Source organism: Pristis pectinata, chromosome 7, assembly GCF_009764475.1.
Source record: "Pristis pectinata isolate sPriPec2 chromosome 7, sPriPec2.1.pri, whole genome shotgun sequence".
Taxonomy (NCBI): Eukaryota; Metazoa; Chordata; class Chondrichthyes; order Rhinopristiformes; family Pristidae; genus Pristis; species Pristis pectinata.
In genome coordinates, this window is record NC_067411.1 from 29,844,246 (window position 1) to 30,997,678 (window position 1,153,433).

General features: G+C 41.3%; 1 protein-coding gene across 2 annotated transcripts; it reads right to left on the minus strand.

The window, feature by feature from the left end:
- Positions 1 to 425,304: 425,304 nt before the first annotated feature.
- On the minus strand, positions 425,305 to 932,242 carry adgrl3.1 (adhesion G protein-coupled receptor L3.1). Of its 2 annotated transcripts, XM_052019288.1 has the most exons (24): positions 931,648 to 932,242; positions 820,130 to 820,228; positions 758,839 to 759,008; positions 698,333 to 698,546; positions 636,132 to 636,241; positions 588,827 to 589,624; positions 537,131 to 537,421; positions 536,003 to 536,106; positions 533,655 to 533,840; positions 523,720 to 523,758; positions 512,096 to 512,279; positions 507,940 to 508,062; positions 505,064 to 505,269; positions 502,106 to 502,279; positions 489,632 to 489,841; positions 484,796 to 485,016; positions 482,096 to 482,162; positions 481,257 to 481,348; positions 467,479 to 467,505; positions 465,872 to 466,040; positions 459,399 to 459,524; positions 455,016 to 455,112; positions 431,180 to 431,308; positions 425,305 to 427,536 (listed from the first exon to the last, which is right to left on the minus strand). In XM_052019288.1, the coding sequence occupies exons 3-24, from the start codon at positions 758,966 to 758,968 to the stop codon at positions 426,734 to 426,736; spliced, it is 4,500 nt and encodes a 1,499-aa protein (XP_051875248.1). In that variant the 5' UTR covers positions 758,969 to 759,008; positions 820,130 to 820,228; positions 931,648 to 932,242; the 3' UTR covers positions 425,305 to 426,733. The 2 variants fall into 2 exon arrangements, with proteins under 2 accessions (XP_051875248.1, XP_051875246.1); XM_052019286.1 differs by lacking the exons at positions 431,180 to 431,308; positions 467,479 to 467,505; positions 523,720 to 523,758.
- Positions 932,243 to 1,153,433: the final 221,191 nt, after the last annotated feature.

The following is a 1,153,433-nucleotide window of genomic DNA, read 5'->3' on the forward strand; positions in this document are numbered from 1 at the left end:
ATGTACCGAGATACAGTGAAAAACTTTAGTCTGCATGCCATCCAGACAGATCATTCCATACATAAGTACATTGAGGTAGTTCAAAATGAAAAAAAAACAGAATGCAGAATACAGTGTTACAGTTACAGAGAACGTGCAGTGCAGGTAGACAATAAGGTGCAAAGGCCATGATGAGGTAGACTGAGAGATCAAGAGTTCATCTTTATCTTACAAGAGGTCCATTCAAGAGTCTTATAGCAGCGAAATAGAAGTTATCCTTGAGTCGAGTGGTACCGACTTCTGGAAAGCCTCTTTGGATGCAAATCCAATCTTGAGTTCATCATTAACACAGCAAATGCTGGAAATGCTCAGGATTTGTTTGGACAGGTCTGGAGTTATCCTTCAGTACACACTACCCAAGGTCTCCTGCATGGTCATAGTGACATATACTCCACACAGTTTCTACAGCAGTCAGGTTTGAACCTGCAGTAGGAAGAAGGCACAGTGCATGAACTCTGCATATGTGATTCTGGGGAGATTGAACTGTGCACTCACGGAGGGAGTGTCCTCCTCTGAAGGGTTGTTACAATCTTCACAGACCACACCCAGTAGGACTCCTAGCAATGCTGTCCGTGGTTCTTATAAAGACATGAATAAAATGGCTAAACCAAGAACGTTTGATGGGATCATTACACATATGATCATACTTCACTTACTCTGATGTCAAATCAACATGATTGAGTTCTGTATGACATTTGAATGCTTGCTATTTAATTTTCTCTTTACCTCTGCTGGCAAACAGGCCAAGGCTTAGCTGGTGCCCTTTTCCTTTACTGCAGCTGACAATTAGAAAATAGCTAACGAGTCTCCTCCAGTTCTCTTGTCATTCAGTGCTCTCTTCTCTTGTCAGGAGTAGGCTGGGAGAGGGGTGGAAGGGATGGCGAACGATGGCAGAGAGTAACAACATCCAATGAGCAGAGGTTAACCATGAGGAAGAGGCAGCACATTGCATAAAGATGATGATAAGTGCCCTTAGACAAATATGGATCACAATCCATCCACTTCCCTTTTGCTTCTCCCCATCTTCCATCTAGGCACATTGCCCTTCTGGACTCAATATCAAATTCAACAATTTTAAGTAACTTGATTTCTCTTTTTATATCAGAACCGGCCAGTTCTGCTTTAGACTATCCATCTGTGATAATAACTCAGTTTCTCTCTCTCCACTGCCTTGTTTGCTGGGCATTTCCTACAGCCCTAACATCCCTTGTTCTGGTTTCTCTCTCTACTTTCCCTTATTAACCTATCCAGTAAATGACTTCATCAACATCTGATTCCCTGGCAATCTTGGCCTCACTCTATCAGTATATTCACTTTGTTCCATTCACTGCTCCCTCACACTCCCTGCAATTTAAAACTATTTTTTCTCACTTTCCCAGTTCTGACAAAGGATCTTCAACCTGAAACATTAACTCTGTTTTTCTCTCTCCACAGATGCTGCCTGACCTGCCGAGTGTTTCCAACATTTTCCATTTTTATTTCCGATTACTCCCGGGTACACTTTAAAAGGAATCTTCCGAGTCACCGTTCACCTGAACTAAATCACTACTTCCCAAGACTATTCCCTGTAAGCGTAGCATCAAAGGCCCTCATGTTCAAGATCCAACAATGTGTACGATGTCTGACTCAGGCACTGCATTACAGGGTGTCCATTGTGCACTGCACACTGCTGGTTACATTGCCTGAAGATGCAATCAGGAGCATTGTAATATGTCACACACAACAATACTAACAATGTCATTGCTACCTGAGTCTGTAAGGATAGCATTTTCAAGCAGGATTTAACCATCTCTTCCTTACCTGAGAGACCGGGAGATGCAGCCTCCCAGTACTGCTTTCTCTACTATAATTTCCTCCCAACATGACACTTAGAAACCTGTGCTTAAATAAAGCACAACTCTGCAAAAACTAACTTCTTTTCTGCACAAGTATCCTGTAGGTGTGAGAAGGGAAGAACCTGAAGCACTACGGTGATTTACATGTCCTTGAACGACGGTCACAATTGAATGTATGTAACAGAACATATACTGTATTCTCACCAAGGCTATCTCCTTCCAGACCAAACATCTTCACCCTGCTGCATATTCCAAAAATAACTGATACTGAAATCCATAAAATAAAAGGTTTACTCAACATAAAATTCTAATAAGCAAAGTCAACCAAAACTTTCTAATTCAACATTGATAATTAAAAATAATTACAGTGCTCGGCTTCACTGACAGACTTCCATGTGGTTTTGCCCATTTTCCCTACTTCTCTGCATAGCTCCAGATATGTCTTCAGCTAGGTTGGGGGAAACCTGATCTTGTAATGGATAAGACAGCAAATGGCTATGAAGTTTAATCTGAATATCACTGGACCTCGATGCCTGTTTGGATACTGCTGTCTGGGCATATGTGGCAACAGTCTGTGCTACTTATCAGCACAAAGGAAGGATGTGGAGGCTTTGGAGAGGCTGCAGAAGAGGTTCACCAGGATGTTGCATGGATTGAAGTGTATTAGCTTTAAGGAGAGGTTGGAGAAGCTTGAAGCACTGGAGACTGAGGGGCCAGTATATGAAAGAATGAGAGTCTTTTTCCGGGGGTGGAAAATGTCAAATACTAGAGGGCATAGGTTAAAATGAGAGGTGGAAGTTTAAAGATGTGTGAGGCAGGTTTTTCACACAGAGAGTGGAAGGTACCTGGAACATACTGCTGGAGTGATGAGGTTGGGGCAGTTACAATAGCTATATTGTAGAGGGCTCCCTGAATCACTGGAAAAAGGATTACAACACTAATGCTGGCCACACCAATGGGCTCATGGAATTTCTTCCTGGATTCTTCCCAGACCCTTGGTGACTCATTCACTGGTTTTATGATGTCCCCCATCCCATTAGCATTGTACCCCAGTGTATAGGGCAAACCTGTCCTCAGAATGATGAGGTCAGTGTCCATGAACCCAAGACTCACTTCATTGCCAGCTGAGGGTACATTTCACATCAGACACGTAAAATCATTTCCATCAGTGGCATTCTCTGAAGATTGGATGTCCTTTAAGAGCTGTGTCCACAACTTCAATTCGCACAGGATCAGTTTCACAGGTAGGAGGCATCACTTCACTAACAACTACTGGCCTTCGGGAAAACAATGGGCTTCAAAATCCACATGCATTTCTTTGCAAAAGGAACAGAATTGAACCCAAGCACCCCCAGCCCTCGTCTAGGCAAATGTGTGTTACCTGCCCACTGGCAGTTTAAGGCATATACCTACGGACAGAAAAATTCTCGCCCTGCTTTATATGAGAAAAACCATTACTGCATGCTTCATTTTCTCTGAATAATGGCTCATCATCCTTAATTTCAAAAGATACTTTTGCAAATGTGGCAGCCTGCTGAGACTGTGCATCTCTTTCCACAGGAACATTTCCCCCATTGTGCCTCTGTACAACCTGCAGCTTCTGCCTATGTGTGGGCAAGAGAAGTGCAACCAATCTTGTGATTACTGAAAGCAAATGCTCTGCCATTTCTTCTGGTCTATTTCACTAAGTCCTTAATTATGGGATTTGGGAAATACAGCTGGCAGCATATGCATTGCTTTACAATTTTCTGGTAAATCATTCCAAATTATATTTTTATCTTGGTGTGCATATCATAATTTACCCTGCTGTAGAAACAGTGTGTATTTTCAATTACTAAGGTAGACCCAACTATAGTCAGAATGAACAATAAATACAGTCATGGAGGCAGAAGGACGGTTAACATTTCAGGTTGAGACCCTGCATCAGGACCGAGATGGCAGAGGGAGGATGGCCGGTACATAGAAGTGAGAGGGAGGGTAGAGACAAGGGTCGGTAGATGATAAGTGGAACCAGGTAAGGGAGGAATGATAAGCAGATGGAGCCAGGTGGGGGAAGCAATAGGAAAGGTGAACCAAGGGAGAAGAAACCCAGGTGGATAGGTGTGTGGGCAGATGGGAACAAGTGAGGGACAGTGCTGAGTCTGGGTAAAGATAGGTGGGGGAGAGATGGAAAAGGTGAACAAAGGGAGAGAGACCTTGGGTGGACCAGTGGGAGTGGGTTACCTGAAACTGGAGAATTCAATGTTCATACCATTGAGCTGTGTGCTCCCCAAGCAGGATATGAGGTGCTGTTCTTCTAGTCTGTGTTTGGCTTCATTGTCAGTGGAAAAGGCTGAGGACAGACAGGTCAGTGTGGGAATGGGGAAGAGCATTGAAATGACATGCAAGTGGACTCTTAAGATGGTCGTTTCAGACAGAGCGCAGGTGCTCTGCAAAGAGGTCACCTAGTCTACGCTTGGTCTTGCCAATGTAGAGTAGGCCACATCAGGAGCACCAAATGCAGTAGATCAGGTTGAAGGAGGGCATCTCTGCCTCATCTGGAAGGGCCGTTTAGGTCCCTGGATGATGGTGAGGGAGGAGGTGAAGCGACATGTATTGTACCTCCTATGGTTGTAGGGTAAAGTGCCAGGGGATGGGGAGGTGTGGATGGGGGGGATGAGTGGACCAGCGAGTCACAGAGAGAGAAGTGTCCATGCAGAAAGCAGAAGGAGGTGGGGAGCAGAAGATGTGACTGGCCGTGGGATCCCACTGGAGCTGATGGAAGTGGCGAAGGATGATACATTGGATGTGGAGACTTGTGGGGTGAAAGGTGAGGATAAGAGGAACTCTGTCTCTGTTCTGTCTGAAATGGGGTGGTGGAGGTGAGAGCAGATGTGCAGGAAATGGATGAAGTGTGTGTGAGGGCTCGGTCAACTACACCGGGTGGTTGGGGGGGGGGGGGCGGTTACAGCCACGTTTCCTGAACAAAGAGGACTTATCAGAAGTTTTCCCACACACCCAGTCCCAGTTCTATCCTTCACATCAAAGGGCCATCATTTGCACCTAACTCTCAGCTTCAGAGACATCTTCATTGTCCAGTTATATGGATTAGAGGGTTATTAGCTATGAGAAGAGGTTGGACAAACTTGAGTTGTTTCCTCTGGAGCGTTGGAGACTGAGGGGAGACCTGGTAGAAGTTTATAAAATTATGAGAGGCATAGATAGTGTAACCAGGCAGAATTGTTTTCCCAGCATAGAAATGTCAAGTATTAGGAGACATGCATTTGAGGTGAAAGGGGGAAAATTTAAAGGAGACGTACGGAACAAGGTTTTCATATAGAGAGTGGTAAATGCCTGGAATGGGCTGCCAGGGGTGATGGTGGAAGCAGATACGATAATAGCATTTAAAAGGCTGTTAGATAGACATGTGAATATCCAGGGAATGGAGGGATATGGATCATAACAGGCGGAAGAGATTTAGTTAAATTTGGCATTATTTTCGGCATAGATAACGTGAGCTGAAGGGCCTGTTCCTGTGCTGTACTGTTCTATGTTCTATGGAAACATCAGTTACATGCACAGAGTCAAAGGTGCCTCAATAAAACAGTGACTGGGTGTGTTGGAGCCATTTTGCAGTCATGCTTAGTTTGTCAGTGAGCTACTCACAAACCCCACGTCACTCATTCAAGCTTGTTAAAATTCTGTACAACATACAGCAGTGTGGCCATCTATTACTTGTTCCGAGCTTTGATCGCTGATTATCTGTCTTTAATCATAAGGGTAGTAGAACCTAGAATATAGAACACTACAGCACAGTACAGGCCCTTCAGCCCACAATGTTGTGCCAACATCTTATCCTGCTCTAAAATCTATCTAACCCTTCCCTCCCACATCGTTCTCCATTTCTCTATCATTCATGTGTCTATCTAAGAGTGTCTTAAATGTCCCTAATGTATCTGCCCCCACAACCTCTGCAGGCAGTGCGTTCCATGCACCCACCACTCTCTGTGTAAAAAATTTACCCCTGACATCCCCTTTACATCTTCCTCCAATCACCTTAAAATTATGTCCCCTCGTGTTAGCCATTGTCACCCTGGGAAAAAGTCTCTGACTGTCCATTCGATCTATGCCTCTTATCATCTTGTACATCTCTATCAAGACACCTCTCATCCTCCTTCTCTCCAAAGAGAAAAGCCCTTGCTCACTCAACTTTCCCTCATAAGACATGTTCTCCAATCCAGGCAACATCCTGGTAAATCTCCTCTGCACCCTCTCTAAAGCTTCCACATCCTTCCTATAATGAGGCGACCAGAACTGAACACAATACTCCAAGAGTGGCCTAACCAGAGTTCTTTAGAGCTGCAACATCACCTCACGGTTCTTGAACTCAGTACCCTGACTAATGAAGGCCAACACTCCATACGCCTTCTTAACAACCCTATCAACCTACATGGTAACTTTGAGGGACCTATGGACCTAGATCCCATGATCCCTCTGTTCTTCTGCACTGTTAAGAGTCCTGCCATTAACCTTGTATTCTGCCATTGAATTCGATCTCTCGAAGTGCATCACCTCACACTTATCTGGCTTGAACTCCATCTGCCACTTCTCAGCCCAGGTCTGCATTCTATCAATATCCTGTTGTAATCCACAGCAACCTTCTACAATATCCACTGCACCGCCAACCTTTGTATCATCGGCAAACTTACTAACCCACCCTTCCACATTCTCATCTAAGTCAATTATAAAAATCACTTATAGCTGACCCGCTGTGAGTTCAGGAGGTGACACCATACCTACATGTGAGTGACAAGTGAAGACATCAGACTTGTCCTTTGGATGACAGCATCCCTTTTGATAATCATTTTGACAATATTTCATCTTACGTTTTACATCTTTTCTGCTCTTCTTAATCTAGAATTTCAGTTTGCATATTACAGATGGTTTTCATAAATGAGTTTTAATTCCCTTAAGTCTCGATGACGTTTTCCTTTGGTTAAGGCATTGACACTGCATCTAGCATAACAAATGTAAGCCTATGTGTGGATTTTATTCACAACTGTATCTCTCCTGTGTTTCCTCACATCTTCAAATATTCTCAGCATCAAAGCATGAAACTTTCTTCTAAGCTCTAACTCTCAAATAAAGATATCAAGCCACAGAACAAGCAATCAAATAGATGTAATGTAGAAAGACAGAAGGCACTATGCTTCATTTATTCAGTGCAAAATTTGCAAATTCTGTGATTTGCAATTACGAAGCAAAACAATTAATTTGCAATAAACTCTTTTATATTCATACATCTCTGTTTAATCCTTATTAATAAATCTAATTGGCATGATCTTTTTTTTCATTCCAAAGTTCTACACTGACAGATTAAACAGCAATTGATTTGAATAACTGTCAGACAGATTCAGAAGTACCTGCCAGTCATAGACATGACTGAATATATCACATCGTGCATTCCTCTTTGTGGTTTGGTTCATCCTTCAACCCTCGGAGACAGCCGAATGAGAAACCTTTCAATATTTGTGCAGAATTATCTGAGGCAGAAATTCTGAATACAAATAGTTTTTAAATTCCTTAGCTAGTGATTTCTGCTTCTGCGTGCTCCCAATGCATAAACTCAGGGTTCCCAGCACCACTCCAAATCCTCCTGCTACATGTTGAAGTGGTCAAGGGCCAGGGATTCCCAGGAGTCAGTGCAGATGCAGCATTTCTTCAATGAGGCTTTGAGAATGTCCTTGAATCTTTTCCTCTGTCCATCAGATAATCTCTTACCGTGACATACCTTGGAACAGAGTACACTTAATGTAATCCTCTTCAAGTGTTCTTCATTGAGAAGAATGGAGAAAAACAGTTTTTGTCCAGTCTAATTTGGCACAGGCTGCTCGAGTGAACTCCCCATTTTAGTACTAGGGAACTGTTGTAATTTTTATAGATGCACCATAGAAATCATCCTAATCAGATGCATCACAACTCAGTACAGCAACTGTCCTGCCCAAGACCGGAGGAAATTTCAGAGAGTTGTGAACACAGCCCAGTCCATCACAAAAATCAGCCTCCCCTCCATTGACTCAATCTACATTTCCCACTGCCTCAGGAAAGCAGCCAATTTAGTCAAAGACCCCTCCTACCCCCATCATTCTCTCTTCTCCCCACTTCCATCATGCAGAAGGTACAAAACCTTGAAAACACACACACCAGACTCCAAAATAGCTTCTACCCTGCTGTTATAAGACTCTCGAACAGACCTCTTGTATGATAAAGATGAACTCCTGATCTCACAATCTACTTCATCGTTGCCCTTGCGCCTTATTTTTCTACCTGTACTGTACTTCTTCTGTAACTATAATACTATATTCTGCATTTTATTATTGTTTTTCCTTTTGTGCTACTTCGATATACCTACTGTATGTGAGGAATAATCTGTCTGAATAGCATGCAAAGTTTTTCACTGTGTCTCGGGACATGTGATGATAATAAACCAATTCCCAGTTAACAATAGACCCCAGAAGGAATTCAACATCACAGGCCATCAGCAAAGCAAGTTCAGGATGTCCATATTTGTGCACCAACACTCAAACAAGGAAAGACCACCAGTTCTGTGTGGAGTGGCCAATATTTCCTTGCTTTCTTCATGTCTTTTGCCTGGCGAGGTCACGGTAACAGAATATTCATGACCTATCTTTAAGATGTCAGACTGCAACCCACTGAGAACACAAGCTACTTCAACTCTAGCTTCTTGTGCATCCTTCATTCCTTTCAGTCCTGATGCAGGGTCATGACCTGAAATGTTGAAAATTTCTCTCCCCCCCAGAGATGCTGCTCCACCCACTGAGTTCCTCCAGCAGTTTGTTTTATACTCCACTCCTTTCATCCCCTCTCTGGAGGGTCTTTCTTCAGGCATCCATGTCTGATGCTCTAGAATTCCCTCACCAAAATTCTCCAAATCTTTGTCTTCCTTTAAATCTATCCTTAGCTCCTCACTCTTTCAACAAGCTTCAACTCACCAATCTTAATAGCAACCTTCTTGACCCATTGTCAATTTTCTCTAACTGCATTGGGCTATTTTGTTATGTTAAAATGTTATACTTATTGCATTGATAGTCCAGTGTTGCTGCACTGGTTAGACATCTTCTGGATTCCCTGTCCCCTGGATGGTTCAGATCTAAAGTGGGTCCTTATCAATAGCTGGCTGGCAGTGTCTGAATTCACATGTCCTTCAGGGTCAATCTGTCAGTCAAGCTATGTCAGATCAGTGCAAGTGGAAATAGTTATAATAATCTGCATTATTTCTGGTTGATTATCCCTTATCAGAAAGTCCAGGGGGAAATCTTAGCCCCTTGACAATCACAAGGAATGCATGCCAGTGTCTCTATTTCCTTAAAAAGTTATAGATGTTCGACATGTCACCGAACAGTCTAACAAACTTCTACAGATGTACTGTTCGGAGTATCCTGCTGGTTACTTTATGGACTGGTACGGCAATTTGAATGCACAGGGACATAAGAAACTGCAGAGTGTAGTGGACTCAGCCCAATACATCATGGGCGCATCCCTCCCCACCACTGGTAGTATCAACAGGAGGTGCTGGCTCAAGAAGGCAACATCTAGCATCAAAGTTCCTCACCATCCGGACCATGCCATCTTCTTGCAGCTACCATCGGGCAGGAGGTACACAAGCCTGAAGTCCCACGCCACCAGGTTCAAGAACGTCTACTTGCCTTCACTCATTCGGTTCTTGAACCAACCTGCACAACACTAATCACTACCTCAGTATAGCAACACTGTGACCACTGTGCATTACAATGGACTTTGTATTTTTTTTTATTCTCCTTGTGTCCTTTCTTGTATAATTCAGTATAATTTATGTTTAACTTATGCTTTTTTTGCGGATGTTCTGCTAAGTGTCTGTGATGTTGCTGCAAGTTTTCATTGCACCTGTGCATACTGTACATGTACTAGTGCATATCTTCCAGCTATTGCTGAAGTTGCTCATTCTAGGGCTTGGACATTGCCTGTAGTGTCATGGGTTGACTCACTAAGGAGGCCAACATCACTGCTACTTAGGTTTGCATGAGCTTTATCCTGGTCCTTTACTTGCTTTAATTAGCTCATAAAAGAAGCAAAAAGAATAAGACTTGAGGCCCCAGCAGAGCTCTGACAGGAACTTAAGAAAGATGCAGACTGCTGATGCTCATAGAATATATGCAGGAATGCGACAAGTCACAGACATGATATGGTTCATTTCTTGCACTGCAGTGTATTCAGAGGAAATGGGCACAGCTATCAAACCTTGCCTGGAACATTTGACTGAAGTCCAGTCATTTAACGTGACAGAAATCTTGCATGACTTAGTCCTCTGCAAGTAAGTTTATGTCAAATTGTCTAAATGTTTACATGAGGTGATTGTACTTTTGGACATAAAACCATTTTGGACAAATAGCAAAGATAATATTCTAAACTAAAGCTACCTCAATAAGTGGAAGTCGTGAGGCAACTCAAGAGATTTTAGGCTGGAATGAACTATGAGTTGATGTCCAGTTCAGGTACAGCTAACAGAAAGTTATGGACTTTGGCCCTCTATTGCAAAATGATTGAATTATAAGAAAGCCTTGTAGTCGTTTTATAGCACTTTGATGAGATTGCTCCTAGAAACTTGACCAGTTCACTTAAGTGAAGATGCACTGGTTTTGGAGGTGGTGTTGTCCAATCAAAAGAGATGGAATAGAATCCAATATTATTTGCAGGAAATTAGGAAAATGAGTTGGGAAGATTCTGTATGTTATTGACAGAATCGATGCTGAGAGGCTGGAGATGATGGAAGCACTGGGCCTAACCATCAGATTGGCAACTTGGGACTGAGATAAGGAAGTAGGTAAGTAGGTTTTTATTCGGCAAATGGTAAATCTTTAGAGTTCTTAACCTCAAAGATCTGTGAATGCTCAGTCATTGAGTAATTCAAGTTTGATGATCAATACATCTTTGAACACCAAGGAAGTAGATGGGAAAGTAGACAAGAGATGCATGAGTAGCCGTGATCTTACTGACTGGTGGAACAGGCTGAAGGACATAATGGCTCGCTTTAACACCTATTCCTTTCTTATTTCTTTAAGGTTTTGACATGATATGAGTGCTTGAGCTGGTCACAGGAGGAATAAAATAAACCCACAACAGGGGGTTAAACTGGGTTTTACCTGAAAACAGGTGCAGATATCCCATTAAACTGTGCTTGTTTTATTCTATTACAGGCAGCATGGTAAATCTGTGTTGCCTGCTGTTTGACATGCTTGCAGTGTGCAGTACAGATTGTTTATTGGTTCCATATACCAGCAGGAGGCCGATATCCAGGGGGGCGAATATACTACTTACAGACAGCCTCTACTTCATGACGGGGAGATACAATGTAGTGAGAATCCTTTGTAAAGTTAATTTGTTTTGTAAAAGACTGAGCAGCTAAACCTGTAACTGATCATCAACCAAACTGCTGGAGGAACTCAGTGGGTCAAGCAGCATTGGTGGGGGGAAAGGAATTGTCGACGTTTCGGGTCGAAACCCCCCACAGATGTTGTTCCAGGTTCCAGCATCTGCAGTCTCTTGTGTCTCTGTGAAAAGGATCAGCCTTGTTTTACAAACATGTACCTGAGCCTTTGGTAAAAGAAGTGGAAAGGAGAGATGTTCTATATCCACAGGGGTGGGGTCAGTGGGGAGAGTAGGGTGTGGTGACTAGAATGATACTGTCAAATTCAGATGCAGTGCAGGAAAATTCTTAGGGTCTCACTCAGGTGACCATGGTGCATCATCCAGCACCTTATCCTATCATCTACATCTCCACCCTCATCCACTGCACACATCATTGTTCCCGGATACTCCTGACCAGCAACCACCCTAGATTTGTTCCTAACCCTACCGTTACATAGGGGATGAGAGACAGCAATTTCAAAGGAGATGTATGGAGCAAGTTTTTTTTACACAGAGACTGGTGGGTGCCTGGAATGCACTGCCGGGGTGGGAGTGGAGGCAAATATGATAGAGGCATTTAAGATGTTCTTTGATAGGCACATGGATGTGCAGAGAATGGGCCGATATGGACCTTGTGTAGGCAGAAGGGATTAGTTTAGTTAGGCATTTAATCATGAGTTTAATTAGTTCAGCCCAACATCGTGAGCCAAAGGGCCTGTTCCTGTGCCATACTGCTCTATGTTACATAGAATAGTACAGCACAGGAAAAGCCCCTTCGGCTCACTAGGTCGTGCCGAAATAATTAAGCTAATGGTACCTAATTAAACTGATCCCTTCTGCCTGCACAATGTCCATATCCTTCCATTCCTTGCAGGTTCGTGTGCCGATATAATAATTTTGTAAACTTCTATCAGGTCTTCCCTCAGCCTCTGCTGCTCCAAAGAAAACAACCCAAGTTTGTCCAAACTCTCCTTATAGCACATGCCCTCTACTCCAGGCAGCATCCTGAATTAGGAACCCTTCTTCTGAACCCTCTCCAAAGCCTCCACATCCTTCATGTAATGGGGCGACCAGAAATGAATGCAATACTCCAGTTGTAGTCTAACCAGAGTTTTATAAAGCTGCAACATAACATTCGTTGCCTGGTTCACCCAGAACACTGGCCCATTACTCAGTGAGGTAGGTATTCAGATTTGGGTGGTGTGCTCTAGGCTGCATAACCTGACCAGAAGGAGGAAACCCATCAGGTGGGAGGCAGAAGACCAGGAGCCTGAACAATGACGTTCAGAGCCTTCATCAATACCTGGAAGGCAGCTCCAGGTGTTTGACAGAAGCAGCACCTGCACGGTGAAAGCTGTAACATCAGTCATCACTCTGGGAGGTGGGGTTCACAGGGTAGATGCAACAATCCATTCCCCAGAGGAAGGGATGGTCTCTAAGCGCTACCCAAGGACCTGTGCTATTGATGCTGTACTTCTCCTCAATGGTCGATACCAAGCCTGGATAAGCTGGGTCACAGTCTTTTTACAGGATAGGTGAGTCTAAAACTAGAGGGCATCGGTTTCAGGGAATCTGAGGGGCTAGTTTTTCACACAGAGGATGGAGGGTATATGGAACAAGTTGCCAGAGGAAGTGGTAGAGGCAACTGCAATAGCAGAATTAAAAAAAACATATAGACAGGTACATTGAATAGGGAAGGTTGAGAGGAATATGGGCCAAACTGGGGAAATAGGACTAGCTCAGGCAGGCAGCTTGGTTGGCATGGACAAGTTGGGCCCATAGTCTATTTCTGTACTGTATAGCTCTATGGCTCTATAACTCTGTGACTCTGTATCAAAAATCAAGTTAAGAAAAGCAATAAACTTTTCCAACTGGTATAAAGGGAAAGAACAAAATGATAAAAAAACATATTTGTTTTAATTCTGAATTCCAGAAGGAGCTAAAAAATGGCCTTAAGGGATTTAACTTTAAAGGAAAGCAAACTTTCATCTTTCTTTCTCTACTTTACAGCTACATTAAGGATTATACAAAACAAGTGCTTCCTCCGTCCTGTGTCATCTGACTTGTGTGGAATATGAATGTGTTAATTTTGAAGATCAGCAGGCAATACTTCAGGAGATTGATTTTATAAATCTGGGACTCGGAGCTCAGTTCCCACTGGAGTATGGGAATCTTCCCTGAACAGATACAATGGGCACATGGCTTCCTTCTGTGCTGGAATTGGCATGGCACTGTGAGTAATTTCTCGCCATTTGTCTATATTTACATAGAGCCTTTGTTTAAGAATAGTGTTCAATAAACGTAAATCTTAATGCAAAAATCTTATTGGATTAGCAGGACCACCCAAAAAGAAACAGTGACTTGGATTCATAAACTAATTTATAAGTGAGGTGTAATCTTATTAACACAGTTCAGGAAATTAATTCTGAGACATTTAAGCTGTTCTATTGTTGTAACAAAATATGTTGGAGATTGCAATGTTGTGAGACCCTAACAATTAACAGTGCTGTCATTAAAATCATATAAATGTTAAAGTAATGCACTTCAGAGGATGTTACCATGGTCACAGTTAAACCAAGTGACATTTCATTGCTACTTAGCTACAGCATACTGAGGGAAAGAAAATTGTCCTAAAGATTTCACCGGAGATATTTGACCAATGGACTGACTACTCTCCATTCGATGACTGTGAAATCGTGTTTGATAACATAAATCAGTTAATTACTTTGAATTATTTCATGCACACAACATCCAAGCTGTGAAAAAATTCTCAGGATATATGTTGTTAGTCACATCGCAAATTGATTGATAAAGCAGCTTCAGAGAATAAAGGGATTATGTTCCTCAGTCATTCTTCTTATGAAGTATTTAATGCAAAAACACAAAAGGAAATCGTGGATTAAAGAGAAATGGAGATGATCAAATGGTTGGACAAGCCAAAGCAAATCCTCCTTTACTGGTAATGACCAGACACAAGCTGACAGCAATGCACAGCAACTGGTGGCACAGAGGCACAAGTCCAGAGACCTGGTTTTGATCCTCACCCCCAGTGCTGTCTGTGTGGAGTTTACATGTTCTCCCTGTGACCATATGGGTTTCCCATGGGTGCTCTGGTTTTCTCCCACATCCAAAAACATGTGGGTTGATAGGTTAATTGGCCACTGTAAATTGCCCCCAAATGTGTAGGTGAGGAGTAGAATCTGGAAGTAAAATGAGATTAGTATAAATAGGCAGTTGATGCTCGATGCGGATTCAGCGGACTAAAGGACCTGTTTCCATGGTGTTTGATTGGCAGTTTTAAGATGTTGGTCTCTGCAGGATACATGCCCAAATATCCCTAAGGTGAACGAACAAAGTGTGAATGCATTCTGATTCTTTGTTAAATAAAAATAGAACGTGCTGGAAATCCTGAGCAGGTCAGGCAGAACACCATGAAGAGAGAAACAGAATTAATGTTTGGAACAGATTCCAGTTTAGTTTTGCTTGTCCCTCTGCTCTGTATCTGGGATTTCTTACTTCAGTGGCTTATGTGCACAGAGGTAGATTTTATTTCCAAGCTACCTTTTCTAAGTAGCAGAGGAGTTTGGTGCACCCGGATACGGGCAACCCCAGAGATTTCTGGTCCCAACTGCCAAGGAAGCAAAACAAAAAGACAACCACTCACAACTGAGACACGAGACTGCAGATGCTGGAATCTGGAGCAAAAAACAAGATGCTGGAGGAACTCAGTGGGTCAGGGTAGCCCTTGCTTCACCCCTTCCCCCCACCCCCATCTTTTTATATCCCCTCTCTTTTTCAATCCAGATGCAGGGTCTCAACGCAAAATATTGACTGTCCATTTTCCTCCATAAAATGCTGCATGACCCACTGAGTTCCTCCAGCATCTCGTCTGTTGCCACTCATAACCTGTCTGAATCCTCCACTGTGTTAAAGTTATATTGCTGTCTGGTGGCATTTTGTTATCCACTGTGACAATGCTAAAAATCCTAAACTGACAAAATGTACTGCTCCAGAGCAGTGACAACACTTGCATCTATCCAACAGGGTGGAAAATTTCCCAGGTACATCCTGTTCATAGGGAGCAGGACAGGTCCAATCTAGCCCATCAGTCCACACTCAGTCATCAGCAGTGTAGGAGAAGCTGTCATGGACAGTACTCTTTACTGGCACTTCATCACCAATAACTTGCTCACCAATGGCCAGTTTGGGTTTGCTCAGGACCATTTGGCTCCAGACCTCATCACAGCCTTGGGCCTATAATGGAACAAAGAGCTACATTCCATCAGTGAATTCCAAGGTTGCATTTGACTGGGTGCATCATCAAGCAACCGTGGTAAAACTGAAGTCAGTGGGTATCAAAGGGAGAACACTTCAATGGCTGGAGTCATTCTGTGCCTAGAAAATGCCTTTTGTGTCAAGAAAGGTGGGTGGGTGGGAATGCTTCTTTGTGACAAGAATGAGTAGAGGGCACAGAGAGAAGGACAAGGTTGACGATGAGCAGGATTCTGATGAAGGTGAAAATGATGATGAGAAGATTAAATAGAATCACCAAAGAGACAGGTGACTTAAGTTAAATGGAGAGACTGGAGAGGATGGGGGTATTTTTCTTCGAGCAGAGAGGAGATGCAACAGAGGTATTCAAAATTATGAAGATCTAAACAAAGGAATAAAAAAAACTTTTCCTGTTGACAGAAAGTCTAGAATCCAAGGACATAGGTCTGTTATCGACAATAGAGGCAGGAAAAGCTCTTAACGCCCTGCAAGTAGTCACATTCATAGAATATAGAACAGTACAGCACAGGAACAGGCCCATCAGCCCACAATATTGTGCCGAATTAATTAAGCTAATGACACCTAATCACTTCTGTCTGCAGATAGTCCATATCACTCCATTTTCTGCATATTCACATGCCTACCTCTTAAATTCCTCTTTCATATCTGCTTCCACCACCACCCCTTGCAGTGCATTGCAGGTACCCACCACTCTGTATGTAAAAAACTTGCCCTGCACATCTCCATTGAACTTGCCCCCTTTTACCTTAAATGCATGCCTTCTAGTATTAGACATGTCAATTCCAGGAAAAAGATACCAGCTGTCTACTCTATCTATGCCTCTCATAATTTTATAAATTTCTATCAGGTCTCCCCTCAGCCTCCACCTCTCCAGAGAAAACAACCATGGTTTGTCCAACTTCTCCTTATAGCGCATGCCCTCTAATTCAGGCAGCATCCTGGTAAATCTCTTCTGAACCCTCATTCTGCATTTCACTGGCTGATAGGATGGTGAAAGTGGACTCAATCATCACTTCTAGAAGGGAACAGGATAGATACTGGAGGGAGAAAGAAAATATGGGGGTTTAAGCATAGAACTGGAGGCTGGTATTGAAGGAAGTGCACAGATAGATAATGGTGAATTGACGGACTAGATGACCTCTTTGCAACAGTAATGATTCTGATTCTAACCAACATCATCAAAACAAATTATGTTGACTCAATGACTCATTTGGCTTTTGCCAAACTAACTGCCAAATTTGTCAAAAAAAACATTCATGACTAAAATTTTAAACTAACTCCTTGGCTGTGAAAACATTTTGAAATATCCAGAGGATATGAAATATGCTAAATAAAGGCAAATCTATTTCTCATTTTTTTTCTAATACCATACCCCATTCACTTCAAACTCACCACCATTCAGAAATTGCGCTATAAATCAGAGGTGACTTGAATTTGATGTATAAAAATTGTGCCTCTGTTTGAATATATACTGATAAAGAAAATGAAATAAATGGTCCATAGTGAAATTCTTATGAGGGTTTCTCTCATTAGAAAGACGTGTTTTTCATTGCTGATAACTGTAGCCTAAAATTTCAATATGTTGAATGCAAACTTTGCCTGTGGGTGTTTTAGTTAAATAAACAAAAAGGAGCAGATTGTACAAAATACAGCAAATGAATGATCCTGTTCAATGTTATTAATGCACTTCCTTCAAAGTCTGTTTTCTAGTGGTTTGTTCTTCAAGTGATGTACAGTATCTGAGGTTGCATTTCTGTCAAATAATACTATCAACAACCATAGAACTCACTCAAAAGCAAATGTTCATGGTCAATGAGCACAGTAATCATGCTTTAATGTACTTTAACCGTGGATAGTTTGCAATGTTACAAGGATGAACCATGAATCCCTTGTAGCAAGCAAATTAGTACAGACAAGATAAATAGCCACAGTCTTTTCCCCATGTTTAGGGAGTCCAAAACTGGAGGGTATAGGTTTAAAGAGAGAGGAGCAAGAGTTAAAAGGGAGTTGAGGGGCAGGTTCTTCACACAGAGGGTGGTGGATATTTGGATCAAGCTGCCAGAGGAAGTGACAAAGGCAGGTACAATTATGACATTTAAAAGACATTTGGACAGGTACATGAATAGGAAAGATTTAGAGTAATATAGGCTACATGCAGGCAAATGGGATTAGCTTGGATAGACATCTTGGTCGTCATGGACAAGTTGAGCCGAAGGGCCTATTTTCCCTGTTGTATAGTGCTATGCTCGATAACTCTAAATTGCACTGATCCTTTCAAACCAAGGTGATAGAAAATTGATGCAGAAGTAGTGAAGATCTCAATAACTTAAACTGCCTCTATCGTGTACCAAAAAACAGTGTGCATTCATTGTGAAATGAAGAAGAATGCAATGCTGAATTGGTTGGATTAAATATATATTCAATCTTAAAGGTTTTTACTGTCTGTCTTTGAGAACAAAGGACTGGTACCACATTGATTCAAGAATAAGTTATTCCATATATGCCTGGAAGGGGTGGCTTCAATGGTTATTGTGCAAGTTGATTCTTTTAAATTTATTAATTTATGGGATCTGGACATTATTGGAATTGCCAACATCTATTGTCCCCGAACAATGTCACTGACTTGGTAGATCTGGGATCATACATAGTCTAGACTGACTAAGAATGGCAGAGTTCTTTCTCTGAAGGATGTTAGTGATCTTATATCAATTAATGTAAAGAACTAAAATGTTAATTTGTTAGCATTGTGAAGTTCCAAGTATAGTTCAAATTCAAAATCGAGTTTATGGTCATATGCACAAGTACGTATATGCACAGGTCCAATGAAAAATTTACTTGCAGCAGCATCACAGGCACATAGCATCAGATCTGACATCCATCATCATGAAGTGCTTTGAGAGGCTGGTCATGGCACGCATTAACTCCAGCCTCCCAGACAACCTTGACCCACTGCAATTTGCCTATTGCAGAAACAGGTCTACAGCAGACGCCATCTCCCTGGCCCTACGGTCAGCTCTGGAGCATCTCAACAGTAAAGACACCTGTGTTAGACTGTTGGTTATTGACTACAGTTCTGCCTTCAATACAATAATCCCAAGCAAACTTGTCACCAAACTCCGAGACCTAGGACTCAACACCTCCCTCTGTAACTGGATCCTTGACTGTCTAACCAACAAACTGCAATCAGTGAGGATAGGCAGCAATACCTTCGGCACAACTATTGGCAACACTGGTGCCCCACAAGGCTGTGTCCTCAGCCCTCTACTCTACTCCCTATACACTCATGACTGTGTGGCCAGATTCTGCTCTAACTCCATCTACAAGTTTGCAGGTTATACCATCGTTGCAGGCCGTATCTCAAACAGCGATGCGTCGGAGTACAGGAAGGAGCTAGAGAGCTTAGTGGAATGGTGTCATGACAACAACCTTTCCCTCAATGTCAACAAAACAAAAGATCTGGTCATTGTCTTCAGGAAAGGGGGCAATGTACATGCACCTGTCTACATCAATGGTGCTGAGGTTGAGAGGGTTGAAAGCTTCAAGTTCCTGGGAGTGAACATCACCAACAGCCTGTCCTGGTCAAATCACATAGATGCCACGGTCAAGAAAGCTCACCAGTGCCTCTACTTCCTCAGGAGGCTAAAGAAATTCAGTTTGTCCCCTTTGACTCTCACCAACTTTTATTGGTACACCATAGAAAGCATCCTATCTGGATGTATCACGGCTTGGTACGGCAACTGCTCTGCCCAGGACCGCAAGAAATTGCACAGAGTTGTGGACACAACCCATCGCATCACAGACACCAGCTTCCCCTCCTTGGACTCTGTCTTTACCTCTCGCTGTCTTGGTGAAGCAGCCAGCATAATCAAAGACCTCACCCACCTGGGTCATTCTCTCTTTTCTCCTCTTCCATCAGGTAGAAGAGACAAGAGCCTGAGGGCACGTACCACCAGACTTAAGGGCAGCTTCTACCCCACTGTGATAAGACTATCCAACGGTTCCCTTACGATGAGGTGGACTATGACTTCACGATCTACCTTGTTGTGACCTTGTACCTTATTGCACTGCACTTTCCCTGTAGCTGTGACACTTTACTCTGTACTGTTGTTGTTTTTGCCTGTACTACATTAATGCACTCTATACTAACTCAATGTAACTACACCGTGTAATGAATTGACCTGTACAATCGGTATGCAAGGCAAGTTTTTTACTGTACCTCGGTACAAGTGACAATAGTAAACCAATACCAATAGCAAATAACATAAATTAAATATAAATTATACAAAATTATACAAGAAAGAACACAATTAAAATAAAAAAGCAACAAAAAGAAGATTCTTTGAGCTTGAAGATGAGCGTACCATCACTGGTTGGGTTTGTTTCTGTGTATTTGTGAGTTCCTGCTCAGACTGGCTTGTACATTGAACTGTAGGTAAGTCAGGATAATCCACTTTGTGATAAACAGCAGATGGGGTGTTGTGGGAAGATTCACACTGTTTGTGTTTCTGCTCTGCTTCATTTGTTCTCCTCTCACTGTAAGGGTGAGGGTTCACCAGGTTGATCAATCATAACTAGGGTCCACTCTACACTCTTGAATAATGTTGTAACACTCCAAATGCGAAGTGAAGGAGATGGTAATAGATACTTCTGGCCACCCTGAGATACATTTCCCTCTTTCAATTTGGTGTGGAAGATTTTATTTAATAATCACTTATTTGACTTTTTGATGACATTGTCTGCCCATCCTATCCACACACATCAATGTTGTTTTGAATGTCTCCTAATGTGAGAACCTTATTGGGAACTTACCATCTTATCACTATTGGTTTCCCCAGACATCCCAAGTGAAAGCTGTTGATCTTTATAGTATCACAGCAATACACCATTCAGCTTTCACAAGATAATTCAGAGTCAACAAGAAATAGCTTTGAAGACCTTCAGTTTTGTCTGTTGACATTTGTGTGTGGAGCTGTCGGCCACAGCAGTTTTCACGGTTCCGGTGTTGAGCTCATTGACATGAATTGCATGTAATTGTGTACTATTGATGTGGTGAATCTGTCCACTGCCTGGAGAGGTTTGGCCTTTCACTATGGTGGTTGTGTTGCATCAGTGCATGTTGACGCATTTGTTCTACTAGCTTGATGTTGATTTTCAGTCTGGTTAAGCCTCCACCTGTTACCATTAATAACTGCAGGCTGCACCATTGATCACCGGTGTCAGTTAACTGTTGACTAGAGTGGTTGGTGGTGCCTGGCTCCCTGAGGAAAGACTTCCTTCTGGTGGATCAGGCAGTGAAGCAAATCTGCTCATTGCAAAGGAAGACAGTGAAAACTGGGTGGGAGGAGTAAGATGTCAGTTCAGGTGCTCCAGGTCCTGAGGGCATCAGCCACATTCAGGCATCTTCCAAGACATTTCGATTCCTGTCCCAGAAACAAATCCAGATTCTTCAGTTTGTTAGCAGATAAATTACTGCCTGTCAATCCTACAAAATACTGTTCTGCCAGGGCATCTTAAAATTTTTAAAAATGTGTCAGATACAAAGTGTAAGTCAGGTCATGGATGAGAGAGGATAGATGACCTCAGAATGCTGGACAATTGAACAAGAGAGGTTGGCCAGGAGAGCAAAGGAATAATCTCGAATTAATAAAGGGTTTTTGCAGCAGTTCATGGAGTTGGGTAAAGTTACAGAGGTAGAAATTTGTGGTCAAATTGATCATGTGGATACGAGTTCTGAAATTATGACAGTAAAGCCGAGAACAGAATAATTCAGTTTCACAATGCCTCCAGGAAGAGGGAAAAAGGTTGGAGACCAGAATATATGTTGGGATCAAAAACAACAGCTTTGTTCTTCACCATGTTTTATCAGAGGATATTTCTAGTCAGCCAGTCCTGGATCTCAGACAAGCTTTCTGTAATCTGAGAGGCAATGGATTGGTTAAGAGAGCTAGAAGTGAGGTAAGGTTAAAGGTCGTCAGTGCATGATGCCCTGTTTTTGAATGATATCGCCAAAGGGTTTCATATTTGGCAAACAGGATAAGTGTCAGGAAATTCCATCTTCTTGCTGTTACCATCAGGCAGGAGTTACAGAAGCCCGAAGTCTGACACCACCAGGTTCAAGAACAGCTATTTTCCTACAACCATCGGGTTCCTGATCTGACCTGCACAACCCTAATCGTACTTCAGCAACAGAACACTATGGATCACCTCTTGCACCACCATGGACTTGACTGTTTTTTTTTGCATGCATGTCTTGTTTGGCACTGTCTTTTTCTTCACTGCCTTGTATAATTTATGTTCTTTGTGTTGTCTGTACCTACGTGCCTGTGATGCTACAGCAAGCAGGTTTTTCATTGTACCTGTACCTCACTGTACTTGTGCACATGACAATAAACAAGAATTGATCAGCACTTGTCACATCACTCTTTGCAGACTAATGCAGATTAAAACAGCTGCAGCAACCATGATCAGATCCAGAACTCTTCCAACAGGCACAAGTAAACAACCAGCAACTATCATATTGACAATGCTTCTAGTGGACATCAGTTGGGGTGGTCTCTCCTCCAGCTGAATGTATGTCAAGATGCAGTAGCTTAAGACAGGAAGGTTCATTTTTGGCAGGACCGTCTCAAGTCAGTGTTGTAAGCTGCATTTTCTTTGGCAAACATTCACTGGGTGTGTGCTAACAGCTTCACCCGTTTCGCACGATTCACCTCACAAACTGAGGCAAACTTGATGTTTATTGCTTTGGTCAAAAATGAACTCACCCATGGAAGAAAATTCTCATCAGAGTTTCTTGTTTAGGCATGAAATAATGGTATACTTAAAACGATGTCATCAAATTTAACATTCATTACACTGATAGCATAAAGGCAGGTCACGATATCCCTGTGGGATTCACTTTAATAAGTTTAATTTATCTTTAAACTAATGTTCCCAGTTTTATAGCAAAACTGCAAGAAAAATCTGAGGACACTTTCTTCTAGTTTTTGTTCTCTGTCCCATGAAATGTCCCATCAGAAATTGCTCTCTTAAGATTTGACGAGTCATTAATTTAAGGAACATCTTGCATTTTTTTTAGTAATAATACAAGCCAAGGAGATTAGACATGGTTACTGTGAAAAGCATGTTCCTCATCAAAGGTCTGCAGCACCAACAGAAGTATCAATAATTAAGATGCAACATAATCATTGTGTTCTAATTCAGTAAGCTCTTCACCTTTCATATCAGGTTAATCAGAATGCTTATTCAGATGTAGCCTAATAAGACTGAGGCACAAGCAGATGTCAAATGATATGGAAGCTAACATGTAGCTTTATTTGGTGCAACTATGAGTTACACAACTATGCCATTGCTGTCTGACTAACTGTGACGATAGAGATTTCAAGGAAATGAAAGTCATCTGGATAGGCTGTTATAAGATCAATGAATAATTTAACTGCTCATAATGTTCTGCTTCAGTCAAGCAAACTGCATTAATATTTGAGTGGAGAAAATGCTGTCTTAAGTAGATCCACAATTTCATTTTGATGAACTCATCTACTCGTCTTTTACATGATTTCTATATAATTTAACAAGTAATACAACACACAGTGCAGCTAAACAGAAAAAAAAAGCACTGCAGCTTTTATTTTGTATGTTATTCTGGAATTCTGGAAGAAATTTAGAACCAAGATAAATAAATATAATCTTTGTAGGTAGTAGGGAATAACCTTCCCTCCTCCACACTCTCCTCTGAAGATATGTAAAGCAAATGCATAAATTGCAGTGCACACATTATGTGGAATAACTGTGTATCAAAGGGGGATAATTTGCCAGGAAGATCTAGGTTTTGTAATGATAACAGAAACCAAACTGCAGACAGGAGAATGATATAACATTAAAATCCTGTGATAATGTGGAGAAGAATTTCTGCTTTGGATGCACTTAGCCAACCAAATGCAAATTGCACTTGAATTTGCACTAAACTGATGGTAGAATTTGCCACTCAAATTCTTAGAACACAGACATAAAATTCTCCCTGAAGCAACAGAATCAGAATTGGGTTCATTATCAATGACTTACAGTATATGCCAATGAAATTTGTTGTTTTGTGGCAGCAGTACAGTGCAAGGATATAAAACTACTATCAGTTACAAAATAAATAAATAGTGCAAAGAAAAGGAATAATGATATAGTGTTCATGGGTTCATGGACCATTCAGAAATCTAATGGCAGAGAGGAAGACGCTGTTCCTAAATCACTGGGTGGATCTTCAAGCTCCTCTACTTGCTCCCCAATGGTGGTAATGAGAAGAAGGCATGTCCCAGATTGAGGGTCCTTAGTGATGGATGTCGCCTTCTTGAGGCATCATCTCTTGAAGATGTCCTTGATTGTGGGGAGAGTTGTGCCTGTGATGGAGCTGGCTGAGTCTACAATCCCCTACAGCCTCTTTTGATCCTGCACCTTGGAGCCTCAATACTAGGTGGTGATAAAACCAGTCAGAATGCTCTCCACCATAGATCTGTGGAAATTTGCATGAGTCTTTGGTGACATACCAAATCTCCTCAAACTCCAAACGAAGTAGAGTCGTTGGCGTGTCTTCTTTGTGATTGCATCAATGAGCATTAGCATAAACTCATAATAGAATGTAATTGTTTTCTTTTTTTGCATTGAAGAATATTCCTTGATGTGCTTAAGACTGAAAATTTGGTGCAGTTTAATAACGCAGTAGAAGATTATTTTCTCCACAAAAAATAATTTATTTTTAATTAGGGTGCCTACTCCTCCATCTGAAAGTAATCTGATTTGAAGTCACTGAAAATTACTTGTAAAGCAATTCAGAATCATGGATTAGTTTTATTAAAGCATAATATTTAATTTCTTAGTATATTGAATATTTTTTTAACATGAGTTTGCAGCTGAAATGTTCAATTTGTTGAGTCTTAAATCTCAAAAATCTGTGACTGGGATAAAGGGAGAAAAACGTATCATCTTTGCTATTCTTGTTTCAGACTTTTGTGAGGCACACTGGGTTCCAGTGCAATACTTTTCTTTAAGCCAAGGTTAAATATCAAGGAAGCTTGATTTACAATGGACATGCCTTGCATTAAAGCTCTCATCATCTTCTGCATTGGCTTAGCCAATTGTAGCTAAAATGACTAGCTTGAGATTGGGAAATTATATGGTGCATTATATGTGGCCCAAAGACTCCACAAATAAGGCCCCATATTCGATTGCACACAATGCACAAAATGTTGTGTGCATTAGAATTGGGAATCTTTGGTCTTTACATACAAATCAAATGGTAAGTCTAAATTCATAGATTCACAGAGTCATACAGCATGGAAACAGGTCCTTCAGCCCAACTCCTCCATGCCAACCAAAATACCTATCTAAGCTAGTCCTATTTCCCAGTGTTTAGCCCATATCCCTCTAAACTTTTTCTACTCACGTACCTGTCCAAATGTCTTTTAAATGTTGTAATTGTACTTGCCTCAACCACTTTCTCTGGTAGCTCATTTTACATACGCACCACCCTCTGCGCAAAGAAGTTGCCCCTCAGGTCCCTTTTAAATCTTTCCTCTCTCACCTTCAACCTATGCCCGCCAATTTTTGGTTGCCTTTCCCTGGGGGGAGAAAAACATGTGCATTCACCATAACTATGTCCCTCATGATTTTATACATCTCTATAAGGTCACCCCTCAGTCTCGTACATTCCAAGGAATAAAGTCCTATCCTACCCAACCTCTCCCTATGACTCAGGCTCTCGAGTCCTGGCAACGTTCTTGCAACAGTCCTGCACAAGCTAGATAAGATTGAAGCTTAGCAAGGTGATTCTTAGATGTGTTGATAATATAAAGGATGCGAATTTTGGTAACTAAAGTATGCACTGAAATGAGCAATAATATGGAGATGAAGAGAAGTGGTAGGCATTGATGTAGGAGTGAAAGTTTTCTTCAGGGTCTAGTACCCAGGATCTGGCCAGAGGTGGAATCATAGGTTATCAGGATTCATGTTTATCAGATCATATTAAACTCATGTATCTTGCAATATGGTAAATGAAATCAGTAATGTACACTGCAAAAATAATTACAAAACTGCACCTTGTGTCTTTGAAAACTTTTGAATATTGCCTCTGTGGGTCTGTTAACTGCATTAAGAAGAGCAATTATCCTCTTCCCCTTTGTCTGTTTACCAGTTCCAGAAGTTAAATGGAGATTAAATCAGAGAGCAGAAGAAACATTGAAAGCCATTGACAATATACGTAAGGGAGAGTGTTGGATATTCTGTAGCATAACACTTAGTAACCCGATTAAGGAATGCTGCCTTTCTCACCTCTGGTGATCTATATTCTCAGCTGTTATCCCTTTAGTCAGAACATTATATTAGCTCACTGCTTTAACTCCTTCATACCCTCAATTTAATTTGATTTTTTTATCCCTACTGCAGTTTAAGGAGGAAGGTATGTATGGCCTGAATGGGTCATTGAGAGGGTGATCATACCATGGACGGTCCAAGTGAAAAATGGAGAAACAAGAGACCGCAGATGCTGAAATAAACTGCTGGAAGAACTCAATGGGTCAGGCAGCATCTGTGGAGGCAAAAGAGATGTGACAATGTTTTGGGTCAAGAGCCTATGTCAGGACTTGGCGGGGGGGGGGGGGGAGGGGGAAGAAGAGAAAAGATGGCCAGTGTATAGAAGTGTGGGAGAGGGGTAGGAGAGGCACAAGTAGGGGACAGGTGGTACCAGATGGGGAGGGGAATGATGGGCAGATGGAGCCGGGAGGGGGAGGGATGGAAAAGATGAACAAAGGGAGAGAGAACCTGCGTGGATTTGTGGGAGTGGGGAAGGAACACAGAAGGTGTGGGTCTGAGTGAGAATAGGCAGGCTGAGTGGCCGTTGATAGGCGGAACGAACTATGGGCGGACTGAATAAACAATAGGTGGGGTACGTAGGCCAAAGGACTACTGAGGTGTCAGTGAAGCACTGAATGGGCCATGTGGGTCTGTGTGAACAATAAGCAGGCTGCGCGAAAAATGTGACAACAAGCAATGTGCTGGAGGAACTCAGTGGGTCAAGCAGCATCTGTGGGAGGAAAGGAGTTGTCAACATTTTGGCCCCTGATGCAGGGTTTCAACATGAAACATTGACAATTCCTTCCCCACCCACAGATGCCACTGAGTTCCTCCAGCAGATTGTTTGTTGCTCCAGATTCCAGTGTCTGCAGTCCCTTGTGTCTTCTGAGTGAAGAATGGATGGTTTGAGTGAACCATGGATAGACTAAGTGAACAATCAGATGGCTGAGTGAGCCATGGATGGATTGGGCAGGTTCATAGTTGGCTGAGTGGGCCATTGGCAATCTGTGCTGACAATGGGTGAGTTGAGTGGTCAACGGGTGGGCTGGGTCGTCCAATTAGCATCCAAGACCAACCAGGTTTCAACCTTTAAGGTAGGTGGAGTAGGTTCCACCAAAGTAGTGGTAAGAAACAAGCAGAGTAGCAGTCCAACCTTAAAACGTGTGCACTGATGGAGGTGGAATGTCATTAAATGCAATTAGAGAAATGGTAAACCATTAATAATAGGTATCGGTGTACAAGAGCAGCATGAGTCAGCCCATACCGTCTGACAGTTCACAATTCATACAGGAGCCATAAGAGACTGTAGGTGCTGGAGTCTGGAGTAACACACAAAATGCTGGAGGAACTCAGCGGGTCGAGCGGCATCTGTCCTTCCTCCACCCACTTCATCTGCCCATCACCCACAAAGTCCTTCCAGTAGGTCCCCTCCCCCACTGTTTCCATCGACCCTCCCCACCTCCCTCACTTGATTTCATGCTCCACCCTCCTCTCCTATCAGATTCCATCATCTGCAGTCTTTTGTCGCCTCCACCTATAACCTGCCACCTTCCGTCGCTATTTCCACTCTGCCCTCCTCCATCTGTTTATCACCCATCTTCATCTGGATCCACCTATCACTTGCCAGCTCTTGCTCCACCCCTTCCCTTTTCCTTTTTATGCTGGCTGTCTCCCCTCTGTCTTTCGGTCCAAATGAAGGGTCTTGAACCGAAACATCAACTGTCCATTTCCCTCCACAGATGCTGCCTGACCCACTGAGTTGCCTGTTGCTCACACTTCATACAGAATTGTTTCTTTGCCACAGACATCAGATTATTTACATAATTATAAGAGTAAACAACATTAAACATAATCATTCTTGCCTCAAAGTGTAGCTTATCCTGTTACTGATAAAATGAAAGTAAAAGGTGGCGATTGACATGTGTAGATCAGGATGCAACCCCTCCAACCACAGCTGCAGGAGACATAGTAAGATAAGATAAGATAAGATATCTTTATTAGTCACATGTACATCAAAACACACAGTGAAATACATCTTTTGCATGGAGTGTCCTGGGGGCAGCCCGCAAGTGTCGCCACTCTTCCGGCGCCAACATAGCATGCCCACAACTTCCTAACCCGTATGTCTTTGGAATGTGGGAGGAAACCGGAGCACCGGGAGGAAACCCACACAGACACAGGGAGAATGTACAAACTCCTTACAGACAGCGGCAGGAATTGAACCTGGGTCGCTGGCGCTGTAAAGCATTATGCTAACTGCTACACTACTGTGCCTGCCCATGATGAGTAAGTTGTCTCATCAAGATTGACAGGAAATCAAGTTCCCTTGAGGAATTACATACCTGCTAATAAATTTCCCTAAGTCTGCAATGCAAATTCATGTCAGTGAAAGTAAACTATAACTACCATGCATTGATGAATGTAAAAAAACCTACAGATGCTAAAAATCAGAAATAAAAACAGAAAACGCTGGAAAAATTCTGCAGGTCAGGCAGCACCTGTGGAAGAAGAATCAATTCTGACGAAGGGTCGCAGAGCTGGAATGTTAACTCTGTTTCTCTTTCTGCAGATGTTGCCTGACCTGCTGAGTGTTACCTGCATTTTCTGTTTTTATACCATGCATAAAGTTTGTTTCAGAGAAAGGTTACAAGAAGAATGAGTCTAGTTCAGAGATGCTTTAAGTCATTAGGTTTTTAAACAAATTTTTCTCCTCCCAACTCACTGACTCCTGCTGGACTGCAGTTGATATCCTTGTGCACTTTGCAGAAGTGGTGATTCTCTGGCACTGGGCTTACAATGACAAGAAACAACAGAAGCCACCACTGCCTAGATTTTGGATACCCTCCATGTCTGGTTTGCTAAACACGTGCTACAGATGGCACTGATACCAAATTGAAAATCTACAAAATATTGGTAATTTGGGGCAACTCCTATTTAAGAAGTCATTTCTGTGGTGTAGAGAAGTGTTGAAACCCAACCTGTGCACTTCACAAACACTGGTGGGCTTGAGGCTGCATTGCCAATCGCATGGTGATTCATGCCTCTGTCATGGCGATGTGGTCAAATTCACTGAACAAAATGGAGATGGAAGAGGTTCCTGGGCTAAGGGGAGGGATAAAGGCCCATGGATATCCCAAGGGCAACACCATCTCCAAACATAGACCCAATTATGACCCATAGCACAGATGGTCCTGAGACTCTGTGATTAATAGTGGCACCAGATCACAAATCAAGGGACTCAGTGTGTCAGGCAACATCTGTGGAGGGAAATGGACAGTTAATGTTTAGGGTTTGGATCTTTCATCTGGACTGGTCCAGATGCAGGGTCTCAACTCAAAACGTTGACTGTCCATTTCCTCCCACAGATGCTGCTCAACCCGCTGAGTTCCTTCAGCACCTTGTTTCTTGCTCCAGGTTCCAGCATCTGCAGTCTCCTGTGTCTCGACAAATCAAGGGATATGTGAACTACAAATACCAATTCACGGCAGTCTCAATCTGCAACAAGATTTGCCAGCAACCAACTTCTCTGTGAGTATAAATAAATATAAAATTATAATAGAAAAATTACCAGAGATGATTTTTAATACATAAAAGCGATACATCTGTGAAATAGTTTCTTCAGCATTATGATCCCTAATTACAAAGGATATAAGTCATAACTTTTTGATAACTTTTTTTCTGATAAGTAATAGAAACTGCATATGTGGTTGATGTCATCATGTATGTGAAACACAATAGGGACATGACATCACCATTAGGGTCAGTCATAGAGTCATACAGCATGGAAACAGGCCCTTCAGCCCAACTTGTCCATACTGACCAAGATTCCCATCTAGGTTAGTCCCATTTGCCTGCTTTTGGTCCATATCCCTTTAAAGCTTTCTTATCTATATACCTGTCCAAGTGCCTTTTAAATGTTGTTAATGTACCTGCCTCAACCACTTCCTCTGGCAGCTCATTCCATATACTGACCATTCTCTGGGCAAAGAAGTTACCCCTCAGGTTCCTATTAAATCCCCTTAAACCTATGCCCTCCAGTTCTTGATTCCCCAACCCTGAGAAAAAGACTGTCCGCATTCACCTTATCTATGCCCCTCATAAATTTATACACCTCCATAAGATCACCCCTCATTCTCCTACGCTCCAATGAATAAAGTCCCAACCTGAAGTGGGACAGACTCTGCAAAACAGGCTCAAAAAGCATCGAGTTTTGCCTCACTTCAACTGAAGTCACATCAATTGGGAAATCAGACTATGCACTTCCCTTCACAATTCCTTTCCTCCCACCTATGCCGCTCGACCAGCTGAGTTCCTCCAGCAGATTGTTTGTTGCTCAAAACCAAACCCTATGTACTGAAAATATTGATTTTATTTTCTAATCAAGTTTCCAGGTTCACATCTATGCTGATTCTGTGTTTGCCCATAATATAGCAGCAAATAATAACCAGGAGTGAGACTTTCCTCTCCTGAGGTTAGGTCTACTGGAGTTGATAATGGACCTTTCTGCCATGCTTACTGAGATCAGCAAATTCATCAAAGACAAAGATGTCAGTCTCAGAACTTGGAATTTGAACATCTGCTTGACAAGTTTTATTTACAAAATGAGCCATCAAGGAAACTCTTGTCACTTTATTTCTGAACCTTTCATCAATAAACCCTTTAGCAGTTAACTTGCCTTTCCCATCAACATCAACTGACCAGCTGTGTATTTGTTCCATTTCTTTTTTTCTGTCCATCTGAACATTGTTGTGGACCCTTGGAGTATGTTCAGGACCAGCATAACAAAACTGGAGTCTGGGGGGAAAGATGACCTTGGTAACTGGCCTGAATTTAGAAACTAGAGAAAAATTACTGGCCTTGAGGGAATAACTGTCAATGTCAACCTCTAGTGTGAGTTTTATAATATACAGGGCAAAATGATAGGAATATCAAACCTTCTCAATTAAAGAAGAGACATAAGAGACTGCAGATGCTGGAAATCTGGAGCAACACAAACTCTCCCCCCTCTCTCACCTGCCTATTGTCCCCCTCACCTGGATCCACCTATCACCCACTAGCTCTTACTCCACCCCTTCCTCCACCTTTTTTATACTGGCTATCTCCCCTCTTCCTTTCCAGTCCAAATGAAGGGTCTCGACCCGAAATGTCGCCTGTCGATTTCCCTCCATTGATGCTGCCTGAACTGCTGAGTTCCTCCAGCTTTTTGTGCGTTGCTTCCAAATTAAAGGACTGGTGGAGAAATGAATAGGCGTTTTAAGTTTCTTTGCTTGGACTTTTACAGCATATGATCATGGTGATTTAACAGCCTACTTATAGATGCTCATGAGTTTTAAATTTGGGCTTATCAGGATTAAATTTTGCATGAATCTAGTTAGCAAACATTCAACTGGGTGCAATTATACTGAATGTGGACTAGAACATCTTAAGTTCCAGAGAGTTGTCAGATGGAATTTAAATCCTTCAAAAGAAGGTGGATGATCAGTCAGGCAAAATGGTAAAACTTTATAAGTCTTAAACTCAGCCTAAACCTGGTTCCAAGATATCTGCCTGTGTAGTTAACAGAAGCAGTGGTTTTAAAGGTGGCACAGTCAGAGTTAATCCTGATCACCAGTGCTAATGGTGTGGAGTTTGCCCGTTCTCCCTGACACCACATGGGTTATCTCTGAGTGCTCCAGTTTCGAGCTGCTATGTTAGTTGGCTGCTGTAATTTGCTCCTAGTGTGTAAATGAGGGGTGGAATCTGAGGGGAGTTGATGGGAATGAGGGGACAATAAAATGGGGACACAAGAGACTGCAGATGCTGGAATCTAGAGCAAAAAGAAACAAACTGCTGGAGGAACTCAGTGGGTCAGGCAACATCTATGGAGGCAGAGGGATGGTTGACGTTTCAGGTCGAGAGCCTGCATCAGTACTGAGGATTAGAATGGGATTAATGAAAATAGGACCTTGATGGTCAACACGGATTTGATCGGCCAAAGGGCCTGCTTCCATTTACTCCGGCAATGGCTGAACTGGTGTTTTATAAAGGTCCATCATGACTTCATTACCTGCTGCCCTTTCAGCTGTCATTAAGGTGGATTATGCATAGCTGAGGCCTTCCCTCACACTGATCTCTGTATCACTCCACGTTCTGCCAACCTGAAAACAACTTGCAAACATGAACATTGAGTCCCCCAACGTCTGGTAGTCGGCTCCCTCTCTGTTCCTTTTCTCTCTCCTCCTGATCTACTCAATTCCTCCTCCACCCAACCCCATCACCCTATTTCTTTCCCCTCCTCCACCCACTCCACCTGCCCGTCACCCACACACTCCTCCCACTGGATTCCCTGCCCCCACTGTTCCCAACTGTCCTCCCCTTCTGGGCTACCTCCAGAACACAAAAGATGCATTCACTGTGTGTTTTGATGTATATGTGACTAATAAAGCTATCTTATCTTATCTCACTTGGCTCCATGCTCCATCTTCCTTTCCTATCAGATTCCATCATCTGCAGCCCTTTGTTACCTCCACCTATCACCTCACAGCCTCGCTTTTCCCTCCCCCATCTGCCCATCACCCATCTTCACCTGGATCCACTACCAACTGCCAGCTCTTGCCCCACCCCGTCCCCTCACCTCTTTATACTGTCCATCTACTTCCTACTCTCTCAGTCCAGGTGAAGGGTCTGAACCCGAAATGTCAACTGTCCATCTCCCTCCACAGATGCTGCCTGACCCATTGAGTTCCTCCAGCAGTTGCTCTTTATTCCTCCTTTGTTTTCTATCCTTTAGCAAGTTCTCTTTCCCTGCTGGTATTTTTACCTCCAAACCTGACAAGACATACTTCATATCTTACCAAATGCTTTGGAAAATCCAGATATACTGTACCTACTGGTTTCCTGTAATCCTCAAAAAGTTCTGTTAAATATGTCAAACACTATTTTCCTTTCACAAAGCTATGTTGACTCTGCTTAATCCTCTTGTAATTCTCAGATGGATTGTTTACACATTCTGAAAGAAGTATTATAGAATTTTATTGTCAGCTGATGTCAGGCTGACTGGTTATTTCTCCCCCTCCTTCCTTAAAGAGTAGTGTTACATTCCTCACCTTCCAGTCTGCAAAGCAAGGTCACCAAGTCCTCCAGGGAGCAGGTCTTATTCCATCTGAATCAACATCCTGAACCTCCTGGGCTCTTAGCGAGCAGATAAGGTGAAGTAACTTGGCCTCTGTCTGTAGACCCTGGGTACGGCCCCCTGTGAAAGCCCTTCTGTAAATCCCTTCCCTCCTGTGAAGCTGCAGATCAGTGAACAGCAGTCCGCCACTGCTGCAGCTCCTCCTCTTCTGGTGCTGTAGTTGGTGTTCACAGCCCCATCTGAAGTCCAAAGTAACTCCCACATTGATCTCGTAGACCAGCGCTCTGAAGTGCAGAGCAGAAGTTTGATTCTCCTCTCTGTAGATGAAATTTCAAAATGGTTCAAGTACCCTCACAGCATAATGAACAAGCTGATCAGAAAGTAGCTGTGAATTCTGGCTACTTACTGCCATTCCTCCCTGTCAAAGATTCAACTCCCTCAACTAACCCTGTACTTGTTCCATGCTTCTACTGGTGAGCTCTCAGAAGATTGGAAAATCTACAGAACTTTCAGAACTCATACCCAGAGGTCATGCATTTAAGATGATTGGAGGAAAGTTTAAAGGAGATGTGCACTACAGGTTTTTCTTTTACACAGAGAATGGTGAGTGCCTGGAACGGGCTGCCGAGGTGGTGGTGGTGGAAGCAGATGCAAGAGTGGCTTTAAGAGGCTTTTAAATGTGCAGGTAATGAAGGGATATGGATCATGTGCAGGCAGAATAGATTTGGCATCGTAATCAGCACAGACATCGTGGCCTGAAAGACCTGTTTCTCTGGTGTGCTGTTCTATGTTCTATGTTCTCTGTCAGCCTCACTGTAATTGACTGACCAATGCATTGCTATGGACAACGCCATCTCCTAAGGAGATGTGTTGAAGGTTATGCAGTGTAATACAGAAGCTGGATGGTTTGAATTGGCTTCACAGCACATCTAGGTTTTTCCCACCATCTGTACCCAGTCCCATGCACTTACTATGATAAAATCCTTCACCCTTACACTGAAATTCTCAACCCCACCCCCCCATCACACATAGTATTCAAAAGTATTTTATTGCAATATTGTACAGAATTCCAGTACTGTAAGCAGCCTTGTAAATATTCAGCAGGTAAATAAAATGATGAAACAGTAACAGTCAAAGCTGGCAGTGAACTTGACAATGATCTTCCTTCCATCAGAAGTAGGAATGTTGCTGACATTTGCACATTGTTCAAATCTATTCAGCGAACATAGCAGCCCATGCTTGCAATCAGCAACTCCAAGGCAACATTCAGGCACAGAAGTGGCAGGTATTGGCCATCTTCAACAAGAGAGACACAAGAGACTGCAGATACTGGAATCTGGAGCATAAAATAAACTGCTGGATGAACTCAGTGGGTCAGGCAGCATCTGTGGGGGGAGATGGGCAGTCAATGTTTCGGGTCGAATCCATTCATCCAGACCCTAAGTCTAACCTGCCGCACTTGACTTTGAGACACTGAACTGTATGTGCAAATGCAGAGAAAGCTAAAATTGCTGTGTTCTATTCTGAATCTATGTCAATGCATGGAGTCATGTGCAGAGATGGAGCAAGCACAGCTGCCTACAAGATAGTTTCGACAACAAGCTCCCCAGTACAATGTTGGAAAGCAGGAGATCTCCTAGCTGTTTTGGCTGAGGCTCCACACAGTTTCTCTGCAGAATGGTAATCCTGCACCCAGAAGTTATTAATCCTCCCCAGTCCTGGTTTATAAAGGCCTTAACATCACTCATTTTAGCTAACTGCCTGCAAAAGTTTCACTGCCAACCACTGAAGCATAATGAGTGGAATTCCTGATGGAAATCATTCTTACAAACCTTGCCAAGACCTATATTTTCACTGTTAATGCGACCAGGTCAATTTTCATCTTTTCATTTTGCCATCAGCATCCCAGCTTAGAACCTTATGTTCCGTTATAAGAACATTTTCACTTCCTTCTATCAAAAAAAATTCCCATTAAATTTTTCATAAAACTGCTCAAATATCACAATGTTCAGTCCAATTGGTCACATAAATAAGTTTTGGCTCAGTTGTCCCAATAAAAATATTTATGGCCTCAATAGTCTAATAAAATATTTATGAACCAGTTAGTTAAATAGTTATAGTCGGTGCTACATATTCTTAGGTCCTTTTTATGGAACAAAAATCTAATCTTCAACATTGCATTTCTGATTCTTCAATTAAAATTAATAATTACTTTGACAGCAAGTCATTGATCATCTGGAAGAGGAAGACACATTGTATTGTTTTCAGATTCTGATAGGATCTGTTCGAAACATTAACGTGTGCAACAGAGTTGGAACATTGTGACTCATTCTCAATGAAGAAACAACAAGATGTTGGAGAAACTCAGCAGATCAGGCAGCATCTGTGGTGAAAAGCAGGCAGTCAGCATTTCGGGTCTGGTCTCTTCTTCAGGACTGAAGATAGGAAAAGGGGAAGCCCAATATATAAGGGTGGGGGGTAAAACAGAGCAGTGATAGGTGGACAAAAGAGGGGAAGCAGGGTGGGCACAAGGTGGTGATAGGTAGATGCAGGTAAGAGATAGTGATAGGCAGATGTGGGGGAGGAGGGGAGAGCAGATCCACCGGGGATGGGTCATTCACAATGTCAGTGTTGTGTTATATATTCTTATTAACTTGCTGTGTTTAAAATTGATTGTGTTTTCACTATTTTGGGGGTTGATAGTATCTCAAATCGAGAGAACTAATATAACAGTCACAGGCCAACAAGTGTGTAACGTATGATAATAGCAGCCAGAACAAGGGAGCACTCAGCAACATTTCTGTCTTGATTTTTCCAGTTACAGGATCCCATTGTCTGCACACATAAAGGAATGAGAGTATCACCACAGCAACAAGAACCATGGAGTCATTGTCATACAGAAACAGACCCTTCAGCCCACCACATCCATGCTGATCTTCTTGCCCATCTACACTAATCTCATTTGCCTGCATTAGGACCGTATCCTTCTATGCCTTGCTTATTAATTTTTTTTTTAATTTAAATTAAATTTATATAAATGCATTCAGGCACAGTTGGTATGCAAAAATAAGAAGAGCATTTCTTTGTTCAATTCCCTGGGAACTATCATATTTCTGAAGCAGAACTACCTCCCAGACACTTCTCATTTCAGAATGCTGAGTTGAGGAACATCAGCAGCAGAAAATATAGCCTTGTGCCACCTGAGAGGAGCCTGGTGTTTCAGGTGCAAAATTGCTAAAATGAAAGCCATATGACCACCTGGTGTGTGATGACTGAAATGCTCAAGATACCATTCAGGTGGAACGACAGATCTGGAGTACCATACCTCAGTATTCACCGGCTAATCTATCCCAAATGATAATGGTGCGCTTCATTGCACATGACATTACACAGCAGGAAGCACATAAATTCATGACTATCTCTGGATGAGGAGAACGTAGAGGAGGGGGAAGAGAGTGAAGCTGGTGTTAGCGAGTCAGGAGTTTTGGAATTATGTGGATATAGCAAGCATTATTTCAAATTAAAAGCAGTCTTTGAGAAAAATCTGTCCTAATGTAAATTGAAAACAGTAATCAGTTTGAAATTAAAAGGACAACTTTGTAAATAAACAGAGCAGTCTACAGAGGACGGGCCACTCAATGGATGTGGTTTGTAAACTTATATAATCATGAGACATTCTTTTTTTGCATCAGCCAACTGTTTCCCCAGTGTTTGCAGCCTATAACTAGCATCAAATTGGTAAATATCTGGTTCACAAACAGGCAAGCAGTCAAAAAACACTGATGATTGGACAACCGAGTAACAATGTTTGTGTTGTTTGCATATCATCATATGCCGAATGAGTCACCGTGAACGGACACCCACTGTGTGTGTATCCTGCTCGTTATGAGTCCAAGTTTGGTCCAATCACGTTTTGATATCAATGTGTTTGAACATGTCAATTTCTTTTTCTGAAACCAGTCTGCAAAATCTGCAATGGATTGCAATGTTTTATTCTCTTATTTACTCTGATTTTGTATCTTCAAGCATGTTTTAATTCTATAAAGCTCCGAAGACATGGATATTTTTTAGACACCCTCACTTCACATAATGACAGTGAAGCATTTTTCACAAACAATGTCTGAAGATTCCTAGCCTAAACTGAAGGCCCATCAAACACATTATCCATCAACAGCTTGGATTTGCTATTAAATGTTCAACAAAGACAATGGCATCAGCTTGAATATCTCTGCCTCTTTATCAGAGGATAGATCAGTGACCAATATCAATTACAAGCCCACAGAGTCCCATAGATCCATAACTATGTCAATGGTACTTCTCCCCACCCTATTTCTTCTCCTGATTCTTCCGTCTCCATGATATGTGCTCTGATGACAAGACTTTTCATACATGTCCTAAGAGATACCTTTCTTTTTCCTTAATCATGGCTTCCCCTCCACCTTGGCTGATCGACTCTTTGACCACATTGTATGTATTTGTGTTCAGAAGTGGGAATGTTTATTGATGATTATGCAATGTTCTGTTCCATTTTTAAATCCTCAGATAATGAAGTAGTCCATATTTGCATGCAGTATGACTTGCTCAATATTGAGGCAAGGGTAGATTAAATGGCAAATTAAACCCTTGCCATGAGATGACCACATCAATCAAGAGGGAGTCAAATACTTTCTCATTATGTTCAATGGTATTATCATCTTTGAAATTTTACCAGTGGATCACGATAGATTGGAAATTTAACTTTGCTGCTCCTATAGTATGATGTAACATTCTCCACTTGTTTGGAGGAATACAACTGCAAAATTACTCAAGAAGTTCAACATAAACAAACAGCTGATTGTCAGCCCTCAGTTGTTCACTCCATTCATCATCTGCAAAATATGGACACAACGTGTACTGTTTACAAGTTGCACTACATCAACTTGCAAAGTCTTTTTCAATTCCATTATCTACATTGGTAAATTAGTTTATTATTGTCACATGTACCGAGGTACAGTGAAAAACTTTCTTTTGCATGCCATCCATGCAGATCATTCCATTCATAAGTACATCGAGGTAGTACAAGGGAAAAGCAATAACAGAACGCAGTATATAGTGTTACAGTTACAGAGAAACTGCAGTGTAGGCAGATAATTAGGTGCAAGGCCACGACGAGGTAGATAGTGAGGTCAAGAGTCTATCTTAACGTACAAGAGGTCCATTCAATAGTCTAATAACAGCGGGATAGAAGCTATCCTTGAACCTGGTGGTAAACCATAAAAGGACAAGAGTAGCAAACTCTTGTAAGTTCTGCCACTTCCAAGTCACAAACCATCCAACTTGTAAGTGTACTGGACATTCCTTCATTGTTGTTGGAACAAAGTCCTAAACCCCTTGATGAAACAGCACCGGACTGCAACAGTTCAAAAAGGGGACTCAACATGCCCTTCTCAAGGGCAGTTAAGGATGAGAAATAAACATTGGTCTCACCAACAACCCACATCCTGTTAATAAGGAAATAGGAAATAGAATACTTTCTGGCACGATTATCTATGTACACTATAAGGCAATTGCAGTGATGCCTAACCAAATACAGGTGAACACAGACTTGTGCAGGATTTAATAACAACTATGAACAATTTGTTAAAATAAATATTCTCTGAGCCTGGGCAGTTAATTCTTTGTTGCGGCTTATTTATTACAAGGGTTGATCAATGGATGATTAAGGTGCAGAGTCAAATCTATTAACAAATTGAGGAGGGAATTTAATCGCTTAAGCCAAGATCTCTAAGTATTTACAACTCTGTCAAGCTATTAGTGTGATAGATAGGTCTCCTGTCCTCCCTCTGAGCCACCTCGAGAAAGATTATTTCATTAAGCAATCAATAGAAGACCCACAGCAAAATGATTAGTTAGGTAGCTTCAATTAGAAAGCTAGGTCCTCACTTGCAAATCTCATGCAGAGATTCTTGAAAATGTTCAAGAGCTTCATGTCAACTTTACATTGTGGCCATTTGAGAAGCCAACTGAGATTGCCTTGGTTTATTTTCTGTAGAAATTTTAGAGAGACATTGAAAGAAATATACATTATTAGCTGAATTCAAATACATGCCCAACTGTGTGTTATCTTACATGTTGTTACAACTCAATAAATCTGAAGGGCACGTGGATTAAGATTAACACTATGCTTTATTTATGACTGTAGCAGTAGCAGGCTGTTCTCCCAATGTACTCTGATTATTTATGAAAGCTCTCCAATTAGTCCCACTCAACAGCTCTTTCATGAATATATATCCAATTCCATTTTGTAAGTTACTATTGAATCTAATTCCATAATCTGTATAGGCATAATAGATCATAGTAACTTGCTGCATTAAAAGATTTTCCTCATCGAATCCCTGGCTCCTTTATTATTTATCCTAACTCTGCAACCTTGTCAGTGGAAACACTTTATTTCTTCCATCATCTTTCTCCATAGTGCTGACTTCTACTGAATCTTTCCTTCACTTTCTCTGCTGTAAGAAAACCAGTTCAAGCTTATCTAGTCCCTCCACACAAATCAAGTCAATCATTGCTGATAATATTATGGTGAATCTCCTTCGCACCTTCTCCAAGACATTGACATCTTTTCTAAATTGTGATTTCCAGATTTGAGCACATTATTCCTGATGAGCAGTTCTCTTACTTTTGTAAATTTTGCTTGGCTCATGCTGTGATACAATTTCTTAAAATGTTTTGAAGCAGGACAACTTAGTCCCTGGATTGGGAGCCTTAAACACATGGTACTGTGTCTGCATTGTTCCAGTTCTAAAATTCAATTCCACTGAAGTCATAGAGAAGTTGCTATAATATGTACTTAGCTCTATCAGTTGGAGGAGGAATGAATATGTTCAACACTAGCTCCTAGAACCAAATCTATGGGTTAGAATCCCTAAATCACACAGGTTACATAATCTCTCACAATTGCTGTATTGATACAATTGTCCTTTCCTACAAAGCAAAACAGCAGATCATAATAAATCTTCACCTTGCTACACGCATGTTAGCCCTGAAAGATAATTATCCCTCCAAAGATACACATATGGAAAGCTGTTATAACTTTTACTTCTTCCAGGTAGTCATCACTTCCTCAGAGCTACACTGCTGCTAACCTTGGGGTCTGTGATTCTGGGATCTTACTGAAAATTCCAAATCCATACCAGCAATGGATGGTCTTCATGATGTTAAAAATTCTATTTTTTGGAATGAAGACCATCACATCCTTCATATTATTAAAACTCAAGTGTATTTGAAGTCCATTTGGTTTAGGATCTGTTTAGCACAAATAGCATTGAAAGGCACATTGGTTTTCCTAAACATACAGACAGGTCAAAGGTATGAAACCTAGCAACTGAAATATGCTTATTCTTGAATTGGTAATCTGTCCAATTTGTCATGAGTACAAATTTTCAGGGACTTCAGGGTCAAAATTAATAATGGGGTTAGGGAGTACGTCCTGTTGGACATTCTGCACAATGGAAAAAGGGATTCAGTCATGACTCATACAGATACATTAAGTTGTCACACGTTCTGTTGCTGCTTTTAATATCTTGGTAAATGAAATCACAAAATTAAAAAGAAACTATCGTAATCAAGGTATTTGTACGTGTTCATCTGGGTGAGGAAAAGCAATATTCTCCAAACTTCCAGCAAAGCAAGAAGTGTCGCATGGAATAACAGTGTACTGTATATATTTATCTGAAACCTTTCAAAATGTATTCAAAATGAATTTCCAGCAAAATTATTTTGCCAAGATAATTTAAACATTGTTATTACACACAAAGGAACCAAAATTTATAGTTTCTGAGGAAAAATAATCAACTTAGATGATTAAAATTAGCAAAATTACACCAATCTCAACATTCTACACTTCCTTCACAATGCCAAGTACTCAATACTCAATTACAAATACTCAAGTACTTGCATTACACAAGACATCAAACAAGTCAATGGAAAATGCCACCCAGTTGGAAGGAGATGTGTTGAATCAATGGACCGGTGCATATTATTCCTTCCTCTCAGTTTTGCAATTCAAGTTTCCAGCATTCACTTATCAGGGACCTGGTGCATAGGTTTTCACAGGCTTTTAACATCAAACTCCCATCTTCATATCTGTGAGGCCATCTTCTCTGTGAGACATTAAATTATGACTGTACCTTGCCTGTCTATTCTGGTCAAACAATCCCATGCATTTTCGAACAGCAGAGAAATTTTCCCAGCTTTCAGGCCAATGTTTGGATGAGAACATCATTAGAAACAGATAAGTTTTTCATTTATCTCCTTGTTGCTTGTAGGGCTTTGCAGTTTGCAGATTGGCTGTGACACTTCCCGTGGTGCAAGAGTGACTATGGTTCTAAATGCAATTCCTTTGATATACTTCAGGGCACCCTACAATGATAAGTGGTGCAATATAAATGCAACTTTTTTTGTTAAAATACTTGTTTTAAGGGAAGATTGTACCAATAGTTCTACAGGCAAACCAAGCATGATCTGGAGATAGAAAGAAGCATGAAGATATCAGACAATATTTGGGATTAGGATCTAACTGGTAAATTAACTGCCCCTTTAAATATGTCTGCATACATATCCATAGTTAGAAAATAAGTCAATTAAAGAAAGAACATGATTACTACCTTTTTGGCAAACTAGTTCAAATGCAGTATCAAAATTTGGTCCTTGGTACCAACACATACAAAATGCTGGAGGAAATCAGCAGGTCAGGCAGCATCAATGGAGGGAAATGGACAGTCGACGTTTTGGGCCGAGGCCTTTCATCAGGACTGGAAAGAAAGAGGGCAGAAGCCAGAATAAAAAGGTGGGGGGAGGGGGAGGAGCACAAGCTGGCAGGTGATAGGTGAATCCGGGTGAGGGGGGAAGGTAGGTAGGTGGGGGACATGGGGAGTGGGAATGATGTGAGAAGCTGGGAGGTGATAGGTGGAAGAGACAAAGGGCTGAGCAAGATGGAATCTGATAGGAGAGGACAGTAGACCATGGAATAAAGGGAAGGACGTGAGGAACCAGAGGGAGGAAGGTGTGGGTGATGGGCAGGTCATGAGGGCGGGAGAGGGGAAAGAGAAGGGGTAAAGGGGCCAAAGGGATAAGGGAAAGTCAAAGGGGGGGAGGGGAGGGGAGGGGAGGGGAGGGGAGGGGAGGGGAGGGGAGGGGGGAAATGGGGGAAATGGGGGAGTGGTTACAGGAAGTTAGAGAAATCGATGTTGATATCGTCAGGTTGGAGACTGCCAAGACTGAATATGAGGTGCTGTTCCTCTAATTTGCTTCTCAGCAGAGGATGTCATGGACAGATATGTCACTGTGGGAATGGGAAGTGGAATTAAAATGGCTGGCCACCAGGAGATCCTGGCTGTTCTAGTGGAAGGAGCAAAGGTGCTCGATGAAGTGATCCCCCAATCTGCGTTCGGTATCACCGATGTAGAGAAGGCCACACCGGGAGCACCAGATTCAATAAATGACACTAATGGATTCACATGTGAAACGCAGCGTCACTTGGAAGGCCCTGTTTAGGGCCCTGAATGGTGGTGAGGGAGGAGGTGTAGAGGCAGGTGTAACACTTAGGACAGTTGCAGGGATAAGTGCCTGGAAGGGGATTGGTGCAGAGGGATGAGTGGATAAAGGAGTGGTAGAGAGAGTGATCCCTGTGGAAAATGGAGAGGGGAGGAGAGGGGAAGCTGTGCCTGGTGGTGGGATCCTGCCAATTTGTTTGGTAGACTGAAGAAGCAGATTATTTCTTCTCTGGTCAGGATGGTGGAGGATGGCCCCATTCCAGTTCTGTGGGTTCAGAGATGGCTGATAAGGCCACTGTGGGACCAACAAACTCTCTTACATTTGGAGCAGAAGGCGCTGGACAGTGCAAGTGGGTAGATTGAAGTGGTGCACGTCTCCCGATGCTTATGTTGGGTTTCTGTGTGTTCCATGGTCCTAAATATCCGTTTTGAAAGAATGAATTACTGTGAGGAATGAAATTTCATAGTGTGGTTTAACACAATTTGATGACATGTCATTGAGATGAAACATTTCTCTGTGTTTCTTTCCACAGGCGCGGCCCAATCCACTGATTATTTCCAACATTTTTTCAGTTTTGTTTGACTGTCTAATACTAACACAATCACAAGGAAGGCGCGCCAGCATCTTTACTTTCTTAGAAGGCTCAGGAGGTTCGGCTTGTCACTGAACACTCTAACAAACTTCTACAGTTGCAGTTTTGAGAATATCTTGACTGGTTACATCATGGTCTGGTACATCAATTCAAATGTGCAAGAACGTAAGATGCTGCAGAGAGCAGTGGACTCAACCCAATACATCACAGGCACATTACCCCCCCCCCCCCCCCCCACCATTGGTAGTATCTACAGGAGGCGCTGTCTCAACAAGATCCCCACCATCTGGGCTATGCCATCTTCTCACAGCTACCACCAGGCAGGAGGTAGAGAAGCCTGAAGTCCTACACCACCAGGTTCAGGAACAGCTACTTCCCTTCAACCATTCAGTTCTTGAACCAACCTGCACAACACTAATCACTACCTCACTGTAGGAACATCATGACAACTTTGCACTACAATGGACTTTGTACTTTTTTGTTCTAATGGCGTCCTTTCCTGTATAATTTTGTATAGCTTATGTTTAATTTATGTTTTTCTTTTGAATGTTGTGTCTTTAATGCTGTGCCTGTGATGCCACTGCAAGCAAGTTTTTCATAACACCTATGCATACATGTACTTGCACAAACTCAACTTTGACTAATCCTTGTATATCTGGTCATTCACCAAATAAGATGATCTGCTTGAAATAAGGAGCATTAAAGTTTATTTTACACAAAAGCAAACATTGAAAACCTCCCAGCTAATGTCCTGTTATCACAATCTACAATATTCACAAGGAGATGCAGAGAATGTTTCACCTACATCTGCAACCAAGTCACTCAGGCAGAGCAACAGGAAGGTTTATTCTGGCAGAAACAGAATGTAAAGAACTGCAGTTAGACCCAACCCAAACAGCAACGGTTGCCAACAGATCATTTCAATTTAGCTGAATCATATTGCAAATTGTTCAGCTAATGAGTTATAAAAGCAGTACTTAGATTCAAAACCAAAGGATAATCTGCCTGATGGGTTCCTATGAGGGATAATTATTTATCTGATTTCAAAGTCATTGTGGTTTAATTTGATAAATCTAAAGACAGGCTTCATGCTGGCCCTTCACACAGTGTAGTGGTTAGCTTTACATCATGCCTAAGCAGTCCTGGTAGGATGACACTGAGAACTCCTTCTACTGAAGCTTGGTCTTTATATTTCAGGAAGAACTGTGCTGCCTTTCCAACAGGTGTCCATCTTACCTGTTCAAAAGTGCAGAATAAAATAACAACCATCAGGGGCAGTGCTAAGGGAGTCGGGGACGGAGGAATGGGGTGGATACCCGAATTCTCTCGAAAGGCAGGGGAAAAGAAACAGCCCTCTGGAATTGCAATCAATTCCATTTACAAACTGGACAAAAATAAAAATCAGAAACTCTCCCCAGTCCTGAATGACTGCAGGTAGAAATGCAATAGCATGATTCTCGTGTGAGGATGGAGTTGGACTCACTTGATAGGGATTCTTCTCATTACCAACTCAAAACAAGGACGTTGCTATTGTTTATTACTTCAGATGCACTTTACTTTAAACTTGCTGCAGCCAGGTGCAAGAGTCAAGAATTATTTTCTCATAAAATTGAAACAACCAACACGGCATAATTGAAAATAAGCCTGGAATGGAGCAATATTGAGCTTGTTTCTGGAGCCCTGAGTTCAATATTGACAAAGAACACTCATTAAGGTTTAGATACAAGAGCAAAATGACCACACAGGTTAAAATCGACTCCAGAGATCTTCCATGCTGTTATGGATCTGAAGTACAAGCATTCATTCCTCATTGTCTCAGTAATCAAGAGGATATATTGATTGTCACAGCAACTGAGGAATAGACTTGAAAGTGCTGGAATTTCTTCAGAGGCTCCATGAGTCTTACGTCAATTTGAAGCAAACAAGAAGATTTACCTGTGAAAGGAGGTTGTCTATCCCTGCCTGAGGAATAGATGGCACTCTGCCAGAGAGAAGATAGCAACCAGAGGAAACACTGACACCCCACAAGATATCAGAGAGCACCGGTCTTTCCAGCCCAGAGGTTTCTCCATGGTAACAAGCTCAACGATGGCCACTGGCCTTTGAGCGTGTGTGAGCCCAAACCAAGAGAGGAGCAGACAGGAGCCTGCGTCATGTCCAACAGGAGGTGATGAGAGAGAACATCAGACCCCGATGGTCTATCGACACTGCAGCAGATGCTGCCAGTCCCCAGCAATGGCCCACACTCACCACGCCCCACATCTCAGGCCTGAGCAGCAGCACCATTCACCACAACCCATCCAACACCAGCCCCTATAGGTAGCCTCTCCACTCTAAACTCTGAGGTGATTCATTGTTGTCTGAGCACCAACAGAGCACAGGGAGTCCAAGAAAGAGGATAATGAAATTTTGCCCTTTCTCCTGAGATACAATGAGGAAAGGGGAAAGAAGTTATGCTTCAGTTCTGGGACAGCATTGTTCAGGTCCTATTGAGAATTCCATTTTGGGCTATCGAACCCCATGGAAGATATACTGAAGGGAGGGGCAATGGAATTTTCCCAATAGGATAACTATAGTTATCATAAAAAGCAGGAGTAGGCTAATTGCCCCCTCGAGCCTTTTCTGCCATTTAACAAAACCACACCAAATCCAATCCTGGCCTCAATACCACATTACCTCTCCCTCCCCAGTTACAAAGGAATTCTAAGTTGCCTTTTCTTCCAAATTTGATAGATCCTGAGTGAGCAAAAGATGGTGATGGATATCCTTTACATACAGCTTTTCTCACTCACTGCAATCTACCATTGGCAAGACTTATAAAGCACTACTGCAAATGTCCTATACTGCAGGTCTACCATCCAAACCTTCAATCTGAATTTCAGAAAAAAAACCCTGCAAGTACTGGAAATCTAAAATAAAAACAGAAAATGCTGGAAACAGGTCAGGCAGCATCTGTGGAAAGCGAAACAGGTCCACAAAGGACTTCAGGACTCAGTGTCAAATTCTCTGATTTTTGTTAACTCATTCTTTCTTTCTGTCTGTAGCAGTACCCATTATTGGTGCCTGTCATTGCTTTGGCTCAGATTTCCTCTTTCTATGTGTTTTGTCCAGTCTGGTGGATACGTTCCACACTCTTGCTATCAGCAACAAAATATACAGATAAAAAAAGCATGATCTACCCTTAACTATTGCTTATTTGCTGCATTGCCATTTGGTCTCACCCTATCAACGATATTTTCCCTCTGTTCTATTCATCCCTCCCCCACCTTCTCTGCCATTGAAAGCAAACTTGTTTTCTCTCTTTCCCAGTTCTGATGAAGTACCTTGGACCTGAAATATTCTGTTTCTCTTTTCGCAGATGCTGCCTGACCTGCCGAGTGTTTTCAGCATTTTCTGTTTTTATTACCCTTTAACATATTTTCCTAGTCCACTTTAGATCCAACTATGTTCTGATACCATCAAGGTTCCCTTTATTTGAACATAGAATCCATAGCTCCAGACTCAAGTTTCTCACCTTCAAACTCAGTTTAAAATTCTACTTTGCTTTGATCATTCTTTTTGAGAGGATCCTTTACTATCTTGCCTCAATGCACAATACCAGGTGTAAAATAGCCTGCTCCCTGGAAGGTTTCTTAACATTTTGCTCCAAGAAACCATCTCAAATACACTCTATTCTTAGAGGTATTCTTGTAAATTGTTCTAATTATGATAATTAAACTACCCATGACTAAAGCAGTATCTTTGTCACAAGACCCCATAATTTCTCGATCTATACTTGTCTAAGTAACCAAAATGGTAGTGGATGTTGTCTATTTGGACTTTAGCAAGGCCTTCAACAAGATCCTGCATGGTAGGCTGGTCTGGAAGGTTGGGTCCCATGGAATCCAGTGTCAGCTAGTTAGGTGGATTCAAAATTGGCTTGGAGGTAGGAAGCAGAGGGTGGTGGTTGAAGGTTGTTTCTTGGAATGGAGGCTGGTGACTAGTGGTGCGCCACAGGGATCAGTGTTCAGACCCTTCTTATTCGTTATTTATATAAATGATTTGGATGTGAATGCACAAGGCTTGATCATTAAGTTTGTGGATGACACAAAATTAGGAAGTGTAGTTGATAGTGAAGAAGGTTATTGTCGATTACAGGGGGACCTTGATCAGTTAGGGAAGTGGGCTGAAGAGCGGAAAATGGATTTCAATACAAGTAAGTGTGGGGTGATGCACTTTGGAAAGTCAAACAGGCGTAGGACTTCCACTATAAATGGCAGGGCACTAGGGAGTGTAATGGAACAGAGGGACCTAGGAGTACAAGTGCATAGTTTGTTGAAAGCAGCATCACAGGTAGACAGGGTGGTGAAAAAAGCTTTACCACGCTGGCCTTCATCAGTCAGGGCATCGATATGGGAGTTGGGACATTATGTTGTAGTTGTATAAGTCGTTGGTGAGGCCACGCTTGGAGTACTGTGTACAGTTTTGGTCACCTTGTTATAGCAAAGATGTGTTTAAACTGACAAGAGTGCAGAGAAGATTTACGAGGATGTTGCTAGGACTAGAGGGCCTGAGTTATAGAGAGAGATTGTCCAGGCTAGGTCTTTATTCCTGAGAACGGAACATAGGAGAATGAGGGGTGACTTTATAGAGATTTATAAAATCATGAGGGGTATAGATAAGGTAGTAGTCTTTCCCCCAGGATAGGCGAGTTCAAAAGTAGGAGACATAGATTTAGGGTGAGAGGGGAAAGATTTAAAATGGAGCTGAGGGACAACTTTTTCATGCAGATGGTGGTGAGTATACGGAATGAACTGCCAGAGGAAGCGGGTGAGGCAGGGACAATAGTATAATTTAAGAAGCACTTGGATAGGTACGTGCAGGGGTGGGGCTTAGAGGGATATGGGCCAAATGCAGGAAATTGGGACTAGATGGGTGGGCACCATAGTCGGCATGGACTGGTTGGGCCGAAGGGCCTGTATTGCTCTATGACTCTATGTCTGGTAATTTCTTGACTTCTTCAAAGCATTGAAAGATTGCCTATGGAGAATTTGTTTTAGTACAGGAAATAACAAAAAAGGGACCATAGTCATTGGGTCATACAGCTTCGAAACAAGCCTTTGGCCCAACTCGTCCATGTCGACTGAGATGTCTATCCACACTAATCCCATATTCCTGTCTTTGGCCTCTATCCCTCTATTCCTTTCTGATCCATGCACCTGTCCCAATGTCTTTTTAAACCTGCTTCTACCGCTTCTTCTGGCAACTCATTCCATATATTTATCACCCTCTGTATGAGAAACTTGCCTCGCAGATCTCCTTTAAGTTTTTCCCTTCTCACCTTAAACCGACTTCTTCTAGATTTAGACACTTCTACCCTTGGAAAAAGACTGTAACTATCTACCCTGTCTATGCCCCTGAAAATTTTACAAACCTCCATAAGGTCACTCCTCCACTCCAGCGAGAACAATCCCAGCCTATTCAGTCTCTCCTTGTAACTAAAGCCTTCCATTCTGGCATTGTCCTGGTGAATCTCTTCTGCACTCTTTTGAGCGCAAGCGCATCCTTTCTCATTGTGTGCTAACCAGAACAGCATACAAGATTCCAAGTGTCGTCTAACCAAGGTCTTGCACAGCTGCAACATGATATCCCTACTCTGATACTCAGTACCCTTGCCTATGAAGGCAAACAAGCTAGGTGCCTTCTTCACCGTTATCAGGGAGCTATAAACTTGCACCTTAAGGTCGTTGGCAGGCATGGTAGTGTAGTGGTTAGCATAATGCTTTACAGTGCCAGTGACCCGGGTTCAAATCCAGCTGCTGTCTGTAAGGAGCTTGTACGTTCTCCCCGTGTCTGCGTGGGTTTCCTCTGGGTGTCCGGTTTCCTCCCACATTCAAAAGACGTACAGGTTAAGAAGTTGTGGTCATGCTATGTTGGTACTGGAAGCGTGTCGACACTTGCGGGCTGCCCTGAGATCACTAGGCAAAATGATGTATTTCACTGTGTGTTTCAATGTACATGTGACTAATAAAGATATCTTATCTTATCTCCTTCTGCACATCAACGCTTCTAAGCTCCCTGCCATTTACTGTGCATGTCCTGCCAGTATTCGATGACCTAAAATGGATTACCTGACACTTGTCTGGATTAAATTCCATCTGCAACTGCTCCAGCCAACTTTCCAGCTGATATATGTCCCTGCATTGGAAACCATCTACAACTCCAGCAGCCAGAGCAGTGGCGGGAGGAACCAGCAGCTTTAAAAAAAATTGTTTCTGATTGGCAAAAGTGTGTGGCAACTCAGCCAATAAAAAGAAGGTAGGGTCAGGTGGAGCAGCCATTTTGGAGTGGCCATTGTGAGAGTGGGTCAGTGTAGGAGTGGGCAGCTGAGGCTTAGGCTAGAGAGGCTTCACTGAGGAGACACAGGTGAGGAGCAGGTAAGAATCAGGTAAGGTTTTTACTTTCTTGTTAATCTGCAACCTTTGACAGTGTTGATGAAATGGCAGTCAGGGCAGTGGGATGCTCCTCGCGCAAGAAGTGGGATGTCAGGGAACCTCACGGTCTCCCTGATGACTACCTCTGTGGGAAGTGCACCCAGCTGCAGCTCCTGACAGACTGGGTCAAGGAACTGGAGCTGGAGCTGGATGTTCGCAGGATCATCCGGGATTCTGAGAACATCATACTGTAGATGAGAGTTTTAGTGAGGTGGTCACACCTCAGGTGCAGGCTACAGATAGATGGGTGACCACCAGGAGAAGTAAAGGGAGTAGGCAGACAGAGCAGGGCTCCCCTGTGGCCATTCCCCTCAGTAATGGGAATACCCCTTTGGATTCTGTAGGAGGGGATAACCTTTCAGATACCAGCAGCAGTAGCCGGGTCAGTGGCACCGTGCCCAGCTCTGAGACAATGAAGGGAAGAGTGAAGTCAGGCAGAGCAATAGTGATAGGGAACTCAATAGTAAGGGGTGCAGACAGGCGCTTCTGTGGACACAATCAAGACTCCAGGATGGTGTGTTGCCTCCCTGGTGCCAGGATCAAGGATGTCTTGCAGCGGATGCAGGACATTCTGAGAGGGGTGGGTGAGCAGCCAGAGGTCGTGGTCCATATAGGTACCAATGGTGCAGAAGAAGTTTATCAGAATGCTTCCTGGATTAGAGGGTATGAGCTATGAGGGCAGGTTGGACAAACTTGGGTTGTTCTCCTTAGAGCCTCGGGAGGCTGAGGAGAGACCTGAGAAAGGTTTTTAAAATTATGAGAGATACAGATAGGGTAGACAGTCAGAATCTGTTCCCCACGGTAGAAATGTCAAACACCAGAGGACATGCTTTTAAGGTTAGAGGGGGGAAGTTTAAAGGTGATGTGAGGGGCCTTTAATGGGTTACCAGTGGTAGCAGTGGAATCAGGCAGTTTGGTGGAGTTTAAGAGGCTTTCAGATAGACACATGAATATGAAAAGAACGGAGGAATATGGATGATAAACAGGACGAGGACATTTAGTATAAATCGGCATCAAGAACGTCACAACATTGTGGGCCGAATGGCCTGTCCAGTGCTGTACTGTTCTCTGTTAACTCCACCAATTTTCGTGTTATCAGCAAACTTACTTATCAGATCACAAATATTCTCATCCAGGTCTATTTTGTACATGCAACAAAGGTTCCAGTACTGATCTAAGGTATACCAATCTATTTAGAACTGGGGTATTCAGTAGAAAGATGAGGAAACACCTGTTCACAGAACGGTTACAAATCCAAAACCATTTGCTCAAAACAACACCGAAGTGATGACAGTTCAAAGTGAAGTAGATTTTTGTTCCAATAATGATATCAAGTGAAAGGGACGGTGTTTCAAATCAACCTTGGTATAATTGAATGATAGATCTCATGTAAGGGGCTTAATGGTCTATTCTTGCTCTTAAACCTTTTACATAGTTATAAATAAAGAGGCTCTCCCTATTAATTTCCCATTTAGTATCATGGTAATTTCAAATGAGAGTAAAGACAGTATTGGTAAACAAAGCAAGCCTTAGCTTCCAGCTGGAAAAGCACAGATGTGGAGGTTTAAAATGATTCTTTAAAGATGAAGGACATATCCTTGCGTTCTTCAAGGTGACAGAAGAAAGACAGCAGTTCTCTGTGCTCACTAATGCTATCAGAAACACTCAGATCAGGAACAGCGTAGGCTTGATATGGTAGAAAAGATAACTGATTTTTATTAAATAATACAACCTGATTTATTGACTTATCTCTAATTTTTCTACCAATGTGTATTATTTCTCATTTTATTAAACTGAATTTCAGTTATCATGTGAACATGCATTCCTCTAGCCAGTTTATATCTTGTAGTTAATGTTTTCCTTATAGTTACTGCATTTCTACATTTTATATTATCTATTGTACCAAACTATACTCTGTGCCCATAAGCCCAAGTTCTTATAGTGAATCAAAGCAGTAGTCCCACACCTGAAGACTGCAGAACCCAATAATGTACCTCCTTCAGGTCTGAAAATCAGTCATTCACAAACTTCTCTTTGTTGGTGAATATTGGATCCATGCTGCTACTGCCCCTTTCAATACATGCATTTAAATTTTGATAACAGAGCTATTTTGTCTTCACCAAACACTCTTTTAATGTCAAATGGATATTTTAAAAAATGCAGATGCTGGAAATCTGAAATAAAAACAGAAAATGCTGGAAACACTCAGCAAATCAGGCAGCATCTGTGGAGAGAGAAACAGACCTCATGTTTCAGGCCAAAGACATTTCATCAGAATTGGGAAGAAGAGACAATGAGCTAGTGTTAAGTTGCAAGAAGTGATCCATCCCTCCCCAACTCTCTCCTTCCCTATTCTGATGAAGGGTCTTAGACCTGAAATGTTTACTCTTTTCCTCTTTCCACAAATACTGCCTGATCTACTGAGTGTTTCCAGCACATTCTTTTCTTTTTCTTTTTTAACATCCACATAAAAACCTTTTGCACTTATGGAATACAGAATGCAATCCCTAGTCCTAAATGTAAAAGGTCACTTTGTCCAAGCACCTCTCCCTCCAGACCTTAAAAATACTTATTTTAACCAATTACAATGATGCTTTTGACCTTCATATTTACAAACGAAGTCCCCTGTGTTATGGGGGGTGGGGGAGGCATTGGGGGGTGGGGGTGGGGGTGGGGTGGATTTGCGTTCCTAGGAAATGGACCATATCAGGACTTTCGGTAATGCAAAGCCACGCCAGCTGTGCATGCATCAAGAAACACGAGCTGAAAAAAAGTGTTCTGATTTATCTTTTCGCACACTTTCTTTGAGAGCAAATTTTGTTCCATCTATAAAATTTTTGGGTAGTGATTTGTGAATTCTGTCAGGGTGCATTTTCGTTACCCAAACAGCCATAATACAGGAGTTGCCTGCATATATAAGATCAGGGTTTGGGTTAGGGTTAGAAGTGATTGAATACATTAATGCTCAAACATACATATTAATGGCATTTGTATATTTTAAAGAAAGAATCCAGAAATAAAAAACAATTTCTTGAAACTAGTGGCTTGACTTTTATTTAGAACATCCTGAATTATTGGAGGTTTAGAGAATCAATATCAGTTTTGATATTAGTTATCTCAGTGTTGTAAAGCCCCCTGTACACTCACTGAACGTAGATTTCAGGATTCTAATTGTGATTTCCACATGTCTATGCAGAATAATCTGATGTTGAAAGGGGAACTATCTGCTTCTGTTGAAATTTTACTCACCACTTACCAAATTAGTTCAAGGATTCAACTATTTCCACTGTTTTTTTTGTTAAGGACATTTGATTCTGTCCAGACCAAGGAATTTGGGAATCCAAAAACCATGTCAAACTGGCAACATGTTTCTATGTCAAAGTAAAACCTAATCTTTAGCACCTCGACAGATGTACTTCGACAGTGATAATTGTAGCTGCATTACGTTTTGAAAAACCCAGTTGAGTAGTGGTGAATTAATTAACATCATCAGACCATAGGTAATAAAAGTAGGGCATTGGGCCCCTTGCACCTACCCTGCCATTCAGTAAGATCACAGGCTGATCCAATTTTCCTCGTCCACCCTCCTATAATCCTTGATTTATTTACTGATTAAAAATCTATCTATATCAGCCTTGAGTATCTTCAAGAATTCAGTCTCCACAGATTTATGGGGCAAGGAATTTCAAGGAGTCACATCCCTTTGAGAAAAGAAATTCGCCCTCATCTTGGTCTTAAATTGGTGCCCTCTTACATGAGCTCTCTGATCCAGGCTCTAATATCCAGCATTTAGCCTGTCAAGCCCCCTAAGAATATTTTATGATTCCATAAGAGTGTTCAACCCAATCTGTCCAATCGTTCCTCATAAGATAATGCTTCCATATTTGCGATCATCCTTGTGAATCTTCTCTGAACAGTCCCAATAATAATATATATTTCCATTAATAAAGACATCAAAACTGTTTGACATCAAAAGACATCAAAACTCTCGGTGTGGCCCCACTAATGCAATGCACAGCTGTAGTGGGACCTCCCTACTTTTATACTCAACCTTCTCGAAATAAAAGCGAACATTCTTTAACTTTCCCAATTGCCTGCTTCGCCTGTGTTAGCTTTTTCAAGTCTAAGGACTTCCAAATCCCTTAATGCCGCAGCTTTCTGAAGCCTTTCTCAATTTAAATGTTAGTCTGATTCTTCTTTCCAGAGTGAACTTCCCATTTTCCAATATTATACTCCAATTGCCAACATTTTGCCCAGTCCCTACACCATCAATATCTTGCTGTAAACTCTCTGTATCCCTTTCAAAGGATGCCTTGCATCATTTTCCTTCCTTCCTCTAAACCATTAATAAATGTTGTAAACAGCTGTAGACCCAAAACTGATCCCTGAAGCTCCCCAGAGGTTAGAGTTTGCCAACCTGAAGATGAACACTTTATTCACACTTGCTCTTTCCCACAAGTAAGCAAACCTCTACCATGCCAATAATTATTTCTAATACAATGAGCTCTTATCTTATAAAGTAACCTGTTGTGTGGAAACTTATCAAATGCCAATCTGCATGAAAATTCCTCAAAGAACTAAAATAAATTTGTCAGATATGATTTCTTCTTCATGGAGATTCATCTGGCCAGATTCTGGTCTGCTTACGTGTCGGCCATTTGACTACTTGCAGTTGCTCTGCCATTCAATAATTGACTCCAACATTTTCCCAATAACAGACGTTAGGTTAACCAGACTATCATTACCTGCTTTTAGCTTCCTGACATTTTTTTAATAACAGTATCACATTCGGAATTTTCCACTTCTCCATAATAGAGTCATAGAGTCATACAGCATGGAAACAGGCCGTTCGGTCCAACTGGTCCATGCTGACCAAGATTCCCATCTAAGCAAGTCCCATTTACTTGCATTTGGTCCATATCCCTCTAAACCTTTCCTATCCATGTACCTGTCCAACTATCTTTTAAATGTTGTTATTCTACCTGCCTCAACCACTTCCTCTGGTAGCTCATTCCAGATGCTGACCACCCTCTGGATGAAAAAGTTGCCCCTCAGGTTCTTTTTAAATCTCTCCCATCTCACCTTAAACCTATGCCCTCTAGTTCTTGATTCCCGAACGCTGGGGAAAAGACTGTGCTCAATGACCCTATCTATGCTCCTCATGATTTTATACACCTCTATAAGATCTGACCTCATTCTCCTGCACTCCAGTGAACAAAGTCCCAACTTGCTCAACCTCTCTCCATAACTTAGTCCCTCAAGTCCCAGCAACATCCTCGTAATCCTCCTCTGCACTCTTTCCAGCTTAATGGAATCCTTCCTATAGGAAGGTGACCAAAAGCGAACATAATATTCCAAATGCAGCCTCACCAACATCTTGTATTACTGCAACATAACATCCCAATGCCCTGACTGATGTTCCATCTCATTGAACATCTCCAAAGGTGAATCAACATTTAGTGAATGACTCCCAGGAGGTAGCTTGAGAGATGAACAGTATCCATGATCTTTTGGATTATCACCTTAAAAGGGATGCTTATGTCCCTTCCAGTCCTGGAAAGCAAACCATCTGTTCCCCACTTTAATCTGCAGCTGTGTGAAGCCATGACTTGCTTCTAGACTGGAAAATATGCCTGGAAGCAAATAAAGGTGGTGCTGACTTTGTAGCCACAGATAACGTGTAGCTGAAAGATCTGACAGCTGGAAGGTCCATAAACATTCCTTGTGAGGTATAGCCTGAAAGAACCTTGGTACCATTCACCTTCCAGACTGCTTCCTGGATGTCACATACATGACACTCTCCCAACCTTCGAACTAAAAAAAGCCTTTGGCAATTACAAGTGTTATTGTTCCTTTACTGAGCAGCTGGCTGCAACCGCAACAATAAAAATCTTACTCAGGTCTGCACAGGATTCCCTGGAGCCCCACATTGTGCTTTCCTGATGTAATTTGATGGCAGTGTTGACTTCATAGCTACAGGTGATGTGTGGTCACCAGGCAGCTGGTTTTCCTGGGGGAGGCTTGACAACTTGACAGTCTTAGTTTCTGAAAGCCCTGATCAAGGAAGCCCAATGTTTTCTGACTGGAACAAGCCTTAAACAACTTGGCATGATAGTGTCAGCTTTCAGAAAGCCTTCCAGTTCAGGGAAGCTGAGGTTGGTTGATAGAACTGATGACATGGACAGGAGTTTCTGAAAGCTTGCCACCTTCTCTGATGCTCCAACAAGAGGTTGGGGACAAAGGATCCTTCAAACCCAATCAATTATCTAAAGGCAGATGCCTTTTGGAGATTCATGATCATCAAATTATCAAATAGAAAGTAAAAGTGTTGAAGCATACTTAATATATTAACAGCAAATTAAGATTCTATTTCAGTTAAGTACTCCTATGCAGAAACTTCATGATTGAAAATTAGCAGTAGCTCCCTCACTTTATAATCGATTTATACTTCATTTTATTGTTTACACATCAATACAAAGTGGTTGTATTAGCAGCTAATATTAGCAGACCAAACACATCAATATATTTGCATTTTATGACTGTGTTTCTCCTGACAATTTGATGAATTCTTTGCTAATCTAACAGCAAATACGACCTTGCGTAAACCCTCCATCAGAACCTGACTGAGCCATGAGGGATTTCCAATATTTACTGATTAAATTTCAATGTTTTAGGCTTTTGCATTTTTCTGTCTCAAAAATATTTACTACAGTTAGTGCGAGAAAATGAATCGCCAATAGAATGAACTAATGGATTAGTGAGGTGTCAAAAATGGATCTCAAAATCACATGTGATGTCAGAGGTTAGAAATTCTGATCAAAGTGGGGGGTTCCTTTGGCTAAAGGTCCTCTTAAGGAATGAGATAGAGCAAGTACTGAGTTTAACACAGCTCTTTGATGTCTGGAGAGGCATGTTAAATTCTGGGTGCAAGGCAGGCCAGTCATAGAATCATACAGCGTGGAAGCAGGCCCCTCGGCCCCATGGGTGCATGCCGACCAAGATTCCCATCTGAGCTAGTCCCATTTGCCCGCATTTGGCCTATATCCCTCTAAACCTTTTCTATCCATGTACCTGTCCAAGTTCCTTTTAAATGTTGTTAACATACCTACCTCAATCACTTCCTCTGGCAAATCATTCCACATACTGCCCACCTTTTGGGTGAAAAAGTTACCCCTCAGGTTCCTATTAAATCTCTCCTTTCTCACCTTAAACCTATGCTCTCTAGTTCTTGATTCCCCATCCTTGGGAAACAGACTGTGTGCATGATCCTTTCTGTGCTCCTCATGATTTTGAACATCTCCATAAGATCACCCCTCATTCTCCTATGCTCCAATGAAAAAAAAATCCCAACCTGCTCAACCTCCCTCCATAACTCTGTCCCTCTAGTCTCAGCAACATCCTTGTAAATCTCCTCTGCACTGTCTCTAGCATAAAGGCATCTTTCCTATAGCAGGGTGACCAAAACTGAACACAATTTCATTTGCTTCTTGTTGGTGAAAGTGGAATTTACTGGCATCACAAACTCAGAATCAGGTTTATCACTGACATATGTTGTGAAATTCATTGATTTGCAACAGCAGTCCAGCACAAGACATAAAAATTACCATAGGTTACCAAAAAATAAATTAATTAAATAGTACAAAAGAGGAATAACCAGATAGTGTTCACAGATTCATGGACCGTTCAGAAACCTGACGGCAGACGGGAAGAAGCTGTTCCTAAAACATTGGGTGTGGGTCTTCAGGCTCCTGTACCTCCTCCCCGATGGCAGTAACGAGAAGAGGGCACATCCCGCATGGTGAGGGTCCTTAATGATGGAATTCACCTTCCTGAGGCACCGCCTCTTGAAGGTGTCCTCACTGTGTGGTCTCCTCAACAACTTGGATAACTATTTCAGAGTGGAGGACAATGGGGAAAGTAACTTGAAGTTCTCACTGTGCTGTCGTTTCGTGAACACCACACAAGCTAGTTCCTTACTTCTCTCAGGTGATCACAAACTTCCAGCCATATGTCACATTAATGCTCATCCCACTTCCACTCTAACTTCTCTGCTTTCAACCTCCTGCATATTACAATAAAGTTTAATGTAAACTCGGGGACCTGCACCTCCTCTGACCCAGCACACTGCAGCCTCTGGACATAAACTTGAATCACACGAGTTTTTTTTTAAAAAATGGACATACATTTAAACCTTGAATATTGATGATCTTGCTGCATTTCAAACAGTGGAATGTAGTTTTTTGCAGGTGAAAGCTTCAGTATTTGGGCATTTCTTAATTTATTTTTGGCACACCAAGAACATAATTACTTACCTCAAGTGCACAGAAACTGATCAATAGTCTGCAAAACCTTTACATCCATCCCAAATCCACCCCCGTTCCTACATTATCAACTGCCTAAGAAACACGATTCCTGACATGATCATCCAATGAAATGTTAGCTCGTACACCCAGCAGCGGTAAAATCAAAATTCTCACCCAGAAATTCGATGAAACTCTAAACTTTAGAACACGTACCCACAATAACAATGAATGCCCACACGAAGAGCATAGTTCCATAATCTCACTCATTGCTCACTACCAGCTATGTCCAAAGGCGATCCAACTCAACCAATAAATGGACAGACACATATGCCCACCAATTTATAAACCTTCCACGGGTGTGAAACATCAGCCCCAAGCTAATCCCTGACTGTATTTCCCCCTCTGAAATCTGGCACATCTTCCAAGCTCTTGGGAAAGCATCTACAGTCACTTACAGTTCTTTGATATTAAAGCTCAATTGATAGATAGGTTGCTATCAATTAACGTATCTATGATAATTAAACTCAGGAAGTAGGTTGTTAATTGGGTAACAGATAGACAAGCATATAGACAGGTAATTGGAGCAAACCAAACCCCTAACTAAGATAAACTGCAGTCTCCAAGGCAATTACTTCTATGAGCTGATAGAGCACAGGTACAGCATCAGTATTAAAATGGAGACACAAGAGACTGCAGATGCTGGAATCTGGATCAACAAAGTGGTGGAGGAACTCAGTGGGTTGAGCAGCATCTGTGGAGGGAGATGGACAGTTGACGTTTCAGGTCAAGTATTCAATTATTTTATGCCTGAAATCTTGACAGAGCTAACACTGCGTGTAAGCAAACACATCAGGATGAAAAATGTTGAAGCTAATTAATGTCATGCTTTGCCTGGAGAAAGACATAAATGGTTAACCAGCATTTTATTTAGAAAATTTTGTTCTATGCACTTAAAAAACAGTTGGATATGAATGTTTCCGAACAAAGAAAACTGCAGCTGCTGGTTGAGTTCATGCTGACATGTCTTAATTGAAATAAGACACTTGTATGAAGTGTTCAGCCCATGGTCTCCAAGCAGAATAAAACTATTGCCTTGGATCCACTCATTGTAAACTCAATGCCCTAATGAAAATCAGCTTCACTTATCTGAAATATGTTGAGTAATATGTTTGCCAAAATCAAATTGATTTGGAGAATTCCATTACACCCCATCATTTAATTTCTTCAAACTCAGCAGGAAGGCAAATAATTACAACTTGAAAAATCTTCTACCATCAGAGGAGAACTATTAATTATTTGTATATCTGATTCTAATTATGTATCATTGTGTAATTGCACATCTTCTATTTATTACATGCTTGCACTATCACCTATATTTAATTGCATGCCACTTTTGTGAATTGATTTTTAATTGTCATCAGCAAAAGCTTCAAAGGAATAATATTGCATTAAGCTTTCCACAGTGCATTGAAACATATAGACAAGCCAGAAATAACTTGACAAGGAATGAGTTAAACATGCAGAAGCCACCTTGACTGTAACTCCTAAGATCAATAAAGTCTCTCTACAAACTACAGTCTGTGTATCTGCTGAAATACTAATAAATAAATGGTCACACTTGGTGACCTTATAAAAGTTTATAAAATTATGAGGGGCATTGAAAAGGTAGATAGTCAGTGTTTTCCTAGAATGGGGGAGTCCAAAACTAGAGAGCATACGTTTAAAATGAGGGGAGAGAAATTTAAAGGAAATCTGAGGGGCAGTTTTTTTTTTACACAGAGGATAGTGGGTACATGGAACAAGCTGCCAAAGGAAGTGGTGGATGCAGATACAATGGCAACATTTGAAAAGGCATTTGGGCAGATACTCTGATAGGGAAGGAGTAGAGGGATATGGGCAAATGGGATTGGCGTAGATAGGTATCATAGTCTGCATGGACAAAGTGGGCCGAAGGGCCTGTTTCTATGCTGTATGACACTATGACTCTAAAAACTGAATCAAAATTCGGTAATTGGCAATGGAGTATTTAAGGTTAATTGGCTCCTGTAAATTACCCCTTGGTGTAGTTGGGTGACAGAAGAATCAGGGGGAAGTGGATAGGCATGTCAAGGAGAAAAGGACACCTCAAGGAGAAAAGGACACAGGGAAATAGGATGGGGGTGGGAAATGGGATTGACACGATTGCTCTGAACCTGCACCCTGGCAGTTTTGGAGAAGTGCCCATCTCTCCCAAGATTTCTCCTCAGCGTCAAAAATATACAGGACGTTATTGACCATAGGCTACTGCTACAGGCCATTTAAAAACAAGAGTCTTAAAACCTGGAGTATCAAAGTGGCCTCCTTTATGATCGTAAAGCCTGTCTGAGGAAGTGTTTGGGTTCTCGGTAGGGCTCTGTCTAGTATTAGCCAAAACGTGGTGAAACTTGGTACACTATTCCTACAAGATGGTCTCAGTGTCCACTACTGTGCCCTTCTGATCAATTGTGTCTTAGTCCTGAAGATCACTTGACCAAGAGAACTTGTACACGGCCAGACCTATTTAGCTCAGGTGGGTAATTTGAAAAGTTCTCCACTATTGTAGAACGTGAGTGATACATGGTCACTATATCCATTTCCCTTTCAGAGCCTGAACCATAATGGGAACACCAGTGGACATGTGATGGTGAAGGTGGTCTTGCAAGTCACCGTTGTCAGTTGGGGTTGCTCTTGTCTTGGTCCCCAAGAACCTTTTGCCTTTACTGGCATGGAGACTTGGGCTAGGTGACCAGGCATACTTGTCATTGGCTTGGTTACTTTCCCTCCTCCATAAAGGGGAGATAAAGAGGCAGGAATTTTAATTCACATTATCCCAGCAAGGTCCACAGTGGCCTGCCCCAGATCTGGAGACCACGGTCACAGCTGCTCACTGTAAACATCATTGTTTCAAACCTCTTGAATTTCTGCCACCCTCTGTGCATAGACTGCTTCAGGGAGCTGAAGGTTTGGTGCCAGGTCATTTCTCTCCAGGCCCCTGGTTCACCTTCCAACTCTCTGCAGAGCTTGCTATCTTCTGTTTGTAATTTGCTGTTCTGTTACAGTATCTGTTATGGTTTTGTCTGAAGTTAGTGCAATCTCCTAAGCATTTCCCATTCCCTGAGCCACTGGTTGTGCTCAACAGCAAAACCTTCCAACCCATCCTTGCTCTCTTTTTGTAACTTACCTATTTATCAAATCCTGGAAACACTTGTACCTTTTGCTTAGCTGAGAAGAGACCCATAGAGTAGCTTATCCTGCCTCTTTATTGACCTCATCTTACAGTTTTGGAAATCGTCTCATTTGGAATATTGTGTTCAGAACTTGAAATATTGTGTTCAGAACTTGAAATATTGTGTTCAGTTTTGGTCACCCTGCTATAAGAAAGATCCCGTTCTGAAAGAGTGTAGAGGAGATTTATAACAATGTTGCCAGGACTCAAGGGACTGGGTTATGAAGAGAGGTTGAGCAGGTTGGGACATTTTTCACTGGCGTGTAGGAGACTGAGGGGTAACTGTACAGCGGTGTATAAAATCATGAGGAGCATAGATAGGGTGAAAATGCTCAATCTTTTTCCCAGGGTTGGGGAATCAAGAACTAGAGGGCATAGGTTTAAAGTGAGAGGGGAGAGATTTAATAGGAGCCGAGGGGCAACTATCTCACCCAGAGAGCGGTCAGTATAAGGAGTGAACAGCCAGAGGAATTGGTTGAGGCAGGTACATTAGCAATATTTAAAAAGTACTTGGACAGGTACATGGATTGGAAAGGTTTAGAAGAATATGGGTCAAATGCAGAAAATGGGACTAGATTAGATGGGAATCTTGGTCAGCATTGGCCAGTTGGGCTGAAGGGCCTATTTCCATGCTGTACAACTCCATGATTCTTTGACTCTATTACTCAAAGTTGAGACAAAAGTGACTGCAGATGCTGGAATCTGGAGCAATGCACAAGGTGCTGGAGGAACTCAATGGATCAGGCAGTATGGAGGGAAATGGACAATTGATGATTGAGGTTGAGATCCTTCATCTGGACTGGTGAAGTAAGAAGGGTCACAACCCAAAACATTGACTGTCCATTTCCCTCTATAGATGCTGCCTGACCTGTTGAGTTCCTCCAGCACCTTGTGTGTTGTGTCATCATCCCCAGTATAAATATGAGGAAGTTCCAGACGTCTATCACCCTAGCCTTGTCTTCTTTCTTTAACAAGCTATAAATCAACTGCTTCTTGTGAAATGTCAGTGCAATTCTGCCTGTGGTTTCACTTATTCAGAGCATCTTGAGAAACACCAGTGTACATTCTCTTTGAAGATCTCTGATTAAGATGCTCACACAAAGAAAATTGAACTTTGTCAGTTTTCACCAAACCAAAACCTTTTATTATTCCTACATCTGTGATTCCAACTCCTACCATTTTCCGATACATGTGCAATCAGCAGTCACTTCAACCTCAACCTCTTTTGGTCTAATTGCACAAGAACTGAATGAATCAGTCCACTCTCTTTCAGTGACCATCAAGATAGGCCCAAGCAAAAATTATTTGGCATTCAGAAGTTGTTATATTTGCACAATGTTTATTTGCAAATTTAATTTGTCCTCATCCCTAAAATGCTGCATAATCTATTCCCATTCCCTTATGCATTACACATGGATGAACAGAGGGATCATGGGGTACAAGTCTATAGTCCCCTGAAAGTGGCAACACAGGTTGATAGATTGGTGAAGGAGGTATATGGCACACTTGTCTTCATAGATCAGGGCCTAGAATTCAAAAGTTGCAACTTTACAAATACTGGTTAGACTGCACTGGGAGTATTGTATGCAGTCGAGTTGCCACACTGTAGGAAGGATATGGTTGTGCTGGAGAGAGTGCAGAGGAGGTTTACCAGGATGTTGCCTAGATTGGAGGAATTTAGTTATGAGGAGAGATTGGATAGGCTGGGCTTGTTTTCCCTGGAGTGAAGGAGGCTGAGGCGTGACCTGATAGAGATATATAAGATTATGAAAGGCATAGATATGGTAGATAGTCAAACTCTTTTTCCCATGGTAGGGGTATCAAAAACAAGAGGGCATTGGTTTAAGGTGAAAGGAAGGAGGTTTAAGTGGGATCTGTGAGGTAAGTTTTTACACAGAGAGTAATTGATATCTACAACTCGCTGACAGGGGAGGTGGTAGGGTCAGATACGTTTAAGAAGCATTGAGACAGAGACTTAAATAGGCAAGGTACAGAAGGATGCAGTCCTAATGCGGGCAAATGGGATTAGCGTAGATAGACAAAAGGGTCAGCATGGATATGGTGGGCTGAAGGGCCTGTTGCTGTCAATATGTAATCCTTTGAAAAGACACCAGAAAAGTAGTATCCAGATTGACAGTAAATTAATTTATACCCAGTGCTAGCTTAAATATGTGGTTGCAACAATCTTGGTATCCTTTTCCAGTACTGGTAATAGGAAGTTACATCCTGGGAGCTGCATTAGATCAAAAGATTGAACACACGAACATGTAATCAAGAAATAAGGATACTCAGTCTGGTTATCATATCCATGTCAATGATTTATTAACAACATTTAAAAGGTACTTGGTCAGGTCCGTAGATAGGAAAGGCTTAGAGGGATATGGGTCAAATGTGGGCAAATGGGACTAGCTTAGATGGAAATATTGGTCAGCATGGACCAATTGAGCCAAAGGGCCTGTTCTCGTGCTCTATGACTCTACATCAAAATGTAAGCAGCCACAATAAAACAAATCTGCTTATCAAGGGAAGGGGAGAAGAATGGCTAGGAATAATAAAAATAAGATTTGTTGTAAGATTTTGATGTTGAACAAGGGGTGTTTTGATTCCTCCAAACCTGACCTACACGACTGATGAAGTAATTTTCCCCTTGCTGCAAGGAGTCAGCTATGGTGAAATAAATCAGCTCAGCAGTAACCCACATTGTGTTGGCATTAATTCACAGTGACTAAGAAGTTAGCTGACATTATCTTGCTGTGAAGACCAATCTAATGATATCACTAATGATACCTTGAAAGTAATCCTTTTTATGCAAAGAACATATGTTGGCAAGAATTTTACATAAAATATATTTATCTTGAAATAACTAATTTCTAATTATTCCATTTTATGGCATTAAAATGAATTCATTAATTCAGATGGACCCAAGCTCTGATGGATATAAAAGTTAGGACATGAATAACAGTCTTTAACTGTGAAAACCTTTCACACCAGCTGTCATAGACAAAACTATATTTTAGAAATATTATCTTAAATTAATGGTGGATTTGTAGACAAATTTATTAAAATTACATGAAAGAATTCCGTGCTAATAAGCCAGCAGAGTTTGTATTTTCTGGCATCTTTCTAAATGATCTGGCATTTGCTTCTTCTGAATCAGTGAGAATCAACTAATGGAGAATTAATCATTTGGCACTGCTTTCTGACTCTGCTAGCAAGGGCTCTATCCTTTGCTATTATAATGTCTATTCATTCAATTGATAATATTTCAAAAATTGTCTTCAATACTCTGGCTCTTATGAATTAGCAGCGGAAGGAATGTGAGACATGAATTAAAGTGAGATTATGAACATCCTATCAGTCGCCTTCTGAATGTACACCTAGAACAAGGCTCTCCTGTAATTGCTTCTCTTGCTCTTGCTCCTCATTCTCAGAGTCATAAAGAGATACGGGAAACAGGCCCTTCGGCCCACTGAGTCTGTGACAACCATCAACCATCCAATTACAATAATCCTACATAATCCCATTTTTCATTCTCCCCACATTCTCATGAACTCCCTGACACACAAGGGCAATTTACAACAGCAAATTAACCCACCGAACTGCACACCTTTGGGATTTGGGAGGAAACTGGAGCACCTGAAGGAAAGCCATGCAGTCACAGGAGAATATGCAAACTCCACATGGACAGCACCCAAGGTCAGAATTGAACCCAGGTCTCTTGAGCTGTGAGGCAGCGGCTCTACTAGCTGCACCACTGTGCCATCCTCTTCATTCTCCACTTCCTCATCCCTCCCCCCTTCACCCTCTACCTCTTAGCTTGCTCCTTCTCTAGTGCTGCCCAGCTGCTAGGCAGGATGGAGTCTACGTGACCACCAGATTGCTCATCAGGCCACTATGAATTTAGAGATCTGCACTGCTAGACTCCTCAGGAGCACCTCAGGTAACTCTGTTTGAGAAAACTGATTTCTCCTTCAGGATGCAGATGACAGTGTGGTTGTGTCGTAGTTACATTTTGTTTTTGTGCACAGATTTGTCAATCAGCTGATGAGTTGATGGTGCATGCTTTGCAATAGCCACCACTTAGTTTGTTGGCTTCAATCTCGAGCCTTGTGCACTGTAATATCTTGTAGAAGCCAGGCTCTTGAAGCAAACATTTTATAGCAATTAGGGTGGGAAATCAATATTCAGGGACACTTGACCTTCGGGAAAGACAGGTAAGCTATAAGGAGAAGTTGTATAAACTTGCATTGTTTTCTCTGGAGCATCAGAGGCTGAGGGGAGACCTGATAGAAGTTTATAAAATTATGAGAGGTATTAGTAGGGTAGACAGACTCGATTTCCCAGGGTGGAAATATCAAACATTAGAGGACATTTAAGATGAGAAGGGGAAAGTTTAAAGCAGATGTGTGCGGCAAGTTTTTTTATACACAGAAAGTGGTAGATGCCTGGAATGGTCTTCCAGGGGAAGTGGTGGAGGCAGATACAATAGTGGCATTTAGAGCCTTTTAGACGCATGAACATGCAGGCAATGAAGGGATATGGATCATGTGCAGGCAGAAGGGATTTAGTTTAATTTCATGTCATGTTCAGCACAGACAGTGTGGACAGGAGGGCCTGTTCCTGTGCTGCATTGTTCTATATTCTATTAAAAAAAGGATGGTGGGGTAGCTTCACTAATAAGTACAGTTGTGAGAGATAGCCATGGCTTGGAATATGTAGTGTCCATTTGGGTGAAGGCTAAAAATAGCAAAGAAAACTCTGGTCGGAATGGTATACAGACTCCCAAGCAATTGTCACACTGTAGGAGAAAATATAAATCAAGAAATAATGAGGGTGAGTAAAACGAGTAATGCATTAATTGTGGGCAACTTTAATATTCATGTAGATTGGTTAATCAAATTGGAAATGGTAGCCGCAAGAATGAATTAATCGAAAACATGAGGAATAGTTTCCTATAGCAATAACTAATGAAACCAAGCAGGGAATCTGGTAATGTGAAATGAGACAGATTTAATAAATGGTCTCAGAATAAATGATTCCCTTGGAAATAGTGATCACAGCATGATCGAATTTAACATTCAGTTTGAGAGTGAGAAATTTGGGTCCTGAACAATTGTATGAAACTTAAATAAGGGGAATCAAAGAGGAATGAGGGGAGAATTGGTTAAAGACAATAGATCTACAGATAAGTTAATAAAGTAGTAGCAGACATTTCAGGCGATAATACAAGACTCCCAGCAAGAATGTCAAATAAACTGATAAAAACAGAAAATGCTGGAAAGGCTCAGCAGGTCAGGCAGTATCTGTGGAGAGAGAAACATTTAATGTTTCAGGTCTAAGACCCATCCTCAGGATAGAACGGGTATTAAGTTAAGGAGAGTCTTAAAGTAATAGACAAAACATACAAGGAGACAAATGTTGTTTACAGGCTCAAGGATTGGAATCTATTTGAAATTCAGCAAAGGACTAAAATAATCAAGAAGGAGAATGTAAACTATGAGGGCTAACTATTGGGAAATATAAAACCTCTCAGTAAAAGCTTCTTCAAGCACATTTAAAGGAAAAGGGAAGTTAAAGTGAACATTGGGCCTTCAGAGAATGAGGCTGAGGAAATAATTATGGGAAGAAAGGAAATGGCAGAGCAATTAAGCTGATATTTTGCATCAGTCTTTAGGGTAGAAAATACTACACATATCCTATTGATATTAAAAAAATACAGTAGAGGAACTAAAAACTGTTAGCATTACAATTTGTACAGGGAAAACAAATAGGGCTGATAAGTCTTTAGGACTTCGTTCGTCACATCCTAGGAAACCAAAAGAATGGACAATAGACAGTGGGGATGCTTCCGTTGTAGCCTTCCAAACATTCCTCAGATCCAAAGAAGTACCAGAGGGATGGAAAGCTGCCAAAGTTATACTTTTATTCAAAGAGGTTGGGGGGGAGGGGGCAAAAAGTAGGTGGCTATAGTCTGGGTAACCAAATGTCTATTACTGGAAAAGTGCTAAAATCAATTCTGAAGGAGGTGATACCAGAATGTTTAGGAAGTCTTTTTTTGATCAAACAGAGTTAGAATAGCTTTATGAAGAGGAAATCATTTATTAGGATTGCTTGAGGAATCGTCAGACAGAGTGGATAGAGGGAAACCAGTAGATGTAATTTATTTAGATTTACCAAAGGTGTTCAGCATGGTGCCACAATGAAGATAGCTTTGCAAGGTAAGTGTTCGTGGTGTTGGAGGTAATACGTTAGAGTAGATAGAGGTTTGACCACTGACAGGAAGCAGTGAGCATTTTCAGGTTGACCATCTGGAACCAGTAAGGTGCCACATAGATCAGCGCTGGTTTAGAGGAAGGAAACACATGTACTATAGCCAAATTTGCAAAAGTAGGGGGATTTCATTCTGTGAGGGGATATTGACAGGTTGAATCAGTGGGCAATGAGTTGGCAAATGGGAAATAATGTGGGAAAATGTGATTTTTCAATTTGGAAGGAAAATAAATAAAACAGACTATTATTTAAATGGAGAGAGACGGCAGAAAGCTGCAGTCCAAAGGATTTGGGGGTCCTAAAATGAAAGGGGAATGCTAGCATATAGAGGTAGCAGGTAATCATCAAGGCTTATTGAAATCCTAGGTTTGATTTCAATGGGGTTGGAATATAGGAGGAGTCTCACTACAGTCACGTTAGGTACGAGTGAGACTACACCTACAGCACTGCGAACAGTTTTGGTCCCAAATTTTAGGAAAACATTATGATTTGAGGCTGTTCAGCGAAGATTCACTCGAATGATCCACAGTATGGAGGGATTGCCTGGTGAGGAAATGTTGAACAGGATTGGTCTGTACTTGTTGGAGTTTAGAAGAACAAGGGACCAGCTTATGGAAGCATACAAGATTCTTAGGGAACTCAACAGGGTAAATGTTGGGAAGATGTTTGTCCTTATGGAAAAGTCCAGGTCCAGAGAGTGTAGCTCATGATAAAGGGGTGTTACTGAGATGAGGAAGAATTTCTTCTCTGAGGTGGTTGTGAATCTTTATAAGTCCTCACCCCAGAGAGCGATGAAAGTTGAATATTTAAAAATATTCAAAGATGAGATTGATAATTTTTAAATTAAGAACGCAAGGAAACAGGAGCAGGAGTAGGCCACTCAACCCCTCAAACTTGTCCTAGCATTCAATATGATCACGGCTGATCTATGCTGGCCTCAGCTCCTCTCGTGTGCCAGTTCAGTTCCCCATCACCCTCAATTCCTCACACTTTCAAATCAATAAGAGAATAAAAGGTTCTGGGGAATGTGTGGGAAAACAGGAAAGGAAAGATAGATCTGCTTTGATCTCATTGAATGGTGAAGCAGGCTTAAGGGGACAAAAAGCCTCCTCATATTCCAATTTCTTATGGTCTTCTGGGCAGTGTCAATTTAACAGCAAATTTCTGAGTGCAAATTTTAGGTCAGTGTATTGTGTGGATTGGAAACAGTATAAAGCCAAAAGAATAAAGTCCAGATTTACCATAATGAAAGGATGCAATGGCCTGAAAATTCTTATTGTATCTGGAGAGGCATGTGAATGAATCCATAAGAACAAAACAGAAGTAGTTTATCAATTCTAATGAACTCAATTACCTTAGAAGATCATCAAGGCTGAAACAGAAAAATCACAGAGCCACGAAACTAACAAAATATCATTCAGTATTATGTCCACAATATAACATACTGATGTCATCTCAAATATGAATCCTTTGTGCTTCTTTGCTGATGAAAATGATTAGAAGAAAGGGAGAGAACTGCAAAGAACAAATGATTCCCGTGGCTTGATAAGCTATCATACTGAGCTCTGAATTCAGTCATGTAAGACCATGTTTTTATACATTACACTATGGGATTCTTTTAGAAACCTCGACTGCTAAACAGGAGCATGTAGTCTGTCTGGTGGTAGAATACTTCCTGATTCTTTGTGTGAATGGCGTCTGTAATCATGAAGGCTGCAGGGTAAGTCCAGTGAAATTACAGGGAATGCAGTACTCACTTGAAATGACTTGTGCCAAATTGTTCTGTGATGGCAAGACCAACCTTATCCAAGACTCTTACTTGAGCCACTGCTGGGTGTGCAAGACATCCATCTTCTTCCAGATACATACTCCTTCTTAATGGCTAAGGAACTCTCTACCAAACCCATGGTGCCAAGATCCTGGCATCATCCCCTCACAATGCTCTCCTAATCTGCCATTGTTTATCTAACCCATTCCCCAGCTCACTGCCTCCACTCCATTCAGGTCTACAGCTAACCCATATACCCCTTCTCCATTTATCTTTACTAAAACATCCTTCCCACTATCTCCAGTCTCCTTCAATCCCCACCCATCTGCTTCTCCAGTCATATCCCCTCTGACCAACAATCCCAACTCCAGCCCCTAATGTCAGAAACGTTCACTGTTTCCATCAACTTTGACAACTGGCTATGGCGGGAAGTACGGATTAGCTGGCTGTCAAAGGTTTTCTTAACTCTTTTGTGTCTAAGTTGTTACAGAGTCATATAGTCATACTGCACAGAAACAGGCCCTTGGGTGCAGCTTGTCCATGCCGACCAAAATGCCCATCCAAGCTAGTCCCATTTGCCTGCATTTGGCCCTATCCATATACCTGTCCAAGTACCTTTTAAATGTTATTATTGTACCTGCCTCAACTACTTGTTCTGGCACCTTGCTCCATGTACCTACCACCCTCTCCATGTAGAAATTGTCCCTCAGATTCCTGTTAAATCTTTTCCTTCTCACCTTAAACCTTTGCACTCTAGTTTTTGCTTCTCTTTCCGAGGGAAAAGACACAGTGTGCATTCACCCTCTCCATGCCCCTTATGATTTTATACACCTTGCTCTTCTTTGTCCATGTGAAGAACCTTATATTTCAGAAAAAGAACAGTCATTGCACAGGGTTCCACCATGAGATGGATTCTTTCAGCTAGTTCCTGCTCGAGGAACTATTCAAGTGTGATCTTTCTCATAGGCCGGCAGAGTGGGTGGCTCACCAAATCTAGACCAAGGTCTCAGTGCCTGCCCCAATTTCCTTGTACCTTTGCTAAGCTCCTGAAGTGTAAGGATATGTTGTTCTTCCCTCAGAATTACTCAGTTTACATTTGTGAATGATGTACAAGGATTTCCCAGCATATTTTGCTTTTACTTTGAATTTTCAATTGCCGTTTTTATCTTGATTGAAAACATCACAGTATCACCTGAGATTCCATCAAACTTTTTCTCCATCTACAAAGCATAAATCAGGAGTGTGATGGAATGATTTCCACTTGCATGGGTGAGTACAGCTCGCAATAAAGCTCACCACCACACAAAACAATGCAACTCTGCAGTTAACACCTTAATGTTCATTCTCCCTCCACCAACCAGTCCATCATTTTATTAGTTGCATCACAGTATCACCATATTCACTTTAAGAAGCTCATATTGCTCCTGAGTACCTCTTTTCCCCCCAAAATGATATATATTTTCACTGTTTGATAACCAGTGAAATATTTTTCAGAATTTCTCTCTGTAACTCTTCATCCACGCTTTGTTTCATGTGTTCCTTTCTATCCGTTGTTGGGATCTGTACCAGTCTTTTGTCTTTTGGACTCATTTAATCTTTAATTTTATTTTGTCCCATGCTTTATTAATCATCCATGGCTGCTTTTAGGAGTATGGAGAAAGCACTCGCACGTTGGGTCTGCAAACTGGTGCTGTATATATCACATTAACTTTATTTTGAACAACTCAGACTGGTCAATAGTGGTCTTGCCCAGGAGGGGATTTGCCCAGTTTGCTGCAGAGAACTCTCCCACATTGCATGGAGTTTGGCCTGAGTCAAATCTACAATCTCAATTTTGCATTTCTCCCTTGCAAAAACTACCAAAACTACTTTTATTATCTTATTATCACTATCAAGTAAATTTTCACACCTGGTTAGGCTGTGATCTAAAGCTGGCTAATTGCTCATTACTAAATATAATGTGACTTGAGCTTTTGTTAGTCCTTGGGTATATGATTGCAGAGAACTACGCTGAGCACTCCAGAAGTTAATGACCTTCCAGGCATACTGTAAGCTCATGTGTTTATCCCAGCCTATGTGAGAGCTGAAATCCTCCTCTGCCAGTGTATATATCATTCAGCAACAAACCTGCAAGTAATCGATGATCCCTCTAAATAAAAGAAGTGGCGAGATTGTCCTGATATTAAGTATGAGTTGAATGCATGGCTCCAACTACATTATAAAATCATAGAATTATGTAAAAAAATGATAGGAAGCCATTTGACCCATCAAACCATATTGGTTTTCTGAAAGATTAATACTGTCAGTCCCATGTTCCTTAAGGATAAGGATGACAAGTGCTTCCTTAAAAAAACATTGCTTTCTCAGTCAGACTTACTATCTTTGAAGTTTTGTGCATGAATGTGACTTCAGTCCACTGGAATGCTAACCTTCATATTATATTGCCTTTCCTCAATTTTCCTACCACCGTGTCGCACTTCACACTTTTTGGTATTAAGTATGTTTTGATAAATGTCTGGTCAATGTACCCCACTTCACCATATCTGCTTAAAGTCTACTCATTATGTTCCTCACTGTTGACTACACTTCTTACTTTTCTGCCATCTGCAGCTTTTGAAGTGGTGCCCTGTACACCCAAGTCTGAATCAATGACCCAAGCAATGGTTATTAATAGCTGAAGGTTCCAAGGAGAAAGATCGGCTACCAGCTGATCCTGCTTGGAACGTCTTGGGATTCTGTGTGTTCACATCTGACTGTGTACAGCAGATCAGTGACTCGGAGAGGAAAGCGGCCAGATGCATTTTGCATCTGACCCTCTGTTTTACATCAGAGACAGCCAGCGTAGTAACACTGATCCCATGTAAATTAATGTTCTGATCCTCCTATATTTGGTTGACTCTTACTCATACTATCAACATGTTTGTCATCATTCCCTTTTTTTTCTGCTTCATCTTAGTCTCCACAGCTTCCTTCATCCAAGGAGCTCTTACTGCTTTGTACTTCTAGTGGGGAATGTACCTACACTCCCTCTGCAAAAAAGAAAATCGCACTCACCTTAGTTTTAAACAACTGCCCCCTCATCTTGCAACTATGTATCCTCATTTGAGACTCTCCCCCTCATGGAAACATTTTAACATGTATCTTGTCAAGCCCCTTAGGATTTTACATGCTTCAATAAGAAAACCCCCATACTTCTTAACTCCAAAGAAGACAGACACAAATTCTTTAGCTGTTTGTGACAGGACAACCCTCTTATCCCAGGAAATAGTCTTTTGGATCTCTTCTGCCTCCAATGCCAGTAAATCCTCTGTCCAAACTGCAGATGCCACTGGGCCTAATTTTGTAGCCATAAACTTCTCAGCTGTAAAATGCAGACTTTGGAAGTGTCTGTCAACAGCTGAGCCATCCATTGTGAGCTACTGGATAATTTTATCTCAAGATCAATATTAAGTTGATAATTGTTCACAACATGTAATTGCAATTAATTAAATTCTTTATGACAGCAGACTACTTAATTTGGCCTGAAAATAAGACGACAAAACATGAAAGACATTCACGTTTGAGAGTTCCTGCATTATTTTTCCACTGGCTATAGTAATAGAAATAAACTAGAACAAGCCTAACATATAATGCAGACTAAAGCTGAGTTTAGGATTGACGTGGGTTAAAGAACTGTGGCATTGTGTTTTAAAATAATACTAGCTTGTTTTTTTTATATATATTCTATTTCTGTGTATTTGACAGATCGTAATCAAATCTGGAGCCTAATGAAAATGCATTGTCTTAAGAGAGCTGTAAATGTCACTTTCCAACGCAAGATATAAATGTTATCTAATCTACTCTTGGATGCTGAATTTATCAGCCATCAAAGTCAACCATTAAAGAGACAAGTGATGTTTTAATGCAGCTCACATCATTCTGTTTGAGATACTTAGCTGTGTTAGGGTCCCCACTGGCTGCTTAATGTTATACAAATTCTTCATCAATTGATAGTGTAGGCATGAGATGCTTCTTTGACATTGAGTTTCCTCTGATATGAAATCTTTGCTGTGTTGCGGGTGCTGTCTGCAAATCATCTCCTGTGGCGCTGTCAGTTTGCTCTTAGAGCTGGAGCCTGACTCGTCCTCATTATTTCCCAAGAACTTTAGGTCATTATTTTGGAAAAGTACATTTCAGTGAGAGTTGCTCTAATATCCTACAGCATGTGTAATCCAGTTACCCCTGTTATATTTTCTTCCTTCTCTTTTTAAATGAAGGAGAAAGAGATTGGAAATAGTCTTCAACCAAAGGCAAATCGACACAAAGGGTTTATAATAAAAGAATGGAACATTCAGCTGGATGCCTTTAAGCTGCTTGTATATCAACTCTCACCTGCTGTTCAGGGCATCCCACTGTGTATGAAAAAAATCCTTCTGAGAAATCTGTGTAGAAGTGTTCACTTGTTCAGATCAGAGCCACAAACGAGGAATTAGTTAGAAATGTCTGCAACACGACAAATACGACAAAAAAACACTTCTTTCTTCAGTAATTACTCATGATTTCCATAACTAAAGACTTGGCATATTTGAATAATATTCCTTCATCCGTTATTTTATATGGGCTAATGGCTCTGCATTAGTCAATGACATCATCAAAATAATTCCTGGGCAGCAGAGCCCACAGATCATATTTCTGTAGACAATGGAAACCAGACTGGTGCTCAGCTGCAGTGCAGAGCAGGTTGCCCTTCCTATACTGAGTGAGACAAGCTCCCCTCATACCCTCAGCTCCCACCTGCCCCTTTCCTTCCCTCCCTCCCAGTTCCCACATCAGAAAAATCTCCTGAAGAAGGAGACAGTGTACTGGGAGCTGTCTAAATAGCCACTTCTATTAATGGGATCGCAGGAAGCAGCTGCACAAAATCCAAACACCATGGCCCAGCTTAAAAGGAAAGGGAAAGATAATGGGTCATTCATTCTGACTGAACAAAACAATGGTGTACATTTAAAGCACAGTTTTCATAGCTTCAGGATGTTCCAAAGTGCTTCAGAGCTAGTGAAATACAGTGTTCTAATGTAGGGGACATGGCACAATCACATACAGAAAGCTCTCACAAAACAGAAAATTTATTCTCTCCCAGTGTCCTGACCAAATCTATATTAGAGCACTGGGAGAGAATTCCTCTGGTCTGCTTCAGAATTGTGTCTTACAATCTTTATGTTAACCTGAGGGAGCAAACTGAGCTTGGATTAACACTCACCCAAAGAGAGGGCATGTCTGGCACTGTACCTCAGCTCATTACTGTAATGGAGTGTCAACCTCGATTCTGTAGCTGTTCCTCTAGAGTGGGACTTCAATCCATATAGAAGTGATGGGGGCATGTATGGGAGATGTGCTGGGGTTGCAGGTGTCCAGCGGGGTCACAGACCCATCTAATAATGTGAAGCACTTCAAGGACTCACACATATTCAGTTAAATGCCTGTGTCTGTTTAACCTGCAGTCAGATTAAAATTCCTGCAAATGCTGCTTTTGCAATGAGAGCACTACAATGAGGTAATGCTGAATCAGGCACAAGACCTTTTCCAGATGTGTTTGAGAAGCCCTACAGCTGCTTGTAGCCCACAATTTCAGGCCACTACATGCCTATCTCCTCTCTTTCTTTCCATCCTGATGAAGGGTCTTGACCCCAAAATGTTAACTATTTTCCTCATTAGATGCTGCCTGACCCATTGAGTTCCTCCAGCTCCTCTGTGTGTTGCTTCAAATCCTCCAAATATTGTTTGCCATTCATTTACCTGAATGTAGAGTTAAGTTTCCCAAACAGGATCTCGCTTCTGATCTCAAACCTTCTTCCAGCTCCCAGCTTCTACCTTCCAATCCTGTACTCAACTTCTGATCAACCCTTGCAATTCCCAGACCTCATCTTAATTCACAGACAGGCTCATGTCAACTAAAGCTCTCAATACAGCACCTGGGCTGGAGACTGCTCCCAGGCATCTGAGTGAGCTACATGGCACAAGGTTCAACATCTTCAGTCTCTTGTGTCCCCTCTGATTTAGACACCATCTTTGAATGTGAAAGCATCAAAATATGTCTTAATAACACTGTGGAATAAAGCTTCAAATAAAGGAATTAGGAACTGCTCAGAGCAGAGGGCAAACAGTGATATAACTGGGAATTTTTCTTTGTTTTCCTGTTCATATCAACCAGTATCTAGAAACTAATTGGTTTGTCAGCAATCAGCTCTGTTATTCTTTGACAAGAAGATTTCAATGGGTCTGCATATAAAAGCAGTTATTTTTTGCACTAAATTGAGCATTTACTCAGATATAACACCAGTGGAAATTGTCTAATGGCAAATTACAAAACTGCAATGCTTAGAGGGAGACTAATCACCCTTACAACAGAGTTACCTTTGACTGCTCTGCTGAAAGGAACAACTGGTCTGGCAGCATTATGTGCATGAATCAGCAACAAAGATCTTCATTAATGAATGCTCGGTGAAGTAAGGGCATTGACTATACTTGATATGAGGGTAATGCAGTAATGAAATCCTAACTTACATGGCTGGAAGTATCAGTGAATACAGTCTCCAAAATTTACCACACAGAAGAACAACGCTGGAAAAAATACCATGACATCAGACAAATCCAGTTAGGTGTCAACACCTTTGCACAAACATTTACCCTTCTTTCAGACAAAAATGTCACCGTTTACCTTCCGGATCCTGAAGTGCCTAACTCGTATAACACTACATTAAATGATTTTTATTTCTCTCTCTCAATCCTGCACTAATGTTATAATGCTTATTTTGTTGCTTATTTTGCACACGTGTAATTATGCATAATTTATGTTAACTTATGTTTGTCCTCATCTTGTAATGTACTGTGCTGCTGCTCTAAAAAGCTAATTTTCTTGGCAATTATACCATGCGTATATCCGTCTACGACAACAATGAACTTGAACTTGAGGATACAAGATGATCCTTTTTCACAGCATTTCTTTTGTCAGCAAATGCTCTGCAGAACCCTTTCAATGAAGAAGAACAAAGCTCAAAGCATTTTAACTTTAAACTAATACCAAGATGCTTTGCTAACTTATGCGAGAATCCTTAGTGCAGAGAGTGAGTGAGTGTCAGGATACAAAAGGTAGTTTTAATTTGTCAACACCTTTATAAATATGCTCTGCTCAGAAGCCTGGACTGTTGCAATATATCAGGATAGGTGCCGGCAAGTCATGCTGAAATGGAGTTTGAGGAGATGGTAAGGACATTTTGGGTCATGTTCTTGAGGAAATGAATGTAGTTTGAAGATTTGGTGCCTCAGTTGATAATGCCTCAAACACTAAATGCCTGATGGGAAAGGCTAAACAGATGCAAGACATGTTTGTATCTGCATCAAAAGACTGAATTGAAATGAGCTGAACGTTTGTGGAATGGTTCTCAATGCCACTGATCAATGTTCATGTGTAACATGGGTTACATTTGCACCATCTTCAGGATGATAAATGTCTATGCCTTCCCCAGTTACTGCTTCACACTTGCAAAAGTACAACAATCACTCACGTTAAGAATGAGCTGGAAGGTGAATAATTTGCCAATGCTCTCAGCAGTTGCTTGGGTGGCACTGTCGTCCGGCCAAGCACTGACCATCAGAGCTACAGCAGGAGCAGTGCCACACCTGCAAATCAACCTATAATGGAAGCACTGACCCTTCCCTACCGCTGTAGTTAAGGCACCCAAACAGAAATTCTGCTCATATATCCAAGCAAGGGTATGTGGTCTGTAAACTGCCTATTACCAGCAGGAAACTAACCAGAATTTGTTGGTGATTCTATTGTCAATTGGACAACCTCAAATAATGCACTCAACACCAGGAGAACAGGTGGATGGGTTCCTTTTCTTGATATCCTGAATGAGGATTGCAGCCATATTTACCAAGAGGCCAAGAAAGGAAATCACAGGAAATTAGGCTTCTACAGAAGGACAAAAATGTAAGGAGAAATAAAAGCATTCTAAAGTACTGAAGAAAATAAAAATCACTAACGTTCAGGAGAAAGTAACACTCTTGCTTTAAGGGGTGGCTCTGGCTCTAAGTAAGCTGGGCAATATTCTGAATGCAGACATTCTATACAGGAGCATGCCCTCATTTCCTTCAAAGCACCATTGAAATTAGATTTGAGCATGCCTGCAGTCCTACTCTGCCATCAGGTCCTGCTCTGGAATATTAAGCTCAGTATAAAGGGCACATGCTCTCCAGGCTGAGGTTTGTAACAATACCTGTCAGTGAATTAATTCTGGGTTTACCATTTAATTCTAGGCCAGAAAATGTGGTGATTATAACATTCTACTGTTGACTACTTTAGAGTTTAACAAATGATTTATTAGTTTCAACTTTATGATCAGCACAGATAAGGTTGTAGAGTAAATTTGAGTGGGGGCATATTATGAAGCTGAAGACAATCAACTCCAGAATCAAATGGAGAATCAAGGATGCTTGTAAAATTATCAAGCTAAGTGAAGCTTTTCTGCAATACTCCCTAGTCATTTTTGTACATCAGACAAGAATGATATCCTTCAAAGTTTGTGTTAAAATTTCTTCTCAATTATTCAAACAAATACTGCGAAAAGGAGGAATATTTTTATTTATGATGTGAAAATGTCTTTATTTGCACTATCTAGACAGTGTCTGCACAGTGTATACTTTACTTATCAGCTGGGGCGATGCTAGGTTTCTGTAGAAAGCCAATAGGAAATGATGAGATCATACAGTCAATGTATTTTTCCCTGGATCTCCTTTCCTTCCAACTTTCAGCATATCTAATCTCTATTCAAAGACTAACAACACTGGAACATTGATCCCTGAAAATAAAAGACTTGGACAAAGATGCACCGGTTTGTGAAGTGCAGAAATATACCCCAGAGCTGGATAATGATCTCCCATGTATGATGACTAATTTGCAAAGTTCAAGTCCAAATTCAAGTTTATTGTCAAGTGATGTTCAGTTCACCTCTGGTTTCTCATGACACCTTTGTGAAATGAGAATCAAGCTGTTTTGGTTTGGTAAGATGGTACACCTTGTTAATTACACATATGAAATTGAGAAACAATCAGGTGGATGCCAATTAGTAGTTCTTGAAAGATTCACTTGTTACCAGTGAGGGAAGGCCCAGGAACTAATAATTTTAAAATTGTGGAATAGAATCACAAATGGTCAACAAAACAAAGTGGGGTTGCTGGTTTTGATGGCCTGTGTCAAGATGCTTTCTTTTTTTAAAAATGAGAAAAAAGGAGGACATTTGGCCTATCACATCTATGCTAGCTCTCAGAGCATTCCCATCCCCCATTTATTCCCTTGGAAACCATTCTTTCTCATGCACCCATCAACCCCTCCAATTCTGCTCCCACCCACCTATATTGAGAGTAATTTACAGTGCCCGATTAACCTATCAACTAGCACATCTTTGGCAAGTGGGAGGAAACCAGACCACCTGGAGAACACTCACGTAGTTACTGAGAAAGTGTGCAAACTCCACATATAGAGCACTGGAGGTCAATATCAAACCTGTGTCACTGGAATTACACAGCAGCACCACTAATACTGTGCCACTCATTACTCATCCACATTCTCCACACCCTCAACTCACCAGGATGAAATGCAGAAGAGCCCTGATGCTGAGTTAGTCATGAAACTGGTGTCAGAATGCTCTGGCATACAGGGTCATCTGTCCACTAACATATCATCCTTTTAGGTACAGGACCAATCATTTTTTTTTGCAGGTTTTCTCTTTTCATTCCCCAGCCCCGACCTGAGCCATCCAAAGTTTGCTCTCAACTTCAAACATGGATTCAAGTCCGGCATCCAAAAAATGCTGGCTGTTCTCTGCTATCTGACTTCTCCAGTCGTATCCCCAGTGCTTGTCACCAGGTCATGATGCCAGGGAGCGAGCCACAGAAGAACTATATCATAGAGTCATACAGCAAACAAAAACTGGTCCACGCCAACCAAGATTCCCATCTAAGCTAGTCCCATTTGCCCACATTTTGTCCATATTCCTCTAAACCTTTCCTATCCATGTACCTGTCCAAATGACTTTTAAATATTTTCATGTACCTGCCTCAACCACTTGCTCTGGCAATTTATTTCATATTTGGAGTAGCCTCCGGATGAAAAAGTTGCTTCTCAGGTTCCTATTAAATCTCTCCTCTCTCACCTTAAACTTATGCTATCTAGTTCTTGATTCCCCAACCCTGGGAAACAGACTGTGCACATTAACCCTATCTATGCCCCTTTTGATGTCATACACCTCTAAAAGGTCACCCCTCAGTCTCCTCAGTCAACATCAATGGTGCTGAGGTTGAGAGGGTTGCAGCCTGTCCCATGTCAAATCACGTAGATGTCACGGCCAAGAAAGCTCACCAGCGCTTCTACTTCCTCAGGAGGCTCAAGAAATTTGGTTTGTCCCCTTTGACTCTCATCAACTTTTACTGATGCACCATAGAAAACATCTTATCTGGATGTATCACGGCTTGGTACGGCAACTGCTCTGCCCAGGACCGCAAGAAACTGCAGAGAGTTGTGGACACAGCCCCGCGCATCATGGACCCCAGCCTCCCCTCCTTGGACTCTGTCTTTAACTCTCATTGTCTTAGTGAAGCAGCCAGCATAATGAAAGACCCCACCCACCCAGGACATTCTCTCTTCTCTCCTCTTTCATCAGGGAGAAGATACAGGAGCCTGAGGGCACGTACCACCAGACTTAAGGACAGCTTCTACCCCAGTGTGATAAGACTATTGAACGGTTCCCTTATACAACGAGATGGACTATGACCTCATGATCTACCTTGCTGTGACCTTGCACCTTATTGCACTGCACTTTCTCTGTAGCTGTGTCACTTTACTCTGTACTGTTATTGTTTTTGCCTGTACTACATCAATGCACTCTGTACTAACTCAATGTAACTGCACTGTGTAATGAATTGACCTGTACGATCAGTGTGCAAGACAATTTTTCACTGTACCTAGGTACAAGTGACAATAATAAACCAATACCAATACACTCCAATGAATGAAGTCCCAACATGCTTAACATCTCTCCATAACTGAGTCCCTCAAGTCTCTGCAACATCCTCGTAAGTCTCCTCTAAGCTCTTTTCAGCTTAATGGAATCTTCCCTATTGCAGGGTGACCAAGATTGAACACAGTATTTATAGAACATAGAAAACCTACAGCACAATTTAGGCCCTTCAGCCCACAAAGTTGTGCCGAACATGTCCCTACCTTAGAAATTACTAGGCTTACCCATTGCCCTTATTTTTCTAAGCTCCATGTACCTATCCAAAAGTGTCTTAAAAGTCCCTATCATATCCGCCTCCACCACCGTTGCCGGCAGCCCATTCCATGCACTCACCACTCTCTGAGTAAAAAACTTACCCCTGACATCTCCTCTGTACCTACTCCCCAGCACCTTAAACCTTCGTCCTCTTGTGGCAACCATTTCAGCCCTGGGAAAAAGCCTCTGACTATCCACATGATCAATGCCTCTCATCATCTTATACACCTCTATCAGGTCACCCCTCATCCTCCGTGGCTCCAAGGAGAAAAGGCTGAGTTCACTCAACCTGTTTTCATAAGGCATGCTCCCCAATCTAGGCAACATCCTTGTAAATCTCCTCTGCACCCTTTCTATGGTTTCCATGTCCTTCCTGTAGTGAGGCAACCAGAATTGAACACAGTACTCCAAGTGGGGTCTGACCAGTGTCCTATATAGCTGCAACATTACCTCTCAGCTCCTAAATTCAATTCCACGATTCCACAGTATTTATGGTAACCTTATTCAATATTTACTGGGTGAAAGTATTTTAGTGTTCAACGGTAAAGAAGACAATATTAAATGGCCTCATATGGCTCAAGGCAAAAAAAATCTGTTACGTTGAATTCCATTGAAAATAACATTGTACAAAATGTTTAAAAAGCAGCCCCTCTGATATTGCTGGTTTTATATCAATACCAAATGTTGAAATGATTCACCCCACCACTTGCCAGAAGAGTTGGATGAAATAACAGTTAATTGCCATGAATGATGGGAGGTCCCAAGGCATTCTCTCTCTCACTCTGTCCAGGAGCAGATATCTCAACCAAGTCTAGCAGTTTTTTTGAAATTTCAGATTTCCAGCATATGCAGTTTATTTTTATTTCTATTTTCCTTCAGCTTTTTGTCACTTCCACCTATCACCTCCCAACTTTTTACATCGTTCCCACTCTCCGCCTCCCTCACCTGTCTATCACGGCCCCTCACCTAGATCCACCTATCATCCCCCAGCTCTTGCTCCACCCCTTCCCTCCACCTTTTATATTGGCTATCTCCTCTCTTTCTTTCCAGTCTTGACGAAGGGTCTTGACCCAAAATGTCGACTGTCCATTTCCCTCCATTGATGCTGCCTGACCCATTGAGTTCCTCCAGCTTTTTGGGTGTTGCTAGGGACTTTTTATATCTACACATACATGTAATTATTCCACAGTACAGTGAGATTGAACAGTGTCACACTGCACAGCCCACAATTTTCTCCCAGTTATTATTAAGTGTATATTATTTTAGGCCCCAAATTCCTCATAAACAGTCACTACTGTTGGAGGCAACAAATCTTCCCACTGACACAAAGGTGCCTTCAGAGAATTCAAACAGAATTTTAAAAACTGGCATTGTGGATATTTAACTTCTTTAATAATCACCCTATTCAAGTTAAGTAAGAAGGGAAACAAAGCCTTCAGCTAAGTCAGTTGACATACAGAACAAAGTATTGAGTTTAGATTTCAAGCAGAATCTACACTCAAAAGAAATGTTTGCTTTGATTCAAGTAGCCTTAATGCCACAAGTCTATCTTTAACTTCTCTGCAGGAAAGCCTAAAAATATAACCCTCTAAGTTATGAACTTCAGAGGGAGGAAAGTCTTGAACTAACATCAGACACGTTTAGTGAATATCTTAGAAAATAGATCATGTGATAATACCCTCCGCTGAAGTTATCATACTATCTTATCATTTGGCATTATATACTATTTGACAATCCTGAAGCTATAAACATTTGAAGTAATTTAAACAGTACATGATGAGCAACCATTTTCAATACATATGTATATTGGTGAAGTGATGGTAATTCCCAATTTATCCTCTCTGGTGCTAACTGATTTTCAGTTATACTTTGGACTAGAAATTCTTCAGTGTAATGTTGCATTTGGCCTGCTGTATTTTATCAAAAACTTGACTGATTAACATGATTAGATCATTTGTGTGCTGTGAATACAGTGTCAGAAGTTTGTTCCATGTTCTCTGTATATAAAAGCATGGAATTGGGTGAATGGCTGTGTGTGATTTGGATGGCACTATAGTGTGGAGTTCCCCAGGGTTCAATATAAGGACCCCTGTGGTTTTGATATATGTAATGAATTGAGCTTGAGGTGAAGTATTTGAGTAGGACTGGAACAAAGAAAGCTGCACATATACCGTGAAAGACAAGTATTGCAAGAACTCAAGCGGTTTCCCATAGCAACAGCTTTTATTTGGAGGAAGCCAGTTAAGTCAAAGGTGAGGTTGTTCAGTCAGGTAGAGGAAGGTGATGGTGTATGAAGACTAATTGACTTCTAATCCAGGTAGAAGTGCAGACCACTCAGGCATCCTGAGAGTGCTGGTAGACAGATTGGATATCTGATCAGGTCCTCCCCAGTTTACGAAGCCCGACTTACATACAGCCTGTATGTACAAACAAGTGTTTGGAAGATCGGTGGGATGGATTTGCTGGCTACTGCGGGGCTGCAGGCAGCATTGGGTTACAGACAGCTCACTGGAACGGAACTCTGTCATAACCTGGGGAGAGCCTGTACTAGAAAAAAAGGTTTGTGGCAGGAAACCTTCAAATCATTAAAGTGGCAAAGGTATTGGGAGTGTTGTCTGGTGGAGGGGAAGTGACTTGACTTGGGAGTCAAGAACTGAAGAAGTTAGTACTCTGGGCATGAAATAGCTGAAATGAAGGTTCCATCAGGGCAAAAGCTAGATAGGAGGGTTTGTATAGTGCCTTTACTGTGTAAGATCATTCTGTCCGTAACCACGACTTGCATCTCCCCGTTGCCAGTCACTTCAACTCCCCCTCCCACACTATCACTGATATGACAGTCCTCGGCCTCCTCCACTGCCAGGAGAATTCCAAGCGCAAACTGGAAGAACTGCACCTCATTTTTTATCATGGAATCTTGCAGCCTAACAGCATGAACATTGAATTCTCCCACTTTAAGTAATTCCCACATGTCTTCCCCACAACACCCCGCCCCCGCCCCACCATGCTTCTTCTTTTCTTCCCTAGCTTCTCTCTCTTTTTTCTACCCCCCTTTTATTTTTCTCTCCTTACCTCTGACACATCTCCCAGTGGATCTGCTCTCCCCTCCTCCCCCGGACCTGCATTTACCTATCACCACCCTGTGCCCACCCTACCTCCCCTCTTTTGTCCATCTATCACTGCTCTCCTTTTCCCTCCTATATATTGGGCTTCCCCCTTTCCTATCTTCTGTCCTGAAGAAGGGTCCTGACCCGAAGCGTTGACCGCCTGTTTTTCTCCACGGATGCTGCCTGGCCTGTTGAGTTCCTCCAGCATCATTGTGTTTTTCATCCAGACTCCAGCATCTGCAGTCCTTTGTTTCTCTGTGTGAGATCATCCCAAGTGCTTCACAGCCAATGAAGTAAATGTGAGATGTGGTCATTGCTTTAAAGCAGGAAAAACAGCATCCAATTTCTGCCTCCACAAGCGTCCACAATCAGTAATGTTATAATCTGTTCCACTATAGCTGATTGAGCAATAAATATTGGCCAGTGCAGCATGGATAATCCCACTACTCTTTTTCCATATTATGCCTTGCTATCACACATATCCTTCAGAGAGTGGAGATAGATCCATGGCTTAATGTGCATTTGGGTCCTTGGAAGTTGGGTATAGAGTCATACAGCACAGAAACTGGCCCTTCAGCTCAAACTGAACCCAGGTTATGGCAGCTGTGAAGCAGCATCTCTACTAGCTGTGCCACTGTGCCAACTTCCTCCAAGGGTCAGTGCTGGACCTTTGCTTTTTAATGATATCTATTAAGAGCTTGGGTGATAATTCTGAAACCTGCAAAAGACACAGAACATGGAAGTGTGATAAACTGTGAGATTGACAGTAATGGATTTTCAAGGGAAGTAGACAGGGGGTGAAAATGGCTGGACCTGTGACAAATCAAAATGTGCAAAGTGATATATTTTTGCAGGTACATCAAGGAAAGACAACATAATATAAAATGTGTAATTTCAAAGTGGGTGAATATTTTTTGAAGCCAGCAGAACAAGTTCAAAAAATTCATAAAAATGCATTTTGGACCCTCTGCTTCATAAACAGGGGCAAAAAGTACAAAAGTAATGAAGTTCTTTTGAATATCTATAAGGCAATGATTCTGTCACTATTAGAATGTTGTGTTCATTGCGAGCCACTGTGCTATGGGAAGGATACGAATGCTCCAGAGAGTGAGTGCAGGAAAAGATCCATTAGAATATTCATGGGGAACAGAGGTTTCAGTTACATGGAGGGTCTGGAGAAACTACATGAAGAAACTGGGTTTGTACTACTTAGAGCAGAGAAGTTTGGAAGATTATTTGGTGGGAGTGGATCTGAACAAAATGAATAAAAAGGAACTGCTTCCATTAGCAACAGGGCTCAGAACCAGAGGACAAAGGCATAGATTATTGGTAACAGATCTAGGGGTGACAGTAGAAAAAAATGTTTGTATGCAGTGAGTAGTCATAACAAGGCTGTTGGAAGCAAATGCAATTTTGACTTTCAAAGTAAGCACTTGATGGAGACAGAACAAACAATGTGGAGCTATGGGGAACGCACTTTGGAAAGTGGGACTAACTGGATTGCTCATGCAAAGAGCTGACAGGGCTTGATGGTTTTCTCTTAACCTGTAACAATTCTATTGCCTTATGGTAAAACCTAACTTCGTGAGGATGAATCCTGGTGTGGAAATGGAAATGAAGTTTCTTATTAAAATAATCTAGATTATGGGTTGATGTGATCAAACTGATCAGAGTTATGAGACGTTGGAATAAGGTGGATAAAAGTTTATAGTTTCCAGTAATTAATGAGTCAAGAACAAACAGCCTCAGTTATTAAAGTCAGAGATGTAGGACAAGAAGCAGCAGAGATCTTCACATTGTGAACTTACACCCATTGTTGTTGCCAGGGTCAAAAAAACTACAGCAAATGTTAGATTGGACAATACAGCAAATGTTACAGCAAATGTTACAGCAAATGTTAGATTGGACAAGTGGAAATGGAAAAGAGGATGAAGTTATATGGAAGCAGGCAGATGAATGTCATGAGCACTACTTGCAAAAGGATGAGCATCAACTTGGTCTAAATGGACCGAGCGGCTTGCTCCTGCTGCCTTGAGTTCAGTGAATAAACTATAATTTCTAATTTTTCTGGAAAATCAATTTTTTTTTGTTTATTGCTTGCTATCTGTACTATGATAAGGCCTAAAGGGATTGTACAAGATTGATGGAGAAGTGAAGAGAGCTCGACCATTTACAAAAACAATCAGTTAGATTCTGTAGTTAGTTCACCTAAATTGCCTTGGCTAATGAAGCAGTCTCTGTCTCTTTCTGTGTAGCAGTTAATCAACATCTAATGCAACCTTTCCAGCCTGACCTTCAGCTAGAGGTAAACTTCATCACTGCATGATAAATTTCTCAGTGAGACTAACCAAGCAACTTACAAATGCTGGGCTCATTAGTGGATTATGGTCAGTTTCACTCGAAACCAACTATCAAATTTTAAGCCATGCCAAGTCATATGTATCTATTTAATGCAGAGCTTCAAGATAAAACAAGGCCCGTAATAAACCTAATGAATCTTTCATCCTTGCTGCTTCTGGGAGGCTTTTCATCAGTGGAGTTGATTTATGTCTCAAAATGAACTTAAGGTGAGAGGGGATAAGTTCAAAGGAGATGTGTGGGCAAGATTTTTTTTAAACACAGAGAGGGGTAGCTGCCTGGAATGCACTGCCGGGGGTGGTCATGGAGGCAAATACGATAGAGGCATTTAAGAGGCTCTTGGATAGGCACATGGATGTGCAGAGACTGGAGGGATATGGACATTGTGTTGGCAGAAGGAATTAGTTTAGTTAGGCATTTAATTACTAGTTTAATTAGTTCAGCCCATCATCGTGGGCTGAAGGGCCTGTTCCTGTGCTGTACTGTTCTACATTCTATGAAATTATCTTATCACTGCTGATCAACTGTGACAAAAGTTTGTTAGTGCAAGAATTAGTGCCTAAGTCAATTATTCAATATTATGGCTACAGAGACTGTATGTGGTCAGCTCCATATCACATCACCTGTAAATGCAGAGGCAATTTTACCATCAGAGAAAATCAATGTACATTTTAAGGTTTCAACTTCAGCTTTTGAGGTGTAAAAAGCCTCTGCAAGGTCATTCTATGTAGCCCACAAGAAATACTGATCAAATCCATCACTAAGTTGCAAAGACGAATGTATCCTAAATGGCTTAGTGCCTCTGTTAACCTTTCAAAGACAGAATTTGACAGAAACAATTTAAACAATGTGCTAAAAATAGCACTAATTTTACATTAGTGGATTGAAGTTGTGCTGTGGAAATGGTTATGGTCACAGTGACATCAGTATTGATGGAGACCCGATTTCTCAATCCCCCGCTTATCCAGCAGAAGATAAAAGAAAAGATACCACCTTTTGCATTGCAAATAACCTTACTATAGTACACGATACCTTTTACCTCCAATAAACTCACTTCCATTCAAATTATTTCATTTTGCTGTGCTTTTAAATGTACAATTTAAATCAGGTTCAGATTTAAAATTTACAATCAGATCAGGTTCACAACACAAGATTCTAAATGTACTGATAAATGTTGGATACATTCCTCAAGAATCTATTTTCCAGAATTTTGAATCAATTATCCAACATTGAAGAAAATTGGAGACACAAATTCTGGAATTTGGAACAAAAAAATCAAGATGCTGGAGGAACTCAGGAGGTCAGGCAGCATCTGTGGAGTTGACATTTTGGGTCAAGACCCTTCATCTGGACTGGGTAGAAAGTTGTTTGACATTCAGATTATTGGTTAGGAGATAGGAACCAAAGCAGGGATTATGATTCTAAATTCCATTTAGTTATTGCAATGCAACAGGTTGAAAGTTGTTTATTCAGCAGTACTGAACCCTGTTTGAAGCACACCTAGGCACCACAGCAGAGGAAAGATATATTAATGGTGCAGGCTCACTGGAATGGTATAGGGATTGGAAGGTTAATTGATGAATTCAGATTGCTTGACTACACTTATATTTTCTTGCACATAAGAAGTTGCGTTGACTAATGGGGTTGACAAAAGGATATGATAGTTTCTCTTGAATTACTCTGCTTTCTCTGATTGGAGAGTAAGGATCAAGGAGAAAAGGTTGGTTATGTGTGATGTCAGGAGCCATGTCCTGGGTCAGAAATTTGTAAATATTTGCTGAAAACTTGAGGAGACTAGGTAAGCTTTAAAATGAGACTGATAAATCTTCTACAAGTAAAATATTGCAGATGCTGGAAGTCTGAATTAAATACAGAAATTGCTAGAAATACTCAACAGGTCAGGCAGCATCTGTGAAGAACAGACGTGATAGGCCAAAACATCCAGCCTGTTGATTGGCTGTTACTGCAGGAAATGCCTGCATATTCCTCCTTTTCAGATCAGTGGAATCACTTGCTGTTTACCAAGATGGTGACCTTCTGACAGCTAATTTGCAGTGAAACCAATTCCTTGCTCTTCTGCCCAGAGCTTGGAATGTTCCATCCTTTGTAACAGTGGCTGAGTGAATGCTGCTTATCTGATGCTAGGTCCCTGTGATGATGCTGCAAGTAAGTTTTTCATTGCACTGTGCATGTGACAGTAAATTCGAATTTGACTTTGACATGCTGAGACCTTTTGGTGTACCCGACTGCTGAGTGACTGAAAGTCTCAGTTTGAGTGAGACTCTGTGAAGGATGGGTTGAGCTCGAAGGCTGGATGTGGCGGGAAGGGGTTGAGTAAAGGTAGTGGTATTTAATTATTATTAAATCAAATCTTATTCTAAAGCCTTTCAAACAAGGTGAACACAGTCTGTTCAGTATTCATCCTGTTGTGATCATCCAGATAAAAATAATTGATGTATGAAGGAACATCCTTTCCCCATAATGTCGCATAGCAAACTTCAACAATTACTGGTAGCTCAGTGTATATTTCATTGCTCTAAACAGCCAAGTAAACATAACATGCTACTAGATCATTATTATAATTTTCACTGTAATAACACTAATAAAACTTAAAAGGTGTTTCAGTTCAGTGTAGCTGGGGGCTATGTCAACCTACATTCAGATCATTCACTGCTAGGTAAACACACAATGTCATGTTATTCCATTAACTTAGTTTACTAACTGATACATTGCAAATTGCAACTTCAACTGGAAAATTATACTAATTTTCAAACAGCTATGATTAGAATTATAATTCTCACGTCTTAGTACAGTTAAAATCTGCATACATGTGACCTTTATTACAGGAGACAAATTAACTTTTTATTTGAAATACATAAAACTGAGAAAATATATATTATTAGTTAATATTTATTATATAATAACAAATGGCTTTGGTATTAAATTTAGTGCAATTTCATCTGTACAATTTAGCAAGATATCCAGAAGCTATTTCAATGTTTAACACACACCTTCATCATGGCAGGACTGTTAGCTTTGGGTATGGGACTATTTGACTGAAATTTGCACATCTTAAGTGTTAACAGTTGGATTGTGCAAGGTCAGAAGCTGATGAAAGATCTTGGTCCTGTCCACCATCAAATGCACATAACCACAGAAAGTGGTCAGCGATGGACTGTTTGAATATCTACACTGCACATTATCCCTCCTTGTTTAATACATAACAGCTGGACAGATAATAATATGGTAATCCTGCGAATATTTTTCATGCAAATATGAATGATTGTTACAGTGCTACAGTAGTAACGTGCATTAATGTTGCCAAAAAGGAATCAATCTTCGCATTGTTGTGCGGAATAGTCAAGCAATCGAAAAATGTTCTACACATAATAAAAAACAAGTAATCATCAGCTAATGCACAATTAACTCTACAGATTAAATGCAGAATTATAATAACTGGCTCTTAGTAATTCAGTTTTTGATTTAGAACAAGCAAATATATTTCCAAAGCTAGAATTCCACTGTTTAATGACTTTTAGGCTTACACTATTAAACATGCATGGAATATTATTTGACCTGTAACAATCATTCCAAACCCACCTGGTAGTACTCAAACAAATAATCTTTTTTTTTATTTTAATAACTTTAAAGAAAACAAACATGTAAAAGTTAATGCAAGAATTCCAAGGGATTGATTTAAATCACATATCTGGGACTTCAACAGACATTTCAAGAAATCAATTATGTAATGAGATTAATTACATAAACATATTTTCCTTCAGGAAGATTGTGATAAATGTTTGTTTTTGTACAGATTAGAAGTTATAACACAGAACTATGTCACGTATACCAATTTCAGTCAGACTTTGGTTGTTGAAAAGCAAGTATCTGGGGAAGGGGGTGCATGTGTACAAGAGGCGGTTATGTGATCTCCTACAGGCATTAACAAAACCAGTGAAACAAAAGATTTGTAGGTGAGAGGGAATGATAACTCTATTGGCAGATTGGCAGGGTTATCAAAGGTTTCCCATGGGTAGGAGGCCAGCAGGTGGTAGGATCCGACCTTCAACTCCAATGTCTCAAGAACCATTCATCAGAAAAAGAATAAGAACTATTTTGTCTGTATTTTATTTTGTTTGATGGGAATTGAAGGGATATAGAACCAGAGATGGTGGATTTAAGATAATGTTTGTCTATGATCTAATTAAATGACAGAGTTGGCCTGCGGGGCTGGATGGCCTTCTCTTCTTTATGGGTTCCCATGGCCTTGTACTTAAAGTAACTAATCTTGATCAGAGCTTTTTGTTTTCGGCTTCTGTAGGAAATGTAACAGACCACGAAAGAAGGGCATGGATTTTTGTGAAGACAGTAATGTTGAGGACAGTCTTTTAAACACAAGATCGAGGACAGGAGCTGGCTGACTAAGGACAATTTTGCTAACTGCCCATGTGGAGACTTGCTAATGTGTTTGTAAATTAGAAATAGAAATATAGTGCTATTGTCTGGATTCTCAGTGTAATACCTCAGTCACACCAGTTAATCTGGTGAGCTGTTTTCTGGCTGCAAAGATGTTATTGTAACAACATTGTCCACATCAGCTACTAAATGAGGTTCTGCCCTTGACTGCTTCCTTCAGCATTATAGTTCAGGGACCTTTCTGTTCCAAACCTTGAAGACATTGAGTGAAGCTGTCCCAAAGTATGTTTACTAATTTATACATTCATCCACAACACTGTTTAGAAACATCAATGGGATGTGATGGCATGATCTTGCACAGATGTCATTGGACATGCCCACATCTCATGTGAGTGTCTCATTGGGTAATTTTGAATCTGACTTTGTCTTCATATAAACCTGGCACAAAAAATTACTACAGAACCATTTGCATTTATTGATTTAATTGAATGGGGGAAGCTGGAAGTAGAAAAGGACAAAAGAATCATAGAACAACAGAGCACAGGAATAGGCTGTTCATCCCATGGTGTTGTGCCAAGTTAACCAAATTAGTAATTAAATGCCTAGCTAAGTGAATCCCTCTGCCTACACAATGTCCATATCCCTCCATTCTCTGCATATTCATGTGCCTAGCTAAGCACCTCTATCATATTTGCCTTCACCACCACCCCTCCGCATACCAGGCCCCCACCACTTTCTGTGTAAAAACAATTGTACCACACATCTCCTTTGAATTTATCCCCTCTCAACTTAAATGTATGCCCTCTAGTATTAGATATTTCAACCCTGGGAAAACAGTACGAGCAGTCCACTCTATCTATGCGTCTCATGATTTTATAAAATTCTGTCAAGTCTCCCCTCAGTCTCCACCACTCCAAAGAAAACAACCCAAGTTTGTCCAACCTCTCTTTCTAGCACATGACCTCTAATCCAGGCAGCATCCTGATGAACCTCTTATGCACCCTCTCTAAAGCCTCCACATCCTTCTGAAAATGGGCAACCAGAAATGAATGCAATACTCCAGATTTGGCCTAACCAGAGTTTTTATAAAGGTGCAGCATAACTTCCCGACTCTTGAACTCAATGCCTCAACTAATAAAGGCAAGAATGCCATATGCCTTGTTTACACCCTATCAACTTGTGCAGCCACTTTCAAGGAGCTATGGACTTGGACCCCAAGATCCCTCTGCTCATCAACACTGTTAAGGGTCTTTGAAACTTAAAGAAGGGTGAGGCTCACAAGGTGCACAGATTGAGTTGGTCCGAATAGCTCTTTATTATATGGTAAATTCCAATTAATTCTACATGGATAGAAAAAGGTTTTATATATGGATAGGAACAGTTATGGGATCTGGGCCAAATATAGACAAATAGAACTGGCTTTGATGGGCATTTTGTTCGGCACGGACCAGTTGGGTTAAAGGACCCATCTCCCTGCTGTATGACTGTCTGAATCTATACAAGGAATATTTTGGTCACCGACAAAGACCACTGAAAATAATTGGCTCAACTGCAAGAGTCATACAGCAGGGAAACAGATCCTTTAACCCAACTGGTCCATGATGAACAAAATGCCCATCAAAGCCAATCCTATTTACCCACGTTTGGCCCATATCGCTGTGTAACCTAAACCTGCATTGGGACAGTTGTGTTTCAGAATCATCTCCATCTTGTTAGGCAGTACTGAAGAGGGCAAAGGCAAAAAAAAATTAGAGCCACAGAGTCATAGTGTTGTACAGCATAAAAACAGGCCCTTCAGCCCATCACATCCATGCAGACCTTTTTGCCCATCTACATTAATTCCACTTGCTTGCAATTGGTCCGTATCCTTCTGCACCTTGCCTATTTAAGTGTCTGTCTATATCTGTTTGATTCCACCACCTCTTCTGGCAGCACATTCTAGATGTCAACCACCCTGTGTAAAACTTAGCCCTCAAATTCCCTTTACAGCGTCTTCCTCTCACCTTAAACCTATGCCTTCTTGTTTTTGATACCTCTACCACAGGAAAAAGATTCTGACAGTCTATCCAATCTATGCCTCTCATAATCTTAAATATTTCTATCAGATCACTCCTCAGCCTCCTTTACTCCAGGGAAAACAAGCCCAGCCTATCCAATCTCACCCCATAACTAAATTCCTCCAACCCAGGAAACATCCTGGTGAATCTCCTCTGCACTCTGTCCAGCATAACCACATCCTTCCTATAGTGTGACAACCAGAACTGCACACAGTACTCCAAGTGTGGTCTAATCACTGTTTTGTAAAGTTGTAGCATAATGTTGCAACTTTTCAGGAGGGAAGTAAGGAAACATATTGAAATTTAGGTTTTTTCAACTTTCTTCCACAAAAGACATTAATGATGCCGCACCTGGAGTGTGGTGTAGTTTTGGTCACCCTGTTATAGGAAAGAGGTCATTAAGCTGGAAAGAGTGCAAAGAAGATTATGAGAGTATTGCCAGGACTTGAGGGACTGAGTTATAGGGAGAGGTTGGGCAGGCTAGAACTTCATTCCCTGGAGTGTAGGAGACTGAGGGGTGAAGTTATAGAGGTTTATAAAATTATGAGGGACATAGATAAGTGAATGCACACAGTCTTTTTCCCAGCGAAAGGCAATCAAAAACTAGAGGGCATAGGTTTAAGGTGAGAGGGGAAATATATTTCAAAGGGACTTGAGGGGAAACTTCTTCACATAGAGGGTGGTGGGTATATGGAACGAGCTGCCAAAGTAGTTGAGGTGGGTACAATAATGACAATCAAACAAGATTTGGATAAGTATATGGATAGGAAAGGTTTAGAGGGATATGGGCCAAATGCAGGCAAAAGGCACTAGTTTTGGTGGGCGCCTTTGTCGGCCTGAATGAGTTGGGCTGAATGGTCTATTTCCTGCAGTATTACTCTGTGACTCAATGGCTCTAAATGGCAATTGATCTGAGGAATATTGCAATTTTAAATATAAGACTGATAAATATTTGTTCACCAAATGTGTTGAGGGACATGAGAAAAGGCAGGAACATGGTGTTAGGTCATAGATTAGCCATGATCTCAGTGAATGGCTGGGCAGTCTTAAAGGTCTTAATGTTCCACTTCTGGCCTTACATTTCTGTGTTCCTGCCCATATCTGCATTATTTTTCCACATGTTTGAGACGTGATGCTGTATTTTGACAATTCATGTCACCATATCATTCTTATAAACACAGCATCCCACAGGGTTGTTGAAATTTTAAGAGCAAATGCAGTTGAAATAATGGGAAGCTTTCTGAGAATATTTAAATACCTTCATTGTTCATTAGTACAATTATTTTCCCAAGATTAGTTACTGATATGTGATGTATACTTTTCTTTAAGAACATGAGAAATAAGAACTGTGCCACATAGCCGTCAGGCACACTGTCATTCCAAATGATTATGACTGAACTTTTGTATAAGTATCACATTGTCACTGTATCTCCTTGATACTATTAATGTCCAAATTCTGATCTCAGTCTTGAACTACAGAACATTCTCAGATCCTCAGGTAGAGAATTCCAAAGCTTTGCAATTTTTTGGAGAAAAATAACATCCCAAGTTTATGTCCCCTAATTCTAGGCTCTCTGACCTCATTACATTACTTTATGTTCTCTTAATGAATGGCAATAACAATATGGATATTGTCCCACTAAAATGGCAAAAGGTGCAGACAAATGTGAATCAAAGATTGGATTTTGTGATACAAAATATTTTCAAAGGGCAGCAACTGATAAACTCAATGGTTTCTTCCCTGGGCAAGGGACATCTTGGTCCATTGAAATTGCACTTAATAAATCTGCATAAAAATTATAACAACTTCACTTAGACGTTTATTGATAGACACTACTCTGTTATTGCTCAGAGAAACTGGTGTGTTAATGAACTGACAGATTTTCCATAGCAAGTTGACTTAATTTTCAGTAAAAATTGTGATTAAGTGTATTGTATGCATGACAGCGGAAAATGCACAAGGATTGTTGTGCTGGTGAGAGTTCAGGTGGGACAAGAGATGAAGGTACCACATCATTGCTCATATTATTCCTGGTAATATGACTGGTCTCTTTAAAGTTTGCTCTTCAATGCAATACTATCTATATGTAAATTTATTTCATTTTGTACTTGGGGAAGAATCCAAAAAGCAGTTAATAGGAAATTGTGTGCTGAGCTAGAGGCAAGGTAGACCTGGCTTGAATAGCAGTGCATCTAGTTTAATATACGTAAAAAAAACTTGTAAACTGTGTGCCAAGATTGATGTTTCAACATTTATCTGAAAAAAATTAAAGGCAAAGTTCTCAGAATGATAGAAGTTATAAAATTATCATGATGTATTGATTGATGATATTTTGACATTTAAGCAACATATAGTATATTGAGTTAGAAAAATGAATCAGCAGTTATATCCATTTGATTAGATAAGGTGCTACCTCCCTCTCAGAGGTTAAATTCATATCTAATGTTATGCATAGCTGTGAAAGGGACTTTCAATAACATACAACTTAAAAAGTAAGGGTTATGGTGCTGCAAAATGTAGATATGAATCATAATCACTGCGATATGTAATCAATGTTTTATGACATTTGATGACATGGCTCCACTTGACTCCAGTTTTTAAAAGTACATTGTGACAATAACAAGGTACAGAAACGGACATCAAATGTGAAATCAATCATACGCTTGGAATTTTTAACAATGCTCAGAAAATAATTAGAATGCCTTAATTTCTCTAAGAATGATTCATACTAACACATCAAATTCTATGAAAAACAATTGTGCATTTCAGTTGGGTTTTAATAATTGAATATGCTCTATATATTATTTGCATACTCCATATATCTTCTTTTAAAATTCCTATATATAGAACAGTGTCATGTATAATCTTACTTGTACATTACAGCAGTGCAGTAGTGAAATATGTTCATAGAATATGTATTAAGGAGAAGTTTAACATTCAAGTAACTATGGCCTGAGGGTGTTAGAAACTGTTCAATGTAAAAAGGGAACATTCATATTTCCAATTCACCGGTGAACTGGCAAAGACTCTAAGGCAAGCCTTTGGATTTCCTTTTCAACAGTCATGTCAATACTTTTTCAATAACGATTGAATGTTCTGACTTCTGATTCTTTGAAAGAAGATTTTCCCATGGGCTGAATTGAATAACATCGGAAAATGTTTGCTGGAATTGCAATTAATCCTTCTTCATTTGATCCAGTGCAGGACACGCACATAAATTCATGCTACAATCCACTTATTGAAGCAATCGTCACAGAATGCATGGGCAGCAGTGAAAACTCTATTGCACATGACAGTCCACTCACTGCTAATCATTTTCCTCACACTAAGTGCCACTCCTTTCCCATAGCCTCTTCTGACCGACAAGGTACAGATGGCATGAGCAAACAGCCCTCCCTTGACCATCACTCTGCTCTTGGGACATGATGGATCTCACCTGCCGGGCAGCAGTCATAAGAGCAGTAAGACTCTGAAGATGAAGACATCTGACCATTCAAATGCAGCCACCAACTCAGATATTGAGACCTTAGGTAGGGTAGAGGGTAGCTTGGAGAAATAATTTGCATGTGGTGAGTTGAGCAGGAGTGGAAGGCAGCCAATGCAGGAGGAAAGGGTAGCACAGGTACCAGCTCTCCGGGGGGTGGGGGGGGGGGGGGGGGGGGGGGGGTGGTTGTGGTGATCAAGGTCAAAAGGTTCAACAGGGCAACCTACAGAAGAAGAGTGAAGGCCATGCACATGAGTGTCTGAAGTACTGGCGGGTCAGCATGCATGAGATGTCAGGGAACTTAGAGGGGACCAACGGTGCCCTTGGACATGACCTTGTGTGAACCCCAGAGATTGTGGAGAAGTATCAACAGTTGTGCACCATCTGATGGGTGATAACTCAGCTTCCCTGTTAGAACATGTGGAAGCCATACTGTGAACTCAAAAGTCTGCTCTCAAGCTCATTCACCTGTCAACAAGGCTCTTAATGCTAATATCCACGAGGGCCTTTGAAAGTATAACCGTCGACCAGCTAGCTATGATCCAATGTATCCTGATGGTGGGGGGGGGGGGGGGGGGGGGGCGATCTCCTGCCAAAGGGAAGTGGAAGTGGGAGTGGCACTCCTTCCACGGAGAATAAACCAGCTGTCTCCCTTGATGACAGCATTTGTGAACCCATCACCTTCAGTCCACCAGCACCCTTGTGTTTGCCAGTTGACCAACCAGCCAGAGTGCCACAATTTCATATGAAAGGGTGCATGCAAAACTACTTCAGGTTGGAGTCCTGGGCCATTTACAGCCTCCTCTATCAACCCTCAATCACTTTGTACCAGCCAAGCTGGAGCAACTGAGGGTACATGAGAGAGAGATTGGGCCGGGGTGAGTGGGGTCGAGGATCGGGAGTGAATCAGTTGATGGATGGTTGGCTGTTGGCAATTGTTGGTAGTCAGGATCAGGAGTTGTGGTGTGGGATTAAGGTTGGTAGTCAAGGGATAAGTTTAGTCATGGATGTAATCCATTGTCAAGGGGTAAAATTGGTAGTCACTGGGTCGATCAATGACTGAGGTGGAGGGGAGCATCCACAGTTAGAGAGTCCAATGAGTCAGGTTGGCAACTCATTGGGGGGATGGCGGGGGTTGGTGGGGAAAGGGTGAGTTAATGGCACATCCATGGGGCCTGAAGGAGAGCCAGTCGAAGCATAAGGGGACCTACCCAAGTCCGGTCCCCATCGCCAGCCTGAGCTACTCAGGCAGATCTCTTTCAGGTCACAGAGAAGCCAGTTCTCAGGCACTATGAAAGCCTGCTTCTACATAATCCCTCCCTGCAGATGGCCCAGGTCACGTACGCACCACCGAAAGCTAGATCGTGGTGTGGAGGTGTGTTCTGCGTGCATATGTCCAGAATGCTGGGCATTTTAGAGGACCTGGAATAGAAACCACAGATCGTGCAACTCGAGTGCAGTTCCTGATTTTCAAATGAAAATTGCAATTGAATTATAGAGTACACGATGCAATTTTTTGTTATATAATTCAGTTTCTAGATGACTGATCTTTTCTGGAGCAGTCATTTAGTTTTGGTTAGCCAGCACTGCAAAGATCAGCTTCAACTATTCTGCTCATATACAATGACCTGTTCAAAAAACAAATTCCAAACAAGTACCTTTGACTTTCCCACTTGGGATCTTACAGACTTCAAATCAAGTATATTGGAAAATGCTCAACAACTGAAATGGAAGAAGTTCAGAAACAAACAACCAGAAATCAATCAAATAAATCACAGATGCTGCAGCAATCCATGTTGTCCCCTAAGCACTTGGCTCAAATAGTAGCAGTTAGTCTTATGATGTTGACTTCACTTCACACTCCAGAGGAATGCAATATACCAAAGATTACAGTCTTTAACACAGTTAGTGAGTATCGCGACTTTATTTCAATCTTTGATTTCTTCTCTGAGAAACTCTAGCAGTGTTGAATTCTGCTCAGTGTTACTTCTTTCAGTTTTAAACTATCCAATTTCTGATTTCCATTCCTCCCACCATCACACCCTGAACTATTCACACATTAACTGCATCTTGCAAAAATCTGGGAAATTCTCATTACTGCCCGATATTAGCATCACTTCAGCCACTGAAGCAGCTCCTGATATCCACTTCAGCAGTTATGGTGTCATTTTATTTCCTTACCTCAAATCATCAAGTTGTGTGTACCTCAGCGCACAAGTACGGCGAGGTACAGGTGCAATGGAAAACTTGCTTGCAGCAGCCTCACAAGCACGCAAGTTCAGACAACACGCAAAGTATAAATATACATTAATTATGCAAGACAGTGAAGAAAAAAAGACCACAAAACAAGACATTAGTGCAAAAAAACTCACAATCGGCGACAAGTCCATGGTAGTGCAAGATGTGATCCATGGTATTCTGTTTTGAGATAGGATTAGGGTTGTGCAGGTCATTTCAAGAACCTGATGGTTATAGGAAAGTAGCTGTTCCTGAACCCAGTCATGTGGGACTTCAGGCTTCTGTACCTCCTGCCTGACAGTAGCAGGGAGAAGAGGGCATGACCCATATGGTGGGTGTCCTTGATGATAGATGCCGCCTTCTTGAGGTAGCGCCTCCTGTAGGTACTGTCAATGGTGGGGAGGACTGTGCCTATGATAGAACAGGCTGTGTCCACTACTCCCTGCAGACTCTTGCATTCCTGTGCACTGGAATTGCCGTACCAGGCCATGATGCAACCAGTCAGGATACTTTCAACAGTGCATCTGTTGAAGTTTGTTGGAGTGTTTGGGGACATGCCAAATCTCCTTAAACTTCTCAGAAAGTAGATGCTAGGACCATTCTCATTACTACCCCACATTAACATCACTTCGGCAGCTCCTGATGTCCACTTCAGCACTTACTGTCTTTTTCTCTTTCTTCATGTTGAAGCTGTATGGAGCCAACTTTAATTCCCAGACAGGAGCACTCGGCAATCCCATATGGATGTCATTATCAGAGGCCCAAAGGATGTCAACATTCAGACCCTGTTTTCACGTTACAATAGTTAAGGTTGCCTCCATTTTCACGACTCCTTTGTGTTCTGTAGGTGAAGCACAGCCTTTGTTTCTTCTGGAGAGACACAAGAGATTGCAGATACTGGAGTCTGGAGCAACAAACAATCTGCTGGAGGAACTCAGTGGGTTGAACATTATCTGTGGGAGGAAAGGAATTGTCAAAGTTTCAGGTCGAAACCTTGCATCAGGTCTTTGTTTCTTCAATCCTGGAGGTTCAAAGCACCTGACCTGGGCCAGATATAACCTGTCTTTCCTCATATTAAAAAAAAACTCTATTCTAGTCATGAGAATTTGGTGATAAGTTGCTTTGTTTCTGTTCATGTGTTCTATTAAATGTCATTATGTCCTGTTTCGAGACACTACCAAACAGAATCCCAGGTGAACCTCTCATTGCCCTGAAATATTGACTATGTTTGTCTTGCCACAGATGCTGCCTGATCTGCTGAGCATCTCACGCATCTTGGAATTTTATTTCAGATTTCCAGTATCTGCAGTATTTGTGCTTGCAGCTTATTTTTGAATTGGTTGAAGTGGGACTTGTGTGGCAATGTATCAAGTGTGATTTTAACTTGGTGTTCAGTAAGGGGGCAGGATAAATGAGGAGAGGAAGAGTTTGAAACATAGGTCAGCCTAGCATGTCAGGGGTTGGGAGAACCTGTAATCGTAGTGGAAATTATCTGTACAAGCTTGCAACCATAAACAAAGACAGGGTCCTCGACATTCCCCTGGGACACATGGGACTTTGGAAGCTGAGGCAGCATATTCTTAGCTCATGGCTCCAAGATGCCAAGCAGGTTCAACAGGCCGAGAGAGAAGGCTGAACATGAGATCAGCACCAGCTATGAAGTCTCAAATACAAGGACGTGGTGCTGCAAAAAGATCCTCGGAGTCATTGACTTGGCCAGTGAGGGTATCTAAGTCACATTAATACTATCTGCTCAACCTGCTCTATACAATATCTCCCCATCACTAACCTATCAACAATTCCTACTAATCAAGAATTCAACCTTAGTCACTCACTGCACAGCAGAAGGAAGAGGAAGGGGATGTGATGATGGGAAAGCCTTTCTGGTTGGTTGAGTCAGAAGGGGTTCCAGTGAGGTTCCACTGCGAAGCCTTAGAGCAATTGCCAATGTTCAGTAATAAAACTATGCTTCCATGTATCCACTTAGATGTAGACACATTCAGGCTTGGGCTGATAGGTGGAAAATTATAATTGCACTATATAAAACCATAAGATACAGGAGCAGAATTAGGCCATTTGGCCCATTGAGTCTGCTCCACCATTCAATCATGGCTAATTTTTTTTCAACCCCATTGTCCTGCTTTCTCCCTGTAACCCTTAATCCCCTTACCAATCAAGAACCTATCACCCTTTACCAATCAAGAACCTATCACCCTTTACCAATCAAGAACCTATCAATCTCTACCTTAAATACACCCAATGACTTGGCCTCCACAGCCCTCTGTGGCAACAAATTCCATACATACTGGGTAATGGTATTTCCAAAAAAGTGATCGTCTCACCATCTGTCTCTGGCTTTCAACACCTTTGCCATCACTGAATCCTTGAACATCAATGTCAATGGTTTACCATTAACCAGTATCCTACCTGGAAGTGCCACATATATATTTTAGCTAAAAGAGAATACCAGAGATTAGGTATCATCTGATGGTGAACTTGCTTCCTAAAGCCTTTTCATCATCGACCCTCTGCAAATGAGAAGTATGATAGTTTGCTCTCTACCTGCCCACAACATTCAGGAATCTTAGTCCTATTCACAACTGAGCAGCCACTTAAATGGCACATGTCCACCAATGGAAGGTCTCATGGTTCTAACATAATTGGCAATCATGAACTGAACATTTTGTTGACGTTTATTCACCCCCTCAATCGTTACAGACAACCAAAGTTCCAAAAGATTTATATTGTTTTAACCTATTGAAGGATTTTTATTATAATTGTCATTTAAACTTTCGTGACAATTTTTTTAATATTCTGACATCCATAATAGCTTGATTATTCAATGTGCAGTGTGGTTGGATTTTAAAGGAAAACCATCAGGTAAAAATCATACAAAATATCAACAACTTCATTTTTTCCACAGCATGAACTCAGCAGACAAGGCAAATGGCTTCTTTCATTCATCCTCGTTACTTCAATGAAAAAATGATTGCAGCCTTGTTCAATAATGGAGGGCAGCTCAAACACATTTTCCAGTGATAAGTTCTAATCGTTTTTATGCAATCTAAATCTCCCTTCAAGCTTTACTAACAACCAACAAAATTCCCAACATTTCCACTGAGTTACATTTAGGATGAGGTAGAGTTTGCTAAAATTCATAGAGAAATATTCATAGTAAGTAATGAGTGAAGTAAAGGAGCCCTTGGTAAATAAGCAATAAAGCAGCACAAAACTGCCTTATTCTTTCTCGTATTACACATATCCTTTGCTTGAATAATAAAAGAACAGACATTTTTGGTGCTTAGCATAAATAGCTGCTCAATTATCCCAGGTGTTTGTCAGTTATCCATCACGTTTTACTTGTCCTTGTGCTTTCACTCTACATGCTTGGATGCAGGCACAATGTTGTAGCTCACAGTGTACATGCTTTAAGGAATGGCAATTTCTTGTGAGTGAAATTCCCATCAATCCTTTCCATCATTGTGTCAAGCTTCTTGTTGCAATCCAATGTACCAAGTGCCTGTCTGCATTTATCAGTGAAACTATAGATGGTACTTGAAGTTAACTTCTATCTAGTTGAAAATATAAGAACATCCAAACCTCTACTACCCATACTGCCAGTCAGCATGTAAACTAGTCTAATTGTTGCTGTTAGAACTGACATGAATCAATAACATGGAGATGTTTTTAAGTTCCACCTTGCCTCAGATTAAAAGGCCCGGAAATTTGTCTGCATCTTTTTCACTGTTAAAATGCCATTTCATGATTCCCTAATGTTTGTTTGTAAAAGCTCTGATATTTTACATTGCCATTTTATAAAAAAACAGCTTTGTTGGGTATTCTTGTGCAGAGACTGTTTCTGAAATAATGGGTGCTTCTAAAAAATTCCTGTTAAATTTCTTGCAGCTGCCAGCACTGAGAGCTCATCAATCAATCCCGTAAAACCATATTTATAGAACACAACCAGCACTCTCCCAGTCACTGGAAAGTGTTGATTACTTGCAGATGGCTGCATTTTGAAGGCAAGTAGCAATGCTTCTAAGTTAACTGAGAGGAAGTTCAAAAGGCTGGTGAATCACATCATCCACAGGAGGGAGGTCCTCTGCTCAAGACGGTCACATAGGGTCTCAAGGTCCACAGCTGGTGCTGCTGGCAGGAAGTTAGAGGGAGTTCCCCTTAGGGACAAATGTGCAGTCTATAAATTCCTACACTTCGGAGCACGTCAAATATCTGTGCCAAACTTTATGCTCCAATTGGCTGATGGAGAAGTAAATGATCTGGTCTTCTCGAAGTGAAGTTGTTATCAGCACAAGAGACTGCAGATGCCGGAAACTAGATTAACAAACAATCTGCTGGAGGAACTCAGTGCGTTGAGCAGCATCTTTTGGCGGAAAGAAATTGTCAATGTTTTGGGTCAAAACCCTGCATCAATACTGAGAGTGGAGAGGGAGATGGCCAGTATAAAGAGGAGAGGTTGAGTGGTGAGATAGGGACCAGTGGGTAGTAGGTGGACCTGGGGAAGGGGAGAGGGGTAAGGATGACGGGCAGGTTGAGCCAGGTTGGGTGGGGTAGGAATGGAGTCGGGATATAGACACAGGTGTATAATAGATGGAGGCAGACAAAAAAAAGTTCTCTCTCCCCTGAGGGTGGTGGAGACCAGATCATTAGATATATTTAAGATTGAGATAGATAAATATTTGAAAGATCGAGGAATTGAGGGTTATGGGGAGCTGGCACAGAAGAGGAATTGAGACCAGCATAGATCAGCCATAATCATATTGAACAATGTGGCAGGTTTGAGGGGCTGAGTGGCCTGCTCCTGCTCCTATTTTCTTGTGTTGTTGTGTTCTCAATGGACATGGGTATGTCACCCATCAGCAGTTTTCTGTGTCCCAGATCTCCACAGGAGCACATTGTTCTCCTGCATGAGCAGAGATTTACCCGAGGGAAGCAGATGGTCTCCTGACAGGGGATTATATGTGGCACGCAGGAACTTGTCTCTTATCTGCCGGAGCAAAGACTTGCCTCAATCCTCACCATCCCTACTGCACATTTCATTGTGAATAGAGTCCTGGTCAGATTGCACAGGGAACCATGTCAGAGGAGAGGATTGAAGATGGTTGTAACTGGGCACCTGGGATCAGGCAGTGTCCTCACCTCTCCCCCACAACCACCCACCACAGACTGCTTCTTCTGTTGGCTACGGAAGCAGGTCTGAACTAGATTCACCTCAGGCAAGAGCTTCTCTCTGGTCAGCAAGGACACAAATGGAAAGGGACAAGCTTCAAACGGACTTAAAAGCAGTGACATTCTGCACCATAGAAGCTGGCTGAACTCCCAGCAGTAAGTTCTGCCTAGGTGAGCGTCGCTTTAGATCACAAACATAGCAGCCACATGTGTGCACCTAGATATACTCAGAGTATTGAGCCTTTCCGCTCCAACTTATCATATTGTCAACACTGAAGGCTACTGATATCAGCAGAACAACACGTGTACTTGGGTGAAGAGCACCCCGAGGTGCAAGAGGAATTGGGAGTTATCACATTAAAGCATACATGAAATGGCTTTAAGGAACAGTTTGCACATTGGACCTCATGCTCCAGTTTCAAAGCAACTATATCCCAGGAATAGTGCTATCTTAATGACCAAGATTCAAACTGCATTCCTTGACCCCACTGGAGTCTGAGACCTGAAGATGAAACCTCACAAGTGCTGGTGGAGATCCAAGTCAATGTCATTCTCAGCTTCTCAACCTCAGGATCATCCCCAGCAGCCATTGCTATCCTCTGCCACACCTCACAGTTTTCTGGTCACCTTTCCATTCGGAGGTCACCCAATCTCCACAATCAGGGACAAGAGACTTCCTCCAGCTTTTCCTTCAGATCATTGGAGTAGGCAGGATAAGCACAGGTATTTGGAATCATGGGGTCATAAAGCACAGAAACAAGCCTACCATGTCCATGCAGACCATCGAGTACCCATCTAAGCTAATCCCATTTACCATCACCTGGTCAGTTCCCTTCTATGCCTTGGTGATTCAAGTGCTCATCCAGATACCTTTTCAATGTTATGAGAGTCCCTGCTTCCACCACCTTCTCAAAGTGTTCCAGATTCTAACCACCCTCTGGGTGAAAAAATTCCCCCTCAAATCCTTCTCACATTGAAACATTGTTCTCTAGTTCTAGATGTCTCTGCTATGTGGAAAAGTTTCTTACTACAGTATAGACCCTCATAACTTTGTACACCTCCATCAGGTCTCTCACCTTGCACCTTATTGTCCATCTGCACTGCATTTCCTCTGTAACTGTAACACTATATTTTACATTCTGTGGTTGCTTTTCCTTTTGTACTACCTCAATGGACTTATGTTTGGACTGATCTGTCTGGATGGCACACAAAGCAAAACTTTTCACTGTATCTCGATACATGTGACAATAATAAACCAATTAGGCAGCCTCCTCCATTCCAAGGAAAACAAATCCATTTCTTCAGGTTCTCTGGAATGCTTTTCCCATTGCTTTTATCCATTAACAACTCTCCCTTGTGATTAGAAGAGTTTATTTATTGATATGTTCCTTTTAGATTTCACCCACTGTGTTACACTGAATCATCTGCTAGAACTTCTTATACATTAGTTGTGAATGTGGCATCAAATGAAGCAATGGCAGTCTTAGTGCAGTATCATACATGAAAACCCAACAACCATGTACTGCGAGACTTGTATCTACAGTTTTCACTCTTTATGTGACTTTCCCAAGCACTGTTATGGTGACCCGTAACATTCTTTTAAAGCCAAAATTAAGATGTGGTGCATTTCTAGGCCTTACCTTACCTTTTTATGACATTCAGTTCTATCTGCATCTCTCCCAAAGTAGAAAATATAATTGTTGTTTGATGGTCACCTGGGCTTCTGGTCCCTATTCTCTCTTGCGCACTGATGAAGTTTTGGCTATTCTAATTAATACCTTTCTTTCATTTCCCATGGTAGCTTCTCACACCTTCTCACTCTTCAGTGATTTGCACACAATGGTTCATGGGACATTTCATTACAAACAGGAAGTGCCTAGCTTTGTTTGTAAGGAAAACTAATTGATCACAGACTGGGTAAAACCACCAGATGAGAATATATGGGATGATTGCAACCTCTTAGACTACAGATCTGAGGAATCTTCTGGGTCCCCTCAAAGTGCAGGTTAGTTGTGATTTCCATGACAAAACTGATTCATATCCAAACCTTATGGTTCATACCTTCTGCAACTGGTCCGGTCTGACACAACACAAGTTGCCTGAGTTCAGGAACAAGTCCCTTTGTGGAGAGCCTTTAGGGATGAGTAGCATCATCAGAATTTATTCTAAAACAAGGACTCAAATAAACATTCAATGTCAGCTCATAGCACAAAATGGGAAGCAATGTTATTTTTAAAAATGCAAAAAAAAGGAGGAAAAGGGCAGAAATGCAGAATGAAACACTGTCCCTCTACATCTTATTAATATTTATAAATAACCAATGGTTACAAATTATGCACGAAAATGGTCAATTTAGTTTCTACCAGAGATGACATATATAGAAATAAGACATAACCACTGAATTATTGCAAGGATAAAAAGCACAAAATAAACTTCTAATTGTTAACCCATTAAATGGTGTGTAACTTTGGAAATTTTCTAATCATATTTTAAACAGAAAAACCTTCAATGTAGAGAACTGTAAAGATGTTGGTTCAACATCTGGAAGACTTCAGTTCTAGTGAGTCAGTTGCGTGGACATGTGGATTGGAGGTAGAACTGGAGAGAGAGCTCTATTAGAAGTGAATGCAAAACGTGGTGATTGGTTTCAGAGTTAAATGAATATCCTGCCAAGAAATTTCTTTCAGAGCAACAGGATAATTAAAAGCTGGTTGTTCTACCATTACATTTCAGACCAGCGAGATGAAAACTTTGCTGAAGATGAATTTTGAATGTTGTGTGACAAAACAAAAAGTGCTAGGGAGAACAAAAATTCCATTGCCATAGGAGATGATGAATTTCATGACAGGTGCTAAAGCACCTAGAAATATCTGCAGAATGACTCCAATCCAGGTCAATCTGATTTTCATAGATTCATAGAGTTATACTGCATGGAAACTGGTTCTTCAGCCCAACTCATCCACACCAACCAAGTTGCCAACCTGAGCTAGTCCCGCTTGCCCGCATTTGGCCCATATCCCCCTAAACCTTTCCTATCCATGCACCTGTCCAGATATCTACCACTTCTACCACTTCCTCTAGCAGTTCGTTCCATATACCCACCACCCTCTACATGAAGAAGTTTCCCCTCAAGTGCCTTTTAAATCTTTCTCCCTCACCTTAAACCAATGCCCTCTAGATTTAGACTACCCTATTCTGGGAAAAAGACTGTGACCATTCATTTGATCTACGCCCCTCATAATTTTATAAACCTCTATAAGATCAGGCCTCAGTATCCTACACATCAAGGAAATAAGTCCCAGCCTATCCAGCCTCTCCTTATAACTCAAGCCCTCCAGTCCTAGTAACATCCTTGTGAATCTTTTCTGCACCCTTCCCAGCTTAATGACATCCTTCCTGTAGCTGGGTGACCACAGTACTCCAGATATAGTCTCAGCAACTCCTTGTACAGTTGTAACATGACGTCTCAAGTCTTGTACCAATGAAGACAAATATGCCAGACACCTTCTTCACTACTCTATCTACCTGTGTATCTACTTTCAGGGAACTATGTATCTGTATCCCTAGGTCTTTCTGCTCTGCAACACTCTCCCAGGCCCTACCATTTACTGTGTAAGTTCTGCCCCAGTTTAATCTACCAAAGTGCGTTAGTACAAACCACCTGTACAATTTTTTAAAAAAGTGGTGTGAACAAATTTGCAGCTCCAAATATGGTATGATAGTCGTGATGTTAGGAGTTGGTTAATAAGCATTAAATAGCTTTAACATAAACCACAGCAATGGAATAAGATGATTTGACACTAACCTTTCAAGAGTTAGCCAGCAGTGCCAAAATATTCCAACACAAATAGCACAGGAACATGTTAGATGCAATTTCAAATCTTTGGCAACATCCATCATTAAGGATCCCCACCATCCAGGCCCTGCCAACTTCTCTCAGAGAAGCCTGAAGTCCCACACCACTAGGTTCAAGAACAGCTACTTGAAGGTTCTTGAACCAACCTGCACAGCCCTAATCACTACCTCAGTAAAGCAGCACTATGACCACTTTGCACTACAATGGACTTTGTTCTTTTTGTTCTGATTGCTTTCTTTCTTGCATAATTTTTAATTACGTTTTTCTTGTGCATATTGTGTCTCAAATGCTATAAAACTGTGATGCTGCTGCAAGTAGGTTTTTCATTGCACCTGTACATACATGCACTTGTGCATATGACAATAAACTCAACTTTAACTTTGACTTTGACTTTGAAATGATTAATTCTGCAGTCATTGTGTCTCTGAACACTTGACACAAGGGAGTTAATCTCCTGGAAATTGCATGAGCATTCTTCAGCAAAAGCTATGGAGTAACCCAATGAAATGTTGCAGTCTGCTAAAATCATTTATTTAGGACATTGTTGTGTTGAAATGACCAGGATGCACTGAGAGAATTCCATTGTAAATGAGCATTGATGGGATGGTGCTGAAAGCTAGTACTGAGGAATGGTGTGGGAGTGTGGTGTTAACATTTTTGTTTGCCAGAAACACAAGATAAATGATCAGCAATCTGCCAGACACTTTCATAATGCATTAGATATTCTCTTCTGGGAAGGAAAGGAATGAGGCTGAAGGACTGTCTCCTGCAAGAAAGGAGGAAGGAAAGTAAGATGATGATGCCTTTAGCTGGTCCCTGGATCTCACCAAATGTGCAACTTCATGATCATATGTTAATAGATATTTGCTGCCCCTGGCATGAGTGCCTTTCTGTTTACATTGCTGTCATGCTGTGTCCTCTGTTCATTTCAGAATACATGAAAATCTGAGTCCTGCATCCATAGAAAGGCATAAGAAGATGATATTTGTGTTTTGTTTTTATTGGGCTGTGTCAGTCCTTCAATTGCTTCCTAGAACTGTCAGAAGAAGTTTGAGCATTGGAGCAAATGTAAGAGGGATGCTTACATTGAACCAAAAAACAGTCAGTTATTGTTTTAGAAATTACTGAAAAGTCAACTACAATGGATATAGTTCAAAGAATAATACAGAACAGGAAGGAGAGAGAAAAAGGCAAGGAGGGGGAAGCGACTCTCACAAAACAAAATATTCCCAGTGGAAATTCACATCTTCTCCCTAACATTTGTCAAGAATTGGTAGCCTGCAGTACTATGTTGAACTGAATGACCGCAATATTTCAAATCAAATGTAAGAACCTCTTCATTATTACCAAGCTTTAATTCACTCTATGGTTCAGTTTTATAAGGTAACAGGAAGGTGACCAGGGAATGGACAAAGTACCTGTGTAAGATGGCCTACCAAGAGGAAGTACTTGGTATTTTGTGAGTTAAATCTTTAGTACCTCCTCCTACCCCTAATATCCAGGACTGCCACCTCTGCAGGCCTGACACCAGCTTGTGTCCAATAGTTTTGTTTTCTGTTGCAAAGATATCTGTTGTCAATCTATGTCCTTGGGATAACATTCCCAAGAGATCTCCAGGTCAGTGCTGCCCACTGATTCTCTGCCTTGGCTAGTTCTATTGCTACCGCTGACTCGCACATCATCTTGATAGGTGGCACCCTTGCTTCTCGAGTTCACACAGCTTTAGACAAGTATTTACTTCTGAATTTTATCATCCCTCTAATTCATGGCTGTGGACCTTTAAAAGCAGTGGTGGTGATACATATTTGACAGTTCCAACTCTGCACATGCAAAGCATGTCAAGTACCATGATCAAAGATCTTGAACTTTCCACCTTATGGTCAGGGTGGTGATGGAGTAGGGTGGTGTGTTTAATGGTAATGGGGTGACAGTGAGTGCAGAAGAAATGTAGAAGCCCCAAAGGACCAGCATTTTTGAGTCTTTACATCTCTGCAGCCAAACAACTGAGATGCAAGCAAGAGAAGCTCTACTTAAGAATCAGCCAGTCTTGATAAAAGGGCACCAGACCTTCATTGGACTTGTATGCCATTCCTCAGTCTCTACTTCAGCAGAATCATTAGCCTGTTTCTTTTTCACATTTCCATTGTAATAAAGATATTATCTATGCAATTGAACTTTGCCAATTTCTGTTTTTTTTCATCTCTGCTTAAAGGTGAAATTGTAGATAGTGCACCAAGGAACACGAGTAGGTCACTCATCCCCTCAAGTTTCAAAGCCTTTACAATTGAATTAGTTCTTCATTAGTCTGTCCCTCAACTCCATTTACTGACTGCCATCCTTATTACCCTACTTAACAAACATCTGCCCATCTCAGCACTGTAACTTTCATTGGCACAACATCCAGAGCCTTTTGGGAAGCAAAAGGGTTCAACGTTTCCACTTTAGCTGGTTAATTGCAAAATCAACTTGCATTTGATTTAATTTACAAACTGTCATTAATTTCACAAAGCATTGTAGGATGGTGTAATAAAAGACATTAAGTTTTTTTCTGATTTGTATATTTTTTAACCTGAGGATTGATTACCTTATTCATCATGGAATGTGAAAATGACTTCACACTAATTACAGAACAATTTTACACTAATTACAAAGACAATACATTATCTGTTCTAAGCAGATGGCCATTTGAAAAAGTAGCCATGATGTTTATTTAACTGATAATCATTGATGGATGGGATATAATTTTTTCACATTCCGTTAACACAAGTATTAACATCTCAATATTCTGTATGTCTGCATAAGATTGTGGAAGACTGGTTTACATAAGACTCATACAAGTCTGGCAAGAGAAGAAAATAATTTCATCTATAATCTGTTAGCAGTATCTTCACAAGCACTAGGGTCTACCATTTTAAAATGTTTTTTAAATAGTGAATAATTAAACAGCAATGCCCAGAGAATACAACAAATTTGGTCATTTGCATTTTACTTATTTAAAATTATAATTAAATCAACATTTCATCTCCATTCAGTCCACATGAACAATCCCCAAGCTTCATGTTACTTAAATTTATTTCTCATATAATTATCTTCATAACTGTGAGTGCAATGTATTTATATTCTTGAATACTGTCTTCTTGACATTGCTTAAATACAAAAACCCTTCGCATAAAGCTTCACATTGAGTCTTATAATAATTTCCATACATTGTATCTGGTACATTACTGGATATCATGAACTCAGTCACAACAATCTACTTTGGATGCTGCTTAAGCCTCTCCATATTTGTGACTCTGCTTTCACAATGCCTTGTATCCTGATTCCCAAATCTTTCCCCTTTCCTGCTATCCTTTTCAAAAGCACAAATCAACTTGTTTGACTTTCCCTTTCTGGATCCTTTCAGGTTTTCAACATATTGAGCTGACATTTGTAATTCCATACCTGTATCCCTCATTGGAACTTCAGAGCTTTGAATTGCCTCCACGTTGCAATGTCAAGCTCTTTTAAATCATCCATCTGTGCTTGATTCATACCATTCAGCAATACTGTAGACAGCAAGAATATTATAGGCCTGAGCTCTTTCCCCAGGATCCATTCAGTCTCACCTTTCTCAGTCAACGTCACTTGTGGCAGACTCAGTTAACGTCACCTCAATGCTGCACCTCATGCTGAGTTCATTGCTTCTCACTTGTTTGTGGGTTCTTCTACAAGTACTACAATTGACCAGAAGTTCCTGAGAACTAGCTCCATCATACTGTTCAAACACATGTATGGACTCTTCCCCTGAATTGCTTGCCATCAATGTTTGTGAATAGCCCAGCTGATTTGAGGCAGCCAAGTCTTTGTGCAAATGATATCTTTGAGTCAGACTACTTATAATAGATTGAGTCCAGTGTCAGTGGAAGATAATGCCTTTTCCTTTGAGACAATGTACCCTGATCTAATTCTCTGACCTGCTTGTTGCTTTGCTTTGGAGATCTGTTTCCAAATTTCACTGCCATCAGAATGCAATACCTACTACACCTACTGACCCAGGGCAAGTTGGACAAATGACCTGTCCTCACTGTCTGCCATCTCAGGAAATTCCACGATTCTTGAAGAATGCCCTTAGTATTCCTTCAGAGACAAAGGCAATGGTCTTTACAAGTACCCAGTCACATTGTAATCCCACTTCTATCTTACTTCCTTCTTGGAAAGTCTCATATTTAACTATGTTGTGTCCCATACATCCAAGCTGAAGACCTGGTGTGGCATTTAATTCAGTGGCCATTTATGAATGAAAACTGCATGTTTTTCCAGTGATACTTATGGGACGTAGACAAAGCTTTAAAAAAATTGAACAAATAATAACATCCAGCAGGTACAATGTTCTGGTTTCAGCAGCTGTGTATGAAATACTGTCAATACAGAGCCACTTGCATCAACCTCGCCAGAAGCACACTGTTAGGAGGCACCACAAGTCGATAAAAATCAAGGACTCAGACTAAAGCTCTGCAGTGGCTTTCATGAATACTACTCACAACAGAAAGAAGAACGATATGAAATTATTGGGCTGGCTGAGTGTTGCCTTCACTGAAAGGAAGATTGATTAAAAACATTTTCCTTCATGAATACTGCTCTCACCATAAAGATGACTTACATCAACACACTGGGCTGTCTGAATGCTGCTCACAACAGGCAGAAGATTGGACTACCTTTCTGAGACAGCTGATGACAGGGTCACTGGTTACACTCTTAGACTACACCTACTATGTGGCTGCAATGAGGGTAGGTATGTCTGGAAGTTCAAAGCCTCGTGGAAACCCATAACTGCTTCAATGAAAGACCCTCACCACCAACAGTTTTGAAGGTAGAGGAAACAATTGCTTGCATTCATACAATAACACAAAGTGGGTAATAAGTACAACATGTTTATGAAAAGCACATTCCTGATGCTTACAACAGTTGACAGAGCCGCAGTAAATTCTTTGGAAAGTGAAAAACTGAAAAGGACGGCCAGTTTTTTTGCAAAGTGTGATCTAACTTCTGAGGAAAATATCAAAAAAAAAAGAAATCAAGTATTTCATGCAATATTTTGGTCTCCCCCTCTCATGTGTAAGGGACTTTGCTCCAGGAAGCTGACACAGGGACCAGGACATTCCTTCCTTCCAACAGGGAAGAAGGTGAATGAGGAAATCAACACAAAATTATGTATAATAAATAGGCACATGTTGATTGTGCATTGTAAGATAAGATATTTATTTATTAGTCACATGTACATCGAAACACACAGTGAAATGAGTCTTTTTGCGTTACTGAGAATGTGCTGGAGGCAGCCAGCAAGTGTTGCCACTCTTCCAGCACCAACATAGCATGCCCACATCTCCTAACCTGTACATCTTTGGAATATGGGAGGAAACCCAAGCAGACAGACGGGGAGAACATACAAACTCCTTACAGACAGCGGTGGGAATTGAGCCCAGGTCGCTGGCACTGTAAATGCTGGTAGTGCCTACAGATTGTTGTAAGAACAAGCAAATAGGCAGAGGTAGAGCCATAAGCTGAAATCCTTTGCAGTAACTCTAAATTAAATTGCAGTGCTTGGGTACAACAGTGCATCAAGAATCCTAGAAGGTGAAACAAATCTGGTCTTAAAAGTACTCTGTAGACATGGGATTTGTTTCCTGCACTTTCTAATTTAATCTCTCTAGTTTCTAAATATTTTCCTTCACTGAAAATATACCTACCTGGAGCCTGAGTTAGTTGTGACGGAGAATGGTTCCTTTGAAGAGCCACTCACTCCATTAGCATGAGGAGGACAGAAAGTGAACTAGATGAACTTGGATCTTAAAATCTATCCGTACCTGCATACTTATTAACCATACACCAACAGCACAAAATTACCTGAATTTGAGCTGAAATTACCGAAATTTCAGTCAAAAATTGCTCTTAGCAAATGTTCGGGATGTCTAGTATGGAAAATTGAAATGTGGTTTATGCCACAGCAGTGAATTGTTTTCAGCTATTACTCCTGTGGGCACTTGAGTAGAAAGCAGAGAATATAACAGTCTGCTGCAATCTTCTTACATCTGATCCAGGAATATTTGATGGTTCCATTTCCTATCACCACATCTTATCACCTCAATCAGCATAATTTTACTGGAGAAACCCTTTTGAATTTGATTTGACTACATGCACATCATAAGGACAATTAAATTAATATTTTAGCAGCTTCAGTCCTCGATTTTGACTGGAAGTTTATTTCACAGTCATAAATCAAATAACTCTACTACCTCTCCCAGACGTTGTCACATTGTTGACCACTGACGTATATCTATCTTTCCAAAAATTGATGGTACACACAGCCTCTAAAATGTTTTGATTTGCATTTTAATAACTATCAATTTTCTCCTCAAATTGAATTACTGAAGAAAATCAATTAAAATGTTTTGACCCACAGAGAAAATTTTGTACCAATTAATTTATCCAACAAAAGAAAAATCAAGCTCAGGCTTCAGGTACTAGCTTCATTATATGACTAACAAATGTTATAAATTAGATGAGAAATCAGATCAATGATTATGTATTATATATTACCTGACTCCCACTGTGTGGAAAATTGGAAGATATTTAAGGCATCAATTTCTGAGCAACATTTTCTGCATCTCATTGATATTTAACTTTATTTGAATGAATTACAGTTAATTTAATTTTATTCTCTAACAACAAAAAGTTTGTTGCAATATCGTTAAATATAAATCAACAAGATGCAGAGTTGGGCAGAGAAGTGGCAGATGGAGTTCAATCCAGAAAAGTGTGAAGTGATACACCTTGGAAGTGGAGTACAAAGTTAATGGCAGGATTCTTAGCAGTGTGGAGGAACAGAGGGATCTTGGGGTCCAATTCCATAGATCACTCAAAGTTGCCACGCAAATTGATAGGGTGGTTAAGAAGGCATATGGTGTGCTAGCCTTCATTAGTTGGGGACTTGAGTTCAAGAGCCATGAGGTAATGTTGCAGCTTTATAAAACTCTGATTAAACCACACTTAGAATACTGTGTTTGGTTCAGATTGCCTCATTATAGGAAGGATGTGGAAGCTTTAGAGAGGGTGCAGAGGAGATTTTTCCAGGGTGCTGCCTGGATTAGAGAACATGTCTTATGAGGAAAGGTTGAGTGAGCTAAGGCTTTTCTCTTTGGAGCGACAGAGAATGAGAGGCGACTTTACAGAGGTGTATAAGATTATGAGGGGTATAAATAGAGTGGACAGCCACACCTTTTTCCCAGGGCGGCAATGGCCAATACCACAGGATATCCATTTAAGGTGAGTGGAGGGAAGTTTAGGGGAGATGTCAGAGGTAGGTTTTTTCACAGAGGGTGTTGGGTGCCTGGAACGCACTGTTGGAGGTGTGGTAGAGGCTAATACAATAGGAACATTTAAAAGACTCTTATATAGGCACATGGAAGTAAGTAAAATAGAGGTTTATGGGCTATGTAGGAGGGAAGGGTTAGATTGATCATGGAGTAGGTTTATATAGGTTGGCACAACATCGTGGGCCGAAGGGCCCGTACTGAGCTGTACTGTTCTAAGCTCTATGTTCTAATTATTTCTCAACAGCATAAAAAATGTTGTAAAGGTTAATTGCGTGTTCCAAACAAGCAACTTGCTCTTGATTGAAACTTGTTCCAATAATATTAATTAGGAAATAGCCTGGTCTGGTTCTCATTGAAACAAATCGACCACTTCTGGTGGGAGGAATAGTAATTTATTTCACACGTTTGCAACTCTAAATTTGAAGGATTCAGTCATGAACCGCCTCCATCTTTGGCTTCTCATTATTTTAACCTTGTTTATCTACCTCTGTGTACATGTCCATTAGATGATATTAAAACAACTAATATGAAAATCTCCATTATAAGACAACAAGTCTGACTCCAAATGGGAAAACCATTTATCCTACATCATCAAAAATTTAGGTGAGAGAAGAGATCAATGCTTCTTTATTACATGTTGCATAAACTAGAAAAGAGTTGTCAAATATAGTGTTGACATCTTCTCCATTGATTCTGGTACATGGCTTCAAATTGCATCACCGGTATTTGTATGAGTCAAAGAACCTCAGTAGGTACAGTACGGTAGGATGTCATTCATCCTGACCAGCTCATTGAAAGAATATTCAATTATATCCAGCCCTTGTTTCAAAAGACAGTTGGACAGGTACATGGATAGACAAGGCATGGGCCAAACGTGGGCAAATAGGACCAGCTTGGATGGACATTTTGGTCAGCATGGACTAGTTGGGACGAAAGGTCTGTTTCTGTGCTGTATGACTCTATGACCATTGTTCATTCCCCTTAGCCCTGCAATCCTTGTCCTTCTTGGTTTGCATCCAATTCTCTTGTAAAGTTTGCTACCAGATCTTCTTCCATGCCACTTCAGGTTATACATTCCAGATCATGACAAATTGTTGGGAAGATAACATTTCTTTTGTCACTTCTGGTTCTTTGTATAATGCGACCAGCAATACACCATAATGTGGCTGTATTACTTATTACTTGACACTGCACTGTCACTGAGTATGTGAGAGGAGGAGGACATCAGTGGATGGTGACAAGCGAGGCCGTGTTTCGATGTGGTGCCAAGGTGCACTTCACTTGAGGACACCTTTGGCTCTATAGCGAGGCAGGGAGATAATAACCGAGGTAACAAGGGCTGCCAGCAGGCTTTGGTGTAGTTTGTCCCAGGTTTCATGGCTGTTTCAATTGTTGAAGAAACCATCCAGAGCAGCCATGACTAATAACCGCAGAATGTTTAAACAGCTTGCATGCAGCTGACACGGAAAGCAAACACGTTCCAATAGAAGACTACATGTTCCTCAGGCATCTTTGGAACAATAGGAAGCGAGCAGAGAAGGCATTTCTTTCTTTTTCAATCTTTTTATTAGTTTTCAAATTAATACAGATTAATATATCAATGTTTATACATGTCATACAAAGAGATCAGGAGAACAATCATGACATGGCTAATCATAAAGAACAATAAAGTATAAAAAAAATCTGTAGATCCAACGATCTGTTAGTGAATGAATATGATATAAAAGAAAAAGATTTATTCTAAAATATAAAAGAAAGAAAAAAAATCCCCAAAACAATAAGAAAAACTATAAACAATATATCAAACCAAACTAAGCTAAAGAAAAAAAAATACAAAAAAAAACAGAAAACAAAACTGGACTGAAATTTCTCAATAGAAACAGAGCAATATTATGTCATCAACTCCGTTCCTCTAAATTGAAAGGTTATTATAAGGGAATCTATATCATGTGAAAATATTGAATAAGTGGACTCCAAACTTCCTCAAATTTAAGCGAAGAATCAACAGTACCACTCCTAATTTTTTCCAAGTTTAAACATGATATAGTTTGAGAGAAGGCATTTCTTACTATATCTTGAAGAGGACTCTGTGCCTTAAGCAACCAAACAGTCCCCATGGTCTTGATTTTATGAAAGGTGAAGGTGAGATCATTTTAATGTCAGTAGTTGTGCTCATGAGGATTTCTCACTGTACCCTTAGGAGTCATTAAGTGCAATCAACTGACTTTGTTGAAGATCCTTGAAGAGAAGTGTTCTGATTAGTTTCAACACATGCAGCACAAATACCATTTACCCACTGACCTCTCACTGTAATGGTCATAGCATGAAATCTTTTGGTCTGTGACCCTTCAACTCAAGTATGACAGACTCAATTGCTGTTATGCATTTTATTTGCGATGTAGCATTGAACACAGAGGAGTCACTTCTCGGACAGAGTCTTGGACCCAGCAAATTAATGTCAGAGAAGTAATAGGAGTTCTAAATAAATCAAAATTGTGCACAGGTCAAAAACCCAAGAGGAAGGACTCACAGGGTTGAAGAGTAAAGAACAATGGCTGGATCTAAATGAAAATCAAAAGAACTGCAGATGATGGGGATCTGGTATAAAAACACAAAACGCAAGAAACACCCAGAAGATCAAGTAGCATCTGTGGAAAGAGAAACAGCTAACATTTTAGAGTCAAGACTTTTTGTCAGAATTGAGAAAGAGAGAAAACAAGTTAGTTTGGGTAGCAAGGGAGAATGGGAGGGAAGGGTAGGGCAAAGGGAATATCTCTGATAGGGTGAGAACTGATGAACTAATGTGACAATGAAGGCACAGTTAAGCTTCTTTCTTTGTGTAATGTGCTTCTAATGGGAAGGCTGTGATACACCCAGTCAGACAGACTATACAAAAAATGGAAACAGAAAATGAAAAACTGGACCAAATTGATGGCAAGCAGAAATGGCTAATTCTGATGCAAACTGAAAGAAAGAGGGAGTTATTTAAACTGGAGAATTCAACATTGAGTCCTGCAGGCTGCAAGGTGTCTAGAGAGAAGATGAGATGTAGTTCCTCAAGGTTGCATTGGGTCTTGTTGTAACAGTGAGGGAGACTACTGACAGAGAGGTCAGAGTGAGAGTGGGATGGAAAATTGAAGTGGCAGGTTACCAAAGCAATTAATAGATTGGGGAGACAGCTTATTTTGCTAATATTGAGCATGCAATCATAACATTGAGTTGCCAGTAAAGGTTCAAAAGGTCCATTTTGGTTAGTATGCGTAATCACTATCAGGGAGATCTTTAAAATTAAATATTCAGCCCCATTCAGTGTTGATCCTGGAATATGTATGTAATAATGCTCTCATTATTTCAGATCCAATTTTACACTCTCAGTCTGAATGTTCAATTCTATTATGCTGTGATCTCTACTTCCTCGGGGATTACTTACTTGGAGATCATTTATTAAACCTGTCGCTTTATACATTACAGGATTCAAAACAGTCCGTTCCTCAATTGGCTCCACAATGTATTTTTATAGAAGACTCTCCCTTATGTTGTCTATTAATTCATTCTCACGGCTACCATTTTCAATCTGATTAATTAATTTACATGAATATTAAAGTTGCCTGTGATTAATACATTACTCTTTTTACCCACCCTCATTATTTCTTGATTTATACCTTCCCTACAACACGTCTACTGATGGGGTCTACAAACGACTCCTATCAATGTCTTCTTTCCCTTGCTATATTTTTTACTTCATCTCAAATGGACTCAATACTTTTTAAGCCTAGATTTTCACTTACATCTGCATTTATTTCAGGCCTAATGAGCTAAGTAACTACACTCTCTTTTCCTTCCCAGCTGTCCTTCCGAGAAGTCAAATACCCCTGAATATTGAGTTCCCGGCATTGTTCCCTTGTCTCTGTGATGGCTAGCATATCGTACCTGTTTATCTCAATTTCTGCTGTTAGTTCATTGCTTATGTTTTGGATACTACTTGAATTTAAATATGAAGCTCTTCATTTTGTCTTCCTACCATCTTTCATTATGTTCTGCAAGTTACATGGTGGTTGTTAGGTTAATTGGCTATGATAAGTTCCGAGTATAGATGGCTGTTAGGAAAATTAAGCTGGTGTTAATGGGCATATATGAGACAATAGACGACAGGGAAGTAAGAAGGGGGAGGGGTTCTCTAAAAGCTGGCATAGATTTGATGAGTTGAATGTAATTTAAACAGTTACAACGTTTAAAAGACATTTAGACAGGTATATGAACAGAAAAGGTTTAGAGGGATATGGACCAAATGCATGCAAATGGGACTAGCATTGACAAGTCTTGGTCAGCATAGACAAGTAGGACTGAAAGGCTTAGTTCCTTGCTGTATAACCCTATGACTCTAATGACCATCTATGTGTAAGAAAATATATTAACCATTTCTGTTGGTCTGTTGTGTCTCTATTTGCAATGAGTTCATGTTTTTTGATGTGCTATGAAATTGATTGCAAGGTTAAATACTAAATGCAATCAGCACATCCATGTGTGCATATAGTGGGAGATTGTACAGTGTTCTTCCAGGCATGGCACTCAACTATGCATGGAACTTGCTGAGTAGGCAGTGGTGAAAAGAAATATCACCCACTGTGGGTTTAACAGCACCACCACAGTGTTGCAACATGAATACTTGACTCAGGAACCTCATGGGTCTCAACAGGAAGATTAGGCTTCAATGGGATGAAGTCAGCCTGCTCAAGTGCAAGTTAAACGGGCCATCTTTATAGGAGCGGCTGTTGTGTAATCCAACTGTGAGGACAACCCTACTCTCCTTGGGAGAGATGGGACGATACACCCACCCATTTTAATTCTTCCCCTGTATGCACACCTGCCAAAGTATGAAATCCTCTGAAAGCACGTAAGCTCCAATATTTGTGGTACTATGCACACACAGAATCTTGCATGTTTTGTGCATCAGAACATCGATTCCTTGCAATCCCAAATGAAACGGATGTGCCCCCCACATCTAGAGGTTCCCATCTGCCCAGGGATTTCTAGGCCTTCATGTCTATTAGAGAGGTCACGGTCTTCATTTTGTGTCACCTGAATCACATCAACCCCCAAGGTACTCATTAGATTATGTACCACAACCTCTTGTGCAGAACTCGATCCAACAATTATCTAACTCTCAGCCACAGCTCATGCATTAGAAGCATTTTCTGCCCTACTTTAATCACCAGTGTACAGGACTAAATTGTGATCCATTTCATCAGATACATTATTATAAAGGAATGATCTAATGGGTTACAGTAATTGACATTAAAATGCAAAGGAAATTCACACATTTCTGGAGATAATTCAACTCCTAACACTCAGCTGTTACATCTCTATTTAATTTCACTTATCTACTAATGGTCATAATAAATGTTTCAAATTGTCTTATGCTGATATGGCAGATCTCTTGAAGATTAATACTTGCAACTCAGCCCCACCTTTCGATGTGGCAATAGCAGTTGTGGTGAATGTCCCTGTATGTCTCATCCCATAATACCGAGAGTAGACCAAAGGCACCCAGATATGCGTCATACATTAAGAAGTTCCCAGTCTCTTCTAGTAGAACTGTCCACATCATATTAAATTTATCTGCATTTAAATGTTTAACATAATTTTGACTCTTCTATTGAAGAAGCACTCAATTCTAAATGTACAACTGTATACATGGCATATTAAATTTGATCATTACAACATTAAAAAAACCAGGAGAGTTAGTAAGCCCTTGAGCCACCTCCACCATTTATAAGATCATGGCTCATATGATTTTGCCCTCAACTCCACTTGCTTGCTTTTCCTATAGTCCTTGACTCCCTTATGAAGCAAAAATCCAATGATTTGAGCCCTGAAGGTAACCTTCAAGGTCAAGAATTCCAAAGATTCACTGCTCTATGGGAGAAGGAATTCCTCCTCATCTCTATCATAAATGGGCCATCCTTTATTTAAAACTATACCCTTTAGTTCTAGATTTCCCCATGAGTAGAAGCCACCTCTCAGTATTTACTTTGTCAAGCTCCCACAGGATCTTTTGTTTGCAGTAATAATATTAGTAATAATTATTTAGTTGTGGAAACAAACTGTGCCAATTTTCATGTCCACAAAATAATGAGGAGGGAAATATTTTCACTTATGTATCGAACATGTGAAATGACCACCTGGATTACTGGAATTTGAAAGGATGAGGTTAGTCAGGTTTAGATAAAAGTGCAGCCAAGTGCCACTGGTTAATATAGACATCCACAGGTGCGATTGAAACCTCAGGAGAATTTTACAGAGATCTGAAACTTTGAGAGAATTTTATCCCCATTTCCACCTCTCCAGCCAATGGCTCCATGTACATAGATTATTATTTGACCTTCACCATGGCAATTATCAATAAGTTTAATGGGCCATACAAGGATTTATACTATGGCAAAGCACACCTGAAGTAAGCAGTTCTGTGCCCCATGGTTTACAGAGGATAAACTCACCTTGCCGGGAATGCAAAGAAAATTTTTCAAAGGTTACATTACAAGAAGAGATTACAAGAAACAAGGGTTAAATTCCCTTGATTTCTGAAAGAAGACAGCCCCAGCTCTTCTAATCTCCTAACTGTGGTCCTTCATCCCAGAAACCATACTTGTAAATCTTTCTGGACCCCCTGTAAAGTCTTCACATCCTTCCTATAATGTGCCAATCAGAACTGAGCATGATACTCTAATTAAGGCTGGACCATTGCTTTATTAAATTTCAGCATGACTTAAACACACATTGCCCTGAACAAATCCACAATGATTTGCCTTAATTATTCAAGTTTTCTCCAGGTGGCTGTTAATCCTGTCCTGGATTAATGTTTTTAAGTTTAAATTGATTGGCCGGTAAATGCTGAATTTATCCTCAATCCCTTTTGTTGAATAAGGGAGTGACATTCACCTCTCTTTGGTCTTCTGGAACCACCCTTGTGTCCAATGAGCATTGAAATATTATGGTCAGTACCAGTGATTTTCTCCCATACTTCCTCACAACTCAAGGATGCATGCCATCTGGTCCTAGTAACGTATCTACTTCAAATTTAGTCAACTTTTCTAACACCTCCATGCTATCCATTTTTAATGTGTGCAGTGTCACAACTATCTCCTCCTTCACTATCACTCTGGAAGTACCTTTTTCCATTCTGAAGACAGATGCAAAGTAATTATTTGAGTAGTACCCTCAGCAAGTTCCTATTTTTTGCCCCACTCCATCCTTTTGCTGTTTATATGCTTATAGAATACTTTTGGATTTTCGTTTAAATTGACAGTTAATCTTTTCTTGTGCACTCTTTTTGCCTCTTCTAATTTTCATTTCTCCTCTGATTCTTTTGTAATTAACTTGGTTGTAATTAACCTCCTGTTTTTTTGCAATCCAACATGTGTCACTAGTGGCTTTTTTTTCCCTCTGTATCTTTTTCATCATCCAGGAAGCTATTTTGCCTATCAATTTTTGGTTCTGATTTACGTGGGCCAGATGCACTCTCATCCCATTGAAATTAGCCTTCCTTCACTTAATTATTTTTAGTTTGGATTGTTCATTTTCCTTTCTACAGCTAACCTAAATCTAATAACCAGTCTTCTAAATATTCCCCCACTGAAACTTAATGCACTTGACCCACCTCATTCCCCAGAACTAGATCCAGCAATCAGTTCTTCCTTGTTGGAAAAGAAAAACATGACTCAAGCAAATTACCTTAGGCACATTTTAGAAACTCTTCCCCTCTTTGCCCTTAACATGATTATTATTCCAGTTTACATTGAGATAATTAAAGTCCTCCATTATAATGACCCTATATTTTTTGCACTCCTCTGTAATCTCCTTACATATTTGCTCTTCTACGTCGCTCCCACTTCTGATAACCTGCAGAATTCACCCAATACTGTAGTGTTCCCTGTTCTGTTTCCAAGCCTTAATGAAACAGATTCTGTCTTTGACCCCAATGCACCATACTTTCTCTCCAGAGCTGTAATATCATCTTTAATCAATACCCTATCTTCTCTTCTTTCCTTCCCTATCCTTCTTGAACATACTGAGGACTAAAATATTTAATGCCATGCTGCCTCTGTTGTTATAAAGTTGACCCTTCAAAAGTCAGTATTTTTGTACTCTCAGTTATATTGTACTTTATTTAGAATCCTCCTTGAATTTGGCTGAGTGAAATGTTGCCTCTTATTTGGATACCCTGGCATATGCTAACCCATTACTCAAGGTAGTTGTTAAAGGAAAATCTAAATGCTGTGTCCAAGTTTCAACTCAAACTCATCCACAGCTCAGTCAGTGCAAATTGACTACAATCCAGTACAGTCAGGCATTATTTGTGAATTCAACCAGTTGGGGCTCTTAGTTTGTGGTTCACAGTAATATTCACCTGCAGATTTTTAAAAAAATAATTATTTAAAAAAAAAATCTTTTTTTTTCAAAGGGAGTAACCTGGTACAGCTTTAACGGCAGATTTGTAAATGTGTTTATCATCAAATGTACATGTTTTATTTTGTTTCTATTCCATTTGTAACAGCCAGAAAGATGTCAAACATCTCATCAGGCTCTGGGAAGAAATGTTGGGAACCACAGTGAAGGAAGGTCATGTAATCGACAGCTGGTCAGTATCAGTCGAGAACAGCTGAGACAGCCTTGCAGCCCTTTGAACTATCCTATTGTAAACCATCCCACTGTTACCTCTCCAAAGGGCAGAACAAACAAAATGAGGATGTTTTGGGAACTGACATCTTGTAGAAAGGATGTGAAAAACTTGTTTTTTGCTCCAGATTCCAGCATCTGCAGTCTCTTATGTCTCCACTGGAACAGTGTTGCCGTTGATAGATATGTTTGTGAAACTTGTTACTTGTTTCAATCCTGAGAAACTGCCACAGAAACTATCCCCCAAAATCATGATACATTGTCATAACAATGTACTAATCCATTAGATATCCTAGTTGTTCAATTTTCTTAGAGCAGTATTGTCAATAATCCAAAATTTTATTGCTTTAACTTTTTCTATAGCTAATCTAATTGAAAGAATGGATAGATCACCAAAATCTTGATTAAAGTAGTCAGGCAATGAATTTTAAGTTCAAGCCACTTATTTGACCCTGTTTGGCAATTAATGGAGTTTGAGTTGAAATATCTCATGTTGGGGTTGAAATCTGAAGTCAACAATGGTGACTCAACTTGTAAAGCAACAATGGACGCAATGCACGTTCCCAACAGACCTGTGAAAGTGATCCAGATGGTTTCCACGCCACAGAGAAGCTGCTATGATAATCTCATTAAATGTTAGCAGATAATGATGGGACTCTCCTCAGTTTGGCTGTTCGAGATAGTATGTGAACTTGGATTTTATGAAGTGATAGTTTGTCTCCATTTTAATGGTTCTTCCATATTTAACTCATTTAGCCCAAGTTTCCCATATTGGGGGAAATCTGGAATCTACAAAGTGGCAGGGTGAGGGGCTGAATCTCCAAGGTGTCTTTACAGCATTACCAGGAGCAGGAGTGATGACTCCGGGCTTTACAAAATATTCAGTAAAGAGCAGCAGCCCCCACCCAACCCACCACAATTTGTCTGTCCCACTCCTTAACCATCAAAGCCCTTGTTCACCCCAGCAATCATTAGATGTGGGCCATCACTACCCCCTGTTATCCACACCTACTTTCCATGGTCACCATTCCATCTCCTGAACACAAAGTTCTCCTACCTCTGGCCATCATCAGTGACTTACCCCCACCCAAGCCCACAACTTTGCACTTGAGATATCCTCAAAAACAATCAGGACTCACTCTATCCCTAACTCCTGTGGTATTTGGCACTTCCATACCCCCCACCCCAGAATTCTGTGTCTCACCCCCAAACCCAACTGCCCTTCCCTCATGCTTGTCAGAAAATAATGTAAGATCTTCACCAGTAAAAGCTGCTAGATATCCAGTATACTCTTTCTTCTGGGTTGCCAGCGCAGGCTGTCTATTTCCAATCATACATCATAAAGGGTGAAGGTACATAGATGCGGGGAGAAATAACATAATTGTTGCACAGAAACAGGCCCTTCGGCCCACCATGTCAGTGATGACTCTCAAGTAACTATCGATACTAATCCTATTTACCAGCACTGAATCCAGAGTCTACTATGCTTTGTTGATTCAAATACTCACAAATATGCTTCGTGAATGTTGTTAAAATCTCTGCCTCTTCCACCTTCTCAGACAGCACATCCCAGTTCGTAAGCACCCTCTTGGTGAAAAGAATTTTTCTCAGATCCCCTCTAACCTCTTACTCCTCACCTTAAACCTATACCCTGTGGTCTTAGGTACCTCTGTTATGGAAAAAAAGTTTCTGACTGTCCACCCCAACTATGCCTCTTATAATTTTGTATTCCTCTCTCACGTTTCCCCTTCAGCCACAGGATAAAAACTCAGTCTCTGTTGTAAATTCAATGGAATTGTGGCCGAAGTCTATTTTCCACGTGATTATTTGCAAAGAGCCATTGTGGGTCATTTCCCTGCATTTTAACATCTTAGGATAACTCTTCAAGAAGGTGGGGTTCTAACTAATGCAAACCTCATGCACAAACTATTTATTTACTTACAAGCTCACTCTCAAGTTTTCCTCCAACTAAACTTGCTCACAGTCTATAAAAAAATTTATGTCCATGGGAACTGGCACAGTGGACATAATTCATCGGACATTTTGTATTCTATGAGGCAATGATCTCTGCCTTATATCATAAGGCAGAATCCATTCATTCAGTGGACATTCTGTGTTATATAAGGCAATGATCTCTGCCTTCTAGAATATAAAAACTCGAGGTAATCATCCCTGGGTTTGTTCTGCAAGATCATGATAAAAAGATAAAGGGATTTGAATGCATCCCTCTAGTGATGGAAGACAGACCAAAGAGATATAACCTAGAATTACAGGTAGACCACTTAGGAATAAAAGCCAGAAGCATTTTATCTGAAAAGGGTTGATGTGAATTTTAAATTCAATCCCCATAAAGGCTGCAACTGTTGGGTCAGTAGCAATTTTGCAGACTAAGATGGAAAGATTTTGATAGATAGGAACATTAAAGGCTATAGAACAACAGCAGGTAAATGATGTTGAGTACACATCAAGTGTGATGTTACTTAATGATATAACAGACTGAAGTGCTTTAATAGGATACTTTGGTACCTACATTTATGCAGATAAAGAGCTTGGCACAGCAACCAAACAGTTGACTGATGAGTACACAGCTGAAGGTAGCTGTTTAGTGAAGAGAGTTACAGATCTATGCCTTCTGCTTCAGGAAGACTGGCAGACAACCCTCTAATTAGGAACAGTTCTGCCAGTGGGTCTCAAAGTAAACATCTTCATTTTTCACACAGCCCCTTCCAGCCCATCAGTTCAGAAGTTCCAGCCAATTTTCTTTCCACTAATCCATCGAAGAGGTGATTGATGTTGGGTTTGGACAGCCAGCACTTTTGTCAACTCTCCCACTGCCCAGCAGTAACATAACAATTCCACCATTAATTTTACAATTGCTGACTTTTCTGAAGCGTAGTGTGTAACTACTAGCAACGCTCTTGTCACACAGGTCCCGATACATAATCTGACAGCCTGCAACAATAAAAATAGGTTCTCATCTTCACTCACATCAACAGCGTACATCAATATCCACTAGTGATGCAGTACAATGGTGCTTATGCATCTTAGCCAAGGTTATAAGAAATTTGGAAGATAAAATTTAACCCTAATAAATGACCCTCATGATCACTCTGGACAAAAGAAAAGTACTAATATAACAAGGCAAGTGCTGTGATCAGAATCATTACTGCACAAACCATTGGCATCGTGAAATGGCTGCCTCTCAGTGCCAAGATTAGCATTCTGCAGCAGTCTCCAAATTCTCTTCTGCACATTGGAAATGGGAGCCTCACAGTTAAGTCACCAAATTAGCAGCCAGAATCCTGGACTATTGATCCAGAGATGCGAGTTCAAATCCTATCATGGCAGCTTGGGGATTTAAATTCAAGTTAGTAAATAAATTTGACATTTATAAAGTAAATTGCTGGGAACGGTAACCCCAAAATGATTGGGTTATCATGAACACCCATCTGGTTCACTGAAATCCATCTGCAACTGAATCCAAGAGGACAATACAGACATGATAAACGTCATTCAGCAAAGCTGATGGAAGAAACGCTTCCATCAATGTTTACATTTTGATGATTGTTTATCTGATTTTACATGAATATTAGCAAAAATTCAGGATGTGAAGCTGTTTTCCAACAACATACATTAATTATGTGAAAATCAAAGAAATACTGCAGATGCTGGAAATCTAAAACTATACTGAGGATCACCAACATCGAATGTTAACTCTGTTTCTCTTCTCACAGCCTGACCTGCTAAGTACTTCCAGCATTTTCTGTTTTTATTTTACGTTGATTCTGTTATCATCAGAAATATATGTTTGCATGTGGCTGTTTAGTTGACCCTTAAAAAATCAATCATGGGTAAGCCAATCATTCTGTGATCTGAGCCTTTGACATTACCTTCAATAAAAAAAAACCTCTACTTCTCAGATTTCCCTTCACAACTGTCAGTGTTATTATCTGGCAACTTCATGGAGAAGTTGTCACAGAACTTAGATTTTGCTCCTCTCTTGGAGCACTAAATGTCTGCAGTGTATAACCCCTACACCTAATAGCACTGCCCTTGAAAATTCATAAAATAGGTCAAAAAAGTCTTAGAAAGAGTGGTATGGTGATTTTAACCAAGAACCACATCGTCAAACATGACCTTTGTAGTACCAAACAGAACCGTACTGAACTTAACACTGCTGGACAAACTTCTGCTGCACTCTAGTCAGAGAAAGATATCAAGTCTCAAAGGGACAGTCCACACATATCTTCAAGAATACCTGCCACCCTGGCCATTCCCTTTTCTCTCTTCTACCTTCTGGGAGAAATTACAGGAGCTTGACTCAAGAACAACTTCTTTCCCACTGCTACCAGACTTCTGAAACAATCACCTCTTTCACATCGCCTTCCCAGCGGTGCTGCCAGAATCTTAACTCTACTTCTCTCAGTTATTCCACTATTGTCACTTTAGGATTTCTTTTTTCACTACCTCACTACGATCTTTGCACCATTCTGCTGCTTTGCACTCATTGTATTTATTGTTGTATTTATTATTACCATGTATACTGTTTACTCTGTGAGCCTCACGTGAGTAAGGAATTTCATTGCACCCTGGTATATATGACAATAAACTAATCTTAATATGAATAACACAGCAGCCAGACAGAAGCAATAACTCATTATGGCTGCCATGGAGGAGAGGGAGGCTCATCTCACACAGAGATACTTCAAAGCCCAAGTGAATGAGATGGAGACCGATAAGGATAGCCTATACCAGGAGATCCGTCAGGGTCAACCTGCAACAGCCGGGCAGGAGCTGACTCCAGTGGTGACCTTGGAGAGTGAGAGACCCACAGCAAGGAGTAAACTCTGAAGAAATTCCATGACCCTGCAAGACTTGTCAAGGTGAGCAACAGACTGACAAAAATACTGTTCTTTTATTCCAACACTTATCTTCTCTCACTCTCACACCATTACACACTGGTCAAACCTCCAAATTTAGGTTAATGAAATGGTCATTCCAAGTCCTTCATCTTCATACAGAGAGGAAGTAGAGGGAGGGCACTCACACGGGAAAAGGCTCTTGTGATACTCGAGCAGATCTCTATCCTTCAAGTGGACTACATAGGATCTCATTTCTTTTCTGCAGGAGCAGAAACATATACTCCCCACCTCCCACATACACCCCTCTTCACTATCACCAGATTCCTGCTCAGATTAGGCAGAGAAATGACTCTGAGCTGAAGAATGAAGACAGCATAATCCAACACCTCCAACCAAGAGTGTGGCAGCTCAGCTTCAAACCTAGACATTGAAAGAATAGTAAATCAGTCCAAATGCCAGTGGATCATTACACCTGGAAGTGTTTGATGAAGTGCCGCATTAAAGGTTATTGCAGAAAATGAAAGTTCACAGTGAGGGAGGTAATATATTGGTGTGGATAGAAGATTGGCTGGTTAACGGGGAGCAGAGAGTGGGCGTCAATAAGTTTTTTTTTCCGGTTAGCAAAATATAACAAGTGGTGTGCACCAGGGATTGGTTTTGGGGCCTCATTATTTTACAAGTTACATAAATGCCTTGGTTGAAGGCACCAAAGATAAGGTTGCTATTTTTTTCAAAGGTGCAAAAGTAGGTAGGAAGATAAGTCATGAAGATGTCCAAAGGAGGTTGCAAAGGGAGTGGGCAAAATCTGGGAAATGGAGTATAATGTAGGAATAAGTGAAATTGCCCATTTTAGCAGGGAACATTAAAAAAAACATTGTATCTAAATGGTTAGAGATTGCAGAGCTCTGAGGGATCCAAGTGCCTGATTTGCAGAAGGCTAATATTTAGGTTGTGCAAATAATTAGAAAAGTCAACAGAAAGTTATTGGTTATTGTAAGAAAAATTGAATGCAAAAGCAAGGAACATTTGCTTCACTTACATAGAGCACTAGTGTGAAAACATCTTGTGTACAATATTGACCTTTCCAAGAATGTGAATGTATTGGAAGTATTTCCAAGAAGGTTTCTACATTGATACCTGGAATAGGCAGGCTATCTTGTAAGGATGTTTCATTATGGTGGGTTCTAGAACCAGGGATCACAGTTTAAGAGTAAAGGGTCACCCATTTAAATCAGAGATAAGGATTTTTTTTTTGTCTCAGAGGGTCCTGAGCTTTTGGAACTCCCTTCCTCAAAGGACATTGGGAGCAAGGCCTGGGAATATTGTTAAGGTAGAAATAGATTCTTGATAAGAAAAGGTGTGAAAGATAATCCTGGGTGGATGGGAACATTGAGTTGAAGTTATAATCAAGTGAAAATAAGAAAAAAACTGCGGATGCTGGAAATCTAAAACAAAACCAAAAACTGCAGGAAATACTCAGCAGGTCAGGCAGCATCTGTGGGAAGAGAAACAGAGATAAGGTTTCATGTTGAAGACCCTCCACCAGGACTGGGAAGGAGACAAAAGAAGCTTGTTGAATTGTAGGGAGGTTAGGGGAAGGGGATGTCTCTGATAAGGTAAAACAGGGGTAGCTGTAAACAAGGTGACCTGGTCAATGAGTGAATAGGAGCAGTTAGAAAGTGAGAACAGAGACAAGATAACATGGACAATGACAACATAACTTCTTTCCTCTCCTTTCCAGTCCTGATAAAGGATCTTTGACCTGAAATGTTGACTCTGTTTCTCTTCCCACAGATGCTGCCTGACTTGATGAGTACTTCCAACTTTTTCTGTAATTATTTGAGGTTACAGTCAGATCAGCCATGATATTATTAAATATCAGAGCAGGTTAGAGGGGCTGAGTGGCCCAACTCCTGCTCCTAGTTCATATGGAAGTATGTACAACATCTATCCAGTACTTTGTTCGGTTCAGCACATTGATGTTCCCCTCATGAAGACACCAAAGCACCTACCACTATGGCATCCCATGCAACATACTCATCTATATTCCACAGGCAGTCAGAGTGTCCATTCTGGTCAGGCAGCATCAATGGAGGGAAATGGACAGTCGACGTTTAGGGTTGAGACCCTTCACCTGGACTGGAAGGACATTGTGTAGAGATGAAGGGTCTTGACCTGAGACATCGACTGTCCATTTCCCTCCATAGATGCTGCCTGACCTGTTAAGTTCCTCCAGTTTTCTGGGTGGTGCTCCAGATTCCTGCATCAACAGTCTCTTGTGTCTCCAGATTGTCCCCTCTATTGGACTTGGGCTGGGTTTGAAGCCAGCACATTTAGGACAAGAGCATCACGTGGGACTTCAAGGACATCGTGTGGACACAAGAGGACAGGAAGCAGCTTTATTGCAGCTGTCCATGGCACACTGTGGTGTTGTGCTAGGACATCGAAAGGTAGGCAAATGAGAAAGGCACAAGTATGGAAAATGTCATAACTTTTCTTGGTTGTATTTAGTTTTTTTCCTGTGATAAACACTAATGAAAACACTAACACTAATGAAATGTTTCCTCATTTAGGACAAATAATACTCTTCATCATGCAGAGGCAATAATTTCAGTGCTCCATGGACTTGCACAACCGGAATATTTGCTAACAGAGTTCAGCACTGAGGCACTGACTGAATGAATATCTCAGCTGTTGAATGCTAAAACAAAATGCACTTCATTAATTTCAACACCCTATCTGAACTATGGAAGGTGTTTGATTAACCCACAGAGATGTAAAGATCCAGTCTGATCTCAGAGTATACCATTAAATAGACACAAATACAACAAAAATATAATGGAACACACACCTGGTTGTCCTGTCAGTGTTTGATGAAGGCCAAAGGTTGCACTCAAATGCTCTAATTTATTCAGTAAAGGAGGAAAAGCATAGCCCATGACTTGTGATGTCATTAGGTGAGTGATCAACACTGGGAAAATCCAATACTTTGATGAATTGCACATGGAATTGCCAGACTAATATCCTGACAGATGGATTTCACCCGGATATAGTTGCTAGGATTCTGATTAATGATAAAGATTTACACCGAGCAATGCTAAGAATTTTTTTGACAAGAATATGATCAGCCAGCTGTGAATTGCAGAAATCAAATCAAGCTATGTAATCTCTTGACATACATATTTAAGCAGACTCTGGCTTTAGAATGGTAATTCTAAAATTAGAAAAGAGCTAACAAGATCAAAGTTGCTCTCACACTAGCAACCAACAAGTAAATCAGTGACATAAGAATAACTCTTTAAACACAGATCACTGTCAAAGCCAGACTGCTGGAATAGGAAACATTATTCCATAAAAATGTAATGAGAAGGAATAAATTTATGACCACAAAAAGTAAAAATAAAGTTCCATGGGATTATTTCTATCTCACTAGGTGGGAGGATGTGGTGTGGGTTTAACATTTTATCTGAATAAAGGCACTTCTGGCAGTGCGGCTCTCTCTCAATACCACCGTGAGCTGTCAGCTTAGATAATGTGTTTCTGGAGTCATTAATTCATAGCTTGACTCAGGTGAAAGTACAACCACCAGGAATGGTTGAATCTTCAAGGCAAGAATATAAGAGCAAAGATGTACTACTGAGGTTCTATAAGGCGTTGGTCAGACCACATTTGGAATATTGTGAGCAATTGTGGGCCCTGCCATCTCTAAGACCATAAGACATAGGAGCAGAATTTGGTCATTTGGCCAATCGAGTTTGCTCCACCATTCGATCCTGTTTGATTTATTTTTCCTCTCTACCCCGTTCTCCTGCCTTCTCCCCATAACCTTAAATGCTCTTACTAATCAAGAACCTATCAACTTCTGCTTTAAATATACCCAAAGACTTGGCCTCGACAGCCATCTGTGGCAATGAATTCCACAGATTCACCACCCTCTGGCTAAAGAAATTCCTCCTCATCTCTGTTCTGAAGGGACATCCTTCTATTCTGAGGCTGTGCCCCCTGGTCCTAGACTCTCCCATTACAGGATACATCCTTTCCATGTCCACTCTGTCCAGGCCTTTCAATATTCAACAGGTTTCAATGAGATCCCCCTTCATCCCTTTCAACTCCAGATTTCTGAATTCGCTCCCTGTTTACAAAATAGTCTACGCCTTTATTCTTTCTACCAAAGCACATGACCATACACTTTCCTACAATGTATTCCATCTGCCACTTCTTTGCCCATTCTCCCAACCTGTCCAAGTCCTTCTGCAGACTCCCTGCTTCCTCAACACTACCTGTCCCTCCATCTACCTTTGTATCTTTCTATATAAGGATGGATGTGCTGGCCCTGGAGAGGGTCCAGAGGGTTCACAAGCAGGAATGAAGGGCTTAATGTATCAGGAGCATTTGATGGCTCTGGGCCTGTACTCAATGGAGTTCAGAAGGATGAGGGGGGGGGGATCTCATTGAAACATACAGAATACTGAAAGGCTTGGATAGAGTGGATGTGAAGAAGATATTTCCATTAGTAGGGGAGTCCAGGATCCAAGGGGACAGCCTCAGGATAAAGTAGCACCCCTTTAAAACAAATAAAGACAAATTTCTTCAGCCAGAGGGTGTTGATTCTCTGGAATTACTTGCCACAGAGGGCTGTGGAAGCCAAGTCATTGGGTGCATTTAAGGCAGAGATTGATTGGTTCTTGATTGATAAGGTGGTTAGGAGTCATGGGGAGAAGGCAAGAGAAAGGGGTTGAAAAGTAAATCAGCCATGATTGAATGGCAGAGCAGACTCAGTGGGCTGAATGGCCTAATTCAGCTCCTATATCTTATGGTCTTATGGAAGAGGAAAGCTCATGTGATGGAGCAATAGAGGAGCAATTAAAAGATTCAAACGCAGCAGAAAAAAATGTGACAGAAAATTATAGGCTGTGATTTGGTAGGTCTTGAACAAGGAGTCTAATAATGGACACACCATAGCTGTAGATAGGTTAGAAAGCACAAGACTGGATCATAGGTCACAGTCAACGTACAACCCATATGTTCATCACACTGCAATATAAACAAAGCTCTTCACTTCCAACGTGGCAGATGGTGTACACTCATTCTGAGCAAGAGGATGCCACCCCCAGTAATGGTAAAGGGCAAATCAACAGGGAATGGTGCCCAAGTCTGTAGAGGCTCCTGGACGTTTTCATATGTTTATCAAGGGTACCAATGTTGGCTGAATGTTGGAAAATCAATCCTAGAAGTGGCTTTACAGATGCTCCCAGTAGGGTTTTAATACATAACTGAATCTTGAGTTGGTTGGTTCAGGAATGCTTCATTTGAACCCTATTTCCTTGACTAGGAATCACAGTGTTCCATGCCAATCGTCCCACACCCCTTCTGCCCACCACTCACTGTAGGCACTGAGCTCTCCAACCCCTCCTTCCTCACCCGATTCCATCTACCATACACCCATAGTTATCTCCCTTCACCCCTGCCCAGCCCCCACAACCTCCATTGGCCACCACTACACCTTCCCTGGCAACTGCTCCCCTCCAACCCAGTCACACCCACTTCCTCAATGTCCCCACGTACCACCCAGCATAGAGACCCAAGCTTCTGCCACTCTTCCCAAGTGGGCTGTCAGTTGTTCTCTCTCTCCTCATAAATACAAGGTCTGAGGCACAATATCATATCATTCAGGTGCAAAGGTAGTTTTCTCTCAAAATTTCCAGGCCTGCAAGTATCCAAAATAGGAGGCAAAGTCTGATATTAACTCTAAATTAATACTGAAAAATAATCAGCAATAATGATTAAAGTTAGTGCTTGCAGTGCCTCATGGATAAGATGTATAAGACCAAAGCAAAGGTAAAGACTTGCATAGTCTCTGCAATGAAACTTCAATCCACAGAGGCCATTTGAGCCTGAGAACATACTGTACCACGAGCCATGTTTAGTCCTTGTGTGTTTATCATGGAACAGACTCGCCCGAATATTCACAGAAGTCAAAACAAATAGACACACGGGCATATCAGTGACCTCCTCAGTGGTGCACTGTGCAGCAAACTTGGAAGGTTAGCATGGATTAGTTGCTGCCACCAGCATTGATGCACAGGCATGAGTACATATCTGAATCTGGAGTTGGTTGGTTCAGGAGTGCTTCACTTGAACCCTATTTCCTTGACTCGGAATCACTGCCAGCCACAGTGTTCCATCCTAATCCTCCCACACCCCCTCTGTCCACCACTCACTGTAGACACTGAGCTCTCCAACCTCTCCTTCCTCACCCGATCCCACCTACCATATACTCACAGGTTGCGAGTGGTGGTGACTTGATACCTAGAGCGGAGCAGTCCCGGCACTGCTGTGTGTGACTGGACCTCTCTCTGCAGAAGGTCACAGATCTCTCATCGCTGATAGGCTCTGGGCACCTTTCCCTTCATAAAGCTGGACGTGGAACACCTCCCCCTGTAGACTTCTTGCACCTGCAGAACACTCAGAGGGACCACCAAGGAACCCCCATGATAAAGGGGCATTGATTAGAGAAATGACAGTGTACCTCACTGAAATTTGTTTTCAGAAGTCCTAGCTACCTCTTTCACTTCTCAGCCAGCCTTCAAAGGGCAGTGCAGCAAGTATCAAGGGTAGCTTTTCAATAGAAACAGAAAATGTTGAAAATACTCAGGAGGTAAGGCAGCATCTGTGGAGAGAGAATCAGAGTCAACATTTCAGGTCGACCACCATTCTGATGAAAAGCCAATTGATCAAAAAATTAATTACTTCTCCTTTCATCAGTATTGCCTGACCTACTGAGTGTTTCCAGAGCTTTCTGTTTCTACTTCAGGATGGCAGTGTTCACGCCTTTTTTTGCCTCTCAGCCTTTTAAACAGTGCAGCTGCAGTGAGTAGATCACGAGGAAAACATGCTTCTCTCCAAGTAACCAATGGTACATCAAAAACAGAGAAATTCAACCAAATTTCACCTGTAAATGTTCCAATGACAGATGACACCATTCCATGCACATCCTATGAGCCGTACTTTGTGCGCAAGTATGCACCATGCTTAGAAGTATGATGTTGTATTTATCCAAGTTGCAATTTGTGTGCAATGCTCTTAATTTATTGCATGATGAAAAAAACTCAGTGAATCGTGGAAAGTTTATGAGACAGAAAGGGGCAATGTGTGCTTGCTGGTGGAAGAGTTAACTAGCCTCACTCCATGGTCCTGCAGGTCACAGATTATCCAGGCAAATGCAGTCACATTATACTGAAAAAATAATGCAGCATAATCCATGTGATTTTATATAATCTCTTCTTTGTTCGACTTCATTTGGAATTTGAGGAGATTCAGAATGTCACCAAAGACAATACAAATTTCTATAGCTTTACGGTGGAGATCATTCTGACTGGTTGCATCACAGCCTGATATGGAGACTGCAATGCCCAGGATTGCAAGAGGATGCAGAGGGCTGTAGACTCAGCCAGCTCCATCATGGGCACAATCCTCCCCACCATCAAGGACATCTTCAAGAGGCATTGCCTCAAGAAGGCGCCATCTATTACTAAGGACCCTCACCATCCAGGACACACCCTCTTCTTGTTCCTATGATCAGGGAAAAGGTACAGGAGCCAAAAGACTCACACTCAGTGATTCAGGAACAGCTTCATCCCCTCCATCATCAGATTTCTGAATGGTCCATGTACCCATGAACACTACCTCATTATTCCTTTTTTTGCACTATTTATTTTTTTTGTATTTTCCAGCAAATATGTCTTTGCACTGAACTGCTGCTGCAAAGCAACACATTTCACATCATTTAAGTCAGTGACAATAAACCTGATTCTGATCTCTACACACATACAAATGATAATGATGGACATAGATAAAAATTATAATTAGTGTGAAATTTGCATTGAATGGAACAAATTTTTATTAAATTGCAAAGTTCTACAAAATTCTCAGCAACCGAAAAGAGATGGTTTCTTCTCTCTAAAACTGGAGTTAACCACATGAATATAATTCATCAGAAAACATCTAGTTTTAATCTGTTTGTTTTAAGAACACAGGATACATGCAACCAAATAAACTGAATGAATATTCAACAAAGCTTATGTCAAACAAATTACACTGTAAAGAGAAGCACTAATCTTTGTGATACAAATTTTTCATAAGCACGCCGTTTCCCTTGCCATCCTGAGTCTTGTGACGTATCCAATGATCAAGGCATGCACAGAAATTTAAAGTTAATCTCTCTGAAATTTGTGCAGGTCCCACCAGACTTCACTCATCCCTGCCAATGATTGGATGTTGACCACAAAATAATGGAAGAAGATTCATAGAGTAACACAGCACAGAAAAAGGCCCTTCGGTCTAACTCATTCATACTGACCAAGATGCCTATCTAAGCTAGTCCAATCTGATTGTATGCCAAGATACACAATCAGATAATCATCTGATAAAATTGATCATGAAAATGAAACTCCATCAGATCTTTGCTCACCTGCTAACTTTGCACTAACACTTGTATTCATCAAACAAAATTCTTTGTCACTGTCAGTAGAGGACCTATCTGTATCCACGTATTACCAACACTTGGTGTTCTTTGCAACTTCTTTGTTATTATTTGCTCTCAACCCAATTCATCATGGACACATCCCTCCCCACCATCGGTAGTATCTACAGGAGGTGCTGCCTCAAGAAGGCAACATCCGTCATCAAAGATCCCCATCATCTGGATCATGCCATCCTCTGGCACCTACCATTGGGCAGCAGGTACAGAAGCCTGAAGTCCCACATCACCAGATTCAAGAACAGCTATTTCCCTTCAACAATTTGGTTCTTGAACCAACTGGCACAACCTTAATCACTACAGTTTAGCAACACTATGACCACTTTGATCACTTTGCATTAAATGGACTTTGCTCTTTTTGTTTTAGTGTTCTTTCTTGTGAAAATTGCTTATAATTTATGTTAATTTATGCTTTCTTGTCAATTTTGCTTATATGATGCTCTGTGCCTGTAATACTGCTGCAGGTTAGTCTTTCATTGCACCTGTGCATACATGTACTTGTGCTTATGACAACAAACACGACTTTGACTTTGACTTTGACTTTAATGAACACGAATCACATTCATAAGCACTTCATATAAGGAGAAAGGAAAATAAATGCTCAAAACAAAAATCAATAACCTGATAGCAACAGAAGCTTTCAACCCAATAGATGGCTGGATGCACAGCAGTGTACAAACAGAACAAACTATCGAGATTTTAACCTCATAGCTGGCAATGAAGAAGTGGTGGAATCGGTCATTGATTATCCTTGAGGAACACAGAATCTGAATTATCAGGAGCCCACGGGTCTGGAAAGCAGATACCTTTCTGCCCTGGGATGAGGGAGGTACAGGGTTGCGTGTGACTCCTGACCATTGGTGAACTCCAAGACACAAGCTATCGGTGTGCTCATTACAGTTATGATTGAGCAATATATTATCCCGTCAACACCATTAGGGCATCTAATATCATTCTTAAAGAATTTGTTCTGACAAATTGCTTGTGACAAAAGTGATTTTGTCTCTATTTAATTATCGTGAATGATTAATAAGAATTACAAACTGTAGCTATGTTGGAGGAAACCATTGAATAGTCTGTGTTGGAATGCTGCATACAAGAAATTGAGTTGGAGAATGCTGTGTCTTTGAGTTTTGCACTATTGAAATGAAACACCATTCAAGTGCTTTGATAAAGTTAACCCAACATGTCTCAGTGATCTTACGTTGCATAGGATGGAGAGGGGGGCTGGAGAAACATCATCCCTCATGTAACCTTTGCATAGAATGTTTCCAACTGAAAATGGGCCACCTTTCTTTAGCCTGAGAAATGCAGTTAGCCAGTTACTTAAAAATATTTTGTCATTGCGTCTTCTTGACTGCACCTGTGCTATTTGAAGGGCTACTTAGACAAACTGAGTACAATGGTGCAGTGATTAGCACTACTGCCTCACTGCTTCGGGAACCTGGGTTCGATCCTGACCCCTGGTGCTGTCTATTTGGAATTTGCACATTCTCCCTGTCAATGTACAGGTTACCACTGGGCTTTCTGGTTTCTTCCCTCAATCCAAAGCTACACTGGTAGGTTAATTGGCTGTTAGTGTCGGTAAGTGGCAAAAGGGCTGAAGGGAAGTTGATGGGCACGTGAGGGAGAAATGTTCAGGGATATGAGGGGGCTGAGATTGATGGGGTAAAACTAAACTGCTGGAAGAACTTAGTGGGTCAAGCAGCATCTGTGGAGGCAAAGGGATGATCGATGTTGTTTCGTGTTGAGACCCTGCATCAGGACTCGATGGGATTGCTCTGCTGGTACTATGAGCTGAATAGCTTCCCTCTGCATTGGAATAGGTTTGTATTCTCATGTTTCTCTTCTGTAACCTGGATCCACCCAGGAATCAGGTGACCATTAACACCTGTCCTTGATGTTTGGTGAGGAGCTCTGCTATTTCTCCACTGTTCCTTCTTCACTAAGACACTGGAAAACAGTTCATAATTCAAACTGACAGCAAAGGTACATATTAATGCCAGGTAACAATCTGACTATGACTTTCTTCCAAATACACCGTGATAGAGTCATAGAATTGTACAGCACAGAAACAGGCCCTTCGGCTCACCACATCCATGCTGACTGCTTTGTCCATCTACATTAATCCCATTTGCTCGCATTAGGACCATACCCTTCTATTGCTTGCTCTTTAAGTCTCCATCAAAATGCCTCTTAACTGGCCTCTTCCACCGGTGCCTATAGATATCAACAACTTTTGAAACTTTCTATGTTACATTTGCAACACAGTAGTTAGCCATAGGACACAATCTATAAAGGTTTATAGCATTAAACCAACCATTTTCAATACACCAATATTACACATATGTTACAATTATCTCTTAGCCCTGGGTGCTTCTGTGGTGGTCCCACTGGGTACGTTGTATTAGCTGAAGCTGGAGCACAAGCTTGGGATACCCAAGGGGGAGAAGACTTTATGTCTGCAGACTCTATCCCTCAGGAGTTCAGGGTACCACAGTCCCCTCTCCAATACCCTAAAGGGCAACATAACCAGAGGTTAATATTCACTAAGTCAGGGGAGAAAGAGATCTGTGACCTTCAGCGGACGGTCCTACAACCACACACCTACAAGCAACCATTCATCTGGAAGCTCCTTAACTCCATTGTGCACCCACATCAGCACAATGACAAGATAAAATTAAGCATCAACGAGATAGTCGGTAATTGATTTTGAGTGGCTTTTTCTACAATTGGATAAGTGAGTGGTGCTTCCTGCAACACTGCAGCAAATAATTAGGAAAGCTAACAGAACGTTATTAGTTATTGTGAAGGGAATAGAATATGAAAGAAGGGAATAAATGTTTCAGTGATTCAGGGGACTAGTGAAATCACATCTGAAACACATTGACATGCTTTCTTAAATAAAGAGACCAATATTGTACAATGTGGTAGAAGTAATTTCAAAAAGGTTTACAGGACTGATACCTGGAATTGACAGGTTGCCTTGTATTGAAAGAGTTGATTGGATTGGCTTGTATCCATTGAATGAAAGAGAAGATGTGAAGCAACAAACCATCTGCTGGAAGAGCTCAACAGGCAAGCAGCATCTGTGAGAGGGAAAGAATTGTTGATGTTTTGGGTCAAAACCCTAACCTTACCAGTTCCTCTCCACCAACACTGTCATCCACTTGGCTGAACTTGTTCTTACCCTGAACAACCTCTCTTTTGACTCCGCTCACTTTCATGGGCCCCAGCTATGCCAGTCTCCTTGTTGGCTACGCTGAACAGTCCCTGTTCCAAACCTTCTCCGGTATCACTCCCCAACTCTTTCTCCATTACGTTGATGACTACATTGGTGCTGCTTCTTGCACTCGCGCAGAATTGATCAATTTTATCACCTTCACCACCAACTTATTTATAAACTTGCTCTCCAAATCAGAAGTAAGATGTGACTTGATTGAAATATACAAGATCCTGAGAGGTCTTGACAGGGTAGATGTTGAGAGGATGTTTCTTCATGTGGGACAATCTAGAACTGGGAGTCACCCATTTGAGGTGATTTTTTTTTCTCTTTCAGAGAGTCACAAGTCTTTGAACCCCCTTCCCCAGAGCAGTAGAAGCAGAATCTTTGAATATTTTTAAGGCTAAGTGGATGGATAGTTGATAAGTATGTGATGTCCTTTTTTCTTGGCCGTGGAGAAGGTAAAGGAAGGAGAATCTAGACAGACCCTTCATCACTAATCTATCCTGGATGCCTCATTTGATTGTGTTAATAGTAAGGGGAAGTCCAATTCCCCACTCACCAACAGCCTTATGTGAGTGATGGGAGTGCAATGTATTGAGAAACGTCGAAGTTTTTTGGGGTGCACTGATCTGAAGTGGCATTCGCTGACATTGACCATAAATCTGGGGTCATTTAATGTTTTGGAGCATTGCATCCAGTCAGGATTTGACTTCTAACCATAGGTATCTTTATAAAGTATCAATTGAGATCTTGGCAATCTCCTGACAAGCTTATAAAATTATGAGAGGCATAGAAAGAGTAGACTGTCAAATACTTGAGGTCATGCATTTAAGGTGAGAGAGGGAAAGTTTAAAGGAGATGTGCAGGGCAGGTTTTTTACATAGAGGTGCCTGGAATGGGCTGCCATGGATGGTGGTGGAAGCAGAAATGATAGTGGTGTTTAAGAAGCTGTTAGACACATGAATATGCAGGGAGTGGAGGGATATGGATCATGTACAGGCAGAAGAGATTTAGTTTAATTCAGCTTCATGTTCAATGCAGACATTGTGGGCCGAAGAGCCTGCTCCTGTGCTGTACTGTTCTACGTTCCAAGTTCTATGACCCCATTTTCCCCTAAAATATACTTCATTCACAAAATACACATTAAAAACAATGAAGACAGGTTTTATTCTACAAATTAATTGTGCCATCAGTTCAACACATTCCCTTGCAATGCATCAAAGCCATTCACATTTCTCCATAAACAAAACATCCACGAAGTTCTTTGAGAGGCTGTTACACAAAGCCCAACCCCTCAGGGTCCAGTGGCAACCCTTCTCTGCAGAGCCTTTGTGGCAGCTGCACTGAAGTTCAGTGAATCCCTCAGCACGTACTGCACTTTGGAATGCATTAGTCAGCAGCATTCGCTTACAGACATCTACACCAGAAGGACAACAAGTTTCGGGTGGACCAAAGCACTTCTTTCACCGAGTTGATGATCTCCCTGCAGCACTTAATGTTTGTCTGGGTGACTGTCCCTGGGAACAGCCCATAGTTCGGAGAGTCCTCTGTTACACAACTGCTCGGGACAAATATTAACAGGGACCATTGCATCTTTTTCCACACCTTCTTGCCAAACCACAGCCACAAGGAGGTGAACAATCATTTCATTCACACCATAACCATCTCCAGAGCAGCATGTGTCGGGAGTGAGATTCTGTGTCTTCAGGAAGTATCTGACGGGGAGGGCTCCTCTCACTGACAGCCAAGCGAGATCTTGGTGCCTGTTCGACAAAATATGGAATGTTTCGCGTTGGATGGAGCACACATCTGCTTCTCCCTAGCAGTAAGCAGTCTCAGTAAATCAGTAATCAGTGACCGTATCAGTAAACAGTCTCTCCCAATTCTGCTGTTCTCTTCCTGGTGAAACCAACTTCTGTCATAACTTTCACCACCTACTACAGACACAATGAACATTCCCCATAACTGGTACAGGCCCAGCTTTTACCTGGTGCTAGCCCAGCTTAACGTAATTCAACCCTCTCACCAATTTTCCACTGGGTACAAATGTCAACTAGATTAATGAGCAGGCAGCACAATATTCGCTTGTAGCACATTTTCCAGGCCTGCTTATAGGAGCCATCGGATTTTGGCCTCAAAATGATCTCTCATTAAATAAAGAAGTGTGTAAAATGAGTTGAGATTTTGGGAAGGCTCCAGTAGATAATTATAAAGATAAAGCAGTCAATAATGATCTCATACTTCCCGGAATTCACTGCAGGGCAGAATATTTTACAAATACACCCATGTTCCATAACAGATAAGCACTGTGTTCACTGGAAGTGAAATATTTCTATATCTATAAATGGGATAAGTCCTCCCTTTTTTTGAAAACATATCAAGAAATAGAAATGTATTAGTAAATTTTAACATCTCAAATCTCAGGTTAACTACATATTCATGCAAAACCTATTTTTCTTTTCTTAAGAATCAAGCTTGTTTGCATGAATGATTCCATGTGCCTGTGGTGCTGCTTTAAGTAAGTTTTTCATTGCACCTGTACCTGCATGTACTAGTGCACGTGATAATAAGCTCATTCTTTGACTTTGACTTTGCTGTATGGCTACTTGGAAAGTTGTCAGGATCAAATAAATCCTGGGACTGAGAATTCTGGTCAAAAGTCAGCAAGATATTTGAGATAGGATCTGATGCCAGAAGCATCAACACAACTGAAAGAGGAAAGTTACATCCATCAAACAATCACAGGTGATAGTGTGTTCATTTTTAAATCTCCACGTTCACAGTTGATGTGCTTGCTTCAAGCTACCGATCTTTTGTACTTACTACTAGTCATACTTCTCAACAACTACAAACAACACTTCTGTCCAACTGCTCTGTGAGCAGTTTTGGGCCCCATATCTAAGGAAGGATGTGCTGGTATTGGAGAGGGTCCAGAGGAGGTTTACAAGAATGATCCCGGAAATGAAAGGGTTAAAATATGAGGAGCATTTGTTGTCTCTGGGCCTGTACTCACTGGAGTTTAGAAGGACGAGGGAGTATCTCATTCAAACTACTGAATATTGGAAGGCTTGGATAGAGTAGACGTGGAGCGGATGTTTCCAGTGGTGGGAGAGTCTAGGACCAGAGGGCACACCCTCAGAGTAGAAGGGCCTCTCTTTAGAACAGAGATAAGGAGGAATTTCTTTAGCCAGAGGGTGGTGAATTTGTGGAATTCATTGCCACAGACGGCAGTGGAGGCCAAGTCATTGGGTATATTTAAAGCGGAGGTTGATAAGTTCTTGATTAATATGGGCATCAAAGGTTATAGGGAGAAGGCAGGAGAATGGGGTTGAGAGGGAAATATAAATCAGCTATGATCAAATGATGGAGCAGACTCAATGGGCCGAATAGCTTAATTCTGCTCATAAGTTTTATGGTCTTATGTTCAATCAGCTGTCAGGTACCTACTGGACTAGGTAGTCTCATGCAGGGAAACACGGCTATAGTCTGCAATACGAAAGCTGAAAATATAAGGCTCTGACAGCCAAAAGGTCAACCTGTAACATTAAAAGTCGCTGTAAGAACATGAAGTACCATCATTTACATTTTAATGACTTGAATAAATGACTTTCTTGTCAGCTATTTCTGATCATTAAGTTCCTGCAGAAATTCTCAGCTGTTGCAATGGTGTAAGTGTTACAATTAGCTTCCACACCACTCCATGAGAGAGAGTCATCCCAGCTTCACGCCATCGATCTCCTGCTGGAAATGTGTTTCTGAACTCTTTCAGATGGAATCATTTAAGAGAGAAATAGAAGCAGTGGGCCATCTAGCCCCTTACGCCTGCTCTGCCATTCAGTCAGATCCTGGCTGATCTTTTACCTCAGCCCCACTTTCACATATTATCCCTATACCCCTCAATACCCTTAGTGTCCAAAAACCCAACCTCCATTTTGAGTATACTCAGTGACAGAGACTTCACAGTCTCCTGGACAGAGAAGTCCAAAGACTCCCTCGATACTGGACGAAGACATTTCTTCTCAACTCGGTCCTAAATGCCAACCCCTTATTCTGAGACAGTTATCCCTGGTTCTATACCACCCTCCCCACTAAAAACCACAGGAAACATTATGCCTGTATCTACCCACTCAAACCATGAATGGTTCTGTTCAAGCTGTATGAATGGCCATTTAGTAAGGTACTAATGTTCAGACAACAAAGAGAAAACAAGTGACAAACAGGAAGAAAGGAGGTTTTTTTTCTGTGTATGCAACAGAAAAGGAAAGAGATCAAAATTTGCTCTGCATGAGTATGGTTAATGTATGAGATCTGCCTTCCAGAATTTCATTTCAAATGGTTCTATTTTAGCTTTGCTGTAAAATAGAAGCTCTATGTATTTTTTAATTAATTCAGTCAAAGGATGTTGACAACATTGACAATGCTGATGTTTATTATCCATCGCTAGCTGGCCTTCAACTGAGGAGGGAGTTAAGGGTCATCCCCACTAGTCTATCTGAAGTCACAGAGAGGCAAATTGGGTAACGAGCCTACCTCCTTTCCTGATGGATATCAGAGGACCATTTCAGGTTTTAAGACAATATAGTGACTTTATGGTTACCATTATCAAGACTAGTTTATTTTAATTCCCTATTTATTTAATTAGTTAAACTTAAAACCCCCAGTTGCTATGGTGAGATTGAAACTGACATCTCTGAATCCAGTATCCTGAAATTTGGCTGCTAATCCAGTAATTTAACCACTACCTTGTTGTACAACCTTCTTCCATTCTGCAAATGTAAGGCCTTGATACTTCTTTTCTCAGCCTCATGCATTTACCTTTGCTCTTTCTCCTTTCGGTCCTTCAGCTTTGATCTTTCTTCTGATTCCCAGTCTCAATTTGAGCTTTAATCCCAATTTATTTTCTGTTGCTGCTTTCTCTTCACACCTGACCTTGGATGTTAAATGATACAACTGAGATATTCTTTGACCATCTCTGAAGAAAGGGGCAAAGGTTTATCCCAAAATCCAAAGTAGGGGGGATGTGTACCCTCCCTGTACCTTTTCTCTATTTGTGTGCCTCTGAATCATTGGATCTTTGGCCCTGAAACTAACTGAGAGACACAGTGGAAGACTTTTCTCCCGTATCACATGGGAAATCTGAAAGAGAGTCAGCAGTTCCGTGGCTCTTTAAAACAATCATTTCAATTGTATTTTATTTACGGGATACTGACCAGAGGCAGAACATTGGAAATGGATCCTTGTGCCCAGATGTCAGCGAGGGAATGTGTGTGAAGAGTCTGTGTTTCAATAACAAGGTGCTGACTGAAATCAGCCAACTGCACCAGGCACAACATTTTTCCATCATTGTCAAGCTGGCTGTGGTATCAGCTTCCTTCCAGAGCTCCAGATATGAATGGCATCTTGTTATATTTTTCCCTCATTGTATGAGGAAGGTCACTGACCTTCTCCTCCATGAGTGTTGGGAAGATTTGCTAGCTCCCTTGCGAGGGAACAGCTTTATGATGGTGCCAGACTTCCCACTGGTGCCTCTGCCACTGACTACATGCACTTGCTTTGCAGATGCTGAACATCAATTCAGAGATGCTCTAGAGTTGGAAAGAATTCGACTCCCCCAAGATCCAGTTGGTGTGTGAAAATTCAGGTCCTCCCCACTTTATAACAGGGTTATTCCTTTTACTTTTGCACCATTTGTTTATTTTTGCAATTTATAGTAATTTTATATCTTTGCACTGTACTACTGCCGCAAAACAACAAATTTCATGACATATAAATCTCATTCTGATTCTGATTCTGTTCCCCAGAATTGTTCATAACCCGAACAGTTCACAAGTTGGAAGTGTGGCCATATATCTAAATAAAAACACAAACCATTCAAGAACAATATGTGGTTAAACCAGGGCATTTAACTCAACCATTTAGATATTGCCGCAGCAGCTGGCAAATCCATACCACCAGTGTCCCAAACACTTGCTCGAATATACAGGCTGTACATAAGCCAGGCATCTGTAACCTGGAGAGGATCTGTAGATGGCAAACCACGTCAATGCCCAATTTCCTGGCAGTACTTGTGATGCCTTCATTCTGTGGCTGTCCAAAGGTCAGACAGTGGCAACAAAGGCTTTTGTCTCTTGTTCACAGGCTACCCCACACAAAACACAGTAGACTTGACTACTAGTGCATACACACATTATTCCACTGTCTGGATTACTCTGCAGAAATCCCACAGAAGGGTGACTGGGTCTCAAAATGCTTTGCATCTGAAAGTGCTCTTCTTAATGCTGGACAACCTTACCATTGTCAGGGGTCAGACACAGATACCAGTAACGTAATGAGCAGCTGAAGAGCAAGAATGGGAGAAGGAGAAAGACGAGGAGGAGGAACAGGATGGGGAGCAGCAAATGGACTGCCCGTTTCTGGTAGAGTCTCAGATTATGCCACCAAAAACTCAATTCCCCTTTCACTACCAGCAGTCCCACATCTTGCTGACTTTCAGAACGTCCACTGACTCACAATTACAAAATAAAATCTTTCGTTAAATACGCATTCCAAAACTATTTTTTAAATAAAATTATGCTGTTTGGTCCTTGTGCATTCCCTTTGAGGCCATGCATCAGGAGCACACAGAAGACCTGCCTAAGGAGCATTCTACCTCAAACTACCCATCACTCATCCTGTCAGGTACATCCTGCTCCATCACCTGGTGGTGTGGGACTTCAGGCTTCTGACTGTAGCAGCGAGAAAAGGGCATGACCTGGATGGCGGGGATCCTTGATGATAGATGCCACCTTCTTGAGGCAGTGCCTCCTGTAGATGCTGTCAATGGTGGGGAGGGCTGTGCCTTTGATGGACTTGGGCTGTGACACATTACCAGCCATGATTTGGCCAATAACAGTGGTGTCTTCGGTAAATTTATAGATGGCATTGAAGTTGTGCTTAGCCACATAGTTGTGGGTGTAAAGTGAACAGAGCTGGGGCCTAGGCATGCAGTCTTGAGGTGCACCTGTGTTGATGGGCAGTGAGGAGGAGGTGTTGTTACTGATCTGTATTGATTGAAGTCTGCTGATGAGGTAATCAAGGATCCAGTTACAAAGTCTGATCACCCTCTCAGCATGCCAAATAGAATAAAATACAACAAGAGATTACATAACTTTATAATTCAACTCAAACCTTGGGTTAACTTCTGGTGCTCTATCTCCAACTTTGCTTCTCTACACCAAGCCAAAATCTGTGCATTTATTGGTTACTGTGTTTATTCTTCAAAATGGTAAATGGGTCTCCAGCTTTATTTACAAAGTGAACTGGTGTTCAAGGTTTGTTCTCTGGAAGGGTTCTGACCAAAGTTTGTCTAAAAGCTTTGTCCAAAAGAATTCTTTAGACTTCTTTTGAGCTTCAATTCATTTGAAATAAAGGGTGGAAATCCATTTGCCTTTTTGAAGAGCTAACACAATAACTACAGAATGAATTGCTATTGCCATCCTGGGCACATGCTACCCAGCTCGAATGTTCCCTCTTTCCAAGCCAAGAACATAACTGAAGTAGATCTAGGAACAGTATTGGTTGCTCTGTGTAGTTGTGTTAGATAGCATGCTTTCCTCAAAAAAGCATCACTGCAAAAAAAGGACACTGAGAGATCATTATACTCTGAACAAAAAATTATATGATTAAGTAGGGGAAAAAATTAAACTATATGTAACAGATGTTCATCACACACAACCAAAGATCTTTGTAAAACAGTTTGTGATAAATCATTTAAATTTAATCTGGAGTCTACACCTTCTAAATCCAGACTTCTCAAACATTGGACATATTGGGGCAGAATCTGGATCAGAAGCCAATCTGCCAACCTCAAAGAGGGACTTGCTGAGACATTCCTCCCAGTGACAAGTTGCTGGAGGAAAGCTGGTCTAATCTTTCACATCAATGGGCACCAGCCTGTAAAAGATTCAACAGATGAAGAATCTGTAGACAGGTCCATCCATAAAACAATCAGAACAAGTTTAACAAGTGACCAAGTTACCCTCCTGCATGGAGACAGAACTGTGAACGGCTGAATGAACCAGATCCTGCTGCCTCCACCCCAGTCACTATCCACAGTCACCCCACACCTGTACTTGTCTAGTCAAGAGGTGCAGGGACTACCCCACTTGCCCAAAGCAAAAATGAGCTCCATCACTCGACTCAGCAGGGAGCAGTGGAACATCTCAACAGATACCATGCCCAGCACTCTCCAGTACCTGGGGACTTCTGCTTTTGACTACTCATCTGTGGACAGGACAAACTTTTTTCAATGGCTTAATTTGGCATTCGCTAGCAAAATAATTAAAAAATTATTAAAATCTTGAAGTTAAACAATGTTAAATAATCTTGAACAAAAAACTACACAAATACTTTCCAAAATGCACAAAAACAAAATGCACTTGAGGACAATTTTACCAAGTCCCCTACAGGCATTGCTCTCAGTTTAAATCACTGGGGAAGCACATGCTGTACTTCCTGCAAACTACCACTGGATTTAAATAAATTTACACAGTTAATTGTGGATAATTACTGCAACTTGCTGCTGAAGTCTAGTATTGGAGCACAGTCTGCTCTCAAAAGCATACTGCTAACAGCAACTTCTGATTTCTGTATTCACATGGGCAAGTTTGGAGATGTATTTGTTGTTGTCAGGGATATGGGTAATGTAACAGTTATGCGTTTATTCCCTGCAAAACTGAGCCTGCTTCTATCCACTCTTACTGATATATCATCCCACAATCATGTGCATTTTGGTAAGTGTCACCCCTATTTGGTAATTGGTTTATTGTTGTCAAACTTGAAAAGCTATTGTCTGTGTGCCATCCAGACAGATTACTCCATAAATAAGTACATCGAGGTAGAATATAGGAAAACAGAATGTAGAATATAGTGTTACAGTTACAGAGAAAGTGCAGTTCAGATAGACAAATAAAGTGCAAGAACCATGATAATGTAGATTGAGAGATCAAGAGTTCATCTTTGTCATATAAGAGGCCAGTTCAAGAGCCTTATAACAGCAGGATAAAAGCTGTCCTTGAGCCTAGAGGTATGCATTCTCAAGCTTTTTCAGATTTCTCTTTATAATTATATTTCTATTTGTGGGATCCTATGCTTTCCTCTCTTATGTGTTTTCCTCTCAGCTGTGGCCAAGCAACTCCTCAGAACAGGAAGCTAGGAGTCATGGGAAGGTTGGCCAAGCTGACCCAAGATCCAAATCCACAAAACTACCTGGGCCAGACATTCAGTCTGATCTCATAGGTTAGTGATACTTTGACAAGAATAGGTGTTAATGACTGCAATGTAAATCCATCATTAGGTGATTAAATACTCAACATAAGTACTGGAACAGGGAAAGAGAATCTATGGAGAGGCAGACTGAATAGATCCATGGTTTCCTGCCCCTACCTCACCTGGAGGGTTGCCTTCAAAGGTTCTGCCACACATATTGAAGTGACTAGCAATGGCCTTCCCACCCTGCCATCCAATCGGTCAAGCAAAGAGAAGTAACACCCATCAGCAAGCCAGTGCAGTGATAACTCCACCCTGGTGGTCAGCAGTGCAGAACCTTGACAGCAACCAGCAAAGCCATCGAGGACCACAGCTAGTGAAGGCCAACTCTGAGGGCTGCAACCATAGGAACAAAGGTGGCACTGGCACCACCTGATCAGGAGACCACTGTGAAAGACAGAGAACCTGGACTCCAGGAGCCCAGTGAAGACACCCGTGACAAATGCAAGGGTAATGAAGAGTGATTGGGACTCGGACAGATAGTTGGAGCCTACGTAAAGTCTTGAATGATTAAGTGTACATGCATGAATAAAGCTGTGTTAGCACCAGGATCTGACTTGTGTCCTTTTGTTTGCTTCGAAAATAAAACACCTGAGTAAAACACACTTATTGGTCTCAGTAGCATTAGGAACAACACAGCAGGATAGGGCAAGATTTTGGAAATGTCAAAAACACACAAAAGATACTTCAAGTGTCCAGCACAGAACAGTTGAGTGAGAGTACTTATGAAGGCTACATTTTGTATGAGAAGAGTATTCACTGAAGCACATTCCAAGGTATCTATGCTCCAATTTCAGATAAAGATAGGGCCAGCCTGTGCCCTGCTACTCCATAGGTGACCATGGTCAATAGTCATATAAGCCTAAGAATCCTTGGTTGCATTATGGCCTGGTATGGCAATTCGAATGTGCAGGAATGCAAGAAGCTGCAGACAGTACTGGATTCAGCCTAATACATCATGCGCACATCCCTCCCCACCATCGATAGTACCTACAGGAGGCACTGCTTCAAAAAGGCAACATCTATCACTTTCCCCACCACCCAGGCCATGCCATCTTCTCGCAGCTACCATCAGGCGGGGGGTACAGAAACCTGAAGTCCCACACCACCAGGTTCAAGAACAGCTACTTCCCTTCAACCATTCGGCTCTTGAAACAACCGGCATAACCTTAATCACTGCAGTTTAGCAACACTATGACCACTTTGATCACTTTGCACTAAAAGGGACTTTTTTAATCTAATTATGTTCTTTCTTGTAAAAATTGTATATAATTTGTTTAATTTTTTTTGTGAATGCTGTTTATCTGATTCTATGTGCCTGTGATGCTGCTGCAAGTAAGTTTTTCATTGCACCTGTACATACATGTACTTGTGCATATGACAATAAATTCAAATTTGACTTTGAATTGTTCATGTGTATGGTTATGATTCTTGACCTTGCACTTGCTGATCATTATTTTCAAACAGATTTTTGGAAACAGATACTCTGGATGGTGCTTGCTACTTTGAGAAAGCCCCACATTAGCTCAGTATTCAGGACTAAATTTTCTGTACAAATCCATAAATCTCACAGCACCTTCAATGCCTTGGGAACCATAATGTTGAGAAATACTGAAGCATTATTATCACATACACAACTTTGAACAATAACATTTGCACCAAAAAATCACCCAACAAACTTTGATCAGTTCCACCAACGTCTAATGCCTTCTGTAGCATAGAAAATCTTGTTGTGATGATTCTCAGCTTCCAATCTTGGGGAGATTACAGGCTAAGAACATGTTGGGTACATGAAATGTGAACCTGACCTTCGAGGATTTATTGAGGTCAACAATTCAAATTCAAGCAAGTCCAACCTGAACCTACGAAGCGACAAACAATCTGCTGGAGGAACTCAGCGGGCTGGGTAGCATTGGTGGGGGGAAGGAATTGTCAACATTTCGGGTCAATACCCTGTGTCAGGACCCTCCTACCTTGTCTCCAACCTGAACCTTCCTGCTGCTTGTATCATGAGATGTGTGCGCCCATTGTGAAGCCTCACTGTCAGTAGTTGTTAGCTATTAATAACTGCACAGTACAGAGAATAAGACATTATATTTTTAAAAAGCCAAAAACTTCCATTGTAAATTTACAGAATTATTTGCTTCTGCATGGGATTTACCCTGAGCATCTCCACATTTAAGCTGTGGTTTGAGACGTTTCCCAAACCTTCATTTCAGAGCCAAGGGTGTGTTTGCTAGGATTTGTCTTCTCTATAATTCGTCAGAAAGCAGTTCTGTGTATGAAAAGAAGGGAAAGTGCTGGATATTGGATTCTGAAGATAAAATATTGATGGAAAGCAACATGCAGGGAGGGTGATTAGATTGTGGAGATGTGTTATAATTTTAATGAAAGATCAGTGTACAGAGGTCTTCCTGTAGCCAATTAATTAAGTTAGGTGTATCACAGGGGATATTTTCTTTGATTTCAGGCCGATAGCTTTGCGTGGTTGATTAGTAATTTTCACCCTGGCACATAAGCAGAGTCAGGCTACAGGAAGAAGAATGGAGATCAGGGAGGGGAAAATACACAAAAGATGAAGTGCAATAGAGAGGACAAAGAGCACAGAAGGAAAGCAAAGAAAGAATGAGGGACGAGTTGGGTAAAGTAGAAACATAGCAGTGGGAACTCAGGATTTGCAAAAAGCAAAAATATACAGGAAGGAAAATGGAATGGGCAATACATGCTGAATTGGTCCGTAATACCTACATGCCCCACGAATAAAAAAAGTAATCTGCAAGCCTAACACACCTCACAGATTGCACACTGCCAGCTATTCAACCTCAGTAGAATCAACACTCAAACATATCATCAGTTCTCACTCACACACTTCCTTCTCTCCACCAGGACAAGATGGCACACAGTCAAAGTGCCAGAGGAGGTGTAATGTCAGCATTTCAACAGAACCAGTCCCACCACTGCCAGCACCCTTGGAGGACAGTGTCCTGGTCAGTTCAGGACTGATTGTCATCATGTCTGTGACCAGCAGAAGATGACATTGTGCTTCTCAGTAATCCCCTTTCTCAAATTCCACTTCCTCCTCAATCACCTGAGAGGCACAGATAGGGGTATATAAAATCATGAGAGCCATAGATAGGGTGAACGCACAAAGTCATGGAAGGGTAATTACAAACTAAAGGGCATAGGTTTAAGGTGAGAGGGTAAAGGTTTAAAAGAGACATGAAGGGCTCTTCACGCTGAGGGTGTTGCTTATCTAGAATGAACTGCCATATAAGTGGTTGGGGCAGCTACAAAAACAACATTGAAAAGTCATTTGGATAAGTACATGGGTAGGAGGGGTTTAGAGGGACATGGGTCAAATGCGGGAAATGGGACTAGCTTGGTGGGCACCATGGTTGATATTGTTGAGTTGGGCCAAAGGGCCTGTTTCCGGGCTGTACTTTTCCATGACCTCTGAATCACAAGTTGCTGCGAGTGAGAATGTGCATCTAACATCTCCTGCTTTCACTATGAACCCTTTTCCATTCAGATATGCAAGTACACCTGCTGGATAGGTGGTGAACAACCGAAGAATGGTGAAGTGACACCAAGTCACTGAGCCCCCAGCTCAGAGGCTGACTCATCACATACCACCGAGGCCAAATCCCAGGCCAGAAATAAATGAATGGAGCTTCAGCCATGAGCAGGCTTCAACCAGGGTGCTGGGCTGGGGCAGTCCATGGATGGTAAAGTCATACACAAGTTCTGTCAATGGAGGGGGTAGGTCAAATCTTGGATGGCGCTGCAGAAGAACAAAGTCCAATGGACATGCAGCTGGAGATATCTGGTATGCTAACCTGCCAGAAACCTCTGTGAAATGTATTAGAGGCACAAGAGACTACAGATGGTGGAATCTGAAGAAACAAGCAATCTGCCAGTGGAAATTAGTGGGAAATGGGACTAGCTTGGTGGGCACTATAGTCAATATGGACAAGTTGGGCAACATCTGTGGGAAGAAAGGAACTGTCCATGTTTCGGGTCAAGGATCTGCTTTCAAAGCCAGCATTTCAACCCAAAATGTCAACATTTCCTTTCTCCCCCACAGATGCTACTCGACCCACTGAGTTCCTCCAGCAGATTGTTTTAGATGTATTGGAGTCTGGGGAGCCCAGTCCTTCTCCTACTTATGGGCTTGTGTAGAATCTGCAGCCCTTTTTTCCCAGCGTGGAAGGGGTGACCAGTTCTGTTTTAACCCTTGTTGACCCAACCATCATGCAGCATCTGATGGCTGACAATTAACTTGCATTCCTGCGAGGGTACTGTGGTGGAAACGTGGGCTCCCACCTTGAAACTTTGGTCTGTTGTTCCTCAGCAGTCCAGCCATCTGCCATCCAGCAGATTTCCAGAGTTTCTACACTACATTCTGGAGCAAGGCACCAATCAATTCCTCTCAACTGTCCACACCAGCAGTACCTTTGAAAAGCCGGCAGAGAAACTGCTACCTAAAGCTTGAGCAGCCTCAGGCCATTCATCAGGTCCACACAACTTCCTTTAATAGCCAACTGCAACCATTGGGGCAGCACTCAATAGGAGCATTAACACAGCCAAAGGATCTTAAAACTCAGATGTAACACACAAGGCTGATTAGTTGGTGCTTATATCACCTATGTCCCAGTTGGATGTAGGATTAAGGTTAGAATGTTGAATTGGTGTGGATATTTATTCTGTAATTAGGGCCTGGAGGACATTGGAATGATCATAGCAGAAGAAGATGATGATGTAGATTCTGTTGGCAGGGGGACTGGACTTCCTGAAATTGTAGACTAATTAACTGTCTACTTAATGTTCTGCATCGAATCTGCTCTCCCTTACTACTCATCTCTCTTCAGTATCCCTCTGATCCTCCATCTCCTGACCCTCAGTGTTTGCGTACTGTTGTGAGGTTCTGTAGGATACAACAGAATTGGATTCTTGCTCTGCTTGAAGTGCAAGGTACCTTTAGAATGGTCCAGGTAACATTATGTTGCTTTAGAACATCAGATTAGGTTTGATTTGGTACATCATGTGTATGAACTTGAAATACCTTTTTAAGACAGACGGTTAAGATTCTCCTCATCTCCAAAGAGGGCACAGACATCTGCTGCAGGTTGAAAGCATTATGACCGTACCTCTGGTACTGATTGATCTCTGGTTCTGTAGTTGCAGAACTTTTCAGGATTCCCATGTGTAATCTGTAGGCAAGGCAGCTATATTTAAAAGGCATCCTTGATTGTCAGAAGCCCAGAATATCCATATGGCTAACTGGAGATGAATCCAGCCCTTCTAGAACTAGAGCCCTTGTTATTTTTCCAGTTTTATAAAACATTTAGCAGCAAACAGTTTTCCCAGTTGACTGAATGGATATTATATAAAAGTATGATTTTGCTCCATTTGTGAACATACTCAGTCTTTGATATCCACTGATATGCTATCCACAGGTCTACACTCCTTTTTCCTTGAAAGTTGTGTCACAGTTAGACAGGGTGGCGAAGGTGGCCTTCATGAGTCAGAGCATTGAGTATAGAAGTTGGGACATTATGTTGCAGTTGTACAAGATGTTGGTGAGGCCGCATTTGGAGTATTGGGTTCAGTTTCGGTCACCCTGCCATGGGAAAGATGCCATTAAGCTAGAAAGAGTGCAGAAAAGATTTACGAGGATGTTGCTGGGACTAGAGGGACTGAGTTATAGGGAGAGGTTGGCCAGCTTAGTACTTTATTCATTGGAGCACAGGAGAATGAAGGGTGATCTTACAGAGATGTATAAAACCATGAGAGGCATAGATGGGGAGAATGCACGCAGTCTTTTTCCCCAGAATTAGGGAATCAAGAACTAGAGGGCATGGGTTTAAGGTGAGAGGGGAGAGACTTAATAGGAACCTGAGGGGCAACTTCTGCACCCAGAGGGTGGTCCAGATATGGAACGAGCTGCCAAAGGAAGTGGTTGAGACAGGTACATTAACATAATTTAAAAGACACTTGGACAGGTACATGGATAGGAAAGGTTTTGAGGGATATGGGTCAACTGTGGGCAAATGGACGAGCTTAGATGGGAATCTTGGTCGGGTCATGGACCAGTCAGGCAAAAGGGCCTGTTTCTGAGCTGTGTGACTCTATGACTCATGAGACTAGACCCAGGCCCAACTCATTATTTTTTTCAAATAAATAAATATACATATCTGCTGATCTTTCCAGACCACTTGTGTCAAGTGGCTCCCTGTTGTGCACAGTTTGAATAGAGACCACTCTTTGTTTATGTAGCTGCACCTCATGATTTGAAAACCAGTCTCTGCTTCTAAGTTCCAATGCATTCAACGAAAAGATGCTGCAAGCTAATATTATGTCCATTTTGGTATTTAAATATTTTCATATTATAAGGCATATTTAGGTTTATCTTGGTGGTGGTGGTGATATTGTATTTGGTAAAGGAGAGGACCTGGTGGTTGCATGCTTTTTCCTTGTTGTCCTCTGGTGACTTGTGCCCCTATCCATCACAGATAATGAGGACTCAGCATAGTCAAGATCTGCTAAAACTATAGAATGGTAGAATAAACAATTATTAATAATAGAGTTTAAAGGAGATTTACATGGCAAGTATTTTTTATACATAGAGAGTGGTAAGTACTTGGAACACATTGCCGGGGAAGCGATGGAAGCAAATATAATAACAACATTTAAGAGGCATTTAGACAGGCACATGAACAGGCTAGGCATGGAGCGATATAAATCACATGGAACAGACGTGCTGTTTGAATTGGTATGATGGTCAGTACAGATATGGGCTGAAGGGCTAGTCCCTGTGCTGTACTGTTCTATGTTCTGCTGCAAGTTGGATTCTGTTGCTAATGTCCACTGTTCCAGCCAGCATAGACCCAAGGGCATGGAGGCTGAGAAGTAGCATCACCTTTAAAGCCACTGGCAATGGGATTTGGGTCTGGTTCTGCTGCTACAACTTCTTTCTGACAAAAGTCCCTCAGAGAGGCAGAAGCTCCTCAAGACTTGCTCCTCAATGGGATGCACAATGGCAAACTACTCCCAGAAAACCCATCTAAACAATGGTCTGATCATTCTCCGCTGGATTTATAGTTGCATATGTTAACCGAAGACTGAATCTGAAGCATTAATTATGGCAGTTAGTCATTCTATTCTTCTGCATTCTAGACAGATTTCCACTGTTTGCTAATGGAGGAAAATCATGCACATGTATAATTTCCACTGAAAGCAAACTGAGAAAATCATTCCCTCGTGTACACTTTTAAGATGATTACAGATAGAACTGTGCTGCTATAATCTGATTTGGTGAGCTTCATTATTGATTAAATTGTTATGTATATTATTTTAATATGCCATATAATTAAATTGACTGAAGCAGTTTATTAGCAGCGCAAAGTGTGTCATGCATAAGTCCTTGTTATCTAGAAGGTCAATTAAAGATAATTGACAAACTTTGCCTTTTGGAAGATGATCTTTCCAGTCACTGAGTGCTTTAGAGCTTAAAAGTTTACAACTCTTTCAAAGAGAGACTCATTCTAAATATTTCTCGCCCCCACACATGTGCAGTGCACCAGCATTCTGCAGCGTTGTTTCTGAAGGGTCAACTTATTTACATGCCGTTAGTGGGTAAATAGGCCAGTGTGGCTGTGTCTGATTGTTGGGAAATGTTAACTGCTTGAGGGGTGCCTCAGGCAACTTCATTCACCAAAATTGAGCAGAGAAAATAGAAGCAAATTAGCCTTCTGGATAAGGAGTCCAAATTGGGAAAACATTGCCCTCCACTTCCAAAACAATTATTCTGGTATTGCAGAAGTCACCCATTTGAGAACCCAATACAAACATTTGGTCAATATTGTAATTCAGGTCATTGCAAGAAGTAACAATGTAATGCCCACCATTGGAAATCCTTCTGTTCAGGTACTCGTGTGATGAATTGGTTAAAAGTTTCCCCATTCATAACCCTTCAGAAGTCACCCTATGATGTCACTCAACCATTTACTCTCCTCATGGCTACTGTCTGCTCCAACCCTCAGGAAATTGGAACCAAACTTTCTAAAACAATTTTCTCTGCAAGCAGCTGAAAGAAGTTCTCACTGATAGCCAGGAGGTATGTTACAGTGCTCGAGATCCCAGGGAATCATTGTGGCATTACAATAACTTACAATAGGCTGTAGGATAAGAATAAGTGAAAGTCTGTGAGGATAGCAACAGCAAGATTTAATTAGGCTCAAATCAAACATGATCTTGAAACAAAATGACAGTTCCTGGGAAACTAGTACATTGTATACTTCTAATTAATTTATGTGGGAATTAATTTATTAGCATTGTATAAAGGGCAAAAGGACTGGTTGGATTGACAGGGTATTTCTGAGTGGAAACTTATTAATAGTTAAACCAATTGATTTATTGGCCTTGTATTGGCCTTCCCATTAGCAGGTAACTTAATGGGAAGCCAATGAAGACATTAAGTTATTATACATGTATTCTCGTTGTTGTTTATTGGCTGATGTTACTTATCCCTTCATTACGTTTTGTAAAGTTAAGAATATAATGCCAAACAAAGAGTAATGATTATTCATATTCTATGGATAGTGGCAAGTTATGGATATCACATCTCATATTGCCAGGTTGAACTGCAATCAAAGAAAGGTCTGGAATATTGTAACAGGCTAGATGGTTATTGAGTATAGCCTCCTGTGTCCCTGATAGTAGAAAAAGCATCCATGAGTACCAACTAATCTGTGGTAACAGTGGGAGACCATGGCCCAGAAGTTCATTTTCACTTGAAAATGTGCTAAAATGAATAGTTGAACTATTATTTCAAAATAATCAGATTGTACCAACTGATCTCACTCAATATGAGGTACAGATGCCAAAAAGTACCTTGAATACTCATAAGTTGGAGGGGAAATTGAATCCATGGATGTCAAATAAAAACTTCTGTAGACACCTGCAGAATATAATCTGCTATGGTTCATTAATGTGCATTCTAATATTAGACTGCTGGCTGGGAATTTGCATTTATTTAACTGCATGGAGTCAAAGTAATTGCAGAGTTCTCTTCTGATGTTTTATAGGATGCAGGTGGTAGAAAACAAGTCAGTTGTTGAAGCTGACCTCCTTAACTCACACAATTTATAATTGATCATATTAATCCCATTCTGGCAGAGGATTTCAGTAAATGTCAGGGTTTGTAGACATTATTGCATAGATATGACAGCACAGTATTTCCAGACATGAACATATGTACACAAAAAGCCAGAAGTCGCTGTCAGTGTTGGAAGTTCGAATGTGCAGGAACATAAGAAGCTGCAGAGAGTAGTGGACTCAGCCCAATACATCACAGGCACAGCCCTCCCCACCATCGGTAGTATCTACAGAAGGTGCTGCCTCAAGAAGGTAACACTTATCATCAAAGATCCTCATAATCCGGGCCATGCCATCTTCTCACAGCTACCATTGGGCAGGAGGTACAGAAGCCTGAATCCCACACCACCAGATTCAAGAACAGCGACTTCCCTTCAACCATTCGGTACTTGAACCAACCTGCACAACCCTAATCACTACTCAGTATAGCAACACTTTGACTACTTTGATCATTTTGCACTTCAATGGACTTTGTTTTTTCTTGTTCTAATTGTATTCTTTCTTGTAAACATTGTATGTAATTTATGTTTAATTTATGTTTTACTTGTACTGCTTATCTGATGCTCTGTGCCTTTGATGCTGCTGCAAGCAAGTTTTTCATTGCACCTGTGCACACATGTACTTGTGCATATGACAATAAATTTGACCTTTGACTTTGAAAGCTAATTCAAGCTGATGCTGGACTTCTCCTGGGGTTCAATGTGGGAGCAGGAACTTAAGCAAAATGTTCACATCTCCAAAAGAATCTACTGTAGCTGAGAGAAAGCACAGCTGGACTTTTCTCCATGGCATCTCTTAATTATAAAAATATTCTGAATCTTATTTCTTTTTCCCCAAAAGTTCTAATAGATTGTTATTTTGCTTCTTTTAAGTGTTTAAAAGTATTTCAAAGTCTGTAGGTCTGTCAAAGTGCTTTCAAAAGTGTTCCATTTCTTTTTTTCGATACTTTGGTTTCTTCCTTTTTAAGTATTTAATTATTTTTGGATATTTCTGAATATATTCCAAACATTTAAATAGGAAAAATGCTTTGATGGATCCAGCTTAGTCAGGTGTCACAATTTAACTGGTTAGGGAACTAGAGAAGACTGGAGGATCACCATCCATCATTTTTAACTCCATATTGTGAACCATCAGTTCACAAGAATTTCTGGTTTCTTCTTTGATGCTTCATTTACCAATATGAATTGTCATCTTCCCCACTGTCATTAGGACCTTAGGTAATTTTAGTGTCTGTTTTTTTTTCAATATCATGGCCACTTCATTTGTTCCTTTTTATATTTTATTCTGCCTCATTCTCTAAGGTACTCACATGTACCTGCTACTCTTTCCTTTTATAAACTCATTAAAATACTTACAATATCTTTATAGTTAATTCTCACATTCAAACTTTTCCCTCTATAATTATAGTTAGCATTGAATAGTTTCTAAATTGCCAACCTTCAAATGACTGTTTCTTCTGTCAGTATTACAGAGTCGTACAGCACAGAAATGAGCTCTTCAGCCCACAGTGACCATGCTGGCCTTTTTGCCAGTTACACTAATCCCATTTGCCTGCATTACAGATCTCTTCATTTAAAATAATAATCTTCTTGGTTAGTCACAGATTGATTAATTTTCCCCATTGAAATTTTTGTGCTTAATGGAATATATATTCATTGAGAAAACGTATCATTCATTTCAGTCAACAGCTGGAATGAATGAACTAAGTGAATAAATATAGGAAACTGCTATTACATACTATAGACCAAATTTTTATTATGCTCTATAGTAAAAGGATGTTCTGCATAAGTATGCCTAGTTGAATTCTTTCATCTGTTCATCACTTAAATGGCAAAAATAAAACTAATTTCATGAACTAACTGAAAGTATCATCATTTTATTATAAATGTTTCCTTTCACACTGTTGAAGACAAGAATAAAAAGTGTCTTGGATTGTGCAGTAATATTCATCCTGCTTCATGTGAACCAGTCAAATAGGCCATGATGTTGCTCTGAGGCAGTTATTTTGTAGATACCATTATGAAATCCAGAAGACCTCACAAACAAGCAAATCTCACTTCACCTTGTAAAAAATAAAATTATTCTATGGATAATCCTTTAAAATTTAAAAAGAAAAATAATAGCAGCAATATTGATGTCAGGCCTGCTGGAAAATTCTTGATTTTTGTTTATAAAGGAAAAATCTGACATAGAAAATATCATTCAGTTTCATTTTATTTCTCACCTAAGGACATTTTGTTGCCTCTCAATTATCATCCTGTTAAAATCATCATTTTTCCACCAGAAAAGCACAGCTAGGAGTACCTATTGAGTACGCAGCACCCTTACAGTCAGTTTAGTGTAAGTCATCATAATAATGGCACACAAACTTTACACAATTGCTCAGCACACCAAGATCCCACTGCTGTCTTCTATTCAGAAAAATTCTGCTAATTGGTCTTCCCTCAGACCACATCTTCTTTTGTTCTCAATAGCAAATTACTGGGATAATATGTTGGTTTTTGTCTTAAGCTTCCTGTCTTAAACCTGCACATGACTCTCCTTAGAGAATTTGATGCACATCCATTAAAGATTCCTTGGCTTACAGAGATGAAGTGGAAAACCTTAATCCTCATGCACTACATAATGATATCATTAGATCCAGCCATACATCCAACCTGCTTGATGGATCAGTCATTGAAACCCTCCAAATGCAGTTGATTGTTGCTAAAAAAAATCAGAATCTATCATATTTCTGGACAGATAAATGAACTGAAAATGATTACAATAGTCTAATTCCCTCTGGGAAGTGAACAATGAAAAATGCATGGACAAAGGATGGATATTATATTATTTGCTATAGTTTTAAAATCAAGGAAAAACTGAAGGGTCTGTGAGATTCAGAAGAGTTGCTGTGGTGCTGCAAGTCAAAATTCATAATTAGTTAATCACGTAATGGTGTTTTAATTCAACAAACCTATGTCAGGACAGGGAGCTGCACTAAATAACAGCTTTTCTACATGATAAAACCCTTTTCTGATTGTTGATTAACTCACTAAATATTAAACCTTGATTCAGAATGTGATAGTTTTGATTTTAGAAAGGCAAGCGATCTATAAAGGACTTCACTGTTATTCAGTTTTTCTCTGTAAAGGAGTCCTTGGTCTAAGGGGCTGTAATGCAGAAGTATAGTGTACACAGAAAGTGACAAAACTGGTATTTTTTTTCAGACTTTGTTCAAATTCAAAAATCACATCATTCACACTGTTGTTTCTAAATGGAGATCAGACATTATTTAAGTTAGATTCAACTGGCAAAGCTACCGTCTCTCAATTAAGGATTTTGTGGACAAATGTATTTGAGTTGTTACAATGCCAATTATAAATATCACAATAAAGGCAAGGCAAAATGACAAGACAAATACAAAGAAATCTGTTTATATGTCCGTGCATTTGCACAAGGATTAAAAGAAACAGAAAAGAGAATTAGTTGGGATACATTCACAGTTAAACTGCACCACAAACATTATAGGTCCTACGTTTAATATATGTTTATTTTTTTTAAATTTTGGAACCCAGAATATACATCACTAAACTGAAAAATAATCTGAATTGATAAATATGTTTAAACATAGTAAAAATGTCTTTCTCAGACAATATAATGCAACACACAGCTTGATAAATCTTTTCATCAGTAGATAACCTTACACAACTTATTTTTGCAATCTGAGAAACTACTAAAAAATAACTTGCATTTTCAGAACAGTTTTCATAATGTCCTGAAACATTTCGCAGCCAGAACATTTCTTTTGAAGAGTTATCCCTGTTGTTCTTTGGGGAAAAAAATTAGCAGCTAATTCTTTCACAGTAAGGTTCCATGAATAGCAAGGACTCAATTATGCTGTTTTTCATAAGTAATAATTATTGGTCAAAACACTGGGAGAAGTCTTCTGATCTTCCTGAAAAGTAGCTGTGGGAGCCTCTTTCACCACCCGAATAGATTAATTTGCTTTTATCCAGGACATCAGGTGAACTATACTGTTCTTAAAATAGTATCATGAGATTTTTTTTGGAATGTTCATCTGAATTGGCAGATGTGGAATAAGCCTTCCATCTTTCCTGAAAGTTGTCACCTCTGACAACCCATTTCTCACAGACCTTTTCTTTTCTATACTGAATCTTAGCACCAGCCAAGATTTGATTTAATTTATTTCCATTGCTCAAGTCTCAAATATGCTAGTTATTACTAGTTCTACTCTTTTGTTTGTCACCAAGTACCCAAAGAAAAAATACCAGTTAATGAAATAGAATGCCTTAGCTACAAACAGGAGCTGACCTTTCACTGGTTGTCAAGATCTTGTTTAATCTTGAAACCATTGTAGAGCATTAGTGTATGCCGAGTTGATGAATATGTCTGAAATTAACAGTGGTGACATTAATCAATCCCTTTAAAGTAGGTTAACTGTGCCACTAAAAGAGTGGAAGTAAAGATTTCAGTCAAACATTGTTCATTATTCATAAAACAGCAGCTCATAAGATATTTCTGTGCCTGTTACCTTAATATGCCTCCTTCAACATAAACTGGCTAAATCAACAAAAGACTCGAGTACGAGAACAAACCAATTCTCATCATCCTCAGAATATCCTATTTGTCATCCAGTAACATAAAACCTGGATACTGAGTGAATATTTCCACAACAGATGAAGATGAGAATCTCCATGGCAGGATTGCCTGCAACAGGTTAAATGGAGGCTGCAGATGCTGGAACCTGGAGCAAAAAAAAACTGTTGGAGGAACTCAGTGGGTCAGGCAGCATCTGCAGAAGGAAATGGACTGTCGACATTTTGGGTTGAGACCCATCATCTGAAATGGATTCACGTGAAGGGTCTCGACCCAAAATGTCGACTGTCCATTTTCTCAGCAGCTGCTGCCTGACCTACTGAGCTCCTCCTGCAGTTTGATTTTTAGCAACAGTCAAACATCTGTTTTACATCTATCAGTTTCCCAAGAGGGGAGTAAGCTCAAAGACTTCTTACACAGCATGTCCAAAATCACAGTGCTGCATTTTAAAAGTTTGAAGATAAACTGCAATAACACAAACTATTAAAACCAGAATGTAGGAAGCTCCTGCATGGTCCCATGAACTCATCTGCATTAACAGCATAGAAGTGGACTTCAGAGCCTCAAAGAGACTGTTGGCCAGAAAGGAATTAAGATCTGCAAAACAGCTATCTGGAATGAGCCAAGGACAAAGGAAGCAAACAAACCAAATGTCTTTGTTCTTGCCTTGTGGTTGAAGGAATGGAGGATGCCATTTTGTGAGACTGTTCTTGCGGCCACCATTTTGTGAACTGTTTTGTGAACAGATTCTTACTCAGGGATGCCTTGGTCAGAGCAATTGAAAGGTCCCTGTCGATGATCTGCTAAACCTGAGATCATTTCCAAATAAGAAGTAATTTAGTTGGTTAGGTAGAAATGACAGACTTATGTAAAGAACAGCCTGAGACCTGAAGTAACCTGAGTCCAGTGTCTGGCTGACCTGGGTAAACTAGTTTGAACTGGTCTGACAAGAAGAACAAAGAAAGTGGCAAGAGGCACAAGTCTGATGGAAGAACAATAAAGTAATATGCTTGCAGTTTCGGGCCAGATCCGATGAGAAGCTGACACCAGTTAGCCAGATAAGCCTGAGCCAACAAAATCAAAACACAACATTTCGATCTGTTAAGAAAGAGTTGATAAGCAGCGAAAACTCTGGAGATCAGCCATCGCAGAAATGGATGACCCTACGTCAGAAACGTGGAGATTACGTTGGGTTAAGAGGTACGCCTGGTCAGGTAAACTCCCATTCCCGGGTATTACTTTTTCTATTCTTTGACTGTTCATGGAGGGTCAGAGAAACCTAGTGGGTGTGTGCACAGATATTTAGTTTTGTATGACTTGTATGGTTGTTGTTAACTGAACCAATAAAGGTATTTGTCAGTTAATACAGATTCTCTCTGTGCCTAACCAATCATTGTTGCTGAGGGTAGTTACAAGCAAAAAAGACAACAACACTTTGGCAAAAAACAGATAAGTGCCACCTGATCAGTCATGCTAAATATCACCTGCCCAATTTCCTTCCCTCTGGGAGTTTTTGAACTGACCATTCAAGATAGGTTGAAAATCTACACCTTCTGCTATTCTTACAGCAAAGCAATTTCTGACTTAACGTGCAGTAGGCTCACTCAAAAAAAAGCAAAACACTTGAACCCATCATACTATAGATATCACAATTTGCTTCAGCAAACTTCTTCCATCAGTCACAGTGATAGACTGGTGAGGATTTGGACACTGTGGCAAGGCAAGGGTTAAGATAATGTGCAGGCAGAGATGGTTTGCAGATAGTCTGCAGTCGCCTATGCTGAGCAAGGTCCTTGAGAACATAGCTCCTCTTTGTACAGCATAGGAGCTGAGGTCACCAAACATACCAAGACAAGATAAGAATGCAAATGAAGGATTGCAAGGCACACACTAACTATTGGACAATTACTTTACTAACTGTAAGATATTATTGGCCATTAACATGTAGTTTCTATTGGTTATTAACACCTATATTAACGGAACATGATTGGTATTTTATGCATGCAAATGAGGGATTCTAAAGTGCCCAAAGATTTTAATTGGTCAATATCTGTTTAAAAAGGACAACTCTTTGTTGAAACTTCAGAATAGTTCGGTGACAGGGGTTGGACTGTTCTCCTTGTGCACAAGTAAATAAAGTGTGATTGAGAAACGAGTGCAAATTGTCAGAGTCCAGTTAATTGGCAACGACAAGGAGTTTACAATCTGTAAATATTACACCTCAATGCACATTTGCTTCTCAACAAATAGGCTTTGTGGAATTAAAATCATGCAACGTCCCCTTATCAGAGCAAAACTGTGTGCATATAGCAGACTTCAGATATCATACTTCAAAATGCAAGTTATATGTAAAATAGGCCAATTTCCTCACACCAGGGTTAACTGGGTTAATTGTTGACATTGAGGGAAGTTTACTGGTTGAACTTGAGCCAAAATATTTACAAGCATCTGGCACACCACAATCTTCTGTCACCAAAGCAATTAACCTGTATTTGACCTTAGGATGTTTACACCAATATGACTTTGCTGCCTTAGAGCGATGGGCCAAATCAACAAAGCTTCAGTTGGGCAGAGGGAAATACACAATGTAATACTTATTAGGACACTCATGCCAACATGTAGTGCAAAAAAAAACCTTTCATTTTTGTAGCAGCTTTCACACATTACAGCTTCCAAGAGTGCTATCCTACCAACCAAACTATTGTTGAGGTGAAGTGTGGGAATTTGAGGAGAAACAAAATTAATGATCAGATAATCTATTGAGACAAAATCCTTGAGTTAATATCAAAATATGGCATCTCCAATGGTGTGGAGATCCTTCCATATCAGAGCTTAGAATAAATGTTCAATTCTCCACAATGGGACGATAACCAGCAGCTTTTTGCCTGGGCCAGAGTTTTACCAATAAGCCATTACTGACACTTGACCATAGAACCATGTATACAATGAACAATGGAGTGCATGATTTTAATTTTTTTAATTGATTTTTTCTATTCATTTGAAGTTTGAAGCCTGATTATTCTTGTGATTGTATTGGTCATGTAATCTAATTAACTTTTTTCCTCTGTCAACTTTTGAAACATACAGTAGATATAAGCTCTCCTAAAGAAAGGCTATTGACCTGAAATAGTAACTCTGGTTCTCCCTCCAAAGATGTTAGCTGACCCACTGTGTGTATTCAGCATTTTCTAATTTAAGAAAAGGCATAGTCATGTGATTGTAGACATGCTAGAAGACATATTGTACTGACTGTCCACTCTATCTATGCCTCTCATAATTTTAAAAACCTCTATCAGCTCTCCCCTTAGCCTCTGATGCTTTAGAGAGAACAACCCAAGTTTGTCCAACTTTTCCTTATAGCTGATACCCTCTAATCCAGGCAGCATCCTGGTAAAACTCTTCCGCACCCTTTCCATAGTCTCCATATCCTTCCAAAAATGGGGTGACCAGAACTGCAGAACTGTTGCGTCATCTCCAACCAGAACTGTTTTTAATTCAATTTTCAATATTCACCATGAACGACAAAATATGAACCTGTAACACTCGCATTTCTTTATCCCAGTTTCTGAAAACATAAGAGTTGTGTGTGCAGATTTTCACACTGCACTAAATTTCCTCTTGGATTAGAAACATCATTGTCAGAGCTTCCATTTAATAGATTTGAATTTCTGTAATGTCTGATATATAAAAATAAAATATTTTATAATATTTAAAACAGAGTTGAGATGATCACCACATTTCACCAACCAATCAACATGAAAATCACCAGCTTCCAATTCATACATTCACTATCTTTACTCAGGACCCTGCAATGAATAAGAGAGAGCTTGAAGGACATTGCTTTGAGTGAACATAGGAACATAGAACATAGAAAAACTACAGCACAATCCAGGCCCTTCGGCCCACAAAGCCGTGCTGAACATGTCCCTACGCTAGAAATTACTAGGCTTACCCATAACCCTCTATTTTACTCAGCTCCATGTACCTATCCAACAGTTTCTTGAAAGACCCTATCGTATCCGCCTCCACCACCATTTCTGGCTGCCCATTCCACGCACTCACCACTCTCTGAGTGAAAAACTTACACCTGACATCTCCTCTACACCTACTCCCCAGCACCTTAAACCTATGTCCTCTTGTGGCCACCAATTCAGCCCTGGGGAAAAGCCTCTGACTATCTGCCCTATCAATACCTCTCATCATCTTACCCACCTCTATCAGGTCCCCCCTCATCCTCCGTCTCTCCAAGGAAAAAAGGCCGAGTTCCCTCAACCTGCTTTCATAAGGCATGCTCCGCATTCCAGGCAGCATCCTTGTAAATCTCCTCTGCACCCTCTCTATGGCTTCCACACCTTTCCTGTAGTGAGGCGACCAGAACTGAGCACAATACTCCAAGTGGGGTTTGACCAGGGACCTATATAGCTGCAACAATACCTCACGGCTCCTAAATTCAATTCCCCAATTGATGAAGGACAATACACCATATGCCTTCTTAACCACAGAGTCAACCTGTGCAGCCGCTTTGAGTGTCCTATGGACTAAGACCCCAAGATCCCTCTGATCTTCCACACTGCCAAGAGTCCTACCATTAATACTATATTCTGCCAACATATTTGACCTACCAAAATGAACCACTTCACTCTAATCTGGGTCGAACTGCATCTGCCACTTCTCAGCCCAACTCTGCATCCTATCTATGTACCTCTGTAACCTCTGACAGCCCTCCAAACTATCCACAACACCCCCAACATTAGTGTCATCCACTAACTTACCAACCCACCCCTCCACTTCCTCATCCAAGTCGTTTATAAAAATCACAAAGAGTAAGGGTCCCAGTACAGATCCCTGAGGTACACCACTGGTCACCGACCTCCACTCAGAATACGACCTTTCAACAACCACTCTTTGCCTTCTGTGGGCGAGCCAGTTCTGGATACACACTGCAATGTCCCCTTGGATTCCATGTCTCCTCACCTTCTCCATAAGCCTCGCATGGGGTACCTTATCAAACGCCTTGCTGAAATCCATATACACTACATCTACTACTCTCCCTTCATCGATGTGCTTAGTCACATCCTCAAAAAATTTAATCAGGCTCGTAAGACAGGACCTGCCTTTGACAAAGCCATGCTAACTATTCCTAATCATATTCCTAATCACACAAGAAATGGAAAAGGTTTAGGCCAACCTGCTCTTTCTGGACAGTAAAGACACCTACATTAGACTATTATTTATTGGCTACAGCTCAGTCTTCAATACTATAATTCCAAGCAAACTCATCTCTAAACCCAGACCTGGGACTCAACACCTCCCTTTGCAACTGGATCCTTGACTTCCTGATCAACAGACCGCAATCAGTAAGGATAGGCAGCAACACCTCTGTTACAATTATCCTCAACACTGGTGCCCCACAAGGTAGCATCCTCAGCTCCCTACTCTACTCCCTATATACTCATGACTGCATGGCCAGATTCTGCTCTAACTCATGGAAACCAGCCTCCCCTCCATGGACACTGTACTTCTCGCTGCCTCGGTAAAGCAGCCAACATAATCAAAGACCCCACCCACCCCAGTCATTCTCTTTTCTCCCCCTTCGGGCAGAAGCCTGAAAGCATGTACCACCAGGCTCAAGGATAGCTTCTATGCCACTGTTATAAGACAATTGACCCTTGTACAATAAGGATGGACTCTTGACCTCACAATCTACCTCATTATGACCTTGTGCCTTATTGTCAGCCTTTACTGTACTTTCTCTGTAACTGTAACACCTTATTCTGCATTCTGTTTTTGTTTTTCTTTGTGGTACCTCAACGCACAGATATGATGAAATGATCTGTATGGATGGCATGCAAAACAAAGTTTTTCACTGTACCTCATTACATGTGACAATAATAAACCAATTTATCAATTTGCATCCTTTCTACACTAGACTGTCAACCCCCTTAAAAACTTTCGATGTAACCTCCTTCCTTTGTTCTGAAGAATACAATGCCAGTCTCATCCCTGGAATTTATGTAATAAATTTCTGCTGTACTCACTTTGAGGCAAGTAAGGAGGCCATGCCTTGTAAAAATGCAATTAACCATGTCTGGGTCCTTCTAGTTTTGAATTTAGAAAGGTAAGCAACATTTATACAATACTTTAATGACATCAGTATGCCTTCAAGCAGTTGACAGCTAATGAAATACTTTGGAATTACTGCAGAAAACAACAGCCAATTTGAGCACAAGATAGTCTGAATAATAATTGTGGAATAATGATTGACTTGTAGTACTCTGCTTGGGCTAGCCTTTCCTAAGTGTCTTGGGAAAGTTTATTTCTACCAGAGAGAGGAGGAGCTTCAGGCGTTGCTGATCTCTAGGTGGAGACCTCCAACAGTACAGCACTCTCTCGGTGCTGCACTGGTATGTTAGCTTAGATTTTGAATTCAAGTCATTTCGACCTACAGACTCATAGGCCGAGTCAAATTTCTCTCCCCTGTAGATTGCTATATCTATGTATTATTCTTCAAGTGATAAGTGACATGATTACACAATTCTTGCATCAATTTATTCCTTATAACTCATTCCCACTTCTGCCTCTCTCACCATTCCCCAGCTCTATTACTATGCAAGGCACCCATTATGTGACAAATTAAGAAGTCAAACCCACATTCTCCTGATCTCCGATATATCACAAAGATATATTGTCTATTATTCTGCTCAAATTCAAAGACCGATTTTAACAAATTCAAACAGTCGTTGCATCATATTCAACGTCTAAAACTACAAACTATTATTCTGCTGTGCTGAAGACAAACTGTTATACAAAGTAAGTATTAGAAATGGTAATTCAATGCCCCTTTAGTACAATCTAAGTGCTTAATTTTAATCAATGTTTTCCTGAAATAATCCCATTTACAAGCTCCTTCATGGACACTCACTTTCTGTGCTTCACCAGAATTAACATGTGAGGAAGATGCAAATCAGGGAGATCCCTCTGCAATGTATCTCTTCAAATACTGCCAGTCAGTAATGTTGCTCATTATCTATCATGCACAATGTGGATCTTCTATAATACTTATTGTTAATGGTTTTAAAGAGCAGAATGATGACTTCCCATTTTGTTAAAAGGCAAATTTATGAACAGACATTTTACAGATTACAGTTATCTGAATGCCTGTTAATTTTCAATTGAAAATAACAAACACTTTCTACAAAGCAATTAAAATTCTGTGGTGCAGTCTGGTGGCTTCATATACAGTGTATACATTAGCTTTCTCTACTAATAGGGGCTTACAGTCACACTAATGGGATCCATAAGTCTGTAGATACTGAATAAAAATAATGGGCTCGTTCTTATTTGTCTTTTCATTAGCTCATTCCAAATTATTTTTACCCTTTATGCACGATTGTCATAAAATGGGTCCTAAGGGAAATATATATTACTACTAACTATTCCTAACTATATGCTAAAAGGATCCCTTGGGGAGTGACTGAGTAGTGAGGAAGTGAAACTGTAGAAGGGTCACCGAGAATCTATGCAAGGTCTCTGGTGGATTTCATTGTGAGGTAACCCAATAAGCAGTGCTGAATATTTTTTCACAAAATTACTTGTAATGCTGTCCTTTTACAGATCATACCCATTGGGTAGGGCAGGGTTTGTGGATTTCACATGTAAAGTAGAAAATTACAACTCACACTTGGTTTTAAATACCATTTTGCCAGTTCTTGGTATACAACCAACTGAGGAATAGTTAGGACATAGTTGGAGCAGAGAGAGCTTGTGGTGTACCATACAGAATTGAAAAGCTGATTTATGTGACTGGTCTGTTGTCAATGCACCAAAACTTGTGATGGCTCAGTTCTGGAATTCTGACAGCATCTCGTCAAAATGAGGAGCTGCTGTCCAAAGGGTGTTTCACAATCCTTTCCAGGAAGGACCATTGTTGACCAGATATGATGAGGGAGGAATCAGAGTGGTGGGTGTTGGGATTTGGAAGACATTATGGTGGTGGGCTGATTAATGAGGACAAGGGATGGAAGTGGCATAATGAACTGAGGCAATGTGGAGATCAGTAATAGACCATTCAGTTCAATGAGGATGTTCCAACATTTATAATGGGCTGCAGCTGATCTGTAACTCAACTTCACTTGCATAACTTTGTAGTGTAACACAACCATTCTATACATTGAAGCAAGTTACTAAGCTACAACTTTTCTGGATTTATTAAGATTTACAGTGAAGTGAAGACAAGACACAAGGAAGGTAGTCCAATGATTGTGCTGGTAAGGACTTCAATGTGTGCCAAGTACGTCAGCTTTTTCTACTTGATGTTGAGAACAAGAGGGATGGTTTAATTCAAGTAGCCTTGGATAGATCACTATCCATAAGTAAATTTTTTAAAAAATCAGAAAAACTGTAGATGCTGGAAATCCAAACTAAAATAAACAAAAAATGCAGGAAATACTCAGCAGGTCAGGCAGCATCTGTGGGAAGAGAAATACAGTTAATGTTTCAGCTTGAGGACCCTTCATTCTGACAAAGTTTCTTCCAGTATTTACTAGTTTTATTTTAATTCTTTAAAAGCACTAATGGCTAATGGTAGAGGAGGTTATGTTGGTCAGACTGTTCTTCCACAAGAGGTTGTGCTGGTCACACTGTTCCTCCACAGGAAATCATACTGGTCAGACTGTTCCTCCACAGGAGGTTGTGCTGGTCAGACTGTTCCTCCACAGGAGGTTGTGCTGGTCACATTGTTCCTCCACAGGAGATCGTGCTGGTCACACTGTTCCTCCACAGGAGATCGTGTTGTTCACACTGTTCCTCCACAGGAGGTCGTGTTGATCACACTGTTCCTCCACAGGAGGTTGTGTTTATCACACTGTTCCTCCACAGGAGGTTGTGTTTATCACACTGTTCCTTCACAGAAGATCGTGCTGGTCACACTGTTCCTTCACAGAAGATCGTGCTGGTCACACTGTTCCTTCACAGGAGATCGTGCTGGTCACACTGTTCCTCCACAGGAGGTCGTGCTGGTCACACTGTTCCTCTGCAGGAGATCATGCTGGTCACACTGTTCCTCTGCAGGAGATCGTGCTGGTCACACTGTTCCTTCACAGGAGATCGTGCTGGTCACACTGTTCCTCCACAGGAGGTCGTGCTGGTCACACTGTTCCTCCACAGGAGGTTGTGCTGGTCACGCTGTTCCTTCACAGGAGATCTTGCTGGTCACACTGTTCCTCCACAGGAGGTCGTGCTGGTCACACTGTTCCTCCACAGGAAGTCATGCTGGTCACACTGTTCCTCCACAGGAGGTTGTGCTGGTCACGCTGTTCCTCCACAGGAGGTCGTGCTGGTCACACTGTTCCTCCACAGGAGGTCGTGCTGGTCACACTGTTCCTCCACAGGAGATCGTGCTGGTCACACTGTTCCTCCACAGGAGATCGTGCTGGTCACACTGTTCCTTCACAGGAGATCGTGCTGGTCACACTGTTCTTCCACAGGAGGTTGTGCTGGTCACGCTGTTCCTTCACAGGAGATCTTGCTGGTCACACTGTTCCTCCACAGAAGGTCGTGCTGGTCACACCGTTCCTCCACAGGAGATTGTGCTGGTCACACTGTTCCTCCACAGGAGATCGTGCTGGTCACACTGTTCCTCCTGCTCCTCAGCTTCTATTTGTTGAATTGAAACAAGCATGGAATTGGTCCATTATTGTAGCCATGTTATGCAGCATGTCAGACAATGCAAGTTCAGTCTGAACTATATATACTGCATCCAAGGGAACCCACACTGGGGAATATCCTGCTGTTAAGAATAGTGTCAGAGAGCTACACAGCATGGAAAACAGGCTCTTCAGTCCAACTCGTCCATGCCAACCAAGTTGTCAAACTGAGGTATTCCCATTTGCCTGCATGCGGCCCATATCCCTCTAAACCTTTCCTATCCATGTACCTGTCCAAGTGTCTTTTAAATGTTGTTATTGTACCTGCCTCAACCACTTCTTCTAGAAACAAGAAATAGAAGTAGGAATAGATGTTACCGTCCCCCTAATTCTTCTGCACATTCAGTAAGATTAGGGCTGATTCTGTAGCTCAAATCAAATTTCCTTCCTATTCCCTACATCTCCTGATTCATGCACTAACCATTAAAAGGGATAATTACAAAGACTTACAACCACCTTCCAAAAGGATGTTCTCCTCACTTTAGTCCTTAATGGCTGACCCCTCACATCGAGTCTGTACTTTATAATTCTGCTCACTCTATGTTCTGGGCATCTGCCCAATTAATTGTATGGATTCAATCATACTGCTTCACGTTGTCTATTGAGGAAGAACAGGGACTTGTCCTGGTGGCTTTGGTGTAGTGTACATGCTTCATAGCAGAGTTCAGCATAGTGGGAGATAGCATTGATGTCACTTTCTGCCGCCAGAAATGAGCTTATGGCAGAAAGGTCAAGGTTCATGGTAACCTTGTCTCCCCCAGTGTTATTCATGCCCAGGTTCAAGACTGCAGCAGGCAATATGACTCAGTAGTATGCTGCTTCAACCTTCAAACATTCAGTTCTTGTACCAACTGGCATATCCCTAATCACTACAGTTTAGCAACAATATGACCAATTTGCACTAAAATGGACTTTGTTTTTGTTCTAATTGTGTTCGTTCTTGTAAAAATTGTGTATAATTTATATTTAATTTATATTTTTCTTGTGAATGTTGCTTATATAATGCTATGTGCCTGTGATGCTGCTGCAAGTAAGTTTTTCATTGCACCTATGCATACATTATTTGTGCATATGACAATAAACTCAACTTTGACTGACATGTTACATTTCAGTGAAGCCAAGTTAGGAGAACTATTCCATGCAGACCCAGTAGGGCAGCACAGTGGCACAGATGGTAGATCTGCTACCCCACAGCGTCAGAGACCCAGGTACAATCCTTACCTTCATGTGTGTGGAGTTTGCATGTTTGAACATGGGTTTCCCACAAGTCCTCTGGATTTTCCCCCACATCCCGCATCGGTCGGTTAATTGGCTGCTGTAAGTTGAGGGGAGTTGATGAGAATAAGAAATGTAGTATTAACGTAAATGGGTTGTTGATGGTGGGTGCGGATTTAATGGGCTGAAGGGCCTGTTTCCGTGCTGTATCTCTCAATGACTCTCAGGTCTGATCTCCTGTACAGTGCTCTCCCCTTTCTCTTTCTTCTCACTTTTCCTGTTCTCCATCTTCTTAGATAGTTCTTTGCTTCTCAAACAACTGACGAAATTTGCCAAGAAAACTAATGCAAAAGGTCAAAAGCTGTTAACTAAAATCATAAAATAGAGGGCAGGAAAATAGGCAAAAAAACTAAGTAAACCAGCATCCTAAAAGGACAAACTCAGCAATGAACCTGCAGGGAGGAGACAATCCAATTAAATAGCCTGGCTGAAGCCTTTTTGCTGCCTCTTTTCTCGCTAATCAACACACAATGATGAATCGGGTGCTGAGGCAAGTCAATTTCACCAAAGAGTTTCATGAAATAGTTTGGGAATTGCAGTAAGTGTTTCCAACACTCACTGCTTACACTGTATGCCAACAAAGGAGCCATATTCAATCTGTTGGGCAGGGTTGGTAGCACAGAATGTGTAGCATATGTCAGCCAACTGGTTTTTAACCTTCCCATTTTACACATGGGTGAACATAACTGTAACTCTAAATTCCTGCCTTCTGCATTTCTTGAATTGGCTCATGACTGTGTAAAAACTGATAAGAAAAGCATCGTGTCACTGAATCAACAGTGATTAGTACCTGAGAGTAAAAGGGAACCAAAAGGTAGGCAGTAAAAGAAAGTGAAGCCAAGTAGGGCCCAAAACAGAGGTGTTTTGGTTATTGGTATTGGTTTATTATTGTCACATGTACTGAGATATAGTGAAAAGCTTTTGTCGGTGTGCCATCCAGACAGATCATTCCATGTGCAAGTATGAAAGTAAATAGCTAAATCAATATGGTCATCCAATTTCACCCTATTCGAGAAAATTCCACCCTTCCCTCCCCCATCCCCTGTGCTACCTTAACTACACACCTTCTCTTTCCCAGCTTTGGAGAATAGCCCCAGACATGAAACATGAGCAGCTTCTTTTTCTGCAAATGCTGCCTGACTGCTGGGTGTTTCCAGCGTTTTCTGTTTTATTCCATCTGATTCTTTGGTGGAGCCACTCGTTGAGTATTTTGTATTTGTCTTCATTAGAAAGAGGGTACTAATGCAGCACTAAAGGAGCAGGCAGAGGTGATACTGGATAGAATAAATATAGAGAAGGAGGAGGGTCCAAAAATCAGGGAAACTTCAAGGAGAGTAGTTTTCCAACCCAACAGTTGCCTCCGAGGTTACTGGTGAAAGTGGAGGCAAAATAATACAACTTATTTAAAAATGCTGAGAAGGAAAAACTTGTCAAATGCAAAAAAGTCAGCTTGATATCAGCAGTAGAAATCAATTGGAATTTGGGAAATTATGAGTTAATAAATGAAAGTGGCCAAGAAATCCATTCTTGTCTAAATAATGGTGTTGAACTTTTGCAGTGTGCTTAATCTTCACCTGTTCACATCAAGGCAGCTGGATCATTATATTTATGGTTTCTCATAGGGTGGAGTGGTTATTGAGAATCTAAATTAGATTGTGTTAGTAAGCAAGATTGATAAATACACACCAGTCTGACCCCACTTTAAAACCACGGTTGCAGCATCAGCAGATTCCACTGCCTCCTGTCTATTTGCATCATTCAACAGCATGGGATTTACTGAGTGACTCCAGCTTTCTGAAGCTGGCCTATGCTAACTGATGCTGTACCTCCACACCTTGTTGCCTGTAACTGCTACTGGAAATCATTCTGGGAAGCATTCTGGGGGCCACCATGGAATAAGGAAGAGAACAGGTATTCTGACTGGCAGAAGAGATTTGGACGAATTGATAGACAAGGTGAGAGGAGGAGAGAAGTCCTCTATTCACAAGGAAGCCAACCAAGACCACACTGAAGGCAATACAGAAGCAACACTCTTAGAACCTGGATGTAGTGGTAAAGTCTAAGAACCACAGTTATAAGAATAAAGTTGGAAGCCATGGCAGCACAGGGCAGAGAGCAGACATTCAAATTTTCCAATGCAGTTCTGATATCTGAGTCAACAACATCCTCTATACCCAAGGGGGCAAGAAGCTACCTAGGTCTACAATGAAGTACAAATAGGAAGAATTCACCAACAATATTGACAATGCAAGTAAAGCCACAAGAAGGATGCAGTGCAAGAAAATGTTTAATGACCTTGTAAATGTAGTCAAGGTCAGTGAAGTTATTAGTAAGTCTCATCTCTCAACAACTGCAGCACCAGCCTCAGAGACTGCTTCCTGCAGTGCATCCTAATCACCTACCTAACAAAAGCCTCTATCAATCAGGACTTCTCCATCACTCAGACGCTCCACCAAACCTGACACATTACTAATACTTCAAAACTCATGCCCATATCACATAACAGACAAACTCCCAGAGATTCATCTATGCCAGGTACTATGGTACTATACCCAGACACATTGCAACACAATCAGTCACACATGTGCCCCTCTCCTACACATCAGACGCGCGCGCACACACACACACACACACACACACGTGACATCACCAACAGTCTGGCTCCCTACAGGACTGCTTTCATTGACTCAGTAGATTGGGGAAGGGAATGCTGGCCATTTTTGGACTAATCACTATGGAATCTACAGCCAGCTGTGACACAGAGATCGGTGAAGGCCACATCCAATTCATCACCTCACATCCCATGATGACTCCAAGATTCAGATGGTGCAAGGAAGCAAGTACCCCTCCCGCATTATCAGCCTACCTTGTGCCTTTTTCCTTCCAGATGCACAAGAACTCAGTTACTCAGCAAGAAGACATTGAAAAGAGGACCACCCCCTCACTCCCTCCAACTTCCACAGCTGGCCTGAATCTGACTCACAGCGAAGCAATTATCCAAGTACATCAGGTACACTGCTTTAACCATCAGAACTTTTCTTCTGTGATCAAAAACTTTTTGATCATCAAGGGTACATTAACATCTACAGTTCCTGTACAGACTGGAGCTCTGAATTGCAGGTGTTGGCAGTCAATCAACACCTGCACTGTGGAGACACCCACAATGTACCAAATCTCCATGTCCCCATTGTCCACTGCTCAAGTAAAGAGAAACGAGCTACCCCTCTGTACGAACAGAAGGCTTCTGTCACCTTCCTGGTGCATTGAAGAACTACATGTTGGAAGAGATGGCCACCGCTGTTGAATGAGCCAGATGTAACAGCAACTGTATCCTTTACGACCCCACACAGATTGGTCAGGCAAGTGCAACTGCAGGTGGCAGACCTCAATGTTTACCTCCTTGAAGAATTTTATTTCTATACGCAGTCCCTGCGTAAGTGCTCTGTGCCCCTGGGATATCCTTGGATTGGCCATCCTGTCTCAAGCTCTTATCCCATTGTTCCTCTTCTAAAGCGGGATATAAATCAGTTGCAGATATGGGCAGAGAAGTGACAGATGGAGTTTAATAGAGCAAGTGTGACGTGTTGCAATTTGGGAGATTCAGCATAAAGGAGAGTACACAGTTAATGGTAGGATCCTTAACAGCATTGATGAACAGAGGGATCTTGGGGTCCAGGTACATGGTTCCCGAAAAGTGGTTGCACAGGTTGATAGGGTGGAAAGGAATTCTTGGCTTCATTAGTCAAGGCATTAAGTTCAAGAGCCAGGTAGTTATGTTACAGCTTTATAAAACCGTGGTTAGACCACGTTTAGAGTAGTGCGTTCAATTCTGGTCACCTCATTATAGGAAGGATGTGGAGGTTTTGGAGAGGGTGCAGAGGAGGTTCACCAGGATGCTGCCTGGCTTGGAGGACATGTGCTATGAGGACGGGATGGACAAGCTGGGGCTGTTTTCCCTGGAGCAGCAGAGGCTGAGTGGAGATTTGATAGAAGTTTAAAAAATTATGTGAGGCATTGATAGAGTAGACAGCCAGTATCTTTTTCCCAAGTTTGAAATGTCTAGTGATGGTATGTATTTAGGGTGAGAAAGGGAAACTACAAAGGAAATGTGTGAGGCAAGTTAGAGGCAGATAGCACAGGAGTGTTTAACATACTTTTAGATAAACACATGAATAAGCAGCGAAGGGAGGGATATGGTCAATGTGTGGAGAAGAGGGATTAGATTAATTAAGAGTCATTGGTTTAACTAGTTCAGCACAACATCGAGGGCCGAAGAGCCTGTTCTGTGCTGTACTGTTCTATGTTCTAATAACTTGCACTGGTGTTTGTGTTCCTTCCTTCTCTCTGTCATACTTGAGACCTGGCAGGACTGCCATCAATGACCTCATTTCTTCAACAGCGAAGGCTCCCTGGCACCCCAGCAATACCAATTCCAGATGCAGACAGCTGTTGAAAACAGTTCCTTCAGCATAGCTCTCTACAAGCAAGTCTACTCCCTTTCCATGCTCAACAACTCATTGAAAATCCCTCTAATTAGTACAGGCTAGTGGTTGCTTAGGACAGGGAAAGGACAGTGTTTTACTGTTCTTATTTGCTTTAATGGAAACCACTGGGAAACACTAAAAGTAACTAAACATTCTAAAATACAAGAGGTGCATAATCTTCAACAGTGGGGAAAGGAGATGGAGACTGGGTGAAATATTATGCATATAAATAATGATTTGAAACTTGTCATAAAAATGATTCATGTGAAACATCAACATGTAATGTAGTATTCCATTCAGTCAGAGATTCATGAATAAAAGATAAATGGCTATGAATGATATACAGTTTAGGAGAAAAATTCATAATCTGACTGCTATTATGTTCATATAATATACAGCAAAGAATACTGGGGTTTTCAACAGCAAAGCAGAAAGTTCATATTTCCTTTGAAGCAGAGTTTTATTCTGCGTTCTCCTGGGAAACATTTTTCCAAATGCAGAGTGACAGACCAGCTAGTGCTTTGCAATTGGAAGCCAGGTACTGTTTGCAAATCTCTTATGAAATTGTATTTAATGCACCAATGTTTACACAAAATGCAAAAAAAAATGCTCTACAATAAAGAGCCAAATTTTAACTCAGCCGAATGAATTTATGAAGTACAGTTTTCAGTGACCTGGACAGTTTAGTTTCTACAAGAAGTGATGTCTCAGGAAGGCAGCACCCATCATTAAGGACTCCCACCATCTGGGCAGTGCCCTCTTCTCGGTGCTGCCATCAGGCAGGCGGTACAGGAGCCTGAAGACCCACACCTCGAAATTCAAAACAGCTTCTTTCCCACTACCATCAGGTTCTTGAACCGACCTGAAAAACCTTAACACTACCTCGGACTATTTTTTTTTCTCTCTCAATCTTGCACTAACGTCTTAGTTTATTTTGTACATGTGTAAGTTATGCATAATTTATGTCAGTTTAAATTTATGTTAAGTTTGTTCTCATCTTGCAATGTACTGTGCTGCTCCTGCAAAAAGCCAGTTTTTATGGCATTTATACCCTGTGTATGTATGCCTATGACAACAATAAACTTGAGGTTAAAGCCCTTGGTCATGAGATCAATGCAGAATACATCCCATTGGCTTCCTTAACTGGCATATCTCATAAAACAGTTCCAACAGTGCAACACTTATTTTTCCTCTTTCCCCACATCAAGCAACCCATGGACTGAGTGACATTGCCATTTTTGGAGCAATCTTAAGTTCTGACATGATGTGGATCAAACTCATTTTGCATCATTTAGCAGCCACAGAAAATGTCACTCGTATGGGTGGAACTGGAGCCCATGTTTCAGAGGTGAAAAGTGATCTGTCTAGTCTATCCCACCTTGTGTTCCAAAATTCTACAGTCAGGCCATACTTTTGTGCACATATTAACCTCGAGAAGGTAAAGGGGTCAAGTCTTCATCCGAGTAGTTTTTACTGTGATGAAGGTTTCTGCTTTCAGGTAATGAGTTCTAAGCCCTCAATATTCTTTGGATGAAAACAATTTTCTCAACAGTACAGATGGTAGTGGAAGCAGATATGATAGTGGTGTTCAAGAGGCTTTTAGATAGACACATGAATATACAGGGAATGGAAGGATGTGGATCAAATGTAGGCAGAAGGGATTAATTTAATTTGGCATCATGCTCGGCACAGACACTGTGGGCCAAAGGGCCTGTTTCTGTGCTGTACTCTTCTACATTTTTAAACACCCCTCAGTTCCTTCAACAAATTACCTCAGATCTATGGCTTTGAGTTATTGACTTCCTGAATGGACTTAGGCCCTTTTTATTCACCCCATCTAGCTTCTCATAACTTCTTGATAAAGTGTCCCTTCTGCTTTACAATTCTGAAAAAAAAACACTGACCTTAGCAATCTTCCTTCCTAATTAAAATTCCCCAGCCCTGACAACATCCTCATGAATCTCCTCTGAATCCGCACCAGTGCCACCATATCCTCTCAGTAATCAGAGCCATTCACAGTCCGGCAGTGGAACACTGATGTATGAGCTGAGGAGGTGGATGTATTTCATCGGCTCCTCATTATATACCAACCGTCACTGGCACAAGAGATATCACATCCATCATTGGAATGGTGTTGTGGATCCCAAGTATAGCCATGGTTTTTGAAAAAACTTCAATGTTTTTTTAATTTCTAGGATTTAAAACGGTGTTAAATTTATTGCATTTTTTTGGTTTCTGGCAATAAGTTTACATTTATGCCCATTTGAACTAATTTTAAATATACATTTAAAAGTTCTTCAAACACTTTTGATAGTGCTGAGCAGTGAGGCTTGAAAGTCAGGAGGCTTGGATGGGTGTTGGTTAGAAATTGGGAGCAGGGGGAATGATAGTGTGCCTGGGAGGTTGGGTTGAGGATGAGCTGGAGGTAGAGGGCAATTGGCATTTCAAAGTGACAGAAGGGTCCAGGGCAAAAGAAAAAAATGTACCTACATTGTCTGCCTCCTAGTTCACCAGCATGCAAGTAAGACCATGTTATCCCAGAGGCTCCAAAGTTAACATCACCCAAGTTACCCTACAATGCATTCTTTGCACTCTGAGATACAGAAAGTTCTTGATTGGAAATGATCAGAATCATTATGTAACTTGTGCTAAAATAATTTTTGATCACCTTGTGTGAACATTAAAATCTCTTTAGGATGTCAACTTTATAAGTACAAACCTGCGTCCAATTATGAAATGCCAACTCACCTATTTTCTGCAAATTCTACTTTTGCCGGTGTGCTGTTAACCTCAATTTAAACAGTGGCCAAGGGGGTGAAGATTTGTTCATCAGGGTATTTCTTTCTAATGCAGGGAAGGTTTCTGCCTTTGGGCAGTGTATTCTAGGCCCTCACTATTCTTTAGATGGAAACAATTTCCTCTACTCCCTCAAATCTTTCACAAATCACCAAATATTGAATTTTGGTTTAATATATTTTTTTCTGCCATGAGTCTATTCGGTCAATCGGGTTAATGCTGCCTCTCAGAGCAACCCCATCACTTCCATTCCCCAGTATTTTGCTGCAACCTATCCTCTCACACATCCCCATTAACGCCACCAACAGCATCCCAAAAAAAACATCCTTGAGTGCACTGGGGCAAAGTTTTCTACCTGGCCCAAAAATCTATGTTATCTGCCCTCGTGCTCTTGTTTCTAGGAATCAAAGTTCCCCAGTATTATTACTCCAGCAACATAACTTCTGCACTGATGAACGATTGGTGTCTCAGTGTACTTTTAGCTCATTTTATTACCACAGCAGGTGAACATTCAGCCCATCAAATCCATGTTGATTGACAACAAGGCAGCCCCATTCCCCCTCACCTTTTGTCTCTGTGACCCTGCAAATTTTTTTCTATCACATACCCTTCAACTCCCCTGTGATTCCTTTTTTCACTCACTTACATTAAGGGGAGACACACAATTAACCTACTAGCATGTCTTTGGGAGCAGGGAGGAAACCAGAACACACAGTGGGGAAAATGTGCCAACACCACATAGACAGGGCCCAAGGTCAGGATCGAACCTAGGTCCCTGGAGCTGAAGCAACATCACCAACTGTGATGCCACCTATCACCTAAAATGAACCCAGTCTTCTGTTTGAGGTGACTGTGCTTTCAAAAACTTAAAACTAACACACAAAATATCAGGGCTTTCAATAAAATTACAATCCTGCCTGCTCAATCTGATTGCAATACCAATAAGCAGCCACAAGCGAGTGAGGAATTTCACTTTACTTTAGATTTGATTTCACCATTCGATGCTTTGCATTTCTAAATCCAGTCATTGCTCCTTCCAGAAAACTTGCAGCCTGAGGTTTAGAGAAATAACACTGCCTTGAAAAAAATGTACCCAAGATTACGATAAATGATTCCATTTAGAGAGATGCCCTGAAGTAATGTATGAAGTTGACTGATTTACCACCTCTGAATGATTAAGTGGTATTCTCCTCTTCTGGCATCGGAGAAGAATGTGAGCGTGAACACTGGAAGCAGGAAAAGGCTGGATTCTCCATGGATAGTGTGCATTGGTGCTGAAAGAAAATGGTAACAGGGGCTTTGGGAGTGCTAAACGTCCATCAAGAATGGAGCGTGCAAACATCTGTTATGGAAACCTGGGACACTGGCTGGGGAAGCAGTTTAAATTCTCCCAGGAAAGCCTGCCACATCTGTGCACAGCAGCTTGGAAAGGATCATCTGGAGCAAAGCAAAACGTCAGCTGAATGAATAAATTTGCAACCCCTCTGTAAAGTCTGGAATCTTCACCTGCCAATTGAAGCGAGGGTTTGGAAACACTTTGAGGGGAGTGTCGTGCTTGATAGGGGTTTAGTGGAGTTCCTAATGTACGACTTCATGACCAGCTGATGATCTGCTTTTTGCCATTGGTTTTCTAGACTGGAGCAGACAGATGTTGCAGGACCTCCAGGGAGAATCCAGCCTTCTCCCACAGCCAGTGCTCCAGGTTTTCCTGGCAGATGCTCACACAGTGCATATTTGATGATGTTTAACATTTCATTCCCAAGGCATCTGCCATTATTTCTTTCCCCATCAATGTGACAATTACATGATGACAGTACTGTCATAGCTTCCAAACAGTGGAAATTTTCTACAAAATGTCATTCTTTCAAAATTTGCAGATTACAAGGACAAAAAAAATATTTAAAGCTAATTTTATTTGTGGTAAAATCAATAGTGAACAATAAAGTTGATCAAGATTTGCATGTATTCCTTGTTAAGTCCAGTGGCTCTACTTTGTTAGGAGTTGAGGAGATACGGTATATCACCAAAGACTCTTACAAATTTCTATAGATGTATGGCGGAGAGCATTCTGACTGGTCACATCACAGCCTGGTAGGGAGGCTCCAATACACAGAATCGCAAGAGGCTGCAGAGGGTTGTAGACTCAGCCAGCTCCATCATCAGCAAAACCCTCCCTACCATGGAGGACATCTTCAAGAGGTGGTGCCTCAAGAAGGTGGCATCCATCATTAAGGACCATCACATTCCAGGATGTGCCCCCTTCTTGTTAACAGGTACAGGAGCCTGAAGACCCACACTCAGTGATTCAGAAACAGCTTCTTCCCCTCTGCCTTCAGATTCCTGAACAGACCATGAACACAATCTTGTTATTCCTTTCCTTTGCACTATTTATTTATTTTTGTAATTTATACTAATTTTATGTCTTTGCACTGTACTGCTGCTGCAAAACAACAAATTTGACATCATCTAAATCAGTGATAATAAATCTGATTCTGAACTTGAATTTGTACCTCCCTGTACCACATCATTGTGCTTCTGATTCAATTTCTGAATAGACAAATGAAAAGTCAATAGTTCAGGTAGAGATCTCCCTTGCTTTATTCTGATACCTTTGTCGAAAGTAATGCATAATCTGAGAGGTAATCTAGGCATAAATTTATCCACTCTGTGAAAAAGTAAATGAAATAGTGTGAGCAGACAAAAGGCAATTAAATTGAGGTGACCAGTGAACCTTTCAGTGTAGATTATACAATAGCTGTGATGATTACTTCCAGTAATCTATCTGGTCTTGGATTTAATACTGGAAGTAATCCTCCCCAAATTACAGCAGGGTTCCATTCCTGTGAACTGTTGGTAACTCAAACAGTTCACAGGTCAGAAATGCAGCCACGAACCGAGTTCCCACACAGCAGAAGATGCCTGCAGCCAAGCCAGAGCTGGCAAATCCATCCCACTGGTCCCCCAAACACTTGTTCATATGTACGGGATGTACATAAATTTGGCATTCATAAACTGGGGAGGACCAGTAGGAGAGTATTTAGCCAAGTGGAGCAAACTCATGGAAATCAATTCTCATTTGTTAATATTTAACTGACATACAGGAGAAGGCAGGTGGTCTCAAGGTTGTGTTCGGGCCTCATTGATACCAGTACAAGCAACCCCCAAGGGGGAAGGGCACACCGGTTCTGTCATATGACAGAGATAATAAGAAAAGATTAGCAGAGGAAACAGGGGAATCTAGTATTTAAGATAAGATATTTACTTATTAGTCACATGTACATCAAAACACACAGTGAAATGTAACTTTTTGCATTACTAAGAAGGTGGTGAGGGGGGTGGCAGCCCACGAGGGTTGCCACTCTTCCGGTGCCAACATAGCATTCTCACAACTCCTAACCTGTACATCTTTGGAATGTGGGAGGAAACCAGAGCACCCGAAGGAAACCCATGCAGATACACGGGGAGAACGTACAAACTTCTTACAGACAGCGGCGGGAACATTTGCTCTACACAGTTTAGAGTTAGCACAGTGATAGACAAATTTAAATAGCAAGAAAACTAAGGGGATCAGGATTCAGGTGAAATTTGCAGATGATGCAAGGGTTTGCAATGTATTTAAAAGAGAAAGCTTACCAGTTGCACAAGAGGATGTAAAAACATAAGCAAATCAGAAGAGAATGGATGATGAAGCATAATGCTCAAGCGTAGAGTACCAAAAATGAAGGGAAATCAATGTAACACGTATTCCATGAATCTGATTGCAACACCTGGATAAGCAGCCATGTGAGAGTGAGGAATCTTACTTTACTTGACATCAAGCACACTCAACCAATGGAGAACAACAATTAGAAAGTCAGTAAGATTTAGTTTCATTAGACAAAGCAACAAAATATAACCTAGAGTAGTAAAACAAAATCAATCTTTATGGTGCTGTAGCCAGCTAGTAGTTCCCGTCAACAGAAAAAGAGAATTTGGAAGGCCAAGAACCGAACACTGGCCCATCTCAGAGTCCTGGGATATGACCCGAGATCTCAGGCTTTCAATGGGGCTCAAGTGAAGCGTGATGTATCTGAGACACAAATCTATGGTCCTGTCCAGAGAAACCCAGCTGGGGAAAAGACTGAAAACCAAACTGTGGAAGTTGAATTAGATGACACTGTCACTGCAAAGTGATTAGGACAATTAAGGAGTTATCTTACAAACACAATAATTTGCACAAGTGATCAAGAACTCTGGAGTGAATCTGAAATGGTAACTTCTTGCAAACCAGCTTCTTCAATCCCACTCCTATGGCCTCTCTTCTCTTCCAGTGACAAGTGCAAGCAGCTTACAGACCATTGTCACGTTAGTTTATTGTCATATACACCAGGGTGCAATGAAATTCCTTGCTCGTGTGAAGCTCACAGAGTAAACAGTATACATGTGATAATAAATACAACTATAAATACAGTGATGAGGGCAAAAATGTGTAAAGGTTGTAGTGCAATCTTAAATATTGCAAAAAGAAATGGTAAGGTGAAAAAAACGGAATAACAGAGCAGAATAAGGATTCAAGAATGTAGCAGCACCATCGGGAAGGGGATGTGGAAGAGATGATTGGTTCAGAAGTCTGATAACAGAGGGGAAGAAGCTGTTTTTGAGTTTGGTTGTCTGGATTTTAATCTTCCCTCCCTCGATACAGCACAGTTATTTAAAGCATTCAATCTTACGCCTCCAACAACATTCCCAATTCTCTTTGGCTTGGGTGTAAATATACCTCCTTCCACTCATTTCTCTGATGCCTCCCCTCATGACTTCTCTGAACCATTCTGTCCATGATACCCCTCCTTCTTGCTCACAAGTTCCAACCTCTACTAAACTTTTCTCTTCCCACCTCAACGAACATTAAGTTTGAGAGACTGGATATATAAATAACAGAACAGATTCTAGACTCAAATAATAAGGCCAAGATGCAGATTAGTTGGAGTAAAGAAACAGGCAGCAGAAAATAATTCAATTATTAATATTTAATCTGGATCAAAATTAGAGTTTGAAATTTGAAGTGAATTTGCCTGCAAGGAAAAATCACTCCAAAATTCTTTATGATGATGACTGAACTTACAGAGCCTGATCAGAGATCAACTGCATAAATCTGTGAGACAAATTTACATACCAAGTTACATTGTAGGTGAATGAAGATTGTAAAGTCTAACTCAAATAATGTCTGAACATCTAATGATAGCTAATAGTTTCTGCAAAGAAAACATTTTACAACTAAAATGTTAAAGTCTCAGTAGTTGCAGGAGTAATAATAATAACCTGACATCTATTCCAGTGAATTGTTTTTTCATATTTTATGGAATTAACAGCTATCTATTAGCTCTTATGGAGATGTGATTGCAGGATGATCTGGTACAGTAAATAAATCAGCATACTGGTCATTTAGGAAGGACAGAGGGAAAGAAAAACAACTTGCATTTAGCTAGCAACTTTCATCTCCTTTCAGAACACCACCAGGTGCATTGAAACCAAGTTGCCAAAAATACAGTAATTCATTTGAAGTGTGGTCTCTGTTGAAATGTGTAGAGTGGAGCAACCAATTCAGTTGCAACAAGCACTCAAACAAAAATATGAAATAAATTTATTAAACTAGTGCTTTCTTCATGATTTTGGTTGAGGATAAATATCAGCTGGAAACCTATAGAAAATGTCTCAGATCTTCTTCAAAATAGAGTTTCAAGTTCTTTTGCATATTTCTGAGTTTAAAGCAACCCTACCCCCACCATCCTCCCAAAAAAGAGGCTAAACCAATAGCCGTAATCAAGGAATGAGATGAGCTAAGGTGAAACAGTAAATCTGGAGTGTATTAATCTTCATTTAGAAGGGGAAAATCAAATAGGTTAAGGTAGTTATAGGGCAAGTTCACAGAATGCATTCTCGACAGTTTCTTAGTGCAAAAGTACAATGTACTGTTTTGGTATTGGTATTGGTTTATTATTGTCACATGTACCGAGATACAGTGAAAAATTTATTTTGCTAGCCATCCGTAAAGATTGTTTCAGAACCTCAGCCCTCTACTCTACTCCCTATACACTCATGACTATGTGGCCAGATTCTGCTCTAACTCCATCTACAAGTTTGCAGATAACACCAGCGTTGTAGGCCGTATCTCAAACAGCGATGAGTCGGAGTACAGGAAGGAGATATTAGTGGAATGGTGTCATGACAACAACCTTTCCCTCAATGTCAACAAAACAAAAGAGCTGGTCATTGACTTCAGGAAAGGGGGCGGTGTACATGCACCTGTCTACATCAATGGTGTTGAGGTCGAGAGGGTTGACAGCTTCAAGTTCTTGGGAGTGAACATCACCAACAGCCTGTCCTGGTCAAATCACACAGATGCCATGGCCAAGAAAAATCACCAGTGCCTCTACTTCCTCAGGAGGCTAAAGAAATTTGGTCTGTCCCCTTGACTCTCACCAACTTTTACTGATGCCCCAGAGAAAGCATCCTATCTGGAGGTATCATGGCTTAGTATGGCAACTGTTCTGCCCAGGACCGCAAGAAGCTGCAGAGAGTTGTGGACACAGCCCAGCGCATCACGGACACCAACCTCCCCTCCTTGGACTCTGTCTTTACCTCTCGTTGTCTTGGTGTAGCAGGCAGCATAATGAAAGACCCCACCTACCCGGGACATTCTCTCTTCTCTCCTTTTCCATCGGGTAGAAGATACAGGAGCCTGAGGGCGTGTACCACCAGACTTAAGGACAGCTTCTACCCCACTGTGATAAGACTATTGAACGGTTCCCTTATACAATGAGATGGACTATGACCTCATGATCTACCTTGTTGTGACCTCGCACCTTATTGCACTGCACTTTCTCTGTAGCTGTGACACTTTACTCTGTACTGTTATTGTTTTTACCTGTACTACATCAATGCACTCTGTACTAACTCAATGTAACTGCACTCTGTAATGAAATGACCTGTACGATTGGTTTGTAAGACAGCTTTTCACTGTACCTCGGTACAAGTGACAATAATAAACCACTAAACCAATAAACCAATATACTAGGATGCAAAATATAATGTTACTGTTACAACAAGGTGCAGTGTAGGTAGACAATTGACATTATTTTAGATATTGTCTTGCAAATTGAGACAGAATTAATTATTATTTCCATTATAAAGGATCAGAAGGAAAAAAGTGATGATAAATAAAAAATTCTATCACATTTTTAAGCTTGACTAGTTCTAAACTTTAAAATAAAAACTAACTACATAGTTTTGTGGTGCCTTAAGTAGATAGGGATATTGGATCAAAAGGTTTGTTGGCTACTAAACAATAGCAACCCTTAAAGAAATGTTTCGTAACTCTCAATGATAAGAACATAAAACATAAATAGAAGCTGGTGTAAGCCATCCAACCCTTGTGCTCGCTTGAATTTCAACACCACCATGGCTCGTTGTTAATCTCAGCACCACTTTCCTGCTCCAACTCCATATTCCTCAATACCAAAAAAAATCCATTACTGTCTTGAATATATTCAGTGACTGAGACTTTGTAGCCTTGCTGAAAGAATGCCAAAGATTCGCTATGCTCAGGATGAAGAAATTCCTCAATGACTAACTGATTACTTTGAAACTGTGACCTTTGATTTTGGAACCTTAGCCAAGGAAACAGCATCCCTGCATCTGTCCTGTCAAGTGCAATGAAGGTTCTGTATGTTTCAATGGGATAATCCCTCTTCTGCTAAAATCCAGAGTATAGGCCCACTCTCCTTAACCTCTTCTGCCAGGACAATTGTCCTTTTCCTGCAATCAATCTAGTGAAGCTTTGCTGCACTTCCTCTTTTGCAAGTACATCCTTTCTGAAGCAAAGAACAAACTGTTGGAGGAACTCAGCGGGTCAGACAGCACCTATGGAGGGAATGGACAGCTGATTTTTCAGGTTGAGACCCTTCATCTGGACTGAAAGATAGAGGGCAGATAATCAATATAAAAAAGGGAAGGGAGCAAGAGCTGGCAAGTGATAGGTAGATCCAGGTAAGGAGGGGTGATAGGCAGATGGAGGAGTAGGGAGTGGAAGGTGAGGCTGGGAGGTGATAGGTGGAGGTGACAAAGGTCTGAAGGTGGTGAAGCCTGTTAGGAGGAAAGTGGAGCATGGAATCAAGGAAAGGAGATGGGGAGGGCAGATGGTAATAGTCCCATCATCTCCAGATTCCAGTATCTGCAATCTCTTGTGTCTCCATATATCCTTTTTTAGGTTGGAAAACCAAACACTTACCTTATATTCCAGGTGGCATCTCATCAGGACCTTTTATAATTACAGACATGTTTATTCTTGCACTTAATTCCTCTTACAATTGAGGACATTGTATTGCTTACTATCATAACCACTTGCTATAACTGCATGTTGACTTTTAGCAAGAACACCCATGCTCCCCTGAACACAAATAATTTTCTGGCTTCTGCTATTTAAAAACTGTTTTTCTACTTTTCCTATCAGTGAATGATTTCAGATTTTTCCACATCACATACTATCAGCCATGATATAAATTCATTGACAAGTAAAAACTCCACAGGAATATTAAAAAATCAATGGCTAACTTAATAAGTTAAGGAAATAGTGTTAAATTAAACAAAGAATCTATGATGGTGCTAAAAAAAAATAGAATGCTTGAGGATTTGGTAACCAGCATTAGTAATGATGGAGAATAATGGAAAAGATAAAAAAAAATGAGAGTAAATTCTCAAGATATATATGTAAAATGAGTACGAGTAATATACAAGCAGAGACAGAAGACAGTCGAATGGGAAATAATGATATGGCTGATAGAGTAAATAATTTGTTACCTGTTTTCACAGTGGAAGTCACAATGTGCAGTAAAAATAGTGGCGAAGCAAGGGAATAAGTAGAAGCAACTTAATTAATTTTGGTTGTTAATATTGTAAACGTTTGTTGACTAAAAGCCAAGAAATCCTTTGGACCTCATGGTACCAAAATAGGTGGTTGTGGAGATAATGAGTGCATTAATGGTGATCTTACAAAATTCCCTGAAGTCCAAACATTCTTACTGGATGAGAGTACAGAGACAATATACACTACTTTCAAGGAAGGACAAAGAGAGAGTATAGAGAACGTAAGGAGATAAGAAATAGGTCCCTTGTGCCTCTTTCTCCATTCAGCGGCTGCTCTTTTACCTCAGTACCTCTTTTCTGCACAAACCTCATATCACCTGAATCCCTTAATATCAAAAACTCTATCAATTTCTGTCTTGAGTATACCTAGTGACTGAATCCCAGCAATCCTCTTGGGTAGAACATTTCAAAGATTCTCTCAGTCCATAAGAAGAAACTTCTCACCTTGGTCCTGAATGGTCAACCTCTTATCTTTAGACAATGACCCCTGGTTCTAGACATCCCAGCCAAGTCCCAAAGGAATTTTGTTCATTTCAATGAGATCACTTTTTTTTAATGCCAAAATCTAAATGGTATAGGCCCAGAATAATTATACCCCCTGCCCACAAGGACATCCCCCCCACCCCAGGAATCAATTCTGTGAACCTTCATTGCATTCTTTTTAAAAATTTATCCTTTGACCAGGTCATCCTTTCTCCAATTTATCCAGTTGCAGTCTCATCGGGGCCCTACATAATTGAAAGATATCTTCACTCTTATGCACAAAACCTGATGCATTAAAGACTTTGACCTTCCCAATTGCTTTCATAATTGAGCATTAACTTTCAATGACTTGTACACAAGGAAATCCTGGAGACTTTGAACATCAATGCTTTTCAATCTCTAGAAACCCTCAGCAAGTTGACCAACACTTCCTGATTTTATTTCAGATTTCCGACTTCCGCAGCTTTTTGGTTTTCACTTTTCAATCTCACATTATGTAAAAAAATACACTGCTTTGATTTCTACGAAAGCAGATGATTTTACAGTTCCCCACATTGTTTTCCATTTCCTCACCTATTCACCGAATGAGTCTATATTGCTTTGAAACCTCTCTGCATCCCCCTCATAACACACACTAATACCCAGATAGGCATCATCACCGGACTTGGATATATCACACTTGGAAACTCTTGAAGTGGTGGAAGGCATCCAAAGTGTCATGGATGTAAGTGGAAAGGGACCGTACCAGAGCAGAAAAGAGGAAGTCAAGGCAGGAGGGAAAAAAAGAGTTTAGTGGGTAAGAGCAGGCTGAAACAATGTGTCTGCTCAGGGAGTTCTGCCTGTGGATCTTGGACAGAAGGTAGAAACAGGCTGTGAGAGGTTGGGGCACTACAGGTTGGAAGCTGTGGGCAGTTGGAGGGAGATCTCCCAAGAAAATAAGGTCAATGGGTGAATGGGAGAAAATGGGTTGATGTTTGATGATGGGGTCACGGTTCAGAGGGAGGTTTGAGGAGGTGTCTGAGAGCTGACATTTGGCCTCTGCAAGACAGAGGTCAGTTTGCCATAACACAACAGTACCACCCTTGCTGGTAGGTTTGATGACCATTTTGATGACCATATCAGGATTAGTTCTTAGTGAGCAGCATGCTGGAAGTTCAGGAGGGGGCTAGTTGGAGTGAATGAGGGGATTGAGAAAATCACAGCAGTCACCGTCCCATTGGCAGCCAGCAAGGAATAGATTTAGAGAAGGTTTGAAGCCAGAGTGAGGGGACCAGCTAGAACACAGAACTGTACAGCACAGGTACAGGGCTTTCAGCCCACAATGTTCTTGCCAACCATGATGCTGAATGAAACTAATCTCTTCTCATGGTCTATATCCCTCAGCTCATTTCATGTTCATGTGCCTGTCTAAATGCCTCTTAAACGCAACTACCACCATCTGCTTCCACCACCTCCCCTAGCAGTGAGTCGCAGGCACCTAACACTCTGTTAAAAAAGAATTGCCCCACACATCTCCCTTAAACATCCCCCTTCTCAACTTAAAGCTCTGCCTTCTATTTGATGTTTCTACACTGGGAAGGTGATTCTAACTCACTACACTATCTAAGCCTATTTTTATTTTGTAAAATGTGTCTCCCCTTAGCCTCTGATACTCCAGAGAAAACAATCCAACTCTGTTCAATCTCTCCTTATAGCTAATACTCTCTAATCCAGCCTGCATCCTGGTCATTGGGAGTTGTGGAGAAGTGAAAAAGGGTCCACAGTCTGGGTGAAGACTCCTGGCTGACGAAATGGACATGGACACAAAGGTGGATAAGGCAGAAGAAGAGATCATGTCACATCAGGCTCAGAATTCATTAAAATGGTGACTAATCCCATCAATTTTTTGTCTTGATTTTTTCTTTTCTCAAGTAAACTGATCCTACTTCTCAATTTTCTGAGCATAGACCCTTCCTTTCTGCTGGCTTCATCCCATTCATTATAATGAAGAGGCAAAATACACTGATGATATAAAGCTTGGTGGGAGAGCAAGACCTTGGATGTACACAAGGATCTTAGGAAAGGTAATAAGAAGGTGGCAGATGCAGTTATACAGTGGGAAAACAGAAGTTATTTTACTTGGAAGATCAGAAAAACAAGATTGGTGAGATGCCGCTAATTATCGGTTTACAGAAAAAGCTTGGCATGCTGGTTCATGAGATTCACAAGGTAAACATGCAATTAGGAAGGCAAATGACATGTTGGTCTCTAATAAAAAGGAATTGGAGTTCAAATGAAAGGAAATCCAACTGAGATTATACAAGACTTTGGTGAGAGTAGAGTCTTGCTCTGAATTTCTGAAGGAAGGAACCATTGTGAAGGCAGTGAAGTGTCGATTAATTCATAGCTTGAGTGGTTGTTGTGTAGGATGGGCCTAACTCATTGGTATTTAGCAGAATGAAAGGCAATCTTAATGAAACAACTAAGATTCTGCGGGAAACAGACGCGTTAAATGTTGAAAGGCTGTTTATTTCAGCAGAAGCAATTAAAAATACAACTCTAGTGTCAGGGTAAAAGGTTACACTTATAGTACTGAAATAAGGAGAGATGTCTTCTATCGGAGTGATGTGAATCTTTGATATTCCCTGCCCCACACAATTGAAGCTGCTCAGTTGTTGAATATATTTATAGCCGAGAGGAACAGATCATTGAACATGAAGTGAATTAAGAAATATGGGAGTCAGGTGAGACTTCTAGTGGATGCCTAGGTTCCAGCTCTGTGCTTGTATCCCTCAGCAGCTGAGAACACATTCCATTCAGAGCAGACTACTTTTCAAATCTGAGCACTGGCAACATGATAAATTCCTTCATTATTTTATACACTTAGCAATTTCTACTCCCTCATCCTTTGTAAGCACATTATACAGACAAACATTGGACAAAGACATTTTTTCATGAAGGTGTACAAATACAGATAACGAGCCTTGCCCTCTGCCTTCATAAGCAGATTTATTTTAGTTACTAATCAGTTTCAATTTCCCTTTTGCTATTTACATGCTCATAAAAATCTTTAGTGGTCTCTTTTATGTTAGCTACCAATTTATTCCTACACCTCCCCTCTCTGACTTTTTAGCTTTTCTTTTGCTTTTCTTTTGCTTTATGAATTCAGCCTGGTTCTCTACTGCATTATAAGCTTGAGAAGTATAATGAGCCTTTTGCTTTTCATTTTATTCTTAATACCTTCAGTCATTCAGGGAACTCCAGCACTAACTGCCTATTCTTTCCAACTCAGAGTATTACTCTTCATCGACCCACAAACTTACAGCTCTTTGGGCATGTTATATTTCTCAATTAGGGTTTTATCTGCCAATCCTTCATTCCAATCTTCCATGGTCAGGTTGAACTCAGAAATTAATTCTCCATGTCTTTCCAATTAATTTTGCTGGTCCCTTTCATAACTCCTCTAAACCCAAAATATTTTGATTATTCTTTCTTAAATGGTTTCAACTGAAAAATACATTGTTCCTCAGGATTAGATCCAGCACTGCTTCCTTCCTTGTTGATCAGTAAACAAACGCAAGGAACTCTCTTGAACACATTTGTGATTTTACATTCTTTTGTCTACAAGACTTATTGTACCACTCTATGTGAAGACAATTGAGGTAGCTGATTATCACAGTTTGGGAACTTACCTTGAAGCAGAGAGAGACATTCTTCAGCATCACAACTGGAAAATAAACCTTAATGTCCAATCAATTCCAACATCTTCTGCTAGACAAGGGAAAAGTACTGGATCCAAACCAACCTCCCATTTACAATAATGTGGCTTCACCAAAGCATTTGCAATCATGTTACCCATTCCAGGAAATGACAGCCAACATCCATACTGTGGGCACAAACCTACTAATCATTTGGAAGGAAGTGTGAGACTCATCTAATGTAGTGAATGAATATCTCACCACTGATCCCACAGAAGAGATCCATGGCATCATTCTCCATCAAATGCAGCCCTCAAGAGCCCATAATTTTCAGGGGCACCTGCTCCACTTTTATACCTTAATGTACAAAATATGGAGGCTGAGTTTCTCCTGCAGGAAATTTATTTTCTTCAAGCTTGCTGAGTCCACATGTCTGCAAAAACACAACCCTTACAGATGTAATAAGGGTAGACTCTGCACCATGACTGTTGGAGAGTACCGAGGAACAAAGGGACCTCGGTGTATGCATCCAAAGATCCCTGAAAGTGGCAGCACAGGTAGATAGGGTGGTGAAAAGAGAGGGGATACTCACATCCATTAGCTGGGCCATAGAATATAAGAGCAAGGAGGTCACCTTGCAATTTCCTAAAACACTGGTTAGGCCACAGCTGGAATGTCATGTGCAGTTCTGGTCAGCAGACTATTGAAAGGACTGGAAAGGGTATAGGGAGATTCACCAGAATGTAGCCTGGGTTAGAATGTTCCAGTTATGAGGAAAGACCCAACAGGCTCAGTTTGCTTTCCTTGGAGCAGAAAAGGTTGAGGGAGGACCTGACAGAGGTATACAGAATTATGAGAGTCATAATTTGCGTAGAGAGTAGGAATTTTTTCCCTATAGCAGGGTTATCCAAGATCAGAGGGCAGAGGTTTAAGCAGAGGAGTGAGAAGCTTAGAGGGATTCTGAAGAAGAATTTTGTTCATCTGGAAGGTGGTTGCAGTCTGAAATGCACAGCCTCAGGGGGCGGTGGAGGTAGAGACTTTCACGACCTTTAAACATCTAGATTAGTACTTGAATCATCAAGCATGGTAGGCTACAGACTAAGTGCTGGTAAATGGGATAATATAGATTGGTACTTAATGGTTGTCATGGACATGGTGGGCTGAAGGGCCTGTTTCTGTGTTGTTATGACCTAGAATCTGAGGTCAGCCAAAACAAAATTTGCCAAAAAAAAATAGTAACAAGTTGAACCCCCCAGAATTACCTGTGACCCTGCTGACTTGGAGGACGGCAACTATGAACCATATATTCAATTATATACAAGAGTATAAATATTACATACATCGTCATCCAGATGTTCCAAACTGCAACTGTCACCAGCTGTCCAAAGCCTTGGAACACATCAACCTGCCCAAGATGATCTGTCACATTTCACCACTTGGCAACTCAAGAGGCCACTGACCGGATTATTGGGCTGTTTAACCAAATGCAAGACTTCTCATGTTATCTTTAGAGGAGATACAAGTAACAGAAAAATCTACTACAGTAACTGCTAATTTAATATGGTGTCAAAAACATCTATTATTAACTATCAGTTCACTTGAAAGACCTCAAGACTTAACACAGCTCTCAAAGAATTTCCACAAATGAATACATTTATGGCACACGGAACAAATGCAATAATAGAACCGATTAGAATAGTTGCAAGGTTCAGTTGCAGTCATTGCTACAATAAAATTCAATATCTAAAATTGATCTCAAATAAATAAAGAGGCACAAGAATTCCAACACTGTGATCAATTTAACAGGACTTAGCACAAGACATAGCCTGTAGATCTGAAGCCAGCCTCGGACACCTAGGTGGATTAGATCCAATGATCAAAACAATTTTATTCATCCACTTATTGGGCAGATAGGCAGGGAAAGAGAGTGAAGTGTCAGTGGGGGAGCACATTGGGACCAGTGACCATAATACTACTAGATTTAAAATAGTCATAGAAAAAGATAGGTCTGGTCCACAAGTTAAAGTCCTAAATTGGGGCAAAACCAGTTTTGATGGCATTAGACAGAAACTTGCGAAGGTTGATTGGGAGAGGCTGTTTGCAGGTAAAGGAACATCTGGCAAGTGGGAGGCTTTTAAAAATGAGAATGAGGAAGTTCAAGCCAGAATCTTCCTTTTAGAATGAAGGACAAGGCTGGTAGTATTCGGGAAACTGGATTCTTGAGGGGTATTGAAGCAATGGTCAAGAAAAAGGAGGCAGCGTATGTCAGGTATAGGCAGCTGGGATCAAGTAATTCCCTTGAGTATGAGGAAATAGGACTACACTTGAGGAAATCAAGTGTAAGGTAAAGAGGAATCCTATGAGATTCTACAAGTATATTCAGAGCAAAAGGGTAACTAGGAAGAGAGTAGATCTTGTGTGGAACAATGTTGTCATCTATGTGTGGAGCAACAGGAAATGAAAATCTCTCATCTGTATTTACTGTGGAGAAGGCTATGGAAGCTAGAGAATTCAAGGAAGAGAATAGTGATGCCCTGAAACATATCCACATTACAAAAGAGATGCTGGCATTCTTAAAGTGCATAAAAGTTGGATAACTCCCCAAGGACTGAGCAAATGTCTCCTAGGACATTGTGGGAAGCCAGGAAAGAAATTGCTGGGGCCTTGGCAGAGATATTTTCATCATCCTTAGCCACGGGAGAGGTATCAGAAGACTAGAGGGTGGCTAATGTTGTGCCTTTCTTGAAGGAGGCCTGCAAGAACAAGTCAGGGAACTACAGGCAGGTGAGCCTAACATCAGATAGGAAAGTTACTGGAGGGGATTCTGAGAGACAGGACCTACATTTGGAAAGGCAAGGACTGATTCGGGATAGTCAGTATGGCTTTGTGCATGGGAAATCTTATCTCATAAATTTAATTGAGTTTTTTGAAGAGGTGACCAAGAGGATTAATGAAGGCAGGGCAGTGGATGTTGTCTACGTGAACTTTAGCAAGGATTTTGACAAGGTCCAGTATGGTAGGCTGGTTTGGAGGTTTAGATCACATGGGATCCAGGGTGAGTTAGCCAATTGGATACAAAATTGGCTTGGTGGAAGGAGTCAGGGAGCGGTAATACAGGGTTGTTTTTCAAATTGGAGGCCTGTGACCAGTGGTGTGCTGCAGGAATCGGTGCTGGGTTCACTGTTGTTTGTCATCTATATCAACAATTTGGATAAGAGTGCAAGTGGTACGATTGGCAAGTTTCTGGATAACACCAAAATTGGTGGTACGGTAAACAGTGAAGCAGCTCCAAGGTTACCACAGGATCTTGATCAATTGGGAAAGTGGGCAAAGGAATGGCAGATGGAATTAATTCAGAAAAGTGCAAAGAGATGCATTTTCGGAAATTAAACCAGGGCAGGACTTACATAGTAAATAGTAGGGCCAAGGAGAGTGTTGTAGAACAGAGGAGGACAAATACATAGTTCCCCAAAAGTGGCAACATAGATAGACAGGGTGGTGAAGAAGGCAGTTACCATGCTTGCCTTTGGTCAAAGCATTGAATACTGGATAGCATTGAAGACTGGATAGGATAAGACTTCTTCCCCTGGAGCAGAGTAGGCTAAGGGATGACCTTATAGAGGTTTATAAAATCATAATGTGGATGGTCACAGGTTTTTTTCCCAGGACAGGGGAGTCTAAACCTAGAGGGCATAAGTTTCAGGTGAGAGGGGATTGATTTAAAGGACACCTGAGGGGCAACATTTCCACGCAGAATGTGATGGGTAACAGTGGATACAAAGTTCAAAAAACATTTGGACGTATACATACATGGGCGAGAAATGTTTAGAGGGATATGAGCCAAAGGGACTAGCTCAGGTAGACAACCTGGTTGGCATGGACCAGTTGGTCCGGAGGGTCTGTTTCTGTGCTGTATAGCTATCACTCTATCCATGGCAGTTATGTCTTTGAGTACAGAAATTTAAAAAAAGTAATTGGCAGGGACTATTTTCTAGTGCACCTGTTCTCATGCTCAAACTCCTTCTCTAACTGAATCATTTCTCTACTTTTTATCCTTCCGATCAGAATGCCCATTCCTAATTGACCTTAATTAACTTTAAAGATTTCTTAAAGCAAAACAATCTTGTCTTGATTTGTTTCACTCCAAAGTGAGTATTTAGAGCTCTCAAAAACGTATGGTTCACGCATTATCCCTCTCTTGCACATTTAAAACTTAATGATCATTCTATAATTAGAGTCTGCAGCAAAATTTACATTTAGATGACAATGAAGGTTTCAGATGAGTGTCAAACTGGATCACAACACATTACAGGTACGCACAAGAAATCAACATCTCATCCATTTTCTTTCAACATAACATACATTGTTTATTCTTAATGTGCTTTGTCTCCATCTGAGGGACTGACTGCAGACTGGGAAATCCTTTATAAAACATCTCATTGCTGTCCCCTATTATATCAGAGCTCCGTATCATTTCAATTCTCCATACCACTCACTATCTGACCTGTCAGTCTTTGGCCTTCCATTACCTCGTTGCATTGAAGGTCAAAACAAGTTCAATAACTTATTATTTCACTCAGTATTTTGTAACAGACAGGACTTAAGGTTGACTTAAATAATTATAGCCGTTCCAGGAAGAGGAAGGGGAGTCTTTCGGTAGAGAGAACTCATGTCATTGACTGATGTCCTTCAGTAAAACATTAAGGTCACACTGGATCAAGTTCCAACTTGCGAGTTTTATGTGATTCCCATTCTGTTTATCTTTCATCTTTTATCACACTTTGTCTTGTATTTCTTTCCTTTCTCCTCTATTCAACATTATGCACTGTACCATCTCCAAAATGCAATGAAATTTCTTTTCTCCTCCCCAACATTCACTAATTCTGTCATGTATGTATAATTTATGTTAACGTTAACTTACTGTATGTCTGTCATGTTTGTAATGTACTGTGCTGCTGCTGCAAAAAGCCAATTTCTATGGCATTTATATCCTGTGTATGTTTACCTATGACAATGAACTTCATACTACTCTGCCAACACTTGCCAATCCCACAATCTTCACCTTCAATGAGGACAGGGGGTTTAGATCCGTAGGTGTAATCTGCATGTTCCTCACAAAATCACACCATCCTAACTTGGAAATATAATTATTGGTTCTTCGTTGTCACTGGGTCCAAATCCTGGAACTTGCCTGTACACTCACTGGAAGGACTGCAATGGTACAAGATGACAGTTCATCAACAGCTCTCAAGCAATTATAGATGGGCAATAAGTGCTGCTGTTAACCAATTCCAAGAAATTTAAGAAGCTCACACAAACTACTTCTACCATTTGACCTCTCCTATCTAGACACTCTGTGTGTTTGTATGTAAATATGCAAATAAGCCATATTGTCATAGCAATGTCATCAGTTGAGATACTTAAATCCATACATGTAAGCCACATGTGCAGAGAGTTCCTTTGCTTTAAGAGCATTCTGACTGGTTGCATCACAGCCTGGTACGGATGCTCCAATGCACAGGGTCAAAAGAGGCTGCAGAGGGTTGTAGACTCAGTCAGCTCCATCATCGGCACAATCCTCCCCACCATCAAGGGCATTATCAAGAGGCAATGCCTCGATCCATCACAAAGGACCCTCACCACCCAGGACATGCCCTCTTCTCGTTACTACTTTCAGGGAGGAGCCATGAACACGACCTCGTTATTCCTTCTTTTTGCACTATTTATTGTTATTTATAGTAATTTTATGTCTTTGTACTGTACTGCTGCCGCAAAACAACAAATTGCACGTCATATAAGTCACTCAACACCATCATCCCCTCAGTATTAATCAACAAGCTTCAAAACCTTGACCTCGGTACTTCCCTCTGCAACTGGATACTCATCTTCCTTATTGTGACACCAATCAGTGCAGATTGGTAATAATATCTCCTCCTCGCTGACAATCAACACAGGCACCCCACAAGGATGTGTGCTTAACTCTCTCTATATTTATGACTGTGTGGCTAAGCATAGTTCAAATGCTATTTGCTGTTGATACTATTGTTGTTGGTAGAATCTCAGATGGTGACAAGGATGCGTACAGGAGTGAGATAGGTAGGCTGGTTGAGTGGTGTCGCAATAACAACCTCACACTCAACTAAGGAATTCATTGTGGATTTCAGGAAGGGGAAGTCAGGAGAACACACACCAGTCCTCATTGAGGTGTCAGCGGTGGAAAGGGTGAGCAGCTTCAAGTTCCTGGGTGTCAACATCACGAAGGATCTATCTTGGGCCCAACACATTGATGCAATCACAAAGAAGGCACACCAGTGGCTCTACTTCAATAGGAGTTTGAGGAACTTTGGTATGTCAACAAAGACTCTTGCAAATTTCTATAGATGTACAGTGGAGAGCATTCTGACTGGTTGCATCACCACCTGGTATGGAGGCTCCAAAGCACAGGATCGCAAGAGGCTGCAGAGGGTTGTAAACTCAGCCAGCTCCATCACGGGCACAACCCTCCCCACCATCAAGGACATGTTCAAGAGGCGGTGCCTCAAGAAGGCGTCACCTCAAGAAGGCGTCGCCTCAAGAAGGCGTCATCCATCACTAAGGACCATCACCATCCGGGACATGGTCTCTTCTCGTTACTAGCATCAGGGAAGAGGTACAGGAGCCTAAAGAACCACACTCAACGACTTCAGAACAGCTTCTTCCCCTCCGCTATCAGATTTCTGAATGGTTCGTGAACTCATGAACTCTACCTTGTTATTCTTTTTCTTGCACTATTTATTTGTTTTGTAATTTGTAGTAATTTTATGTCTTGGCACTGTGCTCTGCCATAAAACAACAAATTACACAACATACAAGTAGTGATAATAAACCTGATGATTCTCATAATAAACCTGATTCTGATTCTGAGCTAGAATAAATACTCTTGCTCAAAGTTCCTGAATTCTGAGCTGTTAAACTAACCAAAATGTTTGCATTTTAAAGTCCACCTTGGGATACAGTACACACTTTAGACAGGAACCTGAGTGTGCCCATTCATAGGCAGATGCCCTGTGCCTGAATTACCTGATACTAGGAAGGCAAGATCAGAGATTGGGAGAGAGAGGCAGAAGCAGGTCAAGAAGGAGGAAACCAAAGAGAGAGAGAGAGATTGGAAACTGTGGATTAAGACCAGTGCTCTGAATAGAAACAAAGTGGGTTGTCTGGGCAAGGTTAACAGCATAAGGGGGTTCGAAGATAACTTCTTCTGCAGGTTATTATAACGATTGACAACATCTGATTTTCTCTTTGTTGCTCCTGGTCATTGTTGCCACAATTTAAAACTAATTCAAGCAAGTATTCCACTTCTGAGACAGCCCAAAAGTCTGGTTTCCAGAGAAGGATTGAAGATATGGTGATAGTTTACTTCAGAACAAACAACCTTTGAAGTGGGACCTCAGGCAAACACAATGCCCCTTGTTTGCATTTGCAAAGGATCCAACATCCACTTCAGATTTTCACTCTGTACATCAATTTTCTTTTTCATTCTCAAGCTGCTGGGTAATCTACTCCCTCTAGAAATGTACAAATACATCTTGGTTTATTTTATGAGAACTCGCCAGTCTGCTAAGTTGTGTTTGGCCAAAAGTAAACACTCATTAGCCCTTTGTTTCCTTATCCCATTGTGTATCTGCCGGAGTTGTTTTCACTATCTCCAGCGTGTTCATTTTAAAATGCTGCTCATCCGTAATAACTTCCACTTCTGTGAAAATGTCAATGGACCAATGTTTTTTTTTCCTCAACAGATGCTGCCCAAGCTCCAGCAGTTTCTGCTTTTGTCTTCTTCATTCAGAGCACAGGCTGCATTGCCGCAGGGAGGTGGGAAGCGGGTGGCAGAAATAGACCACATCCTTCCTAGACTGGTATGTACGCAGTCTCATTCTCAGCTAACTTCCTTCATTTCTAAATGACTTCATTCAGCCTTCTCCTGCCACCATAAATCATTCTCCTATTATATAACCTCCTTCCTCACAACAGATGTTTAAACTTAAATGCCTTAAGCCAATACAAGTAAAATGTTATTTCTTTTTTGTCTTTTGTCCTTTTTGATTCTACATTCCCTGTCCTCCTGCTTCTCTCTGTACTCTTGGGTAAACTATTGTACATAACAAGTAATAATTCACTTGAATACACCTATGTTGTAGCTAAAATCAGATTATCTATTGACATCAAAATGAAGACAAGTTGCAAGCCATCCAAATTATTATTCATCCATTACCATTTAAACATAGACAATTATTCCAACAAGCTGCTGGAGGAACTCAATGGGTCAAGCAGCATCTGTGGGACGGAAGGAATTATCAGGTTGAAACCCTGCATCAGGACTGAGAGTGGAGAGGGGAGATGGCCAGTATAAAGAGGAGAAAGGCAGTGGTGAGACAGGAGCCTGAGGTGACTGATGATTGTACTTTTTCTGTTATATCATAATTAGTGTGGCTGAACTAGCTTGGCATGACACTGGTGGTATCGAGGTTAAGTGTCCAAAGACAGACAGAGAATTGAAATTTCGTTCGTTGAATAAATCTGTAATGAAAAACAAATCTGGCACCAGTAACGGTGACCATGAAATGAGTGGATTTCTGTAAAAATCCATGTCTTTCTTTGACGGATTTCAGGAAATAAAAACTTCTGTCCTTAACCAGAATGGCCCACAAATAACTCCAAACCTGCAACGATGTGAACAAGTCCTAATTGGTCAGGCAAGCTATTCAATTGTAATAAACCTCCACAACAAAACAAATAAAATTAGATACACCACCTGCCATTGGCTTGGCCATTGATTTGGGAAAACCCCAACTGATCCTGTGAAGTTCTCCTCACCAATTCTGGAAACCGGAGAGACAAGTGACCTAAAGCCTGATGTCGACATACAAAGTCATAACTTTCAACCTATGCTCCTATGAATGTGCTATCTCAGCTGTGTGACAAAGCCAGAAGAGGTTCAACATTGTGACCTGCATTCAAGAGACTCATCCAGATGGCCACAGCACCAAGACTAACCACCATGAAATCCTGGGGCATCAGATCAAACATGGGCAAAACAAAATGTCTTGCCTATTACCACCAACAGCCCTCTCTTTGCTGATACATACAACTTCTCCATGTTGAGCCACACTTAGAAGAAGCACTGAAGATATCACCCACGCATAACATAACCTGAATGTGACCATCATGTGCAATATGGTAATGACCATGTTGGCTGGATTGTGTACCACAAAGCTGCCCGATCTTGTGTAGAAGTGAGAGTACAAACACAAAGGGAAAATCCACATGACCTCATCCTCCAACCTGTCACAGGTGCATCATCTGCTAGTATTAACAAGAGTGATCACCACAGCCCTTGTGAAAAGGTCCATTTTCGCATGAAAGGCACCTACCATATTGTGTGAAATTATTACTGGACTAAAATGGGATGGATTCTGAAAAAATTCAGTTCAAAACTAAGCATTCAAGAAACACTGTGCAACAAAGGCAGATTTGTATCCAGACAAACTAGTTCATTTGTGACCAAACCTGACTCTATGTCTAGAGGAATATGCCAGATACCACATACTTGAGTGGAAGCAATTTGAGTTAAGCTATCCTCTGCCCAATGAATCAGATCGATGCTCTGCAGTCTGGCCTCTCTAGATTGAAGTAATCGAGAGGCAACTATCCAGCTTCAATGGAGCCCAACACCAGTCAATAGATAAAGTGAAAGTGTGAGTAGTTGTCTTCCACCACATCTCCTTCCCAAGGACTTCCTCTGACACAGAAACCAGTCTTCAGCCAATTTGATTTGCTCCACAAGATATGAAAGGGCACCCTGGATACAGCAAAGCCTTTGGGACCAGATAACGTTAGCTGTAGTGTGGAAGATGTGCTCCAGAATTAGGTGTGCCTCAAACCAAGTTGCTAACCAGTATAATTACATTGACATCCATCCAATAATGTGGGAAGCCACTCGACTATGTCCTGTCCATAAAAATTAGGATAAATCCAATCTGATCAATTACTAGCTAATCACTCTACACAATTAAAATGATGGAAGGATTTATCAGCCAGCCAATCAAATTTTCACATTTCCCTTCAACAAAGGTGGAAGCTATTTGGCCCTTCTCAAAGCAATCACATCAATTCTCTTTCCCCACTTATTTCCCTTTAACCTATTCTCTCAAGTGTCCATTAACATCCCGATTCTCCTACCACAGGTCAAGGCTAGGAGTAATTTACAGTGACCAATTATCCTATCTACCAGCATGCGCTTAGGATTTAGAAGGAAACCCATGTGGTCCCAGGGAGAACAAGCAAACTCCACACAGTCAGAACCCGAGGTCAGGATTGAACCTGGGTCACTGAAGTGTAAGGCAGCAGCTGTACCTATTAAGCCACTGTGCAGTAACCTGATCACTGACCCTCTGCTACGATAACCATGACTCGAGATCTCATTCTGCCTTGATTCAAACGTGGACAAACAAACTAGAAGTTTAGTTGCGAGATGAGAATAACTGCTGTTAACATCAAGGCAGTATTTGACCATGTGACATACCTGGAACCTCATTAAAACAGAAGCCAAGGGGAATGGGGATACGGGATGGGAGGGGTGTGAAATCTCTCCACCTGCTCTGCATCCAATACCACATCAACAACCTGCTGAGGAACACTGCTGATCAGAACATTAAACTGCAAGAGTCACAAATATTGTGGCTACCATAGGTGAGGAACTCAGGAGCAACAAACAATCTGCTGGAAGAACTCAGCAGGATCAAGCAGCATCTGTGGCAGGAAAGCAATTGATGACATTTCTGGTCAAAACCCTGCATAAGGACCCTTGCTGCTCTGTAGTGCATCTAACTTGCACCTTTCCCTTGAATGCTGAGTTCTTCCAGCAGGTTATTTGTTGCTCTATATTCCAGTATCTTCAGTCTCTTATGTCTCCTGAGGAACTCAAGTGCTGGCTCTCCAAAGTCTTTCCACCAGTTACATGACCCAAGTCAGGAATGCGATGGAATCCTCTCCTTTTGCCTTGGTGCATGTGGCTCCAACATTATTCAAGGAGTTTCCAGAACTGCCACACTATCCACCACCTGGCTCATCACACGTTCTCTATAACTTTGTGGGGACGTTTAAAATCAGCTCAAAATTAACTGACAACTGCTGAATATTCAGAGTATAGTCTCCAGTTTGACTACAAGGAGAAAATTGCTCTTCAAATGCATTTGAAATTTCCTTTGTTGGGCAACTGCTCAAGCTTCTGATAAGATGTGGTCACATAATCACTTGAATAATAGTATCTTAAATGAACTAGCGCAAACAAATGGTACAACAGAAAATAATCATGTTCTTTTCATTCTTCTAAATATCATTCCTATGTAACTTTAGGAATATACTTGTTATTTTACTAATACAGCTAAAAATCAAATCATCATGAAAAAATGTTTTTGTCTAACCCACAACTTTGGAATGAACTGAACTAAACCCACCAAAGTCCAGATTAAGGGTCTTGACCCAAAACGTCAACAGTCCATTTCCCTCCATGGATGCTGCCTGACCTGCAGGACATGCTGCCTGGTCTCCAGGACCTCCTGCCTGACCTCCAGGACATCCTGCCTGACCTCCAGCGCTTTGTGTGTAAACTCATCAATAACTATTTTTCAGAAACCTGAAGTGAACCATTTAGTAACATTAAAATTAAATTTTTAAAAAAATTTTATTTACAGCGTGGTAACAGGCCCTTCCGGCCCAACGAGTCCGCACTGCCCATTTTAAACCCAAATTAACGTACCCGTACGTCTTTGCAATGTGGGAGGAAACCGGAGCACCCAGGGGAAACCCACACAGACACAGGAGAACGTACAAACTCCTTACAGACAGTGACGGGAATCAAACCCCGATCGCTGATGCTGTAATAGCGTCGCGCTAACCGCTACGCTACCGTGCCGTAACGTCATTCATGATTACCAGTTTCTTCATAAATTAAATATTTTAAAGAGGCTTTGAAAGCTCAACAGCTAGTGACCATCTGCCCATGAAGGGAAGAACAATTTGAAGAACATGCCTCAGACATTACAAGCATGAAAACCGCTATCAGTCTTAATCAAAGATCTGGCAATTTCCCTTTTCTGTTGCTCGCTGCTATCATGAAAAAGTTCAAGAAGGTTTTTGGTATCCAGTAAATGAGAATTCATCAATCATATTTGAAAAAAAAATCTTCTCATGGAGTGAAAGCCATAAAAGAACACTACAAACTGAGTACTGGAACACAGGCCAAAACTGAAATATGGAATGTTTTTCAAAAGTTTATTTTTGGTGATATTTAAAGGCAGGTCTACCACTTCAGAGAGCAGCAGTGTTAAAAGGCCATGGGGGCAGTCTGGGCAAGAGGTTCAGGATCCACCAACTGAGGTCTCGTCATTGTTTGCAGAACGTTGGCTTTGTGGGTTGGTTGCAGCAGGGAGACTGGAGTTTGTCTGGACTGGCCAGGCTGCAACAGGTGAGTGTGACCAAAAGGATAGTGAGGGGTATGAGGGCAAGGTGCAAGTCAGACACACCGCAGAGCAACTAGAGTTAGCAGGGTCTGACCGCACACCATAGTGTGAATGTTGTTGGAATGTAAAATTTTAAACAAGATCCAAGCACTAGGTATAACCTAATTAGCACGTAGACTTTTCATTAATAGTTTGGTAACAGGTCTGGTTCTATTACTCACAACAAAAAAAAAGGATTCCTATCCTTGGAGAGACATCTATAACACTGCAGACCGTATTGCTGCTCTGCTGGGAATCAGTACACATGTAGCTGCAAGTCTCTTTTGGAATAGTGATCTTATAACTTTTCAGAAAGCTTCCATAATTGCAGTTATACAGATTATAATTATTCATTAGCTTAAGTCTATTACATGCCTACAGGAAAGCAGTGATGAAGCTGGATAGTTTACGTAGAGAATCCCAGAGCTTACAGCTTTGACAGTTGAAAGCACAATAGTTAATGATAGAGCAATTAAATTCTGCAAAGATTAAGAGGTCAGAATTTGAGGAAAGCAAAGATCTCTGATGTTGTTGGGCAGGAAGAAATTACAAATATAGGGAGGAGAAATGCCAGGGAGCAATTGAATAACAAAGGTGACAGCTTTAAAATGGCAGCATTGCGTGACCCAGCATCAGTGTGGGGCATCCAGCTCAAGAATGTTTGGCATTCAGAAACTGAGAAGTCGTCAGACTGGTAGAGCCATTGTTCAGCGGGAAAACAAAACTCTGCAAAGAATGTAGATCAGAAAACAACTTGATGAATACTGGACCACAAAGAAAAACTAAAATACAATAAACTCTTTAAAGCATTCACAATGAACCACCTGAGGCCTAATTACTGCAATGGGACCCTGCACTGGAGTTTTCAATAACCTCAGGTTCATAGACCGTGGATCAAAAGAGGCAGATCAAACATGTACAATAATTAAGTCTTGAGGTTACAAAAAATATGGGTGTGTGCTTCAGCTGCAGATGAGCCCAGGCAAGTGAAGTCAAAGGTTAGAGAGGTGGAATTAGGCTGTCCTAATGAAGGCACAGGTATATGGGATGATGCTCATCCAATATGACCAAGAAATTTAAATGTGTCGCCGTGTTTTCCTCAGCACCATCTGCACAATCCTCATTACTACCTCAGTATAGTAACACTATGACAACTTTGCACCACAATGGAGATTTTTGGTTCTAATTGTGTTCTTTCTTGTATAGATTAAACAAATTATACAAAATTATGTTTTTCTTGTGTCTCTGATGCTATGTGCCTGTGATGCTGCTGCAAGTAAGTATTTATATGCATGTGTGCATGCATGTACTTGTGCATATGACAATAAACTTAACTTTGACTTTCAAAATAATTTTTCCCGGAATGGATTGTGACTGCAACCATTTCCAGATTAAATCTCATCTCTTTGAAAATTTAAACTGAGCCTATGTGGTGAAGTTCATCCTTGTGCATCTATGTGATTTACTCATCAGTTGAACACCAAGTTAGGTAATCCCTCATGCAATGATTCCTTTGGACAGCTATCAGGAAAATGGCTCCATCCTTTCCTTATGGTGTCTCTGTAGCACCAAGTGTTCTCAGTCCGAGACCAGGTTGAGACCCTGCTTGTTACTTCTCCACATCTGGATCTTCTCCCTCCTACCCTGCTGTAACACCAATAACCCAACCTCTCATGTACTCTGACACTCCATTTGACCCAAGGCTTATCTCACCATTCAGCCAGGATACCAACATGCCCACAACCAACATGACTGCAACACTCTCCCCCCGCCCACCATATCATTCCCCAACCCTTACCTACCATCAATCCACAGAACACAAAGGCCTCACTACTGACATTGCCAGTGGCAGGTCTATGACTGAACCAGTGCTGAGCATACCACACAGAACATTACAGCACAGTACAGGCCCTTCGGCCCATGATGTTGTGCTGATATTTTATCCTGTTCTAAGATCTATCTAACCCTTCCCTCCCACATAGCCCTCCATTTCTCTATCATTCATGTGCCTATCTATGAGTCTCTTAAATGTCCCAAATGTATCTTCCCCCACAACCTCTCCCGGCAGTGTGTTCCACACACCCACCACTTTCTGTGTAAAAACACTTACCTCTGACATCTCCCTTATACCTTCCTCCAATCACCTTGAAATTATGTCCCCTCGTGTTAGCCATTTTTGCCCTGGGAAAAAGTCTCTGACTGTCCGCTCAATCTATGCCTCTTATCATCTTGTTGACCTGTATCAAGTCATCTCTCATCTGCCCTCTCTCCAAAGAGAAAAGCCCTAATTCACTCAACCTATCCTCATAAGTCATGCACTCCAATCCATGCAGCATCCTGGTAAATCTCCTCTCTAAATCATCCTCTCTAAAGCTTCCACAACCTTCATATAATGAGGCGACCAGAACTGAACACAATACTCCAAGTGTAGTCTAACCAGAGTTCTATAGAGTTGCAACATTACCTCGCGGCCCCTTGAACTCAATACCCCGACTATTAAAGGCCAATTCACCATACGCCTTCTTAACAACCCTATCGACCTGTGCGGCAATCTTGAGTGATCTATGGATGTGGACCCCAAGATCCCTCTCTTCCTCCACACTGCTAAGAGTCCTGCCATTAACCTTGTATTCTATCTTCATAATTAATCTATATGGGTACAAAAAAAATTCTAGGTACAAATCAGTTCAGATTCGGAGTGCTGTCAAGCATTGTATGGAATCAGTGGGTATTGAGCAAATATGGAGAGGGACGTGAAGAGAATTGCTTAAAAAAGTGATGTGCCAGAAGAACAATGAAAATGAAAATGAAAATGTAATTGATCAATAAACATGGGAAACCTGAGACCAACATATAAAAGTCTAAGTTGTTTGTGATCAATGCATACACCTCAGCCTAGGGGAAATGAAACTTGCAGACCTTTGAAGGAACTTCAAAGGCTTATCTGGACTCTGGCATCAATAAAATTCACAGCAGGTGGGAGTTAGGCAACCCTTAAGAGATGGATTACAGAAAGAGCATTATAATTGAGCATCTCTCCAACTATCAGTTGGCCAAGTACAAGCTATCATACCAGGTATTATTATTAAGAAACTTAGACTTCTTCCATAGAGAAGCAATGCAAGTTAAATTAAGATAATTATGGTGAAAGCGGGGAGAGAAAAAGCTTTGGAGGCTTCGAGGGTTTCGCTTCGGAAGACTTCGGAACAGATAGGTTTTTCTTTTTTATCTTTTTTAATAGGGTTTTAATTATAAGGGTTAGTTCTTAATAGGGTTGTTATTATTAGGGTTAGATTTTTATAAGGTTCTGTTTTAAGTGTTTTATAAGTTTTAATCGGGAGGAGTGGGGGCTGGACTGCGCAGGCGCGGAGCGGGCAGTTTAGAAAGCAAACCGCCATATCCAGTGGGCAGCTTTGGAGCTGGCAGCGGAGTGAGAGGGAGCAGAGTGTTTTGGGCTTTGGCTGAAGGGGCTTTGGTGTAAAGGGACGAGGAAAGGTAGGTGACTTGAGGGAAGGAAAGGATATGAGTGCGGTATCCTGTACTCAGTGTCAGATGTGGGAGTTCCCGGAGTCTCCCTGCCTCCGGGAGGGCTACATCTGCGCCAGGTGTGTCAAGCTGCAGCTCCTCAGGGACCGTGTTAGGGAACTGGAGATGCAGCTCGATGACCTACGTCTGGTCAGGGCGAATGAGGAGGTGATAGAAAGGAGTTATAGGCAGGTGGTCACACCGGGGCCACGGGAGTCAGGCAAGTGGGTCACAGTCAGAAAGGGGAAGGGGAAGGGGAAGAGTCAAGTACTAGAGAGTACCCCTGTGGCTGTACCCCTTGACAATAAGTACTCCTGCTTGAGTGCTGTTGGGGGAGACAGCCTGTCTGGGGAAGCAACAGTGGCAGAGTCCGGCCCTGTGGCTCAGGAGGGTAGGGAAGGAGAGAGGAGGGCACTAGTGATGGGGGACTCTATAGTTAGGTGGGCAGACAAGCGACTCTGTGGACACAGGAAAGAAACTCGGAAGGTAGTTTGCCTCCTAGGTGCCAGGGTCTGGGATGTTTCAGATCGCGTCCAAGATATCCTGAAAGGGGAGGGAGAACAGCCAGAGGTCGTGGTACATATTGGTACCAACGACGTAGGTAGGGAAAGGAATGGGGTCCTGAAAAAAGACTACAGAGAATTAGGAAGGAAGTTGAGAAGCAGGACCACAAAGGTAGTAAAATCCAGGTTACTGTCTGTGCCAAGTGACAGTGGGTATAGGAACAGAATGAGGAGGAGGTTAAATGCGTGGCTGAGGGATTGGATTAAGGAGCAGGGATTCAAATTTCTGGATCATTGGGTCCTCTTTTGGGGCAGGTATGACCTGTTCAAAGATGATAGGTTGCACTTGATTCCCAGGGGGACCAATATCCTGGTGGGAAGGTTTGCTAAGGCTACTGGGGAGGGTTTAAACTGGAATTGTTGGGGGTTGGGATCTGAACTGGAGAGACTGGGGAAGAGGTGTTAGGCTCTCAAATAGAGAAAGCTAGTAGTAGGTATGATAGGCAGGTGATAGAGAAGGGACGTGCTCAGACAGGTTTGAGATGTGTCTATTTTAACTCAAGGAGTATTGTGAACAAAGCAGATGAGCTTAGAGCTTGTATCAATACTTGGAGCTATGATGTGGTGGCCGTTACGGAGACTTGGATGGCTCAGGGACTGGAATGGTTGCTTCAAGTGCCGGGTTTTAGATGTTTCAGAAAGGACAGGGAGGGAGGCAAAAGAGGTGGGGGAGTGGCACTGTTGATCAGAGATAGTGTCACGGCTGCGGAAAAGGTAGACGTCGTGGAGGGACTGTCTACGGAGTCTCTGTGGGTGGAGGTTAGGAACAGGAAGGGGTCAATTACTTTACTGGGTGTTTTTTTATATATAGGCCACCCAATAGTAACAGGGATATTGAGGAGCAGATAGGGAAGCAGATCCTAGAAAGGTGTGAGAATAACAGAGTTGTTGTGATAGGGGATTTTATTCCCAAACATCGATTGGCATCTCCAGACAGCGAGGGGTTTAGATGGGGAGGAGTTTGTTAAGTGTGTTCAGGAAGGATTCTTGACACAATATGTAGATAGGCCTACAAGAGGAGAGGCTGTGCTTGATTTGGTATTGGGAAATGAACCTGGTCAGGTGTCAGATCTCTCAGTGGGTGAACATTTTGGTGATAGTGATCATAATTCTATCTCCTTTACGTTAGCACTGGAGAGGGATAGGAACAGACAGGCTAGAAAGGCGCTTACTTGGAGTAAAGGGAATTATGAAGATTAGATTGGGAACAGATGTTCTCAGGGAAAAGTACGGAAGAAATGTGGCAAATATTCAGGGGATATTTGTGTGGAGTTCTGCATAGGCATGTTCCAATGAGACAGAGAAGTCACGAGAGGATACAGGAACTGTGGTGTACAAAGGCTATAATAAATCTAGTCAAAAGGAAAAGAAAAGCTTACAAAAGGTACTGAGAGCTAGGTAATGTTAGAGATCTGGATAAGGCTAATAGGAAGGAGCTTAAGAAGGAGATTAGGAGAGCCAGAAGGGGGCATGAGAAGGCCTTGGCGGGCAGGATTAATGAAAACCCCAAGGCATTCTACAGGTATGTGAAGAGCAAAAGGATAAGATGTGAAATAGTAGGGCCTATCAAATGCAGTAGTGGGAAAGTGTGTATGGATCCGGAAGAAATGACGGAGGTACTTAATGAATAATTTACGTCAGTATTCACTACAGAAAAAGATCTGGGGGATTGTAGTGGGGACTTGCAGCGGGCTGAAAAGCTTGAGCATGTAGATATTAAGAAAGAGGAGGTGCTGAAACGTTTGGAAAGCATCAAGTTGGATAAGTCACCGGGACCGGATGAGATGTACCCCAGGCTGCTGTGGGAGGCAAGGGAAGAGATTGCGGAGCCTCTGACGATGATTTTTGCATCGGCGATGGAGACGGGAGAGGTTCCGGAAGATTGGAGGGTTGTAGATGTTGTTCCCTTATTCAAGAAAGGGAGTAGGGGTAGCCCAGGGAATTATAGACCGGTGAGTCTCACCTCAGTGGTTGGTAAGCTAATGGAAAAGATCCTGAGAGGCAGGATTTATGAACATTTGGAGAGGTATAATATGATTAGGAATAGTCAGCATGGCTTTGCCAAGGGCAGGTCCTGCCTTACAAGCCTGATTGAATTCTTTGAGGATGTGACTAAACACATCGATGAAGGGAGAGTGGTAGATGTAGTGTATATGGATTTCAGCAAAGCGTTTGATAAGGTACCCCATGCAAGGCTTATTGAGAAAATAAGGAGGCATGGGATCCAAGGGGGCATTGCAGTGTGGATTCAAAAGTGGCTGGCCCACAGAAGGCAAGAGTGGTTGTTGAAGGGTCATATTCTGCATTGAGGTTGGTGACCAGTGGTGTACCTCAGGGATCTGTACTGGGATCCTTGCTCTTTGTGATTTTTATAAACAACCTGGATGAGGAAGTGGAGGGGTGGGTTAGTAAGTTAGTGGATGACACTAATGTTGGGGGTGTTGTGGATAGTTTGGAGGGCTGTCAGAGGTTACAGAGGGACATAGATAGGATGCAAAGTTGGGCTGAGAAGTGGCAGACGCAGTTCAACCCAGATAAGTGTGAAGTGGTTCTTTTTGGTAGGTCAAAAATGATGGCAGAATATAGTCTTAATGGTAGGACTCTTGGCAGTGTGGAAGATCAGAGGGATCTTGGGGTCTGAGTCCATAGGACGCTCAAAGCGGCTGCTTAGGTTGACTCTATGGTTAAGAAGGCATATGGTGTATTGTCCTTCATCAATCGGGGAATTGAATTTAGGAGCCGAGAGGTCTTGTTGCAGCTATACAGGTCCCCGGTCAGACCCCACTTGGAGTACTGTGCTCAGTTCTGGTCGCCTCACTACAGGAAGGATGTGGAAGCCATTGAAAGGGTGCAGAGGAGATTTACTAGGATGCTGCCTGGAATGCGGAGCATGCCTTATGAAAGCAGGTTGAGGGAACTCAGCCTTTTCTCCTTGGAGCGACGGAGGATGAGGGGGGGACATGATAGAGGTGTATAAGATGATGAGAGGCATTGATCAGGTAGATAGTCAGAGGCTTTTCCCCAGGGCTGAAATGGTGGCCACAAGAGGACATAGGTTTAAGGTGCTGGGGAGTAGGTATAGGGGAGACGTCAGGGGTATCAGAGATTGGTGAGTGCATGGAATGGGCTGCCAACAACGGTGGTGGAGGCAGATACGATAGGGTCTTTTAAGAGACTGTCGGATAGGTACATGGAGCTGAGAAAAATAGGGGGTTATCGGTGAGCCTAGTAATTTCTAGGGTAGGGACATGTTCAGCATTGCATTGTGGGCTGAAGGGCCTGAATTATGCTCTAGTTTTTCTATGTTTTTCTACGTTTTAAATTAGATATAAGAATTGAAAAAAATACTTTCACCTGCTTGGAGAAAGTTATGATCAAACTACATTGTTCTTCAAAATATTTAATCTAAGGTGGAAGCTTATTCAAAACCATATTCTGAGCAAAAATCATTTTTGCACGCCCCACTTCAACCAGCATTTCATGACAAACACTTATGGTGAGAGTAAGGCTCTTTGAGTCAAGGAGAAATTGAGGTGATTTGAGAGATCTATTTAAGGAGAAGCTAGGCAAAGATAAATGTAGACACAAGGGACTGCAGATGCTGTAATCTGGAGCAAAAAACAATCTGCTGAATGAACTCAGCAATCCGTGCAGCCTCTGTGGGAGGAAAAGAATTGTCGATGTTTCGGCTCACAGACCAATACAGCCTGGATACAGGCCATTTAGCCCAACCATTCCATGCCGACCACAGTGCCCACCCAGCTAGTCCTAATTTCCTGCATTCGGCTGATATCCCTCCAACCCCCTCAATATACCTATCCAAGTGCTTCTGAAATGATACTATTGTACCTGCCTCAACCACTTCCTCTGGCAGCTCATTCAATATGCTCGCCATCCTCTGAATGAAAAGGTTGCCCCTTAGGACCCTTTTAAATCTTTCCCCTCTCACCCTAAACCTGTGTCCCTTAGCTTAGGACCTCTACCTTGGGGAAAAAATACTGTTACAATCCACCTTATCTATGTCCCTCATGATTTTAAACACTTCCATAAGGTCGCCCCTCATTCTCCTATGTTCCAAGGAGTTAAGACCTAGCCTGGTCAACCTCTCCCTATAAATCAGACCCTCTAGTCCTGGCGAAATCCTCGTGAATCTTTTCTGCACTCTTTCCAGCTTAACCACATCTTTTTATAATAGGGTGACCAAAACTGTACACAGTACTCCAAGTGCGGCCTCACCAATGACTTGTACAACAACAGCATAATGTCCCAACTCCCATCCTCAGTGCCCTGTCTGATGACAACCAGTGTGCTATAAATGCCTTTTTCATCACCCTGTCTACATGTAATGCTGCTTTCAACGAATAATGCACTTGTACCCCTAGGTCCCTCTGTTCCATTCACTCCCTAGTGCCCTGCCGCTCATAGTAAAGTCCTACGCTGGTTTGACTGTCCGAAATGCATCACTCACACTTATTTGTATTGAAATCCATTTGCCACTCCTCGGACCACTTCCCTAACGATCAAGGTCCCCCTATAATCTATAATAACCTTCTTCACTGTAAGCAGCACCTCCTAATTTATTCTCATCCACAAACTTACTGATCAAGCCTTGTGCATTTACACGCAAATCATTTATATATATAGCGAATAAAAAGGGTCCCAACACCAACCCCTGTGACACACCACTAGTCACCAGCCTCCATTCTGAGAAACAACCTTCAACCACCACCCTCTGCTTCCTACCTCTGAGCCAATCTTGAATCCACCTAACTAGCTCTCCCTGGATTCCATGGGACCCAACCTTCCAGACCAGCTTACCATGTGGGACCTTGTTGAAGGCCTTGCTAAAGTCCAAACAGATGACATCCACTTCCCTACTTTCATCTACCTTTTTAGTTAGTTCTTCATAGAAGAGGTAATTAAAAGGTTTCATGGAAGATAGAACAGTATAGCACAGGAACTGGCCTTTCAGCCTACGATGTTGTGCTGAACTAATTAAATGCCTAATTAAATTAATTCCTTCTGCCTGCACAATGTCCATATCCCTTTCTTCTCTGCATGTTCATGTGCCTATCTAAAACACTGCTATCATATCTTCCTCCACCACCAACCACCACTGGCAGCGCATTCCAGGCACCCACCACTCTCTGTGTAAAAAACTTACCCCGCACATCTCCTTTGAACTTTCCCCCTCTCATCTTAAATTCATGCCCTCTAGTATTAGACATTTCAACACTGGGAAAGTGATACCAGCTGTCTACTCTATCTATGCCTCTTATAGTTTTATAAACTTCAATCAGGTCTCCCCTCAGGCTCCACCGATCCATAGAAAACAACCCAAGTTTGTCCAACCTCTCTTTGTAGCACATGCCCTCTAATCCAGGCAGCAAGAGGTAAACCTCTTCTGCACCCTCTCCATAGCCTCCACATCCTTCCTATAATGAGGCAACCAAAACTGAATGCAATACTCCAGATGCGGCCGAACCAGAGTTTTATAAAGCTGCAACATAACTTACTGTGTCTTGAACTCAGTGCCTCCACTAATAAAGGCAAGCATGTCATATGCCTTCTTTACCACCTTATCAACTTGTGCAGCCACTTTCAGGGAGCTATGGACTTGGACCCCAAGATCCCTGAAACTGAAATGTAGGGCCCTAAAGTTCCCCCCTCCACCCCACCATCCTCCTGGCTAAAGCACAGTCTCTGGAAAATAAAATTGAAGACCCCAGAGCAAGACTGCAGTACGAGGGGGACATCAGGGACTGTTGTGTACTCTGCTTCACAGAGGCATGGCTCTCCCACAGCACTCCAGACACAGCACTCTAGCCTGACAGCCTCACCATCCATTTCATAGACCAGACAGCGGCATCAGGTAAAGGCAGAGGTGGAGACGTTTGCTTCATGATTAACTCTTTGTGGTGCATAGATGTGGCGGTTCTGTCTCAGTCCTGCTCCCCCGACCTGGAACAACTGGCGGTCAAGTGTCGTTCATTTTATCTGCCGAGGGAGTTCTCTGCCGTCATCCTGATAGCAGTGTACATTCCACCCCTGGCAAACATTAAGCTGGCACTGGAGGAGCTGAACACTGTGATCAGCAGTCACAAAACAGCACACCCTGATGCCTTCCCGATTATTGCAGGGGGTCTTCAACCAGGCTCGCTTGAAAAAGGCTCTGACAAACTACCACCTACATGTCACTTGTGGAACCAAAGGAGCCAACACACTCCATCACTGTGACACCACCACCAAGAACACTTACCGTGTCATCCCACCCCCGCACTTTGGCAAGTCCAATCACCTGGCAGTACTTCTACTCCCAACATACAGGCAGAGACTGAGGACTGCAGCACCAGTGGTGAGGACCACGAAGGTGTGGTCAAGGGAGGCAGAGGAGCAATTACAGGACTGCTTCGAATTGGTGGACTGGACCATATTCAGGGATTCATCGTCAGATCTAAATGAATATGTCACGGCCGTCACCGACTTCAAGATCTGCGTGGATGAGTGCGTGCCTCCAAAAACATACCGAGTCTTCCCAAACCAGAAGCCTTGGAGGGACCAGGAAGTTCAAAGTCTGCTGAGGGCTAGATCTGTGGCGTTCAAAACTGGCAATCCAGAACCCTACAAGAAGTCCAAGTATGACATACGGAAGAGCAAAAAGGCAATTCTGAGTGAAGCTAGAGACACAATCAGATGCATGACAGCTGTGGCAGGGTTTGCATGCAATTACTTCCTACAAGATGAAACCTAACAGCGTAAATGGCAGCGATGCTTCACTCCCTGATGAGTTCAACTCCTTTTATGCATGCTTTGAAAGGGAGAATAAGACTACACCTGTGTGAATTCCCAGAGTATCTGGCGACCCTGTGATCTCTGTCTCAGAGGCTGATGTCAGAACATCCTACAAGAGGGTGAACCCTTGCAAGGTGTCAGGCCCCAATGGTGTACCTGGCAGGGTACTGAAAATCTGTGCTGACCAACTGGCTGGAATGTTCAAGGACATCTTCAACCTCTCATGCTGTAGTCAGAGGATCCCACTTGCTTCAAAAGGGCATCAATCATACCAGTGCCCAAGAGGAGCAGGGTGAGCTGCCTCAATGACTATCGCTCAGTAACATTCATACCCACCCAGGTCATTCTCTCTTCTCTCCTCTCCCATCAGGCAGAAGATACAGGAGCCTGAGGGCACATTTCACCAGGCTCAACAGCTTCTATCCCACGGTGATAAGACGATTGAACAGTTCCTTTATATGATGAGGTGGACTCTTGACCTCACAATCTACCTTGTTATGACCTTGCACCTTATTGTCTACCTGCACTGCACTTCTTCTGTAGCTGTGACACTTTATTCTGTACTGTTATTGTTTTTACCTGTACTACCTCAATGAACTCTGTACTAACTCAATGTAACTGCACTGTGTAATGAATTGACCTGTATGATCGGTATGCAAGACAAGTTTTTCACTGTACCTTGGTACTAGTAGTGATAATAAACCAATACCAATATTTTGATGTAGAGCTTTGAGAGGTCGGTCATGGCTGGAATTAACTCCTGCCTGAGCAAGGACCTGGACCCACTACAAATTGCCTTCCGCCACAACAGATCTACAGCAGATGCAATCTCACTGGCTCTTCACTTGGCTTTGGAATACCTGGACAACAGCAATACATACGTCAGGCTACTGTTTATCGATTACAGCTCAGCATTCAACACCATCATCCCTTCAGTATTAATCAACAAGCTTCAAAGCCTGCGCCTCTGTACCTCCCTCTGCAACTGGATCCTAGACTTCCTTATCGGGAAACCACAGTCAGTGCGGATCAGTAGTAACATCTCCTCCTCACTGACAATCAACACAGGCACCCCTCAAGGATGCGTGCTTAGCCCACTGCTCTGCTCTCTCTACACTCATGATTTTGTGGCTTAGAACAGTTCAAATGCCATCTAAAGATTTGCCGATGACACTACTGTTGTTGATAGAATCTCAGATGGCAATGAGGAGGTGTGCAAGAGTGAGATAGATTATTTGTTGAGTGGTGTCGCATCAGCAACTTTGCACTCAACATCAGCAAGACCAAGGAATTGATTGTGGACTTCAGGAAGGGGAAGTTGGGAGAACACACACCAGTCCTCATTGAGGGATCAGTGGTGGGAAGGTGAGCAGCTTCAAGTTCCTGGGCGTCAACATCTCCAAAGATCTGTGCTGGGCCCAACATATTGATGAAATCCCGAAGAAGGTAAGCTGGCGGCTCTACTTCATTTGGAGTTTGAGAAGATTTGGTATGTCACCAAAGACTCTTGCAAGTTTCTACAGATGTATGGTGGAGAGCATTCTGACTGGTGGCATCAACAGCTGGTATGGAGGCTCCAATGTGCAGGATTGAAGGAGGCTGCAGAAGGTTGTGGACTCGGCTGGCTCCATCAAGGGCACAACCCTCCCCATCATCGAGGACATCTTCAAGAGGTGGTGCCTCAAGAAGACAGCATCCATCATTAAGGACCCTTACCATCCAGGACATTGGTATTGGTATTGGTTCATTATTGTCACTTGTACCGAGGTACAGTGAAAAGCTTGTCTTACAAACCGATCGTACAGGTCAATTCATTACACAGTGCAGTTGACACTGCCCTCTTCTCATTACTACTATAAGGGAGGACGTACAGGAGCCTGAAGACCCACACTCAATGTTTCAGGAACAGCTTCTTCCCCTCCACCATCAGATTTCTGAACGGTCCATGAACCCATGAACTCTATCTTGTTATTTCTCTTTTGTACTATTTTATTTCAGTGATAATAAACCTGATTCTGATTCTCTGTACATCAATACTGTTGAGGGTCCTGCCATTAAAAGTGTACTGTTTGAGGTTGAAACCCTGCATTATGAAAGATAAATGTGTTTTTTATTCCCTTTCCAAGCTTCCAGCATCAATAGCAGGGACTCGTGCACCAAGGAATTGTAGGCAGAAATTCGGTAACATATGGGGAAGGTGTTGGAATGGAGGAGAATGAACAAGCTCCCACTTATAATGCATGGAGATGATAGTCTCACCCCTTAACACCAAGAGATCAACAGAGAGTTATGAAGCAACCTGGAGTATTTAACTGCTGCTGGAACAGACTGGAAGAAAATGATGGCACAACCGAGGAGCTGTTTGAAAATTAATTGGATAAATCTAAAATTAAAGTACATTTAACTCTTCTAACCTTTGGGTATTCACTATTTGTAATTATGTTGTCCCATTGGTGGCTAGCACTTCCATACTGAAGAGTTGGAACAATAAGTTGTGCACTGAAAAAGGGATACAGTTTTAAAAATTTAATCTCCTGTGTCTCTGTTGATTGGACTTCAGGTCAACCAACATTTGGCAGCTGAGATAACTACTTAACAACTAGGGAAAAATATTACTAAAGTGGAGCCACAAGAGACTGCAGATGCAGGAAATCTGGAGCAACACACAAAGCAGCTGGAGGAACTCAGCAGGTCAGGCAGCATCTATGGAGGGAAATGGACAGTCGGTATTTCAAGTCAAGACCCTTCATCAGGACTGGAAAGAAAGAATGAAGATAGCAAGTATAAAAAGATGGAGGGAAGGGATGGAGCAAAAGTTGGAGGATGATAGGTGATAATGGTAGACTTTTGTGGGAACAAGAAGATGGAAGCTACAGGAGATAGTGAGGGGAAGAGGTGTGAAGTGAATGCAGTAGTGGAAGGAGAACAGTTGAAAGGACAAGGAGAACAATGGAAAGTAGGAAGAGGAGGAAAGATGAGGAAAATCAAGACAAAAGATAAATTTCAGTAGCAATATGAATACTTTACGTTATGCTGAGCTCCAGAAGTATTATTTTTTAAAGGCTGCATGATAACTTAATGAAATGAGGTGAATCAAAACTAATTCTACAAACACACATCTTGCATTATGAATCAAGTAATTCACGATAAGGTGTACAAGATGTTTGTTGGTTATGCCCAAACTCTTCCATTGTGGCATAGTTGTTCTGCTATACTGCAATAATTAAGTTCCTAAGAAACCTCATGTTATAGAAATTTGTGTTGTCGCAGAATAGGCTGCAGTTGCATTCAAAGCACAGATTGAAACAGGTTTTCCCAATCACAGTCGTGCTATAACTAATGCAGCCCACGTAAGGCAAATAGTGTTCGCTAATCCATCAATCATGTTATAACCAATTTGCATTACAGAAACAAGTGTTAGAACAGAACTACCTGTACTAACAGTTCTGCAGTGAACACCAGTTTGTAAGACTTGAGTAATGGCATCTCACAACAGAATGTTCACCTGTGTACACATCTGATCATCCTGCTGCCGTTAATCAATGAACACTCTACCATGATGTCATACTTCCACTGATCTACAGGCAAATGAAAGGAAATTTAAATGTACTAATAATGCAGTACTTGAATATCAGAGCCAAAGCAATATTTTTGACTACCACTAGATTATATATTTTTAAATCATTAGATTTGAACAAATCCTGTATCACCCATTTGATATGTCATCTTTATAACCCCATGTAAGCTCAATGGATCAAAACACTATCCAATAGCTGTATGTAATTCAAGGATATTTGACATAAGTATCATGTGCATTTGAAAGTAGACTCCATACACCCAATCTCCCCATGATAGTAAACATTTCCAGGTTATTGATATGAGTCACAATATTTACAAGTCACTTTTTGAAATGAGTCACACTTGCACACCTCGCATCTCTCTACCTTGGTCATGTTGAGATGTAACACTCTTTTTGGAGCACTGAGAGGGAAGTTAGACTACATTGACCTAGTTGCAACCATCGTTGGACACTTTCTGGCCAACTAGGTCTTCATACTTCAACAATGAAGAAAACTTTCATGTCTATTCCCTTACTAAGCTCCGAGGATCCAGGAAGCCCCCAGCACCAAAGAGGCAATGTGCCGAGCAGGAACCATGTGACTATAGAAACGTCTGTCTGCCCTTTTAACTGTTGAACCTCCCATTCAAATAGCTTGCCTGATCTTCCCACCACCCCACTTCCTGATTCAGGTTGCACTTCCCAGCATTCAAAGCTGAAGATTGGTGAGGGAATTTGATTTTTTTGCTTTGAATTTTCATCGGCAAAGATGACTTGAACCCCGATTTTAATACCATCACCATTGTCCAGATGTTCTTCCACTAAAACAGTTTCTCCATTTCATTCCTTGTAACTAGGTCCAGCACAGCCTCATTCCCCAATGAGCTTGAAATATAGCTGCAGAAATTTCTCCTCTACAAACTTAATGAACACTTTCTTCATCTTGCCCTCTACTCTTTCCTTCATCCACAATAATACCTGTACTTATTCCAGGATAATTGAAATCTTCTATTTCTGTTCTATTACATTCCTCAAAGGTTTGCCCTACCAGTTAGGGTGAGGGGTAGAATCTGGAGGAAATGCGGAGAGGATAAAATGAAGTAGGGTAGGACTCAGAAGGCCAAAGGGCCTGTTTCTGTGAGTGAGATGGTACATTTAGATTGGAAGAACAAAGGGGTCGTGTAATGAAATTGGCACAATGGCATGTAGAAAGAGAGGTCTAGGGATGCACGTGAATAAATATTTGAAAATAAGGAGACAAGCTAAGAAATCTGTTGAAGCATAGATTCATATAAAGTCAGAGGCGTACAGCTCAGAAACTGCCCCTTTGGCCCATTATATCCATTCTGACATTTTACCACATCGACACCAATCCCATCTGCCTGTGTTCAGACCAGATCCTTCTATGTCTTGTCTAAATGAAAATACAAAAAAGACAGATGCTGGAACTGTAAAATAAAAACAAAGTGCTGTAAGCACTAGCAGGCCAGTCAGCATTTGTGAAAAGAGAAACGGAGTTAATATTTCAGGTTGGAGACCCTTTATTTTTGTGTTATGTTCTGTAGAATCCTTCACTTCACCCTACAGTCAAAGCAGGGTTACTCTAAACGCAGATGACTTGAACCCCGATTTTAATACCATCACCATTTCAAGATGTTCTACCAACATTATTCAGTTGGAACATTGACCTTTTTGTTGGACAACACACTTTAGTGAAGATGTCAGAGTTTCAAAGGTTGCCACAGAGTTCCACCAGAGCAGTACCAGTGGTGAGCAGTTTCAGATCTGTGCATGGACTGCAGAGGCCAAGATTTTCTCAAGGCAGAGAAGGGTATAAGGAGATTTGATAGAGGGACTTGTGTCAGGAGAAATTGTGTCCCTGTACAAGCCATAGACAATGTAGCTATCACTGACAAGTCTAGCGTTCAATGTCCAAACCTTGGCTATTCCACTGGACAGTTAAGAGGCAGCCACACCAGTGGGCCCAGAGTAATTGCTTGCATTGTTAGTATGGAATAATGGCATTCTTTATACAACACCTCCTTACATCAGAACATGTTTAGGCCTCCGTGTCCCACAGTTTTAACACCAGCCCTTCAACAATCCCAAACCTCGACCCTTCCAAGACTCTGGCCCTCACCCATCACTCCCTCACACCCACCCTTGTCCAATCTGCTAGGGAAGGGAATGACCCAAGATGGGCAGTAGACACTGGTCATCCACGGCCTGAGTACTGTGTACATTTCTACTAACCCCATCACAGGAAATGTGTGCCTGCTCTGTACAAGGTGCAGAGAATATTAATTAATTTTTAATGCATTTTTCAGGATGTTTATTAATGGCAAGGCCAACATTTATTGCACACCCTAATTGTCCATGAGAAGGTGGAGGTGAGCTGCCTTATTGACTCACTGCAGTCATTTCCGGACCTGTTGGGAGAGGGAAGTCCAGGCCTTAGACACAACAGTGATGAAAGAATGGAGATACATTTCCAAATAAAGAAGTTGTGCAACTTGGAGAGAAAACTACAGGCTGTGATGTCCCTGTGCACCTGAAGCTCTTGCTCTTCTTGGTGATGGAGGCTACAGCTTTTGGAAAGTGTGGTTGGAATAGCCAAGTGAGTAACCACAGTGCATTTTCAAGCTGGTATATACTGCAGCCACAGGGTGCCTCTGCAATGATGGAGACAGTAAGGGAAGAGTACAAGGTCGGTGCAGTGGCTCCCAACAGCTTGAGCCTTCACAGCTACTGAAGTTTGCTGCTTCAAGCAAAATGGCCAACCTGCCCTAACACCCCCAGCACCAATTAATTTCTGCGCAAGTGCTTTGAGCCTAGCTGGTAGATGTGTTATGCTCAATTCAGTTGGAACCTCTTTACTTAAAAGTTAAGGTTATTAAACTCTGTGGACAAGGCTCAAACTTGCATGGGGAATCCCCAGTGGATTTCAAATCTAAGGCCCTTGCAGCTCACACCAAGCACAGAAGTTCTTGAATCTCCATTGTTCCCCAGGAACTAAGTACAGTATCAATGGCCATCCTTCAGTGCAACAGTGTCAGAAGGTACCATTCTTCCATTGGGTCATCAAATTAACTTCTAAATTGTGGCTCTGAAATTCCAAATGAATTTTAATCCTCTGATGCCAATTAAAAAACATGGACAATTTTTGGCTTCGTCAACCAAAAGAAGCAGCAGCAAATGATTATTTATCAGTTTGCTGTTTATTGTTTCAAGGTGTAAAATGCAACTGATCTTTGCAACAAAAAAAGTAATTGAATTTCAATGTTTATACATATATAATACATGTTTACAAAAGAACTCAGGAAGGGAATTAGGAGAGCCAGGAGGGGGCATGAAAAGTCCTTAGCAAGTAGGATTAAAGAGAATCTCAAGGCATTCTATAAATACATCAAGAGCAAGAGGATAACTAGGGAGAGAATAGGACCATTCAAGGATAAAGGAGGGAACATGTACTTGGAGGTGGAGGATGTGGGTGAGGGCCCAAATGAGTACTTTGCCTCGGTATTTACCAAGGAAAAAGACGTGAAGGATAGTGAGATCAGTGTGGAGCTCAATGTGCTCCATGTCAAGAGAAAGAAGGAGGTAGTGTTAGGTCTCTTAAAGAACATTGAGGTGGATAAGTCCCCAGGGCCTGATGAAATATACCCATGTTATTGAGAGATACAAGAGATAAGAATGCTGGGGCCTTGACCAATATCTTCATGTCCTCTCTAGCCACAGGCAAGGTCCCGGAGGACTGACGAGTAGCTAATGTCGTTCCAACAGAGAAGAAGGGAAAGTGGGATAATCTTGGAAACTAAAGACTGGTGAGTCTCACGGCAGTAGTAGGAAAATTATTGGAGAGGATCCTTAGGGATAGGATTTATGAGCATTTGGAAAAGTATAGCCCAATTAGGGACAGTCAGCATGGATTTGTGCAGGGCAAGTCGTGTCTTACTAACTTGATTGAGTTTTTCAAGGAGGTGACGAAGTGGGTATAATTTGAGTTTAATTTATGCTCTTCTTGTTAATGCTGCTTATACGATTCTGTGTGCCTGTGATGCTGCTGCAAGTAAGTTTTTCATTGCACCTGTGCATACATGTACTTGTGCATATGACAATAAACTCAACTTTGACTTTGATGATGGTAGAGCAGTGGATGTTGTCCACATGGATTTAAGTAAGGCATTTGACAAGGTCCCTCATGGGAGGCTCATCCAGTAGATTAAGATGCATGGGATCTGTTTGGCTTTAGAATTGGCTTGCCCATGGAAAACAGAGGGTAGTGATCGATGGGACTTATTCTGGCTGGAGGTCCATGACCAGTGGTGTTCCACAGGGACCATACTGGGACCTTGCTATACAATGACTTGGATGAAAATGTAGATGAGTGTGTCAGTAAGTTCACAGACAATACAAAGATTGGTGGCATTATGGATAGTGTCAACGATTGCCAAAGGATACAGTGGGACATAGGTCAGTTGCAGATATGGATGGAGAAATGGCAGATGGAGTTTAATCCAGCCACGTGTGACAAGTTGCATTTTGGGAGATCAAATGTAAAGACACAGTACACTGTAAATGGCAAGACCCTTAACAGTGTTGATGTACAGACGGATGTTGGGGTCCAAGTACATAGCTCCTTGAAAGTGACTGCACAAGTTGACAGGGATGTAAAGAAGGCGTATGGCATGCTTGCCTGTATTAGCTAAGACACTGATTTCAAGAGTCAGGAAGTCATGTTGCAGCTTTATAAAACTCTGGTTAGGCTGTATCTGGAGCATTGCATTCAATTCTTGTCACCCTTTGATAGGAAGGATGTGGAGGCTTTGGAGAAGGTACAGAAGAGGTTTACCAGAATGCTGCCTAGATTAGATGGCACATGCTATGAGGAGAGTTGGGTTGTTTCCTCTGGAGCAGCAAAGGCTGAGTGGAGACCTGATAGATGTTTATAAGATTATGAGAGACATAGATAAAGTACACAGCTGGTATCTTTTACCCAGGGTCAAAATGTTTAATACATTTTGCATTTAAGGTGAGAGGGGGTAAGTTCAAAGGAGATGTATGGGGCAGGTTTTTCTTTACGCAGAGTGGTGGGTGCCTGGAATGCACTACCAGGTGTGGTAGTGGAAGCAAATGCAATAGAAGCATTTAAGAGGCTCTTAGATAGGCACATGAATGTGCAGAGAAAACAGGGATATGGACATTGCATAGACAGAAGGGATTAGTTTAGTTAGGCATTTAGTTCCTAGTTTAATTAGTTCGGCAGAACCTCATGGTCTGAAGGGCCTATTCCTGTGCTGTACTATGTTCTACATTACATCTGGGCAGTTTGGACAACATTATGATGCTTCATAGTTTCCGGTAAATCCAGAATCATATAAAAATATTAACAATCTTCAACAACTCTAAACAGAAGTTGATAGCTTAAAAGTTCTAATCCATTGTCTGAGTGCCTGAGCATGCTGCTTCAAATTTGTTTGGGGCTTAACTGAAACATTGATCTTTCTGGTGTAAACTGTATTCAAGTGTTATTGGAACACCACAATTAACACCTCACCTCATGGAAGGAGAAGCAGAAGAGTTTCCAAACCGAGCACCAACAAAAAGCACTCAGTCTATCAAATTTTGATCCAAGGTCTATAGAATTAGCTTGTGAGAGTGTGAAACGTTGTGAAAAAGGTAGATTATGGCACTCAGTGAAAGCTCAGTAAGTGGTAAAGGTCCAAACAGTCCTTACAATTGCTCATGCTGAATAAGGCTTATATTCAGAGACAAATAAAAAGATTGCATCACATAAAAGCCCCTTGGCTGTGATGGCATTATCTGTAATCATTATGGCTGACATATAGTGTTCTCAGACAAGCGCCGCTTGTTACTATTCACATGATGAGCAAGGGAGAAGGAAACTTCACTTCTTGTGACCATCAACCCCGGACTTAGAAAATCCTCATGGCATTTTCTCTGTGCCAAGTTCTATATTTAAATATCTTAATAAAAATTACAAAACTAAATGTGATAACCTAAGTAGCAAATCAATTTAAATTATGCAAAAAAGTTATCCCATATTTGTTATGTGGTTGAATAAATCTAATCAAATTAAAATTACTTTCACCCCTTCCTCACCAATATTTTTCTAAATTGATTGTCTCCTGAAAAAATGTTATCATAAACTCTTATCAATGCATCACATGAAGTACTGAGAGGGTTTGAGGGATCAAACATTCAACGAAGAGTACATTTGCGTGCAGCATAGATAAGCAGAGGCGAATGGAGCAATTTGCTCAAACAAATGGCTTCTGAAAAGGGAAGACAGGCAAACTGACCCAATTTCATGCATCTCATCTTCAGAACAGAACAATAGCTGGGAGTAAGAACTTTTCACTTTCTGTTACCGTCATTAAGTCTCCTGGTTTTCTAAAACATTTGTTGAAATGCTTTCCTCCAAAGACCACAGGGCTAAGAATATCAAACTCACTTAAAATCAGAACAAAGTATGAGCGAGCAGGGAAAACAGAAGTAGCTGGCCATTGGACTGGAAAAAAGTACGTTAATAAAAATCTATTTGTGGATATTGTGCTGCAAGTATCCTCCCAGGTCAACATCCCCACTGTTGACATCCCAGTTACACTCAGTTGGCCAAGTTGGGGAGGAGACGTTGCTCATGTGTCCAACACCAGACTACTGAAACAGATGCTCTATTCTGAGCTCATGGGAGGAGATTACCAGGGGGACAGAGCAAAATAACCAAGGATGTTCTCCAAGCCTCCCTGAAGAAACACGATACCCCCTTGACTCCTGGGAATCTAGCCCACGATATTTAAAAAGGTGTTTGAGATGGTATAGGGAACCTTAAGGCTATAAATGGAATACTGAAAAACCTTGTGCAAGTTTCAGAAGGAGCAGACCCTCTCACAAACTTATCAACCACATGCCACATCTGTGAAAGAATCTGCAGTGGCCTCAGCCACATGAATCCACAAATCTTAATCCTGAGGGAACATCTAAGTAGCGATGAACTTCTCTTTAGGATTTAAGATTCCTAAATCAGATTGAATTTCTATTTCATTTTCAATTTCCACCTGTTACCAGTAACTGGGATTTTGGAATAGGATTTAAATATTGAATCATTTGTAACAGGAGTACACTCATCGAATCAGTGGACCTGTGTTTCTGTCCCCCAGCAGGGCTAACATTTATAGTCCATCCCTAAGGAGGTAGTTGACCATATTGATAGTTTGGGTGTCAAAGGCCAGCACACATCATGGTGACAGATTACCTTTCACGAAAAATATTAACAAAAACAAAATCCAATAACATTTAATTCCCATCTGATATGGTGAGATTTGAACATTTGTCTCCGTTCAATGAGATTGTGACCGATTTGCACCCCAGTCATATTCCCATTTTCCTGCCTTTTCTCCTTGTCACTTGGTGCCTTTAGAGACCTTTTTTTAAAAAAAAGAAGACAGATATAATTAAATCCCTTCAATGGAGACTTGGATTAGAGAATTTTATTTAAATAATATGTAATAATATAATAATGTAATAAAATATTGAAAATTCTGCATACCTGAAATAACAAAATGCTGGAACTGCACAAGTCAGACACTAAGTATTCTCTCAGGTCAACATTTCAATGTTTTGTTGAAGCATTTTTTAAATTCATTTTGAGATAGAACAGCACCTGTTGCCATCTTTAACTACCCTTGAGAATGTTAGGGATTTCAGCACCCCTTCTAGTGAAGGCACTCTCAATGCTGTTGGGGAGGGCATTCCAAGATTTAAGCCCAGAAACGATGAAGAAACACTAGTGCCTCTCCAAGTCAGGGTAGGGATAATGTGCAGGTGGTGGCATTTTTACGTGACTTCTGCCCTCGCCTTTTGTGGTTTGCAAAGGACTTGAGCTTGGAGGTGCTGTCCAAGCAGCCTGGATAACTCATTGGTCTCAGACACTCTATGGTAGGCAAGTAATGGTTGGCTTCAGATTTCCTGGGATACAGATTCATGTAACAATGAGGATTTGTCAGATTTTCCTCAGAACTTTGGCCAGAATCAAGATCCTCAATGGAAGTGAAAAGATGAAAGAGAAACAGGTCACATTGCATCAGCAAAACAGAACTCAGTGATCCTCACCCAACCTCTAAATGAGCAGCAGAAGGATCTTCCCCCACCCATCACTGTAATATTCCAATGTTATTTGGAATTGAAATCAATTAGTGATAAAATACAAAACCCAGAAGCTCTTTGCCTTTATGGCTCAGTGTTACCCTAGGCTATTCAATTAAAATTTACTGTTTGGAGCAGAACACTCCTCATTAAATTGTACAAACAAAACAATTTTTCACCATATCAGTCATTGATTCCTTTAGTTTATCACAATTACAATTTTCCACCCTTCACTGTACTGTGATTAGGACTCGGAAAATTACTTCAGCTGCTTATTACAAGAAGCAAACATGGATTCATAGATTTATACAAAATTGAGACTATCCTGTCGATTAACTGTGATGGAGAAGTCACCAATTATCTGAAGCAATATGGTTTTTATTTACTTCAGCTGCTGTTGTAATTCAGATAAAGTTGACTTTGCTTCCAAGATGTTAATGTGGCTACAGCTTAGGAAATCAGTTGACAAGTAACTGAAGTACAGGGAGAAAATATGCTTGCAGATAATGTAGATTTCACCCCCTAACCTCAGCCTACCAGATTACATCACGTGATGTTAGGTAAGCAAGAGGACAAATTTAGACCCAAGCCGAGTGCGCAGCCATCAGTTCTAAAGGAACATCATTCAACCTGCTCCTTAACTGGACTCCACCTGGAGCCCAAAGGCAGAGCCAGAGTCTGATTGCACAGGGTTACTCCAATGTCACACCAGGGAGTCCACCTCTACAAACCAGACCCAGCAAAGGATCAGACTCTCAATTCATTTTAATTAGGATTTCAGTCCGTGAGAGCAGGAGGAAAAAGGTAAATTAATTTTATGCACATTTTGAACCAAGTTATTTAAATTTAACTTGAGATTTTAATTTAATTTTTAAATGCAAAGCGGTTTTAATAGTTATAAGTATCTCTTAAGATTGTAGATCACTGCTATCAGACTTCTGAACCAATCACCTTCTTCACATCTCCTTCTCAGTGGTGCTGTCATGTTAGTGAACCCTTAATTCTACCTCTTCTGTTATTGTCACTTTAGCATTTCTTTTTGCACTACTTTTCTTTTACACACAACTCTGCTCTGCACCATTGATGTTTATCACTTTACTGTATTTATTGTTCTGTTTATTATTACCATGTACTCCATTTTCCAAGCTTCAAACGAGCAAGGATTTCATTGTACCCTGGTGGATATGACAAAGTAATCTGAAACCAAATCTGAAATTTCTTCACAATACTTCAGGCACCTCACACTGGTCATTAAAGTTAAGGCATGATATCTGAAAATATCTGCAATCTGATTTATTCAGTAGCCCATACGATAGAATATCTTACCCAACTGAGGCTGTATTACAGGGTAGATAGCATCTCTTTAAGAAGCCATATTTAGTGACAACACTACCTGCCAGAGTGGTAATGGTTGGACAAGTCCCCTGTCAATGAAGTTTGGTGACCACACTGCTGTTAGTAGGAGAGGTCGATTTCAGGAACATAATTTATACATAACTATTCTCCACTCACTGCACTTATTTTGAGAAAACTGCGACATTTCCAAATTGCTCTTCAAATAAACAATGCATAAATTGTTTAACTTGTTTGCTGTACGATAACTGCTTGCTGTGGGTCATATACCTGCACTGGCTCTAGTTCACTGGCTTCTGCAACACTATCTATGAATAGAAGCAAGCACCATCTTCAGTACTTCATTGAGATGATCAAAAATATTCAAGTTTCTCTTATCACCCATCCAGTCATCTAATCTGACATAAGTAGTATGGCAATCTCCACTTGTTGCCTACAATGACCATCTGTCTGCTTTAGATCCAGTTTTAAAAATTATGTCCAGAAACTGTCCTGAGAAGGTTGGAATAATATGATTTTGCAAACATGTTTGAGTTCACTGAATAACATGCAAGATCAGTACTAAATTACTACAGAGCTAGGACAACACACAATGCCACTGGAGGAACTCAGCAGATCAGGCAGCACCTATAGAGGGAAATGGACAGTCAATGTTTCAGGTCGAGACCCTTCATCTGGACTACAAAGTTAGCTGGGAACAGAAAATGCAGAAGAGCATGGAAAAGTGGATGAGGAACAAATTAGCAGAGTCATAGAGCCATTCAGCATGGATACAGGCCCCTCAGCCAAACGAGTCCATGCCGGCCAAGGTGCCCATCAAACTAGTCTCAATGTCCTGTGTTCGACCCATATCCCAGCTCCATGTACCGATCCAAGTGCTTCTTTAATGATACTATTGCACCTGCCTCAACCACTTCCTCTAGCAGCTCATTCCATATACTCACCACCATCTGTGTGAAAAAGTTGCCCCTCAGATCCCTTTTAAATCTTTCCCCTCTCACCCTAAATCTATGCCCCCTAATTTTGGACTCTCCTACCCTAGGGAAAAGACTGTTAACACCCACCTTATCTATGCCCCTCATGATTTTATAAACCTATATAAAATCATCCCTCATTTTCCTATGCTCCAAGAAATAAAGACCTAGTCTGGTCAACCTCTCCCTGTAACTCAGGCCCTCTAGTCCTGGCAACATCCTCGTGAATCTTTTCTGCGCTCTTTCCAGTTTAACTATGTCTTTCCTATAACAGGGTGATCATAACTGTTACACAGTACTCCAATGCAGCCTCACCAACAACTTATACAACTGCAACATATGTCTCGACTCCTATCCTCGCCCTGATTGATGAATGCCAGTGTGCTAAATGCCTTTTTAACCACCTTGTCCACCTGTGACCCACTTTCAATGAACTATGCACTTGTACTCCTTGGTCCCTCTGTTCCATTACACTCCCTAGTGCCCTACCACTCATAGTATAAGTCCTACATTGGTTTGACTATCTGAAATGCATCACCTCACACTTACCTGTATTGAAATCCATTTGCCACTCCTCAGCCCACTTCCCTAACTGATCAAGATCTCCTTGTAATCTACGGTAACCTTCTTCACTATCAACAACACCTCCTAATTTCATGTCATTGGCAAACTGACTGATCAAGTCCTGTGCATTCGCCTTCAAATCATTTCTATAAATAACAAGTAACAAGGGTCCCAAAACTGACCCCCGTGGTACACCACTAGTCACCAGTCTCCATTCTGAGAAACAATCTTCAACGACTACCCTCTGTTACCTACCTCTGAGCCAATTTTGAATCCACTTAACTAGCTCTCCCTGGATTCCATGGGATCTAACCTTCCAGACCAGCCTATCATGTGGGAACTTGTCGAAGGCTTTGCAAAAGTCCAAATAGACAACATCCACTGCCCTACGCTCATCTACCTTTTTGGTTAGCTCTTCAAAGAACTTTAAAAGGTTCGTCAAACACGATTTTTCACGCACAAAGCCATGCTGACTCCCCCTGATCAGACTCTACACAAATGCTGGTAGATCGTGTCCCTCAGAATTCCATCTGATGTCAGGCTGACCAGCCTGTAGTTCCCTGGTTTGTTCTTGCTACCCTTCTTAAAATGGAACAATATTAGTTACCCTCTGATCTTCAGGAACTTCACCAGTGGATAACAATAAAGCAAATATCTCCTCAAGGGCCTGCACCATTTCTTCTCTAGCCTTCCACAAACTCTCAGGATGCACTTGATCAAGCCCTGGAGATTTATTCACTTTAATGCACTGTAAAGCTGCAAATACCTCCTCCCTGGGAATATGAAGTTCCTCCAAATCATTTCCACGAGTTTCCTTTATCTCTTGAGCAACCATGATTTTCTCCTCAGTAAACACCGAGGAGAAATATTCATTAAAATTCCCACCTATCTCCTGTGGCTCAAGACACAGGCAGCCTTGCTGACCTCTAAGGGGCCCTACTCTCTCCCTGGCCACCCTCTTACTCTTTATATATCTACAGAACCTCTTGGAATTTTCCTTAACCTTACCTGCCAGATCCAACTCATACCCTCTCTTTGTCCTCCTGACTTCCCTCTTAAGAGTATTCTTAATCTTTTTATAGTCCTCAAGGGATTCACTCATCCCTGACCTTCTAAACCCAGTGTATGTTTCCTTTCTCTTAACCAGAGCCTCAATGTCCCTTGCCAGCCAAGGTTCCCTAAACTTACCAGGTTTACCCTTCACCCTAACAGGAACATGCTGCTCCTGGACTCTTGATATATCACATTCTTAAAAGCCTCCCACTTGCTATTTGTTCCTTTCCCTTCAAACAGGCTCTTCCAATCGACCTCTGCCAGATCCTGCCTAATTCCCCCAAAATTATCCCTGCTTCAGTTTAGGACCTTAACCCATGAACCTATCCTGGAATATTGAGCTGCCAGTCCTGCCCTTCTCTCAGCCATGTTTCTGTTATGGCTATAACATCCCAGTCCTCAGAGCCAATCCATGCTCTGAGTTTGTCCACTTTACCTGTTTCACCTCATGGATTGAAATAAATGCAGTTTAACTGAGTGCTCCTTTCCCTGCCTTTACTGTGCCCCTGGCTATCTTGGTTATTAAATTTGCTCTCGCTGGCTACTGCTTTATCCCATGACTTGTTCCTGATCGGAGTCCCACCTTCTTGCCAATCTAGTTTAAACCCTCCCATGTAGCGCTAGCAAGGACTGCAAATGCTGGAATCTAGATGAAAAACACAATGATGCTGGAGGAACTCAGCAGGCCAGGCAGCATCCATGGAGAAAAGCAGGCGGTCAACGACTCAGGTCAGGACCCTTCTTCAGGACTGAAGACAGGAAAAGGGGAAGCCCAATATATAGGAGGGAAAAGGAGAGCAGTGATAGGTAGACAAAAGGGGGGGGGGGGGGGGGAGGGTGGGCACAAGGTGGTGATAGGTAGATGCAGGTAAGACATAGTGATAGGCAGGTGCGGAGGAGGAGGGGACAGTAGATCCACCGGGGGATGGGTCAAAGTAAGGAGAAAGAGGAAAAAATGTAGAAAAAAGGGGCTAGGAAAGGGAACAAGCGTAGAAACATGGTGGGGGGGTGTTTGCGGGGAAGCGGGGGGTGGGGATTAGCTAAAGTGGGAGAATTCAATGTTCATGGCATTAGGCTGCAAGGTTCCAAGATGGAAAATGAGGTGGTGTTCCTCCAGTTTGCACCTGGAGCACTTAGCTAATTTCCCTTCAAGGATATTGGTCCCTCTCTGGTTCAAGTGCAACCTGTCTCTGGGTTATAAAAATATAGTTCATTCTCCCACCTCTAACATAATACAATGAGCTGCCTCAGACCGATGCGTCAAACATTTTCCAGGAAGAAGCATAGCAACCGAGAAATTAAGACTTGTCAGAATCAAAATCTCTGAATAGACCATGCAAATAACTCATCTTTACACAAACTGCAGCACATTGGTTACAAAAATCTGCACCTCTCATCTTCAAAATCTATCCTTTGATCTGTCTGGCGAGTACAAGAAATCTTACCACAACTGGGGGATTTTTCAAAAGACAGTTCAAGGAAAAGACATGGGATAATCTTCCTTACTAGGTCAGTGCTAGGCCAGTGCAAACTACGGAGCAAGGGAGAATTGCCATTGAGGCCAGGGATCCTCCAGTCTAGCCTGCATCTGACCCAATCTCAAAGCACTTGGCCATATTTGAGAACAACTGCCTTGTTAGTGAAGTCCACATCACTAGGATAAAGGCTGAAGATAAAATAGGCATAGAAGTCATTTATAAGCCTGGAAAATGGTTAGTGATTTTCCTAACAGATAGTCTACAAAGGACTAGTGTGGAAGAATACCTGCATCTGAGCCATGGTTACAATCTGAAATTTCAGTAAACGGTGATAGCTAAATACATGTATTGATCATAAAATATGACTATTTGGAATTGGGAACTTTTCTGGAAAAAAAAACAAGATCACTTTAAGAGTCTTGGGGAAGCATATAATAAATCCTCTCCCTCCTCCAGAAGAGATAAGGCAACCAATTAACTAATGAATTGCACTATTATTTTATTTCACATCTACAAGACCTTTTACACTTCCATTCTGGCAATTAAAAAATAATAAGAGGATTGTGTATTCTTATCTCATCTTGGTCTCTATTGTAATTATTGGCATTGTGCCAGAACTGACAGAAACACACCAATTATATCCACTGTAATGGGGTCTGATTACATTTAAGAAGCTATTACTAAAACCAGACATTCCTCTAGTCTTAAATGCAAAATGTTCTGTATGATCAAAAGTTCATTAGAAATCTAAAAATAACAAAACCATTAGTGTTAAATGACTGTGATTGAGTACATTAAGAATTACACCATCTATTTCAGAGATAATCAGATTGCTATTTGCCAGATCCTTTTATTTTATTCTATTTGCAGATTAAGAATTTCAAAATCGCATGTAATTGACCAGTAATTGTCCATGAAGTTGGTCTTTATCCTTTTTTCTAATAACTTTATAAGAGTGTTTAACCATTGCCGATAATAAACCTTGTTTGATGAAGTTGTAAGACTGAATCCTTTTTCTCCAGGTTTCAGAGCAACAGGCTGTCATTTGCTGAATGGGATGGAAGGAGCAAGTACTTATGACTGCATTATGAGCCATATTCAAATTAGGAGCATGCCAACCCAAAAGAAAACCAAATTAGTTCACATGGTTGAGTCTGAACCAGATCCAGCTTCAAAACCCAAGATGATCATTTTGCACAAATTCTGAAATCAGAAAATGTGCAGCTGAAAATGTTAAAGATCTTCCTATTTTATTTCCCATCTACACATTTTTCTCCCCACCCCCAAGTCAAATTTCAGGAGGCAATTCACCAGCTTGCAAAAACAGAAAACAAAACAATGAAAGGGTTTGCTCATGAATTGGCTGCGATCATTTTGAAATCTAATGAATAATTTGCTTTCCTAATTTGTCCACTTTTTCTGATGTTGGCACATATAAACTGTGCTGGATACAATCCAGTCACAGACTTTGAAGCAGCCCTTTGGAAACTGAAATACATACTTTTTTGGGGAATCGGAGATACTCACTAGCTTTTGTCATTGGAGCTGAAGTCCCACTATTTAGTATTAGCAAACAAACGTGACATTGCAATTTTATAAGAGGTGTCAATTTTACTTTCATTCATCTTTCAATATTCTGGGCACAAAATCATTTATAAGGAATCAAAATCACAAAACAAAGCAAGAAAATGCATTTATATTGCATTCAATATTAAAACTGTCTAAAGGTTTTGTTTAATAAATATACATGTACAGAAAGCACGATCCCACCTACATGCTCCAAATCTCCATTGCCATCTTAGATCTCTTTCGAAGGATGAAACTTTGAAAGTGATGCAAGTTCACCAGCTTCCATCACCAAAAGCATTTCTATATGTAGAGGGCTTTGCAGAAATGTAATTCAATGTGTTTCCTTACAAGATAACATCCATTTAAGTTCTTGAAAGGAGGTGGTAGCTGAAGAATGTAAAAATATAAACAGGAGCGGATGTAAGCCACATAGTCCTCAAGCATGCCTCAACATTTAATATCAACTAATGCTTAACCTCATCCATTTTCATTCCTATTTCTCTTGATGGTGTCCAAAGTCCATCAATCTCATCCAAGAATATAATCTACCTTGGGATCTTGATGATCAGTTGAGAGCTTGAAAGATCCACAACTTGAGTAAAGTTATTCCTCATCACAGTCCTAAATGGTTGATCTATTCGGAGGAGATGGGAAGATCTTTTCCTGCACTCCCTCCTTACACTTTAGCAGCCACTGCACTCACCTTCTGTGGCTCCTTAGAATAGAGTGGCCTTCAGGTCTGACCACCTCTGCTCTCGCATGAAGTGGTACATGCTTCAACTGGCAACTAGGCCAACAATTCAGAAAGATAATTAATTAAATATGAAAGACTAATAATGTTTAACTCTAATTAGCAATGTTTAAAAGCCATCTAGATAAGTACATGGATAGGAGAGGTTTAGAGAGCGATGGGCCAAACTTGGACAGATGGGATTAGTTCTCTGGGCAACAGTCAGCATGGACGAGTTGGGCCGAAGGGCCTGTTTCAATGCTGTAAGACTTTATGACTCTATAATAAAATTAAAAACAATGGAAAATTTACTTAATAACTTAAATGTAGAGAAAGTTAAATAAGGAAAAACAAATCATTTACATGCACTTACTTCATAATTAAGCTATGTGACACCAATGGGCTCCAGCACCGTAAGCCATCCTGATTGATGTATCTGACCTTTAGGTTTACAAAGTACAGAGTTAACTTGGTGGTCCTTTACAGAAATATCTGTTGAAGGCAAGTCCATTTTGGTCCATTGCCTTTTAGTTGTGCTCTCTTCAGCTGGAAAATAATCTTGGCATTCACCTTTTCACAGAATTATATATTTGTCAATGATATCACCTCATATTCATCTAAGCTCCAGTGATTATAGGTTAAACCCTATTTCATTTCTCCTCCAGAGACTCTCATCCCAGTAACTTTCATTGCACTGGTTCAATGTCATGTACACCTCTCTGTTGGTAAGGTGATGAAAGCTGCAAATGTTCTTTCATCAGGATCCTGTGCAGTTAGTGTAGTGCAGATTCTTATTCTAAACATATACAGTGACAGGAATAGGACTGATCACTGAGATAGAGAACTACTGAAATGTATGCATCTTGCTTATTCCTTCTCCAAACTTACTACTCATACTTCAATACACACGTAACATTTACCAACGCTACATTGCTCTATTCAAAAAAGAGACTCGCATCTTCACATTTGCAGATTTGACCTCATCAGGTTTTCTGATTTTCTTTGATCTTCTCAAAGGAAGTTGTCTTATTGACATTCTGTCAACTTCCAAATCAGGTCTTGTGTCATTTCTTCTATAGACTGCACTGGTTCAATTTCTGGCATTCACTCCCACTTCCATAACTCGATATTCTTCATGTCTCTCAGGGGAATTATATAGTTTATGTATACACTTCTAACTTTTTCACACACCCGCACTATCACAAGATAACCCTTCAAACTACACTCAACTATTAGTCCAACAACCCATTTCGAAATGTCAGAATTTTAGTATCAACATTGGAACCCTTGCTTAAAATCTCTCCTTTTTAACTCAGTGGTTTTGCTTCAGCTTCTCTTCCACTCTCCCCTCAAGATTTGGCTGAATTAGGCTCAATTGTATTCTGAAGCTTATATGCATTAGTATCTCAGCAGGAGTATAACCCGATGTCAAGTGTGGAGTTGTTCTGTAGTTAGTTAAAACTTTGTTAATCAATGTCTCGTTGTAAAACTTCAGCATTCTTGAAATATTGATTTCTTCACTGCTTCTTTCAGAATTAGTAATGTAATTGCTGTGGTTACAAGATCATAGGAGGATGGATGCACCGTTCTGTGAGGACACACCGGTAAGGGGTGGGAGGGAGAAGAACAATACCAGGCAGCAGCAGAGTTCATAATGCGCTCTCTGGAAGACCTATGGGCATGACTCATAACACCAAGGTTCAAAGAAGGTTCCTGAGCAAACCAGCTCAGGGCACAAATAAAGCAGTTGTCTATGTTTCAATGAAGCAAGATGGTTCCATTGCAAGCAATTAGTGTAGATGGGCAAAGAGGTTGGAATGGATGTGGTGGGCCAAAGGGCACACTTCTGTGCTGTATGACTCTATAACTCTGAGTGTAAGTGGCAAGTTCTAGTCCTGTCATGTTCATGTAGCATTGTCAAACTGCATTGGGTGAAAGCCTCACTATTCCCTAATTTTTCTCCATTTCCTGCATATCCGTGCATCTGTATAAAAGCCTCTTATACACCACTATCATATCTGCTTCCACCACCACCTCTGGCAGTGCTTTCCAGGCATCCACTACTGTGCAAAAATACTTGCCCTGCACATCTCCTTTGAACTCCCCCCTCACCTTAAATGGAATAATTAAACATTAAAGCCATTGCAGAATTTGCACAAGGTACACTAAATATGTCCAGGTCCATTCAGTTTAATTTTAATAAACTGATTTTGTATCCAAGACAATGTTCTATTATGCAAAGGTGACATCTGATTTTCAACTATAAACATCTGAAACCAACTGTTTCCTTCCAGAAATTAATGGCTCCACTTCCCAGTCATCATGAATTATCATAAGGACATCATTCATAAGATATGTTCATTAGTCACATGTACATCGAAACACACAGTGAAATGCATGTTTTGTGTAGAATGTTCTGGGGGCAGCCCACAAGTGTCGCCACGCTTCCGGCACCAACATAGCATGCCCACAACTTCCTAACCTGTACGTCTTTGGAATGTGGGAGAAAAGATCAGGCATGGGCTGGTGAATTGTAGGTAACATTTGCAACACCAGAGTGCCATGCAGTGATCATCTAGATATTTAATGGCATTATTATTGATGAGGTCCCCACATTCAAAATCCTGGTGGTCATTATAGACCAGTAGCATGACTGGATCAGCACAAGTACTGTGACTACAAGCGAATGACATCTCCTGATACCCAAAAGGCTTTCCATGATCTACAAGGCATGTTCGGTGTGCGATGGAATACTCTACTTGTCTGGGCTTGCAATCCCAACAACTGAAGCATCATCCAGGATAAAACAGCCCACTTGATTGTCATTTACCACTGTTCCAAAATTCATTCACTCCACTACCAGCCACAATGGCTGCAGTAGCTACCATCTACAAAACACAATTACTTTCCCAGACTATTCTGACAGCATCTCCAAATCCATGGCATCTACCACCAAGGAAAGGGGCAGCAGGTGCATGGGAAAACATCATTATCACATCCCAAGTTCAAAACCATTCTGCACTGGAAATATATCACTGTTCCTTGATTATTGGATCCAAATCCTTGAACTCCCTAAGAAATACTGCAATGGTTCAAGGTGGTAGCCATCTACCAGAGCCAATATTAGGGACAGTAAATGTCCCTGCACAAAAAGTGAAGAAGAATAGTTTATTCTAGTCAAAAACAGATGTGCTTCATCTTTTCTCTGAACTCCAGTTAATAACCAAGTTTATATTTTTTATGGGCACTGCATTTTCAAGGTTGTGACATAGTGCAGGTTCGTAAAATGCATTGCAATGTTGCTTGTAAATTCAAGTGTCCACTTATTTTTTATCTTTACCCATCAGGGAAATGGGTGGCAGAGATTTTCTGCAGCATTGAAATAAAGTTGTTTTCATAAATAACTTCTCTCATATGGAGACATTGGAAAATCTTTGCCCAGCTTCCAAGAACCTTTAAATAGAAGGTTAAGTTGGTGGAAGTCAACAGATTACAAATGAATCTGTTTGGAGGGAGTGTGACAGAAAGAGACGGATGGCAAGGATATTAAAACATTCAGTTATAACTCTCAATCTTGTACATTGTCATTCCTTGAAGTTATCTCCAATTAACTGTAATATTGATTTATTGTTATTGCAATAAGCCCACTTCAAATGTAAATAAAAGTTGTTGGAGATGCAAGATGTCAATTCCCAAATCTATTGCATAGCATAGTTGACAGCTCACTGCGATGTTTTCAATAATTCTTCATATTATCCTTTCCCAAATTTCCTTCATTCATACTAATGATTTCATCCATTCAACATTAATCTACTCGTTGCATTCATATTAATTCCATTTACAGGCAGTCCTCAGGTTATGACAGGGTTCTGTTCCTGAGAACTGTTCATAACTCCAACTGTTTGTAAGTCAGAAATGAATAGAAACAGTGTGTAGGAGAGGATCACGGAAACAGCCTGTGATGGGAGAGGGAGCAGGGGCGGGAAGAGCGGCTGCCAGCTGGCCTCACTGACTCAGAGAGTGAGTCTGCTCAGGGCTCCCAGCTTGGCTCGTCCTCAGCCCCGACTGTTGTGGCTCAAGGGGAATGTGGTGGGGAGATAAGGCATGCGGAAGTGCCCTGTTGCCACCCGGCAGAAGATGTCTGCAGCCCCGCAGCAGCCAGAAAATCCATCCTGCCGGTCTTCCAAATGCTTAGTTTATATGTATGGGGTGCCCATCAGTTGGGTGTTTGTAACCCGAGGAGGACCTGAATCTTCAAGGTCTTCCTTTACATCTTATACCTGCAGGCCTTAAATTTTGTCGAATCATGATCAAATACAGAAGTTGCTATCTCTATACTTCAATGAAAGAAATGAAAAACTTACTTGGAGTTTTTCCAATGCAGTTCTGATCCTGCACAAGGTAGAACATAGAAACCCTACAGCACAATTCAGGCCCTTCAGCCCACAAAGCTGTGCCAAGATGAACTAACAGCTGCCTAATCCCATTGCTGTTAAGGAGCAGGGAGCTGAAGCAGTGAAAATTAAATTATTCTGATTAAAAAGGTACTTATAACAAAAAGTTCCAAGATTTAAAAACAACAAATAAGGGCCAGCTGCAGAATAAAGGGAAGCTAAGGGTATTTGCAATATCTGAAATTATTCTCCAGATCTAAGAGAACTAGTGGCAAAATTCAAACCTGCCCTAAAGAGGATTGAACAAGACAGGGTGTTGTTTGCAATTACCTACCATGTGATTAATGGCTCCCCATTTAATTGGTACTCATTTTTCTCAGGCATGCAGGGTATTCATTGGTTGCTGGGTACTTAAGTCATTGCAAAGACTCAAGCTAAGGGACTAATGACCCACACTAGTCTCTGTACAAATCAAAGGGCAGGCACTTTGTGAAAGGAGAGGTGCATTCTAGCAATAGGCAAACATGTCTGGAACATTACATATCTCACCAGTCAACATTAATTTACAAAAGTTAGAGGAATCAGGGTCTGAGGACATTCCTCTTTCAAAACTTCCACACATCCATTCTTCTCACACCAGGGCATTGTTCCTAACAGATAGTGTGTCACTCACTGAGGACCCAATATTGTGGAAATTGATGGAGTGTTCTATGCTGCTTTAAACTGCTTGGTAGTTGTAAAGAAAGTGTTTGTTTTTGTTTAATAGTTTAGGTAATCATTAAAGAAAGTTGGATTGTGAGTGAAGTAGGTCAAATTAACCAGTGTACATATTAGCAGCAGATTAAAAACATTGGGGAGAAATTCTTCTTTTGGTCACCATGAGCCCGTGGATCACAGAAGGGAGCAGACCTGGCAGCAGATTTAGTTGAGACAAAAGGCAAGCTCCCCACCCCCACCTTACTCTCTATTACAAATTTTATTTATAGAAAAAGCTAGGCACCTCTTGCGGGGGTGAATTAGCAGGATTCCCAGTGTATGTGAATTTACAGGTTGCACTAACAACAAGTTCCTCATAATAAGCCAGATATTTCAGCTAGAATTTATTCAAATGTTTAGTAAAGTGAATTTTGAGTTATTTTAAGGAAGACATTAACACAAATTAATGTATACATGCCAGTGCCAATTACAATTTATGCAGAAATATTCCAGGAAAAATATCCAGATCAAATTACCAACTCCACATGAAAGCAGGTCAGGAAATTGTATCTCAGGAAATTGAAGCTTCTGCCATACATTATCAATTTCCAGATTTGTCCAGGAGTTTCCTGACACTGAGAGATACATTTCAACACCTTTAATACGAAGGTACATGTAAGGTGCTGCAAGATTAGCAAAGGGTGGACAAAATGAACTTTGTACACATACACCTCTATATACATGTTCATCCCATATTTAGTTGTTAATGTCCTAACTCAGATGCAGCCAGCTATTACCCAGCACTTGCTGACCTACACTGCCTCCTAGTTAAGAAATGCCTTGACATTAAAATGCTCATCCTCATTTTCAAATCCTTCATTTTCACCCCTCTTCATCTCTAATTTCATGTCCCATAATGTTCTTCCATAACTGACAGTCCATTTTGTACAGTCCTGCTCTTGCCCTTCCCATCCCTCCTAGAGGAAATAACAGATTCTCCATACCATCATCTCCCACCCCACCAGCCTCTCATTCAATGAACCATCCCCCTTTTACTGCCAGCATAATATCACCACCAAGTAATTCAATGGGACTACTCCTTCCATGACAACCTGGCCCACTCCTCAATCAAGTTCCTCATCCTTCACCACAACTTTCCACCCAGGAGATGCAATCACCCTTTCCCCTTGCTCTATTTTCCATTGGAAAATAATTTTGTTACACTTCCATTAATCCAGTACACTGCATTTGCCGCTTACGTTTTTTTCTCTTCTACGTTTAGAAGAATGAATACCAATTGGATGTCTCTTTTGCAGAACACAAATATCTTCTGGGATAGGATTTGCTGCTGTCATTTACTACTTGATCTCCAACTAGCAAAGAATTTAAGAAATAATTTTCAAACAATGCAGCATGATAATTAGGATAATACAGAAGTAATCCTTCCTACCTGAGTCGTACACCACAGAAACAAGCCCTTCGGCCCACCAAACATCAATTATCCAGCCACACTAATCCCATTTGCCATCATTTGGTTCCAAACCTTTTATGCCTTGGCAATCCAAGTACTTGTCTGGATATCAAAACTGAGAGCCTCTGCTTCCACCACTGACTCAGGCAATGTGTTCCAGATTCCAAAAACCCAGAGTGAAAAAATCCTCAAATCTTCAACTCTCTTCCCCCTTACCCTACACCCATGTCCGATAGAGTTTGGCCAGCTCTCTATGGGGGAGATGTTTCTTACCATCTGTTCTATCAATGCCCCTGAATTAGGTTCGCCCTAGTGCTCCAAGGAAAACAAACAGCCTATCCAGTCTCTCCTCATAACTGAAACGTTCCATCCCAGGCAACTTCCAAATGAATCTCATCAATACCCTCTCCAGTACAAACATGTCCTTCCTATAGTGTGGTGACCAGTATTACACAGTATTCCAGCTGTGACCAGGACCTGTATTTCAACCTCCCTGATCTTGCATTCTCTGCTCCAACTAATTAAGGCTTGCATCCTATATGCCTTCACCACCTTAACACCAACCTTCTGGTATCCTTGGATTTGCACACAGAGGTCTCTTCTCTGGAATACTCCCTGTGGCCCTACCATTGTGTATGTCCTACACCTATTTTATCCCATGAGCATCATTTCATACTCATCAGTATTAAATTGCATCTGCCTTTGCTCTGCCCATTTTACTACTAATCAATACTTTCTCATATCAGAAGACTATCCTCCTCACCATCATTTACAGATTTAATACTCCCACATTCATGTCCAGATCATAAATGTATGTGACAAATAAGAAGGGTCCCAGCACAGATCCCTGTGGTACACCACTGGTCCCAGGCTTCCAATCACAAAGTCAACCATCCATCATCAGCATTTACCTCCCATCACCAAGCCAGTTTTGTGCTTGGCGAATTTAAGGCTCCTTGACAAACTAATTACAGTCCTGGCTACTGGCCATCATCTTCTACACTCAGTCCTGATGCAGGCTCTTGACCAGAAACATGAACCATCCATTTGCCTCCACAGATGCTGCTTGACCCGTCGAGTTCCTCCAGCAGCATTTTCTGTGCCAGATTCGGTATCTGCAGTATCTTGTGTCTTCTAATCAGTGTCCTATTCAGAATGAAAAATTTAGAAACTGGAAATCTGAAATAAAAAACAGAAAACGTGGGAAACAGTCAGCAGCATCTGATGAAAGTTAACGGTTCAGGCCCAAGACACTCTGTTTGATGACAGCACCATTCCATCCTCCCCAACTACAAAATCTACATTCCATGAAAGGACCTATTCTGATCATGGGCAGTGAAGCTTCAGGTCACTTATTCAATAACAACCATCTCAATAATCATTTGGATCTTTAAAGAAGTCATCTTATAATCACCACAGGGAGCCAATCGTGTTGATAGCTGTTAATACTAATTAGGTAAAGGGACAATGTTTTGTGGCTGGAACCATTGGAGGGGTTATGCATCAAATTCTGCTTCTGAAGTACAATTCCATTGATTTCATTGGAGCTTAATATCAGAACTGGAATGCAAAGCATGTTCAAGTATATTGCATACTTAGTGCAAGTGACTGAGGATCAACGTCTTTAAGTAAACATCAACACATAATGAAATGAGAAAGAAATGCACCTGTCCGACACAAGTGTCCAGATAACTAAACAAACATCCATACAAACTGATTCTTACAACATTTTCACTTAGGCCAGGACTCTCTCAGCTGACAACAGTGACAAACCCATCCATTAATTAGCTTTATTACAGTCTTTGTATTCATATTTATCACATGCCCAACTCATTGATTGGTCCTTGAGACACAACCTTGCTCAGAGCTGTTCGGATTGGTTCAAACTTCAGTGGGTATGTCATTGGCTGAAGTTCAACAGGCACCTTCACTCAAAATGGACCAGCTGACACAGTCCAGTGCTTGCTCTTGACTACGGCTGCCTTTGCCTTCCATGCTTTCAACCTTGCACGAAAATAGGGGTCAGAATGATGATGCACCAGATTGATCCAACCACATGAGGGAGTGATTTTCGAGTGTACGTGTTGTACAAGGTTCCACGTGCAAAAAGTCCACAATTTACAGGTGTTTGACACACAAATCAGCCGTAACTTGCAAGTCACCCAGAAAGCATGCAATGTTAACACAGCAGTTCTGAACTCGATCCACTAAAGGAGTGGGATAGCTTCAGGTGACCAGTGAAAGAAATGTCAGAAGGTTCAGGTGAAACAGGCATTTTTCTCCTTTGTCTGAAATGGGCAAGGTGACAGCAGAAGTGATGGAAATATTTTTGACAATGAGGGTGTGTCGTTTAGTCAGTTGCCAATGCCAGTTTTAGCAGTTATATAGAAAGGGGTTTCCGCAGAACCTAACCTACCCACTTTACCTCCCCACAATAGGATTTACAATGCAAAACCCTTGCTGAGAATCAAACAGGCTTCTTCTTGCAGAACCTGCAGGAAGAACCAAGCAACGTGGGAACATTTCCTGGGTGGATAGGTGTCATCTTATTGACTCTTGACCACAGACTCTGGGTCAATACAGCTCCCCATCTCAATTTTCCATATGTCTCAATTGTCACACATCATATAACATAAGTTATAAGGCAAAGAATTCCATGCAGCAGGTTAAACATAACATTCCTCCTTGACACAGTACAGCACTGAATCAGTACACCATTTGTACCTGTCATATGTCAATTGCTAAGTGAACCATACAGTTTAAGGCAGGCAGATTTCATTTGTCTTATACATAATAACTACCTGTACGCAAATATTTAAATCTTGCTCTAATTTATGATTTAAATGAATTGTTTAGCAATGCCTTGAAGTCCATCTTCAAATTATTGCATCATTTGGGTGACCTTGAAGATTTACGGTACAAATAAATAGAAAGACTTGATACCTCCAACCATAGATTGCTTTTGGAGATCCCTTGTAGAAGTTGCATATTGGAATTGGTTTATTATTGTCACATGTAGAGATAGTAAAAAGCTTTTATCCGCATGCCATCCAGGCAGATCATATCAGACACATCAAGGCAATAAAAAGAAAACAATGTAAAATATAGTTTGACAGTTACAGAGAATGTGCAGTGCAGATAGACAAATGCAAGGGCCACAATGAGATAGACTTGGAGAAAAAGAGTTCACCTTTAGCATATAAGAGGTCTGTTCAAGCGTCAGCTAACAGTGGGATAGAAGCTGACCTTGAGTCCAGTGGAACATGCTTCCAAGCATTTATATCTTCTGCCCAACAGAACAGGGGAGAAGAGAGAATGACTGGAATGGGAGCTTCAGATTTATGGTGACTAGAAATCAACTTAAACTTTATTTGAGAATGATTGGAAAATTAAGGACAGAACTCATAGACCAGAATACAATCATTCCCAAACAGGAGCAGAACTTGCACTGTGCTGATCTAATGCAGTATTCAATTAGAATCAAGCTGCTGTAGTAAAGTCACTTTGGAGTCAGGAACTAAGGAAGAAAAATGGCCTTTATCCCTGAAGATTCATCCCTCTGGGCAAAACAACACCTGAAGCCAGACAGTGATATGGACCACCTCAGAATACAAACTACACAGTCATGTAGCACTGACAATGAGAATCCCTCCCCTTCCTCAGAGGAACACATGCTCTAGATTCAGGGAATAATATTCATCATGAATCACATGGAACTCTAGATTCTCAAGGGGAGCAGGGAATGCCGCCACTGAACCAACAGAAAACCTACAAAGATTGCAAACTTGTATTCCTGCTCAACATGGGACAGGGCATATCTGCTTAACACATCAGGTCCTGGATACATTGCTCCCCAGAGATGTGGAAATAGGAACATGAACACAATGTAAACTGCATTGTAAACTCTCCCTGTAAACTCAAATAGCACAAACAAACTAGAGTCAAATGAAACAGAATTCAGTGTCTAGAATCATATCTGGCACACAAGGAAATGGCTGTATTCATTGGAAGCGAAGCATCTATGCTCCTGGTCATCACTGCAGGAGGTCTTCAGGGTTTGGTGAATAATTTAAAGCATATCTGACAAAAATGCAAACACAGAAAGCAAACCTCTTCAACTTAGCCTTCTCTTCCATTTTATGATCAGTTGGGTGAATAAAGTCTCCTCCCACTCCAGCTGCAATTATTAAGGTCAGATTCTTAAAGGTAAGGTTTATTAAAGGGTATTTCTTATTAAATGTAAGGTTTATTAAAGGATCATGCCTATTAAAGGGCTTGACAGGATAAGTGCTGAGAGGGTGGTCTCCCTAATGGAAAGGTCTCGGACCAGAGGGCATTGCCTCAGAATAAAGAAGCATACATTTAAGACTGAGAGGAAGAAAAGATTCTTCTCTCAGATGGCTGCAAGTCTTTGGAATTCCAAGCCCCAGAACTTTGAGATAGATTTTTTTCATCAGTGAGGGAATCATTCTCCCAGTATTTATCCTGTCAAACCCACATGAATGATATGTAGAAATGATATTCTGAGGGTAAGGAACAGGTTACCTTTTTATATATGTCCATAAGTCGATTTTGTCCATGTCAGAAAATACACAAAAATCGATATGGTAACCTCACCTCCACATGCCATCGTAATGAATGGCATCAGAAACACATCAGACTAATAACAAAGAACAATTACTGAAAGTGGAGAGAGAGAGAGAGAGAGAAAGGGGGGAAACTAGTTCTCCTGTTCATAGGAACGAATGTATGTACATATGTCGCACTTCTGAATTTGATAATCTAATGGGAGCTCATTCATATGTAGGTTTATCTGTAAATTGGGTGTTTGTAAGACTGGGATGACCTGTATACTTCTACAAGATTGCCTCCAATTCTACTAAATTCCAATGAGTACAGACCCAATTTGTTCCACTTTTTCTCATAAGGTAATTCCTCAACAGCCAGGACCATTATAGTGAGGATAGGGCAGGAAAGTGGATTTGAGAAAAGTTGGATCAGCCATCTTATCAAGATCTTCTTGAATGGCAGAGCACGTCTGAGAGGCCGAATGGCCTACTCCTGTTCCTATTTTTTATAGGCATTAGATACAAGGCAAAAGAGCATGGCAATAGGACAAATGGAGAGTTGTAAATGGCAGCAGGTTCAATTCCAGCTCATGCTGTTTGACACAACAAAAGAAGCAGCTGAGGTCTGAAACTGATGAATTTGAGGTTGAGAGCAAAAGATTTTAATATGCCCTTTAAAGTACTGCTCCCTGAGTTTGTATGGATTTTCATAGAAGGAAGTAGATCAAGAACACAGGTCATAGTGGAAGAGAGGTTGAGAATTTAAATTATATTTGCTGCAGCCTCAATGTTTTGATTTAATGTTAATAATTTCAGAGCTTTTTGCTTGTTATTTTTATGAATATATCAGTTTATATATTCCCATCCACAACGTAATATTGATGATTTGGTCACTGCAGTGTATTGAAACCAATAACTGGATTCCAAAAGGGTCAAATTGAGAGGTAAGTCTTTATTATAGAAGTACTGGTGTTACTCTTCCATAAGGACACACCATGAAAATTCTTGAAAGTCGGTTAAACTCTTCTGCTAATCATTATTTTTGAATCTGGAAATTATAATTATCACTGTGGCTTAAATTTGCTTTCAATGAGAATTTGTAGGTACCTAAATATATCACACCATCAATCTAACAGCAGTGATCAACCTTAGTGTCTGTGTATTCCATACAAACATTGATCCCATATAAATATGCCTTTGTGTTCGTTCCTGAATAATAAGCACATTTTGTCGACTCCACTGTTGGTTAATTACTTGTCATTGTTTATTTCTGAATTTCATTTCTGAAACACAAGGATTTCATGCAGAAAGATGTTTACTGACTAAATCATACTTAATGAATCATCAGAATGTATTGTTACCGGATTTTAAAAAGTAAATTAAATGTAACATATCTGTTAACAAAATTTGAAGGATTATTTTCCTCCATTTGTTACTATTAGCAAATAAATCAGCATGACATAAGGCAAGAAACCCTACTGTATATTGACACTAATTAAGTCAATACTAATTTATTGTCTATTTTGCATTGGAGAGTTTGTTGAGACATACATCGGTTCCGATTAAATTGAAATGCATGTTTGAATTAAGTTGGAGTTGATTTCAGCTAAATATTAAAGCGGCAGTGAGTTTCAAGCTTATCCTACAAGTGTCACCCATAACAACAGAGAGAAATAAGAAATCAGGATTTGCTTCATTAACTGCTTTCATGAAAATCAGACTAATTGCCATGCTTCAAGGAAGAGAAAGGACCATCTGATAGGTGAAGGCACATTCAAATTAATGTTAACATTTTACTTGTTTTTGCTTTGCCTAACTCCAGAGTCAGCCTGTTTAATTTTTCCCGAGAGTCCACAGACTGCTTTGAAAAGGGTTTTTGCAGTCAATAAATGGGAACCTATTTCTTTGCCAGATTCCACCTTTTATCATGATTATGGAAAAATGGTCATGAAGGAGCATGTGTACTACCTGTACAATACAAGCATAAATCTTTTTTTATTAGTCCTGGGAGAGTCTATTCATGAACAGGAACTGTCTAATCTCATTGACCTCTCTGCTGTCTCCTTGACCCTTGGTAAATATATTAGCCTTTTAGTGTTTGTCAGTGAATGGTTGGAATCATTGACTGTTTCTTTTGACTAATTACTGCCACCAGATGCTAGCCTTTTTTATTTGCTGTACTGCTACAAAATCAAAAGTGTCCTGGTGGCAATTGGTGTAATACTTTCAGTCACAACACTTAAGTCTGAAAACAAAATCACATGAAATGATTCATAATCACAACCAAGAAACAAAGCCTTAGAATAAGAAATGAGATCCTTCCAGGTCAATGGTCTCTTATCAGATAGATGGTTATGTTTCAAGGTAATTTGCAAGTCAAATCTGTCTCCCACAATTGCAGCTGCTTTTATTATATAGTCACTTCTGCAGCTTACGTTCTAACAAACTAAATCAGTCACCTATCGTCTATGTGCTTGCTGACCTACATTGGCTCCCAATCCAAAAATATCTTTATTTTAAAATAGTCATCTTCAGGTTCAGCTCTTTCCATGGACTTGCATCTTCCCATGTCTATAATCAGTCCTAGAGCACTCAAAGAACTTTGTGTTTCTGCAGCTCTGACTGCTTATTCATCACACAGAGCAAATAAACAACCTTTGCCTGAAAAAGAGCAGACCCAAAAAATTAAATTCAATTAAATTCAAGAATTTGATAAGTAACTCCATACTCTGATTCCAAGAGCTTAAATCAGCAAAAATCCTTTGTTCAAGATTAAAAAAAGAGATAAGCCGAGATGGAGAAATAAATACTACAAATGCTGGTCTTTATTTATTGAACTTGCACATTTTTAATACATCCAAATGCACCAATCAATTTTTGGTGCAATTAAACTATCAGACTGATTGGAACAACTGTAAAATTATGTTCATCATTATTTTCTTTGTACTTCAAGGAGCTCAATCATGGCACACAAGCTGATGGTCCTTTGCATCAAATACATCTGGTAAAAATACTACTATTCTTTTTAAATACATTTTGCTGATAGATTGGGGCTTTCAATAAAGACTGATTGCATGAAGACTGATTGCAACAGATGGTGTTATTGTAGATTTTGTTGAAATTATTCCTAGCCCACTGGAATGTACAAATAGTCACTCTCCATCTCAACTGGCAAATCCAAGTTGGTTCACAGACCAGGAGTGAATTTGACTTCTCAAAGGTTCTCCTAAAACTACGATGAAATAATTATTTAAATGGAGGCACAAGAAAGTGCAGATGCTGGAATATGGAGAAACAAACAAGGTGCTGAAAGAACTCAGAGGGTCAGGCAGCATCTGTGGAGGGAAACGGACAGTTGACATTTCGGGTCAAGACCCTTCATCTGGACTGAGAGATGGAAGGGAGAAAGCCAGTATAAAGAGATGTAGGAGCAAGAGCTAGCAAGTGATGGGTGGATCCAGATATTTAAATGTTTGCTTCAAAGTTTCTTGCTTCAGCATCAGCCTCTGGAACTAACTTCTACATTCTTACCTTTCTTACCTCTTTCCCCACCTAATTTGTTAGTAATTATCTAGCTTTTGTCACACTTAGTTTTATTTCTACCACAAGTGGAAACACTCCACATTTATTGCAAACAACCTATTCTTAATTCTCAAGATCCTAAACAGTTTGCATTCTGTCTTCTTTTCCGTCCAACTTTGTTCAATCTTACCCAATGGCTGTGATTGCTTTGTTCTGATACAATCTTCCTAAATCTGTTCCCCACTTTCTCCATTGCTTCTTCATTCTTTTTATAATAGGAAGGCAAATAGTCTCTGGCCCTGTGCAGATTTAGTGTTTAAGTCAATTGCAAGGCAACAGGAAAAGAGTAGGAGAATAGATCTGACCGGACTGGTCTACAAAGAGTCAGCATGAATTCAATGGGCCAAAGGTGTCCTATGGTGCAATGATTCTACAACTCTATAAAAATTTGCAGACCGTAACTTCCCTACATTTGAAATCTATACCACAGAAAATGAAGCCCACTCATTTGTTAGCATTTTCACTGCTTTGCTGTTACATTTAATGATTGGTCCATCTCTACCTCTGAATCACATTGCTTGTCTCACCCATTCGGTATCTTATTTTCAAAAGTGTATATCATGTTTCTGCTTTTCCTATCCAGGTATATCACCTCATTCATCTATGTTAAAGTTTATTTGCCCCACAGCTGACCTGTTTGCAAGTTCTTTCATGTATCATGTTGATTTTTTCCTCTCAGATATAGGTATTCATTGCAGATTTTGATATTGAGTAATTTATTCCTAATTTGAAATCACTAACATAAATTATGAACAACAATGTTTCCAGGACCACTGCTTGTAAAGCAAGACTTTCTGCCTTCCTCTAAATTAAATAATTATCCTTTACCCCTGCTATTTGTAACTAACATGTTATCAATTCAGCTGATTGCTCCAATGCTACTTTACTCTTGTCATGAGTTTTTGAAAATCCAATGATAAGACTTCCATGATGTTCTGTATTTAACAAATACACATCTAAATGGTCATCTAAATCTGTTCAGAGGGCTCCAGTTTTGGCATGACTTCTGCCAGTTTCTGCTACAGAAGAACAAATTTTACAACATATGTCAGTGGTAATAAATCTCATTCTGATCCTGGTAACCCAAATCCACTCAGGTGATGTTAGTCCCAAGATTTTTTTTTCCTTTTTATTCAGTCCTATTTTGTGTTCCAAGGAGTGTCTGAAGGTGCATCCTGGTCAGGCAGCCTGCTCCACATATAGTATCACCATGGAAGGTGGGGAGCAGGTGAATCCATTACATAATGCTTGTCAAGTTCACTACCTTATGCTGATCTTCTTTTTGTTAACTCTTTAACAATATCTGCCAAATGAACTAAGCATGGCCAATCCTTTTTACATTCATTATATTAGTATTGATTCCAGTAACATCTCAAACACTAATGTTGATCTTTATTGAATTGGCCTCTTGCACGATAAAGATGAACTCCTGACTTCACAATCTACCTCGTCATGGTCCTTGCACCTTATTGTCTACCTGCACTGCACTTCCTCTGTAACTGTAACATTATATCCTGCATTCTGTTATTGTTTTTCCCTTATACTACCTTGATGTACTTATGTTTTGAAATGATCTGTATGGATGGCATGCAAAACTAAGTTTTTCTCTGTATCTTGGCACAAGTGACAATAGTAAACCAATACCACTTAATCTGACCAATCTAGCAACAATAGCTGCCCATTGATTCTTTAGCTTTGTTCCTTTTACAATGGAACCTTTCTACATTTAAATTAGTACCTCAGTTACTGCTATCTTAAATCTCCTACTTCTATACCTACTTCTCACCCAATGTATTTCATTGTTCATCTCACTTCCATTATTTAGTGATTCTGTCATATATCACTGCAAGGGTGATGAATCCACTATCTTCTACTTCAACCCATATTATTTCTGAATCCATCATGAGAACATAAGAAAATGGAAACAGGAGTAGACCATTCAGCCTTTCAGGCCTGCCCTGTCATCCAATTCAATCATAACTGATCTACTCCAGGCCTCATCACCTTTTATGTGGCAGTTCCCCAAAGCCCCCAATTGCCCAATTATTCAAAAGTCTATTTCTTCTTTAATTACTCCCACAGATCTAGTCTTTACAGCCCTCTGACCCACTGCCTGACCTCCTGAGTTCCTCCAGCAATTTGATTTTTGCTGTAAATAAAATGTATTGATTTGATGGCACATAATGTAGAGAGATATATACCAATTGTACTGTATTTCCTGTACTTCTATGAGTAAAGTATATTTTTAAAATTAAAACAAACTCTGTGAGAAAAGAGCCCAGAAGGTCACTTTGTGGATGCTGTACCAGCTCTGAAAAATGCTGTGGGTCTGTGGGACTGTTAGACTGGGCTGTTAAAGGATCAGACTTGAAAAATGGACCAAACAATCTCCCTCAATACTGCACAATTCCAATATTTAATAATTCTACAATTGTTTTTCATACAATTTATCACAAGCATCTTCGTTCTACTTTTTCATCTTCCAACTTCTCTGCATGAAATCATATTTCTTAAATATTTTAGTTCATGTTTTCCTTAAAGTATTCTATACAACTCAAAGTCGACACATGGAGTTGATAGGAATAGGTTGATTAAACAAGGGATGGAAGCTACTGCCTGGGATTCTTGGGTGGGGTTGAGTGTCTTGGGGGAGGTGATGAATGTGAGATCAGAATGGTGATTCAGTGCCTTGTTCTTGTTAAACAAGTGGGTCCAGCAAGTTCATTTTGTTACTATGGGACAGAGCCAGGGTAAATTAGATTCATGGATTCAGAGATAGACAGCACAGAAATAGGCTTTTCAGCCCAATTCACCCATACCAACCAAGATACCTATCTAAACTAGTATCATTTGGCTGCATTTGGCACATATCCCTCTAAACCATGTACCTGTCCAAACGTTTATTGGATGTTGTAATTGTACCTGCCTCTACCACTTTCTCTGGCACTCATTCTATATACCCACACCATCTATGTGGTAAAACTTGCCCCTCAAGTCCCCTTTAAATATTTCCCCTCTCATCTTAAACTTAATTTTAGACTTCCTTACCCTGGGGAAAAGTCTGTGACAATCTACCCCTCATGATTTTATAAACCTTCATACGGTCACTGCCCAACTTCCTTTGCCCCAGTGAAAACAGTCCCACCCTCTCCAGTCTCTCCTTATAACTCAAGCCCTCCAGTCCTGGCAACAGCCTTGTGAATATTTTCTGCACCCTCTCCAAATTCTTCCTACAGTGTGCCGACCAGAACTGCACAGAATATTCCAGATGCAATCTCACCAAAATTTTGTATAGCTGTAACATGATATCCTGACTCTTGCACTTAATGCCACAGCTGATGAAGGCAAGTATGCCATATTCCTTCTTCACCATCCTGTCTATCTGTATTACCATTTTCAGGGAATGATGTACTTGTACCCCTAGGGCTCTCTGTTCAAGATCATTCTCCAGAGCCCTATCATTCATTATGCATGTCCTGCCCTGGTTTAACTTTCCAAAATCACTTCACAGTTGACTGAAAAAAATTCCATCTGCCATTCTTAACCCACTTTCCCAGAACTCCTATCATGTTTTAACTGAGACAGTCTTCTGCACTGTCCACCACACCATCAATTTTGGGGTCAGCTGCAAACTTATTGATCAAGAAACCTACGTTCTCATCCAAATCATTATTATATATGACAAACAACAAGGGAACCAGCACTGATCCCTTCGATACACCGGTGGTCACAGGCCTCCAATCTGAAAAACATCCCTCCACTACTAACCTCTTGCCTCCTACCACCAAGACAATTTTGTATCCAATTGTCTACCTCACCCTGGATTCCATTGTTCATATTATTGAGTGGGTTAAGATTTAAGATTAAGATAGCTTTATTAGTCACATGTACATCGAAACATACAGTGAGATGCATCTTTTGCGTAGAGTGTTCTGGGGGGCAGCCCGCAAGTGTCACCACGCTTCCGGCTCCAACATAGCATGCCCACAACTTCCTAACTCATGTGTCTTTGGAATGTGGGAGGAAACCAGTGCACCAGGAGGAAACCCACGCAGACACGGGGAGAACATACAAACTTGAGTTAATTAAAATGTTCACACAAGTTCATTCCAGTCTAATGAATTAAATAAATCATGCAGATGGAGTGTTAAGGCAGACTCATTGAAAATGGAAACTTCCAAAGGAAAAAGCCCATTATATGGTTTATCCACTGCTGAGAGATAGTTTTCATGAAGTATTTGGTATTCTTCATAATTACCTTCTTAGGTCTTGTGTGATAGAGTCAGTAAGATCATGGGCTACCTTAGTGCCATTTTCCTGCATTAATCCCACATCCCTTGATTCCCTTAATATCCAAAGATTTATTGATTACTGTCTTGATCGTGCTTAACAAAAGATCCTCCACTGCTCTCCTAGTGAAGAGGTTTCTGCTCATCTCAGCCTAGAATTCCAGGGCCTTATGGTTCCTGCTGAGTGGTCCCTGGTTTTGGATACCCCTGCCAAGGAAAAAATATCAACTCTGCATCCACCCTGCCAAGTCTGATAAGTATTTTATTTATTTTCTTGAGATCATCTCTTAAGCTTCTAAACACAAGAGAGCATCACCTCAGTCTGCTTAATCTTTCCTCGTGACAAACACACCATCTCAAGAGTCATTCTGGTGAACCCATCACTCTTGTATTACAAGTACATCCTTCCTTAGATTGAGAGAGAAGACACGAACACAACATTCCTGGTGTGGCTTCATCAGTGTTCCACATCTCTATTCTTGTACTCAAATCCTCTTGTAATGAACATAGAACATAGAACAATACAGCACAGAAGGCCAACATACTGACTTGAGTGCTTCAGGCACCCTCTTGATTGAAATCTGATAGAGCAAAGCAAACGTGTGAAGGAAATGTGAGAGAAATTTATTTTTTTTTTACTGGCAAAAATAGACCTACATCCTTCCTGCAGGAAAGAGGGGTGGCTCAATTAAGATATTGGTTGAAAATAAAAATTGGTTAAGTGATTGCCATTGATACATTTAAATATTAACCAAAATAGTATTAGTTTGACTTATCTAAGAATACTGAGAGCAGAATGGGCTAAAGGATGTGGCAGTGGGTGAAAATGTCTTCCAATTACAAGAGGAAAATTATATTTTTTGCAGAAAAATATTAGAAACAGATCCTGTGATTTAATGTAGTAAAAATTAGAAATAATGATAAAGAAATATGTATATTTAAAGCATTTCCAAGCTGTATGCATTTACACAAAAATAGTTCATATTTAACTGTGATTTGTTGGATTCCTTGTGGTTGCTATAGAATTAATAGCCCTTGTGCATAGACTTCCAGAATGCATTTGATAAGGGGTCTTGCTTATGATTCAAGAGAACTCTCTTGTGATTCAGGAGGATGTTATAAATTGGATAATGGAACAGCAACTATAACAGAAACTATAATAAATAGCAGTGATCAGCAACAATATCTCTTAATTGGACACATGTGAACCGTAAAGTACCCTAGAGTTTTGCTAGCAGCTTGGTTCTTCATGAAGTTAATAAATTATTTTGATGAATGTATGTAAATATACCATACTAAAGGTAACACATGGGGCTAGATTTGTCTTTGTCTTCCTTCCTTTGACTTAATCTCGCTTGAGGATTACATCTCAATTTAATTTCCCACCAAAGACTCTGGCCAATCTTGTCATTTGGGAATTACAGTTGTAAATTCCTCTAAAATTTTCCTGATTTTGTTTTGCTGTTCTTTATCCTACCACGATAATGCAGCATTTTCTTAAGTCTAAGATTTTGGTGAATTTGGCCATATTTTTACTGCTTTTGGTGTAATTTTGATGATTTATGCTTTAATAGCCCATTGAAACTCATTTTATTCTCGCATCTATTTTCAGATTAACACCGAGTTACAAACAATTGTTTTGAGTAATCCCTCATGACTGCAAATTAAGGAAATAAATTTTGCCTTAAGTTTTCACAAGAGCTCAAATGCATCTAGTTGCTGCCATCTAACATTACTGCACAAACTAAAATGTAGCCTGTAATGTCTTAGATTAATATTATCAAAGAGCACTGATCTTTATTTGAATCTCCTCACAAGGATTGAAGAATGACTTTTCTTCATCACATACCTACCATTTTATACCTCAGCCCAATACAAACTAATTTTTACAGAAACTGCACTACCTTTTAAAACCACATAAGCTTGATATTTCATCTTGGAACCATTGTTTCCCTCAGGAGCCATAAAATATAATTAAAATAACATTTTAAAGTGCAATAATGGAGATTTAAGGGAAGGCATATCTAATTTTCAAAAGGAGAGCCTTTTGCGTGAAACAAGGAAAACCCACAGAGTTTTAAATATTAACAATGAGTTAATTGATCTGTTTAAATTCTTTTCATGTTGTCTCTGGTATAAAAGTAAACATCTAGATCTCAAATTTAATTGTTGAAGACTATGTAGCATCACATACTCAGCAGACTCAAAGGAATCTTGAAATGGTTGCATTAAAGGAACAAGAGCTGTTTTGAAGGTTCAGTGGCAGATCAGGCCCATTAGGTCAATGTTGGGGTTTATGCTCCACATGCGCTTTCTACTAAAACCTATCAACATATCCTTTCTCCCTCAAGAACCTGTCCAGTTTCCCCTGAAATCTACCTATGCTGTTCACTTCAGCAATACCTTATAGCAGCAAGTTCCACGTTCTTGCCACTCTCTGGATAAAAAGAAAAAGTTTCTCCTGAATTCACTTTTGAACCTATTAATGACCTTCTTATATTTTTGCCCTGCTGTTCTTGACTCTCCAGCAAATGCAAACATCTTATTTACTTCCATCTACTGAAGGACATATAAGGATGGAGGACATAGGTTTAAAGTGAGAGGAAAAAGATTGAAAAGGGGCCTGAGGGGCAACTTTTTCACACAGAGGATGATGGGTTTATGGAACAAGCTGCCAGAGGAAGTTGTAGAGGCAAGTATAATTACAATGTTTAAAAGATATTTAGACAGGTACATAGATAGAAAAGGTTGAGAGGGTTATGGGCCAAATGGGACCAGTTCGAATAGACATCTTGGTCGGCATGGATGAGTTGGGCTGAAAGGCCTGTTTTTCATGCTGTACCATGAATCTATCAAAGACTTTTATAATTTTAAAGACTCTTCCAGGTCACACCTCAGTCTTCTATCTTCTAGAGAAAACAGCACAACTCATCCAATCTTTCTTGAGAGGTAGAGCCATCCAGTTCCAATCAGATATTTCAAAGATAATCATTATTGGGAATCTATGACATAACCTGGAGTAACTAACTGTTTGCTTTGTCATTTTGCACATATCTTCTGATCAGCAAAAAGCTCCTAATCCCAGTAAATTTAGTGTAATGTTAAAATAATACCATTCCTTCGTGTTAATAGAAGAGCTTACTTAAACTTTGGAACTGATAGACAGAATGCTGTTGAAGTCAATGCTGGGTTATCAATATAAGAAATTTAGTAATGAGAAGTAGAGCCACTAATACTGGCAGTGGCTGATGGATCAGCATGGGGTCACCGGAGCTCAGCCACTCAAATTAAGTAAGATCTAGACACTTTGAGCCTGAGAATACTAATAGTTTCAGATTACCAAACTTGTCAGTTCTGCCCACTCCACATCGAGATTAATCAATGAGGAGTCTAATCCAGCAAACCAGGAGGCAAAGGAGAATATTCCTACCAGAAAAGTCATGTTACAAATATTAAGTATTGATATAATACTTACTTATATAAATACTTAATATCTGTAGCATTAATTTTCCAGCCAACACTTGGTCATTACATCAGATCTCTGGCATCTGTAGTATTTTTGCTTGCTAGTTTTTAAATTGTACCCCACCCTCCTCCCAAGTCCTGGGCACCCATTGTATTAACTTTGGTAACTCATTGTCCTTTATTCAATAGTATTTTCATTTGGCTATTTGGATTGCTGTTCTGTTCTGCTATAGTAAAAGCAAAAAAATCATTCAGTTTGCTACTTTCAGTTATAATATTACTGACACACAATTTTAAGAACTCATATTACTCTATATTACTTCTGATATTTTCCTAAAATAATCGTGAACTTTTTGAGGCTGATTTTAATATTTCTTTCAAGCTTCTCTCCATACTCTACTTTTATTATTTACTATTTCTTTAGTCACATTTTCTGGCTCAATGTATCATTTAGAATCTCTTGAATTTGTATTGGTTTTGTTTTTTTTGGATGCTTCCTCTTTTAGCTTCATGTTGTCCTTACCTCTTTATCAATCATGGCTTTCTCCATTTTGACATTAAGAAACACTTGTGAGTCAGTTCTGTATCATGTTAGATTCTACTTTGAACTTCTCACTGATCTCTTGTTACATTTGCGCTCAGCACACTTGAGCTGTTTATTATGGACAGTTTCTATCTCAGTTTCATTGGAGTCATTAATCTAGAATCTTAGTTGCATTTTTGCATTTCTCCCTTTCAAATATTGAACTCATTTACATTATGATTACTATTATATGTCTATGTTAAGCAACTACATAAATAGTTTAAGGTGGCAAAAGAATGAAACAAATTACAGAGTATGGCTTGAGGACTCTGCTCAAATGCAACTCAGACAGCCAACTGAGAGAACTCAATTGCAAACTTCTGTGACAAATTGCACCTGAATCTCAAAGCAAACTATAAAATCTAATCTTAGCCCATTTGAGAAATCAAAGCATACTGACAAAACACATAGGGCCTGTTTAATTTTGGGAATAATAAGCTAAGATCCCACTAAAAGTAGGATTAACTCAAAATGTCAAGTTTCCACTCAGGAGGTAAAATTACTTTCTACTTTGGTGTCCCAATTAACCTAACAGATCTGTCAAGAGGTAAACTTTGATACAAATACGGTGATTGAAAGCTATTACTGTCCTACCAGTAAACCAGTTTGCATTAAATCTGTAGTTTCATTTTTGTAATGATGATTAGATAATTTCCATCCAGACCTGTGGCACCTTCTTGGCTCCATGGGGGAAGCTAACCAGTTTGTTACTATTAGAACTAAGATTGAATGGAATATGATTGTGAACATCTTTGCCTAGAAGTTGCATTGGACCCATTTACATTGTTGCATTGATTGCTAGTGCCAGATTCAGTTGTCACCTAAAAATTACAAAATTGAACATGCACTTTTGTTATCACAGCTACGGAATAAGCAGTAAGCCCCAAGTTGTGCATTTCCCAAATGGAGATGTAGAGAACGAATTGGAGTATCCTTGCCAACCGTACAGAGGGAAGGTCACCAGATCCTAAACGATCCACCCCATGGAAGCCGCATAGAATGGGTGGTGAATGGAGGGGCAATGCGATTTGTGTATGTGTGTGGCTTCCCCTGTGATGCACTCCCTGTACCACAAGTAGTCCCATGCTACAGCAAGGTGCTGGTTGACCATTGAAAATATTTTGACCACTGGAAAATGAGTCTATCAGATAGACAGAGTAGAACCGTATGGCACAGGAACAAGCCCTTCAGCCCACGATGTTATACCAAACTAATTAAGCTGATGACGCCTAATTAAAGTAATCCCTTCTGCCTGCAAATGGTGCATATACCTCCATTCTGTGTATCTTCATGTGCCTATTTAGAGCCTCTTAAACACCTTTATTATATCTGTTGAGACATTGAAATCAAAACATCATAGTCAGAATGGAGTCCATTTAATTCATACCTTTTTGGAGATTTCAGCCTATTTTTTTCGATTTTCTTTGTCACTGTCATATTAGAATCTCTCTCCTGGAGTGAGAGGTCCAATTTCAGTCAGAAGAGGGTGAAAGTTGTGGTGTGAGTATGTGATGTCAGTCTCATTCGTCTAACGTTGCTGGATGTCAGGCACTGTGTCATGCATTACGACTGGAAATGCATATCCAGTTTTGCAACTGACATGATTTCACCTGGAAGTTGTCAATAACACAAACTACTCCAGGTAAAATCAATTTTTGTGTGCTTTGTTGGTCCCCTTGTTGGTCTCTCAACCTAAGTCTGTCACATAAGGAGTAGTCTGGGCCTCTGTTCTCTGGAGTTTACAGGAATGAAGAGGAGACCTCATTGGAATGCATAAATTTATCATGAGCTCGACAGTGTAGGTGCAGAGGGATTGTTTCACCTGGTGAAGGAATCTGGAGGTCACAGTCTCATGATAAAAGGCAGACCATTCTTCATCCAGAAGTAAATAAATCTTTGAAAGTCTCTACCCCAGAGTTGCTGAGTATATTCAAGATAGAGGTCAACAGCTTTTGAATAGAAGGGAATCAAGGGATATGGAATTAGTGCAGGATAATGATGCTGAGGTAAAAGATCAGGTATGATCTCAGAGTCATAGAGCCATACAGCACAGAAACAGGCCCTTTGGCCCAATGGGTCCATGCTGACCAACATGCCCCATCCAAGCTAGTCCCATTTGCCAGTGTTTGGTCCATAACCTTCTAAACCTTTCCAATCCATGTACATGTCCACCTATCTTTTAAAAGTTGTTATTGTACCTGCCTCAACCACTTCCTCAGGCAGCTCATTGCACATACATACCACCTTTTGTGTAAAAAAAGTTGCCCCTCAAGTTCCTATTAAATCTTTCCCCTCTCACCTCTGGTTCTTGATTCCTCAGCCCTGGGAAAAAGCCTAAGTGCATTCACCCTATCTGTACCCCTCAAAAACCCTGATGCACCTCCACAAGATCACCTCTCAGTCTCCCATGCTCCAAGGAACAAAGTCCCAGCCTGTCCAGCCTCTCCCCATAACTCAGTCCCTCAAGTCCTGGCAACATCCTTATAAATCGCTTCTGTACTCTTTCAAATTTAATAACATCTTTCCTATAGCAGGGCGGCCAAAACTGAGCACAATATTCCAAGTGCGACCTCAGCAACGTCCTGTACGACTACACCATGAACTCCCAAATTTTCTATTCAATGCCCTGACTGATGAAGACCAGTGTGCCAAAAGCCTTCTTTACCAGCCTGTCTATTGAATGACCTACTGCCGCTTCTATTTCTCATATTCTATGTAAGTGGCCATCATCTCTAACAAGCCCAGCTTTCTTCTCCAGGGATCCAACCACTTTGCTGTCTACTTGAATTACTGCTACAGCAAGCATTTGTACGGGACATCTCCAGGTTACAAACACCTGACTAATAGACACCCCTACATATGAATAACCTCCAATAATATTACTAAATTCAGAAGTCTGACATACATATCTATGTCCGTTCCTATGAACAGCAAAACTAATTTCCTCTCTCTCTCCACTTTGAGTAATTGTTCTTTCTTATCAGTCTGATGTGCTTTTGATGCCATTCATTACAATACTGTGGAGGTATGGTTAGTGTATCGAGTGATTTTAGTGTATTTTCCAACTAACAGACAAAATTGACATGGGCATCTGTAAAAATGGAACCCGTTTGTTACCTGGGGACAGCCTAAACGATGGTTTTAACAATGTAAAAGGCCAGAACCATGACCACATTAAATAAGACAAGATATCTTTATTAGTCACTTGTACATCGAAACACACAGTAAAATGCATCTTTTGCATAGAGTGTTCTGGGGGCAGCCCGCAAGTGTCGCCACATTTCCGGCGCCAACACGGCATACCCACAACTTCCTAACACGTACTTCTTTGGAATGTGGGAGGAAACTGGAGCACCCAGAGTAAACCCATGCAGACACGGGGAGAATGTACATACTCCTTACAGACAGTGGCTGGAATTAAACCCGGGTCGCTGGCGCAGTAATAGCATTACGCTAACCGCTACACTACCGTGCCTGGCCCCTGGCACTGAGCTATTAGGACAAGTGACCAAAAGCTTGGCAAACAGTTTGCTTTTAAGAAGTGGGTTAAGTAGGAGAAAGAAGTAGAGATGAGAAAAGGTTGAGGGATTCAAAAGCGTATAACTTTAACAGCTGGAGCCCACCTCCTTCTATGGTGAGGCAAAGGAATTTGGGGATGTACAACAGGGCAGAACCAGAAGGTTGCCAACTTGTGATGGTGCTGGAGTGCATTACAGAAATAGGGTGGGGTTAGCAAGCACAGGGATGATGAGTGCACAGGACTGGTGAATTAAGATGCAGAGTTTTGAATGGCCTGAAGTTTACAGAGGATGAAAATTAGACAGGCGGCATGTAGAGCCTTGGGATAGTTGACTACGTAGATAACAAAATATGTATCCCTCAGTCTTTACTTCTCTGTCTAAATACATCTAATCATTCTTCACTTGAAACTGTTTTCACTTTCCAATGGCGATCCATTTCACAGTTTTGTAAACTCATCAATTTATCACTACTTCTAACACAATGGTTGAGCTTATTTCTTGATCCGGAGCACCTTCCTCACTCTCTCACCATCCCATGTTTTTTCCCCACTCACACCCCTTCTTCTATCTCTGTCTCTACACTACTCTCTCTTCTCCCCTGGCAATTCCAATCCAGTGGAACTCACTAAGTGCCCTACTGTGCACCAGTCAATCAGTGGCTTGCTCCATGGAGAACCCAACATGGTTCCCTGAACTGCCAATAAAGTGCCTCCCCACCTCAACCAGCGCGACGTGCCTAACATAGAATCAAAATCAATCTGGCTCCTCATCCACCATACTAATTATATAAGTGCTCCCTCCACGCGAAGTGCACCATGCCTCTTCCCCCACAGAACACATAGGCTTCTTTAACATATTCTGTAGACTCACCAGTGTCAAGAATCATAAGGTGTATATACTCCCAAAGACACATACTGAAACAAACATTGATTGCCACTGGAAGATCATCAATTCACATTAGTCTGCCAGAAACTTGTTGGTCTTCCAGTGTAAGGGGATGTCCATGAGCAAATTCTCCCATCTGGCACATGTCAAGGGGCAGAGGTACATGTTGGAGGATGTACTGAAGCTCAGTATAACAATAACAAAGGTTATTTGGGGAAAGACTACAGACTAGGGTCTGTCACCATTGAACACTGAGGGGCTGGACTCTGTGTAGCATCCTCTCAAACACTTTATTGTAAGAAGGAAACAGGAGTGGTGTTGATGCATTGCAAGGGAATGTATTGGATTGATGATACAGTGAACAAAGAAAGATGTGTCCAGCTGTATTTACTGTAGATATTATGAATAAAGTGTATTTTTGGGAAAAAAGACTTGCTCACTGAAGACAGAATTTGTATACAACAACAGCACTCAGGACAGCATTTTTAGCTTAATATCTCCCTGACAGCTGGTGGTATCAGAGATGAGGTTTCAAACATCACCATGGGTTTATTATTGCACTCAGTCTTTGACTTAAGAGGTCTGGGTGCTGAGACTGCAGTGAAGGTCCTAATGGATTAGTGTAGATGGGCGAAGAGGTTGGCATGGGTATGATGGGCTGAAGGGCCTGTCTCTGTGCTGTACCACTCTATGAGTCTAAGTCTTCTGCCCAAGACATTAAATTCTTTCCTCTCTCAGGAGGATAAAATTGTTTCACTGCTTGAGAAAAAGTGTCTTGGCTAATTTTCATTTTCCAATCAAATTCATTGAAACGTGTTATTTAGTCATTAGTTCTTTTGTATTCATTAGCTGTTTGTGAGACTTAGTGTACAAATTCAGTGCTGTGTTTCCACATGACAGCAGTGAAGACAAAGTGCTTGTGTAAGTGTACAAATTCAGTGCTGTGTTTCCACATGACAGCAGTGAAGACAAAGTGCTTGTGTACAATACCTTGGTTGTCAAGGTCATGAAAGGTAATATATGGATGAAAGTCCAATTTTTAATTGCAAATTAAATCCATTTTATCCTACATTGCAGTGAAGGCAAGGGCAAAAAATATTCACGGCTCATCTGGAGAGAAACACCTTTCAGTATTGTGAGTTGGAAATAAAATGAAATAATTTTCCAACTTATCATTAAAGCAAGTATCTCATCCTTCATACTAACTGCTACTCCCTCTACAATGAATTCATTCTTTTTGTTCATGCTGAAAAAGCTGTGTTCCAACATCTCACAAAATAAATCTTTTTTTAAGTACAATATTGGGGAAACTTTTAAAATACTCTGTCAGTTCTGGAGTAACATAACATGAAATATTAAAGCCACCACAACCAAGACAATGCATTTTAGTGTTAACATTGAACATCAAACAGTACACCACAGGAACAGGCCTTTGGGCCCACGTTGGAGACACAAGAGACTGCAGGTGCTGGAACCTGGAGCAACAAACAATCTGCTGGAAGAACTCAATAGTTCAAGCAGCATATGTGGGAGGAAAGGAACGGTCGATGTTTTGAGTCGAAACCCTGTATCATGCATTCTGATGCAGCGTTTTGACCCAAAAAGTACTGGCTGTCTATTCTATCTTTACCTTGCATAATTTTATAAATTTCTATCAGATCTCCCCTCAGCCTCTGCTGCTCTAGAGAAAACAGCCCCAGTTTGTCCAACTTCTCCTCATAGCATGTCCTCCAAATCTGGCAGCATCCTAGTAAACCTCCTCTACACCCTCTCCAAAGCCTTTCTCTGAACTGACATAACTGCATGCAATAGTTATTATATTGTTTCATTACAAGGTGCTAACAGACAGTTTTCCTCAACTGTGATTAGCACCTTTTAATGATGTTAAGTAAAGCACACAGAATAAAACACAGCTGTTTTAAAAGGTATTTTAACGTTGAGAATGGTTGAATTCTTCTTTTGCTGCATAGATCCCTGGAAAGGCACCTTCCCAAAGGACATAGATGTACCAGATTATTCTCACAGATTGATCTGACACTGCCTTGTGGTTTTAGATTTACCAAGCAGATGCTTTATGGCCTCTGTAAAGAATTAAAAAGAGGATTTGAAGTGTTGGACTCAAACAATTTACATTCTGCTGGTGTCATTGAAGGTGACTGCAGCAATCACTTCCTGCACCTTTGGAACCTTTCAAACCTTACTTGGACTGTTCTATCCCAGGTACCAGTTGCAAAGCACGAGACTTTCTTGCACCAAGTGTGCGGCTAAAGCACATCCAAATTCAAAATCATTTCCTTTGGCTTCTGTCCAAAATTAAGGAAACAGAAGTAGCCAAGGAGGCTGGAACTCACTTTTAACAAAACTCACCGGCATATTTGCTGACAGGAAAAAGAACCTTAGCCAATCTGGCAAATGAACAAGTAACATAAGGTTTTAGTTCGGTGGAAATTATATACCAGAGAGCTATATTGGGTCATAAGATTTGCTGAGCTTATTATGTTTAACTACATTAATTTTTTGAGAAACTGACAAAGACTGTTGATGAGGGGAGTGTACTTAATATGATATATTTGGATTCTAGCAAGACAGCTGACAAAGCCGCTAGTGATAAATTAATCACAAAAGTAAAAAAACCTGTGGCAACCAAGGGAAAATGCATGTCAGATTGAAAATGAGCTCTGTGGCAGAAAGAAAAAGATCAATAATTAGAAGGTGGAATTATAATATAAAGTAAAAAAAAATGAGTGCTGGGAACACTCAGCAGGTCAGTCAACTTCTGTGGAAAGAGAAACAGAGTTAATGCTTCTAGTCAAAGTCCCATAATCAGAACGGAAAGCATGAGGAAACAAGTTAGTTTTAAATTGCAGAGAGCTTGTGGAGAGATGAATAAGACAGAGAAAATATCTCTGATAGGGTGAGAGCAAGGTTGCTGAGGTGATTCTGATGTTAACAGAGCTCTCTGGTTAATACATTAACAAGGGCGAAAAGAGAGAAAACTGACAAAGAGTCATGTTAAAGCTGTGAAATGCAGGTCAGAGTTGTTGCAGAGAATAGAAACTATAAAGGAGAAAGTTAGAAATGTCCTGCAGGTCAGGCAGTGTCTATGGAGAGAGGAAAACTGAGTTAATGTTACAGATGGGTAACTTTACATTAGTACTGGCCAGTTCTAATACATTACAGGAAGCAAGTTATCTGCAATTGTTGAATAGATATTGAATCTCAAAGGCTGCAACATGAGGAGCTGTCCCTCAAGCTTAAGTTGGGCCTTGTGTGGGAACAGTGTGGGAAGCCACAAGTAAATAGGTCAGGAATGGTGTGATAGCAACTAGAGAGGGTACAAAGAAGATGTATGAGAATGTTGATGGGGCTGGAGAATTATGATTAGGACAATGGAATGAAAAGCTGTTAGTGTTTCCTTTGGACATTTTTCCCTGGAATGTAGGAGGCTGAGTAGTGACCTTATAGATGTTTATAAAATCATGAGGGGCATCGGTAAGGTGGATGGTCACAGTCTTTTTCCCAGGGTAGGGAAGTCTAAAACTAGACGGCACAGATTTAGGTGAAAGGAGAAAGGTTTAAAAGGGACCTGAAGGAAAACTTTTTCACCCAGATGGTGGTGGGTACATGGAATGATCTGCTGGAGTAAACTGTAGAGGTGGGTACAATTACAATGTTTAAAAGATATTTAGACAGGTACATAGATAGAAAAAGTTTCCCTTCACAGCATTTTCTCTTCTCAGCCACTTTAAGTAGATAACTCAGTCACTACAACACTGCAAAGGGACAGTTGCATTGTCATAAATGAAGCCTTTCGGATAGAATGCCATTTCAATTCTCTGCTCTGGGAGATGTGAAAAATCCTAAGATGTGACGCAGGGAAGGTAGTTTTCCAGACCAGTGTCTAGATCTTCCACACAAATGCCAACAGATCTGCTCTGAACTGACAACTTTAAACCACGTAACTCTGCAAAAGATCTGGACTCCAAATTAAAGCAGTGGACCCAAACTTCTGTCAGCTGATTACAGGAAAATCTGCTCACTGAACATGTGAGCAGTTTTCTCTTGGATTGTTTTCCCTGGAGTGCCAGCAGCCAAGGGGAGAACTGATAGAAGTTTATAAAATTATGAGAGGCAGAGATTGGGTTGATAGAGTCTTTTTCCCAGGGTAGAAACCTCAAATACAAGAGGGCAGAGAGAGGGAAAGTTTAAAGGAGATGTGTTGGGCAATTTTTTTACGCAGAGAGTGGTAGGTGCCTGGAATGTGTTGCCAGGGGTTGTGGTGGAAGCAGATGTGATGGTGATGTTTAATAGACTTTTAGATAGGCACATGAATATGCGGGGATTGGACAGATACGGATCATGTGCAGGTGGAAGGGATTAGTTTAATTTGCCATCATGCTCAGCACAGACATGGTGGGCCGAAGGGCCTGTTCCTGTGCTGTACTGTTCTATGTTCTATCTATAAGGGTGAGCTGGTCTGTTTGCGTGGGGAAAATAGCAGTGAAGGTAATTTCTTTTGTTTATTTCATTAAAATAATTTAAATGTATTTATTGCTTTTAGTTGTTTTCTACTGTTCTTAAGTCGCTTTTAGTGCAATAATATTTTTTTTAATTTCTATGACTTTTAAAGCCTGACATTCAAAAAAGCCACCAGAAATGAAAAATGACTAAAGTTCAGAAGATAAAAAACAAAATAAATAAATTTATATTGATTCAGTTAAATAAATGAAATGAACTTATACTTAATGTCAGAGATATTTATAATCATTCAATCCCTTTGATAGTTTTGACAGCCTGAAAGGGGGGTTTAACAAGCCAAAAGCGATATTGGAGCTGGACCTACCCATTGTGACCACAAAAGCCTTGCAAGTGTTGGCTGTGTGGCTGGGAGGCAAGTTCCTGGAGGTCCTGTTCCAGGTAAGGCAGTCTTTGAGGGCAAGTGATCAGCAATCAGTGGAAGATACAAGCTCACATCATTAATCTCAATGGCTGTTTCTGAGAGCCTGCCATGTGCAAACACCCACTTGTTTTTAACTGCAAAACAGCAGTGAATGTTGAGTAGGCAGCTACATCAACTGAATCAATCTTTGATTAACTTCTTCATTATCCAACACAGTCCTCCCTTTTTCCTCTCCATATTTAATTTTTACATGATCTCCCTCTATTTGCAGACTTGGATTTAATTTCAATATTTAGTAATTAATTCCCGAACCGAAACAACATTCATTGCAGATGCCACTTGGTAAATATTAAAGGGTGTTGCACATGTGTACAAAAACAGATAATGAGCTTTGAATGATATTTCAATAATGGGAACATGCCCATGCAGCATTTGGTTGGCCTTTTCAATGTGAGCCAGTTAATGCAAGCACAGCTGGTTTATTATTCTACAGGCGAAAACAGCTCAAGAGTGTATCTCCCATCATGACATTATCTACAGGTTCTATCTGCAATATGCTTATTTCATCAAAATACAGAAAATTGACTTATTCCCTTGAGAAATTAATAGAAGACTATTTTCCCCTTGAACTGTTCTTGGCTGCTTGTGATAAGATAATTTTATCTTTCTTTTGTTCCACTATGAGGTTGGTGTTTGTGTGTTTGAAATAACAGCATCCATCCTATCCAAAATGTGGAGAGCTCCAAACAAAAAGAGGCCAAGGTAACCCAGCTTTTTGTAAAACTGTGTTCACAAATAAATTACATTACAGAGCAATAAGTATTTGGAACTGTTTGGGCAAGTTTATGTTTAATTAATACATAAATGAAGCAGTAGAAACCAACTGGATTGCTGCAAGTGTCAAGTATCCAGAATTATTTGTGGCTAACCTCCATCACCACTAACCTTCAAAGAAAGTTAGGGCTTAACTTGCGCGGTTCCTCCAGCAGAAAGAAACCAGCCTCATCACAGGCCCTACGTTTCGATAGAGCCTTTCACAGCTTAAATGCCACAACAGAAATAAAACTGACAATTGACCAACCCAGAATTCTTGGCTGTTAAAGTTGTCACAGTCAAAAAGTTGGAAAGTTTCAGAAACATTTAAAAATTACCCAAAACTATTCAAGCTGTGTTGGTTCTTAGCAATCTTTAGAAAAGATTTTGAGAGAATTCGTGAAACTGTTTTTTTACTTATTCAAGGGGTACGGACAGCAGTGGTAATTCCAGCTCATTTTGTCCATCTCACTTCTTTCCTCTCCCACTATCATCCCTTTCTGACTGTGCTATTACCCTCTTTGTCATACATTCTCTCCTATCTCCCACCCTATTACTTCCTCTCCACCCACCTCACTGCCTCTGTACTTCCTTAAAGTTACCAGAGCTCTAACTTCAGTTCTGATTGAACATTATCAACTTAAAGCATTAGAAGTTTCTCTCTCCACAGATGATGCCTGACCTGATGACTATTTCCACCAATGTCTGATTTTATTTCAGATTTCCAGCTGTAAAAGTGTTTTCCCTTTTGTATCTAAATATGGTTCTACAGTACCCAAATACAACTTAATTCTTCTTATTTGGAGTTCCTGCTTCTGTATACTGTTCTGTAAAGCCCAGTAACTAAGAAGTAAATACACTGGAAGGGTTAAAACATTTTTATGGAGTCAGGAGCAATTGGTATTCAAATAGCAGATGTGGGATGTTTGACAGGTTTTTAGATATGCAGTAATGTTTATCAACGAGTAGAAATGATAAAAGATACCAGCAGAATTATTACTGAACAGTATTACAAACCAGATTTATAACCAATATTAATGGTGAACAAAATATTAAAGTAAGGAGATGGGGGGGGGTGCAAGATAAGAGTAAGTCACATCTAAATTCAACACCTGCAAATATTTCTATTCCTGCATCATTCAGGATGAGTTCAAAGTTGCCTTTTTGTATGAAAATTTTTGAATTGTCTCATAATTCAAATTAAGTAATGCTCAGAAAGATTGAATTATCAGATGATTTGAATTAAATGACCTTGAGTTAAGACTAGACAGTACTAACTTATCAGTTTAACAGTATTAACAGTATTAAAAGGCAGCTCACGACCACATCTCAAGGGCAATTAAGGACAGGCAATAAATGCTGGCCTTGCCAGTGATGCCTATATCCCAGAAATGAGAAGAAAAAAGTCACCTGTGGTGCTAACTATTGCACATTTTTTCTTTATATAGGTCAGATAAGATGACTGATTAAACTCCAGGTTAAAAAAAAGTGATGCAATTGAATTTGTTCTATATTCCAGTGTCATTTAATATGGGACATAGCTTGCAGAAGTTACAAGGGACAGCTTCCTCTTTCCCAATGGACACATCAGAGCAACTGTCAGTTCTAAAGTATTACTGAAAACTACACTAACGTCATATCCTCTTTGGTAATTATCACCTTCAGCATTTGGCAGGGATCTAGCAGAGTAGATCCTCTAAAAATTGTGGAACCTATTGACTCCCATTGACTTCCATCAAAATAAAATCTGGGCAGGCTCTGGTATGTCTACTGACTCGCTCCAGAACAAAAATGAAAATTAACTCCCATATACATAAAATGTATTGGAAAGGATCCAAAGTTCTCACTCTGAAAGCTTGCACATTCCAAGCTACAGATGGATAGAACATAGAGCAGTCAGCACAGGGTCAGGCCCTAGGCCCACTATACCTGCACCATACATGATGCTAAATTAATCTAAATCTCTTCTGCCTGCACGTGATCCATATTCCATCATTCCCTGCATATTCACATGTCTATCTAACAGCCTTTTAAACACCGCTATCATATCTGCTTCCATCACCACCCCTGGCAGTGCGTTCCAAGCACCTACCACTCTCTGTGTTAAAAAACCTGCCTGGTACATCTCCTTTAAACTTTCCCCCTCTCACCTTAAATGCATGCCCTCTAGTATTTGACATTTCTCCCTTCGTAAAAGAATCTGATGTCTACCCTATCTATGCCTCTCATCATTTCATAAACTTCTATCGTTTGCAGGACCTTCAGTAGATCCTGCAACTGACAATATTCCTTTAGAGTGAGCTCTGGGTTCCATCTTCTTTATTAGTTGCTCCACTGGAAATGCTGAGATTTTTACCCTATTTCAAAATCCTATAATGAATGAATCTTTAAGGGAAGTGCTATCTGCATTGATAAAGAATGAAGGTATTCACTTGTTGATGTTGGATGGAACACAATCTAAAAGCAGGCACATAAGAGACTTCAGATCTTGTAAAAAAAACAAGTAACTCACCTGGTCAAGCAGCATCTGTGGAGGCAGAGGGATGGTAAATGTTTTGAACTGAGGCCTTGCGTCAAGTCAGAATCTAAAACCAACTTGACAGTGCAGGCAGCACCAGCACTGTAAATCACATACTTGTGCTCCACCCTTTCTCAGCAAAACCAATACCAATACCAATTTGACACAAGACAAAAAATGAAAATTCTTCAGTTTTATTCACCCCCCCCCCCCCTTTCTGTCCCATCCCTCCCCTCTTTCCTTCCAGGATCTTCAGCCTAACTGACTATGTCCTTCCAATAATCTATTGACATCACCCTTGGAAATAGTCAATGGCAGGTCTCCACAGGCACCTTGAGCATAGATTTCCAAATATTTACAAACCTATTTACAATGTCAGGGAATTCCTTTCTCACTTAATCTGAAATAACACACTTACCCTCTGGTTATGTACCCAAGTTCCAGACTCTCCAGGCTGAGAAAATGTCTCTCACCACCTGCCCTCTCAGAATCTTGTGTGCCAGTGTATCATCACCTTTTATTCTTCCAAGCTACAGTGAACATGGCTCAATCATATGCAATCTCTCCTTACATGTATAATAGAGCTGGTGAAGGAAAGGGCTTGTGCCTGTTTATCCGGATAAGAATTGATCTTGAGCCTGGTGTCCAAAAGTATTTACTGCCAGGACCCTGACATAAAACTGGCATTGTTTTGAATTCCACAATTCTGAGACAAGGAGCAAGGCTTTTCTGGAGATGTATTCTAATCTAATTAAGCATTAATTGTGTCCATTTTTATTTAAACTTAAATACCCCAGAAATTACCAATATGAGCTATGCCATCACTAAATCACTATTCCTGCTTTTAGTTCCAAAATTCCCATGAGGCAGTCAAGGTTTGAACCACTCAGTATATAGCCTCACCGAAATCATGAAAGAAACACTTATCATTGCCCCAGCATCATTGTGGTCTATGCGATCCATATTTTGATGAATGTATGCATGTTTTCACATTTCATCCTCTTAGACTGATAAATTATTGACGTGGATGAGTTGATTTATGTCTCTGTGTCATGATTAATGGATAGAGACGGGACTTGAGAATTTTTATTTCAGGTGCTACATAATAACGCAAGTTCCTATTATTTGTTGCCCAACAAACCCAGTGTGCTCCACTGCACAGTTTGGAAGAGAAACTAACTCCCTATTAATCAAATATACAGTGCAGAGCAGAGGTTACAGAATTAAGTAGGGCATTCCACTTATGCATACGTTCTGGTTGTAAGCTCCAAAAAAGACTCGGAAACAAGTGAATACTCAAAGATGTAGCTCAGGGAAATTAGAACGGAGATTCAAATCATCTGCAACACCTCATAAACTCCCAGCAAGAAAGGGTAACAGAGGGACCTTGGCATGTCTCATTCTGAGGTACCTACTAGGTACCTACAGTCTAGAACTAGAAGATGTAGCCTCAGGAAAAGGTGTGGGCTATTTAAGGTTGAGATAAACATAGAACATAGAATATTACAGCACAGAACAGGCCCTTTGGCCCACGATGTTGTGCCGACATAGCTAATCCCTCCTACCTACAGAAGGCCCATATCCCTCCATTTTCCGCTTATTCATGTGCCCATCCAAGCCCCTCTTAAAAGTCCCCAATGAATTTGCCTCCACCACCCTATCAGGCAATGCATTCCAGGCATCCAACATTCTCTGAGTAAAAAACGTACCCTTCACGTTCTGTTCTGAACCTACCCCCTCTCACCTTAAGTGCATGCCCTCTGGTATTGGATCACTCAATAATGGGAAAAAGATATTGCTTGTCCACACTATCTATCTCCTTCATAATTTTATACACTTCCAACAGATCACCCCTCAGCCTTTGCTGCTCCAGAGAAAAGAGATATATTTATATTTAGAAAGAAATATATTGATATAGGAGTATAAACCTTTTGAATTTTCTATGTCATGAAGCTGTGGTTGCTCAATCACTAAATATGTTGATAGACAAAGGGAGTATCAGAGGACTTGGGGAATGAGAGGCACATGATCAGCCATGATCTACACGAATGGTGGACCATTAGAGTCCACACCCGCTGAGCCTACCCTGACCATCAAGCACCTATTTTTATGCTAATCCATTTTATTCTCTCCACATTCCTATCTCTTCTCCCCAGATTCTACAACTTGTTTACAGCAGCTAATTAACCTACCAACCAGCAAGGAGAACATGCAAACTCCACACAGACAGCAAAAGAGGTTAGGATTGAACCCAGGTTGCTGGAGCTGGGAGGCAGCAGTTCTACTAGCTGTGCCACTGTGCTGTCCTTACATTTATTACACTCGTTCCAGTATTGGTCACCTGATGTCACAAAGATTGATGTAAGACCCTGACTTCTGCTACTTCATATCATCGGGTACTCTTTTTCAAACTCCTTTTTGGACTTGTCAAAGTTCTATTTCCTCCACTACATGTTGTCTGAAAATTACAATTTAAAGTGTTTGACAAAGCTTATAACTGGAATTGACTTGCTAAACTTGATTTAATTTGATTTCAATGGTGCAATTGCCTTATCTTCCTGAGCCACACCTTATCTTTGATTGGTCTGCAGGATAAACAATTGAACACATAGTGATTGAGGCTCTGACTTGTCATCGAGTTTGCAAAGGATCAATTTTTCAACAAATCAGTTTAAACTTAAAACAGGATGAACAGAGACCATAAATGTGTAATTAATGGTGTACATTGTCTTCATACACTGCAGTTGGCTGTATATAGATGGCAGTCACTGTTTTCCAGCAGAAGTCAAGGGTATTAAGAAGGAGTCAAATAATCAATATAAATATTTCTGTCTATCTTGTAGATGTGCCACAGAACAGTGAAAACTAGTTGAATAGATCATGCCCTGTATTGTCTTCACATAACTGTACAGATCCTTCCCAGGTTATGAATGCCCAACTTTGGTATCGCCCGTAAACACGAATGAGTGTTTGGGAGACCAGTGAGGTGGATTTGTTGGCTGCTGCAGGCATCTTCTGCTGGGTGGGAACTTGGTTAGTGGCTCTAGAGCAGGGTCGGGGTCACAGTACACATTCTATCTTCATAGAGCATGAATGAAACAAACCAGTCCTTCACTCCACACAGAGAAAGATGTTACTGAGTAATGAATAACAGCATTGCATCTTGCAGAGAGATATGAATGGTTGAGTTACGTGCCCTGGTTTAATGACACGTTGCCCTTGGTTGGCTGATGTTTTAATTTAAATATATTGCTGGGTGGCTGCTCTTCCCCTGCCTGCTCACTATCCCATCACAGCTGTTTTTGTTCATTTCCGACTTACGACTGGTTCAGGTTACATACAGAGGAGACACTAGGGACCGCAGAAGCTGGAGTCTGGAGCAACAAAGTTCTGATGCAGGTTGTCAGCCTGAAACACAGACAATCCCTTTCCTCCCGCAGATGCTGCTCATCCCACCGAGGTCCTCCAGGGATGGATCCCTGTTGTAACCTAGGGAGGACCTGTAGTTAAGCTATTTACAATATGAGTCTTACTTTGCAATTTGTTGTGTCCTGCTGGATCACAATGCAGGCATCATGTAGTCATTGAGGGATACAACATGGAAGGCTGTTCAGCCCACTGAGTCAATACTGACCATCAACAACCCACTTACACCAATTCTATACTAATCCCATTTTATTTTCCCCACATTCCCATCAACTCCCCCCAGATTCTATCCCTCACTACACACTCAGGGCAATTTACAGCGGTCAGTTAACCTACCATCTTTGGGATGTGGGAGGAAACTGGAGCACCCGGAGGAAACTCACATGGTCACGGGAGAACGTGTAAAGTCCATATACACAGCACCGGATGTCAGGATTGAACCCGGGTTGCTGGAGCTATGAGGCAAAGGCTTTATTTTTTTCTGTTGAAAAACCATTAAAAATAACGTCTTGTGGAAATATATACATGACAAGTTACTGTATTTGAGGTAACAAGATGGCTCAAAGAATGAAGCATGGAAGTATGGAAGCATGGAAGGCGGAACATGTGCCTAGAGGTGGAGGAGGTAAGGGAGGTCCTTAATGAATACTTTGCTTCAGTGTTCAGGGAGAGGGACTTTGATGAATGTGAGGTCAGCATAGAACAGGCTAATGTGAGGTTAAGAAAGAGATAATGTTGGAGCTTCTGAAAAACATTAGGATCGATAACTCCCCGGGGCCAGACGGGATATACCCCAGGTTACTACAGGAGGCGAGGGAAGAGATTGCTGGGGCGTTGATGATGATATTTGCATCCTCCCTGGCCACAAGAGTGGTAGCAGACGATTGGAGTATGGCAAATGTTGTTCCGTTGTTCAAGAAAGGTAATAGGGATAATCCTGAGAATTATAGACCAATGAGTCTTACGTCAGTGGTGGGCAAGCTATTGGAGAGGATTCTTAGGGACAGAACTTACGAGCATTTGGAGAAGCATAGTCTTATTAGGGATAGTCAGCATGGCTTTGTGAGGGGCAGGTCATGCCTTACGAGCCTAATTGAGTTTTTTGAGGAGGTAACAAAACAAATTGATGAAGGTAGAGCAGTGGATCTGGTCTATATGGATTTTAGTAAGGTGTTTGACCGCGTTCCCCATGGTAGGCTTATCCAGAAAGTCATGAGGCATGGGGATCCATGGTGATTTGGCTGAATGGATTCAGTATTGGCTTGCCCACAGAAGGCAAGGGTGATAGTAGATGGAGAGTATTCTGCCTGGAGGTTGGTGACTTGTGGTGTTCTGCAGAGATCTGTTCTGGAACCCCTGCTCTTTGTGATTTTTATATAAGAAAGTGGAGTATGGGTCAGTAACTTTGCAGATGACACAAAGACTGGAGATGTTGTGGATAGTGTAGAAGGTTGTTGTGGGTTACAATGGGATATAGACAGGAGGCAGGGTTGGGCAGACGAGTGGCAGATGGAGTTCAATCTGGAAAAGTGTGAAGTGACGCACTTTGGAAGAATGAACCTGAAGGAGGAGTACAAGGTTAATGGCAGGATTCTTAGCAGTGTGGAGGAACGGAGGAATCTTGGGGTCCAAGTCCATACATCCCTCAAGGTTGCCGCTCAAGTTGATAGGGTGGTTAAGAAGACGTTTGGTGTGCTGTCCTTCATTAGTAAGGGAATTGAATTCAAGAGCCACGAGATAATGTTGCAGCTCTATAAAACTCTGGTTTGACCACACCTAGAGTATTGTGTTCAATCCTGGTCACCTAACTAAGAGAAGGATGTGGAAGCTTTAGAGAGAGTGCAGAGGAGATTTACCAGAATGTTGCCAGGATTAGAGAACTTGCCTCATGAGGAAAGCTTGAGCGAGCTAGGGTTTTTCTCTTTGGAGTGACGCAGGATGACAGGCAATTTGATAGATGTGTATAAAATTATGAGGGGCATAGATAGAGTGGACAGCCAGCATCTTTTCCCCAGGGCGGCAATGGCCAATACCAGAGGACATCAGTTTAAGGTCAGAGGAGGAAAGTTTAGGAGAGATATCAGAGGTAGGTTTTTTACACAGAGTGGTGGGTGCCTGGAATGCACTGCCGGGCAGTGGTGGTAGAGGCTGATACAATAGGGACATTTAAAAGACTTAGATAGGCACATAGAAGAAAGTAAAATGGAGGGTTATGGGCTGTGTAGGAGGGAAGGGTTAGATTGATCAGAGAGCAGGTGTTTATATAGGTTGGTACAACATCGTGGCCAAAGAGCCCGTACTATGCTGTACTGTTCTATGTTCTACATTCTAAGTAGGCCTGGAGATCTAAGTAATGACCTGGTAAATAGATCTCCACTGTTCAAAAGTTAATTTGAAGAAACGTGAGTGAATGAAAATCGCTGTGTTTTAATGATGCAAGAATGCACCCACATCAAAAAATATTTGGAGAATGAACTTAGACTTTGAACTTAGACCAATTCAATATGCAGGAGGTACTGCAACTAATTCTTAAAGCACAAGTTCCCATCTGTTGCTGCACTGGTTTAATTGTCAAAATGGAGGTTATCTGGTCATCTGGAAGAACTAAAGAGAAGTACTGGGGCAGTGAAGGGCGGCATTACAGGTTAGGAAAGCCTTAACAGTTGGATGACAGAACACAATGATGTTTGAATCGAACAGGGCTTTACGATTGAAAGTACAGAAGACAAGTTATCTGAGGTAACAAGATGGCTTAAAGTAATTTAGGTTTCCAGAAAAGACCAATAACTCATGTAATGTTGCCTATTCAGTAACAAAGCACTGGAATTAACACTGGTGGAGAAAACATGTCTAGTGAGGCATTTGATACAGTAGGTGCATGTCTGCAGTAGCACAGATATAGAATTTAATATTTAACAGGAAATTATCAATTTCATGTAACCTAACAGTGCACAAATATTTAGGCATGGCAATTGTAATGTTTTTAGATTTGACATTATGATGAGAGGCTAAAGCTTATGGTTGACTGCAAAACTTCAACACAACATGGAAAATTAGGCACTTGGGTGTGAAAGAAAGGTTAAATGGGAGATTGTATCATAAGATTAAAAAATTCACAGAAAAGTTGTTTGATTTTTTTTCAAAGAGAAGAGACTTTAAAAGGATTCACTTGAGGGACATTTTGCTGAGAACCAGATTACTTGTTCCCCAGCCTACAATGATGAAGAGAAAGCTCAAGAAAGATCTAACCAGCAAACAGATGCTGCAAGGAATATAAGGACTGGGAAAAGAGTGAATATAAAGGGCACGAAAGAGATTCTGCACTTGCTGGATTCTGGAGCAACACACACAAAATTCAGGAGGAACTCAGCAGGTCAGGCAGCATCTATGGAGGGAAATAAACAATTGATGTTTCGGGTCAAGACCCTTCATCGGGACTGGAAGGGAAGAGGGGAGAGTCAGAAAAAGAAGGTCGGGGGAGGGGGAGGAGCACAGGCTGGCAGGTGATAGGTGAGTCCAGGTGAGAGGGGGGAAAGGGGATGAAAGGAAGTGATGTGAGAAGTTGAGAGGTGATAGGTAGAAGCGGTAAAGGGCTAAAGAAGAAAGAATCCAGGAGGAGAGGGCAGTTGACCATGGAATAAAGGGAAGGAGGTGAAGAATAGATGGGCAGGTCATGAGGGCGGGGGAGGGGAAAGAGAAGGGGTGAGGGGGCCATAGGAATGAGGGAAAGCAAAGGGGGAAATCAAAAAAAGGGAGAAAGAGGGAGGGGTTACTGGAAGTTAGAGAAATCAACGGTAGGGCCATCAGGTTGGAGGCTACCAAGGTGGAATATGAGGTTTTGCTCCTCCAACCTGCATCTAGCCTCAAAGTGGCAGCAGAAGAGGCTGAGGATAGACATGTCAGTATGGGAATGGGAAGTCGAATTAAAGTGGATGGCCACCAGGAGATCCTGGCTTTTGCAGTGGATGGAGCAAAGGTGCTCAACGAAGCAGTCACCCAATCTGCGTCGAGTCTCACTGATGTAGAGGAGGCCACACCGGGAGCACCAGATGCAATAAATGACACCCTCAGATTCACAGGTGAAGTGCTGCCTCACCTGGAAGGACTCTCTAGGGCCTTGAATGGTAGTGAGAGAGGAGGTGTGGGGACAGGTGTAACACTTTGTACGGTTGCAGGGAAAATGCCGGGAGTGTCATCAGTGGGGAGAGATGAGTGGACAAAGGAGTAGCGAAGAGAGCAATTCCTGCGGAAAACGAAGGGGGGCTGAGGGAAAGATTTGCCTGGTGGTGGGATCCCGTTAGAGGTGGCGGATGTTGTGGAAAATGATGTGTTGGATGTGGAGGCTCGAGGGGTGGTAGGTAGGTGAGGACAAGGGGAACCCTATCCCCGTTATGTAGAGCAGGGAATGAGGTGAGGGTAGACATGCAGAAAATGGAGGAGGTGCGGGTGAGGGCAGCATTGATGGTGGTGGAAGGGAAACTCAGTTTACTGAAAATAGAGGACATCTCAGATGTCCTTGAATGGAAAGCCTTATTGTGGAAACAGATGCAGCAGAGGTGGAGGAACTGAGAGAAGGGGATAGCACCTTTGCAAGTGACTAGCTGGGAAGAGGTGTAGTCAAGATAACTGTGGGAGTCAGTGGGTTTATAAAAGATGTCAGTGGATAATCTGTCTCCGGAGATGGAGACAGAGAGATCCAGAAAGAGGAGAGAGGTGTGGGAGATGGACCAAGCAAATTTGAGGGCAGGGTGGGAGTTGGAGGCAAAGGTGATAAAATTGATGAGCTCAGCATGGGTGCTGTCATCAATGTAGCGGAGAAAGAGTTGGGGAGCGTGACCGGCGTAGGCTTGGAACATGGACTGTTCCACATAGCCGACGAAAAGGCAGGCATAGCTGGGGCTCATGGCTACACCCTTGGTTTGAAGAAAGTGGGAGGAGCCGAAAGAGAAGTTGCTGAGGGTGAGTACCAGTTCTGCCAGACGGAGGAGGGTGGCAGTGGAGGGGAACTGTTTGGGTCTGTTGTTGAGAAAGAATTGAAGAGGCTTAAGGCCTTCCTGATGGGGGGGTGGAAATGTACAGGGACTCAACGGCCCTAGTGAAAATGAGGCGGTCAAGGCTGGGGAACTGAAAGTTATTGAAGTGGTGGAGAGCATATGAAGTGTCACGGATGTAGATGGGAAGGGACTGGACTAAGGGGGAAAAATGGAGTCGAGATATGAGGACACGAGTTCAATGGGGCAGGAGCAGGTAGTAATAATGGGTCTACCGAGGCATTTAGGTTTGTGGATCTTGGGTTGGAGGTAGAAACAGGCAGTGTGGCATAGTGGAACTATGAGGTTGGAGGTTGTAGATGAGGGATCTTCAGTTATGATGAGGTCGCTGATGGTGTGGGAGACAATGGCCTGATGCTTCTTGATGGGGTCCTGAGTTGAGGAGTAAGTAAGAGGAGGTGTCCGAGAGTTGATGTCTGGGCTCAGCAAGGTAAAGGTCAGACTACCAGACTACAACAGCACAGCCCTTGTATGCAGGCTTGATGGTCAGATTAGGATTAGTACAGAGAGAGTGGAGGACAGTGTGTTCAGAGGGGGGGAGGTTGGAGTAGGTAAGGGAAGTGGTGAAGTTGAGGTGGTTAATGTCCCGTCGTCAGTTAGAGATGAAAAGATCCAGAGCACGCAGAAGGCAAGGACAGCGTGTCCAAGAGGAGGAAAAAGGCTTAAGGCAGGAAAAGGGGTCATCAGTGGGGAGTGGGAATCCTTGCCAAAGAAGTAGACCCAGAGACAGAGATGACAGAAGAAGAAGAAAAGATATAAAGGTCAGTTAAGGATTACAAAATGGAAAGGAATGGAGGAGAGTTTCTCTCTGCACTGTGTATTGATATTTTAATGGCGGATGCAAGGAGATCTTCACTCTAATTCAAAAGAAGGATCAGCAATGCAATGGAGACTCTTTGTTAGGTTACACCCATACTCATTACAAGGGATTAGAAAATGTTCACGTGTATTTACGATTGCTGAATTGCGAATGGGTTTCTGTGTAGAAAAAATTAACCTCCTGCTCCAGTAAAGGGTGAGTAAGTGCATAACTGGAACTATTGTGTTGCCAACTTTGTCTGCTTCCCAAATCAGGGACCTGATGTGGATGTGTGAATATTCACAGAAGTTCTAATTAGCAGATGCTGAACTGTAGCTTCCCCTTTAAGAGATGAAATCAGGGGTGAAGGTAAATTAAATTTCTTACTGTTGCAGTTGTGTAAATTTCTTACCTGTACAGTTGTATCACAGTCATGGATCCAGCCCAGACCAATGATGCAAACTACTTCAAGCCAGTGTACAGCAGTCTTCATAGCTAACCCTCACCTCTTAAGGGGGAATTTCACTTTGCCCACTGATCACTGGACTCTGCCAAGGACCATTCAGATATATCTGAAACAGCTGCTATTAGAGCCTGAAGATTTCCAGGCATGGTGCCAGAGTTTATGATAAACTGAAGGCGACCATCCCACCAAGGAGGGTGAAGAGCACAATACATCACAGGGACATCACCCCCTCCACCCGTCCCCCCCCACCCAAACATCAGAAGTATCTATTTGAGGCGCTGCCTCAATAAGGCAACATCCATCCAAAGATCCCCACCATTCAGGCCGTGCCATCTTCTCGCAGCTACCACCGGGCAGAAGGTACAGAAGCCTGAAGTCCCACACCACCAGGTTCAGGAAAAGCTACTTTCCTTCAACCAATCGGTTCTTGAACCAACCTGCACAACCCTAATCACTACCTCAGTACAGCAACACTATGACCACTTTGACCACCTTGCACTACATTGGACTTTGTGGGGTGTTTTTGTTCTAATTGGGGTCTTTTTTGTATAATTTTGTATAATTTATGTTTAATTTATGTTTTTCTTGTGAATGTCGTTGTATGCACAGTGTGTGCCTGTGATGTTGCTGCAAGTAAATTTTTCATTGCACCTGTACATACATGTACTTGTGTATATAGCAATAAACTCAACTTTAAAAGTCTGTAGACTAGTGGCTGGGCAGCATCAGAAAGACATTGCAGGTGATCAATGTCAGGAGCATATTGCTTCAGCTTCATCATGTTTGCTGAAATTATAAGGCTTGCAACTTAAGACTCGCACATCACTGCACCACTTGTGTGGCAGTTCATAACTCAAAAGGCTTTCCTCTCCTGCATCCCTACAGAGTGCTCTTTCCTCGCATCAGACTCCACCAACTTTTTCTCACAGACCCCATGACAGCTATTCCCCTCATCATTATTAATCCATAGCCCTTCCTTTGTTCCACTGCTTTCACATCATTTAACCATGGTTTGCATAACCTGAAAACATCTCTCAAGGTTATTGTTAACTAGTACCCTTATTTCTTGCAAGAGAGCAGGTAGGCATAGAACCAGGGAGATCCTACATTCAGCTCCTGTTACAACTTAAGATTCTGGATATCATGGAGATGATATGCCATGTGGGCACCAACAAGAATGGAGGAAGTGTGTTATTTTTGTACGTTACCTTTTATTTTTCTCTTACCAGTATCAATCAACTCAGCCTACATAACCAAATATAGCAACTGACATCCAAAAGCCTTTCTAGCATTTGTAAGACTCAAGTCAGGAGGGAGATGGAATGCTCACCATTTGTCTGGCTGATTGCAACTCCAGCAACACTTGAGTAGGTCAAAGGCAAACGGCACATGGGAAAGCCACTCACATCCAAGTTGCCATCCAAGTCATAGAACCTCCTTACTTGGAAATACATCTCCATTCCTGATGACTAGATCAAAGACCTAGCTATTAACACTGGGATAGTTTCTTCACCATAAGGACTCTACACCACAACCTTTTTGGGTTCATACGAGGGTGACCATTACATGCTGATCTTGCTACCAATGTTCATTTCTCACAAGTGAATACAAAGAGGCAAAAGAAGTCCCCATTTCTCTAAAGGTCACAACTTACCTTTTATCTGTGGTAGACCATTTCAGCAACCTTTCCAACATGACCAATGAACACAGGACCAAACCAAATAACATTCCAAATCATACTTGTGCATCTAACTTACATCAATGAGCACATAAAGGTGCAATCACCTCCCTTTGTCATGCCTTTTAGAGCCCACATTCCATTTACTTGTATTGCAATGTAAGTTATAACATTGATCATCAGATAATATATGCCAGTTGGATCTGCAAGTGTTGAATTAGATAGCCAACATTTTTGTGGTGGAAAGGATGAACTCTGAGCATCATACAAAGCTGTAAGGTTTGATGTGGACTATCCCATGTCCCTTGACATTTCAAGCATATGCACCAATAGAATGGCCTACTAGCAACATAAAAACTGCTGGAGGAACTCAGTGCCTCGGACAGCATTTATGGAGAGAAATGGACAGTTGACATTTTGGGTTGAGTCCCTTCATCAGGACTGAAAGATAGAGGAGAGATAGCCAGTAATAAAAACAATGAAGGGAACAGATGGGGCAAGTTTTTGTGTTGTTCCAGATTCCAGCATCTGCAGTCCCTTGAGTTTCCTGAATGGCCTGCTAACACACTAAATATTTCATTTTAAATATGTATCACCATTCGACTAGAGGCTGCCCTGTTGAAGTCCTCATCTGAGTCTTCAGCAACAGAAACTGTGTGAGACCTTGTCCTGGAAGGATTTGGAATAAGGGTTACTCTTTCCAAGTGAGAGAAGGTACAGAGAAGATTCATCACTATGCCAGGGCTGGATAAATATAGTTCTATGGAAAGGCTATCCAGGCCAAGGTTGTTTTCTATAGAAGAAAGGAGACCGAGTGGACATTTAAATTTGAAGTGTATAAAACTATGAGAGACTTCAACAGAGCAAACGATAAGGGCCTATTTCCCTCAAAGAGGTCAGTAACTATGGGGCATTAATTTAAGGTAAAAAGGGTTAGAGGGAAGCTGAAAGTCATGAATGTCCTTGTTCTAAATTGAGTGATGGAGGCAGAAAGTTTGGTGGAGGCAGAAACCTTCTGAATGAGGATTTGCAGTCCCATAATCAGCAGAGTTATAGACCAAGAGCTGGGATGGTTAAACAAAAATCCATGTTGGACATAATGGGCCAAACTGTCTGTTACTGTGAGATAAATGTCTACAGTCCCATGACCAGGGAAGCCTTAAATTGTGCTTAACAGCAATTTGCAGGCTGCACTGATAACTCATTCTGCATGCGTAATTTAATAGCAAAGTGAATGCATTAAATTTCATGGAGACATAAGAGACTGCAGATGTTGGAATCTGCATTGGTACCTTCTGGTCCTCTTGCTTTCTCTCCCACAGCTCCAGGCAAAAAGTCCAGATAAAGGGTCTCAACCCAAAATGTCAACTATCCATTTGCCTTCACAGATGCTGCCTGACCTGCTGAGTTCCTCCATCAATTTGATTTTTCGCATCAAATTTCAAAACTGGTTCCAAAACATCCAGGAAAGAGCTGGGAAATAAATAGGAGAAAGGTATGAAGGGGTAGAGTAAACAAATAAATATACTGTGGTTTTTAGGATATATTTTTCAAGCTGGAACTAAAAGGCAGAGAAGATCCCAATGCCAACCCATCCTGGCAAGGATCCAAGCCAAATTCTGTACTGCGCCTCTCTTGAATTTGACCAGTGTAATTGGTAAATTGGTCTATAATTGTCACATGTACCAAGGTACAGTGAAAAACTTTGTTTTGCATGCCACCCATACAGATCATTTCATTACATCAGTTCATTGAGGTAGTACAAAGGAAAACAATAACAGAATGCAGAATAAAGTGTTACATTTACAGAGAAAGTGCAACGCAGGCTGATAATAAGGTGGAAGGCCAAAACGAGGTAGATTGTGAGGTCAAGAGTCCGTCTCATCATACTAGGGGACCATTCAATAGTCTTATAACAGATAACAGTGGTATAGAAGCTGTCCTTGAGCCTGATGGTACATGCTTTCAAGCTTTTGTATCTTTTGCCCAATTGGGGGCGGGGGGGGTGAGAGAAGAGGGATCATTTGGGGTGCGTGAGGTCTTTGATTCTGCTTTACCAAGGCAACGAGAAGTATAGACAGAGTCCATGGAGGGGATGCTGGTTTCCGTGATGTGCTGAGCTGTGTCCACAACTCTGCAATTTCTTGCAGTGAACCATATGAATCAAGAGTTCTGTTGCCATTTGCCATCTAGGCCTTAAGAATCTGACTCAATTGAATGGTTGAACTAGGCTTTTTGTGATGGGAGGTGGAAAGAAGAAATAAAGGAAACAATCAGCTGCCTGGTGTTTTAGTGGTATCAGAAATAAGTAGAGACAAACCTAAACCATGGATTTCTTTTGAATCAAACCTCAAGTAGTCCCTGATGAGTTTCTTGGGGAAATCAGGAGTGCTGGTTTGTGTACGAAACTTATCCTGTGATGTTTTCATTATCCTCAAAATAAGTGCACCAGCCTCGATTATCACCATATACTGCAAACTGTGATGATAACAGAGGAAAGTCATTTCGATATTTGAAAATGATGATGTCATAAAAATGTCAAGCAGGAAATAAACTTGTTTCTTTTAAACAATTTACCAAATAAAGAAATTCTTCTGCCAGGACACATAGGAAAAGGCTGCAGGACTTCATGAGATTTTGTGAGATGCAAGACTACACTTGGAGTATTGGGTGCAGTTCTGGTCACCACATTATAGGAAGGATGTGTTTAAGCTAAAGAGGGTGCAGAAAAGATTCACAAGGATGTTACTGGGACAAGAGGGCTTGAGTGATAAGGAGATACTGTTTTCACTGGAGCAAAGGAGGCTGAGGGGTGACCTTGTTGAGGTTTATAAAACAACATGGAACATAGATAAGGTGGATGGTCACTGTCTTTTTCCAAGGGTAGGGGAGCTTAAAACTAGAGGGTATATGTTAAAGGTGAGAGGGGCAAGATTTAAGGGAGATCCGAGGGGCATGTTTTTCACACAAAGGTTGGTAGGTATATGGAATGAGCTGCAAGAGGTGGTGATACAGGCAAGTACAATTACAATGTTTAAAAGACATTTGGACAAGTATGTGGATTGGAAAGGTTTAGAGGGCTACGGGCCAAACGCAGCAAATGGGACTAACTCAGGTAGGCACCTAGGTCAGTATGGACAAGTTGGGCCAAAGGGTCCATTACAGTCCTGTAAAACTTCATGACATGCCAAATTTTAGGGGATACACTGAAGGAATCTAATGGTGGGTATGTTATGCAGTGAGAACAGCTCATTGTCAATGATGAGAAATTAACCACATACAAGTGAAAAGTGGGGGAACAATGAACTAATGTTGGTGGAATGTTTGGATGAACCACCCGTGAGCAGGCATTCAAGAACAAGAAACAAACTAAAAAATTGAATTATTCATTTGTATTCTTTGCAGACATAAAAAGATCCATGGAACAAGTGTGAATCTTAAGGATGACAGTATAAAAATAGAGGGCAAGATTAAAAACAGAGGCTGCGAATGTTTTTCAAAAGCTGATTTTACTTTTGAGAGAATCACAGATTCCCCATTACTAACATGGTGAAGGATGTGCCTGAAGCCAGGGAGAGGATGGTAGTTAGAAATGAAATGTTCATTAGGAAAATTGAGTGCCAGGAAAGCTATAACTTATCACGTGCAGCCGGTGGAATAAAGCCAAGAATGCTGAAGGCACTGAGGGTGAACTCAGGTGAGTATATTATTCATTGAGCACAGCTCATTGAACACAGAGAAATATCAAAAGCTTAGAAGGCAGCTCATGTGATTGCAAACACTGAGAGTGCAAGACAGCAATTACCAAGGTAAAATGAAAGTTAACCGTACAGTTAGATTTACAAAGTTGAAATCAAAGGTACTGACATTTTACAATATATTGGTAAGACCACCTCTGGAGTAGAATATCAACTATAATTTCATCCTGACATAAAGGCAAATAATGAAAATGGTTAAAGGTAGGTTAGTAATGATGGTCAAGGGACTAATCTTGGCCTTGGTAAATTAAAATGGGTGAATAGTCTTGGAGGGTAATTGGTTTATTATTGTCACGTGTAACAAGATACAGTGAAAAGTTTTTGTCTGCATGTCATCCAGACAGATCGTTGCATATGCAAGTACTTTGAGGTAGTACAAAAGGAAAAACAATTGCAGAATGCAGAATTATAGTGTTACAGTTACAGAGAAACTGCAGTGCAAGTAGACAAGTGAGGTGAAAGGGTTATGACTAGGTAGACTGAGAGATCAAGAGTTCATTTTTATCGTACAAGAAGTCTGTTCAAGAGACTGCTAACAGCAAGATTGAAGCTGTCCTCGAGCCTGGTGGCGCATGTTCTCAAACTTTTGTATCCTCTGCCTGATGGAAGGGGGAGGGGAGAGAATGACTGGGATGGGAGGGGTCTTTGATTATGTTGGCTGCTTTCCTGAGGCAGCGGGAAGTGTAGACGGAATCAGTGAGGTGCATGTGCTGAGTGTGAAGAAAAGGGGAGACAAGAATGAACTCAGGAAGCAGCAAGCTAACCATAACTTAAACATTAATATTTATTAAACAGCTGTTGGGTGTGGGGGGGATGTAAATTGAATAGCCCTTGAGAGTAGACAAGGAGTGCATAATTAACCTATGCCAGTGCAGTCAACACTTCACTGTGTGCCTACTGGCTTTGATGCAGTCTTTGCCTACCTGGCTGTGATTATGTAGAGGCCAATATCTTCCTGTATTTAACTCAAGCCTGCAGCCTACAGGGGAATCCTGCCTGGAGCATGGTCTGGGAGTCCTTGCGGAATTCATTCTGATCTGGAAGGTCTTGCAAAATTACATACAAGGGAGAGTACAGATTTTCTTTTCATCACTGGATGCCTCAGTGGGAAGAGGAAGAGAGCTGTTCTTACTGGTAGGGGTCATGAGTCAATCAATTCGGAGACACACAGAATGTAGTGGGACCTGATAGTCACAGAGGTCAATCACGGGACTGAATCCCAAAGAGCTAGGTTCTGCAAAAAGTTCAATAACCACACACCAGTTGTTAGGGTCGGTGAATCCACCTTCAAATCCCCTACCCCACCAGCCTCAACAACTCAATGACACACCACTCTCCCAACAATCACCTGCCAACAATCAGGTATCAATCAACTTACAATTTCTATGTTCATTGCACCATCACACATGGGACTCACACACACCGCGCACACACCGGCTGCTCAGCCATGAAAGCAATGTTACCCAGATCTCTCCCTCTCTCTCCCTCTCTCTCTCTCACTCTCTCTCTCTCTCTCTCTCTGACTGACCCTCTTTCTCTCTGACTGATTCTCTCTGATTGCCTCTGCCCTCTCTCTGCCTCTCCTCTCTCTCCCTCTCTTTCTCCCTCTCTGCCTCTCTCCCTCTCCCTCTTTCTCTCCTTCTCCATCTCTTTTCTGCCTCTCTCATAGGACAAGGTGGCACCTGACTACAGACAGCAGGATGCAGTGCTCGCCCCATGTGAATGCAGCCACCATTGGTCATTGACTTCAGGAAAGAGGGCAGTGTACATGCACCTGTCTACATCAATGGTGCTGTGGTCAAGAGGGTTGAGAGCTTCAAGTTCCTAGGAGTGAACATCACCAACAGCCTGTCCTGGTCCAACCACGTAGACGCCACAGCCGAGAAAGCACACCACTTCCTCAGGAGGCTAAAGAAATTTGGCACGTCCCCTTTGACACTCACCAACTTTTATTGATGCACCATAGAAAGTATCCTATCTGGATGCATCACAGCTTGGCATGGCAACTGCTCTACCCGGGACCACAAAAAACTGCAGAGAGTTATGGACACAGCTCAACACATCACAGAAACCAACCTCATGCCTACATGGACTCTGTCTATACCTCTCACTGCTTTGGTGAAGCAGTCAGAATAATCAAAGACTCCACCCACCCAGGTCATTCTCTCTTCTCCCTTCTCCCATCAGGCAGAAGATACAGGACACTGAGGGCACAAACCACCAGGCTCAAGGACAGCTCTGTCCCACAGTGATAAGATTATTGAACAGTTCCCTTATACAATTAAATAGACTTTTGACCTCACAATCTACCTTTTTGTGACCTTGCACCTTATTGTCTACCTGCAATGCACTTCCCTGTAGCTGTGACACTTTACTCTGTATTCTGTTATTGTTTTTTACCCTGTATTACCTAAATGCACTGTGTAATGAATTGATCTGTATGAACGGTCTGCAAGACAGGTTTTTCACTGTACCTCGGTACAAGTGACAACAGTAAACCAATACCAATACCATTCCCACAGTATTCCCACGGTCCTGACGGGTTTGGCTGAACCAAAACCATTAAGGTACTGACATAATCGCATCCAATCTTCCACCTCACCTGCCCCTTAACCCTTCACTTCTTGTTTAAAACCCACACCTCGTACTTTATTCCACTTCGCTGACCATAACACGACAGCACAGGAACCAGCCCTTCAGTCCACAATGTCTGCACCAAACACAATGCTGAATTAAACTAAATCTGCTTGTACATGATCCATGTCGCTCCAGTCCCTGCATATTCATGTGCCTGCCCAACAGCCTCTTAAATGCCACTATCGTATCTGCTTCCACCGGCACCCCTGGCAGCCATGGAGAACGGAGAGATGAGCTGCCAACCCTCTGGATGGTAAACCCTCAAGCTTGTTCCACTGCAGAGGACTCAGAAGAACTCTCTGGTAGTTCAAGTTAAAGACCAATCAATAAATATACTGGAATGCAGGATGCGTTGGCAGGCCTAAGAGACTTATAAATGGCCATTTAAAACAACGTCTGGTTATGTGTTTGAATTTTGTATGGCACAAAGTGCCCAGGATTTTCCAATTAAAAGTGACGTAATTTTGGGGCAATTTACAGCAGCCAATTTACCTCTCTACTTGTACATCTTTGGGATGTGAGAGGAAACCGGAGCACCTGGGGAAACTTAAGCAATCACAGAGAGAACTTGCAAACTCCACACAGGCAGCACATGATGTCAGGATTGAACCTGGGTCTCTAGAGCTGTGAGGCAACAGTTCCACTATTCATTATGTCACCATGGATTCTGTCTACACTTCCTGCTGCTTCAGGAAAGCAGCCAACATAATCAAAGAACCCTTCCAACCCGGTCATTCTCTCTTCTGCCACCTTCCACTAGGCAGAAGATACAAAAGCTTGAAAACCCACACCACCAGACTCAAGGACACCTTCTATCCCAATGTTATAAGACTCTTGTACAATAAAAATGAACTGTTGACCTCACAATCTACCTCTTCATGGCCCTTGCACTTTATTTGTCTACCAGCACTGCACTTTCTCTGTAATTACAACATTATAGTCTGCATTCCTTTACTGGTTTTCTTTTTGTACTACCTTGATTGTACCTGTATGGAATGATCTGTGTGGATGGTATGCAAAGTAAAGTTGTTCACGATATCTCGGTTGACAATAATAAACCAATCATCTCAAAATATTCAAAAACTATTAGAGAATGCAAAGTTGTTAAAATTTTAACAAATAACAAAAACTCAATGACAACAACTAAATTTACTCAATGCAATTTTATAAAATAATGAAGTTACCTTTTTTACTTGGACTTTATTCCCACAGCTGTTGCTTCCATGTGAAATGAATGGGTCTGTTGCATGTGCTCATGTGTAGATCTGTGAGAAATACACTGGGAAATCTGCAGTAGCTTGCAGTCCCTCTCTGGTCTTCATGGGGAGCCCACTGGCACAAGGCAGTTGTCCCAAGATCGACAATCAGCTGACAGAAATTCGGGACTTCTGGCATCACTAGAGAAACCCAAGTTTTTGCCACATGATGTGACTGAAGTCTGCTCCCAGCACAACTGTAAGTTTTTAAGTAGCAGATCGGGGTCATTGCTTGTGAAGGCATACTTAAAGATCTTCACATTTATAGAGCACATTTAACAATCGAAATGTCCCAATGTGCTTCACAGGAATATTTTACACCAAGCCATAGAAGATATTAACAAACAATAAAAATTGCTAGTTTGAGATAGATTTTAAGATGTGCATTAAAATATGAAAGAGAGCTAGAGAGAGGTGAGGAAGGGAAATTGTGGAGCTTAGGTCTGCCAAATTGAAAGCATGATCACTGAAGGTGGAGCAGATTACAGAAGAGATAAAATTATGAGAGGAATAGGCAGGGTAGACAGCCAGAATCTTTTTTTCCCAGGGAAAAAATGTCAAATACTAGAGGGCATAGCTTTAAGTGAGAGGGGGAAAGTTTAAAGGAGATGTGCAAGACAAGTTTTTGTTATACAGAGAATGCAAGGTGCCTGGAATAGACTGCCAGGGGTAGCAGTGGAAGCAGATACGATAGAGGCACTTAAGAGGCTGTTAGACAGACACAGGAATATGCAGGGAATGGAGGGATATGGATCATGTGTAGGCGAAAGAGATTTAGTTTAATTTGGTATCATGCTTGGCACAAACATCGTGGGCCAAATGGCCTGTTCCTGTGCTGTACTGTTTTATGTCCTGAGGGATGTGGGAAAAGCTTGAATTGAAAGAGCATGGATCCCTGCAAGTAAAGGGCTGGAGGTGATTGCAGGGATAGGGTGGGGGCACTCCACAGTGGGCTGTGGAAACAAGGAATATATTTTCAAAATTGGAGGCAATGCCTATTGAAGAATTAATATAGCCCATGGAACATGGAGGTAATGGATAAGGGCTTCAGCTGTCGATGAGCTGGGGTAGAGCCAGACTAAGGAACAGTTATGGATGAGGAGGGAAAAGATTTAAAGGTGATCTAAGGGGCTAGTTTCCACACATAGGGTGGTGGGTGTATGGAACAAGCTGTTAGAGGAAGCTGTAGAGGTGGGTACATTTACAACATTTTAAAAAAATCATTTGGACAGGTACATAGGAAAGGATTAGTGGGTATGGGCCAACATGGGTAAATGGGACTATCTTAGTTAGACATCTTGGTTGATATGGACCAGTTTCCATGCTGTATAATTTTATGACTCCATGGGGAACTAGATAGTCTTTGTGATGGCATGGATCTGTGGCCAGATACGTAACTGTGGAATAGAAGTGACATCAAGATTGTCCTAAATGCAAACTACTGAAGCCATTTCTTCCAATGTCTTCCCATACATAGTTATCTTTCTGTGGAGTATTTATGACTTAACTATTCTTTAGTAGGATGGAAGAGAGAAAATTACTTTGTATAATACAGTCAAGGATGGTCACATGCAATTTCCCCTTTCCTTTAGTGGCTGGGAGATCGACCAACCGATGCAGTTAGGTATTTAGACAATGAGGCAAAGCCCATGTTGTAAGAACACCCAACCAGTTGAGGATGAACAATGGTAAGAATGTAGAATGAATGGCAGATAATTATTGACAGGTAGACAGACAGATAAGACCTTGTGTTGACTGCATTTCCAGTTTTTAGTGCCTTCATTTACTTTGATTTCCATTTATACTTTACAAATAAATAAGTTACAGAACCTTTATGAATTAATAACTCAATTTGCTTATGCAGATATAAGCAAGCACTTGTCATTAGACTCTTTGGGGAAGTGGACAATAGCTACAGCCCATTCAATTGGTGTTTGGTATGGATCTGCCTTCTTGAATTGCTGTCATCTGTGTGGTAACATTACTCTTACAATGCTGTTGAATCAGGAGTTCTGGAATGTTAACCAAATGTTTTGGAGTGGAGGTCATATCCATTGTATTTCTAAGTGGATAGAATCCACGCTGCAATTTGGGAGCAACATTTGGGTCCTAGGAGAAATGCAATGAATCTCACTGTGGTAGTCAGCTAGGAGACTCCTCTGTAATGACCATAATCTCCCTCCCTGAAGATAGTCACAGTTACATTATCTTTGAGGTCTCCTAACATGTTCTCCTCTTCCCATATGTGGGCAGTGAGACAGTAAATTTGTGCCTGATATTCCTCTTTGCCAAGTCGTAGAACTTCAACAGGGAGAACATCTACCCCAAGGCCTGGTTTATCAGTTGACGTATGGGTTTTTTCAACATCTTGTGGGTCAGGATTGGAGGTAAGGCAGTTTGCTGTGTAACGAAGTCAAGGACACTCATGTCAAGGACAGAGTGCTCTTTGTATCCTCCATCTGTTCTTGAAGTCATGGGTTTTCTGTTGGACATCAATCCTTTGGTGTCAATAGAGGTGGTTATCTTCCATTGAAACATGGTGTAGTTCCAAACTGAACAATGTCCTGAGTTTACACTTAACTCACTCTTAGATATTCTGGTCATTCTTATTAAACCAATCTTGATGTTTTCAGATAGAGGAGCCAAAGACTCTTCACAGGAGCCAATTATGGTAGACCTCAGGGTGGTCCAAACACTGTGGACACTCTGTGACTCCTCTTGGTTGGGGGTCAACAGGTTGTCTATAAGGCACTAGCAGGGAAGGACATTTTGGGGCAAAAGGTAAACTGCTGAAGAAACAGGCAGCATCTGTGGAGGTGAAGGAATTGTCAACATTTTGGGTCAAGACCCTCCATCAGGACTGTTTGGAGTGTGCTTGAGATCTTCAGCATTATCACTGTTCCTGAAAGCAGAGACACATCCCCTATATCTAAAGTAAAAACAGAAAATGCTGGAAATACTCAGCAGATCTGGCCACATCTGTGGGCAGGGACATTAACAACATTTAAAAGACACATGAACAGGTACATGGATAGGAAAGGTTTAGAGGGATATGGGCCAAACACAGGCAAATGGGATTAGCTTAGATGAGCATCTTGGCTGGCATAGCCCAATTCAGCCGAAGGGCCTGTTTCCATGCTGTATGACTCAATGACTCTACGACTATGACTAGAAACAGAGTTAACATTTCAGGTCGAAGAACCTTTTGTCAGAACCTTCTAATATCTAAAACTGTGAATGAATTCAATGTTCTCAGCCTTCTCCCTTGTGTTATAAAACTATCTGAAAACGCATTTAGTTTCAAAACATTTATACAATTTAGAAAAAAGAGACAATGCTTTAACCATTTCATAGTTGATGGGAGCTCGTATAGGAATATCTTGTAACATACAGTCAGTGCCTTGTAATTAAGTATTAACATTTCTGAGCATTCAACACATTAAATTGCTCTTACACACTTGATAAACACTTCTATTGCAAGAAGCATCTCGCCTTCACTTACAATTTTTCCTTTTTATTTTTGTACTGTGAACATAATACATTTGTTTCACTACCTCCTTTATGTCTGAAAAATGGAGATGTTACAGAAGTTATTCATGCTTTCAAAGATTTTATTGATGCAAATAATATAAATCCAGAAACACATTAGCTAATTGTTGATCTTCAATTATTTGTTTGGAACTGGCTAGTCACAGAATAATTCATGTTCTGTTTTATGGTTCACGTGAGACTATATCTAACATTTAATGGTGAATCAAATTCACTTTCCTTGTCTCAGTTAACTGTCTACAGCCGTGGCAGAATTTGCTCAGACAGATTAACCACATTTTAATCAGCACATACAAAACTCTTGATTTGGAATTGAACAATTTTTCAAGGGCAATTGATAAAATGTTTATTCCTTCCAAATTAAGATCTTGTAAGAACAATGTAGCGACAACATATTTTTACAAAGGGTGCAAGGAAACCTAATAACATATGATAGTGATTTTCTGTAAAATCCAATCCTGGTGTTCAACTTGAGAGTGAAGTAGCCATTGACTAATTGCACTTGAACAACAGCAGTAGCATAAAATACCAATTAAACAAACATACCATTCCACGCCAGATAACTCTGACTTGTCAGAATACCCTGGTAACACAAGTGAGACTGCAGATGCTGGAAATCTGGAGCAACACACAAAAAGCCAGAGGAATTCAATGGGTCAGGCAGCATCTATGGAGGGAAATGGATGGTCGGCATTTCGGGTCGAGACCCTTCATCAGGGGAGATAGCTGGTATAAAAAGATGGGGGGAAGGGGTGTAGCAAGAGCTGGCGAGTGAAAGCTGGATTCAGGTGAGGGACAGGTGATAGGCAAGAGAGGGAGGGAGGAGAGTGGGAATGATGTAAGAAGCTTGGAAATGATAGGTGGAAGTGACAAAGTGCTGAAGAAGATGGAATCTGATAGGAGAGGACAGTGGACCATGGAATAAAGGGAAGGAGGTGCAGAGGGGAACTGGAGGGAGAACTGTGTGGGTGATGGGCAGATCAAGAGGGCAGGGGAGGGGAAGGAGGTGGCATGATGAGGCCAGTGAGATAAGGGGAAAAGTGGACAGAGGGGAGTGTTTACCGGAAGTTAGAGAAATTGATGCTCATGACGTCAGGTTGGAGACTATCAAGGCGGAACTTGAGGTGCTGTTCCTTTAGTTTTGGTCCAGCCTCAACTTGACAGCAGAGGAGGCCGTGAACAGACATGTCGGTGTGGGAATGGGAAGTGAAATTAAAATGGCTGGCCACCGGGAGATCCTGGCCGTTATGGCAGACGGAGTGAAAGTGCTCGACGAAGCAATCCCCCAATCTGCATTGGATCTCACCGATTTAGAGGAGGCCGCAACGGGAGCATCGGATGCAATAAATGACACTAGTGGATTCACATGTGAAGGACTGCCTCACCTGGAAGGACTGCTTAGGGCCCTGAATGGTGATAAGGGAGGAGATGTACGGCAGAGCGCAGCTGCAGGGATAAGCCCCTGGAGAGGGATCGATGGGGAAGGATGAGGGGACAAGGAAGTCACAGAGAGAGCGATCCCTGTGGAAAGCAGAGGGGGGAGGGGAGGGAAGGGGAAGGAAGGGGAAAATGTGCCTGGTAGCGGGATCCCATTGCAGATAGTGGAAGTTGTGGAGAATGATATGTTGGACACATTGGCTTGTAAGGTGATAGATGAAGACAAGGGGAACTCTATTCCTGTTATGCCTGGGGGGAAACTGGGGTGAGGGCAGATGTGCGAGAAATAGAAGAGATGCGAGTGAGAGCTGCATCGTTAGGAGTTGGGGGGATCCCCACTTTCTGAAAAAAGAGGACACCTAGGGTGTCCTGGAGTGGAATGCCTCATTGCGAGAACAGATGCAGCAGAGACAGAGGAACTGAAAGAAGGGGATTGCTTCATTTGCGAGTGACAGGATGGGAAGAGGTGTGGTCGAGGTAACTGTGGGAGTCAGTGGGTTTCTAGAAGACAGCAGTGGATAATCTGTCTCCTGAGATGGAGACAGAGAGATCAAGAAAGGGGAGAGTGGTGTCGGTGATGGACCAAGTCAATTTGAGGATGGGGTGCAAGCTGATGGTGAAGTTGATGAAATTGATGCGCTCCACAGGGAATATCCTGGGTTTGGATTGCAAACTGGATCACATATCATTGCCCAGTTCCCACCAAAGTTTAACAGCTGGAACCATTTAATATATTCTAATCAATTAAACAAACTTATGTGAATTCTACTTTTTTAAAATTTAAAATACAATTATAGGTAACCATAAAACTTCCTCCATTAACTGTTGTATTATCAGACCACCTTGATCACAGCCCTATATATTAGTTTAGTATTTCTGCTGAGTAGTCATAATTCAGTCACTTTCATGGAGATTTCAAGTTGATAATCCTACTTCCTTCAGAACTACTCCTTAAGTAGTTCGGAAAGTTATGATGAAATTGCAATAAATTAGCATTTCGTGAAATTTGTAACACCGTATACAACATCGCAAAGTGTGAAATCTCATATAGTGCATTTAACTGTTTCCAACTCCAAGCTTTCTAAAACTTAGCTGATTCCAAAAAAAAAACAAATTCAAACTCCAGGCTTTCTGAAACATTATAGGCTGCAACAGAACATGTGGCAGGAAATATATTTGTGGTACTGATTAGAATGAATGCAATAAATACAGAAGTTGTTGAAACTAATTAACCACACTGCAGGTAGATCTCTAGTCATCCTTGCGTCGCTCTTGAGATGCAGACTTTACTATGAGGTTGACTGTCTCTCAACCTTCCTTAGTTGCCTTTGGTAGGTGTCAATGGGCTTTACTTTCGAATTCTGCAGTCCATTTGCAGCAGTGAACAGTTCAATATAATTGATTGGCTTGTTGGGGCATTTCAAAGAACAGTAAAGAACCAGCTTTGATAAGATGGAGACTGGATCCATAAATAGCTACAGGCCATGAACATGTCTATCAAGAGAGAGTATAATACCTGGACTTCGTATTTAATATATTACCATCAGTGCATTGCACATCATCATTTATCACAGGGCTTTACCTTTTATGACACAGACACAGGTTATTCAGCCCATTGGGTCTACGTCAGCTCCCAGAAGAGCAATCCATCAGTCCCATTTCCCCCTCCTTATTTCTCTGTATCCGTGCAACTTATTCTCTCCCCCACATGCCCATCAAATCTCCTTTGTTTCTTTTGTCACTTACCAACACTGAGGGTGTAAGATACAGGAGTCAATTAACCTACCATCACACCTTTGAGATGTGGGAGGAAAACGACACATTCAGAGGGAAAATGTGCAAACTCCACGCAGATATCAGCTGAGCTCAGGATTGAACCCAGGTCCCTTAGAGCCTGGAGGCAGCAGTGATAACTACTGCATCACCACGTTGTCCAGCATCCTTGGGGTCACCATTTATCAGAAACTTAATTCGTCCAGGATTGTAAATATATTGGCCGCAAGAGGAAGTCAGAAGGTTGGTAATATTGTGGAGAGTTTTCACATAATGTGGCACAATGGTGCTGCAGCTCCAGTGACCTGGGTTTGATTCTAGCTCTCGTGCAATCAGTATGGAGTTTGTACATTCTCCTTTTGGTTCTGGTAGATTCCCCTGGGAGCTTTGGATTCCACCCACAGTCCAAAGAACTTAACTTAGTTGTTGACAGTAAAATTACCCCTGGTATAGGTGGCTGATCAAAGAATCAAAGGGATGTTTGCGGGCATGTGTGAGAGCATAGGTTACAGGAGAATGAAGTCGACTGATTGGATTTCTCTGAGAGTTGGCATAGATGGGCCAAGTGGCCTCCAATGTTGGGATGAAATATGAAACATGGCATCCACCATCCACAATTCAAGGTACCTGAATGGGTGGAGCTATGATGAAGATCAAGAAACTTGTCATACTTTCAGAATAAAGCTCATTAAACATTACCCTAAGCAGTTGCCCTTTCCATCACTGTTACCCTGGCTGAAGTGTGCATCATCTGCATTTGCTCATCTAGACTGCTCCAATAGCACCTGCCAACCAACACAACCTGTACCACTAAGAAAAACAAGGTCATGAAAACACCACCACCTGAAGATTCCCCTTCAAATCACATACTATCCTGTCTTGGAAGTACATCACCATTCCTTCAACGTTGGTGGCTCTAAATTATGGAACTCCCTCCCAACAAAGCCACAGAAGAAATGCAATGCTTCAATAAGACAGCTCACTACTATCTTGAAGGCAACTTAAAATGAGCAATAATGCTGGCTTTGTCAATGATACCCACAGTCTATTACACAAATGAAACAAGTGATGAAGACCATACATTAATTTCCTGATGTATTCATTAACCATCCAATTGCCTTTGTATAAAAACATAAGAAATGCATGCAGGTACAGATCAAATAGCCCCTTGAGTCTAACCTGCCATTCAATAACGTCTGATCCAGTACTGTAAGTCTACTCTTCTGCCCAATATATATCTTTAATTATCTGATTAGCAAATATCTATCAGGGTCATGCTTGAATAAACACATGAACTGAGCATCCACTACTCCTGAGGTAGAGAATTCCAACGATTAAAAAATTCTATACAAAGAGATTTCTCCTCATCTCAATATTAATATTAATTGGACATAAATATTTATTTGGTTCAAGCTGTTTAAAAATATTTTATTTTTTACTTTTTCTATCAAAGTGCATAACTTCACATTTTTCCACATTAGACTTCATCTGCCACTGACTTGCCTACACTCCTGACTCCTTTCATAAGACCATAAGATATAGGAACAGAATTAGGCCATTCGGCCCATCAAGTCTGCTCCGCCAATCAATCATGGCTGAATTTTTTTTATTTTTCTCCAACCCTACTCTCCCGCCTTCTCCCTGTAACTCTTAACCCTCTTACCAATCAAGAACCAATCAAATCTCTGCCTTAAATACACCCAATGACATGGCCCCCACAGCCCTCTGTGGCAATGAATTCCACAGGTTCACCACCCTCTGGATGAAGAAATTCCTCCTCATCTCAGTTCTAAAAGGATGTCCCTTTATCCTAAGGTTGTGCCTTCGGATCCAAGGCTCTCCTACGAATGGAAACATCCTCTCCACATCCCCTCTATCCAGGCCTTTCAACATTCGGCAGGTTTCAAAGAGATTCCCCCTTTTGAACTCCATCGAGTACAGTCCCAGAGCCATCAAAAGCTTTCACTATCCATTTGCAGATTTCCTTTGCATCATCTTCACTTTCCCTCCTAATATTCTATCACAAGCAACCTTGGATACACTGCCTTCTGAGATGAAACTTGCTGTGAAATGTTCTGTGTCAGGTGTTTCTGAGCGTAATTACTAACAAGCTTGGGACTTCCATTCAGGCACAGATGTCCGGAACTTACTTGGCTATATTCACAGAATATAAATTATACATAAAATTATACCATATGGTGAAATAAAAGTGTGCAGAAATGAGACAGTGCAAAAAAAACAAAGACAATCAGAGACAAGGCCATGGTAGTGCGAGAGGTGGTTCATAGTGTTCCATTGCTGAGGTAGGATTAGATGCCTGAGGTGGGACTTCAGGCTTCTATACCTCCTGCCCAATGGTAGCAGCGAGAAGAGGGTGTGACCTGGATGGTAGAGATCCTTGGTGACAGATATGCCTTCTTGAGGTAGTACATCCTGTAGATGCTGTCAATGGTTGGGAGAGCTGTGCCCGTGATGGACCAGGCTGTGTCCACAGCTCTCTGCAGCCTCTTGCATTCCTGTGCATTAGAATTGCCATACCAGGCCATGATGCAACCAGTCCGGATACTCCAGCTGCCCTCCAACATTGGACTCCTCATGATGTCCAGTGGTGGAGCACATACTTCTTGCAGTTCCCCAGCAGTTCTAACATACCATGGCATACAGCAAGAAGAAAATGGATTCAGATATCAAAGGAAACCTACTAACCATGCAATAATATTAACAATGCCCCTTTGTGATTTACCCTCATCAATAACCTTCCAACTCAGCTGGTGAGCGTACCACTTCTGAAAAGTGCACCTGTCTCCTTAACCTTGACTGCCGAGACTGAAGTTAGGTTGATAGAAGGCTCCTCCCTTTCAATAGGGCCAGTGAAGATGGCCATAATGGATAACTACAAATAGCCCTGGTCTTGGTCCAAGGGGTGCAGGCTGGTTGGTGGCTGTGGGAACATGCAAGGACATTGCCAGTCAACCAGCTGTGGGAGGCTAGATGCAGATACCATGAGAGAAAACACAATTCCATTTACTCCTGGGACCAGAGTTACTGTACATCTGGCTGTGTATTCAGTAGGATGCACACAGTGCAGCTGCTATTAGTGACCTGTAGCAACAAAGGCACCCACCTCACATGCAGCAGCAGTCTGCTCCCAGGTGGTCCCAGTGTGTTCCTGGTTTTTGCTTTCTGTCTACTCATACAGCACAGAAATAGACCCTTTGGCCCATCGTGTCTAAACTGACCATCAAATACATATTGATATTAATCCCATTTACCAATACTTGGTCTGTACCCTATTATGCATTGGTCATTCAAATGCTCATCCCGAAGCTTCTTAAACATGGTGAGAATCTGTCTCCACCGTCTTCTCAGCAGTATGTTCCAGATTGTAACCACCCTTCAGATGAAAAAATAATTCTTCCTCAGATTCCCTCTAAACCTTTCACTCCTCACCTCAAACCTATGCCTCCTGGTTTTAGACACCTTTACCTAGGTGAAAATTATCTACCCTATCTATGCTTCTCATAATATTTTATACTTCTTTTAGGAACCCCCTCAACCTCCTCCACTCCTGGGAAAACAAATCCAGCCCATCTGACCTCTCCTCATAACAGAAACACTCCATCCCAGGCAACATCCCGGTGAATCCCCTCTGCACCCTCTCCAACACAATCACATCTTTCTTATAGTCTGGGTCTGCAGAACAGCAGTCTGCTCCTGGGTGGTAGCAAATAGAGCTCTGATTGACGGACCAAAGCCTGGATACAGGAAGACTTTAGATGAGCTTCCACTGAAGCAGAGACTTACTGCATCTCCAACTGCGCCACAGGAGTGTGAACACCACCTGATGTGTGCACCATTTCCAGAAAGCCTCAAAGGTTTGAGGTGGCCTCTTTAAACTTGTTGACATGTGTTAGATGTCAGGCAGACCTGACAACATGCTTAGCATTTCCACAACAGCTTTCTCATGTTTATTTCCCTGAGACAACTCAAATCCAAGTCCAAAGCTGATGAAGGGTCTTTAGCCTGAAACCTTAACTAGGTTTCTCTTCCCATGGATGTTGCCCTGGCCTGCTGAGTATTTCCAGCATTTTCAGTTTTTCATCATATCCAAGTCCTCTGGAAAATGACCAGTCTGTAACCTCTACCAGTGGGAGATGAAACAGGATCATGCACTCTTGCCTTCATCGGTCAGGGCGTTGAGTTGGGATATCGTGTTATTCATGAGACTGCGTCTGAAGTATTGTGTGTAGTTCTGGTCGCTTTACTATAGGAAGGAAGTGATTAAACTGGAGAAGGTGCAGAAAAGATTCATAGGAATGTTGCTGGGACTGGAGGGCTTGAGTTACATGGTGAGACTGGATAGGCTGAGGCCTGGAGCAAAGGAGGCTGAGGGGTGAACTTATGGAGGTTTTTAAATTCATGAGGGCCATACATAAGGTGGATGGTCATAATCTTTTTCCCAGGGTAGGAAAGTCTAAGGCTAAAAGGTACAGGTTTAAGGTGAGAAGGGAAAGATTTAAAGGGGACCTGAGGGGCTAATTTTTCACACAGAGGGTGGTGGGTATATGAAACGAGCTACCAGAGATGGTGATAGAGATGGGTACAATTACAATGTTTAGAAGTCATTTGGGCAAGTACATGGATAGGAAAGGTTTAGAGGGATATGGGCCAAATACAGGCAAATGTGAGCAGCACAGGTAGGCATCTTGGTCGGCATGGATGTGTTAGGTCAAAGGGTCCGTGCTGTATAACTCTATGACTATGACTCTGCACAATGCATTGTAACTCAAAGTGCTCAAGGAAAAGGTAAAAATGTGAAATTCCTAAGTATTATTATCTGTAATTTAAATCAGCATACATTACATTAAGTGCATTAAGTATGAGAAGAATTTGCAAGTACTGTATAGAGTACACATTAAGCTTGGAATTCTGATGCCCTCTGGTACTGTGCGGGAGGAATAATACATACAGATGAAGAAAAAACACAGAAGCATGGCTTTTCTAATTTGCCATTTGTGATTATGCCTTTTGCTAAGATTTCACAAAAAATGTCAAAAACATTAAGTATCTGATTTCTGGATAAGTGGATCTGGATTTATTCTTTTAAATGTGCAATTACTGCAGTTACTGCAAGAATATTACATAAATAACTGCAATTAGTCTCATTAACAGAAACATTTTAAATATATCAATAGCTATTTGACATTTTATAATCTTTGTAATTGGATTTTAACTGTAACTTCAGGAATCATCTTAGGTATTTCTTTTAACTGCTGAGGCTGACACAATCACTTCACATGAACAAAATATATATCTTTTATTTTCTGTCTGACCTTCATAACAAGTGTCATTGGATCTTTCTCAATTCAAACTAACATTTGCCCTTTAAATTGACTGCTCTCATCCAGCTTACAGGAGCTGGTGACAGTGATGTAGAAAACTCATAGGAAGTTTGATGGCACATTATTAATCGGATAGTGTGAGGAGGGTGATGTCAGAGAGTGCTCTTCATAGGTGACATTTCATGTTGAAGGCACGTTAGAATTCCAAGTAATGTCAGTTACCATTGAGGACATCTTCAAGAGGCAGTGCCTCAAGGAGGCGGCATCCATCACTAAGGATCCTCATCATCCGGAACATGTCCTCTTCTCATTTCTACCATCAAGGAGGAGGTACTAGAGCCTGAAGACCCACATTCAATGATTCAGGAACAGCTTCTTCCCCTCCGCCATCAGATTTCTGAACAATCCATGAACCCATGAACATTACCTCGTTATTCCTTTCTTTTTTACAATACTTGTTTTTGTAATTATAGTAATTTTTATGTCTTTGCACTATACTGCTGCTACAAAACAACAGATTTTATGTCATTTAAGTCAGTGATAATAAATCTCATTCTGATTCTAGCTAAACAGTTCTGAGGAGACAGGTTGACCAAAAACTATCTTAATCTTATCCTCTTTTTCATTTCTTAGTTTACTGTACATTCTTGCCTGATTTTAAATTGAGCCTGGTTCAGCAAAACTAACAGTTTGCATGCAGTTTACTTCAATGCAACATGTGCTCCCGACCTGAAGCAGCGAGGTAGAAGAATACAAAAGGAATAAGTAAATAAGTGACTGAAAGAGGGAGATCAGGGCAGTACTGGGATGTGCCAGCTGTTCAAAGTGTGCTTTTTTTGTTCTTGACTATCTTCGTGAAGCAGTACTGTCTTACTTTCTTCCCTCTAGTTTGCCCTGTTCGGAAGAAACCATGCAGATAAGCAATAAACAAACTGCTGGAGGAATTCAGTGAGTTGAGCAGAATCCGTGGGAGGAAAGGAATTGATGTTTCAGGTTGAAACCCTACATCCTTCCTCCCACAGAAGCTGCTCGATCTGCTGAGTTCCTCCAGCAGATTGTTTGTTGCTTCATATTGCAGCATCTGCAGTCTCTTGTATCTCCATGCAGATAAGCAACCTAGTTTTGGATCTTTACCAAGGCTATATTAAAATAATTCCCAGAGGAGTTGCAAGGGGACACATGCAGAAGTACACCCTCCAATATTCCCTCCTTTTCTGAAGCACTGCACACAGCATCAGTTTTGTTTGATAACACTCCTGTGTACAGAGGCAAGTTTCACTTTAAAGGTGAGATATTAATAGATGATGTTATTGTTGCATTTCTTGACGTTTCTCCAAAATTTACATTTCACTCAGTTATCCTGCTCTCATGGTTGAGTTAGTTCTATTTTGGATCAACTTTTCAATGCCATTATAATCATCCTTTCATTCCTTGCCTGCACTTCTCCCTTTTAATTGAAATGGCCAATAACAGGGATGAGTTCCACTTCTCAACATTCTGCAAGAACTAAAAGGCCCTCCTTCCGTTTTAGTCATGGAGTAATACAGTATTGAAACCGGCCCTTTGGCCCAACTCGTCCATATCAACTATTATGCCCACCAAGCTCGTCCCATTTGCCCACATTTGGCCAGTATCCATTTAAACCCCTCCTCTCCATGTACTTATCCAAATGTCTTTTGAACGTTGTTATTGTACCTGCCTCAACCACCTTCCCTGGCAGTTCATTCCATAAAATAAAAGCACCCACTTGTGTGAAGAAGTTGTCCCTCAGTTCCCTTTTAAATCTTTCCCCTTGCACCATAAATCTTTGCCCTCTCGTTTTTTATTCGCTTTCCCTGGGAAAAAGACGATGTGTGTTCACCCTATCTATGTTCTTCAATCTGCTATGTTCCAAGGAATAAAGTCCTAGCCTGCCCAACCTCTCCTTATAACTCAGGCCCTCAAGTCCTCACAGTATCCTTGTAAATCTTCTCTGCACTCTTTCCAGTTTAATGATATCTTTCCTATAACAGGGCGACCAAAACTGTACACAATACTCCAAGTGTGGTCTCACCAACGTCTTGTACAACTGCGACATAACATCCCAATTCCTGTACTCAATGCCCTGACTGATGAAGGCCAGCATGGACATGTCATGTAAGAGTCTGACCAGAGTAACACATGAAGTTCCATGGAATTAATCACAGAATAGCTTGCTAGTATTTTACATGTCTGGTTATGAAATGCGATGTTCTGTTTACAGTCCCGACTGGTGTTTAGCAATAATTGGACGTGTTGTGGAGAATGGTAGAAATTTAATTTATTTTCTGTATCTGCCATTCCTTGTTGTTTCTTCTTTATTAAAATAAGAAAACACTGAAATAACTCTATGATTTTTACATGCACTTTAAGCCACAGCAAATCATACCTGTCACTGAAGTATAGCTTGTGTAGATGATGAAAAATGAAAATAACCAACAATATGTACTGTTTAAATAAAATTGATATAGTTAACTAACAGAGGCCATTGCCACTACTAATAAACTTGTAGGGTCATAGAGTCATAAAGCAAAAATACAGGCCCTTCTGCCCACTTTTTACCATGTGCAGGCAGAAGGGATTAGTTTAATTAGGCACTATTAGTTTAATTAGTTCAGCACAACATGCTGGGCCGAAGGGCCTATTCCTGTGCCGTACTGTTCTATGTCTATACCAACCATCAAACACCCATCTACTCCAATGCCACTTAGCAGCACTTATTCTGTAGCCTTCTCTGCCTTGATGATTCAAGTTCTCACCTATATATTTCATAAACTTTGTGAGAGTCTCTGCCTCCATCATCCCTTTAGGCTGTGTGTTTCAGATTCTAGCCAGCCTCTGGGAGAAAACAATTCTTCCTCAGAATCCCCCTAAACCTCTAACGCAGTACACTAAACCTGTGTCTTCTAGTTTTAGACACTTCTGCTATGGGTAAATGTCTCTTACTATCTACCCTATCCAAGCAACTCATAAACTTGTACACCTTTCTCAGGTCCCCCCCCCCCCCCCTCAACCTTCTCCGCTCACAGGAAAGCAAACAGCCAACCTGGTCTCTTCTCATGACTGAAACATTCCACCTCAGGCAACATCCTGGTGAATCTCCTCTACATCCTCTCCAATTCAATCATATTCTTTAGTGTGGCGGCCAGAGCTGCACACAGTGCTCCAGCTGTGGCCTAAACAATGTTTCTATGCCCTGTGCCATGGCTGATGAAGTCCAGTATCATCTGTGCCTTCTTCACCACCTATCTACTGGTGCTGCCACCTTCAGGGATGTTTGGAATTGTACACCAAGGTCCCTCTGTTCCTCAGTACTCCTTAGGGACCTATCTTTTAATGGTATGTTGCACCTTTATTTAGTCCTCCCAAAGCTCATCACCTCACGCTTATCAGTATTATGTTCCATCTGCCCATTTTACCAATTGATCAATATTATCCTCTAGGCAAACACCATCCTGCTCCCCATCAACAACACCATCTGTCATCTTCAAACTTATGAATCATATCTCTTATATTCACATCTTACTAAGTACCAGTCCCTGAAGGACACCACTGGTCACGTGCAGTCATAGAGGAATACAGCATCGTCCATGATGACCAAGGTGCCCATCTGAGATAGTCTCATTTGTCTCCATTTGACCCATATCCCTCTAAATCTTTCCTATCCATGTACCTGTCCAAGTGTCTTTTACATGCTGTTATTTTACCTGCTTCAACCACTTCCTCTGGCAGCTTGTTCAGAATCAGAAGCAGAATTAGGTTTATTACCACTGACATATATCATGAAATTTGTTGTTTTGCAGCGACAGTACAGTGCAAGACATAAAAATTACCCAAAGTTACAAAAATAAATAATGCAAAAGAGGAATAACAAGGTAGTGTTCATGGGTTCATGGACCATTCAGAAATCTGATGGCGGAGGGGAAGAAACTGTTTCTGAATCGTTGAGTGTGGGTCTTCAGCTCCTGTACTTCCTCCTCAATGGTAGTAATGTGAAGAAACTATGTCCCAGATGTTGAGAGCTCTCAGTGATGGATGCCACCCTCTTCAGGCACCACCACTTGAAGATGTCCTCAATGGTGGGGAGGGTTATGCCTGTGATAGAGCTGGCTGAGTTTATAACCCTCTGCAGTTTCTTGTGATTCTGTGCATTGGAGCCTCCATATCAGGCTGTGATGCAACCGATCCACTGTACATCTATCGAAATTTGTAAGAGTTTTCAGTGACATACCGAAACAGACATACACTTGCCATAACAGAATGAGTCTATTACTGGATTGTTAAACTAATGACTTAGAGCTCCTGAATTTAAATCTCACTGTAGCTGCAGAAGGGTTTAAATTCATTTAATTAAATCAAATAAATCTGGAATAAATAGCTGGTATTATGAATGGTGACTTTGAAACAGTTACTAATAAAACCAAACTGGTTCATGACTGTCCATTGCCTTCCTTCTATCTATTGCCCTCTTCCTCATTGTTTGCTACCTGTCCAAGTATTGGTGACATCATTGAATTTTAAAAATGTGCCCTGTATCCAAACCCAGGTCATTACCATTCATTCCCAATGGTAGTAATGAGAAGAGGGTATGTCCTGGATAGTGAGGGTCCTTAATGATGGATGCCGCCTTCTTGAAGCACTGCCTCTTGAAGATGTCCTCGATGGATGGGGTCTGTATACAGACCACCTTCTGCATGAAGAAATTGCCCCTCACATCCCTTTTAAATCTTTCCCCTCTCACCTTAAACTTTTGCCCTCTAGTTTTTAATACCCTTTTGCTGGGAAAAAAAACATTGTATGTTTTAATACTGACAAGCATGCTATCACGTCGAGATGATGTGGCAGAAAAGAAAGTATAAATTGTTCACTAAAGTTTACCATGTATTACTATCTGGAAAAAGATTAATGATTTTTTTTTCTGCATTGGATAAGGCAAAAACTTTCACAGAAGTATAGCAAGGCCAACTTGCATGAAATCGAGTATCATTGTACAAAGTAAAGCCGAAAGCATATCAGGCTTCATGGAGGTATAAAGGAGAATGGTTGAAAGGTTGTCCAAACATGGCTCTTCAGAGTGTTGCTGAACATGCAATGAAGTCAAGGATCTCATAAGAGTTTTCCAAGATTCCAAGGTCACAGGCTTCCATTTGCAAAAACAACCCTCTATCATCACTCTGTGCCTCACATTAGCAAGCCAATTTTGGATCTATCTTGCATTGGAGCACATGGGTTCTCACATTTTAGACCAATCTCCCATATGAGACCTTGTTGAATGCCTTGTAGACTACAGCAATCACATTGCCCTCATTTATACATTTTGTTATCTCTTTGAAAAATTCAGTCAAACTAGTCTGAAAGGATCTCCCTGCCATAAAGCCATGTTGACTCTCTTTGATTAATCCCTGCCTTTCCAAGTGCAGGTTAACCCTGTGCCCTAATACTTTTCCTAATAACTTTCCCACCATTAGCATTAGCCTCACAGGCCTATAATTACCTGCTTTATCTCTGCTGCTCTTCTTGAACAAAGGCACCACATCTGCTGTCCTCATATTAACTGACACCTTACCTGTGACCTTCAAAGATCTAAGACTCTCTGTCAGTGCCCCTGCAATCTGCTCCCTCTCCTTCCCCAGCAGCCTGGGATACACCTCATCAGGCTCTGGAGATTTATCTACCATTAAGCCCACTAAGACATTTAATACCTCCTTTATAATGATAACTTTTTCTTAACAAAATCAGTCTGCCTCCCTGGATTATCTCACCTCAGAATTGACAGTGCCCTTGAGTACATAATCGTTACTTATTTTCCATGCATTAGTCTGCTCCTAGTGTGCATTGTCTGAATTTGATGTTTATTTTGTAATAATATTCTATCATTACCAGAAATAAACTGTAAATAGTATCAGTGACAAAGAAAGTGACAACATATAACTTCAATCTCTGTGTAATGATTAGTAAAGTAAGAAAAAAAGAACAATTCTTTACACAAGGTTTTGACATCGTGCCAGGATGTCCCAAAGCAATTCACAATCAATTAATTACTTTCATATCGTTATGCAGGTGAAACACCAGCAACCAATCTGTACACAACAAAAACGCTGGATGTTGCCAAGAGTAGAAAGTACTTTTCTCATAAAAGTATAATCATGTACCCATTTAGGCCAACTGAAAAATAGAAGATAGAACATGTACTTCCTCCAATCCGGTATACTGCATTTGGTATTCACAATGTGACCTCCTCTGCATTGGTGAAACCAAACACAGATTGGGTGATCACTTCACGGAGTTTACCAGGTTATCTGTCTGTGGCTCCTCCACTGCCAAAGTGAGGCCCAACATAAACTAGAGCAACAACATCTCATCTTCTGTCGGGGCACTTTGTTGTAATTGTGTTCTTATTTGTACAATTTATGTTTAATTTATGCTTTTCTTGTGAATGTTGTGTCTCTGTTTCTATGTGCTTATGATGCTGCTGCAAGTAAGCTTTTCATTGTACTTGTGGTGCATACATGTGCTTGTGTGTATGATAATAAACTCGATTTTAACTTGAAACCATTGCAACCAAAGCCACAAATTGGGATTGGATGCTAAATCATCAATGGTATGCTGGCCTGGACAGTCAGAATCTGGGACAGGGATTGGGGTTTAGAGTAAGAGGATTCAGCCTTAAGAGTGTTTAGGAATGGAGATAATGCTGGGAGTGTTAGAAAAGATAATTGTGTTCTTCAATATGAATTCAGGTTGAGTTCTATTGTACCGGCTGGACTCCTCAATCTTGTACACCTTGTACTGCTTCCAGCATGCCCTTCTATACTTCTCATGGAACTTGGCCTGATCTGCTGCTCAGTTGTCATGGTGGGAATATGCCAAGCTCAAGTTTATTGCCATGGGCATACATACCCAGGGTATAAATGCCATGAGGTCACTGTACATATACAGTGATGTGTGCACTTCTAATCCATAACATTCACTAGTTTGGACCACCAGGTGTGGTGGGTTTTCCATATGAGGGGAGATTCAGTAGACAAGGTGTGCATTCTCTTGAGAGACTGGTGCTGGTGTTAACCCGATTTTGAAGTTCCACTTCTATCTATTGGAAGATCACACAGTGCCACAGTTTACTTCAAATGCGTTTATTTAGCAATATATTGCTAGGGAGAAATCTCCTTACTCTATCGTGGAGCCTGCAGTGGAGTTCTCCGAGGTACAGAGGGGGCAGACAGTAATTTATACAAATATTGTCACGCACACTTTAATGAGTCAGGCACCGGAGTTCTTGGTTGAACAGGAAACGGACAAAGGGCTACTGCAGATGGACAAAGAGCAGCCTCACACCCCAGGTTCAGCTAATCATTTTGCAATCGGGTGAGACAAAGGCAGGTATCACCTTCATTGTTTGAGACAGCCTTCCCATTTCCCGTTAAGATTGACCATCATCTCCATAGTCAAACATAATGGGAATCCAATTAAGTTCCAGACACAGCAATTACCACACAGCACCCAGCCCAGAAAAGCAGTGGTGTGGCTGTTCTGGCCTGAAGGACACTTTTTAAATCAGTATTTCAAGCAGCCATAATTCTCATCCGTCTTAAGATATGAATATAGTTATAGTTTATTAATCCTACACCTCCTAACTGGAATCTGAAGTAACTCCTGCATTCTCTAGAGTTTCGAAACTTACAAAATCCTCACACTTCCTGCTCACCTTATAACACACAGTACCCGAAACAGCACCCAAAAAAAGACACACATGGATCAGATTCTAGATCATAGACTCTACCAATTTTTAATCATTTCCACTGTACTTAATTTCTCGAAGCATACCAAAGGTACCTTTAATAATATTTACACAGCAATTTTTGAATGCTCAAAATTTCTCGAAAGGCTTTAAAATACTTTTGGATTACAGTTGCTATATCATACTGGAAATTCGGCAACTGAATATAAAACAGAATGTAGAACACTACAGCTCAGGAACAGGCCCTTCGGCCCACAATGTTGTGACATACTAGTTAAACTAATAACTAAATACTTAGTCAAACTAATCCCTTCTGCCTTCCCAATGTCCATATCCCTCCATTCTCTGCATATTCATACATCCACTTAAGAGCCTCTTAAATGCCTCCATCATATTTGCCTCCACCACTACCTTTGGCAGCGCATTCCAGGCACCCACCACTCTCTGTGTAAAAGAATTGCCCCGCACATCTTCTTTGAACTTACCCCCTCTCACCTTAAATGCATGCCAATAGTTTTAGACATTTCAGCCTGGGGAACTAGACGCAACTAAGCCCATAAACAGCTGTTTTTGAAGCTACGTTATGGATAACTATCAGCTAGGACACAGGGAGAAGTCATCACCTCCAATGAAATACTGCCATGAGATTTTAAGTCTCATCTGCAAAGCAGTTCTTCAACAGTGACTGTCTTGATTATATTCTCAAGTCAAAAAGTGGGTCTTGAATCCATGAGTTATGACAATTCTACCACAGAGCCCAACCGTTTAATAAACGCCTCACAAATGAGAGTTTTAACCTTTAAAAACACTGACAATATAATGCAAAGAATTTAGCCCTGACATTGAGTGGCAAGGCTGTAATTCCATTATTTGGTTCAGCTGACATTTGTAAACCTCTCAAGCTTTACCCTTCCAGCTTATGAGGTTATCAGACCCACTCAACTGAATTACTACCTTGGAACTCACTGCAGCCATTTATTACGGGAGAAGTATATATAATTTCTTTTCAGAGTCCAGTGGTTGTGTACAAAAGCAGACCACAAAAGTAAGCTGTGCAGGTTTGGCTGTTTCAGTGCTTCAGGTGAAGCTTTGCTTCCAAGAGTATTAATGAATCATAAGGGCATTTCTTCAGCACAACTTATACTACTTATCAAATTGGGTGGCATACGAGCACATGCATTGAATGCACCTGCAAAAAGGATGCAGCACTGGCAGGGGGGTGACATTGTTCAATGCTGACTTAACTTCAACCCCGCCAAAATTGGGAGTGAATAATCCAGTTCATGCCATGTGTCAATCATGTGCAGGAACCCAGTATACAGCAGCAAGAAGAAGAGCCATTCCTTCGTTATGCAACAACATGCTCAATGGCTCACAGGTTAACTGGTGCATTGACACACAATACCATGAGGAAATATGAGCAGGAGTAGGCCACCCGCACCCTCAAGCCTGCTCCACCATTAAATAGGACCATGGCAAATATCTGCTGGCCTCAAGTCCTCTTCTATACCAGTTTCCCACAGCCCTCAATCTCCCAATCTTTCAAAAATGTATCTACCTCCACTCTCAATTTCTTAGTTCCCCTGTCCAACTCATTCCCCTCTGATCCACTCCCCGAGACCTTTCTTTTCTGCAACACATCAACTCAGACCACATTTTCTGAGTTTTTCTTTGTTTAGTCTGGCATTACAGAGTGAACACATGAAAGCCCTTTCTCACTCCAAGAGTAATTTCTCCATAGAATGACATAAGCATTCTCTATTGTAAGATTTTGAAGTGGTTCCCCTTATGAGAAAGATTTGTTGGACATGATTGCCACTTTGACATCCCTTTTCTGGAACCAAAATACATCGAGTCAAAGTATCTTCTGTTTTGTCAATGCAAAGCTGGGGAAGGAGGGGTGTTGGTGGGGCTGTGGGAGGAACCATTGTGAGGGACGTGTATTTAACAAGAACTGATATGAAGCTGGCTCCCTCCTCCGGACTGCGTGCCTCCTCAACAAAAGGCAGAAGTGACATCCCAGCACAGTCCACTCTTGAATGTCATTTTAACAGAGCACGATGGGAAATTAAGCTAACTTAATAATAGGCACTCTGGATTTTTCCACTGACGTGTACACATCCTAAAGCAGCAATGGAGATGCATCAGTTAGATTGTCAACTTTATCACTTCCTTGCACAAGAGTCAGGACTCATTGCAAAGCAGGACAATGATTTGAAAAACTGGTAATTGGTTTATTATTGTCACATGTACCAGGTACAGAGAAAATCTTTGTTTTGCATACCATTCATACAGATAATTTTACTACATTTCCCACCTGCTTTAAGAAGACCACTATCATCCCGCACTTAAGGAAAATAAGGTAACTTGCTTTAATGACTACTGCCTGGTGGCTCTGACATCCACCATCATGAAGTGCTTCAAGAGGCTGGTTATAGCACACATTAACTCCAGCCTCCCAGACAACCTCGACCCACTGCAATTCACCTACTACTGAAACAGGCCTATGGCAGATGCCATCTCCCTGGCCCTACATTCATCTCAGGAGCATCTGGACAGTAAAGAAACTACGTTGGACTATTGTTTATTAACTACAGCTCCAGCTTCAATACAATAATTCCAAGCAAACTCATCACCAAACTCCGAGACCTGGGACTCAATACTTCCCTTTACAACTGGATCCTTGACTTCCCAGCCAACAGACCGCAATCAGTAAGGATAGGCAGTAACATCTCCACCACAATTATTCTCAACACTGGTGGCCCACAAGGCTGTGTCCTCAGCCCCCCTACTCTACTCCCTATACATTCACGACTGCGTGGCCAAATTCTGCTCCAACTCCATCTACAAGTTCGTAGATGATACCACCCTAGTGGGTCATATCTCAAATAATGATGAGTCAGAGTACAGGAAGGAGATAGAGAGCTTAGTGACAGAGTATCTTGACAACAATCTTTCCCTCAATGTCAGTAAGACAAAAGAGCTGGTCATTGACTTCAGGAAGAGGGGCATTGCACATGTTCCTGTCTACATCAAGAGGTCAAAAGGGTTGAGGGCTTCAAGTTCCAAGGAGTGAACATCGCCAATAGCCTGTCCTAGTCCAACCACATAGATGCCAAGATCAAGAAAGCTCACCAGTGGCTCTACTTCTTCAGAAGGCTAAAGAAATTTGACATGTCCCCGTAGACCCTTACCAATTTTTATCAATGCAGCATAGAAAGCATCCTATCTGGTTGCATCATGGCTTGGTATGGCAACTGCTCTGCTTGTGACTGCAAGAAACTGCAGAGAGTTGTGGACACAGCTCAACACATCACAGAAACCAGCCTCCCCTCCATGGACTCTGTCTATAATTCTCACTGCCTGGATTAAGCAGCCAGCATAATCAAAGACCCCATCCCCCTTGGACATTCTCCCTTCGCCCCGCTCCCATCAGGCAGAAGATACAAAAGCCTGAAAGCACGCACCACCAGGCTCAAGGATAGCTTCGATTTCACTTTTAAAAGACTATTGAACTGTTCCTAGTACAATAAGATGGACTCTTGACCTCACAATCTACCTCGTTATGACCTTGCATCTTATTGTCCACCTGCACTGTACTTTCGCTGTAACTGTAACACTTTATTCTGCATTCTGTTATTGTTTTAACTTGTACTACCTCAATACACTGTGTAATGAATTGATCTGTATGAACGGTATGTAAGACAACTTTTACTGTACCTCGGTACATGTGACAATAATAAACCTATCTAGAAATTTACCGCATCAGTAAATCGAGGTAGTACAAGGGAAAAGCAATAACAGAATGCAGAATATAGTGTTACAGTTACAGACAAAGTGCAGTGCAGGAAGACAATAAGGTGCAAGGCCATGACAAGCTAGATTGTGAGATTAAGAGTCCATTTTATGGTACACCAGTGCAGAACTTATCAGAAAACATCTTCTAAAGAGTTTGGCAAGAGTGCAAAGAGCAAGGGATGTGAAGCTGGATGACACAGCATTTGGTTGTTCTTGATGCAGGAAACACTGAGTGACTTGATCGGCCACTGGAGAACTAAGCACCAAAACTCACAGCCAATATGATCAGTCACCACTGTTGGTATACGTGTATTGTTGCTTGTTTATATGTCAATAAAAAGAGAAATTTGAACTGAAACCAGCTTAAGTGTTAACGTGACTCACTTAAACACCCACACGAGATCCAGGTTCTGACAGTCAGTAAAAGTTTGATCTAGATCTTTCCTTATAATCCATGCATGTGTTGTACGTTGTTGGATACCATTGCAATGTTTAGATATCATTGTGTGTTTATACATCAGATGTACAGAGAACTAGAAAGAAAATTCCTTGTGGTAATTTTATCAAGTTTTCACATAAGAATTGTGTCATACAGCACACATAAACATTGCATTACATAATAGAATTCCCTGACCAACAATGAGTTAAAAATATAAACCCTTCACATCATCATTCTGTACAAAGAGAGAATCATGTCAAACACCATCAAATTTTATTTTAGCTGTCAAATACTGAACCAATCTCCAATTGTGATCATTAAGAAAATCTGAGCAGCTGATAAACCTCCTCTTTGCTCCATAACTAAGTAATGGAACGTATTTTGTTTTGTGATGAAGTGGTCTCTGAGCTGTACTAATAATAGTAATTAAGGTTCTGCTGTGAAATTGGGAGGTAACTGCTGTGGCTGAAATGAATGTTTTTTGCATTCATTTTACAGGATGTAGATGTCACTGACAAAGCCAGCACTTCTGTTTGTGGAAATATTTATTTAGTCATTTTATTTGATGCTTTGGATATTAATATTCACTCCACAACCATACTGCCTATGATTGCCTATTGCTGTATTTAACTATTAAAATCCTCAAATATGCCTTTGCATCCTTAAGCTTCTACTCTGGTGTTAATAATAGTAATTAGGATTCTGCTGTGATGTTCTGAAGCAACTGCTGTGGCTGAAATGAGTGTTTTTGGCATTCATTTTCTGGGATTAACGAGATATGGATGCACTGACATTTGCCTTTGTGGAAGTGTTGCTTTAGTCATATTTTTCCTGGTGCTTTAGATTTTAATATTCTTTTCACAAATCTACTACCTATTACTGCTCAATAATACTTCCTTGGACCACTATAACCCACAAGAAGGTAGCATCCATCACTAAGGAACCTCACCATCCGGGACAGGCTCTCTTCTCATTACTACCATCGGGGAGGAGGGACAGGAGGCTGAAGACCCACACTCAGTAATTCAGGAACAGTTTCTTCCCCTTCGCCATCAGATTTCTGAACTGTCCATGAACCCAGAAACACTATCTCGTTAATTCCTTTTTTTTGCATTGTTTATTTATTTTTGTATTTTATAGTAATTTTATGCCTTTGCACTGTACTGCTGCTGCAAAACAACAAATTTCACATCGTATAAGTCAGTGATAATAAATCTGTCTGATTCTGAAAGATTGCTTTGTGTCTTTAGACTTCTGTTCCACTGTTTCCTTTATTATCCTCTCATCCTACACCTTAAGTAAAACCTAATGAGCACAGTTCTGCTGGGTGCGCTTCTTGTCTCTCCTTAGAACATAGAACAGTACAGCATAGGAACAGGGCCTTTGGCCGACAATGTCTGTGCCAAATTAAACTCATTAAACTCTCCTCTCTCATTTTGCTGTCTTCACCAATATATTGAATCTCTCCAATTTTAAACAAAATCTTATCCCCAACTCCATATTGTTAGGCCCCCCTCTCTCTCTCTGTAATTTTTCCTTATTTCCCTTTACTCCAGCCTTTTATGTACTTTTCCTTTTGTCTAACCTTTGGCAGCAGTGTCATTAAATGTCAGCATTATTCTTTCCAACTTTCCCTCTGCAAGCCTTGCCATCTCCTGGCTTCTCCTTTGCTAACTGGCATCTGTTTTCCTGATGTCGATAAGTGAGGCAAATCCAAAATCAACATTATAAAAATTATTACTATTATTCCAGGTGGTCTTCCCTTCCAAGAATGGGATGCAATTAAGGCAGCCAGCCATCTCCTCATGCTTCAATCATCTGTCTCCTATTTCATTGCACAATCATACTATTTATATCCAAAAGCCACAAATATTTTCAGAAATAAGATTTTTCAAGCAAACACGGCGAGATTCTGCCTTCACTATTTCAATACACTATGTTTAGCTTTCTCACTTGCATTTATACTTTTTGTCAATTAATTTCTCCTCTTGAGAGAGGCCACTGCTTGGCACTAGAACTTTTTCCTTCCTGGAGATCCCTGAATCAGGATGAAGCATTCAGAGAACAAGGGGTACGGGGATATGTAACATTGTACTGGAGTTAGAAAATAGTTTAGAGAGAAACAGAAATAAAATGATGTGGTGACAGAGAGGTCTCCTGGGGATCATGATCATTCAGCCATTGGAAGATAAACATCAATTTAGACTTTGACTTTGAAAGTATCCTGACTGTTTGCGTCATGGTCTGGTATGGCAATTCAAATGCACAGGAACGTAGCAAGCTGCAGAGAGTAGTGGACATCCCAAAACATCACAGGCACATCCCTCCCACCATCGGTAGTATCTACATGAGGCACTGCCTCAAGAAGGAAGGCAACATCTATCATCAAAGATCCCCACCATCCGGTCCATGCCATTTTCTCGTAGATACCATCAGGCAGGAGGAACAGAAAACTGAAGTCCCACACCACCAGGTTCAAGAACAGCTATTTCTCTTCAACCTTTCAGTTCTTGAACCAACTTGATAACTCTAATCACTACCTCAGTATAGAAGCACTATAACCACTTTGCACTATAATGGACTTTTTTGGCTCTAATTGTGCTATGTCTTGTTTAATTTATGCTTTTCTTGTGAATGTTGCACCTGTGCATACATGTACTTGTGCATATGACAATAAACTCGACTTTGACTTTGTCTTGTTGTATGGCGCAGCCTGTTCCCATTTTGTGATTCAAATACAAGTTTAGATGTAGAATATAGCTCCCACCAATGGCACTGGCAAGACTTCCTTCACTCTCTGATTGTTAGCCTCTTGGTATTTTTGGGTAGACTTGACACCCCTGACATTCCATCCAGACCAGTTGATGACACAACAGAATATATTGTATTAATGCTAATTCCAAACTCCCACCTTAAGTTTCATTTTAAAAAACTATTTTGAAAGATGTTAGGAATAATCTTTCTGCAAGCTGAAAGCATTTTCCCATCTCTGATTCAACACTGACAGAGCAGGTACACACTGTCTGACCTCCAACTCATTCCGTACTTCCTCACTGCAATGCAGACACAGATATCTGCAAGGGACGGACATGCACACCACAGCTGGTCAACATTTCTCCATAGAGTCAGCTCACTACCAGTGCAATCCATTGACATCACAACACGACAATCTCTCTGTATAACTCATTTACGCTGAGGCGAATCAATGCACATGACCAAACAGTTTGTGATATATTAATCCACCTCAAACTCGTATCTTTGCAACTCCTTTTTCTTTATCGAAGTGCAAGTTTGCATAGTTCTTACCTCAACTTCTATCCAAGAAGCTGTAGAATCTCTGCAGTGAAGGGTTCCTGCTGCAATCCAAAGTAAAGGCCAGATGAGTGAAATGCTATTACTTGCCTCTGTGTCCTGTCCATTTACAATTTAGAATGTTCCAATGTACACATCATACGTCGATTCCTTCCTCAGGTTTATACATTTATGCTTTCAGAAGGTTGCTTGTCACATGAGATTCTTCTCCTTCAGCAGAATTTTTAAACATTGTTTTTTTTTCGCGAGATAATATATTGAGCTTTATGACTAAACAGTTCTCCAACAGAAAGGGAGAAATCAAATCTTATTTCAGATGAAAAAAAACATTTACAAGTAATGGCAGCTCGATTCATTTTAGTCAGGTTGGCCCCCTTAATCAGCATTCTAATTGGTGTAAAAGGTATTAGGTATCCACTGCTTTGTTAATTAACTGGAATGAAAATAGCAAACCCCTGAGAATGAGTTAAAAGCTGTAATTCAATGTCAAGGCCCTATGTTCACAATCTATTTTTAGTTATATCTTATCTTTCATCATGTCATTCCAACCAACGCACAAAATAATTTTAGAAATTAACCGAAGTATTTTTTTCTTCGGCAGGTTTCCTGGAGTTGATTTGGTTTAGATCATCTCTTTTCAGGCATTATTAATGCAGCATTTGCAAGCTGGTAAAAGCAGTCCAGCACGAGGCTTTGCCTCTAATAATTCATCTTTCTCCATCAACTTCAATCAGATTGAATGTGTGGAGTTGAATACAACTAGCAACTGATCCTCCCACCTACATTTACACTGGTGACCAAAGACACATTCCTCCCCTACAGTCTTTCCCATCAGATTAAACTTATCATTTATTCACAGCTAATTAAAATATAGGGAGCTGTTTGCGTGCTGCTGTTCGTGCATGCAGAAGTCTCAGCTGTACAGACGTCCCAACACTGAGTTCTGCCGGTGGGATATGATCATGGCAAATCATTACATGCCCAAGTGAACTGTGCATGCAATTCAGATAAATGATTACACAGAAAAAAAAGCAAAGATGAAATTCAAGTGTTCATCAGGATCTGCTCCAAGCACTGAAATATTTGTGGGAAAATTATTCCTCTTTCGTTTTTTTGCTTTAAGGGCAATGGGGCTTCTTACTGCCTGTAGTTTGGACACAACAGTTCTGGATTATATTTTAACAGCAATAAAATTTCACACATTTTTATTGCAACTTGTGCCATCCACTATATGTTTAAGGGAGTTGATCTGTGTGTAGTCCATGTAGGCTGGAAGTAAAGAGATGGTGAATGGTAGTCTGCCACGGTTGACCAGCCGAGAGTGCATCAAGGCTGTGTAATACGGATGTGAGGTTGGAGTAGTAGTAAATATGCGAGTGTGGTAAGGTGTTTAAATGTTAGGTCCCAGACCTGACTAATGGAGATCATTGTCAGTGAGGGGTCTATTGCAGGGAGCAGTGAATGAGGCAGTGGTGCATTTGGGTGGGATTCAATGAAGCATTCGTCAACCATTGTCATACTTGTGAGGCCTTCCACACATTGGCCTCAGCCCCTACCTCCTTCCACTGCTGCTTGAGAATCTGCCACTTGGAGAATCAATTCTCCCAACCAGAGTTCTTGTCGTCCTCCTTCTTCATCCTCTTCTAGCAGCAGAACTTGGCTTTGGTCCCTCTCTTCCTGCCCCAGGTGATGCTGGAGGCACAGAGCGATCACATCTAATTGCCCAATAATTCCACCAATAAATGGCAACCTGGACCTCATTCCTCATCTTCACCACTTGGAAAGCTTCCGATTATAACCATCAACCCTGTTTAAGTCAGCTCCCCACAAGCATACGAGTAACTAATGATCCTTTTAAAAGGCAGGACTAGTTCCAACCCTCCCAACCAGTGATCTACCTGGCATGCTTAAATGTCAGGATAGGTGCCACATATGGTCGAGTTGCTTGCACGTATGGTTCTCCCACTGCGCCTGACAGATCGTGAGGTCTCTGATTCTCACCACTTTAGGTTGTGCACTGGGACGGATGAACTTAACTCATGGATGACCTATGATTCCAACAATCCCAGACAACTCTTGAGTGTATCTAACAGCACAGATGCAAGGGTCATCCTTGCTTTTCAAACCTACATTCCTTTGTCTAATCACACAGGGTGAGCGGTTGTGATATTAGTGATTGGCAGAGAAGGGTCAAAGCACCATCAGGACTGCTCCTGCTTGCATTTTTTTTCTTGAGGTCTTCCCCTTTAAGAATGCCAGCATCATGTTTTAATTAGAGCTAGCAAACCTTAACTGGTGCGAAAGACTTACAAAATTGGACCACGTGGTTATGTGCAAAGGAAAAGACAGTTTGCAACGTACTGCTGTCTTCTATACTCATGTGAATAAAGTGGCAACATGAAATTTTCATGTCTTCAGTCCTGGGTCAAACAAGCATGGGGTCATCCTGCAGCATATTATAAGCACATGGTTTACAATGTTATCCATTTTCACTCTGAGTTGGTTATATTAGTAAAATTACTTCCAAAGGCATTTTAATTCTTAGCACTTTTGCTGTTATTTACGTCCTTCTTCTTTATAGCAAGACCAGATCTGTGCACAGAAACAGAATAAAAGTCAATGCCTATACATATTCATTAATAGCTTGATTATGTAAATTCCATTCTTCTAACTCAAGAGAGCATAGGACCGGCCTGCTTAATGTCTTCTCAAAGGACAAACTCTCCATTCCAGGAATCAATTCGGTGAATCTTTATTGCACTCCCTGTATCATAACGAACTATGTCCTTTGGTACAGTCTCACCAGGGCCCTATAAACTTCATATGTCTTTATTCTTGTACTCAAATTCCCTAGAAATATAGGCTAATATAGCATGAGTCTTCCTAATTACTTGCAGTATCTGCACCTTAATTTTCACTGATTTGTAAACAAGAAAACCCACATCCCTCCAAACAACAATACTTCTCAATTTCTCATCCTCCCTCACATTTTTCCAAGTGATGTTCCATTGCCACATCCTCACCCATTCATTTACCTCCTCTTTATTCCTGTGAAGCCTCTCTGCACCTTCCTGACTATCCATGCTGCTATCTGGGTTGGTATCACTTGCAAAACTGGACATATTACTGTTGGCCCTCTCATCCAAATGATCAATATAAACTGTGACTATCTGCAGCCCCAGCAATGACCACAGCAACCTACTAACTAGGGCTTCCCACAGGCATGGTTGAGGAGTAGACACAGAAATAGACACTGTGACAGGAGTGGAAAGGAGCAGTCTGAGTGGCAAAATGATCATGTGGACTGATGTTCTTCACAATGCAAAAGTAACACTATGGTTGCTGCATAGCTCAGTTTCAAATCGTTGCCAGGGAGAGGATGAACCTGGTAGCTAGAGATGAAGCTTATGATGGAACCAATCAATGACTTCAGTTTTCCTGTAATTCTTTTGTTAAAATAAATTTATCTTTTGAAAGATTATAAGAAATTGCATAGAATTCATCACATCCCAGCTCTTCAGTTGCCTCCTCCAAACCATGCCCAACTTCCATGTGGTTCTATTCCTTTCATTCTCATCCACTTACCTAGCTTCCTCCATAAAACATCTATACGAAACACCTCAACCACCCTACACCGTTGGTCTAACAACCCTCTGGTGCCTGGTGCCAGGTAACAGGATCTCTCAGCTAGTGTCAACATGACCTTCATAGAACACAGAAAAATACAGCACAGGAACAGTTCCTAGATAGCAGGGAGAGACTGCGCAGGCGTGTGATGTCAGTTGGTAGAACGCAAACAGTTTAAAAAGAAGACCGCCATATCCAGCAGGCAGCGTCGGAGCGGGCAGCAGAGTGAGAGCGAGCAGAGTGATTGGGCTTTGGGTCAACGGGCTTAGGCGTAAAGGGGCGAGGCGGGTGAGTAGCTGGTAAGTAAAGGTAAGATTTAACTGTTATTGTTATAAATTTTAAATAGAATAAAACTAGGTAGGGAAAGAATAGTTCAGATGGAGGACATGGCAATGTGCTGCAGCTGCATGATGTGGGAGCTAGTGGACCCTGCTACGGTGCACAGTGACCACAACTGCAGTAAGTGCATAAGGCTGGAGGAACTTCGGCTCAGAATTGATGAGCTGGAGTCACAACTTCAAACACTGTGAAGCATCAGGGAGGGAGAGATTTATGTAGATGCTGTGCATCGGGAGACAGTCGCCCCCCTTAGAGCAGGTACTTCTAGGGTCCAGGAGGCAGATAGAAAGGTGACTGTCAGGGGAAAGAAAAAGAAAAAGAAAAGGAAAAAACAGATAGTGCAGAGGACCCCGGAGGCTGTTCCCTTCAGTAACAGGTTTTCTGCTTTGGATGCTGTTGAGAGGGATGACCTACAGGGATCAAGCAGCAGTAGCCAGGTCTCTGGCACTGGGACTGGTCCTGCTGCTCAGAAGGGAATGGAGGAGAAGAGGAGGGCAGTAGTGAAAGGGGACTTGATAGGGAAACAGATAGGAGGTTCTGTGGAAGTGAGCATGAATCCCGGATAGTATGTTGCCTCCCAGGTGCCAGGGTCCAGGAGGTCTCTGATCGGGTCCACAGCATTCCTGAGCAGGACGGAGAACAGCCAGAAGTCATGGTACACGTTGGTACCAACGACATAGTAGGAAGAGGGATGAGGTCCTGAAAAGTGAGTTTAGGGAGCTAGGCAGAAGGCCGAAGAACAGGATCTCAAGGGTAGCAATCTCAGGATTGCTGCCAGTGCCATGTGATAGTGAAGGTAAGAATAGGAGGAGACAGCAGATGAATGCGTGGCTGAGGAGTTGGTGCAGTGGGGAAGGTTTTAGATTTTTGGATCATTGGGATCTCTTCTGGGGAAGGTGGGACCTGTACAGAGTGGACAGGTTACACCTGAACCCGAGGGGGACCAAAATCCTTGCAGGCAGGTTTGCTCGGGTGGTTCGGGAGGGTTTAAACTAGTTTTCGAGGGGGATGAGAACCAGAGGGGTAGGTTAGAGGAAGAAGTGGATGGGGAAAAGTCAGATCTAACATGTAGAGAGGCTTTGAGGAAGGAGAAGCAGAATACAGGATATAAAAGTAGAAAGGTGGATAGGCTAAAGTGCATTTACTTAAATGCAAGAAGTTTCAGGAATAAGGGTGATGAACTGAGAGTTAGGATAAGTACATGGGACTATGATATTGTGGCTCTTGCAGAGACTTGGCTGTCACCAGGGCAGGAATGGATATTGAATATTCCAGGATTTCAGTGTTTTAAAAGGGATAGGGTGGGGGGGAGAAGAGGAGGAGGGGTGGCGTTACTGGTCAGGGATACTATTACAGCCGCAGAAAGTGTTGATAATGTAAAAAAATCCTCTCTAGAATCAGTATGGGTGGAAGTTAGGAACAAGAAAGGAGCAGTTACTCTACTGGGAGTATTCTATAGGCCCCCAGGTAGCAGCAAGGATATTGGGGAGCAGATTGGGAGGCAGATTTTGGAAAGGTGCAAGAATAACAGGGTTGTTATCATGGGAAACTTCAACTTCCCAAATATTGATTGGCACCTGCTTAGTACCAAAGGTTTAGACGGGGCAGAGTTTGTTAAGTATGTCCAGGATGGATTCCTGTTACAGTATGTTGACAGGCCGACTAGAGGGAATGCCGTATTAGATCTAGTATTAGGTAATGAACCGGGTCAGGTGACAGATCTCTCGGTGGGTGACCATTTGGGGGACAGTGACCACCGCTCCCTAACCTTTAGCATTGTCATGGACAAGGATAGGAGCAAAGAAGACAGGAAGATTTTTAATTGGGGAAGGGCAAATTATGAAACTGTAAGGCTAGAACTTGTGAGAGTAAATTGGGATGACATTTTTGAAGAGAAATGTACTATGGGGATGTGGTCACTGTTCAGGGATCTCTTGCAGGATGTTAGGGATAAATTTGTCCTGGTGAGGCAGAGAATGAATGGCAGGGTGAGGGAACCATGGTTGACAAGAGAGGTGAAACATCTAGTTGGGAGGAAGAAGGCAGCATACATAAAGTGTAGGCAGCAAGGATCAGATAGGGCTCTTGAGGAATATAGGATAGCAAGGAAGGAACTTAAGAAGGGGCTGAGGAGAGCAAGAAGGGGACACGAAAAGGCCTTGGCGAGTAGGGTTAAGGAAAATCCCAAGGCTTTTTTCAATTATGTGAAGAGCAAAAGGATGACGAGAGTAAAGGTAGGACTAATTAGAGACAAAGGTGGGAAAATGTGCCTGGAAGCTGTGGAAGTGGGTGAGGTTCTCAATGAATACTTCTCTTCAGTATTCACCAAGGGGAGGGGCCTTGATGATGCTGAGGACAGTGCTAGTAAGGTTAATGTTCTAGAGTGTGCGGATATCAAGAGAGGGGATGTGTTGGAGCTGTTAGAAAATATTAGGACAGATAAGTCCCCTGGGCCTGACGGAATATTCCCCAGGCTGCTCCGCGAGGCGAAGGAGGAGATTGCTGAACCATTGGCTAGGATCTTTGAGTCCTTGTTGTCCATGGGAATGGCACTGGAGGATTGGAGGGTGGCAAATGTCATCCCCTTATTCAAAAAAGGTAGTAGGGATACTCCAGGGAATTACAGAGCTTTACGTCTGTGGTGGGCAAGCTGTTGGAAAGGATTCTTAGATATAGGATCTATGAGCATTTAGGGAATCGTGGACTGATTAGGGACAGCCAGCATGGTTTTCTGAAGGGAAGATCATGTCTCACAAGTCTGATAGGATTCTTTGAAGAGGTGACTAGGCAGATTGATGAGGGTAGTGCACTGGATGTGGTCTACATGGATTTTAGTAAGGCGTTTGACAAGGTTCCACTTGGTAGGATTCTTCAGAAGGTCAGAGGGCATGGGATCCAGGGAGGCTTGGCCATGTGGATTCAAAATTTGCTTGCCTGTAGAAAGCAGAGGGTTGTGGTGGAGGGAGTGCATTCAGATTGGAGGGCTGTGACTAGCGGTGTCCCACAAGGATCAGTTCTGGGACCTCTACTTTTCGTAATATTTATTAATGACTTGGATGAAGGGGTAGAAGGGAGGGTTAGCAAGTTTGCAGATGACACGAAGGTTGGTGGTGTTGTGGATGGTGTGGACGACTGTCGAAGATTGCAGAGGGATATTGATAGGATGCAGAGCTGGGCTGACAAGTGGCAGATGGAGTTCAATCCGGAGAAGTGTGAGGTGGTACACTTTGGAAGGGCAAACTCCAAGGCGGAGTACAAGGTTAATGGTAGGATTCTGGGTAGTGTGGAGGAGCAGAGGGATCTGGGGGTTCATATCCACAGATCCCTGAAAGTTGCCTTACAGATGGATAGGGTAGTTAAGAAAGCTTATGGAATGTTAGCTTTCATAAATCGTGGGATTGAGTTTAAGAGCTGCGAGGTAATGACACAGCACTACAAAACTCTGGTTAGACCACACTTGGAGTACTGTGTCCAGTTCTGGTCTCCTCATTATAGGAAGGATGTGGAAGCATTGGAAAGGGTGCAAAGGAGATTTGCCAGGATGCTGCCTGGTTTGGAGAATATGGATTATGAGGAGAGACTTAGGGCTTTACTCTTTGGGGAGAAGGAGGATGAGTGGAGACATGATAGAGTTATACAAAATATTAAGAGGAATAGATAGAATAGACAGCCAACACCTCTTTCCCAGGCACCAATGCTCAATACAAGAGGGCATGGCTTTAAAGTAATGGGTGGAAAGTTCAAGGGAGATATCAGAGGGAGGTTTTTTACCCAGAGAGTGGTTGGTGCATGGAATGCGCTTCCTGGGGTAGTGGTGGAGGCAGGTATGTTGGTCAAATTCAAGAGATTGTTAGAGAAGCATATGGAGGAATTTAAAATAGGGGGATATGTGGGAGGAAGGGGTTAGATAGTCTTAGGCGTGGTTTAAAGGTCGGCACAACATGGTGGGCCGAAGGGCCTGTATTGTGCTGTACTCTTCTATGGTTCTACAGAACAGGCCCTTCAGCCTATGGTGTTGTTCCGAATTAATTAAACAAGGTACCTGATGCCTACTCTATCTGCACCTCATATAATCTTACAAACTTCTATCAGGTCTCCCCTCAGCCTCCACCGCTCCAGAGAAACCAGCCCAAGTTTGTCCATCCTCTTCTCATAGCCCTAGCCTCTACTCCTTCCTATAATGGGTTGGCCAGAATTGAACTCAACGCTCCAGATGCTCCTAACCAGAGTTAGCTGCAACATAGTAAAGGCAAGCATGCCATACACTTTCTTTACCACCCTATCAACCTGTGCAGCCACCTTTTATAACTCTCCATTTATGAAACCCAGAAATAGAGTCAGAGATTCATACAGCACAGAAAAACTGCACAATATTTTTTTCAGATTGGAGTGAAATAAGTGCCCAGTAAGCCTTGGGATCACACTTCTTTTTTGTTTCTATTCTAATCCACGCTCTCTAAGGACCAGTTTGCTTTATTTACTGCATGTTCTGCAAGTGGTTTCAATAATCTGTTCTTGAATAACCCCATTTTCTTTCCTGTACTGTATCCTGTACACAGACACCATCTATTTTATAATTCAGATATTTAATCTTCTTCTTTAATCACTCTGCAATTGTCAGTTTATGACTTTCATTTGTCACTTCTTAGCATCAGTTCTGAATCCATCTTGTTCCCTCTGCATAATTTAAACATTTGAACTTACTGGCTTGATGTCACAGATCAATCTTCAGCTTTCCAGTTTTCCAAAGCACATCCTCATCATCATTCTTCAAAGATCTTGCTAGTATTACCTTGACTCCAAATATACCAATGAAAAAAGATTCATGCTATTCACAGCTCCAGCAAACCAGGTTCAATCCCAACCTTGGGTGCTGTCAGTGTAGTGTTTGCACATTCTCCCTGTGACCACATGGGTTTCCCCCATACGCTCCGGTTTCCTCCCACATCCCAACAACGTACAGGTTGGTGGGTTAATTGACCACTGTAAATTGCCCCCAGTGTGCCCGTGTGTGGTAGAATCTGGGGGCAGTGGATAAAGTAAATTAGTGTAACTGGGTGCTTGATGGTCCTCACAGATTCAATAGGCCAAAGTACCTGTTTCCATGCTATGATTCTATGACTCCATGTGCTCTTTATGTTTCTTAGTTGCAGATGACTTTGACAGGTCAACCAATTATTTTAATAGTTTGTTAATCCCGTCCATTTAAAATATTTGGTTGACAAGGCAAGGATAGTCAGAACCTACATTTCAGGAGCTCCTTGTTCCTTTTGGGCCCTATCCATGTTGTGTTTCTTATCTTCTAGTTTAAATTGATTGTACAATTCAAGTCATCGGCTCTATTCACAGCTTCTCAGAATATGTAAACCCACATCAGGACTGTTTCACCTCCAAGCTTTGAACCCATATTTCCCAGGAGAGTATTCCCAGCTGTTTTCTTTCACCTTTCCAAAATTAATTCTGGGAATAATCTCTTTATCTGTCAACAATCAAAAATAATGTAAAGCAAATTCTCCACGAATACAGTTAAAATTATTGCTAAATTCACAATATCTTTCCAGTTTAAGCATTGGGAACCAAGAAAAAAAATTGCTGCTAATTCACGTAATACCCTTACAGCTATCAGTTTATGTTGACTGTTTAAATTAGTCCCTGAAGTGTAATGATGATGTGCTAAACTAATCCTATTTTTATGAATACTGTAGAATATATTTGCTGCTTCAGGAAGGAAAACATATTAATTATGTTAATTAAATGCTGCCTGCACATCAAGATGCAGAATAGGTTTACAATAAGATAGTTTCTTTTCTATAACTGAAATGTCAAAAATGCTTGCAACACCAAGGAGTAATTATAGAAATTTCAAGAGAAGTATCCTTATAAAATATCAAGCTTCACTGTTCCATTTCAACTTTTCAGGCAGGGCAAAACAAAATTATAATGATGTTGAGCCCAATATTAATACATCCAAAGTATTAATACATCCAAGTGAATTATGTACTACATTGCATTTACATCGAGTAATATATAAATATTATGTCACCCTTGCGTACAAGGAAATGTTACTGCTGTTCTGGTACTAAAGTTGCAAACTAAATACCAATGGTTCATATACCACAATTGCAAGCTGTGTAATTGATTTCAATATGTATGATAACTTAGCTTTAAAGATCGATCATAAAATCCAGAATCCCCACTGATGTCTCTCTAGGAAGGACTTCGCTCTGCCTTATGTCTGGCCCACACATATCGTACCATCTGGTATGCTTCTACTTCACCAGAATAGGGACCATCTTGCCAGCTTTACTTAAGTAACATATACAAACCAAGAATAAAGTGATAGTGAAAAGATACAAACAACCCCCATGTTACGGGGTTGGAGGCTCTGTGTTCCCAGAAAACTGTCTGCATCATGACTTTCCATAATGCAAATCCATATCATCTGCGCTTGCGTCAAGAAATGCGAGTTGAAAAAAAAGACACATAAATTCTGTGAGATCCAATTTTTTATTCCATATCGCAGATTATTTGGCAGTGATTTATGAATTCTGTTATGGCAAATATCCATTTCCTGAACTTCTATAACATGGGGGTTGCCTGTATTCACTTGCACCTTTGGAAAATAAACCTTGAACCCATACATTTCATGAGGATATGCAAAGTTACCACACTCTGTCACATGGTCCAGAAACTGCATTGGATAGAATCAAGATACAAAGCATGATGTTATGCATCAATGATATGCATAGCAAGCCCTCTCCAGGTTATGAGCACCCAACTTATGGAAACCCATACCACAAATTAAATTCAAAAGTCCGACGTACACTCCTATGAACAGCAGAACTAATTCTCTCTCTCTCTCCACTTTTAGTAACTGTTCTTTCTTATCGGTCTTATGTGCTTTTGATGCCACTCTTTACAATACTATGGATGTACGGTTACCACATCAAGTGATTTTTGTGTACTTTCTGACTTATGGATGTCTGTAACAACAGAAGCTATTCATTACCCTGGGACAGTCTGTATATGGGATCACACCATTAAAATATACTGCCCAGTTTTGCATGCAACTCAGAATATGAAAAATCTGAAAAATACAATTCATAGGACAATTTGGTTCAGGGAAATTAAATTGCAATCATGTGGCATGTATCTGATGTAGCTTTTGGCAGAACAATTGCACATTAGCCTGTTGGACTCATTAAACGTAACAGAGGCTGCATTAAACACAGAAAATACTGGAAAATACTCTGCAGGTCAGGTAGCATCTGTGGAAAGAGAAACAGTTAACATTTCAGATTGAAGTCTCATTCTGATGAAGAGTTTTTGATGTGAGACATCAAATGTTTTTCTCTCTCTACAGATGCTGCCTGATCTGCTGAGTATTTCCAGCAATTTGTGCTTTTTTTGGGAGGTACATACGACTGAAACAGGCCCCTTAGACCACACCAAACATCAAGCATCCATTTACACCAATCCTATTTTGCTTCTCTCATTCCCATTAAATCCACCACCTCCTCCAACTAACTTATTCTCCTGCCACCCACCTACACTGGGGTAATTTACAGTGGAAAATTACCCCACTGACCCACACGTCTTTGGGATTTGGGAGGAAACCAGAACATCCTGGGGAAACTCACCCGGTCACAGGGTGAACGTGCAAACTCCACACAGATTGGATTGAACCTGAGCCTCTGAAGCTGTGAGGCAGCAAAGCTAAATGCTGTGCCGCCCATTAATGCTGTCTTGAGCATTGCAGAAGTTGCTCAACTACTTTTGTGCAGAAGTTGTATTCCTTCCTTTAGGAAGCTCCAGAGAGGTTTTTGAGAGGATTAGTGTAAACCATATTGTTCATCATCTGTACTTTGGGAAATGCTTAATTTTTTTTACTGCAGTTTCCATTCCAAATGCCCACCAGAAGAGTTGCAGCCAAGGCAGATAAGGTGAGATACAATGTCAAGTGTGGGAGCTCTTGCTTTTGAAATCTAGCTGGTCATGGAATTTCTTCAGAAACTGCTCTCTTTTGAGAGGACGGTTCTGTGACCAACTCTTCTCCACCGAGGCTCCGGATGGTCTCCTGGCTCCTCTGACATCAAGGGTCTCCCTCTTCCACTCCAGCTTCTCCACAAGGATCTGACACCATGGTCTGAGAAACAGAGAGTACACTCACCCTTCCTCTGCCTTTCTCTCTGCCATTTCAATACCAGAATCCTTGGGAAACAGCTCATCCATGCAACAGTGCTGAGTGACCTTTTAAGGACAAGAATCCCTGACATTCAGTGCTGCAGCGTACTAGTAACCATGTTAACTTTGCTCCATTATTGTTGGGTCCCACACTGACTGATACCAGGGAGTGATGACTCTTTTACTCAGAGATTGTAATCAAAAACCGTGTTTCTCCTGGTCCAACATAAACAGCTGAGCTACCCAGTCCTGAAACAGGTGCAAAGGAGTTTCTGGACATCGGTACCTTTGCAGAAGTTAATAAAGAGGGGAATATGTAGATTTAATATTTCATGAGTTCACATTTTTCTAGGTCTATGAAGAAGACAGTCCTAAACACCGAATATTACAGTTTCTTGCCTGCCTGACACACAGCAACTTCTTCATTTAAAGATGGTAAACAAAAGGAACTCATTCTTTATCAGAGAGCAATAAAAAAAAGCCTGCCTATTCTGGAAATCTGGAAGTCTTCTGTTCCTTTGAGCAGTCCCTTGGGATTGAAGATAACCAGCTTCCACTCCAGATCTGAGGCCAGTGTGGTAACTCCAGACTCATCCACAGATGGCGCAGGAGGAGGTTGAGGAGGTGGACAGGTGGGCTATTTGTGAGATGGTGCACTCTGTTTGTCACTTATTAAGGGCCTCTTATGTACTTAGGATTCTAAGGAGTCAGTGGGGATGTTGCATTTCTTCAAGAAGATTTTGAGCACCTTTCGGAATCTGTTCATCTCCCTGTCAGGTGATCTCTTGTGATGACTGAGGGTGTGTTTCCAGAGACTGGTACCAAGTGGCCTGCCCAACACAGCTGATTGAGTGCAACTGGGACCTCGATATGGGGAATGTTTTCCTGGGAGAGGACATTGATGCTGGTTCACTTGATTTACAAGGATGTTGGCAGGACTGAGTTATGGAGAGAGATTGAGCAGGTTGGGGCTTTATATACTGGAGCACAGGAGAATGAGGGGTGGTCTTTTTGAAGTGTATAAAATCATGAGGGGCATAGTTAGGGTGAATGCACACAGGGTTGGGGAATCAAGAACTAGAAGATAAGGGTTTACAGATGACACCAAAATAACTGGTACAGTGGACAATGAAGAAGGTTGTCAAAAATTACAGGGGGATCTTGATCAGCTGAGTAAGTGGGCCAAAGAATGGCAAATGGAGTTTAATTCACATAAGTGCAAGGTGTTGCATTTTGGAAAGTCAAATCCAGTTAGGACTTTCACAGTGAACAGTAGGACCATGGGGAGTGTTGTAGAATAGAGGGACCTTGGAGTACAAGTACATGGTTCACTGAAGGAGGATTCACAGTTAGACAGGGTGGTGTAGGAGGCTAATGGCACCCTGGTTTATTGAATATAAAAGCTGGGAGGTCATAGTGCAGTTGTACAGGATGCTACCGAGGCCATACTTGGAATATTATGTTCAGTTTTGGCCACCCTGCTATAGGAAAGATTGTATTTCCCTCAACCAGTTCCTCTGGCAGCTCATTGCACATGCATACCACCCTTTGTGTCAAACTGGAAAGAGTGCAGAAAAGATTTACAAGGATACTGCCAGGACTTGAGGGGCTGAGTTTTAGGGAGAGGCTGGACAGGCTAGGACTTTTATCCTTGAAGCATAGGAGACTGAGAGGTGATCTCATGGAGGTGTATAAAATCATGAGAGGAATAGATAGGGCGAATGCCCTCAGTCTTTTTCCCAGAGTTGGGGTATCAAGAAATAGAGGGCATAGGTTTAAGCTGAGAGGGGAAAGATTTAAGAGGAACATAAGGGATACATTTTTTACACAAAGGGTGGTATCCATGTGGAATGAGCTGCCAGAGGAAGTGATTGAGGCAGGTACAATAACAACTTTTAAAACACAGTTGAACAGGTACATGGATTGGAAAGGTTAAAAAGGTTATGGGCCAAATGCTAGCAAATGGGACTAGCTTGGATGGGGCACCTTAGTCAACATGGACCACTTAGGCTGAAGGGCCTGTTTCCGTGCTGCATAACTCTAAGCAGGAAAACAAAAGCTACCAGTGCTGGAATCTAAGTAAGGTGAGAGGGGAGAGATTTAATAGGAACCCGAGGAGTAACTTTTTCACCCAGATTGAGCTGCCAGAGAAAGTAGTTGAGGCAGGTAAAATAACAACATTTAAAAAGCATTTGGACAGGTACATGGATAGGTAAGGTTTAGAGGGATATAGGCCAAGCACAGCCAAATGGGACTTGCTGGAAATCATGGTCAGCGTGGACCTGTTGGGCTGAAAGGCCTGTTTCGGTGCTGTATGACTTTAACTTGAGTGAATTTGGAGGATATTGCAGAGACTGTATTGGTGACATCTTTCCAGAGCCTCAAAATGTCTGCTGTAGGCAGTGCAGGTGTCAGAAGCGCATTGGAGGGCAGCGATCATTGCTGCCTTTCGATCTTGGTTTGATGCTTGATATTCAAGTACTCTACTGCTCAATCAACTAACGATTGTACCAACTCATTGAAGTCAATGGTGAACTTCATCATCAATGTCTACCTTCACAGAGAGGTGGCTCCTGAGGTATGGGAATTGGTCCACATTTTCCTGAGTCTCACTGTGAACCTTTGTTGTCACAGGGTAGTGTGTTGCAGTGGGGACAGATTACACACAACTTTTGTCTTATGGGGACACAAGAGACTGCAGATGCTGGAATCTGGATTTACAATCTGCTGGAGGAACTCAGCGGGTCGAGCAGCATCTGTGGGGGAAAAGAAATTGTCAACGTTTCAGGTCAAAACCCTACATCAGGGCTGAGAGGGGAGATGACCAGTATAAAGGAGAGGGGGAGCGGTGAGATAGTGGTCAGAGGTGATTGGTGACTGGGGGCGGTGGGAGGGGGGAGGTGTGGTGGTGAAGGATGACAGGTAGATCGAGCCAGGTAGGGGAGAGAGGGGGGTGTTGTTGGGAGATAGAGGCAAGTGGATGATAGATGAAGGCAAAGAGAAAAAAATGAAAGGGAGAGAGGTGGGAGGAGGGGGAGGTGAAGGTTGGAGACCGCTGTTGAAGGAAGATAAGCAAGAACACAAAGGCTATCAGTGGTGGAATCTGTTAAGGAAGGTGATAATGGGAACCACAAGAGGAGAGGTGAAAGCTTTGTGGATCTTGTGTGTAATTCTGTTTTGATGTTCTGACGAGAAGTCATTGACCTGAAGTCTTAACCTTGTTTTTCCCTCCTAATATCTGTGTAATATTTTCAGCATTCTCTGTTTTGAAAATATATTTGAAAACAGTCAAAGACTATTCCCCAGAAACAATGCAAAAAAAATTACTTCTGCTCATCTCCAGGACATCTTCAAGAGGCGGTGCCTCACCATCCAGGACATGCCCTCTTCTCATTGCTACCATCGGGGAGGAGGTAATGGAGCCTGAAGGCCCACACTTAATGATTTAGGAACAGCTTCTTTCCCTCCACTATCAGATTTCTGAACGGTCCATGAACCCATGAACACTTCTTCGTTATTCCTTCTTTTTTGCACTATTTGTTTATTTTTGTAATTTATTGTAATTTTATGTCTTTGCACTGTACTGCCGCAGCAAAACAACAAGTTTCAAGTCACAAAAGTCCGTGATAATAAATCTGATTCTGATTTCTACATTGGTTGAATGAAGTTTTCCATTCTTCACTTACTTCCACACTAGAGGCATCTCACCCCTTGCAAGAACGTAACCTCCTGGAGACAGTGAGCATTGACACAGAAAGCTTGCTGAAATAATCCCCTGTGAAGGAAACACAGAAACTGGCAGAGAGCTTCCTTCCTGGCCCTTCTACTGCCTCCTGTAATAAAATTGATCTGTTACATGGCATACCTGTAGGGAGCACAGTGTGAATATTTCAAGTCAGAGAGGCAATGCTGCTTTCGCAGTCTCTTTTAAGAGGCTTGTTTGTAACTCTTCATCGCATAGTTTTTCCTGAGCACTCTGTAGAATCCTTTGATTTGACAAATTGTTCAATAAAACCTAAATTTACATAGCTGCTGGGATATTAAAAAGAAAGAAACAAAACATGCTGGATTGACTTTCATTTCTCATCAGTTCAGTAACATACAAAGAAAACACAAAAATGTGCAAATTGTGCTGTTTGCATTTTGAAAGAGCTTTGATGCTCCATTTTCCAGGTCAAGCAATTTGTGTAGGTACCCATCTTGTGCTGACTAATCACTGTGAGGTTTGACGAGTTGTAAATCGCATTATAATGTTAATTTCAACACAAATATACAAACTGTTAGCCCTGAGGCGCAAACCTGTTCTGTTTTAAAAGATGCATTGAGATTGGCAAATCAAAGAGCTTTTTGTCCACAGAAAGAAACAAATAACCAGAAAGATATGGTGACTGAGGTGATGCAGCACAAGGCAAAATTATTTGAAGCTGCTTTGAATCAGCATGTTCTGAAATATTTGGTCATAGTTACCACAAGTGAAATTACTTTCAATGGTAAATCTTGGAACTCATCGCCAGGGTGAATCATTTCTCTCAGCTCTTCTCCTACAAGTCAAAGAAAGATGTAGTATTTAAACAGCATTTGTCATTTCCCAGAACAGACCGAATGCATTACAGCTTTTGAAGCACGTTAAGTAATGAGGATGCTATTGTTTTATTGACATTCGCTGAGGTATCAATGCTGGCCGGGACACTGGCATAACCAGGATTAGTGTAGATGAGTACTTGGTGATTGGCACTGCTCGTTGTGCTAAAGGACCTGGTTTCTTTCTGTATGACCACGGCAATTCAAATGTGCAGCGATGTAAGAATTGCAGAGAGTAGCAGATTCTGCCCAATACATCATGGACACATCTCTCTTCACCACTGGTAGTATCTCAAGAAGGCAACATTCTTCATCAAAGATCCCCACCGTCCAGGCAATGTCATCTTCTTGCAGCTACCACTGGGCAGGAGGTACAGAAGCCTGAAGTCCCACACCATCAGCTACTTCCCTTCAACCAACCTGCAGAATCCTAATCAATAGAGTTTAGCAACACTATGACCACTTTGATCACTTTGCACTAAAATGAACTTTTTTTTGTTCTAATTGTGTTCGTTCTTGTAAAAACTGTGTTTATTTTATGTTTATGTTTTTCTTGCGAGTGCTGCTTATATGATGCTATGTACCCGCGATGCTGTTGCAAGTAAGCTTTTCATTGCACCTATGCATACATGTACTTGTGCATGGGACAATAAACTCAACTTTGACTTTAATACCTCTGTTCTTCTCCTAAACAATGTCAATGGGATCTTTTTACATCAACCTGATCACACCACAGCATTCTTCAGTATTGCCCTGGAGAACTCCTGTAGACTTTGTACTATTCAGATCTCTGGAGTGCAACTCAAACATTTGGCCTTCAGCCTTCCGACAGCTACCAAGTCTGTTAATGGAGAATCGCGAGATACAGGGTTAAAGCAGGGAAGTGGCATTGAGGAAAATAATCAGCTATGAACTTATTGATTGCTTCTATCTCTTGTGTCATTCAGAAAAGCAGCCTATGTAATCAAGGATCTCTCCCACCCCGGTCATTCTCTCTTCTCCCCTCTCCCATCGGGCAGAAGATATAAAAGCTTGAGAACACGTACCACCAGGCTCAAGGACAGCTTCTATCCCATTGTCATAAGGCTACTGAACTGACATCTGATATGACAAAGGTGAACTCTTGATCTCTCACTCTACCTCATCATGGCCCTTGCACTTTATTTGTCTGCATACACTGCACTTTCTCTGTAACCGTAGCACTATATTCTGCATTGTTATTGTTTTCCTTTTGTACTACCTTGACAAACTTATGCATGGAATGATCTGCATGGATGGCATGCAAACTAAAGCTTTTCACTGTTTCTCGGTACATGTGACAGTAATGAATCAATTACCATTATGTTGATAAAGCCAGTGCCTGCTCAGGTGAAGATCAAAGGGCAAAGCATTGCTCATGTTCCATACAAATGTGAGATTTTTTACAGGATAGAAATTAAATCATTCAGTTAGAATGCACTTTGCAATAGAATTTTAATCAGAAAATCAATGACATATTGCTCAATATTTGGTTTCCAGTTTCCCTTCCTGGTTCCCTTTGCTCCCAGCTCCCAGGTGAAAGACCCTGGATAGGTGCAGGGGAATCTGATGGTGTACAATGCAGGATTCGTTTCCATTTCCACAAAAATTGTTCACACTGACAGCACCAGACACTCGCGCAGACATGCAGACACATCAATCTGAATGAAAGACCTGCTTTGTGAAACTACGTGGACTCTTGACACTGGGAACAGGTTGAACAAACTTGGGTTGTTTTCTCTGGAGCGTCAGAGGTTGAGGTACGACTTGAAAGAAGTGTATAAAATTATGAGAGGGATAGATAGGGTAGATTGTCTGAGTTTTTCTCCCTGGGTGAAAATGTCAAATACCAGAGGGCATAGTTTTAAGGTGAGACGGGGTAAGTTTAAAGGAGATATGTGAGACAAGTTTTGTTTTTAGACAGATAGAGGTAGGCGTCTAGAACGTGCTGCCAAGGGAAGTGGTGGAGTCAGATACAATAGTGATATTTAAGAGGCATTTAGACAGATGTGTGACAGGCAGGGAATGGATGGTTTTAGTTGGATTGGCATCATGGTTGGCACAGACATGGTGGGCCAAAGGCCCCATTCCTGCGCTATGCTGCTGGATGTTCTATGTTCTACCTTTCCCTTAAATCCCCTTGTCAAGTGCCAGACCCACCCTTCCCAGCAGCAGTCAACTGCAATCACCCAGCAACTTGCTTCACTCCCCACCAATCCCCAGCCATCTTTCCTGCATGCACACCTGACCTCTCATCACCAGATCTTCCCCGTGCATACTAGAGTTCTGTAATGCTGGGCCATGGAATAAAACACTGCTACCCTGTCATACGCTGTATTGTTAATGTGCCCTTCCAGATACCAAGAAATACCTCTGGTGGAACAATAGTGTAGCTGTTAAGTAACTGTATTAGCAGCCAGGTTTTTAATGGGCTGGTTGATGGTCAGCACAGACTCAGTGGACCGAAGGGCCTGTTTCTGGGCTGCATCTAGTTTCTAGATTTACGAGTTGGAAAAAAATTTAACTGTGCAATATCAATGCTTTCTTAAGAGAAGTGACAACTCAAGGATAAACATTAAGTTCAGTTTTTTTCCTTTGAGCCTTATAGATATCCCAGTTGACATCTTTGTCTGTACAATGCAGTGATGCCAGTTCCAACAAGCCCAATGCTTGCTTCAAAAAGCTGTCCCAATCGGATCGCCATTTTTAGAACATTTCCATTTCATCTCTTCCATTCTTTCTTCACTTCACATATATTTCCAGCAAAGATTCTGCAAAAGACTGGAAAAAAATTTAAAGAGGTAGTTTGCGATCAACACACACAACCGCCTCAAGGCACAGTGAAATAGACAGTGCCTTGTCTTTTGATCTTGTACCAGCTGTTTAATATTGCTGCTGCTGCAGAGAATCAGTGACATTTTTCGATTACAACTTGGCATGTAGAAATGAATGGAAAGCAAATAAAAAATGGCATTTGGCATAATAAATACAGAATGCAAGTTTAGATTTTGAATTCAGAGAAGGATAAGATATAAATCTGAGGTTAGACTGACTGATTTTTGCAGCTATATTGCTTTGATGGAAATGGCTTAAGTTTCATATATCTATAAATAAGAAGCAAGCTTTTGATTTGCAGAAAACACATCTTCATTTCATTCCTTCAAGGGCAGATTGGCAACCTTTTAAACCTGCACAGGAGCAGCTCAGTAATTTAACAATACTGGGGCTAGCAGGAAGCCTGTTCAGAGATGCAGCAGTGAAATAGCTTGCCTGCTTCAAACAATGACAGCAAATTCTCCACAAAACCAGTGCTCAGCAGAACAGGTTCATCTGGCAGAAGTGTTCAAAAATACATGGACATTACAAAATGCTTAACATGTTTACTATATAACATGCAACTCATTCGAGCTCAATACAGATTTATCTGAGATCTGTATTAAGTATAAAAATTCATTGGATTTTGGTTCCAGGAAGTACCATGTCCACTCCCAAAAAACAGAAGATACACACACCCCATCCTTCAATCATCAGTACTGGAGCATGTAATCACATCACATCACCACAGACAATGACACAACAATCCTTCAGCTCAATTCCCCTTGACGTGGGGTGGTGGGGGGAGTGGTGTGGTAATTTAGGGCATGGAGACATGATCTTACAACAGAGCTGAGCCACTTAGGAGTGTCATTTGGGAGTTCTGGTTGCCCCATTGCAGGAAGAATGTGGAGGCTTTGGAGTGGATGCAGAAGAGGTTTGCCAGGATGCTGTCTGGATTAGAGGGCTTTAGCGAAAAGGAGGTGCTGGACAAACTTGGATTGTTTTCTCTGGAGTGTCGGAGGCTCAGGGGAGACCTGATAGAAGTATGTAAAATCATGAGAGACATAGATAAGGTAGACAGAATCTTTTTCACAGGGTAGAAATGTCAAGTACCAGAGGACATAGCTTTCAGGTGAAAGGGAGAAAGGTGAAGATGTGCGGGGCAAGTTTTTTTACACAGAGAGTGGTGGGTGCCTGGAATGTGCTGCCAGGGGTGGTGGTGGAGGCAAATACAATAGAGGAATCTAAGAGGTTTTTAGAGAGGTCCATGAATATGCAAGGAATGGAGGGAGGTGCATCGCGTTTGGCACAGACATTGTGGGCTGAAGGGCCTGTTCCTGTGCTCTGCTGTTCTATGTTTTTCTGTGCATGGAAAAATCAAACATAAAGGTGAACAATATCCTGAGACATAATCCTAGAATGCCCACTTCTACAGCAAGAGTTCTGAAACACTTCTACACCAAGAGATTTGAAAGACTATCTCCATTGATTCTCATTCCTGTTCCTCTTAACACCTGACCCCACAGACACTAAGTCATTGTGATCATGGGAGTTCCACAGTTACAGGATAAGGCAGGCCTTTCCATAACTGTCAACCTGAGTCTCGCTTGGTGCCTTTTCACCCTGGTACCATGGAACAGGACATCATGGAGTCAGCAATTATGAGGCAGAAGTTGTGGTATATGTCAGTATCCACAATATTCGGAGGACAGTGATTAAGTTTCTACAGTCAAATATTCAGGAGCCAAAGAGAAAATTAACAACTCGCATCTCAGAGGTCATCACCTCTGATTTACTCCCACTGCCACTCATCAGCTGAAATTGAAACAGAGAGATAAGGTTTTGTTGTTAGAAGTATGATGCAGGAGGAAGGATTTCTGATTCTTGGGCCATTGGGACCAGTTCTGATACAGGAAGAATCTGTTTAAGATGAACAAATCGTCTTTGCCAGGAGGGTCACTACTGTGATTGTGATGCATTTAAACTAAGTTGGTTGGGGAACGGTCACCTTTGAAACAGGATTTTCAATTTTCCCATACAGCTAACAGTATGGCTGGGAATCCCTGGGCTAATCCCTAAAAACATAAAAGGAAGAGCCAGTGATATCATCATGCAGTTCACCCTGAATTTGGAAGACCAAAAGAATGCAGTTACAGTCATTGAGTCCATGGCCTTCAGCCTAACTGGTCCATGCTGAGCAAGACACCCATCTAAGCTAGACCCATTTGCCAAGAACTCATTCTGAAGTCGAGATGTTGAAGAATGGTACAGCACAAAAGAGCATGGAGATGACCTTTTCCTGAAACTACATGGCATCAGTGGTGAAGGAAGTGAATAGTAGGAGAAATGTCCTGCATCTACAGGGTAGTCAGAAGTCCTCCTAATGCAAAGGCAGTGGGAGAAAATAGCAATGGTGGTCTTTGGCCAGAGTCAAGAACTGGGTTCAAGAAATATTGTCCTGATCAGGGTCAGTGAATGATCTTCCAATATTATATCTCAGCAACTGGATCGCTGCCCTTAGACATTATTCAAAGTACCACACACCCAGCCCTCACCTACACACTGTTTCTACCAATGAAATACTCAGATCTCACAGCTTGGACACCATTACTTGCTTTTCAATCATGACAGACAAACCACTAACACCCAGTCAACACACTTAGCCACTTCTTGCAGGTCAACGAGGTGCATCACAGCAAGCAGTAACAGCTGAATGGCAAGAGCCGGTACATCACTTTGTTCCCAAGGTGCTTAACCTTAGTTCATTCTCCTTGTCTTAATGTTTCCCAAGATGTGGTCTATTCAAGCACCCACATATATGAAGAACTAGCTTGCGCGGAAGTCAGAACACAATGTTTATTTAAGTGCCTGGTACAACATTCTCTGCAGATGTTGGTATAGGAATCCGAGTGAGTGATAATTGCAGAATTTTAGCAAAATTTAGTAGAATTCGATCAGCAACTGAGCTGCAAATTATTGATGATCTCTTTATATAATGGAAGTGAAGTGGGGGCTTGTTATAGCTGCTGAATTTTTGTTCAGCAATTAAGGCATTAGCTACAATATTGCTAGTACTGCCATCAGATCAGCTATCCATGCTGACTGAGTTTACAGTCCTCAGACTTACAGCAAACATTTGCCTTGATTGCAGGAACACCCTCGCCTATAAGGAGGCTGCTGTAACTCACACCTCGAGTTTGTGGATGTTCATTAGACACAATGTGAGAACTGATTCTTGTACTATGGAACCAAATGTTGTGACCAGTGCGTGTTTCCTTGTTGGGAAAATAACTGCTTTGGGGTATATATATATTTTTTTGTTTTAGAAGAAGGATTGTGACAAGATATTCGAGGCTTAAATGTTTCTGAACTCAATTTCATCTTCCTTTGGGAAATTTTGGGTTATGATAGTTTAAAATAGAAATGTCAATATCCTTGGAGCCAAGAGAAAATGTTGTCCAGTGGTGATTAACCGTTGAATTGTAAGGTAAATGCAGTATCTACATGAGGCGCTTCTCAAGAAGGCAACATCTATCATCAAAGATCCCCACCATCTGGACCATGCCATCTTCTCGCAGCTATCATCAGGCAGGAGGTACAGAAGCCTGAAGTCCCACACTACCAGGTGGAAGAACAACTACTTCCCATCAACTATTTTGTTCTGGTCCAACCTGCACAACCCTAATCACTACCTCAGTATAGCAACACTATGACCACTTTGATCACTTTGCACTAAAATGGACATTTTTTTCATTCTAATTGTGTTTTCTCTTGTAAAAATTGTATATGTTATGTTTAATTTATGTTTTTCCTGTGAATACTGTGTACCTGATGCTATGTGCCTGTGATGTTGCTGCAAGTAATTTTTTCATTGCACCTGTGCATACATATACTTGTGCATATGACAATAAACTCAACTTTGACTTTGACTTTGACTTTGAAATGCCAGTTATTGTGCAGTTTGAATCTGGTACTGGCAGCTGAGTCAGATGTCTTCTGAAAATCTAAATACATCAATGACTCTATGAGATAAACTTTTACTGTGGGACAAACCCAGGCAAATGGGACTGGCTCAGGGCAGCATGGATATGTTGGGCTGAAGGGCCTGTTTCCGTGTTGTCTAACTTCATGTCTCTACATTTCCTTCATCAGTGCTCTCTGTTACCTCATTAAAAAAAAACACTTAGATTCACCAAACACAATTCTGCGTTGAACAGGACCGTACAGGTTCTCAAGTAAAAACAAAAAATGTCAAAGACATTCTGCAGGCCAGGCAGTCCCTGTGAGAGGATGAAGAGTCACTGACCTGAAACATCAACTCTGTTTCTCTCTCCACAGATGCTGCCTGACCTGCTGAGCATCTTTTAGCACTTTTTGTTTTTATTTCAGATATGGGGTCACCAATTTCCCTATACAACCAACAATAGACCTGGGAATCTCCAGGCATAGACGGCAGATATTTTTCTTTCAGAACTGGGAAGTCCTGTACTCTACAGAGCTGTAGACAACTTTATCCAGAACCTTTAGTAACTACCGTCATGGCCATTATACGCCTCTCCTTTAAGAGTTGCTGGTTCAATTCATATCACCACTCATAAATACATCCCATGATGAGGCTTTCAGCCAATGACTAGTGAGAGCTGCATGTGGCAATCATATAAATAAGTATGCAGCACAAAGGTGATGTGCTACCTGCATCAGAAGAAACTGCTGCAGGTTAATTATTTGTAATGATCTCAGGAGTTATCCAATTGAGAGCAAACTTTTTTAAATTGAACTCTTAATGTACCAGAAAAATTTTTACTTCCTTTGCATCTAATATACTTAAAACAGGATATTCTCATCAAAATCTATTCATGTCTCTAAAATCCAATCAAACCTTTCTATTGAAGAAAGATAAACAGGTCAAATGGTCATAAATCTAACTCTTCCTTTAAAAGAAACACATCCAGAAAGGAAACATACATTGAAATCAGTTCATTTTTGCTCAGCATATTTGAAGCAAGATCTTTTGTGAATTCAATTTGAACTCAGGGCTTGGGGGAAGAGTGGAAGAACATTAATTCTGTACTGCATTTCACAAACGTGGCATTCAACAAAGAGGTTTTGAAATGCTGTATTGAAACTTGACAAGCCAAGGTCCTACAAATGAAATAAGATAATAATCTTCCTCAGTGATAATGGCAGTGGAATAAATATTTTGTATGATCTCGCTATTCTTCATGGCCAAGGATAAGTTCCATCCAATCCTGGTGTAATGTCTCATCTGAAAGAGGAATACTGCACTCCCTCAATGTTGCATTCAAGTGTCAGTCAGTTTGTAATCTTGCTCTATCTCTGCTCAGTTTTTGAAGGAATTCCCTTTCGGGAACAAGTTTGACCAGTTGTATCAGTTCAGAGCATCCATATGACACAATTAGTATCAACATAAAATCTTAGATGAAATCATTTTAATCCTAACCCAAAGGGATCATAACATTATAATTCCATTAACTGCATCCATTTTCTTTTGTTAAAAAGGACGATCTCCCGCAACCTCAGCAACATTCCATAGAGATAAGATTTCAAAGATTAGACTACCTAAAAAAATGACTGGCTGAACCCAGACTCCATGATGAAATGCTACATAAGACTGGGTTCTAGGGGTTCACATATAAACAAGCCCTTGAACTACTGGAGGAGAAAGGTAACGTGGATTGCTGTCAATGACGCAATCAAGACAAGATATCACAAAGCTATACTATCGATGCAGTTGGACCTGACACACCACCGGAAGGAATGGCTCAGTCAACTCAACGTGAAGAGAAAAGTTAAAAGGAAAATGGGAAAACACTAGGGTAGGAACTGTAGAACTACCTGTAGACCAGTGCCACAAGAAACACACAAAATACAGAGGGATAAGAACTTCAGAAAAATTTCTAAGGATATAGTATTAATACAGAATCAGTTTGCATGGAACTAGTGTCCTAAAACATTGGTGGGAGTTATTTATAGGTCTCTAAACAATAGAAGTGATGTAGCATATGACATAAATAAGGAAATCAGAAGTACCAGTAGCAGGTGCAATATGGTTATCTTTTGGTCTTTAATCTACAATATAGACGGAACAAATCAAATTACTGGTAACAACTAACTCCTGGAACGTATCAGAGATAGGGTTCTGGATCAATTGGTTGAGAAAAAGATGAGGGAACAGATGTAGATCCAGTACTGTGCAATGAAAAAGGTTAATTAATAACTTTGTTGTTAAGGGCCAGTAGGAAAGAGTGACCATAACATGATGACACTTTACGATAATTTTGAAAGTAATGAAATCAGGGTTTTCAATTTAAACCAAGGGAACTACGAGGGTATGAGGAATAGGATGGCTCTGGTAGATCAGAAAGCTACATAAAAGGTGTGATAATGGACAGGAGTGGCAGACGGAATTTAACTCAGACAAATATGAAATTATGCATTTTAGGAAAGTCAACTTGGACAGGACATACACCATGAATGACAGGGCCCTGGGGAGTGTTATAGAACAGAGAGATCTAGGGGTATAAGTACATAGTTCACTGAAAGTGACAACACAGGTAGACAAGGTGGTGAAGAAGGCATATGGAATGCTTGCCTTCATTGATTGGGGCATCGAGTACAAGAGTTGAGACAAGTCATTGGTGAGACTGCACCTGGAATATTGTGCGCATTTCTGGTCGCCACACTATAGGAAGGATACGATTGAGCAAGAGAGGGTACAGAAAGGATTCACAAGGATGTTGCCAGGACTGGAGCACTTGAGTTATAAAGAAAGACTGGATGGGGGGTGAGGGGAACTGTTTTTCCTGGTGAGGAGGAGGCTGAGGGGTGATCCAGCAGAGGTTTATAAAATCGTGAGGGGCAGAGGTAAAGTGGATGATCACACTTCTCTTCCCGGTGTAGGGAAGTCCAAAACTAGAGGACATAGGTTTAAGATGAGAAGAGAAAGATTTGAAGGGGACCGGAGGGACAAGTTTTTCACACAGAGAATGGTGGGCATATGGAACGAGCTACCAGAGGAAGTGATCAAGGCAAGTATAATAACATTTAAAAGACATTTGGACAGGTTTATGAAAAGGAAAGGTTTAGAGGGAGATGGACCAAATGCAGGTGAATGGGACTAGCTCAGGCAAGCACTTTGGTCAGCACGGACATATTGTTTCTGTGCTCTTACTCTATGACAGATATATTCAGTCAGCAGAGGTGGAAAGGAAACATCAGAAGTGTTGCTCCTTTTCTTTGTCAGAGATGCCAGAGGATACATGGCTTTAAATTTAATTTGACCTAGGTAGCTGGATGCAAGAGTATCAGCCCCCAGTTGTAAGTACTTCCCAGCATTAAGCTGGACAGAAGCAGGTGGAACTGAATGTGCGGAGGTGAATCCAGCCAAAATCCAATGTTTGTGCACCAGTTTGGAGAAAATAATCAAAGACAAAGTTTCTGCAAAAGTTTTTGAGGAGAAATATGAAGTTTTGACAAGCTAAAGTCATAATTTACTGTTCGAAATTCAGATTAGTAGATCATTATCGAAGTCAAAGTCGAGTTTATTGTCATATGCACAAGTATGTGTATGCACAGGTGTAATGAAAAGCTTACTTGCAGCAGCATCAAACTGGTGTTTGTGGGATTTCCTGGGCAGAAGCTCTTCTTTCAAAACCAACTCGCAATGGAAAAGGGGAGCAGCTGCATGGGAACATCATTATCTCCAGGATACTCACCCTCCTGACCCAATCTTCATCATCAGCGGAACGCCCTATCCAACAGCAGTGACAGAGCACCTTCACTACGAAGATCGCAGTTAATCAAGAAGACACTCATACGTTTGAATAGAGAACTAGATATGTACTTGGAGGCCCGTGACATTCAGGACCACTGATCAAGACCTGGGTATGATTAGGGCTGAATGACCTCCTTTGTGTTGTAAATCTTTCTATGCTTGGATGACATCTAGATCTAGCGGCTCCATTCCAGCACACTCTGTGTAAAATGTATGGAAGGGAAAGACGACAGAAGATCTCGCAGATGATGTCACGTCAACATCCGATATCCGCCAATACCATTCTGCTGGATCCCTGGTGTGTTTAATACAATCAGGGGTGTGTGGGAAGGATTAATTTACCAGACAAACATCAAATCAAGGGAGTTTCCACAAATGACCCTTTGTTATGTTACTTTCAGGTAGATACGGGAGGGGGAAATTGAAGAGGGAACAATATGCATGCTGGAAATAAGCTGAACATCTACAAATACTACACCTCTTGTGAAAACTATGAAACCAAATACCTCATCAATTACTGCAGTATGAAGCTGTTATCAGAGCATTCCCATGGATAATATAGGTCTGTCAATTACAATTTCAGTGCTCATACATTTCTTTGCAGAGGGTATTCAAAGTTCAATGCAAGGAAATTAAAGGAGAATATAGATGGAATTAACCAGCCCAGATATCTGAGTTGTGAAAGGTGAATGAATAATTATCGTGTCTACAAATAGGTCTGATTTCCATGGGGATGAGACAAACAGGAATGGAATATGGAAAGCTACAGACATTTTATTGAAGCATATTATCAGCTATGCAATATGCCATCAATCTTAAAGAAGTTTATTTCCCTATCATTGAGCTGACAGAGGTATTAAGGACTACATTGTATTTTCTGTTAGAAATGCCACTTATCCAAATTGAATGCTCCCTGAAGACTCAGGCGAGCTTGGGGAGAACAGAATTTTCAGAAATTGTTTAACATGCAACCATTCACAAAATGAGCCAAAAACTTTGCAGAGAAATCCCAGCAGTTAGTGCCACCAAGCTCAGGATTCCCACATGTGCACACATAACCGTGGAAGTCCTGAGCTTGCTAGCTTCATCTTCCTGGGTGTTAACATCTCAGAGGATCTATCCTGGGCCCAGCACATCAATGCAACCATGAAGAAGGTGTGCTAGCTTCTCTATTTTCTTGTAAGTTTAAGAAGATTTGGCATGCCACCAAAGACTTTGCCGCACTTCTACAGATGGAGAGTGGAAAGCATTCTGACTGGTGGCATCATGGCCTGGTATGGGAACCCAATGCACAGGAATGCAAGAGGCTATAGAGGGAGGTGGACTCAGCCTGTTCCATCTTGGGTACAGTTCTCCCCACCATCGGTGATGTCTACCAGAGGAAATGTCTCAGGAAGGTGACATCCATCATTAGAGACCTCCACCATCCAGACTGGGCTCCTTTCTTGTTGTGCCATCAGGCAGGAGGTACAGGAGACTGTAGACCCATACCTCAAGGTTCAACAACAGCTTCCTCTCCACTGCCATCAGGTTCTTGACCTAACAAACCCTAAGTCTACTATAGACTATATTTCCCTCAACTTGCATCAATGTCGTTATGTTTATTTTTGTTTTATTTTGACTTGTAAGTTATGAGCAATTTATGTTAATTTAAATATATGCAATTTAAGTTTGTCATGTTTGTAGTCTACTGTGCTGCTGCTGCAAAAAGCTCATTTTCATGGCATTTATACTCTGGATATGTATGCCCATGACAATAAACTTGAACTTGGTACTTTTCCCTGGCCTTTTCCCAACAACATTTTGCATGGAATCCAACAGTCTAGTATGAAGTGCAGAGGTTCTCCAGATCTTACATCGAGAAATCCATCTGAAAACCTGCACTGAGTTCGATCCTGCATTGGAACAGCTTCTACATTCATTAGGAGGGAGACGAATAGCTGCAAAGGACCAAGGTAATAACTGAGTAATTTATATTTTTTGATTTATTTAATTCTTTGATCACTTCTGAGCATTTTTGAATGTTTAAAGTTTAAACTTAAAATAAACCACTTGATACTTGATTAGCCATTGATATCAGGAGGGTGACCACTGAGAGTTGAAGTGCTTTCAACATTTGGGACTCAAACTGTAATAAAGAAATAATGTTCTTGAGAGATGACATTACCTCAAAAAAGAATAATGAATTACGGGCCATATTACAATCGAAAAATGTGGATTACCCAGTAATTACCTTGGTCCTTTGTAGTGATATAGCAAAGTACTGGTCTGGTTCAGTTTGTAGCCTCTCCACAGGGTCAATCAGTGGTAACCATAACACAGATTGGCATCTCAAGGAGGAAATTTTGCACTTTCAATTGTATTCACCTTTAGTTGAAACACTGTAGCAGAACATCAAAGGTCCTATGACTTCATAAAGCAGTGTCATTCTGCTGTCGGGATAAGATTTCTCTTTCCCCAAAACCACCAAAGGAGGAATGATCTGATAAGTTACTCAAGTGACGTCCATGGGCTTTTGCTCAACACAACCTGGCTTGCTTACGTCTTTATATAACCACAAAAACTACACTTTAAAAGGAACTCTTTGGATGTAAAAGATGTTGGGATAGCCCAAGGATGTGTTAAGGCCACTTATATGGATAGTAAGCTTCAGAAAAGAATTTAATTGTAATTCACAGCCTTTAGGTTTTCATTAGCTATCCAGTCTGCACAAAATGTTAGAAGTTAATGAGGCAAAGAATTAGATAAAATTATTTTTAAGAAAATAGAGTTAATGTGGCGTTATATTCCTTGATAATTTGGCTTCAGTGCAGTTTGTGCCATCTGTATGTTAATAAGCTATGTTATGCAATGCAATTTAAAATGAAGACACTGTGCATATTCATAAAATAAATGATCAATAGAATGTGATGTTATATCATCCACGAAGATTCAGTGCAGTTCTGCTGACCTATGGCACTGCTCACACAATCATCTCTCTTTTGTTCACAGAATCCAGAGTTAATCATCAGATTTGCTGAGCTAAAATTGCTGAAGTGTCACCAGGGGAACGTTGCTCCTCCTAAGCCTAGGATTGGTAGCAAAGTAGCTAAGTTATTGGAATCTGGAGGCCTGGAGAGACGAGCTCAAATCCCACCTTCGCTCAGGAAGTTAAATTCAAATACTTCAGTAAATCTCCAACTTAATAAAAGTGACAATGAAAACTTAACTGTTGTAAAAACCTAAATCATACAGCAAACGAAATTTGCAATCCTTACCCCATCTAATCTACAGACCTACCAATGATGTTAATTCTTACTACTTCCTTGGTTCAGGACAATAAGAAATGAACAAATATTGCCAGTAATGTTCAAACCTTGTGAATGAATAAAGTATTCTAATGCTTCCCAGATTACTTGGTCACTGATATGAAATAACCATCAATCTAATTAAAATGCCTCCAGTTGTTATGCCACTTATGACATAATACTGTCAGAGAGACTGTATTTATCCTTCTCCTCAGACTTAAATACAGTGTCCTTGCCGGATACCACCAGTTTCTACAAATCCTTTCTTTCTCTTCCTTATTGGACACCCCTTATTCTGTAAACCACAGGTGTGAGGACTCACATTGATATTGTACCTATCTATGACATGAGAAGGGGGTCTGGTACAAACTGGCCTTATCCCACTTCTCCTTCTTTATCTGTAGCATCCTTAATTTGGAATGTCTCCAATTTACACCGTTACCAAGCTGAGAAAGGTTTACTGCAGGCACATCATTTGTGAATGGTTCAGCAGTCTCCACACTTCGACATTTTATATTTCATCCAAACAACTATAATGTTGCCCATTTTAGGTATATTTTACTTTTTAGTAAAATTACGTCATTTATGCTAATCAGTAAAATACATGACAATAGTTATTTACTGCCTTAAAAGTGCATGAACTGTAGGATTCATGACATTGCCTCTATTGCTTTTTGCGCTGAATTCACAATCATACCAAGTTTTCGCTCTGCACTCTTGATTACAAAACATTCCTTTTAAAACCACTTCCATGCGTTAGCAGAATCTGGTTACTTGCAGATACCTTTTACAAGTTATTTGTTACAAGTGATGACTCAGCTACACTCTCACAATGATTAGTCCCTACTCAAACACATGCACATCTGTTGGCTGTTAACTGCCGCTGACAGGCAGTTTCTGTTAACCATTAATCAATCAGCAGTTCATAATAAATGTTAAACTAGATTTCAATTTGAGATCTGCTCACTCATCATTTTCCAGATAATTACCACTGACCAAATTTTCAATTTCATGTTCCTTTTGAAGACCACACTTCAACTGTACAGTTGTATATGATATCCACTTGATGTCCACTTGTGTGAAATTAGGAAGTGGTCATCATACTGTGGAAGACAAAAGAAGGTAGCAAGACATCATGAGTATTAACATCCTCAGTGTCTAAAATGTCTACTTACTGTGATTCAACAAGTAACAAACAGAAGTGTTATATCAATAAATTGCTTGTTGAAATATGTCACATATGAACTACAGAGTTATCTAATCAAACCACACATTGTCCAATTTGGCCAGAGGAATACCTCTGGTTCACTCACCAGGGCTTCAATCTATAATTCTAATATTAATCTCTTTAAATACCATCTGACATTTTTGCCTTTCCTGATTTTCTTCTGTCAGTCTCCTTCAGGGACAAAGTGGGAAATCAAGATTCAGCCTAGTGTTTACAGCATGCTAATCCAAACAATCTCAATAGCACAAAGAACAACCAAGTATCATGACACATTGAGTTCCTCCAATCTTGTGCCAATTCTTTGTTACTTTAAAGAAGTTGCAGAATATTTACAGGAAATTCTTTCTTTCATTCCACAGTGAACTAGGAATAACTGAAAGGACCATTTTTAAATGGTTTTAATTTCCAGGATACACCTTTCCTTTTCTTGATTTGGCATCTAGAATTTAGTGCTACAGTAACAATACAATGCAATGAAGAGAGTAAACGTTTAGACAATGGTTTAGGCTGAGGGTCAAACACATAAAATACCCTAAAATTTACATAGTAGTACCAGTGACCCTGTGATAGTTCAGGAGCTGTGTGGCACAGAGAATCTTCCCACATCTCTGCTATTTAAGTATATAACTAGTTGCAAGATCAGCAGAACTCTGGCAGACCACTCTATCTCCTTGACACTGATGAAAATGAGGAAAATGGTTCAGTGGTTTATTGATGGGCAGCCTTAGTAATACATTGTCAGTAGCCAAAATAAATAATGTATGATTCAAGCCCTGAACTGAATGTGAAAGTTGATGCCTACTGGAATAGTTAACTTGGAAAGGATATTTCAGAAGTTTCAGTTGTTACTTTGCTTTAACTTAGTATTACATTTAGTTTCTCTTAATTCAAATAATACTTCAACACAGGAGCACAAGTCATTTATAGATTAGGAATGCCATCTTCGTTAATATTAATTTATCCATCCAGAGGAATTCTAACGTCCCCTGATGACATAAGTCATTTCCATTTACTTTGCATGCTTAATCTTCATAAACACAGCTTTTGTGCAGGCGTATATTTTCATCTTGTGCCCTACATTTATTGGTTGCATTGCAGATTGACCACTGCCTGATTTTCATTTCAGGGCTGGTGTCATCAGAGAGAAAGACGCATCTGTTGTTTCCATGGTGATTTATATAACATAGAACAGTACAGCACAGGAACAGGCCCTTCAACCCACGAATGACAACAAATTTACACAGAGAGTGGTGCGTACGTGGAACGCAATGCCGGCAGAGGTTGTGGGGGCAGAAACATTGGGGACATTTAAGAGACTCTTAGGTAGCAGGTTGAGGGAACTCGGTCTTTTCTCCTTGGAGAGACGGAGGATGAGGGGGGACCTGATAGAGGTGTATAAGATAATGAGAGGTATTGATAGGGTAGATAGTCAGATGCTTTTCCCCAGGGCTGAATTGGTGGCCACAAGAGGACATAGGTTTAAGGTGTTGGGGAGTAGATATAAAGGAGATGTCAGGGGTAAGTTTTTTTACTCAGAGTGTGGTGAGTGCGTGGAATGGGCTGCCGGCAAAGGTGGTGGAGGCGGATATGATAGGGTCTTTCAAGAGACTGTTAGATAGGTACATGGAGCTGAGTAAAATAGAGGGCTATGGGTAAGCCTAGTAATTTCTAGGGTAGGGACATGTTCGGCACAGCTTTGTGGGCCGAAGGGCCTGAATTGTGCTGTAGTTTTTTCTATGTTCTATGTTCTAGACACATGAATGATAGGGAAATGGGGAGCTATGTGGGAGGGAAGGGTTAGATAGATCTTAGAGCAGGATAAAGTGTCGGCACGACATTATGGGCCAAAGGGCCTGTACTGTGCTATAATGTTCTACGTTGTATAAATCCCTTCTGCCTGCACATGATCCATATCTCTCCATTTTCTGCATATTCATGTGTCTATCTAAGAGCCTTTCACCGCCACCCCTGGCAGCCCATCCCAGGCACCCACTACTCTGCGTATAAAGAAACTTGCCCCGCGCATCTCCTTTAAATTCTCCCCCTCAAAGTTTGTGGTCCAAACTTCCAGGCACAAGTTTGGTCAGCTTCAATCTGCTTCAAGAATGGTCACAGGCATCAATTAGCGAATAGATCGGAACCCAAACTGAGGAGGTTTGAAACTGCCTTCACCACTTTGGGCATCATGAATCAATATGGACATCGCTTACATAGAAAGTATAAAATGAACTGATGGGGAAAAGAACTTAAATTCACTTGAACTTTCACCAAGGATGAGAGTTTGTCATGATGAGAGATTTGAGAATTGAGAGGTTTTACTAATGGAGCTAATAAGGTTAAAGGATGACTTGACTGATACCTAAAATTCACTTAACACAGTAATCACTGTCTCTTTTGCAAGTCCAAACTAACTACGCTGCTTCATGGGGATTGCAGTTGAGGCAATGAGCATCAGCCAACATTAGACACCACCCACATGGGCAGCAGAAGGTTGTCCTGAGGTTTTCTGGGACTAGTTTGTGGACACCAGGCCACAGGCTTTAGACAGTGTGGCTGCTGGGGTCGGGACTGTGTTCAGCGAAGAGAGCAGCCCGAAGAGGCAGCAGTCAATAGGCTCAGAGCGAGTGAGCAGTCAACAGCTGGATGACACCAGGGTGAGGAAGAGCAGGGGAACAAGAGAGAAAGGAAGTGACCAAGAGGAAACAGTGTGAGCAAAGGGGGAGAGAGATGAATGGGACATTCTGAGGAGGGGGTTCTTAAGGAGGGAGAGAAACAGGATGAGGAGTACAAGGGAGGAGGGCCAAGGAAATAGGTGTGGCTCTGTACATCCATGCACATGTATGTCATCGTACATGCGTGTCCTAAGTCTGTACAGCAGATTGTGTGCTCCAATCATCTTGGACCTTCTTGCCATCAGGTCAAGACCTCGTGCTGAGAAGGCTATATGTTACCTAGGCCACCCAGTGTCAAAAGAAGTCACATATGGGCAACTTGCACTCCTCAGAACCGAAGTGGAAGAACAACATTTTCAACCTCAAGAGAGTGTCTAAGAACAAGAACAAGATTATAACCAGGTAAATAGTTTCTGGACACCTTGATTGATGGTGAGATATTTTCAGCAGGCACATACTAAAGATAATCATAAAAATTACAAGAGATTAGAAAATAATGTCTTTACATTGAGTTCGATCATAATGTAGACTTCCCAAATGTCATTGGTCATTTGCCCACAACTAATCATATAGGCTTTCTATTCATCAGATAATGTAGACAGTGTTGTCTGGGCTGTCCTTATTTGCTCCAAATGAAAGCTGTGTGTATCCTTTCTGATCAACCTTGTGCTGATCCATTTCCCACATTGACACTATTAAAGGAATTCTGGCTCTGAACACTGAAGGTATAGCAGTGTGGCTGTGTGCTTTGAGCTCTCACGAGTTACTACTCCTATCCTGGTGGAGGTCATGAACCTTGGCTAGGAGCTGTTACAGAAATTAGCTGTTACTTTCTCATTAGCTGCAATATGCAGGTGGAGGGAAAGGTTCAGCCATGGCACAATGGTGGCTCCCTGCAGCAATCCCTACATCACCACTGTGATCACACATAAAAAGTACTTTTGGAATAAGATGCCATACAAATGCATACTTTTCTTTCATGGATGTTCAACGATCAAACCAGGTCAATAGCACCAATTGGCTCCAGCGTTAGTCTATCAGCACTCCTCCAGATCAGTCACAATTGCTCCACTGTAGGCAGCTGCTTAGGAAAAGCAGAGCATTTAAATTGTAGTACGATTGAGCAGTATATGGATTGCAAAGAAAAATCCACTGGACCAGACCTGATGATAAGATTTCCCCATTGTAAGTCTGTCCAATGGCCCCCAGTAAAGAAGTTAAATAGTGAAACAAAACACTGAGCTTTGGGTCATCGGATCATAGAGCACAGAAACAGGCCCTTGGCTCACCATGTCCATGTCATCAAGTACCCATCTATACTAATCCCATTTACAGCTTCTGAACACGTTCACCAGCCACAAGGACAGACTAAGTATATTTGAGAAGTGGAAGCTGATGAGAAAGAGCCAACATGATGTGTTAACGTGTCAAATTTTCATTATGTTGAAAACATTACAGGATCTATTAGGGGAAATTAATTTTTTCTATCTCACGATGAACTGGAAAGACCTAAAAGAGCAGTTTCTAAATTTCATTCTGTGGGTCTATAAAATGAGAGTGACTGAAGTAAACATTGGTTCCTTTGAGGGGACTGAGCAAATACTCATGGAAAGTAGAGATTCAGAAATAATTATTTCAGATCAGTCTTCACGAAGAGAAGACATGAAGGCGGCACGGTAGCGTAGTGGTTAGCGCGACGCTACTACAGCGCCAGCGATCGGGGTTCGATTCCCGTCGCTGTGTATGAGGAGTTTGTACATTCTCCCGTGTCTGCGTGGGTTTCCTCCGGGTGCTCCGGTTTCCTCCCATATTCCAAAGACGTACAGGTAGGTTAATATGGGTTTAAAATGGGTGGTGCGGACTCGTTGGGCCGGAAGGGCCTGTTACCACGCTGTAAATAAAATTTTTTAAAAAATTCTTTTAAAGGTGCACACTGTTAATAATAGTTAATCAAGGGACAATTGGGACTTAAAACAATTTCTATCCCAAAAAAATTACTATATTACTCTGTGCGTGTGCTTGTGAGTTTCACCTTGCAGGAGTCTAAAGGAAGCACACTTGCAAATTGTTAATAGTTGATTGGCTAATTAACAGCAACCAATAATGAGAAGGTAGGATCAAGTGGAGTGGCCATTGTTGGAGTGGACCAGTGTTAGAGTGGGGACTGAAGCTTTGGCTCAAGAGGCTTCAGTGAGAGGAAGCGGAGGCTAAGGTAAGTCTCTGGTATGTTTCCTTCTTTGGTGCTTCCTTCTGTGCCAGGCCAGAGCAGTTAGAATGGCTCCAGGGCCAGAGGTGTGTTCATCTTGTGAGATGTGGGAGCTCTGGAAGACTTCCAGTCTCCCTGATAGCTACATTTGCATGAGGTGTATCCAGCTGCAACTCCTTACAGACCGTGTTAGGAGAACTGGAGCTGCAGCTGGATGACCTTCGGGTCCTACGGGAGAATAAGGAGTTCATAGATAAGAGCTACAGGGAGGCAGTCACTCCTAAGCTGCAGGAAGCAGGTAGCTGGGTGACTGTCAGGAAAAGGAAGGGGAATAGGTAGGTAGTGTAGAGTACCTGTGTGGCCATTCCCCTGAAAAACACATATACCACTAAGGATACTTTTGGGGGGGGGGGGGGGTACTGTTACCAATTACCTATCATTAAAGGGACTGTTGTCAAAGGGATACTGTTCCTACCAGAGGAAAGCAGCAGTGACCAGGTTTCTGACGCTGAGCCTGGTTGTGTGGTGCAGAAGGGAAGGGGGGAGAAGAGGAGAATGGTAGTGATAGGGGATTCTGCAGTAAGGGGGACAGACAGGAGATTCTGTGGAGGTGAAAGAGACTCCCAGATGGTATGTTGCCTCCTGGGTTCCAGGGTCAGGGATGTCTCAGATCGGGTCCACAGCATTCTGAAGGGGGAGAGTGAACAGCCAGAGGTCGTGGTACATATTGGTACCAATGACATAAGTACTGAAGAGGGAATGTAGGGAGCTAGGTACGAAGCTGAAAAGCAGGACCTCGAGGGTAGAGATCTCTGGATGGCTGCCTGTGCTATGCGGCTGTGAGGGTAAGAATAGTTTGATTTGGCAAATGAGTGCGTGGCTGAGGAATTGGTGCAGGGGGCAGTGTTGGTGCAGGGGGCAGGGTTTCAGACTTGTGGATCATTGGGATCTCTTCTGGGGAAGGTACGACCTGTACAAAAGGGACAGGTTACACCTGAACTGGAGGGGGACCAATATTTTTGCGGGCAGGTTTGCTAGAGCTGTTGGGAGGGTTTAAACTAGTTTGGCATGGGGATGGGAACCCGAATGATAGGTCAGAGGTTGGTTCATTTAGTGTACAAGTAGATGCAGCGTGTAGAATGACTGTGAGGAAGGATAGGTAGTTGAAAGGGCAAAATTGCAGTCAGTTGGATGGGCTGAAATGTGTCTACTTTAATGTGAGAAGTATCAGGGACAAGGGTGATGAACTTAAAGCATAGGTAAATACATGAAATTATGACGTGCTGGCCATTACAGAAACTTGGCTGTCACAAAGGCAGGATTGGCTGCTGGATATTCTGAGGTTTAGATGTTTCCAAAGGGACAGGGATGGAATTAAAAAGAGGTGGGGGAGTGGCTTTGCTGATCAGGGATAGTGTCACAGCTGTAGAAAGGGAGGATGTCCTGGAGGGATTGTCCACTGAGTCAGTGTGTGTGGAAGTCAGAAACAGGAAGAGAGCGATCGCTCTACTGGGAGTATTCTACAGACCCCTCAATAGCAGCAGAAACACTGAGGAGCAGATCGGGAGGCAGATTTTGGAGAGGTGCAAAAATAACAGGGTTGTTGTCATGAGTGATTTCAACATCCCTAATATTGATTGGCACCTCCTTAGTGTAAAGGGGATCAATGGGGTGGAGTTTGTTAGGTGTGTCCAGGAAGGACTCCTGACACAGTACGTGGATGGGCCGACTAGAGGAGAGGCCATACTGGACCTGGTACTAGGCAATGAGCCTGATCAGGGTTCAGATCTCTCGGTGGGAGAGCATTTTAGAGACAGTGACCATAACTCCTTGACCTTTACCATAGCCTTGGAGAGGGATAGGAGCAGACAATATGGGAAAGTATTTAAATGGGGGAGGGGGAATTATGATGCTATTAGAAGGAACTTGGGAATGTAAATTGGGAACAGACGTTCTTGGGGAAGTGCACAGCGGAAATGTGGAGGTTGTTTAGGGACTACTTGCATGGAGTTCTGGATAGGTTTGTCCCATTGAGGCAGGGTAAGGATGATAGAGTGAAGGAACCATAGTTGACAAGGGATGTAGCATATTTTGTCAAGAGGAAGAAAGAAGCTTACTTAAGGTTTAGAAAGCATGGATCAGACAGGGCTCTGGAGAGTTACAAGGTAGCCAGGAGGGAGCTTAAGAATGGGCTTAGCAGAGCAACAAGGGGGCATGAGAAGGCCTTGGCAATGAGGATTAAGGAAAACCCCCAAGGCATTCTACACGTGAACAATAGAAGGATGACTAGAGTGAAGGTAGGACCAATCAAGGATAAAAGAGGAAATGTGTGCCTGGAGTCAGAAGAGGTAGAGGAGGTCCTCAATGAATACTTTGCTTCAGTATTCACCAGTGAGAGAGACCTTGATGTTTGTGAGGATGGCATACAACAGGCTGATACCCTATGGCATGTTGACATGAGGAAAGAGGTTGTGCTGGAACTTTTGAAAAATATTAGGATAGATAAGTCACCGGGGCCGGGTGGGATATATCCAAGGTTATTACAGGAAGTGAGGGAAGACATTGCTGCACTTTTGACGATGATCTTTGTGTCCTCACTGGTCTCAGGAGTAGTGCCAGATGATTGGAGGTTTCCTTTGTTCAAGAAAGGGAGTAGGGATAACCCTGTGAATTATAGGCCAGTGAGTCTTACTTCAGTGGTGGGCAAATTACTGGAGAAGATTCTTAGAGACAGGATTTATGGGCATTTGGAGAAGCATAGGCTGATTCGGGACAGTCAGCATGGATTTGTGAGGGGCAGGTCATGCCTCACAAGCCTGATTGAATTCCTTGAGGATGTGACAAAGCACATTGATGAAGGTAGAGCAGTGGATGTGGTGTACATAGATTTTAGTAAGGCGTTTGATAAGGTTCCTTATGGAAGGCTTATTCAGAAAGTCTGGAGTCATGGGATCCAGGGAAACTTGGCTGTGTGGATTCAGAATTGGCTCGTCCATAGAAGACAGAGTGATGGTAAATGGAGCATATTCTGCCTGGAGGTCTGTGACCAGTGGTGGTCCACAGGGATCTGTTCTGGGACCCCTGCTCTTTGTGATTTTTAGAAATGACTTGAATGAGGATGTGGAAGGGTGGGTTGGTAAGTTTGCAGATGACACAAAGGTTGGTTGTGTCGTGGGTAGTGTAGAATGTTGCTGTAGACTACAACAGGACATTGATAGGATGCAGAGCTGAGCTGAGAAATGGCAGATGGAGTTCAACCCGGATAAGTGTGAAGTGATATACTTTGGAAGATCAAATTTGAAGGAAGAATACAAGGTTAATGGCAGGACTCTTAGCAGTGTGGAGGAACAGAGGGATCTTGGGGTCCATGTCCATAGATCCCTCAAGGTTTCCGTGCAGGTTGATAGGGTTGTTAAGAAGGCGTATGGTGTGTTGGCCTTCATTAGTCACGGTATTGAGTTCAAGAGCTGCCAGGTAATGTTGCAGGTCTATAGAACTCTGGTTAGACCATACTTGGAGTACTATGTTCATTTCTGGTCACCTCATTATGGGAAGAATGTGAAAGCTTTAGAAAGGGTGCAGAGGAGATTTACCAGGATGTTGCCTGGATTGGAGAGCATGTCTTATGAGGATGGGTTGAGTGAGCTTGGCTTTTCTCTTTGGAGAGGAGGAGGATGAGAGTGACTTGATAGAGGTGTACAAAATGATAAGAGACATAGATCGAGTGGACAGTCAGAGACTCTTTCCCAGGGTGAAAATAGCTAGCATGGGGTGGCATAATTTTAAGGTGATTGGGGGAAGGTATAGGGGGTATGTCAGAGGTAAGTTTTTTTTTTACACAGAGTGGTGGATGCATGGAACACACTGCCGGCCCAGGTTGTGGAGGCTGTTACATTGGGGACATTTAAGAGACTCCTAGACAGCCATATGAATGATAGAAAAATGGAGGGCTATGTGGGAAGGAAGGGTTAGATAGACCTTAGAGCAGGATAAAAGGGTGTGTACTGTAATGTTCTGTGTTCTATATAAACTAATGGGACTAAAAGCCAGCAAATCCCCTGGACCTGATGACCTGATTCCTGGTGTCTCAAATGAAGTGGCTACAGAGATGGTAAATGCATTGGTTGTAATCCATCAAAATTCCCTGGATTCTGGCTAAATCCCAGAGGATTAGAGAACTGCAAATAGAGCACTACTATGTAAGAAGAAAGGAAAACTGAAAACTGGACAATGTGGACCAGTTGGCTGAATATCTGTCATTGGGAAAATGTTGGAATTTATTGTTAAGGAGTCAACAGCAAGGCATTTAGAAATCATAAGGCAATTAAGATGAGTCAACACGGTGTTATGAAGGAGAAATCATGTTTGACGAATTTACTGGATTTCTTTTAGGTTATAATAAACAAGGTAGATAAAGGGAGACACAAGTGACTGCAGATGCTGGTCTCTGGAGCAAAGAATAAACTGCTGGATGAACTCAGCGGGTCAAGCAGCATCAGTGGAGGTAAAAGGGATGGTTGATGTTTCGGGTCAAGACCCTGCATCAGAACTAAGAGTGTAGAGGGAAGATAGCCAGTACATAGAAGAGGGGTGGGGGGGTGCGACAGATTACCTCCGTCTACTTCTCAACCGTTAAATCTCATTAGTTAAGGAGATAACCTGTTACTCCCACTATTCATCCACATCCCGGATGTCTTAATGCTGTTGTTACAGCAGGAAACATTTTAATTAATGAGTTACCTTGTCTCAACAAGTTTTATTTAAGTTTTTCTGTGGTTTTAAATCTGCCTGAAGTGTGTAACCAGCATTGTAAACAGTGGCCCATAAGATCATAAAAAATTGAATGATTTTACAACATGACAAATCTTATTTTCATTTCAAGTGCCAGCACTGTTTTTGACAGACCCTCACACCACAACATCAGAAATACGTAACTTACCTGCTGTCCTCAATTGCATGTGTTATTTCTAATAGGTGTTAAAACTATCATTGACATATTGGCATTTAGGCTTCAGTCTTGGATTTCTGATGCTATCCAAATTCTTTGATCTTGCTACTACCTTGAAGCACAATCCAAGTAACTTATAATTCTGAGAGTGCCAGTTCTGTACCTTCTTTTGATTCATACCAGAACAAGTTATAAATATTTTATATGCATGCATAAACCATGAGAAATTTACTTCATTTTAAAGGGCTTGTTAAGTGAAAGCCAAGGTGAGTTCAGCAAATCTGAAAAATGAGCCAGGCTCTGCTATCTGTTTTACATTACCCAATCCTTGTCGTCAACCAATAATGTCCTGTGTGCTCCACAGCATCTCAGAAATGACAGCATCCGTCATTCCTGACACTGATCTGTCACGTGTTTACTAAAGAAATTGCCCAGGGCAAGTGCTTCTGAAGAGTTGTGAGTTCTTATGCAGTTTTTGTCAAAATCCCTTCTTTATTCAATAACTTACTAACTACCATTCATCTAATCACTGTTGAACAAACATCAGAAGCATAAAACAGTTGCCCATTAGCTTATTATAAATTAAAAGTTCTTTAAATGTAATTGGACAAGCAAAGTACAATTAGATGTTCCTATGCAACAGTTCCTGTATAAATGCAACTACAACACAAGTATCTTGTTTTTATTAATTAATGGAAATATTGAGGGGTCAGTGTAATCTTTCCATATGTCATCAGGTTATTTTGCAAGAGGTATGTACCCTTGGAATACAATTCACTATTCATTATTGTTATATGTCAGGCGCTAGAGTTGAGACTTAACGAAACAGGTCACTATGTTCTTTCCATCCATGCTGAGGATGCTTTTATGTGTGAGGCAAGGTAGTCTACTTGACCTTTCTTGAGAACCGAATCTGATGGTTGTGAAGGCTCTGTCGCTCGTAGATCCCAATGGCTATGCCGACATGAGCATAATTCACATTAGCCAGAGAGATAGGATCCACATTAAAAATGATCTACAGCAATTGTTGAGAAAAATAACCAACCCACAAAAGTGCTTTTAAAAGCCCAAAAGATAAACTTTTTACAGACCTGAATATAATTATAATGCAGCATCGAAGTAAATCAGAGGTCTAAACCGATGATCCTGAACCCAAATAGAAATTGCACTCTCGATTGAAATTTACTTCCAATTAACTAAGTTAAATTAAAATCTGGAAAAATAAAAGAATCTAGTATCAGTAATGGTAATCATGAATTGTGGTACAAAGATATCTGATTCTGTAATATTCCTTAGGAAAGGAAATCTGTGTGTACTCCCCACCTTCTTATTCTGGCTTTTGCCCTCTTCCTTTCCGGTCCTGATGAAGGGTCTAGGCCCGAAATGTCAACTATTTATTTCCCTCCATGGATGCTGCCTGACCTGCTGAGTTCCTCCTGCACTCTTTGTGTATTGCTGCCATTCTTAGTTGGTCTATTTGTGACATCTGACCCACATTAATGCAAATATTGCTCTGATATATTCTTGCTAAGTTGCACAGTTCAAAGGAAATTAAGAATGGCCAATACTGTCCATTTCATTGATTCCAGTACCCTCTGACTAAACATGAACATGTTTTGATATTATTCAGTACATTAAATGTGCAGAATTATGAGATGCTTTTAGGAATATTCATAGGGATGTACAGGTCCATTCCAGTGAACTATTTGCAACCCAAGCACTTCACAGGTTTGAAATGTGGCTACAAAGCAAGTTCCCACCTGATAGAAGATACCTGCAGCCACCAGAAAATCCATGCTGCTGGTATCCCAAACACTCATCCATATGTACGGGCTGTACGTAAGTCGGGTGTTTGTAAGCTGGGGAGGACCTGTATTGTACACTTCTTGGACATGGGAGTGTGACATACCAATTCTGTGACAATTAGTCTCAGGAGAAAGCCGGCAGAAGTATATACTTTAGGTGTTAACGGTTCAACCACGTTAACAAATAATTATCATTCTTTGATGTCCACTGTGACAACTTGTATGCATTAGCACTGCATACTGAAGACATTGCAAATCGTCAACAAAATTGGAAAGAATAATAAGGTAAAAACAAGATTTTTTTCCAAAAAAAAGCTTACTTGTACATTGAGCAAAAGCCTTGTATCAACAGCGGTGATCCCAAAGCTCAGTCCTGTAATTATAGCGGTAATGGCTGTTCGCCTTAGAACCTTTCAGGAGCAGTCCAAGCCAATGTCGAAAGGATGGTAACGAGCAAGATGCAGGAACAGTTAGTGCTTCATGGAGCATGCATTGCAGCCATCACTAGCAGCAGGACAGTTTGCAAGATACCTGATGATTTCTGTTAAAAGGATGGCATCAGCAGTCCAGTGGTTATAATGTTGCAGTCACTGTCCTGAAATGCCAGGAGAACTTTGTGCTTTTGCTCAATCTTATCACTTTTTACACCAACGAGATCTGAAGTAAACAATAAGATGACAGAATCATTTCTTTGTGCTGGAGAGCGAACAGCTTTAACTAAGGACGGTAGTGTAGGGGCAGGCATGGTGGTGTAGCGGTTAGCGTAACGCTATTACAGCACCAGCGACCTGGGTTCAATTCTGGCCACTGTCTGTCAGGAGTTTGTACGTTCTCCCCGTGTCTGCTTGGGTTTCCTCTGGAAACACTCAGCAGGTCCGTGTGCTCCAGTTTCCTCCCACATTCCAAAGACGTACAGGTTAGGAAGTTGTGGGCATGCTATGTCAGCGACACTTGCGGGCTGCCCCCAGAACACTCTACACAAAGGATGAATTTCACTGTGTGTTTCAATGTACATTTGACTAATAAAGAGATCTTATCTTATTACACATATGGAGACCTTTTTTTAAGGGTCTATGGTATGTTAGAATGAGACAAAGTACAGAAAACACGGAACAAGGCAATTGGAGAGAAGGAAACAACCCACTTAATTGAAATTGGACCAGAGATGCACACAATCCTGAACTATTTATTCACACCTCAAAGTGATAGATGTCATTTTTGCTGATGTGGTAGAGAAGTGAAAGCTGCACTTCAGCCTTGCACCTTTAGACATAACCAAAAGCAACACAAGTTTGAAACACAGAATCAAATGTACAGTGAGTCCATTATTGATTACATTGGGACATGGAAGTTTCATTAAATTGCAACTTCGATCAATTTCTTAACAGAGCCCCAAGTGATAAGTGGGTTTATGGACTGACTGGTGAAAGGATTCAATAAATAAATTACTCGGTGTACACGAGCTTACTTTTGAGAAAGCTGATCAGATGGAAATAACAATGTTAAATGAAAAAAAGCTTTGTCGATCCCAAGTGCCTTTTGTTCTACATAGCCTTAGTGCAATAGAACAAACTATGATGACGATCCACAGCGAGAGAAATAAAGTATGGTCAGATTATTGACCCTTGAAGGATGTGATGGCAATCACTCAGCACAACAATTATAGAAGCCCAATATATGTATCATGTTACTGCAACTTACAGGCTAAAGACCAAAATGAAGGCAAGATCAGACCACCTTAAACTTCATAACACAGAACTTCTTGAGAATGAAAACCGGTGTTTACAGTGCGCATATGGTAACTGGGCAGCATGGAAACCGGTGAGTTAAGATCTTAAGACACAGGTTTCGATCAATAACAAGCACACTGAGATGAAAATTTTAAAAAAACTACAGATGCTAGAAATACAAAATAAAAATGCTGGAAACACTCAGCAGGTCAGGAAGCATCTGTGGAAAGAGAAATAGTTTCAGGGCAGGGAACCCTCATTATCACACTGAGGTGAAGGCTGACACTTGTATACTGCTCTATAGTGTGCTGTGGGGTTTATTTACTGAATTTTAGCAGTGTACTTCAAAGGAAAAGCACAGTCCAATTAAAGATGCAGTTTGGGAGAAATTCTACAAATGTTAGGATAAGTAAAATGTTTGGTGAGATGTAATGACCAATGAGTGGTGCTACGATTACAGGAGTAAAACTTTGCAATTGACAATCTTGATGGGAAAGGACTGACTCCAGCAACTGAAATTGAACTGGGGAAATGTATTCAGTGTGGAGAGAACAATGTTATGCCTGGATCCTACAGAAAAGATAAGAAGACATGTTTAATGATTCTTATGGTGGTGTTACATAGGATATAAAACAGTACAGCACAGCATCAGGCCCTTTGGCCCACAATATCTGTACCGACCATGATGCTAAGTTAAAATAATCTTCTGTCTGCATATGATCTATTTCCCTCCGTTACCTGCATACCTATGTCCCTATCTAAAAGTCTTTTCAATGCCAATATTGTTTATGCTTCCACCACTATCCCTGGCAGTCCATCCCAGGCATCTTCTACACTCTGTAAAAAAAAAAACTTGCCCTGCACATCTCCTTTAAATGTTCCCCTTCTCACTTTAAATGCATGTCCTATAGTATTTCATGCTTCTACCTTGGGAAAAAGATTTTGACTGTCTACCCCATCTATGCCTCTCATAATTTTAATAAACTTCTATAAGGTCTAGAAGGACTTAAAGGCCAGAAGATGCAGATACACATTAAGTCAGGCGTGAAATGCTTCTCTTATGAACCATGACCATTTCCCTATATATTGAAAGCTCAAGCCAAGAAATGGAACTAGACACTGCACAACTGGAAATGGGAGAGGGCAGGAGCGTTAGTGAAGGACTACAGTGATTGGTCCATACAGATTGCTATGGTTCCAAAAAAGGAATAAAGTAGTTACATTCTGTAGTGACTACAAGGTCACAGTCAATGACAGGCAAATCACAGGCCAATGACAACCAATATCCATCATCATCATTTATTGAAGGAGAATGTCCCATGGTCCTGTAACAGTAATAGCATGCTTACAGTATATGTAAGGTGCAGTTAGGTAGCTTTTCTTGTTCATTAAAATACCATTTACCAATTAAGGTTAACTTCAGGTTATAACTATAGGACAGTGAACAGCCGTGTAAAGGATGATTATCAGGAGAAAAAGAGTTCTTTTTCCACATCCTGCATTTTGACAAAAAGTGAACAAAGTTCTGCTGAAATAGAAAGGAATGTGCTTGCTAATATATTCAGTGTGAGAAGTTCCATCTGCTACTTTTTGGAAGGCTGTTCATTTTGGTAACATGTCTCCTTGCACGACTGGCAATTGTGGGCTCCAATCAGCAGTGCCAGCAAAGTTATCACCACCATTGCTGGCAGGGGATAATATTTTACCTCAGTATGACTAAAGATGGAATAAAAGACCTCAAAACAAGATGATTGTTTAGACTATCTCTTGAGAGCTCAAATGTGAAATGTGGAAGTACCATTTGTTCCTGGCCCAAGTTAATGATGATTTTAATGTGACAGCTTTAGAACTTGCAAAGCAATCACAGAAAGATCTATGTTATGAGTTATGTTTGGAGACTTGTCCAAATTGGAAAAATGCACAGACAAAGTGCTAAGAATGTTTTATTTCTGCTACAATGAGTTATCAAGTGATTGACCATCCTTACAATGGGGCATGTATGACCAGGGGCAATACCTGCTCCTTTAAGACCATAGATATAAACAGTCACCTCTGGAAGACATTGTTATGGGAGCAAAGATAGCAACTGTTCACAATTTTGTCGGCTGGTCAGACTTAGATTGAGATTAACGGAGCTGATGAGTCATTATTTTATCTCAGCAGCAAAATAACTATGACCAAAGAAACCCTTACAACATTTGCACATGGATTTTTGTGGTACCATAGAGTGACACAGCATGGAAACAGGCCCTTCGGTCAAAGGAGACCATGCTGACCACCAAGAACCCATTTATACTAATCCTACAATAATTACATTTTATTCCCCGCAACAGCCACTCACCTACACACTTGGGTCAATTTACAATGGCCAATTAACCTACTAACCTGCATATCTCCAGGATATAGGAGGAAACTGGAGCATCTGGAGGAAAATGATATGGCCACAGGGAAAACATGCCAACCCCACACAGACAGCACCCGAGGTCAGGATTGAACCGGGGTCTCTGGTGGTGCGAGATAATGGCTCGACTCAATGCGCCACTGTGTCATCCATGGTCATGCCTTTTGTTGTCTGTGAAAAGGGACACAACCATTATATAGTCCATCTCCCAGTCATCCTAAATGGTTGGAAGTGAAAACCACTGGAATTTCTATCACCAAGGGATGCACCTTAGGTGAGAAAAGCAACATTTTTATATATCATAATTTGCAATAACAAATAGTCTTTGGCAATGGACCATTGCTTTCTTCTTGGCAGTTTAATAATTTTGTGACACAGAATGGTATCAAACATAATTAATTATCACTCTATCATCTGTCATCCAACAATGTAGCTGAAGAATCTGTCGGACTGGACAATTTTGGCCTTAAAAAGTAGGCATCACAAGAATTGTCTGCCGTCAGTGTGAAATATGGTTTGGCATATTTCTTGTTAAAAGGACTGTGGGCTGAAAGGAAGCAGAACCTCATGAAAAGACAAGAAAGAGAACAAGCTGTAGCTTAGCATAACTGACTTTGACTGACAGATTGGTAAAGAATGTTGAAACTTGCATCTCAAGGCAAGGTCCAAGGAGAGGACATTTCAGTTTAATGATCATGTCTGAGTCTCGAATCCAACAAAATGGATGCAGGCAAATAGGAAATTGGAACCTTGCTGCTATCTGTTGTTCCAACCAATGTCTTGTTCCGACTGCTGACAAAATCAAGAGCATGCATCTAGATCACATGGTTTTAGTAAAGGATGTACGATCAGTGTACAGTCAAACATGGGTTATGATAGATGGTTTTGTGCTATCTACAGCAACATCCTGGATTGTTACATTCTTCTGGGCATCCAAAACAACCTCAGTAATGACCAAAAACATGTCAACTCCTACCTTAACATATTGTCAAACTGTAAAAGATAGAAGTGTCTTCAGAGGATGACTCTGTTCATAACGGTCATTTGGAAGTGAGACCATTTCTTCTGCTGGAGGTAGAGTGGAGATTAGATCCATGAGAAGAACTACCTGAGGTTATGAACCTGCATTAAAACTGATACTACAGCCCATTTGTTAATTGTCCAGTATTTGCATTGTTATTGCTTTTAAGTAACGATCAGTTTATTGAAAACAAAATTTTGTTTTTTCTTAAATGGAAGCAATGTAGTGTGTTTCCATAGATGCTGTATTGATCAATAAAGAAGTCATGTGATGCACCTACTCTGCAACAGTCAACCTGAAGTGAAAACTTGTAGGAGTGCCATGTACATAGTTTAATTGTCAGGTGTTCATCTTGTTAACAAAATATTATCTTCTTTCCATTGCGCCCACTTTATTGTGTTAGCACCACATACAATTGGCATTACTTTGTTAAATTCAAACAAGAAGATGGAGTCAAATTTCTTCATCTGAATAGCCAGCAGTGGTTCTAGACAATGGAGACTTGGCGAAAACTAACTACTGCTTTTCCTAACAATTGCCATTTCCCACTTTTAATCTGGATCAATGAAAACAGTTCTGACAAACTCTCCTGGAGCTGAAACATGAACCATTCCTCCCTCCACAGACATTACCTGACCTGCTGAGTGTTTCCAACATTTGCTGTTTGAGAAGATTAACAAACAACTAGCTAATTTTTCAACCTGCACTTTTACGTATCTTCACGAGAAGACTCTCATTTCAAAATCTTCCTTTTAATGTTACATACTAAAGTATAAAGGAGATAATGCACTAGCCATTGGTCTTAAAGCATTTCTCTATTGAGTGTTGAATGCTGTGTTGGAGATTTTCCAAGTACTACAAGCTTTATGTAAGGAAAATGGTTAAATCTTGTCGTGTGAATAACTGCAGGCCCTATTCAGATACCAATGCACTTTTAAAGGCAATAAATATGATTTCATCAAAAATAAAATGTTCATTTCCACACTATTTTCCTGCCAATAGATACCAGGTCTGTCCGAAAATAGCATAGCCTGGAATTTTAATTTTATCCCTGTGGCTGTGATTTCACTGAAATTAACATAAAGCTTTCATAATTGATGTTTTACATCTATACAAGTGCTAGAGGCAAAGGTAGGCTGTGATATAATTTCAAGGTAAAAAGCCAGGCTAGCCAGTGAAATAATTCTACTCTTGTTAATTAAATTAATGTCATGAAGGTGATGACAACAAATCACAATCCATCAATCATTATTTGTTCTGTCAAATAATGTATCAGCAGTTTTTAGCAAAAGAGAATTCAACTCACATAAAGATGACTTAACACAGCCTTGGAGGGGGCAGTATTTGAAAGGCTGTGGGTAGAAATAGTAATGTGTATAATGATGTGTGTACAAATACCCACTAAATTGCTGCTGTGAGAGTGCAGGGTGTAGTGGTTCGTCAGGAAGATGATGACAATGTTGAGGACACAGTCGACTTCTACTGAAGACATCGTCAGAGACATGTTGGGGGAGATCGGTAACAGAGCAAATTTGAAGAACCTATTTGAATGATGTCAAAAACTTAGCAGTTCAGGTAAATAATAGCAAAACTGACCTCTGTGTAAAACATACACAGGTGTACAAGTCCTGCACCATTTGTTGTCCTTGCCTGTCTGGTACATTCTCCTACAAGTCAAAAAGTGGAGTTTATTGTCATATGCTCAAGCACGTGTATGCACAGGTGCAGTGAAAACCTTGCAGCAGCATCACAGGCACATAGCATTAGATAAGCAGCATTCACAAGAAAAACATAAACATAAATTACACACAGCTTTTACAAAAAAGAACACAGTTAAAAACAAAGCTGACCGGATCTTCTGCCTAGTCCCATCTACCTGCACCTGGACCACATCCCTCCAAAGCCCTCCCATCCATCTACCTATCCAAATTTCTCTTAAATGTTACAAATGAACTCACATCCACCACTTCCGCTGGCAGCTCATTCCATACTCACACCACCCTCTGAGTGAAGGAGTTTCCCCTCAGATTCCCCTTAAATATTTCACCTTTTACACTGAACCTATGTCCTCTAATTCTAGTGTCACCCAACCTTAGGAGAAAAAGCCTGCATGCATTTATCTGATTTACACCTCTCATAATTTTATATACCTCCATAAGATCTCCCGTCATTCTCCTGCACTCCAGGGAAAAAAGTCCTAACCCATTCAACCTTTCCCTATAACTCAGGTCCTCGAGTCCCAGCAACAGCCTTGTAAATTTTCTCTGCACGTTTTCAAGCTTATTGATATCTTTCCTGTAGGTAGGTGACCAGAATTGCATACAATACTCTAAATTTGGCCTCGCTATCATCTTGGTCGTCTTCAACAACACATCTCAACTCAATGCCCTGATTTATGAAGGCCAATGTGCCAAAAGCTCTTTGTACAACAGGATCTACCTGTGATGCCACTTCCAAGGAATTATGGATGTGTCTTCCCAGGTCCCTTTTTTCTACCGCACACCTCAGTACCCAATCATTTACTGTGCAAGTCTTACCCTGCTTTGACCTCCCAAAGTGCATCACCTCAGACTTGTCTGCATTAAATTCCATCTGCCATTTTTCAGCCCATCTTTCCAGCTGGTAAAGATCACGCTGCAAACTTTGATAGCCTTCCTCGCTGTTCAATACGCCCCACTTTTGGTGTCATCTGCAAATTTGTTGAACCAGTTTACCACATTATCATCTAACTCATTAATATAGATGATGAATAACAGACCCAGCACCGATCTCTATGGCACACCACTAGTCACAGGCCTCCAATCAGAGAGACAACCATCTACTACACCTCTCTGACTTCTCCTGATAAGCTAATGTTGAATCCAATTGACTACTTTATCCTGAATGCCAAACGACTTGACCTTCTGGAGCAGCCTCCCATGCAAGACTGTCCCACATCGACTTTCTTAGTAACCCCCTCAATAAACTCTATAAGATTGGTTAGACATGACCTACCTCATACAAAGCCTTGTTGACTATCCCAAATCAGGCCATATCTATCCAAATACTTATACACCCTGTCCCTCAGAATACCTTCCAATAATTTACCCACGACTGACATCAGGCTCACCGGCCTATAATTCCCTGGCTTATTCTTAGAGCCTTTCTTGAACAAAAGAACAGCATTGGCTATCCTCCAGTCCTCTGTCACCTCACCTGTGGCTAAGGAAGTTTTAAGTATCTCTGCCACTGCCCCTGCAATTTCTTCACCAGCCTCCCACAAGGTCTGAGGGGACACTTTGTCAGGGTCTGGGAATGTATGCACCTTTATTCGCCTCAAGACAGCCAACACCTCCTCTTCCATAACCCGGATGCGGTCTATGACCTCACAACTCTTTTGCCTCAATTCTAATAGTCTTTGTGTCTGTCTCCAGAGTAAATATGGATGCAAAAAATTCATTTAAGATGTCCCCCTTCTGTCTTGGCTCCATGCATAGATGATGACACTAATCTTCAAGAGGACCAATTTTGTCCCTTGCTACCCTTTTGCTTTTAATATAACTATAGAAACCCTTAGTGTTCTCTTTCATCTTGTCTGCCAGAGCAACCTCCTCTTTGAGCCCTCCTGATTTCTCTCTTACGTGTTCTCTTGCATTTCTTATACTCTTCAAGTGCCTTATTTGATCCTAACTGCCTATACCTGATATGCGCCACCTTCTTTTTCTTTACCAGGGCCTCATTAGCCCTCGATTACCAAGGTTCCCTAAACCTGTTAGCCTTGCCTTTTATTCTAACAGGAACATACAGATTCCGTACTCTCAATATTTCACTTTTGAAAGCCTCCCACTTACCAAGCATCTCTTTGCCGTAAAATAGCCTATCCCAATGCACGCCTGCCAGATCCCTTCTGATGCCATCAAAATTGGCCTTACTCCAATTCAGAATCCCAACCCAAGGACCAATCCTATCCTTCCCCATAATTATGTTGAAACCAATGGAATTATAATCACCAGATCCAAAGTGTTCCCCTACTCACACTTCTGTAACCTGCCTTGTCTCATTCCCCAAGAGGAGATTCAGTATCGCACTCTTAGTTGGGACCTCTACATATCGATTGACAAAACCTTCCTGAACACATTTGACAAACTCTAACCCATCCAATCCCTTTACAGTATGGGAGTCCCTGTCAATATGTGGAACGTTAAAATCATCTACTATCACAACCTTATTTTTCTTGCAACTGTCTGCTATCTCTCTACAAATTCATTCATCTAAATCCCACTGACTATTGCAGGGTCTATAATATTGTCCCATTATCAGGGTCATCCCTTTCTTATTCCTCAGTTCCACCCATATTGTCTCAGTAGATGAGCCCTCAAGTATGTCTTCTCTGAGCACTGCCGTGACATTTTGCCTGATAAGTAATGCCACCCGTCCCCCTTTAATACCTCCCTCTCTATCATGTCTAAAACATCGGAACCCCGGAACATTGAGCTGCCAGTCCTACCTTTCCTGCAATCAAGTCTCACTAATGGCTACAACATCATTATTCCACATGCCGAGCCATGCTCTAAGTTTATCTGCCTTACCTACATTACTCCTTGTATTGAAATATACACATCTCAGAACGTTAGTCCCACCATGCTCATCAACCTGTCGATTTCTGTCTTTTTTTTGTTGGCTTAACATCTACTTTCCCCACAGCCACTCCACCTGCTGCCCTGCCACTCTGGTTCCCGCCCCCCTGAAACTCTAGCTTAAACCACCACCGCCACCCCCACCCTCGAGCAGCACTAGCAAACCTTCCCCAAGGCTATTGATCCTCCTCCAGTTCAGGTGCAAACCGTCCCATTTGTACAGGGCCCACCTGCCCTGGAAGAGAGCCCAGTGATCTAAAAATCTGAAGCCCTCCCTCCTTCACCATCTCCTTAGTCATGTGTTAAACTGCACTCTTTTTCTACTTCTTGCCTCACTAGCAAGTGGCACAGGTAGCAATCCCGAGATCACCACTCTGGAAGTCCTGACTTTCAAGTTAGCACCTAATTCCCTGAATTTACTTTGCAGGACCTCATCAGCCTTCCTGCTTATGTCATTGGTACCGATGTGAACCACAATTTCTGGCTGCTTACCCTCCCCCTTAAGAATACTGTGGACTCAATCTGAGATATCTCTGACCCTGGCAGCTGGGAGGCAACGTACCATCCTGGAGTCTTGTTCTCATCCACAGAATCTCCTATCTGTTCCCCTAACCAATGAATCCCCTATCACTGCTGTACTCTTCTTTCCCCCACTTCCCTTCTGAGCCACAGAGCCAGACTCAGCGCCAGAGACCTGGTCACTATGGCTTTCCTCTGGTAGGTCGTTCCCCCAAAGAGTATCCAAAACAATATACTTGTTATAGGGGGGAATGGAAGCAAGGATACCCTGCACTGACAGCCTATCCCCTTTCCTTCTCCAGATGGTCGCCCAGCTACCTGCATCCTGCAACGTAGGTGTGACTGCCTCTCTGTAACTCTTGTCTATCATCTCCTCAGTATTCTAAATGATCCAGAGTTCATTCAGCTCCAATTCCCTAACGCAGTCAGTGAGGAGCTGCAGCCGGATGCATTTCTCGCAGGTGTACTCATCAGGGACACTGGAGGTCTCCCTAACTTCCCACATCCTACAAGAAGAGCATACCACTGCCCCGACTGCCATTTCACTGCTCCAACTGTGGAATAAGAAAAAACATACCTTACCTGAGCCTCACCTTAGCCTCCGCTCACCGAAGCCCCCTGAACCAAAGCCAAATCAATGATAACAACAAAATAAAAAAAAACTTTACCTGTTCTTACCTAGGCCTTCTCTCTGCAACCTTTTATCCTGAAGAGCTGCTGTCACCCTCCAAACTTGGGCCACTTGCTCCATCTCCGCCTCTTCATGCTGAAGCCTCGAGCCGAAACCTTACCTTCCCACTCTAACACTGGCCCATTCACACAACACATAACTTGTTGGGCCAATTCAGAAGGGAGGTAAGAGATAGGCAAATAACAGCACATCTGGAGTCAGTTATAAGCCAGACCAAGTAAGGCTGGCAAGTTTTCTGCCCAGAGGAAATTAATGTATTGGATATATTTTTACAATGACCCAGTGGTTTTATGGTCACCATCACAAAAACTAAGTTGATTCAGATATATTTAATTGGCTTAATTTAACATCCCCAGCTCTCTTTTTGGGATATAACCATACAGATCATGAGCAGGAGTTGTCCCCTCAGTCCCTCAAACCTGCTTTGCCTTTTCAGAAGATCATGGCTTCAACTCCATTAAAACTGCAAATCCACAATCCCATCTACCCATGATAACCTTTCACCCCTTCCTTATCAACTATCCATCTGTATCTGCCTTGAACATACTCTGCTTCCATCACCCTTTGAGAGACAGAATTCTAAAGATTCATGATCATCAGAAAATAAATGTCACCTCATCTCTGCCTTAAACAGGCAACCTCTTTTTTAAATAGTGACCCTTAGTTCTAGATTCTCCCACACAGGGAAACATCCTCCTTACATCCACCCAGTTTGAACCTCTCAGGACCTAACAAGTTCCAATCAAGTTCTTTCTCACTCCTCTAAACTCCAGCAGATACAAGCCAAGCCTGTCCAACACTTCCTCATAAGGCAACCCAACAATTCCAGGTATTAGTCCAAATAACCTTCACTGAACCCCTCTCATATATGAACATACTTCCTTAATTAAGGAAGCTAATTATTGCACAGGATGTGGTGTCACCAATGCCTTTTATAATTGACACATCACCTCCTCACTCTTGTATTCAATTCCCCTAGCAATAAACAATAATGTTCTATTAGTCTTCCTCATTATTTGCTGTACCTACATGCTAGTCTTATGTAATTCATGCACTAGGATCCCCAGATCCCTCTGCAGCTAAGACCTCTGCACAATCTCTCGCCATTTGGGCAATGACCTTTTTAATTATTCCTGCCAAAATAGACAATTCACATTTCCCACATTATACTTCATTTGTTAGATCTTCGCCCATTCACTTAACCTATCCACAACCCTTTGTAGCCTCCTTTGTCCTCTTCACAACTTGCTTTCCTACTTTTCTCTGTGCCACCAGCAAATTTAACAAACATACCTTTGCTATCTTCACAGTAGCATGGCGGTTAGCGTGACGCTATTACAGTGCCAGTGACCTGGGTTCAGTTCTGGCCACTGTCTGGAAGGAATTTGTACATTCTCCCCGTGACTGCATGGGTTTCTTCCAGGTGCTCCGGTTTCCTCCCACATTTGAAAGACATACAGGTTAGGAAGTTGTGGGCATGCTATGTTGGCGCCAGAAGCATGGCATCACTTGCGGGCTGCCCCCAGAACACTCAGCGCAAAGGATGTATTTCACTATGTATTTCGATGTACATGTGACTAAAAGATATCTTATCTATATCATTTCAACAAACTGTAAACAGTTATGGCCCAGCTCCATTCTTGTCATACACCACTCATTAACTCTTCCCAACCAGAAAGAGACCTACTTTTATGCCTATTCTCTGTTTCCTTCCTGTCAGCTAGCCAGTGCAGTATCAACATCAATTTGTGATTCCATACTTCTTACCCACTCACTTTTTATTTCCCACAATAACCCTTGACCAGTAACCACAATCACCTTATCAAATTCCTTTTGAAAATCTCAGTACAGAGCATCCACTAGCTCTTCTTTACAAAAATGTCTAACTTAACTGGTCAAATATAATTTACCTTTCACAAAACTTTGCCTGATTACTTTGATTTTTTCCAACTGCCTTGGTATAATGGGATTCAAACTCTCGTCTCAAATCATCGGTCCAAGTCTGTGAATAGTAGTGGCATAACTGAATTAGTATCTCCCCAATTTCTACATACAGAGTAGGCAAACTGAAAATCTTGAACTACAATTTTTATTCAAATGCGTTTAATAATTGTGGAAAAGAATTTCTGATGGAATGTATTCCACGGTGAATGAATGGGTAGAATAGAAATCACAGGAATGACAGAAATAGCTTCACTACAAAAGTTCAGTTACACTTTAAAATATTTAATAGACAGCAGTAATATTTAATGCAGTGTATTATAGGCTGAGGTATGTATTAAACATAAGAGGTATAGATTAAACATAAATGTTTCATTGAAGCCCACCAAAGAACATGAAACAAAGAGTTCACACACAGAGGGAGAGGCTGAGTTCTGAGCTCTTCAGACCTACAGGACTCAACAGTCAAAATAGATGTATGGGATTTTTGTCCTGGCATTGTTTAGGACCCAGCTAACTCCACACCTGAATCACAATGAATGACCATGTTAGTGCTTAAAACTTGTCTGCTTTAAGAGTTGGTAACATCAAAAAGCGAAGGAAGAACACAACAAACTTCATCAATATTTGCAGAGTTGGCAAGGAGAAGAACTACTCCTGAAAATGGCAGCAAGATGCAAGAGGATTTACACAAAGAAAATCCCTGAATAAACAATGATCAGATCATTTTTATTTCCATAAAGAAATCCCAGAGGGACAGTGCACAGGATCCCACTGGAATACGCTGATTTCTCCTCACAAGGATTATTGAGTACAAGAAGAATCATCTGAAGACAATCTGGTTCTCTTTGCCAACAGTGTGAATACTTTACTTTCTGAATCATATTCATAAGGATATAAGAGACAGGAACCGGGTTAGGCCAGTCTGCCACTAGAACCTGCTTCATCGTTCAATAAGATCCTGATTGGTCCAGTCATGCCTCACATCACATTGCTGCTCCCTCCCCATTTCCCTGTAGTTCAAACACCTGTCAATCTCTCTCTTGAACATAATCAATGACTCCACCTCTCTGGAATAGAGAACACCAAAAGAGTCCCAACCCTCTCAGAGAAGAACTTCCTTCCCATCCTCATCTGTATGGGTAACCTCTGTTCTGAAACAATGCCCCCTCAGTCCTAGATATCCCCACAAGGGGAAACTCTACATTGGAAGCTTATATGTTTCAATAAAATCATCTCTCTTTCTTCTGAACTCCAATCAGTATTGGCCCAACCTGCTCATTCCTTCTTCGCACATCAACCCCAAGTCACCACACTACTGGAAGCTTGCCATTAAGCTGGAAAGAGTGCATCCTGCTTGCAATGCAGGCTAACAGTCCATTAGCCTTCCTGATGACTTGCTGTATCTGCCTGCCAATCCTTTGTGTTTCAAGGACTGGGGGTCCCAGATCCTCTTGCAGTCTCATTCCATTTAAATGATAATTTGTTTTCCATTCTTCCTTTCAAAGTGGATAACCTCATATTTTCCCATACTATATGCCATCTGCCAACTTCTTGCCCGCTCACTTCTTCTATACATACAGTATCCCTTTGTAGGATCTTTGTGTTATAGAATCATAGAGCAACAAGGCATAGAAACCAGCACTTCAGCCAGCAAGACAATGATGTCCATCAAGTTCCCATTATACTAATCCCATTTTATTCTCCAACATTCCTATCATCCCCCTTAGTTTCTACCCCTAACCTACACACCATGAAAATTTACAGTGGCCAATTAACCGATCAACGTGCAAGTCTTTGAGATGTGGGAGGAAACAGGGGGAAACCCATATGGTCACAGGAAGAATGTGCAAACTCCACCTAGACAGCACCACAGGTTGGGATTGAACCCAGGACACTGGAGCAACTCTACTAGCTCCACCACTGAACTGCTCTAAATAATATGCTAATCCATCTATCCTTTTATCATCAACAATTTGGTTACAATACACTAGATCTCTCCATTCAAATCATTAACATAAAACATATTTGATTCAGAACTGCCAACATTTCACTTTGTGTTCACACTCACCTGCATGCGATTCCAGAGCTTCTTGAGAGACACATTGGCAATTTCCCAACTATGCCACAGTGTCTCATGGAAACTAAGGAACCAGCTCCATGCAAATCCTCATTAACCGGGCTTGGGAAAACTTGATGAAACTGCTGCAGTTTACAACTGGTGGGGTTCCAACATCATCATTACTTTCAACATAGAGGAATGGCTGCAAGGGAGAGAGGTCAGTTTCAGGTAATCTTGAAATGCTGTGTCAAAATTTCCTTACTTTTATACTCCATTCCACTGCAATTAAGACCAATATTTCATTAACTTTCCAGATTACTTGCTTTATTTGCATAAATGTAATTGCTTTAATTTCATTCAATTTTTTTAAACATTTGTGTTAAATGGAATACCATGCTCAAGGTTTATAATTTTTGAATAACAGAGAGATTCAAGTTGCATGACAATTTGTTACGGTTTGGCTTGTTAAGTATTTCTTTTATATAAAATGCTTCTGAGTGGGAAAAAAAGAATAAAATGCTGGAGCAACTCAGCAGGTCAGGAAGCATCTGTGGTGGGAAATGGACAGTCCAGATGAAGGGTCTCGACCTAAAACGTCAACTGTCCATTTCCCTCCACCGATGTTGCCTGACCCGCTGAGTTCCTCCAGCAATTTGTTTTTTTTTGCTCCAGATTCCAGCATCTGCAATCTCTTAAGTTTCTATTCTTCTGAGCAGGACTTGTTTAGTCCTTCACATCTCCCAATACAACCCTCTCCTGCCATGTCTACCAACAATCCTCACCCACCTGCACTCCACATAATATTACTTCTGATTGGAAGATACTGCATTGTGCAAAGACTCAATGACTAGCTTTGAGCTGGCTTCATGGAGAAAGTTGTCACTTGTCACTCTGAAATCTGCTACAGGTAAGTGCAGGCTTAGAGTGCAGGTGAGCAGTGAGAACTGCCAGAAACTTTACTATCACGCCTTTACTGTTACCAATCAAACAAAGTGTTCATTAATTTCTCTCCTGTTAGCCTTTACCACGCAATACAATAATGAATGATGAATGCAAAATCTTACACATTTCCTGGCAGCGCTGTTGAGACGAAGACATCGGATTCACCCAAGAAATATGGCCTTTTTCATCCAAACCCATCTAGCCATAAATAATTTACCTGTAGCCACCAAGTGCTACAGACACAGAACTTTAATGCAAGTAAATTGCACTTTTGTTTTATATTCGACAGTGGCTTTTGTGCATCAGAGCAAGAAGAAAAAGAATAAAAAACCATCCTGGAATATCATCTTTGCAATGAGTTAATACAAAAAAAGGGATCATTTTAAAGGCAAAACTCTGTCTTCAAGGAGAAATGTGAGAATAGAAAGCAGTGGACTGGAATTCTCATGACAAAAGGGCACAGCTGGAATTTCACAAGTCTGAACTGTTTCAAAACCAGAAAAGATTTACTTCCATGTCTAAAATTTAACTTCAAGGTGCAGAAAGATGCCATTATCATTGTTTTTGTATTATTATGACTAATACAATTGTCTTAAAAACAATGCAATTACCTTTAACACACCCCAGTCACCCACATAAAATTTAAAATTAAAATTTTATTTACAACATGGTAACAAGCCCTTCCGGCCCAACGCATCTGCGCTGCCCATTTTTTAAACGCAAATTAACCTACCCATACGTCTTTGGAATATGGGAGGAAACTAAAGCACCCAGAGGAAACCCACTCAGACACGGGAGCGCGTACAAACTCCTTACAGATAGCGATGGGAATTGGACCCCAATCGCTGGCGCTGTAATAGTGTCGCGCTAACCGCTACGCTACCGTGCCGCAATAATGCACACAATTTCACCATAATGTGTATTTCATTCATAACAATTTTCTATTCACTGGCATAGATAAATATCCAAATGATTTGGTGAAATCATCTTCAGATTTTACTTCTAATACCAAATGCAAATCTTTAACGTGTCCATCTCTTTTGGTCTTGGGCTGCAGGATATTTTTCAACAAACAAAATGCTAGAGAAACTCAGCAGGTTAGGCAGTACCAATGGGCAGGGGGTGGGGTGCGCGGGTAAGGAATTGTTGACATTTCAGGTCAAACCCTGCATCAAGGACTAAGAGTGGAGAGAGGTGATAGCCAGTATAAAGAGGAGGGGGAGCAGTGTAGCAGGGGACAGAGGCGATTTGTGGACCAGGGAGGGGATTAAAAGATGACGAGTAAATGGAGCCTGGTAGGGGAGGGGTAGGGGTGGAGTTGGGAGACAGAGGCAGATGGGTGATAGATGGAGGCAAACAAAAAAAAGATGAAGCCGGTTCAGAGATAAGCACTGTGAAACAGGTCGCTCTTGATTATTGACACATTCACTATCAGCTATCAACATTTTCTGAAAAAAAAATGCTGTTATTGACTTAACTTTCATTTCCCCTTGGAAAACGAAACTTCTTTTCCCGATTTATCATTTATTGATTTGGTTGCAAAACAGATGCTTATTAGTAAGCTATCTAATTATGTTTCCTTATTGAATTTGTATTTCACTCATTCTCTTAAAGGAAAAAGCCTTCATTAGAAGGAAAAGACAGTGACATGGTAAGAATATTTATTTACCTATTTGCATTGGAATCTGTAACAGATTGAATCTACATATCTCTGTTCCTTTTCATTCTTTTGCAAGAGAAATATGCCCTTTTGCAGCTTCCCATCGATTGATTAGATTTAATTTTAGGTGGTCCAGCAACAATTAGTTTGTTCCTCCACGCATCCACATATCTGTGTCTCCTAACAGATGCTGACAGAAATGACTCTGAAATCCAAGCACTCAAAATCCTTAGACAAATAAAGGACACCAGTGATGGAGTGTACCAGAAAGCTTTTGGTGGGTTTATTCGGTTGTGCATCTCAAATTTGTAAAAGGCTTTAAAAGAGGAACAAAATAAGACCCTTCAGATCCTAAAGGCTTTGAATGGAACATGGGGGGTAGTTTTCAATTACATTGTTTGATCAATAAACTGTCAAAGTAAATTATATGCTGATTATAGATGAGTATTACATTTGTTTTCCTGATACAAAACCATCCAACAGCGACTTTAATGATAAATATATGCTCATGGAGGTTTTGGAGCTCTGTATGGCAGTGATATCCTGGTCAGATTTCCCACCCTCCATATCAGCAGGAGGAAGTTTGTGTTGATACCTTGCTGATTTAATTCAAATATAGCCCCATCTCAACATCAGCACTGGCCTCGTGCCAATTCCTTTCGGCTGCACAGCATAGATTATATTGACATATTCATTTAAGAATGGATTTGCAAATCGTCCTCCAGTATTTCCGTTTAATGTTATGGTTGTAAAGACAAAATATCATATCGTACTCAGTATACGAAAAGGCAATTTGTCGAAATATAAAGGTATAGCTTAACATACATGGCTGTACCATATAAACCAGCATGCATTCAGTGACACTGTTTAGTCATAGAGTCACACAAAACAGAAACAAACCCTTTGGCCCAACTCACCATGCCGACAAAGCTGCTCACTAAGCTAGTTCCATTTGCCCGTGTTTGGCCCATATCCGGCTAAACCTTTCCTATCCATGTACTTATCCAAATGTCTTTTAAATGTCATCATGGTACCTGCCTCAACCACTTTCTATGGGAGCTCACTCCATATATGCACCACCCTCTGTGTGAAGAAGTTGCCCCTCAGGTCCCCTTTAAGTCTTTCCCCTCTCGCATTAAACCTATGCCCTCTAGTTTTTGGTTCCCTGGGGAAAAAAAACTGTGTGCATTCACTCTATCTATGCCCCTCATGATTTTATACACTTCAATAAGGTCAGAAGAATTAGGAGAAAATGGATAAATGTTCCCATACATAAATGTAAAGCATCAAAATTTATGTGTGAGAGTGCAGGTGATCCAAGCAACAGGATCAGGCCTGCCTGATAGTCAAAGTTCAAACCTTAACAGGAACCATCTGATGAGGATACCTCATTATATGCAGCCATAGCCAACTTATAAAGGAAAATTCGTGAGAGATAATCACTTGGTTAAAGTCATACTATAATTATACTCAGCAAATAGTTGCGGTCTTTACGACAGAGAAAGTGTAGAAGAGACTCCAGTCAGTTGAAACACTGACTCTCCTCCCTCTGATCGATTTGTCATGAGCATGATGCATTTAAACATTTGATAATGGAGACAAGGAGTCTTTCTGATGTGCTCTACTCACCTTCCTGGGACCCGTAAACAGTAACTGACCTCCTTGCAAATTTGCGGGTGGCCCTACCTGATGATGGACAAGGTGCTGAAAGAGGACGTGCCCCTTAAAGAAGAAAGGAAACAGCAGCCATCCTGTTACTTTTATCTATACTGTCAGCTCGGGTTTTCTGCCTATGAATAGCATTCTACTCAACAAAATGTAAATATCAATTACCATTTCATATCAAACATGGATAGCTTCAATGAAAAGATGAATTTGACAGGCATTCTGGAGGCAAATCCAGATCAACCTTGTAAGTGAAGCAGTATCTGAGATTTGCTGTTTTTGAAGATATTCCTTGTTGCAGAAAGTACTTCCTTGGAAGCATTTCTTTTAAACACACGATCTTCTATTTGCTTTTATCAAGAGCAGTTAATTTCCAAATTTTAGACCGGGGCAAGTTCTTCTTACAGAAGACACTAAACCTTGTTGTCACAAACAGCTGTGAGGCATTTAAGACTGGTACAGTACTGGTATTTTCAATAGAGACACAAGAGACTGCAGATGCTGAAACGTGGAGGAACAAACAATCTGCTGGAAGAATTCAGTGGGTCGAGTTCAGATGGTTTAAGAACCATCCTGATTCAGGGTTTCAAACTGAAACATCAACAATTCCTTCCCCCCTCCACAGATGCTGCTCGACCCACTGAGTTCCTGCAGCTGATGTTTTGTTACTGGTATTTTCAATCTCTGCATCTTTAACCTATCAAATTATTGCAACTCACATGCAAAGAAGCATAGGGATGTCTAGATAATGGAGGCAATAATGTGGTTGACAGAGTAGTGTGGGTAACAGTGGTTCCACCTCAAACACACTCTGGCATTAGTGCTTGGAGAGGAAAGACATCATGTTGGGACAGGCTCTACCTTAACCTGTCTTAAGCTAACTTCTTAGGGGAAGGGTAGAAAGGACAACTAAAGAGACAAAATAAAGGAAAAAAAAGCAAACAAAATATTTAAATGTAGAATTCCCAGTGAATGGAGAGATACAAACAACAAAAAGTAGCAAAGCAGACACAAAAACTAACAAAAGAGAGAGTGAAAAGAAACTTTCTTCAGATGAACCTTCAGAAGCTATACAGTGAAATCCCTCTTAGAAAGCTGTTACCTAATTTTGAAAGGTCATGAAATTGGCAGGAAGTTATTGATCTGGTTATGGTAGTGACCAACATCATAGTCGACACAGACATTGTGGGCTAAAGGGCCTGTTTCTATGCTGTACTGCTCTATGTTAAGGAGGAAGCCTCACCAATGTCTTGTACAACTGCAACATAACATCCCAACTACTATACTCAGAGTCCTGACTGACAAAGGCCAGCATGCCAAAAACCATCTTCACCACCTTGCCTACCAGTGATGCTATAACAGGCATTATTTTGAAAATGAAATTTGCAGCATGCCCTGAATAAATTTTGTATCATAGTTAAACCAAGAATTACGTATAGTCCTAGGACTTAACTAAACATTACTCATTGCACCTAGCATTGTAAGGGAAAATGTGTCAAAGTTATTGTGAATTTTTTTCAGAAATGGAAAAATGCAGCACAGAAACAATAAGAATAAATATGATTAATGACATATCTAAACAGAAATGTTTTTCTAAATAACTATTATATTGTTCTGTGACAGATACCTCTCTTAAGACCGCAGGGTTGGGAGCATAATCATAAATGACACAAGTTGCAACAGAGATTTTTTCATACATAAAATAATATGATTGGAATTGTATTTGCTCAAGATGTAATTGATTCATTTTTTATCCTTACAGGCAGCAGTTCCTGCAATCTAAATTTTCACCTGCAAGGTGGAAACATTAAATTGTGCATAATGACAAAAAGAGGATTCTAGCAAAAGCAATAACTTCTTAGTGGGAGATTAATCATAAACAATCTATGTGACAGCATTGACAGCAATACTTTATTGGTGATCCTGTTTGATAGCGCAGATTAATTGATGAGATTAGAATCATTGGACACTTGTTTGTTCCTTATTGTTGACAGGTGTGGAATAGTAAATCTCACAAAAGTAATAAAATGATAAATTGGCAGAAATTGAAGAACAAAATCCTAGTTAGTTGTTTGTATATCAATCACATACTTTTCCTTCTCCCAAGGTAGGATTGACACATGATCTCTTCCTACTGGAATGTCATTACCTTACAAATGTATTCAAAAGAAGATTAAATATATGTTAAATCAACACTCTTGAGTCACACAAGTTCAAACATTAGTCTGAGGTGAGCTAACTCGGCTCATTTGGGGTTAGAGTTGGGGACTGTATTGTTTATCTCCGAGACACACTGAAAGGAAAAATAAGCTAACTCAGCAGTAACATTATTAAGAGATGCATTTGATTGCATTAATAATAGCATTACATATTAAGTTTCATCTTTGCCTGTGAGTCAGTAGGTGGTAAGTTCAAACTCTGTAGCAGGGCTTTCGTATAGTATTGAGGCTGCTATTAAGGAGAATAGCAAGGGGCTGTTGCAATGCCAGAGCCATCACTTTTTACATTAGGCATTAGACCTAGCTTCATCACCAGCTCGGAGCAGGATATTACAGTACGGGAAAAAATGTAAATGATTGACCTGGACTCTTAACCTCCACTCCATTCCTCCACCTACATCAGTGTAAGAAATTAATGGGATTCTTAGAAGAGAACAATTATTTTTGCTCCATTTCCTACAAGATGACCACATCAGAATTATTTCACTTCACTGGCAGTGAATGGCTTTGCCACTTAAAGATGAAAAAGGCTCAGAGTCTATTGGTGGCGCTTCATGGAGTAAGACATACCTCGGCTCTGCTCCATCCAACTTTCATGTACCACCCTTTAATAAGACTTTTATAATACTTTTACAAGATTAATTTTGACTTTTAACTGTCGAAATGAATACCAGATCCAAAGCTGGAGCTAATGGTAAGAATAATGGAGGACCTCAGCCTACTTTGGAAGCTATTTCTAAACTGGATAAAATGCTTGATCGAAGATTTGCTGATTTGGAAACACTTTTAAAGGACATTGAAGACAGACAAAATACACTCATTCAGGAAAACGCTAAACAGCAGCAGTTAATTGCTGAGCTGGATCAAGCTGGTAAAAAGAGAGATTCCAGACTGAACTCACTTGAAAAAGATTTAATTACGACCAAACAAAAGCTGGAACAACAAAGACAGAGGATTATTGACTTAGAGAGTCGCAGTCAGAGAAGGAATGTAAGAATCATTGGATTTCCAGAAAATGCTGAAACTGGGAACCCTATTGGATTCTTTTCTAAACTTCTGGTCAATGTGTTTGGTTCTGAAGTGTTTTCTGCTCAGCCTATTCTTGATCATGCTCATTGAGCAACAAGACTAAAACCTCCACCAGAGCAAAAACCACAGTCAGTAATATTGAGATTTCATTACGTGAGTATGAAAGAACATTTGATTCAAATTGCTTGTCGTCGTGGAATGATTCAATATAAACAGTGGAAGTTTCATTTGGTTGAAGATTATACCCCAGAAGTTATGAAAGAGAGACTGAGTTACAAACCAGTTATGTTGCATCTTTATCAAAGCAATTACCATCCTGCATTATTATTTCCAGCACGGCTGAGAATTACATTACCTGATAAATCTCATAAATGGTTTAACTCCGTCAAGGATGTCAAAGATTTTCTCATGGATTAGCCTTCAATTTTTAGAGGGTTAAGAAATGCGTTCTTCCTTGATTTAATACTTATTTGGTCTATTATGTAACAATTAACTTTCAAATTTGACTCTTCCTAACTCTGGAGATACTTTTTTCTCTTTTGTTAACGTTCTCCTGCTTGGTTCTGGAACATGGATACCTATCATACTTAATGATTCTTCTTATCCTTTTTCTATTATCTCTTTTACTTTAATATTTTTAGTGCTCTGTTTTAATAATAATCAAGAACTTGACAAAGTGATTGATCATTTTTTTCTTTTTGAAATAATTATAAAACTGTATTTTTTAAATGCTAACTGTTAATATTCTTTGCTTTTGTTTAAATTTTTTAACAAGTTTGCGAAAAGGTTAGTAAATTTGCTTTGGGTTTTTTGATAGCTTGTTTTAACTATAAATGGTGGTTTACATTCTTTTCAATTTTGGAGACTTCTCACCAATAGAGTTGGGGGTATTCAAACTAGTAGATAGCTTTCTGGCTGCCTATTGGCCAATTTTCAGGCTTTTGTGGGTGGGGGGTGGGGCTGTTTTTAGATTAGTTTTTTTTCCTCTGGACTGATGAACTACAAATATGTCTGAATTCTCATCATATCTGGCTCCTCTCTGAACTCTTTTTCCTCTTCCTGTTAATGAGCCTCCTGTACAGTAAGGTTAATCCTTTACGTACCATATGTTTTTAGTCTATTAAAATGGATAAGATGATTAATGTTGTTTCCTGGAATACAAACAGTTTAAATGATCCAATTAAACGCAACAAGGTCTTTAAGGTTTTTAATAGACTGAATGCTCAGATTATTTTTGTGCAGGAAACTCATATTAGGACAGAGGATAATCAATGTTTTTTTTAGATTTTGGAGGGGTCAACAGTTCCATTCTAATTCACAAGGAAAGATGAAAGGAGTCTCTATTTTTATAGACTCCTCAATTTCATTTGTTCATCATGAGATAATTTCAGACCCGAATGGTAGATTTTTATTAATTACTGGCTTACTTCAAAATAAAAAAGTTGTTATGGTTAATGTCTATGCACTTAATGTTGATCATCCTGAATTTTTTAAACATTTATTTGCATCTTTTCCTAATTTAAACAAATATACTTTGATTATGGGTGGAGATTTCAACTGCTGTTTAAACCCTCTGATGGATAGATCTGTGTCGAATCCTGCACTTCCAAACAAATCCACTGTCTTTATTAATTCCTTTTTAGTCGATTCCGGTATTTTAGATGCTTGGAGATTTCTACACCCATATGATAAAGAATTTTCATTTTTTTCTCATATTTATCATAATTACTTGAGGATTGATTAATTTTTTACCGATGCTAGATTAGCTCCATTTATTATTGACTGTAACTATGACGCAATTGCCATTTCTGATCATGTGCCGTTGAAATTATCAATTAAATTAGCAGATGTACCTTCTGGTGTCAGACAATGGCAATTCAATCCTTCTCTATTGCAAGATTTAGACTTTGTCCAATTTATTAAAGAACAGATTTCATTTTTCTTTTTAACTAATTTTACTGAAGAAATTTCCAATGGGATAATATGGGATACTTTTAAAGTATATATCCATGGTCAAATTATTTCATATTCTGCTGGACTGAAAAAACAAAGAATGAAATACGTATATTGGCTGATAAGATTAAAGAAATCAATAGAAAATATTCTGATGCTCCTAATTTGGAGCTCTATAAAAAGAGAACAGAACTTCAATTACAACATATTTTACTATTAACATCTCCAGTTGAAAATCAATTACTTAAAACAAGAAGTCAGTTTTATGTACATGGTGACAAATCTGGTAGATTGCTTGCCAATCAACTGAAAGCTGTTTCAACTAAACGTCAGATTATTAAAATTCGTAAACCAGGTGGTAACTATACAGTGGACCATGAACAAATTAATAAATCTTTTCAAGAATTTTATACTTCTTTATACCAATCAGAATTCCCTGAGGATTCTACATTAATGCATGAATTTTTAAGGGACCTGAAGACTCCAAAATTATCATTTAATTAAAGTTCAATATTAGATGCACTCATTTCGGAGGAAGAAATAAAGAAAGCAATTTTTTCACTGAATTCAGGTAAAACACCCTGTCCTGATGGGTATACAGTCGAATTTATTAAATCCTTTTCTGATCTTCTTTCTCCCTGGTTAGGAAAAATGTTTAAAGATGCCTTATCAGTGAGTAAACTACTACAATCCTTTTATGAAGCTACTATCTCTTTAATTCTTAAGAAGGATAAAGATCCTACTGAATGTGCATCTTATAGACACATTTCTTAATTAAATGTGGATTCCAAAATACTTTCCAAAATATTGGCTTCTAGATTGGAGAAGATTCTTCCACGAATTAACTCTGATGACCAGACAGGATTTATCCAGAATCGTTATTTGCATTTTAATATTAGAAGGTTAATGAATATTATGTATAACCCCTCATCCAAAATTCCAGAATGTGTTCTCTCATTAGATGCTGAAAATGCGTTTGATAGAGTTGAATGGGAATATTTATTTAATACACTTGAGAAATTTAATTTTAGTCCTAATTTTATATCTGTAATCAAATTGATTTATCATACACCTATGGCTTCAATACTTACTAATAATCAGAGATTCCCCTCTAAGTCCTTTATTATTTGATATTGCTTTGGAACCCTTGGCAATTGCCCTTCAGGATTCTTCTAACATATTTGGTATTACTTGTGGACAGGAGATTCATAAGGTATCTCGCTATGCAGATGACTTGTTACTTTATATTTCTAACCCGGAGGAATCCATCCCTGCAGTGTTATCGCTGCTTGCTCAGTTTAGTGTTTCTTTTCTGGTTATAGATTAAATCTTAATAAGAGTGAACTCTTTCCATTAAATATGCAAACCCCAATTTATAGGCAATTACCATTTAGATTAGTAACTGACCATTTTATGTATTTGGGTGTTAATATTACCAAGAAGCAGAAGGACCTGTTTAAAGTTAACTTGTTACCTTTAATTGATCACGTTAAACAATTATTTATGAAATGGTCCCCGTTATCTTTATCATTGATAGGCCGAATTAATGCGGTTAAGATGAATATTTTACCGAAATTATTATATTTATTTCGGGCAATTCCAACTTTCATCCCGAAATCTTTTTTTGACACTATTGATTCAAAAATTCTTTCATATATATGGCAAAATAAAAACCCAAGGTTAAGTAAGAAATATTTACAAACATTAAAAAAGGATGGTGGCATGGCTTTGCCTAACCTTAGATTATATTATTGATCAATTAATATCAGATATTTAATTTTTTGGGCACAAGATTTAGATGTAATTCAATATCCCAAACGGGTATACCTTGAGTATGAATCAGTGCAAAGATTTTCATTAGTTTCTATTTTAGGAGCTTCACTCCCTTTTGCAATTACTAAATTGAGTAAACATATGACTAACCCAATAGTTAAACATACAATACGAATATGGTTTCAATTCCATAAATTCTTTGGATTGAATAAATTTAATTTATCAAGCCCCATTCAATCTAATTTTTTCTTTCAACCATCCAGAATCGACTCAGTTTTTTCTTTATGGAAAATGAAGGTAATAACATGTTTCCGTGATTTATTCATTGATAACTTTTTTTTTATCTTTTGAACAGTTGTCTAATAAATACAATTTGCCTAGATCACACCTCTTTCGATACTTACAGATTAGAAATTTTTTAAAAGTTACTATGTCTTCTTTTCCGACTCCATATAAAATTGAAATTATGGGAAAACTGTTAAGTTTTAATCCCTATCAGAAGGGCTTGATAGCAATAATTTATGATCTAATTATGAAAATACGTCCAGAGACACTTGATAAAATTAAGAATGAATGGGAAAGAGAACTCCAGATACTTTTACCCACAGAGACATGGAAGAAAATTCTTCAATTAGTTAACACATCCTCAATGTGTGCCAGACACTCTTTGATACAATTTAAGGTGGTTCACAGGACCCGTATGTCTAAGGATAAGCTAGCCCGTTTTTATCACCATATAAATCCTATATGTGACAGAGGTAAGTCAAAGGTGGCTTCCCTGACATACATGTTTTAGTCCTGCCCTCTTTTAGAAAAATATTGGAAAGACATTTTTAACATTATTTCAACTGTATTGAATATTGATTTACAACCTCACCCAATCAATGCAATTTTTGGCTACCAATGATGGAATCTGGCCATTTATCTGATGCTGCTTGTCGTATGATTGCCTTTGTTACATTAATGGCCAAGCAATCCATTTTGTTTAAATGGAAGGATCCAATACTTTCCACTACTTTTCAATGGTTTTCTCAAACTATATCATGTTTAAACTTAGAAAAATTAGGAGTGGAACTGCTGATTCTTCACTTAAATTTGAGGAAGTTCAGAGTTCATTCATTCAATATTTTCATATGATATAGATCCCTTTTCAATAACCTTTGAACTTAGAGGAGTGGAGTTGACGACATAATAATGCTCTTTGTTCATCGAGAAATATCAGTCCAGTTTTTTTTCTTTTGAAATTTTTTTTTTAGTTTGTTTCATTTTATTACTTACAATTTTTTTTCAATTTGGTTTTTTTTATACTATAAATCTTTTTCTTTCCATTTTTGATTTTTTTTTGGAATATATTCGCTTACTAAGAGACCGTGGGGCCTAGAATATATTTTTTTATTCTTTATGATTATATATGTAATGATTGTCCTCCGGATCTCTTTGTACTATGTGTATACTCACTGATGTTATATGTATAAATCTGTATTAATTTGAAAATTAATAAAAAAATTGAAAAAGAAAAGAAGAAAAAGGCTCCACAGATGCAAATGCACTCATTCATCCCATTCATCTCTGCATGGGTCAACGAACAAACCTATTTCTTCCATCATATTTTAGTAATATACTGCTGTCACAGTCACTCCTTTGACAGGGGTATGCAATTGCTGAAATAAAAAGAAACGTGGGGCTGAACATGTTTCCAAAAGTTTGCAATCAATGTTGTGCATGAAGTGGAGAATAACAGAAAAAAATCAATTCCTTCTGAATGACAAGGATTAAATAATTTACAAATAATAAAACTATGATGTCAGGTCATCGTTTCAACAAACAAGATCTTCAGCTGCTTTTTATTTACATATAAATACAGCCAAGGTGTTATGAAATAATTATTACAATTTTGCATATTCATAGGTATTGTAACCATTACCAGTGATACATCCCAATTATTTTATAAATGTTTATCACACCTTACCAGAAGTGACTGATTACCATTTTCAAGATCAAATTGATGACTGCCACCTTGAAAGTCCCCCGTTCAACATCACTGCAAAAACCTGATGCATAAGCAATATAAATTTCTACATCTTTAGTATGTAAATATGACTCATAAACCACTATTATTTATAAGGTTTTGTAACATTTTATATGTTACCATATTAATCAATTCATTCCCAAATCTACAGAGACAAAGATTATTTCTTTTAATACAGATGTCAGCCACACTTGTTTTGACAGCATTGTCCTAGAATATGTTATTCATTGTTAATCAACATAAAGTTATTGATAACCAACTTTAATTTTCCTTGATATGTTCCCTGTTCACTATATATGAAAACAATTGTATAACATGGGTCAATTTCATAGTTCTTTCATTGCAGCTTCCTACACAGTGAATGTTTCTATCAATTAAATAGAAATTACACATCTGATTCTGAATCTGGTCGAGTGCCAAATTCATGTTGGACTGTAACTCTATACTAATTGTAATGTTAGAAAACAGCAAACAGATGTAGCATACTTTCGGTTTTGGTGTTTACCAATGCTCACAGCAAAGAAGGGATGTTACCAAAATAAATATAACTGTCTTTTGATTGGACAATTTCAACATATAATCATAGGCCAAAGTATAACAACCATTTGCAAGTTCCTATCATGCATCCAAAATAACTCTTTATTCAGATACCATGTGTACAGCTTCTCACAGAAATCGACATGGCTACAGCTGTAATATACGAGTACCAGATCTGCTGCAGGATTTCTTTCTCTAAGCTCCAGCAACATCCATGCAAAAGCAGAACAAAATCAAAACATTCTGGATGCTGAAAAAACAGGAAATTCTGGAATGCTGATTGGGTGAGGCAGCATCTGTGTGGGGAAAGGAACAGAGTTAATGGTTCAAGTCAATGACCTTCCATCAATACTGGGAGTAGTTACAGATGAAATAAGTCTATGATTCAGGGAAAGGGTAGAAGGCAGGATGGAGCAAATAACTGAAGGGGAGATGTATGAAAGCAGAGCGTGATGGAGAATAGAAGTCTGGAGTAGGTACAAATGCTGGATAATCATCTGAAGTTCTCAAAGGAATGCAGGGTTCTGGAATTCTGAAACATAACTACTGATCATGTAAAGTTGTTGATCAGTTCAGAGGGCTTCAACGTTCATTAAATGTTCTGTTCCTCGAGCTTCATTGGAACAGTGGCAGGAAACCGAAAACTATCTCCACTCTGTTGCAGAGATCCCCAACAACTGGAATTATTTTAGTGAGTTTTTTTTGCACCCTCTCTAGGACCTTCACATTCTTTCTAAAGTGTGGTGACCAAACTTGAACACAGTGGTCTAGTCATAGAGTTATGGAGTCATACAGCATGGAAGCAGGTCCATACCGACCAAGATTCCCATCCAAGCTAGTCCCATTTGCCTGCATTTTGCCCATATTCCTCAAAACACTTCCCATCCATGTACCTGCCCAAATGCCTTTTAAATGTACCTGTCACAACTACTTTCTCAGGCAGCTCATTCCATATACTGACCACCCTCTGTGTGAAGAAGTTGCCCCTCAGGTTTCCATTAAGCCTCTCCCCTTAAAACTATGCCCTCTAGTTCGTGATTCCCTAACCCTGGGAAAAAGACTGTGTGCATTCCCCCAATCTATGCCCCTCATATTTTTATATACCTCTGAGGTTACCCCTCATTCTCCTTTGCTCCAATGAACTAAGTTACCAACCTGATCAACCTCTCTCCATATCCCAATCCCTCGAGTCTGGGCAATATCCTCGTAAATCTCCACTGCACTCTTTCCAACTTAATGGCATCTTTCCTATAGTGGGATGACCAAAACTGAAGAAAATATTCCAAATACGGCCTCACCAATGTCTTGTACAGCTGTGTGAATTTTAAGATTAAGAAGCTCTATTAACTCAAGAGCTGAACCTGACTCTAGGCATCCTATCCAATAAATTCTACTACATGTTCATTCAAACTGAGCAGCACTTTATGTCAAAACATTCACCCAGCTCAAGCTTGACTTCAAATGAACAGTGTTCTTCACAATAAAAGATGAAACTATTATCAGGCACATTATACCACAGATTTCACTATGCATATATCTAGTGCAACACTTTTTGTTTATATACACGATGCTGACCATTTTGCATCTTTTTATAAATTTCACTTCAGCTTTGTGCACTTCTCACTAGCAACGTCACTTGAAAAAGCAGAGCAAATTGGGCAGGTTTTTTGACCTGATTCTTGATGTTACGTCCACATGCTTAAAAACAAACAGGATCACACAAAAGGATTCTCATCATTATTGCTGCATTTAAGGGCTTGTGATCCGAATACCAAGTAAATCGACTTAGATTGCAATTTCTTTCCAAGCATCAACCTTTGCTGGAACAGATGGATCCCGAATGGGTAATTAGATAGACCAAGAATCAGATCAGCTAATGTATGCAGTGTTGGTTTTTTACAGGTAAACAATGCACAGCCTGCTAAATACCTTTATTGTGACAATTGCAGCAGAAACAGGGACCTTCTTTCAGTGCATTGGAACAGACAACACACTCAAAAAATTACTGGCTAATGAATACATCTTTGAGGATGAGAATGTTGCTCTGTAGCCCTTAGGCTCCTAAAATAAATCTCGTCAGATCTGCAAAAGTAAGTCAATACCCACCACTCTTCTAAATCCAATGAGCTGACAACTGAGAAACTCATCATGAAACTGTATACAGAACCTATTCTCAGTTGGATTTCAATCTGTCACCACAGAGATATGAAAAGAGCAGTACCATCAAATACAGCTTCTATTTACACTTAAAGCTGCAAATGTTCTTCCTCAACAGATTCTTGCTCGCAGTATTTATAATACATTTTGCTGAAGAAATAACGTTTTCTTGAGAAATCAAAAGCATAATTTAAATGTCTAAAATATCAAATCAAAGATAACATCGAGACTTCTTATCCTGCAGCTTAAAGTTATGGTATGGTGCAAATATTAAAAGTACACCATAACATAATGTTATGTTAAGTGCATACATACATAAAAACGTACTACTTTTGATAGCATGCAATTATTTTTACTGTAGATTTACAACATTAGAGTTAACAGACAACTTCCAATTTTTTGAACAGAGCAGAAACTTTACAGCCTCGAATCTGTGTAAGTGCTTTGAGAGGCTGGTCATGGCATGCATCAACTCCAGCCTCCCAGACAACCTTAACCCACTGCAATTCACCTACCACCATAACAGGTCTATAGTGGACACCATTTCCCTGGCCCTACACAGCTCTGGAGCATCTGGACAGTAAAGACACATATGTTAGACTATCGTTTATTGATTACAGCTCTGCCTTCAATGCTATAATTCCAAGCAAACTCATCACCAAACTCCGAGACCTGGGACTCAACACCTCCCCCTGTAACTGGATCCTTGACTTTCTGACTAACAGGCTGCAATCAGTGAGGATAGGCAGCAATACCTCCAGCACGATTATTGTCAACACTGGTGCCTCACAAGGCTGCGTCCTCAGCCCTCTACTCTACTCCCTATGTACTCATGACTGCATGGGCAGATTCTGCTCTAACTCCATCTACAAGTTTGCAGATGATACCACCGTAATAGGCCATATCTCATAACGATGAGTACAGGAAAGAGATAGAGAGCTTAGTGACATGGTGTCATGACAACAACCTTTCCCTCAATGTCAGCAAAACAAAAGAGCTGGTCGTTGATTTCAGGAAAAGGGGCAGTGTACATGCACCTGCCTACCTCAACGGTGCTGAGGTCGAGAGGGTTGAGAACTTCAAATTCCTAGGATTGAATATCCTGGTCTAACAATGTAGACGCCATGGCCAAAAAAGCTCACCAGCGCCTCTACTTCCTCAGAAGACTGAAGAAATTTGACTCTTACCAACTTTTATCGATGCACCATAGAAAGCATCCTGTCTGGATGCATCACGGCTTGGTATGGCAACTGCTTTGCCCAGGACCGCAAGAAGCTGCGGAGAGTTGTGGACACAGCCCAGCACGTCACAGAAACCAGCCTCCCCTCCATGGACTCTGTCTATACCTCTCGCTGCCTTGGTGAAGCAGCCAACATAATCAAAGACCCCACCCACCCAAGTCATTCTCTCTTCTCTCTTCTCCTCTCCCATCAGGCAGAAGATACAGGAGCCTGAAGGCACATACCACCAGGCTCAAGGACATGCATGACAAGTTTTTCACTGTACCTCAGTACAAGTGACAATAATACCAACACCAATACCAATGTGTGGTCATTAAATGATTCAGCGGGGTCCATCATGCACATCAGTACCTGAGGCACGAAACCTCAGGTGCTATGAACAGATGTTGCACGCTACTCATTGCAGGTGCTGTAATGTACAATAGGAAACAGAATGTCCTGGAAGTAAGCCAGCTCCAGACAACACAGTGGAGAGGAAGTCGGCAGTCAGAAGTCTATCTGGGGGCTGACGTATGTGTAGTGATGGTTGGTCAGAGATCAGGACCTCAATTGATGAATTATTTGGATGGGAAGCTGAGGATTCCAGAATGTTTGTGGAGTCAGACCAATCGGGACATTCAGGGAAAAGGAGGCAGTGGCTGGGGCTTAGTGCCTACCAAAAGTGAGGAGGGATGGGATGTGATCAGGGATGGGGGAATGCAACCAAGAGGTCAGCGTCTGGTACTGATTGGGCTGCAGGAGAAGGAGGCTCAGGTATCCAATCAGGGCTGATCAGCAAGTTAGTTATTGGACCAATAAGGGCTTTGGGAGGATCAGGTCCTGGCTGACCCAAGAGTGAGATCAGTGGGTGAGGAGGTTTTAAGTCATTGTCCGATGGGTGCTCAAAGGAAAGGTGGTGAACTGGGACGACTGACTGTACAGCACTGAATAATGCCATGAATACCTGACCGGTATGGGAGTCTCCAACAAGGAGCACTCCCAGAACAACAAGGATTACTTTCCCCAGCAATAAATGGCAGGTCCCGTTTACACTTGGTGCAAAAGTCACATCAGATACCCAGGATGAATCTGGATTAGAAGCATCTGCTCAACCTTCCAAAATAGAATGGTCTAATTAGGAAATTTCACAATTACAATCTGTTACGAAAACAAAAAGTTTTCTAATACAGAGCACCAGAAAAAGCAACGTTACATGTCCAAGTTTCTTAGCCTACATTACACTTGCCATGTGTTTGCTCATTTAAGCCAAGCACATCCCTTTTGCTGGGTTTATATTGCCTAAGCCTTTTAACAACACTAAATTAAAAGATCCCATGTTAACCCATCTTCAGGGCAAGAGTTACAAGCTGCAAGATTCCTTGATCTGCTGTGAACTACCTTTACCTGGGAGATTACAGTAACCTCAATGTGATGGCTAATACTATTATTACCCTTCCCTTTATCTCTACCCCTTTATGGTATGAGTTTAACCTTGCATTGACGGACAACCGTTCCGGGGTCAATCTGCTGAAGGTCCAATCAGGCACAACTTCCAGTCCCTGACCAGGCCATTTCCTGGTTCCGGTATTTTTATGACTGAGAGATCTTCTTTTAACATAAAACTCCATCTGCAATAAAAAATTATAATCTCGACTTTTCTTCAGACTGGGTTTCATACTGCCCCACCATTGTTGGTCTGATCAAACAGTGTTTAACTCTCTCCCCCTCTCCTGTATGGTATCAGTGCCAGCTATCTAACATAATGTTTAATATTACAAAGTCATAGTTCTGAATGACACTCCAGATGTTCAAACACAATTTCAATAGTTACAAGGTAGGCACAATTCACTTGAACAAAGTTTCAGATGAGAAGTGTTTCAAGGAACTTACATGGTCACAATGAAGCATGTTTAAATAAAAAACTAAAAATTTCCCTGCATCTGCTCAATGTTCGTACACATAGTTTCAACATTGCAGTTTGGTTGTTTGCATTACTTAAGTACTGGAAGGTGACTAATGTTATTCTATTGTTTAAGAATGGTAGCAAGGATATGCCAGGGAACTACAGGCCAGTCAGCCTGACATCAGTAGTGGGGAAATTATTGGAGAGAATTCAGAGCGACAGAATCTTACCAGCATTTGGATGGACAGAGTCTGATTAGGTGGAATCAGCATGGCTTTGTGCATGGAAAGTCGTGCTTGACAAACCTTTTAAAGTTTTTTGAAGAGGTAACCAAAAAGGGAGATGAGGGAAGGGCAGTGGATGTTGTCTCTTTGGGCTTTAGCAAGGCCTTCAACAAGGTCCCACATGGTAGGCTGGTCTGGAAGGTTGGGTTCCATGGAATCCAGGGAGAGCTAGTTAGGTGGATTCAAAATTGGCTCTGAGGTAGGAAGCAGAGGGTGGTGGCTGAAGATTATTTCTTGGAATGGAGACTGGTGACTAGTGGTGTACCACAGGGGTCAGTTTTGGGACCCTTGTCATTTGTTATTTATAGAAATGATTTGGATGCAAATATACAAGGCTCGATCAGAAAGCTCGCGGATGACACAAAATTAGGAGGTGTTGTTTGAAACATAGAAAAACCTACAGCACAATTCAGGCCCTTCGGCCCACAAAACTGTGCCGAACATGTCCCTACCCTAGAAATTACTAGGCTTACTCACGGCCCTCTATTTTTATAGAAACATAGAAAGTTTAGAAACATGATAATGAAGAAGGCTATCGTAGATTACAGGGAGATTTTGATCAGTTAGGGAAGTGGACCAAGGAGTGGCAAATGAATTTCAATACAGATAAGTTTGAGTAATGCATTCTGGAAATTCAAACCAATGTAGGACTTATACTATGGATGGTAGACCACTGGGGAGGGCAATGGACAGAGGAACCTAAGACTACAAGCGCTTAGTTCGTTGAAAGTGGTATCACAGGTAGACATGGTGGTGAAAAAGGTGTTTAGCATGCTGGCCTTCATCAGTCAGAGCACTGAGTATAGGAGCTGGGACATAATGTTGCAGTTGTTTAAGTTGTTGGTGAGGCCCCATTTGGAGTACTGTGTACAGATTTGTTCACCCTGTTATAGGAAAGATGTGGTTAAACTGGAAAGCGTGCAGAAAGGATTTACAGGAATGTTGCCAGGACTAGAGGGCCTGAGTTATAGGGAAAGTTTGGCCAGGCTAATTCTTTATTCTTTGGAGCGTAGGAGAATGAGGGGCAAACTTACAGAAATGTTTAAAATTATGAGAGGCATAGTTAAGGTGAATGATTACAGTCTTTTCCCCAGGGTAGGCGTGTCCAAAGCTAGGGGGCATAGATTTTGGGTGAGAGGGGAGAAATTTAAAAGGGACCTGATGTAAAAGGGCAACTTTTTCACGCAGAGGGTGGTGAGCATATGGAACGAGTTTCCAGAGGAAGTGGTTGAGGCAGGTACAATAGTATCATTTAAGAAGCACTTGGGTAGATATGTGGAGGGGCAGGGCTTGGAGGTGTATGGGCTGAACACAGGGAATTGGGATGAACTAGATGGGCACCATGGTCATGGAATTGTTGGGCTGAAGGGCTGTATTCGTGTATGACTCTACTCTTCGAGGGTTTTTTCAACAGCTTTGTTTACAACCCAACAATTTTTGACTATTTGAAGACTACTTGACAACAATATTATGGACATAAGCCATTAATTTGCACAGTCATACAGCACAGAAACAGGCCCTTCGGCCCAACACATCCTTGCCTTCCATTGTACCTATCTACACTAATCCATTTGCCCACATTTATATGATATAGCTCTGAATATTCAAAAAAAATTGTAAAATATTTCTTCTTCACACATCAACTGTACCTCTTCCCCAAAACCTAAAAGTTATATCCCCCAATCCTTACATCAACAGCTTGTTGTTGTCAATTTCATGTAAACCTCTCTTGATTTTGTACACTTCCAGAAGGAAGTCTCCCCTCACCCTCTTTTAATCTAAAGAAAACAACCTTGTAATTAAAATCCCTCATCTTGGAAACACACTGGCAAATCTCCTCTGCACCCCGACAAAGAAATTCACATCCTTCCTAATATGCAAAACTCTGGGAGGGAATAACCAAGGTTTTGAAAAGTTCAGCAGAACTTCCCGGCACCTCTCCTTACAAAACCTAAGATCCAACAAAACATGTCCAGCCTATTATCTTTCCACTCACAGGTCTCCATGCCATCTGCGACCGTGAAGAATAGACCTGACACCTAATGATATCCTGGTCCAACTACATAGACACCATGACTGAGAAGTTACAATAGCGCCTCTACTTTCTCAGGAGGCTAAAGAAATTTGGCATGTCCCCTTTGACCCTCGCCAATTTTGTCGATGTACCATAGAAAGCATCCCATCCAGATGCATCACGGCTTAGTATGGCAACTGCTCTGCCCAGGACCGCAAGAAACTGCAGAGAGTTGTGGACACAGCTCAACACTCATGGAAAGCAGTCTCCCCTCCATGGACTGTGTCTACACTTCTCACTGACTTGGTAAAGCAGCCAACGTAATCAAAGACCCCACTCACCCAGACGTTTTCTCTTCTCCCCTCTCCTATCGGGCAGAAGATACAAAAGCCTTAAAGCACGTACCACTAGGTTCTAGGACAGCTTCTATCCTGCTGTTGTTCGATAAGATGGACTCTTGACCTCACAATCTACCTTGTTACGGCCTTGCACGTAATTGTCTGCCTGCACTGCACTTTCTCTGTAGCTGTAACATTTTATTCTGCATTCTGTTATTGTTTTCCCTTGTACTACCTCAATGTAGTGATGTAATGAAATGATCTGTATGCATGGAATGCAAAACAAAGTTTTTCACTGTACCTGACAATGATAAACCAATTTACCAGTTTGAGGTAGGATAAACTTTATTACAAGAAAATGAGTCTATTTGCTTTCATTTTTAAAGTCTTGTCTAACGGAGGAGAGGAGAGACTACACTCAGTGAGGATAATGGATATGCATCCATCTGGTTCCAACTGCTTATGACAAGCCATGAGTAGAATGAGCAATGCCCAGCCAAACCCTTTCCTTCAGAGACATGTATAATAAGACCTGAGCTGAAGTTGATTCATTTCATTTAATTCCCTGAAGAAAAACTCATTATGTTCCTCCTTGCTCCCCAATTGTAAATTCATGGAAGCAGCAGGTTAACAACCGATCCTTACACTCTTCATTATTCATCCCAGCACAGTTACATAACTAAATGGAAAATCATTCAAAGATGCAAATTCCTGATGTGCACTTCTGACTAGCCAGCAGCACCAAAGTCAAAGGTTTACCTCCATGTCCTTCCTTTAGCGCCCACTGGTTCATGTAGAGTTGTTTCTCAGGACCCAGACATCATGGGTAGGCTGCACACAAGATACTGGAGGTACTCAATGGATCAGGCTGCATCTGTGAAGGGAAATGGACAGATGACGTTTCGTGTCTACTACTTGCTACATGAAAACCATTCTCTAATCTTACCAATTCACTTAAATCAATGCTTCATAATTATTGATCTCAGCCAAGGGAAATAGGCCATCCCTATTCACCCTTACTGGGTTTCTTCCTTTTAAGTACACTTCAATCAAATCTCCCTTCAGTTTCCTTTGTTCCAAAGAAAACAATCACGTCTTGTCAGTCTCTCCTCATAACCATAATGTCCAGTCCTGACAACATCCTCGTAAATCTCCTCTACAACCTCTCGTGCACCTAACAACCTTCTTCTTGTGTGGTGATCGGAACTGTACGAAATATTCTCTCTGTGGCCAAAATAGTATTTTGCACAGAGGAGATGCAAGAGACTGCAAATGGTGGAACCTGGAGCAACACCAAAGGCACTGGAGGAACTCAGTGGGTCAGACAGCATCTATGAAGGGAAATGGACCAGATCAGTCCAGGTGAAGGGTCTCGACCCAAAACATCGACTGTCCATTTCCCTCCATAGATGCCGCCCAACCAGGTGGGGTCCTCCAGTAACTTTTATGTAGTCCTTTGTACAAGTTTTGAATGTCCTCCCTGTTCTTGTGTTCCATGCATGGGCAAGTATCCCTTCTGTTTTGTTTTATTCACCTGTTCTGTTGGTTTCAGTGACATGTGGAAATGAAATTGTAGCTCCCTCTGTTCCTCCATGTTTCTTAATATCCTACTATCTATTGTGCGACTTCAAGTGTAATATCTTACACTTCTCCATACTGAGTTTCATTTGCCTCGTTTGTGCTTAAGGGGCCAATTAGAAAATCATTCAACATGGAAGTAGGCCATTTGGTCCATCGAGCTCATGCCAACCATCAAGCACCCAATAACACTAATTCTATTTCATTCTCCCCACATTGCCCTCAACTCTTCCCAGATTCTATCACTCAGCCACACACCAGCAACAACTTACAGTGACCAGTTAGGTTACCAATCTGTACATTTTTGGAATTAATATCAATATTCTTCTGCAGCCTAGAACATTTACACTAAATATTCACTACACTGATATTTTGAAGTCATCATCATCATTCTTAATCATGATTTCTGTATCAAGGTCCATGAAAAGCAGCCACAAAGCTTTGCAAAATAATAGTCAGAACCTGCTCTACTTCCTCTCAGGTGTCTTTTAAGATCCTGGCACACATCTTACCCACCCTTAAAGATGTTGGACCTCTTCACGTGTCTTCTCTTTTTATGCCATCATTTCCAATACTTCCCAGTGTTCTTCATTACAGCCAATGTATATATCATCCTCTTCTTGTCTGAAGACAGTTGCTAAGTATTCATTCAGAACTTGGTATATACCTTCTGTCCCTGCAATGCAGAATATCATTTTGGTCTCTAACTGGACCTATTCTTCCCTTTATTAGTCTCTTCCCTTCATTTACTTACAGAAAATCTTGGGGTTGTCCTTGAATTTAACATCAGTAATTTTTTCATGTATCCTTTTGATCTTCCAAATTTCTTTCCAATTCCACTCTTGCACCATTAATATTCCTCAGACTGTTGCACTCAGTATGTGTCTTTGGCATTCAATCTCTTTTTTGCTTTCCCTTTCTTTGCATGTTTGTTGACATCCATGGGGATCTAGGATTGGATGCTCTCTTTTTTTCTTTAATAGGAGCACATAGCAGGCAGAAGGGATTACTCTAATTAGGTGTCATTAGCTTAATTAGTTCGGTACAATATTGTGGGCTGAAGGGCCTGTTCCTTGCTTTACTGTTCTGTGTTCTATTCGTTCTATGTTCAATGATCTATGGTCAATTTGTTCTAAACTCTAACCATTTCTTTTTTAAATACTACACAGCATTTTACTTTGAAGCAGGCATTCAATTAATCTCACTCCAATTTATGTTTTTCTTTTCCTTTGGCCCATCTTTGACCTTTTGCATAACTGTTCTAAGTCTTACAAGACTATAATCATTACCCCCCAGCTTTCTCTCCCAACATCACCAGTTTTCCAAGATTTATTCACTAAAAGTGTTCTTGGTTAAAAAAAAATTTAAATGCATTTCAAGAATCCTTCCCCTTTTTGCCCCTTTATCCTGTCACTATCCTAGTTTATAGAGCCATGGAGTTGGAAGGAGCAGGAAGACAGGCCCTTCAGCCTATTGTGTCTGTACCAGCTATTAAATTCCTATACTCATCCAATTTTCCAGCTCTCAGCTCATGGCCTTCACTGCCATGGGTTTCAGATGTCCATCTAAATACTTCTTATATGTTGTGAGATTGTGAGATACCTGCCTCCATCAAAACCTTCATTCTAGATTTCAACTTCCACCCAACTGTAAAATTCTTCCTCAAATCCTCAGTAATCTCTAATCCCTTATTACAGACCTGTACCTTTTGGTTGCAAACACATCTGCTGAGGAGAGAAGTTACTTACAACCTACTCTATGTTTGCCCCACATAATTTTGTATAACTCCATCAGGTCTTCCCTCATCTTTCTCCATAAACCCAGCCTATCCAGTCACTATCACACTGGGATGCTGACATCCCCTACCATTGCTACCTCACTACTTTGGCAGTTCCCAGAAATTTCCCTTCCACTTCCCGCTGATTGTTACAGTTCCTTTAGTACACTCTCAGCAACATTGTCCCCCCATTTTTGTTCCTCAGTTCAACCTACGTTGGATCCGTTGTTGATCTTTCATTAATTGATCTCTCTTCATAGCTGTAATTGCTCCTCCAACTAATATTGCTGCACGTCCTCCTATTTTACACCTCACACCTTCCCTCCATCTCATCTAATACCTTAATAAATGCTCTGTCATCTGCCTTCTTGAGGATCTTGAGCTTTCAGCATATAATAAGAACAAGGACACAGGGCGATTCGCTGGAGGATGTCAAATATCTGTTCCATTATTAATTACACAAGGCTGTTTTCCTCCCTCTGGGAGATTGTGTGCCCCTTTCATTGCAAGAGAAACTGGCCTAGTATTATTAACCCATTCAGACAAACCGAAAGTTAAAAATAGTCAAGGCAGGTGTTTAGCCAGGTGGTTTTTAAGAAGATCGATTCTTATGATATGACACCACTGACACTTGGTGCCCATTGCTAATTATTCAGAAATGAATGAATAGCTAAAGATTTTACGAAGAGATTTTGAAATCTCTTCAATGACATGGCAGCAATAAACCAATGACAAATTAATGTGGGCAAATGGGATTAGTGTGGACGGCAAAAGGTCTGCATGGACATGGTGGGCTAAGGACCTGTTTCTGTGTTGTACAACTGATTGAGCTCCGAAATTAGGGGAGTTACCAGTTAACAGAGACCAGACCCTGAAGCCTGTTTGAGTGTGTATTAGACTATACATACTGTATGTCCAATGTAATATTCCCAATGCTCTTCTAAAATAACATCCAGTGCTTCTCAGTAGCTCATTCTCTCTGGAGTCGCAGATTTTTCTTGTGCACTCCCGTGACTTCACCTTCTATCCCACTCTTATTGACAATGTTATAATTGCTGGCAAAGGTACCATGCATGGTTTCCTCACCCTCTCGATTGTTGACATTATTAAAATGCTCAAAAGGGCTTCACAGTCTGGTCTCTGTTAATTGGAAACTCCCCTAATTTAGGGGCTCAATCAGTGGTTAAATCTTCTGTGTAGAACATTGACTATCATGTTAAACCAACGCTGAATGCAATATATTCCAAATCGCCTCAACAGCTGGGCTGCAATTTCACACAAAGTGATAAGTGGACATAAAAATTTATAGGCCAAAATTAGCGTGTTATTCTTCTAGTGAAATAGTAGGGAGGGAATTTTCAAGCCGGGCAATTTTATTGCCTGCTTAACCTCCATCAAAAAAAAACCCTTCAGGCAGCGAAGATATTTTTATTACCATTTGTGGTAATCCTCAACTTTTGATTTGGGTTTTCAGTAAAAGTAATTGATCTTAGAAGACAAGTTGGTACTTATTCAGTCTTCCACTGCAGAAGATAATTAGCTGATATTTTCCAATATTTTAAAGCCTTATGGTACCTCTGCTTGGAATAGGAATCCAATCAGATTTTATTGCTAGTCACATGTACAAAAATAATCACACTGTATTTAGATTATAGAACTAATAAACCAGAAGCTTAGACTAAGGTTATGGAAACCCAAGTTAAAATTCCACCAGAACTCCTAAGGAATTTGTACACTCTGGAATTGAATGAATAGCATTCGTAATGGTGACCACAAAGCTACAAGATTGTTGTAAAAAAATACATGCTTCTTTAATATTTTTGGAAGGGAAATAATTCTCTATCTTTACCCTGTCTGGCCTGGATGTGATTCCTTACTAATAACGATAGGGTAAGGTTCTTAACTACGCTCTGAAGTAGTGCAGCAAAACTGAATTGACATCTGGCATTGAGCTGGACACTTGATTCGGACACAGCAAAGACACAAGCTAGCTCACCTACAATGGTCCCTTCATAAGCTTTGAGGGACACGCACAAGTTTGGGGGAATTGAATCTCAGTCAATTAATGCAACAGATGTACTTCCCCAAATTATGAAGGAATGATGTGATCAAATGTGTTTATTCCACACACCTGGGAAGGAGTGGTTACCACCACAGAATAAGTGAAAGTATTCATAGATCACAGGGAGATGACGGATTGTGCACAGAAATGCTACATGCCGATCCAAAAGGGAACCAACCAAAGGAAATTCTTCATTCACATCAGTTCCACAGGGCCTTGACAGAAGTCAAAAAGATTTATTTCACCTAGAGGGGAAAAGGTGTCCAATGACAGACATTTTTGTTTTAATTTTGGGAGATGAACTCTGAGAGAACATCCATTTATTAATTGTAAGTTGGTATTGGTATTGGTTTATTATTGTCACTTGTACCGAGGTACAGTGAAAAGCTTGTCTTACAAACCGATCCTACAGGTCAATTCATTACACAGTGCAGCTACATTGAGTCAGTACAGAGTGCATTGATGTAGTACAGGTAAAAACAATAACAGTGCAGAGTAAAGTGTCACAGCTATGGAGAAAGTGCAGTGTAATAAGGTGCAGGGTCACAACTAGGTAGATCGTGAGGTCATAGTCCGTCTCATTGTATAAGGGAACTGTTCAATAGCCTTATCACAGTGGGGTAGAAGCTGTCCTTAAGTCTGGTGGTATGTGCCCTCAGGCTCCTGTATCTTCTACCCGATGGAAGAGGAGAGAAGAGAGAATGTCCCAGGTGGGTGGGGAGCTGAAAGGAAGTTTGCCAGATATGGAAAACCTCATCATAATTCTGGGCCACAGTTCACAACAGACAGCTTTGTGAGGTTCTGGAATGACAGGCTGTGTGATCAACAGGCAACATCACCTCACTTCCTACAGACTGAGGAAGGGAGACGACACTGTGAATATGCCCAAAGAACTGCTGAAGAAAACTTAATCTCACAATCAGGCCCTTAACTTGAGTATCTCAGACATTTACAATATCCCAGTCCAAGGAATGTCCTGTCCAGGGACCCGTGTAGATGAATTAGAAATCTACTCCCAGCAACAAAGGATCATCGAACTGAAAACATGTAGGATGACGACATGAAGGCAGGTTGTCTATTACAACTGAGGTAAAAAGACAGGCCACCAGTAAGAATTGGAGACACCGCAAGGTTGGAATGCACATCAGATGTGGCAGAAGACATGGTGACTCAACACACAGCACACCCATGTGATACAAGGCCCTGATATAGGAAGATATCCCACACTAGAAGAATAGATGCCATCTCAGCAAAACCAAAAAGATACCAGTTTGACTGAAGTAGATGTGGAGGTACTGGAGAGCACATCATAGACCCTGTAGACCGAGAGGGCCACAGCTCAACATCAAGCCTCAAGAGGACTACAACCAGGTCAGAAAGGACCATCTGTCAACAGAAATGTTTTGAAGATTTTGTGCCAAAGTAAAGCGTGTAGAATCTGGACAGTTATTTGGATGTCTTTGGTTCCCTTTTGTCTTTCTTTATTGAAAGGAACAATGTAACATGTGCATTATATGAAATGTAGGCCCATCAACAATAATTTAAGGATTTTTTTAATCATGTGACATTAGAAGTGTTCAACTTTCTTCAGTCTCCCCAGGAATCTGAATTGTCTGGGACTGGTGAACGGGGACTTGCTGATGGAGGATCATCTTCCGCTGAGGGCTCATGATGAAAACATGGCTACAGTTGTCTAAACATTCATTTCCTTGTGAACACAACCTACAGCATCTGTGCACTTTAGTTCGATGACCAAAGTCGGGTGTTTTAGCTTCTGGATTAGTGTTAGGTGAGGTTAAATAACCTACCGACCATTCAGTAGTTTAATTCTATTCCATTTGGGAGCTTGGTGGTCAAATATACCAATATATTAATCAATATTAAGGATTGCCTAGAAGCGAAGATGCAAACTTAGTTGACTCCTGTCTTAATCCCATTGGGTTTATGATTTATCTGTTGACTGAAAACTGCTACTCATATCTTAATATGAAGTAAGTATAGAAATAAGATGAGTTTTAGAGGACATCCATGATTCAGAAAGATGCTGCAGTTTTTCTCAATTTTCTGAGGTCAAAGAAGTCTACGTATATAGGTTCATGTCCTTCATTGTTTCAGTAACTGGCAAGTGATGAAGATCATGTCATTGTACTCAATAATGACTTAAACTCACATAGAAGTTTTAGGGACAGTCTTCAGAACAAAGGATCAGTGTACCTTGTAGAGGACCAGTATTACATTGGTTTCCTTCTTACAAGAGAGGCTTTATCCATTAAGCTTTTTTTTGTAGTTTTTCTGTCATAATAAGATTGGGTTAAGTGTTATTTACATGAAAGAGAGGCAAGTAGCAAAATGGACAGTTAGGAAACCTTAATTCAGAATTCACTACTAATCAATTTAATTAGTTAAATGATCGTTTTTAGCATGAATCCTGCTTGCATGCCTTTTGAGCCATGTCCAGAACAATTATCATTGAAAGATGAACCATTTTCAAATTGAAAGGCATTGGAAACATAAGTGATCCCATTAACTGGATCCTCACACTGTAAGCAGCAGGCCTAACTCAATAGACTTTCAAATCATAGTTATAGTACAAGTGCAGCAATTTCTTATGGGGAGCTTAATGATAGTTTTGGATTGGAACAATCAGAAATTCCTTTGCAATTTATGACAATTCACAACCCACCACATCTCTTCTTCACCACAAATTGCTGGCTGTTTTACATATTTAGCAAAAAAAACACAATTTGCTGGAGGAACTCAGTGGATCGAGCAGGATCTGTGGGGGGTGGGGAGGAATTGTTGACATTTAGGGGCAAGATCATGCATCAGGACTGAGAGTGGAGAGGAAACATAGCTAGTATAAAGAGGAGAGGCGGAGGGGTAAGACAGGGATTGACAGCTGATAGATGGACCTAGGAGGGCTGAAGGTTGATGGGTAGAAGATGCCAGGTGGGGGAGGGGGAAAGGGAGAGGAAGGGTGGAGTTGGTTGGAGTTGGTTGGAGTTTTATATATTAATTTTGACAGAATATTCTGGCCTAGTCCATTAAATGTGCCAATTCAACACTGCACTAGGAATTTTCCATTCCTAGAAAAGGATCCCACAATTTTATACCACTGAATGAGGACTTTGGGCCTGTCTTGTCCTTGAAAAAGACCTGTCCAATGTAATTCTTTTTTTTTGCCTTCAAACGCACACCCAAAGCCTTATTAAAATTCCAATTGGATCAGCTTTCTTTGTCCTTTCATGTCATGTATTGCAGACCTTCAGTACTGTAAAGAATCTTATCTTTGTTTCCTCTCTAGACTTTTCCAAGTCAATTTAAATTTATGACATCTGCTCAGCTGTCACTTACCAGAGGAAATAGTTTCTCTCTGCTTGCTCTATCAAAATCTTCCTCCTTTTCCACCATCCTAGGTTTACTAGGATGCTGCCTGGATTAGAGGGTATGTGCTACAAGAGGAGATTGGACAAAATTGGGTTGTTTTCTCTGGAGCGGTGAAGGCAGAGGTGAGACCTGATAGAAGTTCATAAAATTATGAGAGGCATAGATAGAGTAGACAGCTGGTATCTTTTTCCCAGGATTGAAATATCTAATACTAGAAAGCGCAGTCACGGTAGTGTAGCAGTTAGCGTAACACTTTACAGCGCCAGCGACCCGGGTTCAATTCCGGTCACTGTCTGTAAGTAGTTTGTACATTCACCCCGTGGGTTTCCTCTGGGTGCTCCAGTTTCCTCTCACATTGCAAAGATGTATGGGTTAGGGATGCTATGTTGGCACTGGTAATGTGGCGACACTTGCGGGCTGCCCCAAGACAATTCTACACAAAAAAAAGATGCATTTCATTGTGTGTTTTGATGTACACGTGACCAATAAAGATCTTATGTATTTAAGGTGAAAGTGCGAAAGTTCCAAGAAGATGTGCGGGGCAAGAACTTTTTTTTAAACAGAGAGAGTGGTGGGTACCTGGAATGCGCTGCTGGGGGTAGTTGTGGAGGCAAATATGATACATTTAAGAGGCTTTTAGATAATCACGTGAATGTGAAGAAAATAGAGGGATACGGACCATGTGCAGGCAGAAGGAAATAGGTGTCATTAGCTGAATTAGTTCAGCACAACATCATAGGCTGAAGGGCCTGTTCCTGTTCTGTACTGTCCTGTGTTCTAGAATAGTTCCATTTAGATTCAACCACCTCCTCTGTTGTACCTCCCAAAGTGCATCAACAAGATACTACATCAACCACATGTCTATCCATTACTCCATTCCGTTTAGATCATCCAGAAATCTGTTTTGATACCAATTTGTATTCACTATGATGCCAAGCTCTGCAAGCTCCAAAGTTAGACTCAGTTCAAGCTCAGGTTACTTTGATGTGACAAGAGAAACAACAAAGTATATTCCTGGAGAAACTTCTAACTTTCTTCAGTCCAATCTGAAAAATATTCAACTGCCAATAGTGACTGCTTCCTTTTCCTTTGCCAATAATGCACCCTAGTGACCAAGGGCATTTAATAACATATGCTTCCGTTTTCAGAGTCATAGAGAGATAAACACAGGAACAGGGTCTTCAGCCCACTGAGTCCATGACCGACATCAGTCCCCATTTACTCTAATCTGACAGTAATCCCAGTATTTTTAATTCTCTCCACATTCTCACCAACTCCCTCCTGATTCTCTACCATTCATGTACACACTAGGGGCAATTTACAGTGACTAAATAACCTGCCACCTGCACACCTTTGGGATGTGCGAGGAAACCCATTTGGTTACAGAGGAGACTTGCAAACTTTACACAAGTAGCACCCGAGATCAGGAATGAACCCAGGTGTCAGGTATTGTGAGGCAACAACTTCACTCACTGCAAACTGTGCACCAGCTATGTGGTAATTTATCAATGCTTCTTGGAAGTCTATGTGTACAACAAATGACTTAATTTCATTAATATTTAATGATATATTATACATTAAACAAGTCAGAATGATTATAAATCCTCAAATAAGCATAAAAAGTTGTTTAATTTAGGCAGTCTTTGAAGTATTAACCATTACTCATATTTTCAAGAACTTTTCATAAAAATTCGCCAATTAACTCGATTTTGACAGAATATTTATTTTAACAGCACAATAAACTGCAGAGAAATAAAGGGAAAAAAAGACAAAGGTCAGCTTAATCCATGAAAGCAGTTCCTTGAATTCAAGAATGACACTTCTGACCCACTTCTGTGGATCCTGAGATGGCTGAAGAGATGTACAGGATCATTTTCAAAGGATAATAGCCCCTTTTTTAATGGAGGTGAATAACCATAATGCTGTTTCTTCCTGTACAACAGGGGGGTATGTTATACTGCAGACAGACAATGCAAATCAGCTTATTATTTTCTCAGGTAGAAGCAAAATCCTACGTATTCTGCAAATTTGCAATAAAGACAGAAGATGGTGGAAATACTCAGCAGTCAGGGAGCATCTGTGGACAGAGAGAGAGAGAGAGAGAGACAGAGAGAGAACACTTCAGAACTATGACTTTGCAGCAGAACTGTGACTTCAAAATAATTTTCTCTCAACTTTAGTAGTTTATTGCCATTACCCTGAAGATACCTTCACCCACAACACACAGAAACGAGAGCACAATTGGTATTCCATGCCTTTACCAGTTGCCATGGAAACCAAATTTATCTATCTAAATATGCAAGATTAGGAAAACTGTTTATTTTCTTGAAGCAATCAAAACAAAATGCCAATCTTATTGTGTTGGAGTAGCTTCCTTATAAATTTGTTTCCAAAGCTTTCCAGCAGTGATTTTCACTCTCTATCATGACCTCTTTCCAATAGTGTAATCACCCATATGTTATACATAATGCCCTGGGAAATTATTATGCATATAACTTGGATAGTACATAATTTATATGGGAACTATGCTGTAATCGCAAAATTTTTACATTAACTCTATTTACCCTTTAGGGTAATCAGAAGTTAGGTAGAAACAAGGTTGATTACATTTCTAACTATAAGTTTTATTAATATCATATACACTATGCTCCATCTTCCATTGCTTGTTCAACAGAATTTATCAAAGTAAAGAATATAAAACAACAAATAATTTTAATCAAGAACCAGACAAACACAAGTGAATGCAAACCAGTAGGTATTACAACAATTAGAAATTTTACACTCACTTCTTTCTGCACTATTTTTCAATAGATTAAAACTTGAAACAGGTGTTCTCCCCTTATATTGTGAACCATTACATTAAATTAAACTTGACTTGATTTTTTTTGGTGCCAATAGATTGCTCAATGCAGCACTATGGTGGAACTGTGCACCCCTGTAATTTGAACAAGCTGGCTGTAAAAGGCCTTAAGGGAATAAAATCAGTGATTCGTTCTGTCCATCTTTGTCTTATACAGTGCTGTCAATCAAAAAATATTGCAGAGAAATGTAGATTCCAAGGGATTTCAAAACTATCACAGAATATATTAAAATCTAATGAAAATAAAAAAAACTGTGGTTGCTGGAAACCTGAAAGAAAACTATAAAATGTTCTTGAAATTCAGTAGGTCAGGCAGCATCTGTGGAAAAACAACAGAAAAGATTCTCTGACCTGCTGAATTTTCCCAGTGTTTTCTGCTTTTGTTTCATTAAAAAACGATACTTCACAATGAAAGACAACAATCATTGTTTTCTGTTAAAGAGAAATAAATGGATAGATGGTAGAATGTCATTGAACTTTATCATCTTCTAAAGCAGTCTTTAGGATTGAGGATGATTTGCTTCTACTTTGTTTCTGTGGGCTCTGAGGTGACCCATGAGACCAGTGTGGGAACTGCAGGCTCCTTCACAGAGAGGGACAGGTGGTGCCTGGTAATTGGTTTATTATTGTCACATGTACTGAGATACAGTGAAAAGCTTTTATTTTGCATGCCATCCAGTCAGATCATTCCTTACATAATCACATTGAAGTAAAAAGAAACAGAATGCAGAATACAAGAGAAATAAAGGACTGCAGATGCTTGAATCCAGATGAAAAATACGATGATGCTGGAGGAACTCAGCAGGCCAGGCAGCATCCGTGGAGAAAAGCAGGCAGTCAATGTTTCGGTTCAGGACCCTTCTTCAGGACTCAAGAAGTTCCTCCAGCATCGTTGTGCTTTTCATGCAGATTACAATGTTACAGTTACAGAGAAAGTGCAGCACAGGTAGACAAATAAAGTGCAAGGGCCATGATGAGGTAGGTTGAGAGATCAAGAGTTTACCTTTAGCATATAGGAGGTCCATTCAAGAGTCTGATAACAGTAGGATTGAAGCTGTCCTTGAGTCTGGTGGTATGTGCTCTCAAGCTTTTTTATCTCCTGCCCAATTGGAGAGGGGAGAAGAGAAAATGACTGGGGTAGGAGGGATCCTTGTTGGCTGCTTTCCCGAGGCAGCAGGAAGTGCAGGCAGAGTCAATGGAAGGGAGGCTGGTTCACCTGGTGGATCGGGCTGCATTCACAACTCTCTGCAACTTCTTGTGATCTTGGGCAGAGCAGTTGCCATGCCAAGCTATGATGCATCTGGATAGAATGCTTTCTGTGGTGCATCTGTAAAGATTGGTGAGAGTTATTGGGGGGGCGGGGACATGCTGAATTTGCTTAGCCTTCTGAGGAAGTAGGGGCATTGGTATGCTTTCTTGGCCACAGTGTCCATGTGGCTGGACCAGGCCAAATTGTTGGTGATATTTACGCCTAGGAACTTGAAGCTCTCAGCCATCTCCACCTCAGCACCATTGAGGGACATGTACTCCACCCCATTTCCTGAAGTCAATGACCAGCTCCTTTGTTTTGTTGACATTTAGGGAAAGGTTGTTGTCTTGGCCCCATGCCACCATGCTCCCTGTTTCCTTCCTGTACTCCTCCTTGTCATTGTTTGAAATCTCACTCACTATGTGGTGTCATCTGCAAAGATGGGCAGATGGTAATCTGTCAGGTGATGCACTCTTTCTGCCATTTACAGTGGACTTCTGTGCGCTCCTGATGCATGGACTAGCCATTCTGAATACCATGCTGAACACTTCTCCTCCACTTCTAGTGATTCCAAGGAGTCACTGGGAATGTTACATTGTTTTCTCAGATAGCTTGAGTACATCCTTGAATCTTCTCCTCTATCCTCTTGGTGGACTTTTCACACAACAAAGCGAGGAACAGAGTAATACTCTAAATTAATTAAAGACAAATGTTGATCAGAGCAGGAAGAATTCTCTGCTACATTTTTAAATAGTGCAATGAAATTTCTTGTAATGACAAGAGAGCTGCATGGACCTTAAGCTGTCGGACTGATCTCAAAGCCAGGACCTCTGCCGCTGGAACACATTTCCACTCCATTGAAGCTTGAAACTTTATCCTTTTTTGCAATAAAAAATATTGTAAAGCATTATTGAAGTGGCTGCACAAGCTGATAAGGGCCTATGGCATGCTTGCCTTTATTAATCGAAGCATTGAGTTCAAGAGTTTCAAGACGTTATGTTGCAGCTTTATAAAGCTCTGGGTAGGCCACATCTGGAGTATTGCATTCTTTTTTGGTTATAGGAAGGATATGGAGGCTTTGGAGAGGGTGCAGAGGAGGTTTACCAGGATGCTGTCTGTTCAAAGGAGATGTGCAGGGCAAGTTTATTTTTACGCAGAGTGGTGGGCGCCTGGAATGGGCTGCTGTTGTGAGAAAAGGTTCTTTCAGGTCTTAAAGGCAGAGGGCTTCAAACACAAGTCTTTGTATTTTAAAAAGGAGAATTTTATTTACAAAGGCAAACACGGGGACAGAATGGATGGGAACAGACGCACACTCTCAAGTGGGAGACCGCGAACGTGAAGGGAATCGCAACAGGAGTGAGGTGGACACACACACACACACAATAACTGGTTACAAATGATCAAGGAATAAACAATACAACGTTTGAACACCCTGATTCTGGACAAACATTTGCTCTTTGGTCTCGGGAGTCCTTAACTAACTGCCCTGAAGTAGTGCACAGCTTACGTCAACATCCTCAGAGAGACAGAGGGAGAGAAAGAACCAAACATGCAGCACTTTTATACTGCTGGAGGGCTGGGTGGTCCAGCAAGGACAAAGGTGTTTAAACGGGCCAATGGTCAGGTGTGCCCAGGAACAAAGGTGCTTGCAAGGACCAATCCAGGTGGTTCAGCAAGGACAAAGGTGTTTACCTAATGGGTGGGGTGGAGCGAGACCTTGATTGACAGTGGTGTTGCTTTCGGCCATGTGCTCAGTGGTGTCATCCCAGCCAGAGGGGTCAATGTTGTCACAGTCACATGACTGCCATGACCTTTTACACTACAGCTGCCAGGGGTGATGGTGGAGGAGATATGATAGAGGCATTTAACAGGCTCTTAGGTAGATGAATGTGCATAGAATGGAGGGATATGGACTACATGCCATTCTAAAAGACGTGGATAGAAGAACATAACAATAGAAGATAAGTTTATTTCAAATTCAACCACAAAAGCAGATAATAATCACATTGACACAAAACTGAAATGCTAAATCAAGGGTTGCAGTAACTGTTCTTGTTCCTCTATACATACGGCATCCAATAATAAAAACATGAGATTGATTCAAAACAGTCAACAGAGAATTTGAGGATAATCCAAGGCTGATTGTAGACAGAACTCCAATCATGCTAGCATTCTATAAATGAATGAAATAGAAATAATCGAAGAAACTACTGGAAATATTTAGCCATTTGGGTAACATCTGTAGAAAGAGGAAGTGAAAGCTGTTAAGTCAATGCCTTCTAACATAAAATCAAATATTTACACTCTGTCTGGGATCGGGATCATCCTACTAAAGCTGTTTTAGTCTGAATGTGCAGTGAGTACTGCATCTAGATGCAAAGAAAGCATTCAAGTTCTAAACAAAAATAATGCAAAGAGAAGCTTTAGTGACAGAGGCCCAAATTGTGGCTAACATTTTTTCAACCTTGGTAAGGTTCAAAGGAAATATAGGATTTTACATGGAATAGAAAAAGGTGCACCGTAAGTTTATTTCAAATTCAACCACAAAAGCAGATAATAATCACATTGACACAAAACTGATATGCTAAATCCAGGGTTGCAGTGATCAATATGAATATTCAGTGTTGTCTTCTTGAGAGAGCAAGGGGAGCAAAATCTAGGATTTTACTAGAGGCATTCAAAAACTGAGCAGTGAGATAATTTTAGAATTCTGCTTCACTCTAAATTAAGTTAAAAAGCTAGCCTTAACCATGGATAGTATTTGAATATAATCCAATTACAATCAAACCTAGACTAAATATTATATACACCATTAACAAGGGTTTTGCTTGATATATTCCCAGATTTAAATATACAATTCCCTGCCATGGAAATGTGAATCGCTTCCAACTTTATTTTGGTTCACTGTTTTCTGACTTTTAAACTATAAGAACATTCTGAAAGCATGTTATTTGTATTTAGCCGATTCTGTTCCAGATCTTTATGCAGTGAGTTTGAATAATTGTACCTTATGTCATCCATTAGGCTGCAAGATACCAAGGTGGAACATTTGGCTCTGCATTGAGCAGTATCTAAAGAGTTACCCAGAAATCAAAATTATTCAGTTACTCGTGCGATTTTCAAATGTGCAGAAATTTCTCTGTAATTGATGTGGCACATTAGTGAATACTTTTTATTTGTTACTAATCAGGATGGTCCAACCCCAGAGGGTGCTGATTTGAAATGTTTAGTTGCATGTTTGGAGCCCTTCAACATCCCCCCCAACCTCCACCACTTCCGCACCCCCTCCCCCCACCACCCCCCCCCCCGGGCATTTCAGAGATGACATTGAGAGTTTGGCCACTTTTTAGCCGATTATGATTTCAATCCCAACCACCCATTCATTATTTGATTCCCCCATCTACCACCCCCTTTACTCCAGCCTAGGTAACACACATATACATGTATTAGAAGCACAAACAGTCCACTCAGCTCCTTCAACTTACTCCACCATTTAATAAGCTCAGCACTGATCTGGTTGTAAACTCAGCTCCACCTTTATGTCCACCCACAGTAACCTTTCAACATTTATTTACCATGACTCTATCTACCTCAGCGTAAAAACATGCAAAGACTCTACTTCCACTGCACATTGAAAAAGAAAGTTCCAAAGACTCATGAGAGATTAAAAATACTTCATCTCTGCCTTAAGTGAGCAAACCGTATTTGTAAACAGTAACACCCAGTTCCACATTCTCCCAGAAGAGAAAATATTTACATTTTTCTTTACTTTACTTTATTTACTTTACTTATACAGCACGGTAACAGGCCCTTCCGGCCCAGCGAGCCCGCGCCGCCCAATTACACCCATGTTAACCTACTAACCCGTACATCGTTGGAACGTGGGAGGAAACCAGAGCACCTGGAGGAAACCCACGCAGTCACGGGGAGAACGTACATACTCCTTACAGATAGCGACGGGAACTGAACCCCGATCGCTGGTGTTGTAATAACATTGCGCTAACCGCTACACTACCGTGCCGCCCCTTAACAGGGTAAAATTTACCCTGTTAAGACCCCTCAGGATCTTATTTTGCAATCAAATCGCCTCTTGCTCTTCCAAAAGCCAGTGGATACAAGCCTAGCCTGCCCATTCCAGATATTCGTAGAGCAAATCTTTCATTAACTTCATCCAACATATTTACATCCTTCCTTAAAATAAGGAGACCAATACTGTTCTCCAGATGAGGTCTCACTCATGCCTTGCGTAACTGAAGCATAACCTCCCCATTTTTCTTTTTTTGAATACCCCTAGCAATAAACATTCTGTTAGCTTTCTTAATTATTTGCTGCATCTCTTCTCCCTCCTTCCATCAGGCAGAAGATACAAAAGCTTTAGAACACCTAAAGGACAGCTTTGATCCCAATGTTATAAGACTCTTGAATGGACCACTTGTACAATAAAGATGAACTCTTGATCTGTCAGTCTACCACATCATGGCCCTTGCACCTTAATTGCCTTCCTGCACTTTCTCTGTAACTGTAAGACTATATTCTACATTGCTATTGTGTTTACCTTTGTACTATTTCGATGTACTTATGTATGGAGTGATCTGTCTGGATGGCATGCAAACAAAACCTTTTCACTGCATCTCAGTACATGTGACAATAATAAACCAATTACCAACTTCACGCAAACCTTTTATGAATCATGCACCAGGATAACTGGATTTTCTGCAATCACTATCTATTTAGATAATATGTTTCTTCATTCTATTTTTTGTCAAAACTGGACAACGTCACTTCAAAATTTACAACCTGGGCCATTAATAAGCAGCAAATAATAACAAGAGAAAATGATACAAACTCTCATCAGGTCAGACAGCATATGAGGAACAATAAACTGTTAATGTTGCAGGTCTGGGACTCTGCATCAGAACTGGGAAAGAGAAAACAAGTTAGTGTTAAGTATTAGAGAAGATGGGGGAGGGATTGGAGGAACAGAAGGAATATCTTTGATAGAGCAAGACTGGATGATTTAATCTGGCAGCTGAGTTGTAGTTAACATCAGATTAAGCTTCCTTGTCTGTGTAATGTGTTGCTAATGGTAACATATCCAGCAGGCTAGATGACAGAAATAAAGGAAAAAGAAATGCAAAGCCAAAATGATGACAGGCAGAAATGGCCAGTTCTGATACAAAAAGAAAAAATGAGCTGCTTAAAGTTGGAAAATTCTATATCCAGTCTTGAAAGCTCAAATATTTTCAAATAATAACAACCTAATGAAAACTTGATTAATCCTGCCAATGCTCTTAATTTAAATCTTCAGTTTCATATTCCTTCCAACACTACAAATCTATGGACTATTGACTCAGATAAACAGAAAAACAATTCACCATAATCTCTAACAAGACTATAAAAGTTCCGCTTTACACTTCAATGGTTAATTTTGTTTGCATTTCTTGGTTCAATGGCTTAATTCAGCCTTTGAAAAAGATATTCTTTCAAATATCCCTCTAGGTTGCTAGAATCTGCTTTAAGCTTCTTGGTTTCATTGAAGAAATTTAAGTAACCAATTGGAATAAAATTCACTTAGTCGGACGCAGAATGGAAAACGAGGCAGTTGTGGGAATCGATAAAGCAGACAGGAATTGTACATTCAGATCACCGGGCAACAGAAAATGGAAGCTATAGATATTTTGGGAAAAAATTAAAATGCCAAAGGCTAATTAAGTGAATGGTGAGTCTGCCTGAAGTTAAAAAATAAAATCAATGTTGTCGAAGACATGGTTTGAGCTGCTGAATGTGTCCCAACTGCATTAACAAATGAGGATGAACTTAACATCGCAGTGCAGGAAACAGGATAAAAATAGAAGGCAGGTGTTAAATGGGTTGGCATCTCTCAAAGATGACAAGTGGCTAAGTTCAGATGAGATGCACTTCAGGTTGCTGAAGGAAGTGAGGATTAGAAATAGAAGCCCTGGCAATGACATTACAATCCTCTTTGGAAAAGGGACCAGAAACGGAGGACTACAGGATTACAAATTGTTCAATAAAGGCAGGGCTAAAACTCCAGCAAGGAGGCCTGATGTAATTGTTGGGAACAGTAATGCCAAGGACAAAAATAGTTTCTCTCTTCAAGTTGCACGGGTTATTAATGGAAAGCCAGCACTGGCTGAAGTTATCAAGGAGGCAGTATGGCAGATGTATACCCTAACTTCCAAAAGGAATTGAGATGGCACTGCATTACTGACATTTCCAGGAAATAGAGGCAATTTACGTTAAAGTAACCCTGGTAAATTGGAGAAGTTGCCAGGGTATTTCACTGGGATAATACCAGTGATGGGGAATTAGAATTATGAAGCTGGACTGTCCTCCTTAAAATAAAGAAGGTAAAAGGAAGACCTATAAAACTTCAAAATTAAATGGGATTTCAAGAGTGGAATTAGGAAGAAACTGTTTCCTCCACCACTGGTTACTGATATAAAATAATTGGTAGAAAAACTAGAAGGAAAATGAAGAATATTTCCCTACTCCCACCCTCATCCCCAGAGGTTTGGAGATCTGGAGTACACTACATAATCTGAAGTAAATTCCAAATAACTTCTAAAGAAAAATTCCATTCATGAGAAAGATGAGGATGAGAAGATACTTTCAGCTTCTAGAACAAGTGTTTATATCAAGGAATCCATTCCAAAGTAACAGAAAGAAAAGCATCTTTTTTTGCCCCAACAAAATTATTTTTAAAAAATTCATTCATGGGTTTGGGTTTTGTTGGCAAGGTTCCCAATTGCCCTTGAAAATGTTGATGAACAGTGCCTTGAATTGTGGAGTCTGAATGGAGAAAGTGCTACTATTTTGCTGTTAGCAGTGAGCTCTTAGATTTTGACCCAGCAACAATGAAGGTAATTCAAAAAAAATGAAAGAAATTGAAAGATTTTCCAAGCCATGATGTCGTATGACATGGAGGGTAACTAAGAGATGGTTAGTGTTTCTTTGCAGGTTGCCCTGTCTATCTGCAGGTATGGGGTAGATGTTACAGATTTACGAGGTGCTGACAATGTGGTTTAGCTCTTGTTGATGCCGCACACTGCGGCCATAGTCCACTACCTGTTGAAGGAGTAAATGTTTAAGGTGCTAGATGCTATGTAATTAGACAGGTTGCTTTGTCCTCGATGGTTATGAGCTTATTCATAATGATTGAGACTCCTTTCATTCAGGAAATGGAAATTACCCAATTACGCTGAATACTGCACATCGCCAGCAAAAATTAGTTATCATCCCCACTTCTAACTTACTGAAGAAAGATTCTCATTGATGTAGCAACCCAAGAAACACTTTCAGCAACAATTGTTTGCCTACGGATATGAAATACCTGCAGCGACAACAACTATCTGCCTATGAATGTGACCAGTGTAAAGTTTGCTCTTTCATTCACACTGTTTTCAATGTTACTCAAGTTCCTTGGCAGTGATACTTACTTGAGTGCTGCCATAATATCAATGGAAGTCATGGTCAACAACGTTTGATACTAATTGGACTGATGAAGTCTGGAGCTGAGTATTCCCAATGGAATCTAACCTGAGAATCACCGAGTAGGTACTGTCAGTAAGGGGTTCAATAGCATCGTCAGCAACTCCTCCCACCACTTTTTTGGCAATAGAGAGTTGATTGATATGTGGTTGGTACAGATTTGTCAAACATCTGGAAAATGTTCCCTTTGTTATGCTGCTCCCCATGCTTTGCTTTTGCTGGAGATGTGGATGGTCCTGGAACACAGTCTTTGACATTACACCTGGGATGTCCTTAGGTATCATACATAGCTCCATCCAGAGCTCATTTTCATTTTTATGGATTAAGTGAATCGAACTGGCAAAATTTGGATGTCTCTGGTGGTGGGGACCTCAGGAGGAGACAATGGCAGTTTATCCACTTGGAAATCTTGATGGAGGGTGGTTCAAATGATTAGGCCTCTTCACATGCTGGATTTCACTCTTGTAGAGAATGGGTCACTTCTGAAGTACTCTTCTCTCATTGGCTCTATGACTGCCCAGCATTTGCAAATTTGGAATTGGAATTGGTTTATTATTGTCACTTGCACTGAGGTACAGTGAAAAAACTTGTCTTGCAAACCATTTGTATAAGTCAATTCATTACACAGTGCATTGAGGTAGCACAGGGTAAAATGACACAGAATGCAGAGTAAAGTGTCACAGCTACAGAGAAAATGCTGTGCAGGTAGACAAGGTCATAACAAGGTAGATTGTGAGGTCAAGAGTCCATCTCATCGTACTAGGGAACTGTTCAATAGTCTTATAACAGTGGGATAGAAGTGTCCTTGAGTCTGGTGGTATGCGTCTTCAGGCTTTTGTATATTCTGCCTGATGGGAGGGGGGGAGAAGAGAGAATGTCCAGGGTAGGTGGGGTCTTTGATTATGCTGGCTGCTTTATTGAGGCAGCAAGAAGTAGAGACAGAGTTCATGGAGGGGAGGCTGGTTTCCATGATGTGCTGAGCTGTGTCCACAACTCTCTAGATTTCTTGTGATCCCGGGCAGAGCACTTGCCATACCAAGCCATGATGCACGCAGATAGGATGCTTTCTATGGTGCATTGATAAAAGTTGGTGAGAGTCAAGGTGGGGACATGCTAAATTTCTTTAGCCTCCTGAGGAAGTAGAGGTGCTGGTGAGCTTTCTTGGCCATGGTGTCTACGTGGTTGGACCAGAACAGGCTACTGGTGATGTTCACTCCTAGGAACTTGAAGCTCTCGACCCTCTCGACCTCAGCACCGTTGATGTAGACAGATGCATGTGCACCGCTCTCCTTCCTGAAGTAAATTTGATGTGCCAGGACTGTAGATCTGTAAGTAGTAGGATTGCTTGTTCCTGTCATGAACCTAATGGTTAATACACGTTATCCTGGACTACACATCTTCACCTACAGGACACCTTGCTTTTTGATTTAGGTATAACCGGAGCTGCCTTTTTTTATCCTCAGAATATGCGGCTGGCTGGTGATGATGGAGTGAGGGATATAGCATGCAGGAGGTTACAGAATGTGGTGGAATACAATCCCACTGCTTCTGGGGCACCACATTGCTCAGTGAGGGCCCAGCGTTCAGCTACCAGATCCAATCTAAGTCCATCTCAGGATGATAATGCCACAGAGCACCATTTATGAATGAAGAAACTGTCTCCCCAAATTTTACCGGGTGATCAATCCCATCAATACTTTCATGAAGCAGTTAGATTCTCTGCAGTCTCCAATTTCTACGGGGTTTTTTTCATCCCAGTTGATTAACTTCAGCAAAATAAAATGTGAAAGATTCTTTCAAACCCTAACATTGACCATCCTGCTGGATATGACTGAACACTGCCCCTGAAGTACTCAGTGGCAAGCTATCACAGGGAATAGGGCTTAAAGGATTTTCAATATACAATTAATTACTTTCTTGGTCCCATTCACAGATATTTAACAAAGACTAATGTTTAAAACAAGATCTTATTCTACAGGAATCAACCTCAATATCAGCACCTTGATCCTTTCTGGCTGATCATGCCCTGTGGATTATTCAACTATTTGGTGGTGTATTCAGGTGTCTGCACTGTTATGATTTTATCACTCACCAAAGACTTAAAGATTACATCGAGTCCATTCTATATCACCTTTAATTCATCCATTACCCAAAGAGATCAAGGAGGATGTTCCCTTTTAGGGAATGGCTTATACTGGCTTTGTGCATTAATGGGTCACATGAGGAGCAAGACTTTAAGTTATAGAAGGAGAAAAAAAATTTGCATTTATATTTTGTCTTTCACAACCTCAGGATATCCCAAGATGCCAATCAAGTACATTTTTCTATGTATAATATCTACTGTAATATATTTTTCTATGTACGTGATCCTACTACTGTGCGTGGGAATTTATTGTACGTTTCCTATGTTATCATGTCCACAGGTCACTTAATGGTGCGGTTATGATGATGTAGGAATTCCCACACACAGTAGTAGGATAATGAGAGATAACCTTTTGTTTTTTTAAAGTGATGTTGATTGGAGGACAAATATTGGCCAGGGTAAGTCCTGCTCATCTTCAAAATAGTGACAAGGAATTATCCATATCAAACTAAGAGAGCAGCTTTAACCTCTCATCTGAATGACCGCACCTTTCATTGGGCACTATTCATTCCACAGGTTGGAAGGTTGTGCCCAAGGTTCTGGAAAGGGACAAATCTGCAAGGGAGATGCATACTGGGCCAGAACTGATGAAGGTCAACAAAGATTCAAATAAACATTCAAGCATACAGTGCAAGAATAAAAATAATGGTCTGAAGTTTCCACAGAGCTGCTCTCATTCCGCCAAGAGCTTCACCAGTGGTCGACAGGTCACTCAATGGCACAGTTGTGATAACAATCAACTGCTTTGGAGAATATTCCTAGTCTGTATTTTGCAATCATACAAACAAAAGCAGGTAATCAGAATGCTTAGGTTATACTTAAAAGCTATTTTTCTGAAGTGTTCTCTTCAGAATTTTCACACCCAACCTCCATGTCAAGCATGTTTTAGAGCATGACATGAGGAAGAAATCTGGAATTGTATGTAATATTCACTAAACAAAGATTAGCTAACACTTCTAACTTTTCAAATAATTGGAGTAGCAAGGCTTTGCTTATGATGACAAACACAATAAGATATTTATTTTCCAGCAGAACTTTTTGTTATGTCCAAACAACACAATCTATGGTTACATGGTCATCTAAGCAACAGCTTACCAATTGATAGTAGGCAAAGTTAATTCCTGAAACGCACCATTGTTGTGGGATATTCACCCATGCCTCACATATGAAAAACGAAAATAAAAATGGCAGATGCTGGAAATCTGAAATAAAAACACAAAATGCTGGAAATACTCACATTCTCATAAAATGTCATCAAGCTGAAACATTAATTCCATTTCTCTCTGCAGATGCTGTCTGCCCTACTGAGTTTTTCCAGCACTTTGCTTTCATCTCTACAACATTGAAGAGATGCCACTCATCTGGCAATGAGTGCAAGTTCAAAAACCAGCAAGGAGACAGATTGCATGAAGGTCTTTGCTCTCACCCAGTTCCAGTTGTTTGGTGGTCATTTAAAACAACCACCACTTTTTAAGCCCTTTTAAAAAATAAACAACTGACCTCAATTAGTTGTAGGAAGCAGCTGGAGTTTAACTCTGTAACTTTATTACTTTTTGCGTTTTCCTGTGTTTCTTCATTGCGTCATTTTCCAGCTGCTGCTTCTGAACATGGTGGTTTTCTGTGCAAGTGGCCTTGAAGGACCAGAGAACATGCAAAAGGCTGCAATATAGACCCAGTTACAAGCAGTAGGACCAACAAGCAGTCCTTTGGATCCATCCAATGTGAAGTGCCACAGTTGGCTAAGATTATGAAGGGAAGGTGTGGTAGAATTTTCATGTTTGCTGCATCTCAGCTGGAACTGATATCTAGGACAGCAACACTGTCGAGGCGTCCATGGACAAACAGCTGCCTTCATTATTTCAACCACAGCACCCTTCCAAACAATAGTAAGCAGGTATAACAGTTCTCTCTGGGTCATCAAGGAAATGTTATGTTGGGTAAATAACATTGGCAATTTCCCTAGCAAAAATTAGTAGCAGCAAGAGGTCTTTTTTTTTAAACAGCTAGTTATGCTGGATATTGTGTAGGGAGTCATCAGTGACATTCATGTAAGTTTTCTTGTTCAGGATCACAATGTGCAGTTGGTATGTGCCCACGGCAATATAATTCCCACTTGCCCTTTCTCTCGGAAGTTCTCAGGACTTTCATTCATTCACTCTGTGGTCAAGTGGTACCTTCTTTATGGCACCATCTCCATGGTACTTTGATACCACGGTACCTTGCGTGACATCATTATCCAAAGGGAAAGTAATATTTGCACAAGACTTGATCTCCAAGACTTGCAATCTTTCTCACTTGGACAGAATTTCTCCATTCCATCAATCAAAAATAATGCATTAGTTATAAAAGGATACCCTTCTCGGTTGAAACTGTCAGTAGCACTTTCAAGCCTGGATCACTGACTCAGAGTCATAGACTGACACAGCAGGAAAACAGACCGTTCAGCCCACTGAGTCCACCCTGACCATCAAGCACCCATTTACACCAATCCCATTTTTTAATTCTCCCAACGTTTCCATCAACTCTCCAGACTCTACAACACACCGACACACTAGGGGCAATTTACAGTGGTGAAGTAATCGACCTACCTGTGCACATTAAGGACATGGCACAGAAATCAAAGGGCCCAGGAGAAACCCACACAGTCACAGGGGGAACATGTAGGCTCCACACAGACGGCACCCTAGGTTGGGATTGAACCCAGGCCTCTGGCACTGTGAGGTAGCAGCACTCCCAGCTGTGCTGCCTAAATCTTGTTCTATAAATCTTGCAATCTCTCTCTCCTGCACTCTCCAGAATTTCTCCCACATATCAATTGAAATTAATGTCTCAGTTTGAAAAGGATACCCTTCTTGAAGGGGAAAACTCTGCCGGCAGCACTTTCAAGCCTGGATCTTTGAATAGAGTAGCATTGCTGTGCGAGTTTGCTATGGATTCTCTACAGTGGTCACCCAGCACTAAAGCACATAACAGCCCTTTAAGAGCTGCTGCATCAAGAAACCTTGCCTCTGGCTAGTGTTCTTTCGGTGTATTTTAACATATGACATACAGCTTTTACATGCACCTTTTCAACCTGTTACTTGCCACAACCAAACAACAAAAGGTGACGCCTTACAAGTGGCAGCAAGTTCGCTGAGAACACATACAAGAAAGCTCACAGTGGTCAACAGGAAGAAACAAAAATCATCTTAAGCCAACTCAGATGTTGTAAATCTGTAATCAGTGATTTATTTGTTGGCAGACAAGAGTCACTTTTACAACAAATATTAGTAATGAGGTCATTCAACTTGAAAACCATACAAAAATGGATCATAAATTAAAAAAAAAGAATGACAAATTGTGCTAAGGTCATTACTAAAGGGATGCCCATGTCAACTAATTAATGCCAAATAAATAAATTCCCTGTGTAGGAAGGAAAGAAAAAAAGATAGAGAATTCATCTTTTTTCACTTCAAAATAACTTTCATTTTAATAAGTCAATATTTTTACCACCACGGTACAAGTGCCTAGTGCTTTGACTAGATTTAACACAAAAATGTTTCTACTTTTTATTTCTCCACATGCATGAGTTCCACTATTTTCTACCAAGAGTCCTTGGTGTCTAAAAGAGTGCCTAGCTCCCGTTGTGGACTTTCATTACTGAACACATTTATGAATAACATAGTGCATTGTAAACAAAAATGTACCTGCTGTAAATTCTAAAGTTTTTAATTTGTTTTGTTGGCAAAAAACATGACTTCACTTCAAAATACACAGCGAGAAAAACCTAAAACAGTTTTTAAAAAACTTCTTTTCTTAGTAGTTGTGATCACCTCACTATAAAATGAGCTTTATAAACTGTGTTCTTCGGAGGAACTGTCAGGAAAAATAAAAGCCCAACAGAAAGACTTATGAAAAAACACTGCTCCTACTGGCAAAACTTGCAAGACCAGCACAACAGAAACTGTCTTGTTCACTACATCAACAAAGACATAAAACTGGAGGGAAAAAGCCTACTACAATATATGTGCAATGCTGAGTGTCTGTACATAGAAATTTTTCAAAATTCTCATCATTAGTTTTATAATCAGAATTATTACAGCAAAACATAAACATGTATCTAGCATATGATTTGAATAGTTCCCTTTCTTGGAGATTGAACAGATTTCCTTTTGATTGTAGGAATTCTGCAGCTGATTGAACTGCAACTCATCTAAGTTGTGAGAGACAACCACAATTGATATACAGTGATAATAAAAACAAAAAAAAAGAGTAAAAGAAAGCAATCCATAGCCTTGCACCAGTTCAGCTGACACTGACCTACACCAAGCTTCAGTTAGAAGTCCTTGAGAAAATAGACACAAGAAAAAAAGGATAAAAATTTAGCGTTATTAAGGAAGCAAAACCGAATGCCATTTCAATATACATGTCCAACCCTCTCAATCAGTTCAATAATATTTTATTTTGTTTTTGCCTTAAAACAGACTATTTCTTTATCATCTGCTTCCCCTGCAGTGCCTTGCTAGGTTGGTCTGAATAAAAACATCTCAAAGTAGTTCAGCAGTATATGAACAGCATTTAGATTCAAGCATACACAGATCTTTTCACTTGCTTCTGGAAAACCAGAACAAGGTATCCAGGATTAGTCTTTTCCCCTATAGACTGGTGACCAAGTGTGATGGACCCTTTGAATTCCCTTCGGGTGAGGAGCCTTCTTTATTGGGAGGAACTATAAATCCATCACTACTTCCACGTCCTAGCTGGTAATAATTGAGAAGTTGCTGTTCATGGTTCCTGGAGCCCAGATTCGGCATACTTTTATAATACACATCGTCACCATCACTACTTTTGGTTGGTGGAGTAGCACTTTGGGTCTGAGGGGCACTACCATCTGTCATGGGCACACCTGCCAAAGCAGGCATGCTGGTATACAGAGAATCCCTATTAGGTGACTGCAGTTCTTGCGTGTGCTCATTGGTTAACAAAGGAAAAAAGCTCTCACTGTGATCTTGAGGGATCCGCCTCCTGCTGGGATAATGTTGGGCCTGATGGCTTTCTACTGAATGTGCCCTTTGTGGCAACAGAGGAGCATCTGACTCCTCTCTGATAAGTTCCAGTCCAAGGCTTTCATCGTGGTTAAACGAAGTTGCATCATCAAGAACAATCGCGTCATCCTCACTGCCATTCCCAATGTTGTTCACTAGTTTGTTCATCAGGTTCCTGTTCTGCTCATTGGCACGCTCGTGGTTGTTCAGATAGGAAGGGATGTAGTTGGAAGTGAGTTCTTTCAGAATCTTTTTCTCTAAGGCTGTCTCGTTGTGGTTGTAACCACGGTCGATAATTTGCACGCAATCACTCAGGTATTCTCCACTGGCAATGCTGTAGTTGTTGCCATGGTTACCATTCAGTGGTAGAGTATCCATGACAGTTGTATCCCTGGCATTGTTCAGCAACACCTCTGAAAGATAAGACCAAGAAACACATTAACTATAACTGTACATTTTAGTTGATTCTGGGAAAGAAGGGTGATCACAGCATCTTGGGCAACAGATTAGGTTGGTATAACTTGAGTAATAATTGTGCAACAATTAGTTCAAATACTTCAGTAATCAATATGCAGTATTATCTCTAACTCTTGTGTAGTTGTAATGCACATTATAAAACAGAATCTACTGTATGTATAAGGCCATACAGAAAAGGGGAAAACCAGAACATATCAGCAGTCATGGGAATGCTCTGGCAAAATAGGCCAGGATAAGAAAACAACCTTTATTTTGTTTTTTTTGGGGGGGTGGAATTTAAAAATATATATGCAATTATAAAATATTATAAAATATCATAAAAATCATTATGGGCCAAAGGACCTGTTCCTGTGCTGTACTGTTCTATATGTGCCAGGCATTTAAGAGGGAGATCAGGGAACACATTTTCATGTAGATTAGAGGTAAAATATTGAATGCTTTCACAAAAAGGCTGTCAGTGCTGGTAGGGAATATGACTGATAGATGTTTATTGGACAAAAGTAACAAAGAACGTGGAGCTAATGTGTGTAAATAGAGCTCAGGCTCACATTTGTCATTAATGTAGCAGAGCTGAGGGGCCAACTCTTTTTTCTACATTCCCAAATTCCATTGTAAACCAAGAGGTAATCCTCTTCACTGAATCCAACAAACTAATTAGTGATGTGCTTATCAGTAGTTTGTTGGAGGCTTTGAGGGAACCCATGACAAGCCTGGACTGGTGAGAAAAGTCCTACAAATTATCGGTGAAGAGGGTATAAGTTTCAGGAAACTTCTATTTTATAATAAGCTTCCTTGGTGAGTTACTGTATTCAGCATTTGAAATCACAGGTTACATGTCTAATAAATGGAATATCAAAGGGTCAAATTATAAAGTACTTTAAGTAGTAGTATTTGGATAAACTGGGAATGAGAGTTGTCATTATCTAACAAAACACTACCATCGATTTAAATGAGACTAGAGTTTGATCAAAAGCATCCACTGCTCGTTTCTCAAGTGTAATAACATTAATGCAGGGCAAAATGGCCCATGATTCATATTTCTATTGAATAATGTATTTGTGGAGGAAATCAAATTCATTTTTGTTCAAGTTATTGTAGTTAGAAACGATCACAAAAAAAGAGCGAGTCCTGCATGAATGTTGCAAAATTTTAATGCATAAATTTGGAAATCAGGAATTATGGATGTTTTTTTCAATTCAACTGTTGTATTGATTACTTAGATTCCAAACAATTGTTGTACATCTAACTGGACACACAAACCACAGACAATTTAAGCAGCACAAGGGAGCATGTAAATATAATTACAAAGGTTGACTGAAAAAGATAACAACAGCAAGACCATCCATTTAAGAGAAATACAAAATGGTTCCAGTTAGCACAACTGAAGATAAAGTGTTTTCAAATTCAAATAAAAAGAAATGAGATAATTTATCAATGAAAGCAGTTTCTACTGAAGATTACTCATTAAGCTCTTAATAGGTTGCATAGGGACTTCTTCCAAATATGTTTCACACCTTAGATTAATGTAACAACAGATTAATCAATCTAGATAGACAAATATAATTTGGTTTGCTTCCTTGATGAAAACATTTATCTATCCAATGTTCAGATACTAACACAAAATTTGAAAAGTTGAATTATTCTTTCTCCATTTAGTCAATACCAGAGGGCTTTAAACAACCACCTACCAGTCTTTCCTTGACCCATGTGCACCAAGCACCTAATGAATTGAAAACTAAATTGGTGATATGTGCACCATACACAGGGAACCCTGCATGCATTAGTATTAAGGATTAATGGGCATGTGTAGAATGTCCCACACCAGCAAACTAAGTTTAATTAAAACTTAGTTCTATCCAGGTCAATTTATTTTTGTAGGGTCTTTGAAGTATTCAAAGCAGATGCATTATTATCCTGAACATTGCAGGACTGATGCAAAACTTAGCTTTAAACAAGGATGTGCTGAGGACTTTTGTAAGTCTATATGGGAATATTAGCAATGTCAAATCTTAATGCAAGAAAATTGCACAAAAAGGGGAAAGTAATTCAAATTGCTGTTCATTCGTTTGAACCACAAGGGATTTTAATTATTTCCAATGCACTTTGCAGAAAGTACCCTTTTTAGTCATGGAACAATCCAATAAGATGGGAAAGTGGACAACTTTGAATCCCCCAATAATAAGCAGATAATTAGGGGATGGACTTCTCTAGTCACTCATTAAAACTTACTGGAATTCAAATCAATACATTTGGATACAAAGGTTCATTGGAAAGCTATCCAAAATATAACTGTAAACATTTCTTCAGTTTATAAATATCTCCTTGATTAACTAATGTTAAACCACAATTATCACCTAGGTTTGGCTGGAAGAGAATGGTAACTAAAGAAATTACATTTGATATGCAATGTTTAGTTTTACTCCCATACTTGTCTCTCTGTAGGGCTCTAAAGGACAGCATGAAGAAAAGGAAAGAAAAAACACAAGTAAGCATACAGCGACAGTAGAAGAAACATGAATAAAAGCAAATAGATTGATGGTATGCAAGAAAATATCTAACAAATCCCAACTTCACTACACAAAATACACAGTTACTTTAAGCACTTTTAAAGCTGGAAACAAACAATTGCACAATTTAAGTGACAACAGCCTTGTTTGTATTACTCAATTCAGAACCACCCATAAATACTTTGGATAACCATTTCAAAGAAAGCAACCCTTTCACCGGCTCATTGTAATCAAATCAGGGATCAGATGTAGCTTGGCATTGCTTTGCTTGAGTTCATGTTTATTCATATTTATTTGGCACAGTGCAATATCTTAGGATAAATTGATAATGGTGCTGGTGAAAGTGTTGTAAAATATAAGACCCCTTAAGTTGGCCTATAGAGGCTGTACAGGACTATCCCAATTTGTTGCTACTATGTCTCTTAATTCAGTCCCATCACACCAATATTACCACACAGATTGTTAAACATTATTACTCGTTTTCTGAACCTCTCTTCCATGTTTTCTAGCCAAATGATCAGATTGGTGGCTTCTTTGCAAAAGGGCATGTTTTCCACTGGCTTTCTCTGCGTACATCCAAAAGCAATTTGGCTGGAAGTTTAAAAGACACACACAGAAAAAAAATGCATGTATAACAATATATACAGTCAAGCCTCCTTATTACAAACTGATAGGAGGATAGCTAAACATGTCATCCCTAAAGACAGCTTGAAATCATAAAGTTTCAACTAGGAGAGGGGAAGATATTTGATAATTAAAGCCAGATGTGAGATACTAGAATCCTGAAGGAGGTTTGACTGTATATTGGTAAACTGGTGAGAGACAGCAGTTAAAGCTTCAAAGCAAGAAGCAACGTAATCTTTACATTCAAAGCAAGTGAATCAATAATTGGCAAAAAATCAATACTTCCAGCGACAGATCATATTCAGTCTCAATAAAAGCAGATTCATTTGAAACTTAAATATTTTGTTGCAATTTTTCTTATTAAATTCAATTTTTGGAATACAGCCTCCACAGCCCAGAGAGATGGGGTATAGCATTGTAGCTTAGCAAAACATTTTGAGGAGCACACCTTGCGTGTTGTACATGCTGACTGAGGGGTTGTTATAGACTGCGGATTCCCCAAGCAATGTGTTATAGGGATTGTTAGTACCATGAGGACGAAGCAGAGCATTGGTTATTAGATGATTAGCCATAGCCCCTGGAGCAGCCAGACGGAAAAAAGACAAACAAAGAAAAAAGATCAATCAGGCAAATGTAGAAAAAATAAAATATTCTTAATGGTAAAAATTGCAGTCACAATATTAAACAAGCTGAATACAACTAGACCTGAGATGTTGAGATTTACAAAATTAATAAATGCTTTTTGACATTTTCAATGCATTGGCAAATTGACTAACATGACAAATGTTGTTTTTCTTTAGAACCTACTCCATAAAACTAATATATTCAGACAGTTATTACTCGATTTCTTACATTTACCCTTAGGTACATTGTAACATCAAGCTTCTCATAAAAAGTAACTTGCAATCCAATTGGTTTTTATTCTTCTAACTTTAATCATTCCCATTCCAATTTGTAGTAACAGCTTAAAAGGGTTGCATTGTTTATTACTTCAATTATCCCAAGATGGAAACACAGTTGAGAGACACTTTACTGAAGAAATATGGATTTACAAGGTGATGAGGAATGCAGTGCTAGATACAAACTCAAAAGTTAAAAATATGAAATAGCATTGAAGCAACCCTGGCAAACAAGGACCTTTGCAGACAATAATTATCATACTTGGATTGTAAAACTGAGTGTTTATGGCAGAGATAACCAGTGTTTCAGAGTACAGGGCATGTGTTGATCATTCCAGATGCTCTCATAGAACTGTCGCTAAAAAAACAATTCAATAGAAGTGGTTAATTTGGACTTCCTTTGAAAATCTGATAGGAGCCGATTGTGAAATGTGATAAGTAGAATGTGCTTTGTAGTAGCGGATTAGCTCTGAATTCAAAACACATTAGAACCTATTCGGTTCCACTCAAAAGACAAACTGAGTGCATAAAATGTTAGGAGCCTCACAATGCATCACATCTCCTCTTGATGTTCATTCGTGCATTGATACATGCAATAATACTAAAGTCCTGTACCAAGAACCAAGTGACCCAGTTTCCCATTCACTCAATGGCATCAAGGTAAAAGGAAAATGTGTGTAACATTAGTCTACTATAATACTGATTAAATAAGGCTCGATGCTTCAAAATAAAATGTTAACCAAGGATTTGCATAGGGTTATTAACTTTGCTATTTACCCTCAAAACCAGGCTTCTTTCTTGACCCTGTCTTTTACTTTCCAACAGTTGAAGTGGCAGAGAAAAAAAAATCAGTAATCAGTAATAAATATTTATTAAAACTAAAAATAGTCTGGTACTTAGGCTGTTGGTATCTGTTAAGATAGAATAATTTTATTAGCCATGGTTCAACAGCACCAAATGGTCTCATCTCAACAGCAAAGACTCGATGTTGAAAGCAGCATTTGTTAAAGGGGCAACTCAATAAAAAAGAAAGCAGGAGGGCAACATTCTGGGAGGAAGAGAAACACTCACGACCAAGGAGATGTCAAAGGACTTTATCCGTGACTTTCACTTGAGAACAATTGAAAAAAAATCCCATAACTTCCATGAAATTATGACCATTCAACCAAGAATAGCTGTCCTGGGTAATCAGTGTTATGTACGGTGTTATTTATATCTCATTAAATAAAGTTTTCACAAATTCCATTGCTCTTTTCTAAGAAACCTCATTAGGTAGTGCTGAAAACCTACAAACTGATCTTTTCAATCTTATCAGCTTTAGTTCAAAATGATTGGCACATTCAAAACTGTTATCCTCTGTATTCAAAATGTTGAAGATTTTTACCACTATTGAATTCACAATAGCATCAAAGAGTCACATACTTGGAAACACAGTTACAGATAGCACACATCTTTAGTAAATTGGGCAGGTGATTAGATTTGAGTTTGGCAGTCCTACATTTCAAAAATATTCCAGTTAAACAAAGAGTGAAATATAAATATAAAATATAAGTTTTGCCATATGTGTTTTGTGCCAACTGGTCATGCTTAATAGAAAATCCGCCTCCAATAAAAGAACACTTCCATATATTTTTCATGTTTCCTTGGCTGTCTGCAAAAATCAAATTCACAATGGCTCAGTAAACCTTGAATTTTACACCACCCTAGTAAATATGAAAATACATTGACAGCTCATTAAGGAGGGGAGAAATTTCACAGCACATTATAAGATAATTCATATGTTTATTGTTCCATCACTCTTCTCAGTGAGAATATTTGGGAACAGTCATAAAAGATAGGCAATTGTTATAATATGTGAAGTGAGTAGGACAAACTTCTTTAACTGCAATCTTTAGTATTAGATGACAATAATAGTTAATAGACTGTAAATACTTACAGAAGATAGAATGGTGATCAAAGGCACAAACACACAGCAATGAAGTACTGGCTATAACTAAAATTTGGTTGTAACATCACAAATAGGAGGAGGAGAATGCTTTCGGAAGAGGCAAATGGCAGTTGCCTGCTAAGGATCACTGATCACTGGGAATGTATTATTTCATTGTTATAAAAACACACAGGCCACTGGATAAGTGGGTGAAGTGGTCAAGATAAATTATATCAATGGTTCATGGACCAAAACCTAAGCAGAGAGGATAAGAGAATTGCTTTCTTTGTTGTTGGATAATAGGGTTGAATTGTCAATTAGTGAATAGTTTTATAAAATCAGTGAGTTACAGTTTAAACAAGAGGGTTGTGTGTGTGTGTGTGTGTGTGTGTGTGTGTGTGTGTGTGTTTGTGTGTGTGTGTGTGTGTGTGTGTGTGTGTGTTTTTTTCATAGTCTCAGTTCTCATGTATGTAACTGGTGATACTCTGCATGCAATGCTATGTCCCTAACCCTGGACTCCCCAGCCAGAAAAGACATCCTTCAGCAACCACTCTTTCAAGCTGCTTAAAACTGTTTCTAGGGGATCACTTGCTGCTCTGATCAACTCTAGGGAAAACAGCCCTTGCCTTCACAATCTCTCCTCATGGGAGGGTTCTCTTGTCTGAGAAATCAGCCTACTGAGCTTTCATTCTACACTCTCTCTCAGGCAAGCTTATCCTTCCCGGTCACACGGTGTGGTCTTTAATATAATTGTAGAAGGACAGATTTACTTATACTTCCTGTAATAGGGCTATAATATTATTTACTTCCTTTGTTTTGCCTACATGTTAAATTTCCGGAGCAAAATAAAAAAAACTTCCTGTTTTTTTGCTCCAGATTCCAGTCTCTGCAATCTCTAGTGTGTCCATGTCGAATTTCTGTGGTTGATATAAAAGGATCACCAGGTGCCTCTGATATTTGTTAGTCTTCCATCTTTCTAAAAACAAAATCTGCTCAGCTGGCTTCCTTCCAAGGCAGATAACCTTACCTTTCTAAACATTATACTCCATTTACCTGGACAACATCTTCAAGATCCTGGGAGTCAACATCTTGGAGGATCTATCCTGGGCCCAACACATTGATGCAATCACGAAGAAGGCAAGCCAGCAGCTCTGTTTTGTTAAGGGTCTAAGGAGATCTGGTATGTCACCAAAGACTCTTACAAATTTCTATAGATGTATGTTGGAGAGCATTCTGACTGGTTGCATCAAAGCCTGGCATGGAGGCTGCAATGCACAGGGTCACAAGAGACTGCAGAAGGTTGTAGATTCAGCCAGCTCCCTCACGGGCACAACCCTCCCCACCATTGAAAATATCTTCAAGAGGCGGTGCCTCAAGAAGGCGGCATCCATCGCTAAGGACCTTCACCGTCTGGGACAGGCCCTCTTCTCATTACCATCATCAGGCAGGAGGTACAGGAGTCTGAACACCCACACTCAACAATTCAGAAAAAGCTTATTTACTCCATCTACCATCCTCTTGCCTATTAACGTAACTGCTTTGTAGCCTCTTTGTATCCTCCTCAATATGTTTGTAAACAACAGAGGCCTAAGCACTGATCCTCGCAGCCTCCAACCCAAAAATATCCTATAGTTACCACTGTACATTTTCCAAGAGAAACTATGATTCCTTGTTACGGACTTCCCAGCCATCCTTCCTGCATTAACACAGTCAAGGCATTTTAGAAATTTATATATTTTGAAGAGCACAGCACTCGTTCTTCTCAGACCTAAAAAAAAACGAGGGCACAGTGGTCAGTCAAGAGCCTTAATCTGAAATACCACCTTGGATACCATGACTATAATGCCCACGGGGCAAGAAGAGGGCAGATCACCAACCTGTGCCAAGACAATTAAGGATCATTAATAAATGGAGACCTGCAAGCAATTAGATGACAAATTATATTAAAACTGTCACCGTTAATATCTTTTGGCAATATGTCTTTTATCGGCACACGAACAACCTGAATTTGCCTTGCAGCAAAGAGGCTACAAAGCAGGTAGGTGGGTGGGCGAGGGTGGTAGATGGTGTATAATGTTTGGAAAGGTAAGGTTATCAGCTTTAGAAGGAAGCCAGCTGAGCAGATTTTGTTTTTTGAAAGGTTGAAGGCTAACAAATATTCAGAGGCACTTGGTGATCCTTTTATATCAACCACAAAAAGTTAACATGAAGTCAGAAGAGATTGCAGATGCTGGAACACAGGTTCAAATAGAATTCAAAAACGCTGACCAGGAATATAATCTTTTCCTCTGCAAAGTATTCTATATTTCATACCAGCTGGATCACAAGATTGAAGGTGTGATTTTCAATGGTTTCTTCAGGCTTTGAACTGAGAGCTCAGGTTTAGTGCAAGATGCCATTGTGGTGAATGAGCTGGGAACAGTCCCCTTAGGATCATAAAGGAGTTTAAAGGTCACTGAAGTTGCTTGTTAACATTAATTAATGAGACCACAAGGGAATTTGTTGCCTGGTTCACGACCGACCAGTGCCTCTGACAGCTATCGGCTAACAGAGTAGAAAGAAGTAGTTGCTGAGGATATTGGGTGCTGCCTCAAAGAGCTTTGGAAAGGGCTTTTGATATACATCAAGATACTTCCCGCAACACTTTGCCAACACTTCATCAAACCACTGAAACCTGCTAAGAATTAAAAAAGGCAAATGGCATATTGACCCTTATTGCAAAGGGGGTTGAAGCTCAGAAAAAGGGAGGTTTTGTTATAGTCGTACAGGATGTTGGTGAGCCACAGCTGGAGTACTGCATATAGTTTCGGTCCTGTTACCTAAGAAAGGATAGAGTAGCATTTAAGGCAGTCCAAAGGGGATTCACCAGGCTAACTCCTGGCTTGTCCTATCAAGACAGGCTAAATAGGTTGGTAAACTCTTTGGAGTTTAGAAGCATGAGGGTGATCTTATTGAAACACACAAGATCCTAAGGGGGCCAAAAAGTCAATGCTGGAGGCTTTCAAAACAAAGGGAACCTAATTTCAAAGGCACAGTCATGTAAAACAAAGGTGCGTCGAAACTTCTTCTTGCAGAGGGCATTGAATCTCTGGAATTATTTACCCCAGTGAGTTGTGGAAGCCAGGTCACGGGAGATATTTAAAGTGGAGGTAGATAAAATTCTGAAAGATCAGGGATGCAAGGCCTGTAGGAACTGACACAGGGGAAGGGATGAGGCCTGGGCAGATTAGACATGATCATATTGATTGCAGGGGCCGGCTTGAGGGACCAGGTGGCCTACTCCTGCTCCTATTTCCCTGTGTCCATATGTATTTCACCTCATGGTCGTAAATACTGTGCTCTACCTTACTGGATGCCTTATGGAATGAAACAGAAAGCAAAAACCCTCGTAGAAATACAAGCAGAAAATGCTACAAGTACTCACAGGTCAGGCAGCATTGGTGGAGAGAGCCACGGAATTAATGTTTCAGGTTGAAGACCTTTCATCAGAAAGGTTTATTGGTTTATTATTGTCACATAAACTGAGATACAGTTAAAAACTTTTGCTTGGGTGCACTCCAGTCAGATAATGCCATACAAAGCTCATTGAGATAGTAAAAAAAAACAATGAAAAATATAGCATTACAGTTACAGAGAAAATGCAGTGCAGGTAGACAAATAAAGTGCAAGAGCCATGATGAGGTCGATTGGGAGGTCATGAGAAAAGGTGATCAATCTGTGATGTAACTCTGTTTCTCTCTTCACAGATGTTGCCTGGTCTAGACTGCTTCTGAAATCTGAATCAATTATAGAAGTAAAATTTGATGCACAAAAGTTGCAATCTTGTAGCAAAGTTCCTCTCCAGTGTTGCCTTATGTGCTGAGTTTACACGGTATTTACTGTTTTCAAAATCAAATGAAATGGACTGCTTTACCACTGATATCTTGCATGGGGTCTCCCCTCTTCAGGATCTAGAGGTCATGAGAGAAGGCAGAACAGCAGCAGCTACTTCAAGAGGATGCGAGAGGGATCAGGAGAGAGAAGTGCACCTCTCTTGCCTTGTCTAGTCTTTCTCCACCATGCTGAATTGCTCAACCCTCAAGCCATCCTTAACCTACCACTGGGACATAGAGCATAGAACAGTGCAGCATAGGAACAGGCCCTTCGGCTCCCGGTGTCTGTGCCAAACTAAACTAAACCTATCTGCTTGTACATGATCCATATCCCTCCATTTCATGCATATTCATGCATCTGTCTGAAAGCCTTTTAAACACCACTATCATATCTGCTTCCACCACTACCCTGGCAGCCTTTTCCAGTCTGTTACTCTCTTTTTAAAATACCTTCCCCCCTCCCCCCATCACCTTAAATGCATGTCCTCTAGTATTAGACGTTTCGACCCTGGGAAGAAGATTCTGACTGTCTACCCTATATTATAAACTTCTATCAGGTCTCCCTTTAGCCTCCGAAGCTCCAGAAAAAATGACCCATGTTTGTCCAACCTCTCCTCATAGCTCATCCCTTCTAATCTGGGCAGCATCCTGGTAAACCTCTTTTGTGCTCTTTCCAAAGCCAATATAGATTTGTCCCCTCGTGTTTACCACACGTTATAGAAAAGTATGCATGTTTAAATTGCTTATGAAACTTGGTTCTATTTAGAAGTAGAGCTCAATGCAACAGATTTTGACTCCAGTGCATCAGCCAGCATACACCAGACCTTGAACAGACTGGGTGGATGTAACCTACCAACACTGCTTCACTAAAATTGCTTCTAATCAGTGCTTGAGAGCTCAATCTCCAGGCGACTGTCATAGCATCTCTGGGCAAAGTTAAATTACAGTAATCATCAATTAGGAAAAATTTGTGGGCTAAATCCAGACTTTCAAATTGATGAGTTTTATTAGCACTCATTTAGTGCCCATTTTCACCTTTCCACCAGGACCCGAATTCAGGACGTAATTTTGTCAGGGGAGAAGGTTAAAAAACCTGCTATTTCTTGATATGAAATCATGCTTTCTATTCAGTTGGTCTGCACGTTGGATGGAGTACTTGGCTGTAGATCACTCCACCTGCACCTTCTGCATCAAGCCAATTATTTTTGCATTTAGTTTGCAAATTTCACCATTTCATCAAACTGTCATTCTGGAGTCTATTACTACATTCATCACTCTTGCCAAGTTTGCATCTATAAACCTTGCAGTGTTGCTCCTTGCACATATTTTTTAGGTAACTGATAAAGACAGATCTAGGAGAACAGCCTGAACAAAAAACTTAAAATTCAAGAAGGCTGGTTTGTCTTTGTCTTCTACCTAAAAGTTATAAGAAGCATTTCTGATTAAAAATGACACTGCAATACCATCGCTAAATATTCAAAAATGCTTTTCATTTAAAATAAAAAGTGCTGCCTTGTCTGAACTCCCGCGCTGAAATTATCTCAGAACCTGACTGGGAGGTCTTAGAGTGCACTGTGCCTCAATGTTTGATGGCACAGATCCACAAACATCATATGTTCATGCCCAAAGCACATGGAGTGTGCACGGGTGACATCAATCATTACACCTTGAACAATTGACCCCCTTCGTGTGAAACTAATTCGCGTATATGCGATCAATGCTCCGCGTGGGACTCACACAAGGAACCAGGTCTGAGCAACGGGAAGAAGGGCTCATCAACTACTTTCCAGTTTATTTGGGGCTGGGGGGATTAAGTTGGAGCCGAGCTTCTTGCACAGTGAACTCTTGAACTGCAGTGCTTCTGGAGATTTAAAACCATTCCTAAGCTTAAGTTCTTTATCTAAACAAAATAAAGAGATGCTTGTGTAGTAGTTCCACTGGGTCTTCAGGAGGACCAGTAGCAAGAGCTGCAATAAAGGGCCTCCCACACAACAGGTTTTCAACCCGAAATGTTAACTCTGCTTCACTTTTCATGGCTGTTGACTAATTTGCTGACTGCTTCCAGCATTTTCGATTTTTATTTTAGATTTCCAGCACCTGCAGGTCTTTGCTCCTCACTCCGCCTCCCTCGACTCTATTCACCTGCCGAAACATTCATTGTGAGAGCTTACTACAGGCATCTTTCCTGTGCGCTCACTCACTTGTTGGGTTGGAGCTGGGCTTCTCACACCAGTTGCAGTGTTCTCCCACCACACGTGGGGGTAGGGAAGGTGGGGATCCACAATCACACTGACCACCTACCAAAGCCCACCACCTGCAGGTAAGAATAACGACATCCAAATCCACACAGCAAAACTGTTCCTGTTTTTTTTTTGTCTTCACACAGCTCATCAACAATATATCCCATCTGCACACATTAAGAAAGAAAATAAAAACGCACAAAACTACACAATGCAGATTGAAACCGCTCAATCCAAATTGTACATTTTATGCATCTTTATTATCAAAAGCAAAACCATCCTGCTGTTAACAAATAATTCTTATGCATTGCCTCCGTGCCTGCCTATTGAATCATACAGAATGGAAACAGGCCATTTAGCCCATTACTTCCATGCCAACCAGCACCCATCTGTATTAATTCCCATCTTCCAGCACTTGGCCCATAGCCTCCTATGCCTGGGCGATTCAAGTGCTCATCTGGACACTTCTTAAATGCTGTCAGTGACTCGGTTTCCACCACTGTCTCAGGTAGTGTGTTCCAGGTACTCACCACTTTCTGGGCGTAAAAGGTCCCCCTCAGATCCCCTCTAAGTCTCTTACCCCTCACCTTAAACCTATGTCCTCCTGTGTTATTCACCTCTGATAAGGGTAAAAAGATTCCTGAAGTCTACACTATCTTTCCCCTTCATAATTTTATATACTTCAATCATGTCCCCTCTTAACCTCCAGCCTCTCCTTTTAACTGCAATGTTTCATTCCAGCCTTATATTTTCTAACACTTCTACACAGTACTCACTCAACAGCTGCAGGCAACTTAGTGGAGATTGGTCACCTGCAGGGGAGGAGATTGCAAATGACAGTGAGAGGCAAACTCAGGCAAATTTGAGTCAAGATGGTCTCATTTCGCTGTGAGCAGCAACTGTCTCGGTGAGCTGGCCTGACAGGTGAAGCACGTCCGTGAGTGGACTGGGTGTTCTGGGACACAGATGTCATCCTGAGGTGGCAGAGATGTCACTGCTGCTACGTAGGACCAGGCAGGCACTACCCGCTGCAGAAGAATGACAGCATGCTGTGTCATTCTCAAAGCCCTTGCCATCACTGGAATCCACAGCCAAGCTTGAATGGTAAAAGACAGAAAGATAGTGTGGCACATGCACTGGGTGCTATTGACTGTGCTGGAAAGGAGGATAGAGTCCTTCCTTTGCAGAGTCAGAGCTGGGGTGAACCAAATTTCTCTGGAGAAAAGGAACCAAAATCAGCAGACTTGATGTCAACATTTGATTGCGGGAAGAATGTCTATTAACTCTTGTATTTTGCCACATGAATAATAAGTTCCACAAACCGCTTCTTGCCATTTTGTGTCTGCAAAGATGTGCACCTAAAGCATTTTAAGAAGTCTTATCACCATGCTGTCTCATTATGAATTCCAGTGCCTGTATTTATAATGGGAAACCACCAGTGTAACCATCCATGTTACATCTACACCACCCACACATTGAAGAAGAGTTAGTAGAAACTCCAGTAGGGTGGTTCATTAGGCTGAGGAAAGTATCACCAGAAAAAATGGTAGAATCTAACTTGAATGTTGCTCTTAAAAGAGAAGCAGATAAATATTTCACAATATACTCCACCGTTTTTCATGCACAAATGAATTTCTAGGCCCACATTTATTATTTATTGGTTTTTGATGCTCTACAATGCAGGGCAAAGTTCGACTTCACAAAGGCAACGATTAATAGATTGATAAGAGAATTTGCCAGTGGAGGTACAAGTCATGAACTCAAACAACAAGCGAATCATACAGAAAAATGTCTTAAGAAATGCATAGCTCTTCAATTCTTCAAAAGCATTTGTCACTGTGACCCATTTTCTGAGGATTAAGTAATGTATGTGTTTCCCTGTGGTCCAGGCGATTGTGTTACAGCCCAGCAACAAATGCCTGTCCATCTACAATTCTCCATGCACCACTTGGTTTCACTTATCTTGCATTTATTTGTATCTTCCATGCCCATTTTAATTATTTATTTACCGTGCAAAGTATCGTTTTTTTGTCTGCTTTTTTTATTCTCCTTTGATGAGTTTTAAAATAAGACTTTAAAAGCAGCAGGCAACATCAACAAATTAAGTCACCCAAGAATAAAAACACATGGGGTGCTGATTACTTTAAACAAGAAGATTGATAGCTGTAGATCCGAATTGTGGAGCTTTATGCATTTTTACTATTTGATGGTCTGACTGTTTAGCATAAAGTACCATGGAAGATTCATACTGCATATCACACTTCTGCAAACATTTGCTAATTACACGTCGATCCTGGGAATAGAATATTTAGGAAATAATATTCTCAAATAAATGCAAACTTGGCTTGGTGCAGGAAAATTAGTGCTCTGTGCACAAAGGTCAGAGTCTAATTCCTAAAGGGACTGTTCTCTACTTTGACTGATTCCAAGTTTCTCACACCGATTAAAAAACGTATTCTGCATTCTAAGCACATTTTAATTTTTGATAGCCAGCCAATTCCCAAAGTAGTTCAGCTTCAAATAGTGAAAACTGAAATCTTCCTGTCACTTTTTGCATTCATCTTGAGCTTGCAATAATGTTTCATGCAATTGGGGCCAAGTAACATAGGGCCACAATTTTCTTGGGAAAATTGAACTTTATATTTTACATTATACTCTGATCACTACTTTTACTAATAATATAAAAATAGACTTAACAAAAAACCCTGAAGGGATGATGATTACAAAATAACTGTACTTTAAATGTTACATTGAGCAACTTGACATAGATATATAAAGAAAATACAACAGCTTGTAGCTGACCAACAACACACTGTGACACAGTGGCGCAGTGGGTAGAGCTGCTGCCTCACAGTGCCAAAGACCCAGGTTCGATTCTGACCTCAGGTGCTCTGCGTGGGTTTCCTCCGGGTGCTCCGGTTTCCTCCCACATTCCAAAGACGTACAGGTTAGGAAGTTGTGGGCATGCTCTGTTGGCGCCGGAAGCATGGCGACACTTGCGGGCTGGCCCCCAGAACACACTACGCAGAAGATGCATTTCACTGTGTTTCGATGTACGTGTGACTAATAAAGATATCTTATCTGTCTATGTGGAGTTTACACCTTCTCCCTGTGACCAGGTGGGTTTCTTCCAGGGGACTCCAGTTTCCCAAACCAGTGAGAGTTGGTAGATTAATTGACCCTGTAAATTGCCCCTGGTGTGTAGAGGTGATTGGTGGAATCTGGGAGGGGAAGTGATGGGAATTTGGGGGGGAATGAAAGAGGATTAGTGTGGGACTAAGGTGTGTTGATGATTGGCATGGACTCAGTGAGCTGAAGGGCCAGTTACTGCACTGTACCTCTCTATAACTCTGTGACTCTCTATAACACCAGATACCAGATCCATTGGAAATTAATTGCTTCAAATAATGATTTCAATATTGTCAAGTCTGTCTTAATGGCAATCCAACAGGTGACTGACTGCACATTTCCAGAGATTTGCTGTGGTCCTGCTCAAGCCGAGGTATGACAATGGTGTCATTACAACATGTAAAGTTTACACTAGTGGTTTCCAATAAACGTGAATTCATAATGAAGCAATAGGAAACAAGTGCATATTGATAAGAAGTGAATGAAGAAATAAGATTTTTTTTAATGAGTTGCAGATACATATCTTGCACACAAAAAAAAGCACACCATCAATGCGACATCAGACAGGACAGGACTCAATGGGTCAAGCAGCATCTGTGGGAGAAAAGGAACTGTCAACATTTCGGGTCGAAACCCTGAGTCCTGATGCAGGGATTTGACCCAAAACATCAACAATTCCTTTCCCCCTACAGATGCCACTCGACCCTGCTGAATTCCTCCAGCAGATTGATTGTTATTGCCGAATCCAGCATCTGCAGTCTCTTGTTTCTCTCTGGAACAAAACTGGTATCCTTTGAGAGAGGTGCAGTAAATAAACACAGTTTGGATTTGGCTGAAATTCCTTTGAGTTGCACAACAAAGTGTTTCTAGGAGAAAAGCATTAATTTTCATTGATTTTTAAAAAATTTTTCTGTTGTCTTGAAAGAATTCAACAGCCCAGGAGGCCATTCAGCCATTACACCGGTCCCACCTCTCCAGAAGAGGCTGATACAGGTTCTTGGTTTTATTGGTTTTCCAGGAAAACAACAAATGGATTGATTTCAAGATGCAATGCCATGTGCCAGTCTGTGCCTGTATACACTCAGGCACAAAGTGCTGTGAAGGTCAGCTCCTGGTTTAGAGGATGCTGTGGGTGCAACACTGCTTGTGGATCCCAAAACAGGCATTCTCTAAATTCATCTCCAAAGAGGTTTCCACTGATATATTTTCTTCTGCCCTTTCCCTATACCTTCTGTAAGGTTTATTTTGAAAATCTTCAACTAGTTCTTCTTTAAACTAATTCAGGTCTTGGTTCTTTTTTTCCTGCTAAGATATTCCATATATCACGTCAACACCCTGCAAGATAATGTTCCTCACCTTTCCCATTGTTCTTTAGCTGCTGGCCTTAAATTCATATCCTCTAATTAACAGTTTGCTTTCTTTACTTTTTTGCATTTTTTTACTTTGTCTCATTATCACCTCATTTTGGATCTTATCCCTTGTGCGCTTTAATTAAATCTACCTTCTGCTCTATCCAAGACCGCACCATTTTGTTCTTATCCTGCTGCTGTACTTGCTTAAAAAGCACTCATGTCTAACAGTTTGCAGCCCTAATGTTAGGTCCTTGACCTGAACTTTTAATTTCATTTCTCTTCACAATTATAACCTGACCTGCCAAGCATTTTCTGCTTTAATTTTGTTGTTAATCTTCAATTTTTCTCTTTCTGTTCCCATGGCATCTTCTTCTCCTTTGATGGCTTCACCCTGTCCTATCTCACTTGACCAATCATTGGAATGGGAATTGGTTTATTATTGTCACATGTACTGAGATACAGTGAAAAGCTTGCATGCCATCCAGACAAATCATTAATTTTATAAGTACATCGAGGTCACAAAAAGGAAAACAGAATGCAGAATATGGTGTTGTAGCTACAGAGAAAGTGCAGTGCAGGTCGATAAATAAAGTGCAAGTGCCACGCTGAGGTAGATTGAGAGATCAAGAGTTTATCTTTTAGCGTATGAGAGGTCCATTCAAGAGTCTGATAACAGCACGATAGAAGTTGTGCTTGAACCTGGTGGTGCATGTTCTCAAATTTTTTTATCTTCTGCCTGATGGAGGGGTGGGGGGGGGTGGGGGAGGAAGAGAAGAAAGAATGACTGGGGCGAGAGGGGTCCTTGATTATGTTGGCTGCTTTCCCAAGGCAGCAGGAAGTGAAGAAAGAAACGTTGCCTGAAGACTTTCTTGTCCACATTCAGTTTCTCATTGATATCTTCCCTGTTCCCAACATTTTGCCTTTATTTTATATTTCTTACTCATTGTTTTTCTCCCCATTTGAATTTCACTTACTTTAACCTCCAGACTTGACAATTCCAAGAATGAGGTGGATGACCTTCTTTGCTCTATTCTGTAACCTTGAAATCATCCAAAATTCAGGCTTTGTTTTCCTCTCTAATGCACCAAATCCTGTTCACCCATGAGCTTGTTGACTTATATTAGGCCCTGATTAATGTAGAAATCCGACTGAAAAAATCTTTACACCACCCCACTACCCACATACCTCTTGCTTTCAAATTCCTCAGTGGCATTACCCTTCCTATCTCCTGTGCCTTGACTTCTTTTCCATACACAATGGAAAAAAAAAATCACAAAATACAAGAGGTGTACAGGAAGCGAACAATAAAACCTATGCAAAGGCCTGCGGGCAAATCAGCCAGGCTACCTAGAAGGCAGTACAATGACAGTGTGCTCTAAAGGAACCCAAATGAATATTTAGTTTCCTCAAGCAAATTGCAAAATTGTGACTGGTAAGGAATAATGTGTTGGTAGGAAGTTCTCTGATAGCAACGCTGGCAAGGTTTAAAACAAGATTCAGACCACCAGGCAGAGGAGTTAACTGTTTGCTTGGACAGTACAGTAAAGCTCTGATAATCTGCAATATGATTATTTGGAAATTCCACGTCTGGCTCACTTGGTTCTGTTTTCCAACTCCCTTTAACTCACCCAAACCCCGTTCCTATGCTCCTGACAGTGCTGGATTTTTTGTAGTTTTACTGTATTCTGAGATTTCATTGCTTGCATCATATAAACTACTCACTCTGGAAAGCATTCTGCAGGTTGCATCAGGGCCTGGTATGGGAACCCTGATGCACAGGAACACAAGAGGCTACAGAGAGTGGTGGGCTCGGCCGGTTCCATCATGGGTACAGCTCTCCTCGCCATCGAGGACACCTACGAGAGGCGATGCCTCAGGAAGGTGACATCCATCATTAAGGACCCCACCATCTGGGCTATGCCGCCTTCTAATTGCTGTCATCAGGCAGGAGGTACAGGAGCCTGAAGACTCACACCTCAACGTTCAACAACAGAACAGCTTCTTCCTCACTGCCATCACGTTCTTGAACCAACCTGAAAAACCCTAATTCTACCTCAGACTATATGTCCCTTAACTTGCACTGATGTTATGTTGTTTTTATTTGTCATGTATGTATAATGAATGCTAATTTAAGTTTGTGTAATTTATATTTGTCATGTTTGTAATGTACTGCTACTGCAAAAAAGCTAATTTTCATGGCATTTGTACCCTGGTTATGTATGCCCATGACAATAAGCTTGAACTTAAACTCATTCAAACTTCACTCCTAAAAACTGAAAACGATCTTGGGCAAGGATTAGGAAAAAGTACAACAAGAATCCTCCTGATACAGGAGCTTGAAAATAAAGGAACATATTTTGGCTGAAATGTTTAGATGATTGGCTGCATATAAAACAAGATGGCTGTAGCACAAACTAAAGAGGACCAAGTTTTAAAACGTGATTGCTCTAAGAAATAATCTGAAAGGATAATGCTTTTATTTTCACCCATTTTAATTAAGTAATTAATTAAATTACTCTTACTCTCAATCCACCTTTGCAAGTTGTAATCTAAAATCAATTTTCTACAGTATTATTTAGTTCACAGCCGTCTCCCTCAGGTTGACACAAGGGTCTCCTGATCAAAATAGCTGAAAGATTCATGCAGGTTTTTAAACCTGCATTGCTTTAAAGAAAAATGAAAATGAATTGAAATGACGCAATGAGATGAGAAGCAGTGATGGTTTTAAAACTTCATTCAATGGCAAAAAAAGGAAAGAAAAGAAATGGACATTTGCAAAGTGATTTTCTCCATAGTTACATAAATGTGAGTTTTTTTTGTTTAAAATAAGTCATATTCCTTTGAATCTTCCCCCACCTGTGCTTGAATACCATTTAGATGTTGCTGGGAAGCTGCATCAATTTAATAAAAATGTGATCTGACACCTTATCGCAAAGTGAGAATTTCAGTTTCTCACTATTTCATGCATGTTTCATTAGCCTGTCCGATCGAGTTATGGCAGGAGTGGCAGACAGCGACTCCAATTGGATATTTGCTCTCCTGCTTTCTTCTTCTCTGAAAAGAGAACAATTTTTCCAACATGGGATTTTCAACTTGATAATGTCATTTTCATTTAACCCCATGAAGTTGCAGTTTTCATCTTCCAATTGCAACAGGTCAGCTTCAGCAAGGTCAGAAGATATTTAAACAGATGTCACAGAATGGTTGCAACATGGAAGGGGACCATTTGACCCATCCCAGCTCTGTAGGAGAGTGATTTAGCTAATCTCACAACTCTGCCTTCTGCCCCTAATAATGAAAATTCTTTCCCTTCAGGTGCTGATCCAACTTCCTCTTGGAAACCACAATTGAACCTGGCTTCATTCCTCTTCTGGGTACTCTGTTCCAAACCACAACATCACTAAAAAAAAATATTTGATATCACTTTTAGAACATCTTTCTCAACCTCTAATTCCTGACAGTTCTGCCAATGAGAACAGTTACTTCCTATGTAAACCCTTCATTATATTAAACAGCTCTCAGACCCCTTTGCAACCTTGTCTTTTACATGGAAGGCAACCTCAGCTTCTCCATTCCATCCACATAACAGAGGTCTCTCATCCCTGGAATCGTTTTGGTAAATCTCTTCTACACCCTCTCTAAAGCCTTTCCATCTTTCCTAAGGTGTGGCACCTAGAACTGGATACAACACCCCAGTTGTGGCTGTGCCGGTGTTTGATAAAGGTTCAATGATATCCTTGTTCCTGCAGTCTATGTCTCTATTCATTTTTAACCTTTTTCCTCAATCTCTGCCACTTTACAATGAACTACATGCATATAACAGAAGGTCTCTCTGTTCTTGGATCCACTTTAGAATGGCTTATGTTGTCTCTTCTCATCGTCCCTACCATAAGCAACAGAAATTCCTGCCTCATGTAACTCCCGCACCAATGTTGTAGGATTAGTCTATACCTGTCTTGTACCTGCCAATGAGGGCTGAGCTGATCAGCTGAGGTCTCACCCTGGCTCTTGTTGTACTGAGCAGCCGTAGGAACAGAGAGGGGGGAAAAGAAAGGGAGAGAGAAAGCGAAAGCAAAAGAATGAGAGCACAAGAAATAATACAAACGCCAGAGAGGGTACCCAAAAGATGAATGAGTTAGGGTAAGCCCAAAGATAAATTTAAAATCCTTTATGTTCAAAACTAAGTTTATAAGGCAAACTATTTTGATTGGACCATTCAAAAAATATTCTTATTTTATTATTCAAAGGGCAATTAAAAATTATTTTTTAAAATCACATGTTCAATTAGTTTTCTTTTTAGTTTGGCAATTCAACTTGCGTATTTTAGAATGGCAATCTGATGCCGTTTTATTAATCTAGTCAAACAGAAATTTATCATTAAAAATAAACTTTTGTGACTCATCTGTAGTCCATCATCTGTGAGTGACCTGATTTTACTTGTTCATTTACAGGGGGTGGAGATTGCTGGCAAGGCCCAGTTTCAATGCTCATTCCTAATTGCACCTGGAAGTTGTTGGGGAGCTAGTGTCCTAGACCTCTGGTGTCACTCTGGTGACGGTAGTCCTACATTGCTCTTGGATTAGGATTTCCACAATTTAGACTTAGTTATAATGAAGTAATGCAAGGATGGTGGGTGACCTGAAGATGAATCTAGACATGGTGGTGCTGCCATTGGCTGTAGACATCATGGGATTGGGAGACACAGGAGACTGCAGATGCTGGAATCTGGAGCAACAAACAATCTGCTGGAGGAACTCAGCAGGTTGAGCAGCTTCTGTGGGGGCGGTGGGGGGTTAGGGGGGGAGGTGGTGGGAAGGAATAGTCGACATTTCAGCTTGAAACCCAGCATTAAGACTGAGGGGGAGTGGTGAGACAGGAGACCGAAGTGATTGGTGGATTGAGGAGGGGTGAAAGATGATAGGCGGGTTGCACCAGGTAGGGGAGAGAAGGGGTAGAGTTGAGAGACAGTGGCGGGTGAATGTTTTTTGCTCCAGATTCCAGCATCTGCAGTCTCTTGTGTCTCCAGGCAGATGATAGGAGTTTAGGAGAGGCCATTGAAATAGATTTGATTAGCGTTTTGTAGAGGACACAAACTGCAGGCCTGGTGGAGGGAGTGCATGTTAGGGATGGTGGATAAGGCACTAATCAAGTGAATTGCTGTGTCTTGATGGTGTCAAACTTGTGTGTCTTAGAAGCCGCACCCATCCAGGTAAGTGGAGAGCTTCCCATCACACATCTGATGTGCTTTGTAGGCTTGAGTCACTAACTACAGAATACCCAGCCTCTGACCTGCTCGTGAAGCTACTGTCTTCATTCATTTCAATTTTACCAGGGCTCCTCGATGCCAGTCAGTCAAATGCTGCCTTCGTGCCAAGTCCAGTGACTTTCACCTCCTCGCTAGAATTCATCTCGTGTAATGAATCTCAGCCTGAACACGATCCGGATGACAAACATGATGACAACAAAATATACCAAACCAGTCATTGTTTTCAGAAGGTGCATCATAGCATGCTTCTTAGTAAATTAAAGATGGTTTAAGTATTTAAGCACCCTGTTCAAAGTTCTTATCAGTGTATGTGTGTTTAAAATAAGCAGCTTTATTTTGTTAGCCTCCTTGAAGGCATGCAAACAGGCACAATTCACTGTAATTTGCCTGATGCCCAGAACTGGAGCTGTGGCTGATTTTAGTTCCATTGTTTTTGAACTAGCTCAGAAACCAAGGAATCTACTGCATTTGTTGCTCCAAGTGTGGCCTCCTCTACATTGGTGAGGCCAAACACAAGACTAAGTAACCCTTTCACAGAACACCTGCACTCTGTCCATAAACCACGATCTGCATCGCCCCGTTGCCAGTCACTTCAACTTCCCCTCCCACACGATCACTGATATGTCAGTCCTCAGCCTCCTCCACTGCCAGGAGAATTCCAAGTGCAAACTGGAGGAACAGCACCTCATTTTCTGTCTTTGAACCTTGCAGCCTAATGGCATGAACATTGAATTCCCCCACTTTAGGTAATTCCCCCCCCTTCCCCACAAACACCCCCCCCGCCACCATGCTTCTTCTCTTCTTCCCTTTCCTACCTTCTTTTCCTCTCTCCTTACCTTTGACCCACTCCCTGGTGGATCTGCTCTCCCCTCCTCCCTCGCACCTGCCTATCACCACCTTGTGCCCACCCCCCCTCCCCTCTTTTGTCCACCTATCACTGCTCTGCTTTTCCCTCATATATTGGGAGGAAAGAAGGGTCCCGACCCGAAACATTGACTGACTGCTTTTCTCCACGGATGCTGCCTGGCCTGCTGAGTTCCTCCAGCATCATCGTGTTTTTCATCTAGATTCCAGCATCTGCATTTTTCTATAGTAAGTCCTCATGTGCGTGAGGCAATCAGTTTTCAGAAGAGATATCTCGTAGCACAAAAAGGTATCCTATTGCACAGCAATGTTTAATTCTGCTGATCCGAATGGAAAAAACACATACAACCGGGATTGATCAGCATGTTAGAAGGGAGATTCATCCATAGAAGTTGAACAACGTACACAAAAGAGGAAAATCATATCAAGGGAATGTAATCAACATCAGACTCCACACTGAAATGAAAAAATCCAAAGTAATAAAGAATAGAGTGGCGGAAAGCTTTGTAAATCAATATTCAGTATCCAAGGATGGGGCGGCACGGTAGCGTAGCGGTTAGCGCAACGCTATTACAGCACCAGCGATCGGGGTTCGATTCCCGTCGCTGTCTGTAAGGAGTTTGTACGTTCTCCCGTGTCTGCGTGGGTTTCCTCTGGGTGCTCCGGTTTCCTCCCAAATTCCAAAGACGTACGGGTAGGTTAATTTGGGTTTAAAATGGGCGGCGCGGACTCGTTGGGCCGGAAGGGCCTGTTACCACACTGTAAATAAAATTTTTAAAAAAGTACAAAGAGCAAAAAAACTGCAGATGTCAGAAATCTGAAATAGAAACAAAGAATGATAGGAATACTCAGCAGCATCTACATTGAGAGAAACAAAATTAATGGATAATAGCTCATTAATCAGAAATGTTAGCTGTGATTCTCCCTGCACAGACGCTGTCTGACCTCCTGGGTATGTCAAGCATTTTCTTCTTTTATTTCTAAGTGTAAGTTTAAGATGCAAGGTTAAGATAAAAAATACTCTTTAACGTGCATAAACTATGCCATCACATTGGTATATAATTGATAACAGATTGAAATAATTCCATGTTAATTCTGACTTCATGAAAATGTATTTTTTTAGCGTTTCCATGGTAAATCACAACCAGCTCACAAACAACAGAGTACAATTGCTTCTACCACAGAGCTAGGTACCATTTACTAATGGATTTACAACAGATTTGCTATGCAGAAAAAAAACTGCCAATACAAATCAGTGAAGTACCCTAGCAAAAATTGTGGGAGTTATTTCTGCCATGAGTGGATGTATCCTGATTGGAAAACTATCAGGATTAAACGGAGAGAAATGAAATTCGATTGAGTTTAAAGTTCACATGTGGTCTTGGAATTGGCTTATCTGAATTCCAAGATTGCCATCTGGAATCGGTGCCAGAAGCAACAGCTTGCCAGAACTGTGAGTCTTAGCTTGAGAGTGGCACAGCAGTTTTGATAGCCCGTAAAAAAAAAGTTACTTCAAAAGATTTAAGGGGCTTAGCACTTTTTATACCAATTTACTCTCCTGCTGAGACTGTGGTTGACATTTATATCCATCAGATGCCTGGATTTGTTTAAATTACCTGCATAAGCTTTACCACTTACAATGATTCCTTCATGAAGATGATGAAGCCTTTGAAATACTGAGTGGGCTGAATATTTTATTCTATTGTACTAAAAGGTTTGAGCATATCCTGCCGTCTCTCTTATCATTGGTCACCAACTCTTTGTGGCTTCATTTTCCGCTGATTGCAAGAAAATGTGCCAAAATATCAAGGAAGCCTACAGCAACAAAAGGAAAGAGTGTTCCCAATTGCTTTCTTGAGTATAAAAGTTAGTGGATTTGACTAACTCTTGGACTATAGCCAACAGGGGTTGCCTCACTGTCCGAGGTTCCATCCTAACCTTGGGCACCATCTAAGTGGAATTTGTCCATTCTCTCTATGACCCTGTGGGATCCCCCCCCACCCCACCCCAGATGCTCTTGTTTCCTCCCACATCTCAAAGACATACTGGTATGTAACTGTAAATTACACCTTGGTACATATTAATGGCAAAAAGAATCAAAAAGGGAACTGATAGACATGTGAAAGGGAGAACAAGGTAAAGGAAATTAAGGCAAGGGGGAAATGTGATTGATGGGATTTCTTCTATATGACTGATAGGCAAAGTGGCTTCCTTCAGTGTCATTGTAAGTATAACTTAGGATAATGGGCAGAATGATATTTCTCAGATTCTAAAGGCTCCTGATCTGGTATAAGAAAAATATCCTGGCTTTCTTCTGAAAGCTGGGCATCCTCTGCCTTAGAACTGTGTGGGAAGGAAACTAACCATGGCTCTCTTTATATTGTTCAAACCTCCAGCATCACTCCTTCACACACCTTTTCAAAGACAAATCCCCGAACAAGTGGCCTTGGCAATTACCGAATGGTGTCACGTCTAAGCTGCAACCATAGTAACTCGGATCACTTAACCCAATTCATGTTGGCCTGGGTCTTATAGATACATTCACAAACATACATGTCTGGAGATCCGTGCTTTCCCTGAAGAGAGGAGTGATGTACAAAAGGCAATAGATTTGTTCATGACACTCCATAACTAAACAAACCACAAAAGCTTCTTCCACTGCTAGAAAACCAAATATAATCTCTCAGTAAATGAAAATCAAAGAGAACTGCAGACACTGAAATCTGAAAAACAGAAAATGCTGGAAACATTCAGCAGGTCAGGCAGCATCTGTGGAGAGAGAAACAACGTTAATGTTTCAGGTCTGAGGCCTGTTGTCAGAACCGATCCTTTCTCAGGCCCACCTGGATTGATCAAGTTGACTTAGACTTTTATCAAAGCAGATGTAGTGGGTATTTAAAGGTTTAGATATACAAACCTGAAAAACTAATCAAATTCATTGGATTGAGAATGGTCACAATTTAAAAGCTGTTGATGGGTGTAAAAACCTGAGTTAGATGTAACAACTGTTGAAGCTGGTTATCATCAAGGACTGAAAACAAAGGCTGATAGTCTAAATCTTCACTTGTTTTGTTTTCTTCTCTCTGTTTTCAGAAGTCACTCTGCTCAATACAACCAAACTAATATTCCCTGTTGGTGCTTGCAACATGGGAGAGAGAAAGAAAAACTTCCACCCCTGTAGGTATCACTGGAAGATTTGATAACCCTCTATTTCAGGGACATCAAGTTCTGAAGCATCCCTGACACCTGTACTGGTTATGCACAATAGCACATCAGTCAGCTCTTGGTAATGCAGCAACATTAAACTAAACACAAATTTGTTACTTATTGCAACAAGCAGGAAATGCAAGAGTCCAGCTCATACCTTAGTACGTACACTGGATAATGTGCGTGAGCTCTCAACATCACCTTTCCAAATAGTACAAAATACAACTTGGATCACTGCCACTGTACAGAACTATTTCCAAGAAGGGCTCCAATCAACCCCTCATTTGTCCATCAAATAGAGTATTCTGTTGAAACTGCGCTTTGCTTTCAAAGTCGAGCTAGGGGTGCAAGCGATCCCAATCTCAGCTCAGCTGAGATTCTACTGCACTGAAAACCAACTAATGAGAGAGGCTGACACAAACAGGAATATCACATATTTGGGTCAACTGGAAAGCTTGAAGCAAGATTGGCACATGTTGAAACAAAACATGTGACTTATGTGGAGACATACAGATCAAAGGATTATCATTCAGTAAGGCCACCATTTATCAACCAAACACAAGAACATAAGCACTTGAGAGACTGGTTGATCAAAGTCAAAAGCTCAGCAAATTTTGAACAAAAAGGAATGAAAATGCAAGCTTAGCATATGGTAAAATTCGCAGAAAGTAATCTCGAGTGCAAAATTCATATTTTTGACAAATAGTGATTTACTGCTGATGACAGGAGAAAAAATAATAAAGTATATAAAAATATACTAAAGCAAGCTAAATGCAAAAATGATTGCAATCTGGCACAGGTACAAAAACAAAATCTCCCTATATCAAAAGATTATATATTTGAAAAAAATAGCCAATGACACACCCTTAAATGCATAGTATCTCACTGTATTTTGGTTTCCCTGATCGGCTTTTTACTTATGGTAAGAGATTGCAAAACATTCAACGAATGATGATCAGCTTTTATTAAAAAATAATTTACTTAATGTTGATTGCACAAGCTAGTTTTAAAAATATATTGTGGCTCTGATGATTCCAATATTTACTTCTAATAATTGACACCTACTAATTGAGGAATACTGGATTGTCTGCAGAAGGTTAACAAATGGGGGAAAGAAAGCCGAGGTGGATGCAAGCCAGTGGAAACTTAAACCCTGAATAAATTTAGAAGATCCACATGTTTGCTTATTTGGGAATAGTGTAACCGCTGGTTGATGAACTAATTAGGTATTTCATTTTTTAAAAAATATCAGAACTAATCCAATAATCACTGAATTTCATTACATTCTTGAAATCAATATTTTTAATCAATATTATAAACATGCAACAATATTTTATCATTCATCAAAACAACCCCAGGACAATGATTTCCTTAACTTTATGAGACACACACAAAGTATTTAGATTGTACCCTTGCCCATTCCAAGAATAAGCTTAAGTTCCAAAATGACAACACATTATTTGGACATCAGCAACATTATTACAGACTAAAGCAAAAATAACTGAAAGGCTTCCTTGCTTTCACTAACCTCTGTTCAATGACGCTGAACTGTTGATATCTCCTGTGATAAAGGAAGATTCAGACTGCTTTCGAACCGTGTCATTCCACATCCTTCGAATCCGGCTCTGGAGAAAACCACAGCACGAGGCAAGTAAGTCAATGATTTCAGCCCAGAACAGATAGTTCACTCAACAATGGAGCTCAAGAGAGTCTCTGGAATTGTCTGCATAACAAACCAGGACACATTTCTCAAACAGAGACCTCTTAACACCTTGCCACCTCGGATTAGGGAGCTGCTCACTCCCCCTTGCCTGAAGCTTCCAGACACAAATAAAACTGATCCAGCTCCAAATAAATCCTCTGCTAAACAAAACAATTAAACCATTTTAAACAGCTGTGTTAACACATCCCATCACACTTCACAAGCACAACGAGCTAATTAAAGCAACCAAAGAGATTGTTCCATTAATCCATTTCATCAGCCAGGCACCACTCCAAGAATAATAGAAAATTTGTGATGCGTAAGGAGGCCATTCAGCCTAGCAGGTCTGTGTCAGTGAAAAATAGGAGTTACCCAACCAAATCCCACATTCCTGCATTTGATCTGTAGCTCTACAGGGCATGGTTCTTTACATAAACATTCAAGCATTGAAAGCATCTACAGGAGGCGCTGCCTCAAGAAGGCAGCATCTATCATCAAGGACTCCCACCATCTAGGTCATGCCCTCTTCTTGCTGCTACCATCAGGCAGGAGGTACAGAAGCCTGAAGTCCCACACCACCAGGTTTAGGAACAGCTACAGTCTTACAACCAATCAGGTTCTTGAATTGATCTGCACAACCCTAACCCTACCTCAGCAACAGAACACTACGGACCACCTCTTGCACTATCATGAACTTGTCTCTTGACTGTTTTGTTTTGCACTAATGTCTTATTTTCCACAGTCTTTTCTTCACTGTCTTGTATAATTTATGTTCTGTGTTGTCTATATCTATATGTCTGTGATGCTGCTCCAAGCAAGTTTTTCATTGTACCTGAACCTCACCGCACTTGTACACATGACAATAGACTCGACTTGACTTGACTTGATACACACCCTAAAGGCATGTGGGTTGGTAGGTTAATTGTCTGCTGTAAATTGCACCAAGTATGTAGGTGGGTGGTAGAAACTAGAGGAAGTTGATGAGAATGTGAGGAGAATAAAAAGTGTAAGACTGGTGTAAATGGATGGCTGAGGGTCGCTGTGGACTCAGTGGCCTCCTTCCATGTTGTATCTATCCATGATTCTAAGAACAATATGACTTTATTTTTTATAGTTGAAACATGAATGGAGGAAGAAAGGTAATGATTTTACCAGTGGCATGTGAACCCTTCCATTTCTTTTACTTCCTTATACATTGACTGATAGATAAATCTAATGATTTATACAACAATAATATTTTAGCAACATCAGAAATGATTTTGTGAGTGTACACAAAACTTTTATACCTTGCACTGAAGCTAAAGAAACATGGTGGACGTAGATTTTCTTTTTCTTTAATTAACCTAACCATTTAAATTCTGCACACTGATGTTAAATTAATTTTTAAGCTTCCATTTGTGTTGTGAGACAGCTGGATACACTCCTGAATATAGAAAGCTTAATTTTTACTCTGTTGCTTTAATTGGGCTTTAACTGTGGTCGCCAACAACGATCACTTACCAGAGGACAGCACACACTTCTCCAAAAGTGCCAGGCTCACAGAGAGGGTTTGAGATTGATCATGGGAAGTTGATTACTGGGGTGTCTTGTGAAGCAAATACAGCCCCGTTTGTAGAAAGGTGATAGTAACATTAAAGATTCTATACTTGTGTTTAGCTTGCAATATGAAGATGAATATGGCATAGCACAAGGCTGCCATTAAAGAATAACTAAATGTCAATTAGAATCACATAATGATACGTTTTATTCTCTTTGTATAGATGTTGTTATCAGCAGTACTGCTACAGACTGCATATGGACATCAGATTAACATAGAACAGTACAGCATAGAACAGGCCCTTCGGCCCACAATCTTGTGCTGACATAGTTATTCCCTCCTACCTACAGGATGCCATATCCCTCTATTTTCCTCTCATTCTTGTGCCCATCCAAGCCAGTCTTAAAAGCCCCCAATGAATTTGCCTCCACCACCCTATCAGGCAACACATTCCAGGCATCCACCACTCTCTCAGTAAAAAACGTACCCCTCACATCTGGTCTGAACCTACACCCCCTCACCTTAAATACATACCCTCTGGCATTGGATTGCTCAATAATGGGAAAAAGATATTGCTTACCCACCCTATCTATGCCCCTCATAATTTTATACACTTCCAACAGATCACCCCTCAGCCTCTGCCGCTCCAGAGAAAAGAGCCCAAGTTTGTCCAGCCTCTCCTGATAGCACATGCAAATTGTTCAGTAATCTCTGCTGTATCACAATTGTATTATGTTTTTTAATCCACAGGACTGTTCAAGGATAGTTCCCAGCAGTCTGAAGACCTCAGACTAGAAGCTCAATCACATAGCACTTCTTCTGGTGCTTTGGACCTGAAAATAAAATTGCTGAATTCTGGAGGAGACTGTCATTATGGCCACTTCCAGCACGAGACTAGGTCAATCACAATAAAAGTTTCCCACAAAATAACGTTTTGAGGAGTGACCATCATTGGTCACTCCTGGTAATAACCATGCTTCCAGGGCACTGCCTGAACTACAACAGTGCAATTTAAGAGAGGACTCTTGACACAGATCCCAGCCTAGTGCTCAGAAACTGACTCACCTCAGATCTTCCCCACACCTTCCCCAATAACAAGCCCCAGTGACCACCACCAGCCTGATTATGGGCATCTCCTCCACTATACTGATCTCCAGCTTCTCCTTGACCACACCCAATGCCCCAACCTCTGGCCACAACATCCACCCCAACAAACAGCCCCAAGTTCTCCCACTTCCCCAACCACAAGGTCATGGCCTGCCAGCCTACATCCCTTCCCTCCTGAGTATCGATCGGTTTCTGGCTCTGATTGGGCATCTCTCTCCAGTGGTCTCTGAACTGGTTCTAGCTCTGGAGTCATTGCGTTTTCCATCCTGCCTCCCGTTATGTGTGAAGGATAGTGTGCTATCAGTAGCACCCAAGGTCTTCAAATATGAAGAGGGAGAGAGTCTTTTTGAGCACTTCAACATTAACTCAGAATTGCAAATGTGCTCGGCATTCAAGTTTTAACATCAAGTGAACTAACAAGGTGATAAAGCTGTTATAATTCTACTATTTTGCCAACCTTGATCTCAATACACAAGTTATGCATGACTTGTTACACTGAGACAGTAACAGGTTATTCTTCAACCATAACCAGTAAGCAAAACAATGAGGATTGAATCCTGAGGAATGCTTGTGGGCGATGACCTCTTGTCCACAGCAATAAGTTCCAGCACTTCTTTATACATCATTAACGCTAAACATGTCACCCCCTTTCTGACTTGGAAAACATTTGGTAGCTGGGATTCAGAAATGAAAGAAGATTATAGTGCAACAGAACACTTTGCTGATCAATATAAATAAATACAAGATAGTCAGTATCCATAACAAGATAAACTTAATGACCTGCAGTCCCTCTGTAATTAGCCTGTTTCTCCAAGGCCCATTTGTTATTTTGTAGAACACAGAACATTTGTAGCATCTATACACATTTCCTGTTCATTCATTTTCCTGGAAATAAGGCTATCTGGGGTACAGGAGGTGACAGAGTAAGTAACAGGGAGGAATATGTCCAGGACACAATGTTAATTGGTGAACACCAGGGTTCCGTTGACAGAGAGCTCTAATTCGAGGGAAATAGATTTTCTTTCCAACAGAAGGTAACCAAGATATATTGTTCAGAAAATACAAGTTTCTTGAACCATTTGGTTCTTGAACCAACCAGCACGACCTTAATCGCTACAGTTTAGCAACACTATGACTGCTTTGATCACTTTGTACTAAAATGGACTTTGCTTTTTTTGTTCTAATTTTATTCTTGTAATTATGTTCTTTCTTGTAAAAATTGTATGTAATTTATGTTTAATTTATGTTTTTCTTGTGAATGCTGCTTATATGATGCTATGTGCCTGTGATGCTGCTGCAAGCAAGCTTTTCGTTGCACCTGTGCATGCATGTACTTGTGCATATGACAATAAGCTCTACTTTGACTTTGGTTTTGTGAGCTAACAGAAGACAAGGGATTCTGCAGACGCTGGAATCTGGAGCAATACACAAGATGCTGGAGGAACTCAGCAGGTTAGGCAGCAACTATGGAGGGAGATAAATAGTCGACATTTCAGGTCGAAACCCTTCATCAGGAGTCTAAATCTAAATAAAGGAAACTTATATTTTTCAAGTTGAAGTCTTACTTGAGAGCCTGTAGAGTATCGGCCGGGAGTTCGAGCACCAGATGTCTTTGCTGACCCGAGAGAGCTGTCTGTGCTTTTCCGACTGCAGCACTGGGTACGGAAGCATTTGCCGTATTCTTTCCTCACCTAAACAGTGAAATAGAAACTTGCATAAAGATCTCAACTCTGAAACAACTCATTAAATCTTTGCAAGGCTATTTATCCCACTGTCCATTTCCTTTAAATTATTATTCATTCCTACGTGAATTGAACTGAAACAGTGTTACCATCAATAGCAATCTAAAAGGAAAGTCAACTCTCAATTAATATAACCGATGTATATTTTTCATCAAAAGCCTGAGATTAAGGCAATATTTATTATGGACATGGCACTACACTCTCTTTACAATTATTTCCTTATCTCAGTAGAGACACATTGCTTTGAAGATGTTCCCTGACACATGATTGGTAGGTATTTCCACAAGTGTCATTAAAGCCACATTGTTCTATAACCGCAAATGCAGTGCCAAACTAACTCTGTATTTTTATGAGACAGCAGTTTAACTGATCTTTCTGCAGTTCAGTTCTCCCATTTCACCATTATCTGACTTCCATGATTACAAGCTTGTCTCCTCCATGTTAAAGTATAATTCTATTGTTTCACTTTGATTATGTGTGCCTCACAGTTCTTGTATCAGTGTAGCATCCCAGAATTAATCTGGTGAAGTTTTGTTGCCTTCCCTCTTTACATCCCTCCTTGGGTAGGAAGACCAGATATCTACTGTAATGTGTGTGCGCGCTCATCAGGATCTCATAGAATTGCAGGAAGACATTGTCACCTATGTATTCAAATCCTCCCACAATATAGCCAACACACCGTTTTCTTTCCTAATTGCTTGTTGTATCTGTATCTTAGCTATCAGTGACTCATAAATACTAACACCTTTCAATTTCTCACCATTTAAACAACGCACTGCCTTTCTATTTATTCCTAACAAAGTGTATGTCCTCATATTTTTGCACTTTTTTTCCATCTACCATGTCCTTACCCATTCAGCTGGCCTCTCTGTCTAAAAGGAGAGTTAACCATATTAAACAGTATAAATCTCAATTAATAAAACCAATGTATATTTTTCATCAACAGCCTGAGATTAAGACAATATTTATTATGGACATGGCACTGGACTCTCAAGTTCACTGAACTTGAAGTCTCTCTGCATCCTCCTCACAACCCACAATCCCACCCATTTAGTCTCATCAGCAAACCTGGATGTGCTTGTAACACTTGGTCTACTCATCCAAGTCATGAACATGGATTGTGAACAATTGGGTCATCAGTGCTACAAGTTCCATTCTGTTTTCTGTCCATTAACCAAGCTTCAATCCACACCAGTTTGTTCCCCCCAATCCCCATCTGCTGTAAATGTGTTTCATCATCTTTTCTTGTGGCACCTTATCAAAGACCTTCTCAAGGTCCAGATGAACCACATCTTCTAGTTTTCCCTCATCTACAAACTCAAAAAACCCTCTTTTCCCCTTCATAAATCCAATGCCAAAACCTATAATTATTTTCTAAAGGCTCTGGTCCATTTCCTAAATAAAAGATTTTGGAGCCACTTTCAGCTTAGTCAGCAAAAATACTGAACTGATCAGAACTTCCAGCAATTATGAACAATTCCCATTGTAAGGCACCTTAAAAAAACTTGTTTTCTTACATTAGGTTTGAGTGAGCTTTTAATGACATACTGAGCCATCATTAGTGTTTAAGTAGTTCTCTGGTCTCATGAACTGGTTTGGCATTCCCTCAAATATTAAATTATATTCCTTCTCTTTTAAGGACATAGAACAGTACAGCACAGTATGGGCCCTTAGGCCCACGATGTTGTGCCGACCTATATAAACACCTACTCCCTGATCAATCTAACACCTCCCTCCTACACAGCCCATAACCCTCCATCTTTCTTACTTCCACGTGCCTATCTAAGAGTCTTTTAAATGTCCCTATTGTATCAGCCTCCACCACCATCCCCGGCAGTGCATTCCAGGCACCCATCGCTCTCTGTGTAAAAAAAACTACGTCTGACATCACCCCTAAACTTTCCTCCTTTGACCTTAAACTGATCTCCTCTGGTATTGGCAATTACCACCCTGGGGAAAAGGTGTTGGTTGTCCATTTTTTAAAACGATAAAACAATTTATATTTTACCTTTAAATTGTTTGTGATACTTCGGCTCCTTAATCTCATGTATATTCAGGAAGAAATTTGAGCAAAGCAATTATATTCTTCTCACCAGAAACCACAACAAAATTCATCAATGCGACAGTAACATGGTATGGGACACTGCTGATAGCTTCTATTTACAAATGATAAATGACTACATGTCTAGATACAACCCATACAACTGTATCCCAACCTAAATTAATGCCATTGGATATGAGCAGAGAAAACAAGAGAACGTCAATATACACTGTAAAAGCTGCTATGCCAGTTCTGTATTGGAAATGACATGTGGACTAAGGTAGAATAAAAACACAAAACACTGGAAACACTCAGCAGGTCAAGCAGCATCTGTGGAAAGAGAAACAGTTAAGATTTCTGGTCCGTTAGAACTAGGAAAGAGAGAAAACAAGTTAATTTTAGGTAGAAGAGAAGGTAGGAAAGGGATGGGTAGGACAATAAAGGGAATATCTTTGATACAGTGGGACCAGATGAGTTAACGTGGCAGTTAAACTGGACTTAAGATCAGATTAATATTCACTGTTTCTCTCTCCAAAGGTGCTGCCTGAAGTAGAGTGTTTCCAGCACCTGAAGTTTTTTTTGATTTTCATTCAGAGCAAGATGGATACTGAGCAAGTCATTTAAAGGTATTTGAGTGAGATTTAAATGGCACTTGGACAGTTAGACAGAGAGGAAAGTTTTAGAGAGATATGGGCCAAATGCAGGCAAATGGGACTAGCTCAGGTAGGCAACTTGGTCGGCACGAACGAGTTGAACCTAAGGGGCTGTTTCTGTGCCGTATAACTCTATGACTCCATGTCAGATCTCCTGCTGAAGACCCCCAATCATGACTTTATAATAGGGACAAAGATCATGCAACAAATGGCACAAGTCTTTTATATAGAGAAGTTTCCCAGTTAAGTTCATTATTTAATTAAACATTTATGCTGAATAGGCTCTCATAGAAAAAAGGCTTTCATAACAAGAAATCTGCTAACGTATGAAGAATACTTGTAAAGGATTGAAGATGCTCACAGTGCACAGATGTGAGATTCTGAGTGTATGCACAATGTGAAATTCTCCTTAAGTGTGTACATGGAGTTTCCAGTTATTAATATTTCTTACCTATCTGGATTCATTTCATTTAAATGTCTTTGTGTTTATAAATACTGGATTAAAATGCCAAGGATGTTTTAATGACATGAACTGAAATTAAATCAATTAAGCCAAACAAGACAGTTACATTTTCTAATCTTTCAAATATCATACTGTCGTATTTCTAGTATTATTATCCTACTATTGATCAGTTGCTCACAAATGAAACACTTGACATTCTAATTGGTTCACCACTGAAAAACCTGCATTGAGACTTAACTTATGAGTTGTCCATTTTCATGCACAACAGAAGAATGTTAAAAAAAACATTTTTCATTTCTTCTTTAGAACTTTATTTATACAGCACGGTAACAGGCCCTTCCAGCCCAACGAACCCACACTGCCCAATTACACCCATGTTAACCTACTAACCCATACATCTTTGGAATGTGGGAGGAAACCAGAGCACCCGGAGGAAACCCAGGCAGTCACAGGGAGAACGTACAAACTCCTTACAGACAGCAGCCAGAATTGAACCCCAATTGCTAGTGCTGTAACAACGTTACTCTAACTGCTACACTACCATGCCTCCTGAAGTTTCAGTTCTGTAAAGAGTTTAGAAGGCTACTTGTGCCAACTATAAATATATACATTGGAGAAATCCCTGCTGGCTTTGTTTTTTAGGCATGGTCCTTACCTGCAAGGGCAATTTTTAGAGAACGTGCAAGCAGATTTTGCACACAAATTAGAATAAAAAGTCCTATTTAGCCCAAGATGCAATCACATTTCACAGATGTTGTCACTGGCCACCAGGTAAAAAAAACATATTAAAGTGTGTCACTTGGGGATGGGGAGATGTACTCTTTAAAAATGAAATCTTACATCATCTAATTTAAAAGAGTTTAAAAAGTTACTGGAAGACGTGCATTTAAGGTGGGAGGGGGAAAGCTTAAAGGAAATTTGTGTGGCAAGTATTTTTTTAAACAGCATGGTATGTGCCTGGAACATGTTGCTAGGGATAGTGGTGCAAGCAGATATGATAGTGGCATTTAAGAGGCTTTTAGATAGACACATGAACATGCAGGGAATGGAGGGATATGGATTATGTGCAGGCGGAAGAGAGTTAATTTAATTTGGAATCGTGTTCAGCACAGACATCGTGGGCCAAAGGGCCTGTTCCTGTGCTGTACTGTGCTATGTCCTATTTCCCATTTTAAGTGCCCAAGGAGTTGGAGGGTATGCTGAGGTGCAATGGGAAGTACGAGGCTCACAGAGACTGTGAGCTTGCTATAAGCAAGAGATTGTTGGTGGCGTTACTCAATTCCATTAAGAAAATGGTGACATAGATTTTCCATCTGATTCCCATCCTAGTAACAGTGTAAAGTTGTATGGAATGAAAAACGATTGGAAACTTTTAAATGATTTACAATTACACACTGGAGTTTCCATGATGTTTTACACTGAGTCATAAGCTTATTCACCTCCAAGCAATCCGTGTCCACAGAAATGGCAGCACTTCCGGGGGGATTGGAGAATTCCTATCAAAAATGCTTTCCAGGGTTTGTCATATTGTGTCCAAGTTCTCTGATGTACAGAGTCCTATAGTCACATAACTCCACCAATAAGGAGCTGTAACCAACAGTCAACTGAAACCCCAACATGTTTGCTGATGTTACAACTAATTTAAACTACTTTACTTCCAGTTTAAACAAGTCTAAATCAGTCAAGTTAATTACTAGTTTAATTAGTTTGGCACAACATCATGGGCCAAAGGGCCTGTTTCTGTGCTGTACTGTTCTATGTCCTTCTATGTTCTAAATGGATCTGGGATTGGAAACCAAAAGTTGGAGTTATTTGAAATCACTCCCTGCCTGAACCAATTCTCACTTTAAATTATTTTAAATTCTGTTATCTCAAGGCATCATTAGCCTAGATTCTGTCAATAATTGATTACAAATCTAACATAACTTTATTGCACTGATTACTGAACATTTTGTATTCACAATCGCATTAATAAGCTTGAGCAGAAACCTAGAGAAGCAAGAGGATGCAAAGGGTTGTAAACTCAGCCAGCTCTATCACAGGAACAACCCTCCCCACCATGGAGGACATCCTCAAGAGGCAGTCCCTCAAGAAGGTGGCACCCATCACCAAGGACCCTCAACATTTGGCACACGCCCTCTTATTATTACTACCATCAGGGAGGAGGTACAGGGACCTGAAGACCCACAATCAACGATTCAGAAACAGCTTCTTTCCCTCTGCCATCAGATTTCTGAATGGTCCATGAACACTACCTCATTATTCTTTTTTTTTTGCACTATTTATTTATTTTTGTAATTTATAGTGCTTTTATGTCTTTGCACTATACTGCTGCTGCAAAACAACAAATTTCACGTCATATAAGTCAGTGATAATAAATCTGATTCTGTTTATGTGCAAAAACAACAGTGTCCATCAAATTCTGGGCAAATTGTATCAAATGCACCCATCCCAGGCCCGTGCCCTTCAGTATCCCCAGAGTGAGGGAGATTACATGGCCACCTTGAAATCAAGTGACTGCGGTAAGGATTATTGTCACATTACTGTTGGTTTTAAAGTATTTGATATATCTGATATAAAACTGAAAGATTTTAGTGCATCTTATTGAAGAATGATAAATCCAACATCCCAAAACATAAAATATCAGTCTATTGGGATGAGAAGAAATCTTCAAACCTTAATCTGATTTATAATGAACACCTCACCCTATCACTGCAAAGAAACCCAATGGGTTATGACAGCAACCTCTCATCTTTATCATCACATTAAAATTACAAAATACTTCCAAGCAGATCATCTTTCTGCTGACACAGACACATTAAAACATTAACAGAACATTGATTACTCTAAAATTAGTATTTCCTGACTTCAGAAGGTCAGAGTTTAAACAATAAACACTTAAATCTGAAAAGACAATTAAAGACAGTTAAACAAAGGGGTAAAGGTTAATGTGTGTAGAAAAATTAATGAACTCTGACAAGTCTTTCCTAATCTCCTTACACAGCAATTGACTTCTGGATTATTATGATAACACAGTAAAACCATTACTATGAAGATCAAAAGAAGTCATCAGATGTTATGTTCCTCTCAGCCCACATAAGAGAGTTATAAATACATTCATCTAACACACATAACTAACCTTCTTCTGTAGGACACAGTGGAAAATGAATATAAACATTCCCTGCAGTGAGTTGAAAATGGTGAAGAGATATGCCATGATAACAGTGCTTTCATTAATGAACATAAGTCCAAAAGCCCACGTGAGTCCAAGAAGGCAAAGGAGAGCTATGGCACCAATGACCCATGATCTGTAAAGAATAAAAATACAAATTATTTAATGTACTTTCACATTGTTTCTGAGAAATAGATATTCTGTGTCAACTTTAGTTATTTCAATCTTCAAATCCCCAATTAATAAGAATGTTTCAAATGATCTTGTTGTTGGTATTTTTAATCACTACATTTTTACTGATCCAAAATAGGTTACTCTTTCTTTATAAATAGGATAAGATTTAAAGCAATTTAGATGTCTTCCATTCTGGACTTTTAGCAATCAGAAAACAAAACAGCACCAATAAACTTAGGCAGCATAGGAATACCGAGAGACATCTTTCACAGTTGATAAATCAGTTTTTAAGAGCATCTTCCAGAAAAATTAAATCATCAGTTGAGCATGATTCCACGAATTTAGATCAGGGCATGTAAACTAAACAAAGCCAACAAGGAAACATATTGTAGGGCCTTTCTTCCCACCTCGGTCCAGAATGCCCACCCACTTCCCGTCCAAAATGCAAGGCAGAAAAATTATGTCAGAAGCAAAAAAGACAAGAGAAATGAAAATAAGAGGAAATAAATAAGTGAGTTAGTCTGCTATTAGCAGTGAAATCAAAATGGTTACAACAACACATCATTCGTGCTGTGGGATGGGGATGATAACAGACACAGGAGAAGACTCTTCACCAGAAGAACAAACTGAAATTATTAATCCAGTCAGCATTCTCTGTTAAATGGCCACTTCCTCCCCAAACCGCTCATTTTCCCAAAACTAGGCTTTTGCTTTGAGAGTGTCTTGTCATAAGTTGAAAAACATTGCAAGAACAATCACCAATATTGTGATTTTTCAATTTTTGCACATTTAATTACTGTTCAAATCAAAGCATTTACTCTAACTGCTTCTTCATTGTGAATTAATTATGCAATGTGACTAAACATGGCTAAATGAACTTTTTTGAACTGTACCCAAACACAACAAAGCACTTGGAAGTAATTATATGCAACTCAGCAGGCTTTACTTCTGTTATAGTGACACCATAACCAGGCCTACTTACTAACAGGAGATCTTAAAGTGAGGTGTAAAACCTGAAGTTGACTGTGCCTTGTTACCCTATTAAAATGTAGGCATTATCCTAAAGGATCCTGAAGGATTATACAGATGGGACACCCCAATGCACTGTATTTTTCAAACGAGTTCAAACTTGTCCAATAATTCCATTTCTTAAATAAAGCAAAATATCATTTATGAATCTGTTAGAAAGGAACACTGTTGAATGAATCTTGGGTTGCTAAGCAGCTCTGAAAATGTGAATATTTAAATAAATTTTCTGGTTCTCTACACAGTTTGCTCTTCCGTCTCTATGCAGATGACAGAGGCGACAATGGAGAAAAATATTATGGATGGGGCCAGCTTTCAGTACATGTCAAAGGCCACACAACATGACGCTTGTAAGTTATTCAGATCATTCTTACTTGATGAAGGGTCTGTTATCCTCACAGCTAAAGAATGCATGAATGCAAGGACAAAAACAGCAAAATTAGAAAATAATGGTTTCAGCAGCAAATAATAAAATAAAGAAAACTGAACCACCAGAACAAAATTTTTTCCAGCTGCTCCATGCCACCCAAAGCAAGTTGGTAACAAGTACCAGGAAGCAGCTCTTCCTCACTTTTGCTGAAGAATTCAATGACCAGCACATTACTGAGTGTCTCCCACCATGGGCATTTCCAATATTGTGAGGAATGGGATTTACCAATCAGATTCCAACAATCAAACCTTTAAAACAAGAACAGAAATGCTGGAAGAACACATTTCTGATAGTGTTTCAGATTCCAGCATCTGCAGTTTTATTTGTTTCCCAACTAAGCCTTTGACTTCCCTTTCGGCCTTCATATTCTCAAGGTTTAATTATTGCTCATTAACAACCTTTGGTGCTGGTAGATTTGCCTGGTGTACAATACTCAATACATTCTCCATACATTTCCAAGGAGTGGACCTTTAAACACTGGATTAGCAACCAGCAGATAGGTGTGCTAAGTGCCCTCATCATACAAGTTATGGGAGCTAAGAAATCCCCCTGCCATTTTGTGACTAACCTCACTCATAGCTGATATAGAACGTGGTTATGGTCATGCAAAGAGCATCCTCGGGCCAGACCATCATCACCTTCCAAGGTTCACATTATCTTATAAGGGAAGAGTGTGATGACACAATCATGATTGCACTTGAACTTTTTAGCTACTTGCTAAAAGACTTTATTCAGCATCAGTGGAGTTGTGAGCAAAATAAATTATATAAACAGGCCTAGTCCTAATGCACTGGGCATTGGAGAATTCCTTCTTCAACATATCATCAGTAGCAATCTTTATGAGCATCAGTGACCACTCCAGAAGAGTGATGGCACGGTGGTGCAGCGGGTAGAGCCACTTCCTCTCAGCGCCAGAGACCCGGGTTCAATCCTGACCTCGGGTGCTGTCTGAGTGGAGTTTGTACATTCTCCCTGTGACCACGTGGGTTTCCTCCAGGTGCTCCAGTTTCCTCCCACATGTTATTAAGTTAATTGGCCGTAGTAAATTACCACAAGTGTATAGGTGAGTGGTAGGATCTGGAGGGAGTTGATGAGGATGTGGGGAGAATAATAAAAAAAGAATTAATGCAGGTTGATGTTGATGTAAGATAGATGGTCAGTGTGTACTCAGTGGGCTGAAGGGCCTGTTTCCATGCTGCATTTTTCTATGATTCTGGAAACAAGAAGAAAGTCATGTGTGGCAAATGCAAAGCTACTAGAAGTAAATGTGACTCAAACACTTCAGGGCTGTGATACAACACCGTCAGTTAATTAATGACCTTCAGGAGAGTGGCTTGGTCAGCCACACACTGCCATTCTCAGGGAAACTAGGGATGGCATAAAACATCGACTTTTAACAGTCTTTGGTAGATTTGCCCTGGTGTACAAGATTCAATACATTCTCCATGCATTCCCAAGGAGTGGAGCTCCTTGTTTGTCAAGAGGAGTGGAGTTCCTCTAATTTGGCAATGATGGGCCACCACATCCAGACACAATAGTAATACAAGCAACATGAGAGACTGTGACCTGCAATTAATAATGGGCCAAAATATACACCAGTGTGACTTAACCTCCCTGTAATCACGTTGAAAGGATTCATGTCTGTTTTAAGTTGCAGACTTACTTCTTCTTTTAAAATGAAGTGTAATAAAGTTTATTTTCATGTTCTGTCCCATTGCTCAAATAAAACTAAAAAATAAAAGTGGAGTCCATGTTCTCTATAGATGGCTCATTCCCCACGTTATCAACATGTCAAACAAGCACTTAGGAACCACAAAGACATTCAAAACACAGTGCATCTAGGTACACTATTACATTAGCCAAAACTAGTCTGCAGTGAAGGGTTAATGGACGGAAAGCAGCTAAAAGAAGTTCCTGAATTGATTGTGGCTGCAAACCACAGGCAGCAATCTCAGGAGACAGGAAAATAATCGGGCAGTCAGTGATAGCCACACAACATGCTACAAAGAGACAGAATAAAGCATTTCCTCAGCCTTCTTCAGCAAGTCAGACATAAAACAGTCAAACTTGAGAGAGAATTTTCTGGACAGGATCCCTTAAAATAAATCGAATTTCCGTAGCTTCAATTGCACTTTCATCTTGTTTTAAATTATTGGGGACTTTGACATGTCTGGCAAAGTAACTAACAGGGCTGTTACATATAAACCATATGCAGGTTGGAGCTTAAACCAGAGGAATAAAACTGCAGAATGTATTTATGTGGAGATAGCAAGACAGTCATGTTTATGCAGCTCCGATTAGAAAAATTTAAATATTCACTTTGTGGTTAATGCAAAACAAAAAAAATTTCTTTGGAATAATCCTTTGCACATTGAATTCAGGCGAATGTCACTGGAAGGGCTTTCAGCCGGTCATTCTGGTCAGAGTGTCAAACTTTGAGAGTGTGACCACTTGAACTGCAAAAATCTCTGAGGACCATTCACAGATCCAGATATCCAAAAGTCAATTTTGTCCGTAAGTTGGAAAATACACAAAAAAAAATCACTCGATATGGTGACCACACGTCCACAGTATTGTAATGAATGGCATTAAAAGCACACAAGACTGATAAGAAAGAACGATTACATAAAATGGAGAGGGAGAGAACAAACGCATGTATGTACATTGGACATTTGAGTTTAATACTTTGGGAATGTGGATGTCCTTAAGTCAAGCGTTTGAACCTAAGGACAACCTGTCGTGTGGATTTAAGGATATTTCTCTCCTCCTCCCACCCCCTCCCCCAAGATGGCATTAACACAAGTCGTTGGCCTTGGTACATCGCTACAAGGTATATCATGATAGAACACAGAACAGTACTGTTCAGTAAAAGGCCCTTCAGCCCACCCTGTCTGCACTGACCATGACGCCGATCTAAAGTAATCCCATCTGCCTGCACATGGTCTATATCCCTTCATTCCCTGCCTGTTCATGTGTCTGTCTAAATGCCTCTTACACAGTGCCGTTGTATCTGCTTCCATCACCACCCCTGGCAGCCCATCCCAGGCACCTGTGTAAAAAGTTGCTCCGCACATCTCCTTTAAACTTTCTCCCTTTCACCTTAACCATAGATACGGTGAACGCAGTCATTTTTCCCCATTTGGGGAAAAAGGAATTAGAGGGTATAGCTTTAAGATGAGAGAGGAAAGATTTAATAGAAACCTGAGGGGCAACTTTTTCCGCACAGATTTTTAAAAAAATTTTATTTACAGTGTGGTAACAGGCCCTTCTGGCCCAATGAGTCTGCGCCACCCATTTTAAACCCAAATTAACCTACCCGTACGTCTTTGCAATGTGGGAGGAAACCGGAGCACCCAAAGGAAACCCACGCAGACACGGGAGAACGTACAAACTCCTTACAGACAGCGACGGGAATCGAACCCCGATCGCTGGCGCTGTAATAGCGTCGCGCTAACCGCCACGCTGTGGAATGAGCCAGAGGAAGTGGTTGAGTCAAGACAACAACATTTAAAAGACACATGGGCAGGTACATGGATTGGAATGGTTGAGAGAGATATGGACAAAATGCAGGCAAATGGGACTAGCTTAGGTGGGTATTTTGGTTGGCATGGATGAGTTGGGCCAAAGGGCCTGCTTCCATGCTGTAGGAATCCATAACTCCGTATGGTCTCTGTTATTTAACCTTTCCACCCTTGGAAAAAGACTCTGCCTGTCTACCCATCTATGCCTCTAAAGGGCAAACAAGTGCATCATGTTGGGAAAGGAAGTGCTACTTTAGCTGAGCCACTTTACGAAGTGACACACTTCCTGGTGGACTGGGGGCAAAAGAAAGGGAATGAGTATAATTAAAATTATGCATCACATCGTAGTTATTATGTTGGTCAGTCATCTCTGAATAGAATTGCAGTTATTTATACATTCCAGCTCACTAATGGTCTTAGAAAAGGTCTGTAAAACCATTTTCATTTATTATGCAGCTCTTTTCAGAAAGTTAATCGAGAATGATTTCGAAAGGGGTATTAGTTGGTGCTGAATAGTAAATGCTTTTCAGTTGTCTTGGGGAGGGTGAAAAGGAGGGAGGAACAGATCAAGAAGCATCAGTATGCAGTTGTACACACTGGCTGCAAGGAGGAAAGACAATTTGCGACAGAACAAAGAAATTCAGCTACAATGACAAAATGAACAGCCACTAACTACAAACTCTGAATGGGGGTTGAAATGACATCTTTTAAACACCAGCAGTCATTTCAAACATACTGACCACTGCTTCAGAGAAGTGAAAGATCATATACCACTTCCTTTTCAATAACGTTGAAGAACATCCTTCCACATACCTTTATAAAGGCATTGCTTTACAATGCCTGGAAATACATGCTACAATAAATGCATCTCCATAAATCAATTTCATCAATGTTCATCCAATCAGCTTGTAAAGCCATACAGCAAAGCTGTGTTTGGATAAAAGCAATTAAATTTGTGAAGTGCCCCAGTCTACAGACACAGTCCTGCAGTCCATTACACTCTTATTACTCAGGTTCACATCAATGAAGGTAACCATTTCTATGCATTTACTTGTGATAATGTAATGAGTTGATTAAGAATGGCTACTTCTGGTAGGAGACTACAAGGTGACTTGCCCAGCAGATGCTTAAAGCTTGTTAATGGGGCTAGAGCAATCATTAATCTCTCCAATCTCCCTGCAAGCTCTTGGAGCACCAATACAGTCCGTAATCACAAATCAATGAGATTATTTAAATACTGTTGATTGTCATTTCAACCCCCTTCAAGGAGGAAACTGGCTCTTACCCATGTCGTTCCACATCTAAACAGCCATCGTTAAATCAATAGCTGAAGCAAGCAAAGGGAAATAAATACAAAAACGTAGAACAGAATTGCTCATACTGATTCCCAATGAACAGTCATACATTACCAGAGAATATGCAATTAAAATTGAGCAAAACGACAAGGTCACCAGAAAAAAAACAAAGATTAAACTTGGAAAACACAGAGACGCCTTGAAAAGAATCAAAACATAAAATCATTCAAACTTCAAATCATTCCTTCTGTGAAGGTACTCATTTCATTAATTTAGAAAAAATATCCTGATCAAGTCCACTTTTGTCAAATAAAGAAAATTGAACAAATGAACAAAAGTGGTAATTCCCAAATAGAACGATAGAATTAAAGAATTATTTAAAAAATCAATTTATTCAGTAAGATTTCAGTAAGATTTTCTTTTTACCAACCAGGACCTATTAATGTTGAGCACACTGAATAAAGGAACCCAATGTACAGATGCTCATATTAAAAATGTGGACATTTTAACATGATCTCCAGTACAGAAAGCAGCCAAGTTGACAAACATCTCCCAAGTATGGCCTTTGATCTCTCCATGATGCATAATTCATTTATTTTAAAATGAACATCTTAATGAATATCCATCAAGTAAAACACAGTGAAATTGGGCAGATGGTTCTGATGCTTGATAGAACAGATTCACTTTACTTTCCGTATGTCACATTTATTTCAAAGGCTGGTGCTTATACTCAACTGGCACCAGTGATTACAGTGAATATACAGCAAGTGTCTACAATAACTCTTCAACAGACTTCCGTCATTTGAAGGGTATTAGGGAAAAATCAAAATAAACAGAATTTAAAAAAAAACAACATTTTACTAAGAGCTCACATCCTTCATTCCTGAGAGATGTTGGAGCAATTTTCAGTCTGATTCCAGCGAAAGTAGACTGCCTTTTATTCTTTCAATTGCATTAAAATCCCCTATCCTGGACATCAATAACCTAGTTGGTGGTAAGAAAAACTCAAAGTCCATGGACTCCCAAATATCACAATACTTAATCAAATCCATTTGATTATAAGATCAGAACAAATAAATGGAGTCACTAATTACACCTTTTGGCAACACATGGATGTTTGATGCCAGTGTCACAGATCCCAAAGGATTAAATATTTGGAATAGAGCACCTCAAGGAGCTGTACTCAACAAGCATCACACACAGTCTATACCCAATGGTTACTGCCCCAGCTTATTTTTAGCACTCGTGAAGGTGAGCAGACTGTCTTAGAAATTCTCCTTAGCATAAAATCATCAGGTTGGACAAACTTGGGATTGTTTTCTCCGGAGCGTCAGAGGCTGAGGGGAGACCTGATAGAAGTTTATAAAATTATGAGAGGCACAGATAGGGTAGACAGTCAGAACAGGGTAGAAATGTTGAATACTAGAGGGCATAGCTTTAAGGTGAGGGGGAGAAAATTTACAGAGGATGTGTGGGGCATTTTGTTTTAATAGCGAGTGGTAGGTACATGAAACACACTGCAAGTGGAAGCAGATATGATAATGGCATTCAAGAACCTTTTAGATAGACAGATGAATATGCAGGGAAGGGATATGGATCACTTGCGGGCAGAAGGGGTTAGTTTAGTTTAGCATCATGCTTGGTGTAGATATTGTGGGCCATAGGGCCTGTTCCTGTGCTGTACTGTTCCATGTTCTATAAAGGTTGGTCCCCTTGAATGAGACAGTTATAACTTTACCTAAAAACCAATCACAAACACAGTGCATAAAAACATCACACCCTACATGATCAACACACACAAAAAGTGCTGGAGGAACTCAGCAGGTCAGGCAGCATCTATGGAGAGAAATAAACAGCTGATGTTTTGGGCGGAGACCCTTCAGCAGGACTGGAAAGGAAGAGGGCAGAAGACGGAATAAGGTGGTCAGGAGAGGGGTAGGAGCACAAGCTGGCAGGTGATAGGTGAGTCCAGGTGAGAGGGGGAAGATAGGTGGGTGGGGGAGGGGGGGTTAAGAAGCTGAGAGATGATAGGTGGAAGAGACAAAGGGCTGAAGGAGGAGGCATCCAGTAGGAGAGGGCAGTGGACCATGGAATAAAGAGAAAGAGGTGGGGAATAGATGGACAGGTCATGAGGGTGGGGGAAGGGGTCCACAGGAATGAGGGAAGACAAAGCAGCAGGGGAAAAAAGGAGGGAGAAAAAAAGGTGGGGAGAAGAGGAAGGGGTTACCAGAAGTTAGAGAAATCGATGTTGAGGTCATCAGGTTGGAGACTACCAAGGCAGAATATGAGGTGTTGCTCCTCCAACCTGCATCTGGCCTCAACGTGGCAATAGAGGAGGCCATGTATAGACATGTCAGTATGGGAGTGGGATGTGGAATTGAAGTGGCTGGCCACCTGGAGATCCTTGCTTTTGCGGCGGACCAGAGACAGAGACAAGGCCCTTTGCAGGATCTCTTGTGACACAAAAAACAATAGAACTTACGGTCTGTTGTGGAAATCTGTAACAAGTAGACAGGCAGATACTTGCCATGTAATCTCTTTAACAAGAGCTTCATTCTGAAAGTTTTGAATTCCCTTGCAGAGAATTCATCCCTCAGCTCATAATGAACTTCTCTTTACCACAGAAAACAAATGATACATTAACTGTGTCAGTACAGACTAAATGAGTTGGATGGTCGATTCCTTTTGTTGCAAGCGTCCTAATGCATTCTACTTTTTTAGTACAACTAATTACGCAAGATAAAGGACAAGAAAAATGAAAGGCAATAATTCACCATAAATGCCAGTCATTTAGGATTTTTGTGTAAGGAATCTGGGAGTACATACTTTGTCTGAAATGTTTTAGTATGATTTGCTTTGCTACACAATTGTCTGACAGAGCAAAATTACTTATGTTTGCTACACCATCCCTCTTGTGACCCTTCACTAACAGCTTAAAATTTAATTCACACAAGTTTATTAATTTTCCTGGATAGGTGCTGGGGGGCAAAATACAAACAGCTTAAGCATAAAAATCAGTCAATTTCAATAATGAAGATCAGCTGAGAAACAGTTTCCTTGTGGCAATTTTTCAAAATTATTTGAAAATGAAAGCTTTCAGAATGTTATCAGTTTATTGGGTTCTCCAAATTACACATCAAGAACTTTATCTGATTGCTTTTATTATAAGCTGATTAAGATTTTCTTCATGAGTTGAATGAAAGTCAACAATGTGGGCATAACACACAGTTTTTCCTTAGATGGGAATGTGCTGCCAGAGGAGGTGGTGGAGTCAGATACAATTACCGTGTTTGAGAGGAATTTAGAGAGACACTAAAATAGGGAAGGTATAGGAGAGCACAGACCTAATGCAGGCATATGGATTAGTGCAGTTGGGCAAAAATGTTGGCATGGACATGGTGGGCCGAAGGGCCTGTTTCTGTGCTGTACCACTCTATGACTCAATGGCAAGCTCACTCATTAGCTTGTGATATTTCTCTACTAAGTACCTCGTACAATTATAAACCTTCTGAATCACTTCTCAGGACTTTTATAGCCAGCTGCATAGAAGGATCTCACTCTAGTCCTGATGTAAGATTAGACAGTGACCTTTCACCTCTAAGATTTGAATCCAGGCTGAAGGGATTGGATGAAATTGCCCACTGTTTAATGATTTCAAATTCTTTTGTGAAATAGGCTTGGACAGTAGGAACAACATGGCTAGTGACTGCATAGCTCAGTACAAAACTTCAGTCAATTAGCAAGTTACCTCAAACAATCTACTGGAGTGGAGGAGCAGGAAGTGAAAATTTCATATTAGTGCAGTAAGGGCATTATTCAAGAGTTAGGACCTGGAGAATAATGTTAGCAGGGAAATGAAAGGCTTCTTGATTCTATCGATGGATAGCTGTACTTGATTATACTTCACCAAAATAATTAGCTTGACCAAGAGCTGGGGAACTCAGATATGGAATAGGCACGACTGGAATTAATGATAAAAGAGAACAAGTCAACATTTAGAAACAATTTGGATGACTGCTAATTGAAATAGGCACCTGCAATATGGGAACAGAATGAGAACATATGGGATTAGGGTTACCGCTCACTTGGTAGATAAACACTGACACAGATTGTAAGGGATAAATGGTTTGTTTCCAGGTTGGATTCTTCATGTACTTCTCGACAATGACCTGAGATTGCAAGATACTGACAGGTAAGTTGTAACCGGGAAATCTCCCACTGATTACAACAAAGTTCATCAAACAGAAATTGATGCAGTAGGAGGAACAAATTACTGTTGCAAACCAAATATCTGCACTTGGCATGTTTATCACACAACCGTAAACAGGCTCAGAATATGCTTCTGCAGTTTATTTAATAAAGAAAACAGATCACGTGTCACAGGCTACTGTGGACCATACAAGAACTGGATGTTAATTTGATTCTTGGAGGCATAAGAGATTAATTTAATTTTATAGGAGAGTAAGATAAGAGTCCGGAAGGATGTTTAACATTTTGAAAAAATAAAGACTTCAAAATTAATTGCTAAATTCTTTGACATCAAGATTGTGTGATAATTAAAAATATAATTGTAAAGTATTCATAATAGTTAATCAATTTTTGAAACAGTTTTACAATATGGGAGCTTCTTTAGGATTTAAGCTTAGAGCATTCTGGTGATTGTAAAATATCTCATTAATTGACACGAACAGTCTTAAAGCAACAACTTCTTCTCTAAAGTTGAGAAACAAAAGCATGCATCTCCTGGCCCTGTAGTCTGTTACAATATGATCACGCAACTAAAGTTATACACCACTTCAATTTCTCCTTCAGTTTGGCTTGTTAAGATATCAAAACTGGGCTGGATCACTCTTTTGCAATTCAATGGAAAACACCTAGCATCATCCGTAGGTTTTGACATAGAGTCTTAGAGTCATACATCACAGAAATGGGCCTATGGCACAACAAGTCCATGCCGACCATCGGCAGCTATCTATACCCATCCCATTTACCAGCATTGACCTGTAGCCTTCTATGCACTGCCAATTTAAGTGCTCATCTAGATACATCTTCCAAGTTGTGAGAATACTTGCCTCCTCCACTCATTCAACCACTATCTCAGTGAAAAAATTCTTCCTCAGTTTCCCTCTAACCCCTTACCCTAAATCTATGCCCTCTAGCTTTAGAAACCTGTGCAAGGGGGAATGTTTCCTACTATCTATTCTATCTGTGCCCCTCACAATTCTGTATTATCTAAAAGCTTGGTCCTGTTTAGTGGCAAGAACAGTCTTCACAGCCTAATGCGGTTTCTGTGCTGAGATTATGACAGCAAGGTGTTATAGACCCCATAGTAGTAATTTGAATCCATTCCAAGAAACAGAAATTGCAACGCCTCCTTTCTGCTCAGCTTCCTACATCCTGATAGGCACAGCTTACAATGGTAATGGAGTTATTGAAGATCAATCTCTACCCACTAATAGAGCCAGCCAAGAATCTAAGAAAACTGCAATCTTCAAAGCTTTGGGAACCATGTTCCTCCCAGCTCTTCCACTATATCTCAGATCAGTCAAACATTGAAACCCGCTGTTAATTTCTAAAAGAAAGTTATCTGGTTTGCTTTGAGTGAATTGATCATAATTATTTCCACAGGTTCCTTAGGAAGCATGTTCCGTGAGTTAATACCTGCTTGCTAAATTAATGGTCTGATATCAGTGACCAGCTGCCTGTGCTCGCTGCTAACACATGGAAAATATTTGTTCCCATCTTTATTTTGAATCCTGAAGATCAACTTAATGGAAAATGCAATTCCTATTGTTTTCAATTGCTATGGTAATGAAATTAAATCCCAGGAGTCAGGTCTACAACAATGGCATGGTCAGGTTTTGAGTTGTAAACTCATCAAAATTATATTGTAGTCATATGGTATTGGAATAATATCAGAATTTAAAACCCCATTATGAACTGGAATGTGATAAATCTGACAATTTTTAGTGTGGCACCAGAAATAAATTGACTAAGAAATCTACTGAAATGTTCTTTTTCCCTTCCCAAAAGGTGCCATATTTTCCTCTGATTTCTTCACTTGTTCCAGGAGATCCCAGGCAGGAGGCAAATTTCTTGTCAAGGTTCTCCAGCATCATGAACATAGGAACATCAAAAATGGAGCAAGCGGACCAAGTCCATTGTTGTCTGAAAGTGGCTGCACAAATTGATAGGGTGGTAAAGAAGGTGTATGGTATGCTTGCTTTTATTAGTCGAGGCATTGTGTTCAAGAGCCAGGAAGTTATGTCACAGCTTTATAAAACACTTGTTAGGCTGCATCCTGGAGTATTGATTTCAATTCTGGTTGGTCCATTATAGAAAGGATGTAGAAGCAGGAGAGAATGCAGAACAGGTTCACCAAGATGCTGCCTGGATTAGAGGGCATGTGCTATAAAGAGAGGCTGGATAAACCAGGGTTTTCTTCTCTGGAGCAGTGGAGTCTGAGTGGAGACCTGATAGACGTTTATGACAGTATGAGAGGCATAGATAGAGTAGACAGTTGGTACCTTTTTCCCAGGGTTGAAATGTCTAATACTAATGCATTTAAGATGAGAGGAGCTATGTTCAAAGGAGATGTGTAGGACAAGTTTTTATTTTACACAGAGAGTGGTGGGTGCCTGGATTGTGCTGCCAGAGGGTTGGTGGAGGTGTTTAAGTGGCTATTAGACGTACTCTCGGCTCCTTGTCTCATCACTCACCTACACACTGGGGACAATTTACAGCAGCCAATTAACTTACCAACCTGCACCTCTGGGATGTGGGAGGAAACCGGAGCATCCATGATGTTACAAAGAAAATGTGCAAACTCCACATAGACATCACCATGTCTCTGGCACTGTGAGGCAGTGAATCTACTAACTGCACCACTGGACACCACCTCCATAGTGGAATAAAATAATGGAGTCTGCCTTTCAATAGTTTGCTCAATTTTTTAAGCTTAATAGTCACTAAAGAAATCAGGCTGACTTCACTCCAGCTGATAATTATTCCCTTACTTCCTACATATGGTCTATTAGCCAGAGTTGGGCTTTCTCCTCCAGTGTAGAAGCTTAAGGCTGAAGGTGTCATCAATGCTTCAGATAAACCCAGTTTATTATTTGAAAGGACATTAGGAAAGTAGGATCAGAAATCATTTGTGAAAAATGAGTTGAAGAAAGCATTCAGAAATACTTTTAAATCCAGAAATAAGTACTTGCAATAATTTGCCAAGTTATGTTACAGACTAACCAATATGGAATTGCTGAGAATGTAGTGTCTTTGGGGAAGAGACATTTTAAAGAGACAAACTGCCAATGGCCCATTCTCATTTCCTATCTTTTCTTATCTTTGGCTCCACTTTGCACAACCATAAACTAGGTAGATGCCCAAGGGATCCACTCCCATTCCTCACAATATCACACACTGAAAATGTCAATGGAGACACAAGAGACTACAGATGCTCAAATATGGAGCAACAAACAACCTGCTGGAGTAACTCAACTGGTCAAGCAGCATCTGTGGAGGGAAATAAACAGTCGACATTTCGGGTCGAGACCCTTCATCAGGAAGATGTCAAAATGGGCTCTTGACCTAAAAGAAAAGTATGTATTGAATCTAATATTGGATTAGATCGTTAACAAGACAGACCACAGATATTCTCAAAATTGAAACAAAAGCAAAGGCTGTCTCCAACAAGAGGATCTAACATCTACTGATGCAGAGTCTCGACCTGAAACATCGACAATTCCCTTCCCTTCACAGATGCTGCCTGACCCGTTGAGTTCCTCCGACAGTTTGTTTCTTGCATCAGATTCCAGCATCTGCAATCTCTTGTGTCTCTAAAACAAAAGCTACAGTATATGTGTATACAACACAAGCTTCACACCCTATGTGCACTGTGGTCATGTTAACCTCCCATGAAGTGGTGCTTTAACAATGGACAATAGTTTGCCATTTTGCATTCTACAGTACATGATTCAGGAAGACCAGAGATTGTCATTTCCAGCATGCTGTAACGTTACTGTCACTGGGATTGCTTGCCTGCTTTTACATTGGCCTGGATTTCACCTCTTTTCACAGTCAAGAAGCTCATGAAATGGCAATGCAGGCACAGACAGCAGCCAGAATTCAACACTGTTGGTGTTTATGGGGCATTGCAATTCTGGAAGATTTTTTTTTAAGTTCATTGTTCACTTGTTCTAATGGTGTGGATGGACTTTTGGATTGTTGGGAATTAGGTTGGGGAGGGAATGAAGGAAATCTCAAATGAAATTACTTGGGGAAAAAAAAAGATGCCAGAGTGGACTTCTTAATGCTAATGTGGACCCTTTAATTCTCATCTCCCACATAACTGGGTGAGGCGTTAAAAATCAGGTTATAGATTGCACGGTGGTGCTCCAATTTTTACTGGTAAGGCAGTGACGAGTGCTGCCAGGGACAATACCATTATCCCATGGTCAAATGACACAGAAAAAATGTTTGCAACTTTCTTATTAAAAACAGCTACAATAACTGGACTGCAAGTGTTATTTTCATTTTGTTTATGGTGCTATCTGTAAATGAGACTGGGGTTCAGGTGATGAACAGGAAGCCGCTATGCAGGTTTACAATCCGTCAGTAAGAATCTGAAAACAGTCCTGGTTACTTCACAATTACTGTTATCTAGTTACAGGACTCAGATCTGATAAAATCTGAAAGGGAGATTTGATCTGATAAAACAGTAAAATGATTTTTATATGAGTGGCATGTTGCATCTTAGCACAATACGAACAGTCCAAATGATCATGCAGTATTCACTTGTGGAGCCATGCAAGCAGGCAAAAAATCTTAAAGTTACAATTCAATCACAAAATAGCAACTTTCTTCAAAGAAGAATGTGCCCACAGGAACATATGGCAGAAACTTACTTGATATTGTCCAAACAGCTAGATTCTGGTTTCAACACAGTTGTATGATGGAACATCTTGTAAAGAGCAATCCCAAGAAATATCACATTCAACTACAAGATCAGAAAAAGGAGAAGGAAATTAAGTTCATCTAAATTTTTGAAAAGGTTCCTCGCACCCTGCACAGTGTCTGCCCCACAGAGTTTGTAATTCAGGCCTCTCAGCACCATGGCTGGGTAACATTCCCTCAGGAACACGTTCTTTTTCAAGAGCAAGTGAGAAGATTCAGTTCCATATCATTCTTCCTGCTCCAATCATGGCTTTTCCCAAATTTAAGATGACACCTGTTGCCACCTGGGCAATACTAATGACCCATGGCCATTCAAGATATACCAATACCCAGTGTAACCAAACCATCTGGATCACCACGGTAACGGGCAGCTCATTTTTTCAGAGCAAACTCTCGCCAGTCTCAGGTTTAACCTTGCTTATAAAGAAACTATGTGCATGTAATTAGGACTAAAAAAATAGCCAACTTGACTTTAAATAGAGCCTGCAGAGATTATAATGAGTAATGCAGTCTCATGGGTTTAAGGAACCAACTATTAAAACAGCTATTGTTCACAATTCTTAATTGACCATTTCTCTTGTAGTTGTTCTTTTTGGATCCACTACTACAAAAACCACCTTCACATTCATTTAACACACTGAAGGTGTATAATTGGTTGTGGTGACTAAGTGGGTTAAGGAACAACATTCCTTTTTTAAATGAATGCTATAAATTAAGGGCAAACAACAGAGGTCTAGTGAAAGTCCAGTTTAATGTCCTTGGAGGTGCTGTGTTAATTAGCGACACTTACCATAATAATCAAGGTGGCAGGACCTATAAAGCTCCAGATGAAGTACGTGTCTAGCCTCAACCAACATCTGTAATGAAACACAGGGGACAGCAGGCATTCAAGGACTGAGTGCAACCATATATCAATAGCAGTGGACTGACGGAGAGGAATGCATTCTGCAAACAGGCCACAGAGAGCCAGGAATTATTACACCTTCATTTGTTTAAACCTTGAATTATAGATCCAGCTTCTTAAAGCGCCAGTGGTGGGAAGAGATACTTAACACTTGGAGAAGAAACCAGAAATGTGGGACTTGTGCTACTTCCTTAGTTTCAGGTAACCATGGAAATAAAAGTTTAACATTGCCAATACACCTCCCAGCTCACAGGTTCCTTCTCCACCCTGTTGACTGGAACTGTCGGACATTTATCTGACAAGACAGCTTTTGATCAAAGCCATGTCTAATTCAAGGCAAAATACAGAACATGGTATGAACTTTGAGTAGCTGAGGTGACCAACCTTTCATTTGGTTAAAACTGTATCCCGTTAGCTCAGGGATAATTCCTGACTTGGGAACATTGCAGAGTGCACAGACAGATTTAATACCTTCAACTAAATTATTAATCATATCATTTCTTTTACGTTCAAATGGATCAAATCTCTGGATTTCTTGAAAATTACCCCCTTTTCTCAATTTAATTTATGTGACAAGTGCATTGGAGTAAGATGATATATGTGGGGGAAATGAACCCAACGTGTGAATTCAACATTCAAAGAGATTATATAGTGAGCTCACTGAGGGCTAGTTTACAGTTTTCCTCCGGGCCCTTCCAAGAACAATCTAAATGATCAATTCCAGCACCAACCATGCTGCCATCAGGCAGGAGGTACGGGAGCCTGAAGACCCACACCTCAAAGTTCAACAACGGCTTCTTCCCCACAGCCATCAGGTTCTTGGACCGACCTGAAAATTCCTAAGACTACCTCAGCCTATATTTCTTTTCCTTTCTCTCAACTTGCACCAATATTATGTTATGTTTATTTTGTCATGTAAGAGATGTATAAATTTATGTTTGTCATGAGTTCATTCCTCCTCCTCTGCAGGTCCCCTGACCCTCACTCCTCCTCCTCATCCCTATCCTCTAACCCTCACTCCTCCCCCTCCCCTCATTCCTCCTCGCCTCATCCACCTCTCCACAATCAATTCACCTCACGATTGCCTCCCTGGCTTACTCTGCTCCGAGCTCCTCCCTCACACCAATTCTCACACCAGCTCCTCATCCTGAGCTTTTCTCTGTGACTGAACCGCTACCTGACTGACCCCTCCCCACCCCGTCACTACCCCTCCACAATTCACTCCCTAACCAACTCCCCACTTTCTCACCTCCTCCTCAACTGACCTCACTAGCTTCTCCTCTGTCCCCAGTGAGAGGGACACGATGGGTTAGTTTAAGGGGAAGGGGGCAATCTGAGTCAGCAAGTGAGTGGTGTCCTGACCTGGTGGATGGAGTGGGGTGAAATAAGTGATGCCGATTTGGTTCTCAGCACCAGGTCAGGACAGGTGACAAAAACTTGAACGGGCTGCAGGTGCCCAATGGCAGGTGAGATTCAGAAGCCACATTCTGGAATGACATCACACCCTCACATTTGATGTGGAAAATGTCCTGGTACCAGCAAGCACAACTTGTCATAGAGTTACAGAGTCATACAGCACAGAAACAGGCCCTTCGGCCCACCACGTCCATGCCGACCATTGTACTTATCTATACTGGTCCCATTTAGCCACATTGCATTCTGTGTCTAGGTGGTTCAAGTGCTTGTGACCAAAACTGTCTGGATAAATTCCAGAGTGCAAGACTCTACCGAAAGGCATAAAATTTACACTTGCCTGTAAGAAAATATGATTTTTATCTGTCCTGGGGCTGAGAAAGTGACTGAATTTCTGGGCCTCAACGATGACCTCTCTCATCACAGGCTCAACCTCTTTCAACATAGACAGCAGTTGGAATATTGTGAGCAGTTTTGGTTCCGTATCTAAGGAAGGATGTGCTGGCCCTGGAGAGGGTCCAGAGGAGGTTCACAAGAATGATCCCAGGAATGAATGGCTTAACATATGAGGAGCGTTTGATGTCTCTGGGCCTGTACCAGATGAAGCTCAGAAGGATGAGGGGGAGATCTCGTTGAAACGTATTGGAAACTGAAAGGCCTGGATAGAGTGGACGTGGAGAGGATGTTTCCATTAGTAGGAGAGTCTAGGATCCGAGGGCACAGCCTCAGAATAAAGGGATGTCCCTTGAAAACTGAGATGAGGAGAAATTTCTTCAGCCAGTGGGTGGTGAATCTGTGGAATTCATTGCCACAGAGGGCTGTGGAGGTCAAGTCATTGGGTGTATTTAAGGTGGAGATTGATAGGTTCTTGACTGGTAAAGCGGTTAAGGGTTATGTGGAGAAGGTGGGAGAATGGGATTATAAACAAAATCAGCCATGATTGAATGGAGGAGCAGACTCGATGGGTCGAATGGCCTAATTCTGCTCCTATGTCTCATGGACTCAACCACATTTGTATATTTCATGCTGACCTTTTGAGATGGAGAAATTGAAAAGAAAATAATTTATTTGAAGTAAATTATCTTAAACCCTTGCATGAATGAAGTCTTAATTCAAGCAGAACTACTTGAGGCTTCAGGCATGGCGTTCATGAAACTAAACCCGTGGACTCACGCTGTTGTTGTTCCGTAGCTCCGGTAATCCACAGCAGCTGAGACGGCGACAATGAGAGCAGGCACTCCATAGCCAACCAGGTAAAAGTACTTTCTGCGGGAGTGCTCACTTTCAAAGACTTCCACCAACATAATGTAGAGCTGAACACCCTCCAGAAACATCCAGGTGAACGCAGCCAGGAAGAAGAAGTGAAGCAAAGCTGCAAAAACAGCGCAGGCAATCTGCAAGCAATAAAAAGTGCAGATTAACATGATTTACTCTCTCGCTTCATGACCTCCGCAATGGACAATAAAGCTGTGTTTAACATCTCCATTTGCAGGAGAATGTTGTGGCTGGATCTGACAAAGGTCAGCATAGATGCAAAACATCCACCAAAATCATCAATCTTACAAGTTGCCAAACCTGCATAATCAACAGGAGTACTTAAGCCAGTTCTTCAACACAGGGTCATAGATTCTCAGAGTCACACAGCACAGAAACAGGTCCTTTGGCCCAACTGGTCCATGCCAACCAAGATTTCCATCTGCCTGTGTCTGGTCCATATCCCTCTAAACCTTTCCTATCCATATACCTGTCCAAGCACATAAACACCTTAAAACATTTATGAGTTCAGCAAATAAGTGATGTGAAAATAGATGGTTATTTGATTGTCTGATTGGCAATAAAGTGACACTAATGCAAGAGGCAGGAAGAGAACATGATGCCTTAGAAAGGAGCAGTTGAATTTGACACAGATACATGTTGACTGGTTCTGAAACAATGCACTGGGAGATAAGTGATCACTCCATTTAAGGCCTGCTATTACTTTCCTTAAACTCACATGGGAAAAGCATCCTCTGCAAAGATTTACCTGTGATCAGAACCTGGCAGTCTCAGTTGAGCCTGACGGAACAGCTATTGATGTCAGGTTTGACGTCAGTGTATGTTCTGAGCTCGCCACCTCAGCACAAGTGGATTTGTTCAGAATTACCTCATGTGTCCTCTGTTCTTTATCTATTGCAAAGTACACGATGCACTGCAAGTGTTCTTTCCTGTTTTACTGCAGATGTCTCTGCATTAGTTTCAAAAATATTTCAACACTCAAAGTCGAGTTTATTGTCATATGCACAAGCACATGTATGCAGAGGTGCAATGAAAAACTTACCTGCAGCAGCATCACAGGCACATCACATCAGAGATAACATTCACAAGAAAAAAATAAATTTAACATAATTTATACAAAATGACACAATACTCAGGCTTGGGTCAGTTTTTAACTTTATCTCAGAGAAGACCTCTGCTGCCACTATATCAACCTCAAAGTTTAGTGACTGAACATAATCAGGAGTAGAGCTTTCAATAAGATCATGGCCTTTTACTTCAGTGTCTTTCCCCCCCACACAATCTACATTGCTTGATTCCCATAATATCTAAAAGTCTACTCATCTCTGACTTGAATATACTCAGTGACTGAACCTCAACAGCCTTCCTCCTGGGTAGAGAATTCCAAAGACTCTGGGTGAAGAAATGTGTTCTTATCTCATTTGTGAATGACCGACCCCTTACATTGAGACTGTGACCCTAGCCAGAAGCAGCATTATCCCTACCGTACCACCATACCACCGTTGTGTTCCAAATCTCAAATAACAATGAGTTGGAGTACAGAAAGGAGAGACAGAGCCCAGTGACATGGTGTCAACCTTTCCCTCAATGTCAGCAAAGTGAAAGAGCTGGTCATTGACTTCAGGAAGCAGGGCAGTGCACACGCTCCTGTTTACATCAGTAGTGCTGAGGTCAAGAGAGCTGAGAGCTTCAAGTTCCCAAGAGTAAACATCACCAAAAGCCTGTCCTGGTTTAACCACATCGACATCATGGCCAAGAAGGCGCACCTGCGCCTCTACTTCCTCAGGAGGCTAAAGAAATTTGGCATCTCCCCTTTGAGCGTCACCAACTTTTATTGATGCACCATAGAAAGCATCCTATCCAGATGTTTCACACCTGGTATGGCAACTACTCTGCCTGAGACCACAAGTAACTGCTGAAAGTTGTGGACACAGCTCAGCACATCACAAAAACCAGCCTCCCCTCTATGGACTCTGTCTATACTTCTTGCTGCCTCAGTAAATCAGCCAACATTATCAAAGACCCCTCCCATCCTAGATAGTCTCTCTCCTCCCCCCTCCCATTGGGCAGAAGATACCTGAAAGCACATACAACCAGGCTCAAGGACAGCTTCTATCCTGCTGTTATAACGCTACTGAATGCACCTCTTATACTAAAAGACCTCACAACCTACCTTGTCATGGTCTTACACCTTATTGTCTGCTTGCACTACACTTTCTCTGTAACTGTAACACTATATTCTGCATTCTGTCATTTCTTTTTGCTTATACTACCTTGATGTACTGATACAATGAAATGTTCCGTATGGATGGCATGCAAAACACTGTTGTTCACTGTACCTTGGTATGTGTGACAATAATAAACCAATTTTCCCCTTTAGAATTTTGTATATTTTAATGAGACCACTTCTTCTTCTTCTAAACTCACTAAAGTATACTCCCAGTCTGCTTAATCCTTCCTTGTAACAAACCTGCCATTCCAGGAACCACTCTACTGACCACTACTGCACTCCCCCTATCATAGATATCTCTTTTGTTCGATAGAGATACCAGACCTGTACAGGGCAATCCTACAGAGTAAACAAAGCCATCACAATTCAGCTCACACACCCATAAAGAGGTTACCTATTTCATAGCTGGCTTTTCGGAACCATCAGTCATGCTGGGAATTATTAAACTTTTTTCTGACCTAAACTACTTAAATATTGCAACACGCAGTCAGCCAAGGAAACCAGCGTGATTTATCATAGATACCGCAGTAAAAGAACCATCAATCATTCACTTAAGCACCAATTTGACTGTTAAGTAGACAGGCTGGAAAGTGATGAAGAATTATTGGTAAAAATTCTGCTGCTCAGAATGTTTTACCCAAAAAGAGAGACTTGGTTGAGGAGCAGTGGCAGAATTGGAAGAAACTACACTTTAATCAAAACTATTTTGAGCATTACTGCCCCTCAAAATAAGGTTAGAAATATGAGGGGCAACACACAAGAATTCAATGGATTTCCAACATCTGCAATCTCCTGAGTCTCTAAAAATATGAGGAGTTGCAAAATTAACCTTGAAACTAGTTAAAATCAAAGTGCATGAACAAGCAATTTGCAGCTCATCTAAAATTTATCTTTTGCATACCTAAGGCTCCATTTTCTGCATGAGAGGAGAACAGTCTGTACCATAATAGTAACAATGGAATCACTTCATGAAGAGATATGACGCGAAAAATTCAAGTAGTCTCATTAGGTGGTCATAATTACTGCACACTAATGACTGTTTTGGTTGTTGGCCCTCTGTTACAGATTTCAGAGTTGTGGGTGCCATTGAAAGGACCCTGAATATTTTAATCACTAGAATTTGCTGTCCTGAACCAAATCCAGCTTTAGGGGGCTTGGGGTGGAGAGATGACCAGTGGCCATAGGCAGAAGACTGAGGTTTAAGGTTGGGTCATCCAGTCAACTAAGTGTCCTGGGATAGGAGCTTCTCAACCCTGAAGAGGAAGGCAAAATGTGGGAAGGGGGAGTGGTAATGGAGGATGGTTAAGTTGCTTGTAGGAGATCATAGACTTTGTTCATGCAAGGTTGGAAGATCCAAAAGTGCAGAAGATCGGTGATCATGTTCGTGATGACAGTGTGTCATGTGCAATCAGGACCATGAAATATAGTGAATTTTGGAGGCTTTTTCCAGAAAAGCTGATGTCATTGGCATCCTGAGGACCATCTGCTCACCGGAGAATGGGAGTGAGATTGTGGACAGTGTGTGTGCTGGTGATTACTGAGACCTGTAACCATGTGAGTTTCCTCTGGGTGCTCCATTTCCTCCCATATCCCAAAGATGCACGAGTTGGGAGGGTTAGGGTTAATTTACCCACTGTAAATTGCTTCTTGCGTATAGATGAATGGTAGAATCTGGGGAGAGATGATGAGAATATGGGGAGGATAAAGAAATGGGATTAATGTAGGATTAGTGTAAACGAGTGGTTGATGGTGATTCTGAAGGGCCTGTTTCTGTGCTGTATGTCCCTATGACTCTATTCCAAGAATTCTCTTTGGTTGTCACATATATGTGGTAGTGGAGCGGTTAGCATAATGCTATTACAGTGCCAGCAACCTGGGTTCAATTCTGGCCACTATCTGTAAGGAGTTTGTACATTTTCCCTGCGCCTGCATGGGTTTCCTCTGGCTGCTCTGGTTTCCTCCCACATTCCAAAAAAGACGTACGGGTAGGAAGTTGTGGTTATGCTAAGTTGGCGCCGGAAGCATGGCGACACTTGTGGGCTGCCCCTAGAACATTATGCAAAAGATGCATTTCACTGTGTGTTTTGATGTACATGTGACTAATGAAGATATCTTGTCTCATATCCTGCTTGTCAAATATTTTCTTCGGGTTCAATCCTGGATCCAATGTGATTTTGGACAAGTTGACAGTGGAGTCACTGTGAGTGATCTTCGTGGTCCTTAAGATTATAGAGGATTAGAGATTCTTATACTCATCGATCTGCAGTGACAACTAATGAAAAATTTGCAGACAGGAGCAGACTTGTCTGCGATGATCTTCACGGGGAGAATAACTCTCACTTATTTATACCTCACGTGAAGAATGACAACCTGGATGAGTTATCACTGGGCCACATCAAGTGGTGTAGATGCAAGCTTGAACAGCAAAGGAAACTGTACTCACAAATTATACTTAAAGTGCCCCATGCCTGGAGTAACAATGCATGCAAACTAAACACACTCACCGGTTGGTCTGTACGATTGATTCCAATTAGGAAAAGGAGCTCGGCTACAAAAAGACTGATGCAGAGGTTTTTGTGAATGGTGTTCCGATCGCTCTGAAGTCCGTGGAAGAAACAAAAGGTGAAGATGCAGATCAGCAGGCAGACGAGTGATATCAGGATACCGACCCAGGTAATAACTTCCAGCAGCAGTTCATGCACAGGGTCACTAAACTGGGAACACCAGAAGGAAATCATTAGACAGGATGCAAATGTATGTTACTCAGTACAAGCCCGGTCAGAAAGGTTTTACTAATAAATTATCAGCTTCAAACCACAGTAAGTAGCTTTGATTGAAGGAAATAATTTACAGCACAAAGCACATGCTTATTGGTTCCTACTGTTAAACATATTTTCTTTACTGAAGTCAGTTGTTATACATTTTGAAAGCATGTGCAACATAGACTTCCCTGGTAGACCAGACAAAAGGCCACTTGCAGCTTTTATTGTAAGCTTTCAGCTTCCATTTGAGGAGTAAGCTGCATTTTAATAGAGCCTCCTCATTCCTTCTGGCCACCCTGAAACAAGGGCAGCACAGTGGTGAAGCTCGTAGAGCCGCTGCCTCAGAGCTCCAATGACCTCGGGTGCTGTCTGTGTGGAGTTTGCATGCTCTCCCTGTGACCCCATGGGTCTCCCCTGGGTGTTCTTGTTTCTCCCACATCTCAATGATATGCAGGTTGGTAAGTTACTTGGCCACTGTAATTTGCCCTTAGTGTGTAGGTGAGTGGTTGAATGTGGGAGAAGCTGATGGGAATGTGGGGAGAATAAAACAAAAGTAGTGCAGAATTAGTGCAAGTGGGTGTTTGATGGTCAGTGCAGATTCAGTGGGCTGAAGGGCCTGTTTCTGTGCTGTATGATTCTATGACTCTGATTCGCTACCACCACTGTGGGGCTTTTACATTTGCTTACACCACAGCAAACAATCTTTATTTTGGCAGATTGTGTTAGTGAAAAAATTGGTCAAAGGCACAGGAAGTCTTCCTGTGATTTGGATGCAACTCCATGGTAGTATGCCCGTTCTTAACTAGAGAAAAAAAATGTGGGTTCCACTCCATCAGCCAACATTAGTTGAAGCAGATCATCTTATCACTGATATACACAGGAGTCTGCTGAACATAGGTTGACTGGTGTTTCTCATATTACAACATTGATTACACTTCAGAGGTATTTTGGCTGTCAGGTGCTAGGTGCATCTGAAGTTGTAACCCTTCTCCTAGAGGCTTGATTACATTACTTGGGTGGACATCTCAATGCTACATCATGGGTTCATGAACAACTACGTCACAATCCTGCACCACCAGGTTCAGCAATTGCTACTTTTCTACAACCACCAGGTTCTTGAACTGACCTGCACAACCCTAATCAGCAATGGAACATTACATACCACCTCTTGCACAATCATGGACTTGTCTCTGATTATGTTTTATTTGGCACTAAAGTCTTGATTTTGCACAGTTTTTTATTCTCCCTCCCTTCACCATTTTGTATAATTAACGTACAATTTATATTTTGTGTGTTACCTGTCCCTACATGCCTGTGATGCTGCTGCAAGCATTTCATTCCACAGTACCTCACCGTCCTTGTACACATGACAATAAACACGACTTGACTTCGAATTCAGGATGAGAGTTTAACAGAAGCCTCATCTGCTCTCTTAGCAGATGACATAAAATGATACCATCTCACCATTTAAGGAGATCTGGTGGTCCCTGCAGACATTTCTCTCTTGACCATCACAACTAAAACAGCAGTCTGTACACATTGCTGTTTGTGGGGTTTAGTCGTGTAGGCAGGTAACACTATTCCTCTACAACAGTGAGTACAAACATGATTCATTATCTGTGAAGCACTTTGTTGTAGTACTAAAGCAGCCATAACACAATTGTCTTGGCAGCAGCAATCGGCAATAAAAGCAAAGTACTGCCTTCGCATGATATGTGGCTGAAATCTATCTGATTTGTTTTGCTGAAACCATCAGAACTGCCAGGAAAGTGGCCAAGACCTAGTTTTGACATCTTCCTGCCTTCCTTGAAAATATGCGACTTCATTCTGCCCTTTGCAAAGTGACAAATGGAAAAGAAAGTTTCTGTCAGGAGCGTAAAGGAGAAGAGGAACAGATACTGCCTGCAGGACTGAGAGCCAGCGAGAGATCAGGCAAACCTGTGGAGGAAGACAGTGATCCAGTTAAGGTGGGTGGCATGAAATGCCAAGAAAATCTCTTCAATATTTGTGTATGTATTTTTTAAAAAAATCATTAGCATTTTTTGCTGAGAAGCCAAAGATCTATTGTCAGGGTCAGTTGTGTCGGATATGACACAATTTCTCCAACAGGTGGAGGGACAAAGGATGTTGAACAAGTGAATGATACAGACAGACCTGATGCTGAGTTAAGTTGTCTTGCACTGATTTAGAAACTCGGTGTTGCACCCCACTGACTTGAAGAGGCAGGATTGGATCCCTTGAAATTTTGGCCCGAAGATGTTCATCATGCAAACTTAGAACACTGTTTCAGAGCAGAAAGATTTTGAAAGTGCACTTTTCAAGTAATGAGATTAAAGAGCCCATCAACTATGAGTGGACAGAATGTAGTTCTCTAGCCCCCATAATTTGAGGTTGGAGAACACTCACTCATAATTATCTGTAACACTGATCCACTGTACAGAACAGGCCTGGCTAACTAAATGGTCCGTACACTAAATTCCCTCTGGCTGTAATGGGAAAGCAAAATTATCCCATTATATCCTTCCATAAACCATGTGGGATTATTCTGCACTAATGATATTCCAATAATTTATCTCAATCAATGTAATTTACAGCAATACTTCCAAATGTCAATGACATGGTTTTCATTTTACGATGACATAAAACAATAACTACGTGATCGAGAGAGCAAGTATAACGAAATAAAAAGCCACAATATAATCTGAGGTTGCAGGCTGCCCATAAGCAGAATACATTTCACTCTAGTGGCTTTGATACAAGTTACGAATCTCAGAAGTGAACGCTAACCTTCCAACCACCTGTAATCAAAACTTTTCGGTTACTTTGCATCAAATAGGCTGTGTAAGAGCAGTATCACCAACTGTTTTCTTCTAGTTCTAATCTATCCCAGGCAGACTGTAATTAGCAGATCACTGAGAGCTTCAGTGCAAAACTCTCTGTCACCACGAGTTGCCTCTTTACATTAACAATGGATTATCTGGTAGACACATAACAAACTAGGGTGGGAAGTTGCCAACTCCAGTACTCAAGCTCAATCACAGCTTTTTAAGAACCCATCCCATGCCCAAAACCTTCAAACTGCTTGAGGCTCCATTACTGCAGCCAAATGGGAACACTGTGGGTTAGTTGATTTTGTCTGATGGGGAGTTCAATCACAGTGATCAGATCCTGGCAGGATATTACACAAAGCAGGCTTAGTAAGGAGACTGAAAATCAAAAAAAAACTAGATGCTGGAAATCTAAAATATAATCAGTAAAATTTTGGAAATACTCAGCAGGTCAGGCTGCATCTGTGGGAAGAGAAACACGGTTAACATTTCAGTGCAAAGACCCTCTGTCAGAACTGGGAAGGAGACAAGTCGGTAAGGAGACCTGCTGAGTATTTCCACAATTTTCTGGTTTTATTTTTGTAAGGATGCCACTCTGTAACAGTTGCAGTCAATAATTGATTGGTGCAACAGCTGTAAATTAGTTACTGAGGACTGAAACCAGATAAGATTAAAGCTGCAGATAGTCTTTTTGCATTGAGCTTGTTGTTTGCAATCTTGTAGTGGGCCCCTAAAGCATAAACATTTGATTGTCGTGACTTGACCTCAGGTCTTCAGGACAGAGACTGAAAAGGGTCATAACAATTCCTTCAGGTTAACGTTTACCTGGAATTGACTGCAGCCAATAAAGTTCTGCTCTCTTGTAGGTTTTCAGCTCAGAGTAGACGGCCAGCCTTTGTCAGTGCTACCCACAGACACCGATCCAGAGAGACAATGGAAAGGTGGTGACTACAAATGTGACAACCGACATCCAGTCATCTGTGACAACCCCTACACCCTCTTTTTCCCCCAAAGTTTTTCAGCCACCACAGATTTTAGCAGGTTGTCATTTGACTGGACTTTAAGCCAGCTCTCCAGAAGTGGGAACATTAGGATCTGACAGATGTTCAAACCTCACTGATACAAATAGAAGGCAGGAATGTGTGGCCTGTTTAATAAATAATGGAGAAACTCAACAGTTTTTAAACACACAATTCATTGGCATGATAACAAAGTCCTCTGGATGGGATGCTGTATGTTTGTGGAGACTCCACTTTCTAACTACAGTTGGGGGATGCTGTGCTTTATTCACTGTGTTCCAGTTAACAGTCACTCATTAGGAAAACCCGTGTAATATAAAGTTGACAAAAGTAGAATAAACCAAAAGGCGTACTGACTTCACTCTTCCAACTGAAGGTAAGCTTCAAGTAGTCATGCACTTGAGAATTCTTGACATGGTATTATTCATAAGTAAAGCTATCAAAATGTTAAATCAAATGAACAGTTCGATATCCATTTCAGTTAGTTAAAATCCTACAAAGTTTGTCCATACACCACAGAGATTAAAGTGCCATTGCCAAGAATTAGAACAGAAAAAACAAGAAAAATCTATTAAAAGTTTAAGGAATTGACAGCTGAAGATAGGAACTAATTAAAATCTAGCTCTCATCATGACCAAAGAAAACCCAACATTTCTTCCTCAAGGAGAGGAATGCTTATAAACCTCGATTCTCCAACCCAAAAGAACCATGCAATGGAACAGTATAATCATCTCGCAAGTAAATCCTGAATTGGAAAAATGATTTGATCAAATAATACCAATTGTCAGACATTTTTTCCTGTTGCAGAAAATCCTTTGGAAAGTATAGTTGGTGACTGAAAATATAAAAGATGTCAGTGAGGATTCTGAAACTGGACAATGAAGGCAAATGAAGAGGGAAAAATCTTCAAGGATATTATTCTATGATTTTTCCACCTTTGCAAGAACATAGGGGTTGAATGAAATAATAAAGACAAAAGTCCTTGTAGCCTTATTAAAAATCTTAATTAGTCTTAATTAATTAGTCTGAATCAATCTTTATTATGAGTCCAGATGAAGGGTCTTGTCCCAGAACATTGACTGTCCATTTCCCTCCACGGATGCTGTCCGACCTGCTGAGTTCTTCCAGTACCTCATTTTTTTGCTCCAGATTCCAGCATCTGCAGTCTCTGTGTCTCTGTGTGCACTTCATCTGGTGGGATTTATAGAATTCCACACAAAAATGCTATTGTGATTTAGTGCGCGTGAGAGAGAATATTTTTCAACAATTCAACGATTTCAGATAACCAGACTTCTGGTCTGCATCGGAACTGATGCAAAATATTCAACCTTTAACACCAACTCTCACAGACGCTGCCTGATCGTAGAACCTTAGCTTAGACTTGAGCTTAGAAGGTTAAGGAGATTCAGCATGTCATTAAAGACTCTGATAAACTTCTACAGATTAACAATGGAAAGCATTTTGACTGGTTGCATCACGGCCTGGTATGGGAACTCCGATGCACAGGAACACAAGAGGCTACAGAGAGAGGTGGACTCAGCCAGTTCCATCATGGGTACAGCTCTTCCCACCATCGAAGACATCTACAAGAGGCAATGTCTTAGGAAGGCAACATCCATCATTAAGGACCCCCACCATCCAGGCCACGCCCTTTTCTCATTGCTGCCATGAGGCAGCTTCTTCCCCACTGCCATCAGGTTCTTGAACCAACCTTAAAAATCTTAAATTTACCTCAGGCTAAATTTCTCTCAACTTGCACTATTGTCGTTATGTTTATTTTTGTTTTTTTTGTTGTGTAAGTTATGTATAAATTTATGTTAATTTAAGTTTATGTAATTTATTTGTCGTATTTGCAATGTATTGTGCTGCTGCTGCAAAAAGCTAATTTTCATGGTATTTATACCCTGGATATGTATGCTCACAACAATAAACTTGAACTTGGACCTATTTTGTATTTGTAGCATTTCCTTTTTATTCCAGAGTTACAGCACTGTTGTGTTCTACTTCTCAAAGTCCCAGCATTGTTCTTTTCTACTTCACTTCCCTCGATTTATACCTTCTGCAGATACATCAACTGCAATTAAATACCTAAGCTGACATCAATAGTTGATGTGTCATCTATTTCCCCTTGGTCTCCACCTGATCATAGACATTTCCCTTGTTCTCTCCAGCCTTTAGCCCTTCTCCACAACTTAAAACATATCTATTTTTGAATTTTCCTAGGAATGATGAAAGGACATCAATGTTGAAATGTTAACACTGTCACTTTCTCCACAGATGTTGTATTTCCTGCATTTTCTGTTTCCATTTCAGATTTCCAACATCTGCAGTTCTTTGCACTAAGAATATTTTCCCATTGCCAAATAGTATTTCATATCTCCTCTGAGACAAATATGGAGAAATCTGATGTCCCTGATATTGGAATACTATGCAATAAAGTGCCTCAAAATCCAAATGCAAATTTTAAACTTTTTTTTGAGAATTTGGAAGGATGAAATTGATGAGGCAAGGGAGCTTTAATCACAGAAACTAGACGCAGATTTTAATCTAGTTGTCAATCTGCATATTGTAGAAATCAAGAAGGTGTTTAATGAATCATGCAGGATAAAATGTGTGTTCTATATTCAGTGCCTTTCAGAGTTTCTCATTAATGACAATGCAAAGGGCCAGCCTGATGACAGCGGCTTTACAGTGCCAATTTAAATTGACTGCAATTTTAAGTGTGCAATGATCAGAAATTTGGGCAGTGTAGGAATTCAGCACAGTGGTGTTGCTTCATACCTTCAATACATGATGGTTTGTGTTATATTCAGCCAATGGGTATTTAAATTTTACTTACTGCTTAAAACATTTGTAAGCTTTTTAAAAAAAACACAACAGATGTAAAGGTAGGTTTGAGAAATACAAATTAATTGACACTTAGCAGTTAGAAAGTTTGTTGAACAGCAAAGTAAATATTGTGACTTGAAATCACAAATCTTTGAATATATAACACGAGGTTAGATAATGACAACAAGCAACTGATGTGCTGTCATTACAAGATGTCAGAGATGCAGGGATTCCTGGAAACCACATCTGAATTACTCATATACATCTTGAGGTACATTGGATTGTGGAGATTGAGCTGCTTGCAGTACAATGCATCTGGGAAGGAGATCCAGGATATAGTGTTGCATGAGTCACAACTTTTGGTTTTGTCCAACAGGTTTGAAGCTCAGCTGCCTGAACAAAGGTGACAAAAGACTTTGAGGATGGATTCGTGGCCACAATACCATGGTACAGGGGATATTTAGGAAGGGGTAGTGAAATGCAGTACATTCAGAGAAACAGATACTGTTCTTTTGCAGCCATGAGAATCCTAATGATCGTGTTGCCTGCCCTGTGTCAGGGTTAAGGACATCTGGAGACCGCAATGGGAGGATTCAATTATCATAGTACATGGGAAAGAATGAGCTGTTCTATAAGGAGTACTCTGCACAATTTTAGTCCCCTCAATGAAGAAAGGATATAGTAGCATTGGAGGCAATCTGAAAGACATTTACCAGGCTAATTCTTGGGATAAGAGGGTTATCCTGTCAAGAGAAGTCGTGGTTGTATTTTTTGGAGTTAAAGAATGAGGAACCTCTTTGAAACTCACAAGTCATGAGGGGGCTTGACAAGATAAACGTCAAGATGTTTTCACTAATGGGAAAGTCTCAAATGAGGGGACATAGTTTCAAGATAAGTGGCTGGCCATTTAAAGCTGAGGTATATAGAAATTTCTTCTCTCAGAGAGATTGGTGAATCTCTGGAACTTTCGACCCAGCACATTAGAAGTACTTAAAGTGGAAGTAGATACATTTTTGAAAGATCGGGGTATTGAGGCCTACAGGGATCTGGCACAGAGAAGAAGTTGAGGCCTAGAGTAGATCAGCTATGATCATGTTGAATGGTGGGGCAGGCTTGAGGGGCCACTAGCTTACTTGTGCTCTTATTTTTGTGTGTTCTTCTGATCTTGAGTTCCATTTGGACCAGCATCCTGGATGACTACGACTGTTGATAAAATTTTGAACTGAGAGGGGCAGATTCAGGAGAGCAGAAATTTAGAAATTTAAGAGAAAGGGTAATAATATCGCAGCATTGGGAAAGGAGTGATGATGACTCAATGTGGGCAAATGGGATTAGCGTAGTGAGGCAACAACGGGCTGAAGGGCCTGTTCCTGTGCTGTTTCACTCAATGTTTGCAAGAATGTAAGTAGAAAGAATGCTGTGGCATCTGAAGTCAAAGTAGGGAAAATGCTAAAAGGTCAAAAATAAAAGTTCTTTTAATGTTTGGAGCATTCATATCTCGGTAGAAAAATTAATGGCACAGAGAGACAAGCTCATTAGATCTAATAGTACCATTAAAGAGACAAGCTTGCAAGGTGCTGGGCTGAGAACTGAATATTTTGGGCTGCTTGACAATTTGGAGAGGGGGTCAGAGTGGAAAGGAGTGTGAGAATGTAGACTGACTTTGCCAATCACTGCTATACATAAAAGGTGAACATTACATTTTGGCAATTTTACCTGCCTTCTGCACAATGCAACTTCAATGTTTTTGAAGGTCATACTGAAATTTTGGTAGGACCTCAGTAATGAGACCAAATTGAAGTGTAATCTCAGGGTGAGGAATCCTTGGCCAAGAGTGGTCCTAAGAGGATAAACTTCACATGGAGATTGAGATGTACAGAAGTCTGAAACTTAAATTAATGTATTAAATTAAATGTAGTAAATTAAATTATGGGTAAGGGGAAGTTGGCTAAGGTAGATTATTAAATTAGATTGTAAGATTGGTAAGCAAGCATTTAAAAGTACTTCATAATTTTCAAAGATTGTAAAGTCTCCTCTCACCTCCTGAAAGAAAAATGTAATTGGCAGAAATGTGAAGAATAACACCACGAGCTTCAGCACCTCAATGCAGAACTGTCGCTCCTGCGTCATTGCCATACCGATCACTGGGAAGTGAGTCAAAGCTCAGTGAACTCTCTCCATGGCAGCTGCAGTACTGGGGCAGAAGAGGCTGCTGTGCAGGGGACAAATAAAGTGGGAATGGTGGGGATTGGAAGGCACTCCCCAGAGTGCTTGCCCCCACCACAGGATGATTTTGGTTTCCCTGTCACTAAAGATTGCTAGCCACTGTGCGCTGTGGCATGATCCACAGGCCAGCAAGTGTTGAATGCCAGTCAAAAGTGATTTAAAAATAAAAGGTTGCAATCAGTAAAGGCAGCTTGAATGAACCGTGTAACATCAAGATCGAGGCTGAGAGATGCTGTATGCAGCAATCTGACACTACAGACCCTTATATTACCATCACCTTAAATTCCCAAAATCCAGCGCAATCTGCTCCTCATTTTATTGAGAGTAAATAACAAATGCTGCAGGTTTTCTCTAGAAGCTTTAATTATTTCCAGCAGTGGGGAGAAGCTTATATTGTCTGGCTCCTGACATCATTAGCGTGTGACTGACATTGAAAAACATCCAATGAAAGAACCTGTATCAACTTCCCAACAATCACCGAGTCACCTTGAAATAATCAATTGCATGATTTAACGTGTACAAAGCAGCTTTTATGTAAAAATGCATATAAAACACATGCAAATGAGTCCAATTTCCATGCTATGAACCCCACAAAGCATCCATCCATAGTGAACCAAGTAAATTATGGTTGGCGTACACTTGAAAGAAATGATTTATAAAGCTGCAGGGAATGACAACATTTCCCAAATGTTTGATAATTTTTAAAAAAATGATTAAAGTTAAAAAATTGAATACAAGTGCACACTGACAGGAAAAATAGATTGTCAGAGCTTTTACATCTATGCAAGGTGAAAGAAGGTAACAAAAATTAACGTTGACCCCTTAGATGCTGGGGCAAGGAAATTAGTGATGGAGAATCCTAAAATGGAAGAAACGTTAATAAGTGCTTTGTTTCTTTATGCATAGTTGAAGACTTGAAAAGCATACTTAAAGTAGAAGGTAACTAAGGTCAAAAGAATACAGAACTTAATTAAAACAGCAAAGATAAAGTGTTAGATGATCTGATAAAATCTCCTAGACCTTATACTCTACACCCTAGGGTCCAATCGGATTGGAAAACAGCAGATATAGCACCATGATTTGAGAAAGGAGAAAGGGGAGAAATGATGAATTATAAGCCTGTAGTTCAATCGTCGGGAAATTGCTGGAATCCATTATTAAGGAAGTGATAACAGGACATTTAGCATAATAAGATTAGGCAGAGACAACATGGTTTTTCTGAAAGGGAAGTCATGTTTAACAAATTTATTCAAATTCTCTAAGGATGTAACTATGGATAAGGGCACATAAGGCAGAGTCAGTGGATGAAGGGTATTTGTATTTTCAAAAGGCCACATGAAAGATGACTGTACAAAACAAAGGCTCATGGGAATGAAATAATAAATTAGCACAGACAGAGAATTAGTACACTGGCAGAAAACAGACAGCGGGATAAGTGGGTCATTTTCAAGTTGGCAAGCTGTTACTGGTGAAATGCCTCAGGGATCAGTGCTGGGGGCACAGCTTTTGACAATATATGTTAACAACTTAGATGAAGGGGCTCAGTGTAATGTATCGAGTCTTGCTGATGGAACAAAGATCGATGGGGAATAAGTTATGAAGAGGATACAATAGAGTCTACAAACTGAGTGGATAAATTGATGACAGATGGAGTATAGCATTAGGAAATATGAGGTTATCCACTTTGGGAAAAATAACATTAAGTAGAAGCGTGTTTTAATTGTGTGAGACTATTAAATTCTGTGCACTCATAGGGACATGGATGTCCTTGTGAGAAGTATAGCAAATAATTAAGGTGGCTTGAGAACTGTGTACAGTTTAGGTCTCCTAGCTTAAGAAGTGGTATACTTGAATTTGAAGCAATACAGCAAAGGTCCTCTGGACAGTCCCATCACGCAAACCAGCCTCCAATCCATTGTCTCTGTCTACATTTCCCACTCTCTCAGAAAAGCAGCCAACGTAATCAAGGAACCCTCCCACCCCGGTCATTCTCTCTTCTCCACCTCACCCCCTGCCCCCTCATCAGGCAGAAGATACAAAAGCTTGAAAGCACATACCACCAGGCTCAAGGACAGCTCTATCCCACTGTTATAAGACTCTTGAACGAACCTCTCATATGCTAAAGATGAACTCTTGATCTCTCAATCTAACTTGCCATGGCCCTTGCACTTTATTTGTCTACTTGCACTGTAGTTTCTCTGTAACTGTAACGCTATATTCTATATTCTGTTTTTTTTAGTAACTTGATGTACTTATTTATGGCATGATCTATCTGGATGGCATGCAAAGAAAAGTCTTTAACTTGATCTCAGTACACATGACAATAATTAACCAATGTTCAATATTCAATGGTATGAAGGGGTTGTCATTCAGAAGATGATTATATAGACTCTGGATTTTAGAAGAGTAAGCGAAGCTTTCATTGAAACATGTAGGATTCTAATTGTTCTTGCCAGGGTAGATGTGTTGAGAACATTTCCCTGATGGGAGCCCTAGAAACGTGGGACAGTGAGATGAGGAAGAATTTCTACTCTCAGATTGTGCGAGTCTTTGAAATTCTTCACGGAAGAACATTGTGGCATCGTGATTAACAAATATGTCCAAAGCTAGGAGAGATTTTTGGATTATCAGGAAATAAAGGGTTATGCAAGTCGGGCATTTGAAGCTAAATTTAACATCAGGCATTACTTAGTTGGACAGTGGAGCAAGTTGATGGGTTCATTTTGCGTTCTGCTCTTGGTTCTTAGGCTCCTTTGTGTTTTTCAATCTCCTTCATTTGAAGGAGCAACATGTTCCCATGATGCACTGTCATACATTTAATAATAATTGTTGAATTAATTTCTTTTCACCAGTTCATTAACAGCATATGCCTGGAACCATTTGTGTGATGATCCATTGTGCAGTGGCATAGCAGGTAGTGCTGCTGTCTCACAGCTCGAGCAACCCCGGTTCAATCCTGACCTCCGGTGTTGTCTGTGTGGAGTTTGCATGTTCTCCCTGTGATTGTGTAGGTTTCTCCCCAGGTGCTCTGGTTTCCTCCCACATCCCAATGACATGTGGGTTGGTAAGTCACTTGGCCCTAGTGTGTGGTAGAATCTGGGGGATGTTGATGAGAATTGAGGAGAATAAAATGGGATCAGAAATGAGTGGTTGATGCACAGGAATGTAAGAAGCTGCAGAGAGTAGTGGACTTAGCCCAATACATCACGGGCACATCCCTCCCCACCATCTGTAGTATCTGTAGAGACTTATTCGACCACCATAGTATCATCCAGACCTTAGGGATTAAGAAACATCATCCTGGAACTGCTTACCTTGACATCTTTGTGTGCCATAAGGACGGCAAAGTTCGTCAGATGATTGCAGGAGCATGTGGTGTGAGTCCTGTTCGACCCCAGCATTCTGCAGCCCTGTGTGGACCAGTACCCCGTCATTGTGCGTTTAGAGTAGCTCCAGAAAGAACAGTTCGGATTAAAATTGTTTTGGAGCTGAAACAAAAATAAATAAAATCTTTTAAACTACAGTTAGTATAATCTCTCCCTCACTCCCCACAGCCAGCCAACATACTTGTTACCCTAGTTGAGAAGCAATCTGCTATGTGTCACACACTCCATGTTGAAGCTAAAACATTCAGATAGATATCAAGATCTCTCTATTTCCAAATTAGTTCTTTGGTTTTGATTAATTTCAACCCATAACTAAAATCAACTCTGACAACCATCTGCTTCATTTGCAATTCAGTGCAATCAATTTAACAATTTCTGCCAATGGTACAGTCCCCTGACCCCTTTGACAATGCCAACAGAACACAGAAAGAGAACTGTAAGTTGCCACCTCTGCTATTGGACCTTACTTTTTTTTAATATTACTTGAAAAGTACACTAGTTAGCTCAAGGTTTTGACAAGGGTGAATGGAGATCGAGGCATCCTGAAGTTAGAAGCACAGATTACCGAGCAAATCTTCTATCCTGCTTTTATAAGACTATTGAGTAGACCTTTTGTACGACAAAGATGAACTCTTGATCTCTCAGTTTACCTTTTCATTGCCCTTGCATCTTATTTGTCCACCTGCACTGCACTTCTCTGTAACTGTAACACTATATTCTGCATTCTGTTATTGCTTTTCCCTTGTACTACCTCGATGTACTTATGTTGTGAAATGATCTGTATAGATGGCACACATACAAAGCTTTTCAGTGTATCTCGGTATATGTGACAAAAATCAATCACTAATGACTAAATAATAAACCAATTACCAAATCACCAACTTCTTTGAAGGCAATACAGATCAAGGAGAGCAAAACTTGTTGTGATATGGCAAAGTTAGAAGTTCTGCAAAATTTGGAAAATTTCTATACAAGGAAAAATTGATCTTAAACTAAAAAATCATGGATTGGGAATAAACTGCATGGAGATCTCCAGTGGCTGACAGTGATAAAGGCACAGGGATGGCTGAGTGAAGGATGTAGTGAAGTAGGGTTCCACATGCAATATGACTGGTAGCCAAGTTCCTTAACTGCATCAGTAGTCTGATTACCTATTAATAAACCTTTCCAAGAGTACAATGGGAGAGCCAAGGGGCAGGTATACCTGCCCAATTACATTTTAACTATGCTAAATCCTTGAAATCATTTGTGCTTTTGAATAAAAAAAGGATGAAATAAACCCTTCGACTCAGAAGGGGAATCGGAGGTCTCCATCAAGCAAAAAGCGGGGCCCAAAACGTAAAAGGGAAGAACCACTGCTGAGCGAGCAACTGGAATAGGTAGCCCCAAGAGAGAATGCCATTACTTCTGGTTTTTGACCCAGGGTGTGTTGACATCTGTAGGAGCCAAATCCCTTTTTAAAATACACTCTGCTTAATAATGTTACCTCATTTAATCTCTCCTATGCATTGTTCCTGAATCATGGAGTGGTAGAGTGGATAAATTGACCCCATTTGGTCAGGACCAATTTCAGTTGTCCACCAAGGGTTCTCTTTTAGAACATGGAACTTAGAACAGTACAGCACAGGAACAGGCCCTTCAGCCCACCATGTTGTGCCCAACTAATTAAACTAATAACGTCAAATTAAACTAATCCCTTTCACTTTAAACATGCTTCGTATCCCTCTAATCCCTGCATATTCATGTCCATATCTAAAAACGTCTTAAAACACCTCCATCATATCTGCCTCCACTGCCACCTTTCAGGCACCCACCCCTCTCTGCATACAAAACTTGTCCCTCTCAGTTTAAATGCATGCCTCTAGTATTGGATATTTCGATCCTGGGGAAAAGATACTGGCTGTCTACTCTGTCTATGCCCCTCATAATTTTTTAATGTTCTGTCAGATCTCCTCTCAGCCTCTGCCGCTCCAGAGAAAACAACCCTCATTTGTCCAACCTCTCCTTATAGCACATGCCCTCTAATCCAGGCTGCATTCTGGTAATCCTCTTCTGCAAAGCCTCCACATCCTTCCTGTAATGTGGCGACCAGAAATGAACATCCTTTGGAACATTCCGAAAAAGGGGTCAAGTCACTGAAGCTTGTGACTAAATGAGACATCTGCAAACTGATAGCAAAAACCTATTGGACATGATAAAACTGACATGATCTCACTGGGGGAGACAAATTTTAAGCAACACTAATTGATCTGAAAAAATTGGATAAAATCTTCTAAACACATATGCACAATTCAGAACCCGGTTTAAACATCTGTTGTTAAAGAATTGATACAGTTCCATTGCAATCCCACATGAATGACCTGACAACTAGACAACTCTCTGCATGAACTCTTAACTCTTCCTTGACCAATCAGATGGATCCTTATGTAGTCAAGAAAACCTCTCAAGTGGTTGACATAGCACAAAGGCCAGGACAGCTTTATAGATATTTTAAATAGCTTTAAATAATTCTGGCAAATAAACAAGGCACAACAGATCTCCATCTACTCTGTCACTGTACCTCACCAGCTGCTTTTCACTCTTGTGGGTTAACGTTGACAGATTTGCAATACTGGACAATGGGTAGTAAAGATTTCATGAATAAGTTGAAGTCAAACTGACACAAGGTGGAAGTAAAAATATTCTACTGACAACCTTATCCCTCCCCCTACAAAAGCACCGATCATTCAAACATTGTGCAAAATGATCTTCCGCATGAGTGGTTGACTGGTTTAACGAGCAGGCTGGGATCTTGAGTGTAAGAAGACACTGACTCAGACTGGCAGAGGAAGACACACAGGGACACACACACACACACACAAACAATGAGTTGATTTCTACACTCACATCGATGTGTTTTAAGGTGAAAACGACAGGTGCTGCCAGATAGATCCGGTTGCTTTCTTTGTTTATTGCTGCAGAAACAACCTGTGAATTGACTATAACAGTGTGATTGGTTGACATCGCTTCACTTCCAAGTTTAAAGCTGGCATTCTCTGTAGAAAGGTAACTTCCCAGGTTATTGTAGAGAACAAAAGCCAATCTTATCTCACCTGCAATAAAGGGATAATGCATTTTATCATTACTGATGTTTCAAAAGAACTGGAAGAGCAGTAATTATACAAAGGCAGATACTCTTAACTCTACCCCTTTCAGTTATTCCATTATTGTCACTTTAGCATTTCTTTTTTTTAGTACTTCAGACTGCACTACTATCTTTACACCATTATGCTGTTTTGCGCTCAAGATATTTATTGCTGTATTTGTATTTATTATTACCATGTAATGTTTACTCTGTGAGCTTCATGCAAACAATGAACTTCATTGCACCCTGGTGTATATGACAATAAACTAATCTAATCTAATCTAGATATGTAGAAAGTAATTGTAAAATGAAAACAGAAAATACTGGAAACACTCAGCAGGTCAGGTAGCATCTCTGAGAGAGAAATGGAGGTGTCAAAGAAACAGAGAATGTGTCAGCAATCCAAAATGTTAACTCTTTGTCTTCCTGACCTGCTGAGTATTTCGATCATTTTACATCAAATTTCAAGCATCTACAATTGTTTGCTTTTTAAAGGACTAATCGTGCTTTCCTGAAAGACTACAGGCAGGGTAGTTTGACCATTTCAAATGCTTAAGTTTCAGGAACACTGAATTTTCTTTAAAGTCAATTAAAAAAAAGTTGCACATTAATGCTATGTCAGTCCAATTTTCAGAATCTAAAGCTCTGTAAAGTAAACCCTGTGATACACACTCAAAAGGAGCCGCCGATCACGACAACAAGATTGCCGAAACTGTGTATTTAATTTATACTCATGTGAACAACACTGATACAATATTTGGCCTCATCCACATGCGTGTATCATTTTCAAGGGCAACATATCAGCAGCCATCCTTTGAGTGCCACAGGATAATTTTAGCATTAATTAAAACTGCCTAATTGCAATCCTTCAGTTCACTGAAAAAACACTGAACAAAAACAATGGGAGGCCCTGTCATCTTTGGCATTCCTGATATTCTATTTGAGAATCTGTGGACATTTAAAATAAATTGTTTCACAAACTTTCCAACTGTGAAATGGACTCAAAAATCAAACCCTAAACTGAAGCACCTGCATGTAGATTTAGCTCTATTCAGAAATACTCCATTACATTTTTTTAATATAATTCTAGGTGCATACTTTTGATTGGAGACAAGATGGGTGGCGAACAGTTATAATCTTTTCTTTGGGCTGAAGTTTCATCTTCAACATGTTGGAGGGTTGCTTGCTTCTTATAGAACCATTTGATTTTCATTTCACTAAAATTAATGGAATTAAAATCTGGGTTCTGGAACAGCCAGGCAATCTCCTCCATCAGAATAATGAACGGTTAAGTGAAAACAAAGATCTGTACCAGACATCATGTTTTGTACTAAAATATATGAATGAAAATTAACCACAAAAAAAACACTTATGTTCTTATTAAAGACAAATTATGAAAAACTTGTTGATTTGTTCAGGGGACTGACAGATTAAATTACTGGCTCACTGTCAGGCTTGTGAGTCATGGCAATACCAGACAGCATTGTGAAGTAATTGTGCAGCAAATAGTGTATAAAATAATCTTGATATATCAAAATTTTCCAATGAAATTACACAAATTGCAGTAGGTAATTCAGAAGGTAATATTCTAATAAACTGAAATTGCAGTTTTTAAATGTGATCACCATACAAACTTTAATTATAAACTGAAGGAAATATAGAAATAAATTAACTGCAGAACACGTTAGCTGAGTAATGTGCTGCTTTTGCAAATCTGATAGAATTTCATAACATTATTTTTCAACAAATAAATAAATTTTTTTAAAAGTTAAACCAGGGTTGTTGGAGAGCTATGGTTGCACATTAAACTATTACTATTTTTGTGGTATTTTGAAAAAAATCCTTATTTTCCCCTATTAAAGTCTGTGGTAGATGCAGTGTCTTGAATGAATTGGTTAAAATCCAATATTTGGTGTCCCTCCATCCACCCCCTTCCCAGTTTGCTTCAGAGTATGTACTGAAGGAGGGGCGTCTCATTCCAAAGCAAGTCTCGGATTTGATGCCGTAAATTAAATTATCACCAGTGCAAACACCCGGGACAAGGCTGTGACATGGGATCACGTGGTGACAGTTGGGATAGCAATGTCCTTTTGCTACCGACACGATCCTTTACCCCCTGCCCAGCTCCCATTCAGCACGGTGCATGGCTGCAATGAAGAAGACTCTCCTCCCTCAAATAGAGTCATGGGGTCAAAGAGAGATACAGCACGGAAACAGGCCCTTCAGCCCACTAAATCCACCCAGATCAAAAAACCACACGTCTACACCAATCCTACTTTAATCCCACTTTTTTTTCATTCTTCCCACAATCTTATCAGTATCTCCCACATTCAACCACTCACCAACATAGGGGCAATTTACAGCAGCCAATTAACCTCCCAACCCCATTGTCTTTGGGATGTGGATCACCCGGGAGGGAACCCACATGGTCAGAGGGTAGAACATGCAAACTCCACACAGACAGCACCCGAGCTCAGGATTGAACCGGGGTTTCTGGAGCTATGAGGCAATTGCTCTGCCAGCTGCACCACTATGCTGCAAATGTTTTAACTTTGGCCAGTGCTGTTCAGTCCCATTTTGGCACACGAAGAATCAAGAATCTCTAATCCTGACTGTGACGTTTCAAGCCGAGACTTACCATTGCGGCCATTCTTTTTCAGAGTACTTGCCGAAAGCTGGATGGAATTCCCATTTATTCCATTTTGTGGAAATTGCAAATCTTCCAATGATCCATCTGTGCTCAATCGTGCAACCTCCAACACTAAAGTCGCCAAGAGAGCACAAAACAAGTGATTAGTTGATCAGTCTTGAGGTAGCCGAACAGTTTCCACATCAATCACAGAAGTTCCATTTGTTTGTTCAATCTTGTCAATGGAGTGGTCAGGAGCATTTGGTTAAAAGGAGCAAGCATACTCCAATCTTGGCTGGTTTCTGAAGTGTCGAACACAGCACAGAAAGAGATCATTTGACCTAATCGACCCGCGCCAGCATTTATGGCTCGCTATAGCTTCCTCCCATACTTCCTCATCCAATTCCATCAGCATAAACCAGTGATCTCTTCTCCCTTAAGATAATTTCCCTCTAATATTGGATGTTTCCCTCCAATACATCTGGACTGTTCACCTCAAATCTCATGAGGAAGCCTCTGTTTCATGCAGACAATGGTTAGGTCATGCACTGCCACAGGGTAGTAGTGGAAGCCAATTCAATTTTAGTGTTCAGACAGGAGCTGGGTAAATATCTGAAAGGAAAGAGATTTCAAGGCTATGGGAAAATGGCGGGGGATTGGGACTAACTGGATCGCTGCTATACAGGGCTCTTGTGGACCTACTGGGCCAAATGTCCTCTTCCCATGTTGTGATTTACCATTGTAGTGGTAGATAAGAAATTCAAGCCTGTCAGTCTTTACACTCTCTAGCCATGTGTGGTGTAGTTTTAAAAGGTGGCCAAGAATTTTTTCATCCAGATGATCACAGGTGTCGTTGCCTAAGGAATATCGAACAGTGTAACCACAGGGAACCTGCAGAGTGAGCTTTTATGAACTGCCTGCAATAAGTATGCAAAGCAATGCAAGTCTTTCTGAACTATCTCCTGAGAGGTCTTTTATCAATAAATTCAATGGGCCAGAGCTGCTACCACCAGGCAAGCCAACCACACTCGCTTCTGATGCAAGTACCAATTATAATCTTTCCTTTTACAGATCTCCCAATATCAACTTGCAAGTACTGTTGCCCTGATCTTAGAACGGCGCAGGCTCTTGCATGAGGGAATGCATAACATGGGCTTTCCTGGCTGTCGATATTGTCAGGGATTATAGATGTTTCTGAATGTCAGGAACATACAAAAGCTATTGAAAATCAAGTGAACAATCACATTATTTAAACATAGTTAAGGAGTTAAATCGTTTAAAATCCTTAAACATTTGGAAAGGTAAAAATAAGTTTTAAAACATACAAATTACCTCTCCTTATTTTATCCTTTGCAGCAGTTCTTCTCTATTCAAATGAATGGCACCAAATGAACCTAGTGCAGATTCATGGGACAAATTCCTCAGCGTAACCACTGGGGAACTGTAGCAGGTTCATGCTGCACCACTGGACTCCAAAGTTGAATGCCACCTGGACATTTTCCGTGGAATTTGATGAGCATTTTCTGTCTATCTTGTAACATGCTGGTAAATCTTCTCTGCACCCTTTCCAGTACAGTCATATCTTTATTAGAAACATTTATATAATGTTATATGAATTGCTGGAGTTGCAGAAAAGTTTGACCAGTAACTCAAACATTTTTCCTCCAGTGTGTCTGAGGAAATTTCTGCACTTCTGAATTCCTGGACACTCATCGGTGGTAAATGCCAGGAGTCTGACAGAGAAATGTCAGCACTTTCCAGCAGGTTGGTAAAACAGTTAGATATATCAAGTTCCAGTTGCATTACTTTTTATGTTTGTTTGGACACGAAGATACACTGGAGGAAAAATGTTTGAGTCGCTGGTCAAACTTTTCTGCAACTCCAGCAATTCATATAACACTATATAGATGTTTCTAATAAAGATATGACTGTACTGGAAAGGGTGCAGAGGAGATTTACCAGCATGTTACAAGATAAACAGAAAATGCTGGGAACAACTAGCGGGTCAGGAAACATCAGTCAAAAGAGAAACATAGTTAACAGTTTCGATCAAAGACTCTTCATCAGAACTGTTAACTCTATCTCCTCAGGGGCTTCCCGACCTGCTGAGTGTTTCCAGTGTTCACCTTTTTCATTTCAGATTTCCAGCATCTGCAGTTTTTTGGGGACACTTTCTGGAATCTGGAGCAAAAAACAAACTTCTGGAGGAACTCAGCAGGGTTGAGCAGCATCTGTGGAGGCAGAGGGATGGTCTCTTCACATCCACTGATGCTGCTTGACCCGCTGAGTTCCTCCAGTGGTTTGCTTTTGATTTTCATTGACAAAGATGTTGCCGAGAATGGAAAGCTGTAAGCTGTGTGGAAAAATTGGATAAGCCAGAATTATTTTCTTTGGAACAGAGGAGGCTGAGAGGATACAATGAAGGTGTGCAAAATCATGAGGGCCATAGATAGAGTGAGTGGGAAGCACCCACTTCCTTCTGCAAAAGGATAAAATACAGGGAACGGAGAGGGATTAGAGAGGAGGAAATGTCCTTTTTTTAAAACAGTGAGAGTGATGGGGCTGTGGAATTCTGCACGACTGGGTGGTGGAGGCAGAAACCTCATCACATTGAAATATAGAGGAACAGGCCCTTTGGCCCACCATGTTGTGCTGAACTAATTAAGCTAATGACACCTAATTAAACTGATCCCTTCTTTATCGGGAAACTACAGTCAGTGCGAATCGGTAGTAACATCTCCTCACTGACAATCAACACAAGCGCACCTCAAGTATGCATGCTTGGCCCTCTGCTCTACTCTCTCTACACTCATGACTGCGTGACTAGGCACAGCTCAAACGCCATCTATAAATTCACTGTCATTGGCAAATCTCAGATGGTGATGAGAAGGCATACAGGAGTGAGATAGATCGGCTGGTTGAGTGGTGTCGCAACAACAACCTTGCACTCAACATCAGCAAGACCAAGGAATTAATTGTGGACTTCAGGAAGGGGAGGTTGGGAGAACACACTCATTGAGGGGTCAGTGGTGGGAAGGGTGAGCAGCTTCAAGTTCCTGGGTGTCAACATCTCAGAGAACCTATCTTGGGCCCAACACATTGATGCAATCATGAAGAAGGTAGGCCAGTGGCTCTACTTCATTAGGAGTTTGAGGAGATTTGGTACGTCACCAAAGACTCTTGCAAATTTCTACAGGTGTACGGTGGAGAGCATTCTGACTGGTTGCATCATCGCCTAGTATGGAGGCTCCAATGTGCAGGATCGCAAGAGGCTGCAGAGGGTTGTAGACTCAGCCAGCTCCATCACAGGCACAACCCAACCCGCCATCAAGGACATGTTCAAGAGGAAGTGTCTCAAGAAGTCGGCAACCATCATTAAGGACCCTCACCATCCAGGACATGCCCTCTGCACATTACTAGCATCACGGAGCAGGTAAAAGAGCCTGAAGTCCCATACTCAACATATCAGGAACAGCTTCTTACGTTCCACCATCAGATTTCATGAACACTAACTCATTATTCCTCTTTTGCACCATTTATGTATAGTAATTTTTACGTCTTGCACTGTACTGCTGCCGCAAAACAAGTTTCATGATGTATGTCAGTGATAATAAACCCAATTCTGATTCTGCCTGCACAAGGTCCATATCCCTCCATTCTCTGCATATTCATGTGCCTATCTACGAGTCTCTTAAGCACCTCTATTGTACCTGCTTCCACCACCACCCATGGCAGTGCATTCCAGGCATCCACCACTCCATGTAAAAAAAAATTTACCCTGCACATTTCCTTTGAAACATTCCCCCCTCACTTTAAATGCATGGCCTCTAGTATTAGAGATTTCGACCCTTAGGAAAAGATCCCAGCTGTCTATCTACGCCTCTCATAACTTAATAAACTTCTATAAGTCCCCTCTCAGCCTAAGCCACTCCAGAGAAAACAACCCTAGTTGGTCCATGCAGTATATGGGTGTGCATTTAAAGAACTGTGACCTGCAGGGTTACAGTCGCAGCAGTAGAAGGTGGGATCAGGCTGTGCAAATAACTTCTACAACCATTGCAGGCATGATGGGCCACACATTTTCCCATTGTAATAACTTCAAGTAAATCTTATTGTCAAACTGACATTTCTCAGTCGTTTTAACCATCAAAATGACTGCACTTACGTATATTTTCTGTATTTTCTCGCACTATGTCTGTCTTGAGTAAGTTGTCGGCAAGGACAAAGGCTCCCTGCTCCACGGTGTCAAGTAACATGGTGGCAGCTCGCAGCTGATCATTTGTCATCAGGTCTTTCCAAGCATCCAGAGCTTGTGGTTGCAGGAGATTGTTGACTGTTTCCACCATGGCCTGCAGATCAGGAGAAAGAACGGTACAGGGTTTTTACAGCCCACCTCAGGGCAGGCATGAATTTATGTAAAATGCAACAGTACACCCATGGGAGGTATGGAGTGAAAGACAAATGAGGCCTCACAAAGACAGGAGGATAATCCTTGCTACTCTTGACTGCCCCTCAAGCCCTCAACACGGCACGAAAGCAGCATTGTATTTTAGAACAATGCATCGGAGACAATGGTCTTTTTACACAGGTTCAGATCAGACACATGCACAGAAGACTTCATGCATTAATCCAGTTCTTATGGTGTTTACAATCAATAAATACCGAGGGACTGAAAACAATCTTCTTGCATTGAGTGTTTAGGATAAAAGACAATTCTTAATCTGAATTAGATTCCGCAGGCTAACAAAAAGGAACATTGCTTTAATTTTGTTCAAGGTAAGAAGCCATTGCCTTGGATCCAGTTATCATCATGGTGCAGATAGATTGGCTGGACTGTTGATATTTGCTGTGGAACAATTTGACGTTTCCATTAAATAGTGCTATTTCATCCTGAGGACCAGAGTGATACATTGTCAGCATTTTAACACCATTTCAGTTTCCTTCAGTGAAGGGCATATCAAATGCAAGTCAAGAATGTGATACCAACAGAAAGGAAAATATCAGTTGAACATCTTAATAAGCAGAAATGGCTCAATTTTCTTATCAGTCAGATTTCACAATGGAAGAGCGATGTTTCTCAGCACATTATATTCAAGTGTATGCAGACAGCCATTTCCTCAAAGCCTGTGTGCATCATATTACTTTGCATTCTAAAATTCACTCAGGCCCATGTGATTTGAACACCTTTCAACTGCCCCTTTTATTTTCTGCTTCATGTCAACGTGGATATAAAAATGATCTAATTGTTTTAGTAACGTTGTTAATGAAGTCACAGATGTTGTTGGCTTATTGATGCAAAAGGAACAGAAATGTTTATGAAGCATGTTTTCTCACCATGATATAACAGAAAGGATAATTGAACGAAAAAAAATATATTCTGGCCAAACGATCCATTTTGCTTAAATGGAAGGATCCAATACCCCCTACTACTTGTCAATGGTTATCTCAAACTATATCATGTTTAAACTTGGAAAAAATTAGGATTGGTACTGTTGATCCTTCGCTTAAATTTGAGGAAGTTTGGAGTCCATTTATTCAATATTTTCACATGATATAGATCCCCTTATAATAACTTTTCAACTTAGAGGAACGGAGTTGATGACATAATATTGCTCTGTTTCTATTGAGAAATTTTAGTCCAGTTTTTTTTGTTTTTTTTTGAATTTTTTTTAGCTTAGTTTGGTTTGATATATTGTCTATAATTTTTCTTACTGTTTTGGGTTTTTTTTCTTTTTTTATATTTTATAATAAATCTTTTTCTTTCATATTATATTCATTCACTAACAGATCATTGGATCTACAGATTGTTTTTTACACTCTATTGTTCTTTATGATTATCCATGTCATGATTGTTCTCCTGATCTCTTTGTATTACATTTATAAACATTGATATATTAATCTGTATTAATTTGAAAATTAATAAAAAGATTGAAAAAGAAAGAAAAAAATATATTCTGGATGAGCAAAGCCTTGGTTGAATTCAAGTTAACACTGGAAAACATTGTTTTTTACACATTGAGTGGACAAAAGCAGACACCAAATCAATGAAAACACTGGGGTGGGTAACTGAGATTTTAAGCACTGCCTTAAAGCAGGAGAGAGTGAGGTGGTTTAGGATTGGAACCATTGAACTCAGGGACAAAGTGGATGAAGAGGCACCTCTAAAGGACAGAGGAAGCATATATGCCGGAAGCTGCAGTTTTTGGGACAGAACAGACGTTGTTTGGAAGCTTGTCTGTTGTCACTGTGGAAACCTGGGAAGTGCAGCTACTAATTCATACACCATAGTGCCACAAAGGGCATTGTGATGACGGCCAGAAAATCTGCTATCAGTCAAGTCAGTATGCTGGTAAAAATTGGCCAGGGTATCGAGTGTATCCACTTGCTCACCTTCAAGAAAGTGCTGCAACATCTTGAGAAGACAGATGGAGCCTTCATTAAGGTGTTAGCTTAAAGAACGCAACTACAATCAAATTAGGGACTTCATTTCAGTTTGGAACCCGGGTTTCTGGAGTGGAAGTTAAACCCACAATTTGGTAACGCAGAGCAACGGCTGACCTACAACGAATATCTAAACATCAGGACATGTGCCTGTGCCATGATCGAACACTCTTGGTCTCAAATTCTCCACCTTGATAGTGCAGGGGAGATTCACAGACCTATGCAACTATTGTGTCACAGGTATGGCCAGCTGACCATAACTGAAGTCACACTTCTGCTACTCAAAAATGAGCCATTCCCCTATTAATTTTATTAGACTGATTAAAAGCAAATTGATCAAATACCAAAAAGGGGAAAATAGCAGGAAAATAAAATCAGAAAATGGCTTAGTTCCATTCCCATCTCATCTCAAATCGTCACAACGAACTATGAATTACTCTGCTCCTAAGTTCTCCATTGGAAGATCAGTTGCCTGAAATTTACTTCAATAACTAACAATTGTACTCCCCAAATGGATCACATCACCACTCCCTCAAGTTTTCCAAAGGCAACTTTTGCTTTCAGCTCCCAAATCCCAAGCCCTTTTTGCCTGACCTACTTCCTTCACACCAAACGTATGATATGAACATGTCAGTCACATAATGAGCGAGAGACACAGAAAAAAAAGGAGACACGCATGGCCAGATACATTTACACAAACTTTGAGATAGAAACAAGAAAAAAAGTTAGCCATGCCATAAAGAGGAAAATAAAAGTTAATTTGAAAGATTTTTTTTGTTTCCACGAACGGTGCCCGACACAGATTATATTGAATAATAGTCCTGAAATCATAAAAATTGCATTTTCTTGAAATGACCTTGAGAAAGGCCATTGGAAATTCGCTAGTACTGATGAAAGAACCTCATCTTAAAAATTGGATGGCATGACATAACATTTTTAGGTGCTACACAATCCAATTTCAATGAAAAATAAAACGTTAATAAAATCAATAACTTTGGATATGGATAGCAGAATTGGCTGCTTTCGTGTGCATGATACATAACACATTGAGAAACTATGCAACGCACGCCTGGATCCCTCTCCTGGATTTTTCCCCACAGGTAAAGCAGATTTTCAGCTTGCCTCAGAACCCAGTATCTACTCAACTCAAAGAGGATCTCCAAATAGGTCCCAGGCTGTTTCGGCAACCCAACTCAGCTGGGTCCCCTTGGAGTCACTTACTGACCTGATTCCCATTTGGGCATCCCCACTCTATCCCTCCTACATTATTGGACCATCACTTCTCCAAAGTGTACCTAACTCCCCAGCACCTGCACCCATGCTCATGTCCCCAGCATTCAATCTCAACACTCTGTTTACTCCCATCCCCCAACTCTCAAATGTTGTCCCAATTTCTGATCACAACCCCTATACTCCATTGTAGCCCCTGACCATGACTTCCACCCACCAACACCGCTGGGTTGTTTTGAAGGTCCTTGTCTATTGTTGGAGTGTACTTTTAAGGACTGATGGATGGTACTAATTATTGGAACAATTTAACCAAAGCGAAAGTAGAATGGACAAATAAGAAGGGCCCATTCAATTGGGCTGTTCTCTTCAGACCGCCACTGTCACCCGTTTTTGTTGCTTTCAAACTTTCTATCTTCCTATAATCCTTCAGAGCTCTGACAATCCACCATTTGTTCCAGCATTCCCAAATGGTCATTCACAATTTCAACATCACCCACCTGCTCCTCTCTCCTAGCAACGAATCCTTGCCACGATCCTGTTCCTGACCCTCCCCACTTACTAAATTAAAAACACAAAGTGCTGGAAATATTCAGTGAGTCAAGCAGCATCTGTGGAGAGAAAAACAGAATCGAGATTTCAGGTCGAAGACCCTCTGTCAGAACTGAAGCAGTGTTCTGCCGAAGGGCTTTCAACCTAAAGCATTAACTGTTTCTCTCTCCACAGATGCTGTCTGACCCGCTGAGTGTTTCCCAGTATTTTCTGTTTTCATTTCAGGTTTTCAGCATCTGCACTTTTTTGATCTGAATTACCTTTTTGATCATTGTTTTAAAACATTATGCACTAATTGGTTGACCCATTCCCTGTTTTACCAAGATTTTCTATCCACTGCAAATTAAGTTATTTTCTATTGTTTAGTATTGATTGCTCCTTTGCATTAGGAAGGTAGGGAAGTTCCCCAGAGGTACGTCGACTCAAATCATCCACATCAACTGGTACACTTCTTTACACCTATGGCTAAAAGATCAAAAGCTAAAGGATATTGGAAAATGTGCGTTGCTCATAAAAAGGAAAAGATATAGGGGATACCAGAAGGAGTTTATCATAATCTCTTGTTCAGGTTCCTACTTCTGCACAGTTCACTCCATATTTTTGTGCATTTAAATAAGAGTCAATTAATCCTTTTCTCTCCTCAGCTAACTGAAGGGCACTGGGACTCTGTACAATAGACGATCAGGAAAAGCCTGACAGAGTGGTACCTGTGAAGGAAATCAGTATGTCTTTCTCCATTTGAGCAAGGACAGAGATGTCTAATCGCTGCAAAGGACCAGAGGGAAAACCAGAAATTAGCAACCCTGGCAGTCTGAAGATAACTCCTAAATGGGTAATTGGTCCGCATGAACATAATGGGCTGAAGGGTCTGTGTCTGTGCTGTCGATAAGAATCAAACTGAAAGACTTGACTTGTCCATTCTAATTTCCTGTTCAGTTGAACTGCTACAGTAATTAGTATATTGTTCACTATTATTTCCAACATATTTACAGTAGATTAGAATATATAAAACAAATCAGCAGTGTTAACAAATTGGCCTGACATTTTTTCTGTGCTGGGAAAGGCAAGTTAAAGCAGTTATGTGCTAAGTTTTGTGCAATGCCACAGAAACCAAATTGGATTGTGCTCAAGCACAAATGAAAGAGCAGCAAGGCTTTTAAGGCTTTTCCACCGTTGGCTTCTCTAGGGGTAGACAGTGGACAGATATTGCACTAAGTCAGGCCGCATTCAATTCTGGTTGCCCCATTATAGGATGGATGTGGAGGCTTTGGAGAGGGTGCAGAAGAGGTTTACCAGGATGCTGCCTGGATTAGAGGGTATGTGCTATAAGGAGAGGTTGGGTAAACGAGGGTTGTTTTCTCTGGAGCGGCGGAGGTTGAGGGGAGACCTGACAGAAGTTTATAAAATTACGAGAGACGCAGATAGTGAAGACAGATGGTTTTCTTTTTCCCAGGGTTGAAAACTTCAATACCAAAGAATATGCATTTAAGGTGAGAGGGGGAAAGTTCAAAGGAGATGTGCAGGGCAGGTAATTTTTCTTTTTCCACAGAGAGTGATTGGTGCCTGGAATGGGCTGCCAGGTGGTGGAGGCAGATACAAAAGAGGCATGCAAGGGGGGGATGGAAACCAGGATGTTTGAATACAAGATGTTAGGGTAAAGGAGGAGGTTTACAGAAACAAGTCCAAGACAGTGTGCAGTGAGGATGGCAAGGAGGACAGGCAAGTGAAAAGTCAGGATAATTTGCTGAACAATAGAAGTATAACAAAATCAATAGCAGATACCGGACTAAATGTACTATATTTAAATGCACGTAGCATTAGGAATAAAGTGGATGACCTAGTGGCACAACTACAGATTAATAAATATGACATTGTGGCAATCACCGAGTCATGGCTTTATGACGGATGTGATTGGGAACTAAATGTCCAGGGGTACACAGTGTATAGGAAGGATAGGAAGGTAGGCAGAAGGGGTGGTGTGGCCATGATGGTTAGTAATGGTATAAAATCAATAGAAAGGAAGGACATTGGGTTAGAAGAGGTGGAATCCTTATGGGTGGAGCTAAGAAATAGCAAGGGTAAAAGGACAATAATAGCACTTATATATAGGCCCCCTAATAGCAGTCAGGAAGTGGACTATAAGTTGCAGTTAGAAATAGAAAAAGTGTGTCAGAGTGACAACATTAAGATAATTATGGGGGATTTTAACATGAAGGTGGACTGGGAAATCCAACAAGGCAGTAGATCTCAGGAGAGTGAGTTTGTGGAATGTCTACGGGACAGCTTTTTGAAGCAACTTGTTGATGAGCCCACCAGGGGATCGGCTATTTTGGATTGGGTGCTGTGTAACGAACCAGAGGTGATTAGGGAACTAAAGGTAAAGGAACTATTAGGAACTAGTGATCACAATATGATTGAGTTCAGTTTCAAATTTGAGAAGGAGAAGCTGATAACTGGTGTATTGATACTTCAGTGGAACAAAGGAAATTACAGTGGTATGAGAGAGGAGCTGGCCCAAATTGATTGGAAGAGTAAGCTAGCTGGAGGGACGGCAGAGCAGAAATGGATGGAATTTCTACAAGAAATAAGGAAAATGCAGGATAGATATATTCCAAGAAAAAGGTTTTAAATGGAAAAAAGGCACAAATGTGGATAACGAGAGAGGTGAAGGCTAAAATAAAAGCAAAAAGGAGGGCATAAAAGGAAGCAAAAATTAGTGGGAAAACAGAAGACCGGGAAACTTTTAAAAACCTGCAGAAAGAAACTAGGAAGGTCATTAGGAAAGAAAAGATGAATTATGAAAGGAAGTTGGCAGATAACATTCGAAAGGATACTAAGAGTTTTTATAAATATATAAGGAGCAAAAGAGAGACACGGGTTGATATAGGACCAATCAATAATGGTGTGGGAGAGATTATAATGGATGATAAAGAGATGGCAGAGGAACTAAATGAATATTTTGCATCAATCTTCACTGTGGAGGACATCAGCAATATACCGGATAGTCAGGGGTCTCAAGGAATGGAACCGAGTTCAGTTAAGATTACTAGAGAGAAGGTGCTAGGAAAGCTAAATGGATTAAAGACTGATAAGTTTCCTGGACCGGATGAGATGCATCCCTCGGTTCTGAAGGAGGAGGCTTTAGAGATAGCGGAGGCATTGGTGATAATTTTCCAGGAATCGATAGACTCTGGCATGGTTCTGGAGGACTGGAGGGTCGCAAATGTAGTTCCGCTTATAAGGAAGGTTGGAGGCAGCATAAAGGAAATTACAGACGTATTAGTCTGACGTCGGTGATGGGAAAGTTATTAGAATCGATCCTCAGTGATGAGGTTATGGAATACCTAGAGGTGCAAGGCAAGATAGATCCAAGCCAACATGGTTTCGTGAAGGGAAGATCCTGCCTGACCAACCAATTGGATAAGGGAGAGGTGGTAGATGTTGTGTATTTAGACTTTCAAAAGGCCTTCAACAAGGTGCCGCACAAGAGACATTAGTAAGATGAGAGGTCATGGAATTACAGGTAGGATAACTGAATGGGTGGAGCAGTGGTTGGTTGGCAGAAAGCAAAGGGTGGGAATAAAAGGATCCTGTTCTGGTTGGCTACCGGTTACTAGTGGTGTTCCGCAGGGGTCGGTGTTGGGGCCGCTTCTTTTTATCCTATACATTAACGATTTGGATGATGGAGTAAATGGTTTTGTGGCTAAGTTTGCGGATGACACCAAGATAGGTGGACGAGCAGAGAGTATTGAGGAGACAGGAAGGTTGCAGAGAGACCTACATAGCTTAGGAGGATGGGCAAGGAAATGGCAGATGAGATTCAATGTTGAGAAATGTGCAGTTGTACACTTTGGAAACAGAAATAAACGGGCAGATTATTAGCTAGAAGGGGAGAAAATTCAAAGTACAGAAGTACAAAGGGACATGGGGGTACTCGTGCAGGATACCCTAAAGGTTAACCACCAGGTTGGATCAGTGGTAAGGAAAGCGAATGCTATGTTGGCATTCATTTCGAGAGGTATAGTGTATAAAAGTAAGGAAGTGTTGATGAGGCTTTACGGGGCACTAGTGAGGCCTCACTTGGAATACTGTGTACAGGTTTGGGCCCCATATCTTAGAAAGGATGTGCTGATGTTGGAGAGGGTTCAGAGGAGATTTACGAGGATGATTCCCGGGCTTACATATGATGAGCGTTTGTCGACTCTTGGACTGTACTCACTAGAGGACAGAAGAATGAGAGGGGACCTCATAGAAACATTTAAAATGTTGAAAGGACTGGACAGAGTAGATGTGACCAAGCTGTTTCCCTTGGTAGGTGAGTCCAGGACCAGGGGGCACAATCTTAGAATTAGAGGGTACAGGTTTAAAACAGAGATGAGGAGAAATTTATTTAGCCAGAGGGTAGCGAATTTATGGAATTCTTTGCCATGTACAGCAGTGGAAGCCAGATCATTGGAGGCGTTTAAGGAGGAGATAGATAGATATCTAATTAGTCAAGGTATCAAGGGATACGGGGATAAGGCTGGAAATTGGGGTTAGAATAGTTTTTTTTGCTCATGGAGCAGACTTCCCCTCCCCCTCCATTTCTCTTTTCTTTTTCCCCTTTTCTTTGGAGCAGACTCGATGGGCCGAATGGCCTACTTCTGCTCCCTTGTCATGTGATCCTGTGATCTCTTCGATAAGCACATGAATATGCAGAGAATGGAGGGATATGGACCTTGTTCAGGCAGAAGGGATTAGGTGTCATTAGCTTAATTAATTCAGCACAAGATGGTGGGCCAAAGGGCCTGTTCCTGTGCTGTACTATTCTATGTTCTAAGCAGGCAGAGCTAATGGGAGTCCAACAAAAGTGGACCGACCTGCAGATTGATGGATGCCTTGGACACCCCAATCAGAAAAAAACTTTTCATGTAGCGTACAAAAAGGTTGCACTGGCCAATTTCAGGGTACAGCAACACAGGTCTTATTCTTCAAGCTCACTTTTGTTCCCTTTTTACAAATTTAGCAGCGGAAGGATAAACAACTCACTTGACATTTAGTACAATGTGATGTTTCATAAAACAAGCTCAGACACTGATGTAAAACCTCTGGCAAAGTATTTTGTGTTTGACTTTAATGCTGTTTCTTCCATAATGATCCATCATTCCAGTTATCTCAGTATCCACCGTGTTCACTGCCAGTTTATTCCAATCAGTCTAATCAAGATGTCAAGTCAAATATGGCCTAAGAGGTTGGTATCAGAAGTCAAAAGAGCAAAGTTCATTAGATTCAAAAAGTTGCTTGTGGTACAGCAGAGAACTCCTTGACAAAGGAAATTTCATCCTTATTCATTCATCTTTCTTTTAGCATTCAAATGATTTTGGTTGAGCACATCAGATGAGAAAATTAGGTAAATGCAGAAGCACAAAGCAACAAAGGTGTGTGTATGTCTGTGTCTGTGTGTGTCTGCCTTCCTATCAGATTCCATTATCTCCAGTCCTTTGTCACCTCCACCTATCACCTCCCCTCCTCCACCTGCCCATCACCTCTCCTCAGCTGGATCCCCCTTGCCAGCTGTTGCTCCACCCCTTTCCTTCACCTCTTTATACTCACTATCACCCCTCAGTCCTTCAGTCCAGATGGAGGGTCTTGACCTGAAACGTCGACTGTCCATTTCCCTTCACAGATGCTGCCTGACCAGCTGAGTTCCTCCAGCATCTTGTTTTTTTTTCCTGTCTGTGTGTGAACGTGTTTGTGTGCATGTACACAACATTTACAGGTACTTGGCACACTTTGCCCAATGCCAGTGAGTAACCATCAGAATTCCTCATACATAAGGGGTTTAGTGAGCTCAGATGCCACCCAAATTGGCTTTGCTTTCAGCCAGAGAGGCCACGTCCAGGAAGAGATATTGTGAATGGTGCCAACTTCAGTTTTAAAACAACCCTTTCAGTTCAGTTTGAGATAATAAGGTTGCTTTTGATGTTTTTCCAGACATAGACTTTTAGTTTAATGCATCATTGTACAAGCAAGCAGTCATTGACTGGAAGACTGTCTCCAGCTGCTCCCAGAAGGATCCACCTGTGGGGCAGAGTGACAATTCCTAAAATGGGTTAGATGACAAAATGGTAGCACAGAGGTCAAGCAAAGCAAGTGTTATCAAAATGTGGTCCCGCACATTAACACTGCTAGTTAGCTCAGAAGAAGAGACACTAGGTGGTAAATAAAAGCTCCTTAAAATTGGGGACGTGTCAGAGGCTAAGATGCAAAAAAAAAATTGGGTCAGGAACAGACTAGGGGAAAACCATTCACTTATTATTATAAAAGAGAATTTGCTCGGAGGAAGTGGGCTGATCATTTAATTATTGCATAAGAATTTCTATCTTCATTTAACTGACATTTCTTCACAGCCAGGGGATTTCCAGACCTGGGAAAGTCACTCATTGAGACAAGGCTTTTGTTTGTGGGCCAGGAAGTGCCCTTCTCTCTTGGTGGACAATCAGCTACCCTGTAAACTGTCCAGCCCAGTTCTTCTCTCCTTCTGACCTGTACCCCAAATGACCAAGCCACTCATCATCCACGAGCCCATGATCTGGACCTGGACAACTCCCAGTAAGACCAACACCAGAGTTCCATCCTCTCCAAGTCCACTCTATCCAGGCCTTTTGGTATTCGGTAGGTTTCAATGAGATCCCCCCTCATTCTTCTGAACTCCATCAAGTACAGGCCCAGAGCCATCAAACCCTTCTCATACGTCAAACCCTTCATTCCTGGGATCATTCTTGTGAACCTCCTCTGGAGTATCTCCAGGGCCAGTACATCTTTCCTTAGATATGGGGCCCAAAATTGCTCACAATATTCCAAATGGTCTCCCCAGAGTAGAGATGGTGGCTGTAGATCCCAGCTGAAATCATCAGAGAAACAGAGCTACATCATTCCCTCATGGAACCAGCTCCCTGTCCCAGTCACTGCCTGCATTCGGCTCTACCTTAGTGTGAAAAGACCATTCACGATCCTCGGCAGAGTTTTGTGCTATCAGCTCGGGAGAAGCCACAAAGACTGGCATTTGTGAGGTACCCTGTGCTTATCTAAAGAGACTCCATGCAATTAACCTTCTAATATTAAAGCAATTACAACTAACTCGTGAGCAAATAAAGAATGCGAGGTAATTTCCCTACAGGTACTGTACCATAAAAATTTCATTTTCGCACCAATTTTCACATATAAAAAAGTCGTGCTTTGCAACATGGTGCCTGGTAACAGCAGGCTACCTCAATGGGAAACTGCACACAGTGACAGTTGGGCTGCTGTGAATAGGATTTTTTGTTGCTTCTGTAATAGCTCATGCTACGGGAGTGCAGCCATTACCAAGGGCAGTGACATGCAGAGAAAGGACTGCTTAGAGGAAGAGAAAACAAACACCTTCTGTCTAATTCTATAAGCGAACTTACACAGCAACGAAATTAAGGCAGATAATTTAAGCAGACAGTAAGCCTCAGGGGAACACAGAGCTCAGGAGAAATGCCACCATACAAATGGGTACTTAAATGGTGAAAAGACTAAATAGAAAAAAACCATGGCTAGGTTTACCTTAACGTAGGCTCTGCAAGATCGTTCTCGTTTCTGAAGCTGAATCCAGAGAGCCAGCATTATCAATGAAACACAGAATATTGGAAAGTTAATGGCATAAGAGCACATGACAGGAGACAAAATCACCACAGTTTCAAAACAGGAAATAAACAGTCAACAGTAAAGATTTGATCGGTAAACCCAGATGCTAGATTTTTTTTTCCATCCTGCTTTTTTTGTGCATGCCAGGTAATTCCTTCACCATTCAAGGTTGATGACAAGTACTGTATACTTAGATTGCTTTTGCAGCCTACACTTAAGGCTCATGACAAAACCACATATGCCCTCAGTTTGATCTTTGAGCTTCATCTCTATCCACTGTAATGCTTCTGGAAATGTTCACTGCAGGTTTCACAGCCCATTATAGGGAGATAATTCAAATAGTCCTGGGATATTTCAGTCTGCACTAATGAATTATTTCAATCTGATTGACTGAACCTGTTACCAAAAGAGACACAAGATGTCAGGCAAATGGCACTGATGTATTTACGAACAACCTGCAGATTCTGAAAAAAAAATTGAAACAATGAACAATAGCACCAAAGCCAAGGATATCAGGCATTTTTAAAGTATTGTTCACTGTACAATGCCACCAAATTTTATTTTAACACCTTTGTGTCTTTATATTGCAATATTAGTAAGATCAGAAAGTGAATACTCAAGCCAAAGTTGATCAGAACCTGGTTATATTTGTGCACTGAAGTGGGCTCACTTACTGAAATTTGAAGATTTTAACATATTTACTATGTAACATTCCTAATAATCTGTATTCCACATGTCTATGGTATCAGCAAGTATCACAGTGACTCAGGGTTGTAACATCAATTCTGGAGGTTGAATATTTTACACACATTATACCAGTATTTCTGTTCTAATTCTTCCAGATCATTATATCAAACACAATGGAAATAATTAAACATTTTAGCAGCTTTGTTGGCACTGTTTTATGATCAAATTCATGTTATTTTGAGATGTCTTGGAACCTTTGAACAAAAATGTCCATTAATTGTGAACGCAGCACAATGAATTCACAAACCCCTCCTCATTCCTGCTATGTGACCTGAACAAATGTCAGATTAACCAGTCAAAGCTCTCAGAACTCAAAGAGGACTTTCAAAATTCACAGCTCTGTATTTCTAGTGCATAATAGGATTCTTCAGCTATTGGGCTCTTTAGCTTGTCATGAGGCAGAGAGGGTTTGAAACTAGAAACAGACACAAACATAGATGAATGCATCACCCAAAATGGGAATGGGCACATTATGTTACATTAGTTCAGAAGAAAACAGAGGATTTTATCAAAATTAAATCCTCTTCTCTGCAGCAATTATCACTACTGTAGTGGATCGTGATCCAAGTTACCCAATGAGGTCGCTTTTTGGCATGTTCTGCATGCCACATTGTTAAGCGGTTTTAAAATTCATAAGCAAAAGCTGTCACATTTCTCAAGAACCAAACATAAATGCTGTAAGGATATTTCTGAGTTTTCTCTTTAGCCCAGTGATTCAGATTCCTGTTTTACCATGAATTTCTATCTGCAGCAAATTAAGTCATTTCATATTGACTGCATCTTTGAATTAGAAATGTCGCAAAAGTTCTCCATAGGTAGGTCAAATCAAATCATCCATATCAGCTGGTACATTTCTTTTCACCTGTGGCTAAAAGATTAAAAGCAAAAGGATATTGGAAAGCATGCATTACTCAAGATATGTAAAAGACATAGGGGATACCAAAAGGAGCTGCAATTGGTTTATCATAATCTCTTGTTCAGGTTCAACATAGCAGGGCTAATTCCAATTCCTTGCAACTTCTGCACAGTTCACTCCAGATTTTTGTACATTTAAACTAGAGCCATTTCATCCTTTTTCCTCCTCAACTAACCACATTTTTTTTATTCGTCTAAAATGGACTCAGTAATTGCAATGACAGGAGATTGAGGGGTTCTGTTATAAGTCGTCCATTGCAAGGGGATTACGAAGAGTCTCAAACATAGCCGGATAGGATAAAATTTTAATCCAATTAATACACTAAGCAAGAGACACCATTCCCTTCAAGCTCCATGTGGCTGTTGCAAAGGTTTACTGCAATGAATCGTCAAAGCAAGTCCTGCGTTCCTTTGAAGCCTCCCTGGAGATTTTAGTTTAAAAGATGTTGGTTAGGCAGAAGTTTCACTTCATACCATTGACAAGGTATTAACCCATTTTGCTCGTTCACCAACTCCTTGGTCAGTAGCCACTGCTATGGCATCAGCTGAAAACTCAAGCTGTGGTTCAGGTACCCTGAACTCCCAAAATGTCTTAATGCAAATGCCAGCAGATTCCAGTAACCTGGCTGGATTTACTGAGGAGGTAATTGGTGGGAGTCATTAAGTTAGCACATACAACATAAAGGAAGGGACGGCTGTAGGTCAATTAACCCCTCGAGCCTGCTCCACCATTCGATAGGATAATGGCTGACCCATTCCTGGCCTCAGGACCACTCTCCTGCTCCCTCTGTTTAGCCATCAACTCCTTGGGAGCAGTGGGCTCTGCTCACCATCACTCATCTTCCCTCTCATCTAACACAAATTCTGTCATCAGATGACGAAGGGCTGTCATAACACTGCTGCCTCCAGCTGCCATCCTCTGACTCACGTAGAACAACCTGCTGCATGTTACATTGATGCCACAGATTTTGCGGAGGGCACGTCGAGGGAAGCCATTATTAACCAGGGCAATGATTTTGGAATGAACAATCTCTTTCTCGGGTCAAAATAACTTTCTCCAACGCTGCATAATTTTGATAGCAACTAAGCTACTCAGTTTTAGTTTGGGAGGTTTCATCAGCCATTAGGTACCATCATTTCACACTTGCAGAAGGGCAGAATGTGGGAGGGGATGCTGAGGGTGGAAGACTGTCCCAGAGTGATGGTGCGCTGATGGAGAAAGTGACTGTCTTCTGTGATAATTCTGTAGGTACATCACATCAATGAAAGAACAACTGAGTGATAACCTTTCTCGCATTGGCTCATCTTCTGATGCATATGAGGGAAGGCCAATTTTGTGGAAATGAGAAAGGATCTAGGAAGAGTGGACTGGGATAAGTTGCTTTCTGGCAAGGATGTGTTCAGTAAGTGGAAGGCCTTCAAAGGCGAAATTTTGAGAGTGCAGAGTTTGCATGTTCTTGCTAGGATTAAAGGCAAAGTTAACAAGCAAAGGGAGCTTTGGTTTTCAAGGGATATTGGTGATCTGGTTAAGAAAAAGAGAGAGGTGTATAGCAGGTATAGGCAACTACGAACAAATGAGGTACTTGAAGAGTATAGAAAATGTAAGAAAATACTAAAGGAGGAAATCAGGAAGGCAAAAAGAAAACACGAGGTTGCTTCGGCAGATAATGTGAAGGTAAACCCAAAGGATTTCTACAAGTCTTGAAGGATAGTAAGGGAAAAAATTGGTCCCCTAGAAGATCAGAGTGGTTGTCTATGTGTGGAGCCTCAGGAGATGGGGGAAGATCTTAAACAGTATTTTTTGCATTAGTATTTACTCAGGAAACTGGCATAGTGGATATGGAAGGAAGGGAAACAAGCAGTAGTGTCATGGAACATATAGAGATTAAAGAGGAGGGGGTGCTTGCTGCCTTACAGCGAATAAAGATAGATAAATCCCCAGGGCCTGACAAGATATTTCCTTGGACCTTGAGAGAGACTAGTGTAGAAATTGCAGGGCCCCTGGCAGATATATTTAAAATGTCCTTAGCCCTGGGTGCAGTGCCGGAGGACTGGAGGGTAGCTCATGTTGTTCCGTTGTTTAAAAAAGGCTCTAAAAGTAAACCAGGTAACTACAGGACAGTGAGCCTGACATCAGTAGTAGGCACATTATTGGAAGGTGTTCTGAGAGATCGGATATACAAGTATTCGGACAGCCAAGGACTGATTAAGGATAGTCAGCATGGCTTTGTGCGTGGTAGATCGTGTTTAACGAATCTTGTAGAGTTTTTCGAGGAGGTTACCAAGAAAGTAGATGAAGGAAAGGCTCTGGATGTTGTCTGCATGGACCTTAGTAAGGCCTTTGACAAGGTCCCACATGGGAGGTTAGTTCAGAAGGTTCAGACACTAGGTATCCACGGAAAGGCTGTAAACTGGATACAAAATTGGCTGTGTGGGAGAAGACAGAGAGTGGTAGTGGATGATTGTTTCTCAGACTGGAGGCCTGTGACTAGTGGTGTGCCTCAGGGATCTGTGCTGGGGCCATTGTTGTTTCTTGTCTATATCAATGATCTAGATGATAATGTGGTAAATTGGATCAGCAAGTCTGCTGATGACACTAAGATTGGAGGTGTAGTGGACAGCGAGGAAGGCTTTCAAAGCTTGCAGAGGGATCTGGACCAACTGGAAAAATGGGCCAGAAAGTGGCAGATGGAATTTAATGCAGACAAGTGTGAGGTGTTGCATTTTGGAAGGACAAGTCAAGGTAGGACATACAAAGTAAATGGTAGGGCACTGAGGAGTTCGGAGGAACAAAGGGATCTAGGAGTTCAGATACATAATTCCCTGAAAGTGACGTCACAGGTAGACAGGGCTTTTGGCATCCTGGCATTCATAAATCAAAGTACTGTAGGGGTTGGGATGTTATGGTGAGGTTGTATAAGACATTGATGAGGCCAAATTTGGAGTATTGTGTGTCGTTCTGGTCACCTAACTATAGGAAGGGTATCAGTAAGATTGAAAGAGTGTAGAGGAGATTTACTAGAATGTTGCGAGGCCTTCAGGAGTTGAGTTACAGGGAAAGATTGAACAGGTTAGGACTTTATTCCTTGCAGCATAGAAGAGTAAGGGGAGATTTGAAAGAGGCTTACAAAATTATGAGGGGTATAGACAGAGTAAATGCGAGTAGGCTCTTTCCACCTAGATTAGGAGAGATAAGTACGAGAGGACATGGCTATAGGGTGAAGGGGGAAAGGTTTAGGGGGAACTTCTTCACTCAGAGAGTGGTGGGAGTGTGGAACAGGCTGCCATCTGATGTGGTAAATGCGGGCTCGCTCTTAAGTTTTAAGAATAAATTGGATAGATACATGGATGGGAGAGGTCTGGAGGGTTACGGACTGGGTGCAGGTAAATGGGACTAGCGGAATAAAGTTTCGGCACAGACTAGATGGGCTGAATGGCCTGTTTTCTGTGCTGTAGTATTCTACGGTTCTATGGAAGCCAGCTATTGCTCCACATCCTCCACTACCAGGGTGAGGCTAAACACAAACTAGAGCAGCAGCACCTCATATTCGGCCTGGGTAGTCTACAACCTGACGGCATGGACGTGGAGTTCTCCAAATTCAGGTAAGCTGCTCCCCCCTCTGTCCCTTTTCTCCCTCCTCCTGATCTCCCTTGTTCTTCCTACACCCACTCCAGCAGCCCTCATCACCCTGTTTCTTTCCTTTCCTCCACCCCCTTTCTCTGCCAATTACCCACACACTTCTTCCACTGGGTCCCTTCCCCCACTGTGTCTCCCCTCCCCACCTCCCTTATTTGATTCCATGGTCCTATCAGATTGCACCATTTTCAGCCATTTACCACCTCTGCCTAATCACCTCCCAGTCTTTGTCGCTACTTCCACTCTCCTCTCCTCCATCCGCCCATCATCTCCTCCTCACCTGAATCCACCTATCGCTTGTCAGCTCTTGTTCCGCCCCCTCCCCTCACCTCTTTATACTGGCTACCTCCCTACCTCCCCTCTATCTTTCAGTCCAGATGAAGGGTCTCGACCCAAAACGTCGACTGTCCTGTTCCCTCCATAGATGCTGCCTGACCCGCTGGGTTCCTCCAGAGTCTTGTCTGTTGCTTCAGGTTCCAGCAGCCGCAGTCTCGTGTCTCCATATAGCTCCACATCCACGAGTGTGGTAATTTGAGTGTCGGCAATTATGGGAGAAGCAATATTTTTGATGTCCCTAATAAATAGGTCAGCTCACTGGTACTACGATGTGGTGTTAGCATGGGTGTTCAAAATAAAAGACAACTTTGACAACCACTGGCATGTCCCAGCAGTTAGTTGGAGGCAGTAATCATCCATAATAGACTGACTCCTGAAGGCAGCTTCCTCCTGGATTATTCCTCAAAGATATGGCTGCGATGCTTGTTAATAAAATCACTCGTGAGCTTTGGAATCCATCTGCAGAGGGATCTGGGTGCTCCATTCATGATTCACAAAGGTTTGCATGAGGGTACAAATATGTAATCAGGAAAGCAAACAGCAAGTTACCATTTAATTCTAGGGGAACTGAATACAAAAGAAGGCAGGTTATGCTTCAATTAAATAGGGTATTGGCAAGAACAAGTCTAGAGTATGTGGTACATGACTGGACTTACTCAAAGAAGGATGTTAATGGATTGGAAGCCATTCAGAAAAGACTTTCTAGACCAACACGTGGACTGGGTGGGTTGCCTTGTGAGGGGAATTTGGGTGGGCAAGGCTTACATCCATTGAAGTTCAGAGTGAGAAATTACTTGACTGAAACATACAAGATCCAGAGGGGTCCTTACTGGGTAGGCACAGTGAGGATGTTTCCTCTTGTGGGAGAATCTAGGTCGAGTGGTCACTGTTTAAAAGTAAGGAATCACTCCATTTAGGACAGAGATGAGGTGAATGACTTTTTCTTTCAGAAGGTCGAGAATCTCTGGAACTCTCTTCCCCAGAATCAACGAATGTTTTTAAGCCAGAGGCAGATAATAGATAAGCTAAGTGGTTGAGGGAAATGTAGAGCTAGTTTACAATTAGATCGGCCATGAACTTATTCAATGGCAGAACAAGCTTCAGGGGCCACGTGGACAACCTTAGCTCCTAAGTCGTATGCAAGTTCTTCCTGTAGCAGTCATTCTAATGACAGCAAGGAACAGAACGTTAAATCAAAACATCACTTTAACCACCCTCCCATTTTTGTTCAGCAGGGTGGACTTTAATGTGTTTCTATCTCTGATCAATCGCCTAATTACACATCAAACTTTGACATTGTTACATTTTTCTGCAACTCTGATCTAGCTATTGCCAACCAAAAATTTCACTGCCTCATGGTATTAAATCACTTTAAAAGCTTTAAGTCTGAGTCATTCAGGTGAACATTGGTTTACGGCTGATTGGAATGAAATGGAGCTTCTTTTAACATTTGTTTAAGATTAAGATTAATAATCTTAAATTATATAAAGTTATGTAAAATTAAGATCTTATAAACATAAATGTATTAAAAGGAATTTGTAGTTTCTAATTGGCGAAAATCAATTGGAATTTGTGTTGTGCTTTAGATATATAGGTTAACATTTTGTAGTGGATGGTATTTTGAGTAAATATCTGGTGCACTGCTTCAAGCCAGTTATAACTGAGCCAAAGTAACTGAACAGATTACCAAGAGGTTAAAGGGCAATCTTCTTCTGCCAATAGGATAGAACATTGAAATTAAAAACACAAGAGGAAAAACAAAACATTTCAAATCCACATGACAGCAAAATTGTTGAATTCCTTCTCCTTCAGGAACCTTTGACATTTTGAGATAAAAGTTTCTCCACCAGAGAAGGTGGGTGCTTCTGGGTAGATCTAAGGCATTCTTCATGCTGGTCATTTTTGAGATACAAGATACTTGGAAATGCATCTTTATTTCCCCTGCTACCACAGCACGGAACAGTTTACTGCAAACCCTATTATTAACGAATAATGCAGAATTCTGCAATCCCATAGAGCTAAAAAAACACTGGTACAACAGATTATCTTGGGCAGTAGCTCCCCAAGAATAAAATTCTCGCTCATGTTTTTGAACTTTGCTTAGTAATAAGCATGGTGACGGCATGATCAAAATACAATTTTGTTTTAGTGCAGGCAAGTCTATATTACATTCAGAATCTGTGCTTAACCCCTCTGTCACAGAGCCAACTCCCAGGGTTCCAGGAGGCAATTACAGAGGCACTTCCTTCTGTAAAGTCCAGCAACTCCCATGTTAATTAAACCTGCCCCCTTATTCCAATGACACATATGATTCATCAGTGCAGACTCAGGGAGAAAGCAAACCAATGTCATCATTCAGCACTCTGAACTATGCAAACCTCACCATGTCGTGGCTACATAATATACTGCAAGCTCCCATGGAGGGTGCGCTGATGTTTTATTTAAATGTTCAATCCCTTTCTATAAAAAAAAATGATGTAAAGATATCAACTGATTATTAAAAATAAAGTTATGGAAATAACTTTTTTTAAACTTCCAGTAGCTTAATTTCCTTTGGAACTTTGCACAGACTTGTTAAGCTCCTTAAAATGCTATTTTTCTGCAATCATTAGCTCAGTTAGGAAGCCCACAAATATATTTGATATGAATGGATTAAGAAACAAATGTCGCAGGAAATTAAATCCTTAGCAGCTATTCTGAATCAGTGATTAAAATTAAATTTGAACATATTATCGCAGTACAGAAGTCCTCTTTATGATTAGTGCAATACAATAACTCATACTCTGATAGAACCTTCATTAAAGCAAAATCCACTTCACTGAAACACTATCAAGAGAATTCCATTGCTTATGATCTGGTAGTTGAAAGTTTGACTGCCGATAGTAGAGCAATTAAATACAGGGATGATCAAAGAGGCAAGAATTGCAAAGACAGAAATATAGGAGGAGATTGCAGAGAAAAGGGGTAAAGCCATGGAGGGATTTGATAGGTCTTTAAAGACATTGTTTAACTGGGAGTCAAATTTAAGGTTGCATGCTGGGCTTGATGGATCAATGGAACTGCTGCCATGCCCTAAACCAGGTCAGGGCATGGCAGCAGTGCTTCAGATAATGTCAAGTTTATGGAGCATGGTATGAGAGAGACTGGCTAAGAATGGTGAAGCCTGGAGGCAAGTGAGGTGCAAAGGTTTCAGTGTAGGTGATCCGAAGTAGAAATGGGTCTTCTTTGGACTACATATTGGCACCATTGCAAAGTTCTCCTTCAAATATCACACCATTTGATATCTGGAAACATTTTGTTCAAGTTCAAATCATTCCCAGCGAGGTGGGTAGAGTCCATGACTCAGGGACAGAGATCAGGATGAGAACTGGAGAGAGGCCATCAGTCTTTTCAGTGTTCTCTTGGGAGGAAATTTCTGCTCAATGAACATAGGACTAGCAGCCCGACCACCGAGAAGCAGTTGAGAGAGATGGTGGTGAGGTGAAGCTAGATGTCACAGGACATGTGTTTATGTGGGGGCTGACTCGGTTTTCAGCAGATGTTGACAAGAATCAGCATGCAGGTGGAAATTAGGACAGGGCCAAGGACAAGTCCATGAATGAATCCAGACATAATGGTGGAAGAGTAGAATGAGAAAGTATAGCAGGTGATGCTGTAGTCATATCTGGACAGGTAATAATAAAACAAGGCAAATACAACCTCCTTCAGCTGGAAGGTGAAGGACAGAGTCAAAGGCCGCAGATAGGTCAAAGATGATTAACTTCTTTTTGGAAGTTAGAGCCAACTTGTACTCAGGGAAGAATGACTTTGGGTGCGTTTAAATGGGGGATAGAAGGAGTTTAAAAAGGGACCTGGAATCGATCCAAAATTCAGAATACAGTGAAACGTCATACAGAACTCCAAATAAAATTAGCCCTCTTTCGTGTAAAAAGCAAATGATAACACTTTTCATTGAAAAATACAAAGTACAGAACTTAGTGCATACAGTGTGTCTCCAGTAAATCTGTAGGATTTGTTCAAACTCATTTTGGAAAAATGCTTTTTTTCAGTCATCCTGCATAACGACAATAAAGGTATGAAAAATGAGGCAATCAGTCTTCCTGTTTTATCCCTTGCTTTATCTACCCAATGTCCCTATCGTCTCATCCACTTCACTGTGAATCTGATGAAAGGAAGTTGAGAAGGGAATCCAAACGCAACAAAGAGATGGATTTCCTACCTTGTTAAGGCTTCGAGCAGCACTGTCTTTTCCACCTGGAGTGAGGTTACGGAGTTGCCGGTTTAGCAAATCCACTAATTGTTCCATGAGTTTTACTGAGAACAAAATATCCCCAGCATGAATCAGGCTTTTTGTCTGCTCAGCAAGCTCTCGAGCAATATTGGCAGCAGTCTCACCAGATCGAACCTGAGAGTTAAAATAAATGCCATTTGTATTTTTCTGGAAAGGCTGATTGTCTTTGGTGAATTATGACCTATTCTTTATTTTCCATTTACCATGGTACAAATCACCTCATCATGTTGCCCTGTGGCTACAATCATACAGAATTTACCTTCAGTGTCATATGTAGTACTTTAAACCAGCTGAGGGAAGCTACTCATATCAAAGGAAGAAAGTTTTCAGCAATGAAATCCATAAATTTTGCCTATAATCCTATCTGGATGCATTACAGCTTGGTACGGCAACTGCTCTGCCCAAGACCACAAGAAATTGAAGAGTGTTGTGAACGCAGCCCAGTCCACCAGGACCACCGGCCTCCCCTCCATCTACACTTCCTGCTGCCTTGGTAAAGCAGCCAACATAATCAAGGACCCCTTCCACCTTGACCTTTCTCTCTTCTCCCCCCTTCCACCAGGCAGAAGATACAAAAGCTTGAGACACATACCACCAGACTCAAGGACAGCTTCTATTCTGCGGTTATAAGATTCTTGAATGATAAGAATGATCTCTTGATCTTTCAATCTACCTCGTTGAGGCCCTTGCATCTTATTGTCTACCTGCAACGCACTTTCTCTGCAACTGTAACACTCTATTCTACAATTCCGTTTTTTTTCCTTTTGTGCCACCTTGATGTACTTATGTACGGAATGATCTGTCTGGATGGCATGCAAACAAAAGCTGTTCACTGTATCTCGGCACATGTGACAATAATAAACCAATTACCAATTTACACAGTCAAACCACCACACACCCCTACTTCAGGATAACCAAATAAGAAACTACCGTAATTGTTGTTCAGCTGGGAATGGAAAACAAGGAACCCTACAATGAAAAAAAATAGCAAAGCAAGCCACTTAAATCGCTTTTATTTTGTACTGGAAGAAGCAACTACAAAATTCAGCCCCTCAAATTCTCCCCAGCAAGTCAAATTCTGTCTGGTTGTTTAAGACAGAAGTTAGATTATGTTTGAAGACTCCTTGGTGGGGCCTTGAAACCTGTTTTTTTTAAAAGAGTGCTTATTTTAATGACAGGATAAATAGGCATAAAGCCATCATGGACTTTTTATCCAGCTTAACAAAACAGATTATCGGCCCATTGCTTTGGGGTTTTGCTGCACACCAATTGTTTCCCACATTCTTTATCATAAATCATAAGGAATTGGAACAGGAGTCTCGAGCTTTGTCTGCCATTCAATAAGATCATGACTGATCAGATTGTGACCTCAATATCACTTTGGTGCAGCAGTCCCCCTAAAGTCTAAATGTATCATTATATAAGCAAACTATAATAGTCAAGAACAGAAATGCTTTGGAATTTAAGGTACCAAATGTTATAAGCTAGTAAAAAAAATATTCATTTGGACTATATTCCTCACAAAACACACACATCAGAGCAGAAGTATTATTCATCATTATACCTCAACACAAACATAACAAACAAACCTCAACACTTCTTCACTTCGGTTACACAGGGAACTTTTCAGGGAATCTTTGATTATGTTGGTCTCATGAGCAAACAAATTGAGCTGACACAAATTGTACCACATTTTCACAAAAGCATGTGTGCAAAAAAAACATAACCTGAACTAACAATTTCATGGTGAAAAGTCCCATCTGTTTTTCATTTTCTAAGAAAAATTAATTTACAGCATCACTGCACATTATTAATATGGATTCAATACACAACAAATACTTTAATTCAGCCCACTTTTATCAGAGAAAATCTGTATTCTACATTCTAACGCCTTTATAACACTGATGAATGTTTGTGACAATTTAACATTTTTAAAAATAGCTGAAGAGGAACTGAATGTATCTAGATCTCCACAAAATAAAGTGCTTATGGTGAAGTTCTACAGGCTGTGGCAGACCATGACAGACAGATAACGGGATTGTGCATTTGATGTCCTCAGCTCGCTTCCTACACCCTCTAGTTGGAGTATGGGACAATACGATGGAGCAATTCACCACCCATTCCATCTGACCACATTTCTCTTACAATGTTTTCAGCCATGTTCCATGCCACCAAGCCTGCAGTTAAGACAGGATAAATTGAGAAGTAGCGGTTTAAGCCCAATGTAGGTCCTGTATAAATATCTCCATAAAATCAGCTTAAATACAGAGACTTACTTTCTGAGACAACAGGTTTATCCACGGGGAGCTGCAGTTACTCAAATCTGGACCCAGTGGATCCCAGTATCCTTCAGGTGACAAGCATGCATAGATGGCTACACCTGTAGATATTGAGAAAAAGGTGAAATGTAAACTTATATACATGCAATAATTATCCTCGTGCAATCTCTTCTGGGTGCTTGCATTTGGACACATCACATATTAATTTGGCTGTTATTATGGCTGCTTTAAAACATTAATGGCCACAAGGACCCAATTGAAATGGAAGACTACATTGTTTAGATGCAGGGAGGCCCTGGAAAAAGCAAAATGGGGTGAACAATCTATTAATGTTTGGTAAAACATTAAGGAGGTTGGACAGGGATTTCAAATATATACAGAAAACATGAACTAGATTCTTCCAGTCCAGTGTACTGCATTTGGTGTTTAAAATGTGGTGTCATCTACACTGGAGAAACTAAATACAGATTGGGTGATTGCTTTGCTGAACATCTGGGTTCAGTTCACATGGGCAACCCTAATCGTCCCATTGCCTGCCACTTAAATTCTCCATCTCCCACTCTGACCTGTCTGTGGCCTCCAGTACTGTTACAATGAGGCCCAATGTAAGCTTGAGGAACAGCACCTCATCTTCCATCCAGGCACATTGCAGTCTTCTGCTCTGCCTTTCGCAGTTTCTACATTCTCACCCTCTAACTGCTCCTGTTCACTCATTGACCTTGTTTACAGCTTACCCCCATGGTTACCCTGATTTTACCCCATCGGGGACATACCCCCTCCCCATGCAACTTAACAAGCTTCTTCTCTTCTTCCCAGTTCTGATGAAGAGTCTTTGACCATGAAGGTTAACTCTGTTTCACTTCCCACAGATGCGGCCTGACCTGCTGAGTATTTCCAGATTTTAGTTTAGATTTCCAGCACCTACAGTTTCTTTTATTTTCAAAAATACACACCTCATTAAAGTAACCCTCCCAAGTATCAAGACTGAAATGGTCGTGGCATCCCTCAAAGAACAGACCAAAGCTATTAAAAGTGCCTGAATCACTGTTCATTGGTTCTAAAACCCCCATGAGTTAGATTTAAAATTCAGTGTACTTGCCTTACGTGGACAGAATGATGCCTTACCCATTGTTCCTAGAGGACATGGCCTTTTAGCAGTCTCCCCTGGCTGGGTTCTGGGCCAAGATATGTCACGCCTGTCTGTGGCTTCGCAGCACTCTGTGCCCTCAGGAGGGAGCTGAGATGCTATCGGTGTCTTTGCACTGGTCCTGTGAAATAACGGAGGAATCTCTGGTGCTGGTGTTATTGTTGCCTTAACTCTCCTTCCTGAAGCAGGTGTGGTTGTGGTTGTGGTCGTGGTCATTGCAACATTGGAACTTTTGGTAACTTCCATGACAAATGATGAAGATGTTGGTTCTAAAATAAAGATCCAAGATTCAGGTTATCCATTAAGGAATATTATTACAATAGGCATTTCTAGAACTTTGAGTTTAGGTGACTAAATAATTCAAATTCAATTTAATACAGCAGACTCTGTAATCCAAATCAGGAGCATTTTGTTTAAGAATCCATCCATTTCTAGTTAGGCCAATTCAGTTTCGGTGTACAAGAATATCACTCTTTTTTGAGATTATACAGTATGTCATTGTTTTGTCAATTTTGCAAGGAGACAGCAAAAGAATAACAAAGTGACCTGCTCTTCAGAGAAGTATCAATGCAGGTCTCATTCCACCAGAAAAGGTTTAATCTTCAAGTATGCACAAAGATAGGGACTCTTGCCTCACACACAGCTCCATGATTGCTCCAAGTCTGTTGGCATCTTTGTAGGCAGCTACTCATTACATGTGAGACAATGAATCAGCCTATGCTTGGCATGCAACAAGACCTAGACAGCATTCAGGCATGGACTGATAAGTGCCAGTAATAGTCATACCAAAAAAGTGCCAAGCAATGACTATCTCCAAGCAAGGACCATCTCCAACAAGAGAATTAAACACCTACTGAGGCAGGGTTCCAACCTGAAATGTCAACAGTTCCTCTCCTCTCACAGATGCTGCTCAACCTGCTGAGTTCCTCCAGCAGATTGTTTGTTGCTCCAGATTTTATTTATTTAACATTATTTACTTATTTATTAGTCACACGTACGTCGAAACACACAGTGAAATGCGTCTTTTTGCGTTATGGACAGTCCGCATTCTAACATCTGCAGTCTCTTGCGCCTTCAATCTAACATCTACCCTTCATGGTCAACGTAATTCCCATCACAGAGTCCCTCACTATCAACATCCTGAGGGATGATCAGAACCTCAACTGACATTGATCAGAACCTCAACTGGGACCAGCCACATGAATACAATGAATGTGTCAGACTTGACATCCTGCAGCAAGTGACTCACCTCCTGACGCCCCAAACTCTTTAACTCATCTACAAGGCATATGTCAGGAGTGTGATGGAGTACACTCCATTTACCTGGATGAGTGCAGTTCCAACTCTGAGAAAGCTCAACACTATCCTGGACAAAACAGCCTGCTTGCTTGGCACCCAATCATCACCTTAAACATTCATTCCTTCCACCGCTGGCAGAGTAGTTGTAGTTTACAAAAACAAAATGCATCATGTACACTTGCTTAGTTTTCTCTGATAGCAGTAGGACAAGGGTAGTAAATGCAAAGGGATACCACTAACTGCATGTTTCCCTCCAAGTTAACCACCTTCACTGGATTGAAATTCTGGAATTTCTGATCCAACAGCAACATGGGAGCATTTTGACCAGGACTGCAGAGATTCAAGGAGATGGCTCACCACCACATGCTCCAGGTTAATTGGGGATGGGCAATACATGTTGGGCTTCAGAGAGATGCCCATATTGCAAAAACAGAATAACTGTTAAAAAGTATAGCATGGGTGTCCCTTAAACTAAATGTTAAATGATGTTTGGGAGAAAATTAATTGCAATTCAAGTAATGCAATCAAGAGACATGTGATGAGTAACAATGAACCATTCACAAACAGAAACAGCTTCATGTTCAGACCAGGGAGCTACAGTCCCACATTTTGTGATGTTATGGGAATGTTCCCATCATGTTCTTGTTTCCAGAATCACTAGTATCAGATCCAAATCATAACCAAATGGCAATCTCTCATCTCCATTACCCCCAATAAAATATGATATTTCAGAGAAACTTGACTTGGTTTGAAACATCAGAATCAGTTTTATTATCACTGACTGTCGTGAAATTTGTTGTTTTGCGGCAGCAGTCCAGTGCAGACATAAAATTACTGTAAATTACAAAATAAATAAATAGTGTAAAAAATGGAATAACGAGGCAGTGTTCATGGGTCCATAGACCATTCAGAAATCGGAGCAGCATGCCCTATCGTTATTCACTGAGCCATTGTGATGGTTACCTGGGTATCTGTCAAGCACTGATTATGCTGGATCGCCCTTACAATGCGTCATTACCTAAATGTCTAGAGAGACCAATTAATTGTTTCTACCACTGCAATATAGCATTGAAATACTTTTTCAAAGACCAATGTCTGTGTTTTGATATGGTTTAAAATTATGTTCTGGTAAGAAAATATGAAATAGAGTGTTGGGAAGATACCGTGAAAGCTATATTTCTCTGGCACACTTGTAGCATCAAACAGCATGGAAACAAGCTACTCAGCCATTGAGTCTGCACTGGCCATCAAGCACCCACTTACACAAATTTAATTTTATTCTCCCCACATTCCCATCAATTTCCTCCCAGACTCTACCCTCACCAACACACTGCAGATAATTTACTGCGGCCAATTAACCTACCAAAGTGCATGTCTTTGGACCGTGGGAAGAGAGAGGAACACCCCTGGGGAAATCAACACTGTCACGGGGACAGCATGCAAACTCCACACAGTCAGTATCGGAAGTCAGGATTGAACCAGGTCACTGGAGCTGTGAGGCAGCGGCTCTGCTAGCTGCACCACTGTGCCATCCCAAAACTCTTCTACCTGATGATATCACTACCAGACATAACCTTTTGTTTACAAAGTCTCACAACATTTGGAAAGCATTGATCAGTAATAGAAAAAGTTGCCATGTAGTTTCAACAGTTTGTCCTTTACACTGCAGATGCTATGAGACCATTTAACTGATATCCTCCCAATGACATCACACTGAATCTTCAGGTTGCCTCTATTGGTATCGAAAGTGATAAAACAGCAGCTGTTGAATTTCATGACTGTGCATAAGGTGAAGCTGTAAGAGGTTTAAGATCAGATGTGCGATGAAGAGGTTTAAGATCAGAGGCAAGAGATTTAAAAGGGATATCAGGGGTAGCTTCTTCATGCAAAGGGTGGTGCATATTTGGAATGAGCTGCCAGAAATAGTGGTTGAAGCGGGCACATTAGCAACATTTAAAAGCCACGGATAGGAGAGGTATAGAGGTCTACGGGACAAACGTGGGCAGATGGGACTCGCTCGCTGGGCAACACAGTTGGCATGGACGAGTTGAGACGAAGGGCCTGCTTCCATGCTGTATGACTCTATGTAGAGCAAGAGGAAAATCAAGAACACAATCCACAAAGGCTCCAGTCCAAGGGTTTTTGCCACAGTTGTGGATAGCCATTGTGCTGCTCCAAACGGCATGCTCCTTGCATTGAATAACTACATCAAATTTTTTAAGCCATCTGTTGCAATCAATGTTTCCTCAGACGCTGTGGCTGAGCATTTCTCAGGAAGTGTGACCATTAACAGCTGGTTAATTTCTAGATGTGAGCCGACTCTGTTAAATGTTAAAACAACAATTGTGCCCAGGTGCATGTTGTTCAACTCTTAATTTAACCTTTTCCATGCTCTCTGCTGAGTTAACATTTGCTTGACACTTCAAGGCTGATATGGATGTTTAATTAGGTCATTAACCATGATATGCCAATGCATTCTCATGGCAGATCATTGGATTACAATGGTGATGAGTTTCTTATTGATTGTGTGCTTTCCCATGCTTTTTAAAAAGGACACTGTTTATTTCTTCTTTCTGCTCTCTGTTCAAAGATGTTCAGAATGCAACACAATGCTTCCTGACTATCACAAGGTCTCAACATTGTAACCCCACTCCAGAGGGACTTTATTTCACAAACTACTTGTCATCACTGACCTTCCCAAGAAAGTTAAATCACACCAACTTTTAAGGGAAGTTTGTGCTGTGGATTCCTGATCCATTGGGAACTAGTTCCATACTGCTGAAATCCATTTAAGGAACCTTGACAGTTATGAAAAGCGATTTTTGCAATCCATACACTGGGTTTAAGTATTTACTACACAAAATGCACTGTAATTACTGAAATTGAGACAGCAACTTGCACTGCAAAATCATGTTTTGATTAAAATTTTAAAAAATGACTTTAAAATTGGGTGAGTCAATACAGTTGTTTGCAAACTGATTTGCCGGAATCAGGAACTGAATGGCTGTGTTCTGTCAAACATCAGCCTTTCAAAAATGCGCTCATAGGAAGGTAAACCCTAAGCACCTCAAGCCATAAAATGCAATGGTGGAGAGAAAAACAAAAGTGGTCGAAAGTGACAGGTCACTGTGATAGGAGAGCAGGGAACAGCTTTAATTAAGCTACCCATTTATGAACCTCTGTAAACATGCATTTGATGATTCCAAACTGGAGGGAATCAACAGTAAACCTTTTACCACATTCATAATGGTTTAAGTCTCTGTTTACTGCAGAACCAGTTTATCATCTACATCAGCTATGGAAGCTGTCATCATCGGCATAGATGCCTCAACAGAGGGTTTCACAGGAAAAGTAACAGAGCAAGCAGTACGCACAAGTACTGTATAATTTATTTTGGGGACAGAAACAACAACTGAAATGTCTGTAACATCCTTAATATAACTGAAGATTCCAAAATGTTCAGTGATCAGACGGTGTTTGTGATCAGACCCAAACTGGAGAAGAATGAGGGGACCCAACTGAACAAACAGATTTTAAAGGAAGCTTTTGCAGCAGGAAGCCAAGCAAGGAGATAAACTAGTACACATGTATTTAGTGAGCAAAGTTAAAACAATATGGCTGGGAGAAAATTGAAAAAAAAGTTCTAAACAGGACAAAACACAAATATTATATGATTATGCTAACTAATGGGAATCAGTCATTTCTTTACATATTGACTGTGAAACCAGCAGATGCCTCAAATTTATCTCCCTTACAAAATACATGAAAAGAAACTTTGAGTTGTCAAGAGATACATGACAAATATTATCAACACTGCTGTGTGACACAGCATGAATATACCATTCCTCGCTCCCTTATTGTATATTTCCAGCCAATAATTAGCAAAGAAAAACATTTACACAAATTGCAAAGCTAAAAAAGTGAAACCCTAAATGTTGAAAGTGCTGATGCAACAAATTTATGAAAAATAAAAGCCATTCTTTTTTTAAGTCCCGGCTGTGATAGAACAGATTCCAGTAACTCCATGCTGTTGCCATTTTAATCATTCCATTTCAACAACACCTCAGCTGTTTAATTTCTCCGGGGTTTTTTGTGAAGTGAATCTAACAATAAGCATATTAGTACATGGGCCCCTAGGTCCATGAACAACCAATCTGATATACTCAATCCTTACTGGAAAACCATGACTTTTAAAAGAAAGATGATTTGATGAAGTTTGTCGATGAGGAGGAAGCTCTCCCAAATTAAATACTCTGTAAAACAAACCGAAGAAATACATTTGTGTTTTTTAAAAAAAAATCACTCCTCTCTTTCTCCTAAGAAAACACGAGCATTACCCAGTTAAAGCTGGGAGCCAATTTATTGAAATCATGAAGTCAATCAGTCCTCAAAGTCAGTCATGAGGCTTTCAAGAAAAGGATCATTGTACTCCAGCCCAGGAAAGCCTCGTTAAAAGTATAAGTTTTCAGAATATGAATATAATTTTATAATGGTGTAATTTTGTGTACAATTTGTATTCTGTGTGCTGTCTGTACCTATGTGCCTGTGAGGCTGCTGCAAGCAAGTTTGTCATTGTACCTGTACCTCACCGTACTTGTGCCTCACTGTACTTGTGCACATGACAATACACCCGATTGGACTTGATTTGCCAATTTCTTCTTTCTCCTTCCTGAGTGTTCCTCTTCAATAAATTTTCTCTCTGTCTCCTGAGTTTTTCTGCATCTGTCTTACTGCTGTTGGCCTGGTCTGAGCCCACAGGTGGCAGTGGGTTGTGACAGGTCAGGGAAGTGCAGGGGGTTTGATGATCCCTTCATCCAGGGAAGAAAGACTCTGGGTTTCTACAGATATCACAGCTTGGGATATCTGGTGTTACTACTGTGAATCTGCATGTCAAGCTACACGAGGAATGATAGTCCATCCCGTTAATGGGAAGGGGGGAAATCGAGAAATTCAGAACACTAGCTCTGATTTTAATGAAGTCACACTCAAATCAGAGGTTTGGGGTCTCCCAGTTATGTCAACCTTCATCAATGAGTCAGAACAAAACATAAAACAGAGCTGTAAAGATATCGAATGACAACAAACTCAGAATAGCCACTTGGGAAATTAAAAACACTAATTTACTGGAAAGGTAAATGTCAACCAGACTTGCACAAGAAGCCCACAGCAGCAGCAGCTTTCATTTGCACAAATGAGACATTTGTTTGCCTTCTACAGAACACACTGCTCTAAAATTAGCTTCACTGGATGGTTTTTTGCAGTTTACAGCAACGCTGCAAATATTTTACCTTCATTTTACATTACGTATCTTGGCATTACTTTTAAACTTTAGATTAGATCTTTTCTTAACTTTTTTCTTCAAAGGAATAGATTGAGCTTCCTCATTTTTCTTTACAGCTCAATGAATTTACAGCATCGCAAGTAGAGAGGGTGGTGAAGAAGGCTTTTGCCATACAGGCCTTCATCAGTCAGGGCCATTGAGTATAGAAATTGGGATGTTATGTTGCAGATATATAAGACGTTGGTGAGGCCACATTTGGAATACTGTGTTCAATTTTGGTCAGCCTGCTCTAGGAAAGATGCCATTAAGCTGGAAAGAGTGCAGAGGAGATTTATGAGGATATTGCAAGGACTCGAGGGACTGAGTTATGGAAAGAGGTTGAGCAGGTTGGGACTTTTTTTCATTGGAGCACAAGAGGATGTGGGGTGATCTTATAAAGGTATATAAAATTAGGAGGGGCATAGATATGGTGAGTGAGCACAGTCTTTTTCCCAGGGTTGGGGAATCAAGAACTGGAGGGTATAGGTTTGAGGTGAGAGATTTCATAGGAACCTGAGGGGCAACTTTTTCACCCAGAGAGTGGTCAGTATATGGAACGAGCTGCCAGAGGAAGTGGTTGAGGCAGGTACATTAACAATATATAAAAGGCACTTGGACAGGTACATGGATCAGAAAGGTATAGAGGGATATGGGTCAAACACGGGCAGATAGGACTAGTTTAGATGGAAATCTTAGTTGGCATAGACCTGTTGGGCTGAAGGGCCCGTTTCCATGCAGAATGACTCTATGACTACGTTTAAACAATGACCACGACTAGACTGAATGCTCAGTATAGCTTTGCAACTTCGGCAACATGACCTGAATGTTCATCATTGACCTTTTCTCTGAGACAAAGGAGACCCCAGTGTGATACCTTGTTACTTACCTTCATCAGATGGCAAAACCATTTTCAGATTTGTACGTTTTACCAACAGGTTTCTTGAGAATACATCTTATATTTACTCTCGAGCATGACTTTCAGGAAATGCAAGAACTACTAAAAGATGAAAAACATGGTGATGCTGGAGGAACTCAGCAGGCCAAGTAGCGTCCGTGGAGAGAAACAGGCTGTCAACCTTTCGGGTCAGGACCCTTCTTCAGCACTGAAGATAGGAAAAGGGCAAGCCCAATATATAGGAGGGAAGGAGAAGGAGCATGGTGGGGGATGAGGGGAGGACACCAAACACAGACTAGGTGACCATTTCGCAGAACACCTGCGCTCTGTCCGTAACCGCGAACAACATCTTCCCGTTCCCCAGTCACTTCAACTCTCCCTCCCACACTATCACAGATATGTCAGTCCTCGGTCTCCTCCACTGCCAGGAGAATTCCAAGTGCAAACTGGAGGAACAGCACCTCATTTTCTGTCTTGGAACTTTGCAGCCTAATGGAATGAACATTGAATTCTCCCACTTTAAGTAATCCCCAAACCCCTTCCCCACAACACCCCCCCCACCATGCTTCTTTTCTCCTCTTCTCTTTCCTACCTCTTTTTTTCTACTTTTTTTTCCTTTCTCTCCTTACCTTTGACCCATCCCCCAGTGGATCTGCTCTCCCCTCCTCCCCTGCATCTACCTATCAACCACCTTGTGCCCATCCAAACCTCCCTTCTTTTGTCCACCTATCACTGCTCCGCTTTTCCCTCCTATATATTGGGCTTTCCCTTTTCCCATTGTCGATCCTGAAGAAGGGTCCTAACCTGAAATGTTGACCGCCTGCTTTTCTCCATGGATGCTGCCTGGCCTGCTGAGTTCCTCCAGCATCATCGTGTTTTCCATCTAGATTCCAGCATCTGCAGTCCTTTGTTTCCCTAACTACCAAAAGATACCTTTCAAGTTTATGACCTTCCTGCTTCATATGGGGATCATCCCAAAGGTGCCACTGGAAACTGTTCTGTCTGTGGTGGAACTCAGCTTTAAGGAACAAGACATCTCAGTTTCTATCCTCACTTTACCAAGTTGTCTGATGTCAGTGGGACTGCGGGAAGGGGTGCCAGAATTGGCTTGATAGCCTGAAGTTTGGGAGGAGTGTAAAAAAAATCGGTCTTTGATACTGCTTTTGATTGCCATCTAGTGATCCTTGTTGGAAAGTACATGTCAGTAACAGAATTGAGCTTGGTTTTGACGTATCTCAGTTAGATACTAGTTCTCATGAAGGTTACTGAACTAAGATGTTAACTCTGTGTCTCTCTTCACAGATGCTGTCCAACTTGCTGAACATTGCTGGCATTTTCCAGTTTTATTTCAGATTTAAATTTTTTAATTTTATTTACAGCGTGGTAACAGGCCCTTCTGGCCCAATGAGTCCGCGCTGGCCATTTTATACCCAAATTAACCTACCCGTATGTCTTTGCGACGTGGGAGGAAACCGGAGCACCCGGAGGAAACCCACGCAGACACGGGAGAACGTACAAACTCCTTACAGACAGCGACGGGAATTGAACCCCGATCACTGGTGCTGTAATAGCGTCGTGCCAACCGCAACGCTACCGTGCTGCTATCATCTGGAGCACTTCTGACTATAGTACATACCATGTACCTGTAGATACTCTTGCAGACTTGTCAGAAGGCGGTTCTCTCATTTGCGACATGTGCTGCATCCCTTTGAACCTCTGGGCCCAACTCTTATCATCCTGCCCTTGTCTACTGCACTGTAGAAAACTGTTGTCTTTCTAATTAGTTGAATGTTAAAACTGCATTTCCCTCATCTCCTGTCGTTGACTGAAATTCAAGTTCCTGCTCTTTCTAACCCAACTCCTTGTTCCTTCTTAGTTGTTTTTTCCCTGTTCCAACCAAGGATGGGTTTGTGTTTCTGTTCAAATATCCTTCATCTTTTTATTAAGTGCTTCAATTACCTGGTCTAGTTCTGCTCTACTGGAAGCTTCTTTTCCTTGTCTAAATCCATCTGTTGGCTTTATCATTCTGTTAACATGAACATTTAAGATCTGTTCATATTTTGATCTCCTAGATTTTGTTCTCTTGCAGCTGAACATGGCTATTTCAATGTTCAGTACTGGGAACTGCTCTAATTGCTTCTACTGACCTGGGGAGCAATATGAATGGCCTTATTAGGCCTTGTGGTTCCATGCACTTCCTTGGACTTCTCTCAACATCCATTTCCTCTTGTACTGCACTTGTTATCCTTAATGTCAAACTCTTCTGGCCACAGTGCTATTCATGACATTTTGATGTCATGAATCTGCTTCATGCTGTAAACTTCTTTACATAGTGACCCTTGAAGTTAACTAATCAAGAAAATCTTCATGAATTCTTTAACTGGCTTTCCATGGCCTTCCATCAAGCTTCCAGTTCTGTTTACCAATGCTTTTTCTCTGGCAGGGACCGAGTACCAGCACTAGAAGCAATCAATTCCCTCATGTATTTTTCATTCACAGAGCTTACATTTTGCAGTAATATTTGCTACATTCACATCAATTCTGAGCTGAACTTACCTATCCAAGTACTTTTAATCAACACTTAAATTTTCCTTTCACCTGAAGGCTTTGCTTTCAATAGCTTGCAGTCAAATACAAGCTTTATGTGTGCATTTGATAAATACTGAAGCATTAGGAACTAAAGATTAATTATATCAGAACCACCATCAATCAATTCCTTTTGTTTCCTATTATAAGTTGTCACATTTATTATCCCACTTACAATTTCATACTTCATCTGCAGACCTGCTGGGGAGATTGGAATGGGCAAACTCATCAGACTCATTGAGCGTTCTCAGATACTCAACCAGTTCACAGCTAGTCTGCAACTTATTGCCACCTACTTGTGGCTTTGCAACCCTTTATACCTGATCCATCCAAAATCCGGCATATTCAGTTTTAACATTTTCAACTGGCAGCATTTTCGGAGGGTTCTGGATCTTGGGAGCACTTTCTGATACCCTTCAGTGGCCTGGTTTTAACTTCAATAATTATGCTCCCTTTTCCACAACTCCTGTTGTGTCCAATCACGTGGAAAGTTCTTATGTACCTCAATTGGATCGCCTCTTACTCTTTTGTACTGAAGGAAATAGGAGCCTAGGCTGTGCCAGCTGTCCTCATTGTTTAATCTAAGCAGTTGTGTTATTGCACCTGTACCTTTTCCAGGATCTCCATACGTCCCACCTAAAGTGCAGTGCCCAGGACTGACCATAGTACCCTAAACAGGATCTAGCCCAAGCTTCATGAAATTAACATAAATCGCCATCCCTGGATGGCTCAGCCCCCTTAAGATAAAGAGTCAAAGATGAGTTTATTGTCATATGCACAAGTACACGTATGCAGATGCAACGAAAAACTTACTTGCAGCAGCATCACAGACACATTGCATCATACAAGTAGCATTGACAATAAAAACATAAATTAAACAACAATTATACACAGTTTTTACAAAAAATAACAAAATTAGAACAAAGTCCATTAGTGCAAAGTGGTCATAGCATTGCTATACTGAGGCAGTGATTAAGGTTATGCGGGTCGGTTCAAGAACTGAATGGTTGAAGGGAAGTAGCTGTTCTTGAACCTGGTGATGTGGGACTTCAGGCTTCTGTACCTTCTGCCTGACGGTAGCTGCAAGAAGATGGCATGGCCTGATGGTGGGGACCCTTGATGATAGATGTCACCTTCTTGAGGCAGTGGCTCAATATACACTCACAGTAATTTAGTCAAGTACTTGAAGGTTGCATGAAACTACCTCACTACCTCAGTACAGCAACACTATGACCATGTTACACTACAATGGACTCTTTTTTTGTTCTAATTGTGTTCTTGTATAATTTTGTATAACTTATGCTCATGTTTTTCTTGTGAATGTTGTGAATCTAATGCTATGTGCCTGTGATACTGCTGCAAATAAGATTTTCCCTGCACCCGTGCATACATGTACTTGTGCATATGACATGAAACTCAACTTTGACTTTGAAATGCTTTCCAAAAGGTCAAGATAAATATCTATCATTTGGCACACATTAGGTATATTCTACTTGGCATTTCACTTTTAACTCTGTTAAATGCACTTGAATTTTTCCTTTCATTGCATTTCCCCTCACACCCAACAACACCTGAATGTGCAGTCATCTCTTTGTGGAATATTTCATGATTGCAATCTGAGTCCAATCGTGAACTGCGAAACTGCTGCAATTCAATGAGAACCCAGGCTGGGGAATCTGCCCACATAACTCACATCGGGTTAGACTTTGTGTAGGAAGAGCAGTATTATTCAACTGAACAGAGAGAAACAGTTGCAAAGGGCACGTGCCAAAGTTTAACTCAATTCAGTTTAAAAAAAATTGTCTTTTAATTTGTGTTTTGCTCTTTTAATTTTGAATGCAGGTTTTATCTCAATAGTTTGTGTTTTTTAACAATAGCTTTGGATTTTTCAATGTTAGAGGCATTTAGAAACATTTAATTTTCCACAGCTTTGACAGCCAGCTAAGCCAGAGGGGTGGGGTTGACCTGCCTGCAAAGGTTTTTGTTTGCTGGACAAGGCTTGGTTAGTCCTCCATTCCCACATCACGCCTTAGCCCTAACCTCTCCATATAATAGCATTCATACACACAAAACTCAGCTGCCACATATACCCTAATCATTAATGAGTTTGTGGGCTGGGTGTTCTGGTTGACACTAGGATCTCCACACCAAATAAGGACTTCTTTTGTAAGTCTCTGTCAGCACGGATGGCTCACTGCTGACAACAAATTACAGCCTAATAAATTATCATGTTACATACTGTATTCCTCCTGCATCGAACATTGATGATTCCCCCCCCCCCCCCCAACCCTTCTTATCAATCATGGAATATTACCAACGTTTCATTCCGTGAAATGTTCCCAACAACTTCTACCACAGTGTTATAGTAACTTATACATATCCCAATTTTGTTCTATTCCAGTATATGAATTACAGAGAGTCATACAAGACAGAAACAGGCCCTTCAGCCCACCATATCCATGCCAATCATCAAGTACGTCTATGCTAATCCCATTTACCAGCACTTGATCCATTGCCTACTATTCCTTAGATCTAATATACTTGATTCCTGGATGTCTCTCAGACTATATTGACTGATGCTACAGTCTGATTTCCATGTCCATAACTGATAATAGTACATATTGCAGAGGACACCAAATTCAAAGATGGATAGATATGATGGCTGCAAGGATAAGGCATTCATATTTCAGGTTAGGTCTATTAACCTGCACTCTTAACATCATGCACTACGATCAGAAACATCAGAAATCTGAGCCCAGAGATCAGGGAAAATGTTTTTCCATTCATATAAAATGAAGTATTTTGAAATTTGATTCAGTAATTTATTTTCAGATGTTGTTTGTATGAAAACTTTAAGTGTTCAATATCAGTAGAAATATTTCAATTGGTGCATTAGCCATGATCAGGTTGAAGGGTGGATTCTAAATTATATCTAAATTTACAGAAACATTTACTTTACCAAATAGATCTCCCAACAGCATTGCCAATTGAGCGGCAATTAATACTGAATTATGGACATTTTATTCCAGTGAACTTGCACCTACTACTGTAGCAGAAATAACTGTATTTGTATGCATGTAGACAAGCCCACAAGATAAAAGGATAATCTGATAACCCACTTCGCACTGTGACATCTCACACTTTATGCCCTGAGGATATTGAGAAAAATGACAAAGCTACAGAGCCTTTTCATTTTGCTTGCTTGTCGGCATTAATAGTTAAAAAATAAAAGTATTGCCGTTTCCAAAATCTTGAATCAGAAGAAATAAATATGCTTTGATTGGTGGTCCATGCAGATAAAGTAGGAAAAAGCCAAACTGTTATTAACAACTGTTTTTTTTTAAACCCATTTCAGTTATCCGGTGCACCACACTGCAATCCCCAGGCCTTTGTTACTCAATTCAAAAAAAAATGTCTAATTTTATGTTATTGCTCCGTTGACAAAGCATGACGACAATCGCCAATTTACAGGCATTACCAAGGGCACATTCTTAACATCCAGCTGCAGGGAACAGAAGTGTAATCACTTCCCACAGGCTCATTCCCTTCACATTAGCTATTTGTTTCGTTCATACTTGGGGGAAAAAAAAACAAAAGGTAAGACCACAAGGAGATATTTTTAAAAGAGAAAAACATGCTGAATGGTCTCCTGTGTTGTATGATTCTGTGACTCTAGATTGCATAGCCTTTCCAAATTAACATTATTAAACTCAGATGTTGTGATGCACCAGAAAGGACACATAGATCATACCAGTTTTGTGCATGATTCCACCCCACCTGGCAATCACATAATATGAAGCTCAAGGCAATGTGGACATCAGAACCAGTCTCACACAAAGGAACTTTCATAAATGCCTTTCCCTCCATGACCTCCAGCGGCTGAGGGTAGAAGAGATTGAGCAAGAGATGATCTGGTTGGAGAGTGGATTTGTTGTGGTGAGAGGAACAATGGGGGTGGTGAGAGAGAGACCACAGGGGAGTTGATTCAGGAGGTGGGCGAAAGCTCAGTCAGGGAAATGACTGGGAGTGGAGAGTGGGGGAGAAGAGTCCCAGGGGTGAAGAGATGGGGAATGCAGGAGGTCTGAGATCATTGGCAGTGAAGAGGGGAGGGGCAAGGATGCTGGTCTGGAGTGAGCGATTATTAAAAATGTATTCACAAGGATAATGACTCCCCACCAGTAGCTGAAAAAGTTGGGTTATTTGAATAACCCCACAGACTTCAGCTCCCTGATTAAGGTCTGTCCCAGTCTGCAAGGCATGTAGTGTTTACAGAATAACTTTGTACAAATAACAGTAAGAGTGTTGTGTGCCATATCATTGTGCACAACTCAACAGCCTGCATTTGCATGAGTGTCATACACACAAAGAGCCCACATCTAAGCTGAGGTAGTGCACAACCTTTGCACTATGTATGAGACCATGTGAACAACTGGACTTTGTTCATAAATTCCAAACTTGCTGCATTGTATGATGGAATGTTTAGGGCACCACCTTGTCAACTATAAATGTATTAACCACTTGTGATTGTGTGTGAATTATCAGTAGGAGTCTGGATAGCTTGTGTAAACTTACTTATGCTGGGAATTCAGAGGAACTCAGCCAGCCTTTGTTTAAAGCTTTAAACTGTAAATCCTGAAGATTCCAGACCTGAAGTGTCTTAACCTGGCAAGGATCACAGTCTCCAGAAGTTTCTTGTTTGAGGTCCACTGCCCTGATATGTTGCACTGATGCATGATATAAATAATGATTCCTCATACCCTGCTGGTAACTGCGACCCATAACGTGGGGCAGAGGGTCAGCCGATCGGCAATCTCTGGTAATAATCCATTGGACGACTCATGGGGCTGGAGTTATCCAATTCCCAGATTCAGATTCACCTTGCTGACTTTGAAGGCTAGGTTATTGTACTGACACCATGACACAAGGTTTACAATCTCTTTTCTGTACTCCATCTCATCATCGTTGTTGATCTGGCCAATAACAGTTGTATAACAAACAATCTACTAGAGGAACTCAGTGGGTCGAGCAGCATCTATGGGAGGAAAGGAATTGCAGATGTTTTGGGTTGAAACCCAGCATCAGGACTCACTGAGTTCCTCCAGAATCTGTTTGTTGCTCCAGATTCCAGCATCTGTAGACTCTTGTGTCTCCAATAACAGTGGTATAATCGGCAAAGATTGAGTTAGCACTGTATGTGACCACACAGTCATGGGTGTACAGGGAGGAGAGCAGGGGTCTGAGCACACAACCCTAGGGCGCACTAGTACTGAGGGTCAGGATGGATGAAATATTATGACCAATTGTAACTGACTGAGGTCTGCTAGTCAGGAAGTCTAAAAGCCAGTTGCAGATGGGCAGATTCAAACAATGAGAAAAGTTCAAGAGAAACAAAAGGTTGATAGAAAATGGCAAGTTGCAAATGTGACCCCAGGGTCACTGCCCACAACTTTGAGAACCAGTACTTTTTCCAAAAGATTTATACTGAAATTCCTGGATTCATGTAATTTTTATGCAACCTTTGTCCTAACAAGGCCATCTTGTTTACTTATTATGACTTAAATAGACACAAGAGATCAAGTGGCTAATTGCAACTTCGATAAAATGCACCACGTATCCCTGGGTGGTTCAATGTTCAGGTTCGATAAATTACCAAGAACAAAGTGCATTTTCCATTTAAGGTGTTGAGTAATTCTGCTGTATAAGAGGCAATCACCCGCTGATCTCCATTGTTGCAAGACCATGGGAATTTCATTTCAATTCATCAGCAAGCCTTTGATACAGTGTTCATGATGGGGGATTTAATACTATCGCTAGAATAAGTACTTCACCACCCAAGCCGTATAGGTATTGAACATTTTCGTCTTACTAATTCTCCAACACGATCTGATTTCAAAATCTTCCAAGATCCACATTAAATGTACAGTAATCTTTTCAAAAAGGTCGTGAAAATTAATTCAAATGAATAGAAATGTTTTAATAAAGGGCTCTGGAGGTGCTGTGATTTGCAAGATTTAGTCATCACCGGTTTTAAGTTTGATGAATTTAAACACCTCCCATATAGATCTGTTGTAGGATGTTCAATGGCAACTTGCAAGGAATAAAAAGAAAGGTATTAAAGCATTTTATTAAAATTATTTCCAAGACATTTGAATATGTAATCTAAAAATAAAATTGTTCACCATAATCAGTCTAACACAAGCTTGTGGAACGTCTTCCATCTGGGCATGCTATAACCCTTGGGACTGAATTTGACAATTTCAGATAACCAAAGTTCTGATGCAAAAATCAGTCAGTTGAAATATCAGCTTAGTTTTTCCTCTTTCCACAGATGCCATCTGATCTGCTGGGTATTTCCCACATTCTGCTTTATTTCAGATCTTCAGCACCAGCTCCGTTCTGCTACTCAGTCCCAGCATTGTTCCTTCACTCTCCACTGCCCTCGTTCATCTCCCTCTATTTACATCTCCTCCAGGCACATCAGCTGTGATTAACATGCACTAATTACCCTCTCTGATATGGCTCCAACAGCAGGTCAACTTTGCTGCCTTTGCCTGTTGAATCTAGTCACTGTGACAGCTCTGGTGCAGTTGACTTCAGTACCTCTGGAAAGGGAGAATGAAGGGAGGGTTAAGAACCAATGGACCTGATCACCTTTGGACTGAATGAGCGCTCACACCAATACCTCCCTGAGATCAAGTTGTCATTCCTTCTCATGCTTCATGCGTGGGATCTTGGACTCGATGCAAAAACAAATGAACTAGCGAGGAGGAAGAAAAGGCCAAGAAAAGCCTCCAGCCCTCTCACTATACTGCGTGATCTCTGTAACGTCTCTTACGTTCAACCATGTTTCATAACACTTCACTCATTCTTTATGGAACAAAGTGCCATCTCTAAAGTGATTTGGCATTTGTACGTCTTGAAAGAATAGTATACATGTGCATATAAATACATATAAAGAATAGTTTGTATGCGTAGATAAATATGGAGATACATAATATACATAAGCAAAAAAAGATGCATTTCAGGTTGGTGAAATTATGAGATTTTTCCATTCAATTTTATTGAAAACACTTCTCTAAGTTTGTCAACAATTCATTACTCTGGTTCAAAAGAGGTGCTTAGCACAGATTTATCAACTCCAACAGCTATTTGTTTTTAACCATTCTGTTTTTGCAGGAATTTTCTTTCTAACTGAGATGTGCCGATGGGGAAATTGTCTATTTTAAACTAATTTCAGTGTATCCATACATACCCTGATATTATTAAATCATTCGGCCTGGCTGCTTCACTTTTCCCTCAGGGTTTTTGCAATCATGAAAAGATGCAAGAATTACATTCACTGTGGGATGTAGCACACCACTCAGAGTTTGAACTATTTCTGTGGGGGAAGAGAAACTAATTTTCATTTTTGCTATATTAACGGTTGAACTTAAAAACTGGTTTTTTAACTTGTAATTATCCTTAAAATGGTGTAATTGCTTTTCCTTGTGGTAAGACACCTGCAATCAGCCCCCTTGACGATATTCAAGGGAGATACTTAAACAAGGGTGGTGAATCTTTCTGGTGAATTTGCGTTACTGTTGTGACTGTGCAGAGAAAACAGTAACCCATGTGCAATGGGGGCCATCACCAAACTTTGTAGAGTCAGCAGTGGAAGACTGGGGACAGATCTAAATAATTTACCCTGTTTATTTTTATTCAGCATTGGTAAAAACAATGCACAGTAACTCCTCCATGCATTCTTGCACTGTCAATTGCCCTACAGCATTACAATCTTTTAAAATTCTCTAAATTAAGTGAACCACACAGGAACATCAGAGTAATGAAGAGAGTCATCAGATGTGATTTTCCTCAATTTGAGCTATGTTGACAGCAAACGCTATGTAGAGCTCCAAATGAAAGCTAACCTTTAAGCGCTTCATTACTCTAAAAAGATTCAAATGCAGCCATTTCAGATGAAAGTCAATTCAAACACTTGGATCCTTGGAAGAGAACACACTGGCTTCAAAAAGACAGGAACAAGTGCTTGAGGAGTTTGTTGTCTGGCAAACAAATTGAAGGGTTTAAATGTTATCAGGATGTAATAACACATCTTTGTAACAGCAAATTTAAGAAAGCTGCAAGAAATATTAAAGGGAAGTTAGGGAAAAAACATTTACATTGAGGGTGATTACAATGTTTATTTCTCTGCCTCAAACTGTTATTCAAAATGAGTGGATAAATTGTTCCAGAAAGGATGATTATTTTAATTTGCTGTTTATAAAGATAGCCGATAACAAAATGGAATAATCCATCATCCCACCCTCTGTGTAAAGGTTTATTTTTCTGAACTTCCCTTTCATTATCTTTGTGATTATCTTAGATTTGTTGTTACAAAGATGCATGATTGCAGAAAGAAACTATTAGAGCAGATGGGAGCAAGTAAGTGGGATTACCATTGTCTCATGCGGAGAAGACTACTGCAGACTAGGAGTAAAATTATCTGCTTCGAATACTCCGGTCATTTTGTGAGCAGAGGCTTCTACTGACTTAATATTATTCTTCAGATATTACTAGGTGGAGGAGACTTACCGTCTCCACCACATTCAGTCACACACCACATCTCAACTGCAACCTGAACCCTAACACTACGTTGGACTATATTTCTTTTTCTCTCTCTCAAAGTCATAGTCCTTTGGCCCAACTGGTCCTTGCCAACCAAGATGCCCCATCCAAACTTGACTCATTTACCAGCATTTGGCCAATATCCTTCTAAACCTTTCCAATCCATGTACCTGTCCAACTGTCTTTTAAACCAACTGTTATTGTACCTGCCTCAACCACTTCCTCTGGCAGCTGATTCCACATAGATACCACCCTTTGTGTAAAAAAAAGTTGCCCCTCGAGTTCCCATTAAACCATTCTCCTCTCACCTTAAACCTATGTCCTCTAGTTTTTGATATCCCAACCCTGGGAAGAAGACCGAGTGTACTCACCCTATCAATGCCATTCATGATTTTATACACCTCTAAGATCACCTTTCAGACTCCTACAGTCCCAAGGAGTTAAGTCCTAACCTGTCCAACCTCTCTTTACAACTCAGTCCCTCAAGTCCTGGCAACAACTTGCACCAGTGTCATTATGTTTTGTCGTGTAAGTTACATATAATTTATGTTAATTTATGTTTTAAAAAAGCTAATTTTCATGGCACTTATACCGTGGGTATGTACTGTATGCCCGTGACACTAACCTTGAACTTGGAAGTGAGAAACTGTGTGGCTCAAACTGGGTACCTGCAAAAAGAAATCTAAAGTTGCTGCCTTCATAAATAAAAGTACTCAGCTGATGCCATGTGTAGGTTAAAGCATCCACTGCAGAGTTAATGTGGCATTCTTTTGACTGGGGACCTCCCTGACTAGTAGGGCCATAATAAATTATGCAACTGAGACTCAGTAATGGACAATAATCTCTTACATAATTAAGTTTTAATGGAAGGAACTTGCACATTGCTGGGTTATTAACTGCCCATTTATTTTCTATCAGTGCCAGGTGCCAGCTGAGAGGGTGTACAATTCATCTGGATGATGTGTCAACATGGCCCCTCCACTCCAACAACCACATGGGCTTTTTACATCAGGAGTTTGCCACTGTGCACAGAACCATCTGCTGTAAAAATGACTTTAGGTTAAATGCTCAGGCAGCAAATGAAAAGCAATCACCACCTTTGGCCATCTCCTAGGACAATTCCTGTTGAAACAGCCTTGTACTTGGGCGGCATGGTAGCATAACGGTTAGCGCGACGCTATTACAGCGCCAGCGATCGGGGTTCGATTCCTGTCATTGTCTGTGAGGAGTTTGTACGTTCTCCCGTGTCTGCGTGGGTTTCCTCCGGGTGCTCCGGTTTCCTCCCACATTGCAAAGATGCACGGGTAGGTTAATTTGGGTTTAAAATGGACGGTGCAGACTCGTTGGGCCGGAAGGGCCTGTTACCACGCTGTAAATAAAATAAAAATAATAAAAAATAAATACTCCGTTCCCCTCCAGACAAAGCTCTCCCACTTTGTTCCAGGTGTTAGGTCATTTGCACAATATTTCAAACTGGATGCCAAACTGGTCACTGAAAATGGAAAGGCAGCTAAAAATCTCGATTCAAAAGGACTTCATTTTACACATTATTTCACTTTGTTTTTATTTACACTTCTGGGCTTTTCCCTGATGTCTTGGGGATCAAGTTCAATGATTTACACAATTGATGATACCATTCATGTCAACTGGATGAGTTTGTCAGCAGGTCAAAAGAACATTTTCATTTTATAAGGGAGTTACAGGTTTTTCATCAGTCCATGGCGAGGTACAATTGGAGACTGTTGTAACATATCAGATTACATCAATCATTGTTGGATGCACAGGAAATTCAGACCAAAAATAGGTGATAACTATTGAGAATCCAGTTACTTATATCTTATAAATAAACTGCTGAAAAACTTCTAATTTTCCTCAGTTAACTGTTGTTTTATGTGAAGGTTCTTCAAGGCCAACAACATGCTTTTGAGTTCACATGTTCCCCAAGGGCTTTACTGAGACATCCAATCACTAAAAAAATTGCAGAGTAGAAATTTGCTTAACTTAAACAAATAAATGCCTCGGGATACTGAAGTACATTGTGGGTGCCTTTCCATTCACTTTTCTCACTGTGGAAAAAAAATCAACACAAAAAAAATGTAAATAATTGCAGTCAGTCAGTCATGAAAGAGCAATGGTAACTCCTGGACTAGGCAGTCAGGGAGGTGCAAGGTCAGGCAGGAACTGAAGAAAACATGAGCTGGAGTGCTGTGCACCATTCTGGTCATTACACCACAGGATGGAGGTGTTAGCACGTGAGAGGGAGCAGAGGAATAGAGGATTATAGTTATGAGGTGACATTGTTGAGGCTGAGGTTGTTTGCTTTAGAATACAGCAGGAGAGATTTAATTGAGATGCATAAGATGATGAGAAGCTGAGGCAGGATGAATAGAAAGCAGCCAATTCCCTCAGCAGAGTGATCAGTAACCAGGGAGCTTAGATTTAACTTAACTGGTGGAGGGATTAGAGGGGAGTTTGAAAATAGATACCTCACTCAATGAGTGCTACTGGTCTGGGACTCTCTGCCTCAAAAGGTGGTGGAGGTAGAAATCCTTGCCTCATGTAAGTACCACCTGGATAAACTCTTGCAGAGTCAAAATCTGCCTGTCTGTGGAGGAGCTGGGAAGTGAGATTGACCCAAACCCCATTTTTGACCATCGTGGACACCATGGGCCAAATGACCTGTTCCTGTACCGTAAGTGCTCTGATTCTAGTGTAACTGTTTATCACGCCTGGTCCTGAAAGCCACATGATTATGCACTCCATTAAGTAATCAACTTCATTTTAATAAAATCAACCTTTGTTAGATCCTAAATTGCAGATTACTATTGCTGAAAATTGCAAGCACACTGAAGAAATTCAATCAAATGGCATTTTTTTTAAACATACAATGTGATTGAATGATGTCAAATTAATTACGTACATCTCAAACTCCAGACAAAATGTGCAGCTTTCAGTCACACCCTTCCTCGTGTACACGTGCACACAATGGATGGCATTAATCCTCACACAAACTTCAATGGTCACTTGCTCTTTCAAACTAACTCATATGTGGAATTAGCAACATGAACTATTTGTTGAGATGATCAGTTACCCTTGGTCATTGAAGCAGACTGAAGGTGTGCACACCAAGACTAGTCCCACAGTGTTCCAGCATAGTTACAACATTATGTGGTGTGCAGACTGCCCAGGTTATGACCTGTCCACAAAACATAGGCAAATCCAGCCCGGATAACTACTGCCCCATCAATCCACAATAAGGTGATGGAAGGTATAGGTGACAGTGCAATCAATTGTCACCAGACACTTACTCAGCAATACCCTGTTTGGGTTTAGCCAGGATCAGTCAGCTCCAGACCTTATCACAATGTGGTTCAAGACTAAAATCCAGACATGAAGTGGGAGTAAGTGCCCTCGGCATCAAGGCTGCATTAAACCAACCATGGCATGGAGGAGCTTCAGTGCAATTAAGTCAGTGGTGATCAAGGAGAAAACTTTCCATTAGATGGAATTATTCCAAGCAGAACAGAAAATGGTTTTGGTTGTTGAAGGGTAATCATCCCAGCCCTCGGTCATCACTGCGGGAGTTCCCCAGGACAGTGTCCTCGACCTGACCACCTACAGCTGCTTTATTAATGACCTTCCTTCCTGGAGAAGATCGGAAGTGGGATGTCCGCTGATGATTGGACAACCTTCAATTCCACTTGCAACTTAACCAGTCTATGTACTCATTCAGTACAAAATGGATGACATTTAGATATGACAGCTCTAAATAATGAGATAGTGTCATTCCCAAGTCTACTTCAGAACCAATTTAATAGTGGCAATTTAAAGGATATTAAAGGCTTGGGAAATCAATAGGTACTTAATGCATTAGGTAGCAAGTAAAGTTTACTTCAGACATACATCAGGCAATAGCCATTTCCAACAAAGGAAGAGGCTAACCATCCACCTGTGAGACTTAACTGTGTTACCAAGTCAACCACAATTGAGATCCTGGAAGTCACCTTTACTGAGGAACTTAACTGAATCTGTCACATAAGTACTGTGGATTCAGGAACAGGTCAAAGGTTGGCTACCATGTACACAAGATATGGCACATTACAGGAGAGGGAGTGAATATTTAAGCTGGGAAATTAATTAAGCTGGTTTGTCCTGAGGTACACTACGGCCATTTGCAAAACCTTCTATGAAGCATCGCCCAAATCCTCTACCACCTAGAAGATCAAGCGCAGCAGGAAAATGGGAGTACCACCACCATGTGCAGGTTCCCTTCTAAGCCTTACACCTTCCTAACTTGGAAATGCATACCCATTCCTTCACAAAGTCATAATCCTGGAACTCTCTACTTATTGCAGTAAGGGAGCACCTTTAGCAGTGAAAAATGGCTACTCATCATCAGCTCCCCTGGGGCAATAAATATCAGGCTTGCTGGCAATGCTCACTACCTGGGAATGACGTAGAAATTAAATTAAAGTTTGATGCTTAAGGATAAATGAATGCGGGCTGCATAGTCACTCAAGAAATTAAAACAGCTGAACCAAAGCTCTCACTCATTACTAAAAGAAGCCAATTTCTTTGCTAAAGAAAACTTGATTTTGTTTCTATGTGTCTCATTTTTCCTTATATGGCCTTGGCCCCATATATTTACAATAAATTGGGGTTGGCAGATGTCTTATTTAATATATTGCATTATAAACTCTCACTCCTGGTAATTCAAGAATATTTGGCAGGGCTGTAAATTCCACTGAGGGACCAGCTCTAAATCATGTGATAGCATCATTCCCAAGTCTACTTCAGAACCAATTTAATAGCAGCAATTTAAAGGATATTAAAGGCTTGGGAAATCTACAGGTACTTAATGCATTAAGACTGGGATTCCAGTGAAGTAAATGCCACAAGGACCATAATTATACACAGTACAATCAACTGCAGTGTTTGGATTATTTTTTTTGCAGAACTATAAACACTTCCTCCTGAAAATTAAAACTCAAGACCAGGAGAGTGCAACTAAGCAGGTTTTTGAGAACTTGAGAAACATAATTAGGATCTGACTTGAGGCTGCAAATCTATGAACAACACATGTTGTAGAGGTGATTTCAATGTGCCTGATTAATGCAAGGCCTCACCAAGAACTCTGTGGGTAGCAACAGATCCACTACAAAATTCTGTTCTTTATTTTCCATTCAGAAACTACAAACTTTTTTTTCCCCTGTTTTAAAGATTCAGATTAGATTCAGATCAGTTTATTGTCATATACACCAGGGTGCAATGAAATGCCTTGCTCGTGTGAAGCTCACAGAGTAAACAGTAGACATAGTAATAATAAGTACAACAATAAATGCAGTGACAAGCACAAAACAACAACAGAAAGGTGAATAGATTGTAGTGCAAACTGAGGAAGTGCAAAAAGAAATGCTAAAAAAACATAAAAAATTAATCAAGAGAGGTAGAATTTAGAGTCTGAGAATGTGGCAGTACCTCTGGGAAGGGGATGTGAAAGAGGTGATTGGTTCAGAAGTCTGATAGCAGTGGGGAAGAAGCTGTTCTTAAGTCTGGATATCAGGGTTTTTAAGCTCCTGTATCTTCTCCCAGGAGGTAGAAGAGAGAAAAGGGAACGGCAGGTATCTTTGACGATACTATTAGCTTTCCTGAAACAACACGCTATGAAGATGGACTGGATGGAAGGAAGTGATGAGCCTGTGATGGACTGGGATGTGTTTACCAGTGTTTAAAGATATAATTCCAGTGGCTCAGGGTCAGCAGATAAGAAACCGGGAAGAGGACCAATGTGTACTCGGCCACCAACCTCAGCCTGTCAAAGACCCTGACAACGCTTCACTGAGTTTTCACCTTCTCCACTTTGCTTTCCACCAGTCTGTTCCACGTGGTACCAGCCCATCCATGTACTGGAAATGGAATTGTTTATTCAACTCTACATAGACAACAAAGATCAACTCAGAGCTTCATATAAGTTTCCAGATACCCAAAATTAAAGTTAAAAAAGCAGCAAGGAAAGAGCTGCATATGCAACGTATCTTTCACAATCTCAGCATGTCCCAAACAATTACATCCTTTTTGACAAGGAGTTAGTGCTGTGGAACTCACAGGTTTGTTCAAGGCATGGTTCCACAGACCACACGTGACAGTAGGCTAGCAATGATTCAGGTGTCGATTCAGAAATAAGCTTTAGCCACGTTTTTGATGAAGACTCCCCTACTTGTTACGGACTCAGTAAAAGTCCCTTTAAGATAGAGAGTGTGTGTGTGTATGTGTGTGTGGGGCGTACTTACGTCAATAGAAGATAAAGGACGTAATGACGTGGTTGAAGAAGTTAGAAGAAGAAGGAGAGAGAGAGAGGGAAGGGAGAGAGACACCAGCCTGCTTGTTTTCTCTATCGATGGATGAGAAACAATAACTGTGTTTGCCACTGAAATCCATGTATGGAAGTTGGAAGTAATCCGGTGGAGTTCACTTTGTAGCTGACCTGTAGAAGGAAACAGGTATTTGTGTGTGGACGACCACGGTTCGGATGCTTTTCGGGGTGAGGAAGTCACTACCGAGTAAACACTGGAGTGTCGTTTGGGGTCCATCGTGGAACATTTGGATTTCGTATGTACTCTCTCTATGTTTTTCTACATCTACATCTTATCTTCAGACAACGGTGGTTGTTGAAGAAGCCCTTGCTCATGTTTCACCTTATGGCTTGCGGAACTGAACTTTAAGAACCATTCCGGAACTGGGAGTTTTGGACTTTGCCACACACGCACACGAAGAGTTTAGTTTTGGGGTTAACGTTCGAGGTTTAACATTTTTGAATTCTAACATACTAACATCTTTACTTTTATTTTACATATTATCATAAGTAGTAATTAATAAAATAGTTTTTAACACTGAATCATGCTCAGTGTGTTTCTTTTGTTGCTGGTTCGTGACATACTGTTTAAATAGGGTGAAGAGGGGCAGGGGTTGGTGGTGGGGGGTTAGTTTCCTTTACATTGCGGGGGTACGTGGAGCCTTGGTTTCACTCGTCATCCGAAAGAAAACAGACATAGGCAAAAGGAGGAGGAGTAGGATTCTGTTTTAACAACTGACTGCTACATCTGCACACTAATCTTCAGTGACTTGTGTACAAGGACCCCCAGATCCCCTTGAACACCAACATTACCTAATCTCTCACCATTAAAAAAAAATTGTCAGTGTTTGTTTTTTTCTGCCACACTGGATAACCTCACATTTTCCCACACTATTTTCCATCTGCCATGTTGTTGCTCACCCAACTTGCTTCTATCCTATTCAAACCTCCTTGATCCTTATCAGTGCTCACTTTCCTACTTTGTTAACAAACTGCTTCCTCTCACTGGCACAGATCACGTAGAGCTGGAGCCCAAGCACCGATCCCTACGGAGCACCGTGACAATAGAAGGACAATGCCATTGTCCACTTCACAGGCTCATTGCTAGTCCTCAGACTGACGAGTATCTGTGACCAGTTTGAACTGGTTTCGGGGGGCAAAGCCAATCACAGTAAGAGTGAAGCCATGCTCATTGTCAGCTATTCTAACTGATCACTTGTTCCCTTCACCGTCAGGTTCAATTACCTGAAAGTACTGGGGATATGGTTCAGAGGAGTATGGATATGCACCAAGAACTAGGTGGAGTCATAGAGGCAGACGGCACTGAAACAGGCCCTTTGCCCCAACTGGTCCATGCCAATCAAGATTCCCATCTAAGCTAGACCCATTTGCTAGTGTTTGGCCCATATCCCTTTAAACCTTTCCTATCCATGCACCTGTCCAAGTTCCTTTTAAATGTTGTTAATGTACCTGCCTCAACCACTTTCTCTGGCAGCTTATCCCATATATTGTAGTGTGTCCAGTTCTGGCCGCCTCATTATAGGAAGGATGTGGAGGCATTGGAGAAGGTGCAGAGGAAATTTACCAGGATGCTACCTGGATTAGAGAGTATGGATTATGAGGAGAGACTAAAGGAGCTAGGGCTTTACTCATTGGAGAGGAGGAGGATGAGGGGAGACATGATAGAGGCATACAAAATATTAAGAGGAATAGATAGAGTGGACAGCCAGCGCCTCTTTCCCAGGGTACCAATGCTCATCACAAGAGGGCATGGCTTTAAGGTAATGGGTGGGAAGTTCAAGGGAGATGTCAGAGGGAGGTTTTTCACCCAGAGAGTGGTTGGTGCGTGAAATGCGCTGCCTGGGGTGGTGGTGGAGGAGGCTGATACGTTGGACGTTCAAGAAATTGTTAGATAAGCATATGGAGGAATTCAAAATAGAGGGATATGTGGGAGGAAGGGGTTAGATAGTCTTAGGTGTGGTTTGAAGGTCAGCACAACATGGTGGGCCAAAGGGCCTGTATTGTGCTGTATTGTTCTATGGTTTTTATATTGACCATCCTCTGGGTGAAAAAGTTACCCCTCATCTTGACAGACTCCTAGACAATGTAGAAGGTACTACAGACCTACATCCACAGTCCCACAGGGTTTTGGATGAAAGATCTCAAAGACCTTACAGTTAAAAGAATCATGCTTCAAAACTGAAACTAAGAATAACAGAAGGCAGTTTCCAAATGTTCTGAAATGAAGACTTTACCTGGGGTTTTCCTGGATCACTCAATATTTTATGTAATCTGCATTTTTAAAACTTGTTTGTAAAATGAAGATGCAGCAAAAGTGCTATTGATGGTTCTAAAATTTCCTTAGTCGAATTACAAGAACTTACCAAATATGGACCGAGTTATGAACATATAACAAAGGATAAACAATCCATTTATAATGGATTTCCATGCTTTTGTATGAACTCCAATCACTCAGTAAATGCGCTTCAGAATTGGAACATTAATTAGCTGACTAAAATCCTTCAGGTCAGGATTGTTACAAAAAACCAAGTGGATGACAACATGATCAGTACGGATGTTTCCTGAATTTAATGGAAGCAATGATTGAATTAATGTAACTTGACAGAAAACTGAGCCTGAAGCAGAAATCAGGAAGAAACTGGTGCATTTTGTTCCAACCATTTGGTAGGCTAGAGATCTAAATTTAAACTTGGGTTAAAAGTTCTTCAAGCTACTTCCAACACATTTCACCCTTTTACATTTGTTGAGAGGGAAAAGGACAAATCACAGAGAGGATCCCAGCTCACTCCTTCACCAAGGTGATGTGCGTGAACTTGCAAATCTCATCCGTGCTGACTCTTCATTCTCATGTCCTTGCCCTTCCTCCATGCTCCCTTCAACCAAAATATAAGCATATCCATGTATATTGAAATCATTTCCCCTAAGTTATGCTAATCAACTCTGAGTTAACTGATGCCCCCAGTTTCACCACTCTTCACTTCTCTGGAACTTTACCACAGACCCACTCCTCTCTATTTCTTTCTCAGTATACAATGGCCTACAGCAAATGTGCAGATGTGTGATAGCACCCCCTTACTTCTCAACTCTAACCTAAGAAATCATTATGCTCCAACAGAGCCATTTGTCATTGGGATTCTTTAATCTCATTCACCACATGTTGTGCATTCACACATACACGTTAAACCAATCTTTGAACTTCTCTGAGACACAGAAGACAGCAGATGCTGGAACCTGGAGCAAAAAACAACAGTCCTTTCCTGATGAAGGGTCTTGTCCTGAAATATTGACCATCCCTTTGCCTCCACTCTTGCTACTTGACCCGCTAAGATCCTCCAGCAGTTTTATTTTGAAGAGACAGCATGAAATACAGCATAATACAGCATGAAAACAGGCCCTTCGGTCTAACTCGTCCATGCCAACCATGGTGCCCACCAAGCCAGTCCCATTTGCCCATGTTTGCTCCATATCCCTCTAATCCTTTCCATGCACTCATCCAAATTTCTTTTAAATGCTGTTATTGTAGCTGCCTCAACCACTTTCTCTGGTAGCTCATTCCCTCTGCGTGAAGAAATTGCCCACCGGGTCCCTTTTAAACCTTCCACTTTAAATCTTGAGAGTTTAATCTTAATCTTAAGAGATTTTAATATTTAAAATTTTAAGAAATCTTTTTGATCTTCTCTTAGTCTGTTCTCATTCCATACTGTGCCAATTCCCACATTGACCTCATCAGTCACCTCAGGAACATCTGGGCCATTATCTCACCCAAGTCTAACAACATCACTTTCACAATCCCTCAGTATCCCACTGGACTGTCCATGAGGATTACATGCTTCAGTACCTGGTGTGCTGCTTAAACTTACAACCAGAGGTGAGAGTGCTTCCCACATCTCAATGCTGGCATCCAGAGTATTCATAATTTTGAAGACCACTCTCAGCTTGACAGACCTTGAGATCTCTCAAATCTCTCTGGTCAAATGAAAAGATTACATACACATTCACTACACTTCCTTCATCAATATATTGCTACATGTCAAAATACTGTTTTAAATTTATCATAAGCAACATAAATCTCTGGCTATGCTGCTTCTTCTGTGCATTTGCATATGAATATTAATTCACCCTTTTGCTGTAATTAGATGAACAGCCTTCAATTAGCTGGGTTATTCTTCTCTTGCACCGTGACTGAGGAGTTGCATGGACAAGCCTCTTGAACTGTAGGATAACTTCCATATCCAAGAACGTATAGCCTCTTGCTCTCATATCTAACCATTCTTGGAACTGTAATGTAAGCAGGATTTCTGTCCGTGCACAGGAACGCTGGGAGCCTCATTTCAGAAGAGAGGTTATACAAGGGCAGTATTTGCATAACCACCAAAAATGGCAGCAAGAACATTTAATCTAATGCTGGCTCAAGGTTTGGAATCAATTATCACCTGGATGCCGATGAATACAGTTCTCCATTTCCAGGATCTTACTTCTCCTGGAGTTAGTGCAACATTTCTTGCTGCATGCACAAATTCTGTGTGTTGGAAGGAAATGAATGGGACATGTGGATTCCTTTGTTCTTCCTACATTTCCAAGCTGACATGTATAATGCAAATTGACTATGTAAACTCATCATGTCGTAATCACACCCTCAAACAGCAAGAGGCTACACTGCTTAACCTTTGTATCTCCTGGCACTTTTTGTGAGCACGACTGAGAAGATGACCTGTTGTGGTCAACTGCAATTTGCTGTGCTGTTCTCTATTTAAATATCACTATAACACTCAAGTATATTATTAGAAATGTGGTGAGACTGTTTGATTTTAAAGTGAGGATAAATTAAATCTCCCCTGATTAAAGGCAACCAAGAGGACATGAAGCATTCTTCTAATATTTGGCCACTTGCAGAAAATTGTCTCCATCTGACATGACATCTCGTAGGTTGTGATCTTATCCAATAGGTTCTGAGTCTCAATGTAGACTGCATCATTGATTCAAATCTTTACTCAGTCCTTCTTGCTGTAAAGCTGCATCTCATCTCCATTAAGCTTCCCACTAAAGTAGAGTTAATCTCAGGACTAATGGGAAACTATTCTATTGATGCAACCTCCAGTCCAGAACCAAGGTCATCCCAACTCTATCCTGCTGCTACAAGACTACCGAACAGACACCTCATATGATAAGATGGACTCTTGACTTCACAATCTACCTCCTCATGGCCTTGCACCTTATTGCGTGTCTACACTGCATCTTCTCTGTAAGTATAATACTATAGTCTGCATTGTTTTTCACTGTACCTCGGTACATGTGACAATAATAAACCAATGATTTTATTCACTGAGCTGCATTATAGAGAAGATGGACACCGAGATCCAAGCCATTGTCAATTTGTTCACCAGAGCACAGCAGTGACTAGGCTTTTCACTCAATATCTGCAAAACCAAGATCCTCTCTCAATCTGCCCCCAACATACAACTCTGCCCATTGACAACAAAAGGTCCACAATGATAACCTGTAACTAACTCTTGACAAAGGCAGAGAACGATGATAACATTCATCACTGCTTTCAACTGCACCAGCACAGCCTTTAGACATCTGAGAAGACCTCCAACCCAGCACATAGCTCAGTCAGGGCAGCAGTGATCCTTGCCATTTTATAAGCTTTTGAAACTTGGACTACCCACAGCACCTCAAAGCACTAAAGAAATATGACCAACAATGTCTTTGCAAAATCCTCCAAATCCACTGGGTCATGAAGTGAACCAATATCAGGTTTCACTTCCAGGCCAAAATAAAATGCAACAAGGCCCTCATTACACTCACTCTGCTCTGATGGAAGGGCCACGTTGTTTGCATACACAACACCAGATCCCTGAAACAGATGCTCTGAACTCAGTCATGGCAGAAGGTGGAGGAGACAATTCAAGAATGTTCTCAAAGCCTTCATTTATGGGAATCACTGGTCACAACTGCTCAGAAAGGAGAAAGGACATTTAGAATACCATTGAGAGTCAAGAATCTATTCACTGGGGGGGAAAAACACTGGAATAAATGGGACAAGGAGAAAACCCGAAACTACCCATCTCATCAAGCACCTCCTAGACCACTGATGGCAGAGTCTGTGGTTCCCACATTAGCGTCAACAGAGGGGGAAATGGAAGGGACACAAGTCATTCCTGACCGAGTAAATGTCAATGAAAGAAGTGATCTTCAACTCTTCAAGCACTGCTTATTTTACCAAACTATACTTGGTATCAACTCCTCAGGTAGAAGATCAATTAAACTTTAGAACAAAATTGTAATTAAAGCGAGTGATTCAGCATAGTGGTGACATAATGAAACAATTGTCATTTTTCTGGTCAATCTCCCAGGATGTATTAGTAAAGTAATTCTTAACATACTCTCAGTTGCTGAAAGAAATCCTTCATTCACAACTGCAGGACTGAAATTTTGCTGCATCATTTAGTATTCAGTTATGTATGCAGAATTTTCTTAACCTATTTCTTGAATTGGAAAATATTTAAACCAATTTCATTGAGATAGCGGCCAAAGACCTTTAACATACACATGCTAAGATTTAATACATTAAAAGTTTGTGCTTAAAGAAAACATATCCTTAAGAATAGAACACAAAGGACTAAATGGAAAGAATGCATTCCAGAAAAAAAAGAGAAAATGGAGGTAAAGTATAAACTGAAAGTAATGAGTGCTGGTTAACGTACAATGCAGAAACATTTTTAGTGTTTCCATGGAACACATGAAAGTGAGGAGTGTCAGCGATGAAAAATAGTGCATCTATTGAAAGTGCTAAGCTCCCTTTGGTCAGAAGTGGCAGAGGTCACTCATCCGAAGAAAGAGTTTGAGGGTAAATCCGTTGAACAGCAGCTGCATCACCCTGCCAATTCAGTCCCTGCATTCTCAAGCTGGTTACAATTCAAACTGCTCAATGAAGTTTCAAATTCAGTTCAGTTTACACAATGGACTCGTGTTCACTGCAGACAAAGACCAGAGGCTGCCAGAATTTGAAATTTACTTGCAACCCTTAACATCCATTAGAGGTCACAGAGTTCCCGCCTTTCTCCCACAATTAGATTCAAGCTGGGGTCTCTGGGGCGATGGAGCAGGACTTCACAAGAAAGCTCAAAATGGGTTCTCTGCATAAATCTTTGATGACATTTGTACACGAGTTCATCAGCACTTAGACAGAATTAATATGAATGAGCGACAAACCAAATTTTTGACAAATCTGCAGTTACACATTTTCCCCCTGCACTTCTGAGCCCCTGAATTTTGGATTATTTGTCTGGAAATTTATTACAAAAAAAGTCACAAAAGCTAACATCTCTAAATAATCTTTGCACTTCAGACTTACATTATATGTCTGGGCAATGATAATTAGCAGACTAATCAGTAGGCAACTAAACATAGCTCTGGCACCACAGTTCAACTCAATTATCCTATTCTCCAACTTCCATCCCATGCAACTTCTAGCGAAGGCCGCTGGATACAGACCTAGAGTGAGGTACACAGTTGATGTCCTGATGTCTACCAGCTCACACCTCCCACTCTGAACCAAGTCAACTGCAAACTCCCCATTAATGTTAGTAAAAAATTGAGGAGGAAATGGATTTATATTGCACCTTGCACCAATGTCTGGTATCTCAAATTGCCTCACAATTACATTTTCCTGAAGTGTAGATAGTTTTGTAGGATGGAAAATTTGCACACAGCAAGTTCCCGCAATCAGCTTCAGAATGATTACCAGAAAATGTTTTTGTGAATTTGATTTTCAGCTAATTATTACCCAGGTCACTGAAGATAATTGTCAATTCTTCAAAAGAGTACTTGGATTCTTACGAGCAGGTGGGGCCTTGATTCACCACCTCAACGCACAGGAGCACTGCACGGTAAAAACGTAAACATCTTTCATAAAGGTACATAATTGTACAGTGAAGATTCAGCAAAATGCAAGAGTAAATTTATGGCTTTATGCAAACTTCAACAACATTCAGCAAGGAGAGGGACTCAGTTATGTCTCAGTATGTCAAACACAAGAAGATACAAAGACACCTATCACTCGAATATCTTACAGTTACACATGGGTAATGAAGTATACACAACACTGCTTGGTAGAGTCAGATACCTGACATACCAGCAGCTCCGACCTGCAGAAAATATCCAGTGTAACAGTTATGAACAACGAGACACTCAGACACGCACATGAACAATCAGGAAACTGAAGGATTTAGACCATGTGCAGGCAGAAGGGATTAATTTAATTTTGCTTCATAATCGGCACAGGCATCGTGGGCCGTAAGGCCTGTTCCTGTGCTGTGCTGTTCTAGGTTCTAACAAATTCCAGCATTGCAGTAATCTCTGGGAATTGCAGAATCTGCCTTCATTGATAACTGATAAATGATGAACTTGCACAGACATGAGATGGAATCTAGTCCATGTTTCTTCGTTGCTGAGTACCATACCAACTGGAACAATTGGAATACTCTTTACCCTTGTTCCTCCGACTTATGTTGAGTAAGGTGACTACTTTAAAATAAGATGCACAGAGTTGGACTGTTCTGCTGTATAGGATACACTTCAACAAATTATTCTACACTTTTAGGAAAAGAGTTTGGGTGTGCCTTTAATATAATTCAGGATGCACTTGTGTGGGAGCTGTCAGATCTGTGTGTCTGTAACATTTCTGGTGTTCCTAGTGTAGAAGTCCCCTTCCTTCCCATAATCCCAGGAACTTGTGTTTCCACTGCAGATTCACTGAATAGCAAGAGTAGAGTATTCAATCTGTCAAGTTAGTGTCAGTCCTTGAATGAGCCCTCTCCTTCCCATCGTTTCTGATTGTCCATACTGATGAACGTGTGTCACCAGTTCCCTTACAATCTGGTGGGCTTGATTACTGGGATTTCCTCATCAACCAAGAAGTTATATTTTTTCTTTGCCATCACAGTCAAGCTTATCAAAAGGCCCACCATACAAAAGTCACCAAGCGTTTTCTCATTACTTGGTTATTAAATTATAAGATCAGGGAAAATATTGTGAGCTTATGTCCAAGTACAAAAGGCTCTTTTTCATTTCAACAGATTGTCATAAACACTGCATGCTAATGAGATCTATATACAAGTTGCTCTGTGCTACATCACCAACCATCTTTCATGATGTTGTACAACGTCTGCACAGGGAACCAGTTAGGTCCCTGGGTCACTCCACACAGCGGTATTTCACTAAACAAAATACACAATTGGAACATTGTTATCATGAGATGGTCAGAATAATCTACATTTAACTCCTCCAAATACAAAGTAAAACACCATTTTCCAAACAAAGCACCTACCCGAGTTCAGAGTCCTTATTTTTAAGAAAAGATATGCAAGGATTTATATTCTTTATTAAAATGAGCTGAGGTGGTTAGGATGCAAATACCCCTTCCATTTTAAATGGTAAAGGAAGCTTTGCTTTGCTCTGTTTGTTCGGTGATTCAACTAGATTGTGCAGCCCAGAGTGTGTATATTATTATTTGGTGCTGTACTCCTCTGATTTTTTCTGTTTACATAATTCAAGGTGGCAAGGACGTACATTCAAAATTTATTGGTCAGCTTTTGCACTGAGAATAACAGCACTGACCTTTATTATGTAAAAACTCAGACAAGCAGCACCTACAGAGTTTAAGTGCAGGAGAAAAAAACATGATATTGGACACACAAGAGACTGCAGAGGCTGGAATCTGGAGAGAAAAACAAACTGTTGGAAGAACTCAGTGGGTCAGGCAGCATCTGTGGAGGCAGAGGGATAGTCGGTGTTTCGGGTCAGAACCCTGCAAGTGTAAAGGGGAGATAGCCAGTGTAAAGGGGCGAGAGGGAGGTGGGAGCTGGGAGGCGTTAGGTGGAACCAGGTGAGAAGGGGGAGAAAGGGCAGATAGAGCTAGGTGAGGAGAGTGGCAGAGGTGATAAGCGGAGACAACAAAGGACTGCAGATTCTGGGATCTGATAAGCAAGGAAGGTGATATGGAAACATATGGGAGGGAGGATGGGCAGATGGAAGCAGTGAGGGAGGGGATGTTATTGCCTGAGCTACACTGGTCCTCTGCAAGTGATACTACAACAGTAGTTCGGACAATGAATGTGCCGGTGATCAAAAGAAACGCTTTATTTTTCTCTCTTTTAAATCTCCCTCTTGATCACTCCCTCACCCTCAACTCTATTATGTTTCCTCGGAAATGAATTGAACCTAATTAATTATTCCTGGCTTAGACTGCAGCTCTCCGGCCACTAATGAGTGTATCAGCAACTGGTTGCACTCAGCACTTTGTTCCATCCATACCAAAGGAGCCAATGTGAGGGAGGCGAGTACAATCAGTGACCTCACCCATTGGTGACCAAAGATGAATTTCCTTCTGTGACTCAATGAGGTTAAGTAAAGTTGCTCTTCCCTTGCACAGGCAGCTGTGCTGGAAATAATCTCAAGGAATCACAAGCTGCTGCACTGTGGCCCAGTCAAACCTTAATGTTGAATAATCAGGGTCAGAGTTATCATACAGTTGACAAGGAGGAGTTGATTAGAGAAAGCCAACATAAATTTGGCAAAGGCAAATTGTGTAAAACTAACTCAGCTTTTTTTTTGATGAAGTAACAGAGACATTCTCTGAGGGAACTGAGGTTGATGTGGTATATCTGCAGGTGAATGGAGGTAAAAGGTGAATGAGAAGGTGCTACATGATATGTGCCAACAAGACCATTAAACAAGAGGAGTTGCAGCAGCACAGGTATAAAATTGGCTGAATAATGGGAAACACGTGGTAGTAGTGAATGGTTATTTTTCAGACTGGAGGGAAGTGCACAGTGGAGTCCATGTGGAGGGGGGGATGGGCTCGGTCGGTTCTAGGGTTACTTTTGTTTATATATGCAAATGATTTGGACCTGAGTGCACAGGACACAATTTCCATATCTGTGGATGAGATGCAAAACTTGGGTCCACGTTATACTGGCTAACTCCCCTCGATCTTTCAGTCCGGATGAAAAATCTCGACCCGAAGTGTCAGCTGCCCATTTCCCCTGATAGATGCTAACTGAATTCAATGTTCATCCTCCCACTTTAAGTAATCCCCATCACCCTTCCCCTCCCCCTCCCCCCACCATGCTTCTTCTCTTCCCTTTCCTAGCCTCTGTCTCTTTTTTCTACTCCCTTTTTCCTGCTCTCTCTCCTTACCTTTGACCCATCCCCCAGTGGATCTGCTCTCCCCTCCTCCCCCACACCTGCCTATCACTCTCTCTTATCTGCATCTACCTATCACCACCTTGTGCCCACCCAAACTACCTCTCTTTTGTCCACCTATCATTGCTCTGCTTTTCCCTCCTATATATTGGGCTTCCCCTTATCCTATCTTCAGTCCCGAAGAAGGGTCCTGACCTGAAACGTTGACCACCAGCTTTCCCCCACAGATGCTGCCTGGCCTGCTGAATTCCTCTAGCATCAAAGTGTTTTTAGCTAGGATACAGACCAGTCAGAGCCATCCAAAGTGATTCATTTCTCCTCCTGTTTCAGCCCCTTCTCCCTGCACCCAGGAAGCCACCTGGTCCCCTAATGCCTGTGCCAATGCCACTATCAAGGTCTGGAGTCACGCCTGCTGCTACTTCTCACCAGTGGTCGCGGGACCAGTGCTGGTGACCTGTCTTAAGGTGAGGAAGCTCTTGCAATATGGCAGGTCTTCCCAGTAGCATGGGTGACCATGGAGAGGGTGTTGGCTGCTCCCGAGGGCTAAATGAGCAGTCACCAAAGACAGGATGGATGGCTTTGGCTGATCCTGTCAGAAAGAAAGGCTGATGTGGAAATCCACGTAACAGAACACTGGAGATCAGAGCTGGAGAGGGAAAGAGAATGAAGGAACTTGAAAATGAAGCACACGTTTGCTGGAAAGAATTCAACCCAGGCTTAAAATTGGCATTTTATGACAATATTCTCCCAAGGTTGAAACACAACAGGATTTCTGAGTAATATGTAACCTGCACCAGTCAACCTGCAAGGCAGACTCCAGAACGCATTATGCAGCAATGTTAGAACAGGCCCCAATTATGGCATTTACTTATGGCTTCCAGACCAACCCAAGCACAGGTGTAGGCTTGGACTGGTTAGAAAACAACCCGCCTGTTTGGGAGGGCACAGCAGAAAATGGGTGTTCATATTAACTTCCTGTTTCCACAGGATCTCTCCATCTATGACTATCACAAGCTTCCAACAGTGTAGCAAGCTAACTCATTTACCTTATGCAGCAGTGTAGCAGAGTATTAGCCTCTTGCTATTTGACCTTTACTCCATAGGCTTTGATCTTCTAATCATGCAAAAAAATAATTCAAGGCATCATTAAAATCAAAAATCATTAAGAAACTTTTATGAAGGCCTCAGCAGCTTGTGCCTGTTTTAATTTGGATTCCAGTGAAGCCTGTGCCTTGAAATCTGTAACCAGACTCTCAACAGCAGGATGCACCTCCTCAACTCCAAATCAGAAGCAGCAGCTAACTCAGGTTCTCTCAGCATAAACAGAGGCTGAAACACTTCTTGCCAAACCCCACAGCCCCAAACTAAAAACCACACCAACGAAATAGGGGAGAAAATAAATTAAATTTTCTCTGGAGCGTCAGAAGCTGAGGGGAGACCTGATAGAAGTTTATAAGATTATGAGAGGCATAAATAGGGTAGACAGTCAGAATCTTTTTCCCCAGGGTAGAAATATCAAATACTAGAGGGCATGCATTTTTGGTGAGGGAGGAAAGCTCAAAGGAAGCTTACGAGGCAAGTTTTAGTTTCATACAGAGAGTGGTGGGTGCCTGGAATGGGCTGCCAGGGGTAGTAATAGAAGCAGATACAATAGTGGCATTTAAGAGGCTTTAAGATAGGCACTTGAATATGCAGGGAATGGAAGGATATGGATCATGTGCAGGCAGAAGGGATGTAGTTTAATTTGGCATTGTGTTCAGCACCGACATCATGGGCCAAAGAGACCGTTCCTCTGCTGTATTGTTTTATTTTCTTTGTTCCATGTAATTTAATTTGACTGTGCTACAACTTTGATGTACCCCTTTCTGGCAGGTTTCAAACTCTAAGAACAACAATTTTTATCAATAAATCGAGCAGAAACAGGAGAGGATGGGCACAGTAACACGGTGATTTTTAAGCTGGGGTCCACAGATCCCTGCAGAACCTAGAGGCTTTCCAGAGGATTGACAGATTAATATGATCTTTGCATATCTCTACATTGACCAAGTACTACATGGCCCCTTCCCAAAACTTGCAGGTTCTGTGTTGTTTAACGTGAAGGTGAGTACATCATGTGCAAGGTATTCCACCTGTCATTAAGGTGCACTCCATCAGTTTAACATCATAAATATACCAAAAGCAAGTTACTGTACATCAGGTACTCCACATTAAATAAGCAAAGCATCTGTAACAAAGCTTCAAGCATACATCCAAAACAACATTCATGTTTCGGTCTACAATGGGTTTTGTGCTTTCAAACTTTATCCATTTAAAACAACAAAACCTGCATCACTGAGGCATTATCCCACCTCAAGGTCAAAATAAGTTATGAGGCTTCTTTCAACATGAGATAAAACCAGAAAAAATAACAAATTAGACACAAGTTCCAGAACAGCCATGAATACTTAAAGTTGGATTATAAAAAAACAGGCTTATACTATTTTACAAGACAATTCTTCCACCCACTATTGACGTGTACAAAGATGTATACAAGGGCATGAGAAACTGGAGCAAGAGCGGGCCATACAACTGTTTGAGCCTGCCCCACCATTCATCAAAATTGCAGCTCGTTTGCTACCTCAATAGAATTTTTCTGCCCAACACCCACATCTCTTCGTTCCTCTCATATCCAAAAATTAATCAGTCTCAATAACTGAGCCGACACATTCCTCCAAGGCGCAGAATTCTGAAGATTCGCCATGTTCTCAGTTAAAAAATTTCTTAATCCAACCTGTCTGTGCGTGGCCACCATAGTGAGGCCCAACATAAACTAGAGGAACAATATCTTCTGTTGTTCCATGTTATTCAATTTGACTGTGCTCCAACTTTGATGTACCCCTTTCTGTCAGGTTTCAAACTCCAAGAACAACAATTTTTATCAATAAATTGAGCAGAAACAGGAGAGGATGGGCACAGTAACAGAAACTTTTAAACTGGGGTCCACAGATCCCTGCAGGGGCAATATTTTCCAGAGGGGGTGGGTATATGAAGTAAGCTGCCCAAGAAAGCTGTAGAGGCAGGTGTAATTACAATGTTTAAAAGACATTTGGATAAGAAAGATTTAGAAGGATATGAGCCAAATGAGACTAGCTCTGGAAAATGGAGATACAGAGATGTGGATGCTGGAATCTGGAGCAACACAAAGTGCTGGAGGAACTCAGCGGGTCAGGCAGCACATGTGGAGGGAAGTGGACAGTTGACATTACGGATCCAGGTGAAGGGTCTCAACCCGAGACGTTGACTATCCATTTCCCTCCATATATACTGCCTGACCCACTGAGCTCCTCCAGTACTTTGTGTGTAGCTCAGGTTGGCATGGATGTGTTGGGCCGAAGGGCCTATTTCCACTCTGTACAACTCTATGACTATCTCTGTTGTAAGTAAATCATTATTTAGTTAAGGAGAAGAAAACTGTACACAATATGCAAACTGTGGACTCATTAAGGCCCCACATAATTACTGTGAGACATTAATACTCCAGTAACATGGAAATTGAAGGTTACATCACTTACTAATGATGATAACTTGCGGAAGATTCAAGAGATACAAAATGCCAATGGACAGGAAGGCTTCGGTGATGCTGGTGGTTTACAATTCAGCTCAATCAGCTTGCAGTTATCAGTTTACACTCACCATTGTTAGCTGGGGAAACCTTGGATGATTTGCCATTTTCCCTGGCATCAGGGTGAAGAATGGATGAGGAGATTTATCATATACGTATATAATAATAATAGTCACTGTCACTCATATTTGATTATAAATGCTACTGATACTGGATACTGATACTGGATACTGAATGGATTTTCACATGTAAAGCTCAAGGAATGGGCTCAGACAAGCAGACCTCTGCCAAGGTGCTACAATAAGGTTAGAGAGTTAAAGATATAGCATGGAAACAGACCCTTTGGCCCACCGAGTCTGTGCCAATCATTTAGCACCAATATTTACACTAATCCTACCCGAGCATGTTTTATTCTCCCCACATTCCCTTCAATTCTCCCCCAGATTCTACCACTCACCCACACACCAGGGACGATTTACAATGACCAATGTGACTGAAAGTTGAAGCAGTCGAGGGCCGAAAGTTCTTTCTTAATGCAAGTCTCAGATTATCCTTACAAAATAATTTAACCTGAAACTTGAGCTGTGAGACAGGAGGAGGCACACTCCTTTGATGCAACCTTCACCCAGCGGAGAACTGAAGGGTGCTCTGCCTGCTCTCCAGTGCCTGCTAACCTGGCCACATGGCTTATCCAAGAAAGACCAAAGTCAGTCAAGTTTATTGTCATATGCACATGTACATGTATGCACAGATACAATGAAAAACTTACTTACAGCAGCATCACAGGCACATAGCATCAGAGACACAACATTGACAAGAAAAACAAACATAAATTATACTAAATTATACAAGAGAGAATGCAATTAGAACAAAAAAAGTCCATTATAGTGCAAAGTGGTCATAATGTTGCTATACTGAGGTAGTGATTAGGGTTGTGCCGGTTGTTTCAAGAAGCAAATGGTTGAAGGGAAGTAACTGTTCTCGAACCTGGTGGTGTGGGACTTCAGGCTTCTGTATCTCTGAGGAGGTGTAGGATTAATAAACTATAACTGTATTCATATCTTAAGACGGATGAGAATTATGGCTGCTCGAAATACTGATTTAAAAAGTGTTCTTCAGGCCAGAACAGCCACACCACTGCTTTTCTGGGCTGGGTGCTGTGTGGTAATTGCTGTGTCTGGAACTTAATTGGATTTCCATTATGTTTGACTATGGAGATGATGGTCAGTCTTAATGGGAAATGGGAAGGCTGTCTCAAACAATGAAGGTGATACCTGCCTTTGTCTCACCCGATTGCAAAACGATTAGCTGAACCTGGGGTGTGAGGCCGCTCTTTGTCCATCTGCAGTAGCTCTTTGTCCATTTCCTGCTCAACCAAGAACTCCGGTGCCTCACTCATTAAAGTGTGCGTGACAATGTTTGTATAAATTACTGTCTGCCCCCTCTGTACCTCAGGGAACCCCGCCGCGGACTCTGCCTGAGAGTAAGGAGGTTTCTCCCTAGCAATATATTGCTAAATAAATGCGTTTGAATTAACCTGTGGCACTGTGTGATTTACAGCAGACGGAAGCGGGAGTTCAAAATCGGGTTAACATCTCCTGTCCGATGGTAACTGCAAGAAGGTGGCATGGTCCAGATGCTGCCTTCTTGAGGCTCATGTAGATACTACTGATGGTGGGGAGGGATGTACCCATGATGTATTGGGCTGAGACCACTACTCTTTGCAGCTTCTTACGTTCCTATGCATTTGAATTGCCATACCAGACCATGATGCAATCAGTCAGAATACTTTCAACAATATATCTGTCGAAGTTTATTAGCATGTTCAGTGACATGCTGGACTTCTTTAACGTTCTAAGAAAGTAAAGATGTTTGGTTGCCTTCCTTGTGACTGCTTCTATGTGCTGGGCCCAGGATTAGAAACATAGAGATCTGGAACTTGGTAACTCGATGCACTTTAGGATTCTCTACCTTTTAGAGCCCAAAGCATTCACCCAACTAAGAAAGTATATAGGTGGATATACTGTTCCTGGATGCTTAAGGACTGAGAGGAGAGTTGGGAATGGTCTTCTGGATGACCCCATGAATTGCCTCAAGGCAGAGTTTTCCTTGCCCTTTTCGAGGAAATATATAACACCGCATGAAGTTTGTGGAATTAGAAAGCTCTCAGTGGACAAACTGTGTTGCTGCTATGACAGATATTCCTAGTGTTGTCAAAAAGAATAAGTACCAAAAACACACAGATAATCAGGACCTATTGTACGTTGCATCAGCAAGTTATTGCTTCAGACAGAATGGAACCTGGATTACATGCTGTGTTAAAAGCAGCAGCAAGAGGTGTGAATTTTATGAAGCTTGGATCTGTGAATGGCAAGCTATGTTCTGAAATGGATGCAGTGTATGAGAAATTGTTTCCCACTAAATCAAATTGGTCATTTTGTGACAGAACTCCAGTAAGTGTTTTGTTGACTTCTTCTGTAAGCTAAAGTAATTGAAAAGTTTTGTGGCTGATTATTGGGTAACAAGAGTTGCATACTTCAAAGCACTGAATACATCAATGCAAAGGAAAAAATATAAACATATTCAAAATGCAAGGCAGGAGGTGAAGAATGATTTACTAGTGTAAAGATTTACATTCGTATTTATAACAGAGAGCAGAATCGAGAAGTTGTGTTTTGGATTGAACACGGTGGGGTTCCCAAGATGTTGATTCTAAGTCTAATGTTTTTTTTAAACTATAAAAGGATTACAGGCATATGGCATGCTTGCCTTTATTAGTTGAGGCACTGCCTTTAAGAGTCAGGAAGTTATGTTACAGCTTTATAAAATTCTGGTTAGGCTGTATCTGGAGTATTGCATTCAATTCTGGTTGCCCCATTATAGGAAGGATGTGGAAGGTTTGGAGAGGGTGCAGAAGAGGTTTACCAGGATGCTGCCTGAATTAAAGGGTATATTTTATAAAGAGGAGTTAGACAAACTTGGGTTGTTTTCTCTGGAGTGGTGGAGGCTGACGGGAGACCTGACAGAAATTCACAAGATTTTGAGAGGCATAGATAGAGTAGACAGCCGGCATCTTTTTCCCAGGGTTGAAATGTCTAATACCAGAGACCATGCCTTTAAGGTGAGAGGAAGCAGGTTCAAAGGAGATGTACGGGGCAAGTTTTTTTTAATCTTACACACAGAGTGTGCTGGGTGCCTGGAATTCGCTGCCATGGGTGGTGGTGGAGGCAAATAACATGGAGGTGTTTAAGTGGCTCTTAGATAGGCACTTTAATATGCAGAGAATGGAGGGATATGGAAATTGTGTAGGCAGAAGGGATTAGTTTAGTTAGGTGTTTAATTACCAGTGTAATTAGTTCGGCACAACCTCATGGGCCAAAGGGCCTGTCCCTATGCTGTGCTGTTCTAAAATATATTAATAACTTGGTGTACGTGATACAATGCCCAAATTTGAAGATGACACAAAAATTGGGAGGTGTAGTAAATGGTGAGAAGGACTTCCAAGAGATATATTCAAGATTGGTTGTATGAGACCATATGTAGCAGGTGAGGTTTAATGCTGAGAAATGTGAAGTGTTACATTTTGCTGGAAGAATGAAAAGAGGTAATAATAGAGGGCACAAGTCCGGAAGGGTTAGAGGAACAGAAAGATCTGGAGACATTTGTACAGATTTCAATTAAAGTAGCAAGGCTGTTGAAAGAGAGCATATGGGATCTTAGGTTTTTATAAATAGAGGTGTCAAATACAAGAGTCACAATGAAGCTTTACAAAGCACAGGTTCGTCTACAACTAGAGCACCGAGAACAGTTCTGGTCGCCACACTTTTGGAACAATAGAACATAGAACAATATTAAGGCTTTGGAGAGAAAGCAGAAAAGATTTAAGAAAATTATTCTGGGGATGAGGGACTTTAGTTCTGTTGGTAAAGCTGGCTTGTTCTCATAGAACAGAGGAGGTTGGGAAGGGATCTGACCGAGATCTGCTCCTCGGCTCCCCTTTGGTGCTGCTATTCTAAAACTTAACAAGAATACTGCAAAGAAATATTCCTTTATTCCTTCTGTGTGGCACAGGTATTAATGGCAAAGACAGTAATCATTCCCCATTTACGATTACACAGAGATAGTGCCAAGCTGCCTTCTTGAACTGCAGCAGTTCGTGATGTGAAACTATTCCCTCCCACAGTGCTGTGACAGAGATTTCCAGATTATTGACCCAAGAACAATGCACAAACAGCAACATGGTTTGTGATTTGAAGGGGGACTTGGGGAAGGTGGACTTCCTAAAAACTTGGTGGCTTTTCCTTCTAGCAGTGAGGCTCAGGGGCTTGGGAACTGAAGGGACATCATCAAATATCACTTGTCCCATTGGCAGACACATTTCCCAGAGGTGGCAGCATAATAGTATGCAGGCAAATGGGGAGTTTACCCTGGGGATCCCAAACACACAGTCTGGTCCCCACAAAGTCTTATAGTGAGATCAAACATGGACAAGGAAACATGCTTCTGCCCTCTCTCTACTGCAGTCTATCTTGAAGGTGGTTCGTCTAGTTTGCAAGACTTAGATGAAGAGCATATTTAATGTGGTGAGTGTGGTGATGACTGAGTTGGCTACTTTGATCCAGATGGTGTTGAACTTTGGGTGTTGTTGGGGCTGCGCTCACCCTGGCAAGTGGAGAAAAAAAAACACTTTTTAAAGCATACGAACATGACACCACTGAGGAATGGATAATTCTTCCCCAACATACAATGTTGTTCGATTTCAATGAGAATAGGAATCAATAGCAAAGGAGATTGGATTGAGAGATTGGCATCCCTCTCCCCATCTAGCTCCCTTCTCCTTTTTATTTCCCTTATCTATTTCTTCCTTTCACCCACCAATGACTGTCTCCCAATTCTGCCCCTCCCCATCCCCGTCCTGGTCCCACCTGCCCTCACCCCCCTCTCCTGGTTCCACCTATCACCTGCCAGCCCCTGCCTCACCCCTCTCTTTCATATCTTTGGCCATCTCCCCTCTAAACTCTCAGGGTCTCAACACAAAACATTGACCATCCCTCTGCCTCCACAGATGCTGCCTGACCCACTGAGTTCCTCGAACAGTTTGTTTGTTGCTCCATATTCCAGTATCTGCAGTCTCTTGTGACCTCCTGGTTGTTACACTGCTTCCTGCACATTCCATTCAACACATTTTCCAACAGTTTCCAGAGTTGAACAAGTACTGATAGACATCTCCGACTCCCAACAGTCTCGTCAGCAACTCTGACAGTGGGTAGAAAGTGTGCTCAGCTCTCCATGACCTTCACGTAACACGCTGGTAGGCTTAAATTTCAAGCAGAAAGTAAAATTGTTCAAAATTAGCATTAATTTAATTTAATTGAGAGAAATACTATTACTTCAGGAATGATTTTGATGCCCCTGGTATTTAGAAACCGATCTATGTGCTGGGAAAAAAAAATTCTTACCCTAAATTCTCAAATAATGATGCCAAAGAGTTACAACAACAGAATGGGAAAGTTAAGGAATTTACAGTTGATTTCAAGAGGTTGGAGGATTACAGCCAGCTAATCACACCAGCAGCTGCTTATTTTATTATACGGAGGCAGAAGGTTAAGCTTTACAAATATGTAGCTAAAGGTTACAAGGATTTCCACTCAACACACGGAAACCTTCACAAAGCTGTCAATTAAGTAATGAGATCTCTCCATGCAGCCTTCTCATGTATTGACAACTCAGACAGAAACAAATCCATCCAAGAGTGAAGCTAATTTCATTATGGGGTAGAAATGCAGTTCTTGATGAAAGGGAGCAGTGCAGATTTCTCACCATAATGCTTTCTAAAAACTTTATTATTAAATTTTTTTAGCGGCGGGAAGGAGAGCATTATTATTCTGCAAAGTAAATCCAAAGAATAAGTTTCAGCTTCAGCTTTGTTAACTGTTTAGACTGTAGCCCTTGGATGCAGAGATTCACATTTGGAACAGTATGGTACACAATGGTACCCATCCACAGGTAAAGTTCACCCATAAGACGGGCTGTAACAATTTGTCTTCTGTTTTATGTGCTAAACATGCAATGTGGTGATGTATTGAACTTCTCTTCCAAAATTCCGTTCTGTTACTTTATCGTGCATTTAGTGCATACATCAGAGGAAAACATTCTACCTCAAGGAGTCTGAGAAGAGAGCAGCTGAGACAGAGGAGCAGCCATGATTGCATTGAATGATAGATGATCTTCTAAGGGCCAAGTACCTGACTCTTGTTCCTACTTCCTAAGTATGATATAATCACAATAAAATTTTCCTGGAAGACTCTTAAGTTTAGGATGGACACATTACCACTTACATTCAAAGGGGACAAAAGTATAATTAAGAAGGTTGACATGTTACTCCCAACAAGCTGGGCTACCAATGCTAGAGTGCAAAACATTCTTATACTTCTGGTTTTCTCTCGAATATAAACAGCACCCAATCCCAGCGCCGCTATAATGGAGACCAGACCATGCACTTCTGTTTGCAAAATATAGGAATTGAGTCGAAGATTTACCAAGGGGGAAACCTATAAAACTGAGAAAAGCCAAATGTTGACAGACGAGAAGGGAAGTGCAGATCAGATTCAGATTTTTTTTTAAATGCCAAGTGGCTTCAGTGGAAATGATAAGGGGTTACTTTGACCGGACACCGAAAAGTACATCAGATACCACCAGAACAAAAATCAGTTTGTCTTACAGGAGATGTCAATGCAAAGGATTCTGCAAAACAAAACTGCTGTGGATTACCAGTTTGTAAATATCTGCTGACTAAATATGGTTTAATTTAAATGCTTTTAAAATCAAACATGACTGTGCAGAATATGAGGAAACTCCCTTAATAGTCGACTGTCCATTTCCCTCCATAGATGCTGCCTGACCGGCTGAGTTCCTCCAGATTCCAAAATCTACTGTCTCCTGTGCCTCCAGCCCTTAACCTTATTCAGAAGCTTAGTTTACGGAATCTCTTGTTGTACTTTAACTGTTGGAGCCCTCGTCACATTCTAGTGAGTCAGTGCGGTACTACAACCGAGGCCAACTTATCCAATCGAGGATGTGTTGCTCAGAACTGTACACTTTACTCCAGATGTGGTTCAACCAGGGTGTTTGTACAGCTGTAGCGACCCTTTATATCCCGTTCTCTGATCATTCCATGAACCATTTTGGTCATTTTTTGACAGCGAAACCCACATTCTGTAAAGGAATGAAACATAATCCTCTGCCTACCAATGTTCTTGTCCAGAGAAATAGACTCTGCCCACTTATCCTATCACTTAATAAACAAAATGCTTCACCTTGAAAATTTAGCACAAATTACAAAACAAAATATTGAGGAAATATGAAATACAGTAACTAGGGTCAAAAAGGCCCATTAAGAAATGTCAACAGAAGTTCTAATGAGGACACCATACCCCATTTTTCCTTTCTATTTATACCCAGCGATTTGGACGATTTTCAGTTTTTATTATATATTTCCAGTTCGCCATCTTTCCACTTATTATCACAGTTCGCAGATTTCTGTCAGCCTCTGTGAATGCTATTTCTAAAATGCCAGGGACATTATGCTTGTTGCAACATAACAGCTGGGGAGTGAAGACAGAACTGTGTAACACTGCTCCTCACAGTAGATGAATCTCTTTGTTTCTTCAGTGAGTAGGGAGGCAAGGCCACCATTTTCAGCCTTCTCTCATGACCTTTGGACGGAGTGGATTGCCCTGCTATTGCCTCAAACCCAGGCAAGATCAAGGCAATAGATTTTCTTCCTCTGACAAACTGTCCCAGCAGAATCCTATTCTCCAATCTTATAACACAATCAGTACAGAAGATAATTCTTTGCAATCTTATAAACAACGTCATAAATTTGGAACTTAAATGAGATGTTCATTTTAACACCCAATACAACAGGAAGATAAAATTCTACAAATTGGTTAGCATCAAGCTCGGTATTCCATAAGACCATAAGATATAGGAGCAGAACTAGGCCATTCGGCCCATCAAATCTGCTCCACCATTCAATCATGGCTGATTTTTGTTTTGTCAACCCCTTCTCCTGCCTCCTTCACATAACCCTTAACCCTTCTACCAATCAACAACCAATCTCTGCCTTAAATATACCCAATGACTTGGCCTCCACAGCCCTCTGTGGCAACGAATTCCACAGATTCGCCACCCTCTGGCTGAAGAAATTCTTCCTCATCTCAGTTTTAAAGGGACGCTACTTTATCTTGAGGCTGTGCCTTCAGATCCTGGATTCTCCTACTGATGGAAACATCCTCTCCATGTCCACTCTATCCAGGCTTTTCAGTATTCAGTAGGTTTCAATGAGATGGCCCCTCATCCTTCTGAACTCCAAGTAGAGGCCCAGAGCTGTCAAACATTCCTCATTCATTTAACTCTGCTTCTCCTCTCTCAGACGCAGCCTGGCCTGCTGAGAACTTCAGGCATATTCTGTTTTTATGTTAGACCTTCAGCAAATGCAGTTTTATTTTTGATGTTCACAGTATTCATTTGACCTTTCATCCCAGAGGGGTGCAGATCAAGTTTATAAGAAAGATGCATGACTGCTGACCTCATTAGAGATTGATTTAAAACCCTGAAGAATATTGCAACAAGTCACTACATAAAGCAACAAAAATTGTCAACCCTTTGACTGTTCACCTGTACCAAGCAATTAACACTAAATGTGACCAAGCAAAAACTGTACAATTAAAGACAACTTGTGATGTCTCAAGATTCGGAAGGTTCACAATTATTCTGTTCGTGGATCACTACTGATTAGTTTTCAGCCTGTAGGTCACAATTATAATTCACATTCACAATCTATTAGGATATAACAAAAAAATGTTCATCCACAGGGAACCTCTGATAAAAGATTTCAATGAAATTAAAGCTTCCGCTGGATTTTATCTTCAGATGTAAATTAATTTAAAGTGAATTTCACGAGAAGTAAAACTAATGCCTTCTCATTGTGAATTATGTTTGTTTCAAAATAATCATATTCATTTTGATTTTTAAACCCCAAATCCCAGCACACCCACAATCAACATTTAACATTAGCAATGCATCAAGTCAAACATCAGCATCAGTCAATTCATGGCCTGCCAGAGGGAAAAAATGTAGTGTCTTTCATGACCCACAAGATGTCCCAGTCAGTGAGGTGTGGTATAAGGAATGTGACAACTAAATTTGCACATGGCAAGATCACAAAAGAAAAAATAAAGGGTGGCAATGAACAGATAATGGACCAAGAAATTCAATCCTAAAACTTTTTTACTTCAGTATTATGTGATTGCAAATTAAGTTTATCCAGAATAAAAGCTGATAACTTCCGTTTTTAAGTTGTTTTGCATCCCCCCAGAAATTTAGCCAGGAACTTCCTGAATTCATGTTTGCACTCATGATCCAATTGCTGTCATGATGTCAGACTCCATGTTACACTCCTTTCGGAAACAACAAAAAATCTGCTGGAAGAACTCAGCGAGTCGAGAAGCATCTGTGCGAGGAAAGGAACTGTCACGTTTCGGGTCGAAACCCAGCATCAGGACTGAGTTGAAATGTCAACAGTTGTTTTACCCTGACAGATGCTGCTCGATCTAATGAGTTCTTGCAGTAGATTGTTTGTTGCTCCAGATTCAGCATCTGCAGTCTCGTGACTTCTTTCGAAAGATTAACCTGATGCTTAGACCAGTGTTGGACACCCTCGGGACAACATACGTTTGAACATGAGGAGTAGGCCCTCAAACCTTGTCTGCCATTCAGTAAGGTCATGGCTGATCTGTCTGTAACTTTAACTCCTGCCTAGCCCTTTGGTTATCAAAAATCTATAGACCTCTGCCTTAAGAACATTCAAAGACTGCTGCCACTGCTCATATAGGAAGAGAGAAAAAAAACACAAAATCATCTCATCTCTGTCTCAGTTGGGCCACCACTTATTTTAAAGCTATCACCACCGCCCCCCCCCCCCTCGGTTCTAGATTCTCCCACGAGGAAACATCCTCTCCACTTCCACGAAATCAAGACCCCAACAGGGTACACTAATTCTACATTAATCCCCCATTTTATTCTCCCCATCTCCTCATGAACTCCCCCCAGATTCTACCACTCACCTGCACACTAGGTACAACTTACAGTGGCTAATTAACCTACCAACCCACACGTCTTTGGGACATGGGAGGAAACCAGAGCACCCGGGGGAAACTCACCCAGTCAGAGGGAGAACGTGCACTCGAGGTCAGGATTGAAGCTGGATCTCTGGCACTGAGAGGCAGTGGCTCTACTAGCTATGCCACTGTACCACCCTGTTGTAACACCCACCTTGCACATCCCTGAGGAAGCACTGAAATTTCTCGGAGCATCTGCTTTGGCGTGGGATAAATATTAGCCAGAACACAAACAAATTTCCTCGTCTTCTTTAAAAAAAAAGTGTGAATGCACACAGCGTTTTTTCCCAGGGAAAGCAAATAAAAAAACTAGAGGGCAAAGGTTTAAGGAGAGAGGGGAAAGATTTAAAAAGGGACCAGAAGGGCAACTTCTTCATGCAGAAAGTAATGTGCATATGGAACAAGTTGCCAGAGGAAGTGGTGGAGGCAGGTATAATAACAACACTTAAAAGACATTTGGATAGGTACATGGATAGGAAGGGTTTAGAGGGATATGGGTTAAATGCAGGCAAATGTGATTAGCTCAGGTAGGCAACTTGGTCGGCATGGACAAGTTGGGCCAAAGGGCCTATTTCCGTGCGGTATGACTCTATAACTTCATTTGAGAGGACAAGATTTCAGCAACGCGGAGCCACAGTGGGACTGCAGTCAAGCAGGTGCCCAAGTCAAGAGTTCAATTCTCCAGAATAAGCTCGAACTCACAACATTCCAGCCCAAGGGCAGCAGAACCAGCATTGAACAGGTTAAAGCTCTGCTCTGGGATTTGAGCACCCATTCTGACAGCTATACCAGTGGAATAATATTAAAGAAGTGCTGAATTTTTCAAGGAACTGCCTCTTGAAGGAGATGTTAAACTGAGGTTCCATTTAGCTGTTCAATCCATGCAGGCAATCCCACTGTACCTTTCAAAGAGCAGGGTATTCACCTAAAATCCTGATGATCATGTTTTCCAGAGTCAGTGAAAAATTTATTGATTAATTAGTCTTTTTTTTATTTGTTGTCCATTGAACCTGTGTGTGCTTAATGGAGACACAAGAGACTGCAGATGCTGGAATCTGGAGCAACAAACAAGAAGCTAGAGGAACTCAGCGGGTCAGGTTGTTTAGGATCAAGACCCTTCTCCAGTCCATATGAAGGGTCTCAGCCCGAAACGATGACTGTCCATTTCCCGCCACAGATGCTGCCTCACCCGCTGAGTTCCTCCAGCTTGCTTGTTGCTATGTTTGCTTAAGTTGACTGCCAGGATTGTTGACATTATTTTAAAGTTTGAAAGCTGTTCTCTATTGGTTTGGAATCCTTCGCACACCCCGAGGACATGGTAAGGTATGGCATACGCACAATTTCTGGCAAATGGATCCTGGCATAAAGAAGAAAACAACTTATTTCTTAATGAGCAAGATGTCAGTACTTACTACAATCAAAAATTTTGAATGGGACCAAAATCCAAATAACACAGTGAGAGAAAGTTTTGGATGTTAATTGAATTCACGTGTTCTAACTCAAAGAGGAAAGCAACTGTGTATCCAACCGAAGGGAAGCATTTGCTTTTATCCTACATAGGGTAAAACATTCCAGAGTCAAACATAATCAGACAAACACCATCCTACCTTTTTCATTGAGTGGACCAAACTCCAGTGAATACTTCAGGACATGGTAATTGTTCCACACATAGAGTTTATGGTCTCTAGGGTTGTAATCCACTGCTGCAATGTACTGGTAGGAGTTGGGGAACAATACTTCAATATTTCCATCCATACTCAGCTCAGTGTTATAGATGTAGTCTATCTTATTCCCAGTGGCTTCATTGTCATCGTCTTCATACACTGATTTCACCACATAGAGAACGCCACAGATCATGAAAGCATTTGAAGCTGATCTCTTATCATAAGCAGTATTCCAGGTTCCTTCAATCCTCAATGTGTAAGGATTTAATTGGCTAATTACTATTTTGCCATTGTTCTGTTCTGTTGCATAGATGACCCATAATCCATTCTCATCCACTGCGAGATCAATATCAGACTTCCCTCCCCACCGATAAGGTGAGGTGTCGTGGTAATTGGCACTGGCTATGATGGCCTCCCCACTTTTGATCCTAGTCCTGAGATCAAACTTCACAATATTTCTCGTTCGCTCTTTATTAAAGAACAGTGCTCCATCATATACTACAAAGCCTGTCCCATCTACTCGGTGAGGAAGCTTGTAGGTGATGGTTGGTCGCCCTGCAATGAAATCACCCATTGAAGAGTATTCAGTTAACGTGTCTGTTCTGTATGGAGTCCATGGCATGTAGTAGACCTTGTCTGAAGCTTGAAGTGGGTCTTTGCACCAGGCTCCTGATTGGTGATCGGATTCAAACAAGTGGTCCATTTGATAAACAGCTTTAAGTGTTCCAGGGCATAAGAAAACTGTGGGAACGGAAGAAAAGGTAAACACGTTAAATTCCCATATGACGGCTCCTTTTGGTACAATCAATGTCTTGTTGCTTTCACTTTTTCCTGTGGACCCTTCAAATAATTCAAAGATGTTCTTTGCTGAAAGTTATCAAACTACATAGTGACATATAACTATGATGTAAAAACAATTCAAAGACCTTAAGATAATCAGAATTTTCAGAACACTGAACAAATGGCTTTTCACATCTCGAAAAGGAAAACTGCTCCTTTTAATAAAATGAGAGCAAGGGCTTGGGGAATTTCACTTATTTCAACTGTCAGTTCATTATAAACATTAACTGAATTGCTTCAAGATTAAACAGTTTAAGAAAATATTTAAACAGCAGCTTTCACTAAATGGATACGAAGATTAAATCAAAACGAAAGAAGCATGCTATGGGAAGGAAATAAAGGAGGAAACAGTTAAACCTTTAATGGTCTGATCCCTTCTAACAAAGTACAAAATGTGTATGTTGCAATATGTCCTGTTAGCAAGCAGCAGAATGGAACATGGTGCATCTAAACTTGGTTAACATCTACACAACAGAAATAAGAGCAAAATAGTTGCATACAACATGTTAATAAGGTAAGTGCACAACGGTGATCATAAATGTGTAATTTCTAAGTTTTGTATTACCTTTCTGTTCCACTTCTATTTAGGCATTGGGAGAGGGAAGAAAGAAATGAAGGAGAAAAGAGAATAGATTAATGGCCTTCACCAGCAATGACATTACTGTAAAAACACATTAAAAGTGAGAGGAGTGGCCAGCCGGGGAAAATTATTCAGTAACTGGAAAATGTCGGATTTAATTATTTTGTAAAACCTGGAGAGAAATAACAAAACATTTAAAAAGATGTTCAAAAAGATGTTTCTGAAAATATATTCACAGGACAGCTTAAGAACACCAGTTGGATAATGAGTACAATACACAAAGTAAAGTTTGATGTTCCACCACCAACTTAACTCAACTGACAAAGCCAATCTAGCGCAAGTCACAAGCCATCTCCCATCTGCCTGGCTAATAACTATTGCACATCAGTTTTGACCATTTTAGCACATCTCAATGGACAACCGTCTGCCAAACCTGAGAATGAGATGCCAAGCAATGACTTCTCCACAGCAGGTTTAAGAGTTTAAAGCAACGCATCGCTGAACATTTCAATTCAATTTCAATTAGTGCAGACCAACACAGCTGGCTAAGTGGTCAGGGACTGTTTGACCCAGGGAGAGGTCCAGGTTGCAAACAAGGAGTAACCCATAGACCACTTCATCACAGCTTATTTTTATTTTTAACTGTGGTTAAAGATCTGGGCTGGAGGTGGGGAACAATAGGGGGGAGAATATTATAAAAATACAAGGAGTTATTTGACCATTATAGAAACAACTCATCACACATGACTGGAAAAAAAAACTTCCAACAAGACAAATGTTAAAAACAGCTTTATTGGGTAGAAATGGTTCTGGCTGTAAAAGGTTTCTTTTCAGCACACTTGGTTCTAATTCTCTATTTCTAAGAGACCAAGAACTAAACTCAGGATTGGAGTACTAAACGATGGTTTTCAAACTATATCTAACTTATCTCTTGTGCTTCAGAGAACTTGCGTTCGGACAGTCCTGCAATATAACTGTTGTAAAATCTGTTTTAAAATTCCTGTTGGCTACTGGATGTGTGAAGTTGAGAATGCAAGAGAAAACCCCACACTCCTCCCTCACAAAGATTATTGGATGTTTCGGTCCAAATCATACATTACTTTTTGCTAAATATTTCAATCCTTGATAATTAAATCTAACGTACAACAAATAAAAGCGATTGAGATTGCCTTTCTCTAACAGCAGAATCAAATAAGGATACAAAACATTTGACAGGAGGAAATACATTGTGTACAAACTTCCATTGTTAAAAGTTATAAATGCACTTCCTTTCTACTTGAAACTGATAATTATAACACAGCAGCCTGGAACTGGGATCACAAGAAGCAACATTTTTATGTGCTGCATTCAATTCAATATCACAAATAGTGGATTTACTGCAAGTTCCGAGAAGTTGGAAATTTTCTTTCCAAATCCTTTACGCATCTGAAGCACTGAGACACGGAGGAGCATAGACGTGGGGAGCGACAAAGGCATGCAATGCACACCAGGATGTCACTTCAGTTAGTTGGCTCCACAACAGCATGGCGACTGAACGATGTGAGCCATATGTATATAAGCAAGTAGAGTTAGTCAGACTGTGGCACCAAGGCCTGGGAGCACAAAACATTTAGCACTCGATCTGTTCTTCACACTATTTTCCATCAGTAGGACTTGGAGATGGAAGGGCATAACTGGAGTTCACAGTTTTTTTCCTGCTATAATTTGTAGTTATAGTGAGAGAAAGCATGGGAACAGGCCCTTCAACCCACAGAGTGTGTTCTATCAACTGCCCATTTTGTTTTTACACTAATCCTGCCCTATATTCTCCCCACATTCCTATCAACTCCCCCCAAATTCTACCAACACCAGTGGAAATTTACAGCAGTGAATTAATCTACCAACCTGCACAATTATGGGATGTGGGAGGAAACTAGAGCACCTGTGGGAAACCCACATGGTCACGGGGAGAATGTGCAAACTCCATGCAGACAGTGCTGGAGGTCAGGATTGAATCTGAATCACTGGAGTCTTAAGGCAGTGGCTCTAACATTGACAGGGTTTCAATGCTCTTTTCCAAACCTAACTATTTCTATGAGCAGTGGGATTTGTGAAATTTCACAGAAGATTAAGCCTGATATCTCATCTGAAAGCCCCTATCAATGGTTCAACATTAAGCTGCTGTCATTTCATTGCTCCAGGGGCAAAAACAGTTAGGAACATTGTAAACCTTATTACAAACGTTTTCTTCACAAAAAAATAATTTTCCTAAACAAATTCTGTCCCAGCAAATAACCATAATGGTGGCAGATATTAAAAATCAACCAAATAAATCAGGAATTTAATAAAGGGATAGGTTAAAGTCAATTGATAGAGAAAGAGTTCAACATAAGGCACTATCGAGAGAAATTACAAGCTTTTCATGCTTCATTGGGAAACATTATTAAAGAGAAGGTTTGGTTCACTAAACGTAGGGACAATTCTTTCATATCCTCTCAATCTGTAGTAGTTTCTTAAGAGATAATGAGAATGTAATTAAAATACTACGGTAGAAGTGATGATTGGACACACTTGCTCAGAAGCAGTCAGCTTTGGATGGTGTGAGACGGGTGGTTTCCACTCACCATTGTTAGTGAAACCATTTCCTGGTGAAGATCAATTTGTAGCCCTGTCATCAGTGAACCATCAAGTTGTTTTGTACAAGTCTCCTTGCAAAGATTTTCTCAAAATCCAAACTGACCTTCGGTGCAATTTTGAGGGAGTTCTGCACAGTTGGACTTGCTTTCTTCTTCAATGGGAAATTAAACATGATGTCAAAGATTAAATGGCATTCTTTTGAGAAACTATTGGCATTATTGCCCTGGACAATAACTATCCCATGGAGACACAAGAGACTGCACATGCTGTCCCATATCTATTCTATCATCAGCACTACTGTGTGGTCATTTTCATATTGCTGCTTGTGGGAGATTTGATGTTTGCAAACTGTCCTGTGTATCTACAGCAGCAACAACACTTAATAAGTACTTCATTGTTTGTGAAAACTCTTTGGGGGATTTTGAGATTGTGAAAAGTAGAAATCTTTCTTCCTCACCGTAAACTCTCGAGGGGAACCTGGAATGGAGCAGGGTTTAAACCGAGCAGAAAATTTGTATATAGCTAACTCTTGGCCATGTGATCTTCTGGAGTGGCTTTGATCACTTGAGGGCCCCAGATAGGAATTTCCCTAAATTATTTTCCTGGGTTTTTCTCCTTCTCAGGAAATCACATGACTGTGGATGGGGAAGAGGTAAAGATGGAGGGAAGTTGAGGTGGTGTTCCTCCATGGTGCTGCAATCAACATTGTGTGGGAAAGACAAGCTGGACCAACAGGCAGATCCTTGCTCAAATTTTTTGTGTCCCTATAAGTTACTTCTTCCCCACACATAATTATGACATTGATGCAATTACCAAAGAGATTTCTACTCGCCTCAAAACAGTCATTCATACTTGATGATAAATTCAACTCAGGTGGCCCATTAATCCAAGAATAAAAAATACAAGATATATCCAGGATTAAACTGTTTTTTTGAACTGAGAATAACTGGGCAGGAAAAAGTCCTACTCAAAAAATATATGTCTTAACAAAAATTCACACAGATAAACTCTACTGACAAATATTTTACAGGCTATTCCCAGGCCTCATAAGAGTTCCATTCCTGAGACCTGTCTGTAAGCTGATTTCTCTGTCGGTCACAAAAGTCCTTTATCTATAGCTACCCACATCATATCACATACATACAGACTATAATTCTCCCATTTCATTGAATATTCACCCTAAAGCCACTCATAATTGAACTAATGGAATATATACTGTATCCAGTCATTAAGGAATACCATGAAACATTTTCTGATTATTATTACTAGCTTGAAAAACGCTTTAAAATGTATTGGAGAATTTGAGTTGGATTTTTGTAGGTCAGGTCATTTGTAACCTGGGGAGCCACTTTATAATACTAACCATACATATTGCTTTAAGAATGCTGCTTTAAAGCACAGATACTGTACTGAGCCTATGAACTAATTTCAATTGTTTGTGGAAACGTGGTGGGATAGTCTAGCTGGTGAGGTGGAAGAATAACTAAGGAGTAGTGTGGGGGAATGAAAAACTCTGCGAATGCAACTATTTTCCATCATTATTGATTAAGCTGCAACTTATCGTACAAACCGAAAGCAGATGGATTAGTCTATTGTTTTTATTATTTAATAATAATAAGCCGTCCAATTCTTGATAAAACAAAATAAATGTTCAAGAATTCAAGCCCTCTATTAAAATTCGCCTGTGAATTGTCAAAAATATTACTCTTCTGTTCTTCAATAAACCCTTTTGTATTCCAAAAAATAAACTGCTGGAGGAACTCAGTGGGTTGAGCAGCATCTGTGGAGGGAAAGGGATGGTTGATGTTTCAGGTTGAGACCCTGCATTTGGAGAACCTTTTCGTGCTACTTTAATCCATCAATACAGTGTTTAGCAAAGAAAAAAAATCAAAACAATGTGTTTAACTTCTGTCTGCGTTTCCACAGGTTTTGATTGTTCAATGCAATCAGTAGAAGTGTGAAATATTCTGGCACACAAGAGTACATAGACACGTAAAAGAGAAATAAGAAAAAACAGAAGCAATTTACATGCTGTCAAGAAATGAGGAGAGAAGCAAATGAACTTTAAGCTGCTCATTTTCACAAAATAACACCTTCTTGTCAAAATGAACTCTTCTTCCCGAGCAGCTCCAGATCATTCAGCAGAGTTTAATAAATCTACAAAGTGAAGATTATGGGCCACATTCAGCAAAGGAATATGTTTTATTAATGAATCTCTTCAGACTAAACTATGACGAAGAGATTACTTGCTTTTTACAATATTCAGAAACATGAATATGTCATGTTCTCAATGCTGAAAGCAGACTCTGAAAGCTCCACCAGTGTCCCACATTATTTTATTAATAGCTGCTCTTATGAGGTGCTGTGGGTAAATGTTATACGTTCTGAAGGCATGGGTGATAATTTTGCTGCCTGAACAAAGTATTATTTCATGGGAGTGGAAGTAGAAAATAGTAACTCACTCAGATGATGAGGCAACATTTTTTCATTATTTTACTATCAGCACTAAACCCAACACCCACACTGACTGAGAAAAGCCTATCAGATCTAATCAACAGAACAACTCATGTGAGATCACAATATACAATGACTTCCAACTGCATTAAAAGCTTGTTTAATTGATTGGAGTTTCTCACACACAGAAAAGTGAGAGGGCACGCCACAACATTGTAGCAGTGAATGTTGATAAATTAGAGAAGATGAACATGGAACAGTACAGCACAGGGACAGGCCCTTCAGCCCACGATGTTGTGCCAAACTAATTAAACTAGTAATTAAGTGCCTAACTAAACTAATCCCTTCTGCCTGCACAATGTCCATATCCCTCCATTTCCTGTACATTTAAGATGGCGGCACACTTAGATGCAGCAGTGTATTAGTCCGACTCACACAACTGTTTAAATGTTAGTGTTAGTGTCATTCCTGATGTTTTCAACAATGACAAACTACAAGAGATTACTTGGAAAGTACGGAATTACTCATACAACCGACAGACACTGTTGGACATTGGCAGCAAACCATTACTTTACTCTGTCTGGACACCGGCGGCAGAGATGAGTAACGTTGGCTTGTTGTGCAGACCTGAACTTGACCCCACCAACGTGCTGCTCACCTCGGCTGCCCCAGTGAGGAGACACCATAGGCAGCGTGAGAGGAAACAGAAGCGGGGGAAGCAGAGCGGAATCTATCTCAGGCTAAAGGCTCGCCCTGTCAGACCAGCGCTCCCGTCGATGTTGCGTGCCAATGTTCGCTCTCTGGAAAATAAGTTGGACTGCATTCGATTATGAAGGGCAGTCCGCCGGGAGATGAAAAACTGCCGCATTTTTATTTTTACGGAAACGTGGCTCCATAACAACATTCCCGATGCTGCTATTCAGCTGGATGGGCTGACCTCCTTCCGAGCAGATAGGGTAGCATCAGTGTCCGGTAAGACCCACGGAGGTGGTTTGTGTGTTTATATAAACAACGAATGGTGCAATAACGCTGTGTTGATCTCGAACCACTGTTCACCGCTAATGGAGTTTCTATAGTTAAATGCCAGCCATGCTATCTGCCGAGGGAGTTCACAGCCATCGTTATTGCGGCTGTGTACATCCCCCCAGGTGTTCATACCAGGGAAACACTGCGTGAACTTTACAGAGCGATAAGCGAACTTCAAACGGCTCACCCCGACGGCTGTTTTATTGTCGCTGGAGATTTTAACCATGCTAACTTAAAATCGGTGCTTCCAAAATTTTTCCAACATGTTAACTTTGCAACCCGGGGAGTGAATACATTGGATTTGGTATTCACAAATATCAAGAATGCATACAGAGCTGTCCCCTGCCCCCACTTTGGCTACTCAGACCACGTCTCTGTTGTGCTGGTTCTGACATACAAACCACTCCTTAGACGCTATAAACCCTCTTGAAAGCAGATAAGATTATGGTCTGTGAATGCAATGTCAGCCTTACAGGACTGCTTTGAAAACACAGACTGGAGTATGTTTAGGGAAACATGTTTAGAGGAGTATGCAGCTGCGGTGACTGGCTATATCAACAAGTGCATTGACGATGTCACTGTCACCAAAACCATCACCACACGTGCCAACCAGAAGCCATGGCTGACAGCAGAGATACATCAACTGTTGAAAACATGAGACACTGCCTTCAGGTCAGGTGATGTGGCAGCCCTCAGGACAGCAAGGGCCAACCTGTCCCGTGGCATCAGGGAGACAAAGAGGAGTTATGTCCAGAAGCTCCAGGGCTACTTCCCTGATACCAAGGACACAAGACGTCTGTGGCAGGGCATCCGGGCCATCACAGACTACAAGCCCCCACCTCGCACTTGCGACAATGATGCCTCCCTCCCAGATGCACTGAACGACTTTTATGCTTGGTTTGATGCACTTAACAACGAACCTGCGAGCAAGACACCTCCACCGCTCAATGACCAGGTACTTTGTCTGTCCTCAGCTAGTGTGAGGAAGATATTATCCAGGGTTGACCCTCGGAAATCAGTGGGACCTGATAACATACCTGGCTCGTGTGCTCAGGGACTGTGCAGACCAGCGGGCAGATGCATTCACCAACATCTTTAACGTCTTTTTGAGCCAAGCAGTTGTCCCTGTATGTTTTAAATCTACCACCATTATACCAGTGCCTAAAAAGACACCTGTAACCTGTTTAAATGACTACGGCCCCGTGGCACTGACTTCAGTCATCATGAAGTGCTTCGAGAGGTTAGTCTTGCAACACATCAAATCCATTCTTCCTCCCTTACTGGACCCCCTTCAGTTTGCATACCGCCCCAATCAGTCAACCGAAGATGCAGTGTCCTTTGCCCTCTACCTGGCTTTGTCTCACCTAGATCAAAAGGACACTTATGTTAGAATGCTCTTCATAGACTTCAGCTCCGCCTTTAACACTATCATCCCATAGAACCTCATAAGGAAGCTACACCTACTGGGCCTTAGCACCTCCACCTGCAACTGGATTCTGGACTTCCTCTCTGAAAGGCCACAGTCAATTCGTATTGGAAATACCATCTCAAAAATCACCAGGCTGAGCACTGGAGCCCCCCAGGGCTGTGTGCTCAGTCCACTGCTGTTCACGCTGCTGACCCATGACTGTTCTGCCAACTCAAACTCCAACCATATCATCAAGTTTGCTAATGATACAACAGTGGTGGGCCTCATCAGCAGGAACGATGAAACAGCTTACAGAGAGGAGGTGGCGAGGCTGGCGGATCGGCGCTCAGTCAACAATCTCTCCTTGAACGTGGACGAAACGAGAGAGATGATTGTGGATTTTAGAAAGGCTCAGGCTGACCACATACCACTGTGCATCAATGTACGGAGAGTCAGCTGATATAAGTTCTTGGGAATACATATAGCAGACGACCTGTCCTGGTCAACTAACATCTCTTTCCTCGCCAAGAAGGCACAGCAGCGTCTCCACTTTTTACGGTGGCTGAAAAGAGCACACCTGCCCTCCCCCACCCTCACCACATTCTACAGGGGTACCACTGAGAGTGTCCTGACTAGCTGCATCTCTGCCTGGTATGGCAACTGTAACATCTCTGACCGTAAGTCTTTGCAGAGAATTGCTAGTACAGTGAGAAAGATCATTGGAGTACCTCTTTCCTCCATCTCGGATATTTACAATACAGGACGCACACATAAGGTTTACAGAATTATAGACGACCCTTCTCATTCCTCCCACGACCTATTTGTCCCACTGCTGTCTGGCAAGCGGTACCGGAGCATCTGGGCCAGAACTACTAGATTGCACAACAGCTTCTTCCCCCAGGTTGTCAGGCTCCTGAATACCCTGGTGGACAAATGCCGCGTCAAAAGCTCTGGTTTGCACAACGGCGTATAAGAACTTTGGCTGCTGCCGAACATGTTTATACAATTAGTACAACACACTGAGCTTGTATTTCTCTTCGTCCAAATCGATTTTGCACTAAATTTGTATTTTGTATATACTGTCTTTTTGCACTATTTGTATTTGCACAATTTTTTTTTTATTTTTTGTTTGTGTTTATTGTATGTCTTCTGTTCTATGTATGTCCTCTGTTGTGAGAGTCTGGGGGAAATGACATGTGTTTTTATAGCATGGATGAATGACAATAAAGTAACTTGAACTTGAATATTCATATGCCTATCTAAGAGCCTCATAAACAACTCTATTGTATTTGCCTCGACTATAACTTGTGGCAGGGCATTCCAGGCACCCACCGCTCTGTGTAAAAAAAAACTTGCCCCTCACATCTCCTTTGAACTTACCCCCTCTCACCTTAAATGCATGCCCTCTAGTATTAGGCACTTCAACCCTGGGAAAAAGATAGCAGCTGTCTACTCTGTCTATGTCTCTCATAATCTTATAAACGTCTATCAGGTCTCCCCTCAGCCTCCGCCACTCCAGAGAAAACAACCCAAGTTTGTCCAACCTCTGCTGATGGCACAGCATCCTGGTGAACCTCTTCTGCATCCTCTCCAAAGTCTCCACATCCTTCCTGTAATGGGGCAACCAGAGCTGAATGCAATACTCCAGTTGCAGCCTAATCAGAGTTTTATAAAGTTGCAACGTAACTTCCCAACTCTTGAACTCAATGCCTCGACTAATAAAGGCAAGCATACCATATGCCATTTTTTACCATCCTATTAACCTGTCCGGCCACTATCAGAGAGCTATGGACTTGGACCCCAATATCCCTCTGTAGAGGGTTAAGGGTCTGTCAAGGGTCTTGCCATTTACAGTGTACTGACCCTTTACATCTGATCTCCCAAAGTGTAACACCTCACATTTGGCTGAGCATGAAACCAAATGTTATCAAGGGTTTTGGAGGATACAACACCCAATGTGATGGTGGTGGCAGGAAATTGACCAGGATGGAGAACTGAAAGGTACACCAAGAGAAAACAGAGTTCAAGTCCAAGCTGCCCACAATCAAACTGAAGTACAGTGGTTGAGGCACACTTCAAACACTGGAAATTGCCTTGCGTTTCATATTTATTTTCTTACGGCATAGGAGGAGGCCATTCAGTCCATCGAGTCTATGTCAGCTCACAGAGCAAACCCATCCCCCCACAAATATTCCCTGTACCCTGTTCTCCCCACAACCCCATCAAACCCCTGCAGACTCTACCACACCTTTCCACACTTGGAGGAATTTACAGCAGCCAATTAGTCAAGAACCTATCAACCTCTGCTTTAAATATACCCAATGACTTGGCCTCCACAGTCATCTGTGGCAATGAATTCCACAGATTCACCACCTTCTGCCTTAAGAAATTCCTCCTTATCTCTGTTCTAAAGGGATGTCCTTCTCCTCTGAGGCTGTGCCCTCTGGTCTTAGACTCTCCCACTACTGGACATATCCTCTCCATGTCCACTCTATCCAGGCCTTTCAATATTTGATAGATTTCAATGAGATCCCTCCTCATTCTTCTAAACGCCAGCAAGCAGAGGCCCAGAGCCATCAAACTCTCCTCATATGTTAATCCTTTCATTCCCAGAATCATTCTTGTAAACCTACTCTGGACCCTTCTCCAATGCCAGGACATCCTTCCTTAGATATGGGGCTCAAAACCACTCACAATACTTCAAATGCAGTCTGATCAACGCCTTATAAAGCCTCAGCATTATATCCTTGCTTTTATATTCTAGTCCTCTCGAAATGAATGCTAACATTGCACTTGCCTTCTTTACTACCAACTTGACCTTCAAGTTAACATTTAGGGAATCCTGCACTAGGACTTCCAAGTCCCTTTGCACCTCTGATTTCTGAATTCTCTCCCTGTTTATAAAATAGTCTACGCCTTTGTTCCTTCTTCCAAAGTGCATAACCATACACTTCCCTACGCTGTATTCCATCTGCACGGTAGTGTAGCGGTTAGTGTAACACTATTACAGCGCCAGCGACCCGGGTTCAATTCCTACCGCTGTCTGTAAGGAGTTTGTACGTTCTCCTTGCATGACTGTGTGGGTTTCCTCCGGGTGCTCTCATAATGCAAAGACATAGGGGTTAGGAGTTGTGGGCATGCTACGTTGGCGCCAGAAGCGTGGCGACACTAGTGGGCTGCCCCCAGCACATTCTCAGTAATGCAAAAGATGCATTTCACTGTGTGTTTTGATGTACATGTGACTAATAAAGATATCTTATATCTTACTTCTTTACCCATTCTCCCAACCTGTCCAAGTCCTTGTGCAGATTCCCTGCTTCCTCAACACTACCTGACCTCCACCTATCTTTGTATCATCTGCAAACTTGGCCACAAAGCCATTCATTCAGTCATCCAGATCATTAACATATAATGTGAAAAGTAGTGGACCCAACACCAACCCCTGCAGAACACCAATAGTCACCGGCAGCCAACCAGAAAAGGCCCCCGTTATTCCCACTCCTTGCCTTCTGCCAGTCAGCCAATCTTCTATCCATGCTAGTACCTTTCCTGTAATACCATGGGCTCCTATCTTGTTTAGCAGCCCCATGTGCAGCACCTTATCAAAGGCCTTCTGAAAATGCAAGTAAACAACATCCACTGACTTCCCTTTGTCTATCCTGCCTGTTACTTCCTCAAAGAATTCTAACAGATTTGTCAGGCAAGATTTAAAGAAACCATGCTGACTTCGGCCTATTTTATCACCCTTAACCTCATCCTTAATGACGGACTTTAACATCTTACCAACCACTGAAATCAAGGCTATCTGGCCTATAATTTCCTGTCTTTTGCCTCCCTCCCTTCTTAAAGAGTGGAGTGACATTTGCAATTTTCCAGTCCTCTGGAACCATTCCTGAATCTTGTGATTCTTGAAAGATCACTACCAATGCCTCCATGATCTCTTCTGCTACCTCTTTCAGAACCCTGGGGTATAGTCGAGATGGCAGAGGTTATTTATCCACCTTCAGACCTTTCAGCTTCCCAAGCACCTTCTCCTTAGTAATAGCATCTACATTCACTTCTGCACCAGATTCTCTTGAATTTCTGGCACGTAGTTGGTGTCTTCCACAGTGAAGACTGATGCAAAATACTTATTCAGTTCATCCGCCATTTCTTTGTTCACCATTACTACCTCTCCACTCTTGCCTCTCTTTTACTCTTTATATATCTGAAAAAACTTTTGGTATCCTCTTTTATATTATTGGCTAGCTTACCTTTATATTTCATTTTTTCCTCCCCTTATTGCTTTTTTTAGTTGCCTTCTGTTGGTTTTTAAAAGCTTCTCACTATTTTTTGCAATATTGTATGCCCTCTCTTTTGCTTTTATGCTGTCTTTGACTTCCCTTGTCAGCCACGGTTGCCTCATCCTCCCTTTAGGATGCCTCTTCTTCTTTGGGATGAACTGATCCTGCATCTTCCAAATTACTCCCAGAAACTCCTGCCATTGCTGCTCTACCGTCATCCCTGCTAGGGTCCCCTTCCAATCAACTTGGCACGCAAACAAAAGTTTTTCCACTGTATCTCGGTTCATATGACAATAATAAACCAATACCACTTGCTGTGTAAACCAATACCATTCGCAGCAAGTGGTATTAGTCTATTATTGTCATATGAACCAAGATACAGTGGAAAAACTTTTGTTTGCGTGCCATCCAGACAGATCATTTCATACATAAGTACATCAAGGTAATATAAAAGGGGAAAAAAAAACAGAATGCAGAACATAGTGTTACAGTTACAGGGAAAGTGCAGTGCAGGTAGACAAATAAAGTACAAGGACCATGGTGATGCAGATTGAGAGATCAAGAGTTCATCTTTAGCATATAAAAGGTCTGTTTAAGAGGCTCATAACATGGGATAAAATCTGTCTTTGAGTCTGGTGATGTGTTCACAAGCTTTTCTATGCTCTGCCTTATGGGAGGGAGGAGAAGAGAGAGTAACAAAAAAACATTGGCAGGAGCTGTCTGAAGTCTCCAGAATAAAGGATAATACAGAAAATTTAGAACGGGATAAAAACTTAAATTACAACTTTTCTTTTTAACATCTTTATCGCATCTTTTACTTTCAGGGCTACTCTGCTTCCTGCTCTGAGTCTTGATACAGGGTTTTGACCTGAAACATTGGCAATTCCTTTCCTCCCGCACATGCTGCTGGCCCACTGACTTCCTCCAGTAGTTAGTTGCTCCAGATTCCAGCATCTGCAGTCTTTTGTTTCTACTCTGCTTCCATTTCACCTATCCACAAACATTTAATTCCCCATGAATGAGATAAATGCAAGAAATTCACGTTCTTGCATCTTTTGAATTGGAGAAGAGCTCAGTAAAAGTGATAATAATGTGGATGTGGAATAGGTACAACTTAGGATTTTCACAATGGAAGAAAATAACAAGCACCTCATTGAAAGAGAATCAATAAAACTACACAAGGTTGACTGTCCGAATAGTTGAATGAATGAGGTCATTGCCAACATCACATGGTAAGTTCACACATTGACATATATTTCATTCCTCATTTGATGTCCACTGTCATTAACACCCGAGTACTTTTATCGAAGCACCTAATGCAAAAAGGTACTGAAAGCTGAACTTATAAATGATAGATAAGACTGTAAAGCTATTTGCTTGCAAAATGTTTAGTGTAGATTATAAGGAAAACACTGAAGTATCCTGGAGTTCGAGCATTTTTTGCTTCAAAAGCAAAAAAGCCATGTTTGCACTTTCATTCCCAAATCCATCCCAGACTGCATGTGATTAAATGGCAGGACAGCAAAAAAAAGTAAACTTTAACAATAATCCATCATTATCCTGATTGCAATCTAAAGTATTTCACATGCCTGGAAGCTTAAGCTAACAGCCAAACATGCCAATGAGTTTGAAGATAGCCAAACAAGGATGAGATTTAGAAGGATAGGGAAAAAGGAACTAAAAGAACATTTTGAAATATAACGGTAATACCATTAAATAAATTACAATTTGCTGAGACTAAAAACAAAATATTTTTAGGTGTACCCTCACTACATGCTTATGAAATGAGACTGCATGCCTTTAAACATTAAAACCTTCGGAGAAAAAACAGAAATGGTGATTAAAATCATGCACTTAAGCTAATGACAGGTAGAGATATCAAGGGTTAGAAACTCAATTGCAGAGCATCGTGTGTGTGTGTGCATTCTGTATCACTAAGTTTGATGAAAAGACCTTGACGTAACCAATATTTTTTCCCAGTTTCTCTGTGCTTCTGCTACGTATATGTGCATGGAGATCACCAGCCTTGTACTGTGACTTTAAGTAGTGTTCAATGCACGCTGTGATATTGGTTGCGCAGAATCAATTTACACAGCAGTGGCCTGAGGATTGGTACAGGCCAGTCAAACAGAAGCAAGGTCTTTACAAGGCAGTTGAAGCTCATTTCCGTTCTTGGATGCCCTGATCTCATTCACAATACAACATTCTTGGTAGACAGCTACACACAAAACAACTAAAATTTTTATTGCAACTTCTATGCTACCTAAGGATTTCTATGCCCAAAGTATTTATTTTAAAAAATATGATTAATAGACAATAAAGAGAATTGGCACTTCATTCTATTTACTATACTGAGCAAAATAAATGAATACTCAAATCTATTTGATTTGGGACATGATAATTATCGCCATTACTTTTCCCAACCCGATAAGAATTAGGCCCCTGTAGGAAAATTAAGTGTTAAACCCAGTGTACTGCTAACCTTAATTACCTTTGTTTACAAAATAGAGAGAGGAAAAAAAAGATGGTCTTTGCACATGAACACACTTTTAGCTTGATTCCTGTGCAACATCTGAAAACATTTACTATTTAAAAGGTGCTATGTAAATTCAAGTTGCTGTTTCATCTAATCTATTGCTGTATAACTCTCATCTTCTACAGGATGAGGCAAGAGAAAAGCACATCCCCGATAAGGCAAGAGGAAAGTACGTTCCCTGAAAATAGCCAAAATTTGCTGAGGGAGTTATAAAGCTCAACGTTTATGATATGGGAAAACAAATCCATTCTGTTATTTAAATACACTCAACCATAGAATTACAATTTAAACATTTCAACATCACTCATCATGGATTTTATAATGTTCCTTTGATTATTGCAGATGACTCAACTCTTTTCTACCAATCTGGATGGTTATCAATAGGAGCCAAATCTATCTTTCCATCAGCTGGGGCCCACAGTTTTTCCTATCCAGATACATCATGGCTTGGTATGGCAACTGCTCTGCCCAAGACTGTAAGAAATTGCAGAGAGTTGTGGACACAGATCAGCACATCACAGAAACCAGCCTCCCTTCCATGGACTCTGTCTACACTTCTCGCTGCCTCGGTAAAGCAGCCAGCGTAATCAAAGACCCCTCCCACCCCAGACATTCTCTTTTCTCCCCCCACATCAGGCAGAAGATACAAAAGCCTGAAAGCACGTAACACCAGGCTCAAGGACAGCTTCTATCCCGCTGTTATACGACCTTCGTATGATAAGATGGAATCTTGACCTCACAATCTACCTCGTTATGGCCTTGCACCTTAGTGTCTGCCTGCACTTTCTCTGTAACTGTAACACTTTATTCTGCATTCTGTTATTGCTTTCCCTTGTACTACCTCAATGCACTGATGCGATGAAATGATCTGTATGGATGGCATGCAAAATAAAGTTTTTCACTGCACTTCAGTATGTGACAATAATAATTTAATAATAACAGTATCATTCTAAGGGTCACCAGAGAGCTACTTTACAAAAACATTGTTTGTTACACACGAGGTGGTGGATTTATGTATTTTTTTCATGTTGTTTGTTCAATCTTTCAAAGATTACCATCACTGATTATTCAATTGAACAACATGGACATTTATTATAAAATAACAGGAGTGATGATCCAACTGTAAGATTTATTGAGGTTCAATCACAGAAAGCAATTGACATGAAGGCTTAACTCCCCCTTATCTTTCTCCAAATGAGCTGCCTGACTTAGTGAGTATTTTCTGTCTATATTTCGGGAGTCACAATATCCATGCATTTGGTTAAGTATTCATTTCACTCGATGAAAGCACTTTCACCTTGAAGCCGTTGCTCGGATTCCTTAAACTGTCTGAACCCCAAGTACCACACAGACCACAGATGTTAAAGGAAACAATCGATGGTCACATTCTCAGGAAAACTGAGGATGACTGTGACGACGAGGTCATATTATGTGAATGAATTTGAAAATATTTAGAATGTGAGTACTTGTACATGGCCAATTCCACAGTTCTGGTACCCTCACTTATTAAATCAAGGCCCACATAGCTTACCAACTGAACATAAAAGGGAACCACATTTCTCTTCAAAAGCCAATTTTTTTCCAGATAGGCCAATATTCCTTTCTCATTTGTCTGACAGTTAGTCTCATTAATGGCTTGTTGGAGCTCACAATTCATACAATGACTGCCATTCCACTTCAAAATAAATTCATCAATTGAAATACTTTTGGATATTCTTTCCTTCGTAACTACAAGTCTTTTGTCCCCCACTTCTCAGTATGTGATGAAGTTGAAGGCATGATCTCTGCAATCCCTCTGTTACAGTGCAGAATGCCGAAGATCAAATATATGCCTGTTGACTATGGTGAGGAATCCTTACCATCACACTTTCAAGGAAAAGCAAAGAGTGGCCATACTTATCATTGCACTCATTGCCATATAAATATCAAAGAGAATTTATGATTTCAGAAAAACAATCCAAGTAGCCTGAATTCAAATGTATACTTTGTGTGTCATTTATCTGTGCTAATTAAAGATCTTGTAGAAAGTTTAAAAGATACTAGTAATAATTAGACAACAATTCAGATCAAATGCATCCTTGACAAACTTATGCAAAGGCATTATATATTCAGAGACAGTCATTGTAATAAATGTCTAATCTAAAAGTTTACTCCAGAAACTCTTAATCTTCCCATCGCAAAAGTATTTAATGGCTAATCAAGCACAATAATGATTAACTCTAAAATGGCAATTATAATAAATAATGCAGTGATAATACCTCAAATAGATGCTTTGCTTCATTATATCTAATTATCTTGTTGGTGTATAATCTTAAAACAGTACAATCAAGTGTTTCCTGTATTATTAGTCAATCTCATTTCCACATATGCATCTGCATACAATTCCAAAAATGCAGCCTGCCATTAGTACAAAAAGATCAAACTCAATATACACAGCAATATGGAAAAGGAGCAACATTTTCAATTATGGAAACGGACAACTTACAGGAACATCTACAAAGAATAACCTGCTCATCTTGAGGTCTAAAGAAAGACACATACTTGTAAAAAGCAGCAAGTTAATGCAGGTACCGGGAAGGTGTCATACTGTATCCTCTTGGGCCTCAGACCGAGTTATGGACTTCAGGGAGGATGGCAATTGGACAATACCTGGCCTAGAACATCCAACAGTATAGCACAGGAACAGGCCCTTCAGCCCACCATGTCTGTGCTGACATGACACCAATTTAAACTGCGCATCTACCTGAACATGATCTATATCCCTCCATTCCTTGCCAGTTCATGTGCCTGTCTAAATACCTTTTAAACATCGCTATTGTATCCACTCCACCACCTCCCCTAGAAGTGTGTTCCAGACACCTACCACCCTGTGTTAAAAAATTAGCCTCGTAAATCTCCTTTAAACTTTCCCCGCCTCTCAACTTAAATCTATCCCCTCCTGTATTTGACCTTCCACCCTGGGAAAAAGACTGACTATCTAACTACCTCTCCGACTGCAGTTGATGAAAAATAATGAATCCAGCCAAGGTTCCTGCTCTCTAGTGACTTGAGCTGAAAATTCCATGTGCAAACACAGGTTTGGGCTCAGCTGTTACACCGAACGAATTGCCAACAGAAAGCCTCAGATATTTCTCTTCACTTCCTGGATATCACATATTAGAATGCCCAAATGCAAAGCAAGGGGCAAACTGCCCACAACATTCTGTTTGTCACTATTCATGGGAAAAGAATTTGAGCAGAATGTACAAGTGTGATAGATAATGCAATCAGAAGTAGCTCCAAGAGAAAAGGTTGGGCTTCCATGTTGGAAATCATAGCTGGAGACACTTGGACTGTTACCAGGACCTAGAGAGTGGAGCTGGCCACAGACAACAGAGGAAGCACATCAACACAGGCTACTCAGAGTAGATAAGATGATACATTACCACTAATTTCAGGACAGGTCATCTGAATGTGTTCGTGTTAAATGAAGGTGACAAGCTGAGAATGTAGACGCCTTGGATCAAATCATGTCCACAGCATTTAAACATTTCCAATCAGTCTGCAAAGCCCACAGAGCCCAGTAACAACTCTCCAAACAATACTCAAAAGGAAGAGTTTTATCTCAAGAGGCTTACTCAATGACTTCCCCAGATTAGGCCTTTATTATTTCTCCTTTCATTATCTCACCACATCACAGTAGGTTTTCTCTTATTTTGCTTGTGGTATATCAGAAAATATGTTGTTTAACGAGAATCAGAGATTATACTATGTATAGGTCCTTACGAACACCCTGCACATATGAACAAGCATTTGGGAGACCAGCAGGATGGATGGCAATGGATTTGCCAGCTGCTGCAGGGCTGCAGGCAACTTCCACCATGTGGGAACGGAACATTTCCACATTCCTTCTCTCCTCATCCCTGAGCCACAACAATCGGGGGCTGGGTCAAGCTGAGCAGAGCTGGGAGCGCTGAGCAGACTCGCTCACCCACCAAGTCAGTGAGGCCGGCTGGCGGTCGCTCTTCCCGCCCCTGCTCACTCTCCCATCACAGCTGTTTCTGTGATCATCTCCCACACACTGTTTTTGTTCATTCCTGATTTACAAACAGTTTGGGTTATGAACAGTTATCAAGAACGGAACCATGCTGTAATCTGGGGAGGACCTGTATTGAATCGTGGTATACAATTTAAACTGTGTCCTTTCTGAGGTAAAATCTAATTACACCTTGGTAACATGTTCTTGAATATATCCCACACTCAGAAGTGGAAGTTGATGATCGATGTGCTATGGGAAGGGTGTGGAGAAAAGCGAGATACGCAACATGGTTTCTGCATCCTCTGTGCACTTTCTGTACCAATTATACTTTCTTGGTGTCATTTCATCTCAATAGGAACACCAGTTGCTCAGCAAGTGCAACCATGAGCAAGAAAGTCTAGCAAGAACCCAGCTCCCACTGTTGATCTCACTCCATCTGAGCAACTGGCCTCAATCCTCACGGAGGACCAGGTGTGAATTCTGCTTCAACCCAAAATGTCCACCATCCCTGTCTCCACAGCTGCTGCCTGATCTATTGGATTCCTCTAGCAGTTTGGTTTTTTTTTCCTCCAGATTTCAGCATCTGCAGACTCTTGTATCTCCAAATCTGCGATCTGGCTGGGATGTGATGTCCTACAATTAGTCACCCTGCCAGCCTCCACACTCAAAAGCAAACCGAGTGAGGCTGGTACATGTAGAGCTACACCACAGGATCTCAACATCATCAAAACAATGCAGCACCGAAGACTACAAGTGGAACATGCCGAGGATGCTGATTGGTTCACACAATTTATTGTATGTAATTGTTGGAGTATAATAAGAACAAATTATGTCAGATATTGGGAGGGAGGTGTGGTGACCATAAACACTAGTTTAGTTTCTTTTTCAATATTTTTATTAATTCCAAATAAAAAGTACAAAGTGCATGAAACAAAGGAAAAAAACAAATTGTTACAAAATAAATTGTATTGAATCACACTAGAAATAACAATGCTTCAAATGAATAAACAAAAATGATAACTAATTAGTATTAATAAGTTGGAATAATTTTATTATAAAAAATATAACCCCACTACCAAAACCAAAGCTGTTTAGTAACATCCTAAAGACATAGTAATATTGGCCAATATCTGTACTATAAGCACCAAATCAGTGGTTTTGAAAGTAGTTCAAAGAAGGTCCCCATAATATTTGAAAGTTCAGAATAGATCCAGAAAAAGAACAACAGATCTTCTCTAAATTTAAATATGACATAACATCCCGTAACCATTGAGCATGAGTGGGGGGGGGGGGGGGGGGGGGAGTAGTTTCCTTCCATTTAAGCAATACAGCCCTCCTGGCTATAAGAGAAATGAAGGCCAATATGTGTAAGTCAGAAGTCTCCAGAATTGTATCTTTTTCTCCAACAATCCTAAATAATGCAGTTAAAGGATTTGGCTTAAAATTTATTTTAAAAAGTACAGAAAAGGTTTGAAATACCTCTATCCAGTATTCTTCCAGACTCGGACATGACCAAAACATATGAATTAAAGAAGCCTCTCTGTTATTGCATTTATCACGATACGGAGATATATCCAAATAGAAATGTGATAATTTGTCTTTGGACGGATGAACTCTATGGACCACTTTAAATTGAAGGAGAGAGTGAAATGCACATAATGATTTTTAATTTGAAACCTTTTTATGATGCTTCAATATCTAAGGTTTATAGTAGATTATCAGGAACGAATAAGGTACCTTTAGACAAAATTAAAAACACTTGGGAACATGATCTGCAGATTTCAATTTCTGAGGAAATTTAGAATCAAATTTTTAAACTGGTTAATACTTCATAAACACTAGTTTAAAATCATCCAACTGTTTTCCATAAAGCAAACTCACATCAGTGGATCAGGAGTTAACCACTCAAGGAATGCCTTCAGTTTACAACCAAAATCAAAATTTATTTTCCCTCTCAGTCTCCTACCATTTCGGCATCAGTGTTTCATCTTAGCACACAAGCTTTGTAAACCTTTGACTCTAAGCCAGCATGTGTCAAGATCTGATCTCCAACCAGGGCTCTAAGCTGCTTGTTCTGAAATGCAAATTGACTTGGAAGAGACACCACCTACAACCTGCTAATTGATCAGATTCCTTTCTTCCTTGTCTACTACCCTTCGGCATCTCCAACAGGTTGTGGTGACAAAAATAAAAATAGAGCCCGTGCAATGCCAAGAGTAAAACATGTGAACTCAGTGGTTGCACATTCACAAAACGTTATCACAGATCATCAGAGACTCTGTCACTAGCATTGTCAATTTCCTGATGGTAGGATTTCACAAATAAGGAGAGATCAAGATAGACTTCTCAGAATGTGTTCACACAGAGATGACTAGAAATGAGGTATAGAATGAGTTTTAGCAGGTCTCTAACCTTTACTGACTTGACTAAATGCCACTTCCGTGCTCCAACAGAAAAAAAGCATGAATAATATGTTAAGCATGATTAAAATGTATAAATCACAATTTAAGATAGCATGAGTCTGGTTGCCCAATAAATGATGCAGTCAATTGTCAGTCATTCACTGTCTTGTCATTAAGACTGCAGAAGAAAATGATAAACAAAAATGGCATAGCCCATCAGTCCTGTCCCAGAACTAACAGCACCTCAACTAGTGGGATGGTGCTGTAATGAGATAAATATCTCGCATGACCCATATATCAATATTTTCTTCAAATCTTGATAATACAAGTGGTCATCTTTGTGTTTCTTACAGTCTGTATTTTTTGTTATAAGAATCCTGGAAAACAATAAAAATACTAACAGATTTAGGCAGAAATTATATATTCTACAATCCTTTTACTTCAACTTGCTTTTATGTAAACATATAATCAAGTTCCAAATAATGGTTATTCAACAGGATTATGGAAAGAAATATGCACATTGTTCTAAATTTTGATAAGAATGTTTTAAGGTAAAATTAATAGTATGCGGCATTGACAGTGGATTGATAGATGAAGGCATAAGCAGATCCAATTTAAGCAAGGTTGATATCACCTTACCCAATATCCACGAATCAATTAGATAATATGTGATGAAAGTCTTTGCAATAAAGTTTCAAGTTAATTTGATTGACCCAAGACTGCTGTCAAATTCATTGAAGTTTAGGCACTCATTTTGACTATCAGCAGGAATTGACCATTTCTCTAGATTGCTCTTCAATTGACAGGATGTGGGACAAAATCCATTATTCTCCTCCCTTTCCCCTTAAAAATGAACTGTAATTCAAGCATGCTTCAATCTCTGATCTATATTAATATCTGCTTCTGTCTGTGAAGCAGCTTCTAGAGTAGCTTCATTGATTTTAAATATCTTATTTCAATTTTCTGATAAGATACTGGAAGAAGAGCTATCTAATGAATGTTCAAGTGTTGCTGTCTAAAGAGCAGCATGGACAGATGGGTAGATATGGCAGCTGAAGTTGTTTTTCAAAAAAGTGATCTTCATTCCCTACATTCAGGTCGAAAATGGGTGATTGTCAAGAGTTGGGTTTTGATTCCACCATTCAAGACACAGCTGGTTGATAATGTTGAAAGTATCCTGACTGGTTGCATCATGGTCTGGTACAGCAATTTGAATGCGCAGGAACACAAGAAGCTACAGAGAGTAGTGGACTCAGCCTAATACATCATGGGCACATCCCTTCCCACATATACATGAGGTGCTGCTTCAAGGTGGCAACATCTATCATTAAAGATCCCCACCATCAAGGCCATGCCATCTTCTCGCAGCTACCATCGGACAGGAAATACAGAAGCCTGAAGTCCCACACCACCAGGTTCAAAAACAGCTACTTCCCTTCAACAACTTGGTTCTTGAACCAACCTGCACAACCCTAATCACTACCTCAGTATAGCAACACTCAGACCACTTTGCACTATACTGGATTTTTTTTTTGTTCTAAGTGTGTTCTTTCTTGTATAATTTTGGATAACTTGCGTTTAATTTATGTTTTTCTTATCAATGGTGTGTCTCTTATGCTCTGTGCCTGTGATGCTGCCGCAAGTATGTTTTTCATTGCACCTGGGCATACATTATCTAGTGCATATGACAATAAACTCAACTTGGACTTCGATATCGAATGACTGCAGCAGCGTTTATATTTCTTGTTTATCCACAAACATAACAATGCTGAAAACAATGATCACTAATACAGACAATCTGACAGCACACATTTCGAAAAAGTAGAGGGCTAATGAGATAATTCAGGGCAAGACATTCTTTACAGACAGGAGAGAACAGAGAGTCAAATGGCACAGTTAGTAGAGCAGATGTGTCACAATTCCAGTGACCCAGGTTCAATCCTGACCTCGAATGTTGTCTGTGTGGAGCTTGTATGTTCTCCCTGTGACTGCTTGGGTTTCCTCCAGATGCTCCAGTTTCCTCCCAAATCCCAAAGATGTATGGGTGGGTAGGTTAATTGACCACTGTAAATTGCCCTGTGCGTAGTTGAGGAATAAAATCTGGAGGGGGTTGAAGGGAATGTGGGGAGAAGGGAATGTGGGGAGAATGAAATGAAATTAGTGCAGGGTTGGTATAAATGGGTGGGTGATGATTGGTGTGGACTTGGTGGGCCAAATGGAGTATGGTTATGAAAAATGCATTGCAAGGAGATGGACCATCAGTACCCACTACTCCAGATATGGTTTTACCATTGCTCTATGTAATTCAGAGTGGTACAGCATGGAAACAGGCCCTTCGGCCCAACTTGCCTGTGCCGACCGTGTTGCTCAGCGAGCTAGTCCCGTCTGCGCGCATTTGGCCTTTAGCCCTCTAAACCCTTCCTATCCATGTACTTATCTAGATGGCCCTAATGTGCCGCCCTCAACCACTAGTTCTCGCAGCTCATTCCAAATACGCACCACCCTTTGCGTGAAGAAGCTGCCCGATGTCCTTTTTAAATCTCTCGCCTCTGATCTTAAACCTATGCCCACTTGTTTTTAGCAGCCCCTCCCTGGGAAAAAGATTATGTGCTTTCACCCTGTCTATGCCCCTTATGATCTTATATACCTCTATCATGTCACCCTTCAATCTCCTACGCTCCAGAGAATAAAGTCCTAGTCTACGCAACCTCTCCTTGTACCTCAGGCCCCAAAGTCCAGGCAACATCCTGGTAAATCTTTACTGTACTCTTTCTAGTTTAATGATATCTTTCCTATAACAGGGCAACCAAAGCTGTACACAATACTTCAAGTGTTGCCTCACCAACATCTTATATAACTGTATCATAACTTCTCAACTCCTATATGCAATGCCAGCATGCCAAACCCCTTCTCCACCACCCTATCTATCTGGGACACCGCTTTCAGGGAACTATGGAATTGCACTCCCAGGTCTCTCTGTTCCATTACAATCTCCAGGTCCCTATTACTCACTGTACAGGTCCTACCCTGGTTTAATCCCCCAAAATGCAATACATCACATTTACCTGGATAGAAAGCCATTTGCCAATCCTCAGCCCACAGACCGAACTGACTGAGATCCCCCTGTCATTTTTCATAACCTTCTACACTATCTACCACACCATTTATTTTAGTATTATCTGTAAACTTACTAACCATGCCTTGTTCATTCGTGTCCAAATTGTTTATATAAATTACAAACAACAAAGGTCCCAGCACTGACCCCTGTGGCACACCACTGGACACAGGCCTCCAGTCTGAGAAACAACCATCGACCATCACTCTCTACTTCCTACCATTGAGCCATTTATGAATCCAATCCGCCATCTCCCACTGGATCCCATGTGATCTGACCTTCTTGACTAGCCTGTCATGAGGGACCTTGTCAAAGGCGTTGCTAAAGTCTACATGGACAACAACCACTGCCTTACCCACATCTACCCTCTTGGTTATCTCCTCGAAGAACTCCAAGAGATTTGTCAGACTCGACTTCCCACACACAAAGCCCTCTGACTGCCCCCCAATCAGACCCTGTCTCTCCAAATGGCATAGTGAAGAAATAAATGCCACAATACAACTCAAGGTGATGGCAAACATACTCCTGATCTCCTGAAATCTGGGGAGTCTCCCAAATTAAAAGAAATTGCAGCATTTGTAATAGAGCTACTTATTTGGGCTTCCTTCATCTGAGCAGACCTGTCCACACCCAACCTCACTCACCTGCCCCTCCATGAACTTTTGAAAAATTAATTTAAAAAAGCACTTCTTTACTATATGCCCTCTGGATTGCTCCCTCTCCAATATTTCTTCCACATCTGTTCCCCTTTGCCGTTATCCAAAACTCTATTTTTTAAAAAAAACAATACAAAGAATAGGAGAAAGAAAAGCCACCTTAAATTAAAGTCAAACTCAGAATAAGCCAGAATGTGGTACGTGTGAAATGGAAACAGTGAAGGGAGGAGGTAGATATGGAACAAATGTTCAGGCAGGGGAGAGCAGCAGCAACAACTCACTTCAATGAGTGCAGAAACAAAGCAATGTAAATCCTGTTTCGGGAGAAAGAATACATGATAAACAACACACGGACCAGATCGGAAAGTGTGTCGCAAGTATTAAGATGTGGCTATAAATACTTTAGCACAGAGACAAGTTAGTTGGACTATCGAGCCTATACCGCTTTCCATAAACGCAATTTAATTGGGTCCATTTCCTGTCACTTTTCCCCCAGCCCTGCAATTCTTTTCATCAGGCTCCTAACCAGCTCGTTTTTGAAAGCCGGGGAGGGGTCACTTCCATGATGTGAAGCCAGTTGGCAGTGTGGTTTGAGATGTATCCAGGGAATACAGACAGGTTAAGTGGAAAGGTATGGGTACAGTAGGTAGAATATCCGACATAAGGCAGTACAGTAGAAGAACAGGCCCTTCAGCCCATCATATCTGTGCCAACCACGTGCCTGTCTAAAAGCCTCTTGAACACCATTATCTGTGCAAGAGGAAGAAATTGTCGATGTTTTGGGTCAAAAGACTGCATCGGGTCTGAGTGTGGAGGGGGAAGCTGGCCAGAATGAAGAAGGGAGCGGGAGTGTTGAGACAAGGACTAGGAGGCTAGAGTGTCTTGAACCAGGGGTCCATCTCAAAATAAGGGTCTCCAATTCAGTACTGAAATAAGGAGAAACGTAGCAAATCTCTAGAGTTCTCAACACAAAAGGGCTATAGAGGTTCAGTCATCGAGTGTATTCAACACTTTGAGAGGGAATCAAGGAACAGGAACCGAGTGTAAGAAACTGGAATGAAGTAAAAGATCAGCCGTCATGTCAGTGAATGGTAGAGCAGACACAAGGGGCTGAATAGCCTACAATTCTTTTGCGTTCTACTATTATGCTTTGATCAGTGCAATCCAAATGAGAACAATCTGTTGGTTGAAAACATTTTCCCTGTGCCCTCTTCTGTTGTTTTGCTAATCAACATCTTCTAGCTCTTGACTGTTTAGCCAGAAGAAGTGGATTCACTTTATTTGCAGTGGCGAGACCTTACATGATTGTGAAAACTTCCATCAAATCACATCCACCTTCTCTGTTTTAAGGAGAAGATCCCTGTTGTCTTCAGTCAATGTAATCAAAATCCCTCACCTCTGGAACCAAGCCAGCGGATCTTCCTCAACAGTATTTCTATGTAATGAGACATCTTTCATTAAGTGGACACGATACTCCAACCTGCATGAACCAATGTTTTACAAAAGTTCAACAGTAGCTGCCTTCCTAATCAGTGCTCCTGCCTTTGGCACAGCAAGTAGCTTTAATAGCTGGTGAAAAGTTTTTACAATTGCACACAAGGAAATTCTTTTCAAATCAACTTTTAATTGTGCAGCCTTAACCTGAGCATTAGAAAAATGAACTCAAGAGTCAGGAAGCTAAGTTGCAGCTTTATAAACCTCTGGTTAGGTCGCATCTGGAGTACTGCATTCAATTCTGGTCACTCCATCATAGGAAGGATGTGGAGGCTTTGGAGAGGGCGTAGAAAATGTTTACCAGGATGCTCCATGAGTTAGAGGGTATGAGCTATAAGAAGAGATTGAATAAACAAAGGTTGTTTTCTCTGGAGCGGCAGAGGCAGAGGGGAGACCTGATAGAAGTTTATAAGATTATGAGAGGCATACAAAGAGTAGACAGGTGGTATCTTTTTCTGAGGGTCGAAATGTCTAATACTAGAGGGCATGCATTTAAGGTGAAAGGGAGTAAGTTCAAAAGGAGAAGAGATGTGTGGGGCAAGTTTTTTTTAAAAAAACAGAGAGTGGTGGGTGCCTGGAATGCACTGCCAGGGGTAACGGTGGAGGCAAATACAATAGATGCATTCATGAGGCTCTTACATAGGTACATGAATGTGCAGAGGATGGAGGGATATAGATATCGTGTAGGCAGAAGGGATTAGTTTAGTTAGGCATTTAATTACTAGGTTAAATAGTTCAGCACAACATCATGGGCTGAAGGGCCTGTTCCTGAGCTGTGCAGTTCTGTTCTGTGTTCTAAAAATTTTTGCAGCAACTGAGTTTTTCTTATATGTAATACATATAAATGGCTAGAGATTGCATGCTTATTTTGTACACTAAACAAGTGCCCAATCAGAGACTCCAAAAAAAAATGTTGAAATGGGACCCAAGTGGTAGTGATTGTACCTTCTGTGTCTTTCCAGTTAGGAACCCTGTGAAGTTGTCCACAGCCTGAAGGAATTGTCTCCGTAGCAGACATAATATGGTAGCATGAAGCCATTGTGATACATGGATTCATCGACAGTATAAATAAGTTTTGAGAGACCGAGCAATAATTTGCAAAAAAAAACAAAGTAGTAAAGATGCAGACAGGCAAGTACATCAATGTCCAAAGTCTGGACACTTTGATTCACACTTCTTTGATGACTCACTGTGGGATTTGCTCTTTATTTCACTGGCTGTTAAAGACAAAGGCCTAATGTTGTATTAGGGTTAGGCATGAATGAGTATCACATATGTTAATGAAATCATTATGTGCATGAATCTTGATGGAAAAATATCAGGTGCATTGAGGTGAATCATGCCTTGTCTAATTTTGTGGTGGGTGGGATTTCAACATGGAATGGATCCCTTATCTCAAAAAAACATGTGGGACTTTGAGCATAAAAATGGCGTAACTCAGACTAATTTCTTGTCTAATGTGTGCAGATAATGCTGGTAGATGAAATCTTGAAAGGGATCATTTGGAGGCAAGTCACAAAAATAAAACACATGAAAGCAAAATTGTTATATCCAAGTAAAGCACAGTTTTGGTATTAACAGATGAAATCTATATACAGTAAGCTAATGTTTATTCAAAAATCATTTGTAATCTTGCAACCAACTGTTCTGAAGTACCCTTTGATTCATGTACATGCATATTGAAAATCTGGTTAATTTTTTCCTAAAGGTAAAATAGATTTAAATTATATTTGGGAACTCCCAGAAAGATTGCCTTATTAGATATAACCTAACAGTATTAAACAATAGCTCCCCTATATAATGCTATGCGCCTGTGATGCTTCTGCAAGCAACTTTTTCATTGCACCTGTGCATCCATGTACTTGTGCGTATGACAATAAACTCGACTTGACAGGTGTTTGAGCAAGGTATCATTCAGCACTTGCTGCTTGTGGAACAGCATCTCACCAACTGGTCAATAACTTCAAGAGTGGGAAGCTGACAACAGTTGTCTGAGAAAATGAGAGAATCACACCAGCCATGTTAAAGTGGGGAATAACAACAACTATTTCCTACTCATGTATGAATAAGTTATAAAGCTCCTCTTTATGATACATTAGATGCACCAACTATTTTGGACATTTCCATAAATATTTCCTCATATCTTTCATGTTTTGCTATGGTATGATAGGGCCACTAGTAAGGCAAGACATGGAGTATTGTGTGCAGTTCTGGTCACCACATAATAGGAAGGATGTGATTGAACAGGAGGGTGCAGAGGAGATTCACCAGAATGTTGCCTGGATTGGAGGACTTTAGTTATGGGTAGAGATTGAATAGGCTGGGGTTGTTTTCCCTGGAGTAACAGAGGCTGAGGGAGTCACTTGCTCGGTATATAAAATTATGAGAGGCACAGATAGTCAAAATTTCTTTCCTGTGGTAGGGGTATCAAAAACAAGAGTGCATTATTTAGTGAGGGGAAGGAGTTTAAACAGGGATTTGAAGTGTCAGTTTGTTTTTGCTCAAAGAGTGGCTGATATCTGGAACGCTCCGCCAGAGGAGATGCTGGAATCAGATACAATCACTATGTTTAGACAGATACTTAAGTAGGCAAGGCATCAAAGGATACGGGACTAATGTGGGATGGGCAAAAAGGTCAGTGTGGATGTGGTGGGCTGAAGGGCCCCTTACTGTGCTTAACAACTATGAAAGAAGCCATTCATCCCATCAAGTCTATGCTGACTCTAAGATGATCCCATTAATCCCATTCCTCCACTAATTTCCCTATAACCTAGTCTCTCTCACATGCCCATCGACACAGCCCCCTCAACCCAATTCTCCTATCGTCCACCTACACTATGTATAATTTACAGTAAACAACCTAGCAACTCACCAGCTGATCTTTGGCATGTGAGAGGAAACTGAAGCACCCAGGGGAGTTGTGCAATCTCCACATAGAAGCCAGGTTACTGGGGCTGTGAGCAGCAGCACTACAACCCACTGACCCACTGTGTTACCAAATGCATTGCGCCACATTTACACGTGAAATGCTCTGATTTCAGGTCAAGTGTTTCATTTAGCTGTTGGCACAGTGGTAATCTTAGGTAAGAGGTCCTGAATGCAAGTTGCTCAAGTACCATTTTGAAATAAATATGGTGATATATATTGCCCACTGAGCACCAAGAACTATTGTTGCATTACTAGTGTTCCTGTTCAAAGTGGCAGGGACAGCAGTTAATGGCTGCAAAGTTCTTGCACAAACACACGGGCCATGAACAATAAATTCTCCATCTTTCAGAAATTGCTCCCCGTCCCTTTTCTCTCTCCACCTGACCCCCATCACCATGTCTCTGTCCCCTCCTCCACCCTCTCGATCTGCCCATCACCCACACACTCCTCCCACTGGTTCCCCTCCCCCACTCCTCCCCTCTGCCCTCCCTTTGTTCTATGCTCCACCTACTTTGCCTGTCACATTCCATCATCTTCAGCCCTTTGTCACTTCCACCTATCACCTCCCAGCTTCTGACGCTATTCCCACTCTCCCCTCTGCCAATCACCCCTGGATCCACCTATCACCAGCTCTTGCTCCACCCCTTCCCCCCACCTCTTTATTCTGGCCATCTCCCCTCTGTCTTTCAGTCCAGATGAAGTCTTGACTTGAAATGTTGGCTGTCCATTTCCCTCCACAGATGCTGCCTGTCCCACTGAGTTCCTCCAGTGTTTTGTGTTGCACAAAGCCCATCCTGTCTGCACCTTGATTCGGTGCCTTCATTTTATCAGGAAATAATAATGGCAATATAGCCCCATCTTTGCTGATCAATATCCTCCATGAATATTCAATCAATTGGATTAAAGAACAATTTTGCACAACAAAATGTGACAACTACCTCACACAAAAGCCTCTGGAGAACGCCTGTTAGTACCCAAACCACAGAAAAATTCCTGTGGAAAACAGGTTACAATAATTTGCTGTCTGTGCAATTTTTCTCCCATGGATAATGGCCTAGAATGCATCTACTGACATTATCTGGTTGTTTGCCCAATAAAAAATCTAAATGATTACTGTAAATCTTAACACACAAGATGTACAGCACAGCCTTGTTCAAAAATTTCACTCCAGAAAAAACAAATGCTTTTACCCTGCCTCAATCTGTCAGTCAGAAACAACAAGGAACAATGCCCAGAAGAAAAAGTTCAGAGAAGATTTCTGTCCAGTTGGAAAAATTTGGTATTTCATCGAGTAGTTTGCTTACCATTTTCACATTTAGGATTTCTTCCTAAATCTTGCATAACAGCTTGGCATCAGTGTGCCACTTAGTGTATTCAGACAGAATTCAATGAAAACAAAATATTTTTTCTTTTGATAGTAAACCTCATATTAATGTCAGCTACAGAGATCCTTTTTAACAATTTCTCTTTCCATTTGCTTTCTGCATATCATTTTCTTCATGTATCTTCCATTTTTACTGGAATATATTGAAGATAAATTACAAACCTCTACATGCCAATTTTCAAACTTCTAGCATTTTATTCCTGACGGCCAAGTACAATTAGTTTTTAATTTGAAACTCTTAAATTCACATTCCCTGACATCGTTCATCAAGCACAAAGCCAGAATTCACAAAAAAGCCAGTTTTATTTAACGTCACTTCCCCCTTCATTTCTTCAGTTCTTTACAGAAGTTGGTCTTTTGACAAAGAATCACCAGTATAAATGTTTAGTACTTATCATGCTAGCAAGTCGTTCAATTCAGTCTCACCATCAATGTCCCTTTTTAGTGACTTAAAATGGCTAGTCTTCAGTTTTACTGTGTGATACGAAAATGCTTAAATAATGAAGATTGATTCAGTCCTTGGCAGTAGGCAACATGAGAAACTTGAACTGTTCAGGGCACTTTATTGAGAAAGACATTTCAAGAATGCAATGTTAATTTAACTGGGTGGCACAAATGGACACACTAGAGTTCAGGGGGTGCATGCTGCAATTGTAGAAATGGTCTCAAGCAATCTTTGGGTAATGCAACCCACCTTCCAAGTGCTGCACATTTCAAACAATGACACAAAAGCAAGAAGATAAATTCAAGCATAGGATTCACCTTTCAAATGGCATAAACACATGTTTGTTTGAGATATATTTCCTGAATTGAAAGTAGATTTACAATGAAGTTTAACAGGCTCTTGCTCTTTTTTTTACTGAAATGGATTCTCCTCAGATTTGGATTCTAGATCACAAGTAACACTTTGTGGCAGGCACACTGGTACACAACCATTTGGAGCAAAACATCTGGCCAGCCAAACACCTGCTCTCAGCTTGGTTCCAGTTTCAACAGCAGAAAATGAAACAGCTGAAGTCTTGTCCTGGCTGGAATTCACATTAACTAGCTTGATCCTTCCGTACTCTGAAACCATACCACAACCCAAGTTAATTTGTAACACATAACATATAGGTTCCACTTAATTATCAAAACAAACTGTCTGTGATGAAGCCAAGATAAACTACACAGGATGCCTTGTACAATCTTTTTAAACATTGAAAATCAGCCAATACTGAAAATAAAGAAACTTTTCAAGTTTATTAAAGGTTTGGTTTTGGCAAGGAATACTTTGCCGGGTAAAAGGAGTATATCAATAGAACAAGAATGCCCTGGGCAGCAAATTTCAAAAGCTCAGTTGTAGAAACTGTGAATCTGCCTGATGAGCTGGGAGGAAACAGGAGAACAACAAGGCTGGCCTCATTCCAAGGCTTTTTCATTGTCAAACATGACAAGCTAATGGTCTTCTTACTATCATTCTCATGACTGCATTGTGTGCCATGTGTGATCTGCCTCATTCTTGAAAGATGGTAGATGGTATGGCTAAGGGTATTAACTGTTCTACATCATGGATTTATGAACAGAAAGAATTCATTGATTTTAAGAACCGTTCCTTCAATACATTAGCAAATAAGAATCATGCCCTGTGCTCAACACCAATGTAATCTAAAATTAGCTTAATATTAATATTGCAATTAATTATTAACTGCACATCTTTTCCTCTGATGGTTTCAGGTAGGCTGTCTAGTTTAAAAGTTTAGTCTGGGAAATACTTCTTTCCAGTACAATGATCAGGGCAAAAGAAAATCCATTCACCTGCCTTGATATGTGGTGCCAAATAGATAGGAAGGCAACAAACCCCACCAGATGCCTGTATTACAGTTTATTCACCTGACACTGATCTCAGCTGGAATCAATAATGAAAAATACAAGGACACCATCTCCATGCCTGCTTTGTTCATGGTTCAATTCTTTGGTCCCAGTGAAGGAAAACTTTGATAGAACGCCATGGATGAGAGAGAGGATTGGCAGAAATCTTGAAGGAAACCAGAAGGCCAAAAAGGCAGTGTTTATTCCCATTTAAACAAAAACCCTTGACTGATTCATTTAAATAGAACTTCAGAACAACTCAATGTATCCTCCAGCCAATTAAGTAGTTATATTTAAGAAAGGTGGTCACTGTGTAATGTAGGATATACAGCAAACAAAATTGTGTACAATAAGCTCCCACAAATGGCAAACATGACCAGCTCATCACTAGTCCAGATGAAGGATCTTGACCTGAAGCGTCGACTGTCCATTTCCCTCCGTAGATGCTGCCTGACCTGCTGAGTTCCTCCAGTGTATTGTATTGCTCCATATTCCATCATCTGCAGGATCTTGTGTCTCCATGACCAGATCGTCTGTTTTTTGTAAAGATGCTGTTGTGGAAGAGATTTCTCGGGAACATGACAAACTCTTTTTGTTCTTCCTTAAATATGAGCAATGCACCTTCAGCACCCATCTACTGAGGTGGGCAAGCCTCTGCTTATTGCCTCATTCTGAAGATAACACCTCTAAGTCCTCAAGCCTCCCTCAACTGCCATGACATGGCAATCAATGGCACAGGAGACTGCCATTTGGTTCTTAGTATCTCATGGACTTCAGACTAATATCAGATTAATCCTAATTTCCAGCACTTGGTTCAATCTCTCCAAATGATCACTCCAGTCCTTCTTAGTTGAAAGTTCTGCAACCATCATTTATTAGACAGCAAGCAGACTTTCATCATTTATTGGGTGTTTTTTTTCCCTCAACCATCCTTTAATTCTTCAAACATCTCTGACCCCTAGATAGGGACCTCTCTTCAATGGAAAGTGGATCCTTATTACTTACCTTGTCTCAGAATTCTGTAACCTCTCATTGTTTAGATAATACACTCGTTGAAAAATATTTTAAACTAAAGTGGACAAATTTACATTGTTTCACATTATAATCCATCTGCCAGATCTTTGTCCACTCACTTAACCTATCTCCATCCTTTTATTGCTTCCTTGTTGCTATTTTTTCATTTATCATCAGCAAATTTAGCAACCTCACCTTCCGTGTCTCCATCCAAGTCATTTAGAACATAGAACATTACAGCACAGTACAGGCCCTTCGACCCACGATATCATGCCGACATTTTATCCTGCTCTAAGATCTATCTGACCCTTACCTCCCACATAGCCCTCCATTTCTCTATCATTCATGTGCCTCTGAGGCTCTCTTAAATGTCTCTAATGTACCTGCCTCCACCACCTCTGCCAGCAGTGCATTCCACACACCCGCCACACTGTGTAAAAAAACTTACCTATGACATCCCCTTACACCTTCCTCCAATCACCTTAAAATTATGCCCCCTCGTGTTAGCCATTGTCACCCTGGGAAAAAGTCTCTGACCGTCCACTCGATCTATGCCTCTTATCATCTTGTACACCTCTATCAAGTCCCCTCTCATCCTCCTTTGCTCCCAAGAGAAAAGCCCCAACTCGCTCAAACTATCCTCATAAGACTGCAATCCAGGCAACATCCTGGTAGATCTCTTCTGCACCTTCTCTAAAGCTTCAAAATCCTTCCTATAATGAGGTGACCAGAACTGAACACAATACTCCAAGTGTGGTCTGACCAGAGTTCTATAGGGCTGCAACATCACCTCGTGACTCTTGAACTCAATACCCCGACTAATGAAGGCCAACACTCCATATGCCTTCTTAACAACCCTATCGACTTGTGTGGCAACCTTGAAGGATCTATGGACGTGGACCCCAAGATCCCTCTGTTCCTCCACACTGCTAACAGTCCTGCCATTAACCTTGTATTCCGCCTTCAAGTCCGATCTCCCGGGTTGAACTCCATCAGCCACTTCAGCCCAGCTCTGCATTCTATCAATATCCTGTTGTAATCTACAGCAACCTTCGACACTATCCACAACACCACCAACCTTTGGTGTCATCAGTAAACTTACTAAGCCACCCTTCCAACATCCTCATCCAAGTCATTTATAAAAATCACAAAGAGCAGGGGTCCCAGAACAGATCCTTGTGGAACACCACTGGTCACTGACCTCCAGGCAGAATATTCTTCATCTACAACCACCTTTCTATGGGCGAGCCAATTCTGATTCCATACAGGCAAGTTTCCCTGGATCCCATGCCTTCTGACTTTCTGAATGAGCCTTCCATGAGGTACCCTATCAAACACCTTACTAAAATCCATGTACACCACATCCACTGCTCTACCTACATCAATGTGCTTTGTCACAAAGAATTCAATCAGGCCTGTGAGGCACGACCTGCCCTTCACAAAGCCATGCTGACTGTCCCTAATCAGCCTATGCTTCTCCAAATGCCCATAAATCCTGTCTCTAAGAATCTTCTTCAGTAAGTTGCCCACCACTGAAGTAAGACTCACTGGTCTGTAATTCCCAGCATTATCCCTACTCCTTTTCTTGAAAAAGGAACAACATTTGCCACCCTCCAATCATCTGGCACTACTCCTGTGGCCAGTGAGGACGCAAAGATCATCGCCAAAGGTGCAGCAATCTCTTCCTGCATTTCCCGTAATAACCTTGGATATATCCTGCCCGGCCCCGGTGACTTATCTGTCCTAATGTTTTTCAAAAGTTCCAGCACATTCTCTTTCCTCATGTCAACATGCCCTAGGGTATCAGCCTGTTGTATGCCATCCTCACAATCGTCAAGGTCTCTCTCACTGGTGAATACTGAAGCAAAGAATTCATTAAGGACATCCCCTCCCTCTTCTGACTCCAAGCACGTTTCCTCTTTTATCCCTGATCAGTCCTACCCTCACTCTAGTCATCGTCCTATTCTTCACACATGTGTAGAATGCCTTGGGGTTTTCCTTAATCCTACTTGCTAAGGATTTATCATGCCCCCTTCTGGCTCTCCTAAGCCCATTCTTAAACTCCCTCCTGGCTACCTTGTAACTCTCCAGAGCCCTGTCTGATCCATGCTTTCTAAATCTTAAGCAAGCTTCTTTTTCCCTCTTGACAAGATATTCTATGTCTTTTGTCAACCATGGTTCCTTCACCCTACAATCCTTACCTTGCCATCTCTGGGACAAACCTATCCAGAACTCCATGCAAGTACTCCCTAAACAACCTCCACATTTGCTTTGTTCACTTCTCCAACGACATCTGTTCCCAATTTACGCTCCCAAGTTCCTGCCTAATAGCATCATAATTCCCCTCCCCCAATTTAATACTTTACCATAGCCTTGGAGAGGGATAGGAGCAGATGACATGGGAAAGGTCAAGGAGTCATGGTCACCATCTCCAAAATGCTCTCCCACTGAGAGATCTGAAACCTGATCAGAATCATTGCCTACTACCAGGTCCAGTATGGACCCTCCTCTAGTCGGCCTGTCCACATACTGTGTCAGAAATTTTTCCTGGATACTCCTAACAAACTCCGTCCCATCTATCCCCTTTACACTAAGGAGGTGCCAGTCAATATTAGGGAAGTTGAAATCACCCATGACAACCCTGTTATTTTTGCACCTTTCCAAAATCTGCCTCCTGATCTGCTCCTCAGTGTTTCTGCTGCTATTGTAGGGGGGGGGGGGGGGGTGTGAGTAAAATACTCCCAACAGAGTGATTGCTCCCCTCCTGTTTCTAACTTCCACTAACATTGATTCAGTAGATGATCCCTCCAGGACATCCTCCCTTTCTACAGCTGTAACACTGTCCCTGATCAGCAAAGCCACTCCCCCACCTCTTTTACCTCTGTCCCTGACCCCTTTGAAACATCTAAACCCAGGAATATCCAGCAGTCATTCCTGCCTTTGTGACAGCCAAGTCTCTGTGATGGCCACAATGTCATAGTTCCATGTACTTACCCATGCTCTGAGTTCAACACCCTTGTTCCCGATACTTCTCACATTAAAGTAGACACACTTCAGCCCATCCAACTGACAGCAATTTGCCCTTTCAACTGCCTATCCTTCCTCACAGTCTTTCTACACGCTGCATCTACTTGTACACTAAATTCACTAAACTCTGACATCACTCGGGTTCCCATCCCCCAGCTGAACTAGTTTAAACAGCTGCTGCAAACCTGCCTGCAAGAATATTGGTCCCCCTCCAGTTCAGGTGTAACCCGTCCCTTTTGTACAGGTCATACCTTCTCCAGAAGAGATCCCAATGATCCATAAATCTGAAACCCTGCCCCCTGCACCAACTCCTCAGCCACACATTCATCTGCCAAATCAACCTATTCTTACCCTCGCTGACATGTGGCACAGGCAATAATCAAGAGATTACTACCCTTGAGGCCCTGCTTTTCAGATTCCTACCTAGCTCTCTTTATTCCCTTGTCAGGACCTCATCTCTTTTCCTACCTATGACATTGATACCAATATGTACCACGACCTCTGGCTGTTCACCCTTTCAGAATGCTGTGGACCTGATCCAAAATGTCCCAGACCCTGGCACCCAGGAGGCAACATACAATCCGGGAGTCTCTTTCACGTCCACAGAATCTCTTGTCTGCCCCCCTTAGTACTGCATCCCCTATCACTACTGCTCTCCTCTTCTCCCCCCTTCCCTTCTGCACCACACAACCAGGCTCAGTGCCAGAGACCTGGTCATAGTGGCTTTGCCCTGGTAGGTCACCACCCCACCACCCCACCCAACAGTATCCAAAACGGTAAACCTGTTATTCAGGAAACAGCCACAGGGGTACTCTGCACTACCTGCTTATTCTCCTTCCTTCTGACAGTCACCCACTACCTGCCTCCTACAGCTCAGGAGTCAGTGCCTCCCTGTAGCACTTATCGATGAACTCCTCATTCTCCCATTAGAACCGAATGTCACCCAGCTACAGCTCCAGTTCCCTAACACTGTCTGCAAGGAGCTGAAGCTGGATGCACCTTGTGCATATGTAGCTATCAGGGAGACTGGAGATCTCCCAGAACTCCCACATCTCACAAGATGAACACATCACTGACCCTGAAGCCATTCTAACTCCTCTAGCCTGGCAGTAGAAAAAAAGAATGAAATTTACCAGAGACTTACCTTAGCCTCCATCTTCTCTCACTGAAGCCTCTTGAGCCAAAACCTCAGTCCCCAACACTAACCCTGGTCCATTCCAACAATGGCCACTCTGCTTGACCCTACCTTCTTTTTATTGGCTGCTGTTAATTAGCCAATCAACTCTTACCAATGTGCAAATGTGCCTCTTTTTTGACTCCTGCAAGGTGAAACTCACAAGCACAACACAGAGACTCACCTCTTTTCAAAGCTCCCGCTTCAAATCACGCTGCAACTCCTGACTCTGCAAGGTGAAACTTGCCCACTTAGGCAAGCTATAAAATACTGAGAACCGATAATAATTCCTGTGCTGTACCAGACTTCGCAAAGAGAAATAGACCCACTGATGCCCTCTGTTTTCTGTTTGCCAGACAATCCTCTATCCATGCCAGTATGTTACCTCCTACATCAAGGGTTTTTATTTTCTGTGATAACCTTTGATGTGGCACTTTATCAAATGCCTTCTTGAAATGTAAGGACATTCATCGGTTCCCCTATATTCACAGCACTTCTTACTTTGTCAAACAACTCCAATAAATTAGTCAAACATAATTTCCCCTTCACGAAATCATGATGACTTTTCCTAATAACCTTGAATTTTTCTAAGGGCCCCAGTGTCTTCAATAATCACTTTTAATATTGCCCAATGACAGATGTTAGGTTAACTGACTTGCAGTATCCTGCTTTTTGTCTCATTCCTTTATGAACAAAGGAGTTACCTTTCCTATTTTCTGATCTAATGGAAACTTCATCAAATTGAGGGAATTTTGGAAAATTAAAACCAATGCATCAGCTATCTCTCTCACCATCTGGATGAAGTCCAATCAGGACCTGGGGCTTGTCAGCTGACAACTCCAACAATTTGTAATTTTCCTAATCTTTGCCCTCCTTGCCGATTCCTGGGATGTTGGATATATCCTCTATAGTCAAGACTAATGCAGAAATTTATTGGTACTGTTTCAAACAGAAGGGTTTCCTGTTGGATACTTATTCTTCAAAGAAGAAGATCAAAGAAGTCATCCAGTTATTATCACAATGCTATTTATAGGAGTTTGCTATTTACAAATTGACTGCTGTGTTTCCCTCAACATGAAAACAAAATCAGTACGTCCTCGGATGTCCTAAAGTTGTGAATGTCACTATATAAATGCAGTGCTTTATTTCAGAAGATCTGATTGCCTGGAACACGTGGCACGGTGCATGCCTCTCATAACACGCCAGCTAATGGAAGGGTTCCAGAGAAAAATCTACCCCAATAAAACCAGAGATGAGAGAGACTTTAGGATTGTGGTTGATGTCATATTATGACAGAAAGAAAGGCTCAAATAATTTGGTGCAGCTACAAAAATGATTGTTTTAACCACACATGGTATGATCCAGTCTGCAAACTGGTTTGTTGCACTGACCAGAACTCAAACACCATGATGCAAACTAGAGAAACAAAGGACTGCAGATGCTGGAATCTAGATGAAAAACATGACGATGCTGGAGGAACTCAACAGGCCAGGCAGCATCCATGGAGAAAAGCAGGCGGTCAACACTTCCAGTCAGGACCCCTCTTCAGGGCTCGAAGACTGCTGAGGACTTCAGGACAGTCTTCAGGACTGCTGAGTTCCTCCAGCATCACTGTGTTTTTCACCACGATGCAAACTGTTGCCATCGTCCCTAACGACACTGCTGAGTTACCCAGTGTTCTCTTGTTGTGCTTGGTGTTTGCATCAGGGTAGACAATTTGTTGAATTAGTATACGAAGGTTGAACCAGCTACGCTGGGTTCTTTAAGGAGCATTGCATGGTAAGGTGCACGTCACTAAGAAAGCTACTGCAATCGGAAATCTAACTAAGGAGCGACGTTAATATTCTTCTGACAATCAGATTAAACTGACAATGGGAATTAGCTCTCTTTTCTGGGAAGGTTCCTTTGAAGGAAGTGCAGAAGACTCGCAATGATCAATCAATTTTTCAGCTCACTGCAGCAGTGATATTATAGACATCCTGTTTTGACATGCTACTAAATACTTTAAAATCAATGCCAGATGCAGCAATCACAGTCGGAGAAGCTGACAGGCCTTTTCACATTTCATTGGTAGACTGCACCCATGTGGCTATTGAAGCAGCTGAACAACATGGCATGCTGTTAATCGGTGGAAAAGACCACTATTTGAATGCCAAATTGATGTGTGATTATTGCCAGCAAATTATCCATTTAAGTGCACCGTTCTCATAGGTCTCACGTAATTACCATACCTCAAAAGAATCATGTCTTAGCAGAAAAGACAGAGATATGAATTACAGCTCAAAACTCAGCACACTTTATAACAAAGAACAAATACTAGGTTCCAGTACAGCCTTGAATGCCCGAGCTGCATGGTATTAGAGTATGTCATTGAGGGGTAGGAGCTGGGCAGGAGGATGAAACTCAATCCAACCCACCGTCAGCTCAACTCGAGGAGCTCGGAAAGAGAAAGTGGATGACAACAGAAAACAGACTGTGTGGTCACAAGCACGAAAGATGCCAATGTGGGAGATCAGATACTTCGCACGGCAATCAAGGAGAAATGGAGGAAGGAGAAAACTGAAGGTGGAAGATGAGAGAAGTGTTAAGGGGTAGATAAGAGTAATACTAGCCCGAACTATGGGGAGAGCAGGGAGAAGCAGCGTGGCAGAGGAGAGATGTGGAGGTGCTGGAACATTTCCATCAGATTAAACTGGGTTTTGAAGTCAGAAGAAGAACAGAAAAAAATACCCAGAAGATGAAGGGGGGGGGGGGGGGGGGGGGAGAGGGTGATAACATGAAGAGGGCAGTAGAATCCAAAACATCTGTGAAAGGGGGCATTGAAAGGGGCACCATTCCCAGGTCATTTCAGTGCTACTTTACGTTAATATATGTATAAAAATGAGTATGGTTCTCAAAATGCACCATTTTTGATGCATTTTCTGGAGCTGCACACCCTTCACATCTCAAGCAACGATCCATCAGTTTTACACCTTCAGGAACTGGATGTCGCCTGCAGGCTTCCCTGTTTTGTACAACTACCCTGCGAGGCACAAAGGCCGTGTATCAGAACCAGTCTCCGGGTGATGGCTTTTTAATAAAATCAGTGTCAACTTGTGTTTTTAAAACTGTTGACCAGCTTCTCTTACATGTCTAAGTTGGTGTGTAAGCAACATTTCTAGCACAGTGAAACTCACAAGTGCATCTAAGGTTTTGTGTGAATTGAAATTGCAAGTTATTTATCTCCATGTTTCCTGCTTTGCTTCAAACTGGACCTCAGCTGACTCTCTCACCTCCCTTAATAGCACCAGTGTGAGCTGCCATCATTACCATTTGAAGAGTAGCTTAAGAAAATTGTGAGTCATTTATCAGTGCTTAATAATTCAAGACACTATATTTAAACATCCTCCGTTATGTACCAACTCTCGATGAGCATCGTGAAATTAAAAAACAATTTCCTGTTGACACAATGCATGATTGTACCTGTGTGCATAACTGTGATGGACCACTGCAATACACAAAGTCTGTGAACAATACTTTGCAGCAAATGACAGGAGCTGGACAGAAAGGGAGAGGTGCGACTGCAGCAGTGTGAGCTGGCTACCCGCGCGCATCACTGTTGATCATGCTTCTGCCACTGGGGCAATGAAGAAGGGAAACTGCAAGTTTGTCGATATGCAAAATAAAACCAAAAAAAAGATGATCCAACACAGCTCTGCTCTGTTGCTTTGTACTTAAAACATAGAGACCTTTGGGCTGGTAAAGGTTAATAACAGTCTGCAGTGAGATATTTTGAACCCAGTTTATGGGGAGAGTGATGGTGAGAGAGGGTTGTGGCGTGAATAATGGGAAACAGCACCTGCTTGTGTGTTGGTCATGGACAAGATTAACTAACAATCATATTGACACGATCATGAAGAAGGCATGCCAGCAGCTCTACTTTGTTTGGAGTTTGAGGAGATTTGGTATGTCACTCAAGACTTACAAATTTCTATAGATGTTCAGTGAAGAGCATTCTGACTGGTTGCATCAATGCCTGGTATGGAGACTCCAACGCACAGGATCATAAGAGGCTGCAGAGGGTTGTAGACTCAGCCAGCTCCATCACAGGCACATCTTCAAGAGGCAGTGCCTCAGAAAAGTGGCATCCATCCCTAAGGACCTTCACCATTCAGGACATTCCCTCTTCTCATTACTACCATCAGGGAGGAGGTACAGGAGCCTGCAGACCCACACTCAACAATTCAGAAACAGCTTCTTCCCCTTCATCAGATTTCTGAATGGTTCATGAACCCATGAATACTACCTTGTTATTCCATTTTTTGCACTATTTATTTTTGCAATTTATAGTAATTTTATATCTTTGCACTGTACTGCTGCTGCAAAACAACGAATTTCACATCATACAAGTCAGTGATGATAAATCTGATTCTGATATACAGCTATATCTGTAGAGAATTTTACCTCTCAGATCATTCACGTTCTTGGCTTCTTCCAAATACACTGGTCTACATAGTCAGTGCTGCAGCTTTACTGAATTTTAAGTGATAATTTTGTTTCTGAAAATTAACACGGTAATTAATTGCTCCCATAATCATGATGATTTTAGAGCAGAGTTTACTGAAGCCAGACATCTCCACAGACCTTACCAGAGTGCCTTGGGTAGAGTTCCAAAAGCAGTACTGCATTGATTAGATGTGGTTAGATCTTCATAAAAAAATCCTACTGTAAAAATCATTCCATGCATGAAAGTCAGGTATGAGTATGAGGACAAGTATGAGGTGTTGCACTTTGGTCAGTTGAACTAGGGCAGGACTTGCACAGTAAACGGTAGGGTTCTGGAGAGTGCTGTAGAACACAGGGACCAAGGGGTACAGGTACATAGTTCCCTGAATGTGGAGACACAAGTAGACAGGGTGGTGAAGGTGGTGTTTGGCATATTTGCCTTCATCAGTTTGGGCATTGAATACAGGAGTTGGGACTGTACAAGTCATTGGTGAGACCACACTTGAAGTATTGTGCACAGTTCTATTGCCCAATTATAGGAAGGATATCATTCAGTGGGAAAGGATACAGATAAGATTCACAAAGGCGTTAGTGGAACCGGAGGGCTTGATAGACTGGGATTTTTCTCCTTGGAGCATACTTTGCATTCCTGATGTTTCTCTGTGGTTCACAATCACTTTCTGAAGCAATTTTATCAGCTAACGCACATAAACATTGCATTCTCTGAGAGAATGTTTTGACCTTTGAAGTTTCAAGTTTAGTTCACTCCCAACCCTAATTTTCCAACCTTGAGCAGCTGTTCATTGAATGGGATACACAGAAATGGGTCATTTTTTTCTTGCTAACTCTCTTGATTATTTTAAATAACCTTCAATGTTTCAAATAATTTCTTTGGGAAACATCCCCTCAGCATCCGCCCTGTCAGCCCCCTTCAGTGTCTTTGAGTCAGAGCTGTACAACACAGAAACAAGCCCTTTGGAGCACCATGGTCAGACCAACCTTTTTGCCCATCTGCACTAATTCCATTTGCCTGCTTTAGGTCCATGTTCTTCTACACCTTGCCTATTTAAATGCCTGTCTAAATGTCTCTTAAACATAGTGATTGTATCTTTGTGTCCCTCTCACAACCTGCACAGCCAGCTATCTTTGTAACATCAGCACCAACTCCCTTCATCAAGGTCATTAATATAGATTATAAATAGATGAGGCCCCAATGCTGATCCCTATGGCAATCCACTTGTTCCCGAATGGCAAGCTGAAAGGGGCCCATTTATCCTGACATTGTTTTCTGCTAATTAGCCAGTTCTCTATCCATGCTAAAAAAATGATGCCAACTCCATCTGCTCTTACCTTTTGCAGTAATCGTACTGAATGCCTTCTGGAAATCCAAATACATCTACTGATGCATAGAATAAGAGAAAACATAAAACATAGAAAAGAGGAGGGGTAGCCTATTCAATCCTTTGAGCCCACTCTACCATTCAGTAGGATTATGGCTGATCATCTGTCTCAACACCATATTCCTGCTTGCTCCCCAATACACCTTTACACCTTCTGTGTTGAGAAGTCCATTTACCTCCTCCTTAATGAAATTCAGCAACAATTCCCCTTTATTCACCCTGCCTGTTACATTCTCAAAGAACTCAAGTAAATTTGTCAAAGACTGTTGACCCAAGGAGGCAGATTGCAATGCATCCATTATCCTATAGCCACTACCTTTAAATCCCTTCTAACAAAGCAATTAGGTCCAGGGGATTTGTCAGCCCTTAGGCTCTTTGGTTTGCTTGTTCACTTTCTTTAGTGAACAAAATATATTGTTTTAATTTCCACCCTTCCTTTAACTCCTTCATTATCTGTTATTGTTGGGATGTCTTTAGTATTTTCTATTTTGAAGAATGATTCAAAATAATTACTTAGTTTCCTCCATTGTATCTCCCATTATTAATTCCCTAGTACCATTTTCTAAGAGATCAACATTTGCTTTAGCTACGACCTTCCTTCACAGCTCTAGTGACCCGGGTTTAATCCCGACCTCGGGTGCTGTGTGTGGAGTTTGCATGTTCTCCTTGTGACTGCGTGGGTTTCCCCCAAGTGCTCCAGTTTTCTCCTACATCCCAAAGATGTGTGGATTGGTTTGTTAATTGGCCACTGTAAATTGCCCCTAGTGTACAAATCAATGGTGGAATCTAGGAGGAGTTGATAGGAATGTGAGGAGTGTAGGACTAACGTAAATGGGTGCTTGATGATGCGTGCAGACTCAGAGGGCTGAACAGCCTGTTTCCTTGCTGTATGACTATGAAAATTCTTCAACCTGATTGGCTGCCTGCTAACATCAGTATTGCTGGTAATCAGACACCTCATTGAACTGATGTCTGGCACATTGGAAAAGGAGAATTCCAAGCCATCGAGCTCACCAGAACTCTGGATAGCTTTCAACAAGGTCAGCAGCAAGTCTTGATACCTTGTCATCGACTGCAGAATTTAGGCTAATATTTGAACACATCCTCAAATACATCACATCCTGTCCTGTATGTCCAGTTTTGTCCTGTGATTCACATACCTCAGTTCCTTGAAGTCAGGAGCTATTAGTTATCTAGGTCATTCTCTCCCACACTAACAGACCACTCCTGTCCATTGCAGTGCAATGAGTCTCAATTAAAGGTCTCAGTATGTGTGCAACATGTTCTGTTTTAATGGATATGCATCTAGTTTTGCAAGGTCACCATAAATTGAGAAAACAAGTAGGCTTCTTTCAGTAGCAAGATTAATCATTTATAGAGCCATGTTAAACTAATTACCCACACATCTTCCACTTTTGTATCAGGATCCCAGTTCAGCATGTGCTCTTGCCAATCATGTGATAAGCCTTGCTACAGCCATGGCAACTGGAGATGGCAGATTGACGCACTAGTGTGCCAAATCAGAATTAATTTCTCAAAAATAAATATATACAGAGCATGCAAATTAACAGCAAAGATATTCAAGTCAGATAATATGAACAAGAAGCTGAAATTCTGAATGATAAAATGAAAGAAAGAGATTTTTCAGTTGCTTTTAAACCAATCCTGGATTAAATAGAACAGATAAGTACTTATAAAGGCTGAAAAGACATTAGGCACATTATATGTCAATACTTTCCTCCTGCTTTTAGCCAAGTCAACGAGGAACACTTTTTATTCAGTGCCAAGTCTTAACAGATAATGATGCCCATAGCTAACTTATCCTTACAATAAATGCTGATGCATTCCAGAATATTACTTGCAATGACACCTTGGAATGGAGGAACTCTGGTTAGATTGGTTATTAAGGGAACTACCTTGGAAACAGAAAACAAAAATATTCTAGGATCTCACGGTAGCCCCATTATAAACATAACAAAAGAAAACTTATACAAAAGCTTGCTGGACACTAGAAATTTGGGGAAGAAGTGCAAGAAATACTCAGCAGGTCAGGTAGCATCTGCGGAGAGTTGATATTTTAGGTCAGCGGCCTCTCTTTGTTGATCTGAAATGTTGACTCTGTTTCTCACCCCACAGATGCCACCTGCTGTGTATTTCCAGCATTTTTAGGTTATTTTTAAATTAAAAACACATTCCTACATTGTACCAACCAGAGGATGAGTCACTGTCACTCACTTTCCATTTAATGTCACATTTAAGGTGAGATTCAAGGAGATCGGCAAATTAACCAGTCCATACAAAAGGGAGAAAAAGAGCACCATACCCTAAGGCACACTCCCCCATGTTATCATTTTAAAATCTTTAGAGTTTTATGAAAAGCAGCAGCTGAGTTGAATTACTAATTCACAATGCCTCAATCTGCAAGTGACATATGGAACTTTGATATTGACTTTTAGTTTAGAACACATTCCAAATATACATTGCCACACAAAAATTAAGATTTTGGTGAAAAACAGCAGAATACTCAGTAAAGAAAATGCAAACACTGGAGCACACTTACTGTAAGGAACACACTCATACTGAACTTCCAGATACTTGTATGTCCCTGGGCAAGGATCTGGAAACACATCAGGTCCAGCAACAACGGCACATTGGGTTCGATTATTGCACCTGGAAAATGAAATTAAGAAAAATTCATTATCGACAATGCAGCCAAACAATTCCTTGATTGCAGCATGTTCCTCAATTCCAAGCCGTAAACACGATTACACAAAACAAAAGAAGTTCTCTGCTCTTGTGACAGGAAACAATTGGACCCTATCAAGCAAACCAAGATTAGTACGGGTTGGTAGCCTCTTTGAAGACAGCACTGGAAAGTGAATTTGATCTAAGAGTCAATCACAAGTGGATTCCAAAACTTGAGGCCTCTGAATTAATTCAAGACTGGCATTGAGAGAAAAACAAAGGCAGTTGTCCAAAGGGTGGGACACACCTCAGAAACACACTCGCAATATTTTGGATTTCAAAAGTAATGCTGCCGGTATATCAGGGTTCTTCAAAAATCTACTGATTCACAGAAATAGACTTGCCCAGGTGAGCAAACATGTTGCAACTACAGAGGGTGTTTGCCTTCAAAATCCTTTCGAGGAATCAGCCAAAGAAGGTTTTGCTTCCACTAACATGATTCAGAAGAGAAAGCAGAAAGATAACTTGGTAAATTGGTTTATTATTGTCATATGTACCGAAGTACAGTGATACACTTTGTTTTGCATGCCATCCATATAGATCATCTCATTACAACAGTCCATTGAGGTAGCACAAGGGAAAATAATAACAGAATGAAGAATAAAGTGTTACAGTTACAGAGAAAGTGCAGAGCAAACAGACAATAAGGTACAAGGACACAACAAGGTAGGCTGTGAGGCCAAGAGTCCATCTCATCATACCAGGGGACCATTTAATAATCTTATAACAGTGGGAACAGAAGCTGTCCTTGATCCTGATGGTGCATGCTTTCAGGCTTTTGTATCTTCTGCCTGATAGGAGGGAGTAGAAGAGAGAGGTGGCTGGGGGCTTATGCATTCTCTTACAGAAACAGGTATCAGACTAATAGCGAAAATCAAAAAAACTGTAGAATCTAAACTATAAACAGAACATGCTGGAACTACTCAGCAGGTCAGGCCACATCTGCGGTGCTGTTTTCTCTTTCTCTCCCTACAGATGTGGCCTGACTGGTTGAGTATTGCCAGCATCAAACCACCAGCCAGTGTCTAAGTAAACAAAACCAACCAAATTAAAATATGTATTCACTCAGGGCCTGTGCTGATCTTAATTTGACATGTTACTCTACTGGTTTAAAATTTAATAATACATTCCAGGTGTATTTTCCTAAATAGTAACACAGCCCACTTTTTGTATAATCTTAGTAGTTGATTTTTTTCATCTATGAAACTTCGATCAGATTACCTCAACAGCAGATAAACAACATCTGGAATATTTTGAAAAAGGTCTGGGGCAACATTTGGACTGATTAATACCATAAGCTTGTCAAAATATACTGCATAGAGGTTAATACCACATAGTGTGCATGTTTTTACGAAGTCTCAGAACTGCTGCTGCAAACCACATCAAATTGAAACAATGGTTCCCATCAGGGCATTCTTGTGACATCCATACCCTGTACTGTAGTGGCTTCATTTGTCTGAGCTCAGAGGAAAAGATAGGGTGAGTAGTTGCCAGGAAACCCACATTTAATTGACAGCAGCTTGCTTGGTTGGCAGCGCACAGATGCAACCCACTTCATGAGCTGAAGGCTGTGCATTGCTAGCTACCTCTCCAGCTAGCGCACAAAGTACTACCTAAAGCTCAAGGATTTAAGGCATCACCAGAATGATATATTCTACATTATGAGATGCTTTTGACCAGATACTGCTGAAGAAAACTCAAATGCACAAGCAAAATACTACAAATGTTGGAAATATGAAATAAAAACCAAAAATACTGATGTCGCGATGAGAGATCGCTGACCTGAAGAGTTAACTCTGTTTTCTCTCTTTCCACAGATACTATCTGAACACCCACATTATCTCCAGTGTCTTCTTCATTGTTGGAATAATTATGGCAAGTTCACAATGCCCCTACTACTATTAGTGCACGGAAGAACAGCAATTTATGTAAAGTAAGGGAAATCCATTAGCTGCAAATCACCAAAATTGAATTAACAATCAGCCTCACTGGACATACGGTCAACTTCCCCACAAGTGTCATGAAATTGCAGGAGCTGCGGTGTATATTTAGGCCCAGACTATCATTTTATAATGACGCTCTTAGTGACAATGATTTATGATCCTAACATGAACTCAACCTTGGAGGCCAAGAGGGGGACAATTATAACTGTGGAGCTCCTTTCTGCAAGTCAGTCTATTCTTCCAAAAAGCATTTCTAAATGTTGTTGCTTCTTATTTTACCTTTGTTGCTTTGTGTCCTTTTCTCTTACTCTTTCTTTCTTTCTTCATTTCTACTCCTGTATCTAACTTGACTGTAACATATTTTAAGTCCCTCACTGTGATTCCTCTTCACAGCCTTTCAATGGTTAATAAAAGACTGGAGCAGAAAAATATTCACAAGGACCCAGAAGCTCGATCAATGACGTTAGCAGATCCACTTCCAGTCTTTTGCAGCACAAAAGCAACACAGGCTGAAAATTGAAAAAAAATGTTCATGGTGTTCAACAGGAGTCATATCATCACAGCAGTGTCTCAGTCATCAAGAGGAAAGGCTGAGGAACTAGTAGTCCAAATCTGAAATTTGAAACAAATCCTTAAGAGTTGATCTGAGCATAATATTTTATTGGGACAAAACATGTCCCAGTATAGATAAGTATATGGATAGGAGAGGTTCAGAGGGCCATGGGCCAAATATGAGCAGATGGGACTCACTGGGCAACACAGTCGGCATGGATAAGTTGGGCCAAAGGGCCTGCTTCCATGGTGTATGACTCTATGAAAGCTGAGCATCAACAAGCTAGTGTGATATTGATGCAGAGAGGATATTGGACATCGGGTTACCCATAGAGGAACGTGCAATTTTTTTCTGCTTGCATGAATGTAAATGATATGGCTACAACAGTGTAAGGAGACATTATCCCTGAAATATCTTGCATTCTGTTGCATCTAAATGGGTACCCAAGATGCATCTTGCAGCAGTTGGACTTTAGGTTGTAGGCACATTGATGTCATTTTCACTAACTCCAGAGGATTACTGAATGGGACTGCAAATTCTCTCACTGGAAAAATGTACTGTTCATGATTGCCACTCAACCTGGAGGACTGAAAGACCAGGAGCGCCTGGAACATCAGGAGATTAGAGGTTTGGACCTGTGCCTTGGTAGAATGGAAGCAACAATGGGGATGGGGAGTTGTGTAACATCAGTGTTACTTGTGGGTGGTGAGTGGACGGGGGTGGAGGGATGACGGTGATGTGCAGGGTCCCCAAAGAATCAGCGGTAAATATGGGGCACGCCATTCAGGGATCCCAAAACAGTGTTGCATCAGTAAAAGGTGGTTGTCTCCAGAGAGCCGATTGATAGCCTCTCCTGGGATCACAGTGTCTCCATTCTCCTCAGATGCTCCAAATGAAAGCTTGAGGGACAACATCTCATCTGCCATCTTGGCATTTTGCAAATTTCCGGATTTGATGTTGTCTGTATTAGAACTGGCCAGATCTTCCATCGGTAAGATTGGCTCAGTTTTGCTCTCTCTGTCAGCACAGCTTGACCTGACAGGCATGTCCCACAACTCTGAATTCTTGCATTCCATTTTCTGTCTTCTCACTTTCTAACTGCTTTCATTCCATGGCTTTTATGAACAAAGAACCATATTCTCTGTCCCTACTGGCCCCATCAACACACAATGACCTTGTTTGCAACTTATCCCCAGTACAACCCCGAGCTCACCCCATCGGACATATTCCCTTTGTCCTATCCATCCCTCAATGAACCTCCATGAACTCAAACAAACTCACTTTCTCTCTCTCCCAGTTGTGACGGAGGGTCTCAGCCTTGAAACGTTAGCTGTTTTCCTTTCCACAATGCTGCCAGACTTGCTGACTGCTTCCAACATTTACCAGGTTCATTTCAGATTTCTGGCATCTGCAGATTTTTTTGATTCTCCAAGTAATGTGTTGCATGAGAAATGACATTATCCCATGCAAGACTGATGCAGAAATTGTGTTGTAGTGCCAGGCAAAGGTTACTCTGTCTAAATGAATTTTCAGAGGAGCACAAAATAGGGAGGAGGGGAGAAGGCAGGAGAAAGGGGTTAAAAAGAAATCAGCCATGATTGAATGGCAGAATAGCCCAATTCTGCCCCGATATCTTATGGGCTTATGGTCTAAAACTATACGTAAAAGATTATGATGGTGTTTCACTCTGGAAAACTCATAACGCTATGCGATTGAATTTTCATATTTCATGGCCTAGCAATAAGAGCTGGCTTGTTTTTCATTTGGATCACTCCATCAAATTTGTTCCCAATATATCAGGTTGCAGGCAAAAGTGCACATGCAAATTTTTTGAAACAAATTGAAATGGGAGGCAGACTATGTAAGATGCACAAAGGATTATCACAGATTGCTCTAATCATAGCGTAGGCCTAGACAGCAATGACCTGAACAGAACTTAAATACTTTTGCAAATATAAATTACATTGCAAGTCCAATATTACACGACAGCTGCAGAAGTGGCTTCTGCATGAACTTCTGTCTGAAATCTTGAGGGCTGATGCTCTGCGAGTTTGGGCCAACTACTCTATGGTAACAGCAAAATTTTAATTCAACGAGATACATTTTCCAGATCACATCTGATGTGTCTATAGCTTCACCCCAGCCCGAATTCAAATTTCAAAACTAATTCTTCAGCAAAACACCCCAGCTGGTCCACCTACATATTCAGCTTGTGAACAGAGTGAGCTCAATATTAACTTCTCCACCTACTCCCAACTCATATCACTCTTGGACGTGGCACAGGATCGCAGGATACTGGTCATTGTGTTTTCAGTTGCTTATTTTGAAAATTCAGTCTGCAGGCTTGATGATTCTAACTTAAGGATGACCAGCCACTAACTGGGAAATGAAATTCTGGTGCACAATAATGAGCTACATTAGCCATAGGGGTCTCGGTCCTGGTGGTCTTCTGGAAAGACCCTGTGAAGCAGCACAAAAGTAATCTGAAAAAAATACTTTATTACAAAGAACATGCTCACTTCCTGTTCATGCTCTTAAACGCCAAATTCCCTCACTGCATTAACTCGATCATAATCTCAACAATAAAGCTGAAGCTCAGCTTATCATCATGTTGTGAAGCAAATAGAAAGTGGACAAGTCCACTTCCTAGTACCTGAGAAACACCAGCACTGGGAACAGTAGCATAGAGATGAAAGTTCTTGGAATACTTCCCGAGAGCTAGACATGATCCAGAAACACAAATTCAAATCCCACTGTGGCAGCCGAGAAATTTATATCCCACAAAAAGAAATCTGAAACAAAAAGGGAGTATCTGTAATAATGGCCATGAAAATTACCACGTAGGTATAAGTCGACTGAGTTCACCAATGACTCTAGAGCCACAACAATGAGGACAATTCGTGACCACCCTCTGAAATGAACTGGCATCCAACTCAATTGTATTAAAATACTGCATCAAAACTCAATGAGGACCAAACCAGATGGAACACCTGCCTTAAAACCATTCCACATTTGAACAAGAGAAATACAGAAATTGTGCAAGGTCCTCTTCATGAACAGCTGGTTTGTAACCAACATCATGCTCAATGGGAGAGATTCAGAACAGATCTTAAAGCACAGAGTGGGCACTTTCACAGAATGAGGGAAGTGTATGGCACACAGAAGTCCATTCAACCCATTGTGTCCATGAGAGCTGAAAAAGAGCTTTTAAGTTCCAATCCCTACCCCATAGCTCTGTTGACTAAAACACATCAGATATTTATCCAGGTATTATTGAAAGTGATACCTCCAACCCTGTTCTGGCTGTGAATTCCCAGGGCCCTGACACTCACTGGGTGGAACATATTCCCTTAACTCCCCTCTCATCCATTCACCTATTACCTTGGTTACTGTCCTCCATTCTGCCCACCCTGTCTGGGTCTCTAAGCTCTAGACGTGTTTCCAAACCATCCTCAGCCTCCTCAGTTCCGAAGAAAATGACCTCAGCCTGGGCAATCATTCCTCAGAACCAAACCTCCAGCATTTGTAACATCCTCAAATCTTCTCTCTGCACCATCTTGTGGTGCTATGACATCCTTCCTGTAGTGTGGTGACCAGAAATGTACTCAGGGCTCCAGGAGTGGACTAGCCGATGGTTTATACCATAGTACAATGGTTTCTCTGCTCTTACATTCTGTGCCTCAGCCAGTAAAGGGAAGTATCCCCTTTGACTTCTTAACCACAAGATCTAACTACCCTGCTATCATTGGGGACATGAATTCCTCAAATCTTTGCTCCTCTAACACTTCTCAAAATACAACAATTTTTGGCACGTTACTTTGAACGATGCAGGTGACAGTAGTGCTTGTGTGAGCTCAGAAGCTGAGCTCCAAGCCATTGTCAACTCATTCACTTAAACAGGATGAGTCTTACACCCAACAGCCTAAAGACTAAGGTCCTCTGCTAAGCTGCCCCCACAGCCCCATACCGTCCTCAGATGAAAAAGAGCTACCGAGTCTAATCCCACTAATGATTAAAGCAAACTAATTATTATCCAGGTACTTGTTCAAAGCAATTCCTCCAATATAAAGGCTCACGGCGAGGCCCTGGAAAATATGGCTCACTTCTGATATCTTGGAACCCAACTACCAGCAAAGTCAGACATCCGTGATGAAAATCACCACCATCTTCAACGTGCCATCGCATCCTTTGGTTGACTGAAGAAAAGGGTGTTTGACGATCGAGACCTCAGAGCTGGTAGAAACCTTATGGCCTGTTGGGAAGCAGGAACCCCTGACGTTGTATTTACTTCTGTAACTTAGACAGCCCACAGCAGACACGATAAAGCATTGGAAAGATAACAGCCACTGGTGACTCTGCAAAATCTTCCAAGTTGGCCTGACCACATTGCCCACATGCTCAATATCAGAATCCCAAAGCAGGCATTCACCAAAAAATGAAAAACTTAAATTAAGGTAAAACATTCTTTTAAATACACACATACACTTCCTGCTTTTCAGTCCAAAATCCTCAGTGAAATAATGAGGCCTTTGATCCATCATCTCTGGCACTGGATCAGAAATTATTTCATCCAAGGCTCAGCAGATATCTCATTTTCAAACCCTTTTTACTTGATTAAATTATCCTGTAAGTACTACCACTCACATTACAATACCAATTATTGAACTGAGCTTAGATTTTTACAGACTAAAAATATGTTACAATTACTTTTTAGAAGTTACATATAAATACACTACAAGGAACAAGGTAAAATAAATTTAAAATGCACTAAATAAGCACCATCATCCTTTGAAATATGAACCACAAACAATCAGAAGGGGCTGATCTTTTTGAAATGACATCCTGTCTTGATATAACAAATTAGGCCAGCTTTCATCACTGCTTCACCAAAACCACTATTTTTGTTGGGTTTAGTATGAACTAACATGAAGAGGAAGACTCCTCTCCATCATAATATCTCCCAAGTCCAGCAGTGGAGAAATCATTGGTATGAGGGACCCCTACATTTTCCTTTAGCTAACAACAAACACTTCCAAAGTGTAATCACAATTATGTAATGACAACAACCATACTACTAATGGGAACCAATTGGTGCTCATGATTGAGGATCAGTGTAATCCCTCCTTCACAAGATGCTGGTGAATCATTTACTTCACTTGAGCTGGGTCCTCATTTTAACGAATCGTCTGAATGACCATATCCCCAACAATGCAGAACTTTATTATATTAGTTTCAGCATGGGCGATGTGCTGAAGTTTCTAGAATTGGATGGGAATTTTGGACTCGATCACGAGGCCAAGCTAAGATGGACATTAAGCACTTGTTACAGTGCTAAATATCAGGCAGGGCCAAAACAAGCAGAAGATGAGGCAGATAAGAATAGAAGTTAGAGGTATTGGTATATTACTGCCACTTGTACCGAGATACAGTGAAAAACTTGTCTTGCATTCCGATCGTACAGCTCAATTCACTACACAGTGCAGTTACATTGAATTAGTATAGAGTGCATCGAGGTGGTACATGTAATAGTAAGGGACATAGAAATTAAATTTAAAAGTGTAGAACAATTATAGTAAGGGTAATTAGTAGATCTGTGGAGAGCAGCTTGCAACGAGTTGCCACACTTTAACCTGGATGAGGTCTCCTGCAATTGGGGATAGTCAGCATTGGTAATCAACAAGGAATAAATAGTGTCATGCGTTAATTACTGCAGACACTGGTCACAATTGACAAGGAAACGGGGATAGAAAAATCAAATAAAGATGACTAATCCCAACCATACTTTTTAAGAGAACACAGAATTATGTTGAATTATTTGTTCCTTCAAAAGAATGTGTGGCAGAGTGGCAGAGCTAGTGGACCTGCTGCCACACAGGTCACGTGACCCAGATTCAATCCAGACCTCTGGTACTATCTATGCGGACATTCTGCACATTTTCCCGGTGACCATGTGGGTTTCCTTCCACATCCCAAAAATGTGCTGGTTGGTAGGTTAATAGTCTACTGTACATTGCCTCTGGTGTGTTGGTCAATGGTAGAAACCGGAGGAATTGATAGGAATGTGGGGAGAATAAAATGGGATCGGTGCAATTGGGTGCTTGATGGTCGGCACAGACTCTTTTTTCGTGTTGCATGACTCTATGATAATTATAAATTTAAATTTGTTTTTCAAAGATCTAAACCAAATTAAAAATATTGTCTGGAAACTTGTTAAAACAAGAAATGGTGTAATAAAGCAGCAATTGGTTGATTACAGAAAAAAAATTACAAAGATCAACACAGCTGTAAGTATTTTATGTGAACTAAGCTAACCTAGGTTCAGAAGCAACCTAATGTAATTAGGAGCCACTCAGGGTTCAGATTTTTGATGAGCTAGAGAAAAGATGTTAGGTATTCCTTTCAGAATGAAAATGTTCAATGTGTCTCTTTGGACAAAACAAATGCCAATAGGTTCTGATACCTGACAATTAACAAGACAAGCTTGATGACATATCCTGTGCTTGGCATCTTTCTGTAGTAATTTCTATACCTCTCAAAGTAGTCTAACACTACCTTCTCTCACTTAGCAGTTCATCAGAATTTACTGTTTAAACAAAGGGGGAAAGAAATCCAAAAGACTGCTCTCGCACCCAATATAGTGAAATTTAAAGAAGGTAATACTGGGTTTCTTGAAGAGCAATTGAAGACCCCATTTGTCTGAAGATGGTGGTGAAACTTGTTGGTGTTGTAATTATATTTTGTCACATGCCTGTAACTTTTAAGAAACCCCTCCCTAGAATTAAAATGCATTTTAGTTCCCTTTTATACAATGTTCTATGAAGATATGTTAATCTTCAGAAGTAGGAATAGGAAACAGAACTTTTGATAGTTTTTCATCAGAAACCTACTAGAATAAAAACAAAACACTGCTCCTTAAAAACCACTGAAGTGGTTTAATTATAAACTTGGAAATTCACTTAATTTACTTGACATAGCTTGCTTCACTTATACCATTGTTTAATTATGAAATGCTTTGTTGAATCAGTATACAGTTGCTTGGCTCCCAGTTCTATTAATAATCAGACAATGCATGCAGTGAAAATTAAAAACAAACTGTAAATGCTGAAAATCCAATAAAAAAAATGCTGGAAATTCTCATCAGGTCAGGCAGCATCTGCGGAGATAGAAACAGAGTTAATGCTGCAGGTTGAAGACCCTTTGTCAGAACTGGGAAAGAGAGAAAATAAATTAGTTTTAAGTTGCAGTCTTAGACATGACAGCTCCCCTATACTTTCTCTCTTTCCCAGTTCTGCAGAGTCTTTGACCTGAAACATTAACTATTTCCTTGTTCACAGGTGCTGCCTGATCTGCTGACTGTTCCCAATACCTTTCGTTTTAATGAAATTATTTCTCATACTCATTGAACTTTATGTTGAAATGATACTTCACAACTGCATGCCACGCTTCTTACACATGCACGTTTTCCTCCCTGACAATGCTGAAAGGGTAACAGAGCAAGGCCAGCAAATTTAACTTGAGTATTTGTGCCAATGACTGGTATACAAACAGAAACAAACACATGCACATTCAAAAATATACCATCCACAACTCACAAAACTTGATAAACTTTAAGGAGCAGTCACTGATGTACAGGCAATTCCAAGGACTGATGTATGTGCAGTAGTGTTTCATTACTGAAGAGTAAATGAACTAATAGCTGTTTTGGGCACCATTGGATGATTAGTCAGACAAAATTTTGCCTTGAGTTTGAATAAGGTTACAAGATTTTTACCTCCTGTCAACCAGACAGAAAAAGCCTTAATTTATTGCCTTTCTGCAAAGATAACATCACCTGCAGTGTTAGCTCTCTTATAGTGGACAAGGTTTAAACTAACTACTTTCCATTTCAGAAGTGAGTGCCATTATCTAAACAAGCAGGATATAAACTTCTGAGGGGATGTATGAAACTCCCGTTAAATTATGCAAATCAAGAGAATCCCTGTGGAAATCCAAGACCAAAATAACACAGAGCTGATATCACAGGCATGTGTCAGGCAACTGGATGTGACTAGAGAGGGCCACTTGCTGCAAACTTGTCTTGATAAACACATGCATATGACATAAATTAGTACTATGTTTCTTTTGTTCAGTGCCAAGATCACCGATTATAGCTTTCACATGAAAATAGATGGAAATGCAAAAACCTGATCCCCTAAGATCTGGTAAAGATTCCAGAAAATAACATTCTTGTTCACTGAGAACAGAATGAGAGTCATGCAATCACAAAAAGAACACCACTCCACACAGCCACTTCATGGCATATGCTGAGGTCCATAGTAAGCAATTGTGGTTCTGGCTTCTTTTTGAAAGATTAAAAAAAGTCATCTTAATGGGCAACTTAGTACAATGCATGGAGCAAATCTATTCGTCTCCAACTAATCTTACACAAAAAAAAATTCAACACATGATCTAGATGTTTCAGCACACAATACTAGTTTAAATCTGCCTTTTGATTATTCATACACAATGCAGTACCAACCTGAACTAACAGTTTGGTTGAAAGCAATAGGTCTCTTTGTGTAAGTCAACTTGCCAAGGTGGTAGAGAATGGCAGGCTAATGAATAAAGTAGCATTCTTTGAGATAGTGTGTGAAGTGTGGTTGCAGGTATGTTACTGGTCACTGATCCAATACAACAAATGCCATTGTTGGTATCAGCATGCCAGGAGTTGTGTTTCTCATTTGCATTAATCATTTGGATATGTTTTACATCTCAATGCGATGCCCACATAGTCCTCCCAAACACCAAAAACATTAATGTGTCACTTAAGAGCTTTGTTTGTCAGGAGCACACAGTCCCCATCTACATTGTTAAGCAGCTGGAGTTCCAAGCATCTAGGAAGTTCGGATGCTTCCCCTTGTGGTGTCATGTAATATATCAGAGATATAATGTACTGTGCAACAAACACCTGTCTTTTCTTTCTCTTTCATGGGAAGAGGTTGGGAAGTGTTGGTTCTGGCTTCCAAAATGCCAGCAAGTTGAATGAGGGTTAAAGGCTATGATAACTTGTAGCTAAAAATGCACTCATTTACTTCACAAACTATGAATAACATTTAAATCCACTGATGGAGCAAGAGGAAATAGAGTCCACACAAAAACTGACATCACAAATTTGGGAAACAAATGACAGAAATTATGTCTACTTCAGCTGATAAAAGCAGGCTTACATCTATAGCAAGAAAACAGAGTGGAGGATTGTTATGTAATACAAGATAATTATTACCAGCTAATGAGTGTACATATAATGTGCACTAAATCAATCCTCGTCACTTGTATACACACCTGGCATTCTCCAGGAGTAATTAATCAGGGAATTACCATCCTAGCTCAAAACTGTGGTGACATTCGTTTAATGTGGTGACATTCGTGGTGAAATTAGTTTAAATTCAGATCCCTCAACCTTGCCCATGGAGCACGCTGCGAACATGTTCTGCAATTTATGTCAGCTCTGTGCTCTGCTGTGCAAACCTTTAAGGATTGCGAGGTAGATGGAGAATTTCAAGCCATCATTTGCTATGAAAGCTCCCTTGAATTTATCCCCAATTTAATTTGCAAACACAGCGCTGGTGCACTGAAATGCTGCATATAGATAAAGGTGCAGATCACGTGCTTTGCTTACAAAGATCAGGTGTCAGGCTCGAATCGAGCTAGGATCAGGGGACATTACCCTAGCAATTGGACATCTCTCAGAAGAATTCATCCATAAAACCAAATTATTTCACAGACCTTTTGTAGACTTACAAACAATCAATAAAGTGCAAAAATCCCTAAAGTGCAACACAATCGAGAGAAATAAATTCTGATTCTACTAATGCCTGATTTATGCTAAGCCAAAAATTACAAGAAAGCAAATATGTTGAATGGATTTAATGCGTTAAACACCAGTAATGGATATAATTTGAAGATCAGCAGTGAAACTAGGAATGTTTACAACACTCACTTCCCTGCACTTCAGAAAAATACTGCAAGTGATTACCTGATTTTATACTGGTCCATTAAATTGAGGCATTCATGACCTGTCTGCAAATAATTACAGTGCAGATCTCCTTTGCATTCACACCTCAGTGACTTTATAATGGTTTTGTGCTGTACAAATATTCCAAGCTCAGATTCCATACAACTGATAGAAATCCTGAAGTAAACTTGAACCACTGGATCTCTTTTTCATTTCTGCATAGAAACTTCACCCCCAGAGTCAGCAAGACCACAGCACCAAGAGATGAACATGAAACTAAATTACGAAAAATATTTAAAGCAGTGGTGCATAACATCAGGCCCAAAAGTTGCATCCACCCAATGGGAGAGTTTGGTCTGGCCCACCCCAGTGACCTGCAAGTCACCTATGCTTGTGTTGCCCTACCAGTACTCAACTGTAGCAGTACTATTGTCTACAGAGTCAAGGGTGGGGTGTAGGGAACTTCGCACCAAAAAATGTAAACCCCATTGCCAGAAGTGAATGACAGTCAACCAAACAATGCCCTGGAGCTTTTCGGCTCTCTAAATGTCCCAAAACTTTGAACGCCCTGCTGCTTCAGAGCGCCTGTGACCCAGTTTTGATCCCAACCTCGGGTTTTGTCTGTGTAGAGTTTGCACATTCTCCCTGTGACCATGTGGGTTTCCTCTGAATGCTCCAGGTTTCCTCCCACATACCAAAGACATGCAGGTTGGTAGGTTAATTTGCCACTGTAAATTGCCTCTAGTGTGTAGGTGAGGGGTAGAATCTGGGAGGAGTTGATAAGAATGTCGGGAGAATAAACCATAGGATTAGTGTAAATGGGTGGTGAAGGCCAGTGTTGAATCAGTGGGCTGAATCCCTCTGTCACTATGACATTCATAAACACTGGAAAATATTCAAAAGCTAATCAATTTCAAGTATTACAAACTGAAGTGTTTAGAAGATTAAAATAAGTAAAGTACTTGAAATGATCAACTGCATTTATCATAACTTTTAAATGTGTCTAAATTAACAAATTAATGGAGCTGAAACTTACTGCCCTCCGAGCGGTTTCTCTGCACTGCAATGAATGGAGGCTGTGGCCTGACACAGGTTCAGTGACTAGGGTTTCCCGGGATAAATGTTGGGAAAATACCAAAAGTTGACATTTCTCCAATGGACTCCTCATGGAGGATATCCCTCACTTCCATGTATGTATTAGTGGCTGTCAGAGGGATTGTCAATGTACAAGGAAAAAGCTTTGTATCACTTTGTACCAGGCTTCAATTCAAGAATAATACAACCCAACAACAATGTACAGCTCACAAGAGGAATGAAGGAAAACATATTACTTATAAGAGAGGCTAAAATGTAAGATTAATGCCATTCTATCTCTTTAGCCTGTATCCACTTTACTTTAAGCATGTCTTTCATTCATTTACTGTTGTTAGGTAGTGTGCTCCAGGATTTTGACCCAACAACGAAGGAATGGCAATATATTTCCGTCAAGGTGCTGCATAACCTGAAGGGAAATTGCACACAGTATGAACATTACTTGCCATTTATCAGCCATGAATGTTGTCTAGGTCTTGCTACAAGTGGCCATGGGCTACTTTACTTTTTGAGAAGATGCAAATGGAATTCAACGATCAGCAGCAAATATCCCCATGAATGGCCTCATGGTGGAATGAAGGTTAATGATGGAGTACTACCAAGAAATCCCTGTTGTGACTTCCTGGATGGAAATCATTGACTATTAACAACCACAACCACTTTCCTCTGTTCTAGATTTGACTCCAAACAGTGTTTTTTTTCCCTTGATTTCCAATGATGTATTTTACCAATGCTCCTTAATGCAATACCCAATCCTACATTGCTTGACAACGTGGACAGTCATTCTCAGTCACTGACGGAATTCAGCTCCTTTCTTCATATTGGGACAAAGGCTATAATGAGATCCGGAGGAGATGGTCTGGTGATATGCAAACAGACATTGGTGAGATTATTTGTGACTAAGTGCCACTTGAAAGCACTGTCAATGACATTTTCCATCATTTTGCTGATGACTGAGAACAGATTGACTGGACGTTGACTTGTTTCGTCCCACTTTTGGTCAGATGCCTGTGTTGTAGCCAAATTTCAATCGTATGGCTATAAGCATGGGTAACAGTGGACAAGTCTTCCACACTGCAAGCTGAGATACTCTTGGGATCCATGCACTCAGCTGCAACCAATCCTCACATCAGAGCAATTTTGCATTATAACCTGGGTTAAACCAAACTGGCGTAAAATTGACTTTGTGATAGTGGAGCTGTCAGTAGGAGGCAGAGATGAACCATTTATTTGATGTTTCTGGCTAAAGATTGCTGCAAATGCTTCAACCTTAAAACTATTACAATAATTGAGCTTAAAAGAATGATCCAAAATGTAAATAATAATGTTGTATTAAATGAAAGGTGATGTTCCATTCTATTTACTGTAGATACATTTGTCTATGACATATTGGGAGGTGTGACCACTACACAACACTCCCTTCACACCAAAAACACTCTCCATTGTGTGACAACCCGACCATGCTTAACATAACAGATTAAAACCAAATCCACTTGGTGAAAAGAAACAAAAAAAAGCTGGGATGCCAAATTAGGAAATACTCAATTTTGAATTTAAAAAGAACTTCTTAAAAGGACGAGACTAATTCCGATGACAACTTGACATTACTCCTCACTTATGCTTGTACTGTAAAAAAAAATCTGTGAAGCTGTAGAATCTACTGTTTTGTTCAAACCAAAGTGTTGGACTCGAGCTGGCATATCTTTCATTGGGAAACAAATCCAGATGCTGACCTTGCACGTGTTTATGGGCACCTAAGAGGTAGATGAGCAGAAAGCACTTCCTTTTGAAGTTCAAAATGATGTTGAGAAATGAGCTTCTGAGGGAGTCGGTGACTGACACTATCACAATCTCTGTCATTTAATCGTCCATCACCAACAATTTATACACTGGAGTTGGCTGGAGGTAGATTGTGGGCATGACTCAGCTGTCTGCTCATTAACACTACTTGTCAAAGTCACCTTGTGAACTATTGCATCCCCTACAGTTTTAGGATCTGCATATTAGAACATTCATCTCAGTGGAATCAGAATCAGGTTTATTATCACTGACTTATATTATGTGAAATTTGTTTCTTTGCATACAAAGACATAAGAATTACCATAAATTACAAAATAAATAAATAGTGCAAAAAAGGAATATCGAGGTAGTGTTCGTAGGTTCACAGATTGTTCAGAACTCTGATGGTGGAAGGGAAGAAGCTGTTCCTAAATTGTTGAGTGTAGGTCTTCAGGCTTCTGTACCCCTGATGGTAGTAATGAGAAGAGGGCATGTCCCAGATGATGAGGATCCTTAGTGATGGATGCCGCCTTCTTGAGGCACCGCCTCTTGAAGATGTCCTCGATGGTGGGCAGGGATGTGCCCAAGATGGAGCTGGCTGAGTCTACAACCCTCTGTAACCTCTTGTGATCCTGTGCACTGAAGCCTCCATACCAAGTTGTGATGTAGCCAGTCAGAATGCTCTCCACCGTACATTTATAGGAAGTTTGCAGAAATCTTTGGTGGCATACCAAATCTCCTCAAACTCCTAACAAGCTGGCAACACTTGCGGGCTGCCCCCAGAAGACACTATGCAAAAGATGTATATCACTGTGTGTTTCGATATACATGTGACTAATAAAGATATCTTATGGCATCAAATTAGAGCCACTGGCACACCTTCTTCATGATTGCATCAATGTGTTGGGCTCAGGATAGAGCCTCCAAGATGTTGATGCCCAGGAACTGGAAGTTGCTCACCCTTTCCACCGCTGACCCCTCAATGAGGACTGGTGTGTGTTCTGCCGACTTCCCCTTCCTGAAGTACACAATCAATACCTTGGTCTTGCTGGCGTTGAGTGCGAGGTTGTTGTTGCTCAACCAGCCGATCTAACTCACTCTTGTACGTCTCCTCATTGCTATCTGAGATAATGGCCAGTATGGAAAGTGAATCTGCATTTGCATGGCATTTGATTCAGGTTGTCCTAACAGATGAAGTTTCACTGAACTGTGCTGCAGAGTTGCACTTATTTTCATGCAGGAAATCCTTCAAGCAGTAAGAAAATAATGAACAAGGTAATTAATTTCAATGGGTATTAACTTAAGAATAATTATCGGTTGGGAGTCTGGGAGAACTTCCCTATTCTTGTTTGAGTTCTACTGTAGGATCATTTATGGGACAAATACACCTCAATTTGATGTTTCATCTGGAATATATTACCTTCCACGTAACAGAATCTGCTCAAAACTGCACAACAGTGTCAGCCTAAATTGTGTGTTCAAATCTTAGCAAGGAGGCTTGAAACCTTCAACCTTGTGACACACAGTGATAGTGGGAGATACTAGTACCAATCAGAGAAATTATATTAACATGTGCAAGTCATACAAGTGTTTAATTGCCAGCACTTAAGTTGCATTTTATTCTCATGCAATGTCGTTATCTTTTTTATTTAATCTTTAAGCTTAACTTTTGCCTCACTGGTCCTGAGAAACTATAAAACCATCCCTGCAGAGAAGCAGCACACATTTAACCATTCATAGAAGAGGCTGCTCTTCCATTGATTGAGGTTGGTCTCACTGAGTATGTACTAATGAGATTTGCCTGTATTTAATTACTTCAGCTTCAATTCATTTAGCCATACACATGAGCATTCTCCAGCTATCCCTGTGCACTTGTACAGGCAACTGACCCTTGGCCTTTCCTCTTACCAATTGAACATCTAGTCAAAAAAATGGAACTTATTTAGGTCATACTGGAGAGGATTAGATGTTTACCCAAGGCTATGGTTTGTCAGTTATAATGAGGATTTTCATTTTCACCCATAAATTACTACTGATTCATTAGCAATGGCTTGAGGGAAGTTTTTTCATGGGTTCCACAGTTTTACTACAAGATTAATCTGATCCAATCTGATCTAAACTTGCCTTCTGATTTATCTGTGTGACAATTAATCCCAGGTCAAAGCATATTTCTTTTATTGAGATTTATATTAAGAGACAGTCACCATTGGCGGTGCAGGATTTCATCTTGCAAAAGTAAATTAGAGCTATAATCTTTGGCCAGTAATCCTCCGAGCTCAGTTTGTAGAACACTTGCTGCCAAAGCTCGAAGGAGCTGTGCAGGATTTGGTAAGAGAACCACCCTGCCTGGCAAACAATCTAAAATATCCCCAAATATTTGACCTGAAATTTCATCCATTCAAGTGGTTTTTGAAAAATGACTTGCAAACCACTTCTACTGTGCCATTCCATGCTGTGAAACTTCATAGTCTATGCACATTCTGAATAGAAAGGTGCAAAGACAAAGGCACCACAGTGTCATTTTAATAGAATCATACTTGCCGCAAGCAGCTTCAGCTCAATGACACTCAGCCTCGCACTGCTTGTGGGCATGGAGTGGAGAAGTGTCAGGTAAGAGAACAGAGGGAGATTCAATATTAAAAAAGGCTTCAAAACAGGGTGGTTGGGTGATGTCACATGTTGGTGCTTCCACACAGAGAAGTAGGAAGCAGGTTTTGCAAAACCTTAATTAATATTTAATATTTTCTAAGCTTGGCTGCACCTTTGAAAAGACATGACGCATGGAAGAGCTACTTCTCCACAGGGAGGGAGGTCAAAGCTGAAACTTGGACAGATTGGCTATGTTACCATCAACATTTCAGTTCTGCTCCTCAAGCTCTGTCAGCTGAGGGTAAGCATTTCACTTCAGTGGACTCAAAAAAGTAATCTAAGCACATTAGAAAAAACATCAGCCCTATATGCTAATGTTTTGATGCTTTCAAAATATTAGAGAATTGCCAAAGTTTAGTCCGCCGCTCGAGCTCCCAAAAAATGAAAGCTAGGTGGAGATGCATCACTGAGACGCAGGCCACTTTATAGATAATCTGAAAACCCAACAAGCCAATGGCTGGCAATGTGGCACAGCTGGTAGAGCTGCTGTCTCAGAGGTCCAGTGACCTGGGTTCAATCCTCACCTTGGGCACCGTGTGGAGTTTGCACATTCTCCCTGTGACCACGTGGGTTTCCCCTGGGTGCTCCGGTTTCCTCCCACATCCCAAAGTTGTGCAGGTCAGTAGGCTAATTGGCTCTGACGTGTCGAATCTGGGGGAAGTTGATGGGAATGTGGAGAGAATAAAATGGGATTGGTGTAAATGGGTGCATGACAGTCAGCACAGACTGGTGGGCCGAAGGGCCCGTTTCCATGCAGTATGACTTAGTGACTCTTTGGATCTGTTTTGATAAGCAGTGGGTATTGTTCACTGCTGTGCTTTCATAAGGATACAGTTTTAGTCAGCTGAATTATCTTAGGAACCTTATAGTCTGTTGAGAACTCTTGAGCATTGGTTCCAAAACCTTCAGCCTAAGCTCTCTTGATGTAGGTTAAGTACTCGTGTCCCCAAGGAGAAGGACCACACGTTACATCATGAGCAAATGTGGATTTCATATACCCTGATTTGAAGAATTTGACCAAGGTTGCCGTACATGTCAGATGCTCAAATGTTTGTTTTCCTAAATTAAGGCTTGCAGGTTTGTAAAAATGGTAATGATGGATAACCACAAAATTAGATTACCAGTTACAAAACAATCAAAAGTACTATTGGAATGTTGACCCTCATCACACGCTGCCTGGCTTACTCAGGGGGAGGAATTTATTCGATCGTAAAAGACAAACTGCTGGAGGAATTCGGTGGGTCGAGCAGCATCCATGGAGGCAAAAGGATGGTTGCTATTTCGGGCCGAGTCCAAACATCAGGACTGATTTCTAAACAGTCCTGATGCAAGGTCTTGACTCGAAATGTCAACCATCCCCTTGCCTCCACAGATGCTGCTCAATCCAGCAATTTGCTTTATTTGCTCCAGATTCCAGCATGTGCAGTCTCCCTTGTGTCTCGAATTTATTCTGTAATTTAACAGTCTTGGTGAGACTCCATCTGCAGTATTCAGCTCATTTTGCTGCACTGCACCCCCAGAAATATACATTTCCCATGGACACGGTGTGGCAGGGAATTGTCAAGGGATATTGGACCAGGGATGACATTATTGAGGTTAAATAAAATTGGACTGCAATCACTCGAGTGAGGAAGGTTGGGCGTGGATTCCGCTGAAGCGTTCAAGATGTGAATAGATTTCAGAATAAATGCAGAGAATCTATTTCCACTGGTGGGGGAGAAAAAGTTAAATGGGTGTTCAACTATTGAAAAAGTGGAGATAAGGGTGCAGTTTTACCACACTGAGCGATGACGGAGAAATGGAATTCATTTTCACTGAAAGATGTGGATGCTGGCATAGAGATTTGTAGACGTTTATATGATAAGGATTTCAAAATGTATCGGCTCAACGCAGGCATTGGTATATAGGTGCCAACCAACAATGTCTGAGGCATGTTTGATAGACTGACTGCCTCCTCTCATTTCCTTCTTTGTGGAACTGCCTAATGTTGTTTTACAACATAGATCCTTGGGCCACAACAGGTTTCTGTGTTGACCTGCAGCTGAGCAGAGCTATATGGCATGGATTAGTCCAATATATACAGCAGGTTACCTTCTGTGCAGGTGAAGGGCAGCCCAGGGTGTTACTTGAAATTGAGAACACATGCAAGAGTTGCAAGAATGACTTCAACACTCCAAGAGGCAATTGCCTGTCATCTCCATGATCTACATTCTGGCAAGCTGAAGGCTGATCAGATCTCACGCTGCAGTTTTTATACACCTGCCGTGATTTCTCACTCTTCAACCTTTCCTGTACTTGACAAGAACTTTCAGAAGTGACAGGTGAAAGTTGTCCACAGGATCACAACCTTACTAATCATATTGCCATTAAATCCCGGCTGAGAATTAAACAGTGCTCTAGATAAAATCATTTAATATTGCAACTGGAGCCAATAACCATTGACATATAATTTCCAAGTGCGACATAAGTGGAAGAAAGAGCAGATCAGTAATAATTTGACTCTTGTTAACTATCACCTTTGATTCTATCAAGAATAAAACAACATTAAGATGTGTATCAAGAGGACCAGCTTCAGTTATTTTCAGATCTGGATTTTCAAGACTTGGGATCAGTAGTAGTAGACAACGCCAATAAAGCAGCCTATTCTACCTCTCCCTCAACACCCTCCCCTTTTCCCTCTCGATTTACAAAGGGCTGTGTTTCATTTTGTTAAAGGAAATTTTGTAAATCAAAATTGGTGGGTTAAATACATTGTGGGCATTACGGTACAGTGGATTTTTGTGGATGGAGTTGCACGTTATTAGTTGCAGAAAGAGTAGATTTGTAATTTGAGGACAGGTACCCTTAAGTACTTTTTTTGTGAATATTTGTATTTTTGTAGATATTTGTAAATAGAATGTTCATAATGCAAGGAACACTTGTACAGACAACATGCAATGCCATCCATGTTAGAATTGGCAGCCCATGGCTCCTGGTGTTGTTGATCCAATGTTGAATGTGATGTGGCCTCCACTTAGACGTTACTTGTGCACATAGTACCCAAACTTGTTCCGGTTTAGATTAAACTGCAAAAATAAACATTGTACCATGTAATAGAATTACTTGCCTAGAGTGTCCCAAAACATTACTGCCCTTAGAAAGTTAGCCATGGTTATAAAGGAAAACAGGGCAATAACTTGCACAGCAAGGTTTCTTGAAGAGCAAAGGGCTAAATTATCAGGTATTTGATGTTGGTTCCAATATAAGTATTGGCAAGGAAACTGGAAGAACTCCTTGTTACTTGAAATTGAGTTTGAGATCTTTTACGCCTCGGAGAGCAGACTTAATTTCTCATCTAAAGGCAGCAGCTCTGACAGTGCAACGCAAGAAATGCTGGCCTTCTCTCGTTACAAGGTCAGAAATGAAGCAGACCATGTCTGCATGCAGCAAAACTTAAATAATATTCAGGGCTGAAAAGAGGTGAGAAATATTTCCACTACATTTTCATCAGGTAATGGCTATCTCAAAGAGAAGTCCCATTGAACGTTAAGCTGTTTCTCATGGAGTCCCCCACCATAAACATCCTGCAGATACCTACTGACCAGAAACCCAAATAGAGCAGCTACATAAATGCAGTGGTGACAAGAATAGACAAGAGACTGCAGATGCTGGAATCCGAGCAAGAAACAATCTGCTGGGAGAACTCAGCGGGTCAGGCAACAGCCGTGGGAGGAAAGGAATTGTCGACGTTTCAGGTCAGGACTGAGTGGAGAGGGGAGATGGCCAGTTTAAAGAGGAGGAGGGGAGTGGTGAGAAAGGAGTCTGAGGTGATTGCTGGACTGATGAGTTAAGGTAGGGGAAGAGAGCAGGGATGGGATTTGGGAATAGGTCAGAGGCTGGGTATCCTGAAGTGAGCGACTCAACTCCCAAAACCTTTGGACCACCTGCAAGGCACAAGTCGGGAATGTGATGGAATACCTTCCACCTGCCTGGGTGAATGAATTTATTTCACCACTCCCTCCCTCCATCATTACATTGTAGCTGTAATGCACACTACAAAATCCACCGGAGTTATTCACCCAGGCTACTTCAACAGCACCCCTCAAGACCATGAAATGTATAGGAACACCACCATCCAAGTCACATGTCACTGCGATTTACAAATATATCAGCATTTATCTGTGAGAAATAGTATTTATAACAAATAAGATTGAATAGGTTTATCACCAAATATTTATGTTTTACCATTGTACTCTGTTATTTATGGTAGATAGATTAAATGCACAGGTAATCTTGATTGAGATAAACAACATCATACACACTGGATGTGGGAATGGGAAATAATTGCTGGTCTTGCCAACAACACAGCCATCCCAGAAAATAATGAATGAAGGATCATTAGTTTTACCAGAGAGGATGTGGCCTTCAGACAGAAATTGTCAGTGGTGTTGAAAACCCACAAGATTTTTCCACAATAACACCCCATTATTGCAGCACTCAGGAGAACACCTGAGCCGGCATTCATCTAGCTAAACAGTTTTCATTGTTGATGTCCTGCAGGGAACTGGTTGGAAGTTGGAAACCTTCCACTATTCCTGCCTTTGTGAAAATAAATGATCAAAAAATGGATATCAAAACTACTGCATTTGGAAAATATATAATATTTAAAGTGGTCCATAGAGCTCACTTGTCTAAAGATAAACTATCCCGTTTTTATTCTGATATATCTCCTTACTGTAACAAATGCAATAATGGAGTGGCTTCTCTAATTCACATGTTCTGGACATGTCAGAGTCTTAAAAAATATTGGACAGAAGTGTCTCAAACTTTTTCTGTACTTTTTAAAATAAATTTTAAACTTAATCCTTTGACTGCATTATTTGGGATCATTGGAGAAAAAGATATAACTTTGAAGGCTTCTGATCTACACATTCTGGCTTTTATTTCTCTTATAGCCAGGAGGGCTGTGTTGTTTAAATGGGATGGAAGTTACTCCGCCTACTCATGCTCAATGGTTACGGGATGTTATGTCACACCTGAATCTAGGGAAGATCTGTTGTTCAATTCTTGAATCTAACTTAGACTTTCAAATCCTGTGGGGACATTTTTTGAATTATTTTCAAAACCTTTGATTTGGTGACTAAAGTACAGACATTGGCTGACATTGTTACATTTCAAGGGTTTGTCCTTGTGTTTTTTTATTAAACAGCTTTGGTTCTTGGTAGTGGGAGTAGATTTTTTTTATAAAATATTCCAATTTTTCCTTTATTAACTATTACATGTGATTATTAATTTAGAGTATTGTGATCCTGAGTATGATTTAACACAATGTATTCAGTAGTATTTTTACTCTCTTTTTTGATGCATGTACCCTGTGTTTTTGTTTCGTGGATTTAAGAATATTGTAAAAGGAAAATACATCACTATATCTTGCTGGACCTGACCTGCATTTGCTCCCCAGACATCCCTCCCATTCTGCCTAGTCAGCCCCACATTCACACTTAACTGGTGACAATGTGCAGTTCCCAGCATTGGTGCCATGACTCTTACACAAGCCACCACTGACCACGTCAAAGGCAGGAAACCAAGGCACTATTTTACTGTCAAAAGGTCCATTCCACTGCCTCAACATCTTGATAATTAAAGATAATTACCAACAGTGAAAGCTTAAAAAAAAGAATCAGTACTAAAAAAAGATTTTGTACAAACATTTATAGAATTTTTAAAAAACTGCAGATGCTGGAAATCTGAAATAAAGACAGAACTGACACGTTAACTTAATCTCTCTCCACAGTTGCTGCCTGACCTGCTGAGTGTTTCCAGCATTTTCTGTTTTTACTTTATATTAAAAACATCAACATTAACTGAAGTCAAATAATAAACTCTTTCACTTTACCTGTTGAGGTAGATGGGCCACGTTGGATGGGTCAGCCATGTCTGAGGTAAAGCTGAGGGGCTTCTCAGGGAAAACAACTGCCCCTTAAGCTTGGGGCCCCATGGTAAGTACAGAGGCAGAGAGAGGGATGATCACACACAGGGGCATGTCCAGATGGGGCTGATATACAAAGTGCATTTGCAGCAACACCAATTAGATCTTTGAACTTCCTTATTACAACATGGGAGGCCATTCTGCTCTTTGGATCCTCACTAGTACAGTAATCCCATCTGGCCCATTTCCTCTCTCCTTACCTTCCCTGTTCTCCTGCAACTTGTTCTCTCTCATACACATCAGCTCCTCTTTTATTACTTTGTCATTTATTTATTTTATAATAGATTTAAAAGAGCCAGTTAACCTACTGACACACCTTTGGAATGTGGGAGGAATCCAGAGCACCTGATGGAAATCATGCGATTACGGGAAAAACATATCAACTTCACATGTACAGTACCGCAGGTCAGGATCAGAGTCACAGAATATGGAAACAGGACCTTCGGCCCAACTCGCCTGTGATGGCCAAAATGCCCAGCAATGCGAGTCCCATTTGCCCATGTTTGGCCCATATTCCCCCTAACCTTTCCTATCCATGTACCTGTCAAAGTGTCTTTTAAATATTGTTATCATACCTGCCTCAACCGCTTCCTCTGACAGCTCATTCCACATACACAACATCCTCTGCGCGCAAAAAGCTGCCCCTCAAATTCCTATTAAACCTTTCCCCTCTCACCTTAAACCTATGTCCTCTTGTTCTTGATTCCCAACCCTGGGAAAAAGACTGTGCGCATTCACCCTATCCATTCCCCTCATGATTTTATACACCCCTGTAAGATCATCCCTCAATCTCCTATGCTCCAAGGAATAAAGTGCTGGCTTGCTCAGACTCACCCTATAACACAATCCCTCGAGTCCTGGCAATTTCCTTGCAAATCTTTTCTGCACTTTTTTCAGTTAAGGCATCCTTCCAAAAGCAGGGTGACCAAAACTGAACGCATTACTGCAAGTGCAGCCTCGTCAACATCTTGTAGAACTGGAGCTGAGAGGCACCGGCACTAACAGGTGTGTCAACGTGGACTCTGCATTTAGTAAACTAGGTCATGGTGCATAGGGATGACCTGGATTTGTATTCAAACACATTGAATGGATAGAGGGACCCATCCCAAGATAAAACTGATAAATCGGTTTACTATTGTCACATGTACTGAGGTACAGTGAAAAACTTTGCTTTGCATGACATCCATACGGATCATTTCATTACATCAGTGCATTGAGGTAATACAAGGGAAAACAATAACAGAATGCAGAATAAAGTGTTACAGTTACAGAGAAAGTGCAGGGCAGGCAGACAATAAGGTACAAGGCCATAATGAGGTAGATTGTGAGGTCAAAAGTCCATCTTATTGTACTAGGGGACCATTTGATAGTCTTATAACGGCGGGATAATAGCTGTTCTTGAGCCTGGTAGTACATGCTTTCAGGCTTTTGTATCTTCAGCCTGATGGGAGGGGGGAAGAAGACAGAACGTCCAGGGTGGGAGGGGTCTTTGATTATGCTAGCTGCTTTACCGAGGCAGCAAGAAGTGTAGACAGATCTAAAATGATTTCAAGCAATACCAGTCAGCTCTTGGTGCATATAGTCTCAATCAGAACTAATGGACATGTTTATTCCAGATGTCAAAATTACCTGAGTGTTTTATTTTTAAAGTTGAGATGAGATTTAAAAAAAACTTGGAATTGAAATCAGCCCATAACAGAGTGAAATTCAAATCCAAAGCAGTGATCACAACTGCCAAATTTGAGAGTGAATTTTACATTTTTATTTTAAATCAGCAACAGATTCCTTAAACTGGAACAATGCTTTCAAAAAAGAATTCTGAAAGCATTGAAATGCAACAATCCTCTAAAAACTGTACTGCAGTATTATTCTTTTTTTTAAAAAATAGCTACATATTGGAATAAAATGAATAATTTTTCCCAGTTTTCTGTCGACACAAACAAAGCAGGTTTCCAATGCTCATTTGACTCTTTTCACGAGATGCACAAAGCATACCTTTCCATTGCATGAACCGCTCTTGAAAATTAAATGGAAATCTCTTTAAGAATTGGCTTTAGGCTAAACCACACAACTTGCAATGAACTCTCAAATCACAAAGCAGTCATCATCAATCAAACTGAATGACATCATCCTTCAGGAGTAGAACACCCTCTGAGCAGCTCTACAGGGAACAAGAAAAGATGTTTTCCAAATCTGAGCCATTATTTTACTTTTACAAGGTTTGGAAAAAAAAACAATAGATATTCCTTTCAACAAACACAAAGCATTCGAAGCCAATAAAATACACTCAAATTCAATATCAATTTTATTTGCTCTGTCATATGCCGAACCATCAAGATTTTAATATTCAATGAGATTCATTCAAAGCCTAGATTTCCTCATAATTTTTCAATTTGGTTTCACTGTCTAAGCTCTCATCTGTCATTTGTCACGCTGACAGGTTACCACATGACAAAAAAACCAACAGAATGGGAAGTAAGGGATTGAAGGGGGACACATGTAAGCAGGAAATGTAGTCATCACTTATCCTCAAACAAAGGAGGCCTGTGAGAAATAATGAATACAGAGCACTGAAGTATTTTTGGCCGCAATGATTTTTAATAACTGAACCATTTTCCTTTCAGTCCATTCCCTGCAGGAGGCAGCACTGACTGCTGAGCACATTTGTTTACTGCACAGAAGGGTTCTGCACTTCTCCCAAAAATGCTTTGTACAATTTATGTAGTAAATTTGGTGATGTTGAGGACAAAGTCCATGTTTAATTGCTTGACCCACCAGTTGACTTTATACTATTGTAATATACAGAGATATATTTTGAAATGGTAAATTAAATACATAATTAAACAGAGAGGGGGCACATATTGACAACAGATGAAAAAGAAATAAAAACAAGATAAATGTAATGAGAGGTGTACGAGAGAGAGAGAGAGAGACAGAGAGAGAGACAGAGAGAGAGAGCAAGCATGAGAGACAAAGGGAGGAAGAGAGAGAGAGAATCCTTTGAACTGTTATTAATAATACATGAGAAAAATGGAAATCTTTACAGGGCTGCAGGCTGTCATACAAACACCACAGACACAATTCTTACAGAATAATTACCCCTTCAGTAAACATACCAGTTAGCCAAACCACGTTTCCCTAAGGCATTAACAAACAACTGTCAGAATATGTCACATCTAAATTTTGAAAGATTTTACCCATTTTTCTCCTCAATCCTACAAAGCAGTAACACCTGTCAACAGAGCTGCCAGTTACAGCATTTTGAGATCCTCGATACTGAAGTCCAACACTGCATGTGACAATTAGAACTGCAAGTACAGAAGAGAGGGGGATCAGGGAGCTTACAGAGTAGATTCCAATGGTCACCTTTGTGGTAGTTGTCACCTCAAGGCACTGAAAAACACCATCCACACTTGGTACACAAAATCCTGTAAATTCAGTGGAAGGATAAATGAATGAATGTCAGGGTGCTCTCCAAAGCCAACAAGCCCATTATTGAGACCTGAGTAACAAGATGAAGGGTTTTGACCCAAAACATTGACTGCCCATTTCTCTCCATAGATGCTGCCTGACCTGCAGAGTTCCTCTAGCTTTTTGTGTGTTGCTCCAGATTTCCAGCATCTGCAGTCTCTTGTGTCTCCACTTGGTTGGTTACATTGGGCAGGTCATGTCATTTACAAACCTGAGACCTGGCTCCCGAAACAAACAGTCTTTGTTCATCATATGGATGAAAACAGGAGGACATTTAAATCAGCATCCAAGATCGGCACAACATCATGGGCCGAATAGCCTGTCCAGTGCTGTACTGTTCTATGTTCTGTCTTCTGAACACGTGATCAGAGCTAATATCCTTCCTCACTGCTGCACGCATCCTCTTTAACCAGCAAAGCCACCACGACTCCTTTAAATATTGAATATCCCGGAACTTTCAGTCCCCATCCTTGGTCCTCCTGCATCCATGTCTCCACAATCCTAATGCTAACATACTCAATCACATCAAGTTATCTACCTTATTGCAAATGCTCCCCGCATTAAAGCGCAGAGTGTCTCGCCTTTTCAGCATTCCCTTTTCTCCTTGGCATTACTTTGCACTGTGGCTCTGTTTGTTTCTCACCCTTGATTTCTCTACCTTCATTTCTGCTTGATGATCTAACAACAACTTCAATGTCACATTCCTATCTACCTACAGTAACCTTTCACTTCTTTATCAAATATCTATACATCTCTGCCTTAAACATATTCAAAGATTCTGTACCCACTGCCCTTGGAAGGAAATAATTCCAAAGAGTTACAACCCTTCGAGAGAGGGAAACAAAGCCTCACCTCCAGCTTAACTGGGTGCCCCCTTATTGCTAAACAATAATTCCTGGTTCAAGGGTCTCCCATTAAAACAAAACATCATCTTCGTATTCACTCTACCAAGACCTCCCAGGATCTTGTATGATTCCATCAAGTCACCTCTGACTTTTCAAAACTCTAACAGATACAAGCCTAGCTTGTTGAGCTTTACTTTGCGAGATAAACTGTCCATTTCAGGTATTAGCCCAGTAACCTTCTCCGAAATGTTTCCAACGCAGCGATATCCTCCCTTACATAAGATGACACAGTTCTCCATATGTAGTTTCATCAATACCCTCTAATAATTAAAGCTAAATATGCCTATTTCTGTATTCAATCAGCATGCTGGTCCATGCTTCCTGCAACGCAAAGGGGCAAGCCCACTGACCTTGTGGCATTTTCAAATGTCAAAAATACCAAACTCCAGAAAGTCCCAACAATAACATGAATGATTAAAAAATGCAGGAAAAGTCTTCCTCAAAAATGATAAGGTATCAAAGCTATAAATACTGGCCAAATGTGATGCTGATCATTGATAATAATGATTCTGACAGAGTACACAGGAAGAAATAGTCTACTACCATTGGCTTGCTGCCAGCAAGCTTAGGCACCTCGCCAATGATGGGAAGATCTGCCCTTAAGTGTGAATGAAAGCTGCAAAAATGTATTGTACCATCATCTTTACTGAAAAAAGCAAAAAAGTCCAGGCTTAACCTTGAACCTTTACCCTAGGTATTAAGGTGATATTACCAGCAGTGGTCCGCTACCAAACAAAACACAAACTGGATTTCTGCATCTTTTATTGGGAATCATAACAGCCTCTTTTTACTGAGGGGGAAAACAAAATCACACACTGCACATACACGTATTTGTGTCCACCCACACATGTGCACGCACGAGAGCAGCAAACAAAATCACACTCTGTACATACATATATTTGTGTGCATACAAACGCACACACTCATGCATGCATAAGAAGAGCAGCACACAAGACAACAATGTAATCGGCATTTTGTTCAACTTAGGAGACAAACAGCTCTAGGCAAGCCAGATTACACTGCTGACTCTGTATTAGCCACTATCTATCACATTTTTCCATTAAATGATGACAAAACCTGTTCTAAAGCTAGCACAGGAGCAATTATATTACGTGATTTATAGCAACTGTGAAGAGTATTAAAGTGACATTTTATGATGCACACTCTGGTACTCATTGGAAAAACAATAACGGTGCACTGCCCCAATCCAAACATCCCCTCTTTTACTCCTCATAATGATGTACAGACCATGAACAATTTATTGCATTTTCAGATGTAGAAGGAAAAATCATTGTTAAGGCAAAATTAACAATGCACTTTCGGAATATTCTGTAGAGACAATCGGCTGCATTGTAAAAATCAATGCCGTCATGAGGTTGTGAATAAATTTCAGTGTTAAGCGTGTGAACTTTTTGTACATGACTAGTGAACAATTAAAGGTATTACAATTCTTCATCTTCAGCAGTCCCTAGGCAGTGAGGATGACTGAAAACTCCATTCTGTGAGTTCTGAGGCCAATGTTGGAACTGTAAGGTTTTCCACAGATTGGGCAATAGGTACTGGATGGGATGGATTAGTGGTGTGTTAGGGAGGTGGTTCACTCCTTCTGCCATTGATGCAGGGCTTCTGTGTACTTGACATCATCATGGTTCTCAATATCATCCCAATTGCTATGTCTCCACTTTGAGTAACCATAGGCCAAGGATTCCCAGGAGACAGTGGGGATGGTACAATTTTTTCCACAGTATCTTTGAGCTCATCCTTGAATCTTTTAGAGTCATACAGCACAGAAACATTCCCTCTGGCCTAATTCGTCCATACCAACCAAGATTCCCATCTAAGCCTGTCCCATTTGCCCGCGTTTAGCCCATATCCCTCTAAAACTTTCCTATCCATGTACCTAAAGTGCTAGAGGAACTCACCGGGTCAGGCAGCATTGATTGTTTATTTCCCTCCATAGATGCTGCCTGATCTGTTGAGTTCCTCCAGCATTTTGTGTATGTTGCTCCAGATTCCAGCATCTGCAGAATCTCGTGTCGATCCATATACCTGTCCAAGTTCCTTTAAAATGTTGCTAATGTACCTGCCTCAACCACTTCCTCTGGCAGCTCATTCCACATACTGACCACCCTCTGGGTACATTAGCAAGGTTGTGGGAACTGTTTTCCACAGATCGGGCAGGAGGTACTTGATGGGATGGATTAGTGGTGTGTTAGGGAGGTGGTTCCTATTAAGTCTCTAGGTCCTATTAAATCTCTTCCCCTCTCACCTTAAACCTATGCCCTCTAGTTCTTGATTCTCCAACCCTGGGAAAAAGACTGCGTGCACTCACCCTATCTATGCCCCTCATAATTTTATACACCTTTATAGGATCACCCCTCATTCTCTTATGCTCCAATGAAAAAAAATCCCAACCTGCTCAACCTCTCTCCATAACTCAGTCCCTCAAGTCCTAGCAGCATCCTCCTAAGTCTCCTCTGCACTTTTTCTAGCTGAGTGACACCTTTCCTATAGCAGGTGACCAAAACTGAATGCAATATTCCAAATGTGGTTTCTGTTTCCCTCTGTCTGCATGGTGGTCTCCCCCAAGTTCATTCTCAGGAAGAAAGGCTCTGTTTCGAGAGTCTGGTGTTGGGCATGCAAATGCTATGGCCTGCCAAACTGAGTCAGAGTGTAGCAATGAACACCTAACTGGATATAGACAAAACAACTAAACCAACTTCATTCTATATGAAACCAAGGCACTTCACATTACACCTATTAGCTGACTTTATTCCACTACAAATCATGTGGGGCACATTTAACCTTGGCAGAAATCTCTATTTGCACAGAGGGTGAGAAATTCAAATTAAATGCATATTCAGTATACATTTGAAATACAAATCAGGTGATACAATTCCTTGGAGCCAGGAATGTCTGAAGCATCCTTCAATTTTGTTTCAGCAAGTAAAAACTGAAAATATTGGAACCATGCAGCAGGTGGGTAAATTCAAATTAAGAGATAAGTAGGTTATTGTAGTTTCAGGTGTGTATATCATTCAAGGAGAACACCCAAGGTTGCACAGAACATCAATAACCTTTCTCTCCATATCTCCAACTGACCTGCAGTACATTTCCAACAACACGTTATTAGTGACTCTGATGGTTGTGCAGAATCTGCAGGGAGAACAGGTAGGACAAGAAAGGGCTAATGGGTCAGCAAGATCCGTAGCGGGGGCAAGACTGTGAGAGTTTTGGCCAGCCTGGAGGGTGGAGACTAGCCAGGTTAATACCTGAATAATTAGACTCTGCGAGAAATAAAACATGAGCAATGGTTGAAGCAGCAAATGGACAGAGCCCTACAAATCTAAATAACTCCCCTTGACATTCAATAATAACAGCATGGGCAAATATCCCCATTCAATATCCTGGGCATTATCATTTACTAAAAACGTTAGCAGCCACAAAGATTGTGGTGGCAAAAAGCCAAAGACAAGGTCCGTTGTGGCGTGTGACTTCCTTCCTACCTCCCCAATGCTTTTCCATCTCAACAAGCAGTATCTGTGTATACAACAGTCTCCACTTCCCTGCATGGCTGCAGCTTCAACAACAGCCTGAAGATATGGGTGGCACAGTGGCACAGCTGGGTTTCCTCCAGGTGTTCCAGTTTTGTCCCACATCCCAAAGACAAACAGGTTGGTAGATTAAATGGCTGCTGTAAATTTCTCCTAGTGTATTGGTAAGTGGTAGAACATGGGGTGGCGGGTGGGTAGAGTTGATAGGAATGTGCGACTAGTGTAGGATTCATAAAAATGAGTGTTTGATGGTTGGCATGGAGCTGGTGGGCTGAAAGGACTGTTTCTGTGCTTTACGACTGAATGAACTCTCATAACTCTTCTGGTCTTTTCCTGCTGCTGAATATACACTTTATAAAGAAGTAAAATTAAGTAATTCAACAGTTAAGGCCAATTTGACAGTCTCACTGAAGGTGGCCTCAGGTGCCTATCAAATGAGAGGGAACATTTTGTGGTGGGAGAACAGGAAGTTGATGGGAGACAATAGATAGTGGGAGCGGTGGGATCCTGGATTACTGAGGAGATGTTGCATGTCACAACGAGTTCCTTGCAATATTTAATTCACACAGCCTGTTTTTACTTCAGTATCATTACACACATTGGGGAGGGAGAAGCAAATGGATATTTTTAAATGTTTACCTTCTAATTTCAAAAGCAATGATTCAGATGCCCTTTGCCATCCTGAAATAGGTTCCAAGGTGAATCAAATCCAGTGACTGGACAACACCGCTCTATTAGGCCTGACAGCAAATGTGGACAATGAACACACAGCAATGGTGGAGCAACTGCGAACATTGGATCATTTCTATTTTTCAGCATGTACTTAAGAACTTAAGAAATAGAAGCCATTCAGCCAAACCATAACTTCTGCCACGCTGGTACCACTTTTCTACTCTAATCCCTTGATTCCCTTAATGTCTAAAAATTCTCTCTTCTCCCCTCTTTCACCGGGCAGAAGATACAAAAGCCTGAGAACACATACCACCAGACTCGAGGACAACTTCTATCCCACTGTTATCAGACTCTTGAATGGACCTCTCATACACTAAAAGGTGAACTCTTGATCTCACATTCTACCTCGTTGTGGCCCTTGCACTTCATTTGTCTACCTGCACTGCACTTTCTCTGTAACTGTAACACTATATTCTGCATTCGGTTTTCTTTTTACTACCTCGAAGTACTTACATATGGCATAATCGGTCTGGATGGCATGAAAAACAAATTTTCCACTGCATCTTGGTACATGTGACAATAATAAACCAATTGCCAATAATAAACCAACCCAATAATTTATCATCCTGAACATACTCAGAGCCCAAGTCTTTTCAGCCCTCTCGGGCACCCTGTGGTGGAGACATTTCTCTTTATCTCAGCTCTGAATGGCTGATCCCAGAATTTGAAAGTTCTAAAGTCTAAAGTCTTCTGCTTCTGGACGTCCCCACCAATGAAAACATCAGTCCTGCATCTAGTGTGTCAAGCCCCAGAAGAATTTAGTACGTTTCAATGACATTACCATTCGTTCTTCTAAGCTCCAGAGTATAGTCCTGGTCTGATTAATCTTTCCTCATTCCGCAACCCAGGAATCAGTGTGATAGTACTTCACTTTCTATTGCAAGTATTGCCTTCTTTTGGATGGGAAACCAGACCTATACCAACTACTGTCTTACCTGGGCCTTACATAATTGGAGCAATACATCTCTACTCTTATACTCTAATCCCTTTGCAATAAAATGTGATTGCAGCCCAGAGGCTTACAGGAATTGAATTGTTTCCTCCTGTGCTATCAGTGTACAGAAGTTCCAAAGACAGATGACAGACTCAGCACCTAAAATCATGCAGATTTATTTCCTTTGTATTTGCCCGAAGTCCTCAATGCTGCAGTGATAATCCTTGCTCTCTATCAATCTGCCATTTTGCTATTAGTTTGCAAAGCATCAAACTCAACGTGCCGGATTTTCTCTGTTAACTAGGAACGAATTCAGTCATATTTTGAAGCTGGATGAGCTCAATCCTTCCAATTTGTCCTGGAGATGTATTTTTCCACACAGACACACACACACAGTTTTGTTTTAAAACCGTGTTCAATTAAACTAGATTTGCAGCCACACTTCCACCTTGCAGTCCCGAGTAACGGCTGATATCAAATGTAGTTAACATTCGACACACACCTCTTCCAACAGCATGGGTGCGTGTTTCAGTACAAAGGGACTGCGAAGCCGGCAGTCAAATTACCAAGAGGTAAGCACGTTCTGCACTTGAGGCCACCTTTATTGGCAGGAGGTGGTGGGCACATAGAGAAGAATATAAATCCCATTACATAAGTACTTCTGCCAAGCTGCAGCAGAAGTGGTGGTTGACAAAAAACAAAGGGAGTCTATTTAGCCCTTTATTAAAGCAATGAAAATCAATCATAGTGCACTCTCCTCCTGCAGTTCTATAACTCCATGGACTTCCTGCCCATCATTGTCTCTTATCATTCTGACTGAGAGAGAACCATAATCCTGAAGGCAAAATTAATCTGGTGCTGTATCATGTTATTCCCTAGGCTGAAAAATAGTTGGTAGATGCAACAACTGACAGATCAATTGATAGATAGTCTGATCCAGCTCTGCTTAACCTTGAGTATCAGAAACAGTGCAGGAGACTTGGAGCTCCTTGCCAGCCCTTATTACCCATTACTTGCTGGCAAGAGGCAGATCCTTTTCCACAATCCATGAGTACTTTCAAACTGAAAATGTGATACACAGTTACAATCAATTCAGAGCCAATTACTTTTATTTTTTTTAAATTTGGAGCTCCGTTCAATAGATTTGCTCAGTGCAGTAAAAACAACCATTTTCAAACATAAAAGATAATTTGCTGATTTGTTACATCCATGACAGAATAAGGGCTCTTAATATTTTGCTCATTCGAAGAGTTTGATAGTTAAGCATAAACTGGACACAACATTCGCATGATTCTTGGTCAGAATTGCAATTCTTTTCAAAGTAAAAATCCCATCAAACTATTAAAACTCACATTCAACAAACTTATATGGAAACAGCCTTCAAAACACAACCAAACTCATCGCAGCTAAATACATAGTCAGACTTCTGACAATCAATGAAGCTTTTCACTTGAAATAAAGAACAAAACATGTTTGTTGTTGGTGATATGAAATTGAAAATCAATTACTTTCCCCAGAGTGAGAACTGATATTTCCTGACCATTCTGCATTATTCCAGAAATTTGACCAGCCACTTATGAGCTGAGTCACACAGGGAACAACCATGACTTCCATGTACAGGATGTCATTCCTCATGCAATATTCATAAATGGTAATTGGTTTATTGTCGTCACATGTACTGAGGTACAGTGAAAAGCTATAGTCTGCAATAACATCCAGCCAGATCATTCCATACCCAAACACATCGAGGTAGTACAAAAGGAAATAAAACAATGCAGAACGTTGTGTTACAGTTACAGAGAAAGCACAGTGCAGGTAGACAAATAAAGTGCAAGGGCCATGACAGGTTAGATTGAGAGATCAACATTGGAGGGGAATTAAGACCACATTGTTGTGGAAACATCCAATGTTGGACAGTCCTGGGACAATAGGTGTGCCCAGCACAGCCCTGTTTAGGATCTCTACCAGGTTAGTCAAGGATTCAGCTTTCATCCTTCGACAATCCCTCTCTGCCCTTGCATAAAAACAGAATTGCAACAAACCCACCTCAGCTTTGATCTCCAGACTTGCCAGTGCCCTATTCTTAACATCACCCAAACCTCCAATCTCCCAGATTTTACCAAGCACTGTGCCCCAGTCTGCTATCTGATCCCACACAATCCCAGGTCACAATCTCCATATCAGCTGGCCTTTTAAATATCACCATCATCCTTCACTGGCGGTATTCCCTGTAATCTTCCTCCACCCACCCCATCCTGGACTTCCAACTGTCAGTACCAGCAAATTCCTATAGATCTACGGTGGAGAGCATTCTGACTGGTTGCATCACCGCCTGGTATGGAGGCTCCAATGTGCACAGCCAGTTCCATCACAGGCACAACCATTCTCACCGTCGAGGACATCTTCAAGAGGCAGTGTCTCAAGAAGGTGGCGTCCATCGTTAAGGATGCTCACCATCCGAGACATTACTACCATTGGGGAGGAGGTACAGGAGCCTAAAGAGATACATTCAACCTTCTAGGAACAGTTTCTTTCCCTCCGCTATCAGATTTCTGAACGGTCCATGAACCCTATCTCACTATTCCTCTTTTGCAGTATCTTTTTTGTAACTTATAGCAATTTTTATGTCTTGCACTGTACTGCTGCCACAAAACAACAAATTTCATGACATACGTCAGTGATAACAAATCTGATTCTGAACTGACTCTGATAAAATGTTTCGTACTTACCTGGAAACATTGCTGTAGTGCTTTAATAAAGGCAGTTTTGGAACTCAGTAAGCTACAAATTTCATGAGTGCCCGCTGCAGAATATCTTTATCAATGCCCAGATTTTGTTTCCTCAATTATATAATTTAACATATAAATTATTAATACCAAATCATCCAACAACTTCGGATCAGCTGACAATCCCATCCTCAGATTCAACCACAGTTGCATATTAATTGTACACTTAACTCACTGCAGAAAGTACCTGATCAATGAGTACCTGTAAATGACAAGAAAGCAACCATATCAAATGTTGCCAATTTTTGGAAAATAAGAAACCTATATTTAAAAAAAAATCTTGCTCAAACAAAACTGTCTTTCCCTCTGCATTCCTCTTCTGTTCCAATCTGCTTAGAAGTCACTCTTCTCCTCTGTTTTTTTTATTCTACAGGACCAAGACTCACTTTAATTCCCTTGGCAGCGTGTACTTTCAGTAATTTACATGGAGAAAAAAATTGAACTGCAGGGTAAGGGATATGATCTGTCCAACAGGACTTGCCACAAACAGCAAGTTCTACGTCAGTTTACAGAACCGCACAATATTAGCTTGCAAACTACTATCATTGCTGTACAAAGTTTTATCCTACTCAGCAAATTCACCTACCAAGAGGAAAGAGACCATTTATAACAGGGTAGCATGATTGTATTAATTATTACAGTATCTCTTACTACCTGTCTATTCCAAGTGCAAACAATGAGACACCAAATGGAATGTGCAGCGGTATCAGGGGCGCAATCTGGAAATCGCATTTTACGGATGTTTTGTGTCTTCACAAGAAGCGCGGAAATTTTTAAGGCCAGCTAAAGGTCACTAGGCCAACGAATGCATCCCATTCCCACAAATCAAACTACCTTCCCCCCCATATCATTTAATCCTTTCTTACTCTGGAATCACATGGAAGTCACTCCTGCCATTCACTTCAGCTGACTTCTCCGGTAACGTATTACACAAGCCTATTATCCTGAGGCTGAGAAGCCATGTGCAAAAGGTCAGTGAGAGAGACCAACTTTTCACAGCTGCTGCATAGCTGGCATATGTTTTGGGCACCAGTGAGTGGCTGGTTGTGAGAACAAGCTGGAAAGTGTTATGGGTTCAGTTATGATTCGTGGAATGGTGTGGGGCCATACGATGGTATATATATTTTTTTTATTTCCTGTACATTTAGACAAGTAACTGGAAGCAGTGGATTGCTGCTTTGAAACCCGCCTGAATTCCCTGCTTATTGAATGGAAAAGAAAGTTGGGATGAGTTTAATATAAATGATCAGCTCATTGCACCCATTCCTCAGTCAGCTGGGAGTAGTTACAAATCAACTTCAGGATCTATTTCATTAACCACAGCAGTCATTTTCAGCCTCAGATTGCAAGTCCTAAAGCCTAAAACCAAGGCACCTTTGGTCTGAGCTTGAATCGTTCAACAAGTACAATATGAGCCAACTCAACACTCCATTGTTAAAGCAATGACTGATAAAGTTGCACTATGTACATTTATGACTCTGCAGTGTGATAGCAAGATTTCAGCTGCTTTACCCAAAAGTGGCATGAGCAGATTTATACAAGGAACATGAGAACTCGTGCTTTGAGAGAAAATAATCAGTCACTATTTCTCCCCCACAAGACAGAATCCAGATCATAAGGCATTTCTCTTTTTACCACTGATCATCGAGAAACAATTTCAAGATGCAAAACAAAATGCTGCAAACTGGAAATCTGAAATAAAAACAGAAGATGTTGGATGTGCCCAGTATTCTGACTGACAGTGATTTTTGCCTTTCGTACTAAGAAAAGCTTTCAGCTCAGTTTTCACGCTCAATTCCATTTTCGGAGAAAAATAATGTTTCAGCCAAGAAAGCAATTTGGAAAGAGCTCTGTGTGGGAAATCCAAGTTGCAGTGAACTCCAATATGATGGAATAAGCTTCAGTTCATACAAATACAAGGAAAGGGTTCACTGAACAATTACCAAGTTGTGAAAGCGTCTCTTACTGTATGCCAGCTGTCAATATGCTGACAAAGTTAAATTAAGTTCACCATCCACCCAAATTGCTGAGCCATTAATTGGTGATCCCATTTATGAATGGCTACAATAATGACTTGTACAGAAGAATCAAACTGAGGCAGCATTTGGCTTTGGAGTCAAGGTATCCCTCAATCAACACTTACAATTGTATCCAATAGATTTTTGACCTCCGAGTGGATACAAGCTCCAGCAGGTGACAATTTAGCCATGTACCCGCAATACAGGGAGAATGTGATAGCAATAGAGAGTGCAGAAGAGATTCACCAGAATGTTGCCTGGAAAAAAGGGCTGTAGATACAAGGTTAAGATTGGATAGGTTGAGTTTATTCTCACTGGAAAGTCGGAGGTTGAGGGGTGACCTTCTAAAGGTTTAAGGTGAGAGGGACAAAATTTAAAGGAGATACGAGGGGTATGTTTTTCCACACAGAGGGCGGTGGTTCTCTGGAATGAACTGCCAGAGGTGGTGGCAGTGTTTTAAGGCATTTGGACAGGGACTTGGATTGCAAAGGCAAAGAGGGATATGGACCTAATGCAGGCAAATGGAATTAATGTAGATAGGCATCACGGTTGGCATGGAAGAGTTGGGCCAAAAAAAGGGCCCACTTCTGTGCTGTCAGTTCCATGATTCTATAAACAAACCTTGTTGGAGCTGGATATTTGGCTTTCGTCAAGCAAATATTTTGAGGCAGCCTGCCACAAGCATATTAATTGATTATCTGAGACTCAAGTCTACATCTGCTGAGATAGCAACACTTCAGCCAGAAGCATGCATGAATATGGAGAATTTGAGAATGCAGATTTACCCAAAGCAACCTATCCAAACATTTCAGCTGCAATGATGGACCATAATATTTGAGAAAACGAGGACACACAAGAAACTGCAGATGCTGGAATCTGGAGCAAAAAGCAAACTGCTAGAGTAACTCAACGGATCAGGCAACATCTGTGGAGAGAAAGGGATAGTTAACATTTTGGGTGGAGAACTGATGCAAGGCCTCGACTGAAATGTCAACCATCCTTTGCCTCCACAGATTCTACCTCAGCTACCAAAGTCCTCCACCAGTTTATATTTTGCTTTGACTGAATGAGAATCAGTTGGATAAATTAAATGTCAAGATTTTGGTTTTGGCAAGCAAACCAAAACCCTGCAGATATTGGAAATATGAAATGAAAGCAGAAAATATTGAAGATAATCAGGTCAGGCAGCTACTGTGGGAAGAGAAAAATGCAGCTACCATTTCAGATCAATGACCTTTCTAATGCTGTTTGATGTCCGGAGTATCCCCAGAATTTTCCTTTTCTGATTTTGGTATACACTCCATTGATTGATGACCTGCAAGAGGACATCAAAGCCGATTTTCTGCTCTGCAGTGGAACAAGCTATGGACATTCAGAATCGGCTTCCTCTGCAGTCCAACATCCTTGCTCAGAAATCAGATTTCACCCTTTGCAGGTGTACTAAACACCAGCTGCACGCAAAGTTAATGCTCAACCAGTCACCCTGACAAAATATGAAATCAGGCAAAGATAAATTAGACATGGAGGCTGTGGTGTTCTGCACCCAGAATCATGCACTTAACAGGATCTGTGTGATTCACAGCAGGATCTGCTTGGAGGAAGTCACAGCTGCCCTGTGACTGCTGTGCTGATCGCTGGGAAAAGTCATAGATAGAGCATGAAAACAGGCCCTTCAGCCCCCCCCAAAGTCTGTGTGGACTATCAGTCAGTATCTTTCCCCCTCTCCCCCCCACCCCACCAAGGTCGAAATGTCTAATACTAGAGGGTATGCATTTAAACTGAGAGGGGCTAAGTTTAAAGGAGTGCAGAACAATTTTTTTTTACAGAGTGGTAGGTACCTGGAATGCACTGCCAGAGGTGGTAGGGGAGGAGATAGAAGTGTTTACGAGGCTTTTAGATAGGCACATGAATATGCAGAGAATGGAGGGATATGGACTTTTAATTACTAGTTTAATTAGTTGGGCACAACATCAAAGGGCCTGTTCCTATGCAGTATATGTTCTGTATCTTTGGGCTATTGGAGGAAATTGCAACATCCATAGGAAGTCCGCACGGTCACAGGGAGCATGCAAACTCCAGGCAGACAGCACCCGAGGTCAGGATTGCACCTGGATCTCTGGTGCTGTGAGGTTGTGACTCTACCCACTATGCCACTGGGCCAAGGTCAGACTCTGGCAGTCACAGAAGACCTGTATAAAGAATTGATGTGGAGGTGAGGGAAAATATGGACAAGGGACACAGCGACATCCTCTCTGTCTAAGCAGTGGCCCCGAAGATCATCCCCGATTGAGTCCCATGCCATGATCAAGGGATCAGTAGCCACAGTGTCCAACTCTGATGTACCCAGCAGCAAAAATCTACAGTCAGGCAAGGGAGATGCAGTGATGCAGCTTCCTCACTCAATGTTAAAAAACCAAGGTAGCCAGGTGCAGTTTAAAAGATTTCTCATTATAAATTTCAACATAATGTGCTTCCAAACACCCAGCCTCCCCACTCTCTGTATTTGTTCTTTTATATGACATCTCTGCAGCCCTTCACTATTTACATTCCACACTTAATTTTCTAGCTTCTACAGTTATCACTTCATTATCTCACATTGCTGTCTCGACCCTTCCTTTGTCTAGTTCACTCACCTGCCTATCACTATATGCACTTATCACTGCTAGCTCTGGATACCACACCCCCTTACCTCCCCTTCCCTACCCCCACCCCCAACCCTCCACGTGAACCCCCTTACCCCCCCCCCCCCACCCACCTCCCTTGTTCTGCCATAACTGGGCATCCCCCTCTCCTCTTTTAGGCCTGAAACACTGACAAGTCTATTTTCCGCTGAGTTCCTCCAGCAACTTGTGGTTTGCTAAACATATTTTTGTGTGATTTAGTGAAAAAAAAGACCCCACTATATCCAATTTCTAGGCCATTGAACCCAGATCTGAATACACACTGTAGAATCTCAGGAGTCCATGCTTTTTTTGGAAATCATTGTTCAACAGTAAACAACACATCAGGCGCTGGGGAAATAAACACCTTCAGGTACCAAAGGACCCTTTTGGATTAGAAACACACTCAAGAATCATGGGCAATAAAATAACTCTACCATCATCCGACAGCAGAGGTCCAAGAAAAACTAACTCTGGCCTTGAGAAGGGAGACAATAGTGGAACAAGAGGTCCAGCAACTGGACAACAGCAATGTAATGGGTGGATCCTTCAGCATCGTTAAAACCATCGATGGTGCAAATGCCCAAGATCTGACTGGTGCTCTTAGCAAAACATTCTGCTGTCAGTCAAGATTGGAGAAGTGCTCAAGGACAGAAGGGCACTCAGTGCCTGCGGTAAGTAGCACTTTGAAGATCTCCTCGATTGAGAGACTGTCTTTAATCCAAGTGTCCTCGACTCCAATCCACAGCACGTGATCTGCCACAACCTCAGTGCTACCCCAGCCTGGTAAGGTGTTGAAAATGGAGCAGAGAAAATCCCTGTTAAACCACTAACAAATCGCAGAAAAATACTTCTGTCACAAACGCATCTCCCTCCTCTGGCGTAAGAAACTTATGTTGCAGAACCTCAGAGACACTCTGTTATGACCATCTTTAAGGACTGAGGAAAATATCACTGCATTAATCACAGAGGGGTATCCGTGCTGAATACCACAGGGAGAGTCACAAACAATCTGTTGGAGAAACTCATGGGTGTCAAGCAGCATATGTGGGGGGAAAGGAACTGTCGACACTTCAGGTCGAAATCCTGCATCAGTCTCGATGCAGGGTTTCACTCAAAACCCTCAGCATTTCCTTTCCTCCCATAGCTGCTGCTCAACCTGCTGAGTTCCTCAAACAAATTTTTTTGTTGCTGCAGACTCCAGCGTCCAGCCTCTTGTGCTACGACAGGGAGAGTCACTGCAGGGATCCTCTTTAATACCTCCTCCCAGTGGCTGAGGAGTTATTCCTGTGGCAGTGTGGATTCTGCCCTTCAGGAAGTGCCATGGATATGTTCCTCACCTTGCAACAAATTGAGGAAAAATACAGACAGCAATGTCAGCCCACTGTATGCATCTTTTGTGAAAACCTTTGACTCCTTTAGTTGAAAGGGACTATGGAGAACGCTTAACATTTGCCTGTGCACTGAAATTCATTCTATTTCTGCTACTCAAAGAAATTGCTACTCAAGCAGCAACCAACAAATGTAACATGCCCAATCCCAGTATAAACTGGGTCAACAGAGGGTGTGTCATCTTCCTTTCGGTGTGTCAACCCCAACCATCTTCGTAAATGTTCTTGCTGCAAAACAGCACCTCACCTGTGAGGAACGTCCAGCTGGTGTGGAGTTAGTCTACAGGATGTGGAAAATGACTGAACCTTTGTCATTCGACTTGGACCACCAGGTCTCTCTGTTCATCTTCTACACCTCAACAAAGATCATTCCTCATTCTGCTAAATTCAAATCATTATCAGCAAAACCTGCTCAACCGTTCTTCATACATCAATCCTTCCATCCCAGAAATCAATCCGGTGACCCTTCCCAAAACGGCTAATGCATGCATACATTCCTTAAATATGGAGACCAAAACTGTGCAGAGTACCCTTGGCGTGATCTCACCAGATCCCTGTAAAGTTGCATTAAAACATCTCCACAATTATACTCCATGTCCCTTGCGATAAAGACCAACATTCCATTAGCCTTCCCAATTACCTGCTGTATCATCACGTCAGCTATTTGTGTTTCATGTACTAAGGACCCCAGTCCCTTTGCACTGCAACATTGTTGTCTCACTGCATTTAAATAATTTGCTTTTCTATTCTTTTTTTCTAAGCCTCACAGTCTCCCTCCTTATACGCCACCAGTTAACTTCTCATACCTTTGTTTAACCCATGCCTTCACCGTATCTTTGTGCCCTCCTCACAACTGCTAACTCAACAATTTTTGTATCGTCAGTAAATCTGGCAACTGTGCATTCAGATCAGAGTATAGATAATGAATAGTTGGGTCCCACCATGCATCCCTGTGGTACTTTTCTAGTTACTGACTGCAAATCCAAAATTGACCCATTCATGTTTACACTGTTTTCTGTCTGTCAGCCAATTGCCCCTTCCATTATATTTCTCACAACCCTTGCACTCTTATGCCAAGGAATAGGCCTCGTATTAAATCCCTGGTGGATGAATATCCTCTATCAACATGCCCCCACTGCACCACACCATCCCCAATACCCAGGATCTATGATGACACCTGGGAAAATGTGGCTGCCATTTTATATCATAGTAGAGGCATCTCAGGGAAGGCAGACATTACCAGCACAGCCTTTAAGCAACTGAGGAAAAGGGTGCTCAAAGACCAAGATCTCAGGCCCAGCACCAAAGCTCATGGTCTATTGAGCAGCAATGGTCACCATCCTCTTGTACACTTGGGAGAGGGAGTAGAGGAGATTCCCCAAGATGTTGCCTGGGATGGAGCTGTTCAGTAATGAGGTGAGACTCTAGAGACTGGGTCTGTTTCTCCTGGCATGGAGGAGGTTAAGAGGGAACATGAATGAGGTATAAAATTATGGGGTGCATATATATACAGGATAGATTACAGGAAACTTTTCCTCATTTCAAAGGTAGACAAAGCTGGAGGACATAGATTTAGGGTAAGGGGTTAAAGGACTTAGAGGGCAACTTCCTCACCCAGAGTGGCGAGTACCTGAAATGCACTGCCTGAAGACAGTGGTGGAAGCAGAGCCACTAAGAGCATTTAAGAAGCGTCTAGATGAGCACTTGAAATTACCCAGGCTTCGAAGAAAATGGCCAAGTGCTGGAAGATGGGATTATTATGGATGGGTGCCTATTAATCAGGATAGACATAGTGGGCCAAATGACCCATTTCCATGCTGTTTGACTGTATGACTTTGTATCCATGAAGATGCACGATACTCACCTGAAAACACTGGAGAGATCACCAATACAGTCTCCACGAAAGTCTAGAAATCAGTTACAAAAATAGACAAACCAATATCAGCATTTCTCCCAGGTCAATAGATATTAAGGGAATATTCAATAGTTGTTTAAATATTAAGGGAATCAATTTATAAAGAATTAGTGCAAGAAAGTGGCACTGCTAAATGGTTAGAAGATCAGCTGTTATCTTATTGAACAATGGAGCAGGTGGAAAGGGCCCAATGGAATCCTCCTGCTCCTTTCTCTTCAAAGTCAAAGTTGAGTTTGTCATATGCACAAGTGCAATGAAAAACTTACTTGCAGCAGCATCACAGGTACATAGCATCAGATATTCACAAGAAAAACAAATTAAACAGTTTTTACAAGAAAGAACACAATTAGAACAAAAAAAATCAGTCCACTGTAGTACAAAGTGGTCATAGTGTTGCTTTACTGAGGTAGTGATTAGGGTTGTGCAGGTTGGTTCAAGAACCGAATGATTGAAGGGAAGTAGCTGTTCCTGAACCTGGTGGTGTGGGAGATCAGGTTTCTGCACTTGTGCATTTTACATTTTGGTGGACTAAAATCTCGAGTCAATCCATCCTGATTTTCATTCCACTGAAAGGGCACTGTAACAGGCAATCTTTAGTTTGTTTTCTTACAGTGAGAATCATGTTATTTCATTTCTGCTTATGGAGATCGTTGTTTCTAACTTATGCTTTGGAAGCACTTTCCAAGTGAACTGACATTTGGCATCACACCACCTCTTCCTACTCAGCTTTATTATTTTTAAGTTTTAATATTTCCCACATGGGGCTTCAACTCAATTTTCAAGGTTTTAAAAAGAAAATTCTGGAAACACTCAGCAGGTGAGGCAGCATTCATGGAGAGAGAAACTGAGTTAATATTTCAAACCTGAGATGATTCATCAGACCAGTTCTGACAAAGAGTCTCAGACTTGAAACATTAACTGTTTCTCTTTCCCCAAATGCTGCCTTACCTGCTGGGTGTTTCCAGCACTATTGGTTAGTATTTCAGATTTTCTACATATGCAGCTTTTTTATTTTATTTTCATTTTCAGAGAGGTGGGGTGTAAGATATCTTTATTAGTCACATGTACATCGAAACACACATTGAAATGCATCTTTTGCGTAGTGTGTTCTGGTATGGTGGTGGGAGGAAGGAAAGGGAATGTTGCATACAGTGAACCAGCAATCATTGCCCACTGTAACTCACTACATGCTTGAAGAGTGTAGAGCTCTGCCACCTGTCAAACCAGCAACTGAGAACTAATGAAAGCATTAAAATGTTACCTGCAGCCAAGTGGTTTTTGCTCAACCATTTTATCATGGACAAGGCTTAAGCTGGGTTAACTTTTTAAAAAAATTACATGTTCATTTTGCAGTACTTCAAAACCAGAATTATATCTACAGTTGAGCATACTATATTCTAAAATGTTCAGTTCCTCCTCCTCTTCTTCAATTCACTCCATCACCCCATCCCACCCTACCAACAACATTATAAGTGGTCAGTAATCACACTTGCATTGCTTATTACATCTTGCATAAAGTGTCCTCTTGGGATCAATTTGGGCAAAAGTGAATGGAACATTCTAAACCTGGCATTAACAGTAAATTATATAGACTAATTTGTATTTGTAAAATGCACATAATCAACTTCATACCACACTTCCAGAGCTGAATGCATTTTATTGAGAACAACTTCTGAATTGTTCTTCTGCAGACCTTTTTCCAGTTTGCAACCTTCACCCATGGGTAACCCATTCTTTGAATGCATTGTGCTTGTAGCAGAGCCCTGCACAGAAATATTTCTCTACATTTAAAGTGGTCATCCCCTCATTGATCCCATTTACCTATCTTGTTAGAGAGTCATAGAGTAATACAGCACAAAAGCAGGCACTTCAGACCAACTTGTCTATGCCAACCAAGATGCCCATCTAAGCTGGTCCCATTTACCCACATTTGACCCACATCTATCATCAAAGATCTCTACCATCCAAGTCTTACCATCTTCTTGCAGCTATCATCAGGCAGGAGGTACAGAAGCCTCAAGTCACACATCATCAGGTTTAAGAACAGCTACTTCCCTTCAACCATTTGGTTCTTGAACCAACCTGTATAATCCTAATCAGTACTTCAGTATGACCACACTATGACCACTTTGCACTATAGTGGACTTTGTTTTTTTTTGTTCTAATTGTGTTCTTTCTTGTATAATTTAAGATTTTCTTGTGAATGTTGTTTCTCTGATACTATGTGCCTGTGATGCTGCTGCAAGATTTTCATTGCACTTGTGCATATGACAATAAACTCAACTTTGTCTTTAACCTTTCCTATCCAAGTACCTGTCTGAAACGTCTTTTAAAATGTTGTTATTGTAGCAACCTCAACCACTTTGGCAGCTCATTCCATATATGTATCACCCTCTGTGTGAAAAAGTTGCCCTCCAGGTTCCTATTAAATCTTTCCCCTCTCACCTTAAACCTATGCCCTCTAGTTCTTGATTCCCCAACCTTGTCCTGTTCCTTCATCTTTTTACTGATCTCTCTGTGTTACTATGAGATCAGGCAGCTTGGTGTCATGGCACACTTATGTTCAGAACTGATTCAGCTGGATCAAGAAAGATCAAGTCATGAAAATCTGTAGGTATCTATGAAGCAAATAATTTCAGTGTATATGATGGTAACTGGGTGTTCAGTTCAATCAACACAGTGTTTCAAAATCTGAAAATAATCATCTGGGAAGAAATGTGTGGCTGACAGTCGGAACTTGTCCAAGCCAATATCTCCAAACATAAGGCTTTGGATGGTTGGTGATTATTTTTCCAAGGGTTTAGACTTTGAAACCAAGCCAGATGTTTGCCATACATAGAATAAGTAACTGATTTGAGTTACTGTTTTTCAACTGGGAACAGAGGGAGAGGGGGACGGGGAGGGGGAGGATTAATGTAGCAATGACAGGCTTGGCAGATTTCCAAAGTTACTGGCATTGTGGTTCATATAAACTGCACTTATGACACTCTTCCAAACCTGATATTTCCTTTTACTGCAGCATCTTTCCCAGTTTCTGCAGTGGTTAAGTAATCCACTGCTTTTATGCTGGTGTTTTATTTTCAAATGCATATAGCTAATGATTGGCAGATGGATCTGATGAATTGTTATTAACTCGAAATGCTAACTCTGAGCCTCTCTTCACAGCTGCGTCTAACATGCCGAGTGTTTCCAACAGCTCGTTTTATTTTAGATTTCCACCACTCACACTACTTTATTTTGTCAATGTTGTCTTTTCTCTCTGGGGCTATGCTATACTGTAACCGACGGAAATCATTTTAAATTGACTAATGTTAGGAATCATCTTCAGGATGATTCTTACAATCCCACCGCCCATGTTGTTTCATTCAAATTTCCACCAATTTCATTTTTTTCTCCCGGTAATAAGTAAAGATTTTCATTTATCTAGCCTCTTCCACATCCTTCTGAGGATGGCGCAGAACACTTTATACTAAATTTTGAAGCAGGGTCCTTGTTGTAATGGAGGAAGCAGGGCCACTAAACTGTGCACAGCAAGCTCCCACACTGTGATAATGACCAGAAATTTAGAAATGTTGATTGAGGATAAATGTTGGCTGGGTCACCAGAGATGACTGCCCTGGTCTTTTTAACATAGAACAGTGCAGCACAGGAACAGGCCCTTTGGCCCACGGAGTCTGTGCCAAACACAATACCAAATTAAACTAAATCTCTTCTGCCTGCACATGATCCATATCTCTCCATTCCCTGTATATTAAGATAAGATATCTTTATTAGTCACATGTTCATCGAAACACACAGTGAAATGCATCTTTTGCATAGAGTGTTCTGGGGGCAGCCCATAAGTGTCGCCACGCTTCCAGCGCCAACATAGCATGCCCGCAACTTCCTAACCCGTATGTCTTTGGAATGTGGGAGGAAACCAGAACACCCGGAGGAAACCCACGGAGACAAGGGGTGAACGTACAAACCCCTTACAGACAGTGGCCGGAATTGAACCCGGATCGCTGCTGCTGTAATAGCGTTACGCTAACTGCTACACTATCGTGGCATGTATCTACCTAAAAGCCTCTTGAACACAACTATTGTATCTGCTTCCACCACTACCCACCATAGAGGCAGTCTATTTTCTATTTCTATTTACTATTTTCTTTTGAAAATCATGACACAGGAATTTTCAATGCTTTGTTTGTTCGGTTTAACTTCTGTCGACAATGCAGCAAGCATACCCTCAATAGTGAACTGAAGTGTCAGCCTGGGTTTTATGAGAACATATATCTGAGATTTGAACTCAGAACCAGCTGAGTCAGAAGCAAAAATGTCCCCTGACTGGGAATAGAATGGTGCATATGCAATTTCAGACAAAATAAAAGAGGGCATAGTAATGCCTGACAATTTATATGTCAGGGCAATAATACACTGCACTGTGCTACCAAACAAAGGAATACAAAATAGATTGCAAAAAGAACTACTAATGTGTTTGTATATTCCCCATAATTACACTGTAATATAGCCAATGGAAATAATTTTAAATCAACAATTCAGAATGAGGTCCATCTCAACCTTACTGCAGGCACAAGTTACATTTTGCCAGTAACTAATTCATTAGCATTGCCCAAGTCTTCCTCTTTTTGTTTGGTAGTCCCTCAGGTTCAGGGATGACTTGCTTCCACTCCAGTTCTGTTGGGTGGGTAATAAGGCAAATGTGGGACCCACAGACCCTACCACTGGTGAGGAAGGAAGTACTTAATGAGACAGGTTTGTCAAGTGGTGCACTCCTTCACCATTGATGCTGGGCTTGTGTACTCCTGAGGAAGGCACTTGAGAATTTCAACGCCATCCCAAACACTCCTTCAGGGTTTGCCACAAGTTGGTGAGGATGTTGGACTTTAACAAAGGAGGCACCGAGAACATCCTTGAATCATTCCCTCTGTTCACCAGGTAATCTCTTTAGTCTACTGGAGCTTGGTATAGCATGTCTGCTTTGGAGGTCTGGTACCAAACGACAAGACCTACCCATCAGTGCTAATTGCATGCAGTTAGGCTCTCAATACCAGGGATGTTGGTTGGGAGAGGAAAACTGTATTGGTTCACTTATCCTGCCAGTGGATTTGGAAGGTTTTGCAGGGACAGTGTTGATGATACCTTTTCAGTACTGCAGACAGTTCACATCTCTAAAACACACCAGAGGCAGCTACTCACGAGGTCCTTTGTTTTGCATATGTTCAGCATAAAACCCATTCTCTTGTACATCTCATTGAATGAGTCAATGATGGCTTGGAACTCAGTCTCTAAAAATACATATATGCAAGTGCTGTCTGTGCACTGCAAAAAAGTTGGGGAGACCTCAGTGCTTCAGTGAAAGCAACAAAGCTTAAACAGTTTCCCATTTTTTCTGTGGGTTAACTACACTACAGCCAGAAGCTTGTTGGAGGGGAAGTGTAACATCACAGCAAAGAGACTGAGCAGTGTGTCAGGGTGATCACACAGCCTTGCTTGACACTGATCTCCACTAAGATTGGATCCTTCGGCTAAAAAAATCACAGACTGCATGATATTGAGAAGCAGAATTTTTGCAAGCAACCAGATGTCCAAGTAGTTACTGTTTACTGTTTGTGATTCCTTCATGATTTGTCTATATAAATGCATACTATTGTTACAGGCTGGCAATCAATGGAAGACTGTGTGCAAAAGTATTTTTAATTAAAACTGGAGAAGAGCATTGGTTTCATTAAATCTGTTAGGCTGTATCGGGCATTCAGGCCACCTTCAATCACAGGAAGTAAGCGGTTCCACCACTTACACATTCTGATTGATGTGGAGGGAGACCAAGTAACTTATTTCAAATCCAAACTTCTGGGAAATGTTCTAATGTGTGTCGAATTTTTTTTAAAAATTAATTTATGTGTTTTTTTTATTTGTTTGGCAAAGAGCGCTTTTCTGAGCAGCTCATCTTGCTGGATTCCCTCAAGTCATGTTATCACCACTCCCGCTGTACCAAATGGAGGATCATCAACTCAGTGGAAGACATACTTTGGTTTGCTTGAAATTTGTTGGTCTTTCAGTATAAGAGGTCCGTAAGGGAATGCTACTGACTGGCACATTCCAAGCTGCAGGATTACATGTTTAGGTATACTCTCAAGCCTGATGCAACCAATGCAATGGCTTTGTGGGGAAGGAGTGAAGTCCAAGGTCCTGCTGCCACTAGATACTGAGGAGCTAGGTCCAGTGTAAAATTCTTTCAAACACTTGATTTGTTTCATCCAAAGACACCACATAAGTGGCAATGGTGCCTTGTACATATAGTGTGCCAGCAGTACAAATGCATAGATGTGATAACACTGTGAAGTATTTAATGATACTTTGAATGTAAAACAAGCCATGCATTGTTTTTTTTTGTATTTCTTGTACATATTTATGAATAAAAGTTAATACTTGAAATAAAAGAAATCACTACACAAAGTTGCAGACAATGCCGCCCTGTCATTCTGACTGCACCCTTCCTCAACCCATCCTCCACACCCTTTGGCTTTCTCCAATATAGACCGTTGTTGAACTGCCTTGTTTGGTTCCATTCATCCATCAGATTCCAAGCTCATGGTCATCTCCTCCAAGACAGCTCTCCTTCACGTCAGGAGTTCCTCAAGGCTCACTCTTTTTTCACTTCAAGAACCTCGTCTCTGCAAAATCATCTGCAAAAGTGGAGTTAGATTTCATGACATCTGTTTCCCATTATTGCTCTTGGTTTCTCTGCTGATTCTGTACCGGCAGATTGCTTTGCTTATATCCAGTCTCAGATGAGTGGAAATTTCCTCCCATGAAACAAATGGAAGATCAAAGCCTCGGTGCTTGCCCCTTGCTACAAACTCTGTTCCTTTGCCATGAACTCACTTCCTGGACAATATCTTAGGCTGAACCAAAGCATCCACAACTTTGTACTATGTCTGAGATGAACTGCACTTTCTAACAAGTGTTCTCTCCATTACAAATGTTTTCTACTTCATTCTTGTACAACATCTGCCTCTGTTTGCATCGTAACCAATCCACCAATGAAAATCAACAGCTGTGCGCCTGTCACATCCAGATGGAATGACTTCCATGAGCATACAGATGTTTCCAAGCTTTAACATCCATGAAGGATGTTGGTGTAAATTGGCACCAGAGCCCAAACCCTCAGATTTGAATTCTCATCCAGATTTTCAGACCTTTTCTCTGCCTTAACCTTCATCTGCACCACACAGAACCCCTCAGCCTTGAACTCTTGTTCTCTGTGGCTTCTCTCAAGGCTGCATGTTCTGGAATTATTTGCTCCTTAAAATTCAACAGAGATGATTTTCTTATGGTCACATCTCTTAATATCTCCTCCTTTGATTCAGGATTGCTCTTCCTCTTCACACCTCCATAAAGCAACACACGTACAAATAACAACTTTAGTTCTTCAAATCAGAATGTGTACAAACCCTCCAAAAACAAGAAAGCTACACCACTGATACTGCATGGACAGTGTGAAAAGAGAAGGAACTGAGCAAATTAATTCTGCAACATCAAGCAATTAGTGCAGTTTAGTAATCACGTAAACAGGCATTTAGTATTACTCCATTACAATTAACATTATTTTTAAAAATTATGTAGTAATTTAAATTGTGGTATTTACCAAGAAACAGAGCACTATATAATGGCTGAAACCATTTCCCACAGGTTCTCTGCTCTCCCTGATAAATAGACCACTGCAACCAGTTGAATACATGGTATTAAACCCAGTTACTCTTCCTTCAGCAACTCAACCCCTTCATCCGAAGGGCCCACCTCAAACCCCAGTTCTGGGTGAATCTCTGCAGAAAGTTTTCTTTTCCAACTGGATTTCTGTCGGGACAGATACATACCTTTTTCCATTATACAGACACACTGACACACACGCACTACCACAAATTCTGAAGACTGTTGGTCAATTTACACGTGACCTTAAAGATACTGCAGCACTGGCAATCTAAAGTTCAGACATAAAACATGATTGCTTACTTCGGTGAAGTACAGGTGCTATTCACCCATCTCGTTTGTTCTTACTTAAATGGTATCATCAGAAAACACATCCACACACACCCGACTTATCAGATGCACAAAATTTCAATGCAAGAGATGTGAATATGCTATGTATCTGCCTCTATACGACTGCCAAGACAGTTATTCTATTTACAGTGTATTTGTGACATTTATTGGCTGAAAGAAAAGAAAAAAATCTGAAAAATTCCAAAAGGCTTGGCTTCAGGAACAGAGTATCAAACTGGGTATTGACCATCTGATTTTAAGATGACAACTGAGAAAATAAAGCAAAAAAATGAAGAAATATATAAAAAGTACTGCTGAAGAAAGATCTTATTGCATGATGTCCTTGGTACAATCTTGTCAGTGGTGTGTCACAAGCACTAGTGGGCACATTTTTGTGCTTGCTTTGAACTAGCTGTTGCATTTTTATTATGCAACGAATGGATAATTATTAGGGTAATTCAGAGTACAGATGATGTTTCTGCCACAGTGTTATAGATAATGACAACCCTATAAGCAAAAATCAGTCAGGCATCATGGTTTGATTGATCCTGGCAATACATCACTAGAAATACATTAGAAAGTGCAATTATAATTTGAATCTATCACTCAAGTGCTATATAATTTTAATAAATTAAAACGCCTGCATGTATCTTATGGATAGAATACTTCAAAAGTCATGATTTGATAACAGTCCTAACAATAAATTCAATGGATAACCTGAACAGTGTTACATGTCATTCTTATTACGACAGGGGATTGCAATCTTTCGGCATGTTTTAACAAACAACTGAAACTTAATTCCTTCCAAGGACAGTCAAGACCATGGGAAATTCATCAGCTTAAGACAATTAGCTGTGATAATAATATTTTCTGAGACTTGAATGTGTGTGGTTTGAAAAATTTGAAATCTAGCCAAGTTGCACCAGAAGGTAGACTTGTAAGGTTAGCTTAAACTAAAGGGAGAAATTAGAGCTGAAAAACAATGGAGGTCTTTAAAAGACTTTAATACAGAACCAATACACATCTCTTAGAGAAGCAAGCTCATTTTTGTGAAAGAAAAATTAGCATTGGATCACTAGAGAGTTATTGGACAAAATAAACCCAAATAGGAAAAGCATACAAAACGATGTAGAAGCAAACAGAACATGGGAACTGGGAGAGATACTATGAACCACATGAGGTAACTAAACAGGTGGCAAGTGGTACAAAAATAATGTGAAGAAAGTAGTGAAGGATACCAAACCAACAAACCAAGTTTACAATGACATTATGAAAGGAGAAACAAGATGGTGGTCAGGAGCAGTGTGGGCCCATTGCAAACAGAAAATAAATTAACAACAGACAAGTTTACTTGGTGTTGGCTTTGCTTTGGTATTTGCAAAAGAGGAAGTGAATAGCAATCTGGAAATCCCAAGAAAAACAGCAGTGAGTTGAAAGAGGGGCAGGGGGCAAGAAACACAAGAAGATTAACTTAAGTAAAATAACAATAAATCGGAAAAAATATGACTGTAGAGTGTGAATTCTGCAATATTTGATGGTTCCCATCCCAAAATTTTAAAGTAACTTTCACATGGGAATACAATAGATGTTAATTCCAATGCTCTCTCAAGTTGAGAACTGTTCCTTCAAATTGAAAATTTGTACATACCATTATCTTTTCCCTTTATAAAAAAAACTTGACATAGCCAAGCCAAGCCCTACAAAGGAGTCAACCTTGTATCTGCTTTTGAGAAATTACTCACATCTATAATTAAGGAGATTATGACAGAACACCCTGAAATTTTTCAGCTGATCAGAGAGAGGGTCAGTAATGGATTAGTAAATTATGCGTGACAAACCCCATTTAATATTTTGAAGAGCTGATAATTGTGGGGAATGCCTGTTGTTTTTTTTTACTATATCTTTTGGAAGTACATCTAATCAAACCCCTCTGATAAAACTGGCTGAAGTTTGAAGCTCATAGAATAATGGGCAATGCAAGGTTTCTGGTTTAGGCCCTAAAGGGACAGGATAGACTCACTTCTGAAGGATGATAAGCAGGAAGTAGTGCAGGTCTAAAGAGATTTAGGGATCCACATATCTGGATTGTTAAAGTGCCTTGAGCAAGTTTAGAAGACAATTATAAAGGCTAATGGAATGATGACCCTTATATTTAGAGGGCAGGAGTATAAGGGACAGAAGTTAAGTTGTAGCTTTGCAAAATCCTCATTAGACCATAAGAGGAGTTATGTGAAACGTTTCTGAGCACTATTCCTCGGGAAGGTGGTGTAGGAGTGTTAGCATGCATAGAGAATGCAAGATGGATTCTCAATATTTGGAATCTAAGGGTTAAGCTATGAAGCAAAACTACACACAAGTTGTGTTCTCTGGAATTTAGTTGGAGAAATGCAAATTAAAATGTCTGCATCTACCTTATGGATAGAATACTTAAAAGTCATGATTTGATAACAGACCCAGCAATAAATTCAATGGATAACTTCAACAACTTTGCATGACATTCTTATTAAGACAGGGGATTGCAATCTTTCAGCTTGTGGATTTATTGCTGCTCCCTCAGAGCTCCAGAAATGGTCTGCCACTGAACCTCAGGTGCTATCTGCATGGAGTTGGCAGGCTCTCCCTGTGATCTTGTGGATTTCCCCCTGGTTTCCTTTCAATGCCAAATACATGATGGTAGGTAAAATGGCCACCATAACTTCCCCTTTTGAGTAAGTAAAAGATAAGAGAATTAAAGAGGAGCTGATGGACATGAGCGAGAGGGGAGTAGCTGTTGGGGTGCAGGGAACAGGACTGATGGGATTGGTCTCCTGGACCAAATGGGCTCCTTCTGTGCAATAATAAGTAATATAAAAGAATTGCTGAGGTAACTAGAGAGGCCATTCCCACTGGTTTGAGAGTGTTGAGGTCAGGTGCAGTACCGTCTCAAAATTGGGGCCAGGCATTTTAAGAGCAAGGTTAGGAAACACGAGTATGAACAAAAGTTGGAAGAAATTTGAAACTCCCATCCACAAACGATGATCGATAATTTGTCAATTAAAAGTCAAAGTTCAGAGGCTGATAGACTTTTATTAACCAAAATGTTTGCAGAAGCACAGGGAAATATAATGGACTCAGTCACCAGTCATAGAGTCATACAGAACAGAAATGGGCTCTTCAGCCCACTGGTCCATACTGACCAAAATTCCCATCTGAGCTAATTCCATTTACTTGCATTTGGCCTGTATTCCTCCAAACTTTTCCTATCTATGTGCCTGTCCAAGTACCTTTTAAATGTTAACGTACCTGTCTCAACCACTTCTTCTGGCAGCTCATTCCATATACGGACCACCGTCTGCGTGAAGAAGTTGCCCCTCAGCTTCCTATTAAATCTCTCCCCTCTCACCTTAAACCTATGCCCTCTGGTTCTTAATTCCCCAACCCTGGGAAAAAAGACTGAGTGCATTGACCCTATATATGCCCCGCACGATTTTATACAGCAGTCAGCCACATTCTCATTCATGGTGTACCAGGTGCAAGGGTAAAATCCTCTACTCCTGGTCCCAAGCAAGAAAGAATTCTGCTTATGCTAGAAAAGCAACCAGATCATAATTTTCAGCTTGTACTACTATAATTGGCCACTTTAAATACACACCCAGCCCCTGTACCATATAAAACTGTCATATAAATTTTCTCTAAATTGAATTTTTATTGCCAAATATTAAACACAGTAATAACTGTTCCATTTTTTTTGTAAATTAATCAAATTAAAGCCTACAAACATGATTTCAATGGACAGTCATTGTGCAATTGATTATTCCTGCATTTCAACACTGATCATAATCCTACAGCCACAGAAAGGAATGGCATCATATGCTGAGGTGTGTCAAATCACAAGACTGATTTAATTACAACATGAAAAGGCAAATAGAACTGGAAAAGGCAACAGTTTGGAAATGGAAGGGACCACATAGGTAGTAAATGCTAAGCAGTTTAACAACAAACTATCCACTGGAAGCATTCAGCAGGTCGAGCAGCATCTGAGGGAGGAAAGGAATTGTTGACGTTTTAGGTTGAAACCCTGTGTCACCTCCTCCCACAGATGCTGCTTGACTGCCAAATTCCTCCAGCAGATTGTTTGCTGCTCCTGATTCTAGCATCTATAGTCTCTTATGTCCTCTAAGCAGCTTAATTCAAGTTTGGAGCATATGTAGGTAAATATACAAAATATAATTAAGCCCAGTGACCTGCATGCATGTGCTGCTACATGGGAGTGCGTGAAGATTTTAGCAGATACTCACAAAGATGAGGATTGGGTCATGAAGGATGAAGCTAATTTATTCCGCCACCTACTTTGCCTGGTATTGTGCTGCTAAGATTCCATTGTCCCAGGAGCATTCACCAATGGCTGCTCCTAGCACAACATTCCTCTATAAAGGATGCACTGTACAGAGAATGATGCCATCCAGTGCATCATTGGCACAGGAAATGCATTGGGGTCACTACTCAGGAAGTACACAGCCACATTTCCAAAGTGATGACAAAGAATATGGAAAATGGTTCTCATCTCACTTTACTCCATACTCAGTTGAATAATGCTGACAAAAAAAAAAGCAAACTGAATTTCTAGATAACTAAATCCCTGGTCAATAAAGCAGGAATAAACCAGGTAACTTTAATAAACATCATCGGCACAAAATGAATTGGCATTTGAGAAAGCATTAAATAGCGAATGACAATTATTGTGGATTTGTTGAAGGCAAATTCCAAAAGATTCAGCTTGATCCAGTTCTTTTGGAGCAACGAACAGGTAGAAGAATAATGTTGTTAATATGTATATGGACACTAAACATGCATTTAATAATTTACCATACTTATTTGCAAAATGAAAGCTCATGTGATTCAAAAGAAAATAGCTATATGGTTAAGAAATTGGATAAGGGGCAGGGGTAAAATGGAGACGTGACCAGTTGTTTCCTGGTATATTTTCCAAGTCTTTGGCAGCCTTCTAACAGCACGGTGTCCAGAACTGAAGACAACTCTCACGCCAGTGTTCACAAAAGTCATCAAAAGCTGCAGTTAATGCCAAAATTCGGAAGGCCACAAACAGTGAGGAAGACAGTCATCAAGAGACTCTTAAATAGGCAGCACAAGAGAAATAAAATGAAACACCAAGAAGTTTGAAGTGATTGAATTTGGTTGGAGGAATGAGGAGAGGTGACAGAAATAAAGCGATACAACTTAAGAAAAGGTGCAGGAACATGCACTTGAGGCATATGCATAAAAACATTTGCAGGTAACAGGACAAATTACGCAGCAAATCAAATTGATATTTGGTTCAATTAAGAGAGGCACATGGTACAGAATCAAAGAAGTTAGGCCAAATGTTTACAAAGAACTACTTGGAACTCAGTTGGTGTGTTGTGTTCAGTGTGGGCATCACACTAAGGAGGACATGAAGATTTTGAAGAGAGGCCAAAAGAGATTCACTGGGTGGTGTGTGGAGGTGAGGGACTTCAGTTAAATGGAGACTGGGGAAGTTGGAATTGTCCTTGGACTAGAAGAGACCAATAGGAGAGTTGATGGATGTGTTCAAAATTATGAATGGCTTTAATAAAGTAGCAGAAGGGTTGACAACCAAAGGACATAGAATTAAAGTGATCAGCAAAAAAAAAATTGTCATGACTTTTTAAAAAAAATATGTGCAGCAATTTGCTCGGGTCTGGAACCCTACGTTCGAAAGGGCTGTGGAAGCAGACTCAAAAGAGAACTGGATAAAACTCTTGCCACAAGTACGATGGGCTGAATGGCTTCTTTTTGAGTTGCTTTTTCCAATGATTTTATAGTTTTACTTCTGAATGAACTAACACTTACTCCACTTGTGTTTTTACTGAAGAAACAAATCAAGAAAATTACAACATAACATAAAGCAAGAGTGAGTCAGAGCCCCCATTGCCTGATCTGCCAATCTGCAAAATCATGGCTGATCGTTTATCTCACCAATACTTTCCTGCACTGACTATATATGACTTGGATTTCCCAAATATCCAAAAACCTATTGATCTCTATCTTTATTCAGCAACTAAAGATGGACAAGATCTCTTGGGTAGACACTTCCAAAGGTTCATCATGCTCCAGGTGAGGAAGTTTCTGCTCACAGTCCTGAATGGCCACCTCCTTATTTTGAGACTGGCCCAGATTCTTGACACTCAGCCAGAGGAGCCATCATTCTTGTATCTATCATGTCAGGCCCTGTAAAAAATGTCACCTGTTTCAATGAGATCACCTCTTATTCTTCCAATCCCAAGGAAGTCTAAGCCAAAGCGACTGAGTTACTTCTCAAAGGATAAATCCCATCATCCTTGGAATCTATTTGACGACCCTCATTACACTGCCTCACTTGCGTTACATCCTCCTTTAAGTAGAAAGATGAAACCTGCAGACAATACTCCAGGTGCAGGCTCATCAGGTATCATCATACAACTTCAGTAATATTTCCCTTTATTAACATAGATTAATAATTCTGTTCAGGAAAAATGTCGAGATCATTTTTGCTTTGCTCTACATGAAACTTGAAATTCATTTAATCAATTTACACAAACATAAAAGCATTAATTTATAGATCTATTTATTATACCTTCCCCGTTGTATACATACAGACTGAAAGAATTATGGATACACTACTGCTTCCTGTTTAGTTGGGCTTAGACTGAAGAACTCTCCCCATAGGGGAAAAAATCTCTGGAAGTATTTAGAGATACACTTTTCTCGGTACTGAAAATGTGATTTAATATAGTTTTTTGCCTTCAAAGCTGCAAAGTCCAGTTCCTTGCATTTGGGAATCAAAGTAAAGCTGCAGTTGCCAGAAATCTGAAATAAAAACAGAAAATACTGGAAACATTCAGCAGGTCAGGCAGTATCTGTGGAAAGAGAAACAATGTTTCAGGTCCTTACATTTGGAAGCAGGGTTTAAATGTAACTTGGTGAATAGTTTCCTTTATACAAATGACTACATTTAACATTACTCGAAAATATAGCGAGTTCCATTACTCTCACTACGTGATTCTCTGACTGCACTTATACTGATTCAAATGATGTTGAACTTTAAAACATTTAAGGAAAAGAAACACATCCTTGATGGAATGTTTTGTATTGAAAGATGTTCCACCTTCTCTTGACAAACTCCTTCCTTGCTGAGCACAGATGCAAAAAAGCCATTATAATAGGAGCCTGCCATTTATTGTCTTTCCAACCAACTCAATTATACATGTATTACGATGAAGCAAACTGAGTTCTGTGCAAATGAAACGGAAATGAAAGGACAGCTAATCACATGGCCTTATAAATATCAATTAACAAATTCCACTCTTGCCGACATTTGCACTGCAGGAGAGGTTCTGATAAACCGCTCTGCTGCAAAGAGCAGGGAGTCAGCCTAATTCCACATTGTCACTATAGCTACCAAGCTCATCAAAACTTAAATCTTCCTCATTATACCATGGTTCCAGTTAATAAATTTTCCCCAAGTATGAACTGAAAGCTGTTTACAACATTTGAGTGGCTCCCTGTCAAAGCCAGCCCTTGATCTGAAAATTTAATGTTGCCTCTTGTCACTGAATTTACAGCGACTAATCACCTAAATGGATATGCAGAGGGTTATCAACTGAAAAATAACTGAAGTGACAGGGGAGTGAGCACAAATAATAGATGTGCAATGAAGTTATGCATTGACCGTGAAAAATCAAAAACCTGTGTCCAGGACAGAACTATCCAATTGGCAAATGGGTCTGATCAGCAGAAGTCCAGTTACAGAGGGAAAAAAAGATAAAGAAAAAGTAATTGCATTGTGTTTTGCAATTATTCATTCAAAATGTGCTATAATAAAACACCTGGATAATAAAATTCATGACTTAACAATGCAGCACTTTGAAATGCCAAACAATAACAACTGTAATGTTAAATACATTCAAAGCAAAATTATTGTGGTTTCAATCAACAGACTCCACAAATAATTATACACTGACATCCAGCTAAGATTCATTTAAAGTCTGTAACCAGACAAAAAGAACTTCAGCAAAAGACCAGGAATTTAGATCTAGTGACTGTATGCTGACCCTTTAGGTTGAAATAATAACTTTAAAAAGTATGGGCCTTTACAAAATATTTCTAGAAAATCAAGCTATTCAGTAAATTCTATTGTGAGGCATTTTGACTGAGGCAACTTCAAATCACCTCTTTGAAATGCAAGGCTTTGTAAGAAAGAAAGTCAACACTGGAACATTCTGAGATCAGATACTCTGGGACTAAAAGAGGCAAAAACCTTCCCAATGTACCTCATGCATTTAAATGTTAAATAACTATGGAGAATGTTTATTCCATTCTTTAAATCAGCAAGCTGACTGAAACAATTTCATGTTTAAAACTGTACAACAGAACACAATATAAAGCATCCAGTGTTGGCAACATGGATGATAATCTGCTGACTAGACCATATTTTAATTCTGATACTTGAAGCCTTAATAAAAACTGTTTAAGGCATTAAAAAAAGGGAAGTGTCCACAAACACACGTTGAACTTTTCCTGTATATTACATTTTCAATGAAACATTAACATGACATTCATCATTTCTTTCCATGCTGGTTCCCATGAATTTTAATTTATTTAGGTAATTTTATTTCTAATGTAGTTTTGAAGAACAGTCCTGAATGAAGCAGTTAATTTTCAAGAGCATTCCCTGGATCCAACAATCTCCCTGCCATCCTAAGTTCAAAGGTGGGGATGACTGTACAATCATCAGTTCCGTTTGCAACTTTTAATGAACAAGACCAAGTCGACATTCAGGCTCGGATTAATAAATAGTAAATAGATTTTGTGCCATTCAAGTGCCAGGCAATACCCAGCCCCAGCAAGAGGGCACCTTTGGCATTCAAAAAGCATTGCCACCAACTAGAACCTTAACTGGATGAACTAAATCAACACTACAAACACAATTACAGGTTAAGGACGGGGAGTTCTGCAGCAAAAGACTTTATGTGGCATTCTATTTACAGAAAGAGTACTTGTGCCCACGAAAGGAGGTGCTTTTCATCACTCACAACCTGGTTTTATAAACTGAAAATACACCTTTAAACCCTCAGAATCCAGAACTCAAATTCACCCAAACATCATTCTTAAAGTTCTTCATTTAAGCCAGTGCTTGTTGGAATGTGGTTCTGATTACTTTAAATTTATGGAAAGGAAGGACAATCATTTCAATTCCAGATGAAACATATCAAATTCTGGAGGAGGTTTGACTAAAGAAACTATGGCTTCTACCAGATCATATTGGATAGTAACCTAAAAATATTGTGGAAAATTAGTAAGAAATGACGACGTTGTATCTTCCTAGTGTGGAGCTCCCAGAACAATCAGGCTTTACTGCCACTATACTCTGCATTTCTAATTATCATGGTCCAGGCTTCTTTACCCCTATTTCTTGATTACAAGTCTTAACTGGTTGGTAGAGAGACTGTAAAGAATTATTCATCACTAATCTCAGACAAGCAGCAGTGCAGTACTATTATAGCAAACTTGTTACCCATATAACAAGTTTGCTATTAAACTAATGAACAGAACAGCCAATTGTAAAAGCCAGGCACAAGCATCAAACTTACCTTTGTGACATTATCTTATAGGCATCTGGTAGGAAGCATCGAATATTTTCCATCTGGGCTTGATCAGCATCACAGATTTTATCATCAGTCCTTCCGTAATTAGCACTTTCAATCATAATGACATCAGTTCCAGGACAACGAAGTTCAATTGGGTAACTCTCACAAGACAGCTCCCTTCTCACCACGGCCATTGGAACAGGAGCTCGGCTAAAGGCTGCAAGGCAAAGCAGAAGAACAATTAGTTTGGCACACTTTTAATGGTTCAACTTTTCTTTATTAAGAACAAAGCAAACTGTCATTGCATACTTAATCTCAGTCCATCTTGCTCGCCTTATCATAAACTTAGTTGGTCTGATGTGACCAGCTTTGAACTTCCCTCTTCATTTCTCTAAGATTCAAGCAGTTATCCTTGCTGTTTTTCACTTCTCCTTGACAGCTCTGCATATCCTCCTTGACTTCATTTGTTCCATTCTGTAACAGCATCCTCCAAATCCCCAATCACTACCACCTTGAAGAATAAGTGGAGCTGACACAAGGGAACATCACCACCCACTGGTTTTCCTCCCAGGTACATACCATCTTGATTTGGTAGCACATCACCATTCCTTCATCATTGCTGGATCTACCCCAACAAGTTTTAAGATGCAGAGAGAGGGAGGGAGAGTGAGAGAGAAAAAGATAGGGCAGTAGACAGGCAAGGTTAAATAACAAAGTGACGATGGTGCATGTCAAAAGGGAATGTTAAAATAGCAAGTAAAGAACCGCAAGATGGATGTAGAAGGGGTAAATGTGTGAGCAGCAAATCATTATCTGAAATTGATGAACTCAATATTGTGCCCTGAAAGCTGTCATGTCTCCAAAGGATGAGCTGCTGTTCATCGAGCTTCACCACACAAGGCCAAGGGTCAGAGTTCATATGGGGCAAGAAAATTAGCTTAACAGCCAACTGTTCACTTTGGGATGTTCTATGCTGCGAGTCACTTAGTCTGTCTCTGGAGTCTGCAGTGTTGGGAGATGTGATGGCAGTATTCAGAAATGAAAGGAGTCCATCTAAATTCCCACTGTCTCTGGGAAGAATTTTGGGGGTCCTGGATTTAGCAGTAAGTAAATGGGTAGATGCTTCATCTCCTAAAGCTTTGGACTTGAGGCCTGTGTGAAGAAGGGGATGTTGTGGAGAATCAGGAGTAAACTGAATAGTAATGTAAGGGACAGTCCCTCGAGGTGCTGAAGGGAGTTGGAGGTGGGGAAACCAGTGGGAAGCGTGGAGATGGAGGGGGAGATGATCCATTGAATCTGAAGGCTGATAGGATGGAGAGTATGGACAAGGGGAGATCTATCAAAGTTCTGGGAAGGCAAAGCATGTTTCTTCTTGTTCTGTTACCACTTCCTTTTGTGTACCATCACCTCTTCTGTCATTCTATTGCTCCTGCCACTCTTTGGTTTCTTCTTCCCATCCTATTTCCTTTGTATTTTGCTTTATTTCCACCCTTGAACAATCCAGATGTCAAGTTGTCAACACAAAATTTTAAGCTCTGTTTCCTTCACTGGCTTACTGCTTGGCCTACTTGTGTTTTTCCAACATCTTCATTTGCACTTTAGCATCCTAGCATCCTCAGTGTTTTGCTTTTGGATTAACATCATTCGGTAATGAAGTTATTGGCATTTAAAAAGGATCCAAGGCAAGAAGAATGTAGTGAACCATTATAATAAAATAAGATAGTTTACTCTCCTTTTAGTACAATGGAGAGGAAATTCAGTCAGGGTATAAAACCGATTGTCAACCTCAACACATCCATTCCCCATCCAACAGATTTGGCTAAAATTACTATCAATGTATTTTGTATTCCTGTCCAACTTGAGCCTCAGCTAATACAATCAAGGCACACCATAGAGTAACAAATGACATTATATGATTCTTGTGATAAGATCAATAAAATGCGCTTATTTTTGAAATGCAAGTTTGACCCAGTGCATAGAATCTATTTTATTTAAGAAGTCATTAATTAAGCAAGCACACTGTCTGTGACATTGCTGTACCAACAGTTTCATAATCCACTTGTATAGTTAGACCAAAACCCAATTGGATTACTGAATGCAACATCAGAGTTACATACAGGTAAATGAAGAACAAATTCTCATCAAGATGCAACATGCTAACAGAATATCTTAGTTACATTGCTTTAATGATCACTAGTATTATGTTCATATAAGGAATACTTCAAGGCTTTCTACAAACTGCCTTCAGCCCTAATGTTTACAGAAACAAGTTGTGCTTGATTTATTGGGGTAAAGGTTCAAATATTCTTGGCACAGCTAATTTCTATGAGCCAGTGGTCAGGGACTTGAAACAAGACTTTGGAAAAGACTTCGAGAAATTCAGAAAAGACTTTGGAAACAAGTAGCAAGCATATAAACTACAAAAGAATACATAAAGATGTACATCATGTGTTAAAAGACCACATTACTTCACTGTTTTTGGTTGACCAACTTTAAAAGGACACCATTATACTTCAGTTAGTGAGCTGCAGTTGAATTGAATCAGTTGTAACATCAGAAAACAAGGATTAGCGCTAGGGGTAAGTCATCTAGCTCTGAGTTGACTCCCCCATTCATTAACTTTATGGCTGATATACCTCCCTTTCCTTGCCCTATCCCTATACCACTTGCTTCCTTTAATATCCAGAAATCTATTCATCTGTTTTGAATAAACTCAGCAACTTAAGCTCCACAGCCCTTTTGTTTCTTTGATTCACCACCGCTTGAGTGAAGGAACTTCTCCTCATCTCAATTCTAAACAGCTTACCCTTATTCTGAGACCCTGCCTCTCGAACTTCTTTTATCCAGCCTGCCAAGCCCTGTAAGAATGAGATCTCCCTCTCATTCTTCTAAACACTAGAGAATACAGGCTCATTCTACTCAACCTCTGCTCATACAACAAATCCAACATTCCACGATTCGGTCTGGTGAATCTTTGCTGCACTCCCTTGATGCCAAACATACCCTTTGTTCAGAAAGGAGACCAGAACTGCACACAACATGGTCGCCTTTGCTGCAACATTTCATTTTATATGCACAACTCTGTTTAGACGTATCTTGTTTAGTGACCGTGATAAGCAAAACATTACTGATCGCAATCCTACATTAACACAGATCGCTGTTGAAGAAGTGATCAGAGGATTTATTACCAAAAGCTGTGGGCTGTTCTTCATAAGACAAAAGCATATGCTTAATTTGGCAACAAAGAGAAACTTTTCTTTCCTTTAACTGCATGATTTATTGGAACAGAACGTGAATGAGGACCTGGAAAGAGTGTCAAGATGGAGGGATTCCAAGAGTCTGAACCATAGTTATTTCTGAGAACATATAAACAAAACTGCTGTGTCCTTGGTGTGGATATGAGCATGTCTGTAAGAGACCTGGGCAAGGCATCAGCAGTGTTCATCAAGTAATTTACTTCATGTGATAAATGTGTGTTTCTTAATATAATTAACAGCTCTATTCCAAATCCTGTAACGTAAACTGCACACCTCAGTGTACAAGTTCAGAGTTCAGTTTTTAATTTGTTTTCTTAATATCCAGGATTGAAACTGAGTCAATGGAACACATTGCTTCATTCACATACAAACAATCGGAGCCAGACTTTACTGTCGAAGCAACAGTGAGGAGAGTGGTGTTTGTCATGACTTCAGGAGAGAATTAGTTAAAAATGAACATCCAAACAATGTTGTCTATGTCAATTGCTCCACCATTTGCATTGTTAAAATGGCACCTTGTGTCTGCTTCACCACTACAATACACTGATCATGAACTTGCTACAATTCCATGGTAGATGTGACCTAAATACATCACCAAAGTCTTAGTACCATAAGTATACTTTTGACAACATGGTGATTGTTATTTATAAAATCAACTCCATGTACTGGAAATTAGTTTATGTCAAGTGCTGAGTGTTGTTCCAGGTATCACTTGTTACTGAAATTTTGTTTAGGAATAACTCTAAAAATTTTTCTTCCTTTTTTTGTTTTTCTTGACTGATTAACATTCTTCTTGCCTGATTAATTGACATTCAATGAATCCATTTTATTTCTTAATCCTGTAATCGCATCAGTTAGGCAGAAATCCTGTTGGTTGTCCTACCCCCTCAGAAACTCCTTCCCCTCTCTGCCCCAATCAGCTCCCACTTTCAACCATTAGTAGACAGATGCTTCAGGCCAAAGGACGCAGAGGGTTGTAGAGTCAGCTAGCTCCATCTCAGGCACAACCCTCCCAAATATCCAGGACATCTTCAAGAGGCAGTGCCTAGAGAAAGCAGCATCCATCATTAAGGACCCTCACCATCCGGGACATGCCGTCTTCTCATAAGCACCATTGGGGAGGAGGTACAGGAGCCTGAAGACCCACACTCAATGTTTCAGGAACAGCTTCTTTCCTTCCGCCATCAGACTTCTGAACAGTCCATGAACCCATGAACACTACCTCGTTATTCCTTTTTTTTGCACTATTTGTTTTTGTAACTTATAGTAATTCTTGTGTCTCGCACTGTACTGCTGCCAAAAAACAACTTTCACAACATGTGTCAGTGATAATAAAGCTGATTCTGATCGCCTACTGTGGCGAAATCCAGACCATGACAAAATGAAATGTAATTTCTTCCAAACACTTGAGAACTTCTTGTTCAACTTTACTCCAAATATTTATATTAATACCAGTTTTCCAAGTTATTTTATTTCTGTATATCATCTTAGAAATAACTCTGGCCATTAGTTTCAATGCAAAAGTGATTGGTATTGTGGAACAGATAGGAATGCTAGGTTAGTGACCCTCTTACTTGAGGCATGTGTTTTATGAGATCTTAAAGGTTCCCCTTAAGAGGTACACAAACCCACTCCCTGCATAAAGGGAAGACTTGCATTTATACAAGCCTTTTCAAAGGTTTATTTTCAGAACTTCATAAAACACTTCAGAGCTAATAAAATACTCATTGAAGTGTAGCCATTACTGTAATAGAGTCATAGAGTTATACAGCACAGAAACAGGCTCTTCGGCCCAACTCGTCCATGCTGACCAAGATGTCTACTTCAGCTAATCCCATTTGCCTCTGTTTGGCCCAAATCCCTCTAAATTTTTTCTTATCCACATACCTGCCCAAATGTCTTTTAAATGTTATTATTGTACCCACTCTACCTCTTCCTCTGGCAGCTCGTCACACATACCCACCATCCTCTGTGTGACAGGCTTGCCCTTCAGATCCCCTTTAAATCTTTCCCCTCTCACCTTAAACCTATGCCTCTAATTTTAGACTCCCCTACCCTGGGAAAAAGACTGTGACCATTCACCTTATCTATGCCAACCATGTGTTTATACAGTATATGATAATGTCAGAAAGGGCAAAGATTATGAGAGTTTCTGCCTGCTTATAAAATATCCTCTCTGCTGCCAACCCAAGTCAAAACAAACCCAAATGCCTTATATTATCTCAAATTTTAGTAACTCTGTTTTCTGCAGGCTGTCATTAACTTGAGGTAATAAAATACATCAATTCTCTTGCTACTAGTCGCATTTAAATAATGAGCAGCATTCTTTCAGCAAGATCAAAGTCTTTGAACTCTACAAGGACATTGTAGCATCAAACAAGCAAGATGTTTAATTGTCATTTGAAAACATTCCCTCATCTCGATAACGTGTTCATTATCAATCAAAACAGAAGATGCAAATTGTGTTCTCACTGTCATGAGCAGCCAAAACTTGGGGCATCAGTCTTCAACAGAATGCACATAATCTCATAAAAATGGCATTTCCTTTGTCTAAATATTTAACAGAGTATCATGTTCCTGACTCTTTTGGTTACATTACATCCAGCTAAATTATTAAACAAGGTAACTAGCAAGTTATGCAGCAGAATAATGTACCATTAATGAAAATAATTAGTGCTCAAAAAATACTTGAGTAACACTGCAAAAGGATGAGCAAAGAGCTATCACTGACAATTGTACAGGGTTGGGAGTTAACTATTGCAGAGAGGAACACACAGAGGGAAGACAGGGAAGGGAAAGGGGAAAGTGGAGGTCGGAAGGAAGACACCTGCACTTGGGGAAGTGGAAGGAAACTGGGTTCCAGAGGGAACCAGGAAGACTGGCACTTTGTGTTGGTAGAAGTTAGTATCAGGCTGGGTGGGAAGAATGGAGAGGAAATTGGGACTGGCAACATATTGGGAAAGGAAAGGGAAAAGGGTGACGCAAGGGAAATAAGCAAGTAACTTACTAACAGCCTGGTGGTGTGTGAATATAACTATGCTGGGCTGGGAACATTCAATGACAGGCGTACCCACAGCAACAAGGTCAATGTTTGCAATGCTCCAAAAAGTGTTATTTGAATAATGACATCATCCAACCCACCCTTCGTACAAAATCACATCAGGCTGGTGAATGATGCCAGGAAATGCCCAATTGAATTTCTGGAGTGATGCGGAACAACCCATTGTGTTTCTCTCTGCGACAAAAATGCAGCATTTATTTGAAAAAAAGTGTTGGATTCATTTCCCAGAAAATCTTCCTGAACGCTTGATGTTCAATACAAACGTGAATAGGCAATAAATGCACTTGCCTGAGAGTGGCTGGAATTTTGAGTTGTCGTCCCAAATGGGCCAGGAGTGAGGTGGCAAGAGAGGCAAACTTAGTACGCTAATTCCAAGTGATGTCAAACTAATAGGAGTGAGCTTGGGTGAAAACAGGAAGCCAAGGGGAAAAAGAGCAAGAAAGACAGAGTGAATGGCAAGAGGTCTGGGTGGAATTAATGAAGACATTCAAATGTGGGGGACCATTTATCATCTTATTGCAGGTTATCACTTTTGATAATAGAAATTGGAACGCAGAACATAGAACAGTACAGCACAGGAACAGGACCTTCATCCCATGACATCTGTGTTGACCAGACTAATCCCATCTGTCTGCAAATGGTCTCTGTGCCTCCTTTCCCAGCCTGTTGATGTGCCTCTTACATGTTGCTATTGTATCTGCTTCCACCACTTTCCCCGGCAGCCCGCCCCAGGCACCTACCACTCTGTGCAAAAAACAAATTCCCCATCTCATCTTTAACCTATCCCCTCTAGTACTTGCCATTTCAATCCTGGGAAAAGACTCTGACTACCTACCCAATCCTTGCCTCTCATAATTTTATAAACTTCTATCAGGTTTCCCCTCAGCCTCTGACACTTCAGAGAAAACAATTCAAATTTGACCAAGCTCTCCTTATAGTTTATACTCTCTAATCCAGGCAGCATCCTGATGAACCTCTTCTGCAACCCCTCCACATCCTTGCCACAATGCGGAGAAGAGAACTGCACACAATTCAAATGTGGCCCAACCAAAGTTTTATACAGTTGCAACACGACATCCTGGTGTTTATACTAAATGACCTGACCGATGATGGCAAGCATGCCATACACCTTCTTTACCACCCTATCTGCTTGTGTTGCCACTTGGTGAACTTGAATTGCATGATCTCTCGGTACATCAGTGCTCCTAAGGTCCTGCCATTTACTATACACTTTCCTCTTGCATTTGACCTCCCGAAGTGCAACATCTCACACTTGTCCAAATTAAATACCATCTGCCATTTCTGTGTCCACTTTTCCAACTGGTCTATATCCTTCTGAATCCTTGGAATATCCTGCTAAATCTTTTAAATAACTTACTGTATCCTTTGATAATGGGAGAAAGAGCAGACAGAAAAGGTGAAAGGTGAGGGGAATGTAGACAATCATGCTGACAAAGGAAGACTCATTTTATCATACTGTCACATCCCATCTTACTCCTTGAGATTCTCTTGAGAACCTGACTCCATTGGCTCCATGTCCAAGCAGGGAGATGATAAACTCACTTTACAGTTCCTGGCTTTAGGTAATGAATGGCCAAGATCCCATGGAAAGAGGTTACTGAGAGACCTGGTCCAGATGCTTCAACTGCAGCAGAAAGATCACCTGTCGTCACTTTTGGGATCCACAATTAACGTGCACAGTGCAAACATTTGTGTATTACATCATCACCCACTTTGTACATTTAACAAACTTCCTGATAGAAGTTTATAAGATTATGAGAAGCACAATCTTTCTCCCAGGGTAGAAATGCCAAGTACTAGAGGACATGTATTTAAGGTGGGGGGGGGGGGGGGTGGCTGCGGAGAGAGGGGGCGGCAGAGTTGGGAGGGGGGGCAGTTTAAAGGAGATGTGCGGGGAAAGTTTTTGTTTTAAAAACACAGAGTGGTGAGTGCCTGGAACAGGTTCCAGGGGAGTGGTGAAACCAGATATGATGGTGGCATTTAAGTGGCTTTTTAGATAGACACATGAATATGCAGGAAATAAAGGGATATGGATCACATAGAGGTAGAAGAGATTTAGTTTAATTCAACATCATATTCAGCCCAGACATTGTGGGTTGAAGGGCCTATTCCTGTGCTGTCCTGTTCTATGTTCTAACAAAAGGGTAAATTTTTTTACCCAGATCCCATTTGTGGAAAGAACAAAATTTGTTGTCCATCAGTAAAAGAGAAATCAAATCAAAAGTTTGGAAGAATTCAGAATGCTCACATGCGGCACTTGATCCCAGGGAGTGGATGGAGTTAATGACACAGGCATGCATTTAAGGTTGGATTAAGTAAGTGTAAGAAGGAGAAAGAAATGGAAGGTCATACCCATAGAATTAGAGGAGTAAGAATGAAGGAAGGCTTGAGGAAAGCATCAACAGTTTGGGTCAGTGGTCTGTTTTTTTGATGTAATTCTGATTCCAAAGTCAGACTTGGGCAACATACTTTACAATTTAAAAGCTTCAAAGATTTCGGTAATTATAACATCGTCTAAAAAGTATATGTTTTAATTTTTTTTTTCCTCTCCCTCATGTTATACTGCAAATATTTCTATAATTATTGCCTTTGAGACATGTGGATCTATTCACCAGCCTGCTGCTTGTAGGACATACAGCTCTAATTAAATAAGGAAAAGGCAAGCAGTTTGGGATGCTGCTGTACCAGGCATCTGGAAACGTCACCACGTGGCAGTCCCTGAAGAAAGAAGTTTCTCCCTCATTCTTTATTTATTTGGATGGTGCAGAGAATGTGGAACTCACCCGATCACGTCAATGGTGTAAGCACGCTTAAGGAAACCAAGGTTAGTTCAAGACAGGGAAATAATAGGAGAATATACTGATGGGAAGCATCTCCTGTACTATATCAACCAACAGTAAATTCCACATTCTCTACAACCTCCAGGTTTTCCTTGATTTCCTTTATGGTGGTGATCTGCTCAGCAGAATGGACTGGTTCGATATGCAAAAACCCTTTTATTGATGCAAGGAGAAAAGACTATTTTGTGTTTTTAGGAGGATGAGGAATAATCCAAGTGACATTAACTTTTGAGTTACTGAGGGAAAAAGTTGGGGCCTCGGAGCAGAAAGATCAGGGCTTGAGATGACTGCACAGGCAAAGCTTTCTGTCTTGCATTCTGCCCTGGGTGGGAAGGAAGGATGTTTGAAGAATGTCTAGGTAGAAGAACAGCAGTTAAAATCTCAGTTATTTTCACCTTTAAGGCCCTGAGTTTGAGATGTCACCACAAGAGGAAGTACCTTCTCAACTTCTACCCTCTTGCAACTCTTCATATTTCAAGAAATTCTTTAACTCGATCTGTTCAATGTTACTGGAGTTATGCAGTCCTTCATCCTTCATTCAACACCTATTAAACCACAAGCCCAGTGGCACCAAAGTATCACCAGCTGATCTTGCTAGTTATCTCTCACACCTGTTCCAACTTTGGCAATCACCTGTATGTTTCCTTGCTTTGATTTGAGAAAAATATATAAAAAAAGCAAACCTCCAGGATTACATTAAAGGGCTAGTTGAGTTGATGGAGCTTTGATGTGCTTCAAACATGCATCATCTTTGGCCCAAACCTTGTAAACTAATCGTGGAATGTTGCTCCATCCTCTTACCAGCAGGTTTTACACTAATCAAGCTCAGAGTTCACCAGATAGAAAGATGTTTGAGGTAGGGCTGTTTTCAAAATTTATGATTACTGCAGAACAATAATTAATAGTCACAGAGTAATACTGCACGGAAGCCCAACCGGTCCATGCCGACCAAGATGCCTGTCTAAACTAGTCCCATTTGCCCACATTTGGCCCATATCCATCTAAACCATTCCTATCCATGCACCTGTCCAAGTGTCTTTTAAATGTTGTTATTGTACATGCCTCAACCAGTTCCTCTGGCAGCTCATTCCACATATGCACCATCCTCTGGGTGAAGAAGTCCATTTTAAAATCTTTCCCCTCTCACCTTAAATCTATGCCCTCTAGTATTTGGTTCCCTTTCCCTGGGAAAAGGCCGAGTGCATTCACCTTATCTGCGCCCTTCATGATTTTATACACCTTTATAAAGTCAATCCTCAGTCTCCTACACTCCAAGGAATGAAGTCCTCACCTGCCCAACCTCTCCCTCAAACTCATGCCCTTGAGTCCTAGTAGCATTCTCGTAAATCTTTTCTGCACGCTTTCCAAATTAATGGAGTCTTTCCTATAACAGAGTGACTAAAACGGTACACAATACTCCAAGTGCTGCCTCACTAATTTCTTGAACTACAACATAACATCCTAATTCCTATATTCAAATATGCAAGCACTGAAGCTGGAACGTACATCGGATGTCCCAGTAGATGGAAAAACATCTGTTAACGATGCAAGTAGTAAGACGACATGTTTTTGACAGTGCCCATCACCTGTCCTCTGTCACATCATAAAAGACAGGGGAGGACAGGCCAGGGAAGGAAATAAATTTCCAAGGCACATCTTGAAAACTTCCCAAGAAAACAATTAAGCAGGATGTTAGAAGGTGTGTTGGTCAATAAATGCACCTCTGTACTCAATGCCCAACATTTATATACTTAATGGTGCTCCAGTACAAAAGTTGCATTGAAAACCATTCAAATGCGTAATCTACAGATCAAGTTTCTCAAAGTGTTAATACTGCGGTAAGAAATTGTATCAGAAAATACCTATTCAGTCATTCCTCTGACAGCACCGTGTAATTTGCTGAAACATTAGTTTCAGTCTCATACAAATTTCAATAAGGAAGGCAAGGAAAGGTTGTCGATGTTTATCCCATGACGTAAATAGAAGCACAAAAACAAATTTACATTTACAGTATACCAGCAGAGCTCATCTATCAAGGATCTGCAATGCATGTTTAGGAGCACCTCAAACATGAAAAAGAGAAGCAAAACTTGGCAAGAAATGCTGTTTGGGCATTTAGCACAAGATCGTATATCTTAATCAGAGAGAATCGAGAACAACATTCCTGTTTCAATTTTAAAGAATAACTCATACTGCCAACCTTCTGAATTTTTTTTGCGAGAATTACCAACAACAAAAGAGGTGAAAGTAGATGAAAGGGAGCAGGGAGGAGGAAGATTAGTGGGGAATGCTGAGATCAAGATGTTTCTCACAACCCCTTTCCCTGTGTTTTACAACACTGGGTGTGGTCAACATTAAGAGGCTTGGCTTCTCAAATACATGCATCATGCACCCAAGTATATTGTCAGTAAGGTTTTCTTTCACACTTCTATTATGTAATAGGACAGCACAGTGATGTAGTGATAACTACTGATGCCTCATAGCACCAGCAACCCAGATTCAATCCCAACCTTGGGCTCTGTCTTGTGGAGTATGCACGATGTGCCCCAGGTGCTCCAGTTTCCTCCCACATCCCAAAGACATGCTGGTTATAAGGTTACTTGGTGACCCACATCCTGAAGGTTACTTGGAACATTAGTTTGTCTCATACAAATTTCATTAAGGAAGGCAAGGAAAGGTTGTCGATGTTTATCCCATGATGTAAATAGAAGCACAAATACAAAGTTACATTTACAGTACACCAGCACAGCTCATCTATCAAGGACAAGTTGTGCCTGGAGTGGGGTGGATGACAGGAGAATCAGTTGGGGGAAGTTTTTGAAAGGGATGGAAAAGGAAAAGTGTGACGAGTGCAGATTCTGGCTTGATGGTTAGTGTGGACTTGGTTGGTTGAAGTGCCAGTTTCCATGCTGTACGAGTGACAAGTCCATTCTCCTCGTATCTTGAACTCGTTTTGGTTTATTATTGTTGTCACATGTACTGAGATACGGTGAAAAGCTTTTGTTTGCATGCCATCCAGATGCATCATACCATACACAAATACATTGAGGTAGTAAACAGAATGCAGAATATAGTAATGCAGTTACAGAGAAATTGCAGTGCAGATAGACAAGTAAATTGCAAGGGCCACAATGAGGTAGATTGGGAGATCAAGGGTTCAAAACGTAATTCTTACAGTCTTACAATTGAGATTTTAAAAAGTAGAATGATTATAATAAATGTAATGAATAGATCCGCTGAAGCCATTTCACAAAGAGTTGCCACACTCTGGCACCATCTAAGAACTTCATAGCTCTACCATAAAGATAAAGGCTGAGGTTTGAAAGGCAATTTATTTAGTACAGGTGATAGTGGGTACAGAGGGTTGCTGGGTGGCTCAGAATGGCAGATAATGCTTACCTGGCAGGGACCTTGTCTCTGCTTACCAGGAAACACCCTGTCAACCTGGGGAGTGCCTGATGACAAGCATTACTGAGGCAAAAAAATCCAAATTCCTCCCTGTGCTCCTGAAGCAATATTGCATGGGGAAATATGTTCTCCTACGTGTCCTTGATGCAGAAATCAGATTGGGGTACAAGAGCGAGAGTGTTCGGGCAAAATTCCAAAGTGAAAGGAAATGTTCAGGGATCAGGCAAACGATTTCCAACTGTACAGCACGAAATCAAAAGTGATATGCAATTGAACACTTAGTAATAATTTCAACCAAAGAACTGCCATCTTAAGATGTATTTCACCTAACTTTGAGCCAAGTAGTTTAAGTCCCATTAGATTGGTGTCAACAATACTTGTCTGTCACCTAATCAGAAAGTCTGATTCCCATGCTGGTAACACTATATGAATATTAGGAGGGGTTGGGCAAACATGGATTGTTTTCTCTGAAATGTCAGAGGGTGAGGGGTAGCCAGATAGAAGCTTATGAAATTATGAGAGGCATAGATAGGGTTGATGGTCAGAGTTTACTTCCCAGGTTGGAAATGTCAAATACTAGAGGGCATAGCTTTTAAAGTGAGAGGGGCGAAATTTAAAGGAGATTTGGAAGGAATGTTTTTTTTCCATATACACAGAGAGTGGTAGGTGCCTGGAAAATACTGCCAGGGAAGGTGGTGGAAGAAGTTACGATAACACCATTTAAGAGACATTTAGACAGACACATGAAGAGGCAGGAGATGGAGGGATATAGACCACGTGCAGGCAAAAGGGATTAATCTAAATTGGCATTGTGGTCAGCAGAGACATTATGGGTCAAAGAGTCTGTTTCTATAATGCTCTATGTTCTAAGTTTTATGTATCATGAGTCCCAATGCCCCAGCAATTATACACAAACTCAATTCCCCAAAGGGACAGAAATATTAGTTTCAGAAGATCCAATCCACCCTGAGTAAGTCAATGAGTCAATTGCCTCACATTTTCTATGCAAAACTGTTCCTATCCAAGGATATTTAGGGTAAAAAGTGAGGTTCCTTCACAATTAAAACCTGATGGCAATGATGACATGCAGTGAAATATCATCCAAAAAAAACTTCTATTTTTACAGTTGTTACCAATCCAGGTGCCAGGGAAACATAGCCCAAGGTTGAATAGGAGGCTACTAGGGTAGCTGCTCTAGTATCAGGTTTCCTTTTGAAAAATAATCAGAATTACTAATATTGCAATTCTACCATCAAAATTGAACTGAGGCGGGATCAAAGCAATCTGACAGAGAAATTGATATTGATTTGCCTGGTGCATTCTGAAAGGCCTTGAAAATGGGATACATCTCAAACATAAGCTGCAAGGAGCTCCAGATACACTGCTTTTGGAAGATAGTTTAACTCTACTAACATGAGCTTTATTGAGCTCCAATTGATTGGTTTTCCACTATATTTTTCTCCTTAAGATCAATGCGAACCTTTGAAAAGCTTGGCACATGGTCTGAATTCACTACAAGGGAAGTTTAAATAAACATCAACAAAAAATGGTAACCATTAATATTTTCATATTGGTTTCAAGCCTTTCAAAATTGTAATGCTTGTGTAGGACAGCATCCAAGTTTTACCTTATGAAATCACACAGTTGTTGACTAAGGCTAGAGCCTGCCAAATGAAAGTTAAAACTATCAAATCTATCGCCAGAGTGCATAATTATATTGTCAATATTTTCTATTGAAGGTCAAAGATAAACTCTTTAAAACTCTTTAATTTGCTTCATCAAATCTGGCTTCGATAGAACAGATGTGCAGAATTGAAGATACCCAGGGATGTGCAGTACTATTAGCATCTTATCTTGTACATCAGAATCTTATTAATTATCTTAACGTTCTCCATTTAGCAGCCTTCCCATCAACTATCCTCCACTCTGGAAGTACATTACAGAAATAGAGACAGCTGCCATTATAGAACCAACTACAGATAAGGGCATGTATTATCTCATCATCTGCAAGTAACCAGCACCTCTACTTTCTTAGAAGCTTAAGGAGATTTGGCATGTCACTAAGTACTTCTAAAAAAAAATTTGTACACGTGCACTGTTGCAAGTATCCTGACTGGCTGCATCATGGCCTGGTATGGCAATTCCAATGCACAGGAACACAAAAGGCTGCAGAGAGTAGTGGACACAGCCCAGCCCATCATGGGCACAGCATTTACAAGAGGCACTGACTCAAGGCAGCGAAATCTATCAAGGATCCCCACCATCTGAGTCACGCCCTCTTCTCACTGCTATGATCAGTCAGGAGATACAGCTACTTTTTTTTTACAACTATCGGGTCCTTGAACCAACCTGGACAACTCTAACCCTTCCGCAGCAATGGAACACTACAGACCATCTCTTGCACTATGATGGACTAGTCTCTGATTGTGTCTTTTTTTTGCACTAAGGTCCTTTTTTTTTCCTCGTCTTTTTTTTTCCTCTTTTCACAGCCTCATTTAATTTATATCCCACGTGTTGTCTGTACCTGCGCACCTGTGATGCTGCTGTAAACTTTTCATTGTACCTGTATCTCACCATACTTGTGCACATGACAATAAACTTGAATTGAAATAACCACATTTTGCCATCACAGCCTCCGACTAACTGCTCCTTAAATGATTTCAAGGTTTTTGCTTTCACGTTGGGATGGTTACTCAACAAATAGATGAATGACAATCCAGTACACAACAGCCCCACATTTGGCTTTTACTGGCTCCCACCTACATTTGTGCATCCCACTGAGAGGATTTAATTTGTTCTGGATTTATTCTTCTTGTTATTGCATCACCTCTGCAGGAATCCCAGAACGATCAATGGGACACTTCAAAAGCAGGGCAAAAATGAAAAGGCAAATAAAATGACAGATGGACAGAAAACAGGGCCTGCAGAGACATGGTTTATCAACTGGCACAAGATCGTCTCACATGTTTATACAATCACTTTGAAAAATCAACCATACTGCATTACTCAAGGGGCACATTTTTTTGAATAAATGCATTGCGTGCTGAAAGTCAGGTGCATTTGTACAAGTTGCTATAACAGGACTCCAAGAAGGCAAGTGCCTTGGATGCTTTTAAAATGCACACTTTAGTAAGGGAACCTTGCCTTGCACTGCACAAAGATAAACCTTTTCACTTGGGACTAAGAGAAAAAGAGAATCCTGCCTCTGGTACTAAATCACCTTCTTACTATGCGGCCATAACATTTACACTCTCTGCAAGCATGTGATGCCAATCTCGAAAGTACATATCATTTCTGCAAATGCTGATAATTAGTTAATATGTGTAATTAAGAGTGCAAAATCTCAGATGTGCACTATTTCTCTAATCGTGCTTCTGCAAGACAGTATCACCAAACTGTAAAAACGTGCTTGCCAACTTGAGTCATTCTCCTTGGTTTGCTTTCTCCCTGTATATAAAACTGAATTTTCAACCATATTTCTCAAATATTTCACTACGTTTTCAGTTCAAAGGCTCTAACATTGTGGCGAAAAGTAAAAATGCAATGACTAATGGGCAGTGTTTAAAAATAAAACAGGAATGGGTTTCTATTTTCCTGTAATTAATCTCCAGGAAAAGATTTACCCTTCTTGCTTTTGCACTGGGCTTCGTCTGACTTGGTTAGCAGTGGTGCAGCCAGTAGAGTCACTGCCTCGTAGTGCCAGAGACCCAGTTTCCTCCAGATGCTCTGGTTTCCTCCCACGTGCCAAAGATGTGCAGGTCGGTAGGTTAATTGGCCGCTGTGTGTAGGTGAGTGGTAGAATCTGGAGAAATTGATGGGAATGCGGGGAGAATAAAAAATGGGATTAATGTCGGGTTGGTCTCAATGAGTGGTTGATGGTCGGTGTGAACTGATGGACCTGTTTCCGTGCTCTCTCTCTCTCTACTACTCTACAAGTTTCCTAAAATGTTATGCTTCATACAAATACCATATATACTCAATGTCTCACAATAAGATTACAAATAGCAAGAAAAAAAAGTTCTAAAGGAAAAAATAGGTCAACAACCAAAGAAAGAGAGATTAAGAGACCAGAATTTTCAAAAATGTTTAAAATCTTCTCACGCCAACTATTTTCAGAATGGTTGAGAGAATTTCAGATGAGACCTGTATGGCTTAAGATGGTCACCAGCAGGGAGAAAGGGAGGGAGAGAGAGAGATACACAAGAGATTGTGGGAAGAGGGGGATGAGACTTGAGAACTAGGTACGTTTACATGTTTACAGCTGGGTGCCCATGGCAATATTTAAATCGAGGACAAAGATGTTCATACTAGAGGCATTTTGGTGGCAATGACTTAAGTACATCATTGAACACTAGGTTAATGGGCAGAAGATTGAAGTAATGCTTGAGGTTGCCAAATGGAACCAATCAGCATGAAAGTTCTCTGCAAGTGAAAGATGCTGTGCTCAACATCGGAAGAGTTTCTCTGGCTAGGACTTTTTCCCCAACCAAATGGGTGAGCAAGAATCCTTTGAAAGAGCAGAATAATGCACTTGCTGGTTTTTCCAGCATGATCAGAGGAACTGCTGAGAAAAAAAATGGAAAAAAGGAATGGGGATCCACAGTGGTGATCAACACTGTAGTTATCGAGCTGTACACCACAGAAACAAGCCCTTCAGCCCAACTTATCCATGTCAGCCAAGGTGCCTCCCTGAGCTAATCCCATTTGCCTGCATTTGGCCTACACATTTCTAAATTTTCCTATCCATGAACCTGCTCAAATGTCTTTTAAATGTTGTGACTGTACCTGCCTCTACCACTTCCTCTGGCAAATTGTTCCATAGACCCACCACCCTCTGTGTGGAAGAAGTTGCCCCTCAGGTCCCCTTTAAACTTTTCCCCTCTCACCTTACACCTAATCCCTCTATATTTAGACTCCCCAACCCTGGGAAAAAGACTGAGCATCCACATTCCAAATCATGCATTTTGGGGATTCAATGGAATGCTTGTTTCCAGCACATCAGGTGGTGGTTTTTATTTGAGCACTTAGGTCCCTCTTAAGTGGATCCATGATTTTTACCTCCACTCCTTGGCCTGGAAACCCAATCCAAGCGGATTCATCCATCTGCTTGAAGAACCAGCTTCTGATCCCATTTTTCACATTACCTTTCATTGGTTTGAACCCATATCCCTGCCTGCTTGCACAACTTGAATTAGGTTTTCCATACTATGTGGTATTTTAAAGGTTTCGATGAAGTCATTTATTTCACAGGAAACTCTGCAACTTATCCCCAGTACATGTTCAACCACATTGGCTATGGACACCTTACCCAGATCTCTATCTCTTATTGCCTTTTTGAAACCAAACATGAATCTATTAATAGAGGCACAAGAGACTGCAGATGCTGGAATATGGAGTAACAAAACAATCTACTGGAGGAACTCTGGGTGGGGGGGGAAGGAATTGTTTACATTTTGAGTCAAAACCCCACATCATTTTGACCTGAAATGTCGACAATTCCTTCCCTCCACAGATACTTGACTTGCTGAGTTCCTCCAGCAGATTGTTTGTTGCTCATGAATTTATTAATTGTTGTATCATGTGCTCAATCTCCTTAGTTTGTTTTTGTAATATATGTTCTGTACGATATGTTACACGGTTCGAAAATAACCAATCTTGTTACATGATACAGGCAAAAGCAAAAAAGATGAGTTGAGATCTAGTACATAGAAAGAAGTATTGAAACATTTTATTTGATTCGGGCAGCCGATTGTTCAGAAGCCTTGATGGTTAAGCATTTGGATCTCTCATTTGTTGGGGATCCACAGTGTGAGTGAGATCAGAGGCTGGAGCCAGGATTGGTGTCGGAACACCAGAGATCAGGAACATGGGTGGGTTTGCAACTGGGATCTATTTCCAGCAGCCTTTAAACTCACTGGGTTCGCCAAGAATATACTATACCACTGTGTAACATGTAAAACAAAGTGCAATATAAGTGTGTTGTGGCATTAATAAAAGTAACATCAAATAGTCAAGTAAATCTGCCAATCTAGCACCATCAATTCCTGTGGGAGTTTCCCTCTATCTTGTCTTAGTTTAGGATAACTTAAGCATTCTTTTCTGTGTACATAGGCTCCATCATCCTAGATAGACAAGGATTTCAGTTATTTTTCCTTAGGATTGAAACGGTTGGAGTAGCTTGAAGTTTCTGTCAGTGGAAATCCATCTAGATCCAGAGATTTTTAACATTAAGAGAACATTTAACATTATCACTTCTGTAGCCGATCCACCAAAGACTTTGGCAAGGAAGAGTGGAAATAACACTATAATCAACTGGTCTCATCAGATGTGGGGAATAATTAATTATTGCACTTCTGATGGATTTTATCAGAGAACTTGACTCCAAAAACATGGAGACATCTTCCAGCATATGTTGTTTCTGCATTATTGTGTTTATTCCTCTCTCACTTTATTCTCCTATTGACTGCTGAGGGGGAACACATTAGGATACAAGGAATTTTTAATGATTACTGTTATAAAGTGAAGAGCATTTGGCCACAATGCTCCAACTTGTTTCAATTCCCCAGCCCTAAATTACATTGATGTGGAAGTGCACTTTGTGTTGTCTGTTAAGGGAAACTGTCAAGAATCCCAACACCACCATCATCAGCAATGCAGTGATGCATTCAGATCTGCCACTCTTAATTTCCATATATGGTTGAAAATAAATTGCCTTCAAAGCACTAAAGTTTGTAGTTCAAACACAGTTTTCTAAAGAGCAAAACCAGCACCAGGTTAAGCACAGTAGCAGGAGCCATGTGGGGTTTCCTAACTATTCTAGGACCGTACCTTCCTCTAACACCACAGGAAGGACCGTACCTTCCTCTAACACCATGGGGATTGCACCCACTGAAAGCAAAATACCTTCAGAGTTGATGTAAAACCACGAGCTCCTTTCGTAAAGAATTTGCTGCGAGATAATTTAAAATTATTAGGCGGGTCTGGCAGTTGAACAAAAGAATGGGTGAAAACTACAAACCAAAGGGCAGAGAGAAACTAACTGCTGCCACTATAGCTTTTGGATCTCAGTAGATTAACCTTTAAAAACATCCTGTAAGGTGAAACCTGCCTCTCCTTTGTAATTTGCCTCCTAACGGAAGTTTGATTGAGCCACCAAAGAGCAACTGGTGCTTTTTCACTGGGGTGCTGTAAATGTCCTAATTCCCCCAAGGTAATCCACCAAGCCGCCAGCAATGCTGCTTTAAATGTCTGGGCTTTTGCTGTGGCTTCATACAAATTCCTTACCACGCAATAGAACTAAAACATGCAAATACTTTCATAATAAACTGCCAATTTCCTCAGGTTCCCAGGTCTCTAGATTGAAAGACATTCTTTAACAAAGACAGTGCAGTAAGTCGCTCACAATGTTATAAGTATTAATGTATTGCATGAGGATCTGTGATGGCTGTAGGCAAGGAATGCAAGGAGGCAGTGGAAGGAAATCTCTCACTCATTTCCCTGTAGATGGAGTCTAGGAAGTCTTGTGAACTTTGTAGCCAGCATCACACTAACAAAGGGTAGACTCTTGTTTTCAGCAAATCCGAACCTGCCCATCAAAATGTGAATTAATACTACCATTGAATATTTACTGCCTTACAGGCATAAGGAACTTCAATATCAGAAATTAAATGTGATCCGAATGTCATATATCCTGGGGTCAGTGGCAATAGGAACTTAATGTCTCGACTTACAAGGAGCAGTCAGAAACAAACAGCGCCCTTTCTGAATACATGCTGTGTCAAATCTAGAGACTGAGAGAAACAGGTCTTGTGTTCCATGACAACAATAAGGAATACAAGGACACTTATTAAAAAGTGAAACACAAGATTAGCTGTTGGCCATTCAGCCTTCAAGCTTGTTCTGCTGTTTTATTGGATTATAACTGATCTGTACCTTAAATCCATTTCACTCAGCTTTGACCTACATCTGTTGACACCCTTATATTTAAAAGAAATAAGTCTAGGATATTTCAAATGACCCTGCAGGCACAAACTTTTGAGGAAAATAATTACAGATTTCCACTATCCAGAGGAAAATAAAGTAGTTCCATAATTTTAGATATACAGTACACTTAGCTGTTTGAATTTTAAGGAGAGCATCTTGTACAAGACAAAATCTAGGTGACATCAATAAACCTGGGAGAATAATATTAATTGGTGGTTAAATATCTGGGTTTTGGCGCAGTGTATTCACTGTCTTTTGTCAATGCACAATTAGAATGCCTCGAAAAATTTAATGACAAGATGAGGAGGAAAAGAAAACATTTTTGTTAATGAAGTGCACTATTTAGCACAGACCGCACTTAACCGATCCACTTATAACTACTTTGATAATTAAAAGTGACAAATTTCTACAGCTCTTCCCACAGAGCTGGATTCCTTTCTGACCACACAGTGGAGAGCAAATTCAAAAAATGCCAGGGCTGTGGGACGAGTGACATCCCAACAACAGTCACCTTTCATTTCTTTCCACTTGTGTGATCAAGGTCCTGACTAGGAAACCAAAACTTTGGCCGAACTCAAATTGGAACAACATCTCATATTCTGCTTGAGTAGCTTACAACCCAATGGTACGAACACTGAACTTGCCGATTTCAGGTAACCCACACCGCCAGTGTTCTCCCACTCATCTATCCAAGGTTTCTTTTCCCTTTGTTCACCTTTCCCATCCCCTTCCCCCCAACCCCACCTGTCTCCATTGGCCCATCATGTCCCCCCCCCCCCCACCATCCCTCATCTGGTTCTACCTATCACCTACCAGCCACTATCCCACCTCCTTCATACTGCTATACACCAGCAACCTTTCCTCTTCCCTCTCAATCCTGATGCAGGGTCTTGAGTCGAAACGCCAACTTACACCTTTTGCTTCCATGGATGCTGCTTGACCCACTGAGTTCATCTAGAGTTCTGTTTTGTGTTCCAGATTCCAGCAACTGCAGTCATTTCACTACTTGGAGGTCCTTCTCCCCTTTTCCAAAATGGCGCTCACTTTTTACCATTATCATTGCCCAGGGGCCTCTAAACCAAGAAACAAAAAAACTTCGATGCAGATCCAACCCAAACCAAAGGAAAACAATAGTCAGCTCATGGATTTTCCAATCAAATTGCAGCCTCCAAGGTCAATAAACAGAACGCAACTTGAAAGGTAATATTCCCTCCCTCAGGAACTTGTTTCATCTCATTTACATTATAAAGTGCTCCAGAAAAGGGATCCAGTATACAATTGAGTTATCATTTCAAAAGGGGTGTAAAACTTGGGTGGGTGAAGTGGGGAACAGCCAAAGAGAGTAATATTCCAGTCTAAATTGTGCACACACAAAAAAAATGCTTGTAAAAACACTGATACGTATTTGCAGTTCTGCATTCACTTCGAGGAGGACTGACAAAAGGGATGGAGAATTAACAACCGGTTCGAAATTAGCCTTTATGAGTTTGGCAGTTTCTCGGGTTACATTTTAGTTTGCAAAATTAGGGCTGAATAAACTCAAACTGAAGCCCAAAGGATTTTTTTATTCCCCAGTCAGGGAGTGAAGTTAGAAACTCTTTGTTCTGCCACATACACAGTGATTATTTTGATTTCCTTTGGAGAGGGGAACAAGAATTCCAAACATAGAAATAGCTTTCCTTGTATTTACATTGCATTTGTGGACTACAGCTGTCAGACAATCTTAGCAACTTCATGGTGTCATCAATGGAATCTTGCTTTAGCTGGCAGGCACAAAACACTACAAATTTGGCTTGAAATTATTTGTGACCAAGATCTAGAGCACTGAACTTTACAGCAAATCCATTAGGAGGGGGGATTCCTGATGACTTGGCTCTCTGCCTCGGCTCTCTGCCTCTTTGACTGATCGGGTAGGGGAGGGTGGGGGAAGCATGCATGGGTGGTGTTGCAAAACAGTGAGATGAGGCCAGGGATTAGAGAGGGGTATTGGAGGGCAGGAGCCCACCTGGGGCAATGGATTAGGGAGTCCCGGAGGAGTTGGGGGTGCAGATTAGGGATGTTGAGCAGTAGTTTTAACTCCAGTGTGTGATCCATAAGGAGAGGTTGGACAAACTCAGATTGTTTTCTCTGGGGCGTCGGATGCTGAGGGGACACCTGACAGAAGTTTATAAAATTATGAGAGACAGCTGGTATCTTTGTACCCAGGTCAAAATGTCATATACTGGAGGGAAAAGGTTTATGGAGAGGGGGAAAGTTTAAAGGCAACGTGTGGGGCAATTTATTTTTAAATACAGAATGGTGGGTGCCTGGAATGCACTGTCAGGGGTAGTGGTGGAAGCAGATACAATAGTGAAGATTAAGAGGGATTTAGAAAGGTACATGCAGGGTAATGAGGGATACAGGCAGATGGGATTAGTTGAATCGGCATCATGGGCAGCACAGATGTGGTGGGTTGAAGGGCCTGTTCCTATGCTGTGCTGTTCTATGTTCTACGATCAAGGGTCTGGGCAATCATTTCAATTATCTGGCAGACCCCTCCAGATGAGCACAGCGAGGAGGGAAACAGATGTCTGGCAAAAGCAAAATTAATTGCTCACTTGGGCAAAGGTGACAGACAGACAAGGTTTATGTCAGTGAACAGCAGAGGAGTAACAGCGAGGGGTGGTCTTTGCGTTCCTGGATAATACTGAAATCCTGGAAGGAGTTTTATCAATAATGGTGCGAATCTTGATGGAAAACATGGGAGAGCTAAAGAAGCTTATCACCTCAGAAGATACCACTCCCCATTGCTATATGCTCCCCCCAAAAAGAAAAATCACATTTCATCCATTAATAAAAACTTTTTTTGTATTTTGTTACTGAAAATAATCACTTGCATATTTGAACTTGTCTATATAAGAGCTTTAGCTGCAATTTAAACCCCATTATCACTGGTACCACTCACAACCCCATAAATTGTGTACTCACAGTGCAACAAAAGAGCCTGTGATTTACAACAGGATCAAATAATGTACGTAATGCTGAAGAAAAAGCTTTTTTTGCAATTACTAAATTGATAGAAAGTTAACATGGTTATTTTTAAGGAGTTGGTTGTTGGTGGTGAAAAAGTTGCAGTTGAATCACTCTTGGCTACAAAAGTCTTCAAACAGAGATAATTCTTGTATGTAAAATAATGCTTTTAGCCTGCAGTATTGATCCAAAATATTGTAATCAATCACAGTCCTGAAACATAAGCCATAGAATTGGATATTGCACAAATGAGCTGTACATTGCAACTTCCCCCAGCAGCAATGTTCCACACTGCCACACCAGTTACAACAAAACAAGTCCCACTCAGGTCTGAGGCGAGAGTGGGGCTCTGACCCTCAATCACTCTTAGTTTGGGCTGCAATGCCCCATGTATTCTGATCATGCTTTGTATTGCCACAAAGCTGTGAAACCATTTACACTAATGATTATCTACTCGTGTAAAAGCACCCTGAGAAATATAAATGGTTCCAGACCACAGCTGCAGACTTAAAACGAGGGTGTGCTGAAGAAGTGAAAGGAATAACTCAAGCTGAAAAGTAATCCAGCACATAAGAGAGGATTCTATAATGTAGACATTGGGTAATGACACAAGACATAGTGTAAAGAACACTATGTCCAAGGTCATTGTAAAGGATAGGAAAATGAGAAGTACAGGAGGGGAGAGATTTATTAATTAAAGATACTTATACAACATTAATAAGAGATCTCTTTCCCAAGGTAAGGGAAAGCAATCAGTGAAAACTCCGTAACGTTAAAACTGAGGACGAAAAAGGAATATAAGAATGTACCGTGAGTGGTCTCAAGTCTCCTGGTAGCATCGCTGAAGCAGCAGAATGCATTAGTACAGAGATTAAAGAAGCTTACGGCAAAAACAAAATTGCATTAATGGGAGACTTAATTTTCATATAGATCAGGAAGAGAGCAGCTCAGACCAGAAAGCTACTGCTTTCAAGGTGGATTTTTGGAACAATATGTTTCAGAAACAAGTGGAAGGCAGGTCATATTAAATTTAGTGACCAGCAATGAGCCAGAATGAGCTACACTCTAATAGCAAGGGAACCTGCAGCCAACAAAGATCATAATATGGTCAAATTCGATGTTAGGTTTATCAAGGAAAAATGTAACATAAGCACTGGGCTTCATACAGCCAATTCTCATTGAAGGAGACAAACGTGGTCACTAACAAATTGATCGAAATCTTTCCAGTAAAATAGTTCAAAAAGGAATGCAAGTTGTGTGGAAGAAGTGTACACGCACCTGAGAATAAAAGTTCGCTTGCCAAACTAGAGTCGTGACTGACAAAAGTAGCAAGATACGTACAACTAATAAGAATTCGCAAATGCCCAGAATAGTGCAGATCCAGGAGACAGAGACAAAAAGAACAGCAAAGGCAGACAAAAAATTACAAGGACTTGCAAGAAATTGAGACCAACAAAATAATATAAACAACAAAGAGAGACAATGGCAAAGTGTCTTCTTTAAAACATATTCAAATAAAACTGCAAATGAAAGTAAGGAATGAGCAGATGCATTAAATAATTCTTGTAGAATGGAACAAAACACTTAACCATGAATAATGAATTAACAACTCAATCTTACCAACTTTATGCCAGGAAGAAAAGAATTGGAAAGTTAGAATGGCATATCAGACAAAAATTTCCAAGGGCTTCACAAGAAGTTGAAAGGGACCATGGTAAGAAATTGTAGATAATTGTTTTACAGGATCACAAGAGACCACCATTTGGCCTGTTTCTCTGCAGGAACAATCCAGTGAGTTCCACACCCCACCCTCTCACCAGCCCTGCAAATGTGTTTGTTTCAAGACTTATTCAGCTCCCTGATGATTGCCAGAATTTAATCCATCTCCATTCCTTCTCCAGTCACTACATTCTACACTGTAACAAATTGTTGGGCAAAAATATTTTTCCTCATATTTTAGACCTATTGCCAGTCACCTTCATTGTATGGTCTTCCACCAGTGACCTTGATTCTTCCACCGAGCAGAACAGTTTCTACCTACTCTCTCCAAACCCTACACAACGTTAAGTAACTCTGAGATCCCATTGCAAACTGCTCTGCTGAGAACCACCCGCTTCTCCAGTCTATTCACATAACAAGACCATCACCTCTGGAGTCATCCTACGAAATCCTTCCTGCACCCTTTCCAAAAGACACTAAGATAGGTATATAGAATGGAAAGATTTGAAGGGATATGGGCCAAATGGGACTAGCTTAGATGGGCATCAGGATCAGCATGAATGTGTTGGGCTGAAGGGCCTGTTTCCATGCCGTATTACTCTATGACGCTAAAGCCTTTACGTCCTAAATTGCAGCTGGAGGACTGAACACGATGCTCCAACTGTGGCATAACCAAGCTCATCGTGATATCTTAGTGTTCTTGCACACTACGCCTGAACCTCATGCTTAATGTATCACTTTCTCAACCTACCCTGACATTTTCAATTAAATATTTACATAACCTTTGATGGTCAACATGGACTCGGTGGGCCAAAAGGCCTGTTTCCATGCTGTCTCTCTCCATGATTCTATAGACTTGCAGGTCTCTCCATACCTGTGTCCTCTTTAGAATTATGGCTTCGAACTTACATTGTTTCTCCTAGTTCTTCCCACCAAATTGTAATATCTTAACTTATAATGAGTGTTTGATGGCTCTGGGCCTGTACTCGGCAGAGTTCAGAAGGATGGGGGGGGATCTTATTGAGGCCTCCCGAAATCTGAAGGCTTAGATTGAGTGGAAGTGGAGAGGATACTTCCATCAGTAGGAGTCTAGGATCCAAGGGCACAGCCTCAGGTTAAAGAGATATCCCTTTAAAACTGAGATGAGGAGGAACTTCTTCAGCCAGTGTGTGGTGAATCTATGGAATTCGTTGCCACAGAGGGTTGAGGAAGCCAAGTCATTTGGTGCATTTAAGGCAGAGATTGATAGGTTCTTCATTGGTAAAGGGGGTTTAAGGGTTACAGGGAAAAGGTGGGAGAATGGGATTGAAAAGAAAATTAGCCATGATTGAATGGCAAAGCAGACTTGATGGGCCAAATGGCCTAATTCTGCTTCTGCACCTTATGGTCTTACATTTTCTGCGGAATTTCTCCTGCCATGTGTTGTTCCATTACACCAACCTATTTACGTCTGCACAAAATTTATTACTACCCTTCTCACAGTTCACTACACTTTGTGCCATCTGCAAACTTGTATACGCAAGTCAGTAATATTCTTTTAAGAAAAGCAGTGTCCTCATTGTAACTCCTAGGGAACTCCATTGCACGCTTCCCTCTAGTCCATAAACAAATTCTCATTTCTACTGTTTCCTATCAGCGTCAATTCTTTATCCATGCTGCTACTGACCCTTTATTCCATGGGCTTCAAGTTCAACATCAAGCCTATTTATATGATAAACGCCTTTGGAAAGTTCATCTCTACATCAGTCATATTTCCCCCATCACATCACTCTTTGACTTTTTCAACAAATGCTATCAAGTTGGTTAGATACAAATTCATACTTGCTTTCCCTAATCAATCCACAGGCCACACCTGGAGTATTGCATTCAATTCTGGTCACCCCATTACAGAAAGGATGTGGCGGCTTTGGAGAGGGTGCAGAAGAGGTTTACCAGAATGTTGCCTGGATTAGAGGGCATGTTCTACAAGGAGAGGTTAGACAAACTTGGGTTGTTTTCACTGGAGCAGCAGAGGCTGAGGGGAGACCTGACAGAAGCTTATAAGATAATGAGAGGCACAGATAGAGTAGACAGTGGGTATCTTCTTACCCAGGGTCGAAATGTCTAATACCAGAGGGCATGCATTTAAAGTGAGAGGGGGATAGTTCAAAGGAGATGTGCAGGGCAAGATTTATTTACACACAGAGAGTGGTGGGTGCCTGGAATGTGCTGCCAGCGGAGGCAAATACAATAGAGGCACTTAAAGAGGCTCTTAGATAGGTACATGAATGTGCAGAGAATGGAGGGATATGGACATTGTGAAGGCAGAAGGGATTAGTTTAGTTAGACGTTTAATTAGTTTGGCACAACACTGTAGGCCGAAGAGCCTGTTCCTGTGCTATACTGTTCTATATTCTATGCTTTTCCAAACAACTATTCCGTCCCTAATTACAGTTTCTAAAATTTCTCTGCAAATTAAACTAATTGCCCTGTAATTAGGGTATATCGGCACCCTTTTCTGAAGAATGATGCAATCTTTGTAATTTTCCATTCCTACAGACAACTCCTGAATCTATAATATTATGGTCAGAGCCTCTGCAATTTCCTCTGTTACTTCACTCAGCAACCTATGATGTAGTCCATCTGGACCAAGTGATTTGTTTATTAAATACAGTTAACCTTTCATCTTCATCTCATCCCTTCCTTCTCATTGAAAATGAATCTGTGAGTTTTTTTTTGCAAAGTGTCATCCACTTGCCTGAACGAGTGCAGCTTTAACTACACTTAGAGAAGCTTGACACCATACAGGATATAGCAGCCCGCTTGATAGGCACCCCATCCACAACCACTCACTCCACAACTGATGCACAGTGGCAGTTGTTTATACCTTCTACGGCATACACTGCAGCAACTCACCAAGACTCCTTAGACAACATCTTCCAGACCCATGAACTCTACCAGCTAGAAGGACAAGGGCAGCAAAAGTATGGGGAACTCCACCACCTGGAAGCTGCCTCCAAGCCACACACCATCCTGACTTGGAAAGATATCACCGTTCCTTCACCGTCACTGGGTCAAAATCCTGGAACTCCCTCCCAAACAGCATTGTGGGTGCACCGACACCTCAAGGATTGCAGTGGTTCAAGAAGGCAGCTCACCACCACCTTCTCAAGGGCAACTAGAGACGGGCAATTAAATGCTGGCTCAGCCTGCAAAGTCCACCTTTCTTGAATGAAAAAATATATTTGTCCAACATTCAATTTGGTATACTGTATTTGCTGCTCTCGACATAGTCTCCTCTACATTGAGACCAAACACAATCATAAAATTACTCTGCTGAATACCTTTGTTCAGTCCACAGAGTGTCCTTGAACTTTAACCAACTTGCCATTTTCATTTACTGCTCCTCTCCCACTCTGACCCCAGCCTAGTACACCAGTCGAATATAATCATTCCCATAGTCAACAGAGATTTGACCAATTTCAGGTGAAAAATCACAAACCCTTTTTCTCCCCCCCCCAGACAGTGGATTCTAGTAATAGAAACATCAGAACATGCTGGAAGCGCTCAGCAGCTCAGGCAGCATTGGTGGAAAGAGAAACAGTTAATATTTCAGCTCTGATACCCTTGGTCAGAACAGGGAAAGAGAGAAAACAAGTTAGTTTTCAGTAGCAGAGAAGCTGGGGCAAAACAATGGGAATCTCTCTGATAGGGTGAGACAAGACGTGTTAATGTGGCAGCTTAATTGTGCTTCTTTGTCCGTTTCTCCTTACACAGATGCTGACTGACCTGCTGAGTTCTTCAAGTATCTGCAACCTACTTGATTGTCATCATCTATTTTCTGTTCCTTGTTGCATAACAATCCCCTTTTTCCTTGCACTGATGTCTTGGTGATTTATTCACTGCTGCCTTTCATTCTACCACAGAGCATCTCTTTTCCCTCCATCCCTGCCTCCAAGCTTGCTTGCCATCGCAATGGAAAGTCATTGACCTGAAACACTAATCCTGATGCAGGGTTTAGACCCAAAATGTCGGAGGTGCACAGTTCACTGAAAGCGGCATCACAGGTAGACAAGGTGATGAAGAAGGCATTTGGCACACTGGCCTTCATCAGTCAGGGCACTGAGTATAGGAGCCAGGAAGTTATGTTACAGCTATATAAGACATTGGTGAGGCCATGCCTGGAGCATTGTGTGCAGTTTTATTCATCCTGTCATAGGAAGGATGTTATTAACCTAGAAATAGCGCAGAAAAGATTTACCAGGATGTTACCTGGACTTAGGGGCCCAAGTTACAAAGAGAGATTGCATAGACTAGGAGCTTATTCCCTGTAATGAAGGATATTCAGGGGTGACCTGAAAGAGGTACACAAGATCATGAGAGGCATTGACAGGATGAAAGCACACAGTCTTTTTCCCAGGGAGAGAATGCTAAAAACAAGAGGGCATAGGTCTAAGATCAGAGGCGAGAGATTTAAATGGGGTATCAGGGGAATTTTTTCACGTATTTAGAATGAGCTGCCAGAAATAGTGGTTGAGATGGGCACATTAGCAACATTTGAAAGCCATCTAAATAAGTACATGGATAGGAGAGGTTTAGAGGGCTCAGGGGCAAATGCAGGCAGATGGGACTAGCTCGCTGGGCAATGCAGTCAGCATGGGTGAGTTGGGCCAAAGGGCTTGTTTCCATGCTGTATGATTCTAATTCATCTCCCACCATAATACTGCTCGGCCCCCCAAGTTCCTCCAGCAGATTGATGCTCTGGATTCCAGCACCTGCAATCTCTTGTATCTCCTGAAATATTGTTTGCCTCTCCACATCAGTTGCCTGGCCCAATGAGTATTTGCATCACTTGTTTTTATTTCACATTCCCACAAGTGTATTGTTTCATTGTATTTTCTTCTGCCCAAAGAGTCGGGAACTACATCCAGACACAAACAATAATCTGCTGGAGGAACTCAGCAGGTCAAGCAGCATCTGCAGAAGCAGAGGGATGGTTGACGTTTTGGGTCGAGACCCTGCATCAAATGTCCAAACAGATGTGCTGGATTTTATCCTGGTACCTGCCAGGCAAGTCCTTGACTTTCAGGGAGTTGATCACCCCATCATCCTAACACTGTAATGATGTTGGGGAGTTTCACAGTAGTTATACTAGTTAATCTGGCCATCGTACCCTCTCTGGGTTGGATCTGGGTCAGGCTCAGTAACTTCATTTACTGTTGCGGAGAGGACAAGTGTGAGGGAGTGAGCAAGTCCTTCATAATTTGTGTTAGTTTTCCACCATTATTTTGACTGCATTTAGTTGGGTTGAATTTCACTCAATCTGGTCCACCACCTGTACTCATCTTCGCATTTCATCTCCCACTGAGTCTACATTTTGCAACCCTCTGGCTACAATCATCCTGGTGGGCTGATTTCCATAGCCATACCAAGGGGAGCAGTTGACAGACAGTGGGTAGGCTTCAGGCAGCAGATCCCAAGGACCCGCCCCTGAACCACCTTGATGGCCTATTGACACCTCGGTTACCAAAAGTCTTTGAACGGTTTTTAAATATCTCTGATCAAAGGCATTAAAAGCTATTCAAATGGAGATAAAATCTTAAACAAAATGGTCATACAATTATAATAAGCACCATTAAGTGCCAGAAATGTACTTAAAATATTAAGGTTAGCTAACAAAGCACTCAGCTTGCCAATTATGGTTTGCAACCCCATTTCGCGCAAGATACATCAGTGTAGCTGATTTAGAGTGGAAAGGCTGGATCAGGTCAGGACGTTTGTGCTCTGTCCTTAGACCCTACACTGAGTGTAGAGGTGGAGAGGGAGATCTACCTCTACCCTCCAGCCTGCTTCTGACTTTCACATCGTATAAGACGTTGGTGAGGCCGCACTTGGAGTATTGCGTACAATTTTGGTCACCCTGTTACAGGAAATAATGTCATTAAGTTGGAAAGAGTGCAGAGGAGATTTACAAGGATGTTGCCAGGGCTCGAGGGCCTGAATTATAGGGAGAGGTTGGGCAGGCTGGCACTTTACTCCTTGGAGTGTAGGAGACCGAGGGGTGACCTTAAAGAGGTGTATAAAATCATAAGGGGCAGAGATAGGGTGAGTGCACATAGTCTTTTTCCCAGGGAATGGGAACCAAAAACTCAAGGGCATAGGATTAAGGAGAGAGGGGAATGATTTAAAAGTGACCAGAGGGGCAACTTCTTCACACAGAGGGTGGTGCGTATATGGAACAAGCTGACAGGAAGTGGTTGAGGTGGGTAGAGTAACGGCATTTAAAGGACACTTGGACAAGTACAAGGATAGGAAGGGATTAGAGGGGTATGGGCCAATTGGAATTAGCTCAGATAGGCATGTTGGTTGGCATGGACAGTTGGGTCAAAAGGCCTGTTTCCGTGCTGTATGGCTATTGTCTGACCATGTACTGCATCAGCCAGCTGTTCTCCTCAGAACTGCCGTCGGGAGACCAGTCAAATCCACTCCCGTGCTTTGTAGTGTTAACTTGTAACGTGTTTTTTTTACTCATTTTAAAAATACTTTAGATGCGAGATTACTTGTTTAATGGTTTTTGAATGTGAATGTCAGAGATACTTACAATATCAACCCGACAGCTGGCTTGGCCTCGGGACACAAACTTAAGCTGCTGTCAAAGCATTTCCAGTACTGTACAGGGCTTCAGGGATCAGGCCAGTACTGGTTTTGTTGAGGAATTTCTCACCCATAGGTCTGCTCAAAGGTAAGATTAGGATTAGAGGATAGGCGAGTGATTAGTGTTGGCAGCTCGTCACTCTAGGCCACAAATTTTGTCGGAGATCCCAAGGCAACTCACAAGGGGCAATGAACATAGAGCAGTTTGAGGAGAAGGACTGACAATAAAAGGTGAGAGTGGGTTCACTGTATGAAAGCAGGGATAGAACAATTCCTTCAAATGAAATTTACAGAGAAGATTCCTCTCCAGTGTTTGGGGTCCCACAGAGCGTGTCCAATGCAACTTTATTTCTGTTGCCAAAGAGGTGTCAGAAATAGTCCCAGCTTTGCAATATTTTGCTTTAAAAGAACTGAAATTTTTGCCTCTCTTCCATCACTAATGCAAGAAAATCATCCCCACAAAAGCCATTAATGTCATTTTTTACAGTTGCTAAACCATTTCAGACACAAATTTGTTGTACTGTTATTTTGGTGATGTACAGCTAGGACTAGTGTGCTTGTTTACAGACACATCTACCCAGCTTATTTCTTGGTTTAATCTTTATAAATGTAACTGATTCTTGTTTGCCCGTGCTAGTTTGAAGAAAATAGCTTCTATTTTCATGCGTCCACATTTTGGGTCGAACCCGAAATGTCAACATTTCCTTCCCCCCACCATAAGTGTGGCTCAACCTGCTGAGTTCCTCCAGCAGATTGTTTGTCACTCCAAATTCCAGCATCTGCAGTCTCTTGTGTCTCTCGAAGACAGAGTCTGATTAACACAGAGTGCAAAGTGAATTAAATTCTGGGAACTGATACAGCAATCTTGGCATTGATGAAGTAATCACAGGAAATCATGAAGGAGATACTTTTACAAGACTGGTCATATTCATCCATATTTTAGCTATTTTTCATAACTAAGGAAGGAAAGTCCAAGGTGGGTAGAAACTGACACACAATCCATGAGCATTAATTCGATGGCACCCGTATATTTTGTAATATATAAATCAAACAATATCAAATGAAGACACGAGAGACTGCAGATGCTGGAAATCTGGAGCAACACAGAAAATGCTGGAGGAACTCAATGGATCAAGCAGCACCCATGGAGGGAAATGAACAGTCGACGTTTCAGGCCGAGACCCTTTATCAGGACCGGAAAGGAAGAGGGCAAAAGCCAGAATAAGAGTGTGGGAGAGGGGGAGGAGCACGAGCTGGTGGGTGATAGGTGAATCTGGGTGGGGGAGGTAGGTAGGTGATGGGGGTGTTGAAGGTGGGAGTGATGCGAGAAGCTGGAAGGTGATAGGTGGAAGAGGCAAAGAGCTAAAGAAGATGGAATCTGAGAGAAGGGGACAGTGGACCTTGGAATAAAAGGGAAGGAGGTGGGGAACCGGAGGGAGGAAGGTGTGGGTGATGGGCAGGTTGTGAGGGCAGGAGAGGGGAAAGAGAAGGGGTAAAGGGGCCAGAGGAATAAGGAAAAACAAAGGGAGGGGGGTGGGACAGAGGGGAGTGGTTACTGGAAGTTAGAGAAATCGATGTTGATGCTATCAGGTTGGAGACTACTCAGACGGAATGTGAGGTGTTCTTCCTCTAATCTACATCTAGCCTTAACTTGGCAGTAGAGGAGGCTGTGGTCAGACATGTCACTGTGGGAATGGGAAGTGGAATTAAAATGGCTGGCTACTTTGAGATCCTGGCTGTCACACTGGATGGAGCGAAGGCGCTCTGAAAATATCAGATGCATCTGATCTTGAATGAATACCTTCACTGATGCAGATTTTGACACAGAATACAACGTAGCTGAACTTAAAATGAACACATGCAGGTAGTCAAGATATGTCTTGAAATTGATCAGCCTGATTAATGGAGTGGCCCCTCTCCCTCCCTCACATTTGCTACATTTTCTTTTTATTTATTTTCAAGATGTGGGCATCACTATGAAGGGCAGAATTTCCAGTCCATCCTGAAATGCTCGAGGTGATGGTGAGCCGCCTAGTTGAGCCTGCTTGAGGCCTTCAGTTTCTTTACTTGAGCACAAGTACTTGAGCAGGATACAACTGAGCGATTTGCAGGACCATTTCAGAGGACAGTTAGGATCAATTACGCGGGGCGGTCTGCAGTCACATATGGCCAGACTGGGCAAGGATGGCAGATTTCCTTCCCTGAAGGAAAGTGAACCAATCTATTTTGTACAACAATCCAGTAGTTTCTTTGCTGTATCTAAAACTCTCGTAACCTTGTACATATGAATCAACTTCCCACTCAACTCTATTTGCTCCAAAGAGGTGCCTTTTTTTTCAATAACCTGTCACACCAAGGCCCCATCTGCTCGCTTAGGTAGATGCAACAAATCCCCTGTCACTACGTGCAAGAGCCAGTGTGTTATCCTCAGTGTATAGTCTTCAATCTGTTTCTGCAATATTGATTGGCTGGTAGTTATAGTATTGCTGTTTGTGGGAGCTCTTAATCATTAAGGATAGCTGTTGTCATTTTCCGAAATTCCAAATTAAGAACTGAATTTAAATTCCAGAACTACAGTGGTGGGATTTGAACTGAGATCTCAGGAGACACAAGAGACTGCAGGTGCTGGAGCAACAAACAATCTGCTGGAGGACCTCGGCAGGTCGAGCAGCATCTGTGGGGGTAGAAGAAATTGTTGACATTTCAGGCCGAAACCTTGCATCAGGATCTCAGGAGTATTGGTCTGGGCATCTGGATTACTAATCTGGTAACTCAATTGCTGACTCACCACCAAACATGTTTGTATCAGTATTTAATCTACCAAACAAGTCCAAGTTTTCAGCAAACAGAAGCTCTTGAATATTAAACTGTATCTATGAGTTTGAGTTAGTAAAAGGGCAGTTCTTGCTGAATGGAATTCATTGACAACATAACAACACATCAGAGTAACAGAAGGCCGACTGTGGTAAATTTGTCACCTCTTGTCGATGGAATGATAATCCACTAGCAACATGCCACAGCCGAACGGTCCATCTAATTCCCCTTTTGCTGTCCTACGCTTGATTACAATGACAGAGGAGCTGTTAACTGATCTGAGTAATTAATCACTGTCACTTCATCTTCAGAAACAAGGTGAAGAGACCTCCAATAACTGAAAAAAAAATCAGCTGTGATTGGTTAAAGCCACCTATTTCTCACAAGTGTGCTACACTTAACATGCCTCTGATAGCTCCTACACTCTTACCACAAAATATTTTCTGAAAGAGATCCATCTAATTTGCATTTGAATCAATCAATATTACTTCTTTCCACCATCTCCCTGAAGAGTTTTATTCTTCACACTGAAATAATGGTCCTGCAAATTTATTTTGAATTTACTCCATTTAAGCTCAGTACAAGTCCTCTGATTCCATAGCTCAGGGCAAGGCTCAGCTCAAAACATACATTATCTAAAACAGAGTAAAAGCTGGAAACATTCAGCAAAGCAGGCGACATCTATGGAGAAAGAAACACAGTAAACATTGTTCGATGCTGCCATCAGGTAGGAGTTACAGGAGCCTAAAGGCCCACACCTCAAGGTTCAACAACAGCTTCTTCCTCATACTATATTTCTTCTTCTCTCTCTCAACTTGCATTAGTGTTATGTTTTGTCATGCAAGTTATGTACATGTTAATTTAAGCTTATGTTAACTTATGTGTATCATATTTGCAATGTACTGTGCTGCTGTGGCAAGAAGCTCATTTTCATGGCATTTATACCCTGTGTATATATGCCCATGACAATAAACTTGAATTTGAAACAAGCTATTATGGAAGTCACAAGTTCCACAGTCTATTAAATGCACACAAATTCATCTTGGAAAGGTATGTGATACTGCAAGTAGCATTCCAAGATCCCTTGCCAATAGCCAGCAGTTCAGCTTCATTGTACATTCAATCTATGCTACTGAGAGGAAGCAAACCCCAGACTGTAATATAAAAGGATTAATAGTGAGCAGGCACCCCAAGGTTATCATTTAGTCAAAAGGTTCCTGTGGAATTGTAAAATGTTAGAATGGATGTTGATTCAGTTCAAACCAAGTTCATGTTTTAAACTTTCTTCCTTGAATTTGGTCCCTGTCATTGATGAAACTGCATAATAATTGATTTTGGTTCGTAATTTGGTAAAATATTGAATTAACTTTGGTCTAGATGGGTAACAGTTACTAAACCAAGGGATAACTGGATGTCTTGCACAATTAGACATGCAGGATGCACCTAATTAAAATCAATAAATGTCAATTTCACACTCAGACAGATTTTACAAAAATCCTTCATTATTATTTGGAATTCATTCATATATTCATCATCAAACAAGCTTAAGGTTGTATTTTTTTCATTTTTTTTATTTTTACCCATGTGACATAACTGCCAAATGAACATAATGATTTAAAGCAGGCAAGGTTTTTGTTATTGATTTATGCATATTTACTTGTTGTGTTTTGACAGGTGATTATGTAATGCTTCAATGATATTCTGCACTTGAAAAATTCTGGCATTATTCCCTTAAATCTGTGCAATCGTAAAAATTCAAACCAATAAAAATCAATAAATGCCTTAAAATAGATACATTTAGAAAATCCAATTCTGCAAAGGAACATGTAATAAAATGTGGGTTGGATAAAATAGTGTGCAGTAAGTCAAAGCAGAATGTTCAAGCTAGCATGAAGTGGGGACATTTACCTATGTTAAAAGATGAACATGTTACTTGTCATGGTTATTCAGTTTGTCCTTCAGAGATGTTCTGAATTGAGCAAAAAAAACTCAGTTTCTTTGCAATTTATAATGTTTCTTCAACCAAATGAAATTTTATTATAATTGCTTACAAAAAGTAGCTGTTTTATCTGGTACTCTTCAGTGAGACAGAAGCAAATTATGGGAGAATGCAGCTTTAATTGTCTGTAAAATAGCAAATCTTGTGCTGATTATGATACAACGGTTCTGAACATATTGCTGTGCTCTTCAACAAATACCCTGTGATTAGACGGTACCTTCTGGTGGTCATTATATTGACTAGCTCCTGCGGATTTGAACTGGAAACCAATTAGATTTATGAGCATATTAAAACATCCATCTGCAACATAACGAAATGTTCCTGCTATATTGTAAGTTCTTGGTAATAACATACACCACCCAATTAGTACTTACTGATCCATGCACCATGATGTAAACTGTTTATTTAGTAAACTGTGTACAATTGTCTGCCGATTGAGGCTGCCTGATTGACTGCATGTGGTCATTGTGCTGTCACATACACTCCCACTACCACCTTGCTCAACTGCAATCATGACACCACCTGGCATTTTCCCTGAACTGTGGACTCCAGTGGGAACAATACCAGTTTGGTTTTAATAAAGGATTAGTTAAACAGACTGAGCCAGCTGATGATATTTTAATGCTTGTCTTTTGCAAAGACTTAGCAAGGAAGTGTCATAGAGCACAGGAACAGGCCCTTGAGTTCACTGAACCTCTGCTGACCATCAAACATTATCTGCACCAATCCTACACTCGTCCCATTTTACTCTCCCCACATTCTCATCAACTCCCCACAGATGTCATGAAGGTAATTTTGTTCCTTACAGTCCATAATGACCAAATATTCTACATAGCCTGGTAAAGTTTTATATTTGTTAATTTTTTTCACTTAAAAAAGGCAATTTTGTAAGATTGACTAACAGTTAAAACTGATATTCTTGACCTCTCCAGGATTCATGAGCTGGGCAATGCAGTCACATGCACAGTGCCCTTTCACCTCTATGACTGGGCTATTAAGTCAGTGCAAGCAACTCATCCCAAAAACAAACTTGGGCAGTCTCCAGCCACTTCTAAATAAATGATAATTTTTCCTAAATCTTGTAATAATTGGCACCCTTACCTTCTCATTCCACTTAAAAAATTCAGAATGTGAAGTTAAAAGATATTAATGGGAGAGGCATGTTCTTTAACTGATTTAACTGGGTCTTAGGAATGATTCTCACTATTACTGACACCTGAATATTCTTCTGAAAAGCCCCGAGTCCCGCACAGAACCATTGCCTTTTATTCTGCAGAGGTGTGGAAGTTCAACACTCCCACACAAGCGAGAAGGTCAATGTCCCGAACTTCCACACAGTCAATAACCACTATTATTCAAACTACACTTCAACACTGGATGTCACTCGAACTCCCAGAATGGAGCACATACTTCTAACATTCCATAGTCAGTAATCTGGAAAACCATTCCCACTGAATCTGTGGACCCAAGAGACAGCAGATGCTGGAATCTGGAGCAACAAACAAAATGCTGAGGGATAGTGGGACAGGCAGCATCTGTGGAGGAAAATGGTCAGTCGGCGTTTCGGGCTGAGACCCTCCATTTGATCTGAAAGATAGATGGGAGATAGCCAGTAATAGAAAGGTGGAGGGAAGGGGTGAGTAGGAGCTGGCAGGCTCTATCTTTCAGTCCAGATGAAAAATATTCACTTGTTCTTTTAAAACTTCATTGTATTCCATATTCAACAACGTTTCTGGTAGTTCGTTCAAAATCGAAAGAAAGAAATAAAATCTAGTGCTTCAAAAAAGTAACCATGTTGTCTCAAGACATGCTAATTCAGAAATGTCACAGATTGTGTTTCCCAACAACACAATACTTGGGATATTCAACAAACGAGATGCTGGAGGAACTCAGCGGGTCAAGCAACATCTGTGGAGGGAAATGGACAGAGGACATTTTGGGTTGAGACCCTTCATCTGGTCTCAACCCGAAATGACCCAAAACATTGACTGTCCATTTCCCTCCACAGATGCTGCCTGACCTGCTGAGTTCCTCCAGCATCTAACTTGTTGCTCCAGATTCCAGCATTTGCAGTCTCTGGATTGTTAGCAACTAAATTGATAAACATGATGGAATAGGAACCTGAACCATAAGACACAAGGTGTCCTGGGACACCAAGACGCATTCCCTCTTCTGTTCTGAATAACCAGATTGTGTCCATTTCCATAGCAATGAAGATGCGATGGTTCAGTGTTAAATAGCCTACAACCACTGAATTCTCAGACTATTCATGGAGAATCCTCCCCCTAAGGTAGACATAATGGATATCCTAACACTTGTAGACCATCCTGAACCTGCAGGAAAACACACGGATGAAGCAAAATATGAGGACAGCGGTCAGCTGAGTGATAAAGAAAGCGGTGTAATTTCCTGCATACTACTGGGTGAATCCCAGGATAGGATCCAGAGCTATCTCTTCCATTGGTCAAAGCAGCAGGGGAGAAATGATTGGGGGGGGGGGGGGGGGAAGTGGGGGGGGCATAAAACACACACAGGCAGGGGTTTGGAAATTTGTATGGAGCAGATCACTGTTACTTTCAGGAGGGTATGAACCTCAAAAAATCTGAGCAGTGCATTGATCCTGCATCATGAATGATGCTATATTTAAGAGAAGTGTAAAACTTTTCAAACAGATTTTTGTTTTGCAGAGGTGCTGCCAGCCTTTCCAAAGACTTGATTCTGTTATGTTTGGGAGTTAAAGTGTTCCTTTATTATAGCAGTTTAACAGTGAAAGTTAAAATTTCACAGTAAACCTCTAAAATTAACAAAAAGGTATATTATTTATATTTAAATCATGTTTGGAAGTAGTCAATTGGGACAGCTAAAAGCGCCTGACAAGTGGCAACTAGCACAGTTAAACCTGGGCAGATTTAACTGAGGCAGTGCTACTAGAATGTTATTTCTTAGGATTATTGGCATCCAACTTGTGAATCTCCTATTACCATAATTCTGTCAGGAAATCTGGATGGATTAGAATGCTATAATCATTAACCCAGTTTCCTTGCACTTCCAGTCCAGTCGAAAGGTTTACTCAGGGTGAGCTGTAAATTAGATGATCACTTTTTATCGTCTGCACATCTGCACTATTACCTTGGGTTTTTTTTTTGGAGGTAAGAAGATGATCTGCTAAGATTTTTCTTCAGCTTGAACGTTAATGGAATGTGATTGAGTGTTGATTTGGATACGATTGAACCTAAAATCTGCCATTAGAAAGAAGACGGGCAATTTCAAAAGTAATTTATTGAGTGAATCAACGTATTGAATATGCAATGTTTAAAACAGAAGAGGCATTTATTTCTCTTTTTACAGGTTGGGAAAACACAACGAGGCTGTTTTCATGAATGGAGGGGAAGGTCTTTTAGCCCCCATGAAGTCATTCTCGGGGTTAGAAACCATTCAGTCTGGATTGCCGACTCCTATCATGCCCTCCCACAGCTTCACATCACAGTATCATCTCACTTTTCACTTCTACTCAAAAAAAATTCCTCACATCTTGAATCTGTGTGTTTTATTTTTGTCGCTGTCATTTTATTTAGGCATATGTGCAGAACACAGAAAGTAGCAGCCAATCAGAGAAGACACAGTCAAAACTGTGAGAAGAACAATTTGAAAAAAATCCTGGTAAGGAAATTTCTTAATGCCGGTATAAAACTATGTTGACAAGAGAATTACTGTACACTGGCTTCCTTGCCCTAATTTTCTTCCCTTTAAAACACAAATACACACTAACCTAAAAACATACAAAAGGCTGGTGAACATGGCGATCAGCTTAAAAGAGAGAGAGAGAGAGAGTGTGTGTGTGTGTGTGTGTGTGTGTGTGTGTGTGTGTGTGTGTAATGCACATGTGAAAGAGGCAGAAACGGGTGGGGGGGGTTGAGCAGTGAAGAGGGGAAGGGGAGGAGAGGGAGGGGGAGGTGGACTAAAATGTGTATCGTGACAGGTTCTTTTATTTTGAAAAGGGTAGGTTAAAGAACTACAGAAATAATCATAAAGAACAGCAGAGTGATGCAGCTAGTAGAGCTGCTGCCTCACAACCCCAGTGACCCAGGTTCAATGCTGACCTCAGATGCTGTCTGTGCAGAGCTTGAACGTTCTCCCTGTGACTGCACAGGTTCCCCCCCCCCCCGGGTGTTCCAGTTTCCTCCCGCATCTCAACAACGTGCAGGTCGGTAGCTTAATTGGACACGCTAAATTGCCTTAGTGTGCCAGCGAGTGGTAGAATCTGGGGGGAGTTGATGTGAGTGTGAGCAGAATGAAATTAAATCAGAATAGCATTGGTGCAAATGGGTGCTTGCTGGTCAGTGTGGAGTCACTGGGCCAAACTGCCTCATATCATTTGATTTGATGAGAACAAGAGAGAGCAAATTTGCAGTGACAAAGTTAAAAGGAACCAAAGGAACACTGAAAACAAAAGAAAGTAATTTACAAAAAAAAATAAATCAGTGCATTTTCCAGCAACCTACTAACTCATTCTGGAAGGGTTATAAATATTTTCAGTTAACACAACGTTTTTACTGCCGGTTTCATGTGCTTGAATTTTTTTTTACCATTAGAAGAAAGATTTGCATCTGCATAAACACTTAAACTTGGTCATCTCTCAGCCAAGCAAGTCCTTTGAGAGGTCCAGTCAACGATGAATGGAGGGAGTACAAGTATGCGCACAGTAAGCTCCCATAAACAGCCACATGGTAATGACAAGCTCTTTTAGTAAATGTTAATTAAGAGACAAAATATTGGACTAAATACCAAGGATACTACACCCCTGTTTTCTTCAGAATGGTTTACTGTTATCTTTTACATCCTCCTAAGAAGCTACAATCCTCACGCCATAACCCTCTGTTTTATGCATCCTCTGAAATTCAGCAGGCAGGACATCTCTCCTCAGTCACACGTACTACTCAACTAAATTTCAAAGTTGAGAATATTATATATAGTTTGCCTTTAGCATGTGACCGAGACCAAGTTTTTACCCTACCCTCAAATCTGCCTCAGGACCTGAATCAACAAGGGTCTCACTCGAAGGAAAATATCACCCAGGAGGCACAGCTAATGGGCAGAAGGTGATGCAACTCAGCACTTCCCTGCAATTTTTTTTAATGGCACTGAACTTGCTTTTGCAAACTCAGAAGCCAATCTGTACTTGGCAAGATCCCTCAGATGTATGGCTCGTAGAGACAGCTCACTGCCACCTCCTCAAGGGCAGTTAAGGTTAACCATTAATCTTTGCCAAAAATGCCATTAGCTGTCTTTGATTTGAAATCCTTGATCTGTATCAAACATCCGACAAGCACAGAACTTGTCCTACTGCTTTCCTCCCTCAGCTTCTGCACCAAGTGAATTTTCACTTTCAACGCTTTCAACCTCCATCCCCATCATTGTGCTTACACAGCCTGTTACCCGATCCCCCCACCTTAACCTTTCCCAACCCATGTTAGAGAGTCATCGAGCTATAAAGCTTAGAAACAGGTCCTTCAGCCCAACTCGTACATGCCGACTGAGTTGCCTAATTGAGCTAGTCTCGTTTGCCTGTGTTTAGTCTGTATTTCTCCAAACTTTTCCTATCCATGTACCTGTCCAAATGCCTTTCAAATGTGATTGTACCCACCTCTACCACTTCCTCTGCCAGCTTGTTCCATATACCCTCCACTCTCTGTGTGGAAAAACGTGCCCCCCAGGTCCCCTTTAAATCTTTCACTTTAAACCTTTACCCTCTCGTTTTAGACTCCCCTACCCCGGAAAAAAAGACTGCAACTATCCACTTTATCTCTGCTCATAGATTTTATATACCTCTATAAGATCACCCCTCAGCCTCCTACACTCCAGGGAAAAAAGTCCTTCTAACCCAAGCCCACCAGCCCTAGTAACACCCTTGTGAATCTTTTTTTCACATCACCCTACCGATTCTGTCATCGTGTATTGCACCACAGACCCATCATGTCAACACAGCTCAGGCCATTACTGATCACTGCCATTTGTCCCACACCTCTTCCCCCATCTGCCTCTTCCATATCCATACCCAAAAGGAGAAAAATATATTTTCCAATTCACTTACAGTCCAACCATTCCACACAACACAATGCAACAACCATCTCCACCTTGGAAGTCCTGAAGGCATTGATGGATAGCACTCCTCACTATTGCCCCAGTACAACCTTCATCTCTGCTCCCTCAAGTCCAACAGATACAGGCTTCAATGGATGTAGTGGACAAGTGGTTTATGTATTCACAGTCAGATCTAGCTGAAACACACAAATTTCATTTGCTGGCTTCATTCTTGTTTATCTTGTTGTATGCAGAAATAACTGCCAGGCTTTTACTCCCCAGTCTTGCACTGTTACCTCGGGTATTTCACAAGGTTCCGTCAACCATCTATCCGTTGTAACTGAGCAACTCTATCCCAAAGCACAATGCCGTTTTTCCATTTGTATTCACTGACACTTTACCTCAACACCACCTCTCTCCACATGATCACTGTGCAAACAAAGCTTTTCACTGCATCTCACTCTATCTGACAATAATACACCAATTACCTAAATCATTTCTTCATTAACAATCCAACTGTAACTCCTTCACCACCAGCAGTCGTGCCTTCAGTGGCCAGAGCTAATCCCTGCCATGACATCTCTTTTCCCTTGTTTAAAGCACCCATCTCTCTCTTTGATCAAATATTTTGTTATCTATTTCAGTCTCTCCCTCCATGGCCATTGGAATGTTATCGAATAAAATTTGACCAATGAAACACCTTAGGATGATACACCATGTAAAAGATGTGAAATGGATGCAAGCTGAGGCATTGAAGAAATTGCATTTTAAGGTGCTGGCTACAGTTATTATTGCTGAATCAATTACTGGTACAATCAGAGCACAGTAATCCATACAGCCACTGGCAACACCAAGAGACTCCCGAGGCTTCCTGTCCATCAACAGTAATGCCTCTTTTTTTCTCTCTCTCTCCCCCAGCATAAACATTCATTGCAACCAGTTATACACCTGAACAGCCAGTACTGACTGCAGTGCCCTGAAACAGTTTGGGTTAAAAAAAAGCATTGCCTAAGCCTTGTCCCTTCAGAACACATTTACCCTCATAACAATGATTACAAAGTGCAGTGTTTTGACCTAGTAAAGCTAAGCCAGAAGCAGAATTCACAAATGAAAAATTTCTCCAAGCAAATACCAGCTGAGCAACAGGAGGTCAGTATTATATATCATAATAACCCACTTTCAATATTCAATTTTTTTTAAGGAACAGCAAGAAGATCGGATTTCAATCCTCAACCATTAAAAGGGCTTTAGAATGTGGTGCAGCTCCACAGTACATTACAAAGGGGTTGAAATCTGGCAGAATGGGTTACTGAGCTGCCAGCAATCTTCAGACATCTCAATACATTTGAATTCCTTACTAAACAGTCCGAAACACAAGACTTAACTTCCTGATGCATGCAGCCCAAAGAATTGATTTCATCTGCACCACCACTTAGCTTAAAAAACTGACTTAGCTTAAAAACAGATTTCAGAAAATGCAATGCCACCAATCCACCTTCCTATTTAAAGTCACCAAGTATAACACCTCACAATTATACAATGAAGACACAAGAGACCGCAGATGCTGGAAATCTGGGGCAACACACAAAGTCAAAGTCAGGCAGCATCTATGGAGGGAAATGGACAGTTGACATTTCAGGTCAAGACCCTTTCACCAGGACCTGATGAAGGGCTTCAACCTGAAATGTCAACTGTTCATTTCCCTCCATAGATGCTGCCCGACTCGCTTAGTTCCATCAGCTTTTCGTGCATTGCATCACATTTATACAACACTGCTAATGCAGTGAAAATGTTCCACGGTACTTAAGAGTGGTATCAGACAAAAATTTGACACATAGGGAGATATTGGGCTAGATACTTAGCCCAAGAGGCAAGTTTTAAGGAGCATTTCAAAAGAGAGAAGGAAAGGCAAGAACAGGTTTAGAGGGGGAATTATGGACTTTAGATCCTCGGCTGCTGAAGATATGCTTGTTGTTGGTTGAGCAGACGTGACCAGAGAGATTTGAAAGCTGCAGGTCTGAAGGTGGTGATGAAGATGAGAGTGGAGGAATTCAGAATTATGGGTGAGGAATTAATGATTAGGGCATGGACAGGCTAGGAGTCAGCAGCACAAGGGCTAGGGATGAACTATTAGGCCTCAGTCTTGGATGAGTGGAAGTTTGTGAGGAATGGCAGGTAGGAAGGTAGCCAGAACTCTGGAACTGTGTAGGTCTGGAACTAACAGAGAACGAGCAGGAAACAAACCAGAGTTGTCCATAGACTGAAGAAAAACCACACATGAAAGCAGTCACAGAAATTAGTTTCCAGGCTGTAAACCCAAATATTGGAGCCCAAAGATAAACAATCCATACAGTTTGGCGTTTTTTTCACGTCATGTGGAACACATTTTATTTAATTATTTCAAAATAAATAAGCCATGTACTAACTAGAATGAACACCATCTGGTTCCTATATATTTCATACTTGAAGCAACGGGCTGGTGCTGGTCCGAACTGTCTGTACTACACCACAAACCCACACCTACTGGACTGGTCGAAAGCAAAGCCTCGTCCCCTCACCCATCTGAGAGAATGGAGGGGCTGAGTGCATGAGTGCCAACCCCAATGTAACAAGATCCACTCTTACAGATACAAACATTCACTAACACCACCACAGCCTAGACGCCGACTTGTCTGATGCATGGAAGCAGGCACACAATCTTCTTCATGGAAAAGTCAACACAATTATTGCTGTTGTGTTTTGTGACAACATCATTCCATCTCGCATACTATTTTCCACTCAGTTTCACTGAAGGACATATCAGTCTGTTCTGTGTTTCTGCTGGAGAATGGAAAGCCTTGTTATGTGCTTTGTTTACTGTGGGAATGTGGGCAAAGAAGAGGTCTCCAGAATCCACAAGGACCCAAACACTCTGGCTGAACAGGTAACGTCCAGAAGGGAGACCCTTTACACCAGTAATTGGAAGACCTCTTGTAGCAATGGGAGCAGAAATGGCCAGAAAAATAACAAGGAGGGAATCACAGCAACATACACTCAGTCACACACACACACACAAACAACAGTATGAGCATATCCAATCTGTCATTAGATGTCTCCTCTCTTTGCCCTACACTGCCTCTGAGTTTCTCTGTTAGCATATCACCTAAGCATCCAACTTTCAGGCACTTTCCTCTCAATGTCCACACCACTTTCCTTCTATTACAGAATTGCAGGAGATATCACCAGGTTCACACTCAAAAAAAAATTGGCAAAATTGGTTATTATTGTCAGACGTACCGAGATACAGAGAAAAACATTGTTTTGCATGCCATCCATACAGATCATTTCATCACCTCAGTACTAGGAAACAGCTAAAACAGAATGCAGAATAAAGTGTTAGAGTTACAGAGAAAATGCAGTGTTGGCAAACAATAAGGTGCAAGGCCATGACGAGGTAGATCGTGAGGTCAAGAGCCCAGCTTATCATAAAAGAGGACCATTCAATGATCGTAACAGAGGGATAGAAGCTGTACTTGAGACTGGTCGGACATGCTTTCAGGCATGTACCTGATTTGTGTGGGGGGGGGGGGGTGGGGTGGGGGTGGAAGAAGAGAGAATATCCAGGATGGGTGGGGCCTTTTTTGATTCTGTTGGCTGCATTACCAAGGCAACAGGAAAGTAGACAGTCTGTGGACAGGACTCTGGTTCTCTCGATATGTTGAGCTGTATCCACAACTCGCTGCATTTCTTGCAGTCTCGAGCAGAGCAGTAGTCATACCAAGCCATGATGCGATGCATCCTTTTAGGATGCTTTTTATGGTGCATCTATAGAAATTGGTGAGGGTCAATGGGGACATGCCAAATTTCTTTAGCCTCCCGAGGAGGTAGAGGCAATGGTGCACTTTCTTGGCCATGGGGTCTATGTGGTTGGACCAGGACAGGCTATTGGTGATATTCACTCCAAGGAACTTGGGGCCCTCAACCCTCTTGACCTTAGCAACATTGATATAGACAGGATTATGTGCACCACCCCCACCTCCCCCCCCCCCCCCCCCCCCCCCCCCCCCCCAGTCAATGATCAGCTCATTTCTTTTGCTGACATTGAGGGAAAGGTCATTGTCATGACACCATGCCACTAGGCTCTCCATCTCCTTCCTGTACTCTGACTCATCGTTATTTGAGCAACTTACCACTGAGGCAGAGGATTCACCAAGACCTGCTCATATCTGGGTGACTCACAGTTGTAGGGTGGGACGTGGTGGGGCAGCTGGCTGGCCAGGGACTGATGCATCTACTCTGTTGGTAGCCAATTCCCTCTGTGGACCTGCTCCGGAGGACGCAGATGAGGATTGCGAGGGGAAAATGCCGAGCTGGAGAAGGGTGGATAAGTTTGACACACTGACATCTCTCAGGGGCTTTCTAACAGGCTGAACAAAGAGCCTGGAGTCCATCCCAGCTGGGCCTGAGACGGTGGACACCTGGATCCCAGTAAGGACACCCAGCCAGGCTGCAACAGCTGTGGTTCCAGCTTCCATCAAAGTGTAGACAGAGACCACACGATGATTGTGCTGTGACTGACCAGCCACACACTGCCACTGCATTTAGTGATTGGCACAGACTGTCTCAAGCAGGCTTTCAGCAGGGTTCAGGGAGATCCATCTCCTAAGGTGATGCCATGTGCCCTGACTACATCTTCTGACAGGCCTCTCATCTCTGCCATCAGCCAATATACTATTCTTGCTCCTTCAAATGGCCAGTCTGTGGTCCACACAGCAGATGGTGATGAAACACAAGATCCTTGTCAGCAGAGTACAGTAGGGAGTCCACTTGTCGACGAACCAGGAATCTCAGAGGACCCCAATGACACTCCCCACTAGAACCTCGTGGCAGTAAGGGTCTGGTCACTCCAGCTCTGCAGCACATCCAGGAACTAGGGAGGGGGGGTGGGGGGAAAAATGAGGAGCCAAGGCAGGAGGAGACGTCCCTTGTCTTCCAAAGAGACTGGCCTTATTGCAGGGCAAGGGCTGACAAACAGCAGGTACCATGCACTGCTGAGGAAGGAAGGAATCAAGCTCCATGGATAATGAGAAATTTTCTCCTGTGGCTCTGTTCATTGCCCATTTCGAGAATGGAAGTCCTGAAAATCCAGGTGGAAGTCTGTGTTGCCATGAGATCCACCCGTGCCATTAGCGCCACCCATCAGTTCCCAAAACTAGGGAGAGCCTACACTCCTAGACCAGGGTACTTGCCGACCAACATTCAATGACAGGATGACGTTCCCCCTTCCTTGTACTGAGAGCATCAAACCTCATCCCTGAGATAACAGGGTGCTACAATCTCGGGAATATGGCGTGGATCTGCATCTGCCTGGAAATAATCGAGAAGCAAAGGATTTCAGGGTGATGGTGACATTCAGGTCTTCAGGCAGAGCAGGACAAGGGATGGTGGACTGCATCTCTGACCGAGAACGACGACAAATCCATCACCACTGCCTTGGAAACTCTCGCATTCCTTTTTGCACTACCTCAGTTTGCACTACTATACGTTGCACCATTCTGTTGTTTTGCACTCATTGCTGCATTTATTGTTGTATTTATTACTACTATATATACTATTTACTGTAAGTTTCATGCAAGCAAGGAATTTCATTGCACCGTGGTGTATCTGACAATAAACTAAACTGAACCAGAATCTGAAACATTGGCTTTCAGATACACTTCTCCTCGAAGAGCTGGAGGAGGGAAAATGCCTCCCCTACATGCTCTTGGGAATTAATCTTCCTTCATCTCCTCTCTCAAGGTCCTCTGCCTTACTTTCAGACCTTCCCTCTCACTCTCGATCCTGTCGCACACCCAGTGGGAGGACCAATAGTGACGAGATATTAAGTGAAAAAAGACCTTACTCTGCATGCGACCTCAGTTACGAAAATAATTTCTGCTGGACTCTTGTGACCTGTTCAAGTAGCTAACTCCTCAATATGCAGATGTGATCAACTTCCCATTTAAATAGGCGTAACCCGACTTGGAAATATATCGCCATTCCTTCACCATCACTGGGTCAAAATCCTGGAACTCTCTCTCTCTCTCTAACAGCATTGTGGGTACACCCACAGCTCAACAACTTCAAAAAGGCAGCTCACCATCACCTTCGAGGGCAATTAGGGATGGGCAATTAAATGCTGACTCAGCCTGCAAATCCCACATCCTCCTGAATGGACCTTTCATATGCTAAAAGGTGAATTTTGGATCTCCTAATCTACCTCATCATGGCCCTTGCACTTCATTTGTCTACCTGCACTTTCTCTGTAGCTGCTACACTATATTCTGCATTGTTTTCTTTTCACTACTTTCATGTACTTGTGTATGGAATGATCTGTCTGGGTGGCACGCAAACAAACCTTTTCACTGTATATCGGTACATGTGACAATAATAAACCAATACCTTGAATGAATAAAAAAGATATTTAAAAACTCTACCTGTAAAAGGTGCATGGAATGTCCATAAAATGTTTATTGTCCGCAAGTGCCCATAGTTTCCTCATAAGAAATATGTGATGTATTTTCAGCAGGGAGGTTCTAAAGTTACAACAGTAAGCCATCCAGGAACGCCACACGTATTGGGTGTCCTCATGTGTATGTGCACAGAAGCCCAGAAGAAATACCGTGTGCTGCCCAAGGACAATGTTTTATTGTGTGCACACATTCTCACTGAAACAAAGCATTTCCATCAGATTGTGCTCAAAAAGCAGGTGCTACACATTTCCCATGCCCACACTTCTTGAGGACCTCCATCTGTCAGCCATGCACATGTGCTTCAGCACTGGTGCCTGTAACCAGAATCCAAGGCAGTTGCATTCAAGTCAAATTCCAAGCGCACTGGATGCACTCCAAAATGTAAATGTGCCCTTGCTCCAACGAAGAGATAAGATTTCCACACATTCTGAATTTACGGTGACATTATACATTTAAGAACCTATCCATGACTTCACTGCACACAGCAAACTGGCCAGCTTCCACTGGCGTGTCCTCATTCTGAGCTCAAAAGCACCAGTGTGAGTGTTTCCACATTACTCCACAGCTGGCCTTGGGTCCAACTGAAGTTACTAATTTAATACCAATTGGTTTTATGTTACATGTAGCTTCATATTTTGGAATGTAATCACTTGATATTGGACAGTGGCTACTCAAAAACTCAGTTCTTTTGTATGCAAATATGCAGTAAGAGGGGATTTCCATTGAGCAAGCTGGATTCATATCTAGGTCAGAGGGGAGAGTGAGCACTGGCTTAAATGTCCCTCAGCTTAGAGCCCTTTGACCAGATCAAATGGGAAAAGGCCACTTGAAAACAGAAATACCTGCTAGCAACTGGTGAACAAACATGCTGAACGGCTAAAGGTATTTTTGGAACGATGCAGATTCTGTGCCAAAATGTAGCTGTAAAAACAAATGTCTATGCTTAAGGACTAAAATCATTCTTCATTGTTGTTTCTTTGAGGACTTGCCTCTCCTCAGAATTCCAGCTGCTTTTAGAGAGAACTCAGGTTATATCAGTTTTTATAAACGCTCATTAGTGGGAGTATCCAGGTTCTATGGCCGCTCAAACAGGCTGGGAATCCGCAATACCACCCACTCACTCCCACAGCAGTCACTATGGATGAGGGCCACATGGTTAAGGGTTTGTGAAGTTACCACAAAGATGTTGAACAAGTAACTTGAGCAAATAAATGCTGGTTTTCCAGCCACACAACTCGTACATAGACCTGCACCGACCAATAACTACAATAAGGCTACAATTACAACTGTAAGTGAACACATGTTGCGCAACAGTTAAAATCACCCAACCTGACTATGATCCACTCAGCCCCTGAACTCAAACGTAGAACCCCAACTTCCGATATGCCTCTGACCAACAATAGCTTCCAGAAAACATACGTTCAACTTAAAGAATTTATTTTTTTCCCACCTTTTATATCTATCTGGTTTTGATGAGATTAAAAGCCAATAAAATAGAGACCAGAGGCCGAAAGATTACCAGGCACATACTTTCCTGCTATTAATGTTCTTCTGGAATGCTTTTGATTTTCACACCCCGGGCTTAATTCCCGTTGTCGTCTAGATTAACAAGAAGTTTCAAATCCCCAAACACCTTGTGGTGTACTCTACGGATGAAGCACCATTTAACTTTCATGTCATTGTCTCCGACATCCTTGCCATTCTCTGCCACAATCCAGCTCTCCCTCCACTCATCTAAACACTACCCAATCTCTCACCTTGCTTTCAGCCAATGATAAAAACATTCCGTTTTTGAAATTAAAATTGTATGATCTTTCAGCTTTAACCCAAGAAGCTCTCTCACTTCTTTTTCTCTTTTTGTTAAATCTTCCTAGCCATGCCATACTCTGAGCTTTGCCTAAAGTAACAAGGCTGACCCAGTTAGAGGAGGAGCAGGGCTATCTCAAACCTGTACCCACTGCTCCCTCCCCTCCATTGTGTGTTCCATTCAAGTTTCATTATGTTTGAATGCATTCAGGATAATTCCCCATCAAGTATTCTTGCTGGAACACTCTGGAGCAATACACACTGGTCCAGATATTTACAGGAAGAATGTTAAGGGGATAGAGTATCATTGGAGCAGTGGTGAAATGCTGGGGTCTTGCCTCAATTAATGGTTGGATCCAATCAGAAAAACATTCAAGTCCCAAGCAGCAATCTGCCAGATTGAAAGGCCGGCTGATGGTTGGGAAGAAATTCCAACAGTAGGAGCAACAAGCAATCTGCTGGAGGAATTCAGCCGGTCGAGCAGCATTAGTGGGGTGGGGGGGGGGGGGGCAGGAGGAATTGTCAACGTTCCCATACTAACCTGTCTATCTTCAGCTTTCTCTACTGCCAGGATGAGGCCGAACACAAACTGGAAGAACACCGCCTCATATCCTCCCTGGGTAGTCTACAACCCAACGGAATGAACATTGAGTTTTCCAATTTTAGGTAACCCTCCCATCTGATGGGTTGTTTCTCTCCCTCCCTCCTCCTGAACCTCCTCCAATTTTTGTCCCCTTTCCCTCACACCTCCCCAGCCCCCTTCACCTATCTTTACCCCCCTCCCCCTTCTGGTTCCAACCAGGCACTACACACACTTCACCCACAGGCTCCTCCTGGCCACCCCCCCCCCCCCCCCCCCCCCCACCTCCCCTCTCCAACTGGTTCTGGTTCCAACTGCTATTCACCTCTCCCCTAATGGTTCCCATTCTCATCTCCTTTACTTATCAGAATCAAACACTGGTAGCCCTTTGTGTTCCTGCTAATCTCCCTCCAATCTTCATACTCCCCTCTCCCTACCTTGCTCCATCTGCCTCTCTGTATTTTTTTCTCTCTCTCTGTCTGATTCCATCTATCATTCACCTTTCACTGTTTGCCCAACTCTATCCCCACTCCCCTCCCCTACCTGGCACAACCTGCCTGTCGTCTTACACCCTTCCTCAGTCCACCGATTGCCTCGGAATCCTTTTTAAGCACTCCCCCTCTCCTCTCTACGAGCCATCTCCCCTCTCAATCCTGGTGCAGGGTTTCGAACCAAAATGTTGACAATTCCTCTCCCCCCCAAAGATGCTGCTCGACCTGCTGAGTTCCTCCAGGAGATTATTTGTTGCTCCAGATTCCAGCATCTGCAGTCTCCTCTGTCACCAACAGCAGGAAGTCTCTAATGAATGGACAGGAGAGTGCGGTGTGAAGATTGGAGTTGGTTGGGTGTGGGAGGGTGGAAGAAGAAAGATGAGTGGGAGTTTACGCCTTGCTTGGGTAAGGGAATTGGGAGCCAAGGATGTCAGTCAGGAGGAGAGGTTTAAACTCTACCATGTGCGGTCTATAGGAATGCCAGAACAATACCTCTCAAATTTCCACCTTCATTTCACTGCCAGGTTCCCAGAGGCAAGTGTTAACTTTAAAAATCAGGCTCCCAACCACAATGTGGGAACAGTGGTGGGTTATAGACATATCCACTGCCCACCCCCATTTTTAGATAAAGACTTTTTTTTCCTCATCTACTTCTCTCAAAGAATACCAAGAGCTGACTGTTCTCCAAATTGTAATGGATTTTATGGGGGAAGACCAGTCCTAAACATTTCTAAATGTTCTTCTTTACATCTGACTGCTGCAGCACTTTCTGCCATGAAAGATGCATCAGCCTCAATTCCTCAATGAAGAGATGAAGATGTCAAAAAGAGGCATCAGAGAAACCAGGTGTCATACCTTTAAAATGCTCCTTGTAGAACTTGATCAATCACAGGAGGTGCAAAGCTTTTTCTGAAAGCTTTGACAAGATGATTGTTCAACAAAATGCATTGGCCCTAAACAGACTTTAGTAAGGGAGAAAGCCATTAATTTTTGAAGCAATGCTATAACTCACTCAGAAATGCTGAAGTTGCTTTGCATCACCACTGGCACAGTTAGAGCCAGAAGCTAGGCACTGAATTTGGGATCTTTCTTTTTGTTCAATATCCTAAAGTTTAACCCTTTTGGTGAGAGCTAGTTGGTTTAGAGGGGATCTGAGGGGAACTTTCCCCCCCACACAGAGGGTGGTTGGAGTTTGGAACGTACTGCCCGAGGGGCTGGTGAAGGCAGAGACTCTCACAGCATTTAATAGGCATCTAGACAAGGCATAGAAGGCTACAGATCTAATGTAGGTAAAAGGGATGAGTGTAGCTAGGTACAACAGGTGGCATAGACATAGTGGGCCGAAGGGCCTGTTTCTGTGCTATGCAACTCTGACTTTGAGACCCCAGCCTGATCAGCCAGCCTCTAACCATCTAGTCAGAGTCAAAAGTCATATAGCACGGAAACAGGCCCTTCAGCCCAACTGGTACATGCTGACCAAGATGCCCATTCAAGCTAGTCCCATTTGCCCATGTTTGACAATATATCACTAAACCTCTCTTCTCCATATACCTGTCCAACTGTCTTTCAAATATTGTTAATTTACCTGCCTCTACCACTTCCTCTGGCAGCTCATTCCATATAAGGACCACCCTCTGGGTGAAAAAGTTGCCCCACAAGATCCTATTAAATCTCTCCCCTCTCATCTTAAACCTACGCCCTCTAGTTCTTGATTCCCTAACCCCGGGAAAAAGACTGAGTGCATTCACCATATCCATGCCCCTATCTAACCTGTCAATTCCTGGAGTAAGAATCCTGAAACATTGGCCAGAGAGTGCAAGAAACAATTGCTGGGATCAAGTTTGTGTGTGAGCAGGGGAAGGGTGACCTGGGTGCCAGATAACCAAGGTATTGTCTCTGCAGACATGAGCCTGCAGTGCCCGGGGAAATGGTCATGTGATGGGTTGACCTGGATGAAGGATCGACCCAGGTAGGGGCGGAGAGAAGTGACCAGGGTACAAAAGAGTGAGCACACTGGTGGTGAGGTCTCTTGGATTTGGGCTCACCGCAGGTTAGGTCACGACTCACGCTGCGGACTGACTGGAATGGAGTGCTGCAGTTAAACGGGCTCAGGTGCGCTTCCAAGATAAGTACCACTTGTCGTAACTTAGCAATAAAGTGTGTTGTGGGCAGATTTAATAGGAACTTGAGGGGCAACTTTTTCACCCAGAGGGTGGTCCGTGTATGGAATGAGCTGCCAGAGGAAGTGTGCAAGGCTTATTTCTAATCGAATCTATGAACACTTTGGCATAACAATCCTGCTTAACTTTGGCACAACAATCCTTCTAAAAATTTTGTCAGCCATATTGGCAGTCTGATGAACCCCAAGGGGTGGATCCTACGTGGACCAATTGCAGATATGAGGATGTTGTCTTAAGTGTGCCAACCCAGCACTGCAAATTGTCATCATCTTGTGCAAGTCCTCAAGGTCAAGGATTACTTGATTTCACTGATTTTCAGGGCAATATATTAATGATCTGGACTTCAATGAAGGGGCCATGATTAAGACATCTGCAGCTGATCATGAGGAAGAGAGCTGTAGGCTACAGAAATAGGTCAAATGGACACATTAGGTGGGGACATTTCATTTCAATCCAGAGAAAAGTTAGGTAAAGCAATCAGGTGAGTGGTCAATGAAGTACATGATAAAAGAGAGCATACTAAGAAGTGTAGTGGAACAGAAAGATCTTGGATTGAATTCCCATAGATGTCTAAGGATAACAAGTCAAACAGGTGATTAAGCTTGCATTCGAGATGCTTGCCTTTGTGTTGAGGAATGGAAGTCATGCTGGGGCAGTGTTAAACGATAGTTAGGCCACAGTTGGAATATTATACACAGTTCTGGTCACCACACCACAGGAAGGATATGAAAGCAGCAAAGTGGAGAATTAAAAGGGCTGAAAAATTATAGTTACAAATAGAGATTGGCTCGGCTAGGTTCTTTTTTTGGAACGAAGGAGACTGGGGAGATTGCAGAGAGTTTGATAAGTCGGATGCAGGTTTTTATGGAATTTGGAAGGAGTTGATTTTGTTTGCCCCAAAGGGTCATAGAAGTCTGAAACTCATCCACAGTAGCTGAACAGTCAGAACCTACAGGACTACTGTCCAAGGACTGGAAAATGGGTGTAAGCCAAGTAGCTCCAATGTTGGCAAGTATGGACACAATGGGCCACATAGTTTCCTTCTGTGTTGTACGAGGGCAGCCCATAACTATCACTTCTCTACCTCAGTACACATTCCATGGGGTCGGACTATCAAGCAACAAGAAAACACAAATACCCTGATAGCGCTTCCAGAGATCCCCACCTTTCATCACCCTCCTGCTTTCCCACCTCACTACCCACTCCTCTTCCTTTTTCTCGCCATCAGAAAGACTCAGCCTATTTGGTCCTCTTCTTCCAGAGGGAGGCTACAGTGGATACAGCAGATGCACTCTGGTTGGTACTGCAGGACACCTCCAGCATGGTGCCAATGTCAGGATCTCACCAGAGAACCCCACCTGACCATCTTCACCATCGGGCCCTCGCCAGGTCTCCACGGAGCAAACCCATCTGCCCCTTTCTCCATGTCCGTATTTCCCAATGGTCCTGCAACACTGCTGACTGAGTGGAGAAGGACAGGAGTCAGACCCAAGGAGAGAGAGGAATGCTCCTTTTTCTCAAAATCCTGCCCTTCGTACCAAGCAGCAGCAAATTACATATAGTGAGCACCATAGACCGCTAAAGAATGAGAGAGAGTCTTGCAAATGCCCTAGATAAGAGCATTGACCTCAAACTGTACATCCAAGGAAGCCTACTTTTGCAACTCATGTCGAGTTCTGGATTCTCAAGGACTGCTCAAATTTTCATGTGGCCTTCCTCAGACTTCAGGAAGCTTGCACTCCTCCCAATCCACACACACTATTATCCAGTAGTCTCTAATTAAAAAGGAGGCAGAGTGCTTTCTTTGAACATGGTATACATGTCACACTCCCACCACGATGCTGTGATGAGGAGCAAGTTGGGCTTAGCGGCATTGATCAGCTGTTGCCATCACTTGATAGTGGAGGCCAGGAAGCCCAGGGTAATGATGACCTTGAGCTCAAATAGGTGAAGCTCTCCTAGCAGAGATGCCTACCAAAAGGTCACAGCTGACTTAGCCTCTGGATATAATGCTCCCCAGAAGCTGGAGGTTAGTACACTGCTCACTGAACAATCTTGGGTGATGTTGTCAATGGATAGGAACTCCTCTGCTGTTCCTCCCTCAAGAGCCCTAGGTATGTGTATCTAGTCTTTGACATCTGAGAGTCTGGTTTATGTAATTCTACTAACAGGAGGACTACAGATGTGACCAATACTACAATGGTGATAACTGAAGAAACACCACAGTGGTGCAGCTAGTGGAGCCACTGTCTCACAGGTCCAGAAACCCGGGTTCAATCCTGATCTCCAGTGTTATCCGTATGGAGCTTGCTGTTCTCTCTGTGAACCCGTGGATTTCCCCCAGGTGCTCTGGTTTCCTCCCACATCCCAAAAGGTATGCAAGTCAGTAGGTTAATTGGCCGCTGAACATTACCACTGGTATGTAGGTGATGGGTACAATCTGAGGGGGAGCTGATGGGAATGTGGGGAGAATAAAATGGGTTAGGCTAAGATTAGTGTAAAAATGGGTGGTTCACAGTCGGCATGCTCTTGGTGGGCTGAGGGGCCCGCTTCCGTGCTGTACCTCTCTATGACACAAAGTCCCTCTGTCAAGTTTGTAGTACTCAAGTCGCCAATCAGCCTTCAAAGTACAACAGTGGACTAGCCCTATAAATGCAGCGCCAGTGAATTGGGATAGAACACGTCTTTATTGCACATTTTCCGAAGCAGGATAACACATCCCAATTTCAGCTGCCAGGGTTCAAATAAAACATTGCACAATGGATGACATCACTCTCTGTGAATCTACTGAGCAAACTCCTGGAATGCAACGAGCCCAGATCATATTTCAGAAAGAGCACAATCTGCACAGAATGTCTGTATTTTTGTGATTTACGTTACAAACAATGAAATTTCAAGCAGTGAAAGGAAAATTGCCATGTGATTCAATTTCTAGGCAATTCTGTATGAAATAACATTTAACAACCCTTATATTAAAAAAAATCCATGAAGCTGCTAAGAAAGACTTCAAGCAATCGCCTTTACAATTGGACGTCTGTTATCTAGTCCCAATGAAAATAAATCATCCAGATTCTCTCTCAGTGACAAATTCCTTATTTATCATCCTGATGCCTCTTGCTCTCAGGATCTCAGATCCCTGCAGTAAAATGGGAACAGGTGGTTGTCTGAATTACCCTTAGAAGTGGAGGACAGAAGGTTGATCTGAATTATGGGAGTGACCGTGTGTCACGTCCTTCCATACTCCATGACACCATGAGCAGAGCCCATCGTTACTATTGAGCCACAGATTCAGTTACTTGGTTTTCTGGTGTTTTGCAATTTTCAGATCAATCAAGTCAATGAAGTTGCTGACGATAGCTAAACAGGAGGACAGAACTCCGGCACTGCTACTGATGCAGAAGAAAGCCAATGCCTGTCATCTGATGATATGGGAATTTCTTTTTATAGGGATCTTTAAATGAGCTTGAACGCGCAAACTCAGCAATGTCACTGTATTCCTTAATACCTTTTGAAGAATAGGTCACTGTCACATATGGGATTTCAAATAAATGAGGTTTATTTGAAATCTGCAGATTATTTCTTTTTCACGTGCAGTTATAACATACTTTTCCATGTACTTTTTCCTTCTGTTGTTTTATTTATTTCAACTTCCATTTTGAGATTTATGTCTCTTATAATGACATAGGAGACTGCCATTTGGCCCATCATCTCAATGCCAGCTCCCAGGGCAGTAATCCCCTTTTATTCCTTCTATTCTAATTTCTCAATTATCCCTGCAACACGTTCTCTCTCACGTGCCCATTAACTGCCCTTTGATTCTTTTTGCCACTAATCTTACACTACGGGATAATTTATATTAACCGTTTAACCAGTCATGGCTTTGGGACATGGAAGGAAACCAGAGCAGCCAGAGGAAACCCACTTGATCATGGAGAAGACCCTGGAAGTACCTCCATGTCCATTAAAGATCCTTTGAAGGTTTCTCCTTCTTTGTTCCAAAATGTATCATCTGGAAGTCAACTACATTCATCTACCATCAACAGGCTCAAATCTCCTGAAGTTGTTTACAATCTCCTCCACAATGTAGCATTATTTGAGTCTTGGAAGGAAGGTGACATTTTCTGGCCCAAAACTAGATATACTATTTGCAGATTCAAAGTGTCCCAACACTGAGAGAACTCCACTACTCTCAGCTTTCCACTGTGAAAAATTTCTGCAGAATTAACTTTTTAAATCAGTGTCAAGGTCCAAATTGTAAACAGATCTTTTCAAGGATGTATGCACACAGTCTCCTCTTAGAATGAAACATTTCTGCAAGACTTGTCAACTTTAATCCTATTGGTGTCAGAAGGATTGTTATGACAATGGCAAGATAGTAAAATTTGTGATTCATTGGCAATATAATTTATTGGGATGCTTTTAGAGATCACTGTAACTATCTACAGATTATAAATGTCCGTACATGGTCTGAGTTTCAGATTGGCAGATACACACATTTGAAAAGGAGGAGGGTGGGGTCAGTGGAGGAAATATGCATCTCTCTAAAATGGACTCTGAGCCACACAATCCATCTCATGATAGCAGGCATACAAAAAAGGAAAGTTTATTTAATATCACTGCTGGAAAGGAAGCCATCAGCAAAGACTGCAAAAATGTCAACGCTTGACAAAGAGACACAATTCAAGCTCTTGAACCAGTTCGGGTTATTGACTGAAATAACACAACCTTACAGACAAAGGAGTCCTAATCTGTAGGAATGTAACATGTCATTCAGTAAAGGAGATACAGTCAACCTCGGAACACGAATATCTGTGCAGTGAAATTTAGCTGCTACATCCCTCGTGATTTTAGTTCTACTGCCCTCAAGCAATTCAGTTAGCCATTCATATGAAATTCTAGACAGAAAATTTAGTCAAGGGAGTAATTGCATCTGAGACTTGCCCAATTTCTACGCATGCACACTTGCAGCGGTATCAATGGACGGCAAGAACCTCGTCAAACATTGTCATCTGTATCCCTCTGTAGCACCTCCAAGTGCCATTCAATGGAGGTCAATTGATTTGACATGTGCTGGGAATCAAATCTGCCAGCCTTGAGTCTGTGAAGTCGTAGCAGCATATGGCAACAAATCCTTATCCAAAAGTCTGCATTTATTATTGGAAAAATTATACACAGGAAAGAGTCTAAACAGTAACTCGTGGGGTATACAGAGCCATTCAACATGGGTGAACTGGCCCACAGAATATAGCTGATGAAAAGTCTATCCATTTTGCCTAAATGGAAGGATCCAATACCCCCTACTACTTTTCAATGGTTTTCTCAAACTATATCATGTTTAAACTTGGAAATAATTAGGAGTGGTACTGTTGATCCGTCGCTTAAATTTGAAGATATTTGGAGTCCATTTATTCAATATTTTCACATGATATAGATCCCCTTTCAATAACTTTCCCACTTAGAGGAACGGAGTTGATGACATAACATTGCTCTGTTTCTACTGAGAAATTTTAGTCCAGTTTTTTTTGCTTTTTTGAAATTTTTTCTGTTTAGCTTAGTTTGGTTTGATATATTGTTTATAATTTTTTCTTATTGATTTGGGTTTTTTTTCCCCTCCTTTTTTTTATTTGTATAATAAATCTTTTTCTTTCCTTTCTTTTATATTATATTCATTTACTAAGAGATCGTTGGATCTACAAATTTTTTTATATTTTATTCTTCTTTATGATTATCTATGCCATGATTGTTCTCCTGATCTCTTTGTATTACATGTACAAACATTGATATTATATATTAATCTGTATTAATTTGAAAACTAATAAAAATATTGAAGAAGAAAGAAAAGTCTGTGTGGGGTCTCATTCTCTTGAGTTTATTCTATCAGAAGGGGTAAAACATTCTGAGAGGTCATTCTTAACTCTGCTGCCTCACTAAGGGATAAATCCTTAGGCAGGTTATCAGATATGAAGGTAACAATGCAGCCATCCCAACTGAAAACAAAAGGCTGGGAATGCTATGCGCAACTGTATTCACAATAATTTGCTCTCCAACTTCTAAATGCACACAGCAAAATATTCCCAATTCATCTACAAAAAGATGTACATTTCATCTACTGTTATTTTTGTGATCAAAGAACTACCAGTTACTGCAGCTGAACTGACGAGCATGATGAGGAACCAATGCATCCACATGACCACTGTGTGAAGTCCAATTGGACAAGTATAACCAAGGTTTCTTGGCAAAGTACAGGAACTGCTCCCACTCAACATTCCGTTAGTACTTCACACTCAGCATTAACCGACTGCAGGACTGCAAAACAAAATAACAAATACTTTGATTACTAAAAAGAGACAAGACTAAGTGGAAGGAATGCAAGCAGAAAGCCTTGGAAATAAATCAGCCACTTGGGCAGCAGTTGTGGAGAGAGGAACAAGGGTTAATGTGCTGGTCAGCTTATTCCTGACTTCTACGCCTATACATTGCAACAGGAACGAGCAGCGGATCAGATTCCTGCACATCCAACCTCCAGTTCTGCAGCGGGGATCAGCACTAATTGCACAGGGAGTTCAGATACACTGAGCAGCAGGGCCATTGAACTTTAGATCTGCCCAAGGTACAACAGGCATTAATTACTCATTTCTATTCTTTGGAGGCGGTTGCCAACTTGGATTGAAAAGTGCAGGGAAGTGTTTCACCCTCTAAGTTATTTCATGTTTTCAATTCATATCCACCTTTTCAGTAAATATGTTACATGTTTCATATTTTGAAAAATTAACTATTTCAATTATTTTTATATGTTGAAAGGTCATCGAACAGCCCAAGGGCGAGGCTTCAGAATCTGCCTACTGAGGCCAAGTAGCAGCCCGTGGACCACTCCGCTTTGGCCAATGCAGCCTTGCCTGAACTCATGGGGCTGCATAAAAGTGCAGCATCGGTGAGTAGAGGAGAAGGAAGGGGTTACATAAGGGGCAAGCTGGACCAAGCAAGATTCAGCCCAATGCTTATCTGCATCTTATAACCTTAATTATTCCCAGTTCTGTTGAGAGGCCAGCAACCCGAAACATTAAATTCTCTGTCTCTCTCCCCTTGCTGAACATCTCTAACATTATCTGCTTTTGTTCCCAATTTTCAACACCCACAACAGTTGCTTTTGTATTATTGTGAACCTGGAGATTCCAGTTAACTCTAAGACAGGAGGCGAGAGTGATAGTTGACAGCGTGTTACAAATTTCTAATGGCCATTTCTTCAATGGACGCTCAACAACTTGACCTTAATGATAATGGACTAGGTCACATCTATTGCACATGCAGTAATGGGCCCTGTCAAGCTTTGCAATGGCAGATAAAGAGGAAACCAACCACAAATTATTAATAAGCTTGAATTTGTAACTGGTAATCATTCAGATTCCACTTCACTTCACCCAGGTAGCTCTGTACAAAAAGATGATCACAAGCAGGCTGATCTAACTGCTTACAGCTTTAATTTTCCTTTTGAATATTTTCAGCAACAAAAACTAGCCTCTTTTGATTTAGTTTTTAGGTCCCAAGAAATCTGGAGCAACACACAAGATGCTGGAGGAACTCAGTGGGTCAGGCAGCATCTGTGGAGAGAAATGGAGAGTCAGTGTTTCAGGTTGAGACCCTTCAACTGGACAGAAAGATAGAGGTGGGGGGGGGGGGTGGAAAGAGGTGTAGCAAGAGCCGGCAAGTGATAGGTGAATCCAGGTAAGGAGGAGGTGACAGGCAGATGGAGGAGGGAAGAGTGGAAATAGACAGGCTGTGCCAAAGACTGTAATATACCTAAAAATGTGTTACTGTAGCACTGTGCGCAAGATCTCACAGTTTGAATATTACATCACTCACCAGGCCTTGTCAGCAATAGAATGGGCTTTGCATGACTAAATATGATTACAGAGAAATCAGTTTGAAACTGGGAAGAAACTGGTGAAAATGACTATTGCAGTAAAGATTGGAGGGTTGGGCTGGGTGTTGGAGAGAGGAAATTGGAGGTACTGGCCAGGAGAGAGGAACCAGCTCTGAAGACATTCAAAAGGAAGGGGAAGGTTAACCATTTACAGGGACACAACAATATCAGGAATGACCAACTCTTCATGAACCAGCTACCTGGAGGAAGATCAACACCCCAGATTCCCTGCTAACAACACACAGACAGGACTTAAAACAACACTTGGATCATGACCTGTCAAGTATTTGAGACCTGCACATTCACTTGCTGCATAAGTGCTGATGAAATGAGTGCTGCATGGGCATCATCTCAATGCAACACACCAAATCAGAATGAAAAAAAAAATCAATAATGGGGATTGACACACAACATAAACAATTACTAGATGTTTTTAAGAATAATCTCTGCATTGCATACAAAAACATTGCACTTTGGGACTGAACTAATATAGTAAAACTCTGTTAATATGTCACCCTTGAGCCAGATTAGCAGACTTCCTGGACTACTGAATGGTATTCCTATTGGTACTAGTTGAGTGAACCTGGTAAATTTGAAAGGGAGCACTGACACCCCAGGGGATGGAAAGTGAGGGTGTGAACTGGGGTCCCAATGGGTGGGAAGTAAGGGTGGGAACTGAGGCCCCACTGAGTGGGAAGGGAGCAATACACACATTATCTGGTGAGACAGTTGCCAAACCAATGGGATTTTCAAATGCTCAAATCCCAGATTATCTAAATTTTATAACAGCTGGCTTTCAAATTTGGTGTTGAAAATATGTTTTTAACCCTTTTTGGTGTTCATTGATTCTGACACTTCCATGCTTCACAACCCATCAGTCAAAAGGATTGCCTAATTCCCAAGTATGTTTCTTAGCAGAAACCTCACGACATGGCCTTGTGCCTGAAGTGGATGGTAGTATCTGAAGTCAAAGGAGGGCCGTCCCACTGTCTTCTCACTGTTGCTACCTATGATTTCTTAAACACATAAAACCTCTTCAAAAAGGTGAACATAACTAAAAAAGGTTGAAGACCCCAAAACATTATAATGATCCAATAATTTGGACATCATTCATAAAATGCAAATGTGCAAGTCTTTCTGTGTTTTGAATTCTGTCCTGCAGACTTAGAACTCAGAACCCAATAACTAGCACAAATTATTTACCATGAATTCTTCTGAAATGTAAATGTGGTAACAAATTTTCACATTTAATTTGAAGAATACTCAGTCTAATTTTCCACATCCTCAATTCCAAAACACAGAGAAGCATTCAGAACTAGTCAGCAACTTGTTCATGAGAGGAGAATATTTTTGCTTTGACAATGTCTCTTACTAATACCAGCAAAGGCTATGACTAAATGTGCCATCCACAATGGCTCTCGTAATTTGGTGCAAAATGTACAATAAATTGCAATTATATGAATGATACAAATGAAATGTTTTGCCCACAAGTGCAGTCACTGATAGTTTCTCTGGAAGTGAAACAATACAAACTCTCTCATAGAAACACACAAGAATGGGGCTTACACCTAACATCAACAAAACACAATGCCTCTAGCAACCAGCACCCACCATACAGCACTGCCCTTTGACAATTAACGTCCACAAAAAGACTGTGGAAAATGTGGCCAATTCCCATTTCTCTGGAGCCTCCTCTCAATGAAGGCAAACATCAGTGATGACATTCACCACTGCCTTCAATGCTCCAGCTCTCCAAGGAAGTATTTGTTTGAAGATCAAAGCCTCAAACCTGGCATATCGCTCATGGTCTGCCAGACAGCAGTGATCCCTACTGTGATGTATGCTTCAGAGACATGGACTTTCTAGAGCAGCACCTCAAAACACTACAGAGAAGTAACATCATTGCTGTCTCTACACAAAATCCCGCAAATCCAATGTCAGCATTCTCTCCCAGTCCAACATCCCAAGTAACCAGGTCAGAATTACACGTCATTTTCATGCCCAGTGGTGACACACTATCCTGGAGCTCCGAGACAAAGGATTACCAGACAAAGGCAATGAGCTAAGGATGCTCTCAAAGCCTCCTTGAGAAAATGCAAAAACTCCACAGCATCAGGAGTAGTTTGGGAGTTGGCTCTAAATGGCGAGGGGGCATTTGGGATAGTATCGAGAATCTCAGTCCTTTCATCAGGAGCTAACAGAAACTCAGCATAAATGATAAAGGGTGTACCAGCTCCCAAACCACGCACCTATCCCACCAAGCACCTTTCACCCCACCGGTGTCAATGTGCAGCTCCCAGAGTGACCAGAGAAATCAGAGTCATACAGCGTGGAAACAGGCCCTTCGGCCCAACTGGTCCAGGCCGACCAAGATGGCCTTCTCAGCTAGTCACATTTGCCTGCATTTGGTCCATATTGCTCTCAACCTTTCTTATTGGTGTACCTGTCCAAGTGCCTTTTAAATGTTGTTAGTGTACCTGCCTCAACCGCTTCCTCTGGCAGAAACCAGACAACCAGAGTGGAATTGTCATCCTCAATCCCAAGGGACCGCCTAAGAGGAGGAGGAAGATACAAAAGGTCAAATAACTTTAAAAGTTACAAAGACATAGGCTGATGGAGAAACAACTGGGGTGACACACGAATCTGAGCAACTCCTTCACAGATCTATCAACAGCCCAATAGGTCATATCGCCTCACTTCACGCTGTACAATGATGATTTTATTTTACTCCAACAGTCCCCATACTCAAACAAACCAACCTCTCTCAAATAAACCATCACCCCTTGAAAAAGATGCAATTTTATAAGTCACTTGAGACCGAACGCTTCATCCATCAATCTCTGAGCTGGACAGCCAATGCAAGGAAATTTTAAAAAATTACAACTGACCTGCAGAGGCTGTTTTTCCGAGCTGCAGTATAAATCACATCAATTTACATCAAAGCCCTCTTGAACAGTGACCTTTGGGCTACATAACCACCATCAGCAGCAGCCTCAGCAACAGCACAGTGATCTGTTCACACCTGAAGCTATCTTATATGGCATGGATTCAAACACAAAAAACACACACTTTCTAAAAAGGTAATAAATCGCCAAACTCAATAAGCAATAAATCTTATTCTTTCCACAATAACTGACTGCCAGTTACTTTAAATTCTGCTGTAGGAGTGCAGACTCATGCAAAGTAGTTTGAATTTCTAACACCTTAATTTACAAAGGATGAAAACACTGCTCACTGAGAACTGGCTGGCAAACCCAAGGATATGAATGCAACTGGATTCCAACGATCCTTCTCCTCTCAAGTTGTCTCTGATGTCACCTCAGTTGTTGCCACGGGAAGCCAAGCACTGGAGGAGTGCAAGTGATATGACATCACCATGCTCGGCATAATGAAAATTAAGAAATCTGACTACTACTTCTTTCGAGATTATCATGTATGGATAACAAGATGGCTATGGCCTAAAAAAAAATTACAGCTTAATTTCACAGATGAGAAGACCTGTAGATTTATTTTTAGGATACATCATACATGTCACTTTGAGGATATTACTAAAACTGGGCAAATTAAATATTGTATAAAAATAAAGAAGGGCTTCTATTTATAAGGTTCCAAGGACATCTGTAGGTCCCACGATGCTTCCCAGCCAATGACGTACTCTCTGAAGCATTGTCAGTGTAGCAGAGAAACACATCAGACAATTTTGTGGAACAAACTATCTGCTGGAGGATCTCGGTGGGTCGAGCAGCATCTGTGGGAGGGAAAGGAATTGTCAACATTTCAGGTCAAAACCCCAATTCCTTTCCCCCTCCACAGATGCTACTTGTCCCACTGAGTTCCTCCAGTAGATTGTTTGTTCCTCCAGATTCCAGCATCTGCAGTCTCTTGCATCTCCAGACAAATTTGAGGGTAGCATAGCCTCAGAGCACCAATGAGATAAATGATCAAATAACCTATTTTTAGCAATAAGATAAGAGCTATCTTTATTAGTCACATGTACATCAAAACACACAGTGAAATGCATCTTTGCGTAGAGTGTCCTGGGGGCAGCCCACAAGTGTTGCCACGCTTTCGGCACCAACATAGCATGCCCACAACTTCCTAACCCATGTGTCTTTGGAATGTGGGAGGAAACCAGACCACCCCGAGGAAACCCACACAGACATGGGGAGAACGTACACACTCCTTACTGACAGCGGCCAGAATTGAACCCGGGTCGCTGGCGCTGTAATAGTGTTATGCTTAACCGCAGCACTACCCTGCCTGCCCAATAATAATAATTGAAGGATAAATATTAAGCAGAATTCCACGGAGATCTTCCTGCTGTTCTGAGAACAGTGACATGGGTTCCAGCATTTCCACCCAAGAGAACAAACAGGATCTCAGATTAATATCTCACCCTGAAGGTACTGCTGAGTGTGCAGCACTCTCCCAGTACTGCACCTCAATGTCAGCTTGGATTATTTTGGCTGAGAATTTCTGGGAATGACACTACTCAGTGACGCCTATCAATAAAATTATATAACTTGCTCTTAAATCGTACTATGAAAGCCTGGGCCAAAAATTCCTGAAAAAGGAATTCAAATGCAGTGCAGCAAGCTTTATGGCAAAATCAAAAATCTCAGAACAAATGGGTGACTCCATGTTCTTCAATGAACTAATTAAACAGATCACTGACAGAACCAAGTGGCAGGCTCTGAATTTCAAGCATCTTCACCGCACTGAGCTTGATAATCATCAGAAAATTGTCCGAGGTTCCGGACTTAGTGCTGTATGTACTCGAGGAACATCCTTCATTTCAGATGTGTTTCAGTTAGTGGTTGACATTAGTAATTCAAGCTACCCAATATATTCAGGAGCAAGACAACTCTTACTTTCATGGGCCAAATGCAGGCAACTAGGACCAGCTTAGATGGGAATTTGGTTGGCATGGACCAATTGGGCTGAAGGGCCCATTTCCATGTTGTGTGACTCTGTTGGCATTAAACCAAGGCTGTCGTTTGTGCAGCAAAGTCGAAACAGTGTTTTAAAAAAGTACTGCAACATTATTGGGTGCGTTTCTGCAATTCATCAGGACAAACAAGGTTACAGGGTCTGAATACCACTCTCAGCGTTCTGAGGCCAACTCTTGGTACAATATCCATGTTCCAGCTCCAGCTGCCAACTAGCCCTGTCACTGACTGCAGCATAATTCCCTCACATTCCAGAAGCAAAGAGGAAGCAGAATCAAGTCTTCAGTAAGACAATGCACTTGCCAAAACTAGTTACAGATGAGTCTAGTTTTCTCACAGTTACAACCCAAAATATTGAAGTCCTAAATCAGCCGATACATGATCTCTAACAAGTAAAAAACATTTTACCATTGAGCCTGCCTGGGGATGTGTTACCCGGTAACGAGTGATTCTGGCAGCATTGTCAAACCTTGAGACTCTCATTTAGAATTGAACCGACAGGGGACACACGTTCTCAGGAGAAGACACAATGAAATTAAGATTACAGTAAGTAAAGATAAAACTAATTTAAGCACATTATTATAAGCCCAATGTAGTCTTGTCTATGTGGAGTGGTGAAAGTTGGAAAAATTCAGCATGTCAAGTAGGATCCATGGAAAAAGAAACATGGTTAATGTTTCAGGTCGATGACCTGTCATCAGAATTAATGAGTATTTCCAGTATTTTCCCCTTTTATGAAGATACAGCAGATACTGTATTTTTCTTTTGGGTAATTCTTGGCACGTTGTCAATGATACCAGCAGTCTCACTGCTATTCAGCACTACTCTGCAGGTAAATGGTGCTTAAAGGAGCATTAGGCCACAATTGTAGTGCAAACAGAATTTTGAGTGCTCTGATAAAGTTATATGACAAGGTGCTAAAAGCCATGAAAGTGCCTTTAATGCTTGGTTGTAATGCATCTGTCCTGACACGTTCCTCTCACATTATCTGGGGCATCTTGTTTCAAAGCATCAAGATAAAATCAAGCATCCACTGGCAGTGCATTTTCCTCCTTGCCTCCCAGCCAGAAGACTAGAGAACATAAATCAAGGCTGAAGCCTGGAAGTCCCACACCACCAAGTTCAAGAACAGTTACTTCCCTTCAACCATTCAGTTCTTGAACCAACCTGCACAGCCCTAATCACTACCTCAGTATAGCAACGCTATGACCGCGTTGTGCTACAATGGACTTTGTTTTGTTCTGATTGTGTTCTTTCATGTGTAATTTTGTATAATTTATGTTTTCGTTGTGAATGTTGTATCTCCAATGCCATGTGCCTGTGATGCTGCTGCAAGTAAATTTTTCATCGCACCTGTGCATACATGTACTTGTGCATATGACAATAAATTCAACTTGACTTGCACTCTGTGGGGGTGCTTCCCAATGAGAGATGCTGCCTTTTACAGTGCAACATTAAAGCAGGGGCCTCCCTTGTCCCTCATGGATGCTAAAGATCCCATCATACTATTTCAAAGACGACCTGGGAATGATCCGCAGTGTCAATCAATTTACTCTAAAATCAGAGACAAAAGAGACTGCAGATGCTGGAGTGTGGAGTAACAAACTTCTTCAGAAGGAACTCAGCAGGTTGAGCAGCGTCTGTAGGGAAAAAGAACTGTGGACATTTCATTCCAATGCAGGGTTTCAACCCAAAACATCGACAATTCCTTTCCTCCCAGATGCTGCTCAACTAGTTGAGTTCCTCCAGCAGACTGTTACTCTAAAATCAGATCTAGTTATTAGATGGCTGTCTGTGGAAGGTAGCCAAGTTCAATTTGGCTGATGTCCCCTAAAAAAATGACCACACATTCAGAATAAGCCACTGGCTGCAGACTGAGATGTTCTGAGTGGGGACAAAAGGCACTGTGCAGTACAGGGACTTTTAATTTGATTTAATGAAAAGCTGCTAGTTTGCTCCTTTGTTGTTCTGTCAATAAAGGTCAAGCACTGTGAGTAATGGCAAGGTACTCTTGTCAACATAACACTCCTTCTGGGTATTAACCTGCTCAGTTTTATTTTGCCAGGTTTAACCAAATTGCCAAGGTGCATTGTTTGTAAACAAAACCAATTCAGCTGCAACAATGGTGCATAATCATTGATAAAGGGGCTTCATAGAAAGGCATAAAAAAAAGCAGTGCTAAACATTCAGGCAGTAGGAGAAGCAACTAAAAGAAATGAAAAATATGGTAGAACAAAATTGTCCAAAATTAACAGGACTTATGCTGAAGTTTTATAACAAATTTGTCACTTCTCAGAACAATATGCAGTCACATCACCAATATTCAGAGAAATAAATGACTGCAGATGCTGGAATCTAGATGAAAAACACAATGATGCTGGAGGAACTCAGCAAGCCAGGCAGCATCCGTGGAGAAAAACAGGTGGTCAACGTTTCGAGTCAGGACCCTTCTTCAGCACTGAAGTCATCCTGAAGAAAAGTCCTGACCTGAAACGTTGACCGCCTGCTTTTCTCCACCTGCTGCCTGACCTGCTGAGTTCCTCCAGTGTCATAGTGTTTTTCACCAATATGCAGAATCATATTTATTATCACTGACTTATATGATATGGAATTTGTTGTCTTGCAGTAGGACATAAAATTACTATAAATTACAATAAATAAATTGTGCGGGGGGGGGTGGGGGGGAGAGGGGGAGGAATTAACGAGGTAGTGTTCATGGACCGTTCAGAAATCTGCTGGCAGAGGGGAAGAAGCTGTTCCTGAATCATTGAGTGTTGGTCTTCAGGCTCCTGTACCTCTTCCCCGATGGTAGTAATGAGAAGAGGGCACATCCTGGATAGCAAGGGTCCTTAGTGAAGGATGCCACCTTCTTGAGGCATCTGGACAGTGTGCCATCTTCCAACGTGCAAGATGTAAAGGCAATAATGCAAATGAGCTTTAAAATAAAATGGTGTGCTCTGAGGGAAGATAAGCAAAGTTCAAACATTACAGTGGGAGAAAAAAATTAAGACAAGGCAACAAGGGCAGAGGTTTAAATTGATTGGTAGAAGAATCAGAGGGGAGTTGAGCAAAAAAAAGTTTGCATATTTAAGTGTTGGAGTTTTGAAATGATTGTGCAGGCAAAAGGCTTCTTCGATACCTGAATGAGTACTTGAAGAGCAGGGGAGTGGTCTAATAAGTTTTCCAGCAAAACCATTAAGGTCGCCAATGTGTTGAAGGGAGTGTTGGAAATGAGGCCCTGGTGTATTAAAGGGAGTTTGGGAAACGGAGGCCTGGTGTTTTAAAGGGAGTGTGGGAAACGGGGCCCTGGTGTGTTAAAGGGAGTGTGAGAAATCCAGGGAATCCAGCCTACTATGCCAGCATTCTTTCCTGTAAAATTCCCTGATTCTATGAAATGCGAAAAAGTAAATCTTGAATATAGCTGCAAGGAAAATCAGATTGGAAGCCAGATTTTAATCAAGGAAAACTAAAAAATAAAATTCTTTAAATTCTTTACTCAAATGATAATACACTTTAGGGGTGATTCTATGAGGAAAATTGTAGAGTTGGGGAGATTAACTGTCTCAAAGTACGGTTGAATCTTAGCCCTTGGTTAAATACTTAAGGAACAAGGTTCAGAAGTTCAGAAGGACAATCTCTGATGGAAGCTATCGTTCGTTCGTACCTCTTGCTTGATGCGGAATCAGTTGGCTCAAAGGCAGATTCTGTCTCTATGTCTAGAACTGAGATTTATGCTCATAATTTTGTTACTTAGTTTCACATGCTAGTTGAATAATGACAGATTTGGAGGAAGTTGCATCCATGCGTATAACATTCTAGCAATGAAAAGACACCATTATCGATCATGCAGGCAACATTTCCTGCAACTCAGTCAGTATTCAATCGGTGCATAAAACTCCTGGCAATTGTCTTCACTTTGACAATTCCAGTACGTTTGGCCTGTGGCTCATCTATAGCCCTCTTCCTAAGAATACTTGGAATGACTGCCCAATTTAATAATCCTTGGTCAAATCGATAATGTGGTTATAGAGCGGTTGCAAAGCTTCATTTGGACACTTGTCCAGGCTGACCTATCTTCTGCAAGTGCATCTGTAGACCTGCTTTACCACTACGTCTTGCTGAGTCAGATGAACAATCTGTCTGCCCATTACAGTAAATCTCCAATAATCCACTGACTGATTGTTCAGAAATCCTGATGGCTCAGCATCTGGATCAGCAGGATTCCAGTTCCTGTGCTCCCCTTAAACTCACTGGGACCCTGGTGTCCACACTCCCTTTGGCATATTGCACCCCTGATTTCCCACACTCCCTTTAACACACCAGGGCCCCAGTTCCGACACTCCCTTTAATACATTGGGGACCCAGTTCCCATGCTCCCTTTAAACTTAATGGTTTTGCTGGAAAACATTTTAGACTACTGTGTAACATCGAAAACAATGTGGATCAAAAGTGTGTTGGTGTATTAACTGGAATAACATTCAATAGCCTGGAAAATCTAAATCGGTCACACCAAAGATTGGAGCAACACACACACAAAAGTGACACCAACACCTGTACACACCAAAAAGTTGGAGTGTGTGAGATTAACAGAGCTTCACTGGACTCTGAAACTAAGTTGCAGTGTGACAGTTTAATTTTCCTCACCAACATCTGACGTAATCTGGGAATGTGTCAGTTTGAGTAATCAATGCTTCTGCCCAACTAACTTTCAGTTTTATAAGCCAATTCCTGCCTGGTATCAGTGTATTCCATTCTACCACAGGTATCTTACCTCCAGACACTGGGCACTGCAGCACTTCATACATCAAATCTGGCCCAAGACTTTCAAATCTTGCCCCAAATAAGTCAAGACTGACCCGGTTCTTCACTACAGACAGATGAATGAACTGTTTGTCCTGTGTATCCTTCTCCATAAAGCAGCAGTCTGCAGCTGTGCTGAAATACTTGGAATCAGGAATCCTGATTGCTAATTCCTGAATCAGGAATGGTAACCGTGAATCATGTTATCTGCTGCGGTTAGGTACAACATAAAGTGAATTCTATGTGTTTAGTATTGGTATTGGTTTATTATTGTCACTTATACTGAGGTACAGTGAAAAACTTGTCTTGCATACCGATCGTACAGGTCAATTCATTACACAGTGCAGTTACATTGAGTTAGTACAGAGTGCATTGATGTAGTACAGGTAAAAACAATAACAGTAGAGAGTAAAGTGTCACAGCTACAGAGGAAGTGCAGTGCAATAAAGTGCAAGGTCACAACAAGGTAGATCATGAAGTCATAGTCCATCTCATTCTACAAGGGAACTGTTCAATAGTCTTATCACAGTGGGGTAGAAGCTGTCCTTAAGTCTGGTGGTATGTGCCCTCAGGCTCCTGTATCTTCTACCCGATGGAAGAGGAGAGAAGAGAGAATGTCCCGGGTGGGTGGGGTCTTTGATTACGCTGGCTGCTTCACCAAGACAACGAGAGGTAAAGACAGAGTCCAAGGAGGGGAGGCTGGTGTCCATGATGCACTGGGCTGTGTCCACAACTCTCTGCAGTTTCTTGCGGTCTTGGGCAGAGCAGTTGCCATCCCAAGCCGTGATGCATCCAGATAGGATGCTTTCTATGGTGCATCGGTAAAAGTTGGTGAGAGTGTCATCTGCAGCAGTAGCAATAATGTGAAGATTCCCTGCCATTGTGACTTGAAAAACTCTCTACTGATGTAATTGAGACGACACTCCTGTCTGTTTTGCATTTCATTTCTTGAGCTACGGCAAAACTCCATTAATCCAGCACACTGTGGAATTGTGAGATTTCCAGACTATCGGATGTTACTCCTATCACCATTAATACACCAACACACTTTTCATTCATCTTTCCTGTTTTAAAAAAAGGTATCATAAATTGTCCTGTGAAGCTTCAAAGAAACCTGAAAACAGGGTCAGAGTGTCCAGGACATGGGTGGGGTCCACAGTCTCAATAAATATGTGTTGGACTTTCAGGACTGAGATGAGAAGAAATTCCTTCAGTTGAAGAGTAGTGAATATTTTGACTCTTCAGCCCAAGGGAGCCATGAAATTGCAGTCCTTATGTTCAAGACAAGGATCGATTCATTTGGGACTATCAAGGGAATCTAGGGATTGGGGTTTGTGAAGGGAAGTGGCACTGAGGGAGGAGATGATCCATGATCTTAGTGAATGGTGGAGCAGGTATAAAGACCAAATGCCCTCCCCTTCCATTTTATCTCCTCTTTCCTACAGTTAAAAGACAACTCTTGAAGCTTTGGTCCACACAAAAGGACAGCATCATCTGATCACAGGTAGCGCAGGTTACTATTGTGAATATACCAGGAATCGTTCCCCATATGATCATTCTTCAAATAGTCGAAGTGCGACATATGATAGAGGAAAAGAGCATTCTGGCCATTGGGAACATCATACCCGGTTCTACCCTATCAAGCCCTGTAAGAATTACATATTTCAATGAGATCACCTTTTATTCTCCTAAACTTCTGAAGTGTAGATCCTTAATCTCTCCACGTATGACAAGCCAGGCCATCCCAGAATCAGTCTGAACTTCCTCTATCCAAATACAGACTTCCATAGGTAGGGAGACTAGGCAATATTCCAGGTACAATCTCACAAGGGCCCTACATCATCACCATGAAACATCCCTACTCTTGTATTCAGTTAGGTACATTATATGAAATGGGCATAATCCTCAAAGAAGTGAAGGAAGTACACACAGAAACTAAAGGCCAAGAGTTTGGACAGTACCTTCAGTACTTCAACTGCTCAAGGTGCTCTACAAATGTAGGAGAAATGCTTTGGAAGAAGTTAATCCAAATAGTGAGATCAGAGGAGGCTTGAACAAGGTGGCAAAGGAAGTTGAAAGGTACACCAGAGTATGGGAACAAGACAACTGAAGGCTCTGCCAGCAGTAGTAGGTAATGGGCATTAAGGTCACAGCTGAAGGACCAAGGGTTGTTCAGATATAGCAGGCCACAACTGTACTGAGACACTAAGACAAGGGTTAAGACACCGGGAGAGCAGCAGCCAGAGGAGAATGAAACTGATGAAGGAGATTTTTAAGTTTGGAAACAAATAGAAGTAGCTTGGTTTTGGATCATGGAAGTTCAGATCAAGCAGGGCTAATTCATTTTGAAGTTGTTTGAGGTTTCACCTTTAACAGGATTTAATCGGGGAAAATGGCCAACAATTCTGTGAAGGTAGAATTGGTGATGGAGCATAGACTGTTTGAGACAACTTGGAGCCAAACACCATGTCAAGATTTTTGCTCTTTTGTGGTCAAGTCTACAGGACTGACCAGGGATGAGAGACTGGAGTTGAAGAGAGAGTAGTGATCTGAGTAGAAGCCAAAAACAATAGCTGTGATGTTTGCAAAGTTCCTGATAAAGTTCCCGATAAAGTTCCCAAGCCCACATTGAAAAATTACACATTTCCTTAAACAGTATGGATGGAAAATAAACAGGAATGTCTTCTAAATGCTACATATTTTTGCATAATTTCTGCATTAGGGTATCTACAAATGTAAAGTTTGATATTTCCAAAAGGCCTTATTTATCTAAAAATGTTGCACTGCAGTAAATGTACAGTAACAACTCCAGTAGTTAAAAAGAACAGAACTTTTCAAACAAATGTTTTCAATAAGCGAGATACTTATGTGGCAGTAGGTCACAGAAGTGGGAGGTATTAAGCTTGCATTGCAAGTCAAAAGCAGCACGTGCAAACAGAAGGCAGGTCACGCCAACTTTTGCTGATAGTTCCCATCAGAACAGCTCAGGTTCAGCTGCAGAAAGTGAAAGAAGCACCAGGGACTTCAATGTACACTGTGAAACATGGAGGTCCATCACAAGCTGACACAACTTGATGTGCCGATGTGTGAGTTCACTCCACCACTGGAACTCCACATGGAGTCCAATGGCAGACCCCAGTCCTGTCTGCATTATGCTGGGGTGACTGCCCTTCAGACCCTGCACCACCCCAGACCTTCTGTAGGATCTAAGATCCCACTGATTTGAAAAGTAGACTGTGGAACAAAGATTTGGGAGACACAGAGGAAGATAAATTACATTAATTTTGGTTTAATTTCATGTTGTATTAATCATTTAATTATTATTTTTATTTTAAGAAGGCTTGAATTAAAAATGTTTTTATTTTAAGAGATTTCACCAGTCCAATATCTGAGAAAGAACAATAAAAATCAACAACTTTCTCATCATTGGTAATGCTCCACACACTTCCCTTTACATTTGTTACATAGAACAGTACTGCACAGGAACAGGCCCTTCGGCCCACAATGTCTGTGCTGGCCCTGAAAATCCAAATTAATCCCATCTGCCCACACATGGTCCATATCCCTCCATTCCCTGCCTGTTTATGTCTCTATCTAAATGCCTTTTAAATGTTGCTATCGTATCTGCTTCCACCACCTCCCCTGGCATCATTACAAGCCATCAGGGTGAGATCAGCTCTTCACGTTGAACCCAGGGAAGTGTGGCTATGGAGATCAAGGGCATGATTCTCGCTGTGAGAGACTGGTCCAGCACCATAATGCTCCAATATGTTCAAAAGTCTAATTAATGAGGTAAAGCAAGGAGACACAAAAGACTGCAGATGCTGGAATCTGGAGCAACAAACAAACAAGCAATCTGTTGGAGGAACTGAGTGGGTCTAGGAGCATCTGTGAGAGGGAAGGAACTATTGAGGTTTCAGGTCAAAACCCTTGTAGAACATACCCCACAATAGGAGAAAATAGCTGGTGGAAGGGGAGGGATGAATCCATTATTGCACGAATCTATGAGCAATAGCAGCTTGGAGCCAAAAAAAAAGCAAGATGAGAATTACAGCATAAGCCAATTGGCTCTTTGAAAACATTTGCAAATCATATCAGTTGCAGTGACAAATCTTAATATGTCTGCTTTCCGCAGCAGAAACCTGGCATCAAATAAAAGTCATTTTGGTAGCAGACATGAGTCATAAAGTGAGGGTGCAGTGAAGCCAGGCATCTCATTTCTCTACACTGGCTTGATTTATATCAATGTATTAACTTCCCTGATTTAAAAAGCATGCATCACTCCAGATAAAGCAGGTGCCAGAACGAGCAGGATCGTACTGATCAGAGGTTTCTCTTTCAGTTGCAACATTAAATCACTGCCCCTCTGGCTTGGCATAATAAACTGCCTACCAAAGAGCAGAAGGATATCCTATCCACCATTCCACTTTTAACCAATGCCATTGAAGGAGACTGTGGGCATCCACTCTAGTTAACAGCCAAGGTTCTGGCAGTTTTGCTTTGCAAGCGAAATTTACAGCCCAAGTACTTTTCATACCAACTCCAGTTCAACTTTGCTACATGTGCCTTCAGAAGTTCCATTGGTTTCAACAATTCCCAAAGTCAAGAGTTTATTGTCATATGCACAAGTACATGTACACACAGGTGCAATGAAAGACTTGCTTGCAGCAGCATGACAGGCACATAGCATCACAGGCACACAGCATCAGATACACAACATTCACAAGAAAAACAAATTACATGGAATTTTTACAAGAAAGAACACAATTAGAATTTTAAAAAGTTCATAGCAGTACCAAGTGATCAAAGTGGTCATACTGTTCCTATACTGAGGGTTGCACAATTTGGTTCAAGAACCGAATGGTTGAAGGGAAGTAGCTGATCTTGAACCTGGTGGTGTGGGACTTCAGATTTCTGTACGTCCTGCTTGATGGTAGCAACAAGAAGATAGCATAGCCTGGATGGTGGGGATCTTTGATGATGGATGTTGCTTTCTTGAGGCAGTACCTCGTGTAAATACTACCAATGGACAACTGTCCATCAGTGAAGCTGTCCACTACATTTCACATTCCTTCGCCACCTCCCAAGGCCTGATTAACTCTGGGGCTCCTGCTGCCCAGGATTCTGTGTTATACAACAATTAATCAGCTCTGTTATGTTTAAGAACACAGTGCCTTGGTTTATCTGATGGTGGTGGTCTTTGTATTACTTTTTGTTTCAAAAGTGAGGTGTTAGGGAAGGGTGGAGTTTGGCACATGGAATTTTAACATCTGCCCCCCCCCCGTTGCACACCCCCAAGTCCCATTAGCAACACTACTTCAACAGATCACATTTAAGATTATTGGCTTTAAAAAGACATTAGGGTTGTGTTATGCAACTAAACTGGGCATGTGAATTGGAATGCAGGGTGAATTACCAATAGACCCTGAATTACCCACTCCATTCAGTGATGTTGAATAATACTCACAACCTGCACTCCAACAGTTACCCTGCACGTCACAAAGGAGAGGGGCACTGAGGCAAACGTCAGAGCTGGGAGTCAATCTGCAATTGCATCTCACCCATGAGACCAGGTGAAGACCATGGGAAGGAGCTGCCTTCGGATTTACAAAAACTACACTGAAGGTCTCGGTGGAAGTGGTGAAAAGGACAAGAGATGCCCAATAACCTCCACAGTGCAGAAGACATCTCACACACTCACCCTCCTCTGCGAATCCGTAAAGAATGCATCAGATAATAACCCACGGTGTTAAAAATGTCAGTTGTTGGAGGCTTTGTATCCCAGCTAGTCTGGGATGCTTGGACATAACCTGGAGGTCAGACACCGACACATCTGACCTCCTGCTCCACTGTTGGACTGACCATCAGGCCCAGCACCGGAGCACTGATGTGCCGGAGGGTTGGCATCCGAATTCCAGTGCACTTCCAGCTCCTGCATCGCAACATACAGGCCAAGACAGGAAGACACTGACCCACACACCACATAGGTTTTCCACACCATACTTAAACACCAGTCATCCTGCACAATCAACTGGTGGTGCCGGACTGGAAGACTTTCCAGACCATTGGATGTTATTCATTAATACACCAACACACTTATAATTCAGTTTTAAAAAACAAGTTGCACAATGGTAAATTGGTTTATTATTGTCACATACTAAGGTACAGTGAAAAACTTGGTTTTGCATGCCATCCATACATATCATTTCATCACATCAATACCTTGAGGTAGTATAAGGGAAAACAATAGCAGAATGCAGAATAAAATGTTAAGTTACAGAGAAAGTGCAGGGCAGGCAGACAATAAGGTGCAAGGCCATAACGAGGTAGAGATTGTGAGGTCAAGCATCCATCTTATCGTACTATGGGACCGTTCAATAGTCTTACAATAGCAGGAAATTAGCTGTCCTTAAGCCTAGTGGTACATGCTTTCAGGCTTGTGTATCTTCCGCGTGATGGGAGGGGGGAGAAGAGAACGTTCAGGGTGGGTGGGTCTTTGATTATGTTGGCTGCTTTACCGAGGCAGCGAGAATTGTAGACAGAGTCCTTGGAAGGGAGGCAGGTTTCAGTGATGAGCTGAGCTGTGTCCACAACTCTCTGCAGTTTCTTGCAGTCCCGGGCAGAGCAGTTGGCATACCAAGATGTGATGCATCTGGATAGGATGCTTTCTATGGTGCATCTATAAAAATTGGTGGGGGTCAGAGGGGACATGCAAAAATTTCTTTAGCCTCCTGAGGAAGTAGAGATACTGGTGCACTTTCTTAGCTGTGGCATCTACACAGTTGGAACAGGACAGGCTATTAATTAATTTCCCAGAGAACCTGGTACTTTTAAAGGGAGAGCAGGAAGCAGGGTTCCAATGAGCACAGTGGGGGGACCGGGGGTAAGGGAGGCACGAAACATCACCCCGTGAGCCAAGTGCTGAACCATCAAGACTTCCAAATACTTGAATAGTAGAATTTTTACTCTACCACCAGGTAACCAGCAGTACAATCCACCCCAATGCTTCAGGAATTGGCCAGTAATCGAGAGGATCTTCATCCATGAATGCAAACTTATTCACTCTCCTCCACAGTCTGTTTCCTGCTGTACTACAGAGGGTACAACTCGCTGTTATCAACCAACCTTCATTGGGAAGGTAGTGCCCTGCAATGATATATTTGGACATCAAGGGGGGTAATTATTCTGATATAATTATCTTAAAGCTTTACTTACAGATCACTTTTTTTTTGCAGGTAAACTTGTCTATGTTTGCATGCTCCAAAATGTTAGCCCGAGTTCATAAACAAACAGAAAGATCCAAAGTTCTACTGTCAGACTCTGCTGAGAGAGCCAATCCCCATGAGAACATGAATTTGGGAGTGGGAGACAGTGGAGAGAGGCAGTCAGACAAGGGTATCACAGCAGAAGCTTGAGTCACATATCACTAGGATCAAGGACAGCTTCTATCCTACTGTTATAAGACTATTGAACGGACCTCTTGTACGAAAAAGATGAACTCTTGACCTCACAATCTACCTCGCCATGGCCCTTGCACCTTATTGCCTGCCTGCACTGCACTTTCTCTGCAAATGTGACATTATGTTCTGCATTCTGTATTGCTTATCCCTTGTACTACATCAATGTTGCTTTATGTTTTTGAAATGATCTGTATGGATGGCATGCAAAATTAAGTTTTTCCACTGTATCTTGGTACATGTGACAATAATAAACCAATTAAATCAGCATTCCATGACTCTCAATGTGCCAAGCCTTGTTATTAATGAGGGATTGTTCACTTGATTATCCATTGCATAATATACAGTTCATGCTAATACAAGGTTTATATCCCAATCAAATAGCAGGCCACACTGAGAACTGGTGGCTCTGTGGGGAGCCATCAAATGTCAGCCACTCACATCTCAGCCCTTCTAGGATGCTGGGACATGAGCTGGCAGTCAGACACCAACACCTTGAGTACAGGAGTTGGGACATTATGTTGCATTCGTACACGATTTTGGTGAGGCCGCACCTGGAGTACTGCATACAGTTTTGGTCAACTTGTTATAAGAAGGACATCATTAAGCTGCAAAGAGCGCAAAAATGATTTACAAGAATATCGCCAGTATTTGAGGGCCTGAGTTATAGGGAGAGGTTGGACAGGCTAGGACTTTATTCCTTGGAGTGTAGCAGATTGAGGGGTGACCTTATAGAGGTGTATAAAATCACGAGGGGCATAGATAGGGTGAATGCACAAAGTCTTTATCCCAGGGAAAGGGAATCAAAAACTAGAGGGGAGAGATTTAAAAGGGACCCAAGGGCCAACTTCACACAGTGGGTGGTGGGTACATGGAACAAGCTGCCAGAGGAAGTGGTCAAGGCAGGTACAATAACAACATTTACAAAAGACATTTGGATAAGTTCATGGATAGGAAAGGTTTAGAGGGACATGGGGGCAGATGGGACTAGCTAGTGGGCACAGTGGTTAGAATGGACCAGTTGGGCCGAAGGTCCTGTTTCCATGCTGTACAACTCAACTCCATCACTGGACTCAAAGCACTGACATCCCAGAGCGAAGGAACAAACACACTGTTCTTTGTCTCTCAGTTTCAGTGGTCATTGACCTTTGATGGTCATCAGGGCATTCTGGGTAGGGGGCCCTCAGTGAAATGCTGCCAGAGATCCACCTGTCACTTGGAGCCCACTCCACCTCAGGGTGCAGAGGGTTACCTTGTTCAACCTTCTACACCTGGAAGGGCAAGACTGAGCAGTAAGCGGGACCAAGCATGTTCTGGTCCCATGGATCAACAAAGAAGCAATGGGTGTGATGAGGGGCTGGAAGAAGAGTGAAGGGTTCCCATGACAGGACAAAGAGGAGTTAAGGACTCATGGAGTCCGTCATACAGCACAGAAACTGGCCCTTCAGCCCAACTAATCCATACCAACCAAGATAGTCCCATTTGCCTGTGTTTAGCCCATATTAAACCTTTCCTATCCATGTAGCTGTCCAAGTACCTTTTAAATATTGTCAATGTACCTGCTTCAACCACTTCCTCTGGCAGCTCATTCCATATACTGATAACCCTCTGGGTGAAAAGCTGCTCCTCATGTTCCTATTAAATCTTTTCCCTCTCACCTTAAACCTATGCTCTTTTGTTCACATTCTCCAACCTTGGGAAAAAAAACTGTGCACGTTCACCCTATCTACGCCCCTCATGATGTTATACACCTCCATAAGATCACCTCAATAAAAAAAAGTCCCAATCTGCTCAACTGCCCGACATAACTCAGTCCCTCAAGTCCTGGCAACACCCTCCTGAATTTCCTCTGCATTCTTTTCAGCTTAATGGCATTTTTCCTACAGCAGGGTGACCAAAATTGTACACAATATTCCAAATGCAGCCTCACCAAGATTTTGACTCATGGGACAAGAGTTTACTGTAAACCAAACTATTGAGTGGCATAAGTTTCAAATTCTGTTTGTATATAATTTGCATGTTTCAGTCTGTAATCACGAGTTTTAATTTAACATAGTTACAAGTTCACAGAATGGGACCTTGTATATTTGAACTTTAAATTTTCTGCCCTGCTATCTATTTGAGAATTATAAAGCACGTTGCTTTGCCCAAGCTACAATGACAAATTAACCTTGAAACTTCTAATCCTTTAAGTTCACCCGCAGAAGTATTTTTCACAATTAGAAGTTCATTTAATATTTCTACAGCACTGCTTCTGGATATCAGCCAACAACATGTGAGCTATGATGAATGATGCTGATATCCTGCCTCAACTACTCCAACCTCTGCAAGCTTTTCCTTCACCGATCCATGATCAGAAGCAGCAGATTTTGTGAAGCATTGCTGTTGAACCAAGCCTTGCTGCTGCCCACCAAGTGACTGTTTGTTCACTCACTTGCTCATAATACTCAGATGTCTGCAATTATCTTTCAGCTTTCTTCCTCCAATCCATTCTAGCTTCCATTAATCACAGGCAACTGACGATCAATACCAGGATAATTTATTACCCGATTACCCTTCTGATGCCAGTGTGATTTACTGAACGATTCAGGTCACAGACTGATGCATACAACACTATGCTGCCAAACCACAAAAGCTACATTTACACCAAACATTCACAGGTCAAACTGTATGGATCTAAAAAAGAGGCTCAAAAACAAACAGAAGGCATAAACGTGAATGAGTTTAGTGGAACCGTTCTGCTGAAGAAGCTTATCTAATAGGGGAGATGCTCTTCTTCCTGCAGATATCAACTGATCCTCTGCGCTGCTCTAAGCTTTTATGGTTATATTTTTTGACCTAGAAATCCAATTGTCCCACTTTAGGAATAATGTTTGCATTGTTAATCTGAAAGTAAAAACAAGTCAAAATCCAGCTCAGCTCAAACGGCGACAACATTCCCTCCGAGTCAAAAGGACAATGATTCAGTTTCTATTTGAGCACAGTACACAATCTGCAATCAGCAGAGAAACATGGGATTACTGCATTGTTCACAGTTCAAAACATTCAAACATCCTGTGGCATTGTTTGAAAAGAGAGCAGGGTAGTGACAAAATGCTCTTGATCCATGTAAAAATATCTCACTGACTTCTTTGGTATACGAGAGAAATCTTGACTTCCAAAGGTAAATCACTGAACCAGATATCTTGAAGGCATCTTGGCAAATAGAGATATGACTGTAAATTACCAAGTTGTTCTCTTGTATATATATATACAAATACATCCAAATTACACACACACAGGTCATTTGCCACCGCTGTACCATGCATTAATATATCACTTGTTCCATCCTCCTGCTCTCCACCTCTTCACAAACCCATTGAGTTCAGACTTAAATGCATCAATTTCATCTGATTCCTATAGTTCACGAGACGGCAAGTTCAAGATACTCATCATTTTCAATGCAAAAATAAAAATTCTCCTAAAATATAGCACATCTGCTGGTGGCTCACTTGTACTTCTATCTCCTTACTCTGAAATTATGCAGAGGCAGGAATATGTGCTCCAGATCAAAAACTATTCCAGACATCTCCAATTCCCGAGAAATGACTGCCTTTCCCATAACCACACCCCGAACCCCTGGCAGCCTCATCTCTTCCAGAAATAAAAGAGTCCTTACTCTGTCCAACAGTAAGTGCCTCAAAATATTCAGGCAGTATCTGTGGAGAGAGACTCAGTGTTGATGTTACATGGAGACACAGAGAGGTGTTGATGTTTTCAGTTCTGCTGAAAGGTTTCCTCTCTCCACAGATCATGTCTGACCTGATGAGCATTTCCAGCATTGTCATGATGGGCAGCTGGCTCTATCCATAATTTTTGCTTACACAAATTTCCAAATTGATTTTCAAGTCTACAAGATTTGCATGCCATTTTGCTACCAATTCTAATGACACCATTAGAATTTTTTAATTGGCAAGGTAAACATTCCACAGCTGGAAGCAATAGGAATTTTTTTAAATCTCAGAAGCCACACTAACATCTGCATTTAATGCCATGCATCACAAGAAACAGGAGTGTTTAATAAATGTCAGTTTGTTCAGTTTTTAAATCAACAGATATTCCAAAGATGAAAATGTAAAGAATGTCAACATCTGCAAAAAATATGTTAATAGCACAGTATGAATGTAGTTATCATGCGTCAGATACACATGCACCCAGAAATTCATGGAGCCATTTTGGATTAACAATCAGAGAAAGATCCTAGCCACTTCTGAGTTTGCTCATGGTAACCACAGTGCCTGCCCATACTGTTCCAGATAAGGAAATTACAATCAGAAGAAGAAACTACTTAAGGAACCCAGCAGGTTGAGTCAGTCCTGATGAAGGGTCTCAAACTGAAACAGACAACTCCTTTTCCTCTTACAAATGCTGTTCAACCTGCTGAGTTCCTCCAGTAGTTTGCTTTTTGCTGCAGATTCCAGCATGTGCAGTCTCTTGCGTCTCCAAGGGACTTAGGATAACTCTCTGCCCCATTCTGTAGTGTGTCACCTCAAAGCCAAAGGAAACCATTTACAATAAAAACCATTACAGCTCATGCAAAGTATGCTAATATTCAACTGTCAAAAATGAGACAAACTTTTTGCATCAAACTTCATTCGATGGCAGTAGCAATAAAGAATAGCAGAGTGCTCAAGATTAATAGACTCACATCTCCTTATGTTTTGTGCCTCAGCTACACCAATAACCCAGGATCCACAGTACAGCAATACAACTGGGAGGTATGGGAACTGACTAAGGGTGGGCTGCTCCCAATCACTGCGGTGGATTCCAGTTGCTCCCTGGAATCAGGATCCACAGTCCCCGTCCATCTGCATTTATCTAGGCCAGAAAGAAAGAGAGCCAAACAAGCTGACCTCATGCACCTGGGAGGCATATGGAAAGGCTTTGCAAGGCCTCAACAGCAAATGGTTCCAAAGCCCCTGACCTACCTTCAACAGAAGGCACAACTAAGGCCATAACCTTGCCTCCTGTCAAGGCTTTGTAACAGCTTTCAATACTCAGATATTTCAGAGCTAATAAATATTTAACCCTTAAAAATTTTTGAAAACATAACTAAATAAAAACATTAAAACACTAAGGAATAATTACAAACATTAAATTAAATTGGTAAATTGTTTTTTTTGCCACATGTACCGAGGTACAGTGAGAAACTTTGTTTTGTATGCCATTCATACAGATCATTGTCACATCAGTGCATTGAGGTAGTGCAAGGGAAAATAATAACAGAATGCAGAATAAAGTGTTACAGTTGCAGGGAAAGTGCAGTGCAGGCAGACAACAAGATGCAAGGCCGTGACAAGGTAGATTGTGAGATTAAGAATCTATTTTATCATACTAGGGGCCATTCAATTACAGCACGAAACATAAGTGAACTTCCTTTTCCACTGAACTCAAAGAACCAGGAGAGCCTATTCAAATCAATGGGATTTTGGTGCATACATTAGGTCCAGCCATTGTGGGATGATAGAGCAAGATTCCCAAGGGTAACCATGGGAAAACCCGGCACCATCAGGCTTTACTGCTAGATCCCCTGACTAACAGCGGGTCCAAGCAAGTCTGGGTCTGATTCACCTGAACTCCCTCAGGTTTCTTCAGAACTAACAGGCAAAGCTGCTTCGAAGTGACCCAATGTAACTGGCTGTCAGGAAGGAGATTTCTAAGTGGACGTTTATTCCATCAGCTTTTATAAAATGCATTGACTGATGAGGGGGCAACCCATGTCATTGACACACTGAAGGTTGTATAGGTGACCAGAGAGAGTGGCTGTAAATGTTTGGCTCTCTCAAAGGCAAACCTGGAGTCTGAAAGCTTCACTTGGAAACCCAAGGTCACCGATATATCAAGAGTGGTGGGAGAGTCAATAAATTACAACCTCAGCCTGCAGTTCATAAATTAAAGAATTGGACTTAAAATCTATTTGGACACTCTCATCATTCCTACTTAAGAACAAACCAATGCTTCATTGTACTAATCACTTAAAGTTGTCCCTTGCTGAGGGAACATTTTCTGATGATTGTGCTTCATTCAATCATAATCATGCCTTCGGTGCAAAGGGGGATGCATCATAATGGTAAGCAAAACAAAGTGAACATCTCCAGGGGCAATCCTAATCTAACTCCTCACAATTTAAGATAGTATCTCAATTCTCATGCAATAAGTGTTAACATTAATGGCTTAAGCAGAATGAAAGGTTTAAGTACAATTTAAAGCATGTGGCTATATAATCAAAGCATGTGACATGTCTGTATTTTCAATCAGGCTCAGTCACTGACACTTGCACACTACCTCATTATTTTCAGGACTGCTGAATAACATTGGTTCTTTTAAACATCTCACTTTATGCATCTTGCAAAAAAAAATCAACTCACAACTTCAGAAGGCAATCTGAGTCACTTAATACAGGCATCTATACATTCTTCCAGGCACCACTACACTGATCAATTTAGCTTTTCTTACCAATCAATACAGACATAAGCATTTATGAGAAAACTCAGCAAATGTCAGCAGACTTGACAGTAACGGAGGATCAGGCTGCCTAAAATGAGCAAATCATTCAAAAGCAAAAATGAATTATCTTGAGTGACTGTACGGGAACAAAAGGAAATAGATATGCAAGTGTGATTTAGTCGTCAGTGAATGAGGATAACAAAATACAGGGGCTCCCCGGGTTCCAAAGACCTGACCTAAAAATCTGACTTTATGCAAATCCTCCCATACATTTTTGAAGTATTTTTCAAGCTAGTAACAATAATAAATGTTTCATGGTATTCATTTATGACTGAATACAGTATATACTTCATTAATTTAATTATGGGTAGTGTTAAAGTGATTATTCAATGAAATGAAAGAATTGTAGCAAGTGTACGCAGAGCGATACGATATTGGTAGGTACAGAAAAGGAACATTTCTGACTAATAGGGAAATCAGTTTACGGACAGTTCTCAGGAAATAGAACCCTTACATAACCCAGGGACTGCTTACATGTCAGATTAGGGTTGCAAATTCTCCCTAATGTCATGATGTACGGTACAGTAGAGCAAACATTTCAAAATCTGTAGCAATGGGTACAGTCACCCAGGTATTAGATTCTGCTGCTCCTGTGAGGAATTTGGGTCCAAGGCTTGGATGAATTTCTTTTCAAATTCTCTACCAATATCCTCTACATCATTGTGGAAGTCAGGCTGGAATGCACAAATTACATATCAAAAGTCAAGTGAAGAATGTGTAGACCTCAAGTGGTCAGGTAGATGGATCATTTGACAAAACACAAAAGCCTGGATCTTCCTGAGAAATGCCAGTGGCTTCAAGTAGCAGTGTGAACACTTGATCCACATGGGCATCAGGAAGTTCAAGTTCAAAACTATAGTGCAAGGACAGAAGGTCCAAATTTACTTACAGGCAATGACCAGGATTGGTTCTGCCACTGAACTTTTCAAACAATTTCAGTTAACTTAACCAATTAGCAAACTTTAATATTTAAGGATGTTTAAATTTCTAAAATAATAAAAATAAAATAATTATTTTAATATAATGTTTTTATTTTTTCAATGTTTGTCAGTTTCAAAAACATTCATATTTTTGGCAATCAGTAAAGCTGGCTAAACTAGTCATCACATTTCTTTTCAGCATTTCTGTGGGCATAGCTTGTACTGAACCTGCCACATTTACAGCTAGAAAGTCCTGTACAGGGAGACTAGGTTAGAGTGGGCTTGTTAGGGAAATTGATGCGAGAAGATCTGATGAAAGTTAAGCTCAAACTTAGTGGTGTAATAGAGCAACCAGTGTGGGTTTTTTGCCACTGCCAGGAAATTCTGAACCATTTTATATGTGGTTTCAGGTAGAAAAATCCTAACAAATAAAACATAGCAGCTCATTCACATGGTATTCCTGACATTCAACAAATTTCTGTCCCAGCTCAATGTCTTGAATCTCCCTGGTGCTTCTCATGGGGCATTAATCAGGTGACCAGGTGCTCCAAAGGCCACTTTGGACAAGGGTCTGCTGCTTTAAAACTCACCCGTGCCCAAGGCTTGGAAGGGAAAGGTTGGCCTGCAGGTAATTTCTTGCATCAGATGACATTAATTACTATTTCTATTCCGTTCTTTCTTACACATTCTTCCAAACTCACCCCCCACCAAAAATATAAGTGTAAAATTACTACCCTTTCATTGGCATCGATCTCTTCACCATGTCCCTTTTCAGGACATTAGCTCTGAACGAGGAGATTTCACGTCTCTGACAAAACCAAGGTAAGGTGAATACGAAGACATGCACAGCAAAACATCCAGGAAAGGTTGCAAATACCACAAAATCAAGGGTGTTTGGGCCAACTTGCCTTTGTAAACTATAAATAGCATCAGCTTCATACTTTATGAGGGAACAAAGGCAGACTGGTTATGGCAGTGTTATTTTTCTCAGCCATTATGGAAGCATAACATTTCCTTGCTGGCTGGTTTTATCATTAAATTAAGCTACTAGTTTCAACTGGATTTCAACATTCCAAAAGTAGCACAATTTTCCATTCAGGTGGAGGTGATCGGAACAGTGATTTATGTTGCAGCCTGCCCACTGTGATCAGTGCTAGATATCAGGAGAAGAATTTCAATGCAAAGTTTGTGTTGCTTCCAATGCAGTCAGCTTACAAGTCTGTTTTAGTTCTGTAGATTTTGCGGGAAATAGGTCAAGGATGAGCAGGAACAAAGGGAAGAAAAGCATTGTGTCTTCAAAGATTCACATTGCCTGGCTGACTGATGGGTGCTGTTCAAGTGTATTTAATTCCCTTCCAACACCTGATATACGATCATAGTCAAAGTGTGAAGTCTGCTTTACAATGCTGGGAATATCTTCAATAATCTCTTCTGATCCAGGGATTTTTTTTTCCACATCAGTATTTTTTTAATTCCAAGTTTCTCTTACTATGTAGGAAGTGATGCCAATCCCAGGTTGAATGGTCTATGAACAAATATGGCCCCTGCTCAAAATAATGGAGTCCATTATATTTGCAGGCAAGACATCCACTCTACTGTTCTTGCATCATCTCCATTGCCAAGGAGAACAACTGCTGGCAAGGTTGGGTTGGACACAACTGAAATTAGGAAGTGCAGCAAAATGGAATTCAAACATAGCCTCCCTGTCAATGTCACCATTGGGCTGGGACTCACCCTCTGGGGCCAGATGGACACCTGAAGCAAAGTCACAACGTATCACAGCAACAGACTACTTAAGTGAAGATTTCAAACATAGCAGATTAGTGTCTATTTTTTTTGTTAAATAAAACCACTGTAACTTCCAGCACTGTGCCAACATCACCCCACCCCCACCTCCAATTTTCATGGTTGACAACCTCTGGTCCCCAACTCACGATCAGTTATCACATTATGCAAGGCCACCAGAGCAACAGGAAGATCAAAGCATCCAAGTAGGAAGTCAGACTAAGGTTTGAACATGATGCAAGTTTTAATTGCAAGAATTCAACAAAACATTATAATTTCATGTATCCTTTTTTCTTGAATGAGTAGTTGCAAATGATTATAATAAACACCCATGAATTGTTTACTGCTTTGGAAAGGTTGTCAAAAGCTCTATAAATGATTTATTTTGGATGAGCAAACAAAATGGGGTTGGAAAGGAGTTACATCAATGTACAAAACTGAGGGGACAGTAATTTTTTAGAACGCTGGATTAATTATAATCTAGTGATGCTAGTTCATCACTGGACTCTTCATACATCCATGCTCAGTACCCTTGATAAAGTTCTCATTAATTGCTGTTTTAATCAAAATATATTGAGGGAAAAAAAGTAAGAAAAAATCCAACACAATGGAAATGGAGATGTTCATGTACAGCTCCATGGTTTTGCCTTTGCTGGAGAAATCCCTTTTTAAAAATTACATTGCACTAACAATTGATTGAATGTAAAGTGCAAAAGAGATGTATAAAGACACCAGAGCCCAACTTAACAATATTCTAGCATTGATTTGAAAAAATTTAAAACATACGATTTCTGCAATCGTCATTCTTCTACTTGCGCCCAAATTAAAAAATACACGCGTTGCCATAATTATTTTTTCCTCAAACAATTTGTTGCAATTTTTAACATGGAGATAACTAGTCCCAAGCTTCAGGTTAAACCTTAAAGCTAGATGATAATGGGCGAAAACTAGCTTGGATATTTTTAAATGATTTATACTTTACTCTTGAAAGATTAATGTATTTTATAAACTGTAAATAGTTCAAATTTTCTGATTGTCAGGACATTCAGAAACATTCAAAGTTCTAGAAAGTTTTGACAGCGGTTACGTGGACAAGCTTCTTTGCATAATGACATTACATCCCTCAAGGGATGCCTTGTGTCTTGTATCTGAGCCACTGGTAACAACGTTCCTGGAAGATGTCTGCCTGGATATCAGAGAACTGAAACTCCTCTGTAGAATTTCTGATCACTGAGTAACAGCTACCATGTATTTCAAAAGCAATACACTGAACTACCCTGCAACTGTGATGGGTGTTGCAGCAACAAGCTTAATTTGTTCGGCACAACAGCTTGGGCCAAAGGGCCTGTTCCTGTGCTGTACTGTTCTCTGTTAACAAACCCAAACAAACAACCTAAGAACTTGCAACATGTGCAATATTCAACTTTCTCCTTTGTACTTCCCAGTTGATTGCAACGTTTTGCCTTCAGTTCCTGATTGATCAATTGGAAAATGCAAAAACAACTGGTATGTAGATGAGGGGTAGAATCTGAGAATAAAATGGAATTAGCATTGGATTAGTATAGATAAGTGTTTGATGGTCAGCATGGATTTAATGGGCCAAAGGGCCTTATTCTGTGAAGTAGGACTCCATGACAATTACAAAATTCTATTACAGATGAGGTCCAAGGCTTTCATTCAAAAGAGAAATCAATAGATTTCTGGATATTAAAAGGAATCAACAGATAAGGAAATAGTTCAGGAAAATGGCGTTGAGGTAGCTATTTAACCATGATCTTCATGGATGGCAGAGCAAATTCAAAGGGCCAAATAAACTACTTCCTTACATTTCTGGTTTCTTGGTTTACCAAGCAAAAAAAACTCTCAAACACCCATACACCAGATTATGTTCCTTTTTAACCCAGTTGACCATTTTCAGGCTATTTGCATATCTGAACACAATTTACTGCAGGAAACAGATGGTCAGATATTTAGGTAAAAATCACAGAAGGCCTGAGAATGAGAACATATTTCAGCTACTCATTCTAGCAAAAAACCCAGGGAAGATTAGTGTGACCCCTGCCCAAGAATACATGTTATCTTGGTCTTTCACATTATGAGCCCCGTAATGTGTCAAAATCCAATATCATACACTGGAGATGGCAAAAATTTAAGCATTTTAAATGCAAATAAAACTGTAATGGAGGTGAATAATACCCAAAAGGTGATACTACACTGGCTTCTGGCACAGTAGGATATAATGAATGATTTTCCAGTGCTAAAACTGTGACTGTGATTATATATTTGCACATTGGTATCTTATTCCTTGATTCACCACTTAGAAAAGCAGACTGTCTCAGCTTAGTCTCATCATATATTTGAGTTAGTTAATTCTTCTTCAATCATGTGGTTTAACTTTGAAAGATCCCGGCTTTAGAAATTCCCCTGCACCTGGAAAAGCGCATTAAACGAGTGCAGAACCAACGAGTGGTTCTTGAGAACAGCACAATGGCACAGCTAGTAAAGCTGCTGCCTCACAGCTCTAGTAACCCAGGTTCAACTATAATTCACATCTTACAAGGACCTGCTTTTGGGTGAGAAGCCACATCATGCACACGAATGGAAAATTAAGAACACATACAATAGTACAGCACAGGAACAGGCCCTTCGGACCAAAATATCGGTGCCAAGCATGATGCCAAATTAAACTACATCCCTTCTGCCTGTGCTTGATCCATATCCCTCCATTCCCCGCAGATTCATGTATCTATCTAAAAGTCTCGTAAACGTTACCATCGTATCTGCTTCCACCACAACCCCTGGCAGCCTGTTCCAGGTACCTATCACTCCCTATGTGAAAAAAAACATTTGCTCCACAAATCTCCTTTAAGTTCCCACCCCGCCCCCCCAACCTCCCCTTCACCTTAAATGCATGTCCTCCAGTACTTGACATTTCTACCCTGGGAAAAAGATTCTGTCTACCCAATCAGTGGCTTTCATAATCTTATGAACTTCATCAGGTCTCCCCTCAGCCTCTGATGTTCCAGAGAAAACAACCCAAGTTTGTCCAACCTCTCCTTATAGCTACTGCTCTCTAATCCAGGCAGCATCCTGGTGAACCTTTTCTGAACATTCTCCAAAGCCTCCACATCCTTCCTGTAATGGAGTGACTAGAACTGCACACAATACCCCAAGGAAGGAAGGAGCATCCCAAAATGTACTGTACACCACTAGGTCCATCATGTCCCAGTTGCTCCATGTGTTAGCTTCTCATACATGTGGAGGATTCAAAGGGAAAACTTCTGAATTGCAATCAATCCAACAAGTTGATGGTTTTGATCAGTAATTGAATGAGGGGGGGATCTTATTGAGGTATGGCTGCAGGTGGACGGCAGGGTAGATGCTGAGAGGGTGATTCCCTCTCGAAGGAATTCGAGAATGAGGGTACCTGCTTTCAGATTAAGGGATTTCCCATTTAAGATGAAAATGGAGGAATTTCTTCTCTCAGAGGCTTGAGAAGTTCCCTACCGCAGAGAGGTGCAGAGACTGAACCAATTTGTATGTTCACAGCCGAGATAAGATGGATTTTTGACAGAGGAGTGATAAACAAGCTGCTGGAAGAACTCAGTGGGACCAGCAGTATCTGTGGAGGCAAAGGGATGGTCGAGGTTTCAGGTCAAGACCCTGCATCAGGACTTGGAGTGTAGAGGGAAGATAGCTGGTATACAGAAGTGAGAGGAAGGGATGAAACAGGGGCTGGGTAGATGATAGGCAGAACCAGATCATGGGTAGAATAAGCGGGCAGCTGGAACCAGATGAGGTTGATGCTGAGATAGAAGCTGGTAGGTGACAGGTGGGTAGGTGGGAACATAAGAAAAACAAAATAAATGTAGCAGATGGACCTGGGTGGGCGGGGGGGGGGGGCGGTGGTGGGTGAAGGGAGAAGGGGCAAGAGGCAGACGGAGAGGCTGGTAGGTGATGGGTCAACCAGGTGGGGGAAGAGGATAGGAAACATGAACCAAAAGGAGAAGAAACTGTACTCCATCCACCTGCCCATCATACTCATCTGGTTCCACCTATCACCTACCAGCCAGTCCTCTCTCAGTCCCTTTGCAGGGTCACAACCTAAAATGTTAATCATCCCTTTGCCCCCATAGATGCTTCCTGACCTGCTGAGTTCCTCCAGTAGGTTTTTTTTTGCTCCAGATTCCAGCATCTGCAGTCTCTAGTGTCTTTTTCTTTTGACAGAGGAGTTGGGGGTGGTGGGGTATGGGCAGAAAAGTGAAGCCAAGCCAAAGATCAGACCCGTCACGATCTGAATGAATGGCAGAACCCCACTGCCAGGCACGAGGGGTCTCCACGGATTACTCCTGCCCCTATTTTGTAACATGCTTATGAACTCAGTTACGTGGCATTCATACACATTTCTACATCCCAGCTTAATTAATTCCTCTGGTGAAGGAAGTTGGAACCAAGCAGAACATGAATAACTAAACAAAAAGCAAAGCAAAAACTGTAGTAAGTGACTTGGCCCTGCTCTCAAACAATCTGTTCAACAGTCAAACCATAGTCACACTACTGTGTTAAGTTAAATTGGACTGTGATTTAGAGAATGAAGCTGGTTTTTAAACTATTAACAGTCAGAAATAATAATAAGCCATTTGGCAAATCATTTTGTTTTGTAATAGTCTCCATCAGATCTATGCTGATACTATGTTTGAATGAATATAGCAACAGATTCACTGATCTCCCTTTAAAATTTTTGAGTAGTACATAATGGGCCCTCCTCTTTATTCTGTATTACAATCCCTTACTGTCAGAGACCTACAGCACAGAAACAGGCCCTTCAGCCCAAATGGTCCATGCTGACCAAGATTAACCACCAATGCTTGCCCCCTTTGCCCTCTCAAGAATCCCTTCTCAAGTAGAGAATGCAATGGCACAAACCATTGCACCTGCATACTAACCAGAGAATATTCTTTTTTTAATTCAATCACAAGATGTGGATTTCACTGGGAATTAGCCTCCATGCTTAATTGCTCTGATCTAAGTCTAGATGAGAGAGAAAAGGAAAGGGAAAGAGAGAAAAAGAAAAAATCAGCACACATGATCGAGTAAAAATGAGGCAGAGAGGCAGAGAGAAGCAAACATACTCATCCACATAGGTCCAGACATTTTGGCAGTGTGTAATGTCTAGCAAGTTCAAACTGTTGTATATGCATGTGTGAGCTTGGATGTCTCAAGACTGCTGGTATCTGCTTGCCAGCGCTCATTAAGACACATTCTGAATTAGGACTCCAAGTCCAGTGATGGAGCATGAAGTTGTATCACTTGGAGCCACATGAGAAACCAGGGGCAGGATGGTTGGGCAGGGAGTTCTACATTATGGATGCCGAGCAACACATCTCTCTCGTCACCTTTATTTCTTATGAAAGGTCACCAACTCAAAACATCAATGCGCTCTCTCAGAGGCATCTGACGTGCTGATATGTGTTTCTACCTGCTCCCTTCCTCTAGAAAACCTTCCTATAAACAACTTCGAATTTTACAGTAATGATAACAGAAAATGCTGGAAACACTCATCAGGTTAGGCAGCATCTGTGGAAAGAGAAACAGCTCTGACAACAGGTGCCAGATCTATTTCTTTTCCACAGATGCTATCTGACCCGATGAGCTTTTCCCAACTTTCCCAAGACAATAAGGTGCAAGGACCACGACAAGGTAGATTGTGAGATCAAGAGTTCATCTTTATCATACAAGAGTCTTATAACAGCAGATAGAAGCTGTCCTTGAGCCTGGTGGTGCACATTTTCAAGCTTTTGTATCTTCTGTTCAATGGTATTGGTATTGATTTATTATTGGCACTTGTACCGAGGTACAGTGAAAAAGTTGTCTTGCATACCGATCGTACAGGTCAATTCATTACACAGTGCAGTTACATTAAGTTAGTACAGAGTGCATTGATGTGGTACAGGTAAAAACAATAACAGTACAGAGTAAAGTGTCACAGCTACAGAGGAAGTGTAGTGTAATAAGGTGCAAGGTCACAACAAGGTAGATCATGAGGTCAGAGTCCATCCCATCATAAGGAAACCATTCAATAGTCTTATCACAGTGGGATAGAAGCTGTGCTTAAGTCCGGTGGTACATGTCCTCGGGGTTCTGTTTCTTCTACCTGATGGGAGGGGGAAGTGGGGGGTGGGGGAAGTGGGGGGAGGCAGGTTTGCATTATTGTCCAGGCTGTGTCCACAACTCTCTGCAATTTCTTTCAGTCTTGGGGAGAGCAGTTGCCACACCAAGCTGTGATGCATCAGGATAGAATGCTTTCTACGGTGCACCTATAAAAATCATTGAGGGTCAATAGGGACATGCCAAATTTCCCGAGCCTTCTGAGGAAGTAGAGGCACTGATGTACTTTCTTGGCCATAGCATCTACATGGTTGGACCAGACAAGCTACTGATGACATTCACATGGGAAATAGAACTGAGGTTACAATCAGATTAGCCATGATCTCATTGAACAGTAGAACAGGCTCAAAGAGCTAAGTGGCCTCTTCTTGTACGCCAGATTCGTACGTGTGTTCAGGTGTGCACGCCGTCTTTAAAAGGGGAAGGTTTGGAGAACAAAAATTACACAGGGGTTCAAAAATCTTATCACCTTCAAGACAAGCAAAACCTTCATGCTCAACTCCAGAACTCCAGGAAATGGACACAAAAGTTTTCACATCACTTACTAATACAAAGCAAAAAGGATTGATCACAAAATCACCAACCAAGGCATTATCTCAGTACTTACACTTTCTGATCTCAAACACACATCCTTTAATAATCTGTTATTGTCACACAGTATCATTGACTCCTGTGGTTTATATTAATCAAGCCTGTGTCAACCATCACTTAGATTAAGGACCTGAACCACCACATAATAAGTGGACCCTTAAAGCAACAAAATTAACTGCACCATGGACAGTCCTGACAACTCACCAAACTGATATTGGCAGCCACATAAATGGATCATTTGAGTCACGTTATTATAATGTTTCATCCACAGAGCTCTTTTTTAAAAAAATTATTGAGGATGTATGTGTGGCTAGCAAGATAGGCCTTTCTTGTTTATCCTCAGTTCCTTGGTATAGTATCATGAGCAGTCACACAAGAAAAAAGGAGCAAGAGTAGTTCACTCTGCCCCTCAAGCATATTCCATGATTTGAAATGATCATGGCTGATCTATGCTGGCCTCATCTCCTCTTCTGTGCCATTTCCCCAGCGCCCTCAATTCCCCACTCTTTCAAAAGACTATCTACCTTCACCTTAAATACTTCTAATGATCTAACTTCCGCAACTCTCAGTGAAAAGAAATCTCTACTACCTCAGTTTTAAATAACCAGCCCTAATAGAACATAGAACACTACAGTACAGTACAGGCCCTTCAGCCCACAATGTTGTGCCAACATTTTATCCTGCTCTAAGATTGATCTAATCCTTCCCTCCCACATAGTCCCTATTTTTCCATCATTCATGTGTCTAAGAGTCTCTTAAATGTCCCTAATGTATCTGCCCCCACAACCTCTGCTGGCAGTGCACTCCACACACCCACCACTCTCTGCGTAAAAAACTTACCCCTGACATCCTCCTTATAACTTCCTCCAATCACCTTAAAATTATGTCACCTTAAAATCTTGTAACTATGTCCTCTCTGTCAAGACTTTCCCACTATGAATTGCTGCAATCCTTGTAATGAACATACTCCCCAAATCCTGAGAGGTAGAGTGCTCCAGAAATATGGCCAAGTGGCCAATAACAAACAGCAAAATGTGACCATTACAAATATGACCAGCGATGTAGGCACATAGCAGGGAACCTGCAGGTTGTGACATTCCCACGCACCTGAACCCCTGTTTTGGGGTGGTTGAGGTCATAAGTTTGCTGCTGTACTTAGCGCAGGTGTGGCCTGTTCCTCGCTCCTCTGGCTTGGAAAGCACCCGTGCCATCTTCCGGTTCATCTGGGGATCCAAGATGGAGCAGGTCCGATGGGTCGCCATGCACAAGTCCCTGGACATTAGGGGTAAAGGTGTTCCCAATGTTGCCCTCATCCTGATGACCACCTTCGTCTGTGGCTGCATCAGGCTGTGCGTGGAACCCAAGTACGTGGGCACCAAAGGTCACTACGTACCGAGGTTCTACCTGTCCCTGCTGTTGCGAAGGATGGGCCTGACCCCGTGGCCACATAACGTCCCAGTCAGCTGGATGTTGCCGCACTACCTGTCCTTCGTGGAGAAGTTTTTCCAGACCAACACCTTTAACCACAAGTCCATCAGGCAGTGGTCAGCACGGAACATCCTGCAGACACTGAAGGAGAAGGACTCGATGGATACTGTGGGGTGGTTCCCTGAGAAGACTGTCCAGACCATCTGGCAGAATGCCTCATCGCCAGAACTCACCAACAAGCACCAAGACCTGGCTAAGCTGGCAGTGAGAGGGGCCCTCCCAGTCAGATCCTTCCTGCATGGTCGGAACCTCACTCCCAGCGCGCGCTGCCCCCAGGAGGACTGTGCTGGGGACGAGATGGTCCCCAACTCTTTGCGGGCTGTGGGTTTGCGAGGAGGGTGTGGCAAAAGATGCAAGGATCCTTGTCACGGTTCATCCCCAGCAGCTGCATAACAGAGGATTCTCTGATCTACGGGCTGTTCCCAGGGACACACACACAGACAGACATCAACTGCTGCTGGAAGGTCATCAACTCGGCGAAAGACGCCCTTTGGTCTGCCCGAAACTTGTTGGTCTTCCAGCACTGCGAGATGTCCGTAGGGGAATGCTGCCGACTGGCACATTCCAGGCTGCAGGAGCACGTGCTCAGGGGCGCACTGAAGCTGGGTGCAGCCAACGCAGGGGCTCGGTGGGGAAGGACTACAGTTTAGGATCCTTCAGCCACTGGAGAGGGAGGGGCGGGGTCAGGCGAGAAAGCCCCTAAATATTGTAAATATGGGACTGGGTAGCCCCCAGGGAGCCACATGTGTGGCATCGATGCTGTTGTTTTTTTTATATATAAAAAGGTAACACTAATGAATGATCTGTACAAGAATGTAAAGGCTTGCACTGTTTTATAATTGTATATAGTTTGTCTTTTATTATGAATAAAGTTTATTTTGGAATATACAAAAAAAAGTTTGGGAAGTTGCATCAAAACAGTTCCAGCAACTCTCTACACTTATTTTGTAGACGATGCCAGAGAAGTTTTCGTGTACCAGCAGCAGAGGAAGTTCATGCCCAGGGTTGCAAATGGTGTGCCAGTCAAGCAGTGTGTTTTTTTCCCCCAAATGGCATTGAGCTTCTCCAGTTACTGGGCAAATGAAGACTAATCCATCACAATTCTAACACACTCTGTAGATGCTAGTAAGGTTTGGAGGGAGGCAGGTGTTGAGTCATTCAGTACATGATACCTACTTTTGTCGTCACAATGTTAACCTGGCTGGTTAATGGGGGCCTCCAGGACTGCGATGGTGGGTAATCTGGTGGTGGCAAAACAGTTGGATATTAGTGAAAATTTAGCTGATCTTTTTTGGAGAGGTTCACGGAGCTTCCTCTTCCCCTCTTAGGCATTAAATTGTCCATCAACATTTGTGAACACATCGCATCCACAACCTTTACAGCCCCTGATACTGTTGATGGTTACCTTTCCTTTCAAACCTGCCATTATAACCTTTGTACAAGACAAGACATCTTTTAGTCACATGTACATCGAAACATACTTTGCATAGAGTGTTCTGGGTGTAGCCCGCAAGTGTCGTTACACTTACGGTGCCAACATAGCATGCCCTCAATTTCCTAACCCGTACGTCTTTGGAATGTGGGAGGAAACCGGAGCACCTGGAGGAAACCCACGCAGACACGGGGAGAATGTACAAACTCCTTACAGTCAGTGGCCAGAATTGAACCCAGGTCGTTGGAGCTGTAATAGCATTACACTAACCACTACACTACCGTGCCTGCCCGTACTGTGGTGGAACACAGCACTGTCGACTGACATGTACCAAATCTACCCCAATCCACATTGTAATGGTGTCACTCTCAGTGGGAATATTTATCATGCCTCCATAAGGCTTGTGCGGAGCTCACTCTTACCAAGGCAGTCTTGGACATGTGTGGCAGGTAAGATGACAGATATTTCACTCACGTCTTTTTTCTCAACACCTGCCTCAGAGTTAGGCTTCTTTCAATCACCACTGAGCATTTGGGTTTGGCAGCTGATTGGAAACTGTATTCAGCAGGATTGCCTGCTGGTGAATGGCTTCATTTCAAGACTTCATGGAATCTGATGTGTCAATAATGAGGATCCCCAGGACCACCCTCCTGACTGAATATCACTGTCAGCAGCCAGCTGTATTGGACCAACACCTGGCACTGGGACAGAACATAGGCAGGTTTGGAGGTGATGCAAGAATCTGGTGGCCAGGTGGGGGGTGGTGGTGGAGAAAGAGAGTTATCTGATGACCAGGATGTGGTATGGTCAAGGTCAAGCTGTTGTTTAAATCATCCGTGGGATTTCTCTCCTTATTTTGTGAGTAGGACTTTGCACAAAAGGTGTTGTTTTCTTGTGTCCGAATTAAGTGCATGGGTCAAATGGGTGATCTGTATGGTTTTCCTCCTACAGAGCTTTTGACAGAGTACAAATGAGTTGTTTGCTTTCAGTCAACACCATTGCTGTACATCAGTGAGTCACATATCAGCTTGGCCAGGCAAAGTCAGCAAACTTCCTTCCCCAAGGGTCATTAAGAAATGTCCCATCTGGTTCTCGAAATGACAACCATGATGGTTTGTACACAGCATTACTGATTCTCGTGCATTGTAATTCCAATTTAATTAATAACCGAATTTAAATTCCCCAGTTGTCATGTTAAAGACTTGAACACATCCCTGCAAATATCACTCCAGGCTGTTGGCTTACTCGTCCCAGAACTCAATCACACTGCTTCCTTTAAATTACCTTCTTCCATAGAACAGTGGTTTGTTAAATACATCCTATTGACAAAAGGAAAACACAGCTTTCACTGTACAACCCAACAATGTACCGTGACTGGTTACCGTGATGTCATTTTTGAGGTGTGGCTGTCTCATATTGCAATCTTAACTAATTAGGGCAAATTAATGTACAGCCTCAAAGAAACTTTAAACAATCATTAAATTGAAACAGAAAATTCTGGGGTAGAGATTCACAATATTTTGACAGAAGAAATTCTTTCCCATCTCAGATTAAACTGGCTGCTTTTTATCCTGAGACTATGATTCCAAATTCTAATTCCCTCATGATGGAAATATTCTCAAAGGATCAATCTGTCAGCCCCTGAAGAATTTGATATATTACATGGAGTCACAAAGTCATACAGCACAGAAACAGGCCCTTCAGCCCACCAAGTCTATGCTGGTCATCAAGCACCCATATTTACATTGGTCTTACCCTAACCCATTTTATTCTCCCCCATCCCCAATTCAAATTCTACCACTCACCTACACAATAGGGACAATTTACAATCACCAACTAAACTACCAACTTGCACAACTTCAGGATTATGGGAGGAAACCGGAGCACCCAGAGGAAACCCATATGGACACAGGGAGAATGTGCAAACTCCACACCGACAGCACTGAAGGTCAGGATTGAACCTGTGTCTCTGGTGCTGTGAGGCAGCAGATCTACCAGCTGTGCCACTGCACCACCAAGATCACCTCTCGTTCTTCTAAACTGCAGAAAGTACATAGTGATGCTATTCAATTTTCCCCACAAAACAAACCCTTTATCCAAGGATCTCAGTTACTTCCGACTCTTAGTTACAAACAGATACAGTATGGAAACTGGCCCTTCAGCCTACCGAGTCAATGCCAACTATCATATACCCATTACACTAATCCTACATTAAGCCCTTTTTTTAAAAATTCTCCCTACATTGTCATCTTATTGTATGCACAGATAACACATAGTGTTTGTAGGTTGCTATGCTAATTGCTGTTCACAGTAATAACTTGCCAAATACTTCAAGTAGGTACCAATCCTCTATTCATTGGAAATCTATTTGTAATATTATACATTACAGTGCTGATCAATCCATATTTCCAGTGTACCCAATGTAGACTAGTGGTGGTTCACAATTCTGCAGAGTAATCACTTGAAATAGGTCAATTCCCATCAAGTGAATCACCTGAAAAAGATCCAATTATGTTAAGAGCATTTTGGATACAAAAAAAATAATTAATTCAATTTTCCCCACATTCTGTCTACACAATTAAAGGTAATCAAGGTTACTGCAGAATATTAAGGTTATATAAAATTAAATATAAAACTATACTTAGAAATATGGAGTAAAATTAATTAATTGTTTCAAATTACCTTTATCCCAATTACAATCCAACTGAACACAACTCATAATTTAATAATTAAATTATTGGACACAATTAAAATAATTTTTTTAAATCAAAAATTGCATCGGAAACTAATTTAGCAGCAAAAAGAATCATCACTTTTCAGCTGTAGAGTGGCATCCTATGTCCAGAGGGATCAGTTAAGATGTTCACAATCTCACACTCAAAAGGCTTCAGTGGCATTGAGTTTACTAGCTAACTTCAATTCTAAGACAATGGAAGTGAGCTTTGCAAGCCGTGTTGTCACCTGGAGCCCCGAGGCAGTAGATCTACTAACTGTGGACCTGGTGCTGCCCCAGTGCACCAGAGGTGGAGGGAATGAATGCTCAGGGTGGTAATCGGGATGACTGTGCGCAGGTTGCAGGACACATTGAAAAAGGGGTCAAAACAGGAACCATGCGAGATAGAACATAGAACAGCACAGGAACTGGCCATTTGGCCCATGATGTTGTACCTGAATAATTAAGTTTATGACAACTTATCCCTTCTGTCTGTACATAGTCCATATCCCTCCATTCTCTGCAATATTCATTGCCAATGTAAGAGCCTCCTAAACACCTCTATTGTATCTGCCTCCACCACTACTCCTGGCAGTGCATTCCAGGCACCCACCCAAAAATTTGCCCTACACATTTCCTTTGAATTTTCCCCGTCGCCTTAAATGCACGCCTTCTAGTAGTAGACATTTCAACCCTGGGAAAAAGATACCGACCGTCAGGCACGGTAGTGTAGTGGTCAACGATCTGGGTTCAATTCCGACCACTGTCCGTAAGGAGTTTATATAATTTTATGAACTTCGATCAGGTCTCCCCTCAGCCACTCCAGAGAAAACAACCCACATTTGTTCAATATCTCCTTACAGCACATGCCCTCTAATCCAGGCAGCATACTGGTAAACCTCTTCTTCACCCTCTCCAAAGCCTCCATCACCTTGCTATAATTAGCGACCAGAATTGAATGCAATATTCCAGATGCGGCGTAACCAGAGTCTGATAAAGCTGCAACATAACTGCCTGACTTTTGAACTCAGTGCCTCAAATGATAAAAGGCATGCATGCCATATGCCTTCTTTACCACCCTATCAACCTGCGCAGCTCGTAGGCTTCAGGGATGGAGACAGTGTACAAGGGCAAAGACGACACAATGAACCTTTTTCAAACACTGGCTCTGCTCCAGCTGGAGTACAGTGTCTACTTCTGGGCAAAACACTATAAAGGCCTTCGAGAGGGTGCAGAAGAGATCCACTGAAATGATTGCAGGAATAAAAGACTTGTGGTAGATGAACAGACCAGAGAAGCTAGGGCTATTCTCCTTGGAACAGAGGAGGTTCTGAGAGGACCTGATAGGGGGGGATTCAAAATCAATGCCAGACAGAGATAAGGAGTGAAACTGTTCCCATTGGCAGAAGATCCAGGGGCAACAAATGAAGTTGACTGGAAAATAAAACAAATGCGATGAAAGAAAACAATTTTTCCTAAATTCAGCACATTGTTAGAAATTAGAATGCACTACCAGAGAATGTGAGGTCATTGTTGTGATAGTCACAAAGATTTTTGTGGGAACAACTAAGGTGGAAAGGAGAGAATAAGGACAGAAAGAGCACGTGGTACATGGAATGAAACAAAAAGATCAGGGGAAAAAGATGTGAAGCAGACAGCAAAAAACAGCAACAACAAAGGCTTCCTTCCAGCTTCATAAATGCTAAGAAATCATCCTTATATTTCTTACATTGTGTGTGTTTATTTTGAGGTTTCGGTACCCCAAACTGTTTTTTTTCTTACCCCCCCCCCCCTCCCTTTGCACCTTTACCCAGCAGGATCTCATTGCAACCTTTTCAGTTGGCCAGCTGTTCCTTGCTAATGTATAACTGGGACAAAGCAACTGTTCGGTCACAAATTTGTTTGTATTATGATTTATTGAAATAGAAAATGGGCTTTTAAAAGCATATTCAGCTATCTCAAGCACCAATGCCAGTTACATGGCTTTAACTCATGGATAAGCTAGCGTGGCAGATTTAAATCGATCAGTTTACAGACAAGCATCATCACTTGCATTAAGCATAATAACCTCATGACTTATAAAGCAAGGAGATTTCAAGAGACTCCTTCAAATCAAACATAGATATGCAACAAATTAATAATCATGCCATCTGTCTGGTAAGCCATACAGACAAGGAGGCTGCAGCATTATACCTTGACACTCTGATTCAGAGTTGGGAGAGGAAACGAGAAATGAGGTTGTATTTGGATGCTGAGCCACCTGGTTGTAGAGTACACAACCTACGTCAGAATGGTTAGCAGCTCAGTCATTCCTGCAATGAGAATGTTTGGAGATTTTTCTTTCTTACACAATCACAGATGAATTACAAAGCCTTCAAAAGCTGAGCTCATCAGTACAGTCCACAAAACTGTTCTCAGAGGCGAATTAAAATGTGGGTGTGGAGGAGGATAAAAGTTACTTACCAGGACGAAATCCTTTGGAAGGAAAGTCTCAGCAACCCAGGTGTTCAAATTAAACCGGTAGATAGGGTTATCAGAAGGATAACAAACAGACGATAACACCACCATAGCAATGAAGAAAACGATGTAATCTCAGCAATGTGATCATGATTACCCTGCAGTGCATTTTTTCAAACAAACTATTTTGTTGTCATTTTGTTTTAATCACTTCTAATCTTAAAATTATTTATTTAGGTTTCAGTCCTAAAAATGAAGTGGACCCACAGTAAATGGCATCCCACTTCAACAGCCCATAATCCAAAATTAAAATAGCTTTATCCTCCTTCAGTTTAATGGAAGAGTGCAGAAGAGGCTCAGTTCAAGTGTCCTTCGGGGAACAATATAAACAAATGAGACCTTATCCCAGTCCATACCTTCCATAACTCAGACCCAGCTAATTCTCCTGGACTGCTGAAGCTGTTTCAGTAGCCTTAGGTTACAGTCCTTGGACATGCAAATATTCTCTAAACACATTTTCATTCAGATCGTGGAAACCTTTGAAGCAATATGTAAACTATAACAAAAATTACTTGCCCAAACACAGAGCCACAGTAAAGTTGGTCCAATTCAATTGCATGGCAGTCAGCCAATTTTAAAACTGTTGGCACAAAAAGGTTATTGGAGGAAGGAAGAGAAACAGGTTTGTGCTAGTGTTCAAACTTCCTACCTACCTCTTTCTAATTGCCAGCTAAATTTATCCCTCTTAACTACCTAGTTAGGATTTCTAAACTACAAGCTTCATCCTCCAGTTTTCAAGCAGTGAATTCGATTGCAGAAGCATTACACACATCTTAGGAGGACAAGAAATCATTGTTAATGTTTTTTCTATTTATTTTAATTCACTGCGATTGCTTATTAGTTACACTCAAAGTGAAGTGGGGCAGTGGGGAAAGTAGATCGATTCAGCAGCAAGGCTTATATAGAAATACGTTGAACTGGAGTTAGAGTTCTAGTGACATGTTGGTACTCAAGAACAGTTCACAATTGCACATCAATTCTGAAAATATTCTGCAGTCAATCAAAATTTAAGGAAGAGCAAATTGGAAAGGTACATTGGGTCCTTTCTCCTTATTTCAGGTTGCTACAGGACAAGCACTGGAAAGAGCTGGCAGAGTACCAAGGTGAAAGTTCAGGCACAATGCAAGAAAGGTTTGTCAAAGTGTTACACTTGGAAGCTCGACGCTACTGCAGAAGGGAGGAGTGGTAAAGAAAGAGCAAAGCGAAGAAATTACCAAAGTAAACACAAAACTAGTCCTGCAAAAGAAAAGCACAGCTGACATCTCACTTGTAAAAGACTGCTATAATTCACCAACAACCTGCCACTCATGAGTTATTTCCTCCCTCACATTCCTGGAATAACTTTCCTATTCACAATCCAAAACAATGATAGCCTTCATGTATTTCTTTTCTGCAGTGGTTTACATTTAAAATTCTCCCAGCAAGAGTTTGTAACTAAATAATAGAAAGTGATGGCATTTTTAGATCAGTTTTGTTTTGAGAGCATTATGCAACAAGACAAAAACCTTGGAACAGACATGTAAATGCCAGAATAGTTGGCATTGACTAACAAAGGCTGCTACTATTTTCTTTCAGGCCAAATTCTTGGATTTTCAAGTCCTTCAATGCAGAAGGAGAGGCCTTCTCAAGCAATACCTTTGTCTAGTTACTGCTCTACAGCTTATTAAAAAGCTTGTGGCAGAAATGAAATATTTGTATTCAAATGAAGCCGACAGCATCCCCAAATAGCTTTTGAAAGTCAAAATCTCCACGACAACCATCAATTTTGTTTTCCAAGGAAAGACAGAAATGATGTGCAAACAATTACACTTGCACTTCGTTTTTTGTCCCCCCCACCTTTAGTGAACAATAGAAAAGCCAAAATGATCCAGTTTCACTCCCATTAAGCATCTAGCCTCACTTTCCATAACCCAAGTCAATAAAGTTATTAAACCAAGAGCTTTGTTAGGCTGTGCACAATTTGCACTACTGATTGTGTCAATAAAGCTTTAAGACTATAGACAGGTGGCTAAGATATCTTTATTAGTCAAATGTACATCGAAATACACAGTGAAATGCATCTTTTGCGGAGAGTGTTCTGGAGGCAGCCCACAAGTGTTGCCGTGCTTCCGGCGCCAACATAGCATGCCCACAACTTCCTAACCTGTACGTCTTTGGAATGTGGGAGGAAACCAGAGCACCCGGAGGAAACCCACACAGTCACGGGGAGAACATACAAACTCCTTATAGTGGCCGGAATTGAACCCGGGTCGCTGACGCTGCAAAGCGTTATGCTAACTGCTACACTACCGTGCAAGAGAAAGGGCTATAGGAGGAGGACGGGAAGGAGCAGCACTGATGAGGAAGTAAGTGCAAATGCTGGGTGAAAACAGAAACTACTGGAAAACACTCAGCAGGTATAAATGACTTGGATGAGGATGTAGAAGGGTGGGTTAGTAAGTTTGCTGATGATACAAAGGTTGGTGGTGTTGTGGATAATGTAGAAGGTTGCTCTACATTACAACAGGACATTGATAGAATGCGGAGCTGGGCTGAGAAATGGCAGATGGAGTTCAACCCAGATAAGTGTGAAGTGATACACTTCGGGAGATCGAATTTGAAGGCAGAATACAAGGTTAATGGCAGAACTCTTAGCAGTGTGGAGGAACAGAGGAATCTTGGGGTCCACATCCATAGATCACTCAAGGTTGCCACACAGGTTGATAGGGTTGTTAAGAAGGCATATGGAGTGTTGGCCTTCATTAGTTGGGGTATTGAGTTCAAGAGCTGTGAGGTGATGTTGCAGCTCTATAGAACTCCGGTCAGACCACACTTGGAGTATTGTGTTTGGTTCTGGTTACCTCATCATAGAAAGGGTGTGGAAGCTTTAGAGAGGGTACAGAGGATATTTACCAAGATGTTGCCTGGATTGGAAAGCAGTTCTTATGAGGATAGGTTGAGTGAGCTAGGGCTTTTCTCTTTGGAGAGGAGGATGAGAGGTGACTTGATAGAGGTGTACAAGATGATAAGAGGCATAGATCGAGTGGACAATCAGAGACTTTTTCCCCAGTATGACAATGGCTAATACGAAGGGACATAATTTTAAGGTGATTGGAGGAAGGTATAAGGGGGATGTCAGGGAAAGTTTTTTTTAAACACGGTGGGTGGGTGCATGGAACGCACTGCCGACAGAGGTAGTGGGGGCAGATACATTAGGGACTTTTAAGAGACTCTTAAATAGACACATGAATGATCGAAAAATAGGGGGCTATATGGGGGGGGGGAAGGGTTAGATAGATCTTAGAGCAGGATAAAATGTCGGCACAACATTGCGGGCCGAAGGGCCTGTACTGTGCTGTAGTGTTCTATGTAGGTCAGACAGCATCTGTAGAAAGAATCAGAGTTAACGCTTCAAGTCTGAGACACTTTATAGAACAGAGAACAGTACAGCACAGGAACGGGCCCTTCAGCACATGATGTTGCGCCGAATTAATTAAATTCCTAACTGAACTAATCCCTTCTGCCTACACAATGTCCATATCCCTCCATTCTCTGCACATTCACGTGCCTATCTAAGAGCCTCTTAAATGCCTCTATCGTATTTGCTTCCACCACCATCCTTGCCAACACATTCCAGGCACCCACCACTCTGTGTGTAAAAACAACTTGCCCTACATATCTTCTTTGAATTTACCCCCTCTCACTTTAAGTGCATGCCCTCTAGTATTGGGCATTTTGACCTGGGAAAAAGATACCGGCTGTCTGTCTATGTCTCTCAATCTTATAAACAGGTCTCCCCTTAGCCTCCGCCGTTCCAGAGAAAACCCAAGTTTGTCAAACCTCTCCTTAAAGCACCTGCCTTCGAATCCAGGCAGCCCAACAGTGTTTCCAGCATTGCCCATTTCAAATTTCCGGCATCTGCAGTTTTTTTTAAACTGACAAATACTGGGTGAATTGTGAACATTTCCTTGTCAAATTGGCTAGGGTTAATACCCATTGACAGATTCTCCATTTACATTTTTCCATGGCTCTGGCCCATCCCCTGAGCAATACTGTCCAATTTGGAACATTCACTCTTAACATGGAGTTATAGCTCACTCCCTAATGTTTGTACTCAGAGACAAAGCCAGCCATCATCTAATTTGCCCTCTGTGATCCAACCTACACTGTTCTAGTCTTTCTGCTGTTGGATTCAACTGTTCTAAGTAGTTTTTCTTAAAAAACATGTACAGTGTTTACTACACATCAAGTGGCTGCACAAGGAATGGCTGCTTCCTAGTTTATTGATTTGTCCATCAGGTGAATGTGTTTTTTTCACTGGTTGGTTTTGCCACAGGAATCTAATAGGTTTCCTGATTGGACTATTGTTAGCTAAAGAGTACCTCTTATCAAGTATAAAAGGTATTGATTTTTGTTAATCACTCTCTTACTCTCTACCTCACCCCCAGCTTATCTCTAATTCCTTTTGTCTCAGTTCATCTCCCAGTAGTAAAGCTAGTGCCATGTGCTCTGCGACTGTTTCTTTGTTTTAAACTTTTCCAATAAAACTTTGTGAAGCACCGAGTTGCTTTCAACTCATTTTTGGACCCCTGAGAGAACCTGCGGATTCAAAAATAACCAGATCCAACACTCCCCAGGGTAGGGAAATCAAGAACTAGAGGGCACAGGTTTAAGGTGAGAAGGGAGAGATTTAATAGGAACCTAAGGGACAACTTTTTCACCCAGAGGATGGTCCATATATGGAATGAGCTGCCAGATGAAGTGGTTGAGGCAGGTACATTAACAGCATTTAAAGGGTACGTGGACAAGGACATGGATAGGAGAAGGTTAGAGGGATATGGGCCAAATGAAACTAGCTTAGATGGGAATCTTGGGCAGAATGCACTGGTTGGGCCAAAAGACCTGCTTCCATGCTGTATTACTCTATGCTGGAAACTGGAACAAAGAAAACAAGCTGCTGGAGGAACTCAGTGGGTCAGACAGCATGTGGAGGAATTGTTTTTTTTGCTGGTTAAAAAGGCAGATGGAATGATTTGCTTTAATAAAACCTGAAAATTCTGGAAACAGTCAGCATGTCAGTCAGTATCTGTGGAAAGAGAATCAATTAATGTTACAGGGCAGATACCCTTCTACAGAATCGGGAACATGAATTAAAGTTGCAGAGAAGGTGGCAGGACGGATTGGTATAACAATGGAAATATCTGTGATAGGGTGAGACAAAATTTTCACACAGTCTTCGCATGGAGGTCAAGAAATGTTAATCACAGTGAGATTAGAATTAGTTCCCAAGCGATGGAAAAATGCAACAGATGCAAAATCCCCCAAATACACTGGAAGGACAAGTGAACCAACATCAGTGTTCTCTCCCAGTCCAACAAATTGCCATACTGAGCCTGTAGTTACACTTAGACACTTCTGTTCAGGCCACATCGCTCAAATGCCTTACACCAGAATCCAAAAGAGACATTACCATATTCTGTCACAGGAGATTATCGGACAGAGGGAAACATTCCAGAATGCGCTCGAAGCTTCCTTGAAGAAAGGCAACATTCCCACCAACTCCTAGTAATCTTTAGCCCATAACCACTCAAAGTAGAGAAGATGCATTCAAGATGACACTGGGAACCTCAAGTCCATGCATCAGGATCAAACAGAAGCCCTGCGAAGAGGCAGAATGAGTGAACAACCTCAAACCACCCACCCACCCTGTCAACTACCATCTGCCCCACCTGTGGAGGAGTATGCACTGGCCACATTAGCCACCTCAGGTCCAAAAACCCCAGAGTGGAAACAAGTCATGTTTGATCCTTTGAGACTGTGAAGAAAGATGATAATTACTTCATAAGCCACATGATATTCCTGCAGGAGTTTATCATGAAAATGTCTGGCACCCTATCATCTTGATTCATTAAATTCCCTCTATCAGGAATTAGGCTAAAACATGTGCCGATCTCCTGACAGAACTCCTTCAATACTGCTCCTTTCAAGAACACCTGCAGTATGACGGATTTCTTATCCAAACTGGATCAGTAACATCCCATGCTACAAAAGTGACAGGCATTGAACATACCCAAGAGGAAGAAACGACCACACCAACCTTCAGTAGCCTCACCGCTCCACTATCACATCCTTGTAGGGGATTAAGGATGAGGGGATTGGCCAATATTAACAAGAAGATTGATTGGACAAATCATGTTAAAATTGATCTTAATTTTTGCTGTGGTAATAAAGATAAAACTACCAGTGTCACTGCCATTACTCAGTGAAAATGTCAGCAGCCTTGCATGCAAGAAAATCCCAAATCTATTGTCAGCAATTTGACTCAAGTCTGCAGGGAGCATCAATGATGTCTTTGCTGTTTAAATTAATACAAAGATTAAGCAGGCGGCATGATCTCATGGTAATCACTTGCGACCCAAAAAGATAACTCTCCAAATTAAATCTCAATAGCATTGCACATACTGCAAGGAATTTTGGAAACTCATATGTAACATCCTGAGTTGGTGGTCACTACTGACACAACATTAGTACCAATACAGTTTAAAGCAGGCACCAGAAACAAGTTCAGTCTGCTCGGCATTCAACAAAAAAAACAGTTCTGACTTGCTTAAGTGAATATTCCCAGGAGCAGGGAAGTTGATGGATGCCTATCAACTTCTGAGTGGAAATCAAGCATTTGTCTGTGAGTTGTGTCACTGGAGGAGAGGAAGTGGCTAAAGAAAGGGCAAGAAACGGACAGTAGACCTCTGGGTTAGGGAGAGGTCTGTAATGCAAGGACCAAGAACAGCATAATGAGGGATGAGAAGATATTGCTGGAGATACCTTGGTACCACTAACAAGAGTGGTTCTACAGAGGAAAGCAATAAAGGAGATTGCACGATTACCAGTGCCAAGGAGTGATAAGGTTTGGAAAGAACAAGGTGCACAAAGGTCACTTTGAGGCAATTCTCGGATTTGACTGTCAATGGGCCAATAACAGAAAAGTGATATCTGAAAAACAATTGGAGGAGAGTTGAGTGCAGAGCTTGGGAGCTCAAGAACTTGGGAGAATTCAGGAGGGATGATAATTGGAGTGAACAACTAGTTTAAGAACAGGCTTTTGTGAATGGGTGAGAGGTAGATGCACTTTTAAAAAGGAACACGGCACATGAGGATAGGAAAGCTTCCATGGGAGCTTGGAGTAGTAGGGTGGAAATCAGTAACAGAAGGGGAACAAAAGTTAACACTAAGTTTCTTTTTGTAGAGCAACAAAATACTATTTACTTCATCACTAACTTCTTTCAAGCCACAGAAAACCCCAGAACTTTGTCTACATAAATGCATGCACCCACAATACAACCTTCGCTCAATTCTTCACTTATTGCACTGTTCATTAATATGAATTGTACAGGATAAATAGAAGCACGAGGATTGGCGAGGAAGACAGCAGAGACATTTGGAATATCTGAATTATGTCCATTTAATAAATGGACCTCAAACCAAACCTCTGCAAGAACTTTCCTTCGCCCAGCATTAGCTCATCTGGTGTGACAGAGGCTACTGGGCATTTCCGTGAAGTTTTAATTGATGTGGACAAACAGGGACTGGTTTACAGTGCAGCGAGCCCAGATCAAGTTTGTAAAGCAATTATGCAAGATTACATTCATCTCTTTTTGCACTGTCACCTGCTGAGAAACAACTTAGAAAGGGTCCCTTAATTAGAAAACTCTCAAATTCAATGTTAACCAAAGGCATTCCATACAGAAAGAATTCCAAGGAAAATGACTGTGGAACAGCTTAAATATCTTGCAGATATTCCTATTAGATGATTCAAGGACCAGGATGGATGGATTTTAAATTTTTGGGCAGAAGGTACAAGAGTGATGTGTAAATAAGCACTTCTTGTTTTAAATACTAGGCAGTGATGACATGGAACTCACTACCTAGTGAATGGTGGAAATGATCAGAGCCTTTAAAAAGCACCTGCAGCAAAATAACCCACAGAACTAGGAGGCGTTAGGGTCAGGGACTGGGATGACTACCTCTGTGTTCGTTCTTCCCATCACCTGAGATTATCGGCCACACCGTTAAATGCAACCTTAAACTGGGCCATGTCATCATTCCCCTCGTCCGATCCCACCTGCCTTTATGCACCCAGACTCGGGTTATATCAGCAAGTTGAGGCTAAATATCAGTTTGTTTAAAAGATGTTGTTGAAGGAGCAGTCATGTTTAGTAATTCTGAAGGCTGGGATCAGTTCTGCTCAGATTGATGCCTCTAATTTATTCTGAAGTCAGTCCCTATTGGTCTGAATTACATCTGGTGTGCATTGGATTGGTGGGGCAGGTGGAGGAGATTTGGGACATTGAGGAGAGGGTTGCACGGTGCTGGAGCTTTGGTCATGAGTATGTAAAACGGCTGATGGAATGCTCTACCTGGAGCTTGTCCAGATGTGCTGGGCCAAATAGACACCTTCACATATCTACAATTCTCCAGTTCTTATTCAAATTAATCTTCTCCCTAGTGCATATAGAGGAAATCAAAAAAGTTTCATTCTAGATTCAAAGCCTGCAAACAAACACTAAAAAGGCTCAGGAGCCAGGTCCAATGATGTTGAGGTTCAGGAACCATACATTTTCAGAATACTGACTGGACCAGTTCTCTCCTGGGGTAAGTTCCTGTCTAAAGACAGTACCCTGAAGTGCACCTCCCTGAAGCAGTATAATATTAAAGTAATTAAATGAGAACCCTCCAAGTCTCAAACTACAGTTGCCTGCCACCTTTACACAGAGTTACTCTGTCATGAAGAACATGTGTACATTTTTCCTTCAATATGTTAGTGTCTGAACTTCAGTCAAGAGGTAATAAATGTATTCAAAAATCCTAAAACACATGATGCCGTTACAAATTAATCCAACTAAGTCTGATGTGAAGAAAGTAATGAGCTTTCCATGTAAATTGTGCATAATTTACAGCAGATATGGTGCGTTTGCCAATGAACTCCCATGGTGAACAACAACAAATGGAGGGGGCCTAAGACATTTCCATTGAACAATCATGCTTTTGATAACCTATTGCTTATTTCAAACTCCAAGCCACTGACCCTGAACCAAAGCAAAGGTTTATTTAAGGTCCCATCTGCATTGTAGCTTTACTTCAATGAAAGTAGCTTTCACTAGAAAGTCCCTTGACATCTCCGGGCTTCAATATGGAATGAGCCAGGCAACGGTCACATGTCATGTGTATTCTCTGGAGATACCAGATGGTGCTGCACAATTAAGTGTTTGAATTACCATTCTCTGCTATTAGATCTACAGTGCACTACAGCTCTTAAGGAAAAAATACATGAACTTATGATTCTTTACCCAGATAAGCTGTGATGCTTCCAATGGGAGGTGGAGAAGGGGAAAATTAGCTTCGGGGGAAAAAAACACATTTGGAGATTAACTCATTCACTGCTAAATACAGAATTCCAGTTGCATCTCCTGTTATCAGGGAACACCAGTAATCCAAGTGCAATTGTACAGATCAGACAAAAGGTATAGCTTGGTGACAAAATAAAATAAGTTGAAAGTTCTTAGTCCATGAAATAAAGTGTTATAAATGCATAGCACTGCAATCAACTTCCCAACAGAATAAAAATAGATGGAGACACAAAGAGACTGCAAATGCTGGAATCTGGAGCAACAAACAAAGCACTTGGAGGTACTCAGTGGGTCAGCAGCATAGGCCAGATGAACGGTCTCGACCCAAAACGTCGACTGTCTATTTCCCTTCACGTGTGCTGCCTGATCTGCTGAGTTCCTCCAGCACTTTGTGTTGCTAGAAAATCAGCCATGATTGAATGGCAAAGCAGATTCAACGGACCAAATGGCGTAATTCTGCTCCTATATCTGATGGTCTAATTCCTCTTCTCCCACAGATGCTGTTCGACCCTCTCAGTTCCTCCAGCAGATTGTCTGTTACTAAAAAAAAATTAGATTACTGTTGTGTGGTAAAGCTCAGAACTCAGAACAGCATCAGAAAACAAGTCCCCTTGGAGATTCCAGCAGGGCGAGTGAGGGACCCCATTCGTTCCGTGAGAAGAGTCTGCTCTCCACAGCTCCTGCATCCATCCCTCTTGCTTGCTGTCCCACCCCGATTCCGTTCCATTCACTGAAGCAGTTGGTTTACTTGGCAATTTCAGGATTTCCACCTGAAACACAAACCTGCTTTCTCCATTGTCAAATGTCAACAGTCCTGTGGATTGCTGCAAAATTTTTATTTCAAATTTCAGCCAAACAGAGCTTGTTATTCTTGTTACCTTTCACTCAGGATAACAGGAACACGAAGGCTCATTGTTTCCATAGACCATGCACTAACTTACTCGAAACCCCACCTACACAGCCTCAAGTGGAAAAGTTGTGTGTAAATATTCCCAAGCCCCCAAAGGTAATCAAGGAAAAAACAATATTTTTCTTCATCCCTCTCCCCTGAAGACACTAACACAATAAAGTGAGCTACCACAAACTTTGCTACTCATCCATAAGGCTATTTCTTATGCATGGCACTTCTTCCCAACCTGCGAGCATCACTTAGTTATTCCATGATGTCAGGCCAAGTCTAATCCTGCCAGGACTTGGCTCTACGACTTCACATATATTTTCTGTCAATTTGCACATGAAGTAACAACTTTGATGCTTCTGAAATACCATCAAGGAGTAGTGCGGAGGCACTGAAGGAAATTAGGAACTTTGTAATACTGCATCTTTCTTGTTCCCAGGGCACCTCACAGGTGTGGTCACTGTAGGCAAACACAGCAACCAATCTGGGCTCCACAGCCAGCCACAGCTCTTCCTGAAGAATATTGGCAGTTCCACCAGGATCTATTGGCATTCACCCACATAGCTGTCAGGAAACGACAAAAGGACTCCTGCTTGCTCTGGTGGCAGAGCGCCAACACCCTATAGTTTCCCCAGAGTTATGCTGGGATATCCGCCTGCAGATCCTGTGCCAGATTAGAACTGGCACTCGTGCAGCAATGCCACTTCTTTCAGTGGAGGGGAGTCACTGAGGGAGGAAAGAGATTTTTAATAACTGCAATGTAAAAATTCATGTCACAAATGCATGTGTTTTTATAGAATTTCAGAACACTACACAGTACAGGCCCTTTGGCCCACAATGTTATGCCCACATTTTATCCTTCTCTAATATCTATCCAACCCTTCCCTCCCATTCCTCTATCATTCATGTGACTAAGAGTCTCTTAAGTGTCCTTAATGTATCTGCCCCCACAATGTCTATCGGCAGTGCACTCCACGCACCCACCACTCTGTGTAAAAAAAAACTTACCCCTGACATCCCCCTTATACCTTCCTCCAATCACCTTAAAATTATGTCCCCTTGTGTTAGCCATTGTCGCCCTGGGAAAAAGTCTCTGACTGTCCACTCGATCTATGCCTCTTATCATCTTGTACACCTCTATCATATCACCTCTCATCCTCCTCCCCTCCAAAGAGAAAAGCACTAACTCACTCAACCTATCCTCATAAGACAATGTTCAAACATTTTTGCTGGTGTGATTAAGATGTAATAATTTTTGAATGTTTCTGAGGTGCACAAACATTCACGAGAACAGAAGAAATCGGAAGAGGGTTTGGCTGCGAACCTGTCCATCATTCGTCAAGGTCATGGACAATCTTCTATCTCTGCCCTTCTTTCCTGCACTATTCCTATATCCCTCAATTCTCTAAACTTCCAGAAATCTATCCATGAACTCAGCAACTGACCTTCCTCAGCCCACAGGCATTGAGAATTCCAAAGATTCACCACCTCCGAATGAAGAAATATCTCCTCATTTTGGTATTAAATGGCCTACCCCTTATTCTGGGACTGTGACCCCTGGTTCTCGACTCCTCAGTCAAGAGAAACTCTCCCTGCAAATTCCTTATTGTTAGAATTTCATTAGGTTTCAATAAGATCTTCTCTGATTCTTCTAAACTCTAGGGAATGCTCAAAAAGCTTTGACAGATGGTAATCCAAAGGTCACAGCTTAATTGGAAAGACATCATGGGTTAAGTGGACCAGGTTATCACTACAAGGTCCACTCCTGTGCAGACCTAGGGCCTGACAAAGAAGTGAGCACACTCTTAAGAAATCATGGACCTCTAAAGTTTTCAGTGATCTTGACTGAACTATCAATCAGGTTTGCACCACTGCCATAGTATGAAACAACCTGTCAGAGTCACTAATGAAATAGTAAGTCAGCATCCCCTCTTGTCACTTCAACCTAGTTTACATGGTGAATCACTTCACCTCCTCTCAACATTTCTCTACATCCACACAAATAGGTAGAGAGGCACTGGTTTCATCCTTGTCTATCCTCTTTCCATTCCTCTGTAGTTAATTTTCCTTCATCCTCTTATTTCTGATCAGCAAGGACGAACACGTTAGTTGATACATGCAGCCCTAAATCATTATCTGATCTTCCGATTCCTCCACTGTCCACGAACTTTCAGATTGCTCGTCCAACGCCCAAAACGAAGTGCACAGAGAGAACCTCCAACCAAATTCCAGGAAGGATAAAACCCTTGCCTCTCTCCAACTCCACCAATGTCTTAAGCTCATTGGCTGCAACAACTCTCATACCCATGCCTCCCCACTACTTTACTATTCCAACACAATCACAGACAGCCTTCACCATCTTATACTTCATCAACCTGCAATCATCCAAAACTCTACTGCCATAGTCTAACCACTCCAGACCCTATCACCCCTATCCTTGCTGGCTTATATAGAGTCACAGTTAATCAAAACCATGATGTTAAAATCTTCCTCCTTGTTTTGAAATCGCTCCACAACCATGCTAGTACAATGCTCGGAGACCGCTGTGTCCTCCAACACTTGTCTCTTTATCATTTCCAATTACATCCCCATTGTCAATCAGCTGTGAGGAATTTAAGCCCTGAAATTCTTCCTTCAGCAGATCTTCCCTCCTTTAAGACTGTCATCAAAACTCATCTTTGACCAAGGTTTTGGTTATCTGCTTCTGTAAAGCAACTTGTTTTCCAAGGTACATCAACATGATTTGCAATTACTGTTGAGTGATAAATGTTGGCCTGGGATACCAGAAGAGGTCTTCAAAAGCTGCCAAAAAGTCTTTTACATCAATCTCAGGGTAGAAGGTTTAACCACCAAGACAGCACCTGTCACTCAGTACTGCACCAAAATATCAGCCAAGATTTCAAGCTGTACTTCTGGACTGTAGCTTCCCTCTTTGACATTTTGACTCGGTGGGAATAGGGGTTAGTGCTGAGCCAAAGTAACACTACAGTCCAAACAACCCTAAACTTTCACACAGAGCGAGAGCGAGAGCGAGAGAGAGAGAGAGAGAAAAAACAAGAGCAAGGAGGAGAGTGGGAGAGAGAAACGGACCTGCACAGATATTCCCCGATTTACAAACGTTCACTGTGATCTAATTGACTCTTTAGGAAAGGTGAGCAACTTACAAATGTTTTTTTTCCCCTCTGTACAGGAAGTCACACCATTCCCCATGGACCAGAAAACCCACAATGCATTTTCTCCGGTCTTTCCGACTTACTACGTTTAATGAAACATCATTTACTATGCTTAATGAAATGTTTCCCAGGAATGCAGTCCTTTCGTGAATCGTGTGTGTGTGTGTGTGTGTGTGTGTGTGTGTGTGTGTGTGTGTGTGTGTGTGTGTGTGTGTGTGTGTCAGTCGAGATTGGGTGACTGGATGATGATTAGGTGGGAGAAAGGAAAACGCAGAGCAATACATAGCAGCTTATCGAATATCTAAGGAGTTAAGGCGAGCAAATGCATTAGCCATCAATTGCAGCATAATATGAGAAATAAATAAGTGGCTGTCCATTTTGCATCCCGTCTATCTTTTCCAGGCTCAACATGATGAGCCTGGATGTAAACAGACTTGCATTTCACCATCAGAGATTAATTTCCCACCCACCAGAGCTCGTGTTGCTTGATGTATTGAAGTATCACTTCTGGCTGAGCACTCACTGCAGATCAGCCAGAAAGGCAGCAAGTCCTGCAACATATGAACAAAATTGGGGAAAAAAGGTCAATAAATCTGATTCTCCATCCAGTTGATTTACGATTTGTGATAAAAAACCTTTGAGCAGGTTTAAAAGCCAAGTGTGGAGGGAGAGCAAAGAGCAAAGGGATTTGCTGACAGTTCCGTGGTAAATTGTCAGTATTTACACGAGGGCATGCCAACAAATCCAGGACTTCGGTGTAAGTGTAACCAAACAGTGAAGTCCCAAACCTGCTGACTAGGCTCTGCGAGCTAATATGCCCACAAAATATGTCTTTGTGCAGTTGGAGTCCAAGATTAATGTTGAATTATCTGCTTGCAGATCCTGAACCAGTTTTAGGCTGGTACATGATTCATAAACTCTTGTATCTGAATGGAGATTATATAGCTGCAGAAGACAGCCTAAAAAGGCAAGTCACTTCGATAAATTATGCGCAAAAAATAAACCGCTGGAGGAACTCAGCAGGTCAGCCTGCATCTGTGGAAGTAGAGTGATGGACCTTTGCCTCCACAGATGCTGCCTGACCCACTGAGTTCCTTCAGCAATTTATTTTTTGCTCCAGATTCCAGCATCTGCAGTCTTGTGTCAATAAATTGCGTATGTTTTTCTTTAAATTTTTTAAGCATTTTTTTAATGCTTGTTCTGGAGATGTTATTTTTCATTATGGTTTATTTTTTAAAATCATTTCATTTTTAATCATTTTTGAATACAACTGAAAACTAGGAGGGCATACGTTTAAGGTGAGAGGGGAAACATTTAAAGACGACCTGAGGGGCAACTTCTTCACGCAGAGTGTGGTGCATACATGGAATGAGCTGCCAGAGGAAGTGGTCGAAGCAGGTATGATAACAATATTTAATATAGACACTTAGATAGGTACACGTATAGGAGGAGTTTAAGAGGGATTTGGAGCAAATGGGACTAGCTCACCATGGATGAGTTGGGCCAAAGGGCCTGTTTCCATGCTGTATTACTCTATGACTGAATGTCAAGGGGATGTAAAAGCACCAAAATGAATGATAGAAGACAAAGCTGAAGGGGGGGGGGGGGGGGGGGGGGGGGGTTGTGGGTGGGCATGGCTTCCCACCCACATGATGAGCTACACTAAAAAGGCCCGGTGCCACCCCGATAGTTTGCTTTTTGCCCAGCAAGTTCTTTACAGATTCACACAAGCCACATGCAGGACATATGTCCCTTGGATGGCAGTACCAGTGGTGACATCCACTCAGCAAAATCAGGGCCAATATTCCAACCCACTGGAACCGGCAGATTTATGTTTTGGAAGAAATATGTCGTTCCACCTGTCCTTAGCTATCTTTTTGGTATTGATCCCATTAACATGGCAAACATGTGAACTGAATGCACCTGTTATTGCTGGAAAACGATCTGAAATGTTCTCGTAACTAAGAGAAGGAACCGGCAAAAGTTAGAGATGCAACAGCAAGTAAGAAGAAAAACCAAACCAAAAAGAGATAGGGAAGGTGTGGGATATGAAGGAAAGCAAAAGTGATTAGATGAGAACTATAATGCAAGAGTTGTACTGGGACAAGAGGTGAAAGTTTTGTGATCTTTATTCTTCCATTACTTCCTTATGGATTAAGGAGACATCCACCTTCCTTCCTTTTCCCAGATTCAATCCTCCTTTGCATTCAATCCTGCATTCATTCTTCTCAACCACCTGTGAGTTTGCAAGCCAAGGAAGACTGGTATGTCACGGCAGTAGAAATACATCTTCTTGACACAATTAATGTGAAGTGGGCAAGAGGCTGGGACAACGACAATTGGGGAAAATAAAATGAAAATAAATTTGCAATTCATTGCCACTGTAAAAGGGTTAGCAGACGATTTACAGTGTTATTCTGGTCGTAACTATAACAGCATCATCCTCAAGGTTTGTTTTAAGTATGTGCACCAACCTCTGCAGATCTCCATCCTAAATCTTCCTAAACACCTGCTTCATTTTGCTAAAAGACTAATTGATGCAATTTCCACAGATTCCATTCTTAGCTAAACCATTCACATCTGTTACATTGACTTACAATCTTATTGTTAGAGAACTTCTGTCTTCTCTCAAAAGGTCACTTAGTCAATTCCATAGTTATTAACTGCAGAAATTTAAAAAGGTCTCTGTATTCCATAATCAGTGGAATCTGAGGGTCAATTCTGAAAGGATTTCTGTGCATTGAATTCCAATGTGCTCTATTAAAAACAGGCAGCCAGATTATTCCAAATTCATTCCTCAGGAAACAAAAAAAAAGAAAAAAAAAGATTGTTCAAAGGAGCTCATCCATTCACTAGTTTTGTGAAGAAAAATTTAAGCAGTGCCCAGTTGACAGATAGCCTGGAGCAATAATCTTCAGTACAATGACCTTTATTGCACATTATGATCGAATTTCTTCACTATATAGTGTTCATGCAGGAATCGTGAATATGAAGCAGTAAGATATGCTATAGTGTGTTGCTAAACAGAATTCAACAATGAGCCAAACAGGGAATATACATCTTGTCAAATAAAAATTCAGGTTAATATTTCAGGTGGAATGCCTTATTCAAAGCTGAATGGATTAATTATAAAACATAAAATGCTGGAAATACTCAGCAGTCATGTCACAGGTGTGTCCTGATCTGCTGAGTATTTTCAGCATTTTTTGTTTTTTATTTTTGATTTCCAGCATCTGCAGTTCTTTTTATTTGACTTTCAGGACTTGTTGAATGGATTAATTGTTCTCTCGTTTCCCATTCACTAGTTTTAGATCATAGCTAGCATTCATGTCAACAGTGGAATACTGGAGAAACAAGAAAGATCACATGGCTGTGGAACAGAGTCTGAATACCACTTTGAATGATGAACTCCCATAAAGTCTGGGGGCTGAATTCAAGGTGCCGTCAATCAATTTGGCAAAGGATGACAAAGAGGAAATTGTGAACCCATGGAAAATGGTAGACAAGTGCAAATTATTAAACCTTCACTTCTGCCACCGAAGAAAGCAACTGAGAGTATACTTCCAGCATACCAAAGAACGAGGAGTTAAATGTACTACATTCTTTTACTGTTGCTGCATTCTATGGTGGGATAAATTACTGAGTAACAGACATTACACATCATAAAAAGATCAGATTGGTGCTTTAGAAGCCAAATCTGCAGAAGGCTCATAAAAAGATCTAGATCTGAATTGTCCTTCCGAGTATTAATGGTGGGAAAATGATCCTAAAAGAAACAGTAAATCTTGTACAATATTAATGATTTGTATAAACTGATTCTTGAAAATTGAACCTAGGGCAAAATCTATATTGCAGAAGTTTACCGAAAATTTAAAATCCATTAACTGCATAAAATATCAGCCTTCTCTTAGTTACGAGAACATTTCAGATCGTTTTCCAGCAATAACAGGTGCATTCAGTTCACATGCTTGCCATGTTAATGGGATCAATACCAAAAAGATAGCTGAGGACAGGTAGAACAACATATTTCGTCCAAAACATAAATCTTCAATCAACTCCAATATTTTGGAACATGATTAATCCCCTGTTCAGAGATTTTAATAACTAACTGCAGTTGGCACATTTAGCCCATTACATATTGCTTCCTGCTGGCAAAGTTCCCTGCAGTTCAAGGAAGAATCTCAGCTGCGAGACTTGAATGAGAAATTCTGCAGTATAATTTAGGATTATCTACATTTCAACAGCGAACCTGTTAGTTAAATTTAAATTGTGCAAGTGTGTGTTTGCATGAGACATTTAAAATTTACAAGGACAAAAATATAGTTCCAGACCAAATAACACTCCTGCAACTTAGAGGAGACCAAGTTCTTATACCACATAGCAACATTTGACTCAGAGATTAGCAGCCAATCAAACACCAGAGGGGTTAACTTCCCTCAACTCCCCTGCTAACATTAAAAGAAAGAGTAATTTGAATTAGTCTTGCTTGACCATTTTACACACACAAGTTTATAGAAGAAACTTCTGACATATTTAAGGATCTACAGAGTGCTTACAGCCCACACTTTTCATTTTTTCGATTCATTATTAAATCCAACCCTCACATTTCAAGTAGATCAATTCCAGGGGGATTTTGTTTCGAATACTCAGCTTCCCTTATGTGCCATACCAATAAGCAATACTGACCTTAATCCCAATTGATTGAAATGACCATGCAGAAGGGTCAGTGCCAAATCAATTCCTTAGCAACTGAAGTCAAATAGTCTCAAGATAGATGAAAAACACCTGAAAAACACAAGTGCAGAACTTAATTACACATGCATATATTATGAGAGACACATAAAATGTAAACATTGTGAATGTGTTCTATTTTGATCTGACAATTTAAAAGTCAAGGATCCAAAACTGTACAAGTAAATTTTTGTAACAGAAATAAATTCCAGTAGGGATATTCCAATATCCTTCCATTTTAAAATGTCCAATGGTAAAAATATGATTCAAATTTAGATTACTAGTTTGAAATTTGTAGTACACAAAGATTGTACTTTGACATTATTCACATTAAAATGCAGTCAAAAATACATGAATAGAATGGATCTCTGTTTCTGTACGAGTGGTAGGTTTGGAATATTAGTTGTGTCTTTTCACGTTGAATGCATTTAAATACAAATCAGTCCTTACGCCAACGTGCATTGTCAAATAATTATTTGTGACACTGAACATCAGGACCTCATCACTTAAGGTTGCTACAACCAACTCAGTGTTGAGTTCCACCCAAATTCTATTTAAACTTGGAAAGCCAGGTAGCACACATTTCCACAACCATCGGTTACAGCAAGCTACTAATTTCAGAAACTAAAGTTAGACCTCCCACTAACAATAATGAAGCATCACTAAAAAGATTTCCTCTCTTAGGGATGATTGACCACGAAATCTTGAGAAACTTGTGTGTCAGCCCTCCAAACGAAATGGTGCAAGAACTGACCAATGTGAGAAATGAGAACAATAAATAAGTCATTTAGACAGAGGAATAAAGTAATCTTGACAAAAGTCTTGGGAAATCTTCCCAAGATGCATCAGTGGTCAGGAATGCATAAATGTGTGAATGTTACTGTCATAAAAGATAGGTAAACCAGCAATGTACTGGTGAAATTTTCAAAACAAGGACACATCAGAAGCACAATGTTTTGCTGCATTAAAATTCTGCTCTGCTCTGCACAAGATAAGATGTAATTCAAGTGAAATATAAATCGAAAGAGTCATAAACTTCCAAAGCCATCATAAACTGCCCAGGATACAGTTACAGCCAATAAACTTCATCAAGAATAGTTGTAGAGTGGTCCAGCTGCCTGGGCAAATGATCTGGTAACAAACGTTCAAATCTGTGGAATTTAATGGAATCCAACTGAATAATTCTGGAGCTGACTTCCACCTGGACAAAAGGCTCTACTAAAGCTACAACAACAGTATCTAGCAGATAAAAAATAATACTCATAATATAAAAACAGAATATGCAGGGAGTACTCAACAGGTCAGGGTGCATCGATGGAAAGAGAAACACAGTTAACACTTCAGGTCAAAGACCCTTCATCAGAGTGGGGAGGAAAGGAAAGAAGCTTGATAAGCTGCAGGGATGTTCAAAATGGTTCTGATTTTCAAAGAAATTCTAATGTCCTGTCCATAAGACAAACCTAATCCAAATATTTATCCCCTCACTACTGCTCAGTTTTTTTTTCCTTTGACTTTTTTCACTCTCTCTCAGTCTTGCACTGGTGTCATTGTTTATTTTGCACACACGTAAGCTAGGTGTAATTTATGCTAAAGTTTATATTATGTTTGTCCTCATCTTGTAATATACTGTGCTGCTGCAAAAAGCTGACTTCCACCTGGACAAAGCTGACTTCCAGAAGTACAAATGCAGATGAAGGTCCAGGACATGAAATATAAACTATTTCTCTTCTGACAGATGCTGTCTGATCTGAGTTTTTCCAGAATTTTGTCTTTGTTTCAAATTTTCAACATCTGCAATATTTTGCTTTTTGCGTACAGAAAGAATCCTGGAATGACGAGGTTGTATCCTTGCCCCACCTCTGGAGGCTACAGTGAGCATTTATACCCTATGTATATGCCTATGACAACAATAAACTTGAACTTATTTACCCTCAGCGGTAAAGTGATGGAGAACAACATTAAGTGACCTTTACATCACGCCTTCACTGGTTTGCTCAGACTTCATTGCAAACATTAATCTAAACATGGTCAAGAGCATTAAATTCCAAGGGTGAGAAGAGAGAAAATGCCCACAACCTCAACCCAGCAACTGACCACCTGCAAGCCCAAATAAAATTGAAGTTGATTGGAATCAAAGGAAAACTCTTCCGCCTGAAGTAATACCTTGGACAATGGAATACGGTTTCAGTTGTTGGAAGCCCAGAGATAACACCGCTAGGAGATTTCCCAGTGTAGAGTTCTGGGCCTCAAGCACCTTCACCTGCTTCTACAATAACCTTCTTTCCACACCAAGGTCAAAAGCAAGGATGTTTACTGATGATTTTGCATTGTTCAATTCCATTTGCAAATTTTTCCCCCCATTTATTTATTTATATTTGGGATCTGAAATCGGTAACACGAATGCACAATACAAGACTCCGATAGTGTTCAGAAATGAGCTGAAAATGAAGAAACAACATTCAAAATGCACAACTGCCAGACATTTACCACCTCCTACACTAGGGAGTATCCACCTCCCTTCAACATTCAGTGGCATCATCAACCACCTACAATCTGAAGGCATTCACTGATCAGAAATGGCAGCAGCCACACAAGTGCTATGACCACAAGAACAGTCAGAAGCTCAGTATCTGAAGGCATGGGGATCACCTTCCAAGGCAAAACACTTGCTGCCAGACTCCCCAAAGTCTTTCCAGCATCATGGAAGGAGAGTGATGGAATACTACAGCTGAAAGCATCATGAGAGGAGTACAATGGAGCAGCAAGTAGAACCACTGCCTCACAGCTCCAGTGACCCAGGTTCCATCCTGACCTCCAGTGCTGACTGTGTGAAGTTTGCATGCTCCCCCTGTGACAGCATGGGTTTCCCCCAGATGGTCTGGTTGGTTTGATTGTTTGATGTAAAAGTACCACTAGAGTAGGCGAGTGGAAGGAGAACGTGAAAGAGAATAGGTTATTGGGAGATAGAGGAATAGGACTGAAGCTCCAACATAGATTTGATGGACTAAATGGCTTTCTGGACAAGGATGTACTCAATTGGCCAATCAGATTGTTCCTTCCTTAAGCAAAAAGCATGAATTAGCTGGACCAAGCATCACTACCAACTTCAGAATCTTGATATGAAATGATCAATATTGCACTGATTAAACCATGTAATTTAATCTTATGTCAGAATAACTAAAACCTAGTAGAAAACAGATACCAATGCAAACTGTTACTCCACTGAGGATGGCTACCGCACACCAGGGCAATTTAATTCTGCACTTGTTCACCCGTTTCTTCACAATCACTACACTTAAATCTTTTGTTAATAACTTCTGTTGGAAGATGAAATATTATTTCAGATCCCATCATGAAAGGTCATTAAATTGACAGCTTCTATCAATGTACAGTTGCAGCGATAAAATGATGTGTCAGCCTTTCTTCCAACTAAAAACTGGCCAATATCTACATCACAGACTCTATGAAGAATGATCTTGGCTGAATTCTGAAGGAAGTAGTTGAGAAATGTTAAGGAAAAGAATATCTCAGTCAAGGCTTGCAATTTGACTCTTTGTGAAAAGCGAACAAGACAAAATTAGAGAAAAGAGACTGCAGGTGCTAGAATCTGGAGCAAAAGTCAAGCTGCTGGAGGAACTCAGCAGGTTAGGCAGCATTTGTAGACGGAAATGGACAGTCAACATTCCGGGTCAAGAACCTTCATTGGTAGAATTGGATTATTATTGTCACATGTCCCAAGATATAGTGAAAAACTTTGTTTTGCAAGCCATCTGTACAGATCATTTCAAAGCACAAGTGCATTGTAGCAGTACAAGGGAAAAATCAGGAACAGAATGCAGTGTATAGTGTTACAGTGAAAGTGCAGCAGGGGTAGACAATACGGTGTAGGGGCCATAACAAAATAGACTGAGGTCAAGTGTTCATCTTTAACATACAAGAGGTCCATTCAGTAGTCTTATAACAGCAGGATACAAGCTGTCCTTGAGCCTTGTGGCGTGTGATTTCAAGCTTTTGCATCTTCTACCCAATGCAAGTGTTTTGCCTTGGAAGGTGATCCCCTGCCTCCAGATACTGAGCTTCTGACTGTTCTTGTGGTCATAGCACTTGTGTGGCTACTGCCATTTCTGATCAGTGAATGCCTTCAGAATGTAGGTGGTTGATGATGCCACTGAATGTTGAAGGGAGGTGGATACTCCCTAGTGTAGGAGGTGGTAAATGTCTGGCAGTTGTGCATTGTGAATGTTGTTTCTTCATTTTCAGCTCATTTCTGAACATTATCGGAGTCTTGCATTGTGCATTCGTGTTACCGATTTCAGATCCCAAATATAAATAAATAAATGGGGGGGAGAATTTGCAAATGGAATCGAACAATACAAAATCATCCAGGGTGGGAGGGGTCTTTCATTCATTTGGACTGAGAGCGGAGATATAAATAGGTGATAGGGAGGGGTGGGGGCGAGAGTTGGCAAGTGAAAAGTGGATCCAAATGAGGAGGGGTGATAGGCAGATGGAGTCAGGTGGGGGAGGGAAGGGTGGAGATGGCAACAGAGGCTGGGAGGTGATGTGCAGCCAGAAGGGCTGCAGAGGGTGGGATCTGAGAAGGAAGCTGAAGCTGAACCAAATCAGGGAGGTATAGTGGGCAGAGACACAGAGGGAGGACGGTGTGGGTGATGGGCAGATCGAGTAGGTGGAGGAGTGGAAAGAAACTACGACATAGCGTGCAGGAAAGTGGGGGAGGGAAGATCAGAAAGAGAGAGAAAGGGACAGAGGGGGAGCAGTTTAGGCGAAATTGGAGAATTCAAATGTTCATTCTGTCAGGTCGCGGACTACCTAGGCGGAATACCAGGTGCTATTCTGTTTGTGTTTCGCCTCACCCTGACCGAGGCGGCGGCCGAGGACAGACAGGTCAGTGTGGTAATGGGGAAGGCAACTAAAACAGCTAGCAACCAGGAGCTCCAGATGGCCAGTCAAAAATAGAAATAATTATCACTTATTTAATCAAAAAAAAATTAACAGACCTGTTAAAAATGTATTTCCTCAACCCACATTGCAAAACACAAAGTAAAAGTAAATCTACTTATAACGAGCAGTTTCTTTAATTCAAGTCAATGCACCTCAAAAATGGTTTAGTCACAACTTTTGTTATCTTAGCAGTGGTAAAACACAGCGAGTCATTACTCATATAACTTAATAAAAGGCAACAACTTGAACACACAAACTTACAGCTTCAGCAGACAGCAATCAAGGAAGGTCGAAGAAAGCACAAAGTTCATTCAACTAAAATTCATGTCAGCTTGACTTGAAGCTTTGAACGACCAAAACGAACCATGGTTGTGCAATGTTCTTGGGATAGTTTGGATTATAGTATCCTATTAATTAGTTACAGACAAGATCTGTTTGTGTTCACCAACTGCCAAGTTAAGTATTATCTTCCATTGACAGATGTAATGAAAGTCGCATAGGTTTTGAAAGACTGGAGTAATTTGCTTTGATGTTAGCACCGAACATGCACAATGATGCATTCAAGCACATCATCCAACTGAATTCTGCTTCCTTAGTTTTAATGAAGAGTTCAAATCAAAGTTAAAGTGTTCAGTGAATTCCGGACATTCAGAATTCATCATTTTCATCCCCTTTACAGTCACTGGCCACTGAATCCCTCATCACACAACACCATGTGAATCATCACTGTTTTACTGGAATTCACATACAACTTAAAGACAAATACCAAAGTAATAAATATTCCAGAATCAGGGCTACAAATAAATTGATGCCAAACCCAAATTCAAAAAGATGCAGACTTGTTTACCTTCATTAAGGTTACTTTTGAAACAGCCAGCAGCAGTATTATAATTTGTGTCTGGCAACATAGGCCACGATAGATTAGCTGAATCCATATTCAGCTAATTGATTAATGTTTTCTGGGAGAAAAACATAATTTTGTACCACAGAAAGATGATCAACTCAGATCACGCTATCTTAAAAGAAAATTTCAGCCAAAAAACATTTTGCAACCCATATTCCCTTTGCTTTGACTGAAACACACCAATAAATCAAGAGGCTGAGAGATGATATTCATCATACACACAAGTGCCAAATCAAAAATACAAAATATGGGCAGAAATGACATCAGCTGCAAAAGTACCACCAGGTTCCCTCCGGTATAGTGGAAGGAGATGGTAAAAGAAAGGGAGGGATGGAGGGAGGGAGAGTGAAAATCATGCTCATTGTTTGTCAGTCTTACTCAAGCAGCCACAAGATGAGTAAATGTTTCCTGTTTGATCATAGCTACATGACCAGAGACTCTCAGGTATGCATCCTTAGTGTTAAAAGCAGCTGAATCTTCATAGATGTCTGCAGTAATTGTATACATTTGGTTATAAAAACTGTATTTAACACTTCACTCTATAATTGTATTTCAAGCATGCAAATACTGGGGCAGTTAAAAAAGGCCGATTTTCCAGATTAGCCTTGCTCAGGGAACAAGGCTTGTAAGATCGACAAGCGGGCGCCAGTGTCCTCCGATGTCCCAGATGCGCAGGTCAAGTGGGTGAGGCTTGTCAATGGGAAGCACAAAGTAAAGAAGTCACACAGGAAATCAGACCTACCCTCTTTCTGAACATATCTGTATAGCACACCCTTTTTTCCAGCCAGAGAGCCACCATTTTTTCCTCTAGCACTTGTGTCATTATGTTTATTTTGTTAATTATTAAACTTATGTTTGTCCTCATCTTGTAATGTACTGTGCTGCTGCTGCAAAAAGCTAATTTCATGGTATTTGTACCCTATGACTGTCTATGACACCAATAAATTTGAACATAGATGGACTAAAATAGTGTCTGTCACGTGGATTCGAATTGTTATTAAAACATAGGCAGAAAAGGGGGGGGGGGGGGGGGGGGGGGAAGGCCATGGATGGAAACATGCAACTTCCCAGTCATAAAGCCATGAACAAAGAGGAAATATTAACAGCGATAAACATAGTTAGAAAGACTAACAATGATTTGCATGTATTGGACTCTCTTTCCCTCTTCCTCCCCTACTATACTGAAGTTAACCTGGTAGTGGAGAACTAAATACCACCCAGGGATAAATTTAAACTGCTGTCAAATAATGTAGCATACTTAAAACATTTTGCCCCTGCTCTGATATAACAATCCTGAAATGACCTATTGCAAAAAAAAGTTAAAATACTGGGGCACACATCAACTGTAGATCCATCAGCCAGAGGACAGACCTCATCACAGCTCAATCCTGCAAGATGCAGCTTGGCATTTACAATTTCCAAATGCTAAATAAGGCAAGCACTTGTCAAAACTGCAGTAATTCATGCACTGGGCCTCCATACTTACTGCTTAGCAGTTAGATTTTGGATTGTATGCCTTTTATGGTAGTATTGAAATGCTCTGTTACCCACCTGGGATTACAGTGAGGGGGGAGGAGGTAATCATTCTTTCAATTTCATTGCATCAACATTTAAATTTAATGCAGGAGTAAAACCAAATGCTTATTGGCACAGTGAATGGAACCATTTATTACCCTTGTACCTTCAATTATTAGCAACTTAAGCAGCAACACCCAACCAATAAAGTCATTAAGACTCAAGGTCAAAGCAAGTGGCAACTAAAATCGGGTTTAAGTCTTTGTACTGGTCAGTAAGATCAACACATAACATGAAACGAATGGAATGCTGTTAAATAACAAGCCAATGTTATTTGAGCCCTTAAAGGGAAAAATACATATTCATCCCATGCTGTTGACAGCTCCAGCCGCCAGGACAAACATACTGCACAATGTACAAGTCAATAGTGCATCAATTACAATTCCATCCCTTTGCATTGCCATTTAAGCTACAGTCAGGAACCAAAGTTCATGTGAGCAGAAGTGGATTGAGATTCTGCCAGCTTCACACTGTAGCTTTTGTTAGATCCAAGTCACAAACCCAAGGGAAATTGATATTCCATCTGACCTGAAGGACAGGGTGAACATAAGCCAGGTTGCACTTGTCAAAACAGCAGTAATTCATGTACGTATCATCTGCAGTTATGGTTGATTAGTAAAACCAGGTGGTGCTCTTTGTCATCAAAAGTTCAGTTGTGTTAGATTAGAGCCCGGTACATCAGCAAAATGGAGGGGTATTTGTGACCCAAGGACATGTGTAGCTCACCGTTATTTATAAATGGTACACTACTGCACACTAATCAAAATGCTCTCCCACTGACCCTTCATACTGCGGTGGGATAAGCACTGCAGGATCCATTAGGTGTCATCCTGAAAAACCTTAGAGCTAAAATGTGACCTGGTTATTCACTTCACCACAGCAACCAGGAACTTAAATCCAACAAAGCAAATATATCACAAGATCATAAGGAAGGAGTCCATTCCGGCCTCGAGTACATGCTGGTTCTATGTAAGAAAAATCTGGCCAGTCCGACTCCAATAAACCTTCAATGTTTGTCCTTTCAAGTACTTACTCAGTTCCCTCCTGAATGTCACTATTGAATCAGCCTCCATTGGAACCCAGGCAGTGATATCAGACTTCAATTACTTGTTGCTAGCAGGTTTTCCTCAACTCTTGGAACTTTCACCGATCACCTTTGTTTTATCATCTCTATTTCTTGACTCGTTCACCAATGAGAACAGTTTCTCTTCATCTACTGTCTAGACCCTTTACAAATTTTAAATATCTCCATCAGATGTCCTCCCAACCTCCTCTATGCCAGAGAGAGGAACATCAGATCCTCCAGTTTATCCATATAACCAACGTCCTTCATCCCTGGATCCATTCTAGTCAATCTCTACTACATCAGAACACCTTGACTTCTCTCCTAACATGTGGTGCCCTAGAATTAAAAAGCTCTTATCAGAGCGACCATGAACCTTCTGGATTGTCATTTCAGGCAGTTGTATTTTTGTGGGGGGGGGGTGGTGTTAAGAAGAGAGAATGTCTGGGGTGGGGTTATTTGATTATGCTGGCTGCTTTACCGAGGCAGCAAGAGTGCAGAGTCCATGGAGGGAAGGCTGGTTTTTGTGACGTGCTGAGCTGTGTCCACAACTCTCTGTAATGGCACTGAAACAAATAGCCACCATTACAGCATCTACTGGCCTCACTGTTGGCACCATTAAGACAAATTAATGGCTTTCTCCAGCTAGCCTGGCAATGCATCTTTGCTTGGGATATGCCTTCAGTGTGACTTTGTATTTCTTCCAATCACTGGGGGATCTCTGACAGTGGGCGAGCTGAGAGAAGAAAGCTTCTCTAAAAAGGTGAGAATTTGGCATCCACACACATCCAACCCATGAGACATAATGCACGAGGATCGTTGCCTCAATGCTGTTGATATCAACTTCAGCAAAGATATTGTCACTGAGGCAGTGATCTTCATACTTGACGTGATGGTGGTATCTCTCCAGTGAATGAGGCCTCCAGAGAACTGGTAATTGGTTACCCCAGCCACTTTACCGTGTCTATTAACGTCCCACAAGGTGACAACAATTGCATTTTAAAACTTATGGAAGGACACGAGTGAAAATGCTTTGAGGAAATTTCTCCAATAAAGACCCCTTTGCTAAATCTCAATGTTAATTTTCAGAGAGGTAGCTGCTGAGGTAACTGAAATGTTCAAACATGTCCAATGTCTGTCCCTTGATGATGATATGTGCTATGCCCAAAACCAGTTTATCTTAGTCTTCTCAGTGTTAAGTGAGAATCCTACGCTACAGTAAGTTTGTGCATAAAGATTCAGTGCATTTGAAGGTCATTCACAGCTTGAGCAAGGAAGCCAGCCAGCTGCATGCTGAAGATCAGTAACGAATGCCTTGGAAACTCCAGTCTTCATGCAGAGTTGAAGATTAAAGAGCATTTTATCATTCCTGTGTTTGATATCAATTTTGATGGGGAGACAATCTTTAATAAAAATGCAAGAATAAATGCAGGAAGGCTGGGAAACAGGGGTGGAGAAAATCACATCTGTGGTTTGTGTGATGAGTTGACATCATAGACAACAGTGGCGGTTATCTGATCGTTAAGAAACCTTGGGTCCTTAATTGATCTCAAAAGCCAGCCAAATCCGGTCAGCAGTTTCCAAAGGCTTCACAATTGATGCGATCAAAAGGCCTTCAAATGAGTGGAGTCCGTGTACAGGAGCTGATTTTGTTCCTGACACTTACCTCGCATTTGGTCAGCCAATGAAGATCACAGTGGTTGTCCCATGGGATCGCCTGAAAAGGCACCAAGATCTTTGCAGGATTTCTGCTATAAAGGGAATGCAATTGATTTAAGTGGACACTGGCAAATATTTTTCCTGCTGCAAATCCCAGTTCTCTGCACAGGAAAGATAATTCTTCAAGAAATAGCCATGAACCTAAAAGGTCTAAAGAGTAAACTTTCTCTTCATGTTGTTTAATAAACAGTGCAATCAGATGAGTGCAGTCATTATAGTACTGGGCAATTAAACAGAAGCCCCCAAATGAATAATTCAAAAAGCAAGTTCAAAATTTGAGAAATCGAGTACAATTGTTTTTTTTAAAAAATTGGATATAAAAGTGACCCTAAAGCTATCAAAATATTGCAAAAACTCAACAGGGAGAGCACTGCCTTTGGATCCTCATCCAAAATAGTGTGTGTATGACTTTAGTCATAATCCCAGTGCAACTTACTCCCAACTGCTGTCAATAGGGATCTACTAAACAATACCAGCGCTGGAGAGGGTGCTGAGGAGATTCACCAGGATGTTGTGTGGAATGGAATATTTCAGTTATGAAGAGAGAGTGGAAGGTTTGGGTCTGTTTTCCCTGGAGAGGAGGAGATTAAGAGGGGACATAATTGAGGTATATAAATTTTGTGTGGTGTAGACAGTATAGACCGCAGGTAACTTTTCCCCTAAGAGGTGAATAAAACTAGAGGATGCAGATTTAGGGCAAGGGGCAAGAGATTTGAGGGGGGGGGGTCCTTTTCACCCAGAGAGTGGTGAGTAACTGGAATACACTGCCTGAGAGAGTGGTAGAAGCAGAGTCACTGACACCATTTAAAAAGTGCCTACATGAGCATGTGAATCACCCAGGCACAGAAGGGCTATGGGCCAAGTGCTGGGAGATGGGATTAATACAGATGGCTGCCCACTGGTCAGTGTGGACAAGTTGAGGCAAATGGCCTCTGACGAGCAATACCAACATCCTAAGCATGATTTTTTTTTCACGTTAGTTATTCACAGAAAAATACCTGCGGTAACCATATTTGTAATCATGAAACTTGTGAGCATAATTCCCACCCCACCTCAATGGACTGCAGACTGCACACCTAATCAAAATGAGAAAATTTTGAGTTGAGAAAAGTAAAGCACTATCATCACTCTAGAGGAAGTAGTAAAAATCTTTGGGGGCTGGAGGTTGTGAGGTGTTGTGGTGTGTGGAGGGAGGTGCTGGTGGCAAAGAAAAAAAGGGAAGAGGAATTGTACGATCTGACAGTTTCCTGCTCCATAATTAAGCAAGCAAATTTCTACTCGTTTATACAAAGTTTTCTCTCCAATAAGAGTTTTTTCACCATGTAAACTGTTCAATATTTGGAAGTACATCATTACATAATTTTGCTCACAAGTCTCAGGAAAAAACTTACAATACACCATCCAGTTTCAGGACCAACGAACAATCTACTGGAAGAACTCAGCGAGTCAAGGGGTGTGTGTGTCTGTGCGCGCATGTGTGTGTCTGTGCGCGCATGTGTGTGTGTGCATGTGTGTGTGGGGGAGGGGTGGGGTGGTGGTGGGGAGGGGGTGGTGGAAAAGGAGGTAAAGAACTGTCAATGTTTCTGGTCGAAACCCTACATCAGGACCTGCTAAGTTCCTCCAGCAGATTGTGTGTTGTTCCGGATTCCAGCATCCACAGTCTCCTGTGTCTCCCTCCAGTTTTTATTTGGAAGGAACTGGCTACTTTGGATGTTGTCATAATGTCCAACACGCATCCCAGATTCCTGTCCCAAAAAGACAAACAAATGTCTTGTGATGGTTACCAGAGATAATTCTTTCAACTACTTTACCTTAAGTAAACAACTTCCTAACTTTACCAAGTCCCTTCCCTGCACTCTTTTGAACCATGGAGGTGTCCTGTGTCACAGGATCCAACCTCTTATCTTGGTTGCCCTCTTGCTTTTAATCCTCACATTCTTCTGGCACTTGATTGCAGGAAACTGAAGGCAGAACAAAATACTCAGTGGAGAACTATTTATCACAACTACATTTCTGAGCAACCTGAAGCAGGAAGCCCACAGTGATTTCACTCCTCAGACAAATTACCTTGTGCAGTCAGGCAGGATATAGAGATTTTGTACTGTTGGTGGAATGCAGATACCATTGGTCAGCAGAGATCAACAGTTTAAATCTCAGCCTTTGCATTTTCAGTGAATTCGTGCTCAGGTTCTGACAGCAAGAACATAAAACAGGACAGCACAGGAACAGGCCCTTCAGCCCACCATGTCTGTGCTGAACACAAGGCCAAATTAAGCTAACCCCTTCTGCCTGTGTGTGATCCATATCCCTCCATTCCCTGCATACTCATGTGTCTGCCTAAAAGTCTCTTAAATGCCACTATTGTATCTGCTTCCACCACCACCCCTCGCAGCGCATTCGAGGCATCTAACATTGTTTAAAAAAAAACTTGCCCTGCATATCTCCTTTAACTTCCCTCCTCTCACCTTAAACCTATGCTCTCTAGTATTTGATATTTCTACCCAGGGAAAAAGATCTATGCCTCTCATAATTTCATAACATTTCTATCAGTTCTCCCCTCAGCCTCCCAACGCTCCAGAGGTTTGTCAAACCCCTCCTAATAGCTCACCCTCCAATCTAGGCAGCATCCTGGTAAAGCTCTTTTGCACCCTCTCCAAAGCCTCCACATCCTTCCTGGAATGGGGTGACCAGAACTACACACAATACTCCACTTGCATTCAGATCTGTAAGGCAGCGCTATTTTGCTTTTGTGCCTTTAAAACGTTTTGTTTGACTCAATTTTTCTTGAACTTTACATCCTGTTTCCTGCATACAACCCTCATAAAATCAACCTCTTCTTCTATAATGTCAAGTACTTTACAAATATTTGTTCCCTAGCATTTGGACAATTTTGATATCATGCAAAGGTAACAAGTAGGCCTCAATTTCTTTAGATAGTAAGTCTATCCTACGTTATCAGATTCCACTCATACCTTTGAAAAGTACAACTCCAGGGCCCATTTTAGGTTTTAACTGCAGAAATAAACAATTGACCAAAAAGATTAATAGCTATATTGTATGTTATTTGATGATCAGTGGGAATACAAAAAGGCAAATTATGCCAAGACACAAAAACAATATTTGGTTTCTTTTCACTGCAGAAGGTTCAATAACATAACAGGAATAGTGAGTTTAATCAGAAAGGAACGTAAAGCAATTAACAAAATAATTAAGGTGAGTAATTAATACCTCTAAAGAGAATGTACACAAGAAATGAAGGAAACTAGAAGCCAATGGATCCCCTGGTCCGGAAAGCCTGTCTCCCAGCTTGCCAAGAGGTTATGTAGATAATGGATACATTCGTGCTGATCTTCAAAAATGCCGCAATTCTGGATCAATCAGAGTCATACAGCACAGAAACAGGCCCTTCGGCGCAATTGGTCCATGCCAACCAAGATGCCCCATCCAAGCTAGTCCCATATGCCAGTGTTTGGCCCATAACCTTCTATAAACCTTTCCAATCGTGTACCTGTCCAACTGCCTCTTAAAAGTTGTTATTGTACCTGCCTCAAACACTTCCTTTGACAGCTCATTCCACTTAGATACTGCGCTGTGTGTAAAAAAAAAAGTTGCCCCTCAAGTTCCTATTAAAATCTCTCCCCCCTCACCTTAAACCTATGCCCTCTAGTTCTTGATTCCCCAACCCTGGGAAAAAGACATTCACCCTATCTATGCCCCTCATGATTTTATACACCTCTAAGGGGACTTGGATGAGGAAGTGGAAGGGTGGGTTAGTAAATTTGCAGATGACACGAAGGTTGGTGGTGTTGTGGATAGTGTAGAAGATTGTTGTAGGTTATAACAGGATCTGGACAGGATGCAGAGGTGGGAGGAGATGGAGTTCAATCCAGAGCAGTGTGAAGTGATACACCTCGGGACATTGTATTTAAAGGCAGAATACAAGGCTAACGGCAGGATCCTTAGCAGTGTGGAGGAACAGAAGGATCTTGGGCTCCACGTTCATTGATCCCTCAAAGTTACTGCACAAGTTGATAGGGTGGTTAAGACAGCATATGGTGTGCTGGCCTTCATTAATTGGGGTATTGAGCTCAAGAGCCGCGAGGTGATGTTACAGCTCTATAGAACTCTGGTTAGACCACACTGGGAGTATTGTGTTCAGTTCTGGTTGCCTCATGATAGGAAGGATGTGGAAGCTTTAGAGAGGGTGCAGAGGAGATTTACCTGGATTAGAGAACATGTCTCATGAGGAAACATTGAGTGAGCTGGGGCTTTTTTCTTTGGCGAATAGGAGGATGAGAGGCAGTTTGGTGTAAAAGATTGTGCGAGGCATAGATAGAGTGGACAGCCAGCACCTTTTTCCCAGGGCGGCAATGGTTAATACCAGAGGATATCAGTTTAAGGTCAGAGGAGGAAAGTTTAGGGGAGATGTCAGAGGCAGTTTTTTTTAAAATCATACACAGAGAGTGGTGGGTGCCTGGAATACACTGCCGGGACTGGTGGTAGAGGCTGATACTATAGGGACTTACAAAAGACTTAGGCACATGGAAGAAAGTAAAATGGAGGGTTATGGGCAGTGTTGGGGGTGGGGGTGGGGAAAGCGTTAGATTGATCATGGAGCAGGTTTATACAAGTCAGCACAACATCGCAGTTTGAAGGGCCCATACTCTGCTGTACTGTTCTTTGTTCTATATTCTAAGATCACCTCTCAATCTCCTACACTCTAAGAAATAAAGTCCTAGCCTGCCCAACCTCTCTCTATAACTCAGTCCCTTAAGTCCTGGCAGCATCTTTGTAGATCTTTTCTGCACTCTTTCTAGTTTAATAAAATCTCTCCTATAGCAGGGCAACCAAAACTGAACACAATACTCCAAGTGTGGCCTCACCCGCATCCTGTACAACTGCAGCATGACCTCCCAACTTTTATATTCAATGCCCTGACTTATGAAGGCCAGCATGCCAAAAGCTTTCTTCACCACCCTGTCTGTGACTCCACTTTCAGTGAACCGTGTTCTTGTACTCCAAGATCCCTCTATTCTACAACATTCCCCAGGGCCCTACCATTCACTGAAAAAGTCCTACCTGGATCCGGCTTTCTAAAATGCAACACCTCGCACTTATCTGAATTAAACTCCATTTGCCATTCCTCGGCCCACTTACTCAGCTGATCAAGGTCCCCCTGTAATTTTGATAACCTTCTTCATTGTCCACTTTACCAGCTATTTTAGTGTCATCTGAAAATTTACTAGCCATGCCTTGTACATTCTTATCCAAATAGTTGACATAGATGACAAATAAAAATGGGCCCAGCACCGACCTCTGAGGCACACCACTAATCATGGGTCTCCAGTCCAAGAAACAACCTGCCACCATCATCCTCTGCATTTTACCATCAAACCAATTGTGCATCCTATTTGCCAGCTCTCTCTGGATTCCATGCAATCTATCCTTCCAGAGCAGCCTACCATATGGAACCTCAAAAGGCCTTACTGAAGTCCATATAAACCACACCTATCACCCTGCCCTCCTCAACTTCCATAGTCACCTCAAAGAACTCAATCAAGTTCATAAGACATGATCTTCCAAGCACAAAGCCATGCTAACTACCCCTAATCAACCCCCGTCTTTCCAGATGTACATGCATCTTATCCCTCAGAATCCTCTCCAGTAACATGCCTACCACAAATGTTAGACTTACTGGCCAATAGGCAAAGAAAAACCGACCTTCTTAAATAAAGGCACAACATTTGCTATCCTCCAGTCTACCGGCACCTCACCCATGACTAACGATGATGCAAACACCTCAGCCATGGCTCCTGCAAATTCTTCTCTAGCTTCCCACAATGTTCTTGGATATATCTGGTCAAGCCCTGGAGATCTGTCTACGTTCATACCTTTTAAGACATCCAGCACCTCCTCTACTGTAATGCAGACCATCCCCATTTACTTTTCCAGTTCCAAAGTCTTCATGTCTTTCTCCACTATAAAAACAGAGGAGAAATATTCTTTAAGGACCTTGTTCATCTCCTGCAGTTCCACACAACTCAGAAGGTACCAAACATAACATTACTCCAAGAAGTTGGAAGATAGAAATCATCTAAGTGACAGAATAGGAAAGGTTGGGAAACACGGTTTTGAATGCATCTTACAAAAGGTCGTTTCACTGAATGACAGGAGGGTTGAGGATAAGATATCTTAATTGGTTAATTGACAGGAACAAGGTGTATCTCAACAGTCAATGCTGCTACCTCACAGCTCCAGTGACCGTGGGTCTGTGTGGAGCACGCATGTTCTTCCTGCAACTTTGTGCATTTCCCTTGGTTGCTCTGGTTCACGTGATTGGTAATTGGTTTATTATTGTCACATGTACCAAGATACAGCAGGCATAGTAGTGTAGCAGTTAGCGTGATGCTATTACAGCACCAGCTACACGGGTTCAATTCTGGCCACTGTCTGTCAAGAGTTTGTGCGTTCTCCCCATGTCTGCGTAGGTTTCTTCTGGGTGCTCCGGTTTCTGCCCACATTCCAAAGACGTATGAGTTAAGAAGCTGTGGGCATGCTATGTTGGCACCGGAAGCATGGCGACACTTGCGGGCTGCCCCCAGAACACTCTACGCAAAGGTGCATTTCACTGTGTGTTTCGACGTACATGTGACTAAAGATATCTTAAAAGCTTTGTTTGCGTACTATCCATTAAGATCATTCCATACAAATACATCAAAGTGGTATAAAAGGAAAAACAATAACAAGAATGCAGAGTATAGTGTTATGGTTACAGAGAAGGTGCAGTACAGGAAGACAAATAAGGTGCAGTGGCCATGACAAGATAGATTGAGAGATCGAGAGTTCACCTTTATTGTACGAGAGGTCCTGAAGATGAGCTGGGAGGTAAACTGGCTTCCACAAATTACCCTTTGTGCAGGCAAGTGGCAAAAAGAATAAAAAGTATTGATGGACATGAGAGAGACAATAAGTTGCAGGGCTACAAGGAAAGAAGAGGGGGAAATGGGATTGATGGGATCGCATTGTGTGCTAACATATAGCCAATGAGCTGAATGGCCTTATGTCAAAGTAAGATAAGAGAGTAAGGGTTTTACTGGCAGACTTATTACTGGGCTTTCCACAGTGAACCAGTATTTTCCCTCAATTATTCAACATGTTGATGATTAGACGCATTGCAAGTTTGGTTTTGATACAAGAACAGGTGAAAAGCTTCACTGTGAGGAGGACACAAAGGCTCCGTAGAAAGCAGGTTCAATCAAGATGGTGACAGACTAAGGACAGTGTAAGAAAACAGTGGGAGAAAGATTAGAACACTATTGAATGCCGTGATAATGGTAAGTACACATGTACAGGGAGATCTGTCCTGGTGTGCTGGTTCCCAAGGTGTAGGAAATTGCAACAATCAATTAGGAAGGCAGATGATTTGTTGACCTTTATCACCAGGGCTGGGAGAACAGAAGAAATTAAAGTCTTTGGCATGACCACATTGCTTGAAAGCCTGGATGACTAGACTTAAAAACAGGTTCTTCCCCACTGCTATCAGACCTCTGAACCCATCACCTCTTTCACATCCCCTTCCCCGGTGGTGCTGCCACATTCTCGGACTCTTAATTCTACCTCTGTCAGTTATTCTGTTATTGTCACTTGAATATTTTTTGCACTAATTCAAACTGCATGACTATCTTTGCACCATTCTGCTGTTTTGCATTTATCGTTGTATTTATTATACTATGTATACTGTTTACTCTGTAAGCCTCACGTGAGCAAGGAATTTCATTGTACCCTGCTGTATGTGACAATAAACTAGTCTGAATCTGTTGCACCACGTACTTTTATCTCCATACCTAAGAATGGATATGCTTGCTCAGAAATCAGTACAATATAGATTGACTGGACTGATTACTGGTATGAGCAAACCCTGAGAGGATAGATCAAACAAGACTGGCTCATAAGCACTGAAGTTTAGATGATTCGTAGAGGTCAACAGATCCGATGCCATTTCCTCAGTCTGGAAAATTTGGAGCTGGAATACGTGGTCTCAGATTAAAGAATTGGTCACTCAGAACCAATGAGCATAAATTACTTTGCACAGAAGAAGGTGAGTCTTTGGAATTCTCTCCCCCAGAGACCATGGATGTGTTCTGTGAGATGAAGGGCAAGATTAATAGGTTTTTGGACACAAGGGGAATTAGAGAGTGTAGGATTGGATGTCAATTGGGAATTGAGACACAGCATCAGCCACTACTTTATTGAATGACAGAGCAGACTCCAGGGTCTTTGGTCTTCTCCCGCTCGGTTCTCTAATGCTCTGATCAGAGACAAAACCAAGCAGAGTTTCAATAAAGACAGGATTAGAGTATGGGGATCTTTGATCAGAAGCCTTCATGTAATACATTATGTCCTTATTTATTTGCAAAAGTAGTCTATTGTTCATTGTGCATCCATGGATTTATTTACAAGCAGCATCAGTCAGTAGGGACTCGTCACAAACACGCTCCACATTGCGGCCAGAGCCGAAAACTCCATTCTGCCAGTCAACGCAGAAAACATAAATGGTAAAAGATGGCTCAACAATTCTCTGTGGTAAACATCTACAAAGAAGCATAATCAGAATAGCAAGCAAGGTTTGTGGACAGCAAGTGCCAATCTTGTGGAAGGCATTTATTAATAGAGCAGTCAATCTCCCACAGCACAGTGTTGTGAGAGGCAAGTACATGTGTTGGCTTCACATGTAGTCTGCAAGAGCTGAGGAATAACTAGAATAGTTGACTTAACAGCACCAGAGACCAGAGTTCAAACCCAACCTTGGGTGCTATCTGTCTGGAGTTTGCACCCTCTCCCTGTGATCATGTGGGTTTCTCCCCAAATGCTCCATTTTCCTCCCACATCCCAAAGTTATGCAGGTTAGTATGCCAATTGGCCACTGTAAATTGCCCCTAGTGTGTAGGTGACTGGTAGAACCAGCAGGAGTTGTTTGCAGTGTGTGGAGAACAAAATGGATTAGGATAGGATGAGAATATAAATATGTGGTTGATGATTGGTGCGGATTTGTTGGGCCGAAGGGCCTGTTTCTGAATGCTGAATTGCTCTACGACTCTTAAAAAGAAAATCTTACCACAACCTGAGAAACCGAGAAGTAGATTTGGCCATGGCGTAGAGAGGGTCTTTCCAAAACTAAAACACGATAATGCACAACAGGTTAGGCAGCAGTTAGATAGTGGAAGAAAGAGTTAATGTTTCATATTCATAAACAAATACAGAAAACGCTAGAAATACTCAACAGGTTAGGCCACATCTGTGGGAAGAAACCCTCCTTTCTGCGTCCTGTTTTTATTTTCGTTTTTCTAGCATTTGTGATCTTTGTATTCAGAAACCCTTCACCACATATGGATGGTTGTAGTGATACAACTGCATGTAAGGAATCACAGAACCATAAAAAAGGGGTTTAGAGAAAGAGGAAAGAACACAGGGGAGAAATCTTGATGATTAAATTACAAAAGGGTGGTGATGCAAGGCAAATGGGGATTGCAATGGAACAAATGGAGAAAAGCTCAAATGCTTTGATCACTCCTACTCCCTACCCTATCACACTTCCCATTTGTTCCCATCCCATTTTTCGCAGGTTCTGTACTTTCTTTAAAGCTGGTCGAGGTACCAGCTCTGAGAAAAACTTCAAACAGGAAACAAAGGGTTTGAGTGAAGCCTACCTAGGCTGCCAATTAGACCTGGGAGCAAATAAATGACACTCTGTACTTCCAAAGGAATCATCTAGTTTGGCTACAACTCTCGAAGCAACAGCTCAGAGATAAACAAAAGTAGTCCCTTCAGATTCTGTATGGATTTGAGCAGGAGGTTTACCAGAAAGCATTTGGTTTTCAAATATGAACCATAACTTAAAAACACAAGCTAAAAGGACCAAAAAAGCACTTCACTTTCCTCATGCGAGTCCAACACCAAAACCTGCCAGACATAGTTCTAACACAAATGTGGTGTTCCATTTACACTTAATTTTATCACATTAAAAATCAAACTGCATGAAATTTAAAAGCTGGCCACAAAGGAAAAATGCAATATTGAGACACAAGCTATCTATTCTCATTTGTAGAATTAACACATTTATTAGAGCTGAGTTTTTGATTCCTTTCAGAAACGGTGCAATTTTTGCACATGCATTCATGTTCTGTTCACACTGCAGAATAAATGAAAATAAACACCCCCTTCCACCCTACCTCACCCCCGACCCCATAAACAACCCATGCCATCATTTGGTTTCTGATTGCTGTAATATTCTGTAGGACAAATGCAACCCTTATTTATTCAATTAAAAGTGATATGGAACAAATTTCTTCACAAAAGGCCACAGTTTGCATTTCAAAAATTGTACCAATCTTCACTGGGATGAAAGAATAAACCAGCTACACAACACCAGTAAATCCCAGCTGAAGTGTGTAAGAGTGTACCTTTAACAGCCAAGTGTACATTGTGGTATGAAAGATGGAACATCAAAGTCAGGAAGACTTTTTGAAACTGTATAGGGTGTTGGTGAGAATGGAGACCATTGTGAACTGCGTTGGGTTCTGCAAGTAAGGAGCAATAACCAAAACAAAAATAGCTGCAATACTGGAACCTGAAATAAAAACAGAAAATGCTGGAAATAGCAGGTTGGGAATTGTCTAGTTCTGATGAATGATTCAGGAGTTGAAATGTTTCTCTCTCCACAGATGCTGCCTGATCTGCTGAGTGTTTCCGGCACTGTTTTAATAAGGAGGGATAAGCTTGCTCTAGAGATAGTTCAGATGAAGTTCACATGGTTAATTCCTGGAAATGAAGAGGTCAATTTATGGGCAAAAGTTAAGCAGGTTGGGCCTGTACTCACTGGCGTACAGAAGAATGAGTGGTGATCTTATTGAATGGTGCAAGGTCATGAGGGTTGTTTCTGCTTGAAAGAATACGGAATAGGGGGCAGAGATTCAGAGTAAGAGGTCACCCTTTTAAAATGGAGATGAAGATTAGTGTATTCTCTCAGATGCTTGAGAGTCTTTGGAATTCTCTCAAACAGTGACTTATGAAAGTTGAGGCACTGAATACACTCAGTGCAGAGACAGATGATTTCTGGTCTGCTGGGGAGTCAAGTATAATGGGGAACAAGTAAGGAAGTGGAACCAAGATCAGATTAGCCTTGATCTTTGTGAATGGCTATGGTCCACTCTTGCCCCAGCTCCTGTTTCTTCTGCAGTCAGAGGAAAACAGGCACCAAGTCATGAAGGGAGAGATTGAGAAGCAATGGAGAGTTTAGCCCTAGACGTAAGCTTCAAAAAAAATAAAATGCAGCATGAAACAGAGGAAGAATGGAGTTAGCAAACTTACAGGAGACACAGCCAGTGGAGCTGCTGCCTCACAGCACCAGAGACCCAGGTTCAATCCTGGCCTCGGGTGCTGTCAATGTGGTGTTTGCATGTTCTCCGTGACTGCCTGGGCTCCCCCTAGGTGCTCCAATGCGGGATGGTAGGTTAACTGGCCTCTGTAAATTAGCCCTAGTGTGTAGGGGAGTGGAGGAATGTGGGAATATAAATGGCATTAATGTAGGATTAGTTTAAATGGGTGGCTGATGGTCAGCATGGAGTTGGTGGGCTGAAAGGCCTGTTTCTGTGCTGTATCTCTATGACTGTAAGATGGTCGATGCAGGGAAGCAAAGGCAGCATCAGTGCAGCAAAGGAAAATGACAAAATCCCTAAATAGATCGAATGACGGCAAACCAAAAGGATCATCCGGATAGTTTATCCATCAATTTCTTACTCTGTCAACTCCCCTTTCTCTTGGGGATACCAACACTTATTGGGTATCAACAACATTCCCTGACCTTTGTGAAGCAGAGACTGCATCGGCAAGCTACTTAAACACAAGGGATGCAACAGACGAGGACAGATTTGTTCCTCAATCAACATTCACGCTCTTTGCTTTTGCAGAAGTCACTGGGATCTGAACAGATTTCTGCTGTCACTAAATAGCAGGAGCCGTCATGTCACCCTGGCTGAGGCCAGTTAACTCAAAGTTGGAAAATAAGCCAGGAACATTCTGGTCTTTGCACTGCATTTAGCCAATGAGTCAGTGGGCTTAAATTAGTTTACAAAGTGCCATCTGTGGTCTGTTAACCACATCACAAAATGCATCGGTTTCTCCCACTTAGATTAAGGAGATTGCAAAGGCAAGCAAAATTGAGGGAAAACTGCTTCAAACAGAATGGTAAAACAAAGCCAAGTGAGTTTTTTGCTACTTTAAACTGAATAGCAGTTGGATTCCCCACGACCAGTCACAACAAAGCAAAAGGCAGTCAGTAGATCAGTGCCACTTTATCACTGCTGGCCTTTTCAACCTTTAAAGGATTACATTTCAAAGGGCTGAATTTTCACATGACTGAACTGGTTAGTCCAGGGTACAATGTCCATGGTGAGTAAGTGACTGGCTCACACAATCCTCACATCACGGCACAGCACAATTGTGCTTTTGGGTATAAATAGAATAAAGCATCACATTCCCAAGCACTTCTGGTCGCTGATTGTGAATTACTGCATCTTGCTCTGGACAAATCTTCCCCCAGTGCACCACAGAGTGCAGTTTAATAAACCCAATGATACCACCTCTGAAACTAACATTTCACAATCACCATCCTCAAAATTAAGACTGTTTATGTCAGAGGGTTAGAAATACTCTTGCATTAACCACTGCCTAAATTTGATTTTGTTGCAACTAAATTTCAAACTAGGTTTAAAAAAAAATCACATGGAATAAACTATATGTTTTACAGAAAATTTTGAAAACCCAAACCTTTCCCCTTCTCCAATAAGACACTCATCTTAACGTCAAAGTTAGTATTGAGAAAACCAGAACACATTCCTCTAGAGTCATAGAGTGGTACAGCACAGAAACAGGCCCTTCACCCCACCACGTCCATGCCAACTTTTTTGCCCAACTGCACTAATCCTACTTGCCTATGTCTTGCCTATTCAAGTGTCTGTCTGAAGATCTCTTGAATGTAGTAATTGTATCTAATTTCACACCTCCTTTGGCTGCAAATTCGAGATATCAACCACTTTCTGTGTAAACAAATACCCTTAGATTCCTTTTAAAACTCTTCCTCTTGCCCTAAAACCACCCAACAGAGGTGATCTCCATCTGAGTACATTTTGGGCATACTGATCCAACTGCAATAATTTCAGGGTTGCATAAATGATACGTGCACAGGCTGGGGTTTTCAACTTGCCAGCTCACAATCTTTGCTGCCCCATGAAAATGAAAAGGAGGAAAATGACAGGCAGGCATAGAAACTCTCTCTCCAGAGTGCAAGAGGACCACCAACACAATTCAAGAGTCAGAAAACATTTAGAAAAACAAACACTGAGGTAGCTAAATCATTATCCCCTTTCTCTTGCACATCATTAACAAGAAATCATTTTTATTTGAAAAGAATCTGGATCATAAATCCTTGTTCAGCATTTCTCTCAAGCACTGGGACATCTGTGATGCCTCAATGTAACATATGCATTACACAAAAATAAAGGGATATCCATCTCAAAATGATCCATGCAATATACCGGTGTCTCATCAAAAATTACCTCAACGCATCAGCCTCTAAATAATTTCCTCCACCAGCAACGTTGCAAGGACGACAGCCCTAACCCTACCTCAGCAACGGAACACTACAGACCTCCTCTTGCACTACCATGGACTTGTCTCTGGTTGTGACTTTTTCTTCCTCTATCTTCACTGTCTTGTATAATTTATGTATAATTTATATTCTGTGTTGTCTGTACTTACATGCACGTGATGCTGCTGCAAGTTTTTCATTGTATCTGTATCTTACTTTACTTGCGCCCATGACAATAAACTCGACTTGACTTGAGATAATCTCAAAGTCAAGGCACAAATGACAAGAGCCAAGTGTGAGGGAGTAGGTTGAAGGGGACTGGGCATGGAAGAATGGGATGGATGGGTGTGTGTGGACTTGAGGGCTGAATGGCCTATTTCTGTACTAAGGAAATAAGAGAAGCTCAAGATACATTTGAGCCTTGACAAATAAAATGGGCAGTAACACCAGTTTGTCCTCACACTGAGTCCCACTGCAGAGGAGACACAATATTATTCCATAAGGGTGAAGGGTTTAAAACATCTGACTGCCATCCTGCTCGAACTGGTGTTCAGGAGAAGCCCTGCAAAAATAAGGCGTCAGATGCAAAACCAAGGTCGAGTCATTCTTTGCTTAACCATTTTCTCTGGTCATCAGGCTACTCAGCACACCATGCTCCATTGGGAAGTTGTGGACAAGAGACTGCAGATACTGGAATCTAGAACAAAAACAATGCTGGAAGAACTCAGCAGGTCAAGCAGCATCTGTGGAGGCAAAAGGTGCAAGTCAACGTTTCGGTTTGAGAGCCTGCATCAGGGCAGCAGAAAGATTGTGAGTGTACAGCAGTACTTAGAGGGTGTAGGATAGACCTGATAGGTGGAACCAGATTGAAATCAGTGGATTTGATGAGATGCATTCCTTCCTTGGTGTTCCACAGCATCCGGTGCACTGCAAACCTGGGGTCTAATAGCAATACAAACCCAGCAAACATCCCAAACGCAACCTCCCCACAAAACCCCAATTCCCTCACACTAAAACATCCAAGACCCCAGGAATGACAATTTGTTACCTTTGCCCTGATATGAAGTCAATAATAATGACCAAACCAATTACACCCTACCTAAAAAAAATGCCATGCTACTTGGCCCACAATGCATATGAAATCAGATTCCTCAACAACAGCAGTACAAAATACCAGATTAAATCGTTACTGGGAAAATATGCATGCAGAGGACTGAAGGAAGAAGGTCAACCTCACATCCTGAGCTACGGAATAATGTACAAATGGGAATAATGGTTGATTCGCCTCTCATTATGCATCACTCAGAGTTTCACCTCCTTTGAATGGAGGTTTGCCACTTTGCTCTATTCCATGAAATTTAAAACTTTGTCTTAAAGAACATACAAAATAAATGCAGAAATTCCCATGGCAAACCAGTCTCACAGAAAGGCCCTGGTGCCAATCACCAACACCGGAGCTGGAGATTGAGATTTTATTCCAATCTTTTTAGTAAGGGAAATTGTGGTGAACAAGGGGAAGAGAGGAAAAAATTCAAGGCTGTGTTCAATGCCTCCTTAAAAATATGCAACATTCTACTGACATCTGGGACTCACTGGCCCATGACCACTCAAAGTGTAGAAGGCCATTTGAATTGGCATTGAGAACTTTGTTCAAGCATTGTGAGCACATTGAAGCCTGGTATAATCAGCAAAAGGAGCACACCATCTCACAAACTACCCATCCACGGCCTATCAGGCATCCCTGCCTGATCTGTGGAAGAGAGTATAGTACCCACATTGGCCTCATCAATCACTGCAGAGTCCACAAGACCAGAGTGGAAATCATCCTCGATCCCGAGGGACTGCCGAAGGAGGAAGATGATAGCAGAAGCAGAGGAGATGCTCATTCTTACTTTGCAAATATCAATAGTCAACAGCATATAAATACTTCAGACCCCTCTTCTAACTTTGATAAATTTCTTACTTGCAGTTGCCTTTAGTAAGTCTGCTCATTTCTCATGCCATGTTCCCAGCGCACCTGTACACCATTTGCAATGAAAACCCCTTTGCTACTTTCCAAGGAATGGTCATCTCAATTACTCTCACATTCCCACAGCATCTGCCTCTGGGTTCACTTCTACTGGCTACTTTGATTCCTTTCGCAGTTAAATAAATTCCTTTTCATCGATATTGTCTGGTTGTTTTGCCTTCTGCTTTGTTAACCAATCCTTTCCACTCAACATCTAAAAAGGTAACATCTCACATGACTCAAAGATGAGTCGCTAAAAACACAGTACCGACGAGTCACAGACTACCCAAATTATACTGTTCAATCATTACTTTGAACATATTAGTTAATGCAAGGATTGGTTGCTGCAGGATACGAACAAAACACCCACAATTTCAACCACTTATTGCTAATAATAAAATACTTCCCATAAAAAATCTTCAGAGATAAATATTTTAGCTCCAGTTTTGTCACCCCACTTCTTAAAACTGATGACTACAGAGATAAGAGTGAAAGCCTCCCTCCGGTACCTCACTCAAGTCTACTCTGCCACAAGTTTAACCAGCAGATTACATCAAATCCCTGTTGGCTGTTCCCATCCACTTCAGTTTGCACCAGACATATCCTTGCATTGTGTATCTGACTTTGCTTGAAAAAGTCTTTTAGAAATTAATTTGCACATACAAAATTAACCACCCTTGAATTAATATCTAGAAGAGAGAAATAACTAAAAAATTGCTCAGACTTTGCTCCAATAAACTCTGACGTTTTGTTAACCTTTCACAAGCTATTACTTGCAAACTATGTTTAGACAACTGAAATTTTCACTTGCAAACTTTATTTAAGTAAAGTCACATGCCACAAATCACAACAGTTCATTTGCATAGCACCTTTACAACATCAGCTCAGAACTTTGCCAAGAAAGTGAGTGAATGAGTGGAATGAAAGAGCGAGTGAATGAATAATGAAGGGTGATATTATCATAGAGGACTTGTGCACTGAATCAGCTTCATGTAGTCAGGCAGGCAAACACAAAATATCCTTTTGAGATAACAAAAATAATCTGAGTGGGGACACATGAAAGGCACTTGTATATTTGCTGTCTACAGAGTTATAGAATGAGACAGTTACACCTACATACTCATGTCCATGACTTTATTTAAAACTGCTTCTTTCATTTCAAATCAAGAACTGCACACATGTGGGCCTGTGATTTGGCTGTCAATACAACAGCCTAGAAATCGGGTAGAGACGCAACCCATTTTTGTGGTTTACACGATTCAATCTCAATACAAAACATAGAAAGACAACGAGTTTCCTTCCAAGTTTCAGCTCATTAACGCACAGAGGAACAGGCAAAGGTGAGTCAACACACGCCAGGATGCCAGTTCCAGGATGTTGGATCACATTTATCACCCACTCCTGCAGTCACTTGATATTAGCTTCAGCTTTACTTAAAGGTTGCCTAACAACTCACCTTCAATAAACCCAATTTACATAAAATAATTTCCCACAGCAACAGCCCTCCCTCAAGCCTACCCCATCCCCGCCATCCAGTTGCAACCTCTCCCTCCCCCTTCCCCTTCCCAACTCACGGCTATTACCCAACCAGCCCCTGAACTTTGCCCCACCACTAGCCTGTCAACTGACCTGCTGGTCTGATCACCCCACCAACTACTGACTCAATCCAACTAACCCCAGTCCAACACATCCCTAACCCTATTTCCAACCATCACTCAACCCAATTCCAACCATCACTCAACCCACTCTCATCAACACGACTACCATTCCGCTGGCTTTCCTCAATGCAATGCAACTAATCAATGCATCCCATCCCCAAAGCAACCCCCCCAAAGAAAATCCTATTCCAATTCCCAATCCGCACTTCCAAACTTGCACCCCAACTTTCCCCATCCCCCCTGCATGATCACTCCCCCACCCCAAACCCGACTTCATCCACTCTGCAGTGGTGGGTTTGTGAAGTAAACAGCTTTCCCCATACAAGGTCTGTTCAATGGGAAGACTTGAGCCTTGTGTGGTCACTGACAGTTGCTCAGGGAAAACCTTGAGAGCCGCTGTAGGACAAATACACCTCAAAACTTAACTTCTGCCAGCAAGTGTGTGTTGCTCGTTGTTTTGCCTCAAATTTTAGAAGTGCCATCAGAAAGTAAGTCTTCCCCCATTGGGTAGTGAAAATTTACAAGTTGTTTGAGTCAGAGTACAGCACCGAAACAGGCCCCTCAGCCCACCACGACCATGCTAATCTTTTTGCCCACTATTTTCTACACTAATCCCATTTGCCTGCGTTAGGATCATATCCTTCTATGTCTTCCCTATTTAGGACTCCGTCTAAATGCCTTCTGAATATTGTAATTGTATCCAATTCCACCATCTCCTTTGACAACAAGTTCCAGATAGCAACCACTCTCTGTAAATAACCAAGATTCCTTTTAAAACTGCCTCCTCTCACCTTAAACCAATGCCGTCTTGTTTTTGATGCCCCTAACATGAGAAAAAGATTCTGACAATTTATCCTATGCCTCCCATAATATTATAACACCTCTATCAGGTTACCTCTCAACCTCCTTCACTCCAGGGAAAATAAACCCAGCCTATCCAATCTCTCCCCATGACAAAAGCCTTCTAATCCAGGCAACATCCTGGTGATTCTCCTCTGCACGGTGTCCAGCATAGCTCTGAGTAACATCTATTGAAAAAATTCAAAAATAAAATTGTTGTTTTGTTGTTTGTCTGAAGGAATTAAGTTGGAACATATGCAATTAGGATAAGCCATGATTTGACTGAAGCATCACTGAGTTCATGAACTGCTCTCGTTAATTTAGTTCAACGTCATTTAATGACTCTGAAGGAGAAAGATACCCTCCAATAACATACTGAATTTTACATCCAGCTTCAATGTCATTAATTATCCATGGAGCAGGAATATCAGAGTAGTGACCAGTATCAGGGTATCATTAATCCAAAGGCCAAGTTCAAATCCCACCATGATACCAGGACAATCCAATTTCAAGTAATTAGATAGATGTAGAATTTAAGAAAAAAATGCTCATCTCAGCAACAATGACAATGAAACTGCCATTTTGTCTAAAAAATCCACCTGGTGCACAAATATTCTTCAGTGGAAGAAACTGCCCAGTCAGACCCATATGCAACTCCAGACCCACAAATGTGGTTGGCTCTGAACTCTTTCCTCAGTTCAAGGGCAATGGGAGGAGACAGATGGACAATAAATGCCAGTGACATCCACCTTCCATCAATTTATAAGCATACAAGGACTAGGCTTGCTTGTTTAGTAAATAACTTATCAATAGATTCATAAGTGCCCAACTATTTATTCAACATAACACAAAGTCTTATTATGTTCAAGGCTAAGACATAGGGAAGGATGATAGACACGTTATGCAAACTGCATTCACTATGGTTTACCATTGATATGCAAGACTAAATTGACAAAAACCTCAATTTGGATAGAGGTTCAAATTTCATTCCAGTGAGTTACTACAACTTGAGTTCCAGTTCAAAGGCCTGCATTTTCCTTCACACCAGTATCAGCTGACCCCAGCATGCTTCTAAAATCTTTATGTTCAGCATACTTAATCAGTTACTATTATTTTTTTAAACCATACCTGCCTATGAAATATTTCTTCTTTTCTTTCCTGTTTGAGAGATTTCTCCATTTCCAATTTATTTATAATCACCTTTGATGCATTTACACAGTCAAAACAAAGCAAAATACTTGCTGCTGCTGTCATGTTCTAATCAGAGACCTTCCTTCAAAATGAAGCCCCTCCCCAAAATTCCACAGGCTATGCTTTCTTCTGTAAAATAAGGAACACGCACACAGAAGGGTGTCAAATAGCTCAAATGTGTACAGGCAATGCTCATTAATCTTGGCTCCATTTGCCACAGGGGTCAATATCAGCACTGACACCATTCAAGGCTGTCTGTTCAAACTGAACGCCTACTGGCTTCCAGCAGCATTTCCTGCTCTTATCACTATGACACCATAGTTTATTTCCTCTCCACTCAGCCTGCTTCTTTTAAAAAATCCCCGTAAAACTAAGCTTGTCAAATGAATGAAGAAGGTGTTATTCACTATGTGTTGCCCCCATCTATTACACAGCAGTCGACTATGGCAAGAGCCAAGCATAAAATCTCAGATGACAAATAGTAATGAATTTATCAGTTCAGTGGCACCATTTTACACTTCATTTTGAAGGGAAAAGGTACAAAACAACTTGCACAAGGAATCTTTCTTCTTCTCAACATCCCTCTCAATTCCATACCACAAATTCCATTGCATTTATAATGCAGAAGCAGGAAGGCACCAGTTCAATACCAGCCACAACTCCCGTTCCCAAAGCAAATTGTCCAGTTGGACCTATCACCGTTCTCATCTATAGCCGATGAAAATGGCAAAGCAAGAACTGTTGATTGGGGACCATCCACTCTCCCATCAGTCAATCCTCAACTGTTGATTGGGGAACTATCCACTCCCCCATTGGTCAATCCTCAACCGTTGACTGGGGTCCATCCACTCCCCCATTGGTCAATCCTCAACTGTTGACTGGGGTCCATTCACTCTCCCATTGGTCAATCCCTCAACTATTGATTGAGGACTATCCACATCCCCATTGGGATAGAACACCAGGTAGAAAGGAAACAACAATGCTATTCCTGACCTGCAGCGAACTACTCTTCGAGAGCTCTGCTATTGAAAACCACCCTATGTCCCAGCCAACACTAAGCAAGATGCTGACACCTTCAATGGAAGCTACTAAAGCATTGCATACAGATGGAAACCACAGCAAAACAAGCTCAGATATCTATTGATACTTACTGAGGTTACAATTCAAAAGGCTGCAAAGCACCTGGGATGCCTTGCAGCATGATACAAATGCAACTCTCTCCCTTCAAACCGAGACCTACAGCCAACACCAACCCAGAATGCAAAACATGCATTTGGAAAATGTTCCTTTCACCTTGTGTTACCCTGCTTGAGATGTGACCTGCACAGCATTACATCAATCTCTCAACCTTCATTTCAAACCATGTAGCTTAACTATACGCTTAAAATGAACAACGCCCAATATCTGAGATAGTGACTGTCACTGGGTCATGTTCACCTTCCATATGTTGCAAAACCTATCAGACGTATTGATCTGTGCTTTTGTCATATTTTGCCAAACACAATGAAAACCAACACCAGCCTAGGCCAGAAGGTGTGGAAGTCCTTGCCGAACCTTCCATGGACAGCACCCAGTGGCTGCACTGTTGAAACAGGGAGTAGCTAACAACATGATAAGACATGACTGTTGAAGGAACAATTTTGCAAAAAAGAAAAAAAGATAAATTTACTGCAAAGATTACTGAAGCCATAATATATGACATGTGGCATGAAGATTATCATTGGCAATCAAGAATATAAGTACTCTAAACTTCAGATAGATTTCCAAAAAAAAGAATCTTTCGAAGCACTGAAAAGTAATGAAAGTAAACCTGACGTACCAGGAGAGATCTCAATGACAAGCCATTACATCAGTTTTAGGTCAAAAGTAGAAATCTACCCGATTCATCTTCTAAATTGCTTCAAGGAGTAACTATCAAAATCACAGAATTTTAATTATTTACATTTTGTGTTGTGCCAAAGTCCCAAGACTCTACAAATATTGTGAAGCAAGTGCAGAACAAAAGTGGGTCCTGAGGCAAGGTCACGGGAAAAGCATTACATCTGGAACCATTACATCAAAGTGCCTGCTTAAACCACACTTAAGGTACCCAGAATACTTCTGGGCACCACACCACAGAAAGGAAGCTGGCTTTGGGCAGAGAGTATTTCAGATTTCACAGAATCATACATGGACTCCACAGTTTAAACCACAAGGAGAGACTGGAAACACGCATTCTCTTCCCTGGCACCTTGTACATTAAGGGATGAATTGGTCGAACAACTTCAATGTGTTTCTGCCAGCAGGGTAGAGAGAATGAGATTCTGCACCTCAGAAGTTTGGTCCAACTCAAATCCATGCTCATTAAGAAGATGCATTGGTGCGTGTGGGAGTTTGCTGTGCTTCAAATGGGTTGCCTGGTTTCCTATTTTCCAACTATGACTACACTTCAAAATGGACTTCATTGGTTAAGCAGTACTTTGAGATGCTCAAGGTCATACAAGGCACTCTGTCTTTTCTTCCCCCTCCCCCCCCCACCCCCAAAGGACAGCTGGAGGAAATCACGACTCATTGAAGATTGGATATTAAACTAGCAGTCTGACAACACAGAGCCAGTAGCACCCAATAGCAGTAGAGCTGAGCATTGTCAGCATTCATCTGAAAGCCAATGCCATGTGTGCAGATCAAAATCACCAGAGGGGAATGTTTGAATGTAGGAAGATAGGGGGTCCTTGAAGAACATGGGAAGTAATGGGACAGGAGTTGAAAGAGTTAGATAAGCATATGGAGGAATTTAAGTTAGAGGGATATGTGGGAGGAAGGGGTTAGATAGTCATAGGTGTGGTTTGAAGGGCAGCACAACATGGTGGGCCGAAGGGCCTGTATTGTGCTGTATTGTTCTATGGTTCTAAAAGACACCTCCACAAATCAGTGAAAGTAACGGAAAATTCATTTTCAACTCCTAGAGAGAAAAGTAAAAGTGCCCTCGTGATTTTTATTTCTATGCAACGTTCCCAAAGATTTGTGCTATTATTTAACCACAGCCAAATGAAGTATGTTACTCTTCTGAGTTGCAATTAGGAATTTTCCCTAAGGAACTGTAGAAATATGAAAAAGAAACGTAGACCATTCTGCCCTGTGAATCTGCTCCATTATTCAACAAGATCATGGCTGAATGACCTTGTCCACCTTCCTGACTGGTCCCCGTAACCTGAGACTTCCTTATGGTTTACAAATCGACCTCAGCCTTGAATTAATTTAATGATTCAGTCCCCACCGTTCTTTGAGGTAGAGAATACAGAAGACTCATAACCTTTGAGCAAAATTTCTTTTTCAGCTCTATCTAAAGCAACTCTCCCTGACTTTAAGACCATGGCCTTTATTCTACACCTCCCAATGGGGGAAAACATCCTGACAACATCCATCCTCTAATGCCTCACGGAATCCTATGTGTTTCAATAGAGGAAATAAAAGCTCATTCAAGACTGGTCATTAGACAAAGAGTGTAACAACACAGAGACAGTGAGGATAAAGAAACACACCAGAGAACATAAGAAATAGAAGCAGAAGTGGGTTATTTGACCTATTGAGCTTGCTGGGTCATTCATCAAGATGAATGATCATATCCTCTGTCAATACCATTTCCTATAATATCCCCATGTCTCTTCATTCCCTTGATATCCCGAGCTGTATCACTCTCTTAATGACTGAAGGTCCGCAGGCTTCTGCAAAGAAGAATTCCAAAGATTCACTACCTGTTGCAGGAAGGAATTTTACCTTATCTCAGTCCTAAATGACCAACACTTTATTCTGAGAGAGTGACCCCTGGTTCAGGGTTCCTCAGCTGCGATAACCTCCAGCCTGTTGAGCTGTGTTAGAAAGCCACCATCCCATGAAACAATCTGGTGAAACTTTGTTCCATTCCTAAGGAGATCAAGACTACATACAATAGGCCAGGTGCTGTCTCATCAAGGCCTTGTATGATTGCAGTGAAACATCTGTACTGTGTAGAGGAGTTGAAAGCTCCAAGTTCCTCTGGTGAGCCAAGAAAGCTCCAAGTTCCTCTGGTGAGCCAAGAAAGCTCACCAGCGCCTCTACTTCCTCAGGAGGCTAAAGAAATTTAGCATGTCCCCTTTGACCCTCACCAATTTTTATCAATGCACCATAGAAGCATCCTATCTGAATGGATCACAGCTTGGTATGACAACTGCTCTACCCAAGATGACAAGAAAACGCAGAGAGTTGCGGACACAGCTCAGCACATCACAGAAATCAGCCTCCCTTCCATGGACTCTATACTTTTCTCTGCCTTGGTAAAGCAGCCAACATAATTTAAGATACCACCCAACCCAGACTCTTCTCCTTCTCCTCCCTCCCATCAGGGAGAAGGGAAAAAGCAAAATCAGGCAAAAGACTGAAAGCGTGTATCACCAGGCTTAAGGACAGCTTCTATCCTGCTGCCATAAGACTTTTGAACGGTCCCCTAGTACGATGAGATAGACTCTTGAACTCACAATCTACTTTGTTATGGCCCTTGCACTTTATCGTCTACCTGCACTGCACTTTCTCTGTAACTGTAATACTTTATTCTGCATTTTGTTATTGGTTTCCCTTGCACTACCTCAATGCACTGTTGTAATGAAATGATCTGTATGGATGGCATGCAAAACATTTCACTGTACATTGGTACATGTGACAATAATAAACCAATTCAATTAAATCCAATTCAATCCTGTACTCAAATCCTGTTCTGATGACAGCCAACATATTATCTGCCTCTCCAATTAATTGCTGCATCATCACATTGGTTTTCAGTGACTCGTATTATACTTCAATCCCGTTCACTCTCATTTTCCACCTTGCCTTTCTCTGTCAATTCCTGATCCTCCACAGTTGAGGTCTTAAATATTTCCAATTGTCAAGCCTACTGCTATCACTGGTAAAAAAAATTTTTAGCCTCTTCTCTATTTTCCAATACTACTCCCCTGTCGGCCACCGACGGACCACCTTTCTGGTTGTTTGTTATGTTCGAAAAGGAATATAATCTTCTTCAAATTGTGCACAATTATTTCTTTAAATGCCAGCCTTGCCTGTCCATTCTTATGCCTTTCAAAGTATTTTCCCCAATTAACCACAGCCAATTCTCCCCTCACAATCTTAGCTCCCTTTAAGACCCTAGTTTCAGATTGAAAGTGAAGTAGTTCAATGTAAAATTAAAGTACAGATAGGTACTGTGGAAGTACTTACCATGTGTGGATATGTACATGAATCTCATTCACTTCACTTCCTGAATGTGATCAGTGATGCTGGGAGGAAAGTCCAGGAAAATAATTGGAACATCTATTATCATGCCATTCTAAAGAGATAGCCTGCATGTCTTCATAAATCATATGCTGCTGTCATTGATAATGGGGTTGATTTTGAGGATGGTGTCTCCTGATAGCTGTTTAATTGTGCACCGCATCCGCAACTAGATATAGCAGGGCTGTATGGCTTTGACATGTTGAGTTTCTTGTAGAATCACAAAAAAAACACAGCAAGTGGTGCAGCTAGTAAAGCTGTTGCCTCATAGTGCCAGAGACCCAGGTTCAATCCTGACCTCAGGTGTTTCTCCGAGTGGAGTTTGCACATTCTCCCTGTGACCTCAAAGGTTTCCCTTAGGTGCTTTGGTTTCCTCCGAAACGTGTGGGTTGGTAGGTTAATTGTCCACTGCAAGTTGTCCCTAGTGTGCAGGTGAGTGGTAGAATCTGGGGGGAGGTGATGAAAATGTGTGGAGAATATAAAATGGAATTAAGTGTAGGATTAGCGTAAATGGGTGGTTGATGGTCCGTGTGGACTCAGTGGGCTGAAGGGCCTGTTTCCCTGCTATGAGAGTCTATGACTCTAAAAAGGAATCACAGCCATTTGCCAACATCTACAAATACAGAAATCCCACTGATCGTGCAGAATATGGAATCAAAACCTGCGTGATTTTACCATTTCTTATACCAAGGTTGCTGAGAGTGGTAATCTAATCACCGTACCCGGCAGATGCTGACTAATTCAGTGAAGGTTAAGTATTAATGCGCTTCTGAAGTTACTGCTATTGGTTGAAGACAAATCCAAAAAATCACCCCGAGGTCATCACTGAAATGATGGATTAAGACATTTAAAATGCTGAATTAGCTGACAAAAGGGGTCAAGGTTACATTCCCCTCATGAGGTTTATATTTAGAACATTCAAACACTAGTCAGTCAAACCTCTGAGCAATGACCACTGAGAATGCGGAGGAAACAAAAGCAAAATGGTTTAAATCCAGGTACAACTGGTAAAGGCTAATAGACCTGACCAGAAAGCCATAGGAAATTCAAAGACCAGCAAATAAAATAATACAGAATTGTTGAGATTTCCTGTATTTCTGGAGAAACTGTGGGTTGAATGAGGAGAAATCCCACAACCCTGATAGATCCCACTTTCATTAATCTAAATTGATAAATCGGTTTATTATTGTCATATGTACTGAGGTACAGGGGAAAAACTTTGTTTTGCATGCCATCCGTACAGATCACAACAGCGCATTGAGGTAGTACAAGGGAAAACAAAAACAGGATGCAGAATAAAGTGTTACAGTTACAGAGAAAGCGCAGTGCAGGCAGACAATAAAGGTGCAAGGTAGATTGTGAGGTCAAGAGTCGATCTCATCATACTTGGGGAACGTTTAACAGTGGGATAGAAGCTGTCCTCGAGCCTGGTGGTACGTGCTTCACCATGAAGTCCATGAACCATAGAACCATACAGCACAAAACAGGCCCTTTGGCCCACCGTGTCGTGCCGTCCATCAGACCACCCTCACACTACCTAACCCCTTCCTCCCGCATATCCCTCTATCCCACATTCTTCCATATGTCTATCCAACAAGCTCTTGAACCTGTTCAATGTATCTGCCTCCACCACCACCCCAGGCAGTGCATTCCATGCACCAACCACTCTTTGGGTGAAAAACCTCCCTCTGACATCTCCCCTGAACCTCCCACCCATAACCTTAAAGCCATGACCTCTCATCTTGAGCATTGGTGCCCTGGGAAGGAGGCGCTGACTGTCTACTCTATCTATTCCTCTCAATACTTTGTATACCTCTATCATGTCTCCTCTCATCCTCCTCCTTTCCAGTGAATAAAGCCCTAGCACCTTAAGCGTCTCCTCATATTCAATACTCTCCAATCCAGGCAGCATCCTGGTAAATCTCCTCTGCACCCTCTCCAATGCCTTCACATCCTTCCTAAAATGAGGCGACCAGAACTGAACACAGTTCTCTAAGTGTGGCCTAACTAGAGTTTTGTAAAGCTGCATCAACACCTCGCGGCTCTTAAACTCAATCCTGCGACTTATGAAAGCCAACATCCCATTGGCCTTCTTAACTGCTCTTTCCACCTGTGAGGCAACTTTCAGTGAACTGTGAATATGAACCCCCAGATCCCTCTGCTCCTCCACACTGCCAAGTACCTTGCCATTTACCCAGTACTCTGCCCTGGAGTTTGTCCTTCCAAAGTGTACCACCTCACACTTCTCCGGATTGAACTCCATCTGCCACTTGTCAGCCCAGCTCTGCATCCTATCAATATCCCTCTGTAAGCTCCGACAGCCCTCCACACTATCCACAACACCGCCTATCTTAGTGTCGTCCGCAAACTTACTAACCCAGCCTTCCACCCCCTCATCTAAGTCATCTATAAATATCACAAAAAGTAGAGGTCCCAGAACGGATCCCTGCAGGACACCACTAGTCACTGCCTTCCAATCCGAGGGCACTCCTTCCACCACAACCCTCTGCTTTCTACATGCAAGCCAATTCCTAATCAATGCCTTTCAATGAAACATTCAGCATAAACCAGCTGTGGAGTCACTTAGAAGTCTATCTGCTGATATAACAGGACTACCAAGTTCCAGTTAGTTAATTGAACATTCTGTATTCATGGTGATAGACTGCAGCTTCTATGCATTTCAATACACAAAAAAAAATAGCTGTAATAATTTGAACAGTTCAACTATGCAAGTCAGTTTTGCTGAAATAAATCTCACTCTGGCAACACAGGAAGGCATTGATTCATCTCACCAAGTAGTCACAATAGATTCTTCATTCTGCCAATATAGTCACTCCTCCGCCACTGCCACACCGCACCCCCCTTCATCACCACCCCACCCACATTTGGGGACCACTTCGTTGAGCACCTTCGCTCCGTTCGCTGTGCCAGCCAGGATCTCGCAATGGCCAGCCATTTCAATTCCACTTCCCATCGCCATACCAACACGTCTGTCCGCGGCCTCCTCTCCTGCCAGGTCACAGCCAAAGAAAAAATTAGGGGAACGACACCTCATATTCTGCCTGGGCAGTCTCCAACCTGGCGGCATGAACATCGAATTCTCAGGCTTCTGGTAACCGCTCCCCTTCTGTCCCTTTTCCCTTATTTTTTTTCTCTCTCTCCTTCTGATCCAACTGGCCCCCATCACCCTCTCTTTCACCTCCCTCTCCCCATCACCCACACATTCCACCCACCAGTTCCAATCTCCACCTCACTCTCTTCATTCCACGCCCCACCTTCCTCTCCTATCAGATTCCATCATCTTCAGCCCTATGTCATTTCCACCTATCACCTCCCAGCTTCTGGGATCATTCCCACTCTCCCCCTCCCTCATCTGCCTGTCACCCTCACCTGGATCCACCTATCACCCGCCAACTCTTGCTGCACCCCTTCCCTTCCCCTTTTTACACTGCCTATCTCCACCTTTCTTTCCAGTCCAGATGAAGGGTCTCGATTCAAAACATCGACTGTCCATTTCCCGCTACAGAAGCTGCCTGACCAGCTGAGTTCCTCAGCGCTTTTTGTGTTTCTCCGGATTCCAGCATCTGCAGTCTCTTGTGTCTCCACCCACACTTTATCTGTTCTTGCAGAACTCAGTATCCTTCAGTTTTCCAGCTATTTGAAACATGCACCAGGTTGACTTCTTTTGTTGACAAAGCCACCATTAAGGTTCTCACTGTTTCTCCTTACCACTAATGTTCTTTCCAATTGCTTCCCCTTGTAAGATGTGAAGAAGAAACCTTCTTCTTGAAATGCGGTGTTGAAAAGGCCAGCTACCCCAGACCACACATATTCCTGATCCATTCTATAACTGAACTGACACTCAACCAAAGTTCTTTGATATTTCAACTGTCATTTCTAATGAAGATATTTTGAGCAATCTGAGCAGTTAATTTGAGAGGTATATAATGGAAAGAGTCTACCTTTAAGCCACTTAAAATATAATATCTTTATATATTTTGACTCATTCCTCATTGGCAATCTAGTGTTGACAACAAAGCTTCAGAATGACAATTTATGCAAATGTAAAACCTACTCAGTTGTCCATTAGATTGCTAAAATCCCAGAGGTCTCAGCATGATTAGAAGATACAATTATACCATCATAGTTTAATTTATTACTGCTCTTCACACTATCAGCTTCTATCCACACACACAGAAGTCTCAAAGGATGCAGATGCTGAAAGGTCCAACATGTCAGATAACTTGTCCTGTTCATAAATGTAGAGTTTAGGAGATAAATATACATTTAATTGATGTCCGCTCCCATCCCAATTTTAGCACCATTTTCCAATAGATGGAAAAGTCAAATGCTGCCTTGTCAGCATTCCCCTTGATTATCTCACCAGGATACTTCCAATGATATATTTTAATGAGTACAGCAAGAAAACCAAGGAATTTTGAATAAGTCTGCATCAATGAACAGAGAACCAGGAGTTAAACGTTACAGACTGAGGAGCTTTCATCACTTATCTCCTATCCTTTCCCCCACCTTGTGCATCATCTTCAGAAACTTGAGGTGGATCGCAGGTTGGCTGGATGCCGTTGAAGCACAGATAAGGGGCTGGATCATCTACAACTGTTCATTAGAATTTGTAGGTCATCAGAAATAAGCTAGGAACTCTGGGATTTTATTTCAAGAGGTGTGCAATAAAATGGCCAGAGTGGCAACGAGCCGAAATAAAACCTTAAGGCCTCAATCAGAATAGTGTGCAAACTCATGGCCTCAATTTTATTGGAAGAATGTGACGGCTTTACATTGAGCGCAACACATAATTTCTGGGTTATAACATGGTCTGAAATCGGGGAAATATATGTGCCAAGAAACTTTAAACTGCTTCATTAAGGCAAAGTTAATTACAGGGAGATGGAACAGGAGTGTCTGAATAATTCCAGCTTTGACTGAGTAAATAAAAAATTAGACAAAGTGAGTAGATTAAGAAACGGATACAGGAATTGGAATAGGTTTTGAATTGTGGTCAATAGAGACATCCCAAAAAAAAAATTTGCCTGTTTTTTCACCACCTTATATAATTAGAGAGCTCCATGTTAACTATTTTATGCGGTTTAGAATAATTCTGTAATTTTGACTCCCTCTCACCCACTCTAGACTTACTCAAATTCATCTGAAAGGCCCAGAGTTGAAGAAAAAATGACTGAGTGGGGGGGAGGGGTGGGCAAGTGATGGTAACAAATGGGGCAGGGGAAGGTCCTTCCATTTTCTGCTGGCCACATCAGGGTGGCTTCATCTACGGCCTCAAATTCAATGAACAATACTATACAAGATGTTTTGGTAAAAAATACAACTAAATGTCCCACAAACCAAAATAATGTGTGCACAGAGGCAATAATCTACAAATACGAATGTGGATCGTCAAACCAAAGGATGTCCTTGTTTGCCAGTGCTAATGTCAACAACTGTCCTTCAGCTGATGTGTTGTACCTTTAAGTGTTTCGAAGACAAATCCATTTGCTTGTCTACTGAGATGAAGAATATTTGAATATGAGGAGTTTAATTTGCCAAACTAGTTGACAGGAGCAACATGCGTAGGCAGATGTTTAAACAGGATAGCTAAGCACACACAGAACAAAGCAACCAGTTTAAACATAGAGCTAATGAGAGAAATCCAAGCTAGAGGCAAGGTGATAGAAGAATGGAGAGTTTACTTCCTGTGAGAACAAAGGATGACAGCCTACAAATATTAGTTCAATGCAAATATCTAATGGTGAAGCAGTGCCTTTTCATTTTAGGATTCATTTCAGTTGTTGTGGGTGTGAAGCCTAGCTCTAGAGCTAATGTTAATCTGAGCCGGGTTATGGTGTTGTTCCATTTGACTAAATTTTATTACACAATTCCGGCTAAAACCTGACACTTTGATGCCATTTGGCACATGTGAATCTCGACAGAGAGCTTTGTCCAGCTGTTCAAGCTCAAAGAGAGCAACTGGACTAGATCTGATTCAGCTGGGATGCCCTGTATGTTTGAACTGCGAGCCAAAGGCTCTCACCTGGAATACATGAAATGTACATGTCCAATGGATTTCAACTCGATAACAAATCAGTATTCCATTTCCACTGGGAATTGAGCTGAAATCCATGTCGAACATAAACTCAACCTTTTCCAGTGAATTACAAAATCAGGAAAATCCAAATTAATTTAGTTTATACTCTGGATGTGCCACACCCAACAATTACAGTTTTCAAACTGTATGTGCTTGTACTGATCCATGTTAAACTCAAACCTGATTGAATGATGGTTTATGTTTTGTCTTCAAATCCCAGATTGAACAGTCACAATTGCAATCACTTCATTTCAGAAAGTAATTGAATTACGTTGCAAATCCTCCACCATCAGTGCTGCAAGAGCACCCTGGGAATGGTGGAGTTTGAAGACGGCTTCATGAAGACAGAATGAGATTTGACCACAGGCCATAAAAAGCAATGAATTACATGAAAGACAAACTGTGCAAAATGTGACTAGATTAAGCAGCCAAAGCATACAAACTCCCAACCAATGCTGCATTTGATGAGATACAAGCTACACTGATTGTTGCTAAGGTACAATATCTCAACCAGAGAACCTTTTTGTTTTGAAAATCAATCTACTCTAAAGAGAATTGTGATTAATTTCAAATTTCTTTTGTTTTTTTCTTGAATATTTTTGTTCAAATCAGAACACCTGAACTGACCACACAGTAGTGCAGCTGGTGGAGCCACTACCTCACAGCTCCAGAGACCAGGGTTCAATCCTGACCTTGGGAGCTGGCTGTGTGGAGTTTGCATGTTTCTCCTTGTCACTGCGTGGGTTTCCTCCTACATCCCAAAGATGCGCAGATTGGTAGGTTATAGTCGACTGTTGTAAATTGTCCCTGGTGTGTAGGGAAATGGTAGAATCTGGGGGGAGTTAAGGTGAATCTGGGGAGAATAAAATGGGATCATTGAAAGTTGGTGCTTAGTGTCAGCATGGATCTGGTGGGCTGAAGAGCCCACTTACCTTACAATTCTATGTCTATGAGAGGAAGTAATATGTGCAAAATATTAAACACACACTTGAATCTCAATCCTTCTGAATTAATGACTTTCTACCAATATTATTTCAAGTCTCTATTCTGAGCTACGCTCATTAACTTCAAGCCAGTTTGCCCAAGTGAGGTCATTGAGTTATTGGCAAAAAAAAATCCTTCCTTTGTGGTGATTTGAATTAACAATAGTCCTGATGACCAGACTAACAGAATTTTAATACAGTAGCTGATTACACACAGCATTGTTCAGTGCACAAAGATAGAAGCATTACATCATTTGATGGGCAGTGGAATAATATAATGCTGAGGTGCAACATAATCTGACCGGCTGCATTCCTTCAAGAGTAAATCTTCCTGAAATCAGTTACAAGATAATTATTCTTATGCAAAAGGCAACAGGGTCAATTCCAATGGAAAATTTTTGAAGAATCTCCTTGACGATGGTGTAATGATTTTTGGCCCCTGTATAAATAAAGTGGGAGGCAAATAAGTGTGAGAAAATGCAACTGAAACATAAACATCTATCAATCCTTCCGTAGAGCTGCTCTTTGCCAGTTAAGGTGCAAGTACATATGGCATAAAGTTCATTACAGTAAATACATATATTTTTAAATTTCAGACCTCTCTTCAAATCTGAATTATGTTGGTAATTGGTTTATGATTGTCACATGCACCGAGATACAGTGAAAAACTGTTTTGCATGCCATCCAGACAGATCATTCCAAAACATCAGCACATCGAGGTAGTATAAAGGAAAAACAATAACAGAATACAGAATATAGTGTTACAGATACAGAGAAAGTGCAATGCAGGTAGACAATAAGGTGCAAGGGCCATGACAAGGTAGATTGAGAGGTCAAGAGTTCACCTTCATTGTACAAGAGGTCCTGAAGGTGAGCTGGGAGGTAAACTGGCTTCTGCAAATTACCCTTAGTGCATGCAAGTGGCAAGAAGAATAAAAAGGAGAGGTGATGGGCACAAGAGAGACTACAAGTTGCAGGGCTGCAAGGAAAGAAGAGGGAGCAATGGGATTTAAGGGATTGTACTTTTTCTACAATGTCTAACGTTCAGTGACAAACTTAAGTTCTGAAACAGAATACAGTAGAAGTACAATAATTCACTATCCAACAATTCAGAAATCCCAATGGTTCGGCATATGGTTCACTCCCTTCCAATCGTGGGGGTGCCTGTTCCCACTTTCGCTTCCCAACCACTGGGATCTCTGTTTTCGCATTCCGAGCTGTTTCACCCGTACCCAGTTTTTCACTCTCTCCCTAAACTGACTACGGTCCCATTTCCTACAATCTCTTGAAACTTCATGGGTTCCCAGGGAAATTTATTGTAATACAGTGTGACCTCTAAATAAAAGTGAATTTAAAAACAATGTTGACTATTAACATCCAATTGTCCAGAAAATCTGTTGGTCCAGCACCAAAGTCCTGAGCATGCTGGATTAATGGAGTTTCACATTCAACATGCAACAATATATAGAGAATCTGGCCAAGGCCACAGCTTCATTTGGCATCAACACACTTTAGTTGTGAAATAAGATCATTTAAAGTAGCCTGTTTTGCACTCCTACTCAAAAGTTGTACAGCTCATCTTATTTTAGAAAATTCTGATGGAATTTATACTTCTTAAAATACCTTCCTTGGCCTTCACATCAAAGAAAGCAAGTCGGGAGAGGGTTAAAACAAACAGCTGGAACTGGAACCTTTGAATGGATAATCATACTGTCCATCTGTAAGGGTAGACGGATGGATTAGGGAGATGGGAGAGAGAAAGAGGGAGCAGGAGACTTTAAGACAGAGGGTATAGGCTAGGGTAACTGTGCAAATCCATGTGGTCATGTTGCATCTACACGTGATGTGGCATCTGCATGCTAAATCTATACAGCAGAGCCTGATCTCTATCTCTCTTGGACCTCCTTGCCATTGGTGTAAGGCTTCTCTCTTCCTGAGTACGTGGTTATGAGAGGCATGGATCCAGAAGATAGTCAGAGTCTCTTCCCCAGGGTGAAAATGTCAAATACCAGAAGGGATGAAAATGTCAAATCCTAGCTTTAAGGTGAGAGAGGGAAAGGTTAAAAGGAAATTTAAGAGGCAAGATTTTTTTTTGAAACAGAGCGGTAGGTCCCTGGAATGTACTGCCAAAGGTGGTGGTGAAAGTAGGTATGATAGCAACGTTTAAGAAGCTTTTGGACAGACACATGAATAGGCAAAGAATGAAGGGATACAGACCATGTGGAGGCAGATAGGATTAATTTAATTTGGCATCATGGTTGGCACAATCATCATGGGACAAAGGGCCTGTTCCTGTGCTGTACTGTTCTATGTTCTAGCACCAGCATCCTCCCCTACTCAAATGCAAGAGTTGCCTTCAACCCTGCAAGAAAGCAGAACATCCTGGCCTTGGAACTACAGCTTCTAAAACATGTACAGAGACACAACCAGAAATACTTTAAAATCTAGTAGAAGAAGTGCTCTTTCAATAGAGTTAACATTTTAAAATCTAAAACCGTAAATTTATATCCAGTCTATAAATCTCATTCTCAGAATAAGTTCTTCAATGGAGAAAAATTCAGGATGGCAAGCATAAACTATTCAAATTTTAATCCTTTTTAAAATTTTTAATTTTGCCTGATTTCATAAATAGTTGCTTTCTTTCCATTGGAAGCTTCCAATTGGTTTCCTCTCCTGTTTGGTTCAGGTTTAAGACTTTCCAATGAACTTTCAGCCATTCAGCTGCATTGTTTTGTAGAACAGAAAATGTTAGAGCAACTGAAATGCCAAGACCAAGTTATCTGAACGTGTAAACTGCATTCAAATGAATGGAGAGCTGGATTTGAGATGCGGGAAGGTGCAAAATGTGTTTCCAGGATCTAATTATTTCTAAAGGTTAGCCAATTGAAGATCTGTACCACAGGAGAGCAGTACACAAGTGTAGCAGCAGCAAACTTTCACAGGAATCCCTTTGAGAACAGGGAATCTATGCAACAGATTGCCTAACGCTGCTGAAACACGACCAATAACTCCACCTTTTTAGTGGAGTCAAATATTAATATTTGCTCGGTGTGAAAGGTTAACAGGATCACAACAATCAGATGCGTCAGTCTCAATTGCTTTCAGCTGGCCACTACACATGCATAAAGTTTGGTTGCAAAGCTCTGTCACCCGCAATGGTATTTTCTAAGCAGCACATTCATGTAGGTTAACTGGAGGCTTGAAAATAAAGAAAATAATTCTTCCAAAATGTTAAGGTATATAAAAACAACCAATAGCATTCCTTCTCCCACCACCTCATCTCCAAAATCTGTTAACTGAGATTTCACACCTGAAAGTGATTTCTCTCAAAGCCTATACATATGTAATAATAGAAATTACAGTTAAGATGGGACAGAATGTGCACAGAATAACATCTGGGACCATTTTCAAAATGTAGGGCACACACTATTGACTGAGGCACCATAATAAGGAAAGAAACAGAGGTGGTTGTCTATTTACCATCTGCAATTCACTGCTCATCAATGCTTCAATGCAAATTAACACTGGTCACTAATATAGCCCCGGAAGGTTTTATCCCAAGTTAAATCTGTGCTTCAGATGAAGCTTTTTCCATCTCATCACATACTTATTCAAGCACAATTTAATCACCAATATTGCATCAGCCATGTACACTGGAGAGTTCCTGTACACAGCTTTAGATTTATGCTGTTGCCCAGAGATGGCTCTGTAATTTTCTGCATGGTTAACCTTCATTCTAGCGAGCTGTATATCACAATTTTTTTATTAAAATCTGCCAGAACAAAAAAAATTATTGAAATTTACATCAGATGAAAACCATCAAGGAAAGTTGCACACTGCAATTCAAACACAGCAGACAGGAGCTATAAAAGCAGAAGCTTAAATGTGTCAGAATGTGGCCTATGTAATGCAGCAGTGTCAGAGACAACTGGCGTTTTTGGTGCAATCTGCTCCCTGATGATACAATAAATTCAGAAAGCTCTACGCATCTCTTCTTCTTGAAAAATAAAGTGTCTGGTGGTGGTCACTCCACAAACCCTGCCTCATAACAGACAGAGACCTGGAATCAATCTCATGGCTGAACACAAGTTTTGTCTTTCAAAGTTGCCATGGCTTGATGTAACACCAAGAATTCACTTGGGAAATTGGAAGCAAATGGTTTGATTTTTATGAATGGGGTCATTTTGACAGCAACTCTTGTTCTGAAATAAACTCAGCAAGCTAATGGTTCCTTTGGGGGGGGGGAGGGAGGGATTTGGAAAATCAGACAGCATTAGAGAGAACAGGATATGTTTCACGTCAAGGAACTAATGTTGCCAGACAAGAGTGAGTAACAGACTTATCAAATAGAACGATAGGGAATGATAGTGAGAGTCATAGAGGCATTGTAATGAAAGCATGTGAGCAGAGATAGCAAACACAAGGTCTCACACTCTCATTTACGCCCATTCACTGAGTCTCATTGACACAAATTCAAACAGCTGAAGGTGTCTCTGAACAGTCACTGAACCATTTTGTCCCAATACAGTGCCTTTTCACCCTTCAAGAACATTCTTCAAACTGCATCAGCTTTGTAAGAAATGGAATCTTAAATCTTACCACTGCATCATTAATCTCTAAAACAACACCATAATCCCAATAAACTAGACATTTTGCAAAACAAGAATCGTGTTCCCAACACTGCATTGTTGGTTGCCTAACTTGTTAATTACCATTCATCAACACAGGGTGTCGGAATTTAGTTTTAAAACCAATCACCAAGTGAGAAGCAAGAAGCAAGGGTTTCATTCTGTGGGATAAATAGCTATTATTTTTAATTTAATGCAGCTTTTCTTACCTTTTTTGAACAAAAATTTGTTCAACTCATGGTGAGAAGACTCAGGGAACTCAAATGCAACTCACAAGACACAGGAGCACTGACCAAAGCTATAATGAAGTATCCTGACTGGTTGCACCATGGTCTGGTACGGCAATTCGAATGCGCAAGAGCACAAGCAGCTCCAGAGAGTAATGAACTCAACCCAATACATCACAGGCACATCCTTCCCCACTATCGGTAGTATCTACAGGAGGCACTGCCTCAAGAAGGCAACATTCATCATCAAAGATCTCCGCTATCCAGGCCATGCCATCCTCTCGCAGCTACCGTTAGGCAGGAGGTACAGAAGCCCGAAGTCCCACATCACCAGGTTCAAGAACAGCTACTTCCCTTCAACCATTCAGTTCTCGAACTAACCGGCAAAACCCTGATCACTACCACAGTATAGCAACACTATGACCACCTTGTTGGCGCCAGAAGCGTGGCGACACTTGTGGGCTGCCCCCAGAACACAATGCAAAAAAGATGCATTTCACTGCATGTTTCAAATGTACATGTGGCTAATAAAGATATCTTATCTTACTTTGCACCACAATGGACTTTGTTTTTGTTCTAATTGAGTTCTTGTAAAAATTGTGTATAATCTGTGTTTAATTTATGCTTTTCCTGTTAATGTTGTGTATCTGATGCTATGTGCCTATGATGCTGCTGCAAGTATTTTTTCCTTGCATCTGTGCATTCATATACTTGTGCATATGACAATAAAGTCAACTTTGCCTTTAACTTTGAGTTCACAGACACCACTTCTAAATCCATTTCAGTGGACTTGAAATATAGGAAGACATCAGATTGCCAACAGGGTTTCCTCTACCACGGAAAGTAATCATGTAGTGCAATGTTTTTATGCACCAAGCAAATCAGATCTTATCCAGCGTGATATGGCTGAGTCATTTGTACACTCACAGCAGCCTCCAGAAATCACACTGTGGCTGTGCAAACGGTGCATACATTGCAGGACCGACATCAGTTGCACAAGTTGTTCTATTGCGTTCATGCAATAAACATCAGTGCAGGCCTGGATAACAGCAAGTGTTATCCAAAGGGTTTCATCACCACCAATGCTACAACATCCTGCCGACTTCGGCACGTAGCACAGCAGGTCAGAGCTCCATCAGCCATAGCCCGAGCAGCACTCTTCCAGCTACAGGGAAGTGCTGCTGCTGAATGAGTAGATGTTGCAAAGGATAGGGTCTGCAGGAAGCAAAGGGACGTTAAGAGTGCACTCACATGGTCTGGATTGGTGATGAAGAATAGTGCACACAAGAGTCATGCTTTTTGTGACAGGATGCATGAAGACCCCCAGGGCTACTGCTAGGCGCTTCTGGCAAAAGGTGGGCAGGGAGGCTCTGTAGACATGGGTGTAGTCTTTACAAGCCTGCAATGTAGCCAAATACTAGCACATGGGCTGAAGGGAAAGCAGACCTCTCAGAGTATGGCACTCAGGTGATCTCTAACATAACAGTGACATATAGCAAGCATCACAGCAAAAGTTCAGAAAGGCCCTCAGGCAGCTAGGGTAATACAGAGAATATTTTCCAACATAAATATTCCCAACTTCGCAATTTTTAAGGAGGTCCTCCAATTCAGCATTATTGACAATGCAGCACCAAATAAAAAAGTGAAATCTGATTTCCAGACGTAAGAACTATCCATCTGGTACTAAGGCACCCAGAAACATCTCTTCTTTGGGCGAACATGATTTTGATAACCCATTGCCGCATTTTTGGGGGATCAGCATGAATGAATTTCTAGCCCAATAATTTAGTTCAGAATCTTTTTTCTCAAGTCCTGTCTCTGGAAATAACGTTCTTTCCTCAGTTTACACAGGCCTTGGCTGACTACCTCAGCCCAGACGCTCGGGTCTAATGGCCAGCCCTGCAGCACAAACTCCAACTGCCCTGCTCTCTCCCGTCCTGAGCAACTGACTGGTCTGTTTCACCTCAGAAATAACAGCTACTGCAAGTAACATTTACTGGTTAAATATTGTGGCTATCAGAGGAAGCAACATCAAATGAGTTGGCAGCAGCGCTGTGGGGCACCTAGTAGAGCCGCTGCCTCACAGCTCCAGAGACCCAGGTTCAATCCTGACCTCTGGTGCTGTCTGTGTGTGGAGTTTGCACATTCTCCCTGTGACCGTGTGACCTTTCCCCAGTTCTTCGGATCCCACATCCCAAAGATGGCAGGTTGGCAGTTAATTGGATGCCGCAAATTGCCTCTATCTAGTGTGTGCATGAGGGGTAAAATCTCGGGGGAACTGATGGGAATGTGGGAATAGGTTACAGGGAAAATTAATGGGGAATGGGATTATGCTGGGGAATGGAATTACATTATAGGTTTGATGGGCCGGGAGGAAATATGGAACAAAATCTCATGACCTTGATTGGTTGGCATGGACAAGTTGGGCCAAAGGGTCTGTTTCCATGCTGTATAACTCTTATGAATCTAGAGGCTGTTTTTCCTGAAGCATGATACCCAAGGATTATTCTGCATCGTGAGACGGGAAATTAAAACAAAGCAGGGAAGGGAAGCAACTTGTACATGAACTGCTCTTTTAATTTAGCTCTTCAAACTGAAACAGGTTCCAGTCAGCTTCCTGCAGGTTTCATTGAACGGCACAATTAGCTAGATCCTGACAGGCATTAGCAGTGAGGAAGCACTGAGTTCATCATTAGCATATTAATAAGAACAGAAGGATGTAGAACAGCACTTTCAGATTTCAACAGCCTAATCCCTGCAAATGACAATTCAGACAAAACTATTGGGGATTCTCATCCCTTGGTGCAAGATATTTGCTGCTTAATCTTTAAACCAAAATGTCTGCTGAAGTGTTGGCAGAAACTAACTCAAACCCCAATAAGACCTATGCTGCAAATTTCTCACCATAGTTTTTTTTAAATAAGAAAAGCAAACAATAGGATACATTAGGTCCCTACTATCTCTCCAAACTGCTGGCTTAAATCTCACCCCCAAAAGACCCCATCAACAAAGCACATAATACAGCAAATAGAGAGCTTGAAAACAATAATCTTTCTTCCATCAGACTTTATTCCATACAACTTGTAACTACTTCCTGTGAGAGCAAATGCTCATTAATAGATTCTGAGCAGACCACCCAAAGAAAAAAAACACAAGGACCATGATTGGTGATTAGCTGGTGTCTCCCCATGAACCACAACCTTTAATCTATAATGCACAACTGTGTTAAAGCTTACAATAAATTCTGTGGCAAATTCTGAGTCAGAAAGAAGTGGGCTCCACTTCAATATTTTTGCAATAAGTCTGAACACCGTATGTCATTTGCTGCTGCTTATTTGATTAGCGGCACCTTGGTGCACACAATTACTAAAAGTGTTTTAACTGATCCGCTCCCTTTATATTTTATATTGTTACTCTCATGGCATCAGAATTGTTGACTGAAATTACTGGCAGACAACCAGTGAAATCACTTGTTGAAGCAAGCATTGTTTCATTTAACCTCTGCTGTTTTGAATCAATGCTTAAAAAGGTAACCGCTAATCATCTGCAGGCAAAAGAAATTGTCCATTCTGAGTCTGCAGCCAAACAGTAACAGCAGCCTCAACCCAGGTGTCTACTAGCATCAAGTACAATACGTCACTCTATCTGCCTGTGCCAGTTATGAACTGGGGAATGGAAACAATATTCCCAACCCTTGATATCAAAAATTAGCCCCAGAAAATTTAAAATAACATTTTAAACATCAATAACTGACAGCCCCTCAAACCAATGCTGTTTTGTGAAGGTGAAGAAAATGAACATGAAAGAAAATCAGTGGCCAAAATCCTGCTGCCTGCACTCTGGTTGTCCTAGCCAGCGGCCATGCTGGGGCTTACAGAGTCAGCTGGAGAGCATCTGATTACCACAAGACAGAGCCAGAGAGATACAGTACAGAAACAGGTTCTTTGGCCCATCAAGTCCGTCAAGCACCCACTTACACTAATCCTACATTAATCCCATTTTTATTCTCCCCACATTATCATCCACTCTGGCACTCACCTACACTCTACCAGCAATTTACGGTGGGCAATTAGCCTACCAACCCATACATCTTCAGGATGTGGAAGGAAACCAAACCCACACAGTCACCAGGAGAACATGCAAACTCCATAACATGTTGAAACAGGTAACTACAGGATCTACCCTTCCACAAAGCCAGCAAGAAATTCCCAGAATTCCCAGAAGCAGTACAGATCTAGCACAACAGAACAGTACCATTTCTGGGAGGGGGTTCTCATCATTTCCGTTGAGGAGCTCGGAAAAACAGAATGAAGTGTAACAGAGGGAAGAGTGAAGCAGCTGTATGGTGTCACGAGGAAGCTACCCAGCCTCATGTGAGACACACATTAAGCATTCCAGTGGAGCATCACTGGCGCAGTTCTCTTCAGTACAGAAGGCAGATCAAATACACTCCTTAATCACATTAATCTCAGTTGGTGCAAAGGAGCTTAGACTAATTCAGCTAGAAAACACTCTTCCTTTGAATCCTTAGACGAAATGACCCCGCTAGCCACTTTTAAAATAAATGTATCGTAAATGAATTATATTCAAGTTGCAAAACACAGGGAATTGAACAAATTAAACCTCCATGAACCCACAGATACAAACAGTAGGGAGCATAAATAAAGAATTCATTTCGTCCATTGTAAATGTCAACCTTGCAAATGAATTTGCTTTAACTTGGCATTATCCTTAAAAACATAAAATAACATGCAGGGAGTATGCAATGAAAATGGCTTCGAAGAGAGGAAAGAAATGATGTAGGAAATAATTACTACGCTTGTACATTTAACTCCTACTCAAAGAAAGGAACTCAAGCTCAGTCAAACTGCAGCAACAGTAAATGCTCTAACTTCACACAAGAACTGATGCATACTAAACCATGCTATTATTCATTAGCTGAACAATTAATCAAATAGACACTTTTCATTACCAATACATATAATTGGGAAGAGATGCACTTCGCATATGTGCCTGCAGTCAGATCATATTGGAAAGCTGACCAAAATAAATGAAAGTGGAGATGTGGTGGGTAAATGCAGTCACCTTGCATCTCCAAAAGGGTGGAAATCCAGCCAAGACAACTGGAATAAACTACTCCCTCTCTTTATTAGCTGTGAGAGTTTTGTATGATGTCCATTGGGGAGCCTGAGACCCATTCCTGGGGAGCTCATTCTACCTTTAGAGATTGGTCCCATAATTGGTGCTAATTGGAAATCACGTGAAGAAGCCGCACAACTGCTGTCATATCAATTTTACTCATAACTTTGGGAATGATCTTCAGGAAGCAGAAGAGGAGGCTGCGGAGAGAAAGGTAGAATGAGCTTTAAATTGCACCAGGTTATGTTTTGCTTGACCATGCAGTACTTGCTGCTGTGGCTGGGTAATGTAAATAGTACCAATCCACAGCACAAGTATCAAGATCAATATTTTTCATGTGGTCAAACTGAAGGCCTTTTTATATTAATTTATCCACACAGTACTGAGCTGAACTCTGTAGAGCAGAGAATTGCCTCAAAAAAGGTAGCTTCCCTTAGCTCTAATAGAAGCAAGACAGGTTGTAAATATAAAGACGTTGAGGGATTCCTGCAGGTAGATGCAGAGATATTCCTTTCCCAGACACAACGGAAAGAAAAATACCATCAGAAGAACAAGTCGCAAACCTTGTTAAATGAATATCCTCGCACAATGTGACTGCTGCCTCACATGTTGCAAAGACAGGTCTTGCGATGTCAAGTGCACCAATTCCCCAGCAGGTCAGACACAATACATTAAGGGAAGGAAAGAATGGTGCCTCGTTCAGTCTGACAGATCTCTCAACTGGAGCTAGTCCTCAACCAGTATCAAGGGATGGAAGTCAGCTAAGTTAAAGTTACACCATCCTCTACAGCTTTAAAAAAAACTGTTTAGGAAACAAAACCAAAATGCTTTCATTACAACAAAAATACCTTGCATTATTGCAATGAAGTCAACACTACTTCTTTAGGATCAAAGAATACACTGGAAGATAAACCTATCTACAACAATATTTCGTGATTTTGGTGAACATACTGAAGCAATATGTTATTTCTATAAAATGAAAATTACATTCTACCTTTTTATTTTAAACTCAAATTTTCCCTAAATGGGTGACAAAGACTTCAGTCATGTACCAGGCTTTCATTAGAAAAATTAACTCCAACACCCAATAATTTGTGCTTGAAATGAAGAATCAGTTTAAAGTCATCTACATTGCCAACAAACTTTATCAGGCTGCCATAGCAACAGTAATGGAGCCACGGGCTGCAGAATTCTAACAATAGGTCTCACCACTGCATAGCTCCAACTGTGTGGACTTCACAGCTGCATGGCCTGTTGCCCATTAACCATACAGCTTCTGTAAACGTGAACTTTTGATACTTACTGTTTAGCACAGTCGGACAAACATCTTGCAATATTAATTTCACTAGCCTTGAAATATTGCTACCTTGAGTTTCTACAGATTTTTAATATACCCAGCATTACTAGAATTTATTTTCTTTTTGACAAGTTACTGTTGGAATAAAAGGTAGAAGCTGTTTCAAATCTTCTGTAGTGTTAGGTCTTTTTTTTAAAAAAAGGGAAGATTTGATGTGTAATATTTCATAAAATGCATATATGACTTTAGTTTCTCATTTTTCAGGAGAACTACATGACAGGTCTAAGCTCACAACAGAGATGTGCCACAGAACTGTATTTCAGGTTGTCCTCTCTCTCCCTTCTCAGTTTATCCAGAACAGTTTTTCAGCCCAATACATCATGGGCACATCTCTTCCTACTATCGGTAGTATCTACAGGAGGCGCTGCCTCCAAAGGCAACATCCAACAATCCCCACCATCCGGGCCAAGCCACCTTCTCGCAGCTATCATCAGGCAGGAGGTACGGAAGCCTGTAATCCCACACCACCAGGTTCAAGAACAGCTACTTCCCTTCAACCATTCGATTCTTGAACCAACTGGCAGAACCCTAATCCCTGCAGTTTAGCAACACTATGACCACTTTGATCACTTTACACTAAAAAGGACATTTTTCTTGTTCTAACTAAAAATTAGGTATAGTCTATGTTTAATTTACGTTTCTCTTATATATGACCCTTATATGATGCTAAGTGTCTGTGATGTTGCTGCAAGTATGTTTTTCATTGTACCTGTGCATATGACAATAAACTCAACTTTGAATGATAGTTCCTCAGCCTTGCCTACTGTTACCCACTACCTCCCTCCACAATTCCAAACACTTGAAATTCTTATACTTGATGGAAAAAATTTCCTCCAAAATTTTGCACCTTCACCACTCACTTCCCCATCCAGCACCGTAACATTAGAAAACGTGGACACTTGAGCTCTGTCTTTTCATCTACATAGAACACTACAGCACAGTACAGGCTCTTCGACCCACAATGTGCCAACATTTTATCCTGCTCTAAGATCTATCTAACCCTTCCCTCCCACATAGCCCCCTATTTTTTTTAAATCATTCATGTGTCTAAGAGTCCCTCAAAGGTCCCTAATGTAACTGCCCCCACAACCTCTGCCAGCAGTGCGTTCCATGCACCCACCACTCTCTGTGTAAAAAAACCTACCTAGGACATCCCCCTTATATCTTCCTCCAATCATCTTAAAACTATGTCCCCTCGTGATGGCCATTGTTGCACTGGGAAAAAGCCTCCGACTGTCCACTCGATCTATGCCTCTTATCATCTTGTACACCTCTATCAAATCACCTCTCATCCTCTTTCTTTCCAAAGAGAAAAGCCCTAGCTCACTCAACCTATCTTCATAAGACATGCTCTCCAATCCAGGCAACATCTTGGTAAATCTCCTCTGCACCCTCTCCAAAGCTTCCATATCCTTTCTATAATGAGGTGACCAGAACTGAACACAATACTCCAAGTGTGGTCTGACCAGAATTCTATAGAGCTACAACATCACCTAGCGGCTCTTGAACTCAATACCCCGACTAATGAAGGCCAACACTCCATACGCCTTCTTAACAACCCTATCGACCTGCGTGGAACTTTGAGGGATCTATGGACGTGGACCCCAAGATCCCTCTGTTCCTCCACACTGCTAAGAGTCCTGCCATTATCCTCGTATTCCAAGTTTGATCTCCCAAAGTGTATCACTTCACCCTTACCCGGGTTGAACTCCATCTGCCACTTCTCAGCCCAGCTCTGCATTCTATCAATATCCTGTTGTAATCAACAGCAACCTTCAACACTAGCCACAACACCACCAACCTTTGTATCATCAGTAAACTTACTAACCCACCCTTCCACATCCTCATCCAAGTCATTAATAAAAATCACAAAGAGCAGGGGTCCCAGAACACATCCCTGTGGAACAGCATTGGTCACCGACCTCCAGGCAGAATACGCTCCATCTACCACCACCCTCTGTCTTCTATGGGCAAGCCAATTCTGAATCCACACAGCCAAGTTTCCCTGGATCCCATGCCTCCTGACTTTCTGAATAAGCCTTCCATGAGGAACCTAATCAAACACCTTACTAAAATCCAGGTACACCACATCCACTGCTCTAACTTCATCAATGTGCTTTGTCACATCCTCAAAGAATTCAATTAGGCTGGTGAGGCATGACCTGCCCCTCACAAAGCCATGCTGACTGTCCCTAATCAGCTTATGCTTCTCTAAATGCCCATAAATCCTGGTCTCTAAGAATCTTCTCCAGTAATTTGCCCACCACTGAAGTAAGACTCACTGGTCTGTAATTCCCAGGGTTATCCCTACTTCCTTTCTTAAACCAAGGGACGACATTTGCCACCCTCATCCAGCACTACTCCTGTGACCAGTGAGGACGCAAAGATCATTGCCAAAGGCGCAGCAATCTCTTCTCTAGCTTCCCATAATAACCTTGGATATATCCCGCCCGGCTCCGGTGACTTATCTATCCCAATGTTCGTCAATAGATCCAGCACATCCTCTTTCCTCATGTCAACGTGCTCTAGGGTATCAGTCTGTCATACACCATCCTCTCAAACGTCAAGGTCTCTCTCTCTGAATCAACAACTGAATCTATCTAAACCAACAACATAACTTGTGAATGGCTGTTGACTCAGCGACAATGACATCCCACTGTCAACAGTTTGCCAACCTAAAAAGTCTTATTCATTCGAACTCAGATTTCTGTCCTTTATGCAAATCTTATCCCCAGTCCTTAATGCAAATCTTATCCCCAGTCCTTACTTTATGCAACAATATATTGTATGGCATCCTATTTAAAAATCCACATATACTGCATTTGACTTGGGTTTGCTTGATAATCCTACTTTGGAAGATAAATGGAAGTTGCAATTGGTTTAGTATTGTCATTCTGGTGCACAGCTCTCTCTTTTTCTGCAACCTCCCGTGTCCTGAACCACTCAGAAACACTACAACCCAATCTGCAGCCACTGGCGTAAGCTCTCTTCACCAATGGCACACATCATAAGACACCCAATCAATGGGCTCCAAAATTCCTTTCAAGCAAACTGCTTCACATTTCACTGCTCTCCTTAAAATCAACCATTCTAAGGAAGCTTTTCAAATCTCTCCTATCATCTCTTTTTTGGTTTGGGGTTCATTTTTTTTTTAAGTTGCTCTGTCAGTATTTTTAAAAAAATTATAATGTACCTCACACATTTCCTATATCGAAAGTTAAAAACCCATCCATGCTACTGCATTTTAATAGGTTGGCCAAATTAGACTTCAAGCTGTTGAGTGGGCAATTTTTTTTTTATCTCCAACATAAAATTAGACACAGACCTAAACAAAAAGAGCAACAAGAACAGATCTTGTATAAATGTATACTGCTACCAGGTACAGTATCCAACACTGCTTCAGAGTTCATGGTGAGAGCTTTTGTGTTTTTTTAAAATCATTCAATGTGATCTGTCCCACTATGTTTTATTGGCTTTACTTTCTATTCAAGTGACTGCAAAATACATTAAAGGTAATCATTATGTTCATGTGGTGTTTTAGGACATAGAATGAAAGTCTTTAGTACTGTAATATCTTGTGAACCTGCTCATCTCCAAACTCCCAAACCTGGGACTCAACACCTCCCTTTGCAACTGGATTCTTGATTTCCTAACCAACAGACCACTCAATCAGTGAGGATAGGCAGCAACACCTCCACCACAATTGTTCTCAACACTGGTGCCCCACGAGGCTGCGTCCTCAATCCCCTACTCTACTCCCTATACACTCACTACCGTGTGGCCCAGATTCTGCTCTAACTCCATCCACAAGTTTGCAGATGATACCACCACAGTGGACCATATCTCAAATAACGATCAGTTGGAGTACAGGAAGGAGATAGAGAGCCTGGTGACATGGTGTCATGACAACAACCTTTCCCTCAATGTCCGCAAAACCAAAGAGCTGGTCATTGACTTCAGGAAGTGGGGTGGTACCCATGCTCCTGTTTCCATCAATGGTGCTGAGATCAAGAGGGTTGAATGCTTCAAGTTCCTAGGAGTGAACATCACCAATAGCCTGTCTTGGTCCAACCACATTCACACCACAGCCAAGAAAGCTCACTAGCACCTCTACTCCCTCAAGAGGCTAAAATAATTTAGCATGTCACCTTTGACCCTCACCAATTTTTATCAATGCACCATAGAAAGCATCCTATCTGGATGCATCACGGCTTGGTATGGCAACTGCTCTGCCCAAGACCACAAGAAACTGTGGAAAGTTGTTGACACAGCTCAGCACATCACAGAAACCAGCCTCCCCTCCATGGACTCTGTCTACACTTCTCGCTGCCTCGGTAAAGCAGCCAGAACAATCAAAGACCCAACCCACCCTGGACATTCTCTCTTCTCCCCCCTCCCATTGGGCAGAAGATACAAAAGCCTGAAAGCATGTAACATCAGACTCAAGGACAGCTTCTATCCCACTGTTATAAGACTATTGAACAGTTCCCTAGTACAAGATAGATTCTCAACCTCACAATCTGCCTCGTTATGGCCTTGCATCTTATATCGACGTGCACTGCACTTTGTAACTGTAACAGTTTATTCTGCACTCTTATTTTTTTCCTTGTACTCCCTCAATGCACTGTTGTAATGAGTTGATCTGTATGAACGGTATGCAAAACATGTTTTTCACTGTACTTCAGTACATGTGACAAGAATAAACCAATTTACCAATAGTACTCTGGAAGTAAACTCCGAGCTGATAGAGTACAATTACAATGGAGCAGCTCTTCAGCCAAATTGCCCAGCTGACTGTGATACAGGATGTCAGATGCCCGAGAACAGATGATGATGGATCAGCATCAGGACCAGGACCAAGAACATCATGATTGATCTGTACACACTGAAGGCAGATGGCTTTCCGAGGCACTGTCCACATCTAAACTGCAGTGAGGTAATTAGTGGAAAAGAATTCTCTGCTGACAAGTCCATCATCTGGATGCTTCTGTGCAGTACAGAAAACGGCACCTCTGCAGGTCATCCCTCATGACAATCACCAACATGCCCAAGTGGAGAGAACGGGGCTTTCATTTGCTCAGTCCCTTCCCAGTTGCAGGACTCTCAAAACATTACTAACTGCTTATTGGATTCTCCATCCCCAGTACGAGAACGCTCCACAAGAGGCACTTTTCCTGTCGCTGTAGTATTCTCTGCATTCCTGTGGTCACCACAGTTTCTGTCTATTCTCTCATTGTCATCAATAGGAAGCCAAAAGTCAAGCAATGCTGCCTGTGCTCTGTAACATTAAATATAAATTGGCAAGACGACTTGATCTGGGACCTCAAAGTAGTCAGCAGACATGTCAACATCAATGCTCTGAAGCATATCTTCTGAACCTCCATAACTTCCAGCCTGCCAAAACACCGGCCAATATCCTGTACATTACAATCACATGAACCCATTACATCTGGGTTCTTGTGGACATTCCTATGGAGAAGAACCCAATGGTCAGCAGATTACAGGAAGAATGTGGTAGCATAGAGAGTGAAGAGATTCACCAGGACTTTGCTTGGAATGCTGTAGTTACAAGGAGAGACAAGCTGGGTTTATTTTCACTGGAATGTAGGAGGCTGAGGAGTGATCTTGTAGAAATTTATGATATATGATATATTTATATATAAAATTATGAGGAGCATAGAGAGAAATGACAGTCTTTTCCCAGGACAAAAAAAAAGTCTGGAACAAGAGGGCACGGTTAAAGTGAGGGGAGTGAAATTTAAAGCAGCCATGAGGGGTAATTTTTTCCACAGAGGGTGGAATGTGTTGCCAGAGGAGATAGTAGAGACAGATATAATTACAACATTTCAAGGGTATTTGGACAGATACTTGGATAGGAAGGACACAGAGGAACATGGGCCAAATGCTGACAAACGGGATTAGTGTAGATAGACATTACAGTTGGATGACAGACCTGTTTCTGTGCAATACAATTCTATGATACGATGATATATGAATAATAAACAACAGTAACAAGTTCTGCAGTGTCCTAATATAGTGTGTAAAGTTAAATCCATTTAGCTTATGTTTCCAGGTGCAATATCAACCACTTGTATCCTCTGGTTACATCATAACAACATAAAAGTAAAAATGTAAATGTAAGATGTATAAAACAGGTGATTACACACTCCTTTAATTTTCTAAAGTCCCACAACTCCCCAAGCCTCACACTAATGATACTAGGCTGAAGATTTAATTATCCTGTGGCCCTCTTGTATGTGAGGATTTCAGCATTCTAGACAAACCAATTAAAATTCTTCACAGATGCTGCATCTGAATGTCACACAAGCTGGGAAAAAGTAGTCAATCGTGGCAGTTAAAACAAAAATAAAATTAGCTGTCATTCAAATAAGCAGAGGTCATCTGCTTTATACATGGATTATCTCAATAATCAGGTTATTGAGCTGAACTACGCAGGAAAAAAAAATCAATTTCCAGCAGCATAAGTGCTGAAGGCAGAGTTCAATGGCCCCAAAGTCACAATTTCAGGTTAAATTGCATGTAACAAATTCCCTTACCCACTTACTCCTCCAAAACAGCTTCAAAAATGCAATTTTCTCTTTCCTGAATGATGAATTTAAAGCCATTTAAGTGCATTCAAACACAAATCTCAACAGATCAAATCAGTGTTTAGTTTGAGGAGTTACCCTTGTGATAATCAAGTGATTTGGTCCCGTTTTGGTCTGGTGGCTTTGCCTTCGGATGAAGAAGTGTATGTGACATTTTAACACATTGGACACCCTAGCCTACACCATCACTGCATGTGTTTTGGTTAAATATCTCTGTTGTAACTGGTTTAAGAAAAAGAGTGAGTCTAGCACATGACTGACAGATACTTAGATTTTGTGATCAGGTTAGTTAGAAATATGAAGAAAGCTTTTTTTGCTTTTAAAGATTAAAAACTGTTAAGAAACATAGAACCTTACGGCATAGAAATGGAACCTTTCGTCCCCCTCATCCACGCCAACCATGATGCCCATCTATGCTAATCCCATTTGACCGCATTAGGCCCGTATCCCTCTACTCCTTTTCTATCCAAATACCTGTCAAGTGCCTATCGAATGCTGTAATTGTATCTGCCTCCTCTGACTGCTCGTTCCAGATAACCACCACTTCCTGCGTGGAAAAACTAATCCCCCAGATCTGCTTTAAATTTCTCCCCTCTCACTTCATACTTGTGCCATTTAGTTCGAGACTCCCCTGCCCTGGGAAAAAGAATCTATCAACCTTGCCTACGACTTTCAAAGCAACTCTTGTCAATAATTAGACATCAAGGAACAAGGGGAAAACTGTGCAAGGCAATTTTGTGCAAAACAACAAATGTATTCAGATGAACTCAGTTGATTATATTAGATAACCTGCCATGAAAGGAATAGTTCAGTATAAAGGGCTGTAACTACTTGGTTTGAAATGCTATTCATTATATAGAAAATTTGCTTAATGGTTTAAAACTAAAACAACATGATTCGACTTCCTATTGCTGGAGGACGAGCAACAAAGACAGAGATAGATGCGGCTAGAATACAAATCGTGGGCCTCATTTGTTACCCCAATCACATTAGTAATGTTCTACTTGAGAGATTAACCTGGGAAGACAGTCAGAGAGTCATAGAGCAATACAGCACGGATACAGGCCCTTCAGCCCAACCAGTCCATGCCAACCACAGTGCCCACCCAGCTAGTCCTAATTTCCTGCATTCGGCCCATATCCCTCTAAGCCCTGCCCCTCCATCTACCTATCCAAGTGCTCCTTAGATGATACTATTGTACCTGCCTCAACCACTTCCTCTGGCAGCTCATTTCATATACTCACCACCCTTTGCATGGAAGCGTTACCCCTCAGGTCTCTTTTAAATCTTTCCCCTCTCACCCTCAATCTATGCCCCCCTAGTTTTGGACTCCCCTATCCTGGGGAAAAGACTGTTACCATCCACCTTATCTATGGCTCTCATAAATTTAAACACTTCGAAAAGGTCACAGCCTTCTACAAGGTGACAATCCCAACATCTTTGGGGTAAAGTAATTTAATGAAGTGATTGGCAAAAACAAAATCCAGAATTTTGGAATAGGAACTAACACCTTGGCATCTTGTATCACTGTATCAGTTGTTGCAACCAAGTGAGTCTGTTCATGGCTGGCAACATGAGAGACAAATGTAATGAAATTTTCTGAGCACAATTTTCCAAAGCCATCTGCTCCAAGTTCTAGGAACCATAATTGTCAATAATAATAAGCAAAATTGTCTTTGTTGAAGAGATTGAACAATGCACAATGTTCCAAAGAAAAGATTGCCTTCTCATGTGAAAGACTCAGCACTGAAGGAGAAGGAATCCATGAGTACTCTGTTTGCAAAACACCCATCATATTTACTGCAAGTTTTAAAGGAAAAAGTCAAGCCTCCATCTTCCACTCTTCTCGTGCTGAGCAATTCCACACTGGTTGAAGGTTCAAGCGCTGGGTGCCCTCTACAAGTTGACAAAGTCACAATTCTGGCAAGAGCCTCAGCACAAGCAATTGTCCCTGGAGCATAGGAGGCTGAAGGATGACCTTATGGACATGTATAAAATCGTGAGGAGCATAGATATGGTGGATGGTCACGATCTTTTTCCCAGGTTCGGGGAGTCTAAAACTAGAGGGCACAGGTTTAAGTTGAGAGAGGAAAGGTTTAAAAGGGACCAGAGGGGAAACCTTTTCCACACAGAGGATGGTGGGTATATGGAATAAGCTGCCAGAGAAAGCAGTGGAAGTGGGTACAACTAAAATAATTAAAAGACATTTGGACAGATTCATGGATAGGAAAAGTTTAGAGGGATATGGGCCAAATACAGGCAAATGGGATTAGCTGAGATAGAGCTCTTGGCCGACATGGACGAGTTGGACCGAAGGGCCTGTTTCTGTGCTGCATTACTCTATGGCTATGACTAACATAGTTTAGTTGCTGGATGCAAGCAGAAACTACTAAATATATGTTCCACAACATTGACGTACACCTTCTTCAAAAATAGTAGAAGCTGCAAAAATTACTTCATGTTATTCTTGCCATTGCAGTCTCCTCCTTTAGTGTTCTGAAGGGACCATACCTTCTGCAACTCCCTACTTCACGCTATACTGTCCAACCACTCCCCTTCTCGTGGCACCTTTCCATTGGAGATGTAACACCCTCCCTTTGACCCTGATCATTCCCAAATATCCAGGGATCCAAACAATCCTTCCAGGGGAATCAGTAATTCACCTGTACTTCTTCCAATCTAGTCACAGCATTCAATGCTCATTATGTGCTCTTCGCTACACTGGAGAAACCAAACACGAATTAAGTGATTGTTTTGCAGAACACATCGTTCATTCTGCAAAGCTTCCATTTGCCCGTCAATTTAATTCTCCATCCTAATCCCACTCTGACCTCCCAGTCTTTGGCCTCTGACACTGTTCCAATGGAGCACAATGCAAGCTCAAGGAACACCACATCATTTTCTGTCTAGGCACCATAAACAGACTCTAGGATTCAATCACAAATTCAACTACTTCAGATAAGCAGCCTTCCCAGTTTATACCAGAACTGGCCAAGTCAATCACCAGACACTCAGTTTTCCCTCTCTCCATAGTAGCTGACTGATTTGCTGACCACTTCCACCAGCCTCTTATTTTGGATTTCCAATGACTGCTCTGTTCTGCACCTCACAGTTCCAGGGTGTTGTTGTTTTCTCCACTTTCTCCTGCTCTCATCCATCTTCCTCTACTTACATCCCCCCCCCCCCCGACAGATGAGCTGTACCTTAGAACCTTTCCCCCCCATCTTAGATTCCACTGAAATGAATGCTGTCACCCGTACCATCTTGGTCACCACCCTATCACAAGCATTCCCTTGGCCCTTCCTGCGAATCAAAACACAATGGTTTCCTCACATTTTCAATTCTGATGCAGGATCATCAACCTGAAACGTTAACTCTGTTTCTCTCTCTGCAAGTGCTGCCAAACCAGTTGAGTATCTCCTGAACTTCTTTTTTAGTTTTTATTATGATCACCCCAGTTAAGATCATCTATCCGGAGACACAAGAGACTGCAGATGCTAGAATCAGGAGCAACAAACAAAACACTGGAGGAACTCAGCAGGTCAGACAGCATCCGTGAACAGAAATGGACAGTCGAATGTTTTGGGTAGAGACCCTTCATCTGGACTGAAAGATAAGGGGGGAGATAGCCAGTGTAAAGAGGTAGAGCGAAGGGGTAGAGCAAAAGCTGGCAAGTGATGGGTGAATCCAGGGAGAAAGGGTGATAGACAGGTGGAGGAGGGGAGACTAGAGATAGTGACAGAGGTTGAGAGGTGATGGGTGGAGGCAACAAAGGGGTGCAGATGATAGGAGAGGAAGGTGAAGCATGGAACCCAATAAGGGAGGTGGAGGGGGCAGATGGGAACAGTCAGGGAGGGAACCCAGTGTACGAGTGATGGGTAGATGGAGTGGGCAGAGGAGGGGAAAGAAACAGTGATGGGGTGCTGGACGGTTGTAGGAGGAACTGGGTAGATCAGGAGGAAAGAGAAAAGGGACAGAGGGGGAGCAGTTTACCTGAAGTTGGAGGACTCAATGTCCATGCCGTTGGGTTGCAGACTACCCAGGCGGATCATCTACCTGACTGGCAAACTGGGGATTCATAAGTGATTAAACCGGAAAATCCCCTTGTCTGTGTAACTAAACTATTTACCTTAAATAAAATCCAGCATGCCAAGGAGCAGTCAAAAACTAATTTTTGTTCTCAAACAAGAACGTCTCATTTACAATGGTTTAAGTGAAACAGTCTATCCCCAATACAGTGAAAAATGTTCAAACCTTTTTAATTGCAAAAACAAATAATGCAAGATAAAGATGTAACACTAAGACAAAGCTCCCAAGTGTGACAACTCCCCGGTAGCTTCTCGGCTTGACTTTGTTGGAATAGGTATCTGGCAGCACACACCATTATTAAGATGTCCTGCTCTTATCGATTTTTATTTACATTGTAATTAGCTGGATCGTAGATCCTCTCGGCATGTCAATTCCAATAGGTCATGTGAACAGGGCAGAAATTTGGCTCAATTACAGAATGAGTAATCCAGAGGCCTAAGATAATGTGCCAAATGCAAGTTCAGCCACTGTGGTCTGAGGATTTGGGTTTAGTTATGGAAAATAAATGGTGTAGAAGAGACCACAAAGCTGTTGTTGCTGTAAAAACCCATCTGTTCCTTTTGCTGTTGAGGGAAGAATATCCACCCTTATGCAGTATGGGTGTGAGGTACACACCAAATGTTTGATGCCAAAATGGCTTCTGAAATGACCTTGCGTGCAACTTGATTTGTATGAGGGCTTATTGAAAATAACCAATTCTTATCAGTCTTGCCAGCAATCCCCAAATCTCAAGAACAAATAACAGAATATAAAGGATTGGGTCTTCTTGCCCTAACTCAACACGTTCACCCTAAGACATATAACTTTACCTTTGGTCCTGGACACAGCATGCATCACACTTTGCAACATTTTTTTTAAATCATTCCTAGTTTATTTTAATATTTGCACACTGGCAATAACATTTCAAAGAAGCCAGAAGCAGCATCACAGGTGGAAAGGGTGGTGAAGGTGGCATTTGGCATGCTGACCTTCATCAGTCAGGGCACCGAGTATAGGAGCTGGGATGTTATATTGCAGTTATACAAGATGTTGGTGACACTGCACTTGGAGTACTGTGTACAGTTTTGGCTACCCTCTTATAGGAAAGTAGTAAGCAAGCTGGAAAGAGTGCAGAGAAGATTATGAGGCTTCTGCCAGGACTTGAGGGCCTGAGTTATAGGGAGAGGTTGGGCAGGGTAGGACTTTATTCCTTGGAACATAGGAGATTGAGGGTTAACCTTATGGTGGTGTATAAAACCATGAGGGGTATAGATAGGTGAATGCACATTTTTCCAGGGAAGGGTAACTGAAAACTAAAGGGTATAGGTTTAAGGTGAGAGGGGAAATATTTAAAAAGGGACCGGAGGGGCAAGTTCTTCACACAGAGGGTGGTGAGTATATGGAATGATCTGCCAGAGGAAGTGGTTGAGGCAGGTACAATAACATTTGAAAAGGCATTTGGATAAGTACGTGGATAGGAAAGGTTTAGAGGGATGCAGGACAAACATGGGCAAATGGGATTAGCTTGGTGGGCACCATGGTTGGCATGGACACGTTGAGCCAAAGGGCCTGTTTCCATGCTTTATTACTCTATGATCCTGAGCAATTAAGAAATTAAATATGGGATGCAGTAACCTTACAATTAAATTATTGGATGAGTATACCAGAAACCTGGGATAACAAGGCAGTCACAAGTTCAAAGCCCGCCATGGCATCTGGGCGATTTAAGTTCCCTTACACAAATCTGGAAATAAAAAGTTAGTATCAATGATGATGGCCACAAGTTTACTGGATTCTCCCAAAATTCCATAAGTATCCCCGAATGAAGGAAATCTGTTACCTGGCCCATGAGCAACTCCAGACCCAAGGCAATGTGGATGAACTTAACGACCTTTTGAAATGGTCAAACAAACCACACCATTGGTCATGGTCGATCTGAATGTGCCAAACACACTGGCCTTGCCACGTCATGAATGATCAATCAGAAGTGCGGGAAGAAAAACAACCAAAATTCTACCAACCATTCTCTCCACAGTGCTCACCAAGCTATACCAATTGATGTATTTTAAAGACTTCAAAATTCCCTGATGCAATTTCTTCTCTTGATATGAAAAGGATTTTTTAAATAATTATTTTTTAAAAATGGAAAATGAAGGAAAGATGAATGGCATCCAAAAGTGACTGAAGTGCAAGTGTGGGTTGAAATTGGTTTATTGTTGTTACATGTATCAAGACAGAGTGAAAAGCTTTCATTTGTATGCCATCCAGAATATCATGTCATACACGTAAGTCAGGGTAGAACAGAATGCAGAATATAGTGTTACAGTTACAGAGAAAGTGCAGTGCAGGTAGACAAATAAGGTGCAAGATCCATGACAAAGTAGTTTGTGAGATCAAGAGTTCATATTTTAGTGTATGAGAGGCCCATTCAAGAGTCTGATAACAGCAAGGCAGAAGGTGTCCTTGAACCTAGTGGTAGGTGCTCTCAAGCTTTTGTACATTCTGCCTGATGGAAGGGAGGAGAAGGGAGAATGACCAGGGTGGGAAGGGTCCTTGTTTATGTTGGCTGCTTTCCTGGGGAAGCAGGAAGTGTAGACAGTCAATGGAGGGGGTTGGTGTGTGTGATGGACTGGGCTGTGCTTCTTGTGGGCTTGGGCAGAGCAGTTGCCATCCCAAGCTGTGATGCATCCGGACAGGTAGCACCAAAACTAAAATTCCACAAACTGTCATCTCCACCGTTCTCACCGATGTATAACAATGGATTTGTTTTAAACACTTCAAAAGTTCCTGAGGTAATTTCTTTTCTTTACAAGGGATTTTCAAATAATTTTTTTAAAATAGAAAATGAAGGTGGCAGAGAAATGGAAAGAGGAAGATGAATGGCATCCTAAAGTGACTTAAATGCAAGAGTGGGTTGCAAGATAGATGGGGAGCACATATGGTAGAGAGAGAGCAGCAGAGGGAGCGTGCAGTAGAGGGGGCACAGGAATGAATGTTAGGCAGAAGAGATGGAGTGGCAACCTGGAACCCTCTTCCCCAGAAAGCTGGGTCAAATGAAAACTTTACACGCTGAGATCACAAGTTCACAAACCAATGAAGAATAGGTCATGTACAAATCAGTTGCTGCTCCACTCACCTCCAATTTAAATACTCATTCTTCCTTTGCTACTTCTAGGCTCAACAATTTCATAACCCCTTGGTGAGACAGTAAATGATCGAAGTCATCTGGCCCCTTTGTCAAGACCTCAGTTGGCTAATGATGAGAAGGGCTGTCAGGTCAGATCCTTCATGCATAGCCAGAGTCTCAGTCCCACCCACATCGTCTTCGAGACAGCTGCAAAGGGGATGGGACTCATCCTTCTGGAATGTGTTTACCAATTAAAGTCTGGAAAGGGATGCAGTAGTCTATGTCAAGGTTCATCCTGTACAGCTGTGTAACAACGGACTCTGTGCTCTCGAGGACAATCACAGTACCACACAACGAGACAAGCATTAACTGCTGCTAGAAAATTATCAACCTGCCAAATGATGCCTGAAACTTGCTAATCTCCACTGCCACAACCTAATGTTGCATACTGGTGCATTCCAACCGTGGGAGGCCCTGAAGCTCTGTACAGCCATCGTAAACGTTCTCTGGGAGAGGGAAGAGTTTATGGCGATCCCACCACTGTGCACTGAGGGGTTGGAACCTGTGCAAAACTCACTCGGACATCCCACATGGAATATGCATGAAAGAAAAATTGATGACCTGTTGATGTAGTGTAAATCCTTTAAGTGCAGTAATATGTCCTATGCTCTGAAGAGCAATAGAAAGAATGTACTGTATTATATATTAGCAGTTAAGAATAAAGTAGATTTTTGGTAATAAAAAATTCCATTACTCTCTCAGTAGACTTTCTAACATAAACTTCACCTCATCTTAACTTGCCTTATATATCTTACATTAATCCAACACCCAATCACACAGTGCCCTTGAGTTCACTCATTTCAAATTTGTTCTAGGTCCAGCAACACCTCAAATTTAAAACTTCTCATTCTCATGAGCAATTTTCTTGGTGACCTCACCCCTCCCCATCGCTCATCTCATCAGCCCTACAACCTAATATCTATGGGCTCCCCAGTTCTGGCTTCATCCCTGATTTGCTCATCACTAGTGGCCCTGTCTTCAACAATATGAGCATCCCTTCTGGAATTCACACATTGTGTCCTCTGGAGTAAAAGCACAATGTAAATGCAAGTGGTTTCTATGGTGTCTGAAACAAAATGGTTGAGTATGAGAGAACTTTCAAATGATAGTCTTTTACAAAAGATACAACAGGATGGCTGAAAGTATTGGTTCCAACAGTGGGGCCAACACCAGGTTAAAACTTGAAAGCCACAAGGAAGAAGCAGCCCCCTGCTGTGCCTCAAGAGTGTAGTGAGTCAGTTTCTATGTTTGTAGTTAAGGTACACCAACAATATAAATGGGTTACTGAGCCACTCACGCATAACTCCACTTAAATTGTCTTTAATCCATATCCTTATACACCTCCAGTTAACAAGAATGTATCATTCTCAGACTAGCATCAATTGCCACCTCCAGAGTATGTCAGATGTGTTTCTGTTTTCATTCCTGAAAGACCTGGTTCTACTTCTTTTGATCATTCCCTATTATACTAAATTCCCTTATCATCTGAAATCATTTCTTCCATCTAATTTATCAGTTTCCTTCAATGACTCGAATACCTTGATGACTTCACCTTTAATCGTTTAAATTTCAGCAATAAACCCAAGCTTGTATTACTCATCCTGGTAAATGAATCCCTTGTAGTCCAGGTGACACTCTAGTAAATCTGTGGCTGAACTGCCTCCAAAACTAATGCATCTTTCCCAAGGCTGCTAAGAGTACTCCAGGTCTGATCTAACCAGGGGTTTATTCAGGTGTAAATGAACTTTTATCCCATTGACCACCAGCTTTCTGAATAGAAAGTATCAGTGCATCTTCAGTGTCTGTCCTGTCCATGACATTTTAATGATCTGCTGCATTGATTGACCACAACCTTATCCCTTTAAATCTTCACTTCCAGCATTTGACCATTTAGAAGATACTCTTTTTTTTAAAAAAATTTTTTTAATAAATTTTTTATATTTTAAATTTTTATTTACAGTGTGGTAACAGGCCCTTCCTGCCCAACGAGTCCGCGTCGCCCATTTTAAACCCCCAAATTAACCTACCCGTACGTCTTTTAGAATGTGGGAGGAAACCCACGCAGACACGGGAGAGCGCACAAACTCCTTACAGACAGCGACGGGAATCGAACCCCGATCGCTGGTGCTGTAATAGCTTTGTGCTAACCGCTACGCTACCATGCCGCCCTTTATAGATTCAAAGATGACAAAGTCACATTTGACCGCACCAAAATATTTCTCATTTTGCCACAAATTCCACCACAAACTGCACTTATAGATCACTTCTGCCATCTTAAAAAAAAAGTCCCAAATTTCACAGCATTGTTACTAGAAAGAAACTAGACACAATCACAGAGGGTGGAAAAGCAAAGGCAACCAAAAGCTTGGTCATAAAGACAAATGCTGATTGCAAGCACCAACTGAAACATGCACATTTAAGGACAACCTTTTAGCCACATACATTAGAACTGTTAGGTAAAGGGGAATACAAGTAGCTTTGGTCTTCTTACTTAACCTTTACACGAAAGCCCCAATGTAAACAGAGGCAAGCAAGGTGAAACAAAACAGCAAATATTTAAATAACTCCCTTCCAGAAAGGATTATTTTCGAGCAACCAAACACCGACTGTACTGGCATCTAACAAACACTCCATAACTTGCCCACCCTCTCCCTTTCATCTGCAGTAAAATGAGTCACAGATGCTATCCAGGGACAAAATTGTGCACATGGTTGTCTCACAGCAGTTCCCCCCAAGCTTCTGAGTAGGAAAGGGCAGTGGGTATTACCGCCGAGAACTCGTTTAGTTACTGCTTGTACACACCATTTTCACGTGCTTCTTTAAAGCTCATAAATTTATGCCTTTAACAAGCACAGTGCTCAATGCAATTTTATAGCAAAAATACACAAATAGAACAAAGAAGAGCCCACAGAAAAAAACAACATATCCCTTAATTCCAGCTTCAGCTTTCTATGTTAGTTTGATCATGTGGATTCAAAGGAACAGGTCAGGTTACACCAAGCTCAACACTAGTATCACATCATTATATGGCGTGTAGCTCCCGTATTATAATGCTGCACAGCCTCCCAACTTACTGAACACCGTACACAATGAACAAATGTTTCTGCTGAATATTTGCATGTTTTTCAACAAGCTGGAAATTTAAATTAGTCCTTGACCACATTATTATCCAACTCAATGTCCTTTAATTTGAATCATCTGATGATTCATTCTTTAAGTACTAAATTCCCTACTTGACTATCATTACGGCTGTATAATTCAAATTATTGAATATTAATGCTTTTGGTGCAAAAAGCAATGAAATGATCAGCTCAGCGTACAATTTTTGGGATCAATTAGCTTCTAAATCCACTTAAATTCATTTTACAATTGGTAGTCATGTATACCCAGTACCTCATGTGCATACCATTAACCAACTCATCTCAACCTCATCAGTTCACCTGGAAATAAATAACATTAAAAAAAACATCATTTTATTGAGTAGACTGTCAGAGTCAAGGGTAAGTTGCTTCCATTCCAGTTCTGTGTCTTGACAAAGGACTAGAGGGACTTGCTGACTCTTCTGCAGATGGGACAGCTATAGTTCAGTGGTGCAGGAGGTAACCAAGTCCTCCTGAAATTTTTTTGTTGAAATTCTGCACACTCCTAAGGTTCTCCAATGCCATCACAAATGTTCCTTATGCATTTTGAGTGGTCATGGGCCAGCTACTTCCACGGGTCAGTGAGGGTGTTACATTCATTCCCCCCATCCGCCCCTCCAGAGGCTTCAAGAACATTCCTGAAGTGTTTTCTGTGTCCTCCTGGTAACACCTTGGCCTAAGTAGAAGGCTGTAAAGGGAATCTGGTGTCAGGCCTCTGAATAACATCACAATTAGTTCAGCTCTGATGGGCTGGTAATTAAGGCTTCAATTCTTGGGATGCTAGTTTGATGTCGGATAGTTCAACCCTGCCAGTGGATTTGGAGCATTTTGCAGAGGTGATGCTTGAACAAACATTCCAGTGCTTTGAAGTGTTTGCAGTAGGCAGTCCATGTCTCAGAAGGGTGCAAGATGGCAGGGATCTGAGATCTTGATCTTTAAACACTTTCCTTCAAAGGCTGGATGTGATGGATCTCATTGCCATCATTAAGGGGTAGTTCCTGAGGTATGGAAAATGGTCTATGCTTTTCAGGATCTTGTCTTTGACATTTATTGTCAGGAGGTGGATTTGAGCAGTGGAGGGCAGGTTGGTAAGAGACCTTGGTTTGTCGATGTTTAGGTTAAGACTTGTGTATTTCAGTGAACAAGTCAACAATGACTCAGAACTCGGCCTCCAAACATGCATGAACACAAGCCTCACCCGCATCCTGCAGCTCAATGACCGAGCTTGCAGCGTGGTTCTCAGATAAGATGAGATAAGATATCTTTATTAGTCACATGTACATCGAAACACACAGTGAAATGCATCTTTTGCGTAGAGTGTTCTGGGGGCAGCCCGCAAGTGTCACCACGCTTCCGGCACCAACATAGCATGCCTAGAGTCGAGGTGACGTGGGTTCAACAGTTTCCCATTCATCCGGCAGGTAAGCTCTACTTCAGTGAGATGTTTGTCTGAGGAGAGATGCAACGTTGAAGTGAGCAAGATGAAGAGAGTTGGAATGATGTCACAGTCTTGTTTGATCCCAGTCTGCACAGGCCCTGTGATGGGCCTATTGGTTAGGATTGCAGCTAGCATGCCATCAAGTAGCAGGATTTCCAAGGCCAACCAAGTTTGAGAAGGATTCTCCAGTCTCTCTTGGTTGAAAGAGTCAAGGGCTTTTGCAAGCTCTGAACAAGGTCACAGTGAAAGGTTGATACCGCTCACTGAATTCCATTCAGAATTAATGCACAGTCTTAGGGTCAACTGCAAGACAACCACCGTTATCTGGGGACCAGGCTGATGAAGGTAGCAGAGTAGACCAGGCAGTGGTCAGTCTAGCAGTCACGTGTACCACAGTACAGGTGATCCATAGAGTCATATGGGTCCCTTCTGAGACCACATCCATGCCACCCTTTTTGCCCATCTACACATCTTTTTAGTCCTTCGGTTGGATAATGACATAATCTGATGGGTATCAGTGCCTGGACTACTGCCAAGAGATCTTGTGCTTGCCTCTCTAATGAAACTTGATGCTAGTTTAGACCAGAGCATTCCAAGCATTTTTTCAGTAAAATTATTCCACTGGAGTTGATTTTCCCAACTCCTCCTTCAGCAATCACACCTTTCCAAGGAATTGCATATTTTCCAGCCCTAGCAGTGAGTTCACCGGGGTAATCAATGTCTCCCTGTGGGGCACAGACCAGAATTGATCCTTCTCCATAACTTCCAGGTTGGGCTGTCTGCTCATAGAGCCAAATCCTGCTGATCCTGCGAATTAGCGAGCTGGACAGTCATGAGACGTTTATGAATCCAGTGGAGGTGCTGGGTGGGGTGGGGGATATTACTGAGAAGCCGCACAAGCCTACCCTCAGAGAAGTGCAACCATGAAGACAGCAAACTCTGCCAAGGTGGTGTGTGCATCATCTTGTTGGTGTCGGTTTATTATTGTCACTTGTACCGAGGTATAATGAAAAGCTTGTCTTGCAAACTGATCGTACAGGTCAATTCATTACACAGTGCAGTTACATTGAGTTAGTACAGAGTGCATTGAAGTAGTACAGGTAAAAACAATAACAGTACAGAGTAAAGTGTCACAGCTACAGAGAAAGTGCAGTGCAATAAGGTGCAAGGTCACAACAAGATAGATCGTGAGGTCATGGTCCATCTCATTGTATAAGGGAACCGTTCAATAGTCTTATCACAGTGGGGTAGAAGCTGTCCTTACGTCTGGTGGTACGTGCCCTCAGGCTCCTGTATCTTCTACCCGATGGAAGAGGAGAGAAGAGAGAATGTCTCGGGTGGGTGGGGTCTTTGATTATGCTGGCTGCTACACCAAGACAACGAGAGGTAAAGACAGAGTCCAAGGAGGGGAGGCTGGTGTCCGTGATGTGCTGGGCTGTGTCCACAGCTCTCTGCAGCTTCTTGCGGTCCTGGGCAGAGCAGTTGCTGTACCAAGCCGTGATACATCCAGATAGGATGCTTTCTATGGTGCATCGGTAAAAGTTGGTGAGAGGCAAAGGGGACAAACCAAATTTCTTTAGCCTCCTGAGGAAGTAGAGGTGCTGGTGAGCTTTCTTGGCTGTGGCATCAACGTGATTTGACCAGGACAGGCTATTGGTGATGTTCACTCCCAGGAACTTGAAGCTCTCAACCCTCTCGACCTCAGCACCATTGATGTAGACAGGTGCATGTACACCGCCCCCTTTCCAGAAGTCGATGACCAGCTTTTTTGTTTTGTTGACATTGAGGGAAAGGTTGTTGTCATGACACCATTCCACTAAGCTCTCTATCTCCTTCCTGTACTCCGACTCATTGCTGTTTGAGATACGGCCTACAACGGTGGTATCATCTGCAAACTTGTAGATGGAGTTAGAGCAAAATCTGGCCACACAGTCATGAGTGTATATGGAGTAGAGTAGAGGACTGAGGATGCAGCCTTGTGGGGCACCAGTGTTGAGAATAATCGTGCCGGAGGTATTGCTGCCTATCCTCACTGATTGCGGTCTGTTTGTTAGAAAGTCAAGGATCCAGTTACAGAGGGAGGTGTTGAGTCCTAGGTCTCAGAGTTTGGTGACAAGCTTGCTTGAAATTATTGTATTGAAGGCAGAGCAGTAGTTGATAAACAATAGTCTAACATATGTGTCTTTACTGTCCAGATGCTCCAGAGCTGAGTGTAGGGCCAGGGAGATGGCATCCGTTTACTGTCCAGATGCTCCAGAGCTGAGTGTAGGGCCAGGGAGATGGCATCCGCTGTAGACCTGTTTCACCAATAGGTGAATTGCAATGGGTCCAGGTTGTCTGGTAGGCTGGAGTTGATGCGTGCCATGACCAACGTCTCAAAGCACTTCATGGTGGTGGATGTCAGAGCCACTGGTCAGTAGTCATTGAGGCATGTTACCTTGCTTTTCTTTGGTACCGGAATGATAGAGGTCTTCTTAAAAGAGGAGGGAACCTGAGATTGCAGCAGGGAGAGGTTGAATATGTCCGCAAATACTTCTGCTAGCTTATCAGCACAAGATCTGAGCACACGGCCCAGGACACCATTTGGGCCAGGTGCTTTCCTCGTGTTCATTCTCTGGAAGACTGATCTTACGTCTTCCACTGTGATCACAGGTTCAGCTGCGTTGGTGGCTGTCGGGGTGTATGGTGACAATCCACTTCCCTTTTGTACAAAACGTGCATAGAATGTGTTAAGTTCATCAGGAAGGGATGCGCTGTTGTTAGCCATGCAGCCCGACTTCGTCTTGTAGCCTGTTATAGCATGTAAGCCCTGCCATAACTGGCGGATGGTCAGGGATTCTATTTTTAGTTGGTATTGCTTCTTGGTATCCCTGATAGCTTTCCGAAGGTCATACCTCGATTTCTTGTACAGATCAAGATCACCAGATTTGTGTGCCGCAGTCCTCTCCTTCAGTAGGGAGTGGATCTCCTGGCTCATCCATGGTTTCCTGTTTGGGAACACCTGTATTATCTAAAATGGTACACAGTCCTCCACACACTTGCTGATAAAGTCTGTGATGGTGGTGGCATACTCATCAAGGCTGGCAGCTGAGTGTTTGAACATGGACCAATTCACTGTCTCAAAGCAATCACATAGGAGCTCATCTGCTTCCTCAGACCAGCACTGCACGACTCTCCGTACCGGATCCTCCCGTTTCAGTTTCTGTTTGTATGTAGGGAGAAGGAGCACAGCCTGGTGGTCTGATTTCCCAAAGTGAGGACGAGGGGTGGCTCGGAAGGCATCTTTGACGGTTGTATAGCAGTGGTCCAGGGTGTTGCCGCCCCTGGTGGAGCACGAGATGTGCTGATAGTATTTTGGTAACACATTCTTGAGGTTGGCCTGATTGAAGTCCCCTGCGATGATGAAGAGGGCCTCAGGGTATCCCGTCTCAAGGTTGTTGACCACGGAGTATAGCTCATTGAGTGCAGGCTTCATGTTCATCTGTGGTGAGATGTAGACTGCCATCAGGATAGCTGTTCTTTGGACAGGCCATCTCCTACCAGTCAAGTCTCACTTATAGAACAGGACAGCACAGGCAACAGGCCCTTCGGCCCATTGTGCTTGTGCCCAACACGATGCCAAGTTAAACTAAATCCATCAGCCTGCACATGATCCATATCCCTCCATTCCCTGCATGTTCATATGCCTGTCTAAATGCCACCATCATATCTGCTTCCACCACTACCCCTGGCAGCATGTTCCAGGCACCCAGCACTGAGTAAAAAACTTAGCCCGCACATCTCCTTTAAATTCCACCCCCCCCCCCCCCCCCCCCCCCCCCCAACCTTAAAGTTGTTCCCTCTAGTATTTGACATTTCCATTCTGGAAAAAAGTCTGTCTACCCTACCTATACCTCTCATAATTTTATAAACCTCTAACAGGTCTCCCCTCAGCCTCCAATACTCTAGAGAAAATAATCCAAGTTTTATTCCACTCAAGGTGGAATAAAGCTGTGGAAAAACTATTAGCTATAAAGCAAATCATTTTCAGCAGTGGGATAAGACAACTCCACCTTTTGAAAGAAAACTTAATCCACAAGGCTGATTCCAGGAAGTATCCTGATAGTTTTACAAGTGAAGTTAATTTAACAATCTTCCTGCTACCTGCAATGAAATTCTCTGCTTCAGTATATCTGCTCATTTTAAAAATAATCTAAATATTTTAAGGTTCAACGAATGCAAAACAGTTTAAACAATTCATTGATTGGGTTTAAGTAGAAAGTTAACTAAAGAATGAAACAGCAAGGTGCCTGGGAGAGCCAGCTGTGAAGTAATTGCACTCTCATTTCAATATATGTATTTCTTGCGTGTCAAAATATTTGGCCTGAAATTTCTGTATAATTTGGAGCCAGGTAATACAGCTTAATATTGCAAAGTCACACTAAACCCCTGTTAATCATGCTTTCTTCAGTGCTGGATCCACTAAGTGAGCTGGGTAGACAGTCAGAATTTTTTACCATGGTATGGGTGTCAAAAACAAGGAGGGTATAAGTTTAAGGTGAGAAGAGTTTTAAAGGGGATCTAATGGGAAAGATTTTTTTTAAATAAAGAGTGAGTGGTTGATATCTGGAACAGGCCGCCAGAGGAGATGGTGGAATCAGATACAATTACCATGTTTTTGGTATTGGTTTATTATTGTCACTTGCACACCATTCATACAGATCAATTCATTAAGGTAGTACGGGGTAAAAACAATAATAGAATACAGAGTGAAGTGTCACAGCTACAGAGAAGTGCATTGCAGGTAGAGAATAAGGTGCAAGGTCATAACAAGGTAGATTGTGAGGTCAAGAGTCCATCTCATCATATAAGGGAACCGTTCAATAGTCTTATCACAGTGGGATAGAGGTTGTCCTTGAGCCTGGTAGGCAAGGTATAGTAGGATACAGATCTAATGCAGGCAAATGGGATTAGTGTAGATGGGCAGAAGAGTCTGTTCAGACTCGGTGGACTGAAGGGACCATTTCCAAGCTGTACGAATCTATGACTCCTCTATATCAGACTTGCCTCAGCCCCTCCTTCTCGATGCTCACTATTTAAAATTTCCCAATTAAAAAAAACAAACAACTTGAGCTTGGTGCAGCTTCACCACTTTTGTTTTAGCTCAGAAACAGATTTTGATGCCAGCATAGCTGTCATCTCTCAGAGTGAAATACTTGTTCAAGATGACGACTGACGGAACTTAAATCACAATTTGTTAAGAGACAGCAATTAAACAAAAAGATTGCACTTACAACTTTCATGAGCATGGGTGTTAAACATTAAGTAATTGATACTGAAGCCTTTTCCTCTTCTCCCAGCCTGCTTATAGGGTAATCTTGTTTGCAAACGCCAATTATTTGGCAAGATGGTGCCCAAAAAGTCATCACAAGCACATCGACCTGGGATACATATCCTTTGTGAAACCACAACTCTTCACATGAAGTAGTAACAGAGATTGGAGGGCTGATGGATTACAAACCTGTACATTTACTCGAGCCAAGATTTAAATTTAAATTTTAAATTTTATTTACAGCATGGTAACAGGCCCTTCCGGCCCAATGAGTCCACGCCGCCCATTTTAAACCCAAATTAACCTACCCATACGTCTTTGCAATGTGGGAGGAAACCGGAGCACCCGGAGGAAACCCACGCAGACACGGGAGAACGTACAAACTCCTCACAGACAGCGACGGGAATCGAAACCCGATCGCTGGTGCTGTAATAGCGTTGTGCTAACCGCTACGCTACCGTGCCGCCTCACTGCATATTTGCTTTACATTCTTATTGGTTGAAGATAGCCCACGTCAGGAATTTTGAATACTGAGTGCAGCTGGCAAAACTTTTGTCACTGGAACTGAAGTCATGACACAGTCTAGGGACCTCACCATTCCAAATTCTCAAGCAAGATTAGGAAACTGGAGTTAATAAAGGTGCCAGTAACTGTATGGATTCCCTCAACATTGAGCATTGTCACTAACAGCATGCAAAACTTGAGTAGATGCATCCACTCGACAGAAATTGGTTCAAGGTACCAGGAGAGGGAGAAATGTCATGTTTAGCTAACATTCACCCTCAGGGTTGATAAATAAACTTCCATTTCCAGGAGCACAGACCTGCGTGAACTTCAATCGGTTTTCTGATACGAGTTTTCGCATTACCCCTCCTTTCTCGTCTGCAGGTTTGCAACCTCTCTCTTCCTTCTTGTTGATTCAACAATGTGCAAAGCTTTTAATCTCAAATTCTGAATAGGCCATTATCAGAGGCCTGTCGCACATTAACAGAATTACAGTGGCAGATAAATATTATCAAATGGAGGTAGAGCTGAGTAAATATCACTGCATCATAAACATTAGCTCATCGAGATAGAAAGACAAATGCAAATTCCGTAAGTGAATTCACAGCTATCTGGATATTTTAGTTAACCCAACATTGGAAAATTACCATCTCCCATAAAAATTTTGGGAAGGGCAAGAATATAACAGAAACAGAGTGAGAGTCAGGAAACGTGGCAGATAGGAGCATTCCTGCAGAGAGCTTGCATGGCCTCAGTGGGCAGAATGGCTTCCTGGCCTGCTATTATAAAATAGGCTGTGGTGGCAGAGAAGTGAGAACAGGAGTTACCAAGTGTAAAACCAGACACAGATGTAGGATAACAAGGGTTTAATTAAAATACTTAGACCCAAAGTACACTCATCTGTCTACGAACACTGTAATTATTTAACCAGCTTTCATTAGGATAGCACACAAAAACAGACTCAAAAGGTCTTGAGATTCAGCAACAAAACTGATCACCGTTAGACAGGAAGGTCAATAAACAAACCTACTGAAAGCAGGATTTGGGGTACATATAAAAGTAGAGGGGTTAGTTTTGAATCATAGACATTTTGGGGCAGGAACAAACAAGCTCTTAGCAAAAAGGTCATGGCGTGGATTGCTGTTGGAACGAGGAGAAAACAAATCCAAAAGCAACAATTATGTGACTCCAAACTCATGATTCAGGAGCAGGTGAGGAGAGTTGCTGTTATAACATTTGGGGACAGAAAGAGTTAACACAGGAAACTGCAATGTGATGATTTTAACAAAATTGCAAGCTGATGAACACCAAGGGCAGTGTGGATGATGGAAAATTGATTAAATGTTCCACGAATAAAGATAGTACAGAGCTCCATGTCCTGCAACTATAGTGGGAATTTCCTTGCAATTTGTCTCTTTTCAGAAATAGAAAAGATTGGACCTCCAAAATGATTATCTCACACCCCTGATCTTCTCAACAATTTTCCTTCAAAATTTTCCCTTTAAGATGTTTATCCAATAATATAATTGAACCTGCTTTCACCACCCTTTCAGGCAGAGCTTTATAGATCAGAACATATAACTAAGTAACCACAGAATCAAAAACAGCTTTCAGATACATGGGAAGAAGCATTTTAAAAAAAGTTAAAGCTGTGTGGACGTTGCAGAGCAGTGGCATTAAGTGGAGGGAAGTAGTGTAATATTTTTGTATTGCTACTACCACAACACTTCACATCATTCTGTGATAGAGGACAACGTTACAAACCCTCATGATCAATCTGCTGGAACTTCCCACTTAACACTGTGGGATCAAACACTGCCACATAGATCACAGTGGTGCCAGGAAAGGGGCCAATGTTACCTTTAGATGGCTGATCAGACTGGGCAGTAAGTGTGGTCATACCAGCACAGCCCACATCCCAATAACTAATCAGTGAAAGCGCGGCACCATTAGTGGTTAGTTGTGTGTGCTTTAATCCAGCCCGAGCAGATGGTTAGAGATCAGAAATGACATCAGTGGCAATGAAGCATGAACAGAAACAAAATTCTTCAAAGTAAATACAGCACAATTGTGCCAAAACTTCAATACTTGTCCAAGAAACTACAACTTTCACTCCAAAAGATTTCATGAATTCAAATAGGCATAGAACTGATAGTAATGAATATTCTAAATCACCCAAGGACAGGAACTTAGTGTACAGTCTGTGGAATGCCATCCTACAATATTCACAAAATGGAGCCACCATGTACCAGTATGAAAACTAACTGTCTGTCACTTGTGCCAACTGTGTCAATTGGAGGTAATGAATAACAATGCCAAGTAACCTGGTGCTTGGAGTGTTGCATTTTTACTTCTTGCTGTTGATTTGTTACAAGTGGGGGAGTTTTAATATGTTTTTAAAGGTTGACAGAAATAGTTTAACACAAAAGAGAAAAAACACTTTCTCATCTGAAATTTAGTTTCCTAAGCAAAAGAATTACTGATGACAGACTGGAAAAACAGGTGGATGAGAACAGTTGCATTTTTAAGAGCTCATCTAGAGACTTGACAAATGTGGCTGTTTTATTATACATGACGCTCTCCCCCTTTTGGATTCAACGGTACATCTCATTGAAGAGTGATCACTATCCTCACATTGAAACTGGCTCTAGTACACATGCCATGGCCAACAAATACAGCATAGATGTCCTGGCTCCATGAAGTCTGCCATCTTGTCAATGGGGATGAGGAGAGAGCAGGGAATTGGCTGATCTGAGACACTGACTCATGAAGGAATGGGAATATATGGACAAGTCAGAACAGTATGTAGACAAAAGAGACTGCAGATGCTGTAAATCATGCTGGAGGAACTCAGCAGGTCAGGCAGCATCTCTGGAGGGAAATGAGCAGTTGGCGATTCGGGCTGAGACCCCTCATCTGGACTGGAAAGAAAGAGGGCAGAAGCCAGAATAAAAGGGTGGAGGAGGGGGAGGAGCACAAGCTGGTAGGTGATAGGTGAATCTGGGGGGGGGGGGAAGGTAGCTAGGTGGGGAAGGGGGGGGGAAGTGAGAATGATGCAAGAAGCTGGGAAGTGACAGGTCGAAGAGCAAAGGACTGAACAAGATGGAATCTGATAGGAGAGAACAGTAGACTATAGAATAAAGGGAAGGAGGTGGGGAACCAGAGGGAGGAAGGTGTGGGTGATGGGCAGGTCGCAAGGGCCGGAGAGGGGAAAGAGAAGGTGTAAAGGGGCCAGAGGAATAACAGGAAAATGAAAAGGGGGAGTGGTGGGAGACAGGGGTGAGTGGTTACTGGAAGTTAGAGAAATCTACGTTGATGCCGTTAGGTGGGAGACTACTAACACAGAATACGAGGTGCTGTTCTTCTAATTTGTGCTTAATCTCTAATGCAGATTAGAGGAACAGCACCTCATATTCCATTTTGGTAGTCTCCAACCTGATGGCATCAACATCGATTTCCTTAACTTCCAGTAACCACTCACCAGTTTTCCACCACCCCCCTTTTTGTTTTCCCTTATCCCTCTGGCTCCTTTACCCCTTCTTTCCCCTCCCCCACCCTCAGGACCTGCCCATCACCCACACCTTCCTCCCTCTGGTTCCCCCACCTCCTTCCCTTTTTTCCATGGTCTACTGTCCTCTCCCATCAGGTATCAGATTCCACCTTGTTCAGCCCTTTGCCTCTTCCACCTATCACCTCCCAGCTTCTCACATCATTCCCACTTTCCCCCTTCCCCCACCTACTTACCTTCCCCCTCTCACCTGGATTCACCTATCACCTGCCAGCTTGTGCTCCTCCCCCTCCCCCACCCTTTTATTCTCGCTTCTGCCCTTTTTCTTTCCAGTCCTGATGAAGGGTCTCTGCCTGAAACGTTGACTGTTCATTTCCTTCCATAGATGTTGTCTGACCTGCTGAGTTCCTCCAGCATTTTGTGTGTGTTGCTGCAGAACAGTATGCAACTTTGTGGTAGCAGTAAAATATCACAACGTCAAAATGGTCCATCTGGACTGTGTTGGCTCCAAATGTTACATATCTCAGCTCATCTGGCACTTGTTAACTGGCAGCTAAGAGTCACCAATTTAGGATTCCATTGAAAGCTCCAATAAAGATTAGCACTACATCTATACAATGATATCACAGAGAACAGTAGATGGACATTGAGCCCTGCAAACAGGTTACATCAGACCTCGATGTCAACAACACACATCTATTTTTGTTCAATTAGATTAGTCAAACCTTCACAAATATATGTCAACACTCAGACCAGTATCTCAAAAGGTTAATGCAAACATCTATTCTTGCTTCAGATCTATCTGTCCTATCAAGTTACTAATGTCATTTCAAACACTAGAAAATTAACTTCAACTCAGTGTTAAAAACTATCCTAAAGACTTCATAGCTGAGAAAGCACTTCTGAAGCGTAGTCATTGTTGTAGTGTATGAAACACAAATCAGTCAATGTATGTACAGCAAACTCCCACATACAGCAATGTAATAATGACCACAAAGTTTTTTTTGTGATGTTGGTTGTGGGATAAATATTGATCAAATCACTTGGCAGAAGTGCCCTACTCTTACTTGAAAAGAGTACTATGTAATCTTACGGAGTGAAAGAGTACTATGCAATCCTACCTGAGGGAAGGGACTTTGTTTTATGTCGCATCAAATGGCCATACCTCAGACTGTCCTTCGCAATGCAACAAAGTGTCAGCCTCAGCTCACACATCTGGAGTGAATGTACTACCAACTGGGCAACCGCAGTAAGGGGAAAAATGCCAAGTTTACGCAACTTATCTTTATAATTTAAATCCTTTCAACTCCAGAATTATCTTGGACCTCTTCCAAGATCAGTGCATATTCCATGTAACAGACCAAAATTGAATGCAGCCTGACCAAGACTTTGTACAAATGAAGGAAAGCTTCCTTCACTTTTGAAGTCCAAGCCCTACTGAAAAATGCCAACACTGCACTACCCACCTATTTAAATGATTGTTTTTGTTCCGTATCTATGAACCATCTTTTAGTGATTAAGCATTTAAACAGTCAAGTATTTGTTCCTTTATTGGCTATATCTGCTCACTATAAAAAACTCTGAAGGAATAATAAAAAATCTGGATTAAAGGTAACATTGCACTTGCCTATTGGAAAACCTACACCACCCTTTTGCCCACTTACAGTGGCATGCAAAAGTTTGGGCACCCCTGGTCAAAACTTCTGTTACTGTAAATAGCTAAGCAAGTAAAAGATGATCTGATTTCCAAAAGGCATAAAGTTAAAGATGACACATTCCCCTTAATATTTTAAACAAGATTACTCTTTTACTTCCATCTTTTACAGTTTCAAAATAACAAAAAAGGAAAAGGAACCTAAGCAAACGTTTGGGCACCCTGCATGGTCAGTACTTAGTAACACCCCCTTTGGCAAGTATCACAGCTTGTAAACGCTTTCTGTAGCCAGCTAAGAGTCTTTCAATTCTTGTTTGGGGGATTTTCGCCCATTCTTCCTTGCAAAAGGCTTCTAGTTCTGTGAGATTCTTGGGCCGTCTTGCATGCACTGCTCTTTTGAGGTCTATCCACAGATTTTCGATGATATTTAGGTCGGGGGACTGTAAGGGCCATGGCAAAACCTTCAGCTTTTGCCTCTTGAGGTAGTCCATTGTGGATTTTGAGGTGTGTTTAGGATCATTTTCCTGTTGTAGAAACCATCCTCTTTTCATCTTCAGCTTTTTTTTTGATTACAGACGGTGTGATGTTTGCTTCCAGAATTTGCTGGTATTTAATTGAATTCATTCTTCCCTCTACCAGTGAAATGTTCCCCGTGCCACTGGCTGCAACACAAGCCCAAAGCATGATTGATCCACCCCAGTGCTTAACAGTTAGAGAGGTGTTCTTTTCATGAAATTCTGCACCCTTTTTTCTCCAAACATACCTTTGCTCATTGCGGCCAAAAAGTTCTATTTTAACTTCATCAGTCCACAGAACTTGTTTCCAAAATGCATCAGGCTTGTTTAGATGTTCCTTTGCAAACTTCTGATACTGAATTTTGTGGTGAGGACACAGGAAAGGTTTTCTTCTGATGACACTTCCATGAAGGTCATATTTGTGCAGGTGTCACTGCACAGTAGAACAGTGCACCACCACTCCAGACACTGCTAAAACTTCCTGAAGGTCTTTTGCAGTCAAATGGGAGTTTTGATTTGCCTTTCCAGCAATCCTACGAGCAGTTCTCTCAGAAAGTTTTCTTGGTCTTCCAGACCTCAACTTGACCTCCACCGTTCCTGTTAACTGCCATTTCTTAATTACATTACGAACTGAGGAAACAGCCACCTGAAAACACTTTGCTATCTTCTTATAGCCTTCTCCTGCTTTGTGAGCATCATTTATTTTAATTTTCAGAGTGCTAGGCAGCTGCTTAGAGGAGCCCATGGCTGTTGATTTTTGGGACAAGGTTTGAGGAGTCAGGGTATTTATAAAGCTTTGAAATTTGCATCACCTGGCCTTTCCTAATGATGACTGTGAACAAGCCATAGCCCTAACAAACTAATGAAGGTCTGAGACCTTGGTAGAAGTTATCTGAGAGCTCAGATCTCTTGGGGTGCCCAAACTTTTGCATGGTGCTCCTTTCCTTTTTTCACTCTAAAATTGTACAAAACAAAAATAATACACTAACATTGCTTAAAATGTTGAAAAGAATGTTTCATTTTTAACTTTATGACTTCTGAAGATCAGTTCAACTTCTACTCACTTAATTATTCACAGTAACAGAAATTTTGACCAGGGGTGCCCAAAATTTTGCATGCCACTGTATCTAGTCTGCCTGTGTCCATTTGTAACTTACTGCCACTCTCCACACACTGAACTATCATCTGCAAGTGACAAGGATTTTGAACTCCTTTGGTAGAGTCTTCCACATTGATGAAGTTTAAATGTGTTATCAATCCATAGCCACCAACATCTGCAAAGTCTACCAGGAAATGAAACCTTTACATTTATTATCTGCTACCAACTGTTGATCCACATCACAAGGTGATCTCCAGCTTTATGTCTTTCACTTTTTCCAATTTCTTGAGAGTAATCTTATCAAATCTCTGCTGAAAATCCATAAAAATCCATCTAAAAGCTACTGACTGCCTCAAAGCTCAATTTGATTAGTCAAACCTTCACAAATGTATGTCTGCACTCAGACCAGTATCTCTATAAGGTTAAATTCTTCCTCCTTCATGTAGTGGTACTTGGAATTTTCCAATCCAGAAAAACAACTCCCAAACTCAGAGCACTTTGAAAATCTACGGCTAATGCCTCTGAATTTTCCATGATACCTTGAATAAATCTCACAAGTGAAAGGAAGTATAACAGTTCATTACTGGGTTGACAGCCAAACCTCTTTCAGCACCAACCCTCAACATGCATTCCCAATGCCAATACATCACCACAATGAAACAGAAGTATGCTTTGATGAAGTCCGAACTTCATAACTGAATTTTCTCATAAAAATGTGGCAAACTTAAAAAAAAGCACGCAGTATAACTCAGACACCAATTACCAGGAAAATTAAACGCATGTGTCCATGAGTTCGGTAGCTTTTATGAAGATAAATTAAAAAGGCAATAGGTCAGGAGATTTAAGGCAGATTTCAGAGTGACTGGATGTTACATATTACACAGGATGAGCATTACGATAAAATAATTGTCATAGAGTCATACAGAAATATCATATGGAGAAAAGGCCCTTCAGCCCACCAATTTCGTGCCAACAATCAACCACCCATTTACACTAATCCTACATTAATCCCATTGTTTTTTTTATTCTCCCCACATCCTCATCAACTCTCCCCAGATTCTACCACTCACCTACACACTTGGGGGTAATTTATAGCGGACAACTAATCTACCAACCTTTACGTCTTTGGGACGTGGGAGGAAACCGGAGCGCCTAGGGGAAACCCATGTGGTCACAGGGAGAACATGCAAACTCCACACAGACAGCATCCAAGGTCAGAATTGAACCCAGGTCTCTGGTGCTGTGAGGCAGCGGATACACTAGCTGCATGACTGTGCCACCCAACTTCCTAATACATTTGCCTCAAATCAAGTTACACATGGCAAGCAAGATGCTAATTTGCAGCTTTTCATTTCCTTCAAAATTTTCTACCACAATAGACATGGCTCTATTTCTTTTGATTCTTTGAGGTTTTCTGGAGTCTGTTTACCAGCTGGAATTACTTCAGCACTGTGTTTTAAGTTGCTAGATGGATGGCTAGTTTTACTTAAGTTTCCCATGTTTTGGATCTTATTGCAAAATATTCCCGGTAAGTGTGATGTCTTTATGGATGAAAATTGTACATTGTGTCACATTGGAAGTTATTCTCAGTTTGCTCATGTGCCATAACACTGAACCTCAGCAAACTTTGGAGGGGCTGCATGATCTACATCAGAGCAGCCAATATCTATGGAGAAATGAGTGAGGGATGACCAAACACATCGAATAATTCAATACTGGATTGTGATACAAAACATGGAATTAGTCAAATGCACCCAAAACCACAGTACATCGTAAGGTCCACAAAACTTAAAATGTTCCCGTACAGTGTTTCAACTAACAACAGTTCTTGACCACAGCAGTTCCCCCCAACCCTCCCCATTTTACCAACTGACTTGTTCCAGTGGGATTTGTTTCATAGTCTCAAGAAATACTCACTTGATTAAGCTTATGTGCAATGCATGGTAGGAATGTTGCCCAGAAGCATTTCAGGCCATCTCTGGTTTCCCAAGCTCAGGAATTGACCTTTTCATATTGCCAAAATCCTGCCTGGGAAAATAATATTGGTGAAAAGGGACTATTCCCCCAGGCTCCAAGCTGCTTCAGGATATTTGATGATTTCTTAGGTGGCGGCTGCATTGCTGGATTTAGCCCTCTGCAAAGGCACATTAATCTCATCTCTTGGAAAAGGGGATGGAGAGTGATGACAGGATGGCTCAAGATATGTTTTAACAAATTAGTAGGAATCAGACCTTCGATTTCCATAGAAAGGAACTTAATCTCATTAAGTACTTCTTTCCAATTGGAAAGCCTTATAAGAGACATCTCTCTTGAAATAGAACCATAGAACAATACAGCACAATACAGGCCCTTCAGCCCACCATGTTGTGCCTCCCTTCAAACCACACCTAAGACTATCTAACCCCTTCCTCCCACATATCCCTCTTAAATTCCTCCATATGCTTATGTAAGGACTTTATGTAGACTAGGACTTTATTCCCTGGAATGTAGGAGATTGAGGGGTGACCTGATACAGGTATACAAGATCATGAGGGGCATAGGCAGGGTGAAAGCACATAGTCTTTTCCCCAGGGAAAGAGTGCTAAAAACAAGAAGGCATAGGTTCAAGATCAGAGGCGAGAGATTTAAAAGGGACATCAGGGGCAGCTTCTTCACGCAAAGGTTGATGAGTATTTGGAATGAGCTGCTAGAAATAGTGGTCAAGGCGGGCACATTAGCAACATTTAAAAGCCATCTAAATAAGTACATGGATAGGAGAGGTTTAGAGAGCTATGGGCCAAATGCAAGCAGAGACTAGCTCGCTGGGCAACACAGTCGGCATGGACAAATTGAGTCGAAGGGCCTGTTTCCATGCTGTACGACACTATGGTTGCACATATGGTTGAAAATGCTCAAATATAATATATATTGTTTTTAAATTGTTCATTGGTGTGTGCCACTGGGAATTTGCAAAGTAAATTAGCAACTAACACTTCATTTCATTGTCATTTATGCATTCAAAACTCCCATAAATTGCACAATGAACCTCGTGCTTTGTCGCCATTTCCTGTAACGGAGACTATTTTGGGTACATTTACCTCAAAGTTATGTCACATCTGTTCCCCACTGCATTCTCTCTAAAGTTCTTCATCAAAGGACTGGCATTCAAAGTTATATTTTAAGAAACCAATGTTTCCTCATTTGCAGATGAGGAGAGAAGGTGGGGCCAAATTAACAAAGAGCTCACTGAACAAAATGGCAACCTCAGCACCAGGTTTTGCGGCACATGGAAACAATTTCAGAAGATCAAAATTTTCCAACCATTTAAGGCTTTCCAAATGCTTCAAGATTCCACTGCCCAATACCTATTATCTGGCAGCTGCAGTCCAAATCCCACATTCCTCTGCTTCAGTCAAACACCTCAACAGGAAATGACTCACACTGTCCAGTTTACGCAGTAGTTCAAATATGTGACACATTCACCAGAATCAAGTTCTATAGATAAGAAATTATTGTCAACAGGGATGGGTGATGTTTGTTTAGCCACAAGTTCTCAGCAGAGAGAGTTTTCCCCAGACATCTCCAACCCAAGGTTGTTTAGCTTCATAGAACCAGACCTTGTCGAACTGCAAAGATTTTTACCTCACAGAAGTATCTTGCAGTTCAAGGATAACTCTCTTTATTTTGCGTGCAACATCATTTTAAACGTTTCAGTTCGATTCACCAGACAGGTAACAAAATTCAAAATCAATGCAAGTGTGGTTATATTTCAGTGTAGACCTAAATATAAAATCTCTCACCACTCCCCCTCTCCTCTTTACACTGGCCACCTCCACTCTCAGTCCTAATTCATGGTTTCGACCCAAAACATCGACAATTCCTTCCCCCATCACCCCCACCCCCCCCGAAACAGATGTTGCTCTACCAGCTTGAGTTCCTCCAGCAGACTGTTTGTTGTTATAAAATCTGTCAATCTACTTTATCAGTTGTGGTTCCATTGGTAGTGCATCTTCACAAAGTTAGAATCAGATTTATTATCATTGACCTAAGTCATGAAATTTGTTTTGCGGCAGCAATACAAGACGGAAAGACTACTAGAAGTTAGAAAATAAATAAAATGGTGCAAAAGAGGAATAACGAGGTAGTGTTCATGGACTGTTCAGAAATCTGATGGCGGGGGGAAGAATTTGTTCCTAAATCATTGAGTTTGGGTCTTCAGGCTCTTGTACTTCCTCCCCGATGGTAGTAACATGAAAAAGGTATGTCTGGACAGTGAGGGTCCTTAATGATGGGTGCTGCCTTCTTGAGACACCGCCTCTTGAAGACATCCTCAATGGCAAAAAGGTTCTGACTACGTTCCTGTCTGGAGACTTAAAACACAAAAATCCCCACTGACACGTTAGTGCAGTACAAAAAGACTGCTGTACTGTTGAAGGTGCAACATTTTAGGCTAAAATGTTAATCCACAGTCCTGTCCACTCTTTCAGGTAAAGTACAAATATCAAGTGGCATGGTTTTGAAAAAATTATTTCTCATATCTGGGGCAAAATTTATGTTTTTAAACCTTTTCTGCATCCAGTCTGAGAACTTCACTTCTTTCATAATTCAGACAACACAGAAACAGGCCATTCGGCCCAATTGGTCCATGCCAACCAAGATGCCCATCCAAGGTAGACCCATTTGCAGAAGCATGGTGGTGAGAAGTGGACAACATACTTTAATTGTGACTGAACCAGTGTATTATAAAAGGTTCATCATGTCTTCTTTGCTTTGGTACTTGCCTTATAAATAAAAGCCCAGAACCCAAGTACTATTTTTGCACCATTTTCTCAAACTAATTATCTCTTGCTGTTTATGGGAATTGGTTATGTGCAAATTGGCTGCTGTGTATCCTACATTATAGTTCAAAAGTATTCACTGGTTATAAAATCTTTGTGGTGCCCTCACAGGGCAGTGAGAAGCACTACATAATTGCAAGTCCTTCTTTGTTTTTGATTATAAACTCTTGCAAAAGAGTTCAAACTTTCATCTCTTCACAGGCATTTATTATGTCAGCTCGTGATGTGGGAGCTAGAGTGCTTCTGCTTATATAGTATAGCCATTGCAGGATCTGAAAATGTAATTAACAGTACAAATACTGCTGGGGATTTGAAACGTGCTCTTAAAAAATCTGAATCACACACAGCTTGGGAAAAGCAGCAGAAAGGGCATTAATAGAAGAAATGTCAGTGGCACTGAGCATTATTTAGGATCGGCAACAATAGCACATAGTCTCTCATTTAAATACAGGCCAAACATTTCCTCAGGGTTGCAGTAAAATAGGTAACGATTCTACTTGGATAATTTTCATTAAAAATAGCACATACACAGAGCACAGACACACTCTCGTGCACGCAAGCCATTCAAGTCCATTATGCCTGTGGCAACACTTTTGGCCAATCTATCCGATTGATCCCACTTCGTTGTTCTTTGCCCACAGCTTTCGTTTCTCCCCACCTCACACCATTTATCCAATTCACTTTGGAATGTATCATTACATCTGCTTCCAGGCAATGCATCCCTGGTCACAACAATGAGCTGTGTTAAAGCTTTGCCAATCATCTTAAATCTGTGTGCCGATCCCTCTGTCGCTGAAAACAGCTTCCCCGAATTTATCAAAACCATTCACGATTTTTGAACAACGACCAAAACCACCTCTTAACCCCCTCTGGTCCAAAGAACAGACAGCACTGATCCGCTGAGAAAAATTACCACCTTCCAGGTGTGATACTTAGAAAGTACGTGAGAAAAATGAAATGCATTTGGCACTTTGAAACATTAAGGTTTAAAGTGATTTGGGATCAAGACCTCCCTTCATCACAAAATTCACTCAGTATTTCAGGAATACTGACTACATTGGATATTTAAAACCATTTACTCTTTTCCAGAAACAAACCAGTCTGAATTAACCAAGTTTACTCTCAATTGGTAGTCAATCAGATGGTTGCTTTTTTCTGTGGTTTTGCAATAATCAAACAATAACTGTGAAACATGCATTGTTTAACTTCCGTGTCACATTAAAGCAGCACCCAGAGTCACCACACTATCAGACTGACACTGTTCATGAAACCAACTCCAACCAAACTCAGAAAACGATGTTAAATAATTCTCACACAATGGACTCAAATCCTGAGGAAATCATAAAGAAGGTTAATCGAAAGATAAATTTTGGCCACAACATAATCATAATCTTCATGTTTGAATAAGATATTATAATTTTATCATTTCTTATAATACTTCAAAGCTACATCATAACATGCCAATCCATGATGGTACTTCACAATCATTTGAATTAGTTCGGCAAAACATTGTGCGCCGAAGAGCCTATTCCCATGCTGTACTGTTCTATGATCTATGTTCTAGTCATCTTCTCAAGCAGTTCTTCATGGTAGATGATGACTTGCTTCCGTTGGTGTCCCATGAGTTTTGAGATGGTTGATTTGGCCTGTGGTAGAGTCTGCGGTCTCTGACACAGGAGACATGCAATGAGTTGGGTGGACAGGCCCCTTGGGAGGTTCTTCACTGCTCCCACCATCTTTGCAGAGCTTGTGCATGCTGCCAATCATGGCTGGATGTGCTCAGTACTTTCCAGAGGCTCCTTCTCCATTTTTGATCAGTCATGGGCAAAGGATTCTGACAAGGCAAAGAGGATATTACATTCCCCCTATTCTCCAAGGAAGCATTTGTTATTAATAAAGTATTTTCTCTGTCATTCTGGAAACATCTTGCTATGGTGGTGCTCAGAGAGTAGGCAATAATAAACCAATACTGAATAACCCTACCCAACCAGAGATTAACCACCCAGAGACAGTGCCCTACTGGGATATGTGGAAATGTTACCAAATTGGCATAGGATTTAACTTAGCAAGTCTTCAACCTGGGCACTCTGATTGTCTCTTGAAGTCAGGAAGGGTCCAATCTGATACTAGTCCACAGCAACACAAGCAAGTTTGACTGATTGTGATATTTATGTCTTATTCTCCTTTCAAGGAAGGAGATGACAGCTCTGGAAATATTCTCTCAAGAGATTGGAACTAAACACATGCACTATAATAACTCATCTTGATACCATCTCTCTCTCTCAAGGCAGTTGTAAATGAGAGCCGCATTAGTCCCTGTGATTATCTTGATCAATATATTCAAGAGTATTTAGACCTACAAGAGAAACTGTAATGTGATTAAGTCCAAAATATAAACATTAATCAAACCAGAAAGCTTGAAATAATGATAGATTCCATGACACAAGGCCTAGTTTAAACCAGGCTGACAAGAAGTGAAGCAACAAACAATCTGTCAAAGGAACTCAGTGGGTCAAGCAGCATCTGTGGGAGGAAAGGAATTGTCGACGTTTATTTCCCCGAACGAATGCTGCTCGACCTGCTGAGTTCCTCCAGCAGATTGTTTCTTGCTTCAGATTCCAGCATTTGCAGTCTCTTGTATCTCCACGTGACAAGACGTGAAGTCCAATTGAACTTGTCCCACCCACAGATTTGCAAGGATGAAGGTCAGAACTTGGGATGTTCATTGAAGATTGCACAGTATTCAATTCTGCTGCAGCTCCTCAGCAAATAAATCACTCCACATCTGCAAAGATCAAAACAACCAGGCACAGGCTAATTCATGACAAGTGACAGTACCACAGAAGTGCCAATCAATGCCCAGTTCCAATGAGAGAGGGTCTAACCACCTGCCCTTAATTTTCAAGTGGCATTACAATCAACGAATCCCCCACTATCAACGCACTGGACTGTGGGGAGGGGGTGATAGTCACCATTAACCTGAAATTCAGCTAGACCAGTCACATAAGCAACAATCTGCTGGAGGAACTCAGCGGGTCGAGCAACATCTGTGGGAGGGAATGAATCGTCAATGCTTTAGGTCGAAACTCTGCATCAGGAGCATCATCCTGAAGCAGGGTTTCGACGTGAAAGGTCAACAATCCATTTCCTCCCACAGATGTCACTTGACCCATTGAGCTCCTCCAGCAGATTATTTGTTGCTCCAGACGCCAGCATCTGCCATCCCTTGCATCTCCAGTCACAGAAGCAAATGTGGCCATGATGGCAAATCAGAGGCTGGGTTTCTTGCACTGAGTGACTCACCTCCTGACACCCTAAGCCTTTCCACCATCTACAAGGCACAAGTCAGGAACATAACGGAATACTCTCCACTTATCTGGCTGAGTGCAACTCTAACAACACTCAAGCAGGATTAAGCAATCCACTTAATTTTTATCACATCCACCAGTTTATACATTAATTCTCTACCAGTGGCACACAGTAGCTGCAGTGTACACTATCTGCAAAATGTAGTGCAGCTACTCCTTCATGCTACATCAACAGCACCTCCCAAATCCACATTCTCTACCACCACAGAGGTTAAGGGCAACAGACACATGGGAACACCACCCCTTCAGGCTCCCTATCAAGTCACACATCATTTTAACTCAGAAACCACTGTTCCATCATCAATCCAAATCCTGGAACTCCCTTCCCTACAGCCCTTTGGAAGTACCTTCACCAAAAGAGATTCAGCAGTTAAAGTTTTCTCACTACCACCCTTCAAACAGCATTAGGAACAGGCAATAAATCAGGGTCTTGTCAACAATGCACATACCATTAAACATTAAATAGTTCACCAGGAAAGGCACTGAAGGGGGCAAATGGAGTCAGTGAACAACTGTTCCAAGAGAGCGCCACAATATGATTTCAAGTCAACAGGCACTTTTTGCTTATCCACAAAGGACATGAACAGGTCACTAAAAATTCTCATCATTAATTTGCTTGGAAAGATCATAAAATTGGTTGAGAAGGTTGCAAAGGTGGAGTCCAGAGACTAAAGCAAATTTTACTCAGATGATCCACAAACCAGAATATCCCCAGGTCCTGATTCATAGTAGTCATCAGTGCATCAGACATTCTGATACACTTCACCATACGCTGCTGGCAGATACTCTTTTTTGCCAGAAAGATTTCAATTAATTAAATCATAGCCTTCATAAAAATGATGTTCGCCTACAAATTAAATATAGAAATAATTAAGGAGATTGAATTTATTCTGATGAGAAATATTCTCCAGCGAAGTGTAAACTTAAAGAAGGAGAAAACTGATGAGCTAATTAACTAAAGCAGCAAGACAGTAATATCTGCCAAAGAGTATCTTTGATGACTATTCTCTTCACAAACCTTGCTGAACAATAAACAAGTAAAACTAAAAATACCAAATCACTTAAATGACATTCCAACTAAACAGATGTGCAAAGCAATTTGCTGTAAATTCTTCTGAAGATCACAGAAGCTTATAGAATTGACAGATTTTCTGTTGTGAAAGGCATCTTCCAAAGTAAAGCAGTTGAGTACTGACAGAGCAAGTATGTTGTTTACTAAATCAATAATGTACAAGACCTGTATATTACTGATGAATAAAGCAAGCTAAGATGAGCTAAATTCAAGCCTGAAGGACACTCTCCACTGATGAAATTTCTCATTTATTTACACAAAAAAGCCAATTTCCAATGCCCACTCATTCTTTTCGTAATTCCACATATTCCTTGCCAATATTGTTCCTCTATGCAACCAACAGCAGTTACTAATCTGCAAATTGGACCATCTCTTATGTACCTGACCTACCACTATATGAGAAACTCAACTGACATACATATTGATATACAGATATACATTCTCTGCATAAAATACCCAGGCATAAAGTAAAAATATGGAATGAAGTCAGATTCACTAGCAAAACAAAAAGGCTTGGAAAGTAAAGTGAGAGAAGAGAGGTAGGAAATAATTAGTAATGAATCAGGAGAATCTGCAGGTACATTGCTGCCAATGTTCAGGAGTACAGCAGTCGAGAATGATTCAGGCAAACCACAGAGATGGATGGAAACTTCAATTAAGGTGAATTACATTTTGACTTAAATAGAAGGCTGTTATGCCATTCTGCTTTACAATCCACGTCTTTAGAGTACAACTTCGAGCAGATTTTATAGCACCTCTAAGCATGGCATAAAACATTTCAAGCTGGTTCACAAAGGCGGTAATGAGAACAGACACTGAGCTACGAAATATTTGAGCAGGTGGTGAAAAGCTTCGTCAAAGAAGCAGGGTTTAAACAACATGGAAAAGTGGCAAAGGAAAGGTAACAAAGCAGAAGCCAAGAACCTCAGCAGCTGAGGAAAACGACACCATCAGTAGAGCTGCTAAACTTGGGGTCCAAGAGGGAGAGATCACAGGTCGAGAACTGGAGCAGAACAGGTAAACTGCAGGACATTACAATACTTGTTGGGGGAGACAGGGTGTAGACAGATTATGCAGGGATGAGAAAACAAGGCTAAGAATTATAGCTTAACTGGGAACCAAGGTAGGTCAGTCTGAGCAGAGGAAAAATGGAAACAAAATTTGGTGTAAGAAAGAACATTTGCAGCAGTATTCAGGATGAATAAAGATTTCAGCAGCTGGCAAGTGGAAGCAGAATTGAAATCAAATGTCGGTCCAAACATAGAAATAGGAAATCTCAGTGAAGACACAGATGTAGACTGAAGCTCATCTTAAGCTCAAACACCGTAGTAATGATGTAAACAGAGGACATTTTATATACCATCTGTACTATGCAGTGTGGCAAAACACACAGGCTTCTTCCACAACACTTCCCAAATCTTCAACATTGAATGACCAGATAGCTCACAAATGTGTTAAAGCTCCTTTCCAAATAGCACACTATCCTGACTAAATATCCTGCTATTTCTTCTTCATTAAGGAATCAACATCCCAAAATTCCTTATTAACACATTGGGAATATCTTCACCACAAGGACTCCATCAGTTCATGAATGTGGCTCAGTCTGGGCTTCTCAACAGCAGTAAGGAGCGAGATAAAAAGCCAGAGGGATTCATGGTAACCTCTGGATACAAAAAGCTGAAGGATCAAAAGCAATCAGTACCCAGTACAGGCTGGGTTGGAAGACAGGAGACAGTGGGTTGCCCCACAGATTTGGTGTTCGATTTGTTGCTAGTTCTAAGCTGCACATGACTCGGATCCAAATACAAAATAAGTACATTAGAAATTAGTGTGAAGCAAAGGAGCGACGGCAGATCAAATTTAATACAGACAGCCGTAAACTACCATACATTGGGAAAGAAAAGCAAACATATTCTGTAGATACCATAGTCAAGGGTAAAAGAATCGAAAGGAAACAGGATTCGTTTTGAAAATCAGCTGCCAATTATCTTCCCCTTTTGCACACTTCTTGTCTGTCTGTAACCTGCTGCAGCTTTCCAGTATTGACAACAGCCTCACAAAAATACGCTCACATCCGCAAATTAAGGATTTGCAAGACTTAACCCATAAGTATTAATTGTGAAGAGGGGTTCCAGCACAAATCTTTGCAGAACCCCACTTTCCAGCACATGGAATAGCTATCTCTTAATCCCTGTCATCTTTCAACTCCCAAGTCTATTGTGTGGCATCTCTCTAAAACCTCTTTGGAGACACAGAGAAAGTATATCTGCTCTATTATCATATCCACCATCTCTGTTAACACTGCAAAATCAACAGGTTGGTTGATCAGGATTTTCCTCTTGAAAAAGACATGCTAGTCATTATTACCTGAATATAAAAAAAATACAGATGCTGGAAATCTGAAATAAAAACAGAAAATGCTGGAAGCACTCAGCAGGTCAGGCAGCATCTGTGGAGAGAGAAACAGAGTTAACGTTTCAGGTCAAAGATCCTTCATTACAACTGGGAAAGAGAGAAAACAAGTTAGATAGTCTTCTAACTGAATAATTAACTCCGTTTCTCTTTCCACAGTTGCTGCCTGACCTGCTGAGTGTTTCCAGCATTTTCTGTTTTTTTTTGACTCATTATTATACTTTTGTTTTCTGCATTTTTTACTTCCTGAAGTGCTTATACTTTCTACTTTGATAGGAAATTCCATTAATCTTCCTATCACCTGCATTAATCTAATCTATAGTTCACTCAAGTACAGAGTGAAATAATAGCTGGTCATCTTATACTCAATCTTTCCTTAATGAATTATTAATTGCATAATGGTTCTTCTGCCATTTCCTCTTCAGATTTCTTTAAAATTTATGGATGGTTTCTATCCAGACAAGGAGCATTATCTTTTGAATTTCATTAGTTTAATATTGTTCTATTTATTTTACATGCCATTATTACCATTCCTTATCTCATCTTCCAATGTCACAGTCATCTGATGTCTCCCTGATAAATACTGAGGCAAAGCATTTAATATTTCACCCCCTGTGGCAGCATGTATTGTCATCCTCACTTGGTTCTGAACTTGCAGGGCCATTTGAGATGGCAGATAAGTCAACCGCATCAGTGAGACTGAAATCAACAGAAAACAACAGATTCTCTTTTAACAAGGATATAAGTGAACCAGGTGGGGTTTTAATGCCAACCTGACAGTTTCATCGTTACCACCATTGATACTTGCTTTTTATTTCTTTTTATTACTTGCATTTAAATTACCAGCTGCCGTGGTGAAATTGGAACTTGCATATCCCAATCAAATGGGCAGCCCACTGATTACTGGTCCGATAATTTAACCACTCTAGTATCATACCTCAGGCAGATGGTAAACAGCCAAAAGGTATTAAACTCTTTCCACCCAGAGAATAGTTCCTTTTTAGTTTAACTGAAGCCCTTCCCATCTGTACACATCTCGAAGAGATCTCTCATCTATTATTTAGAAAATAATTGCCAGACTACCATCTTCAAAATTAATACAAACAATAAAAAAGGACAGCAGATTCCCCTTGTCCCAGATCCTACTCTTTACTAAATTTCTTTCTGAAGCACATTTTTATTTTTATTGTCCAGACCTTCTCATAAACAGCATTCTTTCTTCTCCAATTCGCTGGCAAGCATTTCCTTTTACACAAGCGGACCAGATTAACAAAATCATTCCAGCTACCTCAAATCAAAAAAAGGTTCCCATTCAAGCATTTTGTACCCTTTCCAACAAAGCCTCACCCCACTCACTCACAGCTGTAGAGTATTAGATTCAAGGACTCAGCAAACATGGATCCAGGAGGTATGCTATTATCAGTGGCATGCTTGTACAATTTACAATTACAAAATACTGTTTTCTTATTTCAAAGTAAATTTAGCATCAGTCTCTTTTTGCAGATCAACAAAACCAAGCCAACTCTGGAATTTATTACATTAAATTAACCCATTGATCCATTCTGTGGAATCCAATTTAGGAATTGAGATGCTCAGGGAATTGACAAATAGAACCGACATTGCTTCTAGAGACGGAAATTTGTCACAGCTGGCAGGAAAATTTTAGCAGAATAATCAATGAAAGGGGACAATATTTCAGTAATATACCAAAATTTTAAATAAAAAGGTGAAACTTCAACCTCAACTGGACAGTCACAATGGAGCCCCGTGAATTAAATTTTACAATACACTGCTCCAAAAGAAAATCTACAATCCACAAGACAAATAAATCTAGCAAATTTAACACTGGATCACAGCAACAGCAGGCAAGGACTATATATTTCACTTGCTACAAATAGTCTTCCACCATCAATCCCAGTTTTGGTTTATTCTCATGGCAGAAAACGCAGCAGACAAAACAGGAATCAGATGCAGAACACTAACAGCATTTCTAATTTGGACAATATTTAAAATTCAAATAGCAAATGTTACTGTACATTTCACGTTGCAGACCAAGTATCCACTGAAGCTACATTAACAAAACAAATCTCCTTGTTTGCTGCTATTTTAGCAATCGAGCAAGACAGCATGTGTGGGTTAAATTAGTTCAGTGACTCACCTTTTGCCTGAACTAATCCCACAATGCACTGATCATCAAATGAAGTGAGCATTTAAACTTATTATACCCATTAGGTACATCTTCAGAGCAGTTCTACTTCAATTTGCACAGAAATAAATTTACAGATTAGGATTAATAAAATGGCCATTAATGGGTGCTGCATATTTCAGGGGAGTGAATGAAAGTGATCAGGAAATTCAATCCATCTGAAGTGCTGCAGAAATCAATCTCTTGAAGTACACTAACAACTCAGCAGTCTGATTGGCTCCTGTCCATCCCATCACATTTGATTGACTACATCTTGCCCAGCAGGATGACGCTGACCTAATCCAACCCAGAGGCAAAGATCAGTACCGTTTTAATTAAAAAGTCAGCTTTCCACGCAGAGTGAATAATGTTCTTTAAAATATTGACGGAATGATTGAATGGTAGTAATATACTCCAACGTGGCAAAGAACAGGAGGTGCTAATTCTGCAGTCAAATTACCTTGTATCCTCACAACCGTCTGTTATTTCATGTTCTCACATCCCACCACTCCATCCACTTGCCTCTACAACGTCTCAATGTCAGGATATACAGCCGTGAGCAGCAGGTGAATTGGTAGTGAATGTTATTTATCACACAAGGAGCTCTTACGTATGCACGAGGACTAAACCCTGGCCTACTTCTTCCTTCTCCCAAGTGCCAGGCTGGTGGAGCCAATTGTAGCACCCTTTATCCACGCTCTAGTTACAACAAGCTAATTACACACCAGGGATCAGAGGCAGGCCAATGCTACTCTGGCGAAATGACAATTTTTATGCATCATCCATATTTTCCAGGTTCTGCAAGTCAAATCATGGCTTTCCAGTTTGTTTTCCAACATCTAGCTACACATGTATTTCAGATGCTACAAGGGTGAGAATTTTCAACATTTTCTTTGTTATATTATTGTTTCTAGCATCTGCAGTTCTTACTTTGTTTTTAGTTTAGTAAGGCCCTGGTATTTTATTTGTCTATCTGCACTGCACTTTCTCTGCAGCTACATCACTACATTTGGCATTCTTTTTTCTTTTTACTACCTCAATGTGCTTATATACGGTATGCTCTGCCTGGATGGCACGCAAACAAAGCTTTTAATTGTATCTCAGTACATGTGACAATAATAAACCTATATCAAAACCAATACCAGCACCTAACATTTCTTTTTAAAAGCAGTGCTAATTTTGCAGTCAATTTTTGCTGTCTTGGACTCCAAGAGCACATGGTAAACTTCATCAAAATCCACACCATACTCTGTAAAACACATCGGTAACGCTGGTTCAAAATTTTAAAGCTCTGCAAGGATCAGTTGGAAAAGCAGACACCAGCATGATGGAAAAAAAAATCATCTTCTTTAAATGTCCAGAAGTGCAACGATTTACAGCAAAGAAATAAACTTTCTTTGAACAAAAACATAGCCCACTAAATTGATCTGAACAGATTATGAAATTTTGTAAAATAAGCTGGTAAAATATGTTACATTTGAGTACAAAGAGAAAACATCATCTTCCACAACAACTAAGTTTCCCATAATGCTATGGAAAGAATTTAATTGCGTTCACATGAAGGAGATCGTTACAATGAGTAATGCACTCAAGACTGGTTTGGGAAGGAAGCATTGGTGATCTCTTAATCCAATTCCATACAGTATTTTGGCTTTATTAAGAGACACCATTGAAGCCATAAAGGAGTTGATGTCTACTGCATCAATTTCTGATAAAGATTTGTGTCAATTGGCCCTTTGCATACAACAAAAAAATTGAACATCTTTTCAAGATCAATTCATTTTTAAAAAGTTTTTATAATGACCAACATTTAGTTCATTTTGTTTCATAAAATGTGATTGATTCCAGTGCACGGATCCATCCTATAAAAGATTTTATCTCAACTTCAACCATTCAGTTAATGTAATTTACTGGCAAAACCACGCAGCTAGAGAAAGTTGTTCAACCCATTGACTGAGTTCCATCAATGAAGATCATAAGTGATCTATATCCTAAATGGCCTTGGCTCTATGTGCTTTTACAATTAATACCACTGGGGCTAGTGGGCATGAGGATGGGAGGGCGTGCAACATCAGCTGTGTACTTACCAATCTCCTTTCTCTATTTAACATCTTTCACTACTGGGTGCACTGATTCATTAAAGTAGTCTTTGTTCAGAAGAGGGAGATCATTCTTCTTCTAACCATCTTATCCAACAAGTCCACACTTAGAACTTGTAACTTCAAACAGGCAGGAACTTCACACAAGTTCTAACTGGGCTTCAAGTTCCTAATTCTGTACTCTAGCTAAAGAGGCACATGTACAGAGCATTGAACTTCAGTAATAAAATACGTTTTGAATCTTGCTGCCATTGGATATAAACAGACTTCAGATACAACACTACTGTAAAAACCAAGTATTACCAAGATACTGAGATTAATTTTTATTGATCATGCATACATGTTATCATCTAACACCAATCTAGAGATACTCACCTTCCAACCAAATTCTAAAAGTTTTTTTTTGATAAAATCATGCATCTCAAATGCCTACTAATTCCATTCAAACTGCACATTGATTTCAAAGATTCCACTATTCAACAATAAATGATGACTGGGAAATCTCTGACCTGTGTTAATATACAAAAATCTTCTGGCCCACTTGCACTACTTGAAATGCTTCAACAACTAGTTCATTCACACGGAATTAAACAATGAACTGCTGTTGCTGCTAATCAGACAGCAAAATTAGATTCCACAATAAAAAGGGACTATACTTGCAAATCCAGCCAACAGACCACAACACAACCCCAGCATTATACAAACGGTTCCAGCAGCAGTCAACAGTGAGGCTTCCAAAAACTGCTGAGAGAATGATGGGATTCCCCAAGATTAGTCATAATAGCTCCCTCTGTTGCTAATAAAATTTTCTGCTACAGATGATGGAACACAATGAATGGGTAATTTTCAGTGGGTTAATTTGAAAATAGAACTGTTTTTGATTTAGTTCAGTGTGCTACAGAGGCAGCTTCTAAATACCACAAAAACTTCAGCATTTAAGACAATCTAGTTGCCTATTTTCTCTAACAATTGAAGAGAAAGCCTCAGAAACAACTCAAAAATATTGAAAGCTGTTCACTGAAACAATTCAGACCGAGTTCTCTTAACAAACCAGTTCCAAGATCCAGATCATTAAAAACATACACCTGTGATCTAAGATTACAGGAAATTTCACTATCTCATTGCAAAGCTTCTATACAATAAATGGATTTGCTTTATCATACATAATCACACTTAATACCAACTTCCCGTACACTATTTTCTGTCAACCTAGTTTCAATCAACGCAGAATAGCAAAACCCAAACACTGGGTAGAAACAATGTCAGCATCACTTTGATGAATAATTTTGTGCCATAACATGGACATTTTAAACACCAGTTATGAAAACATAATTCAGCTAAATTAATAAGAACTATATATCAGAGTGCTTATGAGCACATGCTCAATGATAAGGCATCTTCTGCAAAGGATCTTGTGTGCATTTTTTATTAAAGAGATGTTCGGTGTTGGAATTGGTTTTGGTGTTGGTTTATTATTGTCATGTGTACCAAGGTACCGTGAAAAGCTTTGTTTGCATGTCATCCAGGCAGATCATTCCATTTACAAGTACATCGAGATATTAAAAAGAAAACAGAATATAGTGTAGCAGCTATAGAGAAAGTGCAGTGCAGGTAGACAAATAAAGTACAAGGGCCACAACGAGGTAGATTGGGAGATCAATAGTTCATCTTCAAGAGGTCCACTCAAGAGTCTGATGTCTAATATTCATTTACAGGATAAAGATGGCATTGGTCAATCAACATTTATCACCCATCCCTAGTTACCTTTAAGGAAGTGGTAAGCCACCTTCTTGAACTGCTGTAGTTCTTTTGGTGAAGGTGTTGAATAGGGAGTCCCCATAATAAAAAGGAACACCAACATATTTCCGCATTAGGATCGTAGTCAAACTTGAGGGGAACCTGCAGGTGGCAAGTCACCCAAACATCTGCAACTCCTTCCCCATCTTGGTGCTAGAATCAAGGACCAGGAAGGACTGTTAACAATGTTTCAGCAAGTTCTGCAGTATGTTTTGTAGATGACAAATGCAGCTATGGTGTGTCCCTATTGGTTGAAGGAAGAGGGAACAGTCAAACATATTATGTTGAACTCCACGTGACGGTGGATCTGCACTGATCCAGGCTAGTTTATCACACTCCTAACCTGTACCTTGTAAATAATGGATAAGCTCTGGGGTGTCACTTACTTTAGGACACCCATTTCCTGTAGCCATGGTTTTATTTAATGTAATTAATAATTGTTGCTTCAGAACCTCTGTGACTAGTCAATGGAGATTTGGAGAGTGGGGTTGAAGGAGGAGAGGGGTATGAAGGGAAATTACTCAATAGTAATGCCATTGTATGTCAAGAGGTCATAGTAAACTCTCTCTCTTGTTGGAACTGATCATTGCCTGGCACTTTTTAAACCCATGTCCAAATGTTGCCTGGGTCTTGCCAAATGCAGGCACAGAAGCTTCTTTACCTTAGGAGTTGCAAATGCTATAAAACGTCTCCATTTCTGACCTTCTGATAGAAGAACAGTGACAGATATATGATCTGAAACTGGTTGGGCCCAGGACACTCCCTGAGGAATTCCTGTGGTGATATCCTTAGTTTGAGATGATTTACTTTTAACAAATGGAACGGTTTTCCTTCATGCAAGGTATAGCTCCAACTATTCCAGCCTTTCCTCCTTGATTCTATTAGAATACTCCATAATAATACTAAAAATGTGTCTGCGTAAATAACCCTCAGGAATTCCTTACAAAACCCTTGGTTTAATGAAAGAAAACAGAGAAAATAAAGGGTTTCTTTATTTGGGTCATTCTCAAACCTATTCCTTCTCTCCCCCATCCCCCATGCACAAATGTCAGTTTGAATTTTTAATTATTTCTTTGGCTTTCAAAAGCATTGGTTTAGTATGCAAGTCAAATTTGCATCAAAAGAAGCCAAGTGCACAAGCACAGGAGGATAAAGCTTATTAAAGCGAGAATATGCCAAATTTTAACGGGCTTGACAACCAACACGAGGAAACATAGCTCTAATTTAGTCTTCAATCATTTCCTTTCACACTAAAATCTAGCAAGTGTTTTCATTTGAGATGCTGACTGCACCACTAAGGTTTTTCAAGGAAATATAGGCAATTAAATAAAGAGCAAGGCGGCGCTAATATCAATAACAATGGATTCAACACTGACTTAACACTGCCTGCGTCATTTTCAATGGAGAGTGATACAAGTGGGCTTGTCTCACACAGGTCCATCAAACGCAACACAGAGAAGGATGTCAATCTAGCCCCTCGTGCTGTGCTGACATTTTTGAAAGAGATTAGTTCCAATCCGCTTCTTCTTTCCCCACAGCCACTGTAAATATATCCAATTCCACATTCAGCTGTCTGACGTAGTACAGATGTGCAAATCTTCATAAATTATCAAATGAGAAAATGGAAGATGGAAAAGGATGTATTACAAAAAGTGACCTTTCACCCTTACCCATTAGTGTGCACTTTTTTTTTGGAGGAATCCAGATGTCATTTTTGCTAAGTGGGATAATGCACTGGATGAACTCACAGATCTAATCTATAGAAGAAAATCTCCAACAAGGAACCTATTCACCAAAGTCACTAATCAGCAATCATTTGCACTCCAAACAGAAGTAAAAGCAAGCCAGGTCAGGCTGACAAGGCACACTGGTGAGAAAGTGACCAACAAAATCAGTGCAAATAGGTCAAATCAACAACATTAGCAGTATGACCATTCGGGTAAGAAATTTAGGTTGCTTTCATGCTCGATTTCAGACCATAATACATTCACAAAAGCACAGAACCATACATATAGGCATGACTTTTTAAGCAGAGCAAGTGCAAAGGGCAATCTTAATTTTTTCTAATTAAAGAAGTACCTTGTAAAATTGTACACTCTCATCCCAAAGCAACAATTTCACACAGGAGACACAAGAGAGACTGCAGATGATGGAAATCTAGAGCAACACACACACACACAAAATGCTGAAGGAACTCAGCAGGTCAGGCAGCATCTATGGAGGGAAGTGAACAGTCAACGTTTCGGGCGAAGACCCTTCATCAGGACCTGTTTCACACAGGTTGCGGGTAACAGTACAATCCCGTAATTTTACAATTAATAGCCAGCACAATTACATACTGCACACTTTCATGCTTGTCTGACCTCAGACACTCACATGATATGAATCAAGGCAATAAAAATAACACTGACATCTGCAGTAATATGATGGGCAGCCTACTTTTAAATTGCAGTAAGGGATAAAATTTGGGTTCTTCACATTGCACATACAATAGAAGTGAAAATAGGGAGCCTGCTCCCTCACTGGAGAATTTTGTTTGCAATCACTGTGATTCTACGTTAAGGTCAAGCAGATATGCAAATCAAGTAAATAGCTTCAATAAATTCCCTCAGTGTACTTTCATCAACTGCAAATGAAAAGAGAAAAAATATGCACCTTGCGTCAAGTACAAAAGCCCAAGGATGAATTGTCATCATTCTAAATAGAACTCTACTAATGAAGTACTTCTAGCCATGATCAAATAATTTTGCAAATCCAAATTCTCAGGCCAAAAATCAAACCAAAGCATCCACAATGCACAAACCAAGTTTTAGAAACACCTGACACAGATCACAGAAGACTTTCTTCGCATTTTCTTCACGTAGTAATGGCTTCCCTCTCTTTGGAAAACATTCCACGCTTACCAACAATCAATCTCCAATTATGCCACAATTTCAAGCACATCAGAAAGGTTTGTTTCTGCAACTAAAGGCTAGAAGTGAATTAACAGCAGAGGCAGAAACAATGTATATGTTTGACATTGGTTTGAATAGCTGATGGAGAGCAAAACGTTGTACTTATAACATCCTTTGCTACCCCAGGAAGTTCATAAATATATTACTTTAAGAGTACTCACCAAGTACTCTTAAAGCAATATATTTTTCCCCAAAACACTTCAGTCATGGGATATGTGGATCATCAAAAAGGCCAATTTTCCCCATCCATTTTCTTTTTGATTCATTTCTTATCATAATAAAATGCCTGAAGATGTTATGTTTTATGAACTTCCAGAAGATATCTTTCAAAGTCCCTCATAAGAGACTTAGTTAAAGTGGATGCTCATTGAATTGATGACAATTTACTGACCTGACTGAGAAACTGGTTGACAGGAGAAAGAGCAAGATTAATGAGCAGGTATTCAAATTGGCAGGATCTGACTGGTGGTGTCCCACAAGTACCTGCTGGACCACAATTATTCACTATATTTATAAATGATTCAGATGATGGAACAGAAAACCATGTATCCAGGTTTGCCAATGACAGAAAGATAGCAAACACTGAAGCATTAAATTAGAAAGAGCTATTAATAATGCTTGATTAGAGGAAACTGTGGCAATTGGATTTCAATGTAGGCAAATATGGGATTATTTACTTTAGACTTCAACTTTAGAATGAGTAATTTCTAAAACAGTGAAAACCTAGAACCAACTGGGATCCAAAACAGACTTTGGGATTTCTGCACCTTAGTTGTTAAATGTCGTGGGTAGAATCTAAAAAAAATAGCCTTGGCTAGAACAAATATGGAGAATTTATTGTCTCCAATGATATACTGGTTTGGGAGGTTGGTAAGTGTGTATTGTGTGCAGTTCTGGTCGCCGAACTACAGGAAGGATGTCAGTAAAATTCAAAGATTGCAGAAGAGATTTACTAGAATGTTGCTGGGTCTTCAGGAGTTGAGTTACAGGGAAAGACTGAGCATGTTAGGACTTTATTCCTTGGAGCAGAGAAGGATGAGGGGAGATATGATAGAGGTTTACAAAATGATGAGGGGCATAGACAGAGTTAATGCAAGTAGGCTCTTTCCACTTAGATTAGAAGAGATAAGTACGAGAGGACATGGCTTTAGGGTGAAAGGGGAAAGGTTTAGGGGGAACATTAGAGGGCACTTCTTCACTCACAGAGTGGCAGGAGTGTGGAATGGGCTGCCATCTGATGTGGTAAATGCGGGCTCGCTCTTAACTTTTAAGAGTAAATTGGATAGATACATGGACGAGAGAGGTCTGGAGGGGTATGGGCTGGGGGCAGGTAAATGGGACTTGCAGAATAATGTTTTGGCACAGACTAGAAGGGCCAAATGGCCTGTTTTCTGTGCTGTAGTTTTCTATGGTTCTAAACAGGATGGTAGCCAAGCTACAAGAGATATCAAAAACTGGAGAGGTAATCACTGGCATCTTAGAATACTTTAGGATGACTTGTTCAGTTTAATATATTAAGGTAAATTTATAGGGTTAACCACAATTGTTTCCACCGGTTGGAGAATCTAAAAATTTGGGGGTGATGTTAGGAAATGTTTCAACATTGAGAGAGTGGCAACATTTTGGAATTCTCTTCTGTAAATGACAATTGGTGTTTGGTTAATTGTTGGCTTTAAATCTGAGAGAGAGATATTTTTTGCTAACCCAAGTACTTGCGGACACATGAAAAGGCAGTCACGTGAACTAGAGTCACAGAATAGACAGTCAATGGAAGCTCATATAGTCTAATCCTGATGCCAGGTTCCCATATCACTCTGAGTCTCTCGTGAAGATACCCATACATTGCTGTTAGGTCAGGAGTTCCAGTACTTTCATCAATGTAAAGGAACACCAATATGTTTCCAAATCAGGAAGGTGTATGGCTTCAAAGACAATTTGCAAATGGAAGTAAACTTGTCCAGCTAGGCAGATGTCACAAATTTGGGAGGCTATGAAAGAAACCTTGGCAAGGTACTGCACTGCATCTTACGGAAGGTGCACGCTTCAAGCAGAAAATGCTGGCAAAGGAATTAATGCATGTTATGATAGTGAATTGCGTACTGATCCAATGAGCTGCTTTGTCCTGGATAGTGCTGATCTTCCAGTGTGGTTGGAGCTACACCCAACCAGGCAAGAGTGCACCCTTTCACAATCCTGACTTGTGTCTTGTCGATGGTAAAAAGGTATTGACGAATCAGGAGTTGAGTTAGTCACGGCTTATTACCAAACTTTTGATCTACACACGTAGCCCCAGTAATTATGGGCCAATCCAGTTCTGTTTCTGGTCAATGGTGAACCCCTACCTCCACTCAAGGACACTGACAGCAGTGAAACTTGGCAACATTGAACAATGGAGTCCCTTTTGATGTTGGTTGTCATTGACAAGTAGTTCTGCAGTCTGGTTGTTACCATTATCCAGGACTTGCTGTATATGGGGACTGACTGCTTCATTATTTGTAGATAAGGAATGCAATGAGATGGATTTTTCAGAAACATAGCAGGTGATTTACATGCAGCAGTTTCTGCAGAGGCAAGTGAAGGGAAAGGGGAAAGGTAACGTGGAATGACATAGGTAACAGTGACTAGGCCTGCTTCCCGCTCAGACAGGCTGGGAACAGATGGCAGTGAAGTTCCACCCAGAGAGGGCAGGCCACATGACCCATTTCCATACTGCAACTTCTTAATCTACAGTGAAATGAACTGACAAAACATTGTGATACTGGTTATTATTCATCACTTTTGCCCGCTTCAATTTACTCAATTGCTTCTCTCCAGATAACAACCCAATTTAACCACAATCATATCTGAACTTTATCCCTCAGCAAAAATGCCTTAAAATTTCAATTTGTTTGCACATTCCTAAAATGTTGTTCTTTCACCACTCCCCACATCCACCCCAGGCAGTTACCAGAGTGTGCCAAAAAGACAGACACATGAAAAATGACTATTTCTAAACCAATAATGGGACTCAACAATCCAGCAGCACCTTTTTAATTCTTAAGTCCAGGTTAATGTGTACAGAAAAATGTCATTGTAACAGCACTTTTTGCATTTTCATATACGAGAGAGCAAAGAAACAAATACCAATAAACCCTACCTTCTTCCTTCTACTCATTACAACACACTACTGCTCAAGAATTTAATCATTCAGCTTTTATTGGCAGTCTTTTCAAAAGATTAGCATGAAGCATTGTGCGTCACTTTCAACTGCACAAAGGATGATCTAATGTTCTTGTGCAAGATATCAAAGCTGACTTTCTGTTCAAAAACAAAAGAAATCCATAAATCACAAGAACAGCATTTACAGATAAGTTATCATGTCTTGGTGAATGATCTCAACCAAATAATCAACCAAATTTGGCTGAAATCATCTTGTAACCATCACAGCAGTTAGCGTTGTGCAAACAGAACAGACTTGGGAGGATAAAATGAGTTTAATGAGCCATCTTTTGAGGCCTTTCCATTCAGAATAAACAGCCTGGAGCTAGTTTCAAGATCTAGTGATACAAAGCCACACTAACCAATGGCTGTATGAATTTAGTGCTGTAGTGTTCAACTGACTATTCCTTCCATCTTACGAAATAACATGACAGAACTGAAAATATTCATGACTACAGGCTAGAGCTTAAATCATTAAACGAAAGATTCTTATTCACTCTCCTATCAGAAATGAGATGTTAAAGTCAAGCTGACTGGTAGGTATTTTCAGCAAGGTCAAACTTTATCTTTAAACAAGTGATCGTTAGTGCACAAACAAACATCGACTGTATTCACTATGTTTAAATGAGGGGTGAAGGTAACATTTCAAAATTGTGCCCATTTGGAAAAAGCCCCAAGTAATTCATTAGCTCTTCATTCATCAGTAAACTTGAAACCAAGTGGATTAATCCTAAAAATAAAGATAAAAGATACCTCAGGCTTTGATTAGAAACTAAACAGCCTTCGACAAACTAGAGATCAGAAAACAGAAAAAGATTAAAGCTAGATGAACAAACACATTAATATTTAATACAAGCTGTGAACTGTTCTCTCTTTCAGATCCCAAAAGGTGGATAAGAACTCATTCTGGATAACTGGGAGATAAACTTCTCCATTCATGATTTATGTTCCCTTCCAAAAATCCAACAATATGGTTCAAACTACCCCTGGCCATCCGAAGTGATTTTTTTTAAAAATAAAAATGAACAGGCTCAAAGACCATGGAGAAAAGAGAAAGTCCTGTAGAGCCCTCGTCCGGGTTTTAATTTATGTATAGTGGCTTCATTCCAATCCAGTTCCTGGAGTTTTGTAATATTCTTTGGAATCAATACTCACTCATGTTATGAATAAATTTCCTTCCCAGTTATCTAACTACATCCAATATGGGAACAGATTCCAAAACAACAGGACTGTCTTTTTGACCACACAGTGGGTTTGCCAAACAAAAATCTCATCTTAATAAAATTATTCAAATCCTTCAATACTTTTTTCCTCCCTACAGGATATAAATATAAATTCAGCCAAGCATCTTGAACACAACCACTTGGAAGTAGATTACTTGAAGACAAGGACTAGAACGTGCACTGGTCTATTTCATAGTTCCGTATTCATCATTAGTAATAATACATGAACTATTCTTAAAAGGGAAAAAGGCAAGACAAAAATAAAATTCTCATGCAAAACCCCTTTGTCCTGATGTCATTTGGCTATACTAATCCTGCACACTTCCATCACTGAATTGAACATATCTGAAATCAGTAGTTAGAAACTCCTAATGCAAACTGACTATATGTTAAATGGACTGTTGTACCAATCCTAATGTGCAGTCCTCAAACCACTTTCAATTGCAATTACAGCAGACTGTAAGTCCTACAACCTCAATGCAGACATTCCAATTTTTCAAATCACTACCTCACCCACCAGGGTTAAATAGAATTACAGAGCTGTCGTGAATGCAGTTCAGTCCACGGGGAAGAAATTCACTTTAGCACAAGTGCATGATTTGTTTAAAATGACACAAGATAATGACACCCGAATCCTCCCGTCCATGTGATCACACCATATAATAAAATAAGCTCTCTTTTTCCACGGTTCAAGTTAAATGAGTAGAATTTGCCCCCGGTTACAATCGATAGAATGACAGCTACTGCAGCAGTAATGGTGGATAGTTCCCCTTACAAAGAGGTAGCACTATCTGGTCCCGACTCCCTAACCTGCTGGCACTAAGAGCTATTCAGAGAGAACTACCGGGCTCCCTTTCTTCTTCCTTGGACCCTTGCAATAGCTTTAGAAAACAGGGTGCCATTGAAAAACTGCTAACAGGGTCAGCTGCTGATGGAATGCTTTTTAGTATTCAGGTTAGTCAGCCAAGCAGAACATCAAAAAAACCTACCAGCTCCTCGCCATTCTCACAGGCTTAAGTTAATGCAGAGTTACCAAGACAATACTGTTTCTCTACTCAACACAAACTGCTGAGCAAGTAACACTTTACCAAAACCGCCTCCACTGGATCTACTTATTAAAAGTAAAACTCGCTGCATTGTCAAAAACTAACAATAGCAATAAAAAACGTAAATACGTGGCTCAATGCAACTGAAGTCTCCCACGCACTCTAACATGCACACGTTCATTCATAACTAATAAAAAGGTTTTGAGTGACCATTTATTTCACGTTGGTTGCACTGTGGAGCGCACAGCAGATTAGAAACGTTGAGGGACAATCCAGTATTAATTTGGAATGCTGAATGGGATTTTGATCGCAGCACCAGCGACATAAACCCGTGACATTCTTTTACAAGTCAGACGGATGCCATTACGAAAGTAATGGTTAACGTGATAACGTGATAAATGCGATGAAGCTCACACGGCGTGGTCGACACCAGCAGAAACCATCGTTTCCCTGAGAGTCCCACACTCCCCATTTTCCAACACATCCAATATATTCCAACTCTAACCCTGTGCTGTGAACTGCACCCTACCTTCGCCCTTAATAGTGTAGCACCACTTTAAAATACACAGCATTCCGGAATCTGAGGTTTCTACAAACCATCGCTCATCCGAAAATCCCAAAAATAGGGAAGCCACATTTCCGTACGGAACATCTGTTCCTGCATTAGTATTCCTAACATCATGAAGGAACGTGTTTTCCGCACCTTGGTACACGAAGAATCAACCCGTAAATGAAATACGGTCGGTTTCCCATTAGAATGACGTGCGATGGGAAGAAGAGCAAATCCAACACACAATGAGCGGGGAATTCACAAAACAACCGGCTTAGGGAGGGAGGGAAAGGGTTATTAAGGCATAAAATCCGAAGCAAGAGAGTGTGTGCGCAACGAAGATGAAGTGAATGCAATGAATGTAGGAAGGCTGGAAATGAAAGACGCGGTTCGTATAGATGGTGTGTGTAAGGGTACACAAGTGCATCCCTTTATTCTTACCACAGAGCTTAGCTGGGCTCTCCTGCGGGAAGATAAGCCCCTGTTGGGTAGAGATCTTGGCTCCAGAGACGGTGAGGCAACCCTGTGCATGCACTGAGCGGGTACAACCGACGTCCTCCGCTCAACCCCAGATGCGACTGGGCTCCATTCGCGTCTCCACCTTCTCCCTGTGTTCCGGCGGAGGAAGGCGGCGGCCGTTCACTGTGTGCAGCTCCCTCTCGGCGGCGGATGGTGCACCGGGGACCTGTCGCAAGCTGCCATTCGGATGGGGGGTGCCGGCTGCTCTGCTCCGCCTCTCGCTCCTGGACACTTTCCCCCTTCGAAAGCCTGTCTGAATGTGCAAGACTTCACAGCCCGCAGCCTTCTCAATCACTCTCCCGTGCCCCTCTCCGTGTGCCGCAGTCCAACTCGCAACCGCTCTGGGCTTTTCTTGTATCCAGTTATTTCTCCCTTGGTTTTATTTTGCCCTCCTCCTCCTCCTCCCTCTTCCCTTATGTTTCGTCTTCCTTCAAGAGCCCGACGCTCCCTTCCATACAATCCCACACTCCACACGGAGAAAGAGAGAAATGTCCTTGTTAAACAAAGCTGCCCCACTTCCTTCCTCGACCTCCCTGTCACCAATATCCCCACAATACTCTTGCCCCTCTTTTTTCCCCACCCCTCCCCTTGGCATGCAAGCTGGAGAAACAGTGTAAAAAAAATGTTTGCTTACAAACAGAGCTCCGCCAAATGGCAAACCGATTTAAACCTTGCTCTGATGCTGCTTTCAAAAAACGAGGAGGGAACAGGAATAAACCCTGGCGCTGGATTATGCCAGCAGCTTCCGTTTCACAGTGCGCCCTAGTAATTTAACATTGAAACAATTTTACTGCTAATATTCCCAGAAACCCCCTCTGACTCATTGCATTATCTCTTTATCAGCACAGCTACTTTTGGAAGGGGAATGATATACATTAATTTTTCAAACCTCGCATCATTTTGCCTTAAAAAAACTTTTATTGTTAATTCAGGGTACATCTGAACATAGAAGTAATGGACTGAGCAGGTTCCTTATCAATTACCAAAAATAGGATGAAAATGTGTGTTGCACGGCCGATGGTTACTGGAGACACAATCTCTCTGTAGGATTAGGACTGCATTTCCACTCATTAATTGCTTTGAGGATGGGAGATGATAGTCTGACAGAAGTTCCAATAACTTTATTAGAGAATTAAGATCGTCCAGTCCTAGTTGTACACCTACAGAAGTGCGAGTTACTGTTAAAATGTTCGGCACTCGAATACCCGACAGAAAATATTTTGCATTTGAAAACCACATTGTGTCTGCCTGCTCCATTCCGGAGGCTAGCTCTTCCGATGCCTCGGTGTTCCCACACAGTGGCTCAGTCACCGAACGGCTTTCTATGAAACACGATCCTACACGCTGAATTGGAGGGAGAAAGAAAATGGATAAGGAGACTCTGAAACTTTTTTTGTGTGTGTGCACCTCCTTTTCTCTTCATTAGAGCGGGAGAGAGGCCTCGATGTGTTGCTTTAGTTCAGGGAAGGTGGGTCTGACTGGCCAGTGTCCCTGGCTGGTTGGTGAGCTCGTTGGAGGATACGGCGCAAATCTGTACTAGTCTTGAGGCATGGACACCCCACGCCTCAGCTGCAGTCTAGATCCAATTAAACTCCCATCAAATTGTTGAGACGATTAATTAATAGGGATTCCATGGAAAAGAAACGGGAGGGAGGTTCTGTGCCACAGTTGAGCCCGCGGGCAGTTAAAATCATTTGTAGAATTATTGAAAGTAAAAGCCGATTTTCTTAAAAAGAAAAAAAATAAAACGGGTCGTGCCATTGTGGGTTTCCTGTCCATAGCTGGACTGATCCGAGGCCAGTTTCACCTGTCAGTATCGCTGCCCATTCTTGGGGCTCAATGTGCCCTCTGCTGGAAAGGCGTTTCTCCGCACTGCAAACCATTCCGGACCTTTAAAGGGACCTCTCTGCTTTCACTTCGCCCATTGTTGACGCACTCGTTTTTCGCCGCTTGTCAAGATACATTCCTTCATCAACCAGTACCAGTGCATTTGTTCACTGAACGTCGCAAGGAGACTTATTTTCAATGCAAAATCTTAACGCGTGTCAAAAAATCGTAGAGTCACACAGCATGGAAACAGGCCATTCGGCCCGCAAAGTCCATGCCGACCAATGGGCACCCTCCCTAATCCTATTACTAGTCCTATCCCAATCCTTTACTAATCCTATCTTCCATCACTTGGCCTGTAGCCTTCTCTGCCTGGGTGATTCAAGTAGCCATCTTAAATGCTGTCAATGACTGCTTCCACCACTTTCTCTGACAGTGCATTCCAGCAACTCACCACTCTCTCTTCGGAAAAGGTCCGCCTCGGGTTCCCTCTAAATCTCTTATCCTAAATCTATGTCTTCCAGTTTTATTGACCTCTGATTTTGGGAAAAGTTCCTTGCAGTCTACCCTACTTATACCCCACATCATTTTACACACCTCAACCATATCCCTTCTTAATCTCCTCTCCTCCAAGGAAAACAGACGCAGCCTCTCCAGTCTCTCCTTATAACTGAAAGGCTCCATCCCTGGAAACATCCTGGAGAATGTCCTCTGCACCCTCTCCAGTGCTATCACATCTGTCCTGCAGTGTGGCGACCAGAACTGTATACAGTACTCCAGCTGCAATCTGACCAATGTTTTACAGAGTTGGAGCATAAACTTCCTGCTCTTGAGGTCACTGCTCTGACTAATGAAGACCAGTATTCCATCTGCTTTATTAACCACGTTATCCACCAACTCAAGGATCTTTGGACTTGTACACCAAGGTCGCTCTGTTGGACTTGTACACCAAGGTCGCTCTGTTCCTCGTTTCTCCTTAGGACCCCACCATTCATGGTGTATGTCCTAGCCTCATTAGAACTCCCAAATTGCATCAACTCACATTTATCAGGATTAAACTCCATCTGCCATTTCTCATCCCATTTCACCAACACATCAATACCACCCTGTATCCACACTGTCAACAATTCCACCAATCTTCATGTCATCTGCAAACTCACTGACCGTGCCTCCTACATCCAGATACAAATTGTTCACACATATTGCAAAGAGCAAGGGTCCCAACACCGATCCCTGTCGAACACGATGAGTCAGGCATCCAGATCACACATACAACCTTACATCATCACCCTCTGTCTCCTATTGCCAAGCCAATTTTGCATCCAATTTACCAACTTGCCTTGGCTCCTATGGGTCCTCACCTTTTGCACCAGTCAATCCAATTCATTTTCATAGGACTTCAAAACAGTTTGAATTGTTGAAATAACCAATATCATCATAAAGTTTTTGAATGGTGTTTTTGCTAAGAAGTGATTGAAATCAAGGATGGACTTTAGAAATTGCATTTTCAGCTCTTCAATTGTAAGTATCAGAAGTCTTAGTTATTGCATAGGCTCACCCTCACAGAGGCAGAACATGCTTAAAAACAAGAGGACACCTGTTCTTTCCTGTTGCTTACTCCTGACCCTGGTGATGACCAAGAGAATTTGCCTGCTCTACAGGGAAATATACTCCCTCATAGTGAACTTAGAATGTGCATTCACGTAAATTATCCACTAATGGGTTTTATTATTTATTATTTACAGGAATCAGAATGAATGATCTTAAAGAGGATATGTAGAATCTAGATTCGTGCATAGCTGACAAACAGAATGTATAACATGATACCGCACCTGTCCTTATATGACAGAAAAAAAATCACTGGTTAGATTGCACTTGGAGTATTGTGTTTGGTTCTGGTCACCACACTAGAGGAAGGATGTAGTTACACTGGAGAGAGTGCAAAGGAGATTCACCGGGATGTTGCCTGGATTGGAGGACTTTAGTCATCAGGAGAGATTGGATTGGCTGGGCTTGTTTTATACTCCTCCCACTGGGTCCCCTCCCCCTACTGTTCCCATCTGCCCACCCCACCTCCCATATTTGGTTCCATGATCCACCTTCCTTTCCAGTCAGATTCCATCATCTGCAGCCCTTTGTTGCCTCCACCTATCAGCTCCCAGCCACTGTTGCTAGCTCCACTCTTCCCTTATCCATCTCCCTATCACCCCTCCTCACCTGGATCCACCTATCACCTGCCAGCTCTTGCTCCACCCCTTCCCCTCACCGAGCAGGCAGGCACAGTAGTGTAGCGGTTAGCGTTAACGCTATTACAGCGCCATTACAGTTCAATTCCCGCCACTATCTGTAAGGAGTTTGTACGTGTCTGTGTAGGTTTCCTACGGGTGATCTGGTTTCCTCCCACGTTCCAAAGACATACGGGTTAGGAAGTTGTGGGCATGCTATGTTGGCGCTGGAAGCGTGGCGACACTCGCGGGCTGCCCCCAGAACACTCTACGCAAAAGATGCATTTCACTGTGTGATTCGATGTACATGTGACTAATAAAGATATCTTATCCTTATCTTTTCCCTGGAGTGATGCAGGCTGAGAGTAACCTAATAAGAAGTATATAATATTTTGAGAGGCATAGATAGGGTTGATAGAACCTTTTTCCCATGGTAGGGGTATCAAAAACAAGAGGGCATTGGTTTAAGGTGAAAAGGAGTTTTAAAGGAGATCTGAGGGGTAAGTGTTTTTTACACAGAGAGTAGTTGATATCTGGAACTCACTGCCAGGGGAGGTGGTGGAATGAGATACAATCACTACGTTTAAGAGACATTTAGACAGATAATTAAACAAGCAAGGCATAGAAGGATACAGTTCTACTGTAGGCAAATGGGATTAGTGTAGATGGTCTAAAAAGTCTGTATGAATACAATGGTCTGAAGGGGCCATCTCTGTGCTGTATGACTGTATAACGTTTTAAACTCTAAATTACCAAATGTAATGAAAATATGCCAATGTTGATTTAATTTTACAGACAAATCCATGATGTGAAAATAACTCACAGAAAACATGACCATGCCTTGGTTGATAACTTATACTTACTTATTTACTCAGCATTTAGTTCATCTTTCTGGAGTCTGTCTAATAGAGACTCTGTTTTGACTCCTTGATTTTCAATGTGTATTAAATAACATGAATCGAAATTTAATCTGCAATAAAACACCAACTTACATTTCTGTAGTAATTACTATATATAGAAAGAAACCTGTGCATCTGAAATTTTAGTGTGGTGTAGTACTCCCGCTTCTGGATCTAAAGGTTTTATGTTCAACCCTTAGTTCAGAATGTCACCATGCAATATATATTTGGCAATTCAGTGTAATATTTACTCAGCTGGGTGGTAACTCGAGGGCATATTTCACTGTAACTTGTGTTTAGTTCTGAATAATAACAGGGCAGAGGATTCCCCTGGGGAGTGTACCAGAGCCAAGACCTTGGTACCATGGGTGGCTAAACTGTACAGTGAGAGAGTAATAGACAGAGGGGATTCTGTAGTTGGGGGAGCAGGCAGTTGTCTCTGTGGTTGACCAAATTATTCCAGGACAGTACATTGCCTCCTCTAATGGCAGGGATAAGGGCAGCACTGTGGCATAGCTAGCAGCGTTGCTGCCCCACTGCTCCAGTATCATGGGTTGGATCCTGACCTCCAGGGTTGTCTGTGTGGAGTTTACATGTTCTCCCTGTGATCATGTGAGTTTACCCTAGATGCTGCAGTTTCCTCCCACATCCCAAAGACGTAGGGGTTGGTAGGTTAATTGGCCACTGTAAATTGTCCCTGGTATATCAGTGTGTGGTTGATTGGGGAGGGGGGGAATTGATGAGAATGTGGGGAGAATAAAATGGGTAAGGGTAGGATTAAGGTAAATGAGTGGTTGACGGTGAACACAGACTCAATGGGCTGAAGGGCCTGTTTCTGTGCAGATTCTATGATACCACAGTATGGCTGCAAAAATACTCTGGATGATGAACAGCAATAAGCTGTAGTCCATATCAGTACCAGTAGGTAGATCCTACTGGTAGATCTTAAGGAGTTAGCAAAGTGATTAAGAAGCAGGACCTCAAAGGTTGGAACATCCAGATTACTTCTAGTGCCATGAGTATTGTAGACAATAAAGATAAGTGTGTGGCTGGAAAGGTGGTGTAGTTGGAAGGGTTTTTTTTTATTCCTGGAGCATTTGGTCCAGTTTTGAGGGAGATGGGATCTAAAAAGACCAATTTATGGGGGATGTCAGAGGTAAGCTTTTTACATAGAGAGTGGTGGGTGCATGGAACACACTGCCAGCAGAGGTTGTGGGGGCAGATACGTTAGGGGTATTTAAGAGATAGCCACATGAATGATAGAGAAATGGAGGGCTATGTGGGAGGGAAGGGTTAGATAGATATTAGAGCACGATAAAATGTTGGCACAACATCGTGGGCCAAAGGGCTTGTACTGTGCTATAATGTTCTATATTCTACGTACCAGAAAGATTGCATCTCAACATGGCTGGAAGGTTTGCTGGTGTTGGGATGAGAGATTTAAATTAATTTGATATGAGCTTGGAAAGAGGAAGGTAGCATTTAAAAGAAAAAAAGGGCTATAAAAGATTGGGAGACATAAATAACACAAGAAGAAGAAATAGCAGGTTTTTAGAACCAGACCAGAACAGGCTACAAGAAGATCTAAGATAGGTTACAAAGGGTATACGTAAATATAATCAATTAGCTAAACAAGGTTGGTGGGCTATAGGGATACCCAACTACATGGGATTATGCTGTGACAAGAATGAGACCTGGTTTAAAGAAATGACAAATATAGGTTCTAATTATCTTCCTGGATACCAGGGTGTTCAGGAAGAAAGGAGAACGATGAAGGAGAATATTACAGTGCTGGAGAGATAGAGTGATATCCACGAACAATTGAGGACAAAATCTGTTTTAAATTAAGAAGCAATAGAGGTAGACTTACGCTACTGGACTATTCAGAAGGCTACCAAATTGTAGAAAGGATATTAAGGTGCAAATTTGCAGGGAATTTGTAAACATGTACAAAAACCCACAAAGCAGTGAGAATGGAAGATTTCAATTATTCAGATATAGACATAGTAATAACATAAAGGACAAGAGGGGTGAAGTTTCTGAAATGTATTCCAAATAACTTTCTTGATCTATACATGTGTGACCCAATGACAAAGCAGCATTGCTAGAAAATTTCTAGGAAAGGTGCCAGGCCAAAGAGAGCAAATATCAATGGGAGAGCATCCAGAAAAGACTGATCACAATATAGTACAGTATTTAATGTTTGCGGCAAAGAATAAGGATCACTTCAAGGATAAGTAATCAGTTGGAAGAAGGCCATTTTCATTGGGATTAATATAGGTCTGTCCTGGGTGAATTGGCTTGGGAGCTAAAAATGTAGCCTTTAAAGTGTTTCAACTGCAAATTGAGTACAATCCATGAGGCAAAGGACAGAGGTTCATGGATGGCCAAAACATCAGAGAGAAAGAACAACATAAGATAGATGCCACATGTGAGAACCAGGCTAATTACAGAAGATTCAGAAGGGAAGTGCAAAAGAAAATCAGAGAGGCAAAGAGTGAGCATGAGTAAAGACTGGCAGCAAACAGAAAAGGATATTAAATATATTCTATAGGCATGTGAGCAGGTAAAGGGTTGTAAGAGGAGAACTGGAGCCGATCAGAGACCAATAAGGAAATTTACTCCTGGAGACAGAAGATCTGACTGAGATACCAATGGAGTATTTTACATCAGTCTTCACCAAGGAAGAAGGTGGTTCTAGGGTTTCAGCAAAGGAACATATAGTGGAGATTCTAGATGGGTGACAAATTGATAAACAGAGATACCAAAAAGGCTAGTTGGAAGTTAAGTGGATAAACGTCCTCATCAAGATGAGATACAGACTAAGTTGCTGAGGGACCTAGGAGAGGAAATTGCAGAAAGCCTGGCCATAATCTTCCAAATATCCACAGACTCAGGTGGAACTTAAATGGAAAATCACAAATCTTGCACTTTTGTTCATAAAAAGGTATAGGGGTAACAGATCAATCAGTTTAATCTCAGTTGTGGGGAAAGTTCTGGAAACAATTTTTTGGGACAGAATTGGCAGTCACTTGGACCAGTGTGGATTGATCAGTGAAAGCCAGCAGAGATTTTTATAGGCATTTTGAGCCTAAATATTTCAACAGAGGTCAATGATGAAATAAAAGGGAGGATCGATGAAGGGAATGTAGTTGGTGACATAGATGGACTTTCAAGATGCTACACATTGGGTTGTCCTCGAGACTGAAGGCCATGGAATAAAATGGAGTGTAACAGCCTGGATTAAAAAAAAACTGGCAAAGAAACGGGAAACAGAGTGTAGTAGTGAAAGGTTGCCTTACTGACTGTAGGGAAGTACACAGTGACATTGCCCAGGGGTCATAGAGTCATAGGATCATACAACATGGAAACAGGCTCTTCGGCCCAACTCATCCATACTGACTGTGTTGCCTGTATTTGGCCTATAACCCTCTAAACCTCTCCTATCCATGTATTTATCTAGATGGTTTTTAAATGTTGCTAATGTGCCCACCTCAACCACTACTTCTGGCAGCTCATTCCAAATACGCAACACCCTTCGCATGAAGAAACTGCCCCTGATGTCCTTTTTAAAGTCCATCGCCTTTGATCTTAAACCTATGCCCTCTTGTTTTTAGCAATGCCTCCCTGGGAAGAAGATTATTTGCTTTCACCTTGTTTATTGTTTGCTTTTCTCACATACCTATTTTTACTCCGAATTTGGGTATGCAGACATAAATTCCAAATTTGTGGAAAACCAAAAACTTGAAAGTGTGGTGAGCTGTTGAGGATGGTGGTAGGCTTCAAGGAGAAGCTGGTGGAATGGATTGATGGCAGATGAAATTTAATGATGAGGTATTGAAGTAGGAAGGATGAGAAAAGGCTGCATAGAAACACAAGGCACTGCAGATGCTGGAATCTAGAGCAAAAAAAACGAACTGCTGGAGGAACTCGGCGGGCTGAGCAGCATCTGTGGCAAGAAAGGAATTGTCAATGTCTTGGGTCGAGACCCTGCATCAGGACTGAGAGTGGAGAGGAGGGAGGATAGATAGCTCTTACTTAAGAATAGGTACAAACACAATAGGCCTCCTTTCATTCTGGAAGCATTCTCAAATTCTGTGAAATATTGAGTGGGCTGTTAAATAGCCCATTTAACAGATCAATCAGTTTAATCTCAGTTGTGGGGAAAGTTCTGGACTTTTGTTATCAAAGAAAGAGAGAGAAATGATAGGTAATTGGAGTATTGTGTCCAATTCTGTTCACAACATTTTAGGAAGGATACAGAAGTCCTTGAAAGGGAGTGGAGGAGAAATACTAGAACAGATCCATGGGTCAGGAATTCTAATTACAAGGTCCAGACTGGAGAATTTGGGTTGTCATCCATTGAGAAAGGAATGCCAGTAGAAGATTTGAGAGAATGTGATGAGTTTAGACAGAATAAAGGGTAAAGAGCCGTGCTCACTGGCTAATACTTCAAGGAAAAGCTTCAGACATTGAGAATTTGTGATTTGGATCTCACTGTCATGAGGGTGGTGGAAAGCAGCTCAATCAAGAGTTTCTAAAAGGAACAGAATAGGCATGAGAGAATCTGATATGCAGGTCTGTGGAGCAAGAAGGGATGAACAGGGTTGATATACAAGGAGTCAGCACAAACGTGATAGTTCAAATGGCTACCTTCTGTGTTGTAATCATAAAATGATCCAAGAAATGATAGATTTTTGTGGGCTGAGGTCATTGAAGAATATAAGGCAAAGATGGGTAAACAATGTAGTGATCAAACTGGTTCTACTTACTTTAGAACAAACTTGAGAGATGGAATATTTTGTAAACCAGACTTATTTGCAATCCATTTTGCTCTTTATTTGCTCATGAAGCACATTACAAGACCTCAGAAGTTACCATATATTTTTTGTTATATATTTTTAGAGGGCTTGAGGATGTAAATGCTTTCTTCTTTGGAGGCTGTGTATAACAATTACTTACACAGCCAACTGGAAGCAGTGAAAAGAGACAAAAGCATAGGTTGAAAAAGAGTTCATGGGTTCATAATGCACAGTATGTATTTTGGTGAAATTGTATAGTATTTTACTTGCCATTAAAACACAAGATTATAGAAACACTTCATGTGCAAAAAGCTTAATCAACAGTTATAAGAATGGAAGTGTGTTTTATGTATTTCTGTTCATTCCTTTTAGTTTCTGTTTCACTTCTCTCTCCTCCAGGAATGAGGCATACAACGCTATGCCAATGCTTGTAAAAGATACCAAGTCACTGCTTAGAAGAGGAGCAGAAGAGTCTGCCCCAATATTCTGGCCAATGTGCGTCCTTCAAACAGATGAACTGATCCTTATCGCTTTTCCACTTGTTGGAGTTTACTGTGCGTAAATTAATAGCTGCACTTCCTTCAGAAGTACTTCATAGGCCATAACGCCTGTTGGGAAGATATAATTCCTGATATATAAATACAGTCCTTCCTTTCTTTTCAATCAACATTACACTGGACAACAAAGACACAGGAGCAAACTCCTGTTGGTGCTCCCTTCTAACTATTATCGCAATTGCATTTATATTACACTCCTGAAGTAAGAGACCACAATGTGCTTCACATAAGCACTATCAAACAAAATTTGACAGCAAGCTGCATAAAGATATATCAGCGCCGTTCCCCAAGACCATTATCTTTCTCCATACACTTTCATCCTGTTTTATCATTTTATCTCTCTGGACTTCTACCTTTTCACAGCTCTTTTTGTTCTTTATTCTGTGCTCTCCATTTTCTCTGCCTCTTAAGGCCTGTTTTATTTTTAACCATTCCCAGTTCTGTTGAAAGGAAATCAACCTGAAATGCTTACACTGTTTCTCTTTCTCTCTGTAGGTGCTGGCTGACTTGTTGAGTTTTTCCAGCATTTTGTGCCTTAATTTCAGATTTCCAGCACCTGCAGTATTTTACTTTGACACTTCAAAGCTTTGTAGGATCAAAAGAGTTTATGAGGATAGGGAGGGGGAATAGGACAGTGTAAATTTTAAAATTGAGGCATAATGTATGGGGAGCTCAGAAATGGTATGTTATGGACAATGGACTTTTGAATGCATCTTAAGTTTATAAAGATGCTGGAATGTCAGTCACAAGGACATTTCAACAGTCTAAGGGAAACAAGGAAAGAGATTGCTGGGTTCTGACAGAGATTTTTCCATCCATGTTAGCAACATGTGACTGGTTGATAACTAATGTTGTCCTTGTTCAAAAAGGGCAATAGAAAAAAGCCTGGAAACTTTAGCCAGTGGTAGGGAAGTTGTTGGAGAACATTTTGAGGTGCAGGATTTATGTTCACTCAAGAAAGGCAGGGACTGGTTATGAGGAGGCAATATGGCTTTGTGCAGGGGAGATCATGTCTCACAAATCTGATTATGTTTTATGAGAAGGTAACTAAGAAAATTGATGAAGACAGAGCAATAGATATGGTTTATGTGGATTTCAGTAAGGTTTTTGACAAGGTCCCACATGGTAGGTTGGGCAAGAAGGTTAAGAGGCATGGGACATGTTGGCAAACTGGATCCAAAACTGACTGGGTGAAAGGACACAGAGGGTAGTGGTGGATGCGTTTTTTTTTCGATCTGGAAATCTGTGACAAGGGGCGTACCGCAGGGATTAGTGCTGGGACCTATGTTGTTGTCATTTATATATGTGAGTTGGATGACAGTGTGGCTTGCCTGGTAAGTAAGTTTGCAGATGACATGAAAATTGGTGAAATCATTGATAGTGAAGAAAGTTGTCCTAGGGCACAGTGGGACATAGATCAGCTGAAATGCCGGGGGGAGCAGTGGCAGATGGAATTGAATCCAGACATGTGTGAAGTAATGCACTTTGGGAAGTCAAATTCTGATAGGATATATATTGTAAAGGGCAAGGACTTTAGAGTGCTGAGATACAGAGGGACCTTGGGGTGCATGACCAAGTGCTCACTGGAAGTGGTGATGCAGGTTGGTCGGGTGGTGAAGAAGGCTTTTGTTGTGTTTGCCTTCATAGACCAAGGCATTGAGTGTAAGAGTTGGGACATCATCTTGCAGCTGTACAAAACATTGGTTGGATCGCAGTTGGAGTATTGTGTTTAGTTCTGGTCACTGCACTACAGGAAGGATATGGGAGCAATAGAGAGAGTACTAAAGAAAGTTACCCAGGTGTTGTCTGGAATAGAGGGAGATTGATATAAAGAAAGATTAGATAGGCTGGGTATATGCTCACTGGAATGTAGGAAACTGAGGGGCGATCATACAGAGGTTTATAACATTATGAGGAGCATAAATAGGATAGATAGTCAGAGTCTTTTTCCCTGGGCAAGGGAATCTAGAACTAGAGGGCACAGGTTTAAGCTGAGGGGGGGGGGGGAAGGAGGGAGATATTTAAAGAGATCTGAGGGTCAAGATTTTCACACAGAGAGTGGTGGATATGTTGAACAAGCCGCCAGAGGAGGTGTTAGAGGCAGTTACAATTACAAAGTTTAAAATGCGTTTGGACAGGTACTTGGATAGGAATGGTGTAGAGGGATATGGGCAAATGGGATTAGTGTAGATAGGCATCATGGTCAGCAATGTATAGGGTGGGCTGAAAGGACTCATTTTTGTGCTGTATGTTTCTATGATTCTAAGTCCAAAAATAACAACAAACATGTCAGATGTGGCAATAACTGTCAAATAACACTTGTAAGTTCTCAACACTGGGAGAATGGGGCAAGAACAAGACAAGGGTTGGACAATATGTTAAAATGGGCTGCATAAGTTTTACATGAATGGATATTGCAGTCACTAACCATTCTTGGGATTGAACACCCCAACCCCCTCCCCCTTGCCCCAGCACCCGCCTCTTGAACCAGGACAAGTACTAAGGAATTGTGTGTCAATGGGCTTCCAAGATTAAAACAGTGACTACAACAACAACATTGGTTCATCATCTGTGAAGTGCTTTGAAATCCTGAAAGGCATATTGTATGTGCAAGTCTCTCTTTATTTGCCTCCTACTTTCAAACCCAAGTCGAGCTGTTAAAAGGCCATCTCTAAGTAGAGTCAACGAGCCATGAGATACAGCATGAAAACAGGACCTTCAGCCCACCAAGTCTATGTCAACCATCAACCACCCATTTACACTAATCCTGCATTAATCCCATTTTTTTATTCTCCCCAGATTCTCATCAACTTCTCCCAGATCCTACCACTCACCTGCATAGTTGGAGCAATTTACAGTGGCCAATTAACCAAGCAACCCACATGTCTTTGGGATGTGGGAGGAAACTGGAGCACCCAGGGTAAAACCTCATGGTCACAGAGAGATCATGCAACATCAGAATGAAGGATGCTGATCTTGGCGGATCAAGCAAGAAATTCTAATATAAGGTCACTGACCTGAAACGTTAACTCTCTTTCTCTCTCCATAGATGCAGCCTAGCCAGTTGAATATATCTAACAGGAAGTTTACTTCCTTACATCAAGCCTTTGTTTCAATCATTATTGTTTAGCTACAGCTGCTTAACAAGCTGCTGAAATAAATTCTGTCGCTGATTTTAGTTTACTCTGCATTTGAAATTTCAAACAAAAATATATTATAAAAAATACTGAAGGAAAGACAGGCGAATTCATAAAATGCTAAGTCGATTAATTTACATATAGTTACTCTTCAATCTCTGAAACTTCAATGCCAACACTCCATGTCTTCACTCTAAGCTTCTACTTCCTTTTATGTGGTTCTCAGTGGGAAGCTTGCCATTAAGAAAGATACATATTTTGTTGAATTATTTCTATTTGCTTCTGGTCTGTTAATCAGCAGATTTACTGGGGGACAAAGTCAGTTCCGTAGAGTTATAGAGTTGTACAGTACAGAAACAGGCCATTCTGCCTCCCACATCCACACAGGCCATGCACCCATCTATACTGATTGCATTTACTCACATATTAGGTCTGTAGCCTTTTATGCCTTGGCGATTCAGGTGCTTGTCCAGATATTTCTTTAATTTTATGAGAGAATCTGCCTCCTTCTTCTCAGACACAGCATTCCAGATTCCAGCTATTCTCTTTGTGAAAGAATGCCCCCTCAGATCCCCTTTAAACATCCTACCTCTCACCTTAAACATTTAAAGTGAGAGGGGAAGTTTAAAGGAGATGTGTGGGGCAAGTTTCTTACATTGAGAGTGGTAGGTGCCTGGAACGGGCTGCCAGGGGTAATAGTGGAAGTAGATACGATAGTGGCATTTAAGAGGCTTTTATGTAGACACGTGAACATGCAGGGAATGGAGGGATATGGATCATGTGCAGGCAAAAAAGATTTAGTTCAATCTGGCATTGTGTTTAGCACAGATATCGTGGGCCAAAGGGCCTATTCCTGTGCTATACTGTTCTACGTTCTATGTTCTATGTTCTAAACCTATGCCTTCTTGTTTCAGACAACCACACCATGGGAAAAGATTGTGGGTATCTACCATGTCTATGCGCCTCATAATTTTATATTCTTCTATCAGGTCACTCCTCCGCTCCAAGGAAAACAAACCCAGCCTATCTGATCTCTCTCCATAACTGTAATGCTCCAATCCTGGCAATATCCTGACCTCCAATTGTTTAACTTAGCACTAAAATGTCGATACTGAACCAGCAAGTCAGAAGGCCAGGATTTCACAGAGGTTAATGTTTTTTGAATGTATGGTTGCCAACTTTGGCTCAGTTCCTTCAGAACTTTCCACTGGCTTCCAACCTCAGTCCAGCCTCCAACCTTTGGTTCATTATCCAAAGTGTGACTGCAATCCTGGGAATCTCCTCTGCACCCTCTCCAGTGCAATTACATCCTTACTATAGTGTGGCAACCAGATCTGCACACAACACTCCAAACATGGCCTAACCAGTGTTTTACAAAGTTGTAATATGCCACAGCTGATGAAGGCAAGCATCCAATATGCCTTCTTTACCACCCTCTCCACTTGTGCTACCACTTTCAGGAATCTATGGATGTACTCTTAAGCCTAGGGCTCTACCATTTACTGTGTACGTCCTACACTTACTGCTGTACCACTTTGGATTTTGAAACAAAGGTTGGAGACTGGACTGAGGTTGGAAGTCAGTGGGAAGTTTTGAAAGAACTGAGCCAAAGTTGGCAACCATGCATTCAAAAAAATTAATTTTAAAACCTCAGTGAAATCCTGGCCTTCTGACTTGCTGGTTCAGTATCAACATTTTAATGCTAAATTAAACATTGGAGATCGGATTGAATTCAGGTCACTGCAGCTGTGAAGCAGCAGCTCTGCTAGATACATCATTAGGTCAGCATTCCTCCAAAATCATAGCTCATAGCAATAATCATCTGTGATTTCTGTGGTGTTCTCAGAAGAAACCTTGAGTAAAGGTTGAACATATCATCACAGCTACACACCCATTGAAAACACCAGCAAGATATGGTGTCTCGAGGATCACCACAAACACTTAGACCAAGAAAGAATGGTGGCAGCTGTTTCACAATCAACAGATGATTCAACCATTCAGAAGTTTGCCCGAGGGTTACGTTTTTGCAAAGGTTCTAGGAATGTCCTTCAAACCTCAAACCTCAATTATGTAGTGAAATGTATGTTTTGACAGTCAAGCAGCTTCTGATTTCCCTTGACTGCGATGATATTATTTTAATAATTATTGCACTTGAATGGATTTGAACATGAAAAAGAATCTGTTTGGGGATCACACATAGTTGGGGAGATAATCTGATGCCTACTGAACAACAACATATTGTTTCAGCACAAATTAATCAATTAAATTAAACCAGAAAGATTGGCTTCCAAAACCACAATATTGGATTGGAGCCATTGTTCCTGAACATGTTTTACATCACCTGTTGTTCTGTTCTAACCATCTCCAGAATCTTGAATTTGTATCAAATGTTGGCTGTGATGCAACTAATTTGCATGACATACTCTGTAGCCTACCCTTAATTATCTTTGAATCAAATTTGTTACTGGAGAATGGGAGAGCACCTTGGGTTGAATAGAACTGACTGTGGCTGGAAGTTCCAAAGGAAATCAGCGTTCAGCTGCTCCCTCATAAGGCCCTAACCTCTGCGGACCAGGACATTGGAATTGGAATTGATTTATTATTATCACTTGTACTGAGGTACAAATTTGTCTTGCATACCATTCATACAGATTAATTCACTGTACAGTGCATTGAAGTAGTAAAAGATAAAACAATAAAGAATGCAGAATGAAGTGTCACAGCTACAGAGAAAGTGAAGTGCAGGTAGGCAATAAGGTGCAAGGTCATAACAAGGTAGATTGTGAGGTCAAGAGTCCATCTTATCATACTAGGGAGCTGTTCAATAGTCTTATAACAGCAGGATAGAAGCTGTCCTTGAGCCTGGTGGTACATGCTTTCAGGCTTTTGTATCTTCTGCCCAATGGGAGGGGGAGAAGAGAGAATGTCCGGGGTGGGTGGGGTCTTTAATTAAGCTGGCTACTTTACCGAGGCATTAAGAAGTATAGTCAGAGTTCATGGAGGGGAAGCTGGTTTCCGTGATGTGCTGAGCTGTGCCCACAACTCTCTGCAGTTTCTTGCAGTCCCAGGCAGAGCATTTGCCGTACCAAGCTGTGATGCATCCAGATAGGATGCTTTCTATGGTGTGTCAATAAAAGTTGATGAGTGCGTTAAACTCATCAGGAAGGGATGCACTGTTGTCAGCAATGTAGCCCATTATAGCATGCAAGTCCTGCCACAGCTGACAGCTGGTCTGGGGCTTGATTTTGGTCTGATATTGTGTCTTGGCACCTCTGATAGCTTTAAGGAGGTCGTATCTCAATTCCTTGTAAAGGTCAGGGTCACCTGATTTGAATGCTGCAGTCCGAGACTTCAGTAGGGTTCATCCATAGTTTCCAGTTTGGGAACACCCTGATTGTCCTTTTTGGTACACAGACCTCAACACACTTGCTGATAAAGTCAGTAATGGTGGTGACATACACATCCGGGCTGGCAGCTGAGTCTTTGAACATGGACCAGTCTATCGACTCAAAGCAGTCGTGTAGATGCTCATCTATTTCCTCAAACCAGCACTGTATGACTTTCTGTACTGGATACTCCTGTTTCATCTTCTGTTTGTATGCAGGGAGAAGGAGCACAACCTGGTGGTCTGACTTACCAAGGTGAGGGTGGGGAGGTAGCTTGGTAGGCATCTTTGATGGTTGTATACATACTAACTGGTGGGTCTACCACTGTGTCCCATCACCAGATTCCATATGGGAACAGCAACCCCATTGATCTGAACAAGATTTCCTAGTCCTGGAGATTATATGGGAAAAGTTCAGCTATTTATTTTTATTAATCATGTTACTTTATTTAATTTTTAAAAATCATTTCTCAGTCTTTTTATGTGTGTTAAAATATTTTTTTACTTCAGTTTTTTTTTCCAAACTATTTTTAATAACCAACAGGTTCTCAATGCCTCTGAATATCAGAGATATAAAACAAAGTTCCACAGATTTGACACAAGGCAAAACCACACCCCCAGCTTGCCTTCTGTCAAAGGCTGTTGCGATGTTCAGGCACGGACTCAGCAGGGTGCCTGTTTGAGGCATCATCATGTCTTGGAAGAAGGTAAATGGGATTAGTGTAGATGGAAACAATGGATGCCACAGACATGGTGGGCCAAAGGGCCTGTTTTTGTGCTGTATTACTCTATGAGTCTATTCAAGATTTTAGAATGGATGTACCGAGATAACTATTTCTACTACCATGTTAGGGATAATCTCAATACAATCCAGCAATTGTTGGCATACTATCGCAACAAACAAGAAGCTGGAGGAACTCAGCAGGTCAGGCAGCATCTGTGGAGGAAAATGGACAGTCAAGGTTTCAGGTCGAGACCCATCACCTGGCATACTATAATTCAGTTGTGATTCACACAGTTGCTTTCCTCTCAGAAGAGGCAGCACTTTATCCTCCCTTTGACCCAGAACTCTCCTTCACTAACACAAAAGAATACATCGTCCTGGAGTAAAAATTAAAATCCCATCCATCAAATTTTCTCAGTTGTATTCTGATTTGAAAGGACACAATTTCTAGCTCACTTTTCAGATCTTAATGCATAAACATTACTTCTGAAACTCACCAACAGGTTAGAAAAATTTCTGAAATGGCCCAGAAAGCCAGTCTGTTTTATCTAAAGGCAACTCGTTGATTGGACTACAGTGTTTCAAGAAGGATGTTCACCCTGACCTTCTCAAGGATAATTAAGGATGGACGATAAATGTCAGCTTTTTTTAAAGAAAAAATTTATTAACCTATTTACAATATTTACATTATTCTCAATTTAGTAAAATGCCAGTCTTGCCAGTATTACCCACTGCCCACAAGTGAATTATTAAAAAGTATATTTGGAATAAAGCAGCCACACACAGTAGAATTGCCCAACTCATATGATTTCTTGGAATGTTGCAAACTGTGATCAGTAATATCCAAGTTCTACCTCATATTCTGTAAATAGTCATTCTGTCTGAAGCTTCAACAGAAAGCCTAAACTGATTTTGAGTAAGTTCACATTTCATTGGAATCGGCCAACGGTAGATGATACATTGAGTACAACAGCATTTCATTTGTCATGAATAATGCTTTTTTAAAAAATATATATTTTTGAATTTCAAGCCTGTGTTGGAGTTAATCACAACAAAATCCAGCAATTGATATTGGTATTGGTTTATCATTGTCACTTGCACCATAGTACAGTGAAAAACCTGTCTTGCTTACCGATCGTACAGATCAATTCATTACACAGTGCATTGAGGTAGTACAGGGTAAAAACAACAACAGAATACAGAGTAAAGTGTCACAGCTACAGGGAAGTGCAGTGCAGGTAGACGATAAGGTGCAAGGTCAAACAAGTTAGATTGTGAGTTCAAGAGTCCATCTCATCATATAAGGGAACCGTTCAATAGTCTAATCACAGTGGGATAGAAGCTGTCCTTGGGCCTGGTGGTATATGCCCTCAGGCTCCTATATCTGCCTGATGGGAGAGGAGAGAAGAGAGAATGACCTGGGTGGATGGGGTCTTTGATTATGCTGGCTGCTTCACCAAGGCAGCGAGAGGTATAGGCAGAATCCATGGAGGGGAGGCTGGTTTCCATGATGCGCTGGGCTGTGTCTACAACCCTCTGCAGTTTCTTGTGGTCCTGGGCAGAGCAGTTGCCATAACAACCTGTGATGCACCCAGATAAGATGCTTTCTATGGTGCGTCAATAAAAGTTGGTGAGTGTTAAAGGGGACATGCCAAATTTCTTTAGCCTCCTGAGAAAGTAGAGGCACTGGTGAGCTTTCTTGGCCATGGTGTCTATGTGGTTGGATCAGGACAGGCTATTGGTGATGTTCATTCCTAGGAACTTGAATCTCTCAACCCTCTTGACCTCAGCACCATTGATGTAGACGGGTGCACGTACACCGCTTCCTTTCCTGAAGTCAATGACCAGCTCTTTTGGTTTGCTGACATTGAGGGAAAGGTTGTTGTCATGACACCATGTCACTAAGCTCTCTACCTCCTTCCTGTTAGCATACTATAACTCAGTTGTGATTCATGCAGTTGCTTTCCATTTGGAAAGAGCAGCACTTTACCCTCCCTATGACAAAGAACGCTCCTTCACGGACGGAACAAAGCACATGATGCTCAAACTGCTGATTCAAAGGAATATTTTATTGCTCCTTTCCAAACTGATATTTTAGTGAAACCCAAAACTTTATGATTCCAAGTGTTTATTATAACCGCAGGCACAGCAGTGTAATGGTTAGCGTAACGTTTTACAGGGCCAGCAACCTGAGTTCAATTCCGGCCACTGTCTGCAAGGAGTTTGTATGTTCTCCCTGTGTCTGCGTGGGTTTCCTCCAGGTGCTCCGGTTTCCTCCCACATTCCAAAGACGTACAGGTTAGGAAGTTGTGGGCATGCTATGTTGGTGCTGGAAGCGTGGCAACACTTGCGGGCTGCCCCCAAAACACTCTGCGCAAAAGATGCATTTCACTGTGTGTTTCGATGTACATGTGACTAATAAAGATATCTTATCTTATCAGTGTCTTCAGGGGATGGGCCACAAGTCGGCAACAAGGTAACTGCTACAGATATTGTAGTTTACTACTTCCCACCTGGTATAATATCAGCCAGCCAAAGACTAACTTAGCCTGGATCTGGGGACAAGGCAGAGCAGTCAGCAACCCCAATGTGATGCTGGAGAGCTTGCTTGAGAAGCTTTGGTGATTAAGCTTTAAGCTTTTAACCCCACATTTGGTCTGTGCATCCATCCACTTTCGGAACATTTCCAGCCAAAGTCTTGTCTCATTTCTATTCCTGCCAATGGTTTGATTCCTTTCCTGCTTAGAACCTCCAGGGACCTATCCCACTGCCCACTCCAGGTTTCACTGGTTGCCTATGTAGAAAATATTGCCCTTATTTTCACATCACTTCTTACTTTTTTCTGCCTCTACACAAGGGATTCTGACTCAGCCATCTTATTTGAATACAATGATCCCTTGATGTGAATGCTGCTCATGCTTTTTCACCCTGCCATCTGAAGCCATTTCATTAGCTTCAAGCACCTGCCTTCTGGAATTCATTCAAAACTGTTCTTTCTTCCTATTCTTCCCTGTTATTTCTCCCTGCCTTAATAACTTCTTTGAAACCACCTTCGTAAAATATGTATTTAATGCCACCTCCTAAATTCCTTCCTTTGCTGGCTGCAACCCACAGCTTTCCTTTCATGTCAATGTTCTACTGCATAAGGTGCACTGTATAAATTCACTGATGCAAAAATGAGATGGATTTTTCCCAAAATACTCCACTCAAATAATGCCTTTTAACTGACTCCAGTTCAATTCTTTAACTTTCTGTATCAAAGATGAATTTCTGTCCCAAATGGCTTTCTGGGACCCCTGGGATTTGACTCCATGATTGGCAGACACAAGTGAGTTAGGGGCAAACATCTGTGTGCAAGTATACAAATTGCAAGCCACTGAAATTTATCTCCAGTACAAAAATATAATTGCAAAGAAACAATTGCTGCTCATGACATTTTGTAAGTGAGTATCTTTGATTCCCACTAGTTACAAAAGAAATGTAATTGCAAGGCAAAAGCATGTTTTATGGCTTTAATTATAATAATTAAAGTAGTTCGACATCTATCTATGTGTCTATGTAGCACTGTTCCTTCTTGATCACTTCTTTGTCAATTTGAGGCAGGTTTGAATAGATCAGGATGTGAAAGTGATAGCATAACCCATGAGATACTGAAACTGCAGACAGCAAACACATCTTTAGGTAGGAGATTCAAACAACTCGTGCTTTAAGTTCTAACATAATCTAAGCATGATGCAAAGCCACACTTTAAAATTGGTTGAGAGGGAAGAAGTGAGAAAGTCTTTCATTTTCAGAGCTTACTTGATAATCGCCAGACACTTCAAGGCATCCAATTGAAAACACATCAAAGTTAATATAAGCCCTGACAAAAAATAATGACTCTGAACAATAGCAAATCCCCAGGACCAGATGGTTTCCATTTCAGGATTAAAGGCAGTAAATGAAGATATGCCTGAATCCTGACCTTCCATAGTTTTCCTGATCCTGGAAGTATTCCTGCAGATTGTAAAATTGAGTATGTTTGCTCTGCTACTGAACAAAGGTGAGAGAAAGAAACCAGAGAATTATAGGTCATTTAGCCAAGCATCTATTGAGCGGAACTTACCAGAGCCTATGATTTAGCATGGAATGATGGAACATAAAGAGCATGAATTTGTAAAGTGTAGGAATTGTCTGAAATACCATCCCAAATATTTTAAGAGGTGGCTAAAGCAATTGCCAGAGGAATCCCTATGGATTTTATTTATATGGACTTCCAAAAGGCATTTGATAAAATCTCTTACAAGTCAGTTCAAATTAAGATTCATGGGACTCAATATCTGGTGGGGAAATTGGCTGAACGGTGAGAGTGAGCGAGCAAGGATAATGGAGATGTATGTAAATTGCTGGGATGTGACTTGCACAGCGCTGCGAGAATTTGAGTTAAGGTCCAGCTATTCACCACGTTTATTAATGAACTGAATCATAGTCAAGAAAGCCACATATCCAAGTTTGCTGATGGCATGAAGAAAGGCAGCATTGTAAGTAATACAAGTGGAAGCACAATGTTTCTGAGGGGTATTAATAAATTAGACAACTGGGTAAACATGAAGCAAATGGATTTCAATGTAGTCAAATATAAGGTCAACACTGAATTGAAAAAAAAGCTGTAATCAGAAAGCTAGAAACAGTCCGATAGAGTCATAAAATTATACAGCACAGAAAACAGGCCCTTTGACCCATTCATCCATGCTGACCAAGTTGCCGAACTGAGCCATTTGCCTGTGTTTGGCCCATATCCCTCTAAACCTTTCCTATCCATGTACCTGTCCAAATTTCTTTTAAATGTTGTAATTGTACCTGCCTCTACCGCTTCCTCTGGCAGCTCATTCCATATACGCACCACCCTCTGTGTGAAGAGGTTGCCCCTCTGGTCCCTTTTAAATTTTCCCCTCTCACTTTAAACCTATGCCCTCTAGTTTTGGACTCCCCTACCCTGGGGAAAAGACTGTGACTATTAAACTTCTCTATGCCCCTTATGATTTTATAAACCTCTATAAGGTCTTCCCTCAGCCTTCTACACTCCGGGAAACAAAGTTCCAGCCTATCCAGTCTCTCCTTATAACTCAAGCCCACCAGCCCCGGTAACATCCTCATAAATCCTTTTACTACCCTTTCGGATGTATAGGTCAAGATAAATATGTTATTAACATTACAGAAGATAATCAAAATGATGACTAGAATTTTGGTATTTATATCGGGAAGGCTAGATTATAAAGTGGTAGAAGATGTGCTCCAGACTTCACCCTAGTCTAGGTCCAAACACGGACAAAAGAGCTGAATACCAGAGATGAGGTAGGAGGGGCTGCTCTTGACATCAAAAGGTATGATTTGACCAGGTGCCCTAGTAAAATAAAGCCCAACTTCCAGCAGAATACTGGGACAAAGTCCTAAAGTTCTGATCATTGGTGATACAAAGGAGAGAACTGCCAGGAACATAGGCTTGCTGATGACACTAAACCACAGGTCTATGTGATCACTGTGAGTGATTGATCACTTTCAAAGAAACTTGGATTTAATTAAGCACATGCACTGCAGAAGAGGATGGCTGGGTGTGAATAAGGTTATATACATTCATACCCAAAACATAAATCAAGTGTAGGAAGGAATTGGTTGTCCAACAGAAAACACAGAAAAGAATAAGATTTGATTGTGTCTACTCACCTGTTCCCCAACTTCTCTTTTTCATGAGCTAATCAATTCTGGATTATATTTCAAACTCATCAAGCCTTGCTTCACTGTGACTGTTTGGATATTGTGCAGCTCATCAGCAAATTTTCATTATAAATATTATATACAGTTTTCAAGACTCCACCTTCAGAATCATACTGCAGGGAAGACTGACAAAGAAAATCTCAGCAAATCCACAAAAAAAGCAGATGCTGGAAATCTTAAATGTCAAACAGAAAATGTTAGAAATTCAGCATTTGTGGAAGGAGAAACAGTTAATATTTTGGGGCCAGACCCTTTGTCAGAACTGGGAAAAAGACTTCTTCCTTTCCGACAGTTCTGACAGAGGACTTCAAACATGAAACATTAAGTGTTTCTCCTTCTAAAGAATTTTCCAGGACTGATTGTTATGAATTATGAAGAAAGGTGCATAAAGCTGAAATAGTTTATAACCAAGAAAAGATTTTGAGGGCTAATGTTAGATGCCTAACAATTTAAATAATGCAGATTAGACAGGTCATTCAATTCAAACTGTGATTGTGCAACTGGAAAATATTAAAAGAAACTAACAAGCTTCACATCAGACCATGGAAATTGTTTCTGCCACAGAGCGTTAGATCTGAAATATAGACTGCAATCACAATCAGTTGATACAATGCTGATTAACTATTTTAAAAAAAAGAGACAGATACGTATTTTATTAAGAACAGGATTGAACATTATGAGGACAAGCTATGGCAGTTCTGATCAAATATCTTGGGTAATGCAAAGATTTCTGTGCTACTCAAGCCAAGGAAATCTCATCAGTGGAATAGGACTAGTCAGGGGTGAATAATGTGAATTGCAATATTAGATTGATCTTGTGGAATATAACAGATTAAATTGTTTGTGGCAGAATCAAGAAAAGATTTCACTGGTTCAGTTTATTTGCAGTTCACCTCCCTCAGGAAATTAATAAGTAGGACAGAGTCCACGGCAGGGAAAATTATAGATCAGTTATTGGAAAGAGCAAATACATTTATAGTCTATTGTCAAAGGACACAGGGAGGGGGTGAGCAGGGCAAACACTTATGTCGAGTAATAGAGACTGTGTAAAGGTCTAAATTCACACATTGACATGGCTTAATGTTGAATGAGGTAATTGGGCTGAAGCTTCAGATCAAGTACTGAATAACCCCTCATTTTATGAGTGAAGTCAGAACAAATCCCAATGCCAGGCTGTAGAAATTGAACTGCAATCTAATAATGAATATCAAGGACTGGCGCAGTTCTTTCTTTTTCATTGAATAACAAACAGGATGCTGGAGGAACTCAGTGAGTCAGGCAGCATTTATGGAGGGAAATGGACAGTCGATATTTTGGGTTGAGACCCTTCATGTGGACTGAGTCCACTTCCCTTCAAAGATGATGTCTGACCTGCTGAGTTCCTCCAGCATCTTGTTTGTTTCTGCAGATTCCAGCATCTGCAGTCTCTCGTGTCTCTATTTGCTTTTCCATTCGTTGTTTGAGATCTGTGTATCACGGGCAATGCCAAAATTTCTTGTCTGTCCCTAATTGTCTTCGAACAGAATCCACCAGCCAGTTCAGAGGCAAGCACGTCGGAGGGTCTGCAGTCACGTAAAGGTCAGTTAAGCTCGGCAGATTTCTACCTCTGAATCAGAAGGGTTTTTACAACAACCCATTCAATTTGTGGTCAGTATTGCAAAGGACCATTTTCATTATAATTCAAAATTATCAACTGAACTTAAATTCGACAGCTGTCACATTAGGATTTGAACTCAGGATTTAGTCCAGGCTGCTAGATCACTGGTTGAGTGATTTACCCACTGTGCCACCATTATGACTTATTGGCCTCATAGGACCACACCTCATAGTGTGCAAATCTTGTCTGGCGATGACACTCATTAGAAAAGGGACCTTATTATCCACACATAAAATCATGGAAACATTGAAATTTATAGCACATAAAGGAGGTTATTTAGTCCATCATATCTATGCAAGCTAAAAAAGAAGTAATTATGGTTAATCCCCCATCACAGATCTTGGCCTGTAGCTTTGGATGTATCCATTATCCATTCTGATGTTTGTTAAAGATCCTCATTGAAGAATCCAGAGAGAATCCCTTCAGCTAACATAATTGCCTCACTAAAATAAATATAATTAATCTTATTGGGACTGATGAAATGTTAATATTCCAGAAGTACTGAAATGATTTTCTGCATTTGCATGCTTTTTGTTGCTAATGGACTTCTACATGCTGTCACAAGGGTTTTATTTCCTTCTAGAGTTTGTTAAAGTTTACAAGCTATTGAAAGATTTTAAGGTTTCTACACAAACCTGTTCCTCCCAGACATGGTGAATGATCCTAGGAATGAAAGGCTTAACGTATGAGGAGCACTTGATGTCTCTGGGCCTGGACTTGATGGAGTTCAAAAGGAGGAGGGGGGGGGGAATCTCATTGAAACCTAACAAATACTGGATATAGTGGACATGGAGAAGATGTTTCTATTAGTGTGAGAGGCAAGGATCCAAGGGCATGGCCTCAGAATAAAGGGATGTCCCTTTAAAACTGAGATGAGGAGGAATTTCTTCGGCCAGAGGGTGGTGAATTTGTGGAATTCATTGCCATGGAGGGCTGTGGAGGCGAAGTCATTGGGTGTAAGGCAGAGAGTGATAGGTTCTTGATTGGTAAAGGGGTTAAGGGTTATGGGGAGAAGGCTGGAGAATGGGGTTGACAAAACAAAATCAGCCATGATTGAATGGTGGAGCAAGCTTGATAAGCTGAATGGCCTAATTCTGTTCCTATATCTTATGGTCTTATAAGAGCATTAGATTCTCGCTGGAAGAGTTAGCAGATAGCACAATGAGTAAGTACAGGAGCCTGAAGACCCACATTCAAGATCTTAGGAACAGCTTCTTCCCCTCCACCATCAGATTTGTGAACGGTCCATGAACTCATGAATACTGCCTCATTATTCCTCTTTCGCACTGTTTATTTATTTATTTCATAACATAGTAGTTTTTATGTCTTGTATTGTACTGCTGCCGCAGACAACAAATTTCACGACATATGTCAATGATAATAAACCTGATTCTGAATCTGAAGGAGGAGGAGGAACATGAAATGGGAGGGCTCTTCATAGGAGAATATATCCATCCCAGACTTCAGGAAGCAATACCTTGACCTGATTCACAAAGCGGAACAGTGTGCGAGACTCCGTTGCCTCAGATGTAATGTCTTCATTGAATTATGCCTCCTGCTTCAAGCACAACTCCAAGTTCAGAACAGGGTGAAGGCCAAAGTGTCAAAACTTCAATATCACTGTTGCTCTGAATGGTTATTGGTAGGTTCCTTCCATGTTTGAGCTGCTGATAACTGCAATATCTCAGAGTTTGTAGTAAGCAGAACTCTGTTGTAAAAGAGCTGACTACATTTCATCCTCTCCTTCCCAAGTGCAACAGGCAGATTAAGCATACAATTTCTGGAGGATTACAGGCTTCCTTACAGTACAGGGTGCCATTCACTGCATGTCCATTGCTCTGTAAGCACCACTTATCAATTTGAAATTGAATCACTATCATCTGGGAGTTCAGCTGTTAGGTGACCAAAGGCGTCTGTCTCATTAATGCACAGAATTCAGCAGGACTCATGATGTTTTCATCTTGTCACAGTCTGCAGGGTAGCATAGTGGTGCAGCTGGTAGAGCTGCTACTTCACAGCGCCAGAGACCTGAGTTTGATCCTGACTTCTGGTGCTGTCTGTGTAGAGTTTGCATGCTCTCCCTGTAACTGAGTGGGTTTCCTCTGGATGCTCCAGTTTCCTCCCACATCCCAAAGACATGCAGATTGGTAGGTTAATTGGCCTCTGGTGTGTAGGTGAGTGCTGGAATATGGGGGGAGTTGATGAGAATGTGGGGAGAATAAAAAATAGGATTAACATAGGATTAGTGTAAATGGGTGGTTGATGGTCAGCATGGACTCGGTGGGCCGAAGGGCCTGTTTCCATGTTCTTTCAGTTTATGACTTTATTGTGTGTGATCTGTACTTGAATCACTATGGACAACTAAAGTGTGGTTACTGAGTAACAGGTGCTAAATGCTGAGGATATGAACATAGAACATAGAACACTACAGCACAGTACAGATTCTCCGGCCCACAATGTTGTGCCAACATTTTATCCTGCTCTAAGATCTATCTAACCCTTCCCTCCCACATAGCTCTCCATTTCTCTATCATTCATGTGTCTATCTAAGAGTCTCTTAAATGTCCCTAATGTATCTGCCCCCACATATACAAGATTGACTCTTGTTTGCAATCCAGACACAATTGAATAAAGCACATCACTAGCACAAAAAACAAGCTGCTGGAGGAATTCGGTGGATCAGGCAGCATCTATGGAGGCAGAGGGATGGTCGACATTTTAAGTCGAGACCCTGTATCAGGAATTAGAGTGTAAAGGGGAGATGTCCAGTATAAAGAGGTGAGGCAAGGGTAAGGCAGGAGCTAGCAAGCGGTAGGTGGATCCAGGTGAGGAGGAGTTGATGGGCAGATGGTATCAGCTGGGGGATGGAAGGGTGGAGATAATGACAGAAGCTGGGAGGTGAAAAGCGGAGAGAACATAGGGCTGCAGACCATGGACCACACTGGAGAAGCTCTGCAGTACCCAGCTGACTGGGTCTGATGATTCAATGATGCAGCACAACCATTCCATCATGAAGGTTTGCAATATCTACTATGGCAAACATCAGTGGAGGAGGAGAAGGAAGAGGAAGGTAAAGGAAGAAAGAGGATTAGGAGGCAGTTGTCCAAGGTGTTCTTGGATAACTCAACCATAAATAACTCAACTATAAATACGTTCGGCATGTTAGTGTACATGTTCAAGCAGAATCTGTGTGGTTGCAGTAAGTGCTGGAGAGCTGGTCTTAAGGCACAGCTGTGAAGGCATAAACAAAAGTTAAGTCTTATTCCAACAGTGGGAGAAAGACAAAGCAAGAATTTGGGAAAAAAGAGGGAATGGTGGGAAAATATCGGAGCTGAGATTGCACTTAAGCAAGAAATTTGATAAACAAAATGTTTCACTTGGAACATCTTGCAATCATTCATAGATTGGACATCAGAGCCTCACAGAATGGAATGATTCTTATCAATGAGATGAATATCTGAATGTTCATAAATTGGTTAAAATGGACAGAATCAAAAGAAATGGATGTGATATTACAAAACATACAACCATATATGATATAAAGAGGACAGGAGAGAAACAGTATCACTTTGGTTAGTTTCAATATTTGATAACAGAAATTGATGTAACTGGTCATATGCTGTAGGTTTCCAAGTGAGAGTCACAGCCTAAATGAGAAACTGTGGGACAAGGAGAGGACGTTGACCAACCTAAGCCAACTGTAGAAGCTGGAAGACATTAAGTTGACAGAAGTTCACTGTGCCGAAAAGTGTACAGAAATGCCTTGGCACTTGGAAAGTTAAGTTGATGATGTGTAGTATCTGACAAAGGAATACTGCTGCAAAGTTCTATTGTACACAAAGCCCAAATTCTCCATGCCATTGGCTATACGTATCTGAATATCTCAGTGCATTAAGGCATCAGACACCCAGAAGACCAAGAAGGAAAATGTGATTCAGGCCATAAGTCTCTGCTCTTCATTGAAATAGATTTCCATTGAACTTTAATTGAAAGGCACACATTAACGGTGTATAAGGAACAGCAACAAACAAATGTTTCTTCTTGGATTCAGGTTACAAAAGAGCTGGTTAGGGCATAAAATATCTTAGAAATGATTATAAGAAATGATCTAATCCCCAAAACAAAGATGAATGAGTCTTTAAGCACGACTGATCATAATGTGATCATATTTGACAATAACAAGGATTGGTGGGGTTATAATAACCCAAACAAAATTATCAAATTTGAAGATGACAAATTTTATGTGGTTTAGTTGTCTTGTCAGAGTGAGTCTGGCAGACTTGAATATGGTATGAAATTAAGATAGATTTAATACCAAGAGGCCAAGTCTTTAAATAAGGCTTCAGAACACAATGCAAATTTTCAAACTGAATATGGCAAAAGAACTGAATGGCAATAAAACACTTATTTAGATATACTGAGAAGGGAAATAAATAACAAGATAAAGTAGTGACCCTGAAAACAGAAATAGACCATAAGACCATAAGACATAGGAGCAGAATTAGGCCATTCAGCCCATCGAAAATGCTCCGCCATTCAATCATGGCTGATTTATTTTTCCCTCTCAACCCCATTCTACTACCTTCTCCTTGAGAAGGGTCGGCCACCTCATGCTTGAACACACGACCACAAACGCTGCAAAAGTGCTCATTTGGGTTCTGCCTTGCGTTACCAGGGTTGAGAAAGGTAAGTCAAGTCAAGTCGATTTTATTGTCATGTGCACAAGTACGGTGAGGTACAGGTGCAATGAAAAACTTGCTGGCAGCAGTATCACAGGCACAGAGGTTCAGACAACACACAGAACATAAATTGTACATAACCTACCAAATCTAGAAACAGATCATGATAACGTGGCAGAAATAAATTTTAACACTGTTCACATTGTTACTGAATAGCTTTGTTATGTTAAGAAAGAAAGTTTTTTGATATTCTTTCATGAGACGTGGATGTTGTTGGTGAGGCCAGAATTTATTGTCCATCCCTAATTGTCCCAGAGAAGCTGGTGGTGAGCCACAAGAATCTTCTACTGCTCCACACTGCTGTTGAGGATGAAGATCTAGGATTCAGACCCAGTGACAATGAAGGTATGGGGATATATTTGGAATCAGGGTGGTGGTGTTCCCATGTGGCTGATGTGTTTGTTCCTCCAATAAGTAGATTTGATTGCGATTTGGTGAGTTACTTCAGTGCAACATGCAGCTATAGTGTGCCATTGGTTGAGGAAACAACTGTTTAGTGTGATAGATAGAGTGCCAGATAAGCGGGTCTAGATCGCTGCAGATTATTGCAGCAATGCCCTGGGGTTGAGATGATTGACAACCAGCAACCAGGACCATCTTTTGTATGAGGAACCATAACCATCTTCAGCAGGAAGCATGATTTCCCCCCACTGCCCACTGACTTCATTTAAACTGGGTCTCATTGATGCCACACTTAGTCAAATGTTGAAAGCAGGTGTCAATGATACCTCAACAGGAAGCCAAAAATGTACTTCTGGCTTTAAGTGATAGTTAATGCCATGTTTGCCTTCTTTATGAATGGTAACATTCTCATTAGATTTTTATTTGTTCACGACCATTTCTGACTGAATTCAGCAATACTGCAGAGCTTTCATCTGATCTGTTCTGGAGGGAATTGCTTAACGCTGTCTATTGGATGCTGTTTTTGCTGGTCAGCACATGCAGAGGTCCAATGAAGCAGATTTGCTAAAATGGCACTTCACTTTTAGGTATGCCTGGAGTTGCTCTGGGCTCACCTTTCTACACTCCTCAGTGAAGCAATGTTGGTTGGCTTATAAGGGTAGGAGGCTAGAGCCTGAGGTGGAATATTCATCCCCTGCTGCTGATCCCCCACAGCTCTCTTGAATGCCAATTTCATGCTGCCAGATCTGTTGTAAATCTCTCCCACTTAGCATAATTACGGTGATACACAAAAGGAACGAAATGGAAAATCATTGAAGGGTAGCAGTATAAGGAACTATTTGGTCCTTCTATGCCCACTTTCTGTTTTCTGCATTCTATAATGGCAAAATCAATAGTATATCAGGTGATCATTCTACTGAACAATTCTACTCCCTCTGCAAAACTGACCCTGAGCTTTCAGTTGCCTTTCGCTTTACTTATACATCCCACTCCCACTTGGATCTCTCTGCCTTTGGCCTCCGATGGTTAAGACGGTTCCAATGAAGCCCAGAGGAAGTTCAGCACCTCATCTCCCAGCTTGACGCAGTACAGCCTTTTGGACTCAATATAAATTCAACATTTCATATAATCAATCACTCCGGTCCTTTATCTCAGCATTCAGTTGCTCATTTTACTTTCTTCTGGTGATTTCATTCCCTTCCCATATCCACCTTCTCAAGGCATTACTTTTGTCATTCACCAGCCTTCACTGCCTGGGAGCACCACCATTTACATCATGCAATCCCTCTTCTCTTACCAACGTACAATATTACTTCAGAATAACATAATTTACCTTTTCTAGATCTGTGGTGGCTTCAGGTAATTAATCCATATTCATCCAAGTGGCAGTTAACTTTGTCCTGGATTGTTGTTTCTGAAAGTTTCCCCTCTTCTGAGATTGAACAGATTGGCCTTTCCTTTCTGTGTTTATCCCTGCTCCTTTTTTTGAACAAGAGTATAATTTTTGTAATTTTCCAGTGCTCTCACTCCACCTCTATATGATTGGAGCATTACAGCCAGTAATTTCACCTTTCTTCCTTTAACAACCTTAGATGCTTCTCTTCTTGACTAGGTGATGTGTCTACACCCAACACTCCTAGTGCCTCCTCTTGACTGATTTTATCCCTTCCTTTATGACCTTCTGCCTTGGTAACTTCAGATGTAAAACACTCATTTTGCACTTTTGAACTTCATTCTGCCTTCGTGAGAATTGGTAATTGGTTGATGATTGTCACACGTACCGAGATACAGTGAAAAGCTTTGTTTGCATAACATTCAGGTGGATCATTCCATACATACCTACATCAAGGTAGTACAAAAGGAAAAGCTATAACAGAATGCAGAATATAAAGTCATAGAATTGAGATTTAAGAGATGATTATAATAAATGTAATGAATAGATCTGCTGAGAGTCGCTCACAAAGAGTGGCCACACTCTGGATGACTTTGTCCATAATTAGTTGCACTTCATTTCTGTTAACTCTTGACCTGTGTGTAGAAGAGAAGTTGAGGGTTAGGATAGATCAACCATGATCACATTGAATGGTGGAACAAGCTTGAAGGATCAGGTGGCTAACTCCTGCTCCTATTTTCTTGTGCTCAGAGGGCATAAGTTCTCTTCATGTTAGCTGTTAGGCCACTCTCATCTTCTCCTTTTACTCTTCTTACTTTCAAATATTCATGAGGATAACTGGGCTCAGAGTGACGACCATATCCAAGTCAAGTGCCATGGTTGATTCTAAATAGCACATACTGTCTTATTCTTATTTTAGTTTGTTTAAAACAACTAAATGGTTTACTAGGCATTTCAGTGTCCAATGTAGGAACATAAAAGATAGAAATATGAGCAGGACTCTCAGTCCTCCACCTTCTCTGCCATTCAAAGGATCACGGTAATCTTGAACCTCAGTGCCTTTTACCTGCATGAACCTCTTCTCCCTTGTTTCCCTTAATTTGCCTGACCTCAAGGCCAAGTTCCAACCTCTGAGCTGCCATAGGCCATGCTGATTCTTGATCCAAGTTGGTGAGTATTCAGTCTTGGGGAGTTGCCCCTGGGGCAACTAATCTGAGGAGGGGTGGCCTGTGACTCCACTTTTGTGCAGGGTGGAATGGCGGGGCAGGTGAGGGGATGTCTGCTGCTCTTGACTCAGAAACAGTGTTCCAAAGGGAGTGACCCTCTCCTCAAAGCTAGGCTCACCTCACAACAGCTGCTGGATTTCCTTCAATGTCTGGAAGAATAGGTTGTCAACTATTAAACCTAAAAAAAATTAAATAGAAGGGTGGACTGTTTATCACCCTGAAATGTTTATCCTGTTTCTCTCTCTCTCTTTCTCCACACAGGTGCTGATACCTGCTGATTATATCTGGCACTTTCTGTATTTATATAAGACATCCAGCACTGTGGTATTTTGTGGGTCAAGCTTCATGAAGGGTTTTGACCCATAATGTCGACTGTCCACTTCCCTCCATAGATGTTGCCTGACCCATTGAGCTCCTCCAGCATCTTGTGTGTTGTACCAGCTTCCAGCAGCTGCAGTCTCTTGTGCCTCCATTGTGGTATTTTGCTTTGAGACAATAATGACTATATTAAAATATGTAAATTGCCAATCCACTTCTGAGCATCAACTGGCTATTCATCTCGTTTGCTACCTCCATTGAGTTTGGGTCAGGTCATACTAAAAAATTAAAATCTAACACAACCTCAATGCATCCATTATTAGGGGTGAAAATCCAGCCCAGTGTTTCAGTGAATCCCTGATAAGTTTCTGCAACAGGCTCCTCATGGAACCCTATTGATTCATCAAAATACAAGTTAGATCTTTTCAGAGAAGAAGAAGATTTCTGAGCACAGTTTATAAGTGCTCTAAAAGATACGGTAAGATGTTATAGGTAGAAACAGGTCACTTTGGACAAAGTTCTGTCCTCTTGAGATTTCCTCATCTTATGTGGGTCTACTGTTGACTAATTACCTAAGACGTTTGGTCAACAAATCCCTTATTGTCACACAACGTTGTTACCTGAGTGATAGAAGGACAAGATAAATCTTTGTCTTTCTTCATCAATAATTCCCATCCAAATGCAACCCCAAGCACTCCATTCTCTGATGCAAGGTTTCAATGCTGAAATAGAAAAACAAATGAAAACAAAATGACTCAACTTTTCCATAACTTATCCCCAATGGTCACACAACAAAATTCAAGTCACGAGAAAGACATTTATTACCAAAGTTTCTCTGCATGTTTTTGTGACATTTTCGAAAACCCCTGTGGTATGGCTGTACACTAACTCAGTGATTAGCATTAATCAGTCACTTACATTAGCACAAATTTTCTATCTGAAATAAATGAGAAGCCACTTAAAGCAGCAAATTTAAACATGAGGAGAAGAAAGGTACAACACACATAGAGTCACATGCTAAAAGTGGCAGCTCTTAAAATCAATTCTATTCATTTCAATAAATTCTATTCAAATGAGGCCAAGCCAGATTTGTAAACATGTAAAGGTGGGTGCCAAAATTTTGGGGCATTATGACCCTCTTCTCTGAACAAATTCAAAATGTTTTGAATTTATTGTCAGTCAAGCAGTTATAAATGAGTACCACAGCATTCTAAAACTCTCAGCATAAGGATTTGCAGGTGGAGGAAAACATATTTTGAAACTCTGCATATCTTTAGTGAGATGCCTTTTGCTTGTTCAATTTGGTGATGTAATGACAATTCAAAAATAGCAGCACCTTTCTTCATCAGTATTAAAACATGAATTTGGATTCATTTGACTTAAACAGTCAGCTCTTGTTCTATTGAGAATTCCTATGAAGGATATTATGTTGATACTGTCTTTTTATAATGGATTAGGGGATTTTAAGATGATTGAACATGAGGTGCAATAGGTATCTTAATTAACAGGGTGCATTTGACCATTAGAAACACTAAAACTATTTATGCCATCCACTATATTTTCAGTCTTCTAACCCTTTGAAACTGGAAGGGACCCTTGGTCTTGCCGGGAGTGTATATCTCCAGCTACTCAATACATCTCATTGCTTAAGAATATCAGAACTCGCGTCGCAGACTTAGACACAACTACTGAACTATAGTACTCATCAGTTACAAGATGGTTACTGGTATGGCCATTCGAATGCACAGGAATGTAAGAAGCTGCAGAGAGTAGTGAACTCAGCCTAATACATCAAGGGCACATCCCTCCCCACCATTGATAGTAGCTACATGAGGCACTGCCCCAAGAAGGCAACATCCATCATCAAAGATCCCCACCATCTGGACCATGCCATCTTTTCGCTGCTACTTTCGGGCAGGAGGTACAGAAGCCTGAAGTCTCACACCACCAGGTTCAAAAACAGCTACTTCCCTTCAACCATTCAGTTCTTGAACCAACCTGCACAATCCTAATCACTACCTCAGTATAGCAACACTATGACCACTTTGCACTACAGTGGACTTTTTTTCATTCTAATTGTGTCCTTTCTTGTTAAATGTGTGTATAATTTATGTTTAATTTATGTTTTTCTTGTGAATGCTGCTTATATGATGCTATGTGCCTGTGGTGCTGCTTTCAAGTAAGTTTTTCATTGCACCTGTGCAGACATGTACTTGTGCATGTGACAACAAACTTGACTTCTGACTTTGGCATGAACTTTACTCGTTGCCTTGCAGGGTAAGGTTACCCAATACATACAGTTTCTCCTGCAAGAGAAAGGGGATCCCTTCCAATATCAAAGGCCGTCCAGACTGAAGGAGAGGATCTCCAATAAGCAGGAAGGCAATGGGTTTACCTGGGTTGCTGGAGCTGAGAAGTTCTGGATAAAGAAGCTATAGATGTTTCCAAGTGGTCCTTTACCATGCCTCTTTCCTCAGTGGCAATGGATATTCTGTCTTTGTGTAATTGCTTGCCTGGTGGGGATTCGCACATTGTTATCATGGTCTTTGCATCTGTTTTGTTACAGAGTCAGAGGGCATACTGAAGGAACGTTCTTTACTGACAGGGAGTGATGGGCACTTCAGTGTCCATATGTCCTTCAGCTGAATGGCTGATGGTCCAGTTTCAGCATCTAATAAGACTCAGACAAGATGAGCTGAAGTCCAGGGGGCTTAACAGAGTTTGAGGCTGCCACCAGGGCGCAGGTGGATGGTGGGCAGTCCTTGACATAAGCAGCACTCTATTGCATTAATATGGAGGCTGAAAAATAGAGTTCACTGCAGATTGGTGCAAAATGTAGGCACTGCAAGAGTTCACACACAAAAGGCTGGAGGAACTCGGTGGGGCAGGCATCATCTATGAGGGGAATGGACAGTCGGCATTTTGGGTCAAGACCTTTCAAATGGATTGATAGATAGAGGGGAGATAGCCAGTATAAAAAAGGTGGACGGATGGAATGGAGCAACTGCTGGCAAGTGATAGATGGATCCAGTAAGGGACGAAAGGCAGATAGAGGAGGGAAGTGGAAATAGCACCAGAAGCTGGGAGATGGCAGGTGGAACTGACAAAAGGTGAAGATGATGAAGTCTAATGGGAGAGGATGGTGGGGCATGGCATAAAGAGAGGGAGGTGGGGAAGGCTGATGGGAGTCGGGGAGGAGGGGAACCAGTGGGAGGAGTATGTAGGTGATGGTCAGGTGGAGAGGATGGAGGAGGGGAAAGAGGGTGATAGGGGCTGGGGTGGGTGTAGGAGGTACTAGGTAGATCAGGAAGAGAGAGAAAGGAGACGGAGGTGGAGCAGTTTACCAGAAGCTGGAGAATGTAAGAACTCATTTAGTAATACATTGACCATCAAGATCACCTGCACATGGTCACAGACCATCTGTACATGGGATTCTGTAAAATTTCTGCATTTTCAAATGAATCCCTGAGGATATTTCAGGTGCATTGTTGCGAGATTGTCAGTCCTGGTGAAGCCCCGTGTGGTCTCCACCTGAGGGGAAAGACATCAATTTGTACAGCAAACATCTATCACCTCTCATGGAATGATGCGCTGCTGGTTGTTGGACGTCATTGCCACGGATAGCTCCAGCGTGGAAAGGCCAGTGGCACAGTAGCACAGCTGGTAGAGCCTCTGCCTCGCTGCGCCAGAGACCTGTGTTCAATCCCGACCTCAGGTGCTGTCTGTGTGGAGTTTGCATGTGGGTTTCCCTGGGTGTCTCAGTTTCTTCCCACATCCTAGAGATGTGCAGGTTGATAGGTTAATTTGTCACTTTGTGAGTGGTAGAATCTGGGGGGAGTTGATGGGAATGTGGGGAGAATAAAACAATGGGATTAACATAGGATTAGTGTCAGTGGGTGTTTGATGGTCAGTGTGAACCCCAAAGGGCCTGTTTCCAAGCTTTATCCCTCCATGATTATGAGATGAAGACATTGAGAACTACACTCACCTTCACCACCATAGACAGCATGGCCCCCACCACACCTGCAGTTGTAATTGAGCTGCAGCATGGCTGATAACAATATGGAGTCTCCTGACATTTTACTGAGGTCCAGGTAGAGGAACTGCTCCCTTAATAAGCATTGCAGTTAGGTTGTTCTGCAGTGGGGACTTGTCCTCCTGCCTCCTCCCTTTTCTGGAAGGTTGCCCTGCTCTTGGATTCCTCTCATTATTCTCCTTATCAGGCTGGTCCTGTGCCACTGGGTCTACCTCCCTCCCCAACAGCACTGTGGGATTACCTTCACCAGAAGGACTGCTGTGGTTCAAGAAAGTGGCTAATCACCACCTTCTTGAGGGCAATTTGAGATAGGCAATAAGTGTGACCTTGCCAGTGACACCTGGATCCTGAACATAAATAAAAACTAATTAACATAGGCCCAGAAAATGGCCATCAAACCACACATTTCAGGCAGGAGTGGCTAAAGGAAGAAATTGAGGATGTAATCTCAACTCAGGCCTTGGTACTTTTCTAGATTTTAGAGAGGTTTAACTCTTCAAACAAAAACAATCACCAACTGGCCATGACAACTTTACTCACTGTCAGTAAACAACAAACTTGTCATCACTATGAATCACTTTATATTGTGCAGTTGTGTTCTACCTGGAGCTATATATTAGGTTCCCCATGTACGATTGCACATGATATTGGCTGGATTGCCACAGCTCAGTTTAACAATGCTGGAAATCAAAGTAGCATTGCACAAGGAACAATACCTAGTTTACTTAGCCTGCATACATCAGCAGACATCAGCTGTCCGACCAATTGCTTGATGATACATATTGTGCTAAAGGTATGCAATTCACACAATCCACCGTCTTGATTTGTAAATTAGGTGCCAGTCCTTCATATAATGGGTCTAAATTCTGGAACTTCCTCCTCAACAGTACTGTGGGAGCACCTTCATCAGAAAGGTTGCAGCAGTTCAAGAAGGTGGCTCACCCCACCGTCTCAAGAGTGAATAGAGATGGGCACTAAATGCTGGTCTTACCTGTGAGGTCCAAATCCCAAAAAATGATTAACATAAAACAGCAAACTGGGATCAAATTAACATCCATAGAGCCAAAAAAGCAGAGCCTAATTTAACAGCAAAAGAGTCTTCAGAGATGTAGATAGGGTAACTAAACAAATAAGAAGGTGGCAGATGGAATATGATGTGGTGAGTTGTAGTGTTGTTTGCTTTGGATTGAAAGGCTGAAATCGATTGGTTTTTTGACTCTAAGGGAATCAGACCACTGTAAACTTGAAATGGAGTTGAGCTGAGTTGAAAGATCATCTGGGATGGTCTTTGAATAGTGAAGAGGCTTGAGGGGCTTCATGGTCTACTCATTCTCCTATGATTTATGTTCCTTATGTGCTTTGGAAGTTTTTTTCAATCTGCCTGGTGCATTTGAAAACTGAACTTAGGTTAACGAAAACCACATCCAGTTCAAACATTTGCAAGAATCTGTACCAGTTGCATTTTATCAAAAGTAATTATGAAATATTTGAATGATCTACAACTGTCCATCACATTGTAGGGGAAAAAATAAACAGACAGCAGATCAATATAGAGAAGAAAGAATCAACTGTGATGGACTCCTTAGTGACTCCCTTACAAGATACTGTGCCTAGAACTGTTCTTTGGTTAATAATCATGATACAATGTTTAATGGGGACAATAAATACATTAAATACCCAGCTTGGAGCTGGTTTTAAATATTCTATTTTCAATGGATTACACTCCCAATGGGAAATCTGATTCAAAAAGATGCTGCAGCTGAATTGGGAGCTTGGATTTGGTGAATTTTTTCTCAGATGTACATTCACTTGAGCTCATTCTATATTTTCATTTGTGCAATACATTGAATGGTTTTGCGCTTCAACAGGTCGTTAAATCAGTGTAAGGTTTGAAGCAAATTATGTACTTCTAGTTATGGTCTTACTTAGTGGAAGTTTCACTCTTTGCATGGGCATGTATTGTTTGTCATGTGTTATGACTCTAGAAAAGAAAACTGCTACAGTCACAGAGCCATAGGGTTTCACAGCAGAGAAATGGGCCCTTTGGCCCACCACATCTATGCCGACCTAATCCCACTTGCCCGCATTAGGACGGTATCCTTCTACACCTTTCCTGTTGTCTGTTTAAATGATTCTTAAACATAATGATTGTATCTGATTCCACCACCTCCTCTGGCAGCACCTTCAGATATCGACCACTCTCTGTGTAAATTGCAAATGTTGAATACATCATATACATGTTAGGAGACTTTGTGCTCTCTACACACTTCTGAATTTCTTGATTTTGCCTGCCCATATTACCAATGCAAATGGGTATGGGTCATAGCAAGTAAACAGGCAGTATTTGAAAACCCATCATAAATCCAGTGATGTGATGCTTACTATGAATTGTAACGAGGAACATACAGCTAAGGATATTGGCTGCTGCAAAGCCTTGTAATCTGAGAAATATTCAACAAAAAAATTATTTCTGTCACTGTTGTTCACACACTTTTCAGCAAATGTTCTCATTTGACTCTGGTGACCAGCAAAGAGCAAGATGTTGATGGCTTGAGAAGAATTACTGGAGCAACAAGAGAGCCAATGGACCCAGGAGTGACAAGGCTGGGGAATACGGAATGGTCCTGTATGGAAGAACTGAAGAGGTTACTGATGGAGGAAACATATGCATTTAAAAAGAAGGCATAGGATTGACTTGTGGCCAACCAGGAAACAATTCATGGATTCAGAAGAATCAGGATGAAGGAACTGGAGGACTTTCAGTGAGTAAAGAATAAACAAAATATAAGCAAGAGGGAGAATTATATGATCAAGCCATATCACATATAAAGCGATTACTTTCAGGAATGACAGGTGAATGGAATGGTTTCTGTTAGGACAGAGACAACAGAGTTCGATTGAGCTCATGTTCTCAGATGGTGGAATGTTGGCCAGCAGGACATTGGAATGGCCACATCTGGGAGTACCAGACCCTGGAGCTGGGTGATATTACTGAAGAAGGAATACTCCCATACAGTGATGGACAAGATATGAAGTGCAGAGCTCAGCCCGTGGTGAAACAGAATGCTGACGCTGCAGTTTGGCTTTCTTCTGAAAAAGGAACAGAGTTTGTGACAGGTAACTCTTGAGGTGAACAGTCTTGAAGAGTAATTCTTCCCTAAAAATTCAGAAAATACTTGAGTGGCAAGCACAGTTGGTTCTGGTGTGTCAAACAACATTAATAAGTACTCAAGTCTCAGATAGGGAGATGCAGTGGAAAAGAGAGGAGGTGACTGAGGAGCAGAACAGGGTGTTGCAGGCAGTAACCAGGAAGGAATCCTGCACATGCTTCAATCACCCCCGACCAGCTCTCTTCTTCCCATGGAACGTTCCTGTGCTGGTACTGTACCAGCAGCAGTTCACTGGGTATCGGTAGCTCTCTGACATCTTGCCATGACTGCCAATTTCAATTTCTGAAAGTGAACATGAGCATTTGATTTTAAACCCACCTCCTCTCCCTCTCTAATTAAACTGGTGGGGGATTAAACTGCAGTATGCCAAGTGCAGCTGGAAACTTCCTCTGGGCTCCCTTCCAGTGTCAGTGACTCCAGAAATAACTTTATGCCAGGGTTTGTTTTTGGGTGGTCTATGGCATTCAAGGGGTCACCTAAGTTCTACTCCTTGCCACTGGCCATGTCTTCACTGGTTCTGGTTTCAATTGTAAGATGGAGCCACAGCATTCAAATTGAATGCAGAAAAAAATTCTCCCTAAACCTCATGCCTGCTGGGACCTGCTTTGCAGCAAGGGTTAGTGTTAGTGACATGAAGCAGGGACACCAACTGACCTTTTCCATTCTTTATCCAAAGAGGGCTGAGACCAGTACAGTTTGGCAAACTCAACAACCTGGAGCTGAACCCATGGATTATAAAAACAAAAACCAGCCTCCCTTCCATTGACTCTGTCTACACTTGCCGCTGCCTCAGGAAAGCAGCCAACATAATCAAAACCCTTCCCACCCGGGTCATTCTCTCTTCTCCACCCTCAATTCAGGCAGAAGATACAAAAGCTTGAGAACACGTACCACCAGGCTCAAGGACAGCTTCTATCCTGCTGTTAGAGGCTTGAATGGACTTCTTGTATGATAAAGGTGAACCCTTAATCTCTCAATCTACCTCACCAGCCCTTGCATCTTATTTGCCAACCTGCACTGCACTTTCTATGTAACTGTAACACTATATTCTGCATTCTGTTATTGCTTTTCCTTTTCTACTATCTCAATGTACTTATGTTTGGAATGATCTATCTGGGTGCATGCAAAACAAAGCTTTTCATTGTATCTCGGTACATGTTACAATAACAATTACCAAAAATTAGAGTTATATATCATGAACACTCAGGGTATTGATTGCCAGGGAAACATTTTTTGAAAATCAGGGTAAAAGGACATACTTCCTTCTCACACTGGCCAATAATGAATCAGAGGTACAACAAGCCACCAGATACTGGTAAGTGAACTGCTTAAAAACCCAAACACAACTGCATATTTCCGATGAGATTACTTGCGATCATATTCAGGTAACTCATCACAACTCCGAAGTAAAGGGATTAGATAAGAACATAAACATTCATCCACCATAAACCCATTTGGGTCAGAAATCACGACTAATACAAAGCAAAAGATTTTACAACTGCATTAGTACATTGCAGATAGATGAGAGATACAGAGGTTGTGCGAGGTGTGTGTCTAAGAGTGCTAGCTCATTAAATTATAGTATAACCTTCATTTGTCCTCTGTATCTGCAGCCTCCATCAATTATTCTGCAACAACAGTTGTCTTGGCAGGACATCAAGAATAATATTGAACATGGCAAAAGGACCATTTGTACATTCACAGCCAGATCCAGATCCAGGTTTCTTTGGTTTGTATTCGTCATTGGAACAAAATGTAAATCCTCACATAATTGAAACAAAATCCTTATCAATTAAATAATGCAGATGCAGAGAGATATAGGAAGTGTTTAATATTGTACAGTACAGTAGCAATATTGGATAACTATCCAAAGCAGTGATTTCAGATCTGCAACACATTTGAATTAAATCTCTGGATATTGCTTATACTTTGTCAATCACTGACAATGATGTTTCACATCAGGGAAAGGAAAGAGCTTTTTATACATATTTAAGGCAACACACTTGTATCTGAAAAGGTTTTTAGTTCATTTTAAAATCAATCATTAGACCATCTACCCAGTCTGTAATATTCATAGATAGATAACAATGACACAAGGGTAGAGATTTGAAGGCTACAGACCTGGTAGAGATGTGACAGGATCATCCCAAAAATAGCAGTGAATGCTTAATTGGCCCATTCTCAGCATAGGAGGTCCTTTTAATGTGCAAGTAATTTGGAAGAGTAGCACATTGGTCCTCATATCACCAGGCTGCAGACTGGCATTTATCTACCTTAGTTTTGATTCCCAATGGCAGGCATTGTTAAATCAAATCAACTTGATTACATTTTTTAATTGCCAGCAGAGAAAGTTGATCTGGGCAGCATAGTAGATACAGTATATTTGGAACTCCAGAAGGCAAATAACAAGGTGCTAACTGGGACACTTGTTCAGAATACAGAATAATACTCCATGATTCTATTGTTTAAACCAATTTCAATTGTTTTGAAATGTCTCTGATCATCCGGGAACGGTGAAACAGACCTTTGAATGCCTGAGCTGTCAAGGGTAGTTAGGTTTTTGGATATTGGAATCGATGGTGAGGCCAGCATTAATTACCCATCCCGAATTACCCCTGGTAATTTGGTGCTGAGCTACCTCTGTGAACCACTGCAGTTGTGAAGGGAATCCAGGATTAGACCAGTGCCAATGAACAAATGGTTCTCACAAACTCAGTCACCACCGTGTTCATTAGATGGTCATAAAAACATAGAACATAGAACAGTACAGTACAGGAACAGGCCCTTTAACCCATGACGTTGTGCTGAACTAATTAAACTAGTAATTAAGAGTTTAACTAAACTAATTCCTTCTGCCTTCACAAGTCCATATGCCTTCATGTACCTATTTAAGAGCATCCTAAACGCTTCTATCATATCTGCCTTCACAACCATCCCTGGCAGCGATTTCCAGGCACCCAGCACTTTCTATGTAAAAAAAACTTGCCCTGCACACATCTCCTTTGAAATTACTCCCTCTCACCTTAAATGCACGTCCTCTAGTATTAGACATTTCGACCCAGGGGAAAAAAGATAACACCTGCCTCTCGTAATCTTATAAACTTCTATCAGGTCTCCCCCTCAGCCCCTGCCGCTCCAAAGGAAACAACCCTTGTTTATCCAACATAGCTCATACCTTCTAACTCATGGACCATCCTGGTAAATCTCTTCTGCACCCTCTCCAAAGCCTTCACATCCTTCCTATAATGGGGCAACCAGAATTGAATGCAATACTCCAGGTGTGGCCAAACCAGAGTTTTATAAAGCTGCACTATAACTTCCTGACTCTTGGTTCCCTCCCAGTTTTCACAGGTTCGGTCACCACTGTGTTGGGATGGTCATCGGACTGGGGCTTTGAAGTCATCAGGCCACAAGGGATGGATGCAATGGGGCTAGCATGTAAGGTGAGCTTGGGGGCTGGGTCAGATCAAACCGGATCCAGCCCATTATTTCAGTAAGCTAATGGAATCATTGTACTACTTGAACCAATATAGGTTGTGGATATAAAACACGAATCAGTGAGGAACGATTTGGTCAGCTGAAAAGCAAGATCATTCTTTGCGACATTTCACAGTGTTGCATAGCTGATGGATTCCCTTTTGAATTGCCGTAAATTTAATTGGATTGGAATGTTGGGTACCTGGGCAATGTGGGAGCAGCTCAGCTCCAGAATATTCCTGATTTCTATGCTGCAGTGCATAGGCATGGAGGTTCTAACAGTACTGATGTGCACACCTCAACGACATAATGGATCTCTACAGACCCACTAGTTAGCCATCAGGGTGCTCAGACCCATGAAATGAAGACACTGTCTAATTGCCCAAGCAAATACTTTGGATTTTATGGAAGTATTTGAGGAAGAACAGGATAGCTCTTTTGGATTCTTGTCAACACTTTGACAAATATTATTAATAATAATTTTTATGGCCATTTATTCCATTGTTGCTTGTGAAGCTTGCAGACAGTTTAGTTGCTGCCTCTTCCTACAGTACATCAATACCTACACTTCTACAGTACTTCACTGGCTGTGAAATGCTTTGGATGATTCAAGGTCATGAAAGACAAGATGTAAGATCCTTCTTTCCTCATGATCTCCCACCCCTCCCCCCAAGCGAGACAGCTTATTTGATTTTGACCTTGAATTTCTGAAAAAATGTATGGATGAATATCAAATGTTTGGGAATTTATCCTTTTAACTGGTGATAGGTTGTACAAAAGGAGCGATTAATCCTGCAAATAATTTTACCTTCTGATAAATAAAACATGATGTTCTTGTTACTATAGACATGTACAGATATGCGGGATCTTGCAGACAATTTTACACACTTATATCTATGCCAATCAGAACAAAGTGAGATAATGATATGCACATTACTCAGGAGAATTAACTAGCGTTTGCAGTTCTGTGATTTAATGCTTGGTTATCAGCTTAACAAGTAGCTCCACAGTATTACTGCAGTTGCTTAGTTGTCCATTCTACTTGCTGCAAAAACTTTCAAAAAACTTTCTCCAAATGAAGCTGCTAAGAGAACGAAACAATTAATTAATGCAAGGAACAATTAATTCACTAACAGTAGATTAAACCACAGGGCAGGCTGACAGGCATAAACTTTGATTTAACCAAGGAGCTTTTCTAGGCTCCTGAATGTTTTTATATTATCGAATCTTGGCTCTGTGAGGCGACAAAGGAGCAGATGAACGGCAAATTAAGACAAAGAACACAGAACAGTACAGGACAGGAACAGACCCTTCAGCCTAAGATATTTGTGCCGAACAGCATCACAAATTAAACTAATCCCATCTACCTGCACATGATCCATATCCCCTATTCCATTCATATTCATGTACCTGTCTAAATGCCTCTTAAACATTGTTATCATATCTGCTTCCACCACCACCCCTGGCAGTGTGTTCCAGGTACCTATCACTTTCTGTGTAAAAAAATACTTGCCCAGCACATCTCCTTTAAACATTTCCCTTCTCACCTTAAAGCTATGCCCTCCAATATTTGACATTTCCATCCTTGGAAAAAAACTGACTGTCTATCCTATCTATGCCTCTCATAATTTTATAAACCACCATCAGGTCTCCCCTCTGACACTCCAGAGAAAACAATCCAAGTTTGTCCAACCTCCTTTTTGCTAATACTCTCTAATCTAGGCAACATCCTGGTGAATCTCTGCTGCAACCTCTCCATAGCCTTCACATCCTTCCTGCAACATGGCAACCAGAACTGCACCCAGTACTCCAAATGTGGTTGTTTTATACAGCTGCAACATGACTTCCCAACTTTTATACTCAATGCCCCAACTGATGAAAGCAAGCATGCCGTACACCTTCTTTACCACCCTATCCACTTGTGTTGCCACTTTCAGGGAGCTATGGACTTACAGCTCAAGATTCCCTCTGTACATCAATGGTCCTAAGGGTCCTGCCATTTAATGTACACTTTCCCCTTATACTTCATCTCCAAAAGTGCAGCAACTCATACTTTTCCAGTTTGAAATCCATCTGCCATTTCTCCATCCATATCTCCAAATGATCTATATCCTGCTGTATCCTTTGACTACCTTCTTCACTACCCACAGCCCCACCAATTTTTGTGTCATGTGCAAACTTACCAATCAGCAAATCTGCATTTTCGTCCAAATCATTTACATGACTTGCCCTGCACAAAGCCATGTTGATGGTCCTTAATAAGCCCATGCTTTTCATAAAGTCATGGAGAGATACAAAAAGGAAAACAGGTCTTTCAGCCCACCTAGTCTGTGTCCACCAGCAACCACCTACTTACACCAATCCTACATTAATCTTTTGTAGAACAGAGGGACCTAGGAATAAGTACATGGTTTCCTGAAAGTGGTATCGCAGGTAGACAAGGTGGTGAAGAAGGCCTTTGGCATGCTGGCATGAAGGCAAGAGTGCCAAAGGCCTTCATCACATGGGAGGTTATGTTGCAGTTGTACAAGACATTGGTGAGGCTGCATTTGGAATATTGTGTTCAGTTTTGGTTACCCTGCTATAAGAAAAATGCCAAAAAGCTGGAAAGAGTGCAGAAAAGAGGACTAGAAGGCATAAGTTTAGGCTGGGAGAGGACAGATTTAATAGGAACCTGAGGGAGAACTTTTTCACCCAGAGAGTGGTGTGTACATGGAATAAGCTGCCAGAGGAAGTGGTTGAGGCAGGTACATTAACAACATTTCAAAAGTACATGGACAGGTCCATGGAAGGGAAGAGTTGAGAGGGATATGGGCCTAATACAGGCAAATGGGACTAGCTTAGATGGGAATCTTGGTCGGCATGGACTGGTTGGGCCGAAAGGCCTTTTTCTGTGCTGTATGACTCCATGGTTCTATGATACCATTATTTATTCTCATCAACTCTCCCCAGGTTCTGCCACTCACCTATACACCAGGGGAACTTTAGTGTGGTCAATTTACCTTCCAATCTGCACAACTTTTAGATGTGGGAGGAAACCCACATGGTCACAGTGAGAATGTACACACTCCCCATATTGGGACCCAAGGTCAGGGTTGAGCCTGGGTCTCTGGTGTTGTGAGGCAACAGCTCTACTGGCTGTGCCACTGTGCCACCTAAACTGTTGTGAGTCAGTAGCATAATATCAGCAATCACTCATGATTAGTAATAGAAGTTTTCATAATGTTTTTGAGTGGAATTGTACCAATGGTATAGCACAAAAATTTGCAATGACAAATGATATCTATATTAGGGATTAGGGATAGTCAACATGGCTTTGCTTGTGGTAGGTCGTGCCTAACCAATCTTATAGAGTTTTTTGAGGAGGTTACCAAGAAGATCGATGAGGGAAAGGTAGTGGACGTTGTCTGCATGGACTTTAGCAAGGCCTTTGACCAAGTCCTATATAGGAGGCTGGTCCAGAAGGTTAAGTCGCCTGGCATTCAGGATGAAGTAGTCAATTGGATTCAACATTGGCTTAGCAGGAGAAGCCAGAGAGTGGTAGTAGATGGTTGTCTCTCTAACTGGAGGACTGTGTCTAGTGGTGTGCTGCAGGGATCGTTGTTGGGTCTGTTATTGTTTATTATGTATATTAATGATTTAGATAATAACATGGTAAACTGGATCAGCAAATTTGCAGATGACACCAAGATTGGGGGTGTAGTGGACAGTGAGGAAGACTATCAAAGCTTGCAGCATGATCTTGACCAGCTGGGAAAATGGGCTGAAAAATGTCAGATGGAATCTAATGCAGACAAGTTTGAAGTGTTGCACTTTGGGAGGACAAACCAGGGTAAGACTTGCACAGTGAGTGGTAGGGCACAGAGACGTGTGGTAGAACAAAGGGACCTGGGAATACAGATCCATAGTTCCTTGAAAGTGGTGTCACAGGTAGATAGGGTCATAAAGAGAGCTTTTGGCACTTTGCCTTCATAAATCAGGGCATTGAGTACAGGAGTTGGGATGTTATGTTAAAGTTGTACAAGATGTTGGTGAGGCTGAATTTAGAGTATTGTGTGCAGTTCTGGTCACCTACCTACAGGAAAGGTATCCATAAGTTTGAAAGAGTGCAGAGAAAATTTATGAGGATGTTGCTGGGACTTGAGGACTTAAGTTATAGGGAAAGGTTGAATAGGTTTGGACTTTATTCCCTGGAGCACAGGAGAATGAGGGGAGATCTTACAGAGGTATACAAAATTATGAGGGGTATAGATAGGGTGAATGCATGCAAGCTTTTTCCTCTAAGGTTGGGTGAGACTAGAACTAGAGGTCATAGGTTTAGGGTGAAAGGTGAAATATTTAAGGGGAATCTGAGGGGAAACTTCTTCACTTAGAGGGTGGTGCGAGTGTGGAATGAGCTTCTAGCGAAAGTGGTAAATGTGGGTTCAATTGTAACATCTAAGAGAAGTTTGGATAGGTACATGGATGGAAGGGTTTTGGAGGGATATGGTCTGGGTACAGGTAGATGGGACTATGCAGAAGATCAGGAGGCATGGACTAGATAGACCAAAGGGCCTGTTTCAGTGCTGTAGTTCTCTATGACTCTATATTATCAAAGTAAAGTGACTTGACTGAAAGTAACATTAAAGGGATCATTTTAGAATTATATGCTGCCTCATATCTTTACTGCACCGGGTTTTTCTCAGGGTTTAGGAGTGAGGAAGGGGATATGGAGAATTGGGGTGAAGTGGAGCAGAGGTTTGGCCGATGTGAGAGAAGGGTAGGGGAGCTATGTGCCAGGAAGAAAGGAGGGGATAAAGTCGCAGGGTACAAGAAAGAGGATGTTATCAAGAATGAGAGGGAGGGGAACATGAGAGAGTGGGTGAAGATTAAATAGTAGGAGGATATATAAATGGAAGAGATTCAGGAACAGGGAGGATGGAAAGGGAGACAGATCAAGGGGAGTATTGGTGTGGGGAATGTGAGGAGGAGGCAGAGAGCTTGAGCTTGATCTCCAGTCATTTTGGACCCCAGTCTCTCTAAACCAAGACCTCATTCTTCTGTGTGGTAATTCTTGTGTAACTGCAATCCCACATGGAAAGCACTCACTGGCAGCTTCCACTCCCGAGAATAAAGAAGGAGGGGGAAGGACAGAGAAGAAGAAGAGACAAGAAGGGTGAAAGAGGGAGAAAGAGAAAGGAGGGAGGAGGGAGGACAAGACAGGAAGAGGAGAAAGAGGAAGAGGAAGATGAGGATGAAGAGGGACAGAAGGGAGAAGAAGGAGGAGGGAAAAGAAGAAGCAGAGATTCTTAACAGTAACCATCAATGTGGGTTTTTTCCATTACAGGAGCTTGAAAGCACGGGATAATGAAACAGAACTGGAGGCATCCCAGTTGTGGATCTGGACCTCCTACCTGATGAAAGAGCTCAGAATCTGGAAGGCCGACATTCTGACATGGAGTTGGTTTCGACCAAGCTTTGGAAAGTTCAGCATCAAATCAAGTTGGCCCTGCTATGTTCCTGACTGGTGATGAGCCAGTATTCCCCAGTCAAAGGTAAGGTCCAATGTCAGGGACATTCATCTCTGACATTTGACCCTAAAACATGTTTTGGAAGTTTGATTTCCAATTCCTCATGCTCCTCTGAAGTGCCTGTGATTATTTGCAATGTTGAAAACACTAAGTAAATGCAACTATTTGACGTTTATGATATATTTTGTCTGCTAAATTCCCAATAGATTTCTGTTTTTACACAAATGCTAACTCATTTCCTTCAAACAAGTTAGTAAGTGTGCAAAACAAAACAAATAGGAATTTGATGGAAACATTTTAACTGGTGTGCCACAACCATTGAACCAAATAACTTATTTCCTACAGCAGTTCTACACTCCAAGTTAAACAATTCAACACAACACAAGATGAAACACAGCCCTTACTCTGTTCTTCATAAGATTGGTGGAGCATCTTCATGAGTGTTTTATATTCGGCACACTATCATGCTTATAAGAATGACTGTCAAATAAGGGGTGGATTTGTCCTGTGGAATCTGGTTTAAGGCTACTTACGTGGATTTGCATGGAGCTAAGATTGTCAGCACAGTGTATGAGGAAACTTACAATCCAACATTGTTGGTTTGGGGAATTGAAAACTAGAGGACATAGTTTTAAGGTTAGAAGTAAGAGGTTTTTAATAAGAACCTTAAGGGCAACTTTTTTACACAGTGAATAGTAGATATATGGAATCATCTGCCAGAGGAAGTGGTTGAGGCAGGTACATTAGATACATTTAAGAAGTATGTAGACAGGTATATGGATGAGAAGAGTTTAGAGGGATATGGGCCAAGTGTTGGGAAATGGCTTGAATATACATCTTGGTCGGCATGAACAGGTATGGGCCGAAGGGATTTTTTCTGTGCTGTACAACACGATGACTCTATGACTCTAACAGTCTGAAGAAAATTGAAACTCAAGTGACTGAGATGGAAGAATAGTTTACTGAGCAACTATTCCATTGCGCTTCACACCATAGCTTCCATCTTTCTAGAATCAGAATCAGGTTTTTTATCACAGACATATGTCGTGAAATTTGTTGTTTTGTGGCAGCAGTACAGTGCAAGACATAAGGACATAGAAATTACTATAAGTTACAAAAATAAATAAATAGTGCAAAAGAGGAATAATGAGGTAGTGTTCATAGGTTCATTGCCATTCAGAAATCTGATGGCGGAAGGAAAGAAGCTGTTCCTGAGACATTGAATGTGGGTCTTCAGGCTCCTGTACCTCCTCCCTAATGGTAGTAATGTGCAGAGGGCATGTCCTGGATGGTGAGAGTTTTTAATGATGGATGCTGCCTTCTTGAGGCACCGCCTCTCGAAGATGTCCTTAATGGTGGGGAGGGTTGTGTCCGTGATGGAGCGGGCTGAGTCTGCAAATCTCTGCAGCCTCTTTCAATCCTCCACATTGGAACCTCCATAGCAGGCAGTGATGCAACCAGTCAGAATGCTTTCCACCATATGTCTGTAGAAATTTACAAGGGTCTTTGGTGACATACCAAATCTCTTCAAGCTCCTAATAAAGTAGAGCTGCTGGTGTGCCTTCTTCGTGATTGCATCAGTGTGTTGCGCCCAGGATAGATCCTCTGAGATGTTGACACCCAGGAACAACGCTTCTCACCCTTTCCACCGCTGACCCCTCAATGAAGACTGGTGTGTGTTCTCCCGACTTCCCTTTCCTGAATTCCACAATCAATTTCTTGATCTTGCTGACATTGAGTGTGAGGTTTTTGTTGCAACATTACTCAGCCTGTTCCCATAATCTAGTTTCCATAACGGTGCAAAAACATCCCAAGTGCAAGATCAAACCAAAGATCAAACTCTGGAGAAATGTTGATGGTGGAGGACCAAAAGAGGTGGAGAAGCGGACAGAGAACTGGAGAGATTTAGTGAGGCAATTCCAGGGCTTAGCTGAAAGGACAGCTGCCAATGATGGAGTGATCCAAGTTAGATTTGCTCCTGATATCAGTTGTGATCAGAATGCTTAACTCCCTTGGTAGAATCATGGTAACAGACCACTTACACAATAATAATATTAACAGGCAGAGTCATAGAGCCATACAGCACAGATACAGGCCCTTCGGCCCAATGAATCCATGCTGACCATGGTGCCCATCCATCTAGTCCCAATTTCCTGCATTTGGCCCATATCCCTCTAAACCCTGCCCATCCATGTACCTATCCAAGTGCTACTTAAATGACACTATTGTACCTGCCTCAACCACTTCCTCTGGCAGCTCGTTCCATATACTCAGCACCCCCTGCATGGAAGTTGCCCTTCAAGTCCCTTTTAAATCTTTCCCCTCTCACCCTCAATCTATGCCCCCTAGTTTTGCACTCCCCTGCCCTAGGGAAAAGACTGTTACCATCCACCTTATCTATGCCTGTCACGATTTTATAAACCTCTATAAGATCAGCCCTCATTCTCCTAAGCTCCAAGGAACAAAGACCTAGCCTGGCCAATTTCTTCCTGTAACTCAGGCCCTCTAGTCCTGGCAACAGTCTCGTAAATCTTTTCTGTACTCTTTCCAGTTTAACCACATCTTTCTTATAACAGGGTGAATAAAACTGTACACCATACTCCAAGTGGGGCCTCACCAATGACTTATACAACTGCAACATAATGTCCCAACTGCTATATTCAATGCCCTGACTAATGAAGACCAGCATGCTAAAGGCCTTTATCACCACCCTGTCTACCTGTGACACCACTTTCAAAGAACTATGCACTTGTACTCCTAGGTCCCTCCATTCTGTGACACTCCCTCATGCCCTACCATTCACAGTAAAAGTCCTACACTGGCTTGACTTTCCAAAATGGATCACCTCACACTTATCTGTATTGAAATCCATTTGCCACTCCTTGGCCCACTTCCCCAACTGATTAAGATCCCCCTGTAACCTACAATAACCTTCCTCACTATCAGTACCTCCTAATTCTGCTCTTAATGAAATGGAAATTATGTTTGACAAATCTAATAGATTTCTTTTGAAGATGTAACAGAATAGATAAGGAAGAATTAATGGCAGTTTGTCTATATCTTTAAAAGGCATTTGATAAGGTACAACACTAAAGGTTACTATGTAGATTAAGTGTTCGTGGGTTTGTGGTAAAATACCAACATGAACAAAGGATTGGTTAAAGGATTGGAAACAGACAGCAGGAATAAATGGGTATTTTCAGTTGGTAGGCTGGTACTAGTTGAATGCTGGAGTAATCAGTTAAGGGCTCTCTACTATTTAAAATCTTATAATATTAACTCAGATGAAAAGGCAGAGTGTAATGTATCCAATTTGACTGGAGGCGCTCAGTTAGGTGTGAAAGAAAGCTGTGAGGCAGGTGCGAAAGAGGCTGCAAAGGAACATAGACAGGTATGTAAGAAGGTGACAGATGAAGTATGAACTGGAAAATATAACATTACCAGGAGAAAAAAGGAGAGCATTTATTAAACGGTCAGAAACTTAAATGGCGGGCACGGTAGTATAGCGGTTAGCGTAACACTATTACAGCGCCAACGACCCAGGTTCAATTCCGGCCACTGTCTGTAAAGAGTTTTTAGGTTCTCCCCTTGTCTGTGTGGATTTCCTCTGGGTGCTCCGGTTTCCTTCCACATTCCAAAGATGTACAGGTTAGGAAGTTGTGGGCATGCTATGTTGGCGCCGGAAGCGTGGCGACACTTGTGGGCTGCCCCCAGCACACTCTGCGCAAAAGATGTATTTCACTGTGTGTTTTGATGTACATGTGACTAATAAAGACATCTTGTCTTATCTTATCTTAGAAACTATTAAATGTTGGTATCAAGTGGAATCTTAGTGTGATGGTTCATGAACCACAAAAATAAACATAGAGGTGCAGTAAACAATTAAGAAGGCAAACGGTATATTGGTCTTCAATATAAAGGGAAAGAGTAAGGAAGGTTTAATGAAATTATATAGGGCTTCGGTGAGATAATATCTGTAGTGTTCTGTGAAGTTTTGGTCTTCATATCTAAGGAAGGCTGTACTTGCTTTGGAATCAGTGCAATTGACTTATTATTGATAAGATAGTAAGATTAGTCTATATTCACTGAAATTTAGAAAACCAAGAAGTGATCAAAATTCAGAAGGATGAACAAAGTATCTCCTGCGATGTTGCTGTCAGGCTGAAGAATTCAGAACATATAATAAGGAGTCAGCTATTTAGGACTTTAATCAGAAGAAATTTCTTAACACAGAAGGTTGCAAATATTTGAAATGATCAGCCTTAGAGGACTGTGGATGCACAGGAACAGACCCTTCAGCCCATGAAGTCTGTACCAAACAGGATGCCAAATTAAACTAAATCTTTTCTGCCTGTTACATGATCCATATCTCTCCATTCCCTGCATATTCATGTGTTTATCCAAAAGCCTCTTAAATGGCACTATCGTCTCTGCTTCCACCGCTACCCCTGGCAGCCCATTCCAGGAACTTACCACACTCTGTGTAAAAAAAATTGCCCTGCACATCTCCTTTAAACTTTCCCCCTCTCACCTTAAACACATGTTCCTCTAGAATTTGACATATTGAGTATATTTAAGACTGACACTGATAGAGTTTTAGATAAAAAGGGAATAAAATGGTGCTGGGATCAAGTGGGAAAATGGCCTTAAGGATCAGCCATGAACATTGAACAGTGGAGCAGTCCTAAGGGACTGAATGCTCTACTTCATCTGTTTCTTATGGTTTTCTTTAAAGGGACCAGAATTGGACAAACACAGATTTTTCCAAGGATTAGAGGGCTGAAAGAGATTACAGTGATAAGGGGGACAAAGAAAAAATGTTAAAGCACAATCACTTTAGAGAAGGATAATAATCTAAAACTGAGATATTGTTGACTGAGAGCCAATGTTAATCAGAAAGTACAAGTGTCATGGTTGAACTAGATTTTGCATGAATTATGTCACTGATAGAAGAGTACTGAGTGAGCTTAGGTTAGCGGAGAGTCGTCGGACAATCAGTAGCCAACACTGCTTTGGAACAGTTGGCAAAAGCATGGATGAGGAGTTCAACGGCAGGAATTGAGACGGGGAGCAGAACTGACTGATGTTCGGGAAGTTATAGCTATGACATCTCAAGTGCAACTCAGGATCAAATAGCAAACTGTTCTCAAGCTTGTGGTTGTATTTGAACTTGTGTTGCCAGGGAGAGGGATGATGTCAGTATTTTAGAAATTCATTGCTTCAGCCTTCTCAATGTTAATTTGGAGGGTGGACCAAACAGCTTGAGATTTTGAAGAAAGGGGAGAGATTAAGAGAGGTGGGGGTGAGGTAAAGTTGGGTGCCATCTGCATAGTTCTGGAAACAGGTGCTCTTTTCAAACAATGTTGCTGAGGAAGATAAGATATCTTTATTAGTCGCATGTACGTTGAAACACACAGTGAAATGCATCTTCTTGCATAGAGTGTTCTGGGGCCAGGCCGCAAGTGTCGCCACACTTCTGGTGCCAACATAGCATGCCACGACTTCCTAACCCATACGTCTTTGGAATGTGGGAGGAAACCGGAGCACCTAGAGGAAACCCACACAGTCACAGGGAGAACATACAGACTCCTTACAGACAACAGTGGGAATTGAACCCGGATCACTGGCACTGTAATAGCGTTACACTAACCACTACACTATTGTGCCTGTCCTAACAACATGCAACAAATAAACCAGAGGGTGCCTGGGATAGATTCTTGGTGTAAATGGGACATATTACATTTGGTAAATATGGTCACCAAACAGGTATCACTAGACAGCATTTTGCACGAACTGTGGTGTTTTCTTTTAAGAATGCCTGTCTCTCAGGAAATTTATCTCTGCCCATTTAATCATTGTTGATTATACTTCCAATTGACTTCTGAATGTCCCCTACAATCGCAGGTCCAAGTCACTATACAAGGCCCATGTTTTCTGAGCCAAGTCCAGCCCTTGACAACAAGAGATGGGATTTCAAAACCAAGCATTTGCTTGAGCAGTAATATATATATAAGAAACAAATTAAACAGGAGCAGGAGTAAGGTGTACCTACCCACTCTGACTGAATTGCTACATCATCTTCACCTTCCTGCACAGTAGCCCGTATCGAGTTTAAGAGCCGCGAGGTAATGATGCAGCTCTACAAAACTCTGGTTAGACCAAACAGTACTCTGTGTCCATTTCTAGTCGCCTCATTATAGGAAGGATGTGGAAGCATTGGAAAGGGTGCAGAGGAGATTTACCAGGATGCTCCCTGGTTCAGAGAGTATGCATTATGAGGCGAGACTAAGGGAGCTAGGGCTTTACTCTTTGGAGAGAAGGAAGATGAGAGGAGACATGATAGAGGTATACAAAGTATTAAGAGGAATAGATAGAGTAGACAGCCAGCGCCTTTTTCCCAGGGCACCAATGCTCAATACAAGAGGGCATGGCTTTAAAGTAATGGAGTAAAAGTTTAAAGTGGGAAGTTCAAGGGAAATATCAGAGGGAGGTTTTTTACCCAGAGAGTAGTTGGGGCGTGGAATGCGCTGCCTGGGGTGATGGTGGAGACAGGTACATTGGTCAAATTCAAGAGATTGCTAGATAAGCATATGGAGGAATTTAAAATAGAGGGATATGTGGGAGGAAGGGGTTAGATAGTCTTAGGCGAGGTTTAAAGGTCGGCACAACATTGTGGGCTGAAGGGCCTGTATTGTGCTGTACTTTCTATGATTCTATGATTCTATGATCTCATAATTCCACAACTGCCTGGAACTCCAAGGACCTTGCTTTTGAATGTGTTCATAAACCGGGCAACCACAGCTGTGCTTTTGTTGACCTCCAACTGACTCATTTTTTTTCACTTACTTGAGGGAAGTGAGTGTTGCCCATCAATAATTGCCCATGTGGAGGCTGTGGCGAGCCACCTTCTTCAACCACTGCAGTTCTTGTGGTCCAGGTATAGAAAAAAATTTGCAGATGGCAGTATTCCCACACATCTGGTTCCCAGGCCCTTTCAGTCGTGTAAGGCTGTGTTTGGCAAGAACCATTGGTATTGGTTCATTATTGTCACGTACCAAGATACAGTGAAAAGATTTTGTTTTGCATTGCCATCCAAACAGATCATGCTATACATAAGTACATCGAGGTAGTAGAAAGAAAACAGAATACAGAATATAGTGTTGCAGCTAAAGAGGAAATGCAGTGCAGGTAGACAAATAAAGTGCAAGGGCCATGACGAGGTGGATTGGGATGGTGAATCTTTAGGATGCTGCACACTGATGCCATGACACATTAGTTGTGGGATGGTGAATGTTTTGAAAAGGATGTTGAGATTATGAAAATTCTGATTTGATCTAGCCAGGGAAGAGCCTGGTATCGAAGGGAAGAGAACGGAATTTGTGATTGGATCATTCATGTGGATATCGGTCTCTAAAGTGCTTAATTGCAGAGTTTGGTGTACTGACATCAGGCACTGGTCAACCAGAGGCATGAGAAGTAGAGTCATAGAATCATCGATTCATACAGCAGAGAAAGAGGGCTTTTGGCTCAACTCAATCATGCCAACCAAGGGTCTTACCTGAGCTAGTCCCATTTGCCTGCATATGGCATATATCCCTTTCTTATCCATGTATTTGTCCAAATGTCTTTTGAATGTTGTAATTGTACCCACCTCCACCACTTCCACTGGCAGCTCATTCCATATACCCACCACCCTCTGTGTGAAAAAGTTGCCCCTCCATCCCCTTTAAACCTTTCCCCTCCTACCTTCAACCTGTGCCCTTGAGTTTTAGACTCCCCAGCCTGGGAAAGGACCTGCAACTTATCTATACTCCAAAATAATTCATACACCTCTATAAAGTCAACCTTTAGCCTCCAATGCTCCAGGGAAAACAGTCCCAGCCTATCCAGTCTCTCCTTATAACTCAATCCCTCCAGGTTTGTTAGCATCCTTGTGAATCTTTTCTGCACCCTTTCCAGCTTAACGACATCTTTCCTATAGCTAGGTGACCAGAACTGCACACAATAAGAAAGGGAGGTGATGGGGAAGTTAGAGTGGATGTCATCAACGTATATGCGGAAGCTAAACTATTGTTCATGGATGAGTCAATGTGATCATGAATGAGTCATTGTACCCATGGATGAATCAATGTGTCCATCAATGAGTCACGAAGCTGATCAATGAGTCACTGAGCCCATCAATGAGTCAGCATCCACATGAGGAAGAGAAGAGACCAAGGGTACATCCTTGGAGACCAAACAGGTAATGATGTGGAGATAGAAAGTGAATCCACCAGATATGTAAGAGAGGAACCAAGCAAGTGGAGCATCATCATGATGTACAAAGATAGGGTTGGAAGAAAGGTTGACATAAGTTTGTGATGTGACAGTATGCTCGAGGGCTCTGGAGAGGAAACAGAGATTGGAGATAGGGTTCAATTGCAAGGATCGGAAAGGTGATGGTGGGTTTTTTAAAGAATGAGGTTCAAGTAGTAGATTAGAAGAAAAGGAAAGACAGGAGGACAGGGAACTGTTTGAGATGTTAGCAGACATGGCTATTATGAAGGAAGGATGGGTGTCAGCAATTTTATGTCACTGTTGGCAGGATTACAGAAAATGTGGCAATAAGCAAGAAAGTTTTGGGACTAGAACAGAGGTGGCACATTTGCCCCATGGGCTATGGGGGAGAGGGAGCCGACAAGCAGATGGATGGATGGCATCATTTTAATGGACAAGTCCTGGGGATTAACAGTGAACACTGTTGGAGGTGAGCAGGTAGGGTCAACATTGAAGGAGATGTTTAGACTGTAGTGCGTGGTCTCAGCTCATCACTTGTATGTAGGTTTTGGTATCTAGTACAGGTACTTGTGCAGAAGCACAGAGGCAGGCAGGTGGTTTTCAGGTTGTTGTTAGTAACTGGCTTAATTGCTGCTTGTGTCCAAACAATGTTACAAACTGAAGGGAGTGCCATAAAATAGAAGTGGCCAATTTACTTCCAAACACACATGCAGCACAGTACACTTTGTTCTTTTCCTTTCAGAAAGGGAATAAATGTGATCAGTAGCCATCATAACTGCTTGCCACTGAGGACACAACTGGTAAGATGCAAGAACTTCATGTTCAATCTCTCCCTGCCATCAGCTTTGGCACTGCATTTTTTGACTGGCTGGCAGTTCCCTCTTCCGATGACACTGACTGGCTCTGTACCAATCACAGCAACTACTCTGTCCACTCATTTTGTTCTGTCCACTAAACATGTCTAAAAATTGGATCTTACCTTTTTCTGGTGTTCTAAACGTGTCCTGGAAACTGCACAAACACACATTCTGATCTTCTATAAAAAATTAAGAAATTGGCCAGAGATTTGGAACCAGCTTGACTATGGTTTGCACACAGGACCTGTGCAGTCCCACATACATTGTAATCTATTTTAGTGCAGCCAGAAGCATTTTCTGCAGACCAATCAGAGAAGGGCATCAGCCTTTGTAGGGATATTCCCCATGGCAACCAGAGCAGCCATGCACAGTATGGCTGCCATGGAGAAAGAGAAAGACAGGGAGAGAAGCAGGAAGAGAGGGAGGGAGAGAGGGAGGGAGGGAGCAAAAGAGAGGTGAAGAGGGGGGGAGAGGAAGCCAGTGATTCCCAGAGACCAAAAAATGAATAACTAGAAAAACAAATCAGCCAAGGTGTGTTAATACTTACTCATTTAAAGTGCTTGTCAAATTACTATCCATAAATAAACAAAGGGTATAGTGCTTATTCTAACAGGTTAAAGCCACATGAAATGTTTTCTGATGAAGAACTATTAAAAAGAGTTGAAAATCAAAATAAAACTGCAGATGCTGGAAATCTGAAATAAAAATAGAAAATGCTGGAAACACTCAGCAGGTCAGACAACATCTGTGGAAGGAGTTAACGTTTCAGGTCTGAGACTCTTCATCAAAACTGGGAAAGGGAGAAAACAATGTAGTTTTTAGATGGAGAAAGGATTAGTGGGAAAGGGCAATATCTCTGATAGGGTGAGACCAAATGAACTAACATTACAGTTAGAATTACATTATGCTTCTTTGTCTGTTTAATATGTTTCTGACTATAGGGCTGTGGTACATGCCCCACAGATCAGACTATGTGAACTGAAAGAGAAAATCTGAGCCAAAATCACAGATGAATGACTGGCAGAGATGGTCAGTTCTGATACAGACAGAAAGACAGAGCCTGTTACCTAAACTTGGAGAACTTAATGTTGAGTCCAGCAGGCTGCAATGTGCCCAGATGGAAAATGAGGTACCATCCCTCAAGCTTGTGTTGGGTCTCATTGTAACAGTGCTGGAAGCCACAGACAGGTGGATCAGAATGGGAATAGAATGGGGAATTAAAATGGCAGGCAAGTGATGGCTCTGCAAAGTGTTTCTCAAATATACCTAACTGTTTCTCCAATGTAGAGGAGACCACACTATGAGCACTGAATTCCATACACTAGCTTGGAAGAAGTGCAAATGAATCACTGATTTACCTGGAAGGATGGATTGGGTCCTTGGATGGTGGGAAGGAAAGAGTTGAAAGGACAGATGTTGCATTTCCTGTGGGTTAGAAGTGTGGCCCTTCAAAATATTGAAAGGGATGGGAGTGAGAAGATGTGTCTGGTGATAGAATCTTGTTGGAGCTGGCAGAAATTGTGAAGGATAATCCATTGAATGCGAAGTCTGGTGGGGTGGAAGGCGAGGTCCAGGGGAACTCTATCCTTGCCCTTTCTGGGGGAGACAGAGTGAGAGCAGAGGTGTGGTGAGTAGGATGAGATGTTGTCAAGTGCTCTGCCCACTATGGTAGAGGAAAAGCCACAGTTCAGGAAGATATTTTGGAGGCATCTGTGTGGAATGTCTCATCATTGAAAAAAATGCAACAGAGACAGAGGAACTGGGAGAATGAGCTCTAAAAGATATTCTCTGTGGATTGATCCATTTGTTGATGGGTGACAACAGTGGTTGACCCACACAGACCAGCAAGGTTCTCTGTTGGACTTCTGAACTGAATTCATCTCAGTAATGAATGGGGTACACACTGACATCTCCAACTGTTAAACAGGGAGAGGAAGATTGTTCAGGCTTGTACACCCAGCCTTGACCAAGTAACCCTATGGTAATCGCCCACCTCTGTGCACTTTTACAATATACCCTCCACTGGTTCAATAGTTGGCTGAGATTCACTCCCAATTTTATAGTGAAATAATTTGCATTCAGAAGACATCTTGAGGGAACCTGTGAATTTCTTTAACTGTAACTGAATGGTGACAACTCTTGCAAGAAAGAAGGAGAACAAATTGCAAGGAACATTAACAAGAAATAGAACTGGTATCCATCCTAATTAGCAATTTCTTTCTTCTAAGGCAACAAGGGCTTGCAATATATCATTTTTGCTGATTAGGAAAATAGTGAATATATTCTTGGCTCAAGTTATTTTTCCTTATCATTATTCTGTTCAGATGGACAATTTTCCATTAAATTGACATATGCAAGCACAGAACAACACATAAATATGAAGCAGATATTTTTACATATGGAAGGGATTTGCTGTGAATGATACACAGTGTTTTTGTTGCCTATATATATATTAGCAAGCATCTGCTTCTCATTTTTTCTGCAGACAAGGATTATGTCAGCCTATATTATGATATGAAATAACAGTTATTACAGACACAGCTTGATTTCTACATAAACCATAGGATTTGGTTACATCTCGTAGCACCTGGAAACTTCTACAACACTTTATTCAGACAAAAAGAATGATGGTCTTGAAATTATAATGCAGGATACTAGTTTGTGGATAAGCAAGACATCTGTCTAGAATTTCTCTTCGCTGTTCTTGTGAAGGTTTTTAAAATTCACATAGTCACATCTGACTTTTCTTAACTTTATATACTGTTGAAGATATAGTCTGTTACTCAGAGACAGAGAGGCAGTAATATTCAGGTAGCAAAGAGGAGATGGGCGTGTTGGGGGGGGGGGGGGTGCGGAGGTTAGTGAGGATCTAGTCAGTGAAGTGATTGAGGGAAGGGATTAGGCTTCCCAGGGAGAAGTTCTTGGGAAAGGTTCCTGAGTACACCAGACTTACAGATGCCTCTCAAACCAAATAGCCTCTGATATACTCCAGAGAGACAAAGGGACAAAGTTCTGGAGAGATTTCAAAAACAAGGATGAGAATTTTAAGATTGAGGAAGCACTTAATTGGGATCCCTTGAAGGTCAATAAGCACAGGGATGATGGGCAAGCAGGACTTAGGATGTAAACACAACCAGCAGAAGTTTGAACACTGAAGTTTATGGTGAGTGGGATATTGGAGAATTGCCATGGATGTATTTGAAAAGTTAAGTCTAAAAAGTAACAAAGGCATGGGTAAGGCTTTTAGTAACAGATGAGACAGAAATATGTGGCCTTGGGATCAGTGTGCAAAGTTATTTGGGAGCTTATTTCACAGTTAAATAGGACAATATGTTTTTAAGCAGCCTGGTTTAACGAAACAGAATTGCCAGAAGCAGACAAGTCAGTGACTGGGCATCAAAGATAATCTTCCCAATATTTATGTGAACAAAATTTCTGATGATTCAGTTCTGGATGTAGATCAAGCACTGGCTCCAGTGAGAGCAGGGGGTTTAAGATGTAAAGGTGAGAGGGAGAGCTGGGTTTTATCAGCAAACTTGCAGAAATTGATACCATGATTTCAGATGATGCAACCAAAGGGGCAGGTGGGGGAACTGTGGAAGGGCTTTCTGTTCCTTCAGACACAGAGGTGCAATGTAGCTTATTTAATAGAGTCATGGAATCATAGAGTTGTACAGCACAGAAACAGGCCCTTCAGCCCACCATGTCTATGCTAACCATCATGCCCATCTATGCAAATTCTACTTGCCAGCATTAATTCTGCATCCCACTTGCTCATTCAAGTACTTGCGTGTTGTTACTGTTTCTGCCTCCACCACCTCCTCTGGCAGCTCATTCCAGATATCAACTACTCTTCATATGAAAAATTTACCCCTCAGATCCCCTTTAAATTGCCTCCCTCTCACCTTAAATCTACGCCCTCTAGTTTTAGACACTCCCACCGTGGAAACAGACGCTGGATACCTATCCTGTCCATGACTTTCACAATTTTATTTATCTCTATCATGTCACCACTCAGCCTCCTTTGCTCCTGGTCCCAGTCTATCCAATCTGTCCCGATAACTTAAGCCCTCCAGTCCAGGAAACATTGCTGTTAATCTTTTCTGCACCCTCCTTAGCTGAATCACATCTTCCTGTAGTGTGGCGACCAGAACTGCACACAATACTCCATGTGCAGCCTAACAAAGGTTTTGTACAACTGTAACATGACATCCCAACACATACTTCAATGCCTTGGCTGATGAAAGCAAGCATGTTATATGCCTTCTTCACCACCCTGTCTACCTGCATTGCCACTTTCAGGCACTATGTGTTTGTACCTCAAGGTCTCTTTGTTCAACAATACTCCTCAGGGCCCTGCCATTCACTGTGTATATCCTGCCCTGGTTTAACTTCATAAAATGCATCGCTTTGCACTTGTCTGAGTTAAATTCCATATGCCATTTTCTTTGCCCACTTTCCCAGTTGATCTATATCCTATTGTAACCCTGGGCAACCTTTTTCACTGTCCACCACACCACCAATTTTGGTGTCATCGCAAACCTACTAATCATGTCACCTACATTCTCATCCAAATTATTAATATATATATGACAAACAACAGAGGACCCAGCACACCACATCCCTGTGGCACACCACTGGTCACAGGCCTCCAATCTGAAAACAACCCTCCAGTCCCACCCTCTGCCTCCTTCCACCAAGCCAATTTAGGCTGGCTCACCCTGGATCACATATCTTCTAACCATCTGGACCAGCCTACCACACGGGATCTCATCAAAGGCCTTGCTAAAGTCTACACAGACAACATCTACAGCCCTGCACTCATCAGTCCTCTGTGTCACATCTTCAAAATACTCAGCCAAATTCATGAGATATGATTTCCCACACACAAAGACGTACTGACCATCTCTAATCAGTCCTTGCCTTTCCAAATGCAAACAATTCCTGTCTCTTGGAATCCCTTCCAATAGCTTTCCCACCATGATGTAAGGCTCACCAGCCCATAGTTCCCTGGCTTATCCCTGCTGCCCTCCTGAAATAAAGCTACAACATGAGCTATCCTCCGGTCTTCCCGTACCTCATCCATGGATAACAAAGATACGAAAATCTCTGTCAGGGCCCCAGCAATCTTCCCCCTTGCTTCCCATAACATAATGTGTAGATAAAATGTATATATCAAGAATAATTTCTGAAAAATAATCATCTCAAGATATTACTCTTTTAACTTAGTGAAATAAAGAAATAACTTGAATTAACATCCTGTCACCTACTTTTTTTTCCAATCAACTAGTTACATTGTTATGCAGGAAATTTGGCAACTAATTTGTGCAGGACATTCAACAGACAGCAGATGAGGGGAATGAAGAGTTTATATACTTTTGGTGGATTCTCATTTGGGAGAGTTAATGGTCAGAATCGAAGGAAAACATCCCCTGCTTCTGTAGACGGTGACGTGATGGATGAGGCTTTGTTGTAACCCCGACCTCTCACAATACTGTTTTGATGTGACAGTCTAAATTAGACACTCAAGACCTAGAGTGGAGCCTGAATCCATAATTATCTTATGCTTTTACTGATCATATAATGATAGTCCCAACAACAAGTATTTAGGATAATATGATAATAGAGTAAAGTCAACAACTGACAGACATTGCAGTGCTAAAGTTGTGCTTTGTTATGCATCTGCAAATTGGGAGATTCTGGGCAAAAAGCTCTTCAGCCCTCGATGTCTGTGCCAAATGTGATGCCAAATTAAACTAAAACTTAAACTAAATCTCTTTTGCTGTAAAAGATCCCTATCCCTCCATTCCCTTCATATTTGTGTGTCTATCTAGCAGCCTCTTAAACACCACTATCATATTTGCTTCCACTACCACCCCTGGTAGCCCATTCCAGGCACCCACTACTCTCTGTGTAAAAAACTTGCCCCTCTCACCTTTAATGCATGTCCCCTAGTATTTGACATTTGTATTCTGGGAAAAAGATTCTGACAGTCTACCCTATCTATGCCTCTCATAATTACATAACCTTCTATCAGGTCTCTCCTCAGCCTCTGCTGTTACAGAGAAAATGACCCAAGTGTGTCCAACCTCTCCTTATAGCTCATATCCTTTAATCCAGGCAGCATCCTCGTGAACCTCTTCTGCACCCTTTGCAAAGCCGCCACATCCTTCCTGTAATGGGGTGACCAGAACTGCACACAATGCTTTAAGTGCAGACTAGCAAAAGTTTTATACAGCTTCAACATGACTTCCTTACTCTTCTACTCAAAGCCAAAAGAAAAATACTTGAATGAAGAAGATGGGGCTCAGTATTTTCTTTTGCTGCTTTAAGGCTTGAATATTGGGCATCTGCTCACTTTCTGTAAATATTCTGGCATCAGAAATTTTGCTGAGGCTTTTGCACCTGGGGCAAAATGCAAGTCTTATTCAAACACAATGCTGGATGAAACTGATGAAACTGAAGGACTGCCCAACAGGGAGGGGGCTCAACAAATCCACAGGACTGGGTCACACCACAAACTCTGCTCCCATTAGCACTAATGAGACCCAAAAAACATCTGAGATGCAGTGCGTTCTGGGAACTGCTGCACATATTAAGATGCCCGGTCCCAACTAAGAAGCTGGAGAAACATTCCTTCTTCAATCTGCCGAATTTTGCCTCAGACAACTTTTACAGGAACTCTACCCAATGTGATCAAAACTCCATGGAAGCACATGGACCAAATGCTGGTAAATGGGATTAGTATAGATGGGTACTTGATGGTTGGCATGGACGTAGTTGCCTGAAGGGCCTGGGCTTGTGCTTATAAGACACTATGAGTCTTTGACTCTGAGTTTGGAGTAAACCATTGTTGGTGCACATACTCAGCTGGACGATATCTGACCTGGACCCTAGCTCCCTTATTCTTTGAGTTGTTCACTTCTCCCATTCACCACACATTAGTGAGACACTTACCACACCCTTCACCACAAACCATCCCCCCCCTCCCCACTGTGCTTCCTCTCTTCTTCCTTTTCCTAGCCTCCTTTTTTTTGTCTCTCTCTTCTTACCTTTACCCATCCCTTGGTGAGATCTGCTCTCCCCTCCTCCCCCGCACCTGCCTATCGCTATCTCTTACCTGCATCTACCTATCACCACCTTGTGCCCACCCTGCCTCCCCTCTTTTGTCCACCTATCACTGCTCTGTTTTTCCCTCCTATATATTGGGCTTCCCCTTTCCCTATCTTCAGTCCTGAAGAAGGGTCCTGACCGAAGGGTGGGCCAAAGGGCCTGTATTGTGCCGTATTGTTCTATGAAACATTGACCGCCTGCTTTTCTCCACAGATGCTGCCTGGCTTGCTGAGTTCCTCCAGCATCATTGTGTTTTTCTTCTAGATTCTAGCATCTGCAGTCCTTTGTTTCTCTGTCTTTCTTATGGTTGTTTTAAACTGCCTATGTTTTGTCATGCAGGTTAATATGCAACACAAACTCCATTTGATTGGCTCTTTATCAGAATTCTGTCCCATGTGTAATACAGAAGAGAACAATAAGAAAACCTTGGCTCCTTTCTTTGAAAAGAAGCCTTTCTCTCACAGTGTACAGAACACCTCCCTGCGTATTCACAATCATGAAGGCAATGCACTCTGCACAAAATAAAGAACCCTCAGATATAGTACAACAAGGCTGCTACACCCTGCATGCTCAGTTCACAAAAGATGGAAAGTGCAGTAGACTGAATAGATAGCATAGATGCATTTTCTGTAAATAAGTTTAAATATATTAAATCCAACATTGCTGTTCCAAGGAATGTAACAATTTATTGTCTCATGGTACTTGGAAGACTGTCTTCAATATTCAACTGATCCATGAGCTACAAAGTCACTGTGCTGGTCGAGATGAAACTTGACATTAGCGAACCAGCTGGCAGCATAAAATGTGATAAGCTTCCCATTTGACAAGATTGTTACATTATTGACAGTACAGTTCAATCCAGAACAGTCAGCAATCTTAGAGGGTTTGGTCCTCATAGTCAAATGCCAGAGGAGCCAATTGGGGATGACGTTGTCAGTCTGAAGGACATGATTTCGACACATAGTTAGACAGATTAGTGTGAGTGAAAATAGACTAAATTCTTTAACACACAAGCACTTACTTTTGACAAGGCAACATGAATTGACATTTTGGCATTAAGGATTACTTTGACCGAGAAGTGGCAAACTACAGGAACTTAGAATTTGGGAAAACCACAAGTCACATGATTGCAAAAGGTGGAAGATCCTTTATTGATGCCAGGGTAGCCATGTAGATTCAGTCAGTCTGTTTAAAGCAGCCTGCTTTTAGAATTGTAATAACAAAGAACATAGAACAGAACAGCACAGGTACAGCCTATTTGGTCCATCATGTCTGTGCTGATCATGATGCCAATTTAAACTAATCCCACCCGTCTGCACATGATCCATATCCCTCCATTCCCTGCATGTTCAGGTGCCTTTATGACTGCCTCTATCGTATCTGTTTCCACCACCCCACACCACCACTCCCCCCCCTCCTCCAACCCCTTGGCAGTCCATTCCAGGCACCTACCACACTCTGTAAAATCATTTTAAATTTCCCTCCTCTTACCTTAAACCTATGCCTTCTAGTATTTGACATTTCCACCCTGGGAAAAGGACTCTGACTCTCTCTCCTATTTATGCCTCTCATAATTTTATAAACCACTGTCAGGTCTCCCCTCAGCCTCCAATGCTCCAGAGAAAACAATCCAAGTTTATCCAACCTCTCCTTATAACTAATCCAGGCAGCATACAGCTAAACTTCTTCCGCATCCTCTCCAAAGCCTTCACATCCTTGCTGTAATGTGGCAACCAAAATTGTACACAGTACTCCAAATGTGGCCAAAACAAAGTTTTATACAGGTGCAACATGACTTCCTGACTTTGATACTCAATACCCTGACTGATGAAGGGAAGCATGCTGCATGCCTTCTTTACTACTCTGTCTACTGGTGTTGCCACTTTCAGGGAGCTTGCACCCCAAGATTCCCTCTGTACATCAATGGTCCTAAGAGTCCTACCATTTACTGTATACTTTCCCCTTACACTTCATCTCTCAAAGTGCAACAACTCACACTTGTTCAGTTTAAACTCCATCTGCCATTTCTCCATCCATAGCTCCAACTGATCTCTATCCTGCTGTATCTTTTGACACCCTTCTTCACTATCTACAAGCCCACCAATTATCCTGTCATCTGCAAACTTACTAATCTGTCCATCTACATTTTTGTTGCAATCATTTTCATCTTGAGTTTACATCTTATTGTCTACTTGCACTTTCCCTGTAACTGTAACACTATATTCTGAATTATGTTATTGTTTTTCCATTGTACCACCTCAATGTACTGATGTTGTTAAATGATCTGTATAGATGGCATGCAAAACAAAGTTTTTCACTATACCTCAGTACTTGTGACAATAATAAACCAATTACCAATTTATCACAAACAACAGAGATCCCAGCACCGATCCCTGTGGAACAATACTGGTCATACACCTCCAGCCAGAATAACACCTTCCACCATAACTCTGTCTTCTATGGACAAGTCATTTTGAACCCTACAAGTTGGGTTCAAAATGACTTGCTCATAGAACACAGAGATCCCATATATCTTAATCTTCTGGATCAGCCTTCCATGAGGGACCTCGTTGAAAGCTTCACTGAGGTCCATGTAGACAACATCCTCTGCCATACCTTCATCAATCATCTTCATCACCTCCTCAAAAACCTCAGTCAGGTTCGTAAGATGTGAGGTGTCCCATACAAAGCCATACTGACCATCTCCAATAAGTCTATGCTTTTTCAAATGCAAGTAAATCCTATCCTTAAGAATCCTCTCCAATACCTTCCCTACCACTGATGTGAGGCTCACTGGTTTATAATTTGCTGGATTATAACTTTTGTCCTTCTTAAATAAAGGAATAATGTTGGCTGCTCTTCAGTCCTCTAGGACCTCACCTGTGGTGAGAGAGGATACAAAGATCTCTGTCAAACAATCTCCTCTCTTGTCTCTCTCAATAATCTGGAATCGATCCCTTAAGGCCCTGGGAATTTACCCACCTTAATGTTCTTGGAGAAACTCAACACCTCCTCCTTCTTGATATCAACTTGTCCTAGAATATTAGCATACCCCACACTGATCTCACTATCCTCCATGTCCTTCTCCTTAGTTCCTCTGGCTCCTTTGTCCCTGAGTGGTCCTGCTCTCTCCCTAGCTACTCTCTTGTTTTTACATATATAAATGCCTTGGGATTTTCCTTTATCCTACTCACCAAGGATTTTTCATGGTTCTTTTTCACCGTCCTGATTCCCTGTTTGAGTTGTTTCCCTGTGGTTAGCACAACGTTATTACAGTGTCAGCGATCAGAGTTCGATTCCCGTCGCTGTCTGTAAGGAGTTTGTACGTTCTCCCGTGTCTGTGTGGGTTTCCTCTGGGTGCTCCGGTTTCCTCCCACATTGCAAAGACGTACGGGTACGTTAATTTGGGTTTAAAATGGGTGGCGCGGACTCGTTGGGCCAGAAGGGCCTGTTGCCACGCTGTAAATAAAATTTAACTTTAAAAAAATTTAAAATTTATATTTCTTATGGATCCTGTCTGACTTCAGCTTCCTAAACCTTACATATGTTTCCTTTTTCTTTTTATGACTAAATTCACAACATCTCTCATTATCCAAGGTTCCCAAACCTTGCCATCCATATCTTTCATCCTCACTGGAATATGCTGGTCCTGAATTCTGTTCAACTGGTCTTTAAATGACTCCTACATGTCAGATGTGGACTTACCCAGTTATAGCTGCTCCCAATCTACTCTCCCTAACTCTTACCTAATAATGTTGGAATTTGATCTCCCCCAATTTAGCATTTCCCTCTGAGGTCTAGACTTATCTTTATTCATAACTATCTTAAAACATAAGAAGTTGTGTGATCACTGTTCAAAATGTTCTCCCACTGAAACCCAAATCACCTGGCTAGGCTTATTTCCTAATATCAGAAAGTCAACCTTCTGCCCAGAGGAGTCAATGGAGGAAGAGGGATGTACAAAAAAATAGGGAGAAGCTTGCTGGTACACAAGGCTTGGAAGATGAAAACAAACAGCTTCAAAACCAAGTTCAGATATCAGGTCTCGACCCAAAACGTCGACTGTTCATTTCCCTCCATAGATACAGTCTGACCTGTTGAGTACCTCCAGATTTTTGTGTGTACTTTCAAAAGCAGTCCAGTTCAAAATCAGATCAAAAAGTGAATCTGTAATTATTAGTCCAAACACAAGAACAATCTCTGCTGGAATTGGAAAAGAGTTGGTGGGCAGATTTGAGTAAGAACTTTTTGACAGCAAAAAACTAAATGCTCCGGAGAACCAGAATTGAAATATCTTAAAATACATGGCCTTCAAAGGGAACTATGTGAAGTGCAAGGAAAATTATTTGAGTTGTTATCTCAATCACAGGGTACTGTGAATCGTCTGAAAGAATAAGCTCTGGTATCAAACTTTAAACAGCAAATGATTGAAAAGCAAGCTGGACTGGATGTATTGTCAGAGCTGCCTTCAAGAGTGAAACTGCTATGGCTGCATTTCGGGAAAGTGAGAAAGGAGAGGGAGAATTTGTAGAGCAGCATATCAGCAGGTGAAAGGTGTTTCTCAGAAATTACAGAAAGCATGGCTGGCAAAATAATGTCTTTGAAAAAGAAAAGCTTGCAATCTTTTAAAGGGCTCATGCAAACTAAGTCAGAGGTGGAAGCTTTGGTGAGCAGCTGATCTTCCACGGTAGGCTGGGACTTTATTCCTTGGACCATAGGAGACTGAAGTGTGACCTTATAGGGGTGTATAAAATCATGAGGGGCATAGATAAGGTGAATGCTCTCAGTCTTTTTCCCAGGGAAAGTGAATCCAAAACTAGAGGGCACAGATGTAAGGTGAGAGGGGAAAGATTTAAAAGGGACTTGAGGGTTAACTTCTTCACTGACACAGAAGGTGGTGGGTACATGGAATGAGTGGCAGTGGTTGCGGCAGGTACAATAACAACACTTAAAAGACACTTGGTCGGGTATATGGATAGGAAGCTCCAAAGCACTGAGTTATTCCAACACAGGCTTACAATCTCCTCTAAGACACAATGTCTTCTCTTGATTCTGTAGCTGATTAATCCAGCATTTAGAGTCATGGAGTCATACTGCACAGAAACAGGCCCTTCGGACCAACTTGTCCATGCCGACCAAGGTGCCCATCTGTTTGTCTCATTTGCCCGTGTTTGGCACCATATCCCTCTAAACCTTTCCTATCTGTGTACTTATCCAAATGTCTTTTAAATGTTGTTATTGTACTTGCCTCTACCACTTCCTCTGGCAGCTCGTTCCATATACACTCCACCCTCTGTGTTAAAACCTTGCCCCCCCAGATCCCCTTTTTCCTCTCACCTTAAACCTATGCCCTCCAGCTTTTAGTTCCCTTTTCCTGGAAAAAAGACTGTATGCATTCACTGTATCTATGTCTCTCGTGACTTTATACACCCCTATAAGGTCACCCCTCAATCTCCTGCACCCCAAGAAATAAAGCCTGCCCAACCTGTCCCTATGACTCAGGCTCTCGAGTCCAGGCAACATTCTCGTAAATCTTCTTTGCACTCTTTCCAGCTTAATGACGTCTTTCCTATAACAGGGTGACCAAAACTGTACTGTGGAGAAAGAAACATAGCTAACAATTCAGGTCAAAGACCCTTCCTCGGATGCTGCCCAAACTGCTGAGTACAACCAGCATTTTCTACTTTGACTTGAGATTTTCAACATCTGCAGTTCTTTGATTTTCCATTCTTGTTGAGTGGAGCAAGTCAGGATTCCCCTTGTCAATATATGGATTAAGATACAACGGAGAATGCTGATGACAAAAGAAGGAACCATTTGAGAAAAACAGCAGATAAAATCCATAATTGAAAGTTTCAGTGGACAGGGAGTCATTGAGTCAGAGAGTCATACAGCAGGGAAACAGGCCTTTCGGCCCAACTTATCCATGCTGACCATGATGCCCATCTGAGCTAGTCCCATTTGTCCATGTTTGGCCCATATCCTTCTAGTGTAGTCCCAAGTCCTAATGCAGAAGCTGATTTCCAGCTTTGATACACATTTGCCCATTGCCCCTGAGTCCCTCAGCACTTTTTGGACCCTTAAGTGGACAAAACAAATGCAGTTTGAGTTGGACAAGCTGCTGGAAGAATTAACAGTAATATGAGGACAAATTTAAAGTTTGAAGGTGGGTTGGATTCCCCCTAAGGATTCAGAAGTGGGCCTAGCTTGACTGATTTCTGCTCAGGACAATGTGGCCATTGCAGGGCAGAGACAAGCGACATAACACTGAAGCCAAAATGAATGCCACAGCAACAATGCACAAAAGGAAAGAGGAGGAGTGCACAGAAAGGCTCCAAAAGCAAAGGTGGAAAACTGAAGCACCAACTCTGGAGAGACAAAGAAACTAAAGTACAATGCAGCACAGTGAGGGGCACAGATGAGCTGGAACATCAACAGAGCAAGAGGAATTAAAGATTTATCCACAGAGGGAGATCCCACAGACTAAAGAAGTGTGAGTGATTCCACCTTCGCCAAGTGCTTGCTTCTTCCAAAGGTGATCCAAGAGTTCATGTGGACATCTGGGTTTGCGCCACGTTCTATGTAAGTTTGTATATTATCACGTTAAAGTTCACTTTTACAAAATGAATGCAAATTGAGTCGAGTTTGTCACAAGTTTTGAGTACAATTGTAAATTTCTTGTTATCATGCATAGTAGGTTTGTGAATGAAAATGCCTGTGTTGAACTCTCAGTATATCTAAGTCTCCAGTGTAAAGATGTTTTTCCGGAAGATGCTTTGCTACCATCTTAAGCGACTGTATCATGAGATTATATCTTGTAACATTGCTGGTACCATACTTGAACATCAATTGAAGATCGACTGTCACAATTCAAGGTTGTGTTCACTTGAAGCTTTGTGCACAAGTGAATAAATGAGTAGCTGTGATACTGATTCTGCAGACTAATCAACAAGAACCCATAATACACTACAGCTGTACAACAGATGTATGTCCCTCTTCGCTGAATATACATATCCAATGAACAAGGCACTGCACCAGGAACACTATTCCAAAATAAATTCTAACTGACTAGCCTGATGCTTCAACGAATTTTCAAAAGGGAGTCATCAAAGCACAGAGGTCCTAAGTCTGGCCTCTTCTCTGTGCTTGGACAGTGATCAGGAACTATAGTGAACCTGCCATCTGGAACAAGAGGACAGAAATCATTCAGTGTAGAATGAAAAGCATCAGCTGTAACTAACCTTGTCTCAGTTAGGAACTGCTTAAGATTTATGGCTTAAAAAGCTAATCATAATTTGCATCAATGCAATTTACTTCATTAACATTACAGTAACACTAATTTATATTTATGTAGCACCTTTAATACTGTAACATGTATCAACATGCTCTTTAGCAATTTAATTAAATCAAAGTTTCAGTAAGCCCCACCCACAAAACTACAGAAGAAACTGATAACTGCAGCTCTTGGTTTTGCTGGCTATCAAAGCAGTCAAAACCCCCATTACCTTGAAATCAGATTTCCCAGAAGTTGGAATGTTAAACCCACACTATGGAGTTAACCTCTGCCCATTCATGCCAGTACAGGTCTGATCCCAATGAAAACGCCGAAGCAAATTTGAGTCACAACATTGTAATTAAACTGCTTCTGGATATCTCATGGTCATAGTGTCTCAGTACTGCACATCTGCCATCTCATTTCCCTGCTAATTAACGTCAGGGTTTCAGCACTTAAAGAGCACCCTCTGTTAAATGATGGTGCTGCTGCAGATATCCCTATGCTACAGTATTCAAGTAGTTGTAAACACTGGCCAGTCCATCACAAGCTCAACACTTCCTTCCATCCAATCCATCTTCTTGGTGCATTTCTTCAGGAAGGCTGAATGTATGGTCAAGGATGCCTAGCCATTCCCTTTTCTCTCTTCTACCCTCTGGGAGAATATACAGGCGTCCAGACTTAAGAACAGCTTCTTCCCCACTGCTATCAGACGCCTGAACCAATCCCCTCTTTCACATCCCCTTTCCCCATGGTGCTGCCACGTTATCAAACCCTTAATACTTCCTCTTCCATAATTGTCACTTTAGCATTTCTTTTTGCACTACTTCAGATTGCACTATTATACTTTGTGTTGTTTTGTGCTCGTCACTGTATTTATTGTTGTATTTATTATTATCAGGTATATCGTTTACTCTGTGAGCTTCACATGAGCAAGGAACTTCATTGCATCCTGGTGTATATGACAATAAACTAATCTGAATCTGAGGCTCTACAGATGCCTCTGTAGACTCAGGTCTTAATATCCTGACTGATGAGGTACAGTGCAGGTGTGGTGTGTCCTCTCAAGGTTCCAGGAATGCTCCAGATATAAAATGCCACATGGTGGACAATGGTCACTGTAATCATCTACAGCAGAAAGTCTTCCTGGACCTGGGAGATGTGTTGCAAGAAACTCAATGACCTGACAAGATATGTCCAGGTCAGTAGTGTCACCAGACAGATGAAATCTGGAGCAATGCACACAAAATGCTGCAGGAATCCCAGCAGGTCAGGCAGCATCCATGGAGGGAAATGAACAGTCAAAATTTCAGGCCAAAACCCTTCATCAGGACTGGAAAGAAAGAGGGCAGAAGACAGAATAAAAGGGTGAGGGGATGGGGGGATGAGAAGGAGCACGAGCTGGCAGGTGATAGGTGAATCCAGGTGAGGGGGGAAGGTAGGTAGGTGGGGGGAGAGGGGGACTGGGACTGATGTGAGAAGCTGGGAGGTGATAGGTGGAAGAGGCAAAGGGCTGAACAAGATGGTCAGTGATGTGCCACTTTAAATATTTTTATCACTTAAGTTGTCTTCAAACAGCTGCCTCAGCTCATTCCTGAACTTTCACAACAGACAGCACAGCCGCCATTACTCATGCCCTCTCACATTCCTGCCCTCAGCCCTTCAAAGGGCACATCACAAACACACAGTCACAACTCCTGAACTTAACCATGCCATTACCGCACTTGGATATTAACTGTTTCCCACGTCTTCCAGGATAAAGTATCACAACTGTCACCTGTCCAAACAGACTACAACAGACCATTTCAGTACAAAGGGCCCCCCCCAGGATGGAGGAGAAAGTCCTATTCTTTATGGGCACTGGAATTGTATGAGTTATAAACCCTGCTTGAGCTGTGGATGTGACGGATGGGGGTGTGTGCTGTCATGCTGCATCCCAGACCCCTGTCATGCCTCCTGCTGTCACAGCAAGGAACACTCATTCTATTTAAATTTGTACATGCATTGACACTCTTCCTAGCATCACCAGATGCTTGATACTATTGTGCACTTTCTAGAACGTAGAACAGTACAGCACAGGAGCAGGCCCTTCGGCCAAAAATGTCCATGCCAACCACGATGCCAAATTAAACTGAATCCCTTCTGCCTGTACATGATCCCTATCCCTGAATTCCCTGCATATTCATGTGTCTATCTGACATCCTCTTTAAATGCCACTATTGTATTTGCTTCCACCACTACCCCTGACAGCCTGTCCCAGGCACCCATCACTCTCTGTGTAAAACGCTTGCCTCGCACATCTCCTATGAACTTTCCCCCTCTCACCTTAAATGCATGCCTTCTAGTATTAGACATTTCAACCCTGGGAAAACGATACCAGCTGTTTCCTCTATCTCTGCCTTTCATAATCTTATAAACTTCTATCAGGTCTCTCCTCAGCCTCGGCTGGCTCCAGAGTAAACAACCCTAGTTTATCCAACCTCTCCTTTTAGCTCATAACATCTAATCCAGGTAGCACCCTGTTAAACCACTTCTGCACATATCATTGCAGAGTCTCAGAAGACAATACATCCCACCCCTGCACCGAGGAGCAGGAGAAGGGCACTACGTTATCATATCTGACATGACAAGCACCAGCTCAGATACTGCTTTAAATACTGTAGAGAGACTAGAGGCAGTTGAATCATATGGAGACTCACCAGACAGCAGTGGAGCAGCTAAGGCAGGGGTAAGGAAACTGGTGTGTCAGTTCCTCAGAAGGCAAGGTTACACATCAGTCCTGTCCCAGAGGATTTGACTGAGAACTACCATCCTTCTTGCATGCAGATGGGAATGTTTGTCTTATTGCCCAGAGAGATTGTCTTATTGCCATCTCTTGCTGCATTTTAATTGGAATCAGGAATGTGTCATTTTTCATTTGGATGTGAAACACAGCTCCATGCTAGGAATTGTCTGGTTAGGACTACTGCTGACATTGAGACACAAGAGACTGCAGATGCTGGAACCTGGAGCAACAAAGGAGATGCTGGAGGAACTCAACGGGTCAGACAGCATCTGTGGAGGGAAATGGACAGTCAGTGTTTCGGATCAAGAACCCTCATCTGGACTGAAAGGTAGAGGGGAGATGGTCAGTTATAAAGAGGTGAAGAGAAGGGGTGTCAAAGAGCAGGAGAGCAGCAGAAATCACTGAGGGGGAGCAGTGAGAGAAGGTCTCACAGAACTCTTGTCGAAGAGGAAAACTCCTACAAGGTGGGCATATCTTGAAGAGACTTCACAGTGGATCCCTTCCTTCAGCTCTTTTTCCTGGTTATATCCCCACTGTCTTTCAGTCCAAATGAAAGGTCCTTGACCCGAAACATTGACAGTTTGTTTCCCTCCACAGATGCTGCCTGACCTGCTGAGTTCCTCCAGCATCTTCTTTGTTGCCACTGCTGACATTGCTGTGGAGAGCAGGTTTGGGTTTGATTTACATGCTTTTGCTATACGTCCTCTCTTCTGAAATGTATCTCTTTGAGTTTTAAGGGAAACAGGAAGGCAGGTAGTGTCTACCGTTGTATCTGTAGCAAGAACTTGTGGCAATCACACCCATATGGAATAGATTTTGTTTTGGGAATTAAGCTTTTGCTGATGTTTTCTGATTACAGACCACAGACATTGTGCTTAGTGATGGATGAAATTCCTTGGCACTTTTTAATGCTATTTTCATCAAGATTGCAATTTTACAAGCCAGATAAACTGTAAGATTCTGTGTGTGCTTAATAATTTGGACAGGACTCACTTCTCGTTTAAGCCATACGTCAATCCGGCAGCACATGGTTTAAGAATTTGCCAGAGTTGCAAAGCCTGGCTAAATCCTTCAATGCAACAATAGTTTCTCCAGCTCTTTGATTTCTGGTGCCAAATGTATAACTTTCTGCTATTTCAAGCGGCTATGAATTGAAGTAAACTTTCAATTTCTGCATTACTTCAGTGAATGAAATATCTTTGGCTTTCTTTGGGGCCACCAGATTAGTCAGCATGCAAGAGATTTCAGAGCCTGTCTCCATCAGTAGAATTTCTATCTTATGCTCCTTATCACAGTTTCCTGGGTCTGCACATTTTCAATATGATCCTGAATTTTGAAAATATTACTTCCATTTTCTCCCTTTATGTATTGAAATACTCATATCTCAATAATAGGCTGCTTATCAATGCTTGAACTACCATTTTATCCTGTTTCATTACAAAACTGTGATGTCCACGCATCAAGGCATCCCTGTACTATGTTCAATTTTGCTGTGTTTAATTCTCCTGTGCCTTCTTCACTTATCAGCATCTCCCCGTCTCTCACAGTACTGCTGGCTACCACAGCCTTTTTGTTTGCTGCTGCTCATTGCTAGATATGGGCTTACTGACTCACTGTGCACCAAGAGTCATTAAATAATTTGTTCCACCATTTTCTCTTCTTGACTGTGGAGCTTTCAGGTCTCAGCCGGTTCTCCCTTAGTTGACTTTCTGTGTTGCAATTTAGAACATAGAACACAACAGCACAGTACAGGTCTTTTGGCCCACAATGTTGTGCTGACATTTTATCCAACTCTAAGATCTATCTAACCCTTCTGTGCCACATAGCCCCCCATTTTTCTATCATTCATGTATCTAAGAGTCTCTTAAATGTCCCAAATGTATCTGCCCCCACAACCTCTGCAGGCAGTGCGTTCCACGCACCCACCATTCTCTGTGTAAAAAACTTACCCCTGACATCCCCCTCATACCATCCTCCAATCACCTTAAAATTATGTCCCCTCGTGTTAGCCATTGTCATCCTGGGAAAAAGTATCTTACTGTCCTGACAAGCTTTTCTTGGTTTTCTGTATTCCGTAGCATCAGTGACTACCTGTGCAAAGAGCTCCTTCAAACCCAGACCTGTTCTTTCTCTCTGGCCCTGATATGCATTGCTTTTTTCCCTTGACTGGCAACAATTACCATTTTGCCATTTATAATATAATGGCCTGTGTGCAGCCAATGTAGAGCCAGTGAATTTACATTAAATAAACTCTAGGAGATACCGAAGCTTCAGAGCATGTGTTAACTCTTATAGAACAGAACAGCACAGGAACAGACCCTTCAGCCCATGATGTCTGGGATGAATATGATGCTGAATTAGACTAAATCTCTTCTGCTGGTACATGATCCATATCCCTCCATATTCACGTGTCTATCTAACAGACTTTTAAAGGCCACTATTGTATCTGCTTCCACCACTACCCCGTCAGCCTGTTCTGAGCACCCATTACTCTCTGTGCAAAAAACTTGCCCCGCACATCTCCTTTAAACTTGACCCCTTCAAGTTAGATACATGTCCTCGAGTACTTGACATTTCCACCCTGGGAAAAAGAGTCTGACTTTATGCCTTATCTACGCCGCTCATAATTTTATAAACTTCTATCAGGTCTCCTCTCAGCCTCTGATGCTGCAGAGAAAACCACCCAAGTTTGTCCAACCTCTCCTGTTAGCTCATACCCTCTAATCCAGGCAGGATCCTGGTAAACCTTTTCTACACCCTTTCCAAAGCCTTCGCATTCTTCCTGTAATGGGACAACGAGAATTACACACAATCCTTTCTTGAAGAATAGCAACAACTACTATGTCTGCTTGTGTAAGATGAATGACAACGTCTTTATGCCGCATGTACATGTGACATTTACATATTTACACACACGTATCCCACATACCTAGTGCTATTGTAGGACAAGTCCTGATAATTCAATTTGTTTCGCTGTTGAAGTGTTGCAAGATTCCCAAATCTCCTGGTCATCACTGACTTCAATTTGTTTTAAAGAAGGCAACTTTGTCTTTTCATATTTTAGAAAATAAATTTCAACATCCTTAACAGGAACATGTTTGGATTTAGAATTGGAATTGGTTTATTATTTTCACATGTACCAAGATACAATGAAACACGAATGCCATCCAGATAGATCATTCCATACACAAGTACATCGAGATAGTAAAAAGGAAAACAGAATGCAGAATATAGTGTTACGGTTACAGACAAAGTGCAGCGCTGGTAGACAAGTAAAGTGCAAGGGCCATGATGAGGTATATCAGGAGATCAAGAGTTCATCTTTTAATGTACAAGAAGACCGTTTAAGAGTCTGATGACAGTGGGATAGACCTTGTCCTTGAGCCTGGTGGTATGCGTTCTCAAGCTTTTGTATTTTCTTCCTGACGGGCGGGGGATGGTGAAGAGAGACTAACTGGGATGGGAGGGGTCCTTGATTATGTTGGCTGCTTTCCCAAGGCAGTGGGAAGTGTAGATGGATTCACTGGATGGGAGGCTGGTTTGCGTAATGGATGGGGCTGTGTTCCCAACTCTACAACCCTTGCGGTCTTGGACAGAGCAGTTGCCATACCAAATAGGATGCTTCAAGTCAAGTCGAGTTTATTGTCATGTGCACAAATACAGTGAGGTGCAGGTACAATGATATAGGAACAGAATTAGGCCAGTCAGCCCATCGAGTCTGCTCTGCCAATCAGTCATGGCTGATTTTCTTTCCCCTTAATCCCATTCTTCTGCTTTCTACTTGTAACCCTTAACCTCCTTACCAATCAAGAACCTATGAATCTCTCCTTTAAATATATCCAATGACTTGGCCTCCACAGCCCTTTGTGGCAACAAATTCTACAGATTCACCACCCTCTAGCTGAAGAAATTTCTCCTCATCTTAGTTCTCAAGGGACGTCCTCTTATCCTGAGGCGGTGTCCTTGGATTCTAGACTCTCCTACTAATGGAAGCATCCTCCCCACGTCCATTCCATCTAGGCTTTTCAGTATTTGATAGGTTTCAATGAGATCTCCTCTTATCCTTCTGAACTCCATCCAGTACAGGCCCAAAGCCATCAGACACTCCTCATATGTTAAGCCTTTCATTCCAGGATAATTCTTGTGGATCTTCTCTGGACTCTCTCCAGGACCAGGACAGCCTTCCTTAGATACAGGGTCCAAAATTGTTCATACCATCAAGAGGAACATTGTGGATTCTTCAACACAGAAAGAAGGCCTGGCATTGATGTGATCAATGCAATAGAATCAAGAGCTAAAAGATAATAGTTAATTGCATCAGATTCAAATCAATATTATTTTTTTCATTCTAAGCAAATCTTTGTCCTTTCAAAGATCAATAGTGCTTTCGAAATACATGAGGGCTGGGAAGGGGGGTGGTGGCGAGAAAGGGATTAAGACCTTAAGCAAATGTATGCTCCTGGTGGATTTGGCTCCCTGCTGACAGGTGAGTGTCGAGCTATTGCCACTATTAACTCAATTTGCTATCAACTAAAAGGATTAAAAGCAGTTTCTGCCTGATGACTCATCTATCATTATCTGGCAGTGACCAGAGTAGGATTCTGTTCTATAATGTGACAGGTAGGACTAAAACACACAGTAAAATGATGAAAATGATGCCATTGCCCTTGTTTAAACAAGTGAGAAAATCTGTTGTTGATATTTTGTCAGCATCAAGTCAGTCACCTTCTGCACAAAAACACTGTAGATATTTTTTAAAAGAAACCAATTCATCAAATAATCCTCCCTTATGATGTGCCATATTAATCTAAATCAGATTGTTAAAAATAATACTATCTGTCAAATAAGCTACTTGTTTAATCCTTTAAATGTAAATGATTTTCTCAACTAGAAGCTCTCAAATTCATGTTTATGAGTTTTATGTGACAGATTTCGATCCTGATAATCAGATCCTCAAGACTTTATTACATTTAAAGGTTGAATGAAGCAGCCTATGAATCTTCTCCAGACACACTTAACCAATCGTTTATCAGAACTGTCAACTAGTTTCCTACAGTACCTCATCTCACAGTATTACAGCAAAGGATGAACTATTTTTGTCATTGATGATTGATACCCGAACCATTTGCAGCTGTATGTGAAAAATGAAAAAAGAACAACAGAAGTATTGTTACAAAGAATAACATAATTTATTATCAAACAAAGTGCCAAGCATGAGGATCCCACTGTGAAGTACTCCTTCACAATCTTCTGTTCAAAGTCGTTAAGGAAGCTAATTCCTAACTGGGGCAATTCTCCCATGGCATTGGTCACAGTGAATCAAAAACATGCAAAAGAAATCCAAGTTGTCAGTTAAAACTTTCACATATTGTAAGTAAATGTCATTGTGATGAAAAATGGACATCTTTAAAAAAAAATACCTGTCAATAGTCTTGATCAGAAGCAAGCAGGAAACATATGTTAGTCAGTAAACAACTAGTGCTTACTGTTGGCAGAAACTGTACAAAATGAAAAGTGCCTTTTAAGTTTCTAAGCTGATGTTGTAAGGTGATTCAAGGTACAAGTCAAATTAACTCCAGCTACTGACTTCTGCTTACCTGAACTTACAGTGAAACTAAACGACCCTTCCAGAGCCAATCTGAAAACTAAAAATTCACTGAACACTGTTCCATTCCTCAATCTTCTCAGTTTGTCTTAAGAATACTCATCTCTGATAGGGTACCAACAACCCTCCAGTAATTTCATCTCAGTAACTATCTTCACATTGGAATTGGTTCATTATTGTCACATATACCAAGATACAGTGAAAAGCTTTTGTTTGCATGCCATCCAGACAGATCATTCCATACATAAGTACATCGAGGTAGTAAAAAGGAAGCCAGAAGGCAGAATATAGTGTTACAGTTACATAGAAAGTGCAATGCAGGTAGACAAATAAAGTGCAAGGGTCATGACGAGGTAGATTGGGAGATCAAGAGTTCATCTTTAGCATACAAGAGGTACATTCAAGAGTCTGATAACAGCGGATAGAAGCTGTCCTTGAGTTTGGTGGTATGTGCTCTTCTTTTGCATCATCTGTCTGACGGGAGAGGGGAAAAGAGAGAAGGACCAGGGTGGGATGGGTCCTTGATTACGTTGACTGCTTTACCAAGTCAGTGGGAATTGTAGATGGAGTCAATGGAGGGGAGGCTGGACTGGGCTACATTCACAACTCTGCAATTTCTTGCAAACCAGTATGAACCAATGTATGTCAAATCCTCAAATGGCGCTGTTACATAGGTAGACAAAAACACACGCAGGCAGAGTTAGGAAGAGTCCGGTTCATTTCGTACTTTTTACGGCCCATCTATAAATTCGCCGATGAGACCACTGTTTTTGGCAGAATCTCAGATGGTGATGAGGAGGTGTACAGGAGTGACATAGATCGACTGGTTGAGTGGTGTTGCGATAACAACCTCGCACTCAACTTCAGCAAGACCAAGGAATTGTTGTGGACTTCAGGAAGGGGAAAATCAGGAGAACACACACCATTCTTCATTGAGGGGTCAGCGGTGGAAAGGGTGAGCAGGTTCAAGTTCCTGGGCGTCAACATCTCAGAGGATCTATCTTGGGGTCAACACATTGATGCAATCATGAGGAAGGCACGCCAGCGGCTCTACTTCATTCGGAGTTTGAGGAGATTTGGTATGTCACCAATGACTCTTGCAAATTTCTACAGATGTACAGTGGAGAGCGTTCTGACTGGTTGCATCACTGCCTGGTATGGAGGCTCCAATGTGCAGAACCGAAAGAGGCTGCAGAGGGTTGTAGACTCAGCCAGCTCCATCACGGACACAAGCCTCCCCGCCATCGAGAGGCAGTGTCTCACGAAGGCATCATCCATCATTAAGGACCCTCACCATCAGGACATGCCCTCTTCACGTTACTGCCATCAGATAGGAGGTGTTGGAGCCTGAAGATCCACACTCAATGTTTCAGAAACAGCTTCTTCCCTTCTGCCATCAGATTTCTGAATGGTCCATGAACCTATGAACACTACCTCATTATTCTTCTTTTGCACAATTTATTTATTTTTGCAGCTTATAGTAATTTTATGTCTTTATGTCTTGCACTGTACTGCGGCCACAAAACAACAAATTTCATGATATGTCAGTGATAATAAACCTGATTCTGAAGGAGCTATGCTTTACAGCCGATCTTACTCAATTCTCATCAGCTTCTTAGTAAGATTCCATACCGATAACACCTCAGTAAGACCAAATTTATGACTCTGTGGCTCTAAATTTAAAATAAAGCTCAAACAAGTTTTGCAGAGGTCACACACCAACTAAAAATAGTCTCATAAGCACAATGAAGTTTTGAGATTGATTCTTTCATTGTACCCCTTGAATGTGTATACCTTGCAGTGCATGTCTATTTCTCTGTTGTTATCTGGAAAAACTTAGTGGAAAAATAAAGGAATTTACAACACAGTTGTTGCAAATAGATCTATTTAATAAATAAGGATGTCTAAACAATGACCATGAAAATGCCTTCTCACTAGTGATAACTTTGGAAAGGTTGTGGTTATCAATCTTAAGACAGATTGTCTGCCACTGCTACAAATGAGCAGACATTGCAGAGTACAGACTACTGTTTGCAGATGGTGTACTTTAGGTAGAATGAAAGGAATGGATGAAGTTCAGCTCTTTGTTCATTTTGTTACAAGGAATGCAATATTGATTGCTATGAATCATGTATTAATATCGGCATCGCACTTTTAAAGCTCACTTGGTGATTAAATGTTCAGCAAAATAACCTGAATATTTATTTTCTTCCAACCACTTGGCAATTTAGGAATACAGTGGTGTGAGTTTAGAGTACGTAGGTGGAACTGGTGACTTCTATTGATTACCCAAGTTTGATGACATAAACTGTGTTCGACTCCCATGCAATATCATTTCACAAAAAGTAAAATCACAAGGAAGACAAGTCATCTGCCGTCACTTGTTACCTGTGACATCGGACATCCTAGAGGGAGGTAGAGGACACAAGCCTGCAGATGAAGCAAAACGAAGTTGGACTAAGATTTGAGTGGAGATAAAAAAGGAAGAAAAGAAATAAAGCAATTTTGCATTCAAATTCAACAAAACGTAAATAAAAATAGATATAAAAATTAGCTCAGATGCGCAACTTGGCAAGTGAACTGAAACCAGCCAAAGTAATGGGACAGTTCTTTGCTCCAATGTCAACAGGACTTCTCCTGCACCAAAGTCCCAGCACCGAGCCCTGGCACGGGATGAGTGAAACTCAAAACAATGCAGATGCTGAAGTTCTGAAATAAAAGCAGAAAATGCAGGAAACACTCGGCAAGTCAGACAGCATCTGCTGAAAGAGAAACAGATTTACATTTCAGGTTAAATTGAATATCTTTGATCTGAAACATTATTTCTCTCTCCACAGTTGCTGCCTGACTCTCTGAGTGGTTCAAGTATTTTCGGTTCTGGCAAAGGTATTAAGACTCATGTGGTACCTTCTATGTTGTTCCTGTGCAAATGGATTAGTTGGTGATACCTTCCATTGGCCCATAACTGCTGGAAGGTAGGCAAACGTGCTTTGGTGACCCTTTGCCCACATTCCAAACAGTTTCCCTTTGATCCAGTGGGGACCTCTGCTGTTGTGCTGAGCTCTTCATGGAGCTTATTCTGCTGACCCAGGCAACAATGGACATCCCTTTAATTAGATCCAGGTTGGCTTGGCCCGAGTTGGTCCACCTGGATTGTAGGAACGCTGGGAGGGTTTTGTCCCATTGACACCACGGTAATGGGAAAAGGAGTTGAATCAGCTCCATCTGAGAGGAAAACCAAGAGAAAAGGAGGGGGTTCTGATAGCGATAACCCCTAACTGAACATCAGATAACACCTCTTGAGGCAGCATTACTTGGATAGGTATCACATTCAACTTACTGTGAAGTCAAATGTTCTGGAAGGAGCTCGGCTGAAACAAGTCAACGCAATTAGTTAAATCAGATTAAATATGTTGGCACTGGTATTTCCATTTGGAATAGTTGAATATAGTTGGCCAAGAACTTTTAGTTTCAAAATGGAAATAATTATCTCAAAGTGACAGCTAGAAGATTAGAAGCATGGTCTCACAGATTGCTGAGGCTGTTTTAAAGGGGTGTGGGAGGAGCTGATTGTGAGAAAGGCATAAGTAGCTGGGAGTTGCCCACCACTCAGAAAAATGCACTGTGTGGGCATGGTGGATAAAATAAAATGATCCCAATTTTTTTGTTTGTGTGTGTGTGTGTGTGTGTGTTTGTGTGTGTGTGTTTTTGTTTTTATGTGTGTGTGTGCGTGCATGCGTGCGTGTTTTGTGTGTTTCAGTAACTTTTCATTTAAATTTAATTATTTTTTTCATACCTTGAATTTTCTTCAGTCTCCTCCCGTTACACACTGCATTGACTCCCAACATCTGCGCCCCAATCTCCATTCTGCCCCATCCTCAACCATACCATCACATGACCTCAAGACTCCAACCTCCGAATTTAAACATCGCTGATCCCTCATTTCTCTCCCCCATCTCACCAATTAAACATTGCTGAGCTCAGAATTTCTGACCCCAACTCCACCATCCAACTGCCACCAGTCTTCCCTTTCCCCTGCCCACACAAACAACCCAATTTGTTCCACAGGATGCCAGCCTCTCCACACCCAGCCTCTTAACAATCCCAACCTCAGGTGCTTTCTGTATGGAGTTTGCACGTTTTCCCCGTGACCCCATGGATTTCCCCCGGGTGCTCCAGATTCCTCCCACATCCCAAAGACCTGCGGGTTGGTAGGTTAATTGGTTGCTGTAAATTTTCTTCAGTGTGTAGATGAGTTGCAGAATCTGGGAGGTGTTGATGAGAATGCAGAGAGCATAAAAAATGTGATTAATGTAAATTTAGTGTCAATGGGTAGTTGATGGTCGGCATGGACTCGCTGGGCTGAAAGGCCTGCTTCTGTGCCGTATCTCTCCATGATTCTATGAGTACCACATGACATGATCCAATGCTGAAAATACTTAATGAATGGTCAGTAGACAACTCAAGTGTAACTGAAGTGTGGAGCGAGGGTGAACATTGGCACCCCACTGTTGTACAAACTCAGAGGTCCCATTTCTAGGTGACGTTCCATGAGCTGTACCTATTCGGGTGGTACTTCAGGTGATAGTTTTTGTGCTGCTTCAAGCAGTTATTCTGCAATGATTGTTTGGGAAGGGCGCAAAGACAAGCGTCTAATAAACTGACCTCACAGACACAACTGTTCAGTACCAGAAGGTCAAAAGCTGCTTACATTCTGCTCTGATTGAGGCTGATGTAGAAAATATGACCCCACAACAGGTGCATTTTACTAATATGACAGGAGCTATTGGCAATGATAGAATATCTTTGGCCAAAGGATGCTCTTCCTGAACTCAATGTAATCCATATGACATGATCTAAACTCAAGAAACAAATATAAGGTCTTTTCACAACATCTTTGCTGTCAGAAAGATTGCATACAAGGCATGAAAAATGGCTTAACAGTAAGAAAATACAAGGAAAAGTGCTGCCTTCAATCACGCAGCCTGAGAAATGTTATAAAAGGTCTTCTCAGACTAAGAAAAGTTGCAGCCAAATTTTGCAAACTCAAGCATCTGGAGAAGTTTCAGAGGTCAAAATGGGGTTAGCTTCAGTGGGAACAATTACCTATTTATGCAGCCTTGTTCACCATCCGCAACTGACATGTTGCATTGCTCTTAACATATGCAATGTAAAAATTAAAATTCAATATTCACGCAAGTCAGACAATATTTTGTTGTGTGTGGAAGGAATATCCTGTGGATCTTACTGAATTTTGGGCCAGATTTTTGGGCATTTATTCAGGGATTGAGATGAGAAGCAAATCAACTCCCAGTAGTAGAAAGGTGTATTTCAATTGTTCATCTGCTTGTCTGTTAAATAAATGAGCATGTGGCTCATTCACAATAATAATAATACTAAAAAAAAGTGCTAAAAAGCTGAGCAAAATGCGAAATGACTGTGATATTTCAAGCCACAAGTGCAGCAGCTCAAGATATGCTGAGTATTCAGTGAGCATTCGAAATCTTCTGGAAGTGCAGCTCTGCAAAGCTGAAACCTTCCTCTCAGCTAATGCTTTCTTTGGATTAGGTCATGCTTATGGTTCTAAATATCCCTGCCTTGATAACCTGATGTTTGTTCATTTGCCCCCAGTGATATCTGTTCTGTCCCCCCTGCCAACCATACCATCACATGAGCACCAGACCCCAACCCCTGAATTCCAAACATTGCTGCTCCCTCACTCCTCTCCGCCATCTCACCGTCAAAACTTCTGTCCCATCATGTATAATAGTTCTCACAGGAGGAACAAGTGTCACCTTGACTTACTCTTCCTGACTTTAGCACCCTATGTAAAACCAATATCAATGTTCCCACTGAGATCCGATGCGGAATATTACAGATCCCATTTAGACGCAGATTAACATCAGAATCACTATTGGGTGCAAAATCATCACTTCAAAACTGTGAATAATGAAGATACAAAAGCTAAAGTCCAGGCTTCTTCATCAATTAACTCTATGATTGTTCCTCACTATCGAATTCTCCAGCTTCAGGTAACTCCTTTCCTTCTGTTTGTATGAGAACTGGCCATTTTTACCTGCTATCCTTTTCTCTCTTTTCTATTTTTTTGTCTTGTCACACGGTATAAATTAGACAGACTATACAAGCAACACTCTACAGCGACAAAAAAACTTAGTCTTAGTTTAACTGCCTCCATTATTTTGTCTTATCAGCAAAATTCCCTTTGTTCTACATATCACCCTCCCCCATCTTCTCTGTTACCAACAAACAATCTGCTGGAGGAACTCAGTGGATCGAGCAGCATCCCCGTAACCTTCAATAATTTCAATTTTACTCATTTCTCATAGAAGTTTCACTACCTGTCTTGATGCAACTTGACAGCTCAGCTCCATCACTGGCTCTGCCTGTTGACTCATAGTGGAGCACAAGTTTATTTGAACTCCCCAGCTTTTCAGTGGAGAATCTGCCCTTGGAATCCTGTGCTAGGTTGGATCTGGTGAAGGATCTGAGGTCCCATTCAGGTGAATGGAGAATATGCTTCAGGGATGAAAGGCAAAAATGAGTCATGTTGCAATTTAAAAAAAAATTTATTTGTATTTTCAATAATGCATTTAACTATTTGAAAGCATTTTATCTATTTAGGTAATATAATAGTTTTAATTAAAACATTTACATTTAATCTTTAACAGCTGCTGAATGCTTCTGAATGTTAGGACCTTCATGAGGATTGAAAAACTTCAACAACTTTGGAGGTGTAGGTGTAGTTTGATGTCAATGTTCTTCCGAGTTGTTTCATGGGAGAAGCTTGTTCTGGGTAACTTACAACCCATGTCTAGGGATCACAGCCTATTCAATCTTTTCAGGGTTGGGGTGGGGGGTGGGGAGGGGGTACAACCTCTCAGATCCAATAAGATTTGGGTAAATCTTTATTGCATCATCTGCAGTGTCTTGCCATTTATTTGACATTGCAGTTAACAGGACCAGAACTAGTCACAATACACTAGGCGGTCCACTGAAGGTTTTATTCCAGTTACCTCATCTAATCTTCTTTTCAATTCTTTCCCTGTAACAAAACAAGTTGCCTTCCCTCACTGATGAGCCACTCAAATCCAAGTGTTTAATTAGCCTGGAACAATTTCTAGCTCAGAATTAAGCTGTATTTTTTCTTTGGTACCCTTTAAGGTTAAAGATGTTTGATTTCTGTTACAGTTCTGTGGGTTTGGACATGACAAATGAATTCTGTTGAGAACCTGCAGATTTTGCTAGAGCAGGGGCCTGATAGGGTGAGGGTGGGTGGGTTGTTCAGAACCATTTCCAATTCTTCTGCTGTTTGTACATTAGCATGCACATCTTTTTGTTGGGAAAGACTCAAAGGGCTTGCTGCCTTTCCATGCTCTTCCATCAGTTTGAACGTGAAGTTGTCTTACTCATGATAAGTGAGCAGTAGCGCCTTAATGTGATCATTGAGCTGAGCTGTTAGGGAGGGAACCAACTGAAGGCAATTCTGTGATTCTTCCCCTTCAAAAGCATCAACACTACTTAATAAATATCAAACATATCTACTAATATTGTCTTCTTTAATTAAAATTTTATTTCACATTTTAACATTTTCTTTAACATTTAAGTTATGCAAGGTGCTACTGAGTTACTATGTTTTATGAAACAAATTGAGGGACAAATGTCTTATTTTAATACTGTGTAATTTTAAGCTGGGGAAAAAGGATGTAATGTCACTGCAACACAATAATGAAATATTTTAATCCAAGTGTCAGTGCAAAGATTGTTGTGGTTTGCTGTTTTGTCCCCCCTATTGATAACCTGTAACCTTGCCCTGCAAATGTCCCATCTCCTGTGGCCAAAAGACATCCAGAGCAAACAATATTACAAAAACCAAACTGCAAACAAAGATTTCCAGCTTCTATCATAGACTAAAGGAAGCAAATTCTCCCATTACCTCATTCACCATCTCCTTGGTATAATATGGAGAAGTGTATCAGCCAGGGAGGACTATGTCTCACCAATCTGTCTTATAGCTAAGCAATTTTTTCCTCCACATGAAAGTCAATCACTGTACCTCCACTTCAAGAGATAATCATATCCAAAAAAAAACAGGCTCTACAAATGCTTTCAGACTGAGATTATTGAAACATGGAATCATGACAGCACAATAGAGGGGCAGTTAACCTACTATATCCATACCATCACCTTGCACCATCCAGCTCCATTCCTCTGATCTTTCTATGGCACATTATTTCCTCTTATTGATCTCCAATTCCCCTTTGGAAGCTTGATTGGTGTATTTTGTTTCTGTCCCTTGATTGGTGTATTTTATTCCTACACCTTGATTGGTGCATTTTGTTTCTACCACCTTTAAGTTCCAGATCATAAATGATCTTTCTGTAAAATTGATTTTTCTCAAATCCCCCTGATTATTTTGTCCTCTTTTGAAGGAGAAACATCTAAGAAGATGAAAACACAAGACACATACTGAAGTTCTCACAGGCAAGGAGATGATGTCATCATTTGATTGGTCTATGGACCCACAATTATCCAGAGCTACTTTAATCTGCACTTAGACATTGTAAGTTCTTCTTCTTAAGATAAGATACCTTTATTAGTCACATGTACATCGAAACACACAGTGAAATGCATCTTTTTGCATAGAGTGTTCTGGGGGCAGCCCGCAAGTGTCGCCATGCTTCCGGCGCCAACCTAGCATGCCCACAACTTCCTAACCCATATGTCTTTGGAATGTGGGAGGAAACCGGAGCACCCGGAGGAAATTCACGCAGACATGGAGAGAACATACAAACTCCTTACAGACAGCGGCGGGAATTGAACCCAGGTCGCTGGTGCTGTAATAGTGTTATGCTAACCACTACACTACTTATAGGTACACTTCACTACCAATAGGACCTATAGGTTCACCTACTGCTGAAGGGGTTCAGTTGGAATTCTATCATGTATCACATTTTTATCCATGAGGGTTACTGAGCAAGGAGCAATATCATCAAACAGGTTGGTTTGACATTGCTGCTGCAACACTGTAGTGCGCACACATGTTCCGGAGTACTGTGAGGTTGACTACAACAGCAAGCCTTACTGTCAGGATGAATGTCTGCCTGCCCTTACCTGAGTGGCTGTCTGCATCTCTGCTGCCCAACATGACCAGGGAATCCTCTGCAGTAAGAACAGAAAATGGTGGAAACACTTGACAATTTCTGCTTTTATCTCAGGCCAGTAACTGCAGGTTGTTTTTTTGATTTTCAATCATCATGGAATTTTCTGCAACTGATGATTCAGGTAAGGCCTTCCCCTTTCTCTCTGGGATTAGGGATTGGCCCAACCTTTCTAGCCCTTGCTTGGACTTTCACTGGACATGATGCCACATTATTTGCTGGATACACATGCTGTCTGTTCCTGCTTCCAACTGGCCACCCTAATGAATCTGCTCCACTCCACACAACGCCAATTCCCATTGGATTCTGTCATTTTAAGGGCTTCTGCAATGTTCATAGATTGTCATAGAGTCAGACAGCATGGAAATAGGCCCTTCAGCCCAGTATGTCCATGCCCACCATTAAGCACTTATCTATACAAATCCCATTTACCAGCACCTGGTTCATAGCCTTCTATGGAGACACAAGAGATTGCAGGTGCTGGAATTTGGAGCTGCAAACAGTCTGCTGGAGGAACTCAGCGGGTCATGCAGCATTTGTGAGAGGAAAGGAACTGTCAATGTTTCAGGTTGTGACCTTGCTTCTGTCCTGATTCTGTTTATTCCACTTTATTCTGCATTCTGTTATTGCTTTTACCTTGTACTACCTCAATACACTGTTGTGATGAAATAATCCATATGGATGGCATGCAAAACAAAGTTTTTCAACTGTACCTTGGTACACATGACAATAATAAACTAATTTATCCCTCATGGATGCAGAATAACCATGCTTTTAACTTCATGATGGCCATTGTCTTTTGAAATAAGGACTGGCTGCTATGTACAGCTGTATTGAAGACCCTACATTTGGAATGCTTGCACACAAGATACCTTGCATGTCATGTGTGGTATCCAATTTTACTTCCCTGTAAAAGTTAAAAACAAAATCAAGGCTAAACAATGGCGGTAGTGAATGGCAGTTCAAATAGCAGCCTCATTTCTGCACTCAAAAATCAGAAGGGTGCACTTCAGGCTGACCAAAAGCTTTTGCAGTGTGTTGGCTTCAAGGACTCTCTCCATTCAACATCACAAGGACCATTCAAAGTCCTCCAGCCACTATTGGGAGCAGATCCCAACTTGTATGCTGTCTGGTTTTTGCTCACTGAAATACACTTGCATTTTCCCACATTCAGTTTAATTCCATTCAATGTGAGTAGCAAACTGCATGGTAAAATGTCTCTTAAACTGAGCTGAAATGAATAGTTCTCTTTTGCGGTGGACATCAATTTTGATTGAAAGCCATTATTCTATTAGTCAGTCACTTGGTTACTCACTGTAGAGCAACTGCTAGGTGTGCATAGTTATACACTTTTTCCACACAGGTGATCTCAATTTACAGACACTCAATTTATGAATTTTCATTTGAAATCATTGACTCTTTAGGGCACTGTCTTTGATTTGCATGCCTATCTTTCACCATAATGGATAGTACACTACTCTTCGCCCATTAAAATAAACTGCCTCAAAATACCTATAAAGCATTTTTCTCAGCCGTTTGATTAACAAAATGTTTGCCAGGACTGCATTTTTTTTTAATCCATTTGAGGGATGTATTTAATTGCTCATCCCTAATTGCCCTTTAAGAAGGTGATGGTGAGATGCCTTCTTGAACTACTGCAGTTCTTGAGGTGTGGATATACCCACAATGGTGTTAGGGAGAGAGGTTCCAGGACTTTGTCCCAGTGGCGATAAAGGAACAGTGTTATATCTCCAGGTCAGGAAGGTGTGTAACTTTCAAAGTGTGCGTAACTTTCCTTTCATAAGATAAAGAAAAGCCTGTCATGGTTCAGATGTGGAATATGATCTTGAGGTTGAGGGTATACCATAAATGGGGCATTCTCAGTCACATGACATGCCACCCACAAATGACAACAGCACATAGGACAGTACAGCACAGGAACAGGCCCTTTGGCCCATGATGTTCTGCCAAACTAATTAAATTGGTAATTAAATGCCTAACTAAACTGATCCCTTCTGCCCACACAATGTCCATATCCGCCCATTCTCTGCACATTCATGTGCCTATCTAAGAGCTTCTCAAATGCCTCTATCATATTTGCCTCCACTACCACCCCTGGCAACATATTCCAGGCACCCACCACTCTCTGTGTTTAAAAAAAACATACTCCTCACATCTCCTTTGAACTTACCCCCTCTCACCTTAAATTTACTGTATGCCCTCTAGTATTAGACATTTTGAGCCTGTGAAAAAGATACCAGCTGTCTACTCTGTGCCTATCATAATCTCTTAAACTTCTATCAGGTCTCCCCTCAGCCTCTGACACTCCAAGGAAAACAACCCAAGTTTGTCTAACCTCTCCTCATAGCACATGCCCTCTAATCTAGGCAGCATCCTGGTAAACCTCTTCTGCACTCTCTCCAAAGCTTCCACGTTCTTCCTATAATGGGGCGACCAGAACTGAATGCAATGCTCCAGATGCAGCTTAACTAGAGTTTTATAAACATGCAACATAATCTCCCGACTGTTGAACTCAATGCCTCTAGTAATAAAGGCAAGAATGCCATACACCCTTACCATCCTTATCAACCTACGCAGCCACTTTCAGGGAGCTATGGACTTGGACCCCAAGGTCCCTCTGCTCATCGACACTGTTCAGGGTCTTGCCATTTACAATGTACTGTCCCTTTACATTTGATCTCCCAAAGTGCAACACCTCACATTTGGCCGGATTAAACCCCATCCGCCATTTCTTCGTCCATATCGGCAACTGATCTGTATCCCACTGTATCCTTTGGCAATATTGTACACTATCCACAACATGACCAATCTTTGTATTATCTGCAAACTTACTGACCCACCCATTCAGGTTTTCATCCAGGTCATTTATATACATCACAAACAGCAGAGGTCCCAGTACGGATCCCTGCAGAACACTACCAATCACGGACCTCCAGCCAGAATAAGTCTATCGACCACTACCCTCTGTCTTGTATGTTATCAGACTCGCCAAAGAGAGTGCTTGCTACACTCCACCGAGTGCTTGACAGAGTTGCTGAAGGTTCAAAAGCCACCCATGTTTTGCCCATTTTGCCCAGGTAGCAAGCCAGTGGAGAGGCATGGTCAGATGTTTCAGTCCCAAGGAGTCTGCTGCACTCCACTTCTGATAGTCAATTCCATCGAAAGCAATTTCAGAAGCAGGCGGTCAGGTGAGTACCCTGCAGTTTCCTGTGTTTGGTGCACACAATGGAGGAAGAATTTCTAGCCTGAGGAATTGGGGAAAAGGGGAAAATGGGAATAAAAGCAGTGGGTAAAGGGAAGAGAGATGGGAGAGTTTTTTGGGAGGAGAAAATGGACAGAGAATATCAAAGTGATCTTGTCCCCTTATACATTGATCTGTCACTGTATCGTCCCACTCTCTCTCGTCATCCTTTGCCATTCCTCCTCCTCCACTAATGCTCCAATGGACTCGATTCCCCAAACCCCATCCTCTATTCCCTAGTATTACTCTACAATGCTTTGTGTCACATTTCTCTATCCTCTCCTTCATTACCTGCATCTTCCTTCCTGCTGAACTCCTAATGCCTCTCATCCCTCTTCACCCTTCCTCTTACCCTTTCCACTGCTTCACCCACCTCCATTGCTTCATTCTCTCTTCTGCTGCTTTCTCCACTTCTTGCTTCTTTTCCTTCCTCTCTGCTTCTTGCCCTCCGCCCTCTACTGGTCTTCCTCCTTCTCCACTCCATCCCTTCATGCTTCCTCTTCTTTCATTGAACCCCTCTCGCTCATCTATTTGGTTTGTTATTAATAAGTAATAAGCATCTCAGCACTGTATAAATTAAAGGTGGAATATGTAACTTGAAATAAGAGGTTTAATTACAATCTGCAAACCCTGGTCCTCAATTGGTCAGAACTCTAGTCTCTAAATCCATTCATTTTGTATTGTCTTTGCACTTATTTCTTCAGGAAGTTGACCACCAAACGTTAAAAGTAGAGGTTATAACAGGGTAATTGAGTCATAGAGAAACAGGCCATTTGGTCAAAGTCATCCATGCTGACCAAGATGCCTATCTCAGCTAGTCCCATTTGCCTACATATGGCCCATATCCCTCCAAACCTTTCCTATCTGTGTACTTGTCCAAGTGTCTTTTAAATGTTGTTATTGTACCACTTCCTCTGGCAGCTCATTCCACCCTCTTCTGCATGAAGAAGTTGCCCCTCAGGTTCATTTTAAATCTTTCCTCTCTCTCCTTAAACCAATGCCCTCTAGTTTTTGATTCCTTTTCCCTGGGAGAAAGACTGTGTGCATTTACCCTTTCTATGCCCCTCATGATTTTATACACCTCAGTAAGATCACCCCTCACTCTCCTGTGCTCCATGGAATAACATCATAGTCTGTCCAACCTCTCCCTATAACTCAGGCCCTCGAGTCCTGGCAGCATTCTCTTATATCGTTCTGCATTCTTTCCAGTTTAACAATGTCTTTCCTAGAGAAAGGTAACCAAAGTTTGTTGACATTATTATTATTCTCACTTTGTTTTAATTGTGCATTCTCTCGAACAACAATTGCTAGTACAAAATCTTTCACTTCTTAAGTTCCACAGTTTACTGCTCATTATGAACAAGATTGGCCGGGGCTCAGTGATGGAAAATACAGAAATCAATGATTTGGAATAAACAGAAATGGTGTGTAACCATGTTTATTAGTTTAGCTGCAAAGCAAATTGCAATGCTGTCACCAGTTGTAGAGCCAGTCTACATTTGAGAAACTCTAAAAAAGCTGGATTATCTAGAAATCAATATCATCCTTAACAGAACTCATCCACCATTAAGTGTAAAAATAACAGTGTGCAATTGTGATTATTACTTTAGTTAAAGAGGGGGCTTCTTTGTCAAATTCTATCATCATTGAAACATGCAAATAGAAATGAAGCAATGTGTGACTGTTATGTGGTGTTTTGGTTAACGACAATAATATTTGTACTTGGTTTGATCCATTGAAAATTGCAAATGTTTTACATTGATTACATCTAAAAAACTGGAATGAATTCTGCGAGCTTGAAGATTTCTCTTCTGATTGTGACTGTGATCCGAACAGCAAGTGCCTCCCAAGTCTGTCCATGAGCATAATTTCCAAACCTAATTTAACATAAGCGGCAAGATAATGCCTGTTCACTTGAAACAGTCTGTTGAACACATTCACAATTATATTGATTCCACTTAATTTGCTATGACTCTTAATTAGCATGAGAGTCTCAGGCTGATGTTTATGGAGAAATGGAGTTCTGAATGGGAAATTGTGAAGTGTGTGGGTTTCTTGGAAATGGTGTCAGAGAGATGGTGCTTAGAAGGGACAGTGGTCCGTGAGGGTTCACAGTGGAGGAAAGTTTAGGATTGAGTGAGATACTACAGCCAATGAAGCATCGTATGGTGCTGAGGTCGAGAGGGTTGAGAGCTTCAAGTTCCTAGGAGTGAACATCACCAATAGCCTGTCTTGGTCCAACCACATGGATAACACAGCCAAGAAAGCTCATCAGTGCCTCTACGTCCTCAGGAGGCTAAAGAAATTTGGCATGTCCCCTTTGACACTTACCAATTTTTATCGATGCACCATAGAAAGCATCCTATCTGGATACATCACGGCCTGGTATGGCAACTGCTCTGCCCAGGACCGTAAGAAACTGCAGAGAATTGTGGACACAGCCAAGTGTATCACTGAAACCAGCCTCCCCTCAGTGGACTCTATCTATACCTCTCGCTGCCTTGGTGATGCAGCCAGCATAATCAAAGACCACACCCACCTAGATCATTCTCTCTTCTCTCCTCTCCCATCAGGCAGAAGATTCAGGAGTCTGAGGGCACATACCACCAGGCTCAAGGTCAGCTTCCCTTACATGATGAGATAGACATGTTTGACCTTGCACCTTATTGTCTACCTGCAATGTACTTCCCTGTAGCTGTGACACTTTACTCTGTATTCTGTTATTATTTTTACCCTGTAGTACCTCAATGCACTGTGTAATGAATTGATCTGTATGAACGGTATGCAAGACAAGTTTTTCCACTGTACCTTGGTATCAATACCAATACTGATAGTTGGGGAGCTCATGGTCAAGTTGGAGAGCACCAAATTGGGGGTTGTAGGGGGCAAATTGAAGATTGCAGTTGTTGGTGGAGAGAGTGTCATGGAGAGGGGTATATTTGTTGAGGTGGGAGGTATTGGAGGGTAATTAATGGGTTTCAACTTGTAAAATTCATGGTTTGACAATGCAAGAGAAGTTAGACAAGGAGGAAATATTCCTCTTCTTCTTGTAGTACTTCAGATACGGGCAGCACAGATGCATGCCATTCAATTGATCAAAGCTTTCCTGCTCTTCTGCAGAGCCATCCAGTTAGATACATACTCCTGTCCTGATGCTCTTACAATTCATTTCACCTTTAGTTGTACATCCAATTTTCTCTTGAATGCTGCCATTGAACCAGCTTGCACATCATCCTGCAAGATAGCAAGTTCCAAAACTTCCCACTCATTGCATTTCTTCAAACCACTCTCAGTTTTTCTGTCATTCACCTCAAATGATCTCTACTTGTTGATTCTCCAGCCAATCCATATACTATCACAGCCATTCATCATTTCCAACACATCTATCAAATTTCCCTGCTATTCTCTGCTGAGAGAACAAACCCAGCTTCTCAAAAAGCTAATTCAAATTTGGTGATTCTAACACTGCAGGATTGTCCTTCATTAATATTCCTTAGGGAAGGAATTTTTTTGCCCTTACCTTGTCAGTACTTCGTGCAACCCCAGAATCACAGTTGACCCCTTGAAATGCCCAGCAAGCCATTCAATTTGTGTCACACTTCAAAGTTCAAATAAAATGAGAATAAGATCCAGTGACCCACCAAAGTTACCCGCAGCCCAGATAATCTCCTCCTCACTAACATTTGGGGATTTGTGGACAAGGTGGCAGAGCTGACTCACAGCTTAGTAAAGCAGTCATCTGACACGGTTACACTTTTTAGCCGTGTGTCCGAGATACTTTCATCCTGTTCCACTGGCAGGTTGGGTAGACCGGAGGTGGAATTCCGAAGTATTCAGCCATGGAGGAGTGACGCAGGAAATTCTCAACATTGACTCCAGACCAATGAAGTCTTTTGGTATCAGGTGAAAAATAGACAAAGAAACATCTTTCTGACCATTGAATCAGTTGGCTCATCCTACCCTTTACATTGACAGAGGGATGGCCATTGAATTATTGCTGGCTGTATGGTAAGTCCTGATTGGGGTTTTCAGTAAAGGACAAAAAACACTAGATTCCTTCATCTGTGACAAAATACCTTGACTAGATATTTGAGAGGTTATAGCTGAACCTAGGGTACCTTTTTCTCTTTGCCTCTCATTGCAAGCTGAGCCCTGCGTGCACCAATGAACATCCTTGGGGTCAATCTACCAATGATGCCAATGATATATGACTACCAAACATCTAAATGACTGCTTTCCTGACTACTGCCATTGTTCCACACACAGCATCTGTAGATAAGAGACCAATTCATTCTTCTTGACTTCTGTAACTGAGAACTCTCACTTTTCCTGTCACAGAAAGTGTATGCAGACTGTACACAGACAGACCCAGAGGTCAGGAAATATTTTTTAATGTTACAATGTCATAGGTTTGAATCGCATTCCAGAAGATTACAGATCCAGTGGAGTAAACTCTATTCTATTAGATTTCAAATGTTGAATAGAATTACATTTTCACAATGGGATATATTTCAGGTGACACAATGAAATCTTTAACATCTTCCCTGTACCTGTTTTCAGATGTTCAACACATATCATTTGTAAACAGACAAGTCCTACATGTCAGTATTTCTAAAAGCTTCTTAAGATGAAATTCAGACATGAAGCCTCTATCTTATGACAGTACTATGGATGTTACAGCTCTGTGGCTGTTCAAGAACCACAGGAGACCAGACTGATATCACTTCCTCTTTCACAATCACTGTTCCCACAGTTATTCTCACAATGTGTACATTCCACAGAGTCTTGACTATTCCAGGACATGATGGGATGTTACACTTTTAGTCACTTTCTGCATTTGTAGCGCCTAAACTGCCTCTTATATTACAGATGCCTGTAGAGCTGACCTGTCCCATTAACGGAGGTATGGTCAGCCTGCACGTATTACTACAATAAGACCATAAGAAATAGTGGAAATAAACCAGAAACACGCAGCAGGTCACACACCATCTGTGGAGGAGAAGCAGTTGATGCTTCAGGTCCAAGACCCTTTGTCTGAAATGGGAAAGGGAGAAAACAAGTTGGTTTCCAATCGCAAAGAAGATGGGGGAAGGATTGGTAGAACAAAGAGAATAGGCTAACCAACACAGATTGGAGATTAGAGGCACAAGAGACTGCAGATGCTGGAATCTGCAGTAAAAAGCAAACTGCTGGAGGAACTCAACAGGTCAAGCAGATCTGTGAAGGATTTTGTCAATGTTTTGGATTGAGACCCTGCAAGAGAACTGAGAGTGGAAGGGGAAGGTAGGTGGTGTAAAGAGGAGAGGGGACGTGTGAGGCAGGAGCTAGTAGGTGATAGGTGGACCCAGGAGGGGTGAAGGATGACAGGCAGATGGAGAAAGGCGGAGGACAGAGGGGGTGGAGTTGGGAGACAGAGGCAGGTGGATAATAGGTGGAAACGGACAAATAACGGCAGATAGAGTAAGGTGGGGGGGGAGGGGAGACTAAAGAACTGAAGATTAAACTTGGACCTTCCTGCTCTGGTGACATTGTGTGCATTTCCTGCTTCCTCTGGCCCACCACCGGTGACTGTGCCTCCAAATAGTCAGGTCCTGAGGGTTGTCATTTCCTCTCTGGATCTCTTCCCCACTTAACATCTTCATCTCTCTCTACCCCTTCAAGGCGCTGCTTAAAATCCTCAAGATTTTCCAAACATTTGGATTTCTAACTAATCATTCCTTTGTTGGCTCAATGCCCATTTTCATCTGATTGCACCCCAGTGAAACAACTTGAGATGTTTTACAATATTAAAGGCACCATACGTAAGTTGGCATCATTGTACAATTCATGACTTCAGATGTATACTTGACGGTATTTTAGAAAGCATTTCTGTAGTGAAATCATTCACATAGATAACATTTTAAAATGATCACAATTGCAGATTATTGGGATATTCTCTGTACATGAACACTGGACTGTGCAAGTAACTCTGCATATCCACCATGTGCTTTAAGCAGACTTGCTTTAGTCAGATTTCTTCATTATATGTTAAGTAGACTCTTTCTCAGTCTAGCAAGCCAATATACTCAGATAGACTCAGCTAGTGTGAGTACAGAGTTAGGTAGCAGAGCATTGAGATGTCAAGGCAGCCTACATCATCAACCTTTACTCATCCATTTGTACCTATGTCTGTTGTTCTTTGACTATGGGGATGTCAATCGCTGAACTCCACTCAAACTCTCCACTATGGTATGCAAGTGTTCAGCAATGTCAAACTGGTCACCAGTGTGAGAAGTGTGCAGAAGTATTGGTACCAGGTGCATTTACCTTCTTTACGTTCTGCTTTATTAATGTCAGCGGCAGAGGTAAGTGCTCTAGACTCATGCATATGCTTAGTGCTAACAATAAAAGATGAATTTCTTCCCTATCTTATCCAACATTGGGAGTAAGTTTCATGGCGTTACAATGTTCTGCCAAAACTCCTAATTATTAATTAATTATTGATTTATTATTGTCACATGTATTATTGTTTCCGTGCCATCCAGACAGATCATTCCATACATAAGTATGTCAAGATAGCAAATAGAAAAACAGAATGTAGAATATAGTGTTACAGTTACAGAGAAAGTGCAGGTAGACAAATAAGGTGAAAGGGCCACAATGAGGTAGATTGGGAGATCAAAGTTCAAGAGTTCATCTTTTAGTGTATGAGAGGTCTGTACAAGAGTCTGATAACAGTGGGATAGAAGCTGTCCTTGAGTCTGGTGGTTTGTACTCTCAAGCTTTTGTTTATTCTGCCCAACAGGAGAGGGGAAAAGAGAGAGTGATCAGAGTAGGAGGGGTCCTTGATTATGTTGGCTGCTTTCCTGAGGTAGCGGGAAGTGTAGACAGAGTCAATGGAGTGGAGGCTGTTTTGTGTGATGGACTGGGCTGCATTCACAACTCTCTGCAATTTCTTGTGGTTGTGGGCAGAGCAGTTGCCTAGAGGAATTTTGTTTGTGTTGGAGCTTCTGCACTTGTTTGATTCCAGAAGCTTTTCCATGATGGGATGAACATTTACACTCAGACATCTTTCATGAAAGGTGTAAACTGTAAATCAAGAAGTGCATGGTTTGACCTTGAATATTTGGACCACATAGCTACTGAGCAAGCATTTCCTATCACTCATTTCAGTTTATGCTAACGTCTTGTTTTGAAATTGCAGCAATGAGAGCAATTGCTGACAGTAAGTGTTATCACTATTTGGATAGAAAATTCAATAAAGTGTGCAGCTAGAACCAGCCTGATCAAAGAACATTGATATTTCTCCCAGCAGGGAGCTATAACTTTCAGAAATACTGCCAACCATGGCACCTTTTGTACTGCTAATGCTAATGGACTGGAGGATATGCTTGAAATAGGACTACTGTTGTGATGAACAGAGAAAGGGAAGCCCAGCTCAAAAAATAAATACCAAATAAATTCTGATGAAATGCATGGGCCTCATCATCATCAGTTCCTCATTGTTTGCTATGCCTTCAGATGCCTGGGCCCCACAATCTGGAAGTTCCATACCAAACCTCACTCTTCTGCCTGCAGTTGTGGGCTGAAGGACAAGTAGATGAAGTCTTCTCTCCTTGAGAATGCTGTTTGGGTGATCTGTCTCAAACAGCAAAGGGCAACAAACTATGAGATATGGCAGCTCTGAGCAGCAGCTTGCAATTGTTCTTAAGCTAGGAAATTAATAGTGATCATGACCTTGACTTCCATGAACAAAGCAGTCAGGGCACACTGAGAAGGTAATATTTATGGTCACAAGTCTAAGTGAGGGTAAAAAATGCAGTTTGAATGTGCCTTTAAATAGCAAGGTTTCAGGGGAACTAGTACTGGTAAAATCTGTTTGTTCACAAAGTAGATAGGAAATCAAGAGTGAACATCTCACCACACGTGAAATTTGCATGTTGCACTACTCTTGACATCATTTATACCAGAAAAAAGAGAGAATTAAAATCCTGCCAAAAGATGAGCAGATGAAATGCCAGTTGGCACTGAGGCATCCAGAAATGTGCCCAGAATTGTTCTGCTCTGGGCTTAACAGAACTGCACCTTTTTTTTAAGAGTTGCATGAACACATTTCTCACCCACAGACTTTGGTTTTCCTGATACTTATAAGTCAATTTCCATTCAGTGAGTGACATGCATACTGTATTTAAGAATTTTAGAGAAGAGGCAAGGTACTTTTTACATAAGAATCCAAAGAAGAATTAATTTATATCTCCTGAAGCTCAGTTATATGACAGTATAAGCAAAGACCAAGGAGAAAAATGCCATCCCATGGTGCAGCTGGTAGAGCTACTACCTCACAGCTCCAGTGACCCAGTTTCAACTCTGCCCTCGGGTGCTGTCTGTGTGGAGTTTGCATGTTCTGCCAGATTCTCTGGTTTCCTCCCACATTCCAAAGACATGCAGGTTCAGTTGGTTACTATCAATTGCCCCTGGTGTGTAGGTAAATGGTAGAATCTGGGGGGGATGTTGAGAATGTTGGGAGAAGGGTGTAAATGAGTGATTGAAAGTCAATGCAGACTCGATGGGAAAGGTCTCCTTAGGTGCTTTATTCTTCCATGACTCTATGAATCGCGTGATATGACTGTGACTTCAAAAGTAAAGACAAAAATAAATACTAATATTTGTAATTTTTAAAAAATGGACAGTAAATCATTAATTTCATTGTCCGTGTTCTCTACTTCACTACATGATCAAATCTATCTTCTGGCCATAAATGTTATTCACTGAAAATTCATTTTCCAATTCTCACTTGCTATTGCTTTTGTGCCAAAAATTGGTCATTGGGAGATGAATTAGTCTGTGTTTCCATGCAGACAAAATTATTTATCTAGCACTGGCAGAGATCTATGCTAATCATGAACACAAATCATAAGCAGGCAAATGGCCCCTCAAGCCTGCTCTGCTTTTCAATAAATTGGGTACAATATGAGAGCTTGGTGGCTGAACTGCTGGATTAGCATCTAGAGACATGGATCAGGGATGAGTTGAGTAAGTGAGTTCGAGGCTCGAATGTGTGTTCAGAGGTAAGCAAATGTGTTAGAGACATCAGTATCAGGGCTCAGGCATCACCCCAGGCAAGGTAAGTAGGGGTGCTACTCAGAATCCGGGGCTATTTCCCAATTCTATTTAATCTGTGCAACATCCGCCCTTTGATCAGTTTCTGCCTTCACGGTATTATAGATAAATGTAGTGAATGTTGTTGATAAGCTGTGAACCTTGAGCAAAAATACACCAGTGGAAAAGCTTGAAAACATGATGTCCTGAAGAAGGGTCCTGACCCGAAACGTTGACCGCCTGCTTTTCTTCATGGATTCTGCCTGGCCTGCTGAGTTCCTCCAGCATCATAGTGTTTTTCATCTAGCTTCCAGTATCTGCTGTCCTTTGTTTCTCTTGAAAACATGCACCACCTGGCTCAAGGACAACTTCTTTCTCACTGTTATCAGACACTTTTTAGAGTTTAGAAGAATTGGAATTTAGAACAAGGGGCATGACAGGGTGGATGATGAGATGTTTTCATGAGCAGGAGAGTTTTAAACACAGTAACACAGTAAGGGACCAGTTATTTAAAATGGAGGTGTATAGAAATTTCTTTTCACAGAGGATGGCAAATCTCTGGAATTCTCTGCCCCAGAAGGTTGTGGAGACTGGATCATTAAGGTGGAGGTAGATTAATTTTTGAAAGATGGGGGGACAGTGATATTTATATTTTTAGCATTTTATCCATTGCAGTTACCAGGTCTGCCAAACAACAAGAATTGAGTTGGATGGGACCATAAAGTCAGCACAGCTAGGTCTAGAGGAGGCTTGAGTATGGAGCGTTACTCGTGAAGTGATTGCCAATGTGGACATTGCTTCAGCACTAGTGCCAAACAAACTAATGTGTTATCCAAGCTTGGAGTTGGACAGAGTCCAAAATGACACTGAGGAACATAAATCCTGCTTCGTGAAATTGATTGAATGCTTTGAGTAAGTGACCAGATGGTGGATAAAGGCAGACTGCTAAATGTCATATATCATGAATTCCAAAAGAATTTGATGAAGTTCCTCATTGATGGTTAACCAGGAAGAGCAGATCCCATGAGAATGTTGTGTAGTTAGCACAATAGGCAGACAGCTGGTTGAATCCATTGCAACTGAGCTTACTATTAATGGTGGTGGGACCAATTGGGTCGCAGTTAGAAGCAGAGTTCCTCAAAACTCTAATGGGCCTATTACTGCTCACCAGTTCATTAATGATTTAGGAAAACATTAAAGCAGCACAATTCTCAAGTTGACAGAGGATATAAAATCAATAAGGTAAGAGCTGATTTAGTTGAGTGAAGGGATCCCTATTTGGCAGATGTTACTTAATACAGATGAAACTCATGCATATGACTGGGAAACTATGAATGATGCCAAGGATTGGTTGTTGATAGATCTGCCATATGCCTTCTTGGAGCACTGTACCTAGATAAGGACCCTGCAAATGGAGAAACACATTAAGGTTCTAACCAAATGTACAAGAGGGAGACTCATAATAAAAGTTAACTACTTTAGAAAGCATGGGTTTGGAAGGATTGGATATAGCTTGGTTACATCAGTAATTTGAAATGGAGATGGTAGACAGAAAGACACTATTTGGAGTCTGGAGTTTACCTTCAGAACTAACTTCTTTATTACAAGCTGGGAAACAGGGGAGTAACTTGTCCGAGAATGAATGCTCCTTGACTCAAAGTTTCCATTAACTTCATACTATTTCTTATCTACTTTCTCTCCCCTTATCTTTGCCTTATGTGCGCTGTGGATACATAGAGTGAGGTAAGTGTTTTTGCAGTGCTGAGCTTTAGTTTTTCATGTTCTACATAAATTTTGTGCAGTTCCACTTTTGCCTTATATGTACAATGGTAAGCTCCCACCCCGATGTCTTTGGGATGCTTGCTACTCTGGCAACCAAGCATGGGTTTACAACGTTTCATTGCAGCTCACAACTTGTGATTAGGGCTGGTTTGAACTAGTTCCAACAAGTCTTCCAGCAATCTATCCAGCCTCATTATCTCCCCTTTTACAGTCCCCCCTTTTGGCCGTGACTTAGCCAATAGTTGGCAATTAATGTGTACTCCTCCTTCTGGTTGATCAGACCTTCGGGAGGGTCTCAGTATGAACTCAATTCTCCTTCAGTGGTTGGTTTACATAGCATAGAGCACATGCATCTTCTCCTTTATAGTCCCAGTGCCAAGATTATTTCAACAATATTTCCCTACTTATTTACTTATCAATAACAGTGATTCTAACCTGTTATATCTATTGCTGTAGCAGCAAAACATAACTATCAGTGCCACTGATACCACTAGCTGCATTATCACTAAAACAGGGGATACAAACCTAACCCAGGGTGGAGATTAAGATTTTATCCCCGATTCCTCGAAAAGCATACTTTCCTCCTCCACTTCCCTTGCATGGTCATGTGTGTGTGTGTTTCCTTCTGACTACTCATGGATTATGTCTTTACCTTCTTTTGCCAATGTTCTCCAGTCGGCCTGGAGGGGTTGGATGGGTGGTAACTCTATAGCCAGGAACTGTGTTACAGCCTTATCGCTGTCACTCCTCCCAAACATTAGGTTGATCCCATTGGACGTTCCTTTCCTTGGAACCGTCAGCCTTCTCTCTCTGATTTGGATGGGATGTGTAAGTGATTGGATGATTAGGTTATTCCCTGGCAGGGTGCAGTACAGTCCTCCTTTGACGTACCATTTTGCTGATGTTGCCATGTAGTACTTGCCATAAGAGAACGCAACACTTGCGAATGAGGCATTGGTCTTTACTTCCACCATAAGGCGACAGTCATGACAGTGAGTGAACCCACAGCTGGATTCTACTGTGCTGGTGAATTCATCTGGACAAGTCCAGTGCTTCCCCTGTTAATGACACAGGTGAGACCTCAACCTTCTGTACTTCCCGTTAATCATGATGGTGTGGTGTGGGACATTATGAACAGTGATCCACGCCCCATGTTTATACTGTCCAACGCTGTGTACTTGGCATAAAACAAATGTTTTGTTTTACAGCTGGTGAGGAATCTGCAAAATTATTCCGTTGACATATTCCCTGTTAGGTCCCAGTCTACCTGGTGAGCGATCGTTAGGGCTCGAAGGGGACAGTCCAGTTGTGTGTCGTTGCTCCATTGTTTAAGTCGTTGGGTTGATATCCAGTTGGGAACTTGGTGTCAGGCTAATTGCAGCAGATCTCCTTGTACCTGGCAGAGCCGCCATGTGGAATACATGAAGCATGCATGCTGCTGGTGTTCCTCTGTTACATGTTCCAAATCCTATCTATGATGGTATTCATCATTTTCTCGTAATGTTTAAGAATTTTTACTTTCTTCAGGAATATCGGTGCTGCTTTTTCCCGTTCTGCTCATTTCGCTCATATCTTGGTATCCCTGTGCTACCACTCACCTAATGTCACCCTTCAGCTTCTTAATCTGCTCATTCAGCCCTACAACATCTACTGTAGAGATCCCTGCTGTATATCTGTCCCATCAGCTTTACCAATCCCCTTTGTGTTCAATGGGTCCTAGGTCCTTTCCCCTTCAGCTGTTCCCTCAACAAATGTTGAAGTAATCTTTGTGTGGGAGTGGGACACCAACCGGGGATAGCAAGGTCAGTTAAATTCACAATTTCCTGTATATATTGATAGTGTGGTGACGGCATAACCTTCCCTCTCATAGGTGATACTGCCAACCCACGTCCTGTTACTTGTGCAATATTGTCATCGAATTCCAGTCACTCTGTTGTGGTTCACACTTTTGTCTGCAGCGTTGTCATAGCCACTGTTATTACCATTGCATTCGTACAGTTCATATATGTTATCCAGCAACTCTCCCCCCAACATTGCCATCAGTGAGGTGCCTCATCTCAGCTGAATCCTCTTCTTCGTGTATCATTCTTCTCCTGGATAGTTCACAATAACTATTGTGCGCAAGTAGTTTGTTCATACTCATTCCACTGAGACACTGTACACCTTGTCCAATGGATAGTGTTATGGTTTTCCCGCCTTTGCAAGCTACCACCTCATACCCCTCTTCGAGTGTTTGGAGAGTCAGTAAACTCCTGACCCACAGCATTGTCCACTGTGTCATCTTGGTTGCTAGAGGTAGGTGGGGCTTGGCCCAGTCTGATTTAGTTATCTTTCAAGTGGTTCATCCTGCGAGAAAGGAGTGTAGGACAGAGTTTAGTTTCACAGGCTTTAATCTGCGACCGATGTCTCCATCTTGCTCCAGCTGGTTTCTTTAAGCAAACACACCTTAGGGTTACAAATGAAACTTCATGTTGTCCCTTCCAGTGCGAGCCCAGTCTCGTCTTTTCCATCTTTTGGTTTGTTATTTTATCTCTGATAGAGTGCAATGTTGGAGCAATCTCACTCAAGAATGGCTTCCCCTTGTCTGCTCTCTTACCTACTTCTACTTTCTCCTCACTTCCTCACTTAGCCTAACTCAGTTCTCGTTCATTTGGTGTTGTTGGTCACATCCTTGGATTACCTCGGTTATCGGATCTAATGGTAATCATATGGCTGACTCATCAGCTCAAACGGTGTTAACTCTGTCTATGCATTGCCCATAATCAAGTCAATATTTGGGGCAGCAAAACTGTCCATCCCTCACCAATCATGTCAATGGCCTTTCCCAGCCACCCCTCTTCAAGGTACAGTTCATTCTCTCCACCGATCCCGAGCTCTGCAGGTGATAGGGAATGTGGGATTTCTGCTTCCTTCCCAACAACTTGCATGGTTCCTTCATTATCTCACCAGTGAATGTGTTCCATCGTCTGAGTCGATCTCCACATACATGCCCCACCTGGGAATAATCTCCTTTACTAATACCTTGTGTCCAGTGTTCGGGGAGCAGTCGCACATCATGTAAGCCTCCATCCTCTTCGTAAAATGACTGACAATCACCATACAAAACATTTTACTTCTATTGGAGTTGAGGGGTCCAGTGAAATGAATCCAAAGGTTCTCCCATGGTCCTAGTGGCCACTGTTGTAGGACATCCAGACCTTGCACTTCTTTCCCTCATTGTATTTGGCACAGCTAATACATTTCTGGCAATACTTGGCCACATCTCATCCATACCCGGCCAAGACCAAAATTGCTTCAATAGGTACAACATCCTATTATGGTCTGTATGGGTACAGTTTCAGAAGCTGTTGTCTTAGGCACCATCGCAATCCCTGTGCTGCCTCTCCATTATCCCTACTCCTGTTTGCCTCCTTTATCTTCCCAGGCCTTAATCTCTTCCTCATCTTCCTCCCTCTGTACCTGGATGATATCAACATCCTCCACCTCTTAGACTCCATCTGTCCTTCACTCTCCAAAGATTAGTGTTGGGTCGGTGGCTACTTCATGCATGGCCTGATCTGCAGAGCTGTTCCCCAATGTTTGCACATTTTCCTGTTCTATCATGTTTCTACTCCCCACATGTGTTTTAACCTTTATAATAGCCACTTCCTTGGGTATCCCTGTAGCCAGAACCAGCTCTCAGATCATATCTCCGTTCTTTACTTAAGTCCCACTTGTAATTGTGAACCCTTTCCCACCCTCTGTGTACTACTCCAAAGACATAGCAACTGTCTGTCCCAGTTCCAAGTGCCACCAGGCTCTGGTGCTCTAATGCTCAGGGGGGTGTCCAGCTTATGGTCCATCCTCCATTCACTCTCCTCTTCCATGTCACTCCCTGAATTCCATAACATTTCATTCTCTTTCTGTAACTGTTCAATACCCTGGTAACTTTACTCGCCGTTCCTCCCTGTACTGGGTAACTTCCTGTCTCAGGGTTTTGCACCACTGTTTCCGCATCTTTTTTTTAGCCCTGGTAATGCTACCTCAACCGAGACACAACATTTGTGGCCTCCTGTCTTGGTTCCTCTTTGACTGCCTCCACCATTCTCTCTGTTCTTCCTCTATCTCGGTCTGATCATACCCCTTCTTAATCACCTTTCTCTTGCTCTTACCATTGTGATCCACAGAGACCCCCTTCCAGGGTCTTCCATCGAATTTCTGACATACCTGTGTGAGATGTTCTACCCTGAACGTGGGTTCATTCAACACAAGTTTACTGGATTTCCCTCTCCCTGGTTGTGACCCTCCAGTCCCCTTACCTTCCTGGATCTGGATGATGGTAATGCAGACCCACTGCTTTCTGTCAATTTTGGGCCGCAGCACGCCATTGTTTGTCCTTTCCAGTCATCCGGACTCCTCCATCAGGTCCTTGTTTTAGTCCCCAGTTGGCACATTCTTGGACTCTCAGAACGGCAATGCTCCGTTAGTCCAACATCCCAATGGACCCTGCTCGCTCCACCAATGTGTATAGGAATGAATGCACTCAGATTCTGGGGTTTACCTTCAGAACAAACTTCTTTACTCCAAGCTGGGAATCAGAGGAATCACTCATCTGAGAACGAATGCTCCTCGATCTAAAGTTTCCATTAAGTTTATATTATATATCTCCTTTCTCTCCCATTAACTTTGTCTTGCATGTGCTGTGTATACATAGAGTGAGGTAAATGTTTTTGCCGTGCTGAGCTTTAGTGTTCTATGTTCTACATAAACTGTGTGCAGCCCACTTTTGCCTTATATGTCTGATGTCTATGGGATGGTTGCTATGCTGGTAATCAAGCATGGATTTACTGTAGCTCACTGCAGCCTGCAACTTGGTTAGGGCTGGTTTATACTAGTTGCAGTAAGACCTATCTATCCAGCCTAGTAGTCATCCTGTTCTCTCCCCTTTTGTAAAAATGATAAGACTTGCCAATAAAATATAGGGCTATAGCACTGGTTTAGACAGCTGCAAGCATTTTGTTTTGTAGAGATAAGATATCTTTATTAGTCACATGTACATTGAAACACACAGTGAAATACTTCTTTTCGAGCAGAGTGTTCTAGGGGCAGCCCGTAATTGTCGCCACACTTCTGGCGCCAACAGAGCATGCCTGCAACTTCCTAACCTGTACGTCTTTGGAATGTGGGGGGAAGCCAGAGCACCCAGAGGAAACCCACACAGACATGGGGAGGAAGTACAAACTTCTTACAGACAGTGGCCAGAATTGAACCCGTATCGCTGGTGCCATAAAAGCCTTAGGCTAACCGCTACACTACTGTGCCTGCAGCCCACTTTTGCCTTAAGGCCATGAAACTAACTACCATTGAATAATGGGCAGAAGAAAGAAAAATGTTTGAAATGAAAAGTGGTAAGTTACTGGTTAAACTTTATGGTGACCCAGTAGGTTCAAAATGCTCGTTTCATTTTCTTATGATTTTCTCCATTTTGCCTTCAATTCTCACAATTGTTTTTCTTTAGTTTTTTCATCTTCTAACAAATGGTATACCAATCAGTAGAGATGATGCTCTGAAGGAGTACACTTTCTCCTGAACAGGCAATGCTTTAGTCTTCTTTTCCTCAGTCCATATCTTTTTTTTAGTGATTTAGATTGAAAGCCTTGGAGAACAGTTTCATGTCCCTTGTATTGTTTAGATATTAATCTCAGATGAACAGCTCAGAATAGGCACTGACTAGATGGAAAGTCACAAAGACAATTGCCAATTCAAAGTATATATACATTCCATCCCTGTTGGCCAGCAATAGTGTATAACCCAGAGAGACAAACCAAGGCAAAGAAGATAGAGCAATCCAAAACCGTTAGAAAGTGAAAGTATTCTGTTTGTAGTTTTTAGCAGTCATTAAAGTTTCCATTAAATTGATGAAGACAGTGGTTAGTGTGGAGGTTAAATGTAGCCTTAAAATTCCTCTGAAAGAAGTAACTGTTGACATAAAATGATGAAGTATGTTTTCAATTGTGAAAGAATGGTGTTACAATTTCTTCGGCAATGAATCAGATACTATTTTTGTTTCGCTAACATCTACATAAAAACCTGGTTACAGGAAATTAAACAACCAAATATAAAAATGTGATAACATTCAAAACTGAGAAGTATTGATTGTCTTGAAATTGGGTTTCAGCTTCTTTGACGCACTAAACATATGCTATGGGTAAGAGCACTCATACCCATTTGATCTCTCAAAAAATGTGAAATTCAGCTAAAGTTCATGAAAACTATGGCATTTTGCATTAAAATGTGGAGCTAGATCAGAGATCTCACACACAGCTGCACTCTCACAGGTCCACCAACCAGTGGGAGGCAAATCAACAGTTAAAAACCTCTCCTCATGACAGCTATGGTAGTGGTATTGGTTTAGTATTGTCACATGGACCGAGACAAATGAAAAGCTTTTGATTTGCAAGCCACTGAGACAGACCACATCACACATAATTACATCGAGGTTTGTAAAAAGTAAACAGAATGTAGAATATGGGGTTGCAGTTCAAGAGAAAGTGCAGTGCAGGTAGACAAGTAAAGTGCAAAGGCCATGACGAGGTAGATTGGAAGATGAAAAGTTCAAGAGTTCCTCTTTTAACATATGAGAGGTCCGTTCACGAGTCTGATAACAGTGAGGTAGCAGCTGCCCTTAGTCTGGTGGTACATATTCTCAGGTTTTTGTATTTTCTCCTCAATGGGAGAGGGGAGACGAGAGAATGACCGGGGTGGGAGGGGTCCTTGATTAGATTAGCTGCTTTCCGGAGGCAGTGGGAAATGTCGATGGAGTCAGTGGAGGGGTGCTGGTTTGTGTGATGAATTTGGCTGCGTTCATAACTCTCTGCAATTTTTGGCGGTCTTGGGCAGAGGAGCTGCTGTACCAAGCTGTGATGCATCCAGATAGGATGTTTTCTATGGTGCATCTGTAAAAATTGGTGAGGGGCATCGGGGACATGCTGAATTTCCTTAGCCTTTTGAAGAAGTAGATCTGCTTGTGTGCTTTGTTTGGCTGTAGTGTCCACGTGGCTGGACCAGGACAGATTGTTGGCATAGCTGCAGGAAAGGCTGCTGCAGAAGTGAATAAGAATGCAGGGATGGGGGTTACACCCCATTGGTGCCCTGGCAGGATAAAACTAGATGGGCTGAATGTATGGTCTGTGATAAGGAATGTGTCTGTTGTTGGACTACATTTGTCTTGACAGAGGATCTCTGCCACACAGTCCTGGTATGGCAGCTCGGGCCAGACTGGGTGTTGTGATGTAGATGTGCAGCTGGTGAGCTTAGAAGATCACCCAAGCAGCTGGTGATCCAGTGTTGTTCTCCAATAAATGATATGGATTATGTCGAGGCTGTGAGAGGGAAATTATTTGAAGTACAGACTCCCTGGATCATCTCCAGCAGCTTAGTGTAAGGGTTGGTTCATTGGGAGTGGGGTAAGGAGGCAGGTCTTAGTCTTAGAGACACAGGAGACTGCAGATGCTGGAATGTGGAGCAATATGCAATCTGCCGGAGGAACTCAGCAGGTCGAGCAGCATCTGTGGGAGGGGAAGGACTTGTTAGCATATCCCTGCATCAGGGCTGAAAGTGGAGAGTGGAGATGGTCAATATAAAGAGGCAGAGGGTATTGGTATTGGTATTGGTTTATTATTGTCACTTGTACTGAGGTACAGTGAAAAGCTTGTCTTGCATACTGATCATACAGGTCAATTCATTACACAGTGCACTTACATTGAGTTAGTACAGACTGCATTGATGTAGTACAGGTAAAAACAATAACAGTACAGAGTAAAGTGTCACAGCTACAGAGAAAGTGCAGTGCAATAAGGTGACAGGTCACAACAAGGTAGATCGTGAGGCCATAGTCCATCTCATTGTGTAAGGGAACCCTTAGTTCCAACGTAGAACTGTTAGGGGAGTGGTGAGACATAAGTCTGAGGTGATTGGTGGACTGAGGAGGAGTCTTAGTGCTTGTTTGATAATGCTTGTGATGATGCATTCTGCACAGTGACTTTGACAGACTGCTCAAGGAACCATTCGACAGGACCCACCACCTCTGTCCCCCATCTTTCACTACACTGGGGACGGATAGAACCAGAGCACAGAGGTGTTTGTTTGGTGTTTGCATTGTTGCAAAGTTGGCATAGATGCAAACTACTTGATGGAACCTCTCTTGGCTGCATTCCAGTGCTGGACTCCAGGTTCTGGGGTCTCACCATCCACTAACTTTGCATTCATGATCCAAAGTTCTTAGAGAAGCATTAGTTACACACTCTTGGATGAGTTGCATGTATCTGGTCTCCTGCAGAAGGATCATTGCAAACTCTGTCCAATTCACAGCATACCTCTGATTTTCCTCTCTAATTAAGTTTGGTTGAAAATCAGGTTGATCAATACTCCTGTAAGTCTCCAATTCTGGGTGAATGCTTTGTAGAATTAGGGTGCTCCAGGACTTTAAAGCAGACAACAGTGATATAGGTTGGCAGTAGATCAGTGTTCATGTTCCACCAGCCATTTATATACAGTATAGTCCTCACCAGGGAAGTCACTGACCCTTCCAGCAAAACAAATCCTGCAAACTTCGTCATTGACCAGTCAGGCATGGTGAAATCATTTGGCTTTCTCGCTGCTGGGCCTACACTCCAATCCTGCAACTTAAACTGAGGGTCTATCAGCTGTCAAGCAAAGCCCATTAAACAGTCAAAAGTCCCACAAGTACTTAGTCCTGCACTTATCTCCTCTGCCTTAAAAAAACTCTGGATCATTCAGCAGACTTGCAGTTTCCACTTGGTATAACTGCTGCACTCACAAGATAATGCAAATTGAAAATGTAAATCCTCTCTCTGTATCCTCATTTAACCACTCAATCAATGCATCCTACATTTATTTTTGCCTGGATGCATTCTTTTCTTTTGAGAAAACAGAGCTTTCTGCCTAAATCCCAAAGGCATGAATATAACTAATGCAGAGTAAAGGTTGATTAGAAAGCAAAAGGCAAATAATTCATTTTCATTTTTGGAAAGGTCCTGTTTCTCACAGTTGTTCGAATCCAGCACATTTAATGTTCTAAAGAGTGAAAACTACAGAATAAACACCAAATCTTCAATAATGAACGAATGAATCACAGAAGAGAGAGAAAAAAAACTGCACAAAATAGCACTCAGCAGTATTGCTGCTCCATCTGAAACTTTGCTGAAAGGATTCTCTAGAGACACTTAAGAGTGGAAGGTATTTGCAAAGCAGTGCTCGGAGAATACTTCTTGTTATTTGCAGATATTCTCCACATGAAAGGCCCTGTTATATTCTTCAAGGTGAATAGAAATTAGGCCTTGAACCAGCTAAAAAATGAGATCACTGTCTAACAGTTTCAGAGATACTGGTAATGCACACAGCAGTTATCTGTCCATCAAATAAAATACCCCACTGGACAATCAGGCAATACAGGCAATATCTGCAAAGAAAAATTGCTGGTGCTGCTTTAGAAAACTAACACAAAAGCTTCAGCAAAATCAAACTGAAAGCTGGCATGCATTGTACACTGTTCATGAGCTGGAAAGAGGCAGACAAATTAATTCTATTGCAGGCAAGGAAATCTATTGTGTATTTTAATTGCATTTCCTTCAGTCAAAACTAAGGTAACACAAACAAATTTGGTGAGGGAAGTTACTAATTGCTGATAGCAGAAAAGAAGCATTGTTATTTTTGGGCATCGCTTTTATTTAAATGTCATGAGACAACAGTTAAACACAGGTTAACAATTTTTTACTTGTGACCTTAACCTAAATTCATTAAAGGGTAACATTTACTTAATGAGTATATTTTCTTTTGTCTGTTAATGCTTTTTCTACAGTTGTTTTGGTTTCATTAAAGGCTATTCTCACAAATAATAGGGGCTAAACTGGGTTGCTTAGTGACAGTTTTCTCCCGCACTTTGGTTGGTGATTTATTTCCAGTTTCAGTCGTGAGTTGTGAACACATTTCTGCTGGGGCTTGTGGAACTCAGCAATCTGTGTAGCATGTGCATCATGTGCCGGAAATATGTAGCTGGAAGAAGCAAACCTCTTGCAATGCTGACTTGTTGGCAGACACGAAGCAGTAATTTCCACAGTAATCCAGCTAACACCATGTGTTAATCAGGCCCAGGAATCCTGGTCATAGAGTCATACAGCATGGAAACAGGCCCTTCGGCCCAACTGGTCCATGCTGACTGTGTTTGGCCCGTAGGCATAGGAATGGTGTTTAGCTATAGGAAACCTTCTGTACTCACAAGCTAGTAGAGCTGCTGACTCACAGCACCAGAGACCTAGGTTCACTCCTGATGTCTGGTGTCTGTGTGGAGTATGCATGTTCTCCCTGTGACCAAGTGAGATTTCCTGGGTAGTCTGGTTTCTTCCCACATTGCAAACATGCGTAGGTTGGAAAATTAATTGGCCAATGTACAGAGCCCCTAATGTGTAAGTCTGTGGTAGAATCTGGGGGAGTTGATGGGAATGTGGGGAGAATAAAAAGTGGAATTAATATGTGATTAGTGTAAATGGGTGGTTGATGGTCAGCGTGGACTTGGTGGGCCGAAGGGCCTGTTTCAATGCTTTATGTCTCTCTGACTTTATCTCTCTAAGCTTGTACTTCTTTGATGCAACAACACCCAAAATGCTGGAGGAACTCAGCAGGTCAGGCAGCATCGATGGAGGGAAATGGACAGATGACATTTCGGGTCAAGACCCTCCTGGAATTCCAGGTTCTCGGCCTGAAATGTTAACTGTCAATTTCTCTTCATAGATGCTGCCTGACCCACTGAGTTCCTCCAGCATCTTGAGTGTTGCTCCAGATTCCAGCATCTGCAGTCTCTTGTGTTTCCACTTTGATGAAGATGGTTTGCACATGTGTTGGTATTTGAGTACGTCAAGATTTTTAGGAAAACTGATGACAAAATCGACACAGGAGGTGATGTCTCATGGTCTGCACTGACAATGTACTACTGGGGCACCCATGGAATCTCCAGCGATCGCCTTTATTTAGTGGCCATGACCCAAGGAGCAGGAGACCCCAAATCCAGGCCAATTAGTCAGAGGAGGTAGGTTTAGGAAGGGGAAGTGCCAAAAGAGCCTATCCTAACAGAGTGTTTCAGGAATGGACCTTCCAGAGGAGGAAAGGCTGTCAAGATTCTAGTTCTGTTTAGAGGTAGGGATGGAGATCTATCATATGTGCACCTGGGTCCTCTTCCAGACTGGAGTTGGAGACTTTAGAAATATCTTCCAGAATTCTGATCACCACCCCATCAAGAAGGTGTCAAAGGCTCTCCACTCAATGGGAGATGAATTCTTCTCCATCTCCTTGGGTAGAGATTGTTGAGAGGGAGAACATGAGGGTTTGTTGATATTGTGGCGCAGGGGGTGATAGGTCGCACCCACATTTCAACATGGACAATGCCAATCAAAGTGGAGAACAATGGGAAAAGAAAGGACTTCCACTGATGAGATATCTGTGTGTGTGTGAGACCACAGGCAGAAGATCATAATGATCAATACAAGTTCTCAGAAACATACATTATTCTCCTATATTACATGTCAATCTTGGTCACCAAGGATGATCCCATTTATATCTGGCTCTTACCTGCAATGAGAGCCACAGAGCCATGTGGAACATTGTGGAGACCCAGTTTGGGGGCAATGCCTGAACCACTTTAGAGACACATACCTTGATTGTGCTGGGGATCTTGTGGTTGATTGTCTTGCCTTGCACAACTTGGCCAAATTGGTGACACAGTGCTAGCTTGTGGCTCACCAGCAGAAGGGACCAAAGAGGCAGAGGAGGAAACAACAACAACAGGCCACCTCTGTCTGTTATCAAGGGTGGACTTATCCTTCGGTTCCAGGGAGGAACCTGAGCAGAGTCACCTCCACTCAGCATTCTTCAGCTCAGTTGCTTCATCTGAGAGGTGCTCTTAATGTGCATGTCAGTTAATGCCCTATTGAGCCGTGTGAGATGTAGTGTATGTAAACTTGTCACGTATATGTAAGATGCGACTACACTTGTGGAGAATAGTTGGAGCGAGTGGAATAAATTAGATACGTTTAGCAATTCGTGATATGTCTCAGGGATTCATTATATTCCTGCGATTTCAAGATAATTGAAAAATAATTATATGACTGAGCAGAGTCAACATAGACTTATAAAAGGAAAATCATGTTTGATTATTCTGCTGTACTTTTTTACGGATGTATCTGACAGAAAAGATGAAGTGGAACCAATGGTTGTGATATGTTTAGATTTTCAGAAGGCTTTCAATAAGTCTCTTGGTGAACCAATTTACAATACAAGGAAGTGGATTGAGAGTTGGTTAAGAGATAGAAAACAAAGAGTTGGAATAAAAGACTCCTTCCTGGGTTGAAAGGCTTATTCTGGTGGGAAACTACATGGATCGCTGGGCCCCAACTAAAGCATTGCAACATGCAAAATTCTTCAAGGTCTCACCAGGGAAGAATGTTTCCATTGGCTGAGGAGTTGAGAACTTGGGGTCACAGTCTTAAAATAAGGGATTTGTCATTTAGGACTGAACTGAGGGAAGGTTTCGTCACTCAAAGGATGAAGGATGTTTGGAATTCTCTATCCTGGAGGCTTTAGAGGCACAGCCATTGATTGCACTCAAAACTAGATCAATAGATTTTTGGAAAGTAGAGGAATTAAGGGACATGAAGATTGGGCAAGAAAATGGTGTTGAGAGAAAAGGTCAGCCATGATCTTGCTGAAAGGCAGAGCAGGCCCGAGGGGTTCTTGCTCCTTTTTAACATACCCTTATGCTTTGATGTTATAGAGCATTAGAATAAAAACCCACAGGTATAGTACACAGATTATGATCGGGCATAAGATGGTGCATGGCTTTCAAAATTTGCATGCGAGTAAACTGGTTGATGTCATTCCAGTTCTGGCTCTATGTTGCAAACAATAGTTTGGTGTGCGTGCAGAAACTCCTTTACCGAGATAGAAATGGACTTAAGGATCCTGGACAGCAAAATAGTCCACCTCAGGGGACCAATTTCTCCTCCATTTAATTCTAAGTGTTGAATCCCCACCATCAACATCCTAGGATTCAGCACGAAACTTAACTCGATCCAATGTTGTTCTATAAAGGTAGGTTAGAGACTGGGTATCCTGTGATTAATGACTTACTTCCTGACTTCACAAAACCTCCCCAACACAGAAGTATGATTAAAAAAACTCTCCAAATGTCTGCACAAGTGCAGCTGTAATTACACATAAGCACCTTGATATTCTCAAGGACAAATCAGCAGATATGACTGGCATCCCATTAACTGTCCGGAATATTCACTCCTTTCACCACCAGTGCCCTGTTGTTGTGTATAGGAGCACAAAATCCTCTGCACCAATGTGTCAAAGCTTCCTCTGAACACCTCCCAAAGATGAGACCTCCTGCAAGGACAAGTGCAGCACCTGCATGGTAATATTGTCACCTGCAATTTCCTACCCAGGCTTCACATCATCCTGACTTGCCAATTATTACTGGATCAAGACCCTACACCTGCAGCATGGTGAGTCTTAGCTTCACCACAAGGATTGCAGAGGTTCAAGAAGGTACTTCAGCACCACCTCATGGGTGATGATTGGTGGTTTGCAACAGAACCAGCATTGCCCACATCACATCAATAAATTTTTAAAAAAGGTAGCTTTCTTTACTAATTCTATGATTCTTCAGCACTTGTGTTGTTTGTGCTCGGAGATGCACGTTGCTGCTAGTCTCATTTGTCTGGGTTTCTATCTCACATTAAAACATACATTGAGGGCTGCAAACATTAAGCTTGCCCCAGTAATCATTAAAACACTTCACATCAGTTATATTGTGGAATAACCTCAGGGAATGTGAAGCACTGGTCCTCATCTTGGGTTTGAGAAATAGGGAGGTTAAAAAGAAAAAAATATAGAAGCAAATACAATAACATCACAATTAGAAATGAGACAAGTTGTAAGCATAATTAGGTCCAACAAAGTCCTGGAGGGGAATGGAATACAGGAGGGTACTTGAGGTCAAGGATGTTGATGTGTTGCTATGGCTAATGTTGCAATTTCAATAGTATGTATGAATAGGAATACAAGCTATTTTTCTGCAATGCTCAAGGAAAGTAGCAGTGATTTTGTCAGAAGTGATTTCATTTCTATGGCATTAAATAATATCCCTGCCTTTCTGACCCAGAAGATGGATCATGCAGCATCTAAATAGCTGTCTGTTTTGTTGGCAAACACTGGGAACATTCTCCACAGAAATGATCCAGAAGGTGCTGCAGCTCTCTCCTGCGTTGACTGCATGGACATTAAATGGTCCCATCGCTTGCAGGGAAACCCCAGGTAATAAATATCAGGTGCATGTGGGAAAGAGATATCACATTACAGTTCACACATGCTTCCCTGTGCCTCACATCTAGTAACTGGCATTTATGTGAGTTAGGGAGAACAACATTGTTTATTTGTTATAGACAGTATGGCTTCATGAAAGGAAAATGGACATCAAGTTCGTATGGAAATGAAGACAAGCTCCACAGTTGAAATTGTGGGTTAATGTTTTTAAAAACAATGGCTCATTTTTCTCTCCCAGCTTCACATAATTTCCCCTCAAATTCCATGATCAAAACTTATTTTTCTCTTCAAATCTAAAGGCTGCTGAGATAAGGAAACAGTTTTATAATGTTCCAGTTTTCCTTATGCAGTGTGAAATTCAAGTGAAGCTGAGAGTTCTGTCTAGTTCTTCACAGCATTTCACAGTTCCCTGTTGTGCAGATGCAGGGAGTTACGTTCACCCCAGAAACACAGCCACTGCAGTGCTGTTTGGAAACACAGTTAAATGCTATGAGTCCTGGATTCTAATTACAGGTTTTTCCAGAACAGGTTTACACATTGCTTGACTCACATGCATTGCACTGCATGGGAAGATGGGAAGTGCAACACTTCTTGAAAGAACTTGTGTGATGGCTACGAACTGACATTGGAGAGAAGATCAGGGAATTTATATGAAAAAGTGGGCAAACAGATGCCCTTCTGGTTTTGACAACTTTCTTTTGCACAGCATCGAGTCTAGAATCATTGCAGTTTGGTGTCTATGAAACACACAATGTGTAGAAAGTCAAACAGAATTTTTTATTCTGAAACCAGTATTTTTCAAATATTATCAGATGTTTATCAGGTTATCATTTAATGTGTATTTTTCTCATTTATTTCCTGATTAATATACTTCTATTAATTACTGCCTTACATAATCAGGGGCTGTTGCATCTAATTGGACAATTTCCTGTTCACCCATAAGTCTTCAACTTGCTCCCCTCACTTGTCCAGATAAAGCCAGATCCAGTGTGAAAAGCCTCAAAATCTGCAAATAACTTTGCATAGAAATGTCAAAAACATGCATTGCATGCCAGCTGATGTCACTGCAAATGAAGAAAAAAATCATATGCACAGGGGTTGAATTTATACAATGTCATCTTCACACACAACAGATCTGATCACATTTTGTGGCTGGGTTTTTGATGGAGACAAATAAAACATTTGTGGACTTCAAAACAAAGCACTACATTACGTGAGAGAATATCTACTCTGTTAACCTGGCACCATTGGGACTTTACTGGTACCAGGCCAACAGATTTTCCAGACTATTGGATGTTATTCCCAATTAATACACCAATACTCCTTAATTCACTGTTTTAGATGTTACACAGACACCATTAAATTTCCAGCAAATCCAGTAAGTTTAAAAGGAGCACAGGAAAGCAAAGCATCATATTTGGCACAGATGATGTGGACCAAAAGAGCCCATTTCCATGTTGTATGGAACTGGGCAGTCTCCAACCTGACAGCATGAAAAACAAATTCTCAAACTTCTGGTAATAACTCCCCTCTGTCCCTTTTCCCCCATTTTTCTTTTTACTCTCCTCCTGATCCATCTGGCCCCCACCAACCTCTCTCTTTCCCCTCCCTCACCCTTTCCGTCCAAACATCACCCACACACTCCTCCCACTGGTTCCCCTCCCCACCTCCCTCCCTTCATTCCATACTCTACCATCTACTCCTATCAGATTCCATCTTCTTCAGCCCTTTGTCACTTCCACCTATCAACTCCCAGCTTCTGACATCATTCCCACTCTCCTGCTTCTTCACCTGCCTATCACACACCGCCCCCTCCTTCACCTGGATCCACTTATCACCTGCCAGCCCTTCCTCTGCTCCTTCCCTCTACCTTTTTATACAGGCTATCTCCCCTCTTTCTTTCCAGGCCAGATGAAAGGTCTCCACTTGAAACATTGACTCTCCATTTCCCTCCATGGATGCTGCCTGACCTGCTGAGTTCCTCCAGCACTGTGTGTGTTGTTATGATTCTATAAACCCAGTATGTTTCAAGGGAACATGGAATGGGACCTGGTGAGTTCTTCAAGAGAGCCCTTTACGTTGATCCCCATTGACAAGGAATGGCAAATTCTCAATAAAAAGATACTTTTAGGATTTTTTTTTCTTCATTTCAGTATCAATTTGTATTAACTTTTACTGGCTGTACATCCAGTGGTACTTAATGTCAAGAGTTGCAAGGCTAAGGATACTTGAGAGTATTCACAGAGATTATTCAGAAGAGAGGGAAGGGTAAGGCCAGGGAGAGATTTGAAAATAAGGATTGAGCTGCTTGTCAAATGGGAGGTAAAATAGGTCTGAAGATGCAGGAGTGATGGTGAATAGGATAGTGAGAGTTGGAAAGCAGGCAGTAGAGTTTGCAGAGAAGGGAGACACAGGAGTCTGCAGATTCTGGAATCCAGAGCAACAAACAACCTGCTGGAGGAACTCACTGGGTTGAGCAGCATCTGTGGGGAGGATTCAGGTCCTGATGCAGGGTTTTGACCTGAAACATTGGCATTTCTTTTCCTCCCACGGATGCTGATTGACCCGCTGAGTTCCTCCAGAAGATTGTTTGTTACATGGAAGGGAGTGGAGTTTACATGGAGGGTGGCAGAGTTTACATGGAGGGCAGTAGAGTTTACAGTGTGTAAAATGAAGGAGGTCATCCAGGAATACAATGGAATAGACTTCTAAAGATACCAAAATACGGGAAGGTTCAATAATGGAGATCATGGAAGTGCAGTCTCAGGAATGTTCTAGGCATGTGGTCAGAAGGTCATCTGTGGATGAACTATAATAACAAGTTTGCAAAGTGTCTCATTCACTTTAAGGAAGCTGCCTTGAGTTGATCACTTGGGAAAGGGGTCTGTGGCAGAAACCGCAGACAATAGCTTATCAATTGGATTAAACCACAAACCAAATTGCAACATGTAAACAGATGGATGAGCTTGGTAATTGATGTTTGTACTAATAGCTGATGAATCATTTTTGTTATGTTCCTCAGTCCCACAATTCAGTTGAGATGAGAGAGGAATGTCACACAATTGCAATAAGTGGACATCTAGCAATATCAACAGTGATTTCTTGGGTATCAACTTGCAGTAAATGTCAACAACAGTGCATTGTAATGGCTGATACATGTTTATTCACCATTTCTTTATACTAATCTTTCTTTTCAGCATTTTTAGATAATCCACAAATAATTCAGCACCAAAGCCAAGAAGCCAGTTTATGTGGATTAATGTCACCCTGATGAAAGCAGTGACAAGTTTTATCTGTGAAAGATAACTTCAATACAAGAATGCATATTACATCTGGGCATGAGTCAAATAATATTTATTTTTCAAAAATTATACAAATTGCTCCATCCCTGTAAAACAATGTTGGAAGGAAGCCATGTGCAAAGTTGTTGATTATGCTGAATAGTCTGAAATTCTATCAAGAAACAATCTTCCATCTAGCTAATAATAGGGATATGTTTAAAAAGTGACCTTTTGTTTAACAGTCAGCTCACAAAATACTTTATATGCAAAGGACATGAACACTTTTTTTATTTGCAACTGGATTGTACTGCTTCGGTGAAATTAATAATCATGTAATCAGAAAAAATACAACTTGAAAATTATAATTATAGTCCATTTATTCTTCTGTAGTCACTGATTTGTCTAAATGACATGGATTCCTTTTCTCTTAGTACTTTGCCTTCTGAACATGCACAACATATGAGCAATATATCCACTGGAGGCTGCAATTAACAGTGAATGCCAAAGAGTTTCAAACATTAAGAGCACCTGCCCCACCATCGAACAGTAATGTATCTCCTGTAAAAGATAATGTCGCAACTTAAAAGGAAATAGACATGTGGCAGAATTGAGCAGGAGGATGCGACTAATTTTATTACTGGATGTTTGATCAGAATGGCTCGCTAAATTTTGGCAGATTTGACAATGAGCATGAAAAAGCTGAGCAACAAACAATCTGCTGGAGGAACTCAAGTGGGTCGAACAGCACCTGTGAGGGGAAAGGAATTGTTGACGTTTCGGGTCGAAACCCTGCATCAGGACTAGAATCTGCAGTCTCTTGTGTCAACATGGAATACACAGCCAATCAGTCCTCTCACAATCTTCAACAAAGTGATGGAAAATATCATCAAGAGTACTTTCAATTGGTACACTTATTCACCAATAAACTGCTTATCAATAACCAGCCTTGATTCAAACAGAGAGCTAAGAGTTGAATTCCAGAGGTGAGGTGAGAATGACTTCCCTTGACTTCAAAGGCAGCATTTGATTAAAGGTGGCATCAAGGAGTCCCAGTAAAATTGAAGTCAGTAGACACCAAGGGGAACATGCTTCAATGGTCAGAGACATACCTTGCACCAAGGAAAATGGTTCTGGTTATTGGAGATCAACCATCCCAACCTGTGGATAATACTGCAGGAGTTCCTCAGGGTAGTGTTCCAGGCCCAACCATCTTCAGCTGCTTCATCGTTGACTTTCTTTCCATCATTGGATCAGAAGTGGGGAATGTTCGTTGAGGATCACACAGTGTTCACTTACCATTTACAAGTCCTCAGGGAAAAAAAAACAGCCCATACTGGCCTACAGCACTCAGGCAAGGATTCACTTCACAAGAGTGCAAGGTTACAACTGTATTCAACAGAGAGAATCTAATCACCTATCCTTGACATTGAATGGTATTGCTGTCACTGTCCCCACTATTGACATACATTGCTATAAATTCGGTTACTTAAGCTTTGTGGTTACCAAAGCAGGTCACAGGGTGAGTATCCTGCAGTGACTGACTCACCTCCTGACACCCCAAAGCCTTTTCACCATCTACAAGAGATAAGGCAGGACAATGATGGAATACTCTCCACATTTTGTTGGATGGGTATATCTCCAGCAACTCTCAAGAAATCATTATCATCAAGGACAAATCAACCCATTTAATTGGCACTCCATCCACCATCTAACCATTCATTCCCTCAACCAGTGGCACATTATGACTGTAGTCTACAAAATGTGCAGTTACTTGCCCAGACCACTCCAAAGGCATCGCCCTGACACCTGACCACCACCAGTAAGAGTGACAAGGGCACCCAGTACATGGGAACACCACCACCTCCAGGGTCCCTTCCAGGTTGCACACCATCCTGATGTGGAAATACATCCTCGGTGCGTCATTGTCACTAGGCCGAAGTCCTGGAACTCCCTCTCCAATAGCACCATGAAAGCCCCTTCAACAGAAGATTGCAACAGTTCAAGGTAGTGACTCACCACCACCATGTCAAGGCTAATATGGGATGGGCAATAAATGCTGGCCTTGACAGTGATGCCCAGATCCCAAAAAGTATAAGATTTTATTGGTAATGTGCTTGTGTCCACATTACCATCTATTAAAAAGAGACTGGTAGCATAGCCAATCAGCTGAAGGCAGTCTCTCCAGGACCAACTAAACCTTGATGTCCAATAACTTGTTACTTTTGAGGAACAGTAATCTCTTTTCTACTGTGGGTTGTTGCTTCCTATGAGGAACCTCTGTCCATAATACAGTAAATGTTGACTATGTTGTTGGTTAAAGGGAAGGTTAGGTTCCATGGAATCCAGGGAGAGCTAGTTAGGTGGATTCAAAATTGACTCAGAAGTAGCAGTGGGTGGTGGTTGAAGGTTGTCTCTCGGACTGGAGGCCAGTGACTAATGATGTGTCACAGTGGTTGGCGTTGGGACCCTTGTTATTCATTATTTATGTAAATGATCTGGATGCGAATGCACAAGACTTGATCAGTAAATTTGCAGATGACGCGGAATTAGGACACATGAATGATAGAAAAATAGGGGGCTAGGTGGGAGGGAAGGGTTAGATAGATCTTAGAGCAGGATAAAATGTCAGCATAACATTGTGGGCCGAAAGGCCTGTACTGTGCTGCAGTGTTCTATGTTCTAGAAGGTGTTGTTGATAGTGAAGGAGGTTACCGGTGATCTTGATCAGTTAGGGAAGTGGGCCAAGGAGTAGCAAATGGATTTCAATACAGACAAGTGTGAGGTGATGCATTTTGGAATGTCAAACTAGCATAGTACCTGTACTATGAATGGTAGAGTACTAGGGAGTGTAATGGACCTAGAGGGACCTAGGAGTACAAGTGCATAGTTCATTGAAGGCAGGAAACACGGTGGTGAAAAAGACATTTAGCACACTGGCATTCAGTAGTCGGGGCACTGAGTACAGTAGTTGGTGCATTATGTTGCTATTGTATAAGTTATTGGTGAGGCCCCACTTGGAATACTGTGTACAATTTTGGTCATCCTGTTACAGGAAAGATGTGGTTAAACTGGAAAGAGTGCAGAGAAGATTTATGAGGATGTTTTCAGGATTAGAGGGCCTGAGTTATAGGGCGAGGTTGGCCAGGCTCGGCCTTTATTCCTTGGAACAAAGGAGAATGAGGGGCGACCTGATAGAAATGTTTAAAATTATGAGGCATCCATAAGGTGGATGATAACAGTCTTTTTCCCAGGGTAGGGGAGTCCAAAACTAAGGGGCATAGGTTTAGTGTGAGGGGAAATATTTAAAAGGGACCTGAGGGGCAACTTTTTCCGCACAGAGGGTGGTGAGTGTATGGAACGAGCTGCCAGAGGAAGTGGTTGAGGCAGGTACAATAGTATAATTTAAGAAGCACTTGGATAGGTACATGGAGGGGCAGGGCTTAGAGGGATATGGGCTGAACAGGCTACTGAGAAAGAATGACTGAAAAACAGTTAGTACTTACCTTGTTCCCACTTACTTTGGACACTGTATATCTCAAACAACCCGTACTAGTTGCCTTTACCACAGGTGTCAATTACAACAGGCTTAAATAAACTGTATTAAGCACATTGAGTATTTCTAGCATGCTTAAGGAGCTATTAAATGTGACAACCTGCCATTAATTCTCTAACATTGTTCCACTACCTTCAGTCTCATCAGCAGCTTCAAGAACTTCTACTGTCATTGATTGCAAACAAGTGACAAAGGTGTGAGATACCTTCTGTCAGAGTTGACTGAAGCTCAACTTTATGGAGTTATGAAACCAGCCAGAGGTGAGGATTATCCAAGATGAAGCTGGCTAGTGATGAAACTAACTGCACCACTGTATATTTCAGTTCGTTTTCACTCTGTCGAGAGGAATACAATGAAGAGCTTCTACCTCACTTAGTATTTCTTGAGGTGGAAATACTTTAAACAAATGTCAGCAAAAACAGAGAGGAAAAGTGACTGTCACTCTTAATGAGTCAGATTTGGTGCATTGATTCTTTGGGGAGAAATAAAACTTGAATCTATGTAAGGATGAAGAGAAATTTAAAGATTTTGTGCATCAGACAACAGAATCACCATTTTCTAATGTTTTCTTTCATAGTATCTGGGGGCAAAAAGGAAGTGGAAAGATGAGAGATGATGATTTTCAATTTGTCTGTTTTAAACAAAAAACACCCTTGTTTCATCATCCTCTGCCTGAACTGGGTAATAAGACCAAAAGATATAGAAGCAATACACACAAAATGCTTGAGGAACTCAGCAGGTTAGGCAGCATCTATGGAGAGAAAGGAACAGTCGCTGTTTCGGGCCAAGACCCTTCATCAGTACTGGAAAGAAAGAGGGCAGAACCCAGAACAAAAGGGTATGGGGTGGGGGAAGAGCACGAGCTGGGGGCTGATAGGTGAATCCAGGTGAGGGGGGGGAAGGTAGGTAGATGGGGAGGGGGAAATGGGAATGATGTGAGAAGTTGGGTGATAGGTGGAGGAGGCAAAGGGCTGCGTAAAATGGAATAGATAGGACAAAACAGTAGACCATAGAATAAAGGGAAGGAGGTGAGGAACATAGGAGCAGGATTAGGCCATTCAGCTCATCGAGTCTGCTCTGCCCTTCAATCATGCCTGATTTTATTTTAACCCCATTTCCTGCCTTCTCCCTGTAACCCTTCACCCCCTTAACAATCAAGAACCTATCAATCTCTGCATTAAATACGCCCTATGATACAGCCCACACAAAATGCTGGAGGAACTCAGCAGATCAGGCAGAATCTGCCTGACCTGCTGAGTTCCTCTAACGTTTTGTGTCTGTTGCTCCAGATTCCAGCATCTGCAGAATCTCTTGTCTCTCAATGATACAGCGCTCTGTGGCAATGAATTCCACAGATTCACCACCCTCTGGCTGAAGAAATTCCTCCTCATTTCAGTTTTAAAGGGACGTCCCCTTATTCTGAGGCTGTGCCCTCAGATCCTAGACTCTCCTACCAATGGAAACATCCTCTTCTCATCGATTCTGTCGAGGCCTTTCAGCATCCGGTAGGTTTCAATGAGATCCCGCCTCATCCTTCTGAGCTCCATCGAGTACAGACCCAGATCCATCAAACACTCCTCATATGTTAAACCTTTCATTCCTGGGATCATTTTTGTGAACCTTCTCTGACCCTCTCCAGGGCCAGCACATCTTTCCTTAGATGCATTGACTTTAATGTTACTGCATTAAGGCTGGGCTATTACAAAGATACAACAGTGATGGACAGTATTGCATAAAACATGTCTGAGAGGTTACTTATCTCTATTGCTTGCACTTCCTTCTTGTTCAGGGAAACTAATCACTGTTGAGATCCCACTGAGATTGGCAAATCTATCTGGAAAGGTTCCTGCAGTTTTTCCTCGCATAACCTCTCATCTCCAACCACCTTCTTATTTTCTGTTTCCAATATGTTTATAACAAAAAAACAAAAATCTAAAGAATGCACAGTAATCTTCAATCCCCTTGTGATGTTGCTCCTGGGGTGTCCACTGCAGTGACTCAAGGGTAATCCTTGAAGTCTCATCTTGTGATGGTATAACGGTAAGTAGCAATGACCTTATCCCAATGAGACATTTTATACCTTGCTCTCCTGATGCTGTGCATAAAGGCATTGCAAATTGCTTCCTCATCAGGCAATCACATACAGTTGTTCCTTATAAGGTAAGCCATATACTGAAACATTTATTTGGGATAAAATCACTGAGTGAGCAAACACAGTCTTGATGTTACATCTACTGCATGAACAATTGCAGAGGGGGAAATGTGTGCAATAAGCACCAATAAACCATTTTCCTCCACACCATATACAACTTTGAAGTGCTTACATTTCAAATGCAACTGGGTTGAATTCTAATGCAAAACTGATCATGAATTAAAGTGGTAATTTATAAGTTATTTTATGCAAAATTAAACATATGACATGTTTATGAGTGTGTGTAATATACACACACTTGAAAGGAGAGGAACACACAGGGTGTTGTCAATCATTGTATGTTGTACATTTGACCCGTCTCCTGCACGCATCACACACTGTGGCCCATGCACAGGAAATGACGTCTGAGTAGCAGGGAAAAGATCTGTGTTATTTAAAGAGATGATCAAATACTTACAGATGTAGGGAGTCAGTTGGAACGGAGCTTGAGTCCGCTTGCTTTGGAGCTGAATTAATCTGGAGCTCTGCGAAGGATTCTTTAGATGAAGCCATCAAGACGTTAAGGACAAAAATGTTTCAGTCATGGTCCCACTGAGTTTCTGGAAGAGGAAGAGAGGCTCAGGGTCAAAACATCTCCCACAGAGGGGGTCAGAGAAAGGCAAAAGGCAAGAGGAGCTCTTTGTCAAGAGTCTTCAGGGAGCAATTGTCCACTGAATGGAGGAGCAAGTGCACCCAGAGACAATAATTTTAAAGAGACCTGTCATCTTCTCCATGCAGAGCTCCAGACACCTAGTCAAGCATGGACTGGTACAGCTGTAGAACTGGGCTACCCTGTCAGCCTGAACTTCTAGTCTCTGGTTTCATTTCAGGCAACAGCCACTGGTAACTGACACCTATTGACATCTCCAGCTTCCTCTTCTACAAGATGTCATGGATATCCATCAAGGTGAGGGGGCTTCACCTCTTTCTCTCAAGTACAAAACATCAGGCCATGTGGTAATATGGCTGTGCATTGGTCCTGAGCTTTGCAACACTTAGGAAGTACTCTACTCTTCTTGTGTCATGGTCAGAACTCCGAGAGCTGAAAAGAGAATCGTTCCCTGAAAGTGGTGTGAAAGTGCAGACAGCATATCCTTCTGTTCAACGTTATGTATCCAGGAGCCTGCAGAGCACCACGCTGAACAAAAATGTGGCTCTGGAGGTACAAAGACTAATCCAAGGCTCTTCACTCTAACCCAGCTTCCTGAAAGAGCTGAAGATCAGAATTATAACTGAGACCACAGAAATATTAGTGTAGTAGAGACCACTATTGATGCTATCAAGTTGCTATTTTACTGGCTGGAACATGCAGGGCCTCCAACTTTGTGGTCATCTGCCCCACAACCTTACTACAACAAGACCAAAATCTTTGTCCACTGCACTGCAGGAGGAAGATCAGGAGGAGGAGAAAGAGAGGTATAAGGATTAAATAGGCAAGAAGTGGTGATGGAGAGAAGCCTCTACGGATACACCATCAAGACATTTTATATCCTTGAAGATCGTATGAGGAACCCCTCCACTAGCTGAGGGTTTAAACAGGGAATAAGTCCAAGCCTGAAAGCTTTGCAATAGTTGGTGCCAAGCACCATGCCTGACCCATCTTCACTATGGAATTCACACTATTTTGCTTTTGTATTCAATGGCCCAGCCCTCCACTTGTAACATCCTGTGGATCATCATTGGTCAGTAAACAACCTGGATCAGGTGACTTCAAGGTTATGTTGGATGCTGCTCTTGCTGAAATGAAGGGCTCCACTCCTTACCTCACAAAGCCACTCCACCAACTGCAACGCACAGGTTTATGAGACTGTTTCTCTAATTCCAAAGCCTGTGAAGAATGCACTCTGCTTTCCTCTACAAATACAGTTGCAAAAGCTTTACCTCATTTGGTACAGGGCAGTTCACTGCAGTCCCCCCCTTATGAACCACACTAAGCTTTCACTGTATTCCAGTATTGACCCACGCCTGCAGTGTGCACTATGTACCAAATGAATAGCTGCAACTCATCAGTGAGTCTGCCCTTTCACAAGGTGAAACCTCAACTTTCACCATCTAGGAAGAACAGGGCAGCTTTCTGTGAGGTCCAATAACAGTTGAAAGGTGGGCTTCAAGTCACACAGCGTCCTCTCTCGTCATGTATTTTCCTTTTCCTGTTTTCTGTCTCATTGCATACTTGCAATGTTAGTGTTCCTTCACCATGGACATTGTAAGGGATCGCCAACATCTTTACTTCCTCGGAAGGCTAAGGAAATTCGGCATGTCCCCGATGACTCTTATCAATTTTTACAGATGTGCCATAGAATGCATCTTATCCTATACATCACAACTTGGTATGGCAACTGCTCTGCCCAAGACCACAAGAAATTGCAGAGTTGTGAACGCAGCCCAGTCCATCACGAAAACCATCCTCTCCTCCATTGATTCTGTCTACACTTCTCACAGCCTCGGGAAAGCAGTCAACATAATCAAGGGCCCCTTCCACCCAGTCATTCTCTCTTCTTCCCACTCACATGTACCACAGGCTCAAGGTCAGCTTCTATTTTGCTTTATCTCCCAATCTACCTCATCGTGCCCCTTACACTTTATTTGTCTACCTGCACTGCACTTTCTCTGTGACTGTAGCACTATGTTCTGCATTCCATTTTCCTTTTGACTACCTTGATGTACTTATGTATGGAATGATCTGTCTGGATGGCATGCAAACAAAAGTCTTTCAATGTATCTTGATACATGTGACAATAATAAACTAATAAACCAAGATGGTGCTTCACTATTCTGTGGCAATTAAAGATGACAATAAATGTTGATCTCCCAGTGATACCCACCAGCCACAAATAACAGATATAGGGAAACGCAACTCAGTGTAGTAACACAGACCCATGTTGCCAACTCTCAGTTATGGATCATCTCAATGTTCCTTCTCATAGATCATGACACCCAAAACCACGCAAATTGGCAGAACAAACAACTTTGAAATGTACTCAAGTTAAACAACATTCAATCATTGGCTAATCACCCTTGTGGATCTCCTGATGTCTGACTTCTACAAGCTTCTGCCTACTCCTTGACATCCATGTAATGATTTCTTAGTGACTCCGGCTAAGCTGGTAGATGGTAGTGGAGTGGAGTGGAGGAGATTCAAGATCACTGTAAAAGTAGATTGCAAACAGCAATAGGCCTCGATGGCCTGTTTTTGGACTTCACCATCTCAGGCGAGTGGCTGCCTGGGCCAACTGGTTGATGCCAACAACAATGGGTCTGTGGTGGGAGATGACAAAATGGCAGATCTGTCTTCCAAGGAACAGCTGCGTCTCCCTCAGGCAAAGCACAATGATCCCAGCAATCTACTGGGGGAAAGGTCTGTGACACCTTAGAAAGCCCTTTGAAACACAACAGCGTGGCAGAAAGCTGAGCTTGATTGATAAAAGTCAGATCTTCCTCAGGACTACTTACTACGTTGAGTTAGGTTTCCCTTTATTTGTTATTTGTGGGTGGTGGGTATCACCGGGAGATCAACATTTATTTTCATCCTTAATTATCATAGAGAATAGTGAGACACCACCTTCCTAATCCCTTACAGTGACTGTGGTGAAAGAATACCGGGCTGTTAATGAAGCCAAGACATGGCAACTACACAGTGCAAGGGTTGAATAGGACTCCACCATTCTCTCAGACATCCAAGACTGGTGAGGGTGGGAAGTGCCTCAAATCAAGTTGTGCATGCTCTCTTACCAACCATAGCCACTACTTATTTATAGTTGGTCAACTTGTATCCTTCACCCAACGTCACTGAAACAGAATGTGAGAAACATTTAATGTCCAGGGTCCAAAGATTAATGAAATCAGTGCACAACTGGCAATGTCGGCAACCATCCACTTGTTAATCTTCCTGACATAGAACGTTTCCCTGAATATCTGCCCATCTACCTCACTGCCAGTTGAAGGATCTTGTTGTGGCACACTTCGTCTTCAGTGTTTCCTTCCAACACAGCAGTGGGTTGGATTTCACCGAACACAGACTGTGCCTTGTGTTAGCTCCCCCTAGCAAATGCTGTGTTCCTCTTACCTTTTGCTACCACACAGCTCCTCACAACCTCCCCACCTCACTCCTGCTGCCCTTCCACTTACAGAAAATAATTTTATTAAAAAATGACAACTTCACTTAAAACTGCAAATAAAAATGTAAATTGAGTAAAACATTTTAAACATTAAAGACAAGGATTATATATGGCTGCTCAGCTCTGAACATTACAGAATCCTGGGAGGGATGGTGAGTCCGGCCATGAAACACAGGGACAGATGTGTTGGCAACAGATCTCCAGTGTGTCCCAAACTTCCGCACCATGGTCCGCAGGGCTGGAACACCCCCTGACAGTCAGTGCAATCCAGCCCAGTGACCATTATCCAAGAGAAACACTTTATTTGGCTCTTCACTGAAGGACATAAGAACTAGGAGTGGGAGAAGGCCATACTGACACCCCCCCCCCCCCCCACCTTCTCTGCCACTCGATAAGAAAGTGACTGTTCTCACCTTTGGCTTTCGAGCTAAAGTTTGCTGCTCCCGAGTGCCTTGCTTTCTGTTCCAATGATCACCAATCTCAGGATACCTTCACTTGCTTCCTCATGGAGATGTACAGATTCAGGGAAATCTGTGCCGGGTTAACCAAGCAAGCACATCGATTTCAACAGTAAGGAAAGGCGATCGACAGAAGGGTAAGTACAGGGTCATTTCCTTTTGATTTAATTTAATCAAGTTAATTTAAATGTATTTAATTAAAAGTATGCCAGTTTTTTTTTTAATGTTTTAATAGCAGACCAATTTTTTTTTTAAAGCCTTTGAGTATTTTTGAATGTTTGTGAATGTTAAAGTCACTAAAGAACAGCCAATCTCAGTGATGCCTTGGACAGCTGGTAAACCTAAGATGGAGCCTCAACATTCATCAGATCAATTGAGGAGACCAGGCCTGCCACTTACACTCAGAGAGGCTTTGCACTGGGCTAAGCCTCACTTCCCTGTGGAAGTTTGCACCCAGGACCAGTTCCTGGTGAACAGCAGACTCCAAGGGCAGGTGAATGGTGAGCTCAGGCAATTCTACGGTCAGCAGATCACAGCGTTCAACTTAAGTTTGTTTTTAATTGCTTCATTGATTTCTAATGGTTCTTAAATGCTTCAGAATGTCATGGACATACAGAAATGTTCTGTCAGCTGCACAAAGTTTCTATCTGCCATTTGACAACCAGAGCTTGTTCTGGTCTGCTCACATACTGGCATTTAGTTGACCAGGGTCTTGCCACTTTTGATCACAATGGTGCTTATCACGAGGTCAGTGGATCCTTATAAGGTAAGTCCCTTGTTGGGACATTGGACAGCAGTGAGTGCAGTCACAGAGTCATAGAGCAATACAGCCTTTCAGCCCAACTCATCCATGCTGACCGAGATGCTCATCTAAGCTAGTCTTACTTGCCCACATTTGGCCTATATCTCTCTAAACCTTTCCTATCCATGTACCTGTCCAAGTGCCTTTTAAATGTTGTTACTGTACCTGCCTCGACCACTTCCTTTGGCAACTTGTTCCATATATGCACCACCCTTTGTGTGAAGAAGTTGTCCTTCAGGTTCCTATTACATCTCTCCCCTCTCTCCTTAAACTCATGCCTTCTAGTTTTTGGTTTCCTTTTCATGGGAAAAAGACTGTATGAATTCTCCCTAACCATACCACTCATGATTCAATACACCTCCATTAGGCCACCCCTCAGTCTCCTACACTCCAAGGAATAAAGTCCTAGCCTGCCTAACCTCTCCCTATAACTCAGGCCCTTGAGTCCTCGCAATAATCTCATAAGTATTCTTTGCACTCTTTCATTTTAATAATATCTTTCCTATAACAGGAAACTGTGCACAATACTCCAGGTGCAGCTTCATCTTGTACAACTCAACATCCCAACTTCCATACTCAGTGCCCTGAATGATGAAAACTTGCATGTCAAGCACCTATTTCACCTGTGATGTGACTTTGAGGGAGCCATGTACTTGGACTCCTAGGTCCCCTTGTCCTACAACACTCCCTGGGCCCTACCATTTACTGTGACTTTGTCAATGGAAGCAAGCTCAGTCCCATGGCCTTTGGCAACACTGAGGTCAACACAGCACACAGCAGCCATCTAGTCGTGGACATTAATGCTCATCCATGGAACATGTATTAACAATGTACAGGACAGCATTCATAATGTTCACAATGTCCAACCTCTCTCATCAAAATGTATGGAGTACCTTGAGAGTGAGAATGAGCCTCAGTTTATATCTCATTAAAAACACTGACATGCTGGAGATAAGGCTGTAAACTTGTTTCTGGGCACAGACATTTACAACAAAAGGATTATGTGGTTGTATTCAGGCCTTTAAGTTTGGAAAGTAAGGCTTTCAAGTCCTAATTTTGCATGATTGAGATTGATCCCAGCAAGTTTACCCAAAAAAATGCTACACTGTGGTCTGTCATCATTTGGATATGAAATCAGCCCATTCAAATGATCATAAGAGATCCTGTGGTACGATTAGAAGTCCATGGAGTTCTCCTGTATGTTCTGGCCAATATTTATTGCTCAGCAATATATAATAAACAAACAGGTCTAGAAATTCTTTCGCCTTGCCACAATATTCTCACCCCGACTATCCCACTGCCAACACCAGGTCTGATCCTCCCTGCCTTGATGCTCTCCCAATTGTCGTACTCCCTTGCAATCCATGATGTATTACAACTCACAGCCAGAGGAGAATGATCCTTGAGTGTGTTTTTGTTTTATAGGATCTGGCCTTTGTATGCCACTGTGATTTTATTGGTGTATTATTGTCACATGTATGAAGTACAGTGAAAAACTTGCATGCCATCCATACAGATAATTTCTTCACATCAGTGCGTTGAGGTAGTACAAGTTGTGAATAGCAGAATATTGCTGCCAAGGACCTTGCACAACACTGCCAATTTAATCAGCTTTTCCGATGCTTATGAATTTCCAGAGTTTCATCGACCTCATTGCCCTTGGTGTAAAAATTGGTTGCCATTTGCAACAATAATTTGTTTTTCTGTGGAACAGTTTAAATTTTCGGAGGCAACAAAAGACACAATATGTAAATAAAAGTTCTCCCTTGTTTTCTTTCACAGATACATCATCATCCAAACCCTTCAAGAAGATCACAATCTGTGCCCATTTTCCTCTGTGCAGGTGTTACAGCAACCATAAACCATATGTTTAATAACACATTGATTTCTGACTGAACAATATCACATTACACAAGCAGCTAACAGAAGCAACATGCAGCTGGTTCAGGCACAAAAAAGGAACATTAATCTTACTTAAGGAAGATAATGTTCCAGGTTGGTGCTTTATGGGAGCAGTTGAGGGAATAAAGTTGGATAACTGATGCTTTTTACATCAAAAATCAAACCAGCAAGGTAATTCAAAGAATAATCTGATATATTGATCAATGTGGTATTTGTATTAAATCAATTATAGTGAAGCAGCCTGGTCTTATTTTGTTTGAATATTTGTTGCAGTCCAGCTTTGTTGGTGCCTTGATGTTATAAAGAAATACTTCAGGTGGAGCAGATACATCTCAACTGATAGGCCTTGGATTACATGTTAACATCAAATACCTGGTTACTCTACTTCTTTCAATGTGACAGGTATACTCTTAAAGAGGTGTTACTTATTTTGATCAAACATGTTGCATGTATTGAAATATATGCCATATGTAAAGCATGCAGATTGTATTTTAGTTTGAGTATCTTCATTGTGTACAGTTTTGGTTACCCTGTTACAGGAAAGACGTAATTAAGTTGGAAAGAGCGCAAAGAAGATTTACAAGAATGTTGCCAGGACTCGAGGGCCTAAGTTACAGGGAGAGGTTGGACAGCTGGGACTTTATTCAGTGGAGCATAGGAGACTGAGGGGTGACCTTTTCGAGGTGTATAAAATCATGAGGGGCATAGATAGAGTGAATGCACACAATCTTTTTTCCCCAGGGAAAGGGAATCAAAAACTAGAGGGCGTAGGTTTAAGGTGAGAGGGGAAAGATTTAAAAGGGACCTGAGGAGCACCTTCTTCACACAAAGGCTGGTGTGTATATGGAATAAACTACCAGAAGAAAGTAGTTGTGGTTACAATAATGGCATTTCAAAGCCATTTGGTTAAGTATATGAAGAAGAAAGTTCAGAGGGATATCGGTCAAATGCAGGCAAATGGGACTGGCCTAGGTGGGTATCTTGGTCAATATGGATGAGTTGGGCCAAAGGGTCTGTTTCAGTGCTGTATTACTCTGTGACTCAATGAGTCATATCTGACTGTGTGAAGAGTTTCATGCTGCCCTGATACACCCCCATAGCTGTGCAGTCTATGATTGTGACCTTTTGCAACTGGGAATTCCTGATGAACACAGTTCAAGTCAGTTGAATCACCCAAAAAGAATTGAGAAACCCAAACCAAAATGAGTTAAACCTCAAATCACTCATACTCATTTTTCCACAGTGACTCAGAATTCACTTTTCCCAGATCTGACTGCCTACTCCTTGGTCAAACTCTATGTCAATATTGCAAGTTTCCATTGACTGCTCTATCAAGGGAAGCCTCTTCAAATCGGGGCATTTTCTTATTAGAACAGGTACCAGTTGGAACATTTAAAAGATTTTTCATTATAAGTTTATATCATCTATTTACACACTGTTTGATGTACAGCTATTCACTGATTAACCTAATTTTTCAAGTAGCTTCCAATAATTTTATATCAGGTTACTCACAGATGAAAGAACAGACATTAAATGTTTAGTTTTGGTGATATATTCATGAATGAAACTGTACCAAGTTATTATTGTTAAATAAAAAGGGAATGAATTTTAATGATAAAACAATATATATTCTATTACAGCGTCTAATTCTGTTGGTTAGTGGACCTGTTTATGATTAGGTGACAAGCTAAAAAATGCAACTTTTATGAGGTTTGTAATAAAGAACTGTACTAAGGCTCTCACATACTTGATGCCAACTGAGGGCACATGCAGATCAGTGCAATCTCTCAGTATTTAGTATGGAATAACTTTTGGGTGGCACATTGGTGCAGCTAATATACCTGCTGCCTTGCAACACTAGAGACCTGAGTTCAATCCTGACCTCAGCAGCTGTCTGTGTGGAGTTTGCAATGTTTTATCTGTGGCCGTGTGGATTTCGTCTGGGCGCTCTGGCTTCCTCCCACATCCCAAACATGTGCAAGTTAGTAGGATAATTGGCCACTGTAAATTGCCCTTGGTGCATAGTTGACTGGTAAAATGTGGGGGGGATGTTAATGGAATAAAAACAAATGGGATTCATGTCAGATTAATGTAAGTGGCTGGTTGATAGTTAGGGCACACTTGGTGAGCTGAAGGGCCTGTTTCCATGCTGTACGACATTATGATTCCTTTGCAGTTTGGTAAGTAATAGTTCAGACTTCCCATGTCTCCCGAAGCAACTGGATGTTGACCTGCATCCTTAGCTCAAGGTAGTGGAGTGCACCTGAATTTTTTAGCAAAACTTCAACAAATATTCAGCTCTAGGCAGCCCTGCCAAGGTTGTATAATCTATGTACTGTTGTTATAGTATGGCTATACAGATAAAAACAGAAAAGCAAAAAAAAAATGGAAGGCAAAAAGAGAACAAATGAGTCAAATGAGTCACCTAAAGTTGGAGAGTTCAATGTTGAATACTGCAGGTTGTAACACGTCCAGGGGGAAGATGAGATGTTGTTCCTTATGTTTGTGTCAGGCCTCATTGTAAGTTACAGAGGTCAGAGTGGGAGTGAGATGGTGAATTAAAGTGGTAGGTGATAGGAACTCTTGTGGACTGAGCACAGGTGCTCCACAAAGCAATCACCCAATCTGCCTTTGGCTCCTCCAGTGCAGAGGAAACCAGACTGTGAACACTGAATGCAGTACACCAGATTGGAAGAAGCGCAAGTGAATCGCTGCTTCACCTGGAAGGATTGTTTGGATCTTTGGATGGTGGGAAGGGAAGAGGTAAACAGACAGGTATTACCCCACCTGCATGGGAAAGTGTCACATGACAGAGCACTAGGCAAGAACAGAAAAGCAGACCAAAGAGTCATAAAGGAAGTGATTCCTTTGAAACATTGAAAAAGGTGAAAAGAATGTCTCATGTGGAATTATGTTATCACTAGTTACATGCACCTTTTTTGATGTGGACTCATATCCAGATCCCTGATTAATTTCATTGAAGGTAAGGTCATTCATTTTTAAAATACCTCCCCAATAAAATACAACTGCAGAACAATAAGCACCAAAGCCTACAACCAGTTTCCCAAGCCATTTTGTTATTTTGTGGGCAAAAGGGTTACCAATTCACATTCAATAATCCACCTTTGAAACAATTGAACTGAATCATGAAGGGCTAACAACTTTCCTTCTGTTAACTAGCACGGTAGAGTTAACTTGTGCCTGTTTGCCCCAGTACTATTACTTTGTTTTTTTTGTGATCCTCATGCAAGTGCATGTGCACACTTGCAGCACATGGCATATTGTTTGCCCATGCAGTGCACACTTGTTGAAGCAGTACTGTGCATCCATCCTGTGCTAATGGACATCAACTATCGGACAGCACTTGAGCACTATTGGACATCCCAGCGGAAGTTGTTCTGCAGAATTGGGGAGAAGTAGCTGTGTTGGATGTTCAGTTGAGAGCAAGCCTGAGGTTAACCGAGGCACAAGAGACTACAGGTGCTGGAATCTGGAACAACAAACAATCTACTGGAGGAACTCAGCATATTGAGTGGCATCTGTGGGGGAAGGACTTGTCAATGTTTTGAGTTGAGACCCTGCACGAGGACTGACAGAGTTTCAACCCAAATCATCGACAACTCCTTTCCCCGACAGATGCTGCTCGACCCACTGAGTTCCTCCAGCAGATTGTTTGTGCTGAGATTTACTGACACTGAGCTTGAAGTCTGAAATGAATCAAGGTTGAGGGCACAGAGAAATCAATATATTGAGGGTTCCCCTGAACAGAGATTAAATTGAACTGGGAAGAGGTCACAAGGGAGATCCTTGGCAGAAACAGGTCTCCACGAACTTGGGAACAATGTTGGAAGAAATTCCATGACAACACTTGCATTAATGTTGAGACTCTTCAAAATCCAGCAAGAAAAAGATGCTTGGCATTAATTACACTTTTACTGCTTGATTTTAAACTCTATTGTGGGAAGAGATTACCAAGTGGACAGAGAGAAACGTTCAAGGATATTCTCAAAGAATCCTCGAAGAAATGCAACATCCCACTGACTCCTGAGGAGTGGCTAAAGATAAATTTCTACCAGTGTCATTTCAGGAAAAAGCTGATTATACCAATTAGACAGTTTTAACACGCAAGTACAATAAAACTATATTTGCTGAAAGTGATGCATTATTCATTCTCAACTGAACAGCTGAAGCCAGTAACAACAGCCTATGAAGCCCTTTTTAACATAGCATCTTCAGACAACACTAAAAATGACAGTGAAACAGACTGAATGCCAAGTTGAACCGATTTCAAAATACTATACATTGTTGAGTGATAGAAGAGGTAGTAAGGTTTCCCATTTCATCAATACTTTGACACAGAGCATTAGACATTTACTCTGAGTTCATTTACAAGTACAAGGTCAATAAAATGGGACACATTTTCCTTTCAGACTACCAGTGAGGTTAATGTAGCTCACTGTGATTAATGACTAATGGTTACAGGCAAGGCACTGATGTGCTTTTCAACTCTAATATTCAAAGTTACAATTGAGTTGTGTTGCTCCACTGTTAGTATCATCAATATGGTATCCATCTTCCCACTGAGAGTACTGAAGGCCGTGAAGTTTGTGTTTTGTATGAATCAAATGTGCCAGAAATGCCTTGTCCATTCAAACCCAAAAGCCCTTTTAACAATGCGGTTATTGTTAATTAATGCCAACTGATGTATTTTGCACTGACAAATAATTACCAAAGCATGGAGTCTCATTCCTTGAAGTTTTAATTGCTCTTGGAGGTTTTCAAAAATCTCAGATTTAAAATCAATTTATTTATTTATTTTTATAAATGTTCTCTCCCTCTTCTTTGTCCTTCATGTACTCATGTATTCCGAGTGAACCAATAGCACTCTTGGTGACCTGAGGTAACTCAAGCCTGGCATTGAAATTACTCAGCAGGCACTCAAAGTCAAAGTTGAGTGTATTGTTAATATGCATGAGTACATGTATGTACAGGTACAATAAAAAACTTACTTGCAGCAGTATCACAGACAGTACTGGATATACAACATTCAAAAGAAAAACAAATTATACAAGAGCACAATTAGAATAAAAATAACAAAGTCCACTCTAGTGGAGAGTTGTCTAAGTAGTCATAGTGTTGTTACACTGAGGTAGTGATTAGGGTCATGCCGGTTGGTTCGAGAACTGAATGGTTGAAGGGAAGCAGCTGTTCTTGAACCTGTTGTTGTGGGACATCAGGCCTCTGTGCCTCCTGCCCAATGGTAGCTGTGAGAAGATGGCTTGGCCCAAATGGTGGGGTCTTTGATGAAAGATGTTGCCTCCTTGAGGCAACATCTCATGTAGATACTACCAATGGCATAGAGGGACGTGCCCATGATTCATTGGGCCGAGCCCTCTACTCTCTGCAGCTTCTTACATTCCTGTGCATTTGAATTGCTGTACTAGACCATGATGTAACCAGTCAGGATACTCTCAACAGTACATCTGTGCAGAAGTTTGTTAGTGTTCAGTGACATGCTGAACCTCCTTAACCTTCTAAGTAAAGAAAAGACACTGGTGTGCTTTCCTTGTGATTGCATCTATGTGCTGGGCCCAGGACAGGTCATCTGATATGTTAATGCCCAGGAATTTAAAGCTGCTGACCCCCTCCACTGCCAATCCACCAACATAGACTGGTGCAAGTTCGCCCTCCTTCCCCTTCCTGGAGTCAACACTCATCCACATGCTGGTGTGCTGAGGCCTCCTGGTTGTAACTTACCTCCATACATTTGATTCCATCAGGTTGCTTGGAACTGAATGCATAGAGACCAAGTGAATTTGCTCTTCCAAATTCCAGTGAGGTGTTTGGTTTATTTCCCAGCTGCAGGCTTTAGCTGATTGAGATCCCAGTGATGCTGTTTGACTCCAAGGAGGCCTTGGCTAAAACAGACCAATTGATGACGTGATAGGTTGAATTCAGCCAAGTGAGCACATGGTTTTGTGAACAAGGGACCAAATGCTGACTGATCTAACCTCCACCTCAAAGGGGATTATGATGCAGGACTGGAGGGCTGGAAAGACACTGAGACATAGGCTCAGGTAGCTTGAATATTCCTCCTTATGTGACAGGATCCAGAGTGTGACCTAGAACTGACAGTCATGAGAAGCAAAGTGGTCAGAGCGCCTGCAATGTTTTGCATTGCTGAATTAAGGTAGACTTCTAAGTCTGATATGAGCCAATGATTCTATATTGGCACAGAGTATTTTGCCAATGAGTGTGATATGGCAAGTGATGACATCTTAATGATTAGATCCACTTGCTATAAGGAGTCTGTCACTTTGCTGGGGAGATTGCCAAGTATCATTCCTTTCACTGCTGTTTTGCTTAGATGACATACCACATCAAAATCCAGCTGATGGGTGTTAGTGTAAGTTAACCCTTCCTTCATTACCAATATACCTGCAATGATGTTTAAGGGCTTTGGGATTTCATATTGTTGAGGTTAACACAGCAAGTGAGGTAACAATGGCAGGATTCTCAACTAAAAACATGGAAATCAGTTTGCTAGAAGAATCATTAACTTCCTGAGAGAGGGCCAGCATCTGCTGAGTGAGATGATCAGAATAGGAATAATAAATCAGAAATTCTCTCCTTTAGCCCTCACTTTTATTTTCAATTCTCCACTTGATTGAATTCCTCCATCCTCTTCCAGAATTTGACTGGATGAGGAGCTGCCATTAGTTTTTCTGCTCACTTGGTTCCCAGACCCTTATTTTTCTCTGCATTATTTTCACCTCACTTTTAGCAACTTTGCAGGAAGTAATGTTCAGAGTTGAAAGGTGCAGGAGCAGGTTCTACAAGTCACAGAATCTGTTATATGTCCTGCAAAAGCAGCATCCAGTCCAATGCCTTTTGAAGTAAAGACACATGATCACTTTGGAATCAGATTGGGAGAATAGTATCTAAAAAGAGGACAAGTCATTCTGCCTTATCCTGATGGGATGTCACTTCTATTATTACACAACACAAAGGCAGTTTGCATTGCTGCACATTTTTTTGATAAGAGTGAAATATGTGCAGTTTGATAGGAAACAGCCAGAATATAAACTAAGAAATGAGAAAATATGCTTCCAATAATTCAATTTTTCATACTGAAATAAATTTCCAATAATTTGAAGAAAACTACAAAAATATGCACAAAATAGAAATTCATAGATGATTGAATCAAGTGATTCCAGTGATTTTGAATTAAGAACAGATTGTGTTGTTTTACATCACTGGTGTATTGTACATATCTTTATGAGGAAAATATGAATTTTTCACTCCTGATCATTTACCTTACATATAAAGTATTTTTAACATAAGAAAAAGACATCCCAATGCATGTGACAATTATAGTATCAATGAAAACCTGCCTCAATAGTTTTCTTTGAACCTTCTACCAAAAAGTGAATGTTTACCTTGCTGGCTGGTTTGATGTGGGCTTATAGTGGTCATTACATCCTCTTGTATGTGTGACTAGTGACTTCTGGTAGTTCAATTAAATGGAGCAATCAAACTAATTCAGCTCTAATGATGTTACAAACTGTTTGAGCATTTCATAAGCACCAGCAGGACCAAGAGGTCAAATTTACTCTCTACCAATTATTCTGTCAGCCAAAGGCATTTTGAAGGCACAGTGTACATCCCATTGTTACCTTCTTATAGAAAGTAATATGTGAGTGGGAAGATGATACCGAAGAGGCAATCTGCAATAAGTGCTCTTTCATCACTACCTTCACTGGCTCCAGAGGAATAACTAAAACAAAATACCTTTTTGATGATAGTTAAACTCTGATAATCCACTACCCGACTAATTAGGAAATCCACAACCCCCCCCCCCCCCAGCCTCCTATCACCCATTTTTGTCCCCTCCCCTTCAGTTCCATCCACCCACTCATTTCACCCACTGACACTCCCATCCCCTCTGCTCTCAGTTCCTTCAACCTTCCCCCCCCCCCCTTCACTATCTGCTTGTTTTCTGTCTCCCTCCATTTATCATCCACCTGCCTGTCTCCCAACTCCACCCATGGCTCCTCTACCTGGCTTGATCTGCCCATCAGCCAACCTCCTTCCCCCAGTCCATCAATCACCCGCTGATCCTCTTCTCACCACCCCCCCCCCCCCTTCACTTTATCCTGGCCATCTCCCTTCTCAGTCCTGATGCAGAGTTTCGATCCAAAATGTTGACAATTCCTCTCCCCTCAACCCCCCACCAGATGCTGCTCAACCTGCTGAGTTCCTCCAGCAGATTGTTTGTTTTTCTAGATTTCAACATCTGCAGTATTGTATATCGATTAGGAAATCCTGATTGTTCCTTCAATGCACTAAGGCCCTAGTTTCTGTGTTCCTTAAAAACTCACTTGGTTCTCTTTCCCATGCTTCCTGATATATACCAGTTTGAAAAGGAAATTTGTTATTCTACTATGTTAATATCTAAAAAAGTTAAAAGCATGAGTACTCTAGAAATAACATACAAGAGACTGGTAAATCTGCCATTATGACACCACCAAATTCCTGGGGTTGCCAGACTAAAAGGAGATTTTCTGCAGCTGTTGTTTAAGCCACAGCAGCCACTGACGAATTCTTTCGTCAAAATCCAGTTGTAAAGAGGAACCTAAAAGCAGCATAATGGCTGCTTTTATTCATTGTTAATGACAGTTTAAAAACGGCCTGTCCCAATAAATGTCTTCCAGGTATGTTTGAGATACTGCTCCTCAAAATTTGGATCTCACTGTATTCAAGTTTACATCTGATACAGATGCAACAGACTCAATTTACAGAATTAGCCACAAGTGAGAGGATCAGTTATGTCAACTAATGATACAGAATTAATATGCTAAGCTATATTTAATGCTTCATAGGGAATTCAAAATAGTAGTCCAACTGAAGGGATTTACATAATACTATCAAGTTGCCAGCAATACTCAGGACTTGTATTATTCCCCAGATGTTATTGACAGACACCCATTATTGTTAATGTGTAGAACTATGAGTTCTCTTTCCATATCTTTCTCTTGGTGTAAAGTAGTATAGTTCCATCTCCACTGAGACCGAAACCTAATCAATTCTCATTTCCTGAAGATATATTGGATTTTTGATTCAAGAGCTGAAGTATTATAGGGTTAATTGCTTCAATGAATTACATGGGAAAGCAGTACTTCTCCATTTACATAGATAAACAAACATAATGTCCCTTTCCCCCATCCTCCATGGCATTGTACACAAGACATCAAGAAAAAGGACATATATATATATAGACCAGGTTCTGCAGATGTAATTAAAACCCCATTTTAATATTCTATTATAAATTGCTGACTCAACCTACAGAACCCACATCCCTTCAATGAATAAAAGATATATTAAAGGTTCATACAATAAAGCATTGCAAGAAGAGACCATAATACCTGTGTTAGCTTAATAAAAGAGCAATCTAATTTAAAAAAAATCAGAGACACGAGATTACAAGTGCTGGAATCTGGATCAACAAACAATCTGCTGGAGGAACTCAATGGGTTGAGCAGCATCTGTGGGAGGAAAGGAATGATGCAGGAATTCCTTCCCTACCACAGATGCTGCTTGACCTGCTGAGTTCCTCCAGCAGATTGTTTGTTGCTCCAAATTTTAAATCAGCCTCATTTCTCTCATTACTCCTCTCAATCTTGATCCAAAATCCAAAAGCACTCATGTAGAACTCACATACACACAAGCTCATATTCACATGCACAAAATTAAACATCTAAGGATAAAGAGTAGAGCAAAGCAATATAAAGAAAATCTATATTCCTCAAACTGAGCTTAGTGGTTCCAGTCAGTCTGAATCAGTATTCTGTGGAATTTACTGAAGGATGGTTTGCCACTTTGCTGTAACTTCCACCAAACAGTATTAACTGTTGTACCAGATCCTTAGTGAATAAAATTATTCAGTATTATTGTAACCTATTAGAAATAAACATCTTAACATTCTTATCATCTCGTTACCTCAATGCATGAACAAACATTTAAAACAAGGAAACAGGAATATAATTGTCATATGGATCTTGACCAAGTGTTCAAAGTCAAGGTGAATCTACACAGGAGGATGAATAATTGAGAGAAATTCCTTTCAAATTTATTGAATGCTTAGAAACCATTGAAAACTGTTATCAATACCTCTAACATGGATTTTATAAGTAGGAAGGTTCAGTGCTGTGGGACATCTAAAAAAGTAGTGTGATGTTTTCCATAGATAATCAAAATAGTTATGAATTCAAAAGGTATAATAAAAATATCACTTGAAATGTTTGAACGTATAAACGATCATTCAAATTGGAGATTTCTGTTCTTCACTTCTAATGCATGGCCCCACTGATTTTCTTTGTTGCCCACAAGCAAAAGTATTGATTGGTAAAATAATATAATAGCCTTCTACTGGGATTTTTTGTAAGTTTCAAAAAGAGAAACCCATGCATTTCTGATGACAAAACCTACTGAGTTCAATACATAAAAACCTGACTATTGGTGGAATGTAACAATCTTCATAACATTCATCGATCGAAATGCCTAAGGCACTGTCAGCTATCATTAGTAACATGACTGAAGATAGAATGGAATAATGTCAGCAAATTACTGTAGTTCTGTTAAATATTCACCTCCACCACACACCAAGCTGCATTTATGTAAGTGCATCCCATTTACTGCATGCATTCATGCGCAACATCAGCCTGAATTTGGGGGCATAAAACTGAACATTACCATTAATCTTTATAGTGCAGTCATTGCTGACCGTAATAGAAAACACATCCATTGGTGATTTTACTTAGATTCCTAATTGTAACTGTTGAATACACTGCAAAGCATCATCATAATATAATATTTAACTATTTCATGGTTTATTAGACATGTTACTGTCAAATTACAACCTCAACATTGAAGTATTAATTTCAGAAAACAGGCAACCATAAACATTATTTCAATGCAAATTGCCCATAATTTGTACTCAGCAACTGGATTGAATGTTCATCTTCCTCTACCGAAGAGAATGTTTATCATAGCAATTATATCCACAACAAAAACAAAAATACAACAAAGTCTTCGACCTGAAACATTAACTCTTTCTCTCCCACAGATAAAGCCTGACTTGCTGAGTATTTCCAGTATCTGCAATTTATTTTTGATTTTCAATTATACCCACAACATTGAAGTGATATGTCCCGATTTTGAAGGCAGGTTGTGGATTTAGATGTTCCTTATGAATGTTTAGGAAGCCATGTGCGACACAATTTGGTGCTCCTATGAAGTGATGTTTCTTTCCTCCACAAGACAAAGAACTCATCACCAATGTCATCAAAGGGCCCATGACAACAGAGGTTCATGTGATACATGTTTTGCAATGTCATGGGCAGCCTTTATGTATCAATGTATAGTGGAGTTCTAAATTACGAAGTGTTTTCTTGACTAATTTCTTAGTGCATATGTTACAGAAAATCCTGTAAAATATCACCATTTTGCTGAACCTGGATGACAATATTTTGAATGAATAATTTATTATTCTGGGAGAGAAGATGTACAACAATAGGGAAGTAGATACAGGCTGACCCAGGTAAAGGACAAATTCCATTTTTACAGACATCCATGGGTCAATTTTGTCCACAAGTCCAAAAATACACAAAAGTCACTTGATATGGTAACCACACCTCCACAGTATTGTAATAAATGGCATTAAAAGCACATAAGACCGATAAGAATGAACAATTATTACACACAGAGACCTCATATGCAGGTGTGTCTGTAAATTGGGCATTTGTAACCCAGGAATGGCCTATATGAAGCAAGTGAGATGCTAGCAATGACATCCTCTGCAGGGAATGTGAATCATTACTCCTGTCCAACTCAGGTCCCACCTATCACCACTTTTCCAACATTTGTATTGGTGTTGCTTCCTGTTTTTGTCCCAAATTGGGACAATGGCTTTGTGGGAAGTTATTCCCAATGAATTCCCAAAATTTGGGAAAGTCAATTTGGAGACTATCCAGACATATGCACAAGCAGCTCAAAGCAAAGTGTGCCCTCTTTATTCAAGAGGGCTGCACAGACTGCCGTTCTGGAACTTTGTGAAGATTATTGCAGCCTGGAAAGAATTAGTCACATGACACATACTTTAGTCACATACTTGAAGTAGTAACAGCCTCACAGCAATTATTATACACAACCAACATTACATCAAGCTTGCTTCCAAATCCTACCACTGCCTTGCCTATACATGGTCCAAATTTGATTCATTTTTACTCTTGATTTCTATCTCCATTTCTGTGAATAACTGTCAACTAATGCCCACTGTAAGCTGACTGACCCACACAATGCCCTTGATTACATTTCTTCTCACCTCACTTCCTACAAGGACACAATACCATTCTCTAAGCTGCTCTATCACATCTGCTCTGATGATTCCCCTTTCCACTACCATTTCTGATACAGATTTCCTCTTGAGCCTAGGATTCTCATGTTGCTTGACAATGCCATTGGTCATGTCTGTCTCATTTCCCACTTTTACTTCCACCACACAACCCCATACTTTGTCTATATTTTCCTCATCCTGTACATTCTTATAGACTTAGATTAATACAGCATGGAACAGGCCCTTTGGCCCAACTTGTTCATGCTGACAAAGATGAACATCTATGCTAATCCCATTTGCTTGCATTTGGTCCATATCCCTCTAAACCTTTTCTATCTATACATCTGTCCAAATGTCTTATTGGCCAACAGAATAAATAAACTGTAATGAATAAAATATTAAATTAATAAACCATTGCCAGTTCAACACCTCCAGTACAACACTGCTGTTATCTTCACCTCCCACCTTCTTTTGACGTTCTGAGACGATTGATTCCGCGACACGCCCACCCTGCCCCAAGTCCACTCTTCCATTATCGACCCATAATTCTTCCCACATCAGTGCAGAAGATACTGTGCCTGTCTGCTCATCACTTCCATTCTCGCCATCCAGAGCTCAAAAAGATCCTTCCAGGTGAAACAGCTTACTTGTGCTTTCAACTCTGTGTGCTGTATGGAAAATTATAAGGTGCATTGTGTGGGAAAATGTCAGTCAACGTAGTTTAGCAGGATGAATAAGAGAACAAGATACTTTTCAAATTGTTAGAAGCTTGTAAAGTAGGTGCACATAGGGACCTTAGTGAGCTGGTGCATGGTATGTTGAAAGTAAATATACAGGTAGAGCATTCAACAAGTAATTAGGCAGGTAAATGGATGCTGGCCTTTGTTGTATGGGGTTAAAGAATAGCAAGGATGGCTTGCTGAGATTACACAGAAAGATTTCATTTGCGGTGTGCTGCTATGGTCTATGTACAGTATGTGAAGGAGGATTTACTTGCCTTGGAGACAGTGAGAATAGTATCAGTAGATTGATATTTGAGATGAGAGGTTGTCCCATATAGGTAGACTGATCAATTGGTTATTTAGTAAATTGGTTGATTGTTGTCACATGCATGGAGGTACAGTGAAACATTGTTTTGCATGCCATCCATACAGATCATTTCATTACATCAGTACATTGAGATAATACAAGGAAAATGCAACAACAAATGCAAACTATTGTGTTACAGTTACAGAGAAAGTGCAGTGCAGACAAACACCACTGAGTAAGATTGGTCTCCATTTACTGGAGTTGAGGAGACCGATTTCACTGATGCCAAAAATCCAAAGAGGAAATGGGGTAGGTGTCCTGCCTGTCTCCTCTAACTGGAGGGTCTATGACTGTTGGGTTTTGTCTCAGGATAATGGGTAAGGAAAAATTACTATCAACTGAGTATTCAAAGTCTTCAGAATTCTCCATCAAGAGGCTCTGGTTGCTCAGACATTGAATATATTTAAGGTTGAGACTGGTAAATTTTTGGACAATAAGGAAATCTGAGGATATGGAAGTGGGTAGAAAAGTGAATCAGATACAAAATAAGCTGTGATGTTATTGTACAGTGGAGATGCTTAAGAAACATACAATCTATTCCTGCTTCCAGCTTTAATGTGTTCTTTTGTATGTACTGTTCATGGTGTGACCTCCTCAATAGGAAGAAACCAAGCATGATTTCTTTGCTGAACATTGTCATTTTAATTCTTCATCCCACACATACTCTGTCCTTGTCCTTCTACACAGCATCAATGAAACTCAAATCTTCAATAACATTTCATCTTTCCCCAAAGTACTTTACAAATCCAACACTGAATTCAATTATTTTAGACTGCAACTTTTTTTGCATAGCAGGTTCTGGTAATATTTCTGCTATTGTTGTTTACAAACCTTTCAGAATGAGTCAACCTCATTTCTAATGTTATTTGAAAGAGTATTAGTTTTATACATTGGATGAAACTTGATTCAAATTAGCCCCACATCCTAAAGTGACTTGGACTGCTGAATAACTTTCTGAATTTATAGTCTATGCTTCTAAAATTATTAATACTGTGTGCTACACAGGTAAGATCAGCTCCTATGGTTTTATATGTACAACATTGGGAAAGACTAGCTAACCATGAACCTTGCTGGTGATGTGCATTCTTTGTATTACTAATGCAGTCTTAGCATGGAAATGAAATGAGAAACACCATATACATTGGACTGGTGTGGTAATCTCTGCTGATGCATCAGTTTGAATCTCAGTCATTTATCGCCCCTCTTTCTGCCAGTTTTCTTCATTCCACTTTCCTTTATCAGGTACAATCACATGGATACTTGCTGGTGATTGGAATCTAATCCAACAATTATCCTTTGAAAAATCTCTATTCTATCCATTTGAGTGTTCCAAAGTAAATAGACCCTATTCAACAAGGGAGTGGAAAGAACCAGATTTTTATTTTTGCCTTCCACATTTTCAGATTTTCCAAATCAGTTCCACACAATGCCTTAAATGCAGTCTTTGATATAATGCAGGAAAATTCACCAGCTAACTTTCTCATTTAGTAGCAAAGAATTTCCCAGCAATTCACTCCAGGAATGATTTTTCAGGGCTGTCTAACATAGTATAAGAAGCCTCTGACCCTTCACACCATTCCCACCCCACTTTTGCCACTTCTTCCAACAGTGCCCTGGGATTCAATGTGCCCACCTCCAAGAATAGTCTGGTTTAACATACACTGTGGCACTGCACCAAAGTATTTTCTTTCAACATATGCTCAGAGGAGAGAGTGCAGAAACTGATTCTTCAAAGCAAGTAATGTCTATGCTTTTCCCCACTGCACCTTCTTCTCAATCATCTGATTTTTGTCAAAACTAAAACCAGACAGTACTCCAAATATAGAGTAGCATTTTACATATAAAGAACATCATAACCTTCAGTGTGTTAACAAAATGGTCTTGTCAAAGCACCTTAAACCTGCTCGTGTTCCCCCTTGAGGGGGGTGAAGTATGAATAGCTATCACCCCAGGAACATTTCATCTGCAATTTTTAATGAGTAACATACAGTCCATGTAGAGTTTCCCCAATACAAGTAACAGTACTTTGTCTATCCACATGGCATAACATTGAATTGGCCTTCAAACCATTGATGTGGTCTGAATTTATGGACTTGCAAGCACATTCTTGAATTATCATTGAATTTAAGAATGGATCCATTTGGAGTCTTCCTCTCAGTTATGAACTTTGAAGCAAGTGGTCTGGTGAAGCTTTTCTTGCCATTTAGAAGCCCAGGATTAGATGGTATCCAAGTTTTGTTGCATGCAGGCATAACCATCAGAAGCAGAACTATACCTTCTCCACCATTCAACAGTTTATTAGTTGAAGAATCTCAAATGGGACTAAACTTCTCAAATTCATCAAGGAAACAGTACCTTTTATTAAGGAAGATAATTTGTTCAAAGCTACTGTCCTGAACCTTCAATATTGCATGGTACAGGTCCTTCAGCCCAAAATGTTATGTCAACATTTTATCCTACTCTAAGATCTATTGAACCCTTCTCTTCCACCATTTTTCTATCATTCATATGCCAATCCAAGTCTCTTAAATGTCCCTCATGTATCTGACTCCACTTCTGCAAACAATGCATTCCATACACTCAATCACTCAAAAAAAACTTACTTCTGACATCCCCTATATCTTCCTCCAGTCAGCTTAAAATTATGTCCCCTTGTGTTAGCCATTGTCACCCTAGGAAAAGTCTGACTGTTCACTCAATCTATGCCTTTTATCTTGTACACCTCTCAGGTCACCTCTCTTCCTCCATTGCTCCAAAAAGAAAAGCCCTAGCTTGCACAAGCTATCCTCATTAGACATGCTCTCCAATCCAGACATCAGCCTGGTAAGTCTCCTCTACACACTCTAAAGCTTCCACATCCTTCCAATAATGAGGTGACCAGAACTGAACACAATACTCCAAGTGTGGTCTAACCAGAGTTTAATAGAGCTGCAACATTACCTCATGGCTCTTTACCTCAATACCCTGACTAATGAAGGCCAACACCATATGCCTTCTTAACAACCCTATCAACCTGAGCAACAACCTTGAGGGAATCCATGGAAGTGAACTCCAAGATCCCTCTTCCTCCACACTGCTAAGAGTCCTGCCATTAACATGTATTCTGCCTTCAAATTCAATTTTCTAAAGTGTATCACTTCACACTTTTCTAGGTTGAACTCCATCTAAACACTTTTCAGCACAGGTCTGCATCCTATCAATGTCCTATTGTAACTTACAGCAACCTTCTACACTATCCACAACACCACCAACCTTTGTCATCTGCAAACTTACTAACCCACCCTTCCACATCCTCATCCAAGTCATTTATTCTAAAAGAAATAAATCACAGAGCAGGGGTCCCAGAACAGATCCTTGTGGAACACCACTGGTCACCAACCTCCAGGCAGAATACACTTCATCTACCACCACCCTGTCTTCTATGGGCAACCCAATTCGGAATCCACACAGCCAAGTTTCCTTGGATCCCATGCCTCCAGACTTTCTGAATAAGTCTTCCATGAGGAACCTTATCAAACACCTTACTAAAATCCATGAACACCACATCCACTGCTCTACCTTCATCAATGTGCTTTGTCACATCCTCAAAGAAGTCAATCAGGCTCATGAGGCACAACCTGCCCCTCAAAGCCATGCTGACTGTCCCTAATCAGCCTATGCTGCTCCAAATGCCCATAAATCCTCTCCAGTAATTTGCCTGAAGTAAGACTCACTGGTCTGTAATTCCCAGGTTATCCCTACTCCCTTCCTTCAAAGGAACATTTTCCACCCTCCAATCATCTGGCACTACTCTTGTGGGCAATGAGGATGCAAGACCATCACCAAAGGCATAGTAATCTCTTCCCTCGCTTCCCATGATAACCTCATATCCTGTCCGGCCCCAGTGACTTATCTAGCTGAAAGTTTTTCAAAAGTTTCAGCATGTCCTCTTTCTTCACATCAAGATGCTCTAGCATATAGGTCTGTCATACACCATCCTTACAAACATCAAGGTCTCACACTGGTGAATACTGAAGCAAATTATTCATTAAGGACCTCCCAACTCCAGCCATGTTTCCTCTTATCCCTGATCAGTCCTACCCTCACTCTAGTCTGCTCCTATCGCTCTCCAAGGCTAAAGTATCAAGGAGTTATGGTCACTATCTCCAAAATGCTCTCCCACCAAGAGGTTTGAAACCTGATCAAGCTCATTGCCTAGTATCAGGTCCAGTATGGCCTCTCCTCTAGTTGGTCTGTCCACATACTGTGTCAGAAATTTTTCCTGGATACTCCTAACAAACTCTGCCCCCATCTATCCCCTTTACACTAAGGAGGTGCCAATCAATATTAGGGAAGTTGAAATCAACCATGACAACAACCCTGTTATTTTTGCACCTTTCCAAAGTCTGCTTCCCAATCTGCTCCTCAGTATCTCTGCTATGGGGGGGGGGGGGGGTGATATAGAATACTCCCAGTAGAGTGATTGCTCCCTTCCTGTTTCTGACTTCCACCCACACTGACTCAGTGGATGATTCCTCCAGGACATCCTCCCTTTCTACAGCTGTGACACTGTCCCTGATCAGCAAAGCCACTTCCCCACCTCTTACTTCTGTCTCTGTCCATTTTTGAAACACCAAAACCCCAGAATATCCAGTAGTCACTGCTGCCCTTGTGACAGCCAAGTCTCTGCAATGGCCACAACGTTGTAATTCCATGTACTTACCCATGCTCTAAGTTCATCACTCTTGTTCCTGATACTTCTCACATTAAAGTAGACACACATCAGCCCATCCAACTGCCTATCCTTTCTCACAGCCCTTCTATACGCTGCATCTAATTGTACACTAAATGCACCAACCTATCACTCAGGTTCCCATCCCCCTGAACTAGCTTAAACCCTCCCCAACAGCTCTAGCAAACCTACCTGCAAGAATATTGGTCCCCCTCCAGTTCAGGTGTAACCTGTCCCTTTTGTATAGGTCGTACCTTCCCCAGAAGAGATCCCAATGATCCACAAATTTGAAACCCTGCCACCTGCACCAACTCCTCAGCCACACATTCATCTGCCAAATCAACCTATTCTTACCCTCACTAGCACATGGCACAGGCAGCAATCCAGAGATTACTACCCTTGAGGTCTTGCCTTTCAGCTTCCTACGTAGCTCCCTATATTCCCTCTTCAAGATCATCTCTTTTCCTACCTATATCATTGATACCAACATGTACTACAACTTCTGGTCATTCACTCTCCCCCTTCAGAATGCTGTGGACCCAATCTGAGATGTCCCTGACCCTGGCACTAGGGAGGAAACATACCATGTGGGAATCTCTTTCACATCCACAGAATCTCCTATCTGCCCCCCTTACTATTGAATCCCTTATTACTACTGTTCACCTCTTCTCCTCCCTTCCATGCCACACAACCAGGCTCAGTGCCAGATACCTGGTCACTGTGGCTTTCCCTTGGTAGGTCATCCCCCTCAATAATGTCCAAAGCAGTTCTACATGTTATTCAGGGGAACAGCCTCAGGGGAACTCCGCACCACCTACTTATTCTCCTCCTTTTTCTTGGCAGTCACCCAGGTACCTGCCTCCTGCAGCTTAGGAGTGACTGCTTCCCTGTAGCTCTTATCTATGAGCTCCTCATTCTCCCATAGGAGCCCAAGGTTGTCCAGCAGCAGTTCCTTACAGACCACATTAGGGAATTGGAGCTGTAGCTGGATGAACCTCATACAGATGTAGCTATCAGGGAGACTAGAGGTCTCCCAGAACTCCCACATCTCACAAGATGAACACACCACTGACCCTGGAGCCACTCTAACTACTCTAGCCCAGCACTAAAGGGAAAAAAAACAAAGAAAGAAAAAACTTACCAGAGACTTACATTTGCCTCCACCTCCTCTCACCAAAGCCTCTTGAGCCAAAACCTCAGTCCCCCACTCTAATACTGGTCCACTCCAACAATGGCCACTCCACCTGACCCTACCTTTTTTTATTGGCTGCTGTTAATTAGCCAATCAACTATTAACAATTTGCAAATGTGCCTCCTGCAAGGTGAAACTCACAAGCACAAGCACAGAGATTCACCTCTTTTCAAAGCTCCTGCTCCAAATCTCACTCTAACTCCTGACTCTGCAAGGTTAAACTCACAAGCAGAAATACAAAGACTCACCTCTTTTCAAAGCTCCTGCTCCAAGTCTCACTCCAACTCCCTGTGGGTGAAATATTATGACAATCATATTTAGCTTTAATTAGACTCCAGGCACTGGGCAGTTTTTCCCTGTCTTCAGTTCTATACAGACACCATGGTAAAATACTGCTTGATGTCATAGGCAGTGACTTTCAGTTCAGCTCTACTATTCAGTTATTGTCTGAACTAAGATTGGGATGAGGTCTAGAGCTGAGTGTTTCTGACAGAATTAAAACTATCATTAAAAGTATCAATGAGCAGGTTGGTATAGTTGTGATGATAATTATAGTCTGACAAAACGGTAGATGATTCCTTGCATCACCCTACTGATTGAGGCTTAGCTGAGAGGATAGTATCTGTTCTGGGATGGATTTAAACTGCTTTTTGACAACGAGGAATACCTGAAACTTTTTCTGTACAGTAATTGGTTAGCAGCATTACACATGACCTAGAACAGCTTAACTACAAAATGGTTCTCTCTGGTGATCAATATGCCAGTTATTGCTCGATATTGTTGAGCCTTTTGGGCTAAACACAGGCAAATGGGATTAGCTTAGATGGGAATCTTGTTCAGATGAACAAGTTGGGCCAAAAGGTCTGCTTCTGTAATGTATTGCTCTGTGACTCTATGACTTTTTCCTGAAGCAGATGCATTTAACTGTTTCTGGGTATCATATGGAGTGAATCAAATTGGCTAAACATGGGACAGTCAATCAAGATCTGTGGACGCTGACCGAGTGATGTTGAAGACGAGACCAGGGTCTGCATGAATAGAGGTGGGAGATAAGAAAAGATCAGTCACACTAATAAAAAGAAAATGATGAAAAAAATCTGTTTTTGTTTTAGCTTTCCAGCATCTGCTTTTTGTTTTTTGTGCTTTTCATTGAAACACTCCAACTGATGTTGCCTACAGAGTACCCAGCAGTGGAAGGGAGGTGAAGGAAGAAATATGCAGCAAATTAGAGAAATAAGTCAATTGTTTGTTGCTCCAGATTCCAGCATTTGCAATATCTTGTGTCTCCAATAAATATGAGGGATTTCAGCTACCTTAATATTAATTAGTCATAGGAGTTAGGTTTGAATGGATAAGGAAACAGAGTTCCTGTGATGTACACAGGACCTCTTTCTAACACAATATGCAAAGGAGGATTAGCTATTGGATCTTCCAGTGGGGAACGAACCAGAGAAGTAGGGAATGTCCAGGCAATCATGACTAGAATATAATTGTGTAGAAGCAGACAAAGATGATGAAAATCACATTAATAGATTGGAGAAAAACTGTTGTTTAGAGGCTGGAAAGAAAATTTTAGAAGATAAAACATTGGTGGAACAATAATAGGAAACATTTAAAATTGTAATTAGTAAGTAGTAATTGGTAATTGGATTATTATTGTCACATGTACCAAGACAGTGAAAAACTTTATTTTGAATGACATCCATGCAGATCATTCCATCACGTCAGTACATTGAGGAAGTACAAAAGGAAAATCAATAACAGAATGCAGAATATAGTATTACAGCTATCATTACAGAGAAAGTGCAGTGCAGGTTGGCAAGTATGGTGCTAGGGCTACAATGCAGTAGATTGAGAGATCAAGAGTTCATTTTTGTCGTATAAGAAGTCCATTCAAGAGTCTTACAACATCGCATAAAAGCTGTTCTTGAGCCTGGCGGTCCATGTTTTCAAGCTTTTGTATCTTCTGCCTGATGGAAAGGCAAAGAAGAAAGGATAACCAGGGTGGGAAGGGTCTTTCAGTTTTTTGGCTGCTTTCCCAAGGCAGCGGGAAGTGTAGACAGAGTCCATGGAGGGGAGGCTGGTTTGCGTGATGGACTGAGTTGTGCCCCCAACTCTCTGTAATTACTTGGGGTCCTGGGCAGAGAAGTTGCCGAACCAAGCTGTGAGGTATCCAGATTAGATGCTTTCTATGATGCATCTAAAAAAATTGGTGAGGGTCAACGTGGACATGCCGAAAATTGTTTCCAATGAAATGAAGGAAGAATATATTCCACTAAAAGGAAAGAATAAATTCAAAACTTAAGAAACTCCATGGATGAATTAAAACATTAAGGAACAATAAAGGGTAAAAAAAGAGGTATGCATTAAGTACACAAACAGTGGAGGCCTACATGATAAGAGAGATTACAAAATGATTGGAAAGGAAGTGAAAGAAAGACTAAAAAGCAAAAAGAATCCATGAAATTAAATTATCAAGGAACATAAAACAAAATAATAAAATATTTTACAGCCACGTCAATAAAAAAGGAAGGTTTAAATGGGAATAAAACCATTAAGAGAGTGATGGGCCAATACCACAGGTTAATGATATGGAAATGGAAGAAATATTAAATCATTATTTTGCTTCAGTATTTACCAGGAAGATGGAACAGGTGGGCATGGCTGATGAGATGAGTAATGAGATAAGTGCATTTGAAAAAGAAAAGGGGGATATATTCGGTAAACTAATCAGACTCAAAGAGAATAAAATCCCTGCTCTCTATACATTGCATTTTAAAGAATCTAGGGAAAAGATAGCTGTGGCATAATTACACATAGTTAATAATTCATTAGAAAAAGGTGCAATGCCAGAAGATTGGCTTATATAATAGCTAAACTGATACCAATATTTAAGAAGGGAAATAGAACATAGTCAGCTTAACATCAGTGGTAGAAAAATAATTGAACCCCTACCAAAGAGGAGAAAAGAAGAACATCTAGAAATGTAAAGTAGAAAAATGAACAATCAAGGGAAGATCTTGTCTGACCAACTTTATTGAATTTATTGAAGTGGAAACAGAATAAGCAGACAGTGGTAATGCAGTAGACGTAATTTTATTTACATTTTCAATAGGCCTTTCATAATGTGCTCCTTACTCAGCTGAAGAATAAGGTCAACACATGCAGAGTAAGGGGAAAGCAGTGAAGTGGATTGTTACTTGGCCTCCAGACAGAAATCAGACAGTGTGTAGTTGTTCACTATGGAAGAAAGTAAGTGGTAGTATTCCATAAGGATCATTTCTGGTATGACTCCTGTTCACAATTTACATCAATGATTTAGACTTTGGAAACAAAAACACAATTTCTAAATCTGAGAATGACAGAAAATTGGAATGAGGGAAATAGTCCATAGTGAAGGAAAAGCATGAGATTACAGGTGGACATGAATAGTCAGAGTGGGCATGTGAATTTAACACACAAGTGGAAGGTAACACATTTTGCTTGAAGGAAGGAGGAAATTGTTTATTATTTGGTAGATACTTGGTGGCATGGAGGAACAAAGAGATCTCAGAATACAAATACTCTAATTACCAATCGTTGCAGCAGAGGTTTGAAAAGCCATAAGGAAAAACCAAATCAAATACTGTAATTTATTTCTAGCAAGTCAGAACTGAAAACTCTGAAAATTATGCTAAACCTGTATCAAACCTTGGAGTATTGTATATGACAAAATGTGTACAGAGGAACTAGAGAGAGTGCAGAGAAGATTAAAAGGATGATCCCAAAAATGCAAAGTTTAACCTTGTGGATGAATAGATTGGGTCTCTTTTCTTCTGAGATGGAAAAGTCAGAAGGTGACCTAATTGAGGTCTTCAAAATGATGAAAAGTTTTGATGGTGTGGATGCAGAGAGAATGTTTCCATTTCTTGAGAAGAGGGCAACTGGAGACTGAGGTGAGGGGATCTGAAGAAGAATATTTTCACCCAGAGGGTGGTTGAAGTCTTGACCACACTTATTGAGGGAGTGGCAGATGCAGATACTCTCACAATATTTTTGAAGCATCTGGAGGTGCACTTGAATCTTCAAGGCATGGTAGGCATTTGTGCCAAGTGCTGGTAAATGGGATTAATATAGAAAAGTACTAGATAGTTGGCAGAGACATGGTGCACTGAAGGGCTCATTTCTGTGTGGTATGACTCATGACTCTATTAGATGGTCATCAAAAAAATCTAGTAGGGAATCCAAAGAGTAGTGAGAATATGGAACTCACTACCATGGTCGTTGGTGAAATGGTTAGTGTGGATGCACTTAAGGGAGACTGGTTACGTGTATGAGAGACAAATGAATGGAGGGTTTTGCTGATGGATTTAGACAGGAAAACTAGGAAGCAGCTCAATGAAGTATAAATGTCACTACGGATTGATCAGGCTGAATGGTCTTCTTTTATGTCACATTTTCTATGTACTTTCATTTTCACTAGCCTTTTTGCTACGTAGGATAAAATATTATTTTATTGCCTTAGTGAAAGGAGAGTATTGAAGGATTTTGTATAACTTCCTTTCAATTTATGTAAATTGATTTGTATTAGTATTACTGGTATATTCATGTTCATCCAGGAGTTCCGAGTGGATGGTTCATCTCAATTTATTCCCAAGATCTCTTATAATTTTATTCTCAACCAGTGCTGGAAGATTTCATCAACAGTGCTACCCAGTGGCACCCATCAACAAAATCCTGCTCACTGTTTCCACCAGGACCACTTCATCACAGTCTTGTTCCAAACATGGACCGATGAATTGAACTTCAGAGTTGAGATGAGAGCAACTGCTCTTGATGTTGAGGTACGAGTTGTCTGAGTGTGATTTCAAGGTGCCCTGGTAAAACTAGAGTTAATGGGCGTCAAAGGGAATGACAATTGATGGAGTCACACTTCATACAAAGGAAGATGTTTATGGTTGATGGAACATCCCAGACCCATGACATCACAGCAGGGGTTCCTCAGGGCAGTGTCCTAGACACAAACATCTTTCTTCTTTCTTTTCCAATCTTCTAATTAAGTTTCAAATTAATACACATAGCAATAGTGATTATACACATGGTGCGAAGAGATCGGGATGACAATAATAACAGTTAACGTATACAATCACAGGGAGTAAAATATATAATCTGAACCTCCCAATCTCTTACTAAGTGAACATGATACAAAAAAGTTTGAAAAGAAATTTGATTATATGAAAAGAGAACCCCAAAATTAAAAAATAATAATAAAGAAAAGCAAACCAAAAACTCAAAAAAAAACTGGACTGTTATTTCTTCGGTTAAATAAACATTATTATGTCGTTAGCTCCTCTCCTCTATATTCAAATAAAAGGTTATTGAAAGGGATTCAAAAAAGGTCTGCTTACATCATGTGGAAGTACTGAATAAATGGACTCCAAACAAACATCTTCAGCTGCTTCATTAATGACCTTTCTTCCATCATAATGTCAGAAGTGGATAGGAAAGGCTTAGAGGGATAGGGACCAAATGTGGGCAAATGGAACTAGCTCAGATGGGAATCTTGGTCGGCATAGACTAGTTGGGCCGAAGGGCCTGTTTCCGTGCTGTATAACTCCATGACTCAAAGTGCAGGTGATTGTTGATTATTGCACGATATTCAATTCCATTCATAATTTGTCAGCAAATGAATCAGTCCATGTCCGCACGCAGCAGGATGTAGACTACATTCAAGGATAGGCTGATAAGTTACAAGTAACCTCAAAAGTGCCAGGCAACGACCATCACCAAGTGAATTTATGCATTGGCCCTTGACCACTGCCACATTCCCATCATTAACTGTTTGGGGGTTACCACTGACCAGAAACTCAGTTGGATTAGCCATTTATATACTATAAGGACAAGAGCAGATCAGAGGCAGGATATCCTGTGGTAGAACTCATCTCCTGATCCCCAAGATTTTTCAACATCAACGATGCACAAGTCAGGTGTGTGATAGAACACCCTCCTCCTGCTGGATGTGTACAGCTCCAACAACATTCAAGAAGGTCAACATCATCTGAAATAAACCAGCCTGCTAGATTGTTACCCCATCCACCACAATAAATATATTCTCTCCACCAGCTGCACTCAGTAGCAGCTATCTGTGCCACCTATAAAAAACACTGCAGTTACTCCCCCAGGCTAATCTGACAGCACCTCCCAAACCCACTACCTCTGCTGCCAAGAAAGATGAAGGTTTCTAGCTCACAGGAATTCTGCTATCTTCAGATTCCCTTCCAAGTCACAGACCATCCTGACTGAGAAATATATCACTGGTCCTTCATTGGTGTTACCTGTAAATCATGGAAGTCCCCTCCCCAGCAACACATTCACCATCCAGGGATGCAGCTGTTCAACAAGGCAGCTCACCACCACCTTCTCAATGATAATTAGGGGTGAGCAATGAATATATCCTTGCCAGTGATACTCAGATCATGAAAAATACATACTTAAAAAAAACAAATTTTAAAGACAGGAGTGCTGGGAAAATAACATTGAGTTGCACATCATTTTTACTAGGGGAGACTATTTGAATATTTACACATAAAATATTCAAAGATTTCCAAGGGTTCCCATTTCTGGTGGAGTCACTATTCTCTTTTTTTCTCTCTTTTTTTGCTGGAATGGAACAAACATGAAAGGGAAACATTAATTAGATAATATCGATTACAAATTCTGACTTGGTTTAGGTTCAAAGTGAATGTCAATGTGAAACCAAATTTTTATTGAAATAACATTTCCAGAAGAGATAGATGTAATGAGTTAATGCTTGTTTGCCTTTAAACTGCTCTGGAATTTTTGCATCTTGTACCTGAGTGTACTTAATTGATACTACCTTTGAATCATGATTTTATGGGTTCAAGACCTACTCCAGAGATGTAATATAAGTTGACACTTCAGTGAGATGGCACTGCTGAAGATGCCATCTTCTCTCTCAGTGGATAAAAGAAATCTCACTCTATCTTTATAGAGGAGCAGTAATGTTCTTCTGATGTCAATATTTATCCCTCAATCAACACCCTCATCATTAACTTGGTGCTGTTTGTGTGACCTTGTCATGCATAAATTTCTTGCCATGATTCCTGAATTATAATAGTGATTACAGATCAGAAACCAATACATTGTCAGGAGGTGTGTTGGAACATCTTGAGGTTATAAGGTACATTATTTTTGCAAAATGCCCATTCATCCTTAAACTTAGTTTTCCAAATACTGTGAAGGAGGGAATGTGAAGATATGGTTAGTGTTTTACCATCACTGTCTCATCACAGTGATTTTAATGAAGTGACAAAGTCAGACTGGGTACTACATTTTTACTGCATAATTCACCTGTGTTAAAGAACAAAGCACAACAACAGGCTTAGAACAACTGAATGCTGACAGTAGGACTAGAGGCTGGATGTATTGAAACTTTCCTGGATGTTTTCAAGTGCACTCAGGGCATGTATAAATGGGGAGCAATGTAAAATGGACTGCTGATTTACTGTCTTCCTCCAAGATAGTAATCAAATCTACCCCAAATACTATTGTTTTAGTTGGAATTTAATTACATTCACCTGTCCACCCCACCCAATGCCTTAATTTTTATACTAACATTGATAAATGTTTAATTTTTCATCAAAACTGAAATAACCAAAACTTTGATTAAATGCATGAAATGGAAAAGTCCCAACATGATATCATGGTAAAATCCAGAAGCATTGAAAAAATTGTTTTAAATCTGAATACCCATACACATACTGCCACTACATTAATTTTATTTAAAAGGTCAATTTCACAAACATTTCTGACACTTAGCCTTGGCAACTGGAATTTCAAATCAAAGAAAAATGGGAAAATAATGTGTCATGATGGACCTGACTTGTCTCTGTAATTGCAGTTAGACAACCCATTTTCATGAGTTTCACTATAAATGTAGTACAGAAGGTGGTTCTGGGAGATTTGACACATTTTATTGTTAGGCTGAGTTTGATCTGACATGAAATTGCTAATGTAACCACAGCAAAAAAGCCAACTCAAATGGAATCTCATTGGCATAAGGAGTCTGTTACAACAAGACTGAAGAACCATCAATGATTCAACAGTGAACAAACAAAAATTAATGCTCCTTGAATTTAAAGAGAGCAAAGTAGGAGAAAGAAAGTTAATCCAGAGTTAACCCAGGACCTATAAGAATTGAGACCAGTCTCTTACAAAGGAAAGACTATTGAACAGACCTCTTTAATGATAAAAATGAACTCTTGATCTCTCAATCTACCTTGTCGAGGCCTTTCCACTTTATTGTCTACTTGCACTGCACTTTGTAACTGTAGCTTTGTAACTATATTCTGCATTCTGTTATTGCATTTTCTTTTGTACTATCTTGATGTTTGAAATGTTCTGTATGGATGGCATGCAAAACAAAAAACTTTTCACTGTATCTTGGTACATGTGACAATAATAAACCAATTACCAATTACATGTTTAGAAAGCTTAAAAGATAAACTAAAGTTTCATGCTCTGACAATCATACTTCAGAAAATGGGTGAGCATGTTGAGAAAATGATGAGTACTCTCAGCCTGTATTTGGTTTACTTCTTTATGGAAGGGAATACTTGCTTTAGTGGGGCTACAACGAAGGTTCACTGAATTCAATCCTGGCATGATAAATCTGTCCTCTGAAAAGGAATTGAAAGAATGAGCTTATATCTTCTAAAGTGGAAAACAATGTGATGTGATTTAAGTGAAATGTATTATACTTTCATGAGAATGGATAAGGTAGGTGCTAAGAGGTTATAGTCCCCTGTCTTGGTAGGTCCAGAACAGAGGATTAAAGCTTCAGGTAAGTGGATGGTCATTTAGAATGGAAGAGAAGTTTTTTTCCCTTACAGTTGGAAATCTATGGATGCACAGTTCAATATATTCAAGATTGAGGCCATTGAGCACAACAGGAATCACAGATAGGGTTGGAAATAGGACTTGATGTAGAAATTCAACCACAAGTTTCTTTAATAGTGGAAAAAGTTTCCACTCTTGTTCCTGCTTGTTATGTTCTTCAAGCTTATTGGGAATATCCTCACTAATATCTTTCACTCTTGCCCTGACACATAGTTAATGAATCAAGTTAGACTCAGAGGTGAGGGGACAATGCTTGGACTATCAATGAAGCCAAAGTCAATACAGGCTCTGTATCCATTAGTTGGCTTGTAGCTTCTAGATAGTGAGGCCATATCAAGTAGTGTTGCTGCCCATATGGAGATCCCATTCACTAAGCAATATATGTGAATGGAATCTCAAGTTCGATATGGAGATGGTCCACTGTAAGTTTTTATTCTCTTGTGTTGTTTTCTCCTTCATCCTTTGTCATATGATAATATGGAGGATCTCCAATGTATTAGCGTGGTCTCTCACCAAGATGAATGCATGCCCACAATTTCTCACTTCATCTGTATTTCATTTGCTTAATGTTGATGTCACTCATTCTGCGTTGGTTTAACAACAGGTGCTATTAATGCAAATATCACTGTAAAAGTGCAGAAGCCTTTGGGTAACACAAAATCCAACAAGTTGGTGCTCCATCAGATATCTTCATTAACTGTAGACACTCAAGGTATTGTACAGTTAAATGAGAGTGAGGGTGAACAGTACTGTTAGAGCAGGCTCTAATTTAAGCAACTTGACAAAATGAAACATCATGAGGATCTTTGTCGCCAATTACAAAGCAGTAGAATTTACAAGTGTTGACATCAATCATTGTAGGTGGCTGCAAGGATCTGTAATGGATACATTTGATTGATACTTAATGGAAGCAAATGCTTGCAATGAATCAATCTTTCCTGTGTGCTGAAAGTTCCTCATAACCACAACAGCAATGGATGAAGGCTGATGTGGTCTTGTGCCCAGTTAGTATGAGGAACCATGATGATGTCACCTCTTGAAGTGGTGGATGGTAAGTAAGGTCTCCACACATCCCCATATGTTGTGTCATTGCAAGTGGGTCAAGTAAGGCCAATTCCCTCAGTACAGGCTCCCTACTATTCATCTCCAGCCTTTTTGTGACCTCACTGAACACATCTCCACAAATAAGAGTAACATTTCCAGTTGTTTACAGTTGAAGTCTATCGGTCAAAGAGCTCAAGTTTTCAGTTATGGGGAGTCCTTTTGGTAAATGTCCAGACTGGGTGTTTTGCCTGGGGGTTGTGGGGTCTTCAGGAGAATCTGTGAGCAATCAGGATATACTCGATAATATCATAATGCTCCTTGTTCTTCCTTGTCTGCTTCTCTTGTTGGCTGGATTGACCTGAGTACAACGGATAAAGACAACATTCATAACTGAGTCTGCTGAGTGTGGGATCATGCCTTCGAGTGGTGCAGAAAATAGAATCGCATTTTGTGGAGCTCCATAACACTCTACACCAGGCTACTGGTTTGACTGTGACTGGCCAATAACTCAACTGATTTGGGGAAACCTGTTCTAATTTCTTTCAGGAATGTTCTTCATGACTATTGCTCAGGACTACCGACATTTCAAGCCCAAGCTATGCAATGAAAGAACAAATTAGATGGGTCTGATCTTTAGAGTGGGACAATGCAGACTGCAAACTTTTGCACTCCACTCTGAGTTTCTTATTCAAAATCAAAAACTGCTGGAAAACATCAGCAGATCAGGCAGCATCTGTGGAAAGAGAAGTAGTCAACCTTTCACGTCTGCAACTCTTCATTTTTGTTTCAGGTATCTGGCATCTGCAGCTTTTTTTTTGAGTTTCTTAATCACTGCACTGAGAATTCAGATTAGTTTAGTTTACTGACATATACACCACGATGCAATGAAATTCCTTGCTCGCATGAAGTTCACAGAGTAAACAGTGTACATGGTAATAATAAATATTTGAGATATTTATTTATTTATTAGTCACATGTACATCGAAACACACAGTGAAATATGTATTTTTGCATTGTTAAGAATGTGCTGGGGGCAGCCCGCAAGTGTCACCACTCTTCCGGCACCAACATAGCATGCCCGCAGCTCCTAACCTGTATGTCTTTGGAATGTGCGAGGAAACCGGAGCACCCGGAGGAAACCCACGCAGACACGGGGAGAACATACAAACTCCTTACAGGCAGCAGCGGGAATTGAACCCAGGTCGCTGGGGCTGTAATAGCGTTACGCTAACCACTAGGCTACCGTGCCAATAAATACAGTGACGAGCGCAAAGCAACAGAATGGTGAAAGGATCAGTTAGCACTGTGCAAAAGAATTGCTAGGCAAACTCATGAGCAAAGATTTCAATTAGAAAGTTTCAGAGACTTTACAGTGTGACAAAACTGTCATAGTCTTAACCAAAGTAAGCTTCTTTTGCACAAAGGAACAGGTCAAAACATGGAACCTCCTTGAGCTTCAAATACTATTACTGCAGATGAAAAAAGGGATGTACCCACAACAAAACAGAACTTCATTTTACTATGCACCACATTACTTCAGAAAAACTATGTAAAGAGAAAGATTACCTTCAAAGCTGTCTTAAGCACAGGAAAATATTGTCAATAAAAGAAGCAGCAGTATTCTTTAACCTTTATACACAGCTATCATCTCCTTTAGTTGCCCGATTAACAATAAAATTACCACTTAGTAGTTAATGTGTTGAGGCAAAGGTTTATGACCTCTCCCTGCTTGGAAACGTGCTTAGATCAGAATAAAATCTTTCCCCTGCTTTTCACTCAAATGATATAGATAATGGTAAACAACCTTTCAGTATATACTGTAACTGCATCGATCTACAGATTTTTACCCCTTAATAAAAGGTTTCAGTGTAGTTATGGGATATTTGACTCAAGTACTGATGAGGCACAAAGAGTACATAATAGAAACATGTGATGGAGTATGCTCTCATTTTATATGAAGTGACAGCACACTGCATTGCATAGTATTCAGCACACATTCCATGTACTTGACAATTATCCCACTAAAAATAAATATCCATCAAATTGCAGCTCGTCAAAAAAGGGGGAGGGGAATGCTTTCATACTGTAATACTTCATATGTTGGTTACCCAGAGTGAGAGCACTCGAGGGATTTGAATGAAATCCAGAAGTGAAATAATGCAGTTCACTGACATAATCTATTCAGCAGAGGAAAAGTTCAGGCACTTAGGAATCTGAGCTGCTTGTCAAACAGCTTCTTGGTTTTGATGACACACCAGCATCAAATTGACAGTCTGTCTTGCGCTGACCTCTGTGAACTTCACTAATCCCTACTTCATTAGCTGTGGGTACCAGCATTGAGCCAAATCTTCAGCTCTATCGCTCCAGTACAGATTCCATTAATTCAAATGAAGGTTCACTTTAGTTGTAAAGTGCCACAGGCATTTTGGAGTTTATATGCCTTGCTTTCTTTCTAATATATTTCCTTACAAATGATCTGTTTGGCCTGAGAGTTTGAAAATTGATATCACTTCTTAATCCCTACAATAGATTTTCTAATTTCAATATTTTCAAGTCGTTGTCTGGGGAACAGCAAACACTTAGATCTTAAGGATGCCGTATCTAGTGAAAACCAAGACATTTAGTTAACATTTTAGTCTTATTTGGTAACATTGTTAAAAGTATTATCAAGTTAACTAAAAAAAACAAGCACAATTAATTTCCCATTGCATCTTAACGACATCAATCATAGGAATATTAAATACCAACAGTCTTTAAATCATATACCATCAAAACTGCTGTGTAAATTGACTTGTGGATGTTTATGGAGGTCCCTAAAGAGGTAAGACAGTTGCTGTGCACTGGTGTGACTTGTATAAGACTACACTTGTCGAGTAAGATTAGGCTTCATAGCATTCAACATTCATTTTTCAAAAGAGCACCTGTTATTTGTATTTTCATGTTTGTTCAAGTTTTAATCAGAATCAGATTTATTATCATGGATTTATATGACGTGACATTTGTTGTTTTTGCGGCAGCAGTACAATACAAAGACATAAAATTACTATAAATTGCAAAAATAAATAAATAGTGCAAAAAAAAGGAATAATGAGGTAGTGTTCATGGGTTCATGGACCATTATTCAACTTTATTGTACTCAACGATATGTGAAGCTATGGAGTTATAAAACATCATACAATGTGTTATTATTGGTACAATTAAGTCTTCAAAAATTGAATTAGTTGTTTTATTATTCACCTAATACTTATATGGGAGAGCTAAATATACTTTAAATCCAGGAAAGATAGTTTCTTGAAATTGATTCCCCAAAATTGGGGGCATCCAGGCAACAGTGTGGCCTTTACGCTGATTTCTATAGTTTGCCAACATTGACACAATGAACTATTTATACATTTAAAAGTAAATATTCTATTCATATAATAATGCCCTTTCTACCTTTAGATTCTTCTTTTCCAGCTGATTTGAATATAGAGTCATACAATATGAAAACAGGCTCTTTAGCCGACTGAGACCACACCAATCATCAACCATTCATTCACACAAATCCCATTTTATTCTCCCCACATTCCCATCAACTCCCTCCAGATTCTACCACTCACCGATGCACTAGGGGCAATTTACAGTGGCCAATTAACCGACCAGCCTGCACATTTTTGGGACGTGGGAGGAAACTGGAGCACCTGTGGGAATCATACATGGTATTGGTACAAGTATTGGTTTATTATTGTCACTTGTACTGAGGAACAGTGAAAAACTTGTCTTGCATACCGTTCGTACAGATCAATTCATTACACAGTGCATTGAGGTAGTATAAGGTAAAAACAATAACAGAATACAGAGTAAAGTGTCACAGCTACAGTGAAGTGCATTGCAGGTAGACAAGAAGGTACAAGGTCATAACAAGGTAGGTTGTGAGGTCAAGAGTTCATCTCATCGTATAAAGGAACCATTCAATAATCTTATCACAGTGGGATAGAAGCTATCCTTGAGCCTGGTGGTATGTTGCCCTCAGGCTCCTGTATCTTCTGCCTGATAGGAGAGGGGAGAAGAGAGAATGTCGCAGGTGGTTGGGGTCTTCGATTATGCTGGCTGCTTCACCAAGGCAACAAGAGGCATAGACAGAGTCCATGGAGGGGAGGCTGGTTTCCGTGATGTGCTGGACTATGTCCACAACTCTCTGCAGTTTCTTGCGGTCTCAGGCATAGCAGTTGCCATACCAAGCCATGATGCATCCAGGTAGGATGCTTTCTGTGGTGCATTGATAAAAGTTGGTGACTCTCAAAGGGGACGTGCCAAATTTTTTTAGCCTCCTGAGGAAGTAGAGGTGCTGGTGATCTTTCTTGGCCATGGTGTTTACATGGTTGGACCAGGACAGGCTATTGGTGATGTTCACTCCCAGAAACTTGAAGCTCTCAACCCTCTGGACCTCAGCACCATTGATATAGACAGGAGCATGTGCACTGCCCCCCTTCCTGAAGTCAATGACCATCTCTTTTGTTTTGTTGACATTGAGGGAAAGGTTATTGTCATGACACCATGTTACTAAGCTCTCTATCTCCTTCCTGTACTCCGACTCATCATTATTTGAGATATGGCCCACTACATGGTATCATTTGCAAACTTGTAGATGGAGTTAGAGCAGAATCTGGCCATGCAGTCATGAGTGTATAGGGAGTGGAGTAGGCGGCTGAGGACGCAGCCTTGTGGGGCACCAGTGTTGAGAATAATCATGCTGGAGGTGTTGCTGCCTATCCTCACTGATTGTGGTCTGTTGGCCAGAAAGTCAAGGATCCAGTTGCGGAGGGAGGTGTTGAGCCCCAGACCTCAGAGTTTGGTGATAAGCTTGCCTGGAATTATATTGTTGAAAGTGGAGCTGTAGTCAATAAACAACAGTCTAATGTAGGTGCCTTTACTGTCCAGATGCTCCAGAGATGAGTGTGGAGCCAGGGAGATGTTGTCTACTGCAGACCTGTTTAGGTGGTAGGCAAATTGCAGTGGGTCGAGGTTTTCCAGGAGGCTGGAGTTGATGTGTGCCATGACCAGCCTCTCAAAGCACTTCACGATGGTAGATGTCAGAGCCACCAGGCAGTAGTCATTATGTCACGTTACCTTGTTTTTCTTAGGTACGGGGATGATAGTGGTCTTCTTAAAGCAGTGGGAACTCATATTGAAGCAGGGAGAGATTAAAAATGTCTGCAAATACCCCCCCAGCTGATCTGCACAGGATCTGAGGACACGGCCAGAGACACCATCTGGGCCAGATGCTTTCCACAGGTTCACTCTCTGGAAGACTGATCTTACATCTTCAATGGTGACCACAGGTTCAGGTGCACTAGAGGCTGTCAGGTTGGGTGGTGACAAACCAATCCCCTTCTGTTCAAAATGTGCATAGAATGCATTAAACTCATCAGGAAGGGATGTGTTGTTGTTGGCGAAGCTGCCTGACTTCGTTTTGTAGCTCATTATAACGTAAGACCTGCCACAACTGACTGCTGGTCTGAGACTCAATTTTGGACTGGTATTGTCTCTTGGCATCTCTGATAGCTTTATGGAGGTCGTATCTCGATTTCTTATAAAGGTCAGGGTCACCTCATTTGAATGCTGCAGTCCTGGACTTCAGTAGGGTGTGGATCTTTCGGTTCATCCATGGTTTCCGGTTTGGGAACAACTGTATTGTCCTCTTTGGTACACAGTCCTCAACACATTTGCTGATAAAGTCCGTGATGGTGGTGACATACTCATCTGGGCTGGCAGCTGAGTCTTTGAACATGGACCAGTCCACTGACTCAAAGCAGTCACGTAGAAGTTCCTCAGACCAGCACTGTGTGACTTTCTGTACTGGATCCTCCCACTTCAGCTTCTGTGTGTATGCAGGGAGAAGGAGTGCAGCTACTTTGGTCTGATTTGCCAAAGTGAGGGGAGGGGGTGGCTTGGTAGGCATCTTTGATAGTTGTATAGCAATGATCAAGAATGTTTAGGTCCCTGGTGGGACAGGAGACGTGCTGGTAGTATTTTGGTAACACACTCTTGAGGTTGGCCTGGTTGAAGTCACCTGCAATAATAAAGAGGGCCTCAGGGTATCCTGTTTCAAGGCTGTTGACCACAGAGTATAGTTCATTGAGTGCAGGCTGCATGTTCGTCTGGGGTAGGATGTAGACTGCCATCAGGATAGCTGAAGTGAACGCCCATGGCAGGTAGTATGGGCGACACTTCAGCAGTAGATATTCCAGGCTGGGTGAGCAGGAGCTCGCCAGGACTGTCACATCTGAGCACCACGAGTTATTGATTAAGAAGCAGATCCCTCCGCCTCTAACTTTGCCTGAGGACACTGTACGGTCCATTTGGTGGATTGAGAAGCCCTCAGGTTGAATGGCACAGTCAGGTGAAGCAGGTGTAAGCCATGTTTCGGTGCGACATAGCACACAGCAGTCCCTCAGTTCTCTTTGGTAGGTCAGTCTTGCCCTTAGTTCATCAACTTTGTTCTCAATGGCCTGGTTGTTAGCTGGTAGTATGCTTGGGAGGGTGTCTTGAAACCATGCTGTTTCACTCTCACCTGCAACCTAGCCCTCTTACCATGCTTCTGAGGTGAGTGGCTGCAACTCAATGGTCCTGGAAGTCCTGGAGTGGAGCCACCTGGTAAGTGATTGCTTAAGCACAAACCTGGAGCGGATTCACCTGGACTGGAAGGTCAGTGATTTCTTCTGGGCAGACCTTCTGTGTCACAGGGAGAATGTACAAACTCCACACAGACAGCACAGGAGGTCAGGATTGAACTAGCTGTGTCACTGTGCCACCTTATTTGGAGTTCAGCCTATCTTCAGATCTAAATATTCTTCTTCAACTGACCAAAAAATATATTAAAGTGTACTTGGTGATTCACCTTGTGACTTTTGCCCCAAACCATGGGAGGAAGCTATCTTGCATAACCTGACTTCCTCAGTTCCTTATGCGTGATTGAGGATATATCCGCTTGATATAGCTTCATTCTGCTGCCCTGTGTTCCACCCATAAACTCAATCCTCACCCATCTCCAGGTGTTCTGCAAAGGTCAAGAGAGACTTGGTACGCGCAATGCTTTGTTTTCAAATACTTTCTGATATCTCTCTGATATCACACAAAGCAGCAGGAACTCAACGGGTCAGGCAGCATCTGTGGAAGGAAATGGATAATTGATGTTTTGGGTCAAGACCCTTCATCTGGACTCTGGGTGAGATAAGAACATAGAGGCAGTAATGAATACATGTACCACACACCAGTCAATAAACAAGATGGTGAAATCACTTCTCTTGCACCCATGCAATTGGCCCACAATTGCATGACAATAGCTATGTGTAGGTTTTGTAGAATTAGGAGGGAAACAGTTATACATTAAGAAAGTCATTCAAATTCTGACCTCTCAAACCAGCATGGACAAAATATTGAATGAAAATCAAAAAAAGGCAGATGCTGGAAATCAGAAATAAAAACAAAAAAATTTGGAAATGTTCAGCAGGTCAGGCAGCATCTGTGGAAAGAATATTATAGTTAATGTTTCAGGTTGAAGAGTCTTCACTTTGTCTTACACCTGAAACATTAACTCTCCCTTTCCCTCTTTCTCTCTTTCCACAGATGCTACCTGACCTGCTGATATTTCCTACAATTACATAGATGTTACATAGGTATCCACATGAGGCGCTGCCTCAAGAAGGCAACATCTATCATCAAAGATCCCCACTATCCGGGCCATGCCATCTTCTCACAGCTACCATCAGGCAGAAGGTACAGAAGCCTGAAGTCCTACACCACCAGGTTCAAGAACAGCTACTTCCCTTCAACTATTCGGTTCTTGAACCAACTGGCACAACCCTAATTACTACAGTATAGCAGTCTAGCAACAATTTGATCACTTTGCACTGAAATGAACTTTGTTTGATTTCATTCTAATTGTAATCTTGTAAAAATTGTGTACAATTTCTGTTCAATTTGTTTTTCTTGTAAGTCCTACTTATCTGTCACTGTGTTCCTGTGATGCTGCTGCAAGTAATTTTTTCATTGCACCTGTGCATACATGTACTTGTACATATGACAATAAACTCAATTTTGACAATTTCTGTTCTTAGTATGAATGAAACATTGAATATTTTTTGGAGTTTGCTTGACTTATATGGGCTTCCTGATGGGTAACAGATGTTCATATTGATTAAAAGGATTTGCACAAATTATAAGTAAAATAATACCAGAGTTTTACTGGAACAGCTGAATGCACATTAGAAACAATTAAACACTAGATTCAAGAAAGAAGTGTGAGTTATCGTTGGTCACCAACTGGCAAGATTTACAATCACTTGCCAAAACACTCCTCACTGGTGGTAAACCAGCTGAGTTGTTTTTCAAAAGACAGGCATGAACAAGATTCGTGTTGTTGAAGCCAAACCTAGCAGTCAGTGGAAGAGAAAACAAAGTAGAAAGGGAGACATGGTAATTGAAGAGTTACAGAAAGAAACCTGAAATGTAACGAGAAAGTTAGAGTGAAAAATCACTGCCAAAAATGACTGAATTGGCTGCCTGAAGTGTAGTGAAACAATGTGGTTAAAACGTTTGGTAGTGATGAAGTTAGGTTTCTGATCATATTTTACCTATTGAGATCAAAAGAGATAAAAATCAGGATGAATAGTACTCTGCTAATGAGTCAGATACCTCGGTTACACAAAGATTGGATTAACTACTGGTACTTTATTTCTCAGCAGAGTCTAGAAAATTGCAGAATATGGAGGAGTTTCAAGCTGAAATCTTAACTCTGTTTCTCTTTTCTCAGATGCTGCTTGACCCACTGAGAGTTTCCAGCATTTTCTGTTATTGGTTCAGATTTACAGCATCTTCATTTTTTTTCAGATTTTCATGAAACCATAGCCAATCGTGGACACATAGAACATAGAACAGTACAGCAGAGGAACAGACCCTATGGCCCACAATGTCAGTGCCGACCATGATGCCAATCTAAACGAATCCCATCTGCCTGCATATGGTCTATATCCCTCCATTCCTTACCTGTTCATGTGCCTGTCTAAATGCCTCTTAACTGTTGCTATCATATCTGCTTCTAGCACCTACCCTGGCAGCCCATTCCAGGCACAGACCACTCTCTGTGTAAAAAAACATGCATTGTAAATCTCCTTTAAAATTTACCCCTCTCACCTTAAAGCTATGTCCACTAGTATTGGACAGTTCCACCTTGGGAAACAGACTCTATCTACCCTAGCTATGCTTCTCATAATTTTATAAACTTCTATCAGGTTGCCCTCAGCCTCCGATGTTCCAGAGAAAACAATCCACATTGTCCAACCTCTCATTATATTCTCTAATCCAGGCAGCATCCTGGTGAAACTTTTCTGCACCTTTTCTAAAGCCTCCACATCCCTCCTGCAGTGGGGTGACCGGAAATGCACACAGTACCCAAATGAGGCCTAAACAAAGTTTTATATAGCTGCAACATGACTTCCCAACTTTTATCCTCAATACCCAAACCAAAGAAGGCAAACATGCAGTACGCCTTCTTTACCGCCCTATCTACTTGTGTTATCACTTTCAGGGAGCTATGGGCTTGTGTGATGTATAATGCCTGCAAAATATTACTATGGGTCACAGTCCTGCCACCAACTTCTTCCAGAACCCGACAATCATGTGCTGTTGGTCTCATCCTTCAGTTGCCTGGGGAGAGAATCCTTCTCCTCCACTTCACAGCCCCAGCAGCACAACTAGTGAAGTAAAACTGGTATGAAGCAAAGTTGGTCTGAGGTGAAGCTTCCCTCTGGTATAACTTCTCTGTGGTTCCCAAGCACAAGCTCTTGTATCTTTAGATTGATTCTTCAGGTACTGGAGTTGAATCATAAAGTCATAGGGTCAAACAGCACGGAGACAGGCTCTTTGGCCCAACTCATCCATGCCAACTGAGACACCCATTTGCCTGCATTTGGCCCATATCTCTTTAAATCTTTCCTATCCATGTACCTGTCCAAGTGCCTTTTAAATGTTGTTAATGTACCTGCCTCAACCACTTCCTCTGGCAGCTCGTTCCATATACTGACCTCTCTGGGTGAAAAAGTTGCCCCTCAGGTTCCTATAAAATCTCTCCCCTCTCACCTTGAACCTATAGCCTCTAGTTCTTGACTCCACAACCCTGGAAAAAGACTGTGTGCATTCACCCTATCTATGCCCCTCATGATTTTATACACCTCTGTAAGGTCACCCCTCAATCTCCTATGCTCCAATGAATAAAGGCAGTAACTGAATTGAGGTCCTGTTATGTTGGCCCAAAATGTGCTAGCTGCCTCTGACTGGAAGGGAATTTCACATGTAAAATTATAATGAGCTGGCTGGGTTAAAGGCCCACTGACGTGTGTTGAACCTACTTCTGGGTTGGCTCATTCTTACCTCCAGCATATCATGGAATAAATTGTTGGCTATTTTGCTTTTCAGAGACTGAAGCAGATTGATTTAGAAATGAGCCAATTTCTACCTACCTCTGAAAGCATCAAATCCTTTACACAAGCTCTAAATGATCAGATTTTAACATTAGCTCATTCTTAGTTTGCAACCTTTATTACCAATTGATTTGTATGTGCAGACAATCATTCTATGTAAAATTGGCACAAGAAGTTGTTCATTAAAATTTGACAGATTATGTGCCCTGAGCTGAAAAGGAACTCTGGATTCCTTTCAAAAAAACTGGAATGTCACAATGCATTGTCAATTCTTCTGTGGCTGCATCTTCTGAATTTTTAATCTTATTACAGTAAAAGGTGTGATGTGAATATTTTCAGCCAATGGAAGAGTGGTTGAATCATTTCTGTTTGGAACTCTAATGCAAATTAGGGAGAGATATTGTTAATTAGGGACTCCAGAAAATGGGAAAAATGCTGATGAAGTAAGAAGGAGGTTAGGAATAGTAACACCATCCCAGGTAAATGGAATCGATATTCCTGCTGATGTCAAGGGAATGTAAGAGAGAAAATTGTGGGAGGTAATGTTAATAAGGACAAAAATAACAGATTAGTAGTTTTTAAAAGGAGATTCAATTATAACATTTCAATAATGTTATTGTAAATGTTTCAAGTTACAATGGTCCTATCAGACATGCCTTCCCTGCCCCAGCTGTTCTATTAGTGGCCCCTTTTGGGCAATTGGGTAAAGCCATCAATGTTATGAGCTGGTTTTTGTCTCTGTATTTCTGCACTAAATGTCGACCATGCATTTTTTTAATTACCAAGGAACTCACCCCTGCACTACAGGCTAACAATAACAATGTTTAATTTTATTTAAAACTGTCAATGCAACAAAATATCCCAAAGAAGCTTCACAAGGATATTATCAGACAACATTTGATACTGAGCCATATACTGTAAAGTGATGTTACGGCAAACTTCAAAACCTCGGTTTAAGAAGGTAGATTGTAAAGAGTTTCTTTATGCAGAAAAGATTGGTTTAGTTGAGACCAGGGTGTTTTGGGAGGAGGTTCCTGAGCTCAGGACCCAGGGAGCTGAAGTTTATTTGCCAAATGTAGAGTGATTAAAAATGGAGATGTTGAAGGGATCACAATTGAATGAATGCAAAGAGCTTGGAGGGTTTCAGGGCTGGAGAGTAATACAGAGATACAGAGGGGTGAGGCCAAGCAGAGAGAGGCGAACCAGGAAATGGATCTTAGAATGGAGAAGTTGCTTAGCAAGGAGGTAATACATGGAGGGTTCTCAGTATGAGTTAGGACACAGGCAACAGAGCTTTCAGATGACTCAAGTTTACAGAGGGTAGAAGGAATGAAGCTGGCATGAATTGCACAAGAATAGTCAAGTCTGGAGGCAATAAAGGAAAGGATAAGGGATAGTCAGGTAATGTTACAGAGTTGGAAATAAGCTGTCTTAGTGATGTTACAGATACTTGGTAGAGTCTCATTTCAGGTTTAAACATAACACCAAGATTATGAACAGCCTGGTTCGGTTTCAGACAGCTGTCAAGCAGAGAGATGGAGTCACTAGTTGGGAAATGTATATTGGGACAGGGACTGAAGCCAATGGCTTTGGTCTTCCCAATAATTAGTTGAAGATATATCTGCTCATCTAGTACTGAATGTCAGCCAAGCAGTCTGTCAGATAGCTCGAGAGAGCTGGATATAAAGCAAGGCTGGGGTTTTTTAGAGTATATGTGTACATTTATGGTGTGTTTTCATATGATGCCACTGAAGGACAACACAAAGATAAGAAATAAGAAGGCCAGGAATAGATTCTTGAGAAACACCAGAGGTAACAGTGCAGGTGTAAGAAGAGAGACTTGAGAGTTGATTTAAGGTCTAGCCCATTACGAAATTGGCCCATGGCCACCTTATGGAAAAGACATGGAGCAACTCGAATTTGTACAGTTAGTAATTATGTGTAGATCATGTTCATTTCACCTTCCAACTTACTGACTTATAAATCTCCACAGTGAAAGTGACTAGACCATAAGTTGAGATATTTCTCCAGCTACCGCCAATTCGATTTATAACACCTGAAATGTTTTTCAATTAAAATGAACTTTAATTAAAACTTTAGATTTTTGTAGTGCAAAAACTAATTTGAGGCTACTCATTGCATTATAATTATTGTGTCAGCCTCAGAGAAATATCAGTTTTATTTTCATTGGCATTTGTGTTAATAATTTCCTCTTTTAGTTCTATGTTTGAGTGTAATTTTTTAAGTAACCACAGACTGCATTCAAGGTGATCTCCTGCTTTCAGATACTTCCGCTATTACCTGATAGGAAAAAAAATGATGTCACAGCTATACCCTGAACGGTAAGGCAGGAAATATCTGGAAATGATAGTACAATAAGCACTTAAAATGAAACCACTTTGCAGCAACAAGAAAGAAAATACATAATTGATGGGTTGGTTGAATTCACATCAGAAGATAGCAGAACACAGAACAGTACAACACAGGAACAGGCCCTTCAGCCCATGATGTTGTGCCAAACTAATTGAGCAAATGATGCCTAATTACACTGATTCCTTCTGCCTGCACATGGTCCATATCCCTCAATTCTCTACATATTCATGGTCCTATCTAAGAGCTTCTTACATGCCTCTATCATATTTGCTTCTACCACCACCACATGGTAGTACATTCCAGGCACCCACCACTCTCTGTCTAAAAAGCTTGCCCCACACATCTCCTTTGAACTTTCCCTTTTTCACCTTAAATGCATGCCCTCCAGTATGAGACATTTCAACCGTGGGAAAAAGATACCGGCTGTCTATCCATGTCTCTCATAACTTTATAAACTTCTATCAGGTCTCCCCTCAGTCTCTGCCACTCCAGAGAAAACAACCCAAGTTTGTCCAACCTCTCCTCAAAAGGATCAATACTTAGAATAATTTTCCAGCTAGGTAATTGGAAACTTTAAATTTATTCAGCAATAACTTAGATATTTTCTATTTTCAATGAATGAGCCATTTCAAATTAACTCTGTGTTTCTATCTTGTTATGCAGAGAGTATAATAACCCAATTTATTTTTTGACCACTAAGTCCTTCTAAACATATACTGAATTCTTCCATTTTCTTTCCTTGGTCTCATGACGAAGGAAAAGTTAATGTCAATTTCACAGAGTGATCGACATAGATTTGAGGAATTAAGACTATCTATTTCCTTCTTTAAGATATCCTATCTCTATCCCTAAGCTTTTGGGCATCTTTCTTCATATGATCTTACAAGTCACTGACATCAAACATGAATTGCTTCTCTCTCCATCGATGTTGCCTGACCTTCTGAGTATTTCCAGCATTTGTTATTTTATTTCAGACTTGCAGCATCTGGATTATTTTAATTTTGCCTGGTTTCAAGATAGCAGTGGCAGAAGGTCACTGGTGTGCATTCCACCATATGGACTCAAAAGCAAAAACCTGAGGGAATGCAGTGCTGTGGGAACCATCAAATTTCCAGACATGATGGTATAGCAGATCAACCAACTTCTCAGGAGGATGTAAAAAAAATGCCCATATTTATTCCTCAATTAACCTCCCGGTGTCATTATCATATTACTGTCTTGCACGTAAAATGGCCACCCTATGTCCTACTTTACCAGCTTCACTGCACTTAAATGGTATTTCATTGGCTGTAATGCACCAAAGCTTTGAAATCCACCTTGATGTGCAGGTCTTTCTTCTCTTGCTAATGCAATCACTGTCAAATATTGTGGTGAAGTGGCTTGGGATGTCTTACTGTGTTTATTGTTTAGCACAACCACTGCAAAGTGATGAAAATCCTTACTGAATTCAGTATGTTAGTTGAATCTCAAGTTCCTCAGGAAGCAAGCTGACATCCCCAGTATATTTCCCATATTTCATATTTTCTTATGACAGAGGAGGCCATTCAACCCATCTATAATGGATCTCACAGCATTCTATCCGTCCCATTTCCTCACTTGTTCCCTTCTAACATATTCTCTCTCATACACCCATCAAATCCCCACTGATTCTCCTACCACTCACCTACACTAAGGGACAATTTACAGTGACCAATTAACCTACCTCAGAGCACCTGGAGGAAACCCACATGGTCACAGGGAAAATGTGCAAACTCCACACAGACTGCACCTGAGGTCCGGATTGAAGCCAGGTCTCTGGAGATATGTGGCAGTAACACTATCTGCATTGCTCATGCAGGCAAATGGAACCTTATTTTAACATTATATCCATATTCACAGCTGGATTTCTATCCAAGGACAGAGCAAGCCTGAGTCTTATCAACTGGTTCCTCACAGGATCCGTGATGAGAATACTGACCCATTTATCCCCTTCACTCTGTTAAAATTATTATTAATGCAGGTTATTGTAGCTATAGCTGATTTTCCATTTTGTGTGATGGTATCTTCTCAACGGTTGGAACATGATTTGTTACACATTGTGTTTATTTCTATTTTGTAAAACTTTCGATAGTACAATGGCTACACCAATCTTCAAGAAAAATATTCTGATGTTGGTCATGATGGAAAATTACATTAAAAAAATAACCAGAATTGCTTTTCAGGCAGAAACTCCCCTCTATGTGTCGATAGTCCTGATAAAAATTGTAGTATATTTAATATAAAAATATTAAATTAGTATGAAAAATCCGTGACCTTGACCTTTATCAACACAATTAAATCAAAAATATGAGACCCAGCAGCAATAGATCCATTCGTTAAAAGAATTGCACTTCAAGCTAGAAAGCACATACCAGCCAATGAAACACTATTTTTGAAGCATCATCATTCCTAATCTGCAGACAACCATGGCAGCCAATCTATGATCAGCGAGGTCCCAGGAACTGATAACTGATCACTTTGTTCCTCACTGAGGTAGGTCGAGTGATAAGACTGACAATATTACCTTGCATCTCAGTGAATAGTGCTAATAGAATCTTAACATTCACCAAGCAGACAAACAGGGGACCAGTTTAATACTTAATCTGAAATGGGATCTCGTACAAAATCATTTATCCTAGTTATTACCAATCAAATCTTGATTATTCCTGATGCTCATCAATTTTTACAGATACACCATTGAAAGTATCCCATCCAGTTGCATCACAGCTTGATACGGCAACTGCACTGCCCAACACCACGAGAGATTGCAGAGGATTATGAACTCAGTCCAGTCCATCATGCAAACCAGACTTCCCTCCATTGACTCCATCTACACTTCCCCCTGCCTCGGGAAAGCAACCAACATATTAAAGGATCCCTTCCACAGCAGACATTCTCTCTTCTCCCCCCTCCCATCAGGCAGAAGATACAAAAGCTTGAGAGCACGTACCAACAGCCTCAAGGATGGCTTCTATCCTGCCATTATCAGACTCTTGAATGGACCCCTTATACTCTAAGAGATGAAATCTGGATCTACCTCATCACGGCCCTTGCACTTTATTTGTCTACCTGCACTGCATTTTCTCTGTAACTGTAACATTATATTCTGCATTCTGTCTCCCTTTTTACTACCTCAATATACTTATGTATGGAATGATCTGTCTGGAAGACACGCAAACTGAAGCTTTTCACTGTATCTCAGTACATGTGACAATAATAAGCCAATTCCAATTCCATTCAGTTGTATTACACAATAGAGCTGCACCTTTCTCTTCCAGCTTTCTCTCTCGAAAACGGATGTACAGTTCCTTCAATCCAACCCCTCTCACACAAAACCTTAGCAGTTCTTTGTTTTTTTTATTCTCCTCTCTTTGAATAGAGGCATTTCAAATCCAAAACTATTCAAGTGTTTCCTTTGTTTAGTCATTCAGTCGAACTGTGTGATCACAGGGTCGATAAACCTCATTCCATTTAAAACACCAAAATCATTGCTTTTATTCACAAAATCCCAACTTGCAGGAAGACAAAGAAAATGGGTTATAAAATTCCTTTCAATTTTATTTTGGTCTTTTTAATGAAAACCATAAATTGATAATTAGGGATTATCTGCTGAGGGAGGGAGGTGCCAGACAGTGGTGGGATGAGCTCCAATATATTCTTTTCAATCATTATTATTACTACTTATATAAAGAATTGATCCATGCAGGATTTGGGTCCAGCTACAACATATCATGGCAAGTTAGCAAGGAATTAACTGGGCTTGAGTACATTATGAATCTATTCGTTATGTGGATTTTACCTGGCCCCAGTGTATCTTAAAAAGTTGGCCCATTTTATTATTCAGAATACTGCCATTGTCCCTGCTGAGGTTCCAGTGCCAGAAGTAAAAAAAGAATTACCAAAAATCAAAAGTTTAATTGATATGTTATTATTTGATTTGTTATAATATCTTAAAAACCTTGACCTTGAAAAATTTAATTATGCCCATAAACTGTCCACTGGGTCTTCAGATAAGGTCTCCTCATAAGGTACTTTCTGTGATCACTGCACCACACTTCGACCTGTGAAACACGTATACAGCTAAAGGAACTTGAGCTCCAACTCCACAGCTTGTTGAAAGTGGTTGCATAAGTTGATAGGATGGTAAAGAAGGCATGTTTGCCTTTACTAGTTGAGGCATTGAGTTCAAGAGTCAGGAAGCTATGTTGCAGCTTTATAAAACTCTGGTTCGGCCACATCTGGAGTATTGCATTCATTTCTGGTCGCCCCATTATAGGAAGGATGTGGAGCCTTTGGAGAGGATGCAGAAGAGGTTTACCAGGATGCTGCCTGGATTAGAGGGCATGTACTATGAGGAGAGGTTGAACAAACTTGATTTGTTTCTCTGGAGCGGTGGAGGCTGAGGGGAGACGTCATAGAAGTTTATAAAATAATGAGAGGCATAGATAGAGTAGACAGGTGGTTGAAATGTTTAATACCAGAGGGTATGCATTTAAGGAGAGAGGGGAAAAGTTCAAAGGAGATGTGCAGGGCAAGTTTATTCACAGAGAGTGGTGGGTGCCTGGAATGGGCTGTCAGGGATGGTGGTGGAGGCAGAGACGATGGAGATGTTTAAGAAGCTTTTAGACAGGATGATGCAGATGATGGAGGGATATGGATCATGTGCAGGCAGAAGGGATTAGGTGTCATCAGCTTAATTAGTTCAGCATATCATGGTGGGCCTGCTGCTGCTCTTACTGTCTTGTGTTCTTGTATTCTAAAGGAGGGCTCCCAAGAATATACAACATACAGATGATTGGGTTCCATTGCGTGACCACTTTTACTCCTCAGCCTCTCGTAAGAGATCCTTAACAGTCTGAAGATTCACAACATCAGAATCAACTTTACATATTCAAGCTCAGACCCTGCCAGAATAAGTTGGCAGCCATGGCAACAGATGAATTAATCTATAATAATGAGCTCTGTTGCAGTGAGGCAATCTTTATTTGGAGAGCATCCATCACCAGTTCATGTCAAGTAGGGCTGTCCACGAGCCAGTTGACCAGAAATTGGAGACCTTACCAGGTGAGGCATCACAGAAAATGCAGCAATGGCTGCCAACAATTTCTGGTCACTCAGATTGCTTTCTGCTGTCATTATTTGGAGGCATGACCTCTTTCTGGAGGGTGTAGATGGGGGAGTATTATGTCAATGGTGGGATGAGACCAGGTATATGTGTATTCACAGGGAGTTTGTTCAATGATCTGTTGCTCCCCCTCAAAAACCTTGTGAGGGCAGGGTGTTTATTTTGTCATTGTATAGGATTTTCGCTGGAGTCTTCTTGTGTCTGATCGTTTGGATGGTGCCCCTGGCCCCCTTACTGATGAAGACTTCATTTGTGCCATGTATCTCACTACTAGGACTTGTATGTCTCTTGGAGAGACCATAAGCATTCCTCTCCCCTGCAGCTATATCATATGTTCCATTTAGTTTGGATGCTATGTGGAGTGTGCCTTTAAGAACTGATGACTTCATCTGATTGCTTTTCAGCAGAGAGTCAAAAGCTGCAGAAGTTGAATATGGTTCTGTGGACATGATCTTATTTTAATGCCTCTATCTGGGTGTAAAGAAGGATGAAGTTGTTGAGATTGTTTCCGAAATTAGATTAAAAGGTGTGCGTGGTAAATATCCATGGAAAATTTATAATCAATGATTATACAATCCATGAAGGAATTAAAACTTAGCTCCACTGGAAAACATAGTATAACCATGGCTAACAAGTTAAGGATAGTATAATGGTATCACAAGAAAGGATTAAGTTGAAACAGTTGCCAAAAAAAAACACTTAAGCCTTAGCTTTGGAAGGGTTTTATAAATCAGCAGGTTTTTACTAAGAAATTGATAAAGAGGGAGTAAGAAGTTGACAGTGAATTAGCAAGAAATATAAGAACGGAATACCTTTCAAAAGCATAGAATTGAAAGTAGATATGTGTCCTTTAGAGGCAGAGACAAGGGAAATTATAATGGGGAATAAGGAAATGACAGTGACGTTAAACAAATATTTTGTGTCTGCCTTCAGAGTAGTAGACACAAAGTACACAATGGAAATTGAGTGGAATCTAGGGTCTACAGTGCATGAGGCACTTAAAGTAATTAATATTAGTGTAAAAAAATTACCAGGGAAATAAATGAGCCTGAAAGCTGACAAGCTAAGTGAATGGTGTTGGTTCAGTTCCACTCAAAGCACAGAGCTGTGCATCAGATAGTTGCTAGACTCTCCCATTGTCCTGATATTTCACACATGATTTCACCCAGGCCTGCCAACACATGACACATTGCATTCTGCATGCCCATCAGCCTTTAACTCTAAGTTGTTCCAGTGATGTCCCCATCTGCAGAATCAGTGCAAGATCTGGGGAGCTGGCACTCAGAAATGCTTTCTGCATGCCAAAGTATGGAATCAGAATCAGATTTATTATTACTGACTTATATGATGTGAAATTTGTTGTTTTGTGGCAGCAGTACAGTGTAAAGACATAAAATGATTATAAATTACAGAAATAAATAAATAGTGCGAATAAATGAATAATGAGGTCGTGTTCATGGACCATTCATGGTGGAGGGAGAGGAGGTGTTCCTAAAAGTTGAGTGTGGGTCTTCAGGCTCCTGTATCTCCTCCCCGATGATAGTAACAAGAAGAGGGCATGTCCCAGATGTGACGGTCCTTAGTGATGGATGCTGCCATAAGGTTAATTAAGGGCCTGCTGTTGTTGGGGACCACCAATCTTAGTTTTAGCGCCCCAGGGGCAACAAAACTCTTGCTGCAATCTCTACCAAGGCAATAAATAGTATGTATTGGTATTCATATTGGTATTGGTTTATTATTGTCACTTGTACCAAGGTACAGTGAAAAACTTGTCTTGCCTACCTTTCATACAGATCAATTCATTACCCAGTGCATTAAGGTAGTACAGGGTAAGAACAATAACAGAATACAGAGTAAAGTGTCACAGTTACAGGAAAGTGCATGCAGGTAGACAATAAGATGCAAGGTCATAACAAGGTAGATTGTGAGGTCAAGAGTCCATCTCATCATATAAGGGAATTGTTCAATAATCTTATCACAGTGAGATAGAAGCTGTCCTTGAGCCTGGTGGTTTATGCCCTCATGCTCCTGTATCTTCTACCTGATGGTAGAGGAGAGAAGAGAGGATGACGCAGGTGGTTGGGGTCTTTGATTATGCTGGCTGCTTCACCAGGGCAGCGAGAGGTATAGACAGAGTTCATGGAAAGGAGGCTGGTTTCCATGATATGCTGGGCTATGTCCACAACTCTCTGCAGTTTCTTGCAGACCCGGGCAGAGCAGTTGCCATACCGAGCCGTGATGCATCCAGATAGGATGTTTTCTATGGTGCATTGATAAAAGTTGATGAGTGTCAAAGGGGACATGCCAAATTTCTTTGAAATCCTGGTAATGAATCCCGGTTATGTTCAGTGAAATCCTGGTGATGAGGTAACATCACAAATTGGGTATGCAGTCTGAACCTGTTCAAGTGGATATGGGTACATAACTCGTTGTCAACCTGAAACCTCTTATTCCCACTATCCAACTTAGCTCTCGTGGTGTCCGATTTAATGCATCAATATTGCAAATCTGGCAATATACCCACATTTCATTTGAACTGTGGTATTTCTTAAAGCTAAGTGACAGAAATTGGACACATTTGCACCACATATTTTATGCACAAAAAGGGTGACTTTGCCTGACTCAGAAAGCACCTATCGATTAGCTCCAGTGAGGAGGTTTGCTTGGCCACTTGCATGCACAATCCACCTTGGTTCAGCTAATGTTCACCAACCATCAGTTCCTCACCAAGTGATGTCATAATGTGCCCAGCAGCCATTCCTACAATAAATTGGTGCATAATGGTGCAACCTGCAACCTTTGTTTATCCTTCAGAAAAGAACAAGGACTAAACACCATAGGAAATTGGCAAAGAACGAATGGGTTTCCAACATGACATTAATCTTTAACTGAAAGCAGACTCAGAATATATGCGCAAACTACTCAAACAAACTTATCCAGATGAACTTTTGAAAGTATCCTAATTGGTTGCATTGTGTCCTGGTACAGCCGTTCCAGCCCACAGGAATGCAAGAGGTTGCAGAGAGTAGTGGACACAGCCCAGTCCATCACACAGCCCTCCCCACCATTGACAGCATCTACAGGAGGTGCTGCCTCAAGAAGGCGACATCTATCATCAAGGATCCCTACCATCAGTCATGCCCTATTCTCACTGCTACTGTCAGGCAGGAGGTAGAGAAGCTTGAAGTCCCACACCACCAGGTTCAGGAACAGCTACTTTCCTACAACCATCAGGTTCTCGAACCAACCTGCACAACCCTAATCCAACCTCAGCAACAGAACACAACAGACCACCTTTTGCACTACCATGGATTTGTCTCTTTTTATGCACGGTCTTTTTTTCTCTCTTCTTTGTCTTGTATAATTTATGTATAATTTATATTCTATGTGTTGTCTGTACCTTTGTGGCAGTTATCCTGCTTCAAGCAAGTTTTTCATTGTATCTGTACCTCGTCGTACTTGAGCATAGGACAATAAACTTGACCTGACGTGACTTCAATTCTCTTGACAATCACAGCACTTCTATGTTAGTCACCTCATTGTAAGGTACTGTATTGTCTGCCAGACTGATCAGCCCATACATTTCTGTGGTGTAGGCCACTAAAGGCATGGGACTCAGTTAGAACATTGGACAACTGGAGATTGTGGACACACACATGGAAGATTGCATCTTGTTGCCCCCTTTGCATTTCTCCTCACCTCCATGGCAGCCTTTGCTGCAACTGGTCTGTGGTTGCCTGAAAAGGGGATTCTTTAAGGTCTTAATTGCATAGATCCCATTTGAGCACATGGTTCCATGTGCAAAATGCAAAGCACTACTTCTACTTTTGCTGAACTAAAGATTAGAGTGTTCGTGCGACATGCTTAGCACCCCAAACAAGGGTGAACAGTGTCAGGGCAAAGGTATTAGTTTACAAATTTATTGTAAAATTTTTACCCTTGTTGAATGTTTTCCTTATTATTGGAATGAAGCTACAGAGGTTTACTTTTAAAGGCTATCAATGTTTCAAGTATCTTACAACATTGATAATTATTCTAATAGTTCAGTTTATCCATCAGAGGAAGTTTGTTCAGTGCTGATAGAGGTAAGCTGTATCAAACATACCACAGTGTATCTCTCATTATATTACCCACTCTCAGATAGAAGAAAACCACTCCGGGGAGATAAGGCACTGTTTACATGATTTTTTTAATACCAAACTCTCAAGTGTGATTTACTTTTGAAATACCATTTTCACGATTTCTCTGAGTGATATTTCCCATCCAGTGTCAAATTGCAGGTATTTTTCCGATGTGAGTGAAGAATCTGCTTAATACTCATTTCCCAGTTGGATTGCAGTCAATGCGCTCAAGGTAATGCACCGGATAGATGGTCCACTCAATGCTTCACCCTCACATCCCTGTTACTTTCACCCTATTGGGACTGCACTACACAAAGGTTTGTGTTTGAATTAATACATTGGTGAAAAGTGACTAGAATCTCAAGTTAACCTGGTACTTCCAGTCTGGCGTTCCATCAGGTGCTGTCTTTTAACTACCAGGTTATCCAGGGGGCTGCAGTTACTTATTTCAGCTGAGGCACCTGCTACACTGCCATTACTACACATGTTGTTGCTGGGTGCAGGAAAGAAGCAACAATGAAGAGCCATGGTTCCTGGCACTGATTGATATCCAGCAGGGAATCCTGCTGAAAGGTATCAAGTGAACCTTGGCACAGCAGGCAGAGCCGCTGCCTCGCAGTGCCAGAAACCTGGGTTCGAACCTGACCTCGGGTACTGTCTGTGTGGAGTTTGCACGTTCTCCGTGTGACCATGTGGGTTTCTCCTGATGCTCTAGTTTCCTCCCATATCCCAAAGATGTTCATGCTGATGGGTTAATTGGCCACTATATATTGCCCCTAATGTGTAGGTGAGTGACTGAAGCTGGGGGAAGTTACTGAGAATGCTTCTGTTTATTCATTCAAGGGATGTGGGCTTTGCAGGCTGAGCCAACATTTAATTACCCATCACTTCTTGCCCCTGAGTGTGAGCTGCCTTCTTGAACTGCTGCAGTCCTTGAGTTGTGGGTGTACCCACATGCACTTAGGGAAGGAATGACGGGATTTTGACCCAATGATGGTGAATGAATAGTGATATATTTCCAAGTCAGGGATGGTGTGTGACTTGGAAGCAGCTTCCAGGAGGTGATATTCCCAATGCTTTTGCTGCTCTTGTCCTTCTAGCTGGTAGAGGTGCTGAGTTTGGAAGGTGCTGTCAAAGGAGTCTCGGTGAGTTGGTGCAGTGCATCCTGTAGATGGTACAAACTGCTGCTACTGTGTGTTGGTGGTGGAGTGAGTGAATGGTTGTGGATGATGTGCCTATCAAGCGAGCTGCTATGTCCTGTATGGTGTCAAAGTTCTTAAGTATTGTTGAAGCTGCACTCATCCAGTCAAGTGAGAGTATTCCATCACACTCCTGACACGAGTCTTGTGAATCGTAGATAGGCTTTAAGGAGTTAGGAGGTGAGTCACTCACTGCAGGACCTCAAGCCTCTGACCTGCTCTTGTAACCACATTGTGTAGTATCTGACTACTCCAGTTCAGTTTCAACCTGGGGAGAATAAAACATGGGATTAATGTGGGACAAGTGTAAATGGGTGTTTGATTGTTGGCTTGGAATCGGTGGGCCGAAGGGTCTGTTTCCCTGTTGTATCTTTTTTTGACTCTGTCTGATGAGGAATAATTTGATGATTGTTATAGTTACCAAACTAGCTAATACTGGGCAGGACAATTTCAGCTTCACTTCAATTGGCAACCAGCCCATATTGCGTGAAAAACTCGGAGAGAGCAGGATTATGTTTCAAGTTTAGTCAAGTGTACAATAGAAAATCTTCCCTGAACCCACATAAGTGGGGACTGTTTTTGAGCTCATTTCATTACCTTGCATTAAAAATATTCCTGGATATCTTTAAGATTGCTTACTAGCACAGTTTTAGGAATGAATATTAAAATCAATCCATCATTTCTGAGTAAGAATCCAATCCACCACATAGTTACAAAACTGAAAATGACTAAAAGTCATAGATTTATGGAGTCACAGAGCATGGAAACAGACCCTTCAGCCCACTGAGTCCATGCTGACCACCAGCTTTCCATATATATTCATCCTACTGTTTTTAAGTTCTTCCCACATTCTCATCAACTCTCCGAGATTCTACCTCACATCAAACACTAGGGACAACTTACAGTGGCCAATTAACCTACCAACCTATATGTCTTTGGGATGTGGGAGGAAACCCATGCATTCACAGGGAAAACATACAAACTCCACACAGACAGCACCCAAGGGTGGGATTGAACCTGGGTCTCTGACACTGTGAGGCAGCAACTCTGCTAACTGCACCATTGTACAGCACATAACACTGAACCAATATATTGATGTATAGTGGTCTCTTTTTAAAGAAATTAAACATTTGTTAATATTTATAAATTTATTAAAGCAGCCTCCTGCTGCTCCTGCACCCAGAAGAAGTTTAATTTTGGAAGCCTTTTCGACAGCTTGCCAATAGGCACAATTAGTAGGAGCTTATAATTGAATTGGGGATAGGGCCATCTCTCAAGGTTGTGATTTTTAAACCAGTGCAAAAGATTGCAGAAACTTTAATTGAGTGGAATGTAAAAAGTGCTGATATTCCTTCATCATTTGAGCTGTCTGGCTCAAGGTCCTGCAGTGAGTAACTCACCTCCTAAACAAAAGTGAAAAAAGACAGGTCTTTACAAAGCACCTTTCACGATCGCAAGGCACTACACAGCCAATGAAGTTATCTCATTTATAATATGAGAATATGAGAATGTAATGATATTTTCAGAAAGCAACCTCCCACACACAGGATTGACCAGTGAAAAACACTATGATGCTGGAGGAACTCAGCAGACCAGGCAGCATCCGTGGAGAAAAGCAGGCAGTCAACGTTTCGGGTCAGGACCCTTCTTCAGAACTGAAGATAGGAAAAGGGAAAGCCCAATCTATAGGAGGGAAAAGCAGAGCAGTGATAGGTGGACAAAAGAGGGGAGGTGGGGTGGGCACAAGGTGGTGATAGGTAGATGCAGGTAAGAGATAGTGATAGGCAGGTGCGGGGGAAGAGGGGAGAGCAGATCCACCGGGGGCTGCATCAAAGGTAAGGGGAGAAGGAGAAAAAAATTAAAAAGGTGGGTAGAAAAAAGAGAGAGAGGGTAGGAAAGGGAAGAAGAGAAGAAGCATTGTTGGGGGGGGTTGTGGGGAAGGGGGAAGGGGATTACTTAAAGTGGGAGAATTCAATGTTCATGCCATTAGGCTGCAAGGTTTCAAGATGGAAAATGAGGTGCTGTTCCTCCAGTTTGTGCTTGGAATTCTCCTGGCAGTGGAGGAGGCCGAGGACTGACATATCAGTGATAGTGTGGGAGGGGGAGGGGGAGGGGGAGTTGAAGTGACTGGCAACGGGGAGATGCAGACCGCGGTTATGGACAAAACGCAGGTGTTCGGCAAAACGGTCACCTAGTCTGTGTTTGGTCTCACCAATGTAGAGGAGGCCACACTTGGAGCACTGAATGCAGTAGATGATATTAAGAGAGGTACAGATGAATCTCTGTCTCACCTGAAAGGACTGTTTGGGTCCCTGGATGGAGGTGGTGTAGGGGCAGATATTGCACCTATGGCAAGGGCAGTTGAAAGTTCCCGGGGTGGGAGCAGAATAGGTGGGGGTGGGGAGGAGTGAAATAGGGAGTCACAGAGAGAGTGGTCCCTGCGAAAGGCAGAAAGGGGTGGGGAGGGGTAGATATGCCTGGTAGTGGGGTCCCGTTGGAGATGGCAGAAGTGGCGGAGAATGACGTGTTGGATGCGTAGGCTGGTGGGATGAAATGTGAGGACAAGGGGGACCCTATCCCTGTTGGGTCTGGGAGGGGTGGAGGTGTGAGCGGAGGTACAGGAAATGGCAGAGATATGGATGCGAGCTCTCTCGACCACAGTCGGGGGTAAGCCCCCATTAGAAAAGAAATTGGACATCTCGGATGTCCTTCAATGACCAGTGAATCTATTTTTAATTACTGATTGATAAGTTATCATTGGCCAATTCACAGAGTGCAGCACACCTGCTCACTGAGGATCTTTGACAGAGTAGATGAGGTCTGGCCTTAATCCTCGTTCAAACAATAGCATCTCCTACAGCACAGCACTCCCTCAGTACTGCATTGTAATTGGGATCAATTTCACTGAGCAAACCAGCTCAGCCAATTCAATTCTATTGATGTCTAACTTTACACACAGAAAGAATGGCTAATGAAGGAGGTATCAGAAACTGACTGATCCTTTGGACATTGCACTCAGTGGGTACAGTGGCATCAGGAGGATGAATGGAGTTTATGAATGAACAGATTTTATCCAGTCGACCAGTAATTTTGCATCTAGTTAAAGTAGTCAACAGCATGCAAGTTGAATTGGCAGTATTACTGGAGTTGATGTCGGAATTAATAACTGCCAAGAACCAGACTCCAGACCCTCTTAACAGTGATTTGTTTGTCATAATCACAGAACTGGAAATTAAAACTGGAATAAATGATTGAGAAATAATACCAGAAGATTGGCATATAGTTAACTCAGAATTAAAATACTGACAGGTATTTTCAGTTCCTGTATTCACAGACCACTTCTGTGGCTAGTCTAATAGAAATAATATGTGCGTAGCTGGGTGGTCGAAAGTCAGACTTGAAAGCAAACATACCAAAAAGAATTTACAGGAATGTTTGGAGTCCAGACCTATTTAAACTGCTATTAGCATTATGAATGTATGCAAGTTTTTCTGTGAGCAGATTAAGTCTGAATACTTTCACTAACCAAACAAGGGAAGCTTTATCATTTCCCATCCATGTTAATGACATTCCGTTGGAGTTGTTATATTGTCACAATTGTGGAGATCAGGAAAACTCATTCCACAATTACCAGACCACACATGGTAAGTTTAAGACAATCGATACTGAGAAGATACAAGCGATAACTAAATCAAGTGATTCAGATACAGCAAAAACTGCAAGTATTGAATTGAACTAATTATTAACTCTGATGGCTGCAGATGGATTTAGCCCCCTGGTTTTTGTTTGACTTCAGAAACCTCTGCCAAATCTATTACACTCTGATAATCTGCTACTCAGAAATGCCTATGGTTTATCATCTGGCTCACCAATGAACTGTGAGCCAGATGATGAACCATAGGCATTGCTCCCCTTGGCTCCCTGAGGCTCACTGGGGCCCTGGTTCCCATGCTGCCTGATTCTAAATGGAAGGGGTTCTACCCAAAATGTTGACTGTCCATTTTCCCCCACAGTTCCTTCAGTGTTTTGTGTGCTGTTTCCCCTGAGACTGACTGGGGCCATGGTTCCCACACACCCCAAGACCTACTGAGTTCACTGGAGAAGTTATTATAAAACTGCGTAATATATTAAAAGAACTAATTATGTGTTTTGGGGAATTAATATGGTTCACATCCAATAGTCTAGAACATCTGCCAGTCCAGCACCACTAAGTCTCAAGCATGCTGGATTATTGGAGTTTTACTCCATTTGGTCATCTGCAAGATGACAACAGTGGAAAAAAAAGTGGTAAATTAAACTATCCACAAGATTACTTGCTTTGTTCTTTCATTTCCTCACTAACTTTTGAATCTATGTCAGATTTTAAATCTCTTTCTTATTTAAGCCATGGGATCAACCTTCTGTCCATTCTCTCCACCTTGACAAAATGTTCCACAATTGTTCAGTGATGTCCTACATCCTGGATCAAAAGAGAAAACATAGCAAGCAAGTGGATGTTTGTAGAACAATAAGTCTTTCCTGTTTAATTAATGAATCTCCTGCGGCCACTACATTATCTACAGAGGTGCGTCCAATGTCCATTACGTTTCCCTTCCCACAGATGCTGCCTGATCTGCTGCGTATTTCCTGCATTTTCTGTTTTTATTTTGGATTTCCAGCACCTGCAGTTTTATTGATTTTGGTACATTTGCTTGACTTCACCATAAATGCTTCCGTGCCGTCTCAATTTCTCTGTCCATTTCACAATATTACCAGTTGCTACTGAATTCCCTACTGGAATCATCAGCAATTATCTATGATGGATCCTTGTTCTGAATTTGTCCACAAATGAAAGTGTACTCTCTACCTCTTGTCTGTCAAAGATTTCGTAGATAAACCTCATTCTTTTTTCTGGTAAAACTATCCCCAGCCTAAACCTTTGCTGAGAGGTATATCAATTAATTCTTAAAAAAAATTTCTGCACTTTCTGTAGTCCTATATCATTTTACATTATGGAAAGCAGAACTGCTTGAAGTACAGCCAGTTTAGGCTTATCAGTCTTCTTTTCAAGTTTAACATAACTTATCTTCTTTTCTGTTCCTCCCATTTGAAATGAACTCCAGGACTTTGCTTCCTTTGTGGCTTCATTAACCCCATCACTAGTTTCAGTGAATTGTTCACAGTGATTGCTTTGCTTCCTTGCGTATTTAACCCCATATCATCCGAGCCATGTGTGGCCTACATAACCTTCCTACCCAAGTGCACAACCTCACTCTTACCCAAAGGGGAATTAATTCACCACGTGCATGCTGATACAGCAAGTTCACACCCATCATCTTGTATTTTGGCAAGTTCTTCTGCTACAACTACAATTTGCTGTCAAATACAAAGTTTGAAATGGCACTTTCGATTCCCAAGTTAGTTGATGTAAACAGTGAACAACAGTGATGTTGGCACTGATCTCCATGGATTATTTTTATGTTTTCCAATCTGAATAGCAACCACTAATCCCAATCTTTTGTTTCCGTTTTGAAGCTAGCCTGTTATTCATTCTGCTACTTGCTCCCTGACTCCAGATCTTGATCATTTTCAAATCCACAGTTTGGCACCACATCAAGTCTTTTATATCTGCTGGGTTACCATTGTCTAATATCTATATTAGTTCTTCAAAGAATTTAATGTTAATTAAACATAAACTTCTTACGTAATGACTAATGTCTGATACTTTCGCTTTCCAAACATCTATTACTTTATCTCGCTGCAGTGATAATATGAATGTGCTTCATGAAATATCGGAATAGGAGAAAGCAAAGCAGCTGTGAAGTTTCTGAATTTAAGGCTGACTGCAACAAGATGAAAGGCAAACCGTCTGCGCTAAACTGAACAAATCTACTAATGAGGTAAAACTGAGAAGTTAAGTGGGAGATGTTAAAAAAGATTTAATATGATGCAGAACCATTTTAATCTCTCAAAAGGTAGAGAGGTCTGCTGATCAAAAGCAACCCAGCCACTGTGTGGCTGACACAGCTCCAATGCCATATACAAATTCACCAATGACACCACTGTTGTTGGTCGAATCACAGGTAGTGATGAGTCAGCGCACAGGAGCGAGATAGGACACCTGGTTGAGTGGTGCTGCAACAACAACCTCTTGCTCAATGTCAGTAAAGCCAAAGAGCTGATTGTTGACTTCAGGAAGGGGAAGGAGGGCGAACATGCGCCAGTCTACATTGGGGGAATTGGCAGTGAAGAGAGTCAGTCACTTTAAATTCCTGGGTGTTAACGTATTGGATGACCTGTCCTGGGCCCAGCACATAGTTGGAATCACAAGGAAGGTGCGCCAGCATCTTTACTTTCTTAGTAGGTTAAGGAGATTCACCTTATTACTGAACATTCTAACAAACCTTTAAAGATTTTAACAAACCTGTACAAAAGCTTGCAGAGGGATCTGAACCAAATGGAAGAATGGGCCAGAAAATGGCAGATGGAATTTAATGCAGACAAGTGTGAGGTGCTGCATTTTGGAAGGACAAATCAAGGTAGGATACACACAGTAAATGGTAGGGAACTGAGGAGTGCGGAGGAACAAAGGGATCTGGGAGTTCAGATACATAATTCCCTGAAAGTGGCGTCGCAGGTAGACAGGGTTGTAAAGAAGGCTTTTGGCATCCTGGCATTCATAAATCAAAGTACTGAGTGCAGGAGTTGGGATGTTATGGTGAGGTTGTATAAGACATTGGTGAGGCCAAATTTGGAGTATTGCATGCAGTTCTGGTCACCTAACTATAGGAAGGATATCAGTAAGATTGAAAGAGTGCAGAGGAGATTCACTAGAATGTTGCCGGGTCTTCAGGATTTGAGTTACAGGGAAGGATTGAATAGGTTAGGACTTTATTCTTTGGAACACAGAAGAATGAGGGGAGATTTGATAGAGGTTTACAAAATTATGAGGGGTATAGACAGAGTTAATGCGAGTAGGCTCTTTCCACCAAGATTAGGAGAGATAAGTACAAGAGGACATGGCTTTAGGGTGAAGGGGGAAAGGTTTAGGGGGAACATTAGGGGGAACTTCTACACTCAAAGAGTGGTGGGAGTATGGAACGGGCTGCCATCTGATGTAGTAAATGCAGGCTCACTCTTGAGTTTTAAGAATAAATTGGATAGATACATGGATGGGAGTGGTCTGGAGGGTTATGGGCTGGGTGTAGGTAAATGGGACTAGTGGGATAACGTTTTGGCACAGACTAGAAGGGCCGAATGGTCTGTTTTTCTGTGCTGTAGTGTTCTATGGTTCTATGGTTCTATTTACTGTTGAAAATATCCTGACTGGTTGCATCATGGTCTGGTACGGAAATTTGAATGCACAGGAATGTAAGAAGCTGCAGACAGTAGTGGACTCAGCCCAATACATCATGGGCATATCCTTCCTTATCATCGCTAGTAATTGCAGGAGGCGCTGCCTCAAGAAGGCAACATCCATCATCAAAGATCCCCACCATCTGGGCCATGCCATCTTCTGTACCATTGGGCATGAGGTACAGAAGTCTGAAGTCCCACACCACCAACTTCAAGAACAGCTACTTCTCTTCAACCATTCAGTTCTTGAACCAACCTGCAAAACCTAATCACTACAGTTTAGCAACGCTTTGACCATTTTGATCACTTTGCACTAAAATAGACTTTGTTTTATTTTTGCTTTTAATTGTGTTCTTTCTTGTTAAAAATTGTGTATAATTTATGTTTAATTTATGTTTTTCTTGTGAATGCTGCTTAAATGATGCTATGTGCCTGTGATGCTGCTGCAAGTAAGTTTTTCATTTCACCTGTGTATACTGTACATGTACTTGTGCATATGACAATAAACTCGACTTTGACTTTGACTTCTAAATAAGAAACAATGTAAATCTTTAAGAAAAAAGATAAATAAGGCAAAATCTTTCACAGAACCTGGTGAACTACAGAGACAAACTAATGAAAGGAAGACTCCCTGGCCTGCAGCAGGGGGAAGAAGGATCAATCGTTTGGCTAATGGGAGATACTCTTTTTTGGTGTTATGAGTTAGTTGGCCATGGATCAACATAATTATGAGTACTGGTACAAAAAGGAACAGTGGCATTCAGGAACATAATTTATGTGTGATTTATGTGCGCAGATACAATAAAGTGTGAGTTTTGAATTAATTAAGTTTGTGTGGTAACTTACCTAACCTAAGTCAGTTTGACTGAGGTAAGGATCAACAGAAGGGCAGTGGACATTTTCTATATGGATTTTAGCAAAGCCTTTGACAAGGTCCCACATGGCAGGCTAGTCCGAAATGTTAGATCACATGGAATCCAGGGATAACTATCGGGACATTCTTAAAATTTGCCTTTGTGAATGATACCTATTGCATTGTCATTTGAAGCACATACTATAAAAAGAGCTCTTTAAGTTTCAGTTTGCATAGCCTAACATTTCTGTTTCCAATATTTCAAGAGACTTAGTTTTGGCTGGACAAGTCTTACTCAAACCTGTTGTAAAACCACCCATTTGCCTAAGTATACATATCAAGGATACTGTTGAAGACTTACTTAGATACGTACCTACTGCCCTTCCCCCATTCCTCACTTTACTGCAGAGTGGGATAGAGTGATATAGAGTTCTTAACCATAATGAAGACATTATCAGACAACAGGATGAATTATCTAAGACTGTTTGAAGATCATGCAGAGTAGCCAATGATATTTGCAGTATCTCTCCCTTTGGAATAAGGTTTGGAAATGGGGTCTGACTGTTAATGTACTTCCTTGAATTTGTATTCTTTCACATATTATTATTGTTCTGCTCCCATTCTGCTGATTATCCAGTGTATTTTCCAAAGGGTTTTTTGGTGGCAACTTAAACAACTTAGATGCTTACATGCTAAATGCCATTCCAATTTTTTTTGGTGATATTATATGACCTTATACAATAATATTTTACTAACATTTTTATTGTCCCAATACTAGTTGATGTAAACCATTTTCACAGTCTACAATACCACCTACTTAAATCTTTTATTTCAATAACGAACTACAAAGTTCTCAGCGCCAACCCCTCTCGCACATCACTGGTTGCAGGCTTCCAGTGTGAGAGACGGCCTTCGACCATCACTCTCTGCTTCCTACCATCGAGCCAATTGTGTATCCAATCAGCTAGCTCTCCTTGGAAGCGGAGAGTAATGGCTGAGGGTTGTTTCTCACACCAGGTGGCTGTGGCCAGTGGTGAGCCACAGGGGTCAGTGCTGGGACTTTTGTTGTTTGTTATTTATATAAAGGATTTGGATGTGAATGTACAAGACATGGTTGGTAATGTGGATAATACTAAAATAGACCATGAAGAAGGTTGTCAAAAATTACAGGGAGAATCTTGATCATAGAGTCCTAGAGTTATACAGCACAGAAACAGGCCCTTCGGCTCAACTGGTCCATACTGACCAAGATGTCCCATCCAAGCTAGTTCCATTTGCCAGCATTTGGCCCATAACCTTCTAAACCTTTTCAATCCATGTACCTATCCAACTGTCTTTTAAAAGTTGTTATTGTACCTGACTCAACCATTTCCCCTGGCAGCTGATTCTACATAGATACCACCCTCTGTGTAAAAAAATTGCTCCTCAAGTTCCTCTTAAATCTTTCGCCTCTCTCCTTAAACCTATGTCCTCCAGTTCCAGATTCCCCAACTCTGGGAAAAAGACTGATTGCATTCACCCTATCTATGCCCCTCATGATTTTATACACCTCTATAAAATCATGTTTCAGTCTCCTACACTCTAAGGAATAAAGTCCTAGCCTGCCCAACATCTCCTGAAACTCTCAGGTCCTGGCGGCATCCTCGTAAATCTTTAATGCACTCTTTCCAGTTTAATAACGTCTTTAATATAGCAGGGCAATCAAAACTGAACACAATACTCTAAGTGCAGCCTCACCCGCATCCTGTACAACCACACCATGACCTCTCAGATTTTATACTCAATGAGTATAAAAACTGAAGACTTCTTCACCACCCTGTCTACCTGTGACTCCACTTTCAGTGAACCATGTACTTGTATTCCAAGGTCCCTCTGTTCTACAACATTCCCCAGGGCTTTGCCGTTCACTGGGAAAGTTCTGCATGGATTTGACTTTCCAAAATGCAACTTATCCGAATTAAACTTCATTTGCTATTCCTCAGCCCACTTACTCAGCTGATCAAGATCCCCCTGTAATTTTTGATAACCTTCTTCATTGTCCACTTTACCACTTATTTTAGAGTCATCTGCAAACTTACTAACCATGCCTTGTATATTCTTATCCAAATCTTTGATATAGATGACAAACAACAATGGGCCTAGCACTGACACCTGAGGCACACCACTGGTTACAGGCCTCCAGTCTGAGAAACAACCTTTCACCAACACCCTCTGCTTTTTACCATAAACCAGTTGTGTTTCCAATTTGCCAGCTCTCCCTGGATTCGATGCGATCTGACCTTCCAGTGCAGCCTATTATGTGGGACTTTATTAAAGGCCTTACTGAAGTCCATATAAACCATATCTACCTCCCTGCCCTCATCAACTTTCTTGGACACCTCATCAAAAAACTCAATCAAGTTTGTAAGACATGATCTTCCATACACAAAGCCACGATGACTACTTCTAATCAACCCATCTTTTCAGATGTACATATATCTTATTCCTCAGAATCCTCTTCAGTAACTTACCTACCACAGATATTAGACTCACTGGCCTACAGTTCCCAGGTTTTTCTTTGCCACCCTTCTTAAATAAAGGCACAACATTCACTACCCTCCAGTCTACCAGCACCTCACCCATGACTAATGATGATCCAACTATCTCAGCTAGGGCTCCTGCAATTTCTTCTCTAGCTCTCCACAGTGTCCTCAGATATACCTGGTCAGGCCTTGGAGATTTGTCTACGTTCAAACCTTTTAAGACATCCAGCACCTCCTCCACTGTAATGTGAACTTTCCCTGAGACCTCCCCATTTACTTTTCCTAGTTCCAAAGTCTTCATATCTTTCTCCATAGTGAAAACAGAGGAGAAATATTCATTAAGGACCTTGCCTATCTCCTGTGGCTCCACACAAAGGTGTTCCATTTGGTCTTTGAGGGGCCCTATTCTGTCTCTCGTTACTCTTTTTACCTTTGTGTACTTATAAAATCTCTTTGGATTTTCCTTAATCTTCTCGGCCAAAGTTATCTCGTGCTCCCCTTTTGCCCTCCCGATTTCCTTCTTGAATACAGTCCTGCATCCCCTTTACCCCTCCAGGCATTTGCTTGATCCTAGCTGCCTGTCCCTGACCTAGCTGCCTCATCCATTTTCCTGGCCAGAGCCTCATTATCCAAGGTTCCCTATTCCTACCAGCTTTGCCCTTCTCTCTAACACGAATATTCAGACCTTGAGCTCTCACCATCTCACCTTTAAAAGCCTCCCACTTACCTGCGGTCCCTTTGCCCACAGACAACCTATTCCAATCAGCCTTTGCAAGCTCCTGTCTCATACCATCAAAATTCATCTTGCCCCAATTTAGTAAATGAACTTGTGGAGCAATTCTGTCCCTTTCCATATCTCTTTTAAAACTAATTAGAACCTTGGTCACTGGTCCCAAAGTGCTCCCCCACTGTCACCTCAGTCACTTACCTCACCTATTACCCAAGAGTAGGTCGAGCTTTGCCCTCTCCCCAGCAGGGACCTCTATATATTGCCCAAGGAAAGTTTCCTGAATGCACTTAACAAATACAACTCCATCTAAACCCTTAACAGTATGGCAATTAGGCAGTATGGCAGTGTGTATCAGTTAGGTTAGTGGGTCAATGATTGGTAAATGGCTTTCAATTCAGATCAGTGAGAAGTGTTGTATTATGGGGAGTCAAACCAAGGTAGGACCTATCCAGTGACTGGGGAGTGTTGTGGATCGGAGGGACCAAGGAGTACAAGTACATAATTCGCTGAAAGTGGCCTCATGGATAGACAGGGTGGTGAAGAAGGCATTTGGCACGTTGGCCTTCATCAATCAGGGTCCGGCGTATAGGAGTTGGGACATTATGTTGCTATTGTACAAGATATTGGTGAGACTGCACTTGGAGTATTGTGTACAGTTTTGGTCACCTTCTTACAGGAGAGACATCATTAAACTAGAAAGAGTGCAGAGAAGATTTATGAAGACGCTGCCAGGACTCATGGGCCGGAGTTATAGAGAGAGGTTGGGCAGGCTAGGACTTTATTCGTTAGAACGTAGGAGACAGAAGTGTGACCTTATAGAGGTGTATAAAATCATGAGGCGCATAAGTAGGGTGGATGCACTCAGTCTTTTTCCCATGGTTGAGGAATCAAGAACTAGTGGGCATAGGTTTAAGGTGAGAGGGAAAATATTTAATAGGAACTTGAGGGGCATGTTTTTTGCACAGAAGGTGGTCAGTATATGGAATGAGCTGCCAGAGGAAATGGTTAAGGTAGGTACAATAACAACATTTAAAATACATTTGGACAGGTACAAGGATAGGAGGGGTTTAAAGGCATATGGGCCAAACATTGGCAAATGGGACAAACTTGGTGGGTACCATGGTTGGCGAGGGTGAGTTGGGCCGAAGGGCCTGTTTCCTTGCTGTATTACTCTGTGACTCTGTGACTGACAGTTGCCATTTTGGAGAGATGTCTTAAGGTGACCCTGGGCCAATCCTCATGCTGTAATGGAAAGACTGATACACAATAATCATTAAACAAGACTGCAGTTTCCTTATTTCACTGTCATTAATTTCCAAAGGGTCCACACCAGCACTGACCACTTTCATTTTCTCAGTATCACTGAAGGGTGACAAATCTAAAGAAACTGGCTGATTTTCATTCCAGAATTTTAAAGGAAGCAGGAGGACATTTTGGCTGATGAATCAGCCTGGAATTGTAAAGAGTGGATCACGCCTGATGAACTGCATTGATTTTCTTTGAAAAGGTGATTAAAGTAGTGGTCAGAAAATGTCAATGGATATCATTTATATAGACTTTCACATGGCATCCCATATTCATTGTGACATTGCTAGTGTCACCTTCACTTTATCAGATGCCTTACTCCTTGTTTGAATTAAATTGCCATCTGAGTACCAAATTTTGCAACTGAGATGACTGTAAAATTAATTTTGTGACTGAGGAAACTGCAGATGGTGGAATCTGGAGCAACAAACAATCTGCTGAAAGAACTCAGTGGGTCAAGCAGCATCTGTGAGAGGAAAGGAATTATCGACGTTTCAGGTGGAAACCCTCCATCAGGACTAGGAGTGGAGAGGTGCAATAGCCAGTATAAAGAGGAGAAGGAGAGTGGCGAGAAAGGATTCTGAGGCAAATCAGAGTCCAGCACTGGGAGTGCTTTGTGTTCCTGCTTATCTCCCTCCAGCAGCAGTCTCCTATCTTCATACTCCCCTTCCCCCACCTTGCTCCATTATTCTCCGTCTCTTCACCTGCCACTATCTCCCAACTCCACCCCCGCTCACCTCCCCTACCTGGCTCTACCTGCCTGTCATCTTGCACCCCTCCTCAGTCCAACAGTTGCCTCGGAATCTGTCACAGATAAATTGGTGAGGACAAGTTCGAATAGGTTTATCCCTGAAATTGATTCATTCGCTACTTGTATGGACCCAGTCAGGAAGCTCTGCCCTCCAGTACCTGTCTACTTCAGTCAGCAATGGTGCTACCAAGCTACTCTTGGTGCTGGACATTAAAGTTCCTCACCCTTTGCTTCTTACAGTGCTTCCTCACAGTGTTGTTCAACATTGCTTCCTGATACTCTTCTCTCCCATGGACCTTAAAAAATCCAGTGCTGCCTTGCATTTTTAGAGCTGGATATAACTTTATACCTCCCACCAGACATGCCAACATCAATTGGCCCTAAATTTGTTTCTACACTTGTTGCACAGTGTACCCAGTTGTCTTGCACTATTGCCCTTTGGTCATCTAATCTCTCCTGCCTTCCACCCTGTCACTCATCTTTGCATTTCTTTCTTCCTCCCTTTAGAACTTGTCTTTCTAATTTTGCAAGTTCTGATGGAAGGTCATTAAGTCAAAAGTTGAACTCTGTTTCTCTTGCCATAGGTGCTGCATGACCTGGTGTGTATTTCCAGCATTCATTTCAGTTAGGTTCAAGGTGAAGAGGTAAGCGTCCACAGAAAACAAAGTAGTGATGGATGGAGGTCTGTGACCAGTGGTGTTCTGCAAGGATCTGTACTGGGATCTCTGTTGTTTGTCATATATATAAACAATTTGGATGAAAAGGTGGTAAGGTGACTTAATAAGTTTGCAGATGACACTAAGATTGGTGGCATTGTAGATGACATAGAAGATTGCCAAAGGATGGAGCAGGACATAGATCAGTTGCAGACATGGGCGGAGAAGTGGCAGATGGAGTTAATCTGGGCAAGTGTGAGGTGCTGCAATTTGGGAGATCCAGCATAAAGGGAGAGTACACAGTTAATGCCAGGATCCTTAACAGCATTGATTAACAGAGGGATCTTGGGGTCCAGGTACATTGCTTCCGAAAAATGGTCGCGCAGGTTGATAGGGTGGAAAAGAAGTCGTATGGCATGCTTGCCTTCGTTAGTCTAGGCACTGAGTTCAAGAGCCAGGAAGTTATGTTACAGCTTTATAAAACCCTGGTTAGGCCACAGTTAGTGTATTGCATTCAATTCTAGTTCCCTCATTATAGGAAGGATGCGAAGGCTTTGGAGAGGGTGCAGAGGAGGTTTACCAGGACGCTGCCTGGTTTGGAGAATGTGTGCTATGAGGAGAGGTTGGACAAGTTGGGGCTGCTTTTTCTCGAGTGGCAGAGGATGAGTGGACATTTGATAGAAGTTTATAAAATTATGTGAGGCATAGATAGAGTAGACAACCAGTATCTTTTTCCCAAGGTTGAGATGTCTAGTACTACAGGACATGTATTTAAGGTAAGAGGGGGAAAGTACAAAGGAGATGTGTGAGGCAGGTTTTCTACACAGAGAGTGGTGAGGGCCTGGAATGCACTGTCAGGGGTGGAGGCAGGTAGCATAGGAGTGCTTAAGTGACTCTTAGGTAGGTACAGGAATATGCAGAGAAGGGAGGGATATGGTCAATGTGTGGGGAAGAAGGATTAGATTAATTAGGAGTCATTGGTTTAATTAGTTCAGCACAACATCGTGAGCTGAAGGGCCTGTCCTGTGTTATGTTCTATGTTCTATGTATCAGGATTAGTGACCTCTTGCAAGACAAAGGAATAATTGTTGGAGCCAAAGTGAGAGATATAGCATGGAAACAGGCCTTTAAGCCCACTGAGTCTGCGCCAACCATTTACACTAATTACACTAATACAATTACACTAATACACTAACCCACTTTATCCTCTCCACATTCCCATTAACTCTCCCCAGTTCCTACTACTCCAACAAACAAGGGACAATTTACAGTGGCAATTAACTTACCAAGATGCACATTGTTGGAATGTGGTAGGAAACGGTAGTACCCGGGGGAAACCCATGTGGTCACAGGGCAAACGTGCAAACTCCACACAGAGAGCAGCAGAGGTTAGGATTGAACTCGGGTCTCTGGCACTGTCAGTCAGCAGATCTACCAGCTGTCCAGAAATCTTGTGCAAACCTATTTACAGACCTTTCTGTGGTTGTTCACCAGCTGAAAGCTCTTTGGGTCAATATGTCATCCTGGGAGATCTAGGGATGCTTTGACTGCCATATGAGTGCAGTCAATAACTTCCTGCACCTGTGCACACACCTGAATGTTTGCTCATTCCCACCAGCATTGTCACCTGAAAAATTTGCATAATTGCTGATCCTGCCAAATAAATCATCCAATCATCTTCTTTATGCACAGTATGAACTGCAAGATCCTAAAGTTGTTTCTGGTGAAACCCTGGATGGATCCCAAGTCAAAGAAGATGAGCTTAGCAAAAACTATTACAGCCTTCATGTCCAACAGGCAGGTGACACTGTGCTTCCCAAGATACTAGTGTTGTATGTGAGGCATAGATAGAGTATGGGGCATACATGGACATGAAATCTTGTATCTTTTTTTCTCTCTCTCTCTTTTCATTGTTTTGTATAATTTATGTACAATTTATATAGACATGTAAACACTGAAGGAATGTACCCTGTGTCTGCACAATCAGTGTAATGAGAAGTTTCTACCAGCTACTGATCCCCCTTCCTGTGATGGAGTAAGGTGTCTAAGAGGAACAGAGGTGTAACAGTTTCTATCAGTTCTGACACTGCTCTTTTTTGGCATTTTTCCTGCTCTTAATCACAGTGAGTTCCAAATAAAATATTATAATTGATATTCACACTGATGTGATACTTCAGCATGTCAAAGTGTTAATCTTGCATTTTAACCTCCAAAATTTATACAGTAAACATCAAATTTTGCTCTACAAACTTTTTCACATGCACTGAGGTTACATTTCCCATTGACAGATTCACCTGTCAATCTTTGGCCACAAGCCCCTCCCCCAACAAGGGTAGAAGTATTCCTGCCTGGATGTTACGAGTGAGCTGCAGAAAACCAGGAAACCCATGGATACAGTTTAATGTACAAGGACATGTTAATGACATTCTCACTGAGTGGTTAACATATGGAAACTGGCAGTGTGCCATTCCTGAGGGCATTGCTCATGCACAGACTGATGGGCTCAGGTTAAATGCAGAATTCGGCAGGACAGAGGCAATTTTCTGACAGGTTTAGATTCAGTGCGTTACCGCCCTCCCCACCATTGACAGCATCTACAGGAGGTGCTGCCTCAAGAAGGCAGCATTTATCATCAAAGCTCCTCACCATCCGGATCATACCCTCTTCTCAGTGCTACCATCAGGCAGGAGGTACGGAAGCCTGAAGTCCCATACCACCAGGTTCAGGAACAGCTACTTTCCTAAAACCATCAGGTCCTTTAAATGACCTGCACACCCTAACCCTACCTCAGCAAAGGAACACTACAGACCTCAAAAAGTGCTGGAGGAACTCAGCAGGTCAAGCAGCATCCATGGAGAGAAGTAAACAGTCGATGTTTCGGGCCGAGACCCTTCATCAGGACTGAGCACTACGGACCACGTCTTGCACTACCATGGACTTGTCTCTGATTGTTTCTTTGTCTTTTGCACTGAAATCTTGAATCTTTTTTTTCTCTCTCTTTTCATTGTTTTGTATAATTTATGTACAATTTATATTCTGTGCTGTTGTCTGTACATATGTGCTTGTGATGGTCCTGCAAGCAGGTTTTTCATTGTACCTGTACCTCACTGTACTTGGGCACATGACAATAAACTCAGCTTGACTTGACCCCTGCACCACTACAGTCCACTCCCCAAATGGACACAATTGGATGAGTTAAAATTCATCCCCTGGTGTCTGAATAATGAGCACACCAAGGTCTAGTCTCTCAGCAGCAGCAGCAGAGGTTGGGGCAAATCTCATGAGCAAGTGATGAGTTCTGTAAATATTAAATCTGATGTTTTACGAATGGATCCTGAATGTATCTCTGTGTCATGCTTGGAGCTATAAGAAAAAGTAAATACTCTAAACCCTAAGTACTCCAAACACAGGTGATAATTAGAAATGAAACCATTCAACTCATTTTTCTTTTATTTGCAAAATTGAATTAAATATGTGTCTCTTTATGTCTGACAGCTGTTAGAAGCTGCAAATATAATTCTTAACAGCTCACACAACACAGACATTAATAAATTGAGTCTTTGGAGCCTGCTTGTTATGAAATTCAATTACCTTTTCTTGAAAAATGATCCCTGTAAAGACTTACTCCACCTCTGAGCTTGATGCACTTTCTGTTGTTTAAAAAAACATAAACATATCAAAACAGGAATCCATATCTTTCTTTTGTTTTTCCCTCAGACCCAAGCATCAACTTTGGCCCATGATGTCTATGCTGACCACAATGCCAATCCAAACTAATCCCAATTACCTGCATATGGTCTATATCCCTCCATTCCCTGCCTGTTCAAGTGCCTGTCTAAATGCCTCTTAACCGTTGCCATTGTATCTGCTTCCACTGCTTCCCCTGGCAGCTTGTTCCTGGCACATACCACTCTCTCTGTAAACAAACTTCCTTCATAAATCTCCTTTAAACTTTTCCCCCCTTCAACTTAAACCTCTGTCCTCTAGTATTTGACATTTCCACCCTGGGAAAAAAGACTCTTACTCTCTACCCTATCGATGCTGCTCATAGTTTTATATACTTCTATCGGGTGGCCCCTCAGCCTCCAATGCTCAATAAAAAACTATCCAAGTTTGTCCAACCTCTCTTTATAGCTAATACTCTCTAATCCAGGCAGCATCCACGTGAAACTCTTCTGTGCCCTCTCCAAAGTCTTCACGTCCTTCAGATGATGCGGTGACCAGAACCTCACACAATACTCCAAATGTGGCTTAACCAAGGTTTTATACAGTTGCAACATGACTTCCCAACTTCTAAACTTAACAGCCCAACTGATGAAAGCAAGCATGCCATGTGCCTTCTTTACAACCTATCTACTTCTGTTGCTACTTTCAGGGAACTATAGATTTGCATCCCAAGATCCCTCTGCACATCAATGTTCCTAAGGGTTCCGCCATTTCTATATGCTTTCCTCTTACATTTCACCTCCCAAAGTTCAACACCTCACACTGGATTAAACTCCATCTGCCATTTCTCTGCCAACTGATCTACAGTATATCCTGCTGAATCCTTTGACAACCTTTCTCTCTGTCCACAACTTCACAAGTTTTGGTGCCCTCTGCAAACGTACTAATCAGCCCACCTACATTTTCATCCAAATCATATCACAGACAACAAAACTCCTGGCATTGATCCTAGTGGAACACCAGTGGTCACAGACCTCTAGACAGAGAAACACCCCTCCATCACTACCCTTTGTCTTTCATGGCCAAGCCAATTTTGAATCCAATCTATCAAGTCTCCATGGATCACATGTGCCTTAATCTCCTGGATCAGCCTACCATGAGGGATCTTGTTGAAAGCTTTACCAATGTCCATGTAGACACACTCTACCCTCATCAATCCACTCCATCACCTCCTCAAAAACTCAATCAAGTTTGTAAAACATGAGTTCCTCTGCACAGTGTCATGCTGACTATCCCTAATAAGTCTATGCTTTCTCAGATGCAAGTCGATCCTATCCCTAAGAATCTACTTAGGGAAACTTTGTTTGCTTCATAAACATATAACCTTCCTGTTTATTAAAATATATTGGCCGAGATATTCATTCTCCTCAAAACTGGCGTGTTAAACCATCATTGTTTGATTAACATGTACCTGCTGATGCCAAAGCAAAGAGGAGACAGTATTCAATCATTATCCTGGTGAAAACGTCTCCGGGTGCTCTGAGCTTTCTCTCTCTTTGTTAATGTGTTATTGATGGTGGAGCTTTACTGACACAGACCACCATATCCATGAAATCCATGGAAAAGATTCACTCCTACTGTTTGGAATGGGATGAACGCTAAACAGTTTGGGATGAGTTTGATCTCTACTAAACAGAGCAGGTACAGTGGCTGCAGATCAACCACCCAATGACTTGGTCATCCCTGCCTTAGAAACACTCAGGCTGGTTGCTCAAGTTCCTGGGGTGTCCTGTAGCTCCATTTTATGTAAGACAGCCAACAAAACCACAGCAAATGGACCAAGGCAGATGTAAAGCCTGGAGAAGTGACAGCACGTTGACCTCACCCAAAGTTGTGCAGGAACGTAAGGAGCTGCAGAGAGTAGTAGACTCAGCCCAATACATCATGGGTACATCCCTCCCAACCATCAGTAGTATCTACAGGAGGTGCTGCCTCAAGAAGGCAACATCCATCATCAAAGATCCCCAGCATCTGGGCCAAGCCATCTTCTCACAGCTACCATCGGGCAGGAGGTACAGAAGCCTGAAGTCTCACACCAACAGGTTCAAGAACAGCTACTTCCCTTCAACCATTCGGTTCTTGAACCAACTGACACAACCTTAATCACTACAGTTTAGCAACACTATGATCACTTTGATCACTTCGCATTAAAATGGACTTTGTTTTTCTTTGTTCTAATTGTGTTCTTTCTTGTAAAAATTGTGTATAATTTATGCTTAACTTATGTTTTTCTTGTAAGTGTTGTGTATCTGATGCTCTGTGTCTGTGACGCTGCTGCAAGTATGTTTTTCATTGCACCTGTGCATACATGTACTTGTGCATATGACAATAAATTCAACTTAGAATTTTACTTTGTTCAAAGCAAGTTCTTCTAGTACCTGATTACCTAAGCTCAGAATTGCCCCTCTGGGATGGTGTCATGTACTTGATTGGTCTTTTGGAAAAAATGATAGTACCGAAGGGATGTGATGAAAACCTGACAGTCCATGAACACCTGTTCCTGACTTTTCTCTGTCATGGGAGAAGCAGCTGAACTGGGCTTTCTTGGACCTCATCAATATGTCTGTATGATACAAACTGTGACAGGTTACAGAAAGTCACAGCATTAGCCCAGGAATGTAGAAATCCATGGCAATTCCCAGTCACCTTCACTACCATAGGTGGTGTCTTATTTTCTAACAATGTAGAGGGAGGCCATTCAACTCATTGGGTCCATGCTAGCTTCCAGGGAAACAATCCCATCAGTCATATTCCCGTTCTCCTATTTCCTCATAGAGTCATAGAGAACAACAACATGGAAATAGGCCCTTCAGCTCACCGAGTCCACATTGAACATCAACTTCCCAATTGCACTAATTCTACATTAGTCCCATTTTTTAAAATTCTCCTCACATTCTCAACTCCCCCCAGATTCTTCCACTCATGTTCGGACCAAGTTACAGTGGCCAAACCACAAGTCTTTTGGAGGTGAGAGGAAAACAGAGCATTCAGAGTAAACTCGCTCAGTCACAGGGAGAAAATGCAAACTCCACACAGACAACACCTGAGATCAGGACTGAACCTGGGTCACCGGTGCTATGAGGTAACAGCTCTATTAGCTGCACCACTGTGTCTCTCTCACGTATTCGTATCAACTCCCCTTTGATCCTTCCTGCCATTAAGTTACACTAGGTGTAATTTACAGTTTCCAGTTAATCTACCAACATATCTTTGTGACTGGAGGAAACAGGACCACACAGAGGAAGCCCATGGATAGAACATACATACTCAGCACAGACAGCACCTGAGGTTAAGATCGAACCTGGGTCCCTGGAGCTGTAAGGCAGCCCCACTAACTGGTTCAGCACCGTGTTGCCCTACTGTGTGACTGGACCATAACCCACTCAACATCTCTTTGGAAGGCCATATTTCCTTATGCATTGTCTCTCAGTGAGTAGAACTGATCCCAAAACAGTTCTGGTGTCCTGATGCAGGGTTTCAACCTGAAGCATTGACAATTCCTTTCCCCCCAACATATGTTTCTTGACCCACTGAGTTTCTCCAGCAGATTGTATGTTGCACCAGGTTCCAGCACCTGCAGTCTCTTGTATCTCCTGTGTGCTCCCAAAACAGGCTTGGCAGATATGCCTTTTTATTGAAAGTCCCTTTTTTCCCTCCTTTCCTGCCTTCCCCTTTCTCTTCCATGCATCTCTGCTCATCAGGTTCTCTTCTGATTATAAAACATTCAATAAATGAGGCAAAAATAAATCTGCAGACGTTAGAAATCCAAAACATGAAAAAAAATGCTACAAGGTGTCAGCAGGTCAGGGAGCGTCAATGGAAAGAGAAGTGCAGTCAATATTTCAGGTTTGCTTTTGGCCAGAAATACTCAGGAGGTCAGTCAGCATCTGTGGAAAGAGAAAAAGATGCTGGCTGACTTGCATTACCTAGACTGGAAGGTTGGATAGCATGGGATCCAGGGGGAGCTAACAGATAGGATTCATAATTGGCTCACTGGTAGGAAGCAGAGGGTGATGTTCGAGGGTTCTTTCTCGGACTGGAGGACTGTGTCCAGTGGTGTGCCACAGGGGCCAGTGCTGGGACCTTTGTTGTTTGTACTTTATATAAACAATTTGGATGTGAGTGTACAAGGCATGGTGAGTAAGTTTGCGGATGATACTAAAATAAGTGGTGTTGTAGATAGTGTAGAAGGTTTGAAAAAATTACATGGAGATCTGATCAGCTAGGTATGTGGGCTGAGGATTGGCAAATGGCTTTCAATCCAGATAAATGTGAGGTTTTGCATTTTGGGGATTAAACCAGGGTAGGATTTATACAGTGAATGGTGGGGCCCTGGGGGAGTGTTATGGAGCAGAGGGACCTAGGAGTGCAAGTGCATAGTTCGCTGAAAGAGGCATCACAGGTAGATAGGGTGGTGAAGAAGGTGTTTGGAACACTGGCCTTCATCAGTTAGGGCATTGAGTACAGGAGTTGGGAAGTTATGTTGCAGTTATATAAGACGGTGGCAAGGTTGCACTTGGAGTATTGTGTACAATTTTAGTCACGCTGTTATAGGAAAGATGTTATTGAACTAGAAAGAGTGCAGAAAAGATTTACCAGGATGTTGCCAGGACTTGGGGGCCTGAGTTACAAGGAGAGGTTGCATAGACTAGGACTTTATTCTCTGGAATGTAGGAGATTGAGGGGTGACCTGATAGAGGTATACAAGATCATGACAGACATAGGGTGAAAGCACATAATCTTTTTCTCAGGGAGGGGGTGCTAAAAACAAGATTTTTAAGATCAGAAGTGAAAGATTTAAGAAGAACATCAGGGGCAACTTCTTCAAGCAAAGAGTGGAATGAGCTGCCAGAAATTGTGGTTGAGGTGGGCACATTAGCAAAATTTAAAAGCCATCTTGGGAAGTACATGAATAAGATAAGATAAGATATCTTTATTGGTCACATGTACATCAAAACACACAGTGAAATACATGTTTTTGCGTAGTGTTCTGTGGGCAGCCCGCAAGTGTCGCCATGCTTCCAGTGCCAACATATCATGCCCACAACTTCCTAACCCGTACGTCTTTGGAATGTGGGAGGAAACCCACGCAGACATGGGGAGAACGTACAAACTCCTTAAAGACAGTGGCCGGATTTGAACCTGGGTCGCTGGTGCTGTAAGGTGTGGAGGGGTTTAGAGGGCTATGGGCCAAACATGGGCAGATGGGACTAGCTTGCTGGGCAACAGAGTTGGTATGGACGAATGGGGCCGAAGGGCCTGTTTCCATGCTGTATGACTCTATGACTATGCATGGTTTGATAACTTTTCTCCAGAGCTCAGAACCACAGTCACACAGCACGGAAACAGGCCCCCTGGCCCAATAAGTCCACACTGACCATTTACACTAATTCCATTTTATTCGTCCCACATTCTGATCACACACCCTAGATTCTACCACTCATCCACACACTGGGGGGATTTTACAGTGGCCAATTAACCAACCAACCTGCATGTTTTTGGGATATGGGAGGAAACCAGGGCACGTGAGGGAAACCTGCACAGACACAGGAAGAACATGCAAACTCCACACAGACAACATCCAGGGCCAGAATTGAGCATGCGTCTCTGGAGCCGTGAGGCAGCAGCTCTGCTAGCCGTGCCATTCTGGGTAAAATTTAGAGATAAAACAAGTTTAAACTTGCAGAGAGAAAGGTTGTGGAGGGGGTGGGAGGGTTGTAGAAGAAGAAAGGGAAGGGCTGTGATTGAGTGGAAGGCAGAAGTGATGAAGTGAAGAAAAGATGATAGTCCAGGTTGAGAGACAATTGGAAAGGGATCAGTGCAATAATGAGAGTAGGTCTGGAGGAAGTATAATAAGAGAAGCTGAATAATTATCTGAAATTACCAGAGAAATAAAAGAATAAATAATGGAAATGCAAAAAGCTGAAATTGCCAATTTTTCAAAAAGTTTGAACAGTAGCAAGTCTGAATGCTTATCATGTACTTAGTCAGAAGATAAGGTGATTGCTTCAAACTCATGTTGAAATTATTTAAAACAGAGTTAGAGACCAAAAACAGAGGGGTCAAAGTGGGAATGAGATGGAGAATTAAAGTGACAAACAAATAGAAACTCAGGGTCGTATTGAAGACTGAATGGAGGCAGATGACTCAAGCTTCACTTCGTGTACTTTTTGTTTCCCAATGTAGAGGAGGCCACTTTGTTAACAAACAATGCAAAAGATGTGGGCGAGGAAGTGGCTTTACTAATTATGCCCGTCTCCTCATTTCCCTATCATGCCATAGTTCAAATGACTGACCACTGTAGCTTCATGCCACCTCATGCCTGCCAGCAAGATGTGGTGGCTAAAATTTAGATTTAAACCTCAGCCACAACAATCCTTCAAAATTCTAACATTCTCCAAACATTCTCCATCAGCACATCTCCACAAAGAATTCCTCTTCCAGTCACAAGTTGCACCAGAACTCATTGGAAATCATTGTCAGTAGCACAGGGGTGGTCCCTCTTACTCCTAAACACAGGATTCCTCCTGGTGATTCCACACAGAATGTTTGCTTGAGCTCACATTCCACTTTGGTAGCAGGGGAATCAAGCCAACGTTTCTCAAGGATTCACGACAATTCTCCTCCTCTGCACTCTTCAGGGTAGACAACCTTCACATCCTAATACAATGGATAGCACAAACTGCACTAAAAATATGTGCATGTATCATGTGTAAAATTTAGGCAGATCTGAACCTGCAGTATCCAAACAGTGATGACGTGGAGCTGAATTTCACAGCCTACAATTATTACTCAGCACTTATGTATAATTTTAGCAAGTTGTTAACATGAATAAAAAGTTAATGGGACACATAAGGCAGCAGTCCTGTGGCAACTCTACATTGTAATGCTTTAAGATAAAAATGAAAAATGCCGATGATAGTCATGGGACTGATCAAAACAAGAAAAAAAGGGAAAGAGCAATGTTTACAACTTTCCCACATCAGTAGAAAATTGGATTAAATATTCCCATCTATGAATGAAACTCAGATTGCTGTATGTTGTGCTTGCAGTCTTCCAGGTTACTTGAAAGACACATTAAGGTAATAAGGGATAATGATAAATTGTGTAGTGCTGGTCCTTAGCTGTTAACCTTATCCTAATGCACAGAAGCTCACAACCAGCATCTCACAAATTAACTGCGTCACAAAGCCTGAGTTTAAATTTGTAACCAGCTGTGACCATTAGGTGGGGTAGGTGGAGGGGTGTTGGTTCAAGTGCAGCATGTTAACAGGGCATGCAAAATATAATAATTATAGTATCACCAACAAATTTACCATCACTCATCCACAGGCGTGTGACATGGACCCACATAAGTTCACAGCTCCAACATTTAACATGGAAATTATGATGACTGCACTGGAGAGGGAAAGGGTGCAGAGGAGAGTCACCAGGATGTTGCCTGGTTTTTCGGTTCTAAGGAGGGACGGGGCTTGTTGTCCTTGGAGTGAGTGAGGCTGAGGGAGGACCTGACTGAAGTGTACAAAATGATGAAGGACATGTACATAATTAATAGTAGGAAACTTCTTACCATGACAGTGTGTATAAAACCATTTGTAACAGATAAAAGTTTCAGAAGGGATCTGAGGAGGAATATTTTCACCCAAAGAGTGGTTGGAATCTGGAACATGCTGCCTGAGTGGGTTGTGGAGGCAGAGACTCTCACAACATTTAAGAGGTGTCCAGACCAGCACTTCAATCACCCAGGGTGACAAGGCTATGGTCACGTGCTGGAATATGGAATCAGGGTAGGTATGTGCGCAATGGTCGGCATGGACCCAGTGGGCCAAAGGAACTGTTTCTCTGCCATATCCATTGGTGAAAGACGAAGGAATTAATGACTGGGAAGCAAGTCTCAGAATGAGATGTATAAAATCATGAGGGGCATGGACAGGGTGAATACACATAGTCTTTTTCCCAGGGAAGGGAATCAAAAACTAGAGGGCATAGGTTTAAAATGAGAGGGGAAAGATTTAAAAGAGAACTGAGGGGCAACTTCTTCATGCAGAGGGTGGTCCGTATATGGAATGAGCTGCCAGAAGAAATGGTTGAGGCAGGTACAATGAGAACATTTAAAAGGAAATTGGGCAGGTACCTGGATAGCCCTCTGAACCTCTATAGGCCAAAAATGGGACTAGTTTGGATGGATATCTTGGTCGGCGTGGATGAGTTGGGCCGAAGGGCCTGTTTCCATGCTGTGTGACTCTATGAAGCTCTGATCGGCAAAGCCAGCCCCACCCTGGACATGCTGCAGACACCATGATGGTCCTTTCTCCTGTCAACATGATGACAACCTTGCAGAAGAGTCTCAGAATATATGGTTGGAGATTGCAGAGTGGGTGAGCAGAAGACAATGAGTAAAAGCTCCAGGATTTGGACTAGAAATCACTTTAAAGATTTGACCAAGTACAGTCCTGCACAGAACCCCTTCCAACTGCCCCTCAGACACCTCAGGCCCACTCTTGTCCATCATTCACACATAAGCTAAGATCTTCTTTATTAGTCACATGTACATCGAAGCACACAGTGAAATGCACCTTTTGCGTAGAGTGTTCTGGGGACAGCCCGCAAGTGTCACCATTCTTCCGGTGCTAACATAGCATGCCCACGACTTCCTGACCTGTACGTCTTTGGAATGTGGGAGGAAACTGGAGCACCCGTAGGAAACCCACGCAGACACGGGGAGAACATACAAACTCCTTACAGACAGGACCGTAATTGAACCCGGGTCACTAGCGTTGTAATAGCGTTACGCTAACCGCTACACTACGTACATCCACTTGTTCACAAAAGGTCTGGGCGCTGGTGACATTGATGGTCTCTGATCACATACGGTCACCAGGTCCACTTTGCCCATCGCAGTCTTCTGCCCTTCTGCCACCCCCCACCGCCCCCCCCCCCCAAGGCAATGACCCAAATCTCCTGTTGTCAAGGAAGCCTGATCACTCCCCCAACCCACCCCCTGCCTGCAGTAGCTTAGTGCTTCCCGAGGTGCAGCCTTCCCTCAGTCTGTCTTCAAGTCCATGACCCGACAGCTGTTGGTCACATTGATCTTCATCCAAGGTCCACCTTAAGACAGCATAAGCCCACACACCGATGTGATAGAACATACCTCCCACCAAAGGTACCATGAACAAAGTCTTGCTCACAAGCAGGTTAAAAAACAGCTGAGGCTGTGGCATGGACCAGATGGTTATTCACCTCCTTATGGACTGTGTGTTTATGGACTGTGTGTTTGCTCAGGTCTGGAGAGGGTGTAGTGGTCTTTGTTGAGGTTTGTCCCAAGCAGCTGTGTAACACAGAATTCTGGGCTTTACACGGCTGTTCCCAGGGATACCTACTGAGGCAAACATCAACTGTGCTGGAGGATCATCAATTGAAAGATGCACTTTAGATTGCCCGAAACTTATTGGTCTTTCAGTGTAAATAGATGTCTGCAAGCAAATGCTACCGATGTGCACGATTATGTGCTGAGGGACGTACTGAAACTCAGTGCAGCCACCACAGAGGTGTAGTGGGCAAGGGTCACAGTTCAGGGTCCTGTGTAACAGCTTCTTAAATGCTTCATTTATGCAGTATTTAAGGATGAAACATAAGCAACATTGCTGATGTGTAAGGGGATGCATGGATTCCCTATTGACATAGTGAATAAAGGCAATAACATAGCCCGATTATATTTACTGCATATATTATGAATGAAGCATATTTTTGGAAAAAGAAACTGTAGTGCGTCCTGAAGATTTTTTAAAAAAATCAGTGCCTCTAATTGCTTTGCCCTCTCAGCTGTCATGGTGTACTTGTTCTGTTTCAACGGCAAATTTCGGGAAGCCCAGAAGACTTCAAATTTGAAAATAGCAGATCAGTACAGCCTTGACTAAGTCATGGTTATTTGGACATTAACGTTCTGCCTCTACTGATTAGACAGCAGAGACAATCTCATGTGCTTAAGTGAAGTGTGTGTGTCAATGGGAGCTGGTGTTTCATTGTGTTGTCACATCCCCCACTCACACCCATCCCCACCTGTGCTGCAGATGAGAGTTTAGCCCAAAGACTGAAATGCTTTTAAACCAATTGGTTTAAAACCTAGTATAGATATTATCTGCAGATTGCATACAATTCAAACCATAATCAAAAAGCACTTCAGACCACAGTTTATTTCAAATTAACAACAGACTGAAAATGTTTATCATTTGACTGATGTAAGTATGGTTCACCAAAATATGTTGTGCAGCCCACAGTGCTTCACATCTGTGCATTAGTCCATTACTGGAACACAAAGATGTAATTTAATAATGGTACAATTAAACAAAACTGGGGCAGGGTAATATCAAAATTCAGACAAATGATAAACAGAATAACTTCAAACGCAAGTTCGACATAATCAAAGGTTAGTGAGGTAATAGGAGTCTGATTTCCTGCAAAGGGACACAGTCATGCAAATCAAAACACTAAATTAATGTTGTCCTAAAGGCACATTTTCAAAACTTATTTTGAATAGACAACTTTGGTTATTGATCCTGAACATCTGTACCATCTGCATGCTTTGGCGCACTTCACCCTGGCTACAGCAGTTGTATAAACAGACTCATTTTCTTTTCAGTTCAGTACTTGAAGCTACACACGACCTTTGCTCTGTAACAGGTTAAATGTCATTGTCTGTAGGGAAGAGCTTTTAGTTTAGAGCATTCCCTCAGCAGCTCATCTCACTGCCCCAGCATCATTAACAATCTCTGCACAGCCTGGCACTTGATCCTGACCAAATACAAAGCATTTTCACAGGACAGCTGAGTTTGGCACCAATATTTGGGAATAATGACCATCTCTTTAGTTGTCTAAATATCAACTAACAATCGTGGATCTGCACTCTCTGTCTGAGCCAATAAAATAGACCTCCTATTTTCCTACTACAACAAAAAAAGATCTAAATATACACAATTGAGAACTGTCTCAAGCCACCTAATGCCACCAGGGAGAATTTCTGTATCCTTCAGAAAAAAATGTAATCCACAGACAAAACATTGTGAAATCCTTTGAGATATAATTGCATTTCTGTGGAGGAATGTTCCTGTTATGTGGGAGGTTAACTCCCATTCCTTTGAAAACATCAATGTAATGTTATTTCTGTTCTGTGAAAATTGTAAAAGATTAATTATTATAGTACATCCAATTAAATCTATGGTGTTTTTCACAATCCTTGGCTAATTCTAGTTTTCTTGTTGTGGATTCCATGACTAAAAAAACAAGGATAGCAAAAGTGAGTTATGAATTTAAATTCAATAGTGTAGTGCCATTATCAATTGTCACCATTTACACCAAAATTTTGATTGCAATTTGCAAAGATACTACTATAGCTACTGTAACAACAAATCACAAATTTCCTCTAATGTCACACACACACCTGTCATACATGGAATGCACAGCAATGCACAAAAACTACTCACTTGATGCCTGATTTCACATCAGGTAACATATATGCAGCTAAAAAATGTTTTACACACACACACACATACACGCACGCACGCACGCACGCACGCACACACACACACACAGAGGAAATCGGGTCCAACCAGCAGGAAGAAAACCTTCACTACATTGACTTAAAGGTACCCCTGCACTACTTGTAAAACAAAAAATTGAAGATGGTGAACATCTCATGATAGACAACTTGTTGAGAATAGATGAGGAGAAGAGGTCACTGTCCTTAGCTGGACTGAACTTTTGGCCTGTCAGGAGATTTTTGAAGTTGACATTTAACTTAACTTTCTTTCACCCTGTTTGTCAAATGTAAACAAGTTCCTCGCTGCTGGTGGTTGCGAGTTTATTAGGTGCCAAGGTTCAGGTAATTACGATCAGCAGGGGCTGACTCTGGTCTTTGGAATTTCAGCCAATATAAACGCAGAAGGGTTTATGGAGTACTACTTCTACAGAGTAAGAGACCTGGGGTCTGTGACTGGAACTCACTTGCAGTCAGAAAAGAGGTGCTATTCTGATACTTTCTTTCTGCTTATGGAGTTAATCTAATAAATGGGGCCATGGCAGGAGATGTCAGGCCTGTGTAAGGCACAAGGTGTATTGTGTTGGAACTTCAGGACATGTCCCATGGACAACCATAGCTGAATGAGCTGGAACAACAGCTCATGCTTCATTCTATTGGCTAAGAACTTCATGGATATCATGTTTCAGGAGGTGGTCAGCCCATAGAAGAGAGGGAATAGGTGACTTCCAGACAGACAAAAATGAGCAGGAAAGTGGTTGCTTTCTAACCCATATTCAGTTCCAAATGCTGATGGAGGAAGGGTTCTCCTGGGGTGTGTAGCAAGGGGTAAAACCTTTGCATAAAGCTATGCAGAATAGAAGGTGAACGGAGCAATGGTTACGGGAGAGCCTACAGTTAGAGGTGCAGAAAACATTCCTGCAGTCACAGACATCATCCCTGGATGGTATGTTGTCTCCCTGGTGCAAGGGTCACTGAGTACTGCTGAACTTTGTTCTCCGGCGTATTTATATTTAAGTAACTGTTTCCCGTCCATTTTTGCTAAATCATTTTTCAGTCTAGTCTAATTGCCCTTACCCTAGCTTTGAGCCTTTTTATCTTTGTCCATTTACATAACGACACCAACCCTATCTGAATTACGATCACTAGCACAAAATGCTCTCCCACTGATACTCCTTCCATCTGTTCAGTTGAATTCCAAATTCCAAATTATCCTCTCTCCCACTTCCTAAGAGAGTTCTGCTGAAAGCAGTTTCAGAATTCTGGTATCTTCTATACCTTTTAGACTGACTGTATCCCAGTTAATGTAAGGATAATTGAAATCTCTCACTATTACTACCCAAGTGCATGTGCAGTTGTCAAAAATTTGTTCACAGTTTGCTCTTCTATCTCCGCAAGACTGGTGGTCTACACTATATTCCCAATAATGTGATTGTCTCCATTTTTGTTCTTTATTAAGTCCATTTAGTCTGATTTGATGATCAGTCCTTTCTCATGGCGATGATAGTTTCTTTAACTAATATTTCCACCAACCTCTGCACTTTTTTAGTCGCCTATCTAGCTTAACCTAAAATATTCAACTGCCAATCCCGCTCCTCATTAATGCACCTTTCAGTATTATTCACACTGATTTTTAGCTAGAAGTGCATACACCTCATCTGCTCTATTCGGTCAACTTTTTGCGTTTAGGTATGTACCATTAAGCACAGCTAAATTCCTTTTCATCCATTTTCCAACCTTTGTTTACTTTGCCTTTCAAATCCTCTCATTAAATCTTCTGCTTTCCATTACCAGTTCTGCTTTTCTTCCTTTGAACCTGCACTCAGTTTCCTGTCCCTCTGCCAAGTGAGATAGAACCATTCCCACCATTACTGGCAAATCTACCCATGATGCGATTGGCCCTGGCTCAGCTGAGGTGCAACCTGTCCAATTCCACCTTCCCCAAAACTGGTCTCAGTGCCCAGGTAATCTGAAGCCCTCTTCCCTGCACCTTGTCTGCAGTCACATACTTACCTTTATTATCCTCCTTTTTCCATACCTAGGGCAGTGTGGGCTCAACAAAATAATCCATAGACCTTTTGAGGTGCTGCTTCATAATATCTTTCCTAACTTCTTAAAATTTTCCTGCATCCTTTTGTTTGTGTTGTTGGTACCAATACGAAACATAGTCACAATCTCCTGCTGATAATCCCACCCCCAACCATCCATAGAGAAGGAGATTCAAGAGGATTGAGTCATCGAGTAATACAGCACAGAAACAGGCCCTTCTGCCCAACTCATTCATGTTGACTTTGGTACCCACCAAAGTTTAGTCCCCTTTGCCCATGTTTGGCCCATATCCCTCCAAATCCCTCCTATCCATGTACTCATGCCAATGTCTTTTAAATGTTGTTATTGTAGCTGCTTTCACCACTTCCTCTGGCAGCTTGTTCCATATATGTACCATCCTCTTGTGTGAAGAACTTGCCCCTCAGGCAAGTTTAAATCTTTCACCTCTCACCTTATACTTATGCCCTCTAGTTTCTAGTTACCCTTCCCTGGGATAAAGACTATGTACGTTCACCCTATCTATACCCCTCATGATCTTATACACCTCTATAACATCACTCTTCAATCTCCTACATTCCAAGGAATAAAGTCCTAGCTTGTCCAACCTCTCCCTATAACACAGGCCTTCGATTCCTGACAGCATCCTTGTAAATCTTCTTTGCACTCGCTCCAGTTTATGGATGCAGGCTAAACAAACTGTGACAAAAGAAAAAGGGCAAGATGGACAAACCAAGAGCTGATGGACAACGAGGAATGTGGAGAACAACGCAAGACAAAAAAAGAGAATCTTGTGCAAGACAAGGGAACTTAGACAGCAGAAAGCAGAGAAGAACGTAGACAATATGGGGGTGAAATTAAAAAAGGAGAGAGCAAATAAAATTTTAAGAAATTCATATAGAACCAAAAGAGGATTAAGGAAAGAGTAGGGCCTCTTAGAGATCAAAAAATAACCAGAGTGTGGAGCTGGTGAGTCCTTTAAGAGACTTTGTGGCTCTCTTCACAAAAGAAAAGGATGATGTTGTTGCATTAGCTTTGGAGGAGAATGAAATATTTGGTGGGATAAGCAAAGTTATAGAATCATAGGGTCACAGAGTAATACAACACGGAAACAGGCCCTTCGGCCCAATTCAGCCACGCTGACCATGGTGCCCACCTACTTTGTCCTATTTACCAATGTTTGGCCCATATGCCTTTAAACCTCTCCTGTCCTTGTACCTGTCCAAATGTATTTTAAATGTTGTTATTGTACCTGCCTCAACCATTTCCTCTGGTAACTCATTCCATATCAAGTATGGATGTCCATATCACTGCATATCAAGTAAGAATGCTTTCTCCGCATTCCATACCAAGTTCCTATTAAATCTCTCCCCTATCACCTTTAACCTATGCCTTCTAGTTCTTGATTCCCCAACCCTGGGTAAAAGACTGAGTGCATTCATCCTATTTATGTGCCTCATGATTTGACACCTCCATAAGGTCACATTTCTGTCTCCTACATTCCAAGGAATAAAGTCCCAACCTGCCCAACCTCGCCCTATAGCTCAGGCCCTTGGCAGCATCCTCGTAAATCTTCATTGCACTCTTTCCAGTTTAATGATGTCTTGCCTATAACAGGGCGACCAAAACTGTACACAGTACTCCAAGTGCGGTCTCACCAGCATCTTGTACAACTGCAACATAATGCCCCAACTCCTAAACTCAGTGCCCTGACTGATGAAGAAGGCCAGCATGCGGAGCGCCTTCTTCACCACCCTGTCTATCTGTGAGGCCACTTTCAGCGAACTATGTACTTGCACTCACAAGGTCCTTCTGTTCCACAACACTCCCCAGGGCCTGTCCATTCACTGTGTAAGTCCTACCCTGGTTTGACTTCCCAAAATGCAACACTTCGCACTAATCTGAATTGAAAGCCATTTGCCAATCTTTGACCCACTTACCTAACTGATCAAGATCCCCCTGTAATTTTTGATAACCTTCTTCACAGTCTACGATACCATTTATTTTAGCATCATCCGCATTACCAGCCATTCCTTGTACATTTACATCCAAACCTTTTATGTAAATAACAAACAACAAAGGTCCCAGCACCAACCCCGTGCCTCACCACTAGTCACAGGCCTCCAGTGCGAGAAACAACCTCCGACCATCACTGTCTGCTTCCTACCATCAAGCAAATTATGTATCTAACTAGCTATCGCTTCCCGGATCCCATGAGATCTAAGATTTTGGACTAGCCTGCCATGTGGGACCTGGTCAAAGTCCAGAGAGATAATGCTCACTGCCCTACTGTTGACCCTTACCTCGGTCAAAATGACTTAGGTTAGGTAAATTACCTCACAAACTTAATTAATTCAAAACTCACACTTTATTATATCTACATAAATATGCACATAAATTATGTTGACCCCTGGTCAATAACTTAAGTTCCTGAATACTACTTTTCCTTTTTGTACTAGTACTCAATAAAATGTTAACCCATGGCCAAATAACT

Coding starts and splice junctions, on each gene's coding strand:
- adgrl3.1 (XM_052019288.1), bottom strand. CDS start 758,968: ATGTTGAGTGGGAGCAGTTCCTGTACTTTGCCAAGAAACCTTGGTTAT. Junction 636,242..698,332: donor TATAAGATAATGTCACAAAG/GTAAGTTTGATG, acceptor TTCATTTTCCAG/GTGCAATAATCGAACCCAAT. Junction 466,041..467,478: donor GATAACAGACCCTTCATCAA/GTAAGAATGATC, acceptor TATTCTTTACAG/ATCATGGGTCATTGGTGCCA.